At 43.4% G+C, this 1153433-nt stretch overlaps 12 protein-coding genes across 46 annotated transcripts; 7 read left to right on the forward strand and 5 right to left on the reverse strand.

Annotated features, from left to right (window-relative positions):
* The first annotated feature begins 13665 nt into the window (after positions 1–13665).
* Positions 13666–83206, forward strand: LOC132402267 (cytochrome P450 2C23-like). Its single transcript, XM_059985084.1, has 9 exons — positions 13666–14015; positions 27551–27713; positions 32996–33145; positions 34247–34407; positions 47924–48100; positions 50213–50354; positions 64889–65076; positions 72438–72579; positions 79339–83206. Exons 1-9 carry the CDS (start codon positions 13833–13835, stop codon positions 79518–79520), a joined length of 1488 nt encoding a protein of 495 aa, XP_059841067.1. The 5' UTR covers positions 13666–13832; the 3' UTR covers positions 79521–83206.
* Positions 83207–114051: 30845 nt separating this feature from the next.
* LOC132402259 (cytochrome P450 2C19-like) lies at positions 114052–175201 on the forward strand. Of its 3 annotated transcripts, none has more exons than XM_059985056.1 (10): positions 114052–114070; positions 126651–126853; positions 127788–127950; positions 133326–133475; positions 134613–134773; positions 144903–145079; positions 146737–146878; positions 157043–157230; positions 159709–159850; positions 174991–175201. In XM_059985056.1, the coding sequence occupies exons 2-10, from the start codon at positions 126671–126673 to the stop codon at positions 175170–175172; spliced, it is 1488 nt and encodes a 495-aa protein (XP_059841039.1). In that variant the 5' UTR covers positions 114052–114070; positions 126651–126670; the 3' UTR covers positions 175173–175201. The 3 variants fall into 3 exon arrangements, with proteins under 3 accessions (XP_059841039.1, XP_059841038.1, XP_059841041.1); XM_059985055.1 differs by lacking the exon at positions 114052–114070 and adding an exon at positions 126477–126531; XM_059985058.1 differs by lacking the exon at positions 114052–114070 and having other exon boundaries at positions 126540–126853; positions 146794–146878.
* A 3279-nt stretch (positions 175202–178480) lies between these two features.
* On the reverse strand, positions 178481–208120 carry alkbh6 (alkB homolog 6). 2 transcript variants are annotated; one of them, XM_059985072.1, is made up of 8 exons: positions 207780–208120; positions 206374–206479; positions 202859–202987; positions 200873–200941; positions 198946–199031; positions 194804–194955; positions 189248–189352; positions 178481–181854 (listed from the first exon to the last, which is right to left on the reverse strand). In XM_059985072.1, exons 3-8 carry the CDS (start codon positions 202894–202896, stop codon positions 181582–181584), a joined length of 723 nt encoding a protein of 240 aa, XP_059841055.1. In that variant the 5' UTR covers positions 202897–202987; positions 206374–206479; positions 207780–208120; the 3' UTR covers positions 178481–181581. The 2 variants fall into 2 exon arrangements, with proteins under 2 accessions (XP_059841055.1, XP_059841056.1); XM_059985073.1 differs by having other exon boundaries at positions 198971–199031; positions 207780–208118.
* A 114163-nt stretch (positions 208121–322283) lies between these two features.
* On the forward strand, positions 322284–442444 carry LOC132402257 (cytochrome P450 2C39-like). Of its 10 annotated transcripts, none has more exons than XM_059985052.1 (8): positions 387887–388178; positions 395088–395250; positions 401960–402109; positions 411981–412130; positions 413248–413408; positions 423966–424142; positions 426232–426366; positions 440787–442444. In XM_059985052.1, the coding sequence occupies exons 1-8, from the start codon at positions 388104–388106 to the stop codon at positions 440967–440969; spliced, it is 1194 nt and encodes a 397-aa protein (XP_059841035.1). In that variant the 5' UTR covers positions 387887–388103; the 3' UTR covers positions 440970–442444. The 10 variants fall into 10 exon arrangements, 5 of the variants coding, with proteins under 5 accessions (XP_059841035.1, XP_059841036.1, XP_059841034.1 ...); XM_059985053.1 differs by lacking the exon at positions 440787–442444 and adding an exon at positions 429078–429888; XM_059985051.1 differs by lacking the exon at positions 440787–442444 and having other exon boundaries at positions 426232–429888.
* On the reverse strand, positions 340624–559935 carry LOC132402262 (cytochrome P450 2C23-like). Of its 8 annotated transcripts, none has more exons than XM_059985065.1 (10): positions 559894–559935; positions 438321–438422; positions 438181–438220; positions 375949–376111; positions 369097–369246; positions 367614–367774; positions 364238–364414; positions 355505–355646; positions 349153–349340; positions 345903–346872 (listed from the first exon to the last, which is right to left on the reverse strand). In XM_059985065.1, exons 2-10 carry the CDS (start codon positions 438356–438358, stop codon positions 346657–346659), a joined length of 1275 nt encoding a protein of 424 aa, XP_059841048.1. In that variant the 5' UTR covers positions 438359–438422; positions 559894–559935; the 3' UTR covers positions 345903–346656. The 8 variants fall into 8 exon arrangements, with proteins under 8 accessions (XP_059841051.1, XP_059841048.1, XP_059841050.1 ...); XM_059985067.1 differs by lacking the exon at positions 559894–559935 and adding an exon at positions 447493–448103; XM_059985068.1 differs by lacking the exons at positions 345903–346872; positions 438181–438220; positions 438321–438422; positions 559894–559935 and adding exons at positions 340624–340762; positions 387693–387895; positions 388878–389064.
* Positions 503817–578264, forward strand: LOC132402261 (cytochrome P450 2C15-like). The gene is made up of 9 exons (XM_059985062.1): positions 503817–504164; positions 505096–505258; positions 533663–533812; positions 534945–535105; positions 548534–548710; positions 553085–553226; positions 565051–565238; positions 566847–566988; positions 578081–578264. Exons 1-9 carry the CDS (start codon positions 503982–503984, stop codon positions 578260–578262), a joined length of 1488 nt encoding a protein of 495 aa, XP_059841045.1. The 5' UTR covers positions 503817–503981; the 3' UTR covers positions 578263–578264.
* LOC132402264 (uncharacterized) lies at positions 520217–521958 on the forward strand. The gene is made up of 2 exons (XM_059985075.1): positions 520217–520417; positions 521122–521958. Exon 2 carries the CDS (start codon positions 521186–521188, stop codon positions 521864–521866), a length of 681 nt encoding a protein of 226 aa, XP_059841058.1. The 5' UTR covers positions 520217–520417; positions 521122–521185; the 3' UTR covers positions 521867–521958.
* A 1223-nt stretch (positions 578265–579487) lies between the features above and the next one.
* LOC132402265 (cytochrome P450 2C38-like) lies at positions 579488–844748 on the reverse strand. 14 transcript variants are annotated; one of them, XM_059985077.1, is made up of 7 exons: positions 844709–844748; positions 837379–837533; positions 827137–827247; positions 768093–768159; positions 760108–760310; positions 753302–753464; positions 751090–752325 (listed from the first exon to the last, which is right to left on the reverse strand). In XM_059985077.1, the coding sequence occupies exons 5-7, from the start codon at positions 760288–760290 to the stop codon at positions 752198–752200; spliced, it is 474 nt and encodes a 157-aa protein (XP_059841060.1). In that variant the 5' UTR covers positions 760291–760310; positions 768093–768159; positions 827137–827247; positions 837379–837533; positions 844709–844748; the 3' UTR covers positions 751090–752197. The 14 variants fall into 14 exon arrangements, 8 of the variants coding, with proteins under 8 accessions (XP_059841060.1, XP_059841064.1, XP_059841061.1 ...); XM_059985081.1 differs by lacking the exon at positions 837379–837533 and adding an exon at positions 828680–828828 and having other exon boundaries at positions 844709–844744; XM_059985078.1 differs by lacking the exon at positions 837379–837533 and adding an exon at positions 828680–828828 and having other exon boundaries at positions 844617–844731.
* On the reverse strand, positions 615808–693867 carry LOC132402269 (cytochrome P450 2C15-like). The gene is made up of 9 exons (XM_059985087.1): positions 693546–693867; positions 692446–692608; positions 663896–664045; positions 662603–662763; positions 644826–645002; positions 641138–641279; positions 629155–629342; positions 627405–627546; positions 615808–616309 (listed from the first exon to the last, which is right to left on the reverse strand). Exons 1-9 carry the CDS (start codon positions 693726–693728, stop codon positions 616128–616130), a joined length of 1488 nt encoding a protein of 495 aa, XP_059841070.1. The 5' UTR covers positions 693729–693867; the 3' UTR covers positions 615808–616127.
* Positions 769613–825071, forward strand: LOC132402268 (cytochrome P450 2C23-like). Its single transcript, XM_059985086.1, has 9 exons — positions 769613–769933; positions 773365–773527; positions 797373–797522; positions 798346–798506; positions 803901–804077; positions 805769–805910; positions 808200–808387; positions 811589–811730; positions 821059–825071. Exons 1-9 carry the CDS (start codon positions 769751–769753, stop codon positions 821238–821240), a joined length of 1488 nt encoding a protein of 495 aa, XP_059841069.1. The 5' UTR covers positions 769613–769750; the 3' UTR covers positions 821241–825071.
* A 37414-nt stretch (positions 844749–882162) lies between the features above and the next one.
* On the forward strand, positions 882163–936354 carry LOC132402260 (cytochrome P450 2C42-like). 3 transcript variants are annotated; one of them, XM_059985059.1, is made up of 9 exons: positions 882163–882476; positions 889812–889974; positions 901478–901627; positions 902469–902629; positions 916905–917081; positions 918762–918903; positions 921740–921927; positions 924052–924193; positions 933750–936354. In XM_059985059.1, exons 1-9 carry the CDS (start codon positions 882294–882296, stop codon positions 933929–933931), a joined length of 1488 nt encoding a protein of 495 aa, XP_059841042.1. In that variant the 5' UTR covers positions 882163–882293; the 3' UTR covers positions 933932–936354. The 3 variants fall into 3 exon arrangements, with proteins under 3 accessions (XP_059841042.1, XP_059841043.1, XP_059841044.1); XM_059985060.1 differs by lacking the exon at positions 924052–924193 and having other exon boundaries at positions 921740–921950; XM_059985061.1 differs by lacking the exon at positions 924052–924193.
* Positions 936355–938740: 2386 nt separating this feature from the next.
* On the reverse strand, positions 938741–951819 carry LOC132401517 (alpha-ketoglutarate-dependent dioxygenase alkB homolog 6-like). Its single transcript, XM_059983543.1, has 5 exons — positions 951766–951819; positions 946684–946744; positions 946324–946511; positions 941029–941139; positions 938741–939013 (listed from the first exon to the last, which is right to left on the reverse strand). Exons 1-5 carry the CDS (start codon positions 951817–951819, stop codon positions 938741–938743), a joined length of 687 nt encoding a protein of 228 aa, XP_059839526.1.
* Between the last annotated feature and the right edge of the window lie 201614 nt (positions 951820–1153433).

The following is a 1153433-nucleotide window of genomic DNA, read 5'->3' on the forward strand; positions in this document are numbered from 1 at the left end:
ACATACAAGAGATAAATTTTTTAATCTTTCCTTTTTGAATTAAAGTTTCTATTTCATTAGATTTCGGCAATAACATTGTTTGACCTAATTTTTCTCTTAAGTAAGCCCTTAGTTGGAAGTAACAAAAAAGAGTATTGTTTGATACTTTATATTTATTCTTTAATTGATCAAATGACATTAATATACCTCCTTCAAAACAATCTCCTATATATCTAATCCCTTTTTGAAACCAATTATATAAAAGTTGATTATCCATTGTAAAAGGAATGTCTATTTTGAATTAAAGATCTCTTTGCTAATAAAGATTTCTTTGTCTCATCATCAACATTTATTTTATTCCATAAGTCAATCAAATGTTTTACTATAGGAGATTCTTTCTTTTCCCGTATCCATTTAGATTCCCATTTATATATAAAATCTTCTGGTGTATTTTCTCCTATTTTATCTAGTTCTATTCTAACCCATGCCGGTCTATCTTTCTCAAAAGAAGATGCAATAAATCTAAGTTGATTTGCTTTATAATAATTCTTAAAATTTGGAAGTTGTAACCCTCCTAGATCAAATTTCCACGTCAATTTTTCCAACGATATTCTTGTCATCCTACCTTTCCAAAGAAACTTCCTCACATATTTGTTTAACTCTTGAAAAAACTTCTGGGATAGTTGTATTCGTAGTGATTGAAATAAGTGTTGTAGTCTAGGGAATATATTCATTTTTATGGTATTTACTCTACCTACTAATGTTATTGGTAATACCATCCATTTATCAAGGTCTTCTTGAAATTTTTTCAGTAATGGTAAGTAATTTAATTTATATAAGTTCTTTATATCATTATTGACTCTTATACCTAAATATTTTATACCATTTGCCGGCCATCTAAATTGAGTTATTAATCAACATTGACTATAATCTCCTTTAGTAAGAGGTAAAATTTCACTTTTATCCCAATTTATTTTATAACCTGATATTTTCCCATATTCTTCTAATCTATAGGATAATTTACGCAACGAGTGCAATGGGTTTGTTAAATAAAGCAGAACGTCATCAGCAAATAAGTTAATCTTGTATTCTTCCTGATTAACTCTAAAACCCTTAATATCTGGGTCCATTCTAATTAATTCAGCTAATGGTTCTATCACCAACACGAATAAAGCAGGTGATAATGGACAACCTTGTCTAGTTGACCTTGTTAACTGAAATGGTGTTGAAATTTGACCATTTGTCACTACTTTAGCTTTGGGATTAGTATTTAAGGTTTTAATCCATTTCATAAAAGATACTCCTAAACCATATTTTTCCAATACTTTAGATAAAAAATCCCATTCCAATCTATCAAATGCTTTTTCTGCATCTAAAGCAACTGCCACACTCATTTCCTCCCTCTTTTGCGCCAAATGAATTATACTAAATAACAGAGTTACATTATCTGCCGATTGTCTATTTTTAATAAATCCTGTTTGATCCATATGTACTAATTTTGGTAAGTATTTAGATAATCTGTTAGATAAGATTTTTGCTATTATTTTATAATCGGTGTTTAATAAAGAAATAGGTCTATATGATGCTGGCTTTAAAAGATCTCTATCTTTTTTTGGCAATACTATTAAATTAGCTGTTGAAAAAGATTCTGGAAGTTTATGCGTTCTTTCCGCTTGATGTATTAACTCCATAAAAGGAGGAATTAATAAATCTTTAAACTTTTTATAAAATTCAGGTGGAAAACCATCTTCTCCTGGAGATTTATTACTTTGAAGTGATCCTAGGGCTTCTTCGACCTCTTTCAATGTAAAAGGCATATCTAATCCCTTCTGTTCTTCCGTATTTAATTTTGGAAGAGTTATTTGTGATAAAAACCTTTCTATCTTGACATTATCATTTTGTGATTCTGATTTACACAACTCAGAATAAAAACTCTTAAAAGTTTCATTAATTTCTAAAGGTTTATAAGTAATTTTATTTACTCTTGTTCGAATTGCATTTATTGTTTTAGAAGTCTGGTCTGTTTTTAACTGCCATGCAAGGACCTTATGTGATCTTTCACCTAGTTCATAATATCTCTGTTTAATTCTCATAATTGCTTTTTCTGTTCGATATGTCTGGAGTGTATTATATTGTAACTTCTTATTAATAAGTTGTCTTCATTTTACTTCTGTCATATTTCTTTGAGGTTCTTTTTCTAATTTTGTAATCTCTTTTTCCAATTGATCTATTTCTATCATATATTCCTTCTTAATTTTAGAAGTATAACTTATTATCTGACCTCTCAAGTATGCCTTCATTGCTTCCCACAATATGAATTTATCATCAACTGAATGTGAATTTGTATCTAAAAAGAACTGAATCTGCTTTTCCATTACTCTTCTATGTCACTCAACCCCAACCACCCCTCTCTGTCCCCAACCCTAACAACTCCCCTTTGTCCTCTAACCCAACCCCTCATCTCTGTCCCCCAACCCCTATCACTCCGTTCTGTCCACCAACCCCAACCACTCCTCTCTCTCCCACTAATCCCAACAACTTCCCTCTGTCCCTCGACCCCAACTGCTCTTCTCTTCCCCTCCCACCCCTCCTCTCCATCCCTCAACCCCAACGACTTCCTTATATCTCTCAATGCCAGCCCTTCCTCTCTTTCCTCAATCCTAACTGCTCCTCTCTGTTCCTCCAACCCCAGCCACATCTCACTCACCCCAACTCCAACCATTCCTCTGTTTCCTAACCCTTTCTGAACCCAAACCCCTTCTCTCTGCCTCCTTACCCCAACCCCTTTTCTCTTTCCCACAATCCCAAACACTTCTCTTTGTCCTTCATCCTCAATCACTCCCCTCTGTCCAACAACCCTAACCACTCTTCTCTCTCCCTTCAATCCCTCCTCTCTCTCCAATCAACCCCAAACACCTATCTGTTCCCTGAACCCAACCACTCCTCTGTCCCACAAACCCAACTCCTCTTCTCTGTCCCCAACTTATAAATACTACCTCTGAATGTTATCTCTCTTTTGCACTATTTTAATATATATATTTTTTATTGTAATAAAGTTATTATTACTGCTCTGTACTGTATTCGCAAAATAAGATCTCACGATATCCTGTATGTCGGTGATAATATACCTAATTATGATTCAGATTCTGGACCCACGATTAACTGTTCCCAATTGCACAAGACCAGGACTCTGGCAGAGCCAGCCCACATTTGATAACACTGCCTCATCGAACAGATGCTAGGATGTTTAATAGGATGTTTAATCTGTGTTCTGGGTAACTGGAGGAAATGCCATGAGCAAGTTTAAGGTCAGTTTAATGATTGCCCAACTTGTCCATTCTGACTCAGCATGTTGCCTACCCGAGGAACCAGAAATGAAAAGGTTAATGTATGAGTGGTGTTTGATGGCTCTGGGTCTGAACACACTGGAATTTATCAGAATGAAGGGAGAGCTCATTGGAACCTCCCCACCACTGAGGACATCTTAAATAGGTGATGCCACAAAAAGGCACATCCTTTAATAAGTACCCTAACCATCCAGGACACACACACACACACACACACACTCTCTCTCTCTCTCTCTCTCTCTCTCTCATATTCAGCATTTTATGAACATCTTCTTTCCCTCCACCATCAGATTTCTGTACGGCCCATGAATCTATGAACATTACCACACTACTTTACACTCCTTATCAAATATTCACAGCACTTTTAGTATCAAAGAACGTAGAAGTTATACAACTTGAAATTAGTCAGCCTGAAACCAAGAAACCTGAATAACCCCAAAAAAAGGACCAATAAATCACTGTTCAGAATAAGAAAGAGTTATTAAAAAACACACATTGTGCAAACAATAGAAGCAAGCCAACAGCATCCTGAATCAGACTGAGTCCCAGATCCACTCGCAGAGCGGCTGGAGTGGGCCCAAAGCCAAGCCTTGATCCCCAGTTCATCACACCAGCAGGGCAGAAATGCATTGCCGCTGGATCAGTTCACAGCCTCGGTGCCGTGGAGAAAGGCATAAACATTTGTGGAAGAGTGAGTGAAATCAATCCGACCCTCAGCTTCCAGTCTATCTGGGCCAATGTTTAAATTGTCCAAGCACTGAATCCACGTTCTAGGACCTGAATTCCGATGCTCCAATATGCTTGGGCCACCCAGCCTGAAGACATTCTCGATCTCACCAACCTTGCACCAGGTGAAATGGACAGGCATCAAAGCTCTTCCGCATCGACTCCTCTCCAAATCACTCACTCCATCTCCATCAGTAGTACAAACTCCGTCTCCATCTGTGGCTCAAACACATTGTGCCTCACAGTTCCCAGCACGGCTCATCCCCTGAACCAGCCTCGCCTCCTTCTGCCTCCTCCCTGTCTGTGGTGATAGTTCATCACAATTTGCATCAGGAAAGTAATAAAAGTAATGTTTTTAATCCGATCTCTCGGCTTGTGATTTACCAGTCATCTGTCGTACATCTTCGGTAACGCCAGCATTTTGCATTATTTTTAAAATTCTTATATAATTCTTATTGTAATAAAGTAATTTTTAATGTATTGCTCTATACTGCGGCCACAAAACAACAAATTTCAGGACATATGTCAGTGATTCTGACTCTGATTCAGATTATGGATTCATGTTGGCAGTTTTCTGAGAGCACAACAGCAGGACTTTGTCCAAGTCGTCTTAAGGGGGTCTTGGATCACCAGGACAATAACAATATTTATCTCAGGCTATTGACTCCAGCTTTGCAGTTAGCACAATCATTCCTACAGTTCTGATCAAAAAGCTCCAAACCCTGGTGCTCTGTACCCGCCTCTGCAACTGGATTGTCAACTACATGAGCAGATTGGAAATAATATCCCCACCTCACTGACGCCCTTCAGGGGTGTGTGATTGGCCAACTGCTCCACTCTGTCCAGACCATCTAAAAGCTTGCTGACAACACAACTATCGTTGGAGGAATTTCAGATGGTGATGAGGAGGCGTACGGGAGTGAGACAGATCAGCTCGTTGAGTGGTGATGCAGCAACAACTTTGCCCTCAACGTCAACAAGAACAAAGACTTGATTTTGGACTTCAGAAGGGGTAAGATAAGATAACACACACCAGTCCTCATAGAGGGCTCAACGTGGAAAGAGGGAGCAATTTCAACCTCCTGGGTGTCAGTATCTCTGAGGATCTATCCAGGCTCCAACATATCGATACAGTTACAAAGTAGGCATGACTGTATCTATATTTCATTAAGAGTGCAAGGAGATTTGGCATCTCACCAAAGATACACACAAATTTCAACAGATATACCATGGACAGCCATCTAACTGGCTACATCACCATCTGGTATGGGGGGGGGGCACTGCACAGGATCAACTACAGAGTTGTAAACTCAGTCAATCCATCACAGGTACCAGTCTCCATGACATCCAGGACATCTTCAAGGAGCGATGCCTCAAAAAGGCAGCATCCATCATCAAGAACCATTGTCTCCCAGGACTGGCCCTCTTCTCATTGTCAGGAAGGAGGTACAGAAGCCTGAAGGCACACACTCAATGATTCAGAAACAGCTTCTTCCCTCTGCCATCTGAATTCCTGAATTTCTGATTTCTGAATGGACATTGAACCCATGAACACTACCTCACTACATTACATTTCTATTTTTGTGCTACTTATTTAATGTTTTTAGCATATATGTATAGACTTTTTACTGTAATTTACAGTTTTCATTATGTATTGAAATGTACGGCTGCCGCATACAACAAATTTCATGATATTAAACCTGATTCTTATTCTGTTTGCTTTATCAAACAGATGCCAGATTGATAGGACGTTTAATCTGTGTTCTGGGTAACTGGAGAAAATGCCATGAGCAAGTTTAAGGCCAGTTTAATAATTGCCCACACTGTGACTCCTGCTCTGTACTGGTGCCACAATTATAATAAATTTCACAACGTACGTCTGTGACATTAAACCCAATTTTAATCCTGTTAGAATCGTTAACGGGAATGGAGATTGTATCAAGGGCTTAGTGTGGCGACAGTTTTGTTTTGTACAGTGATCCAACTCCACTGAATGAATTTTAGCTGACTTCCTTATTCTAGATCCTGGGATTGTTGGATTATCCAGAATATCCTAGAGTTACGTAGATTGGAAGCCCAAAATGTCAGCGATGATTCCGCAAGTTGCCTACCTAAGAAAGAGAAAACGAAATGATGTATGCGGCCTGTTTGATGGCTCTGGCCTGTGCACATTGGTGTATAGAAGAATGTGGGAGCATCTAACTGAAACCTGTCACTACGTACAGATATGGCCCAAGTGCAGGGCGAGACACTCTGAAGCGGGTTGATAGTTCACAGACTTTAATGTGAACAGAGTTAGAGAGAAAAAGAAACAGTAAACGCTAGGCCAAACAGGACCGTTAACTAAAACTCTCAAAGCATACACTGTGGCTGAAAGGAATCACTAAATATAAACAAATACTGCCAGTCTTCAGACTCGACAGTCCAATTTCTCAGGCAAGGCCGAATGCAACAGGCAGCGAAATGTTGCTGTTCCTTGCTCAAATCTTGACAAGCACTACAATGAAAAGAATGGAGTTAAATGCCATCACAATTAAATAATAATTTGCTGATATATGCATATTCACGGATGCAATTGCTGTATCTGCTGCGCTCCTGAGTCCATGGTTGTGACAGGGCCCTCCTCTCTCGACACAGCCGCTGAGGTGCCACAGACCTCTGTCTGCTGGACGTCCCGGATGAGTGACTTGTCCAAAATGTCCTTCACCGGGATCCAAGTATGTTCTCCTGGACAATCCATGCACAGCGAGATGCCAAGAGGTGCCGCACTATCTACCAAGCAGGGAGGAGGGGGAGGTGGGGTGACTGCAGCTGGGAGAGCGGTAGTAACTGGCTTGAACTGGGAAACAGGGAAGACTGGGAGGATCTTCAGTGATACTGGTAGACATAATCTATATAACACCTTGCTGACAGCCTTTTCCACTACAAACAGTCCCACATAGCACTGTGCCAATGTGCGGCTCTTGACTTCCAGGGGGAGATCCCTTGATGCCTGATGCACCATCAATAACTCTTGGAGCCGTGAGGCAAGAGATAGGCTTTTATTAGCTGGAAGAGAGCACTATCAGCAGCAAGAGACCATCACACAACATCCTGGAGACTGAGGGAGGAGCAGTGCCTCCAATCGCCTTTATACCGGGGTCAGTGGGAGGAGCCACAGGAGGAGTCAGTTGGGGGGCATGTCCAGCCAGGTATATGTAGTTCACCACAATGCCTACCAAACCCCCTCTCCTGACTTGAATGGCCTGACCTGTCGACAGAGCCAATCAGCCGGCTTGGAGCTGTTTCCGGGCGCGCAGCAGAGAAGCCCTGGCTCGTCACCAGGTGCGCTTGTAGCGCCAGACCAGCTGTTCAGCAGCAGGAACTCCTACATCGATCTCCCGATCAGGGAAAGCCGGGGCTGGAATCCCTTCTGGCATTCAAAGAGAGACAACTGGAGGTTATCTCAGCCCAAACCAATTGGGAGCTCCAGGATGTGGGGTTGGAAGAGACAAGATAGCACAGGGTTGACTGTGAACACAAGGATGTCCCTTTAGAACAGACATGAGGAGGCATTTTTCTTCAGACGGAGTGTGGTGGATCTGTGGAATTCATCGCCGCAGACACCTGAGAAGGGCAAGTCATGGGAATATTTAAAGCAGAGGGTGATATGTTCTTGATTAGTAAGGATGTCAAAAGTTATGGTGAGACAGCAAGAGAATGGAGTTGGGAAGTACGATAAATCAGCCATGATGGAGTGGTAGAGTAGACTCGATGGGCTGAATGGCCTGATTCATTCCTATATGTTATGATCTAATTGAAATCTACCATGTAATGAAAGGCCTAGATAGAGTGGACATGGAGAAGATATTACCTATAGTGGGAGAGTTTCTGATTTGATAATGTTGCCTTATCGAGTAGATGCCAGTTTGATACGATGTTTAATCTGTCTTCTGGGTAACTGGAGGAAATGTCATCAACATATTTAAGGCCAGTTTGATAATTGTCCACATTGTAACTCCTGCTCTATACTGGTGTCTCAAAACAACAAATTTCACAACGTACGTCTGTGACATTAAACCCAATTCTGATCCTGTTAGAGTCGTTAATGGGAATGAGATTGTATCAGGGGTTTAGTGCAGTGACAGTTTTGTTTTGCAAAGTGATCCAACTCCACTGAATGGATTGGAGCCGAGTTCCTCAACACAGATACTGGGATTATTCAATTGTCCATAGCATCCTAGAGTTATACAGATTAGAAGCCCAATTGTCCATTCTGACTCAGCATGTTGCCTACCTGAGGAACCAGAAATGAAAAGGTTAATGTATGAGTGGTGTTTGATGGCTCTGGGTCTGAACACTGGAATTTATCAGAATGAAGGGAGAGCTCATTGGAACCTCCCCACCACTGAGGACATCTTAAATAGGTGATGCCACAAAAAGGCACATCCTTTAATAAGTACCCTAACCATCCCAGACATGCTCTCTCTCTCAATGTTTTCATCAGGGGAGAGGTACAGGAGCCTGAAGACACACATTCACCATTTTACGAACGTCTTCTTCCCCCTGCCATCAGATTTCTGTAGGATCCATGAATCTATGAACTTTACCTCATTATTTTACACTCTTTTTCAAATATTCAAAGCACATTTATTATGAAAGAATGTATAAGTTATACAAATTGAAATTAGCCTGTTTACAGGCAGCCACAAGGCAAGAAACCGAAAGAACCCAATAAAAAAAGACCAAAAACCAACACGCGGAGAAATTGAGAAAAAAAACACACACATCGTGCAATAGAAGCAAGTCAACAGCATCCCGAACCAGACTGAGTCCCAGATCCACTCGCAGAGCGGCTGGAGTGGGCCCAAAGCCAAGCCTTGATCCCCAGTTCATCGCAACAGCCTCGGTGCCGCAGAGAGAGAGAAATCAACCCGACCCTCCGGCTTCCAGTCTATCTGGGCAGACGTGTAAATTGTCCAAGCACCACGTTCCAGGTCCGGAATTCAGGCACACTAACACGCCGGGGCCACTCAGCCTGAAGACGTTCTCGATCTCACCAAATCAGCTCTGCTGTTGGTGCAATCCAACCTTGCACCGGGTCAGGTGAACAGGCATCAAAACGCTTGCACATCAACTGCTTCCGAAATCGCTCACTCCATCTCTGGCAGTGATACAAACACTGTCTCCGTCTCTGGCTCAAACACGTTGTGCCTCACGGTGCCCCAGCACGGCTCAACCCCTGAACCATCCTCGCCTCCTTCTGCCTCCTCACAGTCTGTGGTGATAGTTCATCGTAACTTGCTTCAGAAAAGTTATTATAAGTGATGTTTTTAGTTAAAACTTTTGCCTTATGATTTACCAGTAAGCTGTCACACATCTTTGGTAGCACCATTTTTTTGCATTATTTTTAAAATTCTTATTTAATTTTTAATTGTAGCAAAGTAAATTTTATGTATTGCTCTAGACTGCAGCCACAAGACAACAAATTTCATGACATATATCTGAGATAATAGACTGATTCTGATTTGGATTATGGGTCCATGTTAACAGGTTTTTAATTGCACAACAGCAGGACTCTGTCCAAGACATCTTTAGTGGGTTTTGGATCTCCAGGTCAATACCAATACTTATGTCAAGCTATACAACCCAGCATTTAACACAATCATTCCTACAGATCTGATCAGAAAGCTCCAAACCCTGGTTCTCTGTAACTCCCTCTGCCACTGGATCCTGAACTTCATCAGCAGATTGGAAATAACATCAACACTGGGAGCCTTCAAGGATGTGTGCTTGGCCGACTGCTCCACTCTGAACAGGTCCATCTATAAATTTGCGGACATCAGAACAATTGTCGGCAGAATTTCAGATGGTGAGAGGAAATGTACAGAAGTTCAGCTGGTGAGTGGTGGGAATGGAGATTGTATCAAGGGTTCACTGTGGTGACAGTTTTGTTTGTAAAGTGATCCAACTCCACTGAATGGATTAGAGCTGATTTCCTCATCCTAGATCCTGGGATTATTTGATTATCCATTGCATCTGAGAGTTATATAGAATGGAAGCTCAAACTGTCTGCACTGACTCATGAAGTTGCCTTCAAGGAACTGGGAATGAAAGGGTTAATGTGTGAGGGGTGTTTGATGACTCTGGACCTGCACTCACTGGAGTTTAGAAGAATGAGGGAGCATCTAATTGAAACCTATCGAATATTGAAAGGCTTGGGTAGAGTAGACTTGAATGTTATCTACAGTTCCCTTAAAAAGTATTTTCCACCCCACCCTCAAAGTTTTCATGTTTTATTGTTTTACAGCATCACAGTGAATTTAATTTGGCTTTTCTGACACTGATCAACAGAAAATTACTCTTTCATGTCAAAGCGAAAACAAATCACTACAAAGTGATCTAAATTAATTACAAATATAAAACACAAAATAATTGATTAGAAAAGAATTCAACCCATTTAAGATGACACACCAGATCATCACTGGTGTTTCTATTTCTTAGGAACTCATTGAGATCTACCGTGTATTGAAAGGCCTGGATAGAGTGGACATGGATATTACCTATAGTGGGAGAGTTTCTGATTTGATAATGTTGCCTTATCGAGTAGATGCCAGTTTGATAGAATGTTTAATCTGTGTTCTGGGTAACTGGAGGAAATGTCATGAGCAAGTTTAAGGTCAGTTTAATAATTGCCTGCATTTGATTGCTGTCTCGAAACAAATAAATTTCACAACATTTGTCTGTGACATTAAACCCGATTCTAATCCTCTAACAATTGTTAATGGGAATCGAGATTGTATCAAAGTGACAGTTTTGTTTTGTAAAGTGATCCAACCCCACTGACTGAATTGGAGCTGATTTCCTCATCCTAGATACTGGGGTGATTGTATTATCCATAGCAACCAGGAATCATACAGCTTGGAAACCCAACTTATCCATTCTGACTCAGCATTCTGCCTACCCAAGGAACTGGAAATGAAAGGGTTAGTGTGTGAGGAGTGTTTGATGGCTGTGGGTCTGAGCTTACTGTAACCTATAAGAACAGGAGGAGGGGCTGGAATCTCATTGAAACCTCCCCAACTTTGAGGACATCTTAAATAGGTGATGCCTCAAGAAGGTGGCATCATTCAATAGTTAACCTCACCATCCAAGATTTGCTTTCTTCTCATTGCTGCCATCAGCGAGGAAGTTCAGGACCCTGAAGACACTCACTGACTGCTCTAGGAACAGTTTCTTCCCTCTGCCATCAGATCTTGGACCAGACAATGAACCCATGAACACTACTTCACCGCTTTTTTCTTATTTTTTGCTCTCTTTTGGGACTACTGGACTTAGACCCCTCTACCATAGGAAACATCTTCTCCACATCCACTCTGTTGACTCCTTTCAACATTCCACAGATCAGAGGACACAGCCTCCGAATTGAGGGACGTCCATTTAGAACTGAGATGAGAAGGAATATCTTTAGTCAGAGGGTGATGATCTGTGGAATTCATTGCCATAGGCAGCTGTGAAGGTGAAATGTTTGGTTATATCTATAGTGGTGTCAAAGGTTACAGGGAGAAGGCAGGAGGATGGGGTTGAGAGGAGAAAATAAATCAGCTACGATGGAATGGCAGAGCAGATTGCATTCTGATGGACTCCTCATTAACAGACTCCTTGGTGCTTCTGCTGCTCCTCGCGTGGTGGGGAGGGAGAGTGGGTGCTTCTGCTGGCACCGATTTGGGTGGGGGGGGGTTGATGCTACTGCAAATTTTGGGGAGGGGGAGAGTTGATGCTTTAGCTGCTGCTTGTGTGAAAGGAGTTGGGAGGGTCTCTGGGGCTTGGATGTTTCTATTATTTTATGGGGTTTCCCTGTTTTGTGGATGTCTGTGAGGAGTACGAATTTCACTCTGTGTGCTGTATTCATTCTCTGATGTTAAATTTACCTTTGAACAGTAGAAATAGTGGAATGTAGATGTGATTTGACTACTTGTCTGTGATGTTTAAGCCCATCATTAAAATCACAGAATCTACCTGTTCCAGATTTATTCACTTTGTGTACAAACTGAACTTCATTATCTTCACGAAATTCATTACAAGGATGTTGCGGGACTGGGGGCACCTGAGTTAGAAGGAAAGATTAAATAGTTTAGGACTTTATTCCTTGGAATGCAGAAGATTAGGAAAATATTTGATGGAGGTATACGAAATTATGAAGGGTATAGAGGCTTTTTCCACTGTGGTTGGGTGGGACTACAACCAGAAATCATGGGTTAAGGGCGAAAGCTGAAAAGTTTAAAAGGAACATGAGGAGAACCTTATTCACTGAGAGGGTGGTGAGAGTGTGGAATGAGCCACCGGTACAAGTGGTGCATGCGATCTCGATTTCAACGTTTAAGAGAAGTTTGGATAGGTACGTGGATGGCAGGGGTACGGACGGCTGTGGTCCCGGTGCTGGTCAATGGGAGTAGGCAGTTTAAATGGTTCAGCATGTACTAGATGGGCCAAAGGGCCTGTTTTTATGCTGTACTTTTCTATGACTCTATCTAAGAAGAAAACACAGAATCTGAGAATATCGCTTATAAGTGGCCTATTAATAAATAAGTCACAATTTCACTCTGCAGGACTGGGTTGTTATTTCATCAGATTCTCCATCAGTTTTCTGTTTTTTTCCACTCTTTGCTCCCATACCAGGGTGTCACAATAGTGAAGCAGTTACAGCGATGCTGTTACAGCTCGAGATGATGGTGCTCAGAGGTAAATCCTCTGTAAGGAGTTTGTACATCCTCCCTATGGAATGTGTTGTTTTCATCCGGGTGTTCATGTTTTAAAAACATATTTATTGAGATAAAGTGTGGAATACACCCTTATGACCCTTCGAACCATGCTGCAGATTTTATCCTAGCTAAATCATGGGACAATTTACAATGACCAGATGGTAGCAGCTGGAACAGAACATGAAATGCTGTTGTAGGAAATCAGCATCCATCATCAGAGATCCCCACCACCCAGGACACGATCTCTTCTCACTGCTGCCATCAGGTAGAAGGTACAAGAGACTCAGGATTTGCACCACCAGGTTCAAAAACAGTTACTATCCCTCAATCATCAGGTTCTTGAATAAAAGGGGTTAACTACACTCACTTGCCCCATCATCGGGATGTTCCCGCAACCAATGATCTGACTTTAAGGACTCTGTATTCATTATCTCATGTTCTTCATTACTTATTGCTATTTATTTGCATCTGCTCAGTTTGTTGTCTTCTGCACTCTGGTTGATCTTTCATTGATCCCGTTATAGTTACTATCCTGTAGATTTGCTGACTATCCCCACAGGAAAACGAGTCTCAGGTTGTATATGGTGACATATATGAGCTTTGATAATACAATTACTTTGAACTTTCAACTTTACAATGGAGTTGAAATCATACGAATTGCACAGAATCAATATATTCTGCGATGGCCGGAGGAATTCTCAGCAGCTTGGGTCTGGTTTACCGAGCTTCTACTTTACAATGAAGGTGATTCGGAACTGTCAGCCTTTGAAGGTCATTACAATTCTCGATAGTTTTATTTGTTGAGAACATAACTCACGCCCACTGACATAAAGCATTGGTAAGAACTCCAAAGGGCGGTCCGTAATGAGACTGACCCAAATGTATAAAAGTCGTCAGCGAGTGTGAACTTCAATCGGGACTTCAATTGCCCTTAATTTAAGGGTAGTTTACTGTTTGAATCTGGTGGAAGTGGTACAACTGTGAATTTTGAGATACAGCCTCACTTGCTTCTTTTCCAGAATCTGCGTACTCTGTCACCATGAGTTTTGGGGAACCGCTGACAACTTTGTTGGTTGTTTTATTGAGCGTCCTGCTTCTGGTGAGATACTTTCGGAACAACCAGCGGCAGAAAGGCAGGCTTCCCCCGGGTCCTCCTGCCCTCCCGATCGTCGGCAACCTGTTCCAACTGGATTTCAAAGCACCCCACAAATCCCTCATCAAGGTAGGGACAACGTCTGAATGTTTAAATTACACACAGAAAGAATCTGTTTTTTTTAAATCTTCCTCCATTCGAGGCAGCTTTCTGTGAGAAGATCGCCGAAACAGTTGCTTGAGGGCTGATTTTTTTAAAACGTAAATCACGGTGTCGAATGACCAAAACCTCGCTATTAACAACACGCACAAAATGCTGGAGGAACTCAGCAGGCCAGGCAGCGTCCGTGAAAAAGAGTATGTATAGTCGACTGTACTCCAGTGTTTTGTGTGTTTTGCTCGGATTTCCAGCATCTGCAGATTCTCCCTTGTTTGTGACCTCGCTATCATCCCTCTTTTGCAACCATTTATTAATATTTTGTAACAGTAATTTTCCACTGCACTGCTTCCGCAAACCAACAAATTTCGTGGCAGCCGGAATGTATTAGGAAGTTTCTTCCCCCTCCGCCATCAGATTTCCGAACGGTTCCTCACTATCAGCTGTCTTTCTGCACTATTGATTTATTTATTTAGATATTTTAGTGTAATATTGTGGCGAGCATTCGTTCCATGATGACAGGCGAGAAAAGCTCCTTTAACCCAACAGTCGTTTCTATTGCGACAAGCAGAGAAAAAAACACCGAGTGGGCGCTATGACCCGGGCAGAAATCCTCCTCAGTCATATACAAACGGGGGAGGTAATTATTACACACCCCGGTTACAGTCAGTGTGACCCCCCTACCGTAATGCCATGAAAGCATTTGGAAACAAGAACAATAAATAGTGCTGGCCACCCCACGCTACAGTAAATGTGTTATTTACTGATCCTGAACCTGTTACACCAATGAGAGGGAACTTGAGGACAATATGAGTGAGGTTGATGTTCTGGAGCATGTTGATATTAAGGGAGAGGAGGTGTTGGAGTTGTTAAAGTAGGTTAGGTTGGATAAGTCCCCGGGGCCTGATGGAATATTCCCCAGGCTGCTCCACAAGGAGAGGGACGAGATTGCTGACCCTCTGGCTAGGACCTTTATGTCCTTGTTGTCCACGGGAATGGTACCGGAGGAATGGAGGGAGGCAAATGTTGTCCCCTTGTTCAAAAAAGGTAGTAGGGATAGTCCAGGAAATTATAGACCAGTGAGCCTTACGTCTGTGGTGGGAAAGCTGTTGGAAAAGATTCTTAGAGATAGGATCTATGGGCATTTAGAGAATCGTGGTCTGATCACGGACTTTGTGAAAGCATGGCTTTGTGAAGGGCAGATCATGTCTAACAAGCCTGATAGAGTTCTTTGAGGAGGTGACCAGGCATATAGATGAGGGTAGTGCAGTGGATGTGATCTACATGGATTTTAGTAAGGCATTTGACAAGGTTCCACACGGTAGGCTTATTCAGAAAGTCAGAAGGCATGGGATCCAGGGAAGTGTGGACAGGTTGATTAAGAATTGGCTTGCCTGCAGAAGGCAGAGGGTTGTGGTGGAGGGAGTACATTCAGATTGGAGGGTTGTGACTAGTGGTGTCCCACAAGGATCGATTCTGGGACCTCTACTTTTTGTGATTTTTTATTAACAACCTGGATGTGGGGGTAGAAGTGTGGGTTGGCAAGTTTGCAGACAACACAATGGTTGGTGGTGTTGTAGATAGTGTAGAGGATTGTTGAAGATTGCAGAGAGATATTGATAGGATGCAGAAGTGGGCTGAGAAGTGGCTGATGGAGTTCAACCTGGAGAAGTGTGAGGTGGTACACTTTGGAAGGACAAACTCCAAGGCAGAGTACAAAGTAAATGGCAGGATACTTGGTAGTGTGGAGGAGCAGAGGGATCTGGGGGTACATGTCCAGAGATCCCTGAAAGTTGCCACACGGGTAGATAGGGTATTTAAGAAAGCTTGTGGGGTGTTAGCTTTCATAAGTCGAGGGATAGAGTTTAAAGTGTGGGGTAATGATGCAGCTCTATAAAACTCTAGTTAGGCCACACTTGGAGTACTGTGTCCAGTCCTGGTTGCCTCACTATAGGAAGGATGTGGAAGCATTGGAAAGGGTACAGAGGAGATTTACCAGGATGCTGCCTGGTTCAGAGAGTATGCATTATGATCAGAGATTAAGGGAGCTACGACTTTTCTCTCTGGAGAGAAGGAGGATGAGAGGAGACATGATAGAGGTATATGAGATATTAAGAGGAATAGATAGAGTGGACAGCCAGCACTTCTTCCCCAGGGCACCACTGCTCAATACAAGAGGACATGGCTTTAAGGTAAGGGGAGGGAAGTTCAAGGGGAATATTAGAGGAAGGTTTTTCACTCAGAGAGTGGTTGGTGCGTGGAATGCACTGACTGAGTCAGTGGTGGAGGCAGATACACTAGTGGAATTTAAGAAACTACCAGACAGGTATATGGAGGAATTTAAGGTGGAGGGTTATACGGGAGGCAGGGTTTAAGAGTCGGCACCACATTGTGGGCTGAAGGGCCAGTACTGTGCTGTATTGTTCCATGTCCTATGGAACTCAGCAGGTCAGGCAGCATCTGTGGAAAGAAATAAAGAGTCGATGTTTTGGGCCAGGACATAAATATTGCCTGACGTGTTGAGTTCCTCCATCATTTTGTGTGTGTTGCTCTGGATTTCCAACATTTGCAGACTTTCTTATGTTTATAGCTTAGAAGGGCATCTTGTGGACATCATCGGTCAGAATAGCAGCCTAAAATAATAGCTCCTCTGGAAAAACGCTTATTTCTCCCTGTTAATCTGCCAAATACTAGATCTCTTGAAAATATCTGAACTGGTAAGAGTGGCAAGATTGGGGAAAAGGAATGGAGATTACGCTGTGGAGCCTGTGGACGAGGGGGGGTGAAGCGAGTGGCTGTCCTACTCAAGCACTTGGGAGCAAGGCTGACGCTGGGCCTCGTTCAGGTGAAGGGGCAAATTTAGTAAAAATTCTGGAAGAGATACGGGAATTCCAAAATGACATAAAACAGCAACTAAATGATATCAAGTCAGAGCTTAGCAATGTTAATCAGAAAATACTGGTGGCAGAGACACGAATTGAAAAGGTGGAAGATCGCATTCAAAATGTCGAACGGACGCTAAGTAGGATGATAGAAGTGTTAAATCAACAAGAAAGTAAATTACTTGACCAAGAAGGAAGGTCACAATGAAAGAATATCAGGATATATAATATTCCCGAAGGAGCAGAGGGGTTGTCTATGGCGGAGTTTGTAGAAAACTTGCTACGGGACACACTGGAGCTTCCTCTGACCATGGCACTTCACATTGAGAGAGCCCACCGAGTGCTCGTCCCGAGGCCTTCGGGAAACAGGGAAAAAATAAGCCACGGTCAATAGTAATCAGGTTCCTTTGTACAAAACCAAAGCAGAGATTCTGCGCAAGGCCTGGGGAAAGAAGAAAGTATTTTTAAATGGGAAATTAATATATTTTGATCAAGATGATCCTCCAGCAGTCCTGCAGAAATGTAAGGAATATTCTGAAGTGAAGCAAGTATTAAAGCAAAGAAAGATTAGCTTCCAGACTCCGTACCCTGCTAAGCTGCGAGTGTTTTATGAAGATGGAATCCCACTGTATCAGACAGTGGAAGAGGCGACTACAGACATGTAGGCCAGAGGGTTGCCCATCAGTGTGTTCAAACCGAGGGAAAGCCTGGCTGAGCAATTATCCCGTTCTGCTTGGGAAATAGTGAGAGAATTGAGAAAGCAGGGGTCTGGAGGAGGGCGAGAGAAGAATATCAGGAAGAGACTGTGAGTTTTCAGAAGACAGCTCTCACCCCCTCCAGAAGAGCCATAAGGTCTGACTAATCTCAAAAGTTTGATAAGCTAAACAAAGCAAAGATAGATGATGCTATACTTAGCTCAAGAAGTATATATTATAATGCAGATTTTATATTACTCAATTATTTTATTTTTTATTCATTCATTCACTCCTTTTTCCCCTCACCTAAATGAGAATATATACATGGGAGGAATACACAGGGAAGTCTTTTCTGTGTAAAGGACATAGATTTTTTCACTTACTTTTATGGGTACTGCAATGGGGGCCCTCAACTCACAGGTAGGAGAGGCTATCCCTCACAGATAGGCATTTCCTCATCTCTCTACTAGAGACCTCAGCCTTGGAATCACACCTTCGGTTTGTTCGGGGAGTAGATCAATTAAGTTCTGTTTTGCTAATTTTAATGATATACTGACAGATAAATACACATGGCTAAGGACAAAATAAAATTCATTTCTTTTAATGTCACTGGGCTCTTAAATCCAATCAAACAGTAAAATTCTATCAAAAATGAAGAAAGAACAAGCACATGTAGCATATTTACAGGAAACTCACTTAATGAGCATGAAAACTAAAGAGAATGGGCTTCACTAATTTGATTTTCTCCTCATATAAATCAGGACATTGGAGAGGAGTTGCTATTCTCAATTTCAAACAAGCTAAATTTTGAAAAAGTATTCAAAATGGGAGATAAGGAGGGCAGATATCCTAGTAAGGGGGGAATATAGATGGAAATTCAGTTACTCTATTGAATATATATGCACCCCTAGGAAGTGGTATTAGTTTCTTCCAGAAAATTACTAATATTATGGTAACTGAAACAAAAGGTCTCTTGATATGTGGGGGAGACTTAAATGTACAATTACAACCAAAGTTAGACTCTTCCAAGGGAAAGACCTATGAAACAAAATCCTTACATAAGAAAGTTAATACGCTTTTTGAGGATGTTGGTTTAATTGATATATGCAGGGGCCTTTTCCCTAACAGAAGGGATTATACTCATTATTCTGCCCCCCCCCCATTCTGTATATACAAGAATAGACTATTGCATAACATTTGGTAAAGATAAAGTCAAAATAAACACCTGTGGAATTGGGCCAATAGATGTAAGTGACCTATATATTTATCTGTTGATTTTGACCTAAAACCAAAGAATACTATTTGGAAATTAAATTCAAGTCTACTCAATGATCCCTATTTTAAGGAACAAATTATAAATGAAATTGGTCTTTACTTAGAACTCAATGATAATGGACAGGATTCACCTCCCATTCTATGGGATACTCTGAAGGCTGTCTTAAGAGGGAAAATGATAGTGATATCTTCATCTAAGAAAAAAAGGAATAAGAATAAAACATTACAGGAATTACAAAATAAGTTGAAGGAACTAGAAAAAACACAAATTGGGTTTGGCACAAGACACATTAGAGGAAATTTTAAAAATTAGGAATGAAATTAATAATTTGGCTACACAAGAAATCAGGAAAAATCTAATGTTTCTGAAACAGAGACACTATGAAAGTGGATCTAAATCTATGAAAATACTGACATGGAAACTGAAAAAAAAGGATACCAGAAAATACAATTCATAGAATTAGGGATCCAAGAACAAAAGCGATTTAAAAAAAAAAACACCAAGTGAAATTCAAGAAGCGTTTGAATTGTTTTGCAAAACTCTATATTCCAAAGTTCCGGGGGAAGCATAACCCAAACTGACACCTTCCTGAATTCTCTAGAGTTACCCACTTTAAGCAAAGAACAAAATAGAATGATGACTGCTGACATAACAGGTTGAATAAAAAACTGCAATTAGTAGGCTTAAATTAAGCAAGTCACCAGGATCAAATGGTTATACAGCAGAGTGGTACAAAGAATTTAAAAATGAGTTAATTCCGTTTTACTCCCCACACTGAACTGGGCTCTAAAAAAGGCGCAAATGCCACCCAGCTGGAAGGAGGTGATAATCTCAGCTATACCGAAAGAAGGCAAGGATAAAATGGAATGTGGGTCATTTAGACTAGTGGTCGCCAACTTTTTTAAGCCCAAGATCCCCTACCTCGGCCTTAGTGAAAGTCCTGCTTGCTCAGGTTATTTTCCGCCGAAAAATCTCAACAGGTTTGTCTTTAAGCGCAGGGTGCTTGGACTCAGGGTACCGGTGCAGTTTTGAGGGCTTCATTGCCTCATTAGACAGCCTCCGGGCCTGAACTCCAGCCTCCCGCCACCCGCCGCCTTGGCCAGGTGCAGCTAGTCATGGGTTGGGTGAGAGGACAAGGTCAGGGCTGGAGGTCCCCTTGCCGGGGCTGCAGTGGTCGCAGTCCAGAGAGACCGAGCGAAGAGAGCGACATGGCCCGCCCGACCCCCCTTGTAGGATCTATCGGCCGACAGAAGTTTGTTTCAGTAGATCGTAGCGTGGTAGGTGCTCTGATACTTACAAATCCCTGAGCCTGAATTAGGTCGTCTGAGAATATTTTAGCACCGGGTTCCCCACGAACATTTGGTGTGCTAAACAGGTTTAGAAGTGCCGCCGATCTGTCCACCCTCCAGGCCTGTAGCATCGGCACTTCCTGCCGGCCGCACGAGGGTTTCACTGTGTTTAGGCGACTGATGACCTTGCATGTATTCAAGTTCAACAGTGGGCGTGACCGGGCATGAAGAAAGGTGCAGCTGACTCCTAGCGTTTCCTCGTGGCCCGGTGGTTGGGGACCACTGAAGTACACTGTGTAGTGCGTGGCGGGGGAGCTACACGCATGCACACTGGGCAGAAAGAACGGAACTAAAACCCCACAACCCAGAAACAAGCTCTCAACAGTATTTGTATATTTATTTTTCATTTTTTTTCAGGATCTACTGGGAAAGTCTCAAAGATCGACCAGTCAATGGCGATCGATGGGTTGGCGACCACTAATTTAGACCAATATCTGTTCTTAATGTATATTATAGTTATTTACCTCCATCATGGCCAAACGATTAGAGGAGTTTCTACCCATACTGATACGTAACGATCAGACAGGTTATATACAACAGTGCCAGACACAAGACAATATACGAAGGACACCACATTATGGATCATATACAAAAAAGATAAAATTGAAGCAATAGTGATAAGTGTGGACATTGAAAAGGCATTTGATTCAGTTAAATGGAATTTTCTTTACAGAGTTTTACATAGATTTGGTTTCCATGACAAAATTATTAAAACTATTCAGGCACTATATTACAATCCCACTGTTAGGATTAAAATCAATGGATATTTATCAAATAGCTTTACCCTAGAAAGGGGCACGAGACAGGGTTGTGCATGGTCACCACTACGTGTTATATGTGGAACCATTAGCTCAATACATTAGACAAAATGAAGATATCAGGGGAATTATTATTAAAGGGACAGAGCATAAATTGGCTTGTTCCGTGAATGACATTTTGATCTATTCAGGGCAACCAACATACTCTTTACCTAAATTGATGCAACCCTTTGAACAATATGGTCAATTATCAGGATACAGGGTCAACATGGATAAAACCCAATTACTTTCATATAACTATAGCCCACCAAGAGAAATTGAAAGTAGATATCCCTGGGCATGTTAAACAGAGCCTTTCAAATATTTGGGCATCATTATGCCAAAAGATTTGGCAAAATTATCAGAATGTAATTATCCACCTATATATAAAAAATTAAGGAAGATATTACAAGATAGAACCTAATTGGGGTGATATACCGTATCCGGTGCTCCTGATGTGGCCATTTATACATTGGGGAGACCCGCCGCAGACTGGGAGACCATTCTGCCAAACACCAGTGCTCGGTCCTCCAGCAGTGGCGGGATCTCCCTGTAGCCACACACTTCAGTTCCACAGACCGCTCCCACTCCGACATGTCTGTCCATGGCCTCCTCTACCGTCAAGATGAGGCCACACACAGGTTGATGGGGCAATATCTTATCTCCTGCCTAGGTAGCCTCCTACCTGCCGGCATGAACATCCAACTCACAGACTTCCGTTGATACCCCTGACCCCCCCCCCCTTACCCCCATCCCTATCTATTATTTTAGTCTGGTTCTCTTTCTCTCTCTTTTCTCCCCCCTCACTATAATCTCACCCCAGCCCTTCCTTTCTTTCTCTTTTATTTCCCATAATTCTCCACCTTCCCCCTAGCCCATTTCCCTTCAACCTATCACTTCCCAGCTCTCTACTTTATCCCTCCCCCCACTTCTTATTCCCCCTCGACCGTCCCATGTTACTTCACTCCTGATGAAGGGTTTCGGCCCGAAATATCGTCACTACCTCCTCCCATAGATGCTGTCTGGTCTGCTGAGTTCTGCCAGCATTTTGTGTTTTTATAGAACCTAATTCCTTTTTTTAGTCAGTTCAAGGATTGAGTCTATTAAAATGAATATACTGCCCAGACTATTACATCTCTTTCAGACCCTACCAATAGAGATTAACCAAAATCAATTCAATGAATGCAACAAGATGTTATCAAGATATATATGGCAAGGTAAAAGGCCTAGAGTTCGTCTTGAAACTTTGCAATTAGCCAAGGAAAAGAGGGGATGGGGCCTACTTTCTCTTAGAGATTATTATTTTGCAGCACAGTTGAGAGCTGTGATATGCTGGTGCAACCTATCATATGATGCTCGATGGAAAAACATTGAGGAGAGGATACTTTCCATCCCTATACAGGTAATTTTGGCTGATAACAACCTACAAAGTTATATAAGTATTATTGATAACCCTTAGGTGAAATGGACTCTTAAAATATGGAAAACTATTATAAAAGAATATAAGCTAGAGGGAGATATTGCAATTCTTAAATGGTGTGTATATGACTCGGATTTTATGCCGAATAAACCAGATGCTAGATTTAAGGACTGGACAATTAATGGAATAACAGTTCTTTGCAATATAATGAAAGAAGGAACAATTTTGAAATGCTTAAAGAGAAACACTTATTAGAAAAACAAGACTTTTATCGGCATTTGCAGACAGTATGTTAATAGGAGGGTTAAAATGTAACCAAGGCAAGTACGTGTCTGATAGAGCTATTTAGAAAAGCATATAATTCAGATAATGGTAGTAGAATCATTTCAAGCGTGTATAAGAGTTTGTCAAATCTTAAAACACATTCGACTTCATATATTAAAACAAAATGCGAGAAGGAAGGAGGGATAATTATATCTGAGGAAGAATGGACAATAATATGGAGCTATCAATGGAAGTGTACCAGTCCACAGAAATGGAGGGAGTTTGGATGGAAAAACTTGATAAGATATCTTATTACATCCTCTCAGAAATCCCATTATGATAGTAACCTCCCTGTTTGCTGGAGAAATTGTGGAAATCAAAATGCAAACCATTACCATATTTTCTGGGATTGTCCCATTATCAAGGACTATTGGAGTGGGATACACAATATCCTATAAGACATTTTTAAATGTGAGCTACTCTTAGAAAGTAAGACCATATATTTTGGGTATACCTCAAGAATGGTTGAAAAGAGATAAATATTTAATTAATATACTACTGGTGACTGGTAAAAAGACCAGGAATTGCTTATCACAGGAGAGCCTAACCTTAAACGGATGGATGGAAATTACTTTGGACATTTTCAAATTGGAGAAGATAACAGCATCTGTTAATCATAAGTTGGAACAATTCGATTCATACTGGGAAAAATGGTTTAATTACATAACACCTCATAGACCTGCTTTTATTCTCACAAATCAATGAATATGTTGTAAAAAAAAGATCATTCCCTACTTATACATAGTTTTCTCCTTTTGCTTGTTCTTTCTTTCCTCTCTTTTCTGTAAGTTTATACCTCATAAATATTATGTGGAAATTTGTGGCATATATGACTATATGATATATATGTACAATGTCTGAAATACATCTTATGCAAATGTTTGATGATGAACTTCAATAAAAAATAAATTACAAAAAAAAGGGCATCTTGGTTAACGTTGGTTAACATTTCAATGTGCTGTTACCGTATAACTCGTGCTGAAGAGAGTAAAATCACTTTTTTATTATAAGCAATGGTCAGAGGTCTGGATCACTTGGTGAAATGATCTGAGTAAAGGTAGGTTTGATGTACCAGACAGCACGGGAATGGGACTTGGGCTTTTGATGCTGTAATAGCGTTACACCAAATAGCGTGCTGTCCAAAAGAAAACTATCCCCCCAAAATAATAAATCTCCCCATTTATTAGTATTGTTATTATAAATAATAAGTATATTTATTATCTAGGTATGTATATATTATACGACCTTGAGATTCATCTGTTAACAGACAGTCACAAAACAAAGAAACCCCGAAAGAACGTATTAAAAAAGATGGTCCAACACCCAATATGCAGAAAGGAAAAAAAACACAAATCATGCAAAGAATAAAAGTAAGCAAATAGCATTCAGAAGGAAAGAGAGTCCGCAGACATAAAGCCCGGAGCAGGCCTCAGCCTCAGCCTCAGCTCTGCGCAGAGCCAAGTAAACGTAACGGAGCAGTTTGAAGTTTCGGCTCGACCCACATCTCTGGTCTCAACACCCTGCCTCTCAATCCATTTGGAAGCTTAAATCGTCCATACACTGGTTTGTTCTTCTCTCTAGAGGGTTGAGGCGTGCGGGTGTGAATGAGGTTGAGGGATGTTCGAGGAGAAGTGGTCAGAGCAAGGTTGAGGCCCATTTGAGACGGAGTAGGAGACTGAGTTGGAACAAGCAGAGCAGAGAGAAAAGTCAGAGTGGTGGAGTTTCGGAGCCCATCCACTGAAACCTAGAGTGAGATTGGATCAGTCTGAGTTCTGGGCTGATTAGGAAAGGTCAGGTTCAGCCTGAAACATGGTGGTGATGTCCCGGCTCAGACCGTATCACTGTGACAGGGCCCGGGTCCTTTTGCGAAGAACACCTGACGTTTGGATGATTTAAACGCCAGGCCAGATGGCGTTTATACAATGTGTCAGGACTGAAGGCAAGAGTCCAGCTGGTTCAGCTTGCAGTTCCACAATGTTTGCTCCACTCTCTGCCGCACTGAGGCCGAGGCTGTGGGCCTACTCCGGGCTTCCGGCCTGCAGGCTCTGAGATGTTTACTCCATTCTCTGTTGCACTTAGGCCGAGGCTGTGGGCCTACTCTGGGCATCGTGTTTATGGACTCACTTTAGTTCTGAGCGCTGTTTGCTTGCTTTTAAGGTGGGGGGATATATGGGAGGCAGGGTTTAAGGGTCGGCAAAAGAAGGGCCTGTACTGTGCTGTACTATTCTATGTTCTGTCTATGTTCTGTGTTTTGTTGTTTGCACGATTTGATTTTCTTCTTTTCTCTCTGCATGTGTTTGTTGGATTTTTTAAAGTGGATTCTTTTGGGTTTCTTATTTTATGGCTGCATATAAGGAGACGAATTCAAACTTGCATAATGTATACATACTTTGATGATAAATGTCCTTTGAACTTTGGAAACCCCAATGAATTTCTAGCCCATTGCTTTAACCACTCAATTGAAAGAGCAAAGTTTCCACACGGAGGGAGGTGAGTGAAGGGAATGAGCTGCCAGAGGAAGTGGTTGAAACAGGTACAATTTGAGATTTGGATAGATACATGGAGGGGTGGAGCTTGTGCCAAATGCAGGAAATTGAGACCATCAGGGTGGGCACCATACTGCACTATATTGCCGTATGATTTTTATACACATTGTCACCCTGCACGCACCGGGAAGTAGTCAGACTGCGAAGACTTGTTTTTAGAAGTTCAGGTATAAGGTTTGGAACTGATGACCAGTATCAGTTTCTTTTATCACTGACATAAGCCATGAAATTTGTTGTGGCAGCAATACAGTGCAAGAAATAAAAACCGCTCACTTGTTTGTTTTGTGCCATGTTGTATGACCATGATTGTTGTTGGCAAACTTTTCTACAGAAGTTGTTTGCCATTTCCTTCTACTGGGCAGCGTCTTTACAAGACGGGTGATTTCTTCTCTCTCTCTTCAGAAATTGTCTGATTGTCTGCCTGGTGACGGTGGTCACACAAGAGGCTCATGTGACCATCCACCACCTGCTCCCATGGCTTCTGTGACCCTGACTGGGGTGGGGGTGGGGGTTGGGGTGGATAAGTAGGTGCTACCCTTGCTCAAGAGTGACCTGCAGGCCAGCGGAGGGAATGAGTGCCAAAAAAAGAAATAATGGCAAAGAGGAATAGTGAGATGGTGTTCTTGGACAGTACAGAAACCTGATGGTGGATTCCTGTACCTCGTCCCTGATGGTGGTAATGAGAAGGGGGCTTGTCCCAGATGGTGAGGGTCCTTTATGACAGATGCCACCTTCTTGAGGTATTGACTTTTGAAGATGTCCTCCAAGGTGGGAAGGCTAGTGCCCATAATGGAGGAATAAGAAGAGGGCATGTCCCAGATGGTGAGAGTCCTTAATGATGGATCCCAGCATCTAGGGTATTGACCTTTGAGGGGTGGGAAGGCTAGTGCCCATGATGATAGTTATGAGAAGAGGGTATGTCCAGTATTGTGAGGGTCCTTAATGATGGTTGCTGCCTTCCTGAGATATCAATTTTTGAGGGTGTTAACGTCTGCTCCGAGTGGCACAGAACTTTGGTCATCAGTTCTAATAGTTCCAGTAGTTCAGTGGGTAGCTCTGCATCACTTTGAGATACAAGAGCTTGCAGATGCTTGTATCTAGAGGATCTCAGTGGGTCACAGAGTGTCTGCAGAGGGAACTGGACAGTGAACGTTTCAAATCGAGAGCCTTCATGTGGACTGTCCATTTCCTTCACTACCTGACCCACTGATTTCCTCCAGAATTTGTTCGTTCTCTCCAAGAATGTGTGAGTTCCCTCAGGGTGCTCCATTCCCCTCCCACACACATTCCAAAGGCGTACGGGTTAGTAAGTTGTGAACATGCTATGTTGGTGCCAGAAGCATGGTAACAGTGGCGATTTGCCCCCGGCACATCCTTGTACTGCGCTGGTCAGATTTCATATGAATTTATTCAACACATGTACATCAAAACAATAAGTGAAATGCATTGTTTACAGTAACAACCTTCACAATCAATGGATTTGTTGGAGACATCCCACGAGTGTCACCACACATTCACACACCAATTAGGGTTGGACATTGACACAAGCAACACATTTTGCTGTTTTGATGTTTCAATGTACAATACAGTGCAAAAGCTTTAGACACATACTGTACGTATGGCCAGGGTCCCTAAGACTTCTGCACAGTACTGTAGTGATTTTATGTATTGCACTGCACTGCTGCCGCAAAAAGAGGATAAATTTCATGACATATGTGAGTAATGATAGCCTGGTTCTGGTTCTGTTGTGGGTCTTTAATGTGGACTGAGAGTGGGAAAGGGGGCAGGGAGAGGGGAGTCACGAGTGGGAAAGGGGGCAGGGAGAGGGGAGTCACAGTTGGGAAAGGGGGAAGGAAGAGGGGAGGGCATGGGGATCACCAGAGACGTTCTATACTGATCAATACACCAACTGTTTGGAATCAGATCACCTTGCCTGGGGTCTCAAGGCTACACCCACGTCACCCCTGCCCCTGACACTCCTTCTCTGCCACCCGTCCCAGGGCACTCCACCCTCACCATTCCAAAATTCCTTTTCTCCGGCCAGTTTTACAAACTCGTCGTCAGCTCCCTATTGACAAATACAGTTCAGTGCCTAAGCCGTTTGGTCCCTGAGAGGAAAATTGTTCTGGGTCTTATCTCTCCTCTAGCTAAATTGATTGACAAACATCGTATGGAGTATAAAATGTTATATAACAATATACATTCCTGTATCCCCACAGCTGAGTGAGCAGTATGGCCCCGTGTTCACCTTCTGGTTCGGCAGCTTCCCTGCGGTGGTGGTGTGTGGTGCCAAAGCGATGAGAGAGGCCCTGATTGACCACGGGAATGACTTCAGTGGCCGATATCTCTTACCTGCCATCAAAAAAGTCTCAGACGGCTATGGTGAGAGAATTTTTAATTTAACTCGAGTTATTTTGTTGCTGCCTCCGCTCTCTTGAAATCTGAATATTTTGTTATTTATACATTTGGGGCTGTTAATGCTGCTGAAAGAGATGGTGCTTGTTGGTCGTTCTTAGTTATAATTTAAATTTATTATTTAGAAATAACAGTGCGGAACAGGGACTTCAGGCTCAAGGAGCCACTTCGCCTAGATACTGGGCTAATCACAGGACCATTTACAATGACCAATTAATAGGGTTGCAGAAATATACAGCACAAAACAGGCCCTTTGACCTTTCTAGTCCATGCCGACCTATTTAACCTGCCTATTCACACTTGTACCTGGACTGTAATCCTCAGTACCCCTACCATACATGTACCTGTCCAAAGTTCTTTTAAATGCTGAAATTGAGCTCGCACGCACCACTTGTACTGGCAGCTCGTTCCACACTCTCCTGACTCTGAGTGAAGAAGTTTCCCCTCATGTTCCCCTTAAACTTTTCACCTTTCACCCTTAAGCAATGATTGTTGTCCCACCGAATCTCAGTGGAAAAAGTCCGCTTAGAGTTTTTCTGTCTATGCCCCTCATAATTTTGTATACCTCTATTAAATCTGCTCTCAATGTTCTACATTTCAAAGAATAAATCCCAACCTATTGAATCTTTCCCTATAATTTGGGGCCTCCAGTTCTGGCAACATCCTTGTAAATTTTCTCTATGCTTTTCTCCATCTTTCCTATAGGTAGATGACAAAAACTCTACATAGTACTCCAAATTAGGCCTCACTGACATCTTATTCAACTTCAACACAACATCCCATCTCCTGTACTCAATACTTTGATTTATGAAGGCCAATGTGCCAAAAGCTTTTTTACAACCCTCTCAACATTTGCCACCAGTTTAGATGAATTCTCAGCTCCCTCTGTTCTACTAACCTACTATTCCATATGTCTTCGGGCTGTGGTAGAAAACCAGAGCACCCAGTGGAAACCCAAGCCATTGAGAAGGTAGCGCTGAGTATCCCGTACGCTGATGTTACTTCCACGATGCTGCCTGAGAAGAGTGTTCCAGGATTTAGAACGTGACAATGAACGTGGGTATCACGGCTGAGATACCTCTCTACCAAAGGAGGTGTAAGGGATGGGAGCCATGGGAGCAGGTGGTGGTTGGTCATACGAGCAGCTGGTGCAGATCACAAGTCCTGGTTATGGAACCACTGACACCAGGTGGACAATGTCTGAAAAATATTGATCATGGCTGGGTTCACCCATCTTGTAAAGACGCTGCCCAAAAAAAGGCAATGACAACCAGTTGTGCAGAAAAATCTGCCAAGAACAATTATGGTGAAGGGACCATGATTGCCTACATCATGTAACATGTCACATAATGAAGATGTTGATGAAGGAATACTGATATACTGTATATCCAAGCATCTGTGCAATGAATGGAAGGACACTAGGGAGTGTGGTGGAACAGAAGGACCTCAGATTCAGATTCATCACGTGAACATTGAATCATACTGTGAAATGCGTAATTGGTGCTAACAGCCAATACACCCAAGGATGAGCTGGGGACAGCCTGCAAGTGTTGCCACACATTCCGACACTAACATGTCCGCAATGTTCCGCAGGACAACAAAACTAGACACCAGCAAAATGTGCCCTAGGAGTACAAAGAGTCCTGATGAAGGGTCTCAGCCCAAAATGTCCACTATTTATTCCTTTCCATAGATGCTGCCTGACCTGCTGAGTTCCCTCAGCATTTTGTGTCTGTGTGTTGCTGCGGATTTGCAGGTCTGCAGATTTTCTCTTGTCTATCTAGGAGTACAAGTGCACAGTTCATTGAAAGTTGCATCACAGATGGACAGGGTAGTGAAAAAAGTGCAAAGTTCAAACAGATTCTGGACTGAGGTCAGTAAATGAAGAAATCGAGGGTTCACTTGGTGGAGTTTCTTCAAAAACATCTCACAGTATTTGCAGTACTTGTGTCCAGTGCTGCCCCAAATTCAAAGATCAAAGTAAATATATTATCTAAGTACATATATGTCAGCCTGATTGTTAAGGAGTAATATCTATTCCTGAACCCAGTGGAGTGAGTCCTGAGGCTCACACACTGGCCTTCATCAGTCGGGTCAATGAGTATAGGAGTCGGGATATTGTAATGGGCTGGGTTGATCGGACCCATAAGATACAAACAATTCGAGTGCCTAGGAGATGTGGCAATTAGCACACAAGCACAGCAAAGTAACCAAAGCCCAATATATTATTATAAAATAGAAAGCACAAATAAACCACTCTAAATAATAAGTCGCAAAGACTTCCACAAAGATTTCAGGGCTCACAATTCCTAGTCACCACTTGATTATCACTGTTGTTGGGGGAATCCAAATTGCAACTTGTGAAACCACCTGACTGCAATTTCCTTGGTCTAGCTGAAGTCCCACTAACTGAGGGAAAGGTCTCCCAGTAAATAAAGGCTCCACCAGTGCTAACATGCCTGTTCTTATCAGCTGCTTTTCCACCTCATTCTTTATTAATGTTTCCATTATCTTACCTACAATACATGTCAAGTTTACAGTTCTATAGTTACTAGGGTCAGTATGGTCACCTTTCTTGTGTATCAGGACAATGTTAACCCATTTCCAGTCCTTAGGGATTTCACCAGTCTTCACTGACTTTTGAAAAATACATGTTAGGGGGTTGTATATATAATCACAGACCTCTTTAAGTTCCATTGGATATATTTTGGTTGGCCCTGGAAATTTATTAACTTTCAGCCTTTTCAGCTGAAGCAGGACCTCACTTTCTAAGATCTCTAAGTCACTTAAAATAACTTTACTTTGCTCTACACTTACTGGCATATTGCCAACATCCTCGCAAGTGAATACTTCAGCAAAATATGTATTCAGAGTATCCACTATGTCCTTCTCTGCATAAGTTATTAGATACTATTATTCCTAATACACTTAAACTCCTCCTTGACTTTTCTTTTACTGTTATAGTATTGAAAAAATCTCTTTGGGTCAATCTTAGCATTATCTGCAATATCCTTCTCAACCTGATTTTTGGCAATCCAAATTTCCCTCTTGACTATAGCTCTCATATTTTCAATGCATTATGATTAACTTCATCAGTTTATTTTATTAATTCTTTATATAGCTGTCTTTCCTTCAATAATTTTGTGTATATCTTTAATTATCCATGTAGTTGATCTATTGTTTTTATTGATTCTCCTGGCTGTGGGTAGGAACATTTCCTGCACTGTGTGTATTACCTCTTTAAATCAACCCCACTGTTTCTCAACTGACTCAATGTCAAGCACTTCCTTCCAGTTACCTTCTGAAGTCTTTGCCGCATCTGCACCAACTTTGCCTTTCTGAAATTCAATTTAATGGTTTTGGTTTTTATTGATAGACTTTTACACAAAGCTTCAACACTAATAATATTATGATTGCTTGTTCCTAAAAGCTCAACGACTCCTGTGCTCAAAATTCTAATCCGAGTGTTACAGAATATCAAACCTAGACAGGCCTTACTTCTTGTTAGAGTATTTACATATTGAGTCAAAAAACAATCATTCAATAACTCAATGAATTCACTTTACTGTTATTCATTAATCACTGGGCTCTCCCACTCTATATTTGGGAAATTAAAATCTCTCATAAATATACCATCACCCTCAGAACTTGCTTTTCTAATATTCTGATAGTTGTTTATTGAATTCACTATCAGCACGAGAGGTACTATAACATACAGTCAATGTTATTCCCTTATCCTTATAGCTTTCAATTCTCACCCAGATATCTTCACTAAGTCTCGATTCATCTCCTATCACAAGGAGCCTCCTGTTTAAATTCTCCCTATGTATGTGGCTACTCCACCACCTTTACCGTCTTGCCTATCTTTCCTAAGAAAAGTATTTCCTTTAATATGATATTCATCAAATTATTACTGAAGTTTTTATCCTATTCCGACCCAATTTTATATTTTTGAAGCCGATAATTGCTTTATGTCTTAATATATTATTCTCCACGTTTAAACAGTTGAGCCCAGCCTCTTCCTAGTACCCTGCTCCTCATTCCCTAGTTTAAACAGATCTCAACTAACTGAAGCATACACCTGCTCAGTAGATTAGTGCCCCTCCAGTTCAAATGCAACCGGTCCCAGAGTTACTGGTTCCATCAGCCCCAAAAGGTGCCCAAATGTCCCATAAACCTTTGCCCCTCTAACCTACACCATGATTTGAACCACATATTAAGTATTCTAATCTGCTCCGTTTTAGCTGGACTGGTGCCTTTAAATTAACATACACAGTAACAAAAGAATCCCCTTACATATATAATTGTCTGTGACAACAAATTCAATAGATTCACCCCTCTCTGGCTAAAGAAATTGCTCATCATCTCTGTTCAAAGTAACGTCCTTCTATTCTGAGGCTGTGAACTCTGGTCCTAGACTTCCCCAATATAGGCAACATCATTACCATGGGCGGCATGGTCGTGTAGTTGTTAGCACAATGCTTCACAGTACCAGTGATCCGGCTTCAATTCACGTCACTAACAGTAAGGAGTTTGTACGTTCTCCCCATGACTGCGTAGGTTTTCTCCGATTGCTCCTGTTTCCTCACACAGTCCAAAGATGGTCTTGAGTTGGTAGGTTAATTGGTCATTGTAAATTGTCTTGTGATCAGGCGAGTGTTAAGTCGGGGGATTGCTGGGTGATGTGACTGAAGAGCTGGAAGGGCCTATTCTGCACAGAATTTCAATAAATAAAGAGATAAATCTTCTCCAGGTCCACTCTAGGCCTTTCCATATTTGATAGGTTTCAGTAAGATCCCTCCTCATTCTTCTAAACTCCAACAAGTAAAGACCCAGAGTTATCAAATGCACCTCAAACATTAACCCTACAATTCCTGAGATCATCCAGCAAGTACAGTGCTAGAGTTATCAAATGCACCTTGTCCATTAACCCTTTCATTTCTGAGATAATTCTTGTGAACCTCTCCCATTCTTTTACAGTTCCTATTTGTTCATCTTGTGACATCTAATCAGGTAAATCTTGGACTGTGTTTGTTGACCAGGAACACCAGCTGATTTAACTGTGGAATTCTTTAGTAGCAATTCCTACCTAGAAGAATGAGCATTGAGATGAGGAGCTTAGAACATCTTGGCAGTTGTCAGGAAGTGTAAAGAATAAATTGAGAAACTGGTTAATTAGGTTAGAAACTGGTCACCAGAATATAGACAACCTCGTCTCAAGGGATATTAACCGAAGATCTCTCTCGCAGGAATTAACTTCAGCAGTGGCGAGAGATGGAAGCAGCTTCGGAGATTCACTCTCAGCACCTTGAGGAATTTTGGAATGGGGAAAAAGAGCGGTGAGGAGAGGATTCAGGAAGAAGCCCAGTTTCTGGTCACAAGCTTCAGGGATAAGAAAGGTTTGTCACTACAGCACTAGAGGAACTGTCTTCTCCACATATTCCTTCATGTCCTGACTAATCAAGAATCTATCCACCTTTGTCTTAAATATACCTGATTACTTGGTCTCCACAGCTGCCTGTGGCAATGAATTCCACAGCATTCTCTAGGTATAAAAAATTCCTTCTTATCTCTGTTCTAACAGGTTGTCCCTGCATTCTGAGGTTGTGTCCTCTGGTCCCATACTCTTGCACCCCTCCCCCCACGACAGGAAACATCCTCTCCCCATCTACTCTCTCGAGGCTTTTCAACATTCCATAGGTTTCAATGAGGTCGCCCCCATTCTTCTGAATTCCAGTGAGTACAGTCTCGGAGGCAGTAAACGGTTTTCATACGATAGGACCCTCTCCAATGTCTGCATATGCTTTCATAGGAAAGTGGCCCAAAACTGCTGACAGTACTCAAAATGAGGCCTCACCAGAGCTGTATCAAATAACTAATTGAGTTCTTTTGAACAGAGATGTATTTAATATCTATAACACCACACACAAAATGCTGGAGGAACTCAGCAGGTGAGGCAGCATCTATGGAGAGGAATAAACAGTCGGTGTTTCTGGCCGAGACCGCTCATCAGGACTGGAAAGGAATGGGGAGATGTAAGAATAAGAAGGTGTCGAAGGTTATTCTCCAGTCTGTCTTCTTACCTCTTCCCTTCAACCTGCCTCTCAGCTCTCCCTGGTGCCCCCCTCCTTCCCTTTCTCCTATGGTCCACTCCTCCCCTTACAGATACTTCTTAGCCAGTGCTATTTCAACATCCAGCTGGCTTCACCTCTCACCTTCTAGCTTGTCCTCCTTCCCCTCCCCATAGCTCCTTATGCTGGCTTTTCCCTCTTCCTTTCCAGTCCCGACGAAGGGCTTTTGACCCAAAATCTCGACTGATTATTCGTTTGCATAGCTGCTACCTGACCTGCTGAGATTCTCCAGAATTTTGTGTGTGTTGCTCTGGATTTCCAGGATCTGCAGAATCTCTTGTGTTTAATGTCCAAAAAGCATTTAGACCTGCCCCAAAATTTCATGTTAATGCCCTATGATTTTCTAAATGGCCTCTTTAATTCGACCAGATGAACCTTTCAACCCAAACTTCCTCCTGCGATGCGCAACGTCAAACATCATCTGTTCCATCACCTTTGGAAAACGATTTGATTATGAAGATAAACAATTCCTCTGGCTGACAGAGATGGTTGCAGAAAATGCCCGCAGTTTGACTAGCCCTTGGATACAGGTATGTCTCTTTACAGTGGATTGTGAGAGTTCCTGAAGTTAAGAGCGAACATATTTTCATCTGAGACTCAGGTGGTCAATGTGTCAGTGAAACTGAGAGATTCAGGATCAACATTAATTATTTATCAGGAAGATAGAGGGAGTATGCTTAAATTCAAACAACACTCACAAAATGCTGGAGGAACTCAGTAGGTCGGGCAGCATCTATGAAATGAATAAAGAGCTGATACTTTGGGCCAAGAACCTTCTTCAGGGCTGGAAAGGAAGGGGGACGCCGCCAGAATGAGAAGGTGGGGAGAAGGGAAGGAGGATAGCTGGAAGGTAATGGATGAAGCCCCGTGGGTGGGAAAGATAAAGTGCTGGAGAGGAAGGAATCTGATAGGAGAGGAAGGTGAACCGTAGGAGAAAGGAAAGGGGGAGGGGAACCAGGGGGGTGATGGGCAGGTGAGGAGGCCAGTGCAGGGAACTAAAGAGAGGAGGGGCAGAGGGGGAGGGAAAGAACATCTTACCTGAAGGGGAAATTGATATTCATGCCATCAGGTTGGAAACTACCCAGACAGAACATCAGGTGTTGCTCCTCCACCATGAGATGGCCTCTTGTTGGCACACAAACCATGAACCAGTGTGTCAGAATGAACAGGAATTTCAATATTTGGCCATCAGGAAGTTTCACTTTTGGCAGATGGAGCGGAGGTGCTCAGCGAAGCAGTCCCCCAATTTACAACGGGTCTCACCAATGTAATGTTTTTGCAATGTACTTTGTAATGTAATGCAATATTTTTGCAGTTTTGACTTCAGATCTAACTTTGGATGGCAATTAACCATGCTGTTGCTCCCAGACTATTGTAATTCTTGGGAGAGGTACCGGAGGATTGGAGGATCGCAGATGTTCTTCCCTTATTCAAGAAAGGGAATATAGATAGCCCAGGAAATTATAGACCAGTGAGTCTTACCTCAGTGGTTGGTAAGTTGATGGAAAAGATCCTGAGAGGCAGGATTTCTGAACATTTGGAGAGGCATGATATGATTAGGAATAGTCAGCATGGCTTTGTCAAAAATAGGTTGTGCCTTGCGGGCCTGATTGAATTTTTTGAGGATGTGACCAAACACATTGATGAAGGTAGAGCAGTAGATGTAGTTTATATGGATTTCAGCAAGGCATTTGATAAGGTACCCCATGCAAGACTTATTGAGAAAGTAAGGAGGCATGGGATCCAAGGGGACATTGCTTTGTGGATCCAGAACTGGCTTGTCCACAGAAGGCAAAGAGTGGTTGTAGACAGGTCATGTTTTACGTGGAGGTTGGTGACCAGTGGAGTGCCTCAGGGATCTGTTCTGGGACCCCTTCTCTTTGTGATTTATATAAATGACCTGGATGAGGATGTGGAGGGATGGGTTAGTAAAGGCTGTCAGAAGTTACAGTGGGACAGCCATAGAATGCAAAACTGGGCTGAGAAGTGACAGATAGAGTTCAACCCAGATAAGTGTGAGCTGGTTCATTTTGGTAGGTCAAATATAGTATTATAGTATTAATACTGTGATATTATAATATAGCGTTGATGGTAGGACTCTTGGCAGTGTGGAGGATCAGAGGGATCTTGTGGTCTGAGTCCATAGGACACTCAAAGCTGCTATGCAAGTTGACTCTGTGGTTAGGAAGGCATACGGTGCATTGGCCTTCATCAACCATGGGATTGAGTTTAAGAGCTGAGAGGTAATGATGCAGCTATACAGGACCCTGGTCAGACCTCCACAGGAAGGATGTGGAAACTATAGAAAGGGTGCAGAGATCTACAAGGATGTTGCCTGGAGTGGGGAGTATGCCTTATGAGAATAGATTGAATGAACTCGGCCTTTTCTCCCTTGAGCAACAGAGGATGAGAGGTGACCTGATAGAGGTGTATAAGATGATGAGAGGCATTGATCGTGTGGATAGTCAGAGGCTTTTCCCCAGGGCTGAAATGGCTAAGACGAAAGGGCACAGTTTTAAGGTGTTTTGATGTAGGTACAGATGAGATGTCAGGGGTAAGATTTTTTTACACAAAGAGTGGTGGGTGTGTGGAATGGGCTGCCAAGAACAGTGATGGAGGCGGGTACAATAAGTTCTTTTAAGAGACTCCGGGATAGATACGTGGAGCTTAGAATAATAGAGGGCTATGAGTAAGCCTAGGTAATTTCTAAGTAAGCATATTTGGTAAAGCATTGTGGGTTGAAGGGCCTGTACTGTGCTGTAGGTTTTCTATGTTTCTATATTTTAACAATGCACAAGTCTACTCGTCTCTCAGTCTGCCGACTGTGAAAATACTCATTGAAGATTAAGGTTCATCTGTTTATCACCTGTACACTGAAACATACAGTGAAATGCGTCATTTGTGTTTAAAAACTACACAACATAAGGATGTGCTGGGGAAAGCCTGCAGGTTTCACCAACTCTCCAGTCCCAGCATATCATGCCCGCAGGCTTCAGCAGAACAGCTCAACATGCCAGCCACTTTTCCACCCTCCCACCCACTCTCACAAACAGGTCTCCAACCTCAGGTCGGCCTCCGACCGGCAGTCCTTGGCCCTGGACTCTCGGACTTGCAGATATTAGGCCTCCACAACCTCTAGTCCCTTGTGTGGACTCACTGATGTCGGACGTCTGACTACCAGACATACTGACCCAGGGACTGATTGCTGGATTTGACCTCCAACTTTGACCTCTGGGTATTGACCCCAGGACTTGCCATTTGCAGGACTTTGACCTCTAGGCCTCAAACTCTGAACTTGCACTGACTGTCACCCCCAGGACACGCCAAGCTGGTGGGTAACCCACCCTCATCCTCAGGATTGTCAACCTCAGTCATTCACTGTGGGGGTCACTGGTCTTCACCCTTAGTGCGTGCAGAAAGATGTGTCCCAGCACGAATCACTGGGCAGTGTGGTTGAGGCCTGGAGCATTTAGCTAAAGTGGGGCTCAGGTCCTAATGCAAGGAAACCCACACAGACACAGGGAGAACTTACAAACTCCTTACAGACAGTGGCAGGGTATTTAAGATCCAGACCAATAGGTGATATATTTCTGATAAACCATGATGTATTTTAGTCTATTGCGGTAGCATAATCATTAGCATAGTGCTTCACAGTGCCAACAACCTGGGTTCAATTCCCACTTCTGCTTGTAAGGAGTTCGTACGTTCTCCCTGTTACTGTGCGGTTTCCCTCTGAGTGCTCCGGTTTCCTCCCACATTCCAAAGGGGTAGAGTTTAGGGTTAGTGAGTTGTGGACATGCTTAGTTGGCACCAGAAACATAGTGACACTTGCAGGCTGCCCCAGCACATCCTAGGACTGTGTTGATCACTGACACAAACAACTTATTTCACTGTATGGTTCGATGTATGTGTGACATGAAGCTAATTTAATCAAACTTCAAAGTAAATTTATTATCAAAGTACATATCTGTCGCCGTATACAACCCTGAGATCCATTTTCTTGTGGGCATACTTAACAAATCTATACAATACTAACTATAACAGAATTTGAATCAGAATCAGATTTAATATCACCGGCATATGTTGTGAAATTTGTTAACTTTACGGTGGCAGTACGTAGCAATACATAATAAATACATATAGAGAACAAAACTGAGTTACTTTAAGATATATATGTTTATTAAACAGTTAAGTTAAAATAAGCAGTGCAAAATAAAAATAAAAACAGTAGTGAGGTAATGTTTATGGGTCCAATGTCCATTGAGAAATCGGATGGCAGAGAGGAAGAAGCTGTTCCTGAATCACTGAGTGTGTGTCTTCAGGCTTCTGTACCTCCTTCCTGATTGTAACAGTGTGAAAGGTGCATGTCCTGGATGGTGGGGATCCTTAATGATGAACAGTGTCTTCCTATGGGACCACTCCTTGAAGATGTCTTAGGTACTGCACAGACTGGTACCCATGATGGAGCTGACTAAGTATACTAGTTTCTGCAACTTATTTTGATCTTGTGCAGTAGCACCCCCCCCCCCCAAATATCACCTGGTGATGCAGACAGACAGAATGTTTTGCATGAGAAATTCTTGTGGAATTTTTAGAAAACGTAGAAAACATGGAAAACCTACAGCACAATACAGGCCCTTTGGCCCACAAAGTTGTGCCGAACATGTCCCTACCTTAGAAATTACTAGGCTTCCCTATAGCCCTCTACTTTACTAAGCTCCATGTACCTATCCAAAAGCCTCTTAAAAGACCCTATTGTATCCATCTCTATCACCTTAGCCGGCAGCCCATTCCATGCACTCACCACTCTCTGAGTGAAAAATTTACCCCTGACATTTCCTCTGTATCTACTCCCCAGCACCTTAAACCTGTGTGCTCTTGTGGTAACCATTTCAGCTCTGGGAGAAAGCCTCTGACTACCCACACGATCAATGCCTCTCAACATCTTGTATGTCTCTATGAGGCCACCTCTCATCCTTCTTCGCTCCAAGGAGAAAAGGCCGAGTTCACTCAACCTATTCTCATAAGGCATGCTCCCCAATCCAGGCAACATCCTTGTAAATCTCTTCTGCACTCTTTTTATGGCCTCCGTATCCTTCCTGTAGTGAGGTCACCAGAACTGAGCACAGTACTCCAAGTGGGGTCTGACCAGGGTCCTATATAGCTGCAACATTACCTCTTGGCTCCTAAATTCAGTTCCACGATTGATGAAGGCCAATACACCATATGCCTTCTTAACCACAGAGTCAACCTGCACAGCTGCTTTGAGTGTCCTATGGACTCAGACCTCAAGATCCCTCTGATCCTCCACACTGCCAAGAGCCTTACCAGTAATACTATATTCTACCATCATATTTGACCAACCAAAATGAAGCACTTCACACTTATCTGGGTTGAACTCCATCTGCCACTTCTCAGTCCAGTTTTGCATTCTGTCAATGTCTCGCTGTAACCTCTGACAGCCCTCCACACTATCCACAACACCCCCAACCTTTGTGTCATCAGCAAACTTACTAAACCATCCCTCCACTTCCTAATCCAGGTCATTTATAAAAATCATGAAGGGTTAGGGTCCCAGAACAGATCCCTGAGGCACCCCACTGGTGACCGACCTCCATGCAGAATATGACCCATCTACAACTACTCTTTGCCTTCAGTGGACAAGCCAGTTCTGGATTCACAAATCAATGTCCCTTGGATCCCATGCCTCCTTACTTTCTGAATAAGTCTTACATGGGGTACCCTATCAAATGCCTTGCCGAGATCCATATACACTACATCTACTCCTTTTCCTTCATCAATGTGTTTAGTCCCATTCTCAAAAAATTCAATCAGGCTCATTAGCCATGACCTGCCCTTGACAAAGCCATGCTGACTATTCCTAATCATATTATCCCTCTCCAAATGTTCATAAATCTGGCCTCTCAGGATCTTCTCCATCAACTTACTGACCACTGAGGTAAGACTCACTGGTCTATAATTTCCTGGGATATCTCTACTCCCTTTCTTGAATAAAGGAACAACATCCGCAACCCTCCAATCCTCCGGAACATCTCCCATCCCCATTGATGATGCAAAGATCATCGCCAGAGGCTCAGCAATCTCCGCCTTCGCCTCCCACATTAGCCTGGGGCACATTTCGTCTGTTCCCGCCAACTTATCCAACTTGATGCTTTCCTAAAGCTCCAGCACATCCTCTTTCTTAATATCTACATGCTCAAGCATTTCAGTCTGCTGTAAGTCATCACAACAATCACTAACATCTTATTCCATAGTGAATACTGAAGTAAATTATTCATTAAGTACCTCTGTAATTTCCTCCGGTTCCATACACACTTTCCCACTGTCACACTTGATAGGTCCTATTCTTTCTCGTCTTTTCCTCTTGCTCTTCACATACTTGTAGAATGCCTTGGGGTTTTCCTTAATTCTGCCGGCCAAGGCCTTCTCATGGCCCCTTCTGGCTCTCCTAATTTCCTTCTTAAGCTCCTTCCTAGTAGCCTTATAATCTTCTAGATCTATAACATTACCTAGCTCTCTGAACCTTTTGTAAGTTTTTCTTCTTGACTAGATTTATTACAGCCTTTGTACACCATGGTTCCTGTACCCTACCATAACTTCCCTGTCTCATTGGAACGTCCCTATATGGAACTCTACACAAATATCCCCTGAATATTTGCCACATCTATTCTGTACTTTTCCCTGAGAACATCTGTTTCCAATTTAAGCCTCCAATTTCCTGCCTGATAGCCTCATAATTCCCTTGACTCCAGTTAAACGCTTTTCTAACTTGTCTGTTCCAATGCTATTTAGAGCATTTTAGTTGACAAACCAAATCTCTTCAAAACCCTAATGAAATATAGCTGCTGTCTTGCTGCCTTTATAGCTGCATCAATATGTTGCTTCCAGGTCTGGTCCTCAGAGATATTGACACCCAAATTGCTCAATGTCTCCATTTCTGATCACACTGAGGATTGGTTTGTGTTCCCTTGCCTTACCCTTCCTGAGGTCCACAATCAGCTCTCTGAGGGCAAGGTTGCTGCTGTGACACCACTCCACTAATGTGTATATCTCTCTCCTGTATGCCCTTTCGTCACCATCTGAAATTCTGCCAACAATGATTGTATCATCAGCAGACTTATAGATGCCTAGCCACATGGTCATGGGTGTAGAGAGAGTAGATCAGCAGACTAAGCACATATCCCTGTGGAGCACTAGTGTTAATTGTCTGCAAGGTGGAGACATTCTTTCCAATCCACACAGATTGTGATCTTCTGGTTAGGTAGTCGAGGATCCAGTTGCAGAGGGAGGAACAGAACCCAGGTTCTGTAGCTTTTCGATCAGGACTGTAGGAATGATGGTGTTAACACTGAACTATAATCAATAAACTGCATCCATTCAACGGTATTTGCATCGCCCAGGTGATCCAAGACTGCGCGGACAGCCGCTGAGATCACTTCTGCTGTAGACGTATTCTGGCGATAGGCAGATTGCAGTGGTTCAAGGTCCTTTCTGAGACAGGTGTTGATTCTAGCCATCACCGACCTCTCAAATCATTTCATCACGATGGATGTGAATGCTACTTCACGATTGTCATTGACGCAGCTCACGCTATTCCTTCTTGGGCACTGGTATAATTGTTGCCCTTCTGAAGCAGGTGGAAGGTTAGTTAGGAAGGTTCAATCGTTAGGTATCAATATTGAAGTAGTAAAATGGATTCAACAGTTGCTGGATGGGAGATGCCAGAGAATAGTGGTGGATAACTGTTTGTCAGGTTGGAGGCCGGTGACTAGTGGTGTGCATCAGGGATCTGTATTGGGTCCAATGTTGTTTGTCATATACATTAATGATCTGGATGATGGGGTGGTAAATTGGATTAGTAAGTATGCAGATGATACTAAGGTAGGTGGCGTTGTGGATAATGAAGTAGCTTTTCAAAGCTTGCAGAGAGATTTAGGCCAGTTAGAAGAGTGGCTGAATGATGGCAGATGGAGGTTAATGCTGACAAGTGTGAGGTGCTACATTTTGGTAGGAATAATCCAAATAGGACATACATGGTAAATGGTAGGGCATTGAGGAATACAGTAGAACAGAGTGATCTAGGAATAATGGTGTATAGTTCCCTGAAGGTGGAATCTCATGTGGATAGGGTGGTGAAGAAAGCTTTTGGTATGCTGGCCTTTATAAATCAGAGCATTGAGTATAGGAGTTGAGGTGTGATGTTAAAATTGTACAAGGCATTGGTAAGGCTGAATTTGGAGTATTGTGTACAGTTCTGGTCACCGAATTATAGGAAAGATGTCAACAAAATAGAGAGAGTACAGAGAAGATTTACTAGAATGTTACCTGGGTTTCAGCACCTAAGTTACAGGGAAAGGTTGAACAAATTAGGTCTTTATTCTTTGGAGCATAGAAGGTTGAGGGGGGACATGATAGAGGTACTTAAAATTATGAGGGGGATAGATAGAGTTGACATGGATAGGCTTTTTCTATTGAGAGTAGGGGAGATTCAAACAAGAGGACATGAGTTGAGAGTTAAGGGACAAAAGTTTAAGGGTAACACGAGGGGGAACTTTACTCAGAGAGCGGTAGCTGTGTGGAACGAGCTTCCAGTAGAAGTGGTAGAGGCAGGTTTGGTATTGTCATTTAAAGTAAAATTGGATAGGTATATGGACAGGAAAAGAATGGAGAGTTATGGGCTGAGTGCAGGTATGTGGGACTAGGTGACAGTAAGCATTTGGCATGGACTAGAAGGGCTGAGATGGCCTGTTTCCATGCTGTAATTGTTCAGTGAAACTTCTGGCTGTAGCAGTGAGATTAAAAATGTCATTGAATACTCCCACCAGTTGGTTGGCACTGATTTTCAGAGCCTTACCAGGTAGTCCATAATGCCCCGCTGCTTTGCACCCTCTTGGAAGCCAGCCTGACATCGCCCTCTGACACCGAGGTGGCAGTGTCATCGGAAGCTGCAGGGACCCTCATAGCTATGGCTTTATTCTCCCTCTCAAAGCAGACATAAATGGTGTTGAGCTCATCTGGTAGTGAAGCATCGCTGCCATTCACGATGTTGGGTTTTGCTTTGTCGGAAGTAGTGGCCTGCAAACCCTGCCAGAGTTGACATGGATCTGATTTTGCCTCAAACTTCTCTTGGATTGTTTCTTGGCTCTTGAAATGGCCCTCCGCAAGTTATGCCTGGTTTTCTAATACAGAGCTGGATTGCCAGACCTGAATCGGGATTGTCATAAATCTAGACCTCAGCAGAACCTGAATCTCCTTGTTCATCCACAGCTTTTGTTTTGGGAACGTACAGTAAGTTTTTGTCGGCACACACTCATCTACATGGGTTTTAATGAAATCGGTGACAACTGTGGCATGCTCATCCAGGTATGAAAGTAGCTCCCTGAACACAGTCCAGTCCACTGATTCAGAGCACTCCTGTGCCTCCCTGGTCCATACCTTCTTGGTTCTCACTACTGGTGCTGCAGTCTTCAGTCTTTGCCTATACTCAAGGAGTAGAAGTATAGCCAGGTGATCAGACTTACCGAAGTGTAGTCCCAGAATCAATGAAAGACCATCATATAAGGTGTTCAGCCAATTGCAGAGGACAACAAAATGTGCAAATGCAAAAATAATAAATAAATAAGCAATAAATATCAAGACATGGGATGAAGAGTCCTTGAAAGTGAATCCTCAGATTGTAGGAACATTTTAATGGTGGGGCAAGTGAAGTTGAGTGAAGTTAACCCCTTTGTTAGAAGAGCCTGATGGTTGAGGGGCAATAACTATTCCTGAATCTGGTGGTGCAAGTCCTGAGGTTCTTGTACCTTCTTCCTAATGGCAGCAATGAGGAGAGAGCATGTCATAATCCTCAATCGTTAAACTCAATAAAAGCCCAATGAAGACTAGATCTCAAACTGTGCTGTTAGCTGTTTAGTTGCCTGTGAGAGAGGTGTCGGAGTTGGTGTGCTTCACTGGAGGCAGTGTGGCATGGTGTCCAAGCTGGTGTCACGCTGGCGTTGCTGCCACCTAGTGTTCACTGGGCAGAAGACGAGCTGGTATCATGTTTACCAGCAGACTGTTGTAATGTTGATCTCGGGGACTTGGACCATATTTTTTTGTGTGATTGTATTTTACTGATTTCCAGCATCTGTGCTTGCTACTTTACATGTGGCTTTGCTGTGTGTGACTGTCGCTACTGCGTTTTGCACCTTGGCCCCTGAGTAATGGGGTTTCATTTGGTGATACTCATGTACAGTTTGTTATGTACCCGTAGGGTTCATTTTTTCTGTGGACTGTCACTTGAAAACACCGGGGAAATGAGACTGACTTTTGGACACTTTGATTTCTGCTGTCTGCAGAGTTGCTTCGTTACCATAGTGGAGAGAGGTGGAGTGATTTGATGCACAATGAACGTTATGGTTTCTCTGCAGCTTGTTTTGAACATACAAGGAGTCAAGATGGATTTGGTCAATGGAAGACACCAGTGAGTCGGTCGCTGGTTTAAACTTCCAGTAGCCCTAAGGGGTGAGTTGAAATCTATCCAGAGTATTGATAAATGACTCTCACAAGTTGCTGCAACTAGAAGGATTTTGCAGAGAGGAGAGGAGAGGAGAGGAAGGTTTGAAACAGAAGGAACCTAGTGACAAAGAGATCACTGTTTGGACTCTCTCTCCAAGTAGCCCGTGAGGGTGAGTTTGTTTCCATTCGGATACGATAAGTCAATTATAAAAGGGGAAATTACGACAAATTTGGATAGCAGTAGAAGGATCTGTCCGAGTCAGCATGGATTTATGAAGGGAAAATCATGCTTGACTAATCTTCTGGAGCTTTTTGAGGATGTAACTATGAAAATGGACAAGGGAGAGCCAGTGGATGTAGTGTACCTGGACTTCCAGAAAGCTTTTGATAAAGTCCCACATAGGAGATTAGTAGGCAAAGTTAGGGCACATGGTATTGGGGGCAGAGTACTGACATGGATTGAAAATTGGCTGGCTGACAGGAAACAAAGAGTAGAGATTAACAGATCCCTTTTGGAATGGCAGGCTGTGACCAGTGGGGTACCGCAAGGTTCGGTGCTGGGACTGCAGCTGTTTACAATATACATTAATGATTTAGATGAAGGGATTAAAAGTAACATTAGCAAATTTGCCGATGACACAAAGCTGGGTGGCAGTGTGAAATGTCAGGAGGATGTTATGAGAATGCAGGGTTACTTGGACAGGCTAGGTGAGTGGGCATATGTATGGCAGATGCAGTTTAATGTGGATAAATGTGAGGTTATCCACTTTGGTGGCAAGAACAGGAAGGCAGATTACTATCTAAATGGAGTCATGTTAGGAAAAGGGGAAGTACAACAAGATCTAGGTGTTCTTGTACATCAGTCAATGAAAGCAAGCATGCAGGTACAGCAGGCAGTAAAGAAAACTAATGGCATGTTGGCCTTTATAACAAGAGGAATTGAGTATAGTAGCAAAGAGGTCCTTCTGCTGTTGTACAGGGCCCTGGTGAGACCACACCTGGAGTATTTTGTGCAGTTTTGGTCTCCAAATTTGAGGAAGGACATTCTTGCTATTGAGGGAGTGCAGCGTAGGTTCACAAGGTTAATTCCCGGAATGGCGGGACTGTCATATGTTGAAAGATTGGAGCAACTGGGCTTGTATACACTGGAATTTAGAAGGATGAGAGGGGATCTGATTGAAACATATAAGATTATTAAGGGATTGGACATGCTGGAGGCAGGAAGCATGTTCCCGCTGATGGGTGAGTCCAGAACTAGAGGCCACAGTTTAAGAATAAGGGGTAGGCCATTTAGAACAGAGATGCAGAAAAACTTTTTCACCCAGAGAGTGGTGGATATGTGGAATGCTCTGCCCCAGAAGGCAGTGGAGGCCAAGTCTCTGGATGCTTTCAAGTGAGAGATAGAGCTCTTATAGATAGCGAGGTCAAGGGATATGGGGAGAGGGCAGGAACGGGGTACTGATTGTGTACGATCAGCCACGATCACAGTGAATGGCAGTGCTGGTTAGAAGAGCCGAATGGCCTACTCCTGCACCTACTGTCTATTGAAAGTGTGATTGTCACTTAGTTAATCCACAGGAGTGGGTTTTCTGGTGAATGGAAAACCTTTGTGAATACCACATGTGTGTCTACGCTTTGACTGGGTGTGGTAGTTCACTGAAGAAAGGCACCCCTGTGGCAAATCACTGCTGGAGTTATTTCATATGTCATGGAACTGGATAAGTGGCTATCACGTTGTGTGTTTGGGGTAACTGTATGGAATCTACCAGTGTGTCGATCCTTGCCTGGGTGGTGGTTCCCTTGAAGATGGTCCCCTTTGTGATAATCCATACTTGAATTCTGTTTGAGTATCCTGTGGCCACCATTTTGAGATGTCCCATAGCTGAATTCAGGTGTGGTACCACTTGTGTTGAAAGGATATTCGTTGAAGATCACAGTCGTGATACTTTGTGTGTGGAGTGGAACAACTTTGGAGATAAAATCTACTGCTGTTGTTATTTTGTATTGCTGTCATGGAATCGGTGGTATATTGACGTAATTGCCTTCTCACAACATTCGTCTTTAGGATATGTTAGGGGGGAGGGGTTAAGGGGGGGAAGGGCTGATAATTTTCTTTTTTCTTTCTGTAACCTATTTGAAAATTCAATAAAAAATAAAAAAAACATTTGCCTTTGGATTACAAACACCTCGCATTAGTTAACCTGTGCATTTGAACTGAATTTTCTTATATACCATTGTAAGACTGTATCACTTACCACCTGAGCTTGAGTAAGTTTGGGAACTTTATTTACACCTATATACGCATAACACTGTTAACGCTTGATTTACCTGGTTTAAGTTACTATATGATGTTGTCACTAATAAAATAGTGTTTTGTTAACAGCAAAAGCAGTCTCCAGGTGTGTTCTGTTGTTGCGGATACTTTTACAGGGTTGCATGTACGTAACAGGTTGAATGACATTTGAACTTGAAAAAATACTAACAGCACCAGATATTTAATAACGATGCCACATAAATACACCAACTCTGCCCTGGATGGCCTCAAGCCTGCTGCAAAAGGAGCACGGCACTAGTAACCCCATCCCGTAAAAATCCCAGAGGTACAGGAACTCCAAAGACCTCATCACTGGGTGAGGAAGAAGATGGGCTACACCTGGGGATAACTTGAAAGACTGGCCCAGGACAGAGAACTTGGCGAGATGATGTCAGGGACCTCTGCTCCGGTAGGATTGACAGGCTCAAGATGATAATAATGCCACAATACATTTTGATGTATAATAAACTAAGCTAATTTCATATCTCTAACCTAATGCTTTTATCTCTTCTTTTTCTTCCAAATGTGTTTCTTCTACTGTTGGAGCCTCTGATCGACACTGCGGTGTGTGTTTTTGGGCCAATTGAGCGATCTGGCACTTCATGCTCTGAGGGTGTACAGTGATGTTTCGAGCAAAGCTTGCACCTCAAGGCCGAGAAGCCTGGAGATGTGACGCGAGCCTATAATTGACTCCATTTCTCTTTCACATTTCTCTCTCTCTCTCTCTCTCTCTCACACACACACACACACACACACACACACACACACACACACACACACACACACACACACACACACACACACACACACACACACACACACACACACACACACACACCACTCCTTGTTTTTTTCTCATTACTATTTTCAGTGTCTGTGATGAGGGAGGCAGGTAACGAATAACACAGAACTAGATTGAACTGAACTGAATATGCCTGAACTCTATAGATTTGTGTTTTGTATTCTGTATTTTTCATTCTTTTGCCATTTGTGCATTTCTCTTTCTTTTGCACGTGGGTGTGGGTTTTGATGTTTTTCTTTGAACGTATTTCATAGTTTTCTTTGTTTTGTGGCTGTGGGAAAATAAATCTCAGGGTTCGATACTGCATACATACTTCAATACTAAATATCCTCTGAACTTTGAACTTTTTCAACTGAGCATTTGGTATCCAGTACAGCACCATGTCAGTGAAAATGATGTGTTTGTTTCGCAGTTGTACAACGCCTTCCCGAGGATCATGGATTTCCTGCCTGGATCTCACCGAAAGTTCTTCCAAAATATTAAAAACTTGAGAAATTTTCTGGCCAAAACTATTCAAAGCCACGAAGAAACTGTCCAGAAAGACTCCCCCAGGGATTACATCGACTGCTTCCTCACAAAGATGGATGAGGTAATGGCAGCAACTTTCTTCTCACATTCACTCATTTCCCACTGTCCTACCAAGTACACTGAAGATAATAACTTTTCTCTTCTTATCTTATTTTAGAGACATGGTGCAGAACAGGCCGTTCCGGCCCAAAGAGTTGCGCCAACCAGCAGCCCATCTATTTATTCAGTTTAGTTACTTAATGCCCATTACACCGCTAGTGCTTAGGGCAGCAATGAAGGTCCTCCATCTCTGCCTGTCCTTGGCCATCTTCTCTATTGTGCCCCAGATGTGGTTAAGGGTCCTCATTTCTGCATCTACAGTACAACAACAAATTATCTTTCCTCCACCCTTCAGGGGCGCAATGAAGTGCTGTCTTGATGATGGTGTTGGCATATCTTCTCTTCATGTGCCCAGCCCATTTCGAACATTTTTTCATGGTGATTGTGGCCATGTCCTCTTGGTGTCACTGAAGAAGTAGGGCATGATTGGAGATCTTTCTTGGCCAGAAAATACAGAGGATCTTCCGGAGGCTCATGGTGTGGAATGACAAAGTCACTGTCTGTCATGCACCAACATTCTGACCCCTACAAGAGTGTGGACTGAACACAGCTCTGGTAAAACTTCACTTTGGTGTGGACACTGTACTTGGCTGATCCTCTTATTTTGCTCCACTGTAACCTAATCAGAGAATGATTTTCAATGACCAATTGACCTTTGGACTGTGTGGGTGACCAGAGCACCCGGAGGAAACCCATATGGTCATGGGGAGAACGTACAGACTTCTTGCAGGCAGCACTGGAATTGAACTCCGAACTCTGGAATGCCCTAAGCTGTAATAGTGTCACAATAACCACCACGCTACCATGGCATCTGATTTTTCTTAATTGGTAAATTAGATCAGACTTGAAAACCACAGAAATAGACCCTTCAGCCCACTACATCTATGTTGACCACTGTGCCAGTCTATACTAATCCCATTTACCTGCATTAATTCCATATCCCTCTATGTTCTGCTCAGTTAATTTTGCACAGAGATCATAATTATTGATTTATTGATTGATTTGAAATACAGCGAGAGTAGGCCTTTCGGCCCCTCAAGCTGCACCACCCAGCAATTCCCCAATTTAATCCTAGTTCAGTCACGGGACGATTTACATTGATCAAATAACCTATTAATCTTTGGGATGAGAGAGGAAGCTGGAGCACCTGGAGGAAACAATCATCGTCACAGGGAGAATATAGAAATTCCTTCCAGGCACCCAGCTGGGATTGAACCTGGGTTGCCTGTACTCTAAACCATTGTACAATGCACTACACTACTGTGCTGCACCAAACACGATTATCTTTTTTGATAAAAACTATGCAGCTGCTAGAAATCTAAACTAAGAAATGGAAATGCCACAAGTTCTCAGCAGATCAGTTAGTGGCTGTAGAAAGAGAATCTGGCATTTTTTGCCAACCATCCTTTGACACAAATGCTGCTGAGTCTCCAAAGAGCTTCCATGATTTTCTGTTTCTTTGGGAACTGGTATTGCAAACATTTGTCTATTATAGAGCACAGTAGCATTAGGGTAGCACCTCGGCGTAGTGCTCAGCACAACGCTTCACGGGACAGGTGACCCAGGTTCAATTCCCACCGCTGCCTGTCAGGAATTTATACGCTCTCTCTGTGGACTGTGGGAGGAAACCAGAGCACCTGGAGGAAACCAACACAGTCAAAGATGTTCCGATTTGTAGGTTCAGAGGCCATTGTAAATTGTCCCGTGATAAGGCATTGCAGGTCGGCGCAGCTTGAAGGACCAGAAGGACCGATTCTGCGTTGACTCTTAATAAAATGAAAAAAATAAGGAGCCAGAAAGGCATGAATTGAATTAAAGTTGAAAATCGTCTGAAGGCTGTTAAAATGTTCTCCTTCCCCTCCCTCGCCCCCTTCCATTTCAGCCTTGATGAAGGATCTCAGGTTGAAACAACGTCAACTGCTCACTAACCCCCATAGACGCTGAGTTTGTGTGTGTGTGTGTGTGAGTGTGTGTGTGTGTGTGTGTGTGTGTGTGTGTGTGTGTTACTCATCATTTCTAGAAGCTGCAAAATTCTTTCTGTTTAAAATGTGGATTTTTGTTTGCCTTGTTTCAGGACAAAGATGAGCTTAACTCCGAATTCTTTTACGAGAACTTGTTGGTGTCGATACAGAGCTTGTTTCTGGCTGGAACTGAAACAACCAGTACAACCCTGTGCTGGGCTCTTCAAATTCTGGCAAAGTATCCGGAAGTTCAAGGTGAGCTTTAATTCAATTCAAATCAGTTCCGGGGTCAAAACGCAAAACACAGTACCAATGGTCACACACAGCACAAAGCACTCACAAGATAGCAGACACAAATGGTATCATAATCGCACAATAAAATAATCAAAAACTCACTCCACCAATCTCCAGTTGATTTCAATGGAGCCCGTCTCCTGTGAGCAAACACGGTGGGGGGAGCCGGCTCCAGCCTGGACACTGCACCACACCGTCCCTGGAGGAGTGCACTGGCCCCAAAGCAACCACCCCCGTCCCCAGGTGAAACTGCAGCTTGAGGCCCAGTCCTCGCATATAAAATACAACAAGCCCACATAGAATATCAGTAAAAATACAACTGAATGAACTGTATAGCCCAGACCTTCAGTCCATTGAAATCTTCAGTTGACCATAAAAGAGCTTATCTTCAATTTAGAATCAGGTTTAGTATCACCAACATATGTTGTAAAGTCTGTTAACTTTGCAGTAGCAGTACAATGCAATACATGAAAATAGAAAAAGACTGAATTATAGTAAATATATATTAAATAGTTGAATAAGTAGTGCATAAAGTAGTGAGGTCGTGTTCATGAGTTTAGTGTCCATTCAGAAATCAGATGGCAAAGGAGAAGATGCTGTTCCTGAATCATTGAGTGTGTGCCTTTAGGCTCCTGTACCTCCTCTCTGATGGTAGCAATGAGAAAAGGGCATGTCCTGGATAATAGAGGTCCTTAATGATGGATGCCGCCTTTCTAAGGCACCACTGTTTGAAGATATCTTAGATACTACGGAGACTAGTGCTCATGATGAAGCTGACTGAGTTTACAACTCTGCAGTTTACTTCAATCCTGTGCAGTACCCACACCCCGTACCAGATGGCAATACAGCCAGTTAGAATGGTCTCCATGGTACATCTATAGAAATTGCGAGGTGTGTATCAATTACACACAGCGTCAAAATCAAAGTTCAAAGTAGATTTTATTATCAGGGGACATAAATGCCACTGTGTACAGCTCTGAGATTCATTTTCTTGTGGACATCTTTAGCAAATCTACTGTATACTCTTTTGGAAGAGGACAGCGAGGCTTTGAGAGGAAGTGCGGCGGTGGCCATTTTCAAATTGTCCAATTGCTTCTCAGATCGGAGTTCTGAGAGGCGGGACTGCGCAGGCACGTGAGGAGGCCTGGGAAGGAGGGAAGATATAAAAAAGGAGAGACTGAGTGAGGTAGTTCTCTTTTGGAAGAGGACAGTGAGGCTTTGAGAGGAAGTGCGGCGGCGGCCATTTTCAAATTGTCCAATTGCGTCTCAGATCGGAGTTCTGAGAGGCGGGACTGTGCAGGCACGTGAGGAGGCCTGGGAAGGAGGAAAGATATAAAAAGAACGCAGCCTTAAGAAGCGGGCAGCTTTGTTTGCGGGCAGCGGAGTGCGCCGGGAGCAGAGTGTAGGGCTTGGGCTCAGGGGGCTTAGGCAGAAGGGGGCACAGTAGGATTATCTTTTAGTTCTTGTTATTTTCAGTTATTTGGGAAGTATGAGTGTGAGAGCAGCTTGTTGTTCTCGGTGTCGGATGTGGGAGGTCCTGGAGTCTCCGAGCCTCCTGGACGTCCACATCTGCGCCAGGTGCACTGAACTGCAGCTCCTGAGGGACCGAGTTAGGGAACTGGAGCTGCAGCTCGATGACCTTCGCCTGGTCAGGGAGAGTGAGGAGGTGATAGAGAGGAGTTACAGGCAGGTGGTCACTCCGGGGCCACGGGAGGCAGATAGGTGGGTCACGGTCAGGAAGGGGAAGAGGCAGGTACTAGAGAGTACCCCAGTGGCTGTACCCCTTGACAATAAGTACTCATGTTTGAGTACTGTTGGGGGGGACAGCCTACCTGGTGGAAGTGACAGTGGCCGGGCCTCCGGCACAGAGGACAGCCCTGTAGCTCAGATGGGTAGGGATAGAAGAAAGAGGACCATAGTAATAGGGGACTCGATAGTCAGGGGTTCAGACAGGCGGTTCTGTGGAGGTGATCGGGAGTCCAGGATGGTAATTTGCCTCCCTGGTGCCAGGGTTCGGGACGTTTCTGATCGCGTCCAAGATATCCTGAAGTGGGAGGGTGAGGAGTCAGAGGTCGTGGTACATGTAGGTACCAATGACATAGGAAAGGGGAAGAGGTCCTGAAACGAGAGTACAGGGAGTTAGGAAGGCAGTTAAGAAGAAGGACCGCAAAGGTAGTAATCTCGGGATTACTGCCTATGCCACGCGACAGTGAGAGTAGGAATGGAATTAGGTGGAGGATGAATGCGTGGCTGTGGGATTGGAGCAGGGGGCAGGGATTCAAGTTTCTGGATCATTGGGACCTCTTCTGGGGCAGGCGTGACCTGTTCAAGAAGGACGGGTTACACTTGAATCCTGGGGGGACCAATATCCTAGCGGGGAGGTTTGCTAGGGCTACAGGGCAGACTTTAAACTAGTAAGATGGGGGGGCGGGAATTAATTTGAGGAAACTATGGGAGAGGAGGTTAGTTCACCAGTAGAGCAAGTAAATAGACAGTGTGTGAGGGAGGAAAGGCAGGTGATGGAGAAGGGATGCACTCAGCCTGAAGATGTAGGGGAGAAGAAAGAAAAGGATAATAAATTTGAATGCATTGTTAGGGATGAAAAGAGAGGAGGAGGTGGAGAGTATCTTAAGTGTATCTATTTTAATGCTAGGAGCATTCTAAGAAAGGTGGATAAGCTTAAAGCGTGGATTGATACCGGGAATTATAGTGTTGTAGCTATTAGTGAAACATGGTTGCAGGAAGGGTGTGATTGGCAACTAAATATTCCTGGATTTAGTTGCTTCAGGTGTGATAGAGTAGGAGGGGCCAGAGGAGGAGGTGTTGCATTGCTTGTCCGAGAAAATCTTATGGCGGTGCTTTGGAAGGATAGATTAGGGAGCTCCTCTACGGAGGCAATTTGGGTGGAATTGAGAAATGGGAAGGGTGTAGTAACACTGATAGGAGTGTATTATAGGCCACCTAATGGGGAGCGTGAGTTGGAAGAGCAAATGTGTAAGGAGATAGCAGATATTTGTAGTAAACACAAGGTGGTGATTGTGGGAGATTTTAATTTTCCACACGTAGACTGGGAAGCTCATTCTGTAAAAGGGCTGGATGGTTTAGAGTTTGTGAAATGTGTGCAGGATAGTTTTTTGCAACAATACATAGAAGTACCGACTAGAGATGGGGCAGTGTTGGATCTCCTGTTAGGGAATGCGATAGGTCAGCTGACAGATGTATGTGTTGGGGAGCACTTCGGGTCCAGTGATCACAATAGCATTAGCTTCAATATAATTATGGAGAAGGACAGGACAGGACCTAGAGTTGAGATTTTTGATTGGAGAAAGGTTAAATTTGAGGAGATGCGAAGGGATTTAGAGAGAGTGGATTGGGTCAAGTTGTTTTATGGGAAGGATGTAATAGAGAAATGGAGGTCATTTAAGGGTGAAATTATGAGGGTACAGAATCTTTATGTTCCTGTTAGGTTGAAAGGAAAGGTTAAAGGTTTGAAAGCACCATGGTTTTCAAGGTATATTAGAAATTTGGTTCGGAAAAAGAGGGATGTCTACAATAGATATAGGCAGCATGGAGTAAAGGAATTGCTCAAGGGATATAAAGAATGTAAAAGGAATCTTAAGAAAGAGATCAGAAAAGCTAAAAGAAGATATGAGGTTGGTTTGGCAAATAAGGTGAAAGTAAATCCGAAAGGTTTCTACAGTTATATTAAAAGCAAGAGGATAGTGAGGGATAAAATTGGCCCCTCAGAGAATCAGAGTGGTCAGCTACGTGTGGAGCCGAGGGAGATGGGAGAGATTTTGAACGATTTCTTCTCTTCGGTATTCACTAAGGAGAAGGATATTGAATTGTGTAAGGTGTGGGAAATAAGTAAGGAAGTTATGGAACCTATGACAATTAAAGAGGTGGAAGTACCGGCGCTTTTAAGAAATTTAAAAGTGGATAGGATATTCCCCAGGACCTTGAGGGAAGTTTGTGTGGAGATAACAGGAGCTCTGACGGAGATCTTTAAGATGTCATTAGAAACGGGGATTGTGCCGGAGGATTGTCGTATTGCTCATGTGGTTCCATTGTTTAAAAAGGGTTCTAGAAGTAAGCCTAGCAATTATAGACCTGTCAGTTTGACATCAGTGGTGGGTAAATTAATGGAAAGTATTCTTAGAGATAGTATTAATAATTATCTGGATAGACAGGATCTGATTAGGAGTAGCCAGCATGGATTTGTGCCTGGAAGGTCATGTTTGACAAACCTTATTGAATTTTTTGAAGAAGTTACGAGGAATGTTGACGAGGGTAAGGCAGTGGATGTAGTCTATATGGACTTCAGCAAAGCCTTTGACAAAGTTCCACATGGAAGGTTAGTTAAGAAGGTTCAGTCGTTAGGTATTAATGCTGGAGTAATAAAATGGATTCAACAGTGGCTAGATGGGAGATGCCAGAGAGTAGTGGTGGATAATTGTTTATCGGGATGGAGGCCGGTGACTAGCGGGGTGCCTCAGGGATCTGTTTTGGGCCCAATGTTGTTTGTAATATACATAAATGATCTGGATGATGGGGTGGTAAATTGGATTAGTAAGTATGCCGATGATACTAAGGTAGGAGGTGTTGTGGATAATGAGGTGGGTTTTCAAAGCTTGCAGGGAGATTTATGCCGGTTAGAAGAATGGGCTGAACGTTGGCAGATGGAGTTTAATGCTGAGAGTGTGAGGTTCTACATTTTGGCAGGAATAATCCAAATAGAACATACAGGGTAAATGGTAGGCCATTGAGGAATGCAGTGGAACAGAGAGATCTAGGAATAACAGTGCATAGTTCCCTGAAGGTGGAGTCTCATGTAGATAGGGTGGTGAAGAAGGCTTTTGGAACGCTGGCCTTTATAAATCAAAGCATTGAGTACAGAAGTTGGGATGTAATGTTAAAATTGTACAAGGCATTGGAAAGGCCAAATTTGGAATATTGTGTACAGTTCTGGTCACCGAATTATAGGAAAGATATCAATAAATTAGAGAGAGTGCAGGGACGATTTACTAGGATGTTACCTGGGTTTCAGCACTTAAGTTACAGAGAAAGGTTGAACAAGTTAGGTCTCTATTCATTGGAGCGTAGAAGGTTGAGGGGGGATTTGATCGAGGTATTTAAAATTTTGAGAGGGATAGATAGAGTTGACGTGAATAGGCTGTTTCCATTGAGAGTAGGGGAGATTCAAATGAGAGGACATGATTTGAGAGTTAGGGGGCAGAAGTTTAAGGGAAACACGAGGGGGTATTTCTTTACTCAGAGAGTGATAGCTGTGTGGAATGAGCTTCCTGTAGAAGTAGTAGAGACCAGTTCAGTTGTGTCATTTAAGGTAAAATTGGATAGGTATATGGACAGGAAAGGAGTGGAGGGTTATGGGCTGAGTGCGGGTAGGTGGGACTAGGTGAGATTAAGAGTTCGGCACGGACTAGGAGGGCCGAGATGGCCTGTTTCCGTGCTGTGGTTATATATGGTTATGTGGCGACCCATTTCCTGGCACATCCGAACCGGCTCACAATTAGATAGCCTACGGGGGTTTGCGAGCACAGAGCTTTGGAGCCTCTGTGCCACGGGGGGCAGGTTGAGGGAGGCTTAAAAGTGAGGCTGAGGATTTCAAATAAAGTTTTTTCCTTCGACTGCAGTTCCCAACTCTGTGTTGTAATTTTAGTGCTGCATGTAGCACACCACTACAATTGGTGACCCCGACGGTCCAAACGATTTTTGGACCAGAAATGACCGACGCCGCCTCTGTTCATGCGGTTTCGTTGAAACTGCCGGGTTTCTGGACACAGCGACTGAACCTATGGTTCCAGCAAGCCGAAGCCCAATTCCACGTTCGCCAGATCACCTCAGAAGACACCCGCTACTACTACGTGGTGAGCTCCCTCGACCAGGACACAGCGGCCCAGGTCACGGAGTTCGTACAGTCGCCCCCGGCAGACGGCAAGTACACGGAATTCAAAGTCCTGCTCCTCAGGACTTTCGGACTCTCACGGCGCGAGCGGGCTGCCCGTTTACTGCACCTGGATGGCTTGGGCGACAGACCTCCTTCGGCTTTAATGAATGAGATGTTGTCTCTGGCCGACGGACACACACCCTGCCTCATGTTTGAGCAGGCATTCCTGGAGCAGCTGCCCGAGGACATACGCTTGCTGCAGTCCGACGCGGATTTCAGTGACCCCTGGAAGGTGGCAGCCCGGGCGGACTTGCTGTGGAACGCCAAAAAGGTGAGCAGGGCGTCCATCGCACAGATCTCCCAGCCACGCTCCCAGCAGCAAACCAGTCCAGGCCCGGCCGCAGAGCCCGCCAACCCCCGGCCCAATGAACACTGGTGCTTCTACCACCAGCGGTGGGGCGCAGAAGCCCGCCGTTGTCGCCCGCCCTGCAAGTTCCCGGGAAATGCCAGGGCCAGCTGCCGCTGATGGCTACGGCGGCTGGCCATCGGGATAGCTTCCTGTATGTGTGGGACAGAAGGTCGGGACGCCGGTTTTCTGTTGACACTGGTGCCGAGATCAGCGTTTTACCTACGACAAGTTACGACACCCGCAGCAGGGCACTGGGGCCCCCCCTGAGGGCCGTGAACGGCAGCACAGTAAGGACCTATGGCACCTGTCAGGTGCAGCTACAGTTCGGTTCCAGCCAGTTCACATGGGACTTTACACTGGCTGCCGTAGCCTAACCGCTTCTGGGTGCGGATTTTTTGCGGGCTCACAGCCTACTGGTCGACCTGCCCAGGAAGAGACTGGTACACGCCGAGACCTTTCAGACGTTCTCCCTGGGTGCAGCCCAGTTGCCAGCCCCTCACCTCGGCTCCATCACGCTGTCCGACAACCACTTCACCAGGGTCCTGGCGGATTTCCCATCGGTTCTGGCACCACAGTTCACAGCGGCCATGCCCCGACACGGTGTACAGCACCACATCCCGACCCAGGGACCACCCCTCCACGCCCGCGCTCGGCGGCTTCCCCCGGACAAGCTCCGACTGGCGAAGGAGGAGTTCCAGAGGATGGAGGAATTGGGGATCATCCGGCGGTCCGACAGCCCATGGGCCTCCCCCCTGCACATGATGCCCAAAGCGACGGGAGGCTGGAGACCGTGCGGCGACTACCGCAGGCTGAACGAGGCTACCACACCGGACCGCTACCCTGTGCCGCACATTCAGGACTTTGCAGCAAACCTGCACGGCGCACGGATCTTCTCCAAGGTAGACCTCGTCCGAGGGTACCATCAAATCCCGATGCATCCTGACGACGTCCCCAAAACGGCTCTCATCACCCGTTTGGCCTTTTCGAGTTCCTCCGCATGCCGTTCGGCCTGAAGAATGCCGCACAGACGTTCCAGCGGTTAAGGGACGCGGTGGGACGGGACCTGGACTTCGCGTTCATCTATTTGGAGGACATCCTCATAGCCAGCAGCAGTCGTCAGGAGCATCTGTCCCACCTCCGTCAACTCTGCAACCGACTGAGTGAGTACGGTCTTACAATCAACCCCGCCAAATGCCAGTTCGGACTCAATTGACTTCCTGGCCCACAGGATTACTAAAGATGGGGCAACCCCTCTGCCCGCTAAGGTAGATGCGGTCCGCCACTTCCCCCGACCCACCACGATCAAAGGCCTTCAGGAATTCGTAGGTATGGTCAATTTCTACCACCGCTTCCTCCCTTCAGCTGCCCGGATCATGCGCCCCCTGTTCCCTGATGTTGGGTCCGAGCAAGGACATTACCTGGGACGAGGAGTCCGCCGCCGCTTTCGTTCAAATGAAGGAAGCTTTGGCGAACGCCGCAATGCTAGTACATCCCAGAATGGACGCCCCTACTGCCCTCACAGTGGACGCATCTAACACGGCAGTCGGTGGGGTGCTGGAGCAACTCATCGCAGGTCGCTGGCAACCCCTGGCGTTTTTCAGCAAACACCTGCGGCCACCCGAGCTCAAGTACAGTGCTTTCGACCGGGAACTGTTGGCGCTGTACCTGGCAATCCGGCATTTCAGGTACTTCCTAGAAGGTCGGCCCTTCACCGCGTTCACGGACCACAAACCGCTTACCTTTGCGTTTACGAAAGCGTCCGACCCCTGGGCATCCCGCCAGCAACGCCACCTGTCCTACATCTCTGAATACACGACGGATGTCCGGCACGTCTCGGGTAAGGACAATGTCGTGGCGGATGCGCTCTCTCGCCCTACCGTTCATGCCCTTTCCCAAGGGGTAGACTTTGAGGCACTGGCAGAGGCACAGCAGGCAGATGAGGAGATTCCGAGTTACAGAACCGCAGTCTCCGGTTTGCAGCTCCAGGACCTCCCCGTGGGCCCGGGTGAGAGGACTCTACTCTGTGACGGCCAGCCCCGTCCCGTCGTCCCGACAGCCTGGCGGCGCCGCGTTTTCGACTCCATTCATAACTTGGTGCATCCCTCCATCCAGACGACTGTCTGGATGGTTTCCAGCAGGTTTGTTTGGCACGGACTCCGCAAACAGGTCAGTGAATGGGCCAAAACGTGCATGCACTGCCAGACGGCCAAGGTGCAGCGGCACAGCAAAGCCCCACCGCAGCAGTTCCATCCCGCCCACCGGTGTTTCGACCACATTCATGTGGATATCGTGGGCCCCCTGACAGTGTCGCACGGAGCGCGGCACCTCCTGACTATCGTGGACCGGTTCACAAGATGGCCAGAGGCGGTCCCGCTCACCGACACCACCTCCGAACCTTGCGCCCGAGCCCTGATCACCACCTGGATATCTCGCTTTGGTGTACCGGCCCACATTACCTCTGACAGAGGCGCCCAGTTCGCCTCAAGCCTGTGGTCAGCTATGGTCAGCCTTTTGGGGACTCAGCTGCACCACACAACTGCCTACCACCCACAGTCGAACGGGCTAGTGGAGCGTTTCCACCGTCTCCTGAAGTTGGCCCTCATGGCCCGCCTGCGAGGAGCCAACTGGGCAGACGAGCTTCCCTGGGTCCTGCTTGGCATCCGCACAGCACCCAAAGATGACCTGCACGCCTCGTCGGCCGAGTTGGTATACGGCGTGCCTCTGGTCGTCCCCGGGGAGTTCCTACCAGCCCCACGGGGGCAAGAGGAAGATCCCGCAGCAGTCCTGGGCAGACTACGCGAGAAGCTCGGTAACCTGGCCCCCATACCCACTTCACAGCACGGGCGGAGCCCGACCTGCGTACCCAAAGACCTTCAGAACTGTAAGTTTGTGTTTGTACGAAGGGGCAGGCATCGGCCACCGCTACAGCGGCCATACGAGGGGCCGTTTATGGTGCTCCGGAACAACGGGTCCACATTCGTGCTGGACGTTGGGGGGAAAGAGGAGGTTTTCATGGTGGACTGACTCAAACCGGCCCATTTGGACCTGGCGCAACCAGTCGAGTTTCCGGCACCTCGGCACAGAGGCCGACCTCCCAAGCAGGTGGACATTGGGGGGGTGTATCGCCGGTTCTGCGGGGGGTTATGTGGTGACCCATTTCCTGGCACATCCGAACCGGCTCACAATTAGATAGCCTACGGGGGTTTGCGAGCACAGAGCTTTGGAGCCTCTGCGCCACGGGGGGCAGGTTGAGGGAGACTTAAAAGTGAGGCTGAGGATTTTCGAATAAAGTTTTTTCCTTCGACTGCAGTTACTGACTCCGTGTCGTAATTTCCGTGCTGCATGTAGCACACCTCTACAGTTATATGGTTATAGTAATTCCAACAGGATCAATAAAAGCTCAACTAGAGTGCAGAAGGCAACAAACTGTGCAAATGCAAATGTAAATAAATAGCAATAAACGATGAGAGCATAAGATAATGAGATAAAAAGTGATCATCTGCCAGCTCCACCGTCGAGGTCTTGGTTGGATCGCACTTTGTCTGGAACCTCTCCCCTTGACCTTACTGCCATGGGTGACCCTACTAGGAGGCAAAATCCAGATGCAATCGCTCTTGGGATTTCCGGCACTCAAAAGCCATCAAAACATGCAGGGAAATGCATCATTTACGTCAAAACAAATCAGTGGGAATTATGCTGGGGGCAGTCTGCAAGTGTCACCACACTTCTAATATGGACCTCATTGAAACCTGTTGAATGTGGAAAGGCCTCGATAGAGTGGCTGTAGAGAGGATGTTTCCTATGGTGGGAGAGTCTAAAACCAGAGGACACAGGCTCAGAATAACAGACATCCTTTCAGTATTAGAATCAGATTTAATATCACTGTAATATGTTGTGAAATTTGATAACTTTATGGCAATAGTGCAATGAAATGCATGATAAATAAATGTAGAGAAAAAACCTGTTACATTAAATTATGTATATCTATTTAATAGTTAAATTAAAATAACTAGTGCAAAATACCTGAAATTATAAAGTAGTGAGGTAGAGTTCATGGGTTCAATGTCAATTTTGAATCAGATGGCAAAGGGGAAGAAGCTGTTCCTGAATTGCTGAGACGAGAAGGAATTTTTTAGCCAGAGAGTGGTGAAGCTGTGGAATTTGTTGCCATAAGTGGCTGTGGAGGCCAGGGTTTGATATATTGGGCAGAATTTGATATATTCTTGATTGGTCGAGAATTAAATTAATATTGAGGAGACTGGGACTGAGGGTGAAAATGGATCAGCCATGATGAAATGGCCAAATAGCTTAATTCTGCTCCTATATTTGATGGTTTCCTAGAGCCTTCCGGTGCCAACATGCCCACAATTTACTAACCCTTACTAATCTGTACCGTACGTCTTTGGAATGTAGGAGGGAATCAGAGGATTTGGAGGAAACCTAGGGGGTCACAGGGAAGAATGTACAAACTCCTTACTAACAGCAGTGGGAATCAAACTCTAATCAGTGTTCACTGGCGTTGTAAGATGCGACAATGCTAACAGCTTCATACCACGCTGTCTATTTATGCAAGGATGCAATGAAAACCGTACCTGCAGTAATATCACAGGCACACATCATACAAGCTGAATGCTGAAGAAAAATGAGACAGAATTTTTACAAGAAAGATCACAATTAGGACAAAACCGTGAAGTTCATTTCTGTGACAGGTGATCAGACACTCACCTCTCTTTCATCTCTCTCTCTCCCCCTCCTTCCCCCATTGGATGTTTGCAGTCTTCTTTTTCTTTAATGGGCTCCTCTGAGGTTTATTTGTTTTGTGGCTGCCTGTAAAGAGACAAATCTCAAGGTTGTATAATGTATCTACATGCTTTGATAATAAAGGAACTGTGAAATTTGAAGAACAAAGTCGACTGTGTGATTGGTACCCTATCTACCACTCTAAAGGTTTCACTGTCCTCTCACCCTAAACACTTGTCTCTTTGCCATGGGTTCATGGAGAGCCATCCACAGGATGCTCTTTGTCTAAGCTGCTGTGACAATATCTCCAAAGCCTGTGCCTTCAAGCAGCAAGAACGACAAAGGCAGCGGGTGCATGCCAATACTGCCGAATAATGCTTCTCCGAACAAGTCATCTTTTAAAACATCAATTCCATTTGAGTCCTCTTTTTCATTTTATCTTTAAAGTTAAAAGTGCATAAATGTCATCAGATACAATCCTGGGGTTCATTCTAATGCAGGCGTACTCAGCAAGTCTATAGAATAGTTATTCTAACAGGATCAATGAAAGATCAACCTGAGCACATAAGACAACAAACTGTGCAAATGCAAATACAAATAAACAGCAATAAATATTGAGAAGATGAGATAATGAGTGAAAAGCTACAGAATCTTCTTATTAATTTTTTATGAGTTTCTATAATGTGACAGAACAAAAAAAAGTAAAATAAAAAGAGGTTTATACAGTGCCAAACAAGTATATCAAAAGTACAGTTCATAACAATTAAGAAAAGCACCCTTAGGAGAATCAAGCTACAGAATCTAGGCCTCTGTACCTTCCACTGCAACCGAAACTCCACAATTTGTGTGGATCAGAAATAACACCTCCACCTCACTGACAATTAACACTGGCGCACAACGGTGATAGGGGCTTAGCCCACTGCTCTACTCTCTCTACACCCATGGCTATGTGGTTAGGGACAGCTCAAATGTTATCTACAAATTTGCTGACAATGTAACCATTGTTAGCAGAATCTCAGATGGTGATGAGAGAGTGTAATGGAGAGAGACACAGCGAGTTGAGTGGTGTCATTCTAACAACCTTGTACTCAATATTAGTGAGCCAAAGAGCTGATTGTGGACTTCATAAAGGGTAAGATGAGGGAACACAAACCTATTCTCAAAGCCATTGGAAGTTTAAAGAGTGAGCAATTTCAACTTCCTTCAATATCTCTGAGGACCTAACATGGTCACAACGTATTGCTGCAGCTATAAAGATGACAAGGGAGTGGCTATATTTATTAAGAGTTTAGGGATATTTGCTATGTTTCCAAAGCACTCCCAAATTTCTACAGATGTACAGTGAAACACTTTCTGACTAACTTCATCATCATTTGGTATGGAGTGGGGGTGTGGCAACTGCACAGGATTGAAGTAAATTGCAGAAAATTGTAAAATTATTCAGCTCCATTAACAAGGAGCTGTGCCTCAAGGCGGCATCTATTACCAAGAACCCTCACCATCCAGGAGATGTCCTCTTCTTATTGTTATCATCAGGAAGGAGGTAGAGAAGCCTGAAGGGACACGCTCAATGATTCAGGAACAGCTTCTTCCCCTCTGGCACCTGATTTCTGAATGGACATTGAACCATGAACACTACCTCACTATTTAAAAAAAAATCTGCTTTAAGCTCTGCTTATTTTAACTTAACTATTTAATATACATGCATATATATACATGCAATATACAATATAGCTGTAATTCTGTTTCTCTTATATATTTATCATGTTGTTAACACATTTCACAACATATGCAGATGATATTAAACATGGTTCTGAAGAGTCCTTAAAGTGATATCATTGATTGTGGGAACATTTCATTGGTGGGGGAAGTGAGTGCAGTTTTCTCCTTCTGATCAAGAGCCTGATGTTTGAGGGATAGTAACTGTTCTTGAACCATGTGGTGCAAGTCCTGAGACTCTTGCAGCTTCTAGCTGGTGGCAGAAGTGAGAAGAGAGCATGGCCTGGGTGTTGGGGATCTCTGATGATGGATGCTGTTCACCTACAACAGTGCTTCATATCAATGTGCTCAGTGGTTGCAAGGGCTTTACCCATGATATACTAGGCCAAATCCATTATGTTTTGTATGTTTTTCCATTCAAAGGTATTGGTGTTTCCGTACACTCCGTCAATACATCTCCACTGCACATCTAAAGAAGTTTGTCAAAGTTTTAGATGTCATCCTGAATCCCCGCAGACTCCAAAGGAATTAGAGGCACTGCCGTGCTTTCTTTGCAATTGCACTTTCCTGTCCAGGTCAGGTCCTCTGAAATAGTAACAACCAGGAATTCAGAGTTCCTAACCCTCTCCACCTCTGATTCTCCAGTGAAGATTGGCTCATGGACATTTGGTTTCCCTCTCCTGAAGTCTATAATCATTTCCTTGGTCATACTGACATTGAGTGAAAGGTTGTTGTTATGACAGCACTCAACTAAATTTTCGGTCTCCCTCCTGACTGCTGATTCATCACCGCCTTGACAGGATCCACATCAGCAAACTTGAATACAGTAGTGGAGTTGTGCTGAGCCACACAGTCATCATTTATTTAGAGATACAGCATGGTAACAGGCTCTTCTGGTCCAACTAATCCACACTACTGTTACATGTGACCAATTATCCTTCTACCTCGTATGGCTTTGGGATGTGGGAGAAACCAGAGCACCCAGAGGAAACCCACAACGTCACAACCATTGGTCATCGGTCAAGTTCTTTAAGACTCTTTAATTTTTATTTTGTACTCTCTGTGTTTTATTCATTATAATTATCTGAATTAATGCACTTTGGGGTTTTTATGTGTTATTGTTAGGTCCTCCCCAGTTTACAGTTAAGTTGCAATTGTCCTTGGGTACTTCCAATTAATTCTTCAAGACTTTGCAGGTGTCCAGTTAAATATCCTTGGACTTTGTCTCTTATTAGAATAGTTACTGGTGAACCCTGTAACTAGTCTGGTGTTTTATCAGCTGGGCACAGATTCTTTTGTGCACTGGAATGTATTTAAAGGGGTAGCGCTATCCTCTCGGGCCCCCGTTGTCTTGATCCCTGCCTAGTGGAGTTCTGGCTGAGTTATCACGAGTTATCCAAAACCTTGTAAGTTCAACTGATTTGTTTATTAATAAAATTCCTAGTTTTACTTAACCTTTCTGGTTGGCTGTGTGATCCTGCACTTGCTTGTGAAGATACAGCGTGAGACACATGGACTGGTGGAGAACGTACAAACTCCTTACAGACATTTGCAGAGTCTCAAATTGTCTCTGTCGTAATCCTAAATTTGCACTAATGAGCAGGTGTACCTAATAAAGTGACCACTGAGTGTAAAATCAGATGATAGTGACCAATATGACGAGTTGGGAAATGTTGGTAAATGAAATGTGTGAAACAAGATCTTATCTTCCTCTCCCAGAGAAGATTCATAATGAGATTGATGATGTGATTGGTTCTCATCGAAGACCTGCAGTTGAGGATCGAGTGAAGATGCCGTACACTGACGCGGTCATCCACGAGGTCCAGCGATATATCGACATCGCTCCCATGAGCCTTCCACACATGGCAACAAGTGATGTGAACTTCCGAGGATATTTGATACCCAAGGTCAGAATCAAGATCAATGTAATGAATGTTTTATTTGTATTATTTGAAATAACATCAAACCAAAAATTAAATAATCACATGTCAGCTATTCTGTACTTCAGAAGGTACAGTGTCCTTAACTTGCTTGTTGCTGAGGAGGAATGGTGGTGGTTGTCCATCCTGTCCGATGATGACAGGAGACCTGTGTGGGAGAGTTTGTAAAGTGGACAAGCTGTTGCACTGGGGCAGTTCCTCTCTATCAATCTCAGAAGTCTGGCTCCAGTGATATGAACAAATGGCACAAACTGGGGTCTTCTGTGGTTGCAGCGGATGACCATGACATCTTCTGTGCCTTGTCATGCTCTTCATTCATCAAGGAATGTTACAGTATCACCTTCATGGGCATTGGATCTCACTATAGATCTGATCTGCCCCAGTCCACTGGAGCTAACTTCACATACTAAGACAGGTCTGTCTCTCTCACTGGGATATAAGGCGGCTGGCTACCCTTGCCTGCTTTAGCCAGCCTGTTGAAGTGGTGTACCAGGGTGTGGCTGCTGTCACATGAGGACAGTTACTTGGAGCCACAGCAGAGTGCAGAGTGTCCAGTAGGGGCCCAAAGTGAATGAGCTGCCCCGGAATGGACACGACAAATTCCATCACTGGAGCTGCTACCCCTCCCTGGACATCCCATACACTCCAGGAGGTGAAATAATCTTCAGTACATTGGGGTATACAGTGAATGGTAGGGCTTTGAAATATTAATATGTAGTTCACTGAAAAACGTAAGAAATTGGAGCGGAGTTAGGCCATTTGGCTGATTTATTAACCCTGTCAGCAACATTCTACTGACCTCCCCTGCCACCCCCTCCATAATCGCTGACACCTTGATTAATCAACAACCTGTCGACCTCCACTTTAAATGTACCCAATGACTTAGCTCCATAGCCACCTGTGGGGATGCGATCCAGATTCCCCACCCTCTGGCTAAAGAAATTCCTCCTCATCTCTGTTCTAAAGTGACATCCTTGTATTCTGAGACTGTGCCCTCTAGCCCTAATCCTCTCCATGTCCACTCTATCTAGGCCAGGGGTTCCCAACCATTTTTTATGCCATGGACTCCTACCATTAACCAAAGGGTCCGTAGACCCCAGGGTGGGAACCCCTGATCTCAGTCTTTCAGTATTCATTAGGTTTCAATGAAGTCCCCTCTTATTTCTTCCTCATCTCTGTTCTAAAGTGATGATCTTTTATTCTGAGGCCATGCTCTCAGCTCTTCTTCTGCCGGTCTCTTAAAGTTAAATAAATCTCTCCCAAAAGACAATTGGCAGGTCTTTTTTTTAACTAAATTCCTAAATTGTGGAATTGAATACTTAGACTATAGTGATGTAGACTCAGTTGATATTTTTAAATGCCAGCTCAAAACCTATTTATTTAACCTTGCTTTTAACAAACATCTTTTTGTCTTTTATTTTTATATTTAATTTTATTTGCATGTTGAAAGGCATTGACAGAGTGGATGTGGAGAGGATGTTCCCTATTGTGGGGGAGTCTAGGACCAGAGGACACAGCCTCAGTCAGAATAGAGGACGTCTATTTTCAATGGAGATGAGGAGAACTTTCTTTAGCTGTGGAGGCCAAGTCACTGGGTATATTTAAGGCAGAGGCAGATATGTTCTTGATTGGTCAGGGCATGAAGGGATATGGGATAGAGGCCGGACATTGGACCTGTGAGGGAAAATGGATCAGCCATGATGGAATGGCAGAGCAGACTCGATGGGCCAAATTGCCTAATTCTGCTCCTATATATTATGGTCTCCACTTTAACCCATTGTAAAGCACTCTGAGCTACATCGCCTGTATGAAAAATGCTCTATAAATAACAATATAATATAATAATACAGGATAAACAAACAATCACAACTTACTTAATAGATTTAGCCATTCTAAAAGCACATAACATACAGAAAAACACAGAATTAAAGGAGTAAATTGAAGACAATGGAACATGAATGGAGTGCACATGATCCCAATAGCAATATAATCTTATAACAATTACAGCACAGAAACAGGCCATCTCAGCCCTTCTAGGCTGTGCCAAATGGTTACTCTCACCTCGTCCCACTGACCTGTACTCAGCCCATAACCCTCCATTCCTTTCCTGTCCATATACCTATCCATTTTTACTTTAAATGACAATACCGAACCTGCCTCTACCACTTATACTGGAAGCTCGTTCCACACAGTTACCACTCTCTGAGTAAAGAAATTCGCCCTCGTGTTACCCCTAAACTACTGCCCCCTAACTCTCAACTCATGTTCCCTTGTTTGAATCTCCCCCACTCTCAATGGAAAAAGCCTATCCATGTCAACTCTATCTCTCCCCCTCATAATTTTACATACATCTATCAAGTCCCCCCTCAACCTTCTACGCTCCAAAGAATAAAGACCTAATTTGTTCAACTTTTCTCTGTAACTTAGGTGCAGAAACCCAGGTAACATTCTAGTAAATCTTCTCTGTACTTTCTCTATTTTGTTGACATCTTCTCTATAATTCGGTGACCAGAACTGTACACAATACTCCAATTTCGGCCTTACCAATGCCTTGTACAATTTTAACATTATATCCCAACTCAATGCTCAATGCTCTGATTTATAAAGGCCAGCATACCAAAAGCTTTCTTCACCACCCTATCCACATGAGATTCCACCTTCAGGGAAGAATGCACCATTATTCCTAGATCACTCTGTTCTACTGTATTCCTCAATGCCCTGCCATTTACTATGTATGTCCTATTTTGATTATTCTTATAAAAATGTAACACCTCACACTTATCAGCATTAAACTCCATCTACCATCTTTCAGCCCACTCTTTAACTGGCCTAAATATCTCTGCAAGCTTTGGAAAACCTACTTCATTCTCCACAACGCCACCTATCTTAGTATCATCCGCATACTTACTAATCCAATTTACCATCTCATCATCTAGAACATTAATGTATATGACAAACAACATTGGACCCAGTACAGATCCCTGAGGCATATAAGGATTTGAAATGGAATCAGAATCATGTCACCGGCCTCCAACCTGACAAACAGTTATCTACCACTACTCTTTGGCATCTCCCCTTCAGCCACTGTTGAATCCACTTTACTACTTGAATATTAATACCTAGTGATTGAACCTTCCTAACTAACCTTCCACATGGAACCTTGTCAAAGACCTTACTTAAGTCCATATAGACAACCTCCACTGCTTTACCCTTGTCAACTTTCCTAGTATCCTCTTCAAAAAATTCAATAAGGTTTGTCAAACATGACCCTCCACGCACAAATCCATGTTGACTGTTCCTAATCAGACCCTGTCTATCCAGAGAATTATATATACCATCTCTAAGAATCCTTTCTATTAATTTACCCACCACTGACATCAAACTTACAGGCCTATAATTGCTAGGTTTACTCTTAGAACCCTTTTTAAACAATGGAACAACATGAGCAATACGCCAATCCTCCTGCACCATCCCCGTTTCTAATGACATCTGAAATATTTCTGTCAGAGCCCCTGCTATTTCTACACTAACTTCCCTCAAGGTCCTAGGGAATATCCTGTCAGGACCCGGAGATTTATCCACTTTTATATTCCTTAAAAGCGCCAGTACTTCCTCCTGTTTAATCATCATAGTTTCCATAACTTCCCTACTTGTTTCCCTTACCTTACACAATTCAATATCCTTCTCCTTAGTGAACACCAAAAAAAAGAAATTGTACAAAATCTCCCCCATCTCTTTTGGCTCCACACATAGCTGTCCACTCTGATTCTCTAAGGGACCAATTTTATCCCTCACTATCCTTTTGCTATTAATATAACTGTAGAAACCCCTTGGACTTATTTTCACCTTACTTGCCAAAGCAACCTTGTATCTTCTTTTAGCCTTTCTAATTTTTCTTAAGATTCTTTTTACATTATTTATATTCCTCGAGCACCTCATTTATTCCATGCTGCCTATATTTATTGTAGATCTCTCTCCTTTTCCGAACCAAGTTTCCAATATCCCTTGAAAACCATGGCTCTCTCAAACTTTTAACTTTTCCTTTCAAGCTAACAGGAACATAAAGATTCTGTACCCTCAAAATTTCACCTTTAAATGACCTCCATTTCTCTATTACATCCTTCCCATAAAACAAATTGTCCCAATCCACTCCTTCTAAATCCTTTCACATCTCCTTTCACCAATCAAAAATCTCAACCCTGGGTCCAGTCCTATCCTTCTCCATAGTTATATCTACAGCTGGTATCATCCCAGTCACTACACAATAGCATTAAACAATTAGTCCTACACAGCAATATTCATGTAAATCTCCACAAAGCCACAATGCTAAACACCACCTGAATAGTTCTGAAAGCTCCTAAAAATTAAGAAATGAGTGTGCTTGTCTATGCCTGTATGTCAGGCGTTACCAGCTTGAGCTGAGCAAAAAAAAATTAAAACAATAGCAATAATATTATTATATTAATATTATATTATATCAATAATATTATTAATAATCCAACAAAATCAGGGTTCAGACCACAAATGTGGAAATGTTAGAGATCTAGAAGATTATAAGGCTACTAGGAAGGAGCTTAAGAAGGAAATTAGGAGAGTCAGAAGGGGCCATGAGAAGGCCTTAGTGGGCAGAATTAAGGAAAACCCCAAGGCAGAATTTCAGATGGTGACGAAAGGGCATACAGGAGCGAGATATACCCATTAGTGGAGTGGTGTCACAGCAACAACCTTGCACTCAGAGAGCTGATTGTGGACCTCAGGAAGGGTAAGACAAGGGAACACAAACCAGTGCTCAGTGTGATCAGAAATGGAGACATTGAGCAATTTGGGTGTCAATATCTCTGAGGACCAGACCTGGAAGCAACATATTGATGCAGCTATAAAGGCAGCAAGACAGCAGCTATATTTCATTAGGGTTTTGAAGAGATTTGGTTTGTCAACTAAAACGCTCTAAATAGCATTGGAACAGACAAGTTAGAAAACCGTTTAATTGGAGTAAGGGGAATTATGAGGCTATCAGGCAGGAAATTGGAGGCTTAAATTGAAAACAGATGTTCTCAGGGAAAAGTACGGAAGAAATGTGGCAAATATTCAGGGGATATTTATGTAGAGTTCCATATAGATACGTTCCAATGAGATAGGGAAGTTATGGTAGGGTACAGGAACCATGGTGTACAAAGGCTGTAATAAATCTAGTCAAGAAGAAAAGCTTACAAGAGGTTCAGAGAGCTAGGTAATGTTAGAAATCTAGAAGATTATAAGGCTACTAGGAAGGAACTTAAGAAGGAAATTAGGAGAGCCAGAAGGGGCCATAAGAAGGCCTTGGCCGGCAGAATTAAGGAAAACCCCAAGGCATTCTACAAATATGTGAAGAGCAAGAGTATAAGACATGAAAGAATAGGACCTATCAAGTGTGACAATGGGAAAGTGTATATGGAACTGGGGGAAATAGCAGAGGTACTTAGTGAATACTTTGCTTCAGTATTCACTATGGAAAAGGATCTTAGTGATAGTAGTGATGACTTACAGTGGACTGAAAAGCTTGAGCATATAGAGAGAGGATGTGCTGGAGCTTTTGGAAAGCATCAAGTTGGATAAGTCACCGGAATTAGACTAAATGTACCCTAGGCTAATGTAGGAGGTGAGGGCGGAGAACACTGAGCCTCTGGCAATGATCTTTGCATCATCAATGAAGACGGGAGAGGTTACGGAGTATTGGAGGGTTGCGGATGTTGTTCCTTTATTTAAGAAAGGGAGTAGAGATAGCCCAGGAAATTATAGACCAGTGAGTCTTAACTCAGCGGTTGGTAAATTGATGGAGAAGATCCTGAGAGGCAGGATTTATGAACATTTGTAAAGGCATAATATGATTAGGAGTAGTCAGTATGGCTTTGTAAAGGGCAGGTCGTGCCTTACGAGCCTGATTGAATTTTTTGAGGATGTGACTAAACACAGATGAAGGAAGAACAGTAGATGTAGTGTATATGGATTTCAGCAAGGCATTTGATAAGGTACCCTATGCAAAGTTTACTGAGAAAGTAAGGAGGAATGGGATCCAAGGAGACATTGCTTTGTGGATCCAGAACTGGCTTGTCCACAGAAGGCAAAGTGTGGTTGTAGACGGGTATGTACTGGATGGAGGTCGGTCACCAATGGAGTGCCTCAGAGATCTGTTCTGGGACCCTTACTCTTCATGATTTTTACAAATGACCTGGATGAGGAAATGGAGGGATGGTTTAGTAAGTTTGCTGATGACGCAAAGGTTGGAGGTGTTGTGGATAGCGTGGAAGGCTGTCAGAGGTTACAGCGGGGCATTGACAGAATGCAAAACTGGGCTGAGAAGTGGCAGATGGAGTTCAACCCAGATAAGTGTGAAGTGGTTCATTTTGTTTGGTCAAATATGATGGCAGAATATAGTGTTAATTGTAAGACTCTTGGCAGTGTGGAGGATCAGAGGGATCTTGGGGTCCAAGTTCACAGGACGCTCAAAGCAGCTGCACAGGTTGACTTTGTGGTTAAGAAGGCGTATGGTGTATTGGCCTTCATCAATCGTGGAATTGAAGTTAGGAGCCGAGAGGTAATATTGCAGCTATATAGGACCCTGGTCAGACCCCACTTGGAGTACTCAGTTCTGGTCACCTTACTATCGGAAGGATGTGGAAGCCATAGAAAGGGTGCAGAGGAGATTTACAAGGATGTTGCCTGGATTGGGGAGTATGCTTTATGAGAATAGGTTGAGTGAACTCGGCCTTTTCTCCTTGAAGCAAAGGAGGATGAGAGGTGACCTGATACAGGTGTACAAGATGATGAGAGGCATTGATCATGTGGATAGTCAGAGGCTTTTCCCCAGGGCTGAAATGGTTGCCACAAGAGGACACAGGTTTAAGGTGCTGGGGAGAAGGTGCAGAGGAGATGTCAAGGGTAAGTTTTTTACTTAGAGTGGTGAGTGTGTGGAATGCGCTGCCAGCAACTGTGGTAGAGGCGGATACGATAGGGTCTTTTAAGAGGCTTTTAGATAAGTACAAGGAGTTTAGTAAAGTAGAGGGCTAGAGGTATGCCTGGTAATTTCTAAGGTAGGGACATGTTTGCCACAACTTTGTGGGCTGAAGGGCCTGTATGTGCTGTAGGTTTTCTATATTTATATGCTCGATGTTTCTAATGTATTACATTCTGTGCTCCAAGGATCAATTCCACATCAGCCACTGCAGTACATCGTTCCTGGGATGTATAATGTCATTAGTCATTCTTTTAATGTGTTGAGATAATTGTTGCTTTGTGCATCTGAGATAAGTTTTGATCATAACCATATCTGAACTTGCTTCTGTGTTTAGGGTATGCTTGTGATCCCCGTTCTTTCGTCTGTTCTGAAAGACAACAGCCTCTGGGATTCACCAGAATCATTTAAAGCAAGCCATTTCCTTGATGAAAATGGATGTTTCAAAAAGAATGAAAATTTTGTGGCATTCTCATCAGGTATACATATACACTTATTCATTTTATTGCCTTTTCTCTCTGCCCACTTGCAAGAGGACACAACCTTGTCATAGTGTTTGGAGGCTTGTATGCCTCAATGACCCAGAGATCTATATTGGAAGGAGTACGGGCTTTATGCATTGGCTCTGGGTAGGGTCACCCATGTCAAACAGATTAAAGGGCAGAGGCCAGACCAACAGCAGTCCACCAGTCATCCAGGTTCCGGGGTTCAGCTCAGGGCGAACAACTCTGACTGGTGATGAAAACTGATAGGCAATTGAATGGCGGAGCAGACTTGATGGGCCAATTAGCCTAATACTGCTTCTATGTCTTAAGGTCTTATGTTCTAAAACAGAAATAGCCATGAAGAATTCTTCTACATCTGAGTGCATCAGTATTCCTGAGTCTTCACCAGGGAATTGCCTGACAGCAGTGAAAACTGAGCCACTGACATGATGAAGGAAGGCCTGAAGACCATCAGATCCATTATGATCGTAAATACCAACGGTGTAACAGGCTGCTGCAGTTCTCCACCCAAGGAAAGGCTGATCGCAGAATAAGTCAAAGTTCAAAGCAACTTTAACTATTGAAGTGTATATCTATATATATATGTCACAATTCTTTGCTGAAACCCAAAATGATCCCAATCGTCAGACTTGCTGCTTTCTGTTGACCTTCCTAAACTGAGGTGCTGACTCTGGGCACGTTACACTAACTGGAGTCAGACAGAGCTAAACATCAAAGTGTGCATGAGGAGAATCCTTTATACTGAAGCAGGAGTAGATTGTTCACTTCCGCACACACGAAATTCACACAGTGAGGATTACCCAATGTTGTGACTGTGAATTAAGTTACAAGAGAGACATTGAAGTCTTTACACTTCAAAGCAAGTAGCAGGTCATTATACTGGAGGCACTCTTAGAATAGGCCTCTAAAAAAGTACATCACAGTTTTATACCCTTAAAATCAATGGTAACTCAATACAGTTTCAATGTTTACAATAACATTGTTTACTTCAGTACATTGGGTTGGCAATGCTTCACTTAGGGCGGAATGGTAGTGGTCAGCACAATAATTTCCAGTACCAGTGGCTTAGATTCAATTCCCGCTGCTGTCTGTAAGGCGTTTGTATATTCTCCACATGATGGTGTGTGTTTCCTCTGGGTGCTCCTGTTTCCTCCCACAGTCCAAAGGCTTACTGCTTAGTAGGTTAATTGGTCATTGTAAATGGTCCTGTGATTAGGCTGGGATCAAATTGGGGGATTGCTGGGTGAAGCAGCTTGTAGGGCTGAAAGGGTCTATTCGTGTAGTATCTCAATCAAACAATAAATCAATATTATTTTTAAACACCTAAGTCTTAACACCAACACTCCAGACCACAGATTGAATACTAATCACCATTGCTTCTCAGTTGCATTCATCCATATACAAGTATGTCAGGTGAACGGGGTGTTTCCCGGATTAAAATCAACTCCAGTCTACAGTTCCTGGAAGACCATTGTTTTGTGCTGAATTTTAAATTCAATCTACAATACATATTCAGATCTAAAGGCTGGATGCTGTTGAAATTAATATTTTCTATATTCCATATCTCTAGAATACACCCAGTGTGTAAGGATTTTTGAGCTTTCCAATTTAATTTAAGAAATATCACATAAATAAGTTCGTAGTTTCTCAAAGGTGTATTCCATGATGAATCACGTTCAAAGTAAATTTTATGATCAAAGCATATACATATCACCATTTACAACCCTGAAATTCATTTACTTAGTGGCATAGATAATAAATGTATAGAATTATAACCATAACAGAATCAATGAAAGACTGCCTAACTCAGATGTTGAACAAAACTGCTTGTTCAACAAGCTCTGCAAATACAAAATAAATTAAATTTAATAAAAATAAATAAATAAGCATTAAATTTTCAGAGCATGAGATGAAGAGTCCTTGAAAGTGAATCCATTGGTTGTGGGAACATTTCAATGATGGGGCAAGTGAAGTTTTCCCCTTTGGTTCAAGAGCCTGATGGCTGAGGGGTAATAACAGTTCCTGAATCTTATGGTATGAGTCTAGAGGCTCTTGTAACTTCATCCTGATGGCAGCAGCAAGCAGAGAGCATGATCTCAGTGGTGGGTGTCCCTGATGATGAAACAAGGGCAGAATATATTGGTTATTGATTACTGTGCTAGTAGCCGGTGATCTAGGTTATTGATTCAGAATTTGAGTTTGGATCCAACCATGAGAGCAGCAGAATTTAAATTTCAGTAATTCAATAAAGTGGAAATTAAAGAGTTAGTTCAATAATGCCAGCTTTGAAGTGACTAAAAAAATGAACTGGTTGATGAATTTGGGCGCCACAGTAGCATAGCATTTTGCACAACATCATTACAGACTGGGTGTTCTAAGGTTCAGAGTTCCATTCTGGTGCCGTTTTGTAAGGAGTCTCTGTACATCCTCCCAGTGGAATGCACGGGTTTTCCCCTGGTGCTCTGATTTCCTCTCATTGTCCAAAGTTATACCAGGTAGGTTAATTGGTAATTGTAAATATTCCCATAATTGGGGCAAGGTTAATTGGGGTTGTCACAGGTTGCTGCTCCATATCACTAAATAGATAAATAAATGCCCTTTTTAGTGTGAGAAAAGACATCTTGGTAGGGTCTAAATGTGATACTGACACAGCTAGTAAGCTATTTAGTTCGAGGGCAATCAGAAATAAGCTATGTATGCATTTAAAAAATAGGCCTAACCTGGGCACAAAAGCAGCTCGTAAGAAGGCAAGACAACAGCTATATTTCATTAGGAGTTTAAGGAAATTTTGTCTGGCACCAAAAATATTGTCAAATTTCTACAGTTTCTACTGTGGAGAGCATTCTAACTGGCTGCATCACCATCTAGTATAGGAGGTTGCTACTGTACAGGATCAATGTAAGCTGCTGAGAGTTGTAAACTCAAGTCAGCTTAATCATGGTCACTCGCTTCCATAGTATCCAGGATATCTTCAAGGAACAATGTCTCAGAAACATGGTGTCCATCATTAAGGACTCCATCACCCTGGTCATGCCTTCTGCTCATTGCTACTACTAGGAAGGAAGTACAGAAGCCTGAAGGTGCACCCTCAATGTTCTAGGAACAGCTTCTTCACCTCTGCCATCCGGTTTTTCAATGGACATTGAATACATGAACACAACCACAATATTTTTTAATTTATTATTTTTTCACTACTTAACACTTATTGTAATTAATGTATTTTTCTCTATCGTTATTGTACTGCTGCTGCAAAGACGACAAACTTCACAACATATGCCAGTAAAATTAAATCTGATTCTGAAGAAACAAAATACTGAAGGAATTCCTCCGGTGTTTATTTCTTACTCCAGATTCCAACAACGAGTATCTCTTACATCAATAAAAAGTCATTTGGGAACAGTGATTGTAATATCCAAAAAGTTTTACATTCAGGTTTGTAAAGAATAATACAAAACAAATCATAAATTAGAGAGCTTAAGGTAAAGGAACCCATAGGAGTCTGTGATCATAATATGATAGAATTCACCCTGCAATTTGAGGAGAAGCTAAAATGATATGTACCCATATGTACCCGAAGAGTGGGCTGAACGATGGCAGATGGAGTTTAATGCTGATAAATGTGAGGCGCTACATTTTGGTAGGAATAATCCAAATAGGACATACATGGTAAATGGTAGGGCATTGAAGAATGCAGTAGGAATAATAGTGCATAGTTCCCTGAAAGTGGAATTTCATGTGGATAGGGTGGTGAAGAAAGCTTTTGGTATGCTGGCCTTTATAAATCAGAGCATTCAGTATAGGAGTTGGGATGTAATGTTAAAATTGTACAAGGCATTGGTAAGGCCGAATTTGGAGTGTTGTGTACAGTTCTGGTCACCGAATTATAGGAAAGATGTCAACAAAATAGAGAGAGTACAGAGAAGATTTACTAGAATGTTACCTGGGTTTCAGCACCTAAGTTACAGAGAAAGGTTGAACAAGTTAGGCCTTTATTCTTTGGAGCATAGAAGGTTGAGGGGGGACTTGATAGAGGTATTTAAAATTATAAGCAGGATAGATAGAGTTGATGTGGATAGGCTTTTTCCATTGAGAGTGGGGAGATTCATACAAGAGGACATGAGTTGAGAGTTAGGGCAAAAGTTTAGGGGTAACATGAGGGGAAATTTCTTTACTCAGAGAATGGTAGCTGTGTGGAATGAGCTTCCAGTAGAAGTGGTAGAGGCCGGTTCGATATTGTCCCATTAAAAAAAAAAATTGGATAGGTATATGGACAGGAAAGGAATGGAGGGTTAAGGGCTGAGTGCCGGTCAGTGGGACTAGGTGAGAGTAAGTGTTCGGCACGGACTAGAAGGGCCGAGATGGTCTGTTTCCATGTTGTAATTGTTATATGGTTATTACAGTGGAGTAAATGGAATTACAGAGGCATGAGAGAGGGGCTGGCCAAAATGACTTGTAAAGAACACTGGCAGGGATGACAGCAGAACAGCGATGGCTGTAATTTCTGGGGCAATTCAGAAGGCATAGAATATGTACATCCTGAAGAGGAAGAAGTATTCTAAAGACAGAATGATACAACCATGGCTGACAAGAGAAGCCAAAGCCAATATTATAGCCAAAGATAGGGCATATAATAAAACAAAAATTACTGGGAAGTTAGAGGATTGGAAAACTTTTAAAAACCAACAGAAGTCAACCAAAATGTCATAAAGAAGAAAATTGAATATGAAGGTAAACTAGCCAATAATCTTAAAGAGGATACCAAAGGTTTCTTCTGATATATAAAGTGTATATGACAGATGAGATTAGATATCAAACTGGTGGAAAATGATGCTGGAGAGCAGGTAATGGGGGACAGGGAAATGGCCGATGAACTGAATAAGTACTTTGCACCAGTCTTCACTGTGGATATTGCTGGCAGTATGGTGGAAGTTCCAGGTGTCAGGGGTCATGGAGTATAAGTTACCATTACTAGAAAGTAGGTTCTTGAGAAACTGAAAGGTATGGCGGTAGGTAAATCACCTGGACCAGATAGTATACTCCTCAGGGTTCTGAAAGAGGCATCTGAAGAGATTGTGGAGGTATTAGGAATGATCTTCCAAGAATCAATGGTTCTGGAGGAATGAAAGAAGTATAAATGTCACTCAACTCTTTGAGAAGTGAGAGGCAGAAGAAAGGAAACTATAGACCAATTAATATGACCTCAGTGGTTGGGAAGATGTTGGAGTCAATTGTCAAGGAAGTGGTTTTGGGGACTTGGAGACACATGATAGAATGGTTTCCTTAATGGAAAATCTTGCCTGACTAATCTGTTGGAATTCTTTGAAGAAATGACAAGTAGGATAGATAAAGGAGAATCGGTGGATGTTGTGTACTCAGATCTTCAGAAGGCCTTTAAGAAGGTGCCGCACGTGAGGCCGCTTAACAAGAGCCCGTTGTATTACAGTAAAGATTGTAGCATGGACAGAGCATTGGCTGATTGGCAGGAGGCAAAGAGTGAGAATAAAGGAGGCCTTTTCTGGTTGGCTGTTGGTGATTAGTGTGTTCCACTGGGTTCCATTTTGTGTCTGCTTCTTTTCATGTTTATGTTTTATGTTAATGACTTGGGTGATGGAATTGATGGTTTTGTGGCCAAGTTTGTGGATGATATGAAGGTGGAGGGACAGGTAGTTTTGATGAAGTAGAGAGGCTACAGAAGTACTTTGACAGATTAGGAGAATGGTCAAATAAGTGACAGATGGAATACAGTGTCGGATAGTGTGTGGTCCTGCATGTTGGTAAAATAAATAAATATATAAACAACAAAGAGAAAAATCAAATATTTGAGCTACAAAGGGAATTGGGAGTCTTTGTGCAGGATTCCCTAAAGGCTAATTTTCTGGTTGAGTCAGTGGTGAAGGAGGCAAATGCAATGTTTGCATTCATTTGAAGCAACTAGAATAGAAAAGGATGTAATCTTGAGACTTTGTAAAGCACTGGTGAGGCCTCACTTGGAGTATTGTGAGCAGTTTTGAACCCATCATCTGAGAAAGAGAAAGTATGTGCTGAAATTGGAGAGTGTTCAATTGAGGTTCATGAAAATAATTCCAGGATTGAAAGGCTTGTCATATGAGGACTGTTTGATGGCTCTGGGCCTCTACTCACTGGAATTCAGAAGACTGAGAAGTGACCTAATTAAAACCAATCGAACGTTGAAAGGTCTCAACAGAATGGATGTGCAGAGGATGTTTCCGTGGTCGGGGAGTCTAAAACTAGAGGACATAGCCTCCAAATGGAGGGACATCCTTTTAGAATGGAAATGAGGAATTCCTTTAGCAGAGGGCAGTGAATCTGTGGAATTCATTGCCAGAGGCAGCTGTGGAGGCTGAATCATTGGGTATATTTAGAGCAGAGGTGCATAGGTTCCTGATTAGTCAGGGCATGAAGGGAAACAGGAAGAAGGCAGGAGATTGGGGCTGGGAGGGATCAGCCATGATGAGATGGCACGGAGTACTTGATGGGCCAAATAGCCTAATTCTGCACCTATATCTTATGGTCTAACTCAGAATTTTTTTAACCTTATTCATGAGATAATGATGTCACTGGTATATGTATTATCCATCTCTAATCTTACTGTAAACAAAGGAACAGGAAAAAGGTCTCCAATTATGAAATATATGTTAAGTAATTATGTGCTGAGTGCTGTAACTAACCTTTTACAAATTTTTCTTCAAGAACATCTCTGTACTTTTGCAGGCAAAAGAATGTGCCTGGGAGAATCTTTGGCTCGCACGGAACTCTTCCTTTTTTTGACCACTCTCCTGCAGAACTTTGTCTTCAAGCCTGTCATCGATCACAAGGATATCGACATCTCACCAGATGCAACTGGAATTCTGGTTGTACCCCATGTGTATGAATTCTATGCTGTCCCTCGCTAAATCACCTTGAATTTTAGTAGTTGATGATAAAAATTATTTAGGTACTTCTCTATCTTTAACATCACAAAATTTGGTTATTTTCCATTTACTCATTTGCACTGTCGTCCACCATGCCAGTCCATGGCCACCTCATGTCAAAGTGAGACCATCCTCAGGTTGGAGCAACAGCTTATATTCCAACTGAGTAGCCTCCAACCTGACGGCATCTCCTTTTGCTAAAAAAAAGTCCCCTTTTCCTCTTCTTCTATTCTATTCCTCACACTCGCTTCTTAACTCTTCTCACCTATCTTATCACCTCCTCTTCCCCTTTCTACCATGGTCCACTCTCCTTTCCTATCAGATTCCTTCCTACCCACCCGGCTTCGCCTATCAATTTTGAGCTATCGTTCTTCCGCACCCCCTCTTCACATTCTGACATCTTCCCTCTTCCGTTCCAGACCTGAAGGAGGGCCGCAGTCTGAAATGACGACTGTTTATTCATTTCCACGTTGATCACATTTCCTATGTGACATGTTGATTTCCTCTGGCATTTTGTATCCATTGATTTGGATTTCAAGCATCTACAGAATCTCTCATGTTTATTATTATCCACAACTAGTGCCTTTTTGACAGTGATTATTAGTTATAAATATAGTCAACAAAAATATACAAACATTTTGGGTGGATGGGGCTCATCAGCTGTGGTTGACAACTCATCTGGGAGAAGAAAAGCACGACCTCAAACCCCTGCTGCCTTGCAGCTATACCCACTCATGGGGAATCCTTCATGAGCAAACATCCACCCCCCCACCCCAAATCCAGTGCTGGAGTCCACAGGCAGTCCTATGTTACTACTGGAAGCAGAATTCACATGTTTTAACCCTTTGGTTCAATTCCTCTGTTGCCTCTGCATCCTCTGTAGCTGGAAGTCAAGTCGTCATTACTTCAGAGAAGAGTGGGATTCTTTGTCACACACCCAGTGAGTGCAGCTCTAATACTGAAGAGGTTTGACCCCCATCTTTAGAAGACTATTTGGCTTGCAGCTCAGCTGAATATCTGGGTGCTTGAAGCCAGAGAATATGTGCAGAAGTAGAGAGAGGATAGGCCACTAAGTTTGGGAACCTGGGTGCATGTGGTGGTGAAACAGACCATAAGATGAAGGAGCAGAATTAGGCCTTTTGGCCTGTTAAGTCTGCTCCACTATTTCACCATGGCCCATCCATTTCCCCCTCGGCTGCTCAACATATGTCAGTTCACTTGGCGACAGAGCCGGTGAAGCAGCACACACAAGTGTCCCAGAGTCAGCAATCCCAGACTGAGTGTTGAAATGGCTCTGGTCAGTAAACAGAGGTTGACATCCTCAGGAACATTAATGTGTAGCACAACAGCATAATGCTATTACTGCACCAGTGACCTGCTTCATTTCCCACTGCTGTCTGCAGGGAGTTTGGACATTCTCCCTGTCGTCACATGACTTTCCTCCAGGTACTCTGGTTTCCTCCCACAAACCAAAGACATACAGGTTAGGCTTCGTGAGGTGTGGGTGTTAGCTCATCCACTGATTGCTATGGTCATTGAGGCAAACAACATATTTCACTCTGCTTCGATGTAAATGTGGCAAAAAAAAATCAAATCTTTAATCCGCCAATGTGGCCCCGATTTGGGGAATCTATATTATATTAAACAAATCTTATATGTTGTATCAGTTATTCAGAAATCAAAGGATATGTTGAAACCACTGGGTTATTATAAAAATCTCACATTGTGATCATCATACTGTTGATTATCTGTATATTGAATTTGTGGTTATAATATTCTTTATTAAATATTCTTTAAATACATTTCACACTCAAAAAGATCATACGTTTCTATTTGGTCACACAGAAATAACATCAATTTAGTATCAGAGTGTATACAGTATACAACCTGAAATTCTTACTCTTCACAGACATCCACAAAACAGAAAAACGCAAAGAATGAATGACAGAAAACATTAGAACCCCAAAGCCTCCCTCCCCCTAACAAGCAGCAGCAAAATCATCAACCCTCCCCTTCCCCCCACTTGCCCCAGCAAAGGCATCAACCCACCCCCCCCACCACCACCACCACGCAAGCATCAGCAAATCTTGCAGAGACCATCATCGACAGTCCATCAAAACTACCGTCCATTCCAACACTTCAGCATCTCAGACATGGTGATGGTAAACCAGGTTAAATTTTAATAAAGTCGAGACTTGTATTTACTGATTACACTAAATAAATAAAAGCTAACTTGTCAATATTCATGACCACAAGCATTAATTTATATTACAGTCAGTACATATGATAAGCAATTTCTTACACTAATTTATTAAACCATGCCAGACTAGTTGGTGTGTATTTCAGGACAGCCTATTGTACACAGTAACATTGCTTACTGACTGACTGCCCATTACACCGCCAGCATTTAGAGCAGCAATGAAGCTCCTCCATCTCCGGTGGTGTTCGGGGCTTCCTTCATCATGTCAGTCACTCCCCGTCCCTGTGGTTTCCACTAGTGTCAGTCACGAAAGCCCTGGTGGAGACTTGGGTATTCTGTCACACTCACATGCAGAGGGATTCTTCATGCTGTTTCCATAACAATTTTGTTTGACCAGTCAGGGTTGTTCACCCTGAGCTGAACTCCCTGAACCTGGAGTACTGGTGGACCACTCTGAATCTGGCCTCTATTCTTTGACATGGGTGACCCTACCAACAGCCAAATCATAAAGCCCTGAGTCCAGCCAACATAGCTCTCCGGGTCATCGAGGCACGCAAGCCTCAAACCACAACAAGGTCGTGGCCCTCTTCGAGGAGAGTAATATTTAAGGACCGGGTATTTAAATTTATCCTGTAATCTGTAAAACTCAGAAGACTATGACGATATAACAGGCAAGGTATATGCATGTGTAATGGTAGCATTTGTGGTGAGCACAACACTATTACCTCGCTAGCGATCTGGGTTCAATTCCTGACACTGCAAGCAGTTTGTACGTTCTCCCCATGACTGCGTGGGTTTCCTCCAGGTGCTCCAGTTTCCACTCACAATCCAGATATATGGGTTAGTAGGTTAATTGGTCACGTGTGAATAATTGGGTGGCACGGCCTTGTTGGGCTGGAAGGGCCTATTATTAAGCTGTATCTCTAAATAAATAAATGTGTGGAATTTACTTACATATTTCCTGAGGTTGAATGTCGGTCTGGCAGACCAGCGAGAATAAAGGCTGGTGGCCCCCACCCTAAGGTAAAAGTAGAGAAGATGGGGGTGAGTAGGTAGGGATGCCTCACTTGGCACAATCTCCTCAGGAAGTGAGGTATTACTGTTCCTTCTTATTTAAGGAGGTGATACAGAGGGACGAGGTGTTCTGTTTATTCTGATTGTTGATAGTCGTTTCCAACATGATTGATTAGTTTAGAAACTGCAGCTGCTTTTCCCATTGATTAGATGCCTGGTGTTGAATTTCAAATATCCCAGGCATATATACTAGAGAACACGTGTGGTAGGTTCGAGCTCTCTTTTGTTTAAGGCAAGTGGTGTACATGGCCACTGGGAAGGTATGCTCTGAGCACACTGTTAACTAAGTATGTTTGTAGAATATTCAGCTTTGTAGTGTCTGTAACTTGGGGTACATGAATGTGTGGTCAAATGTTTACTGTTCACGAATAAATGATTAATCTACTCATTTGAAGCCAGTGTTTTCTGTCTCATTTGCTGGATCCACGAACCTGATTCTACATTACATTTGGTGCTGTGAGCAGGATATGGCCTCTTGAGCAGAAATCCATTTCTTTAAGAAGTTATTTAAAGGAATGGACCTTTGTTTGAGAGAATCGGACTCCCTGATTGAACAGATACAAGAGCAGGCTTTGGAAGTCTCGCTAATCTACTGGTGGGTTACGGGATGCCCGTACATTGGTCAGTTCAGTTACATTTCGCTGGGGTTGAAATGGGACAACATATACTTAAATCCATACTTAAATCACTGGGATTTCCCAGGAGAAAGGATAGCTGGCGGGATACTTTCTGGCTGTTTGCAGCAATTTTAGGACATCAATATAAAATGACAGCAAGTCACAGGAATGAATTGGAAAATCTCAGTCAATGCTGTATTATTCTGAGAGAATCACCATTGATGGCTCAGAGCAGGGTCACAAAGTTAGAGGATATGAATATAAAGATATCTTGTCAGCCAATGAAACTACAGCTCTTGGGTGCTGCATGCCAGGCTGGTTGGCAGCCTGACCCTGTAAGGTTTGAGCCATGATGAAGTGGGGTGATGATCCTGCTACTGGGCTGGGGAACGGGGATGTCTGGCTGGATGATGAAAATGAGAAGGAGAGAGTAGAGTGAATCCTTCAATTTAATCCTCAAAATGATCATCCTGTACCTTATGTGTAAGGTGGAAGAAGCCAGAATAAGAAGGTGGTGAAAGAGGAGGGACAGGAGGCAAAGCTGGCAGGTAATAGGTGAGAGCAGGTGAGGGGGAAGGTAAATGGGATGGTGAGAAGCTGGGAAGGGATGGCTGGAAGAGGTAAAGGGCTGAAAAGAAAAGGAATTTAATAGAAGAGGACAGTGAACAATGGGAGAAAGGGAAGGAGGAGGGGAAAGCAGAGCCAGGTGATGAAAGGTCTTGGCCCAAAATATTGACTGTTTATTCATCTCCATCGATGCTGCCTGACCTGCTATGTTCCTCCAGCATCTTGTGTACATTGTTCTGAATTTGCTCCCTGTTAGAAAACAGTCTATGCCTTTATCCTTCTACCAAAGTGCATGATTATACACTTCCCTACAGTATATTCCAGCTAGAAAAAAGAAGTACAACATGGCAGGTGATACCTCACCCCCCTCCCCCTCTCCCGGTTTTACTTATCACCTAGTAGTTCCTCCTTCCTTCTCCTCACTTTCTTTCTTTTTCAATCTTTTTATTAATGTCAACATCTTGAGATAACAAAAATTGATACATAATTATTGGGATTACAAAATTAAAATGAACATAAAAGGATACATAAACAATAAGTACAATAAAGTTGTCTCCCAAAATCATACATGATATGAATATAATATGAACAAGACAAAAAAAAAACAAACTAGGTATATCAATATGAAAAAAAAAGAAGAAAAAAATTACCCCAGAAAACAAGAATTAATCTAATAAACTAACCACTAACTAAAAAAAAGAAAAAAAAACCCACATGGGCTGTTTATAATATCTAAGAAAAGACAAGGACTCATCAGTGTCATCAACTCCGATCCTCTCTACATATATAAAATCAGAAACAGAAAAAATAGGATTGGAAAAAGGTCAAATTACATCATATGAAAATATTGAATAAATGGCTTCCAAGTCTTTTCAAATTTAATAGAAGGGTCATATATGACACTTCCAATTTTTCCCAAATTTAAACATAACATAGTTTTAGAAAACCAATGAAATGTGGTAGGAGGATTAATCTCTTTCCAATTCAAAAAAATAGATCTTTTAGCCATTAATGTAAGAAATGCAATCATCTGACAAGCAGGAGATAAATGAAGTGACTCCATCATTGGTAAACCAAAAATTGCAGTAATAGGATGAGGTTGTAGATCAATACTCAATACCGTAGAAATAACATCAAAAATGTCTTTCCAATATTTTTTCAAAGGCAGACATGACCAAAACATATGAGTTAGAGAGGCTGTCTCAGAATGACATCTGTCACATGTAGGATTTATATGGGAATAAAAATGAGCTAATTTATCCTTGGACATATGAGTCCTGTGCTCATAAACTGTATCAAACTGTATAAATTGTTTAGAACATATAGAGGATGAATTAACTAGTTGAAGAATTTTATCCCATTTCTCAATAGGAATAGTAAACTCAAGTTCCCTTTCCCAATCATTCTTAATTTTATAAAAAGCCTCTGCACCTATTTTCATAATTATATTGTTAACATTTGATATTACAGCTTTCTGAAAAGGATTTAGTTCTAGCATCCAAAATACCCATAGAATCTAGATTTGGAAAGGTAGGAAGTACAGTGTTTAAAAAGTTCCTAATCTGTAAATATAAAAAAAATTAAATCTGGGCAAATTATATAATTGTTCAAAAGACATGAAACAATTATCCAAAAACAAATCAGAAAATCATAGTATACCTTTAGTCTTCCAAGCTAATAGGCTTGGTCCGTAATACAGGGATGAAAAAAGAAATAGGATAGAATAGGAATTGCTAAAACAAATTGATTCAACCCAAAAAATTTCCGAAATTGAAACTATATATATAGAGTGTGTTTAACTATCGGATTGTCAATTTGTTTATGCAATTAGAAAGAGCAAAGGGAAGAGAAGTCCCTAAAATAGAACCCAATGAAAATCCTTGTACAGATTTAGTTTCCAAATTTACCCAATGGGGGCTAAGAGATAAATACAAATCCCATAACCAACATTTCAAATATTAGATATTAATTGCCCAATAATAAAATCTAAATTTTGGCAATGCCAATCACCACTAGGCACTCATGGAATGAATACTGTTTTGGATTCGCTCCATTACCTTTACTTTTTTAACCTATGATCACACTTATTTAACCTATTTTTACCTACACTAGAAGATTTTTATTACTTTTTTGGATTTATCTTTGAGTTTGTACTGTGAATTTTGAAGAAATTATTACAGAAATGGCTTTAAGATCTAAAGGGTGAGATACTGGGAAAGATTCCAATGGTAATGGAAAGAAAAAAAAGCCTGAACCCAAACGTACTGAATTGACTTACGATACATTATTGGAGATTTTAAATGAAAAATTTGAAGAACGACGACAAACTTTTAAAGAAGGTTTAAAGTCCTTCCAGGACTCTCTGGATAAGATTGGTCATGAAGTAAAAGAGCATCAAACTTAAATCACAACTCTGCAAGAGGACGCTCAGAAGCGAGACTTGAAAATTGAGAATTTGGAACAGAAATGATCTTCGGCGATTAAACAGCTGGAAACACTTAAAGCCAAGAGTATCGATTTTGAAAATCGATCTGGAAGACCAAACTTATGCATACATGGTCTTCCTGAAGGCATCGAACAAGGGGATCCCTCAAAGTATTTCGCTCAACTTTTAAAGGATGTGTTCCCTTCTGAATTCCCAAAGAACCCTCTATTACTGGATTGTGCCCATAGAGTTATGCACTGATCACCAACTTCTTTACCTAAACCACCAGCAGTAATTGTTCGATTTAACTATGTGCACGTTAAAGAGCATCTTATTCACTTTCTTACTCTGACTTCTCCCCTTCCTTTCCAGTCCTAATGAAGAGTCTCGCCCAGAAACTTCGACCGTTTATTCATTTTCATGGATGCTGCCTGACCTCTTGAGTTCCTCTTGTGTGTGCATTGCTCCGGATTTCCAGCATCTGCAGAATCTCGTCTTTATTATTTTCTGCTCCTGGTTGCTTCATTTGTTGTATGTGGATATTGAGTCAGAATCACAACAGATCTAGTCTGAACCGATTTTTAATGGAAAAAGTCGGCAGCACTTGTATTTTGGTGTACATAAGAAGAGTCCAGGGAGGACGGATGGCAAAGGAGGCAAATAAATTGCGCAGAAGCTGGGGGCCTCAACTGACTTTAAGGAAAACCCTCTCTTATTTTCTCCTCCCCAGTAGTATGGTGGTTTTTGAAACTTCTGGCACTTAACAAATATTTTGGGTACATAGAGTATAGAAAAATAGAGGGTTATTGGTAACCCGAGGTAATTTCTAAAGTACGGACATGTTCGGCACAGCATTGTGGGCTGAAGGGCCTGTAATGTGCTGTAGGTTTTCTATGTTTCTCTATGTTTCTATGACAAATAGTCAGAGACACTCTTGTAGTCCTCATTAAAACGACAAGTTTTGAGTTGCAAAACGTCAGGGTTGCCACCTTGTCTGTGATAACGTCCTCTGACACAGGTCTGATTCCATGTAGATACTTCAAGTATATGCTATCTTTCAGCACCGGGAGGCTACATGGCTCAAGCAGCAGAGATAAAAAGTAGCGATTCTCTTCGATTTGAGGTGCAGCAATCTGGAAAAGGTAGGGCATGAATTATTTAAAATCCAGTTCAAAACAAATGCACTTATTTCCCCAAGTACTACATAAGAAATAGATAATTGAACATCACTGCCATCTTACACCTCAACTTTACTGTAGGAGCCATGTATCTATTTTCTGTCTATAATTTGTGTTGCATGTTTATTACGGTAACTTGTTACCTGGGTATAGAAAAGCAAAGAGTATAGTTACATGTTCACCCTTTGTCGTCGTCAGTTTTAGTTTTGTTAGAGCCGGGGTGAGCCACAGGATGTTATATTTTTGTCGACAACTAAGGTCGCTTAGTTACACTAATTGGGATGTTATTGAAACAATAACTAGATTGTTAAAGTTCAAACTGAATTTTATTATCAAAATACCTATTTGTCACCATATACAACTGTGGATTTGTCTTGAACCTATTAAACAATTTTACAACCTTCTTGGCTACAGAATTCCCAAAAGTCACTACCCTCTGGGTGGTGAAATTTATCCTCATCTCAGTCCAGTGGAATCACTGTAGCACATCGAATAGTACAGCACAGGGACAGGCCATTTGGACATCAGTGTTGTGACAAACCAAATTTGGTCCTCAAATTTATCGAAGCAAATCAAGTTAATCCATGTCCAGCCTACACTGTGTCTATATCCCTCCACCTCCCTTACATCCATGTGCCTAGCCAACCCACCCACCCACTGTGCTGCAGTGCTACCCCAGACACTCACAGGAAAGATGTACAAATCTCTTACAGAGGGTGCTGGATTTGAACCCTGAACTCTGACTCCCTGAGCTGTAATAGCATCACGCTGATTGCTATGCTACTTGGCATTACTAGGGTTAGTTGGGGCACAGTTTGATGCTGACAGGAATAGGATGTGCCTGAAAACTTCATGGGTAAACTGAATTCACGGTGTAATTTTCACAGTTGAAAGTGACACCAAACTAGTGCCCACTAAACAGAGTCTAGGTATCAGTCTGATTCAAAACTGTTACATGGGGGCGACAGAGGAGAACCCAAATGCAGGACATTGGCACGTCGACTCAGTTGGGGAGGCTGGCATAGACCTGAACGTAGAGCAGGAAACCAGAGGGATCTTGACAAGGAGACGGGATTCACAGCGACTCTCTAGAAACTAGAGTGGATCTTAGAACTAACGGTTCTAATCAGAACAGGGAACAAAGTATCGCATGAGAATTGACCAACGAATTGGCAACCTGTGATAGAGTCACCATCGTATTTATTTCCCAGTCTCTGATGAAAGCCAGATGTACGGTGATTGGGTAACTAGCAGCAATTGACTGAAATTGGGACATAATCGGGGAGAAAGAAGTGTTAAAGGCGAACTGCCAACCAGAACCATGATAAATACACCCTGTTTCTCAGACACTGGTTAATACTGAAAGGTCTTGTATCAGTAAGCAAGTGAAATCAGTTTGGGTGGAATTCAAAACCAACAAGGTGAAGAAGTCCAGGAACTGATCTCTCTGAACATCGAGGAAAACATTTATAGAGCTTGAAAGGTTAATGTAATGTTATGAATGTGGAGCAACTCTGAAGGGCTGAAGGGTGCAAAGTCCCTTTTTGAGAATCACAAGATCGCTATTATTTCGGGTCTGAGACCCAGGAAATGAGAGAGATACACATCATGTCAGTAATGAGAGAGAGAGAGAGATGCAGGATCACAGTAAAGGCAGTTGCCATAGACAATGCAGAATACACAAGGTAGGGGAATGCCTCCTAACAAAAGTGGAACAGAACCACTGATTACTGCTATTGTCTCTTGGAGAAGGAATTGTGTATTGAGTACTGTATTATTCTTTTTTTTTAAAACTTTTTATTAATTTTAAGAAAAACAGATGAAATATGAATACAAAGCATTTGAGAATACATAATTAATAGTTTAAATAAACAATCAGATATATAATAATCAATATATAAGGCCTCCCAAACTCACAGTATTTATGTAAAGGAGACAAAAAAAGAAAAAAAAACTAACCAACATGGGCCAATATATAATGTTAAATACATACAGTAGTGCCAATAACTCCGAACCTCCATCCAAATAATTAAGGATAATAAAAGTAAGGTTTATGAAAAGACAAGTTAACTCATATGAAAATGTTGAATAAATGGTCTCCAAGTTTCTTCAAATTTAACTGAAGAATCAAAAACCACGCTTCTAATTTTTTCTAAATTCAAACAAGAGATAGTTTGAGAAAACCACTGAAATACAGTTGGAGGATTAATTTCTTTCCAATTCAATAAAATAGATCTTCTAGCCATTAATGTAACAAATGCAATCATTCGTTGAGATGAAGCGGATAAACGGTTATTATCCATCATTGGTAAACCGAAAATTGCAGTAAAAGGATGCGGTTGAAGATTGATATTTAAAACTCTTGAAATAATACTGAAAATATCTTTCCAATAATTTTGTAAACAAGGACAAGACCAGAACATATGAGTCAATGAAGCAACATCAGAATGACATCTGTCGCAGGTTGAATTAAGATGAGAATAAAATTGAGCCAGTTTATCCTTAGACATATGAGCTCTATGTACAACCTTAAATTGTATTAGGGCATGTTTAGCACAAATAGAGGACGAATTTACCAATAATAACATTTTTTCCCATTGCTCAGTGGATATAGGACAATGCAACTCTTCTTGCCATTCCTTCTTAATTTTTTCTGATACATCTGGCTGTAAATTCATGATCATCTTATAAATGATGGCTACCAAACCCTTTTGATAAGGATTAAGGGCTAAAATTCTTTCTGTAATGTCCAATGGACATTCTTTCGAAAAAGACTGTAACTCATTATACAAAAAATTTCTAACTTGTAAATATCTAAAAAAAATGGGTTTTAGGTAAATTATATTTATTAGATAGCTGTTCAAAGGACATAATGTTATCATCCAGAAACAAATCATGAAAACATGTTATACCTTTAGTTTTCCATAAAAGCTTGATCCATAGATGAAGGCCGAAAAAAATAGTTAGATATTATAGGACATGATAAAATAAACTTATTCAAACCAAAAAATTTATGAAATTGAAACCAAATTCGTAATGTATATCTGACTGTGGGATTAATTATCTGTTTATTTAATTTGAATAAAGGAAAAGGAAGTGAAGATCCTAAGATTGAAATCAGTGAAAAATCTTGCATAGATTTACATTCCAAATTTACCCATTGTGGGCAAGCAGCTATAGTCAATTCTTTTTTTTAAAAACTTTTTTTATTGCATTTTTAAGTAGTTACAAAATGAAGTATGGAAAAACAATGTATATAACCCTTCCCCCTCCCCTTATCCCCTCCCCCCTAACTGCCCTATAGAAAAAAAAGAAAGAAAGAAAGAATGCCTGGTTGTTGGAAGATCTCCACATGCTCCATGGAATTCGTAATAACTTTAATATGTATATTTATTTCTTTCCCCAAATAACCAATTGTTTCATCTTCAGAACATTTATAGATTTAATCCTGTCTTTTGTAAATAAGGGCTCCAAATTTTCAGAAATGTTTCATATTTATCTCTTAAATTATAAGTAATTTTTTCTAATGGAATACAACCATAGATTTCTTTCTTCCAAGAGTCTATACTTAAATATGTATCCGATTTCCAAGTAACTGCAATAGCTTTTTTGGCTACTGCCATTGCAATTTTTATAAATTCTTTCTGGTATTTATTTAGTTTGAGTTTTGGTTTTATCCCTTCAATATCACCTAATAAGAGTAATATTGGATTATGAGGAAATTGTGTTCCTGTAATTTGTTCCAGTAAAAGTCTTAAATTTGTCCAAAAAGGTTGAATTTTAGAACAAGACCATGTAGAATGTAAAAAAGTACCAGTTTCCTGGTTACATCGGAAACACTGATCCGATAAGTTTGGATTTAATTTATTTATTTTTTGTGGTGTAATATATAATTGATGTAGAAAATTATACTGCACTAATCTTAACCGAACATTTATTGTATTTGTCATACTATCAAGACATAGTCTTGAACAATTTGTTTCTTCAATTTTAATATTCAAATCACTTTCCCATTTTTGTCTTGACTTATGAACTCCTTGTTTAATTGCCTGTTTTTGAATCAAATTATACATACAAGATACAAATTTTTTAATATTTCCTTTTTGAATTAAAATTTCTATTTCATTAGGTTTCGGCAATAACATTGTTTGACCTAATTTTTCTCTTAAATAAGCCCTTAATTGAAAGTAACAAAATAAAGTATTATTTGATACTTCATATTTATTCTTTAATTGATCAAATGACATTAATATACCTCCTTCAAAACAATTCTATATATATCTAATCCCTTTTTGAATCCAATTATATAAAAGTTGATTGTCCATTGTGAAAGTAATAAGTCTATTTTGAATTAAAGATCTCTTTGCTAATAAAGATTTTTTTGTCTCATCATCAACATTTATCTTATTCCATAAATCAATCAAATGTTTTAATATAGGAGATTCTTTCTTTTCCCGTATCCATTTAGATTCCCATTTGTATATAAAATCTTCTGGTACGTTTTCTCCTATTTTATCTAGTTCTATTCTAACCCATGCCGGTTTATCTTTCTCGAAAAAAGATGCAATAAATCTAAGTTGATTTGCTTTATAATAATTCTTAAAATTTGGAAGTTGTAATCCTCCTAGATCAAATTTCCATGTCAATTTTTCCAACGATATTCTTGACATCTTACCTTTCCAGAGAAATTTCCTCACTTATTTGTTTAACTCTTGAAAAAACTTCTGGGGTAATTGTATTGGTAATGATTGAAATAAATATTGTAGTCTAGGGAATATATTCATTTTTATAGTATTTACTCTACCTACTAATGTTATTGGTAATGCCATCCATTTATCAAGGTCTTCCTGAATTTTTTTCAAAAGTGGTAAATAATTTAATTTGTATAAGTTTTTTATGTCATTATCAACTCTTATACCTAAATATTTTATACCATTTGCTGGCCATCTAAATTGAGTTATTAATCGACATTGATTATAATCTCCTTTAGTAAGAGGCAAAATTTCACTTTTATCCCAATTTATTTTATAACCCGATATTTTCCCATATTCTTCTAATCTATAGGATAATTTGAGTAGTGAATGTAATGGATCTGTTAAATAAAGTGGAACATCATCAGCAAATAAGTTAATCTTGTATTCTTCCTGATTAACTCTGAAACCCTTCATATCTGGATCCATTCTAATTAATTCAGCTAGTGGTTCTATTGCCAACACAAACAAAGCAGGTGATAATGGGCAACCTTGCCTAGTTGATCTTGTTAACTGAAATGATGTTGAAATTTGACCATTTGTCACTACTTTAGCTTTGGGATTAGTATTTAAGGTTTTAATCCATTTTATAAATGATGTTCCTAATCCATATTTTTCCAATACCTTAAATAAAAAATCCCATTCCAATCTATCAAATGCTTTTTCTGCATCTAAAGCAACTGCCACACTCATTTCCTCCCTCTTTTGCGCTAAATGGATTATACTAAATAACCGGGTTACATTATCTGCCGATTGTCTATTTTTGATAAATCCTGTTTGATCCATATGCACTAATTTTGGTAAGCATTTAGATAATCTATTAGATAAGATTTTTGCTATTATTTTATAATCGGTGTTTAATAAAGAAATAGGTCTATATGATGCTGGTTTTAAAAGGTCTCTATCTTTTTTTGGCAATACTATTAAAATAGCTGTTGAAAAAGATTCTGGAAGTTTATGCGTTCTTTCCGCTTGATATATTAACTCCATAAAAGGAGGAATTAATAAATCTTTAAACTTTTTATAAAATTCAGGTGGAAAACCATCTTCTCCTGGAGATTTATTACTTTAAAGTGATCCCAAAGCTTCCTCAACTTCCTTCAATGTAAAAGGCGTATCTAATCCCTTCTGTTCTTCTGTATTTAATTTTGGAAGAGTTATTTGTGATAAAAATTCTTCTATCTTAACATCATCATTCTTTGATTCTGATTTATACAACTCAGAATAAAAATTCTTAAAAGCCTCATTAATTTCTAGAGGCTTATAAGTAATTTCATTCACTTTTGTTCGAATTGCATTTATTGCTTTGGAAATCTGATCTGTTTTTAACTGCCATGCAAGAACTTTATGTGATCTTTCACCTAGTTCATAATATCTCTGTTTAGTTCTCATAATTGCTTTTTCTGTTTGATATGTCTGGAGTGTATTATATTTTAACTTCGTATTAATAAGTTTTCTTCATTTTTCTTCTGTCATATTTCTTTGAGATTCTTTTTCTAATTTTATAATCTCTTTTTCCAATTGATCTATTTCTATCATATATTCCTTCTTAATTTTAGAAGTATAACTTATTATCTGGCCTCTCAAATATGCTTTCATTGCTTCCCACAATATAAATTTATCATCAACTGAATGTAAATTTGTATCTAAAAAGAACTGAATCTGCTTTTTCATAAAATCACAAAAATCTTGACGTTTTAGTAGAATTGAATTAAATCTCCATCTATAAATTGATTCCTCTTTATCTATCATTGTCATTATTAAAGGAGAGTGATCAGACAATATTCTTGCTTTATATTCCACATTTTTCACTCTATCTTGAGTATTTGTTGATAATAGGAAAAAATCTATCCTTGAGTATGTTTTATGTCTATTTGAATAGAATGAATAATCCCTTTCTTTTGGATTGATTCTTCTCCATATATCAATCAAATTTAAATCTTTCATCAATGATAGAGTTAATTTTGCTACTTTTGATTTTGTTGATCTATCTAAAACTGGATCTAAACAAAAATTAAAATCTCCACCTATTAATATTTTATCTTGTGCATTAGCCAAATTCAAAAAGACCTCCTGTATAAATTTTACATCATTTTCATTTGGTGCATAAATATTCATAAGAGTCCATAGTTCTGAAAAAATTTGACAATGTATAATTAAATATCTTCCTGCCGAATCAGTTAATACATTTGTATTTTAATTGGTAAATTTTTATTAACCAAAATTGCAACTCCTCTCGCCTTTGAGTTAAGTGAAGCTGCAATAACATTTCCAACCCAGTCTCTTTTTAATTTCTGATGTTCTATATCCGTTAAATGAGTTTCTTGTAAGAAAGCTATATCTATTTTCATTTTTTTAATATATGTTAAAATTCTTTTTATTGGTCCATTAAGCCCATTAACATTAAAACTTAAAAAATTCAATAGATTAGTCATTATTTTTAATTATGTTACTCCAATCTATAATAATATCTAATCTTTCAACTTTCATTGTATCCTGGGAAATCTTTTTAGAAGTCTCCATGTTGCTATGTGTCCCCCCGCCAATCATCCAGGCAAAAGAATAGAAGAAAAATAGAAAATAAAGAAAAAAACAAAATACCCCCCTACTAATGTTGTGAAAGAAAAAAAACACAACATTACCCCCCACTATTGTACGGGTCATGGCAATCGCCATGATCACACGTGAATCCCGTAGTAACCGATTCAAAGCTCCCCAGCCCCCCCGCAACGTAAAAAGTATATATATTAAAAAACATACTATTCTCAGTTATTATTTCTAAAATTTTACTTTTCTCCCTTATATCATCCTTAAATGTCCATCAGTTCCATTCGCTATCTCTGTCTTCATCTTTATCCATTACATTTAAAAGTCTCTACGTTTAATTAGCAAAGAGATGGGAGTTTTTGTGCGAACACCTCCACTTCTCGATAATCAGAAAAAAATCTTTTTCCCTCCTCCAAAAAAATTATCAGTGTTGCTGGGTGACGTATTAAAAACTTATAAACTTTTTTCCATAAAACATTTTTAGCTGGATTGAATTCTTTCTTTCTCTTCAAAAGGTTATAACTTATATCAGGATAAAAAAGAACTGGTTTCTCTGCTATCATCAACGGACCTTTTCTTCTTTTAGCACCTTGGGCAGCTGCCTTCAAAATCTTTTCTTTATCCTGGTATCTTAAACATCTTATCAAAATTGATCGCGGATTTTGATCATCTTGAGATCTTGGTCTTAAGGCTCTGTGCACCCTTTCAATCTCAATTGAAGTTTCTTCTCCCATTTCCAATTTTTCAGGTATCCATTTTTGAAAAAAATTTATTGGGTCTTCTCCTTCGGTACCTTCTTTAAGTCCAACAATTTTAATATTGTTGCGTCTACTAAAATTTTCGAGCTTATCAATTTTTCCCACGAGTTGTTTTCTTTCTGATGTCCAGGCATCATTATCATCTTCCATCTTCTTCATTCTTCCATCCATTTCTTCCACTTTGACTTCCAAATCTGTAATTTTCTTTTCCATTTTTTCCTGTTTCTTTGTCATTTTATCAAACATAGCCTCCATTTTTGTTATTTTTTCTTTAATTACTTTTAATGCATTTAATTTTTCTAATTTATGCATTATTTGCCTCAGTCTTTTTTGTATTTTCAGAGGAACTTTCATCTCCATCTTCGTCTGATTTTTCCAGAGTCCGGCTCTCTCTCAGACTCACTTTCACTGTCGGTTTCAGTCGTTGCTGGGTTTTGTAGTTCTGGTTGCACTCGTTTGCGCATGCTCGTTCCTTTACGCATGCGCAGTTCTCGTTGATCCTTTCCTTTAGAAATGGCCGATGTTGCCGCGGTCTCCTTTTCTGTTTCACCGGTGGTGTGTTGTACCTGAGTCCGTGGTTCTTTGGTAGAAGTAGGCCTTGATTCTGTTCCAACTTGAGCGGTCTTCGCGGAAGTAGTTTTCTTCATCCTCTGTTTATGAGGCATAGCTTAAAACAATCCAGAGTAGTTTATGAGTAACCTTAAAAAAGTATTGATTGACTTTTCTTCACTTAAACATTAATTTATTAACTTTTTTACGGGAGGGCTGAGTTCCAGCGTCTCGATCCTACGTCATCACGTGACGTCCCCCCAGCTATAGTCAATTCTTGTGTCCAGAATATTAAATACCGTATATTAACTGCCCAATAGTAAAATCTTAAGTTTGGTAGAGCCAAGCCGCCCTCCTTCTTAAGCTTCTGTAAGTATTTTTTACCCAATCTAGGATTTTTGTTCTGGCACAAGTAAGAAGATATTTTAGAGTCAATAGTATAAAAGAAAGATTTAGGAATAAAAATTGGTAATGCTTGAAATAAATATAAAAATTTAGGTAGTATCATCATCTTAATAGCTTTAACTCTGTCAACCAATGGCAAAGATAGTGGAGACCACCTAATAGCAAGTTGCTTAATTTGATCAATTAAAGGTAAAAAATTAACCTTAAGTAAATCTTTATGTTTTTTAGTAATTTTAATACCTAAGTAAATAAAATAATCTGTAACAATTTTATATGGTAAATGTTTATAAATTGGAACTTGCATATTTAATAGAAATAGTTCACTCTTGTTAAAATTCAATTTATAACCAGAAAAGTTACTAAATTGAGCAAACAAAGACAAAATAGCAGGAATAGATCTTTCAGGGTCAGATATGTATAATAACAAATCATCAGCATATGATGATATTTTATATGTCCTCTCCCCACGGGTAATACCCAGAATATTGGGTGATTCATGAATAGCTATAGCCAAAGGTTCTAAAGCGATGTCAAATAGTAAAGGACTTAAAGGACAACCTTGCCTTGTACCACGAAATAATTGAAAAAAAGGGGATCTTTGATTATTGCTAAAAACCGAAGCTAAGGGTTTATGGTATATTAATTTAATCCATGATATAAATTTTGAACTAAAATTAAATTGTTGCATTGTATTAAATAAATATGGCCATTCAACTCTATCAAATGCTTTTTCAGCATCTAAAGAAATGACACATTCTGGTATTTTAGATGAAGAAGTATAAATAATATTAATTAATTTTCTAATGTTAAAAGATGAATAGCGATTTTTAATAAATCCAGTCTGATCTTCAGAAATAATTCGAGGTAATATATTTTCTAATCTAATAGCCAAAATTTTACTAAAAATCTTAAAATCCATATTCAACAAGGATATAGGCCAATAGGATGCACATTCAGTAGGGTCTTTATCTTTTTTAAGAATTAAAGAAATAGAAGCTTCATAAAAAGATTGTGGTAATTTGCCTATACTTAATGCATCTTTAAAAATTTTACAAAGCCAAGGAGAAAGTATAAAAGAAAAAGATTTTAAAAATTCTGGGGAAAAACCATCTGGACCAGAAGCTTTACCAGAATTCATTGAAAAAATAGCCGTTTCTATTTCAGACTCCGTAATAGGTGTATCTAAAAATACGATAACCTCAACAGTTACTTTTGGAATATTCAATTTCCTTAAAAATTCATTTATTATAGAAAAGTCCTTAGTGAATTCTGATTGATATAAAGAATTATAAAAATCTTGAAAGGCTTTATTTATTTCTTTGTGGTCAATCGTCAGAGTACCATCTTGTTTACGAATTCTAGTAATCTGTCATTTATCCGAAACAATTTTCAATTGGTTAGCCAATAATTTACCAGACTTATCTCCATACATATAGAATTGGATTTAATTAACTGACTTTCAATCGAAGAGGATAATAATAAACTATGCTCCATTTGAAGTTCCACTCTTTCTTTATAAAGTTCTTTACTAGGAGTCATTGAATAAGTCTTATCAATTGCTTTGATTTTATCAACTAATGCTAATATTTTAGAATTAGTTCGTTTCCTAATTCCAGCAGAGTATGAAATAATCTGTCCACGAATATATGCTTTAAAAGTATCCCATAAAATTCCACGAGAGATCTCTGCTGTAGAATTTGTTGAGAAAAACAAATCAATTTGTTGTTTAATAAAGTTAACAAAGTCTAAATCCTGCAATAAAATAGGATTGAACCTTCAAAATTTAGCATTGATATATGAATCCGTTATTCTAATAGATAACTTCAGAGGTGCATGATCAGATATGGTAATAGAGTCATATTTACAATCAGTAACATCTGTAAGTAAATGGTGATCAATGAAAAAGTAATCAATTCTTGAGTAATTATGATAAACACGGGAAAAGTATGAGAACTCTGTCATTAGGGTGTAGAAAATTTCACAAATAGCTGAATTAATCATAAAAGAGTTAATAAGAGAAGCCGATTTATTCGGAAGAATTTGGGTGGGCTTGGATCTATCCACCAAAGGGTTTAAATAACAGTTAAAATCCCCACCCATTATCAATCTATATTGATTCAGATTAGGAAAAGATGTAAATAAGCATTTAAAAAAATTCAGGACAATCAGTATTTGGAGCATAAATATTAACTAAAACAACTTTTTGATTAAAAAGTAGACCAGTAATAAGCAAAAATCTACCTTGTGGATCTGAAATTGTTTCATGATGTATAAAAGAAGTTGATGAGTCTATAAAAATGGAAACACCTCTTACTTTGGCTTGCGAATTTGAGTGATACTGTTGACCCATCCAAAACCTAAAAAAGCATTGACTATCCACCTTCCTTATATGAGTCTCTTGCACAAAAATAACATTGGCATTCATTCTATGGAATACTTTGAATGTTTTTTCCCATTTGATCAGATGATTTAAACCATTAGTATTCCAAGAAACAAAATTAATAATCCTATCCATATTGACAATATTTATTACATTTAACACAAGTTTAAAAAAAAAGTGAACTCATGAACCCGGAAGAAGGAAGTGAGTTCAAGGAGAAACTGGAAGTCACAGCACTGCAACCATTTTTGTAGTTTCATATAAGCCCATGAAATAAAACTGAGCAAAAAGCAAGCAAAAAGAAAAAAAAAGAAAAGGAAAAATCCCCCTCCCTCCACCATCAAAACCCCAGGAAAAAAGCCAAAAAGAGGCAAGCAGGCAATCTAACACTAAAATTACCCCCGTGTCTCAAGACGGCAACTCAGACAGAACAAAATTGAAAAAAATACAAACAACCCATAATATAAGAAAGGGTTAGTATAACAAAAGTTAAAATATAAAATTAATATTATATATATATATATAAAGCAAAAGGGTTAAAAATTAAATTGATAAAACCCATAACTGAATAATACTAACTTGGTATTTTAAATGAGAGTTTAAAACTTTCAAACATATCAAAACGGATATGACGTTCCAAGCACTAAAGTCTGTTGGGAAGAAGAAACACCATTTTATTTTTTAAAAAAATCTTAATATTTAAATGGTAAAAATATAAAAAAGTGTATACAAACTTAAAAAAACCCTAATAAGTTATTTTCAAAGCTAATAGATTAATAATATATAAAAAAATTAATAAAGTCAGAATAAACCAAAAAAAAACTTTTACCGTATATAAAAAATACATGTAAGCCATACCCAAAAAAAACATCATTCTGTAAAAGATCCAAATCTATAGACTAATTATTACATTAGTCAACCCGATAGAGTGTCATTGTTCCAAAAAGCTTTGAGCATCTGCTGGAGATTTAAACAGCCGAAAAGTTCCGTCTTCACAAGTAACTCTGAAATGTGCTGGAAATAACAGCGCTTGCTTGTAGCCTTTCTGGTGAATTTTTGACATAACCGATCTAAAAGCCATTCTTGCCCTTAAAACGTCAGGGCTATAATCTTCCAAAATACGAAATTTAAATTCTTTGAAACTAATCATACCCTTTTTCTGGGCTGCCTGAATCAGACGCTCTTTGGTATGAGGGTAATGGGTCCGGAGAATTACATGTCATGATTTCAAATTTGAATCAGAATGAAAGTGAGAGACACGGTGTGCACGGTTGATTATTGGAGGAGAGTCTAGTACTTCTGAACCAAAGACATCCATTAGAAATTTAGAAAAGAAAATGGTAAGATCACCGCTCTCAAATTTTTCCGGAATCCCAATTAACTGAAGATTTTGTCTTCGAGAGCGATTTTCAAGATCAGTCATTTTAGATTTATAGCGATCCATCTGTTGAGAAGTCAAGTTTTGCTCTTGTTGCAAAGTTTCAATTATATGATCTTTCTTGCGAGTGGCTTCTTCAAGAGCCAAAATGCTTGCTTGTTGTTTTTGTAATTCCAATGTAAGTGTTTTAAGTTTTCCTTCGAATGACTTTAAACGCTCATCAAACACAAAGAGCTTTACGGTTATTTTTCTCTCCAGTCCTTCAAATTTATCTTCTATAAGCTTCACAATTGATTCTAAAGTTATCGGTTCTTTCGCCTGTTTTGATTCTTTTGCTTTAGGTATTTCAGCGAGTTGAAAATAGTTCAAATAGTTAAAAAGAAAAATTCTGTATGTTTAGACCCCTTTAGAATAAGTATAAAAAGATCATTTAAGGGATGTTTGTAGGTTAAAAAAAACATAAAAGGTTTGGAGCAAAGCCTAACAGCGGTTTACTCCATAAGCGCCGTCTTGAGATCCCCCGGTACTATTCATTGAAACCCCTCAGGGGGCCAGAGTGGTCTGGTTGAGGGATTGCATCATCCCAACCTGATTAACATCTGAGACCCCGTGAGTGAGGATAAAAGACACGTCTGGGAAACACCCCTTAGACACACCAGGAGAAACGTATGAGACTGGTGGGGGGCTTGTGTGTGTGTCCATCCTTGCCTGGGTGGCGAGTCCTCCATGGAACGGTCTAGTTAAAGGACGGATACGGACCAAGATCGTACCAAGGAAAGTCGGCAAGTTATTCTTCTATTTCTCTCTCTCTCTCTCTCTCTCTCCAACAATTGCAACACAATGGCAAACAAACAATGGCTGCAGCCTGTATGAACTGAAATGAACTTAAGATTTCCATCAGACAATTCATTATCCCCTAGACAACGATAGAGCTTATTTCTTATTGATTATTATTATACCCGCACTTTTAGGTTTAGTATTGATGTATATTATCTGTATGTTTGCATTGATATTATTTTTGTGTATTTTTGCTAATAAATACTGTTAAAAATAGTATCACCAGACTCCAACGGACGTCTCTATCTTTGCTGGTAAGTAACCCAGTTACGGGGTTCGTAACAGAAACTATATAAAACTCTGCTTAGGTCACACCTGGAATATTGCTTACAGTTCTGGTCGCCCCACTATAGGAAGGATGTTGGGGTTCTGGAGAGGGTGCAGGTTTACCAGGACGCTGCCTGGTTTAGAGGGCATGTGCTATCGTGAGAGGTTGGGTAAACTTGGTTTGTTTTCTCCGGAGTGGTAGAGGCTGAGAGGAGATCTAATAAAGGTTTATAAGATTATGAGATGCATAGATAGAGTAGACAGAGAGAATATCTGTTTCCCAGAGTTGAACGTGAGAGGGAGTAGGTTCAAGGGAGATGAGAGGGGTAATGTTTTTTACTCAGAGAGTGGTGGATGCCTGGAATGCGCTTTCTGGTATGATGGAAGAGGCAAATACATTAGAAGCTTTTAAGAGAAGTTTGGAGTGAGGAGGAAGGAGCGATATGGTTCTAGGTTGTAGGGTTTAGTGTCTGGGTGTTTCTGATTTACTTTTTAGCTGGTTTGGTACAACATTGTGGGGTGAATGGCCTGTTCTGGTGCTGTACTGTTCTATAATCTTGACATTGTGTCAAATTCAGGTGAGATGAAATATTCAAAATGTTTTCATCATATAAACATGACATGGCAAAAAGTAACGATGAAGATAGAGGTTACTAACCTCTCCCTTTTCATTCTCTGTTGTAATGGGATGATAGAAATCTAGTAGAGTTTGAGAGCCAAGGCTTATAGTGGTCATGGTTGGAGAGTACAGAGGTCCATCCTCGTGAAGCTACAAGGACAAAAACAAAAACTGATTTCACACAACAACTCAATAATACAAACTGGGATTATTTGGCACAGCTAACGTAATGCTTCACAGCACCAGCAATTCCTGCTGCTGTCTGTAAGCAGTTTCTACGTTCACCACATGGGTTTCCTCCCACATTTCAATGATGTCCAGCTCAGGGTTAGTGAGTTGTGGGTGTTAGAGTATATTCTGTAGTTAGGGTATATAGCAAATATTAATTTCACTAGCAACCAGTCCTCATGTTTGAATGTGGATTGCAGATTGAATTTAAAACACAGCTCAGAACAATGGGCTTCCTGGAGCTGCAGGTTGGGCTCAATCACAAACAAACACACATTCCACTTGGACCTCAGATACCTGCATATGCATGAATGCAGTCCAGAGTCATTTTGGGTGTCTGAAGTGAAGAACAAGGTGTTTGAAAACTGCATGTAATTGAAAGAAAACATTGTAGGTTCTCCAGCTCTGTATCACTTTCGCCAATCACCTTTCCAGCTCTTAGCTTCATCCCACCCCCTCCGGTCTTCTCCTATCATTTTGCATTTCCCCCTCCCCCCACTACTTTCAAATCTCTTACTATCTTTCCTTTCAGTTAGTCCTGATGAAGGGTCTCGGCCCGAAACGTCGACAGCGCTTCTCCCTATAGATGCTGCCTGGCCTGCTGTGTTCCACCAGCATCTTGTGTGTGTAGATACCTGCATACTCGGTTTGCTAGAATAAAGGTTTCCATATCCACCAGCGTCAGTGTCTTTTCCAGTGACTTTGTTCACAGTTACAACAGTGGGCATCAATGTCTTCGCCACCAAGCACATGGAGTTTGCATGTTGACCACATGGGTTTCCTCCCGCATTTCAAAGCTGTACAGGTTAGAGTTAGTAAGATATCGGCATGCTATACTGGTGCCAGAAGTGTGGTGACACTTGTGGGCTGCCCCCAGTACATATTTGGACTGTGTTGGTCATTGACACAAACATATTTCACTGTATGTCTTGAAATACATTTGACAAATAACGATAATCTTTCCCCTTCAAATATATACATTGTACATAAAATATATTCCTGTAATAGGAATTGCTTATTAGAAAACCATGCCATGGCACTGACAAGTGATATGATTTAGGTGAAACTTAGCTCATATTTGAGCATTAATATTGCTTCATTTTGGTGGAGCCTTTTCACTACTGGGTTGTATGGGATATCCAGGGATGGATAGCACCTCTGGTGAAGGAGCTGATCCTGTCCAATCTGGGGCAGCTCACTCACTTGTGGTCCCCACCACACACTCTGCTCTCACCTGTGGCTCCATGTTGCTGTTTGCATGCGACAGCAGCTGCACCTGGTACTCCGCGCTTCAACAGACGGGCTAAAGCAGGTGAGGGTAGCCGGCGGGACTCATACCCCGATGGAATAGGGATGTGCCTGTCCGCGCATGTGAAACCAGCTCAAGCAGACTGGGTGGATGAGATCTATAGTGAGATTCAACAGCCAGGAAGGCCGCTCTGCAATGGTCTGTGCAGAGCAAAAGGCTTGACAAGGCACAGAAGGCATCATTATCATCCACTGCAACCAAGGAAGACCCCAGTTTATGACGATTGTTTGTACCACTGGACCCGGACTTCCAAAGTCGAGAGAGTACAACTACCCCAGTGCAACAGCTTTTCCACTCTCATACAGATCTCCTCCTGTTGGACAACCACCACTAAGCACTAACCCAGAAGGTGGTAATGAGTACGAGAAAGGGGTGGCAGTGGTAAAATGTACCAATATCACTGTGCCCGAAGGATGATACTGAGGTTTTCTGCGTTTTGGATATGGATATAGAAATGGATTTGGACTATGGACTTTTTTCAGTCTTATAGATTTTTATACTCTATTTCTGCCTGTTGTTTCTCGTTTTTTTATGTGCAAGCAAAAGGGGATATAGGGGTTGATGTACTTCTTGTGTTTTTGTTGATTTTTTCACGTGGGGAGAGGGGTATTTGGGGTCCAATGTACTTGTGACATTTTGTACGGGGAAGAGGGCTTTGGGGTTGATGATTGCATAGCCATTCTTGTTGTGCAGGGAAAGGGGGCATCACTTTTTCTCTTGTAATGACATCCATGATCCACAACCTCGAACACTCATCTTTGTCCACCATCCTCAACCACTCCTCTCTGTCCCCAACCCCAACTATTCCTCTCAATCCCCCAACCCCCACCACACAACTCAGTCCCCAAACCTCCTCACTGTCCTCTAACCCCAACAACTCCTCTCTGTCCCCCACCTCAAACCACTCTTCAATGTTCCCCAACCCCGTCCATTCTTCTCTGTATCTCATCCCCAACCACTCCTCTCTGTCCCGTATTCTCAACCACTCCTTTCTGTTCCTAACCCTCTTCTCTGTCCCCAACCCCAAACACACCCCTCTAATCCCAACTGGAATAACTCCTCTTTGTTCCCAACCCCAACCACTCCTCCGTCCCCAACTACTACTCTCTGTCTCCATACCAACAACTCCTCTCTGTTCCCCATTCTTATCCACTCCTTTCTGTCTCTAACTTTCCTCTCTGTCTCCAACCACTCTCCTCTATCCCCAGCCACAATAACCCCTCTCTGTCCCCAACCCCAATAACTCCTTTCTCTCCCCCAATCCCCACCATCTCTCTCCCCAACCCTATCCACTCCTCTCTTCCCCTAACCCCAACCACTCCTCTCTTTCCCCAACCAGTTATGCCTCTCTCTTTTTGGAACACTTGTAATCTAAGAATGTATAAGCTATACACCTTGAAATTGAAATTTGTTTCCTTCAAGGCAGCCACAAGGCAAGAAACCCGAATAACCCAATAAAAAAAAAACAAAAGCCACTGTACTGTAAGAGAAAGGAATAAACATTTGCAGGAGAGCAAGCTAACTCAACTCAACCCTTGCGCTTCCATTCTATCTGGGCCATTGTTTAAATTGTCCAAGCACCGAGTAGTTCCACGTTCTAGTATCTGAAACCTGGCGTCCCAATACACTTGGGTCACCCAGCCTGAAGACATTCTCGATCTCACCACACCAGCTCTGCCTTTGGAGCAATCTAACCTTGCAATTGGGTTGAGTGGAAGGGCTTCGAAACTCTTCCACACTGACTCTTCTTTAAATCATTCACTCCATCTCTGGCAACAATTCTGTTTGTTTCATCGAATAGATGCCAGTTTGATAGGATGTTTAATCTGTGTTCTAATTTACTGGAGAAAATGTCGTGAACAAGTTGAAGGCCAGTTTCATAATTGCCCGCACTGTGACTTCTGCTCTGTACTGGTGCCATGAAACAAATTTCACAACGTACGTCTGTGACATTAAACCCAATTCTTATCTTGTTAGAATCGTTAATGGGAATGGAGATTGAATCAGAGATGAAGTGTGGTGACAGTTTTGCTTTATACAGTGATCCAACTCCACTGAATGAATTTTAGCTGATTTCCTCATTCTAGGTCCTGAGAATATTGGATTATCCATAGTATCCTAGAGTTATATACATAGATTGGAAGCCCAGAATGTCAGCAATGACTCAGCAAATTGCTGACCTGTTGGCTTCATTGAATAGATGCCAGTTTGATAGGATGTTTAATTTGTGTTCTAGGTAACTGGAGAAAATGTCATGAGCAAGTTTAAGGCCAGTTTAATAATTGTCCACACTGTGACTCCTGCTCTATGCTTCTGCCACAAAACAACAAGTTTCACAACTACGTCTGTGACATTAAACCCAATTCTGATCCTGTTAGAATTGTTAATGGGAATGGAGATTGTATCAAGGGTTTAGTGGGGTGACAGTTTTGTTTTGTAAAGTGATCCAACTCCACTGAATGGATTGGAGCTGAGTTCCTCAACACAGATACTGGGATTATTCAATCATCCACAGCATCCTAGAGTTATATGGATTAGAAACCCAAAATTTCTTTGATGACTCAGCAAGTTGTCTACCTAAGGAAGAGAAAATGAAATGATAATGTATGCAGCCTATTTGATGGCTCTGGCCTGTACTCATTGGTGTATAGAGTAGCGTTTCCGTGTGTGGCCCCGAGGAGGCACTGCAGGAGTCTTGGTGATGGAGAGGCTCTGGACTGGCAGGAGGAGGCTTACACACTCAGCTCCTCTTCTCACCCTCTGTTTAGCAGCAATAGCTGTCAGCAGAGAGTGGCAAGCAGAGAGCACCATGCGACATGCAGCACGCACTAACTACAAGCACTCCTACACTACTACACTACTGCACTAGATGCTTCACACACACCCTGTGAGCAAATGCTCCCACATATCAGTGGTTTGCTCGCTTCACACACCTGTGGAGGGTACCCGTGTATGCGCACCCTCTACCAGTACATCACCAAGGCCTGAACTGATGAGAACATCCCACAGCAATGGAGAAATGCAAACGTCATTGTCATTTATAAGAACGAGGGGGACAAGGCCATCTGTGGCAATAATAGGGGCACAGGGGTGTGTGCTAGTGCCAGTTCTCTTTAACATCTTCCTCCTGTGTGGTACCAAGCTTCTTCACAACAAGACTGAGGACAGAAGTGGTGTGGCAGAGGACGTCAGATTAGATGGCAACCTCTTTGACATCAGGAGGCTCTATGCAACCACCAAACTCTGTAGAGAGCAGGTCCTGGAACTGCAGTATGCAGATGACTGTGCTCTTGTGGCCCATACTGCGGAGGATTTTCAGACTGTCCTTGCTGTGGCGGTGAGGGCGTACAGCAGAATGTGGCTGACTGTCAATACCACCAAGACAGAAGTGGTTAGCCAATGGAGTACTAGTGTTCCACCCACTCTATCTGCTTTCACTGTTGGTGATGAAAAGCTGTCAGTAGTGCCATCTTTCAAATATCTCGGGAGCATTCTCTCTGAGGATAGCGGCATTGACAATGACATCCAGAGCCGTAGAGTCTTTCAGAAGAGGAGACTTCATCCCTTCACAAAGGTTGCCATATACCAAGCGGAATGTGTCACCATCCTCCTTTACAGCTGTGAAGCTTGGGTAAATTACAGCCGTCACATCAAGTCCTTGGAGCGCTTCCACATAAGCTGCCTTCAGCACATCCTGGGAATTACTTGGCGTGAGCGGGTGCCTCACACTGAAATACTTGTAAAGACCAACTGCAGAATTATTGAGGCCATGATCACCCAGTGTCAGCTGCAGTGGCTGGGGCACATGATAAGGATGGCCCCATGCTGGCTACCCCGTAGAGTGTTATACGGCCAGCTACATCATGGTCGACGGTCAGCTGGAGGGCCGAAAAAGCACTATAAGAATCAGATGAAAAATGCTTTAAGGAAGTGCGAAATCAGACCTGAGAACCTGGAGGATGTTGCTGCTGACTGTAACACTTGGTGACAGCTGTGTAGGGATGAGGTTTATATTCTGGAGATCGAAAGAACAACCAGAAGACAGCAGAAGAGAGCCAGGGGAAAACCACCACCACCACTACCACATGTATATGTCCCACCTGCAATAGAGCTTGTGGGTCCAGGATAGGACTGTGTAGTCATCAAAGATCTCACCGTTAAAGGAGTGGACGTCGTCATCGGATTTCGATGGACAACCGAAGAAGAATGGAGGAACGAAGGAGCAACTAACTGAAACCTGTCACTACGTTTGGATATGGCCTAAGTGCGGGTCGAGAGACACAGAAGCTGGTCAATAGTTCACAGACTTTAATGTGAACAGGGTTAGAGGGAAAACAAAACAATAAATGCTAGGCCAAACAAGACCGTTAACTAAAACTCTCAAATGGAAAACAAAGCCAACGCTACGGCTTAAAGGAATAACTAAATATAAAGGAATACTGCCAGTCTTCAGAGTCAGTCAATTCCACAGTACAATTTCTCAGGCAAGATCGAATGCAACAGACAGCGAAACATTGCTGTGCTTTGCTCAAGTCTCAACAACCAGTATGACCAAAAGAATGGAGTTAAATGCCACCACAACAAATTAATCATTAGCTGACATGTGCATATTCATGTGTGTGTGCAATTGCCGTATCTGCTGTGCTGCCAAATCTGTGGTTGTGACAGAAACCTATTGAATATTGAAAGGCCAAGGTAGAGTAGATTAGAAGAGGAAGTAGGACCAGATGGCACAGACTCTGAACACAAGGACAGATATGAGGAGGCATTTTTCTTCCGCTGGAGGGTGGTGAATCTGTGGAATTCATTGCCACAGAAACCCGACGAGGGCAAGTTATTGGGAATATTTAAAGCAGAGGGTGATATGTTCTTGATTAGAAAGGATGTCAAAGGTTATGGTGAGACAGCAAGAGAATGGAGTTGAGAAGTACAATAAATCAGCCATGATGGAATGGGAGAGCAGACTCGATGGGCTGAATGAATGGCCTGATTCTATTCCTATACCTTTTGATCTAATTGAAATCTACCATGCAATGAAAGGCCTAGACAGAGTGGGCATGGAGAAGATATTACCCATAGTGAGAGAGTTTCTGATTTGATAATGTTGCCTTATCGAGTAGATGCCAGTTTGATAGAATGTTTAATCTGTGTTTTGGGTAACTGGAGGAAATGTTATCAACATATTCAAGATCAGTTTAATAATTGCCCACACTGTGACTTCTGCTCTGTACTGCTGACACGAAACAACAAATTTCACAGTGTTTGTCAGTGACATTAAACTCAGTTCTGAGTCTGTTAGAATCGTTAACGAGATTGGAGAATGTATCAAGGCTTTAGTGCAGTGTCAAGTTTTGTTTTGTAAAATGGTCCAATTCCACTGAATGAATTAGAGCAGATTTCCTCATTCTAGATCCTGAGATTATTCTATTATCCATAGCAACCTAGAGTAATATAGATTGGAAACACAATTGTCCATTCTGACTCAGCAAGTTACCTATCTGAGGAAACAGAAATGAAAAGGTTAACATATGAATGGTGTTTGATGTCTTTGGGTCCGAACACACTGGAATTTATCAGAATGAAGGGAGACCTCACTGGAAACTCCCCACCATGGAGGACATCTTAATTAGGCGATGCCACAAAAAGGCACATCCTTTAATAAGTCCCCTAACCATCCAGGACATGCTCTCTCTCTCTCTCAATGTTTCCATCAGGGGAGAGGTACAGGAGCCTGAAGACACACATTTGCCATTTTATGAACATGTTCTTCCCCTCTGCCATCAAATTTCTGTGTGGCCCATGAATCTATGAACATTACCTCATTATTTTACTCTCTTTTTCAAATATTCAAAACACATCTCTTATGAAAGAATGTATGTTACACAACTTGAAATTAGTCTGCTTACAGGTAGCCACAAAGCAAAAAACTGAAAGAACCCAATAAAAAAGAGACCAAAAACCAACACGTGGAGAAATTGAGAAAAAAACACACACATTGTGCAATAGAAGCAAGCCAACAGCATCCCGAACCAGACTGAGTCCCAGATCCACTTGCAGAGCGGCTGGAGTGGGCCCAAAGCCAAGCCTTGATCCCCAGTTCATCACACCAGCAGGGCAGAATGCACTGCTGCTGGATCAGTTCACAGTCTTGGTACCACAGCGAGAGAAATAAATATTCATGGAATGAGCAAGCAAAATTAACCGGACCCTCCGGCTTCCAGTCTATCTGGGCCGATGTTTAAATTGTCCAAGCACCACGTTCCAGGACCGGAATTCAGACACATTAATACGCCTGGGCCACTCAGCCTGAAGACGTTCTCGATCTCACCAAATCAGCTCTGCTGTTAGTACAATCCAACCTTGCACCGGGTCAGGTGGACAGGCATCAAAACTCGTGCACATCAATTGCTTCCTAAATCGCTCACTCCATCTCTGGCAGTGATACAAACACTGTCTCCGTCTCTGGCTCAAACACGTTGCATCTCATAAAGTTCCAGCACGGTTCTTCCTCAAACCATCCTCGCCTCCTTCTGCCTCCTCACTGTCTGTGGTGATAGTTCATCACAACTTGCGTCAGAAAAGTAATAAAAGTAATGTTTTTAATCCGACCTCTTGGCTTGTGATTTACCAGTCATCTGTTGCACATCTTCCGTAATGCCAGCATTTTGCATTATTTTTAAAATTCTTATATAATTCTTATTGTAATAAAGTAATTTTTAATGTATTGCTCTATACTGCGACCACAAAACAACAAATTTCAGGACATTTGTCCATGATTCTGACTCTGATTCAGATTATGGATTCATGTTGACAGTTTTCTGAGAGCACAACAGCAGGACCTTGTCCAAGTCGTCTTAAGGGGGTCTTGGATCACCAGGACAATAACAATATTTATCTCAGGCTATTGACTCCAGCTTCGCAGTTAGCACAATCATTCCTACAGTTCTGATCAAAAAGCTCCAAACCCTGGTGCTCTGTACCCGCCTCTGCAACTGGATCGTCAACTACATGAGCAGATTGGAAATAATATCCCCACCTCACTGATGCCCTTCAGGGGTGTGTGATTGGCCAACTGCTCCACTCTGTCCAGACCATCTAAAAGCTTGCTGACAACACAACTATCGTTGGAAGAATTTCAGATGGTGATGAGGAGGCGTACGGGAGTGAGACAGATCAGCTCGTTGAGTAGTGATGCAGCAACAACTTTGCCCTCAACGTCAACAAGAACAAAGACTTGATTTTGGACTTCAGAAGGGGTAAGATAAGATAACACACACCAGTCCTCATAGAGGGATCAAAGTGGAAAGAGGGAGCAATTTCAAGTTCATGGGATCAATATCGCTGAAGATCTATCCAGGGCCCAACATATCGATGCAGTTTCAAAGTAGGCATGACTGTAGCTATATTTCTTTAGGAATTCAAGGTGACTTGACATCTCACCAAAAACACACTCAGATTTCTACAGATATACCACATACAGCATTCTAACTAGCAGCATCACCGTCTGATTTGGGGGGGGGGGCACTACAAAGGATCAGAAAAAGCTGCAGAGAGCTGTAAACTCAGTCAGCTTCATCATAGGCACCAGTCTCCATAGCATCCAGTACATCTTCAAGGAGCAATGACTCAAAAAGGCAGCATCCATCGTTAATGACGCCCATCACCAGGACATGCCCTCTTCTCATGGCTGCCGTCAGGGAGGAGGTACAGGAGCCTGAAGGCACAAACTCAAATTCTACCCTTTTGCCATCCGATTTCTGAATGAGCATTGAATCTATAAACACTACCTTCAACGTTTTATTCCTATTTTTGAGCTAATTATTTAATTGAACTTCTTTAATATATATGTATAGATCTCTTACCATAATTTACAGTTTTTATTGTGTATCGCAATTTACTGCTCCCACATAACAATGAATTTCATGACATATGCCCGCGACATTCAACCTGATTCTAATTCTGTTTGCCTGTTTGATTGAATATTTAATCTGTGTTCTGGGTAACTGGAGGAAATGTCATGAACAAGTTTAAAGCCATTTTAATAATTGCCCACATTGTGACTCTTGCTCTGCACTGCTGTCACAAAACAATAAATTTCACACTGTATCTTTATTACATTAAAGCTGATTCTGATCCTGTTAGAATCATTAATGAGAATGGAGATTGTATCAAATGTTTAGTGCGGTGACAGTTTTGTTTTGTAAAGTGATCCCAGTGCCCCGATATGTTTGGGCCACTCAAACTCCAGACATTCTCGATATCACCAAAATGGCTTGGCGCTTGGGATGATCCAACCTGATATGGGAACTGTTCTACCCTCAATCGCAGGACACTGCAGAGAGTGGTGCAGACAGCCCACCGCATCTGCAGATGTGAACTTCCCTCTATTCAGGGTATTTACAGCAGTGGGTGTGTAAAAAGGGCCCAGAGGATCATCAAGGACTACAGTCAGTACAACCACAAACACAGTTGCTGCTACCGTCTGGCAAACAGTAACTAAGTATTAAAGACAGGATGAACCGGCTCTGGCACAGCTTCACATCAGATTAATCAATACACACTGATCTGATGGTATATCTGACTGTACATTCATTTACTGTATATAAGACAATTATGTATTCAATCTTTGTGCTTAGACAACATCCACCCACATTTCCCCTCTTTTTTGCTTGTAATAGTGACAGAGATGCAACATAAACACTTTTACTCCCCTGGATGTAAGAAATAAAGCAAATGCAAACACAAACATTGCACCTGGGGTAGGTGGAAGGGCATCTTAACTCTTCCACATCGACTGCTCTCCAACTCGCTAATTCCATCTCCGGCAGCAATACAAACTCCGTCTCTGTGGCTCAAACACATTGCACCTCACAATGCCCCAGGACAACTCGTTCCCCGAAGCAGCCTCACCTCCGTCTGCTTCCTCACTGTTTGTGACAATAGTTCATCACAATTTGTTTCAGAAAAGTTGTTGTAAGTAATGCTTTTAGTCAACCTTATGATTTGCTTTATGATTTACTTGCCTTATGATTTACTAATAAGCACATCTTCATTAGCACCATCATTGTCCACCATTTTTAATTTATTTTATATTTCTTACTGTAACAAAGTAATTTTTAAATATGTTGCTCTGTACTGCAGCTGCAAATCAACAAATTTCACGACGTATGTCTGTGATAACAGACTGATTCTGGTTCTGATTCAGATTATGGATTCACTTTGTCCAAGCCATCTTACAGGGGTCTTGGATCACCAGGACAATACCAATATTTATGTCAGGCTGCTGTATATTGACTACAACCCAGCATCTAACACAATCATTCCTACAATCTGATCAAAAAGCTCCAACCCCTGGGCCTCAGTACCTCTCTCCACAACCAGAGCCTCAACTTCCTCACTGGATTGGAAATAACAGTTCCGCCTCGGTGACAATCAACTGATGCATTTCATTGATGTGTGCTTAGCCAACTTCTCTACTCTCTCCAGACCCATCTATAAACTTACTGACAACACAACTATTGTACACAGAATCTCAGATGGTGACAAGGAGGTGTACAGGAGTGAGACAGATCAGCTGGTTGAGTGTTGCTGCAGCAACAACTTTGCCCTCAACATCAGTAAGGACAAGGGACTGATTTTGGACTTCAGAAAGGTAAGATGAGGGAACACACACCAGTCCTTATAGAGGGCTCAACATGGAAAGAAGGAGCCATTTCAAGTTCCTGGGTGTCAATATCTCTGACGATCTATTCAGGGCCCAACATATCGATGCAGTTAAAAGTAGGCATGACAGTAGCTACATTTAATTAGGAGTTCAAGGAGATTTGGCATCTTGCCAAAGACAGGCAAATTTCTACAGATATAGCATGAACAGTATTCTATTCTAACTGGCTGCATTTCCTCTGGTATGGGGGGGGGGCACTCCACAGGATCAGAAAAAAGCTTCAGAAAGTAGTCAGTCAATCCATTATAGGGACCAGTCTCCATAGCATCAAGGACATCTTGAAGGCGCAAAACCTCAAAAAGCATCATCAAGGACTCCCATCATCCAGGACATCCCTGTTCTCATTGCTACCATCAGGAAGGAGGTGCAGGAGCCTGACAGCACACCTCAATGATTCAGGAACAGCTTCTTACCCTTTGCCATCAGATTTCTGAATGGACATTGAACCCACGAACACCATCTCCCTACTTTATATTTCTATTTTTGCACTACTTATTTAATTTAACATTTTAGTATATATGTATAGACTTCTTACTGAAATTTAGTATTTATTATGCATTGCAATGTACTGCTGCCATATAACAACAAATTTCATGACCTATGCCGGAGATATTAAAGCTGATTCTGATTCTGTTTGCTTCATCGAATAGATGCCAGCTCGATAGGATGTTTAATCTGTGTTCTGGGTAACTGGAGAAAATGTCATGAGCAAGTTTAAGGTCAGTTTAATAATTGCTCACACTGTGACTCCTGCTCTGTACTGGTGCCACAAAACAACAAATTTTACAATGTACGTCTGTGACATTAAATCCAATTCTGATCCTGTTAGTATCGTTAATGGGAATGGAGATTGTATCAAGGGTTTAGTGTGGTGACAGTTTTGTTTTGTACAGTGATCCAACTCCACTGAATGAATTTTAGCGGATTTCCTTATTCTAGATCCTGGGATTATTGGATTATCCATAGTATCCTAGTGTTTAATAGATTGGAAGCCCAGAATGTCAGTGATGACTCAGCAAGTTGCCAACTTGATGAATTGGGGATGAAAGGGTTAATGTAAGAGGAGTGTTTGATAGCTCTGGGGCTGTACTCACTGGAGTTTAGAAGAATGAGGGTGCATCTAATTGAAACCTATTGAATTTTGAATGCCCTAGATACAGTAGACTTTAACAGTGCCTATAGTAAATATTCATACACCCACCCCTTGAAAGTTTTCATGTATTGTAGTATCAAAGTGAAAACATATCTCTACAAAGTGATCTGAATTATTTACAAATACAAAACACAAAGTAATTGATTGGATAAGTATTCACCCCCTTTAATATTACACACCAATTAATCACTGGTTCTGCCAATTAGTTTTAGAAATCATATAATTAGTCAAACAGAGATCACTGTAGGTAGTTAAGGTTTCAATTGATTGTAGTAAAAATACATCTGAATCTGGAAGGTCCAACGGCTGGTCAGTCAGGATCCTGGTAAAAACTATACCATGAAGACAAAAGGGCACTCCAAGCAACTCCGCAAGAAAGGTTATTGAAAAGAACAAGTCAGGAGATGGATAGAGGAAAATTTCCAAATCACTGAATATCCCTTGGAGTACAGTTAAGTCAATCACCAAGAAATGGAAGGAATACAGCACAGCTGTAGATCTGCCTAGAGCAGGCCATCCTCAAAAACTGAGTGACCATGCAAGAAGGAGACTAGTGAGGGAGGCCACCAAGAGACCTGTGACAACTCTGGAGGAGTTACACACTTCAGTGGCTGAGATGGGGGAGAGTGTGTATCCAACAACTGTTGCTGGGTGCGTCACCAAAGAGTGTCAAAGGGAAAGCCATTTTTGAAAAAACACCCACAGGAAATCTCGGCTAGAGTTTGCCGGAAGGCATGTGGGAGACTCTGAAGTTAGCTGGAAGAAGGTTCTATGATCTGAAACCAAAATTGAGCATTTTAGCATCAGACTAAGCGCTATGTTTGGCATAAACCAAACACCACACATCCTCAAAAACATACCATCCTGACCGTGAAGCATGGTGGTGGTTGCATCATGCTGTGGGGATGTTTCACTGCAGCAGCCCCTGGAAAGCTTGTGAAGATAGAAGGGAAAACGAGTGCAGCCAAATACAGGGAAATCCTGGAGAAAAACCTGATACAGTCTGCAAGAGAACTGTGACTTGGGAGAAGACTTGTTTTCCAGGAAGACAAAGACCCCAAGCATAAAGCCAAAGCTACATTGGAGTGGCCAAGTTAGAGATCAAACTTCAATCCAATTGAGAATTTTTGGTTGGACTTGAAAAGAGCTTTTCACTCACAATTCCCATGCAATCTGACAGAGCTTGAGCAGTTTTGTAAAGAAGAATGGGGAAAAATTGTAATGTCAGATGTGCAAAGGTAGAGACAGACAAAAGGCTGTAATTGCTGCCAAAGTGCATCTACTAAATACTGACTTGAAGTGGATGAATACTTATACAAACAATTATTTTCTATTTTGTATTTGTAATTAATTTTGATTACTCTTATCATTCCCACAATCCTGTTTGAGAAGTTGCAGAACCTGGGCCCCTGTACCTTCCTCTGCAATTGGATCCTCAACTTCCTAACTGGAAGACCACAGTCTGTGTGGATTGGTGATAACATATCCTCCTCGCTAACATAGAAACATAGAAAAACGATCAACACTGGAACACCTCAGGGGTGTGTGCTTAGCCCACTGCTCTACTCTCTGTATACGCGACTGTGTGGCTAGGAATGGCTCAAATACCATCTATAAATTTGCTGACGATACAACCATTGTTGGTAGAATCTCATGTGGTGATGAGAGGGTGCACAGGAGTGAGAAATGCAAATTAGTGGAATGGTGCTGCAGCAACAACCTGGCACTCAAGGTCAGTTAGGCAAAAGAGCTGACTGTGGACTTCAAAAAGGGTAAGACAAAGGAAAACATACCAATTCTCATAGAGGGATCAGAAGTGGAGAGAGTGAGCAGCTTCTAGTTCCTGGGTGTCAAGACCTCTGAAGATCTAACCTGGTCCCAACATATTGATGTAGTTATAAAGAAGGCATGACAGCGGCCATATTTTTGTTAGGAGTTTCAAGAGATTTAGCATGTAACCAAATACACTCAAAAATGTCTATAGTTGTACCATGAAGAGCATTCTGGACAGGCTGCATCACTGTCTGGAATGGAGAGGCTACTGCACAGGACCGAAAGAAGCTGCAGAAGGTTGTAAATCAAGTCGGCTCCACCTTGAGCACTGGCCTATAAAGTACCCAGGACATATTTAGGGAGCAGTGTCTCAGAAAGGCAGCGTCCATTATTAATGATCTCCAGCCCCCAGGGCATGCCCTTTTCTCAGTGTTACCATGAGGTAGGAAGTACAGAAGCCTGAAGGCACACACTCAGTGATTCAGGAACAGCTGTTTCTTCTCTGCCATCCGATTCCTAAATGGACACTGAAGCTTTGGACACTACCTCACTATCTTTAATATATAGTATTTCTGTTTTTGCACATTTTTAAAATCTATTCAATATACATAATTGATTTACTTGTTTATTTATTATTCTTTTTTATTTTTTTTCTCTCTGCTAGATTATGTATTGCATTGAACTACTGCTGCTAAATTAACAAATTTCACATCATACACCAGTGGTAACAAACCTGATTCTGATTCTGACTTTGTAGAGATCTGTTTTCATTTTGACATGAAATAGCCTTTTTCTGTTGATCAGGGTCTAAAAAGCCAAATTAAATCCTCTGTGTTTCAATGTTGTAAAACAATAAAACATACAAACTTCTAAGAGGAGATGAATACTTTTTGTAGGAACTGTATAGTCTAGGACCAAAGGGTACAGTCTCAGAATACAAGGATGTTGCTTTAGAACAGAGATGAGGAGGAATTTCTTCAGCCAGAGGGTGGTGAATCTGTGGAAGTTCTTGCCACAGACAGCTGTGGAGGCCAAGTCATTGGGTACATCTAAAGAGGAGAATGGGTTGATAATTATGCAATCAATTATTTTGTGTTTTATATTTGTCATTAATTTAGATCTCTTGTTAGAGATCTGTGTTCACTTTGACATGAAAGAGTCTTTCTCTGTTGATCAATGTCAAAAAAGCCAAATTAAATCCACTGTGATTCAGTGTTGTAAACCAATAAAATGTGAAAACTTCTAAAGGAGGGGGAAGAATACTTTTTATAAGAACTGTATAGTCTAGGACAAAGAGCACAGAATACAAGGATGTCCCTTTAGAAGAGAGATGAGGAGGAATTTCTTTAGCCAGAGGGTGGTGAATCTGTGGAATTTGTGCCACAGTCAGCTGTGGAGGCCAAGTCACTGGGTATATTTAATACAGAGGTTGATGGGTTCTGGATTAGTAAGGGTGTCAAAGGTTATGGCGAGAGGCAAGAGAATGGAATTGAGAGGGATTATAAACCAGCCACGATGGAACGGCAGAGCAGACTCGATGGCTGAATGATCTGATTCTGTTCCTATGTCTTATGATATCATTGAAAAGCCTAGATGGACGTGGACATGGAGAAGATATTACCCATTGTGGGAGAGTTTCTGACTCAATAACGTTCCCTTTCAGATGCCAGTTTGATAGAATGTTTAATTTGAGTTTTGGGTAACTGGAGGAAATGTTATCAGCATATTCAAGGTCAGTTTAATAATTGTCTGCAATGTGACTGCTGTCACTCTCTTCAAATGTTACAAAACAATAACTTTCGCAACATTTGTCAGCAGCATTAAACCTGAATCTGATCCTTTTGGGAATGGAGATTGTATCAGGGGTTTAGTGTAGTCAAAGTTTTGTTTTGTAAAGTGATCCAACTCCACTGAATGATTTGGAACTGATTTCCTCATCCTAGATCCTGGGATTATTGTATTATCCATTGCAACCTAGTATTATTCAGATTGGAAACCCAACTTGACCATTCTGACTCAGCAAGTGCCTACTCGAGGAACTAGAAATTAAAGGGTTAATGTACAAGGTGCGTTTGATGGCTGTGGGTCTTAAATCTAGAAGAATGGAGAGGGGCTGGAATCTCATTGAAACCTCCCCAACATTGAGGACATCTTAAATAGGTGATGCCTCAAGAAGGTGGCATCATTCAATAGTTAACCTCACCATCCAAGTTTTGCTTTCTCCTCATTGCTGCCATCAGCGAGGAAGTTCAGGACCCTGAAGACACTCACTGACTGCTCTAGGAACAGTTTCTTCCCTCTGCCATCAGGTCTTGGACCAGACAATGAACCCATGAACACTACTTCACCGCCTTTTTTCTTATTTTTTGCTCTCTTTTGGGACTACTGGACTTAGACCCCTCTACCATAGGAAACATCTTCTCCACATCCACTCTGTTGACTCCATTCAACATTCCACAGATCAGAGGACACAGCCTCTGAATTGAGGAACGCCCATTTAGAACTGAGATGAGAAGGAATACCTTTAGTCAGAGGGTGATGATCTATGGAATTCATTGCCATAGGCGGCTGTGAAGATCAAATGATTGGTTATATTTATAGTGGTGTCAAAGGTTACAGGGAGAAGGCAGGAGAATGGGGTTGAGAGGAGAAAATAAATCAGCTATGATGGAATGGCAGAGCAGATAGGCCGAATGGTTTAATTCTGCACCTACAGTATGCCTGATGGTCTTATGGTCTGACTTTCTGTTTTGTGACCTGTAGTTTGATGGGAGGTGGGGGGAGTGTTAGAGGGAGTGGGGTGGGGGGTGGTGGGAGAGAGAGCCTGTCTGAGATACTAAAGGGCTGATTTGTGAACTGTAGTTTGATGGGGGGGTGCGGTAGAAGGAGTGTGGGGTGGGGGTTGGAGAGCCTGTCTGAGATACCAAAGTGTTGGTTTGTGAACTACATTTTGATGGACTCCTGATTAACAGACTCTTTGGTGCTTCTGCTGCTCCTCACGTGGTGGAGTGGGGGGGGGGGATCGATTCTTCTGCTGTTGCGAGTTGGGGGGGGAGGATTGATGCTTTTGCTGCTGCTTGTATGAAGAGAGTTGGGGGGTCTTTGGGGCTTCGATGTTTCTATTATTTTATGGGGTTTCCCTGTTTTGTGGATGTCTGTGAGGAATACGAATTTCAGTCTGTGTGCTGTATTCATTCTCTGATATTAAATTTACCTTTGAACCGTAGAAATAGTGGAATGTAGATACGATTTGACTACTTCTCTATGATGTCTGAGCCCATTATTAAAATGACAGGATCCACCTGTTCAAAATTTACTCACTCTCAATACAAACTAAACTTCATTATCTTCACGAAATTCATTCCAAGGATGTTGCGGGACTGGGGGCACCTGAGTTAGACGGAAAGATTAAATTGGTTAAGACTTTATTCCTTGGAAAGTAGAAGATTCGTGAGAGTTTGACAGAGGTATACAAAACTATGAGGGGTATAGAGGCTTTTTCCACTGAGGTTGGGTGCGACTACAACAAGAAATCATGGGCTAAGGGCAAAAGCTGAGAAGTTTAAAAGGAACATGAGGAGAACCTTATTCACTGAGAGGGTGGTGAGAGTGTGGAATGAGCTGCCGGTACAAGTGGTGCAAGAGACCTCGATTTCAACATTTAAGAGAAGTTTGGATAGGTACGTGGATCGAAGGGGTCCGGAGGGTTGTGGTCCCAGTGCAGGTTGATGGGAGTAGGCATTTTAAATGGTTCAGCATGTACTAGATGGGACAAAGGGCCTGTTTTATTATTTATTGAGATAAAGCATGGAATAGGCCCTTCTAACACTTCGAACCACGTTGCACAGCAATCACCAGATTTTATCCTAACCTAATCCAGGACAATTTACAATGACCAATTAACCTACCAACTGGTACGTCTTTGGACTGTGGGAGGAAACTGGAGCACCTGGAGGAAACCCACACAGTCACAGGGAGACTTACAGGCAGGGGTGGGAATTGAACCTGGGTCATTTCTACTGTAAAGTGTCATGCTAACCACTACGCTACCGCGCCGCCCAGTTTCTTCCCACCGTCCAAAAACATACCATTCAGTTGGTTAATTGGTCATCGTAAATTGTCCCATGATTAGGGTTAATTTGGGCATTGCCAGGCTCTGCGGCTCAAAGGGCCGGAAGGGCTTATCCCACACTACATCTCAAGAAGTAAAGTGTATCAATAGACAATAGACAATAGATAATAGGTGCAGAAGTAGACCATTCGGCCCTTCGAGCCTGCACCGCCATTTTGAGATCATGGCTGATCATCTACTATCAATACCCAGTTCCTGCCTTGTCCCCATATCCCTTGATTCCCCTATCCATAAGATACCTATCTAGCTCCTTCTTGAAAGCATCCAGAGAATTGGCCTCCAATACCTTCTGAGGCAGTGCATCCTAGACCCCCACAACTCTCCGGGAGAAGAAGTTTTTCCTTAACTCTTCCTAAATGACCTACCCCTTATTCTCAAACCATGCCCTCTGGTACTGGACTCTCCCAGCATCTGGAACATATTTCCTGCCTCTATCTTGTCCAATCCCTTAATAATCTTATATGTTTCAATCAGATCCCCTCTCAATCTCCTTAATTCCAGCGTGTACAAGCCCAGTCTCTCTAACCTCTCTGCGTAAGACAGTCCAGACATCTCAGGAATTAACCTCGTGAATCTACGCTGCACTTCCTCTACAGCCAGGATGTCCTTCCTTAACCCTGGAGACCAAAACTGTACACAATACTCCAGGTGTGGTCTCACCAGGGCTCTGTACAAATGCAAGAGGATTTCCTTGCTCTTGTACTCAATTCCCTTTGTAATAAAGGCCAACATTCTATTAGCCTTCTTCACTGCCTGCTGCACTTGCTCATTCACCTTCAGTGACTGATGAACAAGGACTCCTAGATCTCTTTGTATTTCTCCTTTACCTAACTCTACACCGTTCAGATAATAATCTGCCTTCCTGTTCTTACTCCCAAAGTGGATAACCTCACACTTATTCACATTAAACGTCATCTGCCAAGTATCTGCCCACTCACCCAGCCTATCCAAGTCACCCTGAATTCTCCTAACATCCTCATCATATGTCACACTGCCACCCAGCTTAGTATCATCAGCAAATTTGCTGATGTTATTCTCAATGACTTCATCTATATCATTGACGTAAATTGTAAACAGCTGTGGTCCCAATACCGAGCCCTGTGGCACCCCACTAGTCACCACCTGCCACTCCGAGAAACACCCATTCACCGCTACCCTTTGCTTTCTATCTGCCAACCAGTTTTCTATCCATGTCAATGTCTTCCCCCTGATGCCCTGAGCTTTGATTTTACCCACCAATCTCCTATGTGGGTCCTTATCAAATGCCTTCTGAAAATCGAGGTACACTACATCCACTGGATCTCCCCCTTCCTGGTCTAACTTCCTGGTTACATCCTCGAAAAACTCCAACAGATTAGTCAAGCACGATTCACCCTTGGTAAATCCATGCTGGCTCGGCCCAATCCTATCACTGCTATCCAGATATGCCACTATTTCATCCTTAATAATGGACTCTAGCATCTTCCCCACCACCGATGTCAGGCTGACAGGTCGATTGTTTTCTCCCTCCCTCCTTTCTTAAAAAGTGGGATAACATTAGCCATTCTCCAATCCTCAGGAACTGATCCTGAATCTAAGGAACATTGGAAAATGATTACCAATGCATCCACAATTTCCAGGGCCACCTCCTTTAGTACCCTAGGATGCAGACCATCTGGACCTGGGGATTTGTCAGCCTTCAGTCCCATCAGTCTACACATCACCGTTTCCTTCCTAATGTCAATCTGTTTCATTTCCTCTGTTACCCTATGTCCTTGGCCCATCCATACATCTGGGAGATTGCTTGTGTCTTCCTTAGTGAAAACAGATCTAAAGTACTCATTAAATTCTTCCGCCATTTCTCTGTTTCCCATAACAATTTCACCCAATTCATTCTTCAAGGGCCCAACATTGTTCTTAACTATCTTCTTTCTCTTCACATACCTAAAAAAGCTTTTGCTATCTTCCTTTATATTCCTGGCTAGCTTGCGTTCGTACCTCATTTTTTCTCCCCGTATTGCCTTTTTAGTTAAGTTCTGTTGTTCCTTAAAAACTTCCCAATCATCTGTCCTCCCACTCACCTTAGCTCTGTCATACTTCCTTTTTTTTAATGTTATACAATCTCTGACTTCCTTTGTCAACCACTGTGGCCCCTTTCCCCCCTTTGAATCCTTCCTTCTCTGGGGGATGAACTGATTTTGCACCTTGTGCATTATTCCCAAGAATACCTGCCATTGCTGTTCCACTGTCTTTTCTGCTAGGATATCCGTCCAGTCAACTTTGGCTAGCTCCTGCCTCATGGCTCCATAGTTTCCCCTGTTCAACTGCAACACTGACACCACCGAGCTGCCCTTAACCTTCTCAAATTGCAGATAAAAACTTATCATATTATGATCACTACCTCCTAATGACTCATTTACTGCAAGATCGCTTATCAAATCCTGTTCATTACATAACACTAAATCCAGAATAGTCTTGTCCCTGGTAGGCTCTCGTACAAGCTGTTCCAAGAATGCATCCCGTAGGCACTCTACAACCTCCCTATCCTGTGGTCCAGCACCAACCTGATTCTCCCAGTTCACCTGCATGTTGAAATCCCCCATAACTACTGCGACATTACCTTTGCCACATGCCAATGTTAACTCCCTATTCAACTTGCACCCAATATCCATGCTACTGTTTGGTGGCCTGTAGATAACACCCATTTGGGTCCTTTTGCCCTTACTGTTCCTCAGTTCTATCCACACAGACTCTACTTCTCCCAACCCTATGTCCCCCATTGCAAAGGACTGAATCCCATTCCTCACCAACAGGGCCACCCCATCCCCTCTGCCCACATTTCTGTCCCTACGATAGCACATATACCCTTGTATATTCATTTCCCAGGTCTGATCTCCCTGCAGCCACGTCTCCGTTATCCCAACAACATCATAGTTACCCATTCGCATCTGAGCTTCAAGCTCATCCGCCTTATTTCTGACACTTCAGATATAGAATTTTTAGCCCATTTCTCCTCTCTTTGTTTGAATCGCTGCCTATTGTGCTTAACCCAGCTCTCCGAACTCCCATTGGGCTATACGCCCCTAGAATTTTGTTGTCCTTCCTAAATTTACTTATTCTTTCAACACATTTAACTCCATGTTCCGTCAGACCATCCCTCTGTACATGTGTCCTCCTTATCACTTGTTCCGCCTCACCTTTCTCGACTACACACTTAATATTCCGGAACTGTGTAGTCCCCACCTGTCCTTTATTCTTCCTCTCGCTATCCTCTCTCACATTCTGGATCCCCGCCCCCTGCAAATTTAGTTTAAACCCCCCCAAGAAGTACTAGCAAACTTTCCTGCAAGAATGTTAGTACCGCTCCAGTTCAGGTGTAAACCGTCCCTTCGGAACAGATCCCACCTTCCCTGGAACAAATCCCAATTATCTACAAACCTGAAGCCCTCCCTCCTGCACCATCCTCTCAGCCACGTATTAATCTTTATAATCTTTCTGTTTATATCGAAACGGCAGGGCCCAGGTCTGAGAGTGACAAATGATCTGAGGTTTGGATGATATAGCTACTGGGTCAGTTTGATAAGGTCAGGGTGTTGGGGCTGGAGGCAAAGGACAGGCTGGTTCAGCTGCTGTTACACAAGGTTTACCCATCTCTACGCTGAACTGAGGCTGAAATGGGCTCCTGTATTGGCTGCAGTGATGACTGGCTTTGTGGCTGTGGACTTACTTTCACAAACTTCAGTTCTGAATTTTATTTGCTTACTTTTATTGTTTGCACCATTTGTTTTTTTCTGCACGTTGGCTGTTTGACAGCCTTTTTTTAAATGGGTTCCTTCAGGTTTAGTTGTTTTGTGGCTGCCTGTAAGGAGACGAATCTCAAGGTTGTATATAGTAGACATACTTTGATATTAAATGTACTTTGAACTATCCAAAACTCCACCCGCTTTCTCACTCATATTTTGAGTCTGCTCCTCACCAGTATATACTGACACCCAACGTATACAGTGGTTCTACTTTTTCTGTCTGGACACCTGGACTGACTTAATGAGATCCAAGTTGACATCAAACATATTTTCAATTGTAAATCAAAGTTCAAAGCAATTGTGGTGGAGACGTTGCCAACCTGTAGTGACTGAGGTCTGTAAGTGAGGAAATCGAGGATCCACTTAGTGGAGTTTTTACTCTAAAAGCTCATGGTACTTGCAGTAGTGGCTTCTAGTATCTACATGAAGTTCTGTCCCAAAGTCAAAGTTCAAAGTAAATTTATTATCAAGATACATATACAGTATGTCACCATATACAACCCTGAGATTCATTATCTTGCAGGCATACACAATAAATCTATAATAAAATTACAATAGCCACAACAGAATCACATCAAATTGGGCATTCAGCCAAGTACAGAAGACAACAAACTATTCAAATATAAACAGAAAAAAAGATAAATAAATAAACAATAAATATGGAGAGCATGTGATGGAGTGTCCTTGAATGTGGGTACATTTCAATGATGGGGCAAGTGAAGTTGACTGACCCACAGCCACAGCCACGTATCCTTCCTGGGATCCATCAAATCCCTCTGATGCTCTTCTCCTTCCCTTTCTACCATGGTCTTCTGTCCTCTTCTATCAGATTCCCACTTGTCCAGTAATTTCTCTCACCAATCAATTTCCCAGCTCTTTACTTCACCCTTCCTCCTCTCCTGGTTTCACCTGTCACCTTGTACTTCTACCCCTCCCCACACCTTACTCTGATTTCTCATCTTTCTTTCCAGTCCTGATGGAGGGTCTTGGCCCGAAATGTCAACTGATTATACATACATGCTGCCTGGCCTGCTGAGTTCCTCCAGCATTTTGTGTGTGTTGCTTTGAGCGAAGTTACCTCCTTTGTTTCAAGAACCTGCTGGGTGAGGGGTAGTAACTGTTCCTGAATCTGATGGTGTGTGTCCCGAGGCTACAGTACCTTCTTCCTGATGGCAGCAGCGAGAAGAGAGCATGTCCTGGGGAGGGTGGTGTTGTCCCTGATGATGGATGCTGCTTGCCTGCGGTAATGTTTCATGTAGGTGTGTTCAATGGTGGGGAGGGCTTTACCTGTGATGGACCGGACTGCGTTCTTTATCTTATTGTGGTTTTTGTTGCAGTGCCTCAGAGCTGGAGTAACAATTATTTCGTTTGCCTTTACACATGTTCTGGAAATGACATTAAACAATCTTGACAGCAATCAGAGGGTGGAAGAACCCAGGAGAAGCCTGCCTCTCCACTGCTGCTGCTGGTGAACGTGCAAAACATGCCTCATATCCTGGTATGAGACACCAATGCCTTTGAACAGAAAAGTCATGCAAAAAGTAGTCGATTTGGCCCAGTCCATCACGGGTAAAGCCCCCCACCAACTATTGAGTATATCTACATGAAATGCTGTTGTAGGAAATCAGCATCCATCAACAGAGATCCCCACCACCCAGGCCATGATCTCTTCTCACTGCTGCCATCAGGTAGAAGGTACAAGAGACTCAGGACTTGCACCACCATGTTCAAAATCAGTTACTATCCCTCAATCATCAGGTTCTTGAATAAAAGGGATTAACTACACTCACTTGCCCCATCATCAGGATGTTCTCACAATCAACAATCTCACAGTAAGGGCACTTTATCTCATAATCCCATTTTCTCGTTATTTATTGCGATTTATTTATATTTGCATTCGCAGTTTGTTGTCTTCTGCACTCTGGTTGATCTTTCATTGATCCTGTTATAGTTGCTATTCTATAGATTTGCTTAGTATGCCTGAGGAAACAAATTTCAGGATTGTATATGGTGACATAGATGAATTTTCGTTATAACATTAATTTGAACTTTCAGCATTACAATGGAGTCTAAATTAGACGGAATGCATGGAATCAACATATTCTAACGGTGTCACTCCAAACATGCTCGAGGAATTCTCAGCAGCTTGGGTCTGGTTTACCAAACTTTTACCTTACAATGAAGGTGATTCGGAATTGTCAGCCTTTTGAAGGTCATTTCAATTCTCGATAGTTTTATTTGTTGAGAACATAACTCACGCCCACTGACATAAAGCCGGGTAAGAACTCCAAAGGGCGGTCCGTAATGAGACTGACCCAAATGCATAAAAGTCGTCAGCAGGTGTGAATTTCAATCGGGACTTTAATTGCCCTTAATTTAAGGGTAGTTTACTGTTTGAATCTGGTGGAAGTGGTACAACTGTGAATTTTGAGATACAGCCTCTCTTGCTTCTTTTCCAGAATCTGCGTACTCTGTCACCATGAGTTTTGGGGAACCGCTGACAACTTTGTTGGTTGTTTTATTGAGCGTCCTGCTTCTGGTGAGATTCTTTCAAAACAACCAGCGGCAGAAAGGCAGGCTTCCCCCGGGTCCTCCTGCCCTCCCGATCGTCGGCAACCTGTTCCAACTGGATTTCAAAGCACCCCACAAATCCCTCATCAAGGTAGGGGCAACGTCTGAATATTTAAATTACACATAAAGAGAATTCTTTATTAACAAATTCCTCCACTCGAGGTAGCTTTCTTTGACAGAACCGCCGAAGCAGTTGCGTGAGGGATGGTTATTTCAAATGTAAATCGCGGCATCAAATTACCTGTATCTCGCTATTATCGACCCGCACAAAATGCTGGAGGAACTCAGCAGGCCAGGCGGCATCTATGGACAAGAGTAGTGTCGACTGTACTCTTCCAGAGGTGCTGCCTGGACTGCCGAGTTCCTCCAGCATTTTGTGTGTGTTGCTCGGGTTTCCGACATCTGCTGATTCTCTCTCGTTTGCGACCTGGCTATTGAACAGTAAAATGCAAAACTCTCAGGCACATACATATGGCTAGGGTGCCTAAGACTTTGCACAGTACTGTAGTGACTTTATGTATTGCATTGTACTGCTGCCGCAAAAAGGGAAGAAATTTCATGACATGTGAGTGATGATAACCTGGTTCTGATATGGGTCTTTATTGTGGACTGAGAGTGGGAGGGGGAGTCACGGTTGGGAAAGGGGAAGGAAGAGGGAAGGGTGTGGGAAGCACCAGAGACGTTCTATACTGATCAATACACCAACGGTTTGGAATCAGATCACCTTGCCTGGGGTCTCAAGGCTGGATGCGTCTGCACCCATGCCACCCCTGCCCCTGACACTCCTTCTCTGCCACCCGTCCCAGGGCACTCCACCCTCACCATTCCAAAATTCCTTTTCTCCGGCCAGTTTTACAAACTCGTCGTCAGCTCCCTATTGACAAATACAGTTCAGTGCCTAAGCCGTTTGGTCCCTGAGAGGAAAATTGTTCTGGGTCTTATCTCTCCTCTAGCTAAATTGATTGACGAACATCGTATGGAGTATAAAATGTTATATAACAATATACATTCCTGTATCCCCACAGCTGAGTGAGCAGTATGGCCCCGTGTTCACCTTCTGGTTCGGCAGCTTCCCTGCGGTGGTGGTGTGTGGTGCCGAAGTGATGAGAGAGGCCCTGATTGACCACGGGTATGACTTCAGTGGCCGATATCTCTTACCCGCCATGGATAAAATTACAGACGGCTATGGTAAGAGAAGTTTTAATTTAACCTGAGTTATTTTGTTGTTGCTTCCGCCCTATTGAAATCTGAATATATTTGATATTTATACATTTGGGGCTGTTAATACTGCTGAAAGAGACGGCACTTGCTGTTCGTTTTTAGTTATAATTTTAATTTATTATTTAGAAATAACAGCGCGGAACAGGGACTTCGGGCTCAAGGAGCCGCACCGCCCAGATACTAGGCTAATCACAGGACAGTTTACAATGACTAATTAATAGATTCATAGAAGTTTTCAGCACAAAACAGGCCCTTCGGCCCTCCTAGTCCGCGCCAACACATTTAATCTGCCTATTTCCACGGACTTGCACCCGGACCATAGCCCTCAGTACCCCTACCACACATATACCTGTCCAAACTTCTCAAACATTGAAATTGAGCTCGCATGCACCACTTGCGCTGACAGCTCATTCCACGCTCTTCTGACCTTCTGACTAAAGAGGTTTCCCCTCATGTTCACCTTAAACTTTTCAACCTTTCACCCTTAACCAATAACATCTAATTGTAGTCCCACCCGATCTCAGGGGGAAAAGACTGCTTGCATGTTTTCTATCGATATCCCTCATAATTTTGTATACCTCTATTAGATCTCCTCTCAATCTTCTACATTTCAAAGAATAATTCCTAACCTATTGAATCTTTCCATATAACTTGGGTCCTCCAGTTCTGGCAACGTCCCTGCAAATTTCCTCTGTACTTTTTCAATCATATTTATATCTTTCCTCTTGGTAGGTAACCAAAACTGTACATGGTACACCAAATTAGACTTCACTGACATCTTCAACTTCAACACAACATCCCATCTCCTGTACTCAGTACTTTGTTTTAAGAAGGCCAACGTGCCAAAAGCTTTCTTCACAACCCTCTCAACATTTGCCACCACTTTAAATGAATTCTCAGTTCCCTCTGTTCTACTAACCTACTATTCCATATGTCTTCGGACTGTGGGAGAAAACCAGAGCACCCGGTGGAAACCCAAGCCATTGAGAAGATAGCGCTGAGAATCCTGTACACTGATGTTACTTCCACGATGCTGCCTGATAAGAGTGTTCCAGGATTTAGAACGTGACAATGAACGTGAGTATCACGGTTGAGATACCTCTCTACCAAAGGAGGTGTAAGGGATGGGAGCCATGGGAACAGGTGGTGGATGATCATATGAGCAGCTGGTGCAGATTACAAGTCCTGGTTATGCAACCACTGACACCAGGCAGACAATCTCTGAAAAATATTGATCATGGCTGGGTTGACCAATCTTGTGATGACACTGCCCAGAAGAAGGCAATGACAACCAGTTCTGCAGAAAAAATTGCCAAGAACAATTATGGTGAAGGGACCATGATTGCCTATATCATACAACATGTCACATAATGAAGACGTTGATGAAGGAATACTGATATATATCCAAGGATCTGTACAATGAATGGAAGGACACTAGGGAGTGTGGTGGAATAGAAGGACCTCAGATTCAGATTCATCACGTGAACATTGAAACATACTGTGAAATGTGTAATTGGTGCTAACAGCCAATACACCCAAGGATGAGCTGGGGACAGCCTGCAAGTGTTGCCACACATTCCGACACTAACATGTCTGCAATGTTCCACAGGACAACAAAACTAGACATCGGCAAAATGTGCCTTAGGAGTACAAAGAGTCCTGATAACGAGTCTCGGCACAAAATGTCCACCATTTATTCCTTTCCATAGATGCTCCCTGACCAGTTGAGTTCCCTCAGCATTTTGTGTCTGTGTGTTGCTGTGGATCTGCAGGTCTGCAGATTTTCTCATGTCTAGGAGTAGAAGTACGCTGTTTGTTGAAAACTGCATCACAGATGGACATGGTGGTAAAAAAAGATTCCAAATTCAAACTGATTCAGGAGAAGATGTTGCCAATCTGTAGTGACTGAGGTCTGTAAGTGAGGAAATTGAGGATCCATTTGGTGGAGTTTCTTTACCAACATCTCATGGTATTTGCAGTAATTGCGTCTAGTATCTATGTAAAGTGCTGCTCCAAAGTCAAAGATCAAAGTAAATTTATTTTCAAATACATACATGTCACCATATAGAACCTTCAAATTAATTTTCTTGTTGGCATACTCAATAAAAATCTATAGAATAAGAACCATAACAGAACCAATGAAAGACTGCACCAACTTGGGCATTCAACCTGAGTGCAGAAGACAGCAAACTGTGCTAATACAAAAATAAAGAAATGATAGTAATCAATAAATAAGGAATATTGAGAACATGAAATGAAGAGTCCTTGACAATGTCTTTTTCCATCGGTTGTGGAAAAATTTCAGTGATGAGGTGACTGAAGTTGTCCCCCTTGGTTCAAGAGCCTGATGGTTGAGGGATAATAACTGATCGTGAACCTGGAGGTGTGAGCCCTGAGGCTCTCACACTGGCCTTCATCAGTCCTTGTGTACAAACCAAGTGAAAGATCTCCTAATAAATAGGGGTTCCACAAGTGTAGAGAGAGACACACAGAGACAGACAAACTCTTCAATCGTTTATTCTCATGCCACTAAATCAGTATGGTTTTGATAGGACTTTCACAAGCTTTGAGACACAGAGACAGATGAACTCTTTGGTCTTTTGTTCCTATGTGTTGGTGCCTGAGGCCAGGAAAGAATCCAGCCACTATCAGCAAATGGTAGCCTCACGCACTGACATTTGACAGTAACAAACTTACAGTGTTTAACTTGTACAGACACTCTACATTCTGTGAACTCACAAAGAGTTAAAGTGTCACTTGGAACTGTCAGATTTTCATCCAGTATTTTACAAAGTTTGAAACAACATGGATATTATATCACAGGTGTATAAGTTGTTAGTGTGGCCACACTTGGAGGACAGTGTACAGTTTTGGTCACCTTGTTAAAGGGAAGATGTGGTTTCAACGGGAAGGAGTGTAGAGAATCGTTATGGGATATAGCCAGATCTAGAGGGCGTGAGTAAGGGCAGAGAGTAACCAGGCCAGGTTTCATTCTTTGGAATACTGGAGAATGAGAGGAGACCATCTTAGCATTATCTGCAATATCCTTCTCAACCTGATTTTTGGCAATCCAAATTTCCCTCTTGACTATAGCTCTCATATTTTCAATGCACTACGATTAACTTCATTGGTTTCTTTTATTTATTCTTTATATAGCTGTCTTTTCTTCAATGTATATCTTTAATTATCCATGTATTTGATCTATTGTTTTTATTGCTTCTCCCGGCCTTGGGTAGGAACATTTCCTTCACTGTGTGTATTACCTCTTTAAATCAACCCCATTGTTTCTCAACTGACTCAATGTCAAGCCGTTCCTTCCAGTTTACTTTCTGAAGTCTTTGACGCATCTGCACCAACTTTGCCTTTCTGAAATTCGGTTTAATGGTTTTGGTTTTTACTGATATACTTTTACACAAAGCTTCAACACTAATAATATTATGATTGCTTGTTCCTAAAAGCTCAATAACTTCTGTGCTCAAAATTCTATCATGATTGTTACAGAATATCAAATCTAGACAGGCCTTCCTTCTTGTTAGTGCAGTTACATATTGGGTCAAAAACAATCATTATAACTCAATGAATTCACATTCCTCTAATTCTTGAGTCACTGGGTTCTCCCATTCAACACTTGGGAAATTAAAGTCACCCATAACTATAATATCACCTCAGAACTTGCTTTTCTAATATTCTGATAGTTGTTTATTAAAGTCACTATATGCACGAGAGGGTCCATAACATGCAGTCAATGTTATTCTCTTATCTTTATAACTTTCAATTTTCACCCAGATTGCTTCACTAAGTGTTGATTCATCTCCTATCGCAAGGAGCCTCATATTTAAATTCTATGTACGTGGCTACTCCGCCACCTTTACCATCTTGCGTATCTTTACTAAACAAAGTATATTCTTTAATACTATATTCATCACCATCCTTTGAGGTTAGCCAGGTTCCGTTATTGCTGTTATATCATATTTATACACACTAGCATGTAATTCCAGCTTTTATTCTTAATAGTTCTTGTGTTTATACAGGCCATACCCAGTCTATTACTGAGGTTTTTCTTCCTATTCTGACTGATTTTTATATCTGAAGCCTATATTTGGTTTATGTCCTAATATGTTATTCTCCACAATGATGTTTAAATGGTTGAGCCCAGCCTCTTCCTAATACCCTGCTCCTCATTCCCTAGTGTAAACAGATCTCAGCTAACTGAAGCATACGCCTGCCCAGTACATTAGTGCCCCTCCAGTTCAAACGCAACCAGTCCCAGCGGTACAGGTTCCATCAGCCCCAAAAGATGCCCAAATGTCCCATAAACCTATGCCCCTCTAGCCTACACCATGATTTGAGCCGCACATTAAACCTTATCTGCTCCATTTTATCTGGACTTGTACCTTTAAATATATAATTGTCTGTGGCAACAAATTCCACAGATTCACCTCTATCTGGCTAAAGAAATTGCTCATCATCTCTGTTCTAAGGAACGTCCTTCTATTCTGAGGCTGTGACCTCTGGTCCTAGACTCCCCCAATAAAGGCAACATCATTACCATGGGCGGCATGGTAGTGTAGTTGTTAGCACAATGCTTTACAGCACCAGTGATCCGGCTTCAATTCACGTCACTAACTGTAAGGAGTTTGTACCTTCTCCCCATGACTGCGTAGGTTTTCTCCAGGTGCTCCTGTTTCCTCACACAGTCCAAAGATGGTGTTGAGTTCATAGGTTAATTAGTCATTGTAAATTGCCCTGTGATTAGGCGAGGGTTAAATCCAGGGACTGCTGTGTGATGTGATCGAAGAGCTGGAAGGACCTATTCTGCACAGTATTTCAATAAATAAAGAGATAAATCTTCTCCACGTCCACTCTAGGCCTTTCCATATTTGATATGTTTCAATAAGATCCTCATTCTTCTAAACTCCAACAAGTACAGGCCCAGAGTTCTGAAATGCACCTCAAACATTAACCCTACAATTCCCAAGTTCATCCAGCAAATACAGTGCTAGAGTTAACAAATGCTCCTCGTACATTAACCCTTTAATATCTGAGATAATTCTTGTGAACCTCTCCAATTCTTTTAAGGTTCCTTGTTGTTCATCTTGTGACATCTAATCGGGGAAACCTTGGACTGTGTTTGGTGACCAGGAACACCAGCTGATTTAACTGTGGAATTCTTTAGTAGCAATTCTTACCTAGAAGAATGAGCACTGAGATGAGGAGCTTAGAACATTTTGGTAGTTGTAAGGAAGGGTAAAGAATAAATTGGGAAAATGGTTAAGAATATTTGCCCTCAGACAATAGATAACCCCTTCCAAAGGGACATTAACCTGAGGTCTCTCTTGCAGGAGTTGCTTTTAGCAGTGACGAGAGATGGAAGCAGCTTCGGAGATTCACTCTCAGCACCTTGAGGAATTTTGGAATGGGGAAAAAGAGCGCTGAGGAGAGGATTCAGGAGGAAGCCCAGTTCCTGGTCACAAGCTTCAGGAATAAGAAAGGTTTGTCACTACTGCATTCGAGGACCTGCTTTCTCCCCATATCCTTTCATGCCCTGACTAATCATGAATCTAATCTATCCACCTTTGCCTTAAATATACCTAATTACTTGGCCTCCACAGCTGCCAGTGGCAATAAATTCCACAGACTCACCATTCTCTGGCTAAAGAAATTCCTCCTAATCTCTGTTCTAAAAGGACATCCCTCTATTCTGAGATTGTACCCTCTGGTCCCAGTCTCCCCCACCAAAGGAAACATCCTCTCCCCATCCACTCTATCAAAGCTTTTTAACATTCGATTGATTTCGATGAGGTCACCCCTCATTCTTCTGAACTCTAGTGAATACTGTCCCAGAGGCAGCAAATGTTCCTGATATGACAAGCCTTTCAACCCAGAATCATTTTCGTGAACCTCCTCTGGACCCTCTCCAATGTCAGCATATACTTTTTTAGATAAGGGGCCCAAAACTGCTCATTATACTCCCAGTGAGAACTCACTGGTTCTGTATTAAGTAACTAACTGATACCTTTTGAACGGAGATGTATTTAATATCTATAACACCACACACAAAATGCTGGAGGAACTCGGCAGGTGAGGCAGCATCTACAGAGAAGAATAACCAGTCGGCGTTTCTGGCTGAGACCTCACATCTGGACTGGAAAGGAAGGGGGAGATGCAAGAATAAGAATGTGTCGAAGGTTATTCTCCCTTTAACTTGCCTCTCACCTCTCCCTGGTGTCCCCCTCCTTCTCTTTCTCCTGTGGTCCACTCCTCCCCTTACAGATTATTTCCTCGCCAGTGCTTGGTTCTTATTTCAACATCCCTGCCACCCCCCAGCTGGCTTCGCCTATCACCTTCTAGCTTGTCCTCCTTCCCCTCCCCACAGCTCCTTATTCTGGCTTTTCCCTCTTCCTTTCCAGTCCTGATGAAGGGCTTTTGACCCAAAATCTTGACTGATTATTGATTTGCATAGCTGCTGCCTCACCTGCTGAGCTCCTCTAGCATTTTGTGTGTGTTGCTCTGGATTTTCAGGATCTGCAGAATCTCTTGTGTTTAATGTCCAAAAAGCATTTAGACCTGCCCCAAAATTTCATGTTAATGCCCTATGATTTTCTAAATGGCCTCTTTAATTCGACCAGGTGAACCTTTCAACCCAAACTTTCTCCTGCGAGGTGCAACATCAAACATCATCTGTTCCATCACCTTTGGAAAACGATTTGATTATGAAGATAAACAATTTTTCTGGCTGACAGAGCTGATTGCAGAGATTATCGGCAGTTTGAGTAGCCCTTCGATACAGGTATGTCTCTTTACAGTGGATTGTGAGTTACTGAAGTTAAGAGTGAACATATTTTCATTGTAGATTCAGGTGGTCAATGTGTCAGTGAAACTGAGAGATTCAGGATTGACATTAATTATCATCAAGATAGAGGGAGTGCATTTAATATTAATGTAGGGTTCTCAGAATACTAACTGTAATGTTAACTGCTAATAATAAAATGGCTTCTCTGTAGTGTTATACTGAAATGGTTTCTCTGTAATGTTAATGAGGTAATGTTTTTCTGTAGCTGTGATATTTGGGTTATAACTACTGATAATGGGGAACTAACCAATAGAAGTCATGTTATTCTATCTGTATATGTGGGAACCGGGGTTGGTGTGTGGGAGATCGGCAAGGAGAGGTGAAGAGGAAGGATGTGCGAGAAGCGCTCCAGTAGACCACCGTGGTTGGTCCCAGTCCAAGGGTCGGAGAGTTCAGAGGAAATCAAATGGTGCATTGAGGTTATTGCGTGAGCTCCAATGTTGTGCACAAACTGTATTATCCCTATTCTTGGTGCCTTTTTATTTTATATTTTTTGTTTTTCTATTAACCCATAGTCATGTAAAATTTATAAAGTGTAATCGTTTAAACGTACATTGTGTACTGCCTGATATTTTACGTTGTGGGTTTTACGGGGGGGGGGGGGGTTATTACACAGCATCTACACAAACATGAGACACAATTTGGTGGGCAGATGACGGTTACCCCTAGACGAACGTGGGTTGACAGAGCTGAGTGTTACAATTAACAAATGCCAATTTAAACAACACACACGCTATATGTGGCTTTGTTGTGTGTGACTGGCAGTACTGTGTATTGCACCTTGGTCCCAGAGTAATGGGGTTTCATTTGGCAATATTCATGTATGGCTGAATGATATCTGAACTTGAAAAATGCTAACAGCACCATATGTTTAATAATCGACAATAATTACACCAACTCTGCCTTGGATGGGGAGACTCTGTCTACTGCCTATGGAGTGACACACATTTGTGTGGCTGCGATTAATTCTTCCTTTTCCCCAGTTTAAACTTTGAATTTTTAACTTTTATTTGTCAGATCTTAGAGGGGAATAGTTGTTATTATGTCACAATCTTTAAGAAGTGGAAAGCAGCTTCCTGAATCCAGCAATGGAAAGGGGATATCCCTCTCTGGGCTGAGCGGTTAGAACATTCATTGATGGTTCTCGACAGGAAAATAGACAACAACACAGTAAAACTTGATGCTACCTCTTCTGAGTTGAAGTCATTGCATGAGAGTTTTCAAATTGTGCAGGAAAATATTATTTCCCTGAATTCTGAACTTAAAGAGATGAGGCGTCAGATAGCGGTTATTTCAGCCGCTTGGAAAAGTCTCAACATAAGATTATCGATTTGGAAGCAAGATCTCTTTGGAATAGTATTCGAATTGTTGGTCTGAAGGAAGGATCTGAGAGTGGGGATTCATTGGACTATTTTGCTAACTTGTTTCAATCTCTGTTTCTGGATATTTTACCTCAACCTCCTGATGTCGAAAGAGTGCATAGAATTTTCACTTCGAAATCTTGGGATCCAAATAAGCCAAGGTCAGTTTTGGTCTGCTTTCTTCATTTCAAAGTTAAAGACCAAACCATAAAATATGTAAGGTAACACAAGTTTTTAAATTCAAGGGCTCTGAGATTCATTTTTATGAAGATTATCCACAGGAAGTTATGGACACGTGGCCTAAATTCGTTCCAACCATGAAGATAGCCTATGATAAGGGATTATTCCCATCACTTCACTATCCAGCCTGTTTAAAATTATTTCCCAAAGATTCGACTCCACGTGTTTTTCTGACCCCCAAAGAGGCATTGGACTATGTTAACTCTATTTTGGTTGCAGCCGAGGTTTAGGTTTTAGGTCTGCTGAATAATTGTTAGTTTGGAAAGAAAATAAGCTTTGAAGATTTCTGATTTGCATAAGATGTCCTTTGATCGATGGACCATTTAATGAAGATGTGAACTTTATGATGTGGCTGATGAATGACTTTTCCAAAATCTGTTTGGTCTACTGAGCGAATTAACACAGCGGGCAGATTGTTAACCAGTTTGATTATTTGTTTCTATCCTCCTTTTTTTTTTCAATAATTAAGTAATAGTTCATAAGGACTTTTCTTATATATACATAGTTGGGAGGGCTTAGTAGATAGATACATAGTTTTTTTTAAAAAAGTTTTTCATTGGGGGTGTTAGTTAAATAGAAAATGGCACTGATTTTTCTTCATTAGAGATTACGTAGACATTCTTCTCTTTGTTTAATTTTATTATTTTGGCATTTTTGGAGACTGTTTCTGCATTCCCCAGCTTATTATTAAGGATTAAGTATAAACATTTTTTCCCTCTGCAGGGCTTTCCTTTTTTAGGGCCATGTTTTTTTTGTAACGGGGGAGGAAATAAGGAAAGCTTTTAAAATTAACATTATAAAATGGGCAGCTCATGGAGTCTTTCTCTTCTTTTACCTCTGTGGGGACGCATTTCAGCTTTTTTTTGCTTTTCGGGGTGGTAGGAGGACTGGGGTTAGTTTTGAGTTATAAGATTAATTGTAGGATTAATTTTAGTTTTCTTTTTTATATTTTTCCCAATATGGAGCATATATATTTTGTATATGGTTATATTTATCACCGCCAGCTTTGATTAGCCCATGCTGGTATGCGTGTATTTATGTGTTAAATAAAATAAATGTTTAAAATGGTAACTAAACAGATAAACATTGTAAATTGGAACGTATGTGGTTGGAACCATCCTATTTAGTGCAAGAAGACTTTTAAAATCATTAATCGATTCCAACCCGATATAATTTTTGCTCAAGAAACATATCAAAATGGGCGATCAAAATAGATTTTTTAAAATGTGGAAGGGCCTTCAATTTCACGCTACTTATCAAAATAAAACAAAGGGAGTATCTATTGTTAATATATTTAATGTTTTATTCATCAAAGAAGACATTGTGTCAGATATTAATGGTAGATTTTTAATTGTTAAAGGAACAATTTGTAATAGAAAAATTGTCCTGGTTAATCTACATGGACCTAATGTAGATGATCCTTCTTTATTTTAAAAATGTATTTGCTTAATTGCCAGATTTAACTGAATATATGTTGTTAATGGGTGGTGATTTCAACTGTTGTTTAAATCTTTTGATTGACAAGAGTTCAATCAATCAGCAGCTTCTGAGTTGTTCTGCATCACTCATTAACTCTTTTTTAAATTGATTTTGGCCTGGTTGAAATTTGGAGACATTTACATCATAATGATAGAGAATATTCTTTTTTTTTCACATGTTCACAAAAATATTCAAGAATCAATTGTTTTATAGCTGATCCCCGATTTTGTCCAAAGTCCAGAAATGTGAATATGATGCTATCGTTCTCTCAGATCATGCATCTTTAAGCTTAGCTTTTGAATTGAATGATGTTGTTATTGCAAATTTGCCGGCGTTCTCCAGAAAATTTATTACAAAGTTCAAACTTTGTCAAATTTATTGAGACTCAGATAAAATAAATTTTTCTTTTTAATAATACAAGAGATGTGTCAAAAATGATTATATGGGATACATATAAAGCATTTTGCAGAGTCAGATAATATACTATTTAGCTAAGCTTAAGAAACAGACAAAAACAGAGTTAGATAAGATTTCAAAACAGATTAACGACTTGGATAATATTTACAAGACCTCTCCTAACTTTGATTTATTCAAACAAAGACTTGAACTCCAATCACAATATGATTTATTATTAACATCCTATTGAAAGAAATTTGCTTAAATTGAAAAGTCAATTTTATGTGTTTGGGAATAAAAATAATAAGCTATTAGCATCTCAATTAAAAGCAGCTAGAGCTAAAAGACAAATTTTAAAAATTCATAAGCGAGACAGTAGTTTAGCATGTAATTGTGAAGATAGACAATAGGTGCAGATGTAGACCATTCGGCCCTTTGAGCCTGCACCACCATTCTGAGATCATGGCTGATCATCTACGATCAATATCCGGTTCCTGCCTTGTCCCCATATCTCTTGATTCCCCTATCCATAAGATACCTATCTAGCTCCTTCTTGAAAGCATCCTGAGATTTGGCCTCCACTACGTTCTGAGGCAGTGCATTCCAGACCCCCACAACTCTCCGGGAGAAGTTTTTCCTTAACTCTGTCCTAAATGACCTACCCCTTATTCTCAAACCATGCCCTCTGGTACTGGACTCTCCCAGCATCTGGAACATATTTCCTGCCTCTATCTTGTTCAATCCCTTAATAATCTTATATGTTTCAATCAAATCCCCTCTCAATCTCCTTAATTCCAGCGTGTACAAGCCCAGTCTCTCTAACCTCTCTGCATAAGACAGTCCAGACATCCCAGGAATTAACCTCGTGAATCTACGCTGCACTTCCTCTACAGCCAGGATGTCCTTCCTTAACCCTGGAGACCAAAACTGTACACAATACTCCAGGTGTGGTCTCAACAGGGCTCTGTACAAATGCAAGAGGATTTTCTTGCTCTTGTACTCAATTCCCTTTGTAATAAAGGCCAACATTCCATTAGCCTTCTTCACTGCCTGCTGCACTTGCTCATTCACCTTCAGTGACTGATGAACAAGGACTCCTAGATCTCTTTGTATTTCTCCTTTACCTAACTCTACACCATTCAGATAATCTGCCTTCCTGTTCTTACTCCCAAAGTGGATAACCTCACACTTATTCACATTAAATGTCATCTGCCAAGTATCTGCCCACTCACCCAGCCTATCCAAGTCACCCTGAATTCTCCTAACATCCTCATCATATGTCACACTGCCACCCAGCTTAGTATCATCAGCAAATTTGCTGATGTTATTCTCAATGCCTTCATCTAAATGGTTGATGTAAATTGTAAACAGCTGTGATCCCAATACCGAGCCCTGTGGCACCCCATTAGTCACCACCTGCCATTCCGAGAAACACCCATTCACCGCTACCCTTTGCTTTCTATCTGCCAACCAGTTTTCTATCCATGTCAATGTCTTCCCCCGATGCCCTGAGCATTGATTTTAATAAAAATTTTCAAGACTTTTACATAGAACTTTATAAATCTCAGTTTCCAGTTGATACTTCTAAAATGAATGCCTTTTTACAGAAGATCGATTTTCCTCAAATTTCTGTTGAAGATCAACAAACTCTTGATGCTCCTATTACTGAAAATGAAATTCAGAAAACTATTTTTTTATTGCAATCTGGTAAAGCTCCTGGTCTGGATGGTTATTCTGTAGGATTCTATAAAAAATTTGAAAAATTGCTTTCTTCATATATGTTGGAAATGCTTAAAGATTCTTTTTTGATAGGAGAGTTACCTCCCACATTTTATGAAGCTTCTATTTCTTTAATTCTTAAGAAAGATAAAGACCCTACTGACTGTGCCTCATATAGACCTATATCATTGTTAAATGTGGTTGCTAAAATTCTTTCAAAAATAATGACTAATCATCTGGAGAATTTTCTAGCTGAAATTATCTCTCAAGACCAAACAGGTTTTGTAAAGGACCGTTATTCCTTCTCTAACGTTCAGAGACTGTTAAATGTAATATATTCATCCTTTTCTAAGACTCCTCAATGTGTTGTCTCTCTCGATGCTAAAAAGGCATTTGACAGAGTTGAATGGAAATACTTATTTAACGTTTTAGAGAAATTCGGCTTAGGGTATTAAGTTTAATAAGTGGATCAGAATGATAAATAAAAGCCCTATTGCTACTGTTATTACTAATAATTGTAGATCTCCTTTTTTTCGGCTTTCGCTGGGTACCAGACAAGGATATCCATTAAGTCCCTTGTTATTTAATTTGCTGTTGGAACCCTTGGTTATTGCACTTTGGGAAGCTAAAGATATTCATGGAATTTTCATAAATGGGACTATTCATCAGATCTCCCTTTATGCTGACGATCTCTTAGTTAATACTTCGAATCCTGAAGAATCCATTCCTAGTTTATTGAAACTATTAAACAAATTTGGAAAATTTTTGGGATATAAACTAAACCTTCATAAAAGTGAATTATTTCCCCTAAATGATTCTGCTTCTATATATGATGATACTCCTTTTAGAGTTACGGACTCTTTTAAATATTTAGGTATCATTATTATTACTAAAAATCATAAAGACCTTTATAAAGCTAATTTGGTTCCTTTAGTGGATTTTATGAAGCAGTTATTTTGTAGATGGAATCCATTTACACGTTTGTTAGCCAGCCAAATTCATGCAGTTAAAATGATGATTTTACCAAAATTTTTATATGTATTTCAAAATATCCCTATTTTTTTAACTAAGAAATTTTTTGATAAGGTTGACTCTATTTTTTATTATACTCATCTTTTGTTTGGAATAATAAAGGACCAAGAATCGGTAAATATCATTTACAAAAATTAAAAAAAGGATGGAGGTCTTGCTTTGCCTAATTTAAGAATATATTATTGGGCTGTTAATATACGTTATTTGTGTTTTTGGTTATACCTTGGGCTGATTTGGAATTGAATGCTGTGAAACAGTTTCCCTTATCCTCATTATTAGGAGCTTCTCTACCTGTACAACTGGCCAAAATCACTAATTTAAATTTATACCCTGTGATTAAGCAGTCATTACAAATTTGGTTTGAGTCTCGTAATTTTTTCAATCTTAAAAAGTTTAAACTTTTTAGTTTATTGAAATTATTTATTTAAACCTTCATTAAGTGATTCTACCTTTCTTCTTTGGCAGAATAAAGGAGTTTAATCCTTAAAAACACAAAATGCTGGCAGAACTCAGCAGGCCAGACAGCATCTATGGGAGGAGGTAGTGACGGTGTTTCGGGCCGAAACCCTTCATCAGGAAGGCCTGATGTCATGTTTCATGTTGAATTTAATCCTTCATGGATCTGTTCCAAGATGGCCAATTGATGTCTTTTGAGAAATTAGTAACTAAATACTCTCTCTCATATTCACATTTCCTGCTACATCTTCAGGTCAGACACTTCTTACAAGAATATTTAAGTCATTTTCCATATATACAGGATTCTGACCTGTTTTCATTTTAAAAATGAACCCTTTAGTGAAAGATTTTATTGGGAAAATTTATAATTTATTGTTACAACAGCACAATTACCCTTCACTTAAGATTAAGTAAGATTGGGAGAGAGAACTTAACATGACCTTGATAGCAGAGGATTGGTTGCGGATTTTGAAGTTGGTTAACTCTGCTTTGATCTGTGCTAGTCACTCTTTAATTCAATTTAAAACTGTACATCATTACTATTTGACAAAGGAGAGACTGTCTAAAATGTTTCCTAATATTGATAGTCAGTGTGATAGATGTAAAACTGAGACACATTGACACATATGTTTTGGTTGTGTTCTGTACTGAAACATTTTTGGAAATCTATTTTCTCTACAATTCTAAAGTTTTAAAAATTAATTTACAACCTAATAAATTGACAGTTCTGTTTGGTATAATCCCTCAATATATTCATGGCATTTCTCTATCAGACCAACATGTAATTGCATTTGTTACATTATTGGCCAGAAGGGCTATTTTGTTGAAATGGAAAGATGCTTCTGCTCCTACTTTGATACAATGGTTTTCTCAGGTGATGCTATGTCTTAGTTTGGAGAAAATCAGAAGTTGAACTTTTGATCCTCGATTTGATTTTGAGAAAAGGTGGGGTTCATTTGCCCACTAGTATCATCTGATTTAAGTTAATTAATATGGTTTCCTTCCAATTTTTGCTTAAATGGATTTGAGTTGGCGGATTGATGTCTTTCTTCTATGGAAGCTTGTATTTTGTATCGCTCCAGGGTTGTGCTCCCAATGAGGTTTTTTTTTTGTTTTTTTTTAGTTTGTAGGGGTTTTTTTCTTAGTAAGGGTTCTTTTTTTCCTTTCTTTTCTTTTCTTTCATTCAAAAATTTTCTTAATATTTTATTTTTTCTTGTTATTGATATATTGCTTAGCTTTGTTAATCAGTTATTTGCTAATTTAATTCTTCATTGTACATAATGACATATTGACTTGATTATCTTAATGGTTTTATGGTTAATCTTCAATAATAATTAATAAAAAAGATCTTGAAAATGGAAACTCTGCCTTGGATGATCCCAAAAGGAGGAGGGTGGGTATGGCGCTAGTAACCCCATCCCATAAAAATCCCAGAGGTACAGAAACTCCAAAGACCTCATCACTGAGAGAGGAAGAAGATGGGCTATACCTGGGGATAACTTGAAAGACTGGCCCAGGACAGAGAACTTTGGCGGGAGATAATAATGTCACAATGTGTTTTGATGTAAATGTGACAAAGTGGATTTCTTGCCTCTAACCTGCTTCCATTACCCCTTCTTTTTCTTCAAAATGTTTCTTCTACTGTTGGAGCCTGTGATCTACACTACGGTGGTGTGTTTTTGGGCCAATTGAGCGATCAGGCACTTCGCATTCTCGAGGCCAAAAATCTTGGAGATAGGACGCGAGCCCATTAATGACTCTATTTCTCACTGATCTCGCCATTTGAGGAGTCAAGGAAAATTGAAATCATCGAGGCAAGAGCAGAAGATGGGCAGGTGTTCAGTGCCATCTAGCAGCCTCTCACTCGCAGCTGCCAGAGGAAGGTGTCTGTCTGTCTCTCTCTCTCTCTCCCCCCCTCCCTCCCTCTCCCCCTACATTTCACTTGCTGCTCCCAAAGGAAGGACCCTTCTTTTGAAAAGACTTTCTCTCACCTTCTTAGTTGATGCTGCCGGAGGATTGTGCTGGAGTCTTGGGTCTTGGATAAGGTTTAATCAATGCAGTTTGTGGATTGGATTGAATGAATTGAAATGAACTGACTTTATTTCTTACATCCTTCAAGTACATGAGGAGTAAAAATCTTTACGTTACGTCTCCATCTAAATGTGCAATCATAGCAATTTATAATAATTTATAATTAATAGAAGTCGATGCAATATGCAGTACACTCAAGTCAGCAGGAGTTCATCAGTCTGATGGCCCAGTGGAAGAAGCTGTCCTGGAGCCTGTTAGTCCTGGCTTTTACATTGCAGTACCGCTTCCCGGATGGTAGCAGCTGGAATAGACTGTGTTTGGGATGGCTGGGAGTCCAATGATCCTATGGGCCCTTTTAACACACCTGCCCTTGTAAATGTCCTGACTCATGGGAAGTTCACAACTACAGATGTGTTGGGCTGTCCACATCATTCTCTGCAGAGTCCCGTAATTGTCAGAAGTACAGTTCCCATACCAGGTAATGATTTAGTCATTCAAGATGCTCTCAATTGTCCCCTTGTAGAAAGTTCTCAGGATTTGGGGGCCCATTCTAAACTTCCTAAAGCATCTGATGTGAAAGAGGCGCTGTTGTGCCTTTTTCACCACACAGCTGGTGTGTACAGACCAGGTGAGGTCCTCAGTGATGTGGATGCCGAGGAACTTGAAGCTGTTTACCCTCTCAACCCCAGATCCGTTGATGTCAATAGGGGTTAGCCCGTCTCCATTCCTCCTGTAATCCACAACCAGCTCCTTTATTTATGTGATATTGAGGGAGAGGCTGTTTTCTTGACACCACTGTGTCAGAGAGATGATTTCTTCCCTGCAGGTCACTTTGTTATTGTTTGAGATAGAGCCAATCAATGTAGTGTCGTCGGCAAATTTAATTAGCAGATTGGAGCTGTGGGTGGTGATACAGTCATGGGTATACAGGGAGTATATTGGACTCTGTATTTCACATTATGATGTGTTTCTGGTCGCTCCGTGTTTTTTTGTTACTATTTTCAGTGACTTTGATCAGGGAGGCTTGCAGGTAATGAATGACGTAGTGCTAGATTGAACTGAGCTGAACTGAATATGCCTGCACTCTGTAGATTTTGTGTTTTATATTCTGTGCTTTATATTTTGTTGGTATTTGAAACTTTTTGCATGTGGGGGTGAGTTTTGATGTTTTTCTTTGAAAACTTTTCATGGTCTGCTTTCTTTGTGGCTGTCTGTGGAAAAAAGAACCTTAGGGTAGAATACTGCACACATACTTCAATAATAAATATCCTCTGAACTTTGAACTTTTTCAAATGAGCATTAGGTATCCAGTATAGCACCATGTCAGTGAAAATGGTGTGTTTGTTTTGCAGTTGTACAATGCCTTCCCGAGGATCATGGATCTCCTGCCTGGACCTCACCAAAAGATCTTCCAAAATATCACAAACTTGAGAAATTTTCTGGCCAAAACTATTCAAAGTCACAAAGAAACTGTCCAGAAAGACTCCCCCAGGGATTACATCGACTGCTTCCTCACGAAGATGGATGAGGTAATGGCAGCAAGTTTCTTCTCACATTCACTCATTTCCCACTGTCCTATCAAATATACTGAAGATAATAACTTTTTTATTTTATTTTAGTGACATGGCGCAGAACAGGCCCTTCCAGCCCAAAGAGCTGCACCAACCAGCAGCCCATCTATTTATTCAGTTTAGTTACTTACTGCCCATTACACCGCTGGTGCTTAGGGCAGCAATGAAGGTCCTCCATCTCTGCCTGTCCTTGGCCATCTTCTATATTGTGCCCCAGATGTGGTTAAGGGTCCTCATTTCTGCATCTACAGTACGGCAACAAATTGTTTTCCCTCCACCCTTCAGGGGTGCAATGAAGTGCTGTCTTGATGATGGCATTGGCATATCTTCTCTTCATGTGCCCAGCCCATTTCGAACATTTTCTCTTGGTGATGGTGACCATGTCCTCTTGGTGACACTGAAGGAGTAGGGTGTGGTTGGAGATCTTTCTTGGCCAGAAAATACGAAGGATCTTCCAGAAGGTCATGGTGTGGAATGACGAGGTCACCCTCTCTCAAACACCATCATTCTGACCCGCACAACACAGCTCTGGTACAACTTCACCTTGGTGTGGACACTGTACTTTGTTGATCCCCATATGTTGCTCAACCGTAACCTAATCAGAGAATGATTTTTATTGACTAATTGACCTTTGGGCTGTTGGGGGAAACCAGAACACCTGGAGGAAACCCATATGGTCATGGGGAGAACGTACAAACTCCTTGCAGGCAGCACTGGAATTGAACTCTGAACTCTGGAATGTCCTATGCTGTAATAATATCACTACGCTACCATGGCATCCAATTTTTCTTAATTGGTTAATTAGATCAGAGTTGAAAATCACAGGAATAGACCCTTCAGCCCACTACATCTATGTTGACCATCGTGCCTGTCTATACCAATCCCATTTACCTGCATTAATTCCATATCCCTTTTTGTTTGGGTCTGTTAATTTTGCAGAGAGGTCATCTTTATTAATTTATTTATTGGTTGATTGAAAAGAGTAGGCACCACCCAACAATCCAACAAATTTAATCCTAGCCCAATCAGGGGACAATTTACAATGACCAATGAACCCCCTAATCTTTAGGATGAATGAAGAAACCTTAGCAACCAGTGTTTCCAACATGGTCACAGGGAAAACGTACAAACTCCTTCCAGGCAGCGGCTGGAATTGAACCTGAGTCACCTGTCTCTAAAGCATTACACTACTGTGCCGCCCAAACAAAGGTTATCTTTTTCGATGAAAACTATATAATTGTTAGAAATCTAAACTAAGGAATGAAAATGCTTTGAGTTCTCAGTGCCTTTAGAAAAAGAATCTGGCATTTTGTCTCAACAGTCCTTTGACATGGATAAATTAATAAATTTAAAAAATATAAGTGCCAGGAAGACATGAATTGAATTAAAGTTGAAAATCGTCTGAAGACTGTTAAAATGTACTCCTTCCCCTCCCTTCCCCCCTCTGCCTTTTCAGCCTTGATGAAGGATCTCAGGTTGAAACAATGTCAGCTGCTCACTAACCCCCATAGATGCTGCCTGACTTGATGAGGTGTGTGTGTGTGTGGTTCACAATTTCCAGCATCTGCATAATCCCTTCTGTTTAAAACATGGATTTTTGATTGTTTCGGGTCAGGACAAAGATGACCTTAACTCCGAATTTTTTCATAAAAACCTGCTGGTGACGACGCAGAACTTATTTATGGCTGGAACCGAAACAAGCAGTACAACACTGCGCTGGGCTCTTCAAATCCTGGCAAAGTATCCGGAAATTCAAGGTACGCTTTAATTCAATTCAAATCAATTCAAGTTAATTAACACCCACCATACAGGAATACTCATGAATACAGCCAAATGAAACAGCATTACTCCAGGGTCAAAGTACAAACCACAGTACCAATGGTCACACACAGCACAAAGCACTCACAAGATAGCAAGCACAAATGGTATCATAATCACACAATAAAAGAATCAAAAACTCACTCCATCAATTCCAGTTGATTTCAATAGAGCCCGTCTCCTGTGAGCAAACACGGGGGGGGGGGGGGGGAGCCAGCTCCAGCTCCAGCCTGGACACCAACCCTGGAGGAGTGCACTGGCCCTGAGGCTGCCCCCACCACCACCACCCCCACTGTCCCCAGGTGAAACTGCAGCTTGAGGCCCTGTCCTCGCATATAAAAGACAACAAGTTCATATAGAATATCAGTAAAAATACAACTAAACAAACTGTATAGCCCAGACCTTCAGTCCATTGAAATCTTCAGCTGATCATAAAAGAGCTTGCATTCAATTCAAAATCAGATACAGGTTTAGTATCACCAGCATGTGTTGTGAAATCTGTTAACTTTGCAGTAGCAGTACAATGCAATACATAATAATAGAAAAAACTGTGAATTACATTAAGTATACATATTAAATAGATAAATTAAATAAGTAGTGCAAAAAAGTAGTGAGGTCATGTTCATGGGTTCAGTGTCCATTCAGAAATCAGTTGGCAGAGGGGAAGAAGCTGTTCCTAAAACATTGAGTGTGTGCCTTTAAGCTCCTGGGTAATAGGGGTCCTTAATGATGGATGCTGCCTTTCTGAAGCACTGATGTTTGAAGATATCTTAGATTCTACGGAGGCTTGTGCCTATGATAAAGCTGACTGAGTTTGCTGTGCCCACACCCCGTACCAGATGGCAATACAGCCAATTAGAATGGTCTCCATGGTACACCTGTAGAAATTGCGAGGTGTGTATCAATGACACAACAATGTCAAAATCAAACTTCAAAGTAGATTTTATTATCACTATATACAGAATCATAATTAGAGTCAGGTTTATTATCACTAGCATATGACATGAGATTTGTTAACTTAGCAGCAGCAGTTCAATGCAATACATAATCTAGCAGAGAAAAAAATTAATAAATCAAAATAATAATAATAAACAAGTAAATCAATTACTGTCTACGTATATTGAATAGATTTTAAACGAAGCCATGAGATTCATTTTTTTGCGTGCATCTCAGCAAATTGATTGAATAGGACCTATAACAAGATCAATGAAAGATCAACCAGAGTACAGAAAATAACAAACTGTGCAAAAGCAGTTATAAATAAATAACGAGAACATGAGATAATGAGATAAAGAGTCCTTAAAACAGGATCATTGGTTGTGGGAAAATCTCAATGAATGGGCAAGTGAGAGCAGTTATCCCCTTTTGTTCAAGAACCTGATGGTTGAGGGGTAGTAACTGTTCCTGAACCTGGTGGTGTGAGTCCTGAGGCTCTTTGTGGTGAGTGAAGTTATCCACACTGGTTCAGGAGCCTGATGGTTCTGGGGTAATAACTGCTCGTGAACCTGGTGGTGTGGGACCTGAGGCTCATTCTGGTGAGTGAATTTATCCACACTGGTTCAGGAGCCTGATGGTTGTGGGGTAATAACTGTTCCTGAACCTGGTGGTGTGAGTCCTGAGGCTCTTGTAGCATCTACTTGATGAGAGTAGTGAGAAGAGAGCATGACCTGGGTGGTGGTCTCTGATGATGGATGGTGCTTTTATATGACAGTGTTCCATTAGAAAAAAAACATAGAACATAGAAAAAAACACAGAAAAACTACAGCACAATACAGGCCCTTCAACCCACAATGCTCTGACAAACATGTACTTACTTTACAAAATTACTTAGTCTCTTAAAAGACCCTCTCATACCCTCCTCCACCACCATTGCCAGCAACTCATTCCAATCACTCGCCACTCTCTGCGTTTAAAACAAAAACTTACCCATGACATCTCCTCTGTACCTACTTCCAAGCACCTCAAAATTCTGCCCTCTCATGATACCTTTTCCAGCCCTGGGAAAAAGCCTCTGACTATCCACATGATCAATGCTCTCATCATCTTATACACCTCTATCAGGTCCTCTGTCACTCCAAGGAGAAAAGGCCAAGTTCCTTAAACCTGCTCTGGTAAGGCATGCTCCCCAATCCAGGCAACATCCTTGTAAATCTCTTCTGCACCTTTTCTATAGTTTCCTTCTTCTTCCTCTTCCTTGAGTTTTTACGGCAGTTGGCATCCACACTGTTGCATTACTGCCATCTTCAGGATTTACTGTCCCTCATTGTCCATTTACTTGATTACCTAAAGTCATTTTTCCAGTCCCGTCATTCTTAAAAAAACTAAACGACTATTTCCTCTCCTGATCACTCTCCCCACATTCCAATAAATCTGTAACACTGTTCTCTACCAGTCCTATTTTGCGTAATTGTTGTCTTTCCTATGCAAATTTTCTGCATGAAATAAGGATATGCTCTACTGTTTCAGTCTCCTGACATAGATTGCAAAAACCTGTCGGATGTTTATTTATGATGGCCAGAGTACCATTAAGGTTGCTGTGCTCAATTCTCAGTCTACTTATAATTACTTGCTCCTTCCGCTTTACTCCCCTACTCCTTCCCATACCTACTCTGTTCTGAATTGAATGTAAATGTCTTCCTTTTATAGCTCTATCACAATGCTGCTGCCACTGTTGATTTATCCTTCTCCACTCTATGCTCTTCCCCTCTGATTTTGATAGTTTAATATTGACCTCTACAGATCCGTTTCCATAGTTTCCACATTCTTCATGTAGCGAGGTGACCAGAACTCCAAGTGGGGGGTCTGACCAGGGTCTTATATAGCTGTAACATTATCTCTCGGCTCTTAAACTCAATCCCACGATTGATGAAGGCCAATGCACTGTATGCCATCTTAACCACAGAGTCAAGCTGAGCAGCCACTTTGAGTGTCCTATGGACTCGGACCCCAAGGTCCCTCTGATCCTCCACACTGCCAAGAGTCTTACCATTAATACTATATTCTGCCATCATATTTGACCTACTAAAATGAACCACCTCACACTTATTTGGATGAACTCCATCTGCCACTTCTCAGCCCAGTTTTACAAATGTCCCACTGTAAACTCTGACAACCCTCCACATTACCCACAACACCCCCAATCTTTGTGCCATCAGCAAATTTACTAACCCATTCCTCCACTTCCTCATCCAGGTCATTTATAAAAATCACAAAGAGTACAGATCCCTGAGGCACACCACTGGTCACCAACTTCCATGCAGAATATGTCCTACTAACAACCACTCTTTGCCTTCTGTGGGCAAACCAATTCTGGATCCACCAAGCAAGGTCTCCTGGATCGCATGCCTCCTTACTTTCTCAATAAGCCTTACATGGGGTAGCTGACAAAATGCCCTGCTGAAATCCACGTACACTACATCTACTGCTCTACCTTCATCAGTGTGTTTAGTCACATCCTCAAAAAATTCAATTAGGCTCGTAAGGCATGACCTGCCTTTGACAAAGCCATACTGACTATTCCTAATCATATCATCTCTCCAAATATTCATAAATCCTGCCTCTCAGGATCTTCTCCATCAGCTTACCAACTACCAAAGTAAGACTCAGTTGTCTATAATTTCCTGGGCTATCTCTACTCCCTTTCCTGAATAAAGGAACAACATCTGCAACCATCCAATCCTCCAGAATCTCCCTTGTCCCCATTGATGATGCAAAGATAATTTCGAAAGTTTCAGCAATCCCTTCCCATGCCTCCCACAGTAACCTGGGGTACATCTCGTCCAGTCCTGGAGACTAATCCAACTTGATGCTTTCCAAAAGCTCCAGCACATCCTCTTTCTTAATGTCTATATGCTCAAAATCTTCAATCTGCTGTAAGTCATCCTTACAATCTCCAAGATCCTTTTCTGTAGTGAATACCAAAGCAAAGTATTCATTAAGTACCTCAGCTATCTCCTCCCGTTCCATACACACTTTACCACTGTCACACTTGATTGGTCCTATTCTCTCACATCTTATCCTTTTGCTGCTCACATACTTGTAGAATGCCTTGGGTTTTTTTAAAATCCAGCTTGCCAAGGCCATCTCACGGCCCCTTATGGCTCTCCTAATCTCATTCTTAAACTCTTTCCTGCTAGCCTTATAATCTTCTGGATCACTATCATTACCTAGTTTTTTTGAACCTTTTGTAAGCTTTCCTTTTCTTCTTGACTAGATTTTCAACAGCCTTTGTACACCATTGTTCCTGTACCCTACCATTTTTTCTGTCTTATTGGAACGTACCTATGCAGAACTCCATGCAAATATCCCCTGAATATTTGCCACATTTCTGAGAACATATTTCCCCTAACTCCAATTAAACACTTTCCTAACTTGTCTGTTCCTATCCCTCCCCAATGCTGTGGTAAAGGAGATAGAATTGTGATTACTATCTCCAAAATGCTCTCCCATTGAGAGACCTGACACCTGACCAGATTCATTTCCCAATACCAGATCAAGTACAGCCTCTCTTCTTGTAGGCCTATCTACATATTGTGTCAGGAAACCTTCCTGAACACACCTAACAAACTCCACCCCATCTAAACCCCTTGCTCTAGGGAGATAACAATCAATATTTGGGAAATTAAAATTTCCTACCATGACAACTCTTATTATGGCACCTTTCCAGAATCTGTCTCCCTATCTGCTCCTTGATGTCCCTGTTATGATCGGGTCATCTATAAAAACACCCAGTAGAGTTATTGACCCCTCCCTGTTTCTAACTTTGACCCACAGAGACTCAGTAGACAATCCCTCCATGACTTCCTTTTCTGCAGCCATGATACTATCTCTGATCAGCAGTACCAAGCCCCCACCTCTTTTGCCTCCTGCCCTGTCCTTTCTGAAACACCTAAAGCCTGACACTCTAGCCATTCCTACCCCTGACCCATCCAAGTCTCTGTAACGTCCTCAACATCAAATCTCTAAGTACTGATCCATGCTGTGAGCTCATCTATTTTGTTCATAATGCTTCTTGCATTAAAATAGACACATCTCAAACCATTGGTCTGAGCATATCCCTTCTCTATCACCTGCCTAACCTCCCGCTCACGCTGTCTCCAAGCTTTCTATATTTGTGAGCCAACAGCCCCTTCCTCCGTCTCTTCAGTTCGGTTCCTACCCCCAAAATATTTTCCAGTTTTTGTTATGAGTAAATCTAAAAATGTAAGTATAGTAATCACTCAAGACGAATATGATGTTCTCTCGAGGAGTTATTTCCTTAATGGAGAATGCCTGTGGGTGAATTTGTTTAACATGGAAAGATTGATGCATGAGCAGCCACAACTCAGTCCTTGTCAGATCGGGGTCAACGTCCAGTGGCATGGAATGCAAGATGACTCAGGACCCTTCAATGCTGAAGCCCTCCTCTGCATTCACAGCCATTGTGATGTGTCATCATCTTCCGCCAGCTCCACTGTTGAGATCTTGGTTGGATCACTCTTTGGAATTTCTCCTTAGACCTTACTGCCATGAGTGACCCTACTAGGAGGTAAAATCCAGACGTGATCGCTCTTGGGATCTCAGGCACTCATAAGCCATCAAAACATGCAGAGAAATGCATCATTTACTTCAAAACAAATCAGTGGGAATTATGCTGGGGGCAGTCCGCAAGTGTGACCGCACTTCTAATATGGACCTCATTGAAACCTGTTGAATGTGGAAGGCCTCGACAGAGTGGCTGTGGAGAGGAGTTTTCCTATGGTGGGAGAGTCTAAAACCAGAGGACACGGGCTCAGAATAGAGGGACGTCCTTTTAGAATTAGAATCAGATTTAGTATCACTGGAATATGTTGTGGAATTTGTTAACTTTATGGCAGCAGTACTATGAAATACATGATAAATAAATATAAGAACAAAACTGAGTTACTTTAAGTTATATGTATGGCATCCGTTAGTCTCGCTAGACCATGGATCTGTGCCTGGAAAGTCTTCTCCAGGGCGCAGGCCTGGGCAAGGTTGTATGGAAAAATGGCTATTGCCCATGCAGCAAGTGTCCCCTCTGCATGCCACCAATGTTGTTCAAGGGAAGGGCAAGGGCTGATAGCTTGGCACCCGAGTCATCGCAGGAGTTGCCAGAACGAGGTTGAAGACAACATCGGACTGCCTTAGGGACTCCAGCTCCGGATTTGTCCTCCGGGTTTACTCCCGAAGCCTTTCCCATGAGTGGGTATGGCCGCAAGGCAGCGGAGGTTTGAAATCAGAGTTTTTCCTCTCTTAGATAGACTGCCGTCGCAGGCTGACGAGCTCCAGTTACCCGTCAGTTATATATATATATGTCAATTAAATAGTTAAGTTAAAGTAAGTAGTGCAAAATAACTGAAATTAAAAAGTAGTGAGGTAGTGTTCATGGGGAAGAAGCTGTTCCTGAATTGTTGAGATGAGGAGGAATTTTTTAGCCTGTGAGTGGTGAATCTGTGGGATTTGTTGCCATAGGCGGCTGTGGAGGTGAAGTCATTGGGCAGAATTTGATATATTCTTGATTGGTCAGGAATTAAAGGAATATTGAGGAGATTGGGGCTGAGAGTGAAAATGGATCAGTCATGATGAAATGGCCAAATAGCTTAATTCTGCTCCTATATTTGATGATTTCTTAGGGCCTTCTGGTGCCAACATGCCCACAATTTACCAACCCTTACTAATCTGTACCGTATGTCTTTGGAATGTAGGAGGGAATCAGAGGATTTGGAGGAAACCTAGGGGGTCACAGGGAAGAATGTACAAACTCCTTACTAACAGCGGTGGGAATCAAACTCTGATCAGTGTTCACTGGTGTTGTAAGACATGACGGTGCTAACAGCTTCATACCATGCTGCCTGTGTATGCAAGGGTGCAATGAGAACCATACCTGCAGCAGTATCACAGGCACACAGCATATAAGCTGAATGCTGGAAGAAGAAACATAAATGAGACAGAATTTTTACAAGAAAGATCACAATTAGGACAAAACCGTGAGGTTCATTTCAGTGACAAGTGATCAAATACTCAACTCCCAGTTTCCCAGAATGTTTCTGTTATTCATTAGGAATCTCAGGACCAAAATAATAAATACCTCTAACAATACTTAGACCTCAGACAAATTTAAGGACTTTTACTCAGCTCTGCGATGAACTGAGGCTGTGCAATTGATTTCCTTATTTATATTTAGAACCATAGAACACTGCAGCACAGTACAGGTTCTTCAGCCCCCATGTTGTGCCGACCCATATAATCCTTTAAAAAAAGTATTAAATCCACACTACCCCATAACCCTCCAATTTTCTTTCATCCGTGTGCCTATCCAAGAGGCTCTTAAATACCCCTAATGTCTTAGCCTCCACCACCATCCCTGGCAAGTCATTCCAGGCACTCACAACCCTCTGTGTAAAACACTTACCCCTGATGTCTCCCTTAAACTTCCCTCCCTTAATTTTGTACATATGCCCTCTGGTGTTTGCTATTGGTGCCCTGGGAAATGGGTACTGACTATCCACCCTATCTATGCCTCTCATAATCTTGTAGACCTCCAAGTCCCCTCTCATTCTTCTATGCTCCTAAGAGAAAAATCCCAGCTCTGCTAACCTTGCTTCATATGATTTGTTCTCCAATCGAGGCAACACCCTGGTAAATCACCTCTGCACCCTCTCCATAGCTTCCACATCCTTCCTATAATGAGGTCACTAGAATTGAACACAATACTCTAAGTGTGGTCTCACCAGAGATTTGTAGATTTCTTTCTATATAATCATGTATTGGATTGTACTGCTGCTGCTAAGTTAACAAAATTTCACAACAGATGAGGGTGATAAAAAACCTGACTCTGATTCTGGTGTACTCCAGCTGCAGTGATCTCTGGCTTCGTGTCTTTCGTAAACCTTCAGCTCTGAATGCTATTTGCTTACTTTTATTGTTTGCATGATTTGTCCCTCTCCCCTCCTCCGACACTTTCCCCGTCTACCCCATCTCTCTCATCTCTCCCACTCCTTCCCCTCTCTCCCCATTCCTCCTTCCCTCTCCCTCCCTCCCACACTCCTTCCCCCCACTCTCCCTTGTTCCCTCCCCACCACCTTCTCCCTCCCTCCCCACTACTCCCTCCCCTCTGCCCCACCACTCCCTCCTGCCGTCCTTCCCCAGACTCCCTCCTTCCCTGCACTCTTTCCCTGCCCCCTCACTACACTCACTCCTTCTCTGCACTCTTTCCCTCCCTCACTCCCCACTCTCCCTCTTTCCTTCCCCACATTCTCTCCCCTCCCTCCCCACTATCTCTCATCACTCCTTCCCCACACTCTCTCTCCCTCTCCCACCCCACTCTCTTCACCTCCCTCCCACCCCACATTCTCCTTCCTTATACTCCCTCCCTCTCTCTCCATCCCCACTCTCTCTCTCCCCCTCTCAGTCCCCATACTCTGTCTCTTTCCATTCCCACACTCTCTCTCTCCATCCCTGCGTGCTCTCTCTCTTTCCCTCCAACCCGCACACTCTCTGTTTCTTTCCCTCCATCCCCGTGCTCTCTTTGCATCCATCCCCACACTCTCTCTCCCCTCCCTCCCTGCACTCCCCCTGCATCCCCACCCTACACTCTCCCCCTCCATCCATCCCCATGTTCTCCCCACTGAGATAAAGCTACTTGAGTGAACAGCTACAGAATCTAGGCCTTCGTACCTTCAACTGCAACCAAAACACCATAACCTGTGTGGATCGGAAATAACACCTCCACCTCACTGACAATTAACACTGGCGCACCACAGTGATAGGGGCTTAGCCCACTGCTCTACTCTCTCTACACCCATGTGTGGCTAGAGACAGCTCAAACACCATCTATAAATTTTGCTGATGATATATTACCATTGTTGGCAGAATCTCAGATGGTGATGAGAGGGTGCAATGGAGAGAGATAATACCAGCTAATCGAGTGGTGTTGTACTCAACATTAGTAAGACCAAACAGCTGACTGTGGACTTCATAAAGGGTAAGACAAGGGTACACAAATCTATTTTCAGAGCTATTGGAAGTGGAAGGAGTGAGCAATTTCAACTTCCTTCAATATCTCTAAGGACCTAACACGATGCAGCTCTAAAGAAGAGAAGACAGTGGCTATATTTCATGAGGAGATTTGGTATGTCACCAAATACACTGACAGATTTCTACAATGTACTATGGAAAGCATTCTGACTGACTGCATCACCACCCTGTATGGGCTGGGGGGCTACTGAGCATACATAGTTTATTTAGAGATACAACACAGTAATAGGCCATTCTGGTCCAACTAATCCGCACTACTGTTACGCCCATGTGACCAATTATCCTTCTACCCCATATGGCTTTGGGATGTGGGAGAAACCAGAGCACCCAGAGCAAACCCACACTGTCACAACCATTGGTCATTGGTAGACGTTTTTTGAGGGTTCTGAGTTTTTTCTTGTATTCTCTGTGTTTTATTAATTATAATTATCAGTACTAATGCACTTCAGGGTTTTTATGTGTTAATGTTATATCTTCCCCAATTTACAGTTAAGTTGCAATTGTCCTTGGATCCTTCCAATTAATCCTTCAAGACTTTGCAGGTGTCCAGTTAGGTATCCTTGGATTTTTGTCTCTTTTTAGAATAGTTACTGGTTAACCCGGTAATTGGACAGGTGTTTTATCAGCTGGGCACAGATTCATTTGTGCACTGGAATGTATTTAAAGGGGTAGCGCTATCCTCTCGGGCCTCCGTTGTCTTGATCCCTGCCTAGAGGAGTTCTGGCCGAGTTATCACGAGTTATCCAAAACCTTTGTAAGTTCAACTGATTTGTTTATTAATAAAATGCCTAGTTTTACTTAACCCTTCTGGTTGTTTGTGTGATCCTGCGCTTGCCTGTGAAGATACAGTGTGAGACACATGGACTTGCGGAGCACATACAAACCTCTTACAGACATTTGCAGGGTCTCAAATTGTCTCTCTCGTAATCCTAAATTTGCACTAATGAGCAGGTGTACCTAATAAAGTGACCACTGAGAGTAAAATCAGACGATATTGACCAATATGACGAGTTGGGAAATGTTGGTAAATGAAATGCGTGAAACAAGATCTTATCTTCCTCTCCCAGAGAAGATTCATAATGAGATTGATGATGTGATTGGTTCTAATCGAAGACCTGCAATTGAGGATCGAGCGAAGATGCCGTACACTGACGCGGTCATCCACGAGGTCCAGCGATACATCGACATTGCTCCCATGAGTCTTCCACACATGGCAACAAGTGACGTGAACTTCCGAGGATATTTGATACCCAAGGTCAGAGTCTAGATCAATATAATGAATGTTTTATTTGTTTTATTTGTAATAACATCAAACCAAAAATTAAATAATCACGTCAGCTATTCTGTACTTCAGAAGGTACAGTGTCCTTAACTTGCTTGTTGCTGAGGAGGAATGGTGGTGGTTGTCCATCCTGTCTGATGACGACAGGAGACCTGTATGGGAGAGTTTTTAAAGTGGACAAGCTGTTGCACTGGGGCAGTTCCTCTCTATCAATCTCAGAAGTCTGGCTCCAGTGATATAAACGAACATCACAAACTGGGGTCTTCCTTGGTTGCAGTGGATGAACATGACATCTTCTGTGCCTCGTCATGTCTTCATTCTTCAGCACAGTATCACCTTCCTGGGCATTGGATCTCACTGTAGATCTGATCTGCCCAGTCCACTGGAGCAGACTTCACATACTAAGACAGGCCTGTCTCTCTCAACGGGATATGAGGCTGCTGGTTACCCTTGCCTGCTTTAGCCAGCTTGTTAAAGTGGTGTACCGGGGTGTGGCTGCTGTCACATGAGGGCAGTTACTTGAAGACAAAGCAGACAGCAGAGTGGAGGCCAAAGGTGAATGAGCTACCCCGGAATGGACATGGAAAATTCCATCACTGGAGCTGCTACCCCTCCCTGGACATCCCATACACTCCAGGAGGTGGAATAATCACTAGTAGATTGGGATACATAGTAAATTGTAGGGCTTTAAAGTATTACTGCATAATGCACTAAAAGAGCACAAGAAATTAGAGCAGAGTCAAGCCATTGATTTTCCCTCTCAGCTATATCCTTCTGTCTTCCCCCTGTAATTGTTGACACCTAGACTAATCAACACCCTGTTGGCCTCCACTTTAAATGGACCCAACGACTTGGCCTCCACAGCTACCTGTGGGATGAATTATACAGATTCCCCACCCTCTGGCAAAGGAAATTCCTCCTCATCTCTGTTCTAAAGGGACATCCTTGTATTCTGAGACTGTGCCCTCTAGCCCTAATCCTCTCCATGTCCACTCTATCTAGGCCAGGGGTTCCCAACGGTTTTTATGCCATGGACTCCTACCATTAACCAAAGGGTCCATAGACCCAAGGTGGGAACCTATGGTCTAAGTCTTTCAGTATTCATTAGATTTCAATGAATTCCCCTCTTATTTCTTCTTCATCTCTGTTCTAAAGTGATGACCTTGTACTCTGATGCTGTGCTCTCAGGTCTTCTTCTGCCGGCCTCTTAAAGTTAAATGAATCTCTCCCAAAAGACAATTGGCAAGCCTGTTTTCTTTTTTAACTACAGTCCTAAGTGGAATTCAATACTTGAAACCTATAGTGATGTAGACTCAGTTGACATTTTTAAATGCCAGCTCAAAACCTATTTACTTAACCTTGTTTTTAACTAACATCTTTTTGTCTTTTATTTTTATATTTAATTTTATTTGCGTGTTGAAAGGCATTGACAGAGTGGATGTGGAGAGGATGTTCCCTATTGTGGGGGAGTCTAGGACCAGAGGACACAGCCTCAGTCAGAATAGAGGACGTCTATTTTCAATGGAGATGAGGAGGACTTTGTTCAGCCAGAGAGTCATAAATCTGTGGAATTAGTTGGTACAGGCAGCTGTGGAGGCCAAGTCGTTGGGTATATTTAAGGCAGAGGTAGATAGGTTCTTGATTGGTCAGGGCATGAAGGGATAATGGGAAGGAAGCCAGATATTTGGGCTGTGAGGGAAAATGGATCAGCCATGATGGAATGGCAGAGCAGACTCAATGGGCCAAATCGCCTAATTCTGCTCCAGTATATTATGGTCTCCACTTTAATTCATTGTAAAGCACTCTGAGCTACATCACCTGTATGAAGTGTGCTCGATAAATAATAATATAATAATACAGGATAAACACACACAACTTACTTCATGGGTTTAGACATTCTTAACACACATAACATACAGAAAAACACAGAATTAAAAGAGGAAATTGAAGACAATGGAACATGACCAGAGTATATACTGTTCCAATTGTAATATCTACAGCTGGTATCATCCCAGTCACTACACAACAGCATTAAACAATTAGACCTACAGAGCAATATTCATTTTAATTTCCAGAAAGCCACAATACTAAACACCACTTGAATAGTCCGAAAGCTCCTAGCAATGGAGAAATATGTGCTTGTCTATGCCTGTGTGTCATGCATTACCAGCTTGAACTGAGAAAAAATATTTTAAAGCAATAATAATAAAATACTGTATTAATATTATAACAATAATACCATTATGACCGATCCAACAAGATCAGGATTCAGACCACAAATGTATTATATTCTGTGCTCTGAGGATCAATAACACATCAGCCACTGCAGTACATCATTCCTGGATGTATAACGTCATCAGTTATTCTTTTAATGTGTTGAGATACCTTCTGCTTTGTACAACTGACATAATTTTTGATCATAACCATGTCTGAACTTGCTTCTGTGTTTAGGGCATGCATGTGATCCCTGTTCTTTCGTCTGTTCTGAAAAGCAACAGCCTCTGGGAGTCACCGGAATCATTTAATGCAAGCCATTTCCTTGATGAAAATGGATGTTTCAAAAAGAATGAAAATTTCATGGCATTCTCAACAGGTATACGTATACACTTATTTATTTTATTGACTTTTCTCTCTGCCCACCTGCAAGAGAGCCACAACTTTGTAGCGTTTGGAGGCTTGCATACCTCAATGAACCAGAGATCTATATTGGAAGGAGTAAGGGCTTTATGCTTTGGTTCTTGGTAGGGTCACCCATGCCAAATAGGTCAAAGGGTAGAGGCCAGACTAACTGGACAACTGAATGGTGGAGCAGACTTAATGGGCCAATTAGCTTAATTCTGCTCCTAGGTCTTCAGGTGTTTTGGTCTAAAATGGAAATAGCAATGAAGTGCATTGGTATTCCTGAGTCTTCACCAGGGACTTGCATGACAGCAGTGAACACTCAGGCACTAACACAACGAAGGAAGCCCCGAACACCATCAGAGGTGGACGATCTTCACTGTGATCCTAAACACCAATGGCGTAACGGGCTGCTGCTGCTCTCCGTCCAATAAAACAGACATGCTGCTTTCTGTAGACCTTCCTAAACTGAGGTGCTGACTCTGGGCACATTACTCCAGGTGGAGTCAGACAGAGTCAAACATCAAAGTGTGCGTGAAGAGATTCCTTTATACTTAAGCAGGAGTAGATTGTTCATTTCTGCACTCACGAAAATCACACAGTGAGGATTACCCAGTGTTGTGACTGTGAATTAAGTAATGGAGAGACACTGAAGTTGGTGGATATAGAAGTCTTTACTCTTCAAAGTACATCACAGTTTGATATCCTGAAGATGAATGGTAACACAATACAGTTTCAGTAGTTACAATGATATTGTTTACTTCAATACTTTGGGTTGACAATGCTTCAATTAGGATGGAATGTTAGTGTAGTGGTTAGCACAATAATTTCCAGTACCAGTGGCTAGGATTTAGTTCCCACTGCTGTCTGTAAGGAGTTTGTATATTCTCCCCATGATGGCATGGGTTCCCTCCAGTTGGTCTGGTTTTGTCCCACAGTCCAAAGACGTACTGGTTAGTCAGTTAAATGGACATAGTAAATGGTCCCATGATTCGGCTGCGATTAAATTGGGGGACGCTGGGCAGAGTGGCTTGAAGTCCCAAAAGGGCCTATTCCGTGCTGTATCTCAATGAATGAATGAATCAATAAATAAATAATTTTTAAACACCTAAATCTTCAAACCAACACTCTTGACACCATAGATTTAATATTATAACCATATAACAATCACAGCACGGAAACAGGCCATCTCGGCCCTCCTAGTCTGTGCCGAACTCTTAATCTCACCTAGTCCTACCTACCCGCACTCAGCCCATAACCCTCCACTCCTTTCCTGTCCATATACCTATCCAATTTTACCTTAAATGACACAACTGAACTGGCCTCTACTACTTCTACAGGAAGCTCATTCCACACAGCTATCACTCTCTGAGTAATAAACTTCCCTTAAACTTCCTAAGTTTCCCTTAAACTTCTGCCCCCTAACTCTCAAATCATGTCCTCTCGTTTGGATCTCCCCTACTCTCAACGGAAACAGCCTATTCACGTCAACTCTATCTATCCCTCTCAAAATTTTAAATACCTTGATCAAATCCCCCCTCAACCTTCTATGCTCCAATGAATAGAGACCTAACTTGTTCAACCTTTCTCTGTAACTTAAGTGCTGAAACCCAGGTAACATCCTAGTAAATTGTCCCTGCACTCTCTCTAATTTATTGATATCTTTCCTATAATTCGGTGACCAGAACTGTACACAATATTCCAAATTTGGCCTTACCAATGCCTTGTACAATTTTAGCATTACATCCCAACTTCTGTACTCAATGCTTTGATTTATAAAGGCCAGCGTTCCAAAAGCCTTCTTCACCACCCTATCTACATGAGACTCCACCTTCAGGGAACTATGCACTGTTAATCCTAGATCTCTCTGTTCCTCTGCATTCCTCAGTGCCCTACCATTTACCCTGTATGTTCTATTTGGATTATTCCTGCCAAAATGTAGAACCTCACACTTCTCAGCATTAAACTCCATCTGCCAACATTCAGCCCATTCTTCTAACTGGCATAAATCTCCCTGCAAGCTTTGAAAACCCACCTCATTATCCTCAACACCTCCTACCATAGTATCATCAGCATACTTACTAATCCAATTTACCACCCCATCATCCAGTTCATTTATGTATATTACAAACAACATTGGGCCCAAAACAGATCCCTGAGGCACCCCGCTAGTCACCGGCCTTCATCCCGATAAACAATTATCCACCACTACTCTCTGGCATCTCCCATCTAGCCACTGTTGAATCCATTTTATTATTCCAGCATTAATACCTAACGACTGAACCTTCTTAACTAACCTTCCATGTGGAACTTTGTCAAAGGCTTTGCTGAAGTCCGTATCGACTACATCCACTGCCTTACCCTCGTCAACATTCCTCGTAACTTCCTCAAAAAATTCAATAAGGTTTGTCAAACATGACCTTCCATGCACAAATCCATGCTGGCTACTCCTAATCAGATCCTGTCTATCCAGATAATTATTAATACTATCTCTAAGAATACTTTCCATTAATTTACCCACCACTGATGTCAAACTGACAGGTCTATAATTGCTAGGCTTACTTCTAGAACCCTTTTTAAACAATGGAACCACATGAGCAATACGCCAATCCTCCGGCACAATCCCCATTTCTAATGACATCTTAAAGATCTCCGTCAGAGCTCCTGCTATTTCTACACACACTTCCCTCAAGGTCCTGGGGAATATCCTATCCACTTTTAAATTTCTTAAAAGTGCCAGTACTTCCACCTCTTTAATTGTCATAGGTTCCATAACTTCCTTACTTGTTTCCCACACCTTACACAATTCAATATCCTTCTCCTTAGTGAATACCGAAGAGAAGAAATCGTTCAAAATCTCTCCCATCTCCCTCGGCTCCACACGTAGCTGACCACTCTGATTCTCTGAGGGGCCAATTTTATCCCTCACTATCCTCTTGCTTTTAATATAACTGTAGAAACCTTTCGGATTTACTTTCACCTTATTTGCCAAACCAACCTCGTATCTTCTTTTAGCTTTTCTGATCTCTTTCTTAAGATTCCTTTTACATTCTTTATATTCCTTGAGCAATTCCTTTACTCCATGCTGCCTATATCTATTGTAGACATCCCTCTTTTTCCGAACCAAATTTCTAATATCCCTTGAAAACCATGGTGCTTTCAAACCTTTAACCTTTCCTTTCAACCTAACAGGAACATAAAGATTCTGTACCCTCATAATTTCACCCTTAAATGACCTCCATTACTCTATTACATCCTTCCCATAAAACAACTTGACCCAATCCACTCTCTCTAAATCCCTTCGCATCTCTCAAAGTTAGCCTTTCTCCAATCAAAAATCTCAACTCTAGGTCCTGTCCTGTCTTTCTCCATAATTATATTGAAGCTAATGCTATTGTGATCACTGGACCCGAAGTGCTGCCCAACACATACATCTGTCAGCTGACCTATCGCATTCCCTAACAGGAGATCCAACACTGCCCCATCTCTAGTCGGTACTTCTATGTATTGTTGCAAAAAACTATCCTGCACACATTTCACAAACTCTAAACCATCCAGCCCTTTTACAGAATGAGCTTCCCAGTCTACGTGTGGAAAATTAAAATCTCCCACAATCACCACCTTGTGTTTCCTACAAATATCTGCTATCTCCTTACACATTTGCTCTTCCAACTCACGCTCCCCATTAGGTGGCCTAAAATACACTCCTATCAGTGTTACTACACCTTTCCCATTTCTCAATTCCACCCAAATTGCCTCCCTAGAGGAGCTCTCTAATCTATCCTTCCAAAGCACCGCCATAAGATTTTCTCGGACAAGCAATGCAACACCTCCTCCTCTGGCCTCTCCTACTCTATCACACCTGAAGCAACTAAATCCAGGAATATTTAGTTGCCAATCACACCCTTCCTGCAACCATGTTTCACTAATAGCTACAACACCATAATTCCGAGGTATCAATCCATGCTTTAAGCTTATCCACCTTTCTTACAATGCTCCTAGCATTAAAATAGATACACTTAAGATACTCTCCACCTCCTCCTCTCTTTTCATCCCTAACAATGCATTCAAATTTATTATCCTTTTCTTTCTTCTCCCCTACATCTTCGGGCTGAGCGCATCCCTTCTCCATCACCTGCCTTTCCTCCCTCACACACTGTCTCTTTACTTGCTCTACTGGTGAACTAACCTCCTCTCCCATAGATTCCTCAAATTGATTCCCGCCCCCCATTTTACTAGCTTAAAGTCTGCCCTGTAGCCCTACCAAACCTCCCCGCTAGGATATTGGTCCCCCCAGGATTCAAGTGTAACCCGTCCTTCTTGAACAGGTCACGCCTGCCCCAGAAGAGGTCCCAATGATCCAGAAACTTGAATCCCTGCCCCCTGCTCCAATCCCACAGCCACGCATTCATCCTCCACCTAATTCCATTCCTACTCTCACTGTCGCGTGGCATAGGCAGTAATCCCGAGATTACTACCTTTGCGGTCCTTCTTCTTAACTGCCTTCGTAACTCCCTATACTCTCGTTTCAGGACCTCTTCCCCTTTCCTACCTATGTCATTGGTACCTACATGTACCATGACCTCTGGCTCCTCACCCTCCCACTTCAGGATATCTTGGACGCGATCAGAAACGTCCCGAACCCTGGCACCAGGGAGGCAAATTACCATCCGGGACTCCCGATCACCTCCACAGAACCGCCTGTCTGAACCCCTGACTATCGAGTCCCCTATTACCATGGTCCTCTTTCTTCTATCCCTACCCTTCTGAGCTACAGGGCCGTCCTCTGTGCCGGAGGCCCGGCCACTGTCACTTCCACCAGGTAGGCTGTCCCCACCAACAGTACTCAAACATAAGTACTTATTGTCAAGGGGTACAGCCACTGGGGTACTCTCTAGTACCTGCCTCTTCCCCTTCCTGACCGTGACCCACCTATCTGCCTCCCGTGGCCCCGGAGTGACCACCTGCCTGTAACTCCTCTCTACCACCTCCTCACTCTCCCTGACCAGGCGAAGGTCATCGAGCTGCAGCTCCAGTTCCCTAACTCGGTCCCTCAGGAGCTGCAGTTTGGCGCACCTGGTGCAGATGTGGACATCTGGGAGGCTCGGAGACTCCAGGACCTCCCACATCTGACACCGAGAACAACAAGCTGCCCTCGCACTCATACTTCCCAAATAACTGAAAATAACAAGAACTAAAAGATAAGCCTACTGTGCCCTCTTCCGCCTATGCCCCCTGAGCCCAAGCCCTACACTCTGCTCCCGGTGCACTCCACTGCCCGCAAATGAAGCTGCCCGCTTCTTAAGGCTGCGTTCTTTTTATATCTTCCCTCCTTCCCAGGCCTCCTTCACGCGCCTGCGCAGTCCCGCCTCTCAGAACTCCGATCTGAGACGCAATTGGACAATTTGAAAATGGCCGCCGCCGCACTTCCTCTCAAAGCCTCGCTGTCCTCTTCCAAAAGAGGACAAAAATTTTTCCAAAATGTTGTAATCTCTTTTTCCAATTGATCTATTTCTATCATATATTCCTTCTTAATTTTAGAAGTATAACTTATTATCTGACCTCTCAAGTATGCCTTCATTGCTTCCCACATGAATTTATCATCAACTGAATGTGAATTTGTATCTAAAAAGAACTGAATCTGCTTTTTCATAAAATCACAAAAATCTTTACGTTTTAGTAACATTGAATTAAATCTCCATCTATAAATTGATTCCTCTTTATCTGTCATTATCATTGTCATTATCAAAGGAGAATGATCTGACAATATTCTCGTTTTATATTCCACATTTTTCACTCTATCTTGAATATTCGTTGATAAAAGGAAAAAATCTATCCTTGAATATGTTTTATGTCTATTTGAATAAAATGAGTAATCTCTTTCTTTTGGATTAATTCTTCTTCATATATCAATCAAGTTTAAATCTTTCATCAATGATAGAGTTAATTTTACTACTTTTGATCTTGTGACCACCTTTGTTGATCTATCTAAAACTGGATCTAGACAAAAGTTAAAATCTCCACCTATTAATATTTTGTCATGTGCGTTAGCCAAATTCAAAAAGACCTCTTGTATAAATTTTACATCATTTTCATTTGGTGCATAATTATTCATAAGAGTCCATAGTTCCGAAAATATTTGACAATGTATAATTACATATCTCCCCGCCGAATCAATTAATATGTTTTGTATTTTAATTGGTAAATTTTTATTAACCAAAATTGCAACTCCTCTCGCCTTTGAATTAAATGAAGCTGCAATAACATTTCCAACCCAGTCTCTTTTTAATTTCTGATGTTCTTTGTCTGTTAAATGTGTTTCTTGTAAAAAAAAAAGCTATATCTGTTTTCAGTTTTTTTCATGTATGTTAGAATTCTTTTTCTTTTTACCGGTCCATTAAGCCCATTAACATTAAAACTTAAAAAATTCAGTAAATTAGTCATTATTTTTAATTATGTTACTCCAAGCTATAATAATACCTAATCTTTCAACTTTCGTGGTATCTTGGGAAATCTTTTTAAAATTCTCCATGTTGCTATGTGTGTCCCCACCAATCATCCAGGCAGAAAGATAGAAGAAAAATAGAGTATAAAGAAAAAAACAAAATACCCCCCTACTAATGTGAAAAAAAAGGAACACAACATTACCCTCCTCTGTTGTACGGGTCATGGCAATCGCCATGATTACACACATGAATCCCGCAGTAACAGGATGTCATTAGAAACGGGGATTGTGCCGGAGGATTGGCGTATTGCTCATGTGGTTCCATTGTTTAAAAAGGGTTCTAGAAGTAAGCCTAGCAATTATAGACCTGTCAGTTTGACATCAGTGGTGGGTAAATTAATGGAAAGTATTCTTAGAGATAGTATTAATAATTATCTGGATAGACAGGATCTGATTAGGAGTAGCCAGCATGGATTTGTGCATGGAAGGTCATGTTTGACAAACCTTATTGAATTTTTTGAGGAAGTTACGAGGAATGTTGACGAGGGTAAGGCAGTGGATGTAGTCGATACGGACTTCAGCAAAGCCTTTGACAAAGTTCCACATGGAAGGTTAGTTAAGAAGGTTCAGTCGTTAGGTATTAATGCTGGAATAATAAAATGGATTCAACAGTGGCTAGATGGGAGATGCCAGAGAGTAGTGGTGGATAATTGTTTATCGGGATGAAGGCCGGTGACTAGCGGGGTGCCTCAGGGATCTGTTTTGGGCCCAATGTTGTTTGTAATATACATAAATGAACTGGATGATGGGGTGGTAAATTGGATTAGTAAGTATGCTGATGATACTATGGTAGGAGGTGTTGAGGATAATGAGGTGGGTTTTCAAAGCTTGCAGGGAGATTTATGCCAGTTAGAAGAATGGGCTGAATGTTGGCAGATGGAGTTTAATGCTGAGAAGTGTGAGGTTCTACATTTTGGCAGGAATAATCCAAATAGAACATACAGGGTAAATGGTAGGGCACTGAGGAATGCAGAGGAACAGAGAGATCTAGGATTAACAGTGCATAGTTCCCTGAAGGTGGAGTCTCATGTAGATAGGGTGGTGAAGAAGGCTTTTGGAACGCTGGCCTTTATAAATCAAAGCATTGAGTACAGAAGTTGGGATGTAATGCTAAAATTGTACAAGGCATTGGTAAGGCCAAATTTGGAATATTGTGTACAGTTCTGGTCACCGAATTATAGGAAAGATATCAATAAATTAGAGAGAGTGCAGGGACGATTTACTAGGATGTTACCTGGGTTTCAGCACTTAAGTTACAGAGAAAGTTTGAACAAGTTAGGTCTCTATTCATTGGAGTGTAGAAGGTTGAGGGGGGATTTGATCAAGGTATTTAAAATTTTGAGAGGGATAGATAGAGTTGACGTGAATAGGCTGTTTCCATTGAGAGTAGTGGAGATTCAAATGAGAGGACATGATTTGAGAGTTAGGGGGCAGAAGTTTAAGGGAAACTTAGGAAGTTTAAGGGAAGTTTATTACTCGGAGAGTGATAGCTGTGTGGAATGAGCTTCCTGTAGAAGTAGTAGAGGCCAGTTCAGTTGTGTCATTTAAGGTAAAATTGGATAGGTATATGGACAGGAAAGGAGTGGAGGGTTATGGGCTGAGTGCGGGTAGGTGGGACTAAGTGAGATTAAGAGTTCGGCACGGACTAGGAGGGCCGAGATGGCCTGTTTCCGTGCTGTGATTGTTATATGGTTAACCGATCCAAAGCTCCCCAGACCCCCCGCAACATAGAAAAGTATATATATAAGAAAAAAATACTATTCTCAATTATTATTTCTGAAATTTTGCTTTTCTCCCCTGTATCATCCTTAAATGTCCATCACTTCCATTCACTGTCTCTGTCTTCATCCTTAATCCATCACGTTTGGAAGACTCTATGTATAATTAGCGAATAGATGGAAGTTTTTGTGCGAACTCCTCCGCTTCTCGATAATCATTAAAAAAATTTCTTTTTCCCTCCTCCAAAAAAGTTATCAGCATTGCTGGGTGACGCATTATAAATTTACAACCCTTTTCCCATATGACATTTTTCGCTGGGTTAAATTCCTTCTTTCTCTTCAAAAGGTTATAACTTATATCAGGATAAAAAAGATCTGCCTTCCCTGCTATCATCAATGGCCCGTTTCTCTTTTTGGCACGTTGGGCAGCCGCCTTCAGGATATTTTCTTTATCTTGGTATCTTAAGCATCTTATCAAAATTGATCGTGGATTTTGATCAGCTTGAGATCTTGACCTTAAGGCTCTATGAGCCCTTTCGATCTCAATTAGAGAATCTTCTTCCATTTCCAATTTTTCAGGGATCCATTTTTGAAAAAAAATTATTGGACCTTCCCCTTCTACATCTTCTTTAAGTCCAACAATTTTAATATTGTTTCATCTACTAAAATTTTCAAGCTTATCAATTTTTTCCATAAATTGTTTTCTTTCTTATGTCCAGGCAGTAGTATCATTTTCCATTTTATTCATTCTTTCAACTATGTCTTCCGTTGTAGTTTCCAAATCTATAATTCTCTTTTCCATTTTTTCCTGTCTTTTTGTCATTTTATCAAACATCTCCATATTTGTCATTTTTCTTTTGATTAATTTTAATGTGTTTAAATTTTCTAGTTTATGCATTATTTGCATCAAAGTCTTTTCTATATTTCCAGAAAGACTTTTGCCTCTATCTTCGTCTGATTTTTCCAGAGAATCTGACTCTCTCTCAGATTCACTTTCACTTTCGGTTTCAGTCGTAACTGGGATTTGTAGTTCTGGTTGCTCCCGTTTGCACATGCTCCTTCCTTCACGTTTGCGCAGTTCTCGTTGATCTTTTCCTTTAGAAATAGTCGATGTTGCCACAGTTTCCTGTTCTGTATCGCCGGCGGTATCATGTACCTGAGCCCGCATTTCTTTGGCAGAAGTGGGCCTTGATTCTGTTCCAACTTGCGTTGCTTTCACGGTAGTAGTTTTCTTCATCTTCTGTTTGTGAGGCATAACTTGAAACAATCCGGAGTAGTTTATAAGTAACTTTTAGAAAGTATTGACTAACTTTTCCAGTTAGACATTAATTTATTGATTTTTTATGGGAGAGCTGGGTTCCAGCGTCTTGATTCTACGTCATCACGTGACGTCCCCCATGCCTTCTTCTTATTGCTACCATTAGGAAGGAGGTACAGAAGCCTAAAGGTACACCTTCATTCATTCAAGAATAGCTTCTTCACCTTGACCAGCTGATTTCTCCCAAGAACACTACAGTTTTCAAATTTATTATTTTTTACTACTTAACAATTTTTATAATACTTATTTCTCTATTATTACTTATTGCATTGTACTGCTGCCACAAAGAAAACAAATTTCACAACATAAACCAAAGACATTAAACCTAATTCTTATTCTGAAGAAACAAAATGCCAAGGGAATTCCTCCAGTGTTTATTTCTTAGTCCAAATTTGAGCAACTTGCATCTCTTACATCAATAAAAAGTCAATTGGGAAGAGTGATTAGAATATCAAAGTTTTACATTGAGTTTGTAAAGAATAATAGAAAATAAGTCATAGAGAGCTTAAGGTAAAGGAACCCATAGGAGTCTGTGATCATAATTGGACGGATAGCCTAGCAGGAAAGACAGTGGAACAGCAATGGCAGGTATTTTTGGGAATAATGCACAAAGTGCAAAATCAGTTCATCCCCCAGAGATGGACGGATTCAAAGGGGGGAAAGGGGCCACAGTGGTTGACAAAGGAAGTCAGAGATTGCATAGCATTTAAAAAAAAAAGGAAATATGACAGAGCTAAGGTGAGTGGGAGGACAGATGATTGGGAAGTTTTTAAGGAACAACAAAACTTAACTAAAAAGACAATACGGGGAGAAAAAATGAGGTACGAACGCCAGCTAGCCAGGAATATAAAGGAAGATAGCAAAAGCTTTTTTAGGTATGTGAAGAGAAAGAAGATAGTTAAGAACAATGTTGGGCCCTTGAAGAATGAATTGGGTGAAATTGTTATGGGAAACAGAGAAATGGCAGAAGAATTTAATGAGTACTTTAGATCTGTTTTCATTAAGGAAGACACAAGCAATCTCCCAGATGTATGGATGGGCCAAGGACATAGGGTGACAGAGGAAATGAAACAGATTGACATTCGGAAGGAAACGGTGATGAGAAAACTGATGGGACTGAAGGCTGACAAATCCCCAGGTCCAGATGGTCTGCACCCTAGGGTACTAAAGGAAGTGGCCCTGGAAATTGTGGATGCATAGGTAATCATTTTCCGATGTTCCTTAGATTCAGGATCAGTTCCTGAGGATTGGAGAATGGCTAATGTTATCCCACTTTTTAAGAAAGGAGGGAGGGAGAAAACAGAGAACTATCGACCTGTCAGCCTGACATCGGTGGTGGGGAAGATGCTAGAGTCCATTATTAAGGATGAAATAGTGGCATATCTGGATAGCAGTGATAGGATTGGGCAGAGCCAGCATGGATTTACCAAGGGTAAATCATGCTTGACTAATCTGTTGGAGTTTTTCGAGGATGTAACCAGGAAGTTAGATGGGGGAGATCCAGTGGATGTAGTGTACCTCGGTTTTCAGAAGGCATTTGATAAGGTCCCACATAGAAGATTGGTGGGTAAAGTCAAAGCTCAGGGCATCGGGGGGAAGACATTGACATGGATAGAAAACTGGTTGGCAGATAGAAAGCAAAGGGTAGCGGTGAATAGGTGTTTCTCGGAATGGCAGGTGGTGGCTAGTGGGGTGCCACAGGGCTCGGTATTAGGACCATAGCTGTTTACAATTTACGTCAACGATTTGTCTATTGTCTATAATATGATCAAATTCACCCTGCCATTTGAGGAGATGCTTAAGTCAGATGTACCTGTATTACAGTGGAGGAAATTACAGAGGCATGAGAGAGAGGTGGCCAACATTGACTTGTAAAGAACACTGGCAGGGATGACAGCAGAGCTGTAGTGGCTGGAATTTCTGGAAGCAATTCAGAAGGTGTAGGATATGTGCATCCCAAAGAGGAAGAAGTATTCTAATGGCAGGATGACAGAATAGATTCTTGATTAGTCAGGGCATGAAGGGATACAGGAAGCAGACCTAGATGCATCTCAAGTAGCAGCAGTACTCTCAATGGATATGATGAAATATTCGTTTCAGCCTAATACAGCTAAAAAGTACAACTGCTTCCAAAGTCAGTACAGTCAACAAAAATGTCTTAATGTGCTTAAAAAAACTATCGCTGCTTAAAACCAATAGAAACAGTACCGATTGTGGTTGGAAGTGCCCACAGAGGAAGCGTTGGTGTAGATCAGGGTTATAAGTGCATTTAAGGAAACAGGGTTTTAAACTCCTTATACCAACTATCTTGCTGGTGGACATGCAGACTCTGGTGAATAAAATCAATGATTTCAGAGCCAGGGTGCTGAATCAGAGGGACATTAGAACTGCGTGTGTCCTTTGTTTCAGAAAATCTTGAGTAACCCCTTCCATACAGGATACAGCGATTCAGATTGATGGGTTTACTATACACCATCAGGATAGATCCATACCGGCTCTCAAAAGCAGAGGTGGAGGAGTATGCTTCATGATCAACTCTTCTTGGTGCACAAATATATCAGTGCTATCCCAATGTTGCTCACCAGACCTAGAATACTGGAATATCTAGCAGTAAAGTGTCATCCTTTTCACCTACCAGGGGAGTTCTCTGGGGTAATTTTCATCGCAGTTTACATTCCACCTCAGGCCAATGTCAAGCAGGCTTTAGATGATCTGAGTAATGGGATCAATATGCACAAAATACCATCATTTGGGAGATTTTAACCAGGCCAATCTGAAGAAAATCACTAAGCAACTACCATCAAGAGATCATTTGCAATACCAGAGGAAACAACACACTGGACCATTGCTACACCACCAAGAAGAATGCCTACCATGTTATTCCACACCCTCACTTCGGAAAGTCTGATCACCTAGCTGTACTTTTACTCCCTGAGTATAGGCAGAGACTGAAGACTGCAAAACCAGCAGTGAGGACCAAGAAGGTATGGACAAGGGAAGCACAGAAGTGCCTACACCACTGCTTTGAATTGGTGGACTGGACTGTATTCAGGGATTCATCTTCAAACCTGGATGAGTATGCTGCAGTTGTTACCAACTTCATTAAAACCATGTGGATGAGAGTGTGCCCACAAAGACTTGCTGTAGATTCCCAAACCAAAAGCCATGGATGAATGAAGAGATGCATCGTCTGTTGAAGGATAGATCTGTGGCATTCAAGTCTGGCAACCCAGACCTGTACTAGAAAACCAGGTATGATTAGCAGAGGGCTATTTCAGGGGCAAAGAGACAATTTCAAACAAGGTTGGAGGCAACTTCGGATGCACGGCAACCCTGGCAGGGTCTGCAAGACATTACTTCCTAAAAAGTGAAACCCAATAGCATAAATGGCAGCGATGCTTCACTGCCAGATGAGCTCAGTATCTTCTATGCATGCTTTGAAAGGGAGAACACAAGTACAGCTGTGAAGATCCCTGCTGCACCTGATTACCCTGTGAACTCCATCACAGAGGCCGATATGAGGCTGTCTTTAAAGAGAGCGAACCCTCACAAAGTGGAAAATCCCGATGGAGTACCTGGTTAAGGCTCTGAAATGCTGTCCCAACCAACTAGCGGGTGTATTCAAGGAGAGTTTGAACCTCTCACTGCTACGGGCAGAAGTCCCCACTTGCTTCAAAAAGGCAACAATTATACCAGTGTCTAAGAAGAATAATGTGGGCTGCCTTAATGACTGTCGCCCGTTAGCACTCTCATCGACAGTGATGAAATGCTTTGAGAGGTTGGTTATCAATAGACCGAGCTCCTGCAAGGACCTGAACCCATTGCAATTTGCCTATCGCCACAATAGGTCAACTGCAGACACAATCTCAACGGCTCTCCACACGGCTTCAGACCACCTGGACAGCACAAACGCCTACATCAGGATGCTGTTCTCATTTAATACAATCGTTCCCACAATCCTGATTGAGAAGCTGCAGAACCTGGGCCTTTGTACCTCCCTCTGTAATTGGATCCTCGACTTCCTAACTGAAGACCACAGTCTGTGTGGATTACTAATAACATATCCTCTTAGCTGACGATCAACACTGGTGTACCTCAGGGGTGTGTGCTTATACCACTGCTCTACTCTCTGTGTACACATGACTGTGTGGCTAGGCATAGCTCAAATACTATTTATAAATTTGCTGATGATACAACCATTGTTGGTAGAACCTCAGGTGGTGACGAGAGGGCAAACAGGAGTGAGAATTGGATCCTCAACCACAAGCTGTGCGGATTGCTGATAAAATCTCTTCGTTGGCGATCAACACTGGTGCACCTCAGGGGTGTGCACTTAACCCACTGTTCTATTCCCTTTATATCCACATCTGTGGGGCTAGGCATAGCTCAAACAGCATCTATAAATTTGCTGATGATACAACCATTGTTGGTAGAATCTCAGATGGTGACGAGAGGGAGTACAGGAGCGAGATATGCCAACTAGTGGAGTGGTGCCGCAGCAACAACCTGGTACTCAACGTCAGTAAGATGAAAGAGCTGATTGTGGACTTCAGGAAGGGTAAGACAAAGGAACACATTCCAATCCTCAGAGGGGTCAGAAGTGGAGAGAATGAGCAGTTTCAAGTTCCCTGGTGTCAGTATCTGAGGATCTAACCTGGCCCCAAAATATCAATGTAGTTATAAAGAAGGCAAGACAGCATTTATACTTTAATAGGAGTTTGAAAAGATTTGGCACGTCAACAAATACACTCAAAACTTCTATATTTGTACCGTAGAGAACATTTTGACAGGCTGATACACTGTCTGGTATGGAGGAGATACTGCACAGGACCGAAAAAAGCTGCAGAAGATTGTAAATCTTGTTGGCTCCATCTTGGGTACTAGCCTACAAAGTACCCAGGATATCTTTAGGGAGCGGTGTCTCAGAAAGGCAGCATTCATTATTAAGGACCCACAGCACCCAGGTCATGCCCTTTTCTCACTGTTACCATCAGGTAGGAGGTACAGAAGCCTGAAGGCACACACTCAGCGATTCAGGAACAGCCTCTGCCAACCAATTCATAAATGGACATTGAATCTTTGGCCACTAGCACACACTTTTTAAAAAATATACCGTATTTCTGTTTTTGCCTGTTTTCTTACATCTATTCAATATGTAATTGATTTACTTCCTTATTTATTATTATTATTTATTTATTATCTTTCTCTCTCTCTCTCTCTGCTAGATTCTGTATTGCATTGAACTGCTGCTGCTAAGTTAACAAACTTCATGTCACATGCAGGTTTCTGATTGGGGATAAGTGGGAAAATGATGAAATAGCAGTAAATTCTTGATGGACCAAATAGCCCAATTCTGCTCCTATTTCTTATGGTCTAACTCAGAATTTTTAAAACTGTATTCATCAGTTAATTATGTCACAGGTATATTTATTATCTATCTCTAATCAAAATGAACCAAAGGAACAGGAAAATAGTCTCCATTTTTATTTAAGTATATTTTAAGTAATTAAGTGCAGATTGCTGTAAACAACCTTTACAGATTTTTCTTCAAGAACGTCTCTGTACTTTTGCAGGCAAAAGAATGTGCCTGGGAGAATCCTTGGCTCGCATGGAACTCTTCCTTTTTTTGACCACTCTCCTGCAGAACTTTGACTTCAAGGCTGCCATTGATCGAAAGGACATCGACACCTCACCAGATTCAAGTGCATTTCTGTCTGTACCCCGTGTGTACAAATTCTATGCTGTTCCTCGTTAAATCACCTGGACTCTCTTGAATTTTAGCAGGTGATGTTAAAAACTTATTTAGTTACTTGTACTGTATATCTTTAACATCTCCAAATTTGATCATTTCCCATTTACTCATTCTTACTGTAGTCCAACATGTCAGTCCACAGCCACTTCATGTCAAGGTGAGACAACTCTCAGGGTGGAGAAATGGCTTATTTTCCATCTGGGTCGCCTCCAACCTTCCCTTTCTCCCATGGTCCGCTCTCCTCTCCTATCAGATTCCTTCCGCTCCAGGCCCTCTATTTTTTCTACCCACCTGGCTTCACCTATCACTTTCCAGTTCTCCTCCTTCCCCTCCACCTACTTATTCTGGTGTCTTCCCTCTTCCTTTCCAGAGCCGAAGGAGAGCCACGGTCTGAAATGACGGCTGTTTATTCATTTCCATAACTGCTATGTGACATGTTGAGCTCCTCCAGCATGTACTATTTGGATTTCGAGCATCTACAGAATCTCTCGTTTATTATTATCCAGAATTAGTGCCTGTTTAACAGTGATTATTACTTGTAAATATGTGCAACAAAAATATACAAAGATTTTGAGTGGATGGGGCTCATCAGCTGTGGTTGGCAACATCTGGGAGATGAAAAACACTTGACCTCAAACCCCTGCTGCCTTGCAACAATACCCACTCCTGGGGAATCCTTCGTGAGCAAACCCCCCCTACCAAATCTAGAGCTGGAGTCCACAGGTTACTCCTATGTTACTACTGGAAGCATAATTCACGTTGCTAACTCTTTCGTTCAATTCCTCTGATGCCTCTGCATCTTCTGTAGCTGGAAGTCAAGTTGTCATTACTTCAGAGAAGAGTGGGATTCTTTGTCACACACCCAGTGAGTGCAGCTCTAATACTGAAGAGGTTTGACCCCCATCTTTAGAAGACCATTTGGTTTGGAGCTCAGCTGAATATCTGGGTGCTTGAAGCCAGAGAATATGTACAGCAGTGGAGAGAGGATAGACCACTAAGTTTGGGAACCTGGGTGTATGTGGTGGTGAAATAGACCATAAGATATAGGAGCAGAATTAAGCCATTTGGCCTGTTAAGTCAGCTCCACCATTTCAACATGGCTGATGCATTCCCTTCTCAGCTCCTATCTCCTGTCTTCTCCCCATATCCCTCATGCCCTGACTAATCACCAATCTATCCATCTCTGCCTTAAATATATCTAATGACTTGGCCTCCAGGAATTTCACAGATTCACCAATGTCTTTTTGAAGAAATTCCACCTTATTTCCATTCTAAAAGGATGTCCTTTTATTCTGAGGCTGTACCCTCTGATCTTAAACTTCCCCACCATAGGAAACAACCTCACGACATTCACTCTGTCAAGACCTTTCCACATTGATGGGCTTGCAGTGTGTGTCACACACAAACGTTACAATAGAGCTTCAGCTGAGGGCCACTTAAGATATTTTCTTGCAGAAACTGATTAGTGATGCATACTGAGTTGGTGAGATCTCCATCAGGCTAGTTGACAGAATTCAGGAGATAGCAAGGAGGGTGGAAGAGTGTATCTTCCTGCACCCTATGGAGAGTCTGTGGAGCCCTGCTCACCCCTTTCACTCTGGACATTGTGTGCACTTTCTTGTATGATAACAGCTACTGTGGAGACAACTGTCCTCCTGTCTCTGTTGATCTGACCTTGGTCACACAGCAGTAGCTATATTGTGAGGAATCATTGAGCAGAAACACATTTGCTTCTCTTGGTGGGCAGGGATGCTCCCATGAGCAAATTGTGGTCCCCCAGGAGCAAAGGGACTGTGACATGTCAGTAGATACCTGTTCTGCACAAGAATAGGGATGCCCCCCGGCACAAGACGGCTCATCTGTATGAAGTGATGCAGTGTATGCCCAGATCATTTGCCAGTAGAATTGTTACAGGTGCAAACTTGTCTGCTGAATCAGAGATACACTGATCAGACATCACAGTTCTATTCAGACCGTGCAGGAAGTTGAAAATGGGAGAGCCTAGAGAGTGTCAGCTTGTCTCAGGTTCCCAACAGGAGGATGAAACAATAATGGAGATTAGATTTATATAGAAGTGCAGCACAGAAACAGGACTTTCAACCTATTTAGTCCATGCCAAAACCATTTAAACTGCCTACTCCCATTAATCTGCACCAAAACCATACTCCTCCATATCCCTACCATCCATGGACATATCCAAACGTTGAAATCCAGCTCACATGCAGCACTTGTGCTGACAACTCATTCCAGCCTCTCTTGGCCCTCTGATTGAAGAAGCTTCCCCTCATTCTCCTTCAGCTTTTCACTTTTCACCTTTAACCCACTGACCTCTGGTTGTAGTCCTACCCAACCTCAGTGGAAGTATGCTCCTCATAATTTTATATCTCTCTCTCAAATCTCCTCTTAATCTTTTACACTCTAAGGAATACAGTCCGAACCTGTTCAATCTTTTCTTGCATCTCAGGTCCTCCAGACCTGGTAAAATCCTTGTAAATCTTCTCTGCACTCTTTCAAATTTGGTTACATCTTACCTGTAGGTAGGTGACTAAAAGTGCACACATTACTCCAAATTAGGCCTCACCAACATCTTGTACAGCTTCAACATCCCATCTCTTGTACCCAATACATTGATTTATGAAGGCCAATGTGACAAAAGCTTTCTTTACAAAATTGTTGATTATTGTATCAGTGTCCTGACATCACCTGATGTCCAGCTTCAACAATCGTCAGTTCACTCGGCGACACAGCGAGTGAAGCAGCACACAACAGTGTCCCAGAGTCAGCAATCCCAGACTGAGTGTTGAAATGGCTCTGGTCAGTAAACAGAGGTTGACATCCTCAGGAACATTAATGTGTAGCACAACAACATAATGTTATTACTGCACCAGTGACCTGCTTCATTTCCCACCGCTGTCTGCAGGGAGTTTGGACATTCTCCCTGTCATCACATGACTTTCCTCCAGGTGCTCTGGTTTCCTCCCACAAACCAAAGACATACAGGTTAGGCTTCGTGAGGTGTGGGTGTTAGCTCATCCACTGACTGCGATGGTCATTGAGGCAAACGACATATTTCACTCTGCTTCGATGTAAATGTGGCATTAAAAAAACCAAATCTTTAATCTGATGAGGCCCTGATTTGGTGAATCTGCATTATATTAAAAACATTTTATATCTTGTGTGAGTTATTCAGGAACCACAGGATATGTTCAAACCACTATGTTATTATTAAAATCTCACATTGTAATCAAAATGTTTTTATTGTCTATATATTGAATTTACCATCATAATTGTTTTTATTGAATAGTCTTTAAACACACTTAACACTTAAAATGATACTTCCCTGTTTGGTCACACAGAAAAACATCAGATGTCCCCATGGCAACAGTGAGATGGGCGGTTGTTCTGTTTAGGCTGGAAATCCATTAATGTTTAAAAGAGTTATGGTTCAATGTTTCAATTTAATATCAGAGTGTATACAGTATACAACCTGAAATCCTTACTCTTCACATTCACAAAACAGAAAAACGCAAAGAATGAATGACAGAAAACGTTAGAACCCCAAAGTCTCCCTCCCCCTAACATTCAGCAAGAAAATCATCAACCCTCCCCTTCCCCCCACTTGCCCCAGCAAAAGCATCAAACCCCCCCCTCCACCATGCAAGCAACAGCAAATCTTGCAGAGACCATCATTGACAGTCCATCAAAACTACTGTCCATTCCAACACTTCAGCATCTCCAACATGGTGATGGAAAAGCACATTAAATTTTAATAAAGTCGAGACATGTATTTACTGATTACACTAAATAAATAAAAGCTAACTTGTCAATATTCATGACCACAGGCATTCATTTATATTCCAGTCAGTACATATGATAAGCAATTTCTTACAATGATTTATTAAACCATGCCAGACTAGTTGGTGTGTATTTCAGGAGAGCCTATTGTACACAGTAACATTACTTACTTATTTCTGCCCATTACACCGCCAGCATTTAGAGCAGCAATGAAGCTCCTCCATCTCTGGTGGTGTTTGCTGCTTCCTTCATTATATCAGTCGCTTCCTCTGGTTTCCACTAGTGTCAGTCACGAAAGCCCTGGTGGAGACTCGGGTATTCTGTCACATTCACATGCAGAGGGATTCTTCATGCTGTTTCCATAACAATTTTGTTTGACCAGTCAGGGTTGAGAGTATGTGGGTAGTGGGAGAATCATCCCTCTTGTGCTTCTTGATCTTGTCACTCGAGATTCAGTGTCACACAATCCTGCCACATTCATCTGGCCCACGCCTTCATTAACCAGGTCCAACACTTGCCTTTATTGGATCTTCCTCCCCCTCACCACACGTCATCGGGTTTGTAGGGGTGTGGTCGAGGTTAAATGGGGTGCACCTAGGGTTAGTGGTGCTGTGTGCCCACTTGGACCTGAGGATTAGGTTTGAGTGTACGGCCGCTGGATGTACATGTCTGGCTGGGAGAGATAAAGTTGTGGAGTTTAGTGTGGTGAGGTATGTGGGGCTGTGGCAGATAGGATGGTGGAGCCACTTTAATCTGGGCCGTGCCTTTCATGAACATGGTCCGATATCACTTGGCTAATGAACTGGGTGTGCACTGGGACAGATTATCTGTAATGTAATCTGGGGTCACTGCAAGCAGTTTGTACGTTCTCCCCATGACTGTGTGGGTTTCCTCCAGGTGCTCCAGTTTCCACTCACATTCCAGATATATGGGTTAGTAGGTTAATTGGTCACGTGTGTAGTTTGGGTGGCACGGCCTCACTGGGCTGGAAGGGCCTGTTACCGAGCTGTATCTCTAAATAAATAAATGTGTGGAATTTGCTTACATAGTTCCTGAGGTTGAATGTCGGTCTGGTAGACCAGCGAGGACAAAGGCAAGTGGCCCCCACCCTAAGGTAAATGAGAATTAATCAGCAGCATTTTCTGGCATTGGAGTTTTGTGCAGACAGGAAGCATGAGGGCCAATGACCTCCCAGGTACATAAGTCTGAGAGACCTGAGTTTGAGGCCCAGAATTTGGGGTCTTCATTTCATTGTCATTGGCGAGTCTGGGATAGATTGAAAGTCCAAAAGTTGAGGCCCGATGGCTGAAGCCTTGGGTCTGTGACCCTTTGCAAGATTGCTGGGGAAGTCAAAGATCTGATGTTGGATAGTTAAAGGCTGATTTACGATTGTGTGTCACATCGATACCGTAGGTAACGCGTACCCTACGCTGTACCTACACTGTACTCTATGCATTAGGGTGACGCACGCCTCTCCAGAAAAGTCACTCATGTGTTGCGGCAATGCAGACTGCAACTGTGATTAGTCTGTTTGGTAGCATCGCATGTCCACCTACACATTTCTGGTTGTTTCTGCTCCGCCATGTCTGTAGGCTGTGTGCACACCGATGCGAAATAGACGAACCAAATCGTCAAATCTACCTGCTGACATGCAAAACTGTTCGAAATGCATTTCCTCGTCCATGTCTGTCATGAAGAAACTCAACACAGTGGCATAGAAACCCCACCGCCAACTAGCATATTGGCGCACACAAACTCATGCTCGGTACAGCAACACAGAAGTCAATATCAGGGTTACGATGTAGGCTGTGGCATAGCCCATACACACAAGAATAAACCAGCCTTTAGAGTCCACCGGAATCTGAAGGCCCAGAAAAGTGGAGGCCTTACCTGGGGTGTGTGGGGTAGGAAGCAAGGGCTTGTTTTGTTATTGTCAAATCAAGTTTTTTGTTATTTAGCTGTATACATGTATACTGCTAAACAAGACATTTCTCTAGACCAGGCTGTAAAGCACAGTGCTACTCATAACACACAATAACTTAAGAAAGTAAGCATTAAATCTACAAATGAATTACATAATAATAAACAAAGTGCATAAATTAAATATTGTAGGGTACAATGCATATTATCGTGACATTTCAAGTGCGATGAGATAGGGAGTTCAGAAGCCTAACGGCCTGCGGGAAGAAGCTGTTTCCCAGCCTGACCATTCTTGTCTTATGTATTGGGAGTCTCCTACCTGATGTAGAATGTCAAAGATGATGCTGGATGGATGGGTGGGATCCTTGATAGCACTAAGTGCCCTGTGTGTGCAGCATTCCTGAAAAGTGACCCCATTGGACCACTGGAGATCCCTATGATCTTCTCAGTCACTCTCACAGCCCTGTCAGGACTTCTGATCCGATACTCTGCTGCTCCCATACCAGATGAAGATGCAACTTGTCAGGACACTCTCAATGGTGCTCCTATAAAATGCAGTTAAGATGGGTGTGGGAAGGTAGGGAGCTTCACTTGCCTCAGTCTCCTCAGGAACTGGAGGCACAGCTGTGCCTTTTTCTTCAGGGAGGTGTCCTGTAGGGTAGGTTGGCCTCAACTTATTTTAAAAGAAAATCCTCGCTTATTTTTTCTTCCCCAATAATATGGAAGTTTTTAAAACTTTTGGCACATGACGAACAGTCAGAGACACTCTTGTAGTCCTCGCTAAAACAGCTCCAAGTTTTGAGTTGCAAGACGTCAAGTTTGCCACCTTGTCTGTGATAACGTCCTCTGACACAGGTCTGATTCCATGTAGATACTTCAAGTACATGCTATCTTTCAGCACCAGGAGGCTACGTGGCTCAACCAGCAGAGATAAAAAGTAGCGATTCTCTTCGGTTTGAGGTACAGCAATCTAGAAAAGGTGGGACACAAATTAGTTAAAATCCAGTTCAAAACCAACACATTTATTTCTCCAAGTACTACATAAGAAATAGATTATTGAACATCACTGCCATCTTACACCTCAACTTTACTGTCGGAGCCATGTATCTATTTTCTGTCTGTAATTTGTGTTGCATGTTTATTATGGTAATTTGTCATCTGGGTTGGGGCATGGGCACAGAAAAGCAAAGAGTATACTTCCATATTCACCCTTTGTTGTAGTCTCTTTTAGTTTAGTTAGAGCCAGGGGTGAGCCACAGCATGTTATATTTTTATTGACCGCTAAGATTGCTTAGTTACACTAATTGGGACATTATTGGTTCAAAGTAAATTTTATTATCAAAGTACATACTTTCTAAAATATTATTTATTTATTAAATTTTAGAAATTACAAAGAGTAAATGTGGTAATCAAATAGTAAGAAAAATAAGATTGACCCTCCCCCCCTCCCCTTAACCCTCCCCCCCTTAACCCTTATCTAAAGAAAGAAAAAAAAAGAGAAAGATTGCCTGGATATCGGAGGATCCCCACATGCTCCATGGAGTTCAAAATAATTTTGATATTTATTTTTACTTTCCCCAATTACTATAATTTTATCTTCAAACGACCTATGTATTTAATCCTATTTTTTGTAAGTATGGAACCAAATTTTCAAAAATATATCATATTCATTTTTTAGATTATACGTAATTTTTTCAAGTGGAATACAACCATGTATTTCATTATTCCAACGATCCATAGTTAAATATAAATCAGATTTCCAAGTAACTGTGATAACTTTTTCGGCTACTGCCAATGCAATTTTTATAAATTTTTTTCTGATACTTATTCAATTTAAGTTTCATTATTGTCCCTTCAATATCTCCTAATAAAAATAATAGTGGACTATGTGGGAGTTGTACACCAATAATTTGTTCCAATAAAAGTCTTAAATTTATCCAAAATGGTTGAATTTTAAAACAAGACCAAGTAGAATGTAAAAAAGTACCAATTCCTTCATTACATCGAAAACATTGGTCAGACATATTTGAATTTAATCTATTTATTTTCTGTGGTGTTATATATAATTGATGTAAAAAATTATATTGTATTAAACTAAGTCGAACATTTATTGTACTTCTCATACTATCAGAACATAATCTTGACCAGTTTTTTCCATCAATTTTAACATTCAGATCAGATTCCCATTTTTGTCTTGATTTATGAATTCCTAATTTAATTGTCTGCTTTTGAATCAAATTATACATACAAGATGTAAATTTTTTAATTTTTCCTTTCTGAATTAATATTTCTATTTCACTAGGTTTTGGCATCAACATTGTTTGTCCCAACTTTTCTCGTAAATAGGCTTTTAATTGAAAATAACAGAAAAGAGTGTTATTTGATATTTTATATTTATTTTTTAATTGATCAAACGACATCAATATACCTCCTTCAAAACAATCACCTATATATTTAATCCCCTTTTGAAACCAATTATGTAAAAGTTTATTATCCATTGTAAAAGGAATAAGCCTATTTTGAATTGAAGTTCTTTTTGCTAATAAAGATTTCTTTATCTCATCGTCCATATTTACCTTATTCCATAAATCAATCAAATGTCTTTTTTTTCCCGTATCCATTTGGATTCCCATTTATATATAAAATCTTCTGGTATATTTTCTCCTATCTTATCTAATTCTATTCTAATCCATGCCGGTTTTTCTTCATCAAAAAAAGATGCAATAAATCTAAGTTGATTTGCTTTATAATAATTCTTAAAATTTGGAAGTTGTAACCCTCCTAAATCAAATTTTCATGTCAATTTTTCCAATGATATTCTGGACATCTTTCCTTTCCAAAGAAATTTCCTTACATATTTATTCAGTTCTTGAAAAAACTTCTGAGGTAAAGTTTGAAATAAATATTGCAATCTAGGAAATATATTCATTTTTACAGCATTAACTCTACCTATTAATGTTATTGGTAACATCATCCATTTATCAAGATCCTCTTATTTTTTTTAATAATGGCAAATAATTTTTATATAAATTTTTTACATCATTATCAACTCTAATACCTAAATATTTTATCCCTTTTATTGACCATCGAAATTGAGTTGCTAATCGACATTGATTATAATTTCCTTTGGTAAGGGGTGAAATTTCACTTTTATCCCAATTTACCTTGATATTTTCCCATATTCTTCCAATCTAAAAGATAATCTTTGCAAAGATTGTGATGGGTTTGTTAAATAAATCAAAACATCATCAGCAAATAAATTAATCTTATATTCTTCTTGATTAACTCTAAAGCCCCCAATGTCTGAATGTGTTCTAATTAATTCAGCTAATGGTTCTATTGCCAATACAAATAAAGCAGGTGATAATGGGCAGCCTTGTCTAGTTGACCTCGTTAAGCAAAATGGTGTTGAAATCTGACCATTTGTAACTACTTTAGCTTGAGGATTAGTATTTAAGGTTTTAATCCATTGTATAAAAGATTTTCCTAACTCATATTTTTCCAATACCTTACATAAAAAATCCCATTCCAATCTATCAAATGCTTTTTCTGCATCCAAAGCAACTGCCACACTAATTTCCTCTCTTTTTTGTGCTAAATGAATTATACTAAGTAACCGGGTTGTATTATCCATTGATTGTCTGTTTTTAATAAAACCTGTTTGATCCATATGTATTAATTTTGGTAAATATTTAGATATTCTATTAGATAAAATTTTTGCTATTATTTTATAATCTGTATTCAACAAAGAAATAGGCCTATATGATGTTGGTTTTAAAGGATCTCTATCTTTTTTTGGCAATACAGTTATGATCGCTGTTAAAAAAGATTGTGGGAGTTTATGCATTCTTTCCACTTGGTGTATTAATTCCATAAAAGGAGGAATTAATAAATCTTGAAATTTTTTATAAAACTCCGGAGGAAAACCATCTTCTCCTGGGGATTTATTACTCTGAAGTGATCCTAAAGCTTCTTCAACCTCTTTTAATGTAAAGGGCATATCTAATCCTTTCTGTTCTTCCAAATTTAATTTTGGAAGAGTTATTTGTGATAAAAATTTATCTGTCTCAGCAATCTTATTTTTTGATTCTGATTGATATAGTTCAGTGTAAAATTTTTTAAAAGTTTCCTTACTTTCTAAAGGCTTATAAGTAACCTTATTTACACTTGTTCTGATTGCATTTATTGTTTTAGAAACCTGTTCTGTTTTCAACTGCCAAGCAAGAATTTTATGTGATCTTTCACCTAATTCGTAATATTTCTGTTTAGTTCTCATAATTACTTTTTCTGTACGATATGTCTGGAGTGTATTATATTGTAGTTTTTTTATTAACAAGTTGTCTTCGTTTTTCTTCTGTCATATATCTTTGAGATTCTTTTTCTAACTTTATGATATCTTTTTCCAATTGATCTATTTCTGCTGCGTATTCCTTCTTAATTTTAGATATATAACTTATAATCTGACCCCTTAAATATGCTTTCATCGCTTCCCATAATACAATTTTATCCTCAACTGAATGTAGATTTGTATCCAAAAAAAATTGAATTTGTTTTTTCATAAAATCATAAAAATCTTGACGTTTTAATAGAATTGAATTAAATCTCCATCTATAAATCGATTCCTCCTTATCCATCATTACATTGTCATTATCAAGGGGGAATGATCTGACAGTAATCTTGCTTTATATTCCACACTTTTCACTCTATCTTGAATATTTTTTGATAATAAAAAAAAGTCAATCCTTGAGTAAGTTTTATGTCTATTTGAATAAAATGAATAATCTCTTTCTCCTGGATTAACTTTTCTCCATATATCAATCAAGTTTAAATCTTTCATTAATGATAAAGTTACCCAAAGTACATACTTGTCACCATATACAACCCTGAGTTTCATTTTTCTGTGGGCATACTCAGCAAATCTATAGAATAGTAATTATAAAAGGATCAAATTTTAGAGGTGTCCACATTCATACAATATAAGTCTTTATTTAGTTATGAAAGTGACAATTAAGGGCTAGATTGATTAGGATAATTTATGTAGAGATACAGCACGGTAACAGGCTCTTCCAGCCCAATGATCCCAATTACACACCCGTGTATCCAATCAACCTACTAACCTGTTTATCTTTGGAATGTGGGAGGAAAGCAGAGCACCCAGAGCAAGTCCATGCAGTCACAAGAAGGACATACAACTTCTTGGCCATCAGCAGTTGGGTGTCTGAAGTTCTAATAGCATTACATTAACATGCTGCCTCAATTTTTGATGCCATTCTATTTGTTCTTTTGTAGCACAACTCAACAGTTACCATGGCAGGGAAGAGAGGAAGGATTCTACCCAGTACCTCTAATGATGCATTTAAGACCATAAGACATAGGAGCAGAATTAGGCCATCTGGCCCATCATTTCTAATGCCACCACAATCTTTACCGCTACCTCTTTCAGAACCCTAGGTGCAGTCCCTCCAGTCTGGGTGACTTATGTACCTTTAGGTGTTTCAGCTTTTTGAGCACCTTCTTTGTTGTAACATTAACTGCACCCAATTTTCTTCCTTCGCACACCACAACATCAGGCATACGGCTAGTGTCATCCAGTGAAGACTGATGCAAAATCCTCATTTAGTTCATCAGCCATCTCCTTTACCCCCATTATTATTTCACCTGCCTTATTTTTTAGCGGTCCTATATCCACTCTCATCTCTCATTTATTTTTAACATACTTGAAAAAACTTTTACTATCCACATTGATATGATTTGCTTTCAAACTTCATCTTTTCCCTTCTAATAACTTTTAGTTGCTCTTTGTAGGTCTTTAAAAACTTCCCTATCTTCCCAACTTTTGCTTTGTTGTATGTAATGATGCATCATTGACCAACCTGGCTTTAAAAGGGTCACTCCTTGGTGCTTGCAACAGGTGCTTGCAAGCTCTGCTGTGTATTTGTTTATTTAGTTGGATCATCAGGAGTTCCCAACCTGGGGTCCACTGATGCCTTGCTTAATGGCATAAAAAGGGTTGGGAATCCTTGATTTAGAGGTAGAGTAACAGTGCAGAACAGGCCCAACAAGCTGCATTGCCCAGCTATCTTTCTGCATACCCACCTACCTGGCTGCCAACCAACCCATCGACCATGCTAATGCATTCCCATGCACTCATGAAAAAGACATAAAACTTCTGACAGAGGGTGTCGGAAATGAACCCCGAACTCGGACACCGTGAGCTGTAATAGTGCTGTGCTGATTACTATGCTACCTGGCATTTCCAGGGTTAGTTGGGACACTGTTTGATGCTGACAAGAATAGGATGTGCCTGAAAACTTTATGGGTAAAGTGAACTCATGGTGTAATTTTGCACTGTTGAAAGTGGTACTAAACTACAGCCCACAGCTCTACACACCATTCTTACACATCTGGAGAAGGATGCTTACGTGAAAATGCTGTTCTTAGACTACAATACCATAATTCCCTCCAGGCTTGAAAAGAAGCTGAGAGACCTTGGCTTTCACCCTGCCTTGTGTTGCTGGATCCTGGACTTCCTGTAAGATTGCTGGCAGGTGGTAAGAGTGGGCTCCCTCACCTCTGACACTCAACACAGGTGCCCCTCAGGACTGTATACTAAGCCCCATGCTTTACTTGCTGTACACCCATGACTGTATCACCACCCACAGCTCCAATCTGCTAATTAAATTTGCTGACAAAACTACACTGATTGGACTGATCTCAAATAACAATGAGGCAGCTTACAGAGAAGTCATCATCCTGACACAGTGGTGTCAAGAGAAAAACCTCTCCCTCAATGTCACAAAAACAAAGGAGCTGGTTGTGGACTTCAGGAGGAATGGAGATAGGCTAGCCCCTATTGACATCAATGGATCTGGGGTTGAGAGGATGAACAGCTTTAAGTTCCTCAGCATAAACATCATCAAGGATCTCATGTGCTCTGTACATACCAGCTGTGTGGTGAATAGGGCACAACAGCGCCTCTTTCACCTCAGACTGTTGAAGAAGTTTGGTATGGACCCCCAGATCCTAAGAATTTTCTACAAGGGCACAATTGAGAGCATTGTGACTGGCTGCATCACTGCCTGGTATGGGAACTGTACTTTCCTCAATCGCAGAACTCCGCAGAGAGTGGTAGGGACAGCCCAGAGCATCTGTAGATGTGAACTTCCCACTATTCAGGACATTTACAAAGACCGGTGTGTAAAAAGGGCCCAAAGGATCACTGGGGACCCGAGTCACACCAACCACAAACTGTTCCAGCTGCTACCATCTGGGAAATGGTACCACAGCATAAAATCCAGGACCAACAGGCTCCAGGACAGCTTCTTCCACCAGTCCATCAGACTGATTAATTCATGCTGACATAACAGAATTTCCATGTTATATTGACTGTCCTGTTATACATACTATTTATTATAAATTACTATTAATTGCACATGACATATTTAGATGGAGATTTTTACTCCTCATGTATATGAAGGATGTAAGTAATCAAGTCAATTCAATTCACTACACAGAGTCTAGGTATCCGTCTGATTCAATACACACTGTTTCTCAGAGACACAGGTTAGTACAGAAGGATCTTGCATCAGAAAACAAGTAAAATCAGTTTGGGTGGAATTAAAAACTAAGAAAGTGAAGTAGTCCAGGAACTCATCTCTCTGAACATTGAGAAAAATACCTACAGGGCTTGAAATGGTGAATGCAACTTTATAAAACTCTGGTTAGGCCACTTCTGGTGAATTGCTTACAGTCTGGTTGCCCCACTATAGGAAAAATGTTGAAGCTTTGGAGAGAGTGCTGCCTGATTTAGAGGGCAGGTGCTATCATGCTGGGTAAACTTGGGTTGTATTTCTCTGGAGCATTGGAGGCTGAGGGGAGATCTGATAGAGGTTTATAGGATTATGAGGCGCATAGAGTGGACAGAGGGTATCTATTTCCCAGGATTGAAATATCTAGTACTAGAGGACATGCATTGAAGGTGAGAAAGGCTGGGAGGTTCAAGGAGGATGTGAGGGTTAAGTTTTTATTCAGAGAGAGTGGTGGATGCCTGGAATGTGCTACCTGGTACAGTGGTAGAGGCAAATACATTAGAGTCTTTTAAGAGAGGTTTGAATAGGCACATGGAGTGAGGAAGATGGAGCGAAATGGACATTGTGTAGGTTGTAGGGATTAGTGTTCAGGTGTTTTTGATTTGCTTTTTAGTTGGTTTGGTACAACATTGTGGACTAAATGGCCTGTTCTGGTGCTGTACTGTTCTATAATCTTGACATTGTGTCAGATTCAGGTGAGATAAAATATTCAAAATGTTTCCATCATATAAACATGACATAGCAAAAGTAACGATGAAGATAAATGCTACTGACCTCTTCGTTCTCTTTTGTAATGGGATGATAGAAATCTAGTAGAGTTTGAGAGCCAAGGCTTATAGTGGTCACAGTTGGAAAGTACAGAGGTCCATCCTCGTGAGGCTACAAGGACAAAAACAAAAATTGATTTCACACAATTCAATATTATACAGCTAGCGTAATGCTTCACAGCGCCAGCAATTCCTGCTGCTGTCTGTAAGGAGTTTCTACGTTGACCACATGGGTTTCTTGCCACATTTCAACAACGTCCAGGTCAGGGTTAGTGAGTTGTGGGTGTTAGGGTGCATTCAGCAGTTAGGCTATATAGTAAATATTACAGACATACTTAATTGATCCCGAGGGAAATTGGGTTACATTACAGTCACACCAACCAAGAATAGTGTAGAAATATAGCAATATAAAACCATAAATAATTAAATAAGTAAATTATTCCGAGTGGAAATAAGTCCAGGACCAGCCTATTGGCTCAGGGTGTCTGACACTCTGAGGGAGGAGTTGTAAAGTTTGATGGCCACTGGCAGGAATGACTTCCTATGACGCTCAGTGTTGCATCTCGGTGGAATGAGTCTCTGGCTGAACGTACTCCTGTGCCTAGCAGTACATTATGGAGTGGATGGGAAACATTGTCCAAGATGGCTTGCAACTAGGACAGCATCCTCCTTTCAGACACCACCATCAGAGTCCAGTCCCAGCCCCACATTACTGGCCTTATGGATGAGTTTGTTGATTCTGTTGGTGTCTGCTACCCTCAGTCTGCTGCCCCAGCACACAACAGCAAACATGATAGCACTGGCCACCACAAACTCGTAGAACACCTTACGGATGAGTTTGTTGATTCTGTTGGTGTCTGCTACCCTCAGCCTGCTGCTCTCAATTTCACTAGCAACCAATCTTCAATCTTCAGATTCCAGATTGAACTTAAAACACAGCTCAGAACAATGGGCTTCCTGGAGCTGCAGGTTGGGCTCAATCACAAACAAAGGAACATTCCACTTGGACCTCAGATACCTGCATATGCATGAATGCAGCCTAGAGTCATTTTGGGTGTCTGGACTAAGGGTGAGAAGAAGGTTTTTGAAAACTGTATGTAATTGAAAGGAAGCACTGTAGACACATTGTAATTATTGAAATGTTCTGCTGTTACCTTTGCTCTTTAGCATATAAAAATGCCGTGTAATATTGGGTCAAAGAGGTTTCTTCTTTCAATAGCTTCTCAAATAAGATACCTGCATACTCGGTTTGCTAGAATAAAGGCTTCCATATCCACCAGCTTCAGTGTCTTTTCCAGTGACTTTGTTCACAGTTACAACAGTGGGCATCAATGTCTTCGCCACCAAGCACATGGAGTTTGCATGTTGACCACATGGGTTTCCTCCCACATTTCAAAGCTGTACGGGTTAGAGTTAGTAAGATGTCGGCATGTTATACTGGTGCCAGAAGTGTGGTGACACTTGTGGGCTGCCCCAGTACATATTCGGACTGTGTTGGTCATTGACACAAACATATTTCACTGTATGTCTTGAAATACATTTGACAAATAACGATAATCTTTCCCCTTCAAATATATACATTATACATAAAATATATCCCTGTAATAGGAACTGCTTATTAGAAAACCATGCCATGGCACTTACAAGTAAGGTGAAACTTAGCTCATATTTGAGCATTAATATTGCTTCACTTTGGTGGAGCCTTTTCACTACTGGGTTGTATGGGATATCCAGGGATGAAGGGGCTTATCCTGTCCAATCTGGGGCAGCTCACTCACGTGTGGTCCCCACCACACACTCTGCTCTCACCTGTGGCTCCATGTTGCTGTTTGCATGCAACAGCAGCTGCATCTGGTACTCCGCGCTTCAACAGACGGGCTAAAGTAGCTGAGGGTAGATGGCGGGACTCATACCCCGATGGAATAGGGATGTACCTGTCCTCGCATGTGAAACCAGCTCAAGCAGACTGGGTGGATGAGATCTACAGTGAGATTCAACAACCAGGAAGGCCGTTCTGCAATGGTCTGTGCAGAGCAAAAGGCATGACAAGGCACAGAAGGCATCATTATCATCCACTGCAACCAAGGAAGACCCCAGTTTATGATGATTGTTCTTGCCACTGCATCCTGACTTCCAAAGCTGAGAGTAGAACTGCCCCAGCTTTTCCAATTTAAAGAACTCTCTCATACAGATCTCCTGTTATCAATGGACAACCATCACTCAGCACTAACCCAGGGGATAGCAGTGAGTAGGAGAAAAGGCTGGCAGTGGTAAAATGTATCAATGCCACTGTGCCCGGAGGAGGTCACTGAGGCTTTTTGCGTTTATTGACGTGGCTATAGATATGATTTTGGACAATGGACTTCTTCAGTCTTACAGATTTTATACTCTGTGTTTCTGCCTGTTCTTTCTCAGTTTTTGTGTGCAGGGAGAGGGCACTCAAGGCAAAATGTCCTTGTTGAGATTGTGTTCATTTTTTCATGGGGGGAGAGGGATATTTGGGTTCAGTGTACTTGTTACATTTTGTGTGGTGAAGGGGGCTTTGGGGGTTAACGATTGAGTTGCTGTGCTGGTTGTGCCCTATTTCTCTTTGAATGACTTCCAAGGTTTACTTTGTTTTGTAGCTATCTGGAGGAGAATTTCAGAGTTGTATACTGCATATATACTTTGATAATAAATGAATCTTTGAGTAGAAAAAGGAGAAAGAGCAGTAAAGAGATGAAAAGAAAACAGGAAAGAGGCTGTAAAAGAAATACAGCAGTAATTTACATTTGCATCACTTCTTTATATCCCATTGACTACAATTAAGCTAAGGGAGAGGAAGCTGAAATAAAACAGGATTTGACATCAGTGCAGAATAAGGCCATTCAGCCCATCAAGTTTGCTCTGGCATTACATCTCGGCTGATTAATTATCCCTCTCAACCACTGTATCCTGCTTTCTCCCATAACATTTCACCCCCTGACTAATCAAGAACCTGTCCACCTCCAATTTAACCATAACTAAACAATCAAGATTAACTTTATTTCTCACATGTACACTGAAGGCGACAATTGTTCATTTTAATTGAGGGGACAGGAAGGAAAGAGTGGGAGTAAACGGGACCTTTTCAGAATGGCAGGCAGTGACTAGTGGGGTACCGCAAGGCTCAGTGCTGGGACCCCAGTTGTTTACAATATATATTAATGATTTAGACGAGGGAATTAAATGCAGCATCTCCAAGTTTGCAGATGACACGAAGCTGGGCAGCAGTGTTAGCTGTGAGGAGGATGCTAAGAGGATGCAGGGTGACTTGGATAGGTTAGGTGAGTGGGCAAATTCATGGCAGATGCAATTTAATGTGGATAAATGTGAGGTTATCCACTTTGGTTGCAAGAACAAGAAAACATATTATTATCTGAACAGTGGCCGATTAGGAAAAGGGGAGGTGCAACGAGACCTGGGTGTCATTATACACCAGTCATTTAAGGTGGGCATGCAGGTATAGCAGGCGGTGAAAAAGGCAAATTGTATGTTGGCATTTGTAGCAAAAGGATTTGAGTACAGGAGCAGGGAGGTTCTATTGCAGTTGTACAAGGCCTTGGTGAGACCGCACCTAGAATATTGTGTGCAGTTTTGGTCCCCTAATCTGAGGAAAGACACTCTTGCCATAGAGGGAGTACAGAGAAGGTTCACCAGATTGATTCCTGGGTTGGCAGGACTTTCATATGAAAAAGGACTGGATCGACTAGGCTTATACTCACTGGAATTTAGAAGATTGAGGGGGGATCTTATTGAAACGTATAAAATTCTAAAAGGGATTGGACAGGCTAGATGCAGGAAGATTGTTTCCGATGTCGGGGAAGTCCAGAACGAGGGGTCACAGTTTAAGGATAAAGGGGAAGCCTTTTAGGACTGAGATGAGGAAAAACTTCTTCACAGAGAGCGGTGAATCTGTGGAATTCTCTGCCACAGGAAACAGTTGCGGTCGGTTCATTGGCTATACTTAAGAGGAAGTTAGATATGGCCCTTGTGGCTAAAGGGATCAGGGGGTATGGAGAGAAAGCAGGTACAGGGTTCTGAGTTGGATGATCAGCCATGAGCATACTGAATGGCGGTGCAGGCTCAAAGGGCTGAATGGCCTACTCCTGCACCTATTTTCTATGTTTCTATGTTGTGAAAAGTATACATAAAAATGAAACAGAGAATAAACCAGTGAATCTGAGCAAAAGAAACGAGAGACCAGAACGTGCAGAGGAAAGAAAGCACAGTAGAAACTAATGGAGAAACATAAAGGTAGTGTTAAACAAACACAAGAGCATGGAAATGGAAATGAACAGATGCTAGATTTCTGTTTAAATCAGAATTAATATCACTGGTGTATGTTATTAAATTTGTTGCTATGCATCAGCAGTACAATGCAATACATAACAATAAAAACTGTAAATTACAGCAAATGTATATGTAAAAAATTAAATGAAATCAACAGTGCAAAGAGAGAAAAGTGCAGTGAGGTAGCGTTCATGGGTACAATGTCTACTCTGAAACTGAATGGCAGAGGGGACAAAGCTGTTCCTGAATTGTTGAGCACCTCCTCCCTAATGGTGGCAATGAGAACAAGGCATGTCCTGGGTGATGGGGGTCCTCAATGATGGCTCACTGCATTTTAGAGGCATCACTCTTTGAAGATGTCCAAGATACCACAAACAGTAGTGCCCATGATGAAGTCGACTTTCTGCAGCTATTTCAATACTGTGCAGTGCCCCTCACCCATGCTGGAGCCAGTTAGAATGCTCTGCACTGTACATCTGCAGAAATTTGCGAATGTCTTTGGTGACATACCAAATCTCCTCAAAATCCTAATGACATAAAGCCTCTATTGTGCTTTATTTGTAACTGCATTGATATGTTGGGCCCAGGACAGATCCTCAGAGATGTTGACATCCAGGACCTTGAAAATGCTTACCTTTTCCACTTCTGCTTTATATTCCTGAACTGTTTGGTAGTGGATTAAGCCCAGTACATCACAGATAAAGCTCTCTACATGAAATGCTGTCATAGCAAAACACCATCATCAGAGATCCTCACCACCCAGGCCATGCTCTTTTCTCGCTGTTGCCATCAGGTAGAAGGTACAAGTGCCTCAGGACTCGCACCACCCAGTTCAAGAACAGTTATTACTCCTCAACCTTCTGGCTCTTGAATAAAAGTGGATTAACTACACTCAATTGCCCCACCATTAAGATATTCCCATAACCAAAGATCTCAGTTTAAGGACTCTTTATTTCACTATCTGATGTTCTTGTTATTTATTGCTATTTACATATATTTGCATTTGCACCGTTTGTTGTCTTCTACGTTCTACTTTATCTTTCATTGATCCTCTTTACAGTTACCATTCTATAGATTTGCTGAGCATGCCTACAGGAAAACGAATCTCAGGGCTCTATGTGGTGACATACGTGTACTTTGATAACAAAATTTACTTTGGACTTTGAACTTTATCTGAGCAATATGAATTTACAGTTCTGCAATAATTAAAATGAAAAGCATGTGAAACAATTAATGTATATTTTGATAATACCATGATTCCTTCACCAGGGTTGTATTCATTAACCAAAACGTGATTAGCAACTTTCCCTGTGAAAAGCTGCATGGATGATATTCTCTTTGTGTACTTCTCCAGCCAATCAGGTAGCTTCTCAATAAGCATTCCCTTCGGGTGAGGTAAACCACCTGCAGGAGATCAGGAAAGTTAGTTGATGAGAACAACTGTGGCAACTTCAAATTCTACTTGCTTATTTCCCTCCTCCTGATATCTCAACACCTCCCAGTGGAACTGTGGGATCTGTTGGACCATTACCTTCAACTCAGGGTGCAAGTAAAGGGAGGGAAATCTGGAAAAGCATAACAATGCACCCTAACAGGTTGATTCTATGGCAAGAAAGGCAAATGTGGCGTCGGCATTCACGTCGGGAAGACTAGAATACAAAAGCAAGAATGTAATGTTGAAGATTTATAAGGCACTAATGGGGCCTCACTTAGAATATTATGAGCAATTTTGGGGTCCCTATCTAAGAAATGATGTGCTGACATTGGAGAGGATTCAAAGCAGTACAACGTGTAGCTCGGGTGGTTGATGATAGGGTTGAGTTCTTCTCAAACATGCAAGGAGACATCATCAGTATGCTGTTGATTGTGGCATGTCCTCCAAAAGGTTGGCCTTTATATACTTATCAATCAGCTGAAAGGACCTTATTTCGGTTCAAAGGAGGTTCACGAAAATGATTCCGGGATTGATAGGCTTGTCATATGAGGAGCGTTTGATGGCTCTGGGCCTGTACTCACTCAAATTCAGAAGAATGAGAGGGTGATCTAACTGAAGTGTATTGAACGTTGAAAAACCTAAATGCAGTGGATATGGAGAGGGTGCTTCCTATGGTGAGGGAGTCCAAGACCAGAGATCACAGCCTCAATAGAGGAAATGAGGAATTTCTTTAGCCAGAGAGAGGCAAAACTGTGGAATGTGTCACCACAGGTGGTGATGATGGCCAAGTCATTGGGAAAACTTACGTCAGAGATTGATGGATTCTTGATTAGTCACAGCATGAAGGGATATGGGAAGAAAGTAGATTGGGGCTGAGAGGGAAATGGAGCAGCCATGATGAAATGGTGGAGCAGACTCAACAGGCTAAATGGCCTAATACTAAGTCTGCTCCTATATCTTATGACCCCTGTGAAGCACTAGTCACTGCCAGCCAACCAGAAAAGGCTCCCTCATTTCCACTCTTTGCCTCCAGCAAACCAGCCACTGCTTTATCCATGATTCTTTCCTGTAATACCATGGGCTCATAGCTTGTTAAGCACCCTCATGTGTGGCACCTTGTCAAATGCCTTCTGAAAATCCAAGTACACAACATCAACCGATTCTCCTTTGTCTATCTTGCTTGTTATTTCTTCAAAAAATTCCAACAGATTTATCAGGCAAGATTTTCCCTTGAGGAAACCATGTTGACTATGGCCTATTTTATCATGTGCTTCCAAGTACCCTCAGACCCCATCCTTAATGATTGAGTGCAACATCTTCCCAACCACTGAGGTCAGACTAACTGGCTTATAGTTTCCTTTCTTTTGACTCTTCTTTCTTGAAGAGTGGAGTGACCTTTACCAATCTTCTGGAACCGTTCCAGAATCTAGTGATTCTTGAAAGATCATTAGTAATGCCTCCACGATTCCTTTGGGCACCTCCTTCAGAACCCTGGGGTATCTACCATCTGATTTAGGTGACTTATCTACCTTAAGACTTTTCAGTTTCCCAAGAACCTTCTCTCTAGTTATGGCAACTTCACACACTTCTTGACCTGACACTTAGATCTTCCACCATACTGCTTTCTCTCTTCCACAGTGAAGGTTGGTGCAAAATACATATTCAGTCCATCCTCCATTTCCTTGTCTCCCATCACTACCTCTCCAGCATTGTTTTCCAGCCATCTATTATCCACTCTCACTTCTTCTTTACACTTTACATATATATATCTGAAGTAAGTTTTGGTATTCTCTTCAATGTTACTGGCTCGCTTACTTTCGCATTCCATCTTTACCATCTTATTGAATTTTTTAGTTGCCTTCTGTTGGTTTTTAAGATTCCCAATCCTCTAACTTCCCACTAATTTTTGCTCCATTATATCCCCTCTTTTTAGTTTTTATGTCGACTTTGGCTTCTCTTGTTAGCCACGGTTATGTCATCTTTCCAATAAAATACTTCTTCCTTCGTGGGATGTATACATCCTGTGCCTTTTAAATTGCTTCCAGAAACTCCAGCCATTCCTGCTCTGCTGTCATCCCTGCCAGTGTTCTTTTCCAATCAATTCTGGCTAACTCCACTCTCGTGTCTCTGTAATTCGCTTTACTCTACTGTAACACTGATACATCTGACTTTAACTTCTTCTCAAATTTCAGGGTGCATTTGATCATATTATGATCACTTGGCCCTTAGGGTTCTTTTACCTTAAGCTCTACCTAATTAATTCTGGCTTATTGCACACCACTCAATCGAGAACAGTTGATCCCCTAGAGGGCTCAGCCACGAGCTGCTCAAAAAGGCCATCTTGTAGGCACTCTCAAAATTCCCCCTGCTGGAATCCAGCACCAACCTGATTTTCCAAATCTACCTCTATATTGAAATCCTGTGACTAATATAATATTGCCCTTATCTCCCGCTGTTATTTGTAGACCACATACTTACTACTATTTGGAGTAATGTATGCAAGTCCCATCAGGGTCTTTTTACCCTTGCAGTTCCTTAGCTTTATCCATAATTTTTCAACACATTCTGACCCTTTGTCACCTTTTTCTAATGATTTTATTTTATTTTTTACCAACAGAGCAATGTCACCCCATCTGCCTGTCTACCTGTCCTTTCACTACAATATGTATCCATGGACTTGAAGCTCCCAGCTATAGTCTTCTTTCAGCTATGATTCAATGATGACTACATCACACATGCCAAATATAACACCTTCAGTCCTGTATTCACCCTTTTAATCAACAGAATGCCCTCATGACGCTTTGCCTCTATTTGTAAATCAGCTACCTCATCTTCAGCACTATCATCCACCACTCCTACGATGCCTCTTGCATTGAAATATACGCAGCTCAGAATACCAGTCACTCCATGCTCAACCTTTTGATTCCTAAATTTGTTTGGGTTCTGCCCCCAGAACCTCTCCACGAACTGTTCTGCACACTGCTTCCCGTTCTCCTGCAACTCTGGTTTAAACCCACTGTGTAGCATTAACAAACCTTCCCGCAGTTCCGGTGCAAACTGTCCCATCTATACAGGTCCTACCTTTCCATATACCTTATGCCCTCCCTCCTACACCAACTCATCCATGTATTAAACTAGAATCTTTGCAATTCTGGCCTTGCTAACATGTAGTATGGGTAGCAATCCTGAGATCACAACCCTGGAGGTTCTGCCTTTTAACTCTGCACCTAACTCCCTAAACTCCCCATGCAGAATCTTGCCATTTGCCCTACCCATATCATTGGATGACTTCTGGCTGTTCACTCTCCCACTTAAGAATGCTGAGAACTTGGTCCGACATGTCTAGGACTCTGGCACCACAAAGGCAACATACCACCCAGGAATCTCGTCCTCACCCACAGAACCTCCTGTCCATTCACCTTACTAACAAATCCACAGTCACCACAGCGTGCTTCCCTTTTTGAGTCACAGAGCCAGAGACTCATTAATTGTGACTTTCCTCTGTTAGGTCACCCCCCCCCACCCCCCCCACAACAGTATCCAAAGTAGAATACCCATTAATGAGGGGAATATCTACATGGGTACTCTGCAGTGACTCCTTAACCCCTTTCCACTTCCAGTTACCCAGTCTTCTGTATCCTGCACCTTGGGTGCAACTACCTCTCTATACGTCTTATCTCTCACCGCATCAGCCTGCCAAATGATCCAGAGTTTATCCAATTCTAGCTCCAACTCTTTAACGTGGATTGTTGGAAGCTGCAGCTGGATGTACTTCTCGCAGCTGTAGTCTTGATATGCTTGGTTTGGGACATCTAGAGGTCATGAAAAGCGCCAATATGAATGGAAGCTTTTCCTTTTGGTTGTCAGCCTTGATATGGAATAATTCATTCAACTTTATTCTAGCTATGTCTTTCTCAATAAGACACCCATAAACGTATTCAGTTAGGGAAAGTTTATACCCCTATTACTCGGGTGTTCCCTCACCCCAGTTCTGTAGCCTTCTTCCCGACAACTGAGTCCACTTGGGTTTGGGTGAATCATAAATCTGAAAATTAAAAACACAATCTGTGAAGACAAGAAGCACGAGTAAAAAAAATACAACAGTGAAGAGGTTTAATCAACACAGTTTGTGGATTGGACTCTGTAGTTCATGTTATGATGCGTTTCTGATCTCTGGCTCTTTTTTAAAAATTGCTATTCTGTGCAATTTTGATCGGAAGAGACTGTCTCTGTGAGATTGAATGACAGAGCGTTAAATTGAACTGAACTGAATTGAACTAAGCTGAACATTTAGTTTAGAAAGCAGATGGGTGGCCATCAACTGCAGACCAGCACCCAAATTCAACTGGCAAACACCTGAAGAACAGCTCCTAGTCTGAGGAACTACAGGACATTCTTGGTTCACATTTCTGAGTGTAGGCAAGAGTTAGCACTACTGCCAGAAGCCAAAAGAAAATCATTTCTACCTAATTTAGGACAGATACTGTAAGCAAGATTCTCTCTAGTCAATTGTTACTGTGATATTAGTACTTACGTTAGGGTGTATGGGGTGTTCAAGGAGGGGTAGAGTCTCCGGTGAGGGGTTTGCCGTGTCTGGAGCAGGTCACTCAACTTTGGTCTCCACTGGACACTCAGTGCTCACTGTGGCTGTTTGTATGTGACAGTAGCTGCACCTGGTACACTGCTTCGAAAGGCGTGCTAAACCAGCTGAGGGTAGCCGGCCGCCTCATACCCGAGTGAAAGAGGAACCATGCTTGTCCTAACATGCAATGTCAGCTGTGGTGGACTGGGTGGATGAGATCTACAGTGAGATCCAATGGCCGGAAGGTGGTACCACAATGCTCCGCAGAGAGCATAGGGCACGATAAGACACAGAAGATGTCCTGGTCATCCAGTGCAACAAAGGAAGTCCCCAGTTTGTGATGCTTGTTTGTACCACTGTACCTGGACTTTTGAGGTCAAGAGAGTGGGAATCCCTCAGTGCAACAGCTTTTGCACTTTAAAAACTCTCCCCCACGGGTTTCCTATCATCGTAGGGCATGAAGGGCAAACAACATATGTTACGGTAATTTAAGAGTAATTTTTTATTTCTTGCATTGTTCTACTGCGTCAAAACATGTGTCAGTGATAATAGACGTGACTGTGATTTGGATTCTTATTCTGACTTGATATACCACGGAGTGCATTCTAACTGGTTGCATCAACGTCTGGGTTACACGCTCCAATGCAAAGGATCAGTAATACCTACCGAGGATTGAAAATTTGGCCACCTCCATCATAGGCACTAGCCTCCCCACTATCGAGGACATCTTCAGAAGGTGGTGCCTCAAAAAGGTAGCTTCCATCATTAAGGACCCTCACCACCAGGGACATCTCCTCTGCTCATTGCTACCATTAGGGAGGAGGTACAGGAGCTTGAAGACCCACGCTTTACGTTTCAGGAACATGTTCCCCTCTTCCATCGGGTTTTTTAATGGTCCCTGAACCTGTCAATACCACCTCTCTACTTTAACTCCCTTTTTGCACTACGTTTAAAATGTTTCATATATTTTTGATTGTGACATTGTAATTATTTATGTATTGCTCTGTACTGGAACCACAAAACAACAAATTTCAGGACATATGTCAGTGATAATAGACTGATTCTGTGTTCATGCACAACATGAAGAGTCTAGCTGAGCCAGCCCATGTGTGATAACGTTGCTTTATCAGATAGATTCCAGTTTGATAGAATTAATCTGTGTTCTGGATAACAGGAGGAAATATCATGAAGAAGTTTAATGTCAGTTTGATAATTGCCCGTACTGTACTGGTGTAGTAAAACAACAAGTTTCCAACTTATACCAGTGATAATAAAACTGATTCTGATGAAGTGCAGTAACATACCTGCTGCAGTAAATATTTTTCTTCAGCCATGGTGATAAAGTTGGGAATGTAATAGACAGTTGGTGGAGCCTAAAAGGAGCAAAAAGCAAAGTTTCAGTGATTATACAGTATTTCATAATTAGCATTAGAGAGAGGGTAGCACCTTGAACACATTTGAATTTCAAACACAATACTCATGTATAATGCAGATAAATGAAATTGATTTGCAAAGAATAATGAAATTGATCAGCGATTCAAATAAACATTTCTGAATGCATCAAAATTAGTGTTAGTGGGTTGTGTGAACGCTATGTTGATGCTGAAAGCACAGTGACACTTACGGGCTATCCCCAGCACATCCTGGGACCATGTTGGTCGTTGATGCAAATGACGCATTTCACTATATGTTTTGATGTAGACCATAAGACAAAGGAGCAGAATTAGGCCAGTCAGCCCATCAAGTCTGCTCTGGCCATGACTGATTCATTTTTCACCTCAGCTCCAATATCTTGTCTTTACCCTGTTAAAACTTCATGCCCTGTCTAATCAAGAGTCTATCAGCCTGTACCTTAAATACACCCAATGACTTGGCCACCACAGCCACCTGTGGCAATGAATTCCAGATTCACCACAATCTGGCTAAAAAAATTCCTCACCTCCATTCTAAATGATGTCCCTCTATCCTGAGGCTGTGTCCTTTGGTCTCAGACACCCCCACCATAGAAAACATCCTCTCCACATCCACTCCCTCTAGGCCTTTCAACATTCCATGGGTTTAAATGCGATTCACCTCCTCTTTCTTCTAAATTGAAGTGAGTATAGGCCTAGAGTCACCAAACGCTCCTAATGTGATAAGCCATTCAATCCCAGAATAATTTTCATGAATCTCCTCTAAATGAACTCTCCAACGTCAGCAGATCATTTCTTAGACAAGGGGCCAAAACTAGTCACAATATTCCAACTGTGGTCTCAAGAGTGTCTTATAAAATCTCAACATCATATCCTTACTTTTAAATCCTCTCACAATGAATGCTAACATGGCATTCGCCTTCCTCACCACCAACTCAGCCTGTAAGTTAACCTTAGAGAATCCTGCATGAGCCTCCCAAGTCGCCTTGCACCTCAGATTTCTAAATCTTCTCCCCGTTTAGAAAATAGTCTATGCTTTTATTTCTTCCACCAAGGTGCATGACCACACAATTCCAGATACTGTACTCCATCTTTTACATTTATCTTTATATTCTGAAAAAAAATTATTTTTGTCATATGTACACATACCATATAGATGTAGCTAAGGTGTCTAAAACTTGGCACAATTTTGTAGTAATGTTATGTATTGCACTGTACTGAAGCTACAAAAAGAAACTTGAAAAGTAAGGACACTGAAAAATAGGATTAATACCGGATTAGCATAAATCAGTTGTTAATAATTGGTGCAGACTTCGGACTGAAGGGCCTATCACTATGCAGTTCATTTGTTATGTGCCGTGTCGTATGACGGGGATGACCTGGTCTTTCCATTACCATGATTGGTCTTGGCAAATTTTACTACATAAGTGGTTTGCCACTGTCTTCTTCAGGGCAGTGTCTTTACAAGACAGTTAGCACCCCCCTCCCCCAGCCATTACCAATACTCTTCAGAGTTTGTCTGTTTGGCGTCAGTGGTCGCCATACCAAGACTTGTGAACTGCACCGGTGATCATATGACCATCCACCACCTGCTCCCGTGGCTTCATGTGACCATGATCAGGGGGAGGGGAGGGAGGATGGGAGAGCTAAGTAGGTGCAGCACCTGCCCAAGGGTGACCTGCAGAATAGCAGAGGGAAGAAACTATCTGTCTGAAATATACCCAATGACTTGTTCTCCACAGCCACATGTGGTAACGACTTCCACGGTTCCACCGCCCTCTGGCTAAAGAAATTCCTCCTTTAGAATTTAAGCTATCTACTTATACCAGCAGGCAAGTAATTCCCGTATACTTCTTTGAATATGAGGTACTAACAAACCTGAACCACACGGAAGAGCTCCAGATCACAAGGACCATCGTTCTGAGCAGCCATTGGAAGCTCAAACTGAAGAATGTAACATCTGCTTTTTAAAATAGGTAGGGCCGTTCATCAGTCACTGAAGTGGACCTGTAAATTCATAAGAAGCAATTAAATCTATTTCCAATATTGCCTCCTAACTTTCTGAAACATGGTACAGCACAGTACAGGTCCTTCAGCTCATGTTGTTGTGCCAACCTTTTAGCCTACTCCAAGATCAAACTAACCCTTCCCTCCCACATAGGCACGGGAACGAAAGAAAAATGGAGGGCCATTTAAGAGTTTCACAAATCTCCCAAATGTACCTCCCTCTACCACCACGCCGGCAGTGCATTCCACACTCACCATTCTCTGTGTGAAAAGCCTGCCTCTGACATTCCCCCCCACCCATACTTTAGTCTAGTGGTCACCAACCTTTTTAAGCCCAAGATCACCTACCTCAGCCTTAGTGAAAGGCGAGATCGACTCCAAATCGATTAGTTACACACATGCACACCAGGGCAGAAAAGATCGGAAGCAAAACCCCGCAACCCAGAAACAATCTCTCGACCAGTATTTGTGTATTTATTTTTTTTCTTTTTTCAGGATCTACTGGGAAAGTCTCAAAGATCGACGGGTTGGGGACCACAACTTTAGTCCAATCACCTCAAAATTATACCCTCCCATAATATCTACTTCCGCCCGAAGAAAATGATGCTGGCCGTCCACACTATTGATGCCTCTTATAATGTAATCCCCATCTATCAAGCCACCTCCCATCACCCTTCACTCAGTGGTTCCCAACCTAGAGTCCATGGACCCGTCAAACCCCAGCTCGAAAGAAAAAGACCCCAGCTTGCTCAATTTATCCTCATAAGTCACACTCTCTAATCCGGATAGCACCCTGGTAAATCTCCTCTGCACCCTCTCTAGAGTTTCCACATCCTTCCTGTAATAAGGTGACCAGAACTGAACACAATACTCCAAAGGTGGTCAAACAGGAGTTTCATGGAGCTGCAACATTACCTCATGACTTTAGAATGGAGATGAGGAGGAATTTCTTCAGCCACAGAGTGGTAAATCTGTGGAATTCATTGCCAGAAGTGGCTGTGGAGATCAAGTCTTTATGTATATTTAAGGCAGAGATTGGTAGATTCTTGATTAGTCAGGACATGAAGGGAAATGGGAAGAAGGCAGAAGATTGGGGCAGAGAGGGAAAGGGATCAGCCATGATGAAATGGAGTAAACCCGATGGACCAAATGGACTAATTCCGCTCCTATGGACTCTTGAACTCAGTCCCTTGACTAATAAAGGCTAACACGCCATGTGCCTTTTTAACCACTCTCTCAAATTGTGTGACAACTCTGAGGGATCCAGGGACGAGGACCTCTAATGGCAACCTGATTTGAACATTCAATTTCAACTCTAACGTTTGATTAATTCACCAAAATATCTCTTATGAAAGGTTAAAGATCCTTGGACATCAAGCAGGACTACTCTTGATAATGCGTTTGCATACAGGTCCTTTCCAGGTTAATGTTAGGGGTCCATTCCTGAGAACTGTTTGGAACTGCAAGTTAACCAACTGCAAGTTGCTTGGCCACCGACTGAGCCGCCAGCATGTCCATCCCACTGGTCTCCCAAACATTGGTTTGTGCATAATTTGCGTGTTTACAAGCCATAAACCAAAGGTGGAGATATCTAGGGCGCTCTGCTCAGGGAAAGGAAGTTTAGAGATTTATGACTGGAAGTTTCCCATTCAGGGTGAAGAGACCAGCCCTGCATCTTGGCCCAACACCCCATCAGTGGGGCCCTCCAGTGTTTCATCTGTGGAATGACAGGCTGGATTGCCGGGAACTATACCATCAATTGGCAGCACATGTCACTTAAGGTCTTGGACAACATTTTTGTGTGACTGTTTTTTTTTCTCGCTGTTTTGAATGGGCTGTGTATGTTTTGCACCTTGTCCCAGAGGAACACTGTTACATTTGGTTGTATCCATGTATGGCTGAATGATAATTAAACTTGATTTGATTTGAGGAGGTGCAGTAACCATCTAAAACAAGGAGGGCCTGTACAAGATTAGGGGCAGTATTACGAAACTGACGGGGCAATGCATTTGGGTTGGTGCTGATTGAAGGCACTCCTGAAAATGCCATTGTCACGAGATGTTTATATTTCATCATGATTTTAGATTTCAGATAGCAATTGCTCAAGAACTCTTTACTCAATTAATGTTCCTACTGGACCTTCTTCTATTCCATCTCTTGTCCAGTTCAAATTCAAGTTCATTGTCATACAACTGTACACATATATATAGCTAAACACCATTTATCAGGAAAAAGGTGCAAAAACAGAGAACATATATGACATACTAAATATATATTAAATCAAACTGTCGTAGGAAAGCAATATCCATCATCAGGGACCCCACCACCCAGCCTATGATCTCTTCTCACTGCTGCCATCAAGTAGAAGGTACAAGAGCCTCAGGACTCACACCACCAGGTTCAAGAACAGTTAATCATCAGGCTCTTAAATAAAAGGGGATGAATTCACACACTTGTCCCATCACTGAAATGTTCCCACAACCAATGATCTCATTTTAAGGACTCTTTATCTCATTACCTCATGTTCTCCATATTTATTGCTATTTATTTATAGTCGCACATGCACTCTGGTTGATCTTTCATTGATCCAGTTATAGTTACTCTTCTATATATTTATTCATTATGCCCACAATTAAATGAAACTTAGGGCTGTCTGTGGTGACATCTATGTACTTTGATAATCCCATTTACTCTGAACTTTCAACTGACAAAAAAGTATTCTGTACATTTACAAGTGGCCATAAAGTATAAATACAACATGCAGTAAAATGCACAACAGTATGACTGCTGCTGGCACTGTCATAAATAATGTGTAGTGGGAGGTAGCAGGGGGTTCAGAGGTCTCACAGCCTGGGGGGGGGGGGGGGGGAGAGGCTGTTATCCAGCTGGGTTGCTGGGTAGTGTGGCACCTTGTGTTGGAAGGGACTGTTCCATGCTCTATATCTAAACAAGATCACAAGGGGCAAAGTTATGATGGATGCGCCCAGTTTTATTTGGTAGGGTGGAGAATCAAGTGGCAGAAGTTGCTGGAATCTGGAGCAACACTCATCGTACTGAGGAACTCTACACACTAGGCATCGAATATGGAGAGAAATGGACAGACAACTCTTCGAGTTGAGACCTTTCATCTGAGAACTAGAAGGTATAGGTTTAAGGTGCAAAGGAGAGATTTAGTATTTTAGTATGAACCTGGGCTGGGGGGGGAAGGGCAGCTTACCATTAATTTATATGGGGAAATTTTTTGAGCGTTCCCAGACCCAAAAAATAACCTACCAAATAACACATAAAACTTAAAATAACACTAACAGATAGTAAAAGCAGGAATATGATAAATACACAGCCTATATAAAGTAGAAATAATGTATGTACAGTGTAGTTTCACTTACAGAGGCAAGTTCAACGCACACACAATATCCTTATTTCGTTCACCATGATCGAAACGCTTAATCACGTTGTTCTGCTCCGGGTGCGCTCTGCCTCTATAATGGATCACTGCAAAACAAACACTGAACGCTATTTTCACTTTTTGCCTTTTTTCATAAAAGCGAAAATCCTCTTCGGACTTTTTTCAGTTAGTGAAAACAGATACTAATGTAGGTCTCTCGTAAAAACGAAGAGGCGTAAAGTGAACTTTTGTAAAGCGGGGATACCTGTATTTAAAAACTATTTGGAAAGGTTTAAAGGGATATTGGTCAAAAGAGGTCAGATGGAAATGGTTTCAATGGGAATCTTGCTTGGAGTGGACTGGTTGGCCAAATATCCAGTTTCTTTGCTGAATGACTCCAGATATTCCAAGTGGCTGCATCACTGTCTGGTATGCTGGTGTGGGGGTAACTGCTGCACAGGATTGAAATAAGCTGCAGAAAGTTGTGAACTCAGTCAGGCGCACACACACTAAAAACTGTAAATTAGGTTAAGGTATTATGTATGGTGTTGTATTATTGCTGCATAACAACAAATTTCAGAACACGTGCAGGTGATATTAAACCAGATTTTGATTCTCTGGACACAAGAAATTCTGCAGATGTAGTAAAGCTGTTGCAACACACAAAATGCTGGAGGAACTCAGCAGGCCAGGGAACATCTATGGAGATAGAACAGCTGTCCTGTTGAAACGTCTGCTGTTCACAGATGCTGCCCGACCCCGAGTTCCTACAGCTTTTTCTGTGTGAAGTTGCGTGACTCGGCGGCCCGCCATTATCACGATGCGGACCGTATTGGAAGAACAAAAGCTGTCAACTTGAAGCCCAAGGAGCAAGAGCACGAGCCGACACGCGCGGGATCAAGCGAACTCTGATTGGAGCACATTGTAGAGCGGCGACCTCTGATTGGTGGACCAAGACCGCGAAGCTTTGATTAGTGGATCCAGAGGGCGATGCATAGCGGCGAGCTCCGATTGGAGAAACCAAGAGCGCAATGTGGAATGCCGAGCTTTGATTGGAGGAACTGCGAGCACGAGGCGGAGCTGCGTGTTCTGATTGGAGGCTATACTTGGAGGACAAGTCACGTTGAATGCTGCTGAAGGAACGAGCGACCGGTGACTCGGCAGCAACGGGCGTTATGGAGCCAAACCCAAACAAAGGAGAAGCTGCGACGACAGAATGGTTGGGCAAGGTTGAATGGAAAGCAGCGAGCAGTGTGATTGTAGGATTGGGGGGGGGGGGGGAGAGGAGTGAAGGCGAAGCTCTGGTTGATACCGAGCACGAGCCGAACCCCGCCTATTAAGGACGAAATTGCCGAGCTTTTGCCGGACTTTCGGTACAGGTTAGGTGAAACCGTAATTGCCACCAACCTTATAGTCACAGAGCGAACAGGAGTTTTCAAATTTGTAACCAGAGGTCATCCGTTTAAAAACCACAAGACATTAGAAGGTACGGGAAGCCGAACTCAAGTGAAAATGATTCCGCCCGATGGAGGTTGATTGTCAATTGCTCTGTCCAATCAACTTCGTGATTGCGACACGCTATATCCAATCGAGTGACGAACGGTAGGCGGGATTGCTTCCCAATGACTAACAAGTAGAGGGTGCAAGAGATGACAAGTGTGTAATTTCAGGAGCTGTGGCGCCCCCTATCCCGTATGACGAGCAAGCTGCAATTACACCTGAATGAGCAAACCGCTGAAATTAAGTCATTTGTAAACCTTAATACGAGAGTTTGGTGAAAACGAATGAATGTACTGTAGAGTCACTGAGTAAACAATTGTTATATTTATTTGAACCCTGAGATCCCTTTGATCCACCACACTGCCAAAAGTCTATCCATTTAATACTGTATTCTGCCATCATATTTGACCTACCAAAATGAACCACTTCACACTTACCTGGGTTGAACTCCATCTGCCACTTCTCAGCCGAGTTTTGCATCCTATCAATGTCCCGTTGTCACCTCTGACAGTCCTCCACACTATCCACAACACCTCCAACCTTTGTGTCATTAGCAAACTTACAAACCCATCCCTCCACTTTCTCATCCAGGTCATTTATAAAATTCATGAAGAGTAAGGGTCCCAGAACAGAATCCTGAGGCACACCACTGGTCACTGACTGCCATGCAGAATATGACCAATCTACTACCACTCTTTGCCTTCTGTGGGCAACTAGTTCTGGATCCCATGCCTCCTTACTTTCTCAGTAAGCATTGCATGAGGTACCTTATCAAATGCCTTGCTGAAATCCACATACACTACATCTACTGCTCTTCCTTCATCAATGTGTTTAGTCACATCCTCAAAAAATTCAGGCTCATAAGGGATGACCTGCCCTTGACAAAGCCATGCTGACTATTCCTAATCATATTATACCTCTCCAAATGTTCACAAATCCTGCTTCTCAGGATCTTCTCCATCAACTTAGCAACTACTGAGGTAAGACTATATCCTGGGCTAGCTCTACTCTCTTGAATAAAGGAATAACATTTGCAACCCTCCAATCCTCCAGAACTTCTGTCCACATTGATGATGCAAAGATCAACAATCTCCTCCCTTGCCTCCCACAGTAGGCTGGGGTACATCTCATCCTGCCCTGGCGACTTATCCAACTTGATGCTTTCCAAAAGCTCCAGCACACCCTCTTTCTTAATATCTACGTGCTCAAGCTTTTCAGTCCACTGCAAAGTCATCACTATGATCACTTTCCATAGTGAATACTGAAGTAAAGTATTGATTAAGTACCTCTGCTATTTCCTCTGGTTCCATACACACTTTCCCACTGTTGCACTTGATAAGTCCTATTCTTTCACATCTTCTTGCTCTTCACATACTTGTAGAATGCCTTGGGGTTTTCCTTAATCCTGCCTGCCAAGGCCTTCTCATGGCCCCTTCTAGCTCTCCTAATTTCCTTTTTAAACTCCTTCCTGTTAGCCTTATAATCTTCTAGATCTCTAACGTTACCTAGCTCTTCTTTTCTTCTTGACTAGATTTATAACAGCCTTTGTACACCACGGTTCTTGTACCCTACCATAGCTTCCCTGTCTCATTGGAATGTACCCATGCAGAACTCCACACAAATATCCCCTGAACATTTGCAACATTTCTTCCGTACTTTTCACTGAGAACATCTATTTCCAATTTAAGCTTCCAATTTCCTGCCTGGTAGCCTCTTCATTCCCCTTACTTCAATTAAATGCTTTTCTAACTTGTCTGTACCTATCTTTCTCCAATGCTACTGTAAAGGAGATAGAATTATGATGATTATCTCCAAAATGTTCTCCCACTGAAAGACCTAACACCTGACCAGGTTCATTTCCGGATACCAAATCAAGTACAGTCTCTCCTCTTGTAGGCATATCTACATATTGTGTCAAGAAACCTTCCTGAACACACCCAACAAACTCCACCCCATCTAAACCGCTTGCTCCAGGGAGATGCCAATCAATATTTGGGAAATTAAAATCTCCCATCACGACAACTCTGTTATTACACCTTTCCAGGATCTGTTTCCCTTTCTGCTCCGCAATATCCCTGTTACTATTGGGCGGCCAGTAAATTTATTGACCCCTTCCTGATCCTAACCTCCACCCACCGAGACTCCGTAGACAATCCCTCTATGATGTCCACCTTTCTGCAGCCGTGACACTATCTCTGATCAACAGTGCCACGCCCCCACCTCTTTTGCCTCCCTCCCTGTCCCTTCTGAAGCATTTAAAACCCAGCACTTGAAGTAACCATTCCTGTCCCTGAGCCATCCAAGTCTCTGTAATAGCCACCACATCATTGCTGCAAGTACTGATCCACGCTCTAAGCTCATAACTTTGTTAACAATACTCCTTTCGTTAAAGTATACACATCTCAAACTGTCCATCTGACTGCGTCCCATCTCTGTCACCTGCCTATCCTCCCTCACGTACTATCTCCAGGTAGACCAACCGCCTTTTCTCCAGTCTCTTCAGTTCAGTTCCCACCCCCAACAATTCTAGTTTAAACTTACTCCAGCAGCCTTGGCAAACCTCCCAGTCAGGATATTGGACCCCTTGGGATTCAAGTGCAACTCGCCCTTTTTGTACAGGTCACACCTGCCCCAAAAGAGGTACCAATGATCCAGTAATCTGAGTCCCTGCCCCCTGCTCCGATCTCTCAGCCATGCATTTATCCTCCACCTCATTCTATTCGTATTCTCACTGTTGCGTGGCACAGGCAGTAATCCCGAGATTACTCCCTTTGCGGTCCTGCTTCTCAACGTCCTTCCTAACTCCCTGTAGTCTGTATCCAGGACCTCTTCCTTTTTCCTACTTCTGTCATTGGTACCAATATGTACCAAGACCTTTGGCTATTCTCCCTCGCAATGCAGGATATCATGGATGCGATCTGAAACATCCTGGATCCTGGCACCTGGGAGGCAAACTACCATCCGAGTTTCTTTCCTGCGTCCACAGTATTGCCTGTCTGACCCCCAGGCTATGGAGTCCTCTTTCACTACTGCCTTCCTCTTCCTTTCCCTACCCTTCTGAGCTATGAGGCCAGACTCTGTGCCAGAGGCATGGCCACTGTTGCTTCCCCCAAGTAGGTTGTCCAGCCCCCCTCCAAAGGTACTCAAACAGGAGTACCTATTGTCAAGGGGTACAGCCACAGGGGTACTCTCTAGTACCTGACTCTTCCCCTTCCCTCTCCTGACTGTTATCCACTTGTCTGTCTCCTGTGGCCCAGTGTGACCACCTGCCTATAACTCCTTTCTATCACCTCCTCGCTCTCCCTGACCAGGCGAAGGTCATCGAGGTGCACCTCCAATTCCCTAATGCGGTTTCTTAGGGGCTGCAGCTCGACACACCAGATGCAGATATGCCCTTCCGGGCGGCTGGAAGACTCCAGGACCTCCCACATCTGACACCAAGCACAGAAAACTGGCCTCACACACATACTATCTTTCCGTAATTAACACAGACTTGCCTCGTTACCGCTGAAGCCCGTTGAGCCAAAGCCCTATCACTCTGCTACCCTTGCACTCTGCAGCCCACTGGATATGGCAGTCTTTTTAAACTTTTCCCACTCCACTGGCTGACGTCACGCGCTTGTGCAGTCTTGCCTCTCTTTTACCCCGAGAAGTAAAATGCCTTTGCTCTGGAAATCCTTAGCCATTCCACTCGCAGCCTTCTTGCTCCGAATCTTGTCTTTATGCATCAGAGTCTCCTGCCTGATGGTAGAGAATCAAGGACGATACTGGATGGATGGGCGAGATCCTTAATAATACTAAGGGTCCTGTTTCCGGTCTAATGCTCTGCTGCTCCCATACCAGATGGAGATGCAACTTGTCAGGATGCTCTCAATGGTGCTTCTGTAAAATTCAGTTGGAGATAGTGGGGGAGCCTCAATCTCCTCAGGAAGTGGAGGTGCTGCTGATTAATACATCAAATGTACTTCGAAACAAACACTAAAATGTGCCATTTGCAAAACAACCAACACGCCCAAGGACGTGCTGGGGGCAGCCCGCACATGTTGTCACACATTCCAGTGTCAACATAGCATATCCAGAATGCTGGGCAGAACAACACAGAACACAACAAAGATTCAAAGTACATTTCTTATCAAAGTATGTATGTAGTGTACAACCCTGAGATTCATCTTCTCACAGCAGCCACAAAACAAAGAAAGAAAAACCATGGAGCCCATGAAACATGAAACATCCAAAGCACAAAAGAACAAATTGCACAAATGGCAAAAAGAAAAACAAATGAAGAGCACAGAATATAAATCACGAAATCATAAATCATCCAACTAGTCCAGACGTACTTGGTTCAGCTCAGTCTAGTTCCATCTAGCACTGTGTTGTTCATTAGCTGAGTCTGCTTCCATCAAAATCACACAAAATAGTTACAAAAAAAAGCAGCGACCAAAATCAGAAACACATCATACAGAGTCCAATCCACAAACCTCATCAGTTAAACCTTGCCCAAGTCCCTGAAACTCCAACACATTGAGCAAGATCGAGAGAGAGAGAGAGATCGTTCGAATGCAGGCACTTTCCACCAGGACCAGAGAGCACGAGGGAGAGAGAGAGACCATTTGAATGCAGGCACTTTCCACCAGGACCAGAGAGCAAGAGGGAGAGAGAGAGACCGTTTGAATGCAGGCACTTTCCGCCAGGATCAGTGAGCAAAAGGGAGAGAGACCGTTTGAATGCAGGCACTTTCTGCCAGGATCAGTGAGCAAGAGGGAGAGAGAGAGACCGTTTGAATGCAGGCACTTTCCACCAGGACCAGAGAGCAAGAGGGAGAGAGAGAGACCGTTTGAATGCAGGCACTTTCCGTCAGGATCATGAGCAAGAGGAAGAGAGAGAGACCATCACACGCAGACCTTCCATTGGTAGTAGACAATGCTGAACAATGCCTGCCATTCTCACCTCAGAACACAACCAGCAACAAAGCAAGCCCTGTCCCTCCCTCACACTCAGACACATGCACAGTCCTGTAAGTCCCATTACAGGCTGTCAGCCTCCATCCTTAATATGATTGCATTTGCTTGTTTGTTTATTTATTGGGACACAGCACGGTATTGGCATTTCTGGCCTTCGAGCTGCACCACCTGGCAATCCCCAATTTAACCGTAACCTCATCACGGGCCAGTGTACAATGACCAATCAACGTACTGACCAGTAGGTCTTTGGACTATTGGAGAACACCAGAGCACCTGGAGGAGACCCAGGCAGTCACAGGGAGAACACACAATCTGACGGGCAGTTGAACCCAGGTCACCAGTACTGTAAAGTGTTGTGCTAACCACTATGCTACTGTCCTGTTGTTACGACAGGTTTTGATGTGGTAGTTTTAAATCTTGATTTCCTCTTGTAAGGCTATGAATTTAAGTCACTTGGAACAAGTGGAGGAACTTTTTACCCAGCATCTGGTGAGAATTTGGATGTTGTTACCACCCAGTCATGGATGCATTTGCCAAGAAGCTAAATGAAGACATGAAGGAGGAAAAAAAAGTAGACATGTAACAGAGAAGGTGGAGCAGTAATCTACATAGAGATATTTAACCTTTGGGAAGTTTGTGGGAATAGAAAGAATCCCATTGTTGCTGTCTATTGATTACATCTCAGCGTTTAACACAATCATTCCTACAGTTCTGATCCCCAAAAAGCTCCAAAACCTGGGCCTCTGTATCTCCTTCTACAAATGGATCCTCATCTTCCTAACCAGTAGACCACAATCTTTTTGTGTCGGAAACAACATCTCCACCTCAATGACAATGAATACTGGCATGCCAGAGGGATGTGTGCTTAGCCCACTGCTCTACTCTCTCTATACCCTTGACTGTGTGGCTAGGTACAGTTCAAATGCTGTCTATAAATTTGCAGATGATATAACCATTGTTGCCAAATGCTGACGAGAGGGCATACAGGAATGAGCTAAACCAGCTAGTTGAATGGTATGGTAGCAGCAACCTTGCACTCTTCGTCAGTCAGATCAAAGAAGTGTTTGTGGACTGGAAAGGGTAAGATGAGGGAACACACATCAGTCCTCATAGAGGGTTCATAAGTGGAGAGAATGAACAATTTCAAATTCCTAGGTGTCAGTATCTGAGGATTTAACCTGGACCCAACATGTCAATGCAGCTACAAAGAAGGCACAACAGTGGCTATATTTGATTAGGAGTGTGGGGAAATTTGGTATGTCTCCAAAAACACTTGCAAATTTCTACAGCTGTGCCATGGAGTGCATTCTAGCTGGCTGCAACACAATCTCGTTTTTGTGGGGGAGGTTATTGCACAGGATTGGAGTAAGCTGCAGAGAGTTGTAAACACAATCAAATCTATCTTCGACACTACCCTTGATGGTATCCAGGACATCTTCAGGGAGTGATGTCTCAAAAGACGACATCCATTATTCAGGACACCCATCACCCAGGACATGAGCTTTTTTCATTGCTGCCGTCCAAATAGAAGTAGAGAAGCTGAAGGTGCGCACTCAACTATTCAGTAACAGCCTCTTCCCCTCTGCTGTCGGATTTCTGAATGGACATTGAGAACACTACCTCACTACTTATTTAATTTTTATTTTTGCCGTACATTTAACATTATATATAGAGATATATACACATACAAACACTCACAGTAATTCAGTTTTTTCTCTATTATTTTGTATTGCATTGTACTGCTGCAGCAAAAATCATCACAGTTCATGGCATATACTGGTGATATTAAACCTGATTCTGAATCAGAAACCTTAAATGTCACAACCATGGATTTGGCAACACAGCAGATTCAGCAATTGTGCTCGTGAATATGCACGTGTCAGCTAATTATTATTTCATTGTGATAGTATTTAACTCCCTTCATTCCGTTGTAGTATTGGTTGAGAAGACTAGCGGTATTCGTTTTATTCTTAGTTGTTCTTTTCAGCTGCAGTGTAGGCTTTGTCTTCCAGTTGAGGGTTTTAGTCAAGGGCCCTGTTTGGCCTAGCGTTTATTGTTTTCTTTTTGTTTAAATACTGTTCGCATTAAAGTCTGTGAACTATTGACCTGCTTCACTGTCTCTCACTCTACACTTGGGCTATGTCTGAACCGGGTGACAGCAAGTCTCGACCCATACAAAGATGGACCAAGCAGAGAGAGAGCTGCTGACCTTGGCCATGAGATTCATCGAGGCAACAATGTTCCGTTGGAATTCTTATGTATAAACTGTCATTTCTGTCTCCATTGTTACAGAATCAATAGATCAATAGACCCAACAAAGTTTGAACAGTGACATTTTGACATTGCTGGCTTGAGGAGAGGGTGCCTTCTATTCTCAGTACTTGTCCTGACCCTACATTCCGAGAGTCCCGAGTCATCTACAAACCGAGCTTCTCTAGTCTACGTTGAGTTTCTCCGGTATCTGTTCCAAGCTTTAAGTCACAAGTTTCCAGTTCCCAGCTTTGTGGTCCTGTGACTCAGGTCTGCATAACAAATGAACACTTCAAGCAAGCTTATCAATTGATTTATGAAATCATCATTCAAGTCAATAGTGTAAATTCTGGAAGAATCTACTCTAAAAGTTGATTCCTGGTTGGAGTGTGCAAATAGGCAAGTAAAGTAACCCTATCAGGAGTATTTTTAACCTCTTGATGAAAGTCATGGTACAGACTAGGAAAATTTAACTTTCATGTAGCAAATTAAACAGGTCTACAGAGAACCCGCTAGCTTAGCGATGACAGAAACCTGTCTATGATGTCTTGATCTAAAATTGAGAGTATCCTCATTGCCTCTGGAAAAATTGTGAAAGATAAAACATTGGGAACACCATTTGAAAATGTTCCTTCTCTAGGTTTCAAGTTCCATGTTTTCAAAGTTTCCCAAGGACTTTTCTCTATGTTCCCAAGATTTTTATTTTTCTGATTGTTTCCAAGGCTTATTCAATGTGTTTAGTGTTCTTCATTGTCCTCCCCAACTCAAGGACTCCCAAGCCTTCCTCTCGGCCCCACCCGAAGTTCCTTGATCTCAGACTGTTGAGGTTACCCGGTCTCTCAGTCTCTCTGGATCCCCAAGTCTCCTTGCCTCTCGCGTTCCCCAGGTCTCTCGAGTTATCCCTGGATCTTGAGTTTTCAGGTATTCCTGGGCCATCAGGTGCCGGCTATAGGGAGGAGAGTCCTGTAGTGACTTATGGCCTGTGCAGTGTTTCAAAGAGCATTGGGTTCTGAGGTTTTTAGAGCACCTGAATAGGTTAATTATATCTTAACAACAGTTATTAATGGTTTAAAAGTTCCTTATGTTTTTCCCGAGCGACTCGCTCTTTGTAATGCGGTTTACTGGTACTTTCTGTTTAAGTTTGTTAAGTTTATTTTGATAGGCTTAGGGATTCTGTGTTAGTTTTATTGTTGAAGCAGATGCTCGATAGCTGCAATCAGAGGGTCCTCATTTTGAGAATGATTCATCTCACGGTGTCACTTGGTTGAGCTACCTCTGTAAAAGCTCTTGTTCCTGTCTCAACGTGGAAGACTTTGGCTCCGAAATTGGCAACACACACCATGGCACTTATCTACCAGCATCACTGAAGAACATCTTGGACAAGTCCTTCTTTTGGGACTTCCAGCAGACTCAGTTCTGTGGTGCCTCAGGGACTGCACCATGGATTTGGCAGCGCAGCAGATTTGGTAATTGCTCTTGTGAATATGCACGTGTCAGCTAATTATATTTCATTGTGATAGTATTTAACTCCATTCATGCTGTGGTATTATTTGTCGAGGCTTGGACACAGCAATGCTTTGCTGCCTGTTTGCACTCCGCCTTGTCAGAGAAATGGGACTGTTGAGTCAACTGACTCTGAAGACTAGCGGTATTCATTTTATTCTTCGTTGTTCTTTTCAGCCGCACTGTAGGCTTTGTTTTCCATTTGCGGGTTTTAGTTAAGGGCCCTGTTTAGCCTAGCATTTATTGTTTTCTTTCCCTTTTAACACTGTTTGCATTAAAGTCTGTTAACTATCGACCTGCTTCAGTGTCTCTCACTCTGCACTTGGGCCACGTCGCACCGGGTGACAATAAGAAGACAATTGGAAAAGGAACAAAAAGGAAGAAGCAATAGTTTTTTTATGTAGTAGATGATTAGAATGAGTGGTATGCATATTGACAGGGTGTGTTAGGTTCAAATACAACTGGATTGCCTACTTGAAAGGAGAACAGAAATGTAGGGCTATGGTAAACCATGCTGGAGGGGTCCAGTTGTGTTGCTCTTGTATAGAGCTGGGCAAGATGCTGCTGGTGAAACATGGCTATGTTTTGCAGGCAGCTTACAAAACTTATAAATATACTCCTGAACTACTTGCACTGCAAACTGCAGACTGTATTTTCAGCTTAACCGTCTTAATGAACTAATGATTTCATGATCTTCTGAAGGACTCATTGGGCTTAGCTCTCAGGGATGCAGGTACAGCACCTTGAAGCAGATGAATGTATGTCACCATGCCTGGTAGAAAGGGAGGAGGGGAGCACTATTGTTGCTCATTGTCTCTCAGTTCAGTTTGAGTTTTTTTTGACAGACAGTCATACTTTATTGATCCCGAGGGAATTTGGGTTTTGTTACAGCCGCACCAACCAAGAATAGTGTAGAAATATAGCAATATAAAACCATAAATAATTAAATAATAATAAGTTAATCATGCCAAGTGGAAATAAGTCTAGAACCAACCTATTGGCTCAGGGTGTCTGACACTCTGAGGGAGGAGCTGTAAAGTTTGATGGCCACAGGTAGGAATGACTTCTTATGATGCTCAGTGTTACATCTCGGTGGAATGAGTCTCTGGCTGAATGTACTCCTGTGCCTAACCAGTACATTATAGAGTGGATGGGAGTCATTGTCCAAAATGGCATGCAACTTGGACAGCATCCAAGCCTCTGCATTCAACCTCTGCATTCATTTAATTATCCAGTCACTTTTCCCTGCATGGTATTCACTTCCCTCCCCGTGACGTATCTGGGTTGGTTAGTGTATTACACGTGTGTTTTTGGTGTGAGAAGCTTTCTGAATGCAGAGTAATACACACAACATTCTGGAGGAGCACAGCAGGTTAGGCAGCAAACGTGGAAAGGAAGCAACAGTTGACGTTTTGTGCTGCAACCCTTCATCAAGACACAACAGGTTTGAACACAGGAACCTTTTGAAGTGCAGTGTAAAGTGAGTCCAAGGACGGAAGATTGGTTTGTGTGATGTGCTGGGCTGTGTTCACGATCTTCTGCAGCTTCTTCTGGTCTTGGACAGGACAACTTCCATACCAGGTTGTGATGCACCATAGAAGAATGCTTTCTATGGTGCATCTATAAAAATTTGTGAGAGTTTTAGGGGACAGGCCAAATTTCTTCAGCTTTCTCAAGAAGTAAAGGTGCTGGTGGGCCTTCTTGGCAGTGGACTCTGCTTGGTTAGACCAAGTCAGGTCATTTGTGATATTGACCCCGAGGAACTTAAAGCTTTTGACCTGTTCCACCTGTGCACCACCAATGTAGATGGGGTCATGGGGTCCACTACTCCTGAAGTCAACAACCAATTCCTTCATCTTGCTGACGTTGAGGGATAGGTTATTGTCTTCGCACCATGCCACCAGGTTCTCAATTTCCTCTCTGTACTCAAAGTCATCATTAGCCGAAATATGGCCTACAATTGTGGTGTCATCAGCAAACTTATATATTGAGTTCGATGGAAATTTGGCTACACAATCATGGGTGTATAGTGAGTACAGCAGGGGGCTGAGTACACAGCCTTGTGGGGCACCAGTGCTCAGAGTGATTGTAGAGGAGAGCTTGTCCCCTATTTTTACAGCCTGGGTCCTGTCTGTGAGGAAGTTGAAGACCCAGCTGCAGGTCTGAGTGCTAAGACCCAGGGTCCGGAGCTTAGGAATCAGTTTATTTGGAATGATGGTATTAAAGGCAGAGCTGTAGTCAATGAAAAGGAGCCTTACATACGCGTCCTTATTCTCCAGGTGTTCTAAGGAGGAATGTAGTGCCAGAGAGATGGCATCTGCCGTTGACCTGTTGCTCTGGTAGGCGAATTGCAAAGCGTCGAGGTTGACCGGTAGGCTATGGTTGATGTGTGTCATAACCAATCGCTCAAAACACTTCATAGCAATTGATGTCAGAGCCACAGGTCAATAATCATTCGGGCATGCCACCTTACTCTTCTTCAGCACCGGGATCATCCACTGTACCTAATAAAGTGGCCATTGAGTGTATGTCAAAATCAGAATTCGAATCAGGTTTAATATCACCAGCAAATGTCGTGAATGTTGACTTTGATGCAGCAGTACAATGCAATACATAATAACAGGAAAGAAAAACTGAATTACGGTAAATATATGTATATTATATGTAATAGACACATACACACCTGCATATACATACATGTATATAATTTATGTAAGTCTATGTCCATAATATTTAAATAAGTAGTGCAAAATAGAAGTAAAAAGTAGTGAGGTAATTTTCATGGGTCCAATGTACAATCAGAAATTGGCTGGCAGAAGGAAGGAGCTGTTCCTGAATCATTGAGTGTGTATCTTCAGGCTCCTGTACCTCCTCCCTGATGGTAGCAATGAGAAGAGGGCAGGTTCTGGGTGGTGGGTGTCCTTAATAATGGATGCTGCCTTTTTGAGGCATCGCTCCTTGAAAGTGTTCTGGATATTATGGAGGCTGGAGCACACAATGGTGCTGACTGAGTTCACAACTTTCTGCAGTTTATTTCGATCCTGTGCAGTAGCACCCCTTCCCTCCCCTCCCCAACAGAAGGTGGTGATTCAACCAGTTAGAATGTTCTCCACGGTTCATCTGCAGAAATTTACACGTGTCTTTTGTGACATATCAAATCCCTTCAAGTTCCTAATGAAATATAGCTGCTGTGGTGCCTTCTTTGTGACTGTATCGATATGTTGGGCCCAGGACAGATCCTCTCAGATGTTGATACCCAGGAACTTGAAATTCTTCACTCTTTCCACTTCTGATCCTTTTTTGAGTACTGATGTGTGTTCCATCGTCTTACCCTTTCCATAATCACGTCCACAATCAACTTGGTCTTACTCATGTTCTGTTATTTATTGCTATTTACTTATATTTTCATTTACACACTTTGTTGTCTTCTTTTTTAATTAATTTTTATGCGTTTCTACAAAACAACTACAAACAAAAACAACCAACAACGAAATGAAGATTAATACAGTGCAAAATAAACTTATCAAGTATATAATTCATAACAATAAGGAAACAGCACCCAAAATAAAATCATATAAAGTTAGGATCCTCACCACCCTCCCACTACAAAACTCCAGGCCAACCATTACAATATGTAAAAACAAAATTAGTCGGTGCGTTCGCCCCTGCAGAGCTGTAAATATATTTTAAAAATATAATGCCTACTACCAAAACTATAATTCCATTCAAAAAGAAACCATAAAACTTACAGAAAAAAGCTGAAAGTAAGGTATTATGGTACAAAAAATGAATAAACTTAATCTAAAGAAGAGTTATGAAAGTTGCATTCACCATTTCAGGCCCTGTAAATATTTTTCTCAATGTTCAGAGAGATGAGTTCCTGGACTACTTCACTTTCTTAGTTTTTAATTCCACCCAGACTGATTTTACTTGTTTTCCGATGCAAGATCCTTCTGTACTAACCTGTGTCTGTAAGAAACTGTGTGTATTGAATCAGACAGATACCTAGACTCTGTATAGTGAATTGAATTGACTTTATTACTTAACATCCTTCATACACGAGTAAAAATCTCTATCTAAATGTGCAATGTGCAATTTATAGTAACATAATAAATAGTATTATATTGACTGTCAATATAACATGGAAATACTATTGTGTCAGCATGAATTAATTGGTCTGGTAGCCTGGTGGAAGAAGCTGTCCCGGAGCCTGTTGGTCCCAGATTTTATGCTGCTGTACTGTTTCCCAGCTGGTAGCAGCTGGATCAGCTTGTGGTTGGGGTGACTTGGGTCCCCAGTGATCCTTCGTGCCCTTTTTTCACACCAGTCTTTGTAAATGTCCTGAATAGTGGGAAGATCACATCTACAGATGCTCTGGGCTGTCCCTACCACTCTGTGGAGTTCTGCAATTGAGGGAAGTACAGTTCCCATACCAGGCAGTGATGCAGTCAGTCAGAATGCTCTCAATTGTGCCCATATAGAAAGTTCTAAGGATTTGGGGGCCCATACCAAACTTCTTCAACTGTCTGAGGTGAAAAAGGCGCAGTTGTACCCTTTTCACCACACAGCTGGTATGTACAGAGCATGTGAGATCCTTGGTGATCTTTATGCTGAGGAACTTAAAGCTGTTCATCCTCTCAACCCCAGATCCATTGATGTCAATAGGGGCTAGCCTATCTCCATTCCTCCTGTAGTCCACAACCAGCTCCTTTGTTTTTGTGACATTGAGGGAGAGGTTTTTCTCTTGACACCACTGTGTCAGGATGATGACTTCTCTGTAAGCTGCCTCATTGTTATTTGAGATCAGTCCAATCAGTGTAGTTTTGTCAGCAAATTTAATTAGCAGATTGGAGCTGTGGGTGGTGATACAGTCATGGGTGCACAGCAAGTGAAAAATGGGGCTTAGTACTCAGTCCTAAGGGGCACCTGTGTTGAGGGTCAGAGGTGAGGGAGCCCACTCTTACCACCTGCTGGCAATCTTACAGGAAGTCCAGGATCCAGCAACACAAGGCAGGGTGAAGGTCAAGGTCTGTTGGCTTCTTCTCATGCCTGAAGGGAATTATGGTATTGTAGTGCAAGAACAGCATTCTCACGTAAGCATCCTTCTCCAGATGTGTAAGGATGGTGTGTAGAGCTGTGGGCTGTAGTTTGGTACCACTTTCAACAGTGCAAAATTACACCATGAGTTCACTTTACCCATGAAGTTTTCAGGCACATCCTATTCTTGTCAGCATCAAACAGTGTCCCAACTAACCCTGGAAATGCCAGGTAGCGTAGTAATCAGCACAGCACTATTACAGCTCATGGTGTCCGAGTTCAGGGTTCATTTCTGACACCCTCTGTCAAAAGTTTTATGTCTTTTCCATGAGCGCATGGGACAGCACTAGCATGGTCAATGGGTTGGTTGGTTAGTTAGCTGGTTGGCAGCCAGGTAGCTAGGTATGTAGGAAGATAGCTGGGCAATGTAGCTTGTTGGGCCTGTTCTGCATTGTACCCTACCTCTAAATCAGGGATTCCCAACCCTTTTTATGCCATTAAGCAAGAGGTCAGTGGGCCCCAGGTTGGGAACTCCTGTTCCAAATAAATAAACAAATACACAGCAGAGTGCAGCCTGTTGCAGGCACCAAGGAGTGGCCCTTTTAAAGCCAGGTTGGTCAATGATGCAACATTAAATACAACAAAGCAAAAATTGGGAAGATAGAGGATTGGGAAGTTTTTAAAGACCTACAAAGAGCAACTAAAAGTCATTAGAAGGGAAAAGATGAAGTATGAAAGCAAATCATATCAAAGAGGATAGTAAAAGTTTTTTCAAGTATGTTAAAATAAAAGAGAGATGTGAGTGGATATAGGACCACTAGAAAATGAGGCAGGAGAAATAATAACGGGGAAAAGGAGATGGCTGATGAACTAAGTGAGCATTTTGCATCAGTCTTCACTGGATGACACTAGCAGTATGTCTGATGTTGTGTGTGAAGGAGGAGAAGTGGGTGCAGTTACTGTTACAAGAGAGAAGGTGCTCAAAAAGCTGGAAGACCTAAAGGTACTTAAGTCATCCAGACCAGAGGGACTGCACCCTGGGGTTCTGAAAGAGGTAGCGGTAGAGTTTGTGGTGGCATTAGAAATGATATTTCAAAAATCATTGGACTCTGGTATGGTGCCAGAAGACTGGAAAATTGTAAATGTTAACTCCACTCTTTAAGAAAGGAGGAAGGCAGCAGAATGGAAATTATAGACTGGTTAACCTGACCTCAGTGGTTGGGAAAATGTTGGAATCAATTGTTGAGTTCTTGGTGGCACAGGACAAGATAGTAAAAAGTCAGCAAGGTTTCATTCAGAGGAAACCCTGCCTGACAAAACCTGTTGGAATTCTTTGAGGAAATTACAAGTAGGATAGATAAAGGGGATACAGTGGATGTTATATATTTGGACTTTCAGCAGGCCTTTGACAATGTGCTACACATAAGGCTGCTTACCAGGTTAGAGCCTATAGTATTACAGGAAAATTACTAACATGGTTAGAGCATTGGCTGATTGGTAGGAGGCAGCAAGTGGGAATAAAAGGATCCTTTTCTGGTTGGCTGCCAGTGAGTAGTGGTGTTCCACAGGGGTTGGTATCGGGACCACTTTTTTAAATGCCCTGTATAAGTGACGTGCGATGATGGAATAGATGGCTTTGTTGCCAAGCTTGTAGATGATACGAAGATAGGTGGATGGACATTTAGTGTTGAGGAACAGGTAGGATGCAGAAGGACAAACAGATTAGGAGAATGGGCAAGAAAGTGGCAGATGAAATACAATGTTGGAAAATGTATGGTCATGCGCTTTGGTCGAAGAAATAAATGTGCTGTCTATTTTCTAAATGGGGAGAAAATCTAGACACACACAAAAAGCTGGTGGAATGCAGCAGGCCAGGCGGCATCTATACGGAGAAGCGCTGTCGACGTTTTGGGCCGAGAGCCTTCTTCAGGACTAACTGAAAGGAAAGATACTAAGAGATTTGAGGGTAGATGGGGGAGTGGAAATGCAAAATGATAGGAGAAGACCGGAGGGGGTGGAGTGAAGCTGAGAGCTGGAAAGGTGATTGGCAAAAGGGATACAGAGTTGGAGAAGGGAAAGGATCATGGGACGGGAGGCCTAAGGAGAAAGAAAGGGGGAGGGGAGCACCAGAGGGAGATGGAGAACAGGCAGAGTGATGGGCAGAGAGAGAGAAAAAAGGAGGGGGAATAAAACTAAATATATCAGGGATGGGGTAAGAAGGGGAGGAGGGGCATTAACGGAAGTTAGAGAAGTCAATGTTCATGCCATCAGGTTGGAGGCTACCCGGCCGGTATATAAGGTGTTGTTCCTCCAACCTGAGTGTGGCTTCATCTTGACAGTAGAGGAGGCCATGGATAGACATATCAGAAGGGAATAGGTCGTGGAATTAAAATGTGTGGCCACTCGGAGATCCTGCTTTCTCTGGTGGACAGAACGTAGGTGTTCAGTGAAATGGTCTTCTAGTCTGCTTTGGGTCTCACCAATATATAAAAGGCCACACCGGGAGCACCGGACGCAGTATACCACACCAGCCGACTCACAGGTGCAGTGTCACCTCACCTGGAAAGACTGTCTGGGGCCCTGAATGGTGGTGAGGGAGGAAGTGTAAGGGCAGGTGTAGCACTTGTTCAGCTTACAAGGGTAAGTGCCAGGAGGGAGATTGGTGGGAAGGGATGGGGGAGACAAATGGACAAGGGAGTCGCGTAGGGAGCGATCCCTGTGGTTAGCAGATAGAGGGGGAGGGAAAGATGTGCTTGGTAGTGGGATCCCTTTGGAGGTGGCAGAAGTTATGGAGAATTATACGTTGGACCCGGAAGCTGGTGGGGTGGTAGGTGAGGACAAGGGGAACCCTATCCCGAGTGGGGTAGTGGGAGGATCGGGTGAGGACAGATGTGCGGGAAATGGGGGAGATGCGTTTGAGAGCAGAGTTGACGGTGGTAGAAGGGAAGCCCCTTTGTTTAAAAATGGAAGGCATCTCCGTCGTCCTGGAATGAAAAGCCTCATCCTGAGAGCAGATGCGGCAGAGGCAGAGGAATTGTGAAAAGGGGATAGCATTTTTGCAAGAGACAGAGTGGGAAGAGGAATAGTCCAGGTACCTGTGAGAGTCTGTAGGCCTATAGTAGATATCAGTAGATAAGCCGTCTCCAGAGATGGAGACAGAAAGATCAAGAAAGGGGAGGGAGGGGTCAGAAATGGACCAGGTTAATTCAAGGGCAGGGTGAAAGTTGGAGGCAAAGTTAATGAAGTCAACGAGCTCAGCATGCGTGCAGGAGGCAGCGCCAATGCAGTCGTCGATGCAGCGAAGCAAAAGAGGGGGCAGATACCTGTATAGGCTTGGAACATGGACTGTTCCACAAAGCCAACAAAAAGGCAGGCATAACTGGGACCCATACGGGTGCACATGGCTACACCTTTGGTTTGGAGGAAGTGGGAGGAGCCAAAGGAGAAATTATTAAGAACTAATTCCACTAGATGGAGGAGAGTGGTGGTAGAGGGGAATTGGTTAGGTCTGGAATCCAAAAAGAAGCTGATAGTTTTGAGACCTTCCTGGTGGGGAATGGAGGTATATAGGGACTGAACCTCCATGGTGAAAATAAGGCAGTGGGGGCCAGGGAACTTAAAATCATTGAAAAAATTCAAAGCGTGAGAAGTGCCACGAACATAGGTGGGAAGGGATTGAACAAGGGAGGATAAAACAGTGTCAAGGTATGCAGAAATTATTTCGGTGGGGCAGGAGCAAGCTGAGACAATGGTTCTATCTGGACAGGCAGGTTTGTGAATCTTGGGTAGGAGGTAGAAACGGGAAGTGCAAGGTGTGGGAACTATGAGGTTGGTGGCAGTGGATGGGAGATCCCCAGAGCTGATAAAGTTGGTGATGGTATAGGAGACAGTGGCCTGGTGCTCCTTAGTGGGGTCATGATCAAGGGGTAAATAAGGGGAGGTATCAGCAAGATGTTGCTGTGCCTCGGCCAGGTAGAGGTCAGTACGCCAGTTTACAACAGCTCCCCACTTATCAGTGGGTTTTATAGTGAGGTTGGGATTGGTGCGGAGGGAGCGGAGAGCAGAGCGTTCAGAAGGAGTGTGGTTGGAATTGGAGCACGGTGTGGTGAAGTCAAGACGGTTGATGTCCCGTTGGCAATTAGCAATAAAGAGATCCAGAACAGGCAGAAGACCAGAGCGGGGTGTCCTTGAAGAGGAGGAGGGTTGAAGACAGGAGAAGGGGTCATCGGTGGGGGTAGGAGAGTCCTTGCCAAAGAAGTAAGCGCGGAGATGGAGCTGGCAGAAGAAGAGTTCAGCGTCATGGCATACACGGAACTCGTTGAGGTGTGGGCGAAGGGGAACAAAGGTGAGGCCCTTACTGAGGACAGAGCACTCTGCCTCAGAGAGTTGAAAGTCGGAGGGAATGGTAAAGACCCGGCACAGATGAGAGATGGGATCAGAGGGGAGAGGGAAGCTGGTGGTGTCGGTGGAGAGGGGAGGGTTGGGGCGAGGGGAAGGTGGAGCCTCTGAGGGCCCAGGAGCTGACGATGGGATCTGAGGGAGAGGGGATTGCAGAGTGGTGGTGGGGTAAGGGGAGACGGGAATCGCAATCACAGCATGTGAAGACCCGGCCTGGAGTTCAAGGCTGGAGTCGCAGTCGGTGATTGCACAATCGCTTTGAAGCTGTCCACCCCCTCTGGTCTTCTCCTATAATTTCGCATTTCCCCCACCCCTCCTACTTTCAAGTCTCTTGCTATCTTTCCTTTCAGTTAGTCCTGACGAAGGGTCTCGGCCCGAAATGTCGACAGTGCTTCTCCCTATAGATGCTACCCGGCCTGCTGCGTTCCACCAGCATTTTGTGTGTGTTGCTAGAAAATCTAGACATCTGATATGCAGAGGGTCTTAGGAGACTTTGTGCAGAACACCCTGAAAGTTAACTTGCATGTTGAATCAGTGGTGGGAAAGGCAAATGCCGTGTTAGCATTCATTTCAAGAGGTCTAGAATACGAGAGCAAGAATGTGATTCTGAGGCTTTATAAGGCACTGGTGAGGCCTCACCTTAAGTATTGTGAACAGTTTTGGCCCTTATCTTAGAAAAGATGTGCTGGCACTGGAGAGGGTCCAGAGGAGTTTCACAAGGATGATTCCTGGAATGAAAGGGTTATCATATGAGGAATGTTTGATGGCTCAGCATCTGTACTCAGTGAAATTTAGAAGCACAAGGGGGAATTGCATTGAAACCTATCGAATATTGAAAGGCCTAGACAGAGTAGATGTGGAAAGGATGTTTCACGCGGTGGGAGAGTCTAGGAAAGAGGGAACAGCCTCAGGTTAGAGGAGTGCCCTTTCAAAACAGAGATGTGGAGGAGTTTATTTAGCCAATTTGTTGCCTCATGAAGCTGTGGAGGCCAGGTTGTTGGGTGTATTTAAGGCAGAGGTTGATAGGTTTTTGATTGGACATAGCATCAAAGGTTATGAGGTGAAGGCCCGGGAACTGGGGTTGAGGAGGAGATTAAAAAAGGATCAGCCATGATTGAATGGTGGAGAAGACTCGATGGGCCAGATGGCCTAATTCTGCTCGTATGTCTTATGGTCTAAAATGCATCACTAGAAGTACTGGGTGGAATCCTTTATCTCTTCCCTGCCATGGTAACTGTTGAGTTGTGCTACAAAAGTACAAATAGAATGGCTTCAAAAATTGTTAGTGTAATACTATTAGAGCTTCAGACACCCAATACTGATGGCCAGTAGTTTGTATATCCTTCCTGTGACTGCGTGGATTTCCTCTGGATGCTCTGCTTTCCTCCCACATTCCAAAGATAAACAGGTTAGTAGGTTGATTGAACACACAGGTATGTAATTGGGATCATTGAGCTGGAAGAGCCTGTTACCGTGCTGTATCTCTACATAAATTATCATAATCAATCTAGCCCTTAATTGTCACTTTCGTAACTAAATAAAGACTAACATTGTACAAACATAGACGGTTCTAAAATTTGATCCTGTTATAATTACTACTCTATAGATTTGCTGAGCATGCCCACAGGAAAACGAATCTCTGGGTTCTATATGGTGACAAATATGTACTTTGATAATAAATTTACTTTGAACTTTTAACAATCCAGTTAGCATTCCAATAATGTCCCAATTAGTGTAACCAAGCAAACTTAGCAGTCAATAAAAATATAATATGCCGTCGCTCACCCCTGGTTCTAACTAAAACTAAAACTGACTACGACAAAGTGTGAATGTGTAACTATTTGCTTTTCTGTACCCACGCCCCAACCCAGATGACACATTGCCATAATAAACATGCAACACAAAGTGCAGACAGAAAATAGATACATGGCTCCTACAGAGAAGCTGAGGTGTAAGGTGGCAGTGATGTTCAATAATCTATTTCTTATGTAGTACTTGGGGAAATAAATGTGTTGGTTTTGAACTGGATTTTAAATAATTTGTGTCCCACCTTTTCCAGATTGCTTTGCCTGAAACCGAAGAGAATCACTACTTTTTATCTCTGCTGCTTTCAGCCTCCTGGTGCTGAAAGATAACATGTACTTGAAGTATCTACATGGAATCAGACCGGTGTCGGAGGACGTTATCACAGACAAGGTGGCAAACTTGATGTCTTGGAACTCAAAACTAGGAGATGTTTTAACGAGGACTACAAGAGTTTCTCTGACTATTCGTCATGTTCCAAAAGTTTTAAAAACTACCATATTATTGGGGAAGAAAAAATAAGAGAGTATTTTCTTTAAAGTAAGTTGAGGCCCACTCCCCCTACAGAACACCTCCCCCCTCAATATCACTTCCTTGAATAAAAAGGCACAGCTGTGCCTCCAGTTCCTGAGGAGACTGAGGCAAGTGAAGCTCCCTACCTACCCACACCCATCTTGACTGCATTTTATAGGAGCACCATTGAGAGTGTCCTGACAAGTTGCATCTTCATCTGGTATGGGAGCAGCAGAATATCGGATCAGAAATCCTGACAAAGGGCTGTGAGAGTGACTGAGAAGATAATAGGGATCTCCAATGGTCCAATGGGGTCATTTTTCAGGAGTGCTGCACACACAGAGCACACAGTGTTATCAAGGATCCCTCCCATCCATCCAGCATCCTCTTTGACATTCTACATCAGGTAGGAGACTCCGATCCATAAAGACAAGAATGGTCGGGATGGGAAACAGCTTCTTCCTGCAGGCCGTTAGACTTCTGAACTCCCTACCACATCGCATTAGAAATGTCTCTGGATAATCTGTACTGTACCCTACAATATTTAATTTATGCACTTTACTTTGTTTATCATTATGTAATTCATTTGTAGATTTAATGCTTACTTTCCTAAGTTATTGTGTGTTAAGAGTACCACTGTGCTTTGCACCCTGGTCTGGAGAAATGTCTTGTTTGCGGTATACATGTATACAATTAAATAACAAAAAACTTGATTTGACAAGAACAACGACAGCAAGACAAGCCCTTGCTTCCTACCCCACACACCCCAAGACGGGGTTCCACATTTCTGGGCCTTCAGATTCCGGTGAACTCTAACTATCAGACATCGGATCTTTGACTTCCCCAGCAATCTTGCAAAGGGTCACAGACCCAGGGCGTCAGCCATCAGGCCTCAACTTTTGGATTTTCAATCTACCCCAGAACTAGCCAATGACAATGAAATGGAGACCCCCAAATTCTGGGCCTCAAACTCAGGTCTCACCGACTTGCATACCTGGGAGGTCATTGGCCCTCGTGCCTCCTGTCCGCACAGAACTTCAACCCCAGAAAATGCTGCCGATTCATTCTCATTTACCTTAGGGTGGGGGCCACCAGCCTTTGTCCTCGCTGGTCTGCCATACCGACATTCAACCTCAGGAACTATGTAAGTAAATTCCACACATTTATTTATTTAGAGATACCACTCGGTAATGGGCCCTTCCAGCCCAATGAGGCCGTGCCACCCAAACCTCACACGTGACCAATTAACCTACTAACCCATATATCTGGAATGTGAGTGGAAACTGGAGCACCTGGAGGAAACCCACACAGTCATGGGGAGAACGTACAAACTGCTTGCACTGACCCCTGGTTGCATTACTGATGATCTGTCCCAGTGCACACCCGGCTCATTAAGCCAAGTGATGTTGGACCACGTTCATGAAAGGCCTGGCCCAGATTAAAGTGGCTCCACTACCCTATCTGCCACAGCCCCACATACCTCACACACTAAACTCCACAACTTTATATTTCCCAGTCACACATGTACATCCAGCAGCCCTACACTCAAACCTAATCCTCAGGTCCAAGGGGGCACACAGCACCATTAAACGTAGGTGCGCCCCATTTAACCTCAACCACACCCCTACAGATCCGATGACGTGACTGACACTAGTGGAAACCAGAGGAAGCGACTGATATAATGAAGGAAGCAGCGAACACCACCAGAGATGGGGGAGCTTCATTGCTGCTGTAAATGCTGGCGGTGTAATGGGCAGAAATAAGTAAGTAATGTTACTGTGTACAATAGGCTCTCCTGAAATACACACCAACTAGTCTGGCATGGTTTAATAAATTATTGTAAGAAATTGCTTATCATATGTACTGACTTTAAATGCTTGTGGTCATGAGTATTGACAAGTTAGGTTTTATTTATTTTGTGTAATCAGTAAATACACGTCTTGACTTATTAAAATTTAATGTGGTTTTCCATCACCTTGTCTGAGATGCTGAAGTGTTGGAATGGACAGTAGTTTTGATGGATTGTCGATGATGGTCTGCAAGATTTGCTGTTGCTTGCATGGTGCGGGGGGGGGGGGGGGGTTGCTGTCTTTGCTGGGGCAAGTGGGGAGAAGGGGAGGGTTGATGATTTTGTTGCTGATTGTTAGGGGGAGGGAGACTTTGGGGTTCTAACGTTTTCTGTCATTCATTCTTTGCGTTTTTCTGTTTTGTGAATGTGAAGAGTAAGGATTTCAGGTTGTATACTGTATACACTCTGATATTAAATTGAAACATTGAACCATAATTCTTTTAAATATTAATGGATTTCCAGCTTAAACAGAACAACTGCCCATCTCACTGTTGCCATGGGAACATCTGATGTTTTTCTGTGTGACCAAATAGGGAAGTTACATCATTTTAAGTGTTAAGTGTGTTTAAAGAATATTTAATAAAGAATATAATGCTGGTAAATTCAATATATAGACATAAACAACATGTTGATTACAATGTGAGATTTTAATAATAACAGTGGCTTGAACATACCCTGTGGTTCCTGAATAATTGACACAAGATATAAATTTTTTTAATATAATGTAGATTTGCCAAATCGGGGCCACATCAACAGATTAAAGATTTCTTTTTTTTTCCCACATTTACATCGAAGTGGAGTGAAATATGTCGTTTGCCTCAATGACCATCGCAGTCAGTGGATGAGCTAACACCCACACCTCACAAAGCCTAACCTGTATGTCTTTGGTTTGTGGGAGGAAACCAGAGCACCTGGAGGAAACCCGTGTGACGACAGGGAGAATGTCCAAACTCCCTGCAGACAGCGGTGGGAAATGAAGCAGGTCACTGGTGCAGTAATAGCATTATGCTGTTCTGCTACACATTAATGTTCCTGAGGATGTCAACCTCTGTTTACTGACCAGAGCCATTTCAACACTCAGTCTGGGATTGCTGACTCTGGGACACTGTTGTGTGTGCTGCTTCACTGGCTCTGTCACCTAGTGAACTGATGTGTGTTGAAGCTGGATGTCAGATGATGTCAGGACACTGATACAATAATCAACAATCTTGTAAAGAAAGCTTTTGGCAGATAGTTTTATGAAGCCCAATGTAACATTTGGGCTGTTATGTTGAAGTTGTACAAGATCTTGGTGAGGTCTAATTTGGAGTGTTGTGTATAGTTTTGGTCACCTAACTACAGGAAGGATGTAAGCAAGATGAAAGAGTACACAAAGTATTTACAACGACGTTGCCAGGTCTGGAGGAGCTGAAGTACAAGGAAAGATTGAACAGGTTAGGACTGTATCCCTTAGAATGTAAAAGATTGAGAGGAGATTTGAGAGAGATACACACAATTATGAGGAGTATACAATGGCTTTTCCCCCTGAGGTTGGGTAGGACTAAAGGTGAAAACAGAGAAGCTGAAGGGGAATGAGGGCAAACCTCTTCACTCAGAGGGTCATGAGAGCCTGGAATTAGTTGCCAGCACAAGTGCATGTGAGCGGGATTTCAACGTTTGGATATGTCCATGGATAATCGGGATATGGAGGAGTATAGTTTTGGTGCAGATCAATGGGAGCAGGCAGTTTAGGTGGTTTTGGCATGGAATACATGGGTTGAATGGTCTATTTCTGTGCTGTACTTCTATATAAATCTAATCTCCATTATTGTTTCATCCTCCTGATGGGAACCTGAGACTAGCCGACACCCTCTGAGACACAGGTCTCTAGGCTCTCCCACTTTCAATTTCCTGCACGGTCTGAATAGAACTGTGATGTCTGATCAGTGTATCTGCTTCAGCAGACAAGTTTGCACCTGTAACAATTCTGCTGGTGAGTGATCTGGGCATAACACTGCATCACTGCTCACACAGATGAGCCATCTTGTGCCGTGCAGAACAGGTATCTACTGACATGTCACAGTCCCTTTGCTCCTGGAGGACCACAGTTTGCTCCTGGGAGCATCCCTGTCCACCAAGAGCAGCAAATGTGTTTCTGCTCAATGATTCCTCACAATATCTAGCTACTGCTGTGTGACCAAGGTCAGAGATCTAGTTTCATCACAGACAGGAGGACAGTTGTCTCCACTGTAGCTGTTACCATACAAGAAAGTGCACACAATGTCCAGAGTGAAAGGGGTGAGCAGGGCTCCACAGACTCTCCATAGGGTGCAGGAAGATACACTCTTCCACCCTCCTTGCTATCTCCTGAATTCTGTCAACTAGCCTGATGGAGATCTCACCAACTCAGTATGCATCGCTAATCAGTTTCTGCAAGAAAACATCTTAAGTGGCCCTCAGTGTGTGACACACACTGCAAGCCCATCAAATGCGGAAAGGTGTCGACAGAGTGAATGTCATGAGGTTGTTTCCTATGGTGCGGAAGTTTAAGACCAGAGGGTACAGCCTCAGAATAGGAGGACATTCTTTTAGAATGGAAGGGAGGTGGAATTTCTTCAAACAGACAGTGGTGAATCTGTGTAATTCCTGGAGGCCAAGTCATTAGATATATTTAAGGCAGAGATGGATAGATTCTTGATTAGTCAGGGCATGAGGGATATGGGGAGAAGACAGGAGATAGGAGCTGAGAAGGGAATGGACCAGCCATGTTGTAATGGTGGAGCAGACTTAACAGGCCAAAAGGCCTAACTCCTGTATCTTATGGTCTTTTTCACCACCACGTGCACCCAGGTTCCCAAACCTACCCTCCCTCCACTTCTGCACATATTCTCTGGCTTCAAGCACCCAGATATTCAGCTGAGTTCCAAACCAAATGGTCTTCTGTAGTTAGGGGTCAAACCTCTTCAGTACAGGTAGTCCCCGAGTTACGAACATCCAGTTTACAGACAACTCATACTTAGGAACTGAGGAAGGAGAACGACGTCTGCCACTTTAAGTCAGATCATGACGCCGTCGATCCAGTGACAGACCGCTCCCGTGCCAGGTTAACGTCGATCCAGTGACTCCTGTACCATCCATGCTGGGTTGATGTCGAGCTTGCAACTCGACCTCGTAAAAAAAAACACTGCCATCTCCAGTTTAAATTCCCACACGGAATATTGTGAAGGATCAAATACCCAAACCCAGCACAGACCCCACTTGTGCCATTTAGCCTGTCTCAATGCAGTGGTCCTTAGGACCCAGTGGACCTCGGGAGCCAGTGGAGCTTGGGATCTGCCGCCCGCAGTGTTTCTGTTCCGTTGACAGGAAGCGATCGTGATTGAAAATAAAGTGGAAATAATAAAGCATTTGGAAAGAGGTGAAACGCCACTGGTCATTGGAAAAGCGTTAGGCGACAGTCGGTCGACGATTGGAACAATTTTAAAGGATAAAGAATAAAGTGAGAATAATGGAGCATGTGAAAGGCCCTGCCCCGATGAAAGCTACAATTATTACTAAGCAACACAGTAGTTTAATTATTGGAATACATACATTTCTTAAGTGTTTTATATGCATAGAAAGGTAAAATAGATTCTGTATACTAAGACAAACGTTTGACTAACTGACACTAAATAATACCGGAAGTACTTGTTCCGACTTACGTACAAATCCAACTTAAAGATGGTGTGTTGCCTTTATGGCATTTGTTTAGTTTATAATATTTTCACTTTAGTAATTCGTTTGTTAGCATTTTTTAGTTAAAGTTAGGATTGTTTAAAGTAAATTCGTTGTCTGTGATATATTGCGGCATGCGATAACGTCACATCCGGTTTTGCCACGTCTTGTGGGAAAATACTGGTTTGGAGAAACAGGAAGGAGGGGGCTCACATGTGTAGGATCAGCGCAAGAGAAGTTGTCTTTCTGCGCACTAGAAACATAGTGAAGCAACACCGTGTCCATGAGATAATCGATATGTTGAATTAAAATGTTAACACTGATTCTGTTAAAAGTAATAACGGTTGATAAGGTTTATGTTTTCGTTAGTTAAAGAGTTGCAGATAGTTTGTGTTGAAGTGTATTTAAAGCAGTCAATGGCGTAAGTAGATTCTGACTGTATGCTGCATTCTAATGTAATGTAGTTGTTGTAGGTTTACCTTTGCAAGTATTTACGATGTAAATATGATATCAAGAAGGAAACAAGTACTGTACAAATCTTGTATTGTTTTATCAATAGTTTTCACCATATGTTAATGTGGAAGAGTGAACAGTAAATGGTTAATCTTACTGCTATCCTGTTTTCATTGACTACGGTTTACCTCGGTGTTTAGTTCAGTGTTCTCTTACACCTGAGCGAGAACACTACAGACGGACTTGGGAACAGAACTCGTACGTAATCCGGGGACTGCCTATATTAGAGCTGCACTCATTGGGTGTGTGACAAAGAATCCCACTCTTCTCTGAAGTAATGACAACTTGACTTCCAGCTACAGAGGATGCAGAGGCATCAGAGGAATTGAACCAAAGGGTTAAAACATGTGAATTATGCTTCTAGTAGAAACATTGGACTGCATATGGACTCCAGCTCTGGATTTGGGGTCGGGGGGTGTTTTCTCACGAAGGCTTCCCCGTGAGTGGGTATAGTCACAAGGCAGCAGGGGTTTGAGGTCAAGTGTTTTTCTTCCAGATGAGTTGCCAACCACAGCTGATGAGCCCTACTGAAATGTTTGTATATTTTTGTTGTGTATATTTACAAACAATAATCACTGTTAAAAACGCACTAATTGTGGATAATAATAAACATGAGAGATTCTGTAGATGCTCGAAATCCAAAGGAATACACAGAACATGCTGGAGGAGCTCAGCATCTCACATAGCAATTATGGAAATGAATAAACAGCCATCATTTCAGACTGTGGCCCTTCTTTGGCTCTGGAAAGGAAGAGGGAAGACACCAGAATAAGCAGGTGGAGGGGAAGGAGGGGAGGTAGAAAGTGATAGGTGAAGCCAGGTGTGTTGAAAAGATAGGGTCTGGAGAGGAAGGAATCTGATAGGAGAGGAGAGTGGACCATGGGAGAAAGGGAAGATTGGAGGCTACCCAGATGAAAAATAAGCTGTTTCTCCGCCCTGAGGGTTGCCATGAAGTGGCTGTGGACTGACATGTTGAACGACAGTAAGAATGAGTAAATGGGAAATGATCAAATTTTGAGATGTTAAAAATATACAAGGAACTAAATCAGTTTTTGATATCACCTGCTAAAATTCAAGAGCTCCAGGTGATTTAACGAGGGACAGCATAGAATTTGTATACATGGGGTACAGACAGAAATCCACTTGAATCTGGTGAGGTGTCGATGTCCTTTCGGTCGATGGCAGCCTTGAAGACAAAATTCTGCAGGAGAGTGGTCAAAAAAAGGAAGAGCTCCATGCGAGCCAAGGATTCTCCCAGGCACATTCTTTTGCCTGCAAAAGTACAGAGATGTTCTTGAAGAAAAATCTGTAAAAGTTGTTTACAGCATTCTGCAGTTAATTACTTAAAATATACTTAAATAAAAATGGAGACTTTTTTCCTGTACCTTTGATTCTTTTTGGTAAGATTAGAGATAGATAATAAATATACCCGTGACATAATTATCTGATGAATACAGTTTTAAAATTTCTGAGTTAGACCATAAGATATAGGACCAGAATTAGGCTATTTGGCCCATCAAGTATTTACTGCCATTTCATCATTTTCCCACTTATCCCCAATCAGAGACAGGTTTATTATCACCTGCATGTGATGTGAAATTTGTTAACTTAGCAGCAGCAGTTCAATGCAATACAGAATCTAGCGGAGAGAAAAAAAATAATAAATACAAAATAATAAAAATAAATAAACAAGTAAATCCATTTAAGAAAACATGAAAAAACAAATACTGTATATTTTTTAAAAAGTGAGGCAGTGTCCAAAGATTCAATGCCCATTTACGAATTGGATGGCAGAGGGGAGAAGCTGTTCCTGAATCGCTGTGTCCCTTCTGGCTTCTGTACTTCCTACCTGATGGTAACACAGAGAAAAGGGCATGCCCTGGGTGCTGTAGGTCATTAATAATGAACGCTGCCTTTCTGAGACATTGCTCCCTAAAGACATCCTGGGTACTTTGTAGGCTAGTACCCAAGTTGGAGCTGACAAGATTTATAACCTTCTGCAGCTTTTTTTGGTCCTGTGCAATAGCCCCTCCATACCAGACAGTGATGCAGCCTGTCAAAATGCTCTCCATGGTACAACTATAGAAGTTTTGACTGTATTTGTTGACATGCCAAATCTCTTCAAACTCCTAATAACGTATAGCTACTGTCTTGCCTTTATAACTACATCAATATGTTGGGACCAGGTTAGATCCCCAGAGATCTTGACACCCAGGAACTTGAAGCTGCTCACTCTCTCCACTTCTGACCCCTCTATGAGGATTGTTATGTGTTCCTTCATCTTACCCTTCCTGAAGTCCACAATCAGCTCTTTCATCTTACTGACGTGAGTACCAGGTAGTTGCTGCAGCACCACTCCACTAGTTGGCATATCTCACTCCTATACATCATCTCGCCACCACCTGAGATTCTACCAACAATGGTTGTATACAATGTACTGTGTATGTTAATCAAAATGGCTGTTTTGTTAAGAGTAGGAATGCTTCTTTGTATGATAAGTGATTTCTCTCGCAGTTGTTTAGCTTTAGACTTACTGATATCGGGATTGTATTCATTTGTTAACCAATGGGGGAATGTTATTTTGTCTTGTGGGTTTGGGAGCTGGGGGGTTTTCACTGTCTTTTCAGGAGAGGCGGGAAGAAGACGCTGAAGAAGGTGGACGTGCGCAGCGCTGCTTGGTTGACCACTAGGGTGGTCCCAGGTGCAAGGACGTGGAGGTCGGAGGAAAGTGACGAGGGGTCAAATCATTCAATGGTTGAGCTCCAACGATGTGCACTAAGCTAACTGAACTTTGATAAGTTGGCACCTTTTACTTTATTTTCTTTTCCTTCATATATACTGTATTGCATAATACCCTTTTAGTTTTAGTAAAATCTTTAAAGTATATTCCATAACTGCATCTGGTGTGAGTTTGATATTGTGCGGTACACGTGGCATAAACTTGATTCCCACAGCATCTGTGTGTACGGGAAGTGGGGTTGGTGAGTGGCTGGATCCCCTTTTCCTCTAGACATATACCAGCCTGTTGGGTAAGTGTTACAGTTGTATCGTCAACAAATTTGTGGATGATATTTGAGCTATGCCTAGCCACACAGTCATGTGTATACAGAGAGTAGAGCAGTGGGCTAAGCACACACCCCTGTGATACACCAGTGTTGATTGTCAGTGAAGAGGATATGTTATCACCAATCGACACAGACTGGTCTTCGGTTAGGAAGTTGAGGATCCAATTGCAGAGGGAGGTACAGAGGCCCAGGTTCTGCAGCTTCTCAATCAGGATTGTGGGAATGATAGTATTAAATGATAAATAGCACCCTGATGTAGGTGTTTGTGCTGTCTAGGTGGTCTAAAGCTGTGTGGAGAGCCATTTGAGATTGTGTCTGCCATTAATGTATTGTGGCAATAGGGAAATTGCAATGGGTCCAGGTCCTTGCTGAGGCAGGAGTTCAGACTAGTCATGATCAACCTCTCAAAGCATTTCATCACTATCGATCTGAGTGCTAACGGGCGACAGTCATTAAGGCAGCCCACATTATTCTTCTTCGGCACTGGTATAATTGTTGCCTTTTTGAAGCAAGTGGGGACTCCTGCCGATAGAAGTGAGAGGTTGAAAATGTTTTTGAATGCTCCCGCTAGTTGGTTGGCACAGGTTTTCAGAGCCTTACCAGGTACTCCACCGGGACCTTCCACCTTGTGAGTGTTCATTCTCTTTAAAGACAGCCTAATACCGGCCTCTGAGACAGAGATCACAGGGTCATCAGGTGCAGCAGGGATCTTCACAGCTGTAGTATTCCCTTTCAAAGCATGCGTAGAAGGCATTGAGTTCATTTGGTAGTGAAGCATTGCACCATTCACGCTATTGGGTTTCGCTTTGTAGGAAGTAATGTCTTGCAGACCCTGCCAGAGTTGCCGTGCATCCTATGTTGCCTTCAACCTTGTTTGAAATTGTCTCTTTGCCCTTGAAATTGCCCTCCGCAAATCATACCTGGTTTACTAGTACAGGCTTGGGTTGCCAGACTTGAATGCCACAGCTTTAGCCTTCAGCAGATGACGTATCTCTTAGTTCATCCATGGCTTTTGGTTTGGGAACGTACAGCAAGTCTTTGTGGGCACACTCTCATCGACACAGGTTTTATTGAAGTCAGTAACAACTGCAGCATTCTCATCCAGGTTCGAAGATGAAACCCGGAATACAGTCCAGTCCACTGATTCAAAGCAGTGGTGTACGTGCTCCTGTGCTTCCCTTGTCCGTACCTTCTTGGTCCTCACTGCTGGTGCTGCAGTCTTCAGTCTCTGCCTATACTCAGGGAGTAGAAGTACAGCCAGGTGATCAGACTTCCTGAAGTGAGGGCGTGGAATAGTGTGGTAGGCATTCTTGTTGGTGGTGTAGAAATGGCCCAGTGTGTTGTTTCCTCTGTTATTGCAAGTGATCTGTTGATGGTAATTGCTTAGTGATTTTGTTCAGACTGGCCTGGTTAAAATCTCCCAAAACGAAGGTGTTTGGTGCATGTTGATCCCATTACTCAGATCATTTAAAGCCTGTTTGACATTGGCCTGAGGTGGAATGTAAACTGCTATGAAAATGACCCCAGAGAACTCCCCTGGTAGGTGAAAAGGACATCACTTTACTGCTAGATATTCCAGGTCTGGTAAGCAACATTGGGACAGCACTGATATATTTGTACACCAAGAAGAGTTGATCATGAGGCATACTCCTCCACCTCTGCTTTTGAGAGACTCTATGGATCTATCCTGACAGTGTAGAGTAAACCATCAATCTGAATCGCTGCATCTTGTACGGAAAGGGTTACTCAATTCTGTGAAGCAAAGGACACACGCGGTTCTAATGTCCCTCTGATTCAGCACCCTGGCTCTGAGATCATCGATTTTATCCACCAGAGACTGCATGTTCGCCAGCAAGATAGCTGGTATAGGGAGTTTAAAACTCTGTTTCCTTAAACACGCTTGTAACCCTGATAGACACTTGCGCTTCCTCTGTGGGCACTTCCAACCACATTCGGTATTGTTTCCATTGGTTTTAAGCAGCGAAAGTTTATTTAAATGCATTAAGATATCTTTGTTGACTGTATTGACCTTGGAAGCAGTTGTGCTTTTTAGCTTTATCAGGCTGAAACAGGAATATTTAATTGTATACATTGATAGTACTGCTGCTACTCAAGTCGTACCTAGGTCTCCTTCATGTATCCCTTCATGTCCTGACTACAGTGGAACAAAGGGAATTACAGAGGCATGAGAGACGGGCTGGCCAAAATCAAGTATCTATTCTGTCACCCTGCCTTTACAATACCTCTTACTCTTTAGGGTGTACACATTCTACACCTTCTGAATTGCTTCCAGAAATTCCAGCCACTGCAACTCTGCCGTCATCCCTGACAGTGTTCTTTACGTCAATTTTGGCCAATGCTCTCTCAAGCATCTATAATTCCCTTTGTTCCACTGTAATACAGGTACATCTGACTTTAACATCTCCTCAAATGGCAAGGTGAATTCGATCGTGTTATGATCACAGAGTCCTATGGGTTCCTTTACCTTAAGCTCTCCAATTTATGACTTGTATTGTTCTTTACAAACTCAATGTAAAACCTTGATATTATAATCACGCTTCCCAAGTGACTTTTTATTGATGTAAGAGATGCAAGTTGCTTGAATCTTGACTAAGAAATAAACACGGAGGAATTCCTTCAGCATTTTGTTTCTTCAGAATCAGGTTTAATGTCACCGGGATATGTTGTGAAATTTGTTTTCTTTGTGGCAGGCAGTACAATGTAATAAGTAATAATAGAGAAAAAAACATTAATTACAATAATTGTTAAGTAGTAAAATATAATAAATTTAAAAACTCTCATGATGTGTTCTTGGGAGAAATCAGCTGGTAGAGGTGAAGAAGCTATTCCTGAATCAATGAATGTGTATCTTCAGGCTTCTGTTCATCCTTCCTAATAGTTGTAATGTGCAGAAGGCATGACCAGTGTGATGGGGTCTTTAATGATGGACACCACCTTTCTGAAGTGTTGCTCCTTGAAGATATCCTGGATACTATGGAAGCGAGCGACCATGATGAAGCTGACTGAGTTTACAACTCTCTGCAGCTTACATCAATCCTGTACAGTAGCAACCTCCCATACAAGAAGGTGATGCAGCCAGTTAGAATGCTCTCCACAGTAGAAACTGTAGAAATTTGAGAATATTTTTGGTGCCAGACCAAATTTCCTTAAACTCCTAATGGAATATAGCTGATGTCTTGCCTTTTTATGAGCTGCATCGATACGTTGTGCCCAGGTTAGGCCTATTTTTTAAAATGCATACATAGCTTATTTCTGATTGCACTCGAAGTAAATAGCTTCCTAGCTGTGTCAGTATCACATTGAGGCCACACCAAGATTTCTCACACTGAAAAGGACATTTATTTATCTATTTAGTGATATGGAGCAGTGTAGGCCCTTCTTGCCCTTTGAGACACACCACCCCAGCAACCTGTGACAACCCCGATTAACCTTGCCCCAATTACAGGAATATTTACAATTACTAATTAACCTACCTGGTATATCTTTGGAAAATGAGAGGAAACCAGAGCACCAGGGGAAAACCCGTGCATTCCACTGGGAGGATGTACAGAGACTCCTTACAAAACGGCACCAGAATGGAACTCTGAACCTTAGAACACCCAGTTTGTAATGGCATTGTGTAAAATGCTACGCTACTGTGGCGCCCAAATTCATCAACCAGTTCATTTTTTAGTCACTTCTTAGCTGGCATTATTGAACTAACTCTTAAAATTCCACTTCATTGAATTACTAAAATTTAAATTCTGCTGTTCTCATGGTTGGATCCAAACTCAAATTCTGAATCAATAACCTAGATGATCAACAACTAGCAGTAATTAGTAACCAATATATTCTGCCCTTGTGTCCTAGTTCCATGATCATAGACACCCAACACCCAGATCATGCTCTCTTCTCACTGCTGCCATCAGGAGGAAGATACAAGAGCCTCAGGGCTCATACCAGAAGATTCAGGAACAGTTATTACCCCTCAACCATTAGGCTCTTGAACCAAAGGGGATAACTTCACTTGCCCCATCATTGAAATGTTCCCACAGCCAATGGACTGACTTTCAAGGGCCCTTCATCTCATGCTCTCAATATTTATTGCTTATTTATTTTATTATTATTATTATTATTATTATTATTATTATTATTATTATTATTATTATTATTATTATTATTATTATTATTATTATTATTATTATTATTAAATTTATTTATTTTTGTATTTGCAAAGCTTGTTCTCTTCTGCATTCCAGTTGAACATCCGTGTTAGGTAGTCTTTCATTGATTCTGTATAGTTATCATTCTGAAGATTTATTGCCTATGCCTCTCAGGGTTGTAGATGGTGATATATATACATTTTGATGATAAGATTTACTTTGAATGTGAATTCATTATGGAATACACCTTTGCGAAACTACTATATTTTTTCAAAATATTTATTTATTTATTAAACTTTAGAAAATTACAAAGAATAAACGTGATGATAAATAGTGAGAAAAATAATATTAACCCTCCCCCTCCCCCTAACCCTCCCCCCCTTAACCCTTATCTAAAGAAAGAAAAAAAAAGAGAAAGATTGCCTGGATATCGGAGGATCCCCACATGCTCCATGGAGTTCAAAATAATTTTAATATTTATTTTTACTTTCCCCAATTACTTTATAATTTTATCTTCAAACGACCTATGTATTTAATCCTATCTTTTGTAAGTATGGCAGCCAAATTTTCAAAAATATATCATATTCATTTCTTAGATTGTATGTAATTTTTTCAAGTGGAATACAACTATGAATTTCATTATTCCAACAATCCATAGTTAAATATAAATCAGATTTCCAAGTAACTGCGATAACTTTTTTGGCTACTGCCAATGCAATTTTTATAAATTTTTTCTGATACTTATTCAATTTAAGTTTTGGTATTGTCCCTTCAATGTTTCCTAATAAAAATAATACTGGGCTATGTGGGAGTTGTACTCCAGTAATTTGTTCCAATAAAAGTCTTAGATTTATCCAAAATGGTTGAATTTTACAACAAGACAAAGTAGAATGTAAAAAAGTACCAATTTCTTGATTACATCAAAAACATTGGTCAGACATATTTGAATTTAATCTATTTATTTTCTGTGGTGTTATATATAATTGATGTAAAAAAATTATATTGTATTAATCTGTCGAACATTTTTTGTATTTCTCATACTATCAGAACATAATCTTGACCAGTTTTTTCCATCAATTTTAACATTCAAATCAAATTCCCATTTTTGTCTTGATTTATGAATTCCTGATTTAATTGTCTGTTTTTGAATCAAATTATACATACAAGATGTAATTTTTAAAATTTTTCCTTTTCGAATTAATATTTCTATTTCACTAGATTTTGGCATCAACATTGTTTGACCCAGCTTTTCTTGTAAATAAGCCTTTCATTGAAAATAACAGAAAAGAGTGTTATTTGATATTTTATATTTATTTTTTAATTGATCAAACAACATCAATATACCTCCTTCAAAACAATCACCTATATATTTAATCCCCTTTTGGAACCAATTATGTAAAAGTTTATTATCCATTGTAAAAGGAATAAGCCTATTTTGAATTGAAGTTCTTTTTGCTAATAAAGATTTCTTTATCTCATCGTCCATATTTACCTTATTCCATAAATCAATCAAATGTCTTTTTTTTCCCGTATCCATTTGGATTCCCATTTATATATAAAATCTTCTGGTATATTTTCTCCTATCTTATCTAATTGTATTCTAGTCCATGCCGGTTTTCCTTCATCAAAAAAAGACGCAATAAATCTAAGTTGATTTGCTTTATAATAATTCTTAAAATTTAGAAGTTGTAACCCTCCTAAATCAAATTTACATGTCAATTTTTCCAATAATATTCTTGACATCTTTCCTTTCCAAAGAAATTTCCTTACATATTTATTCAGTTCTTGAAAAAACTTCTGAGGTAATTGTATTGGTAAAGTTTGAAATAAATATTGCAATCTAGGAAATATATTCATTTTACAGCATTAACTCTACCTATTAATGTTATTGGTAACATCATCCATTTATCAAGATCCTCTTTTATTTTTTTTAATAATGGCAAATAATTTTGTTTATATAAATTTTTTACATCATTATCAACTCTAATACCTAAATATTTTATCCCGTTTATTGACCATCAAAATTGAGTTACTAATCGACATTGATTATAATTTCCTTTGGTAAGGGGTAAAATTTCACTTTTATCCCAATTTACTTTATACCTTGATACTTCCCCATATTCTTCCAATCTAAAAGATAATCTTTGCAAAGATTGCAATGGGTTTGTTAAATAAATCAAAACATCATCAGCAAATAAATTAATCTTATATTCTTCTTGATTAACTCTAAAGCCCCCAATGTCTGAATCTGTTCTAATTAATTCAGCTAATGGTTCTATTGCCAATACAAATAAAGCAGGTGATAATGGGCAGCCTTGTCTAGTTGACCTCATTAAGCAAAATGGTGTTGAAATCTGACCATTTGTAACTACTTTAGCTTGAGGATTAGTATTTAAGGTTTTAATCCATTGTATAAAAGATTTTCCTAACTCATATTTTTCCAATACCTTAAATAAAAAATCCCATTCCAATCTATCAAATGCTTTTTCTGCATCCAAAGCAACTGCCACACTAATTTCCTCTCTTTTTTGTGCTAAATGAATTATACTAATAACCGGGTTATATTATCCATTGATTGTCAGTTTTTAATAAAACCTGTTTGATCCATATGTATTAATTTTGGTAAATATTTAGATATTCTATTAGATAAATTTTTTGCTATTATTTTATAAACTGTATTCAACAAAGAAATAGGCCTATATGATGTTGGTTTTAAAGGATCTCTATCTTTTTTTGGCAATACAGTTATGATCGCTGTTAAAAAAGATTGTGGGAGTTTATGCATTCTTTCCACTTTGTATATTAATTCCATAAAAGGAGGAATTAATAAATCTTTAAATTTTTTTACAAAATTCAGGAGGAAAACCATCTTCTCCTGGGAATTTATTACTCTGAAGTGATCCCAAAGCTTCTTCAACCTCTTTTAATGTAAAGGGCCTATGTAATCCTTTCTGTTCTTCCAAATTTAATTTTGGGAGGGTTAATTGTGATAAAAATTTATCTATCTCAGCAATCTTATTTTGTGATTCTGATTGATATAGTTCAGTATAAAATTTTTTTAAAAGTTTCATTAATTTCTAAAGGTTTATAAGTAACCTTATTTACACTTGTTCTAATTGCATTTATCGTTTGAGAAGCCTGTTCTGTTTTCAACTGCCAAGCAAGAATTTTATGTGATCTTTCACCTAATTTGTAATATTTCTGTTTAGTTCTCATAATTACTTTTCCTGTACGATATGTCTGGAGTGTATTATATTGTAGTTTTTTTATTAACAAGTTGTCTTCGTTTTTCTTCTGTCATATATCTTTGAGATTCTTTTTCTAACTTTATGATATCTTTTTCCAATTGATCTATTTCTGCTGTGTATTCCTTCTTAATTTTAGATATATAACTTATAATCTGACCCCTTAAATATGCTTTAATCACTTCCCATAATACAATTTTATCCTCAACTGAATGTAGATTTGTATCTAAAAAAAATTGAATTTGTTTTTTCATAAAATCATAAAAATCTTGACGTTTTAATAGAATTGAATTAAATCTCCATCTATAAATCGATTCCTCCTTATCCATCATTATCATTGTCATTATCAAGGGGGAATGATCTGACAGTATTCTTGCTTTATATTCCACACTTTTCACTCTATCTTGAATATTTTTTGATAATAAAAAAAATCAATCCTTGAGTAAGTTTTATGTCTATTTGAATAAAATGAATAATCTCTTTCTCTTGGATTAATTTTCCTCCATATATCAACCAGGTTTAAATTTTTCATTAATGATAAAGTTAGTTTTATTACTTTTGATTTTGTAGCAATTTTAGTTGACCTATCCAAAACTGGATCTAAACAAAAATTAAAATCTCCACCTATTAATATTTTATCATGTGCATCAGCCAAGTGCAAAATAATTTCTTGTATGGATTTTGCATCATTTTCATTTGGTGCATAAATGTTCATAAAAGTCCATAATTCTGAAAAATTTGACATATCTCCCCCAGAATCAATTATTACATTTTGTATTTTAATTGGTAAAGATTTATTAACCAACATTGCAACTCCTCTCGATTTTGAATTAAATGAAGCTGCAATGACATCTCCAACCTAATCCCTCTTTAATTTCTTATGTTCTGTTTCTGTTAAATGTGTTTCTTGTAAAAAAGCTATATCTCCTTTCATTTTCTTAATATATGTTAAAACTCTTTTCTTTTCACAGCTCCATTAATTCCATTAACATTAAAACTTGAAAAATTAAGTAAATTAATCATTCATAATACCTTGGGAACTCTTTAAAATTCTCCATGTTGCTATGAGTTTCTCCCCAACCATCCAGGCAAAAAAGAAGAAAAATAGAAGAAAGATAACTAATATATAAGAAAAAAAACAAAGTACCCCCCACTAATGTTGCGAATAAAAAGAACATAACATTACCCCCCCCACCATTGTACGGGTCATGGCAATCGCCATGATTGTAGACGTGAAACTCGCAGCCATCGATCAGGAGCTCTTCCAGCTCCCCCGCAAAAAAAAAGAAAATATATTAGTGAAGAAAAAAAAATTAATGTCTCTACTCCCAATTAATACTCCTCAACTATTTTTTAATATAAATGTCCATCAAGTCCAACCTTGTTTCAGTTTTCATCATTAGTCCATTTCATTTCTATAATTCTTTACTTCTTCGTGGTCATCAGGTAATTCTTGTACAAATTCCTCCGCTTACCGGTAGTCAATGTAAAATCTTCTTTCTTCGTTATCCAGGAAAATTATCAATTTTGCTGGATAACTCAATAAATATTTATAGCCCTTTTCCCATAAGGATTTTTTCAGTGGATTAAGTTCCTTCCGCCTCTTCAGAAGATTGTAACTTATGCCTAGATAAAAAAAAATTCTTTTCCCTCCTATTATCAATGGCCAATTTCTCTTTTTAGCACCTTGAATAGCTGCCTTCAAGATCATTTCTTTATCTTGGTACCTTAAACATTTTATCAAAATTGATCTTGGATTTTGATCTTGTTGAGCTCTTGGTCTTAAAGCTCTGTGTGCTCTTTCAATTTCAATTACTTGGCTTCCTTCTTTCATTTCTAACATTTTTGGAATCCATTCTTGAAAGAATTTTATTGGATTTTCTTTCTCTGTACCTTCCATAAGACCAACAATTTTTATATTATTTCATCTACTAGAGTTTTCAAGCACATCTATTTTTTCCAACATCCGTTTTCTTTCTATTGTCCGGGTAAGATTATTGTCTTCTATCTTATCTATTCTTTCAGTGTTTTCTTCCACTTTTACTTCCATCTCTTTAACTTTATTATCCATCTTCTTTTGTTTTTCCACCACAGTATTGAGTTTATTCTGCATCCTCCTTGTAGATTTTAATTCATTCATAATATATATCAGGATATCTTTTATGTCTCCTTTAATCTCTTCCTTCTTTTCCTCTTCTTCTTCCTCTGAATTTCCCAAAGAGTCTGATTCCACTTCCGATTCACTTTCAACCGTAGTTGGGATTTGTAGTTTTGTTAATATCTGTTCATGCATACTTTCGCGCATGCGTTGTTCTTGCAGTTTCTTCTTGGAGACCGCCGACATTGTTGCAACTTCCAGTCCCGCATCATCAGAAGTGCCATGCACTTCGCTAGGAGGAGATCCAACTTGAGTCTGAGGCTTCACCGAGACGGTTAGGCCTTTTTCCCCGCCGATTTGTGCAGTCTTCGAAGTAGTAGCTTTCTTCTGTTTCAGTTTAGGATCCATATCAAAAGATAATCCTGAATTACTTATAAATAGTTTCTAGTAGATATTTGTTAACTCTTCTTCATTTAAACCCTATTTCATTACTTTTTACGAGGGAGCTGGATTCCCAACGTCTTGACCCTACGTCATCACATGACGCCCCTGCGAAACTACTACTGTATTTCTGTGATGTTTCTTAAATTGGAAAGCTCAGCAATCTTATGTGCTGGGTGTATTCTAGAGATATGAAATATAGAAAATATTAATTTCAACAGCATCCAGTCTTTAGATCTGAATGTGGATTGTAGATTGAATTTAAAATGCAGCTCCGAACAATGGTCTTCTAGGAGCTGTAGACTGGGGTCAATCTTAATCCAGAAAACACCCCGTTGACTTGAGATGCCTGCATAGGCATGAATGCAACTGAGAGACAATGGAGATTAATATTAAATCTATGGTGTCAAGAGTGTTGGTTTGAAGATTCAGGTGTTTAAAAATTATATATATTTATTGATTGATTCATTCATTGAGATACAGCACGGAATAGGCCCTTTTGGGACTTCAAGCCACTCTGCCCAGCATCCCCCAATTTAATCACAGTCGAATCATGGGACCCTTTACAATGTCCAATTAACTGACTAACCAGTACATTTTTGGAGTGTGGGAGGACACTGGACTACCTGGAGGGAACCCATGCCATCATGGGGAGGATATACAAACTTTACAGAGATCAGCAGCAATTGAATCCAAGCCACTGGTACTGGAAATTATTGTGCTAACCACTACACTACCATTCCGCCCTAAGTGAAGCATCGTCAACCCAAAGTATTGAAGTAAACAATATCATTGTAACCATTGAAACTGTATTGTGTTACCATTCATCTTCAGGATATCAAACTGTGATGTACTTTGAAGAGTAAAGACTTCTATATCCACCAACTTCAGTGTCTCTCCAGTACTTCATTCACAGTCACAACACTGGGTAATCCTCACTGTGTGATTTTCGTGTGTGCAGAAATGAACAATCTACTCCTGCTTCAGTATAAAGGAATCTCCTCATGCACACTTTGATGTTTAGCTCTGTTTGACTCCAGCTGGAGTAATGTGTCCAGAGTCAGCACCTCAGTTTAGGAAGGTCTACAGAAAGCTGCAAGTCTGTTTTATTGGACGGAGAGCAGCGGCAGCAGCCCATTACGCCATTGGTGTTTAGGATCACGTGAAGGTCGTCCATCTCTGATGGTGTTCGGGGCTTCCTTCGTTGTGTTAGTGCCTGAGTGTTCACTGCTGTCATGCAAGTCCCTGGTGAATACTCAGGAATACCAATGCACTTCATTGCTATTTCCATTTTAGACCAAAACACCTTAAGACATAGGAGCAGAATTAGGCTAATTGTCCCATCAAGACAGCTCCACCATTCAATTGTCTAGTTAGTCTGGCCTCTACCCTTTGACCTATTTGGCATGGGTGACCCTACCAAGAACCAAAGCATAAAGCCCGTACTCCTTCCAATATAGATCTCTGGTTCATTGAGGTATGCAAGCCTCCAAACGCTACAAAGTTGTGGTTCTCTTGCAGGTGGGCAGAGAGAAAAGTCAATAAAATAAATAAGTGTATACGTATACCTGTTGAGAATGCCATGAAATTTTCATTCTTTTTGAAACATCCATTTTCATCAAGGAAATGGCTTGCATTGAATAATTCTGGTGACTCCCAGAGGCTGTTGTTTTTCAGAACAGATGAAAGAACAGGGATCACATGCATGCCCTAAACACAGAAGCAAGTTCAGACATGGTTATGATCAAAAATTATGTCAGTTGTATAAAGCAGAAATTATCTCAACACATTAAAAGAATGACTGATGATGTTATACTTCTCAGGAATGATGTACTGCAGTGGCTGGTGTGGTATTGATCCGCGGAGCACAGAATGTAATATATTTGCAGTCTGAAACCTGATCTTGTTGGATCAGTAATAATAGCGTTATTGTTATAATGTGATATTAATATAGTAATATTATTGTTATTGTTTAAAAATATTTTTCTCAGCTCAAGCTGGTAACACCTGACGTACAGGCATAGACTAGCACATATTTCTCAATTTCTAGGAGCTTTCAGACTATTCAGGTGGTGTTTAGTATTGTGGCTTCCTGGAGATTTACATGTATATTGCTGTGTAGAACTAATTGTTTAATGCTATTCTGTAGTGACTGGGATGATACCATCTGTAGATATTACAATTGGGACAAGGTATACTCTGTTCATGTTCCATTGTCTTCAATTTCCTCTTTTAATTCTGTGTTTTTTCTGTATGTTATGTGCGTTTAGAATGGCTGAATCTGTTAAGTTAAGTTGTGCTTGTTTGTTTATCCTGTATTATTGTATTATTTATAGAGCACATTTCATACAGGCAATGTAGCTCAGAGTGCTTTACAATGGGTTAAAATGGTGATCATAGTATATAGGAGCAGAATTAGGCGATTTAGCCCGTTGAGTCTGCTCTGCCATTTCATCACGGCTGATCCATTTTCCGTCACAGCTCCAATATCCGGCCTCCTTCCCATTATCCCTTCGTGCCCTGACCAATCAAGAACCTATCTGCCTCTGCCTTAAATATACCCAACGACTTGGCCTCCACAGCTGCCTGTACCAATGAATTCTACAGATTTATGACTCTGGCTAATGAAAGTCCTCCTCATCATTGAAAATGGATGTCCCTTTGTTCTGACTGAGGCTGTGGCCTCTGGTCCTCTTCTCCCCCACTATAGGAAACATCCTCTCCTATCAAGGCTTTTCAACGTGCAAATAAAATTAAATATAAAAATAAAAGACAGAAGATGTTAGTCAAAAGTAAGGTTAAATAAATAGGTTTTGAGCTGGCATATAAAAAAGGCAACTGAGTCTACATCACTATAGTTCAAGTATTGAATTCCACAATTTTGTAGAGTAGTTCAAACAAAACAGACCTGCCAATTTATGTTTTGGGAGAGATTTGTTTAACTTTAAGAGACCGGCAGAAGAAGAGCTGAGAGCATGGCCTCAGAATAAAAGATCATCACTTTAGAACAGAGATGAGGAAGAAATAAGAGGGGAATTCATTGAAACCTATCGAATACTGAAAGACTTAGATCGGGGTTCCCACCCTAGGGTATATGGACCCCTTGGTTAATGGTAGGAGTCCATGGCATAAAAACCGTTGGGAACCGCTGGCCTAGATAGAGTGGACATGGAGAGGATTAGGGCTAGAGGGCACAGTCTCAGAATACAAGGATGTCCCTTTTGAACAGAGATGAGGAGGAATTTCCTTTGCCAGAGGGTGGGGAATCTGTGTAATTCATCCCACAGGTGGCTGTGGAGGCCAAGTCGTTGGGTACATTTAAAGTGGAGACCGACAGGTTGTTGATTAGTCAAGGTGTCAACAATTACAGGGGGAAGGCAAAAGAATATAGCTGAGAGGCAAAATAAATGGCTTGACTCTGCTCCAATTTCTTTTGCTCTTTTAGTGCATTATGTAGTAATACTTTAAAGCCCTACAATTTACTATGTATCCCAATCTACTAGTGATTATTCCACCTCCTGGAGTGTATGGGATGTTCAGGGAGGGGTAGCAGCTTCAGTGATGAAATTTGTCATGTCCATACTGGGGTAGCTCATTCACCTTTGGCCCCCACTCTGCTCTCTGCTGTAGCTGCAAGTAACTGTCCTCATGTGACAGCAGCCACACCCCGGTACACCACTTCAACAGGCTGGCTAAAGCAGGCAAGGGTAGCCAGCCGCCTTATATCCCAGTGAGAGAGACAGACCTGTCTTAGTATGTGAAGTTAGCTCCAGTGGACTGGGGCAGATCAGATCTACAGTGAGATCCAATGCCCATGAAAGTGATACTGTAACATTCCTTGATGAATGAAGAGCATGACAAGGCACAGAAGATGTCATGGTCATCCACTGCAACCACAGAAGACCCCAGTTTACGCCGTTTGTTCATATCACTGGAGCCAGACTTTTGAGATTGATAGAGAGGAAATGCTCCAGTGCAACAGCTTGTCCACTTTACAAACTCTCCCACACAGGTCTCCTGTCATCATCGGACAGAATGGACAACCACCACCATTCCTCCTCAGCAACAAGCAAGTTAAGGACACTGTAGCTTCTGAAGTACAGAATAGCTGACATGTGATTATTTAATTTTTGGTTTGATGTTATTATAAATAATACAAATAAAACATTCATTATATTGATCTTGACTCTGACCTTGGGTATCAAATATCCTCGGAAGTTCACATCACTTGTTGCCATGTGTGGTAGGTTTATGGGAACGATGTCGATATATCGCTGGACCTCGTGGATGACCGCGTCAGTGTACGGCATCTTCACTCGATCCTCAACTGCAGGTCTTCGATGAGATCCAATCACATCATCAATCTCATTATGAATCTTCTCTGGGAGAGGAAGATAAGATTTTGTTTCACACATTTCATTTACCAACATTTCCCAACTCGTCATATTGGTCAATATCATCTGATTTTACACTCAGTGGTCACTTTATTAGGTACACCTGCTCATTAGTGCAAATTTAGGATTACGACAGAGACAATTTGAGACTCTGCAAACATCTGTAAGGGGTTTGTATGTGCTCCGCAAGTCCATGTGTCTCACGCTGTATCTTCACAGGCAAGCGCAGGATCACACGGACAACTAGAAGGGTTAAGTAAAACTAGGAATTTTATTAATTAACAAATCAGTTGAACTTACAACATCTTGGATAAATTGTGATAACTCGGCCAGAACACCACTAGGCAGGGATCAAGACAACTGCGACCCAAGGGATAGCACTACCCCTTTAAATACATTCCAGTGCACAAAAGAATCTGTGCCCAGCTGATGAAACACCAGACTAGTTACAGGGTCAACCAGTAACTATTCTAATAAGAGACAAAAGTCCAAGGATGCTTAATTGGACACCTGCAAAGTTTTGAAGAATTAATTGGAAGTATCCAAGGACAATTGCAACTTAACTGTAAACTGGGGAGGACCTAACAATAACACATAAAAGCCCCAAAGTGCATTAATTCAGATAATTATAATTAATAAAACAGAGAATACAAGAAGAAACTCAGAACCCTCAAAAAACATCTACCAATGACCAATGGTTGTGACAGTGTGGGTTTGCTCTGGGTGCTCTGGTTTCTCCCACATCCCAAAGCCGTACGGTGTGGAGGGATAATTGGTCACATGGGCATAACAGTAATGAGGATTAGTTGGACCAGAATGGCCTGTTACCCTATTATATCTCTAAATAAACTATGTATGCTCAGTAGTCCCCCAGCCCATACAGGATGGTGATGCAGTCAGTCAGAATGCTTTCCATAGTACATTGTAGAAATCTGTCAGTGTATTTGGTGACATACCAAATCTCCTCATGAAATATAGCCACTGTCTTGTCTTCTTTAGAGCTGCATCATGTTAGGTCCTCAGAGCTATTGAAGGAAGTTGAAATTGCTCACTCCTTCCACTTCCAATAGCTCTGAGAATAGATATGTGTACCCTTGTCTTACCCTTTATGAAGTCCACAGTTAGCTCTTTGGTCTTACTAATGTTGAGTACAACACCACTCAATTAGCTGGTATATCTCTCTTCACTGCACCCTTTCGTCACCTTCTGAGTTTCTGCCAACAATGGTTATATATCATCAGCAAAAATTTATAGATGGTGTTTGAGCTGTCTCTAGCCACATAGTCATGGGTGTAGAGAGAATAGAGCAGTGGGCTAAGCCCCTATCACTATGGTGCGACAGTGTTAATTGTCAGTGAGGTGGAGGTGTTATTTCCGATCTGCACAGATTGTTGTGTTTCATTTGCAATGGAAGGTACAGAGACCTAGATTCTGTAGTTGTTCACTCAAATAGCTTTATCTCAGTGGGGAGAATGTGGGGATGAATGGAGGGGGAGAGCGCAGGGAGGGATGGTGGGGGAGAGCGTGGGGAGGGAGCACAGTGGGGGAAGAGAGCACACGGAGATGGAGGGAGAGAGAGAGTGTGGGGAAGGAAGGAGGGAGAGAGAGAGTGGGGAGGAAGGGAGGGAGTGCAGGGAAGGAGGGAGTCTGGAGAGGGAGGGCAGGAGGGAGTGGTGGGGAGGGAGTGATGGAGGTGGTGGTGAGGAACAAGGGAGAGTGGGGGAAAGGAGGGACTGACGGAGGAGGAATGGGGAGCGAGGATGGGGTAGAGGGGGGAAGGTGACAGAGGAGGGGAGAGAGACGTCATGCAAACAATAAAAGTAAGTAAATAACATTCAGAGCTGAAGGTTTACAAAAGACACGAAGCCAGAGATCACTGCAGCTGGAGTACACCAGAATCAGAGTCAGGTTTTTTATCACCCGCATCTGTTGTGAAATTTTGTTAACTTAGCAGCAGCAGTACAATGCAATACATGATTGTATAGAAAGAAATATAAATAAGGAAATCAATTGCACAGCCTCAGTTCATCGCTGAGCTGAGTAAAAGTTCTTAAAATTGTCTGAGGTCTAAGTATTGTTAGAGGTATTTATTATTTTGGTCCTGAGATTCCTAATGAATAACAGAAACATTCTGGGAAACTGGGAGTTGAGTATTTGATCACTTGTCACTGAAATGAACCTCATGGTTTTGTCCTAATTGTGATCTTTCTTGTAAAAATTCTGTCTCATTTATGTTTCTTTTTCAGCATTCAGCTTATATGCTGTGTGCCTGTGATACTGCTGCAGGTACGGTTTTCATTGCACCCTTACATACACAGGCAGCATGGTATGAAGCTGTTAGCACCGTCATGTCTTACAACACCAGTGAACACTGATCAGAGTTTGATTCCCACTGCTGTTAGTAAGGAGCTTGTACATTCTTCCCTGTGACCCCCTAGGTTTCCTCCAAATCCTCTGATACCCTCCTACATTCCAAGGACGTACGGTACAGATTAGTAAGGGTTAGTAAATTGTGGGCATGTTGGCACCGGAAGGCCCTAAGAAATCATCAAATATAGGAGCAGAATTAAGCTATTTGGCCATTTCATCATGGCTGATCCATTTTCACTCTCAGCCCCAATCTCCTCAATATTCCTTTAATTCCTGACCAATCAAGAATATATCAAAATCTGCGCAATGACATCGCCTCCACAGCCGCCTATGGCAACAAATTCCACTCACCACTCACAGGCTAAAAAATTCCTCCTTATCTCAACAATTCAGGAACAGCTTCTTCCCCATGAACACTACCTCACTACTTTTTAATTTCAGTTATTTTGCACTACTTACTTTAAACTTAACTATTTAATAGACATATAACTTAAAGTAACTCAGTTTTGTTCTCTATATTTATCATGTAATTCATTGTACTGCTGCCATAAAGTTATTAAATTCCACAACATATTCCAGTGATACTAAATCTGATTCCAATTCTAAAAGGACGTCCCTCTATTCTGAGCCTGCGTCCTCTGGTTTTAGAGTCTCACCAAAGGAAACAGCCACTCTATCAAGGCCTTTCCATATTCAACAGGTTTTAATGAGGTCCATATTAGAAGTGTGGTGACACTTGCAGACTGCCCCCAGCATAATTCCCACTGATTTGTTTTGAAGTAAATGATGCATTTCTCTGCATGTTTTGATGGCTTATGAGTGCCTGAGATCCCAAGAGTGATTGCGTCTGGATTTTACCTCCTAGTAGGGTCACTCATGGCAGTAAGGTCTAAGGGGAAATTCCAAAGAGTGATCCAACCAAGATCTCAACAGTGGAGCTGGCGGAAGATGATGACACATCACAATGGCTGTGAATGCAGAGGAGGGCTTCAGCATTGAAGGGTCCTGAGTCATCTTGCATTCCATGCCACTGGACGTTGACCCCGATCTGACAAGGACTGAGTTGTGGCTGCTCATGCATCAATCTCTCCATGTTAAACAAATTCACCCACAGGCACTTTCCGTTAAGGAAATAACCTCTTGGGAGAACATCATATTCGTCTTGAGTGATTACTATGCTTACATTTTTAGATTTACTCAAACATTTAACAAAAGTGGAAAATATTTTGGGAGTGTGTGAACCGAACTGAAGAGACAGGGAGAGGGGCAGTTGGTTCACATATAGTGAGAGCTTGGAGACAGTGCGAGAGAAGGATAGGGAGGTGATAGAGAAGGGATATGCTCAGACCAATGGTTTGAGATGTGTCCATTTTAATACAAGAAGCATTATGAACAAAACAGATTAGCTAAGAGTGTGGATCAGTACTTAGAGATATGATGTTGTGGACATTACAGAGACTTGGATGGTTCAGGGGCAGGAATGGTTACTTAGAGTGCCAGGCTTTAGATGTTTCAGAAAGGACAGGGAGGGAAGCAAAAGAGGTGGGAACTTGGCACTGCTGATCAGAGATAGTATCACGGCTGCAGAAAAGGAGGAAGTCATGGAGGGGTTGTCTACTGAGTCTCTGTGGGTGGAAGTTAGGAATAGGAAGGGGTCAATAACTCTACTGGGTGTTTTTATAATCCATCCAATAGTAACAGGGACATCGAGGAGCAGATAGGGAGACAGATTCTGGAAAGGTGTAATAATAACAGGGCTGTCATGGTGGGAGATGTTAATTCCCCAAATATTGAGCAAGGGGCTTAGATGGAGTGGAGTTTGTTAGGTGTGCTCAGGAAGGTTTCCTGACACACTATGTAGATAGGCCTACAAGAGGAGAGGCTGTACTTGATCTGGAATTGGGAAATGAACCTGTCAGGTGTCAGGTCTCTCAGTGGGAGAGCATTTTAGAGATAGTGATCACAATTCTATCTCCTTTACCATCGCATTGGAGAGGGAGAGGAACAAACAAGTTAGGAAAGTGTTTAATTGGAGTAAGGGGAAATACATTCTCAGGGAAATGTATGGCAGAAATGTAGCAAATATTCAGGGGATATTTGTGTGGCGTTCTGCATAGGTACATCCCAATAAGATGGGAAGAATGGTCAGGTACAGGCTGTTGAAAATCTAATCAAGTAGAAAAGACAAACTTACTAAAGGTTCAAAAAAACTAGGTAATGATAGAGATCTAGAAGATAATAAGGCTAGCAGGAAGGAGCTTAAGAATGAAATTAGGAGAGCCAGAAGGGGCCATGAGAAGACCTTGGTGGGCAGGATTAAAGAAAACCCCAAGGCATTCTACAAGTATGTGAAGAGCAAGAGCAAGAGGATAAGATGTGAGAGAATAGGACCGATCAAGTGTGACAGTGGAAAAGTGTGTATGGAACTGGAGGAGATAGCTGAGGTACTTAGGTAATACTTTGCTTCAGTATTCACTATTGAAAAGGATCTTGGAGATTGTAGGGATGGCTAACAGCGGATTGAAAATCTTGAGCATATTAAGAAAGAGGATGTGCTGGAGCATTTGGGAAGTATTGAGTTGGATAAGTCTCCAGGACTGGACAAGATGTACCCCAGGTTACTCTGGGAGATGAGGGAGAAGATTGCTGAGCTTTTGGCAATGATCTTTGCATCATCAGTAGAGACGAAGGAGGTTCCAGAGGATTAGATGGTTGCTGATGTTGTTCTCTTATTCAAGAAAGGGAGTAGAGATAGCCCAGGAAATTATAGAGCAGTGAGTCTTACTTCAGTAGTTGGTAAGTTGATGGAAAAGATCCTGAGAGGCAGGATTTATGAACATTTGGAGAGGCATAATATGATTAGGAACAGTCAGTATGGCTTTGTCAAAGGCAGGTCATGCATTATTAGCTTGATTGAATTTCTTGAGGATGTGACTAAACACATTGATGAAGGTAGAGCAATAGATGCAGTGTATATGGATTTCAACAAGGCATTTGATAGGATACCCCATGCAAGGCTATTGAGAAAGTAAGGAGGCATGGGATCCAAGGGGACCTTGCTTTGTGGATCCAGAACTGGCCTGCCAAGAGAAGGCAAAGAGTGGCTGTTGACGGGACATATTCTGCATGGAGGTTGCTGACCAGTGGTGTGCCTCAGAGATCTGTTCTAGGAACTCTTCCCTTTGTGACTTTTATAAATGACCTGGATAAGGAAGTGGAGGGATGGGTTAGTAAATTTCCTGATGACATAAAGGTTGGAGGTATTGTGGACAGTGTGGAAGGTTGTCAGAGGTTACAGCAGGACATTGATTGGATGCAAAACTGGGCTGAGAAGTGGCAGATGGAGTTCAACCCAGATAAGTGTGAAGTGGTTCATTTTGGTAGGTTAAGTATGATGGCAGAATACAGTATTAAATGGTTAGACTTTTGGCAGTGTGGTGGATCAGGGATCTCAGGGTTCAAGTCCATAGGACACTCAAAGCTGCTGTTCAGCTAGACTCTGTGGTTGAGAAGGCATGCAGTGCATTGGCCTCCATCAACCGTGGGATTGAGTTTAAGAGCCAAGAGATAATGTTACAGCTATATAGGACCTGGATCAGACCCCACTTGGAGTACTGTGCTCAGTTCTGGTCACCTCACTACAGGAAGGATGTGAAACTATAGAAAGGGTGTAAAAAGATTTACAAAGATGTTGCCTGGATTGGGGAGCATGCCTTATGAGAATAGGTTGAGGGAACTTGGCCTTTTCTCCTTGGAGTGACAGAGGATGAGAGGTAACCTGATAGATGTGTTTAAGATGATGAAAGGCATTTACACAGTTTGTTGTCTTCTGCACTCTGGTTGATCTTTCATTGATCCTGTTCGAGTTACTATTCAGTAGACTTGCTGAGGATGACCACAAGAAACTGAACCTCAGGGCTCTATACGGTGACATTTATGTACTCAGACAATAAAATTTACTTTGAACTTTGATTTTGACACTGTTGTGTAGTTGATACACAACTTGCAATTTCCACAACTGTACCATGAAGACCATTCTGATGGGCTGTTTTGCCACCTTGTACGGGGTGTGGGCACTGCACAGCTGCAGAGAGCTGTAAACTTAGTCAGCTTCACATGGGCACTAGTCTCCATAGTATCCAAGATATTTTCAAACAGCAGTGCCTTAAAAGGGCGGCATCCATCATTGAGGACCCCTATTACCCAGGACATGCCCTTTTCTCATTGCTACCATCAGAGAGGATGTACAGGAGCCCAAAGGCACACAATCAATGTTTCAGGAACAGCTATTTCCCCTCTGCCATCTGATTTCTGAATGGACACTGAACTCATGAACACTACCTATTTATTGCACTACTTATTTAATTTTGCACTACTTATTTAATTTAATATATAATTACTTAATGTAATTCAGTCTTTTCTCTATTATCATGTATTGCATTGTACTGCTACTGCAAAGTTAACAGATTTCACAACATATGCTGTTGATAATAAACCTGATTCTCATTCTGAATTGAAGACAAGCTCTTTTATGGTGGACTGAAGATTTCAATGCACTGAAGAGTCGGAACTATACATGTATAGTTTGGTTGTATTTTTACTGATATTCTATATGGGCTTGTTGTATTTTATATGCGAGGACTGGGCCTCAAGCTGCAGTTTCACCTGGGGACGGGGGTGGTTGCTTTGGGACCAGTGCACTCCTCCAGGGACGGTGTGGTGCAGTGTCCAGGCTGGAGCCGGCTCCCCCCACCGTGTTTGCTCACAGGAGACGGGCTCCATTGAAATCAACTGGAGATTGGTGGAGTGAGTTTTTGATTATTTTATTGTGCGATTATGATACCATTTGTGCTTGCTATCTTGTGAGTGCTTTGTGCTGTGTATGACCATTGGTACTGTGTTTTGCACTTTGACCCTGGAGTAATAATCTTTCATTTGGCTGTATTCATGAATGGTGGGGTGATAATTAAACTTGAGTTGATTTGAATTGAATTAAAGCTTACCTTGAACTTCTGGATACTTTGCCAGGATTTGAAGAGCCCAGCGCAGTGTTGTGCTGCTTGTTTCGGTTCCGGCCAGAAATAAGTTCTGCGTTGTCACCAGCAGGTTTTTATGAAAAAATTCGGAGTTAAGCTCATCTTTGTCCTGACCCAAATCAAGCAAAAATCCACTTTTTAAACAGAGGAGATTATGCAGATGCTAGAAATTGTGAGCAACAAACACACACACACACACACACCTCCTTCTCCCCACCTCCCCCCCCCCTCCCCCAGAGAACTCAGCAAGTCAGGTAGCATCTATGGGGGTTAGTGAGCTGTTGATAGTTTTTCAACACGAGATCCTTCATCAAGGCTGAAAAGGAAGTGGGGGGGGGGGGGAGGGAGGGGGAAGGAGAACATTTCAACAGCCTTCAGATGATTTTCAACTTTAACTCAATTCATGCCTTCCTGGCATCGTATATATTTTTTGAAATTTATTAAGATTCAGCGCAGAATAGGTCTTTCTGGTCCTTCAAACCACGCCGACCTACAATGCCTTATCACAGGACAATTTACAATGGCCTATGAACCTACCAACCAGAACACCTTTGAACTGTGGGAGCAAACCAGAGCACCCAGAGGAAACCCACAGAGTCATGGGGATAACTTCCTGACAGGCAGCTGTGGGAATTGAACCTGGGTCACCTGTCCCGTGAAGCGTTGTGCTAACCACTACGCCGAGGTGCCACCCTAATGCTACTGTGCTCTATAACAGACAAATGTTTGCAATACCAGTTCCCAATGAAATAGAAAATCATGGAAGCTTTCAGGAGGCTCAACAGCATCCATGCCAAAGGACAGTTGAGACAAAATGGCAGATTCTTTTTCTAAAGGCACTGAGATCTTAAGGCATTTTCATTCCTTAGTTTAGATTTCTAGCAGCTGTACATCGAAAAAGATAACCTTTCTTGAGGTGGCACAGTAGTGTAATGCTTCAGAGTACAGGTAACCCGGGTTCAATTCCAGCTGCTGCCTGGAAGGAGTTTGTACGTTATCACTGTGACCATGTTGAAAGCACTGCATGCTAAGGTTTCCTCCATCCCAAAGATTAGGGGTTTCATTGGTCAATGGAAATTATCCCCTATTTGGGCTAGGATTAAATTGGCGGATTGTTGGGTGGTGCCTACTCTTGCCATATTTCAATCAATAAATAAATTAATAAATATGACCTCTCTGCAAAATTAACAGAGCAGAACAAAGAGGGATATGGAATTAATGCAGGTAAATGGAATTAGTATACACAGGAATGACTGTCAACATTGATGTAGTGGGCTGAAGGGTCCATTCCTGTGTTTTTCAACTCTGATCTAATTTATCAATTAAGAAAAATTGGGTGCCATGCTAACGTAGTGGTTATTACGATGTTATTACAGCTTAGGACATTCCAAAGTTCGGAGCTCAGGTCCAGTGCTGCCTGCAAGGAGTTTGTACATTCTCCCCGTGACTGTGTGGGTTTCCTCCGGGTGCTCTGGTTTCTCCCAACAGCCCAAAAAGTCAATTGGTCATTGAAAACCATTCTCTGATTAGGTTGCGGTAGAGCAACATATGGGGATCAACAAAGTACAGTGTCCACACCAAGGTGAAGTTGTACCAGAGCTGTGTTGTGTGGGTCAGAATGTTGGTGATTGAGAGAGAGTGACCTCGTCATTCCACACCATGACCTTCTGGAAGATCCTTTGTATTTTCTGGCCAAGAAAGATCTCCAACCACACCCTACTCCTTCAGTGTCACCAAGAGGACATGGTCACCATCACCAAGAGAAAATGTTCGAAATGGGCTGGGCACATGAGGAGAAGATCTGCCGACGCCATCATCAAGACAGCACTTCATTGTGCCCCTGAAGGGTGGAGGAAAGACAATTTGTTGCCATACTGTAGATGCAGATATGAAGACCCTTAACCAAATCTGGGGCACTATAGAGAAGATGGCCAAGGACAGGCAGAGATGGAGGACCTTTATTGCTGCCCTAAGCACCAGCGGTGTAATGGGCAGTAAGTAACTAAACTGAATAAATAGATGGGCTGCTGGTTGGTGCAGCTCTTTGGGCTGGAAGGGCCTGTCCTGCGCCATGTCTCTAAAATAAAATAAAAAAGTTATTATCTTCAGTATATTTGATAGGACAGTGGGAAATGAGTGAATGTGAGAAGAAACTTGCTGCCATTACCTCATCCATCTTCGTGAGGAAGCAGTCGATGTAATCCCTGGGGGAGTCTTTCTGGACAGTTTCTTTGTGGCTTTGAATAGTTTTGGCCAGAAAACTTCTCAAGTTTGTGATATTTTGGAAGATCTTTTGGTGAGGTCCAGGCAGGAAATCCATGATCCTCGGGAAGGTGTTGTACAACTGCAAAACAAACACATCATTTTCACTGACATGGTGCTGTACTGGATACCTAATGCTCAGTTGAAAAAATTCAAAGTTCAGAGGATATTTGTTATCGACGTATGTATGCAGTATTCTACCCTAAGGCTCTTTTTCCTCACAGACAGCCACAAAACAAAGAAAACCATGAAAAGTTTTCAAAGAAAAACATCAAAACCCACCCCACATGTAAAAAATTGAACAAATACCTACAAAATATAGAGCACAGAATATAAAACACAGCATCTACAGAGTGCAGGCATATTCAGTTCAGCTCAGTTCAATCCAGCACTACGTCATTCGTTACCTGCAAGCCTCCCCGATCAAAGTCACTGAAAATAGTAACAAAAAAACACGGAGCGACCAGAAACACATCATAATGTGAAATACAAAGTCCAATATACTCCCTGTATACCCATGACTGTATCACCACCCACAGCTCCAATCTGCTAATTAAATTTGTCGACGACACTATATTGACTAGCTTTATCTCAAACAATAACAAAGTGGCCTACAGGGAAGAAATCATCTCTCTGACACAGTGGTGTCAAGAAAACAGCCTCTCCCTCAATATCACATAAATAAAGGAGCTGGTTGTGGATTACAGGAGGAATGGAGACGGGCTAACCCCTATTGACATCAATGGATCTGGGATTGAGATGGTAAACAGCCTCAAGTTCCTCGGCATCCACATCACTGAGGACCTCACCTGGTCTGCACACACCAGCTGTGTGGTGAAAAAGGCACAGCAGCACCTCTTTCACCTCAGATGGTTGAGGAAGTTTGGTATAGGCCCCCAAATCCTAAGAACTTTCTACAGGGGCGCAATTGAGAGCATCCTGACTGACTGCATCACTGCCTGGTATGGGAACTGTACTTCCGTTAATACAGGACTCTGCAGAGAGTGATGCGGACAGCCCAGCACATCTGTAGTTGTGAACTTCCCATGAGTCAAGTCAAGTCAACTTTTGTTGTCATTTTGACCATAACTGCTGGTAAAGTGCATAGTAAAAATGAGATGATGTTTTTCAGGACCATGGTTTACATGACACGGTACAAAAAACTAGATTGAACTAAGTAATAAAAAAAAACAGAGAAACCTACACTAGACTACAGACCTACACTGGACTGCATAAAGTGCACAAAAACAGTGCAGGCATTACAATCAATAATAAACAGGACAATAGGGCAGTAAGGTGTCAGTCCAGGCTTTGGGTATTGAGGAGTCTGACAGCTTGGGGGAAGAAACTGTTATATAGTCTGGTCGTAAGAGCCCGAATGCTTCGGAGCCTTTTCCCAGATGGCAGGAGGGAGAAGAGATTGTATGAGGGATGCATGGGGTCCTCCATAATGCTGTTTCCTTTGCGGATGCAGCGTGTAGTGTAAATGTCCATGATGGCGGGAAGAGAGACCAGAACATTTACAAGGACAGGTGTGTTAAAAGGGCCCGTAGGATCACTGGACTCACAGCCATCCCAACCACTGTCTATTCCAGCTGCTACCATCCAGGAAGCGGTACTGGAACATAAAAGCCAGGACCAACAGGCTCCGGGACAGCTTCTTCCACCAGGCCATCAGACTGATGAACTCACGCTGACTTGAGTGTACTCCATATTACATTGGTTGTCCTATTTATTATAAATTGCTATGATTGCACATTTAGATGGAGATGTAACGTAAAGATTTCTACTACTCATGTACGTGAAGGATGTAAGAAATAAAGTCAGTTCATTTCAATTCATTCAATCCAATGCACAAACTGCATTGATTAAACCTTATCCAAGACCCAAGACTCCAGCACAATCCTCCGGCAGCATCAACTAAGAAGGTGAGAGAAAGTCTTTTCAAAAGAAGGGACCTTCCTTCGGGAGCAGCAAGTGAAATGTTGGGGGGGGGGGGAAGAGAAGAGAGAGGAGATGGAGATGGAGAGAGAGAGACAAAGAGAAAGAGACAGAGAGAGAGAGAGAAAGAGAGAGAGAGAGACAGACAGACATAGATGGAGACAGAGACAAAGAGAAAGAGAGCCCATCACACACAGACACCTTCCTCTGGCAGCTGCGAGTGAGAGGCTGCTAGATGACACTGAACACCTGCCCATCTTCTGCTCTTGCCTCAATGATTTCAATCTTCCTTGACTCCTCAAATGGCGAGATCAGTGAGAAATACAGTCAATTATGGGCTCGCGTCCCATCTCCAGGCTTCTTGGCCTTGAGAATGCAAAGTGCCAGATCGCTCAATTGGCCCAAAAACACACCACCGTAGTGTAGATCACGGGCTCCAACAGTAGAAGAAACACATTTGGAAGAAAAAGAAGAGGTAAAGGAAGCAGGTTAGAGGTGAGACATTAGCTTTGTCACATTTACATCAGAACATATCGTGGCATTATTATCTTCATCTTGAACCCATCACTCCTACTGGAACAAAGGCCCCCAACAGTATCCCGCCAGAGTTCTCTGTCCTGGGCCAGCCGTTCAAGTTATCCCCAGGTATAGCCCATCTTCTTCCTCTCTCAGGGATGTGGTCTTCGGAGTTTCTGTAGCTCTGTGATTTTTATGAGATGGGGTTATGAGCGCCATTCCCACCCTCCTCCTTTTAGGATCATCCAAGGCAGAGTTGGTGTAATTATGGTTGCATTATTATTAAACATTATTATTAAACTTGGCAGATGTCATTCAATGTGAATAAATGTGAAGTTATCCACTTTGGAAGCAGGAACAAGAGGGCAGAGTATTGTCTAAACGGAGTAGAGTTAGGTAAGGGAGAAATGCAAAGAGACCTAGGAGTCCTAGTTCACCAGTCAATGAAGGTGAATGAGCAAGTGCAACAGGCAGTGAAGAGGGCAAATGGAATGTTGGCCTTTGTTACAAGGGGAATTGAATACAAGAGCAAGGATGTCCTTTTGCATTTGTACAGAGCCCTGGTGAGACCACACTTGGAATATTGTGTACAGTTTTGGTCTCCAGGTTTAAGGAAGGACATTCTGGCAGTTGAGGAATTTATTGCAGTAGATTCACTTGGTTGATTCCTGGGATGGCAGGGCTGTCTTACGCAGTGAGATTGGAGAGATTGGGCTTGTACACTCTGGAATTGAGGAGATTGAGAGGGGATCTGATTGAAACGTTTAAGATAATTAAAGGATTTGATAGGATCGAGGCAGGAAATATGTTCCAGATGTTGGGAGAGTCCAGTACCAGAGGGCATGGATTGAGAATAAGAGGTCAGTTATTTAAAACAGAGTTGAGGAAGAGCTTCTTCTCCCAGAGAGTTGTGGAGGTGTGGAATGCACTACCTCGGAAGACGGTGGAGGCCAATTCTCTGGATGCTTTCAAGAAGGAGCTAGATAGATATCTGATGGATAGGGGAATCAAGGGATATGGGGACAAGGCAGGGACTCGGTATTGATAGTGAATGATCAGCCATGATCTCAGAATGGCGGTGCAGACTCAAGGGGCCGAATGGTCTACCTGCACCTATTGTCTATTGTCTATTGTCTAAACATATGGTGCTCTTAGCATTGTTTCAAGTTCAAATGTCATTCAACCATACATGAATATCACTAAATGAAACCCCATTACCCTGGGCCAAGGTGCAAAACACAGTACTGACAGTCACACACAGCAAAGCCATATACAGCACATGTAAAATAGCAAGCACATAAAATAAGAACAAACAAGAGAAAATCTGCAGTTGCTGGAAATCAGTGAAATACAATCACACAAAAAAATATGGCCCAAGTCCCTGAGTCCATCAGCATTGCAGCAGTCTGCAATCGAACACGATACCAGCTCGTCTTCTGCCGAGAGAACACTGGGGGCGGAAACAGCAGTGTGGATGCCTCCAATGGAGCACACCAAACCCGATGCCTTTCTCATGGGCAACTATGAACAGACAACAACACAAGTTGAGGTCTAGTCCCCATTGAGTTGTCATTGAGTTTTAATGATTAAGGATTAGGACATGCTCTCTTCTTACTGCTGCTATCAGGAAGGAGGTACAAGAACCTCAGGACTGACACCCTAGATTCAGGAATAATTATTGACTTTCAACCATCAGGCTCTTGAACCAAAGGGAATAACTTCGCTCAACTTCACTTGTTCCCTCATTAAAATGTTCCCCACAATATATGGATTTGCTTTCAATGACTCTTCATCTCATGTCTCAATATTTATTCTGCACTCTGGTTGAACACCTTATATGATGGTCTTTCATTGATTCTGGGACTACACTTCGGTAAGTCTGATCACCTGGCTATACTTCTACTCCTTGAGTATAGGCAAAGACTGAAGACTGCAGCACCAGTAGTGAGAACCAAGAAGGTATGGACCAGGGAGGCACAGGAGTGCTCTGAATCAGTGGACTGGACTGTTTTCAGGGAGCTACTTTCATACCTGGATGAGCATGCCACAGTTGTCACCGATTTCATTAAAACCCATGTAGATGAGTGTGTGCCTACAAAAACTTACTGTACGTTCCCAAAACAAAAGCTGTGGATGAACAAGGAGATTCAGGTTCTGCTGAGGTCTAGATTTGTGACAATCCCGATTCAGGTCTGGCAATCCAGCTCTGTATTAGAAAACCAGGCATAACTTGCAGAGGGCCATTTCAAGAGCCAAGAAACAATCCAAGAGAAGTTTGAGGCAAAATCAGATCCATGTCAACTCTGGCAGGGTTTGCAGGCCACTACTTCCGACAAAGCAAAACCCAACATCATGAATGGCAGCGATGCTTCACTACCAGATGAGCTCAACACCGTTTATGTCTGCTTTGAGAGGGAGAATAAAGCCATAGCTATGAGGGTCCCTGTAGCTTCCGATGACACTGCCACCTCGGTGTCAGAGGGCGACGTCAGGCTGGCTTCCAAGAGGGTGCAAAGCAGCAGGGCATTATGGACTACCTGGTAAGGGTCTGAAAATCAGTGCCAACCAACTGGTGGGAGTATTCAATGACATTTTTAATCCCTCACTGTTATAGCTAGAAGTTCCCACCTACTTCAAAAGGGCAACAATTATACCAGTGCCCAAGAAGGAATAGCATGAGCTGCCTCAATGACTATCGTGAAGTAGCATTCACATCCATCGTGATGAAATGATTTGAGAGGTCGGTGATGGCTAGAATCAACACCTGTCTCAGAAAGGACCTTGAACCTCTGCAATCTGCCTATCGCCAGAACAGGTCTACAACAGATGCAATCTCAATGGCTCTCCACGCAAGATCGAAATAAATTGCAGAAACCAATAAGATTAGTCAGCTCCATCATGGGTACCAGTCTCCGTAGTAGACAAGACATTTTGAAGGAGTGGTGCCAGAGGAATGTGGCTTCCATCATTAAGGATCCCCACCACCCAGGGCATGCCCCCTTCACAGTGTTACCATCAGGGAGGAGATACAGTAACCTGAAGGCACACACTCAGTGATTCAGCAACAGCTTCTTCCTCTCTGCCATCCAATTTCTGAATTGTCATTGGACCCATGAACATTATCTCACTACCTCTTTTATTTTTGTTATTTTGCTTTACTTATTTGAACTTAGTTATTTAATAAACATAATGTAACTCAGTTTTGTTCTCTATATTTATTTATTATGTATTGCTACGTACTGCTGCTGTGAAGTTAACAAATTTCACAACATATACTGGTGATATTAAATCTGATTCTGATTCAAATTCTGTGATAGTTATTGTATAGATTTGTTCAGTATGCCCACATACGGTGACACATATATGTACTTTGATAATAAATTTACTTTGAACTTTGATTAAATTAGCTTCATTTGTCACACATACATCGAACCATACAGTGAAATAAGTTGTTTGTGTCAGTGATCAACACAGTCCTAGGATGTGCTGGGACAGCCCGCAAGTGTCACAATGTTTCTGGTGCCAACTAAGCATGTCCGCAACTCACTAACCCTAAACTCTACACCTTTGGAATGTGGGAGGAAACCGGAGCACTCAGAGGGAAACCACACAGTAACAGGGAGAGCGTAGAAACTCAAAGTATTGCAAATAACCATTTTACAATTACAGCACGGAAACAGGCCATCTAGTCCGTGCCAAATGCTTACTCTCACCTAGTCCCACTGGCCCGCACTCAGCCCATAACCCTCCATTCCTTTCCTGTCCACATACCTATCCAATTTTACTTTAAATGACAATACTGAACCTGCCTCTACCACTTCTACTGGAAGCTCGTTCCACACAGCTACCACTCTCTAAGTAAAGAAATTCCCCCTCGTGTTACCCTTAAACTTTTGCCCCCAACTTTCAACTCATGTCCTCTTGTTTGAATCTCCCCTACTCTCAATAGAAAAAGCGTATCCACGTCAACTCTATCTATCCCCCTCATAATTTTAGGTACCTCTATCAAGTCCCCCTCAACCTTCTACACTCCAAAGAATAAAGACCTAACTTGTTCTACCTTTCCCTGTAACTTAGGTGCTGAAACCCAGGTAACATTCTAGTAAATCTTCTCTGTACTCTCTCTGTTTTGTTGGCTTCTTTTCTATAATTCAGTGACCAGAACTGTACACAATACTCCAAATTTGGCCTTACTAATGCCTTGTACAATTTTAACATTACATCCCAACTCCAATGCTCAATGCTCTGATTTATAAAGGCCAGCATACCAAAAGCTTTCTTCACCACCCTATCCACATGAGATTCCACCTTCAGGGAACTATGCACCATTATTCCTAGATCACTCTGTTCTACTGCATTCTTCAGTGCCCTACCATTACCATGTATGTGCTATTTGCATTATTCCTACCAAAATGTAGCACCTCACACTTATCAGCATTAAACTCCTTCTGCCATTGTTCAGCCCACTCTTCTAACTGGCCTAAATCTCTCTGCAAGCTTTGAAATCCTACATTATCCACAACGCCACCTATCTTAGTATCATCTGCATACTTACTAATCCAATTCACCACCCCATCATCCAGATCATTAATGTATATGACAAACAACAATGGACCCAGTACAAATCCCTGAGGCACACCACTAGTCACCGGCCTCCAAACTGACAAACAGTTATGCACCACTACTCTCTGGCATCTCCCATCCAGCCACTGTTGAATCCATTTTACTACTTCAATATTAATACCCAACAATTGAACCTTCCTAACTAACCTTCCGTGCAGAACCTTGTCAAAGGCCTTACTGAAGTCCATATAGACAACATCCACTACTTTACCCTAGTCAACTTTCCTTGTAACCTCTTCAAAAAAGTCAATGAGATTTGTCAAGCATGACCTTCCATGCACAAATCCAAGCTGATTGTTCCTAATCAGACCGTGTCTATCCATATAATTATATATACCATCTCTCAGAATACTTCCCATTAATTTACCCTCCACTGACGTCAAACTGACAGGCCTATAATTGCTAGGTTTACTCTTAGAACCCTTTTTAAACAATGGAACCACATGAGCAATATGCCAATCCTCCAGCACCATCCCTGTTTCTGATGACATTTGAATATTTCTGTCAGAGTCCCTACTATTTCTACACTAACCTCCCTCAAGGTCTTAGAGAATATCCTGTCAGGACCTGGAGATTTATCCACTTTTATATTCCTTAAAAGTGCAAGTACTTCCTCCTCTTTAATTGTCATAGTTTCCATAACTTCCCTACTTGTTTCCCTTACCTTACACAATTCAATATCCTTCTCCTTAGTGAATTCCGAAGAAAAGAAATTGATCAAAATCTCCCCCATCTCTTTCGGCTCCACACATAGCTGTCCACTCTGATTCTATAAGGGACCAATTTTATCCCTCACTATCCTTTTGCCATTAATATAACTGTGGAAACCCTTCGGATTTATTTTCACCTTACTTGCCAAAGCAACCTCGTATCTTCTTTTAGTTTCGCTAATTTCTTTCTTAAGATTCTTCTCACATTCTTTATATTCCTTGAGCACCTCATTTACTCCATGCTGCCTATATTTATTGTAGATATCTCTCTTTTTCCTAACCAAGTTTCCAATATCCATTGAAAACCATGACTCTCTCAAACTTTTAACCTTTCCTTTCAACCTAACAGGAACATAAAGATTCTGTACCCTCAAAATTTCACCTTTAAATGACCTCCATTTCTCTAATCCATCCTTCCCATAAAACAAATTGTCCCAATCCACTCCTTCTAAATCCTTTCGCATCTCCTCAAAGTTAGCCTTTCTCCAATCAAAAATCTCAACCCTGGGTCCAGTCTTATCCTTATATTGAAACGAATGACATTGTGATCACTGGACCCAAAGTGCTCCCCAACACATACATCTGTCACCTGACTTATCACATTCCCTAAAAGGAGATCCAACACTGCCCCTTCTCTATTTGGTACCTCTATGTACTGCTGCAAAAATCTATCCTGCACACATTTTACAAACTCCACAACATCCATCCCTTTTCAGTATGGGCTTCCCAGTCTATGTGTTGAAAATTAAAATCTCCCACAATCACAACCCTGTGCTTACTACAAATACCTGCTATCTCCTTGCAAATTTGCTCCTTTAATTCTCACTCCCCATTAGGTGGTCTATAATACAACCCCATAAGTGTTACTACACCTTTCCCATTCCTCAATTCCATCCAAATAGTCTCCCTAGAGGAGCTCTCTAATCTATCCTGCCAGAGCACCGCTGTAATATTTTCTCTAACAAGCTATGCAACACCTCCCCCTCTTGTCCCTTCGATTCTATCACACCTGAAGCAACGAAATCCAGGAATATTTAGTTGCCAATCACACCCCTCCTGCAACCATGTTTCACTAATAGCTACAACATCATAATTCCAGGTATCAATCCATGCTCTAAGCTCATCCACCTTTCTTACAATGCTCCAAGCATTAAAATAAATGCATTTAAGAAATTCTCCACCTCTTCCTCTCTGTTTATCTCTACCAGTACAAAGAACTTTACTGTCTTCTTTTACTTCCTTCTCCCATATATCTGTTCCTACACTCTGGTTCCCCTACCCCCTCTTATATAGTTTAAATCCACTGGAGACTTTCTAGCAAACCTGCCTGCAAGAATATTTGTCCCCCTCCAGTTCAGATGTAAACTGTCCCGCTGGAACAGGTCCCACCTTCCCTGGTAAATTGCGCAATTATCTATAAATCTGAAGCCCTCCCTCCTACACCATGTCTTCAGTCACATGTTGATCTGCACTATCTTATTATTTCTAAACCCACCTGCATGTGGCACTGGTAACAATCCTGAGATTGCTATCCTGGAGGTCCTGTCCGTAACTTTGGACCTAGCTCCCTAAACTCACCTTTCAGGACCTCCTCACTCTTCCTACCCATGTCATTGGTCCCTACATGGACCATGACATCGGGCTGCTCACCCTCCCTCTTGAGAATACTGTGAACTCGATCGGAGATATCATCTACTCTGGCACCAGGGAGCAACAGACCATCCAGGATTCTTGATCTCTTCCACAGAACCTCCTATCTGTCCCCCTAATTATCGAATCCCCTATCACTACTACTCCCCTCTTTTCCCTCCTTCCCTTCTGAGCTGATGGTCCAGTCTCGGTGCCAGAGACGCAACCACTGCAACTTGTCCCTGGTAGGTCATCCTCACCAACAGTATCCAAAACGGTATACTTATTGTGATGGGAATGGCCACAGGGGTGCTCTGCTCTTCCTGTCTATTCCCCTTCCCTCTCCTGACAGTTACCCAACTACCTGTCTCCTGACTCCTAGGGATGACTATCTCCCTGAAACTCCTGTCTATTTCTGCCTCTGCCTCCCGAATGATCCAAAGTTCATCCAGCTCCTGCTCTAGTTCCGTAACTCGGTTTGTCAGGAGCTGCAGCTGGATGCACCTATTGCAGGTGTGGTCATCAGGGACAACTGTGCTCGCCCTGACTTCCCACATATTGCAAACGGAGCACTCAACTGCCCTAACTGCTGCCTCCATTACCTATTCCTAAGCTAATTAAATTAATTAAAGGGGCTTACCCGACCTTACCACACCTGGAGTGAAGCTCGTACTCAGCCTCTGCTCGCTTCTTAAAACTCCCCCGCTGATCTCAGAGGCCGACTTTCACGCACTTGCGCAGTGTGCCCCGTTCAACCTCGCCTCTGCTCGTTCTCACCAAAGCCTGATTGAGCCAAAGCCGTCTCACTCTGCCTCAGTCCACTCCAACAATGGCTGCTGTACATGGCGGTCTTTCTTTTAAACCTTTGGTGCCTATGTCATGTGCCTGTGCAGTCTAGCCTCTTTGCCCGGATCAGTTTAAAAAAAACAGCCTCTCTCCGAGCTTCTTTTACCTCTTCCCTCTCCACCTCTTACTTCGATTTAAAATATTTAAAATGGCAAGTCAATAGACAATAGGTGCAGAAGTAGACCATTTGGCCCTTTGAGCCTGCACCGCCATTTTGAGATCATGGCTGATCAACTACTATCAATACCCGGTTTCTGCCTTGTCCCCATATCCCTTGATTCCCCTATCCATATCGAGCTCCTTCTTGAAAGCATCCAGAGAATTGGCCACCACTACCTTCCGAGGCAGTGCATTCCAGACCCCCACAACTCTCCGGAAGAAGTTTTTCCTTAACTCTGTCCTAAATGACCTACCCCTTATTCTCAAACCATGCCCTCTGGTACTGGACATTCCCAGCATCTGGAACATATTTCCTGCCTCTATCTTGTCCAATCCCTTAATAATCTTATATGTTTCAATCAAATCCTCTCTCAATCGCCTTAATTCCAGCGTGTACAAGCCCAGTCTCTCTAACCTCTCTGCGTAAGACAGTCCAGACATCCCAGGAATTAACCTCATGAATCTACGCTGCACTTCCTCTATAGCCAGGATGTCCTTCCTTAACCCTGGAGACCAAAACTGTACACAATACTCCAGGTGTGGTCTCACCAGGACTCTGTACAAATGCAAGAGAATTTCCTTGCTCTTGTACTCAATTCTCTTTGTAATAAAGGCCAACATTCCATTAGCCTTCTTCACTACCAGCTGCACTTGCTCATTCACCTTCAGTGACTGATGAACAAGGACACCTAGATCTCTTTGTATTTCTCCCTTACCCAACTCTACACCATTCAGATAATAATCTGCCTTCCTGTTCTTACTGCCAAAGTGGATAACCTCACACTTATTCACATTAAACATCATCTGCCTTCATCTAAATCGTTGACGTAAATTGTAAACAGCTGTGGTCCCAATACCGAGCCCTGTGGCACCCCACTAGTCACCACCTGCCATTCCGAGAAACACCCATTCACCGCTACCCTTTGCTTTCTATCTGCCAACCAGTTTTCTATCCATGTCAATGTCTTCCCCCCCGATGCCATGAGCTTTGATTTTACCCACCAATCTCCTATGTGGGACCTTATCAAATGCCTTCTGAAAATCGAGGTACACTACATCCACTGGATCTCCCCCCGTCTAACTTCCTGGTTACATCCTCGAAAAACTCCAATAGATTAGTCAAGCATGATTTACCCTTGGTAAATCCATACTGGCTCAGCCCAATCCTATCACTGCTATCTAGATATGCCACTATTTCATCCTTAATAATGGACTCTAGCATCTTCCCCACCACCGATGTCAGGCTGACAGGTTGATAGTTCTCTGTTTCCTCCCTCCCTCCTTTCTTAAAACATTAGCCATTCTCCAATCCTCAGGAACTGATACTGAATCTAAGGAACATTGGAAAATGATTACCAATGCATCCGCAATTTCCAGGGCCACCTCCTTTAGTACCCTAGGATGCAGACCATCTGGACCTGGGGATTTGTCAGCCTTCAGTCCCATCAGTCTACTCATCACCGTTTCCTTCCTAATGTCAATCTGTTTCATTTCCTCTGTTACCCTATGTCCTTGGCCCATCCATACATCTGGGAGATTGCTTGTGTCTTCCTTAGTGAAAAGAGATCTAAAGTACTCATTAAATTCTTCTGCCATTTCTGTTTCCCATAACAATTTCACCCAATTCATTCTTCAAGGGCCCAACATTGTTCTTAACTATCTTATTTCTCTTCACATACCTAAAAAAGCTTTAGCTATCCTCCTTTATATTCCTGGCTAGCTTGCATTTGTACCTCATTTTTTCTCCCTGTATTGCCTTTTTAGTTAAGTTCTGTGGTTCCTTAAAAATTTCCCAATCATCTGTCCTCCCACTCACCTTAGCTCTGTCATACTTCTTTTTTTTAATGCTATGCAATCTGTAACTTCCTTTGTCAACCACTGTGGCCCCTTTCTCCCCTTTGAATCCTTCCTTCTCCGGGGTATGAACTGATTTTGCACCTTGTGCATTATTCCCAAGAATACCTGCCATTGCTGTTCCACTGTCTTTTCTGCTATGATATCCGTCCAGTCAACTTTGGCCAGCTCCTCCCTCATGGCTCCATAGTTTCCCCTGTTCATCTGCAACATTGACACCTCCGAGCTGCCCTTATCCTTCTCAAATTGCAGATAAAAACTTATCATATTGATCACTACCTCCTAATGGCTCCTTTACTACAAGATCGCTTATCAAATCCTGTTCATTACATAACACTAAATCCAGAATAGTCTTGTCCCTGGTCGGCTCTCGTACATGCTGTTCCAAGAATGCATCCCGTAGGCACTCTACAAACTCCCTATCCTGGGGTCCAGCACCAACCTGATTCTCCCAGTTCACCTGCATGTTGAAATCCCCATAACTACTGCGACATTACCTTTGCCACATGCCAACGTTAACTCCCTATTCAACTTGCACCCAATATCCATGCTACTGTTTGGTGGCCTGTAGACAACACCCATTTGGGTCCTTTTGCCCTTACTGTTCCTCAGTTCTATCCACACAGACTCTACTTCTCCTGACCCTATGTCCCCCCCTTGCAAAGGACTGAATTTCATTCCTCATCAACAGGGCCACCCCACCCCCTCTGCCCACATTTCTGTCCCTACGATAGCACATATACCCTTGTACATTCATTTCCCAGGTCTGATCTCCCTGCAGCCATGTCTCTGTTATCCCAACAACATCATAGTTACCCATTCGCACCTGAGCTTCAAGCTCATCCGCCTTATTTCTGACACTTCGTGCATTCAGATATAGAATTTTTAGCCCATTTCTCCTCTCTTTGTTTGAATCGTTGCCTATTGTGCTTAACCCAGCTCCCCGAACTGCCATTGGGCTATACGCCCCTAGAATTTTGTTGTCCTTCCTAAATTTACTTATTCTTTCAACACATTTAACTCCATGTTCCGTCAGACCATCCCTCTGTACATGTGTCCTCCTTATCATTTGTTCCACCTCACCTTTCTCTACTACACACTTAATATTCTGGAACCGTGTGGTCCCCACCTGTCCTTGATTCTTCCTCTTGCTATCCTCTCTCACATTCTGGATCCCTGAGTCCTGGGGTCGATACCCAGAGGTCAAAGTTGGAGGTCAAATCCAGCAATCAGTCCCTGGGTCGGTATGTCCGGTAGTCAGAGATCTGACGTCAGTGAGTCCACACAAGGGACTAGAGGTTGTGGAGGCCTAATATCAGCAAGTCTGAGAGTCCAGGGCCAAGGACTGCGGGTCGGAGGCCGACCTGAGGCTGGAGACCTGCTTGTGAGAGTGGGTGGGAGGGTGGAAAAGTGGCTGGCATGTTGTGCTGTTCTGCTGAAGCCTGCGGGCATGATATGCTGGGACCGGAGAGTTGGTGAAACCTGCAGGCTTTCCCAGCACATCCTTACGTTGTGTAGTCTTTTAACACAAATGATGCATTTCACTGTATGTTTCATTGTACAGGTGTTAAACAAATGAATCTGAATCTTCAATGAGCATTTTCACAGACGGCGGACTGAGAGATGGGTTGACTTGTGCATTGTTACAAGTATTAAAATAGTCTGGGAGCAACAATATGGAAATAGCCGTCCAAACTTAGATCTGAAGTCACAACTGCAAAAATACTGCATTACATTACAAAGTATATTGCAAAAATATTACATTGGTGAGACCCATTGTAAAGTGGGGGACTGCTTCACTGAGCACCTCCGCTCCATCTGCCAAAAGCGAAACTTCCTGATGGTCAAATATTGAAATTCCTGTTCATTCTGACACACTGGTTCATGGTGACCTCTTGTACCAACAAGAGACCATCTCATGGTGGAGGAGCAACACCTGATCTTCTGTCTGGGTAGCCTCCAAACCGATGGCAGGAATATCAATTTCTCATTCCGATAAGATGTTTTTACTCTCCATTGCCCCATCCCCTCTTCTATTCTCCACCCTGGCCCCTTACTTCTCCTCACCTGCCCATTATCTCCCTGTTCCCCTCCCCCTTTCCTTTCTCTTAGGGTTTCTTTTTCTTTTTACAATATTTTTATTCAGAAGAAAAAAAAGATTTACAGAGTGCAACACATAGATACATCTCAACATAACTTGTGTACATTCATATATTGTAATAAAATTGATCAAAATGTTATAGCATAACACATAAAGGTATACCACTCTGTAATCAAAAATTTAAAGATAGGTCATACATCATAAAAGAAATTTTTTATATGTAAAAAAAGTCAACCCCCACCAACTACCAAAGAAAAAAGCTGATGGATGACAATGGATAATTAGAAAAAAAACATATTCACTTAAGAGGAGAAGATAAAAATATACATAAAAGTCTGTGCATTGTTAAGGTCCCCAAATATCATAAAAAGATTGTTTCGAATTTAAGACTGAGCAGCGGATCTTTTCTAAATTTAAATACGACATAATATCACGTAGCCATTGAAGATGTGTAGGAGGGGTAGACTCCTTCCATTTAAGCAAGATTGCTCTTCTTGCTAAAAGAGAGGTTAAAACTAAAACCTGTAGGTTAGCAGTATTTATAGTTACATCTTCATTTGCAATAATACCAAACAAGGCAGTAAGGGGATTTGGGTCAAATTGGACCCTAAAAAGTTGAGAGAAGGTATGAAATACTTCCGCCAAAACTTTTCAATTGTAGGGCAAAACCAAAACAATAGACAATAGACAATAAGTGCAGAAGTAGACCATTCGGCCCCTCGAGTCTGCACCGCCATTCTGAGATCATGGCTGATCATTCACTATCAATACCCAGTCCCTGCCTTGTCCCCATATCCCTTGATTCCCCTATCCATCAGATATCTATCTAGCTCCTTCTTGAAAGCATCCAGAGAATTGGCCTCCACCGTCTTCCGAGGCAGTGCATTCCACACCTCCACAACTCTCTGGGAGAAGAAGCTCTTCCTCAACTCTGTTTTAAATAACTGACCTCTTATTCTCAATCCATGCCCTCTGGTACTGGACTCTCCCAACATCTGGAACATATTTCCTGCCTCAATCCTATCAAATCCTTTAATTATCTTAAACGTTTCAATCAGATCCCCTCTCAATCTCCTCAATTCCAGCGTGTACAAGCCCAATCTCTCCAACCTCTCTGCGTAAGACAGCCCTGCCGTCCCAGGAATCAACCTAGTGAATCTACACTGCACTTCCTCAATTGCCAGAATGTCCTTCCTTAAACCTGGAGACCAAAACTGTACACAATATTCCGGGTGTGGTCTCACCAGGGCCCTGTACAAATGCAAAAGGACATCCTTGCTCTTGTACTCAATTCCCCTTGTAACAAATGCCAACATTCCATTTGCCCTCTTCACTGCCTCCAACATTCCATTTGCCCTCTTCACTGAACATATGAATTAAAGAGGCATCAGCAGAGTTGCATTTATTACAAAGTGGAGAAACATTTGGGTAAAAACTGGAGAGCTTCTGTTTAGAAGTGTAAGCTCTATGAACCACTTAAAATTGTAGAAGAGAATGACGAGCACAGAAAGATGATTTATTAACCCGTTTAAGAATTTTATTCCATCTATCATCAGAAATCTGACAATTTAGGTCATCCTCCCAAGCTTTTTTTATTTTATCTAAAAAGTCTTGTCTAGAATCAATCAACAAGTTATAGATATTGGTAATAGAACCATTAACAAAAGGTTTTAAATTTAAAAGATCGTCCAGTAAATTTTTATCAGGACCTATAGGAAAAGTAGCTAATTGGAAACGTAGAAAATCTCTAATTTGAAGGTATCTGTAAAAATGTGTTTTTGGGAGTGCAAATTTATTTGACAATTGGTCAAATGAAGCAAGAGATCCTGAGATAAACAGGTCCGAAAAACACTTAGTACCTAATTCATCCCAATCTTTAAAGACTTTATCAGTCATGGAAGGGATAAAAAAAATAATTAAGGAGAATGGGAGATGATAATGAAAAATTCGCTAAACCAAAAAATGTTCTAAATTGAGACCAGATCCTGAAAGTTTGCTTAACAATTAAGTTATCTGTTGTTTTATCTGCTGAAAAAGAAGAGTATGATCCAAGAAGAGAGACAATAGAGGAATTTTTTTACAGAATTAACTTCTAAGGAGACCCATGATGGACAATCTTTATGATAAGTATAATAGGACCAGAAAGTGATATTCCTTACATTGGCAGCCCAATAGTACTACCTAAAATTGGGTAGGGCTAGTCCACCCATCTCTTTATTTCTTTGTAAGTAAACTTTACTTAAATGAGCTTGTTTATTATTCCAAATATAAGAGGTTAAAATTGAATCTAAAGAATCAAAGTACGTCTTAGGAATAAAAATAGGTAAGGTCTGAAAAAGATATAACTATTTAGGAAGAATGTAGGAAAAATCAGCAGACATTCCTACATTGTCTGCTGATAGTCTAACACAGTTAGATCAGCCTATTTCCAATGAAGAAGTAACTGAGGCTCTACATGCTTTACATTCTGGTAAGGCCCCAGGACCTGATGGCTTTCCTGGGGAGTTTTATAAAACTTTCACTACGTTACTTACACCTTATTTATCCTCTGTTTTATCAGAGTCCTTTAAATCAGGTAAACTCCCTCAATCTTCTTATGAAGCTTTTATTTCTCTTATTCTTAAAAAAAAAATTAAAATCCAGCTGAATGTTCTTCATACAGACTGATTTCTTTATTAAATGTAGATGCAAAAATTTTAGCCAAAATCTTAGCTCAAAGACTTGAAAATATTCTACCATCTATTATATCACATGACCAGACAGGATTTATTAAAAATCATTACTCACATTTTAATATACGTCGGTTATTGAATGTGATATATTCACCATCCAAAAAAATATCAGAGTGTATATTATCCTGAGATGCAGAAAAAGCTTTTGATAGGATTGAGTGTAATTATCTTCTTAAGACCTTAGAAAAGTTTAATTTTGGGCCTAATGTTATTTGTTGGGTAAAATTAATCTACTTGTCTCCTACCGCTCAGGTTATTACTAACTCCCAAATTTCTAAGCCCTTTAAATTACAGCGGGGAACTAGACAGGATGTCCTCTTAGTCCTTTACTTTTTGCTTTAGCTATAGAACCCTTAGCAATAGCACTTCGAGAAGCTAAGGACATTGCTGGTATACTAAGGGAAGGTATGTCTCATAAAATTTCATTATATGCTGATGATATACTTTTCATTTCTAACACTGAAACTTCTTTACCTTTGGTTCTTTCTTTAATCTCTCAGTTTAGTTCTTTTTCAGGATATAAGCTGAACCTACATAAAAGTGAGCTATTTCCTTTAAATGACCTAATGTCATCAAATGCCAAATTTCCGTTCAAAGTTGTTACAAGTCAATTTACATATTTAGGTGTAACAATTACTAAAAACTTCAAGAATTTATCCAAAGAAACCTTAAAGCCCTTATTGAATTATGTGAAAAAGACGCTTTCTAAATGGTCCCCTCTTTCTTTATCCCTAATTGGCCGAATTAATTCGATCAAAATGAAGATTCTTCCTATGGTTCACTTTCCAGCCCTGAAGAAGGGTCTTGGCCCAAAGCATCAACTCTTTATTCATTTCCACGGACGCTGCCTGACCTACTGAGTTCCTCCACTGTTTTGTGTGTGTTGTTTAATATTAAATGCTCTCCCTCTATCTTGATGATAATTAATGTTGATCCTGAATCTCTCAATTTCACTGACACATTGACCACCTGAATCTATAATGAAAATATGTTTGCTTTTAACTTCAGTAACTCACAATCCACTGTAAAGAGACATACCTGTATCGAAGGGCTACTCAAACTGCAGGCAATTTCTGCAATCAGCTCCGTCAGCCAGAGAAATTGTTTATCTTCGTAATCAAATCGTTTTCCAAAGGTGATGGAACAGATAATGTTTGACGTTGCACCTCGCAGGAGAAAGTTTGGGTTGAAAGGTTCACCTGGTCGAATTAAAGAGGCTGTTTAGAAAATCATAGGGCATTAAAATGAAATTTTGGGGCAGGTCTAAATGCTTTCTGGACATTAAACACAAGAGATTTGGCAGATCCTGGAAATCCAGAGCAACACACACAAAATTCTGGAGAATCTCAGCAGATCAGGTAGCAGCTATGCAAATAAATAATCAGTCGACGTCTTGGGTCAAAAACCCTTTGTCAGGACTAGAAAGGAAGAAGGAAGATACCAGAATAAGGAGCTAGGGGGAGGTGATAGGTGAAGTCAGGTGGGTGGGGGTGGGGGAGAAGTTGAAATAAGAACCACTTTAGGAGAGGAGTGTTAATGTTATATAATGTTAGGAGAGGAGTGGACCATTGGAGAAAGGGAAGGAGGGGGGCACCAGGGAGAGGTGAGAGGCTGGTTGAAGGCAGAATAACTTTTGACACCTTCTTATTCTTGCATCTCCCTCTTGCTTTCCAGTCCTGATGAGCGGTCTCAGCCAGAAACACCGACTGTTTATTCCTCTCTGTAGATGTTGCCTCACCTGCTGAGTTCCTCCAGCATTTTGTGTGTGGTGTTATAGGTATTAAATGCATAGAACCATAGAACTTTACAGCATAGAAACAGGCCTTTTGGCCCTTCTTGGCTGTGCCAAACCATTTTTCTCCCTAGTCCTACTGACCTGTACCTGGCCCATATCCCTCCATACCCCTCTCATCCATGTACCTGTCCAAGTTTTTCTTAAATGTTAAAAGTGAGCCTGCATTTACCACTTCATCTGGCAACTTATTCCACGCTCCCACCACTCTGTGTGAAGAAGCCCCCCCCCCCCCCCCATGTTCCCTTTAAACTTTTCTCTGTTCAAAAGGTATCAGTTAGTTACTTGATACAGAACCAGTGAGGCCTCACTTGGAGTATAATGAGCAGCTTTGGGCCACTTACCTAAGACAGCATATGCTGACATTGGAGAGGGTCCAGAGGAGGTTCATGAAAATGATTCTGGATTGAAAGGCTTGTCATATCAGGAACATTTACTGCCTCTGGGACTGTTTTCATTTGAGTTCAGAAGAATGAGGGGTGACCTCATTGAAATCGATCGAATAGATGGGGAGAGGATGTTTCCTATGGGGGTGTGGGGGGGGGGGGGAGACTAGGACCAGAGGGCACAACCTCAGAATAGAGGGATGTCCTTTTAGAACAGAGATTAGGAGGAATTTCTTTAGCCAGAGAATGCTGAGTCTGTGGAATTTATTGCCAAAGGCAGCTGTGGAGGCCAGATAATTGGGTATATTTAAGGTATATTTAAAGATAGATTCTGGATTAGTCACGGCATGAAGGGATATGGGGAGAAAGCAGGTCCTTGAAGGCTATAGTGACAAACCTTTCTTATTCCTGAAGCTTGTGACCAGGAACTGGGCTTCCTCCTGAATCCTCTCCTCAGCGCTCTTTTTCCCCATTCCAAAATTCCTCAAGGTGCTGAGAGTGAATCTCCGAAGCTGCTTCCATCTCTCGTCACTGCTAAAAGCAACTCCTGCAAGAGAGATCTTAGGCTAACATCCCTTGAGACGAGGTTGTCTATATTCTGGTGACCAGTTTCTTAACCTAATTAACCAGTTTCCCAATTTATTCTTTTCCCTTCCTTACAACTGCCGAGATGTTCTAAGCTGCTCATCCCAGAGCTCATTCTTCTGGGTAGGAATTGCTACTATAGAATTCCACAGTTAAATCAGCTGGTGTTCCTGGACACCAAACACAGTCCAAGGTTTCCCCGACTAGATGTCACAAGCCGAACAAACAGGAACTGTAAAAGAATTGGAGAGGTTCACAAGATTATCTCAGAAATTAAAGGGTTAATGTACGAGGAGCACTTGATAACTCTAGCACTGTACTTGCTGGATGATCTCAGGAATTGTAGGGTTAATGTTTGAGGTGCATTTGATAACCCTGGGCCTGTACTTGTTGGAGTTTAGAAGAATGAGGATCTTATTAAAACATATCAAATATGGAAAGGCCTAGAGTGGACGTGGAGAAGATTTATCTCTTTATTTATTGAAATACTATGCAGAATAGGTCCTTCCAGCTCTTCAGTAATATCACCCAGCAATCCCTCGACTTAACCCTTGCCTAATAGGGCAATTTGCAATGACCATTTAACCTACCAACTCAAGACCATCTTTGGACTGTGTGAGGAAACAGGAGCACCAAGAGAAAACCTACGCAGTCATGGGGAGAACGTACAAACTCCTTACTGTTAGTGACGTGAATTGAAGCCGGATCACTGGTGCTGTGAAGCATTGTGCTAACAACTACACTACCATGCCGCCCATGGTAATGATGTTGCCTATATTGGGGGAGTCTAGGATCAGAGGTTACAGCCTCAGAATAGAAGGACATCCCTTAGAACAGAGATGATGAGCAATTTCTTTAGCCAGAGAGGGGTGAATCTGTGGAATTTGTTGCCACAGACAATTATATATTTAAAGGTACCAGTACAGGTAAAATGCAGCAGATAAGATTTAATGTGTGGCTCAAATCATGGTGTAGGTTAGAGGGGCATAGGTTTATGGGACATTTGGGTGCCTTTTAGGGCTGATGGAACCTGTAACACTGGGACCGGTTGCATTTGAACTGGAGGGGCACTAATCTACTGGGCAGGCATGTGCTTCAGTTAGTTGAGATCTGTTTACACTAAGGAATGAGGAGCAGGGTACTAGGAAGAGGCTGAGCTCAACTGTTTAAACATCATCGTGGAGAATAACATATTAGGACATAAACCAATTATAGGCTTCAAAAATATAAAAATGGGTTGGAATAGGATGAAAATCCAGTAATAGACTGGGATGGCCTGTATAAATGCAAGAAGTATTAAGAATAAATGAGCTGGAATTATATGCTGGTGTGTATAAATAAGATATAACAGCAATAATGGAACCTGGCTGACCTCAAAGGATGGTGATGAATATAGTATTAAAGAATATACTTTGTTTAGTAAAGATACACAAGATGGTAAAGGTGGTGGAGTAGACACATACATAGAGAGAATTTAAATATGAGTCTCCTTGTGATAGGAGATGAATCAAGACTTAGCGAAGATATCTGGGTGAAAATTGAAAGCTATAAGGATAAGGGAATAACATTGACTGTATGTTATAGACCCTCTCATGCATATAGTGACTTTAATAAACAACTATCAGAATATTAGAAAAGCAAGTTCTGAGGTGATATTATAGTATGGGTGACTTTAATTTCCCAAGTATTGAGTGAGAGAACCCATTGACTCAAGAATTAGAGGAATGTGAATTCATTGAGTTATACTGATTGTTTTTGACCCAATATGTAACTGCACAAACAAGGAGGAAGGCCTGTCTAGATTTGATATTCTCTAACAATCATGATAGAATTTTGAGTACGGCAGTTGTTGAGCTCTTAGGAACGAGTGATCATAATATTATTAGTGTTGAAGCTGTGTGTAAAAGTATATCAGTAAAAACCAAAACCAGTAAATTGAATTTCAGAACGGCAAAGTTGGTGCAGATGCGGCAAAGACTTCAGAAGGTAACTGGAAGGAACGGCTTGACATTGAGTCAGTTGAGAAACAGTGGGGTTGATTTAAAGAGGTAATACACACAGTGAAGGAAATGTTCCTACCCAGGGCCGAAAGAAGCAATAAAAACAATAGATCAACTACATGGATCATTAAAGATATACATACAATTATTGAAGAAAAGGCAGCTATATAAAGAATAAATAAAAGAAGACTGGTGAAATTCCTAAGGACTTGGAATGGGTTAATGTTATCCCAGTATACAAGAAGGGTGGCCATACTGACCCTAGTGACTATAGACCTATAGAACCTAGTAAACTTAATGTGCATCACAGGTAAGATAATGGAAACATTAATAAAGAATGAGGTAGAAAAGTAGCTGATAAGAACAGGCATGGGTTGAGAAAAGGGAAATTATGTTTTACTAATATGCTGAAGTTCTCTGAGAAGGCAATTAAAATTTTTGATAACAATCGAGTGGTTGACATAATTTATTTGGACTTTCAGATGGCTTTTGATAAGGTACCCCATGAGAGGTTAATAATCAAAATACAAGTAGGGATTCAGGGTAAGGTGTGTGAATGGGCGCAGAATTGGCTCTAAAACAGAAAACAACGAGTTCAGGTGAGAGGATCATTTTCACACCTAGAAGATGTTAATAGTAGGGTTCAGCAGGGAGCAGTTTTGGGGGCTGCTGCTGATTTAATTTGCATTAATGATATGGAAAGCACATATCAAATAAACTAATACAGTTTGCAAATTACATAAAATTAAGGAGATGGACTGATAACATTCAGGTAGCAGAATCAATACAGTTAGATCTGAACTAAATCTAGATTTGAGCAGATAAATAGCAGATGAAATTTAATGTAAGTAAATGTAAAATATTAAGTATAGGAAATAGAAATATTAGATATAAATATACAATGGCGGTTCTTGAGTTAAAAAGTGCACTGTATGAGAAGGTTTTGGACGTCCTGGTAGACTCATCATGATCAACATCTGGACAATGCATAGAAGCAATTAGGAAGGCTAATAGATTGTTGGGCGATACAATGCGTTCAGTGGTTTGCATCTAGAGATGTTCTCCTTAAGCTGTATAATGTGTTTGTGAGGCCGCACCTTGAGTGCCGTACACAGTTTTGGTCTCCATATTTTGTGAGGGATGTAAAGGCACTGGAGATAGATCAGAGAAGGACAACAAGACTCTTTCCAGCTCTGCAGGGTATGAGCTATTCAGAAAGATTGAAAGCATTAAATCTTTTTCATCATAGTAGACATAGAATGAGAGGAGACAGGACAGAAGTGTTCATTATCTTTCAGGGTATAAGTAAGGTGGACAGCAGTCCAGCTGCCACTTCAAAATTAATCCATCAATGAGGACACAGGGTAATTTGTGGAGACTGGTTAAAGGGAGATTTCAGACTAACATCATGAAGCACTTATTTACACAGCGAGTTGTGACACATGGAACAAACTACCTAGTAGTAGTTGAGAGTTGTACCTTAGAGACTTCCAAATCTAAACTGGATAGTTATTTCAGCACACTATGTGAATACGAAACTTGGGAAGCTTTGTTGGGACAGATAGCCTGTTCTTGTCAAAAACATTTTTATGTTCTAAAGCAGAGTTTAATACATTCTTGATTAGTCAGGGCACCAAAGATTATGGTGAGAAGGCAGGAGAATGGGCTTCAGAGGGATAATAAATCTATCATGACGGAATGACAGAGCAGACTCGATGGGCTGAACAGCCTGATTCTGCTCCTATGTCTTATGGTCTCATTGAAACCTACCGAATATTGAAAGGCCTAGGCAGTGTTGTCATGGAGAGGATGTTACCTATTCTGGGAGAGTTTCAGATATGATACAGTTGCCTCATCAAATAGACTCCAGTTTGGTAGAATGTATAACTGGGTCACTGGAGGAAATGTCATGAGTAAGTTTAAGGTCAGTTTCATAACTGCCCGCACTGTGACTCCTGCTGTCACAAAAAAGCAAATGTCACAGTGTACATCAGCGAGATTAAACCTGATCCTGATCCTGTTAGAATCGTTAATGGGAATGGAGATTGTATCAAGGCTTTAATGCAGTGATAGTTTTGTATTGTAAAGTGATCCAATGCCACTGAATGAATTGGAGCTGATTCCCTCATTCTAAATCCTGGGATTATCCTAGGGTTATACAGATTGGAAACCCATTTTATCCATGCTGACTCAGCAAGTTGTCGAGACGAATGAAGGGGGAATCTCATTGAAACCTGTCGAATATTGAAAGGCCAAGTCAACGTGGATGTGGAGAGGATGTTTCCTATGGTTGGAGAGTCTAGGACCAGAGATGAAGCCTCAGAATAGAGGGACATCCATTTGGAACTGAGATGAGGAGGATTTTCTTTAGCCAGAGGGTGGTGAATCTGTGGAATTTGGTGCCACTGGTGGCTGAGGGTGCCAGGTCCTTGGGTATATTTAAAGTGGAGGCTGATTAGTCAAAGGCCATGGAGAGAAGGCAGGAGAATATAGTTGAGAGGGATAATAAATCAGCCATGATGGAATGGTGGAGCAGACTTGTTGAGCCAAATGATCCAATTCTGCTCCCATGCCTCATGGTCTAATTATGGGACAGCACAGTAGCATAATGTTGTGGAGCACTTCGGGTCCAGTGATCACAATAGCATTAGCTTCAATATAATTATGGAGAAGGACAGGACTGGACCTAGAGTTGAGATTTTTGATTGGAGAAAGGCTAACTTTGAGGGGATGCGAAGGGATTTAGAGAGAGTGGATTGGGTCAAGTTGTTTTATGGGAAGGATGTAATAGAGAAATGGAGGTCATTTAAGGGTGAAATTATGAGGGTACAGAATCTTTATGTTCCTGTTAGGGTGAAAGGAAAGGTTAAAGGTTTGAGAGCACCATGGTTTTCAAGGGATATTAGAAATTTGGTTCAGAAAAAGAGGGATGTCTACAATAGATGTAGGCAGCATGGAGTAAAGGAATTGCTCGAGGAATATAAAGAATGTAAAAGGAATCTTAAGAAAGAGATTAGAAAAGCTAAAAGAAGATACGAGTTTGGTTTGGCAAATAAGGTGAAAGTAAATCCGAAAGGTTTCTACAGTTATATTAAAAGCAAGAGGACAGTGAGGGATAAAATTGGCCCCTAAAAGAATCAGAGTGGTCAGCTATGTATGGAACCGAAGGAGATGGGAGAGATTTTGAACGATTTCTTCTCTTCGGTATTCACTAAGGAGAAGGATATTGAATTGTCTCAGGTGTGGGAAACAAGTAAGGAAGTTATGGAACCTATGACAATTAAAGAGGTGGAGGTACTGGCTCTTTTAAGAAATTTAAAAGTGGATAAATCTCTGGGTCCTGACAGGATATTCCCTAGGACCTTGAGGGAAGTTTGTGTAGAAATAGCAGGAGCTCTGATGGAGATCTTTAATATGTCATTAGAAATGGGGATTGTGCCGGAGGATTGGCGTATTGCTCATGTGGTTCCATTGTTTAAAAAGGGTTCTAGAAGGAAGCCTAGCAATTATAGACCTGTCAGTTTGACATCAGTGGTGGGTAAATTAATGGAAAGTATTCTTAGAGATAGTATTTATAATTATCTGGATAGACGGGATCTGATTAGAAGTAGCCAGCATGGATTTGTGCATGGAAGGTCATGTTTGACAAACCTTATTGAATTTTTTGAAGAAGTTACGAGGAATATTGACGAGGGTAAGGCAGTGGATGTAGTCTATATGGACTTCAGCAAAGCCTTTGACAAAGTTCCACATGGAAGGTTAGTTAGAAGGTTCAGTCATTAGGTATTAATGCTGGAGTAATAAAATGGATTCAACAGTGGCTAGATGGGAGATGCCAGAGAGTAGTGGTGGATAATTGTTTATCGGGATGGAGGCCGGTGACTAGCGGGGTGCCTCAGGGATCTGTTTTGGGCCCAATGTTGATTGTAATATACAGAAATGATCTGGATGATGGGGTGGTAAATTGGATTAGTAAGTATGCCGATGGTACTAAGGTAGGAGGTTTTGTGGATAATGAGGTGGGTTTTCAAAGCTTGCAGGGAGATTTATGCCGGTTAGAAGAATGGGCTGAACGTTGGCAGATGGAGTTTAATGCTGAGAAGTGTGAGGTTCTACATTTTGGCAGGAATAATCCAAATAGAACATACAGAGTAAATGGTAGGGCATTGAGGAATGCAGAGGAACAGAGAGATCTAGGAATAACAGTGCATAGTTCCCTGAAAGTGGAGTCTCATGTAGATAGGGTGGTGAAGAGGGCTTTTGGAATGCTGGCCTTTATAAATCAAAGCATTGAGTACAGAAGTTGGGATGTAATGCTAAAGTTGTACAAGGCATTGGTAAGGCCAAATTTGGAATATTGTGTGCAGTTCTGGTCACCGAATTATAGGAAAGATATCAATAAATTAGAGAGAGTGCAGAGACAATTTACTAGGATGTTACCTGGGTTTCAGCAATTAAGTTACAGAGAAAGGTTGAACAAGTTAGGTCTCTATTCATTGGAGCATAGAAGGTTGAGGGGGGATTTGATCGAGGTATTTAAAACTTTGAGAGGGATAGTTAGAGTTGACGTGAACAGGCTGTTTCCATTGAGAGTAGGGGAGATTCAAACTAGAGGACATGATTTGAGAGTTAGGGGGCAGAAGTTTAAGGGAAACACAAGGGGGTATTTCTTTACTCAAAGAGTGATAGCTGTGTGGAATGAGCTTCCTGTAGAAGTAGTAGAGGCTAGTTCAGTTGTGTCATTTAAGGTAAAATTGGATAGGTATATGGACAGGAAAGGAGTGGAGGGTTATGGGCTGAGTGCGGGTAGGTGGGACTAGGTGAGATTAAGGGTTCGGCACGGACTAGGAGGGCCAAGATGGCCTGTTTCTGTGCTGTGATTGTTAAGTGGTTATATGGTTATATAATGGTTAACATGACGATTTACAATAGAGGCAACCAGGATTGAATTCCTGCCACTGCCTGTAAGGAGTTTGTACATTCTCTGTGACTGTGTGGGTTTCCTCTGAGCCCTCTGGTTTCCTTCTTCAGTCCAAAGACATACCTGTAGATAGGTAAATTAGTCTGTGTAAATTGTCCCGTGATTAACTCAGGCATTGCTGGTGGCTCAGCTCAAAGTCTGGAAGGGCCCATTCCACACTATAATCTCAATAATGATTACAGAAAAATGGGATCGAACACTGGGGGGGGGGCACCATTGACCCAGCCTGGTAACCTCTCCAAACTGCCCCCCTCCCCACCAGCTCAACGCCTCTCTGCGAGCAGCTGTAAAGCAGGTGACACTGCGGCTTGAGGCCTAGTCCTCACTATGACTGAGGCCATGCAGCTGTTCTGCCGCCTGCCCCTGCTGTCAGTTCTATCCATACAGACTCTACATCTCCTGACTCTATGTCACCCCCTCACAAGGGACTGAATTTCATTCCTCACCAACAGTGCCACCCCACCCCCTCTGCCCACCTGTCTGTCCTTTCAATAGGACGTATACCCTTGAATATTCATTTCCCAGCCCTGGTCCTCTTGCAACCATGTCTCTGTTATTCCTACAACATCATACTTGCCAATTTCCAACTGAGTCTCAAGCTTGTCCACTTTATTTTTTATACTTCATGCATTCATATATAATACTTTTAGTCCATTACTCCCCTCACCTCTCAACAATTCCTATTGCACTTGGTCATACTCTCCAATCCCTTCCTGAGCTTTCTACCCCATTAATTCTGTTGTCTTTAACTTTTCATATTCTCTCTTTCCCTTTAACTCCATCCTTCTATTTCTAGTCTGTCTCCTCCCCCCCTCCCACCCCACAACTTAGTTTAAACACAACCATGTAGCAGTGGCAAACCTGCCTGACAGAATGCTGGTCCCCTGCTTGTTAAGGTGCAACCCGTCACTTTTGTACAATTCATCCTTATGCCAAAGGAGATCCCAGTGGTCTAAGAATCTAAAACCCTGCATCCCGCACCAGCTCCTCAGCCATGCGTTGAGATCCCCCATCTCCCAGTTCCTGCCCTCACCACCATTTATGGAAATACTGTGCAGAATAGGCCCTTCCAGTTCTTCGATCACATCACCCAGCAATCTCCAGATTTAACCTTTGCCTAATCACAGGGCAATTTACAATGACCAATTAACTTACTAATTCAAGACCATCTTTGGACTGTGTGAGGAAACAGGAGCAACTGGAGAAAACCTACACAGTCATGGGGAGAACGTACAAACTCCTTACTGTTAGTGACGTGAATTGAAGCCGGATCACTGGTGCTGTGAAGCATTGTGCTAACAACTACACTACCATGCCGCCCATGGTAATGATGTTGCCTATATTGGGGAAGTCTAGGACCAGAGGTCACAGCCTCAGTATAGGACATTCCTTAGAACAGAGATGATGTGCAATTTCTTTAGCCAGAAAGGGGTGAATCTGTGGAATTTGTTGCCACAGACAATTATATATTTAAAGGCACCAGTCCAGGTAAACTGAAGCAGATAAGATTTACCGTGTGGCTCAAATCATGGTGTAGGTTACAGGGGCATAGGTTTATGGGACATCTGGGTGCCTTTTGGGGCTGATGGAACCTGTAACACTGGGACCGGTTGCATTTGAACTGGAGGGGCACTAATGTACTGGGCAGGCATGTGCTTCAGTTAGCTGAGATCTGTTTACACTAAGGAATGAGGAGCAGGGTACTTGGAAGAGGCTGGGCTCAACTGTTTAACCATCATCCATATTAGGACATAAACCAATTTTAGGCTTCAAAAATATAAAAATGGGTTGGAATAGGATGAAAAACTTCAGTAATAGACTGGGGATGGCCTGTATAAATGCATGAAGTATTAAGAATAAATAAGCTGGAATTATATGCTGGTGTTTATAAGTATGATATAACAGCAATAACTGAACCTGGCTGTTCCAAAGGATGGTGATGAATATAGTATTAAAGAATAGACTTTTTTTAGTAAAGATACACAAGATGGTAAAGGTGGTGGAGTAGCCACATACATAGAGAGAATTTAAACATGAGGCTCCTTGTGATAGGAGATGAATCGAGACTTAGTGAAGCAATCTAGGTGAGAATTAAAAGCTATAAGGATAAGGGAATAACATTGACTGTATTTTATAAACCCTCTTGTGCTGATAGTGATTTATATCAACAACTATCAGAATATTGGAAAAGCAATTTCTCAGGGTGATATTATAGTTATGGGTGACTTTAATTTCCCAAGTATTGAGTGGGAGAACCCAGTGACTCAAGAATTAGAGGAATGTGAATTCATTGAGTTATAATGATTGTTTTTGACCCAATATGTAACTGCACCAACAAGGAGGAAGGCCTGTCTAGAATTGATATTCTGCAACAATCATGATAGAATTTTGGACAAGGAAGTCATTGAGCTTTTAGGATCAAGCAATCATAATATTATTAGTGTTGATGCTTTGTGTAAATACATATATCAGTAAAATCCAAAACCATTAAATTGAATTTCAGAAAGGCAAAGTTTGTGCAGATGCGACAAAGACTTGAGAAGGTAACTGGAAGGAACTGCTTGACATTGAGTCAGTTGAGAAACAATGGGGTTGATTTAAAGAGGTAATACACACAGTGCAGGAAGTGTTCCTACCCAAGGCCGGGAGAAGCAATAAAAACAATAGATCAACTATATGGATAATTAAAGATATACATAAAATTATTGAAGAAAAGATAGCTATATAAAGAATACAGAAAAAATAGTAATGAAGTTAACCAAAGGGGATTTGAAAATATGAAAGCTATGGTCAAGAGGGCAATTCAGATTGCCAAAAGGCAGGTTGAGAAGGATATTGCTGGTAATGCTACAATTGACCCCAAGGGATTTGTTCAATACTTTAATAGTAAAAGAAAAGTCAAGGAGGAAGTGATGTATTAAGAATACGAATAGGGTGATAAATTATGCAGAGAAGGACATAGTGGATACTCTTTACACATGATTTGCTAAAGTACTCACCCACAGAGATGTCAGCAACATGCCAGAAAGTGTAGAGAAAAATAAGGTTGTTTTAAGTGACTTAGAGATTTTAGAAAGTGAGGTCTTGCTTCAGCTGAAAACGCTGAAAGTTAATAATTCTCCAGGGCCAGCCAACATATATCTCATGGAACTTAAAGAGGTCTGTGATTTTATATACAAATCCCTAACACTTATTTTTCAAAAGTCGGTGAAGACTGATGAAATCCCTAAGGACTGGAAATGGTTTTACACTGAACAGTATACAAGAAGGGTGACCATACTGACCCCAGTAACTATAAATCTATAGACCCCAGTAAACTTACTGTGCATCACAGGTAAGATAATGGAAACATTAGGAAAGAATGAGGTGGAAAAGTAGCTGATAAGAACAGGCATGATAGCAGACAACCAACATGGGTTGAGAAAGGGGAAATCATGTTTTACTAATATGCTGAAGTTCTATGTGGAAACAATAACAAATTTTGATAACAATAGAGTGGTTGATATAATTTATTTGGACTTTTAGAAAGCTTTTGACAAGGTATCCCACCAGAGGTTAATAATCAAATTACAAGAAGTAGGGTTTCAGGGTAAGGTGTGTGAATGGGCACAGAATTGGCTGTGAAACAGAAAACAATGAGTTAAGGTGAGAGGATCATTTTCACATCTAGAAGATGCTAAAAGTGGGGTTCAGCAGGGTGCAGTTTTGGGGGCTGCTGCTGATTTAATTTGCATTAATGATTTGGATAAACACATAACAAATAAATTAATAACGTTTGCAAATGATATAAAATGAGGGAGATGGACTGATAACAATCAGTCAGCAGAATCGATACAGTTAGATCTAAACAAAATCCAGATCTGGGCAGATAAATAGCAGATGAAGTTTAATGTAACTAAATGTAAAATATTGCATATAGGAAGTAAAAATACGAGATATAAATGTACCAAGACAGTTCCTGAGTTAAAAACTGCATTGTATGAGGTTTTAGACATCCTGGTAGACCCATCATGATCAACATCTGGACAATGCACAGGAGCGATTAGGAAGGCTAATAGATTGTTGGGCGATAAATTGCGCTTAGTGGAGCTTGCATCTGGAGATGTTCTAATTAAGTTGTATAATGTGTTTGAGAGGCCGCACCTTGAGTGCTGTACACAGTTTTGGTCTCCGTATTTTGTCAGGGACATAAAGTCACTGGAGATAGTTCAGAGAAGGGTGACGAGACTCATTCCAGATCTGCAGGGTATGAGCTATTCAGAAAGATTGAAAGAATTAAATCTTTTTCGTCTTAGTAGACATAGAATGAGAGGAGACATGACAGAAAGTTCATTATCTTTCAGGGTATAAGTAAGGTGGACAGCAGTCCAGCTGCCACTTCAGAATGAATCCATCAATGAGGACACAGGGTAATTTGTGGAGACTGGTTAAAGGGAGATTTCAGCCTAACATCATGAAGCACTTACTTACACAACAAGTTCTGGGCACATGGAACAAACTACCTAGTAGTAGTTGAGAGTCATACCTTAGAAACTTCCAAATCTAAACTTGATAGTTATTTCAGCACACTATGTGAATAGGAACTTGGCAAGCTTTGTTGGGCCAAACAGCCTGATTTTGTCAAAAACATTCTTATGTTCTAAAGCAGAGGTTAATACATTCTTGATTAGTCAGGGCACCAAAGGCAGGAGAATAGGGTTCAGAGGGATAATAAATCTGTCATGACGGAATAACAGAGCAGACTCGATGGGCTGAATGGCCTGATTCTGCTCCTATGTCTTATAGTCTCATTGAAACCTACCGAATATTGAAAGGCCTAGACAGTGTTGTCATGGAGAGGATGTTACCTATACTGGGAGAGTTTCAGATATGATACAGTTGCCTCATCAAATAGACTCCAGTTCGGTAGAATGTATACCTGGGTCACTGGAGGAAATGTCATGAGTAAGTTTAAGGTAAGTTTCATAACTGCCTGCACTGTGACACCTGCTGTCACAAAAAAGCAAATGTCACAGTGTACATCAGCGAGATTAAACCTGATCCTGATCCTGTTAGAATCGTTAATGGGAATGGAGATTGTATCAAGGCTTTAATGCAGTGATAGTTTTGTATTGTAAAGTGATCCAATGCCACTGAATGAATTGGAGCTGATTTCCTCATTCTAAATCCTGGGATTATCCTAGGGTTATACAGATTGGAAGCCCATCTTATCCATGCTGACTCAGCAAGTTGTCGAGAAGAATGAAGGGGGAATCTCATTGAAACCTGTTGAATATTGAAAGGCCAAGTCAACGTGGATGTGGAGAGGATGTTTCCTATGGTTGGAGAATCTAGGACCAGAGATGAAGCCTCAGAATAGAGGGACATCCATTTAGAACTGAGATGAGGAGGATTTTCTTTAGCCAGAGGGTGGTGAGTTTGTGGAATTTGTTGCCACAGGTGGCTGAGGATGCCAGGTTCTTGGGTATATTCAAAGTGGAGGCTGATTAGTCAAAGGCCATGGAGAGAAGGCAGGAGAATGTAGTTGAGAGGGATAATAAATCAGCCATGATGGAATGGTGGAGCAGACTTGTTGAGCCAAATGCTCCAATTCTGCTCCCATGCCTCATGGTCTAATTATGGGACAGCACAGTAGCATAATGGTTAACACAATGATTTACAATAGAGGCAATCTAGATTGAATTCCTGCCACGGCCTGTAAGGAGTTTGTACATTCTCTGTGACTGTGTGGGTTTCCTCTGGGTTCTCTGGTTTCCTTCTTCAGTCCAAAGATGTACCTGTAGATAGGTAAATTGGTCAGAGTAAATTGTCCCGTGATTAACTCGGGGATTGCTGGTGGCTCAGCTCAAAGTCTGGAAGGGCCCATTCCACACTGTAATCTCAATAAATGAATTCATAAAACAGGAATTGAACACTGGGGGGAGGACAGCACTGACCCAGCCTGGTAACCTCTCCAAACTGCCCCTCTCTCCCCCACCAGCTCAATGCCTCTCTGCGAGCAGCTGTAAAGCAGGTGACACCGCGGCTTGAGGCCTAGTCCATGCGGCTGCTCTGCCGTCTGCCCCTGCTGTCTCCCAGTAAATCAGTGAATCGGACTTGCAGCATTTCACATTAACAATGTCTGAAAGGGTCTTGCGATCACTGCACACCTCCTTCACTCAGCAACTCCTCCAAAGCCTCTCTGATACAAGCAGTATCACAATCTGCAGCAAGTCCAGTTCCTTCAGTTTCTCCACCAACCAGCAACTCACTGATGGGGCAGACCTGCACCACTTTAAGTTCTTGGAACTTAAACTGATTGGAAAGCTGAGCCTACTGGGCCTGAACACCTCCCTCTGCAACTGGATCCTAGACTTCCTGACTGGGAGACCTCAGTCAGTCCGGATCGGGAGCAGCATCTCCAACACCATCACACTTAGCACGGGGTCCCCCCAGGGCTGTGTGCTCAGTCCACTGCTGTTCACTCTGCTGACCCACGACTGTGCTGCAACACACAGCTCGAACCACATCATCAAGTTCACTGATGACACGACCGTGGTGGGTCTCATCAGCAAGAATGACGAGTTAGCTTACAGAGAGGAGGTGCAGCAGCTAATGGACTGGTACAGAGCCAACAACCTGTCTCTGAATGTGAACAAAACAAAGGAGATGGTTGTTGACTTCAGGAGGGCACGGAGCGACCACTCCCAGCTGAACATCAACGGCTGCTCGGTAGAGATCGTTAAGAGCACCAAATTTCTTGGTGTTCAACTGGTGGAGAATCTCACCTGGTCCCTTAACACCAGTTCCATAGCAAAGAAATCCCAGCAGCATCTCTACTTTCTGCGAAGGCTGAGGAAAGTCCATCTCCCACCCCTCATCCTCATCACATTCTACAGGGGTTGTATTGAGAGTATCCTGAGCAGCTGCATCACAGCCTGGTTCGGAAATTTCACTATCTCGGATCGCGAGACCCTGCAGCGGACAGTGATGTCAGCTGAGAAGATCATCTGGGTCTCTCTTCCTGTCATTACAGACATTTACACCACACGCTGCATCCACAAAGCAAACAGCATTATGAAGGACCCCATGCACCCCTCATACAATCTCTTCTCCCTCCTGCCATCTGGGAAAAGGCTCCGAAGCATTCGGGTTCTCACGACCAGACTATAACAGTTTCTTCTGCCAAGCTACCAGACTCCTCAATACTCAGAGCCTGGACTTACACCTTACTGCCCTGTTGTCCTGTTTATTATTTATTGTAATGCCTGCACTGTTTTTGTACACTTTATGCAGTCCTGTATAGGTCTGTAGTCTAGTGTAGCTTGCTGAGTTGTTTTTTTATGTAGTTCAGTCTAATTTTTGTACTATGTCATGTAACACCATGGTCCTGAAAAACATTGTCTCATTTTTACTACATACTGTACCAACAGTTATGGTCGAAATGACAAGAAAAGTGACTTGACTTGATTTAACTTGAAAATCTGCAGATGCTGGAAATCCACAGCAGCACACAGACACAAAATGCTGAGGGAACTGGTCAGGCAGCATCTATGGAAAGGAATAAATAGTGGGCATTTTGTACTGAGACTCGTTATCAGGACTCTTTGTACTCCTAAGGCACATTTTGCTGGTGTCTAGTTTTGTTGTCCTGCGGAACATTGCGGACATGTTAGTGTCGGAATGTGTGGCAACACTTGCAGGCTGTCCCCAGCTCATCCTTGGGTGTATTGGCTGTTAGCACCAATTACACATTTCACAGTATATTTCAATGTTCACGTGATGAATCTGAATCTGAGGTCCTTCTGTTCCACCACACTCCCTAGTGTCCTTCCATTCATTGCACAGATCCTTGGATATATATCAGTATTCCTTCATCAACATCTTCATTATGTGACATGTTGTATGATATAGGCAATCATGGTCCCTTCACAGTAATTGTTCTTGGTAGATTCTTCTGCAGAACTGGTTGTCATTGCCTACTTTTGGGCAGGGACTTTACAAGATTGGTGAACCCAGCCATGATCAATATTTTTCAGAGATTGCCTGGTGTCAGTGGTTGCATAACCAGGACTTGTGATCTGCACCAGCTGCTCGTATGACCAACCACCACCTGTTCCCATGGCTCCCATCCCTTACACCTCCTTTGGTAGAGAGGTATCTCAGCCGCGATACCCACGTTCATTGTCACGTTCTAAATCCTGGAACACTCTTCTCAGGCAGTGTCGTGGAAGTAACATCAGCGTACGGGATACTCAGCGCTACCTTCTCAGTGGCTTGGGTTTCCACTGGGTGCTCTGGTTTTCTCCCACAGTCCACAGACATATGGAATAGTAGGTTAGTAGAACAGAGGGAGCTGAGCATTCATCTGAAATGGTGGGAAATGTCGAGAGAGTTGTGAAGAATGCTTTTGTCACGTTGGCCTTCTTAAAACAAAGTACTGAGTAGAGGAGGTGAGATGTTGTGTTGAAATTGAAGATGTCAGTGAGCCCTAATTTGGTGCACTCTGTACAGTTTTGGTTACCTACCTAGAGGAAAGATATAAATATGATTGAAAAAGTACACAGGAAATTTGCAGGGACATTGCTGAACTGGAGGACCCAAGTTATATGGAAAGATTCAATAGGTTAGGAATTATTCTTTGAAATGTAGAAGATTGATAGGAGATTTAATACAGGTATACAAAATTATGAGGGATATAAATAGAAAACATGCAAGCAGTCTTTCCCCCCTGAGATTGGGTGGGACTACAATTAGAGGTTATTGGTTAAGGGTGAAAGGTTGAAAAGCTTAAGGTGAACATGAGGGGAAACCTCTTTAGTCAGAGGGTCAGAAGAGCGTGGAATGAGCTGTCAGCGCAAGTGGTGCATGCGAGCTCAATTTCAATGTTTGAGAAGTTTGGACAGGTACATGTGTGGTAGGGGTACTGAGGGCTATGGTCCGGGTGCAAGTCCGTGGGAATAGGCAGATTAAATCTGTTGGCGCGGACTAGAAGGGTCAAAGGTCCTGTTCTGTGCCGAAAACTTATACGAATCAATTAATTGGTCATAGTAAATTGTCCTGTGATTAGCCTACTAACTAGGCAGTGTGGCTTCTTGAGCCCAAAGTCCCTGTTCCACACTGTTATTTCTAAATAATATATTAAAATTATATCTAAGAACGACCAGCAAGTGCCATCTCTTTCAGCAGCATTAACAGCCCCAAGTGTATAAATTAGTCCTGGGTATGACTCTAAACTACAACCGGTGATGAGGCTCTGATTGGGGACTTACAGATCTTTAGGGAAAGTGGAGTTACCCCTTAGTCATTCATTACTCCCAGGGCCGCTCTGACCCGGAATGGTAGCACCAGCAAGGGTTCCTGATCAGGATATGAGTGAAGGCCAATGACAGATCCGGCAGGTTCAGTAACTGCACTTATGACGGAGAAGGTGGGTGAGCTAGGACCTCAAATGTCAAAGGCTATAGTACAGACTGATGAACATCTGGTAAGAGAAATAACGATTTCTTTAGTTTGCTCAACAGAAGGCAATAGCAAACCACCTTTGTTAGATACTAGGTTTCCTAGAATCTATTTGCTAAGAAAACCATGGTCAAACTCACAAAATGTATTGCACAACAACAGCGTCAAGAGGATCTTCAAGACAATTCTAAAGATGCTTCACTCGGCAGCAGGGGATCCCCGACCGTCATCAAGCTACTGCTCATAAAATTCAAGTAACACAAAAGAAAATTATTGCCACCTGGAACATAAGAACCCTATATAAAGCAGGAAGATTGGACAATGTGATAAATGAAATGGAAAGACTAAAGATTAACATCATGGGAATTAGCGAAGTTCGTTGGACAGGTACTGGAACATGTCAGAATAGAAATGAAATACTAATTTATTCTTGTGGAGCATCCCATACTAATGGAGTAGGAATTCTTATGGATGAAAACATGGCAAAAAGTGTTTTAGGATATTGGGCAATATCAGAAAGAGTGTTCCTTGTTTGATTCAGAGGACAACCATTTGATTTAGCAATTAAACAAGTATATGCACCAGCAACAGATGGAACAAATGAGGATATAGATAAATTCTATGAAGAGCTTGAACAAGCAAAGAATGGATGCAAATCTCAAGATATTGTTATTGTCATGGGAGATCTAAATGCTAAAGTAGGACAAGTTGCTGATGGAAATACCATAGGAAAATTTGGACTAGGGGAAAGAAATGAAAGAGGCAAGGAATATGTAGAATGGTGCAAGGTGAATAATTAGCTCATTATGAATTTCATTATGAACTTTAAAAACCATTCAAGATGCTTATGGACCTGGAAGAGCCCAGGTGATAACACCAGAAATCATATTGACTATTACTATGAATTGCAAAGATTTAGGAACTCAGTGACTCAATGCAAAACATATCCAGGTGCAGACTGTAATAGTGACCATAATCCAGTAATATGTCATGTAAAAGTAAAGCTTAAAAAACAAAAGAAACAAAAACCTGAAAAATCCCTTGACTACTCGCAATTAACTAAAGAAGAAAACTTAAGATAAAAATTTACAATTGAAGGCAGGAATAGATTTCAAAGTCTAGAAATAGAATCTGTTGAAGATGATAGCGATCATGTAGAAATGAAGTTTAACTCTCTGAAGGATACCTTAGTAGAATCATCAAAGTCAGTGATTCCTAAAAAAGAAAAAAGCACAAAGAATAAATGGAATAAAAATCTAATGGGAGAAAGGAGACAGAAGAAAGCAAATCCTATAGAATATAAGTTCTTAGATAAAAAAAGTTAAAAGCATACGTCAAAAAAACAAAGAAGAATGGTTAAACCAGGAATGTGAGTAATTAGGAAGAACTCTTATTACTGATCCAAGAAAGTTACACCTACAAATCAAGGATATCGTTGGTAAAAAGTTCCTCTGTTCTTTGGGTGGATGTTTGAAAGCAAAGGATGGTACCATTATCTTGGAAAAAGATGAGATTATGAACAGATGGACTGAGTATATTCAGGTATTGTTTGAAGACGATCGAGGCAAAAAACAAACAAACCAGAAATTAAGAGGAACATTGAAGGTCCAAGTATTTTAAAATCTGAAGTTCGTAATGCAATAAATAAGATGAAGAAAGGAAAGGCAGCAGGTCCTGATGAATTAGTAATAGAACAAATTATCACCCTTGAAGATTATGGATTTGAAAAACTTACTGATTTAATCAATGACATTTATGAGACTGGAATAATATCAGAAGAGATGAAAAATCAGTATTTATCACTCTTCCTAAGAAACCTGGAGCAATAGAATGTGAATTACATAGGACCATAAGTTTAATAAGTCATATCACCAAGATACTTCTAAGAATTTTGATGACAAGAACTAAAAGTAAGATACAAGCTGAAACAGGTAAAGAACAATGTGGTTTTGTGAAAGACAAAGGTACAAGAAACACGATATTGATATTAAGGATACTATCAGAACACGAGCTATTCAAGTGCAAAAAGATTTGTTTGATAAAGTGAGACACAATAAGTTATTTGAAATACTACAGGACACTCTAGATCTAGATTCAAAAGACCTCCGCCTAATCAGAAATCTGTACTGGGAACAAACTGTCACTGTAAGAATAGATGGAGAAGTGAGTCAGTTTATGAAAATCAAGAGAGGTGTTAGACAAGGCTGTGTTTTCTCCCCCAATTTATTTAATGTGTACAGTGAAACAATATTACAAAAAATAACAGACATCTTGGGTATCAAAGTTGGCAGTGAAAAACATCAATAATTTCAGATATGCGAATGACACTGCTAATTGCAAGTACAGAGGAAGAACTACAAAACTTAATTGATATAGTTGTTGAAGCAAGAGCAAAAATGGGTCTGTCTGTCAATGGCAGAAAGACAGAATGGATGGTGATATCCAAAAAGAAGGAGAATCCTATCTGTAGGCTGAGGATAAACGGGGAAGACATAAAGCAAGTACAGAACTTTTGCTGCTTATGAAGCTTGGTGACATCAGATGGCAGGTGCGACATGGACATCAAAAGATGAATAGGGATGGCAAAAGGCACCTTTATGAGAATGAAAAGTATACTGACCAACACTAAACTAGGCATGACAACCCGTCTCAGAGCACTGAAATGTTACGTTTATCCAGTTATGTTACATGGCTCTGAACATTGGACAATATCCAGTAACAAGGGAACAAATTGAAGCAGCAGAGATGTGCTTTTTGAGGAGGATGCAAAGAATATCATGGACGAAACGAGTATCTAACTAGGATGTTAAGAACAGAGCAAGCACAAAAAGAGAAATGATGTACGAGATCATGAAAAGGCAACGTGTTTAGGAAACACGTTGGACACATGTTTAGGAAAGAGGAGTTAGAATGCACAGTAATTATGGGAAAGATTGAAGGGAAGAAAGCAAGAGGAAGGCAAAGACAATTGATGATGGAGACAGCAGCCAGAGATCTGGAAATGAATACTGATGGATTGATCCACTTGACCTGAAGCAGGAGTGTTTGGGCCATGGCAGTCAAAACTCAAACTGGGCATGGCACCTGATGATGATGATGATGAAGTGTATAGATAACAAAAATATTCAGATTTCCAGAGAGCAGAAGCAGCAACAAAATAACTCGAGTTAACTTAAAAATTCCCTTACCAAAACCCTCTGTAATTTTATCCATGACGGGTAAGAGATATCGGCCACTGAAGTCATACCCGTGGTCAATCAGGGCCTCTCTCATCGCTTCGGCACCACACACCACCACCGCAGGGAAGCTGCCGAACCAGAAGGTGAACACGGGGCCATACTGCTCACTCAGCTGTGGGGATACAGGAATGTATATTGTTATATAACATTTTATACTCCATACGATGTTCGTCAATCAGTTTAACTAGAGGAGAGATAAGACCCACAGCAATTTTCCTTTCAGGGACCAAACGGCTTAGGCACTGAACTGTATTTGTCAATAGGGAGCTGACGACGAGTTTGTAAAACTGGCCGGAGAAAAGGAATTTTGGAATGGTGAGGGTGGAGTGCCCTGGGACGGGTGGCAGAGAAGGAGTGCCAGGGGCAGGGGTGGCATGGGTGCAGACGCATCCAGCCTTGAGACCCCAGGCAAGGTGATCTGATTCCAAACCGTTGGTGTATTGATCAGTATAGAACGTCTGTGGTGCTTCCCACACCCTCCCCTCTTCCTTCCCCTTTCCCAATCGTGACTCCCCCTCCCACTCTCAGTCCACAATAAAGACCCATATCAGAACCAGGTTATCATCACTCACATGTCATGACATTTCTTTTCTTTTTGCAAGTACAATGCAATACATTAAGTCACCACAGTACTGTGCAAAGTCTTAGGCACCCTAGCCATATGTATGTGCCTGAGAGTTTTGCATTTTACTGTTCAATAGCCAGGTCGCAAACGAGAGAGAATCAGCAGATGTCGGAAACCCGAGCAACACACACAAAATGCTGGAGGAACTCGGCAGGCCAGGCAGCACCTCTGGAAGAGTACAGTCGACACTACACTTGCCCATGGATGCCGCCTGGCCTGCTGAGTTCCTCCAGCATTTTGTGCGGGTTGATAATAGCGAGATACAGGTAATTTGATGCCGCGATTTACATTTGAAATAACCATCCCTCACGCAACTGCTTCGGCGGTTCTGTCAAAGAAAGCTGCCTCAAGTGGGGGAAGTATTTTTTTACAAATTTATCTCTGTGTGTAATTTAAATAATACAGACGTTGTCCCTACCTTGATGAAGGTTTTGTGGGGTGCTTTGAAATCCAGTTGGAGAACGTTGCCGACGATCGGGAGGGCAGGAGGACCCGGGGGAAGCCTGCCTTTCTGCCGCTGGTTGTTTTGAAAGAATCTCACCAGAAGCAGGACGCTCAATAAAACAACCAACAAAGTTGTCAGCGGTTCCCCAAAACTCATGGTGACAGAGTACGCAGATTCTGGAAAAGAAGCAAGTGAGGCTGTATCTCAAAATTCACAGTTGTACCACTTCCACCAGATTCAAACAGTAAACTACCCTTAAATTAAGGGCAATTGAAGTCCCGATTGAAGTTCACACTCGCTGACGACTTTTATACATTTGGGTCAGTCTCATTACGGACCGCCCTTTGGAGTTCTTACCAATGCTTTATGTCAGTGGGCGTGAGTTATGTTTTCAACAAATAAAACTATCCAGAATTGAAATGACCTTCAAAGGCTGACAATTCCGAATCACCTTCATTGTAAAGTAAAAGTTTGGTAAACCAGACCCAAGCTGCTGAGAATTCCTCGGGCATGTTTGGAGTGACACCGTTAGAATATGTTGATTCCATGCATTCCGTCTAATTTAGACTCCATTGTAATGCTGAAAGTTCAAATTAATGTTATAACGAAAATTCACCATATACAATCCTGAAATTTGTTTCCGCTGGCATACTAAGCAAATCTATAGAATAGTAACTGTAACAGGATCAATGAAAGATCAACCAGAGTGCAGAAAACAAACTGCAAATGCAAATATAAAGTAAATATAAGAAAGCAAATATAAGTAAATAGCAATAAATAACGAGAAAATGGGATTATGAGATAAAGAGTCCTTAATGTGAGATTGTTGGTTGTGGGAACTTATCAATGATGGGGCAAGTGAGTGTAGTTATCCCCTTTTATTCAAGAACCTGATGATTGAGGGATAGTAACTGTTTTAGAACCTGGTGGTGCAAATCCTGAGTCTCTTGTACCTTCTACCTGATGGCAGCAGTGAGAAGAGATCATGTCCTGGGTGGTGAGGATCTCTGTTGATGGATGCTGATTTCCTACAACAGCATTTCATGTAGATGTACTCAATAGTTGGTGGGGGGCTTTACCCATGATGGACTGGGCCAAATCGACTACCTTTTGCATGACTTTTCCGTTCAAAGGCATTGGTGTCTCATACCAGGATATGAGGCATGTTTTGCACGTTCACCAGCAGCAGCAGTGGAGAGGCAGGCTGCTCCTGGGTTCCTCCACCCTCTGATTGCTGTCAAGATTGTTTAATGTCATTTCCAGAACATGTGTAAAGGCAAATGAAATAATTGTTACTCCAGCTCTGAGGCACTGCAACGAAAACCACAATAAGATACAGAACACAGTCCGGTCCATCACAGGTAAAGCCCTCCCCACCATTGAACACACCTACATGAAACATTGCCGCAGGCAAGCAGCATCCATCATCAGGGACAACACCACCCTCCCCAGGACATGCTCTCTTCTCGCTGCTGCCATCAGGAAGAAGGTACTGGAGCCTCAGGACACACACCATCAGATTCAGGAACAGTTACTACCCCTCACCCAGCAGGTTCTTGAAACAAAGGAGATAACTTCACTCAAAGCAACACACACAAAATGCTGGAGGAACTCAGCAGGCCAGGCAGCATGTATGTATAATCAGTTGACATTTCGGGCCAAGACCCTTCATCAGGACTGGAAAGAAAGATGAGAAATCAGAGTAAGGTGTGGGGAGGGGTAGAAGTACAAGGTGACAGGTGAAACCAGGAGAGGGGGAAGGGTGAAGTAAAGAGCTGGGAAATTAATTGGTGAAAAAGATGAAGGGCTGGAGAAGGGGGAATCTGATAGAAGAGGACAGAAGACCATGGTAGAAAGGGAAGGAGAAGAGCATCAGAGGGATTTGATGGATCCCAGGAAGGTTGCGGCTGTGGGTCACTCAACTTCACTTGCCCCATCATTGAAATATACCCACATTCAAGGACACTCTATCACATGCTCTCCATATTTATTGTTTATTTATTTATTTATTTATTTATTTATCATTATTCCTTTTTTCTGTTTGTATTTGAATACAAATAGAGTTGTCTTCTCTACTTGGCTGAATGCCAAATTTGATGTGATTCTATTATTATTTTATTATGGATTTATTATGTATGCCTGCAAGAAAATGAATCTCAGGGTTGTATATGGTGACATACTGTATATGTATCTTGATAATAAATTTACTTTGAACTTTGACTTTGGGACAGATCTTCATGTAGATACTAGAAGCCACTACTGCAAGTACCATGAGCTTTTGGAGTAAAAACGCCACTAAGTGGATCCTCGATTTCCTCACTTACAGACCTCAGTCACTACAGGTTGGCAACATCTCCACCACAATTGTTCTGAACTTTGATTTACAATTGAAAATATGTTTGACGTCAACTTGGATCTCACTAAATCAGTCCAGGTGTCCAGACAGAAAAAGTAGAACCACTGTATACGTTGGGTGTCAGTATATACTGGTGAGGAGCAGACTCAAAATATGAGTGTGAAAAGCAGGTGGAGTTTTGGATAGTTCAAAGTACATTTATTATCAAAGTATGTCTACTATATACAACCTTGAGATTCGTCTCCTTACAGGCAGCCACAAAACAACTAAACCTGAAGGAACCCATTTGAAAAAAGGCTGTCAAACAGCCAACGTGCAGAAAAAAACAAATGGTGCAAACAATAAAAGTAAGCAAGTGAAATTCAGAACTGAAGTTTGTGAAAGTCCACAGCCACAAAGCCAATCATCACAGCAGCCGATACAGGAGCCCATTTCAGCCTCAGTTCAGCACACTCATGGAAAAACCTCATGGAACAGTGAGCTGAGCCAGCCTGTCCCTCGCCTCCAGCCCCGACACCCTGACCTTTTCAATCTCCGGCCCTTTGAGCTACATAGCCCAGCAATGCCCAACTTAACCCTAATCATGGAACTATTTACAATGAGTAATTAAGCTACTGAATGGTATGTCTTTGGATGTTGGGAAGAAACTGTGTGGTGCGGTAGCACAGTGATTAGCTCAACACTTTGTTGTAGAGGTGATCCAGGTTCAATTCCCACCACTGCCTTTAAGGGTTTTTACTTTCCCCCTGTGACTGCGTGGGTTTCCTCCGGGTGTTCCAGTTTCCTCCCACAATCCAAAGATGTACTGGTTGGTAGGTTAATTGGTCATTGTAAATTGTCCTAGATTAGCTTAGGATAAAATCTGGGCATTGCTGTGCAGCATGGTTCAAAGTGTCAGAAGAACCTATTCCACGCTTTATCTTAATAAATAATTTTTAAAACTTGAAAAACCTGATGAAAATCATTGGCAATTCCTTTGGAGACAGCTCTATTTCCATCTTCAGTATTTTTATTTTTCCCTTTCCGGGTTCTTTTAAAGACCCTGACCTGGAGTTACACGCTGGTTACCGTTCTTGCGGGGATGGGCCCTGCTCTCGGGGTTTCACGAATGGTTGTTATTCGGTACGCCAAGGACTCGGCCTAAGAGCTTCAGTGGACCCAGATTTTGTGGCTCTGGAGACAGGGTATCGGAGGTCTGTGTCCGGGCGGGAGATCCGTGTGTCGTGAGAGATGGAAGATCGAAGGCTGTATGCTCAGATACCAGAGATCTTTGGGCACAGAGCTCAGAAAAAGCGATGCAATGGACTTTTAACATCATAAACCAGCAAGTTGTTTGTTATGCCTCCACTGTTGCTGTGAAACAGAGACACCACTTTCTCCCTTATCAGGGAGAGGGAGAGAGCTTGTGGTATGTCGAATACTGGGTGGACTAGTAGTCTTTGGGGTGCTGCAAGTCTGTGTCTGTGCTATCGATTTGCTCACGCTCCAGTGATTGGTGGCGGGTGCTATTGCTTTTTTTTGTTGGTGGGGGAGGGCGGGTTGTTACTTACTGCCAGTTGTGCGCAGGAGGGAGGGGAGCTAGGGGGCACTTTGGGGTTCTAACATTTAACTGTCATTCATTCTTTGGAGGCACTCCTCTGTTTTCATGGATACTTGTGAAGAAAAAGAATTTCAGGGTGTATATTCCATACATTTCTCTGACATTAAATGTACCTTTGAAACAATGCATTCCATAGGGAGGATGTACAAACTCCTTACAGAGGATTTACCTCTGAGCACCATCATCTCGAGCTGTAACAGCATAGCTGTAACTGCTTCACTATTGTGACACCCTGGTATGGGAGCAAAGAGTGGAAAAAAACAGAAAACTGATGGAGAATCTGATGAAATAACAACCCAGTCCTGCAGATTGAAATTGAAAAATGATATTCTCAGATTCTGTGTTTTCTTCTTAGATAGAGTCATAGAAAAGTACAGCATAAAAACAGGCCCTTTGGCTCATCTAGTACATGCTGAACCATTTAAACTGCGTACTCCCATTGACCAGCACTGGGACCACAGCCGTCCGTACCCCTGCCATCCACGTACCTATCCAAACTTCTCTTAAATGTTGAAATCGAGATCGCATGTACACTTGTACCGGCAGCTCATTCCACACTCTCACCACCCTCTCAGTGAATAAGGTTCTCCTCATGTTCCTTTTAAACTTTTCAGCTTTCGCCCTTAACCCATGATTTCTGGTTGTAGTCCCACCCAACCTCAGTGGAAAAAGCCTCTATACCCCTCATAATTATGTATACCTCTGTCAAACTCTCACGAATCTTCTACTTTCCAAGGAATAAAGTCTTAACCAATTTAATCTTTCTGTCTAACTCAGGTGCCCCCAGTCCTGCAACATCCTTGTAATAAATTTCGTGAAGATAATGAAGTTTAGTTTGTATTGAGAGTGAGTAAATTTTGAACAGGTGGATCCTGTCATTTTAATAATGGGCTCAGACATCATAGAGAAGTTGTCAAATCACATCTACATTCCACTATTTCTACGGTTCAAAGGTAAATTTAATATCAGAGAATGAATACAGCACACAGACTGAAATTCGTACTCCTCACAGACATCCACAAAACAGGGAAACCCCATAAAATAATAGAAACATCAAAGACCCAGAGACACACAAGCAGCAGCAAAAGCATCAATCCTCTGCTCCCCCCAACTCGCAACAGCAGAAGAATCGATTCTTCACCCCCACTCCACCATGTGAGGAGCAGCAGAAACACCAAAGAGTCTGTTAATCAGGAGTCCATCAAAATGCAGTTCACAAACCAGCACTTTGGTATCTCAGACAAGCTCTCCAACCCCCACCCCACACTCCCTCTACCACACCCCCCCATCAAACTACAGTTCACAAATCAGCCCTTTAGTATCTCAGACAGGCTCGCCAACCCCCACCCCCCACCTCCCTCCCTCTAACCCTCCCCCCACCTCCCATCAAACTACAGGTCACAAAACAGAAAGTCAGACCATAAGACCGTAAGGCATACTGTAGGTGCAGAATTAAACCATTTGGCCCATCTGCTCTGCCATTCCATCATAGCTGATTTATTTTCTCCTCTCAACCCCATTCTCCTGCCTTCTCCCTGTAACCTTTGACACCACTATAAATATAACCAATCATTTGGCCTTCACAGCCGCCAATGGCAATGAATTCCATAGATCATCACCCTCTGACTAAAGGTATTCCTTCTCATCTCAGTTCCAAATGGACGTCCCTCAATTCGGAGGCTGTGTCCTCTGATCTATGGAATGTTGAAAGGAGTTAACAGAGTGGATGTGGAGAAGATGTTTCCTATGGTAGAGGGGTCTGAGACCAGTAGTCCCAAAAGAGAGCAAAAAAAGGAAAAAAGCGGTGAAGTAGTGTTCATGGGTTCATTGTCTGTTCAGAGATCTGATGGCAGAGGGAAGAAACTGTTCCTAAAGCAGTCAGTGAGTGTCTTCAGGGTCCTGTACTTCCTCGCTGATGGCAGCAATGAGAAGAAAGCAAATCTTGGATGGTGAGGTTACCTGTTGAATGATGCCACCTTCTTGAGGCATCACCTGGGAGTCTCCAGGTGGCGCTCATAGAGTGAAGTCTTAATCTGGTTTCGCTCCATTCCCTTTACTTTTATTACCTGTAGCTACCCTCATTTATTCTTTTTTATATCTACACCAAGGTTTATGGTATAGTTATAACTCTGGACTTTGACATTAATTCATTGGAAATGTATACCAGATCATGAGAAACAAAGAATGGAAAAGGACTTTGATCTAATGGGAAAAGAGGTGCTGACCCTAAATCTGAGCCAGCTCCGTTAACTTTTGAAGCGATGTGGAAACTTATTGATGAAAAACTCAAGCAAAAATTTGCTGTGTTGCAAGGAGTTTTAAAGACAGTGGAGGATAATTTTAGATTGCTTAAACGTGAAGTTGAACAGCAGCAAGCAACAATCTCAGAACTCGATCAAGGTGCTCGGCAAAGAGATTGTGTAGCGGTGTGCTACACGCAGCGCTAAAATTACGACACGGAGTCGGTAACTGCAGTCGAAGGAAAAACTTTATTCGAAAACTTCAGCCTCACTTTTAAGCCTCTGTCAACCGGCCCCCCATGGCGAAGAGGCTCCAAAGCTCTGTGCTCGCAAACCCCCGTAGGCTATCTAATTGTGAGTCGGTTCGCATACGCTAGGAAATGAGCCGCCACATAACCCCCCCCCAGAACCGGCGATACACCCCCCAATGTCCACAGCCTGGGCCAGAACCTGCTTGGGAGGTCGGCCTCTGCGCCGAGGCGCCGGAAACTCGGCCGGTTGCGCCAGGTCCACATGGGCCGGCTTGAGGCGGTCCACCGTGAAAACCTCCTCCTTCCCCCCAACGTCCAGCACGAACGTGGACCCGTTGTTCCGGAGCACCGTAAACGGCCCCTCGTATGGCCGCTGCAGCGGCGGCCGATGCCCGCCCCTTCGTACAAACACAAACTTACAGTTCCGTAGGTCTTTGGGTACGCAGGTCGGGTGCCGCCCATGCTGTGAAGTGGGTATGGGGGCCAGGTTACCGAGCTTCTCGCGAAGTCTGCCCAGGACTGCTGCGGGAGCTTCCTCTTGCCCCCTTGGGGCTGGTAGGAACTCCCCGGGGACGGCCAGGGGCGCGCCGTATACCAACTCGGCCGACGAGGCATGCAGGTCGTCCTTGGGCGCTGTGCGAATGCCGAGTAGGACCCAGGGAAGCTCGTCCGCCCAGTTGGCTCCTCGCAGGCGGGCCATGAGGGCCGACTTCAGGTGACGGTGGAAACGCTCCACTAGCCCGTTCGACTGTGGGTGGTAGGCAGTGGTGTGGTGCAGCTGAGTCCCCAAAAGGCTGGCCATAGCTGACCACAGGCTGGAGGTGAACTGGGCGCCTCTGTCGGAGGTAATGTGGGCTGGTACACCAAAGCGGGATATCCAGGTGGCGAGCAGGGCTCGGGCGCAAGATTCGGAGGTGGTGTCGGTGAGCGGGACCGCCTCTGGCCATCTTGTGAACCGGTCCACGATAGTCAGGAGGTGCCGCGCTCCTTGCGACACTGGCAGGGGGCCCACGATATCCACATGAATGTGGTCGAAACGCCGGTGGGCGGGATGGAACTGCTGCGGTGGGGCTTTGGTGTGCCGCTGAACCTTGGCCGTCTGGCAGTGCATGCACGTTCTGGCCCATTCACTGACCTGTTTGCGGAGTCCGTGCCAAACGAACCTGCTGGAAACCATCCGGACAGTTGTCCGGATGGAGGGATGCGCCAAGTTATGAATGGAGTCGAAAACACGTCGCCGCCAGGCTGCGGGGACGACCGGACGGGGCCGGTCGGTGGCGACGTCACAGAGTAGGGTCCTCTCACCTGGGCCCACGGGGAAGTCCTGGAGCTGCAAACCAGAGACTGCAGTCCTGTAACTCGGAATCTCCTCATCTACCTGCTGTGCCTCTGCCAGTGCCTCAAAGTCTACCCCTTGGGAAAGGGCATGAACGGTAGGGCGAGAGAGCGCATCCGCCACGACATTGTCCTTACCCGAGACGTGCCGGACATCCGTTGTGTATTCAGAGATGTAGGACAGGTGGCGTTGCTGGCGGGATGACCAGGGGTCGGATGCTTTCGTAAACGCAAAGGTAAGCGGTTTGTGGTCCGTGAACGCGGTGAAGGGCCGGCCTTCTAGGAAGTACCTGAAATGCCGGATTGCCAGGTAGAGCGCCAACAGTTCCCGGTCAAAAGCACTGTACTTGAGCTCGGGTGGCCGCAGGTGTTTGCTGAAAAACGCCAGGGGTTGCCAGCGACCTGCGATGAGTTGCTCCAGCACCCCACCGACTGCCGTGTTTGATGCGTCCACTGTGAGGGCGGTAGGGGTGTCCATTCTGGGATGTACTAGCATTGCGGCGTCAGCCAAAGCTTCCTTCGTTTGAACGAAAGCGGCGGCGGACTCCTCGTCCCAGGTAATGTCCTTGCTCGGACCCGACATCAGGGCGAACAGGGGGCGCATGATCCGGGCAGCTGAAGGGAGGAAGCGGCGGTAGAAATTGACCATACCTACGAATTCCTGAAGGCCTTTGATCGTGGTGGGTCGGGGGAAGTGGCGGACCGCATCTACCTTAGCGGGCAGAGGTGTTGCCCCGTCTTTAGTAATCCTGTGGCCCAGGAAGTCAATGGTATCAAGTCCGAACTGGCATTTGGCAGGGTTGATTGTAAGACCGTACTCACTCAGTCGGGCGCAGAGTTGACGGAGGTGGGACAGATGCTCCTGACGACTGCCGCTGGCTATGAGGATGTCATCCAAATAGATGAACGCGAAGTCCAGGTCCCGTCCCACCGCGTCCATTAACCGCTGGAACGTCTGTGCGGCATTCTTCAGGCCGAACGGCATGCGGAGGAACTCGAAGAGGCCAAACGGGGTGATGAGAGCCGTTTTGGGGACGTCGTCAGGATGCATCGGGATTTGATGGTACCCTCGGACAAGGTCGACCTTGGAGAAGATCCGGGCGCCGTGCAGGTTTGCCGCAAAGTCCTGAATGTGCGGCACAGGGTAGCGGTCCGGTGTGGTAGCCTCGTTCAGCCTGCGGTAGTCGCCGCACGGTCTCCAGCCCCCCGTCGCTTTGGGCACCATGTGCAGGGGGGAAGCCCAGGGGCTGTCGGACCGCCGGATGATCCCCAATTCCTCCATTCTCTGGAACTCCTCCTTCGCCAGTCGGAGCTTGTCCGGGGGAAGCCGCCGAGCACGGGCATGGAGGGGTGGTCCCTGTGTCGGGATGTGGTGCTGTACGCCGTGCCTGGGCATGGCTGCTGTGAACTGCGGTGCCAGAACCGATGGGAACTCCGCCAGGACCCTGGTGAAGTTGTTGTCGGACAGCGTGATGGAGCCGAGGTGAGGGGCTGGCAACTGGGCCGCGCCCAGGGAGAACGTCTGAAAGGTCTCGGCGTGTACCAGTCTCTTCCTGGGCAGGTCAACCAGCAGGCTGTGAGCTCGCAAAAAATCCGCACCCAGAAGCGGTTGGGCTACGGCGGCCAGTGTGAAGTCCCACGTGAACTGGCTGGAGCCGAACTGTAGCTGCACCTGACGGGTGCCATAGGTCCTTACTGTGCTGCCATTCACGGCCCTCAGGGGGGGACCCGGTGCCCTGCTGCGGGTGTCGTAACTCGTCGGAGGTAAAACGCTGACCTCAGCCCCAGTATCGACCAAAAAGCGGCGTCCCGACCTGCTATCCCACACATACAGGAGGCTATCCCGATGGCCAGCCGCCGTAGCCATCAGCGGCGGCTGGCCCTGGCGTTTCCCGGGAACTTGCAGGGCGGGCGGCAACGGCGGGCTTCTGCGCCCCACCGCTGGTGGTAGAAGCACCAGTGGTCATTGGGCCGGGGGTTAGTGGGCTCTGCGGCCGGGCCTGGACTGGTTTGCTGCCGGGAGCGTGGCTGGGAGATCTGTGCGATGGACGCCCTGCTCACCTTTTTGGCGTTCCACAGCAAGTCCGCCCGGGCTGCCACCTTCCGGGGGTCACTGAAATCCGCGTCGGACAGCAGCAGGCGTATGTCCTCGGGCAGCTGCTCCAGGAATGCCTGCTCAAACATGAGGCCTGTGTGTCCCTCGGCCAGAGACAACATCTCATTCATTAAAGCCGATGGAGGTCTGTCGCCCAAGCCATCCAGGTGCAGTAAACGGGCAGCCCGTTCGCGCCGTGAGAGTCCGAAAGTCCTGAGGAGCAGAGCTTTGAATTCCGTGTACTTGCCGTCTGCCGGGGGCGACTGTACGAACTCCGCGACCTGGGCAGCTGTGTCCTGGTCGAGGGAGCTCACCACGTAGTAGTAGCGGGTGTCTTCTGAGGTGATCCGGCGAACGTGGAATTGGGCTTCGGCTTGCTGGAACCATAGGTCCGGGCGCTGTGTCCAGAAACCCGGCAGTTTCAACGAAACCGCATGAACAGAGGCGGCGTCGGTCATTTCTGGTCCAAAAATCGTTTGGACCGTCGGGGTCACCAATTGTAGCGGTGTGCTACACGCAGCGCTAAAATTACGACACGGAGTCGGTAACTGCAGTCGAAGGAAAAACTTTATTCGAAAACTTCAGCCTCACTTTTAAGCCTCTGTCAACCGGCCCCCCATGGCGAAGAGGCTCCAAAGCTCTGTGCTCGCAAACCCCCGTAGGCTATCTAATTGTGAGTCGGTTCGCATACGCTAGGAAATGAGCCGCCACAATTGCAAGATTGCAACTTTGATACAAAATTTAGCTTCGATGTCTCAACAGCTGGATCATTATAAATTTAAAGTTACCTACCTTGAAAACCATTCGCCAAGACAGAATCTATGGAAAATCGGTCTCCTGGAAGATGTTGAGGAGGATGATCCTATCAAGTTCTTCTCTCAATTCCTATTCGAGGTGTTTGGCAAAGAAGTTTTGGATGAACCCCCATTAATTGACCGCGCTCATCGCTCTTTGCATCTGAAAATGGATCATACACGGCCAGTAATTCTGCGTTTCCATTATGTTATTATCAAGGAATGTTTGGTTCGTGTTGCTGGACGAAAAGGCATGTTTAAATTTAAAAGTTTTCAATTTCGCTTCATTGAAGATTATAGTCCCGAGGTTTTGAAGGAATGAGTGGCATTTTAACCTCTGATGTCTGAATTTTTTCGAATGGGTCTTAAACCAACGCTGTTCTTCCCTGCCAAATTCAGGCTTGTCCTCTCTGATAATTCCAGTTGTCTTTTTAAGACAGTAAAAGAAGCTCAAAAATTTCTCAATCACCAAACTTCCTCTGCTGAGGTCTGATTTGGGTTCCATTTTTTTTTCCTGGTTTTTACTTTTGTTAAGCGATTGGTTCAGTTAAGTGATTCAGTTGGAATGATTCACCTATTTAAGATGTCCTCAATGTTGGAGAGGTTTCAATGAGATTCTCCCCCCCCCCACCCCATTCTTCTAGATTACAGTAAATCCAGACCCACAGCCATCAAACACAACTCGTACATCAACCCTTTCATTTCTAGTTCCTTGGTGGGTAACTTGCTGAGTCAGAATGGTCAAGTTTGGTTTTCAATCTGTATAATTCTAGGTTGCAATGGATAATACAATAATCCCAGGATCTAGGATGAGGAAATCAGCTCCAATTCATACAGTGGCATTGGATCACTTTACAAAACAAAACTGTCACTGCACTAAATCCTTGATACAATCTCCATTCTCATCAACAATTCTAACAGGATCAGAATAAGGTTTAATGCTACTGACAAACATTGCAAAATTTATTGTTTTGTAACATTTGAAGAGAGTGACAGCAGTTACATTGCGGGCAATTATTAAACTGACCTTGAATATGCTGATAACATTTCCTCCAGTTACCCAAAACACAGATTAAACATTCTATCAAACTGGCATCTGAAAGGGAAAGTTATCAAATCAGAAACTCTCCCACAATGGGTAATATTTTCTCCACGTCTACTCTATCTAGGCCTTTCAATGATATCATAAGACATAGGAACAGAATCAGATCATTCAGCCATCGAGTCTGCTCTGCCGTTCTATCATGGCTGGTTTATTATCCCTCTCAATTCCATTCTCTTGCCTCTCGCCATAACCTTTGACACCCTTACTAATCCAGAACCGATCAACCTCTGTATTAAATATACCCACTGACTTGGCCTCCACAGCTGACTGTGGCAACAAATTCCAGATTCACCACCCTCTGGCTGAAGAAATTCCTCCTCACCTCTGTTCTAAAGGGACATCCTCGTATTCTGTGCTCTTTGTCCTAGAATATACAGTTCCTGTAAAAAGTATTCTTCCCCCTCCTTTGGAAGTTTCCACATTTTCTTGGTTTACAACCCTGAATCACAATGGATTTAATTTAGCTTTTTTGACATGGATCAATAGAAAAAGACTCTTTCGTGTCAAAGTGAACACAAATTTTGAAAAAGTGATCTAAAATACAAAAAAAACACAAAATAATTGATTGCATAAGTTTCAACCCATTCTCCACTTTAGATGTATCTATGGAAGCAGAGTCCTGGGCTTTGGCTAAGTGGGCTTCAGCGTAAGGGGACTTCGGTAAGCCTGTGTGATTGCTCGCTGAGGGGAAGAAGGTAAGGTCGCTAGGTGCTTTTTAGACATTTTATTAATCCAGTTCAGGTATGGGGGAGACAGTCAGAGCAGTGGTGCGCTCCGTATGCAGTATGTGGGAAGTCAGGGTCAACACAGTTGTCCCTGATGACCACACCTGCAAAAGGTGCGTCCAACTGCAGCTCCTATCAGCCTGAGTTAGGGAGTTGGAGCGGGAGCTGGATGAACTACGGATCATTCGGGAGGCAGAGGCAGAGATAGATAGGAGTTATCAGGAGGTAGTCACACCAAAAATCCAAGAAGTAGGCAGATGGGTGACGGTCCAGAGAGGCAGGGGGAGCAGGCAGAGAGAGCAGAGCACCCCTGCGGCCATTCCCATTAACAATAAGTATGCCATACTGGATACTGTTGATGGGGATGACCTACCAGGAATGAGTTGTAGTGGTCCTGCCTCTGGCACAGAGGTTGAACCCTCAACTAGGAAGGGGAGGAGGGAAGAGAAGAGAGCGATAGTTTTAGGGGATTCTATAGTCAGGGGGGCAGATAGGAGATTTTGTGGGGCAGATCGGGAGTCTCGGATGGTATGTTTCCTTCCTGGTGCCAGGGTCCGGGACATCTCAGATCGGGTGCAGGCTATTCTTGAGAACGAGGGCATGAACCCAGATGTAATGGTCCATGTAGGGACCAACGATGTAGGTAAGGTGAGTGAGGGGGTCCTGCTTAGAGAGTTCAGGGAGTTAGGAGTGAAGCTGAAAGGCAGGACCTCCAGGGTGACAATCTCGGGATTGCTACCTGTGCCACGTGCGAGTTATGTGAGTGAGGCGAAGAATTGAATGATTGTGCACATTAATACGAGGCTGAGAGCATGGTGCAGGAAGGAAGGGTTCAGGTTTTTGGATAATTGGTCTTTGTTCCAGGGATCTGTTTCGAAGTGACGGTTTATATCTGAACTGGAGGGGTACTAACATTCTTGCAGGAATGTTTGCCAGTGCTGCTCGGGGGTGGGGTGGGGGTTTAAACTAGATGTGCAGGGGGCAGGGGTCCAGAATACGAGAGAAGATGATATGATGAAGGATAAGGGACAGGTGGGGAATACACGTTTCCCAAATATTAATTGTGTAAAGGAGAAAGGTGAGACAGAACATGTGTTGGAAAAGTTACATGTACAGAGGTTTGGTCAGAAGGAGCATGGGGTTAAATGTGTAGAAGGTTTGGGTGATCTTGAGAAGGTCATCAAAATTCAAGGTGCAATTAGCCCGATGGAAGTTCAAGGAGCTGGGTTAGGTACAATAGACAGTGTTTTAAGCAAAGAGAGGAGGAATGGGCTAAGAATTCTATACTTGAATGCACATAGTGTCAGAAATAAGACAGATGAGCTTGAAGCTCAGATGAAAATGGGGAACTACGATATTGTTGAGATAACGGAGACATGGCTGCAAGGGGATCAGGCCTGGGAATTGAGTGTACCAGGGTATACGTGCTATCGTAGAGACAGAAATATGGGAAGAGGGGGTGGGGTGGCCCTGTTGGTGAGGAATGAGATTCAGTCCTTAGCAAGGGGTGACTTAGGAACAGGGGAAGTAGAGTCTATGTGGATTGAGCTGAGGAACAGTAAGGGTAAAAAGACCCTAATGGGTGTTGTGTACAGGCCCCCAAACAGTAGCGTGGATATTGGGTACAAGTTGATTAGGGAGTTAACATTGGCATGTGCTAAAGCTAATGCAGTTGTTATGGGAGATATCAACATGCAGGTGAACTGTGAGAATCAGATAGGTGCTGGACCCCAGGACAGGGAGTTTGTGGAGTGTCTAAGGGATGTATTTTTGGAACAGCTTGTGCTTGAGCCAACCAGGAAAGAGGCTATTTTGGACTTAATGATGTGTAATGAACAGGAATTGATGTGATCTTGAAGTAAAGGAGCCATTAGGAAGTAGTGATCATAACATGATAAGTTTTTATCTACAATTTGAGAGGGATAAGGGCAGATCAGAGGTGTCAATGTTGCAATTAAATAAAGGAGACTACGGAGCCATGAGGGAAGAGCTGGCCAAAGTTAAATGGGCGGATGCCCTGGCAGGAAAGACAGTGGATCAGCAGTGGCAGATATTCTTGGGGATAATACAAAAGATGCAAGAGCAGTTCATTCCAATGAGAAGGAAGGATTCAAAGAGGGGGAAGGGGCCACAGTGGTTGACAAAGGAAGTCAGAGATTGTATAGCATTAAAGAAAAAGTATGACAGGGCTAAGATGAGTGGGAATACAGATGATTGGGAAAGTTTTAAGGAACAGCAGATCTTAACTAAAAAAGCAATACGGAGAGAAAAAATCAGGTATGAGCTCAGTCTAGCCAGGAATATAAAAGGGGGTAGCAAAAGCTTTTTTAGCTATGTGAAGAGAAAGAAGATAGTTAAGAACAATGTTGGCCCCTTGAAGAATGAATTGGGAGAAATTGTTATGGGAAACAGGGAAATGGCAACAGAATTTAATGCGTACTTTAGATCTGTCTTCACCAGGGAGGACACAAGCAATCTCCCAGATGTATGGATGGGCCAGGGTCATAAGATATCAGAGGAATTGAAACAGATTGACATTAGGAAAGAAACTGTGATGAGTAGACTGATAGGACTGAAGGCTAATAAATCCCCAGGTCCAGATGGTCTGCATCCGAGGGTTCTAAAAGAGGTGGCTCAGGAAATTGCGGATGCATTGGTAATCATTTTCCAATGTTCCTTAGATACAGGATCAGTTCCTGAAGATTGAAGAGTGGCTAATGTTATCCCACTTTTCAAGAAGGGAGGGAAGGAGAAAACGGAGAACTATCGCCCTGTTAGCCTAACATCAGTCGTGGAGAAGATGCTTGAGTCCATTATTAAGGACAAAATAGTGGCATATCTTGATGGCAGTAATAGGATTAGGCCGAGCCAGCATGGATTTACCAAGGGCAAATCATGCTTGACTGATCTGTTGGAGTTTTTTGAGGGTGTAACAAGGATGTTAGACGAGGGTAAGCCAGTGGATGTAGTGTACCTAGATTTTCAGATGGCATTCGATAAGGTGCCACATAGGAGATTGGTGAGTAAAATCAGAGCTCATGGCATTGGGGGCAGGGTTTCAACATGGATAGAAAACTGGTTGGCAGATAAAAAGCAAAGGGTAGCAGTGAATGGGTGTTTCTCGGACTGGCTGGAGGTGACTAGTGGGGTACCACAGGGCTCTGTATTGGGACCACAGCTCTTTATGATTTATGTCAACGATTTAGATGAGGAGATTGAAAACTATATCAGCAAGTTTGCTGACGATACTAAACTGGGTGGCAGTGTGACATGCGAAGAGGACGTTAGGAGAATACAGGGAGACTTGGATAGGCTGATTGAGTGGGCAGATACTTGGCAGATGTCATTCAATGTGAATAAATGTGAAGTTATCCACTTTGGAAGCAGGAACAAGGGGGCAGAGTATTGTCTGAACGGTGTAGAGTTAGGTAAGGGAGAAATGCAAAGAGACCTAGGAGTCCTAGTTCATCAGTCAATGAAGGTGCATGAGCAAGTGCAACAGGCAGTGAAGAGGGCAAATGGAATGTTGACCTTTGTTACAAGGGGAATTGAGTACAAGAGCAAGGATGTCCTTTTGCAATTGTACAGGGCCCTGGTGAGACCACACCTGGAATATTGTGTACAGTTTTGGTCTCCAGGTTTAAGGAAGGACATTCTGGCAATTGAGGAAGTGCAGCGTAGATTCACTAGGTTGATTCCTGGGATGGCAGGGCTGTCTTACGCAGTGAGATTGGAGAGATTGGGCTTGTACACACTGGAATTGAGGAGATTGAGAGGGGATCTGATTGAAACGTTTAAGATAATTAAAGGATTTGATAGGATTGAGGCAGGAAATATGTTCCAGATGTTGGGAGAGTCCAGTACCAGGGGGCATGGATTGAGAATAAGAGGTCAGTTATTTAAAACAGAGTTGAGGAAAAACTTCTTCTCCCAGAGAGTTGTGGAGGTGTAGAATGCACTGCCTCAGAAGATGGTGGAGGCCAATTCTCTGGATGCTTTCAAGAAGGAGCTAGATAGATATCTGATGGATAGGGGAATCAAGGGATATGGGGACAAGGCAGGGACTGGGTACTGATAGTGAATGATCAGCCATGATCTCAGAATGGTGGTGCAGACTCGAGGGGCCGAATGGTCTACTTCTGCACCTATTGTCTATTGTCAATGACTTGGCCTCCACAGCTGTCTGTGGCAAGAACTTCCACAGATTCACCACCCTCTGGCTGAAGAAATTCCTCTTCACCTCTCTTCTAAAGCAACATCCTTGTATTCTGAGACTGTACCCTTTGGTCCTGGACTATACAGTTCCTACAAAAAGTATTCATTTCCTCTTAGAAGTTTGTATGTTTTATTGTTTTACAACATTGAAACACAGAGGATTTAATTTGGCTTTTTAGACCCTGATCAACAGAAAAAGGCTATTTCATATCAAAATGAAAACAGATCTCTACAAAGTCAGAATCAGAATCAGGTTTATTATCACCGGTATGTGATGTGAAATTTGTCAACTTAGCAGCAGCAGTTCAATGCAATACATAATCTAGCAGAGAGAAAAAATAATAATAAATAAACAAGTAAATCTATTATGTATATTGAATAGACTTAAAAATGTGCAAAAACAGAAATACTGTGTATTAGAAAAAAAACTAAGGTAGTGTCCAAAGCTTCAATGTCCATTTAGGAATCGGATGGTAGAGAGGAAGAAGCTGTTTCTGAATCACTGACTGTGTGCCTTCAGGCTTCTGTATCTCCTACCTGATGGTAGCAGTGAGAAAAAGGCATGCCCTGGGGGCTGGAAGTACTTAATAATGAATGCTGCCTCTCTGAGACACCACACTGCTCCTTAAAGATGTCCTGGGTACTTTGTAGACTAGTGCTCAAGATGAAGCTGACTAGTTTTACAACCTTCTGCAGGCTCTTTCAGTCCTGTGCAGTATCCCCGCCACACCAGACAGTGATGCAGCCTGTCAGAATGCTCTCCACAGTACAACTATAGAATATTTTTGAGTGTATCTGTTGACATGCCAAATCTCTTCAAACTCCTAATAAAGTATGGCCGCTGTCTTGCCTTCTTTATGACTACATCAATACGTTGGGACCAGGTTAGATCTTCAGAGATCTTGACAGCCAGGAACTAGAAGCTGCTCACTCTCTCCACTTCTGATCCATCTATGAGGATTGGTACGTGTTCCTTCATCTTAACCTTCCTGAAGTCCACAATCAGTTCTTTTGTCTTACTGACATTCAGTGCCAGGTTATTGCTGCAGCACCATTCCACTAGTTGGCATTTCTCACTCCTGTGCGCCCTCTCATCACCACCTGAGATTCTACCAACAATGGTTGTATTGTCAGCAAATTTATAGATGGTGTTTGAGCAATGCCTAGCCACACAGTCATGTGTATATAGACAATAGAGCAGAGGGCTAAGCACACACCACTGAGGTGGGCCAGTTTTGATCGTCAGCGAGGAGAATATGTTATCACCAATCCACACAGACTGTGGTCTTCCAGTTAGAGAAGTTGAGGATCCAACTGCAGAGGAAGGTACAGAGGCCTAGGTTCTGCAACTTTTCAAACAGGATTGTAAGAGTGATGGGAGCGATCAAAATTAATTACTAATACAATACAGAAAATAATATTCACCCACTTCAAGTCAGTATTTAGTAGATGCACCTTTGGCAGCAATTACAGCCTTCAGTCTGTGTGGATAGGTCTTTACCAACTTTGCACATCTGACACTGCAATTTTTGCCCATTCTTCTTTACAAAACTGCTCCAGCTCTGTCAGATTGCATGGGAATCATAAGTGAAAAGCTCTTTTCAAGTCCAACCAAAAATTCTCGATTGGATTGAAGTCTGGACTCTGACTTGGCCACTCCAATGTAGTTTTGGCTTTATGTTTGGGGTCATTGTCTTGCTGGAAAACAAATCTTTTCCAAATTCGCAGTCCTCTTGCAGACTGCATCAGGTTTTTCTCCAGGATTTCCCTGTATTTCCTGCACTTATTTTCCCTTCTATCTTCACAAGCCTTCCAGGGTCTGTTGAAGTGAAACATCCCCACCACCACGCTTCACGGTCAGGATGGTATGTTTTTGAGGATGTGTGGTGCTTGGCTGATGCCAAACATAGCGCTTAGTCTAATACTAAAATGCTCAATTTTGGTTTCAGATCACAGAACCCTCTTCCAGTTGACTTCAGAGTCTCCCACATGCCTTCCGGCAAACTCTAGCTGAGATTTCCTGTGGGTTTTTTTTTCAAAAATGGCTTTCTTTTTGGCACTCTTTGGTGATGCACCCAGCAACAGTTGTTGGATACACACTCTCTCCCATCTCAGCCACTGAAGCTTGTAACTCCTCCAGAGTTGTCAGAGGTCTCTTGGTGGCCTCCCTCACTAGTCTCCTTCTTGCATGGTCACTCAGTTTTTAAGAACGGCCTGCTCTCAGCAGATCTACAGCTGTGTTGTATTCCTTCCATTTCTTGGTGATTGACTTAACTGTACTCCAAGGGATATTCAGTGATTTGGAAATTTTCCTCTATCCATCTCCTGACTTGTTCTTTTCAATAACCTTTCTTGCGGAGTTGCTTGGAGTATCCTTTTGTCTTCATGGTATAGTTTTTACCAGGATACTGACTGACCAGCCGTTGGACCTTCCAGATTCAGATGTATTTTCACTATAATCAATTGAAACGTTAACTACCTACAGTGATTTCTGTTTGACTAATTATATGATTTCTAAAACCAATTGGCTGAACCAGTGATTAATTGGTGTGTCATATTAAAGGGGGTGAATACTTATCCGATCAATTACTTTGTGTTTTGTATTTGTAAATAATTCAGATCACTTTGTAGAGATATGTTTTCACTTTGATACGACAATACATGAAAACTTTCAAGGGGTGGGTGAGTGAATATTTTCTATGGGTGCTGTTGAAGACTACTCTATCTAGGACTTTCAATATTCGATAGGTTTCAATTAGATGCACCCTCATTCTTCTAAACTCCAGTGAGTACAGACCCAGAGCCATCAAACACTCCTCTTACATTAACCCTTTCATTCCCAATTCATCAAGTTGGCAACTTGCTGAGTCATCACTGACATTTTGGGCTTCCGATCTATATAACACTAGGTTACTCTGGGTATCCAATAATCCCAGGATCTAGAATAAGGAAATCAGCTAAAATTCATTCAGTGGAGTTGGATCACTGTACAAAACAAAACTGTCACCACACTAAACCCCTGATTCAATCTCCATTCTAACAGGATCAGAATTGGGTTTAATGTCACAGATGTACGTTGTGAAATTTGTTGTTTCGTGGTACCAGTACAGAGCAGGAGTCACAATGTGGGTAATTATTAAACTGTCCTTAAACTTGCTCATGACATTTTACCCAGTTTCCTAGAACACAGATTAAACATCCTATCGAGCTGGCATCTGTTCGATGAAGCAAACAGTATCAGAATCAAGTTTAATATCACCGGCATAGATAATGAAATTTGTTGTTATGTGGCAGCAGTACATTGCAATGCATAATAAAAACTAAATTTCAGTAAGAAGTCTATACATATATATCAAAAAGTTAAATTAAATAAGTAGTGCAAAAATAGAAATATAAAGTAGGGAAGTGGTGTTCATGGGTTCAATGTCCATTCAGAAATCTGATAGCAAAGGGTAAGAAGCTGATCCTGAATCATAAGGCAAATTATTGACTAAAGACATTACTTATAACAACTTTTCTGAAACAAATTGAGATGAACTATTGCCACAGACAGTGAGGAAGCAGCTGGAGGCAAGTCTGGCTTGAGGAACGAACCGTGCTGGGGTATTGTGAGGTGCAATGTGTTTGAGCCACAGAGATGGAGTTTGTATTGCCGCCGGAGATGGAATTAGCGAGTTGGAGAGCAGTCGATGTGGAAGAGTTAAGATGTCCTTCTACCTACCCCAGGTGCAAAGTTGGTGTTTGTATTTGCTTTATTTCTTACATCCAGGGGAGTAAAAGTGTTTATGTTGCGTCTTTGTCACTTTTATATTATATTATTATTATAGGCATCTGTTAGTCTCGAGAGACCATGGATTTATGCCTTGGAAAGTTTCCAGGGTGCAGGCCTGGGCTGGGTTGTATGGCAGACCAGCAGTTGCTCATGCTGCAATTCTCCCCTCTCCACACTCCCGACGTTGTCCAATGGAAGGGAAAGGGCCAATACAGCTTGGCACCGGTGTCATCGCAGAGCAATGTATGGTTAAGTGCCTTGCTCAAGGACACAACACACTGTCTTAGGTTAGGCTCGACATTCAGGTTAGACATAGGTTAGACATTCAGATCACCAGACCAACACCTTAACCATTTGGTCATGTGCCAACCTTATTACAAGCAAAAAGGAGGGGAAATGTGGGTGGATATACCATCATATCAATATACAGTCAGATATGCAATCAGATCAGTGTGTATTGATTAATCTGATGTGAAGCTGTGCCAGAGCCGGTTTGTCCTGTCTTTAATACTTAGTTACTGTTTGCCAGACAGTAGCAGCTGAAACAATTTGTGGTTGGGGTGGTTTAGTCCCCAATGATCCTCTGGGCCCTTTTTACACACCCACTGCTGTAAATATCCTGAATAGAGGAAAGTTCACATCTACAGATGCGGTGGGCTGTCTGCACCACTCTCTGCAGTGTCCTGCTATTGAGGGTAGAACAGTTCCCATATCAGGTTGGATTGTCCCAGGCGCCAAGCCATTTTGGTGATATCGAGAAGGTATTGAGTTTGAGCGGCCCAAAAATATTGGGACACTGGGATCACCTTACAAAACAAAACTGTCACCGCACTAAACCCTTGATACAATCTCCATTCTCATTAACGATTCTAACAGGATCAGAATCAGCTTTAATGTCACAAAAATACATTCTGAAATTTATTATTTTGTGACAGCAGCATAGAGCAGGAGTCACAATGTGGCCAATTATTAAAATGGCTTTAAACTTGCTCATGACATTTCCTCCAGTTACCCAGAACACAGATTAATTATTCGATCAGACAGGCAAATATTGTGATACATAATAAAAACTGTAAATTACTGTAAGAAGTCTATACATATATATTAAAGAAGTTCAATTAAATAAGAGGCTCAAAAATAGAAATAAAAAGTTGTGAGATAGTGTTTATAGCTTCAATGCCCATTCAGAAATCAGATGCCAGAAGGGTAGAATCATTGAGTTTGTGCCTTCAGGCTCCTGTACCTCCTCCCTGACGGCAGCCATGAGAAGAGGACATGTCCTGGTGATGGGTGTCATTAATGATGGATGCTGCCTTTTTGAGTCATTGCTCCTTGAAGATGTACTGGATGCTATGGAGACTGGTGCCTATGATGAAGCTGACTGAGTTTACAGCTCTCTGCAGCTTTTTCTGATCCTTTGCAGTGCCCCCCCCCCCCAAACCAGACGGTGATGCTGCTAGTTAGAATGCTGTATGTGGTATATCTGTAGAAATCTGAGTGTGTTTTTGGTGAGATGTCAAATCACCTTGAATTCCTAAAGAAATATAGCTACAGTCATGCCTACTTCGAAACTGCATCGATATGTTGGGCCCTGGATAGATCTTCAGCGATATTGATCCCATGAACTTGAAATTGCTCCCTCTTTCCACTTTGATCCCTCTATGAGGACTGGTGTGTGTTACCTTATCTTACCCCTTCTGAAGTCCAAAATCAAGTCTTTGTTCTTGTTGACGTTGAGGGCAAAGTTGTTGCTGCATCACCACTCAACGAGCTGATCTGTCTCACTCCCGTACGCCTCCTCATCACCATCTGAAATTCTTCCAACGATAGTTGTGTTGTCAGCAAGCTTTTAGATGGTCTGGACAGAGTGGAGCAGTTGGCCAATCACACACCCCTGAAGGGCGTCAGTGAGGTGGGGATATTATTTCCAATCTGCTCATGTAGTTGACGATCCAGTTGCAGAGGCGGGTACAGAGCACCAGGGTTTGGAGCTTTTTGATCAGAACTGTAGGAATGATTGTGCTAACTGCGAAGCTGGAGTCAATAGCCTGAGATAAATATTGTTATTGTCCTGGTGATCCAAGACCCCCTTAAGACGACTTGGACAAGGTCCTGCTGTTGTGCTCTCAGAAAACTGTCAACATGAATCCATAATCTGAATCAGAGTCAGAATCACGGACAAATGTCCTGAAATTTGTTGTTTTGTGGTCGCAGTATAGAGCAATACATTAAAAATTACTTTATTACAATAAGAATTATATAAGAATTTAAAAAATAATGCAAAATGCCGGCGTTACCGAAGATTTATGACAGATGACTGGTAAATCACAAGCCGAGAGATTGGCTTAAAAATCTTTTACTACTTTTCTGAAGCAAGTTGTGATGAACTATCACCACAGACAGTGAGGAGGCAGAAGGAGGCGAGGATGGTTTGAGGAAGAACCGTGCTGGAACTTTACGAGATGCAACGTGTTTGAGCCAGAGACGGAGACAGTGTTTGTATCACTGCCAGAGATGGAGTGAGCGATTTCGGAAGCAGTTGATGTGTAAGAGTTTTGATGCCTGTCCACCTGACCCGGTGCAAGGTTGGATTGTACTAACAGCAGAGCTGATTTGGTGAGATCGAGAACGTCTTCAGGCTGAGTGGCCCCGGCGTGTTAGTGTGCCTGAATTCTGGACCTGGAACGTGGTGCTTGGACAATTTAAACATCGGCCCAGATAGACTGGAAGCCGGAGGGTCGGGTTGATTTCTCTCTCTGCGGCACCGAGGCTGTGAACTGATCCAGCGGCAGTGCATTTCTGCCCTGCTGGTGTGATGAACTGGGGATCAAGGCTTGGCTTTGGGCCCACTCCAGCCGCTCTGCGAGTGGATCTGGGACTCAGTCTGGTTCGGGATGCTGTTGGCTTGCTTCTATTGTTTGCACAATGTGTGTTTTTTTTCTCAGTTTCTCCTCGTGTTGATTTTTGGTCTTTTTTTAATTGGGTTCTTTTGGTTTCTTGCCTTGTGGCTGCCTGTAAACAGGCTAATTTCAATTTGTATAACTTATACATTCTTTCATGATAAATGAGTTTTCAATATTTGAAAAAGAGAGTAATGATCATAGATTCATGGGTCCTACAGAAATCTGATGGGAGGAGGAAGAAGATGTTCTTAAAATGGTGAATGTGTGTCTTCAGGCTCCTGTACCTCTCCCTTGATGAAATGAGAGAGAGAAAGGGGGGGGGAGGGGAGAGAGGGAGGGAGGGGGGGGGGGGAGAGAGAGAGAGAGAGAGAGAGAGAGAGAGAGAGAGAGAGAGAGAGAGAGAGAATGAATGAATGTCTGGATGGTTAGGGTACTTATTAAAGGATGTGCCTTTTTGTGGCATCACCTATTTAAGATGTCCTCCATGGTGGGGAGGTTCCAATGAGCTCTGCCTTCATTCTGATAAATTCCAGTGTGTTCAGACCCAGAGCCATCAAACACCACTCATACATTAACCTTTTCATTTCTGGTTCCTCAGGTAGGCAACTTGCTGAGTCAGAATGGACAATTGTGTTTCCAATCTATATAACTCCAGGTTGCTATGGATAATAGAATAATCCCAGGATCTAGAATGAGGAAATCTGCTCCAATTCATTCAGTGGAATAGGATCATTTTACAAAACCAAAGTTGTCACTGCACTGAAGCCTTGATACAATCTCCAATCTCATTATCGATTCTAACAGAATCAGAATTGAGTTTAATGTCACTGACAAACACTGTGAAATTTGTTGTTATGTGTCAGCAGTACAGAGCAGAAGTCACAGTGTGGGCATTTATTAAACTGACCTTGAATATGTTGATAACATTTCCTCCAGTTACCCAAAACACAGATTAAACATTCTATCAAACTGGCTCGATAAGGCAACATTATCAAACTCTCTCACTATGGGTAATATCTTCTCCATGTCCACTCTATCTAGGCCTTTCATTACATGGTAGATTTCAATTAGATCATAAGATACAGGAATAGAATCAGGCCATTCAGCCCATCGAGTCTGCTCTGCCACTCCATCATGGCTGATTTATCGTACTTCCCAACTCCATTCTCTTGCTGTCTCACCATAACCTTTGACACTCTTACTAATCAAGAACATATCACCTCCTGCTTTAAATATTCCCAATGACTTGCCCTCGTCGGGTTTCTGTGGCAATGAATTCCACAGATTCACCACCCTCCAGCGGAAGAAAAATGCCTCCTCATATCTGTCCTTGTGTTCAGAGTCTGTGCCCTCTGGTCCTACTTCCCCTTCTAATCTACTCGATCTTGGCCTTTCAATATTCAATAGGTTTCTGTCATAACTACAGATTTGGCAGCACAGCAGATACGGCAATTGCACACACATATGAATATGCACATGTCAGCTAATGATTAATTTGTTGTGGTGGCGTTTAACTCCATTCTTTTGGTCATACTGGTTGTTGAGACTTGAGCAAAGCACAGCAATGTTTCACTGTCTCTTACATTCGATCTTGCCTGAGAAATTGTACTGCAGAGTCGACTGACTCTGAAGACTGGCAGTATTCCTTTATATTTAGTTATTTCTTTAAGCCATAGTGTTGGCTTTGTTTCCCATTTGAGAGTTTTAGTTAACACTCTTGTTTGGCCTAGCGTTTATTGTTTCCCTTTCCATATAAGTCTGTGCATTGAAGTCTGTGAACGATCAACCCACTTCAGTGTCTCTCGACCCACACTTGGGCCATATCCGAACATGGTGACAGGTTTCAATTAGATGCTCTCTCATTCTTCTATACACCAATGAGTACAGGCCAGAGCCATCAAACATAACACATGCATTATCATTTCATTTTCTCTTCCTTAAGTAGGCAACTTGCTGAGTCATCACTGACATTTTTAGCTTCTAATCTATATAACTCTAGGATATTCTGGATAATCCAATAATCCCAGGATCTAGAATAAGGAAATCAGCTAAAATTCATTCAATGGAGTTGGATCACTGTATAAAACAAAACTGTCACCACACTAAACCCCTGATTCAATCTCTATTCCCATTAACAACTCTTTCAGGATTAGAATCGGGTTTAATGTCAGAAAAATACAGTGTGAAATTTATTGTTTTGTGGCAGGAGTCACAGTGCGGGCAATGATTAAAGTGATCTTAAACTTGCTCATGACATTTTCTCCAGTTACCCAGAACACAGATTAAACATCCTATCAAGCTGGCATCTGTTTGATAAAGCAAACAGAATCAGAATCAGGTTTAATATCATGAAATTTGTTGTATGCGGCAGCCGTACATTTCAATACATAATGAAAACTGTAAATTACAGTGAAAAGTCTATACATATATGCTAAAAACATTAAATAAGCAGCACAAAAATAGAAATGTAAAGTAGTGAGGTAGTGTTCAAGGGCTCAATGTCCATTCAGAAATTAGATGGCAGAGAGGAAGCAGTTGTTCCTGAATCGTTGAGTGTGTGTCTTCAGGCTTCTGTACCTCCTCCCTGATGGTAGCAATGAGAAGAGGGCCAGTCCTGGGAGGCAGAGGTTCTGCATGATGGATGCCGCCTTTTTGAGGCATTGCTCCTTGAAGATGTCCTGGATGCTAAGAAGACTAGTGTCTATGATGGTAGAGGGTGCGCATACACGGGTACCCTCCACAGGTGTGTGAAGCGAGCAAACCACTGATATGTGGGAGCATTTGCTCACAGGGTGTGTGTGAAGCATCTAGTGCAGTAGTGTAGGAGTGCTTGTAGTTAGTGCGTGCTGCATGTCGCATGGTGCTCTCTGCTTGCCACTCTCTGCTGACAGCTATTGCTGCTAAACAGAGGGTGAGAAGAGGAGCTGAGTGTGTAAGCCTCCTCCTGCCAGTCCAGAGCCTCTCCATCACCAAGACTCCTGCAGTGCCTCCTCGGGGCCACACACGGAAACGCTACTCTATACACCAATGAGTACAGGCCAGAGCCATCAAACAGGCTGCATACATTATCATTTCATTTTCTCTTCCTTAGGTAGACAACTTGCAGAGTTATCGCAGAAATTTTGTGTTTCTAATCTATATAGGATTTATGAACATTTGGAGAGGTATAATATGATTAGGAATAGTCAGCATGGCTTTGTCAAGGGCAGTTCATGCCGTACGAGCCTGATTGAATTTTTTGATGATGTGACTGAACACATTGATGAAGGAAGAGCAATGGATGTAGTGTATATGGATTTCAGCAAGGCATTTGATAAGGCTTATTGAGAATGTAAGGGGCATGGGATCCAAGGGAACATTGCTTTGTGGATCCAGAACTGGCTTGTCCACAGAAGGCAAAGAGTGGTTGTAGATGGGTCATAATCTGCATGGAGGTTGGTGACCAGTGGTGTGCCTCAGGGATCTGTTCTGGGACCCCTACTCTTCATGATTTTTATAAATGACCTGGATGAGGAAGTGGAGGGATGGGTTAGTAAGTTTGCTGAAGACACAAAGGTTGGGGGTGTTGTGGATAGTGTGGAGGGCTGTCAGAGGTTACAGCAGGACATTGATAGGATGCAAAACTGGGCTGAGAAGTTGCAGATGGAGTTCAACCCAGATAAGTGTGACGTGGTTCATTTTGGTAGGTCAAATATGATGGCAGAATATAGTATTAATGGTAAGACTCTTGGCAGTGTGTAGGATCAGAGGGCTCTTGGGATCCGAGTCCACAGGACGCTCAAAGCAGCTGCATAGGTTAACTCTGTGGTTAAGAAGGCATACGGCGTATTGGCTTTCAACAATTGTGGAATTGAATTTAGGAGCTGAGAGGTAATGTTGCAGCTATATAGGACCCTGGTCAGACCCCACTTGGAGTACTGTGCTCAGTTCTGGTTGCCTCACTACAGGAAGGATGTGGATTCTGTAGTAACAGTGCAGAGGAGACTTACCTGGATGTTGCCTGGATTGGGGAGCATGCCGTATGAAAACAGGTTGAGTGAACTCGGCCTTTTCTCCTTGGAGCGACGGAGGATGAGAGATGACCTGATAGAGGTGTATAAGATGATGAGAAGCATTGATCTTGTGGATAGTCAGAGGCTTTTCCCCAGGGCTGAAATGGTTGCCACAAGAGGACACAGGTTTAAGGTGCTGGGAAGTAGGTAAAGAGGAGATGTCAGGGGTAAGTTTTTTATACAGAGGAAGGTGAGTGCACGGAATGGGCTGCCGGTGGAGGCGGATATGATAGGATCTTTTAAGAGACTTTTGGATAGGTACATGGAGCTTAGAAAAATAGAGGGCTACGGTAACCCTCGTAATTTCTAAGGTAGGGACATGTTCAACACAACTTTGTGGGCTGAAGGGCCTGTATTGTGCTGTAGGTTTTCTATGTTTCTATAACTCTAGGATGTTATGGATAATTGAATAATCCCAGTATCTGTGTTGAGGAACTTGGCTCCAATCCATTCAGTGGAGTTGGATCACTTTACAAAACAAAACTGTCACCACACTAAACCCTTGATACAATCTCCATTCCCATTAACGATTCTAACAGGATCAGAATTGGGCTTAATGTCACAGACATACATTGTGAAATTTGTTGTTTTGTGGCAGCAGCGTAGAGCAGGAGTCACAGTGTAGGCAATTATTAAACTAGCCTTAACCTTGCTCATGACTTTTTCTCCAGTTACCTAGAACACAGATTAAACATCCTATCAAACTGGCATCTATTCAATGAAACAGAATCGCTGCCAGAGATGGAGTGAATGATTTGAAGAGGAGTCAGCGTGGAAGAGTTTCAAAGCCCTTCCACCCAACCCAGTTGCAAGGTTAGATTGCTCCAAGTGCAGAGTTGGTGTGGTGAGATCGAGAACATCTTCAGGCTGGGTGACCCAAGTGTATTGGGACGCCAGGTTTCAGATCCTAGAACGTGGAACTACTCGGTGCTTGGACAATTTAAACAATGGCCCAGATAGAATGGAAGCGCAAGGGTTGAGTTGAGTTAGCTCGATCTCCCACAAAAGTTTATTCCTTTCTCTTACAGTACAGTGTTTTTTACATATTGAGTTATTTGTGTTTCTTGCTTTGTGACTGTCTGGAAGGAGACAAATTTCAAGGTGTATAGCTCATACATTCTTTGCTAACAAATGTGCTTTGAATGTTTCAAAAAGAGAAGCATGACCAGTTATGGGGAATAGAGTGGAATGGTTAGGGTTGGGGGAAATAGAGGAGTGGATAGGTTTGGGGTGAAAGAGGTGGTGGGGATTGGAGGAGAGAGAGGAGTAGCTGGGGTTGGTGATGGAGAGGAGTGGTTGTGCTTGGATGGCAGAGAAAAGAGGTTGGGGGTAAAGGGACAGAGAGAAGGAATTGAGGTGAGAGAGAAGGGGTCAGGGACAGAAAGAAGGGGTTGGGGATAGAGGAATGGTTGGGGCTGGGGACTGGGAGGAGTGGATGGCTTTGGTGTACAGAGAGAAGTGCTTGGGAGAGGAGGAAAGAGAGGAGGGGTTAGGGTTGGGGGAATGGAGAGGAGTGTTAGGTTTGGGGGACAGAGAGTAGTGGTTGGGGTTCGGGACAGAGAAAAGTTGTTGGGTTTGGGAACAGAGAGGAGTTATTCCGGTTGGGATTAGAGGGGTGGGTTTGGGGTTGGGGACAGAGAAGAGGGTTAGGGACAGAAAGGAGTGGTTGAGAATACGGGACAGAGAGGAGTGGTTGGGGATGAGATACAGAGAAGAGTGGATGGGGTTGGGGAACATTGAAGAGTGGTTTGCGGTGGGGGACAGAGAGGAGTTGTTGGGGTTAGAGGACAGTGAGGAGGGTTGGGGACTGAGATGTGTGATGGGGGTTGGGGGACCGAGAGGAATAGTTGGGGTTGGGGACAGAGAGGAGTGGTTGAGGATGGTAGACAAAGATGAGTGTTCGAAGTTGGGGATCATGGATGTCATTACAAGAGAAAAAGCGACTTCCCCCTTCCCTGCACAACAAGAATGGCTGTGCAATCATCAACCCCAAAGCCCTCTTCCCTGTACAAAATGTCACAAGTACATTGGACCCCAAATACCCCTCTCCCCGCAAGAAAAAGTCAACAAAAACACAAGAAGAACATCAACCCCTATATCCCTTTTGCTTGCACATAAAGAACGAGAAAGAACAGGCAGAAACACAGAGTATAAAAATCTATAAGACTGAAAGAAGTCCATTGTCCAAATCCATTTCTATGTCCATATCCAAAATGCAGAAAACCTCAGTACCATCCTTCGGGCACAGTGACAGAGGTACATTTTACCACTGCCACCCCTTTCTCGTACTCATTACCACCTTCTGGGTTAGTGCTTAGTGGTGGTTGTCCAACAGGAGGAGATCTGTATGAGAGTGGAAAAGCTGTTGCACTGGGGTAGTTGTACTCTCTCGACTTTGGAAGTCTGGGTCCAGTGGTACAAACAATCGTCATAAACTGGGGTCTTCCTTGGTTGCAGTGGATGATAATGATGCCTTCTGTGCCTTGTCATGCCTTTTGCTCTGCACAGACCGTTGCAGAACAGCCTTCCTGGCTGTTGAATCTCAATATAGATCTCATCCACCCAGATTGCTTGAGCTGGTTTCACATGCGCGGACAGGTACATCCCTATTCCATCGGGGTATGAGTCCCGCCGGCTACCCTCACCTGCTTTAGCCCGTCTGTTGAAGCGCGGAGTACCAGGCGCAGCCGCTGTCGCATGCAAACAGCAACATGGAGCCACAGGTGAGAGCAGAGTGTGTGGTGGGGACCACAAGTGAGTGAGCTGCCCCAGATTGGACAGGATCAGCCCCTTCACCAGAGGTGCTATCCATCCCTGGATATCCCATACAATCCACCAAAATGAAGCAATATTAAATGCTCAAATATGAAGTAAGTTTCACCATAATTATATCACTTGTAAGTGCCATGGCATGGTTTTCTAATAAACAGTTCCTTTGCAACACACAAGGAAATCTGCAGATGCTGGAAATTCAAGCCACACACATAAACTGCTGGTGGAACACAGCAGGCCAGGCAGCATCTATAAGGAGAAGCACTGTCGACGTTTTGGGCCGAGACCCTTCGTCAGGACTAACTAAAAGGAAAGAGATTTGAAAGTAGCAGGGGGAGGGGAAAATGCAAAATGATAGGAGAAGACCTGAGGGGGTGGGGTGAAGCTGAGAGCTGGAAAGGTGACTGGCAAAAGGGATACAGAGTTGGAGAAGGGAAAGGTTCATGGGACGGGAGGCCTAGGGAGAAAGAAAGGGGGAGGGGAGCACCAGAGGGAGATGAAGAACAGGCAGACTGATGGGCAGAAAGAGAGGGAAAAAAAGGAAGGGGTAAAAACTAAATATATCAGGGATGGGGTAAGAAGGGGAGGAGGAGCATTAACAGAAGTTAGAGAAGTCAATGTTCATGCCATCAGGTTGGAGGCTACGCAGCCGGTATATAAGGTGTTGTTCCTCCAAACTGAGTGTGGCTTCATCTTGACAGTAGAGGAGGCCATGGATAGACATATCATAATGGGAATGGGGCATGGAATTAAAATGTGTGGTCACTGTGAGATCTTGCTTTTTCTGGCGGACCGCACATAGGTGTTCAGCGAAACGGTCTCCCAGTCTGCGTCGGGTCTCGCCAATATATAAAAGGCCACACCGGGAGCACTGAACGCAGTATAGCACACCAGCCGACTCACAGGTGAAGTGTCGCTTCACCTGGAGGGACTGTCTGGGGCCCTGATTGGTGGTAAGGGAGGAGGTGTAAGGGCAGGTGTAGATCTTGTTCTGCTTACAAGGATAAGTGCCAGGAGGGAGATCAGTGGGAAGGGATGGCGGGGTGGGGGGGGGGGGAAACGAATGGACAAGGGAGTTGCATAGGGAGCGATCCCTGCACAAAGCAGAAAGAGAGGGGGAGGTAAAGATGTGCTTGGTAGTGGGATCCCGTTGGAGGTGGCGGAAGTTACGGAGAGTTATACGGTGGACCCGGAGGCTGGTAGGGTGATAGATGAGGACAAAGGGAACCCTATCCCGAGTGGGGTGGTGGGTGGATGGGGAGAGGGCAGATGTGCAGGAAATGGGAGAGGTGCGTTTGAGAGCAGAGTTGATGGTGGAAGAAGGGAAGCCCCTTTGTTTAAAAAAGGAAGACGTCTCCTTCATCCTGGAATGAAAAGCCTCATCCTGAGAGCAGATGCAGCAGAGGCAGAGGAATTGCGAGAAGGGGATGGCATTTTTGCAAGAGACAGGGTGGGAAGAAGAATAGTCCAGGTAGCTGTGAGAGTCTGTAGGCTTATAGTAGATGTCAGTAGATAAGCCGTCTCCAGAGATGGAGACAGAAAGATCAAGAAACCGGAGGGAGGTGTCAGAAATGGACCAGGTAAATTTGAGGGCAGGGTGAAAGTTGGAGGCAAAGTTTATGAAGTCAATGAGCTCAGCATGCGTGCAGGAGGCAGCGCCGATGCAGTCGTCAATGTAGTGATGGAAAAGAAGGGGACAGATACCCATGTAGGCTTGGAACATGGACTGTTCCACAAAGCCAACAAAAAGGCAGGCATAACTGGGACCCATGCAAGTGCCCATGGCTACACCTTTGGTTTGGAGGAAGTGGGAGGAGCCAAAGGAAAAATTATGAGAGTAAGGACTAATTCTGCTAGACAGAGGAAGTGGTGGTAGAGGGGAATTGGTTAGGTCTGGAATCCAAAAAGAAGCAGGGAGCTTTGAGACCTTCCTGATGGGGGATGGAGGTATATAGGGACTGGACGTCCGTGGTAAAAATAAGGCGATGGGGGCCAGAGAACTTAAAATCATTGAAAAAATTCAAAGCGTGAGAAGTGTCACAAATGTAGGTGGGAAGGGATTGAACAACGGGGGATAAAACAGTGTCAAGGTATGCAGAAATGAGTTCGGTGGGGTAGGAGCAAGCTGAGACAAAGGGTCTACCTGGATGGGCAGGTTTGTGGATCTTGGGTAGGAGGTAGAAACAGGAAGTGCGGGGTGTGGGAACTATGAGGTTGGTGGCAGTGGAAGGGAGATCCCCAGAGTTGATAAGGTTGGTGATGACCAGTGGCCTGGTGCTCCTTAGTGGGGTCATGATCAAGGTGTAAATAAGAGGAGGTATCAGAGAGTTGTTGCTGTGCTAAAGAGCAAAGGTAAAGCAGAACAATTCTATAGTTGCAATGTGTCTAAAATGCTTCCTTTCAATTACATACAGTTTTCAAACACCTTCTTAGCACCCTCACTCCAGACACCCAAAATGACTCTAGGCTGCATTCATGCATATGCAGGTATCTGAGGTCCAAGTGGAATGTTCCTTTGTTTGTGATTGAGCCCAACCTGCAGTTCCAGGAAGCCTATTGTTCTGAGCTGTGTTTTAAATTCAATCTGCAATCCACATTCAAACCTGAAGATCGGTTGCTAGTGAAATTAATATTTGCTCCAGATCCTAACTGCAGAATACACTCTAACACCCACAACTCACTAACCCTGAGCTGGACTTTGTTGAAATGTGGGAGGAACCCATGTGGTCAACGTAGAAACTGCTTACAGACAGCAGCAGGAATTGCTGGCGCTGTGAAGCATTACGTTAGCTGTGCCAAATAATCCCAGTTTGTATTATTGAGTTGTTGTGTGAAATCAGTTTATGTTTTTCTCCTTGTAGCCTCACGAGGATGGACCTCTGTACTTTTCAACTGTGACCACTATAAGCCTTGGCTTTCAAACTCTACTAGGTTTCTATCATTCCATTACAAAAGAGAATGAAAAGGGAGAGGTTAGTAACATTTATTTTCATTTTTACTTTTTGCTATGTCATGTTTATATGATGAAAACGTTTTGAATATTTCATCTCACCTGAATTTGACACAATGTCAAGATTATAGAACAGTACAGCACCGGAACAGGCCATTCACCCCACAATGTTATACCAAACCAGCTGAAAAGTAAATCAGAAACACCCGAACACTAATCCCTACAACCTAGAACCATATCGCTCCTTTCTCCTCACTCCAAACCTCTCTTAAAAGCCTCTAATGTATTTGCCTCTTCCACCGTACCAGGCAGCACGTTCCAGGCATCCACCACTCTCTGAGTGAAAAAAACTTACCCCTCATATTCCCCTTGACCCTACTCCCTCTCACGTTCGACTCTGGGGAACAGATATTCTCTCTGTCTATAGTTTCTGGGCGAGACTCTTCATTAGGTCTGGAAAGGAAGGGATGAAGTCAGTGTAAGAAAGTGAGGAGAAGGGACGAAGAACTACTAGGTGATAAGTAAAACCGGGAGAGGGGGAGGGGGTGAGGTATCACCTGCCATGTTGTACTTCTTTTTTCTAGCTGGAATAAACTGTAGGGAAGTGTATAATCATGCACTTTGGTAGAAGGATAAAGGCATAGACTGTTTTCTAACAGGGAGCAAATTCAGAACAATGTACACAAGATGTTGGAGGAACATAGCAGGTCAGGCAGTGTCGATGGAGATGAATAAACAGTCAATATTTTGGGCCAAGACCTTTCATCACCTGGCTCTGCTTTCCCCTCCTCCTTCCCTTTCTCCCATTGTTCACTGACCCCTTCTATTAAATTCCCTTTCTTTTCAGCCCTTTCCAGCCATCCCCTCCCAGATTCTCACCATCCCACTTACCTTCCCCCTCACGTGCTCTCACCTATTACCTGCCAGCTTTGCCTCCTGTCCCTCCTCTTTCACCACCTTCTTATTCTGGCTTCTTCCACCTTACACACAAGGGACAAGATGATCATTTTGAGGATTAAATCGAAGGATTCACTCTGCTCTCTCCTCCTCATTTTCATCATCCAGCCAGACATCCCCGTTCCCCAGCCCAGTAGCAGGATCATCACCCCACTTCATCATGGCTCAAACCTTACAGGGTCAGGCTGCCAACCAGCCTGGCATGCAGCGCCCAAGAGCTGTAGTTTCATTGGCTGACAAGATATCTTTATATTCATATCCTCTAACTTTGTGACCCTGCTCTGAGCCATCAATGGTGATTCTCTCTGAATAATATTGCTGAGATTTTCCAATTCATCCTGTGACTTGCTGTCATTTTATACTGATGTCTTAAAATTGCTGCAAACAGCCAGAAAGAATCCCGCCAGCTATCCTTTCTCCTGGGAAATCCCAGTGATTTAAGTATGGAAACAATATGTTGTCCCATTTCAACCCCAGCGAAATATAACTGGTCTGACCAATGTACGGGCATCCAGTAACCCACCAGTAGAATAGCGAGACTTCCAAAGCCTGCTCTTGTATCTGTTCAATCAGGGATTCCGATTCTCTCAAACAAAGGTCCACTCTTTTAAATAACTTCTTAAAGAAATGCATTTCTGCTCAAGAGGCCATATCTGGCTCACAGCACCAAATGTAATGTAGAATCAGGTTCGTGGGTCCAGCAAATGAGACAGAAAACATTGGCTTCGAATGAGTATATTAATCATTTATTTGCGAACATTAACAAATCAATCATGTCGGAAGCGACTACCGTCAATCAGAATAAACCATGCCCCCTACAGGACACCTAGTCCCTCTGTATCACCTCCTTAAATAAGAAGGCACAGTAATACCTCACTTCCTGAGGAGATTGAGGCAAGTGAGGCTCCCTACCCACTCACCCCATCTTCTCTGCATTTTATAGAAGCCCCATTGAGAGTGTCCTGATATGTTGCATTTTCATCTGGTATAGGAGCAGCAGAGTATCAGTCTACATCCCGGCAAAGGACATGTGAGAGTGGCACTTAGTATTATCAAGGATCCCTCCCATCCATCCAGCATCCTCTTTGACATTCTACATCAGGTAGGAGACTCCGATACGTGAAGACAAGAACGGTCAGGAAGGGAAACAGCTTCTTCCCGCAGGCTGTTAGGCTTCTGAACTCCCTACTGCATCGCATTAGAAATGTCTCTGGATAATTTGTACTGTACCCTACAATATTTATTTTATGCACTTTACTTTGTTTATTATTATGTAATTCATTTGTAGATTTAATGCTTACTTTCCTAAGTTATTGTGTGTTAAGAGTACCACTGTGCTTTACACCCTGGTTTGGAGAAATGTCTTGTTTGCGGTATACATGTATACAATTAAATAACTAAAAGCTTGATTTGACAGGAACAACAACAGCAAAACAAGCCCTTGCTTCCCACCCCACACACCCCAGGACAGGCCTCCACATTTCTGGGCCTTCAGATTCCGGTGGACTCTAACTACCAGACATCGGATCTTTGACTTCCCCAGCAATCTTGCAAAGGGTCACAGACCCAGGGCGTCAGCCATCAGGCCTCAACTCTTGGACTTTCAATCTACTCCAGAACTAGCCAATGACAATGAAGTGGAGACCCCCAAATTCTGGGCCTCAAACTCAGGTCTCACCGACTTGCGTACCTGGGAGGTCATTGGCCCTCGTGCCTCCTGTCCGCACAGAACTTCAACCCCAGAAAATGCTGCCAATTCATTCTCATTTACTTTAGGGTGGGGGCCACCAGCCTTTATCCTAACTGGTCTGCCAGACTGACATTCAACCTCAGGAACTATGTAAGTAAATTCCACACATTTATTTATTTAGAGATACAGCTCGGTAATAGGCCTTTCCAGCCCAACAAGGCCGTGCCACTCAACTACATACATGTGACCAATTAACCTACTAACCCATGTATCTGGATTGTGAGTGGAAACTGGAGCACCTGGAGGAAACCCACGTAGTCATGGGGAGAACATACAAACTGCTTGCAGTGTCAGGAATTGAACCCAGATCACTAGCGCAGTAATAGTGTTGTGCTCACCACAAATGCTACCATAACACATGCATATACCTTGCCTGTTATATCGTCATAGTCTTCTGAGTTTTACAAATTACAGGATAAATTTAAATACCCAGTCCTTAAATATTACTCTCCTCAAAGAGGGCCACGACCTTGTTGTGGTTTGAGGCTTGCGTGCCTCGATGACCCGGAGAGCTATGTTGGCTGGACTCAGGGCTTTATGATTTGGCTGTTGGTAGGGTCACCCATGTCAAAGAATAGAGGCCAGATTCAGAGTGGTCCACCAGTACTCCAGGTTCAGGGAGTTCAGCTCAGGGTGAACAACCCTGACTGGTCAAACAAAATTGTAATGGAAACAGCATGAAGAATCCCTCTGCATGTGAGTGTGACAGAATACCCGAGTCTCCATCTGGACTTGTGTGACTGACACTAGTGAAACCAGAGGGACGGGGAGTGACTGACATGATGAAGGAAGCCCCGAACACCACCGGAGATGGAGGAGCTTCATTGCTGCTCTAAATGCTGGCGGTGTAATGGGCAGTCAGTCAGTAAGTAATGTTACTGTGTACAATAGGCTGTCCTGAAATACACACCAACTAGTCTGGCATGGTTTAATAAATTAGTGTAAGAAATTGCTTATCATATGTACTGACTGTAATATAAATGCTTGTGGTCATGAATATTGACAAGTTAGCTCAGGGGTCGGCAACCCGCGGCTCCGGAGCCGCATGCGCCTCTTTCATCTCTGTGCTGCAGCTCCCCGTGGTTTGTTAGTTTTTGAAATGTAATTCGAAATTTGAAGATTATGGTGATCTTGTACAATCTAAATAAAACGTTGTGGAGACCCCATTTCCTGGCACATCCGAACCGGCTCACAATTAGCCACCATTCCGGCTAAGGGAGATAGCCTACAGGGGTTTGTGAGTACGTGTCTTTTGGAGCATCCGTGCCCACGGGGACGGGTTGAGGGAGGCTCTAAAGCAAGGCTGTTTAGTTCGAATAAAGTTACCTTTGACTGCAGTGTCTTTATTTTAGCACTGCGTGTAGCACACCGCTAAAACGTGTTTTTTTATCGCTATTAATATACGTCACCACTGCCAATGCCTGACACCCGCCAGTGCGCGCTTTCTTTTAATTCTTCGATCCAAGGTAGGCTAACTACGGAATAACCTTCAACCCAACGTCTTTTTTTCGGAGTTCAAAATGTTTTTGTTGCATGCAGAAATGTAATTTCGTTTTCACTGCAGGAGTTCATCAATTTCATAAATACAACACATTATAGTTTGTTTATACATAGCATAAAGGCAAAAAAAACCCGTTGTATGCAGTGTTATTTCATTTTAAATGTCAAACGGGTTTTGTGGCTCCCAGTGTTTTCTTTTCTGTGGGAAATGGGTCCATATTGGCTCTTTCAGTGATAAACGTTGCCGACCCCTGAGTTAGCTTTTATTTATTTAGTGTAATCAGTAAATACAAGTCTCAACTTTATTAAAATTTAACCTGGTTTACTATCACCATGTTGGAGATGCTGAAGTGTTGGAATGGACAGTAGTTTTGATGGACTGTCGATGATGGTCTCTGCAAGATTTGCTGTTGCTTGCATGGTGCGGGGAGGGGGGGGGGGTTGATGCCTTTGCTGGGGCAAGTGGGGGGAAGGGGAGGGTTGATGATTTTGTTGCTGCTTGTTAGGGGGAGGGAGACTTTGGGGTTCTAATGTTTTCTGTCATTCATTCTTTGCGTTTTTCTGTTTTGTGAATGTCTGTGAAGAATAAGGATTTCTGGTTGTATACTGTATACACTCTAATATTCAATTGGGTCATATTGCGGGTCACATAGCATTAATGGAAATCAATAAACAGCCTTCACTTCAGACTGCGGCCCTCCTTCAGGTCTGGAACGGAAGAGGGAAGATGGCAGAATGTGAACGGAGGTGGGGAAGGAGGAGAGCTCGAAGTTGATAGGTGAAGCCAGGTGGGTAGGAAGGAATCTAATAGGAAAGGAGAGTGGACCATTGTAGAAAGGGAAGGAGGAGGTGACAGACAGCTGAGAAGAGGTAAAAGTGAGTGTGAGGAATAGAAGAAGAGGAAAAGGGGACTTTTTTTAGCAGAGGGAGAAGCCATCAGGATGGAGGCTACTCAGTTGGAATATAAGCTGTTGCTCCAACCTGAGGATGGTCTCACTTTGACATGAGGTGGCCATGGACTGACATGTTGGACTACAGTGAGAATGAGTAAATGGGAAATAACCAAATTTTGTGATGTTAACAATACACAAGTAAATTAAATAATCTTTAACATCAACTGCTAAAGTTCAAGGTGATTTAGCGAGGGACAGCATAGAATTCATACACATGGGGTACAACCAGAATTCCAGTTGCATCTGGTGAGATGTCGATATCCTTGTGATCGATGACAGGCTTGAAGACAAAGTTCTGCAGGAGAGTGGTCAAAAAAAGGAAGAGTTCCGTGCGAGCCAAAGATTCTCCCAGGCACATTCTTTTCCCTGCAAGAGTACAGAAATGTTCTTGAAAACAAATTTGTAAAAGGTTAGTTACAGCACTCAGCGCATAATTACATAATATATTTCATAATTGGAGACCTTTTTTCCTGTCCCTTTGTCTGTTTTTGGTAAGATTAGAGATGGATAATAAATATAGCAGTGACATCATTACCTTATGAGTAAGGTTAAAAAAATTCTGAGTTAGACCAAAAGATATAGGTGCAGAATTAGGCCATTTGGCCCATCAAGTACTCAGTGCCATCTCATCATGGCTGATCCCTCCCAGCCCCAATCTCCTGCCTTCTTCCTGTTTCCCTTCATGCCCTGACTAATCAAGAATCTATGCACCTCTGCTCTAACTATACCCAATGATTCAGCCTCCACAGCTGCCTGTGGCAATGAATTCCACAGATTCACTGCCCTCTGCTAAAGGAATTCCTCATTTCCATTCTAAAAGGATGTCCCTCATTCGGAGGCTATGTCTGCTAGTTTTAGACTCCCCGACCACGGAAACATCCTCTGCACATCCATTCTGTCAAGGCCTTTCAACGTTCAATTAGTTTCAATGAGGTCACCCCTCAGTCTTCTGAATTCCAGTGAGTAGAGGCCCAGAGCCATGAAACACCCCTCATATGATAAGCCTTTCAATCCTGGAATTATTTTCATGAACCTCAATTGAACATTCTCCAATTCAGCACATACTTTCTCTTTCTCAGATAATGGGTCCAAAACTGCTCACAATACTCCAAGTGAGGCCTCGCCAGTGCTTTACAAAGTCTCAAGATTACATCTTTTCTTTTATATTCTAGTTGCTTGAAATGAATGCATTTGCCTTCCTCACTACTGACTCAACCAGCAAATTAGCCTTTAGGGAATCCTGCACAAAGACTCCCAATTCCCTTTGTAGCTCAGATATTTGAATTTTCTCTCCGTCATTTATTATTTTATTTATTTTACCAAAGTGCATGTCCAAACACTATCCAACACTGTATTCCATCTGTCACTTATTTGCCCATTCTCCTAATCTGTCTAAGTATTTCTGTAGTCTCTCTACTTCATCAAAACTACCAGCCCCTCCACTTATCTTCATATCATCCACAAACTTGGCCACAAAACCATCAATTCCATCACCCAAGTTAGTAACATAAAACATAAAAAGAAGCAGGCACAAAATAGACCCCTGTGGAACACACTAGTCACCAGCAGCCAACCAGAAAAGGCCTCCTTTATTCCAACTCTTTGCCTCCTGCCAATCAGCCAATGCTCTATCTATGCTAGTATCTTCATTGTAATACAATGGGCTCTTAACTTGTTAAGCAGCCTCACATGCAGCACCTTCTTAAAGGCCTTCTGAAGATCTGAGTACACAACATCCACCGATTCTCCTTTATCTATCCTACTTGTCATTTCTTCAAAGAATTCCAACAGATTAGTCAGGCAAGATTTTCCATTAAAGAAACCATTCTGACTATGGCCCATTTTATCATGTGCCTCCAAGTCCCCAAAATCACATTCTTGCCAATTGACTCCAACATCCTTCCAACCACTGAGGTCAGAAGAATCGGCCTATAGTTTCCTCTTTTCTGTCTCACTCACTTCTCGAAGAGTTGAGTGACATTTACACTTTGTCATTCCTCCAGAACCATACACGAATCAATTGATTACTAATACCCCCACAATCTTTACAGATGCCTCTTTCAGAACCCTGGGGTGTATACTATCTGGTCCAGGTGACTTAACTACTGTCAGACCTTTCAGTTTCCCAAGAACCTACTTTCTAGTAATGGTAACTTCACACACTCCATGACCCCTGACACCTGGAACTTCCACCATACTGCCAGCAACTTCCACAGTAAAGACTGATGCAAAGTACTTATTCATTTCATCAGCTGCTTCCCTGTCCCCCATTACTACCTCTCCAACATCATTTTCCACCAGTCTGATATCTACTGTCATCTGTCATATACACTTTATATATCTGAAGAAACTTTTGGTTTCCTCCATAAAATTATTGGTAGTTTACCTGAACGTTCAATTTTCTTCTTTATGACATTTTAGTTGACTTTTGTTGGTTTTTAAAAGTTTTCCAATCCTCTAACTTCCCAGTAATTTTTGTTTTATTATTTGCCCACTCTTTGGCCATTATGTTGGCTTTGGCTTCTCTTGTCAGCCATGGTTGCATCATTCTGCCTTTAGAATACTTCTTCCTCTTTGGAATGTACATATTCTATGCCTACTGAATTGCCCCAGAAGTTCCAGCCATTGCTGTTCTGCTGTCATCCCTGACAGTATTCTTTACAAGTCAATTTGGCCAGCCCCTCTCTCGTGCCTTTGGAGTTCCGTTTACTCCACTGCAATACGGGTACATATGATTTTCGTTTCTCCTCAAATTGTAGGGTGAATTCTGTCATATTATGATCACAGACTCCTATGGGTTCCTTTACCTTAAGCTCTCTAATTTATTACCTGTTTTGTATTATTCTTTACAAACTGAATGTAAAATTTTTTGGATATTACAATCACTCTTTCCAAATAACTTTCTATTGATGTAAGAGATGCATGTTGTTGGAATCTGGAGTAAGAAATAAACACTGGAAGAATTTCTTCAGCATTTTGTTGCTTCAGAATCAGAATCAGGTTTAATGTCACTGGCATATGTTGTGAAATTTGTCATCTTTGCTGCAGCAGTATAATAATAAGAGAAAAATACATTAATTACAACAAGTTTTAAGTAGTGAAAAACAGTAAATTTAAAAATATTGTGGCTGTGTTCATAGGTTTAATATCCATTGAAAAAATCAGATGGCAGAGATGAAGAAGATATTCCTGAAGCATTGAGAGTGTACCTTCAGGCTTCTGTACCTCCTTCCTAATGGTAACGATGAGAAGGAGGCTTGATCAGGGTGATGGGGTCCTTAATGATGGACACCACCTTTCTGAGACGTGGCTCCTTGAAGATACCTTGGATACTATGGAAACGAGTGACCATGATGATGCTGACTGAGTTTACAACTCTCTGCAGTTTACGTCGATCCTGTACAGTATCAAGCTCCCCTACCAGATGTTGATGCAGCCAGTTAGAATGTGCTCCACAGTAGAAACTGTAGAAATTTGAGGATATTTTTGGTGTCAGACCAAATTTCCTTAAAATTCCTAATGAAATATAGCCATTGTCTTGCCTTCCTATGAGCTGCATCGATACGTTGTGCCCAGGTTAGGCCTATTTTTTACTTACATACATAGCTTATTTCTGATTGCCCTGGAACTAATTAGCTTCCTTGCTGTGTCAGTATCACATTGAGGCCACACCAAGATTTCTTTTCTCACACTAAAAAGGACATTTATTTATTTATTTAGTGATATGGAGCAGGCCCCTTCGAGACACACCATCCCAACAACCTGTGACAACCCCCATTAACCTTGCCCCAATTACAGGAATATTTACAATTACCAATTAACCTACCTGGTATAACTCTGGACAATGAGAAGAAACCAGAGAACCAGGGGAAAATTCCACACGCATTCCACTGGGAAGATGTACAGACTCCTTACAAAGCAGCACCAGAATGGAACTCTGAACCTTAGAACACCCAGTCTGTAATGGCATTGTGCAAGATGCTATGCTACTGTGGCGCCCAAATTCATCAACCAGTTCATTTTTAGCCACTTCATAGCTGGCATTATTGAACTAACTCTTTAATTTCCACTTTATTGAATTACTAAAATTTAAATTCTGCTGCTCTCATGGTTGGATCCAAACTCAAATTCTGAATCAATAACCTAGATCACCGGCTACTAGCACAGTAATCAATAACCAATATATTTTGCCCTTGTTCCATCATCAGGGACCCCCACCACCCTCTTCTCACTTCTGCTCACTTCTCACTGCTGCCACCAGGAAGAAGATACAGGAGCTTCTGGACTCATACCAAACGATTCAGGAACAGTTATTACCCCTCAACCATTCGGCTCTTGAACCACTTGCCCCGTTATTGAAATGTTCCCACAACCGATGGACTGACTTTCAAGGGCCCTTCATCTCATGCTCTCAATATTTATTGCTTATTTATTTGTTATTATTATTATTATTAAATGTAATTATTTTTGTATTTGCAGAGCTTGTTGTCTTCTGCATTCTAGTTGAACATCTGAGTTAGGCAGTCTTTCATTGATTCCATTATGGTTAAAATTCTATAGATTTATTGTCTATGCTAGTAGGTAAATAAATTTCAGGGTTGTAAATGGTGATATGTATATGCTTTAATCATAAAATTTACTTTGAACTTGTGATTCATCATGGAATACACCTTTGAGAAAGTACAAACTTATTTATGTGATGTTTCTTAAATTAAATTGGAAAGCTCAGAGATCTTAAACGTTGGGTGTTGAGGTGTATTCTAGAGATATGGAATATAGAAAACATTAATTTCAACAGCAACCAGTCTTTAGATATGAATGTGGATTTTAGATTGAATTTAAAATTCAGCACAAAACAATGGTCTTCCAGGAAATGTAGACTGGGGTTGATTTTAATCCAGGAAACACCCCGCTTACCTGACATACTTGTATACGGATGAATGCAATGGTGATTAGTATTCAATCTGTGGTCCGGAGTGTTGGTGTGAAGATTTAGGTGTTTAAAAATAATATTGATTTATTGTTTGATTGAGATACTGCACGGAATAGACCCTTTCAGTCCTACGAGCTGCTTTACCCAGCAATCCCCCAATTTAATCCCAGCCTAATCATGGGACCATTTACAATAACGAATTAACCCACTACAGTAAGTCTTTGGACTGTGGGAGGAAACAGGAGCGCCCAGAGGAAACACACACCATCATGGGGAGAATATACAAACTCTTTAGACAGTGGTGGGAATTGAATTCGAGCCACTGGTACTGGAAATTATTGTGCTGACCACTACACTACCATTCCACCCTAAGTGAAGCATTGTCAACCCAATGTATTGAAATAAACAATGTTATTGTAAACATTGAAACTGTATTGAGTTACCATTGATCTGAAGGGTATAAAACTGTGATGTACTTTGAGATTAGAGGCCTATTCTTCTAAGAGTGTCTCCAGTATAATGACCTGCTGCTTGCTTTGAAGTGTAAAATCTTCTATATCCACCAACTTCAATGTCTCTCTGGTAACTTAATTCGCAGTCACAACACTGGGTAATCCTCACTGTGTGATTTTCGTGTGTGCAGAAATGAACAATCTACTCCTGCTTCAGTATAAAGGAATCTCCTCATGCACACTTTGATGTTTGGCTCTGTCTGACTCCAGTTAGTGTAATGTGCCCAGAGTCAGCACCTCAGTTTAGGAAGGTCAACAGAAAGCAGCAAGTCTGCTGATTTGGATCATTTTGGGTTTCAGCAAAGAATTGTGATGCTTTGAACTTTGACTTATTCTGCGATCAGCCTTTCCTTGGGTGGAGAACTGCAGCAGCCTGTTACACCGTTGGTATTTACGATCATAATGGATCTGATGGTCTTCAGGCCTTCCTTCATCATGTCAGTGGCTCAGTTTTCACTGCTGTCATGCAAGTCCCTGGTGAAGACTCAGGAATACCGACACACTCAGATGTAGAAGGATTGTTCATTGCTATTTCTGTTTTAGAACATAAGACCTTAAGACATAGAAGCAGTATTAGGCTAATTGGCCCATCAAGTCTGCTCTGCCATTCAATTGCCTATCAGTTTTCATTACCAGTCAGAGTTGTTCGCCCTGAGCTGAACCCCGGAACTTGGATGACTGGTGGACTGCTGTTGGTCTGGCCTCTGCCCTTTAATCTGTTTGACATGGGTGACCCTACCCAGAGCCAATGCATAAAGCCCGTACTCCTTCCAATATAGATCTCTGGGTCATTGAGGCATACAAGCCTCCAAACACTATGACAAGGTTGTGTCCTCTTGCAAGTGGGCAGAGAGAAAAGTCAATAAAATAAATAAGTGTATACATATTCCTGCTGAGAATGCCACAAAATTTTCACTCTTTTTGAAACATCCATTTTCATCAAGGAAATGATTTGCATTAAATGATTCCGGTGACTCCCAGAGGCTGTTGTCTTTCAGAACAGATGAAAGGACAGGCATCACAAGCATACCCTAAACACAGAAGCAAGTTCAGACGTGGTTATGGTCAAAAGTTATGTCAGATGCACAAAGCAGAAAGTATCTCAACACATTAAAAGAATGACTGATGATGTTAAACATCCCAGGGATGATGTACTGCAGTGGCTGATGTGGAATTGATCCTTGGAGCACAGAATGTAATACCTTTGTGGTCTGAAGCCTTGTTTTGTTGGATTATTAATAATATTATTGTTACAATATAATATTAATATAATAATATTATTATTATTTTAAAATACTTTTCCTCAGCTCAAGCTGGTAATGCCTGACATACAGGTATAGACAAGCACACTCATTTCTCAATTGCTAGGAGCTTTTGGACTACTCAGCTGAAGTTTAATATTGTGGCTTCCTAGAGATTTACATGAATATTGCTGTGTAGGACTAATTGTTTAATGCTATTCTGTAGTGACTGGGATGATACCAGCTGTAGATATTACAATTGGGACAGTGTGTACTCTGTTTATGTTCCATTGTCTTTCAATTTCCTCTTTTAATTCAGTGTTTTTTCTGTATGTTATGTGTGTTTAGAATGGCTAAATCCATTAAGTAAGTTGTGCTTGTTTGCTTATTCTGTATTATTATATTGTATTATTATTTATAGAGCATTTTTCATACAGGTGATGTAGCTCAGAGTGCTTTACAATGGGCTGAAGTGGAGACCATAAGGTATAGGAGCAGAATTAGGTGGTTTCACCCATCGAGTCTGCTCTGCCATTTCATCATGGCTGATTCATTTTCCTTCTCAGCCCCAATATCCGGCCTCCTTCCCGTATCCCTTTGTGCCCTGACCAATCAAGAACCTATCTACCTCTGCCTTAAATATACCCAACGACTTGGCCTCCACAGCTGCCTGTACCAATGAATTCCACAGATTTATGACTCTGGCGAAAGAAAGTCCTCCTCATCTCCATTGAAAATAGACATCCCTCTATTCTGAGGCTGTGTCCTCTGTCTAAGACTCCTCCACCATAGGAAACATCCTCTCCACATCCACTCTGTCAAGGCCTTTCAACATGCAATGAAATTAAATATACAAATAAGAAACAAAAAGATGTTAGTTAAAAGCAAGGTTAAATAAATATATTTTCAGCTGGCATTTAAAAATGTCAACTGAGTCTATCACTATAGTTTTAAGCATTGAATTGCACAATTTAGGAGTTTAGTTAAAAAAACCCAGACCTGCCAGTTTATCTTTTGGGAGAGATTTGTTTAAGAGGCTGGCAGAAGACAACCTGAGAGCAAGGCCTCAGAATACAAGGTCATCACTTCAGAACAGAGATGAGGAGGAATTTCTTTAGCCAGAGGGTGGGGAATCTGGAATTCATCGCCACAGGTGGCTGTGGAGACAAATCGTTGGGTACATTTAAAGTGGAGGTCGACAGGTTGTTGATTAATCAAGGTGTCAGTGATTATGGGGGGGTGGCAGGGGAGGTCAGTAGAATGTTGCTGACAGGGTTAATAAATCAGCCGAATGGCCTGACTCTGCTCCAATTTCTTACGTTTTTCAGTGAACCACATAGTAATATTTCAAAGCCCTACCATTCACTGTGTACCCCAATGGACTGGAGATTATTTCACCTCCTGGAGTGTATGGGATGTCCAGGGAGGGGTAGCAGCTCCAGTGATGGAATTTGTCGTGTCCATTCCGGGGCAGCTCATTCACCTTGGGCCCCTACTGGACGCTCTGCACTCTGCTGTGGCTCCAAGTAACTGTCCTCATGTGACAGCAGCCACACCCCGGTACACCACTTCAACAGGCTGGCTAAAGCAGGCAAGGATAGCCAGCAGCCTCATACCCCAGTGAGAGAGACAGGCCTGTCCCTGTTTGCAGAATCAGCTCCAGCAGACTGGGCAAATAAGATCTACAGGGAGATCCAACGCCCATGAAGGTGATACTGCAATGCTCCCTGGAGAATGAAGACACGACGAGGCACAGAAGATGTCATGGTCATCCACGGAAGACCCCAGTTTGTGATGTTCATTCATATCACTGGAGCCGGTCTTTTGGGGTTGATAGAGAGGAACTGCCCCAGTGCAACAGCTTGTCCACTTTAAAAACTCTCCCACACAGGTCTCCTGTCATCATCGGACAGGATGGACAACCACCACCATTCCTCCTCAGCAACAAGCAAGTTAAGGACACTGTACCTTCTGAAGTACAGAATAGCTGACGTGATTATTTAATTTTTGGTTTGATGTTATTACAAATAATACAAATAAAACATACATTATATTGATCTCGACTCTGACCTTGGGTATCAAATATCCTCGGAAGTTCACATCACTTGTTGCCATGTGTGGAAGGCTCATGGGAGTGATGTTGATGTATCGCTGGACCTCGTGGATGACCGCATCAGTGTATGGCATCTTCACTCGATCTTCAATTGCAGGTCTTCGATGAGATCCAATCACATCATCAATCTCATTATGAATCTTCTCTGGGAGAGGAAGATAAGAAGATTTTGTTTCACACATTTCATTTACCAACATTTCCCAACTCGTCATATTGGTCAATATCGTCTGATTTTACACTCAGTGGTCACTTTATTAGGTACACCTGCTCATTAGTGCGAATTTAGGATTACGACAGAGACAATTTGAGACTCTGCAAATATCTGTAAGGGGTTTGTATGTGCTCCGCAAGTCCATGTGTCTCACGCTGTATCTTCACAAGCAAGTGCAGGATCACACAGACAACCGGAAGGGTTAAGTAAAACTCAGAATTTTATTAACAACCAAATCAGTTGAACTTAGAAGGTTTTGGATAACTCATGATAACTTGGCCAGAAATCCACTAGGCAGGAATCAAGAGAACGGAGGCCCAAGAGGATAGCGCTACCCCTTTAAATACATTCCAGTGCACAAAAGAATCTGTGCCCAGCTGATAAAACACCCGACGAGTCAGAGGGTTAACCAGTAACTATTCTAATAAGAGACAGAAGTCCAAGGATATTTAACTGGACACCTGCAAAGTCTTGAAGACTTAATTGGAAGTATCCAAGGACAATTGCAACTTAACTGTAAACTGGGGAGGACCTAACAATAACAGATAAAAACCTCGAAGTTCATTAATTCAGATAATTATAATGAATAAAACACAGAGAGTACAAAATAAAAATTAAAGAGTCTTAAGGAACTTGACCGATGACCAATGGTTGTGACGTTGTGGGTTTCCTCTGGATGCTCTGGTTTCTCCCACATCCCAAAGCCGTACGAGGTAGAAGGATAATTGGTCACATGTAACAGTAGTGTGGATTAGTTGGACCAGAAGAGCCTGTTACCATGTCGTATCTCTAAATAAACGACGACTGTGTGGCTCAGCACAACTCCACTGCTGTATTCAAGTTTGCTGATGTGGATCCAGTCAAAGGCAGTGATGAATCAGCAGTCAGGAGGGAGAGTGAAAATTTTGTTGAGTGCTGTCATAACAACAACCTTTCACTCAATGTCAGTGTGTCCAAGGAAATGATTATGGACTTCAGGAGAGGGAAACCAAATGTCCATGAGCCAATCTTCACTGGAGAATCAGAGGTGGAGAGGGTTAGGAACTCTGAATTCCTGGTTGTTACTATTTCAGAGGACCTGACCTGGACAGGAAAGTGCAATTGCAAAGAAAGCACGGCAGTGCCTCTACTTCCTTTGGAGTCTGCGGGGATTCAGGATGACATCTAAAACTTTGACAAACTTCTTTAGATGTGCAGTGGAGATGTATTGACTGAGTGTACAGAAACACCAATACCTTTGAATGGAAAAACAGACAAAACATAATGGATTTGGCCTAGTAGATCATGGGTAAAGCCCTTGCAACCACTGCGCACATCGACATGAAACACTGTTGTAGGTGAACAGCATCCATCATCAGAGATCCCCAACACCCAGGCCATGCTCTCTTCTCGCTTCTGCCACCAGGTAGAAGGTGCAAGAGTCTCAGGACTCACATGACCAGGTTCAGGAACAGTTACTATCCCTCAAACATCAGGCTCTTGATCAGAAGGAGAAAACTGCACTCACTTCCCCCACCAATGAAATGTTCCCACAATCAATAATATCACTTTAAGGACTCTTCAGAACCGTTTAATATCATCTGCATATGCTGTGATATGTGTTAACAACATGATAAATATATAAGAGAAACAGAATTACAGCTGGTATATGCATGTACATTAAATAATTAAGTTAAAATAAGTAGAGCTTAAAGCAGAATTTTAAAAAAATAGTAAGTTAGTGTTCATGGTTCAATGTCCATTCAGAAATCAGGTGCCAGAGGGGAAGAAGCTGTTCCTGAATCATTGAGCATGTCCCTTCAGGCTTCTCTACCTCCTTCCTGATGATAACAATAAGAAGAGGGCATCTTCTGGGTGGTGAGGGTTCTTGGTAATAGATGCCGCCTTGAGGCACAGCTCCTTGTTAATGGAGCTGAATAATTTTACAATTTTCTGCAATTTACTTCAATCCTGTGCAGTTGCCACACCCCCACTCCATACCAGATGCTGATAAAGTTAGTCAGAAAGTGTTTCACGGTACATCTGTAGAAATTTGGGAGTGCTTTGGAAACATAGCAAATATCCCTAAACTCTTAATAAATATAGCCACTCCCTTGTCACCTTTATAGCTGCAGCAATATGTTGTGACCATGTTAGGTCCTCAGAGATATTGAAGGAAGTTGAAATTGCTCAGTAAACCTCCAATAGCTTTGAGAATAGGTTTGTGTTCCCTCATCTTACCCTTTATGAAGTCCACAAACAGCTCTTTGGCTCACTAATATTGAGTACAAGGTTGTTGGAATGACACCACACTCAACTAGCTGTAATCTCTCTCTCCATTACACCCTCTCATCACCATATGTGATTCTGCTAACAATGGTTACATTATCAGCAAATTTATAGATAACATTTGAGCTGTCCCTAAACCACACCGTCATGGATGTAGAGAGAGTAGAGCAGTGGGCGAAGCCCATATCACTATATATGTACACAACGCTGGAAGAACTCAGCAGGTCAGGCAGCATCCGTGAGAAAAGGGTAGCCAACGTTTCGGGCCGAGACCCTTCATCAGGAATGTGGGGGGAAGAGAGGGCTGAAGCCCAGTAATAGAGATAGGGGAGGGGAGAGGGGGAAGGGCTAGAGGCGCCAGATGGAAAACCAATCAGAGGAAAGATAAGGAGGGGAGGGGATAAGCAGGAAGGAACTGTAGAGATAAGGGAGCAGAAAGTTGAAAGGGGAGAGAGGCAGAGAGGGACCTGGGATGGGGGGAGGAGGAGGGAATTACCGGAAATTGGAGAATTCAATGTTCATACCACCAGGCTGGAGGCTACCCAGACGGTAGATGAGGTGTTGCTCCTCCAACCTGAGTTTGGCCTCATCATGGCAGTAGAGGAGGCCATGTATGGACATATCTAGATGGGAGTGAGAGGCAGAGTTGAAGTGGGTGGCAACCGGGAGGTCCTATCACTGTGGTGCGCCAGTGTTGATTGTCAGTGAGGTGGAGGTGTTATTTCCAATCTGCACAGATTGTGGTATTTTGGTTGCAGTGGAAAGTACAGAGGCCTAGATTCTGTAGCTGTTCACTCAGTTAGTTTTATCTCATGTTCTCATTATTTATTGCTATTTATTTGTATTTGCATTTGCACAGTTTGTTGTCTTCTGCACCCCAGTTGATCTTTCATTGATCCTGTTTGAATATTCTGTAGACTTGCTAAGTACGCCTGCATTAAAATAAACCCCAGGATTGTATCTGGTGACATTTATGCACTTTTAACTTTAAAGATAAAATGAAAAAGAGGACTCAAATGGAACTGATGTTTTAAAAGATGACTTGTTCGGAGAAGCATTATTCGGCAGTATTGGCATGCACCCGCTGCCTTTGTTGTTCTTGCTGCTTGAAGGCACAGGCACAGGAGATATTGTCACAGCAGCTTAGACAAAGAGCATCCTGTGGATGGCTCTCCATGAACCCATGGCAAAGAGACAAGTGTTTAGGGTGAGAGGACAGTGAAACCTTTAGAGTGGTAGATAGGGTACCAATCACACAGTCGACTTTGTTCTTCAACGTTCACAGTTCCTTTATTATCAAAGCACGTAGATACATTATACAACCTTGAGATTTGTCTCTTTACAGGCAGCCACAAAACAAATAAACCTCAGAGGAGCCCATTAAAGAAAAAGAAGACTGCAAACATCCAATGGGGGAAGGAGGGGGAGAGAGAGAGATGAAAGAGAGGTGAGTGTCTGATCACCTGTCACAGAAATGAACCTCATGGTTTTGTCCTAATTGTGATCTTTCTTGTAAAAATTCTGTCTCATTTATGTTTCTTCTTCCAGCATTCAGCTTATATGCTGTGTGCCTGTGATACTGCTGCAGGTATGGTTCTCATTGCACCCTTGCATACACAGGCAGCATGGTATGAAGCTGTTAGCACCGTCATGTCTTCCAACACCAGTGAACACTGATCAGAGTTTGATTCCCACTGCTGTTAGTAAGGAGTTTGTACATTCTTCCCTGTGACCCCCTAGGTTTCCTCCAAATCCTCTGATTCCCTCCTACATTCCAAAGACGTACGGTACAGATTAGTAAGGGTTGGTAAATTGTGGGCATGTTGGCACCAGAAGGCCCTAAGAAATCATCAAATATAGGAGCAGAATTAAGCTATTTGGCCATTTCTTCATGGCTGATCCATTTTCACCCTCAGCCCCAATCTCCTCAATATTCCTTTAATTCCTGACCAATCAAGAATATATCAAATTCTGTCCAATATATCAAACCCTGGCCTCCACAGCCACTTATGGCAACAAATTCCACAGCTTCACCACTCTCTGGCTAAAAACTTCCTCCTCGTCTCAGCAATTCAGGAACAGCTTCTTACCCTTTGACATTGAACCCATGGACAACACCTCAGAATTTTTTAAATTTCAGTTACTTTCCACTAGTTATTTTGACTTAACTATTAAATAGACATACATAATTTAATGTAACAGGTTTTTTCTCTACATTTATTTATCATGCATTTCCTTGTACTTTTGCCATCAAATTTCATCACATATTCTGGTGATATTAAATCTGATTCTGATTCTAAAAAGACGTACCTCTATTCTGAGCCCGTGTCCTCTGGTTTCAGACTCTCCCACCATAGGAAAACTCCTCTCCACAGCCACTCTATCAAGGCCTTTCCACATTCAACAGGTTTCAATGAGGTCCATATTAGAAGTGTGGTGACACTTGCGGACTGCCCCCAGCATAATTCCCACTGATTTGTTTGACACACATGATGCATTTCTCTGCATGTTTTGATGGCTTTTGAGAGCTGAAAATCCCAAGAGTGATTGCGTCTGGATTTTGCCTCCTAGTAGTGTCACTCATGGCAGTAAGGTCAAGGGGGAGGTTCAAAAGAGTGAACCAACCAAGACCTCAATGATTGATTTGGCGGAAGATGACTCTTTATCTCATTATTTCGTTATTTATTGCTATTTATGTACATTTGCATTTGCACAGTTTGTTGCCTTCTGCACTCTGGTTGAGCTTTTATTGATCCTGTTGGAATTACAATTCAGTAGATTTGCTGAAGATGTCCACAAGAAAATGAATCTCAGAGCTGTGCACAGTGACATTTATGTACTCTGATAATAAAATCTACTTTGAACTTTGATTTTGACACTGTCGTGTAATTGATACACACTTTGCAATTTCTACAGAGGTACCATGGAGATCATTCTAACTGGCTGTATTGCCATCTGGTACGGGGTGTGGGCACTGCACAGCATTGAAGTAAGCTGCAGAGTTGGAAACTCAGTCAGCTTCATCATGGACACTAGCCTCCATAGTATCTAAGATATCTTCAAACATCAGTGCCTTAGAAAGGTGGAATCCATCATTAAGGACCCCTATTACCCAGGACATGCCCTTTTCTCATTGCTACCATCAGAAAGGAGATACAGGAGCTTAAAGGCACACACTCAATGATTCAGGAACAACATCTTCTCCTTTGCCATCTGATTTCTGAATGGACACTAAACTCATGAACATGACCTCACTACTTTATGCACTACTTATTCAACTACTTAATATATATTTACTATAATTCAGTCTTTTTCTATTTTCATGTATTGCATTGTACTGCTACTGCAAAGTTAACAGACTTTACAACATATGCTGGTGATATTAAACCTGATTCTGAATTGAAGATAAGCTCTTTTATGGTCAACTGAAGATTTCAATGGACTGAAGGTCTGGACTATACAGTTTGTTCAGTTGTATTTTTACTGATATTCTATATGGGCTTGTTGTATTTTATATGTGAGGACTGGGCCTCAAGCTGCAGTTTCACCTGGGGACGGGGGTAGTTGCTTTGGGGCCAGTGCACTCCTCCAGGGACGGTGTGGTGCAGTGTCCAGGCTGGAGCCGGCTCCCCCCACCGTGTTTGCTCACAGGAGACGGGCTCCATTGAAATCAACTGGAGATTGGTGGAGTGAGTTTTTGATTCTTTTATTGTGTGATTATGATACCATTTGTGCTTGCTACCTTGTGAGTGCTTTGTGCTGTGTGTGACCATTGGTACTGTGTTTTGCGTTTTGACCCCGGAACTGATTTGAATTGAATTAAAGCGTACCTTGAACTTCCGGATACTTTGCCAGGATTTGAAGAGCCCAGCACAGTGTTGTGCTGCTTGTTTCAGTTCCAGCCAGAAACAAGCTCTCTGTCGACACCAACAAGTTTTCTTGAAAGAATTCAGAGTTAAGCTCATCTTTGTCCTGAATCAAGGCAAACAAAAATCCACGTTTTAAACAAAAGGGATTTTGCAGATGCTACAAATGATGAGCAACACACACACACACACACACACACACACACTCACTCACTCACTCACTCACTCACTCACTCACTCTGCTGGAAGAACTCAGCAAGTTGGCAGCATCAATGGGGGGTTAGTGAGCAGTTGATGTTGTTTCAACCTGAGATCCTTCATCAAGGCTGAAATGGAAGGGGGGGGGGAGGGAGGGGAAGGAGAACATTTTAGCAGCCTTCAGACGCTTTTCAACTTTAATTCAATTCATGCCTTCCTGGCCCCTCATATATTTTTTTATTTTATTAAAATTCAACGCAGAATCGGTCTTTCTGGTCCTTCAAGCTGTGCCACCGAACAATGCCTTATCACGGGACAATTTACAATGGCCTATTAACCTACAAATTGGAACATCTTTGACTGTGTTGGTTTCCTCCAGGTGCTCTGGTTTCCTCCCACAATCCATAGAGAGAGCGTATAACTTCCTGACAGACAGCTGTGGGAATTGAACCTGCGTCACCTGTCCCGTGAAGCATTGTGCTAACCACTACGCCGAGGTGCTACCCTAATGCTACTGTGCTCTATACTAGACAAATGTTTGCAATACCAGTTCCCAAAGAAACAGAAAGTCATGGAAGCTCTTTGGAGGCTCGGCAACATCCGTGTCAAAGGACTGTTGACACAAAATGCCAGATTCTCTTTTTACAGCCACTAACTGATCTGCTGAGAACTTGTGGCATTTCCATTTCTTAGTTTAGATTTCTAGCAGTTGCATAGTTTTCATCAAAAAAGATAACCGTGTTTGGTGCAGCACAGTAGTGTAGTGCATTGCACAATGGTTTAGAGTAGAGGTGACACGGGTTCAATTCCAGCTGGTGCCTGGAAGGAATTTCTATATTCTCCCTGAGACAATGCTATTACAGCTAAGGGCATTCCAGAGTTTGGAGTTCAATTCCAGTGCTGCCTGCAAGGAGTCTGTACATTCTCCCCGTGACCGCGTGGGTTTCCTCCGGTCACTCTGGTCACCCACACAGTCCAAAGGTCAATTGGTCATTGAAAATTGTTCTCTGACTTCCGGTCAGCAGTCATATGGAGTAATCACAGAGAACGAGTGCTCCGTTCTATTTTCTATCTCCACACTCCTTCTTCCCCCTTCTCTCATACCAAACTGTTAGACTTCTTGCTCTCCCACCTGCCTGCGAATACGCTCGCTTCACAATGACTTCAAGGAATACTAAGCCCGGGAAAAAAGACGGCTCGGTGGCTGGCCTGACTGTGGAGACCATCTCCAGGCTACTAGACCAACATCGTGTGGCATTAGTGGCCGAACTCAAATCGTCTTTCAGCCTGCTGCCAAATGCAATCCAAAGTGGAGGACCATGGCCATCGCTTACCTTACTCGAGCTCACCACAAATGATCTAAGCCAGCGCGAAGTGAACTGGAAACTATCTGCTGCAGCTTACGTGAAAACAATATCAAGTTAACGGCTAAAATTACTGACTTGGAAGCTACGCATCCTGGACCTGCCAGAATCTATCGAAGGCGGGTGTTCTACTGAATTTTTTTCCACTCTGCTTTGTGAGATCTTCAGGAAGGAGACCCTCCCGACCCCACCGGAGATTGATAGAACCCACTGTTCAGTCGCAGCGAAACCAGCCCCAGGACAGAGACCACGTCCGATTATTCTTTGCCTCCACCACTACAAGATTAAAGATCTCCTGGTCAGAGAGACCTGGCGGAGAGGGAAGCTAGAATACCTCAGCCAACAGATTTGGGTTGTGGAAGACTACTCTCCTGAAGTTTTGAGCCTACGAGCTGAGTACAGAGAAGTAATGATGGAACTATACAACCGAGGACTCAGGCCTTCCCTACTATATCCTGTGCTGCTCTGCATCACACTTCCCAGTGGTGAGAAGAAGTGGCTACACTCGGTTAACAAAGCACAGAACTATATCGATAGCCTCCCCACTGCATGGAACTCTTCATAAAATATTTTTATTTTCCATACCCTCTGCGAGCAACGTTAGTAATGCCCGGATAGCGAGGTCTGGCCTGATTTGGCCGGGTCAGGTACTGACTACTATGAAAGGTGGAATAATATTCACTCAGACTGCTCTTGAGAGAGAGTATTTCCTTTTATCTCCAACTCAATGAACTCTACAACCTTACGTGGGAAGAATATTGGGTAAAGTCTGCTTTTTTAAAAATTATTTTTTCACTTTTTTCGAATATAAGTTTATATTTCTGTTTTCAGAGCCATGTTTAACAAACCTTGGGGAAATTGTTTACCCCTCATTAAGCACAATGTCAGTTTAAGAGTGTTAAATGCTTACTGTTTCCTTCAAATAACAATAATGGAGTTGCAGATGATGCTATGAATGATAGGATGTTCTACTGTTGGGTGACTATTGTTCTTAAGAGCTTGCTGCTATGTTCTTTGGCAGCTGTCTTGGGGGTGGGGGGCGGGGGAGGTTATTCTAATCCCAATACTGTTTTAAGAACCCTTCGAAGTCCTTGTTATACAGGATTTATTTCTGCCCTGCTTCTTTTTGTTTTACACTTTTGCCCCAGAGCTGATACCCAAAATTGTGATATTGCTTATCCCAATCAGTCTGTACCCCCTGCAGTTCTCACATCATCCCGACTGCACAACAGATGACGCCATTGCCACCACCCTCCACCTGGCCCTCACCAATCTGGATAAAAAAATGCTGTTCATAAACTTCAGTTCAGCATTCAACACAATTATTCCTCATGACCTGATTGGAAAGCTGAGCCTACTGGGCCTGAACATCTCCCTCTACAACTGGATCCTAGACTTCCTGACTGGGAAACCTCAATCAGTCCGGATAGGAGGCAGCATCTCCAACACCATCACACTGAGCACGGGGGCCCCCCAGGGCTGTGTGCTCAGTCCACTGCTGTTCACTCTGCTGACCCATGAATGTGCTGCAACACGCAGCTCGAACCATATCATCAAGTTTGCCAATGACACGACTGTGGTGGGTCTCATCAGCAAGAACGATGATTGAGCTTACAGAGAGGAGGTGTAGCGGCTAATGGACTGGTGCAGAGCCAACAAAACAAAACAAAAGAAATGGTTGTTGACTTAAGGAGAGCACAGAGCGACCATTCTCTGCTGAACATTGATGGCTCCTCCATTCAGATCTTAAAGAGCACCAAATTCCTTGGTGTTCACCTGGCAGAGGCTCTCACCTGGTCCCTCAACACCAGCTCCATTGCCAAGAAAGCCCAGCAGTGTCTCTACTTTCTGTGAAGGCTGAGAAAAGTCCATCTTCCACCCCCCATCCTCACCACATTCTACAGGGGTTGTATTGAGAACATCCTGAGCAGCTGCATCACTGCCTGGTTCAGGAATTGCACCGTCTCGGATCGCAAGACCCTGCAGTGGATAGTGAGGTCAGCTGAGAAGATTATCAGGGTCTCTCCTCCCACTATTACAGACATTTATACCGCACACTGCACCCACAAAGCTAACAGTATTGTGAAGGACCCCACACACCCCTCACTCAAACTCTTCTCCCTCCTGCCATCTGGCAAAAGGTACCGAAGCATTTGGGCTGTCATGACCAGACTGTGCAACAGATTCTTCCCCCAAGCCATCAGACTCCTCAATATCCAGAGTCTAGACTGACATCTACATCATTTATTATTATATTGTAATTTGTCCTCTACTGTGCCTATTGTCTTGTTTGTTTATTATTGTACTGCCCTGCACTGTTTTGTGCACTTTATGTAGACAGTTTTTATGTTGTTTTACACAGTCTAGTGTAGCCTTGTGCTGTCTCACAAAGTCTCGTGTAGTGTAGTGTTTCATGTAGCACCAGGGTCCTGGAGGAACATTGTTTTGTTTTTGCTGTGTACTGTACCAGCAGTTTACGGTCGAAATGACAATAACCTTGACTTGACTTTGATCTTTTTTAAAGGAGGATGGTTAGTCTGTTAAATTTTGAGAGCTGGAACGTAAGGGGCTGAACCACCCTGTTAAAAGAAGGAAGGTGTTCTCACATCTCAAACAGCTTAATACAGCAATTGCATTTCTACAAGAAACACACATTTGCAGTTCTTATAATTCCCATCTAATGTCACGATGGGTGGGGCAGCACTTCCACTCCACTTTTCAGGCTAAAGCCAGGGGGGGTCTCAATTCTCATTAACCAAAACATTCCCTTTGAGCTCCACAACAGTATCAGACACAAACAGCCGTATTGTCATTGTCTCAAGGAAATTATATAATACATTGGTAGTGCTGGCTAACATATACACTCCTAACTTGGACGATGTGAGATTCTTTGAACATTTTTTTCCTGCGCTGCCTGATCTGAGTTCATACTCTCTCATACTAGGTGGAGACTTCAACTGTTGGTTAGATCGTCTGCTATTCCCAGAGTACTAAGCAAATCTGCCTCATGAGTTCAGTCCTTCCTTTCCAACTATGGCATCTCCGATGTATGGCGTTTTCTCCACCCAAGTAAGAGAGAATATTCTTTCTTCTCACACGTTCATCACACCTTTGCTAGAATTGATTATTTTTTAATCGATAATCAGCTGGTTCCTGTGTTTATCAGAACTTAGTGATATCAGCCCATGTCCTGGTTTTCCTGTTCATAAATCTTCCTGGCCTTCCACAAATAAATAAACATTTCAATTCGACCTTACTGTCAGATAATGATTTTGTAAAATTTATGGAGAAGCAGATAATCTTTTTCCTTAACACCAATACATCATCTGAAAACTCAAGCCTATTTGATTGGGACGCTATGAAATCATACCTCAGGGGTCAAATAATTTCCTGCTCTGCAAATATGAAAAGAAAGACCCATAAAGAATGGCTAGTTCTGGCTAATCAAATTAAAGAAATAGACCAACAATATAGGCATCCATTAGTCTTGTGAGACCATGGATTTGCACCTTGGAAGGTTTCCAGGGCGCAGGCCTGGGCAGGGTTGTATGGGAGACCGGCAGTTGCCCAAGCTGCAAGCCTTACCCTCTCCACGCCACCGATATTGTCAAAGGGAAGGGCACTAGGACCCATGCAGCTTGGCACCGGTGACGTCGCAGAGCAATGTGTTGTTAAGTGCCTTGCTCAAGGACACAACATGCTGCCTCAGCTGAGGCTCGAACCAGTGACCTTCAGATCACCAGACCGATGCCTTATCCATTAGGCTACGTGCCAACAGTATGCTCAATTTAAAAATCCGGAGCTGTACAAAAAACAAGTGAAACTCCAAACCAAATTTGATCTTATTTCCACTCATCCAATTGAACGCCAACTTTTGAAGAGCAAGAGCTGATTTTATATCCACGGTGACAAATCTGGCAAACTTTTAGCCAACCAATTAAGGAGCCTTAAAGCCAAACAACACATCACAAAACTTCAAATGGAAAATGGAGGCCTTACCTCGAATCATTCTGAAATCAATGACACATTCAGGAATTTTTACTCCCAACTTTATTCTTCTGACTCCCCAAACGATAACATTTCAGTTGAGAATTTTTTAAACAACTTAACTATCCCCACGCTCTCTCCTGATTTCAAAATGAGACTGAATGAGCCAATATCATTAGAGGAAATATCCTCAGCCATCTTGTCACTGCAAACTGGTAAATCTCCAGGACTTGATGAGTTCCTGTAGAATTCTTTAAATCATTTTCAGCACTACTCTTACCTCAATTAACCTTGGTTCTATCTGATTTGTTTAGCCAAGGTAAATTGCCAGCATCATATAATAAGGCATGCATCGTTCTTCTAGCGAAGGGAGGCAAAGATTCACAAGACTGCTCGTCATACAGGCCAAACTCTCTGTTAAATGTCAAAATTTTAGCTAAAGTCTTGGCCCATAGACTGGAGAACTATCTACCCTCAATTATTTCTGAAGACCAAACTGGCTTTGTCAAAAACAGCCTCCCCTTTTTTTTAAACATATGCCACCTCTTTAATATTTTATACTCACCTTGTTGGAATCCCTGAATGTGTCATCTCCTTAGACACTGAGAAAGCTTTCGACCGTGTGGAATGGAATTACCTCTTTGCTGTTTTAGAAAAATTTGACTTCAGACCAAGTTTCATCACATGGATTAAACTGTTATATTTGTGTCTCACTACCTCTGTTTTGACCAAATCTCAGCAATCCCAACCCTTCAACCTCAAACGTGGAACCCGCCAAGAGTGCCCTTTAAGCCCTTTACTTTTTGATCTGGCCATAGAGCCACTGGCAATTGTGTTCCGTAGTTGTATGGACCTGACGTTGTTGTTCATCTTCAAAAATCTACAAGTGTTGGGACAAGGCTCTGCCCAATTTCTGCTGGGCAGCTAACATTTGTTGTCTCATCTTTTGGTCTCATTTTTATAATCAGTCCAACTGCCCATTATGGGTGACAATGGAGCTGAACTCTACTATGAATGTTTCCATCTCCGCACTTCTTAGATCCTCACTCTCTTTTCGTATGTCTAAACCAATTGCTAATCCTGTCATTAGGCACACCTTGAGAGTATGGGCTCAGTTCAGAAAGCACAGTGGTCTCCATGCCTTCTCTCAAGTCCTATTCTACATAATCATCTCTTCTAGACTTCTATACATGATACAACATTTCAAGATTGCTACAGAAAGGGAATCAGATGCTTTAAAGATTTTTTTAGACAACTGTTTTGCATCATTTGAACAATTGTCTGTAAAGTTTAAGTTACCCAACACTCATTTCTTTAGGTATTAGCAAATTAGACATTTTATCTGCCCTCTGATACCTAACTTCCCTGAGACACCTGACACAAATGTCATTGATTTGTTTCTCTGCATGAATCCATTGCGTAAAGCTCTGATATCTATTATCTGCTCAAGCTGGTGGCTCTGAGGCGAGCCTCGCTTGACAAAATTAAAACTGCCTGGGAGCAAGATTTAAATTTTTCAGTGTCAGAGGAGGTATGGGATGAAGACCTCAAATTAGTTAACTCAATCTCTTTATGTGCCCGCCACTGCCTGTTACAGTTCAAGGTCGTACACAGGGCCCATATGTATAAAACTCAATTATCTCGCATTTACCCAGATGTTAATCCTTGTTGCAACAAGTGCAAAAGGGGAGAGGCTTCCCTTATCCATATGTACTGGACATGCCCTAGTTTGAAAAAATACTGGAAAAATGCCTTCCAGACTCTATCCCAAATATTTAATTACAATCTGGAACCTAACCCTTTGATTACCCTTTTCGGCACCTCCGGAGAGGGAGACATGCACCCAGGTCTGACTAACCATCACACACTGTCTTTTGCCTCTCTGTTGGCCAAGTTTTGCTCAGGTGGAGGGATGCTACCCTGCCCACCCACGCTCAATGGCTCAGGGACATCATGTCCAGTCTACACCTTGAGAAGATCCACTACTCAACCCTCAATTCAGAAATACAGTTCCAAAAGGTGTGAGGACCCTTTCTTGAATATTTTCAAAATTCCCAGCCAGACTAAAGGCCCATTCTTTCTCCTTTTCCTCAGTACATAAATCCCCGACCTCCAGCATTTTTCGGTAAAACTCTTTGGACTCAGGTTTGTTATCATACAACAGCCTATGTAATAGAAAAATACACCTTCTCTGTACCAATGCAGCAGCTCTGTGGGGACAAAGGTCCTGTTTAACCCTTTTGCCAATACATTGATGGCTTAGAGCTGTGGACTGGGGAGGGGGAGGGTGGGTGATAATGTTTGTACTGTGGGTGTATCTCTTTCATGTGAGAGTGGGTGGGAGGGTGGGAAAGTGGCTGACATCTCTTTCATGAATGTGAATTTTACATTTGTAACATTTGTAATGCACCGCACAATTTTCCTTTACACTAAGTTCTATTTATTTTTTAAAAAAGTGTAAAAACATTGTCGAAAGAAAATTGTTCTCTGATTAGGTTACGGTTGAGCAACATATGGGGGTCAACCAAGTACAGTATCCACACTGAAGTGAAGCTGTACCAGAGCTGTGTTCAGTCCACACTCTTGTAGAGGTCAGAATGTTGGTGCATGACAGACAGTGACTTTGTCATTCCACACCATGAGCCTCCGGAAGATCCTCTGTATTTTCTGGCCAAGAAAGATCTCCAATCATGCCCTACTTCTTCAGTGACACCAAGAGGACATGGCCACAATCACCATGAAAAAATGTTGGAAATGGGCTGGGCACATGAAGAGAAGATATGCCAATGGCATCATCAAGACAGCACTTCATTGCACCCCTGAAGGGTGGAGGGAAAACAATTTGTTGTTGTACTGTAGATGCAGAAATGAGGACCCTTAACCACATCTGGGGCACAATAGAGAAGATGGCCAAGGACAGGCAGAGATGGAGGACCTTCATTGCTGCCCTAAGCACCAGCGGTGTAATGGGCAGTAAGTAACTAAACTGAATAAATAGATGGGCTGCTGGTTGGTGCAGCTCTTTGGGCTGGAAGGGCCTGTTCTGCGCCATGTCTCTAAAATAAAATAAAATAAAGTTATTATCTTCAATGTACTTGGTAGGACAGTGGGAAATGAGTGAATGTGAGAAGAAACTTGCTGCCATTACCTCATCCATCTTCGTGAGGAAGCAGTCGATGTAATCCCTGGGGGAGTCTTTCTGGACAGTTTCTTTGTGGCTTTGAATAGTCTTGGCCAGAAAACTTCTCAAGTTTGTGATATTTTGGAAGAACTTTTGGTGAGGTCCAGGCAGGAAATCCATGATCCTTGGGAAGGTGTTGTACAACTGTGAAACAAATACACCATTTTCACTGACATGGTGCTGTACTGGATACCAAATGCTCAGTTGAAAAAGTTTAAAGTTCAGAGGATATTTATTATCGAAGTATGTATGCAGTATTCTACCCTAAGGCTCTTTTTCCCCACAGACAGCCACAAAACAAAGAAAACCATGAAATACTTTCAAAGAAAAACATCAAAACCTCATACATCACACCTCGTACAACACGGTTTATTAGAAATATACCACCTACTGGTCTGGATGTTAAACACCCTGCCATGGTCTCTAAGGAGTTTGGAAGTTCTCCCTGTAACTATGTGGGTTTCCTTGCACTAAGACATGAGCCCCACTGTAACAAAATGCTCCAGGACTTGACCAGTGATTCACTCTGGGACATGTCTTTCTGCAGGCACTAAGGGTGAAGACTAGAGACGCCCACAGTGAATGACTGAAGTTGATGATCCTGAGGGTGAGGGTCGGTTACCCACCAGCTTGGCATGTCCTGGGGGTTGATGGCCAGTGCAAGCTCAGAGTTTGAGGCCTAGAGGTCAAGGTCCTGCAAATGACAAGTCCTGGGGTCAATACCCAGATGTTGAAGTTGGAGGTCAAATCCAGCAATCAGTCCCTGGGTCAGTATGTCTGGTAGTCAGACATCTGACGTCAGTGAGTCCACACAAGGGACTAGAGGTTGTGGAGGCCTAATACCTGCAAGTCCAAGAGTCCAGGGCCAAGGACTGCGGGTCGGAGGCCGACCTGAGGCTGGAGACCTGTTTGTGAGAGTGGAAAAGCGGCTGGCATGTTGTGCTGTTCTGCTGAAGACTGTGGGCATGATATGCTGGGACCGGAGAGTTGATGAATCCTGCAGGCTTTTCCCAGCACATCCTTATGTTGTGCAACTTTTAAACACAAGTGACACATTTCACTGAATGTTTCGGTCTATAGGTGAAAAACAAATGAATCTGAATCTTCAATGAGTATTTTCACAGTCGGCGGACTGATAGACGAGTAGACTTGTGCATTGTTAAAATATAGGAACATAGAAAACCTACAGCACAGTACAAGCCCTTCAACCCACAATGCCTGACCAAACATGTACTTACTTAGAAATTACCTAGGCTTATCCATAGCCCTCTATTTCTCTAAGCTCCATGTACCTATCCAGGAGTCTCTTAAAAGAATTTATTTTATCCACCTCCACCACCGTTGCCGGCAGCCCATTCCACACGCTAACCGCTATCAGTGTAAAAAAAAACTTACACCTGACATCTCCTCTGTACCTACATCCAAGCACCTTAAAACTGTGCCCTCTCGTGTTAGCCATTTCAGGATTGGAAAAAAGTCTGTCACTATCCACACGATCAATGCCTCTCATCATCTTATATACCTCTATCAGGTCACCTCTCATCTTCTGTCGCTCCAAGGAAAAATGGCCGAGTTCATTCAAGCTATTCCCATAAGGCATGCTCCCCAATCCAGGCAACATCCTTGTAAATCTCTGCACCCTTTCTATGGTTTCCACATCCTTCCTATAGTGAGGTGACCAGAACTGAGCACAGTACTCCAAGTGGGGCCTGACCAGGGTCCTATATAGCTGCAACATTACCCCTTGGCTCTTAAACTCAATCCCATGGTTGATGAAGTCTTACAATTAATACTACATGATAGTATCATAGTATTAATACTATAGTACTATATTTGACCTACCAAAATGAACCACCTCACACTTATCTGGGTTGAACTCTATCTGGCACTTCTCAGCCCAGTTTCGCATCCTATCACTGTCCCAGTGTAAGCCCTGACAGCCCTTACTAACCCATCCCTCCACATTCTCATGCAGGCCATTTATAAAAAATCACAAAGAGAGGGGGTCCCATAAGAGATCCCTGAGGCACACCACTGGTCACCACAACCTCCATGCAGAATATGACCTGTCTACTATCACTCTTTCCCTTCTGTGGGCAAGCCAGCTCTGAATCCACAAAGCAAGGTCCCCTTAGATCCCATGCCTCCTTACTTTCTCAATAAGCCTTGCATGGGGTACCTATTCCAATGCCTTGCTGAAATCCATATAAACTACATCTACTGCTCTACCTTCATCAATGTATTTAGTCACATCCTCAAAACATTGAATCAGGCTCGTAAGGCACGACTTGCTTTGACAAACCTATTCCTAATCACATCATGCCTCTCCAAATGTTCAGAAATCCTGCCTCTCAGGATCTTTTCCATCAACTTACCAACCACTGAAGTAAAACTCACTGGTCTATAATTTCCTGGGCTATCCCTATTCCCTTTCTTGAATAAGGGAAGAACATCTGTGATCCTCCAATCCTCCGGAACCTCTCCCAAGCATTAAAGTAGTCTGTGAGTAACAACATGGTTAATCGCCATCCAAAGTTAGATCTGAAGTCAAAACTTCAAAAATATTGCATCATGTTACAAAGTACATTGCAAAAATATCACATTGGTGAAACCCGTTGTAAATTGGGGGACTGCTTCGCTGAGCACCTCTGCTCCATCTGCCAAAAGTGAAACTTCCTGATGGCCAAATATTTAAATTCCTGTTCATTCTGACACACTGGTTCATGGTGACATCTTGTGCCAAGAAGAGGCCATCTCAAGGTGGAAGAGCAACACCTGATGTTCTGTCTGGGTAGTTTCCAACCTGATGGCATGAATATCAATTTCCCCTTCAGGTAAGATGTTCTTTCCCTCCCCCTCTGCCCCTCCTCTCTTTAGTTCCCTGCACTGGCCTCCTCACCTGCCCATCACCCCCCTGGTTCCCCTCCCCCTTTCCTTTCTCCTATGCTTCACTTTCCTCTCCTATTAGATACCTTCCTCTCCAGCCCTTTATCTTTCTCACCCACGGGGCTTCATCCATTACCTTCCAGCTATCCTCCTTCCCTTCTCCCCACCTTCTCATTCTGGCAGCGTCCCCCTTCCTTTCCAGCCCTGAAGAAGGATCTTGGCCCAAAGCATCAGCTCTTTAATCATTTCCATAGATGCTGCCTGACCTACTGAGTTCTCCCAGCATTTTGTGTGTGCTGTTTGAATTTAAGCATACTCCCTCTATCTTCCTGATAAATAATTAATGTTGATCCTGAATCTCTCAGTTTCACTTACACATTGACCACCTGGGTCGAAGATGAAAATATGTCTGCTCTTAAATTCGGTAACTCTCGTAAGCCACTGTAAAGAAACATACCTGTATCCAGGGGCCAGTCAAACTGACGGTAATTTCTGCAACCAGCTCCATTAGCCAGAGAAATTGTTTATCTTTGTAACCAAATCGTTTTCCAACGGTGATGGAACAGATGATGTTTGATGTTGCACATCGCAGGAGAAAGTCTGGGTTGAAAGGTTCACCTGGTCGAATTAAAGATGCTATTTAGAAAATCATAGGGCATTAAAATGAAAGTTTGGGGCAGGTCTAAATGCTTTTTGGACAATAACCACAACAGATTCTGCAGATGCTGAAAATCCAGAGCAACACACACAAAATTCTGGAAGATCTCAGCAGGTCAGGTAGCAGCTTTGCAAACGAATAATCAGTTGACGTTTTGGGTCAGAAACCTTTTGTCAGGACTGGAAAGGAAGTGGGAAGAAGTCAGAATAAGGAGCTGTGGGGAGGGGAAGGAGGACAAGCTAGAAGGTGAGAGGCGAAGTCAGGTGGGTGGGGGTAGGGATGTTGAAATAAAAACTAAGCACTGGTGAAGAAGTAATCTGTAAGGAGAGGAGTGGACCAGAAGAGAAAGGGAAGAAGGGGGGCACCAGGGAGAGGTGAGAGGCAGCTTGAAGGGAACATGTAGGGAGCCAGACTGGAGAATAACCTTCGACATCTTCTTATTCTTGCATCTCCCCATTCCTTTCCAGTCCTGGTGAGCGGTTTCGGCCAGAAACACCGACTGTTTATTCCTCTCCATAGATGCTGCCTCCAGCATTTTGTGTGTGGTGTTATAGATATTAAATACATCTCTGTTCAAAAGAACTCAATTAGTTATTTGATACAGCTCTGGTGAGGCCTCATTTTGAGTACTGTCAGCAGTTTTGGGCCACTTTCCTATGAAAGCATATGCAGACATCGGAGAGGGTCCTATCGTATGAAAACCGTTTACTGCCTCCGAGACTGTACTCACTGGAATTCAGAAGAATGGGGGCGACCTCATTGAAACCTATGGAATGTTGAAAAGCCTCGAGAGAGTAGATGGGGAGAGGATGTTTCCTGTCGTGGGGGGAGGGGTGATGCACCATCAGTAACTCACACTGAGACGTAAGGCGAGATATCGGCTTTTATTGACTGGAAGAAGGAACCAGGAGTGAGTGTCCATCATACAATGTCCTGGAGACTGAGGCCGAGCGTCAGGCCTCAGATCGCCTTTATACAGGGGCCTGTGGGAGGAGCCACAGGAGCAGTCAGCAGGGGGTGTGTCCAGACAGGCACATAGTTCACCACAGGGGGCAAGAGTCTGGGACCAGAGGACACAACCTCAAAATGCAGGGACATCCTGTTAGAATGGAGATGAGAAGGAATTTTTTTAGAATGGTGAGTCTGTGGAATTCATTGCCACAGGGGCTATGGAGGCCAGGTAATTGGGTATATTTAAAACAAAGGTGGGTAGATTCTTTATTAGTCATGGCATGAAGGAATATGTGGAGAAGACAGTTCCTCTAGTGCTGTAGTGACAAACCTTTCTTATCCATGAAACTTGTGACCAGAAACTGGGCTTCCTCCTGAATCCTCTCCTCAGCACTCTTTTTCCCCATTCCAAAATTCCTCAAGGTACTGAGAGTGAATCTCCGAAGCTGCTTCCATCTCTCGCCACTGCTGAAGTTAATTCCTGCAAGAGAGATCTCAGGTTAATATCCCTTGGGACGAGGTTGTCTATGTTCTGATGACCAGTTTCTTAACATTCTTAACCATTTTCCCAATTTATTTTTTACTCTTCTTCGCAACTGCCAAGATATTCTAAGCTCCTCATCTCAATGCTCATTCTTCTGGGTAGGAATTGCTACTATAGAATTCCACAGTTAAATCAGCTGGTGTTCCTGGTCACCAAACACAGTCCAAGATTTACCTGATCAGATGTCACAAGACGAACAAACAGGAACCGTGAAAGTATGGGAGAGGTTCACAAGAATTATCTCAGAAACTAAAGGATGAGGAGCACTTGATAACTCTAGCACTGTACCTGCTGGATGATCTCAGGAACTGTAGGGTTAATGTTTGAGGTGCATTTGATAACTCTGGGCCTGTACTTGTTGGGAGTTTAGAAGAATGAGGAGGGTTCTTATTGAAACCTACCAAATATGGAAAGGCCTAGAGTGAATGTGGAGAAGATTTATCTCTTTATTTATTGAAATTCTGTGCAGAATAGGTCCTTCCAGCTCTTCAGTCACATCACCCAGCAATCCCCTGATTTAACCCTCGCCTAATCACAGGGCAATTCACAACGACCAATTAACTTACCAACTCAAGACCATCTTTGGACTGTGTGAGGAAACAGGAGCAACTGGAGAAAACCTACGCAGTCATGGGGAGAACGTACAAACTCCTTACTGTTAGTGACGTGAATTGAAGCCGGATCACTGGTGCTGTGAAGCATTGTGCTAACAACTACACGACCATGCCGCCCATGGTAATGATGTTGCCTATATTGGGGGAGTCTAGGACCAGAGGTCACAGCCTCAGAATAGAAGGACGTTCCTTAGAACAGAGATGATGAGCAATTTCTTTAGTCAGAGAGGGGTGAATCTGTGGAATTTGGTGCCATGTATTTGAAGGTACCAGTCCAGGTAAAATGGAGCAGATAAGATTTAATGTGTGGCTCAAATCATGGTGTAGGTTAGAGGGACATGGGTTTATAGGACATTTGGGTGCCTTTTTGGGGCTGATGGAACCTGTAACACTGGGACCGTGTTGAACTGGAAGGGCACTCCAGTGGGGTAAGATTGGGATTAAAGAGGTATTTACTATTTGGCTGCTGGTTTTTCACAAGGGTTGGTGTTAGGTTCATTATGTGAGATGCTAATGATGTGGATGAGAGAATTGATGGCATTGTGACATATTTTGCAGACAAAACAATAATAGGTGGAGATGTAGATAGTGTTGGGGGGAGGGAGTCTGCAGAAGGATATCGACTGATTGGGAGAATTGGCAAGGAAACAGCAGATGGAACGCAGTGTAGAGAAATATATGATCATGCACATTGGTAGAAGGACTAGTTTCTAAATGGGGTGGAAATTCAAAAATCAGAGATGCACAGGGTCTTTAAGAGTGTTAGTGAATGATTTCCCCAAAGGTCAATTTGCAGCTTGAGCTGGTAATAAGGAAAGCAAATGTAATGTTACATGTAGTGTTCTCGCACAGGTGTAAAAGAACTCTGAACTAAACACCAAGCATAAACCAGTCTATGAGGTGGTCCCAGTAAGATTAACCGTTTACTGTTCACTCTTCCACATTAACGTATGGTGAAAACTGTTGATAAAACAATACAAAATATATACAGTATTTGTTTCCTTCTTAACATCACATTTACATCATAAATATTTGCAAAAGTAAAACTACAACCACTATATTACATTAAATTTCAACATACAGTCAGAATCTACCTACGCCATCGACTGGCTTTAAATACACTTCAACACAAACTATCCGCAACTCTTTAAATAACAAAAAACATAAACTTTATGAACCGTCATTACTTTTAACAGAATCAGCGTTAACATTTTAAATTCAACATATCGATTATCTCATGAACTTAGGGCGTTGATTCACTAATGTTTCTAGTGCATAGAAAGAAAACTTTTCTCATGCTGATCCTGCATACATAAGCCCCCTCCTTCCCGTTTCTCCAAACCGGTATTTTCCCTCAAGACGCGGCGAATCCGGGTGTGACGTCATCGCATGCCGTAATATATCACAGACAACAAATTTACTTTAAACAATCTTAACCTTAACTAGAAAATGATAACAAATTAATTACTAAAGTGAAAATATAATAAACTAAACAAATGCCTTAAAGGCAACACAGGAACTGTTCAACAACTATCTCCTGTCCCAATTAAGCGGCAGAGTGTCCCAGATAAATTAAAGGGTTACTGGTTGAGTAGAAAAGCATGTTGTGCGGAGGATGTGGAGAGTCTGCAGACTGCTAGATGGATTAAGTGAGGGTCTGACAGATGGAGTCCAGTGTTGTTAAATGCATGGTCATCCACTTAGGAAGGATAAATGAAAGAGCAGGATATTATTTAAATGGTAAAAAATTGCAGCATGCTGCTGTGAGAGGGATTGGGAATGCTTGTGTATGAATCTCAAAATTTTGGTTTGCAGGTGCAGCAGGCTATCAAGATGGCCAATGGAATGTTGGCCTTCATTGCTAGAGGGATTGAAGTTGAGAGCAGGGAGGTTATGCTGCAACTGTACAGGGTACTGGTGAGGCCGCACCTCGAGTACTGCGTGCAGTACTTACTTGGGAAATTAAAGTCACCCATAACTATAATATCACCTCAGAACTTTCTTTTCCAATATTCTGATAGTTGTTTATTAAAATCACTATCAGCACGAGAGGGTCTATAACATACAGTCAGTGTTATTCTTTTAACCTTATAGCTTTCAATTCTCACCCAGATATCTTCACTAAGTCTCGATTCATCTCCTATCACAAGGAGACTCATGTTTAAATTCTCTCTATGTATGTGGCTACTCCACCACATTTACCATCTTGCCTAACTTTACTAAACAAAGTCTATTCTTTAATGTTATATTCCTCACCATCCAGGTCAGCCAGGTTCCGTTATTGCTGTTATATCATACTTATACACACTAGCATGTAACTCCAGCTCATTTATTCTTAATAGTTCTTGCATTTATACAGGCCATCCTCAGTCTATTACTGAGGTTTTTCATCTTTTTCTGATCCATTTTTATATTTTTGAAGCTTATAATTGGTTTGTGTCCCAAAATGTTATTCTTCACAATGATGTTAAACAGTTGAGTCCAGCCTCTTCCTAGTACCCTGCTCCTCATTCCCTAATTTAAACAGATCTCGACTAACTGAAGCATATGCCTGCCCAGAACATTAGAACATAGAAGATAGAAATCTACAGCACACTACAGGCCCTTCGGCCCACAATGTTGTGCTATACAAATAGCCAGCAGATGTCAATGAGACCCTCACTCATTCATGTGATTACTTTGAGTGCAGAAGCGAGATACCAAATGTTCAAATATAAACCGTTTCACTCTAGAAATCTCTGGCTGCTCTCCAGGGCCATCACATCTTTCCTTACATAGTAATATCACTCACAATAATCTAAATGCAGTCCGACCAGCTCCATACAAAGCCACAATACATTCTGGCTTTGATACCCTTGAAATAAATGCAAACACTCCATTTGCCTTCTTTCATCTCACTTACAATTTAACCCACAGAAAATCCTGAACTTGTCCCAAAGTCCCACTGAACCTCAATTTCCAAATTTTCGCCATTTTCTTTTTCTCCTTTTCTAGAAACATAAAAAGCCTACAGCACAATACAAGCCCTTCGGCTCACAAAGCTGTGCCACACGTGTCATTAGCTTAGAAATTACCTAGGGTTACCCATAGCCCTCTGTTTTTCTCTTACTATTAATTAGGGATCCCATTGATAGTGAAGCAGATCATAATGAATTGCAAAAAGATCTGACTAGTCAGGAAATGGAGTGAGGAACAGCAAGTAGTGTGAAGTATTTTGCACCATCTAGCCAGTGCAGGTCATATACACTCAATGCAAGGTGCCAATGCTGCAGAGTTTACTGAAGTTCTCTGCACAAGTGCATAGGGTAGGGAAAAAGGCTTTTCCTTAAGACTCAGAATGGAATCAGGCCATCAGGTCATCTCCACTTAATCGTGACTGATTCATTTTCCACCTCAACCTATTTTTGTGTCTTCTCCCCATAATCTAGTACAATCTTATTGATTAAGTACATATCATAAGAAATAGGACCAGGAGTCAGCCATCTGGCCCGTCAAGCCTGCTCTGCCGTTGATAAGATCATGGCTGATCTGGTATTGAGTGGGAGAACCCAGTGACTCAAGAATTAGAGGAATGTGAATTAATTGATTTATAATGATTGTTTTTGACCCAATATGTAACTGCACCAACAAGGAGGAAGGCCTGTCTAGATTTGATATTCTCTAACAATCATGATAGAATTTTGGACACGGAAGTCGTTGAGCTTTTAGGAACAAGCAATCATAATATTATTAGTGTTGAAGCTTTGTGTAAAAGTCTATCAATAAAAACCAAAACCATTAAATTGAATTTCAGAAAGGCAAAGTTGGTGCAGATGCCGCAAAGACTTCAGAAGGTAACTGGAAGGAACGGCTTGACATTGAGTCAGTTGAGAAACAGTGGGGTTGATTTAAAGAGGTAATACACACAGTGCAGAAAGTGTTCCTACCCAAGGCTGGGAGAAGCAATAAAAACAATAGATCAACTACATGGATAATTAAAGATATACATAAAATTATTGAAGAAAAGACAGCTATATAAAGAATACAGAAAAAATAGTAATGAAGTTAACAACACACACAAATTGCCGGTGGAACACAGCAGGCCAAGCAGCATCTATAAGGAGAAGCACTGTCGACATTTCCATTCTGCATCAGATCTCACCAATATATAAAAGTTAACCAAAGAGGATTTGAAAATATGAGAGCTATGGTCAAGAGGGCAATTCCAATTGCCAAAAGACAGGTTGAGAAGGATATTGCTGGTAATGCTACAATTAATCCCAAGAGGTTTTTTAATACTTTAATAGTAAAATAAAAGTCAAAGAGCAAGTTAAGTGTATTAAGAATACGAATAGAGTGATAAATTGTGCAGAGAAAGACATAGTGGATACTCTTTACACATGATTTGCTAAAGTGCTCACCCACAAAGATGTCAGCAACATGCCAGTAAGTGCAGAGAAAAATAAGGTTGTTTTAAATGACTTAGAGATCTTAGAAAGTGAGGTCCTGCTTCAGCTGAAAAGGCTGAAAGTTAATAAATCTCCAGTGCCAGCCAACATATATCCAATGGAACTTAACGAGGTCTGTGATTATATATACAAATCCCTAACATTTATTTTTCAAAAGTTAGTGAATACTGATGAAATCCCTAAGGACTGGAAATGGGTTAATGTTGTCCCAGTATACAAGAAAGGTGACCATACTGACCCTAGTAACTATAGAACAGTAAGCTTAACGTGTAGTGTAGGTAAGATAATGGAAAAATTAATAAAGAATGAGGTGGAAAATTAGCTGATAAGAACAGGCATGTTAACAGACAACCAGCATGGGTTGAGAAAGGGGAAATCAAGTTTTACTAATATGGAGAAGTTCTTTGAGGAAGCAATTAAAAACGTTGATAACATTTGTTGTTGATATAATTTATTTGGACTTTCAGAAGGCTTTTGACAAGGTACCCCATGAGAGGTAATAATCAAATTACAAGAAGTAGGGATTCAGGGTAAGGTGTGTGAATGGGGGCAGAATTGGCTCTAAAACAGAAAACAACGAGTTAAGGTGAGAGGATCATTTTCACTAGGAGATGTTAATAGTGGGGTTCAGTAGGGAGTAGTTTTGGGGGCTGCTGCTGATTTAATTTGCAAAAATGATATGGATTAGCACATAACAAATAACCTGATAAAGTTTACAGATGACATAAAATGAGGGAGATGGAATGATAACATTCAGGCAGCAGAATCAATACAGTTAGATCGAAACAAAATCCAGATTTGGGCAGATAAATAGCAGATGAAGTTTAATGCAAATAAATGTAAAATACGAGGGGTGATTGATAAGTTTGTGGTCTAAGGTAGAAGGAGTCAATTTTAGAAAACCTAGCATATTTATTTTTCAACATAGTCCCCTCCTACATTTACATACTTAGTCCAGCAGTCGTGGAGCCTATGGATCCCTTCTTTGTAGAAGATGGCATACTGGACCTCTAGAAGTGGTTCACAGCAGGGGTGATTGATCAGTTCGTGGACGACATTAAAAGGAATTGAGTTCTGCAGCTCTCGTTACATGCACGTGCAGTTCAACTCTTTGAATGATTATGCAGAAAGTTTGAAGTTAACTCATCATTGGCTAAGGGTGAAAGGTGAAAAGTTTAAAGGGAACGTGAGAGGAAACTTCTTTATTCAGAGGGTCAGAAGAGTGTGGAATGAGCTGTCAGTGCAAGTGGTGCATGCAAGCTCAATTTCAACATTTAAGAGAACTTTGGATAGCTACGTGTGGTAGGGTTACTGAGGGCTATGGTCTGGGTGCAAGTCCGTGGGAATAGGCAGATTAAGTGTGTCGGTATAGACGGGAAGTGCAGTTCCTTGAGCCTGAAGTCCCTGTTCCGCACTGTTATTTCTAAATAATAAAATTATAACTAAGAACAACCAACAAGTGCCGTCTCTTACAGCAGCATTAACAGCCCCAAATGTATAAATAACAAAAATATTTTGATTTCAAGAGAGCAGAAACAGCAACAAAATAACTCGAGTTAAATTAAAAATTCTCTCACCGTAGCCGTCTGAGACTTTTTTGATGGCGGGTATGAGATATCGGCCGCTGAAGTCATACCCGTGGTCAATCAGGGCCTCTCTCATCACTTCGGCACCACACACCACCACCGCAGGGCAGCTGCCAAACCAGAAGGTGAACACGGGGCCATACTGCTCACTCAGCTGTGGGGATACAGGAATGTATATTGTTTTTTAACATTTTGTACTCCATACGATGTTTGTCAATGAATTTAGCTGGAGGGGAGATAAAACCCATACTATATTCCTTTAGGGGACCAAGCGGCCTAAGCACAATACTGTATTTGTCAACAAGGAGTGGAGAGAGAGTTTGTAAATCTGGCAGGAGTAAATGATGTTGATAATGGCGAGGGTGGAGTGCCCTGGGACAGGTGGCAGAGAAGGAGTGCCAGGGGCAGGGGTGGCATGGGTGCATCCAGCCTTGAGACCCCAGGCAAGGTAATCTGATTCCAAACAATTGGTTTATTGATCATTATAGAATGTTCCTCTGGTGCTTCCCACACCATCCCTTCTTCCTTTCCCTTTTCCCAACCATGACTCCCCTCTCCCTGCACCCTCTCCCACTGTCAGCCCACATTAAAGACCCACAACAGAACCAGAACCAGGCTATCATCACTCATGTATGTCATGAAATTTTGTCTCTTTTTGCGGCAGCAGTGCAGTGCAATATATAAAATCACTACAGTACTGTGCAGAAGTCTGAGGGACCCTGGCCATATGTACAGTATGTGTCTAAAGCTTTTGCACTGTATTGTACATTGAAACATCAAAACAGCAAAATGTGTTGCTTGTGTCAACATCCAACCCTAATTGGTATGTGAATGTGTGGTGACATTCGTGGGATGTCTCCAACAATTCCATAGATTGTGAAGGTTGTTAATGTAAATGATGCATTTCACTTAGTGTTTTGATGTACATGCGTTGAATAAATTCATATGAAATCTGACCAGCGCAGTACAAGGATGTGCCGGGGGCAAATCGCCACTGTTACCATGCTTCTGGCGCCAACATAGCATGTTCACAACTTACTAACCCGTACGCCTTTGGAATGTGTGTGGGAGGGGAATGGAGCACCTGGAGGAAACTCACACATTCTTGGAGAGAATGAACAAATGCTGGAGGAAATCAGTGGGTCAGGTAGTATCTGTGAAGGAAATGGACAGTCCACATGAAGGCTCTCGATTTGAAACGTTCATTGTCTGGTTCCCTCTGCAGACACTCTGTAACCCACTGAGATCCTCTAGATACAAGTACCTGCAAGCTCTTGTATCACAAAGTGATGCAGAGCTACCCACTGAACCACTGGAACTATTAGAACTGATGACCAAAGTTCTGTGCCACTCGGAGCAGACATTAACACCCTCAAAAATTGATATCTCAGGAAGGCAGCATCCATCATTAAGGACCCTCACAATACTGGACATACCCTCTTCTCATAACTACCTGCATGGGCACTAGCGTTCCCACCTTGGAGGACATCTACAAAAGTTAATACCTCAAGAAGGCGGTGTCTATCATTAAGGACTCTCCCCATCTGGGACATGCCCCCTTCTCATTACTACCATTAGGGATGAGGTACAAGAGCCTCCCCACAAACAACCAGGAGACACAGAAGATTCTTCAAGAAGTGTTAAACTTTAATTTGCAAATCAAAGCTGAGACTGTCATTGAGCTAGTCGCCGATTGCCCACCGATCCTCGTACATAGCATTTTTTATAGCAATCTCCTGGTTTAGTTGCATTAGCATATCCAATCGGTCTACAGTTGCGTATCACAAGTACATCCGCCACTATTGTTTCTACCCATTGACTTAATCATGTTCTAATCTACATCTCTTAGCTACCTCTCATTCACACACCATTGCCTTCTACATTCTTAAGATTTCATTCTCCTACTAAATTGGATACATGCATAGCAAATAGCAAACTCAAAGCTGACTACATGGTTTTGGTTACACAGCAAACAATGCAACTTTTATACTCCAATGTATCCCCCCCTTTGAGACCCATAGGGATCTCACACATAGAAAGAAGACTAAGAGTCCGCGCACAAAAGCCCCAATAAACTCAAACACTTATTCCCAAATCTTAGGTTAAATTATAATTTTCTGTGCCAAGACCTAAAAGTATTCTCTCCCTGTTACACTGGGCCACTGAGCCAAAAACCTGTCCCTTTGTACTTGAGACAGGGAAAAAAACTCAGAAGCCCTTACAATCTACTCCCACACTGTCATTTTGCTCTTGTTCATCCTGCAGGTGTTGTAGGCTGTAAGGATACATCTTCAGTGTTTCTTTCTCCACTAAACTTGCTTCAGTAATTGCCACGAGCATTGGAAATTGTTTGGTTGCAGCACGCACTACAAGAGATTTGAGACAAGGAAGAAAACAGCACAGGACAAGCACACAGCTCAACGATACAATACTGACAGTTATTGCCATTTTAGTCAGCCATGCTCTCCATCCTCCGAGTCTACTTTCTAACCAGTCAAATAACTGATGCCTGAACCCTGCCTTCTGTGCGCCTACCTTGCACTGTGACAAGACAAAGTCCACTGAAGCCTGTAAATAAGGTGTCCAAAAACCATCCTTCTTTATCACTTCCCCCCTTGCATAATGGTCAATCCCATGCGCTTCTGAAATCAGAATTGTCAGTAGAGGGGTGGGCGCTACCAACAAACTGTCTTCCATGCTCCACAAGCTTGGCCCCCCTTCGTCTCCACATTGTCTGTTCTGCCAAAGTTGCCTTACCTTGTATTTCAATTAGGTCCTCTACCACAGGTTCTGGAGCTAGGCTTACCTGGGGGGGGGGGCAATGACAGCTGATGTACACCCAGACGCTTTTCTGGCTGCCTCGTCCGCATCTTGATTTCCCTTTGTTATTATATCATTTCCCTTTTTATGTGCCTGGCATTTTACTATAGCCAATGTTTTAGGTTTCATTGTGGCTTTTATTAAGTCTAGAATTTGCTGACAATGTTGAATGGGATCTCCACTGCTTTTTTAAAACCTCTCTGTTTCCACACTGGCCCAAACAAATGGCATACTCCATGAGCATATGCCGAATCAGTATAAATGTCTACTTTCTCACCTTCCATCATTTCACACGCAGCTGTCAGGGCTTTGATTTCTGCTAGTTGGGCGGAACACAGTTGGGGACAGGACTCCATCCTAATAATCTTATAGCTTGACTGATCCTGCTGCACTACTGAGAACCCTGCATGGTTTCCATCATAGTTCCTATAACAAGAGCCATCTCTGAACAGAACCTTTTTGGTTCTGACCATAAATCTGCTCTCAATTTGGCAAATGCCATTGTCTTCCCTACACAATCATGGGGTTCTCCTTCATAGCCCAAAGGGACAAAATCGGCTATATTACTGGTAGTGCATCTCTGTATAGTTATGTCTGGAAATGTCAATAGCAGCTGATACGCTGCTAACCTGGCTGGCGTCAGCATAAATTTCCCTCTTTCCAGCAATTCTGCTACTTTGTGGTGTGTGTACAGAGTCACAGGATAGCCCAGGGTTACAGATGATGCCTTTTCATATGCATAGTACAGCGCCGCCAATCCCTGATAACAGGGTGGATACCCCTGAGCCACCTCATCTAGTCTCGTACTGTAGTATGCTATCGGCTGCTTTGCTTTTCCTGTGCCTGTCTCTTGTGTTAGAACCGCTGTGACATAACCCTCCTGTCGGTTGGATACATACAAGCAAAAAACCTTCTCGTAGTCAGGCAAAGCTGGTGCTGACTGCAATTCCTGCTTAATAGTATTGAAAGCTATCTCCGCCTCTCCATTCCACTGTAAGCCGTTCTTCAAACTTGTATGTCCTGCTTCTTTCATTATCTTTCTCAAAGGTGCCACAATCTCAACATATTCTCCTATCCAATCTGAGCTGTACCCTGCCATTCCCAAAAACGTCATCATCTGCCCTACAGTCTGGGGTTTTGGGGCCTTAGTTATTGCCTCAATCTGATCTGGTGCTATCGCCTTCAGTCCCTTGGATATTACCCTGCCTAAGTATTCCACTTGCTGCGTGCAAAATTGCAGTTTCTTTTTGGATACTTTATGTCCTCCATGTGCCAGCTTCTCTAACAGAGTTATAGTGTCCTGATCACATTGTTCCTTACTGTGGGAGCAAATCAACAGGTCATCCACATTCTGTAACAATGTACTTTCCAATGGTATGCCCTCTCGGTCTGCCTTCAACACCTGATGAAAAACATGTGGTGAATGTTTAAATCCTTGCGGCATTCTGGTATAGGGTATACTGAGCACCTCTGTAAGTAAATGCAAACAGATACTGACACTGGTCGGCTAGAGGAATGCTGAAGAAAGCCGAACACAAATCAATCACTGAAAAGTAACTTGCTTCTGGTGGAACATTAGTCAAAAGTGTGTGTGGGTTGGGGACTACCGCTGGCCAGTTTTCTACCACATCATTTACCACTCGCAAATCATGCACCAATCTCCACTTAGATTTATCTGCTTTTAAGACCGGCAGCAACAGGGTATTGCATGAACTGTTTGTTCTTTTAAGCACTCCTATTTCAAGCAACCCCTGCACTGTTGATGCTATTCCCTCTTCTGCTTCTGGTCTTAGAGGGTATTGTGGTCTCCTGGGTGGAATTGCTCCTTTTTTCAGCCTTATTTCGACCGGACTAGCTGTTTTTATTTTCCCTACGTCCGTGTCATGCTGTGACCACAGAATAGATGGCAACTCATCTAACCTTCTATCTTTCTGCTGGCCTCTTTCCTTTCCCAGCAATGGCATGTGTGGTTGGGGAGTTATTTCAACCTCTCTCACTGTCCCTACCATATCTACACTTACCATTATTTTAATGCAATTGTTGTCTTCTGATATCCACACCTCTGGCGTGATTTTCCTCCCACTGTTACGGTTTCAACGCTCTTAACTAAGGGTCCTAAGTCTTTAGACTGATATCCCCTGTTTACCAACAACGTTACGTGGGGCGCAGCCTCTGGTATTCTGTACCATTTTTCTAAAAGGGTGTTCCACTTAACTTGTAAAGCTGCCCCTTGCTTTCCAATTATCACAGCCTCCCATTCCAGGTGCTGTTGGGTACATGCCTCCAGGTGCCATCTCTCCTCTAACTCCCTGTTCTGAGTCTCGTCAAAAATCACTGTACAATGTAGCTCAGATTTGGGCATTACAGCCCTGGGTAATATAGCCTGCATGCCCTTTTGCTATTTTTCCCAGGTTTCCTGAATCTGATTTGCTATGTCTCCTATCCAAAAGACATTAGACTTCTTGTCTTCTCGCACTATCAATTGAGCCCCTGCTCTTTCCACACTCAGCCCATTTCTGGTGCATTCTAATATTAATTCCAGTTTCAATAAGGCATCTCTGTCTAACAAATTAATCGGAGTTCCTTTAGATACTAGCACCGGCAAAACAATTCCTTTATTTCCCATTCTCAACTGCACTGGAGCCGTGCACTGTGTCAACTGTGTTTTCCCCGAGAACCATACCATTTTAATAAACTTTCCTGACATGGGAAGGTGAAGGGCATACTGTGGCTGTACACAAGTGTACGTGGCTCCAATATCTATCATCATTGGTGTCAGTTGCCCTTCTAACATAACCTGAACAATGGGTTCCTCGTCTGCCTCCCTTGTTATCATTGGGTAATGTCCCTTCCCACTCGAGTTCTCGGGGCACCCCTAATACCTCGCATAGGGGTTCACAGGTCTGCTTGGGCCTGTGGGGGCTGGTCCTTGGCTAAACTTTAATTCCCTTCTTATCGGTTCCTGCTGGTGTGTGACAGGCCACGGTGTAAACGGACAATCTCTTCTCATGTGACCTGGCTGATTACATCCCCAGCACAATCTCTCTACCTCTCTTTCCCCCTGTTTCCTCACTGGTCCCCTCTGCCCATAGCTCCACTGTCCCCTCCTTGGGACTTCCAGTTCTGTCTGGGCTGGTTGAATTTGGTCTGTTCCTGATAGGGCATTTGTGGGAATGCTCCTCCAAAGATGTTGATTATTGGCATGGGGTTTTCCAGCCCTTGTCTTACAGTATGATCGGTTCCTCTGTATAGCGGTGCTTCATCCAGTTCGATGGCTGTACTCGGACCGGTGGTTGCTGGCTTTTTGCTTTTCTCTTTTTCCTTCTTTTTGAGTTCTTCGAGCTGCATTTGTATTAACTTTCTTTGCACCTCTTCCTGCTGCTCAGCCAACCTTCATTTGTCTTTCCGGTATTTCTCAACCGCATGGACTACGTGGTCTCTAAATTCTTGTGGGTCATTGATGTCAGCCCAACCACTTCCTCCAGTTTGGATTTTACATGCAGAGGAATTGCATCCAAAATGCTATCTTGGAACAGTGTGGTGATAAATAAGCTATTCTCCACCTCTTGCTCAGTCTCCAGTCTCCATCTTTTCAACTGGTTTTCTACGTAGGCTGCTGGGTTTTCAGTGTCTCCCAGTGGATCCCCCTTTAAGGCTTTGGGGTCCACTTTGGGTGGATAAAGCTTCCTGAGGGCCTGCCATACCTTCTGCCTCACTCTGTCAAACCCGTCTCCATCAGTTCTCGGGTCGTTCGGGTTTATTATGCCAGCCATTTCCATTAGTTTGTTAAATTTGGAGGTTCCCATCAACCTTATCAATAGTGCCTTCAAATCTCCCATAGCCAATAATCGTCCCACCGTTTCTTCTTCAAAGGCTCTAATGCATTTCCCTGCTCCTTCATGTAGATTGGGCAGAATGTTTTTTCAGCCCTCCTAGGCCCTGGGATCCCCAAGGATATACTGCACTTGTCCTGATCCTTTAACTAACAACGGCATCATTCTTCCTCCTTCTTCCCACCTGCCCTGGCTCTCCTCCTCGCCTGACTCCCCATCTGTCTCAGGGTATGTCTTTACTGCCTCCCGCACAAATTTCTCCGGGGTCCTCTTCTTTCCTCGGTCTCCCTGTGGAGTCCTTCCTTTCTGTCTTGATTCAATACTTGGTTGGCCCCTGGAGTATTTTTCGCATCTCCTCTAGCAATCCCCTCTCAGTAACTTATCTAGCTCTCTCCCTACTTCCGCAAGTCACTCCCCTACCATCTCCTTCTGCTCTTCTAGGCTTCTGCCTCCTACATCTTCCCTACAAATTTCCACATCCTCTCTCTCTCCACTTAACTCTTGTTCCTCCAATGAGTCTCCTTCTCTTTCTTCCTGTCTGTGTCTGTACACCTGTGGCAGGGACTCCTCATGATCCTTACTCGTGCTTGATTCCCTTCTCTCTTGTGTTTCTCCAAGACTCTCATCTCCTTTCTTTTTTCCACTTCCTCTTGAATGCCTCATCTCTTCCTGCTCTGATGAGCCACTTTCTTTTCCAGTCTGTTAATTTCTATGGTATAACCGATACTCCTCATATTCCTTTTCCTCTCTCAAGTATTTCATCCGTTCAATCTCTTCTTTCATTTCTCTCTTTACCTGTTCCACCTTTATCCTTTCTGCCTGTATCTCCTTCCATATCGCCGCTTTTTCCTTCCCGTATTGTCTTTTTTCCTCCTCATTATCCCAAACTTGTACTTCTCCCTGCATGTTTACTGTTCCCGTCAGCAGGGGGCACTGCTTAGGGGTTCCTTCCTCATTATAGGGAGGGGGCTTTGCTGTTTCTTTCACATCCGGGTACGGAACTGAAGCCAGCTTCTCACTGTACCTTCCTCTCTCTCTAACAGGCTGTTTCTCCAGCACCTTAGTGTCTTCCTCGCTTGTAATCAATATTATACTTGTCCTCCTCAGCCTTTCTCCCTCCGTTCTGAAGAGTTTTAGCACGTCCATTTCTTGTTCTCTTTTTTGCCCTCTTTTCTTAGTTTTATCTTTTGGTTTGTAATTTTTAATTAGTGCCTCCATTTCTTCGCACAAGCTTACGTCAAATGTTCCTTCTCTTAGCCATTTTGTGACCAGGTTTTTGGATCTTTTTTCCCATTTTTCTGAAGTTTTTGTGATCTCATATTTATTTACCAGGATTTTTTGCTCAGAATCTCTACTGCCGTTCCTTTACCTGTCATGTTGTTCTCTCTTTTTAAGGTATTTCAGAGATTCACAGTTCGTTTACTGGATAATAATATTTACTCTAATTCTATGCCTAGTCTATCGTCTATCTACCAGCGCTTTAAACTATATATTGGACTGTCCTTGTTTCCTATTCTGTTCTGCCCATACAGACCTCTATTCAGAGCAGTATCCACAGAACTTTCTCTTTGCACCTCATCTATTCAGACCCTTTATCTCTTAAGGCGGTATCCACGAGGATTTTCTCTATTTTCCCTTTCCCTGCCCGTTCAGACCTTCGTTTTATACGAAGTGGTATCCACAGGGATTTTCCAACACCACGTGGAATTTTTCTTCACTTAACTTCTTATTAACTTATTTGTACTTACCCTCACTGCAGCGTTCTTGATCAATCCTCTGAGCCTCCTGTTAACTCCCAATTCTGCCAGATTCTTTGGACTGGAGAGATCCTTCGGCAGTGGTTCCACACTTCTGAGACTCCAAGACCTCCCCAAAACCAACAGAGTTCTTAGTCCAAATTGTCGCAAAAAGCGCTTACCTTTTGTTTGGGTGCACCCTTAATTCTGTTAGCCTTGTGGGGGTCCCTAGAACGTCCCCAATCTGCCGTTTCCTTTCCGCGGGTCTCTTTCCCGTCCTGCCGCGGTCGCCAATTTTGTCATGGTTTCACGTGCCCCACAAACGACCAGGAGATGCAGAAGATTCTTCAATAAGTGTTAAACTTTAATTTGGAAATCAAAGCTGAGACAGTCATTGAGCTAGTTGCCGATTGCCCACCGATCCTCGTACGTAGCATTTTTTATAGCAATCTCCTGGTTTAGTTGCATTAGCATATCCAATCGGCCTACAGTTGCGTATCACAAGTACATCCGCCACTATTGTTTCTACCCATTGACTTAATCATGTTCTAATCTACATCTCTTAGCTACCTCTCATTCACACACCATTGTCTTCTACATTCTTAAGATTTCATTCTCCTACTAAATTGGATACATGCATAGCAAATAGCAAGCTCAAAGCTGACTACATAGTTTTGGTTACACAGCAAACAATGCAACTTTTATACTCCAATAAAGTTCCACACTCAGTGATTCCGGAATCCATCAGATTTCTGTATTGTCCAAGAACACCATCCCACAATTCAGCTTTGCCACTATATTTTTTATTTGTAAAGTATCAGGGTCAACTGAAGTCATGACAGCAAGTGGTGGATGGTCATATGAGCAGCTGCTGCACATCACAAGTGCTGGTTATGTAACACCAGGCAGACAATCCATAAAGAATATTGATCACTATGGAAAAGGATCTTTGCAATTGTAGGGATGACTTACAGTGGACAGAAAAGCTTGAGCATGTAGATATTAAGGAAGAGGTTTTGCTGGTGCTTTTAGAAAGCATCAGGTTGGATAAGTCACCCAGAATGGATGGGATGTGCCCCAGGCTACTGAGGGAAGCAAAGGAGGAGATTGCTGAGCTTCTGGAAATGATCTTTGCATTATCAGTGAGGACGGGAGAGGTTCCAGAGGATGAGAGGGTTGCAGATGTTGTTCCCTTATTCAAGAAAGGGAATAGGGATGGCCCAGGAAATTATAGGTCAGTGAGTCTTACTTCAGTGGTTGGTAAGTTGATGGAGAAGATCCTGAGAGGCAGGATTTATGACCATTTGGAGAAGTATAACATGATTAGGAATAGTCAGCATGGCTTTGTCGAGGGCAGCTCATGCCTTACGAGCCTGATTCAATTTTGAGGATGTGACTAAACACATTGATGAAGGAAGAGCAGTAGATGTAGTGTATGTGGTTTTTATCAAGGCATTTGATAAGGTACCCCATGCAAAGCTTATTGAGATGTTACGTATTCAGGCAACAATAAATATATGAGTTCGGCAAGGGTTTTTTTTATAACAAACAACACGTTTATTAAACACAGAAAACAAACCCTCCAAAAGTAAACAAATACTAACGTAACCGGAAAACAACCGCGATGCGGCAGCTCAAACAGTTTCTAAAGCGATTTTGCAAAAACAGTTCTTTAAAGTGGTATTGCCAAAAGTTCGCTATGCTCACAGTCCACTTTAAAAGGAGAGACTTTATTAGACGATTTAAATTCTCTTTCACGTCGCTTGCTTCAATCCCCGACGTCGAACTTCCCACGAAGAATTCACGAAACAGAACGGCTTAAAGGCACTGACCTTTCCTTCTCCACTACCTTCAATCCTTCCTGGTAAACCCAGGAATTAACGCGAAGATAGTCAACGAAATCCTTCCAAATAAGGATCAAACAAAGGTCGAAACCCATTTCACCGTAGAAACCAATTCTCCTCGATCGTTAACTCCTGAACTTCGATCTTCACTCTCCACTGATTTCTCGAACTAGCAGAATCATAAAGAACCTGCTGGCAATGACCTTTTAAACTTTAGGCATTAGATAAAAACTTCATTCCTCAACTAAACTGCGTCATCACATTAAATCACGCAGTGGCATGAAGTCAACTTGGCAAATCCAGCCACGAACTGCCCCTCCTCACAGGGTGGGGTCTACCTTTTATAACTTGTAAAAAAATCCTGTCACATGATCTCTACTGGTGGGAAAATGACGTCACTCCACCATCACAAGACCATTACCTCAAGTCCAGTACAGCTTCAACCCCAGTCACGTGACAAGGGTACCACTGTCATATGTCACGAGTACGTAACAGAGAAAATGAGGAGGCATGGGATCCAAGGGGACATTGTTTTGTGGATCCAGAACTGGCTTGCCCACAGAAGGCAAAGAGTAGTTGTAGATGGGTCATATTCTGCATGGAGGATGGTGACCAGTGGTGTGCCTCAGGGATGTGTTCCGGGACCCCTACTCTTTGTGAAATTTATCAATGACTTGGGTGAGGAACTGGAGGGATGGGTTAGTAAATTTGCTGATGACACAATGGTCGGGGGTGTTGTGGATACAGTGGAGGGCTGTCAGAGGTTACAATGAGACATGGATAAGATGCAAAACTGGCCTGAGAACTGGCAGATAAGTGTGAGGTGGTTCATTTTGGTAGGTCAAATATGATGGCAGAATATAGCATTAACGGTAAGACTCTTGGCAGTGTGGCGGATAAGAGGGATCTTGGGGTCCGAGTCCGTAGGACACTCAAAGCTGCTGCGCAGGTTTAAAAAGGCGTACACATTTCGGGTGTCTTTTCGGACCTACTGTCAGTAATGAGAAGAGAACAGGAATCCTGCCAGTAAACTGTCCCCTGCAGTTTTGAACGTTGTGATTTCAGAATCAGGATCAGGTGGATCATCCTGGACATAATGCCGAAAAAAACTGTTGGTTTGCGGAAACATTGCAGAGCAAAATTACTGTTACAAAATATTAATAAATGGTTGTAAAAGAGGGATAATAGCGAGGTTCTAGTAATTTGATACCGTGATTTATAGAAAAAAAAAATCAGCCCTTACGCAACTTCAGTGTGGCTGCTTCGGCGATTTCGTCAATGAAAGCTGCCTCAAGTGGGGGAACACTAGGGTCTCGGCCCGAAACGTCGACAGCTCTTCTCCTTATAGATGCTGCCTGGCCTGCTGTGTTCCACCAGCATTTTGTGTGTGCTGCTTGAATTTCCAGCATCTGCAGATTTCCTCGTGTTTGCTCAAGTGGGGGAAGTTTTTTTTTACAAATTTATCTCTGTGTGTATTTAAATAATACAGACGTTGTCCCTACCTTGATGAGGGATTTGTGGGGTGCTTTGAAATCCAGTTGGAACAGGTTGCCGACGATCGGGAGGGCAGGAGGACCCGGGGGAAGCCTGCCTTTCTGCCGCTGGTTGTTTTTAAAGAATCTCACCAGAAGCAGGACGCTCAATAAAACAACCAACAAAGTTGTCAGCGGTTCCCCAAAACTCATGGTGACAGAGTACGCAGATTCTGGAAAAGAAGCAAGAGAGGCTGTATCTCAAAATTCACAGTTGTACCACTTCCACCAGATTCAAACAGTAAACTACCCTTAAATTAAGGGCAATTAAAGTCCCGATTGAAGTTCACACTCGCTGACGACTTTTATGCATTTGGGTCAGTCTCATTACGGACCGCCCTTTGGAGTTCTTACCCGGCTTTATGTCAGTGGGCGTGAGTTATGTTCTCAACAAATAAAACTATCGAGAATTGTAATGACCTTCAAAGGCTGACAGTTCCGAATCACCTTTGTAAGGTAAAAGCTCGGTAAACCAGACCCAAGTGGCTGAGAATTCCTCCGGCCATCGGCAGAATATATTGATTGTGTGCATTACGTCCACTGGTAGCGCCAGAGATTTTTTCTTGCTGGTGCTACAGTGGGGCTGAATTATTCAGAGATGGTGCTGAGGAATTGCTGTATGGTAATATGTATTTGTCAGGCCAGACGCATGGCGTTCAAAAATCAGTTTCAAGCATTATGTGCCTACTATAAACGCCTCTGTTGATTCACATGCAACAGCAAATTGAGAGATCTAATATAGAAGTTAACTGTGACAGTGTCAACAGCGTCAGAAACAACCCGGGTTACACGGAGCATAAACAAACAAACCAACAGAGCATCCGACCCCCAGCGCACAACATGAATCACGTACCAATCTCGCAATCAGCGACAAATGCGTGCTTTTCAGCTGAAAAACACAACACTAACCCGCAATGTCCACTGCTGTTCACATTACATAAACAGACAATGCCAAATGATACACCGTTATTAAAGTCAAATAAGGCAAACAACAGATGCAATGCTTTACCAAGAGTTGGACAAATTGTACCCTGATCATGCAAAACCTCAATTAATTCGGCTACTGAATTTAAAACAAAAATCAAGTGAATCACAGTTTGGCAGACTAAGCAAAACCAGTAGGCTTAATAACCGTAAATCTAATATTATACTCACGATTTCCTTAGACAATCTTTGCATGTCCTTTATCAAGCATATTTCCCAATCTTGAACCCTCTTGTTTTCTCCATTTGAATTCGGCCCATGCTTCCATAGCAAATTTATGAGTTGCACTTACATGGTGGGTTTTGAAAGCTGTTGTAGCTTTCTGCCAGTTGTGGTAACCGGTGGCAGTGAAGGTGGACTCACAATGAAACCCATGTCCTCCACACAGGAAATGCCTGCATGCGAAGCAGAACGAAGCGGATCATGAATATTCATGATCGAATATTCCAGCCAGGAGTACAGGTCAAACCAGCCACGAATATAACTCCTTTGCTGATTGCAAAACTGTTGCGGAGGGTACTTTTTCAACACAAAATACTCTGCAGATGCTGGGGTAACGGCATAGAGTTCTGCCGCCCGCGCTGATATTCCTATTGTCAAGGCGTACGCTTCTGCTACCTCGTGGGTAGCACCTTCTGCTACCACTGTAGCAAACTCTGCCAGCAACAGATCATCTCTTGGGCGGTGCAAGGAGCCATCTGTGAAAAGAATTAAATCAGGGTCATCAATAGGGTCGCTTTTCCGATCTGGTGGGGGAGTAGTAGTGGCTTCCACTGCGAGAGGAGAGTCACGGCCATCCCCATCCCGCTGTGCAGATGGTAATGGAACTAAAGTAGCTGGATTAATAGCCGGAGATCTTTTGTACCTACAGTTGGATCGAGGGAGAAGAATCACCTCATAACCTGTCCTTCTGGCTGTGGTAAAATGCTGAGTAGCAGCTGAATTCAACAGTAGTGTTACGGCATGGGGTACTATCACAGTACACGGGTGATCCAATGCAATAGGATTAGATTTTTCTGCCATTACATTGAGGTCATGGGAGGCTTTCTCCCCTTCAGGTGTTATTCCATGATGACGGGCTCCGTTTTCAACGCAGCAGAACGCTTTACTGCATCGCTCTCCCGGTATTCGGGAATCCACTGTCGACAGTGCCCTACCATGCCCAGGAAAGTTTTGGGGACTGGGATCTTCTTTATTGCTTTTATTCGATCCCTTCCCAAGCTTCGCCAGCCTTTACTGAGCTGGAATCCAGGGTACTGGACAGTGTCTTGACGAAACTGCATTTTCTCCACAGGCACCCTGTGTCCTCTTCTCGCCACAAGTTCAAGGACTGTTAAAGAATCGGTCAGACACTGTGGCCCTATAGCAGAAGCTATCAGGATGTTGCCTGCATGCTGAATTAGCGTGGAATATTCGGACATCTGGCATTCGGCCAAATCATTTTTAACTGCTGCAGAATAAACTCCGAGCTTTCGGTATATCCCTGGGGCAGACGTGTCCCCGTACATTGCTCTTTCTCTTAAGTAAAGGCAAATAAATAGCGGCTATCCTCGTGCAAAGGTAGGAGAAAAATCCCGAGCACCGATCGACTACAGTAAAGGTACTCGCTCCCGCAGGTACAGAAGTAAGCATAATGTTGGTGTCCGGCACCAGCGGGGCAATAGGGATGACTATCTCATTAATGGCTCTTAGGTCCTGCACAGAACGCCATTCATTTCTCCGGCCCGTTGTTGGGATGGGTAACATAGGGGTGCTACACGGGCTTTGTGTTTTCACCAGCATACTTTGCTGCAATTACTGGAGCGATGTTCAGTAGCCATATGGTACAGTTTAATACAGGGCCCTGGCACTTTCTTTTTTTAGAGTAACTTTATGCTCCGGAGCTGTTTGGGCTTTTCCCAATGCTGGGACCGTAGGTTCCCTGTACCCGCTCTAAGGCTCTCGGGGGCAAGTAGAGGGTCTTCTACTGGTGGTTGTTGCTTTTCAAAGGATGTTTCCCAGGTCTCGGACTTTAACAGATTTCTCCCCTCCTTTTCGTTAAAGAATTCTATTCTTCTCCCAGTACCGGCAGAGCTATAGTATAAACAGCCTTGGTTTCTTTCGCCAATCGTTTTATCATCGTCCCGATATCTTTCGGCTTTGCCGGTGGTTTTATGGCCACTGTCAAATGAGGCATTGAGGCGTCCCCTAGTTGGAATCCTTTTTTTATGATCTTCCACTAAATCTAGCAGGAGACCTAATCCCTCGGGACCGAAATACACAGACTGTGTTGCCTCCAGTGCTACTGTTTAAATCAGGGTATCCATGCGGATCAGTTTGTCAAGAGCAATAGACCGGGCAGTGGAGCTGCTTCTTTTCTCGGCTGCTGTTAACCAAGTACAGTGTTGCAGATTTTGCATGTAGAGATTGGTTTGTCCTCTCCATATGTTAGACAGTCTCTGAACCTGCCAAGCACGGAGATTGCTACCCGGCTGCCAACAGTATAGTTTGGGTTCTGAACTGTCCTTTTCTCGCCCAGCATTTGACGGATCCTAATTTGAGGAAGCTTCATGTTTATACTTTCGGCTGTACAGTGCAGTGTTGCCCCAAATTTACAAAGGGTCTGGGGACCCAGAAGGGGAAGCAGGACTGTTTTAGATATAATGAAGGTGTCTGTTAAAAGCTTATCCTCCACTCTCTTTTTCTCTTTCTTTTTTGCCTTGTATGTTTTTGAGTCACCTCTAGTAATGCTAACACTTCCTTCAGCTCCCTCACCTTCAGATCCTCTTTCCTGAGACCCTTCTCTCGTTACAGTGATGTTTGCTCCCCTGGGGGTGTCAGGTGCCTGAACTTCAGGCATGGCGGGTTGTAAGGAGTGGGTACGGGTTGCCCCAAGGCAGTCGCCGTCATTATTAAATCATCTGTTTCACTGTTGGGTGCCAGTGGGGCAGTGGCCGGTACGGGGAGTTGTGGATAAAGTCCCGTGGCAGGTTTCGTTTCAGCCCCTGCCTTCTCTGTTTCAGGCTGCTTCATCTCCTTTTTCTTTTACATCGTTTCCTTACATCATTTTAAACGTCTTTACATGCAATCAGCCTCCCAATTTGTGTCGCCGTCCCCATTTCAGGTGGCGTCCTCCCAGTAAGGGATTAGTCTCAAATTAAAACTTCCCCCATACAGCCAATCCCCTTGTGACCACTCATGCAAATCACTACTGAATGTTACCGCATAAGGATCACCTCCGGTCTCCCTGGTTACCATATCCACCGGGGGTCCAGGTGGGACTAAAGGGTCTCCTATTTGCTGGTGGTGCTGTTTTATCTTTCTAATTTTTTTTGCGGTCTTTTTTCCTACCCGTACTTGAGTGTTCAAAGCCTTCGTCTTACCTCCGGAATTCCTCGGTTTATTAGCAGGAACAGCGCCAGCCGATCGACTGCTCGCATTTCCCGTTTTCCCCGTTTAGGATTTCAATTTCGGTTAAGACAGTGCAAAGTTTCTTTATGCACACTATGTACACAATGAGCGCTCACTGGTGTGTTTCTTCTGTCTTTCCACAAGACTCGGCCCGTGAGTTCGGTCATGGAATAAATCAGTAGCTGCCTTGGTACTCCCATGAGCACCTCCCTTTCAGCTAGGACGCAGGGCACCTGTCTCCCCCTTTCAGCTAGGAGTCAGGCCACCAGCCTCCCCATTTCAGCTAGGAGACTGATTTTCCTATGCCCCCTCTCCGCCAGCCCCCTTTCAGCTAGGTCGCAGAGACTGATTGTTCTTCCCATCTTGGAGGGCGCCTTTCTGTCTTGCTTCTCCTTTTCTGCCTAGGATTCATTTTTGGATCCTGCTCTTCTAGCCTCCCCCTTTCAGCTAGGAGACTGGATTGAGGATCCCATCCTCGTCGCCAACTGTTGGGGGAAAAAATCTTAGGAGCAGCAGGCAGAATAGATCAGGCTAACTCAGAGAATTATTTCAGACTAAAGGGTTTTATGACATGATATCATGGTGTTACACGGGGGCGATGGAGGAGAACTCAAAAGCAGGACACTGGCATGTTGACTCAGTTGGGGAGGCTGGTGTAGACCTGAACGTAGAGCAGGAAACCAGAGAGCTCTTGACAAAGAGACGGGATTCACAAGGACTCTCTAGAAACTAGAGTGGAACTTAGAACTACAGGTTCTAATCGGAACAGGGAACAAAATAACACACGAGAATTGACCAACGAACTGGCAACCTGTGATAGAGTCACCATCGTATTTATTTCCCAGTCTCTGATGAAAGCCAGATGTATGGTAATTTGGTAACTAGCAGCAATTGACTGAAATTGGGGCATGATCAGGGAGAAAGAAGTTTTAAAGGGGAACAGCCGACCAGAACCATGACACATGGAGAGCCCAGACTCCTAAAGCGGAGTTCTGAAACTCTGCTCAACAATGGTTTACACTATTATTATTATTATTTATACCCCAGGTGTATGTGACAAGAAGCACTTAAATCTGAAAAAGGAGAAAACTTCAACTGCAACTCGTTAGAATATGTCCTTGATTGGTTATGCATTTTCTTAAGTGTTAGTTCTCAGGACAGTATATCAGGCTTTCCTAAGCCAAGACATGTGATGATTCTTAGAACAAGGAAGCACAGACATAGTAATTTTCCCATCCCATCGACAAAGCACATTTCAGTCACACAGTGTACATTAGTCGCAGATAAGTGATTACAGATTCACATACGAGAAGAAGGTCATTAACCCCTTAATGTTTGTCACAATGACTTACTATTATTCTTCCACAGGAAGGAAGGAGTGCCTTACACCTCTTTTGGTAGAGATGTATCTGCAAACCGCCACCCAAAAATTACTATAGGTTACAATAAAAGGATTGTGGCAAAGAGGAATAGTGGGATGGTGTTCTTAGACAGTACAGAAATCTGATGGATTCCTGAATCATTGAGTGTGGAACTTCAGGCTCTTTTACCTCATCCCTGATGGTAGCAATGAGAAGGGGTCATGTTCCAGATGGGGAGAGTCCTTAATGATAGACACTGCCTTCTTGAGGTATTATCTTTTGAAGATGTCCTCCCAGGTGGGAAGGCTAGTGCCCATGAGGATAGTTATGAGAAGTGGGTATGTCCAGTATTGTGAGGGTCCTTAATGATGGATGCTGCCTTCTTGAGATACATCAATTTTTGAGGATGTTAATGTCTGCTCTGAGTGGCACAGAACTTTGGTCATCAGTTCCAATAGTTCCAGTGGTTCAGTGGGTAGCACTGCATCACTTTGAGATACAAGAGCTTGCAGATGCTTGTATCTAGAGGATCTCAGTGGGTCACAGAGTGTCTGCAGAGGGAACTGGACAATGAATGTTTCAAATCGAGAGCCTTCATGTGGGTTGTCCATTTCCTTCACAGATACTACCTGACCCACTGATTTCTTCCAGCATTTGTTCATTCTCTCCAAGAATGTGTGAGTTCCCTCAGGGTGCTCCATTTCCCTCCCACACACATTCCAAAGGCGTACGGGTTAGTAAGTTGTGAACATGCTATGTTGGCGCCAGAAGCATGGTAACAGTGGCGATTTGCCCCCGGCACATCCTTGTACTGCGCTGGTCAGATTTCATATGAATTTATTCAACACATGTACATCAAAACACTAAGTGAAATGCATCATTTACATTAACAACCATCACAATCTATGGATTTGTTGGAGACATCCCACGAGTGTCACCACACATTCACACACCAATTAGGGTTGGACATTGACACAAGCAACACATTTTTCTGTTTTGATGTTTCAATGTACAATGCAGTGCAAAAGCTTTAGACACATACTGTACATATGGCCAGGGTCCCTCAGACTTCTGCACAGTACTGTAGTGATTTTATGTATTGCACTGCACTGCTGCAGCAAAAAGAGACAAAATTTCATGACATATGTGAGTAATGATAGCCTGGTTCTGGTTCTGTTGTGGGTCTTTAATGTGGGCTGACAGTGGGAGAGGGTGCAGGGAGAGGGGAGTCACAGTTGGGAAAGGGGGAAGGAAGAGGGGATGGTGTGGGAAGCACCAGAGGAACATTCTATAATGATCAATAAACCAATTGTTTGGAATCAGATTACCTTGCCTGGGGTCTCAAGGCTGGATGCATCTGCACCCATGCCACCCTTTGCCCCTGGCACTCCTTCTCTGCCACCTGTCCCAGGGCACTCCACCCTCGCCATTATCAACATCATTTACTCCTGCCAGATTTACAAACTCTCTCTCCACTCCTTGTTGACAAATACAGTATTGTGCTTAGGCCGCTTGTTCCCCTAAAGGAATATAGTATGGGTCTTATCTCCCCTCCAGCTAAATTCATTGACAAACATCGTATGGAGTACAAAATGTTAAAAAACAATATACATTCCTTGTATCACCACAGCTGAGTGAGCGGTATGGCCCCGTGTTCACCTTCTGGTTTGGCAGCTGCCCTGCGGTGGTGGTGTGTGGTGCCGAAGCGATGAGAGAGGCCCTGATTGACCACGGGTATGACTTCAGCGGCCGATATCTCTTACCCGCCATCAAAAAAATCTCAGACGGCTACGGTGAGAGAATTTTTAATTTAACTTGAGTTATTTTGTTGCTGTTTCTGCTCTCTTGAAATCAAAATATTTTTGTTATTTATACATTTGGGGCTGTTAATGCTGCTGTAAGAGACGGCATTTGTTGGTTGTTCTTATTTATAATTTTATTATTTAGAAATAACAGTGCGGAAAAGGGACTTCAGGCTCAAGGAACTGCACTTCCCGTCTATACCTACACACTTAAGCTGCCTATTCCCACGGACTTGCACCCAGACCATAGCCCTCAGTAACCCTACCACACGTAGCTATCCAAAGTTCTCTTAAATGTTGAAATTGAGCTTGCATGCACCACTTGCACTGACAGCTCATTCCACACTCTTCTGACCCTCTGAATAAAGAAGTTTCTTCTCGCGTTCCCTTTAAACTTTTCACCTTTCACCCTTAGCCAATGACGAGTTAACTTCAAACTTTCTGCATAATCATTCAAAGAGTTGAACTGCACGCGCATGTAACGAGAGCTGTAGAACTCAATTCCTTCTAATGTCGTCCACGAACTGATCAATCACCCCTGCTGTGAACCACTTCTAGAGGTCCAGTATGCCATCTTCTACAAAGAAGGGATCCATAGGCTCCACGACTGCTGAACCAAGTGTGTAAATGTAGGAGGTGACTAAATTGAAAAATAAATATGCTAGGTTTTCTAAAATTGACTCCTTCTACCTTAGACCACGAACTTTTCAATCACCCCTCGTATTTTACATTTATTTGCATTAAACTTCATCTGCTATTTATCTGCTCAAATCTGGATTTTGTTTCAATCTAACTGCATTGATTCTGCTGCCTGAATGTTATCATTCCATCTCCCTCATTTTATGTCATCTGTAAACTTTATCAGGTTATTTGTTATGTGCTAATCCATATCATTTTTGCAAATTAAATCAGCAGCAGCCCCCAAAACTACTCCCTGCTGAACCCCACTATTAACATCTCCTAGTGAAAATGATCCTCTCACCTTAACTCATTGTTTTCTGTTTTAGAGCCATTTCTGCGCCCATTCACACCCTGAATCCCTACTTCTTGTAATTTGATTATTACCTCTCATGGGGTACCTTGTCAAAAGCCTTCTGAAAGTCCAAATAAATGATATCAACAACAAATGTTATCAACGTTTTTAATTGCTTCCTCATAGAACGTCTCCATATTAGTAAAACTTGATTTCCCCTTTCTCAACCCATGGTGGTTATCTGCTAACATGCCTGTTCTCATCAGCTACTTTTCCGCCTCATTCTTTATTAATGTTTCCATTATCTTACCGACAGTACACATTAAGTTTGCTGTTCTATAGTTACTAGGGTCAAAATGGTCACCTTTCTTGTGTACTGGGACAACATTAACCCATTTCCAGTCCTTGGGGATTTCATCAGTATTCACTAACTTTTGAAAAATAAATGTTAGGGATTAATATATATAATCACAGACCTCGTTAAGTTCCATTGGATATATGTTGGCTGGCACTGGAGTTTTATTAACTTTCAGCCTTTTCAGCTGAAGCAGGACCTCACTTTCTAAGATCTCTAAGTCATTTAAAACAACCTTATTTTTCTCTACACTTACTGGCATGTTACTAACATCTTTGTGGGTGAGCACCTTAGCAAATCATGTGTAAAGAGTATCCACTATGTCTTTCTCTGCACAATTTATCACTCTATTCGTATTCTTAATACACTTAACTTGCTCTTTGACTTTTATTTTACTATTAAAGTATTAAAAAACCTCTTGGGATTAATTGTAGCATTACCAGCAATATCCTTCTCAACCTGCCTTTTGGCAATTGGAATTGCCCTCTTGACAATAGCTCTCATATTTTCAAATCCTCTTTGGTTAACTTTTATATATTGGTGAGATCTGATGCAGAATGGAAATGTCGACAGTGCTTCTCCTTATAGATGCTGCTTGGCCTGCTGTGTTCCACCGGCAATTTGTGTGTGTTGTTAACTTCATTACTATTTTTTCTGTATTCTTTATATAGCTGTCTTTTCTTCAATAATTTTATGTATATCTTTAATTATCCATGTAGTTGATCTATTGTTTTTATTGCTTCTCCCAGCCTTGGGTAGGAACACTTCCTGCACTGTGTGTATTACCTCTTTAAATCAACCCCATTGTTTCTCAACTGACTCAATGTCAAGCCGTTCCTTCCAGTTACCTTCTGAAGTCTTTGCCGCATCTGCACCAACTTTGCCGTTCTGAAATTCAATTTAATGGTTTTGGTTTTTATTGATAGACTTTTACACAAAGCTACAACACTAATAATATTATAATTGCTTGTTCCTAAAAGCTCAACGACTTCCGTGTCCAAAATTCTAACATGATTGTTACAGAATATCAAATCTAGACAGGCCTTCCTGCTTGTTAGTGCAGTTACATATTGGGTCAAAAACAATCATTATAAATCAATTAATTCACATTCCTCCAATTCTTGAGTCACTGGGTTCTCCCACTCAATACCAGATCAGCCATGATCTTATCAACGGCAGAGCAGGCTTGACGGGCCAGATGGCTGACTCCTGGTCCTATTTCTTATGATATGTACTTAATCAATAAGATTGTACTAGATTATGGGGAGAAGACACAAAAATAGGTTGAGGTGGAAAATGAATCAGTCACGATTAAGTGGAGATGACCTGATGGCCTAATTCCATTCTGAGTCTTAAGGAAAAGCCTTTTTCCCTACCCTATGCACTTGTGCAGAGAACTTCAGTAAACTCTGCAGCATTGGCACCTTGCATTGAGTGTATATGACCTGCACTGGCTAGATGGTGCAAAATACTTCACACTACTTGCTGTTCCTCACTCCATTTCCTGACTAGTCAGATCTTTTTGCAATTCATTATGATCTGCTTCACTATCAATGGGATCCCTAATTAATAGTAAGAGAAAAACAGAGGGCTATGGGTAACCCTAGGTAATTTCTAAGCTAATGACACGTGTGGCACAGCTTTGTGAGCCGAAGGGCTTGTATTGTGCTGTAGGCTTTTTATGTTTCTAGAAAAGGAGAAAAAGAAAATGGCGAAAATTTGGAAATTGAGGTTCAGTGGGACTTTGGGACAAGTTCAGGATTTTCTGTGGGTTAAATTGTAAGTGAGATGAAAGAAGGCAAATGGAGTGTTTGCATTTATTTCAAGGGTATCAAAGCCAGAATGTATTGTGGCTTTGTATGGAGCTGGTCGGACTGCATTTAGATTATTGTGAGTGATATTACTATGTAAGGAAAGATGTGATGGCCCTGGAGAGCAGCCAGAGATTTCTAGAGTGAAACGGTTTATATTTGAACATTTGGTATCTCGCTTCTGCACTCAAAGTAATCAAGTGAATGGGTGAGGGTCTCATTGACATCTGCTGGCTATTTGTATAGCACAACATGGTCGGCACAACATTGTGGGCCGAAGGGCCTGTAGTGTGCTGTAGATTTCTATCTTCTATGTTCTAATGTTCTGGGCAGGCATATGCTTCAGTTAGTCGAGATCTGTTTAAATTAGGGAATGAGGAGCAGGGTACTAGGAAGAGGCTGGACTCAACTGTTTAAACATCATCGTGAAGAATAACATTTTGGGACACAAACCAATTATAAGCTTCAAAAATATAAAAATGGATCAGAAAAAGATGAAAAACCTCAGTAATAGACTGAGGATGGCCTGTATAAATGCAAGAACTATTAAGAATAAATGAGCTGGAGTTACATGCTAGTGTGTATAAGTATGATATAACAGCAATAACTGAACCTGGCTGACCTGGATGGTGAGGAATATAACATTAAAGAATAGACTTTGTTTAGTAAAGTTAGGCAAGATGGTAAATGTGGTGGAGTAGCCACATACATAGAGAGAATTTAAACATGAGTCTCCTTGTGATAGGAGATGAATCGAGACTTAGTGAAGATATCTGGGTGAGAATTGAAAGCTATAAGGTTAAAAGAATAACACTGACTGTATGTTATAGACCCTCTCGTGCTGATAGTGATTTTAATAAACAACTATCAGAATATTGGAAAAGAAAGTTCTGAGGTGATATTATAGTTATGGGTGACTTTAATTTCCCAAGTAAGTACTGCACGCAGTACTCGAGGTGAGGCCTCACCAGTACCCTGTATAGTTGCAGCATAACCTCCCTGCTCTCAACTTCAATCCCTCTAGCAATGAAGGCCAACATTCCATTGGCCATCTTGATAGCCTGCTGCACCTGCAAACCAAAATTTTGAGATTCATACACAAGCATTCCCAATCCCTCTCACAGCAGCATGCTGCAATTTTTTACCATTTAAATAATATCCTGCTCTTTCATTTATCCTTCCTAAGTGGATGACCATGCATTTAACAACACTGGACTCCATCTGTCAGACCCTCACTTAATCCATCTAGCAGTCTACAGACTCTCCACATCCTCCGCACAACATGCTTTTCTACTCAACCAGTAACCCTTTAATTTATCTGGGACACTCTGCCGCTTAATTGGGACAGGAGATAGTTGTTGAACAGTTCCTGTGTTGCCTTTAAGGCATTAGTTTAGTTTATTATATTTTCACTTTAGTAATTAATTTGTTATCATTTTCTAGTTAAGGTTAAGATTGTTTAAAGTAAATTCGTTGTCTGTGATATATTACGGCATGCGATGACGTCACACCCGGATTCGCCGCATCTTGAGGGAAAATACCGGTTTGGAGAAACGGGAAGGAGGGGGCTTATGTATGCAGGATCAGCATGAGAAAAGTTTTCTTTCTATGCACTAGAAACATTAGTGAAGCAACGTCGTAAGTTCATGAGATAATCGATATGTTGAATTTAAAATGTTAACGCTGATTCTGTTAAAAGTAATGACGGTTCATAAAGTTTATGTTTTTTGTTATTTAAAGAGTTGCGGATAGTTTGTGTTGAAATGTATTTAAAGCCAGTCGATGGCGTAGGTAGATTCTGACTGTATGTTGAAATTTAATGTAATATAGTGGTTGTAGTTTTACTTTTGCAAATATTTATGATGTAAATGTGATGTTAAGAAGGAAACAAATACTGTATATATTTTGTATTGTTTTATCAACAGTTTTCACCATACGTTAATGTGGAAGAGTGAACAGTAAACGGTTAATCTTACTGGGACCACCTCATAGACTGGTTTATGCTTGGTGTTTAGTTCAGAGTTCTTTTACACCTGTGCGAGAACACTACATGTAACATTACATTTGCTTTCCTTATTACCAGCTCAAGCTGCAAATTGACCTTTGGGGAAATCATTCACTAACACTCTTAAAGACCCTGTGCATCTCTGATTTTTGAATTTCCACCCCATTTAGAAACTAGTCCTTCTACCAATGTGCATGATCATATATTTCTCTACACTGCGTTCCATCTGCTGTTTCCTTGCCAATTCTCCCAATCAGTCGATATCCTTCTGCAGACTCCCTCCCCCCAACACTATCTACATCTCCACCTATTATTGTTTTGTCTGCAAAATATGTCACAATGCCATCAATTCTCTCATCCACATCATTAGCATCTCACATAATGAACCTAACACCAACCCTTGTGAAAAACCAGCAGCCAAATAGTAAATACCTCTTTAATCCCAATCTTACCCCACTGGAGTGCCCTTCCAGTTCAACACGGTCCCAGTGTTACAGGTTCCATCAGCCCCAAAAAGGCACCCAAATGTCCTATAAACCCATGTCCCTCTAACCTACACCATGATTTGAGCCACACATTAAATCTTATCTGCTCCATTTTACCTGGACTGGTACCTTCAAATACATGGCACCAAATTCCACAGATTCACCCCTCTCTGACTAAAGAAATTGCTCATCATCTCTGTTCTAAGGAACCTCCTTCTATTCTGAGGCTGTGAACTCTGGTCCAGACTCCCCCAATAAAGGCAACATCATTACCATGGGCGGCATGGTCGTGTAGTTGTTAGCACAATGCTTCACAGTACCAGTGATCTGGCTTCAACTCACGTCACTAACTGTAAGGAGTTTGTACGTTCTCCCCATGACTGCGTAGGTTTTCTCCAGTTGCTCCTGTTTCCTCACACAGTCCAAAGATGGTCTTGAGTTGGTAAGTTAATTGGTCGTTGTGAATTGCCCTGTGATTAGGCGAGGGTTAAATCAGGGGATTGCTGGGTGATGTGACTGAAGAGCTGGAAGGACCTATTCTGCACAGAATTTCAATAAATAAAGAGATAAATCTTCTCCACATTCACTCTAGGCCTTTCCATATTTGGTAGGTTTCAATAAGAACCCTCCTCATTCTTCTAAACTCCCAACAAGTACAGGCCCAGAGTTATCAAATGCACCTCAAACATTAACCCTACAGTTCCTGAGATCATCCAGCAGGTACAGTGCTAGAGTTATCAAGTGCTCCTCATCCTTTAGTTTCTGAGATAATTCTTGTGAACCTCTCCCATACTTTCACGGTTCCTGTTTGTTCGTCTTGTGACATCTGATCAGGTAAATCTTGGACTGTGTTTGGTGACCAGGAACACCAGCTGATTTAACTGTGGAATTCTATAGTAGCAATTCCTACCCAGAAGAATGAGCATTGAGATGAGGAGCTTAGAATATCTTGGCAGTTGCGAAGAAGAGTAAAAAATAAATTGGGAAAATGGTTAAGAATGTTAAGAAACTGGTCATCAGAACATAGACAACCTCGTCCCAAGGGATATTAACCTGAGATCTCTCTTGCAGGAATTAACTTCAGCAGTGGCGAGAGATGGAAGCAGCTTCGGAGATTCACTCTCAGCACCTTGAGGAATTTTGGAATGGGGAAAAAGAGTGCTGAGGAGAGGATTCAGGAGGAAGCCCAGTTTCTGGTCACAAGTTTCATGGATAAGAAAGGTTTGTCACTACAGCACTAGAGGAACTGTCTTCTCCACATATTCCTTCATGCCATGACTAATAAAGAATCTACCCACCTTTGTTTTAAATATACCCAATTACCTGGCCTCCATAGCCCCTGTGGCAATGAATTCCACAGACTCACCATTCTAAAAAAATTCCTTCTCATCTCCATTCTAACAGGATGTCCCTGCATTCTGAGGTTGTGTCCTCTGGTCCCAGACTCTTGCCACCCCGTGGTGAACTATGTGCCTGTCTGGACACGCCCCCTGCTGACTGCTCCTGTGGTTCCTGTGGCCCCTGTATAAAGGCGATCTGAGGCCTGACGCTCGGCCTCAGTCTCCAGGTCATAGTATGATGGACACTCACTCCTGGTTCCTTCTTCCAGTCAATAAAAGCCGATATCTCGCCTTATGTCTCAGTGTGAGTTACTGATGGTGCATCAATTTTATTGACTGGAAGTTTTAAAACATGGAAACCGTTTTACGTCCGGAAAGGTTGGATTTGGACCCTCAAGACCCTGACGCAGCTCTCGCTTTTGAACACTGGCTTGCATGCTTCCAATCGTACTTGGAGGAGGTTCGTGCAACCAAACCCGCCGTTATGCACAGAATCCTACTCTCGAGGGTCACCCCCAAAGTTTACTCCATTATCCGGGACCTGCCGACCTACGATGGGGCACTGGACGCCCTCAAAAGACAGTACCTGCGGCCGGTGAACACCATCTACGCAAGACATCGTTTAGCTACCCGGCAACAGCGGCCTGGCGAATCGTGCGCTGAGTTTCTCCGAGCACTACAGACACTCGTCCGACCTTGTGACTGCAAGATGCTCATGGCAGAACAGCATGCGGAGCTGCTGGTGCGAGACGCCTTTGTGACGGGACTGAGGTCAGTGTACATGCGCCAGCGTCTGCTGGAAAATGCCGACCTTACCTTAAGCTCGGCGATGGAGACGGCCAACGCTCTGGAAGCTGCTTTGCATAATGCTGACGCTGTCCAGTCGCGCGATTCCCCGCCGGTTCTGTGGACACCTCAGACCCCGCCACCGCCGGCTCCCAGGAGCGAATTCGCCAACGCCGCTGCCAGTCGCGATTCCACGAGCTCCCCGACCCTGACCACGGCGGTGGCCCGTCAGAAGCCCGTGTGTTATTTCTGCGGCCATAAAAAACACCCTCGACAACGCTGTCCAGCGCGAGAAGCGACCTGCTCCAGCTGCGGAAAGCGGGGCCACTTAGCCAAGGTCTGTAAGTCTCAACCTCGAGCGGAGTGCAGCGTTGCGGGTGAAACGTGGGGGCCGCCATCTTGCATGCCCAGATGTGGGCGGCCATCTTTGTCGACGTCAGCACGCCCCGCCCCCGACCCTCGGATGCTTACCGGGTACCCCGGATGTGAGCGGCCATCTTTGTCGACGTCAGCACGCCCCGCCCCCGACGCTCCGATGCTTACCGGGTACCCCGGATGTGAGCGGCCATCTTTGTCGGCGTCAGCACGCCCCGCCCCCGACCCTCGGATGCTGACTGGGTACCCCGGATGTGAGCGGCCATCTTTGTCGACGTCAGCATGCCCCGCCCCCGGCCCTCCGATGCTGACCGGGTACCCCGACGGCGATTCAACTCTGGCCACTGTAACTCTCGACCAAAGCGCCCCACACCAGCTTGCAAGGTCCATGATGGACATCCAGGTGGAGGGGCACAGGACTAGATGCCTGTTTGACACGGGCAGCACTGGGAGTTTTATTCACCCGGACACAGTGCAACGCTGCGGACTCGCAACGCGGCCCGTAAGTCGGAGGTTCCATTTGGCTTCTGGGTCGCAGTCCACAGACATCCGGGCGGGTTGTGTAGCGACATTGGTGGTGCAAGGCACAGAATATCGGAACTTTGAGCTGCTGGTCATGCCTAATCTGTGCGCACCTGTGCTATTGGGGCTGGACTTCCAGAGCCATCTCGAAAGTGTGACTATGATATATGACGGGCCCCTCCCACCACTCACTGTCAGGAATCCTCAGTTTTGTGGGACTTCTTTACATACCCCGCTACTGACCACACACACACACACGGGCACACACATCCCATCCAGAACCAGGCCGACAGCTGCGCTACTGACACCACTTGCAGCCTCTCCACTCTCAAGGTCCCTCCCCCACCGCTGTTCGCCAACCTGACCCCTGACTGTAAGCCTGTGGCAACCAAAAGCAGGAGGTACAGCGCGGGGGACAGGGCCTTCATTCAGTCGGAGGTGCAGCGGCTGCTCAGGGAGGGGATCATTGAGCTAAGCTCAAGCCCTTGGAGGGCCCAGGTGGTTGTTGTTCGGACCGGGCAGAAAAATAGGATGGTGGTGGACTATAGTCAAACCATCAATAGGTTTACGCAGCTTGACGCATACCCCCTACCCCGCATCACGGATATGGTCAACCAGATTGCTCAGTACAAGGTGTACTCGACAATAGATCTGAAATCCGCGTATCACCAGCTCCCCATCTGCCCAGAGGACCGCCCCTACACCGCCTTCGAGGCAGGCGGCAGGCTCTATCACTTCCTGCGCGTCCCCTTCGGTGTCACGAATGGTGTCTCTGTCTTCCAGAGGGAAATGGACCGGATGGTGGACCAGTACCAACTGCAGGCCACATTTCCCTATCTGGATAACATCACCATCTGTGGTCACGACAGACCAGATCACGACGCCAACCTCCAACGATTTCTCCAAGTGGCCGCAGCTCTGAACCTTACTTATAACAGGGACAAGTGTGTGTTTGGAACCACCCGCCTTGCTATACTTGGGTATGTCGTGGAAAACGGGGTTACTGGCCCTGATCCCGAACGTATGTGCCCCCTGTTAGAACTCCCTCTTCCCACCACTCTCAAGGCCCTCAGATGGTGCCTGGGTTTTTTTCCTATTACGCCCAATGGGTCCCCCATTACGCAGACAAGGCACGCCCCCTGGTCAAGTGTACCTCGTTTCCCCTCTCTGCTGAGGCCTGCGCGGCCTTCAACTGCATTAAAGAGGACATTGCCAAAGCTACGATGCATGCCGTGGACGAGACCGCTCCCTTCCAAGTGGAGTGTGATGCCTCCAATTTTGCTCTGGCTGCTACCCTCAATCAGGAAGGCAGACCAGTAGCATTCTTTTCTCGCACCCTCCAAGGCTCTGAAATTCGGCACTCCGCGGTGGAGAAAGAAGCCCAGGCCATAGTGGAGGCTGTTAGGCACTGGAGGCACTATCTTGCTGGCGAAAGGTTCACCTTGTTGACCGACCAGCGCTCGGTTGCGTTCCTGTTCAGCAACCAACAGCGGGGCAAAATCAAAAATGATAAGATTTTGCGGTGGAGAATAGAACTTTCCACCTACACCTATGATATCCTGTACCGGCCTGGCAGACTCAATGAGCCCCCTGATGCCCTATCCCGGGGAACATGTGCTAGCACACAGCTCGACCAGCTGTACACCCTTCATGCACAACTTTGCCATCCGGGGGTTACCCGATTTTACCATTTTGTGAAAACTCGGAACCTGCCATACTCCCTGGAGGACATCAGGACGATGACCAGGGACTGCCAAATTTGCGCTGAGTGCAAACCGCACTTCTACCGTCCTGACACGGCACAACTTGTCAAGGCCACCCGCCCTTTTGAACGACTGAGTGTTGACTTTAAGGGCCCCCTTCCCTCCACTGACCGCAATGTCTATTTTCTCAGTGTTATCGACGAGTACTCACGGTTCCCCTTTGCCATCCCCTGCCCCGACACCACTGATCTTTCTAAGATCATTCTCTGTCATAATTTTAATTTATTATTTAGAAATAACAGTGCGGAACAGGACCTTTGGGCTCAAGGAACTGCACAGCCCAGATACTGGGCTAATCGCAGGACAATTTACTATGTCCAATTAATAGCATCTTAGATCTGTACAGCAAAAAACAGGCCCTTTGGCCTTTCTCATCTGTACTGGTACATTTAAACTGCCGATTCACACAGACTTGCACCCGGACCTTAGCCCTCAGTAACCCTGACCACACAGGTACCTATCCAAGGTTCTCTTAAATGTTGAAATTCAACTTGCAAGCACCACTTGCGCTGGCAGTTCATTCCACACTCTTCTGACCCTCTGAATAAAGAAGTTTCCTCTCGCGTTCCCTTTAAACTTTTCACCTTTCACTCTTAACCAATGACATGTAATTGTAGTCCCACCCAATCTCAGGGTAAAATTCTATTCACATTTTTTTCTATCTATATCTCTGATGATTTTCTATATCTCTATTAAATCTCCTCTCAATCTTCTACGTTTCAAAAACTAATTCCTAACCTATTGAATCTTTCCATATAACTCTGGTCCTCCAGTTCTGGCAACATGCTTGTAATTTTCTCTAACTTGTTCAATCATAATTATATCTTTACTGTAGGTAGGTAACCAGAACTGTATGCAGTACGTCATGTTAGGCCTCACTGACATCTTATTCAACTTGAACATAACATCTCAGCTCCTGTATTCAATACTTTGATTTATGAAGGCCAATGTGCCAAAAGCTTTTTTACAACCCTGTTCACATTTGCCACCAGTTTAGATGAATTCTCAGCTCCCTCTGTTCTACTAACCTACCATCCCATATGTCTTCGGGCTGTGGGAGAAAACCAGAGCACCCAGTGGAAACCCAAGCCATTGAGAAGGTAGCACTGAGTATCCCGTACGCTGATGTTACTTCCACGATGCTGCCTGAGAAGAGTGTTCCAGAACGTGACAATGAACGTGGGTATCGCGGCTGAGATACCTCTCTACCAAAGGAGGTGTAAGGGATGGGAGCCATGGGAACAGGTGGTGGTTGGTCGTAGGAGCAGCTGGTGCATTCACAAGTCCTGGTTATGCAACCACTGACACCAGGCAGACAATGTCTGAAAAATATTGATCATGGCTGGGTTCACCAATCTTGTAAAGACGCTGCCCAAAAGTAGGCAATGACAACCAGTTCTGCAGAAGAATCTGCCAAGAACAATTACTGCGAAGGGACCATGATTGCCTATATCATATAACATGTCACATAATGAAGATGTTGATGAAGGAATACTGATATACTGTATATCCAAGCATCTGTGCAATGAATGGAAGGACACTAGGGAGTGTGGTGGAATAGAAGGACCTCAGATTCAGATTCATCACGTGAACATTGAAACATACTGTGAAATGTGTAATTGGTGCGAACAGCCAATACACCCAAGGATGAGCTGGGGCAGTCTGCAAGTGTTGCCACACATTCCGACACTAACATGTCCGCAATGTTCCACAGGACAACAAAACTAGACACCAGCAAAATGTGCCCTAGGAGTGCAAAGAGTCCTGATAAAGAGTCTTGGCACAAAATGTCCACTATTTATTCCTTTCCATAGATTTCCATAGATGCTGCCTGACCTGCTGATTTCCCTCAGCATAGTGTGTGTGTGTGTGTGTGTGTGTGTGTGTGTGTGTGTGTGTGTGTGTGTGTGTGTGTGTGTGTGTGTGTGTGTGTGTGTGTGTGTGTGTGTGTGTGCGTGTGTTGCTCTGGTTTTCCAGGTTTGCAAATTCTCTCGTGTCTAGGAATACAAGTACATAGTTCATTGAAAGCTGCATCAAAGGTGGACAAGGTAGTCAAGAAAGTTCAAATTTAAATCGATTCTGGAGAAGATGTTGCCAACCTGTAGTGACTGAGGTCTGTAAGTGAGGAAATCGAGGATCCACTTGGAGGAGTTTCTTCACCAACATCTGATGGTATTTGTAATAGTTGAGTATCTACATGAAGTGCTGCCACAGAGACAAAGATCAAAGTACATACATGTCACCATATACAACCTTCAATTTCATTTTCTTGTGGCATGCTCAATAAAAAATCTATAGAATAATAACCATAACAGAACCAGCGAAAGACTGCACCAACTTGGGTGATCAACCAGAGTACAGAAGACAGCAATCTGTGCCAATTCAGAAATAAAGAAATTATACAACAAATAAATAAGAAATAAATATTGTGAGCATGAAATGAAGATTGCTTGATAGTGAGTCCATTGGTTGTAGAAACATTTTAGTGATAGGGCAAGTGAAGTTGAGTGAAGTTGTTCCCCTTGGTACAAACGCCTGATGGTTGAACGATAATAACTGTTCCTGAACTTGGCGATGTGAGTACAGAAGCTCACACACTAGCCTTTATTAGTCAGGTCATTGAGTATTGGAGTTGGGATATTGTAAAGGGGGTTGATCAGACCCATAACACCCAAACAATTCGAATGTCCAGGAAATGGGGTAATAAACACACAAGCACAATGAAGTAACTTAAACCTTATATTATCATAAAATAGAAGGCACAAATATACTAGAGTTTATAATAAGTAATAAGTCATGAAGATTCCATGAAGATTTCAGTGCTCATGATTCTTAGTCACCACTTATTGTCACTGTTGTTGGGGGAAACCAAATTGCAACTTGTGAAATCAACCTGGGTCCTCAACACCAATTGCAACTTCCTTGGTCTAGCTGAAGTCCCACAAACTGAGGGTAAGGTCTCCTAATAAATAAAGAGAGACATATAGAGATAGGCAAACTCTTCAATTGTTTATTCTCATGCCACTAAATCACATGGTTTTGAAAGGAGTTACACAAGCTTTGAGACACAGAGACAAATGACTTCTTTGGTCTTTTGTTCCCATGTGTTAGTACCTGAGGCCAGGAAAGAATCCAGCCACTATCAGCAAACATTTGACATTAACAAACCTACAGCATTTAACTTGTGCAGACACTTTATATGCTGCAAGCTCTCAAGGAGTTGAAGTGTCACTTGGAACTGTTTAGATTTTCATCCAGTATTTAATAAAATTTGAAGCAACACAGATATTATATCACAGGTGTATAAGTTGTTAGGGCCGTCACACTTGGAGGACAGTTTACAGTTTTGGTCACCTTGTTATAGGAAAGACATGTTTCAACTGGAAAGAGTGTAGAGAATTGTTATGGGATATGGCCAGGACTAGAGGGGGTGAGTATGGGGAGAGAGTAACCCGTCTAGGCTTTGTTCTTTGGAAGACTGGTGAATGAGAGGAGACCCTATGGAACGGAGAACAAAATGTTCAAAATATCAAAACCTCAAAGCCCCCCCTTCCCTCACATGCATTAGCAAAAGTATCAACCCCACAGCACTCACCTCACCAGCAACAGGCTTTAGCTGGTTGAAGCTGTGACAATGTTAAATCTTCAGCTACTGTCCATTTTAAATATATTGTTTATAACTGCAAGATCCTGTTGGACATTACAAACTTAAAGTGGCGCACGTCTGCCCCATCAGTGAGTTGATGGTTGGTGGAGAAACTGAAGGAGCTGGACTTGCTGCAGATTGTGATACTGCTTGCATCAGAGAGGCTTTGGAGGAGTTGGTGAGTGAAGGAGGTGTGCAGTGATCGCAAGACCCTTTCGGACATTGTTAATGTGAAATGCTGCAAGTCCGATTCACTGATTTACTGGGAGACAGCAGGGGCAGACGGCAGAGCAGCCGCATGGCCTCGGTCATAGTGAGGACTAGGCCTCAAGCCGCGGTGTCACCTGCTTTACAGCTGCTCGCAGAGAGGCGTTGAGCTGGTGGGGGAGAGGGGGGCAGTTTGGAGAGGTTACCGGGCTGGGTCAGTGTTGCCCCCCCAGTGTTCAATTCCAGTTTTAGGTATTGATTTATTGAGATTACAGTGTGGAATGGGCCCTTCCAGACTTTGAGCTGAGCCACCAGCAATCCCCGAGTTAATCACGGGACAATTTACTCTGACCAATTTACCTATCTACAGGTACATCTTTGGACTGAAGAAGGAAACCAGAGAACCCAGAGGAAACCCACACAGTCACAGAGAGAACGTACAAACTCCTTACAGGCAGTGGCAGGAATTCAATCTAGAGTGCCTCTATTGTAAATTGTCGTGTTAACCATTATGCTACTGTGCTGTCCCATAATTAGACCATGAGGCATGGGAGCAGAATTGGATCATTTGGCTCAACAAGTCTGCTCCACCATTCCATCATGGCTGATTTATTATCCCTCTCAACTACATTCTCCTGCCTTCTCTCCATGGCCTTTGACTAATCGGCCTCCACTTTAAATATACCCAAGAACCTGGCATCCTCAGCCACCTGTGGCAACAAATTCCACAGATTCACCACGCTCTGGCTAAAGAAAATCCTTCTCATCTCAGTTCTAAATGGATGTCTCACTATCCTGAGGCTTCATCTTTGGTCCTGGACTCTCCAACCACAGGAATCATCCTATCCACATCCACGCTGACTTGGCCTTTCAATATTCAACAGGTTTCAATGAGATTCCCCCTTCATTCTTCTAAACTCCAATGAGTACAGGCCCAGACCCACTTAATGCTGCTCAAACCCTTTCATTCCTGCTTCCTTGGGTAGGCAACTTGCTGAGTCAGCACGGATAAAATGGGCTTCCGATCTGTATAACCCTAGGATAATCCCAGGATTTAGAATGGGGAAATCAGCTCCAATTTATTTAGTGGAGTTGGATCACCTTACAAAACTATCAATGCATTAAATCCTTGATACAATCTCCATTCCCATTAATGATTCTAACAGGATCAGAATCAGGTTTAATGTCACTAATGTACGCTGTGAAATTTGTTATTTTGTGACAGCAGGAGTCACAGTGTGGGCAATTATGAAACTGACCTTAAACTTACTCATGACATTTCCTCCAGTGACCCAGCTTTACATTCTACCAAACTGGAGTCTATCTGATGAGACAACCGCATCATATCCAAAACTCACCCAATATAGGTAACATCCTCTACATGTCAACAATATTTGGTAGGTTTCAATGAGACCATAAGTCTTAAGAGTAGAATCAGGTCATTCAGGCCATCGAGTCTGCTCTGTCATTCTGTAATAACAGATTTATTATCCCTCTGAAGCCCATTCTCCTGCCTTCTCGCCATAACCTTTGGTGCCCTGACTAATCAAGAATCTATTAACCTCTGCTTTAGAACATAGAATGTTTTTGACAAGAACAGGCTGTCTGTCCCAACAAAGCTTCCCAAGTTCCTATTCACATAGTGTGCTGAAATAACTATCCAGTTTAGATTTGGAAGTATCTCAGGTACGACTCTCAACTACTACTAGGTAGTTTGTTCCATGTGCCACAACTCGCTGTGTAAATAAGTGCTTCATGATGTTTGTCTGAAATCTCTCTTTAACCAGTCTCCACAAATTACCCTGTGTCCTCATTGATGGATTCATTCTGAAATGGCAGCTGGACTGCCGTCCACCTTATTTATACCCTAAAAGATATTGAACACTTCTGTCACACCCCCTCTCATTCTATGTCTACTAAGACGGAAAAGATTTAATTCTTTCAATCTTCCTGAATAGCTCATACCCTGCAGAGCTGGAAAGAGTCTCATTGTCCTTCTCTGATCTATCTCCAGTGCCTCTAGATTCCTCACAAAATATGGAGACCAAAACTGTATACAGCACTCAAGGTGCGGCCTCACAAACACATTATACAGCTTAATGAGAACATCTCTAAATGCAAACTCCACTGAGTGCATTGTATCGGCCAACAATCTATTAGCAATTCCTAATTGCTTCTGTGCATTGTCCAGATGCTGATCATGATGAGTCTGCCAGAACGTCCAAAACATTCTCATACAGTGCACTTTTTAACTCAAGAACCCCCATTGTATGTTTTTATCTGATATTTCCACTTCCTACCTAGAAGAATGAGCTCTGGGATGAGCTGCCTAGAACATCCCAGCAGTTGTAAGGAAGGGTAAAGAATAAATTGGGAAACTGGTTAAGAATACTTGCCCTCAGCCAATAGACAACCCCTTCCAAAGGGACATTAACCTGAGATCTCTCTTGCAGGAGTTGGTTTCAGCAGTGGCGAGAGATGGAAGCAGCTTCGGAGATTCACTCTCAGCACCTTGAGGAATTTTGGAATGGGGAAAAAGAGCGGTGAGGAGAGGATTCAGGAGGAAGCCCAGTTCCTGGTCACAAGCTTCAGGGATAAGAAAGGTTTGTCACTACAACACTAGAGGAACTGCGTTTTCCCCATTTTCCTTCATGCTCTGACTAATCAAGAATCTATTCACCTTTGTCTTAAATATACTCAATTACCTGGCCTCCACAGCCCCTGTGGCAATGAATTCCACACACTCACGATTCTAAAAACATTCCTTCTCCTCTCCATTCTAACAGGATGTCCCTGCATTCTGAGGTTGTGTCCTCTGGTCACAGACTCTCGCCCCCACCCCCCACGACAGGAAACATCCTCTCCTCATCTACTCTCTCGAGGCTTTTCAACATTCCATAGGTTTCAATGAGGTCGCCCCCATTCTTCTGAATTCCAGTGAGTACAGTCTCGGAGGCAGTAAACGGTTTTCATACGATAGGACCCTCTTCAATGTCTACATATGCTTTCATAGGAAAATGGCCCCAAACTGCTGACAGTACTCAAAATGAGGCCTCACCAGAGCTGTATCAAATAACTAATTGAGTTCTTTTGAACAGAGATGTATTTAATATCTATAACACCACACACAAAATGCTGGAAGAACTCAGCAGGTGAGGCAGCATCAATGGAGAGGAATAACCAGTCGATGTTTCTGGCTGAAACCGCTCACCAGGACTGGAAAGGAAGGGGGAGATGCAAGAATAAGAAGATGTTGAAGATTATTCTCCACTCTGTCTTCCTCCATCTTCCCTTCAACCTGCCTCTCACCTCTCCCTAGTGCCCCCCCTCCCTTCTTCCTATGGTCCACTCTGCTCCTTACAGATTACTTCTTCACCAGTGCTTGGTTCTTATTTCAACTTTCCCACCGCCTCCCAGCTGGCTTCGCCTATCACCTTCTAGCTTGTCCACCTTCCCCTCCCCACAGCTCCTTATTCTGGCTTTTCCCTCTTCCTTTCCAGTCCTGATGAAGGGCTTTTGACCCAAAATCTCGACTGATTATTCATTTGCATAGCTGCTACCTGATCTGCTGAGCTCCTCCAGCATTTTTGTATGTGTTGCTCTGGATTTCCAGGATCTGCAGAATCTCTTGTGTTTAATGTCCAAAAAGCATTTAGACTTGCCCCAAAATTTCATGTTAATGCCCTATGATTTTCTAAGTGGCCTCTTTAATTCGACCAGATGAACCTTTCATCCCAAACTTTCTCCTGCGATGTGCAATGTCAAACAACATCTGTTCCATCACCTTTGGAAAACGATGTGACTATGAAGATAAACAATTTCTCTGGCTGACGGAGATAGTTGCAGAAATTGCCCGCAGTTTGTGTAGCCCTTCGATACAGGTATGTCTCTTTACAGTGGATTGTGAGTTACTGAAGTTAAAAGCAAACATACTTTCATTGTAGATTCAGATGGTCAATGTGTCAGTGAAACTGAGAGATTCAGGATCAACATTAATTATTTATCAGGAAGATAGAGGGAGTGCATTTAAATTCAAACAACACTCACAAAATGCTGGAGGAACTCAGTAGGTCGGGCAGCATCTATGGAAATGAATAAAGAGATGATGCTTTGGGCCAAGACCCTTCTTCAGGGCTGGAAAGGAAGGGGAATGTCGCCAGAATGAGAAGGTGGGGAGAAGGGAAGGAGGATAGCTGGAAGGTAATGGATGAAGCCCCATGGGTGGGAAAGATAAAGGGCTGGAGAGGAAGGTGAACCATAGGAGAAAGGGAAGGGGGAGGGGAGACAGGGGGGTGATGGGCAGGTGAGGAGGCCAGTGCAGGGAACAAAAGAGAGGAGGGTCAGAGGGGGAGGGAAAGAACATCTTACCGGAAGGAGAAATTGATATTCATGTCATCGGGTTGGAAACTACCCAGACAGAACATCAGGTGTAGCTCCTCCGCCTTGAGATGGTCTCTTCTTGGCACAAGAGGTCACCATGAACCAATGTGTCAGAATGAACAGGAATTTCAATATTTGGCCATCAGGAAGTTTCACTTTTGGCAGATGGAGCGGAGGTGCTCAGTGAAGCAGTCCCCCAATTTACAACGGGTCTCACCAATGTAATATTTTTGCAATATACTTTGTAACATGATGCAATATTTTTGCAGTTTTGACTTCAGATCAATCTTGGATGGTTATTAATCATGTTGTTGCTCCCAGACTATTGTATTTGAAGAGGCATTATATGATTAGGAATAGTCAGCATGGCTTTGTCAAAAGCAGGTCGTGCCTTACGAGCCTGATTGAATTTTTTGAGGATGTGACTAAACACATTGATGAAGGTAGAGCAGTGGATGTAGTGTATATGGATTTCAGCAAGGCATTGGAATAGGTACCCCATGCAAGGCTTATTGAGAAAGTAAGGAGGCATGGGATCCAAGGGGACATTGCTTTGTGGATCCAGAACTGGCTTGCCCACAGAAGGCAAAGAATGGTTTAGAGGGTCATATTCTGCATGGAGGTTGGTGACCAGTGGTGTGCCTCAAGGATCTGTTCTGGGACCCCTTCATGATTTTTATAAATGACCTGGTTGAGGATGTGGAGGGGTGGGTTAGTAAGGACTGTCAGAGGTTACAGTAGGACAGCGATAGAATGCAAAATTGGGCTGAGAAGTGGCAGATAGAGTTCAACCGAGAGAAGTGGGAGGTGGTTCATTTTGTTTTCAAATACAGTACAGGTCCACAATCCCTTACCCAAAATCCTTGGGGCCAGTTGTATTTCGGAATTCAGAACTTTTCGGATTTCAGAAAATTGGTAATTATATTGATAATTAACCTGTCTCCTTGTGGGTGGACTTTAGGACCTGGGGGAGTTCCTGAACTATGCACATCCTCCCATATACTTCAAATCATCTCTAGATTTCTTATAATACATAATACAATGTAAATGCTATGTAAATAGTTGTTATACTGTATTATTTAGTGAATAATGACAAGAAAAAAAGTCTGTACATACTGTCACGTACCCCGTGACCAGGCTACCAAACCAGCAGAAATGAAATGATATGTTGGAGTCTGGTGGTACTGTAACTAAAAGTGTTTATTAGTAAACTAAGTAATACTGTACAATAAAATGCAAATATACATATAAAACAGGTTAGCAATGATATATACAGACGTGTGGAAATATAAATCTAAACCAAGCTCTATCAAAGTCTAATGGTAAATGAATAGTCTTAAGATGATGCAGAGTTCAGTTCAGTTCAGTGTAAGTCGAGGTAGTTGCTGTTGTACCATTGGAGGGAGGGAGGGAGGGAGGGAGGGGGAGAGAGAGAGAGAGAGAGAGAGAGAGAGAGAGAGAGAGAGAGAGAGAGAGAGAGAGGGAGAGAGTGAGTGAGATGGGAGCAGCTGCAGCAGGCAAACCTTCCGTTGTCTTCTTGTGCTGTTGTGGTCACTGACTGTGACCCCTCTGTTCCCGGCCAGACTGTTCTTCAGTGATGAACTTGTCACCCAGGCGAGGGTGGACACACACACACAAACCCCCACCGGCCTGCCTTCACACACTGTGAGCCTCTGATCGATTCCCTCGAATCGATCCTCCAAGCCCCCACCTTCCTGTGGGTGCACAACACTCGTTCAGTGTCCAGTGGCATGTCTGCCCGTGTCTCAGCAGACCTGCTTTTTTATCTCCCCTGCCGGGGTACCAGCCATCCATCAACTGACCATGTCCATCAAACTGGGCCACTCCTTGCTGTCGCAGCAAGAATGTTACTGAGCAAAAAAGTGTCCTTGTAGTGAAGGTAAACAATCAGTGAAGAAGCCGTAATACTAAATCTTCCATGGAGCCATAACTTTAAATCTTTGTCTCTCTCTCTCACATCAACAGCAGGATGCCTCCCCCCTCTTTATCTCTCTCTCTCTCTCTCTCATTAGCAGCATAGTTCACAGGGGGGGTTAACTCTGGACCCCATCTCCATCTGGTTTTCTCATCAAACATAACAATGCTCAAACAACGAGTGCTGGAGTACGAACTTCTGGGTTTTTCTGATCTGCACACTTTTACAAGTACTATTACAGTTTATTTATGCAGTAACATACTGATAAATGAAATAGTGGGATAATTATAGACCATAAATACACTACTACATTTTATTTCCAACAAAAATATTCAATAAAACATAAAAATATACAGCTTCAAATGAACTGAATCAAAGACATGGTAAATGACTTTTTGGAATTAATGTAGAACATAAATACTCTAGGACATATACAGGTTTAGACTAAGCTAAATTCATACAGGTACCTCTAGTTAAGTTGCATTACATCTGGCAAACAAAGCTAAATATTCTACAGGTAACTGATGGGCCAGGAACAGGATTCTCAAGTTATGACGCAGCACTGAAACAGACAGCGTTTTTAAAAACATCAAGTGTCATCTGTCTCATTAACATAGGTTTATGTCGAAGCAATCTCTCTTTAACTAGGTAAACTGTCATAATCTCTTGCTCACTGATAATGCATGTTGTTCAAGACCAGCAATTAACTGATCACACATTTTCACCATATCGTCAACAGTGAACCCAAAATATCAGTAAACAGCAAATGCACGTGTAACCAGTACGAGCGCTGAGCCACAACTGATGTCTGGCGGCCTCTGCTAGTGCTGCCACATCTCACTTGAGTGACATCAGCTGTTGGCACGCCAAACAAGCCTTGTTACAACATGCTCCACACTTAACGAAAAATCTTTGGTTTTCGGAGCTTTTCATATTTCAGAATTTCAGATAAGGGATTGTGGACCTGTATTATAGTATTAATACTGTGATACTGTAGCGGTGTGCTACACGCAGCGCTAAAATTATGACACGGAGTCGGTAACTGCAGTCGAAGGAAAAAAAACTTTATTCGAAAACTTCAGCCTCACTTTTAAGCCTCTGTCAACCGGCCCCCCATGGCGTAGAGGCTCCAAAGCTCTGTGCTCGCAAACCCCCGTAGGCTATCTAATTGTGAGTCGGTTCGGATACGCTAGGAAATGGGGCGCCACAATACTATAATATAGTATTAATGGTAAGACTCTTGGCAGTGTGGAGGATCAGAGGGATCTTGTGGTCTGAGTCCGCAGGACACTCAAAGCTGCTGCACAAGTTGACTCCGTGGTTAAGAAGGCATACGGTGCATTGGCCTTCATCAATCATGGGATTGAGTTTAAGAGCCAAGAGGTAATGTTGCAGCTATACAGGACCCTGGTCAGGCCCCACTTGGAGTACTGTGCTCAGTTCTGGTCACCTCACTGTAGGAAGGATGTGGAAGCCATAGAAAGGCTGCAGAGATTTACAAGGATGTTGCCTGGATTGGGGAGCATGCCTTATGAGAATAGGTTGAATTACCTCAGCTTTTTCTCCCTTGAGCGACGGAGAATGAGAGGTGACCTGATAGAGGTGTATAAGATGATGAGAGGCATTGATCATGTGGATAGTCAGAGGCTTTTTCCCAGGGCTGAAATGACAAACATGAGAGGGCACAGTTCTAAGGTGCTTGGATGTAGGTGCAGAGCAGATGTCAGGGGTAAGTTTTTTTTTACACAGAGAGTGGTGAGTGTGTGGAATGGGCTGCCAGCAATGGTGGTGCAGGCAAACACAATGAGTTCTTTTCAGAGACTCCTGGATAGGCACTTGGAGCTTAGAAAAACAGAGGGCTATGAATAAGCCTATGTAATTTCTAAGTAAGTACATCTTTGGTAAAGCATTGTGGGTTGAAGGGCCTGTATTGTGCTGTAGGTTTTCTATGTTTCTATATTTTAACAATACACAAGTCTACTCGTCTCTCAGTCCGCCGACTGTGAAAATGCTCATTGAAGATTCAGATTCATTTGTTTATCACCTGTACAATGAAACATACAGTGAAATGCATCATTTGTGTTAAAAACTACACAACATAAGGATGTGCTGGGGAAAGCCTGCAGTTTTCATCAACTCTCCGGTCCCAGCATAGCATGCCCACAGTCTTCAGCAGAACAGCTCAACATGCCAGCCGCCTTTCCACCCTCCCACCCACTCTCACAAACAGGTCTCCAACCTCAGGTCGGCCTCCGACCGGCAGTCCTTGGCCCTGGACTCTCAGACTTGCAGATATTAGGCCTCCACAACCTCTAGTCCCTTGTGTGGACTCACTGATGTCAGACCTCCGACTACCGGACATACTGACCCAGGGACTGATTGCTGGATTTGACCTCCAACTTTGACATCTGGGTATTGACCCCAGGACTTGCCATTTGCAGGACCTTGACCTCTGGGCCTCAAACTCTGAACTTGCACTGACCATCAACCTCCCAGGACACACCGAGCTGGTGGGTAACCCACACTCACCCTCGGGATCGTCAACCTCAGTCATTCACTATGGGGGTAGCAGAAAGACGTTTCCCAGAGCAAATCACTGGGCAGTGTGGTCGAAGCCTGGAGCATTTCGCTAAAGTGGGGCGCGTCCTAATACAAGGAAACCCACACAGACACAGGGAGAACTTACAAACTCCTTACAGACAGTGGCAGGGTGTTTAAGATCCAGACCAATAGGTGATATATTTCTGATAAACCATGATGTACTTTAGTCTGTTGCGGTAGCATAATCGTTAGCATAGTGCTTCACAGTGCCAACAACCTGGGTTCAATTCCCACTTCTGCCTGTAAGGAGCTTGTACGTTCTCCCTGTTACTGTGCGGTTTCCCTCTGAGTGCTCCGGTTTCCTCCCACATTCCAAAGGTGTAGAGTTTAGGGTTAGTGAGTTGTTGACATGCTTAGTTGGCACCAGAAACATTGTGACACTCGCGGGCTGCCCCAGCACATCCTAGGACTGTGTTGATCACTGACACAAACAACGTATTTCACTGTATGGTTTGATGTATGTGTGACGTGAAGCTAATTTAATCAAACTTCAAAGTAAATTTATTATCAAAGTACATATATGTCACCATGTACAACCCTGAGATCCATTTTCTTGTGGGCATACTTAACAAATCTATACAGTAATAACTATCCCAGAATTTGAATCAGAATCGTATTTAATATCACCAACATATGTTGTTAATTTTGTTAACTTTATGGTGGCAGTACGTAGCAATACATAGTAAATATAGAGAACAAAACTGAGTTACTTTTGTAATATATGCTTATTAAATGGTTAAGTTAAAATAAGTAGTGCAAAAACAGTAGTGAGGGAGTGTTCAAGGGTTCAGTGTCCATTCAGAAATCAGATGGCAGAGGGGAAGAAGCTGTTCCTGAATCGCTGAGTGTGCACCTTCAGGCATCTGTACCTCCTTCCTGATGGTAACAGCGTGAAAAGTGCATGTCCTGGATGGTGGGGATCCTTAATGATAAACACTGCCTTCCTATGGGACCATTCCTTGAAGATGTCTTGTTTACTGCGAAGACTGGTACCCTTGATGGAGCTGTTTTAGTTGACAAGCTATGTCTCGTCAAAACCCTAATGAAATATAGCCACTGTCCTGCCTTCTTTATAGCTGCATCAATATGTTGCTTCCAGGTTTGGTCCTCAGAGATATTGACACCCAAATTGCTCAATGTCTCCATTTCTGACCACACTGAGCACTGATTTGTGTTCCCTTGTCTTACCCTTCCTGAGGTCCACAATCAGCTCTCTGAGTGCAAGGTTGTTGCTGTGACACCACTCCACTAATGGGTATGTCTCGCTCCTGTATGCCCTTTCGTCACCATCTGAAATTCTGCCAAAAATGATTGTATCATCAGCAAATTTATAGACGCCTAGCCACACAGTCATGGGTGTAGAGAGAATAGATCAGCGGACTAACCTATGGAGCGCCAGTGTTAATTGGCAGCGAGGTGGAGACATTCTTTCCAATCCACACAGATTGTGATCTTCTGGTTAGGTAGTCGAGGATCCAGTTGCAGAGGGAGGTACAGAGTGCTGTAGCTTTTCGATCAGGACTGTAGGAATGATGGTGTTAACACTGAACTATAATCAATAAACTGCATCCAGACAACGGTATTTGCATCACCCAGGTGATCCAAGACTGCGTGGAGAGCCGCTGAGATCACTTCTGCTGTAGACGTATTCTGGCGATAGGCAGATTGCAGAGGTTCAAGGTCCTTTCTGAGACAGGTGTTGATTCTAGCCATCACCGACCTCTCAAATCATTTCATCACGATGGATGTGAACGCTACTTCACGATAGTCATTGAGGCAGCTCATGCTATCCCTTCTTGGGCACTGGTATAATTGTTGCCCTTTTGAAGCAGGTGGGAACTTCTGGCTATAACAGTGAGGGATTAAAAATGTCATTGAATACTCCCACCAGTTGGTTGGCACTGATTTTCAGAGCCTTACCAGGTAGTCCATAATGCCCTGCTGCTTTGCACCCTCTTGGAAGCCAGCCTGACGTTGCCCTCTGACACCGAGGTCGCAGGGTCATCAGATGCTGCAGGGACCCTCATAGCTATGGCTTTATTCTCTCTTTTAAGGAAGGTATAAATGGTGTTGAGCTCATCTGGTAGTGAAGCATCGCTGCCATTCATGATGTTGGGTTTTGCTTTGTCGGAAGTAGTGGCCTGCAAACCCTGCCAGAGTTGACATGGATCTGATTTTGCCTCAAACTTCTCTTGGATTGTTTCTTGGCTCTTGAAATGGCCCTCTGCAAGTTATGTCTGGTTTTCTAATACAGAGCTGGATTGCCAGACCTGAATCGGGATTGTCACAAATCTAGACCTCAGCAGAACCTGAATCTCCTTGTTCATCCACAGCTTTTGTTTTGGGAACGTACAGTAAGTTTTTGTCGGCACACACTCATCTACATGGGTTTTAATGAAATCGGTGACAACTGTGGCATGCTCATCCAGGTATGAAAGTAGCTCCCTGAACACAGTCCAGTCCACTGATTCAGAGCACTCCTGTGCCTCCCTGGTCCATACCTTCTGGGTTCTCACTACTGGTGCTGCAGTCTTCAGTCTTTGCTTATACTCAGGGAGTAGAAGTATAGCCAGGTGATCAGACTTACCGAAGTGTAGTCCCAGAATCAATGAAAGACCATCATATAAGGTGTTCAACCAATTGTAGAGGACAACAAAATGAGCAAATGCAAAAGAAGAAACAAAAATAATAAATAAATAAGCAATAAATATCAAGACGTGAGATGGAAAGTCCTTGAAAGTGAATCCTCAGATTGTGGGAACATTTTAATGGTGGGGCAAGTGAAGTTGAGTGAAGTTAACCCCTTTGTTTGAAGAGTCTGATGGTTGAGGGGCAATAACTATTCCTGAATCTGGTGGTGCGAGTCTTGAGGTTCTTGTACCTTCTTCCTGATGGCAGCAGTGAGGAGAGAGCATGTCCTAATCCTCAATCGTTAAAGTCAATAAAAGCCCAATGAAGACTAGATCTCAAACTGTGCTGTTAGCTGTTTAGTTGCCTGTGAGAGAGGTGTCGGAGTTGGTGTGCTTCACTGGAGGCAGTGTGGCATGGTGTCCAAGCTGGTGTCACACTGGTGTTGCTGCCACCTAGTGTTCACTGGGCAGAAGACAGGCTGGTATCATGTTTACCAGCAGACTGCTGTAATGTTGAACTCGAGGACTTGGACCATATTTTTCTGTGTGATTGTATTTTTCTGATTTCCAGCATCTGTGCTTGCTACTTTACATGTGGCTTTGCTGTGTGTGACTGTCACTACTGCGTTTTGCACCTTGGCCCCTGAGTAATGGGGTTTCATTTGGTGATACTCATGTACAGTTTGTTATGTACCCGTAGGGTTCATTTTTTCTGTGGACTGTCACTTTAAAATGCTGGGAAAATGAGACTGACTTTTGGACACTTTGATTTCTGCTGCCTGCAGAGTTGCTTCGTTACCATAGTGGAGAGAGGTGGAGTGATTTGATGCACAATGAACGTTATGGTTTCTCTGCAGCTTGTTTTGAACATACAAGGAGTCAAGATGGATTTGGTCAATGGAAGACACCAGTGAGTCGGTTGCTGGTTTAAACTTCCAGTAGCCCTAAGGGGTGAGTTGAAATTGATCCAGAGTATTGATAAATGACTCTCACAAGTTGCTACAACTGGAAGGAGTTTGCAGAGAGGAGAGGAAGGTTTGAAACAGAAGGAACCTAGTGACAAAGAGATCACTGTTTGGACTCTCTCTCCAAGTAGCCCGTGAGGGTGAGTTTGTTTCCATTCAGCTACGAAAGTGTGATTGTCACTTAGTTAATCCACAGGAGTGGGTTCTCTGCTGAGGGGAAAACCTTTGTGAATACCACGTGTGTGTTTACGCTTTGTCTGGGTGTGGTAGTTCACTGATGAAAGGCACCCCGTGGCAAATCACTGTTGGAATTATTTCGTATGTCATGGAACTGGATAAGTGGCTATCATGTTGTGTGTGATTGGGGTAACCGTGTGGAATCTACTGGTGTGTTGATCCTTGCCTGGGTGGTGGTTCCCTGGAAGAGGGTCCCCTTTGTGATCAGCTACTGTTGGTGATAATCCATACGTGGATTCTGTTTGAATATCCTGTGGCCACCACTTTGAGATGTCCCGTAGCTGAATTCAGGTTAGATAGCACTTGTGTTGAAAGGTTATTTGTTGAAGATCACTGTCGTAATACTTTGTGTGTGGAGTGGAACAACTTTGGAGATAAAACCTACTGCTGTTGTTATTTTGTATTGTTGTCATGGAATCTGTGGTATATTGATGTAATTGCCTTCTCACAACATTCGCCTTTGGATTACAAACATCTCGCATTAATTAACCTGTGCATTTGAACTAAATTTTCTTATATACCATCGTAAGACTGTATCACTTACTACCTGAGCTTGAATAAGTTTGGGAACTTTATTTACACCTATATATGCATAATACCATTAACACTTGATTTACCTGGTTTAAGTTACTATATGATGTCGTCACTAATAAAATAGTGTTTTGTTAACAGCAAAAGCAGTCTCCAGGTGTGTTCTGTTGTTGCTGATACTTTTACAGGGTTGCATGTACATAACGGGTTGAATGACATCTGAAATTGAAAAACTGCTAACAGCACCAGATATTTAATTACGATGCCACCATAATTACACCAACTCTGTCTTGGACGATTTCAAGCCTGCTGCAATAGGGTGAGTGTTGGGCTTGGCACTAGTAACTCCATCCCATAAAAATCACAGAGCTACAGAAACACCAGCAGGAACTCCAAAGACCTCATCCCTGGGAGACGAAGATGGGCTATGCCTGGGGACAACTTGAAAGACTGGCCCAGGATAGAGAACTTGGTGAGATGTTGTCAGGGACCTCTGCTCCGGTAGGAATGACGGGCTCAAGACGAAGGTAATAATGCCATGATATGTTTCGATGTATAATAGACTAAGTTAATTTCCTATCTCTATGTGGTTCTTCTACTGTTGCAGCCTCTGATCGACACTACGGTGTGTGTTTTTGGGCCAATTGAGCGATCTGGCACTTCATGCTCTGAGGGTGTACAGTGATGTTTCGAGCAAAGCTTGCGCCTCAAGGCCAAGAAGCCTGGAGATGTGACGCGAGCCTATAATTGACTCCATTTCTCACATATATATATGTCACTCCTTGTTTTTTTTTTGTTGCTATTTTCAGTGTCTGTGATGAGGGAGGCTTGCAGGTAATGAATAACACAGAACTCAATTGAACTGAGCTGAACTGAATATACCTGAACTCTGTAGATTTTGTGTTTTGTATTCTGTATCTTTCGCTCTTTTGCCACTTGTGCATTTCTCTTTTTTTGCACGTGGCTGTGGGTTTTAATATTTTTCTTTAAACGTATTTCATGGTTTTCTTTGTTTTGTGGCTGTCTGTGGGAAAATGAATCTCAGGGTTCGATCCTGCATACTTACTTTGATAATAAATATCCTTTGAACTTTTTGAACTGAGCATTTGGTATCCAGTACAGCACCATGTCAGTGAAAATGGTGTGTTTGTTTTGCAGTTGTACAACACCTTCCCGAGGATCATGGATTTCCTGCCTGGACCTCACCAAAAGTTCTTCCAAAATATCAAAAACTTGAGAAATTTTCTGGCCAGAACTATTCAAAGCCACAAAGAAACTGTCCAGAAAGACTCCCCCAGGGATTACATCGACTGCTTCCTCACGAAGATGGATGAGGTAATGGCAGCAAGTTTCTTCTCACATTCACTCATTTCCCACTGTCCTATCAAATATACTGAAGATAATAACTTTATTTTATTTTATTTTAGAGACATGGCGCAGAACAGGCCCTTCCAGCCCAGAGAGCTGCACCAACCAGCAGCCCATCTATTTATTCAGTTTAGTTACTTACTGCCCATTACACCGCTGGTGCTTAGGGCAGCAATGAAGGTCCTCCATCTCTGCCTGTCCTTGGTCATCTTCTCTATTGTGCCCCAGATGTGGTTAAGGGTCCTCATTTCTGCATCTACAGTACAACAACAAATTATCTTTCCTCCACCCTTCAGGGGCGCAATGAAGTGCTGTCTTGATGATGGCGTTGGCATATCTTCCCATCACGTGTCCAACCCATTTCCAACATTTTCACATGGTGATTGTAGCAGTATTGAAGCAGTAGGGTGTGGTTGGAGATTTTTCTTGGCCAGAAAATACGAAGGATCTTCCAGAAGGTCATGGTGTGGAATGACGAGGTCACTCTCTCTCAAACACCATCATTCTGACCCGCACAACACAGCTCTGGTACAACTTCACCTTGGTGTGGACACTGTACTTTGTTGATCCCCATACGTTGCTCAACCATAACCTAATCAGAGAACGATTTTCAATGACCAATTGACCTTTGGACTGTGTGGGTGACCAGAGTGACCGGAGGAAACCCATATGGTCATGGGGAGAATGTACAGACTTCTTGCAGGCAGCACTGGAATTGAACTCCGAACTCTGGAATGCCCTAAGCTGTAATAGTGTCACAATAACCACCACGCTACCATGGCATCTGATTTTTCTTAATTGGTAAATTAGATAGACTTTTAGATCAGACTTGAAAACCACAGAAATAGACCCTTCAGCCCACTACATCTATGTTGACCACTGTGCCAGTCTATACTAATCCCATTTACCTGCATTAATTCCATATCCCTCTATGTTCTGCTCAGTTAATTTTGCACAGAGATCATAATTATTGATTTATTGATTGATTTGAAATACAGCGAGAGTAGGCCTTTTGGCCCTTCAAGCTGCACCACCCAGCAATTCCCCAATTTAATCCTAGTTCAGTCACGGGACGAATTACATTGATCAAATAACCTATTAATCTTTGGGATGAGAGAGGAAGCTGGAGCACCCGGAGGAAACCAACATCGTCACAGGGAGAATATAGAAATTCCTTCCAGGCACCAGCTGGAATTGAACCCGCGTCGCTTCTACTCTAAACCATTGTACAATGCACTACACTACTGTGCTGCACCAAACACGGTTATCTTTTGCGATGAAAACTATGCAGCTGCTGGAAATCTAAACTATGAAATGGAAATGCCACAATTTCTCAGCCCATCATGTAGTGGCTGTAAAGAGAGAATCTGGCATTTTGTGTCAACAGTCCTTTGACACGGATGTTGCCGAGCCTCCAAAGAGCTTCCATGACTTTCTGTTTCTTTGGGAACTGGTATTGCAAACGTTTGTCTAGTATAGAGCACAGTAGCATTAGGGTAGCACCTCGGCGTAGTGGTTAGCACAACGCTTCACGGGACAGGTGACCCAGGTTCAATTCCCACCGCTGCCTGTCAGGAATTTATACGCTCTCTCTGTGGACTGTGGGAGGAAACCAGAGCACCTGGAGGAAACCAACACAGTCAGAGATGTTCCGATTTGTAGGTTCAGAGGCCATTGTAAATTGTCCCGTGATAAGGCATTGCAGGTCGGCGCAGCTTGAAGGACCAGAAGGACCGATTCTGTGCTGAATCTTAATAAATTAAAAAAAAATGAGGGGCCAGGAAGGCATGAATTGAATTAAAGTTGAAAAGCGTCTGAAGGCTGTTAAAATGTTCTCCTTCCCCTCCCTCGCCCCCTTCCATTTCAGCCTTGATGAAGGATCTCAGGTTGAAACAATGTCAGCTGCTCACTAACCCCCATAGACGCTGAGTTTGTGTGTGTGTGTGTGTGAGTGTGTGTGTGTGTGTGTGTGTGTGTGTTGCTCATCATTTCTAGCATCTGCAAAATCCCATCTGTTTAAAACGTGGATTTTTGTTTGCCTTGATTCGGGACAAAGATGAGCTTAACTCCGAATTCTTTCACGAGAACTTGTTGGTGTCGACAGAGAGCTTGTTTCTGGCTGGAACTGAAACAACCAGTACAACCCTGTGCTGGGCTCTTCAAATCCTGGCAAAGTATCCGGAAGTTCAAGGTGAGCTTTAATTCAATTCAAATCAAATCTAGCATCAAGGTCCAAGACACAGTACCAATGGTCACACACAGCACAAAGCACTCACAAGATAGCAGACACAAATGGTATCATAATCACACAATAAGAGAATCAAAAACTCACTCCATCAATCTCCAGTTGATTTCAATGGAGCCCGTCTCCTGTGAGCAAACACGGTGGGGGGAGCTGGCTCCAGCCTGGACACTGCACCACACCGTCCCTGGAGGAGTGCACTGGCCCCAAAGCAACCACCCCCGTCCCCAGGTGAAACTGCAGCTTGAGGCCCAGTCCTCGCATATAAAATACAACAAGCCCATATAGAATATCAGTAAAAATACAACCAAACAAACTATGCATGTATAGTTCCGACTCTTCAGTCCATTGAAATCTTCCGTCGACCATAAAAGAGCTTGTCTTCAATTCAAAATCAGAATCAGGTTTATTATCAACAGCATATGTTGAGAAATCTATCAACTTTGCAGTAGCAGTGCAATGCAATACTTAATAATAGAAACAATTGAATTACAGTAAATATATATTAAATAGTTAAATTAAATAAATAGTGCATAAAGTAGTGAGGTAGTGTTCATGAGTTCAGTGTCCATTCAGAAATCAGATGGCAGAGGGGAAGACAATAGACAATAGACAATAGGTGCAGAAGTAGACCATTCGGCCCCTCGAGCCTGCACCGCCACTTTGAGATCATGGCTGATCAATTACTATCAATACCCGGTTCCTGCCTTGTCCCCATATCCCTTGATTCCCCTATCCATAAGATACCTATCTAGCTCCATCTTGAAAGCATCCAGAGAATTGGCCTCCACTACCTTCCGAGGCAGTGCATTCCAGACCCCCACAACTCTCTGGGAGAAGAAGTTTTTCCTTAACTCTATCCTAAATGACCTACCCCTTATTCTCAAACCATGCCTTCTGGTACTGGACCCTCCCAGCATCTGGAACATATTTCCTGCCTCTATCTTGTCCAATCCCTTAATAATCTTATATGTTTCAATCAGATCCCCTCTCAATCTCCTTAATTCCAGTGTGTACAAGCCCAGTCTCTCTAACCTCTCTACGTAAGACAGTCCAGACATCCCAGGAATTAACCTTGTGAATCTACGCTGCACTTCCTCTACAGCCAGGATGTCCTTCCTTAACCCTGGAGACCAAAACTGTACACAATACTCCAGGTGTGGTCTCACCAGGGCTCTGTACAAATGCAAGAGGATTTCCTTGCTCTTGTACTCAATTCCCTTTGTAATAAAGGCCAACATTCCATTAGCCTTCTTCACTGCCTGCTGCACTTGCTCATTCACCTTCAGTGACTGATGAACAAGGACTCCGAGATCTCTTTGTATTTCTCTCTTACCTAACTCTACACCGTTCAGATAATAATCTGCCTTCCTGTTCTTACTCCCAAAGTGGATAACCTCACACTTATTCACATTAAACGTCATCTGCCAAGTATCTGCCCACCCACCCAGCCTATCCAAGTCACCCTGAATTCTCCTAACATCCTCATCACATGTCACACTGCCACCCAGCTTAGTATCATCAGCAAATTTGCTGATGTTATTCTCAATGCCTTCATCTACATCATTGGCGTAAATTGTAAACAGCTGTGTTCCCAACACCGAGCCCTGTGGCACCCCACTAGTCACCACCTGCCATTCCGAGAAGCTGTTCCTGAATCACTGAGAGTGTGCCTTTTAGCTCCTGTATCCTGTACCTCCTCTCTGATGGTAGCAATGAGAAAAGGGCATGTCCTGGGTAATGGGGGTTCTTAATGATGGATTCCACCTTCCTAAGGCACTGATGTTTGAAGATATCTTAGATACTATGGAGGCTAGTGCTCATGATGAAGCTGACTGAGTTTCCAACTCTGCAGCTTACTTCAATGGTGTGCAGTGCCCACACCCCGTACCAGATGGCAATACAGCCAGTTAGAATGGTATCTATGCTACCTCTGTAGAAATTGCTAAGTGTGTATCGATTACACAACCGTGTCAAAATCAAAGTTCAAAGTAGATTTTATTATCAGAGTACATAAATGTCACTGTGCACAGCTCTGAGATTCATTTTCTTGTGGACATCTTCAGCAAATCTACTGAATTGTAATTCCAACAGGATCAATAAAAGCTCAACCAGAGTGCAGAAGGCAACAAACTGTGCAAATGCAAATGTACATAAATAGCAATAAATAACGAAATAATGAGATAAAGAGTCATCTTCCGCCAGATCAATCATTGAGGTCTTGATTGGGTCACTGTTTTGAACCTCCCCCTTGACCTTACTGCCATGAGTGACCCTACTAGGAGGTAAAATCCAGACGCAATCGCTCTTGGGATTTGAGGCACTCTTAAGCCACCATAACATGCAGAGAAATGCATCATTTATGTCAAAACAAATCAGTGGGAATTATGCTGGGGGCAGTCCACAAGTGTTCTAATATGGACCTCATTGAAACCTGTTGAATGTGGAAAGGCCTCGATAGAGTGGCTGTAGAGAGGATGTTTCCTATGGTGGGAGAGTCTAAAACCAAAGGACACAGGCTCAGAATAGAGAGTTGTCCTTTTAGAGTTGGAATCAGATTTAAAATCACCGGAATATGTTGTGAAATTAAATAACATTATGGCATCAGTACAATTGTTACATGTCAACATTGCTTGGATTAACCATAAACATCATTTTAGGTGCGCCTGGATGAGGAGGTGGATGGCGTCATATAACAAATGAGCGTAGGCTTTTCTATTCAATTGGGGAGATTTCTGAAAATTTCTGTGGTTAAGCGATGCAATGGACTGTGAGTTACCAGAAAGAGAGGGAGTTGAGTTGAGTTGAGTTAGTTGAAGATTTCACTACAGCAGTGGGCATTCCCAATATTTTTCTGTGTCCAGAAGATTGTGATAATTTGCAGCACACAGCGCATTTTGGATACGTGACTGTCACTTTGTATGACCCACACTCGGATTTCTGGAGTATTCAGTGGCGACCACTTTTTGTTAATCCATACATGGATTCGGGTGTGTTACATGACGACCACTTGTGTTAAGTGATATTCCGTGACCTTCACCTTGTGATATGCCTACGTGGATTTTGGAACTTAGGCGTCACTTTGTTATCCCTGTGTGGACTCCAGTATTTAAGTGACCACCACTCGACTTCTGGAATTTTCTGTGACTGTCACCTCATTATCCCTGCATGGATCCATTGTGTCATGTGATGTTCACCAGTCCTCTGGAATTTTCCATGATCGTCACCTTGTGTCACCTTGGTGTGAATTTATGAACGCTTCCTGACAGACACCTGTACCTGTTCCTGTGGATTCTGGAACCTTCTGGATTGCCATCCTAGGACTCCGTTTGAGTAAGACTTGAGAAGATCTGTTTCCAGACCTCCACAGTTTGTGAGCTAAGATGCATTGCACTGTTAATTTTTGGTTAAGGGAGCAATTGTTTAAATGGCTATATTTTGGGTAGGTATTGAAAATATATTTGTTTAACATTAAAATCTGTGTCCGTGGTCCATGGCTGCTGGTACGTAACATAATTTGGGGGCTTGTCTGGGATATGCCTATATTGGAGCTTATAGGTTGATTGATAATTGATTTGATTGATATCTCCTTTTTTGATTGACTTGTGTGTGGAAACCAGCAGCAATAGACATTGATCAATTATTGGCATTGTCAACCCCTGCAGAATTACAAAAAGCCAAAAAGACAGAGTTGTTGGCAATTGCCAGTAAGTTAAAACTTACGGAAAAGCAGGCTATGAGAAAGGCAGAGATTCAGAGGTAGTTGAGCACTACATAGATGAGGATATGTTTGCAGACGAGGTGTTAGATCTGTCTCCTGAATGTAGACCAGCTGACGCTGAGTTCCAGTTACAGCTGGAAAAACTAAAGATAGAGAAATTTAAATTAGAAGCTGAGGAAAGAGAAAGACAAAGACAGTTTGAGGAAAGAGAAAGACAAATGCAGCTTGAGTTAAGAGAAGTTAAAGTTAGGGAATCAAATTTCTGGCTTTAATAATGGATTTGTTGTCAGTCCGGAAGTTATATTGGTCCCTCCATTTGATAAGGCTGAAGTTGATAAATACTTTCAGCATTTTATGAAAGTTGCTCAGAGCCTTAAGTGGCCAAAAGTGTATTGGCCTCTCATGTTGCAGAGTGTAAATAAAGGTAAGGCTCAGCAGGCTTATTCTGCCCTATGAGTTGCAGATGCAGCTGACTATGAGACAGTAAAACAGGCTGTGAAAGCCTATGAGCTTGTTCCAGAGGCCTATAGGCAAAAGTTTAGGAATTTGAGAAAATCTGTGAGCCAGACTCATATGGAATTTGCTTATGAGAAGTCTGTGTATTTTGAAAGATGGTGCACATCTAAAAATGTGAATGATGACAACAAATTGGATGAGTTTATTTTAATTGAAGAGTTCAAGAGATGCATTCATAATGATACAAAGACATATTTAGATGAGAAAGATGCTGCCAATTTGCAAGAAGCTGTTAAGTTAGCAGATGAGTTTGCTCTAACCCACAAGTCTAAGTTTGCCCCAAATAAGACCTTCCAGAAGAATAGTATGGATAATCAGGGTAAACCAGAAGTCAAAGCTGAGAATAGTGACAAAGGTAAAGATGAAGGAAAGCAACCAAAGGAGAAACATTCTGGTCCTATTTGTCACCATTGCAAGAAACCTAGTTATGTTATGTCTTCATCCTGAGGAAGAAGAAGGAAAAGGAGGCAGTTCCAGATGCCTGTGTTCAACACTTTGAAATTCCTGTGAACCCACAGGGTTCCGGACATTCTGATGAAGCTCTGTCAAGGTTGAGACATCTGACCTAGTTAGGAAAGAATTCGTTCCTTTTGTGTCAGAGGGATCGGTTTCAGAGAATGAAGAGTCACCCCCTGTGCCAGTGAAAATTCTTCAAGATACTGGGGCTTCTCAGTCACTCTTGTTGGACAATGTTCTAGAGATTTGTGATGAGACTGCCACTGGTGAAGTGAATCTTATTCAACGTATTGGGGGTGACATTGTCTCTGTACCTCTGCACAAGGTAATTTTGAAGTCAGACTTAGTTTCAGGACTTGTTAAGATAGGACTACAACCCAGTTTACCAGTGAAAGGTCTTTCTTTGTTGTTAGGGAATGATCTAGTAGGTGGCAGAGTTGTCCCTGCAGTGCAGTTGATGACTAAACCAATCACTGATGATCCAAAGATGGATTCTAGTGTTTATCCATCCTGCGCAGTAATTCGAGCTATGGCCAAGAAGTTTGCCAATGCAGATGGTCTTGTGCAGAATGGCTCTGCTACCCATGATAGCCCAAAACAGGACTCAGGTTTTGATGACCTGTCAGTGACTTTCCTTCCTTCACTGTTTGACCAGGATCCTTGTATCAGGTCTGGCTAGGAAGATTTGTCTCTGTCCAGGAAGGAGTTTATAGTGGAACAGACCAGAGACCCTGAGATTGCTCTCATTGGGGGATAGAGCTCTCTCAGGTGATGATATTGAGAAAGTGCCAGTTGGGTATATTTCAAGGATGGGGTGTCAATGAGAAAGTGGAGACCACCTGATATCCTGGCAAGTGAGGAATGGGCAATTGATCACCAGGTTGTAGTTCCTAAGGTCTATAGGAATGAGATTTTAACCTTGGTCCCTAGTATGCTCTTGGGTGGCCATCTTGGTGTGAATAAAACTGTGGATAAGGTTTTGAAACAATTCTTCTGGCCTGGTTTGAGGAAAGATGTTGTGACATTTTGCCAAACTTGTCACACTTGTCAGGTTGTGGGTAAACCTAATCAGGTCACCCCAATGGCTCCACTACAGCCTATTTCTGCATTTGGTGAATCCTTTTCTAAAGGTATTGTGGATTGTGTTAGCCCATTGCCAAAGACTAGAGCTGGCCTTCAGTTTTTGCTAACCATTTTACGTACAGCATCTAGATTTCCAGAAGCAATACCTCTCAGGAAAATCAAAGCTCCAACTGTGTTGAAGGCACTCATAAACCTTTCCATCCTATTTGGTTTGCCAAAAGAAATCCAGTCTGATCAAGGAAGTAATTTTATATCAGGGTTATTCCAGCAGGTAGTTTACGAATTGGGAGCCAAACAAATTACGTCTTCTGCGTACCATCCAGAATCCCAAGGGGCCTTAGGAAGATTCCATTCGATCCTCCAAACCTATGATTAGGACATTCTGTTTTCAAAATGAGAAGGATTAGGATGAGGGAGTTCAGTTGCTTGTATTTGCAGTAAGGGAGTCTGTACAAGAGTCCCCAGGCTTTAGCCCCTTTGAGCTTGTGTTTGGGCACCAGGTTCAAAGTCCTTTGGCATTGTTAAGGGAGCAATGGACCAACCCAAAGACCTGCATATAAATTTGTCGGACTATGTTTTAAAATTCAAGGACAGATTGCAGAGGGCTTGCAACCTTGCTAGGGAGAATTTTAAATCTGCTCAGAGTAAAATGAAGACCTGGTATGATCAGAGAGCCAGAGCTAGGACATTTAAGCCAGAAGATAAGGTGCTTGTTCTTTTCCCTGTGCAGATAAATCCTCTGCAGGCCAGATTCCATGGTCCCTATGAAATTGTGTCTAAGGTCAATGATGTGGATTATGTTGTCAAAACTGCAGATAGAAGGAGACCAAAACAACTCTGTCACATTAAGCCGTACAATGAAATGCCAACTGCGGTTATACTCACTGCTGTGAATTGGGATGGATCTGGGCTCTCTGAGATTTTCTGGATGATCTTTCTGAGGCCCACCTTAAACCAAACATTGTTCCAGCTAGATTGCCAAATTCCACTATTTTACAAAACCTTGATTAAAAAAAAAACTGGCTCGTTTACAACCAGAGCAGCAGCAGCAAATGAAGCAGTTGCTCATGTAATTTCAGGATTTGTACGCTAATGTTCCAAAAAGAAAAACATGGCCTCACGTGATGTTGGTGATGCCAAGCCTATAAAACAGCATCCGTATCACATAAATGTTGAAAAATGTAAACTTGCTGATCAAGAAATTGAGTATATGATGGAAAATGGTATCATTAGGTGTTCTACTTTAGATTGGAGCTCATCTTGTGTCATGGTACCTAAACCAGATGGTAGAATCAGGTTTTGCACTGATTACAGAAAGGTGAATGCTTTAACAAAAACGAATGCTTATCCAATCCCTGGAGTAGATGATTGTGTAGACAAGATCAGATAAGCTAAGTTTCTTACAAAAATCGATCTGTTAAAAGGGTATTGGTGTGCTCCATTAACAGATAAAGGTAGAGAAATTTCTGCATTTGTAACACCTTCTGAGTTGTATGAATGCTATATTCTGCCATTTGGAATGAAAAATGCACCGGGAACATTTCAGAGAATGATTAATTCTGTAATTCAAGGGTTAGAACACACAGATGCCTATATTGATGACTTGGTCACAGGAAATGAAACCTGGGAAGCCCATGTCTCTGCAGTGGAAAAGCTGTTTGATAGGCTTTCAAAGGCCAACCTTACAGTTAAGAGCGAATTTGGCCATGCCACTGTGACCTATCTTGGTTATGTTGTAGGGCAGAGCAGGTTGACTCCTGTTCAGGCAAAGGTTCAGGCTATCTCTGAGTTTCCCATTCCAACTGGTAAGAAGGCTCTTAGAAGATTTCTGGGAATTGTCGAATCTTATCGTGAGTTCTGTAAGAATATTGCTGATACTGCCCTTCCATTGACTAACTCCTGAAGAAGGGTGAGAAATTTGTTTGAGCAGAGCCTTGCCAGAAGGAATTTGACAAATTGAAGGCCATCTTGCGTCATCAACCTGTGCTCATGTCACCTGACTTTGCAAAGCCATTTTCCATAGCAGGGGATGCCAATGATGAGGCTGCAGGAGTGGTGTTATTACGAAGAGGTGATCATGATGATATTGACCATCCTGTGGCTTCCATTTCAAAGAAATTCAATAAGCATCAAAAGAAATTATTCCACAATAGAGAAGGAATTATTGTCACTTGTTTTGGCTTTGCAGCATTTTTGATGTTTATGTCTGTACAGCTCAGAAACCACTTATAACCATATAACAATTACAGCACGGAAACAGGTCATCTTGGCCTTCTAGTCTGTGCCGAACGCTAACTCTCACCTAGTCCCACTGACCCGCACTCAGCCCATAACCCTCCATTCCTTTTCTGTCCATATACCTATCCAATTTTACTTTAAGTGAAGTTACCGAACCTGCCTCTACCACTTCTACTGGAAGCTCATTCTACACAGCTACCACTGTCTGAGTAAAGAGGTTCCCCCTCATGTTACCCTTAAACTTTTGTCCCCTAAGTCTCAAATCATGTCCTCTTGTTTGAATCTCCCCTACTCTCAATAGAAAAAGCCTATCCACGTCAACTCTATCTATCCCCCTCATAATTTTAAATACCTTTATCAAGTCCCCCCCCCCCCCAACCTTCTCTGCTCCAAAGAATAAAGACCTAACATGTTTAATCTTTCCCTGTAACTTAGGTGCTGAAACCCAGATAACATTCTAGTAAATCTTCTCTGTACTCTCTCTATTTTGTTGACATCTTTCCTATAATTCGGTGACCAGAACTGTACACAATACTCCAAATTCGGCCTTATCAATGCCTTGTACAATTTTAACATTACATCCCAACTCCTATACTCAATGCTCTGATTTATAAAGGCCAGCTTACCAAAAGCTTTCTTCACCACCCTATCCACATGAGATTCCACCTTCAGGGAACTATGCACCATTATTCCTAGATCACTCTGTTCTACTGCATTCTTCAATGCCCTACCATTTACCATGTATGTCCTATTTGGATTATTCCTACCAAAATGTAGCACCTCACACTTATCAGCATTAAACTCCATCTGCCATCGCTCAGCCCACTCTTCTAACTGGTCTAAATCTTTCTGCAAACTTTGAAAACCTACTTCATTATCCACAACACCACCTACCTTAGTATCATCTGCATTTTACTAATCCAATTTATCACCCCATCATCCAGATTATTAATGTATATGACAAACAACATTGGACCCAGTACAGATCCCTGATGCACACCACTAGTCACTGGCCTCCAACCTGACAAACAGTTATCCCCCACCACTCTCTGGCATCTCCCATCCAGCCACTGTTGAATCCATTTTACCACTTCAATATTAATACCTAACGATTGAACCTTCCTAACGAACCTTCTGTGTGGGACGTTGTCAAAGGCCTTACTGAAGTCCATATAGGCAACATCCACTACTTTACCCTAGTCAACTTTCCTTGTAACCTCTTCAAAAAAGTCAATAAGATTTGTCAAGCATGACCTTCCATGCACAAATCCATGTTGACTGTTCCTAATCAGATCCTGTCTATCCAGATAATTATATATACCATCTTTAAGAATACTTTCCATTAATTTACCCACCATTGACATCAAACTGACAGGCCTATAATTGTTAGGTTTACTCTTAGAACCCTTTTTAAACAATGGAACCACATGAGCAATACGCCAATCCTCCAGCACCATCCCCGTTTCTAATGACATTTGAAATATTTCTGTCAGAACCCCGGCTATTTCTACACTAACCTCCCTCAAGGTCCTAGGGAATATCCTGTCAGAATCTGGAGATTTATCCACTTTTATATTCCTTAAAAGTGCCAGTACTTCCTCCTCTTTAATTGTCATAGTTTCCATAACTTCCCTACTTGTTTCCCTTACCTTACACAATTCAATATCCTTCTCCTTAGTGAATACTGAAGAAAAGAAATTGTTCAAAATCTCCCCCATCTCTTTCGGCTCCACACTTAGCTGTCCACTCTGATTCTCTAAGGGACCAATTTTATCCCCTACTATCCTTTCGCTATTAATATAACTGTAGAAATCCTTTGGATTTATTTTCACCTTACTTGCCAAAGCAACCTCATATCTTCTTTTAGCTTTTCTAATTTCTTTCTTAAAATTCTTCTTACATTCTTTATATTCCTCAAGCACCTCATTTACTCCAAGCTGCCTATAGTCATTATAGATGTCTCTCTTTTTCCAAACCAAGTTTCCAATATCCCTCGAAAACCATGGCCCTCTCAAACTTTTAACCTTTTCTTTCAACCTAACAGGAACATAAAGACTCTGTACCCTCAAAATTTCACCTTTATATGTCTGCCATTTCTCTATTACATCCTTCCCATAAAACTAATTGTCCCAATCCACTTGTTGTATATACAGATCATAATCCACTGGTGTTATTGAGTGTTAAGATGAAAACAAAAAAGGAGGTTGTTGAATTGGAGTTGGATTTTACAATAGTATGCTATCATGATAACTTATATTAAAGGCAGAGATAATATAATTGCAGATTGTCTTTCTAGGTGTTGAGCTTGAAATGTACTTTTGATAATGAAGTGAGATGATTATTGTACATAATATCTTGTATTGCCTCTTGAATATGTTGAGTTACTTGGAAAATATTGGGATTGAATGGAATCTGACATTTATATATACCTCTGCAGTATGTTATATTGTTCTGTAGTGTGATATATGGTGATTATATATGTATTTTTTCACATGTTGTAATTTGTAGCTAAAATTTTGCTCTTACAGATCAAAATTTCCCTTCTTGGGGGGAGGTGTTACATGTCAATGTTGCTTGGATTAACTGTAAGCGTCATTTTAGGTGCGCCAAGACAAGGCGGTGGATGGCGTCATATAACAAAGGAATGTAGGCTTTTCTATTCAATTGGGGAGGTTTCTGAAAATTTCTGCAGGTAGGCAATGCAACGGGCTGTGAGTTCCCAGCGAGAAAGTGAGTTGAGTTGAGTTAGTTGAAGAGTTCACTACAGCAGCGAGCGTTCCCAATATTTTTCCATGTCCAGAAGATTGTGATAATTTGTAGCACACCATGCATATTGGATACGTGACTGTCACTTTGTATGATCCATACTCGGATTTCTGGAGTATTCTGTGGCGACCACTTTTTGTTAATCCATACATGGATTTGGGTGTGTTTTGTGGCGACCACTTGTGTTAGGGAATATTCCATGACCATCACCTTGTGATATCCCTATGTGGAATTTGGAACTTGTCTGTATTTTGGGTAGGTATTGAAATTATATTTGTTTAACATTAAAATCTGTGTCTGTGGTCTATGGCTGCTGGCACATAACACAATGAAATGCATGATAAATGTAGAGAAAAAACCTTTTACATTAAATAATATCTGTCTATTAAATAGTTAAGTTGAAATAACTAGTGTAAAATAACTGAAATTATAAAGTAGTGAGGTATTGTTCATGGGTTCAATGTCAATTTAGAATCAGATGGCAAAGGGGAAGAAGCTGTCCCTGAATTGTTGAGATGAGGAGGAAGTTTTTAGCCTGTGAGTGGTGAATCTGTGGAATTTGTTGCCATAGGCGGCTGTGGAGGTGAAGTCATTGGGCAGAATTTGATATATTCTTGATTGGTCAGGAATTAAAGGAATATTGAGGAGACTGGGGCTGAGGGTGAAAATGGATCAGTCATGATGAAATGGCCAAATAGCTTAATTCTGCTCCTATATTTGATGATTTCTTAGGGCCTTCTGGTGCCAACATGCCCACAATTTACTAACCCTTACTAATCTGTACCGTACGTCCTTGGAATGTAGGAGGGAATCGGAGGATTTGGAGGAAACCTAGGGGGTCACAGGGAAGAATGTACAAACTCCTTACTAACAGCGGTGGGAATCAAACTCTGATCAGTGTTCACTGGTGTTGGAAGACATGACGGTGCTAACAGCTTCAAACCATGCTGCCTGTGTATGTAAGGGTGCAATGAGAACCATACCTGCAGCAGTATCACAGGCACACAGCATGTAAGCTGAATGCTGAAAAAGAAACATAAATGAGACAGAATTTTTACAAGAAAGATCACAATTAGGACAAAACCATGAGGTTCATTTCTGTGACAAGTGATCAGACACTCACCTCTCTTTCATCTCTCTCTCTCCCCCTCCTTCCCCCATTGGATGTTTGCAGTCTTCTTTTTCTTTAATGGGCTCCTCTGAGGTTTATTTGTTTTGTGGCTGCCTGTAAAGAGACAAATCTCAAGGTTATATAATGTATCTACGTGCTTTGATAATAAAGGAACTGTGAACGTTGAAGAACAAAGTCGACTGTGTGATTGGTACCCTATCTACCACTCTAAAGGTTTCACTGTCCTCTCACCCTAAACACTTGTCTCTTTGCCATGGGTTCATGGAGAGCCATCCACAGGATGCTCTTTGTCTAAGCTGCTGTGACAATATCTCCAAAGCCTGTGCCTTCAAGCAGCAAGAACGACAAAGGCAGCGGGTGCATGCCAATACTGCCGAATAATGCTTCTCCGAACAAGTCATCTTTTAAAACATCAGTTCCATTTGAGTCCTCTTTTTCATTTTATCTTTAAAGTTAAAAGTGCATAAATGTCACCAGATACAATCCTGGGTTTATTTTAATGCAGGCGTACTTAGCAAGTCTACAGAATATTCAAACAGGATCAATGAAAGATCAACTGGGGTGCAGAAGACAACAAACTGTGCAAATGCAAATACAAATAAATAGCAATAAATAATGAGAACATGAGATAAAACTAACTGAGTGAACAGCTACAGAATCTAGGCCTCTGTACTTTCCACTGCAACCAAAACACCACAATCTGTGCAGATTGGAAATAACACCTCCACCTCACTGACAATCAACACTGGCGCACCACAGTGATAGGACCTCCCGGTTGCCACCCACTTCAACTCTGCCTCTCACTCCCATCTAGATATGTCCATATATGGCCTCCTCTACTGCCATGATGAGGCCAAACTCAGGTTGGAGGAGCAACACCTCATCTACCGTCTGGGTAGCCTCCAGCCTGGTGGTATGAACATTGAATTCTCCAATTTCCGGTAATTCCCTCCTCCTCCCCCCATCCCAGGTCCCTCTCTGCCTCTCTCCCCTTTCAACTTTCTGCTCATTTATCTCTACAGTTCTTTCATGCTTATCCCCTCCCCTCTTTATCTTTCCTCTGATTGGTTTTCCATCTGGCGCCTCTAGCCCTTCCCCCTCCCCCCCTCCCCTATCTCTATTACTGGGCTTCAGCCCTCTCTTCCCCCCACATTCCTGATGAAGGGTCTCGGCCCGAAACGTTGGCTACCCTTTTCTCACGGATGCTGCCTGACCTGCTGAGTTCTTCCAGCGTTGTGTACATATATAGTGATATGGGCTTCGCCCACTGCTCTACTCTCTCTACATCCATGACTGTATGGTTTAGGGACAGCTCAAATGTTATCTATAAATTTGCTGATAATGTAACCGTTGTTAGCAGAATCTCAGATGGAGAGAGAGATTACAGCTAGTTGAGTGTGGTGTCATTCCAACAACCTTGTACTCAATATTAGTGAGCCAAAGAGCTGATTGTGGACTTCATAAAGGGTAAGATGAGGGAACACAAACCTATTCTCAAAGCTATTGGAGGTTTAGTGAGCAATTTCAACTTCCTTCAATATCTCTGAGGACCTAACATGGTCACAACGTATTGCTGCAGCTATAAAGATGACAAGGGAGTGGCTATATTTATTAAGAGTTTAGGGATATTTGCTATGTTTCCAAAGCACTCCCAAATTTCTACAGATGTACCGTGAAACACTTTCTGACTAACTTTATCAGCATCTGGTATGGAGTGGGGGTGTGGCAACTGCACAAGATTGAAGTAAATTGCAGAAAATTGTAAAATTATTCAGCTCCATTAACAAGGAGCTGTGCCTCAAGGCGGCATCTATTACCAAGAACCCTCACCACCCAGGAGATGCCCTCTTCTTATTGTTATCATCAGGAAGGAGGTAGAGAAGCCTGAAGGGACACGTTCAATGATTCAGGAACAGCTTCTTCCCCTCTGGCATCTGATTTCTGAATGGATATTGAACCATGAACACTAACTTACTATTTTTTAAAAAAAATTCTGCTTTAAGGTCTACTTATTTTAACTTAACTATTTAATGTAAATGCATATACCAGCTGTAATTCCATTTCTCTTATATATTTATCATGTTGTTAACACATTTCACTGCATATGCAGATGAAATTAAACATGGTTCTGAAGAGTCCTTAAAGTGATATTATTGATTGTGGGAACATTTCATTGGTGGGGGAAGTGAGTGCAGTTTTCTCGTTCTGATCAAGAGCCTGATGTTTGAGGGATAGTAACTGTTCTTGAACCTGGTCATGTGAGTCCTGAGACTCTTGCACCTTCTACCTGGTGGCAGAAGCGAGAAGAGAGCATGGCCTGGGTGTTGGGGATCTCTGATGATGGATGCTGTTCACCTACAGCAGTGTTTCATGTCGATGTGCTCAGTGGTTGCGAGGGCTTTACCCGTGATATACTAGGCCAAATCCATTATGTTTTGTATGTTTTTCCATTCAAAGGTAATGGTGTTTCTGTACACTCAGTCAATACATCTCCACTGCACATCTAAAGAAGTCTGTCAAAGTTTTAGATGTCATCCTGAATCCCCGCAGACTCCAAAGGAATTAGAGGCACTGCATTCTTTGCAATTGCACTTTCCTGTCCAGGTCAGGTCCTCTGAAATAGTAACAGCCAGGAATTGAGAGTTCCTAACCCTCTCCACCTCTGATTCTCCAGTGAAGATTGGCTCATGGACATTTGGTTTCCCTCTCCTGAAGTCTATAATAATTTCCTTGGTCTACTGACATTGAGTGAGAGGTTGTTGTTATGACAGCACTCAGCTAAATTTTCAGTCTCCCTCCTGACTGCTGATACATCACCGCCTTTGACTGGATCCACATCAGCAAACTTGAATACAGCAGTGGAGTTGTGCTGAGCCACACAGTTGTCGTTTATCTCTCTCGTAATCCAGAATTTTCACTAATAAGGAGATGTACCTAATAAAGTGACCACTGAGTGTAAAATCAGATGATATTGACCAATATGACGAGTTGGGAAATGTTGGTAAATGAAATGCGTGAAACAAAATCTCATCTTCCTCTCCCAGAGAAGATTCATAATGAGACTGATGATGTGATTGGATCTCATCGAAGAGCAGCAATTGAGGATCGGGCGAAAATGCCATAAACTGATGCGGTCCAGTGATACATCACCATCGCTCCCACACACAGCAACAAGTGATGTGACCTTCTGAGGATATTTGATACCCAAGGTTAGAGTCAAGATCAATATAATAAATGTTTTATTTGTAAAAACATCAAACCAAAAATTAAATAATCATGTGTCAGCTATTCTGTACTTCAGAAGGTACAGTGTCCTTAACTTGCTTGTTGCTGAGGAGGAATGGTGGTGGTTGTCCATCCTGTCCGATGATGACAGGAGACCTGTGTGGGAGAGTTTGTAAAATGGACAAGCTGTTGCACTGGAGCATTTCCTCTCTATCAATCTCAAAAGACCGGCTCCAGTGATATGAACGAACATCACAAACTGGGGTCTTCCGTGGATGACCGTGACATCTTCTGTCCCTTGTCGTGTCTTCATTCTCTAGGAAGCATTGCAGTATCGCCATCCTGGGCGTTGGATCTCCCTGTAGATCTTATTTGCCCAGTCTGCTGGAGCTGATTCTGCAAACAGGGACAGGCCTGTCTCTCTCACTGGGGTATGAGGCTGCTGGCTATCCTTGCCTGCTTTAGCCAGCCTGTTGAAGTGGTGTACCGGGGTGTGGCTGCTCACATGAGGACAGTTACTTTCTAACTGCTAAGACTGATAAAATGGCTTCTCTGTAGTGTTATAATAAAATGGCTTCTCTCTAATGCTAACTGCTGAGGTAATGGGTTCTCTGTAGCTGCGATGTTTGGGTTATAACTACAGATAACGGGGAACTAACCAATGGGGGGACATGTTATTCTATCTTGTTTGTCTGGGAACTGAGTTGGTTCGCGGGCTTTAGGGCAAGGTGAGTGAAGAGGAAGGACGAGTGCGGGGAGCGCTCAGTGATCATGGGACTGCATATACAGGAATTCGAGTATCCGAAGGTTGGCGGGAGGTCATTTACGGAAGGACACTGTAGGCGTGAGCTCCAATGATTTTTTTTGTGCGCGATCTGATCTTTAATAAGAGTGGCACCTTTATCTTTTATATTTTAAAATATATTTCCCCTATAAAGCACATCACAAGCTAAGATTTATAAAGTGTAATCGCTTAATCGCTTATTGTGTACTGTCTGATACTTGCATTGGGGGGTTGTACTGGGGTACATTACACAGCGTCCACCCAAATTTGAGTGTCCTATTTGGCGGGGCTGAAAGCTGATTCCCCCTAGACGAACGTGCGGACAAGGCTATAGTGCTACACTTGGAACCACAGGTGGGAGCAGAGTGTCCAGTAGGGGCCAAAGATGAGTGAGCTGCCCTGGAATGGACACGACAAATCCCTTCACTAGAGGTGCTATGCCTCCCTGGACATCCCATACACTCAAGGAGGTGGAATAATCTCCAGTCCATTGGGGTACACAGTGAATGGTAGGGCTTTGAAATATTACTATGTAGTTCACAGAAAAACGTAAGAAATTGGAGCAGAGTCAGGCTATTCAGCTGATTTATTAACCCTCTCAGCAACATTCTACTGACCTCCCCTAACCCCCCCCCCCCCATAATCGCTGACACCTTGATTAATCAACAACCTGTCAACCTCCAATTTAAATGTACCCAATGACCTGGCCTCTGTTGTGATGGAAGTGAGACAGGTTCCTTGGGTCTCATAGGCAAGAGCTCTGGACGCACAGTTTTAATAATAAGGAGTTTATTTACAGGGGGAGAAAAGCTTGGGAACAACACAAGCGACTACAATATTCGCACAAGTGTGCTTAGAATAGACAAACATGGGAAAAGTTGTGTCGGCAGTACAATACACAGAAAAACGTTGAGGGGACAGAGTACAGGTACACATACAAGCAAGGGAAAAGCAACTACGGGACCCACCACCCCTTGACTAAGGTCAGGCATGGCTCTCTGGTGCAGGGACAACAATAAATGCTCCCACAACCCTATTCAATGCACACCTTACCACGTGTCTCCAGCGCTGTTCTGCAGTCTTCAGCCTGGAGTGAAGCAGGGTGGTCCCTTGAGGATGGCAATAAGAGGACGAGCCAAGCATGTGTAGCACCCTTTATAGGTCAGGGGGCTGGAGGGTCTAGACCAGGTGATTCACCAGGGGGCTAACGGCTTGGTGGTAGACAGGTTAATCCAATTAAGGTAGCCAATGGTTAAGTGTGCATTGATTATTTGGGAGGGGCAAAATGTTGACTGGCAGGTGGTGTGACCTCCGACCAGGTGGGGGCAGTGCTGTCACGTGACAGGCACGGCTTTCTGGATGCAGCCTCCATAGCCACCTGTGGCAATGCCTTCCAGATTCCCCACCCTCCTCATCTCTGTTCTAAAGGGACATCCTTGTATTCTGAGACTGCCCTCTAGCCCTAATCCTCTCCATGACGACTCTATCTAGGCCAGGGGTTCCCAATCATTTTTATGCCATGGACTCCCACCATTAACCAAGGGGTCCTTAGACCCCAGGGTGGGAACCCCTGATCTAAGTCTTTCAGTATTCAATAGGTTTCAATGAATTCCCCTCTTATTTCTTCCTCATCTCTGTTCTAAAGTGATGACCTTGTATTCTGAGGCCATGCTCTCAGCTCTTCTTCTGCCAGCCTTTTAAAGTTAAACAAATCTCTCCCAAAAGATAATTGGCAGGTCTGGTTTTCTTTAACTAAATTCCTAAATTGTGGAATTCAATACTTGAAATGTTAGTGATGCAGACTCAGTTGACATTTTCAAATACCAGCTCAAAACGTATTTATTTAACCTTGCTTTTAACGAACATCTTTTTGTTTTTTATTTGTATATTTAATTTCATTGCATGTTGAAAGGCCTTGACAGAGTGGATGTGGAGAGGATGTTTCCTATGGTGGAGGAGTCTAGGGACAGAGGACACAGCCTCAGACTATGGGGATGTCCATTTTCAATGGAGATGAGGAGGACTCTTTAGTCAGAAAGTCATAAATCTGTGGAATTAGTTGGCCTTCTGTGGAGGCCAAGTCATTGAGTTATTTAAGGCAGAGGTAGATAGGTTCTTGGTTGGTCAGGGCATGAAGGAATACAAGGAGGAGGCTGGATATTGGGGCTGAGGGGCAAAATGGATCAGCCATGGTGACATGGCAGTGCAGACTCGATGGCCCATATGGCCAAATTCTGCTCCTATATATTATCCTCTCCACAATCTCCTCTCAATCTTTTACATTCTAACGGATACAGTCCTAACCTGTTCAATCTTTCCTTGTATCTCAGGTGCTCCAGACCTGGCAACATTGTTGTAAATATTTTCTGTACGTCCACCTTGTTTACATTTTTCCTGGAGTTTGGTGACCAAAACTGCACACATTACTCCAAATTAGGCCTCACCAACATCTTGTACAGCTTCAACATAACAGCCCTTCTCTTGTAACCCAATACATTGATTTATGAAGGCCATTATGCCAAAAGCTTTCTTTACAAGATTGTTGATTATTGTATCAGTGTCCTGACATCACGTGACATCCAGCTTCAACACACATCAATTCACTAGGTGACAGAGCCAGTGAAGCAGCACACACAACAGTGTCCCAGAGTCAGCAATCCCAGACTGAGTGTTGAAATGGCTCTGGTCAGTAAACAGAGGTTGACATCCTCAGGAACATTAATGTGTAGCACAACAGCATAATGTTATTACTGCACCAGTGACCTGCTTCATTTCCCACCGCTGTCTGCAGGGAGTTTGGACATTCTCCCTGTCGTCACATGACTTTCCTCCAGGTGCTCTGGTTTCCTCCCACAAACCAAAGACATACAGGTTAGGCTTCGTGGGGTGTGGGTGTTAGCTCATCCACTGACTGTGATGGTCATTGAGGCAAACGACATATTTCACTCTGCTTCGATGTAAATGTGGCAAAAAAAGACAAATCTTTCATCTGCTGATGTTACCCTGTTTTGGGGAATCTGTATTATATTAAAAAAAATCTTATATCTTGTATCAGTTATTCAAAAACCACAGGATATGTTGAAACTACTGGGGGGTTCTTATTAAAATCTCACATTGTGATCATCATGCTGTTGATTATCTTTATATTGAATTTGCATTTATAATATTCTTTATTAATATTCTTCAAATACACTTCACACTTAAAAAAGACCATACTTTTCTAATTGGTCACACAGAAATAACATCAATTTAATAGAGTGTATACAGTACACAACCTGAAATCTTACTCTTCACAGAGATTCACAAAACAGAAAAACGCAAAGAATGAATGACAGAAAACGTTAGAACCCCAAAGCCTCCCTCCCCCTAACAATCAGCAACAAAATCATCAACCCTCCCCTTCTCCCCACTTGCCCCAGCAAAGGCATCAACCCCCCCCCCCCCACTATGCAAGCAACAGCAAATCTTGCAGAGACCATTATCAACAGTCCATCAAAACTACTGTCCATTCCAACACTTCAGCATCTCAGACATAGTGATGGAAAAGCACATTAAATTTTAATAAAGTCGAGACTTGTATTTACTGATTACACTAAATAAATAAAAGCTAACTTGTCAATACTCATGACCACAAGCATTTATATTACAGTCAGTACATATGATAAGCAATTTCTTACACTAATTTATTAAACCATGCCAGACTAGTTGGTGTGTATTTCAGGACAGCCTGTTGTACACAGTAACATTACTTACTGACTGACTGCCCATTACACCGCCAGCATTTAGAGCAGCAATGAAGCTCCTCCATCTCCGGTGGTGTTCGGGGCTTCCTTCATCATGTCAGTCACTCCCCGTCCCTCTGGTTTCACTAGTGTCAGTCACACAAGTCCAGATGGAGACTCGGGTATTCTGTCACACTCACATGCAGAGGGATTCTTCATGCTGTTTCCATTACAATTTTGTTTGACCAGTCAGGGTTGTTCACCCTGAGCTGAACTCCCTGAACCTGGAGTACTGGTGGACCACTCTGAATCTGGCCTCTATTCTTTGACATGGGTGACCCTACCAACAGCCAAATCATAAAGCCCTGAGTCCAGCCAACATAGCTCTCCGGGTCATCGAGGCACGCAAGCCTCAAACCACAACAAGGTCGTGGCCCTCTTTGAGGAGAGTAATATTTAAGGACTGGGTATTTAAATTTATCCTGTAATTTGTAAAACTCAGGAGACTACGACTATATAACAGGCAAGGTACATGCATGTGTTATGGTAGCATTTGTGGTGAGCACAACACTATTACTGCGCTAGTGATCTGGGTTCAATTCCTGACACTGTAAGCAGTTTGTACGTTCTCCCCATGACTATGTGGGTTTCCTCCAGGTGCTCCAGTTTCTACTCACATTGCAGATATATGGGTTAGTAGGTTAACTGGTCACATACGTGTAATTGGGTGGCCAGCGAGGACAAAGGCTGGTGGCCCCCACCCTAAGGCAAAATGAGAATGAATCGGCAGCATTTTCTGGCAGTGGAGTTCTGTGCGGACAGAAGGCACGAGGGCCAATGACCTTCCAGGTACGCAAGTCGGTGAGACCCGAGTTGGAGGCCTAGAATTTGGGGCTCTCCATTTCATTGTCATTGGCGAGTTCTGGGGTAGATTGAAAGTCCAAAAGTTGAGGCCTGATGGCTGAAGCCCTGGTTCTGTGAGTCTTTGCAAGATTGCTGGGGAAGTCAAAGATCCGATGCCTGATAGTTAGAGTCCACCGGAATCTGAAGGACAGGAAATGTGGAGGCCTGGCCTGGGGTGTGTGGGGTAGGAAGCAAGGGCTTGTCTTGCTGTCGTTGTTCTTGTCAAATCAAGCTTTTGTTATTTAATTGTATACAGGTATACCGCCAAACAAGACATTTCTCCAGACCAGGGTGTAAAGCACGGTGGTACTCATAACACACAATAACTTAGGAAAGTAAGCATTAAATCTGCAAATGAATTACTTAATAATAAACAAAGTGCATAAATTAAATATTGTAGGGTACAGTACAAATTATCCAGAGACATTCTGAATGCCATGTAGTAGGGAGTTCAAAAGCCTAACGGCCTGCGAGAAGAAGCTGTTTCCCATCCCGACCGTTCTTGTCTTCATGTATCGGAGTCTCCTACCTGATGTAGAATGTCAAAGAGGATGCTGGATGGATGGATGGGAGAGATCCTTGATAATACTAAGTGCCACTCTCACATGTCCTTTGCTGGGAAGTAGACTGATACTCTGCTGCTCCCGTACCAGATGAAAATGCAACATGTCAGGACACTCTCAATGGTGCTTCTATAAAATGCAGAGAAGATGGGGTGAGTGGGTAGAGAGCCTCACTTGCCTCAATCTCCTCAGGAAGTGAGGTATTACTGTGCCTTCTTATTTAAGGAGGTGATACAGAGGGACTAGGTGTCCTGTAGGGGGTGTGGTTTATTCTGATTGTGGATAGTAGCTTCTGACATGATTGATTAGTTTAGAAACTGCAGCTGCTTTTCCCATTGATTAGATGCCTGGTGTTGAATTTCAAATATCCCAGGCATATATACTAGAGAACACGTGTGGTAGGTTCGAGCTCTCTTTTGTTTAAGGCAAGTGGTGTACATGGCCACTGGGAAGGTATGCTCTGAGCACACTGTTAACTAAGTATGTTTGTAGAATATTCAGCTTTGTAGTGTCTGTAACTTGGGGTACATGAATGTGTGGTCAAATGTTTACTGTTCATAAATAAATGATTAATCTACTCATTTGAAGCCAGTGTTTTCTGTCTCATTTGCTGGACCCACAAACCTGATTCTACATTACATTTGGTGCTGTGAGCCAGATATGGCCTCTTGAGCAGAAATGCATTTCTTTAAGAAGTTATTTAAAAGAGTGGACCTTTGTTTGAGAGAATCAGACTCCCTGATTGAACAGATACAAGAGCAGGCTTTGGAAGTCTCACTAATCTACTGACGGGATATGGGATAACAGCACATTGGTCAGACCAGTTATGTTTCGCTGGGGTTGAAATGGGACACCATATTGTTTCCATACTTAAATCTCTGGTTTTTCCCAGGAGAAAGGATAGCAGGTGGGATACTTTCAGCCAATGAAACTACAGCTCTTGGGCGCTGCATGCCAGGCTGGTTGGCAGCCTGACCCTGTAAGGTTTGAGCCATGATGAAGTGGGGTGATGATCCTGCTACTGGGCTGGGGAACGGGGATGTCTGGCTGGATGATGAAAATGAGAGGGAGAGAGTAGAGTGAATCCTTCAATTTAATCCTCAAAATGATCATCCTGTCCCTTGTGTGTAAGGTGGAAGAAGCCAGAATAAGAAGGTGGTGAAAGAGGAGGGACAGGAGGCAAAGCTGGCAGGTAATAGGTGAGAGCAGGTGAGGGGGAAGGTAAGTGGGATGGTGAGAATCTGGGAGGGGATGGCTGGAAAGGGCTGAAAAGAAAAGGAATCTGATAGAAGTGGACAGTAGGAGAAAGGGAAGGAGGGGAAAGCAGAGCCAGGTGATGAAAGGTCTTGGCCCAAAATATTGACTGTTTATTCATCTCCATCGATGCTGCCTGACCTGCTATGTTCCTCCAGCATCTTGTGTACATTGTTCTGAATTTGATCCCTGTTAGAAAACAGTCTATGCCTTTATCCTTCTACCAAAGTGCATGATTATACACTTCCCTACAGTATATTCCATCTAGAAAAAAGAAGTAGAACATGGCAGGTGATACCTCACCCCCTCTTCCTCTCCCAGTTTTACTTATCACCTAGTAGTTCTTCGTCCCCTCTCCTCACTTTCTTACACTGACTTCACCCCTTCCTTTCCAGACCTAATGAAGAGTCTCGCCCAGAAACTTCGACTGTTTATTCATTTTTATAGATGCTACCTGACCTCTTGGGTTCCTCTAGCATTTTGTGTGTGTGTTGCTCCGGATTTCTAGCATTTGCAGAAACTCATCTTTATTATTTTCTGCTCCTGGTTGCTTCATGATGACCTCTGTTGTATGTAGATATTGAGTCAGAATCACAGCAGATCTGGTCTGAGCAAACACGAGGAAATCTGCAGATGCTGGAAATTCAAACAACACACACAAAATGCTGGTGGAACACAGCAGGCCAGGCAGCATCTATAGGGAGAAGTGCTGTCGACGTTCCGGGCCGAGACCCTTCGTCAGGACTGGTCTGGTCTGGTCTGAACTGATTTTTAATGGAAAAATTTGGCAGCACTTGTATTTTGGTGTACAAAAGAAGAGTCCGGGGAGGACGGATGGCAAAGGAGGCAAATAAATTGTGCAGAATCTGGGGGGCCTCAACTGACTTTAAGGAAAACCCTCTCTTATTTTCTCCTCCCCAGTAGTATGGTGGTTTTTGAAACTTCTGGCACTTGACAATTATTTTGGGTACATAGAGTATAGAAATATAAAGGGTTATTGGTAACCTGAGGTAATTTCTAAAGTACAGACATGTTCGGCATAGCATTGTGGGCTGAAGGGCCTGTATTGTGCTGTAGGTTTTCTATGTTTCTATTACGAATAGTCAGAGACACTCTTGTAGCTCTCGTTGAAACGACAAGTTTTGAGTTGCAAGACGTCAAGTTTGCCACCTTGTCTGTGATAACGTCCTCTGACACTGGTCTGATTCCATGTAGATACTTCAAGTACATGCTATCTTTCAGCACCAGGAGGCTACGTGGCTCAAGCAGCAGAGATAAAAAGTAGCGATTCTCTTCGGTTTGAGGTACAGCAATCTGGAAAAGGTAGGGCAGGAATTATTTAAAATCCAGTCCAAAACAAACACATTTATTTCCCCAAGTACTACATAAGAAATAGATTATTGAACATCACTGCCATCTTACACCTCAGCTTTACTGTAGGAGCCATGTATCTATTTTCTGTCTGTAATTTGTGTTGCATGTTTATTACGGTATTTTGTCACCTGGGTACAGAAAAACAAAGAGTATAGTTACATTTCACCCTTTGTCGTCGTCCGTTTTAGTTTAGTTGGAGTTGGGGTGAGCCACAGGATGTTATATTTTTGTCAACCACTAAGGTCGCTTAGTTACACTAATTGGGACGTTATTGGAACGCTAACTAGATTGTTAAAGTTCAAAGTAAATTTTATTATCAAGGTACCTATTTGTCACCATATACAGCTATGAATCTGTCTTGAATCTATTCAACAATTTTACAACCTTCTTGGCTATAGAATTCCAAAAAGTCACTACCCTCTGGGTGGTGAAATTCATCCACATCTCAGTCCAGTAGAATCATCATAGCACATCGAATAGTACAGCATAGGGCCAGGCCATTTGACCATCAATGTTGTGACAAACCAATGGAAACGTCTAGATTTGAACTCAGGACCTCCCACCCCCCAGTCCAGCACTGATGCCACTATGCCACCAGCCAGGTCCTTGCATCAGTAAACAAGTAAAATCAGTTTGAGTGGAATTAAAAACCAACAAGGTGAAGAAGTCCAGGAACTGATCTCTCTGAACATTGAGAAAAATATTTATAGAGCTTGTCAGTGTGAATGTAACTATATAAAACTCTGGTTAGGCCACACTTGGAGTATTGTTTACAATTCTGGTCGCCCCACTATAGGAAGGACGTTGGGGTTCTGGAGAGGGTGCAGGTTTACCAGGACGCTGCCCGGTTTAGAGGGCATGTGCTATCATGAGAGGTTGGGTAAACTTGGGTTGTTTTCTCTGGAGTGGTGGAGGCTGAGAGGAGATCTAATAAAGGTTTATAAGATTATGAGATGCATAGATAGAGTAGACAGAGAGAATATCTGTTCCCCAGAGTCGAACGTGAGAGGGAGTAGGGTCAAGGGGAATATGAGGGGTAAGTTTTTTTCACTCAGAGAGTGGTGGATGCCTGGAACGTGCTGCCTGGTACGGTGATAGAGGCAAATAAATTAGAGGCTTTTAAGAGAGGTTTGGAGTGAGGAGAAAGGAGCGATATGGTTCTAGGTTGTAGGGATTAGTGTTCGGGTGTTTCTGATTTACTTTTCAGCTGGTTTGGTATAACATTGTGGGGTGAATGGCCTGTTCCGGTGCTGTACTGTTCTATAATCTTGACATTGTGTCAAATTCAGGTGAGATGAAATATTCAAAACGTTTCTATCATGAAGTAGCAAAAAGTAATGATCTAGATAAATGATACTAACCTCTCCTTTTTCATTCTCTGTTGTACTGGGATGATAGAAATCTAGTATAGTTTGAAAGCCAAGGCTTATAGTGGTCACAGTTGAAAAGTACAGAGGTCCATCCTCGTGAGGCTACAAGGACAAAAACATAAACTGATTTCACACAACAACTCAATAATACAAACTGGGATTATTTGGCACAGCTAACGTAATGCTTCACAGCGCCAGCAATTCCTGCTGCTGTCTGTAAGCAGTTTCTACGTTGACCACATGGGTTCCTCCCACATTTCAACAAAGTCCAGCTCAGGGTTAGTGAGTTGTGGGTGTTAGAGTGTATTCTGCAGTTAGGATCTATAGTAAATATTAATTTCACTAGCAACCAGTCCTCAGGTTTGAATGTGGATTGTAGATTGAATTTAAAACACAGCTCAGAACAATGGGCTTCCTGGAGCTGCAGGTTGGGCTCAATCACAAACAAAGGAACATTCCACTTGGACCTCAGACACCTGCATCTGCATGAATGCAGCCCAGACTCATTTTGGGTGTCTGGAGTGAGGGTGCGAAGGTGGTGTTTGAAAACTGTATGTAATTGAAAGGAAGCATTGTAGACACATTGCAACTATAGAATTGTTCTGCTTTACCTTTGCTCTTGAGCTTAGCGACAACTCTCTGATACCCCCTCTTATTTACACCTTGATCATGACCCCACTAAGGAGCACCAGGCCTATACCATCACCAACCTTATCAACTCTGGGGATCTCCCATCCACTGCCACCAACCTCATAGTTCCCACACCCCGCACTTCCCGTTTCTACCTCCTACCCAAGATCTACAAACCTGCCCATCCAGGTAGACCCTTTGTCTCAGCTTGCTCCTGCCCCACCGAACTCATTTCTGCATACCTTGACACTGTTTTATCCCCCGTTGTTCAATCCCTTCCCACCTACATTTGTGACACTTCTCATGCTTTGAATTTTTTCAATGATTTTAAGTTCTCTGGCCCCCATCGCCTTATTTTTACCACGGACGTCCAGTCCCTATATACCTCCATCCCCCATCAGGAAGGTCTCAAAGCTCCCTGCTTCTTTTTGGATTCCAGACCTAACCAATTCCCCTCTACCACCACTCCTCTGTCTAGCAGAATTAGTTCTTACTCTCGATAATTTTTCCTTTGGCTCCTCCCACTTCCTCCAAACCAAAGGTGTAGCCATGGGCACTTGCATGGGTCCCAGTTATGCCTGCCTTTTCTTTTTATATCTTTTTATTAGTTTTAAACAAACATAAATGAAACATGAATACAAAATGTTTGAGAGTACATAATTAATAGTTTAAATAGACATTCAGATTTATAATAATAAAAATATATAACCTCTCAAACTCAGAACAATAATGAACAAAGAAGTAAAAAAAGAAAAAAAGGAAAAACCCCCAAAAAAAGAGAGAAAAAAAACCAAAAAAAAAACACTAACCAACATGGGCCATTGAATATATTAAGTACATATACAGTAGTGCCAATAACTCCGAACCTCCATCCAATTGATTAAGGATAATATAAGTAAGATTTAGGAAAAGACAATTCAATTCATGTGAAAATGTTGAATAAAAGGTCTCCAGTTTCTTCAAATTTAACTGAAGGATCAAAAACCACACTTCTAATTTTTTCTAAACTCAAACAAGAAATAGTTTGAGAAAACCACTGAAATACAGTTGGAGGATTAATTTCTTTCCAATTCAATAAAATAGATCTTCTAGCCATTAATGTAACAAATGCAATCATTCGTTGAGATGAAGTGGATAAACGATTATTATCCATCATTGGTAGACTGAAAATTGCAGTAAGAAGATGCAGTTGAAAATTAATATTTAAAACTCTTGAAATAATACTGAAAATATCTTTCCAATAATTTTGTAAACAAGGACAAGACCAGAACATATGAGTCAATGAAGCAACATCAGAATGACATCTATCGCAGGTTGAATTAAGATGAGAATAAAATCGAGCCAGCTTATCCTTAGACATATGAGCTCTATGTACAACCTTAAGTTGTATTAGGGCATACTTAGCACAAATAGAGGATGGATTTGCCAATAATAACAAATTTTTCCCATTGCTCAGTAGATATAGGACAATGCAACTCTTCTTGCCATTCCTTCTTAATTTTTTCTGATACATCTAACTGTAAATTCATGATCATCTTATAAATGATGGCTACTAAACCCTTTTGATAAGGATTAAGGGCTAAAATCTATCTGTAATGTCCAATGGACATTCTTTCAAAACAGACTGTAACTCATTATACAAAAAATTTCTAACTTGCAAATATCTAAAAAATGGGTTTTAGATAAATTATATTTATTAGATAGCTGTTCAAAGGACATAATGTTATCATCCAGAAACAGATCACGAAAACATATTATACCTTTTGTTTTCGATAAAAGAAAAGCTTGATCCATAGATGAAGGCTGAAAAAAATAATTAGATATTATAGGACATGATAAAATAAATTTATTCAAACCAAAAAATTTACGAAATTGAAACCAAATTTGTAATGTATATCTGACTATAGGATTAGTTATCTGTTTATTCAATTTGAATAAAGAAAAAAGAAGTGAAGATCCTAAGATTGAAATCAGTGAAAAATCTTGCACAGATTTACATTCCAAATTTACCCATTGTGGGCAAGTAGCTATAGTCCATTCTTGTGTCCAGAATATTAAATACTGTATATTGACTGCCCAATAGTAAAATCTTAAGTTTGGTAAAGCTGAGCTACCCTCCTTCTTAGGCTTCTGTAAATATTTTTTACCCAATCTAGGATTTTTGTTCAGCCACAAGTAAGAAGATATTTTAGAGTCAATAGTATCAAAAAAAGCTTTAGGAATAAAAATTGGTAATGCTTGAAATAAATATAAGAATTTAGGTAGTATCATCATCTTAATAGCATTAACTCTACCAACCAATGACAAAGATAGTGGAGACCACCTAATAGCAAGTTGCTTAATTTGATCAATTAAAGGTAAAAAGTTAACTTTAAATAAATCTTTATGTTTTTTAGTAATTTTAATACCTAGATAAGTAAAATAATCTGTAACAATTTTATATGGTAAATGTTTATAAATTGGAACTTGCATATTTAATGGAAATAGTTCACTCTTGTTAAAATTCAATTTATAACCAGAAAAATTACTAAGTTGAGCAAGCAAAGACGAAATAGCAGGGATAGATCATTCAGGGTCAGATATATATAATAACAAATCATCAGCATATAGTGATACTTTATACGTCCTCTCCCCACAAGTAATACCCAGAATATTAGGTGATTCACGAATAGCTATAGCCAACGGTTCTAAAGCAATGTCAAATAGTAAAGGACTTAAAGGGCAACCTTGCCTTGTACCACGAAATAGCTGAAAAAAAGGGGATCTTTGATTATTGGTAAAAACCGAAGCTAAAGGTTTATGGTATATTAATTTAATCCATGATATAAATTTTGAACTAAAATTAAATTGTTGCATTGTAGTAAATAAATATGGCCATTCAACTCTATCAAATGCTTTTTCAGCATCTAAAGAAATAACACATTCTGGTATTTTAGATGAAGTATAAATAATATTAATTAATTTTCTAATGTTAAAAGGTGAATAGCAATTTTTAATAAATCCAGTCTGATCTTCAGAAATAATTCGAGGTAATATATTTTCTAATCTAATTGCCAAAATTTTACTGAAAATCTTAAAATCCGTATTTAATAAGGATATAGGCCGATAGGATGCACATTCAGTAGGGTCTTTATCTTTTTTAAGAATTAAAGAAATAGAAGCTTCATAAAAAGATTGTGGTAATTTACCTACACTTAATGCATCTTTAAAAATTTTACAAAGCCAAGGAGAAAGTATAGAAGAAAAAGATTTAAAATATTCTACGGGAAAACCATCTGGACCAGAAGCTTTACCAGAATTCATTTAAAAAATAGCCTTTTCTATTTCAGACTCCATAATAGGTGTATCTAAAATTACGTTATCCTCAACAGTTACTTTTGGAATATTCAATTTCCTTAAAAATTCATTTATTATAGAAGAGTCCTTAGTGAATTCTGATTGATATAAGGAGTTATAAAAATCTTGAAAGGCTCTATTTATCTCTTTGTGGTCAATCGTCAGAGTACCATCTTGTTTACGAATCCTAGTAATCTGTCGTTTATCCGAAACAATATTCAATTGATTAGCCAGTAATTTACCAGACTTATCTCCATGCATATAGAATTCAGTTTTTGATTTAATTAACTGACTTTCAATCGAAGAGGATAATAATAAACTATGTTCCATTTGAAGTTCCACTTTTTCTTTATAAAGTTCTTTACTAGGGGTCATTGAATAAATCTTATCAATTGCTTTGATTTTATCAACTAATGTTAATATTTTAGAATTAGTTCGTTTCCTAACTCCAGCAGAGTATGAAATAATCTGTCCACGAATATATGCTTTAAAAGTATCCCACAAAATTCCACTAGAGATCTCTTCTGTAGAATTTGTTGAGAAAAACAAATCAATTTGTTGTTTAATAAAGTTAACAAAGTCAAAATCCTGCAATAAAATAGGATTAAACCTCCAAAATTTAGCATTGATATATGAATCCGTTATTCTAATAGATAACTTCAGAGGTGCATGATCAGATATGGTAATACAGTCATATTTACAATCAGTAACATCTGTGAGTAAATGGTGATCAATGAAAAAGTATTCAATTTTTGAGTAATGATAAACATGGGAAAAGTATGAAAACTCTTTGTCATTAGGGTGCAGAAAACGCCAAATTTCACAAATAGCTGAATCAATCATAAAAGAGTTAATAAGAGAAGCCGATTTATTCAGAAGAGTTTGGGTGGGCTTGGATCTATCCATCACAGGGTTTAAACAACAGTTAAAATCCCCACCCATTATCAGTCTATATTGATTCAGATTAGGAAAGGATGTAAATAAGCATTTAAAAAATTCAGGACAATCAGTATTTGGAGCATAAACATTAACTAAAACAACTTTTTGATTAAAAAGTAGACCAGTAATAAGCAAAAATCTACCTTGTGGATCTGAAATTGTTTCATGATGTATGAAAGAAGTTGATGAGTCTATAAAAATAGAAACATCTCTTACTTTGGCTTGCAAATTTGCGTGATACTGTTGGCCCTTCCAAAACCTAAAAAAAACGTTGACTATCCACCTTCCTTACATGAGTCTCCTGCACAAAAATAACATTAGCATTCATTCTATGGAATACTTTGAATATTTTTTTCCGTTTGATCGGATGATTTAAATCATTAGTATTCCAAGAAACAAAATTAATAATCCTATCCATATTGACAATATTTATTACAGTTAACACATAAGTTTAAAAAAAAGTGAACTCATGAACCCGGAAGAACGAAGTGAGTTCAAGGAGAAACCGTAGGTCAGGGCACTGCAACCATTTTTGTAGTTTCATATAGGATAGGCCCATGAAATAAAACTATGCAAAAAGCAAGCAAAAAGAGAAAAAAGAAAAAGAAAAATCCCCCTCCCTCCACCCTCGAAACCCCAGGAAAAAAGCCAAAAAGAGGCAAGCAGGCAATCTATTACTAAAATTACCCCCGTGTCTCAGGACGGCAACTCAGACAAAAAAAAAAATTGAAAAAAATACGACCAACCCATATTATAAGAAAGGGTTGATATAACAAAAGTTAAAATATAAAATTAGTATTATATATATATATAAAACGAAAGGGTTAAAAATTAAATTGATAAAACCCATAAATAAATAATACTAAATTAGTATTTTAAATGAGAGTTTAAAATTTTCAAACTCATCAAAATGGATATGACGTTCCAAGCACTAGAGTCTGTCGTGAAGAAGAAACGCCATTTTATTATTATTTTTTAAATCTTAATATTTAAATGTTAAAAATATAAAAAAGCTTATACAAACTTAAAAAAGGAACCCTAATCAGTTATTTTCAAGGTTAATAGATTAATAAAATATAAAAAAATAATAAAATCAGAATAAACCAAAGAAAGAGAACTTTTACAATATATAAAAAATACATCTCAGCCATACCTAAAAAAACCATCATTCTGTAAGAGATCGAAATTTATAGACTAATTATTACATTAGTCAACCCGACAGAGTGTCATTGTTCCAAAAAACTTTGAGCATCCGCTGGAGATTTAAACAGCCGAACAGTTCCGTCTTCAGAAGTAACTCTCAGATGTGCTGGAAATAACAGCGCTTGCTTGTAGCCTTTCTGGTGAAATTTCGACATAACCGGTCTAAAAGCCATTCTTGCCCTTAAAACTTCAGGGCTATAATCTTCCAAAATACGAAATTTAAATTCTTGAAAGTTAATCATACCCTTTTTACGAGCCACCCGAATCAGACGCTCTTTGATATGAGGGTAATGGATCCGGAGAATTACATGCCATGGTTTATCTGAATCAGAATGATAGCAATAGATACGGTGTGCACGATCAATTATTGGAAGAGAGTCCAGAACTTCTGAACCAAAGACATCCATTAGAAGTTTAGAAAAGAAAATGGTAAGATCACCGCTCTCAAATTTTTCCGGAATCCCAATTACCGAAGATTTTGTCTTCCAGAGCGATTTTCAAGATCAGTAATTTTAGATTTATAACGATCCATCTGTTGAGAAGTCGAAGCTTGCTCTTGTTGCAAAGTTTTGATAATATGTTCTTTCTTGCGAGCGGCTTCTTCAAGTATCAAAATACTTGCTTGTTGTTTTTGTAGTTCCAGTGTAAGTGTTTTAAGTTCTCCTTCGAATGATTTTAAATGCTCATGAAACGCAAAAAGCTGTTCGGTTATTTTTCTCTCCAGACCTGCAAATTTATCTTCTATAAGCTTTACAATAGTTTCTAAAGTTATCTGTTCTTTCATCTGTTTTGATTCTTTTACTATAGACATTTCAGCGAGTTGAAAATAGATCAAATAGTTAAAAAGAAAAATTCTGTATGTTTAAACCCCTTTAGAATAAGTATAAAAAGATCATTTAAGGGGTGTTTGTAGGTTAAAAAGACGTAAAAGGTTTGGAGCAAAGCCAAAAGTGGTTTACTCCATAAGCACCATCTTGAGACCTCATGCCTGCCTTTTTGTTGGCTTTGTGGAACAGTCCATGTTCCAAGCCTACACGGGTATCCGTCCCCCTCTTTTCCATCACTACATTGACAACTGCATTGGCGCTGCCTCCTGCACGCATGCTGAGCTCATTGACTTCATAAACTTTGCCTCCAACTTTCACCCTGCCCTCAAATTTACCTGGTCCATTTCTGACACCTCCCTCCGCTTTCTTGATCTTTCTGTTTCCATCTCTGGAGACGGTTTATCTACTGATATCTACTATAAGCCTACAGACTCTCACAGCTACCTGGACTATTCCTCTTCCCACCCTGTCTCTTGCAAAAATGCCATCCCCTTCTCACAATTCCTCTGCCTCTGCTGCATCTGCTCTCAGGATGAGGCTTTTCATTCCAGGACGAAGGAGATGTCTTCCTTTTTTAAACAAAGGGGCTTCCCTTCTTCCACCATCAACTCTGCTCTCAAATGTATCTCTCCCATTTCCTGCACATCTGCCCTCTCCCCATCCGCCCACCACCCCACTCGGGATAGGGTTCCCTTTGTCCTCATCTATCATCACACCAGCCTCCGGGTCCACCGTATAATTCTCCGTAACTTCCGCCACCTCCCACGTGATCCCACTACCAAGCACATCTTTCCCTCCCCCTCTCTTTCTGCTTTGTGCAGGGATCGCTCCCTATGCGAGTCCCTTGTCCATTCATTCCCCCCCATCCCTTCCCACCGATCTCCCTCCTGGCACTTATCCTTGTAAGCAGAACAAGTGCTACACCTGCCCTTACACTTCCTCCCTCAACACCATTCAGGGCCCCAGACAGTCCCTCCAGGTGAGGTGACACTTCACCTGTGAGTCGGCTGGTGTGGTATACTGCATCTGGTGCTCCCGGTGTGGCCTTTTATATATTGGTGAGACCTGACGCAGACTGGGAGACCGTTTCGCTGAACACCTATGTGCGGTCCGCCAGAAAAAGCAAGATCTCCCAGTGACCACACATTTTAATTCCATGTCCCATTCCCATTCTGATATAGACAATAGACAATAGACAATAGGTGCAGAAGTAGACCATTCGGCCCCTCGAGTCTGCACCACCATTCTGAGATCATGGCTGATCATTCACTGTCAATACCCAGTCCCTGCCTTGTCCCCATATCCCTTGATTCCCCTATCCATCAGATATCTATCCAGCTCCTTCTTGAAAGCATCCAGAGAATTGGCCTCCACTGTCTTCCGAGGCAGTGCATTCCACACCTCCACAACTCTCTGGGAGAAGAAGCTCTTCCTCAACTCTGTTTTAAATAACTGACCTCTTATTCTCAAATAACTGACCTCTTATGTCTATCCATGGCCTCCTCTACTGTCAAGATGAAGCCACACTCAGTTTGGAGGAACAACACCTTATATACCAGCAGGGTAGCCTCCAACCTGATGGCATGAACATTGACTTCTCTAACTTCTGTTAATGCTCCTCCTCCCCTTCTTACCCCATCCCTGATATATTTAGTTTTTACCCCTTCCTTTTTTTCCCTCTCTTTCTGCCCATTAGTCTGCCTGTTCTTCATCTCCCTCTGGTGCTCCCCTCCCCCTTTCTTTCTCCCTAGGCCTCCCGTCCCATGATCCTTTCCCTTCTCCAACTCTGTATCCCTTTTGCCAATCACCTTTCCGGCTCTCAGCTTCACCCCACCCCTCGGGTCTTCTCCTATCATTTCGCATTTTCCCCTCCCCCTCCTACTTTCAAATCTCTTTCCTTTTAGTTAGTCCTGACGAAGGGTCTCGGCCCAAAACGTCAACAGTGCTTCTCCTTATAGATGCTGCCTGACCTGCTGAGTTCCACCAGCAGTTTATGTGTGTGGCTTGAACTTCCAGCATCTGCAGATTTCCTTGTGTGTTGCATAGGAACTGTTTATTAGAAAACCATGCCATGGCACTTACAAGTGATATAATTAAGGTGAAACTTACTTCATATTTGAGCGTTTAATATTGCTTCATTTTGGTGGGTTGTATGGGATATCCAGGGATGGATAGCACCTCTGGTGAAGGGGCTGATCCTGTCCAATCTGGGGCAGCTCACTCACTTGTGGTCCCCACCGCACACTCTGCTCTCACCTGTGGCTCCGTGTTGCTGTTTGCATGCGACAGCGGCTGCGCCTGGTACTCCGCGCTTCAACAGATGGGCTAAAGCAGGTGAGGGTAGCCGGCGGGACTCATACCCCGATGGAATAGGGATGTGCCTGTCCGGGCTGTGATTGTCCGTCTCCATTATCCTCGGCAGAAAGAGCTTTTAATCCGACTAGCTCGTCAGAAAGGTATGATCTTCCACAGAAACAATGTTTCGTATTGTTGAAGATTATTCGTTTGAAGTGATGAGAGAAAGAATCACTTTTAAACCAGTGATGGCAGAAATTCATTCGATCAGACTTAAACAAGCTTTAAGATACCCAGCGAATCTTAGAGTTACTTTCAGTGACAACAGCCAGCGCTTCTTTAAAACTCCAGCAGATGCGAAGAAATTCGTCGAAGAATATCGATCTTCTACCATAAGTTGAACTATGTGTTATGTTGAAGAATTTTTGGAGAGAAGATGCCATTTCATTTTGAGCTTTAACTTATGAAGCCGCAATATAGCCTTTTACCTTGGTCTGTAGACCTTTTCTTTTACTATCATGGTCATAGACACTCTTTTAATTTTACTATAATGTCTTTTTTCTTAATTTTTTTCTCTGAATTGGGTATATACATCTATATTTTGTAATAAGATTTTTTTTAAGATGTCGTTTCTTCTTCCCATAAGACTTTGCTTTCCGTGATCGTTGATTTGTTTGCTTGTACTTGAATATGGGATGAATGTTTTGGAATTTTAGACCTTTTTTATATTGTAGTGATTATTGAATCCTTTTTCTATTCTATTTTGATGTCTTTTTTAAATTTCTTTAAATAGATTGGTGAATTTACATTTATATTTTGTAATATGGTTTTTTCAAAATGTCGTTTCTTCTTCCCATAAGTCTTTGCCTTCGGAACATGTCATCTATTTGTATTTGAATATGGAATTTTTGTTAAAGGTATATTACACTTTTTTTAAACTCTAATGCTTATTCTTTTTTATTAATAATCTTTTGTTTTATTATATTACTTTTCTTCCTCTTTTCGATTGATATATATTTTTTTCTTATCAACCCTTTATCTAAACCTGGGTGTTATATTGTCTTTTTTTACCTTTTCGTGGAGTTGCCATCTTGAAATGGGAGTAATATTAGTATTAGTGTGCCTGCCGCTTGGCTTTTTATCGAGGGTTTGGGGGAGGGAGTAGGGGTCTTTTTTCACGCTTTTGCTTTTTATTTTTTTGCTTTTAGTTTATGGGCCGACTTTAAATTATTAATATTGTTGAGGTATCATGTTCTCTGGTTGCTCCTGAATCATTTTCCCTTCTTCCTGAATTATGGGTTATGTGTCTTTTTAACCTTTTATGATATATACAATTAATATTGGCATGATGGATAAGTCTATTAATTTTATCTCTTGGAATACTAATGGTTTAAACCATCCGATTAAACGTAAAAAAATATTTAAAGTATTCCATAGACTAAATGCTAATATTATTTTTGCACAGGAGACCCATATTAGGAGGGAGGATAATCAACGCTTTTTTAGGTTCTGGTAGGGTCAACAATTTCACTCGAATTTTACTGCCAAATTTAGGGGTGTGTCTATTTTTATAGACCCCTCAATCTCGAAATTATTTCTGACCCACAGGGCAGATTTTTGTTGATTACTGGTTCACTTTTTAATCGAAAAGTGGCTCTAGTTAATATTTATGCTCCAAACTTTGATTTCCCTGATTTTTTTAAACGTTTATTTACTTCCCTCCCTAATTTAAATGAATATATGTTGATAATGGGTGGAGACTTCAATTGTTGTTTGAATCCTTTGATCGATAGATCCAAACCTATTCGAACTCTTCCGAATAGATCAGCCTCACTTATTAATTCCTTTATGGTTGATTCGGGAATTACTGAAATATGGTGGTTTTTGAACCCTAAAGATAAAGAATTTTCATTTTTTTCACATGCTTATCATAGTTATTCTAGAATTGATTATTTTCTTATTGATCACCGTCTATTAACAGATGTTGTTGATTGTAAAAACGATTCTATTGCCATTTCCGATCATGCTCCTTTGAAGTTGTCTATTAAGGTATCGGATTCCTTCATTAATACTAGATCTTGGAGACTCAACGCTACTTTGCTTCAAGATCCAGAATTTATCACCTTCATAGAACAGCAAATTGATTTGTTTTTTTCAACAAATTATACTGAAGAGATTGACAGAGGAATACTTTGGGACTCTTTTAAGGCTTTTATCCGTGGACAAATTAACTCTTATTCCGCTGGTAAAAGAAAACATAGTTATTTTGATATAGCTGTGTTGGTGGATAAAATTAAAGAAATTGATAAGATTTATTCTGTGACTCCTACCAAAGAACTTTATAAGAAGAGAGTTGAGCTTCAAATGGAACATAGCTTATTATTATCTTCTTCAATTGAGAATCAATTAATTAAGACCAGGGCTCAATTTTATATTCATAGTGATCGAACTTATTAGCTAACCAATTAGAAGCTATTTCGACTAAGCGACAAGTTGTTAAAATTTGTAAACAAGACGGTAATTTGACTACGGATCATAAAGAAATTAATAATACTTCCCAAGATTTTTATAAATCTTTATATCAATCAGAATCTGATGGCGATCTGTCTATGATGGATAATTTTTTTTTAATAATTTGAATATCCCCAAACTGACAGATGAGGATCAAAGTTTGTTTGATGCTCCTATTTCTATGGCTGAAGTAGGAGAGGCTATTTCATCAATGAATTCAGGGAAAGCTCCTGGGCCTGATGGTTATATTATGGAATTTTTAAAAACTTTTACTTCTTTGCTTTCCCCATGGTTATGTGAAATTTTCAATGATGCACTTACTAAGAAGAAATTACCCCAGTCTTTTTATGAAGCTACTATCTCTCTAATTCTTAAAAAAGATAAAGATCCTACCTTATGTGCATCCTATCGCCCTATATCACTATTAAATGTAGACTCTAAGATTCTTACAAAAATTTTAGCTATTAGGTTAGAAAAGATACTATCACAGATTATTTCAGAAGATCAAACTGGTTTTATTAAAAACCGGTACTCCTTTTCCAATGTTAGAAAATTGATTAATATAATTTATACCTCTTCATCTAGAACCCCAGAATGTGTTATTTCATTAGATGCTGAAAAAGCTTTTGATAGAGTTGAATGGACTTACTTATTTAATGCATTAAAATATTTTAATTTTAGTTCTAATTTTATATCATGGATTAAATTAATATATTATAAACCTGTTGCTTCTGTTCTCACAAATAATCATAGATCCTCTTTTTTTCAATTATCTCGTGGTATGAGACAAGGTGTCCTTTAAGTCCTTTATTATTTAATATTGCATTAGAACCTTTAGCCATTGCTATTTGTGAATTACCTGATATTTTTGGTATTACCCGTAATGAGAAGTTATATAAGTTATCACTATATGCTAATGACTTGCTGTTATATATTTCTGATACTGATAGGTCCATTCCCGCTATTCTATCCTTGTTGGTTCAATTTGGTAGTTTTTCTGGTTATAAATTAAATTGGGATAAGAGTGAATTGTTCCCTTTAAATGCGCAAACTTTATTGAATGATAGGGTACCATTTAAAGTTGTTACTGATAACTTTACTTATCTAGGTATAAAAATTACCAAGCAATATAAAGATTTATTCAGACTGAATTTTTTACCTTTGCTTCATCAAATTCAACAACTGACTACTAGATGGTCTCCCTTATCCTTATCATTGGTTGGTCGGATTAATGCTATTAAAATGATGGTTTTACCGAAATTTTTATATTTATTTCAAGCATTACCAATTTTTATTCCTAAATCTTTTTTTGACAAAATAGATTCAAAAATTTCCTCATTTGTGTGGCAAAATAAATACCCCAGGTTAAGTAAAAAAACAGTTACAGAAACCTAAAAAAGATGGTGGTTTAGCTTTACCTAACTTTAGATTTTACTATTGGGTGAGTCCACTCCTCCCTGTACCCATCCCCAACCACTCCTCGCTGTACTCCAAACCCAGTGCAACAGCTTTTCCATTCTCATACAGATCTCCTCCTGTTGGACAACCACCACTAAGCACTAACCCAGAAGGTGGTAATGAGTACGAGAAAGGGGTGGCTGTGGTAAAGTGTATCAATGTCACTGTGCCCAAAGGAGATCACTGAGGCTTTTTGTGTTTTGGATATGGACATAGAAATGGATTTGGACTATTGACTTTTTTCAGTCTTATAGATTTTTATACTCTATGTTTCTGCCTGTTCTTTCTTGTTTTTTATGTGCAAGCAAAAGGGATATAGGGGTTGATGTTCTTCTTGTGTTTTTGTTGATTTTTTTCATGCGGGGAGAGGGGTATTTGGGGTCCAATGTACTTGTGACATTTTGTACAGGGAAGAGGGTTTTGGGGTTGATGATTTCATAGCCATTCTTGTTGTGCAGGGAAGGGGGAAGTCGCTTTTTCTCTTGTAATGACATCCATGATCCCCAAACTCAAACACTCATCTTTGTCTACCATCCTCAACCACTCCTCTCTGTCCCCAACCCCAACTATTCCTCTCAGTCCCCCAACCCCCATCACACATCTCAGTCCCCAACCCTCCTCACTGTCCTCTAACCCCAACAACTCCTCTCTGTCCCCCACCTCAAACCACTCTTCAATGTTCCCCAACCCCATCCACTCTTCTCTATATCTCATCCCCAACCACTCCTCTCTGTCCCGTATTCTCAACCACTCCTTTCTGTCCCTACCCTCTTCTCTGTCCCCAACCCCAAACATACCCCTCTCTCAACCGAAATAACTCCTCTCTGTTCCCAACCCTAACAACTTTTCTCTTCCCCAAACCCCAACCACTCCTCTCTGTCCCCCAAACCTAACACTCCTCTCCATTCCCCCAACCCTAACCCCTCCTCACTTTCCTCCTCTCCCAAGCACTTCTCTCTGTACACCAAAGCCATCCACTCCTCCCAGTCCCCATCCCCAACCACTCCTTGCTGTATTCCAAACCGAACCTCTTCCCTCTGTCCCCACCCCAAGCTGTCCTCTCTATCCCTCCACGCCAATCAGCCCACTCTGTCCAAGAACCCTAACCCCAACCACTCCTCTCTCTCCGCCCAATCCCACCACTTCTCTCTATACCCCAAACCCAACCCATCCTCTCTTTCCGTAGCACCATCCAAATCCTCTCTGTCCACCAACCCATTTTCTCTGTCACTAACCCAACCCCATTCTCTATGCCCCACAACTTCAAACATTCAACTGTCCCAGCTGTCTCAAATATCCACCATTTCCCTCCATCAACTAACCTCAACCACTCCTATCTGTCCCTCAATCCCAATCCTTCCACTCTTTCCACCAATAACAGCCATTTGTCTATGTATCCCAAACCCAACAACTTTTCTCTGTCTCCACCTAACCCCTCCTTTCTGGCCCTCAATGTCAATACTTCCACTCCTTCCTCAACCCTACCATTCCTCTCTGATGCTCCAAATCCATCAACTCCTCTCTTTACCCCAACCCCATCCCCTCCACTCTGTCCCTGAACCCCAACCACTCCCCACGGTCCCTCATTGCCAACCATTCATTTCTGTCCTCAACCCCAATTACTCCTCTCTGTCCCCAATCCCAATTTGTCCTATCTTCCAACCCATCCACTTCTCTCTGTCCTCCAACCACAACACCTTCTCTCTGTCCACAACCCCTTCTCTCTGTCACACAACCCCAACCACTCCTTTCTATCCGCAAACCACTTCTCCCTGCCCCACAGCCCCAACCACTCCTTTCTGTCCCACATATCCAACTATTCCTCTCTGTCCTCAAACCCTAAACCTGCCTGTCTTCCAATCACGAACCACTCATCTCTATCCTCCAAGCCTAACCACTTCTCTATGTCCCCAATCCCAACTCCTCCACTCTGACGCAACCCCAAATGCTCTCCTCTGTCCCTCAACACCAACCATTCTTCTCTGTATCCAAACCCAACCATCTCTTTCCCATTCCCCATCCACTCCTCTCTGTCCTCCAACCACAACTACGTCTCACCATCCCCAGGACCTTACCTTTGTACCCTACCCCAAACCCTCCTCTCTCTGACCCCAACCCCAACCACCCATTTTTGTCCTCCAACCTCAACTATTCCTCTCACACCCCCAATCCCCAACACTACTCTCTGTCCTCTAATCTCAACCACTCCCCTCTGTTCCTCAACCCCATCCTCTCTGTCACCCAAACCAACAACTCCTTTTTGCCCACAACCCCATCCACTCCTCTCTGTCCTCCAACCCCAACTACTTCCCACTGTCCCCAGCCCCAACCATTCCTCTATCCCCTAACCCCTTCTTTCTGTCCCTGACCCCTTCTCTCTCACCTCAACTCCTTCTCTCTGTCCCTTTACCCCCAACCTCTTTTCTCTGTCATCCAAGCACAACCACTCCTCTCCATCACCAACCCCAGCTACTCCTCTCTCTCCCCCAATCCCCAACACTACTCTCTGTCCTCTAATCTCAACCACTCCCCTCTGTTCCTCAACCCCATCCTCTCTGTCACCCAAACCAACAACTCCTTTTTGCCCACAACCCCATCCACTCCTCTCTGTCCTCCAACCCCAACTACTTCCCACTGTCCCCAGCCCCAACCATTCCTCTATCCCCTAACCCCTTCTTTCTGTCCCTGACCCCTTCTCTCTCACCTCAACTCCTTCTCTCTGTCCCTTTACCCCCAACCTCTTTTCTCTGTCATCCAAGCACAACCACTCCTCTCCATCACCAACCCTAGCTACTCCTCTCTCTCCCCCAATCCCCACCACCTCTTTCCCCCCAACCCTATCCACTCCTCTATTTCCCCTAACCCTAACCATTCCACTCTATCCCCCATAACTGGTTATGCTTCTCTTTTTGAAACATTCAAAGCACATTTGTTAGCAAAGAATGTATGAGCTATACACCTTGAAATTTGTCTCCTTCCAGACAGTCACAAAGCAAGAAACACAAATAACTCAATATGTAAAAAACACTGTACTGTAAGAGAAAGGAATAAACTTTTGTGGGAGATCGAGCTAACTCAACTCAACCCTTGCACTTCCATTCTATCTGGGCCATTGTTTAAATTGTCCAAGCACCGAGTAGTTCCACGTTCTAGGATCTGAAACCTGGCGTCCCAGTACACTTGGGTCACCCAGCCTGAAGATGTTCTCGATCTCACCACACCAACTCTGCCTTTGGAGCAATCTAACCTTGCAACTGGGTTGGGTGGAAGGGCTTTGAAACTCTTCCACGTTGACTCCTCTTCAAATCATTCACTCCATCTCTGGCAGCGATTCTGTTTGTTTCATTGAATAGATGCCAGCTTGATAGGATGTTTAATCTGTGTTCTAGGTAACTGGAGAAAATGTCATGAGCAAGGTTAAGGCCAGTTTAATAATTGCCTACACTGTGACTCCTGCTCTACGCTGCTGCCAAAAAACAACAAATTTCACAATGTATGTCTGTGACATTAAGCCCAATTCTGATCCTGTTAGAATCGTTAATGGGAATGGAGATTGTATCAAGGGTTTAGTGTGGTGACAGTTTTGTTTTGTAAAGTGATCCAACTCCACTGAATGGATTGGAGCCGAGTTCCTCAACACAGATACTGGGATTATTCAATTATCCATAACATCCTAGAGTTATAGAAACATAGAAAACCTACAGCACAATACAGGCCCTTCAGCCCACACAGTTGTGTTGAACATGTCCCTACCTTAGAAATTACGAGGGTTACCGTAGCCCTCTATTTTTCTAAGCTCCATGTACCTATCCAAAAGTCTCTTAAAAGATCCTATCATATCCTCCTCCACCGGCAGCCCGTTCCATGCACTCACCTTCCTCTGTATAAAAAACTTACCCCTGACATCTCCTCTTTACCTACTTCCCAGCACCTTAAACCTGTGTCCTCTTGTGGCAACCATTTCAGCCCTGGGAAAAAGCCTCTGACTATCCACAAGATCAATGCTTCTCATCATCTTATACACCTCTATCAGGTCACCTCTCATCCTCTGTCGCTCCAAGGAGAAAAGGCCGAGTTCACTCAACCTGTTTTCATACGGCATGCTCCCCAATCCAGGCAATATCCTGGTAAGTCTCCTCTGCACTCTTTCTATAGAATCCACATCCTTCCTGTAGTGAGGCAACCAGAACTGAGCACAGTACTCCAAGTGGGGTCTGACCAGGGTCCTATATAGCTGCAACATTACCTCTCGGCTCCTAAATTCAATTCCACAATTGTTGAAAGCCAATACACCGTATGCCTTCTTAACCACAGAGTTAACCTATGCAGCTGCTTTGAGCATCCTGTGGACTCGGACCCCAAGAGCCCTCTGATCCTCCACACTGCCAAGAGTCTTACCATTAATACTATATTCTGCCATCATATTTGACCTACCAAAATGAACCACTTCACACTTATCTGTGTTGAATTCCATCTGCAACTTCTCAGCCCAGTTTTGCATCCTATCAATGTTCCGCTGTAACCTCTGACAACCCTCCACACTATCCACAACACCCCCAACCTTTGTGTCATCAGCAAACTTACTAGCCCATCCCTCCACTTCCTCATCCAGGTCATTTATAAAAATCATGAAGAGTAAGGGTCCAAGAACAGATCCCTGAGGCACTCCACTGGTGACCAACCTCCATGCAGATTATGACCCATCTACAACCACGCTTCGCCTTCTGTGGGCAAGCCAGTTCTGGATCCACAAAGCAATGGTCCCTTGGATCCCATGCCCCCTTACATTCTCAATAAGCCTTATCAAATGCCTTGCTGAAATCCATATACACTACATCCATTGCTCTTCCTTCATCAATGTGTTCAGTCACATCATCAAAAAATTCAATCAGGCTCGTACGGCATGAACTGCCCTTGACAAAGCCATGCTGACTATTCCTAATCATATTATACCTCTCCAAATGTTCATAAATCCAATATAGATTAGAAACCCAAAATTTCTTTGATGACTCAGCAAGTTGTCTACCTAAGGAAGAGAAAATGAAATGATAATGTATGCAGCCTGTTTGATGGCTCTGGCCTGTACTCATTGGTGTATAGAGTAGCGTTTCCGTGTGTGGCCCCGAGGAGGCACTGCAGGAGTCTTGGTGATGGAGAGGCTCTGGACTGGCAGGAGGAGGCTTACACACTCAGCTCCTCTTCTCACCCTCTGTTTAGCAGCAATAGCTGTCAGCAGAGAGTGGCAAGCAGAGAGCACCATGCGACATGCAGCACGCACTAACTACAAGCACTCCTACACTACTGCACTAGATGCTTCACACACACCCTGTGAGCAAATGCTCCCACATATCAGTGGTTTGCTCACTTCACACACCTGTGGAGGGTACCCGTGTATGCGCACCCTCTACCATCATAGGCACTAGTCTTCTTAGAATCCAGGACATCTTCAAGGAGGAATGCCTCAAAAAGGCGGCATCCATCATCCAGAACCTCTGCCTCCCAGGACTGGCCCTCTTCTCATTGCTACCATCAGGGAGGAGGTACAGAAGCCTGAAGACACACACTCAACAATTCAGGAACAACTGCTTCCTCTCTGCCATCTGATTTCTGAAAGGACATTGAGCCCTTGAACACTACCTCACTACTTTACATTTCTATTTTTGTGCTGCTTATTTATTGTTTTTAGCATATATGTATAGACTTTTCACTGTAATTTACAGTTTTCATTATGTATTAAAATGTACGGCTGCCGCATACAACAAATTTCATGATATTAAACCTGATTCTGATTCTGTTTGCTTTATCAAACAGATGCCAGCTTGATAGGATGTTTAATCTGTGTTCTGGGTAACTGGAGAAAATGTCATGAGCAAGTTTAAGATCACTTTAATCATTGCCCGCACTGTGACTCCTGCCACAAAACAATAAATTTCACACTGTATTTTTCTGACATTAACCCAATTCTAATCCTGAAAGAGTTGTTAATGGGAATAGAGATTGAATCAGGGGTTTAGTGTGGTGACAGTTTTGTTTTATACAGTGATCCAACTCCATTGAATGAATTTTAGCTGATTTCCTTATTCTAGATCCTGGGATTATTGGATTATCCAGAATATCCTAGAGTTATATAGATTAGAAGCTCAAAATGTCAGTGATGACTCAGCAAGTTGCCTACTTAAGGAAGAGAAAATGAAATGATAATGCATGTGTTATGTTTGATGGCTCTGGCCTGTACTCATTGGTGTATAGAAGAATGAGAGAGCATCTAATTGAAACCTGTCACCATGTTCGGATATGGCCCAAGTGTGGGTCGAGAGACACTGAAGTGGGTTGATCGTTCACAGACTTCAATGCACAGACTTAGACGGAAAGGGAAACAATAAACGCTAGGCCAAACAAGAGTGTTAACTAAAACTCTCAAATGGGAAACAAAGCCAACACTACGGCTTAAAGGAATAACTAAATATAAAGGAATACTGGCAGTCTTCAGAGTCAGTCAATTCCACAGTACAATTTCTCAGGCAAGATCGAATGTAAGAGACAGCGAAACATTGCTGTGCTTTGCTCAAGTCTCAACAACCAGTATGACCAAAAGAATGGAATTAAATACCACAACAACAAATTAATTATTAGCTGACATGTGCATATTCATGAGGGTAGTTGCCGTATCTGCTGTGCTGCCAAATCTGTGGTTGTGACAGAAACCTATTGAATATTGAAAGGCCAAGATAGAGTAGATTAGAAGGGGTAGGACCAGAGGGCACAGACTCTGAACACAAGGACAGACATAAGGAGGCATTTTTCTTCCACTGGAGGGTGGTGAATCTGTGGAATTCATTGCCACAGAAACCTGAGGAGGGCAAGTCATTGGGAATATTTAAAGCAGGGGGTGATTGTTCTTGATTAGTAAGGGTGTGAAAGGTTATGGTGAGACAGCAAGAGAATGGAGTTGGGAAGTACAATAAATCAGCCACGATGGAGTGGCATAGCAGATTCGATGGGCTGAATGGCCTGATTCTATTCCTGTATCTTATGATCTAATTGAAATCTACCATGTAATGAAAGGCCTAGATAGAGTGGACATGAAGAAGATATTACCTATAGTGAGAGAGTTTGATAATGTTGCCTTATCGAGCCAGTTTGATAGAATGTTTAATCTGTGTTTTGGGTAACTGGAGGAAATGTTATCAACATATTCAAGGTCAGTTTAATAAATGCCCACACTGTGACTTCTGCTCTCTACTGCTGACACGAAACAACAAATTTCACAGTGTTTGTCAGTGACATTAAACTCAATACTGATTCTGTTAGAATCGATAATGACATTGGAGATTGTATCAAGGCTTCAGTGCAGTGACAACTTTGGTTTTGTAAAATGATCCTATTCCACTGAATGAATTGGAGCAGATTTCCTCATTCTAGATCCTGGGATTATTCTGTTATCCATAGTAACCTGGAGTTATATAGATTGGAAACACAATCTGTCTCAGCAAGTTGCCTATCTGAAGAACCAGAAATGAAAAGGTTAACGTATGAGTGGTGTTTGATGGCTCTGGGTCTGAACACACTGGAATTTATCAGAATGAAGGGAGAGCTCATTGGAACCTCCCCACCACTGAGGACATCTTAAATAGATGATGCCACAAAAAGGCACATCCTTGAATATGTCCCCTAACCATCCAGACGTTCATTCATTCTCTCTCTCTCTCTCTCTCTCTCTCTCTCTCTCTCTCTCTCTATCATTCCATCAAGGGAGAGGTACAGGAGCCTGAAGACACACATTCACCATTTTTAAAACATCTTCTTCCTCTTCCCATCAGATTTCTGTGGGATCCATGAATCTATGAACTTTACCTCATTATTTTACTCTCTTTTTCAAATATTGAAAACACATTTATCATGAAAGAATGTATAAGTTATACAAATTGAAATTAGTCTGTTTACAGGCAGCCACAAGGCAAGAAACCAAAAGAACCCAATTTAAAAAAGACCAAAAACCAGCATGAGGAGAAATTGAGAAAAAAAACACACATTGTGCAAACAATAGAAGCAAGCCAACAGCATCCCGAACCAGACTGAGTCCCAGATCCACTCGCAGAGCGGCTGGAGTGGGCCCAAAGCCAAGCCTTGATCCCCAGTTCATCACACCAGCAGGGCAGAAATGCACTGCCGCTGGATCAGTTCACAGCCTCGGTGCCGCAGAGAGAGAGAAATCAACCCGACCCTCCGGCTTCCAGTCTATCTGGGCAGACGTATAAATTGTCCAAGCACCACGTTCCAGGTCCGGAATTCAGGCACACTAATACGCCTGGGCCACTCAGCCTGAAGACGTTCTCGATCTCACCAAATCAGCTCTGCTGTTGGTGCAATCCAACCTTGCACCGGGTCAGGTGAACAGGCATCAAAACTCTTACACATCAACTGCTTCCAAAATCGCTCACTCCATCTCTGGCAGTGATACAAACACTGTCTCCGTCTCTGGCTGAAACACGTTGCATCTCGTAAAGTTCCAGCACGGTTCTTCCTCAAACCATCCTCGCCTCCTTCTGCCTCCTCCCTGTCTGTGGTGATAGTTCATCACAACTTGCTTCAGAAAAGTTGTAAAAGATTTTTAATCCGATCTCTCGGCTTGTGATTTACCAGTCATCTGTCGTACGTCTTCGGTAACGCCAGCATTTTGCATTATTTTTTAAATTCTTATATAATTCTTATTGTAATAAAGTAATTTTTAATGTATTGCTCTATACTGCGGCCACAAAACAACAAATTTCAGGACATATGTCCATGATTCTGACTCTGATTATGGATTCTGAGAGCACAACAGCAGGACTTTGTCCAAGTTGTCTTAAGGGTGTCTTGGATCACCAGGACAATAACAATATTTATCTCAGGCTATTGACTCCAGCTTCGCAGTTAGCACAATCATTCCTACAGTTCTGATCAAAAAGCTCCAAACCCTGGTGCTCTGTACCCGCCTCTGCAACTGGATCGTCAACTACATGAGCAGATTGGAAATAATATCCCCACCTCACTGATGCCCTTCAGGGGTGTGTGATTGGCCAACTGCTCCACTCTGTCCAGACCATCTAAAAGCTGGCTGACAACACAACTATCGTTGGAAGAATTTCAGATGGTGATGAGGAGGCGTACAGGAGTGAGACAGATCAGCTCGTTGAGTAGTGATGCAGCAACAACTTTGCCCTCAACGTCAACAAGAACAAAGACTTGATTTTGGACTTCAGAAGGGGTAAGATAAGGTAACACACACCAGTCCTCATAGAGGGATCAAAGTGGAAAGAGGGAGCAATTTCAAGTTCATGGGATCAATATCGCTGAAGATCTATCCAGGGCCCAACATATCGATGCAGTTTCAAAGTAGGCATGACTGTAGCTATATTTCTTTAGGAATTCAAGGTGATTTGACATCTCACCAAAAACACACTCAGATTTCTACAGATATACCACATACAGCATTCTAACTAGCAGCATCACCGTCTGGTTTGGGGGGGGGGGCACTACAAAGGATCAGAAAAAGCTGCAGAGAGCTGTAAACTCAGTCAGCTTCATCATAGGCACCAGTCTCCATAGCATCCAGTACATCTTCAAGGAGCAATGACTCAAAAAGGCAGCATCCATCATTAATGACGCCCATCACCAGGACATGTCCTCTTCTCATTGCTGCCGTCAGGGAGGAGGTACAGGAGCCTGAAGACACAAACTCAATGATTCTACCCTTCTGGCATCCGATTTCTGAATGGACGTTGAATCTATAAACACTAACTTCAACGTTTTATTCCTATTTTTGAGCTAATTATTTAATTGAACTTCCTTAATATATATGTATAGATTTCTTACTGTAATTTACAGTTTTAATTATGTATCGCAATTTACTGTTTCCACATAACAATGAATTTCATGACATATGCCTGTGACATTCAAGCTGATTCTGATTCTGTTTGCCTGTTTGATTGAATATTTAATCTGTGTTCTGGGTAACTGGAGGAAATGCCATGAGCAAGTTTAAAGCCATTTTAATAATTGCCCACATTGTGACTCCTGCTCTGTACTGCTGTCACAAAACAGTAAATTTCACACTGTATTTTTGTGGCATTAAAGCCTATTCTGATCCTGTTTGAATCATTATTGAGAATGAAGATTGTATCAAGGGTTTAGTGAGGTGACAGTTTTGTTTTGTAAAGTGATCCCAGTGCCCCAGTATGTTTGGGCCACTCAAACTCCAGACGTTCTCAATATCACCAAAATGTCTTAGCGCTTGGGACAATCCAACCTGATATAGGAACTGTTCTATCCTCAATCGCAGGACACTGTAGAGAGTGGTGCAGACAGCCCACCACATCTGCAGATGTGAACTTTCCTCTATTCAGGGTATTTACAGCAGTGGGTGTGTAAAAAGGGCCAAGAGGATCATCAGGGATTAAACCACCCCAACCACAAATTGTTTCAGCTGCTACTGTCTGGCAAACAGTAACTAAGTATTAAAGACAGGACCAACTGGCTCTGGCACAGCTTCTTTCTGCAGGTCATCAGATTAGTCAATACACACTGATCTGATTGCATATCTGACTGTACATGCATGTACTGTATATAAGACAATTATGTATTCAATCTTTGTGTTTAGACAACATCCACCCACATTTCCCCTCTTTTTTGCTTGTAATATTGACAGAGATGCAACATAACACTTTTACACCCCTGGATGTAAGAAATAAAGCAAATACAAACACAAACGTTGCACCTGGGGTAGGTGGAAGGGCATCTTAACTCTTCCACATCGACTGCTCTCCAACTCGCTAATTCCATCTCCGGCAGCAATACAAACTCCGTCTCTGTGGCTCAAACACATTACACCTCACAATGCCCCAGCATAGCTCATTCCCCGAACCAGCCTCGCCTCCGTCTGATTCCTCACTGTCTGTGGCAATAGTCCATCACAATTTGTTTTAGAAAAGTTGTTACAAGTAATGTTTTTAGTCAATGTTGCCTTATGATTTATCAATAAGCACATCTTCATTAGCGTCATCATTTTCCACTATTTTTAATTTTTTGTATATTTCTTACTGTAACTAAGTAATTTTTTTATATGTTGCTTTGTCCTGCAGCTGCAAATCAACAAATTTCACAACATATATCTATGGTAACAGACTGATTCTGACTCAGATTATGGATTCACTCTGTCCAAGCCATCTTTAAGGGGTCTTGGATCACCAGGACAATACCAATATTTATGTCAGGTTACTGTATAATGACTACAGCCCAGCATCTAACACAATCATTCCTACAATCTGATAAAAAGCTCCAACCCCTGGGCCTCAATACCTCTCTCCACAACCGGATCCTCAACTTCCTCACTGGATTGGAAATTACAGTTCCGCCTCGGTGACAATCAACTGATGTATTTCATTGATGTGTGCTTAGCCAACTTCTCTACTCTCTCCAGACCCATCTATAAAATTACTGACAACACAACTACTGTACACAGAATCTCAGATGGTGACAAGGAGGTGTACAGGAGTGAGACAGATCAGCTGGTTGAGTGGTGCTGCAGCAACAACTTTGCCCTCAACATCAGTAAGGACAAGGGACTGATTTTGGACTTCAGAAAGATAAGATGAGGGAACACACACCAGTCCTTATAGAGGGCCCAACGTGGAAAGAAGGAGCCATTTCAAGTTCCTGTCAATATCTCTGAGTGTTTATTCAGGGCCCAACATATTGATGCAGTTACAAAGTAGGCACGACAGCAGGTACATTTAATTAGGAAGTCAAAGAGATTTGGCATCTTGCCAAAGACAGGCAAATTTCTACAGATACAGCATGAACAGTATTCTATTCTAACTGGCTGCATTTCCTCTGGTATGGGGAGGGAACACTCCACAAGATCAGAAAAAAGCTTCAGAGAGTTGTAAATTTAGTCAATCCATCATAGGCACCAGTCTCCATAGCATCTTTCTTTTTCCAATATTTTTATTGATTTTTATATAGAAGAATACAGTACAGAGTCCAAGAGAATACATATTATAAAACAAAAGAAAAATATAATACCAGATTCAATATATTGAGCTACATTAACAAACTCTTTACTCTATATTGATATAGATTAGATTAATTCATATAATAAAATATAAACAATTTTATGAAAAAAAAGATCTACACCCACCACCAAAGTTGAAGTTGTTTGGGGAAAAAAGGAAAAAACAACTTATTCAATAATGAAATATGCTGTTAACCAACTTCTGTACTTTAACGAGAAGTCAAAGATGTGAAAATAATTTAAAAATGGCCCCCACAAATTTTGAAAATCTTGGTTAGATTCAGAAATTGAACAACGAATTTCTAAATTTAGGCATGCTATAACATCCCGTAACCACTAAGCATGACTAGGTGGAACAACATCCTTCCATTTAAACAAAAGCACCCTCCCAGCCATGAGAGAGATAAAAGCCAGAATGTGCAAATCAGTTGTCTTCAAAATGGTATCTTTCCTTCCAACATACCAAATAGGGCAGTCAAAGGATTAGGCTTAAAATTTACTTTAAAGAGTACAGAAAAGGTTTGGAATACTTCCTTCCAATATTTTCCCAGACTTGGGCACATCCAAAACATAGGAATAAATGAAGCTTCTCCATTGTTACACCTATCACAGTAGGGAGTTATATCCACATAAAAACAAGATAACTTATTCTTGGTCATATAAGCCCTATGAACCACTTTAAATTTTAGGGAATGATGGGCACATAACGATGAAGTATTAACCAGCTAAAAAAATCTCATTCCAAGTTTCTTCAGAAATTGAAGTCTGTAAATCTTGTTCCCAAAAATTTTTAATTTTATCTGAAGAATCATTTCTCAATCAACAACACATCATAAATATTGGATATTGAACCATTATAAAAGGATTTCATATTAAGAATTTAATCTAATATGTTCTTATCAGGACTATTAGGGAATGTATATAATTGAGATCACAAAAAATCTCTAATTTGTAAATACCAAAAAAAAATGGGTTTTTGGTAAACTATATTTAGTTGACAATTGTTCAAATGAAGAAAGGCTTCCTCCAACAAACAGATCCCGAAAGCAAGTAATGCCCAATCTTTCCCATTGTTTAAAAACTACATCAGTCATGAAGGCTTTCATTTTTTTAAAAAAAAATGGGACTAGAAAGGGATAATCTCAATAAACCAAAGTATTTTCTAAATTGTATCCAAATCCTCGAAGTATGTTTGGCTACCACATTTTCAGTTATCTTACTCAAGGATAAAGGAAGTGAAGATCCCAAAAAGAGAGATAATAGAAAATTTATTAACCGAGTTAGCATCTAAAGAAACCCACCTGAGACAGTCCTCATGATTAATATATTATAACCAAGACGTGAGATTCCATATATTAGCTGCCCAGTAATAAAAGCTAGAATTTGATAAAGCTAAACCTCCGTTCTTTTTAACTTTCTGGAGATGGACTTTATTCAATGGAGGATGTTTATTTTTCCATATGTAAGAGGATAAAATAGAGTCCAGAGAATTAAAAAAGGATTTAGGAATAAAAACAGGTAAAGCCTGAAAGAGGTATATAAATTTAGGTAAAACATTCATTTTAATAGAATTAATTCAACCAATCAATGATAACGAAAGGGGTGACCAATTTGATAATGTTCTTTTTAGGTAATTTAATAAAGTAAGAAAATTTTCTTTAAATAGGTATTTATAATTCTTAATAATTGTTACACCCAAATAAGTGAATTGGTTTCTTACAATTTTAAAAGGAAGGTTAATAGCAGCTAATAGCAAATTATACAAAGGAAAATGTTCAGTCTTGTGCAGGTTCAGTTTAAATCCAGAAAATATTAAAACAAGAGAGTAAAGAAAGCACAGAAGGTAATGAAGTTTCGACGTTAGAAATGTAAAGCAATAAATCATCCGCATAAAGTGAAACTTTGTGGATAGTACCCATCCGTAGAATACCAGTGATATCATTAGATTCTTGAAAAGCAATAGCTAAAGTTTCTAAAGCCAGGTTAAAAAGCAAAGGACTCAAAGGGAAACCTTGTCTGGTTCCACGTTGAAGTTTAAATGGTTTAGAATTCTGAGAATTAGTAAGAATCCGAGCAAAAGGGGATAAATACAGTAATTTAATCCATTGAATAAAGTTGGACCCAAAATCAAATTTTTCTAAGATTTTAAATAAATAATGCCATTCAACCCAATAAGAAGCCTTCTCAGAATCTAAGGATATCACACACTCTAATATCTCCTTAGAAGGGGAATAGATAACACTTAATAATTGATAAATATTAAACGAGAATATCGAAAACCAGACTGATCATCAGAAATGATAGATGGTAAGATATTTTCCATCCTACGGACCAGAACTTTAGATAGAATTTTAGCAGCAACATTAAGTAAGGAAATTGGTCTATATAAAGAATATTCAGTTGGATTCTTATTATTTTAAGGATAAGCGAAATAGAAGCTTCATAAAAAGATTGTGGCAACCTACCTAACTCAAAAGAATCTGAAAAAACTGAACATAAATGAGGTATAAGCAAAGAAGAAAAAGCCTTATAATATTCTCCAGAAAATCTGTCAAGACCTGGAGCTTTCCCTAAATGCAGTGAACGTACAGCCTCAGCTATTTCTTCATGAGAAATACATTGATGCAATTGTTTTTGGTTATCAATAGAAAGCATAGGGATATTTAATTGGTCTAAAAGATTATCCATTACAATATTATCTTTAAGAAGATCAGAACTATAAAGTTTAGAATAAAATTCTCTAAAAGTATCAGTTATTTCTAAACAATCAGTTGCCCTAATAACGTTAGCTTCATAGATTTCTTTAATCTGCCATTTAGCACTAGAAGTTTTAATTTGCTTAGCCAATAATTTACCTGTTTTATCTCCATGAATATAAAATTGACTTTTATCCTTTAGGAGTTGAGTTTCAATAGGGTATGTTAATAAAAAATCATATTTAGTTTTAATTTCAACCCGTCTTTTACATAAAACAGGATCTGAAGTCAAAACATATTCTTCATCTAATTGTTTCAGCTGATTGGCTAAATTAATTCTCTCTTTATTAGCTTTTTTCTTAACCCTTGCAGTATAAGAAATGATTTGTCCTCTAATATATGCTTTAAAGGCATCCCATATACAAGGCTCGACATCTCCTCCACTGTATTCTCTTCAAAAAAGAGAATAATTTGCCTCTCCAAGAACTTTAAGAAATCCTTGTCAGATAACAAATTTAAATTCAATTGGCAGAATCTGTTTGTTTGAGGAAAACCAAGAAGATTTATAGATAAAAGCACAGGAGCATGATCAGAAGTAGCAATTTCTTTATATTCACAAGATCGAACTAATGGAATTATTTGGTTATCAATAAAAACTAATCAATTCTGGAATACATATGATGAACATGAGAGAAAAAATGAGTATTCTTTATCTGCTAGAATTGCCATATATCAACAATACCACATTTCATTAGAAATGAATGGATAAATGAAGCTGATTTATTAAGTGTTGCTGGTTTAGAAGAAGACTGATCTAAACAGTAATTAAAGTATCCTGCTATCACCAATGAGTACAAACTCAGATCAAGCAAAAATGAAAAAGATGCTCAAAGAATCCTGGATCATCTGTATTTGGGGCATAAACATTAGCAAATACCAAAAAATTATTCTCTAATTTCCCTGATACTATAACAAATCGTCCATTAGTTTCAGAAACAACCTTGTGTTGAACAAAGGGAACTGTATTTTGTATAAAAATCAAAACTCCTCTAGCTTTGGCTTGAAAACTTGAATGAAAGAGCAATACTCTCCACCAGCTAGAGAGGCCTGAGCTATCAGAATTGTGTACGTGGGTTTCTTGTAAAAAAAATTGGGACCTTTAATTTTTTAATATAGACAAAAATCTTATTTCGTTTCAAAGGATGATTTAATCCTTTCACATTAAGACTAAGTAACTTAATATAATCCATTTTATTATTATTTAAAAGAAAAGTGAAAAAGATAATCCTTAAGAAGATTAATAAAACTAAAAATAACCTGTGAGATAAGGAAACCAAACAACAGGTTTGACTAAGAATCTGAAACAGCTTCCAAGAAAAAAACCCAAACACCCTCCCCCTCCCAAAGAGAGAAAGTCGAAGTCTACTGTTACGTATCCCGTAACTGGATAACTTACCAGCAAAGACAGAGAGGTCCGTTGGAGTCTGATGGCACTATTTTCGAACGTTTTTATTCATAAAGGGGGGCACAAAAGTAAGGTTAATACAAACATTCAGAACATATACATCGGCAAAACTCAATCTAAAGCGCGGATATAGCAATAATCCTCATTAAGAAATCATCTCGACTGTTGTCTAGGGGATAATATATTGCCCGTTGGAAATATAAAAGTCACTCAGAAGTCTGCAGGCTTCAGTCTTTTTGGGGAATCGCTGGGTTTCACGTGTTTTAGAGAGATTGAAGAGAAACGGAAAAACTTGCCTGGGTCTTTGATGAAGCAACTCTGTTGAATCAGGGGAGCGTTGTTTTCCTGTTATTAGTTCGAAGTCCTACTTAGATTCATCAGCCACCCGCTCCCCAGGCAAAAGGAGTTACGGTGCGGACGTGGCTTTTGAATGGCTTCCAGCTATCACGGGAGCGTCGAGCGATCGAGTCCTTCTGGTGCGTCGCTGGGGTACCGCCTCCTGTAGTCCCCTTTTATCTTGAATTGCAGAGTTGTAGATGTCCATCAAAGTAGGGTGATGCAATCCCCACCCCCACATTGCCCGAGGGTGTCCATATCCGTGGTAGCTGTCACTTAGCAGGGTCATGCACTTAGCACAGGTGTCTCTAAGAGCAATGGCCAAAACCATTACATTGTCTCTCATTTTCCTGGGTCCGAGACCCGAATTAATAATGCTCTTGCAATTCTCCGGAAGGAGGGGGCTGCTCCCGCCCCTTTGGTCCCTCAGAGCTGTGGTACATTCATAACACTATAACTAATAGCGACATTCCCACCAAAAAATCCCACTGGTTTAGCTCCAAATAAATGACAAAATTAGAAATATTCCAACCTAGTCAGAACAACAGATAATAAAGAGACAGTTAATTCTGATATCAAAAACTCTAGAAAAGTAGGTATATCATAAAATAATGTGGACACACAGAATATTGGCTCATTAAGATCTTATTCTCAAAGTAAAACCTTAAGGGGTTCTAAAAGAAAATTGACTACAAGATTCACCAGAGGCAAAATACACAATTACTCATGTAAGTTTTTGTTAAACAGCTCTGACGTGACACTTTTAAACTTAGCAAACAAAGTAATAGTTCATTAAAGTCTTATTCTCAAAATAAATCCTTAAAAAGTTAAAAAAAGAGTTAAGTACAAAGTTTAGCGAAGGTAAAATAAACAGTTATTCATGTAACAAATAATAAGCAATCACTTTACTGAGTCTAAATATTCCTGGGCTTGGAGACTCGAACAGAACCATTTTTGCGATCCATCCTGCAGCGTAATTCTGAGCTCCACCAGATACCGTAGCGAAGGTTTAAAATCCTTGTTCTAGAACACTTTTAAACTTAGCATGCTCCTCCATAATCTCTGTTGAGAAATCTTCAACGATTCTAATCTTTCTTCCATTAAAATCAATCGTACATTTCCGACGAGATTCACGAATTATACGGTCCTTTGTTTGAAACTCATGAAAAGCGATTACCACCGAACAAGGTTTGCTTGCAAACATTCTACTCCCAGCTACTCTATGCACTTGGTTGATCCTTGGTGTCGCTTTTAAAATATCAGGAAATAACTGAACCAGAAAGTTTGCAAAAAATTCCGAAGGACGATCACCTTCAGTTAACTCTTCGAGACCAAGAATTCATACATTATTCCTTCTACTTCTGTTTTCTAACTCAGTAATCTTCTGTCTTAGTTCATCGTTAACTTGGATTGTTTTCCATAACGCTTTTGCAGGCCATCCATTTTCTCATCCAGAATCAACAGGATTTCTTCATTCTCTTTTATTCAGTTATCGTGCTCATCCAATTTGGTACTTATTTGTTTTATTTCAGAGGCAAGTTGTTGAAACTCTTTGGAGGATTCCTTTCTGAATCACTGAAATTCCTCGGAAGCTTCTTTTCTGTGCTTTTGCATCAATTCAATAATAGAATCCAAAGATGTAGAAGAATCTTCTTTTTTCTAACCTTTAGCAGTTCTTGTAGTCACAGCGTCAAATCAGGTTGGAAAGTAAGAAAAGTAAAATTAACCAGGAGCGGCAAAAATATGCTGTTATTCCATCCACCGCCAGTAGGAAGTCTCCTCCATAGAATCAAGGACATCTTCAAGGAGCAATGCCTCAAAAAGGCAGCATCCATCAACAAGGACTCCCATCATCCAGGACATCCCTGTTCTCATTGCTACCATCAGGAAGGAGGTACAGGAGCCTGACAGCACACCTCAATGATTCAGGAACAGCTTCTTCCCCTCTAATATCAGATTTCTGAATGGACATTGAACCAATGAACACCAGCTCCCTATTTTATACTTCTATTTTTGCACTACTTATTTAATTAGAGTCCAGACATCAATCCAACTGAGAACTTTAGGTTGGACATGAAAAGAGGTTTTCATTCACAATTCCCATGCAATCTGACAGAGCTTGAGCAGTTTTGTAAAGAAGAATGGGCGAAAATTGCAGTGTCAGATGTGCAAAGTTGGTAGAGACCTATCCACACAGATTCAAGACTGTAATTGCTGCCAAAGGTGCATCTACTAAATACTGACTTGAAGAGGGTGAATACTTATTCAATCAATTATTTTTTGTTTTGTATTTGTAATTAATTTTGATCACTCCCATCATTCCCACAGTCCTGTTGAGAAGTTGCAGAACCTGGGCCTCTGTACCTTCCTCTGCAATTGGATCCTCAGCTTACTAACTGAAAGACCTGAGTCTGGGCAGATTGGTGATAACATATCCTCCTCGCTATCGATCAACACTGGCACACCTCAGGGGTGTGTGCTTAGCCCACTGCTCTACTCTCTGTGTACACATGACTGTGTGGCTAGGCATAGCTCAAATACTATTTATAAATTTGCTGATGATACAACCATTGTTGGTAGAATCTCAGGTGGTGACGAGAGGGCATACAGGAGTGAGAAATGCCAACTAGTGGAATGGTGCCGCAGCAACAACCTGGCACTCAATGTCAGTAAGACAAAAGAGCTGATTATGGACTTCAGGAAGGGTAAGATGAAGGAACACATACCAATCCTCATTGAGGGATCAAAAGTGGAGAGAGTGAGCAGCTTCAAGTTCCTGGCTGTCAAGATCTCTAAAGATCTAACCTGGTTCCAACATATTGATGTAGTTACAAAGAAGGCAAGACAGCAGTCATACTTTATTAGAAATTTGAAGAGGTTTAGCGTATCAACAAATAACACTCAAAAATATCTATAGTTGTACCATGGAGAGCATTCTGACAGGCTGCATCACTGTCTGGAATGGAGAGGCTACAGCACAGGGCCGAAAGAAGCTGCAGAAGGTTGTAAATCTAGTCAGCCCCATCTTGGGCACTAGCCCACAAAGTACCCAGGACATCTTCAGGGAGAATGAAATTAAGAAGGATAATAAATCAGCCATAAAGGAACGGCAGAGCAGACCCAATGGCTGACCTGATTCCGTTCTCCACGTCTTATGATATAATTGAAAAGCCTAGATAGAGTAGATGTGGAGAAGACATTACCCATTGTGGGAGAGTTTCTGATCTGATAACTTTTCCTCTCAGATGCCAGTTTGATATTTAATCTGTGTTTTGGGTAACTGGACGAAATGTTATCAGCATGTTCAAGGTCAACTTAATAATTGACCACATTATTAACATTGAAATGTTACAAAACAAGAAAGTTCGCAACGTTTGTCAGCAGCATTAAACATGATTCTGATCCTGTTGGGAATGGAGATTGTATCAGAGTTTAGAGCAGTGACAGTTCTGTTTTGTAAAGTGATCCAACGCCACTGATGAAATTGCAGCTGATTTCCTCATCCTCGATATTGGGATGATTGTATTATCCATAGCAGCCTAGAATTACACAGATTGGAAACCCAGCTTGTGCATGCTGACTCAGCAAGTTGCCTTCTCAAGGAACTGGAAATGAAAGGGTTAATGTACAAGGTGTGTTTGATGGTTGTGGGTCTGAAACTTGTTACGTATCCCGTCACTGGGTGTCTAACCAGCAGAGAAAGAAGGATCCATTGGAGTCTGGTGGTACTATACTAAAGGTGTTTATTAATAAAAAATAAGCAATACCATATCTATAATGCAAATATACATATAAAAGAAATTAGCGGTAATAAACCTAAAAGTGTAGGGATAATAATAATCAATAATAAACAAGCTCTATCAATGTCCAGGGGTAAATAAATTGTCATAGAAAAGTATAAAGTTCAGTTCAGTTCATGAGTGCTGATGTCGTTATGGTTGTTGTATTGTAATCGTTGGAGAGAGAGCGAGCGAGATGTAACAGCTACAGTCAGGCAAACCTTTCTTTGCTTTCTTAATCCGTCGTATCGGTGTGGTCATTCAGTTATGACCTCTCCATCCTTCTGCTAGACCGTTCTTCTGTGGTGGACTCGTAACTCTGGCATGAGTGGACACACACACAAGGCCCCACCGGCCCTGCTTTAACACTGTGAGCTTTACTGACCGATCTCCTGGTTTGGTCTCCGAAGCCCCCACCTTTCTTGTGGGTTCCAACACTCAATCAGTGTCCACTGGCATGTCTGGAGGGTGTCTCTCCAGACCTGTCTTTTATCCCTACTCACGGGGACTCATAAGAACCTAAGAGATAGGAGCAGGAGTAGGCCAATCGGCCCCTCAAGCCTGCTCCGCCATTCAACAAGATCATGGCTGATCCAATCTTAACTCTAGTTTTCTCCGAATCCCACAAGCCAACAGTGCCAACCAACAGGGCACCATACCGCCCATTTTATTTTATTATTCATCCCGTCCAAACCCATGTGATCACCCGGGGGAAAAAAACCCGATTTGCCAATTGAGGGGAAAAAATCTGGAAAATTCCTCTCCGACCCATCCAGGCTATCGAAAACTGGTCCAGGAGATCACATGGCTGATCTAAACCTAGCCACATGTCCAGTTATCTGCTCGCTCACCGTATCCCCTAATACTATTTTTATCCAGGAAAATGTCTATCTCCATTTTGAATTTATTGAGTGTATTAGCTTCCACAGCTCTCTGGGGCAGTAACTTCCACAGCCCCACTACCCTCTGATTGAAGAAATTTCTCCTCATCTCAGTCCTGGAATGGCATCCCATTATTTTAAGATTATGCCTCCAAGTCCTAGTTTCACCCATCATTGGGAACATACTCCCTGCATCCATCCGATCAAGCCCCTTCACAATCTTATATGTTCCAATAAGATCGCCTCTCATTCTTCGGAAGTCCAATGAGTAGAGTCCCAATCTACTCAACCTCTCATCATACATCAACCCACCCATCCCTGGAATTAACCTAGTGAACCTTCTCTGCACTGCCTCAAGAGCCAGTATGTCCTTTCTTAAATATGGACACCAGAACTGCACGCAGTACTCCAGGTGTGGTCTCACCAATACCCGGTACAACTGCAGTAAGACCTCCCTGTTCTTATACTCCAACCGCCTAGCAATAAAAGCCAGATCCATCACTCCTGAATGACTGTGTCCATCAAATAAGGCCGCTCCTTCAGTCCACTGAGGAATGTTTATGAGCAAACTATTGTCCTTGCCGCGAAACAGTAAATAATTCAAAAAAAAGGAGTCACAATACAGTTAATCAGCAATTTCCCCCTCTCTCTTATAGATAATAGACAATAGGTGCAGAAGTAGACCATTTGGCCCTTCGAGCCTGCACCGCCATTTTGAGATCATTGCTGATCATCTACTATCAATACCTGGTTCCTGCCTTGTCCCCATAGCCCTTGATTCCCCTATCCATAGGATACCTATCTAGCTCCTTTTTCTGAGCTCCATGTACACCTCAGGAGAGTGTGCTTAGCCCACTGCTCTACTCTCTGTGTGCACATGACTGCGTGGCTAGGCATAGCTCAAATACTATTTATAAATTTGCTGATGATACAACCATTGTTGGTAGAATTTCAGGTGGTGACGAGAGGGCATACAGGAGTGAGAAATGCCAACTAGTGGAATGGTGCCGCAGCAACAACCTGGCACTGAATGTCAGTAAGACGAAAGAGCTGATTGTGGACTTCAGCAAGGTTAAGATGAAGGAACACATACCAATCCTCATAGAGGGATCAGAAGTGGAGAGAGCGAGCAGCTTCAAGTTCCTGGCTGTCAAGATCTCTAAAGATCTAACCTGGTTCCAACATATTGATGTAGTTACAAAGAAGGCAAGACAGCGGTCATACTTTATTAGAAACTTGAAGAGATTTGGCGTGTCAACAAATAACACACAAAAATATCTATAGTTGTACCATGGAGAGCATTCCGACAGGCTGCATCACTGTTTGGAATGGAGAGGCTACAGCACAGGGCCGAAAGAAGCTGCAGAGGGTTGTAAATCTAGTCAGCCCCATCTTGGGCACTAGCCCACAAAGTACCCAGGACATCTTCAGGGAGTTGTGTCTCAGAAAGGCAGCGTCCATTATTAAGGTCCTCCAGCACTCAGGGCATGCCCTTTTCTCACTGTTACCATCAGGTAGGAGGTACAGAAGCCTGAAGGCACACACTCAGTGATTCAGGAACAATTTCTTCCTCTCTGCCATCCGATTCCTAAACGGGAATTGAAGCTTTGGACACTACCTCACTGTTTTTAATATACAGTACTTCTGTATTTGTACATTTTAAAAAATCTATTCTATATACATAATTGATTTACTTGTTTATTTATTTATATTATTTTTATTTTATTTATTATTTTTTCTCTCTGCTAGATTATGTATTGCTTTGAACTGCTGCTGCTAAGTTAACAAATTTCACATCACATACCGGTGATAATAAACCGGATTCTGATTCTGACTTTGTAGAGATCTGTTTTCATTTTGATTTGAAGTAGCCTGTTGAGCAGGGTCTAAAAAGCCAAATTAAATCCTCTATGTTTCAATGTTGTAAAACAATAAAACATACAAACTTCTAAGAGGAGATGAATACTTTTTGTAGGAACTGTATCATCTAGGACCAAAGGGTACAGTCTCAGAATACAAGGATGTTGCTTTAGAACAGAGATGAGGAGGAATTTCTTCAGCCAGAGGGTGGCGAATCTGTGGAAGTTCTTGCCACAGACAGCTGTGGAGGCCAAGTCATTGGGTACATCTAAAGAGGAGAATGGGTTGAAACTTATGGAATCAATTATTTTGTGTTTTATATTTGTCATTAATTTAGATCTCTTTTTAGAGATCTGTGTTCACTTTGACATGGAAGAGTCTTTTTCTGTTGATCAGTATCAAAAAAGCCAAAAAGCCAAAAAAAGCCAAACACTGTGATTCAGTGTTGTAAACCAATAAAATGTGAAAACTTCCAAAGGAGGGGGAAGAATACTTTTTACAGGAACTGTATAGTCTAGGACAAAGAGCACAGAATACAAGGATGTCCCTTTAGAAGAGAGACGAGGAGGAATTTCTTCAGCCTGACGGTGGTGAATCTGTGGAATCTGTTGCCACAGTCAGGAGTGGAGGCCAAGTCACTGGGTATATTTAATACAGAGGTTGATTGGTTCTAGATTAGTAAGGGTGTCAAAGGTCATGGCGAGAGGCAAGAGAATGGAATTAAGAAGGATAATAAATCAGCCACGATGGAACGGCAGAGCAGACCCAATGGCTGACCTGATTCCGTTCTCCACGTCTTATGATATAATTGAAAAGCCTAGATAGAGTAGATGTGGAGAAGACATTACCCATTGTGGGAGAGTTTCTGATCTGATAACTTTTCCTCTCAGATGCCAGTTTGATATTTAATCTGTGTTTTGGGTAACTGGACGAAATGTTATCAGCATGTTCAAGGTCAGTTTAATAATTGACCACATTATTAACATTCAAATGTTACAAAACAACAAATTTCGCAACGTTTGTCAGCAGCATTAAACATGATTCTGATCCTGTTGGGAATGGAGATTGTATCGGAGTTTAGAGCAGTGACAGTTTTGTTTTGTAAAGTGATCCAACTCCACTGAATGAATTGGAGCTGATTTCCTCATCCTAGATACTGGGACTATTGTATTATCCATAGCAGCTTAGAATTACACAGATTGGAAACCCAGCTTGTTAATGCAGACTAAGCAAGTTGCCTACTCAAGGAACTGGAAATGAAAAAGTTAGCGTACAAGGTGTGTTTGACGGCTGTGGGTCTGTACTTGTTACGTACCCCGTAACTGGGTGTCTAACCAGCAGAGAAAGAAGAATCCGTTGGAGTCTGGTGGTACTATACTAAAGGTGTTTATTAATAAAAAATAAGCAAAACCATATCAATAATGCAAATATACAGATAAAACAGGTTAGCAGTAAGAAACCTAAAAGTGTAGGAATAATAATAATCAATAATAAACAAGCTCTATCGATGTCTAGGGGTAAATAAATTGTCATAGAAAAGTATAAAGTTCAGTTCAGTTCATGAGTGCTGATGTAGTTATGGTTGTTGTATTGTAATCGTTGGAGAGAGAGAGCGAGCGAGATGTAACAGCTACAGTCAGGCAAACCTTTCTTTGCTTTCTTAATCCGTCATATCGGTGTGGTCATTCAGTTATGACCTCTCCATCCTTCTGCTAGATCGTTCTCCTGTGGTGGACTCATCACTCTGGCATGAGTGGACACACACACGAGAACCCACAGGCCCTGGTTTAACACTGTGAGCTTTACTGACCGATCTCCTGGTTTGGACTCCGAAGCCCCCACCTTTCTTGTGGGTTCCAACACTCAATCAGTGTCCACTGGCATGTCTGGAGGGTGTCTCTCCAGACCTGTCCTTTATCCCTACTCACGGGGACTCATAAGAACGTAAGAGATAGGAGCAGGAGTAGGCCAATCGGCCCCTCAATACTGCTCCGCCATTCAACAAGATCATGGCTGTTCCAATCTTAACTCTAGTTTTCACCGAATCCCACAAGGCAACAGTGCCAACCAACAGGGCACCATGCCGCCCATTTTATTTTATTATTCATCCCGCCCAAACCCATGTGATCACCTGGGGAAAATAAAAACGATTTGCCAATTGAGGAGAAAAAATCTGGAAAATTCATCTCCGACCCATCCAGGCTATCGAAAACTGGTCCAGGAGATCACATGGCTGATCTAAACCTAGCCTCATGTCCACTTACCTGCTTGCTCACCGTATCCCCTAATACTATTTTTATCCAGGAAAGTGTCTATCTCCGTTTTGAATTTATTGAGTGTAGTAGCTTCCACAGCTCTCTGGGGCAGTAAATTCCACAGCCCCACTCCCCTCTGAGTGAAGAAATTTCTCCTCATCTCTGTCCTGGAACGGCATCCCCTTATTTTAAGATCATGCCCCCTAGTCTTAGTTTCACCCATCAATGGGAACATTCTCCCCGCATCCACCCGATCAAGCCCCTTCACAATCTTATATGTTTCAATAGGATCGCCTCTCATTCTTCGGAAGTCCAATGAGTAGAGTCGCAATGTACTCAACCTCTCATCATACATCAACCCACCCATCCTCTGAATTAACCTAGTGAACCTTCTCTGCACTGCCTCGAGAGCCCGTATGTCCTTTCTTAAATATGGACACCAGAACTGCATGCAGTACTCCAGGTGTGGTCTCACCAATACCCGGTACAACTGCAGTAAGACCTCCCAGTTCTTATACTCCATCCCCCTAGCAATAAAAGCCAGCATCCATCACTCCTGAATGACGGTGTCCATCAAATAAGGCCGCTCCTTCAGTCCACTGAGAAATGTTATGAGCAAACTATTGTCCTTGCAGCGAAACAGTAAATAATTAAAAAAAAGGAGTCAGAATACGGTTAATCAGCAATTTCCCCCTCTCTCTTATAGACAATAGGTGCAGAAGTAGACCACTTGGCCCTTTGAGCCTGCACCGCCATTTTGAGATCATTGCTGATCATCTACTATCAATACCTGGTTCCTGCCTTGTCCCCATATCCCTTGATTCCCCTATCCATCTAGCTATCTAGCTCCTTTTTCTGAGCTCCATGTACACTTCAGGGGTGTGTGCTTAGCCCACTGCTCTACTCTCTGTGCTCACATGACTGTGTGGCTAGGCATAGCTCAAATACTATTTATAAATTTGCTGATGATACAACCATTGTTGGTAGAATTTCAGGTGGTGACGAGAGGGTATACAGGAGTGAGAAATGCCAACTAGTGGAATGGTGCCGCAGCAACAACCTGGCACTGAATGTCAGTAAGACGAAAGAGCTGATTGTGGACTTCAGCAAGGTTAAGATGAAGGAACACATACCAATCCTCATAGAGGGATCAGAAGTGGAGAGAGCGAGCAGCTTCAAGTTCCTGGCTGTCAAGATCTCTAAAGATCTAACCTGGTTCCAACATATTGATGTAGTTACAAAGAAGGCAAGACAGCGGTCATACTTTATTAGAAACTTGAAGAGATTTGGCGTGTCAACAAATAACACACAAAAATATCTATAGTTGTACCATGGAGAGCATTCCGACAGGCTGCATCACTGTTTGGAATGGAGAGGCTACAGCACAGGGCCGAAAGAAGCTGCAGAGGGTTGTAAATCTAGTCAGCCCCATCTTGGGCACTAGCCCACAAAGTACCCAGGACATCTTCAGGGAGTTGTGTCTCAGAAAGGCAGCGTCCATTATTAAGGTCCTCCAGCACTCAGGGCATGCCCTTTTCTCACTGTTACCATCAGGTAGGAGGTACAGAAGCCTGAAGGCACACACTCAGTGATTCAGGAACAATTTCTTCCTCTCTGCCATCCGATTCCTAAACGGGAATTGAAGCTTTGGACACTACCTCACTGTTTTTAATATACAGTACTTCTGTATTTGTACATTTTAAAAAATCTATTCTATATACATAATTGATTTACTTGTTTATTTATTTATATTATTTTTATTTTATTTATTATTTTTTCTCTCTGCTAGATTATGTATTGCTTTGAACTGCTGCTGCTAAGTTAACAAATTTCACATCACATACCGGTGATAATAAACCGGATTCTGATTCTGACTTTGTAGGGATCTGTTTTCATTTTGATTTGAAGTAGCCTGTTGAGCAGGGTCTAAAAAGCCAAATTAAATCCTCTATGTTTCAATGTTGTAAAACAATAAAACATACAAACTTCTAAGAGGAGATGAATACTTTTTGTAGGAACTGTATCGTCTAGGACCAAAGGGTACAGTCTAAGAATACAAGGATGTTGCTTTAGAACAGAGATGAGGAGGAATTTCTTCAGCCAGAGGGTGGCGAATCTGTGGAAGTTCTTGCCACAGACAGCTGTGGAGGCCAAGTCATTGGGTACATCTAAAGAGGAGAATGGGTTGAAACTTATGGAATCAATTATTTTGTGTTTTATATTTGTCATTAATTTAGATCTCTTTTTAGACATGGAAGAGTCTTTTTCTGTTGATCAGTATCAAAAAAGCCAAAAAGCCAAAAAAAGCCAAACACTGTGATTCAGTGTTGTAAACCAATAAAATGTGAAAACTTCCAAAGGAGGGGGAAGAATACTTTTTACAGGAACTGTATAGTCTAGGACAAAGAGCACAGAATACAAGGATGTCCCTTTAGAAGAGAGACGAGGAGGAATTTCTTCAGCCTGACGGTGGTGAATCTGTGGAGGCCAAGTCACTGGGTATATTTAATACAGAGGTTGATTGGTTCTAGATTAGTAAGGGTGTCAAAGGTCATGGCGAGAGGCAAGAGAATGGAATTAAGAAGGATAATAAATCAGCCACGATGGAACGGCAGAGCAGACCCAATGGCTGACCTGATTCCGTTCTCCACGTCTTATGATATAATTGAAAAGCCTAGATAGAGTAGATGTGGAGAAGACATTACCCATTGTGGGAGAGTTTCTGATCTGATAACTTTTCCTCTCAGATGCCAGTTTGATATTTAATCTGTGTTTTGGGTAACTGGACGAAATGTTATCAGCATGTTCAAGGTCAGTTTAATAATTGACCACATTATTAACATTCAAATGTTACAAAACAACAAATTTCGCAACGTTTGTCAGCAGCATTAAACATGATTCTGATCCTGTTGGGAATGGAGATTGTATCGGAGTTTAGAGCAGTGACAGTTTTGTTTTGTAAAGTGATCCAACTCCACTGAATGAATTGGAGCTGATTTCCTCATCCTAGATACTGGGACTATTGTATTATCCATAGCAGCTTAGAATTACACAGATTGGAAACCCAGCTTGTTAATGCAGACTAAGCAAGTTGCCTACTCAAGGAACCGGAAATGAAAAAGTTAGCGTACAAGGTGTGTTTGACGGCTGTGGGTCTGTACCTTGTTACATACCCCGTAACTGGGTGTCTAACCAGCAGAGAAAGAAGAATCCGTTGGAGTCTGGTGGTACTATACTAAAGGTGTTTATTAATAAAAAATAAGCAAAACCATATCAATAATGCAAATATACAGATAAAACAGATTAGCAGTAAGAAACCTAAAAGTGTAGGAATAATAATAATCAATAATAAACAAGCTCTATCGATGTCTAGGGGTAAATAAATTGTCATACAAAAGTATAAAGTTCGGTTCAGTTCATGAGTGCTGATGTAGTTATGGTTGTTGTATTGTAATCGGAGAGGGAGAGCGAGCGAGATGTAACAGCTACAGTCAGGCAAACCTTTCTTTGCTTTCTTAATCCGTCGTATCGGTGTGGTCATTCAGTTATGACCTCTCCATCCTTCTGCTAGACCGTTCTCCTGTGGTGGACTCGTCACTCTGGCATGAGTGGACACACACACAAGTCCCCACCGGCCCTGCTGTAACACTGTGAGCTTTACTGACCGATCTCCTGGTTCGGTCTCCGAAGCCCCCACCTTTCCTGTGGGTTCCAACACTCAATCAGTGTCCACTGGCATGTCTGGAGGGTGTCTCTCCAGACCTGTCCTTTATCCTTACTCACGGGGACTCAGCTATCCATCACTCCTGAATGACTGTGTCCATCAAATATGGCCGCACCTTCAGTCCACTGAGGAATGTTTATGAGCAAACTATTGCCCTTGCAGCAAAAACAGTAAATAATTCAAAAACAGGAGTCACAATACGGTTAATCAGCAATTTTCCCCTCTCTCTTATCTGTTGCTAATGTTCTTGCTTGTTTTTCGTCTCTTTCTCATGGTCAGTATAGCAACAGTAATAGTTTGTGTTTCTTGGGGGGGATGATTAACTCTGTACCCCATTGTCCATCAGGTCTGTTCATCATTCATAACAACCTACTGTAATCTAGAAGAATGGGGTGGGGCGGGGGGAAACCTTATTGAAACCTCCCCAACATTGAGGACATCTTAAATAGGTGATGCCTCAAGAAGGTGGCATCATTCAATAGTTAACTTCACCATCCAAGATTTGCTTTCTTCTCATTGCTGCGATCAGCGAGGAAGTTCAGGACCCTGAAGACACTCACTGACTGCTCTAGGAACAGTTTCTTCCCTCTGCCATCAGATCTTGGACCAGACAATGAACCCATGAACACTACTTCACCGCCTTTTTTCTTATTTTTTGCTCTCTTTTGGGACTACTGGACTTAGACCCCTCAACCATAGGAAACATCTTCTCCACATCCACTCTGTTGACTCCATTCAACATTCCACAGATCAGAGGACACAGCCTCCGAATTGAGGGGCGTCCATTTAGAACTGAGATGAGAAGGAATATCTTTAGTCAGAGGGTGTTGATCTGTGGAATTCATTGCCATAAGCGGCTGTGAAGGTCAAATGTTTAGTTATATTTATAGTGGTGTCAAAGGTTACAGGGAGAAGACAGGAGGATGGGGTTGAGAGGAGAAAATAAATCAGCTACGATGGAATGGCAGAGCAGATGGGCCGAAAGGTTTAATCCTGTACCTACAGTATGCCTTACGGTCTTATGATCTGACTTTCTGTGTTGTGACCTGTAGTTTGATGGGATGTGGGGGGAGTGTTAGAGGGAGTGGGGTGGGGGGTGGTGGGAGAGAGAGCCTGTCTGAGATACTAAAGGGCTGATTTGTGAACTGTAGTTTGATGGGGGGTTATGGTAGAGGGAGTGTGGGGTGGGGGTTGGAGAGCTTGTCTGAGATACCAAACTGCTGGTTTGTGAACTGCATTTTGATGGACTCCTGATTAACAGACTCTTTGGTGTTTCTGCTGCTCCTCACGTGGTGGAGTGGGGGGGGGGGATCGATTCTTCTGCTGTTGCGAGTTGGGGGGAGGGGAGGATTGATGCTTCTGCTGCTGCTTGTGTGAAAGGAGTTGGGGGGTCTTTGGGGCTTCGATGTTTCTATTATTTTATGGGGTTTCCCTGTTTTGTGGATGTCTGAGAGGAGAATGAATTTCAGTCTGTGTGCTGTATTCATTCTCTGATATTAAATTTACCTTTGAACCGTAGCAATAGTGGAATGTAGATACGATTTGACTACTTGTCTGTGATGTCTGAGCCCATTATTAAAATGACAGGATCCACCTGTTCAAAATGCACTCACTCTCAATACAAACTGAACTTCATTATCTTCACGATTATCTACAAGGATGTTGCGGGACTGGGGGACCTGAACTTGAAGGAAAAATTAAATTGGTTAAGACTTTATTCCTTGGAAAGTAGAAGATTCATGGGAGTTTGACAGATGTATACGTAATTATGAGGGGTATAGAGGCTTTTTCCACTGAGGTTGGGTGGGACTACAACCAGAAATCATGGGTTAAGGGCGAAAGCTGAAAAGTTTAAAAGGAACATGAGGAGAACCTTATTCACTGAGAGGGTGGTGAGAGTATGGAATGAGCTGCCGGTACAAGTGGTGCATGCGACCTCGATTTCAACGTTTAAGAGAAGTTTGGATAGGTACGTGGATGGCAGGGGTACGGACGGCTGTGGTCCCAGTGCTGGTCAATGGGAGTAGGCAGTTTAAATGGTACAGCATGTACTAGATGGGCCAAAGGGCCTGTTTTTATGCTGTACTTTTCTATGACTCTATCTAAGAAGAAAACACAGAATCTGAGAATATCGTTTTTCAATTTCAATCTGCAGGACTGGGTTGTTATTTCATCAGATTCTCCATCGATTTTCTGTTTTTTTCCACTCTTTGCTCCCATACCAGGGTGTCACAATAGTGAAGCAGTTACAGCGATGCTGTTACAGCTCGAGATGATGGTGCTCAGAGGTAAATCCTCTGTAAGTAGTTTGTACATCCTCCCTATGGAATGCATTGTTTCAAAGGTACATTTAATGTCAGAGAAATGTATGGAATATACACCCTGAAATTCTTTTTCTTCACAAATATCCATGAAAACAGAGGAGTGCCTCCAAAGAATGAACGACAGTTAAATGTTAGAACCCCAAAGTGCCCCCTAGCTCCCCTCCCTCCTGCGCACAACTGGCAGTAAGTGACAACCCGCCCTCCCCCACCAACAAAAAAAAGCAATAGCACCCGCCACCAATCACTGGAGCGTGAGCAAATCGATAGCACAGACACAGACTTGCAGCACCCCAAAGACTACTAGTCCACCCAGTATTCGACATACCACAAGCTCTCTCCCTCTCCCTGATAAGGGAGAAAGTGGTGTCTCTGTTTCACAGCAACAGGGGAGACATAACAAACAACTTGCTGGTTTATGATGTTAAAAGTCCGTTGCATCGCTTTTTCTGAGCTCTGTGTCCAAAGATCTCTGGTATCTGAGCATACAGCCTTCGATCTTCCATCTCTCATGACACACGGATCTCCCGCCCGGACACAGACCTCCGATACCCCTGGGGTAGTAACTGTTCCTGAATCTGATGGTGTGTCCCCCGAGGCTCCAGTACCTTCTTCCTGATGGCAGCAGCGAGAAGAGAGCATGTCCTGGGGAGGGTGGTGTTGTCCCTGATGATGGATGCTGCTTGCCTGCGGCAATGTTTCATGTAGGTGTGTTCAGTGGTGGGGAGGGCTTTACCTGTGATGGACCGGGCTGTGTTCTGTATCTTATTGTGGTTTTTGTTGCAGTGCATCAGAGCTGGAGTAACAATTATTTCATTTGCCTTTACACATGTTCTGGAAATGACATTAAACAATCTTGACAGCAATCAGAGGGTGGAGGAACCCAGGAGAAGCCTGCCTCTCCACTGCTGCTGCTGGTGAACGTGCAAAACATGCCTCATATCCTGGTATGAGACACCAATGCCTTTGAACAGAAAAGTCCTGCAAAAGGTAGTGGATTTGGCCCAGTCCATCACGGGTAAAGCCCCCCACCAACTATTGAGTATATCTACATGAAATGCTGTTGTAGGAAATCAGCATCCATCAACAGAGATCCTCACCACCCAGGACATGATCTCTTCTCACTGCTGCCATCAGAAAGAAGGTACAAGAGACTCAGGACTTGCACCACCATGTTCAAAAACAGTTACTATCCCTCAATCATCATGTTCTTGAATAAAAGGGATTAACTACACTCACTTGCCCCATCATCAGGATGTTCTCACAATCAACAATCTCACAGTAAGGGCGCTTTATCTCATAATCCCATTTTCTCGTTATTTATTGCAATTTATTTATATTTGCATTCGCAGTTTGTTGTCTTCTGCACTCTGGTTGATCTTTCATTGATCCTGTTATAGTTGCTATTCTATAGATTTGCTTAGTATGCCCACGGAAACAAATTTCAGGATTGTATATGTTGACGTATATGAATTTTTGTTATAACATTAATTTGAACTTTCAGCATTACAATGGAGTCTAAATTAGACGGAATGCATGGAATCAACATATTCAAATGGGGGCACCTCCTACGTCCCCAAGGAATTCTCAGCAGCTTGTGGTGTCATAATGGCGGGTGTTGGGAGTGGACCCAAAAGCAAGACAAAGACACCGAACTACCAGGAACAGGACTAGGCGTGACAAGGAAGCAAGGGAAGTGAGGAAGAAAGGACACTGGACACGACACTGGCTCGGACGAGACAAGGACTCCAGGCCTGGACTAGGTCTTGATGAGGATAGTGGAACCAGGACACGGAACTGGGAACTAGGAGCCTGGGTTTGGGCTCCGAGCCAGAGTCTGGACAAGGACCCAGAACCTGGGTCTTGACTCGGGTTCGGACTCCAGAACCAGGTAAAGACAAGACGTGGCTACACGAAGAGGAGAGGCAACAGGGTGGACATGAGACTCCTGGAGAGGACAAGGGAACGCCAGCACAGGACGCGAGAATCCCAGCACCGAGCTGGGTAAGGTACTCCTGGAATGGGTGAAGCACATGGACAAGACGAGAACACAGAGCCCTGGTCGAGGGAGAATAGGAACGCAAAACAGAGCCAGGACCCCTCCTTGGTTACAGGACATAGTGCCGGGAGTCATTCACAGAACACAGAAAGCTGGACATGGCGAGACAGTTCACAACGCGAGGTAGCGGCAAATGGCCAGACCTACCTAGCGAAGGCGTGGACACAGAGAGACAGTTCCAAACCGGGTGAGACTCCAGACACAGATGAGGCTGGGCTCCAGGCAGAGGCAAGGAGAGGCTCCAGAGGGAAGGAAGGGAACAGTCCAGCCTCGGGATTATGGCAATGATGGACTGACTTACCCCACGGAGGTGAGGACAGGATACCAGTTGGACAAACTCACACAGAGGTGAGGACAGGATACCAGTGGGATGAACCCACACAGAGGTGAGGACAGGATACCAGTGGGATGAACCCACACAGAGGTGAGGACAGGATACCAGTGGAACGAACCCACACAGAGGTGAGGACAGGATACCAACAGGATGAACCCACACAGAGGTGAGGACAGGATACTAGTGGGATGAACCCACACAGAGGTGAGGACAGGATACCAACAGGATGAACCGACACAAAGGCAAGGACAGGAAACCAGTGGGACGAACCCACACAGAGGTGAGGACAGGATACCAGTGGGATGAACCCACACAGAGGTGAGGACAGGATACCAACAGGATGAACCGACACAAAGGCAAGGACAGGATACCAGTGGGACGAACCCACACAGAGGTGAGGACAGGATACCAGTGGGATGAACCCACACAGAGGTGAGGACAGGATACCGGTGGGATGAACCCACACAAAGGTGAGGACAGGATACCAACAGGACGAACCCACACAGAGGTGAGGACAGGATACCAACAGGACGAACCCACACAGAGGTGAGGACATGATACCAGTGGGATGAACCCACACAGAGGTGAGGACATGATACCAGTGGGATGAACCCACACAGAGGTGAGGACAGGATACCAGTGGGACGAACCCACACAGAGGTGAGGACATGATACCAGTGGGATGAACCCACACAGAGGTGAGGACAGGATACCAGTGGGATGAACTCACACAGAGGTGAGGACAGGATACCAGTGGGATGAACTCACACAGAGGTGAGGACAGGATACCAACAGGACGAACCCACACAGAGGCGAGGACAGGATACCAGTGGGATGAACCCAGACAGAGGTGAGGACAGGATACCAGTGGGACGAACCTACACAGAGGTGAGGACAGGATACCAGTGGGACGAACCCACACAGAGGTGAGGTCAGGATACCAACAGGACGAACCCACACAGAGGTGAGGACAGGATACCAGTGGGATGAGCCCACACAGAGGTGAGGACATGATACCAGTGGGATGAACCCACACAGAGGTGAGGACAGGATACCAGTGGGATGAACCCACACAGAGGTGAGGACATGATACCAGTGGGATGAACCCACACAGAAGTGAGGACATGATACCAGTGGGATGAACCCACACAGAGGTGAGGACATGATACCAGTGGGATGAACTCACACAGAGGTGAGGACAGGATACCAGTGGGACGAACCTACACAGAGGTGAGGACAGGATACCAGTGGGATGAACCCACACAGAGGTGAGGACATGATACCAGTGGGACGAACCCACACAGAGGTGAGGACAGGATACCAGTGGGACGAACCTACACAGAGGTGAGGACAGGATACCAGTGGGATGAACCCACACAGAGGCGAGGACAGGATACCAGTGGGATGAACCCACACAGAGGTGAGGACAGGATACCAGTGGGATGAACCCACACAGAGGCGAGGACAGGATACCAGTGGGACGAACTCACACAGAGGTGAGGACAGGATACCAGTGGGACAAACCCACACAGAGGTGAGGACAGGATACCAGTGGGACAAACCCACACAGAGGTGAGGACAGGATACCAGTGGGATGAACCCACACAGAGGTGAGGACAGGATACCAGTGGGACGAACCCACACAGAGCTGAGGACATGATACCAACAGGATGAACTCACACAGAGGAGAGGACATGATACCAGTGGGACGAACCCACACAGAGGTGAGGACATGATACCAGTGGGATGAACCCACACAGAGGTGAGGACAGGATACCAGTGGGACGAACCCACACAGAGGTGAGGACAGGATACCAGTGGGACGAACCCACACAGAGGTGAGGACAGGATACCAGTGGGACGAACCCACACAGAGGTGAGGACAGGATACCAGTGGGACGAACCCACACAGAGGTGAGGACAGGATACCAGTGGGACGAACCCACACAGAGGTGAGGACAGGATACCAGTGGGACGAACCCACACAGAGGTGAGGACAGGATACCAGTGGGACGAACCCACACAGAGGTGAGGACAGGATACCAGTGGGACGAACCCACACAGAGGTGAGGACAGGATACCAGTGGGACGAACCCACACAGAAGTGAGGACAGGATACCAGTGGGACGAACCCACACAGAGGTGAGGACAGGATACCAGTGGGACGAACCCACACAGAGGCGAGGACATGATACCAGTGGGACGAACCCACACAGAGGCGAGGACAGGATACCAGTGGGACGAACCCACACAGAGGTGAGGACAGGATACCAGTGGGACGAACCCACACAGAGGTGAGGACAGGATACCAGTGGGACGAACCCACACAGAGGTGAGGACAGGATACCAGTGGGACGAACCCACACAGAGGCGAGGACAGGATACCAGTGGGACGAACCCACACAGAGGTGAGGACAGGATACCAGTGGGACGAACCCACACAGAGGTGAGGACAGGATACCAGTGGGACGAACCCACACAGAGGTGAGGACAGGATACCAGTGGGATGAACCCACACAGAGGTGAGGACAGGATACCAGTGGGATGAACCCACACAGAGGTGAGGACAGGATACCAGTGGGATGAACCCACACAGAGGTGAGGACAGGATACCAGTGGGATGAACCCACACAGAGGTGAGGTCAGGATACCAGTGAGATGAACCCACACAGAGGTGAGGACAGGATACCAGTGGGATGAACCCACACAGAGGTGAGGTCAGGATACCAGTGGGATGAACTCACACAGAGGTGAGGACAGGATACCAGTGGGATGAACCCACACAGAGGCGAGGACAGGATACCAGTGGGATGAACCCACACAGAGGTGAGGACAGGATACCAGTGGGATGAACCCACACAGAGGTGAGGACAGGATACCAGTGGGATGAACCCACACAGAGGTGAGGACAGGATACCAACGGGATGAACCCACACAGAGGTGAGGACAGGATACCAGTGGGACGAACCCACACAGAGGTGAGGACAGGATACCAGTGGGACGAACCCACACAGAGGTGAGGACAGGATACCAACAGGATGAACCCACACAGAGGTGAGGACAGGATACCAACAGGATGAACTCACACAGAGGAGAGGACAGGATACCAACAGGATGAACCCACACAGAGGCGAGGACAGGATACCAGTGGGACGAACCCACACAGAGGTGAGGACAGGATACCAGTGGGACGAACCCACACAGAGGTGAGGACAGGATACCAGTGGGATGAACCCACACAGAGGTGAGGACAGGATACCAGTGGGACGAACCCACACAGAGGTGAGGACAGGATACCAGTGGGACGAACCCACACAGAGGTGAGGTCAGGATACCAGTGAGATGAACCCACACAGAGGTGAGGACAGGATACCAGTGGGATGAACCCACACAGAGGTGAGGTCAGGATACCAGTGGGATGAACTCACACAGAGGTGAGGACAGGATACCAGTGGGATGAACCCACACAGAGGCGAGGACAGGATACCAGTGGGATGAACCCACACAGAGGTGAGGACAGGATACCAGTGGGATGAACCCACACAGAGGTGAGGACAGGATACCAGTGGGATGAACCCACACAGAGGTGAGGACAGGATACCAACGGGATGAACCCACACAGAGGTGAGGACAGGATACCAGTGGGACGAACCCACACAGAGGTGAGGACAGGATACCAGTGGGACGAACCCACACAGAGGTGAGGACAGGATACCAACAGGATGAACCCACACAGAGGTGAGGACAGGATACCAACAGGATGAACTCACACAGAGGAGAGGACAGGATACCAACAGGATGAACCCACACAGAGGCGAGGACAGGATACCAGTGGGACGAACCCACACAGAGGTGAGGACAGGATACCAGTGGGACGAACCCACACAGAGGTGAGGACAGGATACCAGTGGGACGAACCCACACAGAGGTGAGGACAGGATACCAGTGGGACGAACCCACACAGAGGTGAGGACAGGATACCAGTGGGACGAACCCACACAGAGGTGAGGACAGGATACCAGTGGGACGAACCCACACAGAGGTGAGGACAGGATACCAGTGGGACGAACCCACACAGAGGTGAGGACAGGATACCAACGGGACGAACCCACACAGAGGTGAGGATAGGATACCAGTGGGATGAACCCACACAGAGGTGAGGACAGGATACCAGTGGGATGAACCCACACAGACAGGATACCAGTGGGATGAACCCACACAGAGGCGAGGACAGGATACCAACAGGATGAACCCACACAGAGGTGAGGACAGGATACCAGTGGGACGAACCCACACAGAGGTGAGGACAGGATACCAGTGGGACGAACCCACACAGAGGTGAGGACAGGATACCAGTGGGACGAACCCACACAGAGGTGAGGACAGGATACCTGTGGGACGAACTCACACAGAGGCGAGGACAGGATACCAGTGGGACGAACCCACACAGAGGTGAGGACAGGATACCAACAGGATGAACCCACACAGAGGTGAGGACAGGATACCAGTGGGACGAACCCACACAGAGGTGAGGACAGGATACCAGTGGGACGAACCCACACAGAGGTGAGGACAGGATACCAGTGGGACGAACCCACACAGAGGTGAGGACATGATACCAACAGGATGAACCCACACAGAGGTGAGGACAGGATACCAGTGGGACGAACCCACACAGAGGTGAGGACATGATACCAACAGGATGAACCCACACAGAGGTGAGGACAGGATACCAGTGGGACGAACCCACACAGAGGTGAGGACAGGATACCAGTGGGATGAACCCACACAGAGGTGAGGACAGGATACCAGTGGGATGAACCCACACAGAGGTGAGGACAGGATACCAGTGAGATGAACCCATACAGAGGTGAGGACAGGATACCTGTGGGACGAACCCACACAGAGGTGAGGACAGGATACCAACAGGATGAACTCACACAGAGGCGAGGACAGGATACCAACAGGATGAACCCACATAGAGGTGAGGACACAGCCCCTACACTCGAACCTAGGGCCACTTATATTCCCGGCTCTAAGACGAGAATCAGGTGCCCATGATTAAGCCCAAATGAGACAAGGGAGAGCCGGAAGACATGGAGTCAAGAGTTCACAGACCAGACCCTGAGCAGGAACGCGGAGTTCATGGACCGGACTATGACATGCGTTCTGGTTTATTGAGCTTCTACCTTACAAAGAAGGTGATTCGCAATTGTCAGCCATTTGAAGGTCATTTCAATTCTCGATAGTTTTATTTGTTGAGAACATAACTCACGCCCACTGACATAAAGCCGGGTAAGAACTCCAAAGGGCGGTCCGTAATGAGACTGACCCAAATGTATAAAAGTCGTCAGCGAGTGTGAACTTCAATCGGGACTTCAATTGCCCTTAATTTAAGGGTAGTTTACTGTTTGAATCTGGTGGAAGTGGTACAACTGTGAATTTTGAGATACAGCCTCTCTTGCTTCTTTTCCAGAATCTGCGTACTCTGTCACCATGAGTTTTGGGGAACCGCTGACAACTTTGTTGGTTGTTTTATTGAGCGTCCTGCTTCTGGTGAGATTCTTTCGGAACAACCAGCGGCAGAAAGGCAGGCTTCCCCCGGGTCCTCCTGCCCTCCCGATCGTCGGCAACCTGTTCCAACTGGATTTCAAAGCACCCCACAAATCCCTCATCAAGGTAGGGGCAACGTCTGAATATTTAAATTACACATAAAGAGAATTCTTTAACAAATTCCTCCACTTGAGGCAGCTTTCTTTGACAGAACCGCCGAAGCAGTTGCGTGAGGGATGGTTATTTCAAATGTAAATCGCGGCATCAAATTACCTGTATCTCGCTATTATCGACACGCACAAAATGCTGGAGGAACTCAGCAGGCCAGGCGGCATCCATGGACAAGAGTAGTGTCGACTGTACTCTTCCAGAGGTGCTATCTGGCCTGCCGAGTTCCTCCAGCGTTTTGTGTGTGTTGCTCGGGTTTCCGACATCTGCTGATTCTCTCTCGTTTGCGACCTGGATATTGAACAGTAAAATGCAAAACTCTCAGGCACATACATATGGCTAGGGTGCCTAAGACTTTGCACAGTACTGTAGTGACTTTATGTATTGCATTGTACTGCTGCCGCAAAAAGGGAAGAAATGTCATGACATGTGAGTGATGATAACCTGGTTCTGATATGGGTCTTTATTGTGGACTGAGAGTGGGAGGGGGAGTCACGGTTGGGAAAGGGGAAGGAAGAGGGGAGGGTGTGGGAAGCACCAGAGACGTTCTATACTGATCAATACACCAACTGTTTGGAATCAGATCACCTTGCCTGGGGTCTCAAGGCTGGATGCGTCTGCACCCACGCCACCCCTGCCCCTGGCACTCCTTCTCTGCCACCCGTCCCAGGGCACTCCACCCTCACCATTCCAAAATTCCTTTTCTCCGGCCAGTTTTACAAACTCGTCGTCAGCTCCCTATTGACAAATACAGTTCAGTGCCTAAGCCGTTTGGTCCCTGAGAGGAAAATTGCTGTGGGTCTTATCTCTCCTCTAGTTAAATTGATTGACGAACATCGTATGGAGTATAAAATGTTATATAACAATATACATTCCTGTATCCCCACAGCTGAGTGAGCAGTATGGCCCCGTGTTCACCTTCTGGTTCGGCAGCTTCCCTGCGGTGGTGGTGTGTGGTGCCGAAGCGATGAGAGAGGCCCTGATTGACCACGGGTATGACTTCAGTGGCCGATATCTCTTACCCATCTTGAAAAGAGTTGCAGACGGCTATGGTAAGATAATTTATAATTTAACTCGAGTTATTTTGTTGCTGCCTCCGCTCTCTTGAAATCTGAATATTTTTGCTATTTATACGCTTCCTAAATAGTTAATGCTACTGAAAGAGACGGCACATGCTGGTCGTTCTTAGTTATAATTTTAATTAGAAATAGCAGCTGTTAGAACAGGGACTTTGGGCTCAAGGAGCCGCACCGCCCAGATACTAGGCCAATCACAGGACAGTTTACAATGACCAATTAATAGATTCGTAGAAGTGTTCAGCACAAAACAGGCCCTTTGTCCCTTCTAGTCCATGCCAACCCATTTAATCTGCCTATTTCCACGGATTTGCACCCGGACCATAGCCCTCAGTACCCCTACCACACATGTACCTGTCCAAACTTCTCAAACATTGAAATTGAGCTCGCATGCACCACTTGCGCTGACAGCTCATTCCACGCTCTTCTGACCCTCTGACTAAAGAGGTTTCCCCTCATGTTCACCTTAAACTTTTCAACCTTTCACTATTAACCAATAACATCTAATTGTAGTCCCACCCGATCTCAGGGGGAAAAGACTGCTTGCATGTTTTCTATCGATATCCCTCATAATTTTGTATACCTCTATTAAATCTCCTCTCAATCTTCTACATTTCAAAGAATAATTCCTAACCTATTGAATCTTTCCATATAACTTGTTCTGGCAATGTCCCTGCAAATTTCCTGTGTACTTTTTCAATCATATTTATATCTTTCCTCTAGGTAACCAAAACTGTACACAGTACACCAATTTAGACTTCACTGACATCTTTTTCAACTTCAACACAACATCCCATCTCCTGCACTCAGTACTTTGATTTAAGAAGGCCAACGTGCCAAAAGCTTTCTTCACAACCCTCTCAACATTTGCCATCACTTTAAATGAATTCTCAGCTCCCTCTGTTCTACTAACCTACTACTCCACATGTCTTCGGACTGTGGGAGAAAACCAGAGCACCCGGTGGAAACCGAAGCCATTGAGAAGGTCGCACTGAGAATCCTGTACACTGATGTTACTTCCACGATGCTGCCTGAGAAGAGTGTTCCAGAACGTGACAATGAACGTGAGTATCACGGCTGAGATACCTCTCTACCAAAGGAGGTGTAAGGGATGGGAGCCATGGGAGCAGTCATTGGATGGTCATATGAGCAGCTGGTGCGGATTACAAGTCCTGGTTATGCAACCACTGACACCAGGCAGACAATCTCTGAAAAATATTGGTCATGGCTGGGGTCACCCATCTTGTAAAGACACTGTCCAGAAGAAGGCAGTGACAATAGTTCTGCAGAAAAATCTGCCAAGAGCAATAATGGTGAAGGGACCATGATTGCCTACATCATACAACATGTCACATAATGAAGATGTTGATGAAGGAATACTGATATACTGTATATCCAAGCATCTGTGCAATGAATGGAAGGACACTAGGGAGTGTGGTGGAACAGAGGGACCTCAGATTCAGATTCATCACGTGAACATTGAAACATACTGTGAAATGTGTAATTGGTGCTAACAGCCAATACACCCAAGGATGAGCTGGGGACAGCCTGCAAGTGTTGCCACACATTCCGACACCAGCATAACATGCCCACAATGTTCTGCAGGACAACAGAACTGGACACCAGTAAAATGTGTCCTATGAGTACAAAGAGTTCTGATAAAGGGTCTCAGCAGAAAATGTCCACTATTTATTCCTTTACATAGATGCTCCCTGACCAGTTCCCTCAGTGTTTTGTGTCTGTGTGCTGCTGTGGATTTCCAGCATCTGCAGGTTTTCTCATGTCTAGGAGTACAAGTACGCTGTTTGTTGAAAGCTGTATCACATATGGACACGGTGGTTAAAAAAAAAAGATTCAAAGTTCAAACTGATTCTGGAGAAGATGTTGCCAATCTGTAGTGACTGAGGTCTGTAAGTGAGGAAATTGAGGATCCATTTGGTGGAGTTTCTTTACCAACATCTCATGGTATTTGCAGTAATTGTATCTAGTATCTAGTATCTATGTAAAGTGCTGCCCCAGATAAAGATCAAAGTAAATTCATTTTCAATGTACATATATGTCACCATATACAACCTTCAAATCAATTTTCTTGTTGGCATGCTCAATAAAAAAAAAAATCTATGGAATAATAACCATAACAGAACCAATGAAAGACTGCACCAACCTGGGCATTCAACCAGAGTGCAGAAGACAGCAAACTGTGCTAATACAAAAATAAAGAAATGATAGTAATCAATAAATAAGGAATATTGAGAACATGAAATGAAAAGTCCTTGACAGTGAGTCCATTAGTTGTGGGAAAATGTTAGTGATGGGGCAAGTGAAGTTAAATGAAGTTGTCTCCCTTGGTTCAAGAGCCTGATGGTTGAGGGATAATAACTGATGGCGAACCTGGTGGTATGAGTCCTGAGGTTCTCACACTGGCCTTCATCAGTCAGGTTGTTGTGAACGAACCAAGCAAAAGGTCTCCCAATAAACAGGGGCTCCACAAGAGTAGAGAGAGACACCCAGAGATAGACAAACTCATCAATTGTTTATTCTCATGTCACTAAATCAGCATGGTTTTGATAGGACTTTCACAAACTTTGAGACACAGAGACAGATGAACTCTTTGGTCTTTTGTTTGCTTGTGTTGGTGCCTGAGGCCAGGAAAGAATCCAGCCACCAGCAGCTAATGGTAGCATCATGCACTGACATTTGACAGTAACAAACCTACAGTGTTTGACTTGTACAGACACCTTACATGCTGCGAGCTCACAAAGAGTTAAAATGTCACTTGGAACTGTTTAGATTTTCATCCAGTATTTTACAAAATTTGAAGCAACACAGATATTATATCACAGGTGTATAAGTTGTTAGGTTGGCCACACTTGGAAGACAGTGTACAGTTTTAGTCACATTGTTATAGGAAAGACACGTTTCAACTGGAAAGAGTGTAGAGAATCATTATGGGATATGGCCAGGACTGGAGGGCTTGCGTATGGGGAGAGAGTAACGAGGCTAAGTTTTATTCTTTGGAACACTGGAGAATGAGAGGAGACCCTATGGACCAGAGAACAATTGTGAGAGGCAAAAATAGCAGATGGTAAAGGACTTTTCCCCAGGGTAGGGGAGCTAAAAGATACTGTGGTATTAAAAGGTTTGGGCACCCCGGTCAAAATTTCTGTTATTGTGAATAGCTAAGTGAGTAAAAGATGACCTGATTTCCAAAAGGCATAAAGTTAAAGATGATATATTTCTTTAATATTTTAAGCAAGATTACTTTTTTATTTCCATCTTTTACAGTTCCAAAATAACAAAAAAGTAAAAGGGCCCAAATCAAACTTTTTGGCACCCTGCATGGTCAGTACTTAGTAACACCCCCTTTGGCAAGTATGACAGCTTGTAAGCACTTTCTATAACCAGCTAAAAGTCTTTCAATTCTTGTTTGGCAGATTTTCACCATTCTTTCTTGCAAAAGGCTTCTAGTTCTGTGAGATTCTTGGGCCATTTTGCATGCACTGCTCTTTTGAGGTCTATCCACAGATTTTCGATGATGTTTCGGTCGGGGGACTATGAGGGTCATGCCGAATCCTTCAGCTTGTGCCTCTTGTCCATTGTGGATTTTGAGGTGTGTTTAGGATCATTATCCTGTTGTAAAAGCCACCCTTTTGTCATCTTCAGTATTTTACAGATGTTTGCTTCCAGAATTTGCTGGTAATTAATTGAATTCATTCTTCCCTCTACCAGTGAAATGTTCCCCGTGCCACTGGCTGCAACACAAGCCCAAAGCATGATCAATCCACCCCTGTGCTTAACAGTTGGAGAGGTTCCCTTTTCATGAAATTCTGCATCCTTTTTTCTCCAAACATACCTCTGCTTATTGTGGCCAAAAAGTTCTATTTTAACTTCATCAGTCCACAGGAATTGCTTCCAACATACATCAGGCTTGTTTAGATGTTCCTTTTCAAACTTCTGATGCTGAATTTTGTGCTGAGGACACAGGAATGGTTTTTTTTGATGATTCTTCCATGAAGATCATATTTGTGCAGGTGTCACTTCATAGTAGAACAGTGCACCACCACTCTGGAGTCTGCTAAATCTTCCTGAAGGTCGTTTGCAGTCAAAGGGGGGTTTTGATTTGCCTTTCTAGCAATCTTACGAGTAGTTCTCTTGGAATTTTTTTTGTAATTTATTTTTTATTGAAATTCAGCATCATACAAACATTTCCATAAAATGTATTTCAGATACTGTATGTATATATAATATATTCATGTTTGCCACAAATCTCCACATGGTATTTACCTGAGGTATACACTTATAGAAAAGAAAGAACAAACAGAAGGAAAACTATGTACAAGTAGGGGATGATCTTTTCTTTAACAACATAATCATTGATTTGTGAGAATAAAAATCAGGCGACTCCAGCTTTCAGACATGTAAGACCCAGTTGCTTACTATCCGCCTTTAATCTCTCCCTTTTCCGATTTAAACTTTGAAATTTCAACTTTATTCAGTTGAATTTGTACAGCAATAGTTACGGCTACTTCAAAGACCACCAGACGAAATCCAGACCCATCTAATGGGAAATTTAAGAAGACCGACAAGTTCGCGGAAGAACCCCCTTAGATCAAGAGATTAGAATCTCGAATCAGAAGTATCTGCACTGAAAGAACTCAACTAAAAGGGAAATTTGAAGAAAAAATTGACTCTTTGAGCGTCGATCTTAAAGAAGTCAATAGAAATGCGGCTGATCTCTCTTCTCGTTTGGAAAAGGCTCAATAAGAATCATGGATTTGGAAGCTCGATCACATTGGAATAATACTTGAATTGTTGGGTTAGAAGAGAAATCGGAGTCTGCCGACGCACTGGTTTATTTTGCTAAACTGTTTCAGTCTTTATTTCTGGAGGTTTGTTCGCAACTCCCTGAGATCGAATCGGCTCACAGAACCGGTGCTTTAAAATCTTTGGATGAAGGTAAAAACAGGCATATTGTTGTGTGTTTTCTCCGTTTTAGTGACAAGGATTGCATTATTAAGCTTGTAAGAAAGCAAAGAATATTTTCATTTCAAGGCTCAGAGGTCTGTTTTTTAAAGATTTTCCATGCGAAATTGTTCAACAACATGCTGCTTTTGCTCCTTCTATGAAACTAGCTTATCAAAAGAAGCTTTTTCCATCACTACAGTATCCAGCAAAATTAACGATCATTATTAAAAATTCTGGAATTCGTATTTTCCATGATCCAGCTGAAGAATTGCATTTTATTAACCGTTTGTCTGATGAGTCCGATGGCGAATCTAAAGTTTGAAGATCGAATGATTTAGAATAGTTTGATGGTCTCGTGGTGTAAAGTGAAGAAATTGGAAGATTTGATGGTTATAAAAGTTTTTACCTTAAAATGTATTTTTATCTCCGAAAAAGTCTGGTTTGGAGGGTTTTAACCTTTGAAGATATAGCAGGAGAACTGTTGAAAGACCGTAGATAATTCTGAACCATCTAGACTTTTTTTTGTGTGTAGCATCTAAAGGTACCAACTGTTTTTTTTCTGTTTCATATGCTTTTGTAAAGTTTCTTTTAAGTAATTACCTGGATTTTCTTATGTTTTAAAGAAAGACTGGACAATTTAAAGATGGCGATTTTTTCCCTTCTGTGCAAATATTTCAATGACGACGAATTTGAAACCTGAAGTTGAATGACTTATAATGGTTTGAGTGTCTCATGGTGTAAAGACGGATAAAATTGTAAGATTTGATGGTCACATAAAGTCTTTATTTTAAAATGTATTTTTATTTTTGAAAAAGACTGGTTTGGAGGGTTTTAACCTTAGAAGATATAGTGTGAGAACTGTTGATAGGCTGTAGTTAAGTTTGATCCATCTAGAACTTTTTTTTGCAGTATCTAAATGAATCAATTGTTTTTTTATTATTCTGTATGCTTTATTGAAGATTTTTAAAAAGTAATTATTTGGATTTCCTTGTGTTTTAAAGACAGATTGGACAATTTAAAGATGGCGATTGTTTTTCTTTTGTGAAAATATTCCAAGAATTGTTTTGGATGTGTTTTTCTTCCCCTATCTAATACTATGAAGGTTACTTTCAAATTGAAGGTGGTTTGCTTTCACAAGAAAAACACTGTCCTTCCAAGTTAATTATACTGAGATATACGTTGACTGTAATGAGATTTATATTCGGTAGAGGGAGATAAGAGATTACTTTTTTTATTATTATTTTTATTACTCAGCTAGGCGGAGCTGTATTCGCACCTCTGCTTTTCTTGGGGCTTGCGTCGATTGATATCGACTGGTTTCTGGGCTTTGTAGATTGGGTGTTTTGTTTTCTTTTTTTTTATCCCCATTATGGAATCCCAGAGCATACACTAATTATTTTTATTGTTGTTCATCTCCGCCATTTTCGATCACGTTATCCTGACATGCGTCAAACTACTTTTTTTAGATACAAAGTTTCATGATGACATCTAAACAGTTAAATGTTTTAACTTGGAATGTTCGCGGTTGGAATCACCCTATTAAGTGTAAGAAAACATTTAAAGTTATATATCAATTCCAGCCTGATATAATTTTTGCTCAAGAGGTGCATATCAGGTTATGTGATAAAAATCAATTTCTTAAATTTTGGAATTTCATGCAAATTCCCAGAGTAAAACTAGAGGTGTCTCTATTTTTATTGATTCCAATATTCCTTTAATCAGGAGGATATTATAGCCGATATCAATGGTAGATTTTTAATTGTTAAAGGAATAATTTGTAATAAGAAAATGGTTTTGGTTAATATTTATGGATCAAATGTTGATGATCCCTCATTTTTTAAGGCTGTTTTTGCTCTATTACCTGATTTAAATGAATATATGTTATTAATGGGTGGTGATTTTAATACTTGCTTAAATCCTTTAATGGATAAGTCATCATTCAAACCTCAACTTCCTAACTGTTCTGCATCACTTATTAATTCCTTTTTAATTGATTATGGTTTAATTGAGGTCTGGTCCTCGACTTTTTTAATGTTCAGAAATGTGAGTATGATGCGATTGCTATTTCTGATTGTGCTCCTTTAAATTTAATATTTGAATTGGAAGATGTTGTTTCTACCAGACCATTTTGGCATTTTCCAGAACATTTATTACAAAGTGCAGAATTTGTTGAGTTTATTGAAACTCAGATAAAAGAGTTTTTACTCTTTAATAATATAGGAAATGTCACCAAGTTAGTAATTTGGGATACATTGAAAGCTTACTTACATGGTCAAATTATGTCATATATAGCTAAATTGAAGAAAAAAATCAAGAATAAAATTAGATAAAATTTCTAAACAAATTACAGAATTAGATAACATTAATACAATCTCTCCAAACGTTGTTCCATTTAAAAGAAGAGTAGAACTACAATCACAGTATAACTTATTACTGACATATCCTATTGAAGGATATTTGCTTAAATTGAAAAGTCAATTTTATATTACTGGGGATAAAAATAATAAGCTCTTAGCTTCCTAACTAAGAGCAGTTAGAGCTAAAAAAACAAATTTTAAAGATTCGTAAAACAATGGTATAGTAAGTAACTATGAGGATATTAATAATACTTTTCAAGATTTTTACTCTGATCTTTATAGATCTCAATTTCCTACAGATTTCTCCAAAATGGAAGCATTTTAACATGAGATTAAATTTCCACAAATTTCTGATGAAGATCAACAGATGCTTGATGCTCCAATTACCGAGCATGAAATTCAGAAAGCTATTTTATCAATGCAATCAGGTAAAGCTCCTGGACTTGATGGTTATTCAGTGGGATTTTTCAAAAAAATTGAAAGATTACTTTCTCCATATCTTTTGGAAATATTTCATGAATCCTTTGAGAAGAGTAATTTACCTTCTTTTTATGAAGCATCTATTTCCTTAATTCTTAAAAAAGATAAAGACTCTGTTGAATGCTCATCATGTAGACCTATTTCACTATTAAATGTGGATGCAAAAATTCTTTCTAAAATAATGGCTAACCGCTTGGAATTTTTAAAAATTAAGATCATCTCTATGGACCAAACGGGCTTTATTAAAGGCTGTTACTCTTTTTCTCATGTTCAGGGATTGATGAACATTATTTATTCACCATTATCCAAGCAACCTCAATGTCTTATCTCTCGATGCAGAAAAGAAATTTGATAGAGTTGAGTGGCCATACTTGTTCAAAGTATTAGAAAAATTTGGTTTTGGTAATAATTTTAATAGATGGATTCCAATGATCTATAAGAACCCTATTGCCACGGTCATTACTAACAATTACAGGTCTTCTTTCTTTTCACTTTCTCGTGGTACTAGGCAGGGATGTCTATTAAGCCCTTTATTATTTAATCTTGTAGTGGAGCCTTTAGCTATAACATTACGGGAGGCCAAAAACATTCATGGTATTTCTATAACTGGAACCATACATACGATTTCTGTTTATGCAGATGATCTTTTGATTTTTATTTCGAATCTTAAGGAATCAATTCCTAATCTTTTGGAAACACTTAACGATTTTGGAAAATTTTCAGGATATAAACTTAATTTGAATAAAAGTTAATTGTTTCCATTAAATGGTCCTGTGAGTACATATAATGATATTCCTTTTAGAATTGTTAATATATTTAGGTATTATAATTACTAAAAATATAAAGATCTTTATAAAGCTAATATAGTTCCTCGAGTAGACTCCATGAAATTACTATTTTCTAGATGGAATCCACTTACTCTTTCTTTAATAGGTCATATCCATGCTGTGAAAATGATGATTTTACCTAGATTTTTATATATTTTCCAAAATATAGCCATCTTTTTAACTAAAATTTTTTTGATCAAATTGACTCTCTTATTTCCTCCTTTATTTGGAACAATAAGAGACCAAGGATTAACAAGTACCATTTACAAAAACCCAAAAAAGATGGTGGACTTACACTTCCTAATTTAAGACTGTATTACTGGGCTGTAAATATTAGATAATTCTGTTTTTGGTTATACTGGCTTGATAAGAGCCAAAATCCACGTTGGGTTGATTTGGAATTAAAAGTTGTTAAAAAATTTCATTTAACTTCAATATTAGGAGCTCCATTACCTTTACAGCTCTCTAATATTCCAAATTTAAATTTTTACCTGGTTATTATACAACCTTTATGGATTTGGATTCAGTTTCATAATTTTTAAAATTTTAAACAATTTAATTTGTCTAGTTTTTTATATCGAAACTTTTCTTTTAAACCTTCAATAACTGACCCCATTTTTCTCCTATGGAAAGATAAAGGAATCCGCTATTTTTACAGATCTAATTTGTAATAGTCGATTGATGAATTTTGAAGAGTTAATTAACAAATACTCTCTCGCTCATACACATTTTTTGCAATATTTTCAGGTTAGACATTTTTTACAACAATATTTACCTGTTTCCATATTTACAAGTATCTGATTTGTTGGATACCATTTTGAAATTGAATCCCTTAGTGAAAGGTTCCATTAGCAGAATTTATAATTTACTCTTGTTATAAAAAGAGAATCTATCACTAAAGATTAAACAAGATTGGGAGAGAGAACTTAATATGACCTTTGTGAATGAAGATTGGGTTCGAATTTTGAAGAATGTAAATTCTTCCTCTATATGTGCCAATCACTGTCTAATTCAATTTAAAATTGTCCATTGTTATTATTTAACAAAGGAGAGACTATCTAAAATATTTCTTAGTGTAGATAATTACTGTGATAGATGTAAAACTGAAGTAGCTACTTTGTCACATATGTTCTGGCCATGTTCTTCATTAAAACTGTTTTGGAAGTCTTTATTTTCTACAATCTCTAAAGATTTGAAAATTAATTTACAACCTAATAGACTAACTGTTCTATTTGGAATAGTTCTGCATCATATTCAGGGTATTTAATCTTCAGATCAACATGTAATTGCATTTGTTACATTATTGGCAAGAAGGGCTATTTTATTAAAATGGATAGATATCTCTTCCCCTACATTAATTGAATGGTTTTCTCAAGTAATGTTGTCTCAGCTTGGAAAAAATTAGAAGTAAAACTTTTGAACCTCAATTTGATTTTGAGAGAAGATGGGGTTCTTTTGCCAAATATTACCATTTAATTTGAATTATTCTATATTGTTTCCTTCCAGTTTCATTATCTTTTTAAAAAAATGTGAATTGGTGGTTGATGACTATTTTCTATATATCTAGATGATGGTTAAACATATTGCTTCCTGGGGTTGATTCCTAATGGGTTTTTTGTAGTTAATGGGTTTTCTCCCCTCGTTAGATGGGGTTCTTTTTCCCCCCTATTTTCTATATATAATTTTTTTCATTTTTATTTATTATGATTAGTGTTTTTCTTCAGCTCTATTAATTGTATAAATATTAATTTGTTGGTTTTGTATTATTCTATAGTTGTAGAAGATTATGTATTAATAAAAAGATTCTAAAAATGAAAAATGAAAAATCAGGCCCATGGGGTGCTATTAGTTAAACCATTTTTCCCCAGTATGAATCAAATTGTTCCAATTTATAATTGACAGATGCTGTTATCTTCTCCATTTTGTAAATGTTCATTGTAATTTCCATCCATGTGTTTAAAGTTGGGCTCTCCGGTGATAACCATTTCCTGGTAAGAGTCTTTTTACCAGCCACCAGTGGTATATTCATTAAGTATGTATCTCTTTTTAACCATTCTTCAGGTATATACTGTACTCAAAATATATGTGTAAAGGGGATTTCTTCTTTTTCTTTGTTACTGTGTATGTAAACAAAATGGCTTCTTTGTTTTGTTAAAAGTAGGAATGCTTTGTTGTGATAGGGTGCTGGAAGCTTGTTTGGGTTAAAATTTATTGATAACGCGAATTGTATTCCTTTGTAAACCAATTTGGATTAATGTTGTTCTTTCTTCTGAGTCTGTAAGCTTTTGTTGGCGGGCTTTTGGGGAGTTCGGCATGACGGAGTGAGAGAGGAAGGACGTGATGCTGTAAACCGGGCAAGGAATGGACCCCAAGCTGGGGTCCAAGACCGGGGGGGTACCCTGAGGGGAGGAGACGATGATAGATGTGCTGGGTTGACCACTTCGGGTGGTCCTGAGCTGCGAGTCGAGGAGTTTGGAGGGGATCGAATGGTAGCCAGAAGACCTCAGTAAATGAGCTCCAATGGTTGTGCATGAACTGGTTTGGAGTTTGATAAGTTTGGCGCCTTTTCTTTATTTCCTTTTCCTTCATGTATACTGTATCATTATTAATTACTTAGTTATAGTAATCTTTATAAACTGTAATCATTTAATCGCATATGGTGTTTGTTCTTTGGCGAGGTGGGGACATCACACAGCATCCACACCAGCTGATTACCCAGTTTGGCGGGGCCGAATGCTGCTCCCCCTAGACAAGAACAAGCTGAGCGAGCCTGAGGTGACCCAGGGGGTTACATATGGTTTTACTTTCTAATAGTATTACCTATTTAAAAATATCTTGTAGGGCATTGTATATCCTACTCCAATAGTCTTTGATAACGGGGCAATCCCAGAAAATATGGTAATGCTTTGCATTTTGCTTTCCAGTATTTCTCCAGCAAACAGGGATGTTACTAACATAATGGGATTTCCGAGAGGGTGTAATAAAATATCTTGTCAGGTTTTTCCACCCAAACTCCCTCCATTTCTGTGAACTGGTACACTTCCATTGATGTCTCCATAATATTGTCCATTCTTCCTCAGATATAGTTATCCCTCCTTCCTTCTCCCATTTTGTTTTAATGTACAAAGTGTTTTAAGATTTGACGGACCCATACACGCTTGAAATGATTCTACCACCATTATCTGAATTATATGCTTTTCTAAACAGTTCTATGAAACATGTACTTGGCTCGGTTACATTTTTCACCCTCCTATTAACACAACGTTGCATCTGCAAATACTGATAAAAGTCTTGTTTTTCTAATGCGTTTTTCTTTAAGCATTTCAAAACTGAACAGTGTTCCTTCTTTCATTGTATTGCATAGAACTGTTATTCCTTTAGCTGTCCAGTCCATAAATCTAGCATCCAGTTTATTCGGTGTAGAATCCGAGTCATATCCACAACATTTAAGAATTACAATATCTGTATCTAGTTTATATTCTTTTATAATTGTTTTCCATATTTGAAGAATCCATTTCACTCATGGGTTCTCAATAGTATTTATGTAACTTTGTAGGTTGTTATCAGCCAAAGTTGGGGATGGAAGGTATCTTCTCCTCAATGTTTTTCCATTGAGCGTCATGTGATGGGTTACACCAGCACATCACAGCTCTCATCTGTACTGAAAAATAATAAAATTGAAGAGAAGGTGGACCCCATCTCCCTTTTCCCTGGCGAATTGCAAAGTTTTGAGATCAACTGTAGGTCTTTTACCTTGCCATACATACCTTGATAACATTTTGTGCCATTCATTCAATTGATTTTGGTTCATCTCTATTGGTAGGGTCTGAAAGAGATATAATAGTCTGGGCAATATATTCATTTTAACAGTTTCAATCCTTGAACTGAGACTAAAGAAAGGAATTAGATTCCATCTTGTTATGGCTTCCTTAATGTTTTAATATATAGGCATTCTGATAATTTTGCCATATCTTTTGGCATGATGATGCCCAAATATTTGAAAGACTCTGTTTGCCATGCCAAGGGATATCTACTTTCTATTTCTCTTGATGGACTATAGTTATATGAAAGTAATTGGGTTTTATCTATGTTGATCTTGTATCCTGATAATTGACATTGTTCAAAGGATTGCATCAATTTAGGTAAAGAATATGTTGGTTTCCCTAGATATATCAAAATCTCATCCTTGTAACAAGCCAATTTATGCTCTGTCCCTTTAATAGTAATTTCCCTGATATCTTCATTTTATCTGATGTATTGATCTAGCAAAGAGTAGCGGTGACCATGCACAACCCTGTCTTGTGCCCCTTTCTAGGGTAAAGCAATTTGATAAATATCCATTGATTTTAATCCTAGCAGTGGGATTGTCATATAGTGTCTGTATAATTTTAATAATTGTGTCATGTAAAACATATCTATGTAAAACTCTATAAAGAAAATTCCATTTAACTGAATCAAATGCCTTTTCAGCATCCAGACTTATCACTATTGCTTTAATTTTATTTTTTTGTATATGATCCATAATGTGAAGAGTCCTTCGTATATTGTCTTGTGTTTGGCGTTGTTGTATAAAACCTGTCTGATCATTATGTATCAGTGTGGTAAAAACTCTTCTAATCGTTTGGCCATGATGGAGTTAAATAATCTGTAATGTACATTAAGAACAGATATTGGTCTAAATGACCCACATTCCATTTTATCCTTGCCTTCTTTCGGTATAGCTGAGATTATCACCTCCTTCCAGCTGGGTGGCATTTGCGCCTCTTTTAGAGCCCAGTTCAGTGTGGGGAGTAAAACAGGAATTATCTCATCTTTAAATTCTTTATACCACTCTGCCATATAACCATCTGATCCTGGTGACTTACTTAATTTAAGCCCACTAATTGCAGTTTTTAGTTCAGCTTCAGTTATGTCCGCAGTCATCGTTCTATTTTGTTCTTCGCTTAAAGTGGATAACTCTAGAGAACTCAGGTAGGTGTCAATTTGGGTTATGCTTCACTCTGGAACTTTTGAACATAGAGTTTTGTAAAACACTTCAAGAGCTTTCTGAATTTCACTTAGCTTATTTCTTTTTAATCACTTTTGTTCTTGGATCCCTAATTCTATGAATTGTATTTTCTGCTTCTTTTTTTCAGTTTCCACGCCAGTATTTTCATAGACTTAGAGCCACTTTCATAGTGTCTCTGTTTCAAAAACATCAGATTTTTCCTGATCTCTTGTATAGCCAAACTATTAATTTTATTCATAATTTTTAAAATTCCCTCTAATGTATCCTGCGCCAAATTCAATTTGTTTTTTTTTCTAGTTCCTTCAGTTTGTTTTGTAATTCCTCTAATGTTTTATTTCTTATTTTTTCTTATGTGAAGATATCGCTATATTTTTCCCTCTTAAGACAGCCTTCAGAGTGTCCCATAGAATGGGAGGTGAAACCTCTCCATTATCATTTAATTCGAAGTAAAGACCAATTTCTTTTTTTAATTTATTCCTTAAAATAGGGATCATCGAGTAGACTTGAATTTAGTTTCCATATAGTATTCTTTGGTTACAGGTCAAAATCAACAGATAAATATATAGGTGCATGATCATGTAAATCTATTGTCCCAATTCCACAGGTATTTATTTTGTCTTTATCTTTTCCAAATGTTTTGAAATAGTCTATTCTTACATATAAAGAATGGGGGGGGGGGTGCAGAATACTGAGTGTAATCCCTTCAGTCTGGGAAAAGGTCTCTACATGTATCAATTATATCAACATCCTCAAAAAGTGTAACTTTCTCATGTAATGACTTTGTTTCGTGGTTCTACTGGAAGAGTCTAACCTTGGTTGTAATTGTAAATTTAAATCTTCCCCACATATCAAGAGACCTTCTGTTTCCGTTACCATAATATTACTGATTTTCTGGAAGAAACTAATATCACTTCCCAGGGGTGCATATAGATTCAATAGAGTAACTGAATTCCCGTATATATTCCCCCTTACTGGAATATATCTGCCCTCCTAATCTCCCATTTCAAATACTTTTTCAAAATTTAGCTTGCTTGAGATGAGAATAGCAACTCCTCTCCTATGTCCTGATTTATATGAGGAGAAAAACAAATTAGTGAAGCCCATTCTCTTTAGTTTTCCATGCTCACTATCATTTAAATGAGTTTACTGTAAACGTAATACATGGGAAAGTAATACATTACTTTCTTCATTTTAGATAGAATTTACTGCGTTTGATTGGATTCAACAGCCCAGTGACATTAAAAGAAATGAATTTTACTTTGTCATTAGCCATGTGTATTTATCTGTCAGTGTATCATTGAAATTAGCAGAAAAGAACTTAGCCGATCTACTCCCTGAACAAGTAAGAACAAAGAAACACAATTTTAAAAAAAGCTACCGAAGGTGTGATTCCAAGGCTGAGGTCTCCAGTAGATGACCCTGGGCTGAGCCTGCCTAGCTGTGAGGGATAGCCTCTCCTACCTGTGGGGTGAGGGCCCCCACTGCAGCACCCATAAAAGTAAGTGAAAAAGTCTATGGTCCATTACACAGAAAAGACTTCCCTGTGAATTCCTCCCATGTATATGTTCTCATTTAGGCGGGGAGAAAGGAATGAATGAATGAATAAAAAATAAAATAATAGGGTAATAGAAAATCCACATTGTTGTATGTATTTCTTCAGATAAATATAGTATTGTCTATTTTGACTTCTGTTTAGCTTATCAACACTTTGAGAATAGTCAGACCTTATAACTCTTCTGGAGGGGGTGAGGGCTATCTTCTGAAAACTCGCAGTCTCTCTCTGATATTCTTCTGTCGCTTTTCTCCCGGCCCCTGCTTTCTCGGTCCTCCCACCATTTCCCAGGTGGAGCGGAATAGCTGCTCAGCCAGGCTTTCCCTCGGTGTGATCACGTTGACGGGCAGTCCTCTGTTCTTCGTGTCTGCAGTCGCCTCCTCCACTGTCTGGGACAGCCGTGTCCCGTTCTCATAGAACACTTGTGGTGACCCATTTCCTGGCACATCCGAACCGGCTCACAATTAGCCAGCTTTCCGGCTAAGGGAGATAGCCTACGGGGGTTTGCGAGCACAGAGCTTTGGAGCCTCTGGGCCACGGGGGGGGGGGGGGGGGGTGGCATGTTGAGGGAGGCTTAAAAGTGAGGCTGAGGATTTTGAATAAAGTTTTTTCCTTCGACTGCAGTTACCGACTCCGTGTCGTAATTTTAGCGCTGCGTGTAGCACACCGCTACAATTGGTGACCCCGACGATCCAAACGATTTTTGGACCAGAAATGACCGACGCTGCCTCTGTTCATGCAGTTTCGTTGAAACTGCCGGGTTTCTGGACACAGCGCCCGGACCTATGGTTCCAGCAAGCCGAAGCCCAATTCCACGTTCGCCAGATCACCTCAGAAGACACCCGCTACTACTACGTGGTGAGCTCCCTCGACCAGGATACAGCGGCCCAGGTCACGGAGTTGCCCCCGGCGGACAGCAAGTACACGGAACTCAAAGCCCTGCTCCTCAGGACTTTCGGACTCTCACGGCGCGAGCGGGCTGCCCGTTTACTGCACCTGGATGGCTTGGGCGACAGACCTCCATCGGCTTTAATGAATGAGATGTTGTCTCTCGCCGACGGACACACACCCTGCCTCATGTTTGAGCAGGCATTCCTGGAGCAGCTGCCTGAGGACATACACCTGCTGCTGTCCGACGCGGATTTCAGTGACCCCCGGAAGGTGGCAGCCCGGGCGGACTTGCTGTGGAATGCCAAAAAGGTGAGCGGGGCGTCCATCGCACAGATCTCCCAGCCACGCTCCCGGCAGCAAACCAGTCCAGGCCCGGCCGCAGAGCCCGCCGACCCCCGGCCCAATGAACACTGGTGCTTCTACCACCAGCGGTGGGGCGCAGAAGCCCGCCGTTGTCACCCGCCCTGCAAGTTCCCGGGAAACGCCAGGACCAGCCGCCGCTGATGGCTACGGCGGCTGGCCATCGGGATAGCCTCCTGTATGTGTGGGATAGAAGGTCGGGACGCCGGTTTTTGGTCGATACTGGGGCTGAGATCAGCGTTTTACCTCCGACGAGTTACGACACCCGCAACGGAGAACCGGGTCCCCCCCTGAGGGCCGTGAATGGCAGCACAGTAAGGACCTATGGCACCCGTCAGGTGCAGCTACAGTTCGGCTCCAGCCAGTTCACGTGGGACTTTACACTGGCCGCCGTAGCCCAACCGCTTCTGGGTGCGGATTTTTTGCGGGCTCACAGCCTACTGGTCGACCTGCCCAGGAAGAGACTGGTACACGCCGAGACCTTTCAGACGTTCTCCCTGGGTGCAGCCCAGTTGCCAGCCCCTCACCTCGGCTCCATCACGCTGTCCGACAACGACTTCACCAGGGTCCTGGCGGAGTTCCCATCGGTTCTGGCACCGCAGTTCACAGCGGCCATGCCCAGGCACGGCGTACAGCACCACATCCCGACCCAGGGACCACCCCTCCACGCCCGCGCTTGGCGGCTTCCCCCGGACAAGCTCCGACTGGCGAAGGAAGAGTTCCAGAGGATGGAGGAATTGGGGATCATCCGGCGGTCCGACAGCCCATGGGACTCCCCCGTGCACATGGTGCCCAAAGCGACGGGAGGCTGGAGAGAGTGCGGCGACTACCGCAGGCTGAACGAGGCTACCACACCGGATCGCTACCCTGTGCCGCACATTCAGGACTTTGCAGCAAACCTGCACGGCGCACGGATCTTCTCCAAGGTAGACCTCGTCTGGGGGGTACCATCAAATCCCGATGCATCCTGACGATGTCCCCAAAATGGCTCTCATCACCCCGTTTGGCCTTTTCGAGTTCCTCCGCATGCCGTTCGGCCTGAAGAATGCCGCACAGACGTTCCAGCGGCTAATGGACGCGGTGGGACGGGACCTGGACTTCGCGTTCATCTATTTGGACGACATCCTCATAGCCAGCAGCAGTCGTCGGGAGCATCTGTCCCACCTCCGTCAACTCTGTGCCCGACTGAGTGAGTACGGTCTTACAATCAACCCCGCCAAATGCCAGTTCGGACTCGATACCATTGACTTCCTGAGCCACAGGATTACTAAAGATGGGGCAACCCCTCTGCCCGCTAAGGTAGATGCAGTCCGCCACTTCCCCCGACCCACCACGATCAAAGGCCTTCAGGAATTCGTAGGTTTGGTCAATTTCTACCACCGCTTCCTCCCTTCAGCTGCCCGGATCATGCGCCCCCTGTTCGCCCTGATGTCCGGTCGGGGCAAGGACATTACCTGGGACGAGGAGTCCGCCGCCGCTTTCGTTCAAACGAAGGAAGCTTTGGCGAACGCCGCAATGCTAGTACCTCCCTGAATGGACGCCCCTACCGCCCTCACAGTGGACGCATCTAACACGGCAGTCGGTGGGGTGCTGGAGCAACTCATCGCAGGTCGCTGGCAACCCCTGGCGTTTTTCAGCAAACACCTGCGGCCACCTGAGCTCAAGTACAGTGCTTTCGACCGGGAACTGTTGGCGCTGTACCTGGCAATCCGGCATTTCAGGTACTTCCTAGAAGGTCGGCCCTTCACCGCATTCACGGACCACAAACCGCTTACCTTTGCGTTTACGAAAGCATCCGACCCCTGGTCGTCCCGCCAGCAAAGCCACCTGTCCTACATCTCTGAATACACGACGGATGTCCGGCACATCTCGGGTAAGGACAATGTCGTGGCGGATGCGCTCTGTCGCCCTACCGTTCATGCCCTTTCCCAAGGGGTAGACTTTGAGGCACTGGCAGAGGCACAGCAGGCAGATGAGGAGATTCCGAGTTACAGAACCGCAGTCTCCGGTTTGCAGCTCCAGGACCTCCCCGTGGGCCCGGGTGAGAGGACCCTACTCTGTGACATCGCCACCGGCCAGCCCCGTCCCGTCGTCCCGACAGCCTGGCGGCGCCGTGTTTTCCACTCCATTCATAACTTGGCGCATCCCTCCATCCGGATGACTGTCTGGATGGTTTCCAGCAGGTTTGTTTGGCACGGACTCCGCAAACAGGTCAGTGAATGGGCCAAAACGTGCATGCACTGCCAGACGGCCAAGGTGCAGCGGCACAGCAAAGCCCCACCGCAGCAGTTCCATCCCGCCCACCGGCGTTTCGACCACATTCATGTGGATATCGTGGGCCCCCTGCCGGTGTTGTGCGGAGCGCGGCACCTCCTGACTATCGTGGACCGGTTCACAAGATGGCCAGAGGCGGTCCCGCTCACCGACACCACCTCCGAATCTTGAGCCCGAGCCCTGATCGTCACCTAGATAACTCGCTTTGGTGTACCGGCCCACATTACCTCCGACAGAGGCGCCCAGTTCACCTCCAGCCTGTGGTCAGCTACGGCCAGCCTTTTGGGGACTCAGCTGCACCACACCACTGCCTACCACCCACAGTCGAACGGGCTAGTGGAGCGTTTCCACCATCACCTGAAGTCGGCCCTCATGGCCCGCCTGCGAGGAGCCAACTGGGCGAACGAGCTTCCCTGGGTCCTACTCGGCATCCGCACAGCGCCCAAGGATGACCTGCACGCCCCGTCGGCCGAGTTGGTATACGGCGCGCCTCTGGCCGTCCCCGGGGAGTTCCTACCAGCCCCAAGGGGGCAAGAGGAAGATCCCGCAGCAGTCCTGGGCAGACTACGCGAGAAGCTCGGTAACCTGGCCCCCATACCCACTTCACAGCATGGGCGGCACCCGACCTGCGTACCCAAAGACCTGCAGAACTGTAAGTTTGCGTTTGTACGAAGGGGCGGGCATCGGCCGCCGCTGCAGCGGCCATACGAGGGGCCGTTTATGGTGCTCCAGAACAACGGGTCCACGTTCGTGCTGGACGTTGGGGGGAAAGAGGAGGTTTTCACGGTGGACCGCCTCAAACCGGCCCATGTGGACCTGGCGCAACCGGCCGAGTTTCCGGCACCTCGGCGCAGAGGCCGACCTCCCAAGCAGGTTCCGGCCCAGACTGTGGACATTGGGGGGTGTATCGCCGGTTCTGGGGGGGTTATGTGGTGACCCATTTCCTGGCACATCCGAACAGGCTCACAATTAGCCAGCTTTCCGGCTAAGGGAGATAGCCTACGGGGGTTTGCGAGCACAGAGCTTTGGAGCCTCTGTGCCACGGGGGGGCAGGTTGAGGGAGGCTTAAAAGTGAGGCTGAGGATTTTGAATAAAGTTTTTCCTTCGACTGCAGTTACCGACTCCGTGTCGTAATTTTGGCGCTGCATGTAGCACACCGCTACACGCTCATAGTTTAGCAGGGTACGGAGTCTGGAAGCTAATGTTTCTCTGCTTTAACACTCACTTCGCTTCAGAATATTCCTTACATTTCTGCAGGACCGCTGGGGGGTAATCTTGATCAAAATATATTAAGCTCTTGTTCAAAACTACATTCTTCTTTCCCCAGGCCTTGTGCAGAATCTCTGCTTTGGTTTTGTAGGGGAGGAATCTGATTATTATTGACTGTGGCTTGTCTTCCCTATCCCCGGAGGGTCTCGGGGCGAACATCCGGTGTGCTCTCTCGATGTCTTGCTCCGTAGTTGGCAGAATCTCCAGCGTGTCCCGTAGTAACTTTTCCACAAACTCCACCATAGATGACCCCTCTGTTCCTTCAGGAACATTATATATCCTTATATTCTTCCATTGAGATCTCCCTTCTTGGTCGAGTAGTTTATTTTCTTGTCAATTCATCACTTTTATCATCTTCCTCAGCACTTGTTCCACATTTTGAACACAATCTTCCACCTTTTCAATTTGTGTCTTTGCTTCCACAATTTTTTGATTAACGTTGATGAGCTCAGATTTAATATTGTTTAGTTCTTGTTTTATATCTTTACGAAAGTCCTTTATCTCCTTCAGAACTTTTGCTAAACTTGCCTCTTTGTTTGAATGAGGGTTAGCGTCAACTTTGCCATTATAATCCTGTGCAAGAGAACTGTTGTTTGTATTTTCTTCATTTCCAGGCTCTGCAATGGCACTTTTTTTGTTTCCAACCTTTTTACCCATTCTTGCCCCCCTCACCCGTTCAAGTATTATTGAGGGATTTTGTATTTGGTGGTTTAACAGGGTGAAATAATCGCTTTTTCGGAGGAGCTATTATTTTAGGCCACCATGGTGGGTGATGACGTCACCGGAACCCTCTTGGGAAGTTTTCTTGGTCTTCCAGACCTCAACTTAATCTCCACCATTCCTGTTAACTGCCATTTCTTGATTACATTACGAACTGAGGGAACGGCTACCTGAATTTGCGGGCATCATTTATTTTAATTTTCAGAGTGCTAGGCAGCTGCTTAGAGGAGCCCATGGCTGCTGATTGTTGGGACAAGGTTTGAGGAGTCAGGGTATTTATAAAGCTTTGAAATTTGCATCAACTGGCCTTTCCTAACAATGACTGTGAACAAGCCATAGCCCTAACAAGCTAATTAAGGACTGAGAACTTGGTAAAAGTTATCTGAGAGCTCAAATCTCTTGGGGCGCCCAAACTTTTGCACAGTGCTCCTTTCCATTTTTTACTCTAAAATTGTAGAAAACAAAAATAATATACTAATTTTGCTTAAAATGTTGAAAAGAATGTTTCTTCTTTAACTTTATGACTTTTGGAGATCAGTTTATCTTCCACTCACTTAACTATTCACAGTAACAGAAATTTTGACCGGGGGTGCCCATACTTTGCATGCCACTGTATGTGTGAAAGGTTTAGGGTGAGAAGGGAGGGGAGAGAGAGATTTAAAAAGGTTCTAAGGGCAACCTCTTCATGCAGAGTGTGTGGAATGAGTTCCCAGTGAATGTGGTTGAGGCAGGGTCAGTAGTATCATCTAAGAAACACTTGGTCAGATCATGGACATTGGGGCCAGGGGGACATGGGTTAAATGCAAGGAATTGGGACTAGCCGTGTGGACAATGTACTTGGCATGGACTGTTTGAGCCCAATGGCCTGTATCCATGCTGTAATGCTCTATGACACTTAACTGAGGGAAGTGTGTGACTTCAGTGGTTTAAAGGTTCAATTTAATATCAGAAAATGTATACAGTGGGTGTGTATGTGTGTGCATGTGGCCTCTGTCAGTCGTGGTCAACCATGGGTACTGCACCTCTGGTAGTCACTGGCTTGTCAAGCAGCGACTGTGGCTATTGAGGCCAATCATGGAATGGTAGGCTCTGCCACAGTTGCTGCACGTGTAGGGCATTGCGGAATCGTTGTCCACTGTCCGCTGTGCTCTCTGCTCCTCAAACTGACTCAGGATCACTCTTTCACTTTGCTCCAGGTGTTGCTGAAGAGAACCTCGCCATTTGTTGTGGTCATCTGATGTATCCTCCCAGCACTCTGTGTTGATTTTTAAGGCTTTGATGTCGAGCTTGCAGAGATCATTGAAGCAAAACTGGGGTCTACCAATGTTCCTCTTACCTGTTGCTAGTTCTCCGTAGAGGATGTATGAAGGAAGGTCTACCATCCTTCATATGATGGATGTGGCCCAGCCAGCGCAGTCTCCGTTGTCTTAAAAGTGTGAACACGGTGGGAAGTCCAGCGCGGGAGAGGACCTCAGAGTTTGGGACCTTGTCTCTCCAGGTGGTGCTGAGGATGTGGGGAAGGCTGTGCAGGTGAAAACTATTGAGTTTCCTCTCCTGTTTGGAGCAGATGGTCCAAGTCTCGCTACCATACAGGGGGTGCTGATAATTCATGCATTGTGCATGGCAGTCTTGGTCTTTGTAGTGAATTTTGGATTTTCCCAGACCCGTGAGGAGAGTCGAGCAAGGATTGATGTTGCTTTGCTGATACACCTATTGATTTCAGCATCGAAGGAGAGAGTGTCTCTAATGGTCGACCCCAAGTATGTGAACTCGTGGACACAGCAACCTGAAATTCTTTCTCTTCACAGACATCCACAAAACAGAAAAAAAATCCCAAAGAATGAATGACAGAAAAATATTGAAGCCTCAGAGCCCCTCTTCCCTCACTTGCTTCAGCAAAATTATCAACCCCACAGCACTCACCTCACCAGCAAGAGGCCGGTTGAAGCTGTGACAATGTAAAATCTTCAACTACTGTCCATTTTAAATGTGTTGTTTATAACTGCAAGATCCTGCTGGACTTTAAGAACTTAAAGTGGTGCAGGTCTGCCCCATCAGTGAGTTGCTGGTTGGTGGAGAAACTGAAGGAGCTGGATTTGCTGCAGATTGTGATACTGCTTGCATCAGAGAGGCTTTGGAGGAGTTGCTGAGTGAAGGAGGTGTGCAGTGATCGCAAGACCCTTTCGGACATTGTTAATGTGAAATGCTGCAAGTCCGATTCACTGATTTACTGGGAGACAGCAGGGGCAGACGGCAGAGCAGCCGCATGGACTAGGCCTCAAGCCGCGGTGTCACCTGCTTTACAGCTGCTCGCAGAGAGGCATTGAGCTGGTGGGGGAGAGAGGGGCAGTTTGGAGAGGTTACCAGGCTGGGTCAGTGCTGCCCTCCCCCCAGTGTTCAATTCCTGTTTTATGTATTCATTTATTGAGATTACAGTGTGGAATGGGCCCTTCCAGACTTTGAGCTGAGCCACCAGCAATCCCCGAGTTAATCACGGGACATTTTACACTGACCAATTTACCTATCTACAGGTATGTCTTTGGACTGAAGAAAGAAACCAGAGAACCCAGAGGAAACCCACACGGTCACAGAGAGAACGTACAAACTCCTTACAGGCAGTGGCAGGAATTCAATCTAGATTGCCTAAATTATAAATCATTGTGTTAACCATTATGCTACTGTGCTGTCCCATAATTAGACCTTGAGGCATGGGAGCAGAATTGGATCATTTGGCTCAACAAGTCTGCTCCACCATTCCATCATGGCTGATTTATTATCCCTCTCAACTACATTCTCCTGCCTTCTCTCCATGGCCTTTGACTAATCAGCCTCCACTTTGAATATACCCAAGAACCTGGCATCCTCAGCCACCAGTGGCAACAAATTCCACAGATTCACCACCCTCTGGCTAAAGAAAATCCTCCTCATCTCAGTTCTAAATGGATGTCTCACTATCCTGAGGCTTCATCTTTGGTCCTGGACTCTCCATCCATACGGAACATCCTCTCCACATCCATGCTGACTTGGCCTTTCAATATTCGACAGGTTTCAATGAGATTCCCCCTTCATTCTTCTAAACTCCAATGAGTACAGGCCCAGAGACATCAAATGCTCCTCAAACCCTTTCATTCCCACTTCCTTGGGTAGGCAACTTGCTGAGTCAGCATGGATAAAATAGGCTTCCAATCTGTATAACCCTAGGATAATCCCAGGATTTAGAATGGGGAAATCAGCTCCAATTCACTCAGTGGAGTTGGATCACTTTGCAAAACAAAACTATCAATGCATTAAAGCCTTCATTCCCATTAACGATTCTATCAGGATCAGAATCAGGTTTAATGTTACTGATGTATGCTGTGAAATTTATTTTGTGACAGCAGGAGTCACAGTGTGGGCAATTATGAAACTGACCTTAAACTTACTCATGGCATTTCTTCCGTGACCCAGAAATCACGTTACACATTCTACCAAACTGGTATCTATTTGATGAGGCAATTGTATCATATACTCTCCCAGTATCGGTAGCATCCTCTCCATGACAACACTGTCTAGGCCTTTCAATATTCGAGAGATTTCAATGAGACTATAAGACATAGGAGCAGAATCAGGCCATTCAGCCCATCGAGTCTGCTCTGTTATTCCTTCATGATGGATTTATTATCCCTCTGAACCCTATTCTCCTGCCTTTGGTGCCCTGACTAATCCAGAACCTATTAACCTCTGCTTTAGAACATAAAAATGTTTTTGACAAGAATGGGCTATCTGTCCCAACAAAGCTTGCCAAATTACTATTCACATAGTGTGCTGAAGTAACTATCCAGTTTAGATTTGGAAGTCTCTAAGGTACGACTCTCAACTACTACTAGGTAGTTTGTTCCATGTGCCACAACTCGCTGTGTAAATAAGTGCTTCATGATGTTAGTCTAAAATCTTCCTTTAACCAGTCTCCACAAATTACCCTGTGTCCTCATTGATGGATTAATTTTGAAGTAGCAGATGGACTGCTGTCCACCTTACTTATACTCTTAATGATAGTGAACACTTCTGCCATGTCTCCTCTCTTTCTACATCTACTAAGATGAAAAAGATTTAATTCTTTCAATCTTCCTGAATAGCTCATACCCTGCAGAGCTGGAAAGAGTCTCATCGTCCTTCTCTGATCTATCTCCAGTGCCTTTACATCCCTCTCAAAATATGGAGACCAAAACTGTGTACAGCGCTCAAGGTGCGGACTCACAAACACATTATACAGCTTAATGAGAACCTCCCTAGACGCAAACTCCACTGAGCACATTGTATTGTCCAACAATCTATTAGCCTTCCTATTCGCTTCTGTGCATTGTCCAGATGTTGATCATGATGAGTCTACCAGGACGTCCAAAACCTTCTCATACAGTGCACTTTTTAACTCAAGAATCCCCATTGTATATTTATATCTAATATTTCTACTTCCTATATGTAATATTTTACAGTTACTTACATTAAATTTCATCTACCATTTATCTGCCCAAATCTGGATTTTATTCAGATCTAACTGTATTGATTCTGCTACCTGAATGTTATCTGTCCATCTCCTTAATTATATGTCATCTGCAAACTTGTTATGTGTTTATCCATTTCATTAATGTAAATTAAATCAGCAGCGGCCCCCAAAACTGCTCCCTGCTGAACCCCATTTTTAACATCTTCTAGGTGTGAAAATGATCCTCTCACCTTAACTCGTTGTTTTCTGTTTTACAGCAAATTCTGCGCCCATTCACACACCTTACCTTGAATCCCTACTTCTTGTAATTTGTTTATTAACCTCTCCTGGGGTATGTTATCAAAAGCCTTCTGAAAGTCCAAATAAATTATATCAACCACTCTATTGTTATCAAAAATTTTAATTGCCTTCTCAGAGAACTTCAGCATATTAGTAAAACATGATTTCCCCTTTCTCAACCCATGCTGGTTGTCTGCTAACATGCCTGTTCTTATCAGTACTTTCCCACCTCATTCTTTATTAATGTATCTTACCTGTGATGCACATTAAGTTTACTAGGGTCTTTAGATCTATAGTTACTAGGGTCAGTATGGTCACCCTTCTTGCAAACTGGGACAATGTTAACCCATTTCCAGTCCTTGGGCATTTCACCAGTCTTCACTGACTTTCAAAAAATACATGTTAGGGGTTTGTATATGTAATCACAGACCTCTTTAAGTTCTATTGGATATTGGTTGGCTGACCCTGGAGATTTATTAACTTTCAGCCTTTGCAGCTGAAGCAGGACCTCACTTTCTAAGATCTGTAAGTCACTTAAAACAAGCTTATTTTTCTCTATACTTACTGGCATGTTGCTAACATCTTTGTGGGTGAGTACTTTAGCAAAACATATACAAAGAGTATCCACTGTGTCCTTCTCTGCATAATTTATCACCCTATTGGTATTCCTAATGCACTTCACTTTCTCCTTGACTTTTCTTTTACTATTAAAGTATTGAAAAAATCTCTTGGGGTCAATTGTAGCATTACCAACAATATCCTTGTCAACCTGCCTTTTGGTAATCTGAATTTCCCTCTTGACTATAGCTCTCATATTTTCAATGCCATATGGTTAACTTCATTACTATTTTTTACTTATTATTTATATAGCTGTCTTTGCTTCAATAATTTTGTGTATATCTTTAAATATTCATGTAGTTGATCTTTTGTTTTATTGCTTCTCCCGGCCGTGAGTAGGAACTTTTCCTGCGCTGTGTGTATTACCTCTTCAAATTGACCCTATTGTTTCTCAACTGACTCAAATGTTAAGAACTTCCTTCTAGTTTATTTTTTGAAGTCTTTGCCGCATCTGCACAAACTTGGCCTTTCTGAAATTCAATTTAATAATTTTGATTTTTACTGATATACTTTTACACAGAAGTTCAACACTAATAATGTCATGATTGCTTGTTCCTAAAAGCTCAACGACTTCCATGCTCAAAATTCTATCATGATTGTTACAGAATATCAAATGTAAACACTTCTCATTAGTGTAGTTACATATTGGGTCAAAAACAATCATTATAACTCAATGAATTCACATTCCTCTAATTCTTGAGTCACTGGGTTCTCCCACTCAACACTTGGGAAATTAAAGTCACCCATAACAATATCACACTCAGAACTTGCTTCTCTAATATTCTGATAGTTGTTTATTAATATTATCAGCATGAGAGGTCTATAACATACAGTCAATGTTATTCCTTTATCCTTAATGCTTTCAATTCTCATCCAAAAATCTTCACTAAGTCTCGATTCATCTCCTATCACAAGGAGCCTCCTGTTTAAATTCTCCCTATGTATGTGGCTACTCCACCACCTTTACCGTCTTGCCTAACTTTCCTAAGAAAAGTATTTCCTTTAATATGATATTCATCAGTTTATTACTGAAGTTTTTCATCCTATTCCAACCCATTTTTATATTTTTGAAGCCTATAGTTGGTTTATGTCCTAATATGTTATTCTCCACGATGATGTTCAAACAGTTGAGCCCAGCCTCTTCCTAGTACCCTGCTCCTCATTCCCTAGTGTAAACAGATCTCAACTAACCGAAGCACACACCTGCCCAGTACATTAGTGCCCCTCCAGTTCAAATGCAACCGGTCCCAGTGTTACAGGTTCCATCAGCCCCAAAAGGCACTCAAGTGTCCAATAAACCTATGCCCCTGTAACCTACACCATGATTTGATCCACACATTAAATCTTATCTACTCCAGTTTACCCGGACTGATACCTTTAAATATATAATTGTCTGTGGCAACAAATTCCACAGATTCACCCCTTTCTTGCTCATCATCTCTGTTCTAAGGAATGTCCTATACTGAGGCTGTGACCTCTGGTCCTAGACTTCCCCAATATAGGCAACATCATTACCATGGGCGGCATGGTCGTGTAGTTGTTAGCACAATGCTTCACAGCACCAGTGATCCGGCTTCAATTCACATCACTAACAGTAAGGAGTTTGTACCTTCTCCCCATGACTGCATAGGTTTTCTCCAGTTGCTCTGGTTTCCTCACACAGTCCAATGATGGTCTTGAGTTGGTAGGTTAATTGGTTGTTGTAAATTGCCCCGTGATTAGGCAAGGGTTAAATCAGGATTGCTGGGTGATGTGATGAAGAGCTGGAAGGGCCTATTCTGCACAGTATTTCAATAAATAAAGCGATAAATCTTCTCCACGTACACTCTGGGTCTGGTTTCAATATGAACACCCCCCACCTCATTCTTCTAAACTCCAACAAGTACAGGCCCAGAATTATCAAATGCACCTCAAACGTTAACCCTACAATTGCTGAGATCATCCAGCAAGTACAGCGCTAGAGTTATCAAATGCTCCTCGTACATTAACCCTTTAACATCTGAGATCATTCTTGTGAACCTCTCCAATTCTTTTATGATTCCTTTTTGTTCGTCTTGTGACATCTGATCAGGGAAACTTTGGACTGTGTTTGGTGACCAGGAACACCAGCTGATATAACTGTGGAATTCTATAGTAGCAATTCTTACCTAGAAGAATGAGCTTCTCAAGAACATCTCGGCAGTTGTAAGGAAGGGAAAAGAATAAATTGGGAAACTGGTTAATTAGGTTAAGAAACTGGTCACCAGAATATAGACAACCTCGTCTCAAGGGATGTTAACCTAAGATCTCTCTTGCAGGAGTTGCTTTTAGCAGTGGCGAGAGATGGAAGCAGCTTCGGAGATTCACTCTCAGCACCTTGAGGAATTTTGGAATGGGGAAAAAGAGCATTGAGGAGAGGATTCAGGAGGAAGCCCAGTTCCTGGTCACAAGCTTCAGGAATAAGAAAGGTTTGTCACTACAGCATTCAAGCACCTGCCTTCTCCCCATGTCCTTTCATACCCTGACTAATCATGAATCTATCCACCTTTGCCTTAAATATACTCAATTACCTGGCCTCCAGAGCTGCCTGTAGAAATAAATTCCACAGACGCAGCATTTTCTGGCTAAAGGAATTCCTCCTAATATCTGTTCTAAATGTTCATCCCTCTATTCTGAGGTTGTGCCGTCTGGTCCTAATCTCCCCCACCATAGGGAACGTCCTCTTCACATCCACTTTATCGAAGCTTTTCAACATTTGATCAATTTCAATGAAGTCACCCCCATTCTTCTGAACTCTAGTGAATACTGTCCCAGAGGCAGCAAATGCTCTTCATATGCCAAACCTTACGATCCAGAATCATTTTCGTGTACCTCCTCTGGATCCTCTCTAATGTCAGCATATGCTTTCTTAGATAAGGGGCCCAAAACTGCTCATAATACTCTCAGTGAGAACTCATTGGTTCTGTATCAAGTAACTAACTGATACCTTTTGAACGGAGATGTATTTAATATCTATAACACCACACACAAAATGCTGGAGGAACTCGGCAGGTGTGGCAACATCTACAGAGAAGAATAACCAGTTGGCATTTCTGGCTGAGACCTCACATCTGGACTGGAAAGGAAGGGGGAGATGCAAGAATAAGAAGGTGTCGAAGGTTATTCTCCCTTTAACTTGCCTCTCACCTCTCCCTGGTGCCCCCCTCCTTCTCTTTCTCCTGTGGTCCACTCCTCCCCTTACAGATTATTTCCTTGCCAGTGCTTGGTTCTTATTTCAAACCCCCCACCCCCCACCCAGCTGGCTTCACCTATCACCTTCCAGCTTGTCCTCCTTCCCCTCCCCACAGCTCCTTATTCTGGCTTTTCCCTCTTCCTTTCCAGTCCTGATGAAGGGCTTTTGACCCAAAATCTCGACTGATTATTGATTTGCATAGCTGCTGCCTCACCTGCTGAGCTCCTCTAGCATTTTGTGTGTGTTGCTCTGGATTTTCAGGATCTGCAGAATCTCTTGTGTTTAATGTCCAAAAAGCATTTAGACCTGCCCCAAAATTTCATTTTAATGCCCTATGATTTTCTAAATGGCCTCTTTAATTCGACCAGGTGAACCTTTCATCCCAAACTTTCTCCTGCGAGGTGCAACGTCAAACATCATCTGTTCCATCACCTTTGGAAAACGATTTGATTATGAAGATAAACAACTTTTCTGGCTGATGGAGCTGATTGCAGAAATTACCCGCAGTTGGAGTAGCCCTTCGATACAGGTATGTCTCTTTACAGTGGATTGTGAGTTACTGAAGTTAAGAGCAAACATATTTTCATTGTAGACTCAGGTGGTCAATGTGTCAGTGAAACTGAGAGATTCAGGATCCACATTAATTATCATCAAGATAGAGGGAGTGCATTTAATATTAAACAACACACACAAAACAGTGGAGGAACTCAGTAGGTCAGGCAGCAACTATGGAAATGAATAAAGAGTTGATACTTTGGGCCAAGACCCTTCTTCAGGGCTGGCACTGAACCACAGGAGAAGGGGAAGAGAGAGGGGAACAGGGAGATGATGGGCAGGTGAGGAGAAGTAAGAGGCCAGGGTGGAGAATAGAAGAGGGGATGGGGCAATGGAGAGTAAAAACGTCTTATCGGAATGAGAAATTGATATTCATGCCATCAGTTTGGAGGCTACCCAGACAGAACATCAGGTGTTGCTCCTCCACCATGAGATGGTCTCTTCTTGGCACAAGAGGTCACCATGAACCAGTGTGTCAGAAAGAACAGGAATTTAAATATTTGGCCATCAGGAAGTTTCACTTTTGGCAGATGGACCGGAGGTGCTCAGCGAAGCAGTCCCCCAATTTACAATGGTCTCACCAATGTAATATTTTTGCAATATACTTTGTAATGTAATGCAGTATTTTTGTAGTTTTGTCTTCAGATCTAGTTTTGGATGGCTATTTCCATATTGTTGCTCCCAGAATATCTTAATGTTTGTAACAATGCACAAGTCTACCCGTCTCTCAGCCTGCCGACTGTGAAAATGCTCATCGAAGATTCAGATTAATTTGTTTATCATTTTTCATTTCATTTTCAATCTTTTTTATTCATTCAAAAATGAATAGATACAAATCCGAGGAGAAGTTATATCAAATACATAATGCAATAAACGTACAAAACAACGAAAGGGATATATACTGTCAAAGTCACGTAAATGTTATCTTGAACTATTATATATAAACAAAGAACCACAACTCCCCTTGGCAAATAATGCAAAAAAAAGACTGTAAATTTTTATAATTAAGAGAAAAAAAAACAAACTCCACTAAACTAACCGAAAACCAAAAATAAAGAGAGAAGACTGGGCAGCCCATTTGAGGATACGATTACAGGAAAAAAAGAGAAAGCACCCTTCTGGTCAGATCTGAATCTGCACAGAGAGAGAAAAAAATATATTCTAAAAATATACAGTTTGTATATAAAAAAACTATTTTACCAAAAAAAATTGAAAAAAATTAGATCATATGAAAATATTGAATAAAAGGTCACCAGGTTTGCTCAAATTTAAAAGATGTATTGAATGTCTGACTTCTAATTTTCTCCAAGCTTAAACAAGACATAATGGAAGAGAGCCAAAAAAAAAAACAGTGGGTGGATTAGAATCTTTCCAGTGTAACAAAATGGCTCTCCTGGCCAATAGTTGAAAAGGCTATCACATGTTGAGCAGAAGCAGGAATAATCCCAAAGATTGCTGTAAGTGAATTAGGTTGTAAGTCCACAGCTATGACTTTTGATAATGTTCTAAAAACATCTCTCCAAAAATTATTTAACTTTGTACAGGACCAAAACATATGTGTTAGGGTACCCACCTCATCTATCACAGGTAGGATTTATATTTGAAAAAAATTTGTGCTAGTTTATCTTTTGACATATGCACCATGTGTACTATCTTGAATTGAATTAGGGAGTGACGTGCTCAGATAGATGAATTATTAACTAAATAATAATTTTATTCCATTGATCATCTGAAAGTTCCATTTCCCAAGCATGTTTAACCTTATCATTAGGCATCATACGTGAATTCATTAACTGTTTATATATAATGGCTACCAGTCCTTTCTGAAATGGTTTAAGCTGAAAAATAGCATGTATCTTCAGTAAAAAAAATTACGTAAAAATTCCTAACTTGTAAGTATCTAAAAAATGTGCATTATATATATCATATTTATCCTCTAGCTGCGAAAAAGACATTAAACAGTTCTCTAAAAAATCTAATAAAGTTTTTATTCCCTTAGTTTTCCATGTTAAAATAGTCTTATCCAAAATTGATGGTTTAAAGAAAAAGTTAAAATGGATATTACTAGAGAGAACAAAGTTATTTAAATCAAAACATCTATGAAATTGAAACCAAAGTTTTAGTGTATGTTTAACAATGGAACTAAGACCTTGTCTACCTATCCCAGAGAACAAAACAGGAAGAGGAGCTCCCAGTAAGGAAGCCAAAGAAAACTAGGGAAAGCCCCAGGACCAGATGGATATACAGTGGAATTTTATAAGACCTTCAATTAAATGCTTATACCACATCTTTGTCAAACTTCCACTGATTCTATATCCTCTGGGAATCTGCTGAAAACTTTTTGAGGCATTAATTTCATTGATTCCTAAAAAAGGAAAAGATCTATCTGAATGTGCATCCTATAGACCTATCTCCTTTCTGAATGTGGATTTTAAAATTTTCTCTAAGATTTTATCTAATTGACCTGAGAATGCTTTGCCTACTGTTATCTCAAATTACCATTTTTATTTCTTTCTAAATCTTTTTATTAATATTAGTTATATGGACAGAATACAGATGATATAATGATAAAGAAATTACCAACATACACACTCCATTACATATGAAAAAAAAACATACATAATAGTTACAATATAAATGAGTTTACCAAGACATAAGCCATAAGATATATGTATGGACATAGTAAATCTAAATATTTCATAATGTATAATATAAAAAAACAGAAAAAAGAAAGAAAAAAACAAAAAAAAATTTATATAATGCAGAACTAGCTAATCTAATCTAATAACTATAACTAATAAGTAATATAAAAGAAAAAAAAACAAAAGAGAAGGAAAAAAAAGCGGGCTGTTTATAATATCTCACAAAAATAAGTATTCATCAATGCCGTCACTTCTGGTCCTCTCAAAATACATAAGCTGAAAGCTGGGAAATCAAATGAACTTGGCACAAGGATAAATTAGCTCATTTTAACTCTCATATAAGTCCTATTTGTGATAGATGTCATTCTGAAATTGCGTCTTTAACTCACATGTTTTGGTCTTGTTCATTTTTGGAGAAATATTGGAAAGATATTTTTGATATTATTTCTGCGGTTTTGAATATTGATTTACAACCTCATCCTATTACCGCAATTTTTGGTTTACCAATGTTAGATTCACTGCATTTATCTTCTTCAGCCCGTCGAATGATTGCATTTCTAACTCTGATGGCTAGAAGATCTATATTGTTGAATTGGAAAGAAATTGATCCTCCCACTGTATTTAATTGGTTCTCTCAAACTATGTTATGTTTAAATTTAGAAAAAATTAGAAGTGGTACTTTTGAGACTTCTATTAAATTTGAAAAGTTATGGAGACCATTTAGTCAACATTTTCATATGATGTAATATGACCCTGTGTCAAATTACCATTTTTATAGCATTTATTCGACCAATTAATGATAGCATCATAGGCAACTGTTTGGAAAACATTTGTTGTGTATATTCAATTAGTGGAAGGAAATCATACTTATATAAGAGTTAAAATTTCTAGAAATTTTAATACCAAGATAAAATAATTTTTAGCAATATTAAAGGGTATTTGATCATAATAATGAGTAATTATTAATGGGAAATAATTCACTTTTATGTAAGTTTAGTTTGTATCCAGAGAAAATACTAAATTCAGTAAATATGGATAGGAGAGATTTCCTGGGGTTTGAAATGTAAACTAATAAATCATCTGCATATAATGAAACCTTATGTAGTTTTTCCCCTCTCTTAATACCCTGAACAGAATTAGAATCCCTAAGAGCAATAGCAAGTGGTTCTAAAACCAAATTAAATAATAAAGGACTGAGAGGACAACCCTGACTGGTTCCTCTGTATAATCTAAAATAAGGAGATCTTTGATTATTAGTTATAACCTCAGTCACCGGGGCTTGATTCAAGAAATAAATCCCGGACTGAAAATAAACCTCTTCAAAACTTGAAACAAATAAGGCCATTCTACCCTATCAAAATATTTCTCTGCATCCAGAGGCACAATACATTCAGATTCTTTAACTGGGGGGAATAAATAATATTGAACAATCTTTGAATATGAAAATGTGAATACCTATTTTTAATAAATCCAGTTTGATCATTTTAGATAACACTAGGCAAAATATTCTCAAGTCTATTTGCTAAAATCTTAGAGAATTTTAAATTCCACTTTCAGTAAAGAGATAGGTCTATGGGATGCACATTCAGATACATCTTTTCCTTTTTTAGGAATCAATGAATTTAATGCCTCATAAAAAGTTTTCAGAAGATTCTCAGAGGATATAGAATCTGTGAAAATTTGACAAAGATGTGGTATAAGCATTTCAGAGGGTCTTATAAAATTCCACTGTATATCCATCTGGTCCCGGGGCTTTCCCGAATTGCATAGAGGATATAGCTTTAGCTATTTCCTCTTGTTTAATAGGTGCATCTAGTGTATTAATATCTTGAGTCGAAATTTTAGGTATATTTAATTTATGTAAAAATCTATTCATAATAAAAGTATTGTCAGATAATTCAGATTTATAAAGATTGGAATAGAAATTCATAAATATCTTATTAATTTCATAAGGGTCTAATGTTTCAGTTCTATTTGTTCTGCGTATTTTCAAAATCTGTCTTCTAACCATGTAACTGACCAGCCGAGAGTTTACCTGACTTAACCCCATGTATATAAAATAAACTTTTAGATTTAAAAATTTGCTGTTCAATGGGAAATGTCAGAAGCAAATCATATTGTGATTGAAGTTCAACCCTTTCCAAATATAGATCATCAGCAGGTTTAACTGAATACACTTTATCTATCTTTCTAATTTTATTAGTAAGCACTTACAGTTGAGCTTTAGTTTTCTTTCTTAAAGCTGTTAAATATGAAATTATCTGTCCCCTAAGAAAGGATTCCATTGTAGCTGTGTGCTGCACACAGCACTGGAATAATGACATGCAGACGGTGAGTTGCAGTCGCGTAAAAGATTTATTCAAACTTCGTGGCCTTGCTTTTAAGCCTTCCCGTTTCCGCCGTCCCCGGGCGGGAATGCTGTAGGAGGCACATATTCACAGTCCCTTCCCAGGCGCGGGCTTTTCCCCTTGCTGGTGAAGAAGGCCTGGCGCCCTGTTTGGGGCTGGCCTCTCTGCCGGCACGTGCCATTTTGTGAGCTGGTTCAAGTGCGCTGGTAAGTGGGTCGCCACATAACCCCCCCCCCCACCCCGGAACCAGCGATACACCCCCCCCCAATGTCCACAGTCTGACTCAGCCTCTGTTTGGGACGTTTGCCTCTGCACCGCGGTGCTTGAGCTCTGACCGGCTGCGCCACGTGGGCCTGTTTGAGTCAGTCCACTGTGAAAACCTCTTCTTTCCCCTCGATGTCCATCATGAACGTGGACCCGTTGTTCCTGATCACCTTAAACGGCCCCTCGTAGGGCCGCTGTAGCGGTGCCCAATGTCCGCCCCGCCAGACAAAAACAAACTTACAGTGCTGCAGGTCTTTGGGTACGCAGGTCGGGCTCTGTCCATGATTTCAAGTGGGTATGGGGCCAGGTTACCGAGCCTCTCACATAGTCTGACCAGGACTGCTGTGGGTTCTTCCTCTTGCCCCCTTGGGGCTGGTATAACTCTCCCAGGACGACCAGGGGTACGCCGTACACCAACTCGACTGACGAGGTGTGCAGATCCTCTTTGGGCGCCATGCGGATTCTGAGCAGAACCCAGGGAAGTTCATCCGCCCAGTTAGGTCCTCTCAGGCGGGCCATGAGAGCGCCCAGCTGACGGTGGAAACGCTCCACTAGCCAGTTCGTTTGTGGGTGGTAGGCAGTTGTGTGGTGTAGCTGTGTCCCCAAAAGGCTGGCCATAGCAGACCACAGGCTGGAGGTGAACTGGGCGCCTCTGTTGGAGGTAATGTGGGCCAGTACACCAAAGTGAGATACCCAGGTTGCAATCAGTGCTCGTGCGCAGGATTTGGAGGTGGTGTCGGTGAGCGGGACTACCTCTGGCCATCTTGTGAATGATAGTTAGGAGGTGCCGGGCTCCTCATGACACTGGCATGGGCCCCATGATATCCACATGAATGTGGTCGAAACTGCGGCAGGTGGGGCGGAACTGCTGTGGCAGGGCTTTGGTGTGCTACTACACCTTGGCTGTTTGGCACTGCATGCACGTTTTGGCCCATTCACTGACCTGCTTGAGGAGTCCGTGCCGAACAAACCTGTTGGAGACCATCCAGACGGTTGTCCTGATGGAGGAGTGCGCTAAGTTGTGAATGGAGTCGAAAACTCGCCGCCGCCAGGGGCGAGGTTGGCTGGTAGCTGTGTCACACAGTAGGGTCCTCTCACCTGGGTCTACAGGGAAGTCGTGGAGCTGCAAACCAGAGACTGCAGTTCTGTAACTGGGGATCTCATCGTCTGCCTGCTGCGCCTCCGCCAGCGCTGCATAGTCCACCCCCGGGACAGAGCCTGGATGGTAGGTCTGTATAGTGCGTCTGCCATGACGTTGTCCTTTCCCGAGACATGCCAGATGTCCATCGTGTATTTGGAGATGTAGGACAGATGTCGCTGCTGGCGGGACAACCAGGGATTGGACACCTTCGTGAACACAAAGGTAAGTGGTTTGTGGTCCATGAACGCGGTGAAGGGCCTACCTTCTAGGAAGTACCTAAAATGCCGGATTGCCAGGAACAGTGCCAACAGCTCCCGGTCGAAAGCACTGTATTTGAGTTTGGGTGGTCATATGTGTTTGCTGAAGAACAACAGGGTTGGCAGCAACCCTCGATGAGTTGTTCCAGCACTCCACCAACTGTTGTGTTGGATGCATCCACTGTGAGGGCGGTAGGGACGTCCATTCTGGGGTGCACTAGCATCATGGCATTTGCCAAGGCTTCTTTGGTTTTAACAAAAGCGGCTGCGGCCTCTTCGTCCCAGGTAACGTCCTTGCCCTTACCCGACATCAGGGTGAACAGGGGGCGCATGACTTGGGCTGCTGAAGGGAGGAAGCGGTGGTAGAAATTCACCATACCCACGAATTCCTGCAGGCCGTTGAGTGTGTTGGGTCGGGGGAAGTGGCGGACCGCGTCTACCTTGGTGGGCAGAGGGGTTGCCACGGCGGCCAGTGTGAAGTCCCACGTGAACCGGCTGGAGCCGAACTGTAGCTGCACCATACTGGTGCCATAGGTCTGTATTGTGTGCATTTGCATCCCTCAGGGTAGGTCCCAGTTCTCTGTTGCGGGTGTCATAACTCATCAAAGGTAAGACGCTGATGTAGGCTCTGGTGTCGACCAAAAAGTGGCGTCCTGACTGTTTGTCCCAGACATACAGGAGGATATCCTGATGGCCAGCGGCCATAGCCATCAGTGGCAGCTGGCCCTGGTGTTTCCCGGGAAGTTGCAGGGTGGGCTACACTGGCGGGCTTCTGTGCCCCACCGCTGGTGGTAGAAGCACCATTGTTCGTTGGCCTCCACACTCCTGCCTCTGGGTTTTGTAGGCTCTGCTGCTGGGCTTGGTCTGGTCTACTGTTGGGCACATGGCTTGGTGATCTGGGTGATGGACGCCCCACTGTCCTTCTTGGCTTTCCAGAGCACATCTACCTGGGCCGCCACCTTCTGGGGGTCGCTGAAATCCGCGTCAGACATCAACAGGCGTATGCCCTCGGGCAGTTGCTCTAGGAACGCCTGCCCAAACGTGAGGCAGGGCTTGTGTCCTTCAGCCAGGGCCAGCATCTCGTTCATTAATGCCGATGGCGGCCTGTCTCCTAAACCATCCAGGTGCAGTAAGCGGGCAGCTCGCTCACGTTGTGAGAGTCCAAAAGTCCTTATGAGCAGGGCTTTGAATGCCGTCCTCCAGGAGCGGCTGTATGAACTCCTCAAGCTGGGCGGCTGTCTTCTGGTCGAGGGAGCTCAGGACGTAGTAGTAATGTGTGGAATCCGAGGTTATCTGCTGAATGTGGGATTGGGCTTCCGCTTGTTGGAACCACAGGTGAGGTCGCAGCATCCAGAAGCTTGGCAGTTTTAACGAAACTGCATGAACAGATGCGACGTCCTTCATCTTCGGTCCAAACATCGCTTGGGCTGTCGGGGTCACCAATTGTAGCGGTGTGCTACACACAGCGCTGGAATAACGACATGCAGATAGTGAGTTGCAGTTGCATAAAAGATTTATTTAAACCGCAGCCTTGCTTTTAAGCCTCCCTGTTTCCGCCCTCCCTGGGTGGGAATGCTGTAGGGGGTGCAAATTCCTAGTCCCTTCCCAAGTGCGGGCTTTTCCCCTTGCTGGTGAAGAAAGCCTGGCGCCCTGTTTGGGGCTGGCCTATCTGCCAGCGCACGCCATTTTGTGAGCCGGTTCGAGTGCGCTGGAAAGTGGGTCGCCACACCATCATATCCCATATAACCAAATTTGACATTCTTTCAGTTGTATTCAGTTTGAAAAATATAGAACTTTGTTCCTGAATAAAACAAACAAGGGCTGGATTCAATCTCCACTGTGACATTTTCAAAAAACTACCAGAGAGCTTCAGGGTTAATTTCATAGACGCGTGATCTGACTGCGCAATGACGTCATACGCACACTCAACAACAGAGTGTAGCAAGCGTGTACCTAGAAAAAAGTAATCAATTCTTGAGTATTTATGATGAACGTGTGGAAAAAAAAGAAAGATCTTTGTCATTAGGGTGTTTATATCTCCAGATATCAACCAGTCCATATTCTAATAGAAAAGAATTAATACAGGCCGCCGCTTTATCAGGAGGCGACAGATTGGTTGATGACCTGTCAATCACCGGGTTCAGACAACAGTTAAAGTCACCGCCCATGATCAACTTGCATTCATTTAGATTCGGTAGCTCAGAAAAAAGCTTCTTAAAAAATTCAGGACTGTTGAATTAGGTGCGTATACGCACACCAAAGCTATAAAAAATAGATACCATTCTAACTTTACTAGTCGATAAAGAATGATATAAAGGGCCTTTCCGGAATTTGAAAACGCGATCTTCATCCTGTCTCCATACATGAGTTTCTTGCACAAAAATAATATCTGCATTAAGTGTTTTTAATTTCTTAAGAATTTTTTAATGCTTAATAGGATGATTCATGCTGTTCAAAATCCAAGAGATTATATTAATTTTATTAACATCTATATTTAAGATCTAATTTAAAGTTTTATAAAGAAAACTATTGTGCCAGAGCACATTAACCCAAAAGGAACAGATTTGACCAGAAGTGACAACAGATTTGAGAGAAAATATCCATCAATGGAACTGCCCAATCGAGGAAAAAAAAGCCCATTCTAATAACCCTCCCTTCCCCAAAGCCTGAAAAAAAGCAACCAACAGAATGATTGCATGCTAAACTAATGACCTTTAACCCTGTCCTCCATTATGCAGCCATATTAAAAAAAATGAGATATTCATCCCAATGAATCTAGCCATAATAAAAGAATAAACAAATTTCAAATACTGTAATATTATGTTTAACAATAATAAAAACATAACTGGTGACGGCCATCTTAAATTCATCTGAAGTATATTAATCACGTATTCAGAAAAGAATAAATCCAAGTAGATAATATTACAACTGAAGACCTTTCTTTCAAACAAAACTTACAAGTCGTACCAAAAATAGGTGAATATATATATATATATATATATCTCAAACCAAAAGCTATCTTAATATTGAGACAAGCGAAAGGATAGAAAAACATCATTCAAACCTAGTAATGCAAGCAAAGTACAATTGGCTGGGGGTATAATTCAGATGTGCGCCAAATCCCTGGAATTCTGTGGACTCTGTCGAGTAAAGGGCTCAATTCAAGAGTCTCACTAAAAAGTGAGTACAGCATATCTGAGAAGAACTTTAACAGATCACTAGTTATAGTATTTTCAGGCAAACCTAATATACGTAAGTTCCTCCGAAGTGCTCTGCTATCTAAATTAATCATTTTTTTCTTTGTTTTTGGTAGTTCCGAGGTAATTTCATTGATTTTCTTTTCCATAGATGAGATCTTCAGTTCTTGTTCATTGATTGTTTGCCTGAATTGTTCGTGTTTGTTCTCAATTCGCTGAGTAGTCTGCTTGAGTGTCTGAAATTGAAAGGCCAGATTCTTCAGAGATTCTTGGATTGTAAAGATGGATTTTTCAAGCTTCCGATTAGTATCCGTGAGCTTATCAGTTTCTAGTGTTAAGCGATCCAAATTCAGACTTCTTATCTTGTTTTGAAGAGAAAATTCCTGCTAAAGTAACAGGTTCCTCTGATTTCTTGATTTGTTCAGTTTGTTCCGTTTTAGGAAAAGTCTTGCCGCTTCTCAATTCAATACCAGATCGACTTCCGGCCATCGTAGTTAAATCATAAATCCTTCAGCAAAAGTAATAAATCTTCAGACTTGACAGGAATCTGTCAGCGGGATGTAAAATATATAAAAAAGTGGAGCCGTTATAAAGCGCGTCTCACTTCATGCGCTGCAAAATGGAGTCTGTTTATCACCTGTGCACTGAAACATACAGTGAAATGCGTCATTTGTGTTAAAGACTACACAACATAAGGATGTGCTGGGAAAGCCTGCAGTTTTCACCAACTCTCCGGTCCCAGCATATCATGCCCGCAGGCTTCAGCAGAACAGCACAACATGCCAGCCACTTTTCCACCCTCCCACCCACTCTCACAAACAGGTCTCCAGCCTCAGGTCGGCCTCCGACCCCCAGTCCTTGGCCCTGGACTCTCGGACTTGCAGATATTAGGCCTCCACAACCTCTAGTCCCTTGTGTGGACTCACTGATGTCGGACATCTGACTACCGGACATAGCAACCCCGGACTGATTGCTGGATTTGACCTCCAACTTTGACCTCTGGGTATTGACCCCAGGATTTCCCATTTGCAGGACTTTGACCTCTAGGCCTCAAACTCTGAACTTGCACAGACCGACAACCCTCCAGGACACGCTGAGCTGGTGCGTAACCCACCCTCATCCTCGGGTTCATCAACCTCAGTCATTGGCCGTGAGGGTTACTAGTCTTCACCCTTGCCTGCAGAAAGATGTGTCCTAGCTACAGTGGGGCTCCAGTCCTAATGCAAGAAAACCCAGGGAGAATGTACAAACTCCTTATAGACAGTGGCAGGGTGTTTAAGATCCAGACCAATAGGTGATATATTTCTAATAAACCATGATATACATTCATCTATTGTGGTAGCATAATCATTAGCATAGTGCTTCACAGCGCCAGTAACCTGGGTTCAATACCCACTGCTGCCTGTAAGGAGTTTGTACGTTCTCCCTGTTACTGTGTGGTTTCCCTCTGAGTGCTCCGGATTCCTCCCACATTCCAAAGGGGTAGAGTTTAGGGTTAGTGAGTTGTGGACATGCTTAGTTGGCACCAGAAACATTGTGACACTCGCGGGCTGCCCCAGCACATCCTAGGACTGTGTTGATCACTGACACAAACAACTTATTTCACTGTATGGTTCGATGTATGTGTGACAAATGAAGCTAATTTAATCAAAGTTCAAAGTAAACTTATTATCAAAGTACATATCTGTCACTGTATACAACCCTTGTTTGTTCTTATTTTATGTGCTTGCTATTTTACATGTGCTGTATATGGCTTTGCTGTGTGTGACTGTCAGTACTGTGTTTTGCACCTTGGCCACAGAGTAATGGGGTTTCATTTGGTGATATTCATGTATGGTTGAATGACATTTGAGCCTGAAATATTGCTAACAGCACCATATGTTTAATAATAATGTTTAATAATAATGGTTAATAATAATGGTTAATAATAATGCAACCATAATTACACCAACTCTGCCTTGGATGATCCTAAAAGGAGGAGGGTGGGAATGGCGCTCGTAACCCATCTCATAAAAATCACAGAGCTACAGAAACTGAGAGAGGAAGAAGATGGGCTATACCTGGGGATAACTTGAACGGCTGGCCCAGGACAGAGAACTCTGGCGGGATACTGTTGGGGGCCTTTGTTCCAGTAGGAGTGATGGGTTCAAGATGAAGATAATAATGCCACGATATGTTCTGATGTAAATGTGACAAAGCTAATGTCTCACCTCTAACCTGCTTCCTTTACCTCTTCTTTTTCTTTCAAATGTGTTTCTTCTACTGTTGGAGCCCGTGATCTACACTACGGTGTGTGTTTTTGGGCCAATTGAGCAATCTGGCACTTTGCATTCTGAGGTTGCACAGTGATGTTTCGAGCACAGCTTGTGCCTCAAGGCCAAGAAGCCTGGAGATGGGACGCGAGCCCATAATTGACTCAATTTCTCACTGATCTCGCCATTTGAGGATTCAAGGAAGGTTGAAATCATTGAGGCAAGAGCAGAAGATGGGCCACCTAGCAGCCTCTCACTCACAGCTGCCAGAGGAAGGTGTCTGTGTGTGATGGTCTCTCTCCCCCCCCCCCCCCCACCACATTTCACTTGCTGCTCCCGAAGGAAGGTCCCTTCTTTTAAAAAGACTTTCTCTCACCTTCTTAGTTGATGCTGCCGGAGGATTGTGCTAGAGTCTTGGGTCTTGGATAAGGTTTAATCAATGCAGTTTGTGGATTGGATTGAATGAATTGAAATGAACTGACTTTATTTCCTACATCCTTCACATACATTGAGGAGTAAAAATCTTTACGTTTCATCTCCATCTAAATGTGCAATCATAATAATTTATAATAAATAGAACAACCAATGTAATATGACACTCAAGTCAGCGTGAGTTAATCAGTCTGATGGTCTGGTGGAAGAAGCTGTCCCGGAGCCTGTTGGTCCTGGCTTTTACGTTGCAGTACCGCTTCCCGGATGGTAGCAGCTGGAATACACTGTGGTTGAGATGGCTGGGAGCCCAGCGATCCTACGGGCCCTTTTTATACACCTGTCCTTGTAAATGTCCTGACTCATGGGAAGTACACAACTACAGATGTGTTGGGCTGTCCACACCACTCTCTGCAAAGTCCTGTGTTAACGGAAGTACAGTTCCCATACCAGGCAGTGATGCAGTCAGTCAGGATGCTCTCAATTGTGCCAATGTAGAAAGTTCTTAGGATTTGGGGGCCCGATACCAAACTTCCTCAACCACCTGAGATGAAAGAGGTGCTGTCGTGCCTTTTTCTCCACACAGCTGGTGTGTGCAGACCAGGTGAGGTCCTCAGTGATGTGGATGCCGAGGAACTTGAGGCTGTTCACCCTCTCAACCCCAGATCCATTGATGTCAATAGGCGTTAGCCCGACTCCATTCCTCCTGTAATCCACAACCAGCTCCTTTATTTATGTGATATTGAGTTTCTTGACACATTCTGCACCCATACTTCGATAATAAATATCCTCTGAACTTTGAACTTTTTCAACTGAGCATTAGGTATCCAGTACAGCACCATGTCAGTGAAAATGATGTGTTTGTTTCGCAGTTGTACAACGCCTTCCCGAGGATCATGGATTTCCTGCCTGGACCTCACCGAACGATCTCCCAAAATATCACAAACTTGAGAAATTTTCTGGCCAAAACTATTCAAAGTCACAAAGAGACTATCCAGAAAGACTCCCCCAGGGATTACATCGACTGCTTCCTCACGAAGATGGATGAGGTAACAGCAGCAAGTTTCCCACATTACCTGTGGGATTTCCCACTACCCTACACTGAAGATAATAACTTTTTTATTTTACCTTAGAGACATGGCGCAGAACAGGCCCTTCCAGCCCAGAGAGCTGCACCAACCAGCAGCCCATTTATTTATTCAGTTTAGTTACTTACTGCCCATTACACCGCTGGTGCTTAGGGCAGCAATGAAGGTCCTCCATCTCTGCCTGTCCTTGGCCATCTTCTCTATTGTGCCCCAGATGTGGTTAAGGGTCATCATTTCTGCATCTACAGTACGGCAACAAATTGTTTTCCCTCCACCCTTCAGGGGTGCAATGAAGTGCTGTCTTGATGATGGCATTGTCAAATCTTCCCATCATGTGTCCAACCCATGTCCAACATTTCCTCATGATGATGGTGACCATGTCCTCTTGGTAACACTGAAGGAGTAGGGTGTGGTTGGAGATCTTTCTTGGCCAGAAAATAAAGAGGATCTTCCAGAAGATCATGGTGTGGAATGACGAGGTCACTCTCTCTCAAACACCATCACTCTGACCCACACAACACAGCTCTGGTACAACTTCACCTTGGTGTGGATACTGTATTTTGTTGACCCCCTTATGTTGCTCAACCGTAACCTAATCAGAGAATGATTTTTATTGACCAATTGACCTTTGGGCTGTTGGGAGAAACCAGAGCACCCGGAGGAAACCCATAAAGTCACGAGGAGAATGTACAAACTCCTTGCAGGCAACATTGGAATTGAACTCCAAACTTTGGAACGTTCTTAATAGCATCACAGTAACCACTACGCTACCATGGCACCCAATTTTTCTTAATTGGTAAATTAGATAAGAGTTGAAAAACACAGGAACAGACCCTTCAGCCCACTACATCAATGTTGACCATCGTGCCTGTCTATATTAATCCCACTTACCTGCATTAATTCCATATCCCTTTTTGTTCTGCTCTGTTAATTTGCCAGAGAGGTCATAGATATTAATTTACATAGAACATAGAACATAGAATAGAACAGCACAGTATAGGCCCTTCGGCCCACAATGTTTTGCCAACCCTTAAACCGTACCTCCCATAATTATTTAATTATTGATTGTTTGAAATACAACAACAGTAGGCACCACCCAACAATCCACCAGTTTATTTCTAGCCCAACTGGGACAATTTACAATGACCAATGAATCCCCTAATCTTTGGGATGGAGGAAACCTTAGCATGCAGTGCTTTCAACATGGTCACAGTGATAACGTACAAACTCCTTCCAGGCAGCGGCTGGAATTGAACCCGGGTCACCTGTACTCTGAAGCATTACACTACTGTGCCACCCAAAAAAAGGTTATCTTTTCGATGAAAACTATACAACTGCTTAAACTAAGAAATGAAAATGCCTTAAGATCTCAGTACCTTTAAAAAAAGAATCTGGCATTTTGTCTCAACTGTCCTTTGGCATGGATGCAGTTGAGCCTCCTGAAAGCTTCCATGATTTTCTGTTTCTTTGGGAACTGGTATTGCAAACGTTTGTCTAGTATAGAGCACAGTAGCATTAGGGTAGCACCTCGGCGTAGTGGTTAGCACAACGCTTCACGGGACAGGTGACCCAGGTTCAATTCCCACCGCTGCCTGTCAGGAAGTTATCCCCATGACTCTGTGGGTGTCACACTGTGGGGGGCAATGGTGCTGGAGGAGGACCCAAATGCAGGACACAAACACGTTTTTGTAAGATTAACTAAAATAGAGTTTATTACTCTTTACGAGGAGAACCATGATGCAAGGATAGAACAGGGAAATCAAGGAGAGCAAAGAGGAGATGGGAATAGGCATAGTGGACAAGGGATCAGGCTGGGACTCAGGGTCTGGGGGGCCAGGACTTGGAGATCGGGGATCAGAGCCAGGACTCAGAACCCAGACCTTGGACTTGGAGACTTCAAGGAACACAAACCTTGGGCTTGGAGACTTGGAACGCCACAGCCAGGACTTGGAAACGAGGAACACCACGGCTAGGAGTTGGAGACTTGGAACACCACGGCCAGGACTTGGAGACGAGGAACACCACGGCTAGGAGTTGGAGACGAGGAACACCATGGCTAGGAGTTGATACTTTGGACTTGGAACACCACGGCCAGGACTTGATACTTTGGACGGAACACCACGGCTAGGAGTTGGAGACTTGGAACACCACGACCAGGACTTGGAGACTTGGAACACTGCGGCCAGGACTTGGAGACGAGGAACACCACGGCCAGGACTTGGAGACTTGGAACACTGCGGCCAGGACTTGGAGACGAGGAACACCACGGCCAGGACTTGGAGACTTGGAACACTGCGGCCAGGACTTGGAGACGAGGAACACCACGGCCAGGACTTGGAGACTTGGAACACTGCGGCCAGGACTTGGAGATGAGGAGCACCTTGGCCAGGACTTGGAGACTTGGAACACTGCGGCCAGGACTTGGAGACGAGGAACACCATGGCCAGGACTTGGAGACTTGGAACACTGCGGCCAGGACTTGGAGACTTGGAACACCACGGCTAGGACTTGGAGATGAGGAGCACCTCGGCCAGGACTTGGAGACTTGGAACACTGCGGCCAGGACTTGGAGACTTGGAACACTGCGGCCAGGACTTGGAGACTTGGAACACCACGGCCAGGACTTGGAGACGAGGAACACCACGGCCAGGACTTGGAGACGAGGAACACCACGGCCAGGACTTGGAGACGAGGAACACCACGGCCAGGACTTGATACTTTGGACTTGGAACACCATGGCCAGGACTTGGAGACGAGGAACACCGCGGCCAGGACTTGGAGACGAGGAACACTGCGGCCAGGACTTGGAGACGAGGAACACCATGGCCAGGACTTGGAGACGAGGAACACTGCGGCCAGGACTTGGAGACGAGGAACACCACGGCCAGGACTTGGAGACGAGGAACACTGCGGCCAGGACTTGGAGACGAGGAACACCACGGCCAGGACTTGGAGACGAGGAACACCACGGCCAGGACTTGGAGACGAGGAACACTGCGGCCAGGACTTGGAGACGAGGAACACCGCGGCCAGGACTTGGAGACGAGGAACACTGCGGCCAGGACTTGGAGACGAGGAACACCACGGCCAGGACTTGGAGACGAGGAACACCACGGCCAGGACTTGATACTTTGGACTTGGAACACCATGGCCAGGACTTGGAGACGAGGAACACTGCGGCCAGGACTTGGAGACGAGGAACACCACGACTAGGAGTTGGAGACGGAACACCACGGCCTGGACTTGGGGACTTGGATCACCACAGCCAGCACTTGATACTTTGGACTTGTAACCAGGGCCAGGACTTGATACTCAAACACAGGACATGAAACACTGAGCCGGGTCTCCGCCTTAAGACACCAGGCATAGAGTCGGGACTCTTCTTCAAGGGACAGACTCAGACGCAGGACATGAATCACTGAGCCCATTCGAGTAGCGGCAAACTGCCTGCCTACTGCACTGGATACACGACGACAAGACAACAGACGGTACTATCACTGGACCCAAGTTTGTTCCAAGCTACGGGAACTCTTAACTCACCCTGGCGGGTTAACCTTGCCCGGACCCACTCTGGCAAGGGAAGGCGAATTGCTGGCACTTGCTGCGGGAGGAGTCTTGGCGTGCTCTGGCAAGAAACTTAGTTGGCTCTGGCTGGATGACTTTGGCTGCCGGTAGCTACGGTGATTTTGCTAATGCTCCATAACACTCTTGCCCCAAACGGCTGAAGCCGGGGGCTTATAAGCTCCCGGTTCGGCCGAGAGTAAGTCACCTTAATCAGCAAGCTCGAGGGACACGGGAAACAGGGAATTAAAGGGGAACAAGGAGTCAAAGGTCCAGATCATAACACAACCTAGATAAATTAAAAGGGAAACTGATCCGGACCATGACAGTGCGTTTCCTCTGGGTGCTCTGGTTTCCTCCCACAGTTCAAAGGTGTTCTGGTTTGTAGGTTCAGAGGCCATTGTAAATTGTCCCGTGATAAGGCATTGCAGGTCGGCGCAGCTTGAAGGACCAGAAGGACCGATTCTGCGATGAATCTTAATAAATTAAAAAAATATATGTGCCAGGAAGGCATGAATTGAATTAAAGTTGAAAATCGTCTGAAGACTGTTAAAATGCACTCCTTCCCCTCCCTCCCCCCCTCTTCCTTTTCAGCCTTGATGAAGGATCTCAGGTTGAAACAACGTCAACTGCGCACTAACCCCCATAGACGCTGAGTTCGAGTGTGTGTGTGTGTGTGTGTGTGTGTGTGTGTGTGTGTGTGTCTCACAATTTCCAGCATCTGCATAATCCATTTTGTTTAAAATCTGTGAATTTTTGCTTGCTTTGGGTCAGGAGAAAGATGAGCTTAACTCCGAGTTTTTTCATAAAAACTTGCTGGTGACGACACAGGACTTATTTATGGCTGGAACTGAAACAACCAGTACAACCCTGTGCTGGGCTCTTCAAATCCTGGCAAAGTATCCAGAAGTTCAAGGTGAGCTTTAATTCAATTCAAATCTATTCGTTTAATTATCACCCAACCATACATGAATATTCATGAATACAGCCAAGTGAAAGAGCATTACTCCGGGGTCAAAGTGCAAAATACAGTACCAATGGTCACACACAGCACAAAGCACTCACAAGGTAGCAAGCACAAATGGTATCATAATCGCACAATAAAATCATCAAAAACTCTCTCCACCAATCTCCAGTTGATTTCAATGGAGCCCGTCTCCTGTGAGCAAACACGGTGGGGGGAGCCGGCTCCAGCCTGGACACTGCACCACACCGTCCCTGGAGGAGTGCACTGGCCCCAAAGCAACCACCCCCGTCCCCAGGTGAAACTGCAGCTTGAGGCCCAGTCCTCGCATATAAAATACAACAAGCCCATATAGAATATCAGTAAAAATGCAACCAAACAAACTATATAGCCCAGACCTTCAGTCCATTAAAATCTTCAGCTGATCATAAAAGAGCTTATCGTCAATTCAGAATCAGGTTTAATATCACCAGCATTTATTGTGAAATCTGTTAACTTTGCAGTAGCAGTACAATGCAATACATAATAAAGAAAAACTGAATTACTGTAAATAGATATTAAATAGTTAAATTAAATAAGTAATGCAAACAAAGTACTGAGGTCATGTTCATGAATTCAGTGTCCATTCAGAAATCGGATGGCAGAGGGGAAGAAGCTGTTCCTGAATCATTGAGTGTGTGCCTTTAGGCTCCTGTACCTCCTCTCTGATGGTAGCAATGAGAAAAGAGCATGTCCTGGATAATAGAGGTCCTTAATGATGGATGCCACCTTTCTAAGGCACCACTGTTTGAAGATATTTTAGCTACTACAGAGGCAAGTGCCATGATGAAGCTGACTGAGTTTACATCTCTCGGCAGCTTACTTCAATCCTGTGCAGTACCCACACCCCGTACCAGATGGCAATACAGCCAGTTAGAATGGTCTCCATGGTATAAATATAGAAATTGTGAGGTGTATATCAATTACACAACAGTGTCAAAATCAAAGTTCAAAGTAGATTTTATTATCACCATATACAGAATCACAATTAGAATCAGGTTTATCAGGAGTAGTGAGAAGAGAACATGTCCTGGGTGGTGGTCTCTGATGATGAATGACAGTGTTCCATATAGATGTTTATTAGAAAAAAAGCATAGAACATAGAGAAAAAAAACAGATAAACTACAGCACAATGCAGGCCCTTCAGCCCACAAAGCTGTGCCGAACCTTAGAAATTACCCAGGGTTACCCATAGCCCTCTGTTTTTCTAAGCTCTATGTACCTATCCAGGAGTCTCTTAAAAGACCCTCTCATACCCACCTCCACCACCAGAGCTGGGAACCCATTCCAAGCACTCAGTACTCTCTGCATAATTAAAAAAAAAACAACTTACCCCTGAGAATGGTTTATTCTCAGACTGGCAGTTGGTGACTAGTGGTGTTCTGCAGGGGTCGGTGTTGGAACCCCAACTCTTTACAATCTATATTAATGATTTGGAGAAAGGGACTAAGTGCAACGTATCGAAGTTTGCTGATGACACAAAGATGGGAGGGAGTGTAATGAGTGCGGACATTGAAACCCTGCAGGGGGACATAGATAGGCTGAGTGATTGGGCAGACACTTGGCAGATGAAATATAATACTGACAAGTGTGAGGTCTTGCACTTTGGCAGGAAAAATAATAGAGCAAGTTATTATCTAAATGGAGAGAAACTGGAAAGTGCTTCTGTGCAAAGGGATCTGGGGATCCTGGTGCAGGAAACACAAAAAGTTAGTATGCAAGTGCAGCAGGTGGTCAAGAAGGCCAATGGAATGCTGGCTTTTATTGCTAGGGGGATGGAGTATAAGGACAGGGAGGTCTTACTGCAGTTGGACCGGGTATTGGTGAAACCACACCTGGAGTACTACGTGCAGTTCTGGTGTCCATATTTAAGAAAGGACATACTGGCTCTTGAGGCAGTGCAGAGAAGGTTCACTAGGTTAATTCCGGGGATGGGTGGGTTGATGTATGATGAGAGGTTGAGTAGACTGGGACTCTACTCATTGGAGTTCCGAAGAATGAGAGGCGATCTTATTGAAACATATAAGATTGTGAAGGGGCTTGATTGGGTGGATGCGGGGAGAATGTTCCCAATGATGGGTGAATCTAGGACTAGGGGGCATAATCTTAAAATAAGGGGATGCCGTTCCAGGACTGAGATGAGGAGAAATTTCTTCACTCAGAGGGTAGTGGGGCTGTGGAATTTACTGCCCCAGAGAGCTGTGGAAGCTACTACACTCAATAAATTCAAAACGGAGATAGACATTTTCCTGGATTAAAAATAGCATTAGGGGATACGGTGAGCGAGCAGGTAAGTGGAGATGAGGCTAGGTTCAGATCAGCCATGTGATCTCCTGGACCAGTTTTCAATAGCCTGGATGGGTCGGAGAGGAATTTTCCAGATTTTTTCTCCTCAATTGGCAAATTGTTTTTTTTTTCCCCGGGCGATCTCATGGGTTTGGGCGGGATGAATAATAAAATAAAATGGGCGGCATGGTGCCCTGTTGGTTGGCACTGTTGCCTTGTGGGATTCGGTGAAAACTGGAGTGAAGATTGGATCAGCCATGATCTTGTTGAATGGTGGAGCAGGCTTGAGGGGCCGATTGGCCTACTCCTGTTCCTATCTCTTCTGTTCTTATGACACCTTCTCTGTACCTACTGCCAAGCACCTTAAAATTGTGCCCTCTCGTGATAGCTTTTTCAGCCCTGGGAAAAAGCCTTTGACCATCTGTACGATCAATGCCTCTCATCATCTTATACATCTCTATCAAGTCACCTCTCATCCTCCGTCGCTCCAAGGAGAAAAGGCCAAGTTCTCTCAACCTATTCTCATAAGGCATGCTCCCCAATCCAGGAAACAACTTTGTACATCTCTTCTACACCCTTTCTATATTTTCCACATCCTTCCTGTAAGTGAGGTGACCAGAACTGAGCACAGTATTCCAAGTCGGGTCTGACCAGGGTCTTATATAGCTGTAACATTATCTCTTGGCTCTTAAACTCAATCCAACAATTGATGAAGGCCAATGCACCGTATGCCTTCTTAACCACAGAGCCAAGCTGAACAGCAGCTTTGTGTGTCCTATGAACTCAGCCCCCAAGATCCCTCTGATCCTCTACACTGCCAAGAGTCTGACCATTAATACTATATCCTGCCATCATATTTGACCTACCAAAATGAACCACCTCACACTTATCTGGGTTGAACTCCATCTGCCACTTCTGAGGTCAGTTCGGCATCCTATTGATATCCCGTTGTAACCCCTGACAACTCTCCACACTATCCACAACACCCCCAATCTTTGTGTCATCAGCAAATTTACTAACTCATCGCTCCATTTCCTCATCCAGGTCATTTATAAAAATCATGAAGGGAAGAGGTCCCAGAACAGATCCCAAAGGCATGCCACTGGTCACCAGCCTCCATGCAGAATATGACCCACTTAGAACCACTCTTTGCCTTCTGTGGGCAAGCTAATTTTGGATCGACAAAGCAAGGTCCCCTTGGATCCCATGCCTTATTACTTTCTCAATAAGCCTTGCATAGGGTACCTTATCAAATGCCTTGCTGAAATCCATATACACTACATCTACTGCTCTACCTTCATCAATGTGTTTAGTCACATCCTCAAAAAATTCAATCAGGCTCGTAAGGCACGACCTGCCTTTGACAAAGCTATGCTGACTATTCCTAATCACATCATGCCTCTCTAAATGTTCATAGATCCTGCCTCTCAGGATCTTTTCCATCAACATATCAACTACTGAAGTAAGACTCACTGGTCTATAATTTCCTGGGCTATCTCTACTCCCTTTCTTGAGTAAGGGAACAACATCTCCAACCGTCCAAACCTCTGGAACTTCTCCCGTCCCCATTGATGATGCAAAGATCATTGCCAAATGCTCAGCAATCTCCTCCGTCACCTGCCACAGTAACCTGGGGTACATCTCGTCTGGTCCTGGAGACTTATCCAACTTGATGCTTTCCAAAAGCTCCAGCACATCCTCTTTCTTAATGTCTATATGCTCGAGATTTTCAATCCACTGTAAGTCATCCCTACAATCTCCAAGATCCTTTTCTGCAGTGAATACTGAAGCAAAGTAGTCATTAAGTACCTCAGCTATCTCCTCCAGTTCCATACACACTTTTCCACTGTCACACTTGATTGGTCCTCTCACATCTTATCCTCTTGCTCTTCACATACTGATAGAATGCCTTGGCGTTTTCTTTAATTCTGCTCGCCAAGGCCATCTTATGGCCCCTTCTGGCTCTCCTAATTTCATTCTTAAGCTCCTTCCTGCTAGCCCTATAATCTTCTAGATCTCTATCATTACCTAGATTTTTGAATCTTTCATAAGCTTTTCTTTACTTCTTGACTAGGTTTTCAACAGCCTTTGTACAACATGGTTCCTGCACCATGCCATTCTTTCCGTCTTATTGGAACGTACCTATGCAGAACTCCACGCAAACATCCCCTGAATATTTGCCACATTTCTGCCATATATTTCCCTGAGAACATATTTCCCCTTATGCCAATTAAATGCTGATTGTGATCACTATCTCCAAAATGCTCTCCTACTGAGAGACCTGAAACCTGACCAGGTTCATTTCCCAATACCAGATCAAATACAGCCTCTCCTCTTGTAGGCTTATCTACATATTGTGTCAGGAAACCTTCCTGAGCAAACCTAACAAAATCCACCCCATCTAATCCCCTTGCTCTAGGGAGATGCCAATTAATACTTGGGAAATTTAAATTTCTCACCACGAAGCTCTCATTGTTACACCTTTCCAGAATCTGTCTCCCTATCTGCTCCTTGATGTCCCTGTTACTATTGGGTGGTCTATAAAAACATCCAGTAGAGTTATTGACCCCTTCCTGTTTCTAACTTCCACCCACAGAGACTCGGTAGACAATCCCTCCATGACTTCCTCCTTTTCTGCCACCTTGATACTATCTCCGGTCAGCAGTGCCAAGCCCCTGACTCTTTAGCCTCCCTCCCTGTCCTTACTGAAACATCTAAAGCCTGGCACTCTAAGTAACCATTCTTGCCCTGAGCCATCCAAGTCTCTGTAATGTCCACAACATCATATCTCTAAGTACTGATCCACGCTCTAAGCTCATCTGTTTTGTTCATAATGCTTCTTGCATTAAAATGGACACATCTCAAACCATTGGTCTGAGAGTATCCCTTCTCTATCACCTGCCTATCTTCCCTCTCTCACTGTCTACAAGCTCTCTCTATATGTGAGCCAACCGCCCCTCTCCCTGTCTCTTCAGATTGGTTCCCAACCCCCAAAATATTTTCCAGTTTTTTGTTATATGTATGAGTAAATCTAAAAATGTAAGCATAGTAATCACTCAAGACGAATATGATGTTCTCTCGAGGAGTTATTTCCTTAATGGAGAATGCCTGTGGGTGAATTTGTTTAACATGGAGAGATTGATGCATGAGCAGCCACAACTCAGTCCTTGTCAGATCGGGGTCAACGTCCAGTGGCATGGAATGCAAGATGACTCAGGACCCTTCACTGCTGAAGCCCTCCTCTGCATTCACAGCCACTGTGATGTGTCGTCATCTTCCGCCAGCTCCACTGTTGAGATCTTGGTTGGATCACACTTTGGAACTTTCCCTTAGACCTTACTGCCATGAGTGACCCTACTAGGAGGTAAAATCCAGACGCAATCGCTCATAAGCCATCAAAACATGCAGAAAAATGCATCACGTTCGTCAAAACAAATCAGTGGGAATTATGCTGGGGGCAGTCTGCAAGTGTCACCACACTTCTCATATGGACCTCATTGAAACCTGTTGAATATGGAAAGGCCTCGATAGAGTGGCTGTAAAGAGGATGTTTCCTATGGTGAGACTCTAAAACCAGAGGACACAGGCTCAGAATAGAGGGACGTCCTTTTAGAATCAGAATCAGATTTACTATCACTGGAATAAGTCGTGGAATTTGATAACTTTATGGCAGCAGTACAATGAATTACATGATAAATATAGAGAACAAAACTGTTACTTTGTTATATATGTCTATTAAATAGTTAAGTAAGTAGTGCAAAATAACTGAAATTAAAAAGTAGTGAGTTAGTGTTCATGGGGAAGAAGCTGTTCCTGAATTGTTGAGATGAGGAGGAAGTTTTTAGCTTGTGAGTGGTGAATCTGTGGGATTTGTTGCCATAGGCGGCTGTGGAGGTGAAGTCATTGGGCAGAATTTGATATATTCTTGATTGGTCAGGAATTAAAGGAATATTGAGGAGATTGGGGCTGAGGGTGAAAATGGATCAGCCATGATGAAATGGCCAAATAGCTTAATTCTGCTCCTATATTTGATGATTTCCTAGAGCCTTCCGGTGCCAACATGCCCACAATTTATGAACCCTTACTAATCTGTACCATACATCCTTGGAATGTAGGAGGGAATCGGAGGATTTGGAGGAAACCTAGGGGGTCACAGGGAAGAATGTACAAGCTCCTTACTAACAGCGGTGGGAATCAAACTCTGATCAGTGTTCACTGGTGTTGGAAGACATGACGGTGCTAACAGCTTCAAACCATGCTGCCTGTGTATGTAAGGGTGCAATGAGAACCATACCTGCAGCAGTATCACAGGCACACAGCATGTAAGCTGAATGCTGAAGAAAAAGCATAAACAAAATTTTTACAAGAAAGGTCACAATTAGGACAAAACCATGAGGTTCATTTCGGTGCCAAGTGATCAAATACTCAACTCTCAGTTTCCCAAAATGTTTCTGTTATTCATTAGGAATCTCAGGACCAAAATAATAAATACTGTTATGTACCAGCAGCAATAGATCACAAACTGAGTCAGGTTTTAATGTTAAAACCATTATCTTTATTAGTATCTACTCATAATATAGAAAATTAAACAAAATAAACAGAAGTTAACGTGTGTGTGTGTGTCCTAAACAGTCAAGCTTTGGAACAGTTCTAAATGTCTTAAGATGGCAAACTAGAAAAGGTCCAGTAATCCGCAGAATAAATGAAGGTTGAGATTTGTAAATCCATGCTAAGAGTGTAGAGAGGAGGCGATTATGAAGAATTCCATAGACTCCATGCTGGGAAAACAAAGTGACAGTCGCCGAAGATCTTATCCGTCGAGTTGTTCCAAATTCCATGTAGAATTATTCCCAGGTGACAGTCATGGAATATCCCTTTGCACAAGTAGTTACCACATAACACACCCGAATCCAGGTAAGGGTTAACAAAAGTGGCGGCCACAGGATACTCCAACAAAATCCGAAATGACAGTCACTTATCCAAAACACTATGTGCCGTCAATCAACCCAATCCTGGGCATGGGAAAGTATCAGACTTTACCCATATCGTAGCAAACTACTGCCAGCTTGCAGTCCAAACTTTCACTTACTCTCCTTCTTTCTACTGAAAAGTCCCAATGGTCTGTCCAAGCTTGTTATACTGATGTCATAGTCCCGCCTCATTCAGGCATTTTTAAAGTGACACCCATAGTACAAAACAGTGGTCACGTAACAATACCTCTAACAATACTTAGACCTCAGACAATTTTAAGAACTTTTCCTCAGCTCAGCGATGAACTGAGGCTGTGCAATTGATTTCCTTATTTATATTTCTTTCTATACAATCATGTATTGCATTGTACTGCTGCTGCTAAGTTAACAAAATTTCACAACAGATGAGGGTGATAAAAAATCTGACTCTGATTCTGGTGTACTCCAGCTGCAGTGATCTCTGGCTTCGTGTCTTTCGTAAACCTTCAGCTCTGAATGTTATTTGCTTACTTTTATTGTTTGCATGACTTGACCCTCTCCCCTCCTCCGTCCCCTTCCCCCTCTCTACCCCATCTCTCTCATCTCTCCTACTCCCTCCTCTCTCCCCATTCCTCCTTCACCCTCTCCATCCCTTCCTCCTCCCCCCACTCTCTGTCCCTCTCCCCCTCTCTCTGTCCCTCTCCCCCACTCTCCATCCCTCCTCCCCCCACTCTCCATCCCACCCTCGCCCCCCCCACTCTTAGTACCCCCTCGCCACCACCTTCTCCCTCCCTCCTCCGTCGCCACCACACCCCCCCCTCCCTGCGTACTCTCTCTTCCCCCTGAGCCCTGCGCATGCTCTCTCTCCCCACCCCTGGGCACCGCGCGTGCTCTCTCTCCACCCCCTCAGACCCCGCACGCTCTCTCTCCGGGCCCCCACACGTGCTCTCTCCCCCCCTCCGTCCCTGCGCTCTCCCCACTGAGATAAAGCTACCTGAGTGAACAGCTACAGAATCTAGGCCTCTGTACTTTCCACTGCAACCAAAACTCCACAATCTGTGCAGATCGGAAATAACACCTCCACCTCACTGACAATCAACACTGGCACACCACAGTGATATGGGCTTAGCCCACTGCTCTACTCTCTCTACACCCATGACTATGTAGCTAGAGACAGCTCAAACACCATCTATAAATTTTGCTGATGATATATAACCATTGTTGGCAGATGGAGAGAGATATATCAGCTAATTGAGTGGTGTTGTACTGAACATTAGTGTGATGGGATCTTAAGTTTCATTGATTATGGACTATGCCTTTAAGGGGGGGAGGGAGTGAGAGAGAGCCTGAATAGTGTTATGAAAAGCAGCTGTCTTCTGCTGCTGACCGAGTTGCTATGGAGAGAGAGGAGGAGTTACATGATGGACAGCTGGTGTTCAGCATGTGTGTATTTAAACAAGGACAACTGTCTTTCTCGCAGCCACACGGAGGAGACGCACAGAGGCTGGTAATGAAAGAGTCACTGGATGAATTCTTCGAGTGCCCACAAGGGTGGGTTGAGGATCAGTCAAGAGAGATTGATCAGTGGCTGTCACAGTGCATGTAAAGGTGACCCTGTGGGAACTACTGGTGTCTTTAACCCTTGTCTGGGTTGGTAGTTTTACCACTTGAAGAGAGTACCCTTAGTGTAGTCACATTTGTCTAACTTGAAGGATTCGGAGGACAATGGGAAGATCGATGACACCTGTTTATTCAGATTACAAATACCTCTCTCTCAATTCTATTCTGTGGATTGAACTGAACTTTCTTACACACCATCATAAGACTAACTCTTGCCTCCTGAACTTGAATGAGTTTGGGAACTTTATTTTCATACCTATATCTGCATAACATTGCTAACTTTTGATTTATCTGGTTTAAGTTACTATATTACATAATTACTGATAAAATAGTGTTTTGTTAACAGCAAAACAAGACTCCAGGTGTGTTCTATTGCTGCTGACACTTTTACGGGATGATTCTTTCCCAGATTACACACTTAGCCTCTGCTTTGCTGATACTAATGTGCATTTCTATATTTCTTTAACACCCTCTTTGCCAACTCATCCAACCTCTCATTCCCCTTCACCCCTACATGAGCTGCAACCCATAGAAATTTTACCTGACCTCCCTGATTTGCAACTCTTGTGACTGACTGAAGGACTTCATAAAGTACATCTTGCTGGCTGTTTGAGTGAAAAGACCTTAAACTTGCTAGAACTGAGGATGAATCTGAGCTTATCAACACTTCAACTTGTCTAGCTTTCTCCACCCATCGCAACGCAAACAACACTGCCATCATCTCCACTGTATACGCCCCTTATCAGATGTTCTTCTGCTGATTTCCATTTCTTTTGCTGGTATAGCCACCCCAAACCCAGTCACTCCTGTTTCAGGTTGCTTAGCACCATCCGTATAAATCTGAGTATAACCACTATACTTTTCCATCACATGATAGTTAAATGCACTTACCAAATCAGTTTTATATTTTCCTTTTCTTTTTACCTCTAACGAATGCCAGTCTATGTCAGGCCATACACTCTTCCATGGAGCTACAACTGGATAAACTACTGAAGGACTTATTCTTAGATCAAACACTCCACATTCTTTAGCAATATCATTCCCTACCTGACTAAAGTTATCCCTCTGAAACTTCCCATTCTCCCAGCACACCTGCAGCACTTCTTTAGCGGGGTGAGAATCATTGTGCCCTTGCAAAATGTGGCAAGAAAGATGGGACAGAGTGGGGAAAGGGAGGCATTTATATCAAATACAGAAGAGTGTTACAGGTACTAGGGTAGGCAGTGGATACAGAAGAGAGGAAACTGTGTGGACTAGGTTAAGGCTGGGGCACTGTGCACTAAACAAAACATTGAAAATGACAGGGAAACACCAGACAGGTTTGCGTGAGGAATGTCAGGAAGAGGAGTCAGTAGAACATGTAATTCTGAGTTGCAGGAAGTATGGGATACAGAGAGAGATGATAAGAATTAATCTAAGGGAATTGGGGGTGCAAGAATTCACATTAAAAGGGATACTGGGCATAGGTGAAAGGGCACAGGTCAGGGTACTTTTAGCTTTCTTAAGGGATACAGGGTTTTTTTTTATAGAATATGATAGATACGCAGGAATAGGGTACTAGGATGGCCAAAGAAGAAAGGATAAAAGTGTAGATTAAAGTATGTGTGTGTGTGCATGGGTGAAGGGATTTAGAGTGTGAGTCTATCGTCTGATCCACACTCCAGAGCAGAAGGAGGCGGTAAGGCACCATTAAGCTGGGTGCCAACCGCCGTAAAACAAGAAGGAGAAGAAGATACTTTTACAGAGCTGCGTGTATGTAACATTTAGTAAGACCAAAGAGCTGACTGTGGACTACATAAAAGGTAAGACGGGGGAACACAAATCTTATTCTCAGAGTTATTGGAAGTGGAAGGAGTGAGCAATTTCAATTTCCTTCAATAGCTCTGAGGACGTAACATGATGCAGCTATAAAGAAGTCAAGGCAGTGACTATATTTCATGAGATTTGGTATGTTACACAAATTTCTACAATGTACTATGGAAAGCATTCTGACTGACTGCATCACCACCCCATATGGGTTGTGGGGGTACTGCACATACATAGGTTATTTAGAGATACAACACAGTAACAGGCCATTCTGATCCAACTAATCCACACTACCGTGACACCCATGTGACCAATTATCCTTCTACACTGTACGGCTTTGGGATGTGGGAGAAACCAGAGCACCCAGAGCAAACCCACAACGTCACAACCTTGGGTCATTGGTAGATGTTCTTTGAGGATTCTGAATTCTCTGTGTTTTATTCATTATAATTATCTGAATTAATGCACTTCAGGGTTTCTATGTGTTATTGTTAGGTCCTGCCCAGTTTACAGTTAAGTTGCAATTGTCCTTGGGTACTTCCAGTTACTTCTTCAAGACTTTGCAGGGGTCCTTGGACTTTTGTCTCTTATTTGAAGAGTTACTGGTTAACTCTGTAATTAGTCTGGAGTTTTATCAGCTGGGCACAGATTCTTTTGTGCACTTGAATGTATTTAAAGGGGTAGCACTATCCTCGCGGGTCTCTGTTCTCTAGATCCCTGCCTAGTGGAGTTCTGGCCAAGTTATCACAAGTTATCCAAGACCTTGTAAGTTCAATTGATTTGCTTATTAATAAAATTGCTAGTTTCACTTAACCCTTCTGGTTGTCTGTGTGATCCTGTGCTTGCCTGTGAAGATACAGTGTGAGACACATGGATCTGCAGAGCACGTACAAACTCCTTACAGACATTTGCAGAGTCTCAAATTGGCTCTCTCGTAATCCTAAATTTTCACTAATGAGAAGGTGTACCTAATAAAGTGACCACAGTGTAAAATCAGATGATATTGACCAATATGACGAGTTGGGAAATGTTGGTAAATGAAATGCGTGAAACAAAATCTTATCTTCCTCTCCCAGAGAAGATTCATAATGAGATTGATGATGTGATTGGTTCTCATCGAAGACCTGCAATTCAGGATCGAGTGAAGATGCCGTACACTGATGCGGTCATCTACGAGGTCCAGCGATATATCGACATCGCTCCCATAAACCTACCACACATGGCAACAAGTGATGTGAACTTCCGAGGATATTTGATACCCAAGGTCAGAGTCTAGATCAATATAATGAATGTTTTATTTGTATTATTTGTAATAACATCAAACCAAAAATTAAATAATCACATGTCAGCTATTCTGTACTTCAGAAGGTACAGTGTCCTTAACTTGCTTGTTGCTGAGGAGGAATGGTGGTGGTTGTCCATCCTGTCCGATGATGACAGGAGACCTGTGTGGGAGAGTTTGTAAAGTGGACAAGCTGTTGCACTGGGGCAGTTCCTCTCTATCAACCTCAAAAGACCGGCTCCAGTGATATGAACGAACATCACAAACTGGGGTCTTCCGTGGTTGCAGTGGATGAACATGACATCTTCTGTGCCTTGTCATGCTCTTCATTCTTCAGGGAGCATTTCAGTGTCGCCTTCATGGGCATTGGATCTCACTATAGATCTGATCTGCCCCATCCACAGGAGCTGACTTCACATACTAAGACAGGTCAGTCTCTCTCACTGGGATATAAGGCTGCTGGCTACCCTTGCCTGCTTTAGCCAGCCTGTTGAAGTGGTGTACCGGGGTGTGGCTGCTGTCACATGAGGACAGTCATTTGGAGCCCCAGCAGACAGCAGAGTGGGGGCCAAAGGTGAATGAGCAACCTTGGAATGGACATGACAAATTTCAACACTGGAGCTGCTACCCCTCCCTGGACATCCCATACACTCCAAGAGGTGGAATAATCACCAGTAGATTGGGGTACACAGTGACTGGTAGGGCTTTAAAGTTTTAGTATATAATGCACTGAAAAAGCGCAAGAAATTGGAGCAGAGTCAGGCCATTGATTATCCCTCTCAGTTATAGCCTTCTGCCTTCCCCCTGTAATTGTTGACACCTTGACTAATGAACAACCTGCCAACCTCCACTTTAAATGTACCCAACGACTTGGCCTCCACAGCCACCTGTGGCGATGAATTCCACAGATTCCCCACCCTCTGGCAAAGGAAATTCCTCCTCATCTCTGTTCTAAAGGGACATCCTTGTATTCTGAGACTGTGCCCTCTAGCCCTAATCCTCTCCATGTCCACTCTATCTAGGCCAGGGGTTCCCAACCGTTTTTTATGCCATGGACTCCTACCATTAACCAAGAGGTCCGTAGACCCCAGGGTTTGAACGCGTGATCTAAGTCTTTCAATATTCAATAGGTTTCAATGAAGTCCCCTCTTATTTCTTCCTCATCTCTGTTCTAAAGTGATGATCCTTTATTCTGAGGCCATGATCTCAGGTCTTCTTCTGCCGGTCTCTTAAAGTTAAAGGAATCTCTCCTAAACAATAAATTCGCAGGTGTGTTTTTTTTGGAACTATGCTCCTATTCAATACTTGAAACTATAGTGATGTAGACTCAGTTGATATTTTTAAATGCCAGCTCAAAACCTATTCATTTAACTTTGCTTTTAACTAACATCTTTTTGTCTTTTATTTTTATATTTATTTCTATTACATTCTGTGCTCCGAGGATCAATACCACATCAGCCACTGCAGTACATCATTTCTGAGATGTAAAACGTCATCAGTCATTCTTTTAATGTGTTGAGATAATTGCTGCTTTATATATCTGACATAACTTTTGATCATAACCACATCTGAACTTGCTTCTGTGTTTAGGGCATGCATGTGATCCCTGTCCTTTCGTCTGTTCTGAAAGACAACTGCCTCTGGGAGTCGCCTGAATCATTTAATGCAAGCCATTTCCTTGATGAAAATGGATGTTTCAAAAAGAGTGAACATTTCATGGCATTCTCAACAGGTATACATATACACTTATTTTATTGCCTTTTCTCTCTGCCCACCTGCAAGAGAACCACAACTTTGTAGCGTTTGGAGGCTTGCATACCTCAATGACCCAGAGATCTATATTGGAAGGAGTAAGGGCTTTATGCTTTGGTTCTTGGTAGGGTCACCCATGCCAAATAGGTCAAAGGGTAGAGGCCAGACTAACTAGACAATTGAATGGCGGAGCAGACTTGATGGGCCAGTTAGCCAAATTCTGCTCCTATATCTTAAGGTGTTTTGGTCTAAAATGGAAATAGCAATGAAGTGCATTGGTATTCTTGAGTCTTCACCAGGGACTTGCATGACAGCAGTGAACACTCAGGCACTAACACAACGAAGGAAGCCCCGAACACCATCAGAGATGGACGACCTTCACTGTGATCCTAAACACCAATGGCGTAATGGGCTGCTGCTGCTCTCCGTCCAATAAAACAGACATGCTGCTTTCTGTAGACCTTCCTAAACTGAGGTGTAGACGCTGGGCACATTACACTAACTGGAGTCAGACAGAGCTAAACATCAAAGTGTGCATGAGGAGATTCCTTTATACTGAAGCAGGAGTAGATTGTTCACTTCCGCACACACGAAAATCACACAGTGAGGCTTACCCAGTGTTATGACTGTGAATGAAGTACTGGAGAGACACTGAAGTTGGTGGATATAAAAGTGTTTACTCTTCAAAGTATATCACAGTTTGAAATGCTGAAGATGAATGGTAACACAATACAGTTTGTGGTTACAATGATACCATTTACTTCAATACTTTGGGTTGACAATGCTTCACTTGGGGCAGAATGGTAGAGTAGTGGTTAGCACAATAATTTCCAGTACCAGAGGCTGGGATTTAATTCCCACTGATCTCTGTAAGGAGTTTGTATATCCTCCCCATGATGGCATGGGTTCCCTCCAGGTAGTCCAGTGTCCTCCCACAGTCCAAAAATGTACTGGTTAGTCAGTTAATTGGACATTGTAAATTGTCCCATGATTCAGCTGCGATTAAATTGGGGGATGCTGGGCAGAGTGGCTTGAAGTCCCAACAGGGCCTATTTCGTGTGGTATCTCAATGAATGAATGAATCAATAAATGAATACAATTGTTAAACACCTTAATCTTCAAACCAACACTCTTGACACCATAGATTTAATATTAATCTCCATTGTCTCTCAGTCACATTCATGCGTATGCAGGCATGTCAAGTCAACGGGGTGTTTTCTGGATTAAAATCAACCCCAGTCTACAGCTCCTAGAAGATCATTGTTTTGAGCTGCATTTTAAATTCAATCTACTATCCACATTCAGATCTAAAGACTGGATGCTGTTGAAATTAATATTTTCTATATTTCAAATCTCTAGAATACACCCAGCATGTAAGATTGCTGAGCTTTCCAATTTAAGAAACATCACATAAATAGATTTGTAGTTTCTCAAAGGCATATTCCAGGATGAATTCAAGTTCAAAGTAATCTTATTGTCAAAATGTATATATCACCATCTACAATCCTGACAGGCACAGACAATAAATCTATAGAATAATAACTATACAGAATCAATGAAAGACTACCTAACATGGATATTCAACTAGAATGCAGAAGACAATAAGCTTTGCAAATACAAAAACTAAATTTAATAATAATAACGAAATAAGCAATAAATATTGAGAGCATGAGATGAAGGGCCCTTGAAAGTCAGTCCATCGGTTGTGGGAACATTTCAATGATGGGGCAAGTGGTTCAAGAGCCGAATGGTTGAGGGTAATAAATCTTATGGTATGAGTCAGGAAGCTCTTGTATCTTCTTCCTGGTGGCAGCAGTGAAAAGAGAGCATGATCTGGATGGTGGGGGTCCCTGATGATGGAACAAAATATGTTGTTAAATATATTGCAAAATATATTGGTTATTGATTACTGTGCTAGTAGCCGGTGAGCTAGGTTATTGATTTGGAATTTGAGTTTGATCCAACCATGAGATCAGCAGAATTTAAATTTCAGTAATTCAATACAGTGGAATTTAAGGTGTTAGTTCAATAATGCCAGCTATGAAGTGACTAAAAAATGAACTGGTTGATGAATTTGGGCACCACAGTAGCGTAGCATTTTGCACAACGCCATTACAGACTGGGTGTTCTAAGGTTCAGAGTTCCATTCTGGTGCCATTTTGTAAGGAGTCTCTGTACATCCTCCCAGTGGAATGCACGGGTTTTCCCCTGGTGCTCTGATTTCCTCTCATTTTCCAAAGATATACCAGGTAGGTTAATTGGTAATTGTAAATATTCCTGTAATTGGGACAAGGTTAATCGGGGTTGTCACAGGTTGCTGGGGTGGTGTGCCTCAAAGGGCCAGAAGGGCCTACACTGCTCCGTATCACTAAATAGATAAATAAATGTCCTTTTTAGTGTGAGAAAGGAAATCTTGGTGTGGCCTCAATGTGATACTGACACAGCTAGGAAGCTATTTACTTCAAGTGCAATCTCTATTATTATTTATTGCATTGTACTGCCTGCCATAATGAAAACAAATTTCACAACATATAGCAGAGACATTAATCCTGATTCTTATACTGAAGAAAGAAAATGCTGAAGGAATTCCTCCAGTGTTTATTTCATAGTCCAGACTCGAGCAACTTCCATGACTTTCATCAATAAAAAGTCACTTGGGATGAGTGATTATAATATCAAAGTTTTACATTGAGTTTGTAAAGAACAATAGAGAACAAGTCATAAATTAGAGAGCTTAAGATGAAGGAACCCACAGGAGTCTGATCATATGATCGAATTCACCCTGCCATTTGAGGAGATGCGATAGTCAGATGTACCTGTATTACAGTGGAGGGAAGGGAATTAGAGGCATGAGAGAGAGGTGGCCAACATTGACTTGTAAAGAGCACTGGCAGGGATGACAGCAGAGGTGCAATGGCTGGAATTTCTGGAAGCAATTCAGAAAGTGTAGGATATGTACATCCCAAAGAGGAGGAAGTATTCTAAAGGCAGGATGACACAATAGATTCTTGATTAGTCAGGGCATGAAGGGATACAGGAAGAAGACCAAGACGTGACTCGAGTATCAGCAGTACTCTCAATGTCTCAGCCCGATACAGCTAAAAAGCACAACTGCTTCCAAGGTCAGTACAGTCAACAAAGATGTCTAAATGTGTTTAAATGAACTATTGCTTCTTAAAACCAATGGGAACAATACCAATCGTGTTTGGAAATGCCCACAGAGGAAGCGCTGGTGTAGATCAGGGTTACAAATGCATTTAAGGAAACGGGGTTTTAAACTCCCTATACCAGCTATCTTGCTGGCGAACATGCAGTCTCTGGTGGATAAAATCGATGATCTCAGAGCCAGGGTGCTGAATCAGAGGGACATTAGAACCGCGTGTGTCCTTTGCTTCACAGAATTGAGTAACCCTTTCCGTACAAGATGCAGCGATTCAGATTGATGGTTTACTCTACACTGTCAGGATAGATCCATAGAGTCTCTCAAAAGCAGAGGTGGAGGAGTATGCCTCATGATCAACTCTTCTTGGTGTACAAATATATCAGTGCTGTCCCAATGTTGCTCACCAGACCTGGAATATCTAGCAGTAAAGTGATGTCCTTTTCACCTACCATGGGAGTTCTCTGGGGTCATTTTGGTAGCAGTTTACGTTCTGCCTCAGGCCAATGTCAAGCAGGCTTTAGATGATCTGAGTGATGGGAACAACATGCACAGACCACCATCGTTTTGAGAGATATTAACCAGGCCACTCTGGAAAAAAAAAATCACTAAGCAACTACCATCAACAGATCACTTTCAATACCAGAGGAAACACACTGGACCATTGTTACAGCACCATCAAGAATGCCTACCGTTCTATTCCACACCCTCACTTCAGAAAGTCTGATCACTTGGCTGTACTTCTACTCCCTGAATATAGGCAGAGACTGAAGTCTGCAGCACCAGCAGTGAGGAATAAGAAGGTATGGACAAGGGAAGCACAGGAGCATCTATAAGACTGCTTTGAATCGGTGGACTGGACTGTATTCTGGGATTCATCTTTGAACCTGGATGAGAATGCTGCAGTTGTTACCGACTTCATTAAAACCTGTGTGGATGAGTGTGTGCCCACGAAGACTTGCTGTACATTCCCAAACCAAAAGCCGTGCATGAACCAAGAGGTACATCATCTGCTGAAGGCTAGATCTGTGGCTTTCGAGTCTGACAACCCAGGCCTGTACCAGAAAACCAGGTATGATTTGCAGAGGGCTATTTCAAGGGTGAAGAGACAATTTCGAACTAGGTTGGAGGCAATATTGGATGCACGGCAACTCTGGCAGGGTCTGCAAGACATTACCTCCTACAAAGTGAAACCCAATAGCATGAATGGCACGATGTTTCACTACCAAAGGAACTCAACACCTTCTATGCACGCTTTGAAAGGGAGAACACAACTACAGCTCTGAAGGTCCCTGCTGCACCGGATGACCCTGTGATCTCCATCTCAGAGGCCAATACTAGGCTGTCTTTAAAGAGAGTGAACCCTCACAAGGTGGAAGGTCCTGATGGAGTACCTGGAAGGCTCTGAACACCTGTGCAGGAGTATTCAAGGACATTTTCAACCTCTCACTGTTATGGGCAGAAGTCCCCACTTGTTTCAAAAAGGCAACAATTATACCAGTGCCGAAGAAGAATAATGTGGGCTGCCTTAATGACAGTTGCCCGTTAGCACTCAGATTGACATTGATGAAATGCTTTGAGAGGTTGGTTATGAACTCGACTGAGCTCCTGCCTCAGGCAAATTGCAGTGGGTCCAAGTCCTTGCTATCGCTACAATACGTCAATGGCAGACACAATCTGAATGGTCTCCACATGGATTTAGACCACCTAGGCAGCACAAACACTTATATCAGGTTGCTGTTCATTATTTAATACCATCATTCCCACAACCCTGATTGAGAAATTGCAGAACCTGGGCCTCTGCTATTCGATCCTTGACATCCTAACCAAAGACCACAGTCTGTGTGGATCAGTAATAACGATCTTTTCACTGATGATCAACACTGGCGTACCTCAGGGGTGTGTGCTTAGCCCACTGCTCTACTCTCGGTATTGTTACGAACTGTAATGTTTTAGAAACAAACCAGCAGCATTAGATTATATGTGTGGAGTCTGGTTTTGAGGTTAAAACCACTACCTTTATTAGTGGTTCGTCCATCGTCATCGATGAAGACCTCAACACCATTAGTCACTTTGAGACTGGATGCAGCATGTCTGAAGATGACTGGTCAGGCCAATTCGGGCATGGAATGTCCTGGCACATATTGGGCAGACACGTGTAGGCACTGCAGTTGTTGCACTGGTGGCTCTGGACTTGCACAGCTTGCGCACCTTGCTTCGTAAGCTTGACAGCCCTTGTGGATGAGGCCGCGCCAGGTAGGGCAGTTTTGTGCCAGCATTTCCCAGGAGGTCGTGTGTATCAAACGACTTCAGGGAGGCCTTTAGTGTGTCTTTGTAACGTTTCTTCTGCCCTCTCTGTGAACGTCTTCCAGCAGAGAGTTCCCCAGAAAGGAGCTGCTTGGGTATGTGCTCGTCCGGCATGCGGATGACATGGCCTGCCCACCAGGTCTGTGCTCTCATCAGCAGTGTGTGGACAGATGGTAGACTTACTACAGAGAGAATTTCAGTGTCTGGTACTTTGTCTTGCCGTCTGATGCCTAATATTCTGCAAAGACAAGTCATGTGGAAATAGTTGAGCTGTCTTGCATGCCTTCGATACACAGACCACGTTTCACACGCACACAGGAGGGTAGTAAGTACCACGGCTCTATGGACCTTCAGTTTTGTTGCTGGGCTGATGCCTCAACGTTCCCATACAGTGGAGCACAGTCTACCAAAAGCATAACTTGCCTTTGCTATTCTGCAGTTAACTTCTGTATCAATAGTCACTGCTCGGGAGAGGGTGCGGCCAAGGAAAGTAAACTGGTCCACTGCCTATAGTTTCTGTCCTTTGATTGTGATTTTTGATACTGTGTACGGTGCATGAGGTGCAGGCTGATGCATGACTTTGGTCTTTTTGATGTTGATGGTGAGTCCAAAGTTGTCAGAAGCCATGGAGAATTTAGAAAACCACTAACTTTATTAGTATCTACTTATCATATAGTAACTTAACCAAGATAAACAAAAGTTAACAGTGTTATGTGTATATATGGGTGTAAATATAACTCCCAAACTATTGAGCTTGAGGGAATAAGGCTTAGTCTTGAGATGGTAAAGTAGGAAAGTTCAGTGATCCACAGAATAAATGATGGAAGAGAGATATTTGTAATCCACGTGGTAATGGAGAGAGATGGCATGTATTCCACCAGTTCCACACCAGTAAAACAAGATAACAGTTGCCATAGATCTTGTCTGTCATGACATTCCAAATCTATATACGAATTATCACTGAAAATGACCTGTCACAGGAGTATCATCTTCCAGTGGTTACCACACAACATACCCAGGCAAGGGCTACAAAAGTGGTCCCACAAGATATCCCAAAAATCCACTCCTATGGATTATTACAAAGTGACCAACACACATTCATTGTGCACTGTGTGCTGATGTTTAACCCAATCTTTTGGGCATCGAAGAGTTCCAAACCACAGCAGTGACGAGCCGAAGTTTCAGCTTGTCTGTCCAGTCTCCTCTCTCTCCCGACTATGACTGTCTCTCTCCCTCCCTCCCTCTTTAAGCCCACAGTTAGCAGTGTCAGCTAATGACTGAAATCATAGTCCCGCCTCACTTAGGCACTTAAAGTGACAATCCACAGTAAATGAAACCTGCGGGTTTGTAACTCTCCCCCCCCCCCAAAGAAAAATTTTGATCTGCCAGAGCAAAATTTTAACTGCAACCTACAATGTGAAACAGTACATTTTTAATTAACACATAACATATTGCAGAAACGTATACAAATACCAGATTCTACTCCACTATTAAAATACATTATAAGCTTAACATCTGGAAAGACAATTGGCAATTATATTATCTTTGCCTTTAATGTGAGTTATCATAAGATCATATTCTTGCAAAATCAGACTTTGTTGTTGAACTGGAGTCTGATTAACCATTTTCCTTAACCATGTCTATACAATCATCCACCCTGGGGATGAGATAAGCATCTGTTTTTGTTACAGCATTCACCTTCCTATAGTCAGTGCAAAACCTAATGCTACCATCTGGTTTAGGCACAATAACAGAAGGTGAACTCCAATCTGAAGTTGAAGGCCTAATAATACCATTTTCTAACATATACTCAACTTCTTGTTCAGCCAGTTTGCATTTTTCTATGTTCATGCGATATGGGTGTTATTTTATGGGCTTGGCATGACTGACATCCATGTCATGTGATGCGACTGTGGTTCTCCTTCGAGGATTGGGAAATAAGTCTTTAAACTTCAAAATTAATGCCTTCATTTTTTGTTGTTGCTGTGGCTGCAAATGGGCCAACTTGTTATCAATATTTTCTAAAACTCTCGAGTTTGTTAGTCTGACTGTGGTAATGTTTGATTTAGAATAAACCTCAGATGAATCAATTAATTGGTTCCCAGGGTTGCCAGACTCATTTGTTTTGACAACAATACTTACAGATGGTGCCTGCTCTTCATAATATGGTTTCAACATGTTTATATGTGCTGTCACCTGTGTTCACCTGTGCTGACTTTCGTCGATCGGGTGTTTTGACTACAAAATTCACACTTTACTTTTGACTTTTCATACCGTCCATGAAATTTTGCTTGAAATGGGTTAGTCAATATTGGAAATAGCACCAGCACCTTATCTCCCACCTGGAATCTTTCTAAAGCCCCTTGTGATTTTGGATGACATGCAGACAATGTAATTTGCTTGGCTGCCAGTTCATAAACTACCTGCTGAAATAATCCAGATCTAAAATTACTTCCTTGATCAAACTGGATTTCTTTAGGCAAACCAAATAAAGTGAAAAACTTTGAGAGCCTTTGACACAGTTTTAGCCTTCATATTCCTGAGAGGTATGGCTTCTGGAAATCTGGATGCTTTGCACAAGATAGTTAGCAAATACTGATGGCCAACTTTAGCCTTTGGCAATGGGCCAACACAATCCGCAATAACTTTAGAAAAGGGTCCACCAAATGCAGGAATAGGCTTCAGTGGGGCCACTGGAGTAACTTGATTAGGTTTACCCACAACCTGACAAGTGTGACAGGTTTGGCAAAAGGTCACAACATCTTTCCTCGGACTAGGCCAGAAAAATTGTTTTGAAATCTTGTTCAGTTTTATTTACACCAAGATGGACACCTAAGGTCATACTATGGGCCAAAGTTAATATCTCATTCCTATCGACTTGGGGAACTACAACCTGGTGAACAATTGCCCACTCCTCACTTGCAGGTATTTCAGGTGGTCTCCACTTCCTCATTAACACTCCATCTTGGATATAATACCCAACTGCCACTTTCTTAATCTCATCATCTGAGAGAGCTTGTCCTTTTAAAGCTTCAATCTCAGGGCCTCGGTTCTGTTCGGCTATAAACTCCTTCCTAGATAGAGATAAATCTTTCTCGTCAGATTTAATACCTGGATCCTGCTGAAACAATAAAGGCAGAAAAGTCCCTGACAAGTCATCAAAACCTGAATCCTGACTCTGGCTATCATGGGTAGCAGAATCATGCTGCACAGAACTATCTGCATTGGCTGACTTCTTAGCCATACTTCGAGTTACTGTGCAGGAGGGATAAATGGGAGAATCCATCTGTGCGTCATCAGTGGTTGGCTTAGTTGTCAACTGCATTGCAGCAACAACTTTTTCACCTGCCAGGTCATTCCCTAACAACCAAGAAACATTACATTTTCCACCAGTAAACTGGAGCATAGTCCTATCTTAACAGGTCCCTAAACCAACCCTGACTCTAAAGTTACCTTGTGCAGCGGCACAGAAACAATGCCCCCCCCCCCCCCGATGCCTTTAATAAGATTTACCTCACCAGTGTCAGTATCATCACTAAACTTTACAACACTGTCCAATATAAGTGACTGAACATACAAGGATGCAACAATTAGCCATTACATGACCAGTTCTCTTACAATAATGACAAGTGAGACCAGAATGTTTCTCTTTCAACTGCTTGCCTTCATCCTTACCGTTGTCACTAGTCCCAGATTTTATTTCTGCTTTACCCTGACTATCTACGCTACTCTTTTGGAAGCTCTTTCTCGGGGTAAACTTAACCTTGTGGGTTAAAGCAAACTCATCTGCTAATCTAGGAGACTCCTGCAAGTGGCAGCATCCTTTTCATCTAAATTTGCCTTTATGTCATTAGGAACTCACCTCTTAAATTCTTCAATTAAAACCAACTCCTTCAAGCTGTTAAAATCATCATTCACATTTTTATGTGCACCAGCAGTCAAAACACACAAACTTTTCAGAAGCAAATTCCACCTAATTCGGTTTCACAGATTTCCTCAAATTTCTAAACTTTTGCCTATAGATTTGACCGAGAAACTGGAAGAAACTCATAGGCTTTAAGTACTGCCTGTTTTACTGTCTCATAATTAGCTGCATCTTCAGTTGGTAGGGCAGAATAAGCTTGTTGAGTTTTTCCTTTAATTACACTTTGTAACAAGAGAGGCCAGCTTCCTTCTGGCCACTGTAGACTGAGCAACTTTCTCAAAATGCTGGAAGTATTTATCAACCTCAGCCTCATCAAATGGAGGAACCAATTTAACCTCCAGACTGGCCACAAACTTATCACCAGTGTCAAACTCTGGACCCCCTTGCTGCAGTTTCTCTATCTTCTCTAGCTCAAACCTCCTTTGTTTTTCTGCTTCCTCAGCATCGAACTGTCTTTGTCTTTCATTTTCCTCAGCTTCATGCTGAAGTTTCTCTCGGTCAAATCTTAATTGTTCCAGCCATAACTCGAGCGCAGGATCAACTAGTTTACTTTCAGGAAATATTTCTAACATCTCCACCTCAAACTTCTTCGTAGATACACAATACTCAGTTATTCTCCTCTGAATCACTGCCCTTTTCATAGCCGGCCTTACCGCAGTAAGTTGCAGCTTTTTAGCAATAGCCAAAAAGTCATCCTTTCTGGCATCTCCTAATGCCTCAGGGGTTAGCAATGCCAGACATTTACCAATATCCATTCCCAATGGTTCCCACACACAATTCAAACAAAAGAGAAGTAGCCAATGAGATCCATAATCAATCAATAAGCTCCAATTTTGTTCATGTCATGGACAAGCTCCCAATTTTGTTACTAACTAACGTTTCAGAAACAAACCAACAGCAATAGATTACACATGGAGTCTGGTTTTAATGTTAAAACCACTATCTTTATTAGTATCTACTTATCATATGGTAACTTAACCATGATAAACAAAAGTTAAGTGTTATGTGTAAATATAACTCCCAAACTATTGAGCTTGAGGAAATAAGGCTTCGAGACTTGAAATGGCAAGGAAATTCAGTAACCCACAGAATAAATGATGGATGAGATGGCAAGTATTCCATAGGTTCCACGCTGGTAAAAAAAAAGATAACAGTCACCGTAGATTTTGTCTGTCATGGCATTCCAAATCTGTATACGAATTATCACCGAAAGTGACCTGTCACAGGAATATCATCTTCCAGTGGTTACCACACAACATACTCAGGCAAGGGCTACAAAAGTGGTTCCACAAGATATCCCGAAGATCCGCTCCTATGGATTATTACGAAGTGGTGTAAAGTGAATCCAAGGATGGAAAATTGGTTTGTGTGATGTGTTGGGTTATGTGCACGACCTTCTGCAGCTTATTCTGGTCTTGGACAGGACAACTTCCACAGCAGGTTGTGATACACCCTAGAAGAATGCTTTCTACGGTGCATCTATAAAAATTAGTGAGGGTTTTAGGGGACAGGCCAAATTTCTAAATATTTATTAACTATCTCTAATCTTACCAAGAAGAACCTAAGGAACAGGAGAAATGTCTCCATTTTTTATTAAAGTATATTTTAAGTAATTAAATGCAGAATGCTGTAAACAACCTTTACAGATTTTTCTTCAAGAATGTCTTTGTACTTTTGTAGGCAAAAGAGCGTGCCCAGGAGAATCCTTGGCTCACATGGAACTTTTCCTTTTTTTGACCACTCTCCTGCAGAACTTTGTCTTCAAGGCTGCCATCGACCAAAAGGATATCGACACCTCACCAGATTTATGTGGATTTCTGACTATACCCCGTGTGTACAAATTCTATGCTATCCCTTGCTAAATCACCTGCAGCTTCTTGAATTGTAGGAGGTGATGTTAAAAACTTATTTAGTTCCTTGTACTGTATATCTTTAACATCTCAAAATTTGGTTATTTAACATTTACTCATTCTCACTGTAGTCTAACATGTCAGTCCATGGTCACTTCATGTCAAGGTGAGACAGCCCTCAGAGTGGCAAAACAGCTTATTTTCCATCTGAGTAGCCTCCAATCTTCCCTTTCTCCCATGGTCCATTCTCCTCTCCTATCAGATTCCTTCCTCTCCAGGCCCTTCATCTTTTCTCCCACCTGGCTTCACCCATCACTTTCTAGCTCTCCTCCTTCCCCTCCACCTACTTATTCTGGTGTCTTCCCTCTTCCTTTCTAGAGCTGAAGGAGAGCCACGGTCTGAAATGATGGCTGTTTATTCATTTCCATAACTGCTATGTGAGATGCTGAGCTCCTCCAGCATGTTCTGTGTATTCCTTTGGATTTCAAGCATCTACAGAATTTCTCATGTTTATTATTATCCACGATTCGTGTCATTTTAACAGTGATTATTACGTAAATATGTGCAACGAAATATACAAACATTTTGAGTGGATGGGTCTCATCAGCTGTGGTTGGCAACTCATCTGGGAGAAGCAAAACACGTGACCTCAAACCCCTGCTGCCTTGCAGTTATACCCACTCATGGGGAAGCCTTTGTGAGCAAACCCCTCCCCCCACAGAAATCCGGAGCTGGAGTCCACATGCAGTCCTATGTTACTACTAGAAGCATAATGCACTTTTTTTTAAACTCTTTGGTTCAATTCCTCTGATGCCTCTGCATCTTCTGTAGCTGGAAGTCAAGTTGTCATTACTTCAGAGAAGTGTGGGACTCTTTGTCACACACCCAGTGACAGCTCTAATACTGAAGAGGTTTGACCCCCATCTTCAAAAGACCATTTGGTTTGGAGCTCAGCTGAATATCTGGGTGCTTGAAGCCAGAGAATATGTGAGAAAATGGAGAGAGGATAGGGACAAGGTTTGGGAACCTGGTTGAATGTGGTGATGAAATAGACCATAAGATATAGAAGTAGAATTAGGTCATTTGGCCTGTTAAATCAGCTCCACCATCTCAACATGGCTGATCCATTCCCTTCTCAGCTCCTATCTCCTGTCTTCTTCCCATATACCGCATGCCCTGACTAATCAACAATCTATCCATCTCTGCCTTAAATATATCTAATGACTTGGCCTCCAGGAATTTCACAGATTCACCACTGTCTGTTTGAAGAAATTCCACCTCCCTTCCATTCTAAAAAGACGTCCTTCTATTCTGAGGCTGTACTCTCTGGTGTTAAACTTCCGCACCATAGGAAACAACCTCATGACATTCACTCTGTCGAGACCTTTCCACATTGATGGGCTTGCAGTGTGTGTCACACACTGAGGGCTACTTGAGATGTTTTCTTGCGGAAACTGATTAGTGATGCATACTGAGTTGGTGAGATCTCCATCAGGCTAGTTGACAGAATTCAGGAGATAGCAAGGAGGGTGGAAGAGTGTATCTTCCTGCACCCTATGGAGAGTCTGTGGAGCCCTGCTCACCCCTTTCACTCTGGACATTGTGTGCACTTTCTTGTATGGTAACAGCTAATGTGGAGACAACTGTCCTCCTGTCTCTGTTGATCAAACTAGATCTCTGACCTTGGTCACACAGCAGTAGCTAGATATTGTGAGGAATCATTGAGCAGAAACACATTTGCTTCTCTTGGTGGACAGGGATGCTCCCAGGAGCAAATTGTGGTCCCCCAGGAGCAAAGGGACTGTGACGTGTCAGTAGATACCTGTTCTGCACAAGAATAGGGATGCCCCCCGGCACAAGACAGCTCACCTGTATAAAGTGATGCAGTGTATGCCCAGACCACTCACCAGCAGAATTGTTACAGGTGCAAACGTCTGCTGAAGCAGAGATACACTGCTCAGACATCACAGGTCTATTCAGACCATGCAGGAAGTTGAAAGTGGGAGAGCCTAGAGACCTGTGTCTCAGGTTCACATCAGGAGGATGAAACAATAATGGAGATTAGATTTATATAGAAGTACAGCACAGAAACAGGCCTTGCAACCCATCTAGTCCATGCTAAAACCATTTAAACGGCCTACTCCGATCGATCTGCACCAAAACCATACTCCTCCATATCCCTACTGTCCATGGACATATCCAAACGTTGAAATCCAGCCCACATGCATTTGTGCTGGCAACTAATTCCAGGTTCTCATGACCCTCTAAGTAAAGGAGTTTCCCTTCATTCCCCTTCAGCTTTTCACCTTTAACCCATTGACCTCCGGTTGTGGTCCTACCCGACCTCAGTGGAAAAAGCCACTATATACTCTTCATAATTTTGTACATCTCTCTCAAATCTCCTCTCAATCTTTTACATTCAAAGGAACACAGTCCTTCGCTATTCAAACTTCCCTTGTATCTCAGGTCCACCAGACCTGACAACATAGTTGTAAATATTTTCTGTACTTCCAACTTGTTTACATCCTTCCTGTAGTTAGGTTACCAAATCTGCACACAATACTCCAAATTAGGTCTCAACAACATCTTGTACAACTTTAACATAACAGCCCAAATCTTGTACCCAATACATTGATTTATGAAGGCCAATGTGCCAAAAGCTTTCTTTACAAGATTGTTGATTATTCTATCAGTGTCCTGACATCACCTGACATCTAAACTGATGACGTGTCTCAAAAGGGCATCAGTTCACTCGGCGACACAGCGAATGAAGCAGCGCACACAACAGTGTCCCAGAGTCAGCAATCCCAGACTGAGTGTTGAAATGGCTCTGGTCAGTAAACAGAGGTTGACATCCTCAGGAACATTAATGTGTAGCACAACAGCATAATGCTATTACTGCACCAGTGACCTGCTTCATTTCCCACTGCTGTCTGCAGGGAGTTTGGACATTCTCCCTGTCGTCACATGACTTTCCTCCAGGTGCTCTGGTTTCCTCCCACAAACCAAAGACATACAGGTTAGGCTTCGTGAGGTGTGGGTGTTAGCTCATCCACTGACTGCGATGGTCATTGAGGCAAACGACATATTTCACTCTGCTTCGATGTAAATGTGGAAAAAAAACACAAATCTTTCATCTGCTGATGTGGCCCTGATATTAAAAAAAATGTATATCTTGTGTCAGTTATTCAGGAACCACAGGATATTTTCAAACCACTGTTGTTATTAAAATTTCACTTTATAATCAACATGTTGTTTATTGTCTGTGTATTGAATTTATCATAATATTTGTATTAAATATTCTTTAAACACATTTAACACTTAAAGTGATGATACTTCCCTATTTGGTCACACAGAAAAACATGAGATGTTCCCATGGCAACAGTGAGATGGGTGGTTGCTCTGTTTAAGCTGTAAATCCATTAATGTTTAAAAGAGTTATGGTTCAATGTTTCAATTTAATAGAGTGTATACAGTATACAACCTGAAATTCTTACTCTTCACAGACATCCACAAAACAGAAAAACCCAAAGAATGAATGACAGAAAACGTTAGAACCCCAAAGCCTCCCTCCCCCAACAAGCAGCAGCAAAATCATCAACCCTCCCCTTCCCCCCACTTGCCCCAGCAAAGGCATCAACCCCCCCCCCCACCACCACCATGTAAGCAACAGCAAATCTTGCAGAGACCATCATCGACAGTCCATCAAAACTACTGTCCATTCCAACACTTCAGCATCTCAGACAAGGTGATGGAAAACCACATTAAATTTTAATAAGTCAAGACGTGTATTTACTGATTACACTAAATAAATAAAACCTAACTTGTCAAAACTCATGACCACAAGCATTTATATTAAAGTCAGTACCTATAAGCAATTTCTTACAATAATTTATTAAACCATGCCAGACTAGTTGGTGTGTATTTCAGGACAGCCTGTTGTACACAGTAACATTACTTACTGACTGACTGCCCATTACACCGCCAGCATTTAGAGCAGCAATGAAGCTCCTCCATCTCCGGTGGTGTTCGGGGCTTCCTTCATCATGTCAGTGGCTCCCTCTGGTTCCCACCAGCATCAGTCACGAAAGCCCTGGTGGAGACTCGGGTATTCTGTCACACTCAAATGCAGAAGGATTCCTCATTGCCGTTTCCATAACAATTTTGTTTGGTCAGTCAGGGTTGAGAGTATGTAGGTAGTGGGAGAATCACCCCTGTAGTGCTCCTTGAGGCCCAATGACTGAAGCTTTGGGTCTGCGAGTGTTTGCAAGATTGCTGGGGAAGTCAAAGATCCAATGTCTGATAGCTATTGTCTACCAGAATCAGTGTCACATAACCCTGCCACTTTCATCTGGCCCACACCTTCATTAACCACATCCAACACTTGTCTTTATTGGATCTTCCTCCTCCTCCTCACACATCATTGGGTTCGAAAGGGTGTGGCCATGTTTAAATGAGGTGCACCTAGGGTTAGTGGTGGTGTGCGCCCCCTTGGTACTGAGGATTAGGTTTGAGGGTAGGGCTGGTGGATGTACATGTGTGGCTGGGAGATATAAAGTTGTGGAGTTTAGTTTGTGAGGTATGTGGGGCTGTGGCAGATAGGGTAGTGGAGCCACTTTAATCTGGGCCGTGCCTTTCCTGAACGTGGTCCAACTGTAATTGGCTTAATGAACCGGGTGTGCACTGGTACAGATCATCAGTAATGCAACCTGGGGTCACTGCAAGCAGTTTGCACGTTCTCCCCATGACTGCGTGGGTTTCCTCCAGGTGCTCCAGTTTCCACTCACAATCCAGATACATGGGTTAGTAGGTTAATTGGTCACATGCGTGTAGTTGGGTGGCACGGCCTGTTGGGCTGGAAGGGCCTATTACCGAGCTGTATCTCTAAATAAATAAATGTGTGGAATTTACTTACATAGTTCCTGAGGTTGAATGTCAGTCTGGCAGACCAGAGAGGACAAAGGATGGTGGTCCCCACCCTAAGGTAAATGAGAATAGATCAGCAGCATTTTCTGGCAGTGGAGTTCTGTGCAGACAGGAGGCACGAGGGCCAATGACATTCCAGGCACACAAGGCAGTGAGACCCGAGTTTAAGGCCCAGAATTTGGGATTTCATTTCATTGTCATTGGCAAGTGCAGGGTAGATTGAAAGTCCAAAGGTTGAGGCCCAATGACTGAAGCCTTGGTGTGGTGAACTATGTGCCTGTCTGGACACGCCCCCTGCTGACTGCTCCTTGGCTCCTCCCACAGGCCCCTGTATAAAGGCGATCTGAGGCCTGACGCTCGGCCTCAGTCTCCAGGACATAGAATGATGGACACTCACTCCTGGTTCCTTCTTCCAGTCAATAAAAGCCGATATCTCGCCTTATGTCTCAGAGTGAGTTATTGATGGTGCATCAATTTTATTGACTGGAATTTTTAAAACATGGAAACCGTTTTACATCCGGAAAGGTTGGATTTGGACCCTCAAGACCCTGAAGCAGCTCTCGCTTTTGAACACTGGCTTGCATGCTTCCAATCGTACTTGGAGGAGGTTCGTGCAACTGAACCCGCCGTTATGCACAGAATTCTCCTCTCGAGGGTCACCCCTAAAGTTTACTCCATTATCCGGGACTTGCCGACCTACGATGGGGCACTGGACGCCCTCAAAAGACAGTACCTGCGGCCGGTGAACACCGTCTACGCAAGACATCGTTTAGCTACCCGGCAACAGCGGCCTGGCGAATCGTGCGCTGAGTTTCTCCGAGCACTACAGACACTCGTCCGAGCTTGCGACTGCAAGACGCTCATGGCAGAACAGCATGCGGAGCTGCTGGTGCGAGACGCCTTTGTGACGGGACTGAGGTCAGTGTACATGCGCCAGCGGCTGCTGGAAAATGCCGACCTTACCTTAAGCTTGGCGATGGAGACGGCCAACGCTCTGGAAGCTGCTTTGCATAATGCTGACGCTGTCCAGTCGCGCGATTCCCCGCTGGTTCCATGGACTCCTCAGACCCCGCCACCGCCGGCTCCCGGGAGCGAAATCGCCGCTGCCAGTCGCGATTCCATGAGCTCCCCGAACCCGACCACAGCGGCAGCCCGTCAGATGCCTGTGCTTTGTTATTTCTGCGGCCATAAAAAACACCCTCGACAACGCTGTCCAGCGCGAGAAGCGACCTGCTCCAGCTGCGGAAAGCGGGGCCACTTCGCCAAGGTCTGTAAGTCTCAACCTCGAGCAGAGTGCAGCGCTGCGGGTGAAACGTGGGGGCCGCCATCTTGCATGCTCGGATGTGAGCGGCCATCTTTGTCGACGTCAGCACGCCCCGCCCCCGACCCTCCGATGCTGACCGGGTACCCCGGATGTGAGCGGCCATCTTTGTCGACGTCAGCACGCCCCGCCCCCGACCCTCCGATGCTGACCGGGTACCCCGGATGTGAGCGGCCATCTTTGTCGACGTCAGCACGCCCCGCCCCCGACCCTCGGATGCTGACCGGGTACCCCGGATGTGAGCGGCCATCTTTGTCGGCGTCAGCACGCCCCACCCCCGACCCTCCGATGCTTACCGGGTACCCCGGATGTGAGCGGCCATCTTTGTCGACGTCAGCACGCCCCGCCCCCGACCCTCCGATGCTTACCGGGTACCCCGGATGTGAGCGGCCATCTTTGTCGGCGCCAGCACGCCCCGCCCCCGACCCTCAGATGCTGACCGGGTACCCCGGATGTGAGCGGCCATCTTTGTCGACGTCAGCATGCCCCGCCCCCGGCCCTCCGATGCTTACCGGGTACCCCGACGGCGATTCAACTCTGGCCACTGTAACTCTCGACCAAAGCGCCCCACACCAGCTTGCAAGGTCCATGATGGACATCCAGGTGGAGGGGCATTGGACTAGATGCCTGTTTGACACGGGCAGCACTGGGAGTTTTATTCACCCGGACACAGTGCAACGCTGCGGACTTGCAACGCGGCCGGTAAGTCGGAGGTTCCATTTGGCTTCTGGGTCGCAGTCCACAGACATCCGGGCGGGTTGTGTAGCGACTTTGGTGGTGCAAGGCACAGAATATCGGGACTTTGAACTGCTGGTCATGCCTAATCTGTGCGCACCTGTGCTATTGGGGCTGGACTTCCAGAGCCATCTCGAAAGTGTGACTATGGTATACGACGGGCCCCTCCCACCACTCACTGTCCGGAATCCTCAGTTTTGTGGGACTTCTTCACATACCCCGCTACTGACCACACACACACACGGGCACACACATCCCATCCAGAACCAGGCCGACAGCTGCGCTACCGACACTTGCAGCCTCTCCACTCTCAAGATCCCTCCCCCACCACTGTTCGCCAACCTGACCCCCGACTGTAAACCTGTGGCAACTAAAAGCAGGAGATACAGCGCGGGGGACAGGGCCTTCATTCAGTCGGAGGTGCAGCGGCTGCTCAGGGAGGGGATCATTGAGCCATGCTCAAGCCCTTGGAGGGCCCAGGTGGTTGTTGTTCGGACTGGGCAGAAAAATAGAATGGTGGTGGACTATAGTCAAACCATCAATAGGTTTACGCAGCTTGACGCGTACCCCCTACCCCCCATCACAGATATGGTCAACCAGATAGCTCAGTACAAAGTGTACTCGACAATAGATCTGAAATCCGCTTATCACCAGCTCCCCATCTGCCCAGAGGACCGCCCCTACACCGCCTTCGAGGCGGGCGGCAGGCTCTATCACTTCCTGCGCGTCCCTTTTGGTGTCACGAATGGTGTCTCTGTCTTCCAGAGGGAAATGGACTGGATGGTGGACCAGTACCAACTGCAGGCCACATTCCCCTATCTGGATAACATCACCATCTGTGGTCACGACAGGCCAGATCATGACACCAACCTCCAACGATTTCTCCAAGTGGCCGCAGCTCTGAACCTTACTTATAACAGGGACAAGTGTGTGTTTGGAACCACCTGCCTTGCTATACTTGGGTATGTCATGGAAAACGGGGTTACTGGCCCTGATCCCGAACGTATGCGCCCCCTGTTAGAACTCCCTCTTCCCACCACTCTCAAGGCCCTCAGACGGAGCCTGGGTTTTTTTTCCTATTACGCCCAATGGTTCCCCCATTACGCAGACAAGGCCCGCCCCCTGATCAAGTCTACCTCGTTTCCCCTCTCTGCTGAGGCCCGCGCGGCCTTCAGCTGCATTAAAGAGGACATTGCTAAAGCTACGATGCATGCCGTGGACGAGACCGCTCCCTTCCAAGTGGAGTGTGATGCCTCCGATTTCGCTCTGGCTGCTACCCTCAATCAGGAAGGCAGACCAGTAGCATTCTTTTCTCGCACCCTCCAAGGCTTCGAAATTCGGCACTCCGCGGTGGAGAAAGAAGCCCAGGCCATAGTGGAGGCTGTTAGGCACTGGAGGCACTATCTTGCTGGCAAAAGGTTCACCTTGCTGACCGACCAGCGCTCGGTTGCGTTCCTGTTCAGCAACCAACAGCGGGGCAAAATCAAAAATGATAAGATTTTGCGGTGGAGAATAGAACTCTCCACCTACACCTATGATATCCTGTACCGGCCTGGCAGACTCAATGAGCCCCCTGATGCCCTATCCCGGGGAACATGTGCTAGCACACAGCTCGACCAGCTGTACACCCTTCATGCACAACTTTGCCATCCGGGGGTCACCCGATTTTACCATTTTGTGAAAGCTCGGAACCTGCCATACTCCCTGGAGGACATCAGGACGATGACCAGGGACTGCCAAATCTGTGCTGAGTGCAAACCGCACTTCTACCGTCCTGACACGGCACAACTTGTCAAGGCCACCCGCCCTTTTGAACGACTGAGTGTTGACTTTAAGGGCCCCCTTCCCTCCACTGACCGCAATGTCTATTTTCTCAGTGTTATCGACGAGTACTCACGGTTCCCCTTTGCCATCCCCTGCCCCGACACCACTGCCACGTCCATCATAAAAGCCCTGCGCCAGCTCTTCACTCTGTTTGGGTATCCCTGCTATATCCACTGTGATAGAGGGTCCTCCTTTATGAGTGAGGAGCTGCACCAGTACTTGCTAGCTAGGGGCATTGCTACCAGTCGGACCACGAGTTATAATCCCCGGGGTAATGGCCAGGTGGAGCGGGAGAATGCCACAGTGTGGAAGGCCACACTTTTAGCCCTTAAGTCAAAAGAGTTGCCGGTCTCTCGATGGCAGGAGGTCCTCCCTGAGGCACTGCACTCTATCCGCTCTCTGTTATGTACGTCCACCAATGCCACCCCTCACGAACGCCTATTCTCTTTTCCCAGGAAGTCTGTCACTGGGACCAGCCTACCAGTTTGGCTGACGTCCCCGGGGCCAGTGCAGCTCCGGAAACATGTGAGGAGCAATAAATACTCCCCGCTGGTAGAGAGGGTTCACCTTCTACATGCGAACCCCCAGTATGCTTACGTGGTCTTACCTGATGGGCGGGAGGACACGGTCTCCATCCGCGACCTGGCACCCGCAGGTGCAGCAGACCACTACCCTGAAGGCTCTCCGGTAACTGTGAACCCTGCACCAGAGGTGACACCGTGCTCACCAGGCCCTACACAGACTCCTCACGACACTTGTATACTGGGCGTTTCGTACGCATTTATACCAGGCGCCTCGCACATGTGTGAGGGATCACCGGCGCCTAGTGGGCAGGAACACGCGCAACCTCCGTCCACTGTGCAATCACCAATGTTGCCGGCATCCATGCGATCACAGCCGGTGCTACGTAGATCGCAGCGACAGATTCGACCACCTGATAGACTTGACTTGTAAGAAACTTCGCCGCATGGGAACTCTTTCAAACAAAGGGGGGGTGAATGTGGTGAACTATGTGCCTATCTGGACACGCCCCCTGCTGACTGCTCCTGTGGCTCCTCCCACAGGCCCCTGTATAAAAGCGATCTGAGGCCTGACGCTCGGCCTCAGTCTCCAGGTCATAGTATGATGGACACTCACTCCTGGTTCCTTCTTCCAGTCAATAAAAGCCGATATCTCGCCTTACGTCTCAGTGTGAGTTATTGATGGTGCATCACTTGGGTCTGCGAGTGTTTGAAAGATTGCTGGGGAAGTCAATGATCCAATGTCTGATAGTTAGAGTTATTGGAACGCTAACTAGATTGTTAAAAGTTCAAAGTAAATCTTATTTTCAAAGTACATATTTGTCACCACATAGAACCCTGAGATACATTCTCCTGTGGGAATACTCAGCAAATCTATAGAATAGTAATTATAACAGGATCAAATTTTAGAACTGTCCACGCTTGTACAATACAGTGCAAGTCTTTATTTAGTTATGAAATTGACAATTAAGGGCTAGATTGATTATGATAATTTATGTAGAGATACAGCATGGTAACAGCCCTTCCAGCCCAATGATACCAATTACACACCCATGTGTCCAATCAACCTACTGACCTGTTTATCTTTGGAATGTGGGAGGAAACTGGAGCATCCAGAGGAAATCCACGCAGTCACAGGAAGGATATACAAACTCCGGGCAGTCAGCAGTTGGGTGTCTGAAGTTCTATAGCATTACACAAACATGCTGCCTCAATTTTTGATGCCACTCTGTTTGTACTTTTGTAGCACAACTCTACAGTTACCATGGCAGGGAAGAGAGAAAGGATTCTACCCAGTACCTCTAGTGATGCACTTAAGACCATTAGACAATAAGACATAGGAGCAGAATTAGGCTGTCTGGCCCATCGAGTCTGCTTCACCACTCAATCATGGCTGATCCTTTTCTCTTCCCCTCTTCAGCCTCAGTTCCCGGACATTTTGCCCGTAACCTTTGATGTCATGTCCAATCAAGAACCTATCATTCTCTGCCTTAAATACACCCAACGACCTGGCCTTTGCAGCATCATGTGGCAACAAACTCCACAAATTCACCACCCTTTTGCTAAACAAATTTCTCCGCATCTGTTTCGAAAGGGCACTCCTTTAACCTGAGGCTGTGCCCTCTTGTCCTAGGCTCTCCCACCATGTGATATGTCCTTTCCCCATCTACTCTGTCTAGGCCTTTCAACATTCAAAAGGTTTCAATGCAATCCCCCCCGTCATGCTTCTGAATTCCACCGAGTACAGACGCTGAGTCATCAAATGTTCCTCGTATGATAACCCTTTCATTCCTGGAATCACCCTTGTGAAACTCCTCTGGACCCTCTCCAATGCCAGCACATCTTTTCTAAGATAAGGGCCCAAAACTTCATAACACAGAAGGTGAGGCCTCACCAGTGCCTTATAAAGCCTCAGAATCACATCCTTGCTCTTGTATTCTAGATCTCTTGAAATGATTGCTAACACAGCATTTGCCTTCTTCGCCACCTGCAAGTTAACCTTCAGGGTGTTCTGCACAAAGTCTCCTAAGTCCCTCTGCACATCAGATGTTTAGATTTTCTTCCCATTTAAAACATAGACTGCACATTTATTTCTACTACCAAAGCGCAAGACCATGCATTTTCCAACATTGTATTTCATCTGCCACTTTCTTGCCCATTCTCCTAATCCGCCCAAGTCCTTCTGCATCCTACCTGTTCCTCAACACTAAATGCCCCTCCACCAATCTTCGTATCATCTACAAACTTGGCAACAAAGCCATCTATTCCATCATCTAAATCATTTATATACAGCATAAAAAGAAGCGGTCCCAACACCATCCCCTGCGGAATACCACTAGTCACTGGCAGCCAACCAGGAAAGGATCCTTTTATTCCCACTTGCTGCCTCCTACCAATCAGCCAATGCTCTAACCATGTTAGTAACTTTCCTGTAATACTATAGGCTCTAACTTAGTAAGCAACATCATGTGTGGCACATTGTTAAAGGTCTTCTGAAAGTCCAAATATATAACATCCACTGTATCCCCTTTATCTATCCTACTTGTAATCTCCTCAAAGAATTCCAACAGGTTTGTCAGACAGGGTTTCCTCTGAAGGAAACCATGCTGATTTTTTACTATCTTGTCCTGTGTCACCAATTGAACTCAACAATTGATTCCAACATTTCCCCAACCACTGAGGTCAGGCTAACTGATCTACAATTTCCTTTCTGCTGCCTTCCTACTTTCTTAAAGAGTGGAGTAACATTTGCAATTTTCCAGTCCTCTGGCACCATAGCAAAGTCCAATGATTTTTGAAAGATCATTTCTAATGCCACCACAATCTCTACTGCTACCTCTTTCAGAACCCTAGGGTGCAGTTCCTCCAGTCTAGGTGAACTATGTACCTTTAGGTCTTTCAGCTTTTTGAGCCCCTTCTCTCTTGCAACAGTAACTGCACCCACTTCTCTTCCTCCGCACACAACATCAGACATACTGCTAGTGTCATCCAGTGAAGACAGATGCAAAAATACTCACTTAGTACATCAGCCATCTCCTTGTCCCCCATTATTATTTCTACTGCCTTACTTTCTAGTGGTCCTATATCTACTCTCATCTTTTATTTTTAACATACTTGAAAAAATTTTACTATCCACTTTGATATGATTTGCTTTCATACTTCATCTTTTCCTTTCTAATGACTTTTAGTTGCTCTTTGTAGGTCTTTAAAAACTTCCCAATCCTCTATCTTCCCAACTTTTGCTTTGTTGTATTTAATGTTGCATCATTGACCAACCTGGCTTTAAAAGGGTCACTCCTTGGTGCTTGCAACAGGCAGCACTCTGCTGTATATTTGTTTATTTAGTTGGATCATCAGGAGTTCCCAACCTGGGGTCCACTGATGCCTTGCTTAATGGCATAAAAAGGGTTGGGAATCCCTGATTTAGAGGTAGAATACAGTGCAGAACAGGCCCAACAAGTTGCACTACCCAGCTATCTTTCTGCATACCCACCTACCTGGCTGCCAACCAGCTAACTAACCAACCCACCCATCGACCTCGCTAGCTGTCCCATGTGCGCATGGAAAAGACATAAAACTTCTGACAGAGGGCGTCAGAAATGAGCCCCGATTCAGACACCATGAGCTGTAATAGCGCTGATTACTACACTATCTAGCATTTCTAGTGTTAGTTGGGACACTGTTTGATGCTGACAAGAATAAGATGTGCCTGAGAACTTCATGGGTAAAGTGAACTCATGGCGTCATTTGCACTGTTGAAAGTGGCACCCACAGCTCTACACACCATCTTACACATTTGGAGAAGAATGCTAATGTGAGAATGCTGTTTTTGGACTACAAGATCATAATTCCCTCTAGGCTTGAGAAGAAGCTGAGAGACCTTGGCCTTCGCCATGCCTTGTGTAGTTGGATCCTGGACTTCCTGTAAGGTTGCTTCCTTCCTAGTGTGTTGCACCAGACATCAGCCTTCTTGTCCGGCACGTAGTGTCATGATTGGTCTCCTTTCGGATTAATATAAGGCTGGATCCTTAACACTGGAGGAGGATGTGAGGGTTAAGTTTTTTACTCAGAGAGTGGTAGGTGCCTGGAATGTGCTACCTGGTATGGTGGTAAAGGCAAATACATTAGAGGCTTTTATTAGAGGTTTGAATAGGCACATGGAGTGAGGAAGATGGAGCGAAATGGACATTGTGTAGGTTGTAGGGATTAGTGTTCAGGTGGTTTTGATTTGCTTTTTAGCTGGTTTGGTACCTCGATTTTCAGAAGGCATTTGATAAGGTCCCACATAGAAGATTGGTGGGTAAAATCAAAGCTCAGGGCATCGGGGGGAAGGCATTGACATGGATAGAAAACTGGTTGGCAGATAGAAAGCAAAGGGTAGTGGTGAATGGGTGTTTCTCGGAGTGGCAGGAGGTGACTAGTGGGGTGCCACAGGGCTCGGTATTGGGACCACAGCTGTTTACCATTTACGTTAATGATTTGGATGAAGGCATAAAAAATAACATCAGCAAATTTGCTGATGATACTAAGCTGTGTGGCAGTGTGACATGTGATGAGGATGTTAGGAGAATTCAGGGTGACTTGGATAGGCTGGGTGAGTGGGCAGATACTTGGCAGATGACATTTAATGTGAATAATTGTGAGGTTATCCACTTTGAGAGTAAGAACAGGAAGGCAGATTATTACCTGAACGGTGTAGAGTTGGGTAAGGGAGAAATACAAAGAGATCTCGGAGTCCTTGTTCATCAGTCACTGAAGGTGAATGAGCAAGTGCAGCAGGCAGTGAAGAAGGCTAATGGAATGTTGGCCTTTATTACAAAGGGAATTGAGTACAAGAGCAAGGAAATCCTCTTGCATTTGTACAGAGCCCTTGTGAGACCACACCTGGAGTATTGTGTATAGTTTTGGTCTCCAGGGTTAAGGAAGGACATCCTGGCTGTAGAGGAAGTGCAGCGTAGATTCACGAGGTTAATTCCTGGTATGTCTGGACTGTCTTAAGCAGAAAGGTTAGAGAGACTGGGCTTGTACACGCTGGAATTAAGGAGATTGAGAGGGGATCTGATTGAAACATATAAGATTATTAAGGGATTGGACAAGATAGAGGCAGGAAATATGTTCCAGATTCTGGGAGAGTCCAGTAGCAGAGGGCATGGTTTGAAAATAAGGGGTAGGTCATTTAGAACAGAGTTAAGGAAAAACTTCTTCTCCCAGAGAGTTGTGGGGGTCTGGAATGCACTGCCTTGGAATGCAGTGGAGGCCAATTCTCTGGATGCTTTCAAGAAGGAGCTAGATAGATATCTTATGGATAGGGGAATCAAGGGATATGGGGACAAGGCAGGAACAGGGTATTGATAGTAATTGATCAGCCATGATCTCAAAATGGCGGTGCAGGCTCGAAGGGCCGAATGGTCTACTTCTGCACATATTGTCTATTGTCTTAAAAATTGTGGACTGAATGGCCAGTCTGGTGCTGTACTGTTCTATAATCTTGACATTGTATCAAATCCAGGTAAGATGAAATATTGAAAATGTTTCCATCATATAAACATGACATAGCAAAAGTAACGATGAAGATAAATGTTACTAACCTCTCCCTTTTCATTGTCTTTTGTAATGGGATGATAGAAATCTAGTAGAGTTTGAGAGCCAAGGCTTATAGTGGTCACGGTTGGAAAATACAAAGGACCATTCTCGTGAGGCTACAAGGACAAAAACAAAAACTGATTTAACACAACAGCACCAGCAATTCCTGCTGTTGTCTGTAAGGAGTTTCTACGTTGACCACATGGGTTTCCACCCACATTTCAATGACGTCCATGTCAGGGTTAGTGAGCTGAGGGTGTTAGGGTGTATTCTCCAGTTAGGATATATAGCAAATATTAATTTCTCTAGCAACCAATCTTTGGTTTTGAATGTGGATTGGAGATTGAATTTAATACACAGCTCAGAACAATGGGCTTCCTGGAGCTGCAAGTTGGGCTCAATCACAAACAAAGGAACATTCCACTTGGACCTCAGATACCTGCATATGCATGAATGCAGCCCAGACTCATTTTGGGTGTCTGGAATGAGGGTGCAAAGAAGGTGTTTGAAAGCTGTATGTAATTGAAAGAAAACATTGTAGATACCTGCATACTCAGTTTGCTAGAATAAAGGTTTCCATATCCACCAGCGTCAGTGTCTTTTCCAGTGACTTTGTTCACAGTTACAACAGTGGGCATCAATGTCTTCGCCACCCAGCACATGGAGTTTGTATCTTGACCACATGAGTTTCCTCCCACATTTCAAAGCTGTACAGGTTAGAGTTAGTAAGATGTCGGTATGGTCTATTGGCGCTAGGAGTGTGGTGACACTTGTGGGCTGCCCCCAGCACATATTTGGACTGTGTTGGTCATTGACACAAACATATTTCTGTGTATGTCTCAATATACATTTAACAAATAGAAATAATCTTCCCTCTTCAATTTTATATGAATTTAAATATAAACAAATATATAAATTATGTATAAAATACATTGCTGTAATAGGAACTGCTTATTAGAAATCCATGCCACGGCACTTACAAGTGATATAATTTAGGTGAAACTTAGCTCATATTTGAGCATTTAATATTGCTTCATTTTGGTGGGTTGTATGGGATATCCAGGGATGGATAGCACCTCTGGTGAAGGGGCTGATCCTGTCTAATCTGGGGCAGCTCACTCACTTGTGATCCCCACCGCACACTCTGCTCTCACCTGTGGCTCCATGTTGCTGTTTGCATGCGACAGCGGCTGCACCTGGTACTCCGAGCTTCAACAGACGGGCTAAAGCAGGTGAGGGTAGCCGGCGGGACTCATACCCCGATGGAATAGGGATGTGCCTGTCCGCACATGTGAAACCAGCTCAAGCAGACTGGGTGGATGAGATCTACAGTGAGATTCAACAACCAGGAAGGCCATTCTGCAATGGTGTGTGCAGAGCAAAAGGCATGACAAGGCACAGAAGGCATCATTATCATCCACTGCAACCAAGGAAGACCCCAGTTTATGACGATTGTTTGTACCACTGGACCCGGACTTCCAAAGTCGAGAGAGTACAACTACCCCAGTGCAACAGCTTTTCCACTCTCATACAGATCTCCTCCTGTTGGACAACCACCACTAAGCACTAACCCAGAAGGTGGTAATGAGTACGAGAAAAGGGTGGCTGTGGTAAAATGTACCTCTGTCACTGTGCCCAAAGGATGGTACTGAGGTTTTCTGTGTTTTGGATATGGATATAGAAATGGATTTGGACTATGGACTTTTTTCAGTCTTATAGATTTTTATACTCCGTGTTTCTGCCTGTTCTTTCTCGTTTTTTATGTGCAAGCAAAAGGGATATAGTGGTTGATGTTCTTCGTGTTTTTATTGATTTTTTCATGCGGGAAGAGGGGTACTTCGGGTCCAATGTACTTGTGACATTTTGTATGGGGAAGAGGGCTTTGGGGTTGATGATTGCATAGCCATTCTTGTTGTGCAGGGAAGGGGGAAGTCGCTTTTTTTCTTGTAATGACATCCATGATCCCCAACCTCGAACACTCATCTTTGTCCACCATTGTCAACCACTCCTCTCAGTCCCCCAACCCCCACCACACATCTCAGTCCCCGACCCTCCTCACTGTCCTCTAACCCCAACAACTCCTCCCTGTCTCCCACCTCAAACCACTCTTCTCCGTTCCCCAATCCCATCCACTCTTCTCTGTAGCTCATCCCCATCCACTCCTCTCTGGCCCCATCCTCAACCACTCCTTTCTGTCTCTAACCCTCCTCTCCATCCCCAACCCCAACCATTCCCCTCTGTCCCCAACCCCAATAACTCCTCTCTGTCCCCAACCACTCTTCTCTGTCCCCAAGTACTCCTCTCTGTCTCCATTAAGATATTCCTGTAACCAAAGATCTTAGTTTAAGGACTCTTTATTTCACTATCTGATGTTCTTGTTATTTATTGCTATTTACATATATTTGCATTTGCACCGTTTGTTGTCTTCTACCTTCTAGTTTATCTTTCATTGATCCTCTTTACAGTTACCATTCTATAGATTTGCTGAGCATGCCTACAGGAAAACGAATCTCAGGGCTCTATGTGGTGACATACATGTACTTTGATAACAAAATTTACTTTGGACTTTGAACTTTATCTGAGCAATATGAATTTACAGTTATGCGATAATTAACTTATAATAATCCTTCCTGAGGAGACTGAGGCTAGTCTTGCCTCTCTTTTACCCCGAGAAGTAAAATGCCTTTGCTCTGGAAATCCTTAGCCGTTCCACTCGCAGCCTTCTTGCTCCGAATCTTGTCTTTATGCATCAGAGTCTCCTGCCTGATGGTGGAGAATCAAGGGCAATACTGGATGGATGGGCGAGATCCTTAAGGGTCCTGTTTCCAGTCTAACTCTCTGCTGCTCCCATACCAGATGGAGATGCAACTTGTCAGGATGCTCTCAATGGTGCTCCTGTAAAATTCAGTTGGATATAGTGGGGGAGCCTCAGTCTCCTCAGGAAGTGGAGGTGCTGCTGATTAATACATCAAATGTACTTCAAAACAAACACTAAAATGTGCCATTTGCAAAACAACCAACACGCCCAAGGACGTGCTGGGGGCAGCCCGCACATGTTGTCACACATTCCAGTGTCAACATAGCATATCCAGAATGCTGGGCAGAACAACACAGAACACAACAAAGATTCAAAGTACATTTCTTATCAAAGTATGTATGTAGTGTACAACCCTGAGATTCATCTTCTCACAGCAGCCACGAAACAAAGAAAGAAAAACCATGGAGCCCATTCAAAGGAAACATGAAACATCCAAAGCACAAAAGAACAAATTGCACAAATGACAAAAAGAAAAACAAATGAAGAGCACAGAATATAAATCACCAAAGCATAAATCATCCAACTAGTCCAGACGTACTTGGTTCAGCTCAGTCTAGTTCCATCTAGCACTGTGTTGTTCATTAGCTGAGTCTGCTTCCATCAAAATCACACAAAATAGTTACAAAGAAAAGCAGCGACCAAAATCAGAAACACATCATACAGAGTTCAATCCACAAACCTCATCAGTTAAACCTTGCCCAAGTCCCCGAAACTCCGACACATTGAGCAAGAGCGAGAGAGAGACCATCACACACAGACCTTCCATTGGTGGTAGACAATGCTGAACACCCGCTTGGCTGCCACTCTCACCTCAGAACACAACCAGTAACAAAGAAAGCTTAGGGGAGGTTATTGCACAGGATTGGAGTAAGCTGCAGAGAGTTGTAAACACAATCAACTCTATCTTCGACACTACCCTTGATGGTATCCAGGACATCTTCAGGGAGTGATGTCTCAAAAGACGACATCCATTATTCAGGACACCCATCACCCAGGACATGAGCTTTTCTCATTGCTGCCGTCCAAATAGAAGTAGAGAAGCTGAAGGTGCGCACTCAACGATTCAGTAACAGCCTCTTCCCCTCTGCTGTCGGATTTCTGAATGGACATTGAGAACACTACCTCACTACTTATTTAATCTCTATTTTTGCTGTACATTTAACTATTTATTATATATAGAGATATATACACATACAAACACACTAATTCAGATTTTTCTCTATTATTTTGTATTGCATTGTACTGCAGCAGCAAAAATCATCACATTTCATGGCATATTCTGGTGATATTAAACCCGATTCTGAATCAGAAACCTTAAATGTCACAACCATGGATTTGGCAACACAGCAGATTCAGCAATTGTGCTCATGAATATGCACATGTCAGCTAATTATTGTTTCATTGTGATAGTATTTAACTCCATTCATTCCGTTGTAGTATTGGTTGAGACTTTGACACAGCTAACTGCCTGCATTCTGCCCTGCCTACGAAATTGGACTGTCGAGTCAACTGACTGAAGACTAGTGGTATTTGTTTTATGGGTCCCAGCTATGCCTGCCTTTTTGTTAGCTTTGTGGAACAGTCCGTGATCCAAGCCCAGATGGGTATCCGTCCCCCTCTTTTGCTTCGCTACATTGACAACTGCATTGGCGCTGCCTCCTGCACGCATGCTGAGCTCGTTGACTTCATTAACTTTGCCATCAACTTCCACCCTGCCCTCAAATTTACCTGGTCCATTTCTGACACCTCCCTCCCCTTTCTTGATCTTTCTGGTCTCCATCTCTGGAGACGGTTTATCTACTGATATCTACTAAAGGCCTACAGACTCTACCTGCTGACAGCCTACTGACAGCTACCTGGACTATTCCTTTTCCCACCCTGTCTTTTGCAAAAATGCCATCCCATTTTTGCAATTCCTCCGTCTCCGCCGCATCTGTTCTCAGGATCAGGCGTTTCATTCCAAGATGAAGAAGATGTCTTCCTATTTTAAACAATGGGGCTTCCCTTCCTCCACCATCAGTTCTGCTCTCAAATGCATCCCTCCCATTTCCCGCACATCTGCCCGCCACCCCACTCGGGATAGGGTTCCCCTTGTCCTCACCTACCGCCCAATGTATAATTCTCCGCAGCTTCTGCCACCTCCAACGGGATCCCACTACCAAGCACATCTTTCCCTCCCCCCCCCCTCTGCTTTCCGCAGGGATCGCTCCCTACAAGACTCACTTGTCCAATCATCCCCCCCCATCCCTTCCCACCAATCTCCCTCCTGGCACTTATCCTTGTAAACGGAACAAGTGCTACACCTGCCCTTACACTTCCTCCCTCAACACCATTCAGGGCCCCAGACAGTCCTTCCAGGTGAGGCAACACTTCACCTGTGAGTCGTCTGGTGTGGTATACTGCATCCGGTGCTCCCGGTGCGGCCTTTTATATATTGGTGAGACGCGACACAGACTGGGAGACCGATTCGCTGAACATCTACGCTCTGTCTGCCAGAGAAAGCAGGATCTCCCACTGGCCACACATTTCAATTCCATGTCCCATTCCCATTCTGATATGTCTATCCATGGCCTCCTCTACTGTTGTGATGAAGCCACACTCAGGTTGGAGGAACAACGCCTTATATACCGTCTGGGTAGCCTCCAACCTGATGGCATGAACATTAATTTCTCTAACTTCCGTTAATGCCCCTCCTCCCCTTCTTACCCCATTCCTGATTTATTTTTATATTTTTCACCCCTCCCCCCTTTTTTTCTTTCTCTGCCCATTACTCTGCCTGTTCTCCATCTCCCTCTGGTGCTCCCCTCCCCCTTTCTTTCTCCCGAGGCCTCCCGTCCCATGATCCTTTCCCTTCTCCAGCTCTGTATCCCTTTTGCCAATCACCTTTCCGGCTCTCAGCTTCACCCCACCCCCTCAGGTCTTCTCCTATCATTTCACATTTCCCCCTCACCCTCCTACCTGCAAATCTCTTACTATCTTTTCTTTCAGGTAGTGCTGATGAAGGGTCTCGGCCCGAAACGTCGACAGTGCTTCTTCCTATAGATGCTGCCTGGTCCGCTGCGTTCCACCAGCATTTTGTGTGTGATGCTTGAATTTCCAGCATCTGCAGATTTCCTCGTGTTTGTTTTATTCTTAGTTGTTCTTTTCAGCCGCAGTGTAGGCTTTGTTTTCCAGTTGAGGGTTTTAGTCAAGGGCCCCTTTTGGCCTTGCGTTTATTGTTTTCTTTTTCCTTTAAACACTGTTCGCATTAAAATCTGTGAACTATTGACCTGCTTCAGTGCCTCTCATTCTGCACTTGGGCCATGTCCGAACCAGGACCCATGTCTCAACCCATACAAAGATGGACCAAGCAGAGAGAGAGCTGCTGACCTTGGCCATGAGATTCATTGGTCAGAGTGATTCGTCGAGGCAACAATGTTCCATTGGAATTCTTATGTATAAATTGTCGTTTCTGTCTTCATCGTTACAGAAGGATCTTGCCAAGTAATGGACCCAGCGAAGTTTGAACAGTGACGTTTTGACATTGCTGGCTTGAGGAGAGGATGCCTTCTATTCTCAGTACTTGTCCTGACTCTACATTCCGAGAGTCCCGAGTCGTCTACAAACCGAGCTTCTCTAGTCTACGTTGAGTTTCTCCGGTATCTGTTCCAAGCTTTAAGTCACAAGTTTCCAGTTCCCAGCTTTGTGGTCCTGTGACTCAGGTCTGCATAACAAATGAACACTTCAAGCAAGCTTATCAATTGATTTATGAAATCATCATTCAAGTCAATAGTGTAAATTCTGGAAGAGCCCTACTCTAAAAGTTGATTCCTGGTTGGAGTGTGCAAATACGCAAGTAAAGTAACCCTATCAGGAGTATTTTTAACCTCTTGACGAAAGTCATGGTACAGACTAGGAAGATTTAACTTTCATGTAGCAAATTAAACAGGTCTACAGAGAACCCGCTAGCTTAGTGATGAAAGAATCCTGTCTATGCTGCCTTGATCTGTAAAATTGAGAGTATATCCTCATTGCCTCTGGAAAAATTACGAAAGATAAAACATTGTGAACAAGATTTGAAAAGGTTCCTTCTCTAGGTTTCAAGTTTCATGCTTTCAAGGTTTCCCAAGGACTTTTCTCTATGTTCCCAAGATGTTTTTCTTCTAATTGTTTCAAAGGCTTATTCAACGTGTTTAGGGTCTTTCATTGTTCTCTCCATGTCGAGGACTCTCAAGCCTGCTTCTTGGCCCCAACTGAGGTTTCTTGACCTCACTCTGTTGGGGTTACCAGGTCTCTCAGTCTCTCTGGATCCCCAAGTCTCCTTGCCTCTCGAGTTTCCCATACCTCCCTCTCAAGTTCCCCAGGTCCCTCGAGTTATCCCTGGATCTTGAGTTTTCAGGTCTTACTGGGCCATCAGGTGCCGAGTATAGGGAGGGGAGTCCTGTAGTGACCTCTTCAGGTCTGTTCAGGGGTTCAGAGAGCATTGGGCTCTGAGGATTTCAGAGCACCTGAATAGGTTAATTATATCTTAACAACAGTTATTAATGGTTTAAGAGTTCCTTGTATTTTTCCCGAGTAACTGGCTCTTTGTAATGCGGTTTACTGGTGCTTTCTGTTTAAGTTTGTTAAGTTTACTTTGATAGGCTCAGGGATTCTGTGTTAGTTTTATTGTTGAAACAGGCCCGATTAAAAGCTCTTGTTTCTGTCTCTACATGGAAGACTTTGGCTCCGATAATGGAAGTACACACCATGGCACTTATCTACCAGCATCACTGAAGAACATCTTGGACAAGTCCTTCTTTTGGGACTTCCAGCAGACTCAGTTCTGTGGTGCCTCAGGGGATGCAGCTAGAGGGGTCCCTGTCACATTCATGGATTCGGCAGTGCAGCAAGTTCAGCAATTGCACTTGTGAATATGCACGTGTCAGCTAATTATTATTTCATTGTGATAATATTTAACTTTTGTCATGTACCCCGTGACTGGGTTAAAGAACCAGCAGAAATGGAGAACACAATGGAGTCTGGTATTGCTATAAACTAATAGTGTTTATTAGTAACTAAGCAATACAGTAATATAAATGCAATTATAATGAATAGGTTAGCAAGGATATATATACATATATGTATGGAAATAGAAACAAAACTAGGCTCTTTCAAATCTGGGGTAAATGCGTACAGTCTTACGATGTGATGAAGAGAGTTCAGTTCAGTTCGAGGTAGTTGAGTAATGGGGAGAGAGAGAGAGAGAGAGAGAGGCGAGAGGTGATGCCATCGATCTTCCCATTGTCCTCCGGAGTCCTGTTGTGGTCACCAACTGTGACCATGGTACGTACAACTGTTCTTCAGTGGTGGAAATATCACCCAGGCAAGGATGGACACACAAATATTTCCCCACCAGTCGCACCTTTTCACACTCCGAGCCCCTGATTTATTTCCCCGAGTCGATCCTCCAAAAACCCCCACCTTCTTGCGGGTGCAACAAAGCTTGTTCAGTGTCCGAACTGTGTGTCTCGTGGTGTGTCTCTCTCTGTAACAGCAGACCTGGCTTTTATCTCCCCATGTTGGACACCAGCTGTCCATCAACCTGCTCCACCCTGCTCTCCCTGCAGGAACTTTAACAAGCAGGCAAGTGACCTCGGGAAAAAGGTAAACAAGCTGGCAGAGAAACCATAGCATCAATCTTTCGAGCAGTTTCTGTCTCACTCTCTCTCTCTTAATAGCAGCACAGTTCATAGGGTCTGTTCTGGACCCCGTTTCAAACTAGGTTTTCCCATGACAGTCCATTAATTTTGTCGTAGTGTTTGCCTAGACTTGGACACAGCAATGCTTTGCTGCCTGTTTGCACTCCGCCTTGTCAGAGAAATGGGACTGTCGAGTCAACTGACTCTGAAGACTAGCGGTATTCGTTTTATTCTTCGTTGTTCTTTTCAGCCGCAGTATAGGCTTCATTTTCCATTTGCGGGTTTTAGTCAAGGGCTGTGTTTGGCCTAGCATTTATTGTTTTCTTTCCTTTTTGTTTGTATTAAAGTCTATGAATTATCTACCTGCTTCAGTGACTTTCACTCCGCACTTGGGCCATGTCTGCCCAACTCCATGGGGAGTTTAGGGAGTTAGGTGCAGAGTTAAAGGGCAAGACCTCCAGGGTTGTGATCTTAGGATTGCCACCCATACCACATGTTAGTGAGGCCAGAATTGCGAAGATACTAGTCTAATACATGGATGAGTTGGTGTAGGAGGGAGGGCATAAGATATTTGTCAAGGTGGGACGTGTATAGATGGGACAGTTTACACCTGAACTGGAGGGGGACTAAAATAACGGGAAGGTTTGTTAATACTACAAAGTGGGTTTAAACCAGAGTTGCAGGAGGATGGGAACCGATGTGCAGAACAGTTAGTGGAGAGGTTCTGGAGGCAGATTTTAATAAGACCTCAGACAAATTTAGGAATCAAGAGGTTGAGCATGGTGTGACTGATACTCTGAGCTGCGTATATTTCAAAGCAAGAAATTTCCTAGGAAAGGTGGATGATAGTGCTGAAGATGAGGTAGCTGATTTACAATTAGAGGCAAAGTGTCATGAGGGCATTCTGTTGATGGGGCAAAACTGCAGGCAGCAGGATGAGTTGCAACGTAAAAGGTGGATGAAATCAAAAAGGACTATAGGTGTTATATTTGAATGCAAACTGTATACAGAATAAGGTCAATAAACTTGCAGCACAATTGCAGATTGGCATGTATGATGTAGGCATCATTAAATCATAGCTGAAAGAAGATTATAGCTGGGAGCTTCAAGTCCATGGATACACATTGTATTGAAAGGAGATGTAGAAAGGCAGAGGGGGTGGTGTGGCACTGTTGGTATAAATATAATGAAATCATTAGAAATAGGTGACAAAGGTTCTGAAAGCATTGAAAAATTGTGGATAGAGCTAAGGAACTGCAAGGGTAAAAAGACCCTGATGGGACTTGTATACATTACCCCAAATAGTAGTAAGTATGTGGTCTACAAATAACAGCGGGAGATAAGGGCAATGTTACATTAGTCACAGGGGATTTCAATATACAGGTAGATTTGGAAAATCAGGTTGGTGCTGGATTCCAGAAGGGGTAATTTTGAGAGTGCCTACAAGATGGCCTTTTTGAGCAGCTTGTGGCTGAGCCCTCTAGGGGATCAAATATTCTCGACTGACCGTTGTGCAATAAACCAGAATTAACTAGGTAGAGCTTAAGGTAAAAGAACCCTAAGGGCCAAGTGATCATAATATGATTGAATGCACCCTGAAATTTGAGAAGGAGAAGTTAAAGTCAGATGTATCAGCATTACATTGGAGTAAAGGGAATTACAGAGACATGAGAGTGGATTTGGCCAGAATTGATTGGAAAAGAACATTGGCAGGAGTGACAGCAGAGCAGCAATGGCTGGATTTCTGGAAGCAGTTCAAAAGGCACAGGATGTATACATCCCAGGAAGGAAGAAGTATTCTATTGGAAAGATGACATAACTGTGGCTAACAAGAGAAGCCAAAGTCAACATAAAAGCTAAAAAGAGGGCTTATAATAGAGCAAAATTTAGTAGGATGTTAGAGGATTGGGAATCTTAAAAACCAACAGAAAGCAACTGAAAAATTCAATAAGAAGGTAAAGATGGAATACAAAAGTAAGTGAGCCAGTAACATTAAAGAGAATACCAAAACTTTCTTCAGATATATATCTAAAGTGTAAAAAAGAAGTGAGAATGGATAATAGACGGCTGGAAAACGATGCTGGAGAGGTAGCGATGGGAGACAAGGAAATGGAGGATGGATTGAATATGTATTTTGCATCAACCTTCACTGTGGAAGAAAGAAAATAGTATGGTGGAAGTTCTAAGTGTCAGAAATGTGTGAAGTTGCCATAACTAGAGAGAAGGTTCTTGGGAAACTGAAAAGTCTTAAGGTAGATAAGTCACCTGAATCAGATGGTAGATACCCCAGGGTTCTGAAGGAGGTGCGCAAAGGAATCGTGGAGGCATTACTAATGATCTTTCAAGAATCACTAGATTCTGGAATGGTTCCAGAAGATTGGTAAAGGTCACTCCACTCTTCAAGAAAGAAGAGTCAGAAGAAAGGAAACTATAAGCCAGTTAGTCTGACCTCAGTGGTTGGGAAGATGTTGCACTCAATCATTAAGGATGGGGTCTGAGAGTACTTGGAAGCACATGATAAAATTGGCCATAGTCAACATGGTTCAAAGGGAAAATCTTGCCTGATAAATCTGTTGGAATTTTTTGAAGAAATAACAAGCAAGATAGACAAAGGAGAATCGGTTGATGTTGTGTACTTGGATTTTCAGAAGGCATTTGACAAGGTGCCACACATGAGGGTGCTTAACAAGCTATGAGCCCATGGTATTACAGGAAAGAATCATGGATAAAGCAGTGGCTGGTTTGCTGGAGGCAAAGAGTGGAAATGAGGGAGCCTTTTCTGGTTGGCTGGCAGTGACTAGTGCTTCACAGGGGTCATAAGATATAGGAGCAGACTTAGTATTAGGCCATTTAGCCTGTTGAGTCTGCTCCACCATTTCATCATGGCTGCTCCATTTCCCTCTCAGCCCCAATCTACTTTCTTCCCATATCCCTTCATGCTGTGACTAATCAAGAATCCATCAATCTCTGACGTAAGTTTTCCCAATGACTTGGCCATCATCACCACCTGTGGTGACACATTCCACAGTTTTGCCTCTCTCTGGCTAAAGAAATTCCTCCTCATTTCCTCTATTGAGGCTGTGATCTCTGGTCTTGGACTCCCTCACCATAGGAAGCACCCTCTCCATATCCACTGCATTTAGGTTTTTCAACGTTCAATACACTTCAGTTAGATCACCCTCTCATTCTTCTGAATTTGAGTGAGTACAGGCCCAGAGCCATCAAACGCTCCTCATATGACAAGCCTATCAATCCCGGAATCATTTTCGTGAACCTCCTTTGAACCGAAATAAGGTCCTTTCAGCTGATTGATAAGTATATAAAGGCCAACCTTTTGGAGGACATGCCACAATCAACAGCATACTGATGATGTCTCCTTGCATGTTTGAGAAGAACTCAACCCTATCATCAACCACCCGAGCTACACGTTGTACTGCTTTGAATCCTCTCCAATGTCAGCACATCATTTCTTAGATAGGGACCCCAAAATTGCTCATAATATTCTAAGTGAGGCCCCATTAGTGCCTTATAAATCTTCAACATTACATTCTTGCTTTTGTATTCTAGTCTTCCCGACGTGAATGCCGACGCCACATTTGCCTTTCTTGCCATAGAATCAACCTGTTAGGGTGCATTGTTATGCTTTTCCAGATTTCCCTCCCTTTACTTGCACCCTGAGTTGAAGGTAATGGTCCAACAGATCCCACAGTTCCACTGGGAGGTGTTGAGATATCAGGAGGAGGGAAATAAGCAAGTAGAATTTGAAGTTGCCACAGTTGTTCTCATCAACTAACTTTCCTGATCTCCTGCAGGTGGTTTACCTCACCCGAAGGGAATGCTTATTGAGAAGCTACCTGATTGGCTGGAGAAGTACACAAAGAGAATATCATCCATGCAGCTTTTCACAGGGAAAGTTGCTAATCACGTTTTGGTTAATGAATACAACCCTGGTGAAGGAATCATGGTATTATCAAAATATACATTAATTGTTTCACATGCTTTTCATTTTAATTATTGCAGAACTGTAAATTCATATTGCTCAGATAAAGTTCAAAGTCCAAAGTAAATTTTGTTATCAAAGTACACGTATGTCACCACATAGAGCCCTGAGATTCGTTTTCCTGTAGGCATGCTCAGCAAATCTATAGAATGGTAACTGTAAAGAGGATCAATGAAAGATAAAGTAGAAGGTAGAAGACAACAAACGGTGCAAATGCAAATATATGTAAATAGCAATAAATAACAAGAACATCAGATAGTGAAATAAAGAGTCCTTAAACTGAGATCTTTGGTTACAGGAACATCTTATTGGAGACAGAGAGGAGTACTTGGGGACAGAGAAGAGTGGTTGGGGACAGAGAGGAGTTATTGGGGTTGGGGACAGAGGGGAATGGTTGGGGTTGGGGAAGGAGAGGAGGGTTAGGGACAGAAAGGAGTGGTTGAGGATGGGGCCAGAGAGGAGTGGATGGGGATGAGCTACAGAGAAGAATGGATGGGATTGGGGAACGGAGAAGAGTGGTTTGAGGTGGGAGACAGGGAGGAGTTGTTGGGGTTAGAGGACAGTGAGGAGGGTCAGGGACTGAGATGTGTGGTGAGGGTTGGGGGACTGAGAGGAGTGGTTGACAATGGTGGACAAAGATGAGTGTTTGAATTTGGGGATCATGGATGTCATTACAAGAAAAAAAGCGACTTCCCCCTTCCCTGCACAACAAGAATGGGTATGCAATCATCAACCCCAAAGCCCTCTTCCCTGTACAAAATGTCACAAGTACATTGGTCCCGAAGTACCCCTCTCCCCGCATGAAAAAGTCAACAAAAACACAAGAACATCAACCCCTATATCCCTTTTGCTTGCACATAAAAAACGAGAAAGAACAGGCAGAAACATAGAGTATAAAAATCTATGACTGAAAAAAGTCCATAGTCCAAATCCATTTCTATATCCATATCCAAAACACAGAAAACCTCAGTACCATCCTTCAGGCACAGTGACAGAGGTACATTTTACCACAGCCACCCCTTTCTCGTACTCATTACCACCTTCTGGGTGGTTGTCCAACAGGAGGAGATCTGTATGAGAGTGGAAAAGCTGTTGCACTGGGGTAGTTGCACTCTCTCGACTTTGGAAGTCAGGATGCAGTGGCAAGAACAATCATCATAAGCTGGGGTCTTCCTTGGTTGCAGTGGATGATAATGATGCCTTCTGTGCCTTGTCATGCCTTTTGCTCTGCACAGACCATTGCATAACGGCCTTCCTGGTTGTTGAATCTCACTGTAGATCTTATCCACCCAGACTGCTTGAGCTGGTTTCACATGCGAGGACAGGCACATCCCTATTCCATCGGGGTATGAGTCCCGCCGGCTACCCTCACCTGCTTTAGCCCGTCTGTTGAAGCGCGGAGTACCAGGTGCAGCCGCTGTCGCATGCAAACAGCAACACAGAGCCACAGGTGAGAGCAGAGTGTGTGTGGGGACCACAAGTGAGTGAGCTGCCCCAGATTGGACAGGATCAGCCCCTTCACCAGAGGTGCTATCCATCCCTGGATATCCCATACAACCCACCAAAATGAAGCAATATTAAATGCTCAAATGTGAAGTAAGTTTCACCTTAATTATATCACTTGTAAGTGCCGTGGCATGGATTTCTAATAAGCAGTTCCTATTACAGCAATGTATTTTATACATAATTTATATATTTGTTTATATTTAAATTCATATAAAATTGAAGAGGGAAGATTATTTCTATTTGTTAAATGTATATTGAAAGATACAGTGAAATATGTTTGTGTCAATGACCAACACAGTCCAACTATGTACTGGGGCAGCCCACAAGTGTCACCACACTTCTGGCACCAGTATAACATACCGACATCTTACTAACTCTAACCTGTACAGCTTTGAAATGTGGGAGGAAACCCATGTGGTCAACATGCAAACTCCATGTGCTTGGTGGCGAAGACATTGATGCCCACTGTTGTAACTGTGAACAAAGTCACTGGAAAAGACACTGACGCTGGTGGATATGGAAACCTTTATTCTAGCAAACCGAGTATGCAGGTATCTACTATGTTTTCTTTCAATTACATACAGTTTTCAAACACCTTCTTCTCACCCTCATTCCAGACACCCAAAATGACTCTGGACTGCATTCATGCATATGCAGGTATCTGAGGTCCAAGTGGAATGTTCCTTTGTTTGTGATTGAGCCCAACCTGCAGCTCCAGGAAGCCCATTGTTCTGAGCTGTGTATTAAATTCAATCTCCAATCCACATTCAAAACCAAAGACTGATTGCTAGAGAAATTAATATTTGCTATATATCCTAACTGGAGAATACACCCTAACACCCTCAGCTCACTAACCCTGACATGGACGTTGTTGAAATGTGGGAGGAACCCATGTGGTCAACGTAGAAACTGCTTACAGACAGCAGCAGGAATTGCTGGTGCTGTTGTGTTAAATCAGTTTTTGTTTTTGTCCTTGTAGCCTCACGAGGATGGTCCTTTGTACTTTCCAACCGTGACCACTATAAGCCTTGGCTCTCAAACTCTACTAGATTTCTATCATCCCATTACAAAAGACAATGAAAAGGGAGAGGTTAGTAACATTTATCTTCATCATTACTTTTGCTATGTCATGTTTATATGATGGAAACATTTTCAATATTTCATCTTACCTGGATTTGACACAATGTCAAGATTATAGAACAGTACAGCACCAGAACAGGCCATTCAGTCCACAATTTTTAAGACCATAGACAATAGGTGCAGAAGATAGAGGATTGGGAAGTTTTTAAAGACCTACAAAGAGCAACTAAAAGTCATTAGAAGGGAAAAGATGAAGTTTGAAAGCAAATCATATCAAAGTGGATAGTAAAATTTTTTCAAGTATGTTAAAAATAAAAGATGAGAGTAGATATAGGACCACTAGAAAGTAAGGCAGTAGAAATAATAATGGGGGACAAGGAGATGGCTGATGTACTAAGTGAGTATTTTTGCATCTGTCTTCACTGGATGACACTAGCAGTATGTCTGATGTTGTGTGCAGAGGAAGAGAAGTGGGTGCAGTTACTGTTGCAAGAGAGAAGGGGCTCAAAAAGCTGAAAGACCTAAAGGTACATAGTTCACCTAGACTGGAGGGACTGCACCCTAGGGTTCTGAAAGAGGTAGCAGTAGAGATTGTGGTGGCATTAGAAATGATCTTTCAAAAATCATTGGACTTTGCTATGGTGCCAGAGGACTGGAAAATTGCAAATGTTACTCCACTCTTTAAGAAAGTAGGAAGGCAGCAGAAAGGAAATTGTAGATCAGTTAGCCTGACCTCAGTGGTTGGGGAAATGTTGGAATCAATTGTTGAGTTCGTGGTGACACAGGACAAGATAGTAAAAAATCAGCATGGTTCCTTCAGAGGAAACCCTGTCTGACAAACCTGTTGGAATTCTTTGAGGAGATTACAAGTAGGATAGATAAAGGGGATACAGTGGATGTTATATATTTGGACTTTCAGAAGGCCTTTAACAATGTGCCACACATGATGTTGCTTACTAAGTTAGAGCCTATAGTATTACAGGAAAGTTACTAACATGGTTAGAGCATTGGCTGATTGGTAGGAGGCAGCAAGTGGGAATAAAAGGATCCTTTCCTGGTTGGCTGCCAGTGACTAGTGGTATTCCGCAGGGGATGGTGTTGGGACCACTTCTTTTTATGCTGTATATAAATGATTTAGATGATGGAATAGATGGCTTTGTTGCCAAGTTTGTAGATGATACAAAGATTGGTGGAGGGGCATTTAGTGTTGAGGAACAGGTAGGATGCAGAAGGACTTGGGTGGATTAGGAGAATGGGCAAGAAAGTGGCAGATGAAATACAATGTTGGAAAATGCATGGTCTTGCGCTTTGGTAGTAGAAATAAATGTGCAGTCTATGTTTTAAATGGGAAGAAAATCTAAACATCTGATGTGCAGAGGGACTTAGGAGACTTTGTGCAGAACACCCTGAAGGTTAACTTGCAGGTTGAGTCGGTGGCGAAGAAGGCAAATGTCGTGTTAGCATTCATTTCAAGAGGTCTAGAATACGAGAGCAAGGATGTGATTCTGAGGCGTTAGAAGGCACTGGTGAGGCCTCACCTTCTGTGTTATGAAGTTTTGGGCCCTTATCTTAGAAAAGATGTGCTGGCATTGGAGAGCGTCCAGAGGAGTTTCACAAGGGTGATTCCAGGAATGAAAGGGTTATCATACGAGGAACATTTGATGACTCAGCGTCTGTACTCGGTGGAATTCAGAAGCATGACGGGGGGATTGCATTGAAACCTTTTGAATGTTGAAAGGCCTAGACAGAGTAGATGGGGAAAGGACGTATCACATGGTGGGAGAGTCTAGGACAAGAGGGCACAGCCTCAGGTTAAAGGAGTGCCCTTTCGAAACAGATGCGGAGAAATTTGTTTAGCAAAAGGGTGGTGAATTTGTGGAGTTTGTTGCCACATGATGCTGCAAAGGCCAGGTCGTTGGGTGTATTTAAGGCAGAGAATGATAGGTTCTTGATTGGACATGACATCAAAGGTTACGGGCAAAATGTCCGGGAACTGAGGCTGAAGAGGGGAAGAGAAAAGGATCAGCCATGATTGAGTGGTGAAGCAGACTCGATGGGCCAGACAGCCTAATTCTGCTCCTATGTCTTATTGTCTAATGGTCTTAAGTGCATCACTAGAGGTACTGGGTAGAATCCTTTCTCTCTTCCCTGCCATGGTAACTGTAGAGTTGTGCTACAAAAGTACAAACAGAGTGGCATCAAAAATTGAGGCAGCATGTTAGTGTAATGCTATAGAACTTCAGACACCCAACTGCTGACTGCCCGGAGTTTGTATATCCTTCCTGTGACTGCGTGGATTTCCTCTGGATGCTCCAGTTTCCTCCCACATTCCAAAGATAAACAGGTCAGTAGGTTGATTGGACACATGGGTGTGTAATTGGTATCATTGGGCTGGAAGGGCCGTTACCATGCTGTATCTCTACATAAATTATCATAATCAATCTAGCCCTTAATTGTCAATTTCATAACTAAATAACTTGCACTGTATTGTACAAGCGTGGACAGTTCTAAAATTTGATCCTGTTATAATTACTATTCTATAGATTTGCTGAGTATGCCCACAGGAAAATGAATCTCTGGATTCTATGTGGTGACAAATATGTACTTTGAAAATAAGATTTACTTTGAACTTTTAACAATCTAGTTAGCGTTAACTATCAGACATTGGATCATTGACTTCCCCAGCAATCTTTCAAACACTCGCAGACCCAAGGCTTCAGTCATTGGGCCTCAACCTTTGGACTTTCAATCTACCCTGCACTTGCCAATGACAATGAAATGAAATCCCAAATTCTGGGCCTTAAACTCGGGTCTCACTGCCTTGTGTGCCTGGAATGTCATTGGCCCTCGTGCCTCCTGTCTGCACAGAACTCCACTGCCAGAAAATGCTGCTGATCTATTCTCATTTACCTTAGGGTGGGGGCCACCAGCCTTTGTCCTCTCTGGTCTGCCAGACCGACATTCAACCTCAGGAACTATGTAAGTAAATTCCACACATTTATTTATTTAGAGATACAGCTCGGTAATGGGCCCTTCCAGCCCAACAGGCCGAGCCACCCAACTACACGCATGTGACCAATTAACCTACTAACCCATGTATCTGGAATGTGAGTGGAAACTGGAGCACCTGGAGGAAACCCACGCAGTCATGGGGAGAACGTGCAAACTGCTTGCAGTGACCCCAGGTTGCATTACTGATGATCTGTACCAGTGCACACCCGGTTCATTAAGCCAATTACAGTTGGACCACGTTCAGGAAAGGCACGGCCCAGATTAAAGTGGCTCCACTACCCTATCTGCCACAGCCCCACATACCTCACAAACTAAACTCCACAACTTTATATCTCCCAGCCACACATGTACATCCACCAGCCCTACCCTCAAACCTAATCCTCAGTACCAAGGGGGCGCACACCACCACTAACCCTAGGTGCACCTCATTTAACCATGGCCACATCTTTTCAAACCCAATGATGTGTGAGGAGGAGGAAGATCCAATAAAGACAAGTGTTGGATGTGGTTAATGAAGGTGTGGGCCAGATGAAAGTGGCAGGGTTATGTGACACTGATTCTGGTAGACAATAGTTATCAGACATTGGATCTTTGACTTCCCCAGCAATCTTGCAAACACTCGCAGACCCAAAGCTTCAGTCATTGGGCCTCAAGGAGCACTACAGGGGTGATTCTCCCACTACCTACATACTCTCAACCCTGACTGACCAAACAAAATTGTTATGGAAACGGCAATGAAGAATCCCTCTGCATGTGAGTGTGACAGAATACCCGAGTCTCCATCTGGACTTGTGTGACTGACACTAGTGAAACCTCAGGGACGGGGAGTGACTGACATGATGAAGGAAGCCCCGAACACCACCGGAGATGGAGGAGCTTCATTGCTGCTCTAAATGCTGGCGGTGTAATGGGCAGTCAGTCAGTAAGTAATGTTACTGTGTACAACAGGCTGTCCTGAAATACACACCAACTAGTCTGGCATGGTTTAATAAATTAGTGTAAGAAATTGCTTATCATATGTACTGACTTTAATATAAATGCTTGTGGTCATGAGTTTTGACAAGTTAGGTTTTATTTATTTAGTGTAATCAGTAAATACACGTCTTGACTTATTAAAATTTAATGTGGTTTTCCATCACCTTGTCTGAGATGCTGAAGTGTTGGAATGGGCAGTAGTTTTGATGGACTGTTGATGATGGTCTCTGCAAGATTTGCTGTTGCTTACATGGTGGGGGGGGGGGGGGGTTGATGCCTTTGCTGGAGCAAGTGGGGGGAAGGGGAGGGTTGATGATTTTGCTGCTGCTTGTTAGGGGGAGGGAGGCTTTGGGGTTCTAACGTTTTCTGTCATTCATTCTTTGGGTTTTTCTGTTTTGTTGATGTCTGTGAAGAGTAAGAATTTCAGGTTGTGTACTGTATACACTCTATTAAATTGTAACATTGAACCATGACTCTTTTAAACATTAATGGATTTCCAGCTTAAACAGAGCAACCACCCATCTCACTGTTGCCATGGGAACATCTCATGTTTTTCTGTGTGACCAAATAGGGAAGTATCATCACTTTAAGTGTTAAATGTGTTTAAAGAATATTTAATACAAATATTATGATAAATTCAATACACAGACAATAAACAACATGTTGATTATAAAGTGAAATTTTAATAACAACAGTGGTTTGAAAATATCCTGTGGTTCCTGAATAACTGACACAAGATATACATTTTTTTTAATATCAGGGCCACATCAGCAGATGAAAGATTTGTGTTTTTTTTCCACATTTACATCGAAGCAGAGTGAAATATGTCGTTTGCCTCAATGACCATCACAGTCAGTGGATGAGCTAACACCCACACCTCACGAAGCCTAACCTGTATGTCTTTGGTTTGTGGGAGGAAACCAGAGCACCTGGAGGAAACCCGTGTGACGACAGGGAGAATGTCCAAACTCCCTGCAGACAGCGGTGGGAAATGAAGCAGGTCACTGGTGCAGTAATAACATTATGTTGTTGTGCTACACATTAATGTTCCTGAGGATGTCAACCTCTGTTTACTGACCAGAGCCATTTCAACACTCAGTCTGGGATTGCTGACTCTGGGACACTGTTGTGCGCTGCTTCACTCGCTGTGTCACCGGGTGAACTGATGCCCTTTTGAGACACGTCATCAGTTTAGATGTCAGGTGATGTCAGGACACTGATAGAATAATCAACAATCTTGTAAAGAAAGCTTTTGGCACATTGGCCTTCATAAATCAATGTATTGGGTACAAGATTTGGGCTGTTATGTTAAAGTTGTACAAGATGTTGTTGAGACCTAATTTGGAGTATTGTGTGCAGATTTGGTAACCTAACTACAGGAAAGATGTAAACAAGTTGGAAGTACAGAAAATATTTACAACGATGTTGTCAGGTCTGGTGGACCTGAGATACAAGGGAAGTTTGAATAGCGAAGGACTGTGTTCCTTTGAATGTAAAAGATTGAGAGGAGATTTGAGAGAGATGTACAAAATTATGAAGAGTATACAGTGGCTTTTTCCACTGAGGTCGGGTAGGACCACAACCGGAGGTCAATGGGTTAAAGGTGAAAAGCTGAAGGGGAATGAAGGGAAACTCCTTCACTTAGAGGGTCATGAGAACCTGGAATTAGTTGCCAGCACAAATGCATGTGGGCTGGATTTCAACATTTGGATATGTCCATGGACAGTAGGGGTATGGAGGAGTATGGTTTTGGTGCAGATCGATCGGAGTAGGCCGGTTAAATGGTTTTAGCATGGACTAGATGGGTTGCAAGGCCTGTTTCTGTGCTGTACTTCTATATAAATCTAATCTCCATTATTGTTCCATCCTCCTGATGTGAACCTGAGACACAGGTCTCTAGGCTCTCCCACTTTCAACTTCCTGCATGGTCTGAATAGACCTGTGATGTCTGAGCAGTGTATCTCTGCTTCAGCAGACGTTTGCACCTGTAACAATTCTGCTGGTGAGTGGTCTGGGCATACACTGCATCACTTCATACAGGTGAGCCGTCTTGTGCCGGGGGGCATCCCTGTTCCCGTGCAGAACAGGTATCTACTGACACGTCACAGTCCCTTTGCTCCTGGAGGACCACAATTTGCTTATGGGAATGTCCCTGTCCACCAAGAGCAGAAAATGTGTTTCTGCTGAATGATTCCTCACAACATCTAGCTACTGCTGTGTGACGAAGGTCAGAGATCTAGTCTGATCAACAGAGACAGGAGGACAGTTGTCTCCACTGTAGCTGTTACCATACAAGAAAGTGCACACAATGTCCAGAGTGAAAGGGGTGAGCAGGACTCCACAGACTCTCCATAGGGTGCAGGAAGATACACTCTTCCACCCTCCTTGCTATCTCCTGAATTCTGTCAACTAGCCTGATGGAGATCTCACCAACTCAGTATGCATCGCTAATCAGTTTCTGCAAGAAAACATCTTAAGTGGCCCTCAGCTGAAGCTCTATTGTAACGTTTGTGTGTGACACACACTGCAAGCCCATCAATGTGGAAAGGTCTCAACAGAGTGAATGTCATGAGGTTGTTTCCTATGGTGGGGAAGTTTAAGACCAGAGGGTACAGCTTCAAAATAGAAGGACATCTTTTTAGAATGGAAATGAGATGGAATTTCTTCAGACAGTGGTGAATCTGTGAAATTCCTGGAGGCCAAGTCATTAGGTATATTTAAGGCAGAGATGGATAGATTGGTGATTAGTCAGGGCATGAGGGATATGGGGAGAAGACAGGAGATAGGAGCTGAGAAGGGAATGGATCAGCCATGTTGAGATGGTGGAGCTGATTTAACAGGCCAAATGACCTAATTCTACTTCTATATCTTATGGTCTATTTCATCACCACATGCAACCAGGTTCCCAAACCTAGTCCCTACCCTCTCTCCACTTTCTCACATACTCTCTGGCTTCAAGCACCCAGATATTCAGCTGAGCTCCAAACCAAATGGTCTTTTGAAGATGGGGGTCAAACCTCTTCAGTATTAGAGCTGCACTCACTGGGTGTGTGACAAAGAATCCCACTCTTCTCTGATGTAATGACAACTTGACTTCCAGCTACAGAAGATGCAGAGGCATCAGGGGAATTGAACCAAAGAGTTTAAAAAAAAGTGCATTATGCTTCTAGTGGTAACATAGGACTGCATGTGGACTCCAGCTCCAGATTTCTGTGGGGGGAGGGGTTTGCTCACAAAGGCTTCCCCATGAGTGGGTATAACTGCAAGGCAGCAGGGGTTTGAGGTCACGTGTTTTGCTTCTCCCAGATGAGTTGCCAACCACAGCTGATGAGCCCCATCCACTCAAAATGTTTGTATATTTCATTGCACATATTTACGTAATAATCACTGTTAAAATGACACGAATCGTGGATAATAATAAACATGAGAAATTCTGTAGATGCTTGAAATCCAAAGGAATACATAGAACATGCTGGAGGAGCTCAGCATGTCACATAGCAGTTATGGAAATGAATAAACAGCCGTCATTTCAGACTTTGGCTCTCCTTCGGCTCTAGAAAGGAAGAGGGAAGACACCAGAATAAGTAGGTGGAGGGGAAGGAGGAGAGCTAGTAAGTGATAGGTGAAGCCAGGTGTGTAGAAAAGATAGTCTGGAGAGGAAGGAATCTGATAGAAGAGGAGAATGGACCATGGGAGAAAGGGAAGGTTGGAGGCTACTCAGATGGAAAATAAGCTGTTTCTCCACCCGGAGGGTTGTCACACCTTGGCATGAAGTGGCTGTGAACTGATATGTTGGACTAAAGTGAGAATGAGTAAATGGTAAATCACTAAATTTTGAGATGTTAAAGATATACAGTACAAGGAACTAAATAAGTTTTTAACATCACCTCCTACAATTCAAGAGGCTCCAGGTGATTTAGCAAGGGATAGCATAGAATTTGTACACACGGGGTATAGTCAGAAATCCACATAAATCTGGTGAGGTGTCGATATCCTTTCGATCGATGACAGTCTTGAAGATAAAGTTCTGCAGGAGAGTGGTCAAAAAAAGGAAAAGTTCCATGTGAGCCAAGGATTCTCCTGGGCACGCTCTTTTGCCTACAAAAGTACAAAGACATTCTTGAAGAAAAATCTGTAAAGGTTGTTTACAGCACTCTGCATTTAATTACTTAAAATATACTTTAATAAAAAATGGAGACATTTCTCCTGTTCCTCAGGTTCTTCTTGGTAAGATTAGAGATAGTTAATAAATATTTAGAAATTTGGCCTGTCCCCTAAAACCCTCACTAATTTTTATAGATGCACCGTAGAAAGCATTCTTCTAGGGTGTATCACAACCTGCTGTGGAAGTTGTCCTGTCCAAGACCAGAATAAGCTGCAGAAGGTCGTGAACATAACCCACCAGCACATCAGACAAACCAATTTTCAATCCTTGGATTCACTTTATTCCACTTCATAATAATCCATAGGAGTGGATTTTTGAGATATCTTGTGGAACCACTTTTATAGGCCTTGCCTGAGTATGTTGTGTGGTAACCACTGGAAGATGATATTCCTGTGACGGGTCACTTTCGGTGATAATTCGTATACAGATTTGGAATGCCATGACAGACAAAATCTACGGTGACTGTTATCTTTTTTTTTTACCAGCGTGGAACCTGTGGAATACTTGCCATCTCATCCATCATTTATTCTGTGGATTACTGAACTTCCTTGCCATTTCAAGTCTTGAAGCCTTATTTCCTCAAGCTCAATAGTTTGGGAGTTATATTTACACATAACACTTAACATTTGTTTATCTTGGTTAAGTTACTATATGATAAGTAGATACTAATAAAGATAGTGGTTTTAACATTAAAACCAGACTCCATGTGTAATCTATTGCTGCTGGTTTGTTTCTGAAACGTTACGGTTAGTAACAAAATTGGGAGCTTGTCCATGATATGAACAAAATTGGAGCTTATTGATTGATTATCAATCTCATTGGCTACTTCCCTTTTGTTTGAATTGTGTGTGGGAATCATCGGGAATGGATATTGGTAAATGTCTGGCATTGCTAACCCCTGAGGCATTAGGAGATGCCAGAAAGGATGACTTTTTGGCTATTGCTAAAAAGCTGCAACTTACTGCGGTAAGGCCGGCTATGAAAAGGGCAGTGATTCAGAGGAGAATAACTGAGTATTGTGTATCTACGAAGAAGTTTGAGGTGGAGATGTTAGAAATATTTCCTGAAAGTAAACTAGTTGATCCTGCACTCGAGTTATGGCTGGAACAATTAAGGTTTGACCGAGAGAAACTTCAGCATGAAGCTGAGGAAAATGAAAGACAAAGACAGTTCGATGCTGAGGAAGCAGAAAAACAAAGGAGGTTTGAGCTAGAGAAGATAGAGAAATTGCAGCAAGGGGATCCAGAGTTTGACACTGGTGATAAGTTTGTGGCCAGTCTGGAGGTTAAATTGGTTCCTCCATTTGATGAGGCTGAGGTTGATAAATACTTCCAGCATTTTGAGAAAGTTGCTCAGTCTACAGTGGCCAGAAGGAAGCTGGCCTCTCTTGTTACAAAGTGTAATTAAAGGAAAAACTCAACAAGCTTATTCTGCCCTACCAACTGAAGATGCAGCTAATTATGAGACAGTAAAACAGGCAGTACTTAAAGCCTATGAGTTTCTTCCAGAAGCCTATAGGCAAAAGTTTAGAAATTTGAGGAAATCTGTGAAACCGAATTAGGTGGAATTTGCTTCTGAAAAGTTTGTGTGTTTTGACTGCTGGTGCACATAAAAATGTGAATGATGATTTTAACAGCTTGAAGGAGTTGGTTTTAATTGAAGAATTTAAGAGGTGAGTTCCTAATGACATAAAGGCAAATTTAGATGAAAAGGATGCTGCCACTTGCAGGAGTCTCCTAGATTAGCAGATGAGTTTGCTTTAACCCACAAGGTTAAGTTTACCCCGAGAAAGAGCTTCCAAAAGAGTAGCGTAGATAGTCAGGGTAAAGCAGAAATAAAATCTGGGACTAGTGACAACGGTAAGGATGAAGGCAAGCAGTTGAAAGAGAAACATTCTGGTCTCACTTGTCATTATTGTAAGAGAACTGGTCATGTAATGGCTAATTGTTGCATCCTTGTATGTTCAGTCACTTATATTGGACAGTGTTGTAAAGTTTAGTGATGATACTGACACTGGTGAGGTAAATCTTATTAAAGGCATCGGGGGGGGGGGGCATTGTTTCTGTGCCGCTGCACAAGGTAACTTTAGAGTCAGGGTTGGTTTAGGGACCTGTTAAGATAGGACTATGCTCCAGTTTACTGGTGGAAAATGTAATGTTTCTTGGTTGTTAGGGAATGACCTGGCAGGTGAAAAAGTTGTTGCTGCAATGCAGTTGACAACTAAGCCAACCACTGATGACGCACAGATGGATTCTCCCATTTATCCCTCCTGCACAGTAACTCGAAGTATGGCTAAGAAGTCAGCCAATGCAGATAGTTCTGTGCAGCATGATTCTGCTACCCATGATAGCCAGAGTCAGGATTCAGGTTTTGATGACTTGTCAGGGACTTTTCTGCCTTTATTGTTTCAGCAGGATCCAGGTATTAAATCTGACGAGAAAGATTTATCTCTATCTAGGAAGGAGTTTATAGCCGAACAGAACCGAGGCCCTGAGATTGAAGCTTTAAAAGGACAAGCTCTCTCAGATGATGAGATTAAGAAAGTGGCAGTTGGGTATTATATCCAAGATGGAGTGTTAATGAGGAAGTGGAGACCACCTGAAATACCTGCAAGTGAGGAGTGGGCAATTGTTCACCAGGTTGTAGTTCCCCAAGTCGATAGGAATGAGATATTAACTTTGGCCCATAGTATGACCTTAGGTGTCCATCTTGGTGTAAATAAAACTGAACAAGATTTCAAAACAATTTTTCTGGCCTAGTCCGAGGAAAGATGTTGTGACCTTTTGCCAAACCTGTCACACTTGTCAGGTTGTGGGTAAACCTAATCAAGTTACTCCAGTGGCCCCACTGAAGCCTATTCCTGCATTTGGTGGACCCTTTTCTAAAGTTATTGCGGATTGTGTTGGCCCATTGCCAAAGGCTAAAGTTGGCCATCAGTATTTGCTAACTATCTTGTGCAAAGCATCCAGATTTCCAGAAGCCATACCTCTCAGGAATATGAAGGCTAAAACTGTGTCAAAGGCTCTCAAAGTTTTTCACTTTATTTGGTTTGCCTAAAGAAATCCAGTTTGATCAAGGAAGTAATTTTAGATCTGGATTATTTCAGCAGGTAGTTTATGAACTGGCAGCCAAGCAAATTACATTGTCTGCATGTCATCCAAAATCACAAGGGGCTTTAGAAAGATTCCAGGTGGGAGATAAGGTGCTGGTGCTATTTCCAATATTGACTAACCCATTTCAAGCAAAATTTCATGGACGGTATGAAAAGTCAAAAGTAAAGTGTGAATTTTGTAGTCAAAACACCCGATCGACGAAAGTCAGCACAGGTGAACACAGGTGACAGCACATATAAACATGTTGAAACCATATTATGAAGAGCAGGCACCATCTGTAAGCATTGTTGTCAAAACAAATGAGTCTGGCAACCCTGGGAACCAATTAATTGATTCATCTGAGGTTTATTCTAAATCAAACATTACCACAGTCAGACTAACAAACTCGAGAGTTTTAGAAAATATTGATAACAAGTTGGCCCATTTGCAGCCACAGCAACAACAAAAAATGAAGGCATTAATTTTGAAGTTTAAAGACTTATTTCCCAATCCTCGAAGGAGAACCACAGTCGCATCACATGACATGGATGTCAGTCATGCCAAGCCCATAAAATAACACCCATATCGCATGAACATAGAAAAATGCAAACTGGCTGAACAAGAAGTTGAGTATATGTTAGAAAATGGTATTATTAGGCCTTCAACTTCAGATTGGAGTTCACCTTCTGTTATCGTGCCTAAACCAGATGGTAGCATTAGGTTTTGCACTGACTATAGGAAGGTGAATGCTGTAACAAAAACAGATGCTTATCTCATCCCCAGGGTGGATGATTGTATAGACATGGTTAAGGAAAATGGTTAATCGGACTCCAGTTCAACAACAAAGTCTGATTTTGCAAGAATATGATCTTATGATAACTCACATTAAAGGCAAAGATAATATAATTGCCAATTGTCTTTCCAGATGTTAAGCTTATAATGTATTTTAATAGTGGAGTAGAATCTGGTATTTGTATACGTTTCTGCAATATGTTATGTGTTAATTAAAAATGTACTGTTTCACATTGTAGGTTGCAGTTAAAATTTTGCTCTGGCAGATCAAAATTTTTCTTTGGGGGGGGGGGAAGAGTTACAAACCCGCAGGTTTCATTTACTGTGGATTGTCACTTTAAGTGCCTAAGTGAGGCGGGACTATGATTTCAGTCATTAGCTGACACTGCTAACTGTGGGCTTAAAGAGGGAGGGAGGGAGAGAGACAGTCATAGTCGGGAGAGAGAGGAGACTGGACAGACAAGCTGAAACTTCGGCTCGTCACTGCTGTGGTTTGGAACTCTTCGATGCCCAAAAGATTGGGTTAAACATCAGCACACAGTGCACAATGAATGTGTGTTGGTCACTTTGTAATAATCCATAGGAGTGGATTTTTGGGATATCTTGTGGGACCACTTTTGTAGCCCTTGCCTGGGTATGTTGTGTGGTAACCACTGGAAGATGATACTCCTGTGACAGGTCATTTTCAGTGATAATTCGTATATAGATTTGGAATGTCATGACAGACAAGATCTATGGCAACTGTTATCTTGTTTTACTGGTGTGGAACTGGTGGAATACATGCCATCTCTCTCCATTACCACGTGGATTACAAATATCTCTCTTCCATCATTTATTCTGTGGATCACTGAACTTTCCTACTTTACCATCTCAAGACTAAGCCTTATTCCCTCAAGCTCAATAGTTTGGGAGTTATATTTACACCCATATATACACATAACACTGTTAACTTTTGTTTATCTTGGTTAAGTTACTATATGATAAGTAGATACTAATAAAGTTAGTGGTTTTCTAAATTCTCCATGGCTTCTGACAACTTTGGACTCGCCATCAACATCAAAAAGACCAAAGTCATGCATCAGCCTGCACCTCATGCACCGTACACAGTATCAAAAATCACAATCAAAGGACAGAAACTATAGGCAGTGGACCAGTTTACTTTCCTTGGCCGCACCCTCTCCCGAGCAGTGACTATTGATACAGAAGTTAACTGCAGAATAGCAAAGGCAAGTTATGCTTTTGGTAGACTGTGCTCCACTGTATGGGAACGTTGAGGCATCAGCCCAGCAACAAAACTGAAGGTCCATAGAGCCGTGGTACTTACTACCCTCCTGTGTGCGTGTGAAACGTGGTCTGTGTATCGAAAGCATGCAAGACAGCTCAACTATTTCCACATGACTTGTCTTTGCAGAATATTAGGCATCAGATGGCAAGACAAAGTACCAGACACTGAAATTCTCTCTGTAGTAAGTCTACCATCTGTCCACACACTGCTGATGAGAGCACAGACCTGGTGGGCAGGCCATGTCATCCGCATGCCGGACGAGCACATACCCAAGCAACTTCTTTCTGGGGAACTCTCTGCTGGAAGACGTTCACAGAGAGGGCAGAAGAAACGTTACAAAGACACACTAAAGGCCTCCCTGAAGTCGTTTGATACACACGACCTCCTGGGAAATGCTGGCACAAAACTGCCCTACCTGGCGCGGCCTCATCCACAAGGGCTGTCAAGCTTACGAAGCAAGGTGCGCAAGCTGTGCAAGTCCAGAGCCACCAGTGCAACAACTGCAGTGCCTACACGTGTCTGCCCAACGTGTGCCAGGACATTCCATGCCCGAATTGGCCTGACCAGTCATCTTCAGACATGCTGCATCCAGTCTCAAAGTGACTAATGGTGTTGAGGTCTTCATCGATGACGATGGACGAACCACTAATAAAGGTAGTGGTTTTAACCTCAAAACCAGACTCCACACATATAATCTAATGCTGCTGGTTTGTTTCTAAAACATTACAGTTCGTAACAATACCGAGAGTAGAGCAGTGGGCTAAGTACACACCCCTGAGGTACGCCAGTGTTGATCATCAGTGAAAAGATCGTTATTACTGATCCACACAGACTGTGGTCTTTGGTTAGGATGTCAAGGATCGAATAGCAGAGGCCCAGGTTCTGCAATTTCTCAATCAGGGTTGTGGGAATGATGGTATTAAATAATGAACAGCAACCTGATATAAGTGTTTGTGCTGCCTAGGTGGTCTAAATCCATGTGGAGACCATTCAGATTGTGTCTGCCATTGACGTATTGTAGCGATAGCAAGGACTTGGACCCACTGCAATTTGCCTGAGGCAGGAGCTCAGTCGAGTTCATAACCAACCTCTCAAAGCATTTCATCAATGTCAATCTGAGTGCTAACGGGCAACTGTCATTAAGGCAGCCCACATTATTCTTCTTCGGCACTGGTATAATTGTTGCCTTTTTGAAACAAGTGGGGACTTCTGCCCATAACAGTGAGAGGTTGAAAATGTCCTTGAATACTCCTGCACAGGTGTTCAGAGCCTTCCAGGTACTCCATCAGGACCTTCCACCTTGTGAGGGTTCACTCTCTTTAAAGACAGCCTAGTATTGGCCTCTGAGATGGAGATCACAGGGTCATCCGGTGCAGCAGGGACCTTCAGAGCTGTAGTTGTGTTCTCCCTTTCAAAGCGTGCATAGAAGGTGTTGAGTTCCTTTGGTAGTGAAACATCGTGCCATTCATGCTATTGGGTTTCACTTTGTAGGAGGTAATGTCTTGCAGACCCTGCCAGAGTTGCCGTGCATCCAATATTGCCTCCAACCTAGTTCGAAATTGTCTCTTCGCCCTTGAAATAGCCCTCTGCAAATCATACCTGGTTTTCTAGTACAGGCCTGGGTTGTCAGACTCGAATGCCACAGCTTTAGCCTTCAGCAGATGATGTACCTCTTGGTTCATGCACGGCTTTTGGTTTGGGAACGTACAGCAAGTCTTCGTGGGCACACACTCATCCACACAGGTTTTAATGAAGTCGGTAACAACTGCAGCATTCTCATCCAGGTTCAAAGATGAATCCCAGAATACAGTCCAGTCCACCGATTCAAAGCAGTCTTATAGATGCTCCTGTGCTTCCCTTGTCCATACCTTCTTATTCCTCACTGCTGGTGCTGCAGACTTCAGTCTCTGCCTATATTCAGGGAGTAGAAGTACAGCCAAGTGATCAGACTTTCTGAAGTGAGGGTGTGGAATAGAACAGTAGGCATTCTTGATGGTGCTGTAACAATGGTCCAGTGTGTTTCCTCTGGTATTGAAAGTGATCTGTTGATGGTAGTTGCTTAGTGATTTTTTTTTTCCAGAGTGGCCTGGTTAATATCTCTCAAAACGATGGTGGTCTGTGCATGTTGTTCCCATCACTCAGATCATCTAAAGCCTGCTTGACATTGGCCTGAGGCAGAACGTAAACTGCTACCAAAATGACCCCAGAGAACTCCCCTGGTAGGTGAAAAGGATGACACTTTACTGCTAGATATTCCAGTATTCTAGGTCTGGTGAGCAACATTGGGACAGCACTGATATATTTGTACACCAAGAAGAGTTGATCATGAGGCATACTCCTCCACCTCTGCTTTTGAGAGACTCTATGGATCTATCCTGACAGTGTAGAGTAAACCATCAATCTGAATCGCTGCATCTTGTACGGAAAGGGTTACTCAATTCTGTGAAGCAAAGGACACACGCGGTTCTAATGTCCCTCTGATTCAGCACCCTGGCTCTGAGATCATCGATTTTATCCACCAGAGACTGCATGTTCGCCAGCAAGATAGCTGGTATAGGGAGTTTAAAACCCCGTTTCCTTAAATGCATTTGTAACCCTGATCTACACCAGCGCTTCCTCTGTGGGCATTTCCAAACACGATTGGTATTGTTCCCATTGGTTTTAAGAAGCAATAGTTCATTTAAACACATTTAGACATCTTTGTTGACTGTACTGACCTTGGAAGCAGTTGTGCTTTTTAGCTGTATCGGGCTGAGACATTGAGAGTACTGCTGATACTCGAGTCACGTCTTGGTCTTCTTCCTGTATCCCTTCATGCCCTGACTAATCAAGAATCTATTGTGTCATCCTGCCTTTAGAATACTTCCTCCTCTTTGGGATGTACATATCCTACACTTTCTGAATTGCTTCCAGAAATTCCAGCCATTGCACCTCTGCTGTCATCCCTGCCAGTGCTCTTTACAAGTCAATGTTGGCCACCTCTCTCTCATGCCTCTAATTCCCTTCCCTCCACTGTAATACAGGTACATCTGACTATCGCATCTCCTCAAATGGCAGGGTGAATTCGATCATATGATCAGACTCCTGTGGGTTCCTTCATCTTAAGCTCTCTAATTTATGACTTGTTCTCTATTGTTCTTTACAAACTCAATGTAAAACTTTGATATTATAATCACTCATCCCAAGTGACTTTTTATTGATGAAAGTCATGGAAGTTGCTCGAGTCTGGACTATGAAATAAACACTGGAGGAATTCCTTCAGCATTTTCTTTCTTCAGTATAAGAATCAGGATTAATGTCTCTGCTATATGTTGTGAAATTTGTTTTCATTATGGCAGGCAGTACAATGCAATAAATAATAATAGAGATTGCACTTGAAGTAAATAGCTTCCTAGCTGTGTCAGTATCACATTGAGGCCACACCAAGATTTCCTTTCTCACACTAAAAAGGACATTTATTTATCTATTTAGTGATACGGAGCAGTGTAGGCCCTTCTGGCCCTTTGAGGCACACCACCCCAGCAACCTGTGACAACCCCGATTAACCTTGTCCCAATTACAGGAATATTTACAATTATCAATTAACCTACCTGGTATATCTTTGGAAAATGAGAGGAAATCAGAGCACCAGGGGAAAACCCGTGCATTCCACTGGGAGGATGTACAGAGACTCCTTACAAAACGGCACCAGAATGGAACTCTGAACCTTAGAACACCCAGTCTGTAATGGCGTTGTGCAAAATGCTATGCTACTGTGGCGCCCAAATTCATCAACCAGTTCATTTTTTAGTCACTTCATAGCTGGCATTATTGAACTAACACCTTAAATTCCACTGTATTGAATTACTGAAATTTAAATTCTGCTGATCTCATGGTTGGATCAAACTCAAATTCCAAATCAATAACCTAGCTCACCGGCTACTAGTACAGTAATCAATAACCAATATATTTTGCAATATATTTAACAACATATTTTGTTCCATCATCAGGGACCCTCACCATCCAGATCATGCTCTCTTTTCACTGCTGCCACCAGGAAGAAGATACAAGAGCTTCCTGACTCATACCATAAGATTTATTACCCTCAACCATTCGGCTCTTGAACCACTTGCCCCATCATTGAAATGTTCCCACAACCGATGGACTGACTTTCAAGGGCCCTTCATCTCATGCTCTCAATATTTATTGCTTATTTCGTTATTATTATTAAATTTAGTTTTTGTATTTGCAAAGCTTATTGTCTTCTGCATTCTAGTTAAATATCCATGTTAGATAGTCTTTCATTGATTCTGTATAGTTATTATTCTATAGATTTATTGTCTGTGCCTGTCAGGATTGTAGATGGTGATATATACATTTTGACAATAAGATTACTTTGAACTTGAATTCATCCTGGAATATGCCTTTGAGAAACTACAAATCTATTTATGTGATGTTTCTTAAATTGGAAAGCTCAGCAATCTTACATGCTGGGTGTATTCTAGAGATTTGAAATATAGAAAATATTAATTTCAACAGCATCCAGTCTTTAGATCTGAATGTGGATAGTAGATTGAATTTAAAATGCAGCTCAAAACAATGATCTTCTAGGAGCTGTAGACTGGGGTTGATTTTAATCCAGAAAACACCCCGTTGACTTGACATGCCTGCATACGCATGAATGTGACTGAGAGACAATGGAGATTAATATTAAATCTATGGTGTCAAGAGTGTTGGTTTGAAGATTAAGGTGTTTAACAATTGTATTCATTTATTGATTCATTCATTCATTGAGATACCACACGAAATAGGCCCTGTTGGGACTTCAAGCCACTCTGCCCAGCATCCCCCAATTTAATCGCAGCTGAATCATGGGACAATTTACAATGTCCAATTAACTGACTAACCAGTACATTTTTGGACTGTGGGAGGACACTGGACTACCTGGAGGGAACCCATGCCATCATGGGGAGGATATACAAACTCCTTACAGAGATCAGTGGGAATTAAATCCCAGCCTCTGGTACTGGAAATTATTGTGCTAACCACTACTCTACCATTCTGCCCCAAGTGAAGCATTGTCAACCCAAAGTATTGAAGTAAATGGTATCATTGTAACCACAAACTGTATTGTGTTACCATTCATCTTCAGCATTTCAAACTGTGATATACTTTGAAGAGTAAACACTTTTATATCCACCAACTTCAGTGTCTCTCCAGTACTTCATTCACAGTCATAACACTGGGTAATCCTCACTGTGTGATTTTCGTGTGTGCGGAAGTGAACAATCTACTCCTGCTTCAGTATAAAGGAATCTCCTCATGCACACTTTGATGTTTAGCTCTGTCTGACTCCAGTTAGTGTAATGTGCCCAGCGTCTGCACCTCAGTTTAGGAAGGTCTACAGAAAGCAGCATGTCTGTTTTATTGGACGGAGAGCAGCAGCAGCCCATTACGCCATTGGTGTTTAGGATCACAGTGAAGGTCGTCCATCTCTGATGGTGTTCGGGGCTTCCTTCGTTGTGTTAGTGCCTGAGTGTTCACTGCTGTCATGCAAGTCCCTGGTGAAGACTCAAGAATACCAATGCACTTCATTGCTATTTCCATTTTAGACCAAAACACCTTAAGATATAGGAGCAGAATTTGGCTAATTGGCCCATCAAGTCTGCTCCGCCATTCAATTGTCTAGTTAGTCTGGCCTCTACCCTTTGACCTATTTGGCATGGGTGACCCTACCAAGAACCAAAGCATAAAGCCCTTACTCCTTCCAATATAGATCTCTGGGTCATTGAGGTATGCAAGCCTCCAAACGCTACAAAGTTGTGGTTCTCTTGCAGGTGGGCAGAGAGAAAAGGCAATAAAATAAGTGTATATGTATACCTGTTGAGAATGCCAAGAAATGTTCACTCTTTTTGAAACATCCATTTTCATCAAGGAAATGGCTTGCATTAAATGATTCAGGCGACTCCCAGAGGCAGTTGTCTTTCAGAACAGACGAAAGGACAGGGATCACATGCATGCCCTAAACACAGAAGCAAGTTCAGATGTGGTTATGATCAAAAGTTATGTCAGATATATAAAGCAGCAATTATCTCAACACATTAAAAGAATGACTGATGACGTTTTACATCTCAGAAATGATGTACTGCAGTGGCTGATGTGGTATTGATCCTCGGAGCACAGAATGTAATAGAAATAAATATAAAAATAAAAGACAAAAAGATGTTAGTTAAAAGCAAAGTTAAATGAATAGGTTTTGAGCTGGCATTTAAAAATATCAACTGAGTCTACATCACTATAGTTTCAAGTATTGAATAGGAGCATAGTTCCAAAAAAAACACACCTGCGAATTTATTGTTTAGGAGAGATTCCTTTAACTTTAAGAGACCGGCAGAAGAAGACCTGAGATCATGGCCTCAGAATAAAGGATCATCACTTTAGAACAGAGATGAGGAAGAAATAAGAGGGGACTTCATTGAAACCTATTGAATATTGAAAGACTTAGATCACGCGTTCAAACCCTGGGGTCTACGGACCTCTTGGTTAATGGTAGGAGTCCAAGGCATAAAAAACGGTTGGGAACCCCTGGCCTAGATAGAGTGGACATGGAGAGGATTAGGGCTAGAGGGCACAGTCTCAGAATACAAGGATGTCCCTTTAGAACAGAGATGAGGAGGAATTTCCTTTGCCAGAGGGTGGGGAATCTGTGGAATTCATCGCCACAGGTGGCTGTGGAGGCCAAGTCGTTGGGTACATTTAAAGTGGAGGTTGGCAGGTTGTTCATTAGTCAAGGTGTCAACAATTACAGGGGGAAGGCAGAAGGCTATAACTGAGAGGGATAATCAATGGCCTGACTCTGCTCCAATTTCTTGCGCTTTTTCAGTGCATTATATACTAAAACTTTAAAGCCCTACCAGTCACTGTGTACCCCAATCTACTGGTGATTATTCCACCTCTTGGAGTGTATGGGATGTCCAGGGAGGGGTAGCAGCTCCAGTGTTGAAATTTGTCATGTCCATTCCAAGGTTGCTCATTCACCTTTGGCCCCCACTCTGCTGTCTGCTGGGGCTCCAAATGACTGTCCTCATGTGACAGCAGCCACACCCCGGTACACCACTTCAACAGGCTGGCTAAAGCAGGCAAGGGTAGCCAGCAGCCTTATATCCCAGTGAGAGAGACTGACCTGTCTTAGTATGTGAAGTCAGCTCCTGTGGATGGGGCAGATCAGATCTATAGTGAGATCCAATGCCCATGAAGGCGACACTGAAATGCTCCCTGAAGAATGAAGTGCATGACGAGGCACAGAAGATGTCATGTTCATCCACTGCAACCAAGGAAGACCCCAGTTTGTGATGTTCGTTCATATCACTGGAGCCGGTCTTTTGAGGTTGATAGAGAGGAACTGCCCCAGTGCAACAGCTTGTCCACTTTACAAACTCTCCCACACAGGTCTCCTGTCATCATCGGACAGGATGGACAACCACCACCATTCCTCCTCAGCAACAAGCAAGTTAAGGACACTGTACCTTCTGAAGTACAGAATAGCTGACATGTGATTATTTAATTTTTGGTTTGATGTTATTACAAATAATACAAATAAAACATTCATTATATTGATCTAGACTCTGACCTTGGGTATCAAATATCCTCGGAAGTTCACATCACTTGTTGCCATGTGTGGTAGGTTTATGGGAGCGATGTCGATATATCGCTGGACCTCGTAGATGACCGCATCAGTGTACGGCATCTTCACTCGATCCTGAATTGCAGGTCTTCGATGAGAACCAATCACATCATCAATCTCATTATGAATCTTCTCTGGGAGAGGAAGATAAGATTTTGTTTCACGCATTTCATTTACCAACATTTCCCAACTCGTCATATTGGTCAATATCATCTGATTTTACACTGTGGTCACTTTATTAGGTACACCTTCTCATTAGTGAAAATTTAGGATTACGAGAGAGCCAATTTGAGACTCTGCAAATGTCTGTAAGGAGTTTGTACGTGCTCTGCAGATCCATGTGTCTCACACTGTATCTTCACAGGCAAGCACAGGATCACACAGACAACCAGAAGGGTTAAGTGAAACTAGCAATTTTATTAATAAGCAAATCAATTGAACTTACAAGGTCTTGGATAACTTGTGATAACTTGGCCAGAACTCCACTAGGCAGGGATCTAGAGAACAGAGACCCGCGAGGATAGCGCTACCCCTTTAAATACATTCAAGTGCACAAAAGAATCTGTGCCCAGCTGATAAAACTCCAGACTAATTACAGAGTTAACCAGTAACTCTTCAAATAAGAGACAAAAGTCCAAGGACCCCTGCAAAGTCTTGAAGAAGTAACTGGAAGTACCCAAGGACAATTGCAACTTAACTGTAAACTGGGCAGGACCTAACAATAACACATAGAAACCCTGAAGTGCATTAATTCAGATAATTATAATGAATAAAACACAGAGAATTCAGAATCCTCAAAGAACATCTACCAATGACCCAAGGTTGTGACGTTGTGGGTTTGCTCTGGGTGCTCTGGTTTCTCCCACATCCCAAAGCCGTACAGTGTAGAAGGATAATTGGTCACATGGGTGTCACGGTAGTGTGGATTAGTTGGATCAGAATGGCCTGTTACTGTGTTGTATCTCTAAATAACCTATGTATGTGCAGTACCCCCACAACCCATATGGGGTGGTGATGCAGTCAGTCAGAATGCTTTCCATAGTACATTGTAGAAATTTGTGTAACATACCAAATCTCATGAAATATAGTCACTGCCTTGACTTCTTTATAGCTGCATCATGTTACGTCCTCAGAGCTATTGAAGGAAATTGAAATTGCTCACTCCTTCCACTTCCAATAACTCTGAGAATAAGATTTGTGTTCCCCCGTCTTACCTTTTATGTAGTCCACAGTCAGCTCTTTGGTCTTACTAAATGTTACATACACGCAGCTCTGTAAAAGTATCTTCTTCTCCTTCTTGTTTTACGGCGGTTGGCACCCAGCTTAATGGTGCCTTACCGCCTCCTTCTGCTCTGGAGTGTGGATCAGACGATAGACTCACACTCTAAATCCCTTCACCCATGCACACACACACATACTTTAATCTACACTTTTATCCTTTCTTCTTTGGCCATCCTAGTACCCTATTCCTGCGTATCTATCATATTCTATAAAAAAAAACCCTGTATCCCTTAAGAAAGCTAAAAGTACCCTGACCTGTGCCCTTTCACCTATGCCCAGTATCCCTTTTAATGTGAATTCTTGCACCCCCAATTCCCTTAGATTAATTCTTATCATCTCTCTCTGTATCCCATACTTCCTGCAACTCAGAATTACATGTTCTACTGACTCCTCTTCCTGACATTCCTCACGCAAACCTGTCTGGTGTTTCCCTGTCATTTTCAATGTTTTGTTTAGTGCACAGTGCCCCAGCCTTAACCTAGTCCACACAGTTTCCTCTCTTCTGTATCCACTGCCTACCCTAGTACCTGTAACACTCTTCTGTATTTGATATAAATGCCTCCCTTTCCCCACTCTGTCCCATCTTTCTTGCCACATTTTGCAAGGGCACAATGATTCTCACCCCGCTAAAGAAGTGCTGCAGGTGTGCTGGGAGAATGGGAAGTTTCAGAGGGATAACTTTAGTCAGGTAGGGAATGATATTGCTAAAGAATGTGGAGTGTTTGATCTAAGAATAAGTCCTTCAGTAGTTTATCCAGTTGTAGCTCCATGGAAGAGTGTATGGCCTGACATAGACTGGCATTCGTTAGAGGTAAAAAGAAAAGGAAAATATAAAACTGATTTGGTAAGTGCATTTAACTATCATGTGATGGAAAAGTATAGTGGTTATACTCAGATTTATACGGATGGTGCTAAGCAACCTGAAACAGGAGTGACTGGGTTTGGGGTGGCTATACCAGCAAAAGAAATGGAAATCAGCAGAAGAACATCTGATAAGGGGCGTATACAGTGGAGATGATGGCAGTGTTGTTTGCGTTGCGACGGGTGGAGAAAGCTAGACAAGTTGAAGTGTTGATGTGCTCAGATTCATCCTCAGTTCCAGCAAGTTTAAGGTCTTTTCACTCAAACAGCCAGCAAGATGTACTTTATGAAGTCCTTCAGTCAGTCACAAGAGTTGCAAATCAGGGAGGTCAGGTAAAATTTCTATGGGTTGCAGCTCATGTAGGGGTGAAGGGGAATGAGAGGGTGGATGAGTTGGCAAAGAGGGTGTTAAAGAAATATAGAAATGCACATTAGTATCAGCAAAGCAGAGGCTAAGTGTGTAATCTGGGAAAGAATCATCCCGTAAAAGTGTCAGCAGCAATAGAACACACCTGGAGTCTTGTTTTGCTGTTAACAAAACACTATTTTATCAGTAATTATGTAATATAGTAACTTAAACCAGATAAATCAAAAGTTAGCAATGTTATGCAGATATAGGTATGAAAATAAAGTTCCCAAACTCATTCAAGTTCAGGAGGCAAGAGTTACAGTCTTATGATGGTGTGTAAGAAAGTTCAGTTCAATCCACAGAATTGAGGTGAGAGAGAGGTATTTGTAATCTGAATAAACAGGTGTCATCGATCTTCCCATTGTCCTCCGAATCCTTCAAGTTAGACAAATGTGACTACACTAAGGGTACTCTCTTCAAGTGGTAAAACTACCAACCCAGACAAGGGTTAAAGACACCAGTAGTTCCCACAGGGTCACCTTTACATGCACTGTGACAGCCACTGATCAATCTCTCTTGACTGATCCTCAACCCACCCTTGTGGGCACTCGAAGAATTCATCCAGTGACTCTTTCATCACCAGCCTCTGTGCGTCTCCTCCGTGTGGCTGCGAGAAAGACAGTTGTCCTTGTTTAAATACACACATGCTGAACACCAGCTGTCCATCATGTAACTCCTCCTCTCTCTCCATAGCAACTCGGTCAGCAGCAGAAGACAGCTGCTTTTCATAACACTATTCAGGCTCTCTCTCACTCCCTCCCCCCCTTAAAGGCATAGTCCATAATCAATGAAACTTAAGATCCCATCACACTAATGTTCAGTACAACACCACTCAATTAGCTGATATATCTCTCTCCATCTGCCAACAATGGTTATATATCATCAGCAAAATTTATAGATGGTGTTTGAGCTGTCTCTAGCTACATAGTCATGGGTGTAGAGAGAGTAGAGCAATGGGCTAAGCCCATATCACTGTGGTGCGCCAGTGTTGATTGTCAGTGAGGTGGAGGTGTTATTTCCGATCTGCACAGATTGTGGAGTTTTGGTTGCAGTGGAAAGTACAGAGGCCTAGATTCTGTAGCTGTTCACTCAGGTAGCTTTATCTCAGTGGGGAGAGCGCAGGGACGGAGGGGGGGAGAGAGCACGTGTGGGGGCCGGGAGAGAGAGCGTGCGGGGTCTGAGGGGGTGGAGAGAGAGCATGCGCAGGGCTCAGGGGGAAGAGAGAGTACGCAGGGAGGGGGGGGGTGTGGTGGCGACGGAGGAGGGAGGGAGAAGGTGGTGGCGAGGGGGTACTAAGAGTGGGGGGGGCGAGGGTGGGATGGAGAGTGGGGGGAGGAGGGATGGAGAGTGGGGGAGAGGGACAGAGAGTGGGGGAGAGGGACAGAGAGTGGGAGGAGGAGGAAGGGATGGAGAGGGTGAAGGAGGAATGGGGAGAGAGGAGGGAGTAGGAGAGATGAGAGAGATGGGGTAGAGAGGGGGAAGGGGACGGAGGAGGGGAGAGGGTCAAGTCATGCAAACAATAAAAGTAAGCAAATAACATTCAGAGCTGAAGGTTTACGAAAGACACGAAGCCAGGGATCACTGCAGCTGGAGTACACCAGAATCAGAGTCAGATTTTTTATCACCCTCATCTGTTGTGAAATTTTGTTAACTTAGCAGCAGCAGTACAATGCAATACATGATTGTATAGAAAGAAATATAAATAAGGAAATCAATTGCACAGCCTCAGTTCATCGCTGAGCTGAGGAAAAGTTCTTAAAATTGTCTGAGGTCTAAGTATTGTTAGAGGTATTGTTACGTGACCACTGTTTTGTACTATGGGTGTCACTTTAAAAATGCCTGAATGAGGCGGGACTATGACATCAGTATAACAAGCTTGGACAGACCATTGGGACTTTTCAGTAGAAAGAAGGAGAGTAAGTGAAAGTTTGGACTGCAAGCTGGCAGTAGTTTGCTACAATATGGGTAAAGTCTGATACTTTCCCATGCCCAGGATTGGGTTGATTGACGGCACATAGTGTTTTGGATAAGTGACTGTCATTTCGGATTTTGTTGGAGTATCCTGTGGCCGCCACTTTTGTTAACCCTTACCTGGATTCGGGTGTGTTATGTGGTAACTACTTGTGCAAAGGGATATTCCATGACTGTCACCTGGGAATAATTCTACATGGAATTTGGAACAACTCGACGGATAAGATCTTCGGCGACTGTTACTTTGTTTTCCCAGCATGGAGTCTATGGAATTCTTCATAATCGCCTCCTCTCTACACTCTTAGCATGGATTTACAAATCTCAACCTTCATTTATTCTGCGGATTACTGGACCTTTTCTAGTTTGCCATCTTAAGACATTTAGAACTGTTCCAAAGCTTGACTGTTTAGGACACACACACACACGTTAACTTCTGTTTATTTTGTTTAATTTTCTATATTATGAGTAGATACTAATAAAGATAATGGTTTTAACATTAAAACCTGACTCAGTTTGTGATCTATTGCTGCTGGTACATAACAGTATTTATTATTTTGGTCCTGAGATTCCTAATGAATAACAGAAACATTTTGGGAAACTGAGAGTTGAGTATTTGATCACTTGGCACCGAAATGAACCTCATGGTTTTGTCCTAATTGTGACCTTTCTTGTAAAAATTTTGTTTATGCTTTTTCTTCAGCATTCAGCTTATATGCTGTGTGCCTGTGATACTGCTGCAGGTACGGTTCTCATTGCACCCTTACATACACAGGCAGCATGGTATGAAGCTGTTAGCACCGTCATGTCTTCCAACACCAGTGAACACTGATCAGAGTTTGATTCCCACCGCTGTTAGTAAGGAGTTTGTACATTCTTCCCTGTGACCCCCTAGGTTTCCTCCAAATCCTCCGATTCCCTCCTACATTCCAAGGATGTATGGTACAGATTAGTAAGGGTTAGTAAATTGTGGGCATGTTGGCACCGGAAGGCTCTAGGAAACCATCAAATATAGGAGCAGAATTAAGCTATTTGGCCATTTCATCATGGCTGATCCATTTTCACTCTCAGCCCCAATCTCCTCAATATTCCTTTAATTCCTGACCAATCAAGAATATATCAAATTCTGCCCAATGACTTCACCTCCACAGCCGCCTATGGCAACAAATCCCACAGATTCACCACTCACAAGCTAAAAACTTCCTCCTCATCTCAACAATTCAGGAACAGCTTCTTCCCCATGAACACTAACTCACTACTTTTTAATTTCAGTTATTTTGCACTACTTACTTAACTATTTAATAGACATATATAACAAAGTAACAGTTTTGTTCTCTATATTTATCATGTAATTCATTGTACTGCTGCCATAAAGTTATCAAATTCCACGACTTATTCCAGTGATAGTAAATCTGATTCTGATTCTAAAAGGACGTCCCTCTATTCTGAGCCTGTGTCCTCTGGTTTTAGAGTCTCACCATAGGAAACATCCTCTTTACAGCCACTCTATCGAGGCCTTTCCATATTCAACAGGTTTCAATGAGGTCCATATGAGAAGTGTGGTGACACTTGCAGACTGCCCCCAGCATAATTCCCACTGATTTGTTTTGACGAACGTGATGCATTTTTCTGCATGTTTTGATGGCTTATGAGCGATTGCGTCTGGATTTTACCTCCTAGTAGGGTCACTCATGGCAGTAAGGTCTAAGGGAAAGTTCCAAAGTGTGATCCAACCAAGATCTCAACAGTGGAGCTGGCGGAAGATGACGACACATCACAGTGGCTGTGAATGCAGAGGAGGGCTTCAGCAGTGAAGGGTCCTGAGTCATCTTGCATTCCATGCCACTGGACGTTGACCCCGATCTGACAAGGACTGAGTTGTGGCTGCTCATGCATCAATCTCTCCATGTTAAACAAATTCACCCACAGGCATTCTCCATTAAGGAAATAACTCCTCGAGAGAACATCATATTCGTCTTGAGTGATTACTATGCTTACATTTTTAGATTTACTCATACATATAACAAAAAACTGGAAAATATTTTGGGGGTTGGGAACCAATCTGAAGAGACAGGGAGAGGGGCGGTTGGCTCACATATAGAGAGAGCTTGTAGACAGTGAGAGAGGGAAGATAGGCAGGTGATAGAGAAGGGATACTCTCAGACCAATGGTTTGAGATGTGTCCATTTTAATGCAAGAAGCATTATGAACAAAACAGATGAGCTTAGAGCGTGGATCAGTACTTAGAGATATGATGTTGTGGACATTACAGAGACTTGGATGGCTCAGGGCAAGAATGGTTACTTAGAGTGCCAGGCTTTAGATGTTTCAGTAAGGACAGGGAGGGAGGCTAAAGAGTCAGGGGCTTGGCACTGCTGACCGGAGATAGTATCAAGGTGGCAGAAAAGGAGGAAGTCATGGAGGGATTGTCTACCGAGTCTCTGTGGGTGGAAGTTAGAAACAGGAAGGGGTCAATAACTCTACTGGATGTTTTTATAGACCACCCAATAGTAACAGGGACATCAAGGAGCAGATAGGGAGACAGATTCTGGAAAGGTGTAACAATGAGAGCTTCGTGGTGAGAAATTTAAATTTCCCAAGTATTAATTGGCATCTCCCTAGAGCAAGGGGATTAGATGGGGTGGATTTTGTTAGGTTTGCTCAGGAAGGTTTCCTGACACAATATGTAGATAAGCCTACAAGAGGAGAGGCTGTATTTGATCTGGTATTGGGAAATGAACCTGGTCAGGTTTCAGGTCTCTCAGTAGGAGAGCATTTTGGAGATAGTGATCACAATCAGCATTTAATTGGCATAAGGGGAAATATGTTCTCAGGGAAATATATGGCAGAAATGTGGCAAATATTCAGGGGATGTTTGCGTGGAGTTCTGCATAGGTACGTTCCAATAAGACGGAAAGAATGGCATGGTGCAGGAACCATGTTGTACAAAGGCTGTTGAAAACCTAGTCAAGAAGTAAAGAAAAGCTTATGAAAGATTCAAAAATCTAGGTAATGATAGAGATCTAGAAGATTATAGGGCTAGCAGGAAGGAGCTTAAGAATGAAATTAGGAGAGCCAGAAGGGGCCATAAGATGGCCTTGGCGAGCAGAATTAAAGAAAACGCCAAGGCATTCTATCAGTATGTGAAGAGCAAGAGGATAAGATGTGAGAGGACCAATCAAGTGTGACAGTGGAAAAGTGTGTATGGAACTGGAGGAGATAGCTGAGGTACTTAATGACTACTTTGCTTCAGTATTCACTGCAGAAAAGGATCTTGGAGATTGTAGGGATGACTTACAGTGGATTGAAAATCTCGAGCATATAGACATTAAGAAAGAGGATGTGCTGGAGCTTTTGGAAAGCATCAAGTTGGATAAGTCTCCAGGACCAGACGAGATGTACCCCAGGTTACTGTGGCAGGTGACGGAGGAGATTGCTGAGCATTTGGCAATGATCTTTGCATCATCAATGGGGACGGGAGAAGTTCCAGAGGTTTGGACGGTTGGAGATGTTGTTCCCTTACTCAAGAAAGGGAGTAGAGATAGCCCAGGAAATTATAGACCAGTGAGTCTTACTTCAGTAGTTGATATGTTGATGGAAAAGATCCTGAGAGGCAGGATCTATGAACATTTAGAGAGGCATGATGTGATTAGGAATAGTCAGCATAGCTTTGTCAAAGGCAGGTCGTGCCTTACGAGCCTGATTGAATTTTTTGAGGATGTGACTAAACACATTGATGAAGGTAGAGCAGTAGATGTAGTGTATATGGATTTCAGCAAGGCATTTGATAAGGTACCCTATGCAAGGCTTATTGAGAAAGTAATAAGGCATGGGATCCAAGGGGACCTTGCTTTGTCGATCCAAAATTAGCTTGCCCACAGAAGGCAAAGAGTGGTTCTAAGTGGGTCATATTCTGCATGGAGGCTGGTGACCAGTGGCATGCCTTTGGGATCTGTTCTGGGACCTCTTCCCTTCATGATTTTTATAAATGACCTGGATGAGGAAATGGAGCGATGAGTTAGTAAATTTGCTGATGACACAAAGATTGGGGGTGTTGTGGATAGTGTGGAGAGTTGTCAGGGGTTACAACGGGATATCAATAGGATGCCGAACTGACCTCAGAAGTGGCAGATGGAGTTCAACCCAGATAAGTGTGAGGTGGTTCATTTTGGTAGGTCAAATATGATGGCAGGATATAGTATTAATGGTCAGACTCTTGGCAGTGTAGAGGATCAGAGGGATCTTGGGGGCTGAGTTCATAGGACACACAAAGCTGCTGTTCAGCTTGGCTCTGTGGTTAAGAAGGCATACGGTGCATTGGCCTTCATCAATTGTTGGATTGAGTTTAAGAGCCAAGAGATAATGTTACAGCTATATAAGACCCTGGTCAGACCCGACTTGGAATACTGTGCTCAGTTCTGGTCACCTCACTTACAGGAAGGATGTGGAAAATATAGAAAGGGTGTAGAAGAGATGTACAAAGTTGTTTCCTGGATTGGGGAGCATGCCTTATGAGAATAGGTTGAGGGAACTTGGCCTTTTCTCCTTGGAGCGACGGAGGATGAGAGGTGACTTGATAGAGATGTATAAGATGATGAGAGGCATTGATCGTACAGATGGTCAAAGGCTTTTTCCCAGGGCTGAAAAAGCTATCACGAGAGGGCACAATTTTAAGGTGCTTGGCAGTAGGTACAGAGAAGGTGTCATAAGAACAGAAGAGATAGGAACAGGAGTAGGCCAATCGGCCCCTCAAGCCTGCTCCACCATTCAACAAGATCATGGCTGATCCAATCTTCACTCCAGTTTTCACCGAATCCCACAAGGCAACAGTGCCAACCAACAGGGCACCATGCCGCCCATTTTATTTTATTATTCATCCCGCCCAAACCCATGAGATCGCCCGGGGAAAAAAAAAACAATTTGCCAATTGAGGAGAAAAAATCTGGAAAATTCCTCTCCGACCCATCCAGGCTATTGAAAACTGGTCCAGGAGATCACATGGCTGATCTGAACCTAGCCTCATCTCCACTTACCTGCTCGCTCACCGTATCCCCTAATGCTATTTTTAATCCAGGAAAATGTCTATCTCCGTTTTGAATTTATTGAGTGTAGTAGCTTCCACAGCTCTCTGGGGCAGTAAATTCCACAGCCCCACTACCCTCTGAGTGAAGAAATTTCTCCTCATCTCAGTCCTGGAACGGCATCCCCTTATTTTAAGATTATGTCCCCTAGTCCTAGATTCACCCATCATTGGGAACATTCTCCCCGCATCCACCCAATCAAGCCCCTTCACAATCTTATATGTTTCAATAAGATCGCCTCTCATTCTTCGGAACTCCAATGAGTAGAGTCCCAGTCTACTCAACCTCTCATCATACATCAACCCACCCATCCCCGGAATTAACCTAGTGAACCTTCTCTGCACTGCCTCAAGAGCCAGTATGTCCTTTCTTAAATATGGACACCAGAACTGCACGTAGTACTCCAGGTGTGGTTTCACCAATACCCGGTCCAACTGCAGTAAGACCTCCCTGTCCTTATACTCCATCCCCCTAGCAATAAAAGCCAGCATTCCATTGGCCTTCTTGACCACCTGCTGCACTTGCATACTAACTTTTTGTGTTTCCTGCACCAGGATCCCCAGATCCCTTTGCACAGAAGCACTTTCCAGTTTCTCTCCATTTAGATAATAACTTGCTCTATTATTTTTCCTGCCAAAGTGCAAGACCTCACACTTGTCAGTATTATATTTCATCTGCCAAGTGTCTGCCCAATCACTCAGCCTATCTATGTCCCCCTGCAGGGTTTCAATGTCCGCACTCATTACACTCCCTCCCATCTTTGTGTCATCAGCAAACTTCGATATGTTGCACTTAGTCCCTTTCTCCAAATCATTAATATAGATTGTAAAGAGTTGGGGTTCCAACACCGACCCCTGCAGAACACCACTAGTCACCAACTGCCAGTCTGAGAATAAACCATTCTCAGGGGTAAGTTGTTTTTTTTTTAATTATGCAGAGAGTACTGAGTGCTTGGAATGGGTTCCCAGCTCTGGTGGTGGAGGTGGGTATGAGAGGGTCTTTTAAGAGACTCCTGGATAGGTACATAGAGCTTAGAAAAACAGAGGGCTGTGGGTAACCCTGGGTAATTTCTAAGGTTCGGCACAGCTTTGTGGGCTGAAGGGCCTGCATTGTGCTGTAGTTTATCTGTTTTTTTTCTCTATGTTCTATGCTTTTTTTCTAATAAACATCTATATGGAACACTGTCATTCATCATCAGAGACCACCACCCAGGACATGTTCTCTTCTCACTACTCCTGATAAACCTGATTCTAATTGTGATTCTGTATATGGTGATAATAAAATCTACTTTGAACTTTGATTTTGACACTGTTGTGTAATTGATATACACCTCACAATTTCTATAGATATACCATGGAGACCATTCTAACTGGCTGTATTGCCATCTGGTACGGGGTGTGGGTACTGCACAGGATTGAAGTAAGCTGCCGAGAGATGTAAACTCAGTCAGCTTCATCATGGCACTTGCCTCTGTAGTAGCTAAAATATCTTCAAACAGTGGTGCCTTAGAAAGGTGGCATCCATCATTAAGGACCTCTATTATCCAGGACATGCTCTTTTCTCATTGCTACCATCAGAGAGGAGGTACAGGAGCCTAAAGGCACACACTCAATGATTCAGGAACAGCTTCTTCCCCTCTGCCATCCGATTTCTGAATGGACACTGAATTCATGAACATGACCTCAGTACTTTGTTTGCATTACTTATTTAATTTAACTATTTAATATCTATTTACAGTAATTCAGTTTTTCTTTATTATGTATTGCATTGTACTGCTACTGCAAAGTTAACAGATTTCACAATAAATGCTGGTGATATTAAACCTGATTCTGAATTGACGATAAGCTCTTTTATGATCAGCTGAAGATTTTAATGGACTGAAGGTCTGGGCTATATAGTTTATTTGGTTGTATTTTTTCTGATATTCTATATGGGCTTGTTGTTTTTTATATGCGAGGACTGGGCCTCAAGCTGCAGTTTCACCTGGGGACGGGGGTGGTTGCTTTGGGGCCAGTGCACTCCTCCAGGGACGGTGTGGTGCAGTGTCCAGGCTGGAGCCGGCTCCCCCCACCGTGTTTGCTCACAGGAGACGGGCTCCATTGAAATCAACTGGAGATTGATGGAGTGAGTTTTTGATTATTTTATTGTGTGATTATGATACCATTTGTGCTTGCTACCTTGTGAGTGCTTTGTGCTGTGTGTGACCATTGGTACTGTGTTTTGCACTTTGACCCCGGAGTAATGCTCTTTCACTTGGCTGTATTCATGAATATTCATGTATGGTTGGGTGATAATTAAACGAATAGATTTGAATTGAATTAAAGCTTACCTTGAACTTCTGGATACTTTGCCAGGATTTGAAGAGCCCAGCACAGGGTTGTACTGGTTGTTTCAGTTCCAGCCATAAATAAGTCCTGTGTCGTCACCAGCAAGTTTTTATGAAAAAACTCGGAGTTAAGCTCATCTTTCTCCTGACCCAAAGCAAGCAAAAATTCACACATTTTAAACAAAAGGGATTATGCAGATGCAGGAAATTGTGAGACACACACACACACACACACACACACACACTCGAACTCAGCATCTATGGGGGTTAGTGCGCAGTTGACGTTGTTTCAACCTGAGATCCTTCATCAAGGCTGAAAAGGAAGAGGGGGGGAGGGAGGGGAAGGAGTACATTTTAACAGTCTTCAGACGATTTTCAACTTTAATTCAATTCATGCCTTCCTGGCACATATATTTTTTTAATTTATTAAGATTCATCGCAGAATCGGTCCTTCTGGTCCTTCAAGCTGCGCCGACCTGCAATGCCTTATCACGGGACAATTTACAATGGCCTCTGAACCTACAAAGCAGAACACCTTTGAACTGTGGGAGGAAACCAGAGCACCCAGAGGAAACGCACTGTCATGGTCCGGATCAGTTTCCCTTTTAATTTATCTAGGTTGTGTTATGATCTGGACCTTTGACTCCTTGTTCCCCTTTAATTCCCTGTTTCCCGTGTCCCTCGAGCTTGCTGATTAAGGTGACTTACTCTCGGCCGAACCGGGAGTTTATAAGCCCCCGGCTTCAGCCGTTTGGGGCAAGAGTGTTATGGAGCATTAGCAAAATCACCGTAGCTACCGGCAGCCAAAGTCATCCAGCCACAGCCAACTAAGTTTCTTGCCAGAGCACGCCAAGACTCCTCCCGCAGCAAGTGCCAGCAATTCGCCTTCCCTTGCCAGAGTGGGTCCGGGCAAGGTTAACCCGCCAGGGTGAGTTAAGAGTTCCCGTAGCTTGGAACAAACTTGGGTCCAGTGATAGTACCGTCTGTTGTCTTGTCGTCGTGTATCCAGTGCAGTAGGCAGGCAGTTTGCCGCTACTCGAATGGGCTCAGTGATTCATGTCCTGCGTCTGAGTCTGTCCCTTGAAGAAGAGTCCCGACTCTATGCCTGGTGTCTTAAGGCGGAGACCCGGCTCAGTGTTTCATGTCCTGTGTTTGAGTATCAAGTCCTGGCCCTGGTTACAAGTCCAAAGTATCAAGTGCTGGCTGTGGTGATCCAAGTCCCCAAGTCCAGGCCGTGGTGTTCCGTCTCCAACTCCTAGTCGTGGTGTTCCTCGTCTCCAAGTCCTGGCCGCAGTGTTCCAAGTCTCCAAGTCCTGGCCGCAGTGTTCCAAGTCTCCAAGTCCTGGTCATGGTGTTCCTCGTCTCCAAGTCCTGGCCATGGTGTTCCTCGTCTCCAACTCCTAGTCGTGGTGTTCCTCGTCTCCAAGTCCTGGCCGCAGTGTTCCAAGTCTCCAAGTCCTGGTCATGGTGTTCCTCGTCTCCAAGTCCTGGCCGCAGTGTTCCAAGTCTCCAACTCCTAGCCGTGGTGTTCCAAGTCCAAAGTATCAAGTCCTGGCCGTGGTGTTCCTCGTCTCCAAGTCCTGGCCGCAGTGTTCCAAGTCTCCAAGTCCTGGTCATGGTGTTCCTCGTCTCCAAGTCCTGGCCGTGGTGTTCCAAGTCTCCAACTCCTAGCCGAGGTGTTCCTCGTTTCCAAGTCCTGGCTGTGGCGTTCCAAGTCTCCAAGCCCAAGGTTTGTGTTCCTTGAAGTCTCCAAGTCCAAGGTCTGGGTTCTGAGTCCTGGCTCTGATCCCCGATCTCCAAGTCCTGGCCCCCCAGACCCTGAGTCCCAGCCTAGTCCCGGGCCTGATCCCTTGTCCACTATGCCTATTCCCATCTCCTCTTTGCTCTCCTTGATTTCCCTGTTCTATCCTTGCATCATGGTTCTCCTCGTAAAGAGTAATAAACTCTATTTTAGTTAATCTTACATAAACGTGTTTGTGTCCTGCATTTGGGTCCTCCTACAGCACCATTGCCCCCCACAGTGTGACACCCACAGAGTCATGGGGATAACTTCCTGACAGGCAGTGGTGGGAATTGAACCTGGGTCACCTGTCCCGTGAAGCGTTGTGCTAACCACTATGCCGAGGTGTTACCCTAATGCTACTGTGCTCTATACTAGACAAACGTTTGCAATACCAGTTCCCAAAGAAACAGAAAATCATGGAAGCTTTCAGGAGGCTCAACTGCATCCGTGCCAAAGGACAGTTGAGACAAAATGCCAGATTCTTTTTTTAAAGGCACTGAGATCTTAAGGCATTTTCATTTCTTAGTTTAAGCAGTTGTATAGTTTTCATCGAAAAGATAACCTTTTTTTGGGTGGCACAGTAGTGTAATGCTTCAGAGTACAGGTAACCCGGGTTCAATTCCAGCCGCTGCCTGGAAGGAGTTTGTACGTTATCACTGTGACCATGTTGAAAGCACTGCATGCTAAGGTTTCCTCCATCCCAAAGATTAGGGGATTCATTGGTCATTGTAAATTGTCCCAGTTGGGCTAGAAATAAACTGGTGGATTGTTGGGTGGTGCCTACTGTTGTTGTATTTCAAACAATCAATAATTAAATAATTATGGGAGGTACGGTTTAAGGGTTGGCACAACATTGTGGGCCGAAGGGCCTATACTGTGCTGTACTATTCTATGTTCTATGTTCTATGTAAATTAATATCTATGACCTCTCTGGCAAATTAACAGAGCAGAACAAAAAGGGATATGGAATTAATGCAGGTAAGTGGGATTAGTATAGACAGGCACGATGGTCAACATTGATGTAGTGGGCTGAAGGGTCTGTTCCTGTGTTTTTCAACTCTGATCTAATTTACCAATTAAGAAAAATTGGGTGCCATGGTAGCGTAGTGGTTACTGTGATGCTATTAAGGACGTTCCAAAGTTTGGAGTTCAATTCCAATGTTGCCTGCAAGGAGTTTGTACATTCTCCTCGTGACTGTATGGGTTTCCTCCGGGTGCTCTGGTTTCTCCCAACAGCCCAAAGGTCAATTGGTCAATAAAAATCATTCTCTGATTAGGTTACGGTTGAGCAACATATGGGGGTCAACAAAGTACAGTGTCCACACCAAGGTGAAGTTGTACCAGAGCTGTGTTGTGTGGGTCAGAGTGATGCTGTTTGAGAGAGAGTGACCTTGTCATTCCACACCATGACCTTCTGGAAGATCCTCTTTATTTTCTGGCCAAGAAAGATCTCCAACCACACCCTACTCCTTCAGTGTCACCAAGAGGACATGGTCACCATCATCATGAGGAAATGTTGGACATGGGTTGGACACATGATGGGAAGATTTGACAATGCCATCATCAAGACAGCACTTCATTGCACCCCTGAAGGGTGGAGGGAAAACAATTTGTTGCCGTACTGTAGATGCAGAAATGATGACCCTTAACCACATCTGGGGCACAATAGAGCAGATGGCCAAGGACAGGCAGAGATGGAGGACCTTCATTGCTGCCCTAAGCACCAGCGGTGTAATGGGCAGTAAGTAACTAAACTGAATAAATAGATGGGCTGCTGGTTGGTGCAGCTCTCTGGGCCTGAAGGGCCTGTTCTGCGCCATGTCTCTAAGGTAAAATAAAAAAGTTATTATCTTCAGTGTAGGGTAGTGGGAAATCCCACAGGTTATGTGGGAAACTTGCTGCTGTTACCTCATCCATCTTCGTGAGGAAGCAGTCGATGTAATCCCTGGGGGAGTCTTTCTGGATAGTCTCTTTGTGACTTTGAATAGTTTTGGCCAGAAAATTTCTCAAGTTTGTGATATTTTGGGAGATCGTTCGGTGAGGTCCAGGCAGGAAATCCATGATCCTCGGGAAGGCGTTGTACAACTGCGAAACAAACACATCATTTTCACTGACATGGTGCTGTACTGGATACCTAATGCTCAGTTGAAAAAGTTCAAAGTTCAGAGGATATTTATTATCGAAGTATGGGTGCAGAATGTGTCAAGAAACTCAATATCACATAAATAAAGGAGCTGGTTGTGGATTACAGGAGGAATGGAGTCGGGCTAACCCCTATTGACATCAATGGATCTGGGGTTGAGAGGGTGAACAGCCTCAAGTTCCTCGGCATCCACATCACCGAGGACCTCACCTGGTCTGTACACACCAGCTGTGTGGTGAAAAAGGCACAACAGCACCTCTTTCATCTCAGGTGGTTGAGGAAGTTTGGTATCGGGCCCCCAAATCCTAAGAACTTTCTACATTGGCACAATTGAGAGCATCCTGACTGACTGCATCACTGCCTGGTATGGGAACTGTACTTCCGTTAACACAGGACTTTGCAGAGAGTGGTGCGGACAGCCCAACACATCTGTAGTTGTGAACTTCCCATGAGTCAGGACATTTACAAGGACAGGTGTATAAAAAGGGCCCGTAGGATCGCTGGGCTCCCAGCCATCCCAACCACAGTCTATTCCAGCTGCTACCATCCGGGAAGCGGTACTGCAACGTAAAAGCCAGGACCAACAGGCTCCGGGACAGCTTCTTCCACCAGACCATCAGACTGATTAACTCACGCTGACTTGAGTGTCATATTACATTGGTTGTTCTATTTATTATAAATTATTATGATTGCACATTTAGATGGAGATGAAACGTAAAGATTTTTACTCCTCAATGTATGTGAAGGATGTAAGAAATAAAGTCAGTTCATTTCAATTCATTCAATCCAATCCACAAACTGCATTGATTAAACCTTATCCAAGACCCAAGACTCCAGCACAATCCTCCGGCAGCATCAACTAAGAAGGTGAGAGAAAGTCTTTTTAAAAGAAGGGACCTTCCTTCGGGAGCAGCAAGTGAAATGTGGTGGGGGGGGGGAGAGAGACCATCACACACAGACACCTTCCTCTGGCAGCTGTGAGTGAGAGGCTGCTAGGTGGCCCATCTTCTGCTCTTGCCTCAATGATTTCAACCTTCCTTGAATCCTCAAATGGCGAGATCAGTGAGAAATTGAGTCAATTATGGGCTCGCGTCCCATCTCCAGGCTTCTTGGCCTTGAGGCACAAGCTGTGCTCGAAACATCACTGTGCAACCTTAGAACGCAAAGTGCTAGATTGCTCAATTGGCCCAAAAACACACACCGTAGTGTAGATCACAGGCTCCAACAGCAGAAGAAACACATTTGAAAGAAAAAGAAGAGGTAAAGGAAGCAGGTTAGAGGTGAGACATTAGCTTTGTCACATTTACATCAGAACATATCGTGGCATTATTATCTTCATCTTGAACCCATCACTCCTACTGGAACAAAGGCCCCCAACAGTATCCTGCCAGAGTTCTCTGTCCTGGGCCAGCCGTTCAAGTTATCCCCAGGTATAGCCCATCTTCTTCCTCTCTCAGTTTCTGTAGCTCTGTGATTTTTATGAGATGGGTTACGAGCGCCATTCCCACCCTCCTCCTTTTAGGATCATCCAAGGCAGAGTTGGTGTAATTATGTTTGCATTATTATTAACCATTATTATTAACCATTATTATTAACCATTATTATTAAACATTATTATTAACCATATGGTGCTGTTAGCAATTTTTCAGGCTCAAATGTCATTCAACCATACATGAATATCACTAAATGAAACCCCATTACTCTGTGGCCAAGGTGCAAAACACAGTACTGACAGTCACACACAGCAAAGCCACATACAGCACATGTAAAATAGCAAGCACATAAAATAAGAACAAACAAGGGTTGTATACAGTGACAGATATGTACTTTGATAATAAGTTTACTTTGAACTTTGATTAAATTAGCTTCATTTGTCACACATACATCGAACCATACAGTGAAATAAGTTGTTTGTGTCAGTGATGAACACAGTCCTAGGATGTGCTGGGGCAGCCCGCGAGTGTCACAATGTTTCTGATGCCAACTAAGCATGTCCACAACTCACTAATCCTAAACTCTACACCTTTGGAATGTGGGAGGAATCCGGAGCACTCAGAGGGAAACCACACAGTAACAGGGAGAACGTACAAACTCCTTACAGGCAGCAGTGGGTATTGAACCCAGGTTACTGGCGCTGTGAAGCACTATGCTAATGATTATGCTACCACAATAGATGAATGTATATCATGGTTTATTAGAAATATATCACCTATTGGTCTGGATCTTAAACACCCTGCCACTGTCTATAAGGAGTTTGTACGTTCTCCCTGGGTTTTCTTGCATTAGGACTGGAGCCCCACTGTAGCTAGGACACATCTTTCTGCAGGCAAGGGTGAAGACTAGTAACCCTCACGGCCAATGACTGAGGTTGATGAACCCGAGGATGAGGGTGGGTTACGCACCAGCTCAGCGTGTCCTGGAGGGTTGTCGGTCTGTGCAAGTTCAGAGTTTGAGGCCTAGAGGTCAAAGTCCTGCAAATGGGAAATCCTGGGGTCAATACCCAGAGGTCAAAGTTGGAGGTCAAATCCAGCAATCAGTCCCTGGGTCAGTATGCCCGGTAGTCAGATGTCCGACATCAGTGAGTCCACACAAGGGACTAGAGGTTGTGGAGGCCTAATATCTGCAAGTCCGAGAGTCCAGGGCCAAGGACTGCGGGTCGGAGGCCGACCTGAGGCTGGAGACCTGCTTGTGAGAGTGGGTGGGAGGGTGGAAAAGTGGCTGGCATGTTGTGCTGTTCTGCTGAAGCCTGCGGGCATGATATGCTGGGACCGGAGAGTTGGTGAAAACTGCAGGCTTTCCCAGCACATCCTTATGTTGTGTAGTCTTTAACACAAATGACGCATTTCACTGTATGTTTCAGTGCACAGGTGATAAACAGACTCCATTTTGCAGCGCATGAAGTGAGACGCGCTTTATAACGGCTCCACTTTTTTATATATTTTACATCCCGCTGACAGATTCCTGTCAAGTCTGAAGATTTATTACTTTTGCTGAAGGATTTATGATTTAACTACGATGGCCGGAAGTCGATCTGGTATTGAATTGAGAAGCGGCAAGACTTTTCCTAAAACGGAACAAACTGAACAAATCAAGAAATCAGAGGAACCTGTTACTTTAGCAGGAATTTTCTCTTCAAAACAAGATAAGAAGTCTGAATTTGGATCGCTTAACACTAGAAACTGATAAGCTCACGGATACTAATCGGAAGCTTGAAAAATCCATCTTTACAATCCAAGAATCTCTGAAGAATCTGGCCTTTCAATTTCAGACACTCAAGCAGACTACTCAGCGAATTGAGAACAAACACGAACAATTCAGGCAAACAATCAATGAACAAGAACTGAAGATCTCATCTATGGAAAAGAAAATCAATGAAATTACCTCGGAACTACCAAAAACAAAGAAAAAAATGATTAATTTAGACAGCAGAGCACTTCGGAGGAACTTACGTATATTAGGTTTGCCTGAAAATACTGTAACTAGTGATCTGTTAAAGTTCTTCTCAGATATGCTGTACTCACTTTTTAGTGAGACTCTTGAATTGAGCCCTTTACTCAACAGAGTCCACAGAATTCCAGGGTTTTGGCGCACATCTGAATTATACCCCCAGCCAATTGTACTTTGCTTGCATTACTAGGTTTGAATGATGTTTTTCTATCCTTTCGCTTGTCTCAATATTAAGATAGCTTTTGGTTTGATATATATATATATTCACCTATTTTTGGTACGACTTGTAAGTTTTGTTTGAAAGAAAGGTCTTCAGTTGTAATATTATCTACTTGGATTTATTCTTTTCTGAATACGTGATTAATATACTTCAGATGAATTTAAGATGGCCGTCACCAGTTATGTTTTTATTATTGTTAAACATAATATTGTGGCGCCCCATTTCCTAGCGTATCCGAACCGACTCACAATTAGATAGCCTACGGGGGTTTGCGAGCACAGAGCTTTGGAGCTTCTACGCCATGGGGGGCCGGTTGACAGAGGCTTAAAAGTGAGGCTGAAGTTTTCGAATAAAGTTTTTTCCTTCGACTGCAGTTACCGTCTCCGTGTCATAATTTTAGCGCTGCGTGTAGCACACCACTACAATTGGTGACCCCGACGATCCGAACGATTTTTGGACCAGAAATGACCGACGCCGCCTCTGTTCATGCGGTTTCGTTGAAACTGCCGGGTTTCTGGACACAGCGACCGAACCTATGGTTCAGCAAGCCGAAGCCCAATTCCACGTTCACCAGATCACCTCAGAAGACACCCGCTACTACTACGTGGTGAGCTCCCTCGACCAGGACACAGCGGCCCAGGTCGCGGAGTTCGTACAGTCGCCCCCGGCAGACGGCAAGTACACGGAACTCAAAGCCCTGCTCTTCAGGACTTTCGGACTCTCACGGCGTGAGTGGGCTGCCCGTTTACTGCACCTGGATGGCTTGGGCGACAGACCTCCATCGGCTTTAATGAATGAGATGTTGTCTCTCGCCGACGGACACACACCCTGCCTAATGTTTGAGCAGGCATTCCTGGAGCAGCTGCCCGAGGACATACGCCTGCTGCTGTCCGACGCGGATTTCAGTGACCCCCGGAAGGTGGCAGCCCGGGCGGACTTGCTGTGGAACGCCAAGAAGGTGAGCGGGGCGTCCATCGCACAGATCTCCCAGCCACGCTCCCGGCAGCAAACCAGTCCAGGCCCAGCCGCAGAGCCCGCCAACCCCCGGCCCAATGAACACTGGTGCTTCTACCACCAGCGGTGGGGCGCAGAAGCCCGCCGTTGTCACCCGCCCTGCAAGTTCCCGGGAAACGCCAGGGCCAGCCGCCGCTGATGGCTACAGCGGCTGGCCATCAGGATAGCCTCCTGTATGTGTGGGACAGAAGGTCGGGACGCCGGTTTTTGGTCGATACTGGGGCTGAGATCAGCGTTTTACCTCCGACGAGTTACGACACCCGCAACGGAGAACCGGGTCCCCCCCTGAGGGCTGTGAATGGCAGCACCGTAAGGACCTATGGCATCCGCCAGGTGCAGCTACTGTTCGGCTCCAGCCGGTTCACGTGGGACTTCACACTGGCCGCCGTAGCCCAACCGCTTCTGGGTGCGGATTTTCTGCGGGCTCACAGCCTGCTGGTCGACCTGCCCAGGAAGAGACTGGTACACGCCGAGACCTTTCAGACGTTCTCCCTGGGTGCAGCCCAGTTGCCGGCCCCTCACCTCGGCTCCATCACGCTGTCCAACAATGACTTCACCAGGGTCCTGGCGGAGTTCCCATCGGTTCTGGCACCGCAGTTCACAGCAGCCATGCCCAGGCACGGCGTACAGCACCACATCCCGACCCAGGGACCACCCCTCCATGCCCGTGCTCGGCGGCTTCCCCCGGACAAGCTCCGACTGGCGAAGGAGGAGTTCCAGAGGATGGAGGAATTGGGGATCATCCGGCGGTCCGACAGCCCATGGGCTTCCCCCCTGCACATGGTGCCCAAAGCGACGGGGGGCTGGAGACCGTCTGAACGAGGCTCCCACACCGGACCGCTTCCCTGTGCCGCACATTCAGGACTTTGCGGCAAACCTGCACGGCGCACGGATCTTCTCCAAGGTAGATCTCGTCCGGGGATACCATCAAATCCCGATGCATCCTGACGACGTCCCCAAAACGGCTCTCATCACCCCGTTTGGCCTTTTCGAGTTCCTCCGCATGCCGTTCGGCCTGAAGAATGCCGCACAGACGTTCCAGCGGTTAATGGACGCGGTGGGACGGGACCTGGACTTCGCGTTCATCTATTTGGATGACATCCTCATAGCCAGCGGCAGTCGTCAGGAGCATCTGTCCCACCTCCGTCAACTCTGCGCCCGACTGAGTGAGTACGGTCTTACAATCAACCCCGCCAAATGCCAGTTCGGACTCGATACCATTGACTTCCTGGGCCACAGAATTACTAAAGACGGGACAACCCCTCTGCCCGCTAAGGTAGATGCGGTCCACCACTTCCCCCGACCCACCACGATCAAAGGCCTTCAGGAATTCGTAGGTATGGTCAATTTCTACCACCGTTTCCTCCCTTCAGCTGCCCGGATCATGCGCCCCCTGTTCGCCCTGATGTCGGGTCCGAGCAAGGACATTACCTGGGACGAGGAGTCCGCCGCCGCTTTCGTTCAAACGAAGGAAGCTTTGGCGAACGCCGCAATGCTAGTACATCCCAGAATGGACGCCCCTACCGCCCTCACAGTGGACGCATCTAACACGGCAGTCGGTGGGGTGCTGGAGCAACTCATCGCAGGTCGCTGGCAGCCCCTGGCGTTTTTCAGCAAACACCTGCGGCCACCCGAGCTCAAGTACAGTGCTTTCGACCGGGAACTGTTGGCGCTCTACCTGGCAATCCGGCATTTCAGGTACTTCCTAGAAGGTCGGCCCTTCACCGCGTTCACGGACCACAAACTGCTTACCTTTGCGTTTACGAAAGCATCCGACCCCTGGTCGTCCCGCCAGCAACGCCACCTGTCCTACATCTCTGAATACACGACGGATGTCCGGCACGTCTCGGGTAAGGACAATGTCGTGGCGGATGCGCTCTCTCGCCCTACCGTTCATGCCCTTTCCCAAGGGGTAGACTTTGAGGCGCTGGCAGAGGCACAGCAGGCAGATGAGGAGATTCCGAGTTACAGAACCGCAGTCTCCGGTTTGCAGCTCCAGGACCTCCCCGTGGGCCCGGGTGAGAGGACCCTACTCTGTGACGTCGCCACCGGCCAGCCCCATCCGGTCGTCCCGACAGCCTGGCGGCGCCGCGTTTTCGACTCCATTCATAACTTGGCGCATCCCTCCATCCGGCAATTGTCCGGATGGTTTCCAGCAGGTTCGTTTGGCACGGACTTCGCAAACAGGTCAGTGAATGGGCCAAAACGTGCATGCACTGCCAGACGGCCAAGGTGCAGCGGCACAGCAAAGCCCCACCGCAGCAGTTCCATCCCGCCCACCGGCGTTTCGACCACATTCATGTGGATATCGTGGGCCCCCTGCCAGTGTCGCAAGGAGCGCGGCACCTCCTGACTATCGTGGACCGGTTCACAAGATGGCCAGAGGCGGTCCCGCTCACCGACACCACCTCCGAATCTTGAGCCCGAGCCCTGATCGTCACCTAGATATCTCGCTTTGGTGTACCAGCCCACATTACCTCCGACAGAGGCGCCCAGTTCACCTCCAGCCTGTGGTCAGCTACGGCCAGCCTTTTGGGGACTCAGCTGCACCACACCACTGCCTACCACCCACAGTCGAACGGGCTAGTGGAGCGTTTCCACCGTCACCTGAAGTCGACCCTCATGGCCCGCCTGGGAGGAGCCAACTGGGCGGACGAGCTTCCCTGGGTCCTACTCGGCATCCGCACAGCGCCCAAGGACAACCTGCACGCCTCGTCGGCCGAGTTGGTATACGGCGCGTCCCTGGTCGTCCCCGGGGAGTTCCTACCAGCCCCAAGGGGGCAAGAGGAAGATCCCGCAGCAGTCCTGGGCAGACTACGCGAGAAGCTCGGTAACCTGGCCCCCATACCCACTTCACAGCATGGGCGGCACCCGACCTGCGTACCCAAAGACCTTCAGAACTGTAAGTTTGTGTTTGTACGAAGGGGCGGGCATCGGCCACCGCTGCAGTGGCCATACGAGGGGCCGTTTATGGTGCTCCGGAACAACGGGTCCACGTTCGTGCTGGACGTTGGGGGGAAAGAGGAGGTTTTCACGGTGGACCGCCTCAAGCCGGCCCATGTGGACCTGGCGCAACCGGCCGAGTTTCCGGCGCCTCGGCGCAGAGGCCGACCTCCCAAGCAGGTTCTGGCCCAGGCTGTGGACATTGGGGGGTGTATTGCCGGTTCTGGGGGGGGGGTTATGTGGCGCCCCATTTCCTAGCGTATCCGAACCGACTCACAATTAGATAGCCTACAGGGGTTTGCGAACACAGAGCTTTGGAGCCTCTACGCCATGGGGGGCCGGTTGACAGAGGCTTAAAACTGAGGCTGAAGTTTTCGAATAAAGTTTTTTCCTTCGACTGCAGTTACCGACTCCGTGTCGTAATTTTAGCGCTGCGTGTAGCACACCGCTACAATATTACAGTATTTGAAATTTGTTTATATCTCATTTTTTTTAATATGGCTGCATAATGGAGGACAGGGTTAAAGGTCATTAGTTTAGCATGCAATCATTCTGTTGGTTGCTTTTTTTCAGGCTTTGGGGAAGGGAGGGTTATTAGAATGGGCTTTTTTTTCCTCGATTGGGCAGTTCCATTGATGGATATTTTCTCTCAAATCTGTTGTCACTTCTGGTCAAATCTGTTCCTTTTGGGTTAATGTGCTCTGGCACAATAGTTTTCTTTATAAAACTTTAAATTAGATCTTAAATATAGATGTTAATAAAATTAATATAATCTCTTGGATTTTGAACAGCATGAATCATCCTATTAAGCATTAAAAAATTCTTAAGAAATTAAAAACACTTAATGCAGATATTATTTTTGTGCAAGAAACTCATGTATGGAGACAGGATGAAGATCGCGTTTTCAAATTCCGGAAAGGCCCTTTATATCATTCTTTATCGACTAGTAAAGTTAGAATGGTATCTATTTTTTATAGCTTTGGTGTGCGTATACGCACCTAATTCAACAGTCCTGAATTTTTTAAGAAGCTTTTTTCTGAGCTACCGAATCTAAATGAATGCAAGTTGATCATGGGCGGTGACTTTAACTGTTGTCTGAACCCGGTGATTGACAGGTCATCAACCAATCTGTCGCCTCCTGATAAAGCGGCGGCCTGTATTAATTCTTTTCTATTAGAATATGGACTGGTTGATATCTGGAGATATAAACACCCTAATGACAAAGATTTTTCTTTTTTTTCCACACGTTCATCATAAATACTCAAGAATTGATTACTTTTTTCTAGGTACACGCTTGCTACACTCTGTTGTTGAGTGTGCGTATGACGTCATTGCGCAGTCAGATCACGCGTCTATGAAATTAACCCTGAAGCTCTCTGGTAGTTTTTTGAAAATGTCACAGTGGAGATTGAATCCAGCCCTTGTTTGTTTTATTCAGGAACAAAGTTCTATATTTTTCAAACTGAATACAACTGAAAGAATGTCAAATTTGGTTATATGGGATATGATGGTGTGGCGACCCACTTTCCAGCGCACTCGAACCGGCTCACAAAATGGCGTGCGCTGGCAGATAGGCCAGCCCCAAACAGGGCGCCAGGCTTTCTTCACCAGCAAGGGGAAAAGCCCGCACTTGGGAAGGGACTAGGAATTTGCACCCCCTACAGCATTCCCACCCAGGGAGGGCGGAAACAGGGAGGCTTAAAAGCAAGGCTGCGGTTTAAATAAATCTTTTATGCAACTGCAACTCACTATCTGCATGTCGTTATTCCAGCGCTGTGTGTAGCACACCGCTACAATTGGTGACCCCGACAGCCCAAGCGATGTTTGGACCGAAGATGAAGGACGTCGCATCTGTTCATGCAGTTTCGTTAAAACTGCCAAGCTTCTGGATGCTGCGACCTCACCTGTGGTTCCAACAAGCGGAAGCCCAATCCCACATTCAGCAGATAACCTCGGATTCCACACATTACTACTACGTCCTGAGCTCCCTCGACCAGAAGACAGCCGCCCAGCTTGAGGAGTTCATACAGCCGCTCCTGGAGGACGGCATTCAAAGCCCTGCTCATAAGGACTTTTGGACTCTCACAACGTGAGCGAGCTGCCCGCTTACTGCACCTGGATGGTTTAGGAGACAGGCCGCCATCGGCATTAATGAATGAGATGCTGGCCCTGGCTGAAGGACACAAGCCCTGCCTCACGTTTGGGCAGGCGTTCCTAGAGCAACTGCCCGAGGGCATACGCCTGTTGATGTCTGACGCGGATTTCAGCGACCCCCAGAAGGTGGCGGCCCAGGTAGATGTGCTCTGGAAAGCCAAGAAGGACAGTGGGGCGTCCATCACCCAGATCACCAAGCCATGTGCCCAACAGTAGACCAGACCAAGCCCAGCAGCAGAGCCTACAAAACCCAGAGGCATGAGTGTGGAGGCCAACGAACAATGGTGCTTCTACCACCAGCGGTGGGGCACAGAAGCCCGCCAGTGTAGCCCACCCTGCAACTTCCCGGGAAACACCAGGGCCAGCTGCCACTGATGGCTATGGCCGCTGGCCATCAGGATATCCTCCTGTATGTCTGGGACAAACAGTCAGGACGCCACTTTTTGGTCGACACCAGAGCCTACATCAGCGTCTTACCTTCGATGAGTTATGACACCCGCAACAGAGAACTGGGACCTACCCTGAGGGATGCAAATGCACACAATACAGACCTATGGCACCAGTATGGTGCAGCTACAGTTCGGCTCCAGCCGGTTCACGTGGGACTTCACACTGGCCGCCGTGGCAACCCCTCTGCCCACCAAGGTAGACGCGGTCCGCCACTTCCCCCGACCCAACACACTCAACGGCCTGCAGGAATTCGTGGGTATGGTGAATTTCTACCACCGCTTCCTCCCTTCAGCAGCCCAAGTCATGCGCCCCCTGTTCACCCTGATGTCGGGTAAGGGCAAGGACGTTACCTGGGACGAAGAGGCCGCAGCCGCTTTTGTTAAAACCAAAGAAGCCTTGGCAAATGCCATGATGCTAGTGCACCCCAGAATGGACGTCCCTACCGCCCTCACAGTGGATGCATCCAACACAACAGTTGGTGGAGTGCTGGAACAACTCATCGAGGGTTGCTGCCAACCCTGTTGTTCTTCAGCAAACACATATGACCACCCAAACTCAAATACAGTGCTTTCGACCGGGAGCTGTTGGCACTGTACCTGGCAATCCGGCATTTCAGGTACTTCCTAGAAGGTAGGCCCTTCACCGCGTTCATGGACCACAAACCACTTACCTTTGTGTTCACGAAGGTGTCCAATCCCTGGTTGTCCCGCCAGCAGCGACATCTGTCCTACATCTCCAAATACACGATGGACATCTGGCATGTCTCGGGAAAGGACAACGTCATGGCAGACGCACTATACAGACCTACCATCCAGGCTCTGTCCCGGGGGTGGACTATGCAGCGCTGGCGGAGGCGCAGCAGGCAGACGATGAGATCCCCAGTTACAGAACTGCAGTCTCTGGTTTGCAGCTCCATGACTTCCCTGTAGACCCAGGTGAGAGGACCCTACTGTGTGACACAGCTACCAGCCAACCTCGCCCCTGGCGGCGGCGAGTTTTCGACTCCATTCACAACTTAGCGCACTCCTCCATCAGGACAACCGTCTGGATGGTCTCCAACAGGTTTGTTCGGCACGGACTCCTCAAGCAGGTCAGTGAATGGGCCAAAACGTGCATGCAGTGCCAAACAGCCAAGGTGTAGTAGCACACCAAAGCCCTGCCACAGCAGTTCCGCCCCACCTGCCGCAGTTTCGACCACATTCATGTGGATATCATGGGGCCCATGCCAGTGTCATGAGGAGCCCGGCACCTCCTAACTATCATTCACAAGATGGCCAGAGGCAGTCCCGCTCACCGACACCACCTCCAAATCCTGCGCACGAGCACTGATTGCAACCTGGGTATCTCACTTTGGTGTACTGGCCCACATTACCTCCAACAGAGGCGCCCAGTTCACCTCCAGCCTGTGGTCTGCTATGGCCAGCCTTTTGGGGACACAGCTACACCACACAACTGCCTACCACCCACAAACGAACTGGCTAGTGGAGCGTTTCCACCGTCAGCTGGGCGCTCTCATGGCCCGCCTGAGAGGACCTAACTGGGCGGATGAACTTCCCTGGGTTCTGCTCAGAATCCACATGGCGCCCAGAGAGGATCTGCACACCTCGTCAGTTGAGTTGGTGTACGGCGTACCCCTGGTCGTCCTGGGAGAGTTATACCAGCCCCAAGGGGGCAAGAGGAAGAACCCACAGCAGTCCTGGTCAGACTATGTGAGAGGCTCGGTAACCTGGCCCCATACCCACTTGAAATCATGGACAGAGCCCGACCTGCGTACCCAAAGACCTGCAGCACTGTAAGTTTGTTTTTGTCTGGCGGGGCGGACATTGGGCACCGCTACAGCGGCCCTACGAGGGGCCGTTTAAGGTGATCAGGAACAACGGGTCCACGTTCATGATGGACATCGAGGGGAAAGAAGAGGTTTTCACAGTGGACTGACTCAAACAGGCCCACGTGGCGCAGCCGGTCAGAGCTCAAGCACCGCGGTGCAGAGGCAAACGTCCCAAACAGAGGCTGAGTCAGACTGTGGACATTGGGGGGGGGGTGTATCGCTGGTTCCAGGGTGGGGGGGGGGGTTATGTGGCGACCCACTTACCAGCGCACTTGAACCAGCTCACAAAATGGCACGTGCCGGCAGAGAGGCCAGCCCCAAACAGGGCGCCAGGCCTTCTTCACCAGCAAGGGGAAAAGCCCGCGCCTGGGAAGGGACTGTGAATATGTGCCTCCTACAGCATTCCCGCCCGGGGACGGCGGAAACGGGAAGGCTTAAAAGCAAGGCCACGAAGTTTGAATAAATCTTTTACGCGACTGCAACTCACCGTCTGCATGTCATTATTCCAGTGCTGTGTGCAGCACACAGCTACAATGGAATCCTTTCTTAGGGGACAGATAATTTCATATTTAACAGCTTTAAGAAAGAAAACTAAAGCTCAACTGTAAGTGCTTACTAATAAAATTAGAAAGATAGATAAAGTGTATTCAGTTAAACCTGCTGATGATCTATATTTGGAAAGGGTTGAACTTCAATCACAATATGATTTGCTTCTGACATTTCCCATTGAACAGCAAATTTTTAAATCTAAAAGTTTATTTTATATACATGGGGTTAAGTCAGGTAAACTCTCGGCTGGTCAGTTACATGGTTAGAAGACAGATTTTGAAAATACGCAGAACAAATAGAACTGAAACATTAGACCCTTATGAAATTAATAAGATATTTATGAATTTCTATTCCAATCTTTATAAATCTGAATTATCTGACAATACTTTTATTATGAATAGATTTTTACATAAATTAAATATACCTAAAATTTCGACTCAAGATATTAATACACTAGATGCACCTATTAAACAAGAGGAAATAGCTAAAGCTATATCCTCTATGCAATTCGGGAAAGCCCCGGGACCAGATGGATATACAGTGGAATTTTATAAGACCCTCTGAAATGCTTATACCACATCTTTGTCAAATTTTCACAGATTCTATATCCTCTGAGAATCTTCTGAAAACTTTTTATGAGGCATTAAATTCATTGATTCCTAAAAAAGGAAAAGATGTATCTGAATGTGCATCCCATAGACCTATCTCTTTACTGAAAGTGGAATTTAAAATTCTCTAAGATTTTAGCAAATAGACTTGAGAATATTTTGCCTAGTGTTATCTAAAATGATCAAACTGGATTTATTAAAAATAGGTATTCACATTTTCATATTCAAAGATTGTTCAATATTATTTATTCCCCCCAGTTAAAGAATCTGAATGTATTGTGCCTCTGGATGCAGAGAAATATTTTGATAGGGTAGAATGGCCTTATTTGTTTCAAGTTTTGAAGAGGTTTATTTTCAGTCCGGGATTTATTTCTTGAATCAAGCCCCGGTGACTGAGGTTATAACTAATAATCAAAGATCTCCTTATTTTAGATTATACAGAGGAACCAGTCAGGGTTGTCCTCTCAGTCCTTTATTATTTAATTTGGTTTTAGAACCACTTGCTATTGCTCTTAGGGATTCTAATTCTGTTCAGGGTATTAAGAGAGGGGAAAAACTACATAAGGTTTCATTATATGCAGATGATTTATTAGTTTACATTTCAAACCCCAGGAAATCTCTCCTATCCATATTTACTGAATTTAGTATTTTCTCTGGATACAAACTAAACTTACATAAAAGTGAATTATTTCCCATTAATAATTACTCATTATTATGATCAAATACCCTTTAATATTGCTAAAAATTATTTTATCTTGGTATTAAAATTTCTAGAAATTTTAACTCTTATATAAGTATGATTTCCTTCCACTAATTGAATATACACAACAAATGTTTTCCAAACAGTTGCCTATGATGCTATCATTAATTGGTCGAATAAATGCTATAAAAATGGTAATTTGACACAGGGTCATATTACATCTTATGAAAATGTTGACTAAATGGTCTCCATAACTTTTCAAATTTAATAGAAGTCTCAAAAGTACCACTTCTAATTTTTTCTAAATTTAAACATAACATAGTTTGAGAGAACCAATTAAATACAGTGGGAGGATCAATTTCTTTCCAATTCAACAATATAGATCTTCTAGCCATCAGAGTTAGAAATGCAATCATTCGACGGGCTGAAGAAGATAAATGCAGTGAATCTAACATTGGTAAACCAAAAATTGCGGTAATAGGATGAGGTTGTAAATCAATATTCAAAACCGCAGAAATAATATCAAAAATATCTTTCCAATATTTCTCCAAAAATGAACAAGACCAAAACATGTGAGTTAAAGACGCAATTTCAGAATGACATCTATCACAAATAGGACTTATATGAGAGTTAAAATGAGCTAATTTATCCTTGTGCCAAGTTCATTTGATTTCCCAGCTTTCAGCTTATGTATTTTGAGAGGACCAGAAGTGACGGCATTGATGAATACTTATTTTTGTGAGATATTATAAACAGCCCGCTTTTTTTTCCTTCTCTTTTGTTTTTTTTCTTTTATATTACTTATTAGTTATAGTTATTAGATTAGATTAGCTAGTTCTGCATTATATAAATTTTTTTTTGTTTTTTTCTTTCTTTTTTCTGTTTTTTTATATTATACATTATGAAATATTTAGATTTACTATGTCCATACATATATCTTATGGCTTATGTCTTGGTAAACTCATTTATATTGTAACTATTATGTATGTTTTTTTTTCATATGTAATGGAGTGTGTATGTTGGTAATTTCTTTATCATTATATCATCTGTATTCTGTCCATATAACTAATATTAATAAAAAGATTTAGAAAGATATAAAAATGGTAATTTGAGATAACAGTAGGCAAAGCATTCTCAGATCAATTAGATAAAATCTTAGAGAAAATTTTAAAATCCACATTCAGAAAGGAGATAGGTCTATAGGATGCACATTCAGATAGATCTTTTCCTTTTTTAGGAATCAATGAAATTAATGCCTCAAAAAGTTTTCAGCAGATTCCCAGAGGATATAGAATCAGTGGAAGTTTGACAAAGATGTGGTATAAGCATTTAATTGAAGGTCTTATAAAATTCCACTGTATATCCATCTGGTCCTGGGGCTTTCCCTAGTTTTCTTTGGCTTCCTTACTGGGAGCTCCTCTTCCTGTTTTGTTCTCTGGGATAGGTAGACAAGGTCTTAGTTCCATTGTTAAACATACACTAAAACTTTGGTTTCAATTTCATAGATGTTTTGATTTAAATAACTTTGTTCTCTCTAGTAATATCCATTTTAACTTTTTCTTTAAACCATCAATTTTGGATAAGACTATTTTAACATGGAAAACTAAGGGAATAAAAACTTTATTAGATTTTTTAGAGAACTGTTTAATGTCTTTTTCGCAGCTAGAGGATAAATATGATATATATAATGCACATTTTTTAGATACTTACAAGTTAGGAATTTTTACGTAATTTTTTTTACTGAAGATACATGCTATTTTTCAGCTTAAACCATTTCAGAAAGGACTGGTAGCCATTATATATAAACAGTTAATGAATTCACGTATGATGCCTAATGATAAGGTTAAACATGCTTGGGAAATGGAACTTTCAGATGATCAATGGAATAAAATTATTATTTAGTTAATAATTCATCTATCTGAGCACGTCACTCCCTAATTCAATTCAAGATAGTACACATGGTGCATATGTCAAAAGATAAACTAGCACAAATTTTTTTCAAATATAAATCCTACCTGTGATAGATGAGGTGGGTACCCTAACACATATGTTTTGGTCCTGTACAAAGTTAAATAATTTTTGGAGAGATGTTTTTAGAACATTATCAAAAGTCATAGCTGTGGACTTACAACCTAATTCACTTACAGCAATCTTTGGGATTATTCCTGCTTCTGCTCAACATGTGATAGCCTTTTCAACTATTGGCCAGGAGAGCCATTTTGTTACACTGGAAAGATTCTAATCCACCCACTGTTTTTTTTTTTTGGCTCTCTTCCATTATGTCTTGTTTAAGCTTGGAGAAAATTAGAAGTCAGACATTCAATACATCTTTTAAATTTGAGCAAACCTGGTGACCTTTTATTCAATATTTTCATATGATCTAATTTTTTTCAATTTTTTTTGGTAAAATAGTTTTTTTATATACAAACTGTATATTTTTAGAATATATTTTTTTCTCTCTCTGTGCAGATTCAGATCTGACCAGAAGGGTGCTTTCTCTTTTTTTCCTGTAATCGTATCCTCAAATGGGCTGCCCAGTCTTCTCTCTTTATTTTTGGTTTTCGGTTAGTTTAGTGGAGTTTGTTTTTTTTTCTCTTAATTATAAAAATTTACAGTCTTTTTTTTGCATTATTTGCCAAGGGGAGTTGTGGTTCTTTGTTTATATATAATAGTTCAAGATAACATTTACGTGACTTTGACAGTATATATCCCTTTCGTTGTTTTGTACGTTTATTGCATTATGTATTTGATATAACTTCTCCTCGGATTTGTATCTATTCATTTTTGAATGAATAAAAAAGATTGAAAATGAAATGAAAAATGATAAACAAATTAATCTGAATCTTCGATGAGCATTTTCACAGTCGGCAGGCTGAGAGACGGGTAGACTTGTGCATTGTTACAAACATTAAGATATTCTGGGAGCAACAATATGGAAATAGCCATCCAAAACTAGATCTGAAGACAAAACTACAAAAATACTGCATTACATTACAAAGTATATTGCAAAAATATTACATTGGTGAGACCATTGTAAATTGGGGGACTGCTTCGCTGAGCACCTCCGGTCCATCTGCCAAAAGTGAAACTTCCTGATGGCCAAATATTTAAATTCCTGTTCTTTCTGACACACTGGTTCATGGTGACCTCTTGTGCCAAGAAGAGACCATCTCATGGTGGAGGAGCAACACCTGATGTTCTGTCTGGGTAGCCTCCAAACTGATGGCATGAATATCAATTTCTCATTCCGATAAGACGTTTTTACTCTCCATTGCCCCATCCCCTCTTCTATTCTCCACCCTGGCCTCTTACTTCTCCTCACCTGCCCATCATCTCCCTGTTCCCCTCTCTCTTCCCCTTCTCCTGTGGTTCAGTGCCAGCCCTGAAGAAGGGTCTTGGCCCAAAGTATCAACTCTTTATTCATTTCCATAGTTGCTGCCTGACCTACTGAGTTCCTCCACTGTTTTGTGTGTGTTGTTTAATATTAAATGCACTCCCTCTATCTTGATGATAATTAATGTGGATCCTGAATCTCTCAGTTTCACTGACACATTGACCACCTGAGTCTACAATGAAAATATGTTTGCTCTTAACTTCAGTAACTCATAATCCACTGTAAAGAGACATACCTGTATCGAAGGGCTACTCAAACTGCCGATAATCTCTGCAATCAGCTCCATCAGCCAGAAAAGTTGTTTATCTTCATAATCAAATCGTTTTCCAAAGGTGATGGAACAGATGATGTTTGACGTTGCACCTCGCAGGAGAAAGTTTGGGATGAAAGGTTCACCTGGTCGAATTAAAGAGGCCATTTAGAAAATCATAGGGCATTAAAATGAAATTTTGGGGCAGGTCTAAATGCTTTTTGGACATTAAACACAAGAGATTCTGCAGATCCTGAAAATCCAGAGCAACACACACAAAATGCTAGAGGAGCTCAGCAGGTGAGGCAGCAGCTATGCAAATCAATAATCAGTCGAGATTTTGGGTCAAAAGCCCTTCATCAGGACTGGAAAGGAAGAGGGAAAAGCCAGAATAAGGAGCTGTGGGGAGGGGAAGGAGGACAAGCTGGAAGGTGATAGGTGAAGCCAGCTGGGTGGGGGGTGGGGGGTTTGAAATAAGAACCAAGCACTGGCAAGGAAATAATCTGTAAGGGGAGGAGTGGACCACAGGAGAAAGAGAAGGAGGGGGGCACCAGGGAGAGGTGAGAGGCAAGTTAAAGGGAGAATAACCTTCGACACCTTCTTATTCTTGCATCTCCCCCTTCCTTTCCAGTCCAGATGTGAGGTCTCAGCCAGAAATGCCAACTGGTTATTCTTCTCTGTAGATGTTGCCACACCTGCCGAGTTCCTCCAGCATTTTGTGTGTGGTGTTATAGATATTAAATACATCTCCGTTCAAAAGGTATCAGTTAGTTACTTGATACAGAACCAATGAGTTCTCACTGAGAGTATTATGAGCAGTTTTGGGCCCCTTATCTAAGAAAGCATATGCTGACATTAGAGAGGATCCAGAGGAGGTACACGAAAATGATTCTGGATCGTAAGGTTTGGCATATGAAGAGCATTTGCTGCCTCTGGGACAGTATTCACTAGAGTTCAGAAGAATGGGGGTGACTTCATTGAAATTGATCAAATGTTGAAAAGCTTCGATAAAGTGGATGTGAAGAGGACGTTTCCTATGGTGGGGGAGATTAGGACCAGACGGCACAACCTCAGAATAGAGGGATGAACATTTAGAACAGATATTAGGAGGAATTCCTTTAGCCAGAAAATGCTGCGTCTGTGGAATTTATTTCTACAGGCAGCTCTGGAGGCCAGGTAATTGAGTATATTTAAGGCAAAGGTGGATAGATTCATGATTAGTCAGGGTATGAAAGGACATGGGGAGAAGGCAGGTGCTTGAATGCTGTAGTGACAAACCTTTCTTATTCCTGAAGCTTGTGACCAGGAACTGGGCTTCCTCCTGAATCCTCTCCTCAATGCTCTTTTTCCCCATTCCAAAATTCCTCAAGGTGCTGAGAGTGAATCTCCGAAGCTGCTTCCATCTCTCGCCACTGCTAAAAGCAACTCCTGCAAGAGAGATCTTAGGTTAACATCCCTTGAGACGAGGTTGTCTATATTCTGGTGACCAGTTTCTTAACCTAATTAACCAGTTTCCCAATTTATTCTTTTCCCTTCCTTACAACTGCCGAGATGTTCTTGAGAAGCTCATTCTTCTAGGTAAGAATTGCTACTATAGAATTCCACAGTTATATCAGCTGGTGTTCCTGGTCACCAAACACAGTCCAAAGTTTCCCTGATCAGATGTCACAAGACGAACAAAAAGGAATCATAAAAGAATTGGAGAGGTTCACAAGAATGATCTCAGATGTTAAAGGGTTAATGTACGAGGAGCATTTGATAACTCTAGCGCTGTACTTGCTGGATGATCTCAGCAATTGTAGGGTTAACGTTTGAGGTGCATTTGATAATTCTGGGCCTGTACTTGTTGGAGTTTAGAAGAATGAGGTGGGGGGTGTTCATATTGAAACCAGACCCAGAGTGTACGTGGAGAAGATTTATCTCTTTATTTATTGAAATACTGTGCAGAATAGGCCCTTCCAGCTCTTCATCACATCACCCAGCAATCCTGATTTAACCCTTGCCTAATCATGGGGCAATTTACAACAACCAATTAACCTACCAACTCAAGACCATCATTGGACTGTGTGAGGAAACAGGAGCAATCGGAGAAAACCTATGCAGTCATGGGGAGAACGTACAAACTCCTTACAGTTAGTGACGTGAATTGAAGCCGGATCACTGGTGCTGTGAAGCATTGTGCTAACAACTACACTACCATGCCGCCCATGGTAATGATGTTGCCTATATTGGGGAAGTCTAGGACCAGAGGTCACAGCCTCAGAATAGGACATTCCTTAGAACAGAGATGATGAGCAAGAAAGGGGTGAATCTGTGGAATTTGTTGCCACAGACAATTATATATTTAAAGGTATCAGTCCGGGTAAAATGGAGTAGATAAGATTTAATGTGTGGATCAAATCATGGTGTAGGTTAGAGGGGCAAAGGTTTATTGGACACTTGAGTGCCTTTTGGGGCTGATGGAACCTGTAACACTGGGACCGGTTGCATTTGAACTGGAGGGGCACTAATGTACTGGGCAGGTGTGTGCTTCGGTTAGTTGAGATCTGTTTACACTAAGGAATGAGGAGCAGGGTACTAGGAAGAGGCTGGGCTCAACTGTTTGAACATCATCGTGGAGAATAACATATTAGGACATAAACCAACTATAGGCTTCAAAAATATAAAAATGGGTTGGAATAGGATGAAAAACTTCAGTAATAAACTGATGAATATCATATTAAAGGAAATACTTTTCTTAGGAAAGTTAGGCAAGACGGTAAAGGTGGTGGAGTAGCCACATACATAGGGAGAATTTAAACAGGAGGCTCCTTGTGATAGGAGATGAATCGAGACTTAGTGAAGATTTTTGGATGAGAATTGAAAGCATTAAGGATAAAGGAATAACATTGACTGTATGTTATAGACCTCTCATGCTGATAATATTAATAAACAACTATCAGAATATTAGAGAAGCAAGTTCTGAGTGTGATATTGTTATGGGTGACTTTAATTTCCCAAGTGTTGAGTGGGAGAACCCAGTGACTCAAGAATTAGAGGAATGTGAATTCATTGAGTTATAATGATTGTTTTTGACCCAATATGTAACTACACTAATGAGAAGTGTTTACATTTGATATTCTGTAACAATCATGATAGAATTTTGAGCATGGAAGTCGTTGAGCTTTTAGGAACAAGCAATCATGACATTATTAGTGTTGAACTTCTGTGTAAAAGTATATCAGTAAAAATCAAAATTATTAAATTGAATTTCAGAAAGGCCAAGTTTGTGCAGATGCGGCAAAGACTTCAAAAAATAAACTAGAAGGAAGTTCTTAACATTTGAGTCAGTTGAGAAACAATAGGGTCAATTTGAAGAGGTAATACACACAGCGCAGGAAAAGTTCCTACTCACGGCCGGGAGAAGCAATAAAACAAAAGATCAACTACATGAATATTTAAAGATATACACAAAATTATTGAAGCAAAGACAGCTATATAAATAATAAGTAAAAAATAGTAATGAAGTTAACCATATGGCATTGAAAATATGAGAGCTATAGTCAAGAGGGAAATTCAGATTACCAAAAGGCAGGTTGACAAGGATATTGTTGGTAATGCTACAATTGACCCCAAGAGATTTTTTCAATACTTTAATAGTAAAAGAAAAGTCAAGGAGAAAGTGAAGTGCATTAGGAATACCAATAGGGTGATAAATTATGCAGAGAAGGACACAGTGGATACTCTTTGTATATGTTTTGCTAAAGTACTCACCCACAAAGATGTTAGCAACATGCCAGTAAGTATAGAGAAAAATAAGCTTGTTTTAAGTGACTTACAGATCTTAGAAAGTGAGGTCCTGCTTCAGCTGCAAAGGCTGAAAGTTAATAAATCTCCAGGGTCAGCCAACCAATATCCAATAGAACTTAAAGAGGTCTGTGATTACATATACAAACCCCTAACATGTATTTTTTGAAAGTCAGTGAAGACTGGTGAAATGCCCAAGGACTGGAAATGGGTTAACATTGTCCCAGTTTGCAAGAAGGGTGACCATACTGACCCTAGTAACTATAGATCTAAAGACCCTAGTAAACTTAATGTGCATCACAGGTAAGATACATTAATAAAGAATGAGGTGGGAAAGTACTGATAAGAACAGGCATGTTAGCAGACAACCAGCATGGGTTGAGAAAGGGGAAATCATGTTTTACTAATATGCTGAAGTTCTCTGAGAAGGCAATTAAAATTTTTGATAACAATAGAGTGGTTGATATAATTTATTTGGACTTTCAGAAGGCTTTTGATAACATACCCCAGGAGAGGTTAATAAACAAATTACAAGAAGTAGGGATTCAGGGTAAGGTGTGTGAATGGGCGCAGAATTTGCTGTAAAACAGAAAACAACGAGTTAAGGTGAGAGGATCATTTTCACACCTAGAAGATGTTAAAAATGGGGTTCAGCAGGGAGCAGTTTTGGGGGCCGCTGCTGATTTAATTTACATTAATGAAATGGATAAACACATAACAAGTTTGCAGATGACATATAATTAAGGAGATGGACAGATAACATTCAGGTAGCAGAATCAATACAGTTAGATCTGAATAAAATCCAGATTTGGGCAGATAAATGGTAGATGAAATTTAATGTAAGTAACTGTAAAATATTACATATAGGAAGTAGAAATATTAGATATAAATATACAATGGGGATTCTTGAGTTAAAAAGTGCACTGTATGAGAAGGTTTTGGACGTCCTGGTAGACTCATCATGATCAACATCTGGACAATGCACAGAAGCGAATAGGAAGGCTAATAGATTGTTGGACAATACAATGTGCTCAGTGGAGTTTGCGTCTAGGGAGGTTCTCATTAAGCTGTATAATGTGTTTGTGAGTCCGCACCTTGAGCGCTGTACACAGTTTTGGTCTCCATATTTTGAGAGGGATGTAAAGGCACTGGAGATAGATCAGAGAAGGACGATGAGACTCTTTCCAGCTCTGCAGGGTATGAGCTATTCAGGAAGATTGAAAGAATTAAATCTTTTTCATCTTAGTAGATGTAGAAAGAGAGGAGACATGGCAGAAGTGTTCACTATCATTAAGAGTATAAGTAAGGTGGACAGCAGTCCATCTGCTACTTCAAAATTAATCCATCAATGAGGACACAGGGTAATTTGTGGAGACTGGTTAAAGGAAGATTTTAGACTAACATCATGAAGCACTTATTTACACAGCGAGTTGTGGCACATGGAACAAACTACCTAGTAGTAGTTGAGAGTCGTACCTTAGAGACTTCCAAATCTAAACTGGATAGTTACTTCAGCACACTATGTGAATAGTAATTTGGCAAGCTTTGTTGGGACAGATAGCCCATTCTTGTCAAAAACATTTTTATGTTCTAAAGCAGAGGTTAATAGGTTCTGGATTAGTCAGGGCACCAAAGGCAGGAGAATAGGGTTCAGAGGGATAATAAATCCATCATGAAGGAATAACAGAGCAGACTCGATGGGCTGAATGGCCTGATTCTGCTCCTATGTCTTATAGTCTCATTGAAATCTCTCGAATATTGAAAGGCCTAGACAGTGTTGTCATGGAGAGGATGCTACCGATACTGGGAGAGTATATGATACAATTGCCTCATCAAATAGATACCAGTTTGGTAGAATGTGTAACGTGATTTCTGGGTCACGGAAGAAATGCCATGAGTAAGTTTAAGGTCAGTTTCATAATTGCCCACACTGTGACTCCTGCTGTCACAAAATAAATTTCACAGCATACATCAGTAACATTAAACCTGATTCTGATCCTGATAGAATCGTTAATGGGAATGAAGGCTTTAATGCATTGATAGTTTTGTTTTGCAAAGTGATCCAACTCCACTGAGTGAATTGGAGCTGATTTCCCCATTCTAAATCCTGGGATTATCCTAGGGTTATACAGATTGGAAGCCTATTTTATCCATGCTGACTCAGCAAGTTGCCTACCCAAGGAAGTGGGAATGAAAGGGTTTGAGGAGCATTTGATGTCTCTGGGCCTGTACTCATTGGAGTTTAGAAGAATGAAGGGGGAATCTCATTGAAACCTGTCGAATATTGAAAGGCCAAGTCAGCATGGATGTGGAGAGTATGTTCCGTATGGATGGAGAGTCTAGGACCAAAGATGAAGCCTCAGGATAGTGAGACATCCATTTAGAACTGAGATGAGGAGGATTTTCTTTAGCCAGAGGGTGGTGAATCTGTGGAATTTGTTGCCACTGGTGGCTGAGGATGCCAGGTTCTTGGGTATATTCAAAGTGGAGGCTGATTAGTCGAAGGCCATGGAGAGAAGGCAGGAGAATGTAGTTGAGAGGGATAATAAATCAGCCATGATGGAATGGTGGAGCAGACTTGTTGAGCCAAATGATCCAATTCTGCTCCCATGCCTCAAGGTCTAATTATGGGACAGCACAGTAGCATAATGGTTAACACAATGATTTATAATTTAGGCAATCTAGATTGAATTCCTGCCACTGCCTGTAAGGAGTTTGTACGTTCTCTCTGTGACCGTGTGGGTTTCCTCTGGGTTCTCTGGTTTCTTTCTTCAGTCCAAAGACATACCTGTAGATAGGTAAATTGGTCAGTGTAAAATGTCCCGTGATTAACTCGGGGATTGCTGGTGGCTCAGCTCAAAGTCTGGAAGGGCCCATTCCACACTGTAATCTCAATAAATGAATTCATAAAACAGGAATTGAACACTGGGGGGAGGGCAGCACTGACCCAGCCTGGTAACCTCTCCAAACTGCCCCCCTCTCCCCCACCAGCTCAATGCCTCTCTGCGAGCAGCTGTAAAGCAGGTGACACCGCGGCTTGAGGCCTAGTCCATGCGGCTGCTCTGCCGTCTGCCCCTGCTGTCTCCCAGTAAATCAGTGAATCGGACTTGCAGCATTTCACATTAACAATGTCCGAAAGGGTCTTGCGATCACTGCACACCTCCTTCACTCAGCAACTCCTCCAAAGCCTCTCTGATGCAAGCAGTATCACAATCTGCAGCAAGTCCAGTTCCTTCAGTTTCTCCACCAACCAGCAACTCACTGATGGGGCAGACCTGCACCACTTTAAGTTCTTAAAGTCCAGCAGGATCTTGCAGTTATAAACAACACATTTAAAATGGACAGTAGTTGAAGATTTTACATTGTCACAGCTTCAACCGGCCTCTTGCTGGTGAGGTGAGTGCTGTGGGGTTGATAATTTTGCTGAAGCAAGTGAGGGAAGAGGGGCTCTGAGGCTTCAATATTTTTCTGTCATTCATTCTTTGGGATTTTTTTTCTGTTTTGTGGATGTCTGTGAAGAGAAAGAATTTCAGGTTGCTGTGTCCACGAGTTCACATACTTGGGGTCGACCATTAGAGACACTCTCTCCTTCGATGCTGAAATCAATAGGTGTATCAGCAAAGCAACATCAATCCTTGCTCGACTCTCCTCACGGGTCTGGGAAAATCCAAAATTCACTACAAAGACCAAGACTGCCATGCACAATGCATGAATTATCAGCACCCCCTGTATGGTAGCGAGACTTGGACCATCTGCTCCAAACAGGAGAGGAAACTCAATAGTTTTCACCTGCACAGCCTTCCCCACATCCTCAGCACCACCTGGAGAGACAAGGTCCCAAACTCTGAGGTCCTCTCCCGCGCTGGACTTCCCACCGTGTTCACACTTTTAAGACAACGGAGACTGCGCTGGCTGGGCCACATCCATCATATGAAGGATGGTAGACCTTCCTTCATACATCCTCTACGGAGAACTAGCAACAGGTAAGAGGAACATTGGTAGACCCCAGTTTTGCTTCAATGATCTCTGCAAGCTCGACATCAAAGCCTTAAAAATCAACACAGAGTGCTGGGAGGATACATCAGATGACCACAACAAATGGCGAGGTTCTCTTCAGCAACACCTGGAGCAAGGTGAAAGAGTGATCCTGAGTCAGTTTGAGGAGCAGAGAGCACAGCGGACAGTGGACAACGATTCCGCAATGCCCTACACGTGCAGCAACTGTGGCAGAGCCTACCATTCCATGATTGGCCTCAAAAGCCACAGTCGCTGCTTGACAAGCCAGTGACTACCAGAGGTGCAGTACCCATGGTTGACCACGACTGACAGAGGCCACATGCACACACATACACACCCACTGTATACATTTTCTGATATTAAATTGAACCTTTAAACCACTGAAGTCACACACTTCCCTCAGTTAAGTGTCATAGAGCATTACAGCATGGATACAGGCCATTGGGCTCAAACAGTCCATGCCAAGTACATTGTCCACACGGCTAGTCCCAATTCCTTGCATTTAACCCATGTCCCCCTGGCCCCAATGTCCATGATCTGACCAAGTGTTTCTTAGATGATACTACTGACCCTGCCTCAACCACATTCACTGGGAACTCATTCCACACACTCTGCATGAAGAGGTTGCCCTTAGAACCTTTTTAAATCTCTCTCTCCCCTCCCTTCTCACCCTAAACCTTTCACACATACAGTGGCATGCAAAGTATGGGCACCCCCGGTCAAAATTTCTGTTACTGTGAATAGTTAAGTGAGTGGAAGATAAACTGATCTCCAAAAGTCATAAAGTTAAAGAAGAAACATTCTTTTCAACATTTTAAGCAAGATTAGTATATTATTTTTGTTTTCTACAATTTTAGAGTAAAAAATGGAAAGGAGCACTGTGCAAAAGTTTGGGCGCCCCAAGAGATTTGAGCTCTCAGATAACTTTTACCAAGTTCTCAGTCCTTAATTAGCTTGTTAGGGCTATGGCTTGTTCACAGTCATTGTTAGGAAAGGCCAGTTGATGCAAATTTCAAAGCTTTATAAATACCCTGACTCCTCAAACCTTGTCCCAACAATCAGCAGCCATGGGCTCCTCTAAGCAGCTGCCTAGCACTCTGAAAATTAAAATAAATGATGCCCGCAAATTCAGGTAGCCGTTCCCTCAGTTCGTAATGTAATCAAGAAATGGCAGTTAACAGGAATGGTGGAGATTAAGTTGAGGTCTGGAAGACCAAGAAAACTTCCCAAGAGGGTTCCGGTGACGTCATCACCCACCATGGTGGCCTAAAATAATAGCTCCTCCGAAAAAGCGATTATTTCACCCTGTTAAACCACCAAATACAAAATCCCTCAATAATACTTGAACGGGTGAGGGGGGCAAGAATGGGTAAAAAGGTTGGAAACAAAAAAAGCGCCATTGCAGAGCCTGGAAATGAAGAAAATACAAACAACAGTTCTCTTGCACAGGATTATAATGGCAAAGTTGACGCTAACCCTCATTCAAACAAAGAGGCAAGTTTAGCAAAAGTTCTGAAGGAGATAAAGGACTTTCGTAAAGATATAAAACAAGAACTAAACAATATTAAATCTGAGCTCATCAACGTTAATCAAAAAATTGTGGAAGCAAAGACACAAATTGAAAAGGTGGAAGATTGTGTTCAAAATGTGGAACAAGTGCTGAGGAAGATGATAAAAGTGATGAATTGACAAGAAAATAAACTACTCGACCAAGAAGGGAGATCTCAATGGAAGAATATAAGGATATATAATGTTCCTGAAGGAACAGAGGGGTCATCTATGGTGGAGTTTGTGGAAAAGTTACTACGGGACACGCTGGAGATTCTGCCAACTACGGAGCAAGACATCGAGAGAGCACACCGGATGTTCGCCCCGAGACCCTCCGGGGATAGGGAAGACAAGCCACAGTCAATAATAATCAGATTCCTCCCCTACAAAACCAAAGCAGAGATTCTGCACAAGGCCTGGGGAAAGAAGAATGTAGTTTTGAACAAGAGCTTAATATATTTTGATCAAGATTACCCCCCAGCGGTCCTGCAGAAATGTAAGGAATATTCTGAAGCGAAGTGAGTGTTAAAGCAGAGAAACATTAGCTTCCAGACTCCGTACCCTGCTAAACTATGAGCGTGTAGCGGTGTGCTACATGCAGCGCCAAAATTACGACACGGAGTCGGTAACTGCAGTCGAAGGAAAAACTTTATTCAAAATCCTCAGCCTCACTTTTAAGCCTCCCTCAACCTGCCCCCCGTGGCACAGAGGCTCCAAAGCTCTGTGCTCGCAAACCCCCGTAGGCTATCTCCCTTAGCCGGAAAGCTGGCTAATTGTGAGCCTGTTCGGATGTGCCAGGAAATGGGTCACCACATAACCCCCCCAGAACCGGCGATACACCCCCCAATGTCCACAGTCTGGGCCGGAACCTGCTTGGGAGGTCGGCCTCTGCGCCGAGGCGCCGGAAACTCGGCCGGTTGCGCCAGGTCCACATGGGCCGGTTTGAGGCGGTCCACCGTGAAAACCTCCTCTTTCCCCCCAACGTCCAGCACGAACGTGGACCCGTTGTTCTGGAGCACCATAAACGGCCCCTCATATGGCCGCTGCAGCGGCGGCCGATGCCCGCCCCTTCGTACAAACGCAAACTTACAGTTCTGCAGGTCTTTGGGTACGCAGGTCGGGTGCCGCCCGTGCTGTGAAGTGGGTATGGGGGCCAGATTACCGAGCTTCTCACATAGTCTGCCCAGGACTGCTGCGGGATCTTCCTCTTGCCCCCTTGGGGCTGGTAGGAACTCCCCGGGGACGACCAGAGGCGCGCCGTATACCAACTCGGCCGACGAGGCGTGCAGGTCGTCCTTGGGCGCTGTGCGGATGCCGAGTAGGACCCAGGGAAGCTCGTCCGCCCAGTTGGCTCCTCGCAGGTGGGCCATGAGGGCCGACTTCAGGTGACGGTGGAAACGCTCCACTAGCCCGTTCGACTGTGGGTGGTAGGCAGTTGTGTGGTGCAGCTGAGTCCCCAAAAGGCTGGCCGTAGCTGACCACAGGCTGGAGGTGAACTGGGCGCCTCTGTCGGAGGTAATGTGGGCTGGTACACCAAAGCGAGATATCTAGGTGACGATCAGGGCTCGGGCGCAAGATTCGGAGGTGGTGTCGGTGAGCGGGACCGCCTCTGGCCATCTTGTGAACCGGTCCACGATAGTCAGGAGGTGCCGCGCTCCGCACAACACCGGCAGGGGGCCCACGATATCCACATGAATGTGGTCGAAACGCCGGTGGGCGGGATGGAACTGCTGCGGTGGGGCTTTGCTGTGCCGCTGAACCTTGGCCGTCTGGCAGTGCATGCACGTTTTGGCCCATTCACTGACCTGTTTGCGGAGTCCGTGCCAAACAAACCTGCTGGAAACCATCCAGACAGTCATCCGGATGGAGGGATGCGCCAAGTTATGAATGGAGTGGAAAACACGGCGCCGCCAGGCTGTCGGGACGACGGGACGGGGCTGGCCGGTGGCGATGTCACAGAGTAGGGTCCTCTCACCCGGGCCCACGGGGAGGTCCTGGAGCTGCAAACCGGAGACTGCGGTTCTGTAACTCGGAATCTCCTCATCTGCCTGCTGTGCCTCTGCCAGTGCCTCAAAGTCTACCCCTTGGGAAAGGGCATGAACGGTAGGGCGACAGAGCGCATCCGCCACGACATTGTCCTTACCCGAGATGTGCCGGACATCCGTCGTGTATTCAGAGATGTAGAACAGGTGGCTTTGCTGGCGGGACGACCAGGGGTCGGATGCTTTCGTAAACGCAAAGGTAAGCGGTTTGTGGTCCGTGAACGCAGTGAAGGGCCGACCTTCTAGGAAGTACCTGAAATGCCGGATTGCCAGGTAGAGCGCCAACAGTTCCCGGTCGAAAGCACTGTACTTGAGCTCAGGTGGCCGCAGGTGTTTGCTGAAAAACGCCAGGGGTTGCCAGCGACCTGCGATGAGTTGCTCCAGCACCCCACCGACTGCCGTGTTAGATGCGTCCACTGTGAGGGCGGTAGGGGCGTCCATTCTGGGATGTACTAGCATTGCAGCGTCCGCCAAAGCTTCCTTCGTTTGAACGAAAGCGGCAGCGGACTCCTCGTCCCAGGTAATGTCCTTGCCCCGACCGGACATCAGGGCGAACAGGGGGCGCATGATCCGGGCAGCTGAAGGGAGGAAGCGGTGGTAGAAATTGACCAAACCTACGAATTCCTGAAGGCCTTTGATCGTGGTGGGTCGGGGGAAGTGGCGGACTGCATCTACCTTAGCGGGCAGAGGGGTTGCCCCATCTTTAGTAATCCTGTGGCTCAGGAAGTCAATGGTATCGAGTCCGAACTGGCATTTGGCGGGGTTGATTGTAAGACCGTACTCACTCAGTCGGGCACAGAGTTGACGGAGGTGGGACAGATGCTCCCGACGACTGCTGCTGGCTATGAGGATGTCGTCCAAATAGATGAACGCGAAGTCCAGGTCCCGTCCCACCGCGTCCATTAGCCGCTGGAACGTCTGTGCGGCATTCTTCAGGCCGAACGGCATGCGGAGGAACTCGAAAAGGCCAAACGGGGTGATGAGAGCCGTTTTGGGGACGTCGTCAGGATGCATCGGGATTTGATGGTACCCCCAGACGAGGTCTACCTTGGAGAAGATCCGTGCGCCGTGCAGGTTTGCTGCAAAGTCCTGAATGTGCGGCACAGGGTAGCGATCCGGTGTGGTAGCCTCGTTCAGCCTGCGGTAGTCGCCGCACTCTCTCCAGCCTCCCGTCGCTTTGGGCACCATGTGCAGGGGGGAGGCCCATGGGCTGTCAGACCGCCGGATGATCCCCAATTCCTCCATCCTCTGGAACTCCTCCTTCGCCAGTCGGAGCTTGTCCGGGGGAAGCCGCCGAGCGCAGGCGTGGAGGGGTGGTCCCTGGGTCGGGATGTGGTGCTGTACGCCGTGCCTGGGCATGGCCGCTGTGAACTGAGGTGCCAGAACCGATGGGAAACCCGCCAGGACCCTGGTGAAGTCGTTGTCGGACAGCGTGATGGAGCCGAGGTGAGGGGCTGGCAACTGGGCTGCACCCAGGGAGAACGTCTGAAAGGTCTCGGCGTGTACCAGTCTCTTCCTGGGCAGGTCGACCAGTAGGCTGTGAGCCCGCAAAAAATCCGCACCCAGAAGCGGTTGGGCTACGGCGGCCTGTGTAAAGTCCCACGTGAACTGGCTGGAGCCGAACTGTAGCTGCACCTGACGGGTGCCATAGGTCCTTACTGTGCTGCCATTCACGGCCCTCAGGGGGGGACCCGGTTCTCCGTTGCGGGTGTCGTAACTCGTCGGAGGTAAAACGCTGATCTCAGCCCCAGTATCGACCAAAAACCGGCGTCCCGACCTTCTATCCCACACATACAGGAGGCTATCCCGATGGCCAGCCGCCGTAGCCATCAGCGGCGGCTGGTCCTGGCGTTTCCCGGGAACTTGCAGGGCGGGTGACAACGGCGGGCTTCTGCGCCCCACCGCTGGTGGTAGAAGCACCAGTGTTCATTGGGCCGGGGGTCGGCGGGCTCTGCGGCCGGGCCTGGACTGGTTTGCTGCCGGGAGCGTGGCTGGGAGATCTGTGCGATGGACGCCCCGCTCACCTTTTTGGCATTCCACAGCAAGTCCGCCCGGGCTGCCACCTTCCGGGGGTCACTGAAATCCGCGTCGGACAGCAGCAGGTGTATGTCCTCAGGCAGCTGCTCCAGGAATGCCTGCTCAAACATGAGGCAGGGTGTGTGTCCGTCGGCGAGAGACAACATCTCATTCATTAAAGCCGATGGAGGTCTGTCGCCCAAGCCATCCAGGTGCAGTAAACGGGCAGCCCGCTCGCGCCGTGAGAGTCCGAAAGTCCTGAGTAGCAGGGCTTTGAGTTCCGTGTACTTGCTGTCCGCCGGGGGCAACTCCGTGACCTGGGCCGCTGTGTCCTGGTCGAGGGAGCTCACCACGTAGTAGTAGCGGGTGTCTTCTGAGGTGATCTGGCGAACGTGGAATTGGGCTTCGGCTTGCTGGAACCATAGGTCCGGGCGCTGTGTCCAGAAACCCGGCAGTTTCAACGAAACTGCATGAACAGAGGCAGCGTCGGTCATTTCTGGTCCAAAAATCGTTTGGATCGTCGGGGTCACCAATTGTAGCGGTGTGCTACACGCAGCGCTAAAATTACGACACGGAGTCGGTAACTGCAGTCGAAGGAAAAAACTTTATTCAAAATCCTCAGCCTCACTTTTAAGCCTCCCTCAACATGCCACCCCCCCCCCCCCCCCGTGGCCCAGAGGCTCCAAAGCTCTGTGCTCGCAAACCCCCGTAGGCTATCTCCCTTAGCCGGAAAGCTGGCTAATTGTGAGCCGGTTCGGATGTGCCAGGAAATGGGTCACCACAAGTGTTCTATGAGAACGGGACACGGCTGTCCCAGACAGTGGAGGAGGCGACTGCAGACACGAAGAACAGAGGACTGCCCGTCAACGTGATCACACCGAGGGAAAGCCTGGCTGAGCAGCTATTCCGCTCCACCTGGGAAATGGTGGGAGGACCGAGAAAGCAGGGGCCGGGAGAAAAGCGACAGAAGAATATCAGAGAGAGACTGCGAGTTTTCAGAAGATAGCCCTCACCCCCTCCAGAAGAGTTATAAGGTCTGACTATTCTCAAAGTGTTGATAAGCTAAACAGAAGTCAAAATAGACAATACTATATTTATCTGAAGAAATACATACAACAATGTGGATTTTCTATTACCCTATTATTTTATTTTTTATTCATTCATTCATTCCTTTCTCCCCGCCTAAATGAGAACATATACATGGGAGGAATTCACAGGGAAGTCTTTTCTGTGTAATGGACCATAGACTTTTTCACTTACTTTTATGGGTGCTGCAGTGGGGGCCCTCACCCCACAGGTAGGAGAGGCTATCCCTCACAGCTAGGCAGGCTCAGCCCAGGGTCATCTACTGGAGACCTCAGCCTTGGAATCACACCTTCGGTAGCTTTTTTTAAAATTGTGTTTCTTTGTTCTTACTTGTTCAGGGAGTAGATCGGCTAAGTTCTTTTCTGCTAATTTCAATGATACACTGACAGATAAATACACATGGCTAATGACAAAGTAAAATTCATTTCTTTTAATGTCACTGGGCTGTTGAATCCAATCAAACGCAGTAAATTCTATCTAAAATGAAGAAAGTAATGTATTACTTTCCCATGTATTACGTTTACAGTAAACTCATTTAAATGATAGTGAGCATGGAAAACTAAAGAGAATGGGCTTCACTAATTTGTTTTTCTCCTCATATAAATCAGGACATAGGAGAGGAGTTGCTATTCTCATCTCAAGCAAGCTAAATTTTGAAAAAGTATTTGAAATGGGAGATTAGGAGGGCAGATATATTCCAGTAAGGGGGAATATATACGGGAATTCAGTTACTCTATTGAATCTATATGCACCCCTGGGAAGTGATATTAGTTTCTTCCAGAAAATCAGTAATATTATGGTAACGGAAACAGAAGGTCTCTTGATATGTGGGGAAGATTTAAATTTACAATTACAACCAAGGTTAGACTCTTCCAGTAGAACCACGAAACAAAGTCATTACATGAGAAAGTTACACTTTTTGAGGATGTTGATATAATTGATACATGTAGAGACCTTTTCCCAGACTGAAGGGATTACACTCAGTATTCTGCACCCCCCCCCCCATTCTTTATATGTAAGAATAGACTATTTCAAAACATTTGGAAAAGATAAAGACAAAATAAATACCTGTGGAATTGGGACAATAGATTTACATGATCATGCACCTATATATTTATCTGTTGATTTTGACCTGTAACCAAAGAATACTATATGGAAACTAAATTCAAGTCTACTCGATGATCCCTATTTTAAGGAATAAATTAAAAAAAGAAATTGGTCTTTACTTCGAATTAAATGATAATGGAGAGGTTTCACCTCCCATTCTATGGGACACTCTGAAGGCTGTCTTAAGAGGGAAAAATATAGCGATATCTTCACATAAGAAAAAATAAGAAATAAAACATTAGAGGAATTACAAAACAAACTGAAGGAACTAGAAAAAAAAACAAATTGAATTTGGCGCAGGATACATTAGAGGGAATTTTAAAAATTATGAATAAAATTAATAGTTTGGCTATACAAGAAATCAGGAAAAAGCTGATGTTTTTGAAACAGAGACACTATGAAAGTGGCTCTAAGTCTATGAAAATACTGGCGTGGAAACTGAAAAAAAGAAGCAGAAAATACAATTCATAGAATTAGGGATCCAAGAACAAAAGTGATTAAAAAGAAATAAGCTAAGTGAAATTCAGAAAGCTCTTGAAGTGTTTTACAAAACTCTATGTTCAAAAGTTCCAGAGTGAAGCATAACCCAAATTGACACCTACCTGAGTTCTCTAGAGTTATCCACTTTAAGCGAAGAACAAAATAGAACGATGACTGCGGACATAACTGAAGCTGAACTAAAAACTGCAATTAGTGGGCTTAAATTAAGTAAGTCACCAGGATCAGATGGTTATATGGCAGAGTGGTATAAAGAATTTAAAGATGAGATAATTCCTGTTTTACTCCCCACACTGAACTGGGCTCTAAAAGAGGCGCAAATGCCACCCAGCTGGAAGGAGGTGATAATCTCAGCTATACCGAAAGAAGGCAAGGATAAAATGGAATGTGGGTCATTTAGACCAATATCTGTTCTTAATGTACATTACAGATTATTTAACTCCATCATGGCCAAACGATTAGAAGAGTTTTTACCACACTGATAAATAATGATCAGACAGGTTTTATACAACAACGCCAAACACAAGACAATATACGAAGGACTCTTCACATTATGGATCATATACAAAAAAATAAAATTAAAGCAATAGTGATAAGTCTGGATGCTGAAAAGGCATTTGATTCAGTTAAATGGAATTTTCTTTATAGAGTTTTACATAGATATGTTTTACATGACACAATTATTAAAATTATACAGACACTATATGACAATCCCACTGCTAGGATTAAAATCAATGGATATTTATCAAATTGCTTTACCCTAGAAAGGGGCACAAGACAGGGTTGTGCATGGTCACCGCTACTCTTTGCTAGATCAATACATCAGATAAAATGAAGATATCAGGGAAATTACTATTAGAGCATAAATTGGCTTGTTACAAGGATGAGATTTTGATATATCTAGGGAAACCAACACATTCTTTACCTAAATTGATGCAATCCTTTGAACAATGTCAATTATCAGGATACAAGATCAACATAGATAAAACCCAATTACTTTCATATAACTATAGTCCATCAAGAGAAATAGAAAGTAGATATCCCTTGGCATGGCAAACAGAGTCTTTCAAATATTTGGGCATCATCATGCCAAAAGATATGGCAAAATTATCAGAATGCCTATATATTAAAACATTAAGGAAGCCATAACAAGATGGAATCTAATTCCTTTCTTTAGTCTCAGTTCAAGGATTGAAACTGTTAAAATGAATATATTGCCCAGACTATTATATCTCTTTCAGACCCTACCAATAGAGATGAACCAAAATCAATTGAATGAATGGCACAAAATGTTATCAAGGTATGTATGGCAAGGTAAAAGACCTACAGTTGATCTCAAAACTTTGCAATTCGCCAGGGAAAAGGGAGATGGGGTCCACCTTCTCTTCAATTTTATTATTTTTCAGTACAGATGAGAGCTGTGATGTGCTGGTGTAACCCATCACATGACGCTCAATGGAAAAACATTGAGGAGAAGATACCTTCCATCCCCAACTTTGGCTGATAACAACCTACAAAGTTACATAAATACTATTGAGAACCCATGAGTGAAATGGATTCTTCAAATATGGAAAACAATTATAAAAGAATATAAACTAGATACAGATATTGTAATTCTTAAATGTTGTGGATATGACTCGGATTCTACACCGAATAAACTGGATGCTAGATTTATGGACTGGACAGCTAAAGGAATAACAGTTCTATGCAATACAATGAAAGAAGGAACACTGTTCAGTTTTGAAATGCTTAAAGAAAAACACATTAGAAAAACAAGACTTTTATCAGTATTTGCAGATGCAACGTTGTGTTAATAGGAGGGTGAAAAATGTAACCGAGCCAAGTACATGTTTCATAGAACTGTTTAGAAAAGCATATAATTCAGATAATGGTGGTAGAATCATTTCAAGCGTGTATGGGTCCGTCAAATCTTAAAACACACTCGACTTTGTACATTAAAACAAAATGGGAGAAGGAAGGAGGGATAACTATATCTGAGGAAGAATGGACAATATTATGGAGACATCAATGGAAGTGTACCAGTTCACAGAAATGGAGGGAGTTTGGGTGGAAAAACCTGACAAGATATTTTATTACACCCTCTCAGAAATCCCATTATGTTAGTAACATCCCTGTTTGCTGGAGAAATACTGGAAAGCAAAATGCAAAGCATTACCATATTTTCTGGGATTGCCCCGTTATCAAAGACTATTGGAGTAGGATATACAATGCCCTACAAGATATTTTTAAATAGGTAATACTATTAGAAAGTAAAACCATATGTAACCCCCTGGGTCACCTCAGGCTCGCTCAGCTTGTTCTTGTCTAGGGGGAGCAGCATTCGGCCCCGCCAAACTGGGTAATCAGCTGGTGTGGATGCTGTGTGATGTCCCCACCTCGCCAAAGAACAAACACCATATGCGATTAAATGATTACAGTTTATAAAGATTACTATAACTAAGTAATTAATAATGATACAGTATACATGAAGGAAAAGGAAATAAAGAAAAGGCGCCAAACTTATCAAACTCCAAACCAGTTCATGCACAACCATTGGAGCTCATTTACTGAAGTCTTCTGGCTACCATTCGATCCCCTCCAAACTCCTCGACTCGCAGCTCAGGACCACCCGAAGTGGTCAACCCAGCACATCTATCATCGTCTCCTCCCCTCAGGGTACCCCCCCGGTCTTGGACCCCAGCTTGGGGTCCATTCCTTGCCCGGTTTACAGCATCACGTCCTTCCTCTCTCACTCCGTCATGCCGAACTCCCCAAAAGCCCGCCAACAAAAGCTTACAGACTCAGAAGAAAGAACAACATTAATCCAAATTGGTTTACAAAGGAATACAATTCTCGTTATCAGTAAATTTTAACCCAAACAAGCTTCCAGCACCCTATCACAACAAAGCATTCCTACTTTTAACAAAACAAAGAAGCCATTTTGTTTACATACACAGTAACAAAGAAAAAGAAGAAATCCCCTTTACACATATATTTTGAGTACAGTATATACCTGAAGAATGGTTAAAAAGAGATACATACTTAATGAATATACCACTGGTGGCTGGTAAAAAGACTCTTACCAGGAAATGGTTATCACCAGAGAGCCCAACTTTAAACACATGGATGGAAATTACAATGAACATTTACAAAATGGAGAAGATAACAGCATCTGTCAATTATAAATTGGAACAATTTGATTCATACTGGGGAAAAATGGTTTAACTAATAGCACCCCATGGGCCTGATTATTCATTTTTCATTTTTAGAATCTTTTTATTAATACATAATCTTCTACAACTATAGAATAATACAAAACCAACAAATTAATATTTATACAATTAATAGAGCTGAAGAAAAACACTAATCATAATAAATAAAAATGAAAAAAATTATATATAGAAAATAGGGGGGGAAAAGAACCCCATCTAACGAGGGGAGAAAACCCATTAACTACAAAAAACCCATTAGGAATCAACCCCAGGAAGCAATATGTTTAACCATCATCTAGATATATAGAAAATAGTCATCAACCACCAATTCACATTTTTTTAAAAAGATAATGAAATTGGAAGGAAACAATATAGAATAATTCAAATTAAATGGTAATATTTGGCAAAAGAACCCCATCTTCTCTCAAAATCAAATTGAGGTTCAAAAGTTTTACTTCTAATTTTTTCCAAGCTGAGACAACATTACTTGAGAAAACCATTCAATTAATGTAGGGGAAGAGATATCTATCCATTTTAATAAAATAGCCCTTCTTGCCAATAATGTAACAAATGCAATTACATGTTGATCTGAAGATTAAATACCCTGAATATGATGCAGAACTATTCCAAATAGAACAGTTAGTCTATTAGGTTGTAAATTAATTTTCAAATCTTTAGAGATTGTAGAAAATAAAGACTTCCAAAACAGTTTTAATGAAGAACATGGCCAGAACATATGTGACAAAGTAGCTACTTCAGTTTTACATCTATCACAGTAATTATCTACACTAAGAAATATTTTAGATAGTCTCTCCTTTGTTAAATAATAACAATGGACAATTTTAAATTGAATTAGACAGTGATTGGCACATATAGAGGAAGAATTTACATTCTTCAAAATTCGAACCCAATCTTCATTCACAAAGGTCATATTAAGTTCTCTCTCCCAATCTTGTTTAATCTTTAGTGATAGATTCTCTTTTTATAACAAGAGTAAATTATAAATTCTGCTAATGGAACCTTTCACTAAGGGATTCAATTTCAAAATGGTATCCAACAAATCAGATACTTGTAAATATGGAAACAGGTAAATATTGTTGTAAAAAATGTCTAACCTGAAAATATTGCAAAAAATGTGTATGAGCGAGAGAGTATTTGTTAATTAACTCTTCAAAATTCATCAATCGACTATTACAAATTAGATCTGTAAAAATAGCGGATTCCTTTATCTTTCCATAGGAGAAAAATGGGGTCAGTTATTGAAGGTTTAAAAGAAAAGTTTCGATATAAAAAACTAGACAAATTAAATTGTTTAAAATTTTAAAAATTATGAAACTGAATCCAAATCCATAAAGGTTGTATAATAACCAGGTAAAAATTTAAATTTGGAATATTAGAGAGCTGTAAAGGTAATGGAGCTCCTAATATTGAAGTTAAATGAAATTTTTTAACAACTTTTAATTCCAAATCAACCCAACGTGGATTTTGGCTCTTATCAAGCCAGTATAACCAAAAACAGAATTGTCTAATATTTACAGCCCAGTAATACAGTCTTAAATTAGGAAGTGTAAGTCCACCATCTTTTTTGGGTTTTTGTAAATGGTACTTGTTAATCCTTGGTCTCTTATTGTTCCAAATAAAGGAGGAAATAAGAGAGTCAATTTGATCAAAAAAATTTTAGTTAAAAAGATGGCTATATTTTGGAAAATATATAAAAATCTAGGTAAAATCATCATTTTCACAGCATGGATATGACCTATTAAAGAAAGAGTAAGTGGATTCCATCTAGAAAATAGTAATTTCATGGAGTCTACTCGAGGAACTATATTAGCTTTATAAAGATCTTTATATTTTTAGTAATTATAATACCTAAATATATTAACAATTCTAAAAGGAATATCATTATATGTACTCACAGGACCATTTAATGGAAACAATTAACTTTTATTCAAATTAAGTTTATATCCTGAAAATTTTCCAAAATCGTTAAGTGTTTCCAAAAGATTAGGAATTGATTCCTTAAGATTCGAAATAAAAATCAAAAGATCATCTGCATAAACAGAAATCGTATGTATGGTTCCAGTTATAGAAATACCATGAATGTTTTTGGCCTCCCGTAATGTTATAGCTAAAGGCTCCACTACAAGATTAAATAATAAAGGGCTTAATAGACATCCCTGCCTAGTACCACGAGAAAGTGAAAAGAAAGAAGACCTGTAATTGTTAGTAATGACCGTGGCAATAGGGTTCTTATAGATCATTGGAATCCATCTATTAAAATTATTACCAAAACCAAATTTTTCTAATACTTTGAACAAGTATGGCCACTCAACTCTATCAAATTTCTTTTCTGCATCGAGAGATAAGACATTGAGGTTGCTTGGATAATGGTGAATAAATAATGTTCATCAATCCCTGAACATGAGAAAAAGAGTAACAGCCTTTAATAAAGCCCGTTTGGTCCATAGAGATTATCTTAATTTTTAAAAATTCCAAGCGGTTAGCCATTATTTTAGAAAGAATTTTTGCATCCACATTTAATAGTGAAATAGGTCTACATGATGAGCATTCAACAGAGTCTTTATCTTTTTTAAGAATTAAGGAAATAGATGCTTCATAAAAAGAAGGTAAATTACTCTTCTCAAAGGATTCATGAAATATTTCCAAAAGATATGGAGAAAGTAATCTTTCAATTTTTTTGAAAAATCCCACTGAATAACCATCAAGTCCAGGAGCTTTACCTGATTGCATTGATAAAATAGCTTTCTGAATTTCATGCTCGGTAATTGGAGCATCAAGCATCTGTTGATCTTCATCAGAAATTTGTGGAAATTTAATCTCATGTTAAAATGCTTCCATTTTGGAGAAATCTGTAGGAAATTGAGATCTATAAAGATCAGAGTAAAAATCTTGAAAAGTATTATTAATATCCTCATAGTTACTTACTATACCATTGTTTTACGAATCTTTAAAATTTGTTTTTTTAGCTCTAACTGCTCTTAGTTAGGAAGCTAAGAGCTTATTATTTTTATCCCCAGTAATATAAAATTGACTTTTCAATTTAAGCAAATATCCTTCAATAGGATATGTCAGTAATAAGTTATACTGTGATTGTAGTTCTACTCTTCTTTTAAATGGAACAACGTTTGGAGAGATTGTATTAATGTTATCTAATTCTGTAATTTGTTTAGAAATTTTATCTAATTTTATTCTTGATTTTTTTCTTCAATTTAGCTATATATGACATAATTTGACCATGTAAGTAAGCTTTCAATGTATCCCAAATTACTAACTTGGTGACATTTCCTATATTATTAAAGAGTAAAAACTCTTTTATCTGAGTTTCAATAAACTCAACAAATTCTGCACTTTGTAATAAATGTTCTGGAAAATGCCAAAATGGTCTGGTAGAAACAACATCTTCCAATTCAAATATTAAATTTAAAGGAGCACAATCAGAAATAGCAATCGCATCATACTCACATTTCTGAACATTAAAAAAGTCGAGGACCAGACCTCAATTAAACCATAATCAATTAAAAAGGAATTAATAAGTGATGCAGAACAGTTAGGAAGTTGAGGTTTGAATGATGACTTATCCATTAAAGGATTTAAGCAAGTATTAAAATCACCACCCATTAATAACATATATTCATTTAAATCAGGTAATAGAGCAAAAACAGCCTTAAAAAATGAGGGATCATCAACATTTGATCCATAAATATTAACCAAAACCATTTTCTTATTACAAATTATTCCTTTAACAATTAAAATTCTACCATTGATATCGGCTATAATATCCTCCTGATTAAAGGAATATTGGAATCAATAAAAATAGAGACACCTCTAGTTTTACTCTGGGAATTTGCATGAAATTCCAAAATTTAAGAAATTGATTTTTATCACATAACCTGATATGCACCTCTTGAGCAAAAATTATATCAGGCTGGAATTGATATATAACTTTAAATGTTTTCTTACACTTAATAGGGTGATTCCAACCGCGAACATTCCAAGTTAAAACATTTAACTGTTTAGATGTCATCATGAAACTTTGTATCTAAAAAAAGTAGTTTGACGCATGTCAGGATAACGTGATCGAAAATGGCGGAGATGAACAACAATAAAAATAATTAGTGTATGCTCTGGGATTCCATAATGGGGATAAAAAAAAAGAAAACAAAACACCCAATCTACAAAGCCCAGAAACCAGTCGATATCAATCGACGCAAGCCCCAAGAAAAGCAGAGGTGCGAATACAGCTCCGCCTAGCTGAGTAATAAAAATAATAATAAAAAAAGTAATCTCTTATCTCCCTCTACTGAATATAAATCTCATTACAGTCAACGTATATCTCAGTATAATTAACTTGGAAGGACAGTGTTTTTCTTGTGAAAGCAAACCACCTTCAATTTGAAAGTAACCTTCATAGTATTAGATAGGGGAAGAAAAACACATCCAAAACAATTCTTGGAATATTTTCACAAAAGAAAAACAATCGCCATCTTTAAATTGTCCAATCTGTCTTTAAAACACAAGGAAATCCAAATAATTACTTTTTAAAAATCTTCAATAAAGCATACAGAATAATAAAAAAACAATTGATTCATTTAGATACTGCAAAAAAAAGTTCTAGATGGATCAAACTTAACTACAGCCTATCAACAGTTCTCACACTATATCTTCTAAGGTTAAAATCCTCCAAACCAGTCTTTTTCAAAAATAAAAATACATTTTAAAATAAAGACTTTATGTGACCATCAAATCTTACAATTTTATCCGTCTTTACACCATGAGACACTCAAACCATTATAAGTCATTCAACTTCAGGTTTCAAATTCGTCGTCATTGAAATATTTGCACAGAAGGGAAAAAATCGCCATCTTTAAATTGTCCAGTCTTTCTTTAAAACATAAGAAAATCCAGGTAATTACTTAAAAGAAACTTTACAAAAGCATATGAAACAGAAAAAAAACAGTTGGTACCTTTAGATGCTACACACAAAAAAAAGTCTAGATGGTTCAGAATTATCTACGGTCTTTCAACAGTTCTCCTGCTATATCTTCAAAGGTTAAAACCCTCCAAACCAGACTTTTTCGGAGATAAAAATACATTTTAAGGTAAAAACTTTTATAACCATCAAATCTTCCAATTTCTTCACTTTACACCACGAGACCATCAAACTATTCTAAATCATTCGATCTTCAAACTTTAGATTCGCCATCGGACTCATCAGACAAACGGTTAATAAAATGCAATTCTTCAGCTGGATCATGGAAAATACGAATTCCAGAATTTTTAATAATGATCGTTAATTTTGCTGGATACTGTAGTGATGGAAAAAGCTTCTTTTGATAAGCTAGTTTCATAGAAGGAGCAAAAGCAGCATGTTGTTGAACAATTTCGCATGGAAAATCTTTAAAAAACAGACCTCTGAGCCTTGAAATGAAAATATTCTTTGCTTTCTTACAAGCTTAATAATGCAATCCTTGTCACTAAAACGGAGAAAACACACAACAATATGCCTGTTTTTACCTTCATCCAAAGATTTTAAAGCACCGGTTCTGTGAGCCGATTCGATCTCAGGGAGTTGCGAACAAACCTCCAGAAATAAAGACTGAAACAGTTTAGCAAAATAAACCAGTGCGTCGGCAGACTCCGATTTCTCTTCTAACCCAACAATTCAAGTATTATTCCAATGTGATCGAGCTTCCAAATCCATGATTCTTATTGAGCCTTTTCCAAACGAGAAGAGAGATCAGCCGCATTTCTATTGACTTCTTTAAGATCGACGCTCAAAGAGTCAATTTTTTCTTCAAATTTCCCTTTTAGTTGAGTTCTTTCAGTGCAGATACTTCTGATTCGAGATTCTAATCTCTTGATCTAAGGGGGTTCTTCCGCGAACTTGTCGGTCTTCTTAAATTTCCCATTAGATGGGTCTGGATTTCGTCTGGTGGTCTTTGAAGTAGCCGTAACTATTGCTGTACAAATTCAACTGAATAAAGTTGAAATTTCAAAGTTTAAATCGGAAAAGGGAGAGATTAAAGGCGGATAGTAAGCAACTGGGTCTTACATGTCTGAAAGCTGGAGTGGCCTGATTTTTATTCTCACAAATCAATGATTATGTTGTTAAAGAAAAGATCATACCCTACTTGTACATAGTTTTCCTTCTGTTTGTTCTTTCTTTTCTATAAGTGTATACCTCAGGTAAATACCATGTGGAGATTTGTGGCAAACATGAATATATTATATATACATACAGTATCTGAAATACATTTTATGGAAATGTTTGTATGATGCTGAATTTCAATAAAAAATAAATTACAAAAAAAATTCCAAGAGAACTACTCGTAAGATTGCTAGAAAGGCAAATCAAAACCCCCCTTTGACTGCAAACGACCTTCAGGAAGATTTAGCAGACTCCAGAGTGGTGGTGCACTGTTCTACTATGAAGTGACACCTGCACAAATATGATCTTCATGGAAGAATCATCAAAAAAAACCATTCCTGTGTCCTCAGCAAAAAATTCAGCATCAGAAGTTTGAAAAGGAACATCTAAACAAGCCTGATGTATGTTGGAAGCAATTCCTGTGGACTGATGAAGTTAAAATAGAACTTTTTGGCCACAATAAGCAGAGGTATGTTTGGAGAAAAAAGGATGCAGAATTTCATGAAAAGGGAACCTCTCCAACTGTTAAGCACAGGGGTGGATTGATCATGCTTTGGGCTTGTGTTGCAGCCAGTGGCACGGGGAACATTTCACTGGTAGAGGGAAGAATGAATTCAATTAATTACCAGCAAATTCTGGAAGCAAACATCTGTAAAATACTGAAGATGACAAAAGGGTGGCTTTTACAACAGGATAATGATCCTAAACACACCTCAAAATCCACAATGGACAAGAGGCACAAGCTGAAGGATTCGGCATGACCCTCATAGTCCCCCGACCGAAACATCATCGAAAATCTGTGGATAGACCTCAAAAGAGCAGTGCATGCAAAATGGCCCAAGAATCTCACAGAACTAGAAGCCTTTTGCAAGTAAGAATGGTGAAAATCTGCCAAACAAGAATTGAAAGACTTTTAGCTGGTTATAGAAAGTGCTTACAAGCTGTCATACTTGCCAAAGGGGGTGTTACTAAGTACTGACCATGCAGGGTGCCAAAAAGTTTGATTTGGGCCCTTTTACTTTTTTGTTATTTTGGAACTGTAAAAGATGGAAATAAAAAAGTAATCTTGCTTAAAATATTAAAGAAATATATCATCTTTAACTTTATGCCTTTTGGAAATCAGGTCATCTTTTACTCACTTAGCTATTCACAATAACAGAAATTTTGACCGGGGTGCCCAAACCTTTTAATACCACAGTATCTTTTAGCTCCCCTACCCTGGGGAAAAGTCCTTTACCATCTGCTATTTTTGCCTCTCACAATTGTTCTCTGGTCCATAGGGTCTCCTCTCATTCTCCAGTGTTCCAAAGAATAAAACTTAGCCTCGTTACTCTCTCCCCATACGCAAGCCCTCCAGTCCTGGCCATATCCCATAATGATTCTCTACACTCTTTCCAGTTGAAACGTGTCTTTCCTATAACAATGTGACTAAAACTGTACACTGTCTTCCAAGTGTGGCCAACCTAACAACTTATACACCTGTGATATAATATCTGTGTTGCTTCAAATTTTGTAAAATACTGGATGAAAATCTAAACAGTTCCAAGTGACATTTTAACTCTTTGTGAGCTCGCAGCATGTAAGGTGTCTGTACAAGTCAAACACTGTAGGTTTGTTACTGTCAAATGTCAGTGCATGATGCTACCATTAGCTGCTGGTGGCTGGATTCTTTCCTGGCCTCAGGCACCAACACAAGCAAACAAAAGACCAAAGAGTTCATCTGTCTCTGTGTCTCAAAGTTTGTGAAAGTCCTATCAAAACCATGCTGATTTAGTGACATGAGAATAAACAATTGATGAGTTTGTCTATCTCTGGGTGTCTCTCTCTACTCTTGTGGAGCCCCTGTTTATTGGGAGACCTTTTGCTTGGTTCGTTCACAACAACCTGACTGATGAAGGCCAGTGTGAGAACCTCAGGACTCATACCACCAGGTTCACCATCAGTTATTATCCCTCAACCATCAGGCTCTTGAACCAAGGGAGACAACTTCATTTAACTTCACTTGCCCCATCACTAACATTTTCCCACAACTAATGGACTCACTGTCAAGGACTTTTCATTTCATGTTCTCAATATTCCTTATTTATTGATTACTATCATTTCTTTATTTTTGTATTAGCACAGTTTGCTGTCTTCTGCACTCTGGTTGAATGCCCAGGTTGGTGCAGTCTTTCATTGGTTCTGTTATGGTTATTATTCCATAGATTTTTTTTTTATTGAGCATGCCAACAAGAAAATTGATTTGAAGGTTGTATATGGTGACATATATGTACATTGAAAATGAATTTACTTTGATCTTTATCTGGGGCAGCACTTTACATAGATACTAGATACTAGATACAATTACTGCAAATACCATGAGATGTTGGTAAAGAAACTCCACCAAATGGATCCTCAATTTCCTCACTTACAGACCTCAGTCACTACAGATTGGCAACATCTTCTCCAGAATCAGTTTGAACTTTGAATCTTTTTTTTTTAACCACCGTGTCCATATGTGATACAGCTTTCAACAAACAGCGTACTTGTACTCCTAGACATGAGAAAACCTGCAGATGCTGGAAATCCACAGCAGCACACAGACACAAAACACTGAGGGAACTGGTCAGGGAGCATCTATGTAAAGGAATAAATAGTGGACATTTTCTGCTGAGACCCTTTATCAGAACTCTTTGTACTCATAGGACACATTTTACTGGTGTCCAGTTCTGTTGTCCTGCAGAACATTGTGGGCATGTTATGCTGGTGTCGGAATGTGTGGCAACACTTGCAGGCTGTCCCCAGCTCATCCTTGGGTGTATTGGCTGTTAGCACCAATTACACATTTCACAGTATGTTTCAATGTTCACGTGATGAATCTGAATCTGAGGTCCCTCTGTTCCACCACACTCCCTAGTGTCCTTCCATTCATTGCACAGATGCTTGGATATACAGTATATCAGTATTCCTTCATCAACATCTTCATTATGTGACATGTTGTATGATGTAGGCAATCATGGTCCCTTCACCATTATTGCTCTTGGCAGATTTTTCTGCAGAACTATTGTCACTGCCTTCTTCTGGACAGTGTCTTTACAAGATGGGTGACCCCAGCCATGACCAATATTTTTCAGAGATTGTCTGCCTGGTGTCAGTGGTTGCATAACCAGGACTTGTAATCCGCACCAGCTGCTCATATGACCATCCATCACCTGCTCCCATGGCTCCCATCCCTTACACCTCCTTTGGTAGAGAGGTATCTCAGCCGTGATACTCACGTTCATTGTCACGTTCTGGAACACTCTTCTCAGGCAGCATCGTGGAAGTAACATCAGTGTACAGGATTCTCAGTGCGACCTTCTCAATGGCTTCGGTTTCCACCGGGTGCTCTGGTTTTCTCCCACAGTCCGAAGACATGTGGAGTAGTAGGTTAGTAGAACAGAGGGAGCTGAGAATTCATTTAAAGTGATGGCAAATGTTGAGAGGGTTGTGAAGAAAGCTTTTGGCACGTTGGCCTTCTTAAATCAAAGTACTGAGTGCAGGAGATGGGATGTTGTGTTGAAGTTGAAAAAGATGTCAGTGAAGTCTAAATTGGTGTACTGTGTACAGTTTTGGTTACCTAGAGGAAAGATATAAATATGATTGAAAAAGTACACAGGAAATTTGCAGGGACATTGCCAGAACAAGTTATATGGAAAGATTCAATAGGTTAGGAATTATTCTTTGAAATGTAGAAGATTGAGAGGAGATTTAATAGAGGTATACAAAATTATGAGGGATATCGATAGAAAACATGCAAGCAGTCTTTTCCCCCTGAGATCGGGTGGGACTACAATTAGATGTTATTGGTTAATAGTGAAAGGTTGAAAAGTTTAAGGTGAACATGAGGGGAAACCTCTTTAGTCAGAGGGTCAGAAGAAGGTGGAATGAGCTGTCAGCGCAAGTGGTGCATGCAAGCTCAATTTCAATGCTTAAGAAAACTTTGGACAGGTACATGTGTGGTAGGGGTACTGAGGGCTCTGGCCCAGGTGCAAATCCGTGGAAATAGGCAGATTAAATGGGTTGGCATGGACTAGAAGGGACAAAGGGCCTGTTTTGTGCTGAACACTTCTACGAATCTATTAATTGGTCATTGTAAACTGTCCTGTGATTGGCCTAGTATCTGGGCGGTGCGGCTCCTTGAGCCCAAAGTCCCTGTTCTAACAGCTGCTATTTCTAATTAAAATTATAACTAAGAACGACCAGCATGTGCCGTCTCTTTCAGTAGCATTAACTATTTAGGAAGCGTATAAATAGCAAAAATATTCAGATTTCAAGAGAGCGGAGGCAGCAACAAAATAACTCGAGTTAAATTATAAATTATCTCACCATAGCCATCTGCAATTCTTTTCAAGATGGGTATGAGATATCGGCCACTGAAGTCATACCCGTGGTCAATCAGGGCCTCTCTCATCGCTTCGGCACCACACACCACCACCGCAGGGCAGCTGCCGAACCAGAAGGTGAACACGGGGCCATACTGCTCACTCAGCTGTGGGGATACAGGAATGTATATTGTTATATAACATTTTATACTCCATACGATGTTCGTCAATCAATTTAACTAGAGGAGAGATAAGACCCACAGCAATTTTCCTCTCAGGGACCAAACGGCTTAGGCACTGAACTGTATTTGTCAATAGGGAGCTGACGACGAGTTTGTAAAACTGGCCGGAGAAAAGGAATTTTGGAATGGTGAGGGTGGAGTGCCCTGGGACGGGTGGCAGAGAAGGAGTGCCAGGGGCAGGGGTGGCGTGGGTGCAGACGCATCCAGCCTTGAGACCCCAGGCAAGGTGATCTGATTCCAAACAGTTGGTGTATTGATCAGTATAGAACGTCTGTGGTGCTTCCCACACCCTCCCCTCTTCCTTCCCCTTTCCCAACCGTGACTCCCCCTCCCACTCTCAGTCCACAATAAAGACCCATATCAGAACCAGGTTATCATCACTCACATGTCATGACATTTCTTCCCTTTTTGCGGCAGCAGTACAATGCAATACATAAAGTCACTACAGTACTGTGCAAAGTCTTAGGCACCCTAGCCATATGTATGTGCCTGAGAGTTTTGCATTTTACTGTTCAATATCCAGGTCGCAAACGAGAGAGAATCAGCAGATGTCGGAAACCCGAGCAACACACACAAAATGCTGGAGGAACTCGGCAGGCCAGATAGCACCTCTGGAAGAGTACAGTCGACACTACTCTTGTCCATGGATGCCGCCTGGCCTGCTGAGTTCCTCCAGCATTTTGTGCGGGTTGATAATAGCGAGATACAGGTAATTTGATGCCGCGATTTACATTTGAAAAAAAAAACATCCCTCACGCAACTGCTTCGGCGGTTCTGTCAAAGAAAGCTACCTCGAGTGGAGGAATTTGTTAATAAAGAATTCTCTTTATGTGTAATTTAAATATTCAGACGTTGTCCCTACCTTGATGAGGGATTTGTGGGGTGCTTTGAAATCCAGTTGGAACAGGTTGCCGATGATCGGGAGGGCAGGAGGACCCGGGGGAAGCCTGCCTTTCTGCCGCTGGTTGTTCCGAAAGAATCTCACCAGAAGCAGGACGCTCAATAAAACAACCAACAAAGCTGTCAGCGGTTCCCCAAAACTCATGGTGACAGAGTACGCAGATTCTGGAAAAGAAGCAAGAGAGGCTGTATCTCAAAATTCACAGTTGTACCAGATTCAAACAGTAAACTACCCTTAAATTAAGGGCAATTGAAGTCCCGATTGAAGTTCACACTCGCTGACGGCTTTTAGGCATTTGGGTCAGTCTCATTACGGACCGCCCTTTGGAGTTCTTACCAATGCTTTATGTCAGTGGGCGTGAGTTATGTTCTCAACAAATAAAACTATCGAGAATTGTAATGACCTTCAAAAGGCTGACAATTCCGAATCACCTTCTTTGTAAGGTAGAAGCTCAATAAATCAGAACGCATGTCATAGTCCGGTCCATGAACTCCGCGTTCCTGCTCAGGGTCTGGTCTGTGAACTCTTGACTCCATGTCTTCCGGCTCTCCCTTGTCTCATTTGGGCTTAATCATGGGCACCTGATTCTCGTCTTAGAGCCGGGAATATAAGTGGCCCTGGGTTCGAGTGTAGGGGCTGTGTCCTCACTTCTATGTGGGTTCATCCTGTTGGTATCCTGTCCTCGCCTCTGTGTGGGTTCATCCTGTTGGTATCCTGTCCTCACCTCTGTGTGGGTTCGTCCCACAGGTATCCTGTCCTCACCTCTGTGTGGGTTCATCTCACTGGTATCCTGTCCTCACCTCTGTGTGGGTTCATCCCACTGGTATCCTGTCCTCACCTCTGTGTGGGTTCGTCCCACTGGTATCCTGTCCTCACCTCTGTGTGGGTTCATCCTGTTGGTATCATGTCCTCACCTCTGTGTGGGTTCATCCTGTTGGTATCCTGTCCTCACCTCTGTGTGGGTTCGTCCCACTGGTATCCTGTCCTCACCTCTGTGTGGGTTCGTCCCACTGGTATCCTGTCCTCACCTCTGTGTGGGTTCATCCCACTGGTATCCTGTCCTCACCTCTGTGTGGGTTCATCCCACTGGTATCCTGTCCTCACCTCTGTGTGGGTTCGTCCCACTGGTATCCTGTCCTCACCTCTGTGTGGGTTCATCCCACTGGTATCCTGTCCTCACCTCTGTGTGGGTTCATCCCACTGGTATCCTATCCTCACCTCTGTGTGGGTTCGTCCCACTGGTATCCTGTCCTCGCCTCTGTGTGGGTTCATCCCACTGGTATCCTGTCCTCACCTCTGTGTGGGTTCGTCCCACTGGTATCCTGTCCTCGCCTCTGTGTGGGTTCGTCCCACTGGTATCCTGTCCTCGCCTCTGTGTGGGTTCGTCCCACTGGTATCCTGTCCTCGCCTCTGTGTGGGTTCGTCCCACTGGTATCCTGTCCTCACCTCTGTGTGAGTTCGTCCCACTGGTATCCTGTCCTCACCTCTGTGTGGGTTCGTCCCACTGGTATCCTGTCCTCACCTCTGTGTGGGTTCGTCCCACTGGTATCCTGTCCTCACCTCTGTGTGAGTTCGTCCCACTGGTATCCTGTCCTCACCTCTGTGTGGGTTCGTCCCACTGGTATCCTGTCCTCACCTCTGTGTGGGTTCGTCCCACTGGTATCCTGTCCTCGCCTCTGTGTGGGTTCGTCCCACTGGTATCCTGTCCTCACCTCTCTGTGGGTTCGTCCCACTGGTATCCTGTCCTCACCTCTGTGTGAGTTCGTCCCACTGGTATCCTGTCCTCACCTCTGTGTGGGTTCGTCCCACTGGTATCCTGTCCTCGCCTCTGTGTGGGTTCGTCCCACTGGTATCCTGTCCTCGCCTCTGTGTGGGTTCGTCCCACTGGTATCCTGTCCTCGCCTCTGTGTGGGTTCGTCCCACTGGTATCCTGTCCTCACCTCTGTGTGGGTTCATCCCACTGGTATCCTGTCCTCTCCTCTGTGTGAGTTCATCCTGTTGGTATCATGTCCTCACCTCTGTGTGGGTTCATCCTGTTGGTATCATGTCCTCACCTCTGTGTGGGTTCGTCCCACTGGTATCCTGTCCTCACCTCTGTGTGGGTTCGTCCCACTGGTATCCTGTCCTCACCTCTGTGTGGGTTCATCCTGTTGGTATCATGTCCTCACCTCTGTGTGAGTTCATCCTGTTGGTATCCTGTCCTCACCTCTGTGTGAGTTCATCCTGTTGATATCATGTCCTCACCTCTGTGTGGGTTCGTCCCACTGGTATCCTGTCCTCGCTTCTGTGTGGGTTCATCCTGTTGGTATCCTGTCCTCGCCTCTGTGTGGGTTCATCCCACTGGTATCCTGTCCTCGCCTCTGTGTGGGTTCGTCCCACTGGTATCCTGTCCTCACCTCTGTGTGGGTTCGTCCCACTGGTATCCTGTCCTCACCTCTGTGTGGGTTCATCCTGTTGGTATCATGTCCTCACCTCTGTGTGGGTTCGTCCCACTGGTATCCTGTCCTCGCCTCTGTGTGGGTTCATCCCACTGGTATCCTGTCCTCACCTCTGTGTGGGTTCGTCCCACTGGTATACTGTCCTCGCCTCTGTGTGGGTTCGTCCCACTGGTATCCTGTCCTCACCTCTGTGTGGGTTCATCCCACTGGTATCCTGTCCTCACCTCTGTGTGGGTTCATCCCACTGGTATCCTGTCCTCACCTCTGTGTGGGTTCATCCCACTGGTATCCTGTCCTCACCTCTGTGTGGGTTCATCCCACTGGTATCCTGTCCTCGCCTCTGTGTGGGTTCGTCCCACTGGTATCCTGTCCTCGCCTCTGTGTGGGTTCGTCCCACTGGTATCCTGTCCTCGCCTCTGTGTGGGTTCGTCCCACTGGTATCCTGTCCTCACCTCTGTGTGGGTTCATCCCACTGGTATCCTGTCCTCTCCTCTGTGTGAGTTCATCCTGTTGGTATCATGTCCTCACCTCTGTGTGGGTTCATCCTGTTGGTATCATGTCCTCACCTCTGTGTGGGTTCGTCCCACTGGTATCCTGTCCTCACCTCTGTGTGGGTTCGTCCCACTGGTATCCTGTCCTCACCTCTGTGTGGGTTCATCCCACTGGTATCCTCTCCTCGCCTCTGTGTGGGTTCATCCCACTGGTATCCTGACCTCGCCTCTGTGTGTGTTCATCCTGTTGGTATCCTGTCCTCGCCTCTGTCTGGGTTCATCCTGTTGGTATCCTGTCCTCACCTCTGTGTGGGTTCATCCCACTGGTATCCTGTCCTCACCTCTGTGTGAGTTCATCCCACTGGTATCCTCTCCTCGCCTCTGTGTGGGTTCGTCCCACTGGTATCCTGTCCTCACCTCTGTGTGGGTTTGTCCCACTGGTATCCTGACCTCGCCTCCATGGGGTAAGTCAGGCCATCCTTGCCGTTATCCTACGGTGGGATCTGTCCCTCCCAGTCCTTTCCTCCGCTGGGTAAGTCAGGCCGCCATAACCCCGAGGCTGGACTGTTCCCTTCCTTCCCTCTGGAGCCTCTCCTTGCCTCTGCCTGGAGCCCAGCCTCATCTGTGTCTGGAGTCTCACCCGGTTTGGAACTGTCTCTCTGTGTCCACGCCTTCGCTAGGTAGGTCTGGCCATTTGCCGCTACCTCGCGTTGTGAACTGTCTCACCATGTCCAGCTTTCTGTGTTCTGTGAATGACTCCCGGCACTATGTCCTGTAACCAAGGAGGGGTCCTGGCTCTGTTTTGCGTTCCTATTCTCCCTCGACCAGGGCTCTGTGTTCTCGTCTTGTCCATGTGCTTCACCCATTCCAGGAGTACCTTACCCAGCTCAGTGCTGGGATTCTCGCGTCCTGTGCTGGCATTCCCTTGTCCTCTCCAGGAGTCTCATGTCCACCCTGTTGCCTCTCCTCTTCGTGTAGCCACGTCTTGTCTTTACCTGGTTCTGGAGTCCGAACCCGAGTCAAGACCCAGGTTCTGGGTCCTTGTCCAGACTCTGGCTCGGAGTCCAAACCCAGGCTCCTAGTTCCCAGTTCCGTGTCCTGGTTCCACTATCCTCATCAAGACCTAGTCCAGGCCTGGAGTCCTTGTCTCGTCCGAGCCAGTGTCGTGTCCAGTGTCCTTTCTTCCTCACTTCCCTTGCTTCCTTGTCACGCCTAGTCCTGTTCCTGGTAGTTCGGTGTCTTTGTCTTGCTTTTGGGTCCACTCCCAACACCCGCCATTATGACACCACAAGCTGCTGAGAATTCCTTGGGCACGTAGGAGGTGCCATCATTTGAATATGTTGATTCCATGCATTCCATCTAATTTAGACTCCATTGTAATGCTGAAAGTTCAAATTAATGTTATAACAAAAATTCATATACGTCAACATATACAATCCTGAAATTTGTTTCCGTGGGCATACTAAGCAAATCTATAGAATAGCAACTATAACAGGATCAATGAAAGATCAACCAGAGTGCAGAAGACAACAAACTGCGAATGCAAATATAAATAAATCGCAATAAATAACGAGAAAATGGGATTATGAGATAAAGCGCCCTTACTGTGAGATTGTTGATTGTGAGAACATCCTGATGATGGGGCAAGTGAGTGTAGTTAATCCCTTTTATTCAAGAACCTGATGATTGAGGGATAGTAACTGATTTTGAACATGGTGGTGCAAGTCCTGAGTCTCTTGTACCTTCTACCTGATGGCAGCAGTGAGAAGAGATCATGGCCTGGGTGGTGGGGATCTCTGTTGATGGATGCTGATTTCCTACAACAGCATTTCATGTAGATATACTCAATAGTTGGTGGGGGGCTTTACCCGTGATGGACTGGGCCAAATCCACTACCTTTTGCATGACTTTTCCGTTCAAAGGCATTGGTGTCTCATACCAGGATATGAGGCATGTTTTGCACGTTCACCAGCAGCAGCAGTGGAGAGGCAGGCTTCTCCTGGGTTCCTCCACCCTCTGATTGCTGTCAAGATTGTTTAATGTCATTTCCAGAACATGTGTAAAGGCAAACGAAATAATTGTTACTCCAGCTCTGAGGCACTGCAACAAAAACCACAATAAGATACAGAACACAGCCCGGTCCATCACAGGTAAAGCCCTCCCCACCATTGAACACACCTACATGAAACATTGCCGCAGGCAAGCAGCATCCATCATCAGGGACAACACCACCCTCCCCAGGACATGCTCTCTTCTCGCTGCTGCCATCAGGAAGAAGGTACTGGAGCCTCGGGACACACACCATCAGATTCAGGAACAGTTACTACCCCTCACCCAGCAGGTTCTCAAAACAAAGGGGATAATTTCACTCAAAGCAACACATTCAAAAAGCTGGAGGAACTCAGCAGGCCAGGCAGCATGTATATATAAACAGTTGACATTCTGGGCCAAGACCCTTTGTCAGGACTGGAAATCAAAGTAAGGAGGTTGGGGGGGAGGGGAGGACAATGTACAAGGTGACAGGTGAAACTGGGAGAGGGGGAAGGGTGAAGTAAAGAGCTGGGAAGTTGATTGGTGAAAGTGACTGTGTGGGTTTCCTCCAGGTACTCCAGTTTCCTCCCACAGTCCAAAGACATACTGGTTGGTAGGTTAATTGGTCATTGTAAATTGTCCTATGATTCGGCTGGGATAAAATCTGGGGATTGCTCTGCAATGTGGTTCGAAGGGTCAGAAGGGCCCAGTGCACACTTTATCTCAATCAATAATTTTTAAGACTTGAACACCCTGATGAAAACCATTGGCGATTCCTTTGGAGACAGCTCTATTTCCATCTTCAGTATCTCTATTTTTCCCTTTCCGGGTTCTTTTAAAGACCCTGACCTGGAGTTACACGCTGGTTACCGTTCTTGCGGGGATGGAACCCGCTCTCGGGGTTTCACGAATGGTTGTTATTCGGTACGCCAAGGACTCGGCCTAAGAGCTTCGGTGGACCCAGATCTCGTGGCTCTGGAGACAGGGTATCGGAGGTCTGTGTCCGGGCGGGAGATCCGTGTGTCGTGAGAGATGGAAGATCGAAGGCTGTATGCTCAGATACCAGAGATCTTTGGGCACAGAGCTCAGAAAAAGCGATGCAACGGACTTTTAACATCATAAACCAGCAAGTTGTTCGTTATGCCTCCACTGTTGCTGTGAAACAGAGACACCACTTTCTCCCTTATCAGGGAGAGGGAGAGAGCTTGTGGTATGTCGAATACTGGGTGGACTAGTAGTCTTTGGGGTGCTGCAAGTCTGTGTCTGTGCTATCGATTTGCTCACGCTCCAGTGATTGGTGGCGGGTGCTATTGCTTTTTTTTGTTGGTGGGGGAGGGCAGGTTGTCACTTACTGCCAGTTGTGCGCAGGAGGGAGGGGAGCTAGGGGGCACTTTGGGGTTCTAACATTTAACTGTCGTTCATTCTTTGGAGGCACTCCTCTGTTTTCATGGATATTTGTGAAGAAAAAGAATTTCAGGGTGTATATTCCATACATTTCTCTGACATTAAATGTACCTTTGAAACAATGCATTCCATAGGGAGGATGTACAAACTACTTACAGAGGATTTACCTCTGAGCACCATCATCTCGAGCTGTAACAGCATCGCTGTAACTGCTTCACTATTGTGACACCCTGGTATGGGAGCAAAGAGTGGAAAAAAACAGAAAATCGATGGAGAATCTGATGAAATAACAACCCAGTCCTGCAGGTTGAAATTGAAAAACGATATTCTCAGATTCTGTGTTTTCTTCTTAGATAGAGTCATAGAAAAGTACAGCATAAAAACAGGCCCTTTGGCCCATCTAGTACATGCTGAACCATTTAAACTGCGTACTCCCATTGACCAGCACTGGGACCACAGCCGTCCGTACCCCTGCCATCCACGTACCTATCCAAACTTCTCTTAAATGTTGAAATCGAGGTCGCATGCACCACTTGTACCGGCAGCTCATTCCATACTCTCACCACCCTCTCAGTGAATAAGGTTCTCCTCATGTTCCTTTTAAACTTTTCAGCTTTCGCCCTTAACCCATGATTTCTGGTTGTAGTCCCACCCAACCTCAGTGGAAAAAGCCTCTATACCCCTCATAATTATGTATACATCTGTCAAATTCCCACGAATCTTCTACTTTCCAAGGAATAAAGTCTTAACCAATTGAATTTTTCCTTCGAGTTCAGGTCCCCCAGTCCCGCAACATCCTTGTAGATAATCGTGAAGATAATGAAGTTCAGTTTGTATTGAGAGTGAGTAAATTTTGAACAGGTGGATCCTGTCATTTTAATAATTGGCTCAGACGTCACAGACAAGTAGTCAAATCATATCTACATTCCACTATTTGTATGGTTCAAAGATAAATTTAATATCAGAGAATGAATACAGCACACAGAGTGAAATTCATACTCCTCACAGACATCCACAAAACAGGGAAACCCCATAAAATAATAGAAAAATCGAAGCCCCAGAGACCCTCCCAACTCCTTTCACACAAGCAGCAGCTAAAACATCAATTCTCTGCTCCCCACAACTCGCAACAGCAGAAGAATCAACCCCCCCCCCCATTCCACCATGTGAGGAGCAGCAGAAGCACCAAAGAGTCTGTTAATCAGGAGTCCATCAAAATGCAGTTCACAAAGCAGCACTTTGGTATCTCAGACAGGCTCTCCAACCCCCACCCCACACTCCCTCTACCACACCCCCCCATCAAACTACAGTTCACAAATCAGCCCTTTAGTATCTCAGACAGGCTCGCCAACCCCCACCCCCCACCCCACTCCCTCTAACCCTCCCCCCACCTCCCATCCAACTACAGGTCACAACACAGAAAGTCAGATCATAAGACCATCAGGCATACTGTAGGTACAGGATTAAACCTTTCGGCCCATCTGCTCCGCCATTCCATCGTAGCTGATTTATTTTCTCCTCTCAACCCCATCCTCCTGTCTTCTCCCTGTAACCTTTGACACCACTATAAATATAACCAATCATTTGATCTTCACAGCCGCCTATGGCAATGAATTCCATAGATCATCACCCTCTGACTAAAGATATTCCTTCTCATCTCAGTTCTAAATAGACATCCCTCAATTTGGAGGCGGTGTCCTCTGATCTGTGGAATGTTGAATGGAGTTAACAGAGTGGGTGGAGAAGATGTTTCCTATGGTTGAGGGGTCTAAGTAAAGTAGTCCCAAAAGAGAGCAAACAAAAAGCGGTGAAGTAGTGTTCATGGGTTCATTGTCTGGTCCAAGATCTGATGGCAGAGGGAAGAAACTGTTCCTAGAGCAGTCAGTGAGTGTCTTCAGGGTCCTGAACTTCCTCCCTGATTGCAGCAATGAGAAGAAAGCAAAACTTGGATGGTGAGGTTAACTATTGAATGATGCCACCTTCTTGAGGCATCACCTATTTAAGATGTCCTCAATGTTGGGGAGGTTTCAATGAGGTTTCCCCCCGCCCCACCCCATTCTTCTAGATTACAGTAGGTTGTTAAGAATGATGAACAGACCTGATGGACAATGGGGTACAGAGTTAATCATCCCCCCCGAGAAACACAAACTATTACTGTTGCTATACTGACCATGAGAAAGAGAGACGAAAAAACAAGCAAGAAATTTTGTGACAGATAAGAGAGAGGGGGAAGTTGCTGATTAACCGTATTGTGACACCTGTTTTTGAATTATTTACTGTTTTGCTGCAAGGGCAATAGTTTGCTCATAAACATTCCACAGTGGACTGAAGGAGCGGCCATATTTGATGGACACAGTCATTCGGGAGTGATGGATAGCTGAGTCCCCGTGAGTAGGGATAAAGGACAGGTCTGGAGAGACACCCTCCAGACATGCCAGTGGACACTGATTGAGTGTTGGAACCCACAAGAAAGGTGGGGGCTTCGGAGACCAAACCAGGAGATCTGTCAGTAAAGCTCACAGTGTTAAAGCAGGGCCGGTGGGGACTTGTGTGTGTGTCCACTCATGCCAGAGTGACGAGTCCACCACAGGAGAACAGTCTAGCAGAAGGATGGAGAGGTCATAAATGAATGACCACACTGATGCGACGGATTAAGAAAGCAAAGAAAGGTTTGCCTGACTGTAGCTGTTACATCTCGCTCGCTCTCTCTCTCTGATTACAATACAACAACCATAACTACATCAGCACTCATGAACTGAACTGAAGTTTATAATTTTCTATGACAACTTATTTACCCCTAGACATCAATAGAGCTTGTTTATTATTATTCCTACACTTTTAGGTTTATTACTGCTAATTTCTTTTATATGTATATTTGCATTTTTGATATGGTTTTGCTTATTTTTTATTAATAAACACCTTTAGTATAGTACCATCAGACTCCAACAGATCCTTCTTTCTCTGCTGGTTAGACACCCAGTTACGGGGTACGTAACAAGGTTCAGACCCACAACCGTCAAACACACCTTGTACATTAACCCTTTCATTTCCAGTTCCTTGAGAAGGCAACTTGCTGAGTCAGCTTGCACAAGCTGGGTTTCTAATCTGTGTAATTCTAGGCTGCTATGGATAATACAATAGTCCCAGTATCTAGGATGAGGAAATCAGCTGCAATTTCATCAGTGGAGTTGGATCACTTTACAAAACCAAACTGTCACTGCTCTGAACTCCGATACAATCTCCATTCCCAACAGGATCAGAATCATGTTTAATGCTGCTGACAAACGTTGTGAAATTTGTTGTTTTGTAACATTTGAATGTTAATAATGTGGTCAATTATTAAACTGACCTTGAACATGCTGATAACATTTCGTCCAGTTACCCAAAACACAGATTAAATATCAAACTGGCATCTGAGAGGAAAAGTTATCAGATCAGAAACTCTCCCACAATGGGTAATGTCTTCTCCACATCTACTATATCTAGGCTTTTCAAATATATCATAGGACGTGGAGAAAGGAATCAGTTCAGCCATTGGGTCTGCTCTGCCGTTCCATCATGGCTGATTTATTATCCTTCTTAATTCCATTCTCTTGCCTCTCGCCATGACCTTTGACACCCTTACTAATCCAGAACCGATCAACCTCTGTATTAAATATACCCAGTGACTTGGTCTCCACAGCTGACTGTGGCAACAGATTCCACAGATTCACCACCGTCAGGCTGAAGAAATTCCTCCTCGTCGCTCTTCTAAAGGGACATTCTTGTATTCTGTGCTCTTTGTCCTAGACTATACAGTTCCTGTAAAAAGTAACCTTCCCCCTCCTTTGGAAGTTTTCACATTTTATTGGTTTACAACACTGAATCACAGTGGATTTAATTTGGCTTTTTTGATACTGATCAACAGAAAAAGACTCTTCCATGTCAAAGTGAAAACAGATCTCTAAAAAGTCAGAATCAAAATCAGGTTTATTATCACCGGTATGTGATGTGAAATTTGTTAACATAGCAGCAGCAGTTCAATGCAATACATAATCTAGCAGAGAGAAAAAAATAATAAATAAAATAAAAATAATATAAATAAATAAACAAGTAAATCAATTATGTATATAGAATAGATTTTATAATATGTGCAAATACAGAAATACTGTATGTTGTAAACAGTGAGGTAGTGTCCAAAGCTTCAATTCCCATTTAGAAATCGGATGGCAGAAAGGAAGAAATTGTTCCTGAATCACTGAGTGTGTGCCTTCAGGCTCCTGTCCTTCCTGCCTGATGGTAACACTGAGAAAAGGGCATGCCCTGAGTGCTGGAGGTCCTCAATAATGGACGCTGCTCTTTTGAGACACCGCTCCCTGAAGATGTCCTGGGTACTTTGTGGGCTAGTGCCCAAGATGGGGCTGACTAGATTTACAACCTTCTGCAGCTTCTTTCGGCCCTGTGCAGTAGCCTCTCCATTCCAGACAGTGATGCAGCCTGTCAGAATGCTCTCCATGGTACAACTATAGATATTTTTGAGTGTTATTTGTTGACACGCCAAATCCCTTCAAGTTTCTAATAAAGTATGACCGCTGTCTTGCCTTCTTTGTAATTACATCAATATGTTGGAACCAGGTTAGATCTTTAGAAATCTTGACAGCCAGGAATTTTTGCAATTTTTGCCCATTCTTCTTTATAAAACTGCTCAAGCTCTGTCAGATTGCATGGGAATTGTGAATGAAAACCTCTTTTCATGTCCAACCTAAAGTTCTCAGTTGGATTGATGTCTGGACTCTAACTAAATAAGTAGTGCAAACATAGAAATATAAAATAGGGAGCTGGTGTTCATTGGTTCAATGTCCATTCAGAAATCTGATATTAGAGGGGAAGAAGCTGTTCCTGAATCATTGAGTTGTGCTGTCAGGCTCCTGTACCTCCTTCCTGATGGTAGCAATGAGAACAGGGATGTCCTGGATGATGGGAGTCCTTGATGATGGATGCTGCCTTTTTGAGGCATTGCTCCTTGAAGATGTCCTTGATTCTATGGAGGAGACTTCCTACTGGCGGTGGATGGAATAACAGCATATTTTTGCCGCTCCTGGTTAATTTTACTTTTCTTACTTTCCAACCTGATTTGACGCTGTGACTACAAGAACTGCTAAAGGTAAAAAAAAGAAGATTCTTCTACGTCTTTGGTTTCTATTATCGAATTGATGCCAAAGCACAAAAGGAAGCGTCCAAGGAATTTTAGTGATTCAGAAAAGAACACTCCGAGGAATTTCAGTGATTCAGAAAGGAATCCTGCAAAGAGTTTCAGCAACTTGCCTCTGAAATAAAACAAATAAGTACCAAATTGGATGAGCACAGTAACTGAATAAAAGAGAATGAAGAAATCCTGTTGATTCTGGATGGGAAAATGGATGACCTACAAAAGCGTTATGGAAAACAATCCAAGTTAACGATGATCTAAGACAGAAGATTACTGAGTTAGAAAACAGAAGTAGAAGGAATAATGTATGAATTCTTGGTCTCGAAGGGTTAACTGAAGGTGATCGTCCTACGGAATTTTTTGCAAACTTTCTGGTTCAGTTATTTCCTGATATTTTAAAAGCGACACCAAGGATCAACCAAGTGCATAGAGTAGCTGGGAGTAGAATGTTTGCAAGCAAACCTTGATCGGTGGTAATCGCTTTTCATGAGTTTCAAACAAAGGACCGAATAATTCGTGAATCTCGTCGGAAATGTACGATTGATTTTAATGGAAGAAAGATTAGAATCGTTGAAGATTTCTCAACAGAGATTATGAAGGAGCATGCTAAGTTTAAAAGTGTTCTAGAACAAGGATTTTAAACCTTCGCTACGGTATCTGGTGGAGCTCAGAATTACGCTGCAGGATGGATCACAAAAATGGTTCTGTTCGAGTCTCCAAGCCCAGGAATATTTAGACTCAGTAAAGTGATTGCTTATTATTTGTTAAATGAATAACTGTTTATTTTACCTTTGCTAAACTTGGTACTTAACTCTTTTTTTTGAACTTTTTAAGGATTTATTTTGAGAATAAAACTTTAATGAACTATTACTTAGTTTGCTAAGTTTAAAAGTGTCATGTCAGAGCTGTTTAACAAAAACTTACATGAGTAATTGTGTATTTTGCCTCTGGTGAATCTTGAAATCAATTTTCTTTTAGAACTCCTTAAGGTTTTACTTTGAGAATCAGATTTTAATGAGTCAATATTCTGTGTGTCCATATTATTTTATAATATACCTACTTTTCTAGAGTTTTTGATATCAGAATTAACTGTTTCTTTATTATCTGTTTTTCCGACTAGTTTGGAATATTTCTAACTTTGTCATTTAATTGGAGCTAAGCCAGTGGGATTTTTTTGGTGGGGGGAATGTCGCTATTAGTTGTAGTGTTATGAATGTACCACAACTCTGAGGGGCCGAAGGGGCGGGAGCAGCCCTCTCCTTCTGGAGAATCGCAAGAGCACTACTATTTCGGGTCTCGGACCCAGGAAAATGAGAGACAATGTAACGGTTTTGGCCATGGCTCTTAGAGACACCTGTGCTAAGTGCATGACCCTGCTAAGTGACAGCTACCACGGATATGGACACCCTCGGGCAATGTGGGGGTGGGGATTGCATCACCCTACTTTGATGGACATCTACAACTCTGCAAGTCAAGATAAAAGGGGACTGCAGGAGGCGGTACCCCAGCGACGCACCAGAAGGAATCCATCGCTCAGCGCTCCCGTGATAGCTGGAAGCCATTCAAAAGCCACGTGCGCTCCGTAACTCCTTTTGCCTGGGGAGCGGGTGGCTGATGATAACGAGAAGGACTTTGAACTAATAATACGAAAACAATGCTCCCCTGATTCAACGGAGTTGCTTCATCAAAGACCCAGGCAAGTTTTTCCGTTTCTCTTCAATCTCTCTAAAACACGCGAAACCCAGCGATTCCCCAAAAAGACTGAAGCCTGCAGACTTCTGAGTGACTTTTATATTTCCAACGGACAATATATTATCCCCTAGACAACAGTCGAGATGATTTCTTAATGAGGATTATTGCTATATCCGCGCTTTAGATTGAGTTTTGCCGATGTATATGTTCTGAATGTTTGTATTAACCTTACTTTTGTGCCCCCCTTTATGAATAAAAACGTTTGAAAATAGTGCCACCAGACTCCAACGGACCTCTCTGTCTTTGCTGGTAAGTTATCCAGTTACGGGATACGTAACAGTAGACTTCGACTTTCTCTCTTTGGGAGGGGGAGGATGTTTGGGTTTTTTTCTTGGAAGCTGTTCCAGATTCTTAATCAAACCTGTTGTTTGGTTTCCTTATCTCACAGGTTATTTTTAGTTTTATTAATCTTCTTAAGGATTATCTTTTTCACTTTTCTTTTAAATAATAATAAAATGGATTATATTAAGTTACTTAGTCTTAACGTGAAAGGATTAAATCATCCTTTGAAACGAAATAAGATTTTTGTCTATATTAAAAAATTAAAGGTCCCAATTTTTTTTACAAGAAACCCACGTACACAATTCTGATAGCTCAGGCCTCTCTAGCTGGTGGAGAGAATTGCTCTTTCATTCAAGTTTTCAAGCCAAAGCTAGAGGAGTTTTGATTTTTATACAAAATACAGTTCCCTTTGTTCAACACAAGGTTGTTTCTGAAATTAATGGACGATTTGTTATAGTATCAGGGAAATTAGAGAATAAATTTTTGGTATTTGCTAATGTTTATGCCCCAAATACAGATGATCCAGGATTCTTTGAGCATCTTTTTCATTTTTGCTTGATCTGAGTTTGTACTCATTGGTGATAGCAGGAGACTTTAATTACTGTTTAGATCAGTCTTCTTCTAAACCAGCAACACTTAATAAATCAGCTTCATTTATCCATTCATTTCTAATGAAATGTGGTATTGTTGATATATGGCAATTCTAGCAGATAAAGAATACTCATTTTTTCTCTCATGTTCATCATATGTATTCCAGAATTGATTAGTTTTTATTGATAACCAAATAATTCCATTAGTTCGATCTTGTGAATATAAAGAAATTGCTACTTCTGATCATGCTCCTGTGCTTTTATCTATAAATCTTCTTGGTTTTCCTCAAACAAACAGATTCTGCCAATTGAATTTAAATTTGTTATCTGACAAGGATTTCTTAAAGTTCTTGGAGAGGCAAATTATTCTCTTTTTTGAAGAGAATACAGTGGAGGAGATGTCGAGCCTTGTATATGGGATGCCTTTAAAGCATATATTAGAGGACAAATCATTTCTTATACTGCAAGGGTTAAGAAAAAAGCTAATAAAGAGAGAATTAATTTAGCCAATCAGCTGAAACAATTAGATGAAGAATATGCTTTGACTTCAGATCCTGTTTTATGTAAAAGATGGGTTGAAATTAAAACTAAATATGATTTTTTATTAACATACCCTATTGAAACTCAACTCCTAAAGGATAAAAGTCAATTTTATATTCATGGAGATAAAACAGGTAAATTATTGGCTAAGCAAATTAAAACTTCTAGTGCTAAATGGCAGATTAAAGAAATCTATGAAGCTAACGTTATTAGGGCAACTGATTGTTTAGAAATAACTGATACTTTTAGAGAATTTTATTCTAAACTTTATAGTTCTGATCTTCTTAAAGATAATATTGTAATGGATAATCTTTTAGACCAATTAAATATCCCTATGCTTTCTGTTGATAACCAAAAACAATTGCATCAATGTATTTCTCATGAAGAAATAGCTGAGGCTGTACGTTCACTGCATTCAGGGAAAGCTCCAGGTCTTGACAGATTTTCTGGAGAATATTATAAGGCTTTTTCTTCTTTGCTTATACCTCATTTATGTTCAGTTTTTTCAGATTCTTTTGAGTTAGGTAGGTTGCCACAATCTTTTTATGAAGCTTCTATTTCACTTATCCTTAAAATAATAAGAATCCAACTGAATATTCTTTATATAGACCAATTTCCTTACTTAATGTTGCTGCTAAAATTCTATCTAAAGTTCTGGTCCGTAGGATGGAAAATATCTTACCATCTATCATTTCTGATGATCAGTCTGGTTTTCAATATTCTCGTTTAATATTTATCAATTATTAAATGTTATCTATTCCCCTTCTAAGGAGATATTAGAGTGTGTGATATCCTTAGATTCTGAGAAGGCTTCTTATTGGGTTGAATGGCATTATTTATTTAAAATCTTAGAAAAATTTGATTTTGGGTCCAACTTTATTCAATGGATTAAATTACTGTATTTATCCCCTTTTGCTCGGATTCTTACTAATTCTCAGAATTCTAAACCATTTAAACTTCAATGTGGAACCAGACAAGGTTTCCCTTTGAGTCCTTTGCTTTTTAACCTGGCTTTAGAAACTTTAGCTATTGCTTTTCAAGAATCTAATGACATCACTGGCATTCTACAGATGGGTACTATCCACAAAGTTTCACTTTATGCGGATGATTTATTGCTTTACATTTCTAACGTCGAAACTTCATTACCTTCTGTGCTTTCTTTACTCTCTTGTTTTAATATTTTCTGGATTTAAACTGAACCTGCACAAGACTGAACATTTTCCTTTGTATAATTTGCTATTAGCTGATATTAACCTTCCTTTTAAAATTGTAAGAAACCAATTCACTTATTGGGGTGTAACAATTACAAAGAATTATAAATACCTATTTAAAGAAAATTTTCTTACTTTATTAAATTACCTAAAAAGAACATTATCAAATTGTTTACCCCTTTCGTTATCATTGATTGGTTGAATTAATTCTATTAAAATGAATGTTTTACCTAAATTTATATACCTCTTTCAGGCTTTACCTGTTTTTATTCCTAAATCCTTTTTTTAATTCTCCGGACTCTATTTTATCCTCTTACACATGGAAAAATAAACATTCTCCATTGAATAAAGTCCATCTCCAGAAAGTTAAAAAGAATGGAGGTTTAGCTTTATCAAATTCTAGCTTTTATTACTGGGCAGCTAATATACGGAATCTCACGTCTTGGTTATAATATATTAATCATGAGGACTGTCTCAGGTGGGTTTCTCTGGATGCTAACTCGGTTAATAAATTTTCTATTATCTCTCTTTTGGGGATCTTCACTTCCTTTATCTTTGAGTAAGATAACTGAAATTGTGGTAGCCAAACATACTTCGAGGATTTGGATACAATTTAGAAAATACTTTGGTTTATTGAGATTATCCCTTTCTAGTCCCATTTTTTTTTAAAATTTAAGCCTTCATGACTGATGTAGTTTTTAAACAATGGGAAAGATTGGGCATTACTTGCTTTCGGGATCTGTTTGTTGGAGGAAGCCTTTCTTCATTTGAACAATTGTCAACTAAATATAGTTTACCAAAAACCCATTTTTGGGTACTTACAAATTAGAGATTTTTTGTGATCTCAATTATATACATTCCCTAATAGTCCTGATAAGAACATATTAGATGAAATTCTTAATATGAAATCCTTTTATAATGGTTCAATATCCAATATTTATGATGTGTTGTTGGGAATGAGAAATGATTCTTCAGATAAAATTAAAAGTCTTTGGGAACAATATTTACAGACTTCAATTTCTGAAGAAACTTGGAATGAGATTTTTTAGCTGGTTAATACTTCATCGTTATGTGCCCATCATTCCCTAAAATTTAAAGTGGTTCATAGGGCTTATATGACCAAGAATAAGTTATCTTGTTTTTATGTGGATATATCTCCCTACTGTGATAGGTGTAACAATGGAGAAGCTTCATTTATTCCTATGTTTTGGATGTGCCCAAGTCTTGGAAAATATTGGAAGGAAGTATTCCAAACCTTTTCTGTACTCTTTAAAGTAAATTTTAAGTCTAATCCTTTGACTGCCCTATTTGGTATTGTTGGAAGGAAAGATATCATTTTGAAGATAACTGATTTGCACATTCTGGCTTTTATCTCTCTCATGGCTGGGAGGGTGCTTTTGTTTAAATGGAAGGATGCTGTTCCACCTAGTCATGCTTAGTGGTTACGGGATGTTATAGCATGCCTAAATTTAGAAATTCATTGTTCAATTTCTGAATCTAACCAAGATTTCCAAAATTTGTGGGGGCCATTTTTAAATTATTTTCACATCTTTGACTTCTCGTTAAAGTACAGAAGTTGGTTAACAGCATATTTCATTATTGAATAAGTTGTTTTTTTCCTTTTTTTCCCCAAACAACTTCAACTTTGGTGGTGGGTGTAGATCTTTTTTTTCATAAAATTGTTTATATTTTATTATATGAATTAATCTAATCTCTATCAATATAGAGTAAAGAGTTTGTTAATGTAGCTCAATATATTGAATCTGGTATTATATTTTTTCTTTTGTTTTATAATATGTATTCTCTTGGACTCTGTACTGTATTCTTCTATATAAAAATCAATAAAAATATTGGAAAAAGAAAGATGCTATGGAGACTGGTGCCTATGATGGATTGACTAAATTTACAACTCTCTGAAGCTTTTTTCTGATCTTGTGGAGTGTTCCCTCCCCATACCAGAGGAAATGCAGCCAGTTAGAATAGAATACTGTTCATGCTGTATTTGTAGAAATTTGCCTGTCTTTGGCAAGATGCCAAATCTCTTTGACTTCCTAAATAAATGTAGCTGCTGGTGTGCCTACTTTGTAACTGCATCGATATATTGGGCCCTGAAGAAATACTCAGAGATATTGACAGGAACTTGAAATGGCTCCTTCTATCCATGTTGAGCCCTCTATAAGGACTGGTGTGTGTTCCCTCATCTTACCTTTCTGAAGTCCAAAATCAGTCTCTTTTACTTACTGATGTTGAGGGCAAAGTTGTTGCTGCAGCACCACTCAACCAGCTGATCTGTCTCACTCCTGTACACCTCCTTGTCACCATCTGAGATTCTGTGTACAGTAGTTGTGTTGTCAGTAAGTTTATCGATGGGTCTGGAGAGAGTAGAGAAGTTGGCTAAGCACACATCAATGAAATGCATCAGTTGATTGTCACCGAGGCGGAACTGTAATTTCCAATCCAGTGAGGAAGTTGAGGATCCAGTTGCAGAGAGAGGTATTGAGGCCCAGGGGTTGGAGCTTTTTGATCAGATTGCAGGAATGATTGTGTTAGATGCTGGGCTGTAGTCAATATACAGCAACCTGACATAAATATTGGTATTGTCCTGGTGATCCAAGACCCCTGTAAGATGGCTTGGACAGAGTGAATCCATAATCTGAGTCAGAATCAGTCTGTTACCACAGACATATGTTGTGAAATTTGTTGATTTGCAGCTGCAGTACAAAGCAACATATAAAAAAATTACTTAGTTACAGTAAGAAATATATAAAAAATTAAAAATAGTGGGAAATGATGGCGCTAATGAAGATGTGCTTATTGATAAATCATAAGGCAACATTGACTAAAAACATTACTTGTAACAACTTTTCTAAAACAAATTGTGATGGACTATTGCCACAGACAGTGAGGAATCAGACGGAGGTGAGGCTGGTTCGGGGAACGAGTTGTCCTGGTGCATTGTGAGGTGTAATGTGTTTGAGCCACAGAGACGGAGTTTGTATTGCTGCCGGAGATGGAATTAGCAAGTTGGAGAGCAGTCGATGTGGAAGAGTTAAGATGTCCTTCCACCTACCCCAGGTGCAACGTTTGTGTTTGTATTTGCTTTATTTCTTACATCCGGGGAGTAAAAGTGTTATCTTGCATCTCTGTCACTATTACAAGCAAAAAAGAGGGGAAATGTGGGTGGATGTTGTCTAAACACAAAGATTGAATACATAATTGTCTTATATACAATACATGTATGTACAGTCAGATATGCAATCAGATCAGTGTGTATTGACTAATCTGATGACCTGCAGAAAGAAGCTGTGCCAGAGCCAGTTGATCCTGTCTTTAATACTTAGTTACTGTTTACCAGACAGTAGCAGCTGAAACAATTTGTGGTTGGGGTGGTTTAATCCCTGATGATCCTCTTGGCCCTTTTTACACACCCACTGCTGTAAATACCCTGAATAGAGGAAAGTTCACATCTGCAGATGTGGTGGGCTGTCTGCACCACTCTCTGCAGTGTCCTGTGATTGAGGATAGAACAGTTCCTATATCAGGTTGGATTGTCCCAAGCGCTAAGACATTTTGGTGATATTGAGAACGTCTGGAGTTTGAGTGGCCCAAACATACTGGGGCACTGGGATCACTTTACAAAACAAAACTGTCACCTCACTAAACCCTTGATACAATCTTCATTCTCAATAATGATTCAAACAGGATCAGAATAGGCTTTAATGCCACAAAAATACAGTGTGAAATTTATTGTTTTGTGACAGCAGTGCAGAGCAGGAGTCACAATGTGGGCAATTATTAAAATGGCTTTAAACTTGCTCATGACATTTCCTCCAGTTACCCAGAACACAGATTAAATATTTGATCAAACAGGCAAACAGAATCAGAATCAGCTTGAATGTCACAGGCATATGTCATGAAATTCATTGTTATGTGGAAACAGTAAATTGCGATACATAATTAAAACTGTAAATTACAGTAAGAAATCTATACGTATATATTAAAGAAGTTCACTTAAATAATTAACTCAAAAATAGGAATAAAACGTTGAAGTTAGTGTTTATAGATTCAATGTCCATTCAGAAATCGGATGCCAGAGGGCATGTCCTGGTGATGGGCATCATTAATGATGGATGCTGCCTTTTTGAGTCATTGCTCCTTGAAGATGTACTGGATGCTATGGAGACTGGTGCCTATGATGAAGCTGACTGAGTTTACAGCTCTCTGCAGCTTTTTCTGATCCTTTGTAGTGCCCCCCCCCCCCAAACCAGACGGTGATGCTGCTAGTTAGAATGCTGTATGTGGTATATCTGTAGAAATCTGAGTGTGTTTTTGGTGAGATGTCAAATCACCTTGAATTCCTAAAGAAATATAGCTATAGTCATGCCTACTTTGAAACTGCATCGATATGTTGGGCCCTGGATAGATCTTCAGAGATATTGATCCCATCAACTTGAAATTCCTCTTTCCACTTCCATCCCTCTATGAGGGCTTGTGTGTGTTACCTTGTCTTAACTTTCTGAAGTCCAAAATCTTGTTGACGTTGAGGGCAAAGTTGTTGCTGCATCACTACTCAACGAGCTGATCTGTCTCACTCCCGTACGCCTCCTCATCACCATCTGAAATTCCTCCAACGATAGTTGTGTTGTCAGCAAGCTTTTAGATGGTCTGGACAGAGTGGAGCAGTTGGCCAATCACACACCCCTGAAGGGCGTCAGTGAGGTGGGGATATTATTTCCAATCTGCTCATGTAGTTGACGATCCAGTTGCAGAGGCGGGTACAGAGCACCAGGGTTTGGAGCTTTTTGATCAGAACTGTAGGAATGATTGTGCTAACTGCGAAGCTGGAGTCAATAGCCTGAGATAAATATTGGTATTGTCCTGGTGATCCAAGACCCCCTGAAGATGACATGGACAGAGTGAATCCATAATCTGAATCAGAGTCAGAATCAGTCTGTTATCACGGACATATGTCGTGAAATTTGTTTTGTGGCCACAGTGTAGAGCAATACATTTAAAAATTACTTTATTACAATAAGAATTTAAAAAATAATGCAAAATGATGGCATTACCAAAGATGTGCAATAGTTGACTGGTAAATCACAAGCCGAGAGTTGGGATTAAAAACATTACTTTTACAACTTTTCTGAAGCAAGTTGTGATGGACTATCACCACAGACAGTGAGGAGGCAGAATGAGGCGAGGATGGTTTGAGGAAGAACCGTGCTGGAACCTTACAAGATGCAATGTGTTTGAGTTAGAGACGGAGACAGTGTTTGCATCACAGCCAGAGATGGAGGGAGAGATTTTGGAAGCAGCTGGGTTGATTTTTCTCTCTCTGTGGCACTGAGGCTGTGAATTGATCCACCGGCAGTGCATTTCAGCCCTGCTGGTGTGATGAACTGGGGATCAAGGCTTGGCTTTGGGCCCACTCTAGCCGCTCTGCGAGTGGATCCGCGACTTGAGTCTGGTTCGGGATGCTGTTGGCTCTCTTCTATTATTTGCACGATATGTGTTTTTTTCCTCAATTTCTCCACGTGTTGGTTTTTGGTCTTTTTTTTATTGGGTTCTTTCAGTTTCTTGCCTTGTGGCTGCCTGTAAGCAGACTAACTTCAAGTTGTATAACTTATACATTCTTTCATAATAGATGTGTTTTGAATATTTGAAAAAGAGAGTAAAATAATGAGGTAATGTTCACTGATTCATGGGCCATACAGAAATCTGATGGCAGGGGAAAGAAGATGTTCATAAAATGGTGAATGTATGTCTTCAGGCACCTGTACCTATCCCCTCATGAAAACATTGAGAGAGAGAGCATGTCCGGGATGGTTAGGGTACTTATTAAAGGATGTGACTTTTTGTGGCATTGCCTATTTAAGATATCCTCAATGGTGGGGAGGTTCCAATCAGATCTCCCTTTATTCTGATAAATTCCAGTGTGTTCAGACCCAGAGCCATCAAACACCACTCATATGTTAACCTTTTCATTTCTGGTTCTTCAGATAGGCAACTTGCTGAGTCAGAATGGACAAGTGGGGTTCCAATCAATATAACTCTAGGTTGCTATGGATACCAGAATAATCCCAGGATCCAGAATGAGGAAATCTGCTCCAATTCATTCAGTGGAATTGGATCATTTTACAAATCAAAGCTTGTCACTGCACTAAAGTCTTGATACAATCTCCAATCCCGTAAACAAATCTAACAGAATCAGAATCGAGTTTAATGTCACTGACAAACACTGTGAAATTTGTTGTTCTGTGTCAGCAGTACAGAGCAGAAGTCACAGTGCGGGCAATTATTAAACTGATCTTGAATATGTTGATAACATTTTCACCAGTTACCCAAAGCACAGGTTAAACATTGTATCAAACCGGCATCTGCTCGATAAGGTAACATTATCAAATCAGAAATACTCCCACAATAGGCAATATCTTCTCCATGTCCACTCTATCTAGGCCTTTCATTGAATGGCAGATTGCATTAGGTCATAAGATACAAGAAGAGAATCAGGCCATTCAGCCCAACGAGTCTGCTCTGCCATTCCATCATGGCTGATTTATTACACTTAACTCCATTCTCTTGCTGTCTCACCATAACATTTGACACCCTTACTAATCAAGAACATATCACCCTCTGCTTTAAATATTCCCAAAGACTTGCCCTCCTCAGGTGTCTGTGGCAATGAATTCCATAGATTCACCACCCTCCAGCTGAAGAAAAATGCCTCCTCATGTTTGTTCAAAAGGGATATCCTTGTGTACAGAATCTGTGCCCTCTGGTCCTACTTCCTCTTCTAAACTGCTCTATCTTGGCCTTTCAATATTCAATAGGTTTCTGTCATAACCACAGATTTGGCAGCGCAGTAGATATGGCAATTGCACTCATGAAGGTGAGTGGGAGGACAGATGATTGGGAAATTTTTAAGGAACAACAGAACTTAACTAAAAAGGCAATACGGGGAGAAAATGATGAGGTACGAACGCAAGCTAGCCAGAAATATAAAGGAGGATAGCAAAAGCTTTTTTAGGTATGTGAAGAGAAAGAAGATAGTTAAGAACAATGTTGGGCCCTTGGAGAATGAATTGGGTGAAATTGTTATGGGAAAGAGAGAAATGGCAGTAGAATTTAATAAGTATTTTAGATCTGTCTTCACTAAGTAAGACAAAAGCAATCTCCCAGATGTATGGATGGGCCAAGGACATAGGGTAACAGGGGAAATGAAACAGATTGACATTAGGAAGGAAACGGTGATGAGTAGACTGATGGGACTGAAGGCTGACAAATCCCCAGGTCCAGATGGTCTGCATCATAGGGTACTAAAGGAGGTGGCCCTGGAAATTACTGATACATTGGTAATCATTTTCCAATGTTCCTTAGATTCAGGATCAGTTCCTGAGGATTGGAGAATGGCTAATGTTATCCCACTTTTTAAGAAAGGAGGGAAGGAGAAAACAGAGAACTATCGACCTGCCAGCCTAACATCAGTAGTGGGGAAGATGCTAGAGTCCATTATTAAAGATGAAATAGTGGCATATCTAGATAGCAGTGATAGGATTGGGACGAGCCAGCATGGATTTACCAAGGGTAAATCATGCTCGACTAATCTATTGGAGTTTTTCGAGGATGTAACCAGGAAGTTAGACAAGGGAGATCCAATGGATGTAGTGTACCTCAATTTTCAGAAGGCATTTGATAAGGTCCCACGTATGAGATTGGTGGGTAAAATCAAAGCTCACGGCATTGGGGGGAAGACATTGACATGGATAGAAAACTGGTTGGCAGATAGAAAGCAAAGGGTAGCGGTGAATAGGTGTTTCTCAGAATGGCGGGTGGTGACTAGTGGGGTGCCACAGGGCTCGGTATTGGGACCACAGCTGTTTATGATTTACATCAGCGATTTAGATGAAGGCATTGAGAATAACATCAGCAGGTTTGCTGATGATACTAAGCCGGGTGGCAGTGTGACATGTGATGAGGATGTTAGGAGAATTCAGGGTGACTTGGATAGGCTGAGTGAGTGGGCAGATATTTGGCAGATGACATTTAATGTGAATAAGTGTGAGGTTATCCAATTTGGAAGTAAGAACAGGAAGGCAGATTATTATCTGAACGGTGTAGAGTTAGGTAAGGGAGAAATAAAAAGAGATCTAGGAGTCCTTGTTCATCAGTCACTAAAGGTGAATGAGCAAGTGCAGCAGGCAGTGAAGAAGGCTAATGAAATGTTGGCCTTTATTACAAAGGGAATTGAGTACAAGAGCAAGGAAATCCTCTTGCATTTGTACAGGGCCCTGGTGAGACCACATCTGGAGTATTATGTACAGTTTTGGTCTCCAGGGTTAAGGAAGGACATCCTGGCTGTAGAGGAAGTGCAGCGTAGATTCACAAGGTTAATTCCTGGGATGTCAGGACTGTCTTACACAGAGAGGTTAGAGAGACTGGGCTTGTACACGCTATAATTAAGGAGATTGAGAGAGGATCTGATTGCGACATATAAGATTATTAAGGGATTGAACAAGATAGAGGCAGGAAATATGTTCCAGATGCTGGGAGAATCCAGTACCAGAAGGCATGGTATGAGAATAAGGAGTAGGTCATTTAGGACAGAGTTAAGGAAAAACTTCTTCTACCAGTGAGTTGTGGGGGTCTGGAATGCACTGCCTCGGAAGGCAGTGGAGGCCAATTACTTGGATGCTTTCAAGAAGGAGATAGATAGGTATCTTATGGATAGGGGAATCAAGGGATATGGGGACAAGGCAGGAACCGGGTATTGATAGTAGATGATCAGCAATGATCTCAAAATGGCGGTGCAGGCTCGAAGGGCCAAATGGTCTACTTCTGCACCTATTGTCTATAAGAGAGAGGGGGAAATTGCTGATTAACCATATTGTGACTCCTTTTTTTGAATTATTTACTGTTTCGCTGCAAGGACAATAGTTTGCTCATAAACATTCCTCAGTGGACTGAAGGAGCGGCCTTATTTGATGGACACAGTCATTCAGGAGTGATGGATGCTGGCTTTTATTGCTAAGGGGATGGAGTATAAGAACAGGGAGGTCTTACTGCAGGTGTACCAGGTAATGGTGAGACCACAGCTGGAGTACTGCATGCAGTTCTGGTGTCCATATTTAGGAAAGGACATGCTGGCTCTCGAGGCAGTGCAGAGAAGGTTCACTAGGTTAATTCCGGGGATGGGTGGGTTGATGTATGATGAGAGGATGAGTACATTGCGACTCTACTCATTGGACTTCCGAAAAATAAGAGGCGATCTTATTGGAACATATAAGATTGTGAAGGGGCTTGATCGGGTGGATGCGGGGAGAATGTTCCCAATGATGGGTGAAACTAGGACTAGGGGGCATAATCTTAAAATAAGGGGATGCCATTCCAGGACTGAGATGAGGAGAAATTTCTTCAATCAGAGGGTAGTGGGGCTGTGGAATTTACTGCCCCAGAGAGCTGTGGAAGCTACTACACTCAATAAATTCAAAACGGAGATAGACATTTTCCTGGCTAAAAATAGCATTAGGGGATACGGTGAGCGAGCAGGTAAGTGGACATGTGGCTAGGTTTAGATCAGCCATGTGATCTCCTGGACCAGTTTTCAATAGCCTGGATGGGTCGGAGAGGAATTTTCCAGATTTTTTCTCCTCAATTGGCAAATTGTTTTTTTTTCCCAGGTGATCACATGGGTTTGGGTGGGATGAATAATAAAATAAAATGGGCGACATGGTGCCCTGTTGGTTGGCACTGTTGCCTTGTGGGATTCGGTGAAAACTAGAGTTAAGATTGGATCAGCCATGATCTTTTTGAATGGCGGAGCAGGCTTGAGGGGCCGATTGGCCTACTCTTGCTCCTATCTCTTACATTCTTATCTTCATATGACTACCCGTGAGTAGGGATAAAATACAGGTCTGGAGAGACACCCTCCAGACATGCCAATGGACACTGATTGAGTGTTGGAACCCACAAGAAAGGTGGGGGCTTCGGAGACCAAACCAGGAGTTCGGTCAGTAAAGCTCACAGTGTTAAAGCAGGGCCGGTGGGGACTTGTGTGTGTGTCCACTCATGCCAGAGTGACGAGTCCACCGCAGGAGAACGGTCTAGCAGAAGGATGGAGAGGTCATAACTGAATGACCACACCAATACGGCAGATTAAGAAAGCAAAGAAAGGTTTGCCTGACTGTAGCTGTTACATCTCGCTCGCTCTCTCTCTCCGATTACAATACAACAACCATAACTACATCAGCACTCAAGAACTGAACTGAACTTTATACTTTTCTATGACAATTTATTTACCCCAGGACATTGATAGAGCTTGTTTATTATTGATTATTATTATTCCGAAACTTTTAGGTTTATTACTGCTAATTTCTTTTATATGTATATTTGCATTATTGATATGGTTTTGCTTATTTTTTATTAATAAACACCTTTAGTATAGTACCACCAGACTCCAACGGATCCTTCTTTCTCTGCTGGTTAGACACCCAGTTACGGGGTACGTAACAAGGTTCAGACCCACAGCCGTCAAACACATCTTGTACATTAACCCTTTCATTTCCAGTTCCTTGAGAAGGCAATTTCCCGAGTCAGCATGCACAAGCTGGGTTTCCAATCTGTGTAATTCTAGGCTGCTATGGATAATACAATCGTCCCAGTATCTAGGATGAGGAAATCAGCTGCAATTTCATCAGTGGAGTTGGATCACTTTACAAAACAAAACTGTCACTGCTCTAAACTCCGATACAATCTCCGTTCCCAACAAGATCAGAATCATGTTTAATGCTGCTGACAAACGTTGTGAAATTTGTTGTTTTGTAACATTTGAATGTTAATAATGTGGTCAATTATTAAACTGACCTTGAACATGCTGATAACATTTCGTCCAGTTACCCAAAACACAGATTAAATATCAAACTGGCATCTGAGAGGAAAAGTTATCAGATCAGAAACTCTCCCACAATGGGTAATGTCTTCTCCACATCTACTCTATCTAGGCTTTTCAATTATATCATAAGACGTGGAGAACGGAATCAGTTCAGCCATTGGGTCTGCTCTGCTGTTCCATCATGGCTGATTTATTATCCTTCTGGATTCCATTCTCTTGCCTCTCACCATGATCTTTGACACCCTTACTAATCAAGAGCCAATCAGCCTCTGTATTAAATATACCCAGTGACTTGGCCTCCACAGCTGACTGTGGCAATAGATTCCACAGATTCACCACGGTCAGGCTGAAAAAATTCCTCCTCGTCTCTCTTCTAAAGGGACATCCTTGTATTCTGTGCTCTTTGTCCTATACTATACAGTTCCTGTAAAAAGTATTCTTCCCCCTCCTTTGGAAGTTTTCACATTTTATTGGTTTACAATACTGAATCACAGTGGATTTAATTTGGCTTTTTTGATACTGATCAACAGAAAAAGACTCTTCCATGTCAAAGTGAACACAGATCTCTAAAAAGAGTTCTAAATTAATGACAAATATAAAACACAAAATAATTGATTGCATAAGTTTCAACCCATTCTCCTCTGTAGATGTACCCAATGACTTGGCCTCCACAGCTGTCTGTGGCAAGAACTTCCACAGATTCACCACCTTCTGGGTGAAGAAATTCCTCCTCATCTCTGTTCTAAAGCAACATCCTTGTATTCTGAGACTGTACCCTTTGGTCCTAGACTATACAGTTCCTACAAAAAGTATTCATCTCCTCTTAGAAGTTTGTATGTTTTATTGTTTTACAACATTGAAACATAGAGGATTTAATTTGGCTTTTTAGACCCTGCTCAACAGGCTACTTCATATCAAAATGAAAACAGATCTCTACAAAGTCAGAATCAGAATCAGGTTTATTATCACCGGTATGTGATGTGAAATTTGTTAACTTAGCAGCAACAGTTCAATGCAATACATAATCTAGCAGAGAGAAAAAAATAATAAATAAAATAAAAATAATATAAATAAATAAACAAGTAAATCAATTATGTATATAGAATAGATTTTTTTAAATGTGCAAATACAGAAGTACTGTATATTAAAAACAGTGAGGTAGTGTCCAAAGCTTCAATTCCCATTTAGGAATCGGATGGCAGAGAGGAAGAAATTGTTCCTGAATCACTGAGTTTGTGCCTTCAGGCTTCTGTACTTCCTACCTGATGGTAACACTGAGAAAAGGGCATGCCCTGAGTGCTGGAGGTCCTTAATAATGGACGCTGCCTTTCTGAGACACCACTCCCTAAGGATGTACTGGGTACTGTAGTGCCCAAGATGGGGCTGACTAGATTTACAACCTTCTGTAACTTCTTTCGGCCCTGTGCAGTAGCCTCTCCATTCCAGACAGTGATGCAGCCTGTCAGAATGCTCTCCATGGTACAACTATAGATATTTTTGAGTGTTATTTGTTGACACGCCAAATCTCTTCAAGTTTCTAATAAAGTATGACCGCTGTCTTGCCTTCTTTGTAACTACATCAATATGTTGGAACCAGGTTAGATCTTTAGAGATCTTGACAGCCAGGAACTTGAAGCTGCTCACTCTCTCCACTTCTGATCCCTCTCTGAGGATTGGTATGTGTTCCTTCATCTTACCCTTCCTGAAGTCCACAATCAGCTCTTTCGTCTTACTGACATTCAGTGCCAGGTTGATGCTGCGGCATCATTCCACTAGTTGGCATTTCTCACTCCTGTATGCCCTCTCGTCACCACCTGAAATTCTACCAACAATGGTTGTATCATCAGCAAATTTATAAATAGTATTTGAGCTATGCCTAGCCACACAGTCATGTGAGCACAGAGAGTACAGCAGTGGTCTAAGCACACACTCCTGAGGTGTACATGGAGCTCAGAAAAAGGAGCTAGATAGCTATATTATGGATAGATGAATCAACGGCTATGGGGTCAAGGCAGGAACCGGGTATTGATAGTAGATGATCAGCAATGATCTCAAAATGGCGGTGCAGGCTCGAGGGGCCAAGTGGTCTTCTTCTGTACCTATTGTCTATTGTCTATAAGAGAGAGGGGGAAATTGGTGATTAACCGTATTGTGACACCTTTTTTTGAATTATTTACTGTTTCGCTGCAAGGACAATAGTTTGCTCATAAACATTCCTCAGTGGACTGAAGGAGCGGCCTTATTTGATGGACACCGTCATTCAGGAGTGATGGATGCTGGCTTTTATTGCTAGGGGGATGGAGTATAAGAACTGGGAGGTCTTACTGCAGTTGTACCGGGTATTGGTGAGACCACACCGGTGAGACCACACCGTGCAGTTCTGGTGTCCATATTTAAGAAAGGACATACTGGCTCCCGAGGCAGTGCAGAGAAGGTTCACTAGGTTAATTCCGGGGATGGGTGGGTTGATGTATGATGAGAGGTTGAGTACATTGCGACTCGACTCATTGGAGTTCCAAAGAATGAGAGGCGATCTTATTGAAACATATAAGATTGTGAAGGGGCTTGATCGGGTGTGTGCAGGGAGAATGTTCCCAATGATGGGTGAAACTAGGACTAGGGGGCATAATCTTAAAATAAGGGGATGCCATTCCAGGACTGAGATGAGGAGAAATTTCTTCACTCAGAGGGGAGTGAGGCTGTGGAATTTACTGCCCCAGAGCGCTGTGGAAGCTACTACACTCAATAAATTCAAAACGGAGATAGACACTTTCCTGGATAAAAATAGTATTAGGGGATACGGTGAGCAAGCAGGTAAGTGGACTTGAGGCTAGGTTCAGATCAGCCATGTTATCTCCTGGACCAATAGCCTGGATGGGTCGGAGAGGAATTTTCCAGATTTTTTCTCCTCAATTGGCAAATCATTTTTATTTTCCCCGAGTGATCACATGGGTTTGGGCGGGATGAATAATAAAATAAAATGGGCGGCATGGTGCCCTGTTGGTTGGCACTGTTGCCTTGTGGGATTCGGTGAAAACTAGAGTTAAGATTGGATCAGCCATGATCTTGTTCAATGGCGGAGCAGGCTTGAGGGGCCGATTGGCCTACTCCTGCTCCTATCTCTTACGTTTTTATGTGTCCCCGTGAGTAGGGGATAGGTCTGGAGAGACACCCTCCAGACATGCCAATGGACACTGATTGAGTGTAGGAACCCACAAGAAAGGTGGGGGGGCTCATAGACCGAACCAGGAGATCGGTCAGTAAAGCTCACAGTGTTAAAGCAGGGCCGTTGGGGACTTGTGTGTGTGTCCACTCATGCCAGAGTGACGAGTGCACCACAGGAGAACGGTCTAGCAGAAGGATGGAGAGGTCATAACTGAATGACCACACTGATACGGCGGATTAAGAAAGCAAAGAAAGGTTTGCCTGATTGTAGCTGTTACATCTCGCTCGCTCTCTCTCACCAACAATTGCAATACAACAACCATAACGACATCAGCACTCATGAACTGAACTGAACTTTATACTTTTCTATGACAATTTATTTACCCCTGGACATTGATAGAGCTTGTTTATTATTGATTATTATTATTCCTACACTTTTAGGTTTATTACTGCTAATCTGTTTTATATGTATATTTGCATTATTGATATGGTTTTGCTTATTTTTTATTAATAATCACCTTTAGTATAGTACCTCCAGACTCCAACGGATCCTTCTTTCTCTGCTGGTTAGACACCCAGTTACGGGGTACGTAACAAGGTTCAGACCCACAGCCGTCAAACACATCTTGTACATTAACCCTTTCATTTCCAGTTCCTTGAGAAGGCAATTTGCCGAGTCAGCATGCACAAGCTGGGTTTCTAATCTGTGTAATTCTAGGCTGCTATGGATAATACAATAGTCCCAGTATCTAGGATGAGGAAATCAGCTGCAATTTCATCAGTGGCGTTGAATCACTTTACAAAACAAAACTGTCACTGCTCTAAACTCCGATACAATCTCCATTCCCAACAGGATCAGAATCATGTTTAATGCTGCTGACAAACATTGGGAAATTTGTTGTTTTGTAACATTTGAATGTTAATAATGTGGTCAATTATTAAACTGACCTTGAACATGCTGATAACATTTCGTCCAGTTACCCAAAACACAGATTAAATATCAAACTGGCATCTGAGAAGAAAAGTTATCAGATCAGAAACTCTCCCACAATGGGTAATGTCTTCTCCATATCTACTCTATCTAGGCTTTTCAATTATATCATAAGACGTGGAGAACGGAATCAGGTCAGCCATTGTGTCTGCTCTGCCGTTCCATTATTGCTGATTTATTAGCCCTCTTAATTCCATTCTCTTGCCTCTCACCATGATCTTTGACACCCTTACTAATCAAGAGCCAATCAGCCTCTGTATTAAATATACCCAGTGACTTGGCCTCCACAGCTGACTGTGGCAACAGATTCCACAGATTCACCACCGTCTGGCTGAAGAAATTCCTCCTCGTCTCTCTTCTAAAGGGACATCCTTGTATTCTGTGCTCTTTGTCCTAGTCTATACAGTTCCTGTAAAAAGTAACCTTCCCCCTCCTTTGGAAGTTTTCACATTTTATTGGTTTACAACACTGAATCACAGTGGATTTAATTTGGCTTTTTTGATACTGATCAACAGAAAAAGACTTTTCCATGTCAAAGTGAACACAGATCTCTGAAAAGAGATCTAAATTAATGACAAATATAAAACACAAAATAATTGATTGCATAAGTTTCAACCCATTCTCCTCTTTAGATGTACCCAATGACTTGGCCTCCACAGCTGTCTGTGGCAAGAACTTCCACAGATTCACCACCTTCTGGGTGAAGAAATTCCTCCTCATCTCTGTTCTAAAGCAACATCCTTGTATTCTGAGACTGTACCCTTTGGTCCTAGACTATACAGTTCCTACAAAAAGTATTCATCTCCTCTTAGAAGTTTGTATGTTTTATTGTTTTACAACATTGAAACATAGAGGATTTAATTTGGCTTTTTAGACCCTGCTCAACAGGCTACTTCATATCAAAATGAAAACAGATCTCTACAAAGTCAGAATCAGAATCAGGTTTATTATCACCGGTATGTGATGTGAAATTTGTTAACTTAGCAGCAACAGTTCAATGCAATACATAATCTAGCAGAGAGAAAAAAATAATAAATAAAATAAAAATAATATAAATAAATAAACAAGTAAATCAATTATGTATATAGAATAGATTTTTTTAAATGTGCAAATACAGAAGTACTGTATATTAAAAACAGTGAGGTAGTGTCCAAAGCTTCAATTCCCATTTAGGAATCGGATGGCAGAGAGGAAGAAATTGTTCCTGAATCACTGAGTTTGTGCCTTCAGGCTTCTGTACTTCCTACCTGATGGTAACACTGAGAAAAGGGCATGCCCTGAGTGCTGGAGGTCCTTAATAATGGACGCTGCCTTTCTGAGACACCACTCCCTAAGGATGTACTGGGTACTGTAGTGCCCAAGATGGGGCTGACTAGATTTACAACCTTCTGTAACTTCTTTCGGCCCTGTGCAGTAGCCTCTCCATTCCAGACAGTGATGCAGCCTGTCAGAATGCTCTCCATGGTACAACTATAGATATTTTTGAGTGTTATTTGTTGACACGCCAAATCTCTTCAAGTTTCTAATAAAGTATGACCGCTGTCTTGCCTTCTTTGTAACTACATCAATATGTTGGAACCAGGTTAGATCTTTAGAGATCTTGACAGCCAGGAACTTGAAGCTGCTCACTCTCTCCACTTCTGATCCCTCTCTGAGGATTGGTATGTGTTCCTTCATCTTACCCTTCCTGAAGTCCACAATCAGCTCTTTCGTCTTACTGACATTCAGTGCCAGGTTGATGCTGCGGCATCATTCCACTAGTTGGCATTTCTCACTCCTGTATGCCCTCTCGTCACCACCTGAAATTCTACCAACAATGGTTGTATCATCAGCAAATTTATAAATAGTATTTGAGCTATGCCTAGCCACACAGTCATGTGAGCACAGAGAGTACAGCAGTGGTCTAAGCACACACTCCTGAGGTGTACATGGAGCTCAGAAAAAGGAGCTAGATAGCTATATTATGGATAGATGAATCAACGGCTATGGGGTCAAGGCAGGAACCGGGTATTGATAGTAGATGATCAGCAATGATCTCAAAATGGCGGTGCAGGCTCGAGGGGCCAAGTGGTCTTCTTCTGTACCTATTGTCTATTGTCTATAAGAGAGAGGGGGAAATTGGTGATTAACCGTATTGTGACACCTTTTTTTGAATTATTTACTGTTTCGCTGCAAGGACAATAGTTTGCTCATAAACATTCCTCAGTGGACTGAAGGAGCGGCCTTATTTGATGGACACCGTCATTCAGGAGTGATGGATGCTGGCTTTTATTGCTAGGGGGATGGAGTATAAGAACTGGGAGGTCTTACTGCAGTTGTACCGGGTATTGGTGAGACCACACCGGTGAGACCACACCGTGCAGTTCTGGTGTCCATATTTAAGAAAGGACATACTGGCTCCCGAGGCAGTGCAGAGAAGGTTCACTAGGTTAATTCCGGGGATGGGTGGGTTGATGTATGATGAGAGGTTGAGTACATTGCGACTCGACTCATTGGAGTTCCAAAGAATGAGAGGCGATCTTATTGAAACATATAAGATTGTGAAGGGGCTTGATCGGGTGTGTGCAGGGAGAATGTTCCCAATGATGGGTGAAACTAGGACTAGGGGGCATAATCTTAAAATAAGGGGATGCCATTCCAGGACTGAGATGAGGAGAAATTTCTTCACTCAGAGGGGAGTGAGGCTGTGGAATTTACTGCCCCAGAGCGCTGTGGAAGCTACTACACTCAATAAATTCAAAACGGAGATAGACACTTTCCTGGATAAAAATAGTATTAGGGGATACGGTGAGCAAGCAGGTAAGTGGACTTGAGGCTAGGTTCAGATCAGCCATGTTATCTCCTGGACCAATAGCCTGGATGGGTCGGAGAGGAATTTTCCAGATTTTTTCTCCTCAATTGGCAAATCATTTTTATTTTCCCCGAGTGATCACATGGGTTTGGGCGGGATGAATAATAAAATAAAATGGGCGGCATGGTGCCCTGTTGGTTGGCACTGTTGCCTTGTGGGATTCGGTGAAAACTAGAGTTAAGATTGGATCAGCCATGATCTTGTTCAATGGCGGAGCAGGCTTGAGGGGCCGATTGGCCTACTCCTGCTCCTATCTCTTACGTTTTTATGTGTCCCCGTGAGTAGGGGATAGGTCTGGAGAGACACCCTCCAGACATGCCAATGGACACTGATTGAGTGTAGGAACCCACAAGAAAGGTGGGGGGGCTCATAGACCGAACCAGGAGATCGGTCAGTAAAGCTCACAGTGTTAAAGCAGGGCCGTTGGGGACTTGTGTGTGTGTCCACTCATGCCAGAGTGACGAGTGCACCACAGGAGAACGGTCTAGCAGAAGGATGGAGAGGTCATAACTGAATGACCACACTGATACGGCGGATTAAGAAAGCAAAGAAAGGTTTGCCTGATTGTAGCTGTTACATCTCGCTCGCTCTCTCTCACCAACAATTGCAATACAACAACCATAACGACATCAGCACTCATGAACTGAACTGAACTTTATACTTTTCTATGACAATTTATTTACCCCTGGACATTGATAGAGCTTGTTTATTATTGATTATTATTATTCCTACACTTTTAGGTTTATTACTGCTAATCTGTTTTATATGTATATTTGCATTATTGATATGGTTTTGCTTATTTTTTATTAATAATCACCTTTAGTATAGTACCTCCAGACTCCAACGGATCCTTCTTTCTCTGCTGGTTAGACACCCAGTTACGGGGTACGTAACAAGGTTCAGACCCACAGCCGTCAAACACATCTTGTACATTAACCCTTTCATTTCCAGTTCCTTGAGAAGGCAATTTGCCGAGTCAGCATGCACAAGCTGGGTTTCTAATCTGTGTAATTCTAGGCTGCTATGGATAATACAATAGTCCCAGTATCTAGGATGAGGAAATCAGCTGCAATTTCATCAGTGGCGTTGAATCACTTTACAAAACAAAACTGTCACTGCTCTAAACTCCGATACAATCTCCATTCCCAACAGGATCAGAATCATGTTTAATGCTGCTGACAAACATTGGGAAATTTGTTGTTTTGTAACATTTGAATGTTAATAATGTGGTCAATTATTAAACTGACCTTGAACATGCTGATAACATTTCGTCCAGTTACCCAAAACACAGATTAAATATCAAACTGGCATCTGAGAAGAAAAGTTATCAGATCAGAAACTCTCCCACAATGGGTAATGTCTTCTCCATATCTACTCTATCTAGGCTTTTCAATTATATCATAAGACGTGGAGAACGGAATCAGGCAGCCATTGTGTCTGCTCTGCCGTTCCATTATTGCTGATTTATTAGCCCTCTTAATTCCATTCTCTTGCCTCTCACCATGATCTTTGACACCCTTACTAATCAAGAGCCAATCAGCCTCTGTATTAAATATACCCAGTGACTTGGCCTCCACAGCTGACTGTGGCAACAGATTCCACAGATTCACCACCGTCTGGCTGAAGAAATTCCTCCTCGTCTCTCTTCTAAAGGGACATCCTTGTATTCTGTGCTCTTTGTCCTAGTCTATACAGTTCCTGTAAAAAGTAACCTTCCCCCTCCTTTGGAAGTTTTCACATTTTATTGGTTTACAACACTGAATCACAGTGGATTTAATTTGGCTTTTTTGATACTGATCAACAGAAAAAGACTTTTCCATGTCAAAGTGAACACAGATCTCTGAAAAGAGATCTAAATTAATGACAAATATAAAACACAAAATAATTGATTGCATAAGTTTCAACCCATTCTCCTCTTTAGATGTACCCAATGACTTGGCCTCCACAGCTGTCTGTGGCAAGAACTTCCACAGGTTCGCCACCCTCTGGCTGAAGAAATTCTTCCTCATCTCTGTTCTAAAGCAACATCCTTGTATTCTGAGACTGTACCCTTTGGTCCTAGACTATACAGTTCCTACAAAAAGTATTCATCTCCTCTTAGAAGTTTGTATGTTTTATTGTTTTACAACACTGAAACATAGAGGATTTAATTTGGCTTTTTAGACCCTGCTCAACAGGCTACTTCATATCAAAATGAAAACAGATCTCTACAAAGTCAGAATCAGAAACAGGTTTATTATCACCGGTATGTGATGTGAAATTTGTTAACTTAGCAGCAGCAGTTCAATGCAATACATAATCTAGCAGAGAGAAAAAAATAATAAGTAAAATAAAAATAATATAAATAAACAAGTAAATCAATTATGTATATAGAATTGAGTTTTTTAAATGTGCAAATACAGAAGTACTGTATATTAAAAACAGTGAGGTAGTGTCCAAAGCTTCAATTCCCATTTAGGAATCGGATGGCAGAGAGGAAGAAATTGTTCCTGAATCACTGAGTTTGTGCCTTCAGGCTTCTGTACTTCCTACCTGATGGTAACACTGAGAAAAGGGCATGCCCTGAGTGCTGGAGGTCCTTACTAATGGACGCTGCCTTTCTGAGACACCACTCCCTAAGGATGTACTGGGTACTGTAGTGCCCAAGATGGGGCTGACTAGATTTACAACCTTCTGCAGCTTCTTTCGGCCCTGTGCAGTAGCCTCTCCATTCCAGACAGTGATGCAGCCTGTCAGAATGCTCTCCATGGTACAACTATAGATATTTTTGAGTGTTATTTGTTGACACGCCAAATCTCTTCAAGTTTCTAATAAAGTATGACCGCTGTCTTGCCTTCTTTGTAACTACATCAATATGTTGGAACCAGGTTAGATCTTTAGAGATCTTGACAGCCAGGAACTTGAAGCTGCTCACTCTCTCCATTTCTGATCCCTCTGTGAGGATTGGTATGTGTTCCTTCATCTTACCCTTCCTGAAGTCCACAATCAGCTCTTTTGTCTTACTGACATTCAGTGCCAGGTTGATGCTGCGGCACCATTGCAGTAGTTGGCATTTCTCACTCCTGTATGCCCTCTCGTCACCACCTGAGATTCTACCAACAATGGTTGTACCATCAGCAAAGTTATAAATAGTATTTGAGCTATGCCTAGCCACACAGTCATGTGTATGCAGAGAGTAGAGCAGTGGGCTAAGCACACACCCTTGAAGTGTACATTGAGCTCAGACAAAGGAGCTAGATAGGTATCTTATGGATAGGGGAATCAAGGGCTATGGGGACAAGGCAGGAACCGGGTATTGATAGTAGATGATCAGCAATGATCTCAAAATGGCGGTGCAGGCTCAAAGGGCCAAATGGTCTACTTCTGCACCTATTGTCTATTGTCTATAAGAGCGAGGGGGAAATTGGTGATTAGCCGTATTGTGACTCCTTTTTTTGAATTATTTACTGTTTCGCTGCAAGGTCAATAGTTTGCTCATAAACATTCCTCAGTGGACTGAAGGAGCGGCCTTATTTGATGGACACAGTTGGTTTTTGGTCTTTTTTTTATTGGGTTCTTTCAGTTCTTGCTTTGTGGCTGCCTGTAAGCAGACTAATTTCAATTTGTATAACTTAAACATTCTTTCATAATAAATGTGCTTTGGATATTTGAAAAAGAGAGTAAAATAATGTGGTAATGTTCATAGATTCATGGGCCATACAGAAATCTGATGGCGGGGGAAGAAGATGTTCATAAAATGGTGAATGTATGTCTTCAGGCACCTGTACCTATCCCCTCATGAAAACATTGAGAGAGAGAGCATGTCCGGGATGGTTAGGGCACTTATCAAAGGATGTGACTTTTTGTGGCATTGCCTATTTAAGATATCCTCAATGGTGGGGAGGTTCCAATGAGATCTCCCTTTATTCTGATAAATTCCAGTGTGTTCAGACCCAGAGCCATCAAACACCACTCATACGTTAACCTTTTCATTTCTGGTTCTTCAGATAGGAAACTTGCTGAGTCAGAATGGACAAGTGGGGTTCCAATCAATATAACTCTAGGTTACTATGGATAACAGAATAATCTCAGGATCTAGAATGAGGAAATCTGCTCCAATTCATTCAGTGGGATTGGATTATTTTACAAAACAAAACTTGTCACTGCACTAAAGCCTTGATACAATCTCCAATCCTGTTAACTATTCTAACAGAATCAGAATCGAGTTTAATGTCACTGACAAACACTGTGAAATTTGTTGTTCTGTGTCAGCAGTACAGAGCAGAAGTCACAGTGCGGGCAATTATTAAACTGATCTTGAATATGTTGATAACATTTTCTCCAGTAACCCAAAACACAGATTAAACATTGTATCAAACCGGCATTTACTCGATAAGGTAACATCATCAAATCAGAAATACTCCCACAATAGGTAATATCTTCTCCATGTCCACTCTATCCAGGCCTTTCATTGAATGGCAGATTTCAATTCGGTCATAAGATAAAGGAATTTAATCAGGCCATTCATTCAGCCCATTGAGTCTGCTCTGCCATTCCATCATGGCTGATTTATTGTACTTAACTCCATTCTCTTGCTGTCTCACCATAACATTTAACACCCTTACTAATCAAGAACATATCACCCTCTGCTTTAAATATTCCCAATGAATTGCCCTCCTCAGGTGTCTGTGGCACTGAATTCCACAGATTCACTACCCTTCAGCTGAAGAACTATGCCTCCTCATGTTTGTTCTAAAGGGACATCCTTGTGTACAGAATCTGTGCCCTCTGGTCCTACTTCCTCTTCTAAACTGCTCTATCTTGGCCTTTCAATATTCAATAGGTGTCTGTCACAACCACAGCACAGCACAGCAGATACGGCAATTGCACTCGTGAACATGCACATGTCAGCTAATAATTAATTTATTGTGGTGGTATTTAACTCCATTATTTTCTTCATAGCGGTCGTTGAGACTTGGGCAAAGCACAGCAACGTTTCACTGTCTGTTGCATTCGATCTTGCCTGAGAAATTGTACTGTGGAGTTGATTGACTCTGAAAACTGGCAGTATTCCTTTATATTTAGTTATTCCTTTAAACCGTAGTGTTGGCTTTGTTTTCCATTTGAGAGTTTTAGTTAACGGTCCTGTTTGGCCTAGCATTTATTGTTTCCTTTTCCCTCTGACTCTGTTTCCATTAAATTCTGTGAACTATCAACCCGCTTCAGAGTCTTTTGGCCTGCACTTGGGCCATATCTGTAAGTAGTGACCGGTTTCAGTTAGATGCTCCCTGATTCTTCTATACAACAATGAATACAGGCCAGAGCCATCAAACAGGCTGCATACATTATCATTTCATTTTCTCTTCCTTAGGTAGGCAACTTGTGGAGTCATCACAGAAATTTTGGGTTTCTAATCCATATAACTCTGGGATGCTGTGGATGATTGAATAATCCCAGTATCTGTGTTGAGGAACTGAGCTCCAATTCATTCAGTGAAGTTGGATCACTTTACAAAACAAAACTGTCACCCCACTAAACCCTTGATACAATCTCCATTCCCATTAACAATTCTAACAAGATCAGAATTGGGTTTAATGTCACAGACATACGCTGTGAAATTTGTTTTATGGCACCGGTACAGAGCAGAAGTCACAGTGCGGGCAATTATTAAACTGGCCTTCCATTTACTCATCATATTTGCTTCAGTTACCCAGAACACAGATTAAACATCCGATCAAACTGGCACCTGTTCAATGAAACAAACAGAATCACTGCCAGAGATGGAGTGAATGATTTGAAGAGGAGTCAACGTGGAAGAGTTCAAAGCACTTCCACCGAACCCAGTTGCAAGGTTAGATTGCTCCAAAGGCAGAACTGGTGTGGTGAGATCGGGAACATCTTCAGGCTGGGTGACCCAAGTGTATTGGGACGCCAGGTTTCAGATCCTAGAATGTGGAACTACTCAGTGCTTGGACAATTTAAACAATGGCCCAGATAGAATGGAAGCGCAAGGGTCGAGTTGAGTTAGCTTGCTCTCCTGCAAATGTTTATTCCTTTCTCAGTGGCTTTTGTTTTTTTTATTGGGTTATTCGGGTTTCTTGCCTTGTGACTGTCTGGAAGGAGACAAATTTCAAGGTGTATAGCTCATACATTCTTTGCTAACAAATGTGCTTTGAATGTTCCAAAAAGGGAAGCATAACTGGTTATGGGGGACAGAGTGGAATGGTTAGGGTTGGGGAAAATAGAGGAGTGGATAGGGTTGGGGGGAAAGAGGTGGTGGGGATTGGGGGAGAGAGAGGAGTAGCTGGTGTTGGTGATGGAGAGAAGTGGCTGTGCTTTGGCGACAGAGAAAAAGGGGTTGGGGTAAAGGGACAGAGAGAAGGAGTTGAGGTGAGAGAGAAGGGGTCAGGGACAGAAAGAAAGGGTTAGGGGATAGAGGAATGGTTGGGGTTGAGGCAGTGAGAAGTGGTTGTGGTTGAGGTCAGAAAGGAGTGGATTGGGAAGAAGAAAGAGATAGGTTTGGGGACAGAGAAGGATGGTTGGCATTGAGGGACAGAGGACAGCGTTTGGGGTTGCGGACAGAGTGGAGGGGTTAGAACTGAAGACAGAGAGAAGTCTTTAGGCTTGGAGGATAGAGGATAGATGGTTCGTGGTTGGGAGACGGGCAGGGTTGAGGCTTGAGGACGGAGAGGAATGATTGAATATGTGGGAGAGAGGAGTGGTTGGGGTTGTGGGGCAGGGAGAAGTGGTTGGGGTTGGGTGACAGAGAGAAGGGGTTGTGGTGGTGGGTCAGAGAGAATGGGTTGGGGACACAGGGAAGGTGTTGTGGTTGGAGGACAGACGGAAGTGGATGGGTTGAAGGATAGGACATATTGGGGTTGGGAACAGAAATGAATGGTTGGCAATGAGGGACTGTGGGGAGTGGTTGGGTTTAGGGTACAGAGAGAAGTGGATGGGATTGGGGGAGAGAGAGGAGGGGATGGGGTTGGGGGACAGAGAGAAATAGTTGGGGTTTGAGCATCAGTATGGAATGGATGGGGTTGTGGAAAGAGAGGAAGTGTTGGCATTGAGGGACAGAAGTGAATTGTTGGGGTTGAGGGACAAAAAGGAGGTGTTGGAGACAGAGAGATTTGGTTGGGTTCGGGATACAGAGACAAATGGTGGTATTGGTGGAAAGGGTGGAACGGTTGGGGGACAGAGAGGAATGGTTGGGGTTGGAGGACAGAGAAGATTGGTTGGTGTTGAGGAACAGAGGAGAGTGGTTCAGTTTGGTTACAGAGAAGTGGTTGGAATTGGGGTACAGAGAGAAGTGCTTGGGGTTGTGGGGAGAGAGAGGAGTGGTTGGGGTTGTTGGACAGAGAAAAGAGATTGGGGTAGAGAGAGGAGTGGTTGGACAGAGCAGAGTGATTGGGGTTGGGGGTCAGAGGAATGATTGGGCTTGGGGACAGTGAGAAGTGGTTGGGCTTGGAGCATCAGAGAGGAGTGGATGGGGTTGAGGAAGGAGTGAAAGTATTGGCGTTGAGGGACAGAGAGGAGAGGTTAGGTGGGGACAGAGAGAAATTGTTGGGTTTGGGATACAGAGACAAATGGTTGGTATTATTGGAAAGAGTGGAAGGATTGGGATTGAGGGACAGAGAGGACTAGTTAGGGTAATGAAATGCTCTGGGCCTCGACCACACTGCCCAGTGATTTGCTCTAGGACACGTCTTTCTGCAGGCAAGGGTAAAAACTAGCGACCCCCACAGTGAATGACATCTCGAGGATGACAATAGACAATAGACAGTACGTGCAGGAGTAGGCCATTTGGCCCTTCTAGCTTGGTAGTTACCCACCAGTTCAGCGTGTCCTGGGGGTGTTGACGGTCTATGCAAGCTCAGAGTTTGAGGCCTAAAGATCAAAGTCCGGCAAATGGCAAGTCTTGGGGCAACACACAGAGGTCAAAGTTGGAGGTCAAATCCAGCAATCAGTCCGGGGTTGCTATGTCCGGTAGTCAGAGGTCTGACGTCAGTGAGTCCACACAAGGGACTAGAGGTTGTGGAGACCTAATATCAGCAAGTCTGAGAGTCCGGGGCCAAGGACTGCCGATCGGAGGCCGACCTGAGGTTGGAGACCTGTTTGTGAGAGTGGGTGGGAGGGTGGAAAAGCGGCTGGCATGTTGAGCTGTTCTGCTGAAGACTGCGGGCATGCTATGCTGGGACCGGAGAGTTGGTGAAACCTGCAGGCTTTTCCCAGCACATCCTTATGTTGTGTAGGCTTTTAACACAAATGACGTATTTCACTGTATGTTTCAATGTACAGGTGAAAAAGAAATGAATCTGAATCTTCAGTGAGCATTTTCACAGTCGGCAGACTGAAAGACGAGTAGACTTGTGCATTGTTAAAATATAGAAACATAGAAAACCTACAGCACAATACAGGCCCTTCAACCCACAATGCTTTACAAAACGTAATTACTTAGAAATTACATAGGCTTACCCACAGCCCTCTGTTTTTAGACAATAGACAATAGGTGCAGAAGTAGACCATTCGGCCCTTCGAGCCTGCAGCGCCGTTTTGAGATCATGGCTGATCATCTACTATCAATACCCGGTTCTTGCCTTGTCCCCATATCCCTTGATTCTAGTTCTATCTAGTTCCTGTTTTCTGAGCTCCATGTACCTATCCGGGAGTCTCTTAAGAGAACTTATTGTATCCACCTCCACCACCGTTGACGGCAGCCCATTCCACATACACACCACTCTCTGTGTAAAAAAAAAAATTACGCCTGACATCTCCTCTGTACCTACATCCAAGCACATTAAAACTGTGACCTCTCGTGATAGCCATTTCAGCCCTGGGAAAAAGCCTCTGACTATCCACATGATCAATGCCTCTCCTCATCTTATACACCTCTATCAGGTCACCTCTCATCCTCCGTCGCTCCAAGGAGAAAAGGCCAAGTTCATTCAATCTATTTTCATAAGCATGCTCCCCAATCCAGGCAACATTGTTGTAGATCTCCTCTGCACCCTTTCTATGGTTTCCACATCCTTCCTATACTACTGTGACCAAAACTGAGCACTGTACTCCAAGTGGGGTCTGACCAGGGCTCTATACAGCTGTAACATTACCTCTCGTCTCTTAAACTCAATCCCATGATTGATGAAGGCCAATGCACCATATGCCTTCTTAACCACGGAGTCAACTTGTGCAGCAGCTTTGAGTGTCCTGCGGACTCAGACCACAAGATCCCTCTGATCCTCCACGCTGCCAAGATTATTCCCTAAACAATACAGTATAACAACTATTTACATAGCATTTACATTGTATTAGGTATAATCTAGAGATGATTTAAAGTATACAGGAGGATGTGCGTAGGTCCTGAGCTTCCCCCGGGACCCAATGTCCACCCACACTGAGACAGGTTAATTATCAATTTCCTGAAATCCGAAAAATTCTGAATTCCAAAATGCAATTTGCCCCAAGGATTTCGGATCAGGGATTGTTGACCTATCAAAATGAACCATCTCACACTTATCCGGGTTGAACTCTATCTGCCACTTCTCAGCCCAGTTTTGCATCCTATTGCTGTCCCACTGTAACCTCTGACAGCCCTTATTAACCCATTCCGCCGCATCCTCATTCAGGTCATTTATAAAAATCACAAAGAGAAGGGGTCCCAGAACAGATCCCTGAGGCACACCACTGGTCACCAACCTCCATGCAGAATATGACCCTTCTACAACCACTCTTTGCCTTCTGTGGGCAAGCCAGTTCTGGATCCGCAAAGCAATGTCCCCTTGGATTCCATGCTTCCTTACTTTCTCAATAAGCCTTGCATGGGGTACCTTATCAAATGCCTTGCTGAAATCCATATAAACTACATCTACTGCTCTAGCTTCATCAATGTATTTAGTCCAGGGGTGGGCAAACTTTTTGACTTGTGGGCCACAATGGGTTCTAAAATTTGACAGGGGGGCCGGACCAGGAGCAGATGGACAGAGTGTTTTGGTAATAGGTAATACACCTCATAAGAGAAAATAAAATATCATGGGATATGTAGAAAACATGTGCTTTAATTTCAATTGAAAATGAACAAATGCATTACAACAAAATATCTGTCTTTGAAGTCCCATGGTATTTAGCTATTTATTGAAGTGACTTTTAAAGCACTGAAAATTAAATGAATAAAATACAGCTTTTTTTAATAGTAACAGTTATTATTTTAAAGCACTGAAAATTCTGTTATCCTTCAAGATATTATCATCATCACTCTCCTCCTGACTGTCTTTATTTCAAAAACGGTAGGAGATGCAGGTCTACTTGTCCTGCTCCTTCTTATTCAATTGTCCCCTGCACCAAAACTCAACAACGACCAGCACAAAGACAGAACAATGACAGCGCGCCAGTATGCAGAGCGCGTTATTTGATCTGGAGCGCATTTTTTATTTTGAGAACGTACGTGCACCTGCGTACTGCTCATGTCCATCACTTAACAGAAATGACATGTAACATGTAAGGCTTATTGAAAAAAATATTTTCAAATGCATTTTTTACATAACACAATGAAGAAACTTATTTTTAATTTCAGTGGGAACACTGTTGTTGGTCTCCCTTTTTAGCCAGCGCATCAAAGTCTGGATTTAGTTTTGTTGTGGCGATTCTCAGGATGGATCTGAGGTGTTGGTCAGTTAACTTGGATCTGTGGCTGGCTTTGTTGATGTTCATGACGCTGAACGCCCGTTCACACAAATAGGTCGAGCCGAACAAAGAGTAAAGTGCAAATGTGGAGTAATACGCTGCTCCTCAACAAAGGTCAATGTATATAGAGTGCGTCATCTATTGCGAAAACGCCAGAATTGCAGGGAAAAAACGTTAACAAGGTTTATTAATATAATTTCATCAAGTTCTGCGGGCCGGATTAAAAAGATTAACGGGCCGCATATGGCCCGCGGGCCATAGTTTGCCCATGCCTGATTTAGTCACATCCTCAAAACATTGAATCAGGCTTGTAAGGCATGACCTGCTTTGACAAACCTATTCCTAATCATATCATGCCTCTCCAAATGTTCTGAAATCCTGCCTCTCAGGATCTTTTCCATCAACTTACCAACCACTGAAGTAAAACTCATTGGTCTATAATTTCCTGGGCTATCTATATTCCCTTTCTTGAATAAGGGAAGAACATCTGCGATCCTCCAATCCTCCGGAACCTCTCCCAAGAATTACAATAGTTTGGGAGCAACAGCATGGTTAATAGCCATCCAAAATTAGATCTGAAGTCAAAACTGCAAAAATTTTGCATTAAGTTACAAAGTACATTGCAAAAAATATTACATTGGTGATACCCATTGTAAATCAGGGGACTGCTTCACTGAGCACCTCCGGTCCATCTGCCAAAAGCGAAACTTCCTGATGGCCAAATATTGAAATTCCTGTTCATTCTGACACATTGGTTCATGGTGACCTCTTGTGCCAAGAAGAGACCATCTCAAGGCGGAGGAGCTACACCTGATGTTCTGTCTGGGTAGTTTCCAACCTGATGGCATGAATATCAATTTCTCCTTCCGGTAAGATGTTCTTTCCATCCCCCTCTGCCCCTCCTCTCTTTTGTTCCTTGCACTGGCCTCCTCACCTGTCTCCCCTCCCCCTTCCCTTTCTCCTATGGTTCACCTTCCTCTCCAGCCGTTTATCTTTCCCACCCACTGGGCTTCATCCATTACCTTCCAGCTATCCTCCTTCCCTTCTCCCCACCTTCTCATTCTGGCGACATTCCCCTTCCTTTCCAGCCCTGAAGAAGGGTCTTGGCCCAAAGCATCAACTCTTTATTCATTTCCATAGATGCTGCCCGACCTACTGAGTTCCTCCAGCATTTTGTGAGTGTTGTTTGAATTTAAATGCACTCCCTCTTTCTTGCTGATAAATAATTAATGTTGATCCTGAATATCTCAGTTTCACTTTTACATTGACCACCTGAGTCTCAGATGAAAATATGTTCACTCTTAACTTCAGGAACTCTCACAAACCACTGTAAAGAGACATACCTGTAACAAGGGGCTACTCAAACTGTGGGTAATTTCTGCAACCAGCTCCATCAGCCAGAGAAATTATTTAACCGTAATCAAATCGTTTTCCAAAGGTGATGGAACAGGTGATGTTTGACGTTGCACTTTGCAGGAGAATGTTTGGGTTGAAAGGTTCACCTGGTTCAATTAAAGAGGCCATTTAAAAAGTCATAGGGCATTAAAACGAAATTTTGGGGCAGGTCAAAATGCTTTTTGGACATTAAACACAAGAGATTCTGCAGATCCAAAGCAACACATACAAAATGCTGGAGGAGCTCAGCAGGTCAGATAGCAACTATGCAAATGAATAACTGGTCAGCATATTGGGTCAAAAACCCTTCGTCGGGACTGGAAAGGAAGAGGGGAAAGCCAGAATAAGGAGCTGTGGGGAGGGGAAGGAGGACAGGCTAGAAGGTGATAGGTGAAGTCAGCTGGGTGGGGATGGGGGTGTTGAAATAAGAACCAAGCACTGGTGAAGAAGTAATCTGTAAGGAGAGGAGTGAACCACAGGATAAAGGGAAGGAGGGGGGCACCAGGGAGAGGTGAGAGGCAGGTAGAAGGGAAGAGGTAGGAAGACATTCTGAAGAATAACCTTCAACACCTTCTTATTCTTGCATCTCCCCTTTCCTTTCCAGTCCTGATGAGCGGTCTCGGCCAGAAATGCCAACTGTTTATTCCTCTCCATAGATGCTGCCTCACCTGCTGAGTTCCTCCAGCATTTTGTGTGTGGTGTTATAGATATTAAATACATCTCTGTTCAAAAGAACTCAATTAGTTATTTGATACAGCTCTGGTGAGGCCTCATTTTGAGTACTGTCAGCAGTTTTGGGCCACTTTCCTATGAAAGCATATGCAGACATTGGAGAGGGTCCTATCGTATGAAAACCGTTTACTGCCTCCGAGACTGTACTCACTGGAATTCAGAAGAATGGGGGCGACCTCATTGAAACCTATGGAATGTTGAAAAGCCTCGAGAGAGTAGATGAGGAGAGGATGTTTCCTGTCGTGGGGGGAGGGGGGGGGTTGTGAGAGTCTGCGACCAGAGGACACAACCTCAGATTGCAGGGACACCCTGTTAGAATGGAGAGGAGAAGGGATTTTTTAAGAATGGCAATTCTGTGGAATTTGTTGCCACGGGCGGCTGTGGAGGCCAGGTAATCGGATATATTTAGGACAAATAAAAACTCATATTGCTGGCAGAACTCAGCAGGCCAGACAGCATCTAAGGGAAGAGGTATTGACGACGTTTTGGGCCGAAACCCTTCATCAGGAGTGAAGTAACATGGGGTGGTCGAAGGGGGATACCAAGTGGGGGGAGGGATGAAGTAGAGAGCTGGGAAGTGATAGGCTGAAGGGAAATGGGCTAGGGGGAAGGTGGAGAATTATGGGAAATAAAAGAGAAAGAAAGGAAGGGCTGGGGTGAGGGGGGAGAAAAGAGCGAGAAAGAGAACCAGACTAAAATTATAGATAGGGATGGGATAGGGTGGGGGGGCAGTGGTATCAATGAAGGTCTGTGAGTTGAATGTTCATGCTGGCAGGTAGGAGGCTACCTAGGCAGGAGATAAGGTATTGCTCCATCGACCTGTGTGTGGCCTCATCTTGACGGTAGAGGAGGCCATGGACAGACATATCGGAGTGGGAGCGGTCTGTGGAATTGAAGTGTGTGACCAGAGGGAGATCCCGCCACTGCTGGAGGACCGAGCGCCTGTGTTCGGTGAAACGGTCTCTCAGTCTGCAGCGGGTCTCCCCAATGTATAAATGGTCACATCGATTGCACCGGATACAGTATATCACCCCAGTTGACTCACAGGTGAAGTGGTGCCTCACCTGAAAGGACTGTCTGGGGCCTGGGATGGTGGTGAGGGAAGAAGTGTGGGGGCAGGTGTAGCACTTCTTCCATTTGCAGGGATAAGTGCCTGGAGGGAGGTCGGTGGGGAGGGAGGGGGGGGGATGAATGGACAAGGGAGCCGCGTAGGGAGCGATCCCTGCGGGAAGCTGAGAGTGGGGGGGAGGGGAAGATGTGGCTGGTGGTGGGATCCCATAGGAAGTGGCGGAGGATTATACATTGGATCTGTAGGCTGGTAGGGTGATAGGTGAGGACCAGGGGGACTCTATCTCTGGTGGGCTGGTGGGGGGATGGGATGAGGGCACAGGTGCATGAAATACAGGAGATGCGATGGAGGACAGAGTTGATAGTGGATGAAGGGAAGCCCCTTTCTTCAAAAATTGTCCCCCTGGTCCTCACCTATACATTGGGGAGACCTGCCGCAGACTGGGAAACTGTTTCACCGAACACCGGCGCTCAGTCCTCCAGCAGTGGCGGGATCTCCCTCTGGTCACACACTTCAATTCCACAGACCTCTCCCACTCTGATATGTCTGTCCATGGCCTCCTCTACCGTCAAGATGAGGCCACACACAGGTCGATGGAGCAATATCTTATCTCCTGCCTAGGTAGCCTCCTACCTGCCAGCATGAACATTCAACTCACAGACCTTCATTGATACCACTGCCCCCCCCCCTTATCCCATCGCTATCTATAATTTTAGTCTGGTTCTCTTTCTCTCTCTTTTCTCCCCCCTCACCCCAGCCCTTCCTTTCTTTCTCTTTTATTTCCCATAATTCTCCACCTTCCCTCTAGCCCATTTCCCTTCAGCCTATCACTTCCCAGCTCTCTACTTCATCGCTCCCCACACTTGGTATCCCCCTTCAACCACCCCATGTTACTTCACTCCTGATGAAGGGTTTCGGCCCAAAACGTCGTCACTACCTCTTCCCATAGATGCTGTCTGGCCTGCTGAGTTCTGCCAGTATTTTGTGTTTTTATTTGTTTCCAGCATCTGCAGATTCACTCGTATATTTAAGACAAAGGTGGATACATTCTTGATTAGTCAGGGCATGAAGGAATATGGGGAAAACACAGTTCCTCTAGTGCTGTAGTGACAAACCTTTCTTATCCCTGAAGCTTGTGACCAGAAACTGGGCTTCTTCCTAAATCCTCTCCTCAACTCATTTTTTCCCCATTCCAAAATTCCTCAAGGTGCTGAGAGTGAATCTCTGAAGCTGCTTCCATCTCTCGCCACTGCTGAAGTTAATTCCTGCAAGAGAGATCTTCGGTTAATATCCCTTGAAAGGAGGTTGTCTATATTCTGGTGACCAGTTTCTTAACCTAATTAACCAGTTTCCCAATTTATTCTTTACCTTTCCTTACAACTGCCAAGATATTCTAAGCTCCTCATCTCAATGCTCATTCTTCTAGGTAGGAATTGCAACTATAGAATTCCACAGTTAAATCAGCTGGTGTTCCTGGTCACCAAACACAGCACAGGATTTCCCTGATCAGATGTCACAAGATCAACAAATAGGAACTGTAAAAGAATGGGAGAGGTTCACAAGAATTATCTCAGAAATTAAAGGGTTAATTGATGAGGAGCACTTGATAACTCTAGCACTGTACTTACTGGATGATCTCAGGAATTGTAGGGTTAATGTTTGAGGTGCATTTGATAACTCTGGGCCTGTACTTGTTGGGAGTTTAGAAGAATGAGGAGGGATCTTACTGAAACCTATCAAATATGGAAAGGCCTGGAGTGGACGTGGAGAAGATTTATCTATTTATTTATTGAAATACTGTGCAGAATAGGCCCTTCCAGCTCTTTGATCACATCACCCAGCAATCCCCCGACTTAACACTCGCCCAATCACAGGGCAATTTACAACGATCAATTAACCTACCAAATGAAGACCAACTTTGGACTGTGTGAGGAAACCAGAGCACCTGGAGAAAACCTACGCAGTCATGGGGAGAACGTACAAACTCCTTACTGTTAGTGACGTGAATTGAAGCCAGATCACTGGTGCTGTGAAGCATTGTGCTAACAACTACACTACCATGCCGCCCATGGTAATGATGTTGCCTATATTGGGGAAGTCTAGGACCAGAGGTCACAGCCTCAGTATAGGACATTCCTTAGAACAGAGATGATGAGTAATTTCTTTAGCCAGGAAGGGGTGAATCTGTGGAATTTGTTGCCACAGACAATTATATATTTAAAGGTACCAGTCCAGGTAAAATGGAGCAGATAAGATTTAATGTGTGGCTCAAATCATGGTGTAGGCTAGAGGGGCTTAGGCTTATGGGACATTTGGGTGCCTTTTAGGGCTGATGGAACCGGTAACACTGGGACTGGTTGGATTTGAACTGAAGGGGCACTAATGTACTGAGCAGGTGTATGCTTCAGTTAGCTGAGATCTGTTTACACTAGGGAATGAGGAGCAGGGTACTAGGAAGAGGCTGGGCTCAACTGTTTAAACATCATCGTGGAGAATAACATATTAGGACATAAACCAATTATAGGCTTCAAAAATATAAAAACTTCAGTAATAGACTGGGGATGGCCTGTATAAATGCAAGATGTATTAAGAATAAATGAGCTGGAATTATATGCTAGTGTGTATAAATAAGATACAACAGCAATAACTGAACCTGGCTGACCTCAAAGGATGGTGATGAATATAGTATTAAAGAATATATTTTGTTTAGTAAAGTTAGGCAAGATGGTAAAGGTGGTGGAGGAGCCACATACATAGAGAGAATTTAAACATGAGGCTCCTTGTGATAGAAGATGAATCGAGACTTAGTGAAGATATCTGGGTGAGAGTCTATACATTACTAAAATTCTCATTCTGTTTATCTGTTTGTGCCCTCAAATTAGCCCAAAAGGTGCATTAAAGCGGCACTTTTTTGACTAAATGGACTTAAAGTGCGCTAACTTACAGAATGCATGCGAAGATCGGGGTTATATTCATGTAAAATTGCTCACACGTCAGCGGGCCCCGCTTTCCACACCCGATTCCAGCTTCCATGGAAACGGCGATGCGACACCACGACGCATGCGCGCGGCCAGCCTCACCAGCGCCTCACGATACACACGGCAGCGACACCAAGCGGAGAAAAAGGGCAGGGCGGCTCTATTTCGAGCGGTCACATTCCGCTAAACACCATCAGCATGTGCAAGATTGGGACCCATCAGTAAGAGATAATTAAATCGTCTTGTAATTTGAGACACCCATCAAACCCTTTGCTGCAGTCAAAGGACAGTGGCGACTATATCACGCCCATTTAGGACAGCGCCAACCGCATCATCAAGAGAAATCAGCATCCTGGAGGCTTTGGTGTTACTGCTTCGTATCTTTTATCCAGCATTAGGGTAAAAAAATATGGTCAGCCTAATTATGCTGCGTGGAAAGAAAAGGGGGACATTATGGCCAAGAGATTATGCCAAACGTCATCGGGAAGCGGCAAGGAGAGGGAGAGAACAAGAATCAGATGACGCCGGGGCTGCATGACTCCAGGATCAAAGAGTCAGGACAAAAAAGATGAGAGAAGAAGAGGCAGAGGAGAAGAGGAATGCACATCTCCAAAATGACAACAACTGGAGGAGAGAACAAGAATCGGATCAGGCCAGGGCCAAATGACTCCAGGATCAGAGAGAAAGAACAAATGGTAGAAAGACGAAGGAACAAAGGATGAAAGGGTTACGTGTCTCCAGAATGACAAAAACAGACATAGAAGGAGGAGAGAGGAAGAGAGAGGAGAAAAGGAAAGATCAGCTCAAGAATATGCGGCAAAGAGTAATTATTGCAAAAGTTGCTGAAGACGACAATGCCTGCTTTCAATGACAATACTTCGACAGAGAAAGGGCAAGGCAAAATGCACGACTCACATGCTGTAACATCTCTGCTGATGTTGGTACGATGACCAGAGCATACCCTCACTGTTGTCCCTTCCTATTCACTGGAGAAACCGCAACTTTCTTCTGCTGTATGAAGGGAAAGGTCAAGATAGGCAATTTGCAACTTCTACCCAATGAACTCCTCAATTTATACAGCTATGATGAACCTATTGCAAATGAATTCGGGAAGAACATCAGACAATACAATTGCCTCTTCCAAATGACATCCTTTGGCACCAAAGAAGTCCTTCAAATGAGGAACGGATGGAATCCTTCTGTGATTATTCAAGGCCAAATCCATCATTACATCGGACGTTTAATGCCAGACCCCAACCAGCAAGCCTGATTCCTTTAAATTTACTTCATGGATCCTCAAGACAGTGTTGAATTGAGAATGGGGATACCACAGAATGATGGAACTCAACTTGAGATTGTTGAATTATTCAAAAACCTACGACAACAACAAAACCCGGACATTGCGTCCCTTGAAGCATGCCGGAGGTGTCCATTGTCATTGATCCTGACTGCAGGCCGGCATTTGAACATAAGAGGAGATTTAATGCACAGATTGCCAACGAAGTCTCTGTCATTATAACGAACAGCACCGAACCTGAAGCAAGATCACGGCACATTGTGTTGAAAGAACGAGGAGGTGATTTGCAGATAATTTCAGAGTCCCATCGCTCATACGACAGCTTTCAATATGTACTTTTCTTTCCACTAGGAGACGATGGCTGGCATCATCAACTCCGAATGATGAACAACAAGAAACTGATGGCAATGCGTTATTATGCATATCGAATAATGAACCATGAGAATGAGTTTAATAACCTTCTCAGAGGAGGACGTCTATTCCAACAATACTTGGTCGATATGGCTGCTAAGATTGCAGGCGTTAAGGCTGAGCTACATTCGAATGAATCGAGCAACCTTGAGATCAACAACGTACAGAGGCCTGAGCGATGCATTGAATGATGATGATGATTTCAGAAGCATCAGAAGGCGCATCATCCTCTCCTCAACACGCAACATGTATTGATTTCATCTACCCGACATTCGGCAATCCTGCAGAACTGTTCTCGAGGAATTCTATCTTGGTTCCCCTCAATGAAATGATGTGAAAAATAAACTTCACATGCATTAGACACTTCCCTGGAAACATGAAAGAATACTTTGTTCCTTCAATGCCATAAGTGAAGGAGCTAACACCACTTATTTTCCAACAGAATTCCTTGATTCAGTTGAACTCTCTGGATTGCTGCCACATAAACTGGAATTGAAGAGGGGATCTCCCATCATTTCAATGAGGAACTTGGATCCACCAAGGCTTTGCAAAGGAACGCAAATGATGGTAGAAGAACTGCACGACAATCTCATCGTAGCAAAGATAAACATTGGTGCGTTCAAAGATGACACTGTCACAATCCCAAGAATTACACTCAGTTTATCAGAAGGGGAAGATGTCTCTCTTCAGCGGAGCCAGTTCCCGATACAGTCATGCTTTGCTATGACTATACATAAGGTGCAAGGCCAAACCATGGAGAATGTGTTGATTTATCTGGAGAAACCGGTATTGCAGCATGGTCAGCTGAATGTGGCTTTAAGCAAGGGAACAAAGAAATGAAAATGTTAGCGTATTCTTGAAGGGTGGCAGATCAACCAGAAATGCAGTCATCAAAAGTGTTGTTCGTTAAATGAGGAGGAGCTATATTATTCTTGCTACGGGTCTTTCTTCTTTAATAAACTGAGCTTTTCTTCTTTAATTTCCAAAGCAAAACAATAGCAATAACATTCAGGGGAATTTAATGTTCATTCTGGTCACATCTGACTGCACTACCTTTCTCTTAGAATTGAAAGCTATAAGGATAAAGGAATAACATTGGGTGTATGTTATAGACCCTCTCGTGCTGATAGTGATTTTAATAAACAATTATCAGAATGTTGGAAAAGCAAGTACTGAGGGTGATATTATAGTTTTGGGTGACTTTAATTTCCCAAGTATTGAGTGGGAGAACCCAGTGACTCAAGAATTAGAGGAATGTGAATTCATTGAGTTATAATGATTGTTTTTGATCCAATATGTAACTGCACTAACAAGGAGGAAGGCCTGTCTAGAACTGATATTCTGCAACAATCATGATAGAATTTTGGACAAGGAAGTCATTGAGCTTTTAGGATCAAGCAATCATAATATTATTAGTGTTGATGCTTTGTGTAAATACATGTATCAGTAAAATCCAAAACCATTAAATTGAATTTCAGAAAGGCAAAGTTTGTGCAGATGCGACAAAGACTTGAGAAGGTAACTGGAAGGAACTGCTTGACATTGAGTCAGTTGAGAAACAATGGGGTTGATTTAAAGAGGTAATACACACAGTGCAGGAAGTGTTCCTACCCAAGGCCGGGAGAAGCAATAAAAACAATAGATCAACTATATGGATAATTAAAGATATACATAAAATTATTGAAGAAAAGATAGCTATATAAAGAATACAGAAAAAATAGTAATGAAGTTAACCAAAGGGGATTTGAAAATATGAAAGCTATGGTCAAGAGGGCAATTCAGATTGCCAAAAGGCAGGTTGACAAGGATATTGCTGGTAATGCTACAATTGACCCCAAGAGATTTTTTCAATACTTTAATAGTAAAAGAAAAGTCAAGGAGGAAGTGAAGTGCATTAGGAATACCAATAGGGTGATAAATTATGCAGAGAAGGACATAGTGGATACTCTTTGCACATATTTTGCTAAAGTACTCACCCACAAAGATGTTAGCAACATGCCAGTAAGTGCAGAGAAAAATAAGCTTGTTTTAAGTGACTTAGCGATCTTAGAAAGTGAGGTCCTGCTTCAGCTGCAAAGGCTGAAAGTTAATAAATCTCCAGGGCCAGCCAACATATATCCAATGGAACTTAACGAGGTCTGTGATTCTATATACAAATCCCTAAATTGTATTTTTCAAAAGTCAGTGAAGACTGGTGAAATCCCTAAGGACTGGAAATGGGTTAACGTTGTCCCAGTATACAAGAAGGGTGACCATACTGACCCCAGTAACTATAAATCTATAGACCCCAGTAAACTTACTGTGCATCCCAGGTAAGGTAATGGAAACATTAATAAGGAATGAGGTGGAAAAGTAGCTGATAAGAACAAGCATGTTAGCAGACAACCAGCATGGGTTGAGAAAGGTGAAATCATATTTTACTAATATGCTGAAGTTCTGTGAGGAAGCAATTAAAATTTTGATAACAATAGAGTGGTTGACATCATTTATTTGGACTTTCAGAAGGCTTTTGACAAGGTACCGCAGGAGAGGTTAATAATCAAATTACAAAAAGTAGGGATTCAGGGTAAGGTGTGTGAATGGGTGTAGAATTGGCTGTAAAACAGAAAATGAGTTAAGGTGAGAGATTCATTTTCACACCTAGAAGATGTTAATAGTGGGGTTCAGCAGGGAGCAGTTTTGGGGGGCGCTGCTGATTTAATTTGCAAAAAATGATATGGTTTAGCACATAACAAATAAACTGATAAAGTTTACAGATGACATAAAATGGGGGAGATGGACTGATAACATTCGGGCAACAGAATCAATACCAGACTTGGGCAGATGAAGTTTAATGTAAGTAAATGTAAAATACGAGGGGTGATTGATGTTCGTGGCCTGCATTAGAAGGAGATGAGTTATACAGCTTTCACTACATGCACATGCAGTTCAACTCTTTGAGTGATTATGCAGGAAGTTTGAAGTTAATAACCCATCTCCTTCTACCTTAGGCCACAAACTTATCAATCACACCTGCTGTGGCCCACTTTCTGGAGGTCCAAGACGCCGACTTCAACAAAGAAGGGATCTGTATGCTCCACGACCACTGGACTAAGTGTGTAAATGCAGGAGGGGACTATGTTGAAATATAAATGAGCTAGGTTTCTAAAATTGACTCCTTTCTTAGGCCACAAACTTATCAATCACCCCTTGTATTACATATAGGAGGTAGAAATATTAGATATAAATATACAATGGGGATTCTTGAGTTAAAAAAATGCACTCTATGAGAAGGTTTTGGACGTCCTGGTAGACTCATCATGATCAACATCTGGACAATGCATAGAAGCAATTAGGAAGGCTAATAGATTGTTGGGCGATACAATGCTCTCAGTGGAGCTTGCGTCTAGAGATGTTCTCATTAAGCTGTATAACGTGTTTGTGAGGCCGCACCTTGAGTGCTGTACACAGTTTTGGTCTCCATATTTTGTGACGGATGTAAAGGCACTGGAGATAGATCAGAGAAGGACAACAAGACTCTTTCAAGCTCTGCAGGGTATGAGCTATTCAGAAAGATTGAAAGAATTAAATCTTTTTCATCTTAGTAGACGTAGAATGAGAGGAGACAGGACAGAAAGTTCATTATCTTTCAGGGTATAAGTAAGGTGGACGGCAGTCCCGCTGCCACTTCAGAATTAATCCATCAATGAGGACACAGGGTAGTAGGTGGAGACTGGTTAAAGAGAGATTTCAGACAAACATCATGAAGCATTCCTTTACAGTGAGTTGTGGGCACATGGAACAAACTACCTAGTAGTAGCTGAGAGTTGTACCTTAGAGACTTCCAAATCTAAACTTGATAGTTATTTCAGCACACTATGTGAATAGGAATTTGGCAAGCTTTGTTGGCCCAAACAGCCTGATTTTGTCAAAAATATTCTTATGTTGTAAAGCAGAGGTTAATAGGTTCTTGATTAGTCAAGATACCAAAGGTTATGGTGAGAAGGCCATAATGGGATTCAAAGGGATAACAAATCTGTCATTAAGGAATGACAGTGGAGACTCGATAGGCTGAACAGCCTGATTCTGCTCCTATATCTTATGGTCTCATTGAAACCTACCGAATATTGAAAGGCCTAGGCAGTGTTGTCATGGAGAGGATGTTACCTATGGTTGGAGAGTCTAGGACCAGAGATGAAGCCTCAGAATAGAGGGTCATCCATTTAGAACTGAGATGAGGAGGATTTTCTTTAGCCAGAGGGTGGTGAATCTGTGGGATTTGTTGCCACTGGTGGCTGAGGATGCCAGGTTCTTGGGTATATTTAAAGTGGTGGCCGATTAGTCAAAGGCCATAGAGAGAAGGCAGGAGAATGTAGTTGAGAGGGATAATAAATCAGCCATGATGGAATGGTGGAGCAGACTTGTTGAGCCAAATGATCCAATTCTGCTCCCATGCCTCATGGTCTAATTATGGGACAGCACAGTAGCATAATGGTTAACACGATGATTTACAATAGAGGCAACCAGGATTGAATTCCTGCCACTGCCTGTAAGGAGTTTGTACATTCTCTCTGTGACCGTGTGGGTTTCCTCTGGGTTCTCTGGTTTCTTTCTTCAGTCCAAAGACCTACCTGTAGATAGGTAAATTGGTCAGAGTAAATTGTCCCGTGATTAACTCGGGGATTGCTGGTGGCTCAGCTCAAAGTCTGGAAGGGCCCATTCCACACTGTAATCTCAATAAATGAATACCTAAAAATGGGATTGAACACTGGGGGGGGGCACCATTAACCCAGCCTGGTAACCTCTCCAAACTGCCCCCCTCTCCCCACCAGCTCAACGCCTCTCTGCGAGCAGCTGTAAAGCAGGTGACATTTGGGTCTTATGGGTCTGATCAACCCAGCCCATTACAATATCCCGACTCCTATACTCAGTGACCTGACTGATGAAGGCCAGTGTGTGAGCCTCAGGACTCACATCACCAGGTTCAGGAACAGTTACAATCTGTCAACCATCAGGCTCTTGAACCAAGAGGGTAACTTCATTCAACTTCACTTGCCCCATCACTGACATTTTCCCACAACCGATGGACTCACTGTCAAGGACTCTTCATTTCATTTTCTCAATATTCCTTATTTATTTATTAATATCATTTCTTTATTTTTGTATTAGCACAATTTGCTGTCTTCTGCACTCGGGTTGGACACTCAAGTTGGTGCAGTCTTTCATTGGTACTGTTATGGTTATTGTTCTATAGATCTTTTATTGAGTATGCCAACAAGAAAATTAATTTGAAGGTTGCATATGGTGACATGTATGTACGTTGATAGTAAGTTAACTTTGATCTTTGTCTTTGGGGCAGCCCTTCATGTAGATACTAGACGCAACTATTACAAATACCATCAGATGTTGGTGAAGAAACTCCACCAAGTGGATCCTCAATTTCTTCAGTCACTACAGGTTGGCAACATCTTCTCCAGAATCGATTTAACTTTGAAATTGTTGACTTCCTTGTCCATCTGTGTTGCAGCTTTCAACAAACTATGTACTTGTATTCCTGGACAAAATCTGCAAACCTGGAAATCCAGCGCAACACACACACACATACATAATATGCTGAGGGAATGAAGCAGGTCAGGCAGCATCTAAGGAAAGGAATAAACGGTAGACATTTTGGGCTGAGGTTCCATCAGGACTCTGTACTCCTAGGGCAGATTTTGCTGGTGTCTAGTTTTGTTGTTCTGTTGAACATTGTGGGCATGTTATGCTGGTGTCAGAACATGTTGAGGCTGTCCCCAGCTCATCCTTGGGTGTATTGGCTGTTCGCACCAATTACACATTTCACAGTATGTTTCAATGTTCACGTGATGAATCTGAATCTGAGATCCTTCTATTCCACCACACTCCCTAGTGTCCTTCCATTCATTGCACAGATCCTTGGATATATATCAGTATTCCTTCATCAACATCGTCATTATGTGACATGTTATATGATATAAGCAAGCATGGTCCCTTCACCATAACTGTTCTTGGCAGATTTTTCTGCAGAAATATTGTCACTGCCTTCTTTTGGGCAGTGTTTTACAAGATTGATGACCCCAGCAATGATCAATATTTTTCAGACATTGTCTGCCTGGTGTCAGTGGTTCCATAACCAGGACTTGTGATCTGCACCAGCTGCTCATACGACCATCCACCACCTGTTCCCATGGCTCCCATCCCTTACACCTCCTTTGGTAGAGAGGTATCTCAGCCGCGATACCCATGTTCATTGTCACGTTCTAAATCCTGGAACACTCTTCTCAGGCAGCATCGTGGAAGTAACATCAGTGTACAGGATTCTCAGCGCTACCTTCTCAATGGCTTGGGTTTCCACCGGGTGCTCTGGTTTTCTCCCACAGTCTGCAGACAAATGGAATAGTAGGTTAGTAGAACAGAGGGAGCTGAGAATTCATCTGAAATGGTGGCAAATGTCAAGAGGGTTGTGAAAAAGCTTCTGGCATGTTGGCCTTCTTAAATCAAAGTACTGAGTACAGGATATGGGATGGGATGTTACGTTCAAGTTGGATAAGATGTCAGTGAGGTCTAACATGGAGTACTGTGTACAGTTTTGGTTTCCTACCTGCAGTAAAGATATAAATACGATTGAACAAGTATAGAGAAAATTACAAGCCAGAACGTTGCCAGAACTGGAGGACCCGAGTTATATGGAAAGATTCAATAGGTTAGGAATTATATTTTTGAAAAGTAGAAGATTGAGAGGAGATTTAACAGAGATACATAAAATAATGAGGGATATAAATAGAAAAAAAATGCAAGTGGGCTTTTCACCTGAGATTGGGTGGGACTACAATTACATGTCATTGGTTAAGGGTGAAAGTGGAAAGTTTAAGGTGAACATGAAAGGAAACCTCTTTTGTCAGAGGGTCGGAAGAGTGTGGAATGAGCTGTCAGCGCAAGTGGTGTGTGCAAGTTCAATTTCAACATTTAAGAGAACTTTGGATAGGTACATGTGTGGTAGAGTTACTGAGGGCTATGGTCCAGGTGCAAATCCATGGGAATAGGCAGTTTAAATGTGTTGGTATTGACAAGAAGGGCCAAAGGGCCTGTTTTGTGCTGTACATTTCTGCAGCCCTATTAATTGGTCATTGTAAATTGTCCTGTGATTAGCCCAGTATCTGGGCGGTGCAGCTACTTGAGCACAAAGTCCCTGTTTATTTCTAAATAATAAATTAAAATTATAACTAAGAAGGACCAACAAGCACCATCTCCTTCAGCAGCATTAACAGCCCCAAATGTATAAATAACAAAATATTCAGATTTCAAGAGAGCGGAGGCAGCAACAAAATAACTCGAGTTAAATTAAAAATTCTCTTACCATAGCCGTCTGAGACTTTTTTGATGACAGGGATGAGATATCGGCCACTGAAGTCATTCCCGTGGCCAATCAGGGCCTCTCTCATCGCTTCGGCACCACACACCACCACCGCAGGGCAGCTGTCGAACCAGAAGGTGAACACAGGGCCATACCACTCACTCAGCTGTGGGGATACAAGGGATATATATTGTTTTTTAATATCTTGTACTCTATATGATGTTCGTCAATCAATTTAGCTAGAGGAGAGATAAGACCATACTATATTCCTTTAGGAGAACGAGCTGCCTAGGTACAATACTGTATTGGTCAATGTGGAGTGGAGAGAGTTTGTACCCTGCGACGGGTGGCAGAGAGGGAGTGCCAGGGGCGAAGGGTGGCATGGGTGCAGATGCTTCCACCCTTGAGGCCCCAGGCAAGGTAATCTGATTCCAAACAATTGGTTTATTGATCATTATAGAATGTTCCTCTGGTGCTTCCCACACCATCCCCTCTTCCTTCCCCTTTTCCCAACTGTGACTCCCCTTTCCGACTCTCAGCCCAGAATTGAGACCCATAACAGAACCAGGTTATCATCACTGATGTATGTCATGAAATTTCTTCTCTTTTTGCGGCATCAGTGCAGTGCAATACATAAAATCACTACAGTACTGTGCAGAAGTCTTAGGGACCCTGGCCATACGTACAGTATGTGTCTAAAGCTTTTGCACTGTATTGTACATTGAAACATCAAAACAGCAAAATGTGTTGCTTGTGTCAACGTCCAACCCGAATTGGTGTGTGAATGTGTGGTGACACTCATGGGATGTCTACAACAAATCCATAGATTGTGATAGTTGTTAATGTAAATGATGCATTTCACTTAGTGTTTTGATGTACACGTGTTGAATAAATTCATATGAAATCTGACCAGCACAGTACAAGGATGTGCCGGGGGCAAATCGCCACTGTTACCATGCTTCTGGCACCAACATAGCATGTTCACAACTTACTAACCCGTACGCCTTTGGAATGTGTGTGGGAGGAGAATGGAGCACCCTGAGGAAACTCACACATTCTTGGAGAGAATGAACAAATGCTGGAGGAAATCAGTGGGTCAGGTAGTGAAGGAAATGGACAGTCCACATGAAGGCTCTCGATTTGAAACATTCATTGTCCAGTTCCCTCTGCAGACACTCTGTGACCCACTGAGATCCTCTAGATACAAGCATCTGCAAGCTCTTGTATCTCAAAGTGATGCAGAGCTACCCACTGAACCACTGGAACTATTAGAACTGATGACCAAAGTTCTGTGCCACTTGGAGCAGACATTAACACCCTCAAAAATTGATATCTCAGGAAGGCAGCATCCATCATTAAGGACCCTCACAATACTGGACATACCCTCTTCTCATAACTATCATCATGGACACTGGCTTTCCCACCTTGGAGGACATCTTCAACAGTTAATACCTCAGGAAGGCAGTGTCTATCATTAAGGACTCTCCCCATCTGGGACATGTCCCCTTCTCATTACTACTGTAAGGGATGAGGTACAAGAGCATGAAGTTCCACATTCAGTGATTCCAGAATCCATCAGATTTCCATACTGTCCAAGAACACCATCCCACTCTTCCTTCTTGGCACTATTTTTTTTGTAACCTTTAGTACTTTTTGGGTGGTGGTGTGCAGATACATCCCTACCAAAGGAGGTGTAAGGCTCTCCTTCCTTCCACTAGCCTGCAGGTCACCCTTGGGCAAGTTGTAGCACCTGTTTGGCTGCCAGACCCTACCCCCCGGATCAGGGTCAAATGAAGCCATGTGAGCAAGTGGTGGATGATCGTATGAGCAGCTGGTGCACATCACAAGTCCTGGTTGTGTGACACCAGGCAGACAATCTCTGAAGAGTATTGATCTTGGTGACAGTAGGGATGACTTACAGCTGACTGAAAAGCTTAAGCATGCAGATATTAAGGAAGAGGATGTGCTGGACCTTTTAGAAAGCATCAAATTGGATAAGTCACCAGGACTGGTTGGGATGTACCCCAGGCTACTGTGGGAAGCGAGGGAGGAGATTGCTGAGTCTCTGGCAATGATCTTTGCATCATCAATGAGGTAGGGAGAGGTTCCGGAGGATTGGAGGGTTGCGGATGTTGTTCCCTTATTCAAGAAAGGGAGTAGGGATACCCCAGGAAATTATAGGCCAGTGAGTCTTACCTCAATGGTTGGTAAGTTGATGGAGAAGATCCTGAGAGGCAGGATTTGTGAACATTTGGAGAGGCATAATATGATTAGGAATAGTCAGCATGGCTTTATCAAAGGCAGTTCATGCCTTACGAGCCTGATTAAATTTTCTGAGGATGTGACTAAACAGATTGATGAAGGTAGAGCTGTAGATGTACTGTAACTGGATTTTAGCAAGACATTTGATAAGGCACCGCATGCAAGGCTTATTGAGAAGATAAAGAGGCATTGGATCCAAATGGACATTGTTCTGTGGATCCAGAACTGGTTAACCCACAGAAGGCAAAGAGTAGTTGTAGGCGGGTCATATTATGCATGGAGGCCAGTGACCAGTGGTGTGCCTCAGGGATCTGTTCTGGTAACCCTACCCTTTGTGATTTTTATAAATGACCTGGAAGAGGAAGTGGAGGGATGGGTTAGTAAAGTTGCTGAAGACACAAAGGTGGGAGGTGTTGTGGATAGTGTGGAGAGCTGTCAGAGGTTTCAATGGGACAATGATAAGATGCAAAACTGGACTGAGAAGTGGCAAATGGAGTTCAACCCAGTTAAGTGTGAGGTGGTTCATTTTAGGAGGTCAAATATGATGGCAGAATATAACATTAATGGTAAGACTCTTGGCAGTGTGGAGGATCAGAAGGATCGTGGGGTCCGAGTCTATAGGAGACTCGAATCTGCTATGCAGGTTGACTCTATGGTTAAGAAGGCATATGGTGCATTGGCCTTCATCAATCATGGGACCGAGTTTCAGAGCTGAGGCGTAATGTTACAGCTATATAGGACCCTGGTCAGACCCCACTTGGAGTACTGAGCTCAGTTCTGGTTGCCTCACTACAGGGAGGATGTGGAAACCATAGAAAGGGTGCAGAGGAGACTTACAAGGATGTTGCCTGGATTGGGGACCATGCCTTATGAGAGTAGGTTGAGAGAACTTGACTTTTTCTCCTTGGAGCGATGGAGGATGAGAGATGACCTGATGGAGGTGTACAAGATAATGAAAGGCATTGATCATGTAGATAGTCAGAGGCTTTTCCCCAGGGCTGAAATGGCTAGCACAAGAGTTTTAAGGTGCTTGGAAGTAGGTACAGAAGAGATGTCAGGGGTAAGCTTTTTGTTTTATGCAGAGAGTGGTGAGTGTGTGGAATGGGCTGCCAATGGCGGTAGTGGAGGCGGATACAATAAGTTCTTTTAAGAGACTCCAGGATGGCTAGGAGGGATAATTATATCTGAGGAAGAATGGACAACAATATGGAGATATCAATGGAAGTGTACCAGTTCACAAAAATGGAGGGAGTTCGGATGGAAGAACTTGATAAGCTATTTTATTATACCTTCTCAGAAATCCCGTTATGACAGTAACCTCCCTGTTTGCTGGAGAAATTGTGGAAATCAAAATACAAATAATTATCATATTTTTTGGGACTGCCCTGTTATCAAAAAATATTGGAGGGGGATACACAATGCCCTACAAGACATCTTTAAATGTGAAATACCCTTAGAGAGTAAGACAAGATATTTTGAATATATACCTCAAGAATGGTTGAAGAGAGATAAATATTTAATGAATATACTGTTGGTGGCTGGTAAAAAGACTCTTACTAGGAAATGGTTATCAAAGGAGAGCCCAACTTTAAATGCATGGATGGAAATTACAATGGACATTTACAAAATGGAGACGATAACAGCATTTGTTAATCATAAGCTGAAACAATTTGATTCATACTGGGGAAAAATGTTTTAACTACATAATGCCACATAGGCCTGACTTTATTCTCATAAATGGATGAATATCTTGTAAAAAAAAAGATCACTCCCTACTTGTACATAGTTTTTTCCTTTTGCTTGTTTTTTTCTTTCCACTCTTTTCTATAAGTGTATACCTCAGATAAATACTATCTGGAGATTTGTGACATATATGATTATATGATATATATGTACAATGTCTGAAATACATCTTATTTTTTTGTTTGTTTGATGATGAACTGCAATAAAAAAATAAATTACAAACAAGAAAAATAGAGGGCTATGGCTAAAGCCTAGGTGGTTCTAAGGTAGAGGCATGTTCGGCACAGCTTTGTGGGCCAAAGGACATGTATTGTGCTGGAGGTTTTCTATGTTTCTATGATAATGGCTTGGGGATAACTGCCCAGAAGAAGGCAATGGCAAACAACTTCTGCAGAAAAATTTACCAACAATAATCATAGTCATGTCCTATCCACGTCATAGGACATAGCACATAACGACTGAGTGAGAGATTTTTATTTTGTGCACTGTACTGCTGCCACAACCAATTTCACAGCATATGTCAGTGATAATAAAACCTCGTACTGATGGTCAGTTCCAGAGTTTATAGCCTGAACTTCTGAAAACAAGTCTTGATTACTTCCTGATGGGCACAGGCTAACAATAAGTATAAAAGTCATCGCACAATATAGTGCAGACAGAGGCCTTTCAGCCCATTTTGTGGGCATCCATCCATGGTGCCCACCCTGATGGTCTCAATTTCCTACATTTGGCACAAGCTCCACCCCTTCATGTATCTATCCAAATCTCAAATTGTACCTGTTTCAACCACTTCCTGCGGCAGCTCGTTCCCTTCACTCACCACCCGCTGTGTGGAAACTTTGCTCCTTTATTCAAGTGGTTAAAGCAATGGGCTAGAAATTCATTGGGGTTTCCAAAGTTCGAAGGACTATTATCAAAGTATATAGACATTATACAACTTTGAGATTTGTCTCCTTACAGGCAGCCACTGAACAAGAAACACAAAAGAACTCACTTTAAAAAATCCAACAAACACAAGCGGAGAGGGAAAAAGGAAATCAAATTGTGTGAACAAGAAACGCAAGCAAACAGCACTCAGAACTAAAGTGAGTCCATGGACACGAAACCCGGACTTTGAACTTTGAAGTCTTCTGCACCTCAAAAACAGGTTTATTATCACTGACATGTCATGAAATTTGTTGTTTGATAACTGTAGTCTAGTACATTAAATTTACTATGTTACAGAAAGACATAAATATATTATTATAATAATATAGATTATATATAAATATTATATGTGATGTTGAATCTATCGGGTAGCAGAGTGGTCAGAGCAATGATCTACAGTACAGGTGACCTGTGTTTAATTCCTGCTGCTCCTGCCTGTAAGGAGTTTGTGCGTTCTCCCTGTGACCATGTCGGTTTCCTCTGGGTGCTCCAGTTTCCTCCCACAGTCCAAAGACGTACCAGTTGCTGGGTTAATCGTCCCATGATTAGGCTAGCATTAAGTTGGGGGATTGCTGGGCAGCATGGCTCAAAGGGCCATAGAGGCCTATTCCACACTCCATTTAAATTAATCAATAAATAACACATATATTAGATATATATTATATATATATATAGTAGCGTGGGGTGGGTGGGTTTGGTCGACGGTCCATCCAGTCTTTCCTGGTGGCCAGCACTATTTATTGTTCTTGTTTCAAAATGCTTTCTTGCCATTACAGTGGGGGGGTCACACTGACTGTAACCGGGGTGTGTAATAATTACCTCCCCTGTTTGTATATGACTGAGGAGGTTTTCTGCCCGGGTCATAGCGTCCACTCGGTGTTTTTTTCTCAATAAAAATGGCTGTTGAGTTAAAGGAGCTTTTCTCGTCTGTCATCATGGAACGAATACTCGCCGCGATATTACACTAAAATATCTAAATAAATAAATCAATAGTGCAGAAAGACAGCTGATAGTGTGGAACCGTTCGGAAATCTGGTGGCGGAGGGGGAAGAAACTTCCTAATACATTCCGGCTGTCTTTTCGGACCTACTGTCAGTAATGAGAAGAGAACAGGAATCCTGCCAGTAAACTGTCCCCAGCAGTTTTGGACATTGTGATTTCAGAATCAGAATCAGGTGGATCATCCTGGACATAATGCCACGAAATTTGTTGGTTTGCAGAAGCATTGCAGTGGAAAATTACTCTTACAAAATATTAATAAATGGTTCCAAAAAAGGGATAATAACGATGGTCTAGTAATTTGATACCGTGATGTACAGAAAAAAATCAGCCCTTACGCAACTTTAGCATGGCTGTTTCGGCGATTTTGTCAAAGAAAGCTGCCTCATGTGGGGGACACTGGAAATTCAAGCAACACACACAAAATGCTGGTGGAACACAGCAGGCCAGGCAGCATCTACAGGGAGAAGTTACAGTCGACGTTTCGGGCCATATATGTTATATATTAGTTAGTCCTGACGAAGGGTCTCGGCCCAAAACGTCGACTGTACTTCTTCCTATAGATGCTGCCTGGCCTGCCGCGTTCCACCAGCATTCTGTTTGTGTTAGTCATGTGGGGGAACTTTTTTTTTAATTTTATCTCTGTGTGGTAAACTATGTATACCCATCTGGACACGCCCCTCCGCTGACTGCTCCTGTGGCTCCTCCCACAGACCCCGGTATAAAGGCGATTGATGCACTGCTCCTCCCTCAGTCTCCGAGATGCCGTGCTCCCTTTTCACTGTTAATAAAAGCCTATCGTTCACTTCCAGTCTCCTGGAGTTATTGATGGTGCATCACTCTGTGTATAATTTAAATAATACAGACGTTGTCCCTACCTTGATGAGGGATTTGTGGGGTGCTTTGAAATCCAGTTGGAGAATGTTGCCGATGATCGGGAGGGCAGGAGGACCCGGGGGAAGCCTGCCTTTCTGCCGCTGGTTGTTTTGAAAGAATCTCACCAGAAGCAGGACGCTCAATAAAACAACCAACAAAGTTGTCAGCGGTTCCCCAAAACTCATGGTGACAGAGTACGCAGATTCTGGAAAAGAAACAAGAGAGACTGTATCTCAAAATTCACAGTTGTACCACTTTCGCCAGATTCAAACAGTGAACTACCCTTAAATTAAGGGCATTGAAGTCCCGATTGAAGTTCACACTCGCTGACGACTTTTATACATTTGGGTCAGTCTCATTACGGACCGCCCTTTGGAGTTCTTACCCGGCTTTATGTCAGTGGGCGTGAGTTATGTTCTCAACAAATAAAACTATCGAGAATTGAAATGACCTTCAAAAGGCTGACAGTTCCGAATCACCTTCTTTGTAAGGTAAAAGCTCGGTAAACCAGACCCAAGCTGCTGAGAATTCCTCCGGCCATCGGCAGAATATATTGATTCTGTGCATTACGTCTGATTTAAGCTCCTTTTTACAGTTGAAAGTTCAAAGTAAAATTTATTATCAAAGCTCATCTATGTCACAAAACACGACCTGAGACTCGTTTTCCTGTGGGGATAGTCAGCAAATCTACAGCATAGTAACTATAACGGGATCAATGAAAGATCAACCAGAGTGCAGAAGACAACAAACTGTGCAAATACAAATATAAATAAATAGCAATAATTAATGAGAAAATGGGATTATGAGATAAAGAGTCCTTAATGTGAGATTGTTGGTTGTGGGAACTTATCAATGACGGGGCAAGTGAGTGTAGTTATCCCCTTTTATTCAAGAACGTGATGATTGAGGGATAGTAACTGTTTTAGAACCTGGTGGTGCAAATCCTGAGTCTCTTGTACCTTCTACCTGATGGCAGCAGTGAGAAGGGATCGTGTCCTGGGTGGTGAGGATCTCTGTTGATGGATGCTGATTTCCTACAACAGCATTTCATGTAGATATACTCAATAGTTGGGGGGAGGCTTTACCCGTGATGGACTGGGCCAAATCCACTACCTTTTGCATGACTTTTCTGTTCAAAGGCATTGGTGTCTCATACCAGGATATGAGGCATGTTTTGCACGTTCACCAGCAGCGGCAGTGGAGAGGCAGGCTTCTCCTGGGTTCCTCCACCCTCTGATTGCTGTCAAGATTGTTTAATGTCATTTCCAGAACATGTGTAAAGGCAAACGAAATAATTGTTACTCCAGCTCTGAGGCACTGCAACAAAAACCACAATAAGATACAGAACACAGCCCGGTCCATCACAGGTAAAGCCCTCCCCACCATTGAACACACCTACATAAAACATTGCCGCAGGCAAGCAGCATCCATCATCAGGGACAACACCACCCTCCCCAGGACATGCTCTCTTCTCGCTGCTGCCATCAGGAAGAAGGTACTGGAGCCTCGGGACAGTTACTACCCCTCACCCAGCAGGTTCTTGAAACAAAGGAGATAACTTCACTCAAAGCAACACACACAAAATGCTGGAGGAACTCAGCAGGCCAGGCAGCATGAATGTATAAACTGTTGAGATTTTGGGCCAAGACCCTTCATCAGGACTGGAAAGAAAGATGAGAAATCAGAGTAAGGAGGTGGGGTGGGGGAGGAAGAAGTACAAGGTGACAGGTGAAACCAGGAGAGGGGGAAGGGTGAAGTAAAGAGCTAGGAAGTAGATTGGTGAAAGGGATAAAGAGCTGGAGAAGGGGGAATCTGATAGAAGACCATGGAAGAAAGGGAAGTGACAAAGAGGGAGGTGATAGGTCCCAAGAAGAACACGAGGCTGTGGCTGTGGGCCACTCAACTTGCTCCATCATTGAAATGTACCCATTATAGAGGTGTGCTACACGCAGCGCTAAAATTACGACACGGAGTCGGTAACTGCAGTCGAAGGAAAAAACTTTATTCGAAATCTTCAGCCTCACTTTTAAGCCTCCCTCAACCTCCCCCCCATGGCGCAGAGGCTCCAAAGCTCTGTGCTCGCAAACCCCCGTAGGCTATCTAATTGTGAGTCGGTTCGGATGTGCCAGGAAATGGGTCGCCACACCATGACCTATGGACTCATTTTCAAGGACCCTCCATCTCATGTTCCCAATACTTATTGTTTATTTATCATTATTATTATTATTTCTTTCTGTTTGTATTTGAACAGTTTGTTGTCTTCTGTACTCTGGTTGAATGCCCAATTTGATGTGATTCCGTTATGGTTATTATTATTTTATTGAGTATCCCCACAAGAAAATGAATCTCAAGGTTGTGTATGGTGACATACTGTGGGGAGACTGTATATACTAGTGAGGAGTAGCCTCAAAATATGAGTGTGGGAAAGCTGGTGGAGTTCCAGATATTTGTTATGCTAAAGTTCAAAGTATATTTATTATCAAAATATGTATATTATATACAACTTTAAGATTCATCTCCCTACAAGCAGCCACAAAACAACTAAACCTGAATGAACCCATTTCAAAAAAGGCTGTCAAACACCCAACGTGCAGAAAAAAACAAATGGTGCAAACAATAAAAGTAAGCAAGTAAAATTCAGAATTGAAGTTTGTGAAAGTGAGTCCACAGCCACAAAGCCAGTCATCACAGCAGCCGATACAGGAGCCCATTTCAGCCTCAATTCAGCACAGAGATGGGTAAACCTTGTGGAACAGCGAGCTGAACCAGCCTGTCCCTCGCCTCCAGCCCCGACACCCTGACCTTTTCAATCTCCGGCCCTGACACCGTGACCTTTTCAACCTGGCCCAGTACCTATATCATCCAAACCTCAGGTCGTTTGTCACTCTCAGACCTGGGCCCTGCCGTTTCGATGCACCTTACTTCTTGAAATGCAGTGTGGAATAGGCCCTTCTAGCCCTTTGAGCCACAGAGCCTGGCAATGCCCAACTTAACTATGATGTGGTGGCCATTACAGAGACTTGGATGGCTCAGGGGCAGGAATGTTTACTTCAAGTGCCAGGCTTAGCTGTTTCAGAAAGGACATGGAGGGAGGCAAAAGAGGTGGGGGCGTGGCATTGTTGATCAGAGATAGTGTCACGGCTGCAGAAAAGGAGGAAGTCATGGCTGGATTGTCTACTGAGTCTCTGTGGGTGGAAGTTAGGAACAGGAAGGGGTCAATAACTCTTCTGGGTGTTTTTTATAGACCACCCAATAGTAACAGGAACATCGAGGAGCAGATAGGGAGACAGATTCTGGAAAGGAGTAATAATAACAGGGTTGTTGCGATAGGAGATTTTAATTTCCCAAATATCGATTGGCATCTCCCTAGAATAAGGGGTTCAGATGGGGTGGAGTTTGTTAAGTGTGTTCAAGAAAGTTTCTTGACACAGTATGTAGATAAGCCTACAAGAGGAGAGACTGTACTTGATTTGGTATTGGGAAATGAATCTGATCAGGTGTTAAATCTTCCAGTGGGAGAGCATTTTGGAGATAGTGATCATAATTCTATCTCCTTTACCATAGCATTGGAGAGGGATAGGAACAGACAAGTTAGGAAGGCGTTTAATTGAAGTAAGGGGAAATATGAGGCTATCAGGCAAAAAGTTGGAAGCATAAATTAGGAACAGATGTTCTCAGGAAAATGTATGGCAGAAATGCGGCAAATGTTTAGGCGATATTTGCGTGGAGTTCTGCATAAGTACATTCCAATGAGACAGAGAGTGGAAAGAAAGATGAGAAATCAGAGTAAGGAGGTGGGGGGGGGGGACAAGAAGTACGAGGTGACAGGTGAAACTGGGAGAGGGGGATGGGTGAAGTAAAGAGCTGGGAAGCTGATTGGTGAAAGAGATAGAAGGCTGGAGAAGGGGGAATCTGATAGGAGAGGACAGAAGACCCTGGAAGAAAGGGGGAGGAGCACCATAGGGAGGTGATGGGCAAGTAAGGAGATAAGGTGAGAGAGGGAAATGGGATTGGAGAATGGTGAATGGAGGGGTGGGGGGGGTGGCCATTACCAGAAGTTTGAGAAATCGACGTTCATGCCATCAGGTTGGAAGCTATCCAGACGGAATATAAGGTGCTGCTCTTCCAATCCGGGTGTGTCCTCATCCTGGCAACAGGATGATGGTGATGTACCGTCACGTCAGAATGAGAATGTGAAGTAGAATTGAAATGAATGGCCACCAGGAGATCTCGCTTTTTCTGGTGGACGATGCAAAGGTTCTTTGTGGAGTGGTCTCCCAATCTATGTTGGGCCTCACCGATATCTGAGAGATCATCATAAATCCATTGGGAACACCATTGTAATCTTACTATTTTATTTCAGTTTTATAATGGATACAGTGACACGATGAATCAATTACTGGAGAAAAAATTGGACACATGAGCCCAATATGGATCAGTATTTCTGTTTAAAGAAGGTGGCATCAGTGAACAGCACAACCAAAGGTAACATCCTTCAAACAGGTCATGAAGCTACTTGTATCACTACTTTTACATCTTCTTTTTCTTTCAGATACAATTCATCCACTATTGGAGCCTGTGATCTGCATTTTGATGGTGTGTTTCTGGGCAGATGCAGTGATCTGGTGCTTTGCTGCCTCCAAAGGAGTTCGGTGAGGTTTCGAACAGATTGTGTGGCCTGGAGGCCAAGAAACCTGGAGATGGGGCATGAGTGAGCCCATGATTGACTCCATTTCTTGCCGATCTCATTGATTAAAGCACAGAGGAAGATTGACATCACTGAGGCGAGTGCAGAAGGCAAGCGAGTGTTCAACACCGCCTACCAGCCTCTGGTTTGCGGCTGCCGGAGGAGGATGTCCACATGTGACGATTTCTCTCTCCCTCTCACTCACTGCTCCCAAAGGAAGGTGTTTACATCTGACAGCCTCTCTCTCCCTCTCTTCCTCTTGCTCACTGCTCCCAAAGGAAGGTCCCTGCATTCGAATAATTTCTCTTTCTGTCAATGCATTTGGAGGATGTGGTGTATGTTCCCTCGTCTTACTCTTTCTGTCCACAGCCTGTTCTCTGGTTGTACTGACATTGAGTACAATGCAAATATAAATGATAGCAATAAATAACAAGAACGTGAAACAATGAAATAAAGAATCCTCAAGTGAGAACATTGGTTGTGGGACCATCTCAATGAGGGGGAAAGTGAGTGTAATTCTGTGTCAACAATACTTCATAACCCCATTATTGTTCATTTCAGGAAGAAAGGGAACAACGAGCACAAAATGCTGGTGGAACTCAGCAGGTCAGGCAGTATCTATGGAGGGGAATGAATGTATCAGCCCAATACCCTTCATCAGGACTGAAAAGGTAGGAGCAGAAGGCAGAATAAGACGGTGAAGGGAAGGGGAGAAGTACAAGCCAGCAGGTGATAGATGAGACCAGGTGAGATGGAAGGTGGGGTCAGGGGGCATCAAGTGAGGGTGTTTCATTTTGTTCAATTACCTGACGGTTGAAACATCGAATGGGGAATAAATATGATCTAAGTGACTTTGACTATGGAATGATTGTTAGTACCAGACAGGTGATTTGAGTATCAAATTGAATTGAATTGAATTTATTGCTTACATCCTTCATATACATGGAGTAAAAATCTTTGTTATGTCTCTGTCTAAATGTGCAATGTGAAATTTATAGTAATTTGTAATAAATGGTATGTAAAACAGGACCGTCAATACAGCATAGAAATACAATTGTAGCAGCGTGAATTAATCAGTTGGATGGTCTGGTGGAAGAAGCTGTCCTGGAGCCTACTTGTCCTGGATTTTATGCCGCGGTTCCATTTCCCGGATGGTAGCAGCTGGAACATCTATAGTTGATGTGATTAGGGTCCCCAGTGATCCTTCAGGCTCTTTTTATGTACCTGTCACTGTAGGTGTCCTGAATAGTAGGCAGTTCACATCTAGAGATGCGCTAGGCTATCCACACCACTCTCTGCAGAGTTCTACGACTGAGGGATGTACAATTCTCATTCCAGGCAGTGATGCAGCCAGTCAGGATGCTCTCAGTTGTGCCCCTGTAGAAAGTCCTTAGAAGACCCATACCAAACCCCTTCAACTGTCTGAGGTGAAACAGGCGCTGCTGTGCTTTTTTCACCACACAGCTGGTATGTACAAGAAAGACCACGTGAGATCCTCGGTGATGTGTATGCCAGGAACTTAAAGCTGTTCACCCTCTCAAACCCAGATCCATCGATTTCAATGGGGGTTAGCCTGTCTCCATTCCTCCTGCAGAACACAACCAGCTCCTTTGTTTTTGCGACATTGAGGGAGAGATTGTTTTCTTGATACCAATGTGACAGGGTGATTTCTTCTCTGTCGACTGCCTTGTTATTATTTGAGATAAGATAAACCCAATCAATGTAGTACCATCAGCAAATTTAATTAGCGGATTGATACTGTGGGTGGCAACACAGTCATGGGTATACAGAGAGTAAAGGAGGGGGCTTAAGATACAGCTCTGAGGAGCATCTGTGTTGAGGGGCGGGGGGCAGAGGTAACGGAGCCCTCTCTTAGCACCTGCTGGTGATCTGACAGGAAGTCCAGGATCCAACTGCACAAGGCAGGGTGAAGGCCAATGTCTCTGAGCTTCTTGTCAAGCCTGGATGGAATTATGGTGTTGAATGCTGAACTGTAGTCCAAGAACAGCATTCTCACATAATTCTTCTCCAGATGTGTAAGGACAGTATGTAGAGCTGTGGCTACTGTGTCATCTGTTGATCGGTTGTGTCGGTAGACGAATTGTAGGGAGGTCCAGTGTGGGTGGTAGTTGCTGCAGATATAGTCCTTGATCAGTCTCTCGAAGCATTTACTTATTGAGGTGAGTGCGTCAGGATGCCAGTTGTTCAGATATGTTACCGTGATCTTTTTGGGTACAGGGACAACCATGGATGTTTTGAAGCAGGAGGGCACTCTACACTGGGAGAAAGAGAGATTAAAAATGTCTGCAAACACACCTACCAGTAGTGCCATACACATCCTGAATACCCGCCCTGGGATGCCTTCTGGTCCCGCAGCCTTGCGACTGTCCACTCAGCCTCAGAGATGACCAAGGTGCAGGTCGCTTTGGCAGCTCTCCTCAGGGGCTCAGTGTTGGCGACATCGAACCAAGCGTTAAAAGGAATTACCTCATCCGGGAGAGAGGCAGTGATGTTGACGGCACTACTGGGCTTAGCTTTGAAGTCTGCGATGGTGTGCCATAAGCTGCGTGTGTTGTTGGTAGAGAGATGTGTCTGGATCTTGTCCCTGTATTGTTGTTTTGCTCTAAAACTGCTGATATGCTGGGATTTTCACACACAGGCCACAGCAAGGGTTCGATGGGGTCCACTGCCCCTTGCTTAATGATATTGCCTTAAAGTTTGAAGAGAATGGTGTGAAGAACAAAAAAACATCCAGTGAGTGACAATTCTGTGGGCAAAATCGCCTTGTTAATGAGAGAGGTCAGAGGAGAATGGAGAGACTGGTTCAAGTTGACAGGAAGGCGACAGTAATTCACGCTACTACAGTGGTTTGCAGAAGATCATCTCTGAATACACAACTCGTCCAACATTGAAATGGAAGGGCTACGGAGGCAGAAGACCACGAACATCAAACTCAGTGGCCACTTTATTTATTGAGATACCGCGTGGAACAGGCCCTTCTGGCCTTTTGAGACACGCTAACCAGTAATCCCCCGATTTAATCCTAGCCTAATCACGGATCAATTTACAATGACCAATTAATCTACCAACCAGTAAGTCTCTGGACTGTGGGGTGGAAACCAAAACACCCAGAAGGAACCCCCACATTCACAGGGAGAATGTACAAACACCTTACAGGCAGCGACAGGAACTGAACCCGAGTCGCTGTATTGTAAAGCGTTATGCTAATCACTAGACTACCATGCTTCCCTGAGATACCTAATAAAGTGGCCACTGAGTGTATTCTTTTTAGCCTCTTACCTTTGAAGAATAAGTTCCTGTCCAGTACAGTTGGGTTACTTGGATTTTATGTTCCTGAAACTTCTTGCTACAGGGCATTAAAGATATGAAGATAAAGATTAGATATGTGAATTAGTGAGTCGGTGTACAGGTAAAGTGGCCACTGGGTGTACACTAAAGACACCAAAATCTACATAGGGATTTCAAGTTCATGGTTCAGTAACCAGATGGGGGGTGGGTAGAGGGAGTGAGGGGAGGGGGGAGAGCCTGGCTGAGATACTGAAGTGTGGGTTTGTGAACTGTAGTTTGATGGATCTTGGATCAATGGACTCTTTGCTACTCGCATTGTGTGGGGGGGGTGGTCGATGCTTCTGGTGGTGCGAGTTGAGGGGAGGAGGGGGGTCGGTGCTTTTGCAAAAGGAGTTTGCGGGGTTTGGCGGCTTCGATGTTTCTATCATTCCATGGGGTTTCCTTGTTTCGTGGATGTCTGTGAAGAGTAAAAATTTCACTTTGTTTACATTCTCCAATATTAGATGAACCTTTGAACAGTTCAGATGGTGGATCTTATTTGATAACTTGTCTATGATGTCTAAGCCCTTCATTAAAATGACAGAATCCATGTCTGCCAACACAAGTGGTGCATGTGACCTCGATTTCAATGTTTAAGAGTTTTTTGGATAGGTACGTGGATGGCAGGGGTACGGAGGTCTATGGGCCTGGTGCAAGTCGACATCAGTATGCAGTTTAACTAGTTTGCCATGGTCCAGATGGGCCGAAGGGCATGTTTTTATGCTGTACTTTTCTATGAATCTATCTAAGAAGAAAAAAACAGTATCTGTTGTAGGAAATCAGCATCCACCACCCAGGCCATGATCTCTTCTCACTGCTGCCATCAGGTAGAAGGTACAAGAGACTCAGGATTTGCACCACCAGGTTCAAAAACAGTTACTATCCCTCAATCATCAGGTTCTTGAATAAAAGGGGATAACTACACTCACTTGCCCCATCATTGATAAGTTCCCACAACCAACAATCTCACATTAAGGACACTTTATCTCATAATCCCATTTTCTCATTAGTTATTGCTATTTATTTATATTTGTATTTGCACAGTTTGTTGTCTTCTGCACTCTGGTTGATCTTTCATTGATCCCGTTATAGTTACTATGCTGTAGATTTGCTGACTATCCCCACAGGAAAACGAGTCTCAGGTCGTGTTTTGTGACATATATGAGCTTTGATAATAAATTTTACTTTGAACTTTCAACTGTAAAAAGGAGCTTAAATCAGACGTAATGCACAGAATCAATATATTCTGCCGATGGCCGGAGGAATTCTCAGCAGCTTGGGTCTGGTTTACCGAGCTTTTACCTTACAAAGAAGGTGATTCGGAATTGTCAGCCATTTGAAAGCCATTACAATTCTCGATAGTTTTATTTGTTGAGAACATAACTCACGCCCACTGACATAAAGCATTGGTAAGAACTCCAAAGGGCGGTCCGTAATGAGACTGACCCAAATGTATAAAAGCCGTCAGCGAGTGTGAACTTCAATCGGGACTTCAATTGCCCTTAATTTAAGAGTAGTTCACTGTTTGAATCTGGTGGAAGTGGTACAACTGTGAATTTTGAGATACAGCCTCTCTTGCTTCTTTTCCAGAATCTGCGTACTCTGTCACCATGAGTTTTGGGGAACCGCTGACAACTTTGTTGGTTGTTTTATTGAGCGTCCTGCTTCTGGTGAGATTCTTTCAAAACAACCAGCGGCAGAAAGGCAGGCTTCCCCCGGGTCCTCCTGCCCTCCCGATCGTCGGCAACCTGTTCCAACTGGATTTCAAAGCACCCCACAAATCCCTCATCAAGGTAGGGACAACGTCTGTATTATTTAAATTACACACAGAGATAAATTTGTAAAAAAAATACTTCCCCCACTTGAAGCAGCTTTCTTTGACGAAATCGCCGAAGCAGCCATGCTAAAGTTGCGTAAGGGCTGATTTTTTTCCTGTAAATCACGGTATCAAATTACTAGAACCTCGCTATCATCCCTCTTTTGCAACCATTTATTAATATTTTGTAACAGTAATTTTCCACTGCACTGCTTCCGCAAACCAACAAATTTCGTGGCATTATGTCCGGGATGATCCACCTGATCCTGATTCTGAAATCACAACGTTCACAACTGCTGGGGACCGTTTACTGGCAGGATTCCTGTTCTCTTCTCATTACTGACAGTAGGTCCGAAAAGACAGCCGGAATGTATTAGGAAGTTTCTTCCCCCTCCGCCATCAGATTTCCGAACGGTTCCTCACTATCAGCTGTCTTTCTGCACTATTGATTTATTTATTTAGATATTTTAGTGTAATATCGCGACGAGTATTCGTTCCATGATGACAGACGAGAAAAGCTCTTTTAATTCAACAGCCATTTTTATTGAGAAAAAAACACCGAGTGGGCGCTATGACCCGGGCAGAAAACCTCCTCAGTCATATACAAACGGGGGAGGTAATTATTACACACCCCGGTTACAGTCAGTGTGACCCCCTACCGTAATGCCATGAAAGCATTTTGAAACAAGAACAATAAATAGAGCTGGCCACCAGGAAAGACTGGGGTGGGCCGCTACCATATATATATAATATATATCTAATATTATATATGTTATTTCTTTATTGATTAAAATAAAGTGTGGAATAGGCCTCTATGGCCCTTTGAGCCGGCACAGCCCAGCAATCCCCAACTTAACCCGAGCCTAATCATGGGACGATTAACCCAGCAACTGGTACGTCTTTGGACTGTGGGAGGAAACTGGAGCACCCAGAGGAAACCGACATGGTCACAGGGAGAACGCACAAACTCCTTACAGGCAGGAGCAGCAGGAATTAAACACAGGTCACCTGTACTGTAGATCATTGCTCTGACCACTCTGCTACCCGATAGATTCAACATCACATATAATATTTATATATAATCTATATTATTATAATAATATATTTATGTCTTTCTGTAACATAGTAAATTTAATGTACTAGACTACAGTCGTCAAACAACAAATTTCACGATATGTCAGTGAGAATAATCTTGTTTTTGAGGTGCAGAAGACTTCAAAGTTCAAAGTCCGGGTTTCGTGTCCATGGACTCACTTTAGTTCTGAGTTTTTAAAGTGAGTTCTTTTGGGTTTCTTGTTTTGTGGCTGCCTGTAAGGAGACAAATCTCAAAGTTGTATAATGTCTATATACTTTGATAATAGTCCTTCGAACTTTGGAAACCCCAATGAATTTCTAGCCCATTGCTTTAACCACTTGAATAAAGGAGCAAAGTTTCCACACAGCGGGTGGTGAGTGAAGGGAACGAGCTGCCGCAGGAAGTGGTTGAAACAGGTACAATTTGAGATTTGGATAGGTACATGAAGGGGTGGAGCTTGTGCCAAATGCAGGAAATTGAGACCATCAGGGTGGGCACCATGGATGGATGCCCACAAAATGGGCTGAAAGGCCTCTGTCTGCACTATATTGCTCTATGATTTTTATACTTATTGTTAGCCTGTGCCCATCAGGAAGTAATCAAGACTTGTTTTCAGAAGTTCAGGCTATAAACTCTGGAACTGACCATCAGTACAAGGTTTTATTATCACTGACGTACGCTGTGAAATTGCAGCAGTACAGTGCGCAAAATAAAAATCGGTCACTCAGTTGTTATGTGCCATGTCCTGTGACATGGATGATCATGGTCTTCTCCATGACCATGATTGTTGTTGGCAATTTTTTCTACAGAAGTTGTTTGCCATTGCCTTGTTCTGGGCAGTGTATTTACAAGACTGTGATTCCACACCCCCCCCCCCCCGCCCCAGCCATTATCAATACTCTTCAGAGGTTGTCTGCCTGGTGTCTCATAACCAGCACCTCTGATGTGCACCAGCTGCTCATACGACCATCAACCACTTGCTCACATGGCTTCATTTGACCCTGATCTGCGGGGTAGGGTCTGGCGGCCAAGCAGGTGCTACAACTTGCCCAAGGGTGACCTGCAGGCCAACGGTTGGAAGGAGTGCCTTACACCTACATATCTGCACACCGCCACCCAAAAATTACTATAGGTTACAACAAAAAATAGTGGCAAAGCGGAATAGTGGGATGGTGTTCTTGGACAGTATGGAAATCTGATGGATTCCAGAATCACTGAGTGTGGAACTTCATGCTCTTGTACCTCATCCCTGATGGTAGTAATGAGAAGGGGACATGTCCCAGATGGGGAGAGTCACCGCCTTCCTGAGGTATTAACTGTTGAAGATGTCCTCCCAGGTGGGAAGGCTAGTGCCCATGAGGATAGTTATGAGAAGAGGGTATGTCCAGTATTGTGAGGGTCCTTAATGATGGATGCTGCCTTCCTGAGATATCAATTTTTGAGGATGTTAACGTCTGCTCCGAGTGGCACAGAACTTTGGTCATCAGTTCTAATAGTTCCAGTGGTTCAGTGGGTAGCTCTGCATCACTTTGAGATACAAGAGCTTGCAGATGCTTGTATCTAGAGGATCTCAGTGGGTCACAGAGTGTCTGCAGAGGGAACCAGACAGTGAATGTGTGAGTTCCCTCAGGGTGCTCCATTTCCCTCCCACACACATTCCAAAGGCGTACGGGTTAGTAAGTTGTGAACATGCTATGTTGGTGCCAGAAGCATGGTAACAGTGGCGATTTGCCCCCGGCACATCCTTGTACTGCGCTGGTCAGATTTCATATGAATTTATTCAACACATGTACATCAAAACACTAAGTGAAATGCATCATTTACATTAACAACCATCACAATCTATGGATTTGTTGGAGACATCCCACGAGTGTCACCACACATTCACACACCAATTCGGGTTGGACGTTGACACAAGCAACACATTTTGCTGTTTTGATGTTTCAATGTACAATACAGTGCAAAAGCTTTAGACACATACTGTACGTATGGCCAGGGTCCCTCAGACTTCTGCACAGTACTGTAGTGATTTTATGTGATTTTATGCCGCAAAAAGAGAAGAAATTTCATGCCACCCTTTGCCCCTGGCACTCCTTCTGTGCCACCTGTCCCAGGGCACTCCACTCTCGCCATGATCAACATCATTTGCTCCTGCCAGATATACAAACTCTCTCTCCACTTCACGTTGACAAATACAGTATTGTGCCTAGGCCGCTTGTTCCCCTAAAGGAATATAGTATGGGTCTTATCTGTCCTCTAGCTAAATTGATTGACGAACATTGTATAGAGTACAAGGTAATAAAAAACAATATATATCCCTTGTATCCCCACAGCTGAGTGAGTGGTATGGCCCTGTGTTCACCTTCTGGTTCAGCAGCTTCCCTGCGGTGGTGGTGTGTGGTGCCGAAGCGATGAGAGAGGCCCTGATTGACCACGGGAATGACTTCAGTGGCCGATATCTCATCCCTGTCATCAAAAAAGTCTCAGATGGCTATGGTAAGAGAATTTATAATTTAACTCGAGTTATTTTGTTGCTGCCTCCGCTCTCTTGAAATCTGAATATTTTGTTATTTATACATTTGGGGCTGTTAATGCTGCTGAAGGAGATGGTGCTTGTTGTTCGTTCTTACTTATAATTTTAATTTATTATTTAGAAATAAACAGGGACTTTGTGCTCAAGGAGCTGCACCACCCAGATACTGGGCTAATCACAGGACAATTTACAATGACCAATTAATAGGGTTGTAGAAATGTACAGCACAAAACAGGCCCTTCAGCCCTCATCTAAGAAACACTTGGATAGATACACGGACATTGGGGCCGGGGGACATGGGTCAAATGCAAGGAATTGGGATTAGCTGTTTGTACAATGTGGACAGCATGGACTGTTTGGGCCAAATGGCCTGTATCCAAGCTGTAATGCTCTACGACACTTAAGTGAAGGCAGTGTGTGACTTCAGTGGTTCAAAGTTTCAATTTAATATCAGAGAATGTATACAGTATACAACCTGAAACTCTTTCTCTTCACAGACATCCACAAGACAGAACAAAAATCCCAAATGAATGACAGAAAAATACTAAACTCTCAAAGCCCCCCTTCCCTGACTTGCTTCTGCAAAAGTATCAACCCCACACCACTCACCTTGCCAGCAATAGTCTTTAGCTTGTGGAACATAGAACATAGAATAGTACAGCACTGTACAGGCCCTTTGGCCCACAATGTTGTGCCAACCCTTAAACCCTGCCTCCCATATATCCCCCCTACCTTGAATTCCTCCATATACCTGTCTAGTAGTCTCTTAAATTTCACTAGTGTATCTGCCTCCACCACTGACCCAGGCAGTGCATTCCACGCACTAACAACACTCTGAGTAAAAACACCTTCCTCTAATATTCTCTTGAACTTCCCACCCCTTACCTTAAAGCCACGTCCTCTTGTACTGAGCAGTGGTGCCCTGCAGAAGAGGCGCTGGTTGTCCACTCTATCTATGCCTCTTAATATCTTGTATACCTCTATCATGTCTCCTCTCATCTTTCTTCTCTCCAAATAGTAAAGCCCTAGCTCCTTTAATCTCTGATCATAATGCATACTGTCTAAACCAGACAGCATCCTGGTAAATCTCCTCTGTACCCTTTCCAATGCTCCCACATCCTTCCTATAGTGAAGTGACCAGAAATGGACACAGTACTCCAAGTGTGGCCTAACCAAGGTTTTATAGAGCTGCATCATTACCCCGCGACTCTTAAACTCTGTCCCTTGACTTATGAAAGCTAACACCCCGTAAGCTTTCTTAACTGCCCTATCTACCTGTGAGACAACCTTCAGGGATCTGTGGACATGTAACTCAGATCCCTCTGCTCCACCACACTACCAAGTATCCTGCCATTTACTTTGTACTCTGCCTTGGAGTTTGTCCTTCAAAGGGTACCACCTCACACTTCTCTGGGTTGAACTCCATCAGCCACTTCTCAGCCCATTCCTGCATCCTATCAATGTCTCTCTGCAATCTTTGACAATCCGCTATGCTATCCACAACACCACCAACCCTTTGTGTCGTCTGCAAACTTGCCAACCCACACTTCTACCCCCACATCCAGGTCGTTAATAAAAAATCACAAAAAGTAGAGGTCCCAGAATCGATCCTTGTGGGACACCACTAGTCGCAACCCTCCAATCTGAATGTACTCCCTCCACCGCAACCCTCTGCTTTCTGAAGGCAAGCCAATTCTGAATGCACTTGGCCAAACATCCCTGGATTCCATGCCTTCTGACTTTCTGAATAAGCCTACCATGTGGAACCTTGTCAGATGCCTTACTAAAATCCATGTAGATCACATCCACTGCACTACCCTCATCTATCTGCCTGGTCACCTCCTCAAAGAATTCTAACATGCTTGTTAGCCACGATCTGCCCTTCACAAAGCCATGCTGACTGTTCCTGATCAGACCATGATTCTCTAAATGCCCATAGATCCTATCTCTAAGAATTTTTTCCAACAGTTTTCCCACTACAGGCGTAAGGCTCACTGGTCTATAATTACCTGGACTATCCCTACTACCTTTTTTGAACAAGGGGACAACATTCCCTTCCCTCCAATCCACTGGTTCCATTCCCATGGACAACGAGGACATAAATATCCTAGCCAGAGGCTCAGCAATCTCTTCCCTCCTTTTATGGAGCAGCCTGGGGAATACTCCGTCAGGCCCCGGGGACTTATCCGACCTAATGTACCTTAACAACTTCAACACCTTCTCTCCCTTAATATCAACATGCTCCAGAGCATCAACCTCACTCATATTGTCCTCAAGTTTCCTCTCATTGGTGAATACTGAAGAGGAGTATTCATTGAGGACCTTGCTCACTTCCACAGCCCCCAGGCACATCTTCCCACCTTTACCTCTAATTGGTCCTAGCTTCACTCCTGTCATCCTTTTGTTCTTCACATAATTGAAGAATGCCTTGGGGTTTTCCTTTACCCTACTCGCCAAAGCCTTCTCATGCCTGCTTCTTGCTCTCCTCGGCCCCTTCTCAAGCTTCTTTCTTGCTACCCTATATTCGTCAATAGCCCCATCTGATCCGTTTCCTAAACCTCATGTATGCTGCCTTCTTCCACCTGACGAGATTTTCCACCTCACTTGTCCCCCATGGTTCCTTCACCCTACCATTCTTAATCTTCCTCACCGGGACAGATTTATCCCCAACATCCTGCAAAAGATCCCTAAACATCGACCACATGTCCATAGTACATTTCCCTGCAAAAACATCATCCCAATTCACACCCATAAGTTCTAGCCTTATAGCCTCATAGTTTGCCCTTCCCCAATTAAAAATTTTCCTGTCCTCTCTGATTTTATCCTTTTCCATTTGTTACGTACCCCTTAACTGGGTGTCTGACCAGCAGAGAAAGAAGAATCCGTTGGAGTCTGGTGGTACCAAACTAAAGGTGTTTATTAGTAAACTACACAATACAATATCAAAAATGCAAATATACATATAAAACAAGTTAGCAGTAATAAACCTAAAAGTGTAGGAATAACAATAATCAATAATAAAAAAGCTCTATCGATGTCTCGGGGTAAATAAATTGTCATAAGAAAGTATAGGGTTCAGTTCATAAATGCTGAAGTAGTTACGGTTGTTGTGTTGAAATCGTTGGAGACAGAGAGAGCGAGCGAGATGTAACAGCAACAGCTGCGGCAGGCAAACCTTTTGTGGCTTTCTTAATCCGTCGTATTGTTGTGGCCATTTAGTTATGGCCCCTCCATCCTTCGGTTAGACCATTCTTCTGTGGTGGACTCGTCACTCTGGCATGATTGGACACACACACAAGTCCCCACCGGCCCTGCTGTAACACTGTGAGCTTTACTGACCGATCTCCTGGTTCGGTCTCCGAAGCCCCCACCTTTCTGTGGGTTCCCAACACTCAGTCAGTGTTCACTGGCATGTCTGAAGGGTGTCTATCCAGACCTGTCTTTTATCCGCACTCACGGGGTCTCAGCTATCCATCAACTCTGAATGACCGTGTCCATCAAATCAGGCCACTCCTGCTATCTCCTGAGGAATGTTAACGAGCAAAGTAAAGTCCTTGTAGTGGAAGGTAAATAATCCAGGAAGAGTCATAATACAGTAAATCAACAGTCTCCCTCCCCCTCTTATCTGTAGCAGATGTTCTTGCCTGGGCTTTATCTCTCTCTCAATAGCAGCATAACAACAGCAACAGTTCGTAGTTCTCAGGAGTGGGGTTGGGAATGGTTAACTCTGCACCCCATTGAACATCAGGTCTGTTCATCACTCATAACATCCCCATCCTTCTGGAAATTTTCACCAGAGTGGAAATTAACTAATAAGGCATATTACTGAATTACAGAGTTTAACAAAATATAGAAGTTGTCTTAACTACAAGAATAATACAGATACACTTTCAAATTAACATCTAGATAAACAATCAGCAATTACATTGTCACTCTCCTTTACATGTTGTATTTTAATATCGAATTCCTGTAACAACAGACTCCAACTTAATAACCTCCTATTTTTATTTTTCATGTTAGCCAAGAATACCAAAGGGTTGTGATCAGTATAAACAATTAATGGTCTCTGTGCTGCACAGATGTAGACCTCAAAATGCTGAATTGCCAAGATAAGTGCCAACAATTCTTTCTCCACAGTGGAGTAATTTCTCTGATGCACATTGAACTTTCGAGAGAAATACGCCACTGGGTGTTCTACTCCATCCCCTGTTTTCTGTAATAGGACTGCCCCTGCAGCCTCATCACTTGCATCAGTCGCCAGGGAGAAATGTTTCAAGAGATCAGGTGCTTTTAACACAGGGTGGTGGCACAATATGGTTTTCAACTTCTCAAAAGCTTTCTGACAAGGACTGCTCCACTCAAATTTTTCCTCCTTCCATAGGAGTTTTGTAAGCGGGAGAGCAATGTCTGCAAAGTTCTTACAAAATTTTCGGTAGTACCCCACCATGCCCAAAAACCTTCTCAATGCCCTCTTATTACAGGAACCGCAGAAATAGCCTGTACTTTAGCCTGCACAGGAGCCAACTGCCCCTGTCCTACCACATACCCCAGGTACGTGATCGTGGCATGGCCAAACTCACTCTTTGCGAGGTTCACTGTGAGATGGGCTGCAGACGTTCGTTTAAACAGTTTCTCCCCAGCTTCAATGTGCTCATCCCAAGTGTCACTCCAGACCAATGTAAGCCTTTGTGTTTGTTAACCCTTTCATCACAGCGTCAATCATTCTCTGAAATGTTCCTGGAGCGTTTTTCATTCCAAATGTCAACACATTGTATTCATAAAACCCTGATGGTGTGACAAAGGCTGAAATTTCTCAAGCCCTGTCAGTCAAAGGAACACACCAGTATCCCTTTAGCAGGTCAATCTTAGTAATGTATCTCGCTTTACCTACTTTATCAATACAATCATCCACCCTGGGGATAGGGTAAGCATCTGATTGTGTGACAGCATTCACCTTTCTGCAATCTGTACAGAATCTTATACTATCGTCCGGCTTCAGTACAACCATGCATGGAGATGCCCATGCAGAGGAAGATTCACGAATAATACCAGCAGCTAGCATATGCTCAATTTATTTTTCCACTAGCTTGCTATTTCCAAATTCATCCGATAAGGGGATTGTTTAATCGGCTGGGCTGAGGTAACAATAACATCATGCTCTGTTCCTTTGCACCTTCTGGGAACATCTGGGCACAAATCTGCATGCCGGTTAATTAGCTGTGTCAGTTGCTCTCTTTGTTCAGGCTCCAAGTGACTGACTTTATCATCAAAGTTGGCCAAAATAACAGAGTTCTCTAGTCTGGTGGGTACTATGCTTATCTTTTCAAAACGCTCAGACCCCTCCTTATCAATCCTTTCTGCCTTCGCGACAGCACCGACCACTGTGGGGGTCACGTCATAATAACCTTGAGCATGTTAACATGAACCAACTGGCTCGGCTTTCGCCTATCGGGTGCTTCGATCACATAATTCAGAGAGTCTATTTCTTAATCACTTTGTACGGCCCTTGAAACCTCACCTGTAGGGGGTTGGTAACTACAGGGAACAGGACCAAAACCTATCGCCTATTTGAAATTCTTGCTCTTGGGCTCGTTTATCATACCATTGTTTCATTTTAGTCTGGGAGTCTTTAAGATTTTGCTTTGCAAACTCGCAAACTTTATGGAGCCTTTCACGGAACCTCAAAACATAGTCAATCACATTGACTTGCACATTTGGACTAGACCATTTTTCTTTGAGTAAGGTTAAAGGTCCTCTGGGTCTGTGACCAAAAACGAGCTCAAATGGACTGAACCCCAGAGATTCCTGAACCATGTCCCTCACTGCAAATAAAAGAAGTGGTAATGCATCATCCCAGTCAAAAGTGTTTTCCTGACAATAGGTTTTAATCATAGCCTTTAAAGTTGTGTGGAATCTTTCCAATGCTCCTTGAGATTCCGGATGGTATGCAGAGGCTAGAATTTGTTTAACTCCAATCCGTGTCAACATTTGCTGAAATGCATGGGATGTGAAGGTACTCCCCTGATCTGACTGTATCTCTCTTGGTAACCCTACCGTGGTGAAAAATTTAATGAGTGCCTTTACCACCGCAGGAGTCCTAATGTTCCCCGGGGCACAGCCTCTGGGAATTGAGTAGCAGCACACATCATGGTCATGACATACGGCCACCCGCTCGCAGTTCTAGGCAAAGGACCCACAAAATCCACGATGATTCGGGAAAAAGGCTCCTCAAAGGCGGGTATCGGTCTGAGAGGTGCCTTAGGGATAACCTGATTTGGCTTTCCTACCACCTGACAAGTATGGAACCTTTTACAATAGTCAACAATATCCTTCCTCATATTTGGCCAATAAAAATCTTTCATAACCCTATCTTCTGTCTTCCTTACTCCCAAATGTCCACCTAGAGGTCCCCTGTAAGCCAGGTTCAAAATTTCATCCGGATAAACCTTCGGAACCACCGCCCTGTCCTCATCGACTGGCACCGTGGTTGGCCTCCACTTCCTCATTAATACTCCCTCCTTCAGATAGTATCCCCCTGGTTCCTTATCAATCTCTACCTCAGAAAGAGCTGATTCTTTCAATGCCACAAGCTCCTCATCACGACTCCGTTCCTTTATAAAGTCCCTCCTTGCTAATGGTAGATCTACCTCCTGTCCTTTACTCTCCTTAACCCCACTATCCTTTTCCTTCTTCTCTGGTAACCCCTTTTCATACAAGGTCGGCAAAAAATGTCTCCGCTAAATCAACCCTGGACTCATTTAAACTGTCTCCTTTCTCAGCCGCCTTTCTAGACATGCTGCGAGTGATTGCGCATGCAGGATAAATCTTGGAATCTATGGGCGTGTTCTCAGCACTTACAGGCTTACTTGTTAATTTCACTGCTGAATACACGTCACCACCTGCCAGATCGTTACCAAGTAGGACGTCCACACTGTCCAATGGTAGTTTCGATCACACCCCTATTTCGACTGGTCCAGATACCAGGTCACATTTCAGGAACATCCTGTGCAAAGGTACGGCCTCGGACCCTTTTCCAATACCTCTTAACACAACCTCCCCAGTCTCAGTCTCAGGACCGAAGTCTAACATCTTCCTTAGAATCAATGACTGATCAGCCCCAGTATCTCTCCAGATCCGCACTGGAACTGGGGTTTCACCCTCCTTCACAGACACCGTCCCTTCCGAGATAATCAAGCCCCTCTTGTGCTCTATCCAACTTTGCCTTCCCCATCGATCTGTTGACCGACTCAATGCAACAAGTCGGGACTGCCGTTTTCCCTTTTCCTGTCTCCTTTTTCGGAGCAAAGCACTTAGATTCTATATGACCAGCTTTCCCACAATTATAACATGTAAAGTTGGGAACCTTCCTGCCAGCCTGTTTTTACTCCTCCTTACCTTTTCCACTAGCTCCCGGCTTATTCTCTGCCTCAGCCAGTGGGCTTTCTCTGCCATCCCTACTGCCTTTCTGGTAGCTCTTATTTAGAGAAGACTTTGTTTTGTGGGTTAAGGCATACTCGTCTGCTAATTTGGCAGTCGCAGACGGAGTCACTGTCTCCTTCTCATCCAAGTATGTCTTCATACTCTCAGGGATACAACCTTTGAACTGCTCCATCAGTATTAACTGTAATAGTTTATCATAATCTCCAACGACCCCTTTTGAGATGCACCAATGCTCACAATACATTTGCATCTCACGGGCAAACTCTAAATACGTGTGGTTCCACTGCTTTCTCAATTTCCGGAACTTCTGCCGGTATGCCTCTGGCACCAACTCGTAATTCCTCAGTACAGCCCTTTTTACTTCCTCGTAATCTTTAGACTCATCCATATCCAATGCCGAATACGCTTGTTGAGCCTTCCCTCTAAGTACGCTCTGTAACAGAACAGCCCATTTCCCCTTAGGCCAGTTCTGATTCACAGCCACTTTCTCAAAATGAAGGAAGAACTTATCGACATCCATCTCCTCGAATAGAGGTACCAACGGGATCTCCTGACCAATCTTGAACCCCTCATTTGAGTTTGCAACCCGGTCTCTTCTGTGCGATGCCTTTAACCTCTCCATTTCCAGCGCAAACTGCCTCTCTTTCTCTCTGTCCTCCCTCTGCCTTGCAGCTCCTTCTCTCTGCCTTGCAGCTTCTATCTCCTTTATCTGGGGTATCTGGAGCTCAAGCTCCCTTTCCTCCCTCTCCACAACCAACCTTAATCTTTCTATCTGTAACTGAAGGTCACCCTCGACTGGTTTTTTCTCAGGGAACAGGTCCAATACATCCAACATGAACACACCCTTGGATATGTAATGCACAGCTATTGCTCTCTGTATATCCAACTTGCTCATCGATGGTTTCACCGCCGAGAGATTTAATCGTTTTGCAACTCTCACCAATTCCGCCTTCTTGGCATCCTCTAATGCCCCCGGGGTCGGGTCTTTTAAAGATTTGTCAATTTCCATCTCTGCTGGTTTCCCGTCTGGTTATCCACACAACCAGATCAGATAAAGGACTTTTATCCCGATTCACTGGCCCCACAATTTGTTAATCAAATCCCAGATGAGCCCCCAATTTGTTACATACCCCATAACTGGGTGTCTGACCAGCAGAGAAAGAAGAATCCATTGGAGTCTGGTGGTACCAAACTAAAGGTGTTTATTAGTAAACTACACAATACAATATCAAAAATGCAAATATACATATAGAACAAGTTAGCAGTAATAAACCTAAAAGTGTAGGAATAATAATAATCAATAATAAACAAGCTATCGATGTCTAGGGGTAAATAAATTGTCATAAGAAAGTATAGAGTTCAGTTCATAACTGCTAAAGTAGTTATGGTTGTTGTGTTGAAATCGTTGGAGACAGAGAGAGCGAGCGAGATGTAACAGCAACAGCTGCGGCAGGCAAACCTTTTGTGGCTTTCTTAATCTGTCGTATTGTTGTGGCCATTCAGTTATGACCCCTCCGTCCTTCAGCTAGACCGTTCTTCTGTTATGGACTCATCACTCTGGCATGAGAGGACACCTATACAGGTCCCCACCTTTCCTACTGTAACACTGTGAGTTTTACTGACCGATCTCCTGATTCGGTCTCCGACGCCCCCACCTTTCTGTGGGTTCCCAACACTCAGTCAGTGTCCACTGGTGTGTCTGAAGAGTGTCTCTCCAGACCTGTCTTTTATCCGCACTCACGGGGTCTCAGCTATCCATCAACTCTGAATGACCGTGTCCATCAAATCAGGCCACTCCTGCTATCTCCTGAGGAATGTTAACGAGCAAAGTAAAGTCCTTGTAGTGGAAGGTAAATAATCCAGGAAGAGTCATAATACAGTAAATCAACAGTCTCTCTCCCCCTCTTATCTGTAGCAGATGTTCTTGCCTCGGCTTTCTCTCTCTCTCTCTCTCTCTCTCAATAGCAGCATAACAACAGTAACTGTTCGTAGTTCTCAGGAGGGGGGTTGGGAATGGTTAACTCTGCACCCCATTGAACATCAGGTCTGTTCATCACTCATAACACATGATAATGTGAAAGGTCAGGGAGCGGTGGTCACTGCCCCCCAGATGCTCACCCACTGATAGATCTGTGACGTGACCCAGTTTGTTACCTAATACTAGATCCAGTATGGCATTCCCCCAGTCGGCCTGTCAACATACTCTGACAGGAATCCATTCTAGATGCACTTAAAAAGCTCTGCCCCATCTAAACCATTTGAACGAATCAGGTGTCAATCAATATTAGGGAAGTTAAAGTCACCCATGATAACAACCCTGTTATTTTTGCACCTTTCCAAAATCTGCCTCCCAAGCTGCTCCTCGGTATCTCGGCTGCTACCGGGGGCCTATAGAATACTCCCAATAGAGTAACTGCTCCCTTCCTGTTCCTGTCTTCCACCCATACTGACTCAAAAGAGGATCCTGCTACATTACCCACTCTTTCTGTAGCTGTACTAGTATCCCTGACCAGCAATGCCAACCCTCCTCCCCTTTTCCCTCCTCTCTATCCCTTCTATGCACCTGAAATCCAGGAATATTGAGAATCCATTCCTGCCCTAGTGCCAGCCAAGTCTCTGTAATGGCCTCTACATCATAATTCCATGTATGTATCCAAGCTCTCAGTTCATCACCTTTGTTCCTGATGCTTCTTGCATTGAGGTACACACACTTTAGCCCCTCTACCTTGCTACCTTTACACCCTTTATTCTGCTTCTCTTTCCTCAAAGCCTCTTTATATGTTAGATCTAGCATTACTCCATGCACTATACTTGCAGTTCTCGCATAAACTTTATCCTCCTCCACCTCACTATCTGCTCTAACACTCTGGTTCCCCTCCCCCTGTAAATCTAATTTAAACCCCCCCGGAGCAGCACTAGCCAACCTTCCCACAAGGATATTTGTCCCCCTCCAGTTCAGGTGCAACCCGTACCTTCGGAACAGGTCCCATCTTCCCTTGAACAAGGCCCAATTATCCAGAAACATGAATCCCTCCCTCCTGCACCAACTCTTTAGCCACGTATTTAGCTACAATATTTTCTGACTTCTAGCCTCACTAGCACGCAGTATGGGTAGCAGTCCTGAGATTGCAACCCTGGAGGTCCTGTCTGTCAACTTTGCACCTAACTCCTTAAGCTCTCTTTGCAGGACCTCCTCTTTCTTCCTATCCATGACATTGGTCACATGGACCATGACATCTGGCTGCTCACCCTCCCTCTTGAGAATACTGAGAACTCGATCCAAGATATCATCTACTCTGGCACCAGGGAGGCAACAGACCACCCAGGATTCTCGATCCCTCCCACAGAACCTCTTATCTGTCCCCTATCACCACTGCTCTCCTCTTTTCCCTCCTTCCCTTCTGAGCTGAGGGTTCAGTCTCGGTGCCAGAGATGTGACCACTGCAACTTGTTCCTGGTAGGTCATCCCCACCAACAGTATCCAAAACAGTGTACTTATTGTTGATAGGAATGTTGATAGTGTTGATAGGATAGTTGATAGTGTTGATAGGCCACAGGGGTGCTCTGATCTTCCTGTCTATTCCCCTTCCCTCTCCTGACAGTCAGCCAGCTACCTGTCTCCTGACTCTTAGGGGTGACTAGCTCCCTGAAACTCCTGTCTATTTCTGCCTTTGCCTCCCGAGTGATGCAAAGTTCGTCCAGTTCCAGCTCCAGTTCCCTAACTCAGTTTCTCAGGAGCTACATCTGGATGCACCTTTTGTAGGTGTAGTCATCAGGGACAATTGTGCTCGCCCTGACCTCCCACATACTGCAAACAGAGCACTCAACTGCCCTGACTACTGCCTCCATTACCTACTTCTAAGCTAATTAGATTAATTAAAAGAACATAGCCAGCCTTACCTGACTGGGAGCAAGCTCGTCCTCAGCCTCTGCTCGCCAAAGCCTTCCTACTCTGTCTCCCACTACTCCGTCGCCAGCTCCTCCGATGCCCACTCCATTAATCTGCTCACTTTTTAAACTTTCCCACTGATCTCAGAGGCAGACCTTCACATGTTTGCGCGGTCATGCCCCGTTCAAACTGCCGAAGAAATGACCGTTGAAGCTGTGACAATGTTCAATCTTCAGCTACTGTCCATTTTAAATATATTGTTTATAACTGCAAGATCCTGCTGTACTTTAAGAACTTAAAGTGGTGCAGGTCTGCCCCATCAGTGAGTTGCTGGTTGGTGGAGAAACTGAAGGAGCTGGACTTGCTGCAGATTGTGATACTGCTTGCATCAAAGAGGCTTTGGAGGAGTTGCTGAGTGAAGGAGGTGTGCAGTGATCGCAAGACCCTTTCGGACATTGTTAATGTGAAATGCTGCAAGTCCAATTCACTGATTTACTGGGAGACAGCAGGGGCAGACGGCAGAGCAGCCGCATGGCCTCGGTCATAGTGAGGACTAGGCCTCAAGCCGCGGTGTCACCTGCTTTACAGCTGCTCGCAGAGAGGCGTTGAGCTGGTGGGGGAGAGTGGGGCAGTTTGGAGAGGTTACCAGGCTGGGTCAGTGTTGTTCCCCCCCCCCAGTGTTCAATTCCAGTTTTATTTATTGAGATTACCGTGTGGAATGGGCCCTTTCAGATGTTGAGCTGCGCCACCAGCAATGCCTGAGTTAATCACGGGACAATTTACATGGACCAATTTACCTATCTACAGGTAGGTCTTTGGACTGAAGAAGGAAACCAGAGGACCCAGAGGAAACCCACACGGTCACAGAGAGAACGTACAAACTCCTTACAGGCCGTGGCAGGAATTCAATCTAGATTGCCTCTATTGTAAACTGTTGTGTTAACCATTATGCTACTGTGCTGTCCCATAATTAGACGATGAGGCATGGGAGCAGAATTGGGGCATTTGGCTCAACAAGTCTGTTCCACCATTCCATCATGGCTGATTTATTATCCCTCTCAACTACATTCTCCTGCCTTCTCTCCATGGCTTTTGACTAATCGGCCTCCACTTTGAATATACCCAAGAACCTGGCATCCTCAGCCACCAGTGGCAACAAACACCACAGACTCACCACTCTCTGGCTAAAGAAAATCCTCCTCATCTCAGTTCTAAATGGATGTCCCTCTATTCTGAGGCTCTATCTCTAGTCCTAGACTCTCCAACCGTAGGAAATATCCTCTCCACATCCACGCTGACTTGCCCTTTCAATATTCGACAGGTTTCAATGAGATTCCCCCTTCATTCTTCTAAACTCTAATGAGTACAGGCCCAGAGACATCAAATGCTCCTCAAACACTTTCATTCCCACTTCCTTGGGTAGGCAACTTGCTGAGTCAGCACGGATAAGATGGGCTTCCAATCTGTATAACCCTAGGATAATCCCAGGATTTAGAATGGGGAAATCAGCTCCAATTCATTAAGTGGAGTTGGATCACTTTACAAAACAAAACTATCACTGCATTAAAGCCTTGATACAATCGCCATTTCCATTAACAATTATAACAGAATCAGGATCAGCTTTAATCTCACTGATGGACGCTGTGAAATTTGTGGTTTTGTGACAGTAGGAGTCACAATGCGGGCAGTTATGAAACTGACCTTAAACTTACTCATGACATTTCCTCCGTGACCCAGAAATCACATTATGCATTCTACCAAACTGGCATCTATTTGATGAGGCAACTGTATCATATCCGAAACTCTCCCAGTATAGGTAACATCCTCTCCATGACAACACTGTCTAGGCCTTTCAATATTCGGTAGGTTTCAATGAGACTATAAGACATAGGAGCAGAATCAGGCCATTCAGCCCATCGAGTCTGCTCTGTTATTCCGTCATGACAGATTTATTATCCCTCAAAAAACCCCATTCTCCTGCCTTCTCACCATAACCTTGCCAAGTTCCTATTCACATAGTGTGCTGAAATAACTATTGAGTTTAGATTTGGAAGTCTCTGAGGTACGACTCTCAGCTACTACTAGGTAGTTTGTTCCATGTGCCACAACTCGCTGTGTAAATAAGTGCTTCATGATGTTAGTCTGTAATCTTCCTTTAACCAGTCTCCACAAATTACCCTGTGTCCTCATTGATGGATTAATTTTGAAGTGGCAGCTGGACTGCCGTCCACCTTATTTATACCCTAAAAGATATTGAACAATTCTGTCACGCCCCCTCTCATTCTATGTCTACTAAGACAGAAAAGATTTAATTCTTTCAATCTTCCTGAATAGCTCATACCCTGCAGAGCTGGAAAGAGTCTCGTCGTCCTTCTCTGATTTATCTCCAATGCCTTTACGTCCCTTACAAAATATGGAGACCAAAACTGTATACAGCACTCAAGGTGCGGCCTCACAAACACATTATACAGCTTAATGAGAACATCTCTAGACGTAAACTTCACAGAGTGCATTGTATCACCCAACAATCTATTAGCCTTCCTATTCGCTTCTGTGCATTGTCCAGATGTTGATCATGATGAGTCTTCCAGGACGTCCAAAACCTTCTCATACAGTGCACTTTTTAACTCAAGAATCCCCATTGTATATTTATATCTAGTATTTCTACTTCCTATATGTAATATTTTACATTTACTTACATTAAACTTCATCTGTTATTTATCTACCCAAATCTGGATTTTGTTGAGATCTAACTGTATTGATTCTGCTTCCTGAATGTTATCAGTCCATCTCCTTAATTTCATGTCATTTGCAAACTTAATCAGTTTGTTATGTGCTTTCCATATCATTAATGCAAATAAAATCAGCAGCAGCCCCCAAAGCTGCTCTCTGCTGAACCCCACTATTAACATCTTCTAGGTGTGAAAATGATCCTCTCACCTTAACTTGTTTTCTGTTTTATAGCCAATTCTGCGACCATTCACACACCTAACCTTGAATCCCTACTTCTTGAAATTTGATTATTAACCTCTCGTAGGGTACTTTGTCAAAAGCGTTCTGGAAGTCCAAATAAATGATGTCAACCACTCTATTGTTATCAAAATTTTTAATTGCTTCCTCACAGAACTTCAGCATATTAGTAAAATATGATTTCACCTTTCTCAACCCATGCTGGTTGTCTGCTAACATGCTTGTTCTTATCAGCTACTTTTCCACCTCATTCCTTATTAATGTTTCCATTACCTTACCTGGGATGCACAGTAAGTTTACTGGGGTCTATAGATTTATAGTTACTAGGGTCTGTATGGTCACCCTTCTTGTACACTGGGACAATGTTAACCCATTTCCAGTCCTTGGGCATTTCACCAGTCTTCACTGACTTTTGAAAAATATGTGTTAAGGATTTGTATATATAATCACAGACCTCTTTAAGTTCCATTGGATATATGTTGGATGGCCCTGGAGAATTATTAACTTTCAGACTTTTCAGCTGAAGCAGGACCTCACTTTCTAAGATCGCTAAGGCACTTAAAACAAGCTTATTTTTCTCTGCACTTACTGGCATGTTGCTAACATCTTTGTGGGTGAGTACTTTAGCAAAACGTGTACAAAGAGTATCCGCTATGCCCTTCTCTGCATAAGTTATCACCTTACTGTTAACCCTAATACACCACTTCCTCCTTGACTTTTCTTTTACTATTAAAGTATTGAAAAAATCTTTTGGGGTCAATTGTAGCATTACCAGCAATATCCTTCTCAACCTGCCTTTTGGTAATTGGAATTGCCCTCTTGACCATAGCTCTCAAATTTTCAAATCCCCTTTGGTTAACTTCATTACTATTTTTTCTGTATTCTTTCTCTAGCTGTCTTTTCTTCAATAATTTTATGTATATCTTTAATTATCCATGTATTTGATCTATTGTTTTTATTGCTTCTCCCGGCTGTGGGTAGGAACATTTCCTTCACTGTGTGTATTACCTCTTTAAATCAACCCCATTGTTTCTCAACTGACTCAATGTCAAGCAGTCCCTTCCAGTTTATCTTCTGAAGTCTTTGATGCATCTGCACCAACTTTGCCATTCTGAAATTCAATTTAATGGTTTTGGTTTTTACTGATATACTTTTACACAAAGCTTCAACACTAATAATATTATGATTGTTTGTTCCTAAAAGCTCAACGACTTCCGTGTCCAAAATTCTATCATGATTGTTACAGAATATCAAATCTAGATAGGCCTTCCTCCTTGTTAGTGCAGTTACATATTGGATCAAAAACAATCATTATAACTCAATGAATTCACATTCCTCTAATTCTTGAGTCACTGGGTTCTCCCACTCAACACTTAGGAAATTAAAGTCACCCATAACTATAATATCACCTCAGAACTTGCTTTTCTAATATTCTGATAGTTGTTTATTAAAGTCACTATATGCACGAGAGGGTCCATAACATACAGTCAATGTTATTCCTTTATCCTTATAGCTTTCAATTCTCACCCAGATTGTTTCACTAAGTCTCAATTCATCTTCTATCACAAGGAGCCTCATGTTTAAATTCTCCCTATGTAAGTGGCTATTCCACCACCTTTACTATCTTGCCTATATTTACTAAACAAAGTATATTCTTTAATACTATATTCATCACCATCCTTTGAGGTCAGCCAGGTTCAGTTATTGCTGTTGTATCATATTTATACACACTAGCATGTAATTCCAGCTCATTTATTCGTAATACATCTTGCATTTATACAGGCCATCCCCAGTCTATTACTGGTTTTTCATCCTATTTTGACCCACTTTTATATTTTTGAAGCCTATAATTGCTTTATGTCCTAATATGTTATTCTCCATGATGATGTTTAAACAGCTGAGCCCAGCCTCTTCCTGGTACCCTGCTCCTCATTCCCTGGTGTAAACAGATCTCAGCTAACTGAAGCATACACCTGCCCAGTATATTAGTGCCCCTCCAGTTCAAATCCAACCGGTCCCAGTGTTACAGGTTCCATCAGCCCTAAAAGGGCACCCAAATGTCCCATAAACCTATGCCCCTGTAACCTACACCATGATTTGAGCCACACATTAAATCTTATCTACTTCAGTTTACCTGGACTGGTACCTTTAAATATATAATTGTCTGTGGCAACAAATTCCACAGATTCACCCCTCTCTGGCTAAAGAAATTGCTCATCATCTCTGTTCTAAGAGACGTCCTTCAATTCTGAGGCTGTGACCTCTGGTCCTAGACTTCCCCAATATAGGCAACATCATTACCATGGGCGGCATGGTAGTGTAGTTGTTAGCACAATGCTTCACAGCACCAGTGATCCAGCTTCAATTCACGTCACTAACAGTAAGGAGTTTGTACGTTCTCCCCATGACTGCATAGGTTTTTTCCAGCTGCTTCAGTTTCCTCACACAGTCCAAAGATGGTCTTCAGTGGGTAGGTTAATTGGTCGTTGTAAATTGCCCCGTGATGAGGCGAGGGTTAAATAGATAAATCTTCTCCATGTCCCTTCTAGGCCTCTCCATATTTGATAGGTTTCAATTCTTCTAAACTCCGACAAGTAAAGACCCAGAGTTATCAAGTGCACCTCAAACATTAACCCTAAAATTCCTGAGATCATCCACCAAGTACAGTGCTAGAGTTATCAAATACTCCTCGTCCATTAACCCTCTCATTTCTGAGATAATTCTTATGAACCTCTCCCACTCTTTTATGGTTCCTTTTTGTTCGTCTTGTGACGTCTAATCAGGGAAACCTTGGGCTGTGTTTGGTGACCAGGAACACCAGCTGATTTAACTGTGGAATTCTATAGTAGCAATTCCTACCCAGAAGAATGAGCTCTGGGATGAGGAGCTTATGCAGGGTTCTTAGATTATTAACTGTAATGTTAACTGCATATATAAAATGGCTTCTCTGTAGCATTATAAGGAAATGGCTTCTTTGTAGGTGACTGATGAGGTAATGCTCTGTTTAGTTGAGATGTTTGGGTTATAATTATTGATAACGAAGGAACTAACCAATGGAAGCGATGTTATTCTATCTGTATGTGTGGGAACCTGGAGTCAGTGGTGGGCTTTTCGGGAGGAAAACTGAAGAGGAAGGACAAGCTGGACACGCTCTGGTCGACCACCGAGGTTGGTCCCAGATGGCGGGTCGGAAGAGGTCAAATGGTGGACAGAAGGCTTTGATAACTGAGCTCCAACAGTTGTGCATGAACTGATCGAACTCTGATAAGTTTTGGCACCCTTTTCTTTCTTTTTATAATTGTATCACTATTAATCTCCCAGTTCCAGTAAGATTTATAAAGTGTAATCTGTAAAACGTACATCGTGGGCTCTCTGATACTGTATGTGCAAGTTTGTACCAGTGTGCATTACACAGCATCTACGCGAACGGGAGACACGGTTTGGCGGGTGGACGGATTTTCCCCTAGACAAACACAAGCCGACAGTCCGAAGTGCTGCATTTGTGGGGATTTGTCTGGGTTGGAATTCTGTGGATGCTGTGTGACCACTCTGCTTAAATAAAATACAGTCGGGATGGCGCCAGCTGCTTTTCAGTGATGGTGTGTGGCTGCGAAGGTGACAGAGAGCAATGCGTGTGTGTTGAGGGGGGTGGAGTCTAGCATACCGGATGAAGTGTTACTTCAAGGTTTGAGTGCGGTTAAAACTTTTGGCAAAGTGGAGTATCTTGGAACTTTGATTTTGAGGCAGGTACAGATACAGTGTTAGTGCAGACAAGTGAGGACATAACAGGGGCGGAGTTGCCAGAGGAGATTGGCGTTCCCGATGAGGCGGGGCCGTGGCGCCTGCAGAGTGTCGGGGAGGGAGGGGTCAAAGCTCAGCGAGCAGAGTTGCCTGCAGAGTGGGGAGGAGATCTTAGGGAATGGATTCTTTCAGTGCTGGAGGATGAAGGGAAAGAGTGGTCAGATTTGGAAAAGTTGGTCAGTTCCCGTTCCCCAGTGAAATGCGAAAGGTCTGAGTTGGCCTCTACGCTTACCTCCTTATCGAGAAGGGCAGAGGTCCCCGCCAGAAGATAAGAGTTTTCTCGGGGATAACGCCCACTTTCGAGGGTGAGGAGGATTATGATTCATGGGCAAATGTCGCAGTTAAAGTGAGTAGCGGTGCTTGGATGAGGAAAAGCGACAGAGATTGGTTGAAAGTTTTTAGGGAGAGGCGGCTGGGGTAGTGCGAGGTGTGAAGGTTAATCAGCCTTTGGCCACTCTGAAGGACTATATGGAGGCCTTGGAAAGTGCTTTTGAGCTGACTGGGAGCTGACAGAGATTGGTTGAAAGTTTTTAGGGAGAGGCGGCTGGGGTAGTGCGAGGTGTGAAGGTTAATCAGCCTTTGGCCACTCTGAAGGACTATATGGAGGCCTTGGAAAGTGCTTTTGAGCTGACTGGGAGCTGACAGAGATTGGTTGAAAGTTTTTAGGGAGAGGCGGCTGGGGTAGTGCGAGGTGTGAAGGTTAATCAGCCTTTGGCCACTCTGAAGGACTATATGGAGGCCTTGGAAAGTGCTTTTGAGCTGACTGGGAGCTCCTCGGGGAGTTTCAAAACATGTATCAGGAGGAGAGTGAGAAGCTCTCTGCGCACCATTCTCTGCTAGAGAGGCAATTTAATGGTTTACGGCGCCAGGGGAGAGGGGTCATTTGAGCTGAACTGGTGGATCAGGTACTTAGAGGTGCCCAGGCTGAGGACAAGATTGCTTGGAGTCTCCGGCAGTCTTATAAAACACATCCTCCTCTGACGTTTGTTCAACTGATCAGAGATGTGAGCTGGGAAAGAGTGCGCATTTAAGCCGCAGAAAGACTCTGTCAGCAGGGTGAGATCCGCAGTTGTAGCCCCCGGTAGAGATGGGAGAGGAGCCGGCTTCACCCGGCAACTGATAAAGGAGGTGGTGGCCGAGCTGAGGACTGAGGAGCTGGTAGGGAGGGCTTAACCCCCCCCCCCCCAGAGGACGGACAGCGCAGGATGCTGTGAGTGGAGGGAGGGCTGCGAGAAGAGGGGCGGCTGGTAGAGTGAGCTATAACTGCGGGGAGGAGGGCCACTTCCGGCCAGAAGCCCCTAGGAGGGCGAGCCCCAGGTATCCAAGAAGGGAGAGGTGTCAGGAAACTTAGAGGGGACCCAGTGAGGGAACGGCCTGGTGTCTCTAGGGGAACACATTCCCAGCAATGTACCAAGGAACCCCCAAAATTAAAAGACTCGATTCCGGAAGGATTAGTGGGACCCCTCTCTAGTGTGTCGCTAAGGATAGACGGAATCTATGCTAAAGCCATACTTGACACCGGGTCGCAGGGCACGCAACTATTCCATTCGTTTTACAACCAGTACTTCAAGCATTTGCCATTGACCCCATTCCACGCACTGGAGATTTGGGCATCAGTGCTAGGGATTATCCATATGACGGGTTTTTGTCAGTGAAACTGGAGTTTTCAGAAGCCGATGTGGGAGTGTTTGAAGTTTTGGAGACGTTAGTGCTGGTTTGTCCAGACCCAGTTGAGACAGGGGGTGCTTCAATTCTGGTGGGGACCAACACCCGTGGAGCGGAGGCTCATGGGGGCCTGCCAGGAGAGGGCAAGTGAGAACTGTTTGGAGACCCGGGCTGTGCACCCAGCGTTTCATGCTGCTTTTGAGGAAGTGTGGTTGCACCCTGGGCCAGAGACTGAATTTAACCCCCAGATTTCCCGGAGTGCCTGATGGTGAGGCCGTTTTAGTGGATGCCCTGGAAGACCTCAAGGGGAGACACGATTTCCGGCTGGGGTGCTGGTGAGGCCCGAAGTGCAGAGGCCCTCGATGGTATAGGCGAGTAGGATGGCTGTGAGTGTCAAGAAAATATGAAGAGAGAAATCACCTTTAAGAGAGGGATGTCGCTGCTGCATTTGGTCCCGGTGACAGTAATGTCTAGCGCCCCTGCGAGGCCCACTAGGGGGGAAGGATTGGAAAACGGGAAAGCTGACCGCTGAGGCCTTTAACTTTGGGTACTCTCCTGTACCGCTGGAGTGGAAACGTAGGTTGCTGGAGAAGATATTGAAGCTGGAAGATGTTTTTTTTCTCGGCGAGTTTGATGTGGGTTGTTCTAAGAGCACTCGTCCTACCATCCGAGTGATTGAGGACACCCCGTTTAGAGAGCGGTCACGGCGACTGGCCCTTGCATATATGGAAGATGTGCGGCAGCTCTTGAGCAAGTTGAAGGAAGCTGGAATCATCACTGAGTCCCAAAGCCCCTATGCGTCCCTAATAGTAGTGACCCGGAAGTAGAATGGAAGTACACATGTGTGTGGACTATAGGACTTTGAACAGGCGCACTGTCCTTGACCAGTACGGTCCTGAGAGTCAAAGATGCATTGGCCTGTCTGAGTGGAGCAAAGTGGTTTAGTGTGCTGGACTTGAGGAGTGGACATTCCCAGATCCCGATGAATGAGGCCGACAATGAGAAGACGGCATTTATAAACCCTCTGGGGTTTTTCCAATTCGAAAGGATGCCCAAGAGCATGTCGGAAGACCTTGCCACCTTCCAGAGGGTCACGGAGAAGATAGTGGGGGATATGAATTTGTTTGAAGTGCTGGTGCATTTGGATGATTTGGTAGTGTTTGGAGCCACCTTGGAAGAACACAAAGCGAGGCTACTGAAGGTGCTAAGTCGACTGTAGGAGGAAGGGTTAAAACTCTCCCTGGACAAGTGCCAGTTCTACAAGACACCTGTTAGCTATGTTGGGCAAATAATCTCGCAGAATGGGGCAGCTACAGACCTGGCTAAGATAGAAGTGGTGACCACGTGGCCGAGGCCCCGGACACTGAGTGCCCTGTGCTCATTCTTGGGATTCTGTGGTTATTATCGGAGATTCATGAAGAGCTACGCCAAAGTGAGTCACCCCTTGAACCAGCTTCTGCGTGGTTACCCTCCCATGGGGAATAAAGGAAAAGGGGGACAGGAGGTTGGAGAATATCTTAACCTGTCGGAGCCCTTCGGACAGAGGTTGAATGCAAAATGTGAGGAGGCTTCTGAATCGCTGAAAGACTTGCTGACCCAGACCCCTGGACCGACCTCGGTGTTGGCAGTTGGTCCTGTCTGAAAAATATCGGACGATTGTGTTGAAGTCCCTGCACGATGATTCTGGACATTTGGGGGTGGAGAAGACCTATGCATTGCTCAAAGTTTTACTGGCCCCGAATGAAGGTGGAGGTGGAAGAGAATTGCAAGTCTTGCATTTGCTGCATACGCCAGAAGACGCTGCCTGTGCAGGCTGCTCCGTTGTCACACTTACAAAGTGAGGGGCCATTGGACCTGGCGTGTATGGATTTCTTGGCAATAGAACCCAATGCCAACAATACGGCAAATGCCTTAGTCATCACAGACCACTACACCAGGTATGCTCAAGCGTTTCAAAGGGTGACTATGCTGGCGAAAGTGCTATGGGAGAATTATTTTGTGCATTATGGCCTTCCCTGGCAGATACATAGTGACCAGGGACGAGACTTTGAGAGTAAGCTCATCTACGATCTACTGGGTATGTTGGGGGTTGAGAAATCGAGGACTACGCCCTATCATCTGCAGGGCGATGCCCAGCCAGAGAGGTTTAATCAAACGCTGTTAGACATGCTCGGAACTCTGGAGATTAGCAAAAAGAAGCAATGGAGTCAACATATTGGACATCTGGTTCACTGTTACAACTGTACCCAAAATGAAGCTACTGGATACTTGCCCTATTATCCGATGTTTGGCCGTGAGGCAAGGTTGCCGATTGACCTCTGTTTTGGGACGGATGCGGGTGAAGTATCGTTGATGCCCCATTTGAAGTATGTGTTTGATATGAAGAAAGAACTACAAAGAGCTAATGAGTTGGCCAGGGAGGCGGCCGCCAAGCAGAATCGGGAAAATAAGACGAGGTATGACTAGAAAGTGAAGTTCTCCCAACTCCTGCCAGGAGAGCGAGTCCTCATAAGGAGTTTGGGACTACCTGGGAAACACAAGCTGGCTGATCACTGGGTGGGCATGCCCTATGTGGTGGGGAGTCAGATGCCAAATCTACTGGTTTTCCAGGTGAGGCCCGAGAATGGGAGGGGGCCCGTCAAGATTCTCTATCAGAATCACCTGTTGCCCCTGGGACGAGGTGTACAGGTAGAGCGGGAGCCCGAGATGCCAGCTGCGCCTAGTATCAGGACTCTACGTCCATGCAGGGTGGAGGAAGAGCCCACACCGGGAGAGTCAGGTCTGGGCCCAGCCCCTGTGAGGAATACTGACTCGGAGGAAGATGACTCGGACGAGTGGTACATGCTGCCGTTCACTGATGCCCCTGTGATGGAGGGGGAGGCTCTTGGAACTCTCCCCACTGGGTTAGACAGGGTAAAGGGGTCCAGTGGTGGGCAGTCGGGGGTACCACAGGGCGTTGGGGAGGAGGACCTGGGGCCTAAGCAAGAGATAGAGGGTTCCAAGGTGCAGAGGGGTTTGGGTGACTGCTCGCGGGAGGGTTCGCCTCCTAGTTCCCATGAGTCTCCTGTGTTGTCCAAGGTGGAGGAGTTAGAAGAGTGAGAGCACAGGTCTCAGAGAAGTAGGCTCTCCCCAGATAGGTTGGCCTACATGGCACCTGGGGAACAGGGTGTGACCTCCACTGTTTTGGGGAGCTTTGCCATGGATTTCTGCACTTGGATTGGGCTGTGTGTTCTGCAGGAGGGGTTGGCGAATTATCTGAACGTCATGAGGACATGACTTAATTCGATGGGGGGAGAATGCAGGGTTCTCAGATTATTAACTGTAATGTTAACTGTTAACTGTATATATAAAATGGCTTCTCTGTAGCATTATAAGGAAATGGCTTCTTTGTAGGTAACTGATGAGGTAATGCTCTGTTTAGTTAGATGTTTGGGTTATAATTATTGATAACAAAGGAACCATTAAATGGGTGCGATGTTATTCTATCTGTATGTGTGGGAACCTGGAGTCAGTGGCGGGATTTTCGGGAGGAAAACCAGAGTGGAAGGATGTGCTGGACACGCTCTGGTCAACCACCGAGGTTGGTCCCAGATGACAGGTCAAAGAAGTTGGAGGAGGTCGAATAGTGGACAGAAGGCTTTGATAATTGAGCTCCAACGGTTGTGCATAAATTGATTGAACTCTGATAAGTTTTGGCACCCTTTTCTTTCTTTTTATATTGTATCGCTATTAATTAACTAGTTCCAGTAAGATTTATAAAGTGTAATCTGTAAAACGTACATTGTGTGCTGTCTGATATTGTATGTGCGAATTTGTACCAGTGTGCATTACACAGCGTCTGCACAAACGGGAGACACGGTTTGGCGTGTGGACGGATTTTCCCCTAGACAAACAAAAGCTGATAGTCCTTAGCGTTACACTTAGGTATCTCGGCAGTTGTAAGGAAGGGTAAAGAATAAATTGGGAAACTGGTTAAGAATACTTGCCCTCAGACAATAAACAACCCCTTCCAAAGGGACATTAACCTGAGGTCTCTCTTGCAGGAGTTGGTTTCAGCAGTGGCGAGAGATGGAAGCAGCTTCGGAGATTCACTCTCAGCACCTTGAGGAATTTTGGAATGGGGAAAAAGAGCGCTGAGGAGAGGATTCAGGAAGAAGCCCAGTTCCTGCAAACAAGCTTCAGGAATAAGAAAGGTTTGTCACTACCGCATTCGAGGACCTGCTTTCTCCCCGTATCCATTCATGCCCTGACTAATCATGAATCTATCCACCTTTGCCTTAAATATATTGAATGACTTGGCCTCCACAGCCGCCTGTGGTAATAAATTCCACAGACTCACCATTCTCTGGCTAAAGAAATTCCTCCTCATTTCTGTTCTAAAAGGACATCTCACTATTCTGAGGTTGTGCCCTCTGGTCCCAGTTTCCCCCACCCGTAGGAAACATCCTCTTCACATCCACTTTATCAAGAATTTTCAACATTCGATCAATTTCAATGAGGTCACCCCTCATTCTTCTGAACTCTAGTGAATACTGTATCAGAGGCAGCAAATGTTCTTTATATGCCAAACCTTTCAATCCAGAATCATTTTCGTGAACCTCCTCTGGACCCTCTCCAACGTCAGGATATGTTTTCTTAGATAAGGGGCCCAAAACTGCTCATTATACTCCCAGTGAAAACTCACTGGTTCTGTATTAAGTAACTAACTGATACCTTTTGAATGGAGATGTATTTAATACCTATAACACCATACACAAAATGCTGGAGGAACTCAGCAGGTGAGGCAACATCTATGGAGAGGAATAAACAGTTGGTGTTTCTGGCTGAGACCGCTCATCATGACTGGAAAGGAAGGGGGAAGATGCCAGAATAAGGTGACAAAAGGTTATTCCCCACTGTGGCCTCCTTGTGTGTGTTGATCTGGAGAATCTCTTGTGTTTAATGTGCAAAAAACATTTAGGACTGCTCCAACATTTCATTTTAACATTTCCTAAATGGCCTCTTTAATTGAACCAGGTGAACCTTTCAACCCAAACTTTCTCCTGAGAGGTGCAACGTCAAACATCATCTGTTCCATCACCTTTGGAAAACGATTTGATTACGAAGATAAACAACTTCTCTGGCTGATGGAGTTGGTTGCAGAAAATGCCCGCAGTTTGACTAGCCCTTGGATACAGGTATGTCTCTTTACAGTGGATTGTGAGAGTTCCTGAAGTTAAGAGCGAACATATTTTCATCTGAGACTCAGGTGGTCAATGTGTCAGTGAAACAGACAGAGATTCAGGATCAACATTAATTCCGTAAGTACATCTTTGGTAAAGCATTGTGGGTTGAAGGGCCTGTGTTGTGCTGTAGGTTTTCTGTGTTTCTATATTTTAACAATACACAAGTCTACTTGTCTCTCACTCCGCCGACTGTAAAAATGCTCACTGAAGATTCAGATTCATCTGTTTATCACCTGTACACTGAAACATACAGTGAAATGAGTCATTTGTGTTAAAAACTACACAACGTAAGGATGTGCTGGGGAAAGCCTGCAGGTTTCACCAACTCTCCGGTCCCAGCATATCATGCCCGCAGGCTTCAGCAGAACAGCTCAACATGCCAGCCGCCTTTCCACCCTCCCACCCACTCTCACAAACAGGTCTCCAACCTCAGGTCGGCCTCCGACCGGCAGTCCTTGGCCCTGGACTCTCAGACTTGCAGATATTAGGCCTCCACAACCTCTAGTCCCTTGTGTGGACTCACTGACGTCAGACCTCTGACTACCGGACATACCGACCCAGGGATGATTGCTGGATTTGACCTCTGGGTATTGACCCCAGGACTTGCCATTTGCAGGACTTTGACCTCTAGGCCTCAAACTCTGAGCTTGCATAGACCGTCAACCCCCCAGGACATGCCAAGCTGGTGGGTAATGCACCCACATCCTCAGGATCGTCAATCTCAGTCATTCACTGTGGAAGTCTCTAGTCTTCACCCTTAGTGCCTGCAGAAAGACTTGTCCCAGAGTGAATCACTGGGCAGTGTGGTCGAGGCCCAGAGCATTCATTACAGCAGGGCTCAGGTCCTAATGCAAGGAATGACCTGCTGTTTGGACAAATTAAACACAGGCTCAGATAGACTGGAAAGGAAATGTGTCAGGACCGGAGACGAGAACCTCACTCTCCCGCGATGTTCACTCCGCTCTCTGCAATCCTGAGGCTATGAAACTGCTCCAGCTGCCGGGCTTGGTGTCTGCAAGCTTCACAGCAATTTGCCCCACTAATATGATGAACTGAGACCGAGGCTTCGGCCTACCACAGGCTACTCTGGGGATTCTGATCTGAGGATTTGGTTTGATTCGAAATGTCATTGCTTGCTTCTATTGTTTGGGTGATTTGCATTTTTTTCTCTTTTTCTGCACGTTGGGTGTTGGTCTTCCTTGCTTTGTGGCTGCCTGTAAGCAGATAAATCTCAAGGTTGTACAATTTTTACATTTTTTGTTGATAAATATACTTTGAATTTTTGAATCCCTGTCCCTCCCTTTATTATATCTGAACTTGAACATTCCAACACATTCCTGGTCAGCCTCCTACTTTCTAATGTCCACTAACCCAGGGTCACCCATAACCCTGGTGACTGTGTCCTACCTCACAAAATTCTGAAATTAGAATACTACTTGGACCACTGTATGAACATTTCAAACCAAATTTCATTCAATCATAATGTCTATTGGCTAATGGTTTAAAATAACCTGAAAATTCAACTGACTGTGCCAAGATAATTTTATCTGAGATACAGTACAAAATTCGAGCCACGCCACCCAGCAATCCCCCGATTTAACCCTAGTTAATCAAAGGACAATTCACAGTGGCCAGTTAACCAGTAGGTCTTTGGACTCTGGGAGGAAACTGGAACACGTGGAGGAAATCACATGGTCACGGGGTGAACATATGCACTCCTTATAGACAGTGGTACGATGTTTAAGATCCAAACCAATAGGTTTGAAAGGTACATTTAAAGTCAGAAAAATGTATACAGCATACATACTGAAATGCTTTTTCTTCACAACCATCCACAAATGCAGAGGAGTGCCCCAAAGAATGAATGACAGTTAAATGTTAGAACCTAAAATCCCCACCAGCTCCCTCCTCCCATGTGTAACTGGCAGCAAGCAACAATTCCCCCTCCCCCCCACCGGCAAAAAAAGCATCAGCACCCGCCATCGAGCACTGAAGCCCGAGCAAAGCAACAGCAACAACACCGACTTGCATTTACCCCAAAGACTTTGCAGTTTACCTGGTATTTGACATACCACATGCTGTCTCTCTTTCCCTAATAAGGGACCCTTTATCCATTTTCACAGCGGGCAGGGAGGCATAACAAACAACTCGCTGGTTTATGATGTTAAAAATCTGCCATGTCACTTTTCATGGACTCAGGGACCTGGACCATATTTTTTTGTGTGACTGTATTTTACTGAGTTGGCGCATGGCCAAGTGGTTAAGGTGTTGGTCTGGTGATCTGAAGGTCACTAGTTTGAGCCTCATCTAAGGCAGCGTGTTGTGTCCTTAAGCAAGGCATTTAGCCACACATTGCTCTGCGACAACACTGATGCCAAGCTGTATCGGCCCTAGTGCCCTTCCCTTGGACAACATCAGTGGCATGGAGGGGAGACTTGCAGTATGGGCAACTGCCAGTTTCCCATACAACCCTGCCCAGGCCTGCACCCTGGAAACTTTCCAAGGTGCAAATACATGGTCTCTCAAGACTAACAGATGCCTATATTTTATTGATATCTTATGTGCTTGCTGTCTTACATGTGCTTACACCCTATCGTCATTATATGCGTCTTCAGACAACGCGGATTCACAGTTATGTGAGGAACCTATTTCTACCAAATTCTCCTTATATGTATCCAAAATTCACAGTTATGCGAGGAGCACTGCTTTCCCGCCAATGCAAGTCATGTGCGCACGCCTCACAGTCTCACTCCTGCCAGTCTCACATTGGTTTTGGCAATGTGTGGATGTGCAATCTTGCGCTCTTAAACTTTTGTTGTTTTTACCTATGATGCAATGATATTGTGCTTGAAATATTTAACTATGCCTCTTAAGCGTCCAATGTCAAGTCCTGGGCCATCAGCCAAGCGGCAGAGAACTGCTTTAACACTTGGAAAAAAAAGTTGGAAATTATAAACAGGGTGGCATCAGGTGAGGGTAACACAGCTCTGGAACACTACTTCAGCCTGGGTGAGTCCACGATCAGAAACATAAAGAAAAATACTGAGAAAATTAAAAGTGCAGAGATTGATTCATTACAAGTATCTTCAAAGATTGTTACCAAAGTGTGTAACCCAACTATGACAAATGTGGAGAAAATGTTGAATTTGTACATTGAGGATGAAACAGAAAAAAAACAAGAAGTTCTGATCATCTTTGTGTGAAAGCTTTGGAAACTTATGGTCATCTTTGTTCAGAGGCTAGTGGGGAAGTGTCAAGTGATATTGTTAGGTTTAATGCAAGTAGGGGATGTTTTTCTAAGTTTGTTAATCGTCACAGGCTTCACAACTCAGCTCTGCGTGGTGAGCAGGCTAGTGCTGACCGTGAAGCTGCTGAATGCCACCCTGTGCAGTTGTGGGCTATGATAGTTGAGTTAGGCATCACACCAAAGCTGGTGTTTCATGCAGACGAGACCAGGCTTCTTTAGAAGCGTATGCCGAAACGCATTTACATAAGTAAGGATGATAAAACTGCATCAGGTTTCATGGCAGCAAAGGATAGATTGACTTTGCTTATGTGTTCCAATGCCAAAGGAGACTGTAAGATGAAGCCTGTCTTAGATTACCATTCACTAAACCCCCGTGCTGTTAAGGGTTTGAGTAAGAATATGCTTCCTGTCCACTTGGCAGCTAACAAGAAAGCATGGGTCACTTTGAAGATTGGTTTGCTAATCATTTTGCTGTTGAGGTTGAACACTACTGCCAGGAACAGCATCTTGCCTTTAAAGTTCTTCTGTTGCTTGATAATGCGCCAGCCCATCCTAAACATTTGGACAGCATTCATCCTAACGTAACAGTGCATTTCCTGCCACCTAACACAACATCGCTGATTCAACCACTCGACCAACGTGTGATATCCACATTCAAGGCATATTTTTTACAGCGAACTATCTCTCAGATGCTGCACGCAACAGATGATTTTGAAAATCCCAGGAGTTTACCAATGGTGAGGGAATGGTGGAAGTCCTTCAACATCAGACATGCCATCAACAACATTGATGAATCCTGGAAAGAGGTCAGATATTCCACTCTCAATGGAGCGTGGAAATCAATTTAATAATAACACCACCATAATTACACCAACTCTGCCTTGGACGATCTCAAGCCTGTTGCAATAGGATGAGTGTTGGGCTTGGCACTAGTAACTCCATCCCATAAAAATCACAGAGCTACAGAAACACCAGCAGGAACTCCAAAGACCTCATCCCTCTGAGAAGAAGATGGGCTATGCCTGGGGACAACTTGAAATTCTGGCCCAGGATAGAGAACTTGGTGAGATGCTGTCAGGGACCTCTGCTCCGGTAGGAATGATGGGCTCAAGACGAAGATAATAATACCATGATATGTTTCAATGTATAATAGACAAAGCTAATTTCTTACCTCTAACCTGATGCTTTTACCTCTTCTTTTTCTTCCAAATGTGGTTCTTCTACCGTTGGAGTCTGTGATCTATATTTTGATGGGGTGTTTTGGGGCTAATTGAGTGATCTGGCGCTTCGCTGTCTAAGGATGTCCGGTGAGGTTTCGAGAGAAGTTTCTGGCCTCAAGGCCAAGAAGCCTGGAGAGGGGATGCGAGCCCATATTTGACTCTATTTCTCACCAATCTTGCCATTTGGGGAGTCAAGGAAGATTGAAATCATCGAGGTGAAAGCGGAACATAAGCGCCATCTGTCAACCTCTCACTCACTGCGCCAGAGGAAGATGTCTGAGTATGATGGTTTCTCTCTCCACCTCCACCTCTACCTCTCCCCCCTCTCTACTTCTCGCTCACTGCTTCCGAAGGAATGTCCCTTTTATTGAATGGTCTTTCCCTCTCCTTCTTGCTCGATGCAACTGGAGGATTATGGTGTAGTCCTGGGTCTTATGCAAGGTTTAATCAATGCAATTTGTGGCTTAAACTCAGTATTTCACCTCATGATGTGTTTCTGGTCAATTCTTGATTTTTGTTGCTATTTTGTGTGCCTTTGATCAGGGCGGCCTGCAGATAATGAACGACACAGAGCTAAATTGAACTACGTTGAACTGAAAATGCCTGAACTCTGTAGATTTTGTGTTTTATTTTCTGTATTTTTTTGCCATTTGTGTGTTTTTCCTTTTTTTGGATGTGGGGGTTGACTTTGATGTTTTTCTTTGAACTTTTTCATGTTTGTCTTTGTTTTGTGGCTGTCTGTGGGAAAACGAATTTCAGGGTTCGATACTGCATACGTACTTCGATAATAAATATCCTCTGAACTTTGAACTATTTGAACTGAGCATTAGGTATCCAGTACAGCACAATGTCGGTGAATACAGTGTGTTTGTTTTGCAGTTGTACAACAACTTCCCAAGGATCATGGATTTCCTACCCGGACCTCATCAGAAGATCTTCCAAAATATGGAAAACTTGAAAAGTTTTCTGGCCAAGACTATTCAAAGTCACAAAGAGACTGTCCAGAAAGACTCCCCCAGGGATTACATCGACTGCTTCCTCACAAAGATGGCTGAGGTAATGGCATAAGTTTCTTCTTGCATTCGTTCATTTCCCACTGTCCTACCAAGTACACTGAAGACAATAACTTTTCACTTCTTATCTTATTTTAGAGACATGGCGCAGAACAGGCCGTTCCGGCCCAAAGAGTTGCGCCAACCAGCAGCCCATCTATTTATTCAGTTTAGTTACTTAATGCCCATTACACCGCTAGTGCTTAGGGCTGCAATGAAGGTCCTCCATCTCTGTCTGTCCTTGGCCATCTTCTCTATTTTGCCCCATGTGTGGTTGAGGGTCTTCATTTCTGCCTCTGTGGTACGGTGCCAAATTGTCTTTGGTCTCCCACATTCCTCCGCCCTTCAGGGGTCCAATGAAGTGCTGTCTTGACGATGGAGTCAGCCTCTCTTCTCATCACATGCCCAACCCAGCTCCAACATTTCCTCATGATGATGGTGACCATGTCTTCTTGGTGACACTGAAGGAGTAGGGTGTGGTTGGAGATCTTTCTTGGCCAGAAAATACAGAGGATCTTCCAGAGGTTCATGGTGTGGGATGACGACAGTTTGGCAAGATTGCTCTCTGTCGCTTGCCAGCATTCTGACCCATACAAGAGTGTGGACAGAACACAGCTGTGGTACAAATTCACCTTGGAGTTGATGCTCTACTTGGTGATCCCTAATGTTGCTCAACCCTAACCTAACTAGAGAACAATTTATAATGACCAATTGACCTATTAACTGGTACATCCTTGGACTGTGTGTGGAAACTGGCGCACCTGAAGGAAACCAACACAGTCACAGCGAGAACGTAAAAACACCTTCTAGGCAGTGCTGGAATTGAACCTGGGTTGCCTGTACTCTAAAGCATTACACTACTGTGCCACCCAAAAGAAGGTTAGCTTTTTTGATGAAAATTATACAACTGCTAGAAATCTAAACTAAGAAAAGGAAATGCCAAAAATTCTCGGCAGGTCAGGCAGTGCATATAGAAAAGAAATCTGGCATTTTGTGTCAACAGTCCTCTGTTACAGATCCTCCTAAAAGTTTCCATGATTTTCTGGGGGGTTTTTCGGGGAACTGCTATTGCAAACATTTGCCTATTTTAGAGCACAGTAGCTTTAGGGTGGCATAGTGCTTAGCACAAAGCTTTACAGTACAGGGTACCCAGGTTCAATTCCCACCATCTCCTGTAAGGAATTTATACATTCTCTCCATGACTGCATGGGTTTCCTCTGGGTGCTCTGGTTTCCTCCCACAGTACCAGTTGGTAGGATAATGTGTCATTGTAAATTGTCCCATAATCAGCCTAGGGTTAAACTGGGTTATTGCTGGGCAGTGCAGCTTGAAGGGCCAGAAGGGCCTATTCTGTGCTGAACTGTAATAAAATTACAAAATAAAAAGAATATAAGGATCCAGGAAGTTGAATTAAATTTGAAAATTGACTGAAGGTTTTTAAAATGTACTCCATCCCTTCCCTCCCCCCTCCCCCTCCCCCCATCATTTTCTGGCTTCTGCCCTTTTCCGTTTCAGCCTTGATGAAGGATCTCGGGTTGAAACAATGTCAACTGCTCATTGACCCCCATAGATGCTGCCTGACTTGCTGAGTTCCTTCAGCACTCTGTGTGTGTGTGTGTGTGTGTTGTTCACCATTTCTAGCATATGCATAATCCCTTCTGTTTAAAACATGGATTTTTGTTTGCCTTGAGTCAGGACAAAGATGTGCTTAACTCCGAATTCTTTCAAGAAAACTTGCTGCTGACGGTGCTGAACTTATTTATGGCTGGAACTGAAACAACCAGTACAACACTACGCTGGGCTCTTCAAATCCTGGCAAAGTATCCAGAAGTTCAAGGTACGCTTTAATTCAATTCAAATCAACTCAAGTTTAATTATCACCCAATCAGACATGAATACTCAAGAAAACAGCCAAATGCAACAGCATTACTCTGGGGTCAAAGTGCAAAACACAGTACCAATGGTCACACACAGCACAAAGCACTCACAAGATAGCAAGCACAAATGGTATCATAATCGCACAATAAAATAATCAAAAACTCACTCCACCAATCTCCAGTTGATTTCAATGGAGCCCGTCTCCTGTGAGCAAACACGGTGGGGGGAGCCGGCTCCAGCCTGGACACTGCACCACACCGTCCCTGGAGGAGTGCACTGGTCCCAAAGCAACCACCCCCGTCCCCAGGTGAAACTGCAGCTTGAGGCCCAGTCCTCGCATATAAAATACAACAAGCCCATATAGAATATCAGTAAAAATACAACCAAACTATACATGTATAGTTCCGACTCTTCAGTCCATTGAAATCTTCAGTCAACCATAAAAGAGCTTGTCTTCAATTCAAAATCAGAATCAGGTTTATTATCAACAGCATATGTTGTGAAATCTGTTAACTTTGCAGCAGCAGTACAATGCAATACATGATAATAGAGAAAAGACTGAATTACAGTAAGTAATTATATATTAAATTAAATAAGTAGTGCAAGAAAAAGTAGGTAGTGTTAATGAGTTCAGTGTCCATTCAGAAATCAGATGGCAGAGGGGAAATAGCTGTTCCTGAAACATTGAGTGTGTGCCTTTGGGCTCCTGTACATCCTCTCTGATGGTAGCAATGAGAAAAGGGCATGCCCTGGGTAATAGGGGTCCTCAATGATGGATGCCACCCTTCTAAGGTACTGCTGTTTGAAAATATCTTGGATACTACGGAGACTAGTGCCCATGTGAAACTGACTAAGTTTACAGCTCTCTGCAGCTGTGCAGTGCCCACACCCCGTACAAGGTGGCAAAACAGCCCATTAGAATGGTCTCCAGGGTATATCTATAGAAATTGCAAGTTGTGTATCAATTACACAACAGTGTCAAAATCAAAGTTCAAAGTAATTAGATATAGAGTCCTTGAAACAGGATCATTGGTTGTGGTTGAAACAGACTCCAAAGGAATTAGAGGCACTGCCATGCTTTCTTTGCAATTGCACTTTCCTGTCCAGGTCAGGTCCTCTGAAATAGTAACAGCCAGGAATTCAGAGTTCCTAAACCTCTCCACCTCTGATTCTCCACTGAAGATTGGCTGATGGACATTTGGTTTCCCTCTCCTGAGGTCTATAATAATTTCCTTGGTCATACTGACATTGAGTGAGAGGTTGTTGTTATGACAGCACTCAACTAAATTTTCAATCTCCCTCCTGACTGCTGATTCATCACCGCCTTTGACTGGATCCACATCAGCAAACTTGAACACAGCAGTGGAGTTGTGCTGAGCCACACAGTCATCGTTTATTTAGAGATACAACACGGTAACAGGCTCTTCTGATCCAACTAATCCACACTACTGTTACATGTGACCAATTATCCTTCTACCTCGTACAGCTCTGGGATGTGGGAGAAACCAGAGCACCCAGAGGAAACCAACACTGTCACAACCGTGGGTCATCAGTAGAGTTCTTTGAGGGGTCTGAGTTTTTTTTTGTATTCTCTGTGTTTTATTAATTATAACTATCTGTACTAATGCGTTTTGGGGTTTTTATGTGTTATTGTTAGATCTTCCCCAATTTATAGTTAAGTTGCAATTGTCCTTGAATCCTTCCATTTACTTCTTCAAGACTTTGCAGGTGTCCAATTCATTGGACTTTGTCTCTTATTAGAATAGTTACTGGTGAACCCTGTAACTAGTCGGGTGTTTTATCAGCTGGGCACAGATTCTTTTGTGCACTGGAATGTATTTAAAGGGGTAGCGCTATTTTCTCGGGTCTCCATTGCCTTGATCCCTGCCTAGTGGAATTCTGGCCGAGTTATCATGAGTTATCCAAAATCTTGTAAGTTCAACTGATTTGTTTGTTAATAAAATTCCTAGTTTTACTAAACCCTTTTGGTTGTCTGTGTGATCCTGCGCTTGCCTGTGAAGATACAGCGTGAGACACATGGACTTGCGGAGCACATACAAACCCCTTACAGATGTTTGCAGAGTCTCAAATTGGCTCTCTTGTAATCTTAAATTTGCACTAATGAGCAGGTGTACCTAATAAAGTGACCACTGAGTGTAAGATCAGATGATATTGACCAATATGACAAGTTGGGAAATGTTGGTAAATGAAATGCGTGAAACAAAATCTTCTTATCTTCCTCTTCAAGAGAAGATTCATAATGAGATTGATGATGTGATTGGTTCTCATCGAAGACCAGCAATTGAGGATAGGGCGAAGATGCCGTACACTGACGCGGTCATCCATGAGGTCCAGCGATACATTGACATCGCTCCCATGAGCCTTCCACACATGGCAACAAGTGATGTGAACTTCCGAGGATATCTGATACCAAAGGTCAGAGTCAAGATCAATGTAATGAATGTTTTATTTGTATAACTTCTAATAACATTGAACCAAAAGTTAAATAATCACATGTCAGCTATTCTGTACTTCAGAAAGTACAGTGTCCTTAACTTGCTTGTTGCTGAGGAGGAATGGTGGTGGTTGTCCATCCTGTCTGATGATGACAGGAGACCTGTGTGGGAGAGTTTGTAAAGTGGACAAGCTGTTGCACTGGGGCAGTTACTCTCTGTCAACCTTAAAAGACCGGCTCCAGTGATATGAACAAACAGCACAAACTGGGGTCTTCCTTGGTTGCAGTGGATGACCATGACATCTTCTGTGCCTCATCATGCTCTTCATTCATCAAGGAGTGTTACAGTATCACCTTCCCGGGCGTTGGATCTCACTGTAGACTGATCTCCCCTGTCCACTGGAGATGACTTCACATACTAAGACAGGCCTGTCTCTCTCACTGGGATATGAGGCTGCTGGCTACCCAAGTCAAGTCAAGTCACTTTTTATTGTCATTTTGACCATAACTGCTGGTACAGTACACAGTAAAAATGAGACAGTGTTTTTCAGGACCATGGTGCTACATGAAATAGTACAAAAACTACACTGAACTACATGAAAACAACACAGAAAAACACTACATTGGATTACAGACCTACCCAAGATTGCATGAAGTGCACAAAACAGTGCAGGGATTACAATAAATAATAAACAAGACAATAGGCACAGTAGAGGGCAATAAATTGGTATCAGTCCAGTCTCTGGGTATTGAGGAGTCTGATAGCTTGGGGGAAGTAACTGTTACATTGTCTGGTTGTGAGAGCCCGAATGCTTCGGTGTCTTTTCCCAGATGGCAGGAGGGAGAAGAGTTTGTATGAGGGTGTGTGTGGTCCTTCATAATGCTGTTTGCTTTGCGGATGCAGCTTGTAGTGTAAATGCCCATGATGGCAGGAAGAGAGACTCTGATGATCTTCTCAGCTGACTTCACTATCCTCTGCAGGGACTTGCGATCCGAGATGGTGCAATTTCCGAACCAGGCAGTGATGCAGTTGCTCAGGATGCTCTCAATACAACCCCTGTAGAATGTGATGAGGATGGGGGGTGGGAGATGAACTTTCCTCAGCCTTCACAGAAAGTAGAGACACTGCTGGGCTTTCTTTGCTATGGAGCTGGTGTTAAGGGACCAGGTGAGATTCTCCGCCAGTTGAACACCAAGAAATATGGTGCTCTTAACGATTTCTATCCAGCAGCCATTGATGTTCAGCTGGGAATGGTCGCTCCGTGGCCTCCTGAAGTCAACAATCATCTCCTTTGTTTTGTTCACATTCAGAGACAGGTTGTTGGCTTTGTAGCAGTCTGTTAGCCGCTGCACCTCCTCTCCGTAAGCTGACTCATCGTTCTTGCTGATGAGACCCACCACGGTTGTGTCATTGGCGAACTTGATGATGTGGTTCAAGCTCTGTGCTGCAGCACAGTCATGGGTCAGCAGGGTGAACAGCAGTGGACTGAGCACCCTTGCCTGCTTTAGCCAGCCTGTTGAAGTTGTGCACCGGGATGTGGCTGCTGTCACATGAAGACAGTTATTTGGAGCTACAGGTGGGAGCAGAGTGTCCAGTAGGGGCCAAAGATGAGTGAGCTGCCTTGGAATGGACACGACAAATCCCTTCACTAGAGGTGCTATCCCTCCCTGGACATCCCATACACTACAGGAGGCCAGGGGGTCCTAGCAGTTTTAATGCCATGGACCCCTATAATTAACTGAGGTCTAGGTCTTTCAATATTCAATAGGTTTCAATGACATCCCCATCATTTCTTCCTCATCTTTGTTCCAAAGGGATGACATTATATTCTGAAGCCGTGTTCTCAGGTTTTCTTCTGCCGGTCTCTTAAACTTAAGCAACTTTGTCTCAAAAGATCATTGGCAGGTCTGTTTTTTAGAACTACACTCCTAAACTGTGGAATTCAATACATAAAACTATAGTGATGTTGTCATTTTTAAATGCCATCTCAACACCTATTTATTTAACCTTGCTTTCAACTAACATTGTCTTGTCTTTTATTTTTATTCTTTAATTTATTTGCATGTTGAAAGGCCTTGACAGAATGGATGTGGAGAGAATGTTTCCTATGGGAGGGGGAGTCTGGGACCAGAGGACACAGCCCCAGCATAGAGGAAGATCTATTTTGAATGGAGAATGGAGATGAGGGTGACTTTTTTTAGCTAGAGAATCATAAATCTGTGGAATTTGTTGCCATAGGCAGCTGTGGAGGCCAAGTCAAAGGGTATATTTAAGGCAGAGGTTGATAGATTGTTGATTAGTCAGGGCATGAAGGGATATGGGGAGAAGGCAGGAGATTGGGGCTGAGAGGGAAAATAGATCAGCCATGATAAAATGGCAGAGCAGACTCGATGGGCCAAAAGGCCTAATTCTGCTCCTATATATCACGGTCTCCACTTTAACTCATTGTAAAGCACTCTGAGCTACATCGCTTATATGAAACGTGCTCTATAAATAATAATATGATAATACAGGATAAACAAACAACAATAATAATATAATAAACAAGCAAGCACAATTTACTTGGTAAATTCAGCCATTCCAAACACACAATAACACAAAAACACACAATATACAGAATCAATAACTGAAATATACTAGAAATATCCTGAATTTAAAAGAGGAAATTGAAAGAGGATGGAACATGGACAGGGTATATATTGTCCCAACAGTAATATCTACAACTGGTAAGAAACCCAAAGTTTCTACACATAAATCAATTAGTCCTTCTCAGTAATATTCATGTAAATCTCCAGACAGCCTCAATACTAAACACCACCAAAATAGTCCGAAAGCTCCTAGCAATTGAGAAATGAGTGTGCTTGTCTATGCCTGTATGTCAGGCATTACCAGCTTGAGCTGAGAAAAAAATATTTTTTAACAATAATAATAATAATATTACTATATTGATATATTATAGCAATAATATTAATATTAATAATCCAACAAGATCAGGATTCAGACCACAAATGTATTACATTCTGTGCTCTGAGGATCAATTCCACATCAGCCACTGCAGTACATTGCTCTTGGGATGCTTAACATCATCAGTCATTCTTTTAATGTGTTGAGATACTTTCTGCTTTGTGCATCTGACATAACTTTTGACCATAACCACATCTGAACTTGCTTCTGTGTTTAGGGTATGCTTGTGATGCCTGTCCTTTCGTCTGTTCTGAAAGACAACAGCCTCTGGGAGTCACCTGAATCATTTAATGCAAACCATTTCCTTGATGAAAATGGATGTTTCAAAAAGAGTGAAAATTTCGTGGCATTCTCAGCAGGTATACATATACACTTATTTACTTTATTGCCTTTTCTCTCTGCCCACCTGCAAGAGGACCACAACCTCCTCATAGCGTTTGGAGGCTTGCACCTGGTGATCTATATTGGAAGGAGTAAGGGCTTTATGCTTTGGCTCTGGGTAGGTTTACCCATGTCAAGCAGGTTAAAGACCAACAGCAGTCCACCAGTCCTTCAGGTTCCAGGGTTCAGTTCAGGGTGAACAACCCTGACTGGTAATTCAAAACTGTGATGGACAATCAGCCATGATTGAATGGCACTGCAGACTTGATAGGCCAATTAGCCTAATTCTGCTCCTATGTCTTAAGGTCTTATGGTCTAAAACAGAAATAGCAATGAAGAATCCTTCTACATCTCAGTGTGTCAGTATTCCTGAGTCTTCACCAGGGACTTGCATGACAGCAGTGAAAACTGAGCCACTGACATGATGAAGGAAGGCCTGAAAACCATCAAAGGTGGAGGACCTTCCTTGTGATCCTAAACGCCAACGTGCTGCTGCTGGTCTTCGCCCAAGGAAAGGCTGATCGCAGATTCAATTCCATTCAGTTTGGCTCAGTTTCAGTTTATTGTCATTTAGAAACCACAAATGCAATGTAGTTTAAAAAATGAGACAACCTTCTCCAGAATGATATCACAAAAGCACATGACAAAACAGACTACACCAGAAATCCACATAATGTTTGGTAATCCCCAAATCCAGAATCCGGAGAGGCTGCTGCGTATTAATATTGTGCTACCATCTTAGCGCATTCCCCAGAAAGGAGCTCCAAATCCACCAGACAAAACAAGACTACCCAGACACACCAAGTCAAGAGCCCAACTCTACCACCAAAAACTAAAGCTACAAGACCTACACAAAACCACATAGTTACATATAGTTATAGTTAACATATAGTTACAACATGCAGACAATACCACCATTGATCAAAAAGACCATGGGCACAGTAAAAATAGTCCAAAGAAGTTAAAAGACTAGAAGTTTGAAAGAAACCACCACACAATTTCCACAAGTCCTCAGGGTCCCAATAGACTCGTCATCCCACGCCAGCGGCAGAAGGGAATACCCCCGCTATGGACTTCCATGGCACCGCCCTACTCAGACTCGTAGATGCAGCACACAGTGAAAGCACCCCGACCGCAGTGGACTCCAAGTCCGTCAAACCTCCGAGCCTCTGACCATCCCCTCCGGCACAGCCTCTCTGAGCACCATCCTCTGCCAAGCACACTACAGTGCCCCTGCCAATGGCCACTGGCAACGCGACTCTGAGGACTGGGGTCCTGTTCTTCTCAGCAGAGACTCGGACCTCACAACAGCAGCAGCAATGAAGAAGGCCTTACTGGAGATTTCCAGATGTTCCTCCGTGCTCCCACATCTGTTCTTCATCAGATTAGGATTGTGCATGGCACCCCGCTTAACAAATAACAGATATCAACTCCGGAGTGGCCGCTGCAAACTGCATCGTGCCACCATCTTGGACAAAGTTGAAAGTAAATTTTATTATCAAAATGCATATATATATATATGTCACAATTCTTTGCTGAAACCCAAAATGATCCCAATCAGCAGACTCGCTGCTTTCTGTAGACCTTCCTAAACTGAGGTGCTGACTCTGGGCACATTACTCCAACTGGAGTCAGACAGAGTCAAACATCAAAGTGTGCATGAGGAGATTCCTTTATACTGAAGTAGGAGTAGATTGTTCACTTCCGCACACACGAAAATCACACACTGAGGATTACCCAGTGTTGTGACTGTGAATGAAGTACTGGAGAGACACTGAATTTGGTGGATATAGAAGACTTTACTCTTCAAAGCAAGCAGCAGATCTTTACACTGGAGACACTCTTAGGAAAATGGGCCTCCGAGCAATTTTGGCTGATAACAACCTGCAAAGGTACATAAATACTATTGATAACCCATGGGTGAAATTGACTCTTAAAATATGGAAAACTACTATAAAAGAATATAATCTAGAGGGAGATATTGCAATTCTTAAATGGTGTGCATATGACTTAGATTTTACGCCGAATAAACTGGATGCTAGATTTAAGGACTGGACAGCTAAAGGAATAACAGTTCTTTGCAACATAATGAAAGAAGGAACACTGTTCAGTTTTGAAATGCTTAAAGAGAAACACTTATTACTTTGTAGAAAAACAAGATTTTAATCAGTATTTACAGATGCAACAATATGTTAATAGGACGCTCAAAAATGTAACCAAGGCAAGTATATGCTTGATCGAGCTCTTTAGAAAAGCACATAATTCAGATAATGGTAGTAGAATCATTTCAAGCATGTATAAGGGTTTGTCAAACCTTAAAACACATTCGACTGCATACATTAAAACAAAATGGGAGAAGGAAGGAGGGATAATTATATCTGAGGAAAAATGGACAATAATATGGAAGTGTACCAGTTCACAGAAATGGAGGGAGTTCGGATGGAAAAACTTGATAAGATATTTTATTATACCCTCTCAGAAATCCCGTTTATGATAGTAACCTCCCTGTTTGCTGGAGAAATTGTGGAAATTAAAATGAAAATCATTATCATATTTCTGGGACTGCCCTGTTATCAAAGACTATTGGAAGGGGATACACAATGCCCCACAAGACATCTTTAAATGTAAAATACCCTTAGAGAGTAAGACCATATGTTTTGGGTATATACCTCAAGAATGGTTGTAAAGAGATAAATATTTAATGAATATACTGTTAGTGGCTGGTAAAAAGACTCTTACCGGGAAATGGTTATCTCAAGAGAGCCCAACTTTAAATGCATGGATGGAAATTACAATGGACATTTACAAAATGGAGAAGATAACAGCATCTGTTAATCATAAGCTAGAACAATTTGATTCATACTGGGGAAAAACTGTTTAACTACATAATGCCTCATAGGCCTGACTTTATTCTCATAAATCAATATCTTGTAAAAAAAAAGATCACTCCCTACTTGTACATAGTTTTTTCTTTTTGCTTGTTTTTTTCTTTCCACTCTTTTCTATAAGTGTATACCTCAGATAAATACTATCTGAAGATTTGTGACATATATAGTTATATGATATATATGTACAATGTCTGAAATACATCTTATGGAAATGGTTATTTGATGATGAACTTCGATTTAAAAAAAAATTACAAAAAGAAAAATAGGCCTCTAAACTCAAAGTACATCACAGTTTTATACCCTTAAGATCAATGGTAACTCAATACAGTTTCAATGATTACAATAACATTGTTTACTTCAATACTTCGGGTTGACTATGTTTCATTTTAGGGTGGAATGGTAGCAAAGTGCTTTACTGTGCCAGTGACTCAGGTTCAATCTCCACTGCTGTCTGTAAGGAGATTCTACGTTCTCCCCATGACAATGTGGGTTTCCTCCCACAGTCAAAAGATATACTGGTTGGTAGGTTAATTGGTCTTTGTAAATTGTCCTGTGATTAGCCTGGGAATAAGTTGGAAGATTGCTGGGTGGAGCAGCTCAAAGGATTGAAAGGCCCTATACTGTGTGGTATCTCAGTCGTAGAAACATAGAAAGCATACAGCAAAATACAGGCCCTTCAGCCCACAAAGCTGTTCTGAACGTGTCCTGACTAGAGAAATTACGGAGGTTTTACCCATAGCCCTCTATTTTTCTAAGCTCCATCTACCTATCCAGGAGTCTCTTAAAAGACCCTATCGTATCCACCTCCACCACCGCTGCCAGCCGCCCATTCTACGCACTTACCCCAACATTTCCTCTGTACCTACTTCCAAGCACCTAAAACTGTGCCGTCTCATGTCAGCCATTTCAGCCCATTCCACATGATCAATACCTCTCATCATCTTATACACCTCTGTCAGGTCACCTTTCATCTTCTGTCGCTCCAGGGAGAAAGGCCAAATTCACTCAACCTATTCTCATAAGGCATGCTCCCCAATCCAGGCAACATCCTTGTAAATCACCTCTGCACCCTTTCTATCGTTTCCACGGCCTTCCTATAGTGAGGCGACCAGAACTGTGCACAGTACTCCAAGTGGGGTCTGACCAGAGTCCTATATAGCTACAACATTACCTCTCGGCTCCTAAACTCAATCCCATGATTGATGAAGGCCAGTGCACCATATGCCTTCTTAACCACAGAGTAACCTGCATAGCAGCTTTGAGTGTCCTATGGACTCAGACTCCAAGATCCCACTGATCCTCCACACTGCCAAGAGTCTTACCATTAATACTATATTCTGCCATCATATTTGACCTACCAAAATGAACCACCTCACACTTTATCAGGCCCTACTTGTCAGGCACCAAAAATATTCTCAAATTTCTAGTTTCTGCTGTGGAGAGCATTCTAACTGGCTGCATTACCTTCTGGTATGGGAGGTTGCTACTGTACAGGATCGATGTAAGCTGCTGAGAGTTGTAAACTCAAGTCAGCTTCATCATGGTCACTCGCTTCCATAGTATCCAGAATATCTTCAAGGAGCAATGTCTCAGAAAGTTGGCATCCATTATTAAGAGTGATTATACATTGAGTTTGTAAAGAACAATACAAGTCATAAATTAGAGAGCTTAAGGTAAAGGAACCCACAGGATTCAGTGTTCATAATATGATAGAATTGGCCCAGAAATTTGAAGATGTACCCGCACTACAGTGGAGGAAAGGGAAACCCAGAGAAATGTGAGAGGGGCTGGCTGAAATTGACATGTAAAGAACACGGCAGGATGACAGCAGAGTAGCAACGGCAGAAATTTCTGGGAGTAATTCAGAAGGCGAAGGATATATACATCCCAAAGAGGAAAAAGTGTTCTAAAGGCAGGATGACACAACTGTGGCAGAAAAGAGAAGTCAAAGCCAGTATAAAAGCCAAAGAGAGGGCATATAATAGAATAAAAATTACTGGGAAGTTACAGCTTTGAGAAGCTTTTAAAAGCCAACAGAAAGCAACTAAAAACGTCATTAAGAAGAAAATGGAATATGAAGGTAAACTGGCCAATAATGTTAAAGAGGATACCAAAAGTTTCTTCAGATATATAAAGTGTAAAAGAGAGGTGAGAGTAGATATCGGACTGCTGGAAAGATAGTAATGTGGGACAGGGAAATGTAGTTTGCATCTGTCTTCACTGTGGAAGTCACTGGCAATATGATGTGAGTTCCAGGTGTCGATGGTCATGAAGTGTGTGAAGTTACCATTACTGGAGAGAGGTTCTTGGAAAACAGATAGATCTGACAGTAGATAAGTATCAAATAGGTTCTGGAAAGGATATCTGAAGACATTGTGGAGGCAGTACTAATGATCTTTCAAGAATCAATTGATTCAGGCATGGTTCCATTAGAATGGAAAATTGTAAAATCACTCAACTCTTCAAGAAGGGAGAAGTACAGAAGAAAGGAAACAACAGGCCAGTTTTATCTCAATGTTTCGGAAGATGTTGGTGTCAACTGTCAAGGATGTGTTTGGGGGGTCTTGGAGTCGCATGATAAAATGGGCTGTAGTCAGCATGGTTTCATTCAGAAAAATCTTGCCTGACAAATCTGTTAGAATTCTTCGAAGAAATGACAAGCAGGATAGACAAAGGAGAATCAGTGGATGTTGTGTACTCAGATCTTTAGGCCTTTAAGAATGTGCTGCACATGAGGCTGCTTAACAAGTTAAGAGCCCAAGGTTTTACAGAAAAGATACTAAAATGGATAGAGCATTGGCTGATTGGCAGGATGCAAAGAGTGAGAATAAAGGAGGCCCTTTCTAGCTGGCTGCCAGTGACTATTGGTGTCCCACAGGGGACTGTTTTAGGTCTACTTTTTACGTTATGTGTTAATAACTTGGTTGATGGAATTAATGGCTTTGTGGCAAAGTTTGTGGACAATATGAACATACGAGGGATGATTGATAAGTTCGTGGCCTCCTTCAACATAATCCCCTCCTACATGCACACACTTAGTCCAGCATACGGAGCATATAACCATATAACAATCACAGCACGGAAACAGGCCATCGTGGCCCTCCTAGTCCGTGCTGAACTCTTAACCTCACCTAGTCCCACCTACCCGCACTCAGCCCATAACCCTCCACTCCTTTCCTGTCCATATACCTATCCAATTTTACCTTAAATGACACAACTGAACTGGCCTCTACTACTTCTACAGGAAGCTCATTCCACACAGCTATCACTCTCTGAGTAAAGAAATACCCCCTCGTGTTTCCCTTAAACTTCTGCCCTCTAACTCTCAAATCATGTCCTCTCGTTTGAATCTCCCCTACTCTCAATGGAAACAGCTTATTCACGTCAACTCTATCTATCCCTCTCAAAATTTTAAATACCTCGATCAAATCCCCCCTCAACCTTCTTCGCTCCAATGAATAGAGACCTAACTTGTTCAACCTTTCTCTGTAACTTAAGTGCTGAAACCCAGGTAACATCCTAGTAAATCATCTCTGCACTCTCTCTAATTTATTGATATCTTTCCTATAATTCGGTGACCAGAACTGTACACAATATTCCAAATTTGGCCTTACCAATGCCTTGTACAATTTTAACATTACATCCCAACTTCTGTACTCAATGCTCTGATTTATAAAGGCCAGCATTCCAAAAGCCTTCTTCACCACCCTATCTACATGAGACTCCACCTTCAGGGAACTATGCACTGTTATTCCTAGATCTCTCTGTTCCATTGCATTCCTCAATGCCCTACCATTTACCCTGTATGTTCTATTTGGATTATTCCTGCCAAAATGTAGAACTTCACGCTTCTCAGCATTAAACTCTATCTGCCAACATTCAGCCCATTCTTCTAACCGGCATAAATCTCCCTGCAAGCTTTGAAAACCCACCTCATTATCCACAACACCTCCTACCTTAGTATCATCGGCATACTTACTAATCCAATTTACCACCCCATCATCCAGATCATTTATGTATGTTACAAACAACACTGGGCCCAAAACAGATCCCTGAGGCACCCCGCTAGTCACCGGCCTCCATCCCAATAAACAATTATCCACCACTACTCTCTGGCATCTCCCATCTAGCCACTGTTGAATCCATTTTATTACTCCAGCATTAATACCTAACGACTGAACCTTCTTAACTAACCTTCCATGTGGAAATTTGTCAAAGGCCTTGCTGAAGTCCATATAGACTACATCCACTGCCTTACCCTCATCAACATTCCTCATAACTTCTTCAAAAAATTCAATAAAGTATGTCAAACATGACCTTCCATGCACAAATCCATGCTGGCTACTCCTAATCAGATCCTGTCTATCCAGATAATTATAAATACTATCTCTAAGAATACTTTCCATTAATTTACCCACCACTGAGGTTAAACTGACAGGTCTATAATTGCTAGGCTTACTTCTAGAACCTTTTTAAACAATGGAACAACATGAGCAATATGCCAATCCTCTGGCACAATCCCCATTTCTAATGACATCTGAAAGATCTCCGTCAGAGCTCCTGCTATCTCTACACAAACTTCCCTCAATGTCCTGGGGAATATCTTGTCAGGACCCGGAGATTTATCCACTTTTAAATTTCTTAAAAGCGCCAGTACTTCCACCTCTTTAATTGTCATAGGTTCCATAACTTCCTTACTTGTTTCCCGCACCTTACACAATTCAATATCCTTCTCCTTAGTGAATACCGAAGAGAAGAAATCGTTCAAAATCTCTCCCATCTCCCTCGGCTCCACACATAGCTGACCACCCTGATTCTCTAAGGGACCAATTTTATCCCTCACTATCCTCTTGCTTTTAATATAACTGTAGAAACCTTTCGGATTTACTTTCACCTTATTTGCCAAACCAACCTCGTATCTTCTTTTAGCTTTTCTAATCTCATTCTTAAGATTCCTTTTACATTCTTTATATTCCTCAAGCAATTCCTTTACTCCATGCTGCCTATATCTATTGTAGACATCCCTCTTTTTCCGAACCAAGTTTCTAATATCCCTTAAAAACCATGGTGCTTTCAAACCTTTAACCTTTCCTTTCAACCTAACAGGAACATAAAGATTCTGTACCCTCATAATTTCACCCTTAAATGACCTCCATTTCTCTATTACATCCTTCTCATAAAACAACTTGACCCAATCCACTCTCTCTAAATCCCTTCGCATCTCCTCAAAGTTAGCCTTTCTCCAATCAAAAATCTCAACTCTAGGTCCAGTCCTGTCCTTCTCCATAATTATATTGAAGCTACTGCTATTGTGATCAGTGGACCCGAAGTGCTCCCTAACACATACATCTGTCAGCTGACCTATCGCATTCCCTAACAGGAGATCCAACACTGCCCCATCTCTAGTCGGTACTTCTATGTATTGCTGCAAAAAACTATCCTGCACACCTTTCACAAACTCTAAACCATCCAGCCCTTTTACAGAATGAGCTTCCCAATCTACGTGTATCACTCAAACAGCTGAACTGCACGTGCAAGTAACAAGAGCACCTTGGACCTCCAGGTGGTCCATAGCAGGGGTGATTGATAAGTTCTTTATACAGTTCTCATTGCATGCACATGCAGTTCATCTCTTTGAGTGAAAATGCAGAAAGTCTGAAGATGAATAACTCATCTCCTTCTACCTTAGGCCACAAACTTATCAATCACCCCTCGTAAGTAGAGAGGCAGGTTGTTTAGTGGAAGCAGACAGGCTACAGAAAGTCTTAGACAGATTAGCAGAATGGGCAAAGAAGTGGCAGATGGAATACAGTGTCTGAAAGTGTATGGTCATGCACTTTGATAAAAGAAATAAAAGCGTAGACTATTTTCTAAATGGAGAGCAAATTCAAAAATCTGAGGTGCAAAGGGACTTTGGAGTGTTCGTCCAGGATTTCCTAAAGGTTAATTTTCAGATTGAGTCAGTGCTGAGGAAGTGAAAGACGCGGTTAACATTCATTTCTGGATGACTAGAATATACAAGAATGGTGTGGAGGCCAAGTCATTGTGTATGTTTAAGGGAGAGGTGGATAGATTCTTGATCAGTCAGTGCACAAAGGGATACATCGAGAAGGCAGGAGATTGGGCTGAGAGGGAAAATGGATCAGCCATGATAAAATTGCATTGACTATTCGATGGACCAAATGTCTTAATTCTGCTTCTATCTCTTATAGTCCAACTCAGATCTTTTTTTTTAGTTTATTCATGAGGTAATTATGTCACTGCTATATTTATTATCCATCTCTAATCTTACCAAAAACAGTCAAAGGAACAGGAAAAGGGTCTCCAATTATGAAATATATTTTAAGAAATTTGTGCTGAATGCTGTAAACAACCTTTTACAGACTTGTTTTCCAAGAACATTTCTGTACTCTTGCAGGGAAAAGAATGTGCCTGGGAGAATCTTTGGCTCGCATGGAACTCTTCCTTTTTTTGACCACTCTCCTGCAGAACTTTGTCTTCAAGGCTGTCATCGATCGCAAGGACATCGACATCTCACCAGATGCAACTGGAATTCTGGTTGTACCCCATGTGTATGAATTCTATGCTGTCCCTCGCTAAATCACCTTGAATTTTAGCGGTTGATGTTAAAAATTATTTAGTTACTTGCATATATTTAATGTAACAAAATTTGGTTATTTCCCATTTACTCTTTCTCACTGTAGTCTAACATGTCAGTCCATGGTCACTTCATGTCAAGGTGAGACAGCCCTCAGAGTGGCAAAACAGCTTATTTTCCATCTGAGTAGCCTCCAACCTTCCCTTTCTCCCATGGTCCACTCTCCTCTTCTGTCAGATTCCTTCCTCTCCAGGCCCTTTATCTTTTCTCCCACTTGGCTTCACCTATCATTTTCTAGCTCTCCTCCTTCCCCTCCACCTATTTATTCTGGTGTCTTCCCTCTTCCTTTCTAGAGCTGAAGGAGGGCCACTGTCTGAAATGATGCCTGTTGATTCATTTCCATAACTGCTACGTGACATGTTGAGCTCCTCCAGCATGTTCTATGTATTCCTTTGGATTTCGAGCATCAACAGAATCTCTCAGATTTATTATTATCCACAATGAGTGTGTTTTTAACTATGATTATTGTTTGTAAATATACACAACAAAAATATACAAACATTTCGGTAGGGCTCATCAGCTGTGGTTGGCAACTCATCTGGGAGAAGAAAAACACTTGACCTTTGACCCCTGCTGCCTTGCAGCTATACCCACTCATGGGGAAGCCTTTGTGAGCAACCCCACCCCTACCCCCCAAAATCCTGAGCTGGAGTCCACAGGCAGTCCTATGTTACTACTGGAAGCAGAATTCACATGTTTTAACCCTTTGGTTCAATTCCTCAGCTGCCTCTGCATCTTCTGCAGCTGGAAGTCAAGTTGTCATTACTTCAGAGAAGAGTGGGATTCTTTGTCACACACCTAGTGAGTGCAGCTCTAATACTGAAGAGGTTTGATCCCCATTTTCAGAAGACCATTTGGTTTGGAGCTCAGCTGAACATCTGGGTGCTTGAAGCCAGAGAATATGTTCAGAACTGGACAGAGGATGTGGTGCATGTGGTGGTGAAACAGACCATAAGATATAGGAGTAGAATTAAGCCATTTGACCTGTTAAGTCTGCTGCACCATTTCAACATGGCTGATCCATTCCCTTCTCAGCTCCTATCTCCTGTCTTTTCCCTGTATCCTTCATGCCCTGACTAATCAAGAATCTATCAATCTCTGCCTTAAATATACCTAATGACTTGCCCTCCAGTCGCCCGTGACAACAAACTTCACAGATTCACCACTGTTTGAAGAAATTCCACCTCATCTCAATTCTAAAACGATGTCCTTCTATTCTGAGGCTGTACTCTCTGCTCTTAAACACCAAGGGCCACTTGAGATGTTTTCTTGCGGAAACTGATTAGTGATCTCCATCAGGCTAGTTGACAGAATTCAGGAGATAGCAAGGAGGGTGGAAGAGTGTATCTTCCTGCGCCCTATGGAGAGTCTGTGGAGCCCTGCTCACCCCTTTCACTCTGGACATTGTGTGCACTTTCTTGTATGGTAACAGCTACTGTGGAGACAACTGTCCTCCTGTCTGTGATGAAACTAGATCTCTGACCTTGGTCACACAGCAGTAGCTAGATATTGTGAGGAATCATTGAGCAGAAACACATTTGCTTCTCTTGGTGGACAGGGACGCTCCCAGGAGCAAAGGGACTATGACATGTCAGTAGATACCTGGTCTGCACAAGAATACGGATGCCCCCCCGGCACAAGATGGCTCATCTGTGTGAGCAGTGATGCAGTGTATGCCCAGATCATTCACCAGCAGGATTAGTACAGGTGCAAACTTGTCTGCTGAAGCAGATACACTGATCAGACATCGCATTTCTATTCAGCCCATGCAGGAAGTTGAAAATGGGACAGCCTAGAGACCCACGTCTCAGAGAGTGTCAGCTCGTCTCAGGTTCCCATCAGGAGGATGAAAAAATAATGGAGATTAAATTTATACAGAAGTACAGCACAGAAACAGACCATTCAACCCATCTGGTCCATGCCAAAACCATTTAAACTGCCTACTACAATCGATCTGCACCAAAACCATACTCCTCCATATCCCAACTATCCATGAACATATCCAAACATTGAAATCCAGGCAAACACGACGAAATCTGCAGATGCTGGAAATTCAAGCAACACACTAAAAATGCTGGTGGAATGCAGCAGGCCAGGCCGCATCTGTAGGGAGAAGCACTGTTGACGTTTCGGGCTGAGACCCGGCTCGCATGCACCACTTGTGCTGGCAACTCATTCCAGTCTCTCATGGCCCTCTGAGTGAAGAGGTTTTGCCTGATGTTCCCCTAAGATTTTACACCTTTCAATTTTAACCCATAGCCTCTGGTTGTTGTCCCACCCAATCTCAGTGGAAAAAGACTAATTATACCCCCCATAAGTTTGTATACCTATGACAAATCTCCACTCAGTCTTTTATGTTCTAAAGAATACAGTTCTACCCTGTTCAATCTTTCCTTGTATCTCAGGTCCTCCAGACCTGGCAAAATCCTTGTAAATCTTCTCTGTACTCTTTCAAATTTGGTTACATCTTACCTGCAGGTAGGTGACCAAAACTGCACACATTACTCCAAATTAGGCCTCACCAACATCTTGTACAGCTTCAACATAACAATCCATCTCTTGTACCCAATACATTGATTTATGAAGGCCATTATGCCAAAAGCTTTCTTTACAAGATTGTTGATTATTGTATCAATGTTCTGACATCACATGACATCCAGCTTCAACACACATCAGTTCACTAGGTGACACAGCGAGTGAAGCAGCACACACAACAGTGTCCCAGAGTCAGCAATCCCAGACTGAGTGTTGAAATGGCTCTGGTCAGTAAACAGAGGTTGACATCCTCAGGAACATTAATGTGTAGCAGAACAGCATAATGCTATTACTGCACCAGTGACCTGCTTCATTTCCCACTGCTGTCTGCAGGGAGTTTGGACATTCTCCCTGTCGTCACATGACTTTCCTCCAGGTGCTCTGGTTTCCTCCCACAAACCAAAGACATACAGGTTAGGCTTCGTGAGGTGTGGGTGTTAGCTCATCCACTGACTGCGATGGTCATTGAGGCAAAAGACATATTTCACTCTGCTTCGATGTAAATGTGGCAAAAAAACACAAATCTTTCATCTGCTGATGTGGCCCTGATATTTAAAAAAATTTATATCTTGTGTCAGTTATTCAGGAACCACAGGATATGTTCAAACCACTGTGTTATTATCAAAATCTCACATTGTAATCAACAAGTTGTTTATTATCAGCATTTAAATTTGCCATTATAAAATTCTTTATTAAATATTCTTTAAACACATTTTAACACTTAAAATTATGAAACTTCCCTGTTTGGTCACACAGAAATACATCAGCTGTTCCCATGGCAACAGTGAGATGGGCGGTTGTTCTGTTTAAGCTGGAAATCCATTAATGTTTAAAAGAGTTATGGTTCAATGTTTCAATTTAATATCAGAGTGTATACAGTATACAACCTGAAATTCTTACTCTTCACAGACATTCACAAAACAGAAAAGCACAAAGAATGACAGAAAACGTTAGAACCCCAAAGCCTCCCTCCCCCTAACAAGCAGCAACAAAATCAACAACCCTCCCCTTTCCCCCACTTGCCCCAGCAAAGGCATCAACCCCCCCCCCCCCCACCACCACCATGCAAGCATCAGCAAATCTTGCAGAGACCATCATCGACAGTCCATCAAAACTACTGTCCATTCCAACACTTCAGCATCTCAGACATGGTGATGGTAAACAAATGTTAGATTTTAAATAATTTGAGACATGTATTCACTAATTACAGTAAATAAATAAAAGCTAACTTGTCAATACTCATGACCACAAGCATTTATATTACAGTCAGTACATATGATAAGCAATTTCTTACACTAATTTATTAAACCATGCCAGACTAGTTGGTGTGTATTTCAGGACAGCCTATTGTACACAGTAACATTACTTACTGACTGACTGCCCATTACACCGCCAGCATTTAGAGCAGCAATGAAGCTCCTCCATCTCCGGTGGTGTTCGGGGCTTCCTTCATCATGTCAGTCACTCCCCGTCCCTGTGGTTTCACTAGTGTCAGTCACACAAGTCCAGATGGAGACTCGGGTATTCTGTCACACTCACGTGCAGAGGGATTCTTCATGCTGTTTCCATAACAATTTTGTTTGACCAGTCAGGGTTGTTCACCCTGAGCTGAACTCCCTGAACCTGGAGTACTGGTGGACCACTCTGAATCTGGCCTCTATTCTTTGACATGGGTGACCCTACCAACAGTCAAATCATAAAGCCCTGAGTCCAGCCAACATAGCTCTCCGGGTCATTGAGGCACGCAAGCCTCAAACCACAACAAGGTCGTGGCCCTCTTCGAGGAGAGTAATATTTAAGGACCGGGTATTTAAATTTATCCTGTAATCTGTAAAACCCAGGAGACTACGACTATATAACAGGCAAGCTACATGCATGTTTAATGGTAGCATTTGTGGTGAGCACAACACTATTACCTCGCTAGCGATCTGGGTTCAATTCCTGACACTGCAAGCAGTTTGTATGTTCTCCCCATGACTACTTGGGTTTCCTCCAGGTGCTCCAGTTTCCACTCACAATCCAGATACATGGGTTAGTAGGTTAATTGGTCACATGCGTGTAGTTGAGTGGCACGGCCTTGTTGGGCTGGAAGGGCCTATTACCGAGCTGTATCTCTAAATAAATAAATGTGTGGAATTTACTTACATAGTTCCTGAGGTTGAATGTCGGTCTGGCAAACTAGTTAGGACAAAGGCTGGTGGCCCCCACCCTAAGGTAAATGAGAATGAATTGGCAGCATTTTCCAGCATTGGAGTCCTGTGCGGACAGGAGGCATGAGGGCCAATGACCTCCCAGGTACACAAGTCGGTGAGACCTGAGTTTGAGGCCCAGAATTTGGGGGTCTTCATTTCAATATTATTGGCAAGTCCAGGGTAGATTGAAAGTCCAAAAGTTGAGGCCTGATGGCTGAAGCCTTGGGTCTGTGACCCTTTGCAAGATTGCTGGGGAAGTCAAAGATCCGATGTCTGATAGTTAGAGTGCACTGGAATCTGAAGGCCCAGAAATGTGGAGGCCTGTCCTGGGGTGTGTGGGGTAGGAAGCAAGGGCTTGTCTTGCTGTCGTTGTTCCTGTCAAATCAAGCTTTTAGTTATTTAATTGTATACATGTATACTGCCAAACAAGACATTTCTCCAAACCAGGGTGTAAAGCACAGTGGTACTCATAACATACAATAACTTGGGAAAGTAAGCACAAAATCTACAAATGAATTATATAATAATAAACAAAGTAAAATGCATAAATTAAATATTGTAGGGTACAGTACATATTATCAAGACATTTCAAATGCGATGCGGTCGGGAGGCTGAGGGGAGATCTGATAGAGGTTTATAGGATTATGAGGCACATAGATAGAGTGGACAGAGGGTATCTATTTCCCAGGATTGAAATATCTAGTGCTAGAGGACATGCATTGAAGGTGAGAGAGGCTGGGAGGTTCAAGGAGGATGTGAGGGTTAAGTTTTTATTCAGAGAGAGTGGTGGATGCCTGGAATGTGCTACCTGGTACAGTGGTAGAGGCAAATACATTAGAGGCTTTTAAGAGAGGTTTGAATAGGCACATGGAGTGAGGAAGATGGAGCGAAATGGACATTGTGTAGGTTGTAGGGATTAGTGTTCAGGTGTTTTTGATTTGCTTTTCAGCTGGTTTGGTACAACATTGTGGACTGAATGGCCTGTTCCGGTGCTGTACTGTTCTATAATCTTGACATTGTGTCAAATTCAGGTGAGATGAAATATTCAAAACGTTTCCATCATATAAACATGAAGTAGCAAAAAGTAATGATCTAGATAAATGATACTAACCTCTTCTTTTTCATTTTCTGTTGTAATGGGATGATAGAAATCAAGCAGAGTTTGAGAGCCAAGGCTTATAGTGGTCACAGTTGGAAAGTACAGAGGTCTATCCTCGTGAGGCTTCAAGGAGAAAAACAAAAAACTGATTTCACACAACAACTCAATAATACAAACTAGGATATTTGACACAGCTAGTGTAATGCTTCACAGCACCAGCAATTCCTGCTGCTGTCTGTAAGCAGTTTCTATGTTGACCACATGGATTTCCTCCCACATTTCAACAACGTCCATGTCAGGGTTAGTGGGTTGTGGGTGTTCTGCAGTTAGGATATACAGTAAATATTAATTTCACTAACAACCAATCTTCAGTTTTGAATGTGGATTGCAGATTGAATTTAAAACACAGCTCAGAACAATGGGCTTCCTGGAACTGCAGGTTGGGCTCAATCACAAACAAAGGAACATTCCACTTGGACCTCAGATACCTGCATATGCATGAATGCAGCCCAGAGTCATTTTGGGTGTCTGGAGTGAGGGTGCAAAGGTGGTGTTTGAAAACTGTATGTAATCAAAAGGAAGCACTGTAAACACACTATAACTATAAAATTGCTGTGCTGTTACTTTTGCTCTTTAGCACAAAGCATGTTCTGTAATATTGGGTCAAAGAGGTCTCTTCTTCCAAGTGCTTCTCAAATATGATGCTTGCATACTCAGTGTGTTAGAATAAAGGCTTCCATATCCACCAGTGACTTTGTTCACAGCTACAACAATGGGCATGCAGTGTCAATAGACAATAGGTGCAGTAGGCCATTCGGTCCTTCGAGCCAGCACTGCTATTCAATGTGATCATGGCTGATCATCCACAATCGGTACCCCGTTCCTGCCTTCTCCCCATACCCCTTGACTCTGCTATCTTTAAGAGCTCTATCTAACTCTTTCTTGAAAGCATCCAGAGAACTGGCCTCCACTGCCTTCTGAGGCAGAGCATTCCATAGATCCACAACTCTCTGCATGAAAAAGTTTTTCCTAAACTCTGTTCTAAATAGCCTACCCCTTATTCTTAAACTGTGGCCTCTGGTTCTGGACTCCCCCAACATCGGGAACATGTTTCCCGCCTCTAGCATGTCCAATCCTTTAATAATTTTGTTATTTACCTTAATTAATATTTATTATTTTTATGACACTTGTGGGCTGCACGCAGCATATATTTGGACAGTGTTGGTCATTGACATAAATATATTTCACCGTATGTCTCGATATACATTTAACAAATCACTATAGTCTTCCCTCTTCAATTTTACATAAACTTAGATATATACATTATATATAAAATATATTCCTGTAATAGGAACTGCTTATTAGAAAACCATGCCACAGCACTTACAAGCTATTAAGGTGAAACTTAACTGATATTTGAGCATTTAATATTGCTTCATTTTGGTGGGTTGTATGGGATATCCAGGGATGGATAGCACCTCTGGTGAAGGGGCTGATCCTGTCCAATCTGGGGCAGCTCACTCACTTGTGGTCCCCACACACACTCTGCTCTCACCTGTGGCTCCATGTTGCTGTTTGCATGCGACAGCAGCTGCACCTGGTACTCCGCACTTCAACTAAAGCAGGTGAGGGTAGCCGGCGGTACTCATACCCCGATGGAATAGGAATGTGCCTGTCCGCGCATGTGAAGACAGCTCAAGCAGTCTGGGTGGATGAGATCTATAGTGAGATTCAACAACCAAGAAGGCCGTTCTGCAACGGTCTGTGCAGAGCAAAAGGCATGACAAGGCACAGAAGGCATCATTATCATCCTCTGCAACCAAGGAAGACCCCAGTTTATGATGATTGTTTGTACCACTGGACCCGGACTTCCAAAGCTGAGAGTAGAACTACCCCAGCTTTTCCAGTTTAAAGAACTCTCTCATACAGATCTCCTGTTATTAATGGACAACCATCACTCAGCACTAACCCAGGGGATAGCAGTGAGTAGGAGAAAAGGCTGGCAGTGGTAAAATGTATCAATGCCACTGTGCCCGGAGGAGGTCACTGAGGCTTTTTGCGTTTATTGACATGGCTATAGATATGAATTTGGCCAATGGACTTTTTTCAGTCTTACAGATTTTATACTCTGTTTCTGCCTGTTCTTTCTCATTTTTTGTGTGCAGAGAGAGGGGATTTAAGGCAAAATGTCCTTGTTGAGATTGTGTTCATTTTATCATGCGGAGAGAGGGATATTTGGGTTCAGTGTACTTGTCACATTTTGTGCGGTGAAGGGGGCTTTGGGGGTTAATGATTGTGTTGCTTTGCTGGTTGTGTGGAGGGGATGGGGGGGGGGGTGCTGTTTCTTTTTGAATGACTTCCAAGGTTTACTTTGTTTCGTAGCTATCTGGAGGAGAATTGTATTCTGCATATATACTTTGATTATAAATGAATCTCTGAATATTAAGTTTTACTCCATCCTGAAGAAGGCCCAGCAGCGGATGTACTTCCTGCGGCTCTTGAGGAAATATGGTCGGCCTCAGGAATTGCTGCTGCAGTTCTATACTGCAGTCATTGAGTCTGTCCTGTGCACCTCCATCACTGTGTGGTTTGGAGCCGCCACCAAGCAGGATAGAACCAGACTACAGCGCACAGTGAGGACTGCCGAGCGCATCATTGGAGCCTCCCTGCCCTCTATTGTGAACCTGTACTCTTCCAGGTTGAAGAAGAGGGCGGGGAACATCATAAAGGACTCCTTCCATCCTGTGCACGGACTGTTTGAACTGCTTCCGTCTGGTAGGCGCTTCAGATCCCTCCAGACTAAGACTAATCAGCACTGGAGAAGTTTTTTCCCTACTGCGGTCACTTTGCTGAACAGTTACCTGCCGGTTAACTGTCGGCTAACTATTACTTGGATTGCACTACTTGGATGTATAATCTATATTTTCATTTATACTTATCATTATTATTGTTATGAGCAGAGGGACAACATCTGCCATAAGTAAATTCCTTGTATGTGTACAGGTACTTGGCGATTAAAGTCTAATTCTGATTCTGATTCTGAAAGAGCAGTAAAGAGAAGACAATAGGAAAGACAGCGCTGTAAAAGAAATACAGCAGTAAGTTATATTTGCATCACCTCTTAATATCCCATTGACTACAATTAAGCTAAGGGAGAGGAAGCTGAAATAAAACAGGATTTAACATCAGTGCTGAATAAGGCCATTCAGCCCATCAAGTTTTCTCTGGCATTACATCACGACTGATTTATTATCCCTCTCAACCACTTTCCCTGCCTTCTCCCATAACTTTTCATGCCCTGACTAATCAACAACCTGTCAACCTCTGCCTTAACCATAACTAAACAATCGAGATCAACTTTATTTCTCACATGTACATTGAAGGGGAGAATTGTGAAGAGGATACATAAAACTGAACCAGTGAAAGTGAGTGATACAAACAAGAGACCAGAAAGTGCAGAGGAAAGAAAGCACAGCAGAAACTAATGGAGAAACATAAAGGTAATGTTAATTAAACACAAGAGCATGGAATTGGAAATCAATAGATGCTAACTTTCTGTTTAAACCAGAATCAGAATTAATATCACTGGCATATGTCATTAAATTTTTTATTATGCATTAGCAGTACAATGCAATACATAAGAATAAAAACTGTAAATTACAGCAAGTATATATGTAAAATGTTAAATGAAATCAGTGCAAAGAGAGAAAAGTGCAGTGAAGTAGTTCATGGGTACAATGTCTACTCTGAAACTGGATGGCAGAGGGAACAAAGCTGTCCCTGAATTGTTGAGCGCCTCCTCCCTTATGGTAACAATGAGAACAAGGCATGTCCTGGGTGATGGGAGTCCTTAATGATTTGTCAAGGAAGATTTTCCCTTGAGGAAACCATGTTGACTATGGCTTATTTTATCATGTACTTCCTAGTACCCTCAGTCCTCATCCTTAAGAATTGACTCCAACATCTTCCCAACCAATGAGGTCAGACTATAGTTTCCTTTCTTCTGACTCTCTCCTTTCTTATAGGGCGCAGTGACATTTTCCTATTTTCTGGAATCATTCCAGAATCTAGTGATTCTTAAAAGATCATTACTAATGTCTTCACGATCTCTTTGGCCACTTCTTTCAGAACCCTGGGGTGTCCACCATCTGCTTCAGGTGACTTATCTACATTCAGACTTTTTAGTTTCCCCAAGAACCTTCTCTCTAGTTATGGTAACTTCACACACTCCATGATCCCTGGCATAAGGAACTTCCACCAAACTGCTAGTGTCTTCCACAGTGAAGACTGATGCAAAGTACTTATTCAGTTCATCCTCCGTTTTCTTGTCTCCCATCACTACCTCCCCAGCATCGTTTTTGAATGGTCTATTATCCACTCTCACTTCTCTTTTACACTTTATGTATCTGAAGAAACTTTTGGTATCCTCTTTAATATTACTAGCTAGCTTACTTTTGTATTCCATCTTTACCTTCTTAATAACCTTTTAAATTGCATTAAGTTGGTTTTTAAGATTCCCAATCCTGTAACTTCCCACTAATTTTTGCTCTATTAGATGCCCCCTTTTTAGCTTTTATGTTGGCTTTGACTTCTCTTGTTAGCCAGTTATGTCATCTTTTCAATAGAATACTTCCTTCCTGGGATGTATACACACAGTGCCTTTCGAATTGCTTCCAGAAATCCAGCCATTGCTGCTCTGCTGTCATCCCTTCCAGTGTTCTTTTCCAATCAATCCTGGCCAACTCCACTCATGTCTCTGTAATTCCATTTACTCCACTGTAATGCTGATACATCTGACTTTAACTTCTCAAATATCAGGGTGAATTAGATCATATTATGATCACTTGACCCTTCCGGTTCTTTTACCTTAAGCTCTACCTAATTAATTCTGGTTCATTGCACAACAGTCAATCTAGAATAGCTGATTCCCTAGTGGGCTCAACTATCAGCTGCTCAAAAAGGCCATCTTGTAGGCACTCTCGAAATTCCCCCTCTAGCACCAACCTGATTTTCCAAATCTACCTGTATATTGAAATCCCCTATGACTAATGTAACATTCCCCTTATCTCCCGCTGTTATTTGTAGACCACATACTTACTACTATTTGGGGTAATGTATACAAGTCCCATCAGGGTCTTTTTACCCTTGCAGTTCCTTAGCTCTATCCACAATTTTTCAACACTTTCCAACCCTTTGTCACCTTTTTCTAATGATTTCATTATATTTATACCAACAGTGCCACACCACCCCCTCTGCCTTTCTACCTCTCCTTTCAATACAATGTGTATCCTTGGACTTGAAGCTCCCAGCTATAATCTTCTTTCAGCTATGATTTAATGATGCCAGCAACATCATAGATGCCAATCTGCAATTGTGCTACAAGTTCATCGACCTATTCCATATAAAGCATGCATTCAAATATAACACCTTCAGTCATCTATTCAATTTTTATCCACCTTTTACATTCCTGCCATCCCAGGAATCAATCTGGTGAACCTTCTCTGTCCTCCCCCTATGGCAAGAATGTCTTTCCTCAGATTAGGGGACCAAAACTGCACACAATATCCTAGGTGTAGTCTCACCAAGGCCTTGTACAACTGCAGTAGAACCTCCCTGTTCCTGTACTCAAATCCTTTTGCTATGAATGCCAACATACCATTTGCCTTTTTCACCGCCTGCTGTACCTGCATGCCCACCTTCAATGACTGGTGTACAATGACACCCAGGTTTCGTTGCACCTCCCCTTTTCCTAATCGGCCACCGTTCAGATAATAATCTATTTTCCTGTTCTTGCAACCAAAGTGGATAACCTCACATTTATCCACATTAAATTGCATCTGCCATGAATTTGCCCACTCACCTAACCTATCCAAGTCACCCTGCATCCTCCTCACAGCTAGCACCGCCGCCTAGCTTCGTGTCATCCGCAAACTTGGAGATGCTGCATTTAATTCCCTCGTTTAAATTATTAATATATATTGTAAACAACTGGGGTCCCAGCACTGAGCCTTGCGGTACCTCACTAGTCACTGCCTGCCATTCTGAAAAGGTCCCGTTTACTCCCACTCTTTGCTTCCTGTCTGTCAACCAATTCTCTATCCACATCAATACCATACCCCCAATACCGAGTGCTTTACTTTGCACACTAATCTCCTGTGTGGGACCTTGTCAAAAGCCTTTTGAAAATCTAAATATACCACATCCACTGGCTCTCCTCTATCCACTCTACTAGTTACATCTTCAAAAAATTCTACAAGATTCGTCAGACATGATTTTCCTTTCACAAATCCATGCTGACTTTGTCCGATGATTTCACCTCTTTCCAAATGTGCTGTTATCACATCTTTGATAACCGACTCTAGCATTTTCCCCACCACCGATGTCAGACTAACCGGTCTATGATTCCCCAGTTTCTCTCTCCCTGCTTTTTTAAAAAGTGGGGTTACATTAGCCACCCTCCAATTCTCAGGAACTAATCCAGAATCTAAGGAGCTTTGAAAAATTATCACTAATGCATCCACTATTTCTTGGGCTACTTCCTTAAGCACTCTGGGATGCAGACCATCCGACCCTGGGTATTTATCTGCCTTTAATCCCTTCAATTTACCTAACATCACTTCCCTACGAACATGTATTTCCCTCAGTTCCTCCATCTCACTAGACCCTCGGTCCCTTACTATTTCCGGAAGATTATTTATGTCCTTCTTAGTGAAGACAGAACCAAAGTAATTATTCAATTGATCTGCCATGTCTTTGTTCCCTATCATCAATTCACCTGTTTCTGACTGTAAAGGACCTACATTCGTCTTGACCAATCTTTTTCTTTTCACATATCTATAAAAGCTTTTACAGTCATTTTTTATGTTCCCTGCCAGCTTTCTCTCATAATCTTTTTTTCCTTTCCTAATTAAGCCCTTTGTCCTCCTCTGCTGGTCTCTGAATTTCTCTCAGTCCTCAGGTGTGCCGCTTTTTTTTTACTAATTTATGTTTCTTCTTTGGACTTGATACTACCCCTAATTTCCCTTGTCAGCCGCGGGTGCACAACCTTCCCTGGTTTATTCTTATGCCAAACTAGGATAAATAATTGTTGTAGTTCATCCATGCAATCTTTAAATGCTTGCCATTGCATATCCACCGTCAACCCTTTAAGTATCATTTGCCAGTCTATCTTAGCTAATTCACGTCTCATACCTTCAAAGTTACCCTTCTTGAAGTTCAGAAGCTTTGTTTCTGAATTAACTATGTCACTCTCCATCTTAATGAAGAACACCATATTATGGTCACTCTTACCCAAGGGGCCTCACACGACAAGATTGCTAACTAACCCTTCCTCATTGCTCAATACCCAGTCTAGAATGGCCTGCTCTCTAGTTGGTTCCTCGACATGTTGGTTCAGAAAACCATCCCACATACATTCCAAGAAATCCTCTTCCTCAGCACCCTTACCAATTTGGTTCACCCAATCTATATGTAGATTGAAGTCACCCATTATAACTACTGTTCCTTTATTGCACGCATTTCTAATTTCCAGTTTAATGCCATCCCCAACCTCACTACTATTGATAGGTGGCCTGTACACAATTCCCATCAGCATTTTCTGCCCCTTAGTGTTATGCAGCTCTACCCATATCAATTCCACATCCTCCAGGCTAATGTCCTTCCTTTCTATTGCGTTAATCTCCTCTCTAACCAGCAATGTTACCCCATCTCCTTTTCTTTCCTGTCTATCCCTCCTGAATATTGAATATCCCTAGATGTTGAGCTCCCATCCTTGGTCACCCTGGAGCCATGTCTCTGTGATCCCAACTATATCATATTCATTAATAACTATCTGCACATTCAATTCATCCACCTTGTTACGAATGCTCCTCGCATTGACACACAAAGCCTTCAGGCTTGTTTTTACAACACTCTTAGTCCTTATACAATTATGTTGAAAAGTGGCTCTTTTTGCTTTTTGCCCTGGATTTGCCTGCCTGCCACTTTTACTTTTCACCTTACTACTTTTTGCTTCTACCCTCATTTTACACCGCTCCGTCTCTCTGCACTTGTTCCCATCCTCCTGCCACATTAGTTTAAAGCCTCCTGAACAGCAGTAGCAAACGCTCCCCCTAGGACATTGGTTCCAGTCCAGCCCAGGTGCAGACCATCCTGTTTATACCGGTCCCACCTCCCCCAGAACTGGTTCCAATGCCCCAGAAATTTGAATCCCTCCCCCTTGCACCATTTCTCAAGCCACATATTCATCTGAAATATCCTCCTATTTCTACTCTGACTAGCACATGGCACTGGTAGCAATCCAGAGATTATTACCTTTGTGGTCCTACTTTTTAGTTTATCTCCTAACTCCGTAAATTCACCTTGTAGGACCTCATCCCGTTTTTTTACCTATATCGTTGGTACCTATGTGTACCACGACCTCTGGCTGTTCACCCTCCCATTCCAGAATGTCCTGCAGCCGCTCAGAGACATCCTTGACCCTTGCACCAGGGAGGCAACATACCATCCTGGAGTCTCGTTTGCGGCCGCAGAAACGCCAATTTATTCCCCTTACAATCGAATCCCCTATCACTATAGCTCTTCCACTCTTTTTCCTTCCCTCTTGTGCCGCAGAGCCACCCATGGTGCAATGAACTCGGCTGCTGCTGCCTTCCCCTGATGAGACATCTCCCTCAACAGTATGAGGTGTTTCTGATCTCTGGCTCTTTTTTAAAAATTGCTATTCTGTGCAATTTTGATCGGAAGAGACAGTCTCTGTGAGATTGAATGACAGCATTAAATTGAACTGAACTGAATTGAACTAAGCTGAACATTTAGTTTAGAAAGCAGATGGGTGGCCATCAACTGCAGACCAGCACCCAAATTCAACTGGCAAACACCTGAAGAACAGCTCCTAGTCTGAGGAACTACAGGACATTCTTGGTTCACATTTCTGAGTGTAGGCAAGAGTTAGCACTACTGCCAGAAACGAAAAGAAAATAATTTCTACATAATTTTGGATGGACACTGTAAACAAGATTCTCTCTAGTCAATTGTTACTGTGATATTAGTACTTACGTTAGGGTGTATGGGGTGTTCAGGGAGGGGTAGAGTCTCCGGTGAGGGGTTTTCTTCAGCCATGGTGATAAAGTTGGGAATGTAATTGTCAAGTCAAACTGCTTCCAAAGACGTACAGATTAGTGTTAGTGGGTTGTGAGAATGCTATGTTGGTGTTGAAAGCACAGTGACACTTATGGGCTGTCCCAAGCACATCCTGGAACCATGTTGGTCGTTGATGCAAATGATGCATTTCACTATATGTTTTGATGTAAAAGGAGCAGAATTAGGCCAGTCAGCCCAGCAAGTCTGCTCTGCCATTTTATCGTGACAGACTCATTTTCCATCTCAGCTCCAATATCTTGTCTTCTCCCTGTAACACTTTATTCCCTGACTAATGAAGAGTCTATCAGCCTGTGCCTTAAATATACCCAATGACTTGGCCACCTCAGCCACCTGTGACAATGAATTCCAGATTCACCATAATCTGGCTAAAGAAATTTCTCACCTCCATTCTAAATGATGTCCCTCTATCCTGAGGCTGTGTCCTTTGGTCCCAGACACCCCCACCATAGAAAACATCCTCTCCACATCCACTCCCTCTAGGCCTTCCAACATTCCATGGGTTTAAATGCGATTCACCTCCTCTTTCTTCTAAATTAAAGTGAGTATAGGCCTAGAGCCACCAAACGCTCCTAATGTGATAAGCCTTTCAATCCCAGAATAATTTTCATGAATCTCCTCCAAATGAACTCTCCAACATCAGCAGATCATTTCTTAGACAAGGGGCCAAAACTAGTCACAATATTCCAACTGTGGTCTCAAGAGTGTCTTATAAAATCTCAACATCATATCCTTACTTTTAAATCCTCTCACAATGAATGCGAACATGGCATTCACCTTCCTCACCACCAACTCAGCCTGTAAGTTAACCTTAGAGAATCCTGCATGAGCCTCCCAAGTCGCCTTGCACCTCAGATTTCTGAATCTTCTCCCCGTTTAGAAAATAGTCTATGCCTTTATTTCTTCCACCAAGGTGCATGACTACACAATTCCAGATACAGTACTCCATCTGCTTATCTTTATCTTTTACATTTATCTTTATATTCTGAAAAAAATTATTTTTATTTGTCACATGTACATAAAGCACATAGATGTAGCTAAGGTGTCTAAAACTTGGCACAATTTTGTAGTAATTTTAAGAGTTTGTCTGCCTACCGTCAGTGGTCGCAATGCCAGGACTTGTGATATGCACCAACTGCTCATACGACCATCCACCACCTGCTCCCATGGCTTCACATGACCCTGATACCCGGTGGTGGGGGGGGGAGATGGGGAGGGTTAAATAGGTGAAGCACCTGCCCAAGGGTGACCTGCAGAATAGCAGAGAAACGAAATGCCTTACACCTCCTTTGGTAGATACATAACTACACCCTGCCACCCATGCTGTATCCCTCAACAACTCAAAGCATGAAGCCGTGACTCAATTCCCACAGGGTTCACTCATTCAGAAGATGGAGAGGGAATGAGTTTACGCATCCTGCAGTGCTTTAGTATGTAAGAAACAACAAGGGAACAATAGTGAACCCAAGTGCAGTCATTTCACCAGCAAACAATGAGAGTGACACCAAATACAAGTTAAACCACAAGACCATAAGACACAGGGGCAGAATTAGCCCATTTGTTCTGTCACTTCATCATGGCTGATCAATTCCCCTCTCAGCTCCCATCTCCTATCTTCTGCCTTCTCCCTGTATCCCTTCATGCCCTGACCAACCAAGAATCTATCTGCCTTAAATGTACCCAATGACTTGGTCTCCACAGCCACCTGTGGTAATGACTTCCACAGTTTCACCACCCTCTGGCTAAAGAAATTCCTCCGTTAGAATTTAACATATCTACTTAGACCAGCAGGCAAGTAACTCGTGTATTCTTCATCGAATATGAGGTACAGATGAACCTGAACCACACGGAAGAGCTCCAGATCACAAGGACCATCATTCTGAGCAGCCACGGCAAGCTCAGACTGAAGAATGTAACATCTGCTTTTTAAAATAGGTAGGGCCGTTCATCAGTCACTGAAGTGAACCTGTAAATTCATAAGAAACAATTAAATCTATTTGCAATATTGCTCCTTGACTTTCTGAAACATGGTACAGCACAGTACAGGTCCTTCAGCTCATGTTGTTGTGCCATCCTTTTAGCCTACTCCAAGATCAAACTAACCCTTCCCTCCCACATAGACACAGGAACGAAAGAAAAATGGAGGGCCATTTAAGAGTTTCACAAATCTCCCAAATGTACCTCCCTCTACCACCACGCTGGCAGTGCATTCCACACCCACCATTCTCTGTGTAAAAAGCCTGTCTCTGACATTTGCCTACCCCCCATACTTTAGTCCAATCACTTCAAAATTATACCCTCCCGTAATATCTATTTCCGCCTGAAGAAAGTGATGCTAGCTGTCCACACTATTGATGCCTCTTATAATGTAATCCACTTCTATCAAGTCACCTCCCATCACCCTTCATTCAGGGGCTCTCAAGCTGGAGTCCATGGACCCCTCAATTAATCTTAGGGGTTCATGGCATAAAAAAGGTTGGGAAAGGGAACTGCTCCTCCAAAGAAAAAGACACTATCTTGCTCAACTTATCCTCATAAATGACGCTCTCTAATCCGGACTGCACCCTGGTAATTCTCCTCTGCACCCTCTCTAAAGCTTCCACATCCTTCCTGTAATGAGGTGACCAGAACTGAACACAAAACTCCAAAGGTGGTCAAGGAAGAGTTTCATGGAGCTGCAACATTACCTCATAACTTTAGAATGGAGAGGAGGAGGAATTTCTTCAGCCAGAGAGTGGTAAATCTGTGGAATTCATTGCGACAGGTGGCTGTGGAGATCAAGTCTTTATGTGTATTTAAGACAGAGACTGAGAGATTCTTGATTAGTCAGGACATGAAGCAAAATGGGAAGAAGGCCAAAGATTGGGGCAGAGAGGGAAATGGATCAGCCATGATGAAATGGAGAAGTAAACGCGATGGACCAAATGGACTAATTCCGCTCCTATGGACTCTTGAACTCAGTCCCTTGACTAATAAAGGCTAACACGCCATGTGCCTTTTTAACCACTCTCTCAAATTGTGTGACAACTCTGAGGGATCCAGGGACGAGGACCTCTAATGGCAACCTGATTTGAACATTCAATTTCAACTCTAACGTTTGATTAATTCACCAAAAGATCTCTAATAAAAGGCTTGTCATGTACCCCGTGACCAGGTTACCACACCAGCAGAAATGGAATGATACGTTGCAGACTAGTGATACTGTAACTAAAGGTGTTTATTAGTAAACTAAGTGATACAGTATCAAAAATGCAAATATAGATATAAAACAGATTAGCAATGATAAATACAGAAGTGTAGGAATAAGAATCAAAACCAAGCTGTATCGTAGTCTAGGGATTAATGAATAGTCTTAAGATAATGCAGAGTTCAGTTCAGTGTAAGTCAAGGTAGTTGCTGTTGTGACGTTGGAGAGAGGGAGAGAGAGGGAGAGGGAGAGAGAGAGAGAGAGAGAGAGAGAGTGAGATGGGAGCAGCTGCAGCAGGCAAACCTTCCGTTGTCTTCTTGTTCCGTTGTACTGATGTGGTAATTCGGTTATGACCCCTCCATCCTTGGCTAGACCATTCTTCCATGGTGGACTCGTCACTCTGGCGTGAGTGGACACACACACAAGTCCCCACTGGCCCTGCTGTCACAATGTGAGCTTTGTGACCGATCTCCCGATTCGGTCCTCCAAGCCTTCACCTTCCTGTGGGTGCACAACACTCTTGCAGTGTCTCATGGCGTGTCTGCCGGTCTCTCAGCAGACCTATCTTTTATCTCCCCTGACGGGGTATCAGCCATCCATCAACTCCATGTCCATCGAACTGGCTCCTCCCTCCTCTCTCAGCAGGCACCTTGCATCACTCTGTTGTTTCAGCAGATATCCACAGAAACAGGCCAAACGTCCTTGGCATTAAAGTCAACAATTAGTGAAGAAGCCATAATACTAAATCATCCATTTTAATCCTTGTCTCTCTCTCTCTCCCATCTGCAACAGGATGCCTCCACCTCCTCTTCATCTCTCTCGTTAGCAGCATAGTTCACAGGGGGGTCAACTCTGGACCCCATCTCCATCTGCTTTTCTCATCACACATAACAGGTTAAAGATTCTTGGACATCAAGCAGGACTACGCTTGATAATTCGTTTGCATACAGGTCCTTTCCAGGTTAATGTTAGGGCTCCACTCCTGAGGACTGTTTGTAACTGGAAGTTAACCGACTGCAAGTTGCTAGCGTGGCCACAGACCGAGCTCCCACCCAGCAGAAGATGCCTGCTGCCCTGCAGCTGCCAGCATGTCCATCCCGCTGGTCTCCCAAACATTGGTTTGTGCACAATTTGGGTGTTTTCAAGCCACAAACCAAAGGGAGGATCAGAATCAGAATCAGACTTTAATCGCCAAGTACCTGTGCACATACAAGGAATTTACTTCCGGCAGATGTTGTCTCTCTGCTCATAACAGATGATAAATATAAATGAAAATATAGATTATACATACAAGTAGTGCAATCCAAGTAATAGTTAGCCAACAGTTAACCGGCAGTTAACTGTTCAGCAAAGTGACCGCAGTAGGGAAAAAACTTCTCCAGTGCCTATTAGTCTTAGTCTGGAGGGATCTGAAGCGCCTACCAGACGGAAGCAGTTCAAACAGTCCGTGCGCAGGATGGAAGGAGTCCTTTATGATGTTCCCCGCCCTCTTCTTCAACCTGGAAGAGTACAGGTCCACAATAGAGGGCAGGGAGGCTCCAATGATGCGCTCAGCAGTCCTCACTGTGCGCTGTAGTCTGGTTCTATCCTGCTTGATATCTAGGGCGCTCTGCTCAGGGAAAGGAAGTTTAGAGATTTGTGACTGGAAGTTTCCCATTCAGGGTGAAGAGACCAGCCCTGCATCTTGGCCCAACACCCCTTCAGTGGGGCCCTCCAGTGTTTGATCTGTGGAATGACAGGCTGGATTGCCGGGAACTATACCATCAATTGGCAGGACATGTCACTCAATGTCTTGGACAAGATTTTTGCGTGACTTTTTTTTCCTTGCTGTTTTGAATGTGCTGTGTATGTTTTGCACCTTGTCCCAGAGGAACACTGTTACATTTGGTTGTATCCATGTATGGGTGAATGATAACTAAACTTGATTTGATTTGAGGAGGTGCAGTAGCCATCTAAAACGAGGAGGGCCTGTACAAGATTAGGGGCAGTATTACGAAACTGACGGGGCAATGCATTTGGGTTGGTGCTGATTGAAGGCACTCCTGAAAATGCCATTGTCACGAGATGTTTATATTTCATCATGATTTTAGATTTCAGATAGCAATTGCTCAAGAACTCTTTACTCAATTAATGTTCCTACTGGACCTTCTTCTATTCCATCTCTTGTCCAGTTCAAATTCAAGTTCATTGTCATACAACTGTACACATATATATAGCTAAACACCATTTATCAGGAAAAAGGTGCAAAAACAGAGAACATATATCGCATACTAAATATAATAATATTAAAGATAAATCAAACTGATGTAGGAAAGCAATATCCATCATCAGGGACCCCACCACCCAGCCTATGATCTCTTCTCACTGCTGCCATCAAGTAGAAGGTACAAGAGCCTCAGGACTCACACCACCAGGTTCAAGAACAGTTAATCATCAGGCTCTTGAATAAAAGGGGATAACTTCACACACTTGTCCCATCACTGAAATGTTCCCACAACCAATGATCTCATTTTAAGGACCCTTTATCTCATTACCTCATGATCTCGATATTTATCGCTATTTATTTATAGTTGCATATGCAATCTGGTTGATCTTTCATTGATCCTGTTAGTTACTATTCTATAGATATATTGATTATGCCCACAATTAAATGAAACTTAGGGCTGTCTGTGGTGACATCTATGTACTTTGATAATCCCATTTACTCTGAACTTTCAACTGACAAAAAAGTATTCTGTAGATTTACAAGTGGCCATAAAGTATAAATACAACATGCAGTAAAATGCACAACAGTATGACTGCTGCTGGCACTGTCATAAGTAATGTGTAGTGGGAGGTAGCAGGGGGTTCAGAGGTCTCACAGCCTGGGGGGGGGGGGGGGGAGAGGCTGTTATCCAGCTGGGTTGCTGTGTAGTGTGGCACCTTGTGTTGGAAGGGACTGTTCCGTGCTCTATATCTAAACAAGATCACAAGGGGCAAAGTTATGATGGATGCGCCCAGTTTTATTTGGTAGGGTGGAGAATCAAGTGGCAGAAGTTGCTGGAATCTGGAGCAACACTCATCGTACTGAGGAACTCTACACACTGGGCATCGAATACAGAGAGAAATGGACTCACAACGCTTCAGATTGAGACCTTTCATCTGAGAACTAGAAGGTATAGGTTTAAGGTGCGAAGGAGTGATTTAGTATGAACCTGGGGGGGGGGGCAATTCCTCCATCAGAGAGTGGTCTGTATACAATAAGCTGCCAGGAGAGATGGTTGATGCAGGTTTAGTAATACTACTTAAAAACTATTGGGACAGATATATGGATAGGAAAGGTTTAAATGGATTTCTTGGTGTTCGCCTGACAGAGAATCTCACCTGGTCCCTCAACACCAGCTCCATAGCAAAGAAAGCCCAGCAGCATCTCTACTTTCTGTGAAGGCTGAGGAAAGTCCATCTCCCACCCCCCCATCTTCATCACATTCTACAGGGGCTGTATTGAGAGTATCCTGAGCAGCTGCATCACAGCCTGGTCCTGAAATTGCACCATCTTGGATCACAATACCCTGCAGTGGACAGTGAGGTCAGCTGAGAAGATCATTGGGGTCTCTCTTCCCGCCATCACGGACATTTACACTGCACGCTGCATCCGCAAAGGAAACAGCATTATGAAGGACCCCACGCCCCTCATACATTCTCTTCTCCCTCTGCTGTCTGGGAAAAGGCTTCGAAGCATTCGGGTTCTCACGACCAGACTATGTACCAGTTTCTTCCCCCAAGCTAGCAGACTCCTCAATACCCAAAGCCTGGACTTACACCTTACTGCCCTATTGTCCTGTTTATTATTGATTGTAATGCCTGCACTGTTTTTGTGCACTTTCTGCAGTCCTGTGTAGGTCTGTAGTCCAGTGTAGCTTTCCCTGTGTTGTTTATTTTTACATAGTTCAGTCTAGTTTTTGTACTGTGTCATGTAACACCATGGTCCTGACAAACATTCTCATTTTTACTATGTACTGTACCAGCAGTTATGGTCGAAATGACAATAAAAGTGACTTGATGTATTGGTCAAAAGAGGTCAGATGGAAATGGTTTCAATGGGAATCTTGCTTGGAGTGGACTGGTTGGCCAAATATCCAGTTTCTTTGCTGAATGACTCCAGATATTCCAAGTGGCTGCATCACTGTCTGGTATGCTGGTGTGGGGGTAACTGCTGCACAGGATTGAAATAAGCTGCAGAAAGTTGTGAACTCAGTCAGGCGCACACACACTAAAAACTGTAAATTAGCTTAAGGTATTATGTATGGTGTTGTATTATCGCTGCATAACAACAAATTTCAGAACACGTGCCGGTGATATTAAACCAGATTTTGATTCTCTGGACACAAGAAATTCTGCAGATGTAGTAAAGCTGTTGCAACACACAAAATGCTGGAGGAACTCAGCAGGCCAGGGAACATCTATGGAGATAGAACAGCTGTCCTGTTGAAACGTCTGCTGTTCACAGATGCTGCCCGACCCGAGTTCCTACAGCTTTTTCTGTGTGAAGTTGCGTGACTCGGCGGCCCGCCATTATCACGATGCGGACTGTATTGGAAGAACAAAAGCTGTCAACTTGAAGCCAAAGGAGCAAGAGCACGAGCCGACACGCGCGGGATCAAGCGTACTCTGATTGGAGCACATTGTAGAGCGGCGACCTCTGATTGGTGGACCAAGACCGCGAAGCTTTGATTAGTGGATCCAGAGCGCGATGCGAAGCGGCGAGCTCCGATTGGAGAAACCAAGAGCGCAATGTGGAATGCCGAGCTTTGATTGGAGGAACTGTGAGCACGAGGCGGAGCTGCGTGTTCTGATTGGAGGCTATACTTGGAGGACAAGTCACGTTGAATGCTGCTGAAGGAACGAGCGACCGGTGACTCGGCAGCAACGGGCGTTATGGAGCCAAACCCAAACAAAGGAGAAGCTGCGACGACAGAATGGTTGGGCAAGGTTGAATGGAAATCTAACAGTCAAAGGAAGCAGCGAGCAGTGTGATTGTAGGATTGGGGGGGGGGGGGGGAGAGGAGTGAAGGCGAAGCTCTGGTTGATACTATTAAGGACGAAATTGCCGAGTTTTCGCCGGACTTTCGGTAACAGGTTAGGTGAAACCGTAATTGCCACCAACCTTATAGTCACAGAGCGAACAGGAGTTTTCAAATTTGTAACCAAAGGTCATCCGTTCAAAAACCATGACATATTAAAACCAAGAGGCCGTACTCAACTGAAAGTGATTCCGCCCGATGGAGGTTGATTGTCAATTGCTCTGTCCAATCAACTTCGTGATTGCGACACGCTATATCCAATCGGGTGACGAACGGTAGGCGGGAATTGGGTCCCAATGACTAACAAGTAGAGGGTCCAAGAGATGACAAGTGTGTAATTTCAGGAGCTGTGGCGCCCCCTATCCCGTATGACGAGCAAGCTGCAATTACACCTGCATGTGCCAAATGGCCGAAATTAATTCATTTATACCCCATAACATCGGAGTTTGGTAAAAAAAACGAATGAATGTACTGTAGTCTCTGGGTAAACAATTGTTATATTTATTTAATGAAATACAAAGCAGAATAGACCCTTTGAGCTCCACCACCCAGCAACCCCCCCCAACCCCTAATTGAATCCTAACCTAATCATGAGACAATTTACAAAGGCCAATTAACCTCCATCCTTGGACTGTGGGAGGAAACTGGAGCACATGGAGGAAACCCTTGCAGTCAAAGGGAGGATGTACAAATATAATCCAGGCAGTGATGGGACTTCAAACCCAGATGGCTGGTACTGGAAAGAGGTGCTAACCACTATGCTACTGGGCTGTCTATACAGCCGATACCAAATCCAACAAAGTATTAGAGAAAACTGAAAGGCTGGGGCTTTATTCCCCAACTTAAAAAAAATACTTGGAGGAAGTCTTTTCAAGTCAAATTTATGGGCATTTAACTACCCTATATACATGTATATAGTCTGTCACATACCCCATGACTGGTAAAAGAACCAGCAGAAATAGAAAACGCATTGGAGTCTGGTGTTGCTAATAACTAATAGTGTTTATTAGTAACTATGCAATACAGTACTATATATATGACCCAGGGGTGGATGGATATAGTCTTAACGATGATGAAGAGAGTTCAGTTCGGTTTGAGGTATTGAGAGGGAGAGAGAGATTTGTAATCCAAGGGTGTATGTTGTGAGAAGGCAATTATGTCCATATTCCAAAATAATAACAGTAGGTTTTATCTTCCAAAGTTGTTCCACTCCTCACACTGACATCACTGACAGTTATCTTCAACAAATGTCTTCATTCCAAAGTGGTGGCCACAGGAAACGCAAACAGAATCCACCTGTGGATTATCACCAATAGTAGCCATCACTGAGGTACCATCTTCAGCTGGTAGAAACTACCAAACCAGTCCAGGATTATCACACACAGGTAGTTTCTACACAAGGTTACCCCAAACACACAACTGTGATAGCCACTTATCCAGTTTCACGACATATGAAATAACTCCTACAGTGATTTGCCACAGGGTTGCCTTTCTTCAGTGAACTACCACACCCAAACAAAGGTTACACACAAGTGGTAATCATAAAGGTTTCCCCCTCACCAGAGAACCCACTCCTGTGGATTAACTACGTGACAGTCACGCCTTCATATTCAAGTGGAACTCAAACTCACCCTTACAGGCTACAGAGGAGAGAGTCCAAACAGTGACCTCTTTGTCACTAGATTTCTTCTGTTTCAAACCTTCCTCTCCCTTCTTCCTTTAAAGTCACCAAACGTGACCACAAAACAAAATCGGCCATTCTTCTGAGGTGGAATTATCATCCCAGGCCAGGGTTGGACACACAAATAACTCCCCACCAGTCACACCTTTTCTGCACTGCAAGAGCCACTGATCGATTTCCCTGAATCGATCCTCCAAAACCCCACCTTCCTGTGGGCACAACAAGCTCATCCAGTGTCCAAAACTGTGTGTATTTCTGTGTCCAGCAGCTGACATGGTTTTAATCTCCACATGTTGGACACCAGCTGTCCAACAACCTGCCCTGCCCTCCTCTCTCTGCGAGAGTTTTACAAGCAGGCAAGTGTCTTTGGGGAAAGGTAAACAAGCTTGTAGAGAAATCTTTCGAGCATTCTTTGCCTACGTTTCCCACTCCACTGGCTGATATCACCCGCCTGTGCAGTCTTGCCTCTCTTTTATCCCGAGTGGTAAAATGCCTTTGCTCTGGAAATCCTTAGCTGTTCCACTCGCAGCCTTCTTGCTCTGAATCTTGTCTTTATGCATCAGAGTCTCCTGCCTGATGGTGGAGAATCAAGGGCAATACTGGATGGATGGGCGAGATCCTTAAGGGTCCTGTTTCCAGTCTAACTCTCTGCTGATCCCATACCAGATGGAGATGCAACTTGTCAGGATGCTGTCAATGGTGCTCCTGTAAAATTCAGTTGGAGATAGTGGGGGAGCCTCAGTCTCCTCAGGAAGTGGAGGTGCTGCTGATTAATACATCAAATGTACTTCAAAACAAACACTAAAATGTGCCATTTGCAAAACAACCAACACGCCCAAGGACGTGCTGGGGGCAGCCCGCACGTGTTGTCACACATTCCAGTGCCAACATAGTATATCCAGAATGCTAGGCAGAACAACACAGAACACAACAAAGATTCAAAGTACATTTCTTATCAAAGTATGTATGTAGTGTACAACCCTGAGATTCATCTTCTCACAGCAGCCACGAAACAAAGAAAAATCATGGAGCCCATTCAAAGGAAACATGAAACATCCAAAGCACAAAAGAACAAATTGCACAAATGGCAAAAAGAAAAACAAATGAAGAGCACAGAATATAAATCACCAAAGCATAAATCATCCAACTAGTCCAGACGTACTTGGTTCAGCTCAGTCTAGTTCCATCTAGCACTGTGTTGTTCATTAGCTGAGTCTGCTTCCATCAAAATCACACAAAATAGTTACAAAAAAAAGCAGCGACCAAAATCAGAAACACATCATACAGAGTTCAATCCACAAACCTCATCAGTTAAACCTTGCCCAAGTCCCTGAAACTCCAACACATTGAGCAAGATCGAGAGAGAGAGAGATCGTTCGAATGCAGGCACTTTCCACCAGGACCAGAGAGCAAGAGGGAGAGAGAGAGACTGTTTGAATGCAGGCACTTTCCACCAGGACCAGAGAGCAAGAGGGAGAGAGAGAGACCATTTGAATGCAGGCACTTTCCACCAGGACCAGAGAGCAAGAGGGAGAGAGAGAGACCATTTGAATGCAGGCACTTTCCACCAGGACCAGAGAGCAAGAGGGAGAGAGAGAGACCGTTTGAATGCAGGCACTTTCCGCCAGGATCAGTGAGCAAGAGGGAGAGAGAGAGACCGTTTGAATGCAGGCACTTTCCACCAGGACCAGAGAGCAAGAGGGAGAGAGAGAGACCGTTTGAATGCAGGCACTTTCCACCAGGACCAGAGAGCAAGAGGGAGAGGGAGAGACCATTCGAATGCAGGCACTTTCTGCCAGGATCAGTGAGCAAGAGGGAGAGAGAGAGACCGTTTGAATGCAGGCACTTTCCACCAGGACCAGAGAGCAAGAGGGAGAGAGAGAGACCGTTTGAATGCAGGCACTTTCCACCAGGACCAGAGAGCAAGAGGGAGAGAGAGAGACTGTTTGAATGCAGGCACTTTCCACCAGGATCAGTGAGCAAGAGGGAGAGAGAGAGACCGTTTGAATGCAGGCACTTTCCACCAGGACCAGAGAGCAAGAGGGAGAGAGAGAGACCGTTTGAATGCAGGCACTTTCCGCCAGGATCAGTGAGCAAGAGGGAGAGAGAGAGACCGTTCGAATGCAGGCACTTTCCACCAGGACCAGAGAGCAAGAGGGAGAGAGAGAGACCGTTCGAATGCAGGCACTTTCCACCAGGACCAGAGAGCAAGAGGGAGAGAGAGAGACCGTTTGAATGCAGGCACTTTCCACCAGGACCAGAGAGCAAGAGGGAGAGAGAGAGACCGTTTGAATGCAGGCACTTTCCACCAGGACCAGAGAGCAAGAGGGAGAGGGAGAGACCATTCGAATGCAGGCACTTTCCACCAGGATCAGTGAGCAAGAGGAAGAGAGAGACCATCACACGCAGACCTTCCATTGATGGTAGACAATGCTGAACAATGCCTGCCACTCTCACCTCAGAACACAACCAGCAACAAAGCAAGCCCTGTCCCTCCCTCACACTCAGACACACGCACAGTCCTGTAAGTCCCATTACAGGCTGTCAGCCTCCATCCTTAATATGATTGCATTTGCTTGCTTGTTTATTTATTGAGACACAGCACAGTATCGGCATTTCTGGCCTTCGAGCTGCACCACTTGGCAATCCCCAGTTTAACCGTAACCTCATCACGGGCCAGTGTACAACGACCAATCAACGTACTGACCAGTAGGTCTTTGGACTATTGGAGAACACCAGAGCACCTGGAGGAGACCCAGGCAGTCACGGGGAGAACACACAATCTGACAGGCAGTTGAACCCAGGTCACCAGTACTGTAAAGTGTTGTGCTAACCACTATGCTACTGTCCTGTTGTTATGACAGGTTTTGATGTGGTAGTTTTAAATCTTGATTTCCTCTTGTAAGGCTATGAATTTAAGTCACTTGGAACAAGTGGAGGAACTTTTTACCCAGCATCTGGTGAGAATTTGGATGTTGCTACCACCCAGTCATGGATGCATTTGCCAAGAAGCTAAATGAAGACATGAAGGAGGAAAAAAAAAGTAGACATGTAACAGAGAAGGTGGAGCAGTAATCTACATAGAGATATTTAACCTTCGGGAAGTTTTTGGGAAATTGAAAGAATCCCATTGTTGCTGTCTATTGATTACAGCTCAGCATTTAACACAATCATTCTTACAGTTCTGATCCCCAAAAAGCTCCAAAACCTGGGCCTCTGTATCTCCTTCTACAAATGGATCCTCATCTTCCTAACCGGTAGACCACAATCTTTTTGTGTCGGAAACAACATCTCCACTTCAATGACAATGAATACTGGCATGCCACAGGGATGTGTGCTTAGCCCACTGCTCTACTCTCTCTATACCCTTGACTGTGTGGCTAGGTACAGCTCAAATGCTGTCTATAAATTTGTGGATGATATAACCATTGTTGCCAGATGCTGACGAGAGGGCGTACAGGAATGAGCTAAACCAGCTAGTTGAATGGTATGGTAGCAGCAACCTTGCACTTTACGTCAGTCAGGACAAAGAAGTGTTTGTAGATTTCAGAAAGGGTAAGATGAGGGAACATACACCAGTCCTCATAGAGGGTTCATAAGTGGAGAGAATGAACAATTTCAAATTCCTAGGTGTCAGTATCTGAGGATTTAACCTGGACCCAACATGTCAATGCAGCTACAAAGAAGGCACAACAGTGGCTGTATTTGATTAGGATGGTGAGGAAATTTGGTATGTCTCCAAAAACACTCGCAAATTTCTACAGCTGTGCCATGGAGAGCATTCTAGCTGGCTGCAACACAATCTCATTTTTGTGGGGGAGGTTATTGCACAGGATCGGAGTAAGCTGCAGAGAGTTGTAAACACAATCAAATCTATCTTCGACACTACCCTTGATGGTCTCCAGGACATCCTCAGGGAGTGATGTCTCAAAAGACAACATCCATTATTCAGGACACCCATCACCCAGGACATGAGCTTTTCTCATTGCTGCCGTCCAAATGGAAGTACAGAAGCTGAAGGTGCGCACTCAACGATTCAGTAACAGCCTCTGCTGTCGGATTTCTGAATGGACATTGAGAACACTACCTCACTACTTATTTAATTTTTATTTTTGCCGTACATTGAACTATTTATTTATTATATAAAGAGATATATACACATACAAACACTCACAGTAATTCAGTTTTTTCTCTATTTTGTATTGCATTGTACTGCTGCAGCAAAAATCATCACATTTCATGGCATATTCTGGTGATATTAAACCTGATTCTGAATCAGAAACCTTAAATGTCTCAACCACAGATTCAGCAGCACAGCAGATTCAGCAATTGCGCTCGTGAATATGCAAGTGTCAGCTAATTATTATTTCATTGTGATAGTATTTAACTCCATTCATGCTGTCGTAGTATTTGCCTAGACTTGGACACAGCAATGCTTTGCTGCCTGTTTGCATTCCGCCCTGCCTGAGAAATTGGACTGTCGAGTCAACTGACTCTGAAGACTAGCGGTGTTCATTTTATTCTTAGTTGTTCTTTTCAGTGGCATTGTAGGCTTCATTTTCCATTTGAGGGTTTTAGTCAAGGGCCCTGTATGGCTTAGCGTTTATTGTTTTCTTTTCCTTTTAACACTGTTCGCATTAAAGTCTATGAACTATCGACCTACTTCAGTGACTCTCACTCTGCACTTGGGACACGTCTATACCGGGTGACAATAAGAAGACAATTGGAAAAGGAACAAAAAGTGAACAAACAATAGTTCTTTTCATGTAGTAGATGATTAGAATGTGTGGTACACACATTGACAGGGTGTGTTAGGGGCAAATGCAACTGGATTACCTACTTGAAAGGAGAACAGAAATGTAGGGCTATGGTAAACCATGCTGGAGGCATCCAGTTGTGTTGCTCTTGTATAGAGCTGGGCAAGATGCTGCTGGTGAACAATAGCAATGTTTTGCAGGCAGCTTACAAAACTTATAAATATACTTCTGAACGACTTTCAATACAGACTGTATTTTCCCCTTAACCATCTTAATGAACTTGTGATTTCACAATCTTCTGAAGGACTTCTCGGACTTAGCTCTCAGGGATGCAGGTACAGCACCTTTAAGCAGACGGACGTATGTTGCAATGCCTGGTAGAAAGGGAGGAGGGGAGCAGTATTGTTGCTCATTGTCTCTCAGTTCAGTTTGAGTTTTTTTCAACCTCTTTGCATTCATTTAATTATCCAGTCACTTTTCCCTGCATGGTATTCATTTCCTTGTCCGTGATGTATCTGGATTGGTTAATGTATTACACGTGTGTTTTTGGTGTGAGAAGCTTTCTGAATGCAGAGTAATACACACAACATTCTGGAGTAATACACACACAGCAGGTTAGGCAGCAACTATGGAAAGGAAGCAGCGGTTGACGTTTTGTGCTGCAACTCTTCATCAAGACACAATAGGTTTGAATGCAGGAACCTTTTGAATTATCCAGACAGCAGAGGGCACTAAGCTCCTTGATTATAAACGAAATCTCCGCGTACAGAAATGAGAAACTCTGCAGATGCTGGAAATCCAACCAACACTGTTGCCTGAACAGAATGATACATTTCTTAAAGAGAATTTACAACTACAGGGCATCATCAGTCATGCAAGGCTTCTATTCCTGAGAACTGTCCATAAACCAATTTTTCTGTGTCAGAAATGTCTGTTTTCTCTAGCTACCAATATCCTTTTGCTCTGGATACACTTCCTATAATTCTTTCGTTTGACTGAACATCTTGTATGTTCATACTGACTGAAGCCCATCTCCCTTACTGGGGCATAGGTCGCTGGTCCTCTGTCCAGGGACAGGCTTTCAAGTTGCCTCCAGGTGTAGCCCATATAGGTGAAGATGCTTCCTCTCGCAAGGATGATGTCTTTGAAGCTTCTGCTTCCTTTTCAGTAGCTCTGCGTTTTTTCGGGATGGGGTTGCTAGCTCCATGCAGAGGGGCTTGGGACTGTACATGGCTGAGTTAACTGTTCAACTTAACACTATCCATTATGATACACAGTAGCCACTTTATTTGGCATCTCATGTACCTAATAAAGTGGCCATTGAGTGTATGTCAAAATCAGAATTCAAATCGGGTTTAATATCACCAGCAAATGTCGTGAATGTTGACTTTGATGCAGCAGTACAATGCAATAATATTAATAGGAAAAAAAACTGAATCACAGTAAATATATGTATATATGTAATAGACACATATATACATCCATGTATGTAATTTATGTAAATGTATGTACATTTACATATTAATTAAATAATAGTTAAATAAGTGGTGCAAAATAAAAGTAAAAAGTAGTGAGGTAATGTTCATGGGTCCAATGTACAATCAGAAATTGGCTGGCAGAAGGAAGGAGCTGTTCCTGAATCATTGAGTGTGTATCTTCAGGCTCCTGTACCTCCTCCCTGATGGTAGCAATGAGAAGAGGGGGCAAAAGTTTAGGAGTAACACGAGGGGGAATTTCTTTACTCAGAGAGTGGTAGCTGTGTGGAATGAGCTTCCAGTAGAAGTGTTAGAGGCAATTTCAATATTGTCATTTAAAGTAAAATTGGATAGGTATATGGACAGGAAAGGAACGGAGGTTATGGGCAGGTCGGTGGGACTAGGTGAGAGTAAGCGTTCGGCATGGACTAGAAGGGCTGAGATGGCCTGTTTCCATGCTGTAATTGTTATATGGTTATATGGTTAAGAGGGCAGGTTCTAGGTGGTGGGTGTCCTTAATAATGGATGCTGCCTTTTTGAGGCATCGCTCCTTGAAGGTGTCCTGGATATTCTGGAGGCTGGTGCACACAGTGGTGCTGACTGGGTTCACAACTTTCTGCAGCTTATTTTGATCCTGTGCAGTAGCACCCCTCCCCAACAGAAGATGGTGATACAGCCAGTTAGAATGTTCTCCACGGTTCATCTGTAGAAATTTACATGTGTCTTTGGTGACATATCAAATTTCTTCAAGTTCCTAATGAAATATAGCTGCTGTAGTGCCTTCTTTGTGACTGTATTCATATGTTGGGCCCAGGACAGATCCTCACAGACTTTGACACCCAGGAACTTGAAATTCTTCACTCTTTCCACTTCTGATCCTTTTATGAGCATAGGCGTGTGTTCCCTTGTCTTACCCTTTCCACAGTCAAGTCCACAATCAATTTTGTCTTACTCATGTTCTGTTATTTATTGCTATTTGTTTATATTTTCATTTACACACTTTGTTGTCTTCTGCACTCTGGTTAATTTTATATCAGTTTTCTAATAGATACCATTCTATAGATTTGCTGAGTATGCCGGCAGGAAATTGAAGCTTAGCATTGTATATGGTGACATTTATGTACTTTGATAATAAATATTACCTTGAACCTTGAACTTTAATGCATCCTAAACACCAAGTTGTAGTCTGATATCATTGACTTTAAAATCATCAAGGCATGAGCGGAAGGCAAGTTGGTGTTCAATGCTGTCTACCAGCCTCTCACTCACTGCTGCCAAACAAAGCTGTCTGCATGTGACACTCTCTCACTGCTCCCGAAGGAAGGTCCTGTATTTAAATGATATTTGAAGGAAGGGCCTGTATTCGAATAATAAATAAATAAACAATAAATATCAAGAACATGAGATAAAGAGTCCTTGAAAGTGAGTCCATTGGTTGTGGCAATGTTTCAATGGGAATCCTGAGGCTCCTGCATGGCAGCAGTCAGAAGAGAGCATGGCATAGATGGTGGGGATTTCCGATGATGGATGCTGTTTTTCTCTGACAACACTTCATGTAGATGTGCTCTATGAAAGGGAGGGTTTTACCTGTGATGGACTGGATACGTCCAGTATTTTCTGTTCAAGGGCATTGGTGTTTCCCTACCCAGGCTATGATGCAGACAGTCAGTACACTCCCCACTACAAGTCAATACAAACTCCACTGAAGTTTGTCAAAGTTTTAGATGACATGCCGAATCTCCACAGTCTCAAAAGGAAGTAGAGGCATTGTTGTGCTTTCTTTGCAATTGCACCTGCAAGCTGGGCCAATGAAATGTCCTCTGAAATAAAAACACCCAGGAATTTAAAGTTCTTCTCCACCTTATCCACCTCTGATCCTCCGATGAGGGCTGGCTTGTGAAACAGAGCTCTAAAATATAGTATTCATTGTATATTATTATTATACCTTCATTGTTTGAAGGTGAATGCAAGTTTAAAGTCGAATCCGCTGGAAATTGGCAGAGGTGTTCCTGATGGGAGTTAGATGTCAGTAAAGCGTGTCAGGAATGTATGGATGGAGCTTTCTTCTTCAACATCGTCTCTGATCTGCACTGTGTAATTGCAGATAAAGTATTAAATTACACGTTGATATCGACTGTAAGAGACAAGAAGTAAAATTAATACAAGTCTATGGGGCTTGTTCAGAAATTTCTAAACTTTTATACCGGACATAAGATATTTCAGGTTTCATTTTGGCCTTTTTCAGTATTTCAATCTCTGTTTCTTGAACTGGAAACATAGTTTTCTATCATTTTTTAAAGCAGCAAGAAAATGTCAGAACTCCAGAAATCTTTCATCCTTTTAACCCTTTTAGTTCTAGACTCACCCAACCTTAGTGGGAAAAGCCTCATAATTTTGTAAACCTCTATCAAATCTCCCCTATGCTCCAGGGAATAAAGTTGTAACCCATTCAACCTTTCCTTATATTTGGGGCAGCATGGTAGCATCGTGGATAGCATAAAGCTTTGCAGTACTGGCGACCGGGGTTCAATTCCCACTATTGCCTATAAGTAGATTGTACCTTCGCATTGTAACTGTGTGGGTTTACTCCGGGTGCTCCAGTTTCCTCCCATAGTCCAAAGACGTACTGGTTGGTAGTTAATTGGCTATTGTAAATTGTGCTGTGTTTAGGCTAGGATTAAATTGGGGTTCAGAAGGCCTATTCAGCGATGTATCTCAATAAATAAATTATGAAAAATTTGCAATCATAAAAAAGAGATGGGATTTATTCAAAGGTTAACTTTATTTGCCATATAGGGTTACATGTATTAGGAATTTGGTGTGGAGTGTTGGTCAGGGAGCAGCACGCGACCGAAAACAACAACATTTAATAATTATAAAGAACTGTCATTCAACCTTACACATGTATACAGCTAAATGAAATGAAGTGCAAAACACAGAACCTATAGTTATGACATAGAGAGTTACAATACAATACATACACAATTATTCTGCAAAAGTCTGAGGCACATATATATAACCAGGGTGCCTAAGACTTTTGCAGGGTATTGTGGTAAGTTCACATATTTCACTGTACTACTGCCACAAAAAAACAAATTTCATGACATATATGAGTGATGATAAACCTGATTCTGATATAGGTGTCTATTGTGGACTGAGAGTGGAAAAGGGGGCTGGAAGAGGGGAATCATGGCTGGGAAAAGGGGAAGGGAAAGGCAAGGGAGTGGGAAGCACCAGGGCGACATTCTGTAATGATCAATCATACAATTGTTCAGAATCAAGTGATCTTACCTGGTGTTTCAGGTCTGGGTGTTTCGGCACATGTGCACTCCTTCTCTGCCACCAGTCCCACACCCCTCCTGCGGTGTTCAACCCTCGCCATTCCCAACACCCTTTGCTCCTGTCAGATTTACAAACTCACTGTCCGCTCCATGTTCACAAATACAGTACAATGCAAAAGTATTATGCACCCTAGTTATACTTATGTGGTGCCTAAGAATTCTGCACAGTGTTGTTGGAGCAGAATGAAGCCATTCAGCCCATCAAGTCTGCTCCATCATTCTATTATGGCTGTTTTATTATGCCTCTCAACCCCATTCTCCAGCCTTTTCTCCGTAACCTTTGATTAAGTTACTAATCAAGAACCCAACAGCACCCAATTTAAATATACCCAATAACTTGGACTCCACAGTTGGCTGTGGCAATGAATTCTGCAGATTCACCATCCTCTGATTTAAGAAATTCCTTCTCACCTCTGTTCTAAATGGATGTTGCTCTATTCTGAGGCTGTGCCCTCTGGTCCTGGCCAACCTCATGACAGGAAACATCCTCTCCACATCCAAAGTTCAAAGTTGAAAGTACATTTTATTATCAAAGTAGGTATACATTAAACAACCTTGAGATTTGTCTCCTAACAGGCAGCCACAAAACCAAGAAACCCCAAAACAAACCCCATATATGTGAGAAAGTTGTATAACACCCAATGTGCAGAGAATAAAAAAAAACACATCATGTCCAAAAGAAGATAAAAAAGTAAAATAATCCATGAAAAGGATCGTTGAGCACCCAATGTGCATTGTATAAAAAGCAGATAAACCGAAACCACAAACAAATAGCGTTTCTGAACTGATGTCTGCAAGAGAGTCCCACAGTTCAGCACAGAGCCGAGTAAACATTGTGGAGCAGCAATCTTAATCGGCATCCACCTCATCTCAGGCCCCTTCATCCTGACCTTTTCAATCTGGTCTGGCACTTAATTCTCCATCCAAACAACAGGTTCTACCACCTGGATATGCCAGACTTCGCCACTTCAATTTGGCCTGTAAGTCTGTCCACAAACTGTGCACAGTCGTGTCTGGCGCCTGGACCCTGTGACTTCGATTCCGTCTGTGCCCGAACTTTTATGCTCGGCTCACCGCCTCACCTTGCCTCGATTTTACCACATTGAATTGCCTCCAAGTCCAAAGGGAAGTTATAGACTATTGTTTGCATGATTGTTTGCCAGAAAATTTGTGATTAGCAAAGCATTTTCCTTGTTTTGTTAGCTACAAGCCATAAGTTGCCGAGGTTCACCAGCACTGTCTTAAACCGGAAGCTGTAGCTAGGCACAGGTTAAGAATACCTCAGCAGGTAAGCACATCCTTGATGGCCTTCTGTTGTCAATCACAGCCTCAGCCTAGATCACCAGCGGGCTTGCTCACCACGTTGTCTGACTGAAAGCTGGAATTGGGAAGCAATTAACGTTCCCTGTCTTCATCACATTATAATCCCTGAGGCCCAACCTCAAAGCAGGTGGTCATGGTAGGACTGACAATTCCTTGGGAAGACCGTATTGCAGAGACATTTGAGCACAAGAAGGCCAAATTCCAGGAGCTGGTAGAGCAGTGCTAAAGACAGGGGTGAAGGGCATGGTATGAGCCTATAGAAATGGGGTGTGGAGGTTTTTGCTGGCTGCTCATTGTTCAGAACCTACTCTCTCCTTGGCATTAATGAGGCTTCAAAGAAAAGAGCCACCAGGACTGTCACAGAGGCTGTTGAACAAGCCTCCGGGTAGCGACAGATAACAGGTTGGACCTGTGGACCATTGCTGCTGGGACATCAGCCGGGGCCTGATCAACCCTGGACAGGTTGCCTGGGCAAGAGTGTCTAATGTTGAAAGACCGGAAACACTTGATGGCCCTGGGTTGCACCATGTGTCCCAGCGCATCCCAGGATGTACTGTATCTCAGCATCACAGGCTTTCCAAACACACTGCTACAAACCAGCCTTTGATTTATTCTCATCTAAAGAGAACACTTCTCAGTTTTTATTCTTTTCTGATATTTGCAATATTCTGTAGAACCAACCAGGGTAGGTTTTACACAGTGAATGTCAGGCCACTGAGGAGTGTAGTAGATCAAAGTGATCAGGGAATACAGGTCCATAATTCATTGAAATGGCGGCACAGGTTGGTGGGGTTGTAAAGAAATCTTTTGCACATTAGTCTTCATAAATCTAAGTATTGAGTACAGGAGATAAGATGTTATGTTGAAGAAGTATAAGGCATTGGAGAGGCTTAATTTGGAGTATTGTGTCTAGTTTTGGTCACCTTACCTACAGGAAAGAAGTAAATAATGTTGAAACAGTATACAGGCAGTCCCTGGGTTACAAATGAGTTCCATTCCCGAGTCTGTCTTTAAGTCGGATTTGTACATAAGTTGGAACAAGTACATCCAGTATTATTTATGTGGATTTTCTAGTGTAGTCTGTTTTGTCATATGCTTTTGCAATATCATTCTGGAGGAACGTTTTCTCATTTTTTAACTGCATTGTATTTGTGGTTTCTAAATGACAATAAACTGAATCTGAATTTGAATCTGATTTAGCGTCAGTCAAACGTTTGTCTTAATATATAGTATACATTTTACCTTTCTATGCATATAAAACACTTAAGAAACTTATGTATTCCAGTAATTAAACCACTGCGTTGCTTAGTATTAATTGTAGCTTCCATCGGGGCAGGGCCTTTCACATGCTCCATTATTCTCACTTTATTCTTTATCCTTCAAAATTGTTCCGATCGTTGACCGACTGTAGCCTAACACTTCTCCAAAGACCAATGGCGTTTCACCTCTTTCCAAACGCTTTATTATTTCCACTTTATTTTCAATCGCGATCGCTTCCCATCAACGGAACAGAAACACCGCGGGCGGCGGGTCCCGACCTCTGCCGGCTGCCAAGGTCCACTGGGTCTTAAAGTCCACTGCACAGGTTAAATGGGACAAGTGGGGGCTGTGCTGGGTTTGGGTATTTGATCATCCGCAATATTCCACGTGGGAATTTAAACTGGAGGTGGCAATGTTTTTTTTTTACGAGGTCGAGTTGTGAGCTCCATGTCAACCCAGCACGGATGGTACGGGAGTCACTGGATCAACATCAACCCCGGACGGGAGAGGTCTGTCACTGGATCGAACTCAGGAACCTCCGTTCTCCAGCCTGGCGCTGATCTCACTTCACCACCAGCCAACTGGAACGGGGTGGGGCGGTGGCGGGGTCAGGCTGAATCTTGCTAAGAAAACTTTAAGCCAAATACAAAGTTATTCATTCAACACAGTGTCAATGGCAACGACTTAAAATGGCGGACGGTGTTCTCCTTCCTTGGTTCGTACAGTACAAGTTGTCTGTGAGTCGGTCGTTCGTAACTCGGGGACTACCTGTGGAGAAAATTGACAAGGATGGTGCCAGGATGCTGAGCAGAGAAAGGAATAAACGTTCACAGGAGTGCAAGCGAAATCAACCCAACCTTCAGGCTTCCAGTCTGGGCCAATGTTTAAATTGTTCAAGCACCAAGTAGTGCTCCCGAATCCCAGTGCCCCGATACACTTGGGTCACTCAGCCTGAAGACGTTCTTGATCTCAACAAATTGGCTTGGCACTTGGAGCGATCCATCTTTGCATCCAGGTTATACGGACAGGCTTTGAAGCTCTTCTGCACCGACTCCTCTCCAAATCACTCACTCCATCTCCAGCAGCAATACAAACTCCGTCTCCATCTGTGGCTCAAACACATTGTGCCTCACAGTTCCCAGCACGGCTCATCCCCTGAACCAGCCTCGCCTCTGCCTACCTCCTCACAGTCTGAGGTGATAGTTCATCACAATTTGCATCAGAAGAGATGTTTGAAGTAATGTTTTAGTCAAATCTCTTGCTTTATAATTTACCAGTAAGTTGGTACACATTTTTTTGCACAATTGTTAAAACTCTTATACGATTCTTATTGTAACTAAGCAATTTTGTTTACATATTGCTCAATACTGCAGCCGCAAAACAACAATTTCATGACAAATGTCAGTGATAATAGACTGACTCAGATTATAGGTCCATGTTAACAGTGTTCTAATTGCATAAGAGCAGGACTCTGTCCAAGCCATCTTCTGGTGGCCTTGGACCACCAGGACAATACAAATACATGTTAGGCTGCTTAGTATATTGAGTACAGCCTAGCATCTAACACAATCATTCCTACAGTTCTGAGCAAAAAGCTCCAAACTCTGGGTCTCTGTAGCTCCCTCTGCAACTGGATCCTTAACTTGATCACCAGATTGGAAATGCCATCTCTGCCTCACTGATAATCAACACTGGCATACTTGAAGGATGTGTGATTGGCCGACTGCTCCACTCTGTCCAGACCCATCTATAAATTTGCTGACAACGCAACTATTGTTAACAGAATTTACAGATGCGTACAGGGGTGAGACAATTCAGCTTATTGAGTGGTGTTGTAGCAGCAACTTTGCCCTCAACATCAGTAGGAACAAAGAACTGATTTTGGATTTCAGAAAGGGTAAAACAAGGGAACACACACCAGTTCTTGTAGAAGGATCAGTGGAAATAGTGATTAATTTCCAGTTCCTGGGTGTTAATATCACTGAGCATCTATCCAGGGCCCAACATATCGATGGAGTTATACAGTAGGCACAACAACCACTATATTCCATTAGGAGTTTGAGGAGATTTGCTATGTTACTAAAGGCACTCACTAATTTCTACAAGTGTACCATGGAGAACATTCTAATGGCTGCATCATTGTTTGCTATGGTCGGGCACTGCACAGGATCAAGATAAGCTGCAGGGAGTTGCTAACTCAAAGAGCTTCATCATGGGCACTAGCCTCCATAGTATCCAGGACATCTTCAAGCAGCAATGCCTCAAAAAGGCTGCATCCTTCTCTAAGGAGCCCCATCACACAGGACATGCCCTATACTCATAGTTAGCATCAGGGAGGAAGTACAGGAGCCTGAAGACACACACTCAATGATTCAGGAACAGCTTCTTCCCCTCTGCCATCAGATTTCTGAATGAACATTGAACTTGTGAACACCACCTCACTACTTTATATTTCTATTTTTGCACTAATTTAACTTTTTAAATATATATGCATATACTTCTTACAGTATTGTACAGTTTTTAATTATGTATTGCAATGTACTGCTGCCACATAACAACAAATTTCACAACATATGCCGGTGATGTTAAACCTGATTCTGCTTATGTTTGCTTTATTGAATAGATGCCAGCTTGATAAGAATGTTTAATCTGTGTTCTGCGTAATGGGAGAAAATGCCAGGAGCATATTCAAAGCCAGTTTAATAATTGTCCGCACTGTGAATCCTGCTCTGTACTGCTGCCACAAAACATCAAATTTCACAATGTACGTCTGTGACGTTAAATCCGATTCTGATTCTGTTAGAATCATTAATGGGAATGGAGATTGTATCAAGGGTTTAGTGGGGTGACAGTTTTGTTTTGTAAAGTGATCCAACTCCACTGAATGAATTGAAGCTGATTTCCTCATTCTACAGTCTGGGATTATTGGATTAGCCAATTTGGAATTATACAGATTGGAAGCCCAGATATTCGTCCTGACTCAGCAAGTTGCCTACCCGAGGAATTGGGAATGGAAGGGTTAGCGTATGAGGGGTGTTTGATGGCTCTGAGCCTGTACTCACGAGAGTTTAGAAGAATGAGGGAGCATCTAATTGAGACCTATTGAATATCGAAAGGCCCAGATAGAGAGGACTTGAAGAGGATGTTACCTACAGTGCCTATGCCTCCCTTGGAAGTTTTCGTGGTTTACTGTTTTACAACATTGAATCATAGTGGACTTAATCTGGCCTTTTTTCACACTGATCAACAGAAAAAGACTTCCGTGTCAAAGTGAAAACAAATCTCTACAAAGTGATCTAAATGAATTACAAATATAAAACACAAAATAATTGATTGCATAAATATTCACTCCCTTTATTGTGACACACCAAATCATCACTGGTGCAGCCAACTGGTTTTAGAAATTGCATAATTAGTTAAGTTAAGGTGCAGTCAAGATATTCCAATTGATTGCAGTAAAAATACTCCTGTATCTATAAGGTTGAACTGGTGGTGAGTCCTGGCAAAAACTACATCATGAAGACAAAAGAACACTCCAAACAACTCTGTGAAAATGTTATTGAGGAGTGCAAGTCAGGAGATAGTGACAAAAAAAAAATTTCCGTCACTGATAAATCAATAATCAAGAAATTTGTGGTTGTACAGAAAAATCAATAATCAAGAAATGGAAAGTATATGGCACAGCTGTAAATCTGCCTAGAGCAGGTCATCCTCAAAAACTGAGTGACCGTGCAAGAAGGGGACTGGTGAGGGAGGCCACCAAGAGACCTGTGACAACTCTGGAGGAGTTACAAGCTTCAGTGGCTGGGATAGGAGAGACTGCACATACAACTGTGGCCCGGGTGCTTAACCAGTTGTAGTTTTATGGAAGAGTGGCAAAGAGAAAAACACTGTTGAAAAAAAACTTACATGGAATCTCAGCTAGAGTTTGCCAGAGGCATGTGGGAGACTGAAGTCAGCTGGAAGAAGGGTCTATGGTCTGATGAAACCAAAATTGAGCTTTTTGGCCATCAGACTAAATGCTATGTTGTAAATGCTATGTTATAAGTGCCACACATCATCAAAAACACACCAGCCCTACCATGAAGCATGGCGGTAGTTGCATCTTGCTGTGGGGATGCTTCACTGCAGTGGGTCCTGGAAGGCTTGTGAAGGTAGGGAGTAAAATGAATGCAGCAAAATACAGGGAAAAATTGGAAGAAAACTCAATGTAGTCTGCAAGAGAATTGCAACTTGGGAGAAGACTATTTTTCCAGCAAGACAATGACCCCAAGCATAAAGCCAAAGCTACGCAGGAATAGCTTAAAAACACCAAAATTAATGTCCTGGAGGGGCCATGTCAGAGTCCAGACCTCAATCTAATTCAGAATTTGTGGTTGGACTTGAAAAGAGCTGTTCACTCACAAACCCCATGCAATCTGACAGAGCTTGAGCAATTTTCTAAAGAAAAATGGGGAAAAATTGCAGAGTCCAAATGTGCAAAGCTGTTACCAGAGACCTATCCGCGCAGGCTCAAGGCTGTAATTGCTGCCAAATATGCATCTTCTAAACACTGACTTGAAAGGGTTGATACTTAAGCAATCAATTATTTAGTATTTTATATTTGTAGTTAATTTAGATCTCTTTTTAAAGATATGTGTCCATTTTGACACGAAAGAGTCTTTTCCTGTTGATCAGGGTCAAAAAAGCCTCATTAAATCCACTGTGATTCAGTGTTGTAAGCAAATAAAATGTGAAAACTTCCAAAGGATGGGGAAGAACACTTTTTATATGAACTGTATTGTTTAGGACCAAAGAGCACAGAATACAAGGATCTCCCTCTAGAACAGAGATGAGGAGGAATTTGTTTAGCCTGAGGGTGGTGAATCTGTGGAATTTGCTGCCACAGTCAGCTGTGGACGCCAAGTCACTGGGTCTATTTAATACAGAGGTTGATCATTTCTTGATTAGTAAGGGTGTCAAAGGTTATGGCAAGAAGGCAAGAGAATGGAATTGAGAGAATTCTCAATTCCATGATGGAACGGCAGAGGAGACTCGATGGCTGAATGACCTGATTCTGTTCCCATCTCTTATGATCTCATTGAAAGGCCTAGATACAGTGGACGCGGAGAAGATATTACCCATATCTTGGGAGAGTTTCTAATTTGATAATGTTGCCTTATCAAGGCAATTTGATAGAATGTTTAATCTGTCTTCTGGGTAACTGGAGGAAATATTATCAACATATTCAAGGTCAGTTTAATAATTTTGACTCCTGCCCTGTACTGCTGTCACGAATCAACAAATCTCACAGTGTTTGTCAGTGACATTAAACCTGATTCTGATCCTGTTAGAATTGTTGATGGGAATGGAGATTGTATCAAGGGTTTAGTGCAGTGACAGTTTTGCTTGTAAGATGATCCAACTCCACTGAATGAATTGGAGCTGATTTCCTCATCCTAGATACTGGGACTATTGTATTATCCATAGCAGCCTAGAATTACACAGATTGGAAACCCAAGTTGTGCATTCTGACTCAGCACATTGCCTACCCAAGGAACTGGAAATGAAAGGATTAATGTATAGGGAGTGTTTGATGGCTGTGGGTCTGAACTTACTGTAACCTAGGAGAACGGGGTAGGGGGAAATCTTATTGAAACCTCCCCAACATTGAGGACATCTTAAATAGGTGATGCCTCAAGAAGGTGGCATCATTCAATAGTTAACCTCACCATCCAAGATTTGCTTTCTTCTCATTACTACCATCAGCGAGGAAGTACAGGACCCTGAAGACACTCACTGACTGCTTTAGGAACAGTTTCTTCCCGCTGCCATCAGATCTCTGAACAGACAATGACCCCATGAACAATACTTAACTTTTTTTTTGCTTTCTTTTTGGACTACTGGTCTTGGATACCTCCTTCATAGGAAACATCTTCTCCACATCCACTCTGTTTGACTCCTTTTGACATTCTGTCAACCAGAGGTTGCAGCCTCAGAATCAAAGGACATCCGTTTAGAACAGAGATGAGAAAGAATTTCTTTAGTCAGAGGGTGGCGAATCTGTGGCATTCATTGCCACAGATAGCTGTGGAGGCCAAATCATTGGGTATATTTATAGTGGCATCAAAGGTTACAGGGTGAAGGTAGGAGAATGGGGTTGCAAGGAGAAAATCAATCAGCTATGATGGAATGGCAGAGCAGATGGGCTGAATGGTCTAATTCTACAGTATGCCTTATGGTGTTACGGTCTAACTCTGGGTGTTTCCCCATACAACAGGATAGTAAGCAAGATGACAGTGGTCACCTCAGAGCTCAGCTGCACACATAAAATAGTGGAGGAACTCAGCAGGTCTGCCAGCATCTCTGGAAATGAGTAAAGAATCAATGTTTTCGGCCAAGGCCCTTCATCAGGATGGAGAGGAAGGGCAGAAGTCAGAAATAGAAGGTGGATGTCAGGGGAGGAAGAAGTACAAGGAGGCAGGTGATAGGTGAAACCGGGGGAGGAGGAATGGGTGAAGTAAAGAGAGGGGAGTTGATGATGGATGCTACTTTCCTACAACTGTGTTTCATGTAGATGTACTTAATAGTTGGGGGGGGGGGGGCTTTACCGGTGATGGGCTGGGCCAAATTGACTACGTTTTGCATGACTTTTCCGTTCAAAGGCATTGGTGTCTCATACCAGGATATGAGGCATGTTTTGCACGTTCACCAGCAGCAGCAGTGGAGAGGCAGGCTTCTCCTGGGTTCCTCCACCCTCTGATTGCTGTCAAGATTGTTTAATGTCATTTCCAGAACATGTGTAAAGGCAAATGAAATAATTGTTACTCCAGCTCTGAGGCACTGCAACGAAAACCACAATAAGATACAGAACACAGCCCGGTCCATCACAGGTAAAGCCCTCCCCACCATTGAACACACCTACATGAAACATTACCGCAGGCAAGCAGCATCCATCATCAGGGACAACACCACCCTCCCCAGGACATGCTCTCTTCTCGCTGCTGCCATCAGGAAGAAGGTACTGGAGCCTCGGGACACACACCATCAGATTCAGGAACAGTTACTACCCCTCACCCAGCAGGTTCTCGAAAAAAAGGAGATAATTTCACTCAAAGCAACACATTCAAAATGCTGGAGGAACTCAACAGGCCAGGCAGCATGTACGTATAAACAGTTGACATTTTGGGCCAAGACCCTTCATCAGGACTGGAAAGAAAGATGAGAAATCAGAGTAAGGAGGTGGGGGGGGGGGGTGGGGGACAAGAAGTACGAGGTGACAGGTGAAACTGGGAGAGGGGGATGGGTGAAGTAAAGAGCTGAGAAGCTGATTGGTGAAAGAGATAGAAGGCTGGAGAAGGGGGAATCTGATAGGAGAGGACAGAAGACCCTGGAAGAAAGGGGGAGGAGCACCATAGGGTGGTGATGGGCAAGTAAGGAGATAAGGTGAGAGAGGGAAATGGGATTGGAGAATGGTGAATGGAGGGGTGGGGGGGGTGGCCATTACCAGAAGTTTGAGAAATCGACATTCATGCCATCAGGTTGGAAGCTATCCAGACGGAATATAAGGTGCTGCTCTTCCAATCCGGGTGTGTCCTCATCCTGGCAACAGAGGAGGTGATGTCACGTCAGAATGAGAATGTGAAGTAGAATTGAAATGAATGGCCACCAGGAGATCTCGCTTTTTCTGGCGGACGGTGCAAAGGTTCTTTGTGGAGTGGTCTCCCAATCTATGTTGGGCCTCACCGATATCTGAGAGATCATCATAAATCCATTGGGAACACCATTGTAATCTTACTATTTTATTTCAGTTTTATAATGGATACAGTGACACGATGAATCAATTACTGAAGAAAGAACTGGACACATGAGCTCAATATGAATCAGTATTTCTGTTTAAGGAAGATGGCATGAGTGAACAACACAACCAAAGGCAACGGCCTTCAAACAGTTCATGTTCTATCACTACTTTTACATCTCTTTTTCTTTCAAATACAATTCATCCACTATTGGAGCCTGTGATCTGCATTTTGATGGTGTGTTTCTGGGCAGATGCAGCGATCTGGTGCTTTGCTGCCTCCGAGGGAGTTTGGTGAGGTTTTGAATGGATTGTGTGGCCTGGAAGTAAAGAAACCTGGAGATGGGGCTTGAGCAAGTCCATGATTGACTCCATTTCTTGCCAATTAAAGCATCGAACAAGATTGGTTAATGAGCATGAGAGCAAAAGGCGAGCAGGTGTTCAATGCCATCTGCCTGTGTTTGACAGGGTTCTTTCTTGCTGCTGCCGGAGGAAGGTAGCTGGTCTCTCTCTTGCCCTCACTCGATGCTGCTGGAGGACACTCATGGAATTTTGGGTCTTGGGCAAGGTTTGGTCGATGCAGTTTGTGGACTGGACTCTGTCGTTCATGTTGTGATGAGTTTCTGGTGTCTGGTTATTCCTTTTCCTATTGCTATTTTGTACAATTTCGATCGGGGTGGATGGATTCTGCGGTCTGCAGTCTGCAGTCAATGAACAACACAGCAGAACAGGTTGAGCAGAACTGAACATTCCTGGACTTTCTGTTTTGATGCTTTATATTCTGCATTTTTTCTATCGGTTTTAGCTATTTGCATGACTTGTTATTTTTTTGCGTATTGGGGGTTCGATGTTTTTCTTTGAACAGGATCCATGGTGTTTCCTTTCTTTGTGGCTTTCTGTGAGAAGACAGATCTCAGGGTTGTGTACCAGACATACTTTCATAATAAATGTCCTTTGAATCTTTGAATCAGTATTGATAGCAGTAAGATATTTACGATGTAAGTGCCTTTTAAATAATTCAATGCATTTTCTTACCGATCCCCCAGAGAAGATTCACCATGAGGTTGATGAGGTAGTAGAAGCATTTCGGAAGCCCGCTATTCAAGATTGAGCTGGAATGCCATTCACAGATGATCATCCATGAGATTCAGCAGAATATTAAACTCATTCCCATGGCTCTCCCACATATGGCAACAGACAACATTGATTTTGGGAGATAGCTGATTCCCATGGTCAGCAGAAAGTATGAATTGGATGACCCCTTCTAGATTAAACCATCTGAAATAAATTGACCCTGAAATTGAGTGATGATTTTACTGAGATCTTACCAGAATCTATTCTGTGTCAACAATACTTCCTAACCCCCTGTTATTGTTTATTTCAGGAAGAAAGGGAACAACAAGCACAAAATGCTGGTGGAACTCAGCAGGTCAGGCAGTATCTATGGAGGGGAATGAATGTATCAGCCCAATACCCTTCATCAGGACTGAAAAGGTAGGAGCAGAAGGCAGAATAAGACGGTGAAGGGAAGGGCAGGAGTACAAGCCAGAAGATGATAGATGAGACCAGATGAGATGGAAGGTGGGGTGAGGGGGCATCTGGTGAGGGGGCATCAAATGAGGGTGTTTCAAGAAAAGTGTGCTTCTTCGAGGCCAAAAAGCCTGGAGACAGAGTATGAGCCCATGATCGACTCCATCTCTTGCCAATCTCATTGACTAAAGCACAGAGGAAGATTGACATCACTGAGGCGAGTGCGAAAGGCAAGCGAGTGTTCACTCACTGCTCCCAAAGGAAGGTGTCTACATGTGACAGTGTCTCTCTCCCTCTCTTCCTCCTGCTCACTGCTCCCAAAGGAAGGTCCCTGCATTCGAATGATTCCTCTTTCCGTTGATGTTGTTGGAGATGTGGTGTACGTTCCCTCGTCTTACTCTTTCTGAAGTCCACAACCTGTTCTTTGGTCTTACTGACATTGAGTACAATGCAAGTATAAATGATAGCAATAAATGACAAGAACATGAAACAATGAAATAAAGAACCCTTAAGTGAGATCATTGGTTGTGGGACCATCTCAATGAGGGGGAAAGTGAGTGTAGTTATCCCATTTTGTTCAATTACCTGATGGTTGAAACATCAAATGGGAAAGAAGTATGATCTAAGTGACTTTGACCATTGAATGATTGTTGGTACCAGACATGTGATTTGAGTATCGAATTGAATTGACCTTATTACTTACATCCTTCACATACATGAGGAGGAAAAATCTTTATGTTATGTCTTTGTCTAAATGTGCAATTTATAGTAATTTGTAATAAATGTACAAAAGGACAGTCAATATAGCAAAGAAATACAATTGTAACAGCGTGGATTAATCAGTCTGATGGCCTGTCCCGGAGCCTGTTTGTCCTGGCTTTTATGCTGCAGTACCATTTCCCAGGTGGTAGCAGCTGGAACAGTTTGTAGTTGGGGTGACTCAGGTTCCCAATGGTTCTTCGGGCCCTTTTTATGCACTTGGCTCTGTAAATGTCCTGAATAGTGGGAAGATCACATCTAGAGATGAGCTAGACTGTCCACACCACTCTCTGCAGAGTCCTATGATTGAGGGAAGTACAGTTCTCATATCAGGCAGTGATGCTCACAATTGTGCCCTTGCAGAAAGAAGACTTTTCACCACCCAGCTGGTATATACAAGAAAGATCACGTGAGATCCTCAATGATGTGTATGCCAGGCTTAAGGCTGTTCACCCTCTCAACCCCAGACCTATTGATGTTGATAGGGGTTAGCCTGTCTCCATTCCTCCTGTAGTCCACAACCAGCTTTGTTTTTGCGACTTTGAGGGAGAGGTTGTTTTCTTGATACCAATGTGTCAGGATGATTTCTTCTCTGCAGACTGCCTTGTTATTATTTGAGATAAGGCCAATCAATGTAGTATCATCAGCAAATTTAATTGGCAGATTGATGCTGTAGGTGGCTGCACAGTCATGGGTATACAGAGAGTAAAGGAGGGGGCTTAAGATACAGCTCTGAGGAGCATCTGTGTTGAGGGGCGGGGGGCAGAGGTAAGGGAGCCCTGTCTTAGCACCTGCTGGCGATCTGACAGGAAGTCCAGGAACCAACTGCACAAGGCAGGATGAAGGCCAATGTCTCTGAGCTTCTTGTCAAGCCTGGAGAGAATTATGGTGTTCAATGCTAAACTGTAATCCAAGAGCAGCATTCTCACATAAGCATCCTGCTTCTCCAGATGTGTAAGGACAGTGTGTAGAGCTGTAGCTACTGTGTCATCTGTCGATTGGTTGTGTCGGTAGGCGAATTGTAGGGAGGTCCAGTGTGGGTGGTAGTTGCTGCAGATATAGTCCTTGATCAGTCTCTCGAAGCATTTACTTATTGAGGTGAGTGCGTCAGGATGCCAATTGTTCAGATATGTTACCGTGATCTTTTTAGGTACAGGGACAACCATGGATGTTTTGAAGCAAGAGGGCACTCTACACTGGGAGAAAAAGAGATTAAAAATGTCTGCAAACACACCTACCAGTAGTGCCATGCACATCCTGAATACCCGCCCTGGGATGCCTTCTGGTCCCGCAGCCTTGCGACTGTCCACTCAGCCTCAGAGATGACCAAGGTGCAGGTCGCTTTGGCAGCTCTCCTCAGGGGCTCAGTGTTGGCGACATCGAACCGAGCGTTAAAAGGAATTACCTCATCCGGGAGAGAGGCAGTGATGTTGGCGGCACTACTGTGCTTAGCTTTGAAGTCTGCGATGGTGTGCCATAAGCTGCGTGTGTTGTTGGTAGAGAGATGTGTCTGGATCTTGTCCCTGTATTGTTGTTTTGCTGCCTTGATCTCTAAAACTGCTGAAATGCTGGGATTTTCACACACAGGCCAGAGCAGGGGTTCAATGGGGTCCACTGCCCCTTGCTTAATGATATTGCCTTAAAGTTTGAAGAGAATGGTGTGAAGAACAAAAAAACATCCAGTGAGTGACAATTCTGTGGGCAAAATCGCCTTGTTAATGAGAGAGGTCAGAGGAGAATGGAGAGACTGGTTCAAGTTGACAGGAAGGCGACAGTAATTCACGCTACTACAGTGGTTTGCAGAAGATCATCTCTGAATACACAACTCATCCAACATTGAAATGGAAGGGCTACGGAGGCAGAAGACCACAAACATCAAACTCAGTGGCCACTTTATTTATTGAGATACCGCGTGGAACAGGCCCTTCTGGCCTTTTGAGACACGCTAACCAGTAATCCCCCGATTTAATCCTAGCCTAATCACGGATCAATTTACAATGACCAATTAATCTACCAACCAGTAAGTCTCTGGACTGTAGGGTGGAAACCAAAACACCCGGAAGGAACCCCCACATTCACGGGGAGAATGTACAAACACCTTACAGGCAGCGACAGGAACTGAACCCGAGTCGCTGTATTGTAAAGCGTTATGCTAATCACTACACTACCATGCTTCCCTGAGATACCTAATAAAGTGGCCACTGAGTGTATTCTTTTTAGCCTCTTACCTTTGAAGAATAAGTTCCTGTCCAGTACAGTTGGGTTACTTGGATTTTATGTTCCTGAAACTTCTTGCTACAGGGCATTAAAGATATGAAGATAAAGATTAGATATTTGAATTAGTGAGTTGTTGTACAGGTAAAGTGGCCACTGGGTGTACACTAAAGACACCAAAATCTACATAGGGATTTCAAGTTCATGGTTCAGTAACCAGATGGGGGGTGGGTAGAGGGAGTGAGGGGAGGGGGTAGAGCCTGGCTGAGATACTGAAGTGTGGGTTTGTGAACTGTAGTTTGATGGATCTTGGATCAATGGACTCTTTGCTACTCGGATTGTGTGTGGGGGGGTGATCGATGCTTCTGGTGGTGCGAGTTGAGGGGAGGAGGAGGGTCGATGCTTTTGCAAAAGGAGTTTGAGAGATTTGAGGACTTCGATGTTTTTATCATTCTATGTGGTTTCCTTGTTTCGTGGATGTCTGTGAAGAGTAAAAATTTCACGTTGTATACCATATACATTCTCCGATATTAAATGAACCTTTAAACAGTTCAGATGGTGGATCTTATTTGATTACATGTCTATGATGTCTAAGCCCATCATTAAAATGATAAAATCCATGTATGCCAACACAAGTGGTGCATGTGACCTCAATTTCAACATTTAAGAGAGTTTTGGGTAGGTACATGGATAGCAGGGGTACGGAGGTCTATAGGCCTGGTGCAGATTTACTGCAGTACACAGTTTAAATGGTTTGGCATGGAATAGGTGGACCGAAGGGCCTGTTTTTATGTTGTACTTTTCTATGACTCTAAGAAGAAAACACAGCATCTGAGAATATCATTTATAAGTTGTCTATTAATAAATAAATTATAATTTCCATCTGTAGGACTGGGTTGATTATTATTTCATCAGATTCCCCAATTTTCTGGGGTTTTTTTTTTACATACTTTCCTCCCATACCAGGGCGTCACAATAGTGTAGCAGTTACAGCGATACTTTTACAGTTCAAGGTAATGGTGTTCAGAGGTAAATCCTCTGTAAGGAGTTTGAGATTCCTCCCTATGGATTGCGTGGTTTTCATCTGGGTGTTCATGTTTTAAAAATTACTTACTGAGATAAAGCATGGAATATGCCCTTATGACCCTTCGAACCATGCTGCAGAGCAATCCCCAGATTTTATCCCAGCCGACTCATAGGACAATTTACAATGACCAATTAACCTATCAAATGGAATAAACAGTCAGCATTTCTGGCCGAAACCCTTCATCATGACTGGAAAAGAAGGGGGAAGATGCCAGAATAAGAAGGTGACAAAAGCTCTTTTGGAAGAGGACAGCGAGGCTTTGAGAGGAAGTGCAGCGGCGGCCATTTTCAAATTGTCCAATTGCGTCTCAGATCGGAGTTCTGAGAGGCGGGACTGCGCAGGCACGTGAGGAGGCCTGGGAAGGAGGGAAGATATAAAAAGAATGCAGCCTTAAGAAGCGGGCAGCTTCGTTTGCGGGCAGCGGAGTGCGCCGGGAGCAGAGTGTAGGGCTTGGGCTCAGGGGGCATAGGCGGAAGGGGGCACAGTAGGATTATCTTTTAGTTCTTGTTATTTTTCAGTTTTTCGGGAAGTATGAGTGTGAGGGCAGCTTGTTGTTCTCGGTGTCAGGTGTGGGAGGTCCTGGAGTCTCCGAGCCTCCCGGACGTCCACATCTGCGCCAGGTGCACCGAACTGCAGCTCCTGAGAGACTGAGTTAGGGAACTGGAGCTGCAGCTCGATGACCTTCGCCTGGTCAGGGAGAGTGAGGAGGTGATAGAGAGGAGTTACAGGCAGGTGGTCACTCCTGGGCCACGGGAGGCAGATAGGTGGGTCACGGTCAGGAAGGGGAAGAGGCAGGTACTAGAGAGTACCCCGGTGGCTGTACCCCTTGACAATAAGTACTCATGTTTGAGTACTGTTGGGTGGGACAGCCTTCCTGGTGGAAGTGACAGTGGCCGGGCCTCCGGCACAGAGGACAGCCCTGTAGCTCAGAAGGGTAGGGATAGAAGAAAGAGGTCCATAGTAATAGGGGCCTCGATAGTCAGGGGTTCAGACAGGCGGTTTTGTGGAGGTGATCGGGAGTCCTGGATGGTAATTTGCCTCCCTGGTGCCAGGGTTCGGGGCGTTTCTGATCGCGTCCAAGATATCCTGAAGTGGGAGGGTGAGGAGCCAGAGGTCGTGGTACATGTAGGTACCAATGACATAGGTAGGAAAGGGGAAGAGGTCCTGAAACGAGAGTATAGGGAGTTAGGAAGGCAGTTAAGAAGAAGGACAGCAAAGGTAGTAATCTCGGGATTACTGCCTGTGCCACGCGACAGTGAGAGTAGGAATAGAATTAGGTGGAGGATGAATGCGTGGCTGTGGGATTGGAGCAGGGGGCAGGGATTCAAGTTTCTGGATCATTGGGACCTCTTCTGGGGCAGGTGTGACCTGTTCAAGAAGGACGGGTTACACTTGAATCCTGGGGGGACCAATATCCTAGCGAGGAGGTTTGCTAGGGCTACAGGGCAGACTTTAAACTAGTAAGATGGGGGGGCGGGAATCAATTTGAGGAAACCATGGGAGAGGAGGTTAGTTCACCAGTAGAGCAAGTAAATAGACAGTGTGTGAAGGAGGAAAGGCAGGTGATGGAGAAGGGATGCGCTCAGCCCGAAGATGTAGGGGAGAAGAAAGAAAAGGATAATAAATATGAAAGCATTGTTAGGGATGAAAAGAGAGGAGGGGGTGGAGAGTATCTTAAATGTATCTATTTTAATGCTAGGAGCATTGTAAGAAAGGTAGATGAGCTTAAAGCATGGATTGATACCTGGAATTATGATGTTGTAGCTATTAGTGAAACATGGTTGCAGGAAGGGTGTGATTGGCAACTAAATATTCCTGGATTTAGTTGCTTCAGGTGTGATAGAGTAGGAGGGGCCAGAGGAGGAGGTGTTGCATTGCTTGTCCGAGAAAATCTTATGGCAGTGCTTTGGAAGGATAGATTAGAGAGCTCCTCTAGGGAGCCTATTTGGGTGGAATTGAGGAATGGGAAGGGTGTAGTAACACTGATAGGAGTGTATTATAGGTCACCTAATGGGGAGCGTGAGTTGGAAGAGCAAATGTGTAAGGAAATAGCAGATATTTGTAGTAAACACAAGGTGGTGATTGTGGGAGATTTTAATTTTCCACACATAGACTGGGAAGCTCATTCTGTAAAAGGGCTGGATGTTTTAGAGTTTGTGAAATGTGTGCAGGATAGTTTTTTGCAACAATACATAGAAGTACCGACTAGAGATGGGGCAGTGTTGGATCTCCTGTTAGGGAATGTGATAGGTCAGCTGACAGATGTATGTGTTGGGGAGCACTTCGGGTCCAGTGATCACAATAGCATTAGCTTCAATATAATTATGGAGAAGGACAGGACTGGACCGAGAGTTGAGATTTTTGATTGGAGAAAGGCTAACTTTGAGGAGATGCGAAGGGATTTAGAGAGAGTGGATTCGGTCAAGTTGTTTTATGGGAAGGATGTAATAGAGAAATGGAGGTCATTTAAGGGTGAAATTATGAGGGTACAGAATCTTTATGTTCCTGTTAGGTTGAAAGGAAAGGTTAAAGGTTTGAAAGCACCATGGTTTTCAAGGGATATTAGAAATTTGGTTCAGAAAAAGAGGGATGTCTACAATAGATATAGGCAGCATGGAGTAAAGGAATTGCTCAAGGAATATAAAGAATGTAAAAGGAATCTTAAGAAAGAGATTAGAAAAGCTAAAAGAAGATACGAGGTTGGTTTGGCAAATAAGGTGAAAGTAAATCTGAAAGGTTTCTACAGCTATATTAAAAGCAAGAGGATAGTGAGGGATAAAATTGGCCCCTTAGAGAATCAGAGTGGTCAGCTGTGTGTGGAGCAGAGGGAGATGGGAGAGATTTTGAACGATTTCTTCTCTTCAGTATTCACTAAGGAGAAGGATATTGAATTGTGTAAGGTGTGGGAAACAAATAAGGAAGTTATGGAACCTATGACAATTAAAGAGGTGGAAGTACTGGCGCTTTTAAGAAATTTAAAAGTGGATAAATCTCCAGGTCCTGACAGGATATTCCCCAGGACCTTGAGGGAAGTTTGTGTAGAAATAGCAGGAGCCCTGACGGAGATCTTTAAGATGTCATTAGAAACGGGGATTGTGCCGGAGGATTGGCGTATTGCTCATGTGGTTCCATCGTTTAAAAAGGGTTCTAGAAGTAAGCCTAGCAATTATAGACCTGTCAGTTTGACATCAGTGGTGGGTAAATTAATGGAAAGTATTCTTAGAGATAGTATTTATAATTATCTGGATAGACAGGATCTGATTAGGAGTAGCCAGCATGGATTTGTGCGTGGAAGGTCATGTTTGACAAACCTTATTGAATTTTTTGAAGAAGTTATGAGGAATGTTGACAAGGGTAAGGCAGTGGATGTAGTCTATATGGACTTCAGCAAGGCCTTTGACGAAGTTCCACATGGAAGGTTAGTTAAGAAGGTTCAGTCGTTGGGTATTAATGCTGGAGTAATAAAATGGATTCAACAGTGGCTAGATGGAAGATACCAGGGAGTAGTGGTGGATAATTGTTTATCGGGATGGAAGCCAGTGACTAGTGGGGTGCCTCAGGGATCTGTTTTGGGCCCATTGTTGTTTGCAGTATACATATATGATCTGCATGATGGGGTGGTAAATTGGATTAGTAAGTATGCCGATGATACTAAGGTAGGAGGTGTTGTGGATAATGAGGTGGGTTTTCAAAGCTTGCAGGGAGATTTATGCCAGTTAGAAGAATGGGCTGAATGTTGGCAGATGGAGTTTAATGCTGAGAAGTGTGAGGTTCTACATTTTGGCAGGAATAATCCAAATAGAACATACAGGGTAAATGATAGGGCATTGAGGAATGCAGTAGAACAGAGAGATCTAGGAATAACAGTGCATAGTTCCCTGAAGGTGGAGTCTCATGTAGATAGGGTGGTGAAGAAGGCTTTTGGAACACTGGCCTTTATAAATCAGAGCATTGAGTACAGAAGTTGGGATGTAATGTTAAAATTGTACAAGGCATTGGTAAGGCCAAATTTGGAATATTGTGTGCAGTTCTGGTCACCGAATTATAGGAAAGATATCAATAAATTAGAGAGAGTGCAGAGATGATTTACTAGGATGTTACCTGGGTTTCAGCACTTAAGTTACAGAGAAAGGTTGAACAAGTTAGGTCTCTATTCATTGGAGCGTAGAAGGTTGAGGGGGGATTTGATCGAAGTATTTAAAATTTTGAGAGGGATAGATAGAGTTGATGTGAATAGGCTGTTTCCATTGAGAGTAGGGGAGATTCAAACGAGAGGACATGATTTGAGAGTTAGAGGGCAGAAGTTTAAGGGAAACACGAGGGGGTATTTCTTTACTCAGAGAGTGATAGCTGTGTGGAATGAGCTTCCTGTAGAAGTAGTAGAGGCCAGTTCAGTTGTGTCATTTAAGGTAAAATTGGATAGGTATATGGACAGGAAAGGAGTGGAGGGTTATGGGCTGAGTGCGGGTAGGTGGGACTAGGTGAGATTAAGAGTTCGGCATGGACTAGGAGGGCCGAGATGGCCTGTTTCCGTGCTGTGATTGTTATATGGTTATATGGTTATTCCCCACTCTGGCCTCCTTTTGTGTGCTGCACTGCATTTCTAGGATCTGGAGAATCTCTTGAGTTTAATGTCCAAAATACATTTAGGACTGCCCCAACATTTCATTTTAACATCCTATGATTTTCTAAATGGCCTCTGTAATTGAACCAGGTGAACCTTTCAACACAAACTTTCTCCTGCGATGTGCAACATCAAACATCATCTGTTCCATCACCTTTGGAAAATGATTTGATTACGAAGATAAACAATTTCTCTGGCTGATGGATACAGGTATGTCTCTTTACAGTGGATAAGAGTTACTGAAGTTAAGAGCGAACATATTTTCATCTGAGACTCAGGTGGTCAATGTGTCAGTGAAACTGAGAGATTCAGGATCAACATTAATTATTTATCAGCATGATGGTTAGAGTACATTTAATATTAACAAATGTAAATTTAAACAACATACATAAAATGCTGGAGGAACTCAGTAGATTGGACAGCATCTATGGAATTGAATAAAGAGTTGATGCTTTGGGCCAAGACCCTTCTTCAGGGCTGGAAAGGAAGGGGGACGCCGCCTGAATGAGAAGGTGTGGAGAAGAGAAGGAGGATAGCTGGAAAGTAATGGATGAAGCCCAATTAACCTACCAAATGCTACATCTTTGGACTGGAGTACCTGGAGAAAACCCACGAGGTCACAGGGAGAAAGTACAAACTCTTTACAAGCACTGGTGGGATTTGAACCTGGGACACCTCTACTGTAAAGTGTCGTGCTAACCACTAAGCTACCGCACCACCCAGTTTCTTCCCACCGTTCAAAGACATACCATTTAGTAGGTTAATTGGTCATTGTAAATTGTTCCATGATTAGGCGGGGGTTAACATAGAAACATAGAAAACCTACAGCACAATACAGGTCCTTTGGCCCGCAAAGCTGTGCTGAACATGTCCTACCTTAGAAATTACCTAGGGTTACCCATAGTCCTCTATTTTTCTAAGCTCCATGTACCTGTCCAGGAGTCTCTTAAAAAACCCTATCATATGTGCCTCAATCACCATCGTCAGCAGCCTATTCCACGCACTCATCACTCTCTGCCTAAAAAAACTTACCCGACATCTCCTCTGCACCTACGTTCAGGCACCTTAAAACTGCGCCCTCTCATGCCTGCCATTTTAGCCCTGGGAAAAAGCCTCTGACTATCCACATGATCAATGCCTTTCATCATCTTATACACCTCTATCAGGTCACTGCTCATCCTCCATCGGTCCAAGGAAAAAAGGCCGAGTTCACTCAACCTTTTCTCATAAGGCATGCTCCCCAATCCAGGCAACATCCTTGTAAATCTCCTCTGCACCCTCTATATAGTTTCTACATCCTTCCTGTAGTGAGGCGGCCAGAAATGAGCACAGTACTCCAAGTGGGGTCTGACCAAGGTTCTACATAGTTGGAACATTACTTCTCGGCTCCTAAACTCAACCCCATGATTGATGAAGGACAATGCACTGTATGCCATTTTAACCAGAGTGTCAACCTGCGCATTAGCTTTGAGTGTCCTATGGACTCAGACCCCAAGATCCCTCTGATCCTCCACACTGCCGTTTTGCCATTAATGCTATATTCTGCCATCATATTTAACCTATAAAAATGAACCACCTCACACACATCTGGGTTGAACTCCATATGCCACTTCTCAGCCTAGTTTTGCTTCTTATCAATGTTCCGCAGTAACCTCTGACAGCCCTCCACACTATCCACAACACCTCCAACCTTTGTGTCATCAGCAAATTTACTAACCCATTTCTCCACTTCCTCAACCAGGTCACTTATAAAAACCGTGAAGAGTAGGGGTCCCAGAGACACACCACTGGTGACCGACCTCCATTCAGAACATGACCTGTCTAAAACCACTCTTTGCCTTCTGTGGGCAAGCCAGTTCTGGATCCACAAAGCAATGTCCCCTTGGATCCCATGCCTCCTTATTTTCTCAATAAGCCTTGAATGGGGTACCTTGTCAAATGCCTTGCTGAAATCCAAATACAAAACATCTACTGCTCTACCTTCATCAATGTGTTTAGTCACTTCCTCAAAAAATTCAATCAAGTTTGTAAGGCATGATCTGCCTTTCACAAAGCCATACTGACTATTCCTAATCATATTATGCCTCTCCAAATGTTCATAAATTCTGCCTCTCAGGATCTTCTCCATCAACTTACCAACTACTGAATTAAGACTCACTGGTCTATAATTTCCTGGACTATCTCTACTCCCTTTCTTGAATAAAGGAACAACATCCGCAACCCTCCAATCTTCCAGAACCTCTCCCATCTGCATTGATGATGCAAAGATCATTGCCACAAGCTCAGCAATCTCCTCCCTCGACTCCCACAGTAGTCTGGAGTACATCTCATCCGATCCTGGTGACTTATCCAACTTGATGCTTTCCAAATGATCCAACACATCCTCTCTTAATATCTACATGCTCAAGCCTTTCAGTCTGCTGTAAGTCATCCCTACAATTGCCAAGATCCTTTTCCATAGTGAATATTGAAGCAAAGTACTCATTAAATACCTCTGCTATCTCCTCCGGTTCCATACACACTTTTCTACTGTCACACTTGATTGGTCCTATTCTCTCATGTCTTATCCTCTTGCTCTTCACATACTTGTAGAATGCCTCAGGGTTTTCCTTAATCCTGTCCTCTGAGGCCTTCTCATGGCCTCTTCTGACTCTCCTAATTTCTTTCTTAAGCTTGTTAGCCTTATAATTTTCTAGATCTCTATCATTACCTGATTTTTGAACCTTTTGTAAGCTCTTTTTTTCTTCTTGACTAGATTTACAACAGACTTTGTACACCATGTTTCCTGTTCCCTACCATACTTTCTCTGTCTCATTGGCATGTACTTATGCAGAACTCCACGCAAATATCGCCTAAACATTTGCCGCATTTCTGCCATACATTTCCCTGAGAGCATCTGTTCCTAATTTATGCTTCCAACTTTTTGCCTGATAGCCTCATATTTCCCCTTACTTCAATTAAACGCCTTCCTAACTTGTCTGTTCCTATCCCTCTCCAATGCTATGGTAAAGGAGATAGAATTATGATCACTATCTCCAAAATGCTCTCCCACTGGAAGATTTAACACCTGATCAGATTCATTTCCCAATACCAAATCAAGTACAGTCTCTCCTCTTGTAGGCTTATCTACATACTGTGTCAAGAAACCTTCTTGAACACATCTAACAAACTCCACCCCAACTAAACCCCTTGCTCTAGGGAGATGCCAATTGATATTTGGGAAACTAAAATCTCCCACCACAACAACCCTGTTATTATTACACCTTTCCAGAATCTGTCTCCCTATCTGCTCCTCGATGTCCCTGTTACTATTGGGTGGTCTATAAAAAACACCCAGAAGAGTTATTGACCCCTTCCTGTTCCTAACTTCCACCCACAGAGACTCCGTAGACAATCCCGCCATGACTTCCTCCTTTTCTGCAGCCGTGACACTATCTCTGATCAACAATGCCACGCCCCCACCTCTTTTGCCTCCCTCCATGTCCTTTCTGAAACAGCTAAGCCTGGCACTTGAAGTAAACATTCCTGCCCCTGAGCCATCCAAGTCTCTGTAATGGCCACAACATCATAGTTAAGTTGGGCATTGCCAGGCTCTGTGGCTCAAAGGGCTAGAAGGGCCTATTCCACACTGCATTTCAAGAAGTAAGGTGCATCGAAACGGCAGGGCCCAGGTCTGAGAGTGACAAACGACCTGAGGTTTGGATGATATAGGTACTGGGCCAGGTTGAAAAGGTCACGGTGTCAGGGCCGGAGATTGAAAAGGTCAGGGTGTCGGGGCTGGAGGCGAGGGACAGGCTGGTTCAGCTCGCTGTTCCACAAGGTTTACCCATCTCTGTGCTGAATTGAGGCTGAAATGGGCTCCTGTATCGGCTGCTGTGATGACTGGCTTTGTGGCTGTGGACTCACTTTCACAAACTTCAATTCTGAATTTTACTTGCTTACTTTTATTGTTTGCACCATTTATTTTTTTCCTGCACTTTGGGTGTTTGACAGCCTTTTTTGATATGGGTTCATTCAGGTTTAGTTGTTTTGTGGCTGCCTGTAAGGAAATGAATCTCAAGGTTGTATATAGTAGACATACTTTGATAATAAATGTACTTTGAACTTTAGCATAACAAATATCCAGAACTCCACCAGCTTTCTCACACTCATATTTTGAGGCTACTCCTCACTAGTATATACAGTCTTCCCACAGTATGTCATCATACACAACCCTGAGATTCATTTTCTTGTGGGGATACTCAATAAATCCATAATAGAATAATAATAACCATAACAGAATCACATCAAATTGGGCATTCGGCCAGAGTACAGAAGACAACAAACTGTTCAAATACAAACAGAAAGAAATAATAATGATAAATAAATAAACAATAAATATTGGGAGCATGAGATGGAGAGTCCTTGAAAATGAGTCCATAGGTCATGGGTACATTTCAATGATGGGGCAAGTTGAGTGACCCATAGCCACAGCCACGTGTTCTTCTTGGGACCTATCACTTCCCTCTTCCTCCCTTCCCTTTCTTCCATGGTCTTCTATCAGATTCCCCCTTCTCCAGCCCTTTATCCCTTTCACCAATCTACTTCCCAGCTCTTTACTTCACCCTCCCCCCACCTCCTCACTCTGATTTCTCATCTTTCTTTCCAGTCCTGATGAAGGGTCTTGGTCCGAAATGTCAACTGTTTATACATATGTGCAGCCTGGCCTGCTGAGTTCCTCCAGCATTTTGTGTGTGTTGCTTTGAGTGAAGTTGTCTCCTTTGTTTCAAGAACCTGCTGGGTGAGGGGTAGTAACTGTTCCTGAATCTGATGGTGTGTGTCCCGAGGCTCCAGTACCTTCTTCCTGATGGCAGCAGCGAGAAGAGAGCATGTCCTGGGGAGGGTGGTGGTGTCCCTGATGATGGATGCCGCTTGCCTGTGGTAATGTTTCATGTAGGTGTGTTCAATGGTGGGGAGGGCTTTACCTGTGATGGACCGGGCTGTGTTCTGTATCTTATTGTGGTTTTTGTTGCAGTACATCAGAGCCGGGGTAACAATTATTAACCCAACTATTGAGTACATCTACATGAAATGCTGTTGTAGGAAAGCAGCATCCATCATCAGAGATCCCCACCACCCAGGACACGATCTCTTCTCACTGCTGCCATCAGGTAGAAGGTACAAGAGACTCAGGACTTGCACCACCAGGTTCAAGAACAGTTACTATCCCTCAATCATCAAGTTCTTGAATAAAAGGGGATAACTGCACTCATTTGCCCCATCATCAGGATGTTCTCACAATCAACAATCTCACATTAAGGACTCTTTATCTCATAATCCCATTTTCTCATTAGTTATTGCTATTTATTTATATTTGCATTTGCACAGTTTGTTTTCTTCTGCACTCTGGTTGATCTTTCATTGATCCCGTTATAGTTACTATCCTGTAGATTTGCTGACTATCCCCACAGGAAAACGAGTCTCAGGTTGTGTAAGGTGACATATATCAGCTTTGATAATAAATTTTACTTTGAACTTTCAATTATAAAAAGGAGCTTAAATCAGACGTAATGCACATAATCAATATATTCTGCCGATGACCGGAGGAATTCTCAGCAGCTTGGGTCTGGTTTACCAAACTTTTACCTTTCAAAGAAGGTGATTCGGAATTATCAGCCTTTGAAGGTCATTTCAATTCTCGATAGTTTTATTTGTTGAGAACATAACTCACGCCCACTGACATAAAGCATTGGTAAGAACTCCAAAGGGCGGTCCGTAATGAGACTGACACAAATGTATAAAAGTCGTCAGCAGGTGTGAATTTCAATCGGGACTTCAATTGCCCTTAATTTAAGGGTAGTTTACTGTTTGAATCTGGTGGAAGTGGTACAACTGTGAATTTTGAGATACAGCCTCTCTTGCTTCTTTTCCAGAATCTGCGTACTCTGTCACCATGAGTTTTGGGGAACCGCTGACAACTTTGTTGGTTGTTTTATTGAGCGTCCTACTTCTGGTGAGATTCTTTCAAAACAACCAGCGGCAGAAAGGCAGGCTTCCCCCGGGTCCTCCTGCCCTCCCGATCGTCGGCAACCTGTTCCAACTGGATTTCAAAGCACCCCACAAATCCCTCATCAAGGTAGGGACAACGTCTGTATTATTTAAATTACACACAGAGATAAATTTGTAAAAAAATACTTCCCCCACTTGAGGCAGCTTTCTTTGACGAAATCGCCGAAGCAGCCATGCTAAAGTTGCGTAAGGGCTGATTTTTTTCCTGTAAATCATGGTATCAAATTACTAGAACCTCGCTATTATCCCTCTTTTGCAACCATTTATTAATATTTTGTAAGAGTAATTTTCCACTGCAATGCTTCCGCAAACCAACAAATTTCGTGGCATTATGTCCGGGATGATCCACCTGATCCTGATTCTGAAATCACAACGTTCACAACTGCTGGGGACCGTTTACTGGCAGGATTCCTGTTCTCTTCTCATTACTGACAGTAGGTCCGAAAAGACAGCCGGAATGTATTAGGAAGTTTCTTCCCCCTCCGCCATCAGATTTCCGAACGGTTCCTCACTATCAGCTGTCTTTCTGCACTATTGATTTATTTATTTAGATATTTTAGTGTAATATCGCGACGAGTATTCGTTCCATGATGACAGACGAGAAAAGCTCCTTTAACCCAACAGTCGTTTCTATTGAGAAAAAAACACCGAGTGGGCGCTATGACCCGGGCAGAAAACCTCCTCAGTCATATACAAACGGGGGAGGTAATTATTACACACCCCGGTTACAGTCAGTGTGACCCCCTACCGTAATGCCATGAAAGCATTTTGAAACAAGAACAATAAATGGTAACACATACAACACGCTGGAGGAACTCAGCAGGTCGAGCAGCATCCGTGGAAACGAGCAGTCAACATTTCCTTCATCAGGGCTGAAGAGGGAGGGAGCAGGGGTCCTATAAAGAAGGTGGGGGAGGGTGGGAAGGAGAAGGCTGGTAGGTGCCAGGTGAAAAACCAATCAGAGGAAAGATCAAGGGGTGGGGGAGGGGATAGGCAGGAAAGGTGAAGAAGGAATGTAACATCAGTCCCTGTATTATGTGTGGAGATGGGAGAGGTGCCTCCACATTTAAGACGAGTTAAGTTGGGCCTGCAGTATTGGGCAAAACTAAATGGCTTCAATCACAGCTGTCCATCAAAATGTCTTTTACAGGAGATGTTGGAGTGCCAAAGTAAAATTAAAAGATATCCATTTTTAGATTTGGTTAATATCTGGGCTGTGAAATTGAAACTGATATAGCTGACCAAATTTGCTTGCCACCTGTTCCTTTTTGGCTTTTGCCAGAACCTATTCCTCCTTTTTGAGCTTCAAGGAAGCAGACCAATTTCAACAGCGATCGAAAATGAATATTTAAATAATAACTGGGGATCTTATCTGAAGATTTTTACAGATGACTCTGTGGACCCAGAGAGCAGTACGGGAGGATTTGGGATGTACGTGTCCCAACTTGGAGTTGAGATTGGTCACCGGGTTTCAGATGGTGTTTCTGTCTTTGCAACAGAATTATTAGCAATCCTCTGAGCCTTATGGTGGATAGAAGACTCTCGACCGTGCAGGGTCATCATCTGTTCGGATTCTGCTGCTGCCTTAGAGGCCAAAAAAGGGAATAAATCAAAAGCTCATCCTGACATAGTTATTGAGATTCTCTCAGATTTGTTTACAGTAGGGAAGTTGGGTTGTGAAGTTAGATTTACATGGATACCTGGGCATGCTGAGATGGAGGGAAATGAAATTGTGGATGGCATTGCAAAGTCTTCCTTACAGAGTGGGCAAGTAGGAATTAGAATACCCTTAGGAAGAGCAGAATTGAGAAGTAAGATTTTAAAAAAGGTATAGAAAAGCAATGGGAGGAGGATTGGAAAAATGAATGAAAGAGAAGGCATTTCTTTTCTAGTCACTCACTAGTTAAAAAGGTCTCAGACTGGTACTTTTTAAATCGTAAAGATATTGTGAAATTAACAAGACTTGGGTTGGGGCATTGTGAGCTAAACTATTACTTAAAGATAATAGGAAGACATCCTACTGGATTATGTGACTGTGGTAGTCCAGAGACAGTTCAGCATGTTTTGCTGAGTTGTAATCGATATCAAATTGAGAGAAGCATATTGTTCAAGAGGCTGCCTGACTTAAATTCAGATTCAGATTCAGTTTATTGTCATTTAAAAACCACAAATGCAATGCAGTTAAAAAAAAGATAACGTTCCCCCAGAATGATATCAACAAAGCACATGACAAAATAGACTACACCAGGAAATCCACATAACATTTTGCAATCCCCAATCCAGAGTCCGGAGAGGCTGCTGCGTATTAATATCGCGCTACCATCTTAGCGTGTTCCCCAGAAAGGAGCTCCAAATCCACCAGGCAAACAAGACCAAAAACTAAAGCTACAAGACCTGCACAAAACCACATAGTTACAACAGTGCAAACAATACCATTATTTGATTAAAAAAACAGACCATGGGGACAGTAAAAATAGTCCAAAGATGTTAAAAGACTAAGTTCGAAAGAAACCACCACACAATTTCCACAAGTCCTCAGGGTCCCGATAGACTCAATGTATTTTTCTGTTAAATCTTTGGCCACCAAGAAAACCACCATCTGCTTGAAAAGTTTATTATTCTGTTTCTATGTGTGACTAGTGTATACTCAAGAATTTGAGTTTCTTGAAACCCTGTAACTAATTATACACCCTGCGGAGGGCAGTAATACATCTAGATGTGTCAAAATTGCCGGAAATAGAAGAAGAAGAAGGAATGTAAGGGGAAAGCACTATGCATAGTAGAAGAATGCAGAATAATGAGAGAGGTGATAGGCACCTGGAGGAGGCAGCAGAGTGAAACTGGGATGGGGGAAGGGAGCGGGAGGGAATTACCAGAAGTTGGAGAATTTGATGATCATACCAAGGGGCTGGAGACTACCCAGACTGTATATGAGGTGTTGATCCTTCAACCTGAGTTTGGCCTCATCATGGCAGTAGAGGAGGCCATGTATGGACATATCCGAATGGGAACGTGAAGCAGAGTTGAAGTGGGTGGCAACCGGGAGATCCTGTCTGTTGTGGCAGGCGGAGTGGAGGTGCTCGACGAAGCGGTCCCCCAATCTGCGTCGGGTCTCGCCAATGTAGAGGAGGCTGCACCGGGAGCACTAGATGCAATAGGTGACCCCAACAGACTCACAAGGGAAGTGTTGCCTCACCTGGAAGGACTGTTTTGGGTCCTGAATGAGAGGAGGTATAGGGACAGGTGTAGCAATTACACTTGTAGAGATAAGTACCAGGTGGGAGATCTGTGGGGAGGGACGTGTGGACCAGGCAGTTGCGGAGGGAACAATCCCTGCGAAAAGCAGAGGAGTAGAAAGGGAAAGATGTGCTTAGTGGTGGGGTCCTGTTGAAGGTGGCGGAAGTTGCGGAGGATAATATGCTGGATCCGGAGGCTGGTGAGGTGGTAGATGAGTACAAGGGGAACTTGGTCCCTGTTGTGGTGAAGGGAGGATGGAGTGAGGGCCGAAGTGCAGGAAATGGAGGAGATGTGGGTGAGGGCATCATTGATGACAGCAGAAGACTGCTCGTTTCCACGGATGTTGTCCGACCTGCTGAGTTCCTCCAGCGTGTTGTACGTGTTGCTTTGACCACAGCATCTACAGTGTACTTTATGTTAACAATAAATGGCGCTGGCCACTAGGAAAGCCTGGGCAGGCTGTCGACCAAGTCCGCCCACCCCACCCTACCATCTATATATATAATATATATCTAATATATGTTATTTATTGATTGATATAAATGAAGTGTGGAATAGGCCACCATGGCCCTTTGAGCCATGCTGTCCAGCAATCCCCCAACTTAACGCTAGCCTAATCATAGGATAATTAACCCACCAACTGGTACGTCTTTGGATTGTGGGATGAAACTGGAGCACCCAGAGGAAACCGACATGGTCACAGGGAGAACGCACAAACTCGTTACAGGCAGAGCAGCAGGAATTGAGCACAGATCACCTGTACTGTAGATCATTGCTCTGACCACTCTGCTACCCGATAGATTCAACATTAAATATAGTATTTATATATAACCTATATTATTATAATAATATATTTATCTCTTTCTGTAACTTACAGTAATTTTAATGTACTAGACTACAGTCGTCAAACAACAAATTTCATGACATGTCAGTGATAATAAACCTGTTTTTGAGGTGCAGAAGACTTCAAAGTTCAAAGTCCAGGTTTCGTGTCCATGGACTCGCTTTTGTTCTGAGTGCTGTTTGCTTGCTTTTGTTGGTTGCACAACTTGATTTTCTTTTTCCTCTCCGCATGTGTTTGTTGGATTTTTGAAAGTGAGTTCTTTTTGGAGTTCTTTCTTTGTGGCTGCCTGTATAATGTCTACATACTTTGATAAAAGTACTTCGAACTTTGGAAACCCCAATGAATTTCTAGCCCATTGCTTCAACCACTTGAATAAAGGAGCAAAGTTTCCATACACAGGGTGGTGAGTGAAGGGAACAATCTGCCAGAGGAAATGGTTGAAGCAAGTACAATTCGAGATTTGGATAGATACATGGAGTGTTGGAGCTTGTATCAAATGCAGGAAATTGAGACCATCAGGGTGGGCACCATGGATGGATGCCCACAAAATGGGCTGAAAGGCCTCTGCACTATATTGTTCTATGATTTTTATACTTATTGTTAGCCTAGCTTGTGTTTCCCCCAGACATTGCGGCTACAACACTCCGGCCAGACATAGTCCTGTGGTCAACAACAGGCAAGCTGGCATATGTTGTGGAATTGACAGTACCATGGGAAGATGGTGTTGAAGAAGTTTATGAGAGGAAAAAGACCAAGTACTCTTAACTGGCAACTGAAGCTGCTCAGAACGGCTGGAAGACCAAGATTGTCCCTGTAGAAGTGGGATGCAAGGGATTCGTTGCTACATTTATGACCAGTCTATTGAAGAAGATGGGGGTGAGGGGTGTCTCCCTCCAACAAGCAATCAAGTCCTTGTCAAATGCAGCAGAAGAAAGCAGCAATTGGATTTGGATTAAAAGGAAAGACAACAACTGGGCTGCAAGATGAAGACAGGAGGGTACGGAACTGAGGGGGATGTATCTGGGACGCCAGGTGGCACCGTTGAGCCTTCTGGAGACGTCGTGGGCTTATCAATGAAACGTCAAAGAAGGAGGGTGCCCACCTGATGACCCCGATGATGTAGCTACCCTCCTCATCATCACTCCAAGCCTACTGCCAACATCGAGAGTGCCAACTTTATCATTGGGATTGAAACATCAAGTCGTAGTAGCTCTACTAATCTACTGTGCCCATCAGGAAGTAATCAAGACTTGTGTTCAGATGTTCAGGTTATAAACTCTGGAACTGACCATCAGTACGAGGTTTTATTATTACTGATGTACGCTGTGAAATTTGTTGTGGCATCAGTACAGTGCAAGGAATAAAAATTGCTCACTCATTTGATATGTGTCATGTCGTAGGACATGCACGAACATGGACTTCTCCATGACCATGATTGTTGTTGGCAGAGTTTTCTACAGAAGTTGTTTCATTGCCTTCTTCCGGGCAGTTTCTTTACAAGACAGTGATTCCCTCCCACCCACCACCCCAGCCATTATCAATACTCTTCAGAGATTGCCTGCCTGGTGTCACATAACCAGAGCTTGTGATGTGCACCAGCTGCTCATATGACCATCACTTGCTCACATGGCTTCATTTGACCCTGATCCAGGGGTTGGGGGGGGTGGTGGCCAAGTAGGAGCTACAGTTTACCCAAGGGTAACCTGCATGCTAGCGGTTGGAAGGAGAGCCTTACACCTCTTTTGGTAGAGACATATCTGCACACCGCCACCCAAAAATTACTGTTGGTTACAATAAAAAATAGTGGCAAAGAGGAATAATGAGGTGGTTCTTAGACAGTACAGAAATCTGATGGATTCCTGAGTCATTGAGGGTTGAACTTCAGGCTCTTGTACCTCATCCCTGATGGTGGTAATGAGAAGAGGGCATGTCCCAGATGGTGAGGGTCCTTAATGATAGACACCACTTTCTTGAGGTATTAATTTTGTCCTCCAAGGTGGGAAGGCTGGTGCCCATTATGATAGTTATGAGAAGACGGTATGTCCAGTATTGTGAGGGTCCTTAATGATGGATGCTGCCTTCCTGAGATATCAATTTTTGAGGACGTTAATGTCTCCTCTGAGAAAGGCAGAACTTTAGTCATCAGTTCTAATAGTTCCAGTAGTTCAGTGGGTAGCTCTGCATCACTTTGAGATACAAGAGCTTGCAGATGCTTGTATCTAGAGGATCTCAGTGGGTCACAGAGTGTCTGCAGAGGGAACCAGACAGTGAACGTTTCAAATCAAGAGCCTTCATGTGGACTGTTCATTTCCTTCACAGATACTACCTGACCTATTGATTTCCTCCAGCATTTGTTCATTCTCTCCAAGAATGTGTGAGTTTCCTCAGTGTGCTCCATTTCCCTCCCACACACATTTCAAAGACGTATGGGTTAGTAAGTTGTGGACATGGTATGTTGGTGCCAGAAGCATGTTAACAGTTGTGATTTGCCCCCAGCACATCCTTGTACTGCGTTGGTCAGATTTCGTATGAATTTATTCAACACATGTACATCAAAACATTAAGTGAAATGCATCATTTACATTAACAATCATCACAATCTATGGATTTGTTGGAGACATCCCACGAGTGTCACCACACATTCACACACCAATTAGGGTTGGACATTGACACAAGCAACACATTTTGCTGTTTTGATGTTTCAATGTACAATACAGTGCAAAAGCTTTAGACACATACTGTACGTATGGCCAGGGTCCCTAAGACTTCTGCACAGTACTGTAGTGATTTTATGTATTGCACTGACACTGCTGCCGCAAAAAGAGAAGAAATTTCATGACATAGGTGAGTGATGATAGCCTGGTTCTGTTATGGGTCTCAGTTCTGGGCTGAGAGTGGGAAAGGGGGCAGGGAGAGGGGAGTCACAGTTGGGAATAGGTGAAGGAAGAGGGGATGGTGCGGGAAGCACCAGAGGAACATTCTATAATGATCAATAAACCAATTGTTTGGAATCAGATTACCTTGCCTGGGGTCTCAAGGTTGGATGCATCTGCACCCATGCCACCCTTCGCCCCTGGCACTCCTTCTCTGCCACCTGTCCCAGGGCACTCCACCCTCACCATTATCAACATCATTTACTCCTGCCAGATTTACAAACTCTCTCTCCACTCCTTGTTGACAAATACAGTATTGTGCTTAGGCCGCTTGGTCCCCTAAAGGAATATAGTATGGGTTTTATCTCCCCTCCAGCTAAATTCATTGACGAACATCGTATGGAGTACAAAATGTTAAAAAACAATATACATTCCTGTATCCCCACAGCTGAGTGAGCAGTATGGCCCCGTGTTCACCTTCTGGTTCAGCAGCTTCCCTGCGGTGGTGGTGTGTGGTGCCGAAGCGATGAGAGAGGCCCTGATTGACCACGGGTATGACTTCAGTGGCCGATATCTCTTACCCATCATCAAAAAAATCTCAGATGGCTATGGTGAGAGAATTTTTAATTTAACTCGAGTTTTTTTTTTGCTGCCTCCGCTCTCTTGAAATCAGAATATTCTTGTTATTTATGCATTTGGGGCTGTTAATGCTGCTGAAGGAGATGGCATGTGTTGGTCGTTCTTAGTCATAGTTTTAATTTATTATTTAAAAATAACAGTGTGGAACAGGGACTTCGGGGTCAAGGAGCTGCACTGCCCAGATACTGGGCTAATCACAGGATAATTGACAATAACCAAATAATAGTCTTAGAAATGTACAGCACAACACAGGCCTTTCGGCCCATCTCGTCTATACTGACACATTTAAACTGCCTATTCCCATGGACTTGCACCCGGATCAGTAACCCTTACCACACATATACCTATCCAAAGTTCTCTAAAATGTTAAAATTGAGTTCACACGCACCACTTGCGCTGGCAGCTCATTCCACACTCTTCTGACACTCTGAATAAAGAAGTTTCCTCTCATGTTCCCTTTAAACTTTTCACCTTTCACCCTTAAAAAATGACATGTAATTGTAGACCCACCCAATCTCAGGGGAAAAGCCCACTTGCATTTTTCTTCTATCTATATCCCTCATAATTTTATATATCTCTATTAAATCTCCTCTCAATCTTCTACATTTCAAAAAATAATGCCTAACCTATTGAACCTTTCCATATAGCTCAGGTCCTCCAGTTCTGGCAACAAGCTTGTAAATTTTCTCTAACTTGTTCAATCATAATTATATCTTTACTGTAGGTAGGTAACCAGAACTGTACGCAGTAGTCCATGTTAGGCCTCACTAACATCTTATTCAACTTGAACATAACATCCCATTTCCTGTACTCAATACTTTGATTTATAGAAGGTCAATGTGCCAAAAGCTTTCTTCTCAACCCTCTCGATACTTGCCACCATTTCAGATGAATTCTCAGCTCCCTCTGTTCTACTAACCTACTATTCCATATGTCTGCAGACTGTGGTAGAAAACCAGAGCACCTGGTGGAAACCCAAGCCATTTGAGAAGATAGCACTGAGTATCCCATATGCTGATGTTACTTCCGCGACGCTGCCTGAGAAGAGTGTTCCAGAACGTGACAATGAACATGGGTATCACGGTTGAGATACCTCTCTACCAAAGGAGGTGTAAGGGATGGGAGCCATGGGAGCAGGTGATGGATGGTCGTATGAGCAGCTGGTGCAGATTATAAATCCTGGTTATGCAACCACTGACACCAGGCAATCTCTGAAAAATATTGACGATGGCTGGGTTCACCAATCTTGTAAAGTCCCTGCCCAGAAGAAGGCAGTGACAACCAGTTCTGCAGAAAAATTTGCCAAGAGCAATTATGGTGAAGGGACCATGATTGCCTATATCATATAACATGTCACATAATGAAGATGTTGATGAAGGAATACTGATATACTGTATATCCAAGCATCTGTGCAATGAATGGAAGGACACTAGGGAACAGAGGGACCTCAGATTCAGATTCATCACGTGAACATTGAAACATACCGTGAAATGTGTAATTGGTGCTAACAGCCAATACACCCAAGGATGAGCTGGGGACAGCCTGCAACGATTTCTGACACTACTATAACATGCCCACAGTGTTCCGCAGAACAACAAAACTAGACACCATCAAAATGTGCCCTAGGAGTACTGTGTCCGGATGAAGGGTCTCAGCCCAAAATGTCCACTGTTTATTCCTTTCCTTAGATGCTGCCATGCTGCCTGACCTGCTGAGTTCCCTCAGCATTTTGTGTGTGTGTGTGTGTGTGTGTGTGTGTGTGTGTGTGTGTGTGTGTGTGTGTGTGTGTGTGTGTGTCTGGATTTCCAGTTTTGTAGATTCTCTCATGTCTAGGAATACAAGTGCATAGTTCATTGAAAGCTGCAGATGGACAAGGTAGTCAAAAAAGTTCAAAGTTAAATCGATTCTGGAGAAGATGATGCCAACCTGTAGTGACTGAGGTCTGTAAGAGAGGAAATCAAGGATCCTCTTGGTGGAGGTTCTTCTCAACATCTGACGGTATTAGTAATAGTTGAGTATCTACATGAAGTGCTGCACCAAACACAAAGATCAAAGTAAATTTATTATCAAAGTACATACATGTCACCATATACAACCTTCAAATTCATTTTCTTGTTGGCATGCTCAATAAAAAATCTATAGAATAATAACCATAACAGAACCAGCGAAAGACTGCACCAACTTGGGTGATCAACCAGAGTACAGAAGACAGCAATCTGTGCCAATTCAGAAATAAAGAAATTATGCAACAAATAAATAAGAAATAAATATTGTGAGCATGAAACGAAGATTGCTTGATAGTGAGTCCATTGGTTGCAGAAACATTTTAGTGATAGGGCAAGTGAAGTTGTTCCCCTTGGTACCAGAGCCTGATGTTTGAGAGATCATAACTACTCCTGAACCTGGTGGTGTGAGTCCTGAGGCTCACACACTGGCCTTCATCAGTCAGGTCAATGAGTATAGGAGTTGGGGTATTGTAATGGGCTGGGTTGATCAGAACCATAAGACCCAAACAATTTGAATGTCTAGGAAATAGGGTAATAAGCACACAAGCACAATGAAGTAACTTAAACCTTGTATATTATCATAAAATAGACAATAGACAATGAGGCATGGGAGCAGAATTGGATCATTTGGCTCAACAAGTCTGTTCCACCATTCCATCATGGCTGATTTATTATCCCTCTCAACTACATTCTCCTGCCTTCTCTCCATGGCCTTTGACTAATCAGCCTCCACTTTCAATATACCCAAGAACCTGGCATCCTCAGCCACCAGTGGCAACAAATTCCATAGATTCACCACTGGCTAAAGAAAATCCTTCTCATCTCAGTTTAAAATGGATGTCCCTCTATTCTGAGGCTTCATCTCTGGTCCTAGACTCTCCAACCATAGGAAACATCCTCTCCACATCCACACTGACTTGGCCCTTCAATATTCGACAGGTTTCAATGAGATTTCCCCTTCATTCTTCTAGGCAACTTGCTGAGTCAGCATGGATAAGATGGGCTTCCAATCTGTATAACCCTAGGATAATCCCAGGATTTAGAATGAGGAAATCAGCTCCAATTCATTCAGTGGAGTAGGATCACTTTACAAAACAAAACTATCACTGCACTAAAACCTTGATACAATCTCCATTCCCATTAACGATTCTAACAGGATCAGGATCAGGTTTAATCTCGCTGATGTACGCTGTGACATTTGCTTTTTTGTGACAGCAGGAGTCACAGTGCGGGCATTTATGAAACTGACCTTAAACTTACTCATGACATTTCCTCCAGTGACCCAGTTATACATTCTACCAAACTAGAGTCTATTTGATGAGGCAACTGTATCATATCTGAAACTCTCCTAGTATAGGTAACATCCTCTCCATGACAACACTGTCTAGGCCTTTCAATATTCGGTAGGTTTCAATGAGACTATAAGACAAAGGACCAGAATCAGGCCATTCAGCCCATCGAGTCTGCTCTGTTATTCCGTCATGACAGATTTATTATCCCTCTGAACCCTATTCTCTGCCTTTGGTGCCCTGACTAATCAAGAATGCATTATCTTCTGCTTTAGAACATAAGAATGTTTTTGACAAAAACAGGCCATTTGGCCCAACAAAGCTTGCCAAGTTCCTATTCACATAGTGTGCTGAAATAACTATCAAGTTTAGATTTGGAAGTCTCTGAGGTACGACTCTCAACTACTACTAGGTAGTTTGTTCCATGTGCCCAGAACTTGTTGTGTAAGTAAGTGCTTCATGATGTTAGTCTAAAATCTTCCTTTAACCAGTCTCCACAAATTACCCTGTGTCCTCATTGATGGATTCATTCTGAAGTGGCAGCTGGACTGCTGTCCACCTTACTTATACCCTGAAAGATAATGAACTTTCTGTCATGTCTCCTCTCATTCTATGTCTACTAAGACGAAAAAGATTTAATTCTTTCAATCTTTCTGAATAGCTCATACCCTGCAGATCTGGAATGAGTCTCGTCACCCTTCTCTGAACTATCTCCAGTGACTTTACGTCCCTGACAAAATACGGAGACCAAAATTGTATACAGCACTCAAGGTGCGGCCTCTCAAACACATTATACAACTTAAGGAGAACATCTCCAGATGCAAGCTCCACTGAGCGCAATTTATCGCCCAACAATCTATTAGCCTTCCTAATCGCTCCTGTGCATTGTCCAGATGTTGATCATGATGGGTCTACCAGGATGTCTAAAACCTCATACAATGCAGTTTTTAACTCAGGAACTGTCATTGTACATTTATATCTAGTATTTTTATTTCCTATATGTAATATTTTACATTAGTTACATTAAACTTCATCTGCTATTTATCTGCCCAGATCTGGATTTTGTTTAGTTCTAACTGTATCGATTCTGCTGCCTGATTGTTATCAGTCCATCTCCCTCATTTTATATCATTTGCAAACGTTATTAATTTATTTGTTATGTGTTTATCCAAATCATTAATGCAAATTAAATCAGCAGCAGCCCCCAAAACTGCACCCTGCTGACCCCCACTTTTAACATCTTCTAGATGTGAAAATGATCTTCTCACCTTAACTCATTGTTTTCTGTTTCACAGCCAATTCTGTGCCCATTCACACACCTTACCCTGAATCCCTACTTCTTGTAATTTGATTATTAACCTCTGGTGGGATACCTTGTCAAAAGCTTTCTAAAAGTCCAAATAAATTATACCTACCACTCTATTGTTATCAAAATTTGTAATTGTTTCCTCATAGAACTTCAGCATGTTAGTAAAACATGATTTCCCCTTTCTCAACCCATGTTGGTTGTCTGCTATCATGCCTGTTCTTATCAGCTACTTTTCCACCTCATTCTTTCCTAATGTTTCCATTACCTTACCTGGGATGCACAGTAAGTTTACTGGGGTCTATAGATTTATAGTTACTGGGGTCAGTATGGTCACCCTTCTTGTACACTGTTCAGTGTAAAACCATTTCCAGTCCTTAGGGATTTCATCAGTCTTCACCGACTTTTGAAAAATAAGTGTTAGGGATTTGTATATAAAATCACAGACCTCTTTAAGTTCCATGGGATATATGTTGGCTGGCCCTGGAGAATTATTAACTTTCAGCGTTTTCAGCTGAAGCAAGACCTCACTTTCTAAAATCTCTAAGTCACTTAAAACAACCTTATTTTTCTCTACACTTTCTGGCATGTTGCTGACACCTTTGTGGGTGAGTACTTTAGCAAATCATGTGTAAAGAGTATCCACTATGTCCTTCTCTGCATAATTTATCACCCTATTCGTATTCTTAATACACCACTTCCTCCTTGACTTTTCTTTTACTATTAAAGTATTGAAAAAGTCTCTTGGGGTCAATTGTAGCATTACCAGCAATATCCTTCTCAACCTGCCTTTTGGCAATCTGAATTGCCCTCTTGACCATAGCTTTCATATTTTCAAATCCCCTTTGGTTAACTTCATTACTATTTTTTCTGTATTCTTTATATAGCTATCTTTTCTTCAATAATTTTATATATATCTTTAATTAACCATGTAGTTGATCTATTGTTTTTATTGCTTCTCCCGGCCTTGGGTAGGAACACTTCCTGCACTGTGTGTATTACCTCTTTAAATCAACCCCATTGTTTCTCAACTGACTCAATGTCAAGCCGTTCCTTCCAGTTTACTTTCTGAAGTCTTTGCCACATCTGCACAAACTTTGTCTTTGTGAAATTCGGTTTAATGGTTTTGGTTTTTACTGATATACTTTTACACAAAGCTTCAACACTAATAATATTATGATTGCTTGTTCCTAAAAGCTCAACAACTTCCGTGTTCAAAATTCTGTCATGATTGTTACAGAATATCAAATCTAGACAGGCCTTCCTCCTTGTTAGTGCAGTTACATATTGGGTCAAAAACAATCATTATAACTCAATGAATTCACATTCCTCTAATTCTTGAGTCACTGGGTTCTCCCACTCAATACTTGGAAAATTAAAGTCACCCAAAACTATAATATCACCCTGAGAAATTGCTTTTCCAATATTCTGATAGTTGTTGATTAAAATCACTATCAGCACGAGAGGGTTTATAAAATACAGTCAATGTTATTCCCTTATCTTTATAGCTTTTAATTCTCACCCAGATTGCTTCACTAAGTCTCGATTCATCTCCTATCACAAGGAGCCTCATGTTTAAATTCTCTCTATGTATGTGGCTCCTCCACCACCTTTACCGTCTTGCGTATCTTTACTAAACAAAGTCTATTCTTTAATACTATATTCATCACCATCCTTTGAGGTCAGCCAGATTCAGTTATTGCCGTTATATCATACTTAAACACACCAGCATATAATTCCAGCTCATTTATTCTTAATACTTCATGCATTTATACAGACCATGCTCAGTCTATTACTGAAGTTTTTCATCCTATTCCAACCCATTTTTATATTTTTGAAGCCTAAAATTGGTTTATGTCCTGATATGTTATTCTCCACGATGATGTTTAAACAGTTGAGCCCAGCCTCTTCCTAGTACCCTGCTCCTCATTCCTTAGTGTAAACAGATCTCAACTAACCGAAGCACATGCCTGCCCAGTACGTTAGTGCCCCTCCAGTTCAAATGCAACTGGTCCCAGTGTTACTGGTTCCATCAGCCCCAAAAGGCACTCAAATGTCCCATAAACCTATGCCCCTGTAACCTACACCATGATTTGAGCCACACGTTAAATCTTATCTGCTTTAGTTTACCTGGACTGGTGCCTTTAAATATATAATTGTCTGTGGCAACAAATTCCACAGATTCACCCCTTCCTGGCTAAAGAAATTGCTCATCATCTCTGTTCTAAGGAATGTCCTATACTGAGGCTGTGACCTCTGGTCCTAGACTTCCCCAATATAGGCAACATCATTACCATGGGCGGCATGGTGGTGTAGTTGTTAGCACAATGCTTCACAGCACCAGTGATCCGGCTTCAATTCACATCACATCAAGTCCAAAGATGGTCTTGAATTAGTAAGTTAATTGGTCATTGTAAATTGCCCTGTGATTAGGCAAAGGTTAAATCTGGAGATTGCTGGGTGATGTGATCGAAGAGCTGGAAGGGCCTATTCTGCACAGTATTTCCATAAGTGGTGGTGAGGGCAGGAACTGGGAGATGGGAGATCTCAATGTCTGGCTGAGGAGCTGGTGCGGGATGCAGGGTTTTAGATTCTTAGACCACTGGTTTCTGTTTTGGCATAAGGATGAATTGTACAAAAGGGACGGGTTGCACCTTAACAAGCAGGGGACCAGCATTCTGTCAGGCAGGTTTGCCACTGCTACATGGGTGTGTTTAAACTAAGTTGTGGGGTGGGAGGGGGGGGAGGAGACAGACTAGAAATAGAAGGATGGAGTTAAAGGGAAAGAGAGAAAATGAAAAGTTAAGAAAGACAGCAGAATTAACGGGGTAGAAAGCTCAGGAAGGGATTGGGGAGTATGACCAAGTGCAATAGGAATTGTTGAGAGGTGAGGGGAGTAATGGATTAGAAGTATTATATATGAATGCATGAAGTATAAAAAATAAAGTGGACAAGCTTGAGACTCAGTTGGAAATTGGCAAGTATGATGTTGTAGGAATAACAGAGACATGGTTGCAAGAGGACCAGGGCTGGGAAATGAATATTCAAGGGTATACGTCCTATTGAAAGGACAGACAGGTGGGCAGAGAGGGTGGGGTGGCACTGTTGGTGAGGAATGAAATTCAGTCCCTTGTGAGGGGGTGACATAGAGTCAAGAGATGTAGAGTCTGTATGGATAGAACTGAGAAATTGTAAGGGCACAAAAGACCCTAATGGGAGTTATGTACAGGCTCCCAAATAGTAGCCTGGATATAGGGTGCAAGTTGAATCAAGAGTTAAAATTGGCATGTCGCAAAGGTAATGCTACGATTGTTATGGAGGATTGCAACATACAGGTAGACTGGGAAAATCAGGTTGGTATTGGATCCCAAGAAAGGGAGTCTGTGGATTCTTAGAGCAGCTTGTACTGGAGCCTGCCGGAGAGAAGGCAATTCTGGATTTAGTGTTGTGTAATGAACCAGATTTGATAAGGGAACTCGAGGTAAAAGAGCCATTAGGAGGTAGTGACCATAATATGATAAGCTTTAATCTACAATTTGAGAGGGAGAAGTGTCACTATTACAATTGAAAAAGGAGACTATGGAGTTATGAGAGAGGAGCTGGCCAAAGTTGACTGGAGGGATACCCTAGCAGGGATGACAGTGGAACAACAATGGCAGGTATTTCTGGGAATAATGCAGAAGGTACAGGATCAGTTCATTCCAAAGAGGAAGAAAGATTCAAAGGGGAGTAGGGAGTGACCATGGCTGACAAGGGAAGTCAAGGACAGTATAAAAATAAAAGAGAAGAAGTATAACATAGAAAAGATGAGTGGGAAGCCAGAGGATTGGGAAACTTTTAAAGAGCAATGGAAGATAACTAAAAAGGCCATACAGGGAGAAAAGATGAGGTACAAAGGTAAGCTAGCCAAGAATATAAAGGAAAAGCTTCTTTAGGTATGTGAACAGGAAAAAATTAGTTAAGACCAAGGTTGGGCCCTTGAAGACAGAAACGGGTGAATTTATTATGGGGAGCAAGGAAATGGCAGACGAGTTGAACAGGTACTTCGGATCTGTCTTCACTAGGGAAGACACAAACAATCTCCCAGATGTAATAGTGACCAGAGGACCTAAAGTAACAGAAGAACTGAAGGAAATTCACATTAGGCAGAAAATGGTGTTGGGTAGACTGATGGGACTGAAGGCTGATAAATCCCCGGGGCCTGATGGTCTGCATCCCAGGGTATTTAAGGAGGTGGCTCTAGAAATTGTAGGCGCGTTGGTAATCATTTTCCAATGTTCTATAGACTCAGGATCAGTTCCTGTGGATTGGAGCGTAGCGAATGTGATCCCACTTTTTAAGAAAGGAGGGAGAGAGAAAACAGGGAATTATAGACCAGTTAGCCTGACATCAGTGGTGGGGAAGATGCTGGAGTCAATTATAAAAGATGAAATAGCTGCACGTCGGATAGCAGTAACAGGATAGGTCCGAAGGGGAAATCATGCTTGACTAATCTTCTGGAATTTTTTGAGGATGTAACTACGGAAATGGATAAGGGAGAGCCAGTGGATGTAGTGTACCTGGACTTCCAGAAAGCCTTTGATAAGGTCCCACGTAGGAGATTAGTGGGCAAAATTAGAGCATGTGGTATTGGGGATAGGGTACTGACATGGATAGAAAATTGGTTAGCAGACAGGAAACAAAGATTAGGGATTAACGGGTCCCTTTCAGAATGGCAGCCAGTGACTAGTGGGGTTCTGCAAGGCTCGGTGCTGGGACCACAGCTATTTACAATATACATTAATGATTTAGATGAAGGGATTAAAAGTAACATCAGCAAATTTGCAGATGACACAAAGCTGGGTAGCAATGTGAAATGTCAGGAGGATGTTATGAGAATGCAGGGTGACTTGGACAGGTTGGGTGAGTGGGCAGGTGCATGGCAAATGCAGTTTAATGTGGATAAATGTGAGGTTATCCACTTTGGTGGCAAGAACAGAAAGGCAGATTACTATCTGAATGGTGTCAAATTAGGAAAAGGGGAAGTACAATGAGATCTAGAGTGTCCTTGTTCATCAGTCACTGAAAGTAAGCATGCAGGTACAGCAGGCAGAGAAGAAAGCTAATGGCATGTTGGCTTTCATAACAAGAGGAGTTAAGTATAGGAGCAAAGTGGTCCTTCTGCAGTTGTACAGGGCCCTGGTGAGAGCACACCTAGAGTATTGTGTGCAGTTTTGGTCTCCAAATTTAAGGAAGGACATTCTTGCTATTGAGGGAGTACAGCGTAGGTTCATGAGGTTAATTCCCGGGATGGTGGGACTATAATATGTTGGAAGATTGGAGCGACTGGTCTTGTATACACTGGAATTTAGGAGGTTGAGAGGGGACCTGATTGAAACATGTAAGATTATTAAGGGATTGAACACGATGGAGGAAGGAAACATGTTCCCGATTTTGGGGGAGTCCAGAACCAGAGGCCACAGTTTAAGAATAAGGGGTAGGCCATTTAGAATGGAGCTGAGGAAAAATTTTTTCACCCAGAGAGTGTAGATTTGTGGAATGCTCTGTCTCAGAAGGCAGTGGAGGCCAACTCTCTGGATGCTTTCAGGAAAGAGTTAGATAGAGCTCTTAAAGATAGCGGAGTCAAGGGATATGGGGAGAAGGCAGGAATGGAGTACTGATTGTGGATGATCAGCCATGATCACAGTGAATGGCGGTGCTGGCTAGAAGGGCCAAATGGCCTACTCCTGCACCTACTGTCTGTTATCTATAAATAGATAACTTTTCTCCATGTCCCTTCTAGGCCTTTTGATATTTGATAGGTTTCAATAAGAATCCCCCCATTCTTCTAAACTCCAACAAGTAAAGACCCAGAGTTATCAAATGCACCTTAAACATTAACCCTAAAATTCCTGAGATCACCCACCAAGTACAGTGCTAGAGTTATCAAATACTCCTCTTCCATTAACCCTCTCATTTCTGAGATAATTCTTATGAACCTCTCCCACTCTTTTATGGTTCCTTTTTGTTCATCTTGTGACATCTAATCAGGGAAACCTTGGGCTGTGTTTAGTGACCAGGAACACCAGCTGATTTAACTGTAGAATTCTATAGTAGCAATTCCTACATAGAAGAATGAGCTCTGGGATGAGGAGCTTATGCAGGGTTCTCAGATTATTAACTGTAATGTTAACTGCATATATAAAATGGCTTCTCTGTAGCATTATAATGAAATGGCTTCTTTGTAGGTAACTGATGAGGTAATGCTCTGTTTAGTTGAGATGTTTGGGTTATAATTATTGATAACGGAGGAACTAACCAGAGGAAGCGATGTTATTATATCTGAATGTGTGAGAACCTGGAGTCAGTGGCGGGCTTTTTGGGAGGAAAACTGAAGAGGAAGGACGTGCTCGACATGCTCTGGTCAACTACCGAGGATGGTCCCAGGTGGCGGGTCGAGGAGGTCAGAAAAGATTGAATGGTAGACAGAAGGCTTCAATAATTGAGCTCCAACGGTTGTGCACAAACTGATTGAACTCTGTTAAGTTTTGGCGCCATTTTCTTTCTTTTTATATTGTATCACTATTAATTACCTAGTTCCAGTAAGATTTATAAAGTGTAATCTGTAAAACATACGTTGTGTGCTGTCTGATATTGTATGTGCAAGTTTGCACCAGTGTGCATTACACAGCACCTATGCAAACAGAAGACACGGTTTGGCGAGTGGTCAGATTTTCCCCTAGACAAACACAAGTCCATAGTCCTAACTGCCTTAGATATCTTTGCAGTTGTAAAGAAGGGTAAAGAATAAATTGGGAAACTGGTTAAGAATACTTGCCCTCAGACAATAGACAAACCCTTCCAAAGGGACATTAACCTGAGGTCTCTCTTGCAGGAGTTGCTTTTAGCAGTGACGAGAGATGGAAGCAGCTTCGGAGATTCACTCTCAGCACCTTGAGGAATTTTGGAATGGGGAAAAAGAGCGTTGAGGAGAGGATTCAGGAGGAAGCCCAGTTCCTGGTAAAAAGCTTCAGGGATAAGAAAGGTTTGTCGCTACTGCATTCGTGGACCTGCTTTCTCCCCATGTCCTTTCGTGCCCTGACTAATCATGAATCTATCCACATTTGCCTTAAATATACCCAATTGCCTGGCCTCTAGAGCTGCCTGTGGTAATAAATTCCACAGACTCACCATTCTCTGGCTAAAGAAATTCCTCCTCATCTCTGTTCTAAAAGGACATCCCACTATTCCGAGGTTGTGCCCTCTGGTCCCAGTTTCCCCCACCATAGGAAACATCCTCTTCACATCCACTCTATTGAGAATTTTCAACATTCAATGGATTTCAATGAGGTCACCCCTCATTCTTCTGAATTCTAGTGAATACAGTCCCAGAGGCAGCAAATGTTCCTCATATGACAAGCCTTTCAATCATTTTTGTGAACCTCCTCTGGACCGTCTCCTATGTCAGCATATGCTTTCTTAGATAAGAGGCCCAAAACTGCTCACAGTACACCAAGTGAAGCCTCACTGGTTCTGTATTAAGTAACTAACTGATACCTTTTGAATAGAGATGTATATAATATCTATAACACCACACACAAAATGCTGGAGGAACTCGGCAGGTGAGGCAACATGTACAGACAGGAATAAACAGACGGCTTTTCTGGCCGAGACCCTTCATCATGACTGGAAAAGAAGGGGGAAGATGCCAGAATAAGAAGGTGACAGAAGGTTATTCCCCACTCTGGCCTCCTTGTGTGTGTTGCTTTGCATTTCCAGGATCTGGAGAATCTCTTGAGTTTAATGTCCAAAATACATTTAGGACTGCCCCAACATTTCATTTTAATGTCCTATGATTTTCTAAATGGTTCCTTTAATTGGACCAGGTGAACGCTTCAACCCAAACTTTCTCCTGCGATGCGCAACGTCAAACATCATCTGTTCTATCACCTTTGGAAAACGATTTGATTACGAAGATAAACAATTTCTCTGGCTGACGGAGCTGGTTGCAGAAAATGCCCGCAGTTTGACTAGCCCTTGGATACAGGTATGTCTTTTTACAGTGGATTGTGAGAGTTACTGAAGTTAAGAGTGAACATAGTTTCATCTGAGACTCAGGTGGTCAATGTGTCAGTGAAACTGAGAGATTCAGGATCAACATTAATTATTTATCAGTATGATAGAGTACATTTAATATTAACAAATGTAAATTTAAACAACATACATAAAATGCTGGAGGAACTCAGTAGGTCGGACAGCATCTATGGAAATGAATAAAGAGTTGATACTTTGGGCCAAGACCCTTCTTCGGGGCTGGAAAGGAAGGGGGACGCCGCCTGAATGAGAAGGTGTGGAGAAGGGAAGGAGGATAGCTGGAAGGTAATGGATGAAGCCCAGTGGGTGGGAAAGACAAGGGGCTGGAGAGGAAAGTGAACCACAGGAGAAGGGGAAGAGAGAGGGGAACCAGGGAGGTGATGGGCAGGTGAGGAGAAGTAAGAGGCCAGGGTGGAGAATAGAAGAGGGGATGGGGCAATGGAGAGTAAAAACTTCTCATCGGAATGAGAAATTGATATTCATGCCATCGGTTTGGAGGCTATCCAGACAGAAGATCAGGTGTTGCTCCTCCGCCTTGAGATGGTCTCTTCTTGGCACAAGATGTCGCCATGAACCAATGTGTCAGAATGAACAGGAATTTAAATATTTGGCCATCAGGAAGTTTCACTTTTGGCAGATGGAGCGGAGGTGCTCAGCAAAGCAGTCCCCCAATTTACAATGAGTCTCACCAATGTAATATTTTTGCATATACTTTGTAATGTAATACAGTATTTTTGTAGTTGTGACTTCAGATCTAAGTTTGGATGGCTATTTCCATATTGTTGCTCCCAGACTATTTTAATACTTGTAACAATGCACAAGTCTACCCGTCTCTCAGTCCGCCGACTGTGAAACTGATCATCAAAGATTCAGATTCATTTGTTTATCACCTGCACACTGAAACATACAGTGAAATGCATCATTTGTGTTAAAAACTACACAACATAAGGATGTGCTGGGAAAGCCTGCAGTTTTCATCAACTCTCCGGTCCCAGCATAGCATGCCCACAGTCTTCAGCAGAACAGCACAACATGCCACCTGCTTTTCCACTCTCCCACCCACTCTCACAAACAGGTCTCCAGCCTCAGGTCGGCCTCCGACCGGCAGTCCTTGGCCCCGGACTCTCAGACTTGCAGATATTAGGCCTCCACAACCTCTAGTCCCTTGTGTGGACTCACTGATGTCGGACGTCTGTCTACCGGGCATACTGACCCAGGGACTGATTGCTGGATTTGACCTCCAACTTCGATATCTGGGTTTTGACCCCAGGACTTGCCATTTTCAGGACTTTGTCCTCTAGGCCTCAAGCTCTGAACTTGCACAGACCTTCAACCTCCCAGGACACGCCGAACTGGTTGGTAACCCACCCTCGTCCTCGGTATTGTCAATCTCAGTCATTCACTGTGGAAGTCGCTAGTCTTCACCCTTAGTGCCTGCAGAAAGACTTGTCCCAGAGTGAATCACTGGGCAGTGTGGTTGAGGCCCGAAGCATTCGCTACAGCAGGGCTCAGGTCCTAATGCAAGGAACAACCTGCTGTTTGGACAAATTAAACACAGGCTCAGATAGACTAGAAAGGAAATGTGTCAGGACCGGAGGCGAGAGCCTCACTCTCCCGCGATGTTCACTCCTCTCTCTGCAATCCTGAGGCTGTGAAACTGCTCCAGCTGCCGTGCTTGGTGTCTGCAAGCTTCACAGCAATTTGCCCCACTAATATGATGAACTGAGACCGAGGCTTCGGCCTACCACAGGCTACTCTGGGGATTCTGATCTGAGGACTCGGTTTGATTCAAAATGTTGTTGCTTGCTTCTATTGTTTGGGTGATTTGCATTTTTTTCTCTTTTTCTGCACATTGGGTGTTGGACTTCCTTGCTTTGTGCCTGCCTGTAAGCAGATAAATCTCAAGGTTGTACAATTGTTACATTTTTTGTTGATAATGTTCTTTGAATTTTTGAATCCCTGTCCCTCCCTTTATTATACCTGAACTTGAACATTCCAATACATTCTTGGTCAGCCTTCTACTTTCCAATGTCCACTAACCCTGGGTCATCCATAACCCTGGTGACTGTGTCCTACCTCACAAAATTCTGAAATTAGAATACTACTTGGACCACTGAATCAACATTTCAAACCAAATTTCATTTGATCATGTCTGTTGGCTGATGGTTTAAAATAACCTTAAAATTCAACATATATGTCTCCATGTACAACCCTGAGATCCATTTTCTTGTGGGCATACCTAACAAATCTATACAGTATTAGCTATCGTAAAATCTGAATCAGAATCAGATTTACTATCACCTGCATATGTTGTGAAATTTGTTAACTTTACATTGTAATACATGATAAATCTAGAGGAAAAACATTAAATATGTGTGTGTGTGTGTGTGTGTCTATAAAATAGTTAAGTTAAAATTAGTGCAAAATAACAAAAATAAAAACAGATCTGAGGTAGCGTTCGTGGGTCCAATGACCATTCAGAAATTGGATGGCAGAGGGAAAGAAGCTGTTCCTGAATCACTGAGTGTGTGCCTTCAGGCTTCTGTACCTCCTTCCTGATGGTAACAGTGTGACAAGTGCATGTCCTGGATGGAGAGGGATCCTTAATGATGAACAGTGTCTTCCTATGGCACCACTCCTTGAAGATGTCTTGGATACTGTGGAGGCTGTTGCCCATGATGGAGCTGACTAACTCTACTAGTTTCTGCAACTTATTTTGATCTTGTGCAGTAGCAATACCGCCACCCCCCATCCCAATACCAGATGGTGATTCAGCCTTCTGAATGCTCTTCATGGTACACTTTAGAAGTTTTCGAGTGTTTTAGTTGACAAACCGAATCTCCTCAATCTCCTAATGAAATATAGCCACTGTCCTGCCTTCTTTATAGCTGCATCAATATGATGTTGTGTCCAGGTTCTGTCCTCAGAGACAATGACACCCAGGAATGTGAAATTGCTCCCTCTTTCCACTTCTGATCCCTCTATGAGGATTAATTGTGTTCCCTTGTCATCCATGGCTTTTGGTTTGGGAATGTACAGCAAGTTTTCATAGGCTCATCTACACAGGTTTTAATGAAGTCAGTGACAACTGTGGTACACTCACTCAGGTTCGAAGGTGACTGCCGGAACACAGTGCAGTCCACTGATACAAAGCAGTCCTGTAAGCACTCCTGTGCCTCCCTGGTCCATACCTTCTTGGTTGTCCCTACTGGTGCTGCAGTCTTCAGTCTTTGCCTATACTCAGGGAGTAGAAGTGATCAGGCTTACCAAAGTGTAGTCCCAGAATCAATGAAAGACCACGGCATTTAACCAGAGTGCAGAAGACAACAGACAGTGGAAATGCAAAAATAGAAACAATAATAATAAATAAATAAGCAATAATTAATGAAAAATGAGATGAAGAGTCCTTGGAAGGGAATTCTTAGATTGTGGGAACAGTTCAATGATGGGACAAGTGAAGTTGAGTGAAGTTATCCCCTTTGGTTCAAGAGCCTGATGTTGAGGGGCAATACTTATTCTTGAATCTGGTGATGTGAGTTCTTAGGCTCCTGTACCTTCTTCCTGATGGCAGCAGTGAGGAGAGGGCATGTCCTAAACCTTAATCATTAACCTCAATAACAACTCACATGAGGACGAGACCTCAAGCTGTGTTGTTGCCTGTCAACAGTCCCCATGAGAGAGGCGTCGGAGTTGGTGAGCTCCATTGGAGGTGGTGTGGCACGGTGTCCAAGCTGGCATTGCTGAACCCCAGTGTTCGCTTGGCAGAAGACAAGCTGGTATCGTGTTTAACCGCAGACTGCTGCAACGTTCGTGGACTCAGGGACTGTGGTGAACTACATATACTTGTCTGGACACGCCCCCCCCCCCGCTGACTGCTCCTGTGGCTCCTCCCACAGACCCCGGTATAAAGGCGATTGGGGCCTGAGCCCTGCCTCTCAGTCTCCAGGATGTAGCCTGGTGGTCAATTGCTGCTTGTTCTTTCTTCCAGTCGATAAAAGCCGATATCTCGCCTCACATCTCAGAGAGTTATTGATGGTGCATCAGGGACCTGGACCATATTTTTTTGTGTGACTGTATTTTACTGAGTTGGCGCATGGCCAAGTGGTTAAGGCGTTGGTCTAGTGATCTGAAGTCACTAGTTTGAGCCTCAGCTAAGGCAACATGTTGTGTCCTTGAGCAAGGCACTTAACCACACATTGCTCTGCGATGACACCGGTGAAAAGCTGTATCAGCCTTTGTCCTTCCCTTGGACAACATCGGTGGGATGGAGAGGGGAAATTTGCAGTATGGGCAACTGCCAGTCTCCTATACAACCCTGCCCAGGCCTGCGCCCTGGAAACTTTCCAAGGTGCAAATCCATGGTCTCTCGAGACTAACAGAGGCCTATATTTTACTGATATCTTATGTGCTTGCTGTCATACATGTGCTATACACCCTAACCTCATTACACGTGTCTTCAGACAATGCGGATTCACAGTTATGCAAGGAAACTATTTCTACCAACTTCTCCTTATATTCGTCCAAAATTCACAGTTATGCGAGGAGCACTGCTTTCCCACCAATGCAAGTCACGAACACACGCCTCACAGTCTCACTCCTGCCACTCTCATGTTGGTTTTGGCAACGTGTGAATGTGCAATCTTGCGCTCTTAAACTTTTGTTGTTTTTACCTATGATGCAATGATTTTGTGCTTGAAATATTTAACTATGCCTCCTAAGCGTCTGATGTCAAGTACTGGGCCATTAGCCAAGCAGCAGAGAACCGCTTTAACACTTGGAAACAAGTTGTAAATTATAAACAGGGCAGCATCAGGTGAAGGTAACAGCTCTGGGATGTTACTTCAGCCTGGGTGAGTCCACGATCAGAAACATAAAGAAAAATGCCGAGAAAATAAGAAGTGCAGAGATTGATTCATCACAAGTGTCTTCAAAGATTGTTACTAAAGTGCGTAGCCCAAGTACGACAAAAATGGAGAAAATGTTGAGTTTGTACATTGAGCATGAAACAAAGAGAAAAGCAACACTCAGTTCCGATCATCTTCATGCAAAAGCTTTGGAAATTTATGGTCGCCTTTGTTCAGAGGCTAGTGAGGAAGTGTCAAGTGATAATGTGGGCTTTAATGCAGTAGGGGATGGTTTTCTAAGTTTGTTAATCGTCACAGGCTTCACAACTTAGCTGTGCGTGGTGAGCAGGCTGGTGCTGACCACGAAGCTGCTGAACGTTACCCTGTGCAGTTGTGGGCTATGATAGCTGAGTTAGGCATCACACTAAAGGAGGTGTTTAATGCAGACAAGACGCATTTTTAGAAGCGTATGCCGAAATGCACTTACATAAGTAAGGATGATAAAGCTGCATCAGGTTTCAAGGTAGCAAAGGATAGATTGACTTTGCTTATGTGTTCCCATGCCGAAGGAGACTGCAAGATGAAGCCTCTCTTAGTTTACCACTCACTAAACCCCCGTGCTCTTAAGGGTTTGAGTAAGAATATGCTTCCTGTCCACCGGGCAGCTAACAAGAAAACATGGGTCACTGGTCAAAGCTTTGAAGATTGGTTTGCTAATCATTTTGCAGTTGAGGCTGAACACTACTGCCGGGAACAGAATCTTGCCTTTAAAGTTCTTCTGTTGCTTGACAATGCGCCAGCCCATCCTAAACATTTGGACTGCATTCATCCTAACGTAACAGTGTGTTTCCTGCCACCTAACACAACATCGCTGATTCAGCCACTCGACCAAGGTGTGATATCCACATTCAAGGCATATTTTTTACGATGAACTATCTGTCAGATGCTGCAAGCAGCAGATGATTTTGAAAATCCCAGGAGTTTACCAATGGTAAGGGAATGGTGGAAGTCCTTCAACATTAGACATGCCATCAACAACATTGATGAATCCTGGAAAGAGGTCAGATATTCCACTCTCAATGGAGATGGAAATCAATTTGGGTGGAGTGTGTGCACACCCTCAAGGGGTTTCCTGCCTTCACTGTGGCTGTCCAGGATTGTGTGGCCCTGGGCCTTAAAATTGGTGGGGAAGGATTCTCAGATCTCGAGACTGCTGAAGTGGCAGAACTCCTGGATTCTCATCATGAAGAATTAAGTGTGGGTGACCTTCTGCATTTAACTCAGACTGAAGGTGATAACGATGAAGAGGAAAGTGTCGAGTTGCAGGTGAAGGATTTTATGGTGAAGCAACTGGCAGAATTTTTAAGGCTGTGGAATACTTGGCACAAATGGTGTTGGACGTGGACCCAAGTTTAGAATGGAGTCGGCATTTCAATTATTCCCTGTAGTCAATCCTTCTTCAGCAAATTTATGCTGCAAAACAAACAACCCTCACCACTTTCTTCAAACCAGTGTTATCTCCTGTTGCCGGCAGTACTGAGAGTTCTGTGAGTCTTCCTTCACCCCTTGCTGTCCTTGATGATCCTGACGACCCACAACCATCCACCTCATCCATGTAAAGCTGCCCGACATCACAACAACCACTCATCTCCCGGCGTGAACACACCTGCCGCTGTTGGTGAGTACTGTACACCCTGGCATGTTAACTTTCTATGATTTATTATGTTGAATATTACCTTAAATTGATGAAATATAATACGAATGTTGCCTTGTGGTACTGCTTTTGTGTCATATTGGTATGAAAATGTGAATAAATTACAGATAAAACTTATTTAGGAAGCCCTCCAGAATGCATCCCTATTTTTTCCATTTCAATAATTATTCATATTATGTGTTTTCACATTATGTGTTGACTACGAGAAACGTATCACCTGCATGTAACGAGGATAGGGTGTATGTGGCTTGTGCTGTGTGTGACTGTGGGTACTGTGTTTTGAACCTTGGCCCCAGAGTATTGCTGTTTCATTTGGCTTTATTCATGAATGGTTGAATGACAATTAAACTTGAAATTGAAAAAATAGTACCAGCACCAGGTGTTTAATAATAACACCACCATAATTACACCAACTCTGTCTTGGATGATCCCAAGCCTGCTGCAATAGGATGAGTGTTGGGCTTGGCACTAGTAACTCCATCCCATAAAAATCACAGAGCTACAGAAACACCAGCAGGAACGTCAAAGACCTCATCCCTGGGAGACGAAGATGGGCTATGCCTGGGAACAACTTGAAAGACTGGCCCAGGATAGAGAACTTGGTGAGATGTTGTCAGGGACCTCTGCTCCGATAGGAATGACAGGCTCAAGATGAAGATAATAATGCCATGATACCTTTTGATGTATAATAGACAAAGCTAATTTCTTATCTCTAACCTGATGCTTTTACCTCTTCTTTTTCTTCCAAATGTGGTTCTTCTACTGTTGGAGCCTGTGATCTACATTTTGGTGGTGTGTTTTTGGGCCAATTGAGTAATCTGGCGCTTCGCTGTCTAAGGATGTCCGGTGAGGTTTCGAAAGAAGCTTGTGGCCTCAAGGTCAACAAGCCTGGAGATAGGATGCAAGCCCATATTTGACTCCATTTCTCACTGATCTCGCCATTTCTGGAGTCAAGGAAGATTGAAATCATCAAGGTGAGAGTGGAACATAAGCAGATGTTCAGTGCCATCTGTCAGTCTCTCACTCACTGCACCAGAGGAAGATGTCTGAGTGTGATGGTTTCTCTCTCCACCTCCACCTCTACCTCTCCCCCTCTCTCTCTACCTCTTGCTTGCTGCTTCCAAAGAGTGTCCCTTTTTTCAAATGATCTTTCTCTCTCCTTCTTGCTCGATGCAGCTGGAGGATTATGGTGTAGTCCTGGGCCTTGGGCAAGGTTTAATCAATGCAATTTGTGGATTAAACTCTGTATTTCACCTAATGATGTGTTTCTGGTCAATTCTTGATTTTTGTTGCTATTTTGTGTGCCTTTGATCAGGGTGGCCTGCAGATAATGAACGACACAGCACTAAATTGAACTAAAAATGCCTGAACTCTGTAGATTTTGTGTTTTATGGATTCTCTACTAGGCGCTCATGGAATGAAGTTTGGTTCGGCTTCTCTCCATTACCGTTATTTTTTTTTAACCCATGATCACCCTTATTTAATCTATTTTTATCTACACTAGAAGACTTTTTGCAGTTTGTTCGAGCTTTGATCATGAATTTTTGAAGAAATGAGTACAATGAGTACAAGATCTAAAGGGCCAGATTCAAAAAACGGGAAAGGTGCCGATGGTAACGGTAAGAAGAAAAGAGGTGAACCTAAGCAAACTGAATTAACTTACGAGACAATGTTGGAACTTTTAAATGCACAATCTATTGAACTACGCCAAAATATCAAAGAAGATTTTAAGGCACTTCAGGACTCTTTGGATGCGCTCGGTCACAAAGTGAAACAACAACAATCCAAAATCACAGAACTACAGGATAAAGCTCGGAAGAGAGATCAGAAAATTGATCGCTTGGAGCAAACTCTGTCTTCAACAGTTAAACAGTTGGAGAGTTGCAAATCCAAGATCATCGATCTCGAAGATCGATCCAGAAGTCGGAATCTACGTATAAAGGGTCTCCCCAAAGATATCGAGAGAGGGGACCCTTTAAATTCTTCTCTCAGCTTTTAAAGGATGTGTTTACCTCTGAGTTTCCACACGAACCCTCATTACTGGACCGTGCCCATTGCTCTTTTCCTCGACACCTGATCCCTGGGTCCAGACCTCAAGCAGTGATTGTCCGGTTTCATTATGTGCAAGTTAAAGAACATCTTATCCGCATCGTTCGTCAGCAAAGTATGATTAAATTTCAAAATTATCAATTCCATCTCGTGGAGGATTATAGCCCAGAAGTGATGAAGGTGTGGTTGGCTTTTAAACTTTTGATGTCAGAATGTTATGGAAAGGGTCTCAAACCAGCGTTACTCTACCCTGCGCACCTCAGAATTTCGACTTCGGAAGAACAATGCCATATCTTCTTCTCTACAAGTGCAGCTTGAAGTTTTTTGAATGAACATTATCCATCTTTGGACACTCATCTTTAATTAATCTATGGTTTTGTAGTCCTGACTCTGTACTTATGCATCTTTTTTTTAAAGCCTACAATTCTCCTATGAAGTTCGATCTTTATAAGTTTAAGATTTTTGTTTTTGGTTACTAGTGTAGTGATACTTTACACTTTAACTAAAGTTTTTTTAAGTTGATGTAATCTTTTTTTTCTCCTATTAATTTTGCAAATCTTTTTCTTAACTATTTGATTTTTGACATTTTTTATTAATGATTTGATGGGGATTTTTATTCTTTTGGAAGAATATCTCGGTTCTCTTTTTGTTTTGTATAATCAAGATGGCGGTTTGTTTTTCTTATCTCATATTTTATCTTGTTCTTTTACTTCACCATTTCTTTGTCTTTTCGCGTTCTTCTTCCCATAATGCCTTTTTGTTTTTTGAAGTGTTATTTTTAATTGTTTATATTTCTTTCTGATTTATAATACGCTGACGTTTACTTTTTTTCCTGTTTTCAGAAACCACTTTATGAAGATAGTTATAGTGCAATCCTTAATTTTTTTTCTGGATATTGGGTGGTCTTTTTTTAACATATATTTTTGGAGTTGCCTTCTGGAGAAATGGGGATAGATCTAGTGTTATTTTTTTTTCTGGCCTTCTTTAGGCTTAGTCTTGGGTCTTTGCAGGTGGAGGGTGGGGTGTTTTTCCATATTTTTAGTTTTCTTATTTGGACTGACTTAGAACTACATAGATGTCTGCAGTGTCATCACCTCCGGTTCCTCCCTGAGCTTTTGTTCCTCTTCTGGGTTCATGAATTTGCATTATGATTAACTCTTTACATACCAAATGGTTGATTCTATGAAATTATGGCTCAGATTATTAATTTTGTCTCTTGGAATACAAATGGCTTAAACCATCCAATTAAACGGAAGAAGACTTTTAAAGTATTCCAAAGACTGAATGCTCATATTATTTTGTACAAGAAACTCATGTGAGGAAAGAGGATAATCAGCGTTTTTTCAGGGTTTGAAAGGAACAACAGTTTCACTCAAATTTGCATGCTAAAGTGAGAGGAGTTTCAATTTTTATTGATTCCTCAATTACATTTGTTCATCATGATACTGTTTCCGATCCAAATGGCAGATTTTTGTTTATTACTGGGTTACTTTGTAATAAACAAGTGGTTATGACTAATGTTTATGCTCCAAATGTGAATTATCCCAAATTTTTTAAGAACTTATTTACTGCTTTACCTGATCTAAATGAATATATGCTGATAATGGGTGGTGATTTTAATTCTTGTTTGAATCCCTCGATGGATAGATCCATATCTATTCAAGCCTTACCAAACAAGTTGGCTACTCTTATCAACTTTTTCATGAATGATTCTGGAATTTTGGACATTTGGAGGTTTCTACACCCCAAGGATAAAGTGTTTTCATTTTTCACATGTTTATCATTCTTATTCTAGAATTGATTAATTTTTATTGACTCTCGTCTCATCCCATCTGTGATTGACTGTAACTATGATATTATTGCCATTTCTGATCATGCTCCAATGAAACTTTCTATCAAATTAATAGATACAGCTCCTAGTATTAGACAATGGCAATTTAATTCCAATCTGCTTCAAGACTCAGATTTTGTTAAGTTTATGAAGGAACAGATTGATTTCTTCTTTTCAACTAATTTTATAGAAGAAATCTCCAAAGGAGCACTTCGGGACACTTTTAAGGCATATATCCATGGTCAGATTATTTCCTATACTGTTGGTATGAGGAAATGTATTAAGAATGAAACATTATTATTGGTTGATAAGATTAAAGAAATTGATAAGATATATTCCATCGCTCCTAGCAAGGAGCTTTATAAACAGTCAAGGTTCAAATGGAACATAATTTATTGAAAATCATAAACATAATTCATTGAAAATTCTCAATTGAAAATCAGTTAATGAAAACCAGAAGTGAGTTTCACATACATTGTGTTAAATTGGGCAAGTTATTAGCTAATCAATTGAAAACTGCCTCGGTTAAACGCCAAATCATTAAGATTCATAAACAGGATGATAATTTGACAGTTAATCATGATAAAATAAACAAATCTTTTCAAGAGTTTTATACCTCTTTATATAACTCTGATTTTCCCAATGATCCTAATCCCATATATGACTTTTTAAGGAAATTGAATTTTCCGAAACTATCACCCAAAGAACGTTTAATATTAGAAGCTCCCAGTACAGATGAAAAAATAAAAAGTGTTATTTTTTCAATGAATTCTGGTAAAGCACCAGGTCCAGACAATTATACAGTAGAATTATTTAAGTGTTTTTCTTCCATTCTCTCTCCTTGGCAAGGTAAAGCTTTTAAAGAAGCAATTAGATTAGGTAAATTACCACAATCATTTTATAGGGCTTCTATTTCCTTAATTTTAAGAAAGAATATAGATCCTACTGATTGTGCATCATATCGACCGATATCTTTGTTGAATGTAGATTCTAAGATTTTTTCTAAGGTATCGGCGACTAGGTTGGAGAAGGTGTTACCTCCAATTGTATCTGTGGACCAAACTGGATTTATTAAAAACCGTTACTCTTAACATTAGGAGATTAATGAATATTATTTACACTCCTTCACATAGTACTCCAGAATGTGTCATTTCATTAGATGCTGAGAAAGCATTTGACAGAGTTGAATGGCCATATTTATTTACTGTACTTGAGAAATTTAATTTTAGTTTGACATTTATATCTTGGATTAAATTGATATATCATACCACAGTAGCTTTGGTTATTACTAATAATCAAAGATCTCCCTTTTTTCACTTATTTCGGGGCACTAGGCAAGGTTGTCCTCTTAGTCCATTACTATTTGATATTGCTGTGGAACCTTTAGCAATTGCCATTCAAGAATCACTTTAAATTTTTGGTATTACCCGTGGGAATGAGATACATAAACTATCATTATATGCAGATGATTTATTATTGTATATTTCTAATCCTGAGGAATCCATTCCCACAGTTTTAACTTTGGTGGCTGAGTTTAGTAATTTTGCAGGTTACAAACTGAACCTTAATAAGAGCGAACTGTTTCCTCTGAATATGTAGGTTCTATGGATGTTTACCCTTTAAATTGGTTACTGACTAATTTATATACTTAGAGGTTAAAACTACAAAAAAAACATAAGGATTTATTTAAGGATAATTTTTTACCTTTAATTGATCAGATTAAACATTTATTTACCAATTGGTCACCAATGTCTTTGTCATTGATAGGTCGGATCAATGCTATCAAGATGATTATATTACCTAAATTTTTATATTTATTTCAAGTGGTACCAATTTTTATTCCGAAATCTTTTTTGATAGTGTTGATTCTAAAATTTCTTCTTATATTTGGCAGAATAAAAATCCGAGGCTAGGTAAAAGATATTTACAGAAGTCTAAAAAGGAGGGTGGTCTGGCGCTGCCGAATTTTAGATTTTATTATCGGGCAATTAATATCTGCTATTTGAAATTTTGGCTATGGGACTTGGATATAACTTCAAGCCCTCATTGGGTAAATCTCGAATGTAAATCTGTACAAGGGTTTTCACTGGTTTCTATTTTAGGGACCTCGCTTCCCTTTGCTCTTTCTAAATTGTATAAACAATTAGATAATCCAATAGTTAAATACACTTTACGAATATGGTTTCAATTTTGGAAATTTTTTGGGTTGAATCAATTTATTTTAGCAAGTCCTATTATATCTAACTTTTTTTTCTATTCCTCAATTATGGACCTAGCCTACTCAACTTGGAAAACTAAAGGTATGTTACGATTTTGTGATTTATTTTTGGATAATTGTTTCATGTCATTTGAACAATTATCTAAAAAATATAATTTACCTAGATCTCATTTCTTCAGATATTTACAGGTTAGAAACTTTTTAAATACCGTCCTTCCTACTTTCCTGAATCCATACTCTATGGATAGTTTGGAAAAAAAATTAGATTTAAATCCTTTTCAGAAAGGTGCAATAGAAACTATCTACAATATAATTATGAAATTTCATTTAGATACATCTAATAAAATTAAAAATGATTGGGAAAGGGAACTTAAGCTTACTTTACCTATCGAAAAATAGGAAAATATTCTTCAATTAGTTAACTCATCCTTTATATGTGCTAAACATTCGTTGATACAGTTCAAAGTAGTGCACAGAGCCCATATGTCTAAGGATAAATTAGCTCGCTATTATTCTCATATAAATCCAGTGTGTGATAGATGTCATTCTGAGACAGCCTCTTTAACCCATATGTTTTGGTTATGTTCTTCTTTGAAAAAATTTTGGGAAGATATCTTTGATATTATTTCAACTGTATCGAATATTAATTTACAACCTCATCCTATTACTACAATTTTTGGTTTACCAATGATAGAACCACACCAGTTAACCTCTTCAGCACATCGGATGATTGCTTTTCTTACATGAATGGCTAAAAGATCTATTTTGCTGAATTGGAAAGAGATTAATCCTCCCACCACATTTCATTGGTTCTCTCAAACTGTGTTACGTTTAAACTTAGAAAAACTGAGAAGTGTTATATATGATCCATCCATTAAATTTGAAAAGACTTGGAGGCCTTTTGTTCAACACTTTCACATGATGTGATTTGACTTTTTTCCAAACGTATTCTCTTGTGTTAATATATGCAGGGAGGTTCGGAGTTGATGACACTAATGGTCCTTTCATTTTTTTGATGTTACAAACAGCCCATGTGCTTTTCTTTTTTTTAGTTTTTGGTTAGCATCGTTTAGACTTGCTTTTTTGGGGGGGTATATTTTTTTTCTTTTTGGTTATGTTAATCTTTTTTTCTCTGTATTTTACATTTCTACTTGAACAATTTTGGGAGGTTTGTCACCTGTGTATTAACTGAATATATAGTTATATATGTTAACCATTAACAATGTAATCCCAATAATTGTGTAGCAATATTATGTTATATCTACTATCTTGATATTAATAAAAAGATTGGAAAAGAAAGATTTTGTGTTTTATATTCTGTATTTTTTACTCTTTTGCCATTTATGTGTTTTTCTTTTTTTTTTGAACATGGGGATGGGTTTTGATGTTTTCCTTTGAACATTTTCATGGTTTTCTTTGTTTTGTGGCTGTCTGTGGGAAAAGGAATCTCAGGGTAGAATACTGCATACATACTTTGATAATAAATCTCCTCTGAACTTTGAACTTTTTGAAGTGAGCATTAGGTATCCAGTACAGCACCATGTCGGTGAATGTGGTGTGTTTGTTTTGCAGTTGTACAACAACTTCCCAAGGATCATGGATTTCCTGCCCGGACCTCACCAGAAGATCTTCCAAAATATTGAAAAATTGAAAAGTTTTCTGGCCAAAACTATTCAAAGTCACAAAGAGACTGTCCAGAAAGACTCCCCAAGGGATTACATTGACTGCTTCCTCACGAAGATGGATGAGGTAATGACATAAACTTCTTCTTGCATTCATTCATTTCCCACTGTCCTACCAAGTACACTGAAGACAATAACTTTTCACTTCTTATTTTATTTTAGAGACCTGACACAGAACAGACCCTTCCAGCCCAAAGAGTTGCACCAACCAGCAGCCCATTTATTTATTCAGTTTAGTTACTGACTGCCCATTACACCGATGGTGCTTAGGGGAGCAATGGAAGTCCTCCATCTCTGCCTGTCCTTGGCCATCTTCTCTATTTTGCCCCATGTGTGGTTGAGGGTCTTCATTTCTGCCTCTCTGGTCCGGTGCCAAATTGTCTTTGGTCTCCCACATTCCTCCGCCCTTCAGGGGTCCAGTGAAGTGCTGTCTTGACGATGGAGTCAGCCTCTCTTCTCATCACATGTCCAACCCATCTCCAACATTTCCTCATGATGATGGTGACCACGTACTCTTGGTGACACTGAAGGAGTAGGGTGTGGTTGGAGATCTTTCTTGACCAGAAAATACAAAAGGTCTTCCAGAGATTCATGGTGTGGAATGACGACAGTTTGGCAAGATTGCTCTCTGTTGCGTGCCAGCATTCTGACCAGTACAAGAGTGTGGACAGAACACAGCTGCGGTACAAATTCATCTTGGAGTTGATGCTCTACTTGGTGATCCCTAATGTTGCTCAACCCTAACCTAACTAGAGAACGATTTATAATGACCAATTGACCTATTCAGTGGTACATCCTTGGACTGTGTGTGGAAACTGGTGCATCTGAAGGAAACCAACATGGTCACGGGAAGAATGTAGAAACTCCTTCCAGGCAGTGCTGGAATTGAACCCGGGTTGCCTGTACTCTAAAGCATTACACTACTGAGCCACCCAAAAGAAGGTTATCTTTTTCAATGAAAACTATCTACAACTGCTAGAAATCTAAACTAAGAACTGGAAATGCCAAAAATTCTCAGCAGGTCAGGCAGTGCCTATAGAGAGAAAATCTGGCATTTTGTGTCAACAGTCCTCTGTTACAGATCCCCCGAAAAGCTTCCATGATTTTCTGGGGGTTTTTTCGGGGAACTGCTATTGCAAACATTTGCCTATTTTAGAGCACAGTAGCTTTAGGGTGGCATAGTGCTAGCACAAAGCTTTACAGTACAGGGTACCCAGGTTCAATTCCCACCATCTCCTGTAAGGAATTTATACATTCTCTCCATGACTGCATGGGTTTCCTCTGGGTGCTCTGGTTTCCTCCCACAGTACCAGTTGGTAGGATAATGTGTCATTGTAAATTGTCCCATAATCAGCCTAGGGTTAAACTGGGTTATTGCTGGGCAGTGCAGCTTGAAGGGCCAGAAGGGCCTATTCTGTGCTGAACAGTAATAAAATTAAAAAATAAAAAGAATATAAGGATCCAGGAAGTAGAATTAAAGTTGAAAATCAACTGAAGGTTGTTAAAATGTACCCCTTCCCTTCCCCCCCCCCCCCATCATTTTCTGGCTTCTGCCCTTTTCTGTTTCAGCCTTGATGAAGGATCTCGGGTTGAAACAATGTCAACTGCTCACTAACCCCCATAGATGCTGCCTGACTTGCTGAGTTCCTTCAGCACTCTGTGTGTGTGTGTGTGTGTTGTTCACCATTTCTAGCATCTGCATAATCCCTTCTGTTTAAAACATGGATTTTTGTTTGCCTTGAGTCAGGACAAAGATGAGCTTAACTCCGAATTTTTTCAAGAAAACTTGCTGCTGACAACACTGAGCTTATCTATGGCTGGAACTGAAACAACCAGTACAACACTACGCTGGGCTCTTCAAATCCTGGCAAAGTATCCAGAAGTTCAAGGTACGCTTTAATTCAATTCAAATCAACTCAAGTTTAATTATCACCCAACCATACATGAATATTCATGAATACAGCCAAGTGAAAGAGCATTACTCCGGGGTCAAAGTGCAAAATACAGTACCAATGGTCACACACAGCACAAAGCACTCACAAGGTAGCAAGTACAAATGGTATCATAATCACACAATAAAAGAATCAAAAACTCACTTCATCAATCTCCAGTTGATTTCAATGGAGCCCGTCTCCTGTGAGCAAACACGGTGGGGGGAGCCGGCTCCAGCCTGGACACTGCACCACACCGTCCCTGGAGGAGTGCACTGGCCCCAAAGCAACCACCCCCATCCCCAGGTGAAACTGCAGCTTGAGGCCCAGTCCTCGCATATAAAATACAACAAGCCCATATAGAATATCAGTAAAAATACAACCAAACAAACTATGCATGTATCGTTCCAACTCTTCAGTGCATTGAAATCTTCAGTCCACCATAAAAGAACTTGTCTTCAATTCAGAATCAGAATCAGGTTTATTATCAACAGCATATGTTGTGAAATCTGTTAACTTTGCAGCAGCAGTACAATGCAATACATGATAATAGAGAAAAGACTGAATTACAGTAAGTAATTATATATTAAATTAAATAAGTAGTGCAAGAAAAAGTAGGTAGTGTTAATGAGTTCAGTGTCCATTCAGAAATCAGATGGCAGAGGGGAAATAGCTGTTCCTGAAACATTGAGTGTGTGCCTTTGGGCTCCTGTACATCCTCTCTGATGGTAGCAATGAGAAAAGGGCATGCCCTGGGTAATAGGAGTCCTCAATGATGGATGCCGCCCTTTTAAGGCACTGCTGTTTGAAAATATCTTGGATACTACGGAGACTAGTGCCCATGTGAAGCTGACTAAGTTTACAGCTCTCTGCAGCTGTGCAGTGCCCACACCCCGTACAAGGTGGCAAAACAGCCCGTCAGAATGGTCTCCATGGTACAGTTGTGGAAATTGCAAGTTGTGTATCAATTACACAACAGTGTCAAAATCAAAGTTCAAAGTAAATTTTATTGTCTGAGTACATAAATGTCACCGTATAGAGCCCTGAGGTTCAGTTTCTTGTGGTCATCCTCAGCAAGTCTACTGAATAGTAACTCGAACAGGATCAATGAAAGATCAACCAGAGTGCAGAAGACAACAAACTGTGTAAATGAAAATACATAGCAATAAATAACGAGAACATGAGATAATCAGATAACAAGTCCTTGAAACAGGATCATTGGTTGTGGGAAAATCTCAATGAATGGACAAGTGTGAGCAGTTTTCCCCTTTTGTTCAAGAACCTGATGGTTGAGGGATAGTACCTCTTCTTGAACCTGGTGGTGCAAGTCCTGAGATTCTTGCACCTTCTACCTGGTGGCAAAAGAGAGAAGAGAGCATGGACTGGGTGTTGGGGATCTCTGATGATGGATGCTGTTCACCTACAACAGTGCTTCATATCAATGTGCTCAGTGGTTGCGAGGGCTTTACCCATGATATACTAGGCCAAATCCATTATGTTTTGTATGTTTTTCCATTCAAAGGTATTGGTGTTTCCGTACACTCCGTCAGTACATCTCCACTGCACATCTAAAGAAGTTTGTCAAAGTTTTAGATGTCATCCTGAATCCCCGCAGACTCCAAAGGCAGTAGAGGCACTGCTATGCTTTCTTTGCAATTGAACTTTCCTGTCCACGTCAGGTCCTCTGAAATAGTAACAGCCAGGAATTCAGAGTTCCTAAACCTCTCCACCTCTGATTCTCCACTGAAGATTGGCTGACGGACATTTGGTTTCCCTCTCCTGAGGTCTATAATCATTTCCTTGGTCATACTGACATTGAGTGAGAGGTTGTTGTTATGACAGCACTCAACTAAATTTTCAGTCTCCCTCCTGACTGCTGATTCATCACCACCTTGACAGGATCCACATCAGCAAACTTGAATACAGCAGTGGAGTTGTGCTGAGCCACACAGTCATCATTTATTTAGAGATACAACACGGTAACAGGCTCTTCTGGTCCAACTAATCCACACTACCATTACATGTGACCAATTATCCTTCTACCTCGTACGGCTCTGGGATGTGGGAGAAACCAGAGCACCCAGAGGAAACCCATACCATCACAACCCTGGGTCATCAGTAGAGTTCCTTAAAACTCTTTAATTTTTATTTTGTATTCTGTGTTTTATTATAATTATCTGAATTAATGAACTTTGGGGTTTTTATGTGTTATTGTTAGATCTTCCCCAATTTACAGTTAAATTGCAATTGTCCTTGGATCCTTCCATTTACTTCTTCAAGATTTTGCAGGTGTCCAATTCATTGGACTTTGTCTCTTATTGGAATAGCTCCTGGTTAACCCTGTAATTAGTTTGGTGTTTTATCAGATTGGCACAGATTCTTTTGTGCACTGGAATGTATTTAAAGGGGTAGTGCTCTCTGTTCTCTTGATCCCTGCCTAGTGGAGTTCTGGCCGAGTTATCATGAGTTATCCAAGACCTTGTAAGTTCAACTGATTTGTTTATTAATAAAATTCCTGATTTTACTAAACCCTTCCAGTTGCCTGTGTGATCCTGCGCTTGCCTGTGAAGATACAGCGTGAGACACATGGACTTGTGGAGCACGTACAAGCTCCTTACAGACATTTGCAGAGTCTCAAATTGGCTCTCTTGTAATCTTAAATTTGCACTAATGAGCAGGTGTACCTAATAAAGTGACCACTGAGTGTAAAATCAGACGATATTAACCAATTTGACGAGTTGGGATATGTTGGTAAATGAAATGTGTGAAACAAAATCTTATCTTCCTCTCCCAGAGAAGATTCATAATGAGATTGATGATGTGATTGGTTCTCATCGAAGACCTGCAATTGAGGATCGGGCGAAGATGCCGTACACTGACGCGGTCATCCACGAGGTCCAGCGATACATCGACATCGTTCCCATGAACATTCCACACATGGCAACAAGTGATGTGAACTTCCGAGGATATCTGATACCCAAGGTCAGAATCAAGATCAATATAATGTATGTTTTATTTGTATTATTTGTAATAACATCAAACCAAAGTTAAATAATCACATGTCAGCTATTCTGTACTACAGAAGGTACAGTGTCCTTAACTTGCTTGTTGCTGGGGAGGAATGGTGGTCCGATGATGACAGGAGACTTGTGTGGGAGAGTTTGTAAAGTGGACAAGCTGTTGCACTGGAGCATTTCCTCTCTATTAATCTCAAAAGTCTGGCTCCAGTGATATGAACAAACGGCACAAACTGGGGTCTTCTGTGGTTGCAGTGGATGACCATGACAACTTCTGTGCCTTGTCATGCTCTTCATTCATCAAGAAGTGTTACAGTATCACCTTCCTGGGCGTTGGATCTCACTGTAGATCTGATCTGCCCTGTCCACTGCACGTACTAAGTCTCTCTCACCAGGATATAAGGCGGCTGGCTACCCTTGCCTGCTTTAGCCAGCCTGTTGAAGTGGTGTACTGGGGTGTGGCTGCTGTCACATGAGGACAGTTACTTGCAGCCACAGGTGGGAGCAGAGTGTCCAGTAGGGGCCAAAGATGAGTGAGCTGCCCCGAAATGGACACAACAAATCCCTTCACTAGAGGTGCTATCCCTCCCTGGACATCCCATACATTCCAGGAGGCCAGAGGGTCCTAGCAGTTTTAATGCCATGGACCCCTATCATTAACTGAGTTCCAGGTCTTTCAATGTTCAATAGGTTTCAATGACATCCCCCTCATTTCTTCCTCATCTTTGTTCCAAAGGGATGACATTATATTCTGAAGCCGAGTTCTCAGGTTTTCTTCTGCCGGTCTCTTAAACTTAAGCAACTTTGTCTCAAAAGATCATTGGCGGGTCTGTTTTTTAGAACTACTCTCCTAAACTGTGGAATTCAATACATAAAACTATAGTGATGTTGTCATTTTTAAATGCCATCTCAACACCTATTTATTTAACCTTGCTTTCAATTAACATTGTCTTGTCTTTTATTTTTATTCTTTAATTTATTTGCATGTTGAAAGGCCTTGACAGAATGGATGTGGAGAGAATGTTTCCTATGGGAGGGGGAGTCTGGGACCAGAGGACACAGCCCCAGCATAGAGGAAGATCTATTTTGAATGGAGAATGGAGATGAGGGTGACTTTCTTTAGATAGAGAATCATAAATCTGTGGAATTCGTTGCCATAGGCAGCTGTGGAGGCCAAGTCAAAGGGTATATTTAAGGCAGAGGTTGATAGATTGTTGTTTAGTCAGGGAATGAAGGGATATGGGGAGAAGGCAGGAGATTGGGGCTGAGAGGGAAAATGGATCAGCCATGATAAAATGGCAGAGCAGACTCGATAGGCCAAATGGCCTAATTCTGCTCCTATATATTATGGTCTCCACTTTAACTCATTGTAAAGCATTCTGTGCTACATCGCCTGTATGAAACATGCTCTATAAATAATAATTTAATATGATAATACAGGATAAATAAACAATAATAATATAATAAACAAGCAAGAACAATTTACTTGGTAAATTCAGCCATTCCAAACACACAAGACATAAAGAATCATTAACTGAAATATACTAGAGATATCCTGAATTTAAAAAAGGAAATTGAAAGAGGATGGAACATGGACAGGGTATACATTGTCCCAATGGTAATATCTACAACTGGTAAGAAACCCAAAGTCTCTACACATAAATCAATTAGTCCTACACAGCAATATTCATGTAAACCTCCAGACAGCCACAATACTAAACACCACCAAAATAGTCCAAAAGCTCCTAGCAATTGAGAAATGAGTGTGCTTGTCTATGCCTGTATGTCAGGCGTTACCAGCCTGAGCTGAGAATTTTTTTTTAAACAATAACAATAATATTACTGTATTAATATTATATTATAACAATAATACTAATATTATTACCAATCCAAAAAGATTGGGTTTCAGACCACAAATGTATTCCATTCTGTGCTCTGAAGATCAATCCCACATCAGCCACTGCAGTATATCATTCCTTGGATGTTTAACGTCATCAGTCATTCTTTTAATGTGTTGAGATAATTGCTGCTTTGTGCATCTGACATAACTTTTGACCATAACCACGTCTGAACATGCTTCTGTGTTTAGGGTATGTTTGTGATGCCTGTCCTTTCGTCTGTCCTGAAAGACAACAGCCTCTGGGAGTCACCTGAATCATTTAATGCAAACCATTTCCTTGATGAAAATGGATGTTTCAAAAAGAGTGAAAATTTTGTGGCATTCTCAGCAGGTATACATATACACTTATTTATTTTATTGCCTTTTCTCTCTGCCCACCTACAAGAGGACCACAACCTCCTCATAGCGTTTGGAGGCTTGCACCTGGTGATCTATATTGGAAGGAGTAAGGGCTTTATGCTTTGGCTCTGGGTAGGTTTACCCATGTCAAGCAGGTTAAAGACCAACAGCAGTCCACCAGTCCTTCAGGTTCCAGGGTTCAGTTCAGGGTGAACAACCCTGACTGGTAATTCAAAACTGTGATGGACAATCAGCCATGATTGAATGGCGGAGCAGACTTGATGGGCCAATTAGCCTAATTCTGCTCCTATGTCTTAAGGTCTTATGGTCTAAAACAGAAATAGCAATGAAGAATCCTTCTACATCTGAGTGCGTCAGTATTCCTGAGTCTTCACCAGGGACTTGCATGACAGCAGTGAAAACTGAGCCACTGACATGATGAAGGAAGGCCTGAAAACCATCAAAGGTGGAGGACCTTCCTTGTGATCCTAAACGCCAACGTGCTGCTGCTGGTCTTCGCCCAAGGAAAGGCTGATCGCAGATTAAGTCAAAGATCAAAGTAAAGTTCATTATCGAAGTGTATATATATCTCACAATTCTTTGATGAAACACAAAATGCCCCTAATCATCAGAGGTGCTGCTTTCTGTGGATCTTCCTAAACTGAGGTGCAGACTCTGGGCACATTACACTAACTGGAGTCAGACAGAGCCAAACATCAAAGTGTGCATGAGGAGATTCCTTTATACTGAAGCAGGAGTAGGTTATTCACTTCTGCACACACGAAAATCACCCAGTGTTGTAACTGTGAATTAAGTCACCGGAGAGACACTGAGGTTGGTGGATATAGAAGTCTTTACTCTCCAAAGCAAGTAGCAGACATTATACTGTAGACACTCTGAGAAGAAAAGGCCTCTAAGCTCAAAGTACATCACAGTTTTATACCCTTAAGATCAATGGTAGCTGAATACAGTTTCAATGTTTACAATGACATTGTTTACTTCAATACTTCGGGTTGACAATGGTTCATTTTAGCATGGTAATGGTAGCACAGTGGTTAGCACAATGCTTTACTGTGCCAGTGACTCAGGTTCAATCCCCACTGCTGTCTGTAAGGAGATTCTACGTTCTCCCCTTGACAATAAGGGTTTCCTCCCACAGTCAAAAGATATACTGGTTGGTAGGTTAATTGGTCTTTGTAAATGGTCCTGTGATTAGCCTGGGAATAAGTTGGAAGATTGCTGGGTGGAGCAGCTCAAAGGACTGAAAGGCCCTATACTGTGTGGTATCTCAGTCAGAGAAACATAGAAAGCCTACAGCACAATACAGACCCTTCAGCCCACAAAGCTGTGCTGAACGTGTCCTGAATATACAAATTGCCTAGGGTTACCCATAGCCCTCTATTTTTCTAAGCTCCATGTAGCCATCCAGGAGTCTCTTAAAAGACCCTATCGTTTCCACCTCCACCACCTCCAGCAGCCCATTCCATGCACTTACTCCTGACATTTCTCTGTACCTACTTCCAAGCACCTTAAAATTGTGCCCTCTTTTGACAGCCATTTCAGCCCATTCCACACAATCAATGCCTCTCATCATCTTATACACCTCTTATCAGGTCACCTTTCATCCTCCGTTGCTCCAGGGAGAAAAGACCGAGTTCATTCAACCTATTCTCATAAAGCATGCTCCCCAATCCAGGCAATATCCTTGTAAATCTCTGCAACCTTTCTATGGTTTCCACATCCTTCCTATAGTGAGGTGACCAGAACTGAGCACAGTACTCCAAGTGGGGTCTGACCAGGGTCCTATATAGCTGCAACATTACCTCTCGCCTCCTAAACTCAATCCCACGATTAATGAAGTCCAATACACCGTATGCCTTCTTAACCACAGAGTCAACCTGTGCAGCTGCTTTGAGTGTCCTATGGACTCGGACCCCAAGATCCCTCTGATCCTCCACACTGCCAAGAGTCTTACCATTAATACAATATTCTGCCATCATATTTGACCTACCAAAATGAACCACCTCACACTTATCTGCCACTTCTTAGCCCAGTTCTGCATCCTATCGATGTCCTGCTGTAACCTCTGACAGTCCTCCACACTATCTACAACACCCCCAACCTTTGTGTCATCAACAAATTTACTAACCCATCCCTCCATTTCTTCATCCAGGTAATTTATAAAAATCACAAAGAGTAGGGGTCCCAGAACAAATCCCTGAGGCACACCACTGGTCACTGACATCCATGCAGAATATGACCCATCCACAACCACTCTTTGCCTTATGTGAGCAAGCCAATTCTAGATCCACAAAGCAACATCCCCTTGGATCCCATGCCTGCTTACTTTCTCAATAAGCCTTACATGGGGTACCTTATCAAATGCCTTGCTGAAATCCATATACACTACATCTACTGCTCTACCTTCAGCAATGTGTTTAGTCACATCCTCAAAAAATTCAATCAGCCTCGTAAGGCACGACCTGCCTTTGACAACACCTTGCTGACTATTCCTAATCATATCATGCCTCTCTAAATGTTCTGAAATCCTGCCTCTCAGGATCTTCTCCATCAACTTGCCAACCACTGAAGTAAAACCCACTGGTCTATAATTTCCTGGGCTATCGCTACTCCCTTTCTTGAATAAGGGAACAACATTTGCAACCCTCCAATCCTCCGGAACTTCTCCCATCCCCATTGATGATGCAAAGATCATCGCCAGAGGCTCAGCAATCTCTTCCATCACTTCCCACAGTAGCCTGGGGTACATCTTGTCGGATCCTGGTGACTTATCCAACTTGATGCTTTCCAAAAGCTCTAGCACATCCTCTTTCTTAATATCTGTATGCTGAAGCTTTTCAGTCCACTGTAAGTCATCCTATAATTGCTAAGATCCTTTCCTACGGTGAATACCGAAGCGAAGTATTCATTAAGTACCTCTGCTATCTCCTCCAGTTCCATACGCACTTTTCCACTGTCACATTTGATTGGTCCTATTCTCTCATGTCTTATCCTCTTGCTCTTCACATACTTGTAGAATGCCTTGAGGCTTTCCTTAATCCTGTCCTCCAAGGCTTTTTCATGGCCCTTTCTGGCTCTCCTAATTTCATTCTTAAGCTTCTTCCTGCTAGCCTTATAATCTTCAAGATCTCCATCATTACCTAGATTTTGAACCTTTCATAAGCTTTTCTTCTTGACTAGATATACAACAGCATTTGTACACCACAGTTCCTGTATCCTACCATTCTTTCCTAGTCTCATTGGAACGTACCTATGCAAAAGTCCACGCAAATATCCCCTGAACATTTATCACATTTCTGCCGTACATTTCCCTGAGAACATCTGTTCCCAATTCATGTTTCCATGTTAGAAGCATAGTTATATGCATCTTACTACATTAAATCTATTTAAGAAAACTTTATTTGTAGTCTGATGCTACCAAATTAAGTTTCTCAGAAAAATCAAGATACTAAGCCAGAGCTTACAATAAATGTTCCTGCCTGATAGTCTCATATTTCCCTTACTCCAATTATACACTTTCCTAACTTGTCTGTTCCTATCCCTCTCTAATGCTATGAATAAGGAGGTAGTTTTGTGGTCACTATCTCCAAAATGCCGTCCCACTGAGAGATCTAACACCTGACCAGGTTCATTTCCCAATACCAGATCAAGTACAGCCTCTCCTCTTGTAGGCTTATCTACATATTGTGTCAAGCAGCCTTCCTGAACACACCTAACAAACTCCACCCCATCTAAACCCCTCGCTCTAGGGAGATGGCAATCATCTTTGAGAAGTTAAAATCTCCCATAACAACTCTGTTATTATTACACCTTTCCAGGATCTGTCTCCCTATCTGCTCCTCGATGTCCCTGTTACTATTGGGTGGTCTATAAAAAACACCCAGTAGAGTTATTGACCCCTTCCTATTCCTAACTTCCACCCACAGAGGCTCCATGACTTCCTCCTTTTCTGCAGCTATGACACTATTTCTGATCAACAGTGCCACAACCTGCCCTTTCTGAAACATCTAAGCCTGGCACTTGAAGTAGCCTTTCCTGCCTCTGCACCATCCAAGTCTCTGTAATGGCCACAATATTATAGCTCCAAGTGCAGATCCACTCTGTAAGCTCATCTGCTTTATTCATAATACTCCTCTCATTCTATTCATAGACAAATCTCAAACCATCAGTCTGAGTGCGTCCCTTCTCTATCACCTGTCTATCTTCCCTTTCACACTGTCTCCAAGCTTTCTCTATTTGTGAGCCAACCTCCCTTTCCTCTATCGCTTCAGTTCGGTTTCCACCCCCCAGCAATTCTAGTTTAAACTTCCCCCAATAGTCTTTGCAAACCTCTCCACCAGAATATTGGTCCCTCTCAGATTCAAGTGCAACCCATCCTTTTTGTACAGGTCACACCTGCCCCAAAAGAGGTCCCAATGATCCAGAAATCTAAATCACTGCCCCCTGATCCAATCCCTCAGCCACGCATTTATCCTCCACCTCATCCTATTCCTATACTCACTGTCACGTAGCACAGGCGGTAATCCAGAGATGACTGCTTTTGAGGTCCTGCTTCTCAACTTCCTTCCTAACTCCCTGTAGTCTGTTTTCAGGACGTCCTCCTTTTTCCTACCTATGTCGTTGGTACCAGTATATACCAGGACCTCTGGCTGTTCTCCTTCCCACTTCAGGATATCATGCACATGATCAGAAACATCCTGGACTCTGGCACCTGGGAGGCAAACTACCATCTGTGTTTCTTTCCTGTGTCCACAGAATTGCCTGTCTGATCACTATCAGTGCTGTCATCCTCTTCCTTTCCCTACCCTTCTGAGCCACAGGGCCGGACTCTGTGTCAGAGGTGTGGCCACTGTTGCTAGGTAGGCTATCCCCCTAATGGTGCTCAAACAGGAGTACTTATCTAGTATCACTCTAGTATCTGATTCTTGCCCTTCCCTCTCCTGACTGTTACCCCCTTATCTGTATCCCAAGGCCCCATTGCGACTACTTGCCTATAGCTCCTCTCTATCATCTCCTCACTTTCCCTGACCAGACAAAGGTCATTGAGCTGCATCTCCAGTTCCCTAACGCAGTCCCTAAGGAGCTGTAGCTTGATATACCTGGTGCAGATGTGGCCTTCTGGGAAGCTGGGATGCTCCTGGATTTCTGACACCCAGCAGAGAACACTGGCCTCACAGACATACTTCCTGTTCCAACTGGCTGACATTCAGGTGCTTGCGCAGTCATGCCTCGATCAATCAATAAATAAATATAATTTTTAAATGTACAGAGCTTCACACCAACAATCCTGACCCTAGATTGAATATTAATCACCAACATCTCTCAGTTGCCTTCATGCATTTGCAGAGATCTCAGGACAACGGGGTGTTTCCTGGTTTACAATCAACCCCAATTTGCAGATCCTGGAAGACCCTTGTTCTGAGCTGCATTTTAAATTCAATCTACAATCCACATTCAGATCTAAAGACTGGTTGCTGTTGAAATTAATATTTTCTATGTTCCATATCTCTAGAATACACCTCAAGACCCAGCATGTAAGATTTCTGAGCTTTCCAATTTAATTTAAGAAATGTTTGTAGTTTCTCAAAGGTGTATTCCATGATGAATTACAAGTTCAAAGTAATCATGATAAAGCATATACATATCACTATTTATAACCTGGAGATTCATTTACTTACAGGCATACTCAATCTATCGAATAATCACCATAACAGAATCGATGAAAGACCCCCCCCCCCCACCTCAGGTGTTCAACTAGAGTGCCGAAGACAACAAGCTTTGCAAATACAAAAATAATTAAATATAATAATAATAATAAAAGATAAGCAATCAATATTGAGAGTATGAGATGAAGAGTCCTTGAAAGTGAGTTCATTGGTTGTGTTATCCCCTTTGATTCAAGAGCCTGATGGCTGAGGGGTAATAACTGTTCCTGAATCTTATGGTATGAGTCCAGAAGCTCTTGTATCTTCTTCCTGGTGGCAGCAGCGTGAAGAGAGCATGATCTGGATGGTGGGGGTCCCTGATGATGGAACAAGGGCAAAATATATTGGTTATTGATTACTGTGCTAGTAGCCAGTGATCTAGGTTATTGATTCAGAATTTGAGTTTGGATCCAACCATGAGAGCAGCAGAATTTAAATTTCAGTAATTCAATAAAGTGGAATTTAAGGTGTTAGTTCAATAATGCCAGCTATGAAGTGACTAAAAAATGAACTGGTTGATGAATTTGGGCACCACAGTAGCGTAGCATTTTGCACAACATCATTACAGACTGGGTGTTCTAAGGTTCAGAGTTCCGTTCTGGTGCCATTTTGTAAGGAGTCTCTGTACATCCTCCCAGTGGAATGCACGGGTTTTCCCCTGGTGCTCTGGTTTCCTCTCATTGTCCAAAGATATACCAGGTAGGTTAATTGATAATTGTAAATATTCCTGTAATTGGGACAAGGTTAATCGGGGTTGTCACAGGTTGCTGGGGTGGTGTGTCTCAAAATGCCAGAAGGGTCTACACTGCTCCATATCACTAAATAGATAAATAAATGTCCTTTTTAGTGTGAGAAAAGAAATCTTGGTGTGGCCTCAATGTGATACTGACACAGCTAGTAAACTATTTAGTTCAAGGGCAATCAGAAATAAGCTATGTATTTAAAAAATAGGGCTAACCTAGGCACAACGTATCGATGCAGCTCATAAGTAGGCAAGACAGCAGCTATATTTCATTAGGAGTTTAAGGAAATTTGGTCTGGCACCAAAAATATTCTCAAATTTCTAGTTTCTACTGTGGAGAGCATTCTAACTGGCTGCATCACCTTCTTGTATGGGAGGTTGCTACTGTACAGGATCAATGTAAGCTGCAGAGAGTTGTAAAGTCAGTCAGCTTCATCATGGTCACTGGCTTCCATAGTATCCAGGATATCTTCAAGGAGCAACACTTCAGAAAGGTGGCATCCATTATTAAGAGAGATTATACATTGAGTTTGTTAAGAACGATACAAAACAAGTCATAAATTAGAGAGCTCAAGGTAAAGTAACCCATAGGATTCAGTGTTCATAATATGATAGAATTGGCCCAGAAATTTGAGGAGAAGCTGAAGTCAGATGTGCCCGTATTACAGTGGAGTAAAAGAAAACCCAGAAGAATGAGAGAGGGGCTGGCCGAAATCGACATGTAAAGAACACTGGCGGGATGACAGCCAGAAGTTTCTTCAGATATATAAAGTGTAAAAGAGAGGTGAGAGTAGATATCGGACTGCTGGAAAGATAGTAATGTGGGACAGGGAAATGTAGTTTGCATCTGTCTTCACTGTGGAAGTCACTGGCAATATGGTGCGAGTTCCAGGTGTCGATAGTCGTGAAGTGTGTGAAGTTACCATTACTGGAGAGAGGTTCTTGGAAAACAGGAAGGTCTGACAGTAGATAAGTATCAAATAGGTTCTGAAAAGTATATCTGAAGACATTATGGAGGCAGTACTAATGATCTTTCAAGAATCAATTGATTCGGGCATGGTTCCATTAGAATGGAAAATAGTAAAATCACTCAACTCTTCAAGAAGGGAGAAGTACAGAAGAAAGGAAACAACAGGCCAGTTTTATCTCAATGTTTGGGAAGATGTTGGTGTCAATTGTCAAGGATGTGTTTTTGAGGTCTTGGAGTCGCTTGATAAAATAGGCTGTAGTCAGCGTGGTTTCATTAAGAAAAATCTTGCATGACAAATCTGCTAGAATTCTTTGAAGAAATGTCAAGCAGGATAGACAAAGGAGAATTGGTGGATGTTGTGTACTCAGATATTCAGCCCTTTAAGAAGGTGCTACACATGAGACTGCTTAACAAGTTAAGAGCTCAAGGTTTTACAGGAAAGATACTAGAATGGATAGAACATTGGCTGATTGGCAGGATGCAAAGAGTAAGAAGAAAGGAGGCTTTTTCTAGTTGGCTGCCAGTGACTATTGGTGTCCCACAGGGGACTGTTTTAGGTCTACTTTTTACGTTACGTGTAAATAACTTGGATGATGGAATCAATGGCTTTGTGGCAAAGTTTGTGGACAATATGAACATATGAGGGATGATTGATAAGTTCGTGGCCTCCTTTAACATAATTCCCTCCTACATGTACACACTTAGTCCAGCATACGGAGCATATGGATCCCTTCTTTGTAGAAGTGGTCCACAGCAGGGGTGATTGGTAAGTTCGTGGCCTGGGGTAGAAGGAGATGAGTTATTAACTTCAAACTTTATGCAGTATCACTCAAAGAGTTGAACTGCACGTGCAAGTAACAAGAGCACCTTGGACCTCCAGGTGGTCCATAGCAGGGGTGATTCATAAGTTCGTTATACAGCTCTCGTTACATGCACATGCATGACGGTGGTGTCTGAAAAAAGGATGCTGTCCAAGTTGCATGCTATCTTGGACAATGTCTCCCATCCACTCCATAATGTATTGGTTAGGCACAGAAGTACATTCAGCCAGAGACTCATTCCACCGAGATGCAACACTGAGCGTCATAGGAAGTCATTCCTGCCTGTGGCCATCAAACTTTACAACTCCTCCCTCGGAGTGTCAGACACTCTGAGCCAATAGGCTGGTCCTGGGCTTATTGCCACTTGGCATAATTTACTTATTATTATTTAATTATTAATGGTTTATATTGCTATATTTCTACACTATTCTTGGTTGATGCGACTGTAATGAAACCCAATTTCCCTCGGGATCAATAAAGTATGTCTGTCTGTCAGTTCATCTCTTTGAGTGAAAATGCAGGAAGTTTGAAGATGAATAACTCATCTCCTTCTACCTTAGGCCACAAACTTATCAATCACCCCTCGTAAGTAGAGAGGCAGGTTGTTTAGTGGAAGCAGACAGGCTACAGAAAGTCTTAGACAGATTAGCAGAATGGGCAAAGAAGTGGCAGATGGAATACAGTGTCTGAAAGTGTATGGTCATGCACTTTGATAAAAGAAATAAAAGCGTAGACTATTTTCTAAATGGAGAGCAAATTCAAAAATCTGAGGTGCAAAGGGACTTTGGAGTGTTCGTCCAGGATTTCCTAAAGGTTAATTTTCAGATTGAGTCAGTGCTGAGGAAGTGAAAGACGTGGTTAACCTTCATTTCTGGATGACTAGAATATAAAAGAATGGTGTGGAGGCCAAGTCATTGTGTATGTTTAAGGGAGAGGTGGATAGATTCTTGATCAGTCAGTGCACAAAGGGATACATCGAGAAGGCAGGAGATTGGGCTGAGAGGGAAAATGGATCAGCCATGATAAAATTGCATTGACTATTCGATGGACCAAATGTCTTAATTCTGCTTCTATCTCTTATAGTCCAACTCAGATCTTTTTTTTTAGTTTATTCATGAGGTAATTATGTCACTGCTATATTTATTATCCATCTCTAATCTTACCAAAAACAGTCAAAGGAACAGGAAAAGGGTCTCCAATTATGAAATATATTTTAAGTAATTAGTGTTGAATGCTGTAAACAAACTTTTACAGATTTCTTTTCCAAGAACATTTCTGTACTCTTGCAGGGAAAAGAATGTGCCTGGGAGAATCTTTGGCTCGCACGGAACTCTTCCTTTTTTTGACCACTCTCCTGCAGAACTTTGTCTTCAAGGCTGTCATCGATCGCAAGGACATCGACATCTCACCAGATGCAACTGGAATTCTGGTTGTACCCCATGTGTATGAATTCTATGCTGTCCCTCGCTAAATCACCTTGAACTTTAGTGGTTGATGTTAAAAATTATTTAGTTACTTGCATATATTTAACGTAACAAAATTTGGTTATTTCCCATTTACTCATTCTCACTGTAGTCCAACATGTCAGTCCATGGTCACTTCATGTCAAGGTCAGACAACCCTCAGTGGAACAACAGCTTATATTCCATTTGGGTAGCCTCCAACCTGATGGCATCTCCTTCTGGTAGAAAAAAATCTCGTTCCCCTCATCTCCTATTCCTCACTCTCACCTCTTACCTCTTCTCAGCTCCTCCTTCCCTTTCTGCCATGGTCCACTCTCCTCTCCTATCAGATTCTTTCCTCTCCAGGCCTTTATCTTTCCTACCCACCTAACTTCACCTATCAACTTTGAGCTCTCCTCCTTCCCCACCGCCCCCACTTCACATTCTGACATCTTCCCTCCTCCTTTCCAGAGCCGAAGGAGAGCCACAGTCTGAAATGACAGCTGTTGATTCATTTCCATAACTGCTATGTGACATGCTGAGCTCCTCCAGCACGTACTATGTATTCCTTTGGATTTCAAGCATCTACAGAATCTCTCATGTTTATTATTATCCACGATTCGTGTCTTTTTAACAGTGATTATTACTTGTAAATATACATAACAAAAATATACAAACATTTTGAGTGGATGGGGCTCATCAGCTGTGGTTGGCAACTCATCTGGGAGAAGAAAAACACTTGACCTCAAACCCCTGCTGCCTTGCAGCTATACCCAATCATTGGGAATCCTTCATGAGCAAACACCCCACCCCCCACCAAATCCAGAGCTGGAGTCCACAGGTTACTCCTATGTTACTACTGGAAGCATAATTCACATTGTTAACCCTTTGGTTCAATTCCTCTGATGCCTCTGCATCCTCTGTAGCTGGAAGTCAAGTTGTCATTACTTCAGAGAAGAATGGGATTCTTTGTCACACACCCAGTGAGTGCAGCTCTAATACTGAAGAGGTTTGATCCCCATTTTCAGAAGACCATTTGGCTTGCAGCTCAGCTGAACATCTGGGTGCTCGAAGCCAGAGAATATGTGCAGCAGTGGAGAGAGGATAGGTGACTAAGTTTGGGAAACTTTGGGAAACAGACCATAAGATATAGGAGTAGAATTAGGCCTTTTGGCCTGTTAAGTCAGCTCCACCATTTCAGCATAGCTGATCCATTCCCTTCTCAGCTCCTGTCTCCTGTCTTCTCCCCATGTCCCTCATGCCCTGACTAATCAAGAATCTATCCATCTCTGCCATAAATATACCTAATGACTTGGCCTCCACGAATTTCACAGATTCACCACTGTCTGTTTAAAGACTAATTATACACCCATAAGTTTGTATACCTCTGACAAATCTCCTCTCAGTCTTTTATGTTCTAAAGAATACAGTCCTAACCTGTTCAATATTTTCTTGTATCTCAGGTCCTCCAGACCTGGCAAAATCCTTGTAAATCTTCTCTGTACTCTTTCAAATTCAGTTACATCTTACCTGTGGGTAGGTGACCAAAACTGCACACATTACTCCAAATTAGGCCTCACCAACATCTTATACAGCATAAAAATAACAGTCCATCTCTTGTACACAATACATTGATTTATGAAGGCCAATGTGCCAAAAGCTTTTTTTACAAGATTGTTGATTATTGTATCAGTGTCCTGACATCACGTGACATCCAGCTTCAACACACATCAGTTCACTAGGCGACAGAGCCGGTTTAGCAGCACACACAACAGTGTCCCAGAGTCAGCAATCCCAGACTGAGTGTTGAAATGGCTCTGGTCAGTAAACAGAGGTTGACATCCTCAGGAACATTAATGTGTAGCAGAACAGCATAATGTTATTACTGCACCAGTGACCTGCTTCATTTCCCACCGCTGTCTGCAGGGAGTTTGGACATTCTCCCTGTCGTCACACGGGTTTCCTCCAGGTGCTCTGGTTTCCTCCCACAAACCAAAGACATACAGGTTAGGCTTCGTGAGGTGTGGGTGTTAGCTCATCCACTGACTGCTACGGTCATTGAGGTAAACGACATATTTCACTCTGCTTCGATGTAAATGTGGCAAAAAAAATCAAATCTTTCATCTGCTGATGTGGCCCTGATTTGGCAAATCTTCATTATATTAAAAAAAATTTATATCTTGTGTCAGTTATTCAGGAACCACAGGATATTGTTCAAACCACTGTGTTATTAAAATCTCACATTGTAATCAACATGTTGTTTATTATCAGTATATTGATTTTGCATTTATAAAATTCTTTATTAAATATTCTTTAAACACATTGAACACTTAAAATTATGATACTTCCCTGTTTGGTCACACAGAAATACATCAGCTGTTCCCATGGCAACAGTGAGATGGGCAGTTATTCTGTTTAAGCTGAAAATCCATTAAAGTTTAAATGAGTTATGGTTCAATGGTTCAATTTAGTATCAGAGTGTATACAGTATACAACCTGAAATTCTTCACAGACATTCACAAAACAGAAAAACGCAAAGAATGAATGACAGAAAACATTAGAGCCCCAACGCCTCCCTCCCCCAACAAGCAGCAACAAAATCATCAACCCTCCCCTTCCCCCCACTTGCCCCAGAAAAGGCATCAACCCCCCCCCCCACCACCACCAACATGCAAGCAACAGCAAATCTTGCAGAGACCATCATTGACAGTCCATCAAAACTACTGTCCATTCCAACACTTCAGCATCTCAGACATGGTGATGGTAAACAAATGTTAGATTTTAATAAAGTCGAGACGTGTATTTACTGATTACACTAAATAAATAAAACCTAACTTGTCAATATTCATGACCACAGGCATTCATTTATATTACAGTCAGTACATATGATAAGCAATTTCTTACAATAATTTATTAAACCATGCCAGACTAGTTGGTGTGTATTTCAGGACAGCCTGTCGTACACAGTAACATTACTTACTGACTGACTGCCCATTACACCGCCAGCATTTAGAGCAGCAATGAAGCTCCTCCATCTCCGGTGGTGTTCGGGGCTTCCTTCATCATGTCAGTCACTCCCCGTCCCTGTGGTTTCACTTGTGTCAGTCACACAAGTCCAGATGGAGACTCGGGTATTCTGTCACACTCACATGCAGAGGGATTCTTCATGCTGTTTCCATAACAATTTTGAGCTGAACTCCCTGAACCTGGAGTACTGGTGGACCACTCTGAATCTGGCCTCTATTCTTTGACACGGGTGACCCTACCAACAGCCAAATCATAAATCTCTGAGTCCAGCCAACATAGCACTCCGGGTCATTGAGGCACGCCAGCCACAACCCACAAGAAGGTCATGGCCCTCTTCGAGAAGAGTAATATTCAACGACCAGGTATTTAAATTTATTCTGCAATTTGTAAAACTCAGAAGATTATAATGATATAACAGGCAAGCTACATGCATGTTTAATGGTAGCATTAGTGGTTAACACAACACTATTACTGCGCTAGCGATCTGGGTTCAATTCCTGACACTGTAAGCAGTTTGTACGTTCTCCCCATGACTGTGTGGGTTTCTTCCAGGTGCTCCAGTTTCCACTCACATTCCAGATATATGGGTTAGTAGGTTAATTGGTCACGTGTGGGGTTTGGGTGGCACGGCCTCATTGGGCTGGAAGGGCCCATTACCGAGCTGTATCTCTAAATAAATAAATGTGTGGAATTTACTTACATAGTTCCTGAGGTTGAATGTCGGTCTGGCAGACCAGTGAGGCCAAAGGCTGGTGGACCCCACCCTAAAGTAAATGAGAATGAATTGGCAGCATTTTCTGGGGTTGAAGTTCTGTGCGGACAGGAGGCACGAGGGCCAATGACCTCCCAGGTACGCAAGTCGGTGAGACCTGAGTTTGAGGCCCAGAATTTGGGGGTCTCCACTTCATTGTCATTGGGTAGTTCTGGAGTAGATTGAAAGTCCAAAAGTTGAGGCCTGATGGCTGACGCCCTGGGTCTGTAACCCTTTGCAAGATTTTGGGGAAGTCAAAGATCCGATGTCTGGTAGTTAGAGTCCACCGGAATCTGAAGGCCCAGAAATGTGGAGGCCTGTCCTGGGGTGTGTGGGGTAGGAAGCAAGGGCTTGTCTTGCTGTCGTTGTTCCTGTCAAATCAAGCTTTTGTTATTTAATTGTATACATGTATACCGCAAACAAGACATTTCTCCAGACCAGGGTGTAAAGCACAGTGGTACTCATAACACACAATAACTTAGGAAAGTAAGCATTAAATCTACAAATGAATTACATAATAATAAACAAAGTAAAGTGCATAAATTAAATATTGTAGAGTACAGTACATATTATCTAGAGACATTTCTAATGTGATGCGGTAGGGAGTTCAGAAGCCTAACAGCCTGCGGGAAGAAGCTGTTTCCCTTCCTGACCGTTCTTGTCTTCATGTATCGGAGTCTCCTACCTGATGTAGAATGTCAAAGAGGATGCTGGATGGATGGGAGGGATCCTTGATAACACTGTGTGCAGCACTCCTGAAAAGTGACCCCATTGGACCACTGGAGATCCCTATGATCTTCTCAGTCACTCTCACAGCCCTTTGTCAGGATTTCTGATCCGATATTCTGCTGCTCCCATACCAGATGAAGATGCAACTTGTCAGGGCACTCTCAATGGTGCTCCTATAAAATGCAGTCAAGATGGGTGTGGGTAGGTAGGGAGCCTCACTTGCCTCGGTCTCCTCAGGAACTGGAGGCACAGCTGTGTCTTTTTATTCAGGGAGCAACAAGGTGTCCTGTAGGGGGAGTGGGCCTCAACTTATTTTAAAGAAAATTCTCTCTTATTCTTTCTTCCTCAATAGTCTGATAGTTTTTAAAACTTTTGGCACATGACGTATAGTCTGAGACACTCTTGTAGTCCTCGTTAAAACAGCTCCAAGTTTTGAGTTGCAAAACGTCAGGTTTGCCACCTTGTCTGTGATAACGTCCTCTGACACTGGTCTGATTCCATGTAGGTACTTCAAGTACATGCTATCTTTCAGCACCAGTAGGCTACGTGGCTCAACCAGCAGAGATAAAAAGTAGCGATTCTCTTCGGTTTGAGGTACAGCAATCTGGAAAAGGTGGGACACAAATTAGTTAAAATCCAGTTCAAAACCAACACATTTATTTCCCCAAGTACTACATAAGAAATAGATTATTGAACATCACTGCCATCTTACACCTCAACTTTACTGTCGGAGCCATGTATCTATTTTGTCTGTAATTTGTGTTGCATGTTTATTATGGTAATTTGTCATCTGGGCTGGGGCATAGGTACAGAAGAGCAAAGTATAGTTACATATTCACCCTTTATCATAGTCAGTTTTAGTCCAGTTAGAGCCAGGGGTGAGCCACAGCATGTTATATTTTTAATTGACTACTAAAATCTCTGAGTTACACTAATTGGGACATTATTGTTATTGTTAAAGTTCAAAGTAAATTTTATTATCAAAGTACATATTTGTCACCATTTCCAACCGTGAGATACATTTTCCTGTGGGCATACTCAGCAAATCTATAGAATTGTAATTATAACAGGATCAAATTTTAGAACTGTCCAAGTTTGTACAATTATGTCTTTATTTAATTATTGACAACTAAGGGCTAGATTGATGATGATAATTTATGTAGAGCTACAGTATGGTAACAGGCCCTTCCAGCCGAATAATCCCAATTACACACCCATGGCAGGGGAGAGAAACGATTCTATCCAGTACCTCCAATGATGCATTTAATGATGCATGATTAACCAACCTGGCTTTACACAGGTGACCCCTTGGTGCCTGCATCAGGCAAAGCTCAGCTGTGTATTTGTTTATTTATTTGAATCAGGAGCTCCCAACCTGGCGTCCATGGACCCTTTGCTTAATGGTATTGGTCCATGGATTTAGAGGTAGAGTGCAGTGCAGAACTGGCCCAACAAGCTGCACCACCCAGCTATCTTCCTACATACCTACCTACCTGGCTGCCAACTAACCAACCAACTTATCTACCCAGCCATCCACTATGTTACCCCATGCACTCACAGAAACGTTGTAAAAGCTCTTACAGAGGATGCCAGAGTTGAACCCCGAATTCCAACACCCCAAGCTGTAATAGTGTCATGATGAATGCTACACTACTTGGCATTTCTCAGTTAGTTGAGGCACTGTTTGATGTTGACAAAAGTAGGATGTGCCTGAAAACTTTATGGGTAAATTGAACTCACGGTATAATTTTCACAGTTGAAAGTGGCACCAAACTAGTGCCCACTACACAGAGTCTAGGTATCAGTCAAATTCAATGCACACGTTTTTCAGACACACGGGTTAGCACTGAAAGATCTTGCATCAGAAAGCAAGTACTGTAAAATCAGTTTGGACAGAATGAAAAACCAACAAGGTGAGGAAAAAAATATTTACAGGGCTTGAAATGGTGAATGCAACTTTATAAAACTCTGGTTAGGACACTTCTGGTGTATTGCTTACAGTCTGGTCACCCCACTATAGGAAAAATGTTGAAGCTTTGGAGAGAGTGCTGCCTGATTTAGAGGGCAGGTGCTATCATGAGAGGCTGGGTAAACTTGGGTTGTATTTCTCTGGAGCATTGGAGGCTGAGGGGAGATCTGATAGAGGTTTATAGGATTATGAGGCGCATAGAGTGGACAGAGGGTATCTATTTCCCAGGATTGAAATATCTAGTACTAGAGGACATGCATTGAAGGTGAGAGAGGCTGGGAGGTTCAAGGGGGATGTGAGGGGTAAGTTTTTTACTCAGAGAGTGGTGGATGCCTGGAATGTGCTACCTGGTTTGGTGGTAGAGGCAAATACATTAGAGTCTTTTAAGAGAGGTTTGAATAGGCACATGGAGTGAGGAAGATGGAGCGAAATGGACATTGTGTAGGTTGTAGGGATTAGTGTTCGGGTGTTTTTGATTTGCTTTTCAGCTGGTTTGGTACAACATTGTGGACTGAATGGCTTGTTCCGGTGCTGTACTGTTCTATAATCTTGACATTTTGTCAAATTCAGGTGAGATGAAATATTCAAAACGTTTCCATCATATAAACATGACATAGCAAAAAGTAATGATCTAGATAAATGATACTAACCTCTCCTTTTTCATTCTCTGTTGTACTGGGATGATAGAAATCTAGTAGAGTTTGAGAGCCAAGGCTTACAGTGGTCACAGTTGGAAAGTACAGAGGACCATCCTCGTGAGGCTACAAGGACAAAAACAAAAACTGATTTCACACAACAACTCAATAATACAAACTGGGATTATTTGGCACAGCTAACGTAATGCTTCACAGCACCAGCAATTCCTGCTGCTGTCTGTAAGCAGTTTCTACGTTGACCTCATGGGTTTCCTCCCACATTTCAATGACGTCCAGGTTAGGGTTAGTGGGTTGTGTGTGTTAGGGTGTATTCTGCAGTTAGGGTGTATAGCAAATATTAATTTCATTAGTGTGGTAAACCATGTATACCTGCCCGGACACGCCCCTCTGCTGACTGCTCCTGTGGCTCCTCCCACAGTCTAGGGCAGTCATCCGGCATGGACGTGCTCCGTTTTACTGCTAATAAAGCCTTTCAGTATTTACTCTACTTCCAGTCTTTTGGAGTTATTGATAGTGCATCAGTTTTATTAGCAGTAATTTTAAAGCATGGAGCGCGCTTTGAGACCCGACAAATTGGACATCGACCCGCGAACACCTGAGGCCGGCAACACTTTCGAACTCTGGCTAGCCTGCTTCGAATCATACTTGGAGGAGATTGAAGTGACCGAATCTGCTGCGAAGCACAGAGTTCTCCTCTCCAGGGGCAGTCCATGGGTCTACCTGACAACTAGAGACCTGCCGAGTTACGACAACGTGATGAGCACCCTCAGAAGACAATACCTGCGGCTGGTAAATACCATCTGTGCAAAACATCATTTAGCGACGCGGCAGCAGCGGGCAAGAGAGTCAAGCACTGCGCTTATCTGGGCCCTATTGACACTCGTGCAGGCCTATGATTGCCGGGAGCTGACGGCTGAACAGCATGCGGAGCTACTGGTAAGAGACGCCTTCGTCACAGGGATCAGGTCAGTGTACGTGCGTCAGCGGCTGCTGGAACACACCAACCTTACCTTACGTTCGGCGATTGAGCTGGAGGCCGCTCTGCACAACTCTGACACTCTCCAGGCACGAGATCTCCCAATGGCTTCATGGACGCCGCAGACCCCGCAACCCACCAGCAAATCGACCACAGCTGCTGCCAGTTGCAAGTCCACGAAGTGTTACTTCTGTGGGCTCAAGAAGCACTCCCGAGAAAGCTGCCCGGCCCGAGAAGCTACCTGCTCCAGCTGTGGAAAGAAGGTGCCACTTCGCCAAGGTCTGTAAGTACAAACTGCAAGCAGGATCAAGCAGCGTTGCATGCGAGGCATGGGGGTCGCCATCTTGGCTGCCCGCCACCGCGTGCGAGGCATGGGGGCAGCATCTTGCTCCGTTTTACTGCTAATAAAAGCCTTTCAGTATTTACTCTACTTCCAGTTTTTTGGAGTTATTGATAGTGCATCAACTAGCAACCATTCTTCAGTTTTGAATGTGGATTGTAGATTGAATTTAAAACACAGCTCAGAACAATGGGCTTCCTGGAACTGCAGGTTGGACTCAATCACAAACAAACACACATTCCACTTGAATGCAGCCTAGAGACAATAGACAGTAGGTGCAGGAGTAGGCCATTCGGCCCTTCTAGCCAGCACCGCCATTCACTGTGATCATAGCTGATCATACACAATCAGTACCCCGTTCCTGCCCTCTCCCCATATCCCTTGACCCCGCTATCTATAAGAGCTCTATCTATAGAGCTCTATAAGAGTCATTTTGGGTGTCTGGAGTGAGGGTGTGAAGAAGGTGTTTGAAAACTATGAAATTGAAAACATAGTAGATAGTTGCATACTCGGTTTGCTAGAATAAAGGTTTCCATATCCACCAGCTTCAGTGTCTTTTCCAGTGACTTTGTTCACAGTTTCAACAGTGGGCATCAATGTCTTTGCCACCAAGCACATGGAGTTTGCATGTTGACCACATGGGTTTCCTCCCACATTTCAAAGCTGTACGGGTTAGAGTTAGTAAGATGTCGGCATGCTATACTGGTGCCAGAAGTGTGGTGACACTTGTGGGCTGCCCCAGTACATAGTTGGACTGTGTTGATCATTGACACAAACATATATCACTGTATGTCTTGAAATACATTTGACAAATAACGATAATCTTTCCCCTTCTATTTTACATAAATCTAGATACAAACAATTATATACATTATATATAAAATACATTGCTGTAATAGGAACTGCTTATTAGAAATCCATGCCACGGCACTTACAAGTGATATAATTAAGGTGAAACTTAGCTCATATTTGAGCATTTAATATTGCTTCATTTTGGTGGATTGTATGGGATATCCAGGGATGGATAGCACCTCTGGTGAAGGGGCTGATCCTGTCCAATCTGGGGCAGCTCACTCACTTGTGGTCCCCACCGCACACTCTGCTCTCACCTGTGGCTCCATGTTGCTGTTTGCATGTGACAGCGGCTGCACCTGGTACTCCGAGCTTCAACAGACGGGCTAAAGCAGGTGAGGGTAGCCGGCGGGACTCATACCCCGATGGAATAGGGATGTACCTGTCCGCGCATGTGAAACCAGCTCAAGCAATCTGGGTGGATGAGATCTATATTGAGATTCAACAACCAGGAAGGCCGTTCTGCAACGGTCTGTGCAGAGCAAAAGGCTTGACAAGGCACAGAAGGCATCATCATCATCCACTGCAACCAAGGAAGACCCCAGCTTATGACGATTGTTTGTACCACTGGACCCGGACTTCCAAAGTCGAGAGAGTACAACTACCCCAGTGCAACAGCTTTTCCACTCTCATACAGATCTCCTCCTGTTGGACAACCACCACTAAGCACTAACCCAGAAGGTGGTAATGAGTACGAGAAAGGGGTGGCTGTGGTAAAATGTACCTCTGTCACTGTGCCCGAAGGAGATCACTGAGGCTTTTTGTGTTTATTGACATGGCTATAGATATGAATTTGGCCTATGGACTTTTTTCAGTCTTACAGATTTTATACTCTGTGTTTCTGACTGTTCTATCTCGTTTTTTATGTGCAAGGAGAGGGCATTTAAGGCAAAATGTCCTTGTTGAGATTGTGTTCATTTTATCATGCGGGGAGAGGGATATTTGGGGTCCAGTGTACTTGTCACATTTTGTGCGGTGAAGGGAGCTTTGGGGGTTAATGATTGTGTTGCTGTGCTGGTTGTGGAGGGGATGGGGGATGCTGTTTCTCTTTGAAAGACTTCCAAGGTTTTCTTTGTTTCATGGCTATCCAGAGAAGAATTTCAGAGTTGTATACTGCATATATACTTTGATTATAAATGAATCTTTGAATATAAAGGAAAAAGCAGTAAAGAGAAGACAAGAGGAAAGACAGCGCTGTAAAAGAAATACGGCAGTAAGTTGGTTTTTAAGATTCCCAATCCTCTAACTTCCCACTAATTTTTGCTCTATTAGATGCCCCCTTTTTAGCTTTTATGTTGGCTTTGACTTCTCTTGTTAGCCAGTTATGTCATCTTTTCAATAGAATACTTCCTTCCTGGGATGTATACACACAGTGCCTTTCGAATTGCTTCCAGAAATCCAGCCATTGCTGCTCTGCTGTCATCCCTTCCAGTGTTCTTTTCCAATCAATCCTGGCCAACTCCACTCATGTCTCTGTAATTCCATTTACTCCACTGTAATGCTGATACATCTGACTTTAACTTCTCAAATATCAGGGTGAATTAGATCATTATGATCACTTGACCCTTCCGGTTCTTTTACCTTAAGCTCTACCTAATTAATTCTGGTTCATTGCACAACAGTCAATCTAGAATAGCTGATTCCCGAGTGGGCTCAACTATCAGCTGCTCAAAAAGGCCATCTTGTAGGCACTCTCGAAATTCCCCCTCTAGCATCAACCTGATTTTCCAAATCTACCTGTATATTGAAATCCCCTATGACTAATGTAACATTCCCCTTATCTCCCGCTGTTATTTGTAGACCACATACTTACTACTATTTGGGGTAATGTATACAAGTCCCATCAGGGTCTTTTTACCCTTGCAGTTCCTTAGCTCTATCCACAATTTTTCAACAATTTCCAACCCTTTGTCACCTTTTTCTAATGATTTCATTATATTTATACCAGCAGTGCCACACCACCCCCTCTGCCTTTCTACATCTCCTTTCAATACAATGTGTATCCTTGGACTTGAAGCTCCCAGGTATAATCTTCTTTTAGCTATCATTTAATGATGCCTATAACATCATAGATGCCAATCTTCAACTGCGCTGCAAGTTCATTGACCATATTCCATGTAAAGCATGCATTCAAATAAAACACCTTCAGTCATCTATTCAATTTTTGTCCACCTTTTACATTGCAATTCATCCTGTTGACTGTGATTTTGCCTTATCAACAGCCGGTCCTTACTACACTTTGCCTCTGTTTGTAAACCAGCTATCTCATCTTCAGCACTATCATCCACCTTTCCTACGATCCTTCTTGCATTAAAATATACACAGCTCAGGACACTAGTCACACCAAGCTCAACCTTTGGTCTAAGGTCTAACCAAAATCTGCCTCCAAAACCTCTCCACTAACTGTTCTGGCACACTGGTTCCAATCCTCCTGCAACTCTGGTTTAAAACTCATGGTACAGCATTAACAAGCCTTCCTGCTAGGATATTAGTCCCCTCCAGTTCAGTTGCAAATCGTCCCATCTGTCCAGGTCACACCTTTCCTGGAAGAGAATCCAATGGTCCAAAAATCTTATGCCCTCCTTCCTGCACCAAATTCTTAGCTATGTTTTAAACTGCAGAATCTTTGCAATTCTAGCCTCACTAACATGTGGTATGGGTAGCAATCCTGAGATCACAACACTGGAGGTCCTGCCTTTAACTTAGCATCTAACTCCTTAAATCCCCATGCAGAATCTTGTCATTTGCACTAGCCATAACATTGACATCTACATGGATGACTTCTGGCTGTTCACCCTCCCACTTGAGAATGCAGAGGACCTGGTCTGAGATGTCTAGGACCCTGGCACCACGAAGGCAACATACCACCCAGGAATCTCGTCCTCACCCACAGAACCTCCTGTCCATTCCCCTTACTAACGAATACCCAGTCACCACATCGTGCCTCTTCTCCTCGCACTTCCCTTCTGAGTCATAGAGCCAGAGACCCAATAATTGTGACATTCCTCTGTTAGGTCACCATCCCCCTCAACAGTATCCAAAGTAGAATACCCGTTATTAAGGGGAATGTCTACATGGGTACTCTGCAATGACTCCTTAACCCCTTTCCACTTCCACTTACCCAGTCCTCTGTATCCTGCACCTTGGATATAACTACCTCTCTATACGTCTTATCTCTCACCACATCAGCCTGCCAAATGATCCAGAGTTTATCCAATTCTAGCTCCAACTCTTTAACGTGGATTGTTGGAAGCTGCAGCTGGATGTACTTCTCGCAGCTGTAGTCTTGATATGCTTGGTTTGGGACATCTAGAGGTCATGAAAAGCGCCAATATGAATGGAAGCTTTTCCTTTTGGTTGTCAGCCTTGATATGGAATAATTCATTCAACTTTATTCTAGCTATGTCTTTCTCAATAATCCACCCATAAACGTACTCAGTTAGGGAAAGTTTATACCCCTATTACTCAGGTGTTCCCTCACCCCAGTTCTGTAGCCTTCTTCCTGACAACTGAGTCCACTTGAGTTTGAGTGAATCATAAATCTGAAAATTAAAAACACAATCTGTGAAGACAAGAAGCACGAGTAAAAAAAATACAACAGTGAAGAGGTTTAATCAACACAGTTTGTGGATTGGACTCTGTAGTTCATGTTATGATGCGTTTCTGATCTCTGGCTCTTTTTAAAAAATTGCTATTCTGTGCAATTTTGATCGGAAGAGACTGTCTCTGTGAGATTGAATGACAGAGCGTTAAATTGAACTGAACTGAATTGAACTAAGCTGAACATTTAGTTTAGAAAGCAGATGGGTGGCCATCAACTGCAGACCAGCACCCAAATTCAACTGGCAAACACCTGAAGAACAGCTCCTAGTCTGAGGAACTACAGGACATTCTTGGTTCACATTTCTGAGTGTAGGCAAGAGTTAGCACTACTGCCAGAAACAAAAAAGAAAATTATTTCTACCTAGTTTAGGACAGACACTGTAAGCAAGATTTATGTTTGCATGCGACAGTAGCTGCACCTGGTACACTGCTTCGAAAGGCGTGCTAAACCAGCTGAGGGTAGCCGGCCGCCTCATACCCGAGTGAAAGAGGAACCATGCTTGTCCTAACATGCAATGTCAGCTGTGGTGGACTGGGTGGATGAGATCTACAGTGAGATCCAATGGTCGGAAGGTGGTACCACAATGCTCCGCAGAGAGCATAGGGCACGATAAGACACAGAAGATGTCCTGGTCATCCAGTGCAACAAAGGAAGACCCCAGTTTGTGATGCTTGTTTGTACCACTGTACCTGGACTTCCGAGGTCAAGAGAGTGGGAATCCCTCAGTGCAACAGCTTTTGCACTTTAAAAACTCTCCCCCACAGGTTTCCTATCATCATGGGACATGAAGGGCAAACAACATTTGTTACGGTAACTTAGGAGTAATTTTTTATTTCTTGCATTGTACTACTGCGTCAAAACATGTGTCAGTGATAATAGACGTGACTGTGATTTGGATTCTTATTCTGACCTGATATACCAAGGAGTGCATTCTAACTGGTTGCATCAACGTCTGGGTTACATGCTCCAATGCAAAGGATCAGTAATACCTGCCGAGGACTGAAAATTTCACCAGCTCCATCATGGGCACTAGCCTCCCCACTATCAAGGATCTGACCTGGGAAATGAATGTACAAGAGTATACGTGCTATCGTAGGGACAGAAATGTGGGCAGAGGGGGTGGGGTGGCCCTGTTGGTGAGGAATGAGATTCAGTCCTTTGCAAAGGGGGTACAGAGGGTAAGGAGAAGTAGAGTCTGTGTGGATAGAACTGAAAAACAATAAGGGCAAAAGGACCCAAATGGGTGTTGTCTACAGGCCACCAAACAGTAGCATGGATATTGGGTGCAAGTTGAATAGGGAGTTAACATTGGCATGTGGCAAAGGTAATGTCGCAGTAGTTATGGGGGATTTCAACATGCAGGTGAACTGCTCTTTGTATTTCTCCCTTACCTAACTCTACACCGTTCAGATAATGATCTGCCAGATGGTTGGAGGGAGAAGAGTTTGTCTGAGGGGTGCGTGGGGTCCTTCACAATACTGTTAGCTTTGTGGGTGCAGTATCTGGTGTAAATGTCTGTAATAGCGGGAAGAGAGGCCCCGATGATCTTCTCAGCTGACCTCACTATCCGCAGCAGGGTCTCGCGACCCGAGACGGTGCAATTCCCGAACCAGGCAGTGATGCAGCTGCTCAGGATGCTCTCAATACAACCCCTGTAGAATGTGGTGAGGATTGGTGGGGGGGGGGGGGGTGGGAGATGGACTTTTTTCAACCTTTGCAGAAAGTAGCAATGTTGCTGGGCTTTCTTAGCTATGGAGCTGGTATTGAGGGACCAGGTGAGATTCTCCGCCAGGTGAACACCAAGAAATTAAGTGCTCTTAATGACCTTCAACGGAGGAGCTGTTAATGTTCGTCGGAGAGTGGTCACTCTGTGCTCTCCTGAAGTCAACAACCATCTCTTTTGTTTTGTTCATATTAAGAGACAGGTTGTTGGCTCTGCACCAGTCCGTTAGCTGCTGCACCTCCTCTCTGTAAGCTGACTCATCATTCTTGCTGATGAGACCCACCATGGTCGTGTCATCAGCAAACTTGATGATATGGTTCGAGCTGCGTGTTGCAGAACAGTTGTGGGTCAGCAGAGTGAACAGCAGTGGACTGAGCACACAGCCCTGGGGGGACCCCGTGCTCAGTGTGATGGTGTTGGAGATGCTGCTCCCGATCCGGACTGACTGAGGTCTCTAGTCAGGAAGTCTAGGATCCAGTTGCAGAGGGAGGTGTTCAGGCCCAGTAGGCTCAGCTTTCCAATCAGTTTCTGAGGGATGATTGTGTTGAATGCTGAACTGAAGTCTATGAACAGCATTCGAACATATGTGTCTTTTTTGTCCAGGTGGGTGAGAGCCAGGTGGAGGGTGGTGGCAATGGCATCGTCAGTTGAGCGGTTGAGACGATACGCAAACTGCAGGGGGTCCCATAACGGGGGTAGTAGGGTCTTGATATGCCTCATGATGAGCCTCTCAAAACATTTCATGATGATGGATGTGAGTGCAACGGGACGGTAGTCGCTGAGGCAGGACACTGAAGACTTCTTCGCATGGGGACGATGGTGGAAGCCTTGAACAAGGGCGTTGCTCAGGGAGAGGTTAAAGATGACAGTGAGAACATCTGCAAGTTGGTCTGCACATCCTCTGAGCACTCTGCCAGGAATAGGCAGTTGCTGGAGCCTAAAAGGAGCAAAAAGCAAAGTTTCAATAATTATACACTATTTCATAATTAGCATTAGAGAGAGGGTAGCACTTGGAACACATTTGAATTTCAAAGGCAAGACTCATGTGTAACACACATAAATGAAATTGATTTGCAAAGAATAATTAAATTGATTAGAGACTCAAATAAACATTTCTGAATGCATCAAAATTAGTGTTAGTGGGTTGTGTGAACGCTACGTTGGTGCTGAAAGCACAGTGACACTTACGGGCTATCCCCAGCACATCCTGGGACCATGTTAGTCGTTGATGCAAATGACGCATTTCACTATATGTTTTGATGTAGACCATAAGACAAAGGAGCAGAATTAGGCCAGTCAGCCCATCAAGTCTGCTCTGGCCATGACTGATTCATTTTTCACCTCAGCTCCAATATCTTGTCTTTACCCTGTTAAAACTTCATGCCCTGTCTAATCAAGAGTCTATCAGCCTGTGCCTTAAATATACCCAATGACTTGGCCACCACAGCCACCTGTGGCAATGAATTCCAGATTCACCACAATCTGGCTAAAGAAATTCCTCACCTCCATTCTAAATGACGTCCCTCTATCCTGAGGCTGTGTCCTTTGGTCCTAGACACCCCCACCATAGAAAACATCCTCTCCACATCCACTCCCTCTAGGCCTTTCAACATTCCATGGGTTTAAATGCGATTCACCTCCTCTTTCTTCTAAATTAAAGTGAGTATAGGCCTAGAGCCACCAAACGCTCCTAATGTGATAAGCCTTTCAATCCCAGAATAATTTTCATGAATCTCCTCCAAATGAACTCTCCAACGTCAGCAGATCATTTCTTAGACAAGGGGCCAAAACTAGTCACAATATTCCAACTGTGGTCTCAAGAGTGTCTTATAAAATCTCAACATCATATCCTTACTTTTAAGTCCTCTCACAATGAATGCTAACATGGCATTCGCCTTCCTCACCACCAACTCAGCCTGTAAGTTAACCTTAGAGATTCCTGCATGAGCCTCCCAAGTCGCCTTGCACCTCAGATTTCTGAATCTTCTCCCCATTTAGAAAATAGTCTATGCTTTTATTTCTTCCACCAAGGTGCATGACCACACAATTCCAGATACTGTACTCCATCTTTTACATTTATCTTTATATTCTGAAAAAAAATTATTTTTGTCATATGTACACATACCATATAGATATAGCTAAGGTGTCTAAAACTTGGCACAATTTTGTAGTAATGTTATGTATTGCACTGTACTGAAGCTACAAAAAGAAACTTGAAAAGTAAGGACACTGAAAAATAGGATTAATACCGGATTAGCATAAATCAGTTGTTAATAATTGGTGCAGACTTCGGACTGAAGGGCCTATCACTATGCAGTTCATTTGTTATGTGCCGTGTCGTATGACGGGGATGACCTGGTCTTTCCATGACCATGATTGGTCTTGGCAAATTTTACTACATAAGTGGTTTGACATTGTCTTCTTCTCGGCAGTATGTTTACAAGACAGTGACCTCCCCCCCAGTCATAATCAATACTCTTCAGAGTTTGTCTGCCTACCGTCAGTGGTCGCAATGCCAGGACTTGTGATATGCACCAACTGCTCATACGACCATCCACCACCTGCTCCCATGGCTTCACATGACCCTGATACCCGGTGGGTGGGGGGATGGGGAGGGTTAAGTAGGTGAAGCACCTGCCCAAGGGTGACCTGCAGAATAGCAGAGAAACAAAATGCCTTACACCTCCTTTGGTAGATACATAACTACACCCTGCCACCCATGCTGTATCCCTCAACAACTCAAAGCATGAAGCCGTGACTCAATTCCCACAGGATTCACTCATTCAGAAGATGGAGAGGGAATGAGTTTACGCATCCTGCAGTGCTTTAGTATGTAAGAAACAACAAGGGAACAATAGTGAACCCAAGTGCAGTCATTTCACCAGCAAACAATGTGAGCGACGCCAAATACAAGTTAAACCACAAGACCATAAGACACAGGGGCAGAATTAGCCCATTTGTTCTGTCACTTCATCATGGCTGATCAATTCCCCTCTCAGCTCCCATTTCCTATCTTCTGCCTTCTTCCCGTATCCCTTCATGCCCTGACCAACCAAGAATCTATCTGCCTTAAATATACCCAATGACTTGGTCTCCACAGCCACCTGTGGTAATGACTTCCACAGTTTCACCACCCTCTGGCTAAAGAAATTCCTCCGTTAGAATTTAACATATCTACTTATACCAGCAGGCAAGTAACTCCCGTATACTTCTTTGAATATGAGGTACTAACAAACCTGAACCACACGGAAGAGCTCCAGATCATAAGGACCATCGTTCTGAGCAGCCATGGGAAGCTCAAACTGAAGAATGTAACATCTGCTTTTTAAAATAGGTAGGGCTGTTCATCAGTCACTGAAGTGAACCTGTAAATTCATAAGAAGCAATTAAATCTATTTGCAATATTGCTTCTTGACTTTCTGAAACATGGTACAGCACAGTACAGGTCCTTCAGCTCATGTTGTTGTGCCAACCTTTTAGCCTACTCCAAGATCAATCTAACCCTTCCCTCCCACATAGGCACAGGAACAAAAGAAAAATGGAGGGCCATTTAAGAGTCTCATAAATCTCCCAAATGTACCTCCCTCTACCACCACGCTGGCAGTGCATTCCACACCCACCACTCTCTGTGTAAACAGCCTCGATTAACCGTAGGGGTTCATGGCATAAAAAAGTTTGGTAATTGGAACCCCTGCTCCAAAGGAAAAGTCCCCAGCTTGCTCAACTTATCCTCATAAATGATGCTCTCTAATCCGGACTGCACCCTGGTAATTCTCCTCTGCACCCTCTCTAAAGCTTCCACATCCTTCCTGTAATGAGGTGACCAGAACTGAACACAATACTCCAAAGGTGGTCAAACAGGAGTTTCATGGAGCTGCAACATTACCTCATGACTTTAGAATGGAGAGGAGGAGGAAATTCTTCAGCCAGAGAGTGGTAAATCTGTGGAATTCATTGCGACAGGTGGCTGTGGAGATCAAGTCTTTATGTATATTTAAGGCAGAGATTGATAGATTCTTGATTAGTCAGGACATGAAGGGAAATGGGAAGAAGACAGAAGATTGGGGCAGAGAGGGAAAGGGATCAGCCATGATGAAATGGAGGAGTAAACTCGATGGACCAAATGGACTAATTCCGCTCCTATGGACTCTTGAACAGTCCCTTGACTAATAAAGTCTAACACGCCATGTGCCTTCTTAACCACTCTCTCAAATTGTGTGACAACTCTGAGGGATCCACGGACGAGGATCTCTAATGGCAACCTGATTTAAACATTCAATTTCAACTCTAATGTTTGATTAATTCACCAAAAGATCTCTAATAAAAGGCTTGTCATGTACCCCGTGACCGGGTTACCACACCAGCAGAAATAGAATGATACATTGGAGACTAGTGATACTGTAACTAAAGGTGTTTATTAGTAAACTAAGTGATACAGTATCAAAAATGCAAATATAGATATAAAACAGATTAGCAATGATAAATACAGAAGTGTAGGAATAAGAATCAAAACCAAGCTGTATCGTAGTCTAGGGATTAATGAATAGTCTTAAGATAATGCAGAGTTCAGTTCAGTGTAAGTCAAGGTAGTTGCTGTTGTGGAGAGGGAGAGGGAGGGAGAGAGAGGGAGGGAGAGTGAGGGAGGGAGAGGGAGAGGGAGAAGGAGAGACCGACCTTGTCTCTCTCTCTCTCTCCCATCTGCAACAGGATGCCTCCACCTCCTCTTCATCTCTCTCGTTAGCAGCATAGTTCACAGGGGGGTCAACTCTGGACCCCATCTCCATCTGCTTTTCTCATCACACATAACAGGTTAAAGATTCTTGGACATCAAGCAGGACTACGCTTGATAATTCGTTTGCATACAGGTCCTTTCCAGGTTAATGTTAGGGCTCCACTCCTGAGGACTGTTTGTAACTGGAAGTTAACCGACTGCAAGTTGCTAGCGTGGCCACAGACCGAGCTCCCACCCAGCAGAAGATGCCTGCTGCCCTGCAGCTGCCAGCATGTCCATCCCGCTGGTCTCCCAAACATTGGTTTGTGCACAATTTGGGTGTTTTCAAGCCACAAACCAAAGGGAGGATCAGAATCAGAATCAGACTTTAATCGCCAAGTACCTGTGCACATACAAGGAATTTACTTCCGGCAGATGTTGTCTCTCTGCTCATAACAGATGATAAATATAAATGAAAATATAGATTATACATACAAGTAGTGCAATCCAAGTAATAGTTAGCCGACAGTTAACCGGCAGTTAACTGTTCAGCAAAGTGACCGCAGTAGGGAAAAAACTTCTCCAGTGCCTATTAGTCTTAGTCTGGAGGGATCTGAAGCGCCTACCAGACGGAAGCAGTTCAAACAGTCCGTGCGCAGGATGGAAGGAGTCCTTTATGATGTTCCCCACCCTCTTCTTCAACCTGGAAGAGTACAGGTCCACAATAGAGGGCAGGGAGGCTCCAATGATGCGCTCAGCAGTCCTCACTGTGCGCTGTAGTCTGGTTCTATCCTGCTTGATATCTAGGGCGCTCTGCTCAGGGAAAGGAAGTTTAGAGATTTGTGACTGGAAGTTTCCCATTCAGGGTGAAGAGACCAGCCCTGCATCTTGGCCCAACACCCCGTCAGTGGGGCCCTCCAGTGTTTGATCTGTGGAATGACAGGCTGGATTGCCGGGAACTATACCATCAATTGGCAGCACATGTCACTCAATGTCTTGGACAAGATTTTTGCGTGACTTTTTTTTCCTTGCTGTTTTGAATGTGCTGTGTATGTTTTGCACCTTGTCCCAGAGGAACACTGTTACATTTGGTTGTATCCATGTATGGGTGAATGATAACTAAACTTGATTTGATTTGAGGAGGTGCAGTAGCCATCTAAAACGAGGAGGGCCTGTACAAGATTAGGGGCAGTATTATGAAACTGACGGGGCAATGCATTTGGGTTGGTGCTGATTGAAGGCACTCCTGAAAGTGCCATTGTCACGAGATGTTTATATTTCATCATGATTTTAGATTTCAGATAGCAATCGCTCAAGAACTCTTTACTCAATTAATGTTCCTACTGGACCACCTTCTATTCCATCTCTTGTCCAGTTCAAATTCAAGTTCATTGTCATACAACTGTACACATATATATAGCTAAACACCATTCATGAGGAAAAAGGTGCAAAAACAGAGAACATATATGACATACTAAATATATATTAAATCAAACTGTCGAAGGAAAGCAATATCCATCATCAGGGACCCCACCACCCAGCCTATGATCTCTTCTCACTGCTGCCATCAAGTAGAAGGTACAAGAGCCTCAGGACTCACACCACCAGGTTCAAGAACAGTTAATCATCAGGCTCTTAAATAAAAGGGGATGAATTCACACACTTGTCCCATCACTGAAATGTTCCCACAACCAATGATTTCATTTTAAGGACTCTTTATCTCATTACCTCATGTTCTCCATATTTATCGCTATTTTTTTATAGTTGCACATGCACTCTGGTTGATATTTCATTGATCCAGTTATAGTTACTCTTCTATATATTTATTCATTATGCCCACGATTAAATGAAACTTAGGGCTGTCTGTGGTGACATTTATGTACTTTGATAATCCCATTTACTCTGAACTTTCAACTGACAAAAAAGTATTCTGTACATTTACAAGTGGCCATAAAGTACAAATACAACATGCAGTAAAATGCACAACAGTATGACTGCTGCTGGCACTGTCATAAGTAATGTGTAGTGGGAGGTAGCAGGGGGTTCAGAGGTCTCACAGCCTGGAGGGGGGGGGAGAGGCTGTTATCCAGCTGGGTTGCTGGGTAGTGTGGCACCTTGTGTTGGAAGGGACTGTTCCATGCTCTATATCTAAACAAGATCACAAGGGGCAAAGTTATGATGGATGCGCCCAGTTTTATTTGGTAGGGTGGAGAATCAAGTGGCAGAAGTTGCTGGAATCTGGAGCAACACTCATCGTACTGAGGAACTCTACACACTAGGCATCGAATACAGAGAGAAATGGACTCACAACGCTTCAGATTGAGACCTTTCATCTGAGAACTAGAGGGTATAGGTTTAAGGTACGAAGGAGAGATTTCGTATGAACCTGGGGGGGGGGGCAATTCCTCCATCAGAGAGTGGTCTGTATACTGTATACAATAAGCTGCCAGGAGAGATGGTTGATGCAGGTTTAGTAATACTACTTAAAAACTATGTGGACAGATATATGGATAGCAAAGGTTTAAACAGATATTGGTCAAAAGAGTTCAGATAGAAATGGTTTCAATGGGAATTTTGCTTGGAGTGGACTGGTTGGCCAAATATCCAGTTTCTTTGCTGAATGACTCGCAATTTTCTACAGATATTCCCAGTGGCTGCATCACTGTCTGGTATGCGGGTGTGGGGGTAACTGCTGCACAGGATTGAAATAAGCTGCAGAAAGTTGTGAACTCAGTCAGCGCCATCATGGGCACTATTCTCCCCAGCTTCCAGGGCATCTTTAAAGAGCAATGCCTCAAAAAGACGGCATTTATCATCAAGGACCCCCATCACCCAGGACATACCCTCTTCGCATTGCTACTATCAGGAAGGAGGTACAGAAGCCTGAAGGCATACACTCAATGATTCAGGAACAGCTTCTTCCCCTCTGTCATCCCATTTCTGAATGGACATTAAATCCAAGAATACCAGTTGTGTTGCTCTTGTATAGAACTGAGCAAGATTGCTCTGGTGAAACATAGTGACATTTTGCAGGCAGCTTACATAAATATACTTCTGAACTACTTTTACTGCAAACTGCAGACTGTATTTTCAGCTTAACCATCTTAATGAACCAGTGATTTCACAATCTTCTGAAGGACTTCTCGGACTTAGCTCTCAGGGATGCAGGTACAGCACCTTTAAGCAGACGAACATATGTTGCAATGCCTGGTAGAAAGGGAGGAGGGGAGCAGTATTGTTGCTCATTGTCTCTCAGTTCAGTTTGAGTTTTTTTCAACCTCTTTGCATTCATTTAATTATCCAGTCACTTTTCCCTGCATGGTATTCATTTCCTTGTCCGTGACGTATCTGGGTTGGTTAGTGTATTACACGTGTGTTTTTGGTGTGAGAAGCTTTCTGAATGCAGAGTAATACACACAACATTCTGGAGTAATACACACACAGCAGGTTAGGCAGCAACTATGGAAAGGAAGCAGCGGTTGACGTTTTGTGCTGCAACTCTTCATCAAGACACAATAGGTTTGAATGCAGGAACCTTTTGAATTATCCAGACAGCAGAGGGCACTAAGCTCCTTGATTATAAACGAAATCTCCGCGTACAGAAATGAGAAACTCTGCAGATGCTGGAAATCCAACCAACGCTGTTGCCTGAACAGAATGATACATTTCTTAAAGAGAATTTACAACTACAGGGCATCATCAGTCATGCAAGGCTTCTATTCCTGAGAACTGTCCATAAACCAATTTTTCTGTGTCAGAAATGTCTGTTTTCTCTAGCTACCAATATCCTTTTGCTCTGGATACACTTCCTATAATTCTTTCGTTTGACTGAACATCTTGTATGTTCATACTGACTGAAGCCCATCTCCCTTACTGGGGCATAGGTCGCTGGTCCTCTGTCCAGGGACAGGCTTTCAAGTTGCCTCCAGGTGTAGCCCATATAGGTGAAGATGCTTCCTCTCGCAAGGATGATGTCTTTGAAGCTTCTGCTTCCTTTTCAGTAGCTCTGCGTTTTTTCGGGATGGGGTTGCTAGCTCCATGCAGAGGGGCTTGGGACTGTACATGGCTGAGTTAACTGTTCAACTTAACACTATCCATTATGATACACAGTAGCCACTTTATTTGGCATCTCATGTACCTAATAAAGTGGCCATTGAGTGTATGTCAAAATCAGAATTCAAATCGGGTTTAATATCACCAGCAAATGTCGTGAATGTTGACTTTGATGCAGCAGTACAATGCAATACATATTAACAGAAAAAACTGAACTACAACAAATATGTATATTATATATGTAATAGACACGCACACAGCCACACACACACATATATGTGTATGTGTGTGTGTGTGTGTGTGTGTGTGTGTGTATATTCTTTATATATATGTATATATATTTCATTTACAGGATGTGGGCATAGCCAGCTAAGCCAGCATTTATTGGCCATCCCTAGTTGCCCCTGGGAAGGGGTGATGAGCTGCCTTCTTGAACCGCTGCAGTCCCTGAGGTGTGGGTTCCCCCGCAGTGCTGTCAGGGAGGGGATTCTATGATCCTGACCCAGCGACCATGAGGGAACAGTGATATGTTTCCACGCCAGGACGGTGAGAGACTTGGAGGGGGATTTCCAAGTGGTGGTGTTCCTGTATATCTGCTCTTTGCGTCATTCTAGATGTGATGGGTCTGGAAGGTGCTGCCTTAGGAACTCCAGTGTGTTGTTGCAGAGCATCTTGCAGATAGTACACACTGCTGCAACTGTTCATCGATGGTGGAGGGATTGGATGCTTGTGGGACGGGTACCAATCAAGTGGGCTGCCTTGTACTGGATGGTGTTGAGCTTCTGGAGTGGTGATGGAGCTGCACTCATCCAGGCGAGTGGCGAGTATTCCATTACACTCCTGACCTGAGCCTTGTAGATGCTGGACAGGCTTTGGGGAGTCAGAAAGTGAGTTAAACGCCACAGGATTCCTAGCCTTTGACCTGCTCTGGTAGTCACGGTGTTTAGACCAGTTCAGTTTCCTGCCAGTGGTAACCCCCTGGATGTTAGTAGTAGGGAATTCAGTGTTGGTGATGCCACTAAATGTCAAGGGATGATGGTTAGGATCTCTCTTGTTGGAAATATTCATTGCCTGGTTTCCCCCTAATTCACATACATAGAAACGAGTATGTATATAATATATGTATATAATAGTTAAATAAGTATGTGTTCATGAGTCCAATGCCCATTCAGAAATCAGATGGCAGAGGGGAAGAAGCTGTTTCAGAATCATTGAGCGTGTCCCTTCAGGCTTCTGTACCTCCTCTCTGATAGTAGCAATGAGAAGAGGGCGCTTCCTGGGTGATGGGGGTCCTTAATGATAAATGCCGTCTTTTTAAGGCATCGCTCCTTGATGATGCCCTGGATACTATGGAAGATAGTGCCCTTGATGGAGCTAACTGAGTTCACAACTCTCTGCAGCTTATTTTGATCCTGTGCAGTAGCCCTCTTGCCCCCAAACCAGATGGCGAAACAGCCAGTTAGAATGTTCTCCACGTTACACCTGTAGAAATTTACGAGTGTCTTTGGTAACATACCAGATCTCCTCAAATTCCTAATGAAGTATAGCCACCGTTGTGCCTTCTTTGTAACTGCATATATATTTATTTGGCCCAGGTTGGATCCTCTGAGATCCTGGCAATGAGGAACTTGAAATTGTTCACCCTTTCCACTTCCGATCCCTCAATGAGGACTGGTGCGTGTTCTGTCGTGTTACCTTTTCTGAAGTCCACAATCAATTCTTTGTTCTTACTCATGTTCTGTTATTTATTGCTATTTGTTTATATTTTCATTTACACACTTTGTTGTCTTCTGCACTCTGGTTAATTTTATATCAGTTTTCTAATAGATACCATTCTATAGATTTGCTGAGTATGCCGGCAGGAAATTGAAGCTTAGCATTGTATATGGTGACATTTATGTACTTTGATAATAAATATTACCTTGAACCTTGAACTTTAATGCATCCTAAACACCAGGTTGTAGTCTGATATCATTGACTTTAAAATCATCAAGGCGTGAGCGGAAGGCAAGTTGGTGTTCAATGCTGTCTACCACAGGAGTCACCAACCCTTTTTTGCACCACAGAGCAGCCGATGGGGGGGGGGGGGCGCTGTGTTAATCACAACTGGAATATAGGTGATAAAGTCAACAATGAGTCGCTTATAAGTGGCTAATACACTCAATTTCGTTTCTAAAAGGGTTTATCTAACGAATTTAATATTAAACACACAGCGCATATTTTCCTGGTACGAACATATAAAATCATTGCAACACACCAATATCGCTGAATCAGAGGGAGCCCTGGGCTTGTTTCCCTGTAACAAGGTGGTCCCATCGAGGGCTGATGGGAGACAGCGATACTCAAAGGGGGTTCCTTATACGTCCAGTCTATTCCGCAATTTAGTTTTAGTGGCTCTCAGCACTTGCTTCTGTCCCGCTTGCTCACGTTTTTCCCGCTCAAAAAACTCAACAGGCTTGTCTTTAAGTGCAGGGTGCTTGGTCTCAAGGTGCTGAAGCAGTTTTGAGGGCTTCATTGCCTCATTAGACAGCCTCCGGGCCTGAACTCCAGCCTCCCACCCACCCATCGCCAGACGCTTTGGCCAGGTGTGGCTGGTCGTGGGTGGGGCGAGAGGACAGTTAAGGGCCCATGGTTGCAGTCTGGAGAGAGCGACTGACCGAACAAGGAGGAGTTGCAACAGAGCGCGCACCCGCCCTCCTTGTAGGTAGATAGGATGTATCGGCCGACAAAAGCGAGGTAGCTGCTCTGCTACTTACGAAACCCTGAGCCCGAATTAGGTCATCCGCGAATATTTTAGCACCGCGCTCCCCATGAGCATTCGGTGTGCTAAACAGGTTTAGAGGTAGCGTCCAATTGTGCCTGCATGTTGGGCCAGTGAAATGTCTTCCGAAATAAAAACACCCAGGAATTTAAAGTTCTTCTCCACCTTATCCACCTCTGATCCTCCGATGAGGGCTGGCTTGTGAAACAGAGCTCTAAAATATAGTATTCATTGTATATTATTATTATACCTTCATTGTTTGAAGGTGAATGCAAGTTTAACGTCTAATCCGCTGGAAATTGGCAGAGGTGTACCTGATGGGAGTTAGATGTCAGTAAAGCGAGTCAGGAATGTATGGATGGAGTTTTCTTCTTCAACATCGTCTCTGATATGTACTGTGTAATTGTAGATAAAGTATTAAACTACACATTGATATTGACTATAAGAGACAAGAGGCAAAATTAATACATTTATGTAGCTTGTCCAGAAATTTTTACACCGGACATAAAATGTTTCGGGTTTGATTTTGGTCTTTTCATTATTTCAATCTCTGCCTCTTGAACTGGAGACTTGATTAAAATTAGTCCTCTATCATTTTTTTAAAATCAGCAAGAAAATGTTGGAACTCCAAACATCTTTCACCCTTAACCCATGACCTCTAGTTCTAGTCTTCACCCAAACTCAATGGAAAAAGCCTCATAGTTTTGTAAACATGAGGAAATCTGCAGATCCTGGAAATTCAAGCAACACACACAAAACGCTGGTGGAACACAGCAGGCCAGGCAGCATCTATAGGGAGAAGCACTGTTGACATTTCGGGCCGAGACCCTTCGTCAGGACTAACTGAAAGAAAAGGTAGTAAGAGATTTGAAAGTAGGAGGAGGAGGGGGAAATGCGAAATGATAGGAGAAGACCGGAGGGGATGGGGTGAAGCTGAGAGCCGGAAAGGTGATTGGCAAAAGGGATACAGAGTTGGAGAAGGGAAAGGATCATGGGACGGGAGGCCCAGGGAGAAAGAAAGGGGGAGGGGAGCACCAGAGGGAGATGGAGAACAGGCAGAGTGATGGGCAGAGAGAGAAAAAAAAGGGAGGGGGGAAATAAATAAATCAGGGATGGGCTAAGAAGGGGAGGAGGGGCATTAACGGAAGTTAGAGAGGTCAATGTTCATGCCATCAGGTTGGAGGCTACCCAGCCAGTATATAAGGTGTTGTTCCTCCAACCTGAGTGTGGCTTCATCTTGACAGTAGAGGAGGCCATGGATAGACATATCAGAATGGGAATGGGACTTGGAATTAAAATGTGTGGCCACTGGGAGATCCTGCTTTCTCTGGCAGACAGAGCATAGGTGTTCAGCAAAACAGTCTCCCAGTCTGCGTCGGGTCTCACCAATATATAAAAGGCCACACCGGGAGCACCGGACACAGTATAGCACACCAGACGACTCACAGGTGAAGTGTTGCCTCACCTGGAAGGACTGTCTGGGGCCCTGAATGGTGGTGAGGGAGGAAATGTAAGGGCAGATGTAACACTTGATTCGCTTACAAGGATAAGTGCCAGGGGACATCACGTGATGATGTAGGGTCAAGACGTTGAGATTCCAGCTCCCTCGCAAAAAGTAATGAAATAGGGTTTAAATGAAGAAGAGTTAACAAATATCTATTAGAAACTATTTATAAGTAACTCAGGATTATCTTTTGATATGGCTCCTAAACTGAAACAGAAGAAAGCTACTACTTCGAAGACTGCGCAAATTGGCGGGGAGAAAGGCCTAGCCGTCTCGGCGAAGCCTTGGACTCAAGTTGGATCTTCTCCCGATGAAGTGCATGGCATTTCTGATGATGTGGGAAAAGAAGTTGCAGCAATGTCGGCGGTCTCTAAGAAGAAACGGCAAGAACAACGCATGCGCGAAAGTATGCATGAACAGATATTAACAAAACTACAAGCTTGAACTACGGTTGGAAGTGAAATTGAAAGTGAGTCAGAAGTTGAAACAGACTCTTTGGGAAATCCAGAAGAAAAAGAAGAAGAAAAAAAGGAAGAGATTAAAGGAGACATAAAAGATATCCTGATATATATAATGAATTAGTTAAAAGTTATAAGAACAGATATGATGAATGAATTTAAAGCTATAAGAACAGATATAAGAAACATACAGAATAAACTCAATAATGTGGTGGAAGAACAAAAGAAGATGGATAATAAAGTTAAAGAGATGGAAGTAAAAATAGAAGAAAACACAGAAAGAATAGATAAGATAGAATACGATAATCATGCCTAGACAACAGAAAGAAAACAGATGATGGAAAAAATGGATGCATTTGAGAACTCTAATAGACAAAATAATATTAAAATTGTTAGTCTTATGGAAGATATAGAGGAAGAAAATCCAATAAAATTCTTTTAAGAATGGATTCCAAAAATGTTAGAAATGAAAGAAGGAAGCCAAGTAATTGCAATTGAAAGAGCACACAGAGCTTTAAGACCACGACCTCAACAAGATCAAAATCCGAGATCAATTTTGATAAAATGTTTAAGGTACCAAGATAAAGAAATGATCTTGAAGGCAGTTACTCAAGGTGCTAAAAAGAGAAATGGGCCACTGATAGTAGAAGAGAAAAGAGTTTTTTTTTCCAGACATAAGCTACGATCTGTTGAAGATGCGGAAGAAATTTAATCCAGTGAAAACATCTTTATGGGAAAAGGGCTATAAATTTATATTGAGTACCCAGCAAAATTGATAATTTTCCTGGATAATGGAGAAAGAGGAATCTTCGTTGACTACTGGAAAGTGGAGGAATTTGTACAAGAATTACCTGATGTCCATGAAGAAGTAAAGAATTATAGAAATGAAATGGACTAATGATGAAAACTGAAACAAGGTTGGACTTGATGGACATTTATATTAAAAAATAGTTGAGGAGTATTAATTGGGAGTAGAGACATTAATTTTTTTTTCTTCACTAATATATTTTCTTTTTTTTTGCGGGGGAGCTGGAAGAGCTCCTGATCGATGGCTGCGAGTTTCACGTGTACAATCATGGCGATTGCCATGACCCGTACAATGGTGGGGGGGGGGTAATGTTGTGTTCTTTTTATTCGCAACATTAGTGGGGGGGGTACTTTGTTTTTTTTTCTTATATATTAGTTATCTTTCTTCTATTTTTCTTCTTTTTTGCCTGGATGATTGGGGAGAGACTCATAGCAACATGGAGAATTTTAAAGAATCCCCAAGGTATTATGAATGATTAATTTACTTAATTTTTAAAGTTTTAATGTTAATGGAATTAATGGACCTGTGAAAAGAAAAAGAGTTTTAACATATATTAAGAAAATGAAAGGAGATATAGCCTTTTTTTTACAAGAAACACATTTAACAGAAACAGAACATAAGAAATTAAAGAGAGATTGGGTTGGAAATGTCATTGCAGCTTCATTTAATTCAAAATCGAGAGGAGTTGCAATTCTGGTTAATAAATCTTTACCAATTAAAATACAAAATGTAATAATTGATTCTGGGGGGGAGATATGTGATTATACATTGTCAATTTTTTTCAGAATTATGGACTTTTATGAACATTTATGCACCAAATGAAAATGATGCAAAATTTATACAAGAAGTTTTTTTTTGAACTTGGCTGATGCACATGATAAAATATTAATAGGTGGAGATTTTAATTTTTGTTTAGATCCAGTTCGGGATAGATCAACTAAAGGTGCTATAAAATCAAAAGTAACAAAACTAACTTTATCATTAATGAAAGATTTAAATCTGATTGATATATGGAGAAAAATTAATCCAAGAGAAAGAGATTACTCATTTTATTCAAACAGACATAAAACTTACTCAAGGATTGATTTTTTTTATTATCAAAAATATTCAAGACAGAGTGAAAAGTGTGGAATATAAAGCAAGAATATTGTCAGATCATTCCCCCTTGATAATGACAATGGTAATGATGGATAAGGAGGAATCGATTTATAGATGGAGATTTAATTCAACTCTATTAAAACGTCAAGATTTTTGTAATTTTATGAAAAAACAAATTCAATTTTTTTTGGATACAAATCTACATTCAGTTGAGGATAAAATTGTATTATGGGAAGCGATGAAAGCATAGTTAAGGGGTCAGATTATAAGTTATACATATAAAATTAAAAAGGAATATGCAGCAGAAATAGATCAATTGGAAAAAGATATCATAAAGTTAGAAAAAGAATCTCAAAGATATATGACAGAAGAAAAACGAAGACAACTTGTTAATAAAAAAACTACAACATAATACACTCCAGACATATCGTACAGAAAAAGTAATTATGAGAACTAAACAGAAATATTATGAATTAGGTGAAAGATCACATAAAATTCTTGCTTGGCACTTGAAAACAGAACAGGTTTCTAAAACAATAAATGCAATTAGAACAAGTGTAAATAAGGTTACTTATAAGCCTTTAGAAATTAATGAAACTTTCAAAAATTTTTATACTGAACTATATCAATCAGAATCACAAAATAAGACTGCTGAGGTAGATAAATTTTTATCACAAATAACCCTTCCAAAATTAAATTTGGAAGAACAGAAAGGATTAGATATGCCCTTTACATTAAAAGAGGTTGAAGAAGCTTTAGGATCACTTCAGAGTAATAAATCCCCAGGAGAAGATGGTTTTCCTCCTGAATTTTATAAAAAAATTTAAAGATTTATTAATTCCTCCTTTTATGGAATTAATACACCAAGTGGAAAGAATGCATAAACTCCCACAATCTTTTTTAACAGCGATCATAACTGTATTGCCAAAAAAAGATAGAGATCCTTTAAAACCAACATCATATAGGCCTATTTCTTTGCTGAATACAGATTATAAAATAATAGCAAAAATTTTATCTGATAGAATATCTAAATATTTACCAAAATTAATACATATGGATCAAACAGGTTTTATTAAAAACAGACAATCAATGGATAATATAACCCGGTTACTTAGTATTATTCATCTGGCACAAGAAAGAGAGGAAATGAGTGTGGCAGTTGCTTTAGATGCAGAAAAAGCATTTGATAGATTGGAATGGGATTTTTTATTTAAGGCATTGGAAAAATATGAGTTAGGAAAATCTTTTATACAATGGATTAAAACTTTAAATACTAATCCTCAAGCTAAAGTAGTTACAAATGGTCAGATTTCAACACCATGTTGCTTAACGAGGTCAACTAGACAAGGTTGCCCATTATCACCTGCTTTATTTGTATTGGCAATAGAACTATTAGCAGAATTAATTAGAACAGATTCAGATATTGGGGGCTTTAGAGTTAATCAAGAAGAATATAAGATTAATTTATTTGCTGATGATGTTTTTTGTTTATTTAACAAACCCATTGCATTCGTTGCAAAGATTATCTTTTAGATGGGAAGAATATGGGAAAGTATCAGGCTATAAAGTAAATTGGGATAAAAGTGAAATTTTACCCCTCACCAAAGGAAATTACAATCAATGTCGATTAGCAACTCAATTTAGATGGTCAATGAATGGGATAAAATATTTAGGTATTAGAGTTGTTAATGATGTAAAAAATTTATATAAACAAAATTATTTGCCATTATTAAAAAAAAGAGGATCTTGATAAATGGATGATGTTACCAATAACATTAATAGGTAGAGTTAATGCTGTAAAATGAATATATTTCCTAGATTGCAATATTTATTTCAAACTTTACCAATACAATTACCTCAGAAGTTTTTTCAAGAACTGAATAAATATGTAAGGAAATTTCTTTGGAAAGGTAAGATGTCAAGAATACCATTGGAAAAATTGACATGTAAATTTGATTTAGGAGGGTTACAACTTCCAAATTTTAAGAATTATTATAAAGCAAATCAACTTAGATTTATTGTGTCTTTTTTTGATGAAGAAAAACCGGCATGAATTAAAATAGAATTGGATAAGATAGGAGAAAATATACCAGAAGATTTTATATATAAATGGGAATCCAAATGGATACGGGAAAAAAAAGAATCTCCTATATTAAGACACTTGATTGATTTATGGAATAAGGTAAATATGGACGATGAGATAAAGAAATCTTTATTAGCAAAAAGAACTTTAATTCAAAATAGGCTTATTCCTTTTACAATGGACAATAAACTTTTACATAATTGGTTCCAAAAAGGGATTAAATATATAGGTGATTGTTTCGAAGGAGGTATATTGATGTCGTTTGATCAATGAAAAAGTAAATATAAAATATCAAATAACACTCTTTTCTGTTATTTTCAATTAAGAGCCTATTTACGAGAAAAGTTGGGACAAACAATGTTGATGCCAAAGCCTAGTGAAATAGAAATATTGATTCAGAAAGGAAGTGTTAAAAAATTTACATCTTGTATGTATAATTTGATTCAAAAGCAAATAATTAAATTAGGAATTCATAACTCAAGACAAAAATGGGAATCTGATTTGAATGTTAAAATTGATGGGGAAAACTGGTCAAGATTCTGTTTTGATAGTATGAGAAATACAATAAATGTTCAACTTAGATTAATACAATATAATTTTTACATCAATTATATATAACACCACAGAAAATAAATAGATTAAATTCAAATATGTCTGACCAATGTTTTCGATGTAATCAAGAAATTGGTACCTTTTTACATTCTACTTGGTCTTGTTTTAAAATTCAACCATTTTGGATAAATTTAAGACTTTTATTGGAACAAATTACTGGAGTACAACTCCCACATAGTCCACTATTATTTTTATTAGGAGACATTGAAGGGACAATACCGAAACTTAAATTGAACAAGTATCAGAAAAAATTTATAAAAATTGCATTGGCAGTAGCCAAAAAAGTTATCGCAGTTACTTGGAAATCTGATTTATATTTAACTATGGATCGTTGGAATAATGAAATACATAGTTGTATTCCACTTGAAAAAATTACGTATAATTTAAGAAATGAATATGATATATTTTTGAAAATATGGCTCCCATACTTACAAAATATAGGATTAAATACATAGGTCCTTTGAAGATAAAATTATAGTAATTGGGGAAAGTAAAAAATAATTATCAAAATTATTTTGAACTCCATGGAGCATGTGGGGATCTTACCTAAAGCCCACGTAGAAGCCCCTATTGCTGGCTCCATAATTCTCGCTGCAATTTTACTAAAACTAGGGGGATATGGAATAATACGAATTACTCCGATATCCAGGCAATCTTTCTCTTCTTTCTTTTTTTTTCTTTAGATAAGGGTTAAGGGGGGGGGGGGTTAAGGGGAGGGGAGGGTTAATATTATCTTTCTTACTATTTTACTATTACATTTATTCTTTGTAATTTCTAAAATTTGATAAATAAATTAGAAAAGAAAAAGGATAAGAGCCAGGAGGGAGATTGGTGGAAAGGGATTGGGGGGAACGAATGACGAATGGACAAGGGAGTCGCATAGGGAGTAGTCCCTGCGGAGAGCAGAAATGGTGGGGAAGGCAAGATGTGCTTGGTAGTGGGATCCCATTGGAGGTGGCGGAAGTTACGGACAATTATGCGTTGGACCCAGAGGCTGGTGGGGTGGTAGGTGAGGACAAGGGGAACCCTATACCGAGTGGGGTGGCGGGCAGATGGGGTGAGAGCAGATGTGCATGAAATGGGAGAGATGTGCTTGAGAGCAGAGTTGATGGTGGAGGAAGGGAAGCCTCTTTGTTTAAAAAAGGAAGACGTAGAACATAGAATAGTACAGCACATTACAGGCCCTTCAGCCCAGAATGTTGTGCCGACCCTCAAACCCTGCCTCCCGTATAACCACCAATATATAATATAATATTATCAATATAACCCCCCCATTTCACATCTCCTTTGTCCTGGAATGAAAAGCCTCATCCTGAGAGCAGATGCGGCAGAGGCAGAGGAATTGTGAGAAGGGGATGGCATTTTTGCAAGAGACAGGGTGGGAAGAGGAATAGTCCAGGTAGCTGTGAGAGTCTGTAGGCTTATAGTAAATCTCAGTAGATAAGCCGTCTCCAGAGATGGAGACAGAAAGATCAAGAAAGGGGAGGGAGGTGTCAGAAATGGACCAGGTAAATTTGAGGGCAGGGTGAAAGTTGGAGGCAAAGTTTATGAAGTCAATGAGCTCAGCATGCGTGCAGGAGGCAGCGCCGATGCAGTCGTCAATGTAGTGATGGAAAAGAGGGGGACAGATACCCGTGTAGGCTTGGAACATGGACTGTTCCACAAAGCCAACAAAAAGGCAGGCATTGCTGGGACCCCTATGGGTGCCCATGGCTACACCTTTGGTTTGGAGGAAGTGGGAGAAGCCAAAGGAAAAATTATTTAGAGTAAGGACTAATTCCGCTAGACGGAGGAGAGTGGTGGTAAAGGAGAACTGGTTAGATCTGGAATCCAAAAAGAAGCAGAGAGCTTTGAGACCTTCCTGGTGGGGGATGGAGGTATATAGGGACTGGACGTCCATGGTGAAAATAAGGTGGTGGGGGCCAGGGAACTTAAAATCATGAACAAGGGGGGATAAAACAGTGCTAAGGTATGCAGAAATGCATCTCTCTCTCTCTGCCCATCACTCTTTGCCTGTTCTCCATTCCCTCTGGTGCTCCCCTCCCCCTTTCTTTCTCCCAAGGCCTCCCGTCCCATGATCCTTTCCCTTCTCCAGCTCTGTATCCCTTTTTGCCAATCTCCTTTCCAGCTCTTAGCTTTACCCCATCCTCTCCGGTCTTCTTCTATCATTTCGGATTTCCCCCTCCCCCTCTTACTATCTTTTCTTTCAGTTAGTCCTGACGAAGGGTCTCGGCCTGAAACGTCGACAGTGCTTCTCCCTGTAGATGCTGCCTGGCCTGCTGTGTTCCACCAGCATTTTATGTCTATCATAGTTTTGTAAACCTCTATCAAATCTCCCCTCATTCTCCAGGGAATAAAGTTGTAACCTATTCTACCTTTTCCCATATTTGGAGTGGCATGGTATAATAGTGGATAGTATAACACTTTGTGTACCTGCGACCCGGGTTCAATTTCATAAGACCATAAGATATAGGAGCAAAATTAGGGCATCTGGCCCATCGAGTCTGCTCTGTCAATCAGTCATGGCTGATCCTTTTTTCCTTCTCCTCCTCAACCCCAGATCCTGGTCTTCTCCCCGTAACCATTGATGCCATGTCCAATCAAGAACCTATCAATCTCTGCCTTAAATACACCCAACAACCCGGTCTCCACAGCTGTATGTGGCAACAAATTCCACAAATTCACCACCCTTTGGCTAAAGAAATTTCCCTGCATCTCTGTTTTGAAAGGGCACCCCTCTAACCTAAGGCCATGCCCTCTTGTCCTAGACTCTCCCATCATGGGAAACATCTACTCTGTCTAGATCTTTCAACATTCAGAAGGGTTCAATGAGATCCCCACTCACCCTTCTGAATTCCAGTGAGTACAGACCCAGAGCCATCAAACGTTCCTCATATGACAACCCTTTCATTCCTGGAATCATCCCTGGGAACCTGTCCTGGACCCTCTTCAATTCGAGCACAGCTTTTTCGAAGGTGAGAGGCCCAAAACTCTCCACAATACTCAAGGGGAGGCCCCACCAGTGCCTTATAAAGCCTCAGCATCACATCCCTGCTCATGTATTCTGGACAATTCCCACTGTTACCTGTAAGGAGATTGTGCATTCTCATTGTAACTGGGTTTCCTCTGGGTGCTCGAGTTTGTAGGGTACGATGTACTGGCTGCTAGGGTAATTGGTCATTGTAAATTGTCCTATGATTAGGTTAGAATTAAGTCAGGGCTCAAAGGACCTATTCAGCGATGTATCTCAATAAAAAACTCATGAAAATTTCGCAATCATAAAAAAGAGGTGGGATTTATTCAAGGGTTAACTTTATTTGCCATATAGGGTTACATGTATTAGGAATTTGGTGTGGAGTGTTGGTCAGGGAGCAGCACTCCACCCTCGCCATTCTCAGCATCCTTTGTTCCCACCAGATTTACAAACTCACTCTCCACTCTACTTTGACAAGTACAATACCGTACTGTGCAAAAGTCTTAAACATCCTAATGAAATAAATGTGTCTAAGACTTTTGCACAGTGAGGTCTATCATGGAATTAGTTTTTTTTGTGGTAGCAGTATAGTGCAATGCATAAAATTATAACAGAATTGTTCAAAAACCTTGGGCATCCTAGCTATACATATGTGCCTAGGACTTTTGCATTGTCCTGTATAAGTGGCTGCGCAGGTTAAGAAGGCATACAGTGCATTGGCCTCCATCAACCAGGGGGTTGAGTTTAGGAACGGAGAGGTGATGTTGCAGCTGTATAGGACCCTGGTCAGACCCCACTTGGAGTACTGTGCTCAGTTCTGGTCGCCTCACTACAGGACGGATGTGAAACCATAGAAAGGGTGCAGAGGAGATTTACAAGGATGTTGCCTGGAGTGGGGAGCATGCCTTATGAGAACAGATTGAGTGAACTCGGCCTTTCTGCCTTGGAGTGACAGAGAATGAGAGGTGACCTGGTAGAGGTGTACAAGATGATGAGAGGTATTGATCGTGCAGATAATCAGAGGCTTTTTCCCAGGGCTGAATTAGCTAGCACGAGAGGACATAGTTTTGAGGTGCTTGAAAGTAGGTACAGAGGAGATGTCAGGGGTAAGTTTTTTATGCAGAGAGTGGTGAGTGCGTGGAATGGGCTGCCAGCAACACTGGTGGAGGCGGATATGATAAGTTCTTTTAAGAGACTCCTGGATAGGTACATGGAGCTCAGAAAAATAGAGGGCTATGGGAAACCCTAGGTAATTTCTAAGGTTCAGCACAGCTTTGTGGGACGAAGGGCCTGTATAGTTCTGTAGGTTTTCTATGTGTCTATGTTTCTATGTTCCACCACCTCTTCTGACAGGACACTCCACACTCCAAACATCCTCTATATCTTCCTCAGCTTCCCTCTAAATTTCTTACCCCTTATCTTAGACCTAAGCCTCAGGTTTAAACCTAAGGTCTTAGTCTACCTTGGGAAAGTGATTTCACTTTAAACTCTATCGCCCTGATAATGCTGTATATCTGAACACCATTAGGCTTGTGGGAAAGCAGATAAGATGTATAGAGTAAGTTTCAGATTTAGATTTATTTATCACACGTGCATCAGAACTTATAATGTAAAGTGTTGTTTGTGTTAACAACTAACACAACCCAAGGATGCCCTGGGGACAGCCCGCAAGTATCACCACACATCCCGACTCTAGCACAACATGCCCACAATGCTTGCAGAACAACACGGAACACAACGGCAAAGTAAAATTATTATCAAAGTTCATATATGTCACCAATTACAACCCTGAGGTTCAATTTCTTGCAGGCATACTCACTAAGTCCATAATAGAACTTGGGTGTTCAACTAGAGTACAGAAGACAATCTGCGCAAATTGCAAAAAGAAAGAAATAAAAATGATACATAAGCAAAAATTATCAAGAACAAGAGATTAAGAGTGCTTGAAACTGAATCCATTGGTTGTGGGGACATTTCAGTGAAGTTGAGTGAAGTTATCCCCTTTGGTTCAAGAGCCTGTTGGTTGAGGGGTAATAACTGTTCCTGAACCTGGTGGTGTGTGACCTGAGGCTCATTGTGGTGAGTGAAGTTATCCACACTGGTTCAGGAGTCTGATGGTTGTGGGGTAATAACTGTTCCTGAACCTGGTGCTGAGGGAACTGAGGCTCATTGTGATGAGTGAAGTTATCCACACTGGTTCAGGAGCCTGATGGTTGACGGGTAATAACTGTTCCTGAACCTGGTGGTGTGGGACCTGAGGCTCATTGTGGTGAGTGAAGTTATCCACACTGAGTCAGGAGTGTGATGGTTGAGGGGTAATAACTGTTCCTGAACCTGGTGGTGTGGGACCTGAGGCCCATTGTGGTGAGTGAAGTTATCCACACTGAGTCAGGAGTGTGATGGTTGAGGGGTAATAACTGTTCCTGAACCTGGTGGTGTGGGACCTGAGGCTCATTGTGGTGAGTGAAGTTATCCACACTGGTTCAGGACCCTGATGGTTGTGGGGTAATAACTGTTCCTGAAACTAGTGGTGTGGGACCTGAGGCTCCTGTACCTCCTTCTCGATGACAGAAGCGAAGAGTAGGGCCCAGGTGGTGGGGGTCTCTGATGATGGATGCTGCTTTCCTGGTCCAACGTTCCCTGTAGATGTGCTCAGTGGTGGAGAGATCTTTACCCGTGATGGACTGGGCTGTGCTCACAAGTTTTTTGGAGGATTTTCCATTCAAGAATATACCAAGGAACAAAGCGACAACAGTGAAACAACCCTGTTCCTCCCTCCCTCCTCCACTCACCAAATAAACTTAACCACCACACACATACATGGTCCTCTACCCCAGAGTAAGTAGCAGGGATCTTAGGAGAATTGATGTACAGAGTAACCTTGGGATGTAGGGCCATAGTTTGTGGACGCACAAGTAGATACGGTGGTGAGAGAGGCAATTGGTATGGTTGTCGACATCAGCTAAGGCACAGGGTCACAAGTTGTGGAGCAGTTCCACAAAACATTGGTTAGACTGCACTTATAATGTACCGTACTGGTTATCACTATAACAGGTAGGATGGGTGATGATAGAGAGAGCGCAGCACAAGAGGTTCAAAGTATATTTATTATTAAAGTATGCGTAAATTATAAACCCTGAGATTCATCTTCCTCAGACAGTCAAAAAACAAGGAAAACTCATTAGTTAATAACTCATCGGGGTGACTGATAAGTTCGTGGCCTAACGTCGAAAGTGCTGAGTTATTAACTTCAAACTTTCTGCATAATCACTCAGAGTTGACCTGCATGTGCTTGTAATGAGAGCTGTATAACTCATCTCCTTCTACCTTAGGCCACAAACCTATCAATCACCCCTGCTGTGGACACTTTCTGGAGGTCCAAGATCCGTACGCTCCACGATCGCTGGACCAAGTGTGTAAATGTAGGAGGGGACTATGTTGAAAAATAAATGTGCTAGGTTTTCTAAAATTGACTCCTTCTACCTTAGGCCCCGGACTTATCAATCACCCCTGTAAAACACAAAATCAAAAGGGATATTTCAGTTCAGCTGAATGTTCATAATCTGCAGGCTGCCCCAAGACAAAATCACCCCAAAAATACCAACAAAATAAAAGTGACCAGGAAAGTTAAAAACACATCATAACATGAATTACAGTCCAATCCACAAACTCTGTCAATTAAACCTTGTTCTGGCACCATCGTCCAACAGCTTCAAGGAAGAGAGAGAGCATTCAAATGCAGGGCTCTTCCCTTGGGAGCTGCACGTTAAGGGGGAGAGAGTAAGACCATCACATGCAGATACCTTCCTCTGGCAGCATCAGCTGAGAGGCTGGTAGACAGCGCTGAACGCTGGTTTGCCTTCCAAACCCACCTCCATGATCTCAACCTTCCTTGCTGAGATTGGAGAGAAATGGAATCAATCGTTAGCCCCTGTCCTGTCTCCGCTTTCGTCCACTTTGCTTGCAACCTCGTGGAGTCTCTCAGAGACAGCAAAGCACCAGATCATTTGATCGGCCTGAAAACGCACCATCAGTTTGTAGATCACAGGCTCCAACAGCAGCAGGACTACGTTTGAAATAAATGGAAGATGTAGAAGGGAAAGAAGTTGACTTGTAAACTGTCTGGAGGATTTCCCCTTTGGCAGCATTGTTGACTGCTGCCACCCTCACACTTGTTGCATGGAATGGAGAATTTCATAACTGAGGTGAGTCTTAGGCACATGTATGGAGCCAGGGTGCCTAATACCTTTGCACAGTGTTGTAGGAGCAGAATAGGGCCATTCAGCCCATCAAGTCTGTTCCATCATTCCATTATGGCTGATTTATTATGCCTCTCAACCCCATTCTCCTGCCTTCTCTCTGTAACCTTCGATGACCTTACTAATCAAGAACCCAACAGCCTCTGATTCAAACATACCCAATAATTTGGCCTCCTTGATCGTTGGTGGCAATGAATTCTGTAGATTCAACATCCTCAGACTTCTCACCTCTGTTCTAAATGGATGTTGCTCTATTCTGAGGCTGTGCCCTCTGGTCCTGGCCAACCTCATGACAGGAAACATCCTCTCCACATCCAAAGTTCAAAGTTGAAAGTACATTTTATTATCAAAGTAGGTATACATTAAACAACCTTGAGATTTGTCTCCTAACAGGCAGCCACAAAACCAAGAAACCCCAAAACAAACCCCATATATGTGAGAAAGTTGTATAACACCCAATGTGCAGAGAATAAAAAAAAACACATCATGTCCAAAAGAAGATAAAAGAGTAAAATAATCCATGAAAAGGATCGTTGAGCACCCAATGTGCATTGTATAAAAAGCAGATAAACCGAAACCACAAACAAATAGCGTTTCTGAACTGATGTCTGCAAGAGAGTCCCACAGTTCAGCACAGAGCCGAGTAAACATTGTGGAGCAGCAATCTTAATCGGCATCCACCTCATCTCAGGCCCCTTCATCCTGACCTTTTCAATCTGGTCTGGCACTTAATTCTCCATCCAAACAACAGGTTCTACCACCTGGATATGCCAGACTTCGCCACTTCAATTTGGCTTGTAAAGGCTGATTTATACTTCTGCGTCGAATGAACGCTGTAGGTACGGCGTAGATGCGTAACCTCCGCTGTACGCTACACCCTACCCTATGCCATTTTTGACGCGCACCTCTCCAAAAATGTAACTGTGCGTCGCGGCGACGCAGACCACAACAACTGCGATTGGTCCGCTTCGTAGCATCGCATTTCCTCCTGTCTATAGGCATACTGTGCATACACCGATGTGAAATAAATGGTTGGAGACGTTGAACCAAATTGTCAAATCTACCTCCCGACATCCGTAAATATTTGAAATGCATTTCCTCGTCCACATCTCTCAGTGGCCGGAGAAGCACAGAAAATTCACCCTCCTTCTGCCTCAATCTGTTCAATGGTCGTACACACCATCTCCTCCGATGTCTTCTCTCTTTTCTGCGTTGCAGTAATTTCAATAAAAGTAACCCTGACAAAGGGTCTTGGCCCGAAACGTCGACAGCTCTTCTCCCTATAGATGCTGCCTGGCCTGCTGCGTTCCACCAGCATTTTGTGTGTGTTGTTATCACTTGCAATGATTGTTTACCAGAAAATTTGTGATGAACAAAACATTTTCCTTGTTTCGTTAGCTACCAGCCAGAAGTTGCTGAGGTTCACCAGCGCCAGGTAGCTGTGGATCAAGAAGTTAGACCTGTGGGCCATCGCTGCTGGGACATGAGGCTGATCGATGCTGGCTGGGCCACCTAGGTGAGAGTGTCTGATGTTGAAAGACCCAAAACACTTGATGACCCTGGGTTACATCACTGGTGATGTGTCCCAGCACATCCTAGGATGTATCTTAGCATCCTGTGTTTACACAACTGCAGCTTTGTACGTATTTATGCATGCCCACAACACACCAACACTGGCAAAACCTGGGGTCGTTGTTAAAAAACAAGAGAGATTTTATTTGTCAGTTAGTATGTGGGCTGTATTTTCTCAATGTCATCTCGTAGATGTGCAGTGTTCCTTGGATTGTTTACCTTTTATGTCTAATTGTTTGTCATTGGTCTGGCTCTGGTTTTCACTTTGTGTTGCAGGTGTCTCATTTGGCATCATGGGGATTGCTAAACTCTCTTTGTACTGATCACATTTATTCAATTTGTGATAATTTAGGTAGCACAATGTTTTCAATGTCTTGTATTGCAGTTGTTGGCTTTGTGGGTTATTGCTTTGTCCGGCCATCTAAGTTGGCTGATTGGTCCTGACGTGCTCCAGGGTGTATCTCAGGGGGACCATGCCAATTTCTCTTTGCTTGGTCATTGAGGTTCCTTGTCTGGTGAAACTCTAGTTCTTCAGTGTCTCGTCAGTGATTTCAGTTCTTCAAGTTTCTATGTAGTTTGTCTGACCTCTTGCTAGTTTTTCTGATTAATTTCTGTAATAAATCTTTTGTTTTGTTTGAGTTGCCAAAGTCTCTGTGATTCCTTGATTTTGCTAGTGACCCTCACAACGCACACATTATCTGCTGCTAACTCGGCTTCATTTTCCTTGTTAAGGGGACTGAAGTGAATTATAGCACCTACAGACACCAGAAAAGCAACCACAGTGCTGCTAGAGAGTTTGTTTTGATTGAGGCATCTTCCTTGAGAAGAGCAGGCTCCATCAGTAACCTGTCTTTTTTGTACAACAGGGCACCTCTACCACCCACACCTCCAATCTCAGCTCATAGATTGGAATACCGTAATCCAAATAGCTTTTGTAGAAGGCATTGCCCCAGAGGTTCACATACTTTTTCCAACAAATACATGTGATATTGGCAAACACGAGGAAATCTGCAGATGCTGGAAATTCAAGCAACACACGCAAAATGCCGGTGAAATGCAGCCAGCCGGACAGCATATATAGGAAGAAGTGCAGTTGATGTTTCGGACCGAGACCCTTCGTCAGGACAGGGACTGCTGCAAAGGGTCTCGGCCCGAAACGTCGACAGTGCTTCTCCCCATAGATGCTGCCTGGCCAGCTGTATTCCACCAGCATTTTGTGTGTGTTGCATGTAATGATGGATCATTTTTCTCAATAAGTGAACAAGTATAAAGTTTGTGTTATTTATTTAATTGGGTTCTGTTTATCAAGTTTTAGGACTTACATGAAGATCTGATCATGTCTTAGCTTATACTTATGCAGAAATAGAGAAAATTCTACAGGGTTCACAAGCTTTCTAGCACTACTGTAAATACTTTGCTAATCACACTTTTTCTGGCAAATGATCATCACAAGCAATAGTCTGTCAGTTCCTGTTGGACTAGGACAGGGGTCAGCAACCTTTACCACTGTAAGAGCCACTTGGACCCGTTTCCCACAGAAAAGAAAACACTGGGAGCCGCAAAACCCGTTTGACATTTAAAATGAAATAACACTGCATACAACGTTTTGTTTTGCCTTTATGCTATGTATAAACAAACTATAATGTGTTGCATTTATGAAATTGATGAACTCCTGCAGAGAAAACGAAATTACATTTCTGCATGCAACAAAAACATGTTGACCTCCGAAAAAAAGACGTTGGGTTGAAGGTTACTTTTAAGTAAAATACTCAACGTCTATTTGAGTCCTTCTTGTATTTATGAAAAACGCCAAACTTAAATTTGCCGCCAGCAGCAAACCAAAAATAACGTCAGCCAGCTGTCAACCTGAAAAATAAAAGGACTATTTCACTGAACAATGAAAGCATATGAATATACGTAAAATAATAGGCAATTAAAATATTTATCATCCTTGTTCAGGTTGACTCACACCTGACAATGCAGTCGTATTCAGTAGGGATGGATCGATGCTTAGGGGAGTGACCAGGAAGGATAATGTGTTTTTTTCCTCTCTGAACTCACAGAAGCGTTTCCCAAACGATGTTTGCATTGCGATGATTGCCCAATGTAAATACTCCGAATTTATCATGTCGTGACCTTTTTTGAACTCTCTCAAATTGGGGAAGTGAGACAATGTGCCTTTCTGTAAATCTCTGGCAAGCAACGTCAACTTGCGCTCGAATGCCAAAACATCCTCCAACATGTGCAGGGCTGTACGTCCTTACCCCGTTGAAGAGCTGTGTTCAGCGTGTTCAGGTGCGCTGTTATGTCTACCATGAAGTGTAGCTTTTCCAGCCACTCTGGCTGTTCCAGTTCAGGAAAGGTGAGCCCTTTGCTGCCCAGGAAAGTTTTCACTTCTTCCAGACACGCGACAAAGCGTTTCAGCACCTCCCCTCTGGACAGCCAGCGATAAAAACACGTTGTAGCGGTTGCTACATGCAGTCAGTAAACTGCAGTCAAAGATAGCTTTATTCGAACTAAACAGCCTTGCTTTTAAGCCTCCCTCAACCCGCCTCCCATGGGCGCGGATGCTGCAAAAGACACGTACTCACAAACCCCCGTAGGCTATCTCCCTTAGCCTGAACGCTGGCTAATTGTGAGCCGGTTCGGATGTGTCAGGAAATGGGTCACCACAAAGTCTTATTTAGATTGTACAAGATCACCATAATCTTCAAATTTAGATTTACATTTCAAAAACTAACAAACTAACATAAAATACATTTTAATTAAATACTGACCATGTAGCGGTGTGCTACACGCAGCGCTAAAATTACGACACGGAGTCGGTAACTGCAGTCGAAGGAAAAAACTTTATTCGAAATCTTCAGCCTCACTTTTAAGCCTCCCTCAACCTGCCCCCCATGGCGCAGAGGCTCCAAAGCTCTGTGCTCGCAAACCCCCGTAGGCTATCTAATTGTGAGTCGGTTCGGATGTGCCAGGAAAAGGGTCGCCACAACCAATTATTTCCCAAAGCAACAGGGAGCCGCAGCACAGACGTAAAAGAGCCACATGCGGCTCCGGAGCCGCGGGTTGCCGACCCCCGGACTAGGAGGTAGTTTGATGTGGCAGAAATGAGGCAAGATTAGGCAGTTGGCACGTCCCCGAGAGCGAGGAAGACCTGAGGGTTGATCGGAAGGATCAGGTACAGTTCGAATCGAGGTGGCAGGGTCCAGGTCATAGAGACAGAACCCAACGTTCAGGCAACGATTTAAGCACCAGGCTGAATTGGAAAGATCAGGTACAGGCTGAATTAGCAGGGTTTGGACAATGGTTCAGGCACCAGGCCAAATTGAAAAAGGCAGGGTGTCAGGGCCCAAGGTGAGGGATGGGCTGGTTCAGCTTGTTGATCCACAACATTCATTTGGCTCCGTGACAAACTATGGGTCTTGGACTCTCTTTGTAGACTTCAGTTCAGAATGCTATTTGCTTGCGGCTATTACTTGCATGATTTTTTTTCTTCTCTCTGCCCATTGGGTATTCGAAGGTCTTTTTAAAAATGTTTTTGCATTTCTTTGTTTCGTGGCTGCCTGTTAATGGTTCATTTAATATCAAAGAATGAACACAGAATACAAGCTGAAACTCTTTCTCTTCACAGACATCCACCAAACAGAAGAAAACTCCCAAAGAATGAATGACAGAAAAAAAAACTCGACGTTATATAATATATAAATGTACTTTGAAATTTGCCTAGATACAAAACACAAGTTTACCTGGTCTGTCCGTAAGCTTTGGGACCACACTGGAAGATGTCTGCCATAATGCAGGCCACCAGCAGAGCTGAGTGATTGAGAAAATTAGGGCAAGTACAAATAATTATTTCTAATCCAGCAACATCATTGCAGATTCTGGTGTTTCTTGGCACCTGATTACTGTAACAAGAACACTGCAGGAGTTGTAAGGATTATTCTGAGTGTAAAGTAAGTACTTGCAAACATGTTGAAAAAACTGGTGAGATGGTGTCGCGTTCGATCGCAGCAGCTTCTAAGGGGTCATTTTTTATGATCATTGACTCCTGCTGGACATTAAGAATTTAAAGTACTGCAGGCCTACCCTAATGAGAAGAGGGGCCTTACTGGACCTGCTGTTGGGTAATGAGCCTGGCCAGGTGACTGACCTTTCAGTGGGTGAGCAGTTAGGGGACAGTGACCACGACTCCTTAACTTGTGCTTCTTCCTCCCCTCCCCCCACCTCCTTGCATCTTTTTTTTTCCCCAGTCCTGATGAAGGGTCTTGGCCCGAAACGTCAACTGTTTACTCTTTTCCATAGATGCCACCTGACCTACTGGGTTCCCCCAGCACTTTGTGTGTGTTGCTTGGATTTCTAGCATCTGCAGATTGTCTTGTGCTTGTCCTGAACTTTCAGGATAGCTATAGGTATGGTCCTGAGAGAGAGTTTTAAATTGCAGTAGGGCAAATTATGAGGGCATTAGGCAGGAACTAAGAAGCGTTAACTGGGAACACCTTTTCTCTGGCAAGTCCACATTAGACATGTGGAGGGTGTTTAAAGGTCAATTGCGCAGAGCACAGGAAAGGAACGCTCCTGTTAGAAGGAAGGACGGGATGGAAAGATAAGAGAACCTGAGATGTCCAGAGAGGAAGTGAATTTAGTTAGGAAGAAAAAGGAAAAGTATATAAAGTTTCGGAAGTCAGGATCACACAAAGCACGTGAGCAGTATTAACAAGGCAGAAAAGAACTGAAGAGGGTAATTAGGAAATCCAGGAGAGGCCATGGAAAGACCTTGGCAAGGAAGGTTAAGTTGACTCCCAAGGCATTCTATACACACATCAAGAGTAAAAGAATAACCAGATATTTAGAACTTGCAGTACTGCAGCTCCACCTAAGTTGCTTGTTGCCAGAGAAAATGAAGGAGCTGTGCATCGTGCTGCAGCCGGAGTCGAAGGAGGCGTACAGTCTAATTGTGAGTCTTGGTCACTTTTATTGTGAATTGCAAGACTCTTTTGGGCATTGCTAACGTGGTATGCCACAAGTTCCATTCACTGATTTATTGGCGGTGAGCAAGGGTGGATGGCCAGGTTCTGCGAGGCCTCAAGCTGTGGTGTTGCCAGTTCACAGCTGTCAGGAGAGAGGCAACAGAGCCAGTGAGCTTCGCTGCGAGGTGGTGCGGCGTGATGTCCAGGCTGGAATCGATGATGCCCGTACCCCCTTGCGTTCGCTCGGTAGAAGGCAAGCTGTCGACCATTGATTCCAGTAGCACTCATGGCTCGGGCCTGGACTTTTTTTGCATGGCTTAATCTTACTGATGTCTTTATGTGCTTGTGATCTTTTATGTGCTATTTATGCTTTGTGCCGTGTGTGATTGTCCGTACTGTCTTTTGCACCTTGACCCTGGAGTAACACTGTCATGGGTATTCAAGTGTGGTTGAATGACAACTAAACTTCAGTTCAATGGAAATGAAATTCAATTTGCATGGACTTAGCAGGGGAAACATGGAGTATGGCAGGTTGACCTAGACAAAAGGCCTTTGACAAGGTGCTGCGCATGAACCTGCTTAACAAGATAAGAGCCCATGGTATTACAGGAGAGATACCAGTATGGACAGAAGATTGGCTGACTTGCAGTGGGTGAAGATTGAGAATAAAGGGGGCTTTTTCTGATTGACTTCTGGTGACTGGTGGTGTGTGCAGGGGCCAGTATTGGGACCAATTCTTTTCATGTTCTATGTCAAAAATTTGGCTGAAAGAATTAATGCTTTGTAGCCAAGTTTGTGGACGATATGAAGATAGGTGAGGGGCAGGTAGTGTTGAGGAAGTAGGGTGTCTGTAGAAGGACTAAGATTAGGGGAGATGGAATATACTGTAGGGAAGTGTATGGCCATACACTTTAGTAGAATAAAGGCAGAGACTATTTTCTGAAATGGTGAGAAAATCCAAAAGTCAGAGGAGCAAAAAGTCTTCAAAGGGAGTCCTTGTGTAGGATTCTCCAAGGGTTAATTTGCAGGTTGATTCAGTGGTAAAGATGACAAATGCAATGTTAGCATTCATCTCCAGAGGATGAGTTTATAAAAGCAAGGGTGTAAGGCCAAGGATTTATAAGGCATTGTTCAGACTGTACTTGGAATATTGTGAGCAGTTATAGACTCCTTATATGAGAAAAGTTATGCTGGCATTGGAGAGGATTTATGAGGAGGATTCCAGGAACAAAAGGGTTAATGTATGAAGCACGCTCAATTGCTCTGGGCCTGTACTCGCTGGAGTTTAGGAGACTGACTGGGTGACCTCATTGAAACCTATTGAATATTGAAAGGCCTAGATAGAGTGGATGTGTAGAGGATGGTTCCTATAATGTGAGCGTCTAGGACCAGAGGGCATAGCCTCATAATAGAGGGACATCCATTTAGTACAAAGATAAGGGGGAATTTCTTTAGCTAGAAGGTAGTGAAACTGTGGACTTCATTGCCACAGACTGCGATGGAGGCCAAGTCACTGGGTACATTTAAGGCAGAAGTTGATAGATTCTTGATTAGTCAGGATGTTGAAGGATACAGGGAGAAGGTAGGAGAATGGGGTTGAGTTGGGTAATAAATCAGCCTTGATGAAATGGCAGAACAGACTTGATGGGCTGAATGGCCTAACTCTGCTGCAATGTCTTGAGTTCTTGAGTTCTTAAAACATAGTACATGCATCTGGAAGACAGCACAGTGATGGAATCTGCAACCTTAGGGACTAGCCAGACTTACCTCTTCGCATTTAGTTTTAACTTTCTTTTGGTCTTAAATCCATCCACAAAGCCTGGTTCTACTGGTACAGGACATCGATCTTGTGCACATGACTTGGAAAAAAGAATCTCTTCTGACTCAGAACTCACCATTGAGCTGGTGCCCAGACTACCGACGTGGCAGAACTGCAACAATGAATTGGTGACCTTGGGCTGTGGTGGTCCTTATCCCGAACCGAAGCCCTGCTCATCTTGGTGTGAAATTGCCATCTTTCACAGTGAAAGTCGATGAACCTTTTAATCAAAGGACGATGACTGGGAAATTCTTCTTTTCCTCCCTCTCACCTCCAACCCCAAACCCATTCCAATATTTATATCCACACCAATCTTCCAAGAGGACCACAAACTTGTCTTAGGGTTTGGAGGCTTGCGTGCCTCAAGGACCCAGAGGGCTACATTGCCTGGAGTCAGGGCTTTATGCTTTGGCTCTTGGTAGGGTCACCCGTGCCAAACAGGTCAAAGAGTAGAGGTCAGACTAAGAGGGATCCACCGGTCCTCCAGGTTCGGGGGTTCAGCTCAGGGCTAACAACCCTGCCTGGTAAAACAAAATTTTTTTACGGTGTTAGTATTCAGGCAACAATAAATATATGAGTTCAGCAAGGGTTTATATAACAAACAACACATTTATTAAACACTGAAAACAAACCCCCCAAGAGTAAACAAACACTAACGTAACCGGAAACAGCTGCGGTGCGGCAGCTTAAACAGTTCTTAAAGCGATGTTGCAAAAACAGTTCTTTTAAGTAGGATTGCCACAAGTTCAAAATGCACATGGTTCATTTAAGGGAGAGACTTTATAAAATGATTTAAATTCTCTTTCACGTCGTTTTGGTTCGATCCCCAACGTCGAACTTCCCATGAGGAATTTACGAAACGAAACGGATTAAAGGCACTGACCTTTCCTTTCACACTGTCCTCAATCTTCTGCTGTCCCGCAGAGATTAACATGAGAACAGTCAACGAATTCCTTTCAAATAAGGATTAAATCAGGTCGAACCAGTTTCACCGTCGTAAATCGATTCTCCTCGATCTTTAACTCCCGAACTCCGATCTTCACTCTCCACTGATTCTCAAACTAGCAGTATTGTAAAGAAACTGCTGGCAATGACCTTTTAAACTTTAGGCATTAGATAAAACTTCATCCTTCAACTAAACTGCGTCATCACATTGAATCACGCAGTGGCATGAAGTCAACATGTGAACCACTGTCATGTGTCACGAGTACGTAACACCTCCCTCCAAAACAACGGAAACAGCAATGAAGAATCCTTCTACATCTGTGTGTGACAGTATGGGCAGACGGAGATGAAGGACCTTCATTGCTGCCCTAATTGCCAGTAAATCTACCCACGCCAGTAGATCACTGGATTGCACTAAGAACTGGTCTTCCTCTTCTTCTCAGGGTCTTGCCTGAAACAGAGAACAGAGGAGTTCACATTCTAATATAGTTGGTGATAACAGACTCCTGAAGATGGGTCTTGGCCTGAAACATTGCCTATCTTGTCTAATCTGTGGATTAGAACAACACAAAGGCTGTGGCAACCTTTCTAAACGACTATCGCCCAGAGGCACTTCCATCCACAGTGATGAAGTGTTTTGAGAGGCTGATGCTGAATCATATCGGCTCCTGTCTGAGTGGCGACTTAGATCTGCCCCAATATGCCTTCCGAAGCAACAAGTCTACAGCAGAAGCCATTTTGTTGGCCCTTCACACAACTCTGGAACATCTTGACAACAAAAGTGCACACATCAGGATGCTGTTTATCAACTACAGCTTGGCATTTAGCACTGTCATAAGACTATTCAGTGAACTCCAAGACCTGGCCCTTGTGCAATTGGATCCTGGATTTCCTCACTTGTAGACCCCAATCAGTTCAGATTGGCCAAAACATCACCTCCACAATCTCCATCAGCACAGGAGCGCCTCGGGGATGTCTACTTAAACCCCTGCTCTACTCATTTTAAACCTATGCCTTATGACTGTGCGGCTAAGTACAGCTCCAACACCATACACAAGTTTGCTGATGACACCACTGTTGTGTCAAAGGTGGTGAGAATCAGCAGCTTTAAATTCCTAGGTGTCACTATCTCAGAGGACCTGTGCTGCGCCCATCATGTAAATATAATTGTGAATAAAGCACAACAGTACTTCCTCTTCCTCAGGAGTCTGCGGAGATTCAGTAAGTACATTTAACATCAGAGAACTTGTCATAGACATCCTGAAATTCTTCTCCTTCGCAAACATCCATGAAAACAGAGGAGCGAATGAATGACAATTAAACGTTAGAACTCCAAAGCCCCTCCCCCAGCTCCCCCTTCCCACGTACAAGCAGCAGCGGCCTCTCTACCCCCACCAGCAAAAAAACATTGGCCCCCTCCACCGAGCACTCAGGCATCAATAAAGACACAGACTTGCAGTACTCCAAAGTCTACTCGTTCACCCGGTAATTCGACGTACCACAGGCTCTCTCTCTCCCTAACAAGGGAAGAAGAGGTGTCCCTGTTTGAGAGGGGGGAACGTAACAAACAACTCACTGATTTATGTTAAAAGTCTGTTGCATAGCTTTTTCCTGAGCTCTGTGCCCAAAGAACTTAGGTCTCTGTACACACAGCCAACAGCCAGCCCGCTGCTTCTGATGTTTCATGTTCTCCCACGACGCCACAATGTTGGTAGCAACAGCCTTGAATCAGCCCATCTCCAGAGCCACTAAAATCCACCATCCTGAAGGGGCACTCGTCTTCCAGGCCCCGTCCTCGGCGTATCGAAAATCCACCATCCTGAAGGGGCACTCGTCTTCCAGGCCCCGTCCTCGGCGTATCGAAAATCCAGCATCCTGAAGGGGCACTCGTCTTCCAGGCCCCGTCCTCGGCGTATCGAAAATCCAGCATCCTGAAGGGGCACTCGTCTTCCAGGCCCCGTCCTCGGCGTATCGAAAATCCAGCATCCTGAAGGGGCACTCGTCTTCCAGGCCCCGTCCTCGGCGTATCGAAAATCCAGCATCCTGAAGGGGCACTCGTCTTCCAGGCCCCGTCCTCGGCGTATCGAAAATCCAGCATCCTGAAGGGGCACTCGTCTTCCAGGCCCCGTCCTCGGCGTATCGAAAATCCAGCATCCTGAAGGGGCACTCGTCTTCCAGGCCCCGTCCTCGGCGTATCGAAAATCCAGCATCCTGAAGGGGCACTCGTCTTCCAGGCCCCGTCCTCGGCGTATCGAAAATCCAGCATCCTGAAGGGGCACTCGTCTTCCAGGCCCCGTCCTCGGCGTATCGAAAATCCAGCATCCTGAAGGGGCACTCGTCTTCCAGGCCCCGTCCTCGGCGTATCGAAAATCCAGCATCCTGAAGGGGCACTCGTCTTCCAGGCCCCGTCCTCGGCGTATCGAAAATCCAGCATCCTGAAGGGGCACTCGTCTTCCAGGCCCCGTCCTCGGCGTATCGAAAATCCAGCATCCTGAAGGGGCACTCGTCTTCCAGGCCCCGTCCTCGGCGTATCGAAAATCCAGCATCCTGAAGGGGCACTCGTCTTCCAGGCCCCGTCCTCGGCGTATCGAAAATCCAGCATCCTGAAGGGGCACTCGTCTTCCAGGCCCCGTCCTCGGCGTATCGAAAATCCAGCATCCTGAAGGGGCACTCGTCTTCCAGGCCCCGTCCTCGGCGTATCGAAAATCCAGCATCCTGAAGGGGCACTCGTCTTCCAGGCCCCGTCCTCGGCGTATCGAAAATCCAGCATCCTGAAGGGGCACTCGTCTTCCAGGCCCCGTCCTCGGCGTATCGAAAATCCAGCATCCTGAAGGGGCACTCGTCTTCCAGGCCCCGTCCTCGGCGTATCGAAAATCCAGCATCCTGAAGGGGCACTCGTCTTCCAGGCCCCGTCCTCGGCGTATCGAAAATCCAGCATCCTGAAGGGGCACTCGTCTTCCAGGCCCCGTCCTCGGCGTATCGAAAATCCAGCATCCTGAAGGGGCACTCGTCTTCCAGGCCCCGTCCTCGGCGTATCGAAAATCCAGCATCCTGAAGGGGCACTTGTCTTCCAGGCCCCGTCCTCGGCGTATCGAAAATCCACCATCCTGAAGACACACTCGTCTTCCAGGCCCCGTCCTCGGCGTATCGAAAATCCAGCATCCTGATGGGGCACTCGTCTTCCAGGCCCCGTCCTCGGCGTATCGAAAATCCAGCATCCTGAAGGGGCACTCGTCTTCCAGGCCCCGTCCTCGGCGTATCGAAAATCCAGCATCCTGAAGGGGCACTCGTCTTCCAGGCCCCGTCCTCGGCGTATCGAAAATCCAGCATCCTGAAGGGGCACTCGTCTTCCAGGCCCCGTCCTCGGCGTATCGAAAATCCAGCATCCTGAAGGGGCACTCGTCTTCCAGGCCCCGTCCTCGGCGTATCGAAAATCCAGCATCCTGAAGGGGCACTCGTCTTCCAGGCCCCGTCCTCGGCGTATCGAAAATCCAGCATCCTGAAGGGGCACTCGTCTTCCAGGCCCCGTCCTCGGCGTATCGAAAATCCAGCATCCTGAAGGGGCACTCGTCTTCCAGGCCCCGTCCTCGGCGTATCGAAAATCCAGCATCCTGAAGGGGCACTCGTCTTCCAGGCCCCGTCCTCGGCGTATCGAAAATCCAGCATCCTGAAGGGGCACTCGTCTTCCAGGCCCCGTCCTCGGCGTATCGAAAATCCAGCATCCTGAAGGGGCACTCGTCTTCCAGGCCCCGTCCTCGGCGTATCGAAAATCCAGCATCCTGAAGGGGCACTCGTCTTCCAGGCCCCGTCCTCGGCGTATCGAAAATCCAGCATCCTGAAGGGGCACTCGTCTTCCAGGCCCCGTCCTCGGCGTATCGAAAATCCAGCATCCTGAAGGGGCACTCGTCTTCCAGGCCCCGTCCTCGGCGTATCGAAAATCCAGCATCCTGAAGGGGCACTCGTCTTCCAGGCCCCGTCCTCGGCGTATCGAAAATCCAGCATCCTGAAGGGGCACTCGTCTTCCAGGCCCCGTCCTCGGCGTATCGAAAATCCAGCATCCTGAAGGGGCACTCGTCTTCCAGGCCCCGTCCTCGGCGTATCGAAAATCCAGCATCCTGAAGGGGCACTCGTCTTCCAGGCCCCGTCCTCGGCGTATCGAAAATCCAGCATCCTGAAGGGGCACTCGTCTTCCAGGCCCCGTCCTCGGCGTATCGAAAATCCAGCATCCTGAAGGGGCACTCGTCTTCCAGGCCCCGTCCTCGGCGTATCGAAAATCCACCATCCTGAAGGGGCACTCGTCTTCCAGGCCCCGTCCTCGGCGTATCGAAAATCCAGCATCCTGAAGGGGCACTCGTCTTCCAGGCCCCGTCCTCGGCGTATCGAAAATCCAGCATCCTGAAGGGGCACTCGTCTTCCAGGCCCCGTCCTCGGCGTATCAAAAATCCACCATCCTGAAGGGGCACTCGTCTTCCAGGCCCCGTCCTCGGCGTATCGAAAATCCAGCATCCTGAAGGGGCACTCGTCTTCCAGGCCCCGTCCTCGGCGTATCGAAAATCCAGCATCCTGAAGGGGCACTCGTCTTCCAGGCCCCGTCCTCGGCGTATCGAAAATCCAGCATCCTGAAGGGGCACTCGTCTTCCAGGCCCCGTCCTCGGCGTATCGAAAATCCAGCATCCTGAAGGGGCACTCGTCTTCCAGGCCCCGTCCTCGGCGTATCGAAAATCCAGCATCCTGAAGGGGCACTCGTCTTCCAGGCCCCGTCCTCGGCGTATCGAAAATCCAGCATCCTGAAGGGGCACTCGTCTTCCAGGCCCCGTCCTCGGCGTATCGAAAATCCAGCATCCTGAAGGGGCACTCGTCTTCCAGGCCCCGTCCTCGGCGTATCGAAAATCCAGCATCCTGAAGGGGCACTCGTCTTCCAGGCCCCGTCCTCGGCGTATCGAAAATCCAGCATCCTGAAGGGGCACTCGTCTTCCAGGCCCCGTCCTCGGCGTATCGAAAATCCAGCATCCTGAAGGGGCACTCGTCTTCCAGGCCCCGTCCTCGGCGTATCGAAAATCCAGCATCCTGAAGGGGCACTCGTCTTCCAGGCCCCGTCCTCGGCGTATCGAAAATCCACCATCCTGAAGGGGCACTCGTCTTCCAGGCCCCGTCCTCGGCGTATCGAAAATCCAGCATCCTGAAGGGGCACTCGTCTTCCAGGCCCCGTCCTCGGCGTATCAAAAATCCACCATCCTGAAGGGGCACTCGTCTTCCATACCCCGTCCTCGGCGTATCGAAAATCCACCATCCTGAAGGGGGACTCCTCTTCCAGGCCCCGTCCTCGGCGTATCGAAAATCCAGCATCCTGAAGGGGCACTCGTCTTCCAGGCCCCGTCCTCGGCGTATCAAAAATCCAGCATCCTGAAGGGGCACTCGTCTTCCAGGCCCCGTCCTCGGCGTATCGAAAATCCAGCATCCTGAAGGGGCACTCGTCTTCCAGGCCCCGTCCTCGGCGTATCGAAAATCCACCATCCTGAAGGGGCACTCGTCTTCCAGGCCCCGTCCTCGGTGTATCGAAAATCCACCATCCTGAAGGGGCACTCGTCTTCCAGGCCCCGTCCTCGGCGTATCGAAAATCCAGCATCCTGAAGGGGCACTCGTCTTCCAGGCCCCGTCCTCGGCGTATCGAAAATCCAGCATCCTGAAGGGGCACTCGTCTTCCAGGCCCCGTCCTCGGCGTATCGAAAATCCAGCATCCTGAAGGGGCACTCGTCTTCCAGGCCCCGTCCTCGGCGTATCGAAAATCCACCATCCTGAAGGGGCACTCGTCTTCCAGGCCCCGTCCTCGGCGTATCGAAAATCCAGCATCCTGAAGGGGCACTCGTCTTCCAGGCCCCGTCCTCGGCGTATCGAAAATCCAGCATCCTGAAGGGGCACTCGTCTTCCAGGCCCCGTCCTCGGCGTATCGAAAATCCAGCATCCTGAAGGGGCACTCGTCTTCCAGGCCCCGTCCTCGGCGTATCGAAAATCCAGCATCCTGAAGGGGCACTCGTCTTCCAGGCCCCGTCCTCGGCGTATCGAAAATCCAGCATCCTGAAGGGGCACTCGTCTTCCAGGCCCCGTCCTCGGCGTATCAAAAATCCAGCATCCTGAAGACACACTCGTCTTCCAGGCCCCGTCCTCGGCGTATCGAAAATCCAGCATCCTGAAGGGGCACTCGTCTTCCAGGCCCCGTCCTCGGCGTATCGAAAAGCAGCTGGTCATGAGGCCCTGAGAGCGGGTCCCATTTCCACAAAGAACCAAAGCTAGAGTGTAACTCCAGGTCAGGGTCTTCAAAAGAGTCTTCAAAGGGAAAAAAAAGAGATATCAAATATAGAAATAGAGCTGCTTCCGAAGATGAAAGCAAAGCAGCTGCCATGACGATGCTCTGCCCTCCTTTTGATTAGTCAAAAACCTTGGCAAACTTCAATAGAAGGAAGTGTGCATACCGGCTGGCAAGAGAACATCAATGTCTTTGAGCAGAAAACCCTACTAAAGGTGGGGGACTTGGCCCAGTACATCATGGGTAAAACCCTCTGAACCACTGAGCTCATCTACATGAAATGTTGCTGCAGGAAAGCAGCATCCATCATCAAAGATCCTCACCACCCAGGCCACGCTCTCTTCTCACTGCTGCCGAAGATACAGGAGCCTCAGGTCCCACACCACCAGGTTCAAGAACAGTTACTACCCCTCAACCATCAGGCTCCTGAACAAAAAAGGGATAACTACACTCATTTAAGGACTCTTTGATCCTGTTATTTCATGCTTGTTATTTATTATTATCAGCATTAGCACAGTTTGCTTACAATTTATAGTTCCCGATGTTTACAGATCCTATTTACAATTACTGTTCTATAGATTTGCTAAGATTGCCCGCAGAAAAACAATCTCGGGATTGTATGCTGGATAAGTACACGGATGGTAGCGGGATAGAGGGCTATAGTCCCAAAGCAGGTCAATGGGAGTAGGCAGTTAAAATGGTTCTGTACAGATTAGGGCCTGCTTCTATGCTGTACTTTCCTCTGACTCTATGTGAAACGATGGGAGCAGGTAGTGGACGGTCGTACGAGCAGCCGGTGCACATCACAAGATCTGGTTATGCAAACACTAACACCAGGCAGACAATCTCTGGGAAGTATTAATGATGGCTGGGGAGGTCACATATCTTGTAAAGGCACTGCCCAGAAGGCAAAGGCAAACCACATCTGTCGAGAAATTTTGCCAAGAACAATCATGTTTATGGAAAGACCATGATCACCTATGTCATACGATACGGCACATAACAGATGTATGAGGAGCATTTGATGGCTCGAGGTGGGCCTGTAATCGCTGGAGTTTAGAAGAGTGGAGGGGAATCTCATTGAAACCCATCAAGTATTGAAAGGCAGAGATAGAGTGCCTAGTCCCCTGCTCTACTCGCTTTATCTTTACGACTGTGAGCCTAAGCACTGTTCCAATGCCATATTTAAGTTTACTGACGACAATTCCGTCTTTGGCCAAATCAAAGGTGGTGACAAATTGACGTGGGAGGGAGATTGAAAATCTGGCTGAGTGGTGCTACAATAACAACCTCTTACTCAATGTTAGCAAGACCAAGCAGCTGATTATTGACTTCAGGAGGAGGAAACACGAGGCCCATGCGCCAGTCCTCATCGGGTTTAGCAACATTATATTCCTCGGTGTCATCATTTCAGAGGAACTGTCCTGGGCCCAGCACGTGAGTGCAATTATGAAGAAAGCACGGCTGTGCCTTTACTTCCTTAGAAGATTCAGCATGACGTTTCAAATTCTGACAAACTTCTAGAGATGTGTGATGGACAGTACATTGACTCTTTGCATCGTGGCACGGAAACACCAATGCTCTCGAACAGAAAATCCTACAAGTACTGGATATGACCCTGTCCATCACAGGTAAAGCCCTCCCTGTCATTGAACACATCTACATGGAGCGCTATCGCAGGACAGCAGCATCCATCATCACCACATAGACCATGCTCTCTTCTTGCTGCTGCCATTAGGAAGAAAGTACAGGAGTCGCACCACCAGGTTCAGGAACAGTTACTACCCCTCAGCCATCGAGTCAAAGCGCGTAACGTCACTCAACCTCACTTGCACCATCATTGAAATGTTCCCACAACCAATGGACTTACTTTCAATGACTCTTCATCTCATGCTCTCATTATTTACTGCTTATTTAATAATTATTAATGTTCTTTTCATTTACAAAGTTTGTTGCATTTTGCACATTGGTTATTTGTCCATCCTGTTAGGTGCGGTCTTTCATCAATTCTTGCGTTTCTTGGACTTACTGTGTATGCCCACAAGAAAACAAATCTCAGAGTTATATATGGTGACATAAATACTTTGATAATAAATTTACTTTGAAATTTGAGTGATCATGGAGAGGATGATTCCTATAGTCTAGCACCAGAGGGCACAGCCTCAGAATAGGACGTCCCTTTAGAACAGAGATTAGGAGGAATTTCTTCCGCCAGAGGTTGGTGAAGCTGTGGAATTCATTGCCAGGGTTGGTTGTGGAGGGCAAGTCATTGGGTATATTAGGTTCTTGATTAATTAGGGCCTCAAGGGTTATGGTTAGAAGGCAGGAAATTGAGGTTGAGAAGAATAATAAATCAGCCATAATGAAATAGTGGAGCAGATTCAATGGGCCGACTGGTCTAATTCTGCTCTTACGGCCAGAGGCCAAAGTTTACAACATTAGTGGTTACCAATATCTGTGGATGGACGCAGGTTTGCACCCATAACCAGACTAATTTGCCCTAGGTGTCCATGATGGATGACTACAAGAAATTGGCAGATACCTATGGAGTTTGCTTTTGAAACATGTAAGATGCTCTGGAGTCTTGGCAGGGTAGATATGATGTTTCCTATTGTGGCAAAGCTCCTTCAGTTGACGATTAAAATGAGGAGTTGTCCATTTAAGCAAAAGGTTGTGAATATTTTTCACCAATCATGAATCTTTGAAATATTCTTCCTGAAAGTGTAGTGATTATAATACATAGAAGCAGAATTAGGCCATTCAGCCCATTCAGTTTTCTCTGCCTTTGCATCATGGCTGATTTGTTATTCCTCTCAACTCCATTCTCCTGCCTATAACTTTTGACACCTGTAAACTTTAAACCTATCAACCTCCGTTTTAAATATACTCAATGACTTGTCCTCCATAGCTGTTGTGGCAATGAATTCCACAGACCCTCTGTCTAAAGAAGTTCCTTTTCACCCTTGTTCTAAAGCTACAGTTCCCAACCTTTTTAATGCCACGGAGCCTTACCATTAACCAAGGGGTCTGATCATTAACCAGGATCTAAAGGGACTTCCTTTATTCTGAGGCTGTGTCCTCTGGTCCTAGACTCCCCCACTATAGGAAACATCCTCTCCACATCCACTTTGTCTGTGTCCTCTGGTCCTAGACTTCTCCCACTACAGGAAACACCCTCTCCATATCCACTCTATCTGTGTCCTCTGGTCCTAGACTCCTCCACCATAGGAAACATCCTCTCCACATCCAGTCTATCTGTGTCCTCTGGTCCTAGACTCCTCCACCATAGGAAACATCCTCTCCACATCCACTCTATCTGTGTCCTTTGGTCCTAGACTCCCCCACTATAGGAAACATCCTCTCCACATCCATTCTATCTGTGTCCTCTGGTCCTAGACTCCCCCACTATAGGAAACATCCTCTCCACATCCACTCTATCTGTGTCCTCTGGTCCTAGACTCCCCCACTACAGGAAACACCCTCTCCACACCCATTCTATCTGTGTCCTCTGGTCCTAGACTCCCCCACTACAGGAAACATCTTCTCAACAGCCACTATATCTAACCCTATAAATATAAAGTTCATAGTGGGAGCAGAATCTATGAATACTTAAAGTCAGAAGGAATGGAGTTGATATTCCAATCCAATGTTATTGAATTGTGGAACAGGCTACTTTGGCTAGCTGGCTGATGTATTCAAAGACATCTTCAACGTGTCACTACCACAGTCCAAGGTTCTCACCTGCTTCAAAAGGTCAGCAATCATTCAGGTGACCAAGAAAACAGGATGGTGTACCTCAGTGATTATTGCTCTGTAGCACTCACAGCTACACTAATGAAGTGCTTTGAGAGGTTTTGTAGGGCCAAAGCAAGGATTTGAACCCATTACAATTCACCTACTGCCGCAAGAGGTCTACAGCAGATGCAATCTCACTGGCTCCTCACTCCGTTTCGAAGCACCTAGACACCCACAAGACATATGTCAGACTGCTGTTCATCAATTACAGCTTTGCCTAGGACCCAGGACATCATTTATCACCCAGGACATGCCCTCTTCTCATTGCTACCATCAGGGAGGAGGTACAGGAGCCTGAAGACACACACTCAGTGATTCAGGAACAGCTTCTTCCCCTCTGCCATCAGGGAGGAGGTACAGGAGCCTGAAGACCCACACTCAGCGATTCAGGAACAGCTTCTTCCCCTCTGCCATCAGGGAGGAGGTACAGGAGCCTGAAGACACACACTCAGTGATTCAGGAACAGCTTCTTCCCCTCTGCCATCGGGGAGGAGGTACAGGAGCCTGAAGACACACACTCAGTGATTCAGGAACAGCTTCTTCCCCTCTGCCATCAGGGAGGAGGTACAGGAGCCTGAAGACACACACTCAGCGATTCAGGAACAGCCTCTTCCCCTCTGCCATCAGGGAGGAGGTACAGGAGCCCGAAGACACACACTCAATGATTCAGGAACAGCTTCTTCCCCTCTGCCATCAGGGAGGAGGTACAGGAGCCCGAAGACACACACTCAACGATTCAGGAACAGCTTCTTCCCCTCTGCCACCCAATTTCTGAATGGCCATTTAACACCACCTCACTGTTTTTCTCTTTTTGCACTATTTATTTCATTTTACTTTATATTTATACACCTCTGACTGACTGTATTTTAAAGTTTTTATTACATATTATATATTGCAATGTACTGCTGCTGCTTATCAACAAATTTCACAACATTTGCCAGTGATATTAAACTTGGTTCTGATTCATCACCATGGCCTCAGTATTAATAACCAAATCACTCTTGCTGGTAGAATCTCAGATGGTGTTGAGGCAGCTTACAGGAGTGAGATCGATCTGCTGGTTAAGTAGTGTCACAATAATCTCACATTCAACATTAGTGGGAGTGGGAGGAAACTAAAGATGGCTGCAGAGGTTTTTGCAAACCCAGGGGACTTCTTCCAGTTCATTCGCAAAACAGCTTATTCTTCCTTTCTCGCGTCTCTCTTTTCTTTCCAAGGTGGCTGGGGTCTTGTCAGGGCCCGTGATTTACAGCTGCAACTCAGCCTACGTTTCTCCGTGGGCAGTGGACTCACCATGCAGCCCAGCGTTTCGATATGTCCAGGTGCGGGCTGGACGATGTACACCTGCGGGGTGCAGCCCCTTGGACGACTGGATTGCTTGCTGATTGAAGCGTCGCAGGAGATTGAAGCATCGAGACAGCAGGAAGTGGGCACAGCTGTTGAAAGAAAGGCCCTGAACTCAAGTGAGAGAGAGAGAGAGAGCTTGGCTGAGATGTCAAGGTGCTGGGATGGACTGTCGTTTTTGATGGACTCTAGATTATGGTCTCTTTGGGGGCTTGCATGGTGGGGGGGGTGCATACACTCAAACACACATATACACACTCACACACACACACACTCACACACACACACACACACACACACACACACACATATACACACTCACACACACACACTCACACACACACACACACTCACACACAGACACACAGACACACACACAGACACACACACACACACTCACACACAGACACACACACACTCACACACGGACACACACACACACACACTCACACAGACACACACACACTCACACACAGACACAGACACACACACACACACTCACACACACACACACACACTCACACACACACACAGACACACACACTCACACACACACACTCACACACAGACACACACACACACACTCACACACTCACACACACACACAGACACACACACACGCACACTCACACACACACACACACACACTCACACACACACTCACACACACACTCACACACACACTCACACACACACAGACACACACACACACTCACACTCACACAGACACACACACACACTCACACACAGACACACACACTCACACACACACACTCTCACACACACACACACACACACACACACACTCACACACACACACACACACACACACACACGTCTACTTTAATCACAGTATGTGGAAAACCCATGCCAGTCACAGTGAACTTGACAAGATTAAACAAAAAGCACAAGAGCTTAACAACTCTAGATAAGAGAGCAATTAACAAATACAGTTTGAGCTCTCACATCCTGAACTGAGCACCAGAGGGAGGCAGAGATGACAGGGGTCACTTGCCTTTTAGGCTAATTATTAGTTCCTTGTTATCAGCCCGAATACTGCTCCTATGGCTTATACCACTGAGGGATTTCCTACTGGAGGTAACTTTGGTCAAGACTTCCTGCATTTCTTTTGTAATTTATTTTTTTATTGAAGTTCATCAAACATTTCTAGAAGATGTATTTCAGACATTGTACATATATATCATATAATCATATATATCACAAAATCTCGACAAAGTATTTATCTGGGGTATACACTTACAAAAAAGAGTGGAAAGAAAAAGCAAGCAAAAGGAAAGAACTATGCACAAGTAGGGAGTGATCTTTTTTTTACAACAGATTCATTGATTTGTGAGAATAAAATCAGGCCTAACCGATGCAACACAGAAATTGCCGGAGGAACTCAGCAGGCCAGGCAGCGTCTATGGAAATGAACAAACAGATGACGTTTTGGGCTGAGACCCTTCAGCAGGACTGGAAAGGAAGAGGGGAAGATGCCAGAATAAAAAGGTGGGGGTGGGGTAGAAACAGGACAAGCTAGATCAGGGGTTCCCAACCTGGGCTCCATGGACCCCTTGGTTAATGGTAAGGCTCCATGGCATAAAAAAGGTTGGGAACTCGAGCTAGAAGGTGTTCAGTGAAGCAGGTGAGTGTGGGAGGGGGTTTGAAGTACACAGTTGGGAAGGTTCAAGTGGAATAGGCAAAGGGATGGAGAAGAGAGAATCTGATAGGAGAGGAGAACGGGAAGGAGGAGGGGACCCAGGGGGAAGTGAGGAGGGAAGAGGCCAGAATGGGGAATAGAAAAAGAGGGAAAGGGAAGGGAAAATTTTCCAGAAGTTGGAGAAATCAGTTCGTGCCATCGGGTTGGAGGCGACCCAGCTGGAATTTGAGGTGTTGCTACTCCACCCTGAGGGTGCGCTCCTCGTGGCACAAGAGGAGGCCATAGACTGACATGTCAGAACAGGAATGGGAATTGAAACAGTTAGTCACCAAGAAGTTTTGCTTTTTGTGGATGGAGTGGAAGTTATTTTCCCAAAAGAAATATAAATCAAAGTATTTAATAAGGAGGAGAGTTTCCTTTGAAGGTAAAGACATGGTGAGGAAAGAAAGACAAAAGGAGATAAAGTATTAAAAGGCAGACACGGTTCAGAAATATTTCAAAACTTGGTTGGTACACACTCTTCTGGGTCTGATCACAGAAGCCTTACGATATAGTCTCAGGCAAATTACTGGGAGGATAGGGAGCATGAGAAAGCCCTGCAGCTGCAGTTGTTGCAGGTCAAGAGTGGGCAAATCTCCAACATGAATTATTGCTTCAGAATGATTTATTTGGACAGAACCTGATCATGGCCAGAGGTGGTGGTATGTGTCAGGGCTCGGCCTGTCAAAGCTCTGAGACGGAGAGGCAGACAGATTACCTTGATCGTTCACACCTGTCCTCCGAGTGTCTTCCCTGGCATTCCACCAGACGTACAGTAAACATTACAGTGGACATTTCTGTTTCTGACAGCATTTTAATGGAACTAGTTTTCATAATCATTAATTACATTGTGCAGCCTTTCTTTCTAAATTGAACAACATTTCCCATTCTTGCTCTCAATGGTGCCTCTGAACTAACTCCCTGCCTCTGCCAAGCTGTCATTGTAGATAAGGCCATAAGAGATGGGAGCTGAATCAGGCCATTTGGCCCATCGAGTCTGCTCTGACATGATTTATTTATTCAGATACATTAAGGAGTAGGCCGTTCCGTTGCCCTGCAGCCCCTGATTTAACCCTGGCCTTATCTTGGGACAATTCATAATGACCAATTAACCTATCGATCAGTATGATTTTGGAATGTGGAAGGAAACTGGAGCACGAGGAGGAAGCCCACGCGGTCACGGGGAGAATGCACAGCTATCGAGGCTGATTTATTATCTCTCTCAACCACATTCTCCTGCCTTCTCCCTGTAACTTCTGATGTCCCTATTGATCAATCAATTTGGGTGTTGAGGAAGAGTAGCACCTCTGGTAAAAGGGCTTGTCGTGTCCAGGGAGGGCAGTCCATCACCTGTGGTCCCCATCGGACAGTCACCTCCCACCTGCAGCTCCAAGCAGCTGTCGGCATGCGACGGCAGTCATTCCTCGGTAAACCAGTTCGATACGTGGACTAAACCAAGAGAGGGTAGCCAGCGGGCCTCGTACCCTGGTGAGTTCGGGACGTTCCTGTCCCAGCATGCAGTCAGCTCCAGCAGACTGGGTGGATGAGATCTACAGTGATCTGCAATGCTCCCTGAAGACTGAAGAGCATGACAAGGGACGGGCGACGTCACGGTCGTCCACTGCAACCAAGGAAGACCCCAGTTTGTGACACTTGTTTGCTTCTGAGGTCGGAAGAGTGGAACAGCTCCAGTGCAACGGCTTTTCCACTTTAAAACCCTCAGGCACAGGTCACAGGTTTTTGCCATTGTCAAACATGATGGACAATGGTCGGAAATGTTATTGCAGCTTCATTTGATTCAAAGGCGAGGGGAGATGCAATTTTGGTTATTAAAACTTTACCAATTAAAATACAAAATGTATTAATTGATTCTGCAGCGAGATATGTAATTATACATTGTCAAATATTTTCAGAACTATGGACTCCTATGAATATTTATGCACCAAATGAAAATGATGTAAAATTTATACAAGAGGCCTTTTTGAATTTGGCTGACGCACATGACAAAATATTAATAGGTAGAGATTTTAATTTTTGTCTAGACCCAGTTTTAGATAGATCAACAAAGGTTGTTACAAAATCAAAAGTAGCAAAATTAACTTTATCATTGATGAAAGATTTAAATTTGATTGATATATGGAAAAGAATTAATCCAAAAAAAAAGAGATTACTCATTTTATTCAAATAGACATAAAACTTATCCAAGGATAGATTTTTTCCTATTATCAATGAATATTCAAGACTGAGTGAAAAATATGGAATATAAAGCAAGAATATTACCAGATCATTCCCCCTTGACAATGACAATGATAATGATGGATAAAGAAGAATTGATTTACAGATGGAGATTTAATTCAATATTATTAAAATGTCAAGATTTTTGTGATTTCATGAAAAAGCAGATTCAGTTTTTTTTAGATACAAATTTACATACAGTTGATGATAAATTTATGGTATGGGAAGCAATGAAGGCGTATTTGAGAGGCCAGATAATGTTATACTTCTAAAATTAAGAAGGAATATATGATAGAAACAGATCAATTGGAAAAAGAGATTACAAAATTAGAAAAAGAATCTCAAAGATATAGGACAGAAGAAAAAAAAATAGAGATCTTTTAAAGCCAACATCATATAGACCTATTTCTTTGTTGAATACCGACTATAAAATAATAGCAAAAATTTTATCTAATAGATTATCTAAATACTTATCAAAATTCATACATATGGATCAAACAGGATTTATCAAAAATAGACAATCGGCAGATAATGTAACTCAGTTACTTAGCATGATACTTAGCAAAAGAGGGAGGAAATGAGTGTGGCAGTTGCCTTAGATGCAGAAAAAGCATTTGATAGATTAGAATGGGATTTTTTATTTAAGGTATTGGAAAAATATGGATTAGGAGTATCTTTTATAAAATGGATTAAAACCTTAAATACTAATCCCAAAGCTAAAGTAGTGACAAATGGTCAAATTTCAACATCATTTCAGTTAACAAGGTCAACTAGACAAGGTTGTCCATTATCACCTGCTTTATTTGTGTTGGCAATAGAACCATTAGCTGAATTAATTAGAACTGACTCAGATATTATGGGTTTCAGAGCTAACCAAGAGGAATATAAGATTAATTTATTTGCTGATGATGTTTTGCTTTATTTAACAAACCCATTGTATTCGCTGCGTAAATTATCTTCTAGATTGGAAGAATATGGGAAAATATCAGGCTACAAAATAAATTGGGATAAAAGTGAAATTCTACCCCTTACTAAAGGAGATTATAGTCAATGTCGAATAATAACTCAATTTAGATGGCCGATAAATGGTATAAAATATTTAGGTATAAGAGTTGATAATGATATAAAGAATTTATATAAATTAAATTATTTACCATTATTGAAAAAAATTCAAGAAGATCTTGATAAATGGATTACATTACCAATAACATTAATAGGCAGAGTAAATGCTGTAAAAATGAATATATTCCCTAGATTACAATATTTATTCCAAACACTATCAATACAATTACCGCAGAAGTTTTTTCAAGAGTTAAATAAATGTGTGAGGAAGTTCCTTTGGAAAGGTAAGATGTCAAGAATATCGTTGGAAAAATTGGCATGGAAATTTGACCTAGGAGGGTTACAACTTCCAAACTTTAAGGATTATTATAAAGCAAATCAACTTAGCTTTATTGCATCTTTTTTGATGAAGATAAACCGGCACGGATTAGAATAGAATTAGATAAAATAAGAGAAAATATACCAGAAGATTTTATATATAAGTGGGAATCTAAATGGATATGAGAAAAGAAAGAATCTCCTATATTTAAACATTTGATTGATTTATGGGATAAGATAAATGTTGATGACGAGATAAAGAAATCTTTATTAGCAAAGAGACCTTTAATTCAAAATAAATTTATTCCTTTTACAATGGATACCAACTTTTATACAATTGGTTTCAAAAAGAGATTAGATATATAGTAGATTGTTTTGAAGGAGGTATATTAGTGTCATTTGATCAATTAAAGAATAAATACAAAATATCAAACAACACTTTTTTGGTTATTTCCAATTTAGGACTTATTTAAGAGATAAATTGGGTCAAATAATGTTATTGCCAAAACCTAATGAAATAGAAACTTTAATTCAAAAAGGAAAAATTTTTTAAATTATTTCTTGCATGTATAGTTTGATTCGAAAACAGGCAATTAAACAAGGAATTCATAAGTCAAGACAAAAATGGGAAAGCGATTTGAATATTAAAATTGAAGAAACAAGTTGGTCAAGACTATGTCTCAACAATATGACAAATACAACAAATGTCCGATTAAGATCAGTGCAATATAATTTTTTACATCAATAATATATTACACCACAAAAAATAAATAAATTAAACCCAAATTTATCTGATTAATGTTTCCGATGTAATCAAGAAATTGGTACTTTCTTACACTCTACTTGGTCTTGTTTTAAAATTCAACCTTTTTGGACAAATTTAGGAGTTCTATTGGAACAAATTATTGGAACACAACTTCTACATAATCCAACATTATTTTTACTAGGCGATATTGAAGGGATAAAACCGAAATCCAAACTGAATAAATATCAGAAAGAATTCATAAAAATCGCATTGGCAGTAGCCAAAAAGGATATTGCAGTTACTTGGAAATCGGATTCATACTTAAGTATAGATCGTTGGAAGAATGAAATTTTCAGCTGCATTCCACTTGGAAAAAATTACTTATAATTTGAGATAAATTCTGAAAATCTGGCGCCCATATTTACAAAAGGTAGGATTAAATATATAGGTGCTCCGAAGATAAAATTATTGGTTATCTGGGGAAAGAAATAAATATATATACTAAAGCTATTATGAACTCCATGGCGCATGTGGGGATCTTCCGATATCCAGGCACTCTTTCTTTTTCCTTCTCTCTTTTTTTTTCTCTTTCTGCAGGGATATGTTAGGAGGGAGGGGTTAAGGGGAGGGGGGAAGGGTTAATAATTTTTTTCCTTCTGTAACCATTTGAAACTTCAATAAAAAACATTTATATTTAAATAAAACATTATGGACAATCATCACCGCTAATCAAGAACCTTTCAACCCCTGCTTTAAATATACCCAAAGCCTCCACAACCTGTGGCAATTAATCCTACAGATTCACCAGCCTTTGGCTAAAGAAATTCCTTCCCATCTCTGTACTAAAGGGATGTCCTTCCTTTCTGAGGCTCTGCCCTCTGGTCCTAATATCCCCCATTATAGGCAACAGCTTCTCCACACCCACTCAAAAGATTCAAAGTACATTTCTTATCAAAGTATGTATGCAGTGTACAACCCCAAGATTCATCTTCTCCACAGACAGCCAGGAAACAAAGAAAAAACATCAAACCCCCAATGCAAAAAACATTGCTCAAATAGCAATAAGAACATCAATCTCCCTCACCAACATGCAAAAAAAAAAGAATCAAGCAAATGGCAACGAAAAAGAACAAGTGAAAATGCAGAATATAAAACGGAAAAATGGAGGAGTTCATTTTCAGGCCTCTATCTAGGCTTTTCAGTATTCGACAGGTTTCAATGAGATGCACTCTCATTCTCCGAAACTCCAGCGAGTACAGGCCCAGAGCCATCAAACGGGTGCCATATGTTAACCCTTTCATTCCTGGGATCATTCTCATGGACCTCTCCAATGTCAGAACACCCTGTATGGCAGCAGGTGAGCAGAGAGCATGGCCAGGATGGTGGGGATCTGATGATGGATGCTGTTTTCCTACAGCAGTGTTTCATGTAGATGTGCTCAACAGTTGGGAGGGCTTTGCCCATGATGAGTGGGCCGTATCTATTACTTCTTGTAGGATTTCCATTCAAGGGCTTTGGTGTTTCCTTACCAGTCTGTGAAGCAGCCAGTCAATATACTCTCTGCACATCAATAGAAGTTTCACTAAGGTGTCGTACTGAATCTCCACAAACTCCCAAGGAAGTAGAGGTGCTTTCTTAATAATCGTATGTACAAGCTGGGCCCAGGACAGGTGCTCTGAAATAATACCACCTTGGAATTTAAAGTTGCTGACCTTTCCACCTCTGGCCGCTGAGATCTAAATTGAGGAATCTAGTGCAAAGTATTGACAAAATGGACTGGAAAATTTCAAGCTCATTCAGCCAATGGGATAGCGTCAGATGAGACCTCACCTGAGCAGGAAGCAGTAATACTTTATTCCACTTTTAAAAAATCTCACCTGATAAAGGAGGTTAAAGTCACCTCTTGGATTTACCCAATGAGCCTTCTGAGAACTCTGTACTAACAGGTCCTTTTGTAATAACGTCAGAAGACTAAAATCCAAAAATATTAGATCCAGGGATAAGCTAACTAAAAGGCATATCATCTTTGCATTTGTCATTTCTGTGCCCTTACATTAAGAAAAACACAAAGCTTTTCCACAAACTTGGCACAGTTAAATAAAACAGCAAATATCTATTACATCCTAATCATTCCTTGCTGTGTTAAATTAAAATTTAATTGCAAAACGTAGGTGGTCTGTCTGCCAGCGAGCGGAATGGTATTTCAGCAGTGAACTGGGTGGCAGAAGCAGCCTGCAGCAGAATTTGAGCTCATAACTCTCCCAATAAAGACGTTACCAAGTGAGCCAAAGTTAACATCTCATTATTACCGAGACGTTCAAGCAAATGCTTTGGTCACTGTCCCTTTGGCTCAAAGTTCACTTGCTGCCAACGCCCAACCATCTGCCGCTTGCACCTTTCTGTGTCTGCAGGAGGTCAAGGAAGACAGCGGAGGGCAGGACAGGGAAGGTAATAACTGCAACTGAGATTGGAACATCTAAAATTCCAGCAAGCTGCTATAGATGTCTTGTGGAGAGTGTACTGACTGGTGCATCACAGCCTGGTGTGGAAACACCAATGCCTTTGAAGAGAAGATCCTACAAAAGGTAATGATTTGGCCCAGTGCATCGCAAGTAAAACCTCCCAGCCATTGAGCACATCTGAATGAAACACTGTCATAGGAAAGCAGCATCTATCACCAAAGACCTTCACCACGCAGGCCACGTTCTTTTCTCACTGCTGCCATCAGGAGCCTCAGGACTCTCACCACCAGGTTCAGCATCAGTCACTGCCCCTCAAACACCATTGAACAAAATTTCCCCTTCAACCATCAGGCTCTTTCCCCATTATTAAAATGCTCCCACAACCAATGGACACACTTTCAAGGTCTCTTTATCTCAAAGTTCTCGATTTTTGTTGCTTATTTATTTTATTATTATTTCTTTTTGTTGTTGTCTGCACTCTGGTTGAATGCCCACGTTGGTGCAGTCTTACATTACTTCTGTTCTTATTCTATAGATTTATTGAGTATGCCCACAAGAAAATGGATCTCAGGATTGTATATGGTGACTTATATCTACTTCACTTTGAATTTTTAGTATGTCTGCAATTTGTACGATTCATCTGGGGAGTTATCATGGGGAGGGGAGGGGATTCAAGATCCTCATCCAGCTGCCTAAAAAGGGAATAGATCTCCTTCAAGTAACCAAAAGATCTTCTATGGCATTCTAGACCAAGGAGACAGGGTGGCACAGTACAGTAGTGGTTAGCACAATGCTTCGCAGTACAGGTGAGCCGTGTTCAATTCCCACCGCTGCCTGTAAGGAGTTTGTAGGTTCTCCCTGTGACCATGTGGGTTTCCTCCAGGTGCTCCAGTTTCCTCCCACAGTCCAAAGATGTACCGTTTGGTAGGTCATTGTAAGTTGTCCCATGCTTAAGGTTAAATCGGGGGGGGGGGGGGTGTTTGCTGGGCAGCACGGCTCGAAGGGCCAGATGGACCTACTCCACACTGTATCTCAATAAAGTTAAATGTTGTAAACCAGGCAGACAGCAGTTCAGTCACCAAGGCAACCAGTTCAATTCTTGCAACAATCACCAAGGCAACCAGTTCAATTCTTGCAACAATCCAGCTGCTTTTATAGTGTCAGCAGTGCCAACCCGCAAAGCTTTACAGAATCAGCTTTCATGTCATCGGGATACGTCATGAAATGTGTTGTATTTGCTGCAGCAGTTCAATGCAATACACAACAATGCAGAATTACAAAATACATATACAAGATAGTTACATTAAATAAGTAGTGCAGAAATAAAACATAAAGTAGTGAGGGGGTGTTTGTGGGTTCAATGTCCATTCAGAAATCGGATGGCAAGAGGGTGAGAAGCTGTTCCTGAATCATTGAGTGTGTATCTTCAGACTCCTGTACCCACTCCCTGATGGTAGCAATGAGAAGAAGACATGACCTAGATGACAGGGTCCTTAATGATGGACACCACCTTTCTGAGGAATCACTCCTTGAAGATGTCCTAAAGTGCTGGGGAAGCTGGTGCCCATGATGGAGCAGAATAAGTTTACAACCTTCTGCAGCTTATCTCGATCCTGTGCAGTAGCCGCCCCCAACCCATGCCAGGCAGTTAGAATGCTCACCACTGTGCATCTGTAGGAATTAGCAAGTGTCTTTGGTGACATACCAAATCTTCTCAAACTCCTCATGAAATATAGCCATTGTCATGTCTTCTTTGTGTCGCATCCATGCCCCCAATTTACCCCCGTTAGCCTAGGGTGAACTGCTGTCACTTCGCCAATAGTGCAATACTTCGGTGTAAATACAGTGTAATGCCCCCCCCCCCCGTACACGCTCGCAACACAAGTATCAGACAATACCCCAAAGATGAGTAAATAATTACAACTTTACAGTTATTTCCTAGAGATGGGTTAGTAGAGACAGATAACCTAAAGGCGCCAAATCAGTAAGTTTATCAGTTTGCGCACATAATATTTTAATGCGTTGGAGCTCACGCCTCCGGTTCCATCCACAACGACCTTCCGAGCCTTCGGCCACAGTCCGAACCGCCGACGTCCAGTATCCGCCGCCCTGGAACCGCTGTCCACTCCTCACGCGTCCATCCTCCTCGCTCGCCTCCCGAAAAAGACCGCGAACACCCGCTCGGCTCACACATACAAGATAGCATAACAATTCTCCATTGGTTAGTTCCCCCCTTATCTGCAGTCATAGCCCAAACATTCCAGATACAGAAACCCATTAAGTAACATTACAGAGAAGCCATTTCATTATCACAATACAGAGAAGCCATTTTGTTAACACCACAAAATAGTGGTACCGAGAACCCTACACTTGCAAGTTCATGGATATGTGGGCTCCAGGATTGATCCTCAGAGACGTTGACACCCGGGAACCTGAAATTGCTCCCCCTTTCCACTTCTGATCCCTTGATGAGGACTGTTGTGTGTTCCCTCATCTTACCCTTTCTGAAGTCCACAACCGGCTCCTTGGTCTCACTAATATTGAGTACAAGGTTATTGCTGTGACACTCAGCTTGTTGAAATCTGCATGGAATTACAGAATTCCTCAATTCCTCTCAGATTCCAGTTTGACTTTGTGGGACCTGAATACCATATACTTTTCCACCAGGTGAATTCACCCTTGTTTATGCCCCAATAGCCATCCTGTTGATCTCTTTGAGCCCTCCACGGGTCAGGTTCCACCATGGACGTTGCATCCTGGCTGTCTAGATGCACAGTACGATATGGACAGCAAGCTGTTGCCCATGTCGTAAGCTTCCCCCTCTGTAAGCATCTGATGGAGCCGAAGGAACGGTGGAGACGGACACAGTTTGGCACCAGCAGTGTCGTAGGAGTTACCAGTGGTCACTGAACACAATGCTGGACTGCCTTAGGGACTCCAGTTCCCTTCCCCTTGAGCGGGTGTAGCCACAAAGCACCAGAGATTAGAGATCGGAGTTTTCCTTCTCCTAGATGAGACACCAGCCATGGCTGATGAGCCCCATCTGCCCCAAGTGACTGACTTTAAGGCTTCAGTAACCTGTCTTTGCCCCTCTCCAGTCAGTAGAAACAGTTCCACTGGGCTTAGTAGCAAAGCCACGTGTGAAGACCAGGAGTTGGAATTGGTTGTCAGAGGCTATTTGAGTCACATTGGGAGCATTTAATTGGTAGTGGGAGCTTATCCCTGTTACTACCTTAACTGTTTAAAAGTGTGGATAAAATCAGACATGCTAGTGATATTTTACCCCTCCTACTGCCTCTATCCTTCCAGACTCAAGAAGGGACATACAATTCTCAGCTCTGCAATACGAGAACACCTCTTTAATAACCGCAGTTCACAACAATAAAAATAGTGTGAGAAAACTCTGTCACATCAGCCCAGCACCCCAAACCTATAATTATTTCATTGCTTTCTGTAAAAGATTAAGCTTTCTAGACAATTGGGGTGAATTTTACAATAAGTTCTCTCTGCTTGGGGTAGGAGGTGATTTATAATCCTCCCTGAACTCACTTTTGCTTGAAGGAGATTATTCCTGTCCTTTGGATGCTTGTGGACAATGGTCTCAGAAAAAGGCATGCAGTTGAATAGTTCATAGTTCAAGTGTGACTGCCTTTCAGCCGTAGGTGAATACCCATGAATACAGCCAAATGTAGTGTTACTCTGGGGCCAAGGTGCAAAACACAGTGCCAACAGTCACACATAGCAGAATGACATATGGTATTTAAGATATCGGTAAAACATAGTCACACAAAAAATATGGACCAAGAGCTTGAGTCCACGAGTAAATGTTGCAGCAGTCTGCAATCAAAAGCAGTACAGCTTGTCTTCTGCCGAGCAAACACTTGGGGGCAGCACTGACTCCAGCTCGGATGCTGCGCCACACTGCCTCTGATGACTCTCTCGGTGGCTAGGAGACACCGTGACTTGAGGCCTAGTCCTCACTATGAACAAGACCACATAATCGATCAGTGAATTGGACTTGCAGAATTCCATATTAACACTGTTCAACACGGTTGCGATCACAGGAAAAGCATCTAAGCAATCTCTGTCATATGGTGGGCATTGAGAGCGGACCCAGAAGCAAGACACAGACACTGAATTACTAGGGACTGGACTAGGTGTGTCAAGAAAGCGAGGGAAGTGAGGAAGAAACGACGCTGGACAAGACACAGGGCCTGGGCTAGGACTACTCTGGGAAAGTGGACCTGGACAAGGAACTTGGAACCTGACAAGGACTCCGAGCCAGGGCCTGCACAGGGACCTGGAACCTTGGTCTTGACTCAGGCTTGGACTCAAGAACCAGGCAATGACAAGACATGGCAAGGCAACAGGACTGGACGTGGGGGCTAGACGCAGGACTCAGGGGCTGGATGAGGACATGAAGCACAAACATGGATGAGGGAGAATGGAACACAGAGCGCTGGTCTTGGGGAGTCCGGAACACAGAAAGAGCCTTGGTCTTCGGAGACAGTAATGTGGAACACAGAGCCTTGGCTTTGGGAAACAGGAGTGCAGAACAGAGAGCCTTGATCTTGGGGGACAGGGACATGGAACACAGAGCCTTGGTCTTGGGGGTTCAGGAACACAGAACACAGCCTTGGTCCGTGGGGACAGGAACACAGAACACAGAGCCTTGGTCTGGGGGGACAGGTATACAGAACACGGAGCCTTGGTCTCAGGGGACAGGAACACAGAATACAGAACACAGAGCCTTGTTCTTGGGGGGACAGGAACACAGAACACAGAGCCTTGGTCTTGGGGGACAGGAACACAGAACACAGAGCCTTGGTCTGGTGGGACAGGTATATAGAACACAGAGCCTTGGTCTTGGGGGGACAGGAACACAGAACACAGAGCCTTGGTCTGGGGAGACAGGTATATAGAACACAGAGCCTTGGTCTTGGGGGGACAGGAACACAGAACACAGAGCCTTGGTCTGGTGGGACAGGAACGCAGAACACAGAGCCTTGGTCTGGGGACAGGAACACAGAACACAGAGCCTTGGTCTTGGGGGACAGGAACGTGGAACACAGAGCCTTGGTCTTGGGGGACAGGAACACAGAACACAGAGCCTTGGTCTGGTGGGACAGGAACGCAGAACACGGAGCCTTGGTCTGGGGACAGGAACACAGAACACAGAACACAGAGCCTTGGTCTTGGGGGACAGGAATGTGGAACACAGAGCCTTGGTCTTGGGGGACAGGAACACAGAACACAGAGCCTTGGTCTGGTGGGACAGGAACGCAGAACACGGAGCCTTGGTCTGGGGACAGGAACACAGAACACAGAGCCTTGGTCTTGGGGGACAGGAACACAGAACATGGAGCCTTGGTCTGGGGAGACAGGAACACAGAACACAGAGCCTTGGTCTGGGGGGACAGGAACGCAGAACACAGAGCCTTGGTCTGGGGGGACAGGAACGCAGAACACAGAGCCTTGGTCTGGGGGGACAGGAACACAGAACACAGAGCCTTGGTCTGGGGGGACAGGAACGTGGAACACAGAGCCTTGGTCTGGGGGGACAGGAACACAGAACACGGAGCCTTGGTCTGGGGGGACAGGAACGTGGAACACAGAGCCTTGGTCCTGGGGAGACAGGAACACAGAACACGGAGCGGTCTCAGGGGACAGGAACACAGAACACAGAACACAGAGCCTTGGTCTTGGGGGACAGGAACACAGAACACAGAACCGGTCTTGGGGGGACAGGAACGTGGAACACAGAGCCTTGGTCTGGGGGGACAGGTACACAGAACACAGAGCCTTGGTCTGGGGGGACAGGAACACAGAACACAGAACCTTGGTCTGGGGGGACAGGAACTCGAACACAGAGCCTTGGTCTGGGGTACAGGAACACAGAATACAGAACACAGAGCCTTGTTCTTGGGGGACAGGAACACAGAACACAGAGCCTTGTTCTTGGGGAGACAGGAACACAGAACACAGAGCCTTGTTCTTGGGGAGACAGGAACACAGAACACAGAGCCTTGGTCTTGGGGGACAGGAACACGGAACACAGAGCCTTGTTCTTGGGGGACAGGAACACGGAACACAGAGCCTTGTTCTTGGGGACAGGAACACGGAACACAGAGCCTTGGTCTGGTGGGACAGGTATGTAGAACACAGAGCCTTGGTCTTGGGGACAGGAACACGGAACACAGAGCCTTGTTCTTGGGGGACAGGAACACAGAACACAGAGCCTTGGTCTGGGGTACAGGAACACAGAACACAGAGCCTTGGTCTGGGGTACAGGAACACGGAACACAGAGCCTTGGTCTGGGGAGACAGGAACACGGAACACAGAGCCTTGGTCTGGGGAGACAGGAACACAGAACACAGAGCCTTGGTCTGGGGAGACAGGAACACGGAACACAGAGCCTTGGTCTGGGGAGACAGGAACACGGAACACAGAGCTGGGACCCCTCCTTCGGGCCAGGACTCATACACAGAACAGAGCCACAGCCTCTCTTTGGGAACAGTACTTAGGGCCGGGACTGATACTCAGAAAGCTGAACACGCCAAGAGAGTTCCAACTCAAGGTAGCAGCAAATGGTCAGTCCTCCCTAGCTAAGGCAAGGACACAAAGAGACAGTTCTCAACAACAAATGACAGTTCCTTATCTAGACACAGCAAGGCTCTAGTCGTACTCCAGTGGTAGAACTCAACGGCAAGGACAGGCAAGGGTCCAGGAAAAAGGAAGCAGGCCGTTCTCCAGCCAAGGGCTATGGGAAAAATGGGAAGGGAAAGGAACAGGATAACAGCAAAGACAGCTTGACTTACCCCACTGAGGCAAATTCAAGATACTGACAATACAAACCAGCACCCATATGCGAGCCCAGGGCCACTTATATTCCAGCCCCAATATGAGAATCAGGTGCCTGTGATTAAGCATAACTGAAGACCTGGAGTCCAGAGTCCAAGGACCTCCCAGACCGAACCATGACAATCACTCGCTGTTAGACTGCACACCCACTTTGTGCACTGACACTTCTCTGACGCAGGCAGCCCACAATCCACACTAAGCCCAGATCCTTCAGTTTCTCAACCAAGGAGCAACTCACTGATGAGGTAGACCTACAATTCTTCATGTCCTGCAGGCTTTTGCGATCGTAAAACGATGTATTTAGAAAGGACAGTTACACCTATGGATGACCCTGTAGAAGCCACTGTAATTGAACGCACTGCCATCTTACCAGAATGATGATTTTATCTTGTGAGGCTGAATCATTTTGACCACATTTTTATTTCAGGGTTTTGCTAAACACTCCAAAGACTTGAGATAGTGGCGCAGATGGAAATGGAGAGTTAGCATAGCTTTGCCAAACAGTTTAATTAGAGCACAATTAAACAGTCTTAACTCTTCGCAATGGAAAAATTATTCAGTCTAAAGCAGGGGTTCACAACTGGGGGTCCACAGACTCCTTGCTGAATGGTATTGGCATTACAAAGGTTGGGAACCTTTAGTTTAAAGTCCATATTTCATCAAACAGCTATGCTGCCACATAGCTGTGATTCCCAGCTCAGAGTAACCACTCTCTGCAATAAAAATTAGTGTAGTGTTATGTGTTCTATCACAAGCATTCAACATCATTAAGGCAGTTGTCCAATGGTTCCATTTAATATCAGAGAATATATACAATATACAGTCGTAGAGTCATAGAGTACAGCACAGAAATAGGCCCTTTGGCCCATCTAGTCTATGCCAAAACCATTTAAACTCTCTACTCCCATCAATTTTCACAGGGACCACAGCCCTCCATTCCTCCACCATCCAAACTTCTCTTAAACATTGATTTTGAGCTGGCATGCACCACTTGCACTGGCAAGTTGTTCCACACTCTGATTGAAGAAGTTATCCCCATGTTCCCCTTAAACTTTTCACCTGTCACCCATGATCTCTGCTCATAGTCCCAGTCAGCCTCAGTGGAAAAAGCCTTCTTCCATTAATCATGTATATATATACACATACCCCTCAGAATATTGTACACCTCTATCGAATCTCCCCTCAATCTTTTACATTCCAAGGAATGAAGTCCTAACCTATTCAATCTTTCTTTATAACTCAGGTCTTCCAGACCCAGCAACATTCTTGTAAATTTTCTCTGTACTCTTTCAACCTTATTTACATCTTTCCTGTAGGCAGGTGACCAAAACTGCACACGATACTCCAAATTAGGTCTCACCAATGTCTTACACAACTTCATCATAACATCCAATCTCCTGAATTCAATGCATTGATTTATGAAGTCAATGTGCCAAAAGTTTTCGTTACAACTCTATCTACCTGTGACACCACTTTCAACTAATTATGGACCTGTATTCTCAGATCCCTTTGTCCTGCCACACTCCTCAGTGCCCCAGTGTCTAAGACCTACCAAAGTACAAAACCTCACACTTGTCTGCATTAAACTCCTTCCTTTTTAAATCTTTTTATTAGTTTTAAACAAACATAAATGAAACATGAATACAAAATGTTTGAGAGTATATAATTAATAGTTTAAATAGACACTCAGATATGTAATAATAAAAATATATAACCTCTCAAACCCAGAACATTAATGAACAAAGAAGTAAAAAAGAGAAAAAAAAAGAAAAAAAAAACCACTAACCAACATGGGCCATTGAATAATATTAAGTACATATACAGTAGTGCCAATAACCCTGAACCTCCATCCAATTAATTAAGGATAATATAAGTAAGGTTTAGGAAAAGACAATTCAACTCATGTGAAAATGTTATATAAAAGGTCTCCAATTCGTCCTCTATTTGTGCTAAACATGCCCTAATACAATTTAAGGTTGTACATAGAGCTCATATGTCTAAGGATAAACTGGCTCGATTTTATTCTCATGTTAATTCAACCTGCAATAGATGTCATTCTGATGTTGCTTCATTGACTCATATGTTCTGGTCTTGTCCTTGTTTACAAAACTATTGGAAAGATATTTTCAGTATTATTTCAAAAGTCTTAAATGTTAATTTTCAACCGCATCCTCTTACTGCAATTTTCAGTCTACCAATGACGGATAATAATCGTTTATCTGCTTCATCTCAAAGAATGATTGCATTTGTTACATTAATGGCTAGAAGATCTATTTTATTGAATTGGAAAGAAATTAATCCTCCAACTGTATTTCAGTGGTTTTCTCAAACTAGCTCTTGTTTGAGTTTAGAAAAAATTAGAAGTGTGGTTTTTGAACCTTCAGTCTGCATTAAACTCCACCTGCCATTTTCAGCCCATTTTCCCAACTGATGCAGATCCTTCTGGCAAGCTAAGGGAGCCTTCCTCGCTGTCCACTACACCCCCAATCTTGGTGCCATCCACAAATTTTGCTGATCCAGTTGACCACAGTATCATTGATATAGATGCCAAACAACAAAGGGCCCAGCACTGACCCCTGTGTCACACCACTAATCCAGTAAGAGAGGCAACCATCCACTACCACTCCATGGCTTCTCCAGAAAAGCCAATTTCTAATCTACAAACTAAAGTTCTTACTCTTTACAGACATCTGTGAAACAGAAGAAAAGACACTGTCATCCCAACAGTTCAATATCCAACAAGCTCCCTCTCCCACTAAAAAGGGACAGTGAGGCATCGCTCCTGCCACAGTAAGAGGGGAGGCGAACAGCTCATTGTTTCGATGTGATAGTGGGTAATGTTGCTTTATGTTGAGCTCCCGCCAATAATAGCAAACTCTCTGTCACCATCAGGAGACAGAGAGGGAGTGCAGCGGCCTCCGATAGCCACGCCTGCTGTGTCAATGTTCCGATCTCCCATGATGCTTCAGTCTGTGGCATCGGCAAAGAATCAGGTCATCTACGGGGTCACAGAGGCACCCTCTGAAGGCACACATCTTTCCCAGTGATACCTGGGAGCTCCAAAAGGGGGAACTCACTGCCATAAAGACCAACAGTTTGAGCGCAGCTGTAGATCACAGACTCCGACAGGACACCTTGAAAAGGAAAGAAGAGACTCCTTTCAAGGTCCAACCGTGCATCTCCATTGTGAGAGGTGGAAATGGGCAAGGCAGGCCAACAGGGCTCTGGTGAAGCTGTATAGGCCAATCCCCTGTACAGAGGTTACAATGGATTACAGAGACGTTGATGATTTCCAACCATACCATCGACTATGGATCGAGACAGGAGGTCTTTAATGGCCTACGCTCCACTGGGAGCTAAGGGCCCAAGAAGAAGAAGAAGGCGGCACTGGCCAGACCACACTTGGAGTATTGCAAGCACTTTGGGCTCCTTATCTAAGAAAGCCACCAAGAGGACCACAAACTTGTCGTTGGGTTTGGAGGCTTGCGTGCCTTGATGACCCAGAGAACTATGTTGGCTGGAATCAGGTTATGCTTTGTCTCTTGGCAGGATCATCTGTGCCAAACAGGTCAAAGGGTAGAGGGCAGACCAGGAGTAGTCCACAGGTCGATCCTCAAGGTTCAGGGGTTCAGCTCAGGGCTAACAACCCTGACAAAATTGTCACAGAAACAGCAATGAAGAATCCTTCTAGATCTGAGTGGCAAAAGATGGAGAGACAGATACAGGACCTTCACTGCGGTCCTAAATGCCAGCAGGTATGATGGGCAGTAAGTAAGTATCTAAGAAAGGGTGTGCTGGTATTTGAGCAGGTCCAGAGGAAGTTCACGAGAATGATCCTGGGAATGAAGCAAATGAAGAATGTTTGATGGCTCTGGGCCTGTCCCTGCTAGAGTTTAAAAGAATGGTGTGGGGTGGGGGGGAGTCTCTCATTGAAACTTTTCGAATATTGAAAGACCTAGACCAAATGGACATAGAGATGATTTTTCATAGAATAGTGAGTGAGTGAGTCTAGGACCAGAGAGCACTGCCTCAGAGTACAAGGATGCCCCTTCAGAACGGAGAAGTGGAGGAAATTACTTTAGTCAGAGTTTGGTGAATCTGCGGAATTCATTGCTACAGGCAACTGTGGAGGTCAAGTCATTTGGTATATTTAAAGCAGACATTGATAGGATCTTCATTAGTCAGGGTGTCAAAAGTTATAGGGAGAAAGGCAGGAGAATGGGTTTGAGATGGATAATAGATCGGCCATGATGGAATGGAAGAGCAGACCCGATCAGTCAAATGGCCTGGTTCTATTCCCATGTCTTATGGTCTTACAGTGGTACGTATTGTGATATCTAGGATGCATGCACATTGCAGGATATGAATTGAAGAGTAGAGTCATGGCTTCTTTGCATTTCATGTTTTATTGACTACAGTCAAGTTAAAGGATGAAATAGTACATGCCAAGTGAACAGGCTGGAGTTCTAGGCACACCCTTCATCCTGACAGATCTTTGGCACAAGTTAGGGAAAAGCCAAGATTAAAAAGTCACTAAATCCATCATCATTCCTAAAGATATTTAGCAAAGAATTTAATTCTTGGATCGGGATCTCTCAAAGTTGCGAATATAACAAAAATGGCCAATTATGATCAATCTACATATCTTCTGTACCTCAGCCATTTAATTATCTAACGGAACCAGGAAGAGTAATAAAAAATAATCATTGTGTTTTCCTTACAGCCATTATGTCTCTGAACAATCACTGGGTGAATATTGGCAGCGGTGGGACTGTACTTAGTCAAGTGATTGTTTATAATCAGATAACTGTGATTCCGCTCATCGCACAATTTATGATCCTGTACAGTTTTGAAAAGCTTTTGTGGAACTTATTTGAACTTTTTTTTTCTTTTCTTGTTTTTAACTTAAGCGAGCATTAACGAGTCCTTTGATACAAGCTCTTCAACTCATTATATGGTAGCTGGAACTTTCCCACCTCCTGATAACATTCCTAGAGATGGCAAGAAAGTAAAGTTGAATGTGTAGAACCAATCCTAGCTTGCCACTGATTGGAAGGCGCAGGACTGTGGCCCGAGATAGTGGGTGAATTTTAACAGGTGGAGTCTGAATGAAGATAAAGTGTGATGGGCGTAGGGGAGGGTTGTTAAGCAGAAGCATAATTCAGTTATTTATTTATCTATCTGTTTGTCTATCTACCTACCTGTTTATCTGTCTGTCTATTTATTATGTATTTATTAGAGTTACAACCCTTCCAGCCCACCAGCCCAGTTGCACCCATGTGGCCATTAACCTACTCTTTGTTTTTGACTGTGGGAGGAAACCAGAGCACCTGAAGGAAACCCACATGGTCACAGGGAGAACGCACACAGCAGGAGTTGAACCCGGGCCATTGGCACTACAGTAACATTGTACTAACATGTCAAACCCATTAACTCCTATGTTTAACTTGAGTATATTTTACTGTTCCAACCAAACCTTTGGACGCATGGTAACCACTTCATTAGGGCAGAATTTCAAGAGGCACTTTTGCTTTGGCATTCATGGATTTCTTAAGACTTGCTATTTGCCAGGACACTGCCTCTACTCGAGAGCATGTCTTATGAGGATGGGTTGTGTGGACTAGGGCTTCTCTCTTTGGAGCGAAGGACAATGAGGGGACTTGATAGAGATGTACAGGGTGAAAAGAGGCCCAAATCGGGTAGACAGCCAGAGACCTTTTCCCAGTGTGGAAATGGCATCATATTTAAGGTGATTGGAGGAAAATATATGTAATGGTAGTTAATAGTGTAATTAGAAATAAAATAACATGCCAAACCTGGAAAGTTATAACACTTAGATAGACACATGGATGATAGATTATGTGGGAGGAAATGTTAGATTGATCTTAGAGTAGGTTAGAGTGTTGGCACAACATTGTGGGCTGAAAGGCCTGGACTGTGCTCTACGTTCAGTTGTAGGGGGCTGATTTGAGCTCACGTTATACCTAGTACATAGGTAGGCCTAGAAATTCATCTGTGTGGTCTTGAGGTCCGCCACTTCAAAGTTCAATAATTACTGGACAACAATTTATTTTTTTAAGTGTTGTTTTCTCAGAATTTATTTTCGTTTAGGATAGGCCGCTTGAAGTATATTTTCAGACTACTTGTATCACGTAGGAATTTAGAGAAACAAGAGATTAACGTTTATTGAATATATTGTGTTTAATTGCATAATAGTGGTGACACTTTACAATAGTTCAGCTCAGCTAAAAATGTTTTGTTGATGATTTAGGTTTGTACTCAGTGTCTGAGGCTTCTCGCTCAAGTGTCCAACAATAATCAGCCAGTATTGATGGATTCCAGTTGCCCCGATACCATTTCTCCATGACCGCAATGTCCTGGTGAAACCTTTCACCATGCTGGTCACTGACAGCGCCAAGATTTGCAGGAAATGAATCTTCAGTGACATGTTTCACTTCGTGGTTTTGTTTGCTTGAAGCATGTTGTCAACCAGCTGCACGTAGTCTGGTGCTTCGTAATTACCAAGAAAATTTTCAACAACATCCTTGAATACCTTCCATGTGACTTTCTCTGGTCCCACTAGAACTTCTTCAAATTGCCTGACATTGATGACCTGTTTGAGCAACAAAAATGCCTCCTTAATCTTGGCATCAGTTATTCTGACTTGAATTATGAATTGAAATAACAAATGTAGGTGATTTCAAAACAAAGTGCTACGTGATAGGACATTTTCTTGGTGATTTCCCTGATCAGCAGCTCAAAATCCATAAGATGTACCCAGAAGTATTCAGAATGCAAAATCCTTGTTGTGCAGTGTTGTTCCAAGGTGTTGGGCAGTTTTCATTACATAGAGAAGCAGACCAGTGAAAAGACAAAAATCAAATGATTCAGCAGATGCTGGAAATCTAGAGCAACACACACAAAATACTGGAGGAACTCATCAGGTCAGGCAGCATCTATGGAGGGGAATAAATAGTTGATATTTTAGTCCAAGACCCTGCGTCAGGACTGGAAAGGATGGGGGAATAAGCCAGGATAATAAGGTGAGGGATCATAAGACCATAAGATATAGGAGCAGAATTAGGCCATTTGGCCCATCGAGCCTACTCTGCCATTTCATCATGGCTGATCCATTTTCCCTCTCAGCCTTTTCATCATATCCCTTCATGCCCTGACTAATCAATAATCTATAAACCTCTGCCTTAAACATAACCAATGACTTCCACAGATTCATTACTCTCTGTCTAAAGAAATTCCCTCTCCTCTCCATTCTAAGAAGTCTATCCTGTGCCCTCTGTTCTTAGATTCCCCCACCATAGGAAACTCTCCACATCCACTCTATTGAGGCATTTCAATAGAATCCTCCCTCACTCTTCAGAAGTCCAGTGAATACAGACTCAGAGCCATCAAATGTTCCTCGTATGATAAACCTTTCAATCCCAAAATCATTTTCGTGAACCTCCATCAAACCCTCTTCAATGCCAACACCCCCATTCTTAGATAAGGGGCCCAGTAGAGCTCACAATGCTTCAAATGAGGCCTCACCAGTGCTTTATAAAGTGGCAACATTACATTCTTGCTTTTATATTCTAGTCCTGTTAAAACGAATGCTAACATTGCATTTGCCTTCCTCACCATTGACTCAACCTGCAAATTATCCTTCAGGGAACCCCGCACGAGAACTCCCAAGTCCCTTTGCGCCTCAGATTTGTGAATTTAGATTATTTAGATTATGAAGACACTCAGTCCTCATTTATTGTCATTTAGTAATGCATGCATTAAGAAATGATACAATGTTCCTCCAGTATGATATCACAGAAACACAAGACAGACCAAGACTAACGGACAAAAGCAATATAATTATAACATATAGTTACAACAGTGCAAAGAAATGCCATAATTTGATAAGGGCAGACCATGGACATGGTAAAAAAACTCTCAAAGTCCTCAATAGCCGATCACCTCATGCAGAGATAGAAGGAAGAAAAACTCTTCTTGCCACGAACCTCCAGCGCAGCAAAGCTTCCTGGTGCAGCCTCTGGAAACATCTGACCACAGCCAACTCCGAGTCCGTCCGAAAACTTCGAGCCTCCGACACCGAGCACCGAGCACCATCTCTGCCGAGTGCTTCGATCCCGGCCCCGGCAGCCAAGCAACAGGCAAAGCCGAGGATTCAGGGCCTTCCCCTCCGGAGATTTCTCGATTGCACAGTAGCAGCGGCAGCGAAGCAGGCATTTCAGAAGCTCCACCAGATGTTCCTCCGTGCTTCTCACATCCGTCTCCATCAAATCAGGATTGTACACGGCCCCTACTTAACAGATAACAGATATTCATCCCGGAGTGGCCGCTGTGCGCTGCGTCGCGCCGCCATCTTCTGTTTTTTCTCTCCATTTAGAAAATAGTCTTCTACAAAGTGCATGACCATACACTGTCTGACACTGTATTCCATCTGCCTCTCCTTTGCCCATTCTCCTAATCTGTCTGTCCTTCGATAGACTCTTTACTTCCTCAAAACCACCTGCCACTCTGCCTACCTTTGTATGCGACCAGGTGAAGGGGAAGATGTAAAGGTAGAGGAGGGGGAATCATGTAAGATGCTAGGAGGTGATCGGAGGAAGAGTTAAGGGGCTGAAGTAACAGCAATCTACTGGGACAACATCAGGACTGTTGTAGATAATTAAAGTGACTGATCGTGAGCAATAGTTTCTGTGGCTATGTTCCTCCAGTGTCTTAGATGAATAGGTGGAGAGGTGGCTTGGAGACGATTAAGGATTAAAGATTAACTTTATTTGTCACATGCAAGTTGAAGCATATGGTGAGATGTATCGTCTTGCATCAATGACTAACACTGGCTGAGGACTACTGGGGTCAGCTCACAACTGTCCCCATCCTTCTGGAAAGAATGGTCATGGAAAGAATGTACAAACTGCTTACAGACAGAGGCGGGAATTGAACCTTAGTCGCTGGTGCTGTAATAACACTACACTACAGTATCGTACCACACTTGGGGTTTCAGGAACAGCCAATTCAATAATGGCCCAGCTATTTTTCTCCTTGTGGTATATTGTAGCATTCTGGTAACTTAACGACCCTGTGTAAGAGTGTGTTGCTCGTGTATGCAGGTTCACTTTGATTGCTAAAATTCATAAGTTCCATGGCTTCTGCTACTGCTGCAATGAAGCCACACTCAGGTTGGAACATCTTGTATTCTGTCTGGGTAGCCTCCAACCTGATATCATGGACATTGATTTCTTGAACTTCCGGTTATTACCCCCACCCACCACCTTCACCATTCCCCTATTCCTGTTTCTCTTTCTCACCTCACTTCCTACCTGCCCATCACCTCCCTCTGGTGCTCCTGCCCCTTCCCTTTCTTCCATGGTCTCCTATCAGATTCCCCTTCTTCAGGCCCTTATCTCCTTCACCAATCAGCTTCCCAGCTCTTTACTTCACCCTTCCCCCTCTCCCGTTTTCACCTATCACCTCGTCCTTCTTCCTCCCCTGCCCTCACCTCCTCACTCTGACTACTCACCTTCCTTTCCAGTCCCGATGAAAGGTCTCGGGCCGACTCTTGGGAACCTTTTGTCAGCTTGCCTGAGTGAAACCATAAAGTCTAGCTAGCATTGAAATAATTCAACTCTAGCTTTTAATCAATTTCTTTATCTTCTATTTTATTTTATTTACTTATTGAGATACAGCGTTGAATAGGGCCTTCTGACCCTTCAAGCTGTAGCAACCAGCGACCCCCAATTTAACCCTCGCCTAATCACGGGACAATTTACAACGACCAATTAACCTACCAACAGATACATCTTTGGACTGTGGGAGGAAACCAAAGCAGCCAAAGGAAATCCATGTGGTCATGGGGAGAACGTACAAACTCCTTACAGGCAACAGGGGGAATTGAACCTTTGTCACCAGTACTGTAAAGCGTTGTGCTAACCACTACACTGCTGTGCTACCCTGGTGTGGCTTCTATATCAGCACCAGTATAACCTTGGGTTTTACACTGCAACATGACGCCAATAATTAAATTAATGCCTTCATAAATCACTGCATAATGTCTAGTTAGATCCAATTCACATTTGGCCTGGCCAGGCACTGGGTGGCAGTGTGAGTTACCAAGGAAGATAGGGTTGTCACAATCACAGGCTTCAAACAGAGCCCTCAAGTGGTTGGGCTGAGTTGTCCTCCAATCTTGGCAACTTACTTGCAAACGTTCTGCCACCATTAAAAGGAGACATGGTCATGTTGACTGTAGTGTGTCCTCCAAATGCTTGGCCTTTATGTACTTATCAATTAGCTGATTGGTCATTACAGAAACTCAATTGTGAGTAGGGAGAGAGTTCTGGTTGCTGATTGGCTGCGTGGTGAACTTCATTTTGTTGTGGTCGGGAACTTTGCCAACAACCGGCTCATAAACGGGATCAAGGTCTACGTGCCTGTTTATAGAATTGTTTGCAGAAAACCCAAGCTTCTAGGAATTACCTTGCATGCCACATATTCCCTTGCGCCATGACTTTCTCTGATGCCCAGTTGAATTTGTGCCCCTTTGGATCTTCATGGGTAGAGACAAGGGGAGCTGGTCATGTCGCTTTACAGCTGGGCGATGTTCATGGATCCTTGTGGATAATTCTCTCCCAGTTTGGCTGACGTAACATTTGCTGCAATCCCCACATTAGATTTTGTAGACCACACCGGTCTTGCCCAATAGCTTGGTTCATTCTTTTAGTCTGCAAAGTACTCTCCACAACGTTACTGTTGGCTTGTGTGTGACTGAAATTCTTTGAGCAGTTGGGCTGGCATTTCCTGAAATCTTAAACATTCAATTTCACAGTTGGATGAGAACTTAGCATATTTTAAAAGATATACAGGGCCATTTATTTCAAAGGCTCAAAGTTTCAATTTAATGTCAGAGAAATGTATACAATATACATCCTGAGATGCTTTTTCTTTGCAAAACATCCACAAAAACAGAGGAGTGCCCCCAAAGAACGAACGACAGTTAAATGTTTGAACCCCGAAGTCCCCCCCCAGCTCCCATCCCTCCCTCCCTGCTCGTTGCGTAAGCAGCAGCAAGCAACGATCCCCCTCCCCCCCACCGGCAAAAATAAAGTGCACCCGCTACCAGCACTCAAACGTGAGCAAAGCAACAGCAAAGGCACAGACTTGCAGTTACCCCAAAGACTACGTTGTTCACCAGATAATTCGACATGCTGCAGTCTCTCCCTCTCTCCTAATAAGGGAGAAAGAGGTGACTCCATTTTCCAACGAGTGAGGATACATAACAAGCAAATCACTGGATTACGATGTTAAAAGTCCATTATGTTGTTGTTTTTTTTAGCTCTGTGCCTGGAGGTCGCAAAGATCCCGGGTCCCCAGACACATGGCAGATGTTCCCACTCCCCTAACGACACACGGGTCTCCTGTGGTGACACCGACCCTTGAGCCAGTTCCTCGAGATCCCAGGCTTCCGAATCCGTGCCGAAATCCAATCCAAATCCAAGCCTTTGGCGTGCCGAATACCGGCCGATTGTGGAACCCCAACAGAGGGCCCCATTCCCGCAAAGAACCGTAACCAGCGTGTAACTCCAGGTCAGGGTCTTCAGAAGAACCCGGAAAGGGAAAAATAGAGATACTGAAGATGGAAATAGAGCTGTCTCCAAAGAGGCAAGCAAAGGAGTCGCCGTTGGGGACCATAACTATTTAGCTCCGCCTCCTCTGATAGATAAATGTATCTATTTATTGATTGAACGCAGCAGGCCAGGCAGCATCTACAGGGAGAAGCGCTGTCGATGTTTCAGGCCGAGACCCTTCGTCAGAACTAACTGAAAGAAGAGATAGAAAGAGATTTGAAAGTGGGAAGGGGAAGGGGAGACCCAAAATGATTGAGAAGACCGGAGGGTGTGGAGTGAAGCTAAGAGCTGGAAAGGTGATTGGCAAAAGGGATACAGAGCTGGAGAAGGGAAAGGATCATGGGACGGGAGGCCCAGGGAGAAAGAAAGGAGGAGCGGAGCACCAGAGGGATATGGAGAACAGGCAGAGTGATGGGCAGAGAGAGAAAGAGAAAAAAAAGGAGGGGGGAAAAGAAAAAAACCCCAAAAAACCCCAAAATATCAGGGATGGGGTAAGAAGGGGCATTAACGGAAGTTAAAGAAGTCAATGTTCATGCCATCAGGTTGGAGGCTACCCAGCCGGTATATAAGGTGTTGTTCCTCCAACCTGAGTGTGGCTTCAACTGGGTGCAGTTCGGCTGCGTAGCCTCCAACCTGATGGCATGAACATTGACTTCTCTAACTTCCATTAATGCCCCTCCTCCCCTTCTTACCCCATCCCTGATATTTTAGGTTTTTTTTCTTTCTCCCCCTCCCTTTTTTTCTCTCTCTCTCTGCCCATCACTCTGCCTGTTCTCCATCTCCCTCTGGTGCTCCCCTCCCCCTTTCTTTCTCCTGAGGCCTCCCGTCCCATGATCCTTTCCCTTCTCCAGCTCTGTATCCCTTTTGCCAATCACCTTTCCGGCTCTCAGCTCCACCCCACCCCCTCCTGTCATTTCAGATTTCCTCCTTCCCCTCCTACTTTCAAATCTCTTACTATCTTTCCTTTCAGTTAGTCCTGATGAAGGGTCTCAGCCCGAAATATGGACAGTGCTTCTCCCTAGAGATGCTGCCTGGCCTGCTGTGTTCCACCAGCATTTTGTGTGTGTTGCTTGAATTTCCAGCATCTGCAGATTTCCTTGTGTTTGCCTATTTATTGATTTATGTGTTTATTGATTTACTTATTTATCCATCCATTTATCCATCCATCTATCTATTTATTTAGAGATACAGTGTGGAACAGGCCCTTTCAGCCCACTGAGCCAAGCTGCGTAGAAAACCACAGATTTAACCCTAGCCTAGTCACAGCAAAATTTACAATGACTGACTAACCCACCAACCAATCCGTCTTTGGACTGTGGGAGGAAACCAGAGCATCCAGAGGAAACCTACATGTGCACGGGAAGGAACGTACAAACTTTCTTACAGAGCATGTCAGATTTGAACTCTGAACCCTAGAATGCCCCAGGCTCGACCAATGTCGTGCCAACTACGTGCCATGCTACAATTCATGCCATTAATATGCCATCTGAGGACAAAAATGCTCTTGCTGAAGGAATTTATATTTGATCACAACGCTTTGTTCACATTGTGGGCGTTGAAATGAGGAATCTGGATGCGATGGCTGGTGGAAGGAGCTAGAAAAGGTGGCGCCAGTGGTTCTTGCAGAGTCAGGCGACTTCTTCCAGTTCGTCCATGAAACAGCTTATTCTTCTTATATCACGTCCTCCTTTTCTTTTCAAAGTGGCTGGGGAATTGTCAGATTTTGTGATCTACAACTGCAGCCCAAACCGCGGTTCTCTGTGAGCGGTGTGTTCTCAAACTTACCGTGAGGCTGGGCTGGGCGTTTTGGTATCTCCAGGTGTGGCCCTGGACGACGTGTGTCCTCCTGGTGCGCGTGGGCAACCCGCTTTCCCACCGGTATCACCGGCTGAAGCGCCGCAGGAGATTGTGGCGTGTGTTGCTGTAGGGAGAAGGCCCCTGCACACAGGCCATCTTCTCTCTCTCTCTCTCTCTCTTTGATGGAGAGTGACAGCCTGTAAGACCCTGAGTTGGGAGACTCAGAGGAGCGACATGGAAGATTGTAACATCGAAACAATGAGCTGCCGGTCCCCCCGTTCGTTGTTGCAGGAGCAATCTCTCTCTCTCTCCCTTGAGAGCCTCTTTGAGATACCAAGGTGTTGGGATGGCCTGTAGTTTTTGATCAAAGTCTCTGGGGGCTTTGCTATTGCTTGCATGGTGGTCAATGCTTCTGCCGGTTCGAGTGGGGCGAGGGGAGGGTTAATGCTTTTGCTGTTGCTTGGGCATGGGAGGGGGGCCTTTGGGGCTTGGATGCTTCTGTCATTCCTTCTTTGGGTTTTATTCTGTTTAGTGGACGTCTGTGAAGAGTACAAGTTTCAGTTTGCATATTGTATACATTCTCCGGTATTAAAAGAAACCATTGAAATTGATTCAAAGTGTTAAAGAACCCCACTGAGAACATATGCAAGAAGAAAGCAGCATCCGTCACCAAGTTAGGCCCCCAACCTGGGGTCCACGGACCCCTCAGTTAATGGTAAGGCTCCATGGCATAAAACCCTTGAAAAGACCTCACCGTCCAGGCCATGTTCTCTTCTTGCTACTGCTGGCTAGGTAGTACAAGTAAAATGAGTAATGGAGAGTGTACTGACTGGCTGCATCACAGCCTGGTGTGGAAATACCAATGCCCTTGAACAGAAAATCCTACAAGAGGTAGTGGATTTCGCCCAGTACATCACAGGTAAAACCCTCCTCCTATCGATTGAGCACATCCACATGAAACACTGTCATAGAAAAGCAGTGTCCATCATCAGGGATCCCCATTACCCAGGACATGCTCTACATAGAAACATAGCAAACCTACAGCGCAATACAGGCCCTTCGGCCCACAAAGCTGTGCCAAGCGTGTCCTTACCTTAGAACTACCTAGGCTTTACCCACAGCCCTCTATTTTTCTAAGCCCCATGTACCTATCCAAAAGTCTCTTAAAAGACCCTATCGTATCCGTCTCCACCACCGCCACCGGCAGCCCATTCCACGCACTCACCACTCTCTCTGTAAAAAACTTACCCCTGACAACTCTTCCGTACCTACTTCCAAGCACCATAAAACCCTAAGATTGCGCTAGCCATTTCAGCCCTGGGCAAAAGCCTCTGACTATCCACACGATCAATGCCTCTCCTCATCTTATACACCTCTATCAGGTCACCTCTCATCCTCCGTCGCTCCAAGGAGAAAAGGCCGAGTTCACTCAACCTGTTTTCATAAGGCATGCTTCGCAACCCAGGCCATGCTCCCTCCTCACTGCTGCCATCAGGTAGAAGGTACAAGAGCCTCAGGACTCTCACCACCAGGTTCAAGAACAGTTACTGCCCCTCAACCGTCAGGCTATTGAACAAAAAGGAATAACTCCCCTCACTTGCCCCAGCATCACTCCCTCACTTATAAATTATTCCTGCTTTTACACTATTTTTAAATTAACTATTTAGAATACAGATATATACTTACTATAATTGATCTATTTTTTTCTATATTGTACGGCTGACACTAAGTTAGCAAATTTCATGACATAAGGTGGTGATATTAAACCTGACTCTGATCTCATTATTTATATTTGCATTTGCACAGTTTGTTCTCTTCTCCACTCTGGTTAATCTTTCATTGATCCTGTTAGAAATACTATTCTATTCTATAGATTTGTTAATGTGCCCATAGGAAAATGAATCTCAGGGCTGTATATCATGATATATATGTACTTTGATAATAAAATTTACTTTAAACTTTAACAAATACTTGGTATGAGATACAGGAGCCTCAGGTCCCATACCACCAGGTTCAGGAACAGTTATTATCTCTCAACCATCAGGCTCCTGAACCAGTGTGGATAACTTCACTCACCACTATGAGCCTCAGGTCCCACACCACCAGGTTCAGGAACAGTTATTATCTCTCAACCATCAGGCTCCTGAACCAGTGTGGATAACTTCACTCACCACAAAGAGCCTCAGGTCCCACACCTCCAAGTTCAGGATCAGTTATTACCTCACAACCATCAGGCTCCTGAACCAGTGTGGATAACTTCACTCACCACAATCAGCCTCAGGTCCCACACCACCAGGTTCAGGAACAGTTATCACCCCACAACCATCAGGCTCCTGAACCAGTGTGGATAATTTCACTTCACTCACCACAATGAGCCTCAGGTCCCACACCACCAGGTTCAGGAACAGTTATCACCCCACAACCATCAGGCTCCTGAACCAGTGTGGATAACTTCACTCACCACAATCAGCCTCAGGTCCCACACCACCAGGTTCAGGAACAGTTATCACCCCACAACCATCAGGCTCCTGAACCAGTGTGGATAACTTCACTCACCACAATGAGCCTCAGGTCCCACACCACCAGGTTCAGGAACAGTTATTACCCCTCAACCATTAGGCTCCTGAACCAGTGTGGAAAACTTCACTCAGCACAATGAGCCTCAGGTCCCACACCACCAGGTTCAGGAACAGTTATTACCCCACAACCATCAGGCTCCTGAACCAGTGTGGATAATTTCACTTCACTCACCACAATGAGCCTCAGGTCCCACACCACCAGGTTCAGGAACAGTTATTACCCCTCAACCATTAGGCTCCTGAACCAGTGTGGAAAACTTCACTCAGCACAATGAGCCTCAGGTCCCACACCACCAGGTTCAGGAACAGTTATTACCCCACAACCATCAGTCTCCCGAACCAGTGTGGATAACTTCACTCACCTCAATGAGCCTCAGGTCCCACACCACCAGGTTCAGGAACAGTTATTACCCCACAACCATCAGTCTCCCGAACCAGTGTGTGGATAACTTCACTCACCACAATAAGCCTCAGGTCCCACACAAACAAGTTCTGGAACAGTTATTACCCCACAATCATCAGGCTCCTGAACCAGAGGGGATAACTTCACTCCCCACAATGAGCCTCAGGTCCCACACCACCAGGTTCAGGAACAGTTATTACCCCTCAACCATCAGGCTCCTGAACCAGTGTGGATAACTTCACTCACCACAATGGGCCTCAGGTCCCACACCACCAGGTTCAGGAACAGTTATTACCCCACAACCATCAGGCTCCTGAACCAGTGTGGATAACTTCACTCACCACAACACTGATCTGATTCCACAATCTACGGACTCACTTTCAAGGGCTCGACGACTCATTCTCGGTATTATTATTATTTTTAATTGATACAATTTCTTTTTTTTATACATCAGTCTTTGTTATGTATAGTTTTTCATAAAGTCTATTGTTTTTCTACTTTCCAGTTCAAAGAATCAAAGTTTCATTTTTTGGTCAAATTATGCATGTACGATGCAACTTTGATATTTGTCTAGTCCAGATAGCGATGAAATACGGAAACACCATAGGTGTTGATGAAAGAAGAGACATCAACTCCCCCTCCAACTGGCATGAGAAGGGAAAGAAACAAAACTAACAGACCCCAAATTCCCCCACCCACTCCACCACAGTAAAAAACATCAATAGCTTCAATTCCTCCCCTCCCTGTAGAAACAAACAGCGACAATAACATTCCCCGATCCCCTCCCCTCACTCACAGAAACAAACAGCGACAATAACATTCCCCGATCCCCTCCCCTCCCTGCAGAAACAAACAGCGACAATAACATTCCCCGATCCCCTCCCCTCCCTGCAGAAACAAACAGCGACAATAACATTCCCCGATCCCCTCCCCTCCCTGCAGAAACAAACAGCGACAATGACATTCCCCGATCCCCTCCCCTCACTCACAGAAACAAACAGCGACAATAACATTCCCCGATCCCCTCCCCTCACTCACAGAAACAAACAGCGACAATAACATTCCCCGATCCCCTCCCCTCACTCACAGAAACAAACAGCGACAATAACATTCCCCGATCCCCTCCTCTCACTCACAGAAACAAACAGCGACAATAACATTCCCCGATCCCCTCCCCTCACTCACAGAAACAAACAGCGACAATGACATTCCCCGATCCCCTCCCCTCACTCACAGAAACAAACAGCGACAATGACATTCCCCGATCCCCTCCCCTCACTCACAGAAACAAACAGCGACAATGACATTCCCCGATCCCCTCCCCTCACTCACAGAAACAAACAGCGACAATGACATTCCCCGATCCCCTCCCCTCACTCACAGAAACAAACAGCGACAATGACATTCCCCGATCCCCTCCCCTCACTCACAGAAACAAACAGCGACAATGACATTCCCCGATCCCCTCCCCTCACTCACAGAAACAAACAGCGACAATGACATTCCCCGATCCCCTCCCCTCACTCACAGAAACAAACAGCGACAATGACATTCCCCGATCCCCTCCCCTCACTCACAGAAACAAACAGCGACAATAACATTCCCCGATCCCCTCCCCTCACTCACAGAAACAAACAGCGACAATAACATTCCCCGATCCCCTCTCCTCACTCACAGAAACAAACAGTGACAATGACAATCCCACGTGTCTCACAGAAAGAACAGGGACAGTGGCATCAAAACCCCAAACCCTCACAGATCATTATAGCCACAAGCAAGAAAACCAATGTAAACACAAACAAGAGAAAAACTGCAGGTGCCGGAAACCCGAGCAACACACACAAAATTCTGGAGGAACTCAGCAGGCCTGGCAGCGTCTGTTGAAAAAGTACGGTCGTTGTTTCGGGCTGAGACCCTTCGGCAGGACAGGGAAAAAAAATGAGTAGGTTTAAAAAGTAGGGAGAGGGGAGAGAGAATCGGAAGGTGACTGGTGAAACTGGGATGGAGAAGAATGAAGTTAAGAGTTGGGAAGTTGGTGAAAGAGATACAGCACTGGAGAAGGGAAAGTCTGGTAGGAGAGGACAGAAGGCGATGGTCGGGCAGGGAAATAAGTTGAGAAAGGGAAAAGGGACCATTGCCTTCCTTTGTTGCCCCCCCCCCTTTTCTTTCTTCCTTAGCCTTCTGTCATCTGTACTTTGGTAGAAAATACGAAAGGGTTGACTATTTTCTAAATGGAGAAAACTGAGGTGTAAGGGGACTTGGGTTTGGTCAGGTTTCCCTAAAGGATAATTTGCAGATTGAATCTGTAGCGAGGAAGACAAATACAATGCTGGCATTCATTTCAAGATGACTAGAATATAAAATCAAGGATGTAATGTTGAGTATAAAGCACTGCTGAGGACTCACTTGGAGTATTGTGAGCAATATTGAGCCCCTTCTCTTAGAAAGGATGTGTCAGCGCGTGGCCAAGTGGTTAAGACATTCGTCTAGTGATCTGAAGGTCGCTAGTTCGAGCCTTGGCTGAGGCAGCGTGTTGCCCTGCGACGACACCGGTGCCAAGCTTTATGGACCCTAATGCCCTTCCCCGGGACAACATCGGTGGCGTGGAGAGGGGAAACTTGCAGCATGGGCAACTGCCGGCCTTCCATACAACCCTGCCCAGGCCTGCGCCCTGGAAAGTTTCCAAGACGCAAATCCACGGTCTCTCGAGACTAACAGAGACCTACACGCACACTTAGAAAGGATGAGCTGAAACTGGAGAAGGTTAAGGAGGTCCACGAACATGACTCCAGGATTGAATGGCTTGTCATATGAAGAGCGTTTGATGGCTCTGGGCCTGCATTCACTAGAATTCAGAAGAAAGAGGGGTGACCACATTGAAACCTATCGAATGGTGAAAGGCCTCAATAGAGTGGTTATGAGGAAGTTGTATGTTGTGGTGGAAGAGTCTAAGAACAAATGGTTCAGCCTCAGAATAAAGAGGCGTCCTTCTAGAACGGAGATAAGGAGGAATTTCTTTCAGCAGGGTGGTGAATCTGTGGAATTCTTTGCCACAGGCAACTGTGAAGGACAAGTCTTTATGTATATTTAAGGCAGAATTTGATAGATTCTTGTTTGATCAGGGTATGAAGGGATACGGAGAGAAGACAGGAGACTGGGGCTAAGAGTGAAAATAGATCTGCCATGATGAAATGGGAGAGCAAACTCGATGGGCCAAATGACCTCATTCTGCTCCAATGATCTTACGGTCTTAATTTTCAAGGTATATAATTTATACATTCTTGGACAATAAATCTGCTTTTAATCTTTGTTTTCTGGAAATGCCTGCAAAAATGAATCTCAGGCCATATATGGTATCATATTGGCACAATGATTATAAGTTTCCTTGGACTTTGAGAAGGGGCACAAAATGATAAACAGGAGTACAGAGGCACATTTCCTTCAGTTTTCTTTAACGATGATCAGGAAAATAATTGGTACTCTTCAGGCATAGAGAAATATGTGCATTTATATTGTAACCTTGGAATATCCACCTTCAAGAGGACCAAAGGACCACAACCTTGTCATGGGGTTCAGAGGCTTGTGTGCCTCAATGACCCAGAGACCTATATTGGCTGGAGTCGGGGCTTTGTGCTTTGGTTCCTGGTAGGGTCACCCATGGCCAAACAGGTCAAAGGGTAGAGGCCAGACTAAGAGGGGTCCACCGGTCCTCCAGGTTCAGGGGTTCAGCTCAGGGCTAATATCCCTGACTGGTCAAACAAAACTGTTTCGGAAACCCCGATGAAGAATTTTTCTACATCTGAGTGTGATGGTATTCATGAGCCTGCAGCTGGGATTTGCATGACTGACAGAAGTGAAAACCGCGAGGAAGCCACTGACGTGATGGCCGTCAAAGATGGAGGATCTTCACTGCTGCTCCAAGCACCAGAGGTGTAATGGGCAGTAAGTAAGTAAGTCAGGACATCCAAAAATGATTTTCTATCACTTCCAATATTGTTTGAGTGTAATCAGAGTTGAAAACGGTGCCATAGAATATTTTACAGCCATCTGAGTGAAGGCATATCCACAGGGGAAGGAAGTTTACACAGACCCCCACAATATTCATTTAAAAAATGAACTTACTGACATATTCACCCCCATAATATTAAACATGTGCATACATACCCCTCCAAATGCCAAATGCTTGACTATCACACTGCTCTAGTGTCGAGTTGGCCGTTCCCCTTTAACACTTCTTTCTCCCTGATCATGCCCCAATTTCTGTCAATTGCTGCTGGTTACCCAATTACCGTACATCTGGCTTTAATAAATACGAGGCTGGGAAATAAATACGAGGACGACTCTATCACAGGTTGCCAATTCGTTGGTCAATTCTCGTGTGATACTTCGTTCCCTGTTCCGATTAGAACCATTAGTTCTAAGTTCCACTCTAGTTTCTAGAGAGTCGCTGTGAATCCCGTCTCTTTGTCAAGATCCCTCTGGTTTCCTGCTCTACGTTCAGGTCTACACCAACCTCCCCAACTGAGTTGATGTGCCAATGTCCCGCAGTTGGGTTCTCCTCTGTCGCCCTCATGTAACATCTGGAAGTTTCATACAGTCAGATTGAACATACCTTTCATTCCATACTGCCTTGGAACATCAAAAGTTCGAAGTAAATTTATTATCAAAGTATATAATGTATATATCACCATTCACTTTCTTGCAGGCATTCACAGTAGAGCAAAGAAATACAACAGAATCCTTGCCTTACCAACTTGATTGAGTTTTTGACAAGGTGATGAGAGAGACTGATGAAGGTAGGGCAGTGGATGTTGTCTACATGGATCTTGACGAAGTTCCTCACCGGAGGCTAATCCAAAAGATTAAGATGCACGGGGTCCATGGTGAACTGGCTATTTGGATTCAGAACTACAAGATAGAGGGTAATTGTAGAAGGGACTTATCCAAGCTGGAGGTCTGTAATTAGCGGAGTTCCGCAGGGATCTGTGCTGGGACCTGCGCTGTTTGTGATGTGTATAAATAACCTGGATGAAAATGTAGATGGGTGGGTTAGTACATTTACAGATGATACCAAGATTGGTGGAGTTGTGGGTAGTGTAAAAGACTGGCACAATATAGATCATTTGAAAATAGGCTGAGAAATTGTAGGTAAAACATAGAACAGTACAGCACATTACAGGCCCTTTGGCCCACAATGTTGTGCCGACCCTCAAACCCTGCCTCCCATATAACCCCCCACCTTAAATTCCTCCATATACCTGTCTAGTAGTCTCTTAAACTTCACTAGTGTATCTACCTCCACCACTGACTCAGGCAGTGCATTCCACGCACCAACCACTCTCTGAGTGAAAAACCTTCCTCTAATATCCCCCTTGAACTTCCCTCCCCTTACCTTAAAGCCATGTCCTCTTGTACTGAGCAGTGGTGCCCTGGTGAAGAGGTACTGGCTGTCCACTCTGTCTATTCCTCTTAATATCTTGTACACCTCTATCATGTCTCCTCTCATCCTCCTTCTCTCCAAAGAGTAAAGCCCTAGCTCCCTTAATCTCTAATCATAATCCATTCTCTCTAAACTAGGCAGCATCCTGGTAAATCTCCTCTGTACCCTTTCCAATGCTTCCACATTCTTCCTATAGTGAGGCGACCAGAACTGGACACAGTACTCCAAGTGTAGCCTAACTAGAGTTTTATAGAGCTGCATCATTACATCATGTCTCTTAAACTCTATCCCTCGACTTATGAAAGCTAACACCCCATAAGCTTTCTTAACTACCCTATCTACCTGTGAGGCAACTTTCAGGGATCTGTGGACATGTACCCCCAGATCCCTCTGCTCCTTCACACTACCAAGTATCCTGCTATTTACTTTGTACTCTGCCTTGGAGTTTGTCCTTCCAAAGTGTACCACCTCACACTTCTCTGGGTTGAACTCCATCTGCCACTTCTGCATCCTATCAATGTCTCTCTGCAATCTTTGACAATCCTCTACACTAGATGGAGATTAATCCAGAAAAAAACAGTTGATAGTGATAATAATGATTGGGTTTTGCACTGAAGTCTCTAGAATGGGACTTCTACTAATAACATACACAAACTGCTGCAGGAACTCAGTAAATCAGAAGATGGAAATGGATTAACAGTCGACATTTTGGGTCGAGCCTCTTCCTCAGGACTGAGAAGGAAGGTGAAGATGCCAGAATAAAAGATTGGTGGTGGGAGGGGAAGAGGTGAGCTGGAAGGTGATCAGTGAAGGCAGGTGAGTGGGAAAGGTCACGGGCTGGAGAAGAAAGAATCTGATATGAGAGGAGAGTGGACCGTAGGAGAAAAGGAAGGAGGAGGGGACTAAGGGGGAAGTAATAGGCAGGTGAGAAGAAGTGAAAGATCAGAGTGGGGAATAGAGGAAAGGGGAAGAAATTTGTTCACTGGAATGAGTGATCGATATTCATGCCATCATGTTGGAGATTATCCAGATAGAACACAAGGTGCTGCTCCGCCACCTTGAGTGTGGCCTCATAGATTGACTGGTTGGAGCAAGAATGGGAATCAAAACTAAAAGGCTTGGCCGCCAGAAAGACCTGCTTGTGACAAATGGTGGGGAGGTGCTCGACCAATTTACAACGTGTCTCACCAATGCAGACGTGGCTGAATCGCCAGCATTTGACACAATGGATCATCCCGGCCGATTTGCAGTTGAAGTATTGCCTTAACTGGGAGGACTGTCTCTGGCCCTGAACGGGCTGAGGGAGGAGGTGTGGCACTTGGGCCACTTGCGTTCAGCTAATAATAGTTTTTATTCGGAGGGTAGACCGGGGCTGCGAAATCGCAGCTCACAAAGCTATCGTTCTTTTGATAATCACTAATTCCATTCAACATGACTTTGAACACGGCCCCTGCAGAACTGCTTCAGAATTCACTGCTAATTTTCTTAGTTCCCTTGTCTTTCAATCATTCTTTCAGCCATAAGTTGACAAGCCAGGATTAATTTACACGGTAATTTTAAGGGAAAAAAAACTAGCAGCATTCCATTCCCACCTATACTCCTTGCTTTAAAATGTGCTGTGTTTATGGCTCACGGTAAACATGATGAGGGTAGGATCACTAAAACCTTCTTGAATTTAATTCAGAGGGTTTCTTTTAGAGCTTTTTCAGACCAAATTCAACGTTCTGTGTCCTGTGAGAAACTAAATTTTGCATCTTAATTATTCTAAGGTGGTGATATGCCGATGTAATAAACATAATTCTGATCCTCAACCTTCTTTTACTTGTGGCTGACTTGTGAATTTAATTTTCCTCTGTGCACCCTCCCCCCCCCCCACCCTCTGTAATATGCAGGACATCTTCAAGGAGAACACAAAAATACAACTGCAGATGCTGTGGATCAAAGAATACATACACGACGCTGGAAGAACTCAGCAGGTCGGGCAGCATCCGTGAGAAAAGAGTAGCCAACGTTTCCGGCCGAGATTCATTACTCTCTCTTTGAGGTATGCCTACCCTGAAGAAGTTCAAATCTTCTCTTCGGCGGGAGTTCAGTGAGACCCTCGCTCACTGCCCACTGTCTGTTATCGCCTCTCTCTGTCCCTTCGCCACCTGGCGCCTCTAGGCCCTACCCCCCCCCCTCCTATCTCTATCACTGGGCTTTGGCCCTCTCTTCCCCACCCCCCATTCCTGATGAAGGGTCTCGGCCCGAAACGTTGGCTACTCTTTTCTCACGGATGCTGCCTGACCTGCTGAGTTCTTCCAGCGTTGTGTACGTATTCTTCAAGGAGAGATGCCTCAAAAAGGTGGCATTCACCATAAAGGACCCCCATCACCTAGGAAATGCCCTCTTCTCATTACTACCATCACACACTCAGTGATTCAGGAACAGTTTCTTCCCCATTTTCATCCAATTTCTGAATGGAAATTGAATCTATGAACACTACCTCACTACTTTTTTTTAAAATGCCTGTGTTTTGCACAACTTTGTTTGATTTTACTATTGAAGATACATATATACTGTACACTTACTGTTATTCACAGGTATTTTCTCTATTATCATGTATTGCAATATACTGCCGCCATAAAGTTAACAAATTCCACGACACGTGCCAATGATATTAAACCTGATTCTGATTCTCCACATTTCTCTGCTCAAGGTACTCTCCATTAGTTGTGAAACTTTTTTTTGGGTCAACTGAACTAATTATTTTAATATTCAGTCAATATTTATGTTTTAACAGGTTACAAGGAAAGATGAATATTGCTAAATATTTTCCATTGAGGCTGGGTGGGACGACAACCAGAAGCCATGGGTTAAGGGGGAAGGGTGAAAGGTTTCAGGGGGACATGAGAGGAAATGTCTTCGCTCAGAGGGTGGTGAGAGTGCGGAACGAGCTGCCAGCACAAGTGGTGCGTGTGAGCTTGACTTCAACGTTTAAGGGAAGTTCAGTCAGGTACGTGGATGGTAAGGGTATTGAGGGCTATGGTCGAGGTGTAGGTTGTTGGGAGCAGTTTAAATGGCACAGACTAGATGGGCCAAAGGACCTGCTTCTGTGCTGTACTTTTCTATGTCTCCATGACTCCATTAACTGTATATTAAGATAATCAGGACAGTGGACCAAAAATGCTGGAGGAACTCAGCGTGTCCTTAATGTCATTATACCTGTGGGTAGTAATGGGGACAAGCTCCCACCACCTATTAAATGCTCCCAATGGCGTGCGTCTCAAATAGCCTCTGACAACCAAGCTCCTGGTCTTAGCTACTAAACCCGGCAGATCCATTTCTACTGACAGGAGAAGGGCAAAGGTGGGTCACTGGTGCCTTAAAACCAGTCCCTTCAGGCAGATGGGGTTCAGAGCTAGGTAGGTATCTTATGGATAGGGGAATCAAGGGATATGGGGACAAGGCAGGAACCGGGTATTGATAGTAGATGATCAGCAATGATCTCAGAATGGCGGTGCAGGCTAGAAGGGCCGAATGGTCTACTTCTGCACCTATTGTCTATTGTCTATCAGCTGTGATTGGCTGCTCATTTTAGGAGAAGGAAAACTCTGATCTCAAACCTCCTGCCTGGCCGGTATACCCACTCATGGGGAAGTTTCGGGAGTAAACCCTGAGGAAAATCCAGAAGTTGCACCTTATTTCCACTGGCCTGCAGGACACCCTGGGGCAAGGTGTAGCACCTGCTTAGCCCCCACAACCGATCAGGATCACATGAAGCCACGGGAGCAGGTGGTGGACGGTCGTACGAGCAGCCGGTGCAGATCACAAGTCCTGGTTATGTGACCACTGACGCCAGGCTGACAATCTCTGTAGAGTATTGATGATGGCTGAGGTCATCGTCTTGTGAAGACACTGCCCAGAAAAAGCCAGTGGTAAACTGCATCCGTAGGAAAATCTGTCAAGAACAACCATAGTCATGGATAGCGAAAAGAATAAGCAGATTAAAGATAGATGGAATTCAATGGTCACCCATGGCAAATAGTGGTGATGATTGATTTATAATTCATATACAATAATCTTCTAACCAGCAACAAAAAAGCTCTTGATATTGTTACTTTGGGCATTTAATAAGATCCTTGCAACTGATGCAAACTAGCAAATTTTTGTGTATCTGGTTGCAACTTGTTTAAAGATAATCGAAGATCACTTCCTTTCACATCATCAGGATAGTAACGAGCTTCTGATAGCAGGTGAGAGCTCAACTAAAACAACAGTCAAACAGAGAAGAGGTGGGAAATCCAGTTTTAAACAGCTTGGCTTTCTCCCAGAGCAGTGGAGGCTTACTTTGAATATCACTAGTCATCCAGAAGTTTTGCTTGAACTGTTGGCTCTATCACTGTGCAGCTCCGTAAGACATTCTTGCAATGTGGTGTCGGCATCGTTCATATTCACCCCAAAGTTCAGATTTCAAAAGTTTTATTATCAAAGCGCACATATATCACCGTACAACCCTGAGATTCATTTTCTTGCAGGCATACTCAATAAATCCAAAGAATAAGAACGGTAACAGAATCAATGAAAGACAGCCTCACTGCTAGGGCATTCAACCAGAGTGTAAAAGAAAACAAGCTGCAACTACAAAAATAAACAAATAATAATAATCAGTAAATAAGCAATAAATATCGAGAACATAAGATGAAGAGTCCTTGAAAGTGAGTCCATTGGTTGTGGGAACATTTAAGTGAAGGGGCGAGTGGAGTTATCTCCTTTGGTTCATGAACCTGAAGGTTGAGGAGAAGCTCCAGCATCCCATTTGGAATACCCTCCTCCAGCAGGTCTCTGGAAGGCAAACTGAACCAGCTTCCGGTTTGGCCTTGCTATAGACAGCCCTGCCCGGTTTGGGGGTGGATGTGGAGCAGGGCTCAGCGGGGCTCCCTGAAGGCTGTGAACGGCGATTTGTGTCTGATCAACCAGGAGCAGAGATAACAACAGCCCTGCTGCATTCCCACCATCCCCCACCCCACACGCCCACAGGCTAAACTGTTCCGCTGCCTCATTTGCACAATCTAGCATATTTTACCATTCATTTCATTCAGGATTCCAATTAAATTGCATACATTTATATGTTCTGGTAATATTTCATTCAAAGAGTCAACTTATCATCACCCATTCAGAAACTCCTGTGTCCCCCCAGTTTGTTTTTTTCTTGTAGCCCCTATGAAATCTAGCAAGGCCTCCTGGGGAAGCCATATGGCCTGCATTGTGCACTACAACTCTGAGGATCTGCCGAATAGTAGTGGCATCTGCACCGGACTTCAAATCGAGTTGTTTCCTGGTTAGAATCGGGCTGGCTCCTTCCTCGCACGCTTTCCATCCGTGCGGGGTAGAACGTCAGGTTAGCACACTCTGTAAAAAACAGACAAAGACGCTAAAGAAACGGCAAGGTTGCTGCCCGAGAACAACAGCAACAACAGCTCTAAGGGACTAGTCCAGATGCAACAGAGATAATTAAAAGCATTTCGTAAACTCAAGAGATTCTGCAGATGCTGGAAATCCAAAGCAACACAGACACAAAATGCAATAAGTGTGGAGATGTAAAGACCGTAATGGAAACATTTGTAAAGGATTGAGAGTCGTTGAATGTTTTATTGTATATAATTTATTTTTGAATAAAGTATATTTTGCTTAACACACACAAAATGCTGAAGGAAATCAGCAGGTCATCTACGGAAATGAAAAAAACAGTCAACATTTTGGCCTAAGACCCTTTATCGGGTCTGGAAAAGAAGGGGGCAGAATAAAATGGCGGGGAGGAGGGGAAGGAGGACAGCTGGAAGGTGGTGGGCGAAGCCAGATGTGTGGAAAGGTCAAGGGCTGGAGAAGAAGGAATCTGATAGGGGAGGAGAGTGGACAACAGGAGAAAGGGAAGAGAGGAGGACTCTGGGGGAGGTAAGAAGAAGCTAAAGGTCAGAGAGGGGAATAGAGGAATGCGGCAGGGTGGAGGGGAGGATTTGTTTACCGGAAGGAGAAATTGATATTCATGTCACCAGGTTGGAGGCTACCCAGACAGAATACAAGGTGATGCTCCTCCACCCCGAGGGTGGCCTCCTCGTGGCACAAGAGAAGGCCATAGACCGACATGTCAGAACAGAAATGGGAATCAAAATTAAAATGTCTGGCCAATGATGTGGAGGTGCTTGATGAAGCAGTTCCCCAATGTGCGATGGGTCTCACTGATGTAGAAGAGGCTGCATTGGGAGCACTGGACACAGTAGACAACCCCAGCGGCTTTGCAGATGAAGTGTTGCCTCGCCTCGAAGGACTGCTTGGGGCACTGAATGGAGATGAGGGAGGAGGTCAATGGCCGGCTCTAGCACTTGGGCTGCTTTCAGGGATAAATCCCAGCAGGGCGATTACTGGGGAGGGAGAAATGGAAAAGGCGATCGCGGAGGGAGCGACCCCTGCGGAAAGTGGGGGCGCAGGGCGGTAAAGATAGGTTTAGTGGTAGGAGCCATGAACCTATTCTCTATCTGCTTTGTATTCTGTGTGTTTATTAAGTATATTAAGGTATCTGGTCACATTTAGTGGAGGCATGGTAAAAGCGAAAGGAATAAGTTACGTATACTTGCTTATTTTGTTTTGGGTGACTTTGTATTGGAGTTCATTGCAAATAATAAACACTGAGCTGAACTGAATATGCTGAGACTGTTTTTGATTTTGTGTTTAATATTCTGTTTTTCACTTTTTTTGCTATTTGTGTATTTTGTTTACTTTGCCCGTGCTGGGGGAAGGGGTGTTTGCTGTCTTTGCCCGTGCTGGGGGAAGGGGTGTTTGCTGTCTTTGCCCGTGCTGGGGGAAGGGGTGTTTGCTGTCTTTGCCCATGCTGGGGGAAGGGGTGTTTGCTGTCTTTGCCCGTGCTGGGGGAAGGGGTGTTTGCTGTCTTTGCCCGTGCTGGGGGAAGGGGTGTTTGCTGTCTTTGCCCGTGCTGGGGGAAGGGGTGTTTGCTGTTTTTGCCCGTGCTGGGGGAAGGGGTGTTTGCTGTTTTTGCCCGTGCTGGGGGAAGGGGTGTTTGCTGTCTTTGCCCGTGCTGGGGGAAAGTGTGTTTGCTGTCTTTGCCCATGCTGGGGGAAGGGGTGTTTGCTGTCTTTGCCCGTGCTGGGGGAAGGGGTGTTTGCTGTTTTTGCCCGTGCTGGGGGAAGGGGTGTTTGCTGTCTTTGCCCGTGCTGGGGGAAGGGGTGTTTGCTGTCTTTGCCCGTGCTGGGGGAAGGGGTGTTTGCTGTTTTTGCCCGTGCTGGGGGAAGGGGTGTTTGCTGTCTTTGCCCGTGCTGGGGGAAGGGGTGTTTGCTGTCTTTGCCCGTGCTGGGGGAAGGGGTGTTTGCTGTTTTTGCCCGTGCTGGGGGAAGGGGTGTTTGCTGTTTCTCTTTGAACAGGCACCATGGTTTTCTTTGTTTCGTGGCTGTCTTTAAGAACATGAATTTCAGTTGTTGTATGCTGCATACATACTTTGAAAATCAACGTAATTCGAATCTTTGAACCTTTAATAAAATCATTTAGGATAAAAGCATTATTTGAAAGTGGTTTCGCATTTAGAAGAGCAATCTTAATTAAACAGAGGTGCATGAAGTGCTGCAGCTTTGAAGGTAGATTTTAAGTATAGAAGCATTCTAACTGGCTGTAACACCATCTGGTACAGGGTGGGAGGCTACTGCACAGATCAAAGTGAACTGCAGAGTTGTAAACTCAGTCAGCTCCATCATGGGCACTAGCCTCCGTAGTATCCAGAACATCTTCAAGGAGAGATGCCTCAAAAAGGTGACATCCATCGTTAAGGACCCCCATCCCCCAGGACATGCCGTCCGATTTCTGAATGGACATTGAACCCATCAACACTACCTCACTACAGTGCTCTCTTTATTTCTATTTTTGGAAGTTACTTAATTTAACTATTTATATATATGAGGAAGTAATTTGGGAAGGACACCACCCGTCATTGATTGTAAACAGTCACCCACATGGGTTTGCCAGAGTTCGGTGTTTCTGACGTGTTGGTTCACGGCCACCTCTTGTGCCACAATGAGGCCAACCTCAGGGTGGAGGAGCAACACCGTAATTTTTCCTTCTGATAAACAAATTTCACCTCCCCCCCCCCCCCCCCCATTTCCCATTCTGGCCTTTTACCTCCTTTCATTTGCCTATCATGTCCGTTTGGGTCCCCTCCTCCTTCCCTTTCTCCCATGGTCCACTCTCTTCTCCTATCAGATTCCTTCCTCTCCAGCCTTTGACCTTTCCTACCCACCTGGCTTCACCCATCACCTTCCAGCTGTCCTCCTTCCCCTCCCAACCACCCCACCTTTTTATTCTGGTGTATTCCCCTTTCCTTTCCAGTTCTGAAGAAAGGTCTTGGCCCAAATCATCAACTGTTTGTTCATTTCCATAGATGCTGCCCAACCTGCTGAGTTTCTTCAGCATTTTGTGCTTGTATTGCTTTGGATTTCCAGCATCTGCAGAACCCCTTGTATTTATGCAGTGGAATATGTTTGTAGACACAGACTGTCTGGGTGAGACCATCAGGACTGAAAATGTGCTTTGTGACTCTTATCAGCTTTCCATTACTTAGGGGTCACCTCTGCATTTCTCCAAATAACAACTACGTCTAGAATTCAAGAACATTTAAATTCTCCCGAATTATTTCGGCATAGCTTTAAGTCATATAAGCAATCATGCTATTGGAATTTAAATCAGAATTTTCGGAAGGAGATACAGGAGACTCACAATTCATACCACCAGTTTCAATTTTATTTATCTCACACTCAATCTCCTGTTAAGAGGATGCTGCCAAAGTTCTGGGTCTTGAGCAAGGTTTAATTGAATTGGTTTGTCAATTGGACTTTACAGTTCATGTGATGATGTCTTCCTGGTTCCTGGTCACCCCTTCGTTTTGTTGATATTTTATGGCAAATTTGAATCGGAGAGGCCTGCAGGCAATGATCACAGAATTGATGTGAATATGCCTGGATTCTTCCAATTTTGTGTTTTATATTCTGTTTTATGGCTTGTTTTTCTTGTTGCCATTCGCGCAATTTGTTTTGTGTGAGTTTGGGGCGGGGTTGATGTAGTTCTTTGAACGGGTTCCATGGTTTTGTTTGTTTCATGACTGCCTGCGGGGAAGACAAGTCTCAGGGTTGTAAATTGCATGAATACTTTGATAATAAAAGTACTTTAAATCTTTGAATTTTCTTGCAGGCACTTACAGCAAAATAAAGAAATAAATAAAATTTATGAAAACCATACATAAACAAAGACTGACAAACAATCAATGTGCAAAAGACAAGTTGTGCAAGATTCAGCTGTCAAGTCCTTGAAAATGAGTCTGTAGGTTGTGGAATCAGTTCAGAGTTAAGGCGAGTGAAACCTGATGGTTTCGGGAGCCTGATGGCTTCAGGGTAATAACTGTTCCCGAACCTGGTGGTGTGGGACCTGAGGCTCATTGTGGGGAGTGAAGTTATCCACACTGGTTCAGGAGTCTGATGGTTGAGGGGTAATAACTGTTCCCGAACCTGGTGGTGTGGGACCTGAGGCTCATTGTGGTGAGTGAAGTTATCCACACTGGTTCAGGAGCCTGATGGTTGTGGGTTAATAACTGTTCCTGAACCTGGTGGTGTGGGACCTGAGGCTCATTGTGGTGAGTGAAGTTATCCACACTGGTTCAGGAGCCTGATGGTTGTGGGGTAATAACTGTTCCTGAACCTGGTGGTGTGGGACCTGAGGCTCATTGTGGTGAGTGAAGTTATCCACACTGGTTCAGGAGCCTGATGGTTGTGGGGTAATAACTGTTCCTGAACCTGGTGGTGTGGGACCTGAGGTTCATTGTGGGGAGTGAAGTTATCCACACTGGTTCAGGAGTCTGATGGTTGAGGGGTAATAACTGCTCCCGAACCTGGTGGTGTGGGACCTGAGGCTCATTGTGGTGAGTGAAGTTATCCACACTGGTTCAGGAGCCTGATGGTTGTGGGGTAATAACTGTTCCTGAACCTGGTGGTGTGGGAACTGAGGCTCATTGTGGTGAGTGAAGTTATCCACACTGGTTCAGGAGCCTGATGGTTGTGGGGTATTAACTGTTCCTGAACCTGGTGGTGTGGGACCTGAGGCTCATTGTGGGGAGTGAAGTTATCCACACTGGTTCAGGAGTCTGATGGTTGAGGGGTAATAACTGTTCCTGAACCTGGTGGTGTGGGACCTGAGGCTCATTGTGGGGAGTGAAGTTATCCACACTGGTTCAGGAGCCTGATGGTTGTGGGTTAATAACTGTTCCTGAACCTGGTGGTGTGGGACCTGAGGCTCATTGTGGTGAGTGAAGTTATCCACACTGGTTCAGGAGCCTGATGGTTGTGGGGTAATAACTGTTCCTGAACCTGGTGGTGTGGGACCTGAGGCTCATTGTGGTGAGTGAAGTTATCCACACTGGTTCAGGAGCCTGATGGTCTTTGGGTAATAACTGTTCCTAAACCTGGTGGTGTGGGACCTGAGGCTCATTGTGGTGAGTGAAGTTATCCACACTGGTTCAGGAGCCTGATGGTTGTGGGGTAATAACTGTTCCCGAACCTGGTGGTGTGGGACCTGAGGCTCATTGTGGGGAGTGAAGTTATCCACACTGGTTCAGGAGTCTGATGGTTGAGGGGTAATAACTGCTCCCGAACCTGGTGGTGTGGGACCTGAGGCTCATTGTGGTGAGTGAAGTTATCCACACTGGTTCAGGAGCCTGATGGTTGTGGGGTAATAACTGTTCCTGAACCTGGTGGTGTGGGAACTGAGGCTCATTGTGGTGAGTGAAGTTATCCACACTGGTTCAGGAGCCTGATGGTTGTGGGGTATTAACTGTTCCTGAACCTGGTGGTGTGGGACCTGAGGCTCATTGTGGGGAGTGAAGTTATCCACACTGGTTCAGGAGTCTGATGGTTGAGGGGTAATAACTGTTCCTGAACCTGGTGGTGTGGGACCTGAGGCTCATTGTGGGGAGTGAAGTTATCCACACTGGTTCAGGAGCCTGATGGTTGTGGGGTAATAACTGTTCCTGAACCTGGTGGTGTGGGACCTGAGGCACATTGTCGTGAGTGAAGTTATCCACACTGGTTCAGGAGCCTGATGGTTGTCAGGTAATAACTGTTCCCGAACCTGGTGGTGTGGGACCTGAGGTTCATTGTGGTGAGTGAAGTTATCCACACTGGTTCAGGAGCCTGATGGTTGAGGGTAATAACTGTTCCTGAACCTGGTGGTGTGGGACCTGAGGCTCATTGTGGTGAGTGAAGTTATCCACACTAGTTCAGGAGCCTGATGGTTGTGGGGTATTAACTGTTCCTGAACCTGGTGGTGTGGGACCTGAGGCTCATTGTGGGGAGTGAAGTTATCCACACTGGTTCAGGAGTCTGATGGTTGAGGGGTAATAACTGTTCCTGAACCTGGTGGTGTGGGACCTGAGGCTCATTGTGGGGAGTGAAGTTATCCACACTGGTTCAGGAGCCTGATGGTTGTGGGGTAATAACTGTTCCTGAACCTGGTGGTGTGGGACCTGAGGCTCATTGTGGGGAGTGAAGTTATCCACACTGGTTCAGGAGTCTGATGGTTGAGGGGTAATAACTGTTCCTGAACCTGGTGGTGTGGGACCTGAGGCTCATTGTGGTGAGTGAAGTTATCCACACTGGTTCAGGAGCCTGATGGTTGTGGGGTAATAACTGTTCCTGAACCTGGTGGTGTGGGACCTGAGGCTCATTGTGGTGAGTGAAGTTATCCACACTGGTTCAGGAGCCTGATGGTTGAGGGTAATAACTGTTCCTGAACCTGGTGGTGTGGGACCTGAGGCACATTGTCGTGAGTGAAGTTATCCACACTGGTTCAGGAGCCTGATGGTTGTCAGGTAATAACTGTTCCCGAACCTGGTGGTGTGGGACCTGAGGTTCATTGTGGTGAGTGAAGTTATCCACACTGGTTCAGGAGCCTGATGGTTGAGGGTAATAACTGTTCCTGAACCTGGTGGTGTGGGACCTGAGGCTCATTGTGGTGAGTGAAGTTATCCACACTAGTTCAGGAGCCTGATGGTTGTGGGGTAATAACTGTTCCTGAACCTGGTGGTGTGGGACCTGAGGCTCATTGTGGTGAGTGAAGTGAAATTACCCACACTGGTGGAATTGGGAAAACCCCTGAGGCTGGAAACGAAGCATATTCCTGGGAAACAACGGAGACTTCAGAGGAGGAAGAGCTTCAGCCTGGGACCAAACTCAGTGCCTCGGAACTCTCCCTGGGAAATCGTTCAGAGACTTTGTGTCTGCCCAGCAGTGGAGAGATGATGCTTTTAGGAAGGAACTCCAAAGTCTGTGGAAGAGTCCCAAAATGCTTTTATATCATGAAGGTGACAATAATCTCCTCAGGCTGGAGAGAACGGTCTGGATATGGCAGAGGAGGAGGGGACCTGCCAGCTCGTGCTGCTATTGACAGGTAAAGCTCTCATAGCCTGTACTGCAATGGAAGAAGTGAGATCCAAAGACAACCCTGATCTTTTCTGTGGTCATAACCCATGTTTTCTAACGCCCTTCAATATGCCAATTCATCACCAGCATCAATTCGGCTAACACCGTAACATATGCGTCTTGGACCTTCATTGTAGTTCCATATTGAACAAAGAATTTTAGAGTGATAGAAAAGTACAGCACAGAAACAGGCCCTTCAGCCCATCTAACCTATGCCAAAGCCATTTAAACTCCCTACTTCCATTGACCTGCACCGGGACCATAGCCCAGCCTACCCCCTACCATTCATGTACCTGTCCAAACTTCACTTAAACGTTGAAATTAAACTCGCACGTACCACTCGTGCTGGCAGCTTGTTTCACACTCTGAGTGAAGAAGTTTCCCCTCATGTTCCCCTTAAACTTTTCACCTTTCACCCTTAACCCATAACCTCTAGTTGTAGTTCACCCAACCTCCGTGGGAAAAGTTTACTTGCAATTACCCTATCTATACCCTTCATAACTTTGTCTACTTACATCGAATCTTCCCTCAGTCTTCTACGTTCTAATGAATAAAATCCTAACCTATTCAATCTTTCTATATAACTCGGGTCCTCCAGACCCGGCATCATCTTTGTAATATTTCTCTGTCCTTTACATCTTCCCTGTAGGTAGGTGACCAAAACTGCACACGGTCCTCCAAATTAGGATTCACCAATGTCTTGTGCAACTTCAACATAGCATCCCATCTGCTGTACCCAATACATTGATTTCTGAAGGCCAATGCACCAAAAGCTTTCTTTACGACCCTATCAGCCTGTGAAGCCACTTTCAATGAAGTATGGGCCTGTATTCCCAGATCCCCCTTGATCTACCACACTCCTCGGTGCCCTAAACTTCACCATGTAGGACCTACCCCAGCTAGTCCTACTGAAGCGCAGAACCAGACACTCATCTGATGGTCTTCCTCTTTGTCCACTACACCCCCTCAGAGGTGTCCACATAATACCAAATGCGCACCATTATGATGCAGAGATACATCATCAGTGATGTAACCTGGGGTCATCGGTTTTTCAACATCAGACACGCTCACCCAGGTGACCCACGCCAGGGTTGATCAGGTCCTGGCTTTGTCCCAGCTCTTGGTACGGTCACCCATGGCAAACAGGTCAAAAGGTAGAGGCCAGACTAAGCTAGAGAATGAATACTGTGCATTTCAGTGCTCTGACAAAGACTAAAACAAAAAAAATCACAGGTCCATGCTGAAATAATTGGCCTGATTGGTCTGGACCATATACGTGTATATTCTGTGTCATTGTAAATTCAATGGGCTGGGGGAAAGGGTCTGGATTATATACGTGTAAACTCCGTTTCATCATATTTTACTGATATTCTATACGTGCTTGTTGTCTTATATGTGCGAGGGCTGGAGGGTGTTGGGGCCAGTGTGCTGCATCAGGGGCAAAATGGCGCAGTGTCCAGACTAGAGTCAGTGCTGTCTAGTGTTTGTGAGTTCTACTGCAATCGAAGGTCAATTGACGGCGTGAGTTTTTGACTCTTTTGTTGCGTGATTGTTACACCGTTTGTGCTTGTCATCCTGGGTGTGCCTGGTGCTGTGTGTTGCAGCTTGACCCCAGAGTAACGCTGTATTCACGTACAGTTGAGTGACAATTAAACTGGAATTGAATTGTATAGTATGAGACTGATTAAGAAGACAAGGCAGCTTCTGGCAGTGCGTTATTTGAATCAGGTTACATCTCAAATTGTGACTGCTCTCCTGTTCGGCTCACGTGTCACGGTGTTAAATCACCCCATCTAGTCATGACCATGGAGATGCAGAGAGAATCTGTTCTTATTTAAGAAGTACTTTTATAGTCTAAACTAACATGAATTTATATACTAAATGCCCACTTGCTAACTTTACCTAGTGCTCCTGAATAGTTAAAAAGCAGAGTTTACACAGGCCAGGTGCTCCTCCAAGTCCCGATTCACTCTCTCCATATGTTCCACACAAGGTCGCTCACTCTTGTATCTGTGATGGTTGTTCTTCCAAGTCACCGCTCACAGTGCACACAAAACGTCCACTTTTATATCCGCTCCTTATCAATTAAAGATAGTGCATTCCAGTGTCACCTGACTGACCCTTAACACATTTTTATTGGCTCTGCTCCAATCCAGCATCAGTATATTGCCCTCTTCCCAGCAAGTGACAATCGGTAATCAATCTTTGTTCTCAATCAGCAACCGGTTTGAATCACACGAGGCAAATACAGATGCCAGCAGTCACATACCTGGATGTTACATCCAACCAAAGAACACCTCACAAATAACTTCTTATTTGGAAATGATCCCTAGTTCAGCAGATTACCTGAGGCATCATTGTGTTGACATTAAAACATGAGTCCAGCCAAACAAAATGGAGAACATAGTCTCTTCATAAAATGGCAGCCTCCATCTCCATCCTCATGGCAAGTACAAAGGCAATTAGTCTGTCTACTTCTACTGTCATCAATTCATTCCAATTCACTGATGTGTAGACTAGTTCTTTCTGGGCATCAGTGTTAAGCCTATAGGTGACTAGGAAAGAATGTTACACAGACGTGGCAGGAAAAAACAAATCCAAGTACAGGACTCTGACACGGAGGTAGGATCTCCACAGCGAGCACAGAATCAAGACTAGGCTGAGTGAGGACTAGGGAGGCTTGATTCATGAAGAGATACAGGGTTGAAGACTTGGAACAAGGTTCCTCTCTTTCTGAGAGTCAACCAACAATCTGGCAAGGGTTGTTGGGGTCTTATCCTCCAGTGGCTAATGGAAACCAGGTGCTGGTGATTGAGAGGAATTGGGAAAGATTGGGAATCAAGTGTGGGGATTAAGGACCAATTAGGGAGGAAAGGGAAAAGGTGGGAAATGCCAGCAAGGACCATGACAAAGAAATTTCAAGTGACAGCAGAGTGCTTCAACACTGGTGTACCTTTATTGTTTCTTGTTTAACACTATAATATTAAAATTAAACATTCACTTGACAATTGATTTGCATTTTACACACATGGCACAGTGACTTGCAAACCAAACCAACCTAAATCAGCAAAAACACTTTAAATTCAGAAGAATTTGGTATGGATCTTTGAAACCCATCAAATGTTGAAAGGCCTCAATAGAGTGGATGTGGAGAGGATGTTTCCTGTAGTGGGGGAGTGTTGGACCAGAGGACACAGATAGAGTGGATGTGGAGAGGATGTTTCCTATAGTGGAGGAGTCTAGGACCAGAGGACACAGATAGAGTGAATGTGGAGTGGATGTTTCCTATAGTGGGGGAGTCTAGTACCAGAGGACACAAATAGAGTGGATGTGGAGAGGATGTTTCCTATAGTGGGGGAGTCTAGGACCAGAGGACACAGATAGAGTGGAGGTGGAGAGGATGTTTCCTATAGTGGGGGAGTCTAGGACCAGAGGACACAAATAGAGTGGATGTGGAGAGGATGTTTCCTATAGTGGGGGAGTCTAGGACCAGAGGACACAGATAGAGAGGATGTGGAGAGGATGTTTCCTATAGTGGGGAGTCTAGGACCAGAGGACACAGGTAGAGTGGATGTGGAGAGGATGTTTCCTATAGTGGGGGAGTCTAGGACCAGAGGACACAGATAGAGTGGATGTGGAGAAGATGTTTCCTATAGTGGGGGAGTCTAGGACCAGAGGACACAGATAGAGTGGATGTGGAGAGGATGTTTCCTATAGTGGGGGAGTCTAGGACCAGAGGACACAGATAGAGAGGATGTGGAGAGGATGTTTCCTATAGTGGGGAGTCTAGGACCAGAGGACACAGGTAGAGTGGATGTGGAGAGGATGTTTCCTATAGTGGGGGAGTCTAGGACCAGAGGACACAGATCGAGTGGATGTGGAGAGGATGTTTCATTACGGTGGGGGAGTCTAGGACAAGAGGACACAGATAGAGTGGATGTGGAGAGGATGTTTCCTATAGTGGGGGAGTCTAGGGCCAGAGGACACAGATAGAGTGGATGTGGAGAAGATGTTTCCTATAGTGGGGGAGTCTAGGACCAGAGGACACAGATAGAGTGGATGTGGAGAGGATGTTTCCTATAGTGGGGGAGTCTAGTACCAGAGGACACAAATAGAGTGGATGTGGAGAGGATGTTTCCTATAGTGGGGAGTCTAGGACCAGAGGACACAGGTAGAGTGGATGTGGAGAGGATGTTTCCTATAGGGGGGAGTCTAGGACCAGAGGACACAGATAGAGTGGAGGTTGTGAGGATGTTTCCTATAGTGGGGGAGTCTAGGACCAGAGGACACAGATAGAGTGGATGTGGAGAAGATGTTTCCTATAGTGGGGGAGTCTAGGACCAGAGGACACAGATAGAGTGGATGTGGAGAGGATGTTTCCTATAGTGGGGGAGTCTAGGATCAGAGGGGACAGCCTCAAACTAGAAGGATGTCCATTTAGAATAAAGATGAGGAGAAATTTCTTTAGCTAGGGGATGGTGAGTCTGTGGAATCTGTTGCCACAGGCAGCTGTGGAGAAAAAACCACAGGGTGTATTTAAGGCAGAGGTTGATAGTAGTCAGGGCATGGAGGGATACGGGGAGAAGGCAGGAGAATGGGGCTGAGAGGGAAAATCGATCAGCCATGATGGTGGTGCATCAGCTTGATTTTAATGTTTAAGAGAAGTTTGGCTAGGTACACGGATACTAGGAGTATGGAGGGCTGTGGTCCCGGTGCAGGTCAACGGGAGTAGGCAGTTTAAATGTTTCCACACAGAGTAGATGGCCTGAAGGGCCTTTTTTTCGGCTGTACTTTCCTGTGACTCTCTGACTCTGAAATCATCACTCACCCCCTTTGCTCCAGGGAAACAGTCAGAACCAATCACTGCTGGTGACTGCAGCCTTCCGATTGGGCATTATTGCTGTCAATCATTCCTGCACCCTTTCTAATTCAATCACATTCTTCCTACAGTGTGGTGACCAGAACTACATGCAATAGGCACATGATCATAAGACCATAAGCTATCGGAGCAGAATTGGGCCATTTGGCCCATCGAGTCTGCTCCACCATTTCATCATGGCTGATCCATTTTCCCTTTCAGCCCCAATTTCTTTCTTTCTCCCCATATCCCTTCATGCTCTGACTAATCAAGAATCTATCAAACTCTGCCTTAAATACACCAATGAATTGGCCTCCACAGCCTCCTGATTCACCACTTTCTGGTTAAAGAAATTCCTCCTCATCTCCATTCTAAATTGAAATTCCTCTATCCTGAGACTGTATCCTCTAGTTCCAGACTCTCCCACAATTAGAATCATCCTCCCCACACGCAGGCTAATGAATCCTTTCAACATCCAATGGGTTTCAATGAGGTCATCCCTCACTCTTCTGAATGCCAGTGAGTACAGGCCCAGAGTCATCAAATGCTCCTCATACGACAAGCCTTTCGATCCTGGAATCATTTTCATGAACCTGCTCTGAACCCTCTCCAATGTCAGCACGTCCTTTCTCAGATAAGGGGCCCAGAACTGCTCACAATACTCCAAGCGAGGCCTCACCAGTGCCTTATAAAGCCTCAGCTTTACATCCATGTTTTTATATTTTAGTCCTCTCAAAATGAATGCTAATTGACCTAAGTGTAAACGAGCCAAGAGTTTCTGTAACTGTAATGTGATGTCTCAATTCCTGTGCTCAGTGCCTCGACTGGTAAGACAAGCTCACCATACCAAGCTTCTCTACATAAAATAACCTTTCAATTACTTAATCTTAATGGAAGCAGCCGGAGGGAAGGCTGAAGAAAATTCTATTGTGTCCTTTGACCCTCCCCAACTTTTATTGATGCACCGTGAAGAACGGCTTATCTGGACACATCGTGCCTTGGCAAGTGCTCTGCCCGTGAGCACAAGAAACTGCTGAGAGTTGTAGACACTACTCAGTAGATCACAGAAACCAGCCTCCCCTCTATGTCTAGAATTCTTGCTATCTCGGTAAAGCAGCTGGCATAATCAAAGACCCCAACCATACATTCTTCCCTTCTTACCCCTCACCCCCCCCCCCCCCACACCGCACCCTGCTGAGCAGGAGATACAGAAGTCTGAAGCACGTAGAGTGATAGAAAAGTACAGCACAGAAAAAGATCATTCAGCCCATCTAATCCATGCTGAGCCATTTAAACTGCCTACTCCCATCACCGGGACCACAGCCCTCCATACCTCCACCATCCACGTAACTATACAAACTTCTCTTGAATGTTGAAATCAAGCTGGCAGCTCGTTCCACACCCTCACCACCCTCTGAGTGAAGCAGTTTCCCTCATGTTCCCCTTAAACTTTCACCTTTCACCCTGGACCCATGACCTCTGGTTGTCGTCCCACCCAGTCTCCTGTTACAGTAGCCCATCCACTTCAAGGCTCAACATGCTGTATGTTCAGAGACACCCCACTGTTGTAATGTGTGGTGATCTAAACAACTGTTACCTTCCTGTCAGCTTGAACCAGTCTGGCCATTTTCCTCTGATCTCCCGTTAACAAGCCACTCACTGGATGTTTTTGTTCCTCACAGGGGTTCCCAATGCCATTAAACAAGGGGTCTGTAGACTCCTGTTGGGAACCCCTGATCCGGAGGCTGCTGCGCATGAGAATCCCAGGAATTCAGCACTTTCTGAGATACTCCAACCACCCTGTCTGGCACCAACAATCACTGCACAGTCAACCTCACTTAAGAAATCATTTCTTCCCTATTCGGACATTTGGTCTGAACAACAACTGAACCTCTTGACCACGCAGGCATGCTTTAATGCACTGAGCTGCTGCCACATGATTGGCTGATTAGATGTTTGCATTAATGAGCAGGTGTACCTAATAAAGTGGCCACTGTATATAGATCAGGCTTTAGTCAGGTTGGAGCCTAGTGGCTATAGTTTATTCCCAACCCAGCATGGCCACAGTCTTTCAACATGTCTAGTCTGAGCAGTGCCCTACCTACCAGACCCTCCTTTCCCATCTTATTCTCTGCCTGCATAACAGAACCACACCTCACCAAAACCACACAGCTCACGAACAAAGAGAGCAGTTCTCAGGTTACAACAGAGAGCTACGTATGGTGGTGTACCCGAGTGCAGAGTCAGGCCTAGAGTATCTGCACAGATAGATAGGATCACAAAGAGCTTTCATATAATCAGAGTATTGAGTACAAGATTTGGGATGTTACGCTAAGGTTGTACAGATGTTGGATAGGCCAAATTTTAGAATATTGTACGCAGTTCTGATCACCTACTTACAGAGAAAGTGTCAATAAGATTGAAAAAGTACAGCGAAAATTTACAAGGATATTGCTGGCACTTGAAGACCTGAGGTACAGGGCAAAATTGAGTAGGTTAGGACTTTATTCCCTGGAGCAGAGGAGGATAGGGGGAGATTTGATGGAAGTTGACAATATTAGGAGGGGCTTAGGTGGGATAAATGCAAGCAGGGTTTTTCCACAGTGATTGGCTGAGACTTGAGTCTGAGGTCATGGGTTAAGGGTGAAAAGTGAAATGTTTAAGGGAACCTGAGGGGAACTTCTTCACTCAGAGGGTGGTGAGAGTGTGGAATGAGAAGCCAAGGGAAGTGATCGATGTAATTTAATTGCAACAAGTTTGGCCACATGTAAGCTGCCTACTCCCATCGACCTGTACCAGGACCATGGCCCTCCACTCTGCTACCAACCATGTGCCAATCCAAACTTCTCTTAAACATACCACCAGGTTCAGGGACATCTTCTGTCCCACTGTCATAATACTATTGAACCTAGTGTCCAGTGCAGACTCAGCAAAGCTGGAAATGTCCTCAGATCAACAAGCAACATATGGGGATCAGCCAAGTACAGTGTCCACACCAAAGTGAAGTTTTACCAGAGCTGTGTTCAGTCCACACTCTTGTAGGGGTCAGAATGCTGGTGCATGACAGAGAGTGACTTTGTCATTCCACACCATGAACCTCTGGAAGATCCTCTGTATTTTCTGGCCAAGGAAGATCTCCAACCACACCCTACTCCTTCAGTGTCACCAAGAGGACACGGCCACAATCATCATGAGGAAATGTTGGAGATGGGTTGGGCACGTGATGAGAAGAGAGGCCGACTCCATCGTCAGGACAGCACTTCATCGGACCCCTGAAGGGTGGAGGAAAGGCAGGAGACCAAAGACAACTCAGCACCGTCTACCGTAGAGGCAGAAATGCGGACTCTGAACCACATCTGGAGCACAATAGAGAAGATGACCGAGGACAGAGATGGACGATCTTCACTGCTGCCCTAAATGTCAGCGACATAACTGGTATGATAAGACAGACTCTTGATCTTACCATCTACCTCATTATGATCCTCCACCGCATTGTCTACCTGCACTGCGCTTTCTACGTACCACAATACTGCATTCTGCTAATGCGTGACCTTGCACGGTTAGACAGTATAGAAGACAAGTTTTTCACTGTACCTGGCTTAGCATCATCATTAAGTGCTCTGATGTATGACGTAGGCAGCCATGATCCCATGGCCATGATTGCCCTTGGCAAATTTTTCTACAGAGTGGTTTTTCATTGCCTTCTGGGCAGTGCCTTTACAAGATGGGTGACCCAGCCATTGTCAATACTCTTTAGAGATTGTCAGTGGTCACATAACCAGGACTTGTGATCTGCACCGGCCGCTCCCATGGCTTCATGTGACCCCGATCGGTGGGGGGGGGGTAAACAGGTGTCGCACCTTGCCCAAGGGTGACCTGCAGGCTAGCAGAGGGAACAAGTGCCTTATACCTCCATTGGGAGAGATGTATCTCCACCCCACCACCCACGTACCTGAGTCAATTATCAACCACAGTCCCAACATGGTTACAAATGCCTGACTGTACAGATGATCTATATTTGGGAGCCTGGCAGCGCGTGCAGGTATCCTCTGTCATCTGAGATCTTGTTTCACAGACACGTTCCCAATAACAAGCAGTTCACAGAATCATAACTTTATGGAAGCAATGGGGATCTTAGGTGCAATATCTTCTATTCACTGCTTGTGGTCTGAAATTATTTAATTAACTTATTTATTGAGATACAGTGCAGAATAGCCCCGCTAAGCTGCACCGCCCACCAACCCCCGATTTAACCCTCGCCTAATCGCAGGACAATCTACAATGACCCATTAACCTACCAACTGGTACGCCTTTGAACCGTGGGAGGAAACCCTCGCTGTCATGTACAAACTGTTCACCGGCAGCGGTGGGAACTGAGCCACATTTACCTGTTTTGTGCTAACTGCTGTGCTACTGTGTATACTGTCTATATATAGACCATAAGACAGAGGATCGGAACAAGGCCATTCAGCCCATTGAGTCTGCTCCACCATCTCATCGTGGCTGATTTAATACTCCTTTCAACCCCATTCTCCCACCTTCTCCCCGTAATCTTTGACACTGTGTTTAATCAGGAACCTGCCAACCTCCGCTTTAAATACACCCAATGACTTGGCCTCCACAGCCATTTGTGGCAACGAATTCCACAGATTCACCATCCTTCAGCTAAACAAATTCCTCCTCATCTCTGTTCTAATTACCCAATATAGGCAATTACAGAACTGAAAACAAAAAAAAAGGGTCGTTGGAAGTCTGAAATAAGACTGGAAATAACGGAAGCTGTCAGAACCTCAGGCAGTGTCTGTAGAAAGAGAAACAGTGTTGACATTTCAGACATCGGACTATTTGTCAGAACTCTGACGAAATATCTTTGCCTGAAACATTATCTCTTTCTGGGAGAGTGGTGAATATTAGGGTCTGGGGTTTAGCCATTTGATATAGCTAAGGTGAACAGTCAGAATTCTGGAGAGGGATCCCATCCTGGGTTCCATGAAGCCCTTGGCTAACGGTGGGGGGACTATGGCATAAAAAATGTTGGGATCTCCCACTCTAGAGTCTACAGAGACCTAGTGAGTGTCAGTTCTGTTGGGGGGGGGAACACCTTTTTAACGAGGAGAAAGGCCAGACTGGTTCCAGCTGACAGGAAGGCGACAGTAACTCAAATAACCACACGTTACAACCGTGGTGTGCAGAAGAGCGTCTCTGAACGCAGAACGTGTCAAACCTTGAAGTGGATGGGCTACAGCAGCAGAAGATCATGAGCATACTCTCAGTGACCACTTGGTGAGGTACCGGAGGTATCTGATAAAGTGGCCGCAGAGTGTTTGTAAGAGGAACTTAGGCTTGAATTGGTAAAGCAGAGTAGGATATGGTTCTAAAGGGAGCAAATAGGATTAGTGTAGATGGGCAGAAAGGCCATCAAGGCCATTGTGGGTCAATTTCTGTGCTATACAACTCCATGACAATGAAACAGACTGGAGCAGGGTTTTCTTGAGTCTGGGTGCAAAGGGGTCTGAGAATGAAAACAGAGATGCCTTACAGGGTGCTGAGACCTCAGCTAGCGGCCAGCTCTACTCTCTTCACTCAAGCAGTGACAAACTTGCTTTGGAGGCAGTTCACAGAAGGTTCACATGGTTGATTCCTGGTTGAACACAATTGTTTTACAAGAAGTAATTGGCAGGTGGAGGCAGTTGTACTTTATCGGACCTTGAAACCCATCAAATATTGAAGGGCCTAGATAGAGTAAAGATGGAGAGGATATTTCCTGTAGTGGCGAGTCTAGGTCCAGAGGGAACAGCCTCAGAATAGGAGAACCTCCCTTTAGGACAGAGATGAGGAAGAATTTCTTCAGGCAGAGGGTGGTGAGTCTGTGGAATTTATTGGCACAGATGACTGTGGAGGCCAAGTCTTTGGGTATATTTAAAGCAGAGGTTGATAGGTTCTTGTGTCGGGCTCTGAGTACCAGTAACAGTGGTATTAACTGTTCAGGCTAACAAAATGGTTTCTCTGTAATGCTGTAATGGGATTCTGTGTCTGGTGTGTTTGGGTTATTGCTTTTGATAAGGGGGAAAATAACCAATGGAGAATTGTTATGCTATCTTGTCTGTGTAAGCTGAGCGGGAGTTGGCGGTCTTTTTCGGGAGGAGAGGGAGGAGGACGGATGTGTGAGGCAGCGGTTCCACAGCGACGGATACTGGATGTTAGCGGTTTGGACGGTGGCCGAAGGCTCGGAAGGTCATTGCGGATGGAACCGGAGGCGTGAGCTCCAACGTATTAAAATATGTGCACAAACTGACAAACTGATTGTTACTTTGGCGCCTTTGGGTTATCTGTTTCCACTAACCCATCACTAAGAAATCACTATAAAGTTGCAATTATTTACTTGCTTTTGGGTATTGTGAGCATGTACTGGGGGGGAGGGGCATTACACCGTACTTACACAGAAGTATTGCACTACTGGCGGGGCGACGGCGGTTTACCCTCGGCAGACGGGGGTCAACTGGGGGCACGGAGGCTACATCGTGGGGATTCTTGTCCGGGTTTGAATTTGTCACATGTGGAGGAGTTCAGGGGAGATGGATTCGGATAAGATTGAACTCTGGTGTGAGATCGAGGACGCACAGAGTAATCGTGCCTGCATATTAAGTGAGCGACATGAACCTGTTTGAAGTGCTGGTGTATTTGGACGATCTGACAGTACCTGGTTGTTCATACCATCAGGTTGGGGATCACCCAGGTGTTGCTCCTTCAACCTGAACGTGGCCTCATCGTGACAGGACAGGAGGCCATGGACTGACGTGTCAGAATGGGAACAGAAAGTAGATGCAGAATTGAAATAGATGGCCACTGAGTGTTCACATTGTGATTTGGTGTCATCTGTAATTTTTTAATTCGTAAGCCAATAGCCTTTCAGATCAACAAGTCACCACAGTAAACGATTGCAAGATGTTACTCTGACTCAGATATTAAGGTTCAAAATTCTTTCTACTACTGTAATTTTCTCTATAAGTCAAAAATTGCTGACAATTAATTAAAAGCTTTAGCAGAAATCAAAAAAACACATACATTGTATGTTAACGACATGCAATTTTTCCCCTATACTACATTAGCAGCAATGCCTCAAGTGTATCAATATCTTACAATTCAACAACCAGCCGGGCTAGGTTACATGTCAGTAGCTGTCTTACAATCTATAAATCCTTTTTACAATTATTCTACAATTCACAGTGCAAATATCTGCCAAGGGAAAGTGTGACTGAAGTGCTTAATCCAACTGCTCTGCTGTAGGATGGTGTCAGATCCTGCTTGGTCAAGCCAAACTTTCTCATGGCGAGTTTCCTGGAAGAAAAAAAAGCACTGAATTAGTTTTATTTCACTGTTTTTACAATACCTGCTTTTAAGTATCACATACTGTTCTGGTCACCCCACTATGGGGACGATGTTGAGGGTGCAGAAGAGGTTCACCAGGACGCTGCCTGGCTCAGAGGGCTCGTGCTATCACGAGAGGCTGGATAAACTCGGGTTGTTTTCTCTGGAGTGTCGGAGGCTGAGGGCAGATCTGATGGAGGTTTACAAGATTATGAGAGGCACAGATAGAGTGGACAGGGAGTGTCTGTTTCCCAGGGTTGGAATGGCTAATACCAGAGGGTGTGCATTGAGGGTGAGAGGGGGTAGGTTCAAGGGGGATGTGAGGGGTGAGTTTTTTACTCAGAGAGTGGTGGATGCCTGGAATGTGCTGCCTGGTACGGTGGTAGAGGCGAGTATATTAGAGGCTTTAGAGATGTTTGGTTACACACATGGACGTGAGGAAGATGGAGGGATGTGGACATGGTGTAGGGAGGAGGGATTAGTGTTTGGGTGTTTCTGATTTGCTTTTTAGCCAATTCAGCACAACACTGCGGGCCGAATGGCCTGTTTCTGTGTTCTATGTTCAAAGTTAAACCCCCAGACTGACATCTGAGTTTTCCTCACCTACCACCCCGTGAGCCTAGGCATCCAACGCATCATTCTCCGCAAGATCCGCCACCTCCAAAGGGATCCTGCCACTGAACACATGTCATTTCCTTCCCCCGCTCTCTGCCTTCTGCAGGGATCACTCCCTCCGCGTTTCCCTCCACGCTAATCCCCCTCCCAGCACTTCTCCCCGCAACTGGCCTAAGTGTTACACTGTTTGGGTCAATTCAGGGCCCCAAACTGCCCTTCCAGGTGAGGCAACACTTCACCTGTGAATCTGCTGGGGTTGCCTATTGTGTCCAATCCTCCCTTTCCAGTTCCGTTCTGGTGGATTGGACTGTAGAATTCTTGTAGTTTATCTTTCTTCCGCTTGTTTGTATTTTTATATAATCACAAACATATTTGTGAGTCTTTTAGTGGCTGTAGTTGGAGGTATCGCCTTACTTGAACGGGGACTATCTCATTGGTTAACCATTACCTTCAAGTTCAATAGACTTAGCAAACTGGTATAGGAAGACCAGACCATGATGGATCAGTCTCGCTCTTTTTGTTCCGGTCCCTCCTACTACATATCTCTCTATCTACGTCAAGCTCTCCTTCCCTCTCTCCTGCCTATCTCCTCTCTCACCCTCCCCCCATCCCCCCTCCTCTCTCCCTTTCGTTCACTCCCTCCATCTCTCTCACACTCTCCCTCTCTCCCTCCCTCACTCTTTCTCTCCTCACCCTTGTGCTTCACCTTCTTTCCCTTCATTTTGTTTTTGTAACGCTTAACAAACGATGGTAATTGACATGTTTTATTGGTAATTGACGTGTTTTATGCCTCACTCCTAAATTCTGAAGGAGCTCGGATCAGAAGCATCAGGACCCGGCAGTTCCAATGTCATCTGTAGAATCTCTGTGCAGCAGAATCCATTTCCATTGTGTACAATTTCCATGAATCAAACCTATTTTCCCATAAACACTTGCTGCATGTAATTCTGGTGGATCAAAGTCCTTCCCATTGATATTCAATATATAAAAATAATATTTAACTGGCACTTCACCCTGCTGCGTCTCTACTCGATTTCAAAAGCCTCCGAAAGATCTAACTCTTTGAAAATGCATTTAGTCTCCCACCAGAACCTCTCCTGGGTGGCCGGCTCTGCCCCATGTGAACTGCTCTGAGAGCCTGTCTAAGTGAGCAGTGCCGTAAAGAAATTGCAGACCGAGGTTTTAATGGTTTTTTAAACTTACACCAGACTAAATACAGTGAAGTCGTTGTCAAACTCCCTTGAAGACAGCACCACATTTGACAAATCCAATAATTTACGCGTAATAAATACATTTTAGCTCAGTATTTCCTGTTTTTCTTTATACTGACTGGCTAAATGAATGATTGAACGGTCTGTGGTGCACGCTGGACGTTTAAAGCGCTGGTTTATGGAATTCATCACTGAAGCCTGACATTTCTTAGCAATGCTATCATAACATTTTTAGGGGTTCCAGTGTATTAACGTTTATTGCAAAGTTATTTTGAACTATATAAAACACTTTGCATACTAGGCGCTCGTTTGGAGTCAGGCGATGCCAAGTGCTGAACTAAACAATCCTCCAGGAGGTGAGAGACAGGGAGACAAAGAATGAAGTGGTAGTTTGTTAAAGGGGGAGCTCACCTTGATAAGACCATAAGACACTAGGCCACTCAGCTCATTGAGTCTATGCCATGTCCCTCTCAACCCCATTCTCCTGCCTTCTCCCCGTAACCCTGGACAACTTTACTAACCAAGAAACTGTCAAACTTCACTTTAAATATACCCAATGGCCAACCGTGGCAATGAATACCACCCTCTGGCTGAAGAAATTCCTCCTCATCTCCTTTCTGAAGGGGCGTTATTGTATTCTGAGGCCGTGCCCTTGTTACGCACTGGTGTTTGCTCGTCGGTCGAAAGCCACTTGCGCCGTGCCAGTCACCGACTGGCCCTCGTAAAGGATGCAGCAGCTCATTCCCATTGGTTCCCTTGTGTGCAGCGGCTCCGGTGTCCGGTTTCAGGCGCCTCAGGGTGTAAGAGCAGCCGGTGAGGGAGGCCCGGTCTCTCTGCAGGCCACTCTTCACACTGAGGCTGTGACCGGTCGAAAGGTACACAGAAGGCCCTTAGCTAAGTGTCTAAGTTAAGTTAAAGTCTCATCAGTCCAGTGCTTATGCCGGTTTCCGTGGTGTGAATACGAGACTCCCCACCCATTCTTGAATATGGACTGGAGCTCTGAACAGTGTGTTCCTAAAAGTTGTGAACCACAATTAATTGCAAGACCAGACATCGCTGATTTAAAATCCATTTGTGTGTCTCTAGTGTGGGTGCGAAGAAGGAGGTGTGATACATAATTCAAAGATCCTTGTAAATAGAGAACTGTCCTTTGACATTCAGTATATAAAATGACGTGTAGTGTTGGGCCAAGGGGGCACCTTCGTATGCTGACTGCGGTTATTCATTTTGTTGAATAAAGAGTCTACCTCATTTTTACCAGCTTTCTCCCTCTTGTGAATTTGTTCACACGACAACACAGAGCATACAATTTTTACAATCTTCAGATTTTAAAGTCTGCCAACAGTTTAGCTTGCAATAAGGAAAATCTATAGTCAAGGAAATAGCCAGACCTCTGAAGACTACGAGATGCATAGCGATGATGCTTTGAACGACACGAATCTGAAGTTTTGTCAGGGGCAGTGAGACCCTTACTGCCCCTCCAGGAGTAAAGCAAACTTGCCGGTGGATTTGGAGGGCTGCCTGCCTCAGTGACCTGGAGGGCCACGCTGGCTGGAGTCAGGGCTTTGTGCTTTGGCTCCGGCTAGGGTCTCTCGTGCCAAACAGGTCAAGGGTAGAGGCCAGACTGCCATGGAAACAGCAATGAAGGATCCTTCTACATCTGAGTGTGACGGTATTCCTGAGTCTCTGCCTGGAACTTGCTTGACTGACAGTTGTGGAAACCGAGAGGAAGCGACTGACATGGTGACGGAAACCCTGAACACCACCAGAGAAGGAGAACCTTCATTGCTACGCTGAACACCAGCAGCGTAACAGGCAGTAAATAAGTAAGTAACTTTACTGTTAACTTATTATTTTCAATTCTGCCTTGACATACGCAGTGGCCACTTTATTAGGTACACCTGTACACCTGCTCGTTAATGCAAATATCTAATCAGCCAGTCAGGTGGCGGCAACTCGATGCATAAAAGCATGCAGATACGGTCAAAGGTTCGGTCATATTGGTCAGACCAAACATCAGAATGGGGAAGAAATGAGATCTTCGTTGGTGCGGTCAAAGGTTCGGTCATATTGGTCAGCCCAAACATCAGAATGGGGAAGAAATGTGATCCAAGTGACTTTGACTGTGGAATGATTGTTGGTGCCAGATGGGGTGGTTTGAGTATCTCAGAAACTGCTGATCTCCTGGGATTTTCATGCACAACAGAGAATGGTGCGAAAACCAAAAGAAAAAATCTAGTGAGTGGCAGTTCTGTGGGAGAGAATGCTTTGTTGGAGACAGTTTGGAGGAGAATGGCCAGACTTGTTCAAGCTGACAGGAAGGTGAAAGTAACTCAAATAGCCATGTGTGACAACAGTGGTGTGCAGAAGAACATCCCTGAACATTGAGGTGGACGGGCTACAGCAGCAGAAGACCACAAACATACATTTAGTGGCCACTTTATGTTGATATTCTCGATACACTGAGTGTATACCAGAGATATTTGCAGTGCTATTTCAACAGATTGGATACACGGTGATGTTAACTCAATTGAACAGAAATGTAATTGCCTTTTGTGAAATTACTACAGAGAACCATCTCTGAGAAGTTGTGTAAGGTGTCTTGGGCAAAAGCTCAGCTTGAGCTACTCGTTAGATCTGAAGGTTCATGTTAACTGAAGATAGTGCCAGAAGTTGTTGTGGACCTGGGCGACTTCTTCCAGTTCATCGGCAAAACGGTTTAAATCTCCTGTTCTAGTATCTTCTTTTTTCCCTTTCCGAGGTGGCTGGGGTCCTGTCAGAGTCTGTGATCTACAGCTGCGCTCAAACTACGGTTCTTCATGGGCGGTGGGTTCTTGCTTTTGGGATTCGCTGACTGGCCTGGCATTTTGGTATCCGCAGGAATGGTTTTGAAGACACTGGCCTTTGGACGACTCAGTTCCTCACCAATGTCACCAACTGAAGCGACGCAGGAGATCGAAACGTCGAGATCGCAGATGCAGCAGTCGGAGGATTCTGCACTCAACCAGTCTCTCTCCCTCTCTTCCTTTCTGTCAGGAGAACTCAAATAAGCAGTTCTCCAGATTGTAACATCAAGACTGTTGACCTTCCCAGTCGGGGACTGATGCTTTTGCTGGAGCAAGTGGGGTGAGGGGACAGTTGATGCTGCTGCTGCTTGCGTGTGGAAGAGGGGAGGGGAGCTTTGGGGTTTTAGCACCCCCATCCCCCGGATTTTGACCGGCAACCAACCTGGACATTGGAAGTTTCGGGAGGAGGGGATTTCACTCAGGTTCACTGCCCGAGTACAAAAGCCAGCAGCACGATGCTACAACAACAAGAAAACTTTGACCAGCACCCGACTGGCTTTTGGGATTGATTAGCAAAAGCCAGTTAAAGGAAGGCGAAGGCAAGCACAGCGGCCGTCGTCTGAGTGGACGGAGTCGGAGTGGTGATCTTGACGCTTTAGATCTTCGAGGCTTCCGTCAAGAGAGGCTTCACTCGGAGAAAGCAAAGGAAAGAAAAGTTCAAGTTTTTTTCCTTTTCTTTATATCTGCTCAGCTCAGACAGTAGAGATGCCAGGCAGGATAGCGGAATGCTCCTTTTGTGGGATGTGGTGAGGCGGGGAGACCTCCAGTGTCCCTGACAATTACAGCTGTGGGAAGTGAATCCAGCTGCAGCTTCTCACAATCCACGTTAAGGAGCTGGAGCTGGAAATGGATGAACTCTGGGTCATGTGGGAGGCTGAAAGGGTGATAGACAAGACATAGGTGCAGGACACAGGGAACTGGGTGACAGTCAGGAAGGGGAAAGAGGTTAAGGAGCCAGTGCATGGTACCCCCTGTGGCCATCCCCATTATCAACATGTATTCACTTAGGATATTGTTGGGAGGGGTGACCTAACTGAAGAAAGTGACAGCAATTGGCTCTCTGGCATTGAGTCTGGCTCTGCAACTCAAAAGGGAAGTGGGGTGAAGAGGGACACCATGGTTAAAGGGAATTCGTTAGTTAGGGGAATGGTCAAGAGGTTCTGTGGGTGACAACAAGATTCCCGGATGGTACGTTGCCTCCTGGGTGCCAGGATGCGGGATATCTTGGATTGAGTCCACAGCATTCTTAAATGGGAGGGTGAACAGTCAGAAGTCGTGGTCCATGTAGGTACCAATGACACGGGTGGGATGAGTGACCAGGTTCCGCATCGGGTGTTCAGGGAGTTGGGCGCTACGTTAAGGGGCAGGACGAGCAGGGTTGTGATCTCAGGATTGCTACCCGTGCCAGGTGCTAGTGAGGCCAGGACTAGGAAGAGCATACAGTTTAATACGTGGCTAAGGAGTTTGTGTGGGAGGGAGGACATATATTTTCGGATCATTGGGCTCTTCCAGGAAAGGTGGGAGCTGCACTGGTGTGACTAGTGTCATTTATTTCAATGCAAGAAGTATCGTAGGAAAGGCTGATGACGGTGCTGAAGATGAGGTGGCTGGTTTACAAACAGAGGCAATGTGAAGTGAGTAGAGGCTGTTGATTGGGAAAAATTACAATCAACAGGATGAGTTACAATGTAAAAGATGGACGAAATGTGAAAAGGGTGAATACAAGACTGAAGGTGTTACATTTGAATGTGTGCAGTATGTGAAATAATGTAGACGAACAGTTGCAGACCCACCACTCTCTGTGTAACCTCTGACATCCCCCGCTATATTTTGCTTCAATCACCTTAAAAGTATTCTCCTTCATATCAGGTACTTCTGCCCTGGGAAAAAGTCTCTGGCTATTTGTCACAGGTAGACAGGTCTTAAAGAAAGCTTTGGCACATTGGCCTTCATACATCAAAATACTGAGCACAGGAGATGGGATGGGATGTTGAAGTTGCATAAGACATCAGTGAGGCCTACTTGGAGTAGCGTGTGCAGTTTTGGTCACCTACCTACAGGAAAGATGTCAACGAGGTTGAAAGAGTACAGAGGAAATTTACAAGGATGTTGCCAGGTCTGGAGAACCTGAGTTACAAGGGAAGAGGGAACTGGCTAGGACTCTATTCCTTGGAACATAGAAGACTGAGAGATTTGATAGAGGTATACAAAATTATGAGGGGTATAGACAGGGTAAATGCAAGCAGGCTTTTTTCCCACTGAGGGTGGGTGGCACTACAACTAGAGGTCATGGGTTAAGGGTAAAAGGGAAATCTTTAAGGGGAACAGGAAGGGAAACTTCTTCACTCAGAGGGTGGTGAGAGTGTGGAACGAGCTGTCAGTGTACGAGAAGCTTGGATGGGTACATGGATAATAGCGGTATAGAGGGTTACGGTCCCAGAGCAGGTTGATGGGAGGAGGCAGTTTAAATGGCTCTGCACAGACCAGATGGGCCAAAGGGCCTGTTTCTGATCTGTACTCTTCTATAACTCTATGACTTTATCCACTCTATCGATGTCTCTTTGTCATCTTGTACACCTCTGTCATCACCCTTCACTTCAAACAGAATAGCTCCAGCTCACTGGGTGAGAAGGCAGAACACAACCTTTGGTCTCACGTTCAAGAACTCTGTGACACGTGCTCTCGTGTGTAGCTGGCCATCTGGACAAGCTGGGGTCTGATCAGCCCCGGCCGGGTCACCTGGAGAAGGGTGTATGATGTCGAAAGACCCGAAACATCCGATGATTCCAGGATCATCACTGATGATGTGTCCAGAAGCATCAGTCGATGTACGCACACAGCAGTGTTATTCATTTAGTCACTACTATTATTTGTTTTTTTGTACTTGCACAGTTTGTCTTCTTTTGAACATTGGTCGTTTGTCTGTAGTTTTTCACTGATTCTGTTGTATTTCTTTGTTCTACTGTGAGTGCCTGCAAGAAAATGAATCTCAGGGTTGTACTGTTGCCTCTGATTGAGGAGAAGAGAAAAGTGTACAAGCCCTCCCCTAGAGAGAGGAACCTGCAAGTGCTCCGGAACAAAGTTCAACAGGCGGTGTGCCAGTGACTACCAGCTCCAGCTCTGCCTCGAGATCCAGGAGGCTGCTGACCCTGGCATCAGGTGAGCCATTGGTCCATGAGAGAGCAAGACTGCCCTCCTAAAGTCGACGACGGGACAGGTGATCAAGGACAGAACACAACAGCTGGAACGATGAGTAGAACATTACTCGGAGCTGTATACCGGAGAGACTGTCGTTACAGATACTCTGAACACCATTGAACCCCTGCCCACTCTGATCCAACGCTGAAGACCCCACACTGGAGGAGCTCAGCAAGGCTGGAAGCACTAGGAAAAGATGGCATCCCTCCTGAGGTTCGTAAATGTGCCAAAGACGGCACCAAACCCTCTGCCAGTGTTGGAGAGAAGGCAGCATATCCCAATACACGGGGGATGCAAACGTCGTCAGTCTCTGCAAGAACAAGGGCAACGGGTTCGACTTTCACAGCACCTCTCTTCTCAGAGTTGTGGGGAAGCTTTTTGCTCAGGTAGTCCCGAGGAAGATCCAGCTGCTGACAGTAAGGCTCCATCCCGAGTCTCAGTGTGGGTTCAGAGCTGAGCGGTCCACCATCGACATGATCTCCTCCCCTCAGGCAACTGCGAGAAAAGCGCACAGAAAGGAAAAGCCTACGAAAGGAGCGGATACGGCCCAGTCACTCAGGGGTAAAGCCCTCACCGTCACTGCGTACATCTATGAGGAGCACTGTCACAGGAAAGCAGCACCCATCGTCAGGGACCCCCACCAGAAACCCATAACAGCTTTGAGAAACTAAATTATAGAGTCAGCACAGAAACAGGCCTTTCTGCCCATCTAGTCCGAGCTGAACCATTTAATCTGCCTACTCCAATTAAACTGTACCAGGACTATAGCCCTCCATACCCCTCCCATCCATGTACCTATCCAAACTTCTCTTAAACATTGAAAACATGTAACACTTGTGCTGGCAGCTCGTTCACGTTCTGAATGAAGAAGATCAACCCATTTTCCCCTTAAACTTTTTAACTTTCACCCTTCACTCATGATGTCTAGTTGTCATCCCATCCAACCCCAGTGGAAAAAGCCTGCTTGCATTTACCCTATCCATACCCCTCAATTTTGTATGCCTCTATCAAATTTCCTCAAAGTGAATGGTTGAGGAAAATCCAACTAAACTGGTACACAATCAAAGCTCTCAGCGTGTCATCAACAGGAAACTGTAGCCCAAATGGTATCACTAACCGGAGACCGGCACAGCTGCTTAATGCTAACGAGAAGGGGCTTGGTAAACTCAGAATTTCCCTGGATGAAGCAGCAACACCAAGGTTCCCCAAGCTCGTCCAGTGTCTCATGCACTACATCCTAGAGCGGACGCTGAACTTCAGAGCTTGGAGGTACCTGGCATTCTCTCCAAGACTGAGCAGAGTGATTGGGCCACACCCATTGTCCTAGTGCTCAAGAAAGTGAAGGCTGGAGCTGTTAGCACATGTGGAGATTTCAAAGTGAGCACCAGCTCTGTGCTGTGGATGGTGCAGTATCCCCTGCCACGAATAGAAGATATTTTTGCATCTTTAGCAGGCAGAGAGGGGTTTTCAAAGGTTGACTTGTCACAAGCCTATCTGCAAATGGAGATTGAGGAGTCAAGCAGAAAGTTCCTCTCAATCAAGGCTCACAAGGGGTTGTTCCAGTATCTTGTCTTTGGCGTTGCATCAGCTCCAGCAGTTTGGCAAAGAGCGATGGAAAAGTGCTCCAAGATATCCCAAGAACACAATGCTATCCTGATGACATCATCGTGACTAACAAGAATGATGAAGAACACCTCCAGAACCTTGGTGAAGTGCTGAGTGAGTATGGTCTGCACGCAAAGAGAGAGAGAAATGTGAGTTTTTCAAGAATGAAATCTCAAATTGTGGACATGTCATTGACAAGCACAGCTTACCTAAGTCACACGAAAAGATTGAAGCAGTGCTAAGGGGCACCCAAACTGGAAAATGTGTCACAACTCAGGTCATACTCGGGCCTTGTAAACCACGATCACCGGTTTCTCCCAAACATTGCTACAGTGCTCCATCCATTGAACGCATTGTTATGGACAGGAGCACAGTGGGAACGGTCAGAAAGATGTGAAAGAGCAGTCAAGGAAACAAACAGACTATTAACATCATTATGACCCATACTATGAAAGACAGATCTGAATGCCCGATTGCATTTGCTTCATGATCACTGACAAGCGCAGAATGTAACTAAGCACAGATCGAACAAGAGGCCTTTAGTCTAGTCTGGGGAATAAAGAAGTTCTACCATTAACTCTACCGATAAAAGTTTATTTTACTGACAGACCACTGGCCCCTTATGTCCACGTTCAATCCCAGGAAGGGAATTCCTTTCTTTTTCAATCTTTTTATTAATTTTTAAAAAAAAACGTAACATAATATTATATTACATATGTTATGAATACAATAGATTTGAAATTGAGTTGATAACAAGAAAACAATATCTTATTAAACTACCAGCGAAAAAGGATCATACAATATCAATCTAATCTATATTGATTATACATGAAAAGATTAAAAATAATCATCAAAAGAAAAAGAAAAAAAATGTAGAATATAAGAAAAAATGTATATTTAAAGAAATAATAAAAAAAAACTAAACCTAAACTAACATGGGCAATAATAATAGTTTATAAGTATATGATAGTGTCAAAGAACTCCGGAACTCCATATCAGAACAAGAATAATAAGAGTAAAGGTCTGGAAGAAGTCAAATTAATTCATGTGAAAGTGTCGAATGAACGGTCCCCAAGTTTCTTCAAATTTAATTGATGAATCAAAAATAGTACTTCTAATTTTTTCTAAACTTAAGCAAGAAATAGTTTGAGAAAACCATTGAAATGTGGTAGGAGGATTTACTTCTTTCCAATTTTGTAATATAGATCTCCTGGCCATTAATTTTACAAAGGCAATCATTCGTCTAATTGGAGGAGAGAATCGACTATCATCTTCATTTGGAATACCAAAAATTGCAGTGATAAAATGAGGTTGTAAATCAATATTCCAAATTGAGGAAATGGTAGCAAATATGTCCTTCCAATAATTATGTAAAGTAGGACATGACCAAAACATGTGGGTCAATGAAGCCACATCTAAATGACATCTGTCACATTGAGGATTAACATGAGAATAAAACCGAGCAAGCTTATCTTTAGACATATGAGCTCTATATACAACCTTAAATTGTATTAAAGCATGTTTAGCACATATGGAAGACGAATTAACCATTTGTAAAATTTTTTCCCATTTTTCCGTTGAAATATTGTATTGAAGTTCTTTTTCCCATTCCTGTTTAATTCTACCTGATATCTCTGGTTGTATCTTCATAATCATATTATAAATAAGAGCCACTAATCTCTTCTGACAGGGATTTAAAGTAAAAATCATATCTGAAAAATCTATCAAAGTTGAATTAGGGAAGGATGGTAAAACTTTATATAAAAAGTTTCTAATTTGTAAGTATCTAAAAAAATTAGATTTAGGTAATTTAAATTTGTTAGAAAGTTGATCAAAAGACATCAAACTACCTTCAGAAAAAAGATCGCGAAAACATACTATACCTTTCCTTTTCCATATACTAAAAGTTTGATCTGTTAAAGAGGGTTTAAAGAAAAAAATTAAGTAAGATAGGGCTATCAAGAACAAAGTTTTTTAGAGTAAAAAAATTACGAAATTGAAACCAAATTCGTAATGTATGTTTGACAATAGGGTTAGATATCTGTTTATTAAGTTTAGCTAAGTCAACAGGGAGAGAAGAGCCAAGAACAGAAAATAAAGAATATCCTTGTGTACCATTACATTCTAAATTTACCCACTGTGGGCACAATGGTAAATCTAAATCTAATTTCCAGTATAACAAATTCCGAATATTATTCGCCCAATAGTAAAATCTAAAATTGGGTAAAGCTAAACCACCATCTTTTTTAGATTTCTGTATCTGTCTTTTACTTAATCTGGGGTTTTTATTTTGCCACACAAATGAGGAAATTTTTGAATCAATGCTATCAAAAAAAGACTTAGGAATAAAAATTGGTAAGGCTTGAAATAAATATAAAAATTTCGGTAAAATCATCATTTTAACAGCATTGATCCGACCAACCAATGATAAGGATAAAGGAGACCATCTAGTAGTAAGTTGTTGAATTTGATGAAGCATAGGTAAAAAATTCAATCTGAATAAATCTTTATATTTCTTGGTAATTTTTATACCTAAATAAATAAAATTATCAGTAACAATTTTAAATGGTATCCTGTCATTCAGTAAAGTTTGTGCATTTAAAGGGAAAAGTTCACTCTTATCCAAATTTAATTTGTAACCAGAAAAACTACCAAATTGAGCCAACAAGGATAGAATAGCGGGAATAGAATTATCAGGATCAGAAATATGTAACAACAAGTCATCAGCATAGAGCGATAACTTGTATAATTTCTCATTACAGGTAATACCAGAAATATTAGGGGATTCACGAATAGCAATGGCTAAAGATTCTAATGCAATATTAAATAATAAAGGACTTAAGGGAAAACCTTGTCTCGTACCTCGAGATTATTGAAAAAAAGAGGATCTATAATTATTCGTAAGAACAGAAGCAAGGAAGGGAATTCCAGTGGTGACTGCTACCCCCATTACAATGTCGGGCACCATTCCTAGGAGCCCACTCTTATGACATAGAGTCCAAGGGCACCAAACAACACAGCGATGCTGATGGCTGGTCATGTCTTTCACTGTTGGCAACTGAAGAAGAAAAGTCTTAATTCTGTGACCCAGCAGATGTGGTCCACACAGCATTGGTGGACCAGTTCATGTTAACCCTTTGTTTCCAGAGTTCTCAGCAAGGTGAGACCAGCAAGAATGCTTATGTGTGGATCTCGTGTTGTGGTTCCCTCTAAACTGCGCACCAGAGTGTTAGAAGATCTGTATGAAGGTCATCTGGGTACAGTCAAGATGAAGAGACTCGATCATGTGGTAGTCGGGAATAAAGAGATTGAAGAACATTGAAAGTTACAGCCCATTACAGGCCCTTTGGCCCACAATGTTGTACTGACCCATGTAATCTACTCTAGAAACTGCCTAGAATTTCCCTACTGCATAGCCCTCTACTTCTATAAGCTCCATGTACCTATCCAAGAGGCTCTTAAAAGACCCCATTGTATCCACTTCCACCATCGCCGCTGGCAGTGCATTCCACTCACCCAACACTCTCTGTGTGAAAAACTCACCCCTGACATCCCCTCAGTACCTGTTTCCAAGCACCTTCAAACTACGCCCCCTCATGTTAGCCATTTCAGCCCTGGGAAAAAGCCTCTGACTATCCACACGATCAATGACTCTCATCATCTTATACACCTCTATCAGGTCACCTCTCATCCTCCGTCACTCCAAGGAGAAAAGGCCAAGTACACTCAACCTATTCTCATAAGGTACGCCCTCCAATCCAGGCAACATAAATCTCCTCTGCACTCTCTCTATAGTACCCATATCCTTCCTGTAGTAAGGTAACCAGAACTGAGTACTCCAAGTGGGGTCTGACCAAGGTCTTGTATAGCTGTATCATTACCTCTCGGCTCTTGAACTCAATTCCACGGTTGATGAATGCCAACACACCATATGCTCTTCATATCAACACTGTCAACCTGTGCAGCAGCTTTGAGTCTCCTATCAACACGGACCCCAAGATCTCTCAGATCCTCCATACTGCCAACAGTCTTACCAATTATATTCTGTCTTCATATTGGACCTACCAAAATGAACCACTTCTCCACTTATCTGGGTTGAAGTCCATTTGCCATTTCTCAGCCCAGTTTTCCATCCTATCAAGGTCCCACTCTAACCTCTGACAACCCTCCACACGATCCACAACACCCCCAACCTTTGTGCCATCAGCAAACTTACTAACCCACCCTTCTACTTCCTCATCCAGGTCATTTATAAAAATCACAGAGGGTCCCTTTGGAACACCACTGGTCACTGACCTCCATGCAGAATACGAACCATCCACAACCACCCTTTGTCTTCTGTGGGCAAGCCAATTTTTGATCCATAAAGCAAGTTCTTCTTGGATCCCATGCCTCATTACTTTCTGAAGGAGCTTTGCATGAGGAACCTTATCAAATGCCTTACTGAAATCCATATACACTACATCTATGTGTTTTGTTACTTCCTCAAATAATTCAATCAGGCTCGTAAGGCACGACCTGCCCTTGACAAAGCCATGCTGACTATCCCTAATCAGATTACGTCTCTCCAAGTGCTCATAAATCCTGCCTCTCAGGATCTTCTCCAACAACTTACTGAACCACTTCTCAGTGTCAGAATCTGACAACTGAAGTCAGATTCTCTAGTCTATAATTTCCTGGGTTATCTCTACTCCTTTTCTTGAACAAGGGAACAACATTTGCAGCCTTCCAATCCTCCGGTACTTCTCCCATCCCTTTTGATGACACAAAGATCATTGCAAGAGGCTCAGCAATCTCCTCCCTCGCTTCCCACAGTAGCCAGGGGTCTCTCTCATCCGGTCCCGGTGACTTATCTAACAATGCTTTTCAAAAGCTCCAGCACATCCTCTTTCTTAATGTCTTAAACGTTTCAGTCCATGGTAAGTCATCCCCACAGTTGCCAAGGTCTTCTTCCCTGGTGAATACAGAAGCAAAGTATTCATTAAGTACCTCCTCTGACTCCAAGCACACGTTTCCACTATCACATCTGACTGGTCCTCTTCTCACACGGCTCATCCATAATTTGACCAAAAGCTGTTTGGGATGCCACAAAGTTCAAAATGAACCCCCACAGGCACCATTACACCTATGGGGATGGCAGTCTTCCCATCAAAGAGTGTGTATTGACTTTGCTGGGCCATTCATGGACTCCATGTTTCTGATCGCTGTCAACGCACATTCCAAGTGACCAGAGATTGTATCAGAAAACACTGTCTCCACTCTGAGGACTATCTTCACCAAAAATGGCTTACCTGAACAAATCGTGAGTGACAACGTATCACAATACACGTCAGAAGAGTTCAGACCATTCAAGAAGAAAAATGCCATCATTAAGTTCTAGTCAGCTCTTCACCACCCAGCAATGAACGGGTTAGCTGAAAGGTTTACTCAAACCTTCAAGAAATCCATTGAAGTGATGGACAAGGGGAACATTTTTCTGCAGCACAAGGTGGACAACTTTCTCTTTGTGTATCTGAACCCTGTTCATGCGACGACAAATCAAAGACCTGCAATGTTGTTCATGAGCAAGTATCTGAGCTCTCACATGGACCTCCTGAAACCAGACCAACAAAGGGAAGTGCAGAATAAACAGTTCATCTAGTTACTGAGTAAATCAGCAAAGAGCTTCGAGACTGGACAGGAAGTCCTACCGTGTGACTACTGAGAAGACAAGTGGACACCCGGTAGGATAGCTACAAGAACTGGACCACCGATGTACACAGTGGATGTTGGAGATCAGACATGGAGATGTCTTGTGGACCAGATACAGGATGCTCAGCTGAAGAACACATCTGAGTTGACTGCATCCAACAAGATGGACATGTTACAGCCACCGCACTTAACTCTCAGTGATAAGTTGGCATTCATAGCAAAAGGATTTGAGTACAGGAGCAGGGAGGTTCTACTGCAGTTGTACAAGGCCTTGGTGAGACTACACCTAGGATATTGTGTGCAGTTTTGGTCCCCTAATCTGAGGAAAGACATTCTTGCCATAGAGGGAGTACAGAGAAGGTTTACCAGATTGATTCCTGGGATGGCAGGACTTTCATATGAAGACTGGATCGACTAGGCTTATACTCACTGGAATTTAGAAGATTGAGGGGGGATCTTATTGAAACGTATAAAATTCTAAAGGGATTGGACAGGCTAGATGCAGGAAGATTGTTTCCGGTGTTGGGTAAGTCTGGAACGAGGGGTCACATTTTAAGGATAAAGGGGAAGCCTTTTAGGACCGAGATGAGGAAAAAACTTCTTCACACAGAGAGTGGTGAATCTGTGGAATTCTCTGCCACAGGAAACAGTTGAGGCCGGTTCATTGGCTATATTTAAGAGGGAGTTAGATATGGCCCTTGTGGCTAAAGGGATCAGGGGGTATGGAGAGAAAGCAGGTACAGGGTTCTGAGTTGGATGATCAGCCATGATCATACTGAATGGCAGTGTAGTCTCGAAGGGCCGAATGGCCTACTCCCACGCCTATTTTCTATTTTCCATAATGTCACTGACAGCAACGTGACATGGCAAACCAAGTACGTTGTCTTAGTCAAGATACCTGCCAAACCTGATGCCACGCCACAGGTCCAGAAGTGCTAACCTGAAAGAATCACTCGCCAGCCAAAGGACTGAATCTTTAGTATAGTGAAGGTAGTTATGGTGAAAGCATGTTTATTTGGAATATGGGTTTATGAAAGGGAAATTGAATGTTTTGTAAGTATACAGTTTAATGTTGCAGGACTCTAAAGGGGCAGGAGGTGTAATATATGGACCAATTTCTCCCCCTTAGCACTACTGATGGGCTGATAAGTTACCCATCTGTTCTCTATGCATGCACATTGTTCTCTCTCTCTCTCTCTCCTCTCTCTCTCTCTCTCTCTCTCTCTCTCTCTCTCTCTCTCTCTCTCTCTCTCTCTCTCTCTCTCTCTCTCTCTCTCTCTCTCTCTCTCCTCTCTCTCTCTCTCTCTCTCTCTCTCTCTCTCTCTCTCTCTCTCTCTCTCTCTCTCTCTCTCTCTCTCTCTCTCTCTCTCTCTCTCCCCCCCCCCCCCCCCCCTCCCTCTCTCTCCCTCTCACTCTCACGGTAATGTGAATACACAAGTGAAGGGCATCTCCATGTGCATGCTTTTACTTTAATTGCAACGTAGTTGTACAGACACAACAGTATCCAGGACATCTCCAGGGAGCAATGCCTTAGAAAGGCAGCGTCCATCAGTAAGGACCCCCGTCTCATTGTTACCATCAGGGAGGAGGTACAGGAGCCTGAAGACACAAACTCAATGATTCAGAAACAGCTTCTTCCCCTCTGCTGTCAGATTTCTGAATGGACATTGAACCCATGAACACTACCCTCACTACTTTATTTCCCTTTTGTTTTGCACTACTTATTTAATTATGTTATTTGTTTCTATGCACCATAAGATTCCTGGACTAAGATACTGGACCTAAATAAATAATCTTAGTTGCATTAGAAGGGAAATATTGGTGACTTTTGACTGAGAGTACAGTTTAACCCTGCTAATTCCCATGATATTATTTGTAAAACAGAATGGTTCAGTATCTTGCTCACCAGGAGATGTTTAAAACTCCCTGAGGCCCTGGCTCCTATACTCCCTTGAAACTGACCAGAGCACCAGTTCTTTCACTCCCTTAGTAGTTACTGGACTTACTGTAAAACTGAGTAGCACAGCAGTCAGCACAATGCTTCAGCAGCTCGGGAGTTCAGAGTTCAGTTCCAACACCATTCTGTAAGGAATTTGTACGTTCTTCCCGCGAGTGCATGGGTTTCCTCGGGTACTCCACTGGATTTAGAAATTACGAAGCAAGCAGGGCAGCGCCTCTACCTCCTTAGGAGTTTGCTGAGATTTAGCACGACACCTAAAACTTTGACAAACTTCTATAGATGTGTGGTGAACTATGTGCCTGTCGGGACACGCCCCTGCTGACTGCTCCTGTGGCTCCTCCCACAGGCCCCTGTATAAAGGAGACCTGCGGCCTGAAGATTGGCCTCAGTCTCCAGGACCTTGTATGATAGACACTCACTCCTGGTTCCTTCTTCCAGTCAATAAAAGCCGATATCTCGCCTACGTCTCAGTGTGAGTTATTGATGGTGCATCAATTTTATTGACTGGAAGTTTTAAAACATGGAACCCGTTTTGCGTCCGGACCGGTTGGATTTGGACCCTCAAGACCCTGACGCAGCTCTCGCTTTTGAACACTGGCTTGCATGCTTCCAATCGTACTTGGCGGAGCTTCGTGCGACTGAACCCGCCGTTATGCACAGAATCCTACTCTCGAGGGTCTCCTCCAAAGTTTACTCCTTTATCCGGGACCTGCCGACCTACGAAGGGGCACTGGACGCCCTCAAACGACAGTACCTGCGGCCGGTGAACACCGTCTACGCAAGACATCGTTTAGCTACCCGGCAACAGCGGCCTGGCGAATCGTGCGCTGAGTTTCTCCGAGCACTACAGACACTCGTCCGAGCTTGTGACTGCAAGACGCTCACGGCAGAACAGCATGCGGAGCTGCTGGTGCGAGACGCCTTTGTGACGGGACTGAGGTCAGTGTACATGCGCCAGCGGCTGCTGGAGAACTCGGATCTTACCTTAAGCTCGGCGATAGAGAAGGCCAACGCTCTAGAAGCTGCGCGGCATAACGCCGACGCTGTCCAGTCGCGCGATTCCCCGCCGGTTTCGTGGACGCCTCAGACCCCGCCACCGCCGGCTCCCGGGAGCGAATTCGCCAAAGCCGCCGCCAGTCGCCATTCCACGAGCTCCCCGACCCAGACCACGGCTGTGGCCCGTAAGAAACTCGTGCTTTGTTATTTCTGTGGCCAAAAGAAACATCCTCGACAACGCTGTCCAGCGCGAGAAGCGACCTGCTCCAGCTGCGGAAAGCGGGGCCACTTCGCCAAGGTCTGTAAGTCTCAACCTCGAGCGGAGTGCAGCGCTGCGGGTGAAACGTGGGGGCCGCCATCTTGCATGCCGGGATGTGGGCGGCCATCTTTGTCGACGTCAGCACGCCCCGCCCCCGATCCTCGGATGCTGACCGGGTACCCCGGATGTGAGCGGCCATCTTTGTCGGCGTCAGCACGCCCCGCCCCCGACCCTCGGATGCTGACCGGGTACCCCAGATGTGAGCGGCCATCTTTGTCGGCGTCAGCATGCCCCGCCCCCGACCCTCGGATGCTGACCGGGTACCCCGGATGTGAGCGGCCATCTTTGTCGGCGTCAGCATGCCCCGCCCCCGACCCTCCGATGCTGACCGGGTACCCCGACGGCGATCCAACTCTGGCCACTGTGACTCTCGACCAAAGCGCCCCACACCAGCTTGCAAGATCCATGATGGACATCCAGGTGGAGGGGCATTGGACCGGATGCCTGTTTGACACGGGCAGCACTGGGAGTTTTATTCACCCGGACACAGTGCAACGCTGCGGACTTGCAACGCGGCCGGTCAGTCGGAGGTTCCATTTGGCCTCTGGGTCGCAGTCCGCAGACATCCGGGCGGGTTGTGTAGCGACTTTGGTGGTGCAAGGCACAGAATATCGGGACTTTGAACTGCTGGTCATGCCTAATCTGTGTGCACCTGTGCTATTGGGGCTGGACTTCCAGAGCCATCTCGAAAGTGTGACTATGGTATACGACGGGCCCCTCCCACCACTCACTGTCAAGAATCCTCAGTTTTGTGGGACTTCTTCACATACCCCGCTACTGACCACACACACACACGGACACACACATCCCATCCAGAACCAGGCCAACAGCTGCGCTACCGACACTTGCAGCCTCTCCACTCTCAAGATCCCTCCCCCACCGCTGTTCGCCAACCTGACCCCCGACTGTAAACCTGTGGCAACCAAAAGCAGGAGGTACAGCGCGGGGGACCGGGCCTTCATTCAGTCGGAGGTGCAGCGGCTGCTCAGGGAGGGGATCATTGAGCCGAGCACAAGCCCTTGGAGGGCCCAGGTGGTTGTTGTTCGGACTGGGCAGAAAAATAGGATGGTGGTGGACTATAGTCAAACCATCAATAGGTTTACGCAGCTTGACGCATACCCCCTACCCCGCATCGCGGATATGGTCAACCAGATTGCTCAGTATAAGGTGTACTCGACAATAGATCTGAAATCCGCTTATCACCAGCTCCCCATCTGCCCAGAGGACCGCCCCTACACCGCCTTCGAGGCGGGCGGCCGGCTCTATCACTTCCTGCGCGTCCCTTTCGGTGTCACGAATGGTGTCTCTGTCTTCCAGAGGGAAATGGACCGGATGGTGGACCAGTACCAACTGCAGGCCACATTTCCCTATCTGGATAACATCACCATCTGTGGTCATGACAGGCCAGATCACGACACCAACCTCCAACGGTTTCTCCAAGTGGCCGCAGCTCTGAACCTTACTTATAACAGGGACAAGTGTGTTTTTGGTACCACCCGCCTTGCTATACTTGGGTATGTCGTGGAAAATGGGGTTATTGGGCCTGATCCCGAACGTATGCGCCCCCTGTTAGAGCTCCCTCTTCCCACCACTCTCAAGGCCCTCAGACGGTGCCTGGGTTTTTTTTCCTATTACGCCCAATGGGTCCCCCATTACGCAGACAAGGCTCGCCCCCTGGTCAAGTCTACCTCGTTTCCCCTCTCTGCTGAGGCCTGCGCGGCCTTCAACTGCATTAAAGCGGACATTGCCAAAGCTACGATGCATGCAGTGGACGAGACCATTCCCTTCCAAGTGGAGTGTGATGCCTCCGATTTCGCTCTGGCTGCTACCCTTAATCAGGAAGGCAGACCAGTAGCATTCTTTTCTCGCACCCTCCAAGGCTCTGAAATTCGGCACTCCGCGGTGGAGAAAGAAGCCCAGGCCATAGTGGAGGCTGTTAGGCACTGGAGGCACTATCTTGCTGGCAAAAGATTCACTGTGCTGACCGACCAGCGCTCGGTTGCGTTCCTGTTCAGCAACCAACAGCGGGGCAAGATCAAAAATGATAAGATTTTGCGGTGGAGGATAGAACTCTCCACCTACACCTATGATATCCTGTACCGGCCTGGCAGACTCAATGAGCCCCCTGATGCCCTATCCCGGGGAACATGTGCTAGCACACAGCTCGACCAGCTGTACGCCCTTCATGCACAACTTTGCCATCCGGGGGTCACCCGATTTTACCATTTTGTGAAAGCTCGGAACCTGCCGTACTCCCTGGAGGACATCAGGACGATGACCAGGGACTGCCAAATTTGTGCCGAGTGCAAACCGCACTTCTACTGTCCTGACACGGCACAACTTGTCAAGGCCACCCGCCCTTTTGAACGCCTGAGTGTTGACTTTAAGGGCCCCCTTCCCTCCACTGACCGCAATGTCTATTTTCTCAGTGTTATTGACGAGTTCTCACGGTTCCCCTTTGCCATCCCCTGCCCCGACACCACTGCCACGTCCGTCATAAAAGCCCTGCGCCAGCTCTTCACTCTGTTCGGGTATCCCTGCTATATCCACAGTGATAGAGGGTCCTCCTTTATGAGTGAAGAGCTGCGCCAGTACTTGCTAGCTAGGGGCATTGCTACCAGTCGGACCACGAGTTATAATCCCCGGGGTAATGGCCAGGTAGAGCGGGAGAATGCCACAGTGTGGAAGGCCACACTTTTAGCCCTCAAGTCCAAAGGGTTGCCGGTCTCTCGATGGCAGGAGGTCCTCCCTGAGGCACTGCACTCTATCCGCTCTCTGTTATGTACGTCCACCAATGCCACCCCTCACGAACGCCTATTCTCTTTTCCCAGGAAGTCTGTCACTGGGACCACCCTACCAGTTTGGCTGACGTCCCCGGGGCCAGTGCTGCTCCGGAAACATGTGAGGAGCAATAAATACTCCCCGCTGGTGGAGAGGGTTCACCTTCTCCATGCGAACCCCCAGTATGCTTACGTGGTCTTACCTGATGGGCGGGAGGACACGGTCTCCATCCGCGACCTGGCACCCGCAGGTGCAGCAGACCACTACCCTGAAGGCTCTCCGGTAACTGTGAACCCTGCACCAGAGGTGACACCGTACTCACCAGGCCCTACACAGACTCCTCACGACACTTGTATACCGGGCGTTTCGTACGCATTTATACCAGGCGCCTCGCACATGCATGAGGGATCACCGGCGCCTAGTGGGCAAGAACACGCGCAACCCCCGTCCCCTGTGCAATCGCCAATGTTGCCGGCACCTATGCGGTCACAGCCGGTGCTACGTAGATCGCAGCGACAGATTCGACCGCCTGATCGGCTTGACTTGTAAGAACCTTCGCTACATGAGGACTTTTTCAAACGAAGGGGGGGTGAATGTGGTGAACTATGTGCCTGTCGGGACACGCCCCTGCTGACTGCTCCTGTGGCTCCTCCCACAGGCCCCTGTATAAAGGAGACCTGCGGCCTGAAGATCGGCCTCAGTCTCCAGGACCTTGTATGATAGACACTCACTCCTGGTTCCATCTTCCAGTCAATAAAAGCCGATATCTCGCCTACGTCTCAGTGTGAGTCATTGATGGTGCATCAAGATGTGTAGTGGGGAATATATTGACTGGCTGCATCACAGCCAGATGTTAAAACACCAGTACACTTGAGTGGAAAATCCTACAAAAGTAGTGGATTTGGCCCAGTCCATTACCGGCAAAGCCCTCCCCATCATCGAGTACATCGACATGAAACGCTGATGCAGGAAAGCAGCATCCGTCATCAGGAAATCCCTCCACCCAAAACATGCTCTCTTCGCACTGCTACTATCAAAATAAGGAAGAGGAGCCTCAGAACTCACTCCACCAGGTTCAGGAACAGTTATCACCTCACAACCATCAGACTCCTGAACCAGTGTGGATAACTTCACTCACCACCATGAGCCTCAGGTTCCACACCACCAGGTTTAGGAACAGTTATTACCCCACAACCATCAGGCTCCTGAACCAGTGTGGATAACTTCACTCACCACAATGAGCCTCAGGACCCACACCACCAGGTTCAGGAACAGTTATTACCCCACAATCATCAGGCTCCTGAACCAGTGTGGATAACTTCACTCACGACAATGAGCCTCAGGTCCCACACCACCAGGTTCAGGAACAGTTATTACCCCACAACCATCAGGCTCCTGAACCAGTGTGGATAACTTCACTCCCCACAATAAGCCTCAGGTTCCACACCACCAGGTTCAGGAACAGTTATTACCCCACAACCATCAGGCTCCTGAACCAAAGGGGATAACTTCACTCAACTTCACTTGTCCCATCATTGAAATGTTCCCACAACCTATGGACTCACTTTCAAGGATTTTTAATCTCATGTTTTGGATACTTACTGCTTATTTATTATTATTATTTCTTATTTCTGTATTTGCACAGTTTGTTGGCTTCTGCACCCTGGTTGAACACCCTAGTTGGCTGGCATTTCATTGATTCTGTATGGTTGTCATTCTATAGATTTATTGAGTATGCCCACAAAAAAATGAATCTCAAGGTTGTATATATGTACTTCGATAATAACATTTACTTCGAACTAAAGGAAATGCTTATATATAAAGACGGACCACTAAAGGTTCTGCAGATGCTAGAAATTCAGAGTAACACACACAAAATGCTGGAGGAACTCAGCAGGTCAGACAGTGTCTACGGTCAGAGTAACACACACAAAATGCTGGAGGAACTCAGCAGGTCAGACAGTGTCTATGGACAGAGTAACACTCACAAAATGCTGGAGGAACTCAGCAGGTCAGGCAGTGTCTATGGTCAGAGTAACACACTCAAAATGCTGGAGGAACTCAGCAGGTCAGACAGTGTCTATGGTCAGAGTAACACACACAAAATGCTGGAGGAACTCAGCAGGTCAGACAGTGTCTATGGACAGAGTAACACACACAAAATGCTGGAGGAACTCAGCAGGTCAGACAGTGTCTATGGTCAGAGTAAGACACACAAAATGCTGGAGGAACTCAGCAGGTCAGACAGTGTCTATGGACAGAGTAACACACACAAAATGCTGGAGGAACTCAGCAGGTCAGGAAGTGTCTATGGTCAGAGTAACACACACAAAATGCTGGAGGAACTCAGCAGGTCAGGCAGGGACTATGGTCAGAGTAACACACACAAAATGCTGGAGGAACTCAGCAGGTCAGGCAGCGTCTTCAAAAAGGAATAAAGTGTCAACGCTCTGGACCGAGACCCTTCATCAGGACTTTGAAGCAATCTGTGTTTTTTAATGGTGTGAGGAGGAATGAGTTAAAGATGGCCTAGAGAATATACCCCTTCTGTACTGCAGGATTTAGAAAACAGTACACTAGCTACAGGTGCCACAGCTTTTTGTCACAAGGATGGATTTATAAGCTGCCTGAAGGCTTATCTCCTCCTCTGTTCATCAAATGCTGCTTGGGTCGTAAAGCTGTGCATTCTCGGGGGGGCCCTGGACTGCCTCGGTGCACATGGTATGATGAATCACAGTCGTGAAATGAAATGCAATAACTCAGAGCAATAGATGAACACTCATTTTCTGGGGAGCCCCTCGGATCCCTCTGCAGTGCCTTATGCTATCCCTTGTGCTATCTATTCTTTATGGTCACATCAGTGGCTTAACCCTTGTCAGCCCATAGGGAACTTTATCCCTTGAGTTATTCAAAGATTATTATCGAAGTATGGATGCAGTGTACAATGCTGAGATTCATCTTCCTCTCAGACAGCCAGGACTCAAAGAAACACCATGGAACCCGTTTAAAGAAAAATGTTAGAACTCCAGTGGGCAGAAAGAACAACTCGTGCAAACGGGAAAAAAAAACAAGAGAGAAACACAGAACATAAACCACCAAACCAGAAAGTCATTGAAAGAGTAGAGACATATTCGGTTCAGATCAGTTCAGCTCAATCTAGTGCTGTGTCGTTTAATAGCGATCAAAATTTGATTAGGTCCCACATAGGAGATTGGTGGGTAAAATCAGAGCTCATGGCATTGGGGGGAAGATATTGACATGGATAGAAAACTGGTTGGCAGATAGAAAGCAAAGGGTAGCAGTGAATGGGTGTTTCTCAGAATGGCAGGTGGTGACTAGTGGGGTGCCACAGGGCTCAGTATTGGGACCACAGCTGTTTACCATTTACATCAATGATTTAGATGAAGGCATTGAAAATAACATCAGCAAGTTTGCTGATGATACTAAGCTGGGTGGCAGTGTGACATGTGATGAGGATGTTAGGAGAATTCAGGGTGACTTGGATAGGCTGGGTGAGTGGGCAGGTACTTGGCAGATGGCGTTTAATGTGAATAAGTGTGAGGTTATCCACTTTGGGAGTAAGAACAGGAAGGCAGATTATTATCTGAACAGTGTAGAGTTAGGTAAGGGAGAAATACAAAGAGATCTCGGAGTCCTTGTTCATCAGTCACTGAAGGTGAATGAGCAAGTGCAGCAGGCAGTGAAGAAGGCTAATGGAATGTTGCCCTTTATTACAAAGGGAATTGAGTACAAGAGCAAGGAAATCCTCTTGCATTTGTACAGAGCCCTGGTGAGACCACACCTGGAGTATTGTGTACAGTTTTGGTCTCCAGGGTTAAGGAAGGACATCCTGGCTGTAGAGGAAGTGCAGCGTAGATTCACAAGGTTAATTCCTGGGATGTCAGGACTGTCTTACGCAGAGAGGTTAGAGAGACTGGGCTTGTACACGCTGGAATTAAGGTGATTGAGAGAGGATCTGATTGAAACATATAAGATTATTAAGGGATTGGACAAGATAGAGGCAGGAAATATGTTCCAGATGCTAGGAGAGTCCAGTACCAGAGGGCATGGTTTGAGAATAAGGGGTAGGTCATTAAGGACAGAGTTAAGGAAAAACTTCTTCTCCCAGAGAGTTGTGGGGGTCTGGAATGCACTGCCTCGGAAGACGGTGGAGGCCAGTTCTCTGGATGCTTTCAAGAAGGAGCTAGATAGGTATCTTATGGATAGGGGAATCAAGGGATATGGGGACAAGGCAGGAACCGGGTATTGATAGTAGATGATCAGCCACGATCTCAGAATGGTGGTGCAGGCTTGAAGGGCCGAATGGTCTACTTCTGCACCTATTGTCTATTGTCTAAAATTGTACAACCAGAAACCAGAAATGCAAGTAACATGAACTGCAGAATCCAATCCACAAACTGGATCGATTAAACCTTGTGTCATACAGGGGTGTTGTATCAGGACCCAAATGCAGGACACAGACACCGTAGTACTAGGAACTGGGAACAAGGAGTCTGGGGTGGACTCCGAGCCCGAGACTGGACAAGGACCCAGAACCTAGGTCTTGCCTCGGGCTCGGACCCCCAAACCCAGGTGAAGACGTGTCGAGGCTTGGCTAGGGACTTGAGGCGGGGGTCTTGCTTGGCTAAGGACAAGGCTGGGGTCTTGAGGCTTGGCTAGGGATGAGGCTGGGGTCTTGAGGCTTGGCTAGGGACTTGAGGCTGGGGTCTTGAGGCTTGGCTAGGGACTTGAGGTGGGGGTCTTGCTTGGCTAAGGACAAGGCTGGGGTCTTGAGGCTTGGCTAGAGATGAGGCTGGGGTCTTGAGGCTTGGCTAGGGATGAGGCTGGGGTCTTGAGGCTTGGCTAGAGACGAGGCTGGGGTCTTGAGGCTTGGCTAGAGATGAGGCTGGGGTCTTGAGGCTTGGCTAGGGACGAGGCTGGGGTCTTGAGGCTTGGCTAGGGATGAGGCTGGGGTCTTGAGGCTTGGCTAGAGACTTGAGGCTGAGGTCGACGCTTGGCTGGAGCTTGGAGGCAGACTAGGAACTGTACATAAACATAGAGCCAGGATTTCTCCTTCGACAAGCCGGGACTCATCTTCCACAAGACACTAATATGAGACTGGACAGAACATAGACATAGAGCCAGGTCTTCTCCTTCAACAAGCTGGGACTCAACTTTCACTCCACACCAAAGTGGGGCAGGACCATCCATTGGGTAACGTCAGAACGGCCAGACTTAACCAACAGAGGCAAAGACAAGACAGATTCCCCCCGCAGGGCAACAGCAGAACGGCCTGACTTACCCCACGGAGGTGAAGACAAGACAAGACAGACTCCCCCCGCAGGGCAACAGCAGAACAGCCTGACTTACCCCACGGAGGTGAAGACAAGACAAGACTGACTCCCCCCGCAGGGCAACAGCAGAACGGCCTGACTTACCCCACGGAGGTGAAGACAAGACAAGACAGATTCCCCCACAGGGCAACAGCAGAACGGCTGGACTTACCCCATGGAGGCAAGGACAAGACAAGACAGATTCCCCCCACAGGGCAATGGCAGAACGGCCTGACTTACCCCACGGGGCGAGGTCAGGAAGAGACAAACACCGAAGAACGACAGACAGTTCCATCTCTGCATCGGGGCTGCTCCGAGTCGCAGTTACAGCCGGCAACCTTGTCTGGCTACAGAAACAACCGGATCCCTACCTCGCTCGGAGTGACTGACGGCCCCCAGCTGGCCTGGGAAACGACTGAATCCATACCGCAATGACAGCTCCGACTACGGACAGTAAGGCTCCACGAAGCCACGGCAACTGGCCGTACCAGCTTTCCACCAACCATTGGCTCCATGAGAATCTTGCCAAGGAAACCTGACAAGACAACCCCCAACCACACTCAATCCCAGGGCCACTTATATTCCCAGCCAACAAGATGAGCATCAGGTGTTTATGGTCTAGACCAACCGAAACAAGGGACAGCCGGAGGACCCAGAGACCGGAGCCCGCAGACCGCGAACCGGAACGCGGACCCCAGGCTGGATCATGACGCCTTGCCCGAGACCCAGGACTCTGGCAGCATCAAATGAGAGGGGTAGAGAGTCCGGTCGCTCAGGCACCTTCCTCCAGGAGCAACGGGCGAGAAGGAGAGAACAGTCACGCACCAGTCAATGGCCCCGAACACCCGACCAACTTCTGCTCCCATCCTCATTGATTTCAATCTTCCTTGATCATCAAGATCAGTGAGTTATATTCTGCTAAGCAACAGTCATCAGCTCTGTTATTCACCAATCTTCATGCTTCCTGGTCCCCCCACATTTATCAAACAGGTCTTAATATCCCTCCATAGGCTTGCTGTTCATTGGTCCTGCAATTGCTGGTCCTACGGGTCCCACCATCTATCAAAAACACAGGAGATTTTGTAGATGCTGGAAATCCAGAGCAACACCCATAAAATACTGGAGGAAATGTTGACTGTTAATTTTCCTTCATACATGCTGCCTGACCTGCTGAGTTCCTCCTGCACTTTCTATGTGTCCTACCAGGTCCCACCAGATTTCTCTCTTGGTTTCACCAACACTGGCCCCTACCTTCATATCACCATTGGAACATGCCTTGACCCAACTAGATCCCCTGCTCTGGGATTTATCTTTGTCTGAAGCCGAAGTAGTGAGAAGCTACAAAAGGCAGCAGCCAGAATGAGTGAAAGGATGGAGTGAGCTTGAGGATTTTATGCAAGTTCACGGGAAACTATTGAAAAAAGCAAAACTGTTTCTCAATTCAGAATCTTAAATGTCAGGTAATGTAAATCCTAACAAAGTACTGCGTCTTATCCAGAGAAACAGAACCAAAGAGCATGGCCAGCAGAAGACACGCACTCAATGATGGTGCTGAGTGAAGTTATCCACACTGTTTCAGGAGCCTGATGATTGTGGGGTAATAACTGTTCCTAAACCTGGTGGTGTGGGACCTGAGGCTGATTTTGGTGAGTGAAGTTATCCACACTGGTTCAGGAGCCTGATGGTTGTGGGGTAATAACTGTTCCTGAACCTGGTGGTGTGGGACCTGAGGCTCATTGTGGTGAGTGAAGTTATCCACACTGGTTCAGGAGCCTGATGGTTGTGGGGTAATAACTGTTCCTCAACCTGGTGGTGTGGGACCTGAGGCTGATTTTGGTGAGTGAAGTTATCCACACTGGTTCAGGAGCCTGATGGTTGTGGGGTAATAACTGTTCCTGAACCTGGTGGTGTGGGACCTGAGGCTGATTTTGGAGAGTGAAGTTATCCACACTGGTTCAGGAGCCTGATGGTTGTGGGGTAATAACTGTTCCTGAACCTGGTGGTGTGGGACCTGAGGCTGATTTTGGTGAGTGAAATTATCCACACTGGTTCAGGAGCCTGATGGTTGTGGGGTAATAACTGTTCCTGAACCTGGTGGTGTGGGACCTGAGGCTCATTGTGGTGAATGATGTTATCCTGAGGCTTCTGTAACTCCTGGTAGCAGTGAGAAGAGAGGATTATTTAGACCAGGGCTTCCCAATCTATTTTATGCTATGGACCAATACTGTTGAGCAGTGGGGGGGGGGGGGTCAATGGACCCCAGATTGTGAACTTCTGGTCTAGATTATGAGGGTCCTTGATGATGGATGATGGTAGTGCTCAAAGGTGGGGAAGACCATTGCTTGTGATGGACTGGGCTGTGTCCACACCTTTCTGTAGACTTTTCCATCCATGAGCATTGGTGTTCTTATCTACTGCCCACAAGCTCCTGGAATGTGAGAGGAGAACAGAATACACCCAGGGGGAGCCCGCACGGACAGGGGAAGACTGGCCAAACATACAGACAACACTGGAAATCAAACCCGATCGCTGTGCTCATGCAAGGCTGTATGCCAATTAAACTTGAACTTGAAAGCAATTAGATCCTTCTACATAAGTGAAATGGTGCCACAAAGTTCCCCAAGTGACTCCAGTCCCTTGCGCATCTCAGTTACCTCTTGCATCTGTCATGCTATCACACATTACTGGCCCGGTAGCATAGTGGTTAGCACAGCGCTTTATAATACCGGTGACTGGGGTTCAATTCCTGCCGCTGCCTGTAAGGAGTTTGTACGTCCTCCCTGTGACCGTGTCAGTTTCCTCCGGGCGTTACAGTTTCCTCCCACAGTCCAAAGATGTATCAGTTGGTAGGTTAATTGGTCATTGTGAATCGTCCCGTGATTAGGCTAGGTTTAAATCGGGAGATAGCTGGTCAGCACAGCACGAAGAGCTGGAAGGGGCTGTTCCACCCAGTATCTCACTAAATAAATAATGTACAAGCTTCCTTGCCTGCTAACTGACACCCCTCTGTAAAAAGGATCTGTAGATAGGTAGATGGATAGATAGGTAGATAGATAACTGATTAACATTATGTCATCTTGCTGATAATAGCAACTAAAGCAACAAGCACAACTATTAGGAAAAATCTAAAGTCTTAGGCTAACCTCTAGGCGTTTTATCAGAGTAACATGGAATATATTTCTATGTAAAAAAAAGCCAGAAATGTTGCTAAATGTTCATCAGCAACTTTCAAAGTTTAAAGTCAGTTTATCTCTTGCCCCCCACCCCAAACAAACTCATGCAAGTTAACTACTTGACCGATTGCAGTACGGTTTGGCTCTCGCGAGTCATTTTTGAAAAAGTCTGGCTCCTCCAAAACATTCTCGCAGGGACAGCACTTTCAGTGTGTAAACCTTTTACCTCCAAGCAGGAATGTTCCCTCTGTGTAGATTGGCTGCACAGAGTAACATTACTGCGCTGCTCTTTGCTTCATTCTTCCATTTCTTTTTTTTTATGAAGAAAGCCATACAGAACACCTGCAAACCATTTTGTTACAATCTGGGTTGAATAGAAAGCTTTTCTTTTCTCAGTTCTCAATATTTGCCAGGAACCTTTGAGATTGTGGCAGCATTAATGAACCCACTGACTGTCTGGCGCCCACGTTTTCATGAGAGTTTACACATTGCATTTGTTAAAATTCCTCAGCGTGGGTGTGGGTGTGCGCGTGCACAGACGCACGTCACTGGGACTAGCTCAACTTAGTCCGTTTGCCTCTATTCCCATCACATTTGCAACTCTACCCGTTGATATCTTTTTCCAATGATGTGGTTTTCTGTACTGTCTTTTCCGACATGAGCATATAGCATTGTGTATATCAAAGGTTCAAAGTACAGAGTAAATTTTATTATCAAAATACATATATGTCATCCAACCCTGACAGTCCATTTGCAAACGTCTCGTCACCATACGAGGAGACACCATCGGTGCGCTGTTAATTGTGGTGTGTCCTCTGGATGTTAAGTCTTCATATCCTCATCAATCAGCTGATTGGTTATCATTTCAGAAACTCAGTTGTGACATAGGGTGGGGGGGTCTTGTCACTGATTGGTTGCATGGCGAACTCTGTGATCGGTCTGAAATTTTACTGGCACAGGTTCATAAATGGGGTCAAGGTTGACAGATTCCTTATAGACAGCAGCAGCGATTGAACCCTGATCACCAATGCTGCTGTGCTACAATGCTGCCTGTAGTTGTGCCCCTTAAAGCACAGCTGGCACGGTAGTGTGGTGGTTAGCACAACGCTTTTCAGTATCAGTGACCCAGGTTCAATTCCCACCGTTGTCTGTAAGAAGTCTGTACATTTCGCCACGTGACCACCTTAGTTCCCCCCAGATGCTCCAGTTTCCTCCTGCCATCCAAAGGTTAACTGGTCCTTGTAAAGTGCCCAGTGATTAGGGCAATGGGGTTGCTGGATGGTGCGGGTCAAAGGGCTATTTTGCACTGTATCTCAATAAAAATCTAGATAGATAGATAGATAGATAGATAGATAAAAAGCCAGATAAACAGATGGTGGTGGATTCAGCCCAGTCCATCACAGGTAAAGCCCTCCCAACCATTGAGCACACCTACATGAAATGCTGTCGCAGGAAAGCAGCATCCATCAACAGAGATCCTCATCACCCAGGCCATGCTATCATCTCACAGTTGCCATCAGGAACCTCAGGGCTCACACCACCAGGTTTAGGAAGAGCTACTACCCCTTAACCATCAGTCTCTTGAACAGAAGGGGTTAATTACACTCACTTGCCCCATCATTGAAATGTTCCCACAGCCAATGATCTCACTTTAAGAACTCTTTATCTCATTATTTTATGTTCTCATTATTTATTGCTATTTATTTATATTTACATTTCAGAATCAGAATCAGGTTTAATACCACCAGCATAGGTCATGAAATTTGTTAACTTTAGAGCAACAGTACAAGGAAATACATGATAAATAAATATAGAGAAAAAACCAAGTTATGTTAAGTATATGTATATGTCTGCTAGATAGTTAAGTTAAAATAAGCAGTGCAAAAATAACAAATAAAAAGGCAGTGAGCTGGTGTTCATGGATTCAATGTCCATTCAGAAATCGGATGGCAGAGGGGAAAAAGCTGTTCCTGAATTATTGAGTGTGTGTCTTCAGGCTCTTATACCTCCGTCCTGAAAGTAACAGTGTGAAGAGGACATATCCTGGGTTGTGGGGATAGACTCTGCCTTCCTCGAAGATGTCCTAAATACTACCGAGGCTGGTACTAATGATGGAGTTGACTAATTTTACAAGTTTCTGCTACTTACTTTGATCTTCTGCAGTAGCCCTCCCTCACACCCCCCCCCCAACATACCAGACGGTGATGCAGCCAGTCAGAATGCCCTGCACAGTACATTTGTAGAAGTTTTTGAGTGTTTTAGTCTCCTCAAGCTCCTAATGAAATATAGTCACTGTCTTGCCTTCTTTGTAGCTGCATCAATATGTTACATCCAGGTTCAGTCCTCAAAGATATTGACCCCCAGGAACTTGCCCTCTCCAGTTCCGATCCCTCTTTGAGGATTGGTATGTGTTCCCTTGTCTTGTCCTTCCTGAAGTCCACAATCAGCTCTCTGGTCTTACTGATGTGGAGTGCCAGGTTATTACTGCAACATCACTCAACTAACTGATATATCTCGCTCCTGTACGCCCTTTTGTCACCATCTGAAACTCTGCCAGCAAATTGCGAGCTTGCACAGTTCGTTGTCTTCTATGCTCCACTCGATCTTTCACTGATCCTGTCATAGTTACTGTTCGATAGATTTGTTGAGTATTCCCATAAGGGTATGAACCTTAGGGCTGTATGTGGTGACATCTCTGTACTCTGATAATAATATTTATTTTGTAATAGTGTTACGCTAACATACCACAGATGGGATCAGCTTAGAAAGGCATCTTGACTGGCAAGGATGAGATGGGCTGAAGGGCCTGGTGTCAGGTGGTTTGACGGTGTAACTCACATTAAAGAGAGGAAACGGGAGCACGCAGGGGAAACCCACGTGACCACAGGAAGAATGCCACAGGCAGCGGCAGGAATCGAACCCGGGTCACTGGCGCTGTAATAGTGTTGCGCCAATTGTTTCATAAATCAGAGGGCAGACATTACCGTGCAATCACGTTCAGGAATGGTTATAATGAAAAAAAGCAGTCATGGAATTGTTTCAAATGAACAATGATTGGACAATGTACCGGAATGAATAGCAAAGTCTGGAAGTCTGTCTCAGTCTGTGTTTCAATCGAAAAGTACTGCTGATTTTCATAAATAGTTTATAATCAAAACCACTTGAATTACAGGCATTTATCTTCCTGACTTGTACATAATCTCTCATTCCTTGCTTTTAGTGCAGAACTACTTTATCACACTGGCAAGCAGTCTTGAATCAGGACTGACTGAAGCAGCTTGCCATCTACCACATTGAAACCACAAGATGATGATATAGCAGCAGAATTAGGCCATTTGGCCCATCGAGTCTGTTCTGCCATTTCATCACGGCTGATCCATTTTCCTTCACAGCCCCATTTTCCTGCCTTCTCCCTGTATCCCTACATTCCCTGACTAATCAAAAATCTATTAGCCTCCACAGCTACCTGTGGCAAAGAATTCCCCAGATTAACCCCTCTCTGGCTAAAGAAATTCCTCCTCATCTCTGTTCTAAATGGACTTCCCTCTATTCTGAGACTGTGTCCTCTGGTCTTTGACTCTCCCACCATCTTCTCCAGAAACACTCTAACAACGCTTTTCAACATTCAATAGTTTTCAATGAAGTCAGTCCTCAGTCTTCTGAATTGTGGTGAAGACAGACCCAGAGCCATGTGACAAGCCCTTCAATCACCGAACCATTTTCGTGAAACTCCTTTGAACGCTCTCCAATGTCAGCACATCTTTTCCTAGATAAGGGGCCCAGAACCACTCACAATACGCCGTGAGCCGTGTAATGAAGTGGATGAAGCTTCCTGTCCATGTTACTTACTTACCGCCTGTTACCCACTGGCATTTAGGGCAGCAATGAAGGTCCTCCACCTCCATCTGCATGAAGGGATTCTTCATTGTTGTTTCAGTAACAATTGTTTTTCGACCAGTCAAGGTTGTTAGCCCTGAGTTAAACCCCTGAACCTGGAGGAACAGTGGGTGGACCACTTTTAGTCTGACCTCTATCCTTTGACCTCAAACACAAGAAAATCTGCAGATGTTGGAAGTCCAAAGCAGCACACACAAAATGCTGTCGGAACCCAGCAGGCGAGGGAGCATCTATGGAAAAGAGTAAATAGTTCATGTTTTGGGCCTGGACCCTTCATCATGAACTGTTTACTCTTTTCAGATCCTAAAGAACGGTCCTCCAAAATGTTGACAGTTTACTTTTTTTCCATAGATGTTGCTTGGCCTGTTGAGTTCCTCCAGTATTTCTGTGTGTGACCCTTTGGCCTGTTTGGCATGGGTGACCCTACCAAGAACCGTGTTGATGACACAAAAGTGTTGGCCTCTGGGTTTATCCGCCTATCAATTTTGCCAGCGGGGCAGCCCCCTTTTTTGTGAGCAAGGAGAATTCTGTCCCTGCATAGGTTATCAGCCCCTCAATAACATCACAGTGAAGAACCCTCTTCCCCAGCTTGCCTCTGCGTCCATCTCCAAGGAGCACCCATATTCCCCAAGATAATTCTACACAATGCTTGTGTTCTGGTTCATATTCAAGATGGGGATGAGTGGTAGGCAATATTCAATGCCTTTGCTGGCCACTATGAGCAGCTTGTGAGGCCCGTTGGTCTAGCCAACTCCCCTGCTGTTTTTCAGGCCTTGGTCAATAATGTGCTCCTGGACCTGCTGAATCGGTTTGTTTTTGTGTATTTGGATGACATTCTGATCTATCTCTGCTTTCATCAGGAACACATCCAACGCAGACCGCCACCCTCCTGCTTCAAAATGTATTCAGGCTGCATGCTTCTCTGAGGGGGGTGGGATACTGTCTGAGTGAGGACCCCAGTCTGTGTCCTGCTTCTGGCAGGTTTTCTGTACTCCTGTAGGAGGCACTCTCGCCTGGTTTTCACCCCCCCCCCCCCCCAATCTAACAGCCAGACCCGAGAGAGTGAATCAGGAGCTGGAGACAACCCCATGCTGCCTCGCCCCCTTACAACCCCATGACCTGGAGCTCCCAACTGGCTTGGGCAGAGATTGCCCCCGATAATCTCCAGCCATCCCGCACTGAATGCCAAAAGGGATTCCAGACGCAGCTCTTCCCTGACCGAGAGTTCCTGCTGCTGAACGGTGGTCCAGTGCAACCCCTGCACATGGAGACCGGGCAGGGCTTCTCTGCTGCCTGCCCAGAAACAACATGTCCAGCAGAGGAGAAAGTCTGACTGGCGTCTAGAGATCTTCCTTTGAAAGTCAAGAGCCATAAGTTGGTCCCATACCTCACGGGACCATTCTTGGTGGAGAAGGCTATTGACAGAGACTCTTATAACCACACCTACCATCGGCAGCAAAGATTCACCCTGTGTTCTGTGCTTCTCATCTCAAGCTGGTGACTAACTCCCCCAGTTCCAGTCACACCCTTCCCCCTCCTCCCTGCTTTATCCTGACATCTTGCCAGGTACAGGGCAAAACTCTGTATCTCACAGATTGGGAGGGGTATGGCCTGCCAGAACACTGTGGGTTCCAGCCCTGGACATCCAGGACCAGTCTCTCATTCCGGACTTACAATGGGCTCAAGTCTCTGGATCCTCGGGTGCTCTCCCTAGGGAGGGGGGGGGGGCCCAGTCACAACCACGGACTCGGCCCCCCCACAAGCAGGGTGCTGAATGAGTTGGCAAAATCACGTTCATGGTATTGTGTCAGTGTTTCATTGTGACCATATTTAACTCCTTTCCTCTCATTTCAGTTTTAGAAACATAGAAATAGGAAACCAGAAAACCGACAGCACATTACAGTCCCTTCGGCCCACAACACTGTGCTGACCGTGTAACCTACTCAAGAAGCTGCCCAGAATTTCCCTAGCACAGAGCCCTCTGTTTTCCAGAGCTCCATTGTCGCATCTTAACCAAGAGCACAGGAATGTCAACCCTCTCTGCTTCAAAGTTCAAGGTTCAATGGTCATTAATTATCGAAGTATGTTTGAAGTATACAACCCTGAGGTTTCCACTTCTCCGGAAACAGAGAAAACCATGGAAACCCTCAGGAAAGGGAGACTACTGCTTAGGCTGACACTGTGCAGGTGTGGTGTTTGTTTAGTGTTAAGTTACTGCTTCTGAGTTGCAGTAGCCCTCATTTTGACTTTTAGTTAGCAGCCCTGTTGGCCTAGTGTTTATTGTTTCTCTTTTAACTCCGCAGAGTCAGGGAACTCTTCCTCCGCTTCAGTGCCCCCTCCCTCTGCGTTTGGCTCAGAAGCCAGTCAAAGATAGGTGAAGCAAGTTAAGGCTTTTCTCTTTGGAGTGAAAAAAGATGTCAGGTGACTTGATAGAGGTGTACAAGATGATCAGAAGCTTAGATCATGAGAACAGCCAGAGACTTTTCCCAGGACAGGCATGACTAGTACAAGGAGATATAGTTTTAAGGAAGTATGGGGGAGATGTCGGAGCTAAGATTCTTACACAGAGATGGTGGGTGCATGGAACACCATGCCAAGGGTGGTGGTAGAGGCAGATACATTAAGGCCATTTAAGAGACCTTAGATAGGCACATGGATGAAAGAGAAATAGAGAGCTAGATGGGAGGGAAGGGTTAGATTGATCTTGGGTTAGGTTAAAAGGGCAGCACAACCATTGTGAGCTATTCTATGTTCTAGTTCTAGATTAGACAATTAGTAACCTCCTCAAATTTCTTCGGAGCACAGTTTTTCATTGTTCTGATGAAGTATGATCAAGATCTGGGTATATTTAAAGCAGATGTTCTTCGATTAGGAACAGTGTCAAAAGGCTATGGGAAGAAGGCAGGAGAATAGGGTTGAGAGTGCAGATAAGTCAGCTGTGATATAATCTAACTGAGTTTCCATCTCTCTACCCACGGTGCTTCCACATTTTTCAGTTTAAATTCCTGCAGTGCTGGCGTTTTGATCACCTGGTAACAAGTGTTGCAGCCAATTCTAAAAAATCAATTGCTGCTGCCGGTGTCCTAGCACGGTTGTTATCCTTGTATGACACGCCGTCCAATCAATCCAATGATAATGTTCCAAAAGTCAAAGAACTGCTTTCGATCCCTTATTAGCAACCAATGAAAGAAACAACCTTGAAGCAATGTAACTAAGTGGGCCACAAAAGGTATGACATCCATCGGTCTCCAAACTAAACCGCCCAGAACAAAGCGCAAACACTCCCTTCACTTTTAACATGCCCTCACTCACGTGACTATTTACCATAATATGTATAATAAACACACAACACAGAACACACAGTAGTGGTTATCACAACGCTTTACAGTACCGACAACCCATGTTCAATTCCCACCGCTGCCTGTATGGAGTTTGTACGTTCACCCCGTGACCGCACGGGTTTCCTCCGGGTGCTCTGGTTTCCTCCCACAGTCCAAAAGATCTACCAGTTGGTAGGTTAATTGGTCATTGTAAATTGTCCCGTGATTAGGCTAGGGTTAAATTGGGGGATTGCTGGTCAGTGCAGTTCGAAGGCCAGAAGGGCCCGTTCTGTGTTATATCTCAATAAATAAATTAACACACAGTACAGATAGGGAAGTTCTCAAGGCACATACATCAAAAATGCCCAACTACGTAACAATGAACTAAACTGCAAAATGTAAATTGGAAATTGGGAGGAAGGTTCCAGTGGCCTGTAGGTACTTGCCTTTCTTTTGGCACGGAACTCTGAAAATGAGCTACAGTACAAAGCTGCAATTAGATACACAGCAGTGAATCGGAGGCATTTTCTTTAAGTGCGGTGTTTATTTTGTGCTGAGTGATACATCCATAGAAAGTGTGTGATTTCTAAGTCGGATGTTATATCAGAGGATAGGGAAGCAGGGTGAATGTTTCGGATAGAAGATGCTTCAAGCTAAAATAGTAAGCTTGTTTCTCTTCCACCACCTAAAATCTCCAGCATTTCCAGTTTTACTTTATGCCTTTTGCAGCCTGTTATTACGTTCAAAGTTCAAAGTACGTTTATTATCGAAGTATGTATACTTTATACAACCTTGAGATATGTTTCCCTACAGGCAGCCAGTAAACAAAGAAACCCAAAAGAACCTACTTTTTAAAAAAATGGCACCTCTGAATGGTCCAAGCATAAAGTGAACCGATGGGCTGATCTCCTCATTCCAAACCAGAACAGAGATGAGGAAGAATTTCTTTAGCCAGAATCTGTGGACACCATTGCTACAGATTGCTAAGGAGACCAAGTCATTAAGGCAGAGGTTGATGGGTTCTTGATTACTCAGGGCATGAAGAGATATTGGGAGAAGGGAGGAGATTGGGACTAGAATATAAGACCAAAGATGTGATGCTGGAGCTTTATAAGGCACTGGTCAGACTCCATTTGGAGTACTATGAGCAGCTTTTGGTCCCTTACCTAAGAAAGGATGAGCTGACATTGGAGAAGATTCAAAGGAAGTTCACAAAAATGATTTTGGGTTTGAAAGGCTATATAAATGAGGAGCACTTAATGACTTTGGGCCTGTACTCACTGGAATTCAGAAGAATGAGAGGTGACCTCATTGAAGCATATTGAATGTTGAAAGGTCTTGATAGAGTGGATGCGGAGAGGATATTTCTTATGATGGGGGAGTCTTAAACTAGAGGACACAACCTCAGAATAGAAGGACGTCCATTTAGAACGGAGATGAGGAGGAATTTCTTTAGCCTGAGGATGGGGAATCTGTGAAATCCATTGCCACAGGCAGTTGTGGAGGACAAGTCATTTAGGCAGAGGTTGATAGATTCTTGATTGGTCAGGGCATGAATGAATTATGGGGGAGAAGGCAGGAGATTGGGGCTGAGAGGGAAAATGGATCGGCCATGATGAAATGGCAGAGCTGTCTCAATAAGCCAAATGGTCTAATTCTGTTCCTATAGCTTATGGACTTGTGATCTAAATAGTGGGACTAATAGTTTCTTCTAATTTTCAACTTATGACTGTGAGGATCTAATGATTTAACCTATTCGAAATCCCTTTGAAGAAGGTAAGTATTCATAGAACATAGAACACCACTGCAGAGTATGGGTCCTCAGCTCACAATGCTATAATTTATTATAATAATTGTTATTATTATGGACTCTTTGGCCCACAATGTTGTGCTGCCCTTTTAACCTACCCTACAATCAATCTTAAGTGGTAGGGTGGGGATACGTCTCCACCAAAGGAGGTAGAAGGTGCTCATTCCCTCCACTAGCCTGCAGATCACCCTCAGGCAAGGTGGAGCACCTGATTAGCCCCCAATCAGGGTCACATGAAGCCACGGGAGCAGGTGGTGGATGGTCGTATGAGCAGCCGGTGCAGATCACAAGTCCTGGTTATGTGACCACTGATGCCAGGCAATCTCTGAAGAGTATTGATAATGGCTGGGGTCACCCGTCTTGTAAAGACACTGCCCAGGAGAAGGCAGTGTGTAGAAAGCCCAGCAGGATTTTATCAGAAAGGGATAAAAACTGAGAAATGTTCTCTTTAGATGAGAATAAATCAAAGTCTGGTTTGTAGCAGTGTGTTTGGAAAGCCTGTGATGCTGAGATACAGTACATCCTGGGATGCGCTGGGACACATGGTGTTTCCGGTCTTTCAACATCAGACACTCTTGCCCAGGCAACCTGTCCAGGGATGATCAGGCCCCGGCTGATGTCCCAGCAGCAATGGTCCACAGGTCCAACCTGTTATCTGTCGCTACCCAGAGGCTTGTTCAACAGCCTCTGTGACAGTCCTGGTGGCTCTTTTCTTTGGAGTCTCATTAATGCCAAGGAGAGAGTAGGTTCTGAACAATGAGCAGCCAGCAAAAACCTCCACACCCCATTTCTATAGGCTCATACCATGCCCTTCACCCCTGTCTTTGGCACTGCTCTACCAGCTCCTGGAATTTGGCCTCCTTGTGCTCAAATGTCTCTGCAATACGGTCTTCCCAAGGTTCTACCATGACCACCTGCTTTGAGGTTGGGCCTCAAGGATGACGATGCGATGAAGTCAGACAACTTTAATTACTTCCCAAGATCAGCTTTCATATTTGACTGAAATTCAAATATGAATTTATTTGGTTTTGGGCAAATTACTTTGAATTTCCTCTGTGTGGTGGATTACACTCACAGTTTTGAAGCAACAAGACGCTGTGGCATCAAAGCTTGGCATTTTCTTACCCAAACCAATGGAAGCTGGATCTCTGACAGGATCTTCAACCACCTCTCAGAAAATAAAGCAGTGAATACCTCACAAGTTGATAATCTCTCAAAAGGTGGCCTTGCTTTCCCAAATCCCACATTCAATTTGCCAAACCAAAATCATGAAACAGTGTCAAGAGGCTTTCGAACACACAACATATTAGAGTAGAGGTCCCTCTGCCCACAATGTTGTGCTGGCCCTTTAACCTGCACTAAGATCAATCTAAACCTTCCCTCCTACCTAGCCCTCCACTCTTCTTTCATACGTGTGTCCAAGAGTCTCGGTAGCACAGGGTGGAATGGTAGTATAGTGGTTAGCACAGTACTTTACAGTACCGGCGAGCCGGTTCAATTCCAGCCGCTGTCTGTAAGGAGTCTGTACATTCTCCCCGTGACCACATGGGATTCCTCCAACATTTCAAAGGCCTACCGGTTAGTAGATCAATGGTCTTTGTAAATTGCCCGGTGATTAGGGTCCAATTAAATCGGAGTGGGGGGTGGGGTTGCTGTGTGGTGTGGCTTGAAAGACAAGAAGGGCCAATTCCATGCTGTAAGCTTGATAATAAATAAATAAATTCTTTCAAATGCCCTTAATGCAGGGACTCCCAAACTCCAGAACCCTCAGTTAATGGCATAAAGAAAGGTTGGGAATCCCTGGTCTAATGTATCTGCCTCAACCATCACTTCCTGGCAGTACACCTACCGCTTTTTGTGTAAAAAGCCTGCCTCTGACATTCACCTCCTCTCCCCCACACTTTTCTCAAAATATCTTAAAATTATGCCCCTGGTATTAACCATTTCTGCCCCAGCTCACTCAACCTTTCCTCATAAGGCATGCTCTCTAATCCGGACAGCATCCTGGTGAATCTCCTCTGCACCCTCTCTAATCCAGACAGCATCCTGGTAAATCTCCTCTGCACCCTCTCTAATCCAGGCAGCATCCTGGAAAATCTCCTTTGCACCCTCTCTAATCCACAGAGCATCCTGGTAAATCTCCCCTGCACCCTCTCCAATCCAGGCAGCATCCTGGTAAATCTCCTCCGCGCTCTCTCTAATCCAGACAGCATCCTGGTAAATCTCATCTGCACCCTCTCTAATCCAGACAGCATCCTGGTAAATCTCCTCTGCACCCTCTCTAATCCAGACAGCATCCTGGTAAATCTCCTCTGCACCCTCTCTAATCCGGACAGTGTCCTGGTAAATCTCCTCTGCACCCTCTCTAATACAGACAACATCCTGGTGAATCTCCTTTGCACCCTCTCTAATCCAGACAGCATCCTGATGAATCTCCTTTGCACCCTCTCTAATCCAGACAGCATTCTGGTGAATCTCCTCTGCACCCTCTCTAATCCAGACAGCATCCTGGTAACTCTCCTTTGCACCCTCTCTAATCCAGACAGCATCCTGGTAAATCACCTCTGCACCCTCTCTAATCCAGACAGTGTCCTGGTAAATCTCCTCTGCACCCTCTCTAATACAGACAACATCCTGGTGAATCTCCTTTGCACCCTCTCTAATCCAGACAGCATCCTGATGAATCTCCTTTGCACCCTCTCTAATCCAGACAGCATTCTGGTGAATCTCCTCTGCACCCTCTCTAATCCAGACAGCATCCTGGTAACTCTCCTTTGCACCCTCTCTAATCCAGACAGCATCCTGGTAAATCACCTCTGCACCCTCTCTAATCCGGACAGTGTCCTGGTAAATCTCCTCTGCACCCTCTCTAATACAGACAACATCCTGGTGAATCTCCTTTGCACCCTCTCTAATCCAGACAGCATCCTGATGAATCTCCTTTGCACCCTCTCTAATCCAGACAGCATCCTGGTGAATCTCCTCTGCACCCTCTCTAATCCAGACAGCATCCTGGTAACTCTCCTTTGCACCCTCTCTAATCCAGACAGCATCCTGGTAAATCACCTCTGCACCCTCTCTAATCCGGACAGTGTCCTGGTAAATCTCCTCTGCACCCTCTCTAATACAGACAACATCCTGGTGAATCTCCTCTGCACCCTCTCTAATCCAGACAGCATCCTGGTAACTCTCCTCTGCACCCTCTCTAATCCAGACAGCATCCTGGTAACTCTCCTCTGCACCCTCTCTAAAGCTTCCACGTCCTGCCTGTAATGAGGTGACTGGAACGGAACACAATACTCCAAGTGTGGTCTAATCAGAGTTTTGTAAACTTTGCAAGATAAGCTGGTATAAGCTTAAAGGCTTTATATTAAAAGCATAGAAACTGGCTATCATTTCAATCTGTCTTTACAGTTAATGCTGACTTTTTATAAAAACACACTGGATTCTGTTTATTGTGACACTTTAGAATCAGTACATTTTTGCCCAACTAAGCAGCTGCACCAGAAGCTGAAGGTTCATGGAAATATTTAAAAAGGTATATAAAAGACAAGTTACCACTTAACTAAGTAACGAAGTATGTACTTAAATGAAAATCAGATCAACACTACCAATACTACTACGGTACTATAGAATTGGTAATTCCTAGTAGTTATCGACAGAGGAATTCATCCAGTGGGCACTGCCGGGTTCTTTTGATTGACTAAATGAACAAAATCAGCACAGACACCTACTGCAGATAATGGACTGCCCTCATACAATGCTATTGAAGACTGCATTTTCCAAATCTTCATTTTCATTGTAACATCTCAGATGATTGTCAATACCTTCCAATTCTTTGTATTTCCGAACTTGTAGTAGTGAGATCGTTTCATTTTCACTCATGGCCGTTTCAGGCATCTCCAAGTCTGAATGCTTGAAATCACAGTGAGTGAAATGGTTCTGAATTGTCTTACTGCTTATTTCTTGCCAACTCTCAGGGACAAAAATCCACTGCTTTTTGAAAACAAACATGCAACTGACACTATTCAAAAACTGTTTGCTCTAATCATGGAGTAGAATCGAACAGCCACACACGACTGATGCTAGTTAGAAAATTTTTGGCAATAGTCTCCTGTCCCAATTAAGTGGCATGGTGTTCCAAATAAATGCAGGGAATCCTGGGAATTTTCCCAATTAGTTTTTCTTCTTTTGTCCTAAATAAGCCCTGATTAACCAATGGCCCAATTAACTAGAATCCGCTTTACTTGAAATTTTCCAAAAGGACTTCTGAAGCAGTGTCAGTATATTCTGACAGCATGCTACAGAACGATACTCTTCCAAAGTTCCCCACTCTCTCAATGAAGAAATTTCTCTCCATTGTAATCCTGAACGTCCTTCCCATTCTGAAACCAAGTATTCTCTTCCAGGAGAACTATTCTCCCTGCATCTTGTTTGTCAGGACCTTTAAGAATGTTGACAAGATCTATTCTAATTCTTCTAAACTTATGGTGGCCTGGTATTCTGCCCTCCTACCACAAAAGCCATCTGCCCTACACCTCCTCAACTGTCTTGTTGTGAGAAACACTGAACTCTTTTCTCTCTCTCAAGTTCAAGTTCAAGGACAGCGGCAACACGCAGCGCATGTGGAAGGGCATCCAGGACATCACCAATTACAAGACAACATCACCTGACTGTGCAGGTGATGCCTCCCTCCCAGATGTGCTGAATAACTTCTACGCCCGGTTTGAGGCTGAAAATGACATGGTGGTGAGGAAATCCACCCCCACTACAAATGACCAGGTGCCGTGTCTCTCTGTGGCCAACGTGAGAAGAACCCTGTGCAGGGTCAACCCACGGAAGACTGCTGGACCAGACAACATCCCTGGTAGAGTGCTCAGAGGATGTGCAGACCAGCTAGCAAATGTTCTCACTGACATCTTCAACATCTCCCTGAGCAGCACCACCGTTCCAACGTGGTTCAAGGCCGTCACCATTGTCCCCGTGCCGGAGAAGTCTTCAGTGTCCTGCCTAAATGACTACCGTCCCGTTGCACTCACATCCATCATCACGAAGTGTTTTGAGAGGCCCGTCATGAGGCATATCAAGACCCTGCTGCCCCCCTCACTGGACCCCTGCAGTTTTTGTACCATCCCAACCGCTCAACAGACGATGCCATTGCCACCACCCTCCACCTGGCCCTAACCCGCCCGGACAAAAAAGACACGTACGTTCCGATGCTGTTCATAGACTTCAGTTCAGCATTCAACACAATCATCCCTCAGAAACTGATTGGAAAGCTGAGCCTACTGGGCCTGAACACCTCCCTCTGCAACTGGATCCTAGACTTCCTGACTGGGAGACTTCAGTCAGTCTGGATCGGGAGCAGCATCTCCAACACCATCACACTTAGCACGGGGTCCCCCCAGGGCTGTGTGCTCAGTCCACTGCTGTTCACTCTGCTGACCCATGACTGTGCTACAACACACAGCTCGAACCACATCATCAAGTTCACCGATGACACGACCGTGGTGGGTCTCATCAGCAAGAATGACAAGTCAGCTTACAGAGAGGAGGTGCAGCAGCTAATGGACTGGTGCAGAGACGACAACCTGTCTCAATGTGAACAAAACAAAAGAGATAATTGTTGACTTCAGGAGGGCATGGAGCGACCACTCCCTGCTGAACATCGACGGCTCCTTGGGAGAGATCATAAAGAGCACCAAATTTCTTGGTGTTCACCTGACAATCTCACCTGGTCCCTCAACACCAGCTCCATAGCAAAGAAAGCCCAGCAGCATCTCTACTTTCTGCGAAGGCTGAGGAAAGTCCATCTCCCACCCCCCATCTTCATCACATTCTACAGGGGTTGTATTGAGAGTATCCTGAGCAGCTGCATCACTGCCTGGTTCGGAAATTGCATCATCTCGGATCGCAAGACCCTGCAGTGGACAGTGAGGTCAGCTGAGAAGATCATCGGGGTCTCTCTTCCCGCCATCACGGACATTTACACTGCACGCTGCATCCGCAAAGGAAACAGCATTATGAAGGACCCCACGCACCCCTCATACATTCTCTTCTCCCTCTGCTGTCTGGGAAAAGGCTTCGAAGCATTCGGGCTCTCACGACCAGACTATGTAACAGTTTCTTCCCCCAAGCTAGCAGACTCCTCAATACCCAGAGCCCGGACTTACACCTTACTGCCCTATTGTCCTGTTTATTATTGATTGTAATGCCTGCACTGTTTTTGTGCACTTTCTGCAGTCCTGTGTAGGTCTGTAGTCCAGTGTAGCTTTCCCTGTGTTGTTTATTTTTACATAGTTCAGTCTAGTTTTTGTACTGTGTCATGTAACACCATGGTCCTGAAAAACGTTGTCTCATTTTTACTATGTACTGTACCAGCAGTTATGGTCAAAATGACAATAAAAGTGACTTGACTTGTAAGTTTAATAGTCATTCAGCCACTCATGATACAGCAGAATGAAACAGTGTTACTCCAGGGTCAAGGTGCGAAATACAGTACCAGCAGTCACACACAGCACAGGGCACATATAGTACATATAAGATATCATATGTAAGATATCTTGAATCCATGAAAGCTGCTGCAGTCTGCAGTTGAACACAATACAGCTTCTCTTCCACCGAGAGAACACTGGGGGCAGCACCGACACTGGCCTCTGGAAGAGTACACCGCCTTTGATGCCTCTCTCCTGGGCAGCTGTAAGCGGGTGACACTGTGGCTTGGGGCCTAGTCCGCGCTAGCCCGATGCCGTACATCTCACCACCACCCACCAAGCACACTCATTTCTCAATTGCTAGTAGCTTTCGGACTATTCTGGTGGTGTTTAGTATTGTGGCTTCCTGGAGATTTACATGAATATTGTTGTGTAGGACTAATTGTATAATGCTATTGTGTAGTGACTGGGATGATACCAGCTGTAGATAATACAATTGGGACAATGTTTACCCTGTTCATGTTCCATAGTCTTTCAATTTCCTCTTTTAATTCAGCATATTTATAGTACTTTCACTTACTGATTTCCATATGCTATGTGTGTTTATTCAGGCTTGTTTATCCTGAATTATTACATCCGGACAGTTATTATGGATTGTCCTGTAATAACTGATCAGGTATAATATAATTTGTGGTGCTCTGGTTCTAAAATTGAACCAGGCTTATATTTATAATAAGATATGATCCCTTTTATGATTTTGTATTTTAAAGCAAGATTAATCATTATTATTTCTTTTTGTATTTGCACAGTTTGCACTCCTGGACCCGAGAGCAAGGAAAAACATGACTTCTGATTGATTCGAATCGGAAAGGTCAGGTACAGGCCAAACCGAGGTGTTTGGGCCCAGGTCTGAGAGCGTATCACAGGGCCCGGGTCCAAGAGAGAGGAACGACCCGGGTTTGTATGATTTAAGCGCGGGCCAGATGGAAAAGGTCAGGCTGCTGGGGCTGGAGGCGAGAGGTGGACCAGTTCAACTCGCTGCTCTGCGAGGTTTATTTGGCGCAGTGCTGAACTGAGGCTGAGGCCTGAAACTAAAAGGCTACCGGATCGGCTGCTGGCTTTTGTGTCAGGTGGACTCATTTTCGTGAACTTCCGTTCTGAAAACTATTTGCTTACTGTTATTGCTAGCTCGTTTTGCTTTTTTCCCTCTCTGTACACTGTTTGCTTGGCGGACTTATTCTAATGGGTTCTTTTTGGCTTTCTTTGTTTTGTGGCTGCCTGTGAGGAGACAAATCCCAAGGTTGTGTAAAGAACACATACTTTGATAATAAATGTACTTTGAATTTGATCTTTTGCACATTAGTTGTTTCCCCAGCTCTGTCGTGTGAGACTTTTCATCAATTCTACTGTGTTTCTTTCTAGTTACTGTGAATGCCCTCAAGTAAATGAATCACTGGGTAGTATATGGTGGCATCTAATTACTTTAGTCATAAATTCACCTTGAATATTTTGAGACACTGTGCAGCCCCTTTACAGCTTGGCAAAAAAATTGTGACCAGCCTGGGTCACTGGCACTGTAAAGCATTACACTAACCATTACGTTGCTGTGTCGCGCCTAAAGCAATTCTGAGATATGAACCCACGATCTCCTGTTTACCATTTAGGGTCTTTGACCAGACAACAAACAGATCTCTCCAAAGAATTGTTTCAGCATCTACATAGGAAAGGATATAACTAATTTAGGTGGCATCTGTTTGCAGATTACTTACTTACTGTGTTACGCCTGTTACACCGCTAGTGGTTAGGGCAGCAATGATGGTCCTCCATCTCTGGCAGATTTCAGGGCTTCCTTCATGTAGTCAGTAGCTTCCTCTCAGTTTTCACTCTCCCGGGTGGAGATTCAGGGATACCGTCACAATCGGATGTGGAAGGATTCTTCATTGGTCCTGAGGAAGGGTCTCAGCCCGAAACGTCGACTGTTTACTCTTTTCCTGCCTGAACTACTGAATTCCTCCAGCATCTTTGTGTGTACTGCTTAGGATTCTTCATTACTGTCTCTGTAGCAGTTTTATTTGACCAGCCAGCGTTGTTATTCCTGAGCTGGAACCCCAGACCCGCAGGACCAGTGGACCACTCTTAGTCTGGCCTCTACCCTTTGACCTCTTTGGCCTGGGTGACCCTACCAAGAGCCAAAGCACAAAGCCCTGACTCCAGCCAGCGTGGCTCTCCGGGTCACTGAGGCAGGCAAGCCTCCAGACCCTATGTCAAGGTTGTGATCTGGGAGGACCACAGCAACATTCTCACAAGTTGTACAGCGTACTGCACCTCCCTTGCATTTCAACCTCGTAACTTTTCCAATCACTACAGTTAAAAGCTAAACGGGAAACAAAAACTCCGGTCTACACTCAACAAAGCTAATTAAGATAAAGATCAGAATAATTATTCCTTATCCGGTTTACTTCCCGTAGTTGGGGGTTAACCACACACATCCAACTGCCACGTCGGTTTATATATAAGCAAGGATCATCTCAGAGGCTAACCCTATATATCAATGCGGCTAAGGGATTTATCCTTTTCACTAGGTGAACAATAGCTTGATCTCTTCCCCACAGCAAGCTGGAACTAGCAGTAATTGGCATACGCTTGGGTCAAATCTGCCAATATTTCCTCACTTCCCCTATTAACTCATCCCGTTCGGTGTTAAGCGTGGCAGGTGCTTGCAACATCCTGCGGTTGGTTACTTTGATCGCCTTTCTTTATTTCCACCCAGGTTGGGTGGGATTACAAGAGGCCGTGGATTGAGAGTGAAAGGTGAACACAGGACAGTCCAGCGCAGGAACAGGCCATTCGGCCCACAGATTCGGGCTAAACCGGCTAAAAAGCAAATCAAAATACCCAAACACTAATCCCTCCTCCCTACACCATGTCCACATCCCTCCATCTTCCTCACATCCAAGTCTCTATCCAAATGTCTCCTAAAAGCCTCTAATGTATTTGCCTCTATCACCGTCCCAGGCAGCACATTCCAGGCATCCACCACTCTCTGAGTAAAAAACTTAACCCCTCACATCCCCCTTGAACCTCCCCCTCTCACCCTCAATACATGCCCTCTGGTATTAGATATTTCAACCCTGAGAAACAGATACTCCGTCCACTCGATCTGTGCCTCCTATAATCTTGTAAACCTCTATCAGATCTCCCCTCAAGTTCTGATGCTCTGGAGAAAACAACCCGAGTTTATCCAGCCTCTCATGACAGCACATGCCCTCTGAACCAGGCAGCGTCCTGGTGAACCTCTTCTGCTCCCTCTCCAGAGCCTCGACATCCTTCCTATCGTGGGGCGACCAGAACTGTGTGCAATACTCCAGATGTACGGGTTAGTAGGCTAACTGGCCACATAGGTGTAATCAGGCGGCGGGGGCTCGTTGGGCCAGAAGAGCAGATATAAAGCTGGTCCATTATGTGTCTGGTCGGGCTCAGCTTGCCACAAGGGCGTGGCTCTTGATTGTCAGTGGAAGTGCTCAGATGCCCAGAACCAAGGTGAAAATATTGCCTTATCATTTACCTGCCGATTAATTAAGGCTGTTATAGGATGGTAACGGGGATAGGTCCACTGCCTACAAAATCCTCCCAAAGGCATGCATCTCAAATAATCTCTGACAACCGAGTTCAGCTGCTGGTCTTCACAGGTGCCCAGCAGAACCATTTCTACTGACAGAAGGAGGGCAAAAGTGGGCTAGTGGCACCCTTAAAGCAGTCACTTCAGGCTGGTGGGGCTCAGCCAGAAGGAAAACTCTGATCTCAAGCCTCCGCTGCCTTGCGGCTGTACCCACTCATGGGGAAGGCTGTGGGAGTAAACCCATGAGGGAAAAATCCAGAGCTGGAGTTCCAAAGGCAGCCCCACATCAAGTTCAACGCTGACTGGCAACTCCTGCGACGCCGCTGGTGCCAAGGTGCATCGGCCTCTGCCCTTCCTTTGGATTCATCAGCTGCGTGGAGAGGGGGAGCCCGCTACACGGGCAACAGCTCGCTCTCCATATCGTACGGCCCGGGCTTGTGTATCTAAACAGCTAGGACGCATCATCCATAGTGGACCCAGACCAACGGAGGAGCTCCCTCACCCATTGCTAAGCTTGTTCAGCGGTTTGTAATGAAGATGTGAGCTCCTTCGTTCACCGGACACACACTTCTAATCATAGAATGGATGGAAAGTCCCGATGAAACAGTGAAACGCAGCTTTCTTAAAGCAAAGGTATTGAGTACAGGAGATGGGATGTATGTTGAAGTTGTATAACACGTTGGTGAGCCCTAATTTGGAGTATTGTGTGCAGATGTGGTCACCTACCTACGGGAAAGATGTCAATAAGATTGAATGAGTGCAGAGGAAATTTACAAGGCTGTTGCTGGGAGTTGAGATCCTGAGTTACAACAGAGTAGCGAGAGTCTGGCTCATCGAGGAGGCATAATTTTAGAATGATTGGAGGGGAGTCGAGGGGGAATGCCAGAGGTTAAGTTGTTTTCACACAGAGAGTGGTGGGTGAATGGAAACCATTCCAGGGGTGCTGGCAGAGGAATATACTTTAGGGACTTCTGAGAAACTCTTAGATTGGCACATAGATAATTAAAATAAAGGGAAGTTCAATAAAAAAACTCTAAGTAACAAAGACTAGCAAACATCTGATGTGTGAAGGGGAACAAGTCGTAGACCATAAGACATAGGAGCCGAATTAGGCCATTTGGCCCATCAAATCCACTCCACCATCCCGTCATTGCCGATTTATTGTCCCTCTCGACCCCATTCTCCTGCCTTCTCCACGTAACATTTGACACCCTTACTATTCAAGAACCTATTGGCCTCTCTTCAAATATTCCCAATGACTTGGCCTCCACAGCTGTCTGTAGCAGTGAACTCCACAGTACCCCTCCTCTGGATAAAGGAATTCCTCCTCATCCCTGTTCTAAAGGGTCGTCCTATTCCAGACAGTTTCTATTGTCTTCTGGGCCTGATTCTCAGTATACTCAGAATTTTTTCCATTTGGTACATTACTTTAGAGAGATAAAGACGTCATCTTTCTGAGCAACAACACACACAAGATGCTGGTGGAACACAGCAGGCCAGGCAGCATCTATAGGGAGAAGCGCTGTCCATGTTTCAGGGCCAAGACCCTTCGTCAGGACTAACCAAAAGGAAAGATAGTAAGAGATTTGAAAGTAGTGGGGGGAGGGGGGAAATGCGAAATGATGGGAGACCGGAGGGGGTGGGGTAAAGCTAAGAGCTGGAAAGGTGATTGGCGAAAGTGATACAGAGCTGGAGAAGGGAAAGGATCATGGGACGGGAGGCTTCAGGAGAAAGAAAGGAGGGGGGAGCACCAGAGGGAGATGGAGAACAGGCAAACAACTAAGTATGTCAGGGATGGGGTAAGAAGGGGAGGAGGGGCATTAAGGGAAGTTAGAGAAGTCAATGTTCATTCCATCAGGTTGGAGGCTACCCAGCCAGTATATAAGGTGTATACCTTATTATATTATATCGTATATCTCATATCTTATATTATATTATCTTATCTTATATCTCGATATAGATAGGGTGGCAGGTTGGAGATATAGCTTTACCAAAGGAGGTGTAAGGCACTCCTTCCCTCCGCTAGCCTGCAGTCATCCTTGGGCAAGCTGTAGCACCTGTTTAGCTCCATCCCACGTCCTGGAACAGGGTCACGTGAAGCCACGGGAGCAGGTCGTATGAGCAGCCGGTGCAGATCACAAGTCCTGGTTACGCGACCACTGACGCCAGGCAGACAATCTCTGAAGAGTATTGATAATGGCTGGGGTCACCCGTCTTGTAAAGACACTGCCCAGAAGAAGGCAATGGCAAACCACTTCTGTAGAGAAATCTGCTTAAGGATCAAGAGATCGCTTAGATCTGCGTGGTATGTCATTGGATCTTATAGTACCTCATGGCGATGTGGGGTGCAGGGGGAGAAATTATAATTTCTGATCAAGTGCCTAATTTTTTATTACTAATTTCTTCCTATCCCACAGCACATCACTATATGTTTTGAAGTACAGGTGACATGTGACGCCAATGCCCTTGAATGGAAAATCCTACAACAATAGTACTAGGTACGGCCCAGTCTATCATGCGTAAAGAGCTGCCCTCCACTGTGCATATCCAGATGAAATGCTGTCGCAGGGAAACAGCTTCCATCATCAGGGACCCCACCACCAAGGACACGCTCTCTTTTAGATACTGCCATTAGGTAGAAGGTACAGGAGCCTCAGGACTCACACCACCAGGTTCAGGAACAGTTATTACCCCTCAACCATCAGGCTCCTGAACCAGTGTGGATAACTTCACTCACCACAATGAGCCTCAGGTCCCACACAACCAGGTTCAGGAACAGTTATTACCCCACAACCATCAGGCTCCTGAACCAGTGTAGATAACTTCACTCACCACAATGAGCCTCAGGTCCCACACCACCAGGTTCAGGAACAGTTATTATCCCACAACTATCAGGCTCCTGAACCAGTGTGGATAACTTCACTCAACTTCATTTGCCCCATCACTGAATGTTCCCACAACCAATGGACTCACTTTCAAGGATTCTTCATCTCATGTTCTTGATATTTATTGCTCAGCTTGACACGTTGACTGTTGGCTCTTTTGCAGAGATGCTGCCTGACCTGCTGAGATCCCCCAGCATTTCGTGTGTGTTGCTTTGGATTTCCAGCATCTGCAGATTGCCGTGTGTTTGTGATACTGCTACTGCAGCGCAGTCTCTTCCAGGGATGCCTACCCTGAAGTTTAAATCTTCTCTGCAACGGGAATTCAGAGAAACCCTCTCTGACTGCTCCCCCTCTGTGATCTCTGCTGCCCTCCGACTCTTTGACCACGTGCTCACCCAGACCCACGACCACAGTCACATATCCTTTCTTGGAACAGAGCTGATGAAGGGGCTCAGCCCTGAACAATAACGGTTTATTCCTAAAAAAAATAAGAACACAAAATGCTGGCAGAACTCAGCAGGCCAGACAGCATCTGTGGGAGGAGGTAGTGACGACGTTTCGGGCTGAAACCCTTCATCAGGAACTGTTTATTCATTTCCATAGATACTGCCTGACCTGCTGAGTTCCTCCAGCGTTTTTTGAGTGTGTCTCTGGATTTCCAGCATCTGCAGACGTTGTCATGTTTATTGGTCCTATTGGTGTCCACTTGGCTGAAAGATACTGGGAAGTCAGTAAAGCTAATGAAAAGGTATTTTGGTCACAGACCCTCAATTATGTTTTCAACTCCTGATCAAAGTCATAATGCAGCCCTTCCATTATGTGAGAGGCGGTGCGGGTTGGTAGTGTAGCAGTTGACATAACACTGTTACAGCACCAGCTCTCTGTAAGGAGCTTGTACATTCTCGCCCTGAGCACATGGGCTTCCTCTGGGTGCTGTGTTTCCCTCCCACCTCCCGAAGACATGCGGGTTTAGGGTCAGAAAGTTACGGCCGTGTGATGTTGGCGTTGGAAGTGTGGCGACATGAGGGCTGCTCAGCCGGCCTGATGCAAGTCGACGCATTTCACTGTATGTTTTGACGTACGTGTGATAAATAAAGCTAATCTTCAGATCTCTGCTTTTCCTTTAAATGTGACTACCTTGTTACTGTTCATTCAGCTACAAGATATTGAGAAGTTGGCAATGCAGGCGTAAAGGTACTTTGGTCAATGTTACTCGCTCATATCTTCAGGTCCTGATCAAAGAATGGACCTCTTCCCTCTTCTCACCTGCTTATCGCCTCTCCCCTAAGTCCCCTCCTCCTTCCCTCTCTCCTATGGTCCACTCTCCTCTCCTATCAGATTCCTTCCTCTCCAGTCCCTTACCTTTCCCACCCACCTGGCTTCACCTGTCACCCAGTGGCTGTCCTCCCTCTGCTCTCCCCACCTTTTCAACCCGGTGTCTTCCCCCCTCCTTTCTAGTCCTGGAGAAGGGTCTCGGCCCAAAACATTGACTGTTTATTCAAAGATTCCAAGGTTCACAACTCAAAGTATGTAACCCTGAGATTCACCACCCCCCCCCCCCCACAAGAGCCACGGAACAAAGAAAACCTGTGGAATCTGTTCTAAGGAAAAGCATCAAACCCCCAGAAGTGCAAATAAGAGAACAAAACAGCAAATCGGAGACATCGGAAGAATGTAGGAATACCCAGACGGTACCAGCAAGCAACGCCGCCAAACGCGACATCCTTCAGATGGTTTGTGAATATTTACTTCAACCATTTTCACAGACGCTGCCCAACCAGCTGAGTTCCTCCAGCATCGGCAGAACCTCTCGTGGTCCTTCCATTTTTGTTTGCTCTTGCCCATCCCCATCCCTCCTCTGTAGTAAATGGCAGTCGACCCTAGGTGGCACTCCAATCCCTATTGAGCCAACTTGTGCTTTGGAATTACTTCTGAAGTTTCACCTTGGGTCAACAGTCTCCTGTCCTCTGACTGCATACCATTTCCCTCGTTATCCAGATATCAAGCAGAGAAAAAAGTCAAGGGAGTTCTGGCCGTCAATCCCACTCCTACGTGACGCACGGTAGCGTAGTCATCAGCACAAAGCTTGACAGTGCCGGCCACCCTAGTTCAATTCCCGCCGCTGCCTGTATGGAGTCTGTATGGTTTCCCCGACACGAGCAGGGTTCCCTCCCACGTTCCAAAGACGTACAGGTTAGGGTTCGCAAGTTGTGGGCTTCCTACGTTGGTGCAGGATGCATGGCAGTACCCTTGCTGGTTTGCTGCAAACGATGCATTCCACTGTATGTTTTGATGTACTGTAAAAGATAGTTTTAAGCACAAAAATCCAGAGCAGCACACGGAAAATGCTGGAGGAACTCAGCAGGTCAGACAGTGTCTATGGTCAGAGTAACACACAAAAAATGCTGGAGGAACTCAGCAGGTCAGACAGAGTCTATGGTCAGAGTAACACACACAAAATGCTGGAGGAACTCAGCAGGTCAGGCAGTGTCTATGGACAGAGTAACACACACAAGATGCTGGAGGAACTCAGCAGGTCAGACAGTGTCTATGGACAGAGTAACACACACAAAATGCTGGAGGAACTCAGCAGGTCGGACAGTGTCTATGGTCAGAGTAACACACACAAAATGCTGGAGGAACTCAGCAGGTCGGACAGTGTCTATGGTCAGAGTAACACACACAAAATGCTGGAGGAACTCAGCAGGTCAGGCAGTGTCTATGGACAGAGTAGCACACACAAGATGCTGGAGGAACTCAGCAGGTCAGACAGTGTCTATGGACAGAGTAACACACACAAAATGCTGGAGGAACTCAGCAGGTCAGACAGTGTCTATGGACAGAATAACACACAAAATGCTGGAGGAATTCAGCAGGTCAGACAGTGTCTATGGACAGAGTAACACACACAAAATGCTGGAGGAACTCAGCAGGTCAGACAGTGTCTATGGACAGAGTAACACACACAAAATGCTGGAGGAACTCAGCAGGTCGGACAGTGTCTATGGTCAGAGTAACACACACAAAATGCTGGAGGAACTCAGCAGGTCGGACAGTGTCTATGGTCAGAGTAACACACACAAAATGCTGGAGGAACTCAGCAGGTCAGGCAGTGTCTATGGACAGAGTAACACACACAAGATGCTGGAGGAACTCAGCAGGTCAGACAGTGTCTATGGACAGAGTAACACACACAAAATGCTGGAGGAACTCAGCAGGTCAGACAGTGTCTATGGACAGAATAACACACAAAATGCTGGAGGAATTCAGCAGGTCAGACAGTGTCTATGGACAGAGTAACACACACAAAATGCTGGAGGAACTCAGCAGGTCAGACAGTGTCTATGGAACGAGTAACACACACAAAATGCTGGAGGAACTCGGCAGGTCAAACAGTGTCTATGGTCAGAGTAACACATACAAAATGCTGGAGGAACTCAGCAGGTCAGACAGTGTCGATGGTCAGAGTAACACACACAAAATGCTGGAGGAACTCGGCAGGTCAGACAGTGTCTATGGACAGAGTAACACACACAAAATGCTGGAGGAACTCAGCAGGTCGGACAGTGTCTATGGTCAGAGTAACACACACAAAATGCTGGAGGAACTCAGCAGGTCAGACAGTGTCTATGGACAGAGTAACACACACAAAATGCTGGAGGAACTCAGCAGGTCAGGCAGTGTCTATGGACAGAGTAACACACACAAGATGCTGGAGGAACTCAGCAGGTCAGATAGTGTCTATGGACAGAGTAACACACACAAAATGCCGGAGGAACTCAGCAGGTCAGACAGTGTCTATGGACAGAGTAACACACACAAAATGCTGGAGGAACTCAGCAGGTCAGACAGTGTCTATGGACAGAGTAACACACACAAAATGCCGGAGGAACTCAGCAGGTCAGACAGTGTCTATGGACAGAGTAACACACACAAAATGCTGGAGGAACTCAGCAGGTCAGATAGTGTCTATGGACAGAGTAACACACACAAAATGCTGGAGGAACTCGGCAGGTCAGACAGTGTCTATGGACAGAGTAACACACACAAAATGCTGGAGGAACTCAGCAGGTCAGACAGTGTCTATGGACAGAGTAACACACACAAAATGCCGGAGGAACTCAGCAGGTCAGACAGTGTCTATGGACAGAGTAACACACACAAAATGCTGCAGGAACTCAGCAGGTCAGACAGTGTCTATGGACAGAGCAACACACACACAATGCTGGAGAAAGTCAGCAGGTCAACAGTGTCTATGGACAGAGTAACACACACAAAATGCTGGAGGAACTCAGCAGGTCAGACAGTGTCTATGGAACGAGTAACACACACAAAATGCTGGAGGAACTCAGCAGGTCAGACAGTGTCTATGGTCAGAGTAACACACACAAAATGCTGGAGGAACTCAGCAGGTCAGACAGTGTCTAAGGTCAGAGTAACACACACAAAATGCTGGAGGAACTCAGCAGGTCGGACAATGTCTATGGACAGAGTAACACACACAAAATGCTGGAGGAACTCAGCAGTTCAGTATCTATGGTCAGAGTAACACACAAAATGCTGGACGAACTCAGCAGGTCAGACAGTGTCTATGGACAGAGTAACACACACAAAATGCTGGAGGAACTCAGCAGGTCAGACAATGTCTATAGGGAGAAGCGCTGTCGACATTTCGGGCCGAGACCCTTCGTCACCAGCATTTTGTGTGTGTTGCAATGTGGAGGTTGTGCATCGTGTCCAACGATGAATAGAATACTGCACGGGAAAACTTTTTTAAAGTGGAAAAGCTTTGCACTGGGGCACTCTTGACCTCAGAAATCCGGGTCCAGTGGTATGAACAAGCATCACAGACACGGGGTTTTCCCTGGTTGCAGTGGATGACCATGACGTATTCTGAGCCTTGTCATGCTCTTCACTCTCTGCAGAGTGTTGTGGTAGCACCTTCCTGGCCATTGGATCTCACTGTAGTTATGTATTGCAGTACATAATAATAAAAACTGTAAATTATTGGAAGTATATATATATTTAAAAAGTTAAATTAAATAAGTAGTGCAAAAATTAGAAATAAAAAATTAGTGAGCTAGTGTTTTTGGGTCCAATGTCCATTCAGAGGTGAAGAAGCAGTTCCTGAATCGCTGAGTGTGTCTCTTCAGGCTCCTGTACCTCCTCCTCGATGGCAGAGGGGAAGAAGCTGTTCCTGAATCACTGAGTGTGTGTCTTCAGGCTCCTGTACCTCCTCCCTGATGGCAGAGGGGAAGAAGCTGTTCCTGAATCGCTAAGTGTGGGTCTTCAGGCTCCTGTACCTCCTCCCTGATGGCAGAGGGGAAGAAGCTGTTCCTGAATCGCTGAGTGTGTGTCTTCAGGCTCCTGTACCTCCTCCCTGATGGCAGAGGGGAAGAAGCTGTTCCTGAATCGTTGAGTGTGTGTCTTCAGTCTCCTGTACCTCCTCCCTGATGGCAGAGGGGAAGAAGCTGTTCCTGACTCGTTGAGTGTGTGTCTTCAGGCTCCTGTACCTCCTCCCTGATGGCAGAGGGGAAGAAGCTGTTCCTGACTCGTTGAGTGTGTGTCTTCAAGCTCCTGTTCCTCCTTCCTGATGGCAGAGGGGAAGAAGCTGTTCCTGAATCGTTGAGTGTGTGCTTTCAGGCTTCTGTACCTCCTCCCTGATGGTATCAGTGAGAAGAGGGCATGTCCTGGGTGATAGGGGTCCTCAATGATGGATGTCACCTTTTTGAGGCAGCGCTCCTTTAAAAAGTCCTGGATGCTGGGAAGCTCGTGCCCATGATAGAGCTAGCTATCTATCTATCTAGCTATCTCTCTGGTGCTGCCTGAAGAAAAGCAGGAAGAATTTAGGCTGTTGAACATTAATAATAAAATTGCTTCCTCAAGGAAGTAATCATCTAAAGTGTATAACAACCTGGCCTCGATCACCATGTAATCAGCATTGTAATCAACTCTGACTGACCTTCATTTGGACAACCCTCAGCAACCTCTCCGGTTATGGAGAGAATTCCTTTGGCTGGAGAGGGGGAGGAGTCAGAAGGGATAATAATTTCTCTGTATTATCCAGCATGATATCGGTGGATTGGCAGAAACAGGACTTGGATGGAATCCCTTGTGTCAAGGTTCATTACACAAGTAATCGCAGTCAACTGGCAGAACGACTTTGCAGACATCTGGATCATATTTCACCAATGTGAGAAGTTCAAGCTTCGAATATTTACGATGTGCTAGACAAATCCAGTGCTAATTGACTGCACCATCGCTGACAGAAACAACATCTACATATTTCTACCCAGGAAGCTTATCTTAATAGATGGAAAACTCCAGGAAAGACCATTTGGGGGGAAAAACTCCAATATTCATTGGAATAAATCTATAAAGAGATTTAACATTGTCTTCTTTTATGCTGTGGTACAGTGTGAAACTTCCTGTTTGATGAGCCGCCCCACCCAGTAACCCACCGATTTAACACTTGCCTTGGGGTTGGTACTTTCAGACAGCACTGGAGTTGAACTCGAACTCTGACACCCCGAGCTGTAATAGTGTTGTGTTAACTACTACGCTGATCTGATTTCAGTAACTGCTAATTAAATTAGTTTGGGTTAATTAATTAAAAGTTCAAAGTTTGAAGTAAATTTTATTCTCAAAGTGCATATATGTCACCATATAAAACTCTGAGATTCATTATCCTGCGGGCAAACTCGGCATATTTCTAGAATAGTGACTATAACAGGACCAATGAAAGATCAACCAGAGTGCAGAAGGCAACCAACGATGCAAATGCAAATATAAATAAATAGCAAAAAATAACGAGAACATGAGACAATGGGATAAAGAGTCCTTAAAGTGAAGTAATTGGTTGTTGGAACATCTCAATAGTGGGGCTAACAGACAGACAGACATACTTTATTGATCCCGAGGGAAATTGGGTTTCGTTACAGCTGCACCAACCGAGAATAGCAAAGAAATATAGCAATATGAAACCATAAATAAATAGATAGACAGATAAATAAGTGGAGTTATCCCCTTTTATCCAAGAACCTGATGATTGAGGGGCAGTAACTGTTCTTGAACCTGGTGGTGTGAGTCCTGAGGCTCTTGTACCTTCTACCTGATGGCAGCAGTGAGAAGAGATCATGTCCTGGGTGGTGAGGATCTCTGATGATGGATGCTGCTTTCCTATGACAGCGTTTCATGTAGATGTGCTCAAAGTCTGGGAGGACTTCCCCGTAACGTGCTGGGCCTATCTTTTGTAGGATTTTCCATTCAAGGGCATGGGTCTTTCCATACCAGGCCATGATGCAGCCAGTCGATACACTCTCCACCACACACCCAGAGTTTTAGATGTCATGCCAAATCACCGTAAACTCCTGAAGAAGTAGAGGCACTGCCTTGCTTTCGTCGCAATCGCACTTGTGTGCTGGGTCCAGAACAAGTCCTCTGAAATAGTAACACCCCAGAATTTGAAGCTGATGACTGTCTCCACCTCTGATCCTCCAATGAGGACTGGTTCCCTCTCCTGAAATCTATAATTAACTAAATAAGGTAACTAACGATTGTCTGAATGCAATAAACTGATTCCTTGAGGTAACTTCCGATTACTATAATGTAATTATTTGGAAAATAATAAATAATTGTCTGAAGGAGCTTAATATAGTATTGCAGTAAGCAGATGGTTGAGAGTTTGAAATGCAAAGTTATTGAACATTGTTTTAAAATACTTATTCAACTCAAGTTTAATTGTCATTCAACCATTCATGAACACCCATGAATACAGTCCAACAAGACAGTGTTACTCCAGAGCCAAGGTGCAAAACACGATACCAACAGTCCCACAAAGCATGCATAAGATAGAATCAGAATCAGGTTTACTATCACCGGCATGTGACGTGAAATTTGTTAACTTAGCAGCAGCAGTTCAAAGCAATACATAATCTAGCAGAGAGAGAAAAAAAATTAAAAAATAAATAAAATAAAACATAATAATAAATAAACAAGTAAATCAATTGCATATATTGAATATATTATTTAAGATGTGCAAGAACAGAAATACTGTGTATTAAAAAAGTGAGGTAGTGTCCAAAGCTTCAATGTCCATCTAGGAATCGGATGGCAGGGGGAAGAAGCTGTTCCTGAATCACTGAGTGTGTGCCCCCAGGCTTCTGTACTTCCTACCTGATGGTAACAGTGAGAAAAGGGCATGCCCTGAGTGCTGGAGGTCCTTAATAATGGACGCTGCCTTTCTGAGACACCACTCCCTAAGGATGTACTGGGTACTGTAGTGCCCAAGATGGAGCTGACTAGATTTACAGCCTTCTGCAGCTTCTTTTGGTCCTGTGCAGTAGCCCCTCCATACCAGACAGTGATGCAGCCTGTCAGAATGCTCTCCATGGTACAACTGTAGAAGTTTTGAGTGTATTTGATGACATGCCAAATCTCTTCAAACTCCTAGTAAAGTATAGCCCCTGTCTTGCCTTCTTTATGACTACATCAATATGTTGTGATCAGGTTAGATCCTTAAAGATCTTGACAGCCAGGAACTTGAAGCTACTCACTCTCTCCACTTCTGATCCCTCTCTGAGGATTGGAATGTGTTCCTTCGTCTTACCCTTCCTGAAGTCCACAATCAGCTCCTTCGTCTTACTGACGTTGAGTGCCAGGTTGTTGCTGCGGCACCATTCCACTAGTTGGCATTTCTCACTCCTGTATGCCCTCTCGTCACCACCTGAGATTCTACCAACAATGGTTGTATCATCAGTAAATTCGTAAATGATATTTGAGCTATGCCTAGCCACACAGTCATGTGCATTGCAGAGTAGAGCAGTGGGCTAAGCACACACCCCTGAGATACACCAGTGTTGATTGTCAGTGAAGAGGATATGTTATCACCAATCGACACAGACTGGTCTTCGGTTAGGAAGTTGAGGATCCAATTGCAGAGGGAGGTACAGAGGCCCAGGTTCTGCAGCTTCTCAATCAGGATTGTGGGAATGATGGTATTAAATGATAAATAGCACCCTGATGTAGGTGTTTGTGCTGTCTAGGTGGTCTAAAGCTGTGTGGAGAGCCATTTGAGATTGTGTCTGCCATTAATGTATTGTGGCAATAGGCAAATTGCAATGGGTCCAGGTCCTTGCTGAGGCAGGAGTTCAGACTAGTCATGATCAACCTCTCAAAGCATTTCATCACTATCGATCTGAGTGCTAACGGGCGACAGTCATTAAGGCAGCCCACATTATTCTTCTTCGGCACTGGTATAATTGTTGCCTTTTTGAAGCAAGTGGGGACTCCTGCCGATAGAAGTGAGAGGTTGAAAATGTTCTTGAATGCTCCCGCTAGTTGGTTGGCACAGGTTTTCAGAGCCTTACCAGGTACTCCACCGGGACCTTCCACCTTGTGAGTGTTCATTCTCTTTAAAGACAGCCTAATACCGGCCTCTGAGACAGAGATCACAGGGTCATCAGGTGCAGCAGGGATCTTCTACAGCTGTAGTATTCCCTTTCAAAGCATGCGTAGAAGGCATTGAGTTCATTTGGTAGTGAAGCATTGCACCATTCACGCTATTGGGTTTCGCTTTGTAGGAAGTAATGTCTTGCAGACCCTGCCAGAGTTGCCATGCATCTGATATCGCTTCTAACCTCATTCGAAATTGTCTCTTCCCCCTTGAAATAACCGTCCACAAATCATGCCTGATTTTCTGGTACAGCCACACAATAAAAGAGTCCAAACGCAAGTCACAGAAATCTGAAGACGACCACAATACCGCCTGTCTTCAGCCAAGCAGCAACTCCAGCCCGAATGCCGAGCCCCGCCGCCCCCTGGTGGAGCACACCAGGTCCGACACCTCTCGCCTGGTAGCTGTATATAGGCGACAGCACGGTTCGAGGTCTCGTCCTCGCTATGACCAAGGCCACACAGATCCCCCAGCATCGAGCAACAAGAGGCAGTTTTGTTTCATTAACCGAGGGGTCCGTGGACCACAGGTCGGGAACCCTTGCATTAAACTATCTTCTTTCCCCCCCTCCCCCAGCTATCTCTTTATCAAAAGCAAAATGCCCCACAGTTTCTTTTCCCAGCAGAGAAGCAAAATCTGGCTCATCGAGGAGGCATAATTTTAGAATGATTGGAGGGGAGTCGAGGGGGAATGCCAGAGGTTAAGTTGTTTTCACACAGAGAGTGGTGGGTGAATGGAAACCATTCCAGAGGTGCTGGCAGAGGAATATACTTTAGGGACTTCTGAGAAACTCTTAGATTGGCACATAGATAATTAAAATAAAGGGAAGTTTAATAAAAAACTCTAAGTAACAAAGACTAGCAAACATCTGATGTGTGAAGGGGAACAAGTCGTAGACCATAAGACATAGGAGCTGAACTAGGCCATTTGGCCCATCAAATCCACTCCACCATCCCGTCATTGCCGATTTATTGTCCCTCTCGACCCCATTCTCCTGCCTTCTCCACGTAACATTTGACACCCTTACTATTCAAGAACCTATTGGCCTCTCTTCAAATATTCCCAATGACTTGGCCTCCACAGCTGTCTGTAGCAGTGAACTCCACAGTACCCCTCCTCTGGATAAAGGAATTCCTCCTCATCCCTGTTCTAAAGGGTCGTCCTATTCCAGACAGTTTCTATTGTCTTCTGGGCCTGATTCTCAGTATACTCAGAATTTTTTCCATTTGGTACATTACTTTAGAGAGATAAAGACATCATATTTCTGAGCAACAGCACACACAAGATGCTGGTGGAACACAGCAGGCCAGGCAGCATCTATAGGGAGAAGCGCTGTTGACGTTTCGGGCCGAGACCCTTCGTCAGAACTAACGGAAAGGAAAGATAGTAAGAGATTTGAAAGTAGTGGGGGGAGGGGGAAATGCGAAATGATGGGAGACCGGAGGGGGTGGGGTAAAGCTAAGAGCTGGAAAGGTGATTGGTGAAAGTGATACAGAGCTGGAGAAGGGAAAGGATCATGGGATGGGATGCCTCAGGAGAAAGAAAGGGGGGAGCACCAGAGGGAGATGGAGAACAGGCAAACAACTAAATATGTCAGGGATGGGGTAAGAAGGGAGGAGGGGCATTAACGGAAGTTAGAGAAGTCAATGTTCATGCCATCACGTTGGAGGCTACCCGTCCGGTATATAAGGTGTTGTTCCTCCAACCTGAGTTTGGATTCATTTTGACAATAGAGGAGGCCATGGATAGACATACCAGAATGGGAATGGCACGTGGAATTAAAATGTGTGGCCACTGGGAGATGCTGCTTTTTCTGGCGGACCGAGCGTAGGTGTTCAGCAAAACAGTCTCCCAGTCTTCGTCAGGTCTCACCAATATATAAAAAGCCTTTTATATATTCAAATCTCTTACTATCTTTCCTTTCGGTTAGTCCTGACGAAGGGTCTCTGCCTGAAACGTCGACAGTGCTTCTCCCTATAGATGCTGCCTGGCCTGCTGCGTTCCACCAGCATTTTGTGTGTGTTTTTGTTTGAATTTCCAGCATCTGCAGATTTCCTCGTGTTAGATCTTTCTGAGCAGAGAGAATGACAGAGGGGATGGTGAAGCTGAAGAAGGTAGTATTCTCTCGAAGTCCGAGGAAGACAAATGTGAGGCTGAAGTCTGAAGCGCAGATACGGTTGCAGATGGGGCAAAGAGCACCGCCTGTTCGGGTGGGAGCGGACGCCTTCCTGTGTCTTTCTTGACTCGCCTTGAGGCGCTGCATGTGCCAGTTAGCTTGGAAGCTGTTTGCTGCCTTTTTGTTGTTTGCTAAATATATAACAGGGGTTTAAATAGAAACAAAACTCTTTCCACAGTCAAAAGAAACTTGCTTTTGATTGAAAAGAGATTTAAACAGAATGATGCTCCTTAAAACCCTGGTGAGACCACACTTGGAGGATTGCATTCAGTTCTGGTCACCACATTACAGGAAGGATGCTGTCTGGATTACAGAGGGTGCAGAGGAGATTCACCAGGAAGCTGTCTGGATTAGAGAGGGTGCAGAGGAGATTTACCAAGATGCGGTCCGGATTAGAGAGGGTGCAGAGGAGATTGACCATGATGATGCCTGGATTAGAGAGGGTGCAGAGGAGATTTACCAGGATGCTGCCTGGATTACAGAGGGTGCAGAGGAGATTCACCAGGATGCTGTCTGGATTAGAGAGGGTGCAGTGGAGATTTACCAGGATGCTGTCTGGATTAGAGAGGGTGCAGAGGAGATTTACTAGGATGCTGTGTGGATTAGAGATGGTGCAAAGGAGATTTACCAGGATGCTGTCTGGATCAGAGAGGGTGCAGAGGAGATTTACCAGGATGCTGTGTGGATTGGAGAGGGTGCAGAGGAGATTCACCAGGATGCTGTCTGGATTAGAGAGGGTGCAGAGGAGATTTACCAGGATGCTGTGTGGATTGGAGAGGATGCAGAGAATATTTACCAGGATGCTGCCTGGATTAGAGAGGGTGCAGAGGAGATTTACCAGGATGCTGCCTGGATTAGGTGCAGAGGAGATTCACCGGGATGTTGGCTGGATTAGAGAGGGTGCAGAGGAGATTCACCAGGATGCTGCCTGGATTAGAGAGGGTGCAGAGGAGATTTACCAGGATGCTGTCTGGATTAGAGAGAGTGCTGAGGAGATTTACCAGGATGCTGTCTGGATTAGAGAGAGTGCAGAGGAGATTCACCAGGATGCTGCCTGGATTAGAGAGGGTGCAGAGGAGATTTACCAGGATGCTGTCTGGATTAGAGAGAGTGCAGAGGAGATTCACCAGGATGCTGTCTGGATTAGAGAGAGTGCAGAGGAGATTTACCAGGATGCTATCTGGATTAGAGAGAGTGCAGAGGAGATTCACCAGGATGCTGCCTGGATTAGAGAGGGTGCACAGGAGATTCACCAGGATGCTGTCTGGATTAGAGAGAGTGCAGAGGAGATTTACCAGGATGCTGTCTGGATTAGAGAGAGTGCAGAGGAGATTCACCAGGATGCTGCCTGGATTACAGAGGGTGAAGAGGAGATTCACCAGGATGCTGCCTGGATTAGAGAGGGTGCAGAGGAGATTTACCAGGATGCTGTCTGGATTAGAGAGGGTGCAGAGGAGATTCACCAGGATGCTGCATGGATTAGAGAGGGTGCAGAGGAGATTCACCAGGTTGCTGCCTGGATTAGAGAGGGTGCAGAGGAGATTCACCAGGATGCTGCCTGGATCAGAGAGAGTGCAGAGGAGATTCACCAGGATGCTGTCTGGATTAGAGAGAGTGCAGAGGAGATTTACCAGGATGCTGTCTGGATTAGAGAGAGTGCAGAGGAGATTCACCAGGATGCTGCCTGGATTAGAGAGGGTGCAGAGGAGATTCACCAGGATGCTGCCTGGATTAGAGAGGGTGCAGAGGAGATTTACCAGGATGCTGTCTGGATTAGAGAGAGTGCAGAGGAGATTTACCAGGATGCTGTCTGGATTAGAGAGAGTGCAGAGGAGATTTACCAGGATGCTGCCAGGATTAGAGAGGGTGCAGAGGAGAGTTACCAGGATGCTGTGTGGATTGGAGAGGGTGCAGAGAAGATTTACCAGGATGCTGTGTGGATTAGAGAGGGTGCAAAGGAGAATTACTAGGATGCTGTCTGGATTAGAGAGGGTGCAGAGGAGATTTACCAGGATGCTGTCTGGATCAGAGAGGGTGCAGAGGAGATTTACCAGGATGCTGTCTGGATTAGAGAGGGTGCAGAGGAGATTTACCAGGATGCTGTCTGGATTAGAGAGAGCGCACAGGAGATTTACCAGGATGCTGCCTGGATTAGACAGGGCGCAGAGGAGATTTACCAGGCTGCTGCCTGGATTAGAGAGGGTGCAGAGGAGATTTACCAGGTTGCTATCTGGATTAGAGAGGGTGCAGAGGAGATTTACCAGGATGCTGTCTGGATTAGAGAGAGCGCAGAGGAGATTTACCAGGATGCTGTCTGGATTAGAGAGGGTGCAGAGGAGATTTACAAGGATTCTGTGTGGATCAGAGAGGGTAAAGAGGAGATTTACCAGGATGCTGTCTGGATTGGAGAGGGTGCAAAGGAGATTTACCAGGATGCTGTCCGGATTAGAGCGTGTGCAGAGGAGATTTACCAGGATGCTGTCTGGATTAGAGAGGGAGCAGAGGAGATTCACCCGGATGCTGTCTGAATTAGAGAGTGTGCAGAGGAGATTTACCAGGATGCTGTCTGGATTAGAGAGAGCGCGGAGGAGATTTACCAAGATGCTGCCGGGATTAGAGAGGGTGCAGAGGAGATTTACCAGGATGCTGTCGGGATTTTAGAGGGTGCAGAGGAGATTTACCAGGATGCTGTCTGGATTAGAGAGAGTGCAGAGGAGATTTCCCAGGATGCTGCCTGGATTAGAGAGGGTGCTGAGGAGATTTACGAGGATGCTGTGTGGATTGGAGAGGGTGCAGAGAAGATTTGCCAGGATGCTGCCTGGATTAGAAAGGGTGCAGAGGAGATTTACCAGGATGCTGCCTGGATTAGAGAGGGTGCAAAGGAGATTTACCAGGATGCTGTGTGGATTGGAGAGGGTGCAGAGGAGATTTACCAGGATGCTGCCTGGATTAGAGTGGGTGCAGAGGAGATTTACCAGAATGCTGCCTGGATTAGAGAGGGTGCAGAGGAGACTTACCAGGATTCTATGTGGATTAGAGAGGGTGCAAAGGAGATTTACCAGGATGCTGCGCGGATTAGAGAGGGTGAAGAGGAGATTCACCAGGACGCTGTCTGGATTAAAGAGAGTGCAGAGGAGATTGACCAGGATGCTGCCTGGATTAGAGAGGGTGCAGAGGAGATTTACCAGAATGCTGCCTGGATCAGAGAGTGTGCCGAGGAGATTTACCTGGATTCTGTGTGGATTCGAGAGGGTGCAGAGGAGATTTACCAGAATGCTGTCTAGATTAGAGAGAGCGCAGAGGAGATTTACCAGGATGCTGCCTAGATTAGAGAGGGTGCACAGGAGATTTACCAGGATGCTGTCTGGATTAGAGCGGGTGCAGAGGAGATTTACCAGGATGCTGTCTGGATTAGAGCGGGTGCAGAGGACATTTACCAGGATGCTGCCTGGATTAGAGCGGGTGCAGAGGACATTTACCAGGATGCTGTCTGGATTAGAGAGAGTGCAGAGGAGATTTACCAGGATGCTCTGTGGATTAGAGAGGGTGCAAAGGAGATTTACCAGGATGCTGTCAGCATTAGAGAGGGTGCAGAGGAGATTTACCAGGATTCTGTGTGGATCAGAGAGGGTGCAAAGGAGATTTTCCAGGATGTTGTGTGGATTAGAGAGGGTGCAGAGGAGATTTACCAGGATGCTGTGTGGATTGGAGAGGGTGCAGAGAAGATTTACCAGGATGCTGTCTGGATTGGAGAGGGTGCAAAGGAGATTTACCAGGATGCTGTCCGGATTAGAGAGAGTGCAGAGGAGATTTACAAGGATTCTGTCTGGATTAGAGAGGGTGCAGAGGAGATTCACCAGGATGCTGTCTGGATTAGAGAGGGTGCAGATGAGATTTTCCAGGATGCTGTCTGGATTAGAGAGAGCGCAGAGGAGATTTACCAGGATGCTGCCTGGATTGGAGAGGGTGCAGAGAAGATTTACCAGGATGCTGTCTGGATTGGAGAGGGTGCAAAGGAGATTTACCAGGATGCTGTCCGGATTAGAGAGGGTGCAAGGAGATTTACAAGGATGCTGTCTGGATTAGAGAGGGTGCAGATGAGATTTACCAGGATGCTGTCTGGATTAGAGAGGGTGCAGAGGAGATTTACAAGGATGCTGTCTGGATTAGAGAGGGTGCAGATGAGATTTACCAGGATGCTGTCTGGATTAGAGAGGGTGCAGAGGAGATTTACAAGGATACTGTCTGGATTAGAAAGGGTGCAGAGGAGATTCAGCAGGATGCTGTCTGGATTAGAGAGGGTGCAGAGGAGATTTACCAGGATGCTGTCTGGATTAGAGAGGGTGCAGAGGAGATTTACAAGGATGCTGTCTGGATTAGAAAGGGAGCAGAGGAGATTCACAAGGATGCTGTCTGGATTAGAGAGGGTGCAGAGGAGATTCACCAGGATGCTGTCTGGATTAGAGAGGGTGCAGAGGAGATTTACCAGTAGGTTGTGTGGATTGGAGAGGGTGCAGAGAAGATTTACGAGGATGCTGTGTGGATTGGAGAGTGTGCAGAGGAGATTCACCAGGACGCTGTCTGGATTAGAGAGGGTGCAGAGGAGATTTACCAGGATGCTGTCTGGATTAGAGAGGGTGCAGAGGAGATTTGCCAGGATGCTGTCTGGATTAGAGAGGGTGCAGAGGAGATTTACCTGGATTTTGTGTGGATCAGAGAGGGTGCAAAGGAGATTTACCAGGATGCTGTCCAGATTAGAGAGGGTGCAGAGGAGATTTACAAAGATGCGGTCCGGATTAGAGAGGGTGCAGAGGAGATTGACCAAGATGATGCCTGGATTAGAGAGGGTGCAGAGGAGATTTACCAGGATGCTGCCTGGATTACAGAGGGTGCAGAGGAGATTCACCACGATGCTGTCTGGATTAGAGAGGGTGCAGAAGAGATTTACCAGGATTCTGTGTGGATCAGAGAGGGTGCAGAGGAGATTCACCAGGATGCTGTCTGGATTAGAGAAGGTGCAGAGGAGATTTACCAGGATGCTGCCTGGATTAGGTGCAGAGGAGATTCACCGGGATGTTGGCTGGATTAGAGAGGGTGCAGAGGAGATTCACCAGGATGCTGCCTGGATTAGAGAGGGTGCAGAGGAGATTTACCAGGATGCTGTCTGGATTAGAGAGGGTGCAGAGGAGATTTACCAGGATGCTGCCTGGATTAGAGAGGGTGCAGAGGAGATTAACCAGGATGCTGTCTGGATTAGAGAGGGTGCAAAGGAGATTTACAAGGATGCTGTCCGGATTAGAGCGTGTGCAGAGGAGATTTACCAGGATGCTGTCTGGATTAGAGAGGGAGCAGAGGAGATTCACCCGGATGCTGTCTGAATTAGAGAGTGTGCAGAGGAGATTTACCAGGATGCTGTCTGGATTAGAGAGAGCGCGGAGGAGATTTACCAAGATGCTGCCGGGATTAGAGAGGGTGCAGAGGAGATTTACCAGGATGCTGTCTGGATTAGAGAGGGAGCAGAGGAGATTCACCCGGATGCTGTCTGAATTAGAGAGTGTGCAGAGGAGATTTACCAGGATGCTGTCTGGATTAGAGAGAGCGCGGAGGAGATTTACCAAGATGCTGCCGGGATTAGAGAGGGTGCAGAGGAGATTTACCAGGATGCTGTCGGGATTTTAGAGGGTGCAGAGGAGATTTACCAGGATGCTGTCTGGATTAGAGAGAGTGCAGAGGAGATTTACCAGGATGCTGCCTGGATTAGAGAGGGTGCTGAGGAGATTTACGAGGATGCTGTGTGGATTGGAGAGGGTGCAGAGAAGATTTACCAGGATGCTGCCCGGATTAGAAAGGGTGCAGAGGAGATTTACCAGGATGATGCCTGGATTAGAGAGGGTGCAGAGGAGATTTACAAGGATGCTGTCTGGATTAGAAAGGGAGCAGAGGAGATTCACAAGGATGCTGTCTGGATTAGAGAGGGTGCAGAGGAGATTCACCAGGATGCTGTCTGGATTAGAGAGGGTGCAGAGGAGATTTACCAGTAGGTTGTGTGGATTGGAGAGGGTGCAGAGAAGATTTACGAGGATGCTGTGTGGATTGGAGAGGGTGCAGAGGAGATTCACCAGGACGCTGTCTGGATTAGAGAGGGTGCAGAGGAGATTTACCAGGATGCTGTCTGGATTAGAGAGGGTGCAGAGGAGATTTGCCAGGATGCTGTCTGGATTAGAGAGGGTGCAGAGGAGATTTACCTGGATTTTGTGTGGATCAGAGAGGGTGCAAAGGAGATTTACCAGGATGCTGTCCAGATTAGAGAGGGTGCAGAGGAGATTTACAAAGATGCGGTCCGGATTAGAGAGGGTGCAGAGGAGATTGACCAAGATGATGCCTGGATTAGAGAGGGTGCAGAGGAGATTTACCAGGATGCTGCCTGGATTACAGAGGGTGCAGAGGAGATTCACCACGATGCTGTCTGGATTAGAGAGGGTGCAGAAGAGATTTACCAGGATTCTGTGTGGATCAGAGAGGGTGCAGAGGAGATTCACCAGGATGCTGTCTGGATTAGAGAAGGTGCAGAGGAGATTTACCAGGATGCTGCCTGGATTAGGTGCAGAGGAGATTCACCGGGATGTTGGCTGGATTAGAGAGGGTGCAGAGGAGATTCACCAGGATGCTGCCTGGATTAGAGAGGGTGCAGAGGAGATTTACCAGGATGCTGCCTGGATTAGAGAGGGTGCAGAGGAGATTAACCAGGATGCTGTCTGGATTAGAGAGGGTGCAAAGGAGATTTACAAGGATGCTGTCCGGATTAGAGCGTGTGCAGAGGAGATTTACCAGGATGCTGTCTGGATTAGAGAGGGAGCAGAGGAGATTCACCCGGATGCTGTCTGAATTAGAGAGTGTGCAGAGGAGATTTACCAGGACGCTGTCTGGATTAGAGAGGGTGCAGAGGAGATTTACCAGGATGCTGTCTGGATTAGAGAGGGTGCAGAGGAGATTTGCCAGGATGCTGTCTGGATTAGAGAGGGTGCAGAGGAGATTTACCTGGATTTTGTGTGGATCAGAGAGGGTGCAAAGGAGATTTACCAGGATGCTGTCCAGATTAGAGAGGGTGCAGAGGAGATTTACAAAGATGCGGTCCGGATTAGAGAGGGTGCAGAGGAGATTGACCAAGATGATGCCTGGATTAGAGAGGGTGCAGAGGAGATTTACCAGGATGCTGCCTGGATTACAGAGGGTGCAGAGGAGATTCACCACGATGCTGTCTGGATTAGAGAGGGTGCAGAAGAGATTTACCAGGATTCTGTGTGGATCAGAGAGGGTGCAGAGGAGATTCACCAGGATGCTGTCTGGATTAGAGAAGGTGCAGAGGAGATTTACCAGGATGCTGCCTGGATTAGGTGCAGAGGAGATTCACCGGGATGTTGGCTGGATTAGAGAGGGTGCAGAGGAGATTCACCAGGATGCTGCCTGGATTAGAGAGGGTGCAGAGGAGATTTACCAGGATGCTGTCTGGATTAGAGAGGGTGCAGAGGAGATTTACCAGGATGCTGCCTGGATTAGAGAGGGTGCAGAGGAGATTAACCAGGATGCTGTCTGGATTAGAGAGGGTGCAAAGGAGATTTACAAGGATGCTGTCCGGATTAGAGCGTGTGCAGAGGAGATTTACCAGGATGCTGTCTGGATTAGAGAGGGAGCAGAGGAGATTCACCCGGATGCTGTCTGAATTAGAGAGTGTGCAGAGGAGATTTACCAGGATGCTGTCTGGATTAGAGAGAGCGCGGAGGAGATTTACCAAGATGCTGCCGGGATTAGAGAGGGTGCAGAGGAGATTTACCAGGATGCTGTCTGGATTAGAGAGGGAGCAGAGGAGATTCACCCGGATGCTGTCTGAATTAGAGAGTGTGCAGAGGAGATTTACCAGGATGCTGTCTGGATTAGAGAGAGCGCGGAGGAGATTTACCAAGATGCTGCCGGGATTAGAGAGGGTGCAGAGGAGATTTACCAGGATGCTGTCGGGATTTTAGAGGGTGCAGAGGAGATTTACCAGGATGCTGTCTGGATTAGAGAGAGTGCAGAGGAGATTTACCAGGATGCTGCCTGGATTAGAGAGGGTGCTGAGGAGATTTACGAGGATGCTGTGTGGATTGGAGAGGGTGCAGAGAAGATTTACCAGGATGCTGCCCGGATTAGAAAGGGTGCAGAGGAGATTTACCAGGATGATGCCTGGATTAGAGAGGGTGCAGAGGAGATTTACAAGGATGCTGTCTGGATTAGAAAGGGAGCAGAGGAGATTCACAAGGATGCTGTCTGGATTAGAGAGGGTGCAGAGGAGATTCACCAGGATGCTGTCTGGATTAGAGAGGGTGCAGAGGAGATTTACCAGTAGGTTGTGTGGATTGGAGAGGGTGCAGAGAAGATTTACGAGGATGCTGTGTGGATTGGAGAGGGTGCAGAGGAGATTCACCAGGACGCTGTCTGGATTAGAGAGGGTGCAGAGGAGATTTACCAGGATGCTGTCTGGATTAGAGAGGGTGCAGAGGAGATTTGCCAGGATGCTGTCTGGATTAGAGAGGGTGCAGAGGAGATTTACCTGGATTTTGTGTGGATCAGAGAGGGTGCAAAGGAGATTTACCAGGATGCTGTCCAGATTAGAGAGGGTGCAGAGGAGATTTACAAAGATGCGGTCCGGATTAGAGAGGGTGCAGAGGAGATTGACCAAGATGATGCCTGGATTAGAGAGGGTGCAGAGGAGATTTACCAGGATGCTGCCTGGATTACAGAGGGTGCAGAGGAGATTCACCACGATGCTGTCTGGATTAGAGAGGGTGCAGAAGAGATTTACCAGGATTCTGTGTGGATCAGAGAGGGTGCAGAGGAGATTCACCAGGATGCTGTCTGGATTAGAGAAGGTGCAGAGGAGATTTACCAGGATGCTGCCTGGATTAGGTGCAGAGGAGATTCACCGGGATGTTGGCTGGATTAGAGAGGGTGCAGAGGAGATTCACCAGGATGCTGCCTGGATTAGAGAGGGTGCAGAGGAGATTTACCAGGATGCTGCCTGGATTAGAGAGGGTGCAGAGGAGATTAACCAGGATGCTGTCTGGATTAGAGAGGGTGCAAAGGAGATTTACAAGGATGCTGTCCGGATTAGAGCGTGTGCAGAGGAGATTTACCAGGATGCTGTCTGGATTAGAGAGGGAGCAGAGGAGATTCACCCGGATGCTGTCTGAATTAGAGAGTGTGCAGAGGAGATTTACCAGGACGCTGTCTGGATTAGAGAGGGTGCAGAGGAGATTTACCAGGATGCTGTCTGGATTAGAGAGGGTGCAGAGGAGATTTGCCAGGATGCTGTCTGGATTAGAGAGGGTGCAGAGGAGATTTACCTGGATTTTGTGTGGATCAGAGAGGGTGCAAAGGAGATTTACCAGGATGCTGTCCAGATTAGAGAGGGTGCAGAGGAGATTTACAAAGATGCGGTCCGGATTAGAGAGGGTGCAGAGGAGATTGACCAAGATGATGCCTGGATTAGAGAGGGTGCAGAGGAGATTTACCAGGATGCTGCCTGGATTACAGAGGGTGCAGAGGAGATTCACCACGATGCTGTCTGGATTAGAGAGGGTGCAGAAGAGATTTACCAGGATTCTGTGTGGATCAGAGAGGGTGCAGAGGAGATTCACCAGGATGCTGTCTGGATTAGAGAAGGTGCAGAGGAGATTTACCAGGATGCTGCCTGGATTAGGTGCAGAGGAGATTCACCGGGATGTTGGCTGGATTAGAGAGGGTGCAGAGGAGATTCACCAGGATGCTGCCTGGATTAGAGAGGGTGCAGAGGAGATTTACCAGGATGCTGCCTGGATTAGAGAGGGTGCAGAGGAGATTAACCAGGATGCTGTCTGGATTAGAGAGGGTGCAAAGGAGATTTACAAGGATGCTGTCCGGATTAGAGCGTGTGCAGAGGAGATTTACCAGGATGCTGTCTGGATTAGAGAGGGAGCAGAGGAGATTCACCCGGATGCTGTCTGAATTAGAGAGTGTGCAGAGGAGATTTACCAGGACGCTGTCTGGATTAGAGAGGGTGCAGAGGAGATTTACCAGGATGCTGTCTGGATTAGAGAGGGTGCAGAGGAGATTTGCCAGGATGCTGTCTGGATTAGAGAGGGTGCAGAGGAGATTTACCTGGATTTTGTGTGGATCAGAGAGGGTGCAAAGGAGATTTACCAGGATGCTGTCCAGATTAGAGAGGGTGCAGAGGAGATTTACAAAGATGCGGTCCGGATTAGAGAGGGTGCAGAGGAGATTGACCAAGATGATGCCTGGATTAGAGAGGGTGCAGAGGAGATTTACCAGGATGCTGCCTGGATTACAGAGGGTGCAGAGGAGATTCACCACGATGCTGTCTGGATTAGAGAGGGTGCAGAAGAGATTTACCAGGATTCTGTGTGGATCAGAGAGGGTGCAGAGGAGATTCACCAGGATGCTGTCTGGATTAGAGAAGGTGCAGAGGAGATTTACCAGGATGCTGCCTGGATTAGGTGCAGAGGAGATTCACCGGGATGCTGCCTGGATTAGAGAGGGTGCAGAGGAGATTCACCAGGATGCTGCCTGGATTAGAGAGGGTGCAGAGGAGATTTACCAGGCTGCTGCCTGGATTAGAGAGGGTGCAGAGGAGATTTACCAGGATGCTGTCTGGATTAGAGAGGGTGCAGAGGAGATTCACCAGGATGCTGCCTGGATTAGAGAGGGTGCAGAGGAGATTTACCAGGATGCTGTCTGGATTAGAGAGGGTGCAGAGGAGATTTACCAGGATGCTGTCTGGATTAGAGAGGGTGCAGAGGAGATTTACCAGGATGCTGTCTGGATTAGAGAGAGCGCACAGGAGATTTACCAGGATGCTGCCTGGATTAGACAGGGCGCAGAGGAGATTTACCAGGCTGCTGCCTGGATTAGAGAGGGTGCAGAGGAGATTTACCAGGTTGCTATCTGGATTAGAGAGGGTGCAGAGGAGATTTACCAGGATGCTGTCTGGATTAGAGAGAGCGCAGAGGAGATTTACCAGGATGCTGTCTGGATTAGAGAGGGTGCAGAGGAGATTTACAAGGATTCTGTGTGGATCAGAGAGGGTAAAGAGGAGATTTACCAGGATGCTGTCTGGATTGGAGAGGGTGCAAAGGAGATTTACCAGGATGCTGTCCGGATTAGAGCGTGTGCAGAGGAGATTTACCAGGATGCTGTCTGGATTAGAGAGGGAGCAGAGGAGATTCACCCGGATGCTGTCTGAATTAGAGAGTGTGCAGAGGAGATTTACCAGGATGCTGTCTGGATTAGAGAGAGCGCGGAGGAGATTTACCAAGATGCTGCCGGGATTAGAGAGGGTGCAGAGGAGATTTACCCGGATGCTGTCGGGATTTTAGAGGGTGCAGAGGAGATTTACCAGGATGCTGTCTGGATTAGAGAGAGTGCAGAGGAGATTTCCCAGGATGCTGCCTGGATTAGAGAGGGTGCTGAGGAGATTTACGAGGATGCTGTGTGGATTGGAGAGGGTGCAGAGAAGATTTGCCAGGATGCTGCCTGGATTAGAAAGGGTGCAGAGGAGATTTACCAGGATGCTGCCTGGATTAGAGAGGGTGCAAAGGAGATTTACCAGGATGCTGTGTGGATTGGAGAGGGTGCAGAGGAGATTTACCAGGATGCTGCCTGGATTAGAGTGGGTGCAGAGGAGATTTACCAGAATGCTGCCTGGATTAGAGAGGGTGCAGAGGAGACTTACCGGGATTCTATGTGGATTAGAGAGTGTGCAAAGGAGATTTACCAGGATGCTGCGCGGATTAGAGAGGGTGAAGAGGAGATTCACCAGGACGCTGTCTGGATTAAAGAGAGTGCAGAGGAGATTGACCAGGATGCTGCCTGGATTAGAGAGGGTGCAGAGGAGATTTACCAGAATGCTGCCTGGATCAGAGAGGGTGCCGAGGAGATTTACCTGGATTCTGTGTGGATTAGAGAGGGTGCAGAGGAGATTTACCAGAATGCTGTCTAGATTAGAGAGAGCGCAGAGGAGATTTACCAGGATGCTGCCTAGATTAGAGAGGGTGCACAGGAGATTTACCAGGATGCTGTCTGGATTAGAGCGGGTGCAGAGGAGATTTACCAGGATGCTGTCTGGATTAGAGCGGGTGCAGAGGACATTTACCAGGATGCTGCCTGGATTAGAGCGGGTGCAGAGGACATTTACCAGGATGCTGTCTGGATTAGAGAGAGTGCAGAGGAGATTTACCAGGATGCTCTGTGGATTAGAGAGGGTGCAAAGGAGATTTACCAGGATGCTGTCAGCATTAGAGAGGGTGCAGAGGAGATTTACCAGGATTCTGTGTGGATCAGAGAGGGTGCAAAGGAGATTTTCCAGGATGTTGTGTGGATTAGAGAGGGTGCAGAGGAGATTTACCAGGATGCTGTGTGGATTGGAGAGGGTGCAGAGAAGATTTACCAGGATGCTGTCTGGATTGGAGAGGGAGCAGAGGAGATTCACCCGGATGCTGTCTGAATTAGAGAGTGTGCAGAGGAGATTTACCAGGACGCTGTCTGGATTAGAGAGGGTGCAGAGGAGATTTACCAGGATGCTGTCTGGATTAGAGAGGGTGCAGAGGAGATTTGCCAGGATGCTGTCTGGATTAGAGAGGGTTCAGAGGAGATTTACCTGGATTTTGTGTGGATCAGAGAGGGTGCAAAGGAGATTTACCAGGATGCTGTCCAGATTAGAGAGGGTGCAGAGGAGATTTACAAAGATGCGGTCCGGATTAGAGAGGGTGCAGAGGAGATTGACCAAGATGATGCCTGGATTAGAGAGGGTGCAGAGGAGATTTACCAGGATGCTGCCTGGATTACAGAGGGTGCAGAGGAGATTCACCACGATGCTGTCTGGATTAGAGAGGGTGCAGAAGAGATTTACCAGGATTCTGTGTGGATCAGAGAGGGTGCAGAGGAGATTCACCAGGATGCTGTCTGGATTAGAGAAGGTGCAGAGGAGATTTACCAGGATGCTGCCTGGATTAGGTGCAGAGGAGATTCACCGGGATGTTGGCTGGATTAGAGAGGGTGCAGAGGAGATTCACCAGGATGCTGCCTGGATTAGAGAGGGTGCAGAGGAGATTTACCAGGATGCTGTCTGGATTAGAGAGGGTGCAGAGGAGATTTACCAGGATGCTGTCTGGATTAGAGAGGGTGCAGAGGAGATTTACCAGGATGCTGTCTGGATTAGAGAGAGCGCACAGGAGATTTACCAGGATGCTGCCTGGATTAGACAGGGCGCAGAGGAGATTTACCAGGCTGCTGCCTGGATTAGAGAGGGTGCAGAGGAGATTTACCAGGTTGCTATCTGGATTAGAGAGGGTGCAGAGGAGATTTACCAGGATGCTGTCTGGATTAGAGAGAGCGCAGAGGAGATTTACCAGGATGCTGTCTGGATTAGAGAGGGTGCAGAGGAGATTTACAAGGATTCTGTGTGGATCAGAGAGGGTAAAGAGGAGATTTACCAGGATGCTGTCTGGATTGGAGAGGGTGCAAAGGAGATTTACCAGGATGCTGTCCGGATTAGAGCGTGTGCAGAGGAGATTTACCAGGATGCTGTCTGGATTAGAGAGGGAGCAGAGGAGATTCACCCGGATGCTGTCTGAATTAGAGAGTGTGCAGAGGAGATTTACCAGGATGCTGTCTGGATTAGAGACAGCGCGGAGGAGATTTACCAAGATGCTGCCGGGATTAGAGAGGGTGCAGAGGAGATTTACCAGGATGCTGTCAGGATTTTAGAGGGTGCAGAGGAGATTTACCAGGATGCTGTCTGGATTAGAGAGAGTGCAGAGGAGATTTCCCAGGATGCTGCCTGGATTAGAGAGGGTGCTGAGGAGATTTACGAGGATGCTGTGTGGATTGGAGAGGGTGCAGAGAAGATTTGCCAGGATGCTGCCTGGATTAGAAAGGGTGCAGAGGAGATTTACCAGGATGCTGCCTGGATTAGAGAGGGTGCAAAGGAGATTTACCAGGATGCTGTGTGGATTGGAGAGGGTGCAGAGGAGATTTACCAGGATGCTGCCTGGATTAGAGTGGGTGCAGAGGAGATTTACCAGAATGCTGCCTGGATTAGAGAGGGTGCAGAGGAGACTTACCAGGATTCTATGTGGATTAGAGAGTGTGCAAAGGAGATTTACCAGGATGCTGCGCGGATTAGAGAGGGTGAAGAGGAGATTCACCAGGACGCTGTCTGGATTAAAGAGAGTGCAGAGGAGATTGACCAGGATGCTGCCTGGATTAGAGAGGGTGCAGAGGAGATTTACCAGAATGCTGCCTGGATCAGAGAGGGTGCCGAGGAGATTTACCTGGATTCTGTGTGGATTAGAGAGGGTGCAGAGGAGATTTACCAGAATGCTGTCTAGATTAGAGAGAGCGCAGAGGAGATTTACCAGGATGCTGCCTAGATTAGAGAGGGTGCACAGGAGATTTACCAGGATGCTGTCTGGATTAGAGCGGGTGCAGAGGAGATTTACCAGGATGCTGTCTGGATTAGAGCGGGTGCAGAGGACATTTACCAGGATGCTGCCTGGATTAGAGCGGGTGCAGAGGACATTTACCAGGATGCTGTCTGGATTAGAGAGAGTGCAGAGGAGATTTACCAGGATGCTCTGTGGATTAGAGAGGGTGCAAAGGAGATTTACCAGGATGCTGTCAGCATTAGAGAGGGTGCAGAGGAGATTTACCAGGATTCTGTGTGGATCAGAGAGGGTGCAAAGGAGATTTTCCAGGATGTTGTGTGGATTAGAGAGGGTGCAGAGGAGATTTACCAGGATGCTGTGTGGATTGGAGAGGGTGCAGAGAAGATTTACCAGGATGCTGTCTGGATTGGAGAGGGTGCAAAGGAGATTTACCAGGATGCTGTCCGGATTAGAGAGAGTGCAGAGGAGATTTACAAGGATTCTGTCTGGATTAGAGAGGGTGCAGAGGAGATTCACCAGGATGCTGTCTGGATTAGAGAGGGTGCAGATGAGATTTTCCAGGATGCTGTCTGGATTAGAGAGAGCGCAGAGGAGATTTACCAGGATGCTGCCTGGATTGGAGAGGGTGCAGAGAAGATTTACCAGGATGCTGTCTGGATTGGAGAGGGTGCAAAGGAGATTTACCAGGATGCTGTCCGGATTAGAGAGGGTGCAAGGAGATTTACAAGGATGCTGTCTGGATTAGAGAGGGTGCAGATGAGATTTACCAGGATGCTGTCTGGATTAGAGAGGGTGCAGAGGAGATTTACAAGGATGCTGTCTGGATTAGAGAGGGTGCAGATGAGATTTACCAGGATGCTGTCTGGATTAGAGAGGGTGCAGAGGAGATTTACAAGGATACTGTCTGGATTAGAAAGGGTGCAGAGGAGATTCAGCAGGATGCTGTCTGGATTAGAGAGGGTGCAGAGGAGATTTACCAGGATGCTGTCTGGATTAGAGAGGGTGCAGAGGAGATTTACAAGGATGCTGTCTGGATTAGAAAGGGAGCAGAGGAGATTCACAAGGATGCTGTCTGGATTAGAGAGGGTGCAGAGGAGATTCACCAGGATGCTGTCTGGATTAGAGAGGGTGCAGAGGAGATTTACCAGTAGGTTGTGTGGATTGGAGAGGGTGCAGAGAAGATTTACGAGGATGCTGTGTGGATTGGAGAGGGTGCAGAGGAGATTCACCAGGACGCTGTCTGGATTAGAGAGGGTGCAGAGGAGATTTACCAGGATGCTGTCTGGATTAGAGAGGGTGCAGAGGAGATTTGCTAGGATGCTGTCTGGATTAGAGAGGGTGCAGAGGAGATTTACCTGGATTTTGTGTGGATCAGAGAGGGTGCAAAGGAGATTTACCAGGATGCTGTCCAGATTAGAGAGGGTGCAGAGGAGATTTACAAAGATGCGGTCCGGATTAGAGAGGGTGCAGAGGAGATTGACCAAGATGATGCCTGGATTAGAGAGGGTGCAGAGGAGATTTACCAGGATGCTGCCTGGATTACAGAGGGTGCAGAGGAGATTCACCACGATGCTGTCTGGATTAGAGAGGGTGCAGAAGAGATTTACCAGGATTCTGTGTGGATCAGAGAGGGTGCAGAGGAGATTCACCAGGATGCTGTCTGGATTAGAGAAGGTGCAGAGGAGATTTACCAGGATGCTGCCTGGATTAGGTGCAGAGGAGATTCACCGGGATGTTGGCTGGATTAGAGAGGGTGCAGAGGAGATTCACCAGGATGCTGCCTGGATTAGAGAGGGTGCAGAGGAGATTTACCAGGATGCTGCCTGGATTAGAGAGGGTGCAGAGGAGATTCACCAGGATGCTGCCTGGATTAGAGAGGGTGCAGAGGAGATTAACCAGGATGCTGTCTGGATTAGAGAGGGTGCAAAGGAGATTTACATGGATGCTGTCCGGATTAGAGCGTGTGCAGAGGAGATTTACCAGGATGCTGTCTGGATTAGAGAGGGAGCAGAGGAGATTCACCCGGATGCTGTCTGAATTAGAGAGTGTGCAGAGGAGATTTACCAGGATGCTGTCTGGATTAGAGAGAGCGCGGAGGAGATTTACCAAGATGCTGCCGGGATTAGAGAGGGTGCAGAGGAGATTTACCAGGATGCTGTCTGGATTAGAGAGGGAGCAGAGGAGATTCACCCGGATGCTGTCTGAATTAGAGAGTGTGCAGAGGAGATTTACCAGGATGCTGTCTGGATTAGAGAGAGCGCGGAGGAGATTTACCAAGATGCTGCCGGGATTAGCGAGGGTGCAGAGGAGATTTACCAGGATGCTGTCGGGATTTTAGAGGGTGCAGAGGAGATTTACCAGGATGCTGTCTGGATTAGAGAGAGTGCAGAGGAGATTTACCAGGATGCTGCCTGGATTAGAGAGGGTGCTGAGGAGATTTACGAGGATGCTGTGTGGATTGGAGAGGGTGCAGAGAAGATTTACCAGGATGCTGCCTGGATTAGAAAGGGTGCAGAGGAGATTTACCAGGATGATGCCTGGATTAGAGAGGGTGCAGAGGAGATTTACAAGGATGCTGTCTGGATTAGATAGGGAGCAGAGGAGATTCACAAGGATGCTGTCTGGATTAGAGAGGGTGCAGAGGAGATTCACCAGGATGCTGTCTGGATTAGAGAGGGTGCAGAGGAGATTTACCAGTAGGTTGTGTGGATTGGAGAGGGTGCAGAGAAGATTTACGAGGATGCTGTGTGGATTGGAGAGGGTGCAGAGGAGATTCACCAGGACGCTGTCTGGATTAGAGAGGGTGCAGAGGAGATTTACCAGGATGCTGTCTGGATTAGAGAGGGTGCAGAGGAGATTTGCCAGGATGCTGTCTGGATTAGAGAGGGTGCAGAGGAGATTTACCTGGATTTTGTGTGGATCAGAGAGGGTGCAAAGGAGATTTACCAGGATGCTGTCCAGATTAGAGAGGGTGCAGAGGAGATTTACAAAGATGCGGTCCGGATTAGAGAGGGTGCAGAGGAGATTGACCAAGATGATGCCTCGATTAGAGAGGGTGCAGAGGAGATTTACCAGGATGCTGCCTGGATTACAGAGGGTGCAGAGGAGATTCACCACGATGCTGTCTGGATTAGAGAGGGTGCAGAAGAGATTTACCAGGATTCTGTGTGGATCAGAGAGGGTGCAGAGGAGATTCACCAGGATGCTGTCTGGATTAGAGAAGGTGCAGAGGAGATTTACCAGGATGCTGCCTGGATTAGGTGCAGAGGAGATTCACCGGGATGTTGGCTGGATTAGAGAGGGTGCAGAGGAGATTCACCAGGATGCTGCCTGGATTAGATAGGGTGCAGAGGAGATTTACCAGGATGCTGCCTGGATTAGAGAGGGTGCAGAGGAGATTTACAAGGATGCTGCCTGGATTAGAGAGGGTGCAGAGGAGATTCAGCAGGATGCTGTCTGGATTAGAGAGGGTGCAGAGGAGATTTACCAGGATGCTGTCTGGATTAGAGAGGGTGCAGAGGAGATTTATAAGGATGCTGTCTGGATTAGAAAGGGAGCAGAGGAGATTCACAAGGATGCTGTCTGGATTAGAGAGGGTGCAGAGGAGATTCACCAGGATGCTGTCTGGATTAGAGAGCGTGCAGAGGAGATTTACCAGTAGGTTGTGTGGATTGGAGAGGGTGCAGAGAAGATTTACGAGGATGCTGTGTGGATTGGAGAGGGTGCAGAGGAGATTCACCAGGACGCTGTCTGGATTAGAGAGGGTGCAGAGGAGATTTACCAGGATGCTGTCTGGATTAGAGAGGGTGCAGAGGAGATTTGCCAGGATGCTGTCTGGATTAGAGAGGGTGCAGAGGAGATTTACCTGGATTTTGTGTGGATCAGAGAGGGTGCAAAGGAGATTTACCAGGATGCTGTCCAGATTAGAGAGGGTGCAGAGGAGATTTACAAAGATGCGGTCCGGATTAGAGAGGGTGCAGAGGAGATTGACCAAGATGATGCCTGGATTAGAGAGGGTGCAGAGGAGATTTACCAGGATGCTGCCTGGATTACAGAGGGTGCAGAGGAGATTCACCACGATGCTGTCTGGATTAGAGAGGGTGCAGAAGAGATTTACCAGGATTCTGTGTGGATCAGAGAGGGTGCAGAGGAGATTCACCAGGATGCTGTCTGGATTAGAGAAGGTGCAGAGGAGATTTACCAGGATGCTGCCTGGATTAGGTGCAGAGGAGATTCACCGGGATGTTGGCTGGATTAGAGAGGGTGCAGAGGAGATTCACCAGGATGCTGCCTGGATTAGAGAGGGTGCAGAGGAGATTTACCAGGATGCTGCCTGGATTAGAGAGGGTGCAGAGGAGATTCACCAGGATGCTGCCTGGATTAGAGAGGGTGCAGAGGAGATTAACCAGGATGCTGTCTGGATTAGAGTGGGTGCAAAAGAGATTTACAAGGATGCTGTCCGGATTAGAGCGTGTGCAGAGGAGATTTACCAGGATGCTGTCTGGATTAGAGAGGGAGCAGAGGAGATTCACCCGGATGCTGTCTGAATTAGAGAGTGTGCAGAGGAGATTTACCAGGATGCTGTCTGGATTAGAGAGAGCGCGGAGGAGATTTACCAAGATGCTGCCGGGATTAGAGAGGGTGCAGAGGAGATTTACCAGGATGCTGTCCGGATTAGAGCGTGTGCAGAGGAGATTTACCAGGATGCTGTCTGGATTAGAGAGGGAGCAGAGGAGATTCACCCGGATGCTGTCTGAATTAGAGAGTGTGCAGAGGAGATTTACCAGGATGCTGTCTGGATTAGAGAGAGCGCGGAGGAGATTTACCAAGATGCTGCCGGGATTAGAGAGGGTGCAGAGGAGATTTACCAGGATGCTGTCGGGATTTTAGAGGGTGCAGAGGAGATTTACCAGGATGCTGTCTGGATTAGAGAGAGTGCAGAGGAGATTTACCAGGATGCTGCCTGGATTAGAGAGGGTGCTGAGGAGATTTACGAGGATGCTGTGTGGATTGGAGAGGGTGCAGAGAAGATTTACCAGGATGCTGCCTGGATTAGAAAGGGTGCAGAGGAGATTTACCAGGATGATGCCTGGATTAGAGAGGGTGCAGAGGAGATTTACAAGGATGCTGTCTGGATTAGAAAGGGAGCAGAGGAGATTCACAAGGATGCTGTCTGGATTAGAGAGGGTGCAGAGGAGATTCACCAGGATGCTGTCTGGATTAGAGAGGGTGCAGAGGAGATTTACCAGTAGGTTGTGTGGATTGGAGAGGGTGCAGAGAAGATTTACGAGGATGCTGTGTGGATTGGAGAGGGTGCAGAGGAGATTCACCAGGACGCTGTCTGGATTAGAGAGGGTGCAGAGGAGATTTACCAGGATGCTGTCTGGATTAGAGAGGGTGCAGAGGAGATTTGACAGGATGCTGTCTGGATTAGAGAGGGTGCAGAGGAGATTTACCTGGATTTTGTGTGGATCAGAGAGGGTGCAAAGGAGATTTACCAGGATGCTGTCCAGATTAGAGAGGGTGCAGAGGAGATTTACAAAGATGCGGTCCGGATTAGAGAGGGTGCAGAGGAGATTGACCAAGATGATGCCTGGATTAGAGAGGGTGCAGAGGAGATTTACCAGGATGCTGCCTGGATTACAGAGGGTGCAGAGGAGATTCACCACGATGCTGTCTGGATTAGAGAGGGTGCAGAAGAGATTTACCAGGATTCTGTGTGGATCAGAGAGGGTGCAGAGGAGATTCACCAGGATGCTGTCTGGATTAGAGAAGGTGCAGAGGAGATTTACCAGGATGCTGCCTGGATTAGGTGCAGAGGAGATTCACCGGGATGTTGGCTGGATTAGAGAGGGTGCAGAGGAGATTCACCAGGATGCTGCCTGGATTAGAGAGGGTGCAGAGGAGATTTACCAGGATGCTGCCTGGATTAGAGAGGGTGCAGAGGAGATTCACCAGGATGCTGCCTGGATTAGAGAGGGTGCAGAGGAGATTAACCAGGATGCTGTCTGGATTAGAGAGGGTGCAAAGGAGATTTACAAGGATGCTGTCCGGATTAGAGCGTGTGCAGAGGAGATTTACCAGGATGCTGTCTGGATTAGAGAGGGAGCAGAGGAGATTCACCCGGATGCTGTCTGAATTAGAGAGTGTGCAGAGGAGATTTACCAGGATGCTGTCTGGATTAGAGAGAGCGCGGAGGAGATTTACCAAGATGCTGCCGGGATTAGAGAGGGTGCAGAGGAGATTTACCAGGATGCTGTCTGGATTAGAGAGGGAGCAGAGGAGATTCACCCGGATGCTGTCTGAATTAGAGAGTGTGCAGAGGAGATTTACCAGGATGCTGTCTGGATTAGAGAGGGTGCAAAGGAGATTTACCAGGATGCTGTGTGGATTGGAGAGGGTGCAGAGGAGCTTTACCAGGATGCTGCCTGGATTAGAGTGGGTGCAAAGGAGATTTACCAGAACGCTGCCTGGATTAGAGAGGGTGCAGAGGAGACTTACCACGATTCTATGTGGATTAGAGAGAGCGCAGAGGAGATTTACCAGGATGCTGTCTGGATTAGAGAGGGTGCAGAGGAGATTTACCAGGATTCTGTGTGGATCAGAGAGGGTAAAGAGGAGATTTACCAGGATGCTGCCTGGATTAGAGATGGTGCATAGGAGATTTACCAGGATGCTGTCTGGATTGGAGAGGGTGCAAAGGAGATTTACCAGGATGCTGTCCGGATTAGAGCGTGTGCAGAGGAGATTTACCAGGATGCTGTCTGGATTAGAGAGGGAGCAGAGGAGATTCACCCGGATGCTGTCTGAATTAGAGAGTGTGCAGAGGAGATTTACCAGGATGCTGTCTGGATTAGAGAGAGCGCGGAGGAGATTTACCAAGATGCTGCCGGGATTAGAGAGGGTGCAGAGGAGATTTACCAGGATGCTGTCGGGATTTTAGAGGGTTCAGAGGAGATTTACCAGGATGCTGTCTGGATTAGAGAGAGTGCAGAGGAGATTTCCCAGGATGCTGTCTGGATTAGAGAGGGTGCTGAGGAGATTTACGAGGATGCTGTGTGGATTGGAGAGGGTGCAGAGAAGATTTGCCAGGATGCTGCCTGGATTAGAAAGGGTGCAGAGGAGATTTACCAGGATGCTGCCTGGATTAGAGAGGGTGCAAAGGAGATTTACCAGGATGCTGTGTGGATTGGAGAGGGTGCAGAGGAGATTTACCAGGATGCTGCCTGGATTAGAGTGGGTGCAGAGGAGATTTACCAGAATTCTGCCTGGATTAGAGAGGGTGCAGAGGAGACTTACCAGGATTCTATTTGGATTAGAGAGGGTGCAAAGGAGATTTACCAGGATGCTGCGCGGATTAGAGAGGGTGAAGAGGAGATTCACCAGGATGCTGTCCGGATTAGAGAGGGTGCAGAGGAGATTCACCAGGACGCTGTCTGGATTAAAGAGAGTGCAGAGGAGATTGACCAGGATGCTGCCTGGATTAGAGAGGGTGCAGAGGAGATTTACCAGAATGCTGCCTGGATCAGAGAGGGTGCAGAGGAGATTTACCTGGATTCTGTGTGGATTAGAGAGGGTGCAGAGGAGATTTACCAGAATGCTGTCTAGATTAGGGAGAGCGCAGAGGAGATTTACCAGGATGCTGCCCAGATTAGAGAGGGTGCACAGGAGATTTACCAGGATGCTGTCTGGATTAGAGAGGGTGCAGAGGAGATTCACCAGGATGCTGTCTGGATTAGAGAGGGTGCAGAGGAGATTTACCAGGATGTTGTGTGGATTGGAGAGGGTGCAGAGAAGATTTACGAGGATGCTGTGTGGATTGGAGAGGGTGCAGAGGAGATTTACCAAGATGCTGCCTGGATTAGAGAGGGTGCAGAGGAGATTTACCAGGATGCTGTCTGGATTAGAGAGGGTGCAGAGGAGATTTACCAGGATGCTGTCTGGATTAGAGAGAGTGCAGAGAAGATTTACCAGGATGCTGCCTGGATTAGAGAGTTTTCAGAGTAGATTTACCAGGCTGCTGCCTGGATGGGAGAGGGTGCAGAGAAGATTTACCAGGATGCTGCCTGGATTAGAGAGGGTGCAGAGGAGATTTACCAGGATGCTGTGTGGATTGAAGAGGGTGCAGAGAAAATTTACCAGGATGCTGCCTGGATTAGACAGGGTGCAGAGGAGATTTACCAGAATGCTGCCTGGATTAGAGAGGGCGCAGAGGAGATTTACCAGGATGCTGTCTGCATTTGAGAGGGTGCAAAGGAGATTTACCAGGATGCTGTCTGCATTAGAGAGGGTGCAGAGGAGACTTACCAGGAATCTGTATGGATTAGAGAGGGTGCAAAGGAGATTTACCAGGATGCTGTGTGGATTGGAGATGGTGCAGAGGAGATTCACCAGGATGCTGTCTGGATTAGAGATGGTGCAGAGGAGATTCACCAGAATGCTGTCCGGATTAGACAGGGTGCAGAAGAGATTCACCTGGATGCTGTCCGGATTGGAGAGGGTACAGAGGAGATTCACCAGGATGCTGTCCGGATTAGAGAGTATGCAGAGGAGATTCACCAGGATGTTGTCTGGTTTAGAGAGGGTGCAGAGGAGATTCACCAGGATGCTGTCTGGATTAGAGAGGGTGCAGAGGAGATTTACCAGGATGCTATCTGGATTAGAGAGGGTGCAGAGGAGATTTACCAGGATGCTGTGTGGATTGAAGAGGGTGCAGAGAAAATTTACCAGGATGCTGCCTGGATTAGACTGGGTGCAGAGGAGATTTACCAGGATGCTGCCTGGATTAGAGAGGGTGCAGAGGAGATTTACCAGGATGCTGTCTGGATTAGAGAGGGCGCAGAGGAGATTTACCAGGATGCTGTCTGCATTTGAGAGGGTGCAAAGGAGATTTACCAGGATGCTGTCTGCATTAGAGAGGGTGCAGAGGAGACTTACCATGAATCTGTATGGCTTAGAGAGGGTGCAAAGGAGATTTACCAGGATGCTGTGTGGATTGGAGAGGGTGCAGAGGTGATTTACCAGGATGCTGTCAGCATTAGAATGGGTGCAGAGGAGATTTACCAGGATTCTCTGTGGATCAGAGAGGGTGCAAAGGAGATTTTCCAGGATGCTGTGTGGATTAGAGAGGGTGCAGAGGAGATTTGCCAGGATGCTGTGTGGATTAGAGAGGGTGCAGAGGAGATTTACCTGGATTTTGTGTGGATCAGAGAGGGTGCAAAGGAGATTTACCAGGATGCTGTCCAGATTAGAGAGGGTGCAGAGGAGATTTACAAAGATGCGGTCCGGATTAGAGAGGGTGCAGAGGAGATTGACCAAGATGATGCCTGGATTAGAGAGGGTGCAGAGGAGATTTACCAGGATGCTGCCTGGATTACAGAGGGTGCAGAGGAGATTCACCACGATGCTGTCTGGATTGGAGAGGGTGCAGAGGAGATTTACCAGGATGCTGTCTGCATTAGAGAGGGTGCAGAGGAGACTTACCATGAATCTGTATGGCTTAGAGAGGGTGCAAAGGAGATTTACCAGGATGCTGTGTGGATTGGAGAGGGTGCAGAGGTGATTTACCAGGATGCTGTCAGCATTAGAATGGGTGCAGAGGAGATTTACCAGGATTCTCTGTGGATCAGAGAGGGTGCAAAGGAGATTTTCCAGGATGCTGTGTGGATTAGAGAGGGTGCAGAGGAGATTTGCCAGGATGCTGTGTGGATTAGAGAGGGTGCTGAGGAGATTCACCAGGATGCTGTCTGGATTAGAGAGGGTGAAGAGGAGATTTACCAGGAAGCTGTCCGGATTAGAGAGTGTGCAGAGGAGATTTACAATGATGCTGTCTGGATTAGAGAGGGCACAGAGGAGATTCACCAGGATGCTGTCTGGATTAGAGAGGGTGCAGATGAGATTTACCATGATGCTGTCTGGATTAGAGAGTGCGCAGAGGAGATTTACCAGGATGCTGCCTGGATTGGAGAGGGTGCAGAGGAGATTTACCAGGAGGCTCTGTGGATTAGAGAGGGTGCAAAAGAGATTTTCCAGGATGCTGTCTGGATTAGAGTGGGTGCAGAGTAGATTTGCCCGGATGCTGTGTGGATTAGAGAGGGTGCTGAGGAGATTTACCAGGATGCTGTCAGCATTAGAGAGGGTGCAGAGGAGATTTACCAGGATTCTGTGTGGATCAGAGAGGGTGCAAAGGAGATTTTCCAGGATGCTGTGTGGATTAGAGAGGGTGCATAGAAGATTTACCAGGATGCTGCCTGGATTAGAGAGGGTGCAGAGGAGATTTACCAGGATAGTGCCTGGATTAGAGAGGGTGCAAAGGAGATTTACCAGGATGCTGCCTGGATTAGAGAGGGTGCAAAGGAGATTTACCAGGATGCTGTCTGGATTAGAGAGGGTGCAGAGGAGATTTGCCAGGATGCTGTCTGGATTAGAGAGGGTGCAGATGAGATTTACCAGGATGCTGCCTGGATTGGAGAGGGTGCAGAGGAGATTTAACTGGATGCTGCCTGGATTAGAGAGGGTGCAGAGGAGATTTACCAGGATGCTGCCTGGATTAGAGAGGGTGCAGAGGTGATTTACCAGAATGCTGCCTGGATTAGAGAGGGTGCAGATGAGATTTACCAGGCTGCTGCCTGGATGGGAGAGGGTGCAGAGAAGATTGACCAGGATGCTGCCTGGATTAGAGAGGGTGCAGAGTAGATTTGCCAGGATGCTGTCTGGATTAGAGGGAGTGCAAAGGAGATTTTCCAGGATGCTGCCTGGATTAGAGAGGGTGCAGAGGAGATTTACCAGGATGATGTGTGGATTGGAGAGGGTGCAGAGAAGGTTTACCAGGATGCTGTCTGGATTGGAGAGGGTGTAAAGCGGATATACCAGGATGCTGCCTGGATTAGAGAAGGTGCAGCGGAGATTTACCAGGATGCTGCCAGGATTAGAGAATGTGCAGAGGAGATTTACCAGGATGCTGTCTGGATTAGAGAGGGTGCAGAGGAGATTTACCAGCATGCTGTCTGGATTAGAGAGGGTGCAGAGGAGATTCACCAGGATGCTGTGTGGATTAGAGAGAGTGCAGAGGAGATTCACCAGGATGCTGTCTGGATTAGAGAGGGTGCAGAGGAGATTCACCAGGATGCTGTCTGGATTAGAGATGGGGCAGAGGAGATTCACCAGGATGCTGTCCGGATTGGAGAGGGTGCAGAGGAGATTTACCAGGATGCTGTCTGCATTAGAGAGGGTGCAGAGGAGACTTACCATGAATCTGTATGGCTTAGAGAGGGTGCAAAGGAGATTTACCAGGATGCTGTGTGGATTGGAGAGGGTGCAGAGGTGATTTACCAGGATGCTGTCAGCATTAGAATGGGTGCAGAGGAGATTTACCAGGATTCTCTGTGGATCAGAGAGGGTGCAAAGGAGATTTTCCAGGATGCTGTGTGGATTAGAGAGGGTGCAGAGGAGATTTGCCAGGATGCTGTGTGGATTAGAGAGGGTGCTGAGGAGATTCACCAGGATGCTGTCTGGATTAGAGAGGGTGAAGAGGAGATTTACCAGGAAGCTGTCCGGATTAGAGAGTGTGCAGAGGAGATTTACAATGATGCTGTCTGGATTAGAGAGGGCACAGAGGAGATTCACCAGGATGCTGTCTGGATTAGAGAGGGTGCAGATGAGATTTACCATGATGCTGTCTGGATTAGAGAGAGCGCAGAGGAGATTTACCAGGATGCTGCCTGGATTGGAGAGGGTGCAGAGGAGATTTACCAGGAGGCTCTGTGGATTAGAGAGGGTGCAAAAGAGATTTTCCAGGATGCTGTCTGGATTAGAGTGGGTGCAGAGTAGATTTGCCCGGATGCTGTGTGGATTAGAGAGGGTGCTGAGGAGATTTACCAGGATGCTGTCAGCATTAGAGAGGGTGCAGAGGAGATTTACCAGGATTCTGTGTGGATCAGAGAGGGTGCAAAGGAGATTTTCCAGGATGCTGTGTGGATTAGAGAGGGTGCATAGAAGATTTACCAGGATGCTGCCTGGATTAGAGAGGGTGCAGAGGAGATTTACCAGGATAGTGCCTGGATTAGAGAGGGTGCAAAGGAGATTTACCAGGATGCTGCCTGGATTAGAGAGGGTGCAAAGGAGATTTACCAGGATGCTGTCTGGTTTAGAGAGGGTGCAGAGGAGATTTGCCAGGATGCTGTCTGGATTAGAGAGGGTGCAGATGAGATTTACCAGGATGCTGCCTGGATTGGAGAGGGTGCAGAGGAGATTTAACTGGATGCTGCCTGGATTAGAGAGGGTGCAGAGGAGATTTACCAGGATGCTGCCTGGATTAGAGAGGGTGCAGAGGTGATTTACCAGAACGCTGCCTGGATTAGAGAGGGTGCAGATGAGATTTACCAGGCTGCTGCCTGGATGGGAGAGGGTGCAGAGAAGATTGACCAGGATGCTGCCTGGATTAGGGAGGGTGCAGAGTAGATTTGCCAGGATGCTGTCTGGATTAGAGGGAGTGCAAAGGAGATTTTCCAGGATGCTGCCTGGATTAGAGAGGGTGCAGAGGAGATTTACCAGGATGATGTGTGGATTGGAGAGGGTGCAGAGAAGGTTTACCAGGATGCTGTCTGGATTGGAGAGGGTGTAAAGCGGATATACCAGGATGCTGCCTGGATTAGAGAAGGTGCAGCGGAGATTTACCAGGATGCTGCCAGGATTAGAGAATGTGCAGAGGAGATTTACCAGGATGCTGTCTGGATTAGAGAGGGTGCAGAGGAGATTTACCAGCATGCTGTCTGGATTAGAGAGGGTGCAGAGGAGATTCACCAGGATGCTGTGTGGATTAGAGAGAGTGCAGAGGAGATTCACCAGGATGCTGTCTGGATTAGAGAGGGTGCAGAGGAGATTCACCAGGATGCTGTCTGGATTAGAGATGGGGCAGAGGAGATTCACCAGGATGCTGTCCGGATTGGAGAGGGTGCAGAGGAGATTTACCAGGATGCTGTCTGGATTAGGGAGGGTGCAGAGGAGATTTACCAGGATGCTGTCTGGATTAGAGAGGGTGCAGAGGAGATTCACCAGGATGTTGTCTGGATTAGCGAGGGTGCAGAGGAGATTTACCAGTATGCTGTCTGGATTTTGGAGGGTGCACAGGAAATTTACCAGGATGCTGCCTGGATTAGAGAGGGTGCAGAGGAGATTTACCAGGATGCTGTGTGGATTGAAGAGGGTGCAGAGAAAATTTACCAGGATGCTGCCTGGATTAGACAGGGTGCAGAGGAGATTTACCAGAATGCTGCCTGGATTAGAGAGGGCGCAGAGGAGATTTACCAGGATGCTGTCTGCATTTGACAGGGTGCAATGGAGATTTACCAGGATGCTGTCTGCATTAGAGAGGGTGCAGAGGAGACTTACCAGGAATCTGTATGGATTAGAGAGGGTGCAAAGGAGATTTACCAGGATGCTGTGTGGATTGGAGATGGTGCAGAGGAGATTCACCAGGATGCTGTCTGGATTAGAGATGGTGCAGAGGAGATTCACCAGAATGCTGTCCGGATTAGACAGGGTGCAGAAGAGATTCACCTGGATGCTGTCCGGATTGGAGAGGGTACAGAGGAGATTCACCACGATGCTGTCCGGATTAGAGAGGATGCAGAGGAGATTCACCAGGATGTTGTCTGGTTTAGAGAGGGTGCAGAGGAGATTCACCAGGATGCTGTCTGGATTAGAGAGGGTGCAGAGGAGATTTACCAGGATGCTATCTGGATTAGAGAGGGTGCAGAGGAGATTTACCAGGATGCTGTGTGGATTGAAGAGGGTGCAGAGAAAATTTACCAGGATGCTGCCTGGATTAGACTGGGTGCAGAGGAGATTTACCAGGATGCTGCCTGGATTAGAGAGGGTGCAGAGGAGATTTACCAGGATGCTGTCTGGATTAGAGAGGGCGCAGAGGAGATTTACCAGGATGCTGTCTGCATTTGAGAGGGTGCAAAGGAGATTTACCAGGATGCTGTCTGCATTAGAGAGGGTGCAGAGGAGACTTACCATGAATCTGTATGGCTTAGAGAGGGTGCAAAGGAGATTTACCAGGATGCTGTGTGGATTGGAGAGGGTGCAGAGGTGATTTACCAGGATGCTGTCAGCATTAGAGAGGGTGCAGAGGAGATTTACCAGGATTCTGTGTGGATCAGAGAGGGTGCAAAGGAGATTTTCCAGGATGCTGTGTGGATTTGAGAGGGTGCAGAGGAGATTTGCCAGGATGCTGTGTGGATTAGAGAGGGTGCTGAGGAGATTCAAAAGGATGCTGTCTGGATTAGAGAGGGTGACGAGGAGATTTACCAGGAAGCTGTCCGGATTAGAGAGTGTGCAGAGGAGATTTACAATGATGCTGTCTGGATTAGAGAGGGTACAGAGGAGATTCACCAGGATGCTGTCTGGATTAGAGAGGGTGCAGATGAGATTTACCATGATGCTGTCTGGATTAGAGAGAGCGCAGAGGAGATTTACCAGGATGCTCCCTGGATTGGAGAGGGTGCAGAGGAGATTTACCAGGATGCTCTGTGGATTAGAGAGGGTGCAAAAGAGATTTTCCAGGATGCTGTCTGGATTAGAGTGGGTGCAGAGTAGATTTGCCCGGATGCTGTGTGGATTAGAGAGGGTGCTGAGGAGATTCACCAGGATGCTGTCTGGATTAGAGAGGGTGCAGAGGAGATTTACCAGGATGCTGTCCGGATTAGAGAGGGTGCAGAGGAGATTTACAAGGATGCTGTCTGGATTAGAGAGGGTGCAGAGGAGATTCACCAGGATGCTGTCTGTATTAGAGAGGATGCAGATGAGATTTACCAGGATGCTGTCTGGATTAGAGAGAGCACGGAGGAGATTTACCAGGATGCTGCCTGGATTGGAGAGGGTGCAGAGGAGATTTACCAGGATGCTCTGTGGATTAGAGAGGGTGCAAAGGAGATTTTCCAGGATGCTGCCTGGATTAGAGAGGGTGCAGAGGAGATTTACCAGGATGCTGCCTGGATTAGAGAGTTTTCAGAGGAGATTTACCAGGCTGCTGCCTGGATGGGAGAGGGTGCAGAGAAGATTTACCAGGATGCTGCCTGGATTAGAGAGGGTGCAGAGGAGATTTCCCAGGATGCTGTCTGGATTTTAGAGGGTGCAGAGGAGATTTACCAGGATGCTGTTTGGATTATAGAGATTGCAGAGGAGATTAACCAGGATGCTGCCTGGATTGGAGAGGGTGCAGAGGTGATTTTCCAGGATACTGCCTGGATTAGAGAGGGTGCAGAGGTGATTTACCAGGATGCTGCCTGGATTAGAGAGGGTGCAGAGGAGATTTACCAGGATGCTGTCTGGATTAGAGAGGGTGCAGAGTAGATTTGCCAGGATGCTGTCTGGATTAGAGTGGGTGGAGAGTAGATTTGCCATGATGCTGTGTGGATTAGAGAGGGTGCTGAGGAGATTCACGAGTATGCTGTCTGGATTAGAGAGGGTGCAGAGGAGATTTACCAGGATGCTGTGTGTATTAGAGAGGGTGCAGAGAAGATTTACCAGGATGCTGCCTGGATTAGAGAGGGTGCAAAGGAGATTTACCAGGATGCTGTCTGGATTAGAGAGGGTGCAGAGGAGATTTGCCAGGATGCTGTCTGGATTAGAGAGGGTGCAGATGAGATTTACCAGGATGCTGCCTGGATTGGAGAGGGTGCAGAGGAGATTTACCAGGCTGCTGCCTGGATGGGAGAGGGTGCAGAGAAGATTGACCATGATGCTGCCTGGATTAGAGAGGGTGCAGAGTAGATTTGCCAGGATGCTGTCTGGATTAGAGGGAGTGCAAAGGAGATTTTCCAGGATGCTGCCTGGATTAGAGAGGGTGCAGAGGAGATTTACCAGGATGCTGCCTGGATTAGAGAGGGTGCAGAGGAGATTTACCAGGCTGCTGCCTGGATGGGAGAGGGTGCAGAGAAGATTGACCATGATGCTGCCTGGATTAGAGAGGGTGCAGAGTAGATTTGCCAGGATGCTGTCTGGATTAGAGGGAGTGCAAAGGAGATTTTCCAGGATGCTGCCTGGATTAGAGAGGGTGCAGAGGAGATTTACCAGGATGATGTGTGGATTGGAGAGGGTGCAGAGAAGGTTTACCAGGATGCTGTCTGGATTGGAGAGGGTGTAAAGCGGATTTAGCAGGATGCTGCCTGGATTAGAGAAGGTGCAGCGGAGATTTACCAGGATGCTGCCAGGATTAGAGAGTGTGCAGAGGAGATTTACCAGGATGCTGTCTGGATTAGAGAGGGTGCAGAGGAGATTTACCAGCATGCTGTCTGGATTAGAGAGTTTTCAGAGGAGATTTACCAGGATGCTGTCTGGATTTTAGAGGGTGCAGAGGAGATTTACCAGGATGCTGTCTGGATTAGAGAGGGTGCAGAGTAGATTTGCCAGGATGCTGTCTGGATTAGAGTGGGTGCAGAGTAGATTTGCCAGGATGCTGTGTGGATTAGAGAGGGTGCTGAGGAGATTCACGAGGATGCTGTCTGGATTAGAGAGGGTGCAGAGGAGATTTACCAGGATGCTGTCCGGATTAGAGAGGGTGCAGAGGAGATTTGCAAGGATGCTGTCTGGATTAGAGAGGGTGCAGAGAAGATTCACCAGGATGCTGTCTGGATTAGAGAGGGTGCAGATGAGATTTATCAGGATGCTGTCTGGATTGGAGAGGGTGCAGATGAGATTTACCAGGATGCTGCCTGGATTGGAGAGGGTGCAGAGGAGATTTACCAGGATGCTCTGTGGATTAGAGAGGGTGCAAAGGAGATTTACCAGGATGCTGTCAGCATTAGAGAGGGTGCAGAGGAGATTTACCAGGATTCTGTGTGGATCAGAGAGGGTGCAAAGGAGATTTTCCAGGATGCTGTGTGGATTAGAGAGGGTGCAGAGAAGATTTACCAGAATGCTGCCTGGATTAGAGAGGGTGCAAAGGAGATTTACCAGGATGCTGTCTGTATTAGAGAGGGTGCAGAGGAGATTTGCCAGGATGCTGTCTGGATTAGAGAGGGTGCAGATGAGATTTACCAGGATGCTGCCTGGATTGGAGAGGGTGCAGAGGAGATTTAACTGGATGCTGCCTGGATTAGAGAGGGTGCAAAGGAGATTTTCCAGGATGCTGTGTGGATTAGAGAGGGTGCAGAGAAGATTTACCAGGATGCTGTCTGGATTAGAGAGGGTGCAAAGGAGATTTACCAGGATGCTGTCTGGATTAGAGAGGGTGCAGAGGAGATTTGCCAGGATGCTGTCTGGATTAGAGAGGGTGCAGATGAGATTTCCCAGGATGCTGCCTGGATTGGAGAGGGTGCAGAGGAGATTTAACTGGATGCTGCCTGGATTAGAGAGGGTGCAGAGGAGATTTACCAGGATTCTCTGTGGATCAGAGAGGGTGCAGAGGAGATTTACCAGGATGCTGTCTGGATTAGAGAGGGTGCAGAGTAGATTTGCCAGGATGCTGTCTGGATTAGAGTGGGTGGAGAGTAGATTTGCCATGATGCTGTGTGGATTAGAGAGGGTGCTGAGGAGATTCACGAGTATGCTGTCTGGATTAGAGAGGGTGCAGAGGAGATTTACCAGGATGCTGTCCGGATTAGAGAGGGTGCAGAGGAGATTTGCATGGATGCTGTCTGGATTAGAGAGGGTGCAGAGAAGATTCACCAGGATGCTGTCTGGATTAGAGAGGGTGCAGATGAGATTTACCAGGATGCTGTCTGGATTGGAGAGGGTGCAGATGAGATTTACCAGGATGCTGCCTGGATTGGAGAGGGTGCAGAGGAGATTTACCAGGATGCTCTGTGGATTAGAGAGGGTGCAAAGGAGATTTACCAGGATGCTGTCAGCATTAGAGAGGGTGCAGAGGAGATTTACCAGGATTCTGTGTGGATCAGAGAGGGTGCAAAGGAGATTTTCCAGGATGCTGTGTGTATTAGAGAGGGTGCAGAGAAGATTTACCAGGATGCTGCCTGGATTAGAGAGGGTGCAAAGGAGATTTACCAGGATGCTGTCTGGATTAGAGAGGGTGCAGAGGAGATTTGCCAGGATGCTGTCTGGATTAGAGAGGGTGCAGATGAGATTTACCAGGATGCTGCCTGGATTGGAGAGGGTGCAGAGGAGATTTACCAGGCTGCTGCCTGGATGGGAGAGGGTGCAGAGAAGATTGACCATGATGCTGCCTGGATTAGAGAGGGTGCAGAGTAGATTTGCCAGGATGCTGTCTGGATTAGAGGGAGTGCAAAGGAGATTTTCCAGGATGCTGCCTGGATTAGAGAGGGTGCAGAGGAGATTTACCAGGATGCTGCCTGGATTAGAGAGGGTGCAGAGGAGATTTACCAGGCTGCTGCCTGGATGGGAGAGGGTGCAGAGAAGATTGACCATGATGCTGCCTGGATTAGAGAGGGTGCAGAGTAGATTTGCCAGGATGCTGTCTGGATTAGAGGGAGTGCAAAGGAGATTTTCCAGGATGCTGCCTGGATTAGAGAGGGTGCAGAGGAGATTTACCAGGATGATGTGTGGATTGGAGAGGGTGCAGAGAAGGTTTACCAGGATGCTGTCTGGATTGGAGAGGGTGTAAAGCGGATTTAGCAGGATGCTGCCTGGATTAGAGAAGGTGCAGCGGAGATTTACCAGGATGCTGCCAGGATTAGAGAGTGTGCAGAGGAGATTTACCAGGATGCTGTCTGGATTAGAGAGGGTGCAGAGGAGATTTACCAGCATGCTGTCTGGATTAGAGAGTTTTCAGAGGAGATTTACCAGGATGCTGTCTGGATTTTAGAGGGTGCAGAGGAGATTTACCAGGATGCTGTCTGGATTAGAGAGGGTGCAGAGTAGATTTGCCAGGATGCTGTCTGGATTAGAGTGGGTGCAGAGTAGATTTGCCAGGATGCTGTGTGGATTAGAGAGGGTGCTGAGGCGATTCACGAGGATGCTGTCTGGATTAGAGAGGGTGCAGAGGAGATTTACCAGGATGCTGTCCGGATTAGAGAGGGTGCAGAGGAGATTTGCAAGGATGCTGTCTGGATTAGAGAGGGTGCAGAGAAGATTCACCAGGA

The sequence above is a fragment of the Hypanus sabinus genome, chromosome 11 (assembly GCF_030144855.1).
Source record: "Hypanus sabinus isolate sHypSab1 chromosome 11, sHypSab1.hap1, whole genome shotgun sequence".
NCBI classification, from domain to species: Eukaryota; Metazoa; Chordata; class Chondrichthyes; order Myliobatiformes; family Dasyatidae; genus Hypanus; species Hypanus sabinus.

Excerpts from the sequence above, each read along its gene's own strand:
- LOC132402269 (XM_059985087.1), bottom strand. The coding sequence starts at position 693,728 with ATGAGTTTTGGGGAACCGCTGACAGCTTTGTTGGTTGTTTTATTGAGC. Across the intron at positions 662,764-663,895 it reads AAGCTTCAGGAATAAGAAAG|GTGAACCTTTCATCCCAAAC; the intron begins GTTTGTCACTAC and ends TAATTCGACCAG. Across the intron at positions 627,547-629,154 it reads GAGGATATTTGATACCCAAG|GGCATGCATGTGATCCCTGT; the intron begins GTCAGAGTCTAG and ends TTCTGTGTTTAG.
- LOC132402264 (XM_059985075.1), top strand. The coding sequence starts at position 521,186 with ATGACCGACGCTGCCTCTGTTCATGCAGTTTCGTTGAAACTGCCGGGT.
- LOC132402265 (XM_059985077.1), bottom strand. The coding sequence starts at position 760,290 with ATGAGTTTTGGGGAACCGCTGACAACTTTGTTGGTTGTTTTATTGAGC. Across the intron at positions 753,465-760,107 it reads CCCACAAATCCCTCATCAAG|CTGAGTGAGTGGTATGGCCC; the intron begins GTAGGGACAACG and ends GTATCCCCACAG. Across the intron at positions 752,326-753,301 it reads AAAAGTCTCAGACGGCTATG|ACTGTGGGAGAAAACCAGAG; the intron begins GTAAGAGAATTT and ends ATTTGTCTGCAG.
- LOC132402267 (XM_059985084.1), top strand. The coding sequence starts at position 13,833 with ATGAGTTTTGGGGAACCGCTGACAACTTTGTTGGTTGTTTTATTGAGC. Across the intron at positions 14,016-27,550 it reads CCCACAAATCCCTCATCAAG|CTGAGTGAGCAGTATGGCCC; the intron begins GTAGGGACAACG and ends GTATCCCCACAG. Across the intron at positions 72,580-79,338 it reads TTTTGTGGCATTCTCATCAG|GCAAAAGAATGTGCCTGGGA; the intron begins GTATACATATAC and ends GTACTTTTGCAG.
- LOC132402261 (XM_059985062.1), top strand. The coding sequence starts at position 503,982 with ATGAGTTTTGGGGAACCGCTGACAACTTTGTTGGTTGTTTTATTGAGC. Across the intron at positions 504,165-505,095 it reads CCCACAAATCCCTCATCAAG|CTGAGTGAGCAGTATGGCCC; the intron begins GTAGGGGCAACG and ends GTATCCCCACAG. Across the intron at positions 553,227-565,050 it reads AAAGTATCCAGAAGTTCAAG|AGAAGATTCATAATGAGATT; the intron begins GTGAGCTTTAAT and ends TTCCTCTCCCAG.
- LOC132402259 (XM_059985056.1), top strand. The coding sequence starts at position 126,671 with ATGAGTTTTGGGGAACCGCTGACAACTTTGTTGGTTGTTTTATTGAGC. Across the intron at positions 133,476-134,612 it reads AAGCTTCAGGAATAAGAAAG|GTGAACCTTTCAACCCAAAC; the intron begins GTTTGTCACTAC and ends TAATTCGACCAG. Across the intron at positions 159,851-174,990 it reads TTTCATGGCATTCTCAACAG|GCAAAAGAATGTGCCTGGGA; the intron begins GTATACGTATAC and ends GTACTTTTGCAG.
- LOC132402268 (XM_059985086.1), top strand. The coding sequence starts at position 769,751 with ATGAGTTTTGGGGAACCGCTGACAACTTTGTTGGTTGTTTTATTGAGC. Across the intron at positions 808,388-811,588 it reads GAGGATATCTGATACCAAAG|GGTATGCTTGTGATGCCTGT; the intron begins GTCAGAGTCAAG and ends TTCTGTGTTTAG. Across the intron at positions 811,731-821,058 it reads TTTCGTGGCATTCTCAGCAG|GGAAAAGAATGTGCCTGGGA; the intron begins GTATACATATAC and ends GTACTCTTGCAG.
- LOC132401517 (XM_059983543.1), bottom strand. The coding sequence starts at position 951,819 with ATGGCTGCTCAGAACGATGGTCCTTATGATCTGGAGCTCTTCCGTGTG. Across the intron at positions 946,745-951,765 it reads AGCTCTTCCGTGTGGTTCAG|ATTTATGATTCACTCAAACT; the intron begins GTTTGTTAGTAC and ends TTTAATTTTCAG. Across the intron at positions 946,512-946,683 it reads AAGAAGGCTACAGAACTGGG|ATGTCCCAAACCAAGCATAT; the intron begins GTGAGGGAACAC and ends CATGACCTCTAG.
- alkbh6 (XM_059985072.1), bottom strand. The coding sequence starts at position 202,896 with ATGGTCCTTGTGATCTGGAGCTCTTCCGTGTGGTTCAG. Across the intron at positions 199,032-200,872 it reads AAAAATATTTACTGCAGCAG|ATTTATGATTCACCCAAACC; the intron begins GTATGTTACTGC and ends TTTAATTTTCAG. Across the intron at positions 189,353-194,803 it reads ACCCTGGTGAAGGAATCATG|CCTCACGAGGATGGACCTCT; the intron begins GTATTATCAAAA and ends TTGTCCTTGTAG.
- LOC132402257 (XM_059985050.1), top strand. The coding sequence starts at position 402,581 with ATGGAAACCGTTTTACGTCCGGAAAGGTTGGATTTGGACCCTCAAGAC. Across the intron at positions 403,892-404,694 it reads GCGGACTCGCAACGCGGCCC|AGGGAAATGGACCGGATGGT; the intron begins GTAAGTCGGAGG and ends TCTGTCTTCCAG.
- LOC132402262 (XM_059985064.1), bottom strand. The coding sequence starts at position 387,875 with ATGAGTTTTGGGGAACCGCTGACAACTTTGTTGGTTGTTTTATTGAGC. Across the intron at positions 364,415-367,613 it reads TGACTGGCCCCTGGATACAG|TTGTACAACACCTTCCCAAG; the intron begins GTATGTTTCTTT and ends TTTGTTTCACAG. Across the intron at positions 349,341-355,504 it reads AAAGTATCCGGAAGTTCAAG|AGAAGATTCATAATGAGATT; the intron begins GTACGCTTTAAT and ends TTCCTCTCCCAG.
- LOC132402260 (XM_059985059.1), top strand. The coding sequence starts at position 882,294 with ATGAGTTTTGGGGAACCGCTGACAACTTTGTTGGTTGTTTTATTGAGC. Across the intron at positions 889,975-901,477 it reads AAAAATCTCAGATGGCTATG|GAGTTGCTTTTAGCAGTGAC; the intron begins GTGAGAGAATTT and ends TCTCTCTTGCAG. Across the intron at positions 917,082-918,761 it reads TCCTCACGAAGATGGATGAG|GACAAAGATGAGCTTAACTC; the intron begins GTAATGACATAA and ends GCCTTGAGTCAG.